The sequence below is a fragment of the Mugil cephalus genome, chromosome 15, assembly GCF_022458985.1.
Source record: "Mugil cephalus isolate CIBA_MC_2020 chromosome 15, CIBA_Mcephalus_1.1, whole genome shotgun sequence".
In the NCBI taxonomy this organism is placed as follows: domain Eukaryota; kingdom Metazoa; phylum Chordata; class Actinopteri; order Mugiliformes; family Mugilidae; genus Mugil; species Mugil cephalus.
Window position 1 is genome coordinate 16,357,983 of NC_061784.1, and position 1,132,746 is coordinate 17,490,728.

The 1,132,746-nt window shown below is 41.8% G+C and overlaps 22 protein-coding genes across 44 annotated transcripts; 12 read left to right on the forward strand and 10 right to left on the reverse strand.

Annotated features, from left to right (window-relative positions):
• The first annotated feature begins 3,182 nt into the window (after window positions 1-3,182).
• Window positions 3,183-25,335, forward strand: klf5l (Kruppel-like factor 5 like). The gene is made up of 4 exons (XM_047607498.1): window positions 3,183-3,443; window positions 12,772-13,759; window positions 14,903-14,962; window positions 22,165-25,335. Exons 1-4 carry the CDS (start codon window positions 3,303-3,305, stop codon window positions 22,341-22,343), a joined length of 1,368 nt encoding a protein of 455 aa, XP_047463454.1. The 5' UTR covers window positions 3,183-3,302; the 3' UTR covers window positions 22,344-25,335.
• An 8,284-nt stretch (window positions 25,336-33,619) lies between these two features.
• On the reverse strand, window positions 33,620-104,219 carry klf8 (Kruppel-like factor 8). 2 transcript variants are annotated; one of them, XM_047607556.1, is made up of 7 exons: window positions 103,872-104,219; window positions 68,065-68,484; window positions 48,581-48,829; window positions 48,233-48,467; window positions 43,576-43,687; window positions 40,725-40,864; window positions 33,620-39,176 (listed from the first exon to the last, which is right to left on the reverse strand). In XM_047607556.1, exons 1-7 carry the CDS (start codon window positions 103,896-103,898, stop codon window positions 38,995-38,997), a joined length of 1,365 nt encoding a protein of 454 aa, XP_047463512.1. In that variant the 5' UTR covers window positions 103,899-104,219; the 3' UTR covers window positions 33,620-38,994. The 2 variants fall into 2 exon arrangements, with proteins under 2 accessions (XP_047463512.1, XP_047463511.1); XM_047607555.1 differs by having other exon boundaries at window positions 48,581-48,832; window positions 103,872-104,217.
• Window positions 102,195-109,342, forward strand: rbm41 (RNA binding motif protein 41). 2 transcript variants are annotated; one of them, XM_047607558.1, is made up of 8 exons: window positions 102,195-103,802; window positions 105,052-105,146; window positions 106,147-106,263; window positions 106,802-107,003; window positions 107,233-107,437; window positions 107,768-108,270; window positions 108,861-109,008; window positions 109,106-109,342. In XM_047607558.1, the coding sequence occupies exons 2-8, from the start codon at window positions 105,139-105,141 to the stop codon at window positions 109,243-109,245; spliced, it is 1,323 nt and encodes a 440-aa protein (XP_047463514.1). In that variant the 5' UTR covers window positions 102,195-103,802; window positions 105,052-105,138; the 3' UTR covers window positions 109,246-109,342. The 2 variants fall into 2 exon arrangements, with proteins under 2 accessions (XP_047463514.1, XP_047463513.1); XM_047607557.1 differs by lacking the exon at window positions 102,195-103,802 and adding an exon at window positions 104,459-104,715.
• A 6,911-nt stretch (window positions 109,343-116,253) lies between these two features.
• cldn2 (claudin 2) lies at window positions 116,254-122,968 on the reverse strand. The gene is made up of 3 exons (XM_047606238.1): window positions 122,811-122,968; window positions 120,247-120,932; window positions 116,254-119,006 (listed from the first exon to the last, which is right to left on the reverse strand). Exon 3 carries the CDS (start codon window positions 118,996-118,998, stop codon window positions 118,177-118,179), a length of 822 nt encoding a protein of 273 aa, XP_047462194.1. The 5' UTR covers window positions 118,999-119,006; window positions 120,247-120,932; window positions 122,811-122,968; the 3' UTR covers window positions 116,254-118,176.
• Window positions 122,969-124,767: 1,799 nt separating this feature from the next.
• Window positions 124,768-165,277, forward strand: clip2 (CAP-GLY domain containing linker protein 2). Of its 6 annotated transcripts, none has more exons than XM_047606792.1 (18): window positions 124,768-125,894; window positions 127,675-127,899; window positions 135,706-136,205; window positions 141,179-141,303; window positions 141,888-142,101; window positions 146,373-146,570; window positions 147,152-147,255; window positions 147,972-148,032; window positions 148,839-148,943; window positions 152,736-153,119; window positions 153,444-154,019; window positions 154,123-154,180; window positions 155,426-155,509; window positions 157,110-157,266; window positions 158,979-159,138; window positions 159,895-160,083; window positions 161,225-161,288; window positions 161,361-165,277. In XM_047606792.1, the coding sequence occupies exons 2-18, from the start codon at window positions 127,785-127,787 to the stop codon at window positions 161,399-161,401; spliced, it is 3,135 nt and encodes a 1,044-aa protein (XP_047462748.1). In that variant the 5' UTR covers window positions 124,768-125,894; window positions 127,675-127,784; the 3' UTR covers window positions 161,402-165,277. The 6 variants fall into 6 exon arrangements, with proteins under 6 accessions (XP_047462748.1, XP_047462750.1, XP_047462749.1 ...); XM_047606794.1 differs by having other exon boundaries at window positions 161,385-165,277; XM_047606793.1 differs by having other exon boundaries at window positions 161,225-161,284.
• A 913-nt stretch (window positions 165,278-166,190) lies between these two features.
• Window positions 166,191-204,041, forward strand: gtf2ird1 (GTF2I repeat domain containing 1). Of its 2 annotated transcripts, none has more exons than XM_047607894.1 (27): window positions 166,191-166,581; window positions 171,357-171,486; window positions 171,721-171,862; window positions 173,945-174,121; window positions 175,092-175,275; window positions 177,860-178,179; window positions 178,769-178,864; window positions 180,212-180,295; window positions 180,881-181,064; window positions 183,085-183,110; window positions 184,529-184,655; window positions 185,101-185,144; window positions 185,357-185,437; window positions 187,230-187,382; window positions 191,514-191,570; window positions 191,883-191,963; window positions 194,364-194,547; window positions 194,640-194,701; window positions 195,296-195,367; window positions 195,572-195,839; window positions 196,567-196,595; window positions 196,707-196,754; window positions 196,837-196,914; window positions 198,175-198,367; window positions 198,770-198,807; window positions 198,900-199,006; window positions 200,226-204,041. In XM_047607894.1, the coding sequence occupies exons 2-27, from the start codon at window positions 171,361-171,363 to the stop codon at window positions 200,292-200,294; spliced, it is 3,030 nt and encodes a 1,009-aa protein (XP_047463850.1). In that variant the 5' UTR covers window positions 166,191-166,581; window positions 171,357-171,360; the 3' UTR covers window positions 200,295-204,041. The 2 variants fall into 2 exon arrangements, with proteins under 2 accessions (XP_047463850.1, XP_047463849.1); XM_047607893.1 differs by having other exon boundaries at window positions 166,192-166,581; window positions 198,897-199,006.
• Window positions 204,042-204,103: 62 nt separating this feature from the next.
• Window positions 204,104-218,389, reverse strand: dtx2 (deltex 2, E3 ubiquitin ligase). 4 transcript variants are annotated; one of them, XM_047607895.1, is made up of 9 exons: window positions 217,808-218,385; window positions 215,941-216,529; window positions 214,384-214,442; window positions 211,029-211,292; window positions 209,807-209,874; window positions 209,546-209,713; window positions 208,790-208,951; window positions 206,629-206,718; window positions 204,104-205,299 (listed from the first exon to the last, which is right to left on the reverse strand). In XM_047607895.1, exons 1-9 carry the CDS (start codon window positions 218,115-218,117, stop codon window positions 205,027-205,029), a joined length of 1,983 nt encoding a protein of 660 aa, XP_047463851.1. In that variant the 5' UTR covers window positions 218,118-218,385; the 3' UTR covers window positions 204,104-205,026. The 4 variants fall into 4 exon arrangements, with proteins under 4 accessions (XP_047463851.1, XP_047463853.1, XP_047463855.1 ...); XM_047607897.1 differs by having other exon boundaries at window positions 211,029-211,115; window positions 217,808-218,383; XM_047607899.1 differs by lacking the exon at window positions 206,629-206,718 and having other exon boundaries at window positions 211,029-211,115; window positions 217,808-218,389.
• A 35,131-nt stretch (window positions 218,390-253,520) lies between these two features.
• Window positions 253,521-634,575, forward strand: tmem132e (transmembrane protein 132E). 2 transcript variants are annotated; one of them, XM_047606913.1, is made up of 9 exons: window positions 253,521-254,753; window positions 513,658-514,627; window positions 569,261-569,401; window positions 579,035-579,227; window positions 588,612-588,755; window positions 597,913-598,118; window positions 606,960-607,239; window positions 625,361-625,555; window positions 630,355-634,575. In XM_047606913.1, exons 1-9 carry the CDS (start codon window positions 254,693-254,695, stop codon window positions 631,423-631,425), a joined length of 3,261 nt encoding a protein of 1,086 aa, XP_047462869.1. In that variant the 5' UTR covers window positions 253,521-254,692; the 3' UTR covers window positions 631,426-634,575. The 2 variants fall into 2 exon arrangements, with proteins under 2 accessions (XP_047462869.1, XP_047462868.1); XM_047606912.1 differs by lacking the exon at window positions 253,521-254,753 and adding an exon at window positions 512,270-513,049.
• Window positions 634,576-654,574: 19,999 nt separating this feature from the next.
• rad51d (RAD51 paralog D) lies at window positions 654,575-677,917 on the forward strand. Its single transcript, XM_047606845.1, has 11 exons — window positions 654,575-655,688; window positions 655,775-655,836; window positions 661,654-661,772; window positions 671,285-671,366; window positions 671,575-671,709; window positions 671,784-671,879; window positions 671,958-672,054; window positions 674,405-674,475; window positions 674,960-675,127; window positions 676,698-676,843; window positions 677,802-677,917. The coding sequence occupies exons 1-10, from the start codon at window positions 655,607-655,609 to the stop codon at window positions 676,791-676,793; spliced, it is 1,008 nt and encodes a 335-aa protein (XP_047462801.1). The 5' UTR covers window positions 654,575-655,606; the 3' UTR covers window positions 676,794-676,843; window positions 677,802-677,917.
• lig3 (ligase III, DNA, ATP-dependent) lies at window positions 677,396-696,254 on the reverse strand. Of its 3 annotated transcripts, XM_047606842.1 has the most exons (21): window positions 696,095-696,254; window positions 694,260-694,824; window positions 693,135-693,263; window positions 691,474-691,689; window positions 691,214-691,365; window positions 690,296-690,462; window positions 689,616-689,693; window positions 689,356-689,524; window positions 686,326-686,481; window positions 685,374-685,505; window positions 685,142-685,221; window positions 683,229-683,316; window positions 683,064-683,141; window positions 682,855-682,978; window positions 680,650-680,792; window positions 680,488-680,562; window positions 680,026-680,172; window positions 679,455-679,605; window positions 678,632-678,711; window positions 678,464-678,547; window positions 677,396-678,028 (listed from the first exon to the last, which is right to left on the reverse strand). In XM_047606842.1, exons 2-21 carry the CDS (start codon window positions 694,801-694,803, stop codon window positions 677,795-677,797), a joined length of 3,027 nt encoding a protein of 1,008 aa, XP_047462798.1. In that variant the 5' UTR covers window positions 694,804-694,824; window positions 696,095-696,254; the 3' UTR covers window positions 677,396-677,794. The 3 variants fall into 3 exon arrangements, with proteins under 3 accessions (XP_047462798.1, XP_047462797.1, XP_047462799.1); XM_047606841.1 differs by having other exon boundaries at window positions 678,464-678,711; XM_047606843.1 differs by lacking the exon at window positions 696,095-696,254 and having other exon boundaries at window positions 678,464-678,711; window positions 693,135-693,318; window positions 694,260-694,399.
• A 2,030-nt stretch (window positions 696,255-698,284) lies between these two features.
• On the forward strand, window positions 698,285-711,246 carry tmem248 (transmembrane protein 248). Of its 2 annotated transcripts, none has more exons than XM_047607129.1 (7): window positions 698,285-698,618; window positions 699,720-699,878; window positions 700,353-700,641; window positions 703,505-703,655; window positions 704,881-705,064; window positions 707,046-707,227; window positions 708,327-711,246. In XM_047607129.1, exons 1-7 carry the CDS (start codon window positions 698,616-698,618, stop codon window positions 708,382-708,384), a joined length of 1,026 nt encoding a protein of 341 aa, XP_047463085.1. In that variant the 5' UTR covers window positions 698,285-698,615; the 3' UTR covers window positions 708,385-711,246. The 2 variants fall into 2 exon arrangements, with proteins under 2 accessions (XP_047463085.1, XP_047463086.1); XM_047607130.1 differs by having other exon boundaries at window positions 707,046-707,189.
• A 12,195-nt stretch (window positions 711,247-723,441) lies between these two features.
• doc2b (double C2-like domains, beta) lies at window positions 723,442-867,967 on the forward strand. Of its 2 annotated transcripts, XM_047607121.1 has the most exons (10): window positions 723,442-724,869; window positions 796,348-796,427; window positions 810,369-810,392; window positions 822,106-822,180; window positions 836,633-836,742; window positions 839,743-839,869; window positions 850,211-850,368; window positions 856,451-856,532; window positions 859,175-859,271; window positions 862,186-867,967. In XM_047607121.1, exons 1-10 carry the CDS (start codon window positions 724,524-724,526, stop codon window positions 862,317-862,319), a joined length of 1,233 nt encoding a protein of 410 aa, XP_047463077.1. In that variant the 5' UTR covers window positions 723,442-724,523; the 3' UTR covers window positions 862,320-867,967. The 2 variants fall into 2 exon arrangements, with proteins under 2 accessions (XP_047463077.1, XP_047463078.1); XM_047607122.1 differs by lacking the exon at window positions 810,369-810,392.
• A 15,454-nt stretch (window positions 867,968-883,421) lies between these two features.
• Window positions 883,422-907,242, forward strand: castor2 (cytosolic arginine sensor for mTORC1 subunit 2). The gene is made up of 9 exons (XM_047607235.1): window positions 883,422-883,711; window positions 889,231-889,301; window positions 892,144-892,337; window positions 896,614-896,746; window positions 898,102-898,225; window positions 900,519-900,629; window positions 902,212-902,294; window positions 903,131-903,225; window positions 904,446-907,242. Exons 1-9 carry the CDS (start codon window positions 883,599-883,601, stop codon window positions 904,506-904,508), a joined length of 987 nt encoding a protein of 328 aa, XP_047463191.1. The 5' UTR covers window positions 883,422-883,598; the 3' UTR covers window positions 904,509-907,242.
• Window positions 907,243-913,576: 6,334 nt separating this feature from the next.
• Window positions 913,577-927,329, reverse strand: rcc1l (RCC1 like). The gene is made up of 12 exons (XM_047608059.1): window positions 927,166-927,329; window positions 926,148-926,433; window positions 925,472-925,601; window positions 924,550-924,678; window positions 923,290-923,356; window positions 921,771-921,822; window positions 921,424-921,508; window positions 918,737-918,918; window positions 917,521-917,608; window positions 916,051-916,224; window positions 914,447-914,532; window positions 913,577-914,097 (listed from the first exon to the last, which is right to left on the reverse strand). The coding sequence occupies exons 1-12, from the start codon at window positions 927,183-927,185 to the stop codon at window positions 914,020-914,022; spliced, it is 1,377 nt and encodes a 458-aa protein (XP_047464015.1). The 5' UTR covers window positions 927,186-927,329; the 3' UTR covers window positions 913,577-914,019.
• Window positions 927,330-929,562: 2,233 nt separating this feature from the next.
• LOC125021838 (TLC domain-containing protein 5-like) lies at window positions 929,563-931,980 on the forward strand. The gene is made up of 3 exons (XM_047608060.1): window positions 929,563-929,709; window positions 930,242-930,433; window positions 931,349-931,980. The coding sequence occupies exons 2-3, from the start codon at window positions 930,244-930,246 to the stop codon at window positions 931,873-931,875; spliced, it is 717 nt and encodes a 238-aa protein (XP_047464016.1). The 5' UTR covers window positions 929,563-929,709; window positions 930,242-930,243; the 3' UTR covers window positions 931,876-931,980.
• Window positions 931,981-933,840: 1,860 nt separating this feature from the next.
• Window positions 933,841-968,486, reverse strand: LOC125021192 (rho guanine nucleotide exchange factor 12-like). 2 transcript variants are annotated; one of them, XM_047607150.1, is made up of 36 exons: window positions 967,729-968,486; window positions 957,409-957,500; window positions 955,491-955,589; window positions 955,350-955,399; window positions 954,221-954,278; window positions 953,654-953,847; window positions 952,784-952,900; window positions 951,725-951,850; window positions 950,253-950,351; window positions 950,046-950,156; window positions 949,515-949,613; window positions 949,368-949,410; window positions 948,335-948,440; window positions 948,121-948,243; window positions 947,994-948,026; window positions 947,548-947,662; window positions 947,350-947,455; window positions 947,028-947,252; window positions 945,743-945,890; window positions 944,997-945,157; window positions 944,766-944,912; window positions 941,712-941,797; window positions 941,299-941,424; window positions 941,091-941,205; window positions 940,883-940,983; window positions 940,718-940,795; window positions 940,574-940,649; window positions 940,312-940,479; window positions 939,081-939,168; window positions 938,914-938,994; window positions 938,745-938,839; window positions 938,346-938,639; window positions 937,968-938,201; window positions 937,679-937,872; window positions 936,730-936,805; window positions 933,841-936,627 (listed from the first exon to the last, which is right to left on the reverse strand). In XM_047607150.1, the coding sequence occupies exons 1-36, from the start codon at window positions 967,758-967,760 to the stop codon at window positions 936,614-936,616; spliced, it is 4,110 nt and encodes a 1,369-aa protein (XP_047463106.1). In that variant the 5' UTR covers window positions 967,761-968,486; the 3' UTR covers window positions 933,841-936,613. The 2 variants fall into 2 exon arrangements, with proteins under 2 accessions (XP_047463106.1, XP_047463105.1); XM_047607149.1 differs by having other exon boundaries at window positions 944,997-945,160.
• Window positions 968,487-970,194: 1,708 nt separating this feature from the next.
• Window positions 970,195-988,682, forward strand: emsy (EMSY transcriptional repressor, BRCA2 interacting). 4 transcript variants are annotated; one of them, XM_047607441.1, is made up of 20 exons: window positions 970,195-970,403; window positions 971,462-971,570; window positions 971,686-971,785; window positions 971,891-971,965; window positions 972,543-972,718; window positions 972,801-972,956; window positions 974,107-974,366; window positions 974,436-974,673; window positions 975,078-975,296; window positions 975,685-975,834; window positions 975,924-976,097; window positions 976,176-976,312; window positions 977,422-977,595; window positions 980,597-980,804; window positions 980,910-981,077; window positions 983,344-983,499; window positions 983,724-983,878; window positions 984,586-985,194; window positions 985,351-985,752; window positions 987,665-988,682. In XM_047607441.1, exons 2-20 carry the CDS (start codon window positions 971,465-971,467, stop codon window positions 987,845-987,847), a joined length of 3,846 nt encoding a protein of 1,281 aa, XP_047463397.1. In that variant the 5' UTR covers window positions 970,195-970,403; window positions 971,462-971,464; the 3' UTR covers window positions 987,848-988,682. The 4 variants fall into 4 exon arrangements, with proteins under 4 accessions (XP_047463397.1, XP_047463400.1, XP_047463399.1 ...); XM_047607444.1 differs by having other exon boundaries at window positions 987,677-988,682; XM_047607443.1 differs by having other exon boundaries at window positions 985,354-985,752.
• A 14,357-nt stretch (window positions 988,683-1,003,039) lies between these two features.
• Window positions 1,003,040-1,014,371, reverse strand: lrrc32 (leucine rich repeat containing 32). Of its 2 annotated transcripts, none has more exons than XM_047607729.1 (3): window positions 1,013,991-1,014,371; window positions 1,009,307-1,009,400; window positions 1,003,040-1,006,806 (listed from the first exon to the last, which is right to left on the reverse strand). In XM_047607729.1, exons 2-3 carry the CDS (start codon window positions 1,009,394-1,009,396, stop codon window positions 1,004,941-1,004,943), a joined length of 1,956 nt encoding a protein of 651 aa, XP_047463685.1. In that variant the 5' UTR covers window positions 1,009,397-1,009,400; window positions 1,013,991-1,014,371; the 3' UTR covers window positions 1,003,040-1,004,940. The 2 variants fall into 2 exon arrangements, with proteins under 2 accessions (XP_047463685.1, XP_047463684.1); XM_047607728.1 differs by lacking the exon at window positions 1,013,991-1,014,371 and adding an exon at window positions 1,010,565-1,011,904.
• Window positions 1,014,372-1,015,975: 1,604 nt separating this feature from the next.
• mpzl1l (myelin protein zero-like 1 like) lies at window positions 1,015,976-1,037,128 on the reverse strand. The gene is made up of 6 exons (XM_047606944.1): window positions 1,036,991-1,037,128; window positions 1,034,007-1,034,188; window positions 1,028,183-1,028,393; window positions 1,025,021-1,025,150; window positions 1,022,232-1,022,337; window positions 1,015,976-1,020,766 (listed from the first exon to the last, which is right to left on the reverse strand). Exons 1-6 carry the CDS (start codon window positions 1,037,061-1,037,063, stop codon window positions 1,020,671-1,020,673), a joined length of 798 nt encoding a protein of 265 aa, XP_047462900.1. The 5' UTR covers window positions 1,037,064-1,037,128; the 3' UTR covers window positions 1,015,976-1,020,670.
• Window positions 1,037,129-1,041,424: 4,296 nt separating this feature from the next.
• Window positions 1,041,425-1,069,222, reverse strand: rabep1 (rabaptin, RAB GTPase binding effector protein 1). Of its 2 annotated transcripts, XM_047607017.1 has the most exons (19): window positions 1,069,070-1,069,222; window positions 1,066,099-1,066,227; window positions 1,065,245-1,065,448; window positions 1,062,968-1,063,128; window positions 1,062,227-1,062,346; window positions 1,061,251-1,061,386; window positions 1,060,937-1,061,115; window positions 1,060,742-1,060,852; window positions 1,058,600-1,059,061; window positions 1,057,020-1,057,124; window positions 1,056,805-1,056,921; window positions 1,055,292-1,055,390; window positions 1,054,091-1,054,231; window positions 1,051,375-1,051,564; window positions 1,051,135-1,051,146; window positions 1,048,466-1,048,521; window positions 1,046,191-1,046,289; window positions 1,045,785-1,045,901; window positions 1,041,425-1,042,928 (listed from the first exon to the last, which is right to left on the reverse strand). In XM_047607017.1, the coding sequence occupies exons 1-19, from the start codon at window positions 1,069,113-1,069,115 to the stop codon at window positions 1,042,827-1,042,829; spliced, it is 2,586 nt and encodes an 861-aa protein (XP_047462973.1). In that variant the 5' UTR covers window positions 1,069,116-1,069,222; the 3' UTR covers window positions 1,041,425-1,042,826. The 2 variants fall into 2 exon arrangements, with proteins under 2 accessions (XP_047462973.1, XP_047462974.1); XM_047607018.1 differs by lacking the exon at window positions 1,051,135-1,051,146.
• Window positions 1,069,223-1,086,367: 17,145 nt separating this feature from the next.
• vps37d (VPS37D subunit of ESCRT-I) lies at window positions 1,086,368-1,120,364 on the forward strand. The gene is made up of 4 exons (XM_047607128.1): window positions 1,086,368-1,086,615; window positions 1,093,144-1,093,315; window positions 1,107,096-1,107,178; window positions 1,114,954-1,120,364. Exons 1-4 carry the CDS (start codon window positions 1,086,493-1,086,495, stop codon window positions 1,115,503-1,115,505), a joined length of 930 nt encoding a protein of 309 aa, XP_047463084.1. The 5' UTR covers window positions 1,086,368-1,086,492; the 3' UTR covers window positions 1,115,506-1,120,364.
• Window positions 1,120,365-1,125,729: 5,365 nt separating this feature from the next.
• LOC125021353 (ATP-sensitive inward rectifier potassium channel 1-like) lies at window positions 1,125,730-1,130,865 on the reverse strand. The gene is made up of 2 exons (XM_047607381.1): window positions 1,128,761-1,130,865; window positions 1,125,730-1,127,543 (listed from the first exon to the last, which is right to left on the reverse strand). The coding sequence occupies exons 1-2, from the start codon at window positions 1,128,775-1,128,777 to the stop codon at window positions 1,126,388-1,126,390; spliced, it is 1,173 nt and encodes a 390-aa protein (XP_047463337.1). The 5' UTR covers window positions 1,128,778-1,130,865; the 3' UTR covers window positions 1,125,730-1,126,387.
• Between the last annotated feature and the right edge of the window lie 1,881 nt (window positions 1,130,866-1,132,746).

Sequence of the window (1,132,746 nt, forward strand, 5' to 3'; positions counted from 1 at the left end):
CACTTTTTACTCCCTAACAATAGAGGCCAAGTTGCTGGCATTGAGTAAATTTGCACTGCACCGCATGGATACATTTCTTTTCATGCCTTGATGAGGTAAAATGCGTCTCTGTCTCTTCTGGCTGCCCGGTAGGTCGGTTGCCATGATACTGTGCTGCAGAAACTATATTTATAGGATTCACATAATGATAAGCAAATAGTTGAAATGATCTGCCAACAGGTTCTGTTGACATTTCTGTCTTTTGATAGTACAACATAAACATGCTAGACTCAATGTCATGGGTGATGTACCTTAGAAAAACAGTTCTCATTCACAGTGTGTCTTTCTGCGGCCAGTGACATTCTGTTGTAACGTTTAAAAGCACCAGCCTCAACAGAAGATTGTTCCCATTCATATCTGAGTGCAGGAACTTATGTCCGTGCCAAATTTAGTTGCTTCCGATCTGTCAGCACTGATGAAAGAATGTCTGTTGCATCACTGTGTGACGCTTGTCGTGGATAATGACATGCGATCCATGTCAGTGTAAGTTTGATTTTGAGTTTTGTGGTGTGTTTAACCCTTCATGGGGTGAGGAACCACATGTTGAATTGTGTCCCCCTGACTCTCGGTGAGCTTTAGAAGCATGTGGTTGCCAATCAGAGAAGATTAAGGAAACATTCGCAAGTCAAATGTTTTCTGCTCGGTCCACCTCTGCATGAACACTGAGTGTAACTGCTTTATTAAGTAACACGAAGAAGTGGCCTAATGTTGACAAGTGCCTGAATCAGCACTCATGTGCGAATAGTGTTATGTCACTTAAGGGCAAGGAACCATATATGGTTAATTCGTTGATCTTGATTTTCTACATGAAAATTAAAACTTTTGAAAAATGTCACAAAAGTAAAGAAGTAAAGAGTGTTACTGTAGTGACCTACAGTAACACTCTAGGGCACAGGTGTCAAACATACGGCCCGTGGGCCAAAAGTGGCCCATCAGAGGGTCTAATCTGGCGCGCAACTTGAATTTGCAAAGTGACAAAATTACATAGAAGACAAGGCATTTTGCTTCAATGAAAATAACTTATACCCCTAATTTTAGTCAGAGAAGTGGACAGAACAAAACACTGAGACCCAGGACTACAGAGCAGACAGCTATGTACCCAAATTGCACTTATTTTTCGTAAGATTTAATTTATTTGAAGGATATTGTATTAAATGTGAACATTCCCCTGATTTACATGTTCGTCTTTGCACTAAAACAAATCTTATAGGTTATTGTTCTGTTGTCTTACTGGTCGGGCCCACTGGAGACCAAATTGGGCTAAAGGTGGCTCCCTGAACTAAAATGAATTTGACACCCCTGCTCTAGGGCATAGGTCTTCAACAGTGAAGGTACTGCAGAATCGTTGGTTGATTATATATATATATATATATATATGTATGTATATATATATATATATATATATATATATTTTTTTTTTTTTTTTTTTTTTTTTTTTTTTGATTTTCCCTTCTTTAAATATGACTTAACATAAATCCATCATATTTTAGTAAAGGGATAAATGGAGGCAGAAGACGTTATCTTTCAGTCAGCAATTCATTCATTCAGAAATACGGGAGCGGTCTCCAACGTTTGACAAAGAGCGCCACACTAGACCTGTCAATCTAAGTCTCCTGTACGCAGTAGCCCCGCCCCTATCGCTACTGAGCCAATCACGAGTCTGCATATTACACGCTGCCTGACAGGTTCCGAGGGCCTATTCAGTCCCCAGGTAAAATCCCAGAGGCATACTGCAATATTAGGAGAAGAGAAGCTAACAGTGCAGCTCGCTCCCTTCAGCCAACTACTGAGGCCAAATTAGATCACTTGAACAAAACATACAAATAAAAAAGAAATATATTTGAACCTGTGTATTATTTGAATAGTTTAATATTGAATGCAGAATGATAATAATAACGTAATATGGAACACATATAGTAGGTAGATGGTTCCTACTTAATATCTCCATCACTTTAGCCGTCCTTGGCCTGAAAAATGCTGAAGACCCCTGCTCTAGGGTTGAAATTTAGAATTTCCAGGTATTTTAAGGAGTGCCTTATAAAAACTTAAAACGGTTGCTTTACAGGCAGTAAGAGACAAAAGGCAGTTTAACGCAGTTAAGTTTATTCCGAGAAAATGACTGCGCCTTGGTGTCATTACATCTAATGTCTCAAAGAACACCATGCTGAGAACATTAATCTTGTCTTAAACATTTCTTGTAAAGTATTTTCTTTAGTCGTGTAGGTTAGTAACACAACAAATATATATATATAACAAGAAGAAGAACAACAAGAAACAACAAGCGTTTATATATATATATAAGCTTGTTGTTTCTTGTTGTATATATATTTCTTTTAGTTTGATCACGTCCAACGGGGCCCGTGGGCCGTTGTTATTACTCACCATGACTCAAGCGTTACGAAACTAATAACTCAATTTGCTGAGTCGGCTCCAGCAAGCGGTGAAATGGTGAAATGTCCAGTACGGGCCACTTTTGGATATTTACTGCGTTTTCATGGGCACATTGATTCACAAAGACCGAAGACAATATTGTAACTACATGTACGGGCCACAAGTTGAACTATTCAGCCGTGGTGGTAGAGGTTTCTCTGCAGCATCTCGTCAGATTTCACCAGTGTTTTATTAAACTGTTTTGACAGTCCTTACTGTCACAACAAACTTTATCCGCATGAGTCGTTTTATTATTGGTGACGGGAATGCATGTTATTGCAAAAACTAAGATACATTGAAAAAAGCAAGATTCAAGTTATATTTAATGTCATTTACACAATATGTGAAATGAATTATTACTGAAAGTATCGGTAAAAAACTGTTAAAGCCCTGTTATGGTTATGGATATCTATATATAAGCTGCCTCTGCAATGACTACTACTATAAGATAGATAGATAGATAGATAGATAGATAGATAGATAGATAGATAGATCATAAATTAAAAAATATAGAATATGTAAAAATATACAAAGTGGTTCGTGTAAAAAATAAAATATTTCCAAAAAAAAAATTTTTTTTTCTCAGGTGAGTTCCGCCTCCCTTCAGCTCATTGGGCAGCACGAGCCACCGCCTCCTCTGATTGGCTGCGCCGCGTGTCAACCGTCTCCTCCAGGTACATGAGCTCAGGTGAAGCCTACCTGTGAGCCAGAAGAAAAGGGAGGGCTGTGGATTACACCGTAGCTCACGCAAAGGCGCAGTTAACGTAAATAAGGCTGTATGTGCCTGCAAACCAAATTCTGAGTACGACAAACTGACTTAAGTAGTAACTGTAATGGCAGCGAGTGTAGGACTGGCCATGAATCCGCCGCACACGACAGAAGAAAGGGCGGTTTTCACGCAACTGAAGCCCGTGAGGATGTCGGGAGCGGACACGGCTGAGGACACGTCCGTGTTTGAGGACGTCAAACCCGCGGTAAGAATCTCTGCACGGCCGGGCTTCAGGTGAACCGGAGGTCCGGCTTGTTGGGGCGTTATAAAACCTATTTTAAAAGTTAGCTTCCACAATTTAACATACATTGTGGCACATGTGCTGCTTCTAAAAAAAGGTAGTTTTTAAGAGAAATAATTCGCAATAAATAGTTAACTAAGCACTTGTTGAGCTGCTCTTTGGTTCCTGTTTATCACCCTGCTTTTACCTGTGACACGAAGCAGCTCACCTGTAGGCTACAGGCAGGCGGCCAGGTTAAAGTCCTAGAGAGACACCTGACAGGTTTGAAACTGCAGGTAAAGTTCAGCTGTAAACTGTGGCATGTTCAAACCCAGCTGTATTCATTGTGCAATCATTTTATTTTTTGTTTTAGTCCATTAATGTGATGGCATTCACTGCTACACAAAGGCCGAGTTTACATACTTGACAGAGACGCTGTGTGCTGTAAGATGTTCGTCAAGAACCCTGTTTTCTACACGTGTCTTACACTTAAAATAAAAATCTCACGTACCCTGCAGGTCTTAATCACTTCAATTGCAACACATTTGCTGAAAGATGATATGGGCACACGTGTACTTTTCCCTACCCTCGTCAAACTTTACCACCTGCAGAATCTGTTCAGTCGCTGGGTTTGATAGCGTGGTTTGACCTGCAGGTTGGATTTTGTGTTTGCAAAGTGATGCCTCTGTGAGCTCCTTTGCAGATCCGACCGCTCAAGGCAGCCGATGAGTGCTTGGCGCTGCACTGCCTGAAATGTGCCTGAACAATTTCAGGAAGTGACTCATGGCGTGGTACCGCAGGGGAAGGCACGCGATTGATATGTAGAGAATCACTAATACAAAAGGATAACCAGCATTTTGATAATGGCGTGTTAAACGCTTCGACGGCCCATCAGGGAAGTGTCCTGACGGCTCCTTTAATGATAAAGTAGCTACGAATTGTATGTTCCGTGATCGCAGCAGAGCACAAACAGAAACCGGACGCCTTTGTAGGGTGCTGAGGTTGGTCTCCTGCCAGGTGTTTAGTAAACAGGCAGCAGATCCAGAGACCCGGGGCTAAAACTGCCTGACTTCTTTGAGAGTTCTGCAATGTGGAGCGGATTTGATACGTCAAAGATGTTTGTTCTTGGTGTTTTTTTTTTATTAGCCCCTATTCCGGTAGTGTTTGCGCATGGGAATATGATACACTGCTTGTCATGTGTTGTACCCGCACTCAACACAAAGCATCATTAATGGACTGGGCTGGATTCATGCTGTCGGTTTTTAAGCAAACATGGAGTGAAAGCATGGTGAGCTGTTTAGAACTGCCCTTGTGGGTGCTGTGCGGCGCCCTGGAGAAGCAGATCAACGTCTCTCAGCAGCTTTCAAAAACCATTTAGATTTCTGCGCAAGTTGACTAATTGTGTAGCACAATACGCGCTGGATCACACTCCTGTAGCTGCGTTAACAACTTTCACATCAAAAGTGTTGTTGTTTTCATGCACGATGTAGAAAACTCCATGTACCTTTCACGATCTTGCTGTACATAAATGTACAAAATGAGAGTCAAAAAGAAAAGTGTGTAATTTTATAGCCTAAACTGGTTTGTGCGCCATGTCTAAGTCCATGAAATTAGCTTCCAGCACAGTTTTGAGCTGTCAGATAGCAACATTTGCATCTCAAGACAAAGCACGGTCTTGCCTGTCAGCGTAAATGAGTTTAAATTGAACTTCCACGTGTAGATCTTAAGTTTGATGGTGTTCTCTGCGAGGTCTTGGTTGAAAATGCGGCTAAGTTTTTGCTTGTTTCTTGTTGTTGTAACATGTCATGTTTGGTTTTATGCAAAACGCGACGTTGTCAAGAACAAAGCAGTCGGCTTCAGTGAAAAACTTACCCCCCAGGCAAATTAATGCCAGCTGCAGCTTGACAAAGTTCACCTTATGTGCTCTTTATTCACTACAAAGATTTAATGCAGACGGCTCCTTAAAAAACATTGACAAAAGCTGGTCTAATCCCCTTTCTTCTACGTCTTCTTCCCATCACTTTATTTCAAATCCAGGGTTTTCTGACTCAAGTAATGCACAACGCGTAGACCTGGGTTTAAGTAAAAGCCGGCCTCTTGTCTGTTTTCCTCTGTCCTTTTTTCCCCTGAGACAGGTCTTTGTGTCATTGTGTTGGTGTTTTTTAAAGCGTGCTTAACTCACGGTGTCGTGACAGTCGTATGTTGCCCGACCTGTCTGAGCAGGGCCCGCATCCCCATTGGCCGCCCTGAGGCAAGAGACGGGATGATAAAGGCCGACCTCATGAGAAAGTCAGAGGAGCAAAGACAGCCTCATGAACAAACACAAGTAACGTAGCAGGTTTACTGTGTGCCAGAATATTTCTCTTAAGTAATTTATTAAACATTTAAGTGAATGAACTCAATGATTGTTTAGTTAAACTTGTTCTACCGTTAACAGTTATCTAATTAGAAGTTGATTATCCTGTTAATGGATAGTTGTCCTCAGAGGATGGAGTCTGAAAGTTAATTCATATGCTTTAAATCTGCACGTGATCCCAGACATAGCAGAGAAACATTGGAATTTACTTTGAGGCAAGTTTGCATCAACCAAATGAATGTAAATCCAGCATGAACTCTCATTTTAGCTCTGTTATGGTCTCCACCATCTACTGAACCAAATTATCTTAAATAATGAGTACAACTTAAGATATGTGCAGCTTTAAATGGCTGCTCAATATCCTTCGCTAACGTCTCCATTCGAGGTGTTTTGCCGTAGCCTGTTATTTGACAATGTCTGCCCACAGGCTCACAGTTAGGAACACTATGCTGCAACGCTAGTTCTGTAACTGTTTGCTATGAATCAGTCAGAAGCCCTCACCAATCTTAATGAACGCAGCCTTTGCTCAAACTTCAAATAAATCCTCCCGCCGTGTTCGAACATGCTAAACCTGCAGTCGTCGTCCAAAGAGATCAAACTTGAGGTCCGGGTTTTCTGTTAAGCCTGTGGTATTTCTGTTTGTCACTTGGACGGACTGGACTGACAGACAGGATGCTAAACGCGCAGTTTAGCAATATATGGTGGAGGACGGCAGATTACCACCATACTGAATTAGTCTTTTACTCTATGAAACATCTGGCGAAATATACCGAGCCAAGAGACAAAATATGATGTGAACTTAAAGGTTTCTCGATCTGTCCAGCCAACACCAAGGCTCATTTAGAGTACTGCGGGACATAGACGCCGTAACCTACGTACGAAGCCTACTGGAACTTTCGCCGAAATTCCGTCAAAGGCAATTCGTCCTAATGTTTGCATCACCTCCTCAGTTAACATTTCCTCGATGTATCTGTTGTCTTGATCTGACACAATCAATGTGAAAGAAAAGGAAAATGTGGAGATGGAGAAATAGCTGCAAGCACTAAAGCAGGAACTGCTAAGCCAAACAATCGCAGCTCTTGCAGCCTAAAAGAAACAAAACGTCACTTCTGTCAAACTGTGCATGAGAAAACGAGATTCAGCCTCTCAACTTTTTTTTGTCCACCAAAGGTTGATGTTTGACTACTCATAAAATTATTGCCGTGGCCAAATGTTTCAGTCTTTGGACACAAATCTGAAACATGTTCATGTTCCTCAGAATTAATGGCAGAATAAGTTACTGATATGAAACCTATTTCCAGATTCTTCAAACATTATATCAGAGCAGGGTTTCCTGTAAGACTGAGGGTAGACGACGGGGGAAGTTACAGAGTAACTTAATGGCACACGGATCAAGAACATGTCGTCAGTCATGCCTAATGATTCCTAAAGATCAATACTAAGATATGTCTTTTTTTTTTTTACCCTTAGTGAGTTAGTGAGTGGAAGCTTGTTCTGATGTCATGAACATTAGGTTGTTGTACTACAAGCCTCTTCCCTCCAGGACGTTTTTCATGCAGCTGAAGTCAGAGAGATGGTTTTGGTTTGACTAATGATTTGACTTCCAGGATAACACACGCAGTTGATTTGCATCCGCGCAAGTGTCTGCTTACTACAAGTCCCAGCTCACAAGAATCCCTACAGTGATTGATGAAGGAAAGAGTAAGGAGTTGAAGCCTTGTTCAGATCCTATCATAAAGTTGCAGTGTTCCCTGCAGTTGTTCATCATTGTGAATTTTTGACATTGGGTATTCTGCGGTGCAGGCTATATTTTTCCAGACATGAACTAAAGTATAAAACACCTTTGACATATGATTCAACTTTGAGCTTCGATTCAACTTTCCTTTGCCTGCAATAAAGTTTGTAGAAACTGGCTGATCAACCAGTACTTAATGTATTGAACAAATAAATCAGTCAAAAATCCCTGAAGTGATTTATCATGTGAGTCACACCGTGTTCTGTTCAGACTGTTTGTTTGGTCTGCTGATGTCATCTGTGCCCATCGTGCCCGGCCAAGTCTCAGCACCAGACAACACATGCATCCCGCAGACAGTCATGTTCCGCTGTTTCTTAATTCCTATTGTCTCCAAACTCGCTGACTGAAACTACAAAATCTCTCTAATGACTACCGATGTCCTTCTCACGTCTCGAAAAAAAAACAGGCCAAATTGTTCTCATGGACAAAAACTACTAAAGGTGGAATCCTTTTTGCGGTGAGGCAAAAAAAAAAAAACTAAACAAAAAAAAACACCACCCCCCCTGTTGCCAGCTAAATTTGAGAAGGATCCTGGGACAATGTAGAAGAAAGACAGGACAGAAATAAGATAACACGTTTAGAGAAAGAGAAAGAGAAATGTGGCCAAAAATAGCTTGTATTTACACAATGATTAACAGCCGAGAAGGAGACTGTAATAGGTTTATGTTACCTTTTGGTCTTTTGTATAGTCCATATGTAAGACACTAAAGCCATAAATTATATGTATGTACACACTTCTGCATAATGTCTCCTTTGTTTGTGGTTTTGACCTAATCAGAGCTGCCCAAACATGTTCAGTTCAATTACAATTACATATGCATACACATTTGCAAGGTACACATACATGTTAATGTTGTGTGTGTATATATATACGTGTGTGTGTGTGTGTGTGTGTGTGTATATATTAGTTACAAGTGATTACTCATCAGCCTGCTGCAATGTAGCCCTGTCATTTAACTGCCATAAAGAAAAGGACATTGCGACCTAAAGTTAGATTTATGTGTTAGACACTTATAGTATGAGTGATGAAGTGGCTCCTTATTGTTTCACCGCTTCATACCCCTGCCTTATGAGCTAGATTTCAGTTTTTGTTTGTTGCCATGTTCTAACAAGCATTGCTCAGCTTGCTTTGTAAAATAAGCCAAGTCAAATCTCTCTGCCCCATGCTCGTCACTGTCCTGTGAAGCAAAAGCTAGCTTCCCTATCTCCCTGTTCATCAGCGGCCATAAAAACCGTCGTCTCAAAGGTTCTGTTTTTGCTCTGATGACCCTACGATGATTCCCGGTCCGTTGAGTCACAGCAGGCAGACCGGACGAGGGGAGCCCTGACACAGCTCTGCTTTTATGGAGATCCAAAGGCGAACGACCACCGTTCCTCTGCATTCCTTGAAGCCATAAAAGAAAAGTGGAGTGCAGAAGCAGCCACTTGTTTTGAAATTAGCGGGAGAAGGGGGTCCGATGTAGATGCCAGGCACTGTCGCTTGGAGGGTTTTGGGAATTAGGCCGCTCAGGGTTAGGGTTAAGGGTTATTATTTTGAAAGTTTGCTAGGTTTAAGCGAACACTTGAGACATGGTTTTGGGTGTTGTTGGATGTGCAGATGAAACATGAAGAAATCAGCTGCATGAAACAAAAAGTACTGTGTCCACAAAGGCAGGAAATTTGTTCTGTGTAGTTCAGTTTTGGAGTCTCTGCAAGCTGCTTTTCATAGTGTCTGCATGCTGAATGACGGGAGGAAAAACATGTTACTACAAACCTAGAAACAAGACGCCGCGCTAATTACTCGGCGGTAATGTAAATCCTGTGCTGTATGTAGCTCTTTGGGCTAAGGCATACAAAGGTCCTTTAAGGATGAACGTCAAATTATCCGAAAGTGCGGAAACTCCCACTCGATCCCATAAACTTGAACGCGGCTGATAAGAGGCTGATGTTATCGGGCAGAAGGATTCATAGCAGAGCAGTTGTACATGTTTCTCCAATTATTAACTCGCTCGGCCTCTGCCCAAAGATATTCTCCTCATTTACCACACGAAACAATACAGAGACAGACATTGTGCACTGTAGTAGTTCATCAACTAGTTCGCTTTGAGGTTGCCGTGTACGTCGCAGCACGGCACTTTAAAGAAAAAGAAAAAAATCGGTTGTTAAAACTGTGACAGACGTTTTTGCTGAAGTTTATAGAAGCGAGGCCAGACGGGAGGTTTGAAGCTGTGAACGAGTTTAAAGGATGTTGATTTTACTCATGGGTGGTTTTTAAAGTTTTAAAATATGTAAATGACTTGTGCTTTTGTTGGGCTGCCAATGTTAGGACAAATATTTGTAATGGCGACGAGAGCTGTAATAGCATTTATGAGCTAAGCCAGGCTAGCTCGCCATTCACTACACACTCAAACTGACACGGACATGGTTAAATACTTGTATTAATCGGTTTTATTGATGGCGTCGTCCTTTCTTTGCAATAAGTTCCTTTTTGGTTAAGCTTAAGAAAAAGATGCAAGCGAATCAGAGAGCGGCATGTGACCTCATGTCACCGAGGTACACGGCCAAGGGCGCCCAAGGGTTACAGCTGCCAGCACCTCAGCACCACAGAACCCGGTTGTGTCAAGTCCTGAAAGCCCCTGTGTGCGTTTCAGGATGGGGGGGGAGAGGAAGCAGAGAGGCTGTTTTTGTTTTCCTCAGTAAATACCCAAGATTTCACCAGGCGCTCGGATTTCACTGATGACAGAGCAGCGCAGGTTGGTCAGTGACCAACGATGGACGTCTTTCCAAACCCTACAATAGCGAAAGAACACACACAGAGACCCTTGCATTGATGCAAAATGGTCCATGACACACACACAGGCTTTCACCCTTACTTTCCCTTCCGCTCTTGCAAACAACAGAGCAAGAAACGCAAATGAAAGGAAAAAGGGACATGAAAACGTGTTACACACACACACACACACACCTCTGAGGCTGAAGTGCAGACAAAAGCCCTCAGAGGTCCGCGTATGTAAATACACCAGCGGGTTATTAACAGAGGGGTGTGTGTTGTGTGTTGACGGCGCTGGCGCTTTAAGCAGCGCTGCAGAATAACGGCATTGAAATGGACCTGCTCCGCTCCTTTGCGCCGCCCGCTCAGCTGCCGGACTCGACCTCGAGCACATCAGCACCTCGTTAGGTCGTTTGTCCCAAATGGCTGCATTCAGTCCGGGACTCTGCAGCAGGCTCCTGGTTATGATCCCATTTGGAGAGGTGCTGCTGTCGGATTCCCTGTGACTTTGAATCTGTTCTGGGGTCCCCATCAGATCGGCTGCACTCGTTCACACATGCGTTTCATAGCCGACGGCCGGACGTGGTCGCTCACGTGGCTTCGTCTCTCGCTTAGTTCTTCCTCGGTTCTTGTCTCCTACTCTTGTTTTTCTTTTTTTTCCTCCTCACTTGTTGTCATTGCATTCGTCTGGCAGGTCTATTTTTACCTAAGTGTGTTTAGGTTTCACTGCATCTTTCTCATGCTTTCAGCCTTTGTTATGGTTTGGCGGAGCGTCCTCTTCTTCATACTGTCGGCCACACCCAATAGTGGGCACATGTGCATACGAGCAGTGTAACTTTTCTGCGCGTATTCGTACGCGCACGGATAAATGCATTCGTCTATGCTTGTGTCTGTGTGTGTTTGATAGAGAGTGTGTGTGTGTGGTCTCTGCAGCGCTGATTCCCTCTCTTAACGGCCAGTGCTCCTCTAAAGGAGAGACGGTCCGCTTCATAGACTCTGAATGACACACATGCCCCCACACACATACACTGATGCACATACCAGTTAATCAGGGGTGAAGATCAGATAACGGCATCTACTCAAACAGAGGAAAATACCTGGAATTTAATTATTTTGCACCCGACCTGTCCAGTCCTGTCGCCTGAAAATGTTTCTTTATATGTAATCACAGAGTCTGGTTCTTCTATTGTTGAACTCTGATTGTTGCATGCATGACTGTTACTATTTTTAATCTGCGGCAAAAGACACCAAAATGATGTATGGTGAAGACTTATGTGACACAAATAGCATGCATCTAATTAAAGGCTTACTGCGATATTTCTGCAAAGTTTTTTTTCCCACCTGCTTTGCTGCCCCTGGCAAGTTTAATTAACTTTAAAATATTTAACCACAAAATGAAACTCTTAGATGGTTTCTGTACATTGATTGTACACGGCCACATCTTTGTTATTTCCAAAAAGCTAGAATGCCGCTGACAACCGGACAGGAAACTCAGAAGTTAATACATGCGGTTTGATTTTACGAAACCTACGCACACGTACATTCATGCACAAGGAGCTCACGTCAATGGCCGTTTACTTTCCGCGACGGTTTAAATCTGCATTCACGTGTGTGTTTGCATTCCCCCTCTTTTCTCGTTTTGTGTTTTATGCACAGCTTCACTCTTCTTCTTGTTTGATTGCACCTTCTTCTCTTTATCCCAAATGAAAAGGTAATCTAAAGCTCATCCCCTCGTGTATCCTGACGGATTATTCCTAGGAAACGCCCGTAAATAAGCAAAGGGGGAAGCTTTCAGCTGTGCACATAATGGTCAAAGGTTTTTTCATGTATGTATATCAGCTGCAGAACTGTTTACATACTGATTTCCAGATGATCTGTGGAGCAGTGGCATCATTGTCAGCTAATGATCATCTTTGAATCACATGAAAGCAAGAGTAATAACTGCCTCTTACAACTCCAAAAGAACAAAAAAAGCGTTCACCGTTCAGCAGTTAATACGTCTCCAAAAACGCACATGGCGACCCAACAGACAACAGCATCATAAAATTAAATGAAGGTGAATTCACTCTTTGGATGTCTGTCCCTAATCATGGCTGTTTGTCAGGGCAGTGAGTTCCAATTGGAAACAGGAATGTGAGGTTTGATAAATGATGTGTTGGTACCAGTTTTTTAACTTCTGATGGGTTTTGCATTTCAGGTCCTGTGATTCCCCTCAACGTTATGTTTTGCTTTTATTTGCCTCTCCTTACTAAGCTCTGTTATAGCTTCAACAAAGTCGGTGAAATCCACTGCTTCTGCTTCAACAACTTTGTCCAAAAGCTTTGGCGGAAATTGAGTCGTGTGGTACACACAGCAACAAGGAACAGGCTTGGATTTCCTTCTTTAACCTTGTCGCACGTTTCTTTCTTTTCAGACCCGACTGGAATTGGACAAATACCTTCCTCCGGTCAGCAGTCCTCTGTTGAGTCCTTCAACTGACACAACCGACAAGAAGTACAGACGAGAGAGCGCCTCCGTGGTCGATGAGTACTTCTCTGAGGACAAACCGTCAACCCCTTACAGCCTCAACATTAACGTCATTCTTCCCAGCACCACTCATCTGCGCACAGGCCTCTACAGACCCAACACCAAGACCCTCACGCCGCATCAGATCAAGACAGAACCCGGGCTGGAGGTGCCCTGCTCCATCCCCACTGCCACTCAGGCCCTGCCGGACTTCACCTCCGTCTTCAACGTGCCACCGGTGGTGAACAACGTTTTCATAAAGCCAGACGTGAGCTCTGGAGGAGTAGGGAGTGTGGCCGCAGGATCTCAGCAGCAACAGCAGCAGCAGCAGCAGCAGCAGCCAAATTTGGACACAGAGCTTCACATTGGGCCTCCGCCTCCCCAGCAGCCGGTCTACCACATGCCCATCACTACCTGCGCCGACCTCACCATGACCCTGTCACACACCAGCCCGTCGGCGCACGGCTCCAACGGCGGCAGCAGGACCATGCTTAACCTCGGCAACGTCGCACTGCCGACATCCAGCGGCAACTACATGATGGCAGAGCACCAGCAGCACCAGCAGCACCAGCACCAGCACCAGCACCAGCACCATCAGCTCGGCTACTACCAAGCCTCTCCAAACAACTCATCTCAGCACACGGCGCCTCACAGCCTGCCGCCCTCGCCCCCAAACTCCCAGCCTGGGAGCCCTGACGGCCAGGCAGAGCTGCTCAGCTTAGCCTCTCAGCCTCCGCCGCCCTATCAGCATCGTCTGGGGGGGTTGAAGGTGACGGGATTGTCTTCTCATGCTATGCTGATGACACACGGCCAGGGAGTCCTGACAGGTCCCAAATATAACAGGCGGAACAACCCAGAGCTGGAGAAGAGGAGGATCCACTTCTGCGATTACCCAGGTGTGTGGTCTGTTTGCGTTGCACAGAAAAATTCTTGAGAAGACAGCATATTTATTAACGTTCATAACATTATTTCTGAAATAATTCACCAAAGTCACCAAGCTGATCTGCCCTAAGCTTAACTTAACTGATCTCCCTTTCATTTCACATTATCTTTGGACTCCACTGTGCCACTGGTACTCCAGGCAAAACACAATCTGCAAAAACGACACACAAGAGGAACGTGCTAAAACGCACTTAAAGCCTTGTTCCAGTGAAAAGAGTTAAAAACATTGCATGTGCACAACCTGTTTTAATTTCTTCACGCTGGATAACTACCAGGAAAAGTTTTGGTTTTAGACTTGCTGGCACTCTGCTGCAATACAGCGCAAGATAGAGGGGAAAAAGACATGCTGACTCTGCAATGTCAACCAATAGACCTTAAACTTAAACTGCAGTCCAACATTTGCCCACACGCATAGTAAATACCGAAGCACTATATATGTCTATTTAAATCAACGAACAGGCACGCAATCAGCATCTTTAGCTCGAGATTTAACGGTTTGATAATCAAATGACAAGTTTCGGCACAACCACCCCAACAAGTTAGTCCTATTTGCTGCCGGTGTTGCTGTTGTGTAAATAAAATCTTTTAGAAGAGTGAAGCGCATATGCAAGTCCCTAATACACCTATCTCTCACGTAATAATAATGATAATGATAATATTACTACACGCACATCGGTGCAGGAAAGACACGTGTACATAGAACTACATCATCAGGATACTAAATATCAGCATCAATATTGATATTCAAGTTTTAGCATTGAAGATGTGATTTAAAACGAGGGGAACATTACTAAACTCTGCAGATGCAAATAAATACTTCAAAAACAGAAGTATTTTGCATTCATTAGAACAAGCTACCGTGCATTTCTCTATTAGCTGTTCAGAAGCTAAAGTTCCTCGTCCTTGTTTGCGTAATATATTCCAAATTAATCCCATACAAAAACAGCGTGGAACTGCTCAGAGTTTCCCATGACAAGGATCCTGTTTGACAAATATGTGACTTCGGAGCTGTCGTTTGTCCACCTGTGTGTCAGTTCCATTTGGTTTGTCTCTGCTTGGCTCACGATCTCTCTCTCTCTCTGTGTTTTTTCTTGCAGGCTGCACCAAAGTTTACACAAAGAGCTCTCATCTGAAGGCGCACCAGAGGACACACACAGGTGAGAAAGCCGATCTCTATGGGAGTTAAAATATCTGATGTGTAAATCTGGGTGGCTGCTTCTTCCGCCTTGCACATGATGCGTCAGCCAAAGAAAGCATGTTTCCACACAGGCAATGCAAGCAAGACCGTAATGTTGAACTTGTGCTAAAGAACTACAGTAGACAATAATCAGGGTGATTTTAGGTCAGATTTATCTATCCCGACAGTAGTAACAGGTGACTGGATTTTCTGGTTTAAGGTTCAGTCTCCTTAAACCAGAAAATCTGATGGCTGCAGGATTAAAAGCTTCTATCGTGTGACATGGAGTGAAAACATCTCTCTTAGGGTCAGTGCAACCTGCTCACAACAATTCAAAATTAATCTCAAGAATCAGGAGTCTGGCTAGACATGTGCATCATCTGTAACGTGTGTGTTTTAGCTACAGCTTGAGTCCTCTGCAGAACGAAGCCCTAAATCCGTTCTTGCATTTTCAACGCGAGTGAAGATTTAGTAGATGTTCATGCCTGCACAAATCACATTTATTAGCTCTCCTTGTCCAAAATCTCGATTTAATCCTGTAATTCAAACCAACAAACACCCAGTCACGAGTTCAGTTGCTTTAAGCTTAGTTATTTATGATCTGCATATTTTGTCGCGTTGCCAGTTTCGATACGCCCAGTAATGATAATAGAGATGAAGCATAAGAAGGAGAACATAATGAAAAGCAAAAACAACATAGAAGCGACATTGATTTGCTCCAGAGTTTTCTTCTTCTTTTTTTTTTTTCCCTCCGCCATGTTTATACATGCTCATACCTGCTCTCCCAGCCTCCCCAGGGAGAGGGAGAACAAAGAAGGGAGGGAGGATGGTAAGACGAAGAAGAAAAGAGGATAAAAAAAAGGGAAGAGACACTGCTAAGCTAAGGCCAAACCAGTTACTCCTGCTTTTCAGTTCCTTTTCAGAGGATGTAGGAGGAGGAAGGTAGGGGGTACACAGAATGGGGGAAGGCCGGTTTCGATGTGTTTCCCTTCTGTAAGATGAAACCTGTGGATTCCCAGTGGCCTCAGTCCTGGATGTTGGAGATTTACTCATGCGATAAAAGCGGCCGAGCTCGTTCAGTGTGAAAACCGTGACAGAAACGAGAGCGGGCACGTGAATGCATGAGCAAATAGAAACAGATCTCTGTTCGCGGTCATAAAGATATAAAAGGAAATTTTATGAATCTTCGTGGGGAAGTCGGGTTGTTGAAGCAGCAGGATTCAACAAGATGAAAAGTACACAAGCTGTAAAGTATGAAGTGAGAATGGCAAACAAAAGCGATAGGGTCAGAGAGCGGTGAGATGATGTGAATATGCTTTTGATGGAGGCTTGTATGGGTAATCTATAGAATTTAGAGTAGATGTTTATTTAAATAAAACAGCAACGGGGCTGCAGGTCTTGAGAAAATGAAATCAGACTGGCGTCCTTACTGAGGACTAGCCCCGCCTCCAAAATGGGAACCAGTGCAAGGTGCTCTTAAAACCCCCACAGTGTTCCTGATTTACAACCATGACTGGCGACTGGCAGCTTTTATAACTTCTGTTGTGACATAAGCAGGACAACATTATTAAACGGCAACAATAAACTGCCAAGCAACTTTCCACCCCATCAAGGAGTGCACCACGTTTAGACGATCGTACAGCAGCCATTGAAACATGACAAGGACAGGGGAGTTTACTCATTCTGGTCCATCGGTAAACTTATCCAGCAAGCTTCTGTCACATCCTGGCAAAATCAGACTTGCCTAGCTTTGTTTTGCATTTAGTTGATGATGACTCATGTGTTGGGCATGCAAAGGAACATTGAACTGACTGTACAGAATTGGAGGAAATGTTAAAAGCATAACCTGACATTTGATGTGACAGGAATGTCATGCAGTGTATCAAGGCTCCATCGTTGGCCTCTTTTTAGACAAATAATCCATTTTGGTTCCATTTCTCCAGACAACACGCAACTCATTCTACTTCTTACAACTCCTAACTTCTTGGAACTCATCCAGCTCTCAATCAATTTTCCACCAATTCAGTAAAGATACATCAAAAATAGTCTCATTTGGCTCACTGAACTAACGTTACATTCATAATGAGTTTGCGTCTTAAAGTTTTGCCCAGTGCCATAAACCTGTGATCTCATCTCTGACCTCAGACTTGGCTTTTGAAATTTATTTCAGGCTTTATTGTTAAATAACTGATTAATGCTGTTCTTGATATCACATCACATGAGACCAGAGTCAGATGACTTTGTTGGACAGAGTTTATGGCATCTTATAAACAACTGGAGTGCCTCAAGGCTCTATCACTGGCCCCCTTCAAAAACCCCAGCCAAATTTTACCGATTCACTTGTGAACTTCTTGAAACGTGTCTCCACTGAGATCAATCAAAAATCTGTCTCATTTGGCTCACTGAACTAAAGTCACCTTAAACTTAAGCCTAGTGCCCTAAATCGTGACCGTATCTCTGACTTCAGACTTGTCTTTTGAAAGTTGCTCATACTTTATCTTCAACTGAATTGATTAATGCAGCTCTCTGTTTGCTTGAGCAGTGAAGGCTGTTCACACCTTCGACTTCTGCAGAATGCTGCAGCCCGTTTCTTATCCAGAACAAACATAAAAGATAATCTAAGTGACATTATAGCCTCTTTACATTGGCGTTGTGTTGACTTTAAGATTTTATCCACTGCCTTGCTTCGGGCATTATCATTATTTTATTATTAATGTTCACATAGGCTCTTTAACCGACTTGCCAAACCAGTGCTTACGAAACGCTTGTTTACATTCTAAGTGATTGACAGACTTACTGATATGATCAGTTTGTTTACTTATTATGGAATGAGAAGGTTAATAAAATATAATTTTAAAGAGGAAGCATCGCTAAACTCTCATTTCCTTCTCTTTTACATCAGTGATGCAGCAGTTTTGATTATTAATTATTATTTGTGTCTGTTTGACTTTCTGTTGAATAGCCAGAAGGTATGTGTTGCCTCTGAAGCCTGATAGCAAGAAATCTTTAATATGGGGACACATCATCCCTCATTTACGTCTGCTTCAATCCACTGGCAGAGAGGGTTGTTTGTCTTCAGGAAGTTGTGTGTGTCAGAGAGTTGTTTGAGTTATAAATGGGCTATAAATCTTTCAGTAAATAGTTTACCCACTTAGATACCCACTTTTTCTTTTCGTGGCCATCTTTTAAGGAATATATTCACATCTTCCTGAATTCAGGTGCCCAGATAGGGAAATGTTGTTACATGTTTTTTTTGTTTGTTTGTTTGTTTTTATTGGCTTATTTTGGCATGATCAGAATGAAGCTGCTGTGGGTGTAACATAATGCAGGTTTGACAAAATGGAAACCATTAAATATGTTTATTAAAATCTATTTAGCATAGACTGTGACTCCTAACACAGTAACACAACACGGCATGCGTAAGATCACAGTTTAATGTTGCCTCCAGTTTAGTGTGTAATTCAACCATATGAGATTGGTTTTAGATTCTTGGATCAGCTAAGAAACTTTTGTGTGCATGCTTAACAGAGTGATAGTAGAGTTTTGGGGGCGGGGAGCTTATGCCAGCTGTCATTGGGCAAGAAGCGAGGAGGCGTGGTACACTCTGGATAGGTTGCCAGTCTATGACAGGCCTAACACATAGGCATGTGCTTGAGTTTCCTTATACTTTACTCTTGAAGGAGATGATTGATAATAATTAGGATGGTGAACACAGATGCCCATTTCAAGTCATTATAAAAATGCACTAGTTCAGGGACCTGCATGAGGTGAAGTGAGATGACTTTGTCAGACAGAGTTTCTAGCATCTTCTAAACAAATGGAATGCCTCAAGGCTCTATCATTGGCCCCCTTCTAGACAAATGATTCAGCTATAATATTTTGACACTTCCTTATACTTTACTCTTGAAGGACATGGTGGATATTGATGTACATATTATCTACATGGTGAACACAGATGCCCATTTCAAGTCATTGTCACTGTTAAAATGCACTAATTGAGGGACCTCAACCTTGACCGTGGCCCCAGCAGCCACTTCAGCTCTTCAGCGTTAACTCTTGTAACTCTGTTAGTGTGTACGCATACGTGTGTGTGTAAAGACTAGTGCCCTATCGGACTGATTAAGGAAGCCTCCAGCCCTCTTCACAAACACTAACTGAGCTGATAAAGCCAAGAGGTCCACAAAGAGTTTATGGGCGTCCTGGAGAGCCTGAGTGTTTGCTCTTTGACTCACTAAAAACCACGCAGAGATGGTTATAAAATGTTATTACTACACTCCAGATATATTACACCACACTGTGTTGTCATGTGTGGTTTGAAGTAGCAGAATTGTGATCACTCTTTGGTTTGAAAATGGACAGAAAACTGTTTCTCGGGGAGTTGTAGGACTTGAAGCCTCCTGTGGACTCAACCTGTCTCTTCCATATAAAGTACACAGCCGCCTTTGTGTTCAGAATGACTGAGGCATTGTAGCTGTTAGACAGCCTGTACATTTCTGAGTGTGTGTTTTGTTGTGATTGCGTGGGTGTTTGTCCATTATGGTTTATGACATGTTCACAGGGCTCATTCATGTACGAGAGAGCAAGAGACGGTGAGATAATGGTTTGGCCGTTTCTAATCGGCCACCTGACCAAACAGCTGCTGTCTCCACTACACAAATACCTTTAAAGGCCTTTTGAAATTTGACGCCATTTCTTTTTAAGCTATACATCCAGATTTTCATTGAGAGCAGCTCGGTGGAATGACGATGGCGATCATTAAATTAACAAGTTGAAAGAGTTCAGACCTTCTTACCAGCTTACAGGTGTCATCATTGTCAAAGCTCAGGATTTTCAAACGTTGGTTATCATTGGTTATAAGTAGCTTCAGTTAATCTGCTCTAAAACTCAGTGTCTCCTTTTAAACTACAGGAAAACGAAAGCATGCGTGGATGGATGGAGGGTTTAGGTTTTCCCCTGACCTTTTGGCAACTTGTTTAGGAATATATACCAGTCAAGTGTGTTTGCTCTGAGCCTGTGTGTGTCATATTTCACCGGCCTGTTTGCTAACTTTCAGGGATAATAGTCGGCTGCGCTTTTGACCCCGAGTGCACGACTATAGAGCAAAGCCAAACACACCTGTGAGCTGAGAGCCTCGACCCTTTTATATGGACACATTTGTACTCCACCTCTACACACACACACACACACACACACGTGTACGTTAGAGAAGCAGGATATTGTCCAGATGGAGAAAGGAGTACCACTCGGCATGTGTTTGGTTTTTTTTTTTTTTTTTTTTTTTTGGCACTTGGATTGTTGGACTGTCTATAAATGTTACCCGACTATTGAGGGTGAAGTATTTTAAAAACATTTCGCATGTACCCTCTTTGTTTTCCATCACCTGAATCCCCTCTTTCGCTCTTTGGACCCCATTGCTCCGGTAATGGCTGCCACTAAATGATTGATGGTCAATAGCAACGGTTATCTAATCAGCGCTAACGGGGCCTTCGATGGTAATGACCACTTGATGACCCACATGGCTCGAGAGAGTCACACTCCTCGACTCCTGGCCGATACAAGAGTTTCACCCACCAAAAAGAACACCACTTAGAAATGGAATTAAACATCTACAGCGTTTTTTGATTCTTTTTCTTTTGTGTAGGTAGAACAAATACGAATTCCAGAGAAAAGAAGTATAAACAGAATGTAATTAGCATTTGTTTAGAAAGTAAATTCTTTCACTTTTATGAAAGCACCGAGGCTGTTTAGTTCAGTATTGTTTGTGCATTGATTTGTAGACATAAATTTCCACTTGCTATGACAAATTACTTTTTTTTTCTGTTGCGCACATACCTGCCTATTCATCTGAGCTTTATTTTCTCTTTGTTGATGATTAGCTTGATGTTTGGCAATAGCACGTTGTGGCACAGCGGAGAAATGTCAATGTTTGGGTGGAGCAGGATTAAGTGTCATGTTAAATTTACTCGGCTCATTATTCCTCAGGCGACTTGAATTCCAATTTTCAGGTTCCCTGTCATCTCTGCCTCCATGCCCTTCACTGTCTTATGAATATAAATCAGTGTTTTATTTCTTAAATGATCGCCACCACAAATACAGTGATATAACAAGGACCGGTCACATGTAAGCGAAAGCACCTCGTAGCCAATAGGGTTGGTTTTTAAAACCAATAAATGTCTTGTGTGTGTTTGTTCTTTGTTTCTGAAGAGCATCGTTGAGCTCTGACAAATAGGATGTGTCCATTTCCTTGATCACCATTTGCATAGCAGATTTTCACTAAAGTATTTTAAGCTATTCGTGGCATGAGACACAAACTGAACAGGGACCCACTCATCACAGTTGCTTCATAGTGCTACTAATGGTCAATGCATAGCTTCCAAAATAAAAACCACTGTTACCTTGTGTACGTCCAACCTGTGGGGCTTAGGAGGCATTGTTTGTCCAGGTGTGTGTCCTGTTTTTACTACGTTTTCACTGAGCTTTGAGTTTTCTAACTCAAAGCCACTTCGCTCAGTAGTCATAGAAGAAACCTTGATCCACATTTGGGGTTTCCTTCAACATGTTTTTATGCGTTTCATGCTCACTTGAACTTGTTTTGTTTGATCGAGTTCTGATGTAAGCTCTGTAAGATCATGACTGCTGCGGCTCCTAGAGCCAGTGTCTGGGATTAGACTTATTTTGAAAGATCTTTCATGAAGTATTTCCTGGATCGTTGTAACTGGGAATTGGAGCAGGAAACAAACCACTTGAAAAATGATGACAAAATTACGAAAACAAGAGTATGAAAAACGCCTGACTTCTGTTGTTACGTTTGTTTTGGTGTGTCAAATATCAGAATGTACCTGAATGCATCATCAGGGAAATTTTGACATTTACTACTACTCTTCCTTGTTTGTCGATTTAATTAAGGAAACAAACCACAAGTAAAGTGAAATTATATTGCAGTCATAGTATTTGCTTGTATGCGCAGTCTCCTACTTTCTCCTTAAAAAAAAAAAAAAAAAGTTTTTCTCTGGGAAAATACGTAAAGAAAAATTCCACTTTTCTCTTAACTTAAAACTACAGTTCAAGTGTTACAGAGTAAGACAATTGACAATATTCGACTATTAGTGTGAGAAAGGTATAAAAACGAACTGTGCTGTAGATCGCTAACGCCTCCCTTCTCTCTCTCTCTCTCTCATCAAGGTGAGAAACCGTACCGCTGTACATGGGAGAACTGCGACTGGCGTTTCGCCCGGTCGGACGAGCTCACTAGACACTACCGGAAGCACACCGGGGCCAAACCCTTCAAGTGCATCGCCTGCAGCCGCTGCTTCTCGCGCTCGGACCACCTGGCTCTGCACATGAAGCGTCACCAGAACTAAACGCGGATACAACCTGCACATGCATAAACACACACAAGTCGAGCAGTATCCACGCACTACGTGACAGCCACATGAAGCTACAGGCTTTAAATTAACTAAACCAAAATCATCCCTGTGCACTGGTGTTTAGTACTGGTACTGTATGTTGCTACCACATGCGTTAAGTGTTAGCAGACATCAAAGTGTAGCTAAAGATCTTCTAAAATACCTCCACGGGCCGCCGGATTGTGGTCTCCGATCACTTTTCGGTCAGGGTGAATGGATCTGAAGGAGATCAGAGCTTGTTTTTACACTTCCTAGCCTCGGATTAATTAGCTGCTCTGTTATCCAGTCAGTTTCACTGGATTTCACAGAGACACTTCAGGTTTCCTCCTTTTCAGAGATAGTCTAGTCAAGTCAGTCTCGACACCAGAGCTAATGATCTACCAAAAACCCAGGGATGATTTTGGTGTCTTGATTTTAAACACATTCACACAAAAAATTGCAATCTGAACTGTGGTGTGTGGCTTCTGCGATGGATTTGGGACTCCTTCTGATTAAATCCGGGAGAGAAAAAAAAACTTTTTTTTCTACTATACAGAACACAAAACTGTCTCTTTTCCTTCAAATATCTGCTGCCAACTTCATCGCCAGCTTGTATCGTTTTGAGGCTCGAACTTTCAAGGAGAGGCGGAAGCCTGTTCCCCTCCGTCCTGCCTGTGTAAATACTTGTTTATAAGTGTGCTTTTGTGTGTTTGAGAATGCAACGAATGTATTGCAATTGATACTTGACAACTTTTTGTTTGTTCTTTTTCTTCTTTATTATTTTTTTTTTTCATTGAATGTTAAATATCAGCAACTTCCTTGCAGTATGATCTCACTCTGAGGGTCTAAGAAAGATGATCGATAGTCAAACGAGTCTCCGGGGAAAAAGTTAATCATCGCCTAGTTCTGCCTGTTTCAGCACAGGTAATACCTGCCGAGCTCAGAGAGCACAGAGATTTGCCAATGTTTGTATCCATGACATTACCCGTTGCCCCGGCAACCAAGCTCCTTTGACAACAGTTTGCGGTTTGCTTGCAGGTCCTATTCAGCGCCGTTTTATTTTTTCTCCCTCTTAGTTTTTTTTTTTATTCTCTGGTATTTGTTCAGCACTTCAGCTCAAGATGGGTGGACAGCCCTGTTATGTAATCAGCTTTTTGTTTGTCTGCAATGTACGGTGCGGCTTCTACATCGCACTCACACAGTCAGCCACGTGACGTAAACTCGATTGCATGACACACTAATTGTCAGTTGCAACTTCTGCAATTCCCCCCCCCCGCCACCTCCTCCCCGGGGTGTAAAAAAGACTTTAATCCAACAGTTTGGAATACCCAGGCAATTTTGTGCAGCGCTTGTACACTTGCCAACAACTGGAATTACAGTAAGGGGAAAAATATGTTGCACAGTATAAAAGAACAGTCTGATTCCAAGAAGTGAAACGGTTACCAAGCAGGAAAAATGTCCCGAAGTAATCGGATTGAGAACTTGACAAAGCAACCGGTTGAACAATCAGCGTGGTCACAAATATAAAAGTGAACTGTATTGTTCATGTCTAAACCTGAACTTTCTCAGGGTGTCTTCCAGTGAAGCTTATTTAGTGATCAATAACACATTCTGTCTGTGTTTTCACCATTCACGCACGTTGTTTTCTTTTAAGCCAGTCAACTGAAACGTAAACCAACTGGGCTGAGTGGTGTTGGGGCCACACCCACAGCTCATTCCACCTTAACTCAGATTCCTGTCTTCGCTCTTTCAAGCTCTTTGCCGTGGAGATTCGAAACTGTACTGCTTCAGTTAAAAATACACATTAAGGAACAAAGTGGCCAGCTTTAAAAAAAAAGAACAAATTTTATTGATCTTAACCTCTTGAAACAATTCTTGGAATTTGCTCATTCATGTTTAGCGTCCTGCCTCTCCACCAGGGGGCGCTACTCAGTTTTTATCAGACCAGCTCTGCACCTGATAACCTGCACCACCTGCTGGACAGGAACAAAACAGCAGCAGTACTTTAGCCCTTTTTATGTCAGCTCCTACAGGCAAGAAAAGTGGGAAAGGAATAGCTACACGTGCATGCGAAGTACGTTAAAGCTAATTGGTGTTTTCAATGAGTAAAATAAAATTTTCTATTTTAAAACCTATAAAACGACAATTATAACACTTTACCTACAGGGGGCACAGTGCAGAGTTTTCTGCAGGCTAGGTTTCCGCACTGTATGTTTTGTTGCTGTTGCTTTTCTTGCCAGCAGGTGTCGCTTGTCCGAATGCGTCTTCAGTTCTGAGGCACAGATTTTAAAATACGCAAACCTTGCGAGCACATGCACAAACGTGGCATTTAGGTGGCGCCGCAACATTTAGGCAACAAGGGGGGACGTTTGTTCAAAGTCGGTGGTTGGTTTTATTGTCATTGAAACTTGACCCTGATGCTACGTTCACATCAGCGTTGCATTCTCGGTGGAAGCGGGTGATATGTGTCCATCATGTGAACGCACCACGAGGCTTAAGGTTCCAACCAAAACATGAAGCACTGATTGACTCCAGTCACTCTGATGTGTGTTCATTCACAAGAAAACGCATCCTCTAATTTCAACCCTGTGATTGTTTTAGTTTTTCTTTAAAAGGTTTAGTCCCAAGGAAACAAGTTCTCCTGCCTCTCTCAAGAAGGGAGCACTGACCACCCACTGTGTACATATATGTAGTTTTATTTCCAACAGAAGTCTTTGTAAATATGTGTTTTATTTCCTATTATAATATTAATATTTCTAATATTTCTTTTTTTTTAATAGAGGGCTATTCGATCGGTTGAACTTGAGATTTGTTTAATTTTGTTTTGATACTTCGTGTGTGTCAGAAAATTATCAAATTGTGTATGTACAAATTAATAAGAACAACATTTTTTTTGTTTTTGTTTTCTGTTTGTGCATCAATGATGCTGCAAGGAAATAATAATAATAAAAAAAAATCATAAAATATAGTGGATTGTCTTCTGGTTTATTTGGCTTTCGAGTACATGTTTCCTTCAGCTTTGAATATTTTGTATTGTTTAAGAAACTCTTTAAGGGAAAAAGCAGGCCTGGACTGTGTACGACTGCTCAGGCTGTGTGTTGGGTGATGCAAAAGGGATCATTTGGTTAACAAAAAAAAAAAAATCACAATTTTTCCTCAGCTCTCTTAGCATCTTTCAGCTACTGTATGTGATGTGATCTTTCCAATGCTGCAATTCCTCAGATGTAAACTAGAGATTGACCTCAAAAAAAAAAAAAAAAAAAAACAGATCTAAAGCTATATATTAGAGAGAATCTGGCCAACTCAAGTCATGGGCGCCATGTTAGATACCTCGGAGAGAAGATTCCACAGTGTAACCCTATGAGGTGGATGTACTTTGTTGAAATAAATGTCCTATTTTCACCATTAACGGGCCGATAAATGTTATCACCAATGACTGCCTCACGTGTAAAAGGCCCTCACTTAAATATCCCAGCATCTACCTACTTTAAATATTGTAATATCCTGGAGCCGTAGGCTGAGCACTGTGGCATATTTTAACTTTTATACCCTGTTATTGCCACTTCTCTGTGGGTGATTACTGGTTAGATGTATCTAACATAGAAACACAACTCAGATGGTCCATTCCCTAGTTGGACAGACTCTCTCCAATATGCGGCTCATCCTAAATGGATCCCCATAGACCTCTGTGATAAAATGTCTAACTTTATATGTTTATAGCCTGGTACTAAAACAGTTTTGGTCTACATATCTAATTTCTCCATTCGTGACAACTGCACAAAGAAGTTTTTTTTTTTATATTGCAAATTAAATCATAATGTCACTCCTAAGTACATAATTGCTGTGGAACGGTTAGACTGTAGAATAGTTGCCATCTAAGGTCGATGTCTGCCCAGGCATCAACCACTCATAAAACCACCTGTTTGACCATTTTTGACCGTTAAGTAGAGTCGGACCAAGATGGCTGACGACCGGAGGCATCGCACTGAGCTTCAAAACTGCAATAAAACCAATAAGGAAATTGTTGCGTCGTGATTTGACAGGTGAAAGGTGACACCACCTCTGCCGGGGCTCCGTGACACAAAACAACCCTGACAATTAAGCAGGAAGAATCAGACTGATTATGATGATATAAATGCAGGGAGGGTGAAGTTGCTTCTGTGTTTTGCTGGCAGGGAAAGTAATTATTATGTTTGTGCCAAGATGCTTTGAGTCAGGAGCCTCGGAGATTTGCCTCATCATCTGGGACAACGCCCTCGATGTACTCTGCATGTGTGTGCAACGTGCCGGCGCTCTTCATTCTCTCAATGAGATCTGCCGCAACACGGGTCTCAGTTTTCAAGGAGAGTTACTAATGCTAAACATTCGCTTGCCAGTTCATTAGGCACAGCGGTGAAATTCTAACAAACAGCAACAGTCCTGCAGTTAACCTTAACTTTGTGACGGTTGCGGTACTCCGAATTAGTTTAAAATATTTGAGAAAGCAAGCAAAGGCCATGTAACAAAAAAGTCAGTTAAAAAGTTGAATGGAAAGAGATGCAGACGAGGAATGAATGATGGGATTGAGGGAGAGGACGGATGTGCTCCATCAGGCTTGTCCCTGCTCAGTGATCACAGTGGAGGAGACTCAGTGTGGAGTTTCTCCATCAGACGCTGGCTCCGCAAACTAATCATTATCCTTCATTTTGTTTTTTTTGTTGTTTAACCAGATTTGCCCCATTAACATCGAATATCTATTTTACAAGACCTGGCCAAGTGTGGCAGCGGCACAGTTTCAAAAAAAGAGCAAACTTAACAGGGCAACATAAAATCCCAGAGTTGCGTAACATAGAAATGCTCAGGGGACCGTGTTTGCCACATTTCAGGCTTAAAGAAGATAAATACGCAGCAATCATGCCAAGAGTGGATCTGTTAATAAAAACACAGCAGTGACTGAGGCGTCGTGTGCTCCAGGCAAGCCAGTACTTTTGAATATAACACGCAACGATGAGATGATAAGAGATCCGCAGTTTGGGATGAATCTCAGAACCTCAGTTTGTGAATTTTTTTTCTAACTCATTCGTTTATTTTTTTTCATTGAGGCTCAAAATTCAGCATAATGTAGGGCGCTGCTGCTGCTTTGAGTGACCGATTGTAGCCTGAGCTGGAGAGAGAGCAGAGAGACACGACCTCCTCGTGTCCATATTTGGAATATGTGAGTGTGGGGAGAGTAAAGGTCACCCAACATGGCGACCCCCTGCAGGCTCCGCCCACTTTGGGCTTCATTTTTGAGGTTCCAGAATCCAGTGGGTGACGTCACAATGGGTTTGTCCATAGTAAATACAGTCAGTGTATCTCACATCTGTATATACATGCTCGCATATCTCATTCTTATGTCTACGTCTGGTTCATATGTTATTTCTTATCACGTGACTCTTAGACAAAACTATTTCCCTGTGGGGATCAATAAAGTGATCTTCAATCTTGAATCTTGAACACTTCCAACCAAATCCATCCACAATCCAGCCGCCATGAGATTTTGACATCCATGGTCACCAGAGGATGGATCCCAACGATCAATGGCCATAGAAAGTTAAAAGTTAGAATTTCTTTTTATTTTAGTTTTAGTGAAATTGCTAAATTTGAGCTTCAGGGTCCTTTCTGAACATGTTGACGCACGGAGAAAAAGAAATGTGTGACTCAGGTCCAGCACCACTGGAAACGGTCTCCATTACAACAAAACATTATAATAAACACGAAACCATAGAGCGGCTTCTCGGTTAGCAGCATATTACCAAACCACTACTGGGTCGATCAGTTTCTTCATATTTTTAACATGCCCGTTAGCATGTCCCCGTCGTCAGGGACTGAAGCTGTAACAGCATTGCTGCAGGTTGTTCCCTGCAGGTACCCAGATGACTCACCTGTTTATCTACAATCGGTGGCTTTTCCATTTGCTGCTCAGGTACATTTTCTTTGGCTCCGCGCTGCTGAACATTCACCTGGGGGCCCTGGTGAAGCTCGCTGCTAAACTCATGGCTTCATTCCACAGCCGCAGCAGTAAAACTCCTGTTAAAACTTGTCCAGGCGATTCTGCAGAGCTGCCTGCAGTGCTCTCCGAGGAGCAACAAACAACACTGGGGCTTTGCTTTGGTTTGTGCAGCTGGTCAGTGGAGGTCTTGGATATAAATATGAATGATGATGAAAAAAGCACTTCAGTTCATCCAGCGCTGTCGTCTTTAGAGGTTATAGCACGGGGTGTCAAACATAGGGCCAGCGGGGCCAAAACCGGCCCAGCAGAGAGTCCAATGTGGTCCAGGGTTATAAATCTGCAAAGTGCACAATTGACATAGAAGATATTGACTTTAATATTTCAATATTTTTTTCCACAAGGCTCCACAAGAGTTGTGGACGTAACACAACACTGAGACCAGGACCCAATCTGCAGATGGCAGCAATGTGCCACACACAACACATTTCAATTTGTTCATATATTGTGGGATGGGATAGTTAATTAAATGTAAACATTTTTCATAATGCACTTCTTTGCACTAAAACTAGGGCAGCCCTAAAGTTAAAGTATGCACTTTTGCAGCTTCAGTGCAGAATTTCTGAAGAATGTGATCTTCAAATAGAAAGTTATGGACGCACTGACAGGCAGCGCTGGAGGCGCCGCATTTCAAGCAGCAGCCGTTGCATTTCCACTGAAAACTTAAAGATATTCCTGATATTCTGTGCAATTCGAGTTTGACGAGTTTTTCATTAACACGAGATTGCGAAATGAACTGCGACATTGAGTATCACAATATGCGCAGGGATCACGCAGGGATCAGTTTGTCTTTGACCTGCGTGAATGCATCCGGGCATTGGGGGTGCAGCGGCCGGCGCTGCATCTGTTTTTAATCAATAAACCAGCTGTTCAGTGTTTTTCTTTTGCGTCCTAAACTGTGATCACTGAGTCAAAGCGTCCGCATGACTGCGCAAGGGCACAAAATCCAGTGGAAGTGATGACTCCTCGCGTTTATCAGATGTACGGTGGCCTGCCTCAGGTTGCGGGACATCACATGATGTGAAAGGCAGGGTGACTTCTGTGGGAGAAAATGAGACACAGACTCGGGCTGGACAGAGACAAGTCTGGCCAGTTTCACCCAAACGCTGCTCTCTCAGCTGCAGGGGGGAGTCAAGGGCCACCAGAGGCAACGCAGATCACCTGCTGCTTCCTGTTGCTTCTCTGATTGCTTTGGTCAACTCACTTGATTAAGCTCACCCCCTTCAGGTCCCACCAACACAAGAGCAGCTTCTACTCCAAGTTTTTTTTTTTTTTTTGTCTTTGTTCTTAAGAAATCCATTCTTCTGTTGACATTCTTACATATTTTCTGTAATTTTCCTGTAAATCCACAACAATTTTCCAATAATTTCCAAAAGGTTTTATTTATTTAAAAAAAATAAAAAAGAGTCTAATGGTGCTAATTAGTTTTCCCAGCTACATGTTTTATTTTCAGACTTTAAGATACAGCAAAACCGAAAAAAGAAAAGAAAAGTGAAACACTGCCAGGGCGTCTGAGATCAAACCATTCAGGAAGTGCGTTCATGAACAAGGAAGCCTAAAAACATCACTTCACATGCTTGGGGTGAAAGTCCTTCCATAACCTCAAACAAACATCTGCAAGCGTTGTATTTAGGGTTTTTTTTTGGGAACGTGTGCAGAGCCCCGTTGACAGCTTAAAAACGCAGCAGACGCTCGTCTGGATTAGCGTCGAAGCTGCCTGAGTCCAGGTGCATTCGAGGTGAACATCCTTTTGATTACTGAAAAAAAAAAAAAAAAAAACGCCACGTGAACCTGCCCGCACATTCGTCAACGTGGCCTGGACTGGTGTCACCGCGTGTAGGCGTCGCTTCAACCGCTTACATTTACATTAAGGTTGCAGACAAAAGATGCACGCCGTGCCGTGCCCAGCTGACATGTGAGAAGGCAGGAAAAGGGAAACCAGCCAACGGATCTGTCAAAACAACCCGCTACGCCTGCAGACCGTGACTTGTCACTGAGACACGCAGGGATCAGCTGAATTGTTCACTTGGCTCTGCGAAGGAGCTGCTTTGACAAGATCCGCCATAAACCACAAAGTATTATGATGTTAAAACAACCTGTCTGCGGCGCAGAAGTGCCTCGCAACGTACTGATGGTCGACGTGTCTTTCAACACCTTTTGTGATTTGGCTGCACGGTCCGACACCTCTCTGCTGTCAGAAGCGGGGGCCTCCGAGAAACACAATCATCAACCATCTCGGTATTTTTATAAATAAAGTAAATTGCCCTCTGGCAAATGAAAACATGTATGTATAGGGTACGTACGTATCAGACAGCCAGCTGGAATGTAACTTTAAACAGAAACACCCTTTTGTAAATTGGCGTTAGTGTTAAATTATCCTCTTGGTGTCTGGATTGTGGGAACAAATCCAAGAAAATGTTGTATAGGATGAGCCGCCGCGGACACCATGACGTCTAGTATGTTGAAGGGGTGTGACGGCTTGTTGAACACGTCACGCTACAGTTACACGGACGACATTTCTTCAACTTGACTAAAACAACTCTGATCAGAGATCCCAACTCAACTGTTGACAGAGGCGGCTTTTTGATAAAGTGCCTTCGCCCGGTGCGCAGCTCAGAATCAGATGAAAATGACAGAGATGTAACAGGAGATTTCTTTCCCCAACATTCCCCCAACAAATTCAAAAAAAAAAAAAAATAACACACATGAATTTAATCTCATTAAAAAACCCTTTTTCCAAACTATCCAGACGGGTTTTGCGACCGCATGGAACCAGGCAGCTACGATATCAGTGAACTGGATTTCGTTACCTGATATCGGCGCGCAAGGCCGACAAATCACAAAGCCCGTTTTGGTCTTTTTATTGCGTTTATATGATGTGTGTCTGCCTCACTCTCCATCTGTATGAATCCAGCGACTTGTCTCTGTGCGTTAATGATTGCCCAGATCATGACTCCATGAGGCCAATAAACCCATTTAGGGTAAACGGACGGAGAAAGACGGAAACAGAGTTTAATTCAAAACCAACACACACGCACACACAGACAATAACAGGGTTTTATTGCTTGGGTCGTGCACTGTATGTTGTAACCTTTTTATTTATTGACCTAGTTTGAGCTCTGTGTTCTCGTTTTGTTTGAGCTGCGCGTTAATGATGACATCTGCGTAAGTTCAGTTACTTTTATATACACTTTTATACCCGTGCTCATGTAGTAAATGATTCTTCTACCTGAGTTGGTCCAATTCACTGTTAGATGGTGCCCTCTAGTGGTAGACACCTCGAATTGCAAGTGCCATTTAGTGATGACTGGAGGGATTTTAGCCTATTCCTCACAAAAGAGGTGACTTCCTCCCTCCATCCAAAGAAATGCTCGCTAGGTTCACTGGTGATTCTAAATTGGCTGTAGGTGTGAGTGTGAGTGTGAATGGTCGTCTGTCTCTTTGTTGTCCGTAGACTGGAGACCTGTCCAGGGTTTACCCCGTCTCTCGCCCAGTGACATCTGGGATAGAAGCCGGGAGCGTTCATTCATTCACTCATTGTTTGTAGATGGCTGGAGGTTTACCCTGTTGTTGCATTTAAAATGGATGGTTTAATGTATTTTTATTCCTGGCTTTAAAAAAATTAACTTTTAAATACAAAAAAAGAAAAAAAACACAAACAAAAGAAGCAAACATCTGTTTATGTATTGACTGCGGAAGAGGATTAGCGCCACTGAAAAAAAATGCTTTTTCTTTTTTTGGAGTTCCGTAGCATTTAGCTAGCAAACATACTTTAGCTAGCAAACATACTTTAGCTAGCAAACGTACTTTAGCTAGCGAATGCACGAGGAGCTTACGTTCGTCTGCGTCACTCTGTCTGCGTCTCACAATGAAGAATTCTGACTTTAATCACAGAATTCTGAGATCAAAGTCAGAATATTTGATATATGAGATAAAGTCAGTCAACTAAAAATAAATAAATAAAAAAATAAAAAAAAATATTATTTGCTCTAACTACTATTTGCTTTTCAGTGGCACTAACCCTCTTCCGTAACTCACGTATAGGGGATTGTTGTAGCCTTTTTTTGTAGATTGTGGCGTCTTCGTGTTGTAGTTCTCTGTTGTAGTTTGTCAAAATAGGAGCACCACAAGCAGGATCCTGCACAGAAGCCCCACAAATATAATAATGACATTTCAAATATCAACAGCAATGTCCAAATAATGTTTAGTGCTCCGAACACCATAAATACACCAACAGTTCCACACGCTGCATAGTCCGTTAGTTCTGTTAGAAACGCTTACCACGAAGTCAACCTTGAACCTTCATGTCATGCTGCATTTCTGCAGATTTGTTCGATGCACATTTACATTTGAATCTCCCCTTTGTACATAGGCGTCTGTGAAGGTTCTCGGTCGTCGTCTTGGCTCGTTTTATTTCCACAATATGCAAGTCTGTACATTCATCACCGCACAAACTGATCGCTGGGGACGAAATCCTCTTAAACCCGTCCACTAGAACCGAAGAACTACTTTTATCATTTGACGTACATAGCTTCATTTCAAACCATCTGACTTCTAAGGCTAAAAAGTGAACGCTGTTGTTGTTGTTGTGAGGAAAACTGAACCAGTGACTGCACCTTCAGACACGGCCGTCTCTATACTCCAGCCAGTTGAGACAAGATCACTGCACTCAGGTGATTGAGAGACTACAAGCACATTTGGTGTTAAAAGGGGTGAATACCAACTCAATCCCCTGTTTGACATTGTATATCTTTAATTATTTGTCCACGCTTTGTAGAAGTCAGTTTTCTCCTTGACTGCAAAGAATTAATTTTAGCAAATTATTACCTGGAATTCTAAATTTTATTGATTCCATTTATAAAAGTTAACCAGATTTGAGAGAAATGCAAATTTGCAAACGCAAACTGTAGTAGGACAAAATAGAAAAAGCAGAAAAAACAAGTTTGAAATAGTTTCAAAGATTGGTCTCAAAAAGAGGACATGTCCGGGAAAAAGAGGACGTCGGGCCACCCTATAAAATATAAAGAAATACATCCAAAGCAGTGAATAGTTTGTGCATTTTGTGCCTGATAAGGAGGGGAAATAGTTTGAGGGTTTTCAACATTTCATACTGAAGCCATTCACATGCTGAGTTTTATATTTGGAACTCTTAAAATAAATAACTTTCGAAAAAAAAAAAAAAAAAAAAAATCAAAACTAAGAAATGACACGGAGACAGCAGGCATTAAATTGCACCAAAAACATTTTTTATTCTATAAAAGAAGGAGGGGAGGGGGGAAAATAATCACAACTGTACAGGGAGAAACTGACTTTTAAACACCATGAGTCACAGTATCAAAAAGCTCACGTTTTCCTCACTGATCTTTACACATTTGTTCTGTACAAATACAAAAAAAAAGGAAAAAAAAAAAGAAAATATTATTAATAATTGTATTATTATAATGATAACTGCATTGCACTGAGTAAATATAGTACTGGCCCATAAGTTACTGCATTCAAGAGAAAATACCTAAAGTCTCAGATTTGAAGTGGTGAGTCGAGGCACTCGCACGCAGACGGACACGGACCTCAGACTTGAACTCTGTCCCCGTGAAGGTCTCAGCGGGGACAGGTTGTTGTTATTTATTTAATTTTTTTTTACAGATTCCTGCTTTGAACAGAAGATTTCGAGGAATACTGATGAAAACAAGCAAAAAGGAGGAAAAGAAAAAGAAAAAAACACGTACACATGCGTCAGTCTCTCCCGGCCGTCCTCGGCGTGACTCTGGAGGCTTTAGCGCGCGTCTCTATAAATAAACCGACTGGGCTGAATGTGAATGTGCTTGTAAAAAACAAACAAAAAAAAAAATGTTGGGCCGATACAATTTCTCAATTTGACATGTGCTCTGTGGGGTAGAGTAAACTGGACACTTGTTTTCTCACCGACCTGCTGTAGCTTTTTTATATTAATCTGTCTCTGTAGCTAAATATATTTGAGGCGATTCTCAAAATTATCTCGGAAATAGTTCCTTAACAAATGAATGATCCGTCTTTGAACAGAGGTAACTGGACGTTCCTCGGAGGATCTCGGGTTACGTCTCGCTTGACTGTTCTTGGATTGTCAAGAATAAACAGAAAAGGCCGTTTCCTCCACTGCACTGATGTGGAGGCAGGAACCGGAGGAATTAACAAATCAGCGGAGAGCTGAGCTCCAAGTTTCCTTCATTTCGGTTGGCTTCGGTGATTAATTCTTTGTTTTCCTCAGAGAGACTTAACGAAACAGGGCTTTCAGCTTTAGCCGATGCTGAAAGTCGACAAATATGTTTTCGTTTATCACAGGAGTTCATTTAATCCGCCTTAAATACGCTAAAAAGCATTCAATGTAGCACCTGAGTGAGTGATGACTTGAATGTTTTGTCCGTCATCCATTTTTTTTTTTTTTTTTAAACAGGAGAAAATAGCTTTTAGTTGTCTCATCATTTCATTTTGGGACTAGTTTCTTTCAAACTGAGCTGGTTTCCTAGTAGCAGCTGTGAGTCGTCTCCCGTGTCCTCGCCTGACCAGAAATTTGACCCAAACCAACAACGTTTCACTGACTGGCTTCTTTGTGTGTGACTGTTTAAATTCAGGTCCAGTGCTGCAACACGGAGGCTCCGTCGCAATACGTGAATCCCTAGTTAATCGCTTTTAATGTGTTTTATCTCGGCGGGATGGCGGGGGTGGGGTCTTCCTTTCGTTCTTTCTTTTCTTTCTTTTTTTTTTTTTTTTAAAGGGACCCACCACCCCACCGTCTCACACACACACACACACACGCACACACACTGACATGCTCACCAACGTCACTAGAAGAAAACGAGAAGGCTACTCTCATGCAACACAAGTGTGCACAACACAAGTGGGACCATTTTTTTTTTAAGAAACTACGTAACAAATGTATTAGATTTGAAAACAAACCCAAAAAAAATTAAAAATTAAAAATAAAAGCACATGATGAAACACATTTCATCAAACCAACAGAGAAAGAAGAAGAAAAAAAGGATTTTTTTTCACATTATCTAGTCAGTGTTAAAAATAGAAATTCACCCGTTACATTAACTCTGCACTTTTTGATTATATACATTTATGTACATGGATTTCTCTTAATTATTTGTCATTGTCCTTAATGTCTTTATCAACAGTTTACAAAAGAAAGAAAATTGCAATCAAATGCATATACTCTTCTAGAAAGATGTGCTTAGTAACTTCTTTTTCTTTTTTTTTTTTACTTGAAGCAGAGAGGGGGGATGTTAAGGGAAATGGGAACATTGCATTGTTCTGCACTGCAAAAAAAAGAAAAAAAAAAGAAAAAAGAAGAAGAATAAATAAAAATCCCTCCAAGCGAGGGACTGAATTTAGCTGAAATGTTTCTCGTGATGGGACAGTTTGTGGACTGGACCCAGGCGGTTCTGGACCAAATTCAGTCACTCGGCTAGGACTGGGCTTTTATTTTAAATTTTCTTTTTTTTTTTTTTTTTTTTTTGTTTTTACAGCGTGCAGACCAAACAACAATCTGTCCATGGTGTCTCACAGCTCACAGGAAGCCGCCACGTCCGCCTCAGTTATCGTATTATGAAAAGTCGGATGTAGAACACTTTGCTCTCACTTACTAGCTTTTTTTTTTCCTTATTTTGAAATGACTGACTCCAAATGGCGAACGACAACTGCGTTTTTTTTTTTAGTCAGCGAGGCAACATGTCGGGGCTGATGAAAGCGTGTCCCTCTGATCATGGGCTTCACTTTTTCTCGTTTCTACAGAGGAGCTCCAGAGGTGACTTTGCTCTGCGATCACCAGCGCGGCCCGGCCTCCGCTTTAAGGTTCTTGTCACGACGCGTATGCGAGCTGCGTTACCAGGGGTGCGACTACCAGCTAAACACTCTACTACTGAGTTCAGAACAGCGCTTGGAGCGAGGTCCGCTTTATTTGTTGCATAATCAAGTAGTCCAGCCCAGATCAGGAGCTGAAAACAGCCCACTTAAGACATGGACAGGGTGGGTTAGAGCGCAGGGTCAGGGGGGTCAATTCTGCACCAAAAAAGACGCGTGTGAAGCATGTGCTAATTAGATTCGGGGGGTTTGTATTAAGGGAGTTTACACCTGTTGGTATTTTTTTTGTGACTCGACAGAATTGACCCCCACCCTGGTAGAAATGCTAGTGAGGAGAGCACTTATATTCCCCATGGTTTAAAACCCGAGACACTGCGGACCCTGACGGCCCCACACAGTGCCTGGTTTCTCCCAGAACCACTGACAGACGATCGAGCCACCGTGACTCCCGGTGGCGGCCATGTTGGCTCCACGGCCCCGCTGCTCCATCCCATTATTAAAACCAGCGCAAATGGCTTTTTTTTTTTTACGTTTGATATATCAGGACAGTTAAAAAAATACAAAATGAACTGCTTGGACGTGAATAACAGGATTCTGACCTTTAAAATGTCAACTCATTTGAAATCAGCTTTAAATCTGCCCACATCTGTGGTGTTTTAGGGCCACATCTGGCAGATTTCTCACCGTAAACATAAACTCCTCTGTGAAATTGCAATAAAATTAAGATTGAAATATGGAAATTCTCCACAAATAGCACCTCTCATTTCATGGTTTTCAGGTAAAAAAAAGAAATTGTGTAGCCGAGTAAGCGGAGAGCCCTCACAGTCGGTCTTCGGTCGAACTGTCTTCTGTCAGTGGTTCTGGTTTCGCCCTTACAGATTGACTTCGGTTATTAAGGCTCGACGGGCAAGAGGTAAAACAACGACAAGTGCCCGGAACACACACTCTTAAAAATCTTAAACTCTGATCATGTGTTTTGTCTCAAAACATGCACACTCGTCCACAGACGGACGGACACACACACACAGGCGCGCGCGAGCGCGCGCGCACACACGTGAACACCACACGCTAAGAACACACACTCGGAAAAAGCTCCCCCCATTCCCTGTGCGAGAGTTTTGCTTGAGTTCTCAATCTATTTGCTTCTCCTCTGTCTTTTTTTTTTTTTTCACAGCCTCAGAAAACAACAAAAGGATCTAAAATCATTTTTCTTTTTTTTCCTTTCTGTTTACAGCGCCAAATCTGGCAAAGAAGAACTAAATAAAATGTAGGACAGGACCTAAGGCCTTGTTTCAAAAAACAACAGCAACAACGACGCATAAAAAGCAAATACTGTTATCGAAGAAGAACCAGAAAAAGGGAGAACACAACAATGTGATTGATACGATGGGCACAAATGAATCTTTATAAAGTTCACAGTCTTGTAGCTCCCTGTACCAGGGGAAGGGGTGGGGGAGGTGGTGGGAGGGGGGGTTATACATGAGATCCGATGGGGGTGTGCAGGATGATCGGATTAGATTAAATTAGCCCCAAACGTGTTTGTGAAGGAGGGCGTTATAAATTCACTTCAGCTGCTGTGAAGAAAAATCACTGCATGCAAGCACACGCACAGACTCACACGGTGATATGCACGGTTCAGCAAACCCTCCATTCAAATTGGTGGCAGCGGAGTTTTCGTCACTTTTTAAGCCCTTTTCCAAACGGAACCCAAGGATCCCCAGGAACTTAAAGTTCCTTCCACGATGAAGGTAGCCCGACTATTTAGCATTTAAAAGCAGTGTACAAACATACTCTTTATATATATGTATAATGGAGTCTTAAGTAGCTATAAGGAAATTTAAAGAATTTGTGAACAGCAGGAACTTCTCCCGTAAAGACAGATTTTACATTATTATCCAAAGTATACTGTCATTTATTTGTATTATGGTTGGTCTCCATTTAAGCTCTTGACGTTGAAGTACATTATTAAACATAAACTGCCAGTTTTGCCATATGTTTAGTCAATACGATAAGGCTTGGAAAGAAATGTAAAATTCTTTAGTTCCTGAAAAGGTTCTTGGAAATGTTCGTGTGATGGAAAAGGGCTCTTTTGAGGCAAACATCTTGCTTTCAAAAATCCATAAATAAAATCTGGGAGTCACACAACTCTTTCCAAACGCTGGATATGTACAGAATTTACTGTGACAACAGAAAGCGCAGCTGAAGCGACGCGTCCGTCTTCCACTTCTCATTTCAGACGACGGCGACGGCGACACGTGCGCGCGCCATTCCTCTTTGCGTCCCCTCCCCGTCCTCCGCTCCTTTGGATGGATACATGTGATGTGACGGATGGATGAACGTCCCTGCTGCTGGATGTCCTTCAGTTCATCCTCCTCTTTCTGAGGAGCTGACATCTTGTGTGATTGAGGCGGCGGTCGGTAGAGGGAGGACTGTTTCGGGGTGGACGATGGTGGTGGTGGTGGTGGTGATGATGATGTAGGAATGCGCACACAGCAAAGGTCCTCACTTCCACCATTCACGCACACAAATGCAGACACATCCCCGATTATGCTGTGATTTCATGATAAAGAGGTGCAGGAGGAAGAGTCCTTTTTATATATGTGGATTGGGCTTCATATCCTGCAAGGGGCGCTACAGGAAAGTAGCGGAGGTTTATGGGAAGAGTGGGGCTCTGGTACAAGATATGCTGTGAGGGATTTTGAGAAATCAATGGGTCAAGAGGTTGGTATGAAGGGGGGCGGGCGGGGAAATCAGAGTTCACATCATCACGTGTCGGCGGCGGTGCAGGGAGAGGTGGTCAGACCGGGAGAAGGAGCGGTCGCACTCGGTGCAGCGGAAAGGTTTGATTCCTGTGTGCTTGCGGAAGTGTCGGGTCAACTCGTCGGAGCGGGCGAAGCGCCAAGTGCAGCCTTCCCAGGTACAGTGGTAGGGCTTCTCTCCTGGGAGGACGCAGAGGAGAAGGACAGGAGTTAGGGGGAGGAGACAGGATGGGACGGTTTAGTGGGGAGGAAAAAAGGGAATGAATGATTGCCTAAGACATTTTTTGACTTGTTACAATATCAATGAAAATACCAACGTGCTTGATAAAACTTCAAATATAACTTAGGCAATTATAAGGATTTCTCCAAGGTGGTTTCTCTTCCATCTTCCATAAAAGATTTTTCATTGCAACATGTCGAATGTTGGAAGAAACCAATGAAGATGCACTCCTTAGTAATGTTTTTTTTGGCCATTGGCTGTTTCTCAAATCTTTATGGATGCCTGTCTAATCTTCAAAGTTTTAAACGTTCTTGCCCCACCACCACTGAATGAATTTATCCAGAGAAAAAAATACTGAAGAACGAAGAACGAGGGCTCTAACTAGAGGTGGTTGCAATGTGCCGAGGCGTAGAACTAAATCCTCCCAAATGGCCTCATCGGTAAGAGGAACACATTCCTGGAACAAGCTACCACCACACATCGAGAAACTGCGCCAACTAGTTACTTAAAATAAAAAAAATCTCAAACATTGGTTAAAAATAAACCAGACATGTACTCACACAGCCTGAATAGTTTTCCTAATCTGATGCATACTCTCTGGGAACATGTTTTTTTTTTTTTAATTGTGGGTCAAATGTTTTGTCATAATATTGTCTGTCTGTGTCTTTTTTGGTTTGTTTTGACATTGTCTATCCGTGTCTGGTTCTGTAATTGCCTATTGTATGATTGTTGTTTTAGAGTCTTTTCTGTCTGTGTTGTGTAACTGCCTTGGGGCTATGACAGAAAATTAGCATTTGTGCTAAGTCTGGCTCATTTTCACTGATGACTAACGCATCAATGTTGATTAATGTGCACCATCCCAGTTCATTTAACTACTACTACTAATAAAAAAAATAATAATCACCTTTTGTAGTTTGGACAATTATTCTGAAAAGGCCGCATCACCTGAGCTGATACATAAGCTCAGCTGCAGATGTTTGAAAATCTATTCATCAATGATGCATTAGTTTAGTTTAGTTAAAGCAACTGTTATGTTTGTCGTGAACTGTAGTCTTCAAATAAATGCTGAGCCACCTAAGGTTACAATCAGAATAGTTAAAAATATGCAAAACCAATCAATCTGTTAATAATAATGTTTCACTTCTTATTTATTCTTTCATTCTTGCACATAAACTGTGACTTTAGGGATCACGATGATGTTGTGTAACACTGCCCTCTAGTAAATTTAGCAATTTCCATGGCAGTAAATGAAGAAGGTGAACGAGTTACAGACCCTCCCATACAGGAAGGTCAGGGCGGATGGACAGGCCAGAAATATATAACCCCAAAATGGACGTTCATCTTCTGCTTCAAACCAAAACTGTGATTATTCTATAACTTTATTGGATTAATATTGATAAAGAAGGCCCTTCTCCAGTAACTAAGCATTTTTCACTCACATCTGAAACCTGCATAAAAGGCTGCATCTGTATTGCAATATATTTATGTGTGGGAAGCTCTGGTCTCACCTGTGTGTATCCGTCTGTGGGCTTTGAGGTGGGAACTCTTGGTGTAAACCTTTTTACAACCTTCATAGTCGCACATGTGGATCCGCCGCCTCTTGATGTCCGGTGAGTCTGGATCAACGGGCTCCAAGTCCATGACCGACCTGAGGAGGAAAGAGGAAGGAGTCAGTGATGGTGAACCATGGTGGTAGTGCTTAGAGAAGCAGCTTTGGGACAGATGTGTGTCCACGGCCGAGCTCCTAACACCCAAAACTGCGCCGCAAACATGCCTGCCCACTCATCTGGTTCCACCCACTAATGTGTGAATGAATGGATGTGTCAAATCCAGAGAATTAATTTTGCAATGTGGGATCAATAAGGGAAATTCTTATTATGATCACTGATGAACACCCTAAAATGTGAACTTGATGCCTTGTTTTATGGTTCATCAGGCTCGTGTGAATTTGACAGCGACATCCAGCCACCAGGGGGCGTCAAACACTCACACCATGTTCAAACACAGCTGCACAACAGCTTCCATTTCAGCTTCGCTATCCGCTTCACTCTCCCTCTCTCGTTCCTTATTTCCCTAATTTCCGAGGTGCGCTTTCACATTCAAGCTAATCTCTTATTTTTCCTTAATAATAATTTGATAATCACGATGTAAATAAAGCTGATTGGGGGAGGGAAAAAAAACATTGATCTCCCAATCCGTTTCACAGGGAGGTGTGACAGCAAAATGCATTACGTAACGTTGTTTACACCCCAGTTCGGGGACAGCCCAGCCCAGGAACACACAGATACACATACAGCCGTTTGTGTGGCTATTGTGAGGACATTCATTCACACAATGCCTTCCCTAGCCCCTTACTTTAATAATAATCTCAACTAAGGGTCCAGCCCTGGCCCTATCTACAACCTTATTTTAACCTTTACCCTAAATCTTAACCAAAAATGTCCTCACTGTGCCTAAATGTCCTCACTCAACTCAAAAATTAAAGTGGTCCTCAGAAAGATAGCTGTACAAGAACGCACACACACTCACAAGTATAATCTTCCTCACAGAGACATAAATACCACAACCACACTTGCTCACTTTATTTCTATTAAACAATTTGTCCTCTCTTTTTGCGTCACACAGATTACAGAACTAACCGTCGATGTCCACACCCTGAATTTCAGTTACAGTCAGACAGCCGTGCCCACTGGGTGTGGCAATAGCTCCATCCTGACGTACAAAATGGACACACACTAGTGCTCCACTTTTAGGGGAGTCCTCAAAGGCACAAGAACCTCAACTTTACAAGTATTTCCAAGTGTCCGTGATTTCTTTGAGAACACCAAATGTCACCATTTATGAAGCGTGCGCTCATCGTGTGTACACAAAAACACACACTTGTCTTTAATGGGCTACAGTCTGGGCGTCTCCAGTGTCTTCTGCTGTACGGAGAGTTATATAAGGTTATATAAGCATCCAGTCATGGCAGCACTGCAGTAATGTAATTAGTCAGGAGCCTGCAGGCGAGGGAGGTGGCCCAAACAGAGACCAAATTTCCCATAAGCATAGCAGCGCGCTAGTGTCTATCTTCGAGGCCCTGCTTACTTGAGTTCTGGACTCTACAGCCGGCTGCCATCGCAAACCGTTTTTCACTGTTCGTCCTGTTGACACTTTACAGATACGTGAATAGGTCTGCTTTCTTGGCCGTATGATTTATTTATTTTTTCTTCTGCAGTACTAAGTCTGCCCTCTAGGGCAACAAGGCTAACTATCCCAACTCATATCCAACCCACAGTCTGCACAAGAGTATTTCAGGTAAATATTCCCGTCGTCTCACATCTCCCGTCGAGGAGGTGACAACTCAAACTTCAAGGCTGTTTTCTTGAATGTTTCATGCACATGTGTCCTGTGACTTCAGTGATCATGTCACAACTCATAGTAATGTTTAATTAGAAATGTGGCAGCATGCTCTAGCGGATTTATGCATTTTAATGGCAGCAAACGAGGACGTAAGGTGACCAGACAGGGAGAAGTTAAGGGTGGATGGATGGGCAGATCAAACCTTACCCTGTACAGTTCCTATTTCAAACTAGGCGGTGTTAATACTGATAAAAATTGGTCGTGCTAATGCTCTTGCTACTAATAGAAACAGTAATTCTGGAGACGCTTCGATTGCAGGAGTTGAGACTAAAAAGTTACATCAGGGATGCCCAATACGTTGATCACAATCTACCAGTAGATAGCGATGGTGGTGCAAGTAGATTGTGCGCCGTCGTCTATCCTCACTATGGCATTTAACACTTTGTCGATGTAATATGCAATGACGGCTAGTCTGAGACCTTCCCACGCATGAACGGTCAAACGCACAAGCTAACGAGTGAGCTAAGCAGTTAGCTTTCCAATTTATATTGACTAAAGAAGGTCGATAAAAATGATGAGTACTGGACTATGCAACCTTGGCCGACTCATTGCACTTAGTAAGGAAAGTGAGCATAAATGTACTGGTTTGCATTGTGCCAGGTATGAAAGGTGTGCCATTGTATGTACATCATTTTAAACTGGTGCTTAAAATGATCTGGCACCCCTGAGTTGCATGGCTATTCAAGCTGGAAGACTTGATGTAGTTGGGCTCTGATCGCTTCAAAAACATAGGTGACGTGCAAATTAGTTTGAAAACCTTCTGAGCACACAGACCGAGCACTGCAGCAGCTGCTAATGCTTCACCTTGATGTGGTATTATACCTTCACGTAATGCAACTTTCTGACCAGTTTCTGTCATTTTCAGTCCTGGGTTTTTACTTATGCTAGACAAACCCCCACGGGTGTGGTTAACAGTTGCGTTGTTTTGACCGTAGGTGGTTTGTGGCATGGACCCACCCTGCGTCGAGGCTCTGAACGCTGAGGGAGGCCGATCCGGACTCCGTGCCGCTCTCTGCGTCGCTGTCACTCTGATACTCCACCGGAGACGTTGAGCCTGGTTTGATGCGAACTGCAGAGAGGAAAGGACATAAGTAGGACGGACGGCAAGAGCGAATGGAGGGGCACAAATTGGTAGAAGCAATAGAGATTGATGAACAAAGAGGGTGGAAGGGACAGAAAAGGAGGAAAAGGGAAGGTAAAGAGGGGCGGAAACAGACAGAAGAGAGCAGCAGGGGGTTAATAACTTCTTAACAGCGATGCCTGGATTCCAGCAACTTATCAAGACAAAGACAAGCTCAGTGTGTGTGTGTGTGTGTGCGCTGAGGAGAGCTCTGCTACGCTGCAGAATTAATGGATCAAACTTGTGACATCTTTCTCAGATATTTCTCCTCAGGTTTCAGTCTCCTGTCTGCGTTAAAAGAAACACCTTCTGTTTCCACGTCAGCCTGCTTCCCGCAATGTCGAAGCGGGGGGACGACATGAACAGATGTTAATGAAAATGATTGCGAATTCACAGACAATGCTAATTAGCAATTAGGTGAAAATCTCTCGAGGCCATCGGGAGGCGCCGCTGGTCGTCCGCGGGGTTCGGCAAGCTGTTTAAAACTCGCACGTGGGAAGGGGGATATTTGTTTTTTTTTTACGTTGTGGTGATGCGTTTGAGATCTTGGCTGCGTTTTTTGGTTGCTTTCTCAGCACATCTCCATGTCAGCCGATGGGATTCATTTAGATGTTTAAAGTGCAGCACACATACAATGGGGACGCGTCTTCACTGTGGTTGTGTATCCATATTAGAGCAACTCTGATTCAGTTTTTGCTGCACTTTGCACGATTAGATTGGCCTGAAAACCTAAAGCAAACTGAAACCGAAGCGCTCCCCCTCCTCCTCTCTCTGCAGGAATGTAGCAACCATACAGCTCAAAGTCCACCCAGCCTGGAGTGAGACAGCAAGAAGGGGTGGAGTGCTGGTGGAAGGGTGACGCAAGGAATTTGGGTGGAGTGTATTTGTGTGTATGCGAGCCGTGTGGGGAGGGCCACACACCAAAAGAAGTGGTGCTCTTTTGTCTCTGGAGACAATTAAGCCGGCCCCCCCCCCCACCCTTCCACCATATCGGCCTTCCTCTTTCAAAGGCAAAACGGCCAGTCTCCTCTCCTCTCGACCCCTGCAGCCTCTCCTCCTCCATCCTTCCTCACCTCCTTGCAGCATACCTCCAGCCCCCACTTCCACCCCTTTCTTTCTTGCTCCCTTCCTCTCCCTGCGTCTACCTTTCCGAGCCTCCTCTCTGCCTTTCCTCCCACACGACGCACAGAGCCATCAACAAGCGAACATCAACCACCTCCTGCTTGTTCGCTTTGCAGGTACAGGGTGGAAGCAATAAAATATCTATGTTCCCATCTTCGCCTCTCGCTTTCTCCTTCAGTCACTTCCCACGTCGAGCCTCACATCTTATTTTACTTTACTTTATTTTTTTTTTGGTCTTTTCAGAGCTGCACAGCCCTGCCAGGCCGTGAAACGTACACAGAAAACAGACTTTCATTATTGAGAACAGAGAGCTCCTTCGCAGGCAACCTTCAGCACCCACCCACCTGCTCTGACTCGATAGATTGATGACCGTGGATCACACTAGTTAAGGGGATGCTTGAATGATCCTTGAAGGCAAACTCAATAAACAATTGTGTTAAAAGTAAGATGCTGTATAACAGAGCTCCTTTGTGAATGCAATGTTTGAAGGCACTTTTAAAGAGGTTGAGTCTTCCAAACTATTCTGAGAGATCATATAGTTTTTAAAAAAGAAAAACTCTGGTTGACCAAACATAGAAAATGATAATGAATAACAGTCATATCACCAAAGTGTCCCTTTAGTGGGGGGACATATCCAGCCGCTTCTAGCTGTAATCAAGTGGCTCACATTAATTTGGCTTCTTTAAAACCTTTCTGAATACCCGCTCTCTTCCGTTTGTTAAATCGATGAACCTGATCATGTGGTCACGTCCAACACAAACCCAGAAAAACCAGAGCAGAAACTCGTAAAACTATAAACATCAAGTCAAAGTTTCCATGAAACAGCGCAGCTAAGGAGGCTGACCCGAAAAGACCAAAAAGTCTGCTTTGGTTGGTCAGTCGTGCTCGTCCCAGGCGTCATTAAGCAGGAGAGGCGCTGGAGCAGGGTGGGAGATGAACATTTGAGAAAGCTGAGACGAAGGGAGCTACACTTGCACTTTTGCTTGAAGTTGTTTCAACATCTGAGGGTGATGTACGTCAGAAACTTCAAGAAACTCTACAGGTACAGTTGCCATTGTTTCAGCTTGTATTTTGGGTATACTATAACCCGGATGACTAAAAACCTTCGCAGACGACACTGGAGAAAGCGCTTCATCTGTGAGCCTGAACTTAGTACATGCCCCCTAGTGCAGGATGAATCATCAGTATTTTTAAATCACTTCCAGGAAAGTCCCAAACACCAAAATATCCAAAAATTCCTCTGTCATATGGGACATTATAGTGCATATGGACTTTAAAAGCAACTTATCATGAGTGTTGAGAAGTGTTGGTACGGAAGTCCAGGATGTAAAGTTACTCTCAAGCCCCCAAGAGACTCCTGTTTCACATTTACAGCTACTGAAACTAGTTATGGCAGTTAGATATTATCAATATTTCCTTAATGTGATGTAATACAACATAAATACAACGTTTTGACAGCACATTATTCCCCTGGGGGAGTCCTAATTGTGAACAGGCAAAGCTATCAGTTACAGACGGAAAGGCAGTTTTGATAGAGAATTGGACGATTGCTGAGGTTCATGTTCTTCTATTTCTATCTACCTATGTGCACACTTCAGTACAGCAGCAGTATATTTAAATAGATCACCTACTGTCACTGTGCATCACATTTGCACAGGTGAGCATAATGACATCAACACCTGTATATTTATGTGACAAATACCAGATACATGTCATTTTTCTTATCGAGCAACAAGAAAAGTATTAGCAAAGTCCCAGGAACTCTATATATACATACCTAAATCCATCACGTTCTACTCGTTACCAGGAAGTTGAAAACTCCTGTCATGAACGTCACAGACTGCTGAGGTTTTTGTGGGCATCTTCAGGCCGGTTTCTCAGCCGCGGACTCTCACAAACTTCACTGACTTCACTGAGAGGCTTCCCTGCAATTTGTCAAAGTTGTGTTGGCCTTTTTTTCCAACTCGCCTGAGCAAATACCAAGCCCCCCCCCCCCCTTCCCGTATTTACCCTGGGATGGATCGCACCTACTTTAACCTCTCCGTTCGCCATTGTTCGGCGTAAACCAGCCTCATCACCTGAAGTGGTCGAGGCTGATGTGACGACAGCTGGACAAATGGTGGCTTTCAGTGGGCGTCTGCTGTGAAGATTTACAGCTTGCTGCTGGTAACTGTTTACACAAAACTGATTACAGCACAGTGATGGAGAGAACTTGTCCAAGTGCATAACCCTGTCCAAGTTTCAAAACGCCAGATGAATAGTTACTGAGTAGTCCTCTGTAAATCTGTCATCAGGAAAAAGCGCCCTGCATGATCCTGTTTAAGAGATGTCCCAAGACGTTACGAACATGTGCAACATTTCTTTTCACAAGTGGACCTATCAATCATGCGGCGCGTATGGATGCTTCCCATGACGATGATAGACGTCAAGATACCACCAACCACAAACACTCACCATCTCCACAGGGAGATGAAGCGTACTCCTTGGGGACCGGGAATCCCCCTCCTTAGTGAGCCATTGCGACAGAGCCACTGAAGAATAATGATGGGCGTGTCATTCAAAGACAGACAGAATGGCACGGGAGCAAACAGATCTGGCAATCTAACCAGGCTATCAACTGCTTAGCGTCCCTCACTTTGCCAAATTTGCTGTTTAACCACCTCAACGTCCTGTTTCAACATGACGCATGAGAGACGTTCTGACTTGCTGTTTCACTGTGACTTAAAACTCCTCGAAACCTCAAAGTTTTTAATTTGGCGCAACGGTTTAAATTAGTCAAAACAAAACAATCAGACGAGAATATGACGCCACTAAGCCTTCAATGGTAGGATCGTAGTACTCCTGGTAGTCACGGTAGTTTAAATGGGGACAGTAGTAAAACTGTCATGCTCTGTGTCTTTTGTGTTTGTCCCAAAACTCACTTTGCATAACATACATAATTGTCTGACTACGTGTCGAAAGTTTTTCAGTGACGTCACCCAATCAGCAGCAAGCACATGCAGCAAGTAATAAAGTGATGAGAGCAGAGGCAATGCCAACTGGGTGAAGGGTCAGGTTGTTCTGTTGGGTTAGTTTTCTAAAACACTACCCAAGATAGAGAAGATGTCAGACGGTGTTTAGGAGTCGGAGGAGGGAAAACCGTTTTGTGCTTATCCGGCCACTGAGAGACGTGGTTCATTAAATCTATTTGGACCAAGTCCAGCTGTTGTGGTCTGCACTGACGCAGACATTTTTAGGGAAGTTCTACAAAGTTCTCTAATCTGTGGCTTAGGGTGGTTGCAAAAGAATAAACGTAGCTTAAGATCTTCTAAACTGGCTGGGTGACAGTAGTCCCAACGTGTACTGTGTTACTTTCTTCAACGTGACACTCACCGGATCCTTCCGAGCGCCCGTCGCTGCCTATAAGCGGCACGGTAATGGCCGCCGTGGCGACGCCGTCAGTAGGCATGGTGGTGTAGACAACAGGCAGCGACTGCACCACCACAGGGATGGTCTGCAACTGTCCGACCTTGCTGGGCATGCTGACCGAGGGGATTGTGTGGATGACGTGGAGGATCTGCTGGCCCCCGGCGCCCTGTGTGGCTAAGATGGAGCCCGGAGAGAGGACCTGGAGAGAAGGGGGGGGGGGGACGAGAGTTGTGATTGGTTGCTGTTGCCATATTGCGTCCAGTACTCGTGGGTTTGACAATAAAAATGCAGCCGGTGGGTGTTTGTGGTTACCATGGAGCCTATCGACTGTACGGTGGAGGGGACCGGTGTGGCGGACAGGCTGGGCTGGGTCACAACGGTGCTGGGCGCAGGGTTGACCACGGTGCTCGTCGTAGAAGCCGTGCGGGGTTTGTTGAGCGACAGGTCGACTGGTTCAGTCTGGTCTTCGGCGGGAGTCGGCTGAGGTGAAGCGGGCTCCGTCTTGCACTCTGTCTTCACCTTCAGGTTTGTTGGCTGTGAGCTGTCATCACCTACATCTGCCTGCTAGAGAGAACCAGAGAAGAATAAGAAAAATACACGAGATGATTAGACATGGTGGTCAAACTCTTGTTTTTTTTTTACGTGATCAAGTTTCCATTCACAAAGCAAACTGGTGTATTAATTAGATTTGTGTAATCGCAGTTTACACGGCATGCCAAGCAACAAGGATACACGCTGGTCTGATCGTTTAAAAAGACAGCAGGAGATAAACAATCCACTGTTACAGAAATAATTTCATTAGGGTTTGTTCTGTGTTGTGAGGCTGAGCCGAGGAGGGGACACAGACATTAAGGGTTTTAAACGGTCTGCGGTGCACAGATACCGACTGTTATCGGCAATAGGCAATAGATGCCATTACTGCACACTGTACAGAAGGGGTGAGAAAAAATATCAATATGGCAATATATTGCGATACTTTTTCTTCTGATACAATATCGATTTTAACTTAATTTTGTCCTAATATTGATTTTAAAAGAAAAAGTCACCAGCACCACTTTTTCTGTACAAGTGCAATAAATTGGGAAATGGATTGTTTAGATTAATATTGTTTTTTGATTCAGTTTGTCCAAAGAATTATCACTGATGTACACATATACATCACACTGTGTATTTTAAGCTGCATTTAAAATTTCTCAGTGAACTATGTAGAATATTGCAATATATTGCAATATCATAATATCACAATAATGTATCATATCGTGACTCAAGTATCGTGATACGTATCGTATCGTGAAGTCCTTGCCAATGCCCACCCCTACTGTACATTCATATATACTAAGGTGGGAACTGTTAAATTTCTTCCCGCTGGCTCGCTTGGATGAATCCACAGCTTCATGGTCTTTAAATAAAACTGAGTATATAAAAACTGTAATAAAGAATGTGAACTGAAAGATTGCTCACTTTGCTCACTAAGTGCATTCTTTTGTTGCATGCGCCGCAAACACAGTCAGAGAAATCAGATCAATCACAACAAGGAAGCATTTTGAGTTTTTTCTTTGTTTTGACCCCAAGTGTCATTTTCCATAAGAAACTATGCTGGCACTCATGAGTATTGTAGTTCCATTACTAATATAAAAATAAAATAGAAAAAAAGGATAATTCAAACTGAAACGTATCACGCAAAGCAAATACACTCTTTAAACGTCCAAAGGGCCTATTCTCTGTTGAATTTGCATTGATGAAAACCACTTCCCTAACCCGAATCACAGCGTAAACCTCCATTTTTCAATCAGTGCGAACCGGCAGTGTCTGGTTCATTTTTTTTTTTTTTCGTTGAGGAAGTGCTCCATCCAAGATAAATACTTCCACACAACCTGCATCAGGCTTTTTCGCATTACGCCCCAGTTCCCTCTGGCCTCCTCGGAGGAACGCCGCACCCCTTCGCCTCTCCAGCCACCCAGGGCTCAGCTGCCATGCAGCTTCGAGAGCACAGGAAACAATGGCTGCTGTGTGGCACGCTGTGGGGGAGGTGGAGGAGAGAGTGAGGGAGACAGAAGGGCTACATGGGTATAGAGAGAGGCTGGTACTGACTAAGAGAGGAGCGATGGAGGGAGGGAGGGAGGGAGGCGGCAGCAGTGAGCCTCCAGTCCAGGAATTGGCCTCCGTCCAGTTCATCTGAGCGTAGTTTGGCTGTGGGTGAGGAGGAGAGGGTGGAGGCTTTGCTGCACGCCCTTTTATCGGGTCACACAGTTCAGCTGCAGGCTGGGCTGTGTGATGGTGGACGAGGACACGGACGCGAGCGACTTGCTGCAGAATGTTAAAGCTGTAGAACGGTGGTTTTACATGTTATACTGAATTACAAGTTGCTAATTGCCAAGGAAAGGAAAGGAAAGGAAAGGAAAGGAAAGGAAAGGAAAGGAAAGGAAAGGAAAGGAAAGGAAAGCTGCACCGTACTTTGCTGAAGTGGGGAGGAATTCAATAGGCAAACAGGAAAAGAAAGGCGAGAAGATGAGGAAGGTCAAAAAGAGAAGAGAAATAGAGATCAGAGAAGAAGAGGGAACAGGGTGTAACATGATTACAGTGAGACCTAAATCTAAAAAAAATGAAAATAAAATGAAGTGTGAAAGAAGTGAGGGTGTGGGTGAGGCAAAGAAGAGACCAGAAAGGAAGAGAAATAGAGAGGGAGAAAAAAAGGGAGTGGGTGGGAAAAGCCTAGCGTTGCCATGGAAACTGGGAGCCATCAGCTGACTCCATGTTTTCCACTCGTTCCCCACCCACCACCAACTCCCTTCCCTTTCCCTCCCAGTCCGATCATCTTTCCTTTCCATCACCCCCTCCACCACCACCTCTCTCTACCTCTTTTCTCCCTCCATCATGACCACACCTCGTTCACCTTTCTCTCCCCCCCCCCACCCCCGCCTGCCTCTCCCTCTCCACACTCCCTCGCTCCGCACGCCAACCACACCCTCTCCTCTCATCCCCCCCATCGCCAGCTCCCGTTTCTACCCACTCGTCCTCTCGTCCTATCTTCCCCTCTTCACGGCTGCTTAAATTAAACCCACCACTCTGTGCGAAAATTCCCCCCCCCCTCGACCCGAAAGAAGAGGCTGAAAGGACCGACAGAAAAGAAAAACCCTCTCTCTGGACTCCTGCGAGCTCTGTGATCTGAGAGGGAATGAGATGGAGGACAGGGGAAAAAAAAAACAGAGAGGAACCCTTTCTGTGAGGACAGTGTGATTAGCTTCGAAATGAGGACGTAGCGAAGCTCAAAACCCAATGGGTGAAAAAAAAAAAACGTCTTGCAGCTTTGTACGGACACAGAGACGCAGATTTTTTCAGGGCATACCGATGGGTCTTCATAATTTAGTCCAGTTAAAAGGGGCTTTAAAGGACAAAGTTGAGATTAGCTTTTATTTAAAGAGACATTTCCATAAGTGTGACTTTGACATATCTGAATTGCCCACACCTGCACAAACGACTAAATGAGCTTGCACACTGAAAAAAAAAAACAAAACAGTTGTATTGCCAGCACAGAACATATAACGGTGGCAAGCTTAAACCAGGCTACGGCAAAGTGTGAAAATGAACCCACAAATTATAACCCTAACCCCAAAATGCAAATACAGAGGTATATAGAGGAATCTAAAAGGCGATTACTCCAAAGATATTATATTACAGGTGCGACAACTGCAGAAATATGTAAATATCAGTAAATAACTATCTAGAAAAAGCTTTCTAGTGTGCAGTCAAAAGAAAAAAAAAGATAAAAAGGAACTTCACAAATGTTTCACTCCCGGTGAAGTAAAGACGATTTGCATCGGTCGGGAGTCGTGAGTCAGACAAGTAAACGCGTCTGAAAACAAAACTGTTCTGAATGTAACACGCTAAATGAGAAAATGAAAAGCCTCGGCATATCCCCCCTCTATACCCCCTCCCCCTGCACCTCGCACTTCTCAGTTCAACTGCTCCATCATAAAATGGGTCACCCAGTCTTCGCCTTGCAATTAATTCATGTGAACTTGAACGAAAGCGGGTAGCAGCTGTGACTGCGGCGTCGAGGAAGCCTGGCAGGAAGAGAGACGTAACGCGTCCAGCGGACTTTCATCAAGTCGAACGCACTTCATACAGACACAGAAATTAGTGATTTATGCCTGGCCCTCGGTGAACTCGCGCGTCCACGGAAGACGATTTACGCCACACTAAAGTGTGCGTGATGTATGAAAATATCAGTGAGCATGACTGGGGTATTTATAACCTCACGAGAGCGAGAGAAAGATGCCGCTTTCAGCTTTTCCTTCCTCTTTTCTCACAGTTTGATCATGGCAGAAGGAACGAACCTGAGCCAAGGTCACTGCGTCACCGTGTGACTTTAGCGTGGAGTCAACATGTGACACTGAACATGCCCCTGCTGACTAGTCGACTACTCAGTTTGTCCACTTTACTGCTGTGCCATGACGCTTGAAGCATCATGTTGACTGGTCACTCATCACAACGTGGACGCCTCCTAGAAGACAGGTGAGGACCCGGTGGGTCAGCATACTAGCAGCAGTTCATCAAGTGTGTGGAATCTAAAGATGAAGCCCACACCACCGTGACACGTCAGTACGAAAATGCAACAATTGTACTACTGCAATGCATCTGAAAAGGCATCCACCAACACTAGCAGAGGAACGGTACAAATCACCCGGACAGTAGACAGTTAACTTCTATTAAACGCTACTGATGGTGCTGTGTTGCTGCCTGTTTTAATACAGGCTTTACATATCCGCAGCTCACAGTGTGTAGCACTTTCATCACACAACAGTCGACTTTAAAAAATCCGAAGTCATGCGACCCCAACTACTGACGGGCTGCTCCATTGTCCACATAACTTGCAGATGTCAGGTGTTGGGAGCACCCACGAGGGGTTTGTGCGCTACATTGTAGGGGTGGGGAAAAATATCGATATGGGAATATATCTCAATATTTTTTCTTCTGATATAATATTGATTTTGAAAGAAAAAGAAAAGGTCATGTTTTGGGCTGATCGTGAGCGACTTCCACACCTCCACCACCACTTTTTCTGCCAATAAATTGGAAATGGATAATTTGAATTAATATTGTTTGTTTTCACTCAATTTGTCCAATTAATTATCACTGTCATTTTATGAACATACAACGTGTATTTAAAGCTGCATTTAAAATTTCTCAGTGAACTATGTAGAATATTGCAATATATTGCAAAATATCATAATATCGCAATAATGTATCATATCGTGTCTCAAGTATCGTGATACGTATCGTATCGTAAAGTCCTTGCCAATACCCACCCCTACTGCACTGTACAGATTTTCAGTGGGCAGTCAGTTGGAAATATGGGTGCACAAATGAAAAACATCCTTTTAAACTGAAGCCAGTCACAAAATACGGCTTCGTTGGTCTTAATTTCCTTAAAGCTCACTTAATTGTGGAATAAGCCATTAATAACAATAAAACAAATCTGCCTCTCTGAGAGGAAGGAAAGGAGAGATGGCTCTCAAAAAGAAAATCAGCACCTGTGCTCTGGAGTCCAAAGCGTCAACACATTTTTCTTTCCAGTAATTTGCCGTTCTTCATTTTTAAGCTCTGTCCTCATAGAAAAGGTTTTTATTTTTTATTTTAATGCAGGCCAACTAATTCCATTGAGGTTTGAAAGGCTGTTGTTGTTTTACACCAGGGAAAATCAATATATCTAGAGGTGAGACACTATGGAGGATGCAAGAAGACGAGGATGCAGTGGAAGCTGAATGTTGTTGTTTTTTTCCCCTTGTGGCACATACATGTGTGCGGACGTCAGATGCTCTCTGTGTGTGTGCTGCCGCAGAGCAGATCAGGACAACACAATGAAAGACGAGCGAGCAAAAACAACAGCTGGGTGAGAAATTAACCACAGACAAACACACGGCCCCGCCCAGAACACACACACACACACACACAGAGGCAGCTCCACCCCTCGAAGCCTGACCCACCCAACCCAACAGCACTCACCCCTGCTAAGAGGGGTGAGGCTGCTCTCCTCGGTTTCTCTCTGTCTATGGTTCAACCACCTGTTAGCAGCCTGATCCCTGCACAGCTCCCACTCTCTCAGCATAATGTTACCTAATAGGAGTTGCCGGTGTTGGTTTCCTGGGCGCTTAGTAACTCGTCCGTCTCAAATGCCCACATCGAGATTGGCCTGTCTCTAACCTTACAGCAAAAAAAAAACTCTGCTCGAGTTTAATTAGAGCGCAGCGTCTCAGCGCGCATGAACGCAACTCCCGCCAATTAAAGACGTAAAAAAAAAAACAACAACAATCCACCTTCAGAAACGCTCCCATGGTGTCAGATATGACACACTTCAGCCCTTAAAGTCAAGCGCTGGCGAATCAAGCCACCTGTGGCAAACGCGTGCTTTTGAATAGAGAAAACCAGTTAAGGAGCTCAGCGTCTAATTAAGCATCTGTAGCAATGAATGGCATGTGTGTCGGCCTTATGATTAATGTGACGACTGTGCGTGTTAGGCATAATTAGCAGACCTTTCTGGTGCACAGGTGATTTCAATAAAGTGTCAGTCAGGAGGATCATTAGTGTTCAATGAGCTTTACAATTCATATGTGTGATAATGTGAAGCTTTAGATGCATGCACTCAGAAGAAGAAGTGTGCACATACATGTGTGAAAACGCACAGGCAGACATTGTAACCAGAACACAAAGCGTGACGTATTAGATCAGAAAGTGCTTGCTATGCTTCCCCATTTTGGGACAAGTTTGCTTGGTCAAGAAAATACACAAATGAGATCCAGTTGCTGAACTAGGAACTGATTAGCTTGCAGTTTACATCCATGTCTGTGCGGGAGTCGACTGTGTCATGGAGATAAAATGAAGTTCTGGCTAATATGAGTAACTTTTGCCAAAGGCCGATAAAGACCTTCATCACATGGAAACGGAAATCATGGGCAGCTCAACGTCAGCAAATCTGGAAGAATTTGTTCTGGGACGTCGAGGGTAAATGGATACCCCTGGTCCCGGTTGGAACCAGGGAGACAAACTGGGCAGGACATTTGTGGGAAATCTTGTTATAATTAGCGTACGAATTCTTGAGCCATTGCCAAAAAAACTGCGAACATTTGTGCCAAAGCTGAAGAAATTCCCCGGAGGCGTTTCTGAGATTCACGAAACAGGGATGGACGAACTACATCAGAGTAGAAAAATGTTCTCGGACATGTTTAAACAGGTTTAAAGCTGTTTACACCAATCAGGCATTACATTATGACCACCTTACTAATATTATGTAATATTGTCTCCATTGAGCCTCTAAGACGGTTATGACTCATCGGAGAACGGACCTTCTGAAGGTGTCTGGAGACAGAATGTTGTTGGTGGTCGTATGGATTTAGGGGAGGGGCGTCTGTGGATCATCTCACAGATACTTGATCAGTTCGGGATCTGGTGAACTTGGAGGCAAGGTCAACACCTTCTGCTGTTCTTCCTGTTTTTTTTTTTCGTTGGTGTTTCTGTGTCATCCTGCTGGGGATGACATCAAGGAGTGTCATTGCTATGCAGTCTGGGCTCCTGGTCTGGTCTGGGTGGGTAACATCCACATGAATGAACACCTGGTCCTAAGATTTCTCAGTAGAACATTGGATTGTCACAAGACGGTTAACGTTATATACTTCTCCTGTCAGTGGTGGTCATAATGTTATGCCTGATTGGCGTAAAGCTCGACTTTTTCCCTCTGTGTACCCATTTTCCCCTAACCTGCTTTAATGGTTAATGTTTTGCCCACTCACAAATTCCTGCCTCACTTTTACTCTGCAGGAATGTGCCTTAACTTGTTGCGCCCAGCTGTAGAATACACTTCGCCGAGTGTGTAGGTGGAGATAGAGAGCCTCACTTAAGGGCGCGAGTCCTCAGCAGACGCCTCACGTTTCAACGACGCCTGCTGGAACTGCTGCAGAACGCCTCTTCAAAGTCAGCAGTCCAAGCGTGCCCTCTTTTCAGGACACTAACAAAGCATTACAATCCTCTCCTTCCTCTTCGGATGTAATGTCACACACTAAAGGCGGGCGAACAAAAAATAATAATAATTCGAACGTCCGAACATAATGCCTTTCAGCCGAGCGATTTAATCTAATGTTCAGCCCGCTGACTGTGGAGGGTGGAGAAACGCAACCCAGACTGTTCACTCGAGCAGAAACCAAAACTCATTCTGGGTCTATTGACCCTTCCATTATTTGAAAATCATCACTTTTTATTCATGGAAACCCTCTCTGCGACATTCTCGACTCGGCCATCCTGACAGTGAAACTTTCAACACCAGCAACATTAACCCTGGCATCTCGGCTTAACTCTGGGAAACAGTCTGTTTGTGTTGGAAGCTGGTGAATTCGTTTTCGATTTGAGTAAAATCCAAACTCACTGTGAAAATGTGCTCACATTTAAAAAAAAAAAAAAAAAAAAAAAGAAAAGATCACGGGTCATCTTCCTCCTCCACCCGGAGCGATCACCTCTTCTGACATCAGACGGCCGTTCGTACCAGCACGTTCCAAGGAAAAGAAGAAGCATGGTGAACGCGCAGAGAAGAGACGTTAATGAGGCCGGGCCAGGCGAAGCCTCCATTGTGTTTGCTTTTAATTACACAGTCTCCTGCACACGACGGCTACCTCAGACATCCTGTGCAGCCACAACAATGGCAACAAAAAAAAATAAATAAATAAATAAGGTGGAAGCTAAACTAATTCAAGGAATTTTCCAGACAGATATTAAGTTTTCATCCGGCCGCCCTCTGCTCTCTACTTTCATACGAACGAACGTTGTGACCCCTGACAGGAGAAGAAAATAAAAATAATTCAATGCCCCGGCGGGAAACCTTAGGATCAGGCATTCAGTCATGTGGATGTTACACATGTGGCACCCGTCTAGACCAGACCAGGCACCTCCAGCCCACAGCAATGACACTCCTCGATGGCAGTAAACCCTGGCCTCCAAATTCACTAAATCCCAAGCTGATCAAGTATCTGTGGGATGGTCCACAGAGGCTCCTCCCCTCAAAAACCTCCACAAACAACACCCTGTTACCAGACGCCACAGGACACCCTCAGAAGGCAACAATATTAGGCCATAATGTTATGCCTGATTGGCGCATAATCCATGCGCATGGTGTATTTTGCATACACCATGGGTGCGTTGTTTGTGTCCTGCTCACAACCCCGTGTTTTAGGAGAAGAATGAGAATAAGGAGCCTTTACTGTTATTGTGCACATGCTACAATGAGGCTGCAAGCTCCCATCCCGTTCACCCGTTGTTTGTAACCACTTATCCTCTAGAGCAGGGGTCTCAAACATACGGCCCACTAAAAATTACTCAGAAGACCTTAAGTGTAATAAGCTGTGATAAAATTGCCACCCACTCCTAATGCGTCCACTAAGAGTTGTGCTGTTTAGTCAGAGTTGTGGACGTGACACGAAGCCCAGACCCAGAACAAAACAGACGCACCAGAATTACACTTTCTTAAAAATGTTCATAAAAGGCTTTGTAAAAGGATAGTTCACTAAATGTAAATGTCGTCACAACGTACGTCTCTGCACTGCCACAAATAGATTCAGAAGTTCTAATAATAATAATGATGATGCATTGGTTTTATTGAGTGCTTTTCCATTTTTAGATGCTTAAAGCGCTACAATTGAATGCATTATTCATTCGATCACACAGTCACACCCTGGTGGTGGTGGTGAACTAGTCACAGCTGCCCTGGGGCAGACTGATGGATACGTGGCTGGCAATTCGCACCAACGGCCTCTCCAACCACCACCAGACATCAACTTGGTAAGTTAGGTTGTGTCACTGGTCCATCCGGCTTGAGATCAAATTGGAAAATATTGGGCAATCTTTTTTTCTTTTTTTTTTTCTGCGGGGCATCAGTGCCGTTCCATCAAAGCGGTGTTTAAAAAATCTCTTCCAAACCAATCCCATGCACAACACAAACCAAAGTCCATAATAAATCTATTGCACAACGTGTTCACAGTTCGGAATTGTTAATATTAACGCGGGTTGCGTAGTCACTGAGAGTGTTTATTGACTTACTGGACTATCACATCCCAGATATCAGTTTTTCTCATATGGCTTGAAGTCGTTGAGTTGGAACTAATAGCTCAGCTCTGTGTCGCAGCTCAACAAATATCATTTCTTTGGAATTGAAGATGAAAAGGACTGCTTCCTGTCCCGGTCTGAAATGCCGTTTTTTTTTTTTGTTTTGTTTTTTTTAACTTCCTGGAAGCTCTGCTCTGTAGGAAGAGGGGCTGCCAACAATGACATCATCATCCTGCACCAGGAGAGAGCTGCACTCGTCCAATATCTGCACCGCAATTCCCCCCTCGCAACATCTCTCCCTGCTCACCCCCGTTGTCTCCGCATCCAAAGACACTGTGATGGTGTTGTCCTTTCAATGGACTGAATGCACCAACATATATATATATATACACACACACATGGTGACTACTAACTAAGTCATGGTCGCAAACCCCTGCTGGCAAAAAGCACAGTAAACACACCTCTAACCTCTCATGCTCACACACACACACACACACACAGAGTGTGTGCGTTGAGTGTGTGGCGTCCCTTTGAGCGTAAGCGCTCCGGTTTGCCGGAGGACAACCGACTTGTTTATGTGCATACATCAGTGACACACACAGACACACACATGCACAGAGGGCCTCATTGTGTTTTTTTTTTTGTGCGTGTGTGTGTGTGCATGCGTATGTGTGTGTATATGAGAGATTACAGCCATTCACTGTGCAGTGCTGGCAGGTATCCAGTGTGTGTTAGAGAGGGAGACACTGGTTTGGAAAGGTGGAGGAGGAGGAGGACGAGGACGAGGAGGAGGAGGAGGAAGAGGAAGAGGAGGGAGGAGGGGGTCAGGCTACAGAGTCTTTTCGGCAACTCCCGCCAGAGCCGCGGTTGCCATGGTGACGGGGCGAGCGGAAGCAGAGCCTCCCTCGACATATCCTATTAGGGCGAGGGAGTGTGAGAGAGAGAGAGAGCAGAAAGAGAAAGAGAAAGAGAAAGAGAGTGAGAGAGAGAGAGAGGATGGGAGGAAGAGGAGAAAGTCAAGTGTGAGAGTTTGAAAATGAGGAGAGAGAGAGAAGAACGACAGGTGGGGGAAAAGAAAAAAGAAAGAGAGAGAGACTAGAGATTAAAAATGTCTATTCAGGAAGATGGAGATTAGAGGTAGAAAGAAGGAGTTTCCCTCCAAACTTTCGCTGGACGCCGTAACGAGGGCGGCCGAGCGACCTCTGACCTCGTTCCGTCAAACTAACAAACACTTCTTGACTCCTATCGACCAGCTATCCTGTTTAATCAGCTCCCTTTTTCTCTTCCTTTGTCCCGGCCATTCCTTTGTCCCCTTATCGCTTCTCGAATTGCAGCAACCTGCTGCCAAACTGCTCTTGAGCAAGGCTTCACCTCCACACGAACAAAGGCCAAGAAAGAACCAAAAATAAACGAAGGGACACGACTGAGCCTGAGCCATCTGCGCCCAAATTACTACTGTACACGCAGCTACAAAAGCTCAAAATGATGCACGGCTCCTTGGGTTTTTCTCTTTCTGTTTCTTCCAGTGTGTCACATCCGAAATGCACCAGAAATCACGGTTGGTGGTGGACGCGACTTGAGCTGCTTCAAGCTCAACTGAATTAATGGAGATGAAATTAATCTGTTGATGTGATGGCAACGAGATGCGTGCTTCGCAAAACTTCTCGCGGATTGAGAGGGAGTCAGCAAAGAATGGAACACGTATTACATGGATCGCCTGCAGGATATGGGGAAACTTCCATCCGATCAACCAACATCCATCGATTAAATTCAATCACAGTGCTTTCCCATGTGTAATTTACTACTCCGCGCAAAGGCAGGTAAACTCGGTAAAAGGCACCAGGTGCAGCAAACTGGGGTTCTTTTTGTATTCTGGTGCGTCACGAATGTGCCAGAAAGCCCGGTTAGCAGGCATCTCAACTTCAGTCGCTTCAAAACAATGTTTGAGCGTTGCTTAAATGGAGGCAGATGGGTTTTGTGACTGAGAACAGTCACGAAGTTGCACAAGTTCAAAACATCTTGACAAGAAACTACTGTTACATTGGTCCCACAGACAAGCAGCCAATGAAACGCAGTCCAACGTCCCATCAAGTAACACAGGCAAACTGACTGAAAATGATTTATTATTTTCCCCCCATTGTCAGCAAACTAGATCTGGCATTTCTTTTTGTACTCTGGTCTGTCACATGCAATGTCATGAATGTGCCTGAGAGCTCGGTTGGTAAGCATATTTCACTCTTCAAAACTAAACTTCAACTAAACAATGTCCGAGTCCTGCTTAAACGGAGCCAGATGGAAGTTGTGTTTTGAGAGTCGCAAAGAGCTGCGAAAGTTCAGCAGAGAAGTGTTCAGCGGACCTATTGGGTGAAAAGTTGTCTGACCATTCAACATTCATCAGCAACATTATAGAAAAAGTAATTGCAAAATGCAGGTGAACTCACTAAACAGCTGATCTGTTGGTTTCCTACAGCCAGTAAACGCACGAAAACATCACGAATGCAGCAAAGAAAACCATTAGCTTCAGTCTCTTTAAACTCAACCCCGAATGGACGACGTTGGAGCCATACATGAACACAGATGGATGGCGGCCATCGTTAAACTTCATGGGCAAACTACTGTCTTGGGTCGGTCTCACAGACTCTCACGGAGTGACATCATCTCTTTCTGATGTATTAGTTTATGTGCCTTCCAGTTCAAGTCACATTTTTTAAATACTTGCACTTTATCCTTGATTTTATGTTCATATTGTCCTCTGGAGTCACGTCCATGCAAAGAATCCAGACCGTGTTATTTGGAAACGAATCACATCCTGTTGATGCAAAGGGTCTGAAGCTGGTACAATCGAGTCACTGTTTGTTTATAGTCACACGGATGAGTTGGAATAAAAGCGATATCAGTTGTATGTAATGTAATGTATGTATATATAATGAGGGTCCCAGACTCGTAACCCCTAGTCGGATGTTTTAGGCTCCCAGGGGAGTGAATACCAGGAGGATCTGCTTCCTGGAGACTTTATCTTTGGACAGGAAACTCTAACCCCCCCCCCCCGGTTAGGGGTAGCTGCAGAGGTGTGGTCAGTGCGCGCTCACACACACAAACACAACCTCGGCTTAATGATTCCTTACGCAATACTACTCCACCCAGCCCCCACCCTTCACTAACCCAAACCACACCACAACACACACACATATACAGCACACAGGGCCCTACCAGAACCCCCTCCCCCCTCCCTCACAGCCTCATGTGAATGTAATTCTGTGCGTTTTCTGACAAACGCACATTCGATCATCTTTGACATCATCGACATCACAATTAGTACAGTACTGTCCATCTTCTTCTCTAAGGTTCTCACTCATCCAGGTCATTCTGCAAACAATACTTTTGGTCAAACAGACATATCTCAAAACTTCATAAAAACAAAATGTGCACAGTTGTAGCAATAATATTTGTTTCTGGTCATATCTGAACTTTAACCGAATAAAAAATCTTTTAGTACCCGCAACCCAACGCACATTGATGAACTTGATGAAGCATTTGATGAACTTGATGGTAAAATAAATATTTGTCAGTCCAGACAGGGCTAAATCTACGTTTTTCTGTTTCTTCTACGTTTCAGGGTTGAAATGGACAAGTTCAGACCTGGTAGCGTTACTCCTGCATCAGCACCGCTAGCCGAGCGTCAACACAACGCGGAGGCTACATTCATGGTCAGAAACACTATAGGAATTTCTGAAATGCTGCAAAAAGAAATTGCCCTCCGCATACTTCAGTTCAGTTCAGTTCAGTTCAGGTGAGCTGGACAATAAGCCTGGGCCACTTGGGGGTTGGTGACCCGAGGGCCGCTAACTGAAGAAGCCTGTCATAGAATAAATAATAAAAAATAAAAAAAAACAATTGGACTAGAGTAACTTGAAGCACTTTCACTAAAGGATGAGCAAACACAAAAATGTCTTCAAGAAACTGTACAGTTCCAGCTGCACTTGTTCATTGGAATGTCTGTGTTTACACACCCAATGCTTCACCTTCATGTTACACTTCCTGTACAGGCACTAATAAGCAGTAATAAAATTCAATAACTGCATTTCAAAAAACCTTCAGCTGCACATCTTGCAATGTCTTTGTTGTCTCTGGCTTATATTTTTCCAATAGAAATTCTATATATGAATGTGAACTTTGTCTTACTAAAGAGTCTGCTAACGTGCCGTTTGACCTACTTTCCTCCACATGAAAAATGTGACCGTGGAAGCTGCTTCCTGGCTATTGTTAAACATCATTCTAATTTTTTTAATGAAATACTAGCTAGAAAATGTGTTAGATTCTAAAAGAACAGCTGTGACTGTGTCGTTTGCAACCACGTTAATTATAAGGGGTCCGAGCATTGAGCCTTGGGGAACACCACATGAACAACTATTAGACAGTCGCTTCCTTGCATCCTAGAACCATTTCTTTTGTAACTAGCACATAAAAACAAAGCTTGTGTTGTGTCAGCAGTCGACCAGAAATGATAATGAAGCCATCACACACACACTGCTGGTCGTGCTTAGAAAAGAACTTGTATGTGTTGACAGATATTTTAAGTCTCTGCTAAGGATCTGTTCATCCACACACACACACACACACAATAAAGCAATAAAGTTCACTTTTAACACTTTTGCACAACTGTGTACTCCTTTCTTTGAGGCATAGCAACAAATGTCTTCGCCCAATCTTAAACCACATGTAACTGCAATGTAGCCAACCTGGGAACACACAGCATTACCAAAACATCCGAGTCCAGTTTGCCCTTTGGGCCATTTGGGAGCACAATTTCCACATGATGTCGCCAAATTAAAAAAGTTACGTCTGTAGGGACACAGCTGATTTTTCTCTGCAACTTACGGACTCTAAGGTTTGAGTGAGAGCTGAGAATGAAAAACAGCCGGTTTCCTGCTCTGCATGCGACTTCCCTCTTATCTCTGCTCCCAAACGTTACCACTCCCTGCTAATGGAGCTGGTCCTGCCTATCTCACGTTGTTACATACCATCATATATGCAAATGTTAGCCTGAACTATGTGGCATGAATAACTAAGGATTGGGGGGATTTTGAGGAATATGTCCCGTAACTTGGCATATCAATGGACATTTCAGCCAAAAAACGATAATGGTTACGGGCCATTGGGTGGGTTCATAGAGCTGAGTGGAGATCTGAAAACCCTCCCTCGGTTTCTACAAATGATCGTCACAGACAGTTTGACATGTAACCCCAGACAGGTCTTTAAAATGACACAGAAACATTTTTCCGAGTCAGATCTGATTGAAGACTCCTCCTGTCACCTCCTGTCATTCCAGGAGGTCCATTGTGAAGATTTACAACTTCTGACTAAAACATCTTCAATAACTTCAACTTTGAAATGAAGATGAGTATGACATGAGCTAAAATATACTTCGTTTTGACCCTGAAAGCCTTCTTAACGATTTCTAGTGGTGCAAGAACTAGCTTCTCTGATGCACCAGGATGTGATGGATGGTTAAAAATCTATTGTTCAAGCAGATGAATATATGTAAAATATTCCCAGACATGGGTACATATATGGGATTAAACCTATGGTTATATACTGGGTGTATACCAGAGAGTCAAAATATAAAACACGCTTTGGATGTTTTAGTTTTGGTTGCACCAATCTCCCCAAAAAATCACGCCTGGAATCAACATTTTTCGACTGATATCTCATGAGGACAGAAAACATCCTTCTACCTGTCCTGCAGTTCATTAAAATAGTTGGCTTTCCTACTTTCAAATAAAGGGAGCATCTCTTCGTCCCTGTGCAAGTCAAGATTATAGAAAACAAAAAAATATTGAACGCGGACAAGAACAAAATGGACGGCAGTGGTAATGCTGCAGTGCAGCCTGTCCTTATCTGACCATCCACTCCCTCTCCACCTCCACCTTCACTCACACTGCCTCTCCTCTCTCCATCTGCAGCGTTTTCACATCTCCCCCCTCACCAGCAAATTGTTTCTTCCCCGCCTCCTCCCCCTCTCTGCCTTTTTTTTTCACACTTCTTCCCCTCATACCTCAGCCATTCGCCTGACAACACCCTTCCCTACTTTCTCGGTATGTCGACTGCGATAATGGCAGCTATGGCGTGCGTGTGACTCCTGAACTTATCATTAGTGCTCACGCCCGTTATTGTATATCCTCCCCTGTCTCTGATTATAGCAGGCCACATGGACCCACCTATCCGCTTAAGAGCAACAGCAAGAACTGTCAAAGGTGTTGTGACTGTAACTGGCTGCCAACATGTGAGGTCAGCCACTTAGTGTACAAACACTGTACAAGTATTTATTAACGATGATCATATTTAAATAGCACGCAAAGGAATAGTCACCGATAATCCGTGCGTCCATAATGTGGATGGAAAATTTAACAGTAGAGATGAACTCTTAATATTGATGCTCAATCAGTAAAGGAATCAAAACAGGTTGAATCCACTGATAAGATTTGAGACACGCAATACCAGAAACTCTTACTTCTAACCTCAAAATGAATGAATACTTTTAGAGGCAGCACAACATTGCAGTAAATCCCGCAAAGTCTGCATATTTATGTCAATGCTGGCCATCAAAGTGTTAACGTCTAATTAAAAGAAGAATCACAATTTGTGCCGATTATCAGCTCAAAATATAAATTTGAATAGGCCTCTTGAAAGATGCTTTTGGAAAACATCTGCCTAACTAATGTGGTGTAATAATAAGGTCAGGGGCCATTTAACCACTCTGATAAACAGCATTAATGAGCAAAGACGTTTAAGGCAATTAACAAGAAGGCAGAAACTGTTCAACAATAAAGCAACGCAAGAAAAGAAAAGTTGAATCTAGAAATCCTGATCTGCCAAACAGATGTTAATAAGTTTAAGATAAAACTTAAATGAAATGTCTTCTCCTAATCCATTTTTGATGATTTAATGGAACGGACTTCACCTTTCGTCATGGTTAACAACAGCAGTCTGCAATCAATACTGGATCTTTTTTTCTTTTTTTTTGCCACATGCTTATTAACGTTTAAGAAAACATTTTGATCCAAATCATCAAAAGATGAATCGATGGAAATACGATCAGATTACCAGCTGATATGTGGGTGTCAGAAAAGAGGGAAAAAAAAAGATAATTGTGTGAAAATGAGATTGAAAGATACGATCACTCAGAGAAACTCCCTGGTGTAAATCATAAGGAAACAGACAGCGACTCCACGCTCCAACTTAACTCCTTATAAAACTGTCAGACCAAAATAATTAGATCCTGGGAAATAAAAACCGCTGGGGGAATTCAGGCGATGTGCGGGGTAAGCCTAGCAGGAGCATTTCACCTCCTTGAACCCATTCACGCAGGGCTCTCTGATCTCTGACCTCCTCGCTATTTGTTTCACGGAACTTGTTCAGCTGAAAGTTGCTCAGGATTAAAACATAAATAAAAAGTCAGCATTGCTGCCTCAAATGCACAACTGTAAACACCCACCACCACGTGGGAGTGTATTTAATGGCCCCCTCCATCTTTTTATCAATCCGTTTTCAGCCACCTTCAGACGCGACTGCCTCTCCAGCTCCCTCGCTTTCCTTTAAACATCCTGTCAGCAGATCTTGATCTTCATGCATCCAGAGAAGGCTGTTTAATCTCACGTCTGCATCACTTCACCTCCACGCGGTTCACTTAATTTATCCACTGCTGCTGGGATCCCTGCTCTCCAGACGAAGGGTCTTGTACACTTTCGGCGCTCCTAGAACTGCAGCGTCAGCTCTAAAGCTCCCAGAGTGCTAACGGGATATTCATTAATGTATAAAATGACAAATATTCTTACATTTTAGCTTCTTAAATCTGAGAGTTTGCCAGTATCCTTCAACAATCGTGGGCAGGAGGTTTTGTCTGTCTTCCAAGCTAGTGTTTAGCAGCCTTTTTCAACTTCTTGTGAAATACTAAAACCAGAACTTGAGTTGGATTTTTGGCAGCATAACGATGATTGTATAGTTTGTAAGCATGCTAATTATGGGGACCAAGTATTGAGCCTTGGGGAACGCCACGCAAAGAAGAATGAGTACAAAAAAAAATGGCTCACAACAAACAAAACCAGTTTCCTGTCAATGTAAACTAAAAATATGCCTCTACTTAACAATCTTCTGACTTTAAGATAAGCCACTGACAGAATAATAGAAAGAAAATATGGATGGCTATGTAGCATGAGCAATGGCGGAGCTAAACAAAAGAAACTACACAAATACATTTAAGAAACAAAAACATCCCCCAAATATGTCCCCGACCTTCCTCATCGAACTCCTCCTCACCCCCATCAATGCGTCATCAAATCAGCTACCACTGTCTGCCTCCTCCGTCCCTTCGTCACCTCGTTGCCCTCCAGCTGCCCTCATCCCTCTTGTCACTCACACACATCAATTCTGCTGTTGCACTCCCATCCTTTTCTCGGTCTGTTTTTCCGTTAATCTAGCCTTCATTCTGCGCCCGCCCACCAAATGCACCAGAAACTCCATTTGACTCCGTCCTTCCCCTCCGATCAATCTCCTGCGTCGTTTGTCTTTCCTCCTGCTGCCGGCGTCATTTTACATAATTAGATCCATGCTAACTCTCGCTGAGCATATGTCAAAAAGAAGTGATTACAGGTTTCAATATTCTCGTGCCCTGAGCTCTTCCATGTTGTTTTTTTTTTCAAATCCATTAAATTTGGTACAGAAGAGATTTAATTTAAATTTGTTTTGAGGTCTGAGTCCGTGGCCTTTCACGTTAAAAGTATGAGACGGGATAACAGAAACTCACTGTTGACCTTTTTTATGAAATGCAGCTGTCGTAGGCAAACACACTTTGCACAAATGTGTTTGTTAGGATGAGACACTGAATTAGTGGATGCCACAATGACGTCAGAGAATCGGCAGTCGATATCATCCTTGGATGATCAGTAAACTTGTGCTCTTGTTTTCTTCTACAGTGCAGGAACATTTATTCAGGCACGTTTACTAAAGACTCAAAGTTCTGGTTAAGCCTGTAAGAATCTGAATCAAGTACTACATGAAGTGATCACTACACTTACTTTGCAACAAAAGACACTCTGATCACTCCAGTGACGACTTCCCAGAGCTGTGAAATCCGGTCTCGTAAGTTGACAAAATTCCTGGTGAGCTTTCAAACGTAAGGATCTTACCACACCCCCCCCAAAAAAACATTGGTGCATCCATGCCGCCCTCAACTACAGGTTTATGGCAGGTCGAGTGTCGATTGCTCGTTTATTACAACCCAGGGCTGTCAAGCAGCCTGATAATTACTGTAAATGATTTAGTGAGGTTATCTAACTCACTTTCTTGTGAGATAAAACCTTAAATTTGAGCAAATAATCAGCGCACGGAAAAACTGGAGGTGACAGGAAGTTGGTGTTAAACTGGAGCTATTTGCTTTTGTTTGCTCTTCTATTTTTCTGGTTTGAATATATATATATATATAAAATTTAAAAAATTCTCTGTGAGCCGAACCAGGTGAGTGATCGTAATCGATGACTCATTTTAAAACTCAAAGTCTCCACCTCTGATCACACCCTCCTGACTCTCCTCCATCCATCCATCCATCCATCCATCCATCCATCCATCCATCCATCCATCCATCCGTCCATCATCTCCTCAACCCCATCCCTTCGTATCAATCAACCAATTACCCCGCCCTGCCCCCTCCTCACCGTGCACTCCATCTCCTCTGGCTCTGGTTTGATCTGTACAGAGGGCATGTCTTTCCCGCCCTCCTTCTCCTTCTCCCCTGCCTCCTCTTCCTTCTTTTCTTCTTCCTTCACCCTCACGGGCTGTGTCGCCACTTCCTGTAGCTCTTCCTCGCCTAATTCCGCCTCCTCCTTCTCCTCCCCCGGCGTCGGCCCAGGCCTGGCAGCCGGCTGCTGCTGCTGTTGCTGCTGCTGCTGTTCCTCCTCCTCCTCCTTCTTCTTCTTCTTCTGCTCCTCCTGGACTACAGGCGGCAGAGGTGGTGGCGGCGGCGATGATGAGGATGATGGCGGCGGTGGAGGAGGCTGCTGCTGCTGCTTGGCCGGGCTCCTCTGCTTCTTCCGGGCACTGACAGCACTCTTCTTCTGCTTTGGAGTCGACTGGCACTGAGGAGGAGACGGAGAAGGAGAAGAAGAAGAGATAGAAGGTTAGGGACCACCAAAAGGAGACGGAAGGAGGAGGAGGAGGAGAAGGTAGGGGAAGGCAGGAAGATGGTTGGGGGTTAAGGAAGCGAGGAGAGGAGGTGACGGGGGGAAGCTAAGGAGAGAAAAAGAGGGGGTGGGGAGAAATGGCAGAGAAGAAGTGGTGGGGGAGGAAGGAGGGGGGAGGACAAGGTAAAAAAAAAAAAAAAAAAGGGCCAAAACTTCCAGGCCTAGAGGGAGAGGAGATGTTTTAAAGGGCACGAAGAAGGTCTGAAAAAAGGAAAGGAAGGAAGGAGGTGAAAATTAGGTAATTTAGGAGGAAATAGAAGAGTGAAGGAGAGGTGGAGGAGAAGAAAAAAAATGCCAGGTAGAAGAGGAAGCAAGACAGGAAATGACACAGTAGAGAAAAAAAAAACACACTGCAAGCATTACCTCTTATGAAAAACAAAACAGCCAGAAGAAGAGAGGAGGGAGGTGAAACAAACACTGTTCAGAAGAGACAGAAAATTAAAAGACAAAGTAAAAAAGACAGAGGAGGCCGAGAGACAAAGGCCTAATCCTGGGGCTGCCAGTGAGGGAATGAGAACGAAAGAGAAATAACTGAGAGAGAGCAAGGGAGGAGTAGCCGTGAGCTGACCCCTCCCTCCCTTTCAGAGAGGCAGGCAGACACACCCTTTTCTGGAAGCCGAGCGAGCGAGAGACACACACACACAAACACACACACACACACACATACATACATAGAAAGAGAGAGGGAGAGAGGGGAGTGCCAAGGCAGAGGGACTCACACACACTCGCTTTTAGCAATGCACACACCCATTCCCTTCGCCTTCTCTTCTAAGTTTCACTCTTCTCCTTCTTTTCAACCTGGGCTGATATTTCCTACTGTCCCATTAAAGGCTCGTCTCCAAACTTTCCAAGAACTTCCAAGTCAACAAAAAAAAAAGAAAAGAAAAATGAAAAAAGAAAAAGGAGGTCTCCAGATGTAAATCATCCACTCGAAGGGTTCCCGTGAATGACCTAAATACTTTGAGGAGGTTTCGGAGGCAGTAATGTCCCCGACTTTGGATAAAACATGTTTTCACAATACTTTCCTTTGAGGCAATATATATTTTCTTTTGTTTTTCATTTCATGAAACAAACCAGATATTAAACGAGGAATACAAGAACTTTATTTTTCTAAACTAGATTAGATTCTTCTTTTGCTGCTGTTGCACACGTTCAAGTACAAGACAACGAAATGCAGTCCAACCAGAAGTAAGCATATGGATAATTCAAATTAAAGCCGTGCTCCAGTGTACACGACGAAAACACTGATCTAAATCAGAAGATAATAAAGGACAACGAAGCCAAGCCAGCCAGGACGCATTGATCAAACTCTGTTTTGTTTATGTTTGAGGCTGTGGTTTGTAGCACGATTGAATTGTACCGCGTTCCCATTATTTCGCCCGCCCCAAGTGAAGCCAGCGCTTAATAACAGAAACACTCAGACCAGTTTAACAGCACCGCAAACTACATCCTCCAAAACGATCACACGGTTCCATCGCCGCCTTTTCTGGCGCCGTTTACGACATAAACTCGGCGCTACAAACCGTCACTGAGCTAAGACTTGGTGCAGGACTGTTACGTTACGCCATCACGCCATCATTTCTAGCCGTTTGGGTCTTGTGGATCAGGGTCCAACTAGAGGCCACGGATGAAAATTGAAGAACAAAAATGTTAAGAACATTCATCCAGTAAGTGGAAGTTCTACAATCTAGCATATGTCTTAAACTCGAGCAGAAGGAAGTGGTGGGGTGGGGTTGGAGGTATGTATGTTAATGAGCTTAACATAAAGCCAGCTTAACGCAAACTGTTGCTTTGCAAAAGTCAGAAAGAGGAGATTTAGTGCAAGACTGTTATTTGAGAATGCATTTGTTTTCACTAGCGTACCTAATGTTTTGGCAACTGAGCGCATAAATGCATATGAGGGAATCAGTTATTTAAAAAGGAGAAGCTGCCTGGAAACCATCATGTTTAGTTTAATGGTTAAAAAAACAAACAAACAAACAAAAAAAAAAACGGATTTAGTTGATCCGGTCATCGATTCACTGGCTAATTGAGATGATTTCATTTTTCCAACAATATTTCCTCCTAGAGAGATCGGATCTTTTTTTTTTGTCTCTTTCCTTTGTTCTCTATGCCAGCAACAAGGTCGCGACCTGTGGTTTGCAGCTGATTTGCAAAAGTGGAAGTTGTAAAAAAAACAACAAAAAAAAACAACTAACACTCTTCCTTTTGGGTTCCAGCTGACGCCACCGTGAAAACGTTTCAGAGGTATTTCTCAGAGTTGTGGTTTTCAAGAGAAGTCTGATTGTGAAAGTTCAATACGCAGGACGCCCCCGAGCCCGACGGCCGGACGCCGAGTGGAAAGCTTTTTCTCGGGGGTTAACTCACGTCAGGGCCTATTGTAGTTGAAACGGGGCTCGGTCCGCAGCCTGGCACTGCGCGGGTCACCCGGCACGAACGAGATTTATACAACAGAAACAGGAAGCGAGAGTGAAATAACATTACTTGCACGCATTTTTTTTTTTTTTGCACCATTCTCACGGTGCAAAATGAGACGGAATATAGAAAGTTTGGAGCTTCCTGTTTGCAGCAGCGACTCTGCTGCGCACGCCGCGGTCACAGAGAATATATGTTTTTGGGATTTACAGAATCTTTCTAAATCAATGACACTTTTTTTTCCTTCTGCTCCTTTAAATTACATAAAACTTTTGTAAAATTACAGTTATTAATTGTAATTGAATGTGCAGCTTATTATATAAAGGTACATTTCTATCAAGTATCTCTAAGAAGCTATTGAAGCTAAGTAACAATAGCAACAAATGAAATAAATGTGTAACAGCAAGCGAGGTGTTGAAAATGACGTGTTGAAGCAGCGTCTGAACCAGATGGAAGTATATTTGGGGTAAGTTAGCCTGAATTGATGCAAGCAAATCATTAGTTTTGCCTGTGAAATCTTTACAAAACCATGGATTGTAGTAACGTAGACGGCAGAGAACAGGCCTCATAGAACTCCTTGCTGGTATGAGTTGGAGCACATCATTTGCCTCCAGCATGCGTTGCCCTTTAAGGCCTTTAAAGGCAAAAAAAACACTGAAAGAGGATTAGCGCTGTAGGTCACACTCTTAAATGTTGGTTCAGTGCGTTTGATTTCTCTTACTGTCACTTTATTCCACCGTGTGATCCATACAATATCAAAGTACACAAACGGTATGAGCGAAAAAAAAGTTCAACCAGCCGACCCCTCCTCTGCTGCCACGCCGGTACATATTTGTGTTTATTTCTTTTCCTGTGTTTTGTCCGGGGCCGGGGAGGCAAACAGAGGCTCCGACGAGCCGTGGCAGCGCGTTGCAGGCTGGCATGTGACCCCGTCCCAGCGGATTCCACAGCGAGGTGGGGCCTCGGCCAATCAGCCTGGGTGTGGCTGCAGGCATCACTCCTCCCACACACATCACGGAGGACACACACTGGTCTCTCAGTTCCATTGTGAGGAGGACAGAGCCCCCTCTGTGTCTCCAAACAAAGGTAAAGGCTTGATGCCCCCCCCCCCCGACGACTGGCAACCAACACACATCCAGGTCTGAAATTTCACCTCGGTCCCTCTGCGGCGCGACTTCTGCTTAGCTGCAGCCGTTTCCTGGGCACATTTCTGGTTGAATTGTTATTTGCCAGCTTGCTTCTTTCACTTCTTTGCGCCGATCGCACACGAATAAGTCAAAGACAGTGAATCATATTTGTACCAGCAGGAAATAAGACAGGAACGCACTATAAAAAACTGGACAGGTTGCAAAAAGTACAACTTTTCTAGGAGTTTTAATCAAGTTTAAAGGGTACACAACGTACATGTAGCAAAAACACAATGCTGCTCTGAGTTTTGCACCTTTTACAACTTGAGACCTTCGACTTATTTCCACTCCACTTTAATGATTCACCTCATTATCGTCCCCGATTGGCCACTCCTCGTCTGCCATTCATGTTTTACCTGTTGTATAGAGGAAGGATCAATTAAAACACAAACGGCTCGTCTTCAACAGCTGAAACATTCCCGAATGAAACACCACCATCAGACAAGAATGACTGCCTGTTGCCGAGTGGAACATTCGGGAGGCGCTTTGATTTGCCTTCCTAATCCGACCCACGTTTTCTCATCTCAGCATTTAAGGCAGGGCCAGCGTTTGTTTTAGCTGGGAACGTAGACATCTTTTATTCATTTATTTATTTCATTTTTTTGTTCAACGTCAGACCATCCTGAGGAGGGAGGATTTGTTTTTGTCTGATGGAAAGAGCAGGAGAGTCTGCAGAGTGCGCGGCCCAGCTCGATGAGAGGGAAAAGTCTATCAGCTGTTTTATGTCGAAACGCGCCTTGGCACCGGCCCTGTCCCTGACACCCAGTGACGTCTCGAAACCCTGTGATTCCTATCATTCCATGATTTACTGGAGGAAAATTAACCATTTTAGGGCATTCAAAGGGGGCCCGCGTTTCACGTGTTCATCAGAGTTGTGATTTCTTGCTTTTCAGAAACGATGGAGGCAGATGCTAGGTTTATATGTTGTCATTTAGTCAGGTTTCCTTCTAAATACGCCTGAAGAAAATGTTGATATTTGAACTGTCTCATTCTTTCATTATGACTCTACGTACCAACAGCTGGGTATGCCCACAATAGTACGTTAAAGGCTCATTTAAGGTGCTGCGGGACCTTGACGCCATAATTTTATGAGCAGTAGCAGAGAGTCGGTTGATTAACTGCTGTAAATACTACAAAGGAAGAACAGCAACGACCGAGGTGGACGTGATACACAAGTGCAGGTCTGATCTGGAGGCGAGCATAGCACTAATATCTATCTGCGATGTTTTAGATTTACAAATCTGTGAAGAAAAAAACACAATGTCTTTAAACTACAGGCCGACCAGCATTTCACAAAGTCTCCATTCCGGGGACCCGTGCATGCCAGAGGTTTTTGGTGTAGCATAGCAAAACGTGCAAGCGCGGGTGCAGTTTGCATGATTTAAATCACGGAGTATCGGAAGATGTGACATATGCAAGCAGCCAAATCATCATCTGCAAACACAGAACATCACGACAATGCATCCAGCAGTCGGTGAAATATTTCAGTGCTAAAAATGTCCATTTTTGATTTTTTTTTTCAGCATGAAGCCTTATAATTTACTACTTTTTTTTTAATACTACAAACCGTATACTGCACCCAGCTCATCATAAAATCATAAATCTCCTCAGCAGTCTCCTGAACTGGAAGGGTTACATGCAGCAACCAGCCTCGGATCAAACGTGATTTGGAAATAATAAATAATTTGTGTTTGTTTAAAGCCAATCTGGAGCAGCAGCAGCAACAGCAGCAGCGGCAGGGAGGAGTTCAGGGTGAGATTTTAAGTCATCTGCGGTTTTTTGATTGAGCTTACAAATCACACCTGGATTACTGCTCAGAATAGACGGAAGCGAGCGCTGGGGATCTTTTGCAAATCTGACTTGATCCACATCTGCTCCCAGACAAGGCAGTAAAGTGGAAGGAAGGAGCGCACGGATTGAGGGGGGTGGGGGAGCGGGGGGGGGGATGTGTGAGGGGCAGGAGTCATGTGTGTGAAGAGCAGCACTAACGAGTTGTGATAGTGCGAGTGTATGCGCATGTTGTGTGTGCAAATGAGGAGTGACAAGACGAGTGTGTGTCTGCGTGCGTGCGTGTTTTTCGCGCGGCCAGAGGAGAGGTCCCACTGTGGAGTTCCAGGAATAAAAAAAGGGTGGGGTGGGTGTGACCCCGTCAGCCTCTGATCCCACCACAGGAAGTTGGGGTGGGGGGGAGAGGGGTTACGAGGAGGAAGCCTGGAAAAAAAGCCGGCGGACTTTTTCTGAAGAGTCTCTGACACTTTGAAGAAAATAACAGGGCCGACAGCCAACACGGGGGAATTAGTACTCCGACAAAACTTACCATGCAACTAGTTACAGTTACTTTTAAAGGAAAGAAGCTAAGGTTTGGCGTTCGGTCAGAGGCATACAAATTTGATGCAATGACGTGAGGGGATGCCGGGCGACGCAACTTCACTTCTATCCGAGCATTCTGAAGCGATGACGTACCCAGAAGAAAAATATCTGTGGTTACTCAAAAGCCGCACAAATCAAGAATCCAGTTTGAAATTCTGTCAAGACCCACTCCAAGCCTCACACTCGGCACACTGGCTTCAATGAAAACACAAAAGAAAGCTTACTACATGAATAAACGTCTTCATTTGTATTCAAGTGCTCCGTTCGACGTGGACCAAGGCCACTATTTATGAGATTTCTCTCCGCTGCATGTTCATTTCAAGTGGTTTAACTCGCTAAGCACGACAGCCGGAGAAACAAACCGTTTGTCTCGCAGCATTTTCTCTGGTAAATGTTTTTTTTTTTTTTTTTTTTTTTCCCGTAACACCAGATGACCAAAACCAACTTGGGAAAGAAGAACCTACGTCGGACTTTTTCGTGACGCATTGTATTAATATGTGTATTCCTATCAAACGTGGACACCTCCACGAGTACAGCTCATGAATGGACTGTTCACGCCGTGTCTGATTCATTTGCTGATATCTGATCTCAAGGGATTACTCCTAAAGCCAGACGTTCACTGACGCACTTAAGAGTTGTCCACTTGTGAAAGGATCGCCCAAGGCGCTTGTTAATGCCAGGAGTGAAAAGGCCTCATGATCTAATTCTATTCGGCCAATGTCTGGTCCATTAAAATCACAATAGAAGAAGCCGTGGAGTCATTGCACTCTACACCAGAGGATCTTCTCCTCTCCGGCCTTCAAACAGGCCAATCGGAACATTTTCAAAAAAAAAAACTATTTTTATCCCGTGAAGGCTGACTGAGCGTGAAGTGAACGCTCCGCTTCATCCTTGTACGAACCCACACATTCACACCCGCCCAGAACAAGCGGTCTGTTACAGCCGAGCTGCAGGGAGCTAAAGAGGAGCTGAGGAGGTTGTTCATTCATCTCCTGCGTCCTGGTTTGAGGTTCAAATTCAGAGAGAGAGAGAATTGGTTCACGGCGCCAAGCATTTACAGCAGATCACCCACTGCTCAGAATGACTGAAGGCAAGAGGGCAGGGCTCGCGGCAGGGCTCGGACAGGAAGGCCGAGGTTGCTGCAAAAAACAAAACAAACAAAAAAAAAAAAAACGTACAGCTCGCAAACATCTCCAGCTTGAGCTGACGCATCAAAGAACACAAAAATAAAAGTCACCCCGCAAACAAAGGCTTCCTGCGACCGCCTCTTCCTCGCACCTGTGGCTGCGCGTACAAGGCTCGTTTTGCATTTTAATGCGGCTCTCGCGCTCATTTAGTCATCTGAGACCGGAGACAAAAACATACGTCCATCGGCAGCTACGCTAAAATACGAGGAAATGATACCAGACACGTTGAGCCTGACTAAGACGCTTTTCTTCATTTCTGTTATCAGACACGCACGAAAAAGTGATTTTATTGCATAAATACGCCGGGCTGGGCGGCACGGCGCCTCGGCGATTAGCGACCCCTGCGACCCCAGTGTGAATAAACAGTAGAAGAAGATGAGATGAAGCGCGTTAAGGCTCATTCTCAAGCCGCCGGTGTGGTCGTAGCGTGGAAGCCGGACACACTTCATGGTAGAAAGTTGAGAGAACTGATGAGAACCGATCACGCTCCAGCAAAGGAACGCCAGGCCAATGCATCTGCTCTACCCTTTAACAGTGACACTGGTTCTGATTGGTTTTATCCAACTGAATCCGCGATGATAGTCAAATAAGAGTGCTCAGCGTGGCTAGCGATGTGAAAAAAAGGAACTGAAGGAAGGAAGTGAAGTTCAAAATAGGTGCACATTTAAATATAATCAGATTCACTAGAACAATCCAGAAGGTGGTCAAATGACGACAAGTTTCGCTCCTTCGTCAGCACATTCTTACTTCACTGCAGCCGAGGCCGGCGATAAAATAAAAGCAGTTGTGGTTCTGTTTTTGTTTTTACAGTGTATGTGAGTGAGAGAGGGTGGGACAGAGAGACTATCTGGGTCAGTGCTCTTCCTCTCTGTCACTGCTGCCTCTCTACAAACCCCCCCGGCCCTGACTGGGTGTGCGTGTGTGCATGTATATGTATGTATGTATGTGTGTGTGGGTTTTTTGGGTGGGGGGCAGGGGAATGCCCCAGTCAGCCACACTCTGTTCATGCCCCCACAGTGTCCACACACACACACACACACACTGCAAGTCTGGTTATGCCCACACCCATGAATCCTCACGATGCAATTTCTGTCAAGTGGCTCCAAAAATAAATAAAAAAATAAATAAATGAAACCCCATTAAAGGTAAAGTCTCATAAACACAGACAACATTCATCTGAGCAGAAGTAAATATGAAGATAATTTTGCTCCGGGTTTCAAACTCATCTTCATCTCATGTAAACGCACAATTAACCAGAATGAAAGTCGGAAGGCTTTTCCCTTGCTCATGCCACTGTGGGTTCAGTCCGAGTTCAGAATATCCCCCCGACGGACCATCGATACAGTTCGGATATGAAGCGGTAATTTGTCACTCAGCTGAATGCAAAAGAAGTCCGACCTCATGCTCGGTGGAAACGGGCTCGGGTTGCGCGTCGTTATAGATTTTATGGCGTCTTCAAGATAGTGCGGATGTTATCGAGAGAGAGAAAGACGAATGAAGGGACAAAGATAAGGTGCGACTTGAGTCCCAGATGAGACACAGATGGATAAATAATGGGAGCGAGAGCAGAATGAGAAGGTTTCCCCCCGGTGATGTGGCTGAGTAAAAATTTGGCTTGTTTGCTGCTCCTGAGGGCGTTGAAACCTTGGTGGCAGAATTTCAAGATGGACGTTATGTTCGATGAAAAGACACGATGCTTCCGCCCATTTGGCTTTTATCACGAACGGGATTCAAAAAGCTGAACTATTGTCCATCTGGTCTGAAATGCCGCATGAACAACTGTTGTTTATAATACGATGCAATAAGTCAACCGGAAAATGGGCCGTAATTAACACGGTATTAACCCGCTGACGAGACACACATCGCCACCTAGTGTGGAGGAAGACAACATGCTATTCGATATTCTCCATTGTATGTAAACTGAGACAGACAATTATTCACACTCACACCTATTTTGAATCATCAATGGACCGAACGATCACGTCTTTGGATGGTGGGAGGAAGTACCCAAAGAAAACCCACGCAGACACAGGGGAGGACACGCACATGATCTCCACGATGGGTGCGAATCATTAATGTTGGAAATCTAAATACGTATGGAAAACGTCCATCTGTTACAACGCTACCGTTCACTCCCAAACATGGCTCCTTCAGCCGGACCAGTCACATGTGTGGGAGCCTGTCGAAAACAGGGATCCACGATTGCCGAAACTGAAACAGCCGAGCACAACAGCACAAACACTGCGGACAAGCATGTCGTTGTGTCCTCATCCGTTTCAGACAAGAACTCAGCAAAGTCTCTCAGAGCTGCACATATGCTAATATCTGGCATGGCAGCACTGTTTTCCAGTGGATTTACAAGTTGTAGCTGTAAGTAACACGTTCTGCACTCGTAGACCCACGTGGACGATGCGGATGTCCATTATTGTTGTCCTCTAAGCGTGTCTAAGCCACCTTGAGAAGATGAATAACAGCTAATTACGACCAGTGAGTCAAGTTATTGTAGTTAAATAACAGTCAGAGCTACAATAACTGATATTATCTATAAAGATTATAGGAAATTAAACCTTTCCTAATTAGGATTACACTGTATAAATCACAACTTTTATTTCATGAATGGTGTCACTGTGTAAAAGTTAAGGCTTGAAATGGGTTGTTCATTCATAGAGAAGAGAAGAGAAGAGAAGAGAAGAGAAGAGAAGAGAAGAGAAGAGAAGAGAAGAGAAGAGAAGAGAAGAGAAGAGAAGAGAAGAGAAGAGAAGACGGCAGAGTGCACAGAGGTCAGTTTCCATTGGTTTCCAGTTGAGGATCCAAACATTGCACAACTCCTGTAACTGGAGTCCCTGGCGCACACACACACACACACACACACACACTAAAACACACACACTTGCCCCTCCTCATATGGCCTCAGCCCTGGGAAGCAACAGGACCCCCCTCTAAGGGACGGAGGCTGTGAAGGAAAATGAAGGAAAACTCAATGTCAGTGTGTGTGTGTGTGTGTGTGTGTGCTATCAGGGTCAGGGGCTTTTGGCTCGGACTTCTTTCATATAGACAAATTCACTCATGCACGAATACACACACACACACTCTCCTCTCTAACAGATCGCCCTCCCTTATCTCTCTTATTTTTCTATCTTCTCTTGACCTTCGTTACTTTCTGTTGCCGTGTGTGTGTGTGTAGGACAGGGCGGGGGCGGGGTCTTGGTTAATAAGTGACGGAGATGAGACTGGTGGTTGGGCGGAGGCCGGCTGTGGAGCTAAAAGGGCCAAGCCGACCAAAAATCTGCAACAGTTCACAAACCGTCGTGGAAATTTCCGGGGAGTCAAGAACAAGAACGGGACTTACTGCACAGATCTTTTTCTATGTTAGCATCCAAAAAACAAACAAGATCAAAAAACAGTTCCACATTTAAAAGGGTGGCAGTGAGATAATAAAGGTCATGTCTCAAATCCATTATAGTCATTTGGGTATGAACTGAGCACACGTTTTATTTTAAGACTGGCTCTACAGTCGAGCTAGCGCCTTGCTTTGAGGCAGCAGGTAGCTAATTATTTGACGCGTACTAATGTTTTAGTTTTGGCTTAAGTCCCATCCACCGACATGTGGGAGGTTTTTTTTTTTTTTTACAGTCCATGGTAGCTCAAAGATAGCTTCAGTCCGCTAATGTGCTAAAAATGACAGGTTAACGTCATTAACCAAACGGACTGACCAAATTATGACGATTGACATCGACGTCTGCACCAGGCGACAAAAAAAGGGTCAGAAATAGAGATATTTTTTGATCAGGGGTCAAGTTATGTATGTTTCATCAATTAAAAAAACAACATTCTAAAATGTTAATGCTAATTTTTTGCTAATATATACATTTTAATTCACAAGCAAATTCACAAATATGTAAATATTGTCCATATGCTATAAAAACAACCTGTACCATACTTCTCGTATACACACACATAATTTATGCTGCATTCACTGACTACTTTTTGTACTTCTGGTTAGATGCTTAACTGTATTTCGTTGCTCTGTACCTGTACATGTGTACTGACAATAAGGTTGAGTCTAATCTAATCTAAAATGCTAATATTAGCTTGTTGGCACATGCATTTGTAAGAACGCTGCATACCAAAGGCGTAAAATTAAAAGATAATTTTCTTTTTTCTGTGGTAGCCTGTGTTAGTTTTTGTAACAACTATAAAAATTCCGGTATGGTGTCATCTCTACTCTGACCCCGACCTTAACAATATATAATTACAAAAAAATTTTGCATAAAAGTGTAGCCAGAAAATAAACTTTATGTCCAAGTTCGCCAATATTAGCAATTATATTATATTCCAATTTGTTTAGCATGTTTTGAAATTCTTTTTTGTATGCATTTTGTACATTCTTTCAAATTTGATACTGTCTTTTATTGTTTTTTGAACATATTTCTTACCTAATTCTGCACAACTGTGACATGGTAATTTCCCATTATGGGACAAATAAACGTAGGCTGCAGATTGAGAGTAAAAAAGAGTAAAAGGAGGAACATTTGTCTCTCATCCTTTTTCTCTCTCACAGCTGTGACCTGATATATTTTCTACTACCTCCTCCTGTAACCCACACCACTCTTCTTCTCAACCCACTCACAACCTGATAACATCCATGCTTTTTTTTTTTTTTAACAACTTACGCCTAAGGAACACATTAGTTTGTCACACATTTAGGGAAAAGCCAAACATCTAAAATAAACAGACGTCTCACATGACGCTGCAACGATACATAATCTCATGCAGTAAACGCACAGATAGCACAGAAACTACGCGTCTACTTCTGCTTCGACATTGTGCCAGAGAAGACAAACTTATCTCAGTCCCCCAGCCACTCCCTGACAGTTCATTCCCTCCACCCCTCCTTCAGCCGAGGGAGAGGACACCTCTTAAAGGGCCACGGGCCCTCTGAGGAGGGGCCTAGTCTGGATCTGCACTGCAGAAAGTTCAAGCTGCTCTGGTGCTCACTGAGGAAATAAGATATTTATCTGTGACACCACCATGAAAAGTCTGCATCAGCTAAAATATCAGCTGTATTATTAGCAAATGCTGCTCAAGTGGAAGCAAAAATAAATAAATCCTATGACTTAAAGATGTTTTGGCAGACTGTAATTATGATTTTAAGAATATAAAATGTGTTTGACAGAAGGGTCCCCGTGCTGGTTAAAATGAATAATCCTTACAGAGTTTATCACATTGTGGAAAGCATGCATCCTATCACATTCAAATAATCAGACTCGTGTTCCAAACAGTGAACTATGTTCACCTGTACTGCTGTCGCTTTTAATTGTTAAAAGGCAAGGCTATAATTACTGATCATTTGCTATCACTTTAATTTGCCAGTTAAATGAGAAATGTCAATCACAGCCTTGCAGTTATTTACTTTCATGTCCATCCAGACTTACTAATAATGTAAAATACTATGTTTAAGACTTTAATTATTGTGCTTCTGCAGGACTTTATAATGTTAAGTGAAGTTGATCTAAAATGTCAGCTGTTCATTGTTGCATTGTTGTGTTAGACTTTTATGCAATGTCTCGTCATTATTAGCATGACATGTGCACGAATTAAAATCAAAAACAACCTTTGTTAATTTGATAGTTCAATCCAAGTGGAAGTCTAAAATCTGAAGTCCACCATCCACCAACGCGGAGGAGGTGGAGCTCATGACCTATAACTCAGCCAGCTACTAGGGGGAGCCCTACTTGCTTTGGCTTGACGTTTGAGGAGCAGTCATGGAGTATGCTTTTTTTACAGTCTATGGTAGGCATATTAGCAAAATGAGCTGAAAGAGATTTTGGGTTCCCAAATTAAACATTATTTCGTGGGGACATAGTAACCTTGACTTTACGGTTTAATCCTTGAGTCTGAATGAACATTTGTACCTAAGTTGAGGAAAATACACCAAGACATACTAGAGATATGTATATGGGAAGTAGGGGCAGACAAGCTGAAACCATAAAGTCTCCTACTATGGCTGCCGCTGGTGTGAATGCATAAAAACAACAAAAGATTTCTGACTAACAGTCCACACAAACTATGAAAATAACAGATTTTTCTTTTGCTAGAACATAAATTTTGGTTTGAACTTTCTATCGGCACTGACAGATCAAAGTCCATGTACAGGAAACAAATTGTATACTGCTGAATTTTCATTGACCAGACCAAGTGTGTTTGTCAGACCACAGAGTCCCAGCAGGAACACTGGAAGCACTTTCAAGTAAAGCACAGAGGAAGGTTTTACGGCGACTTCAGAGGGATAGTTTACAGAGTCAGATACGGTCACTGCCAAAGGGTCAGTGTGGCATCCTGACTGTAACCGTTTCAACATGAAAACCGACCAACCGAACCTTTATTTGCATGACCACAACCCCTTTGTGAGGAAAGGCAACGGAATCAAAACAGCATGATTGTTGTGAACATGCGTTGCGTTAGACCTTCCAAAATACGAGCGCCACATTTATGAGTGAGGAGAGAAGAACATAACACAAAGGCTGGAAGTTAGGAAGACAAGAAATGCTTCAAGTTAATTTTATGGACTGATGAAACAACACCATTTGAAATGATAATAAGCAGGAAATTCGTCCAGATCAACTAGATTTCCAAGATGATTGCTACCTTTCTACTCAGTCCAAATAATTAAAATAACGTCACCACCGCTAACATAAATCCCTTCCTGGCCTCAACTTGAATCTATTTAAACACTGATATTCAGAAACCCCAGGCTTAAGTTGACATCAGTCAGTTAGTCAGTCTTTTTGTCTGTATATCCCCCATGCAAACACACCCACTTATCTTAACAAGAGAACTTGGATCGAAGTGCAAAGAAAGTCAAAACAACGGCTGACGACTGCCTCTCAGGTTCTGACAACAGCTGGGGGCACAAGTCAACCGGAGGTGTTCAATGGCTGCGAGGTGAACAGGTCATTGCTGCTGCGCAATATCTGCCGTCTCTCTCAGGGATCGAAAACAAAGCCATCGACCTGTGAGCAAAGCTGAAGAGTTTGTGCTCTCATACAATGACCTATAACTAGGACCAACTAGGTGTTTTTGTCAGCTGCCATGTTTCTACAGTAGCCCAGAATGGACACACCAAACACTGGCTTTCTACATTTTGTCACTGTAGATTCCCCAACACCCTTGGAAAAAACGAGGGTGAGGGATAATTTTGTTGGCTGCAATCTCCAATCTCACCTCTAGGTGTTACTAAATCCTTCATACTAGACCTTTAAAAGTAGAGAACCAAAGAAAAAATTACCCATATCTGTAAATTGTTACGTTTTTTGTCAGCTTAAAATAGACTTACGCCGCTATATTTCTACAGAAGCCGGGAATGGACAAAATGAATACCCAAATAAAGAAAAATAATCAAATGACTAAATAATATGGATATACAAATTATAAATTTAATGAATTATAAGTTTAAACATATACATTATACATTTTTATTTAATTTTAGGTAACCTAGCGTTCATTGACCTCTCTTACATTTGTCTTTTCAATAAACTGATTAAATGGTTTCCAGATTTCCTCACGTTCACCCAGTTTGTTTCAAATTGAGGTTTCACTGGAGCCAGATGGAAGCCAATTATACAGTATATGAACAAAACCAAATCATTATTACGGAAATGAATTATTTCTCACTGTTTCTTACAGACTATGTCCTGTACGTTTGGCATAAACCTCCCTCCTTCAATGTCACCCGTTAAACAGTTTTAACAGTCCAAGAAAACTATATTCCCATCGGGGACAAGGAGCATCTCAAACAACATCATGTCTTTCATTGGAGTTGCCGAAAATAAATCCAGAGCAAGAAAAAAACTGTGCGACGACTCCCTTTGCGCCCACATTCCAGCAATATTTGTTAATTTTCCACTTTCTCTCTGTCACTTTGTATGGTCCCTTAAATACTTGTGTTCCTCATTATAACGACTACAGATGGACCCTACTCTCTGCCTGGCTGAGTTTTTTGTTTTTTTGGTCTCACAGTGTTTTTAGACAGATACCCGTTAGTTGTATAATTTCTTGAAGTCAAAAAAACAATAAAAAGTAAAAAAGAAGTATTAAAAAAAATATTCAAACTCTGACAACAACATGTTTAAAGTTGCACCAATACTGCTACACTGATTATTGCACACATATGCTTATTACATTCATCTTTATTAATGTCTTCGTTGATCTAGCTTTACTGTCTCTTATTGCATCAAATATTGCTTTGCGTATATGCTTTCTGTTTCTTTTGATTTTATGCACTGGTCCTTAAAAACAGATTTTTTTTAAAAACTGATTTGGGCAAATGCAAAGTGGAAAACACTCTCTGATTTAAACTTTTAACAATTGCAATTGAAAACAACTTCTTTCTGCTTCTTCAGACTTCCCGCTGTTTGATGGTGAACCATCGTTCAGTTGGTCAGAGCTTTTGCTCGGTAACAGCTGCTCCTACAGTCGATGAGAGTGGCGAGATCGAGACGAACTGTAAACGAGCAGCGAAACCAAAAGAAAAGAAGCTGTAAATCTTCTCAGAGCTGCAGAGTTTGGGCCAAGTATTCCTCGCGCTCTCCTCTCCGCGAGTTCCTCCCTTCGTGTCACACATGGCCACCTGACCCATTGTTAATACGAAACAATGGGTCTTTAAGTAAAGATTATTACTACGCGCTCGTTATTTGTTACAGCCTCTACTCTCAGCTTGTGATCTCCTCTTTGTTGTTTGTGTTCTCACGTCTTGCTGTTTAGGCTCAGATTATTTGGTCTCCTCTGGGGTGTGTTATTTGAATCACGTCGCCACTGATTGGCTCTTTTTATGACCAACAGATGCTGCTAACTGGCACCCAGCCAAATATAACCCATCACGGAAGAAGTGTTGATGAGACTGTTGATGAAAAGCCTGATGAAAAGTTTTAAGTTGACCATATTTTGTCCACCTTAACGTGGAGGAAACCAAAAACAGCTTCCCCGTGGGATTTTATTATTTTTTTTAAAGTGTTGATCTGAAAAGAAAAAAAAAAATTCACACCCTGTGTATATGAGGACTGCAGAGAAGAACTGGGTGTGTCTCCATCTGGCTGGCAGCGAGAGCAAGTGAGAGAGAGAAAGAGAGAGGCAGTCTAGCTGTTATCACACCACACCCGTATGACGCAAAGGCGGCCACCGGTTACAGAACGTGCAAAGTTAGAGTGCTCGCCGCAGCGTCGAGTGCGCACACACAAAAGTCAAAGCTGCGGTCGAAGCACTTCACTAAAGCTCGCTCTGAATTTACAGCACTTCCACTGCAGGCCAGAACTGACCTCAAACACAAGAGAGTGAGTGTGTGCAGGAGCACATTCGCGGGAGTTATAATAAAAACACGTCTGCTGAGAGGCTTATGGTTCGCGTCTCGGATCGCCCGCGAAGCGCCACATTACGGCGCCTCCTCTGCAGGTCCGCTGGGCCGCTAGCAGCCAAGACCTGACCCTGGAGCCAAATTAGCGTGAATTAAAAAGATGCTCTTTGGGTTTGGGTCTGAATTCTTAAAAAGGCTGTGACGGACGTTTGCTGGTTGCCGAGCCGTCCCTGGAAATCCGTTTTGGCTGTGGGTGTCCTGTCACTTTTCGGACTACTGTCGGCATCTTGAGCCAAACATGGCTCTCAGTGGATGTTCTGCTTAAGAGAGGCCTGCTCTGGTGCTCGCTCCCTAGCCTCGGGGACGCACCTTCAATAAAAGAAGTCATTGTTGGAGAAAACACAAAATGGCTACTTTTTGGCTCATTTTGCAATACCAACCATTAACCCCCTTAAACCTATGAAGGCTCTAGTGCTTCAACATATCTCCACAACCCTCTTCAGTGTAGCTATGGCAGATTTTCCCAGATTAGATTACAGAGGTAGCGCGTACACATCTTTGACCAGGAATCTAGGATCACACTGCCAAGGCTCCCAGCTAATTGTAGCTCTTCCTGTTTCCCCCTTTGGACGACAGATACAGACTACTGCCACCTATGGGCACGGAGGGTTATTTGTGGCGCATTCACGTGCAACTTTTTGGTCCAGGCACAGCTGACGTGAGTAAGCTTGGTGTGTCTCTACCTTAAAAGGAAAACTTTGAAAGAGTTCACCTCAGCGATTACAGAATATCCTCCTGGAAACCAATAAATAATTTGAATTTGGTTGATTTCTATGTCGGTTCAGATGAAATCCTATAAATATACAGAGTTGATTTACAGAATGTGTTACAGGAAGCTTCATGTTGTTTCCTGTAGTCTCACTTTCACAAATTACACACAAAAACAGGCCACCACTTCAGCCTATTTATGTAAATGTGAACCTGTTAGATAGTTGAGTGTCAATGACGGCATCAACTTTTGAAGTGTTCGTTTCAAAAAGACAAACCAGGCACTTGCATCAAGCTTGTGTGAACTTCAGCGGCATGTAAAACATTTTGAGTAACAGAGAGTTAAGGACTGAATTTCACATAAATATCATGCAAATAAACATCCAGCTTTCCTCCTTTCTCTTGTTGACATCTCAGGGTGGACGTCAAAGTGGGAACCGAAGGCTCAGCTCGTACACAAGACTAAGGTTGTGGATGATGGCCATGCTGGGACAGGGTGTAGCCCTGGAGGCCAAAAAGCTGTTTACACCAAGGCATGGAGCGATGAAATGAAGCCTCCAGGAAGGTCAAGATAGCAGGGAGGGACCGCACCTAAACTCCCTGTGACAACGCTTTCCTTGTTCTCTGCACTGAGCTCTTGAGGACATTTGATCATTTGTTTAAAAAAAAAAAATGTCTGCATATACGAAAAAAAAAAGTACAATGAGTTTGTTCTTTGAAGCATGTAGCGCCGTTATTGCGTCAGTGGAATTCAGGCAACAGAATTGTGTGAAAGCATTCACTTTTCTCACTGAATAACAAACGTCAGGAGTGAGTGACAGACTGAAACGTGCCACCCAGAGTTTCCCCTCTCGTGGGGAATCTTTTGTTTACAGTAACACTGCAGGAGAGGATTCCCAGAGTCTGCATCAAGTCTGCCGGAGCAAAAATATTACCACTGGCAGTGACACCGGTTCAAAATCTGAAACGTCAACCCCTCAAATTCAAAAAATAAAAAATAAGGCATTTGTTTTTGTGTTTGTCCAATCAGACTGCGGTCATGTGATGATGATCAGCTGACGTTAATGACCTTTAACCCCACTTGCATTTCCAGTTCTTGCCAACTACAGCATAGACTGTATATAAATATGCACGACACGTCACCCAATTCCTTGCATTGGCCAAACTGAGACTATTTTCCCGGGCACACGGGCAGTTCCAGTTAAAAGGAAATGTTGGATTATAGACTATATCTATTATTATAATTTGTTTTTACAACTGTCACGGTCCCACAGGAAAATGGTCGCCATTATATCACATTCTGTTTCTATGGCATCAAACTGAAATAAAACAAAAAATGGCACCTGAATATGCTTTATATTAACTACCTGCAATGACAGAAACCATCCTTGAAAGAAAAAATATTTGAGGTGTATTTTAGTGTTTTAATGTGGCCCAGCTCCCATCCGCTAACATGTAAGGGGCGGAGCTTATGACCTATACAGCAGCCAGTCACAAGGGGGAGCTCTACTTGTGCTGCTTTCACTTTAGAGGAGCTGTGTCCATCTTTATACAGGCTATGCACTACACAAGGGTAGAAGACACATGGTGATATGAGATCAGTGTTGTTTTCTGGAAAAATCCTGCGTGATTGTGCGTGTACAAGCACGTGTGTGTGTGTGTGTGTGTGTGTGTTGATCTTTCAAACCGAACAAACCTGATTATCTGATCGTCGCCCTCTCCTCCCGTCTACATCAATGTTTTCTTTGCTTGTCTCTCCCATTTCAATAACCTCTATCTTTCAACACACATGCACACAATTTCAGACACACCCTCCCCACCTCAACCACGCCCCAACACCCCCCCGCCCTCCCTTCAACTCCTTCCTCCTTACTCTTCTTCCTCCTCCTTCACTCTCTCTCACTCTCCCTATCCCCTCACCCCGTCCTTCCCCTCCCACATCCCCCCTTTTCTTCTCATTGTGGCCGCCTTGGCAGCGCGGCAGCAGTTGCCATAGAGATGAGATTCTTTTTCCCCCGTTAATGACTGTGCCGTGGTTGGTAGGGGGTCACTCCACCACCACCTCAGCCGCCGCCACCACCACCGCATCAAGGCCTAATCTGAGGTGACACGGCCAATATCCTCGCACACATACGTGCACACACACACACACACATATACGCACAACCGTGTCAACACAGGCATGCAGCAAACATTCGCAAGAGCCCACTGAGAGGAATGCGCATGTGGGAGTGCGTGCACATACACTACGCAGGCCTCACCCCTCGCAACCACCACCGCCGCCGCCACCACCCTCCCACTGAACCACGCACGCTCTTTCACATAATCTATGGTCACATGTTCTCAGTGGAGGCACACATTCAGCTATGCTCAACCCTCCAACAATGAGCACTCACTAAACTTTCTCTCCCGTGATACATCCAGCTCTAAAGCCTCTCCTTCTCCGCTACTTGGTCTAAATTTGAGTTTTGACTTCACACGTAAACGTCAAGTTCGGTTTCCTAAATCCCAGATTTATAGTTTTCAGCAGGAGGGACTTGGCGGTTCGAAACCGATCCCCATCGATTTTTGTCTACATATAACAAATCTCACAAGACCGAGATTAGCCCACGTCAGAGGGAGATCTAAACCACGACAGAGCCGGAAAGCTGATTGGATTTAAAACATATGACGACAAAAGAGATATGAAACTAGGAGTAAAATAATGTGGAATTACCACAAAACTCCGGACCTGGTGACGACATTAGCTTGTGACACTGAATCAGAATCCGACTGATTCATCGCATCAGTAATGACGACCCGGAACAAGCCTCCACCAGTGACGCTATATAAATACAATTCAATTTAATTAATTACAACTTGTCAAGGGTGTGGTCTGAAAATTGTGTATCAGCGTGCACCTGAACATTACTCATTTCTTTTATTATTATTTGACGAATGATTGTTTCAGACAGTGTCCCAGAATGGCACCTTTTCATGCTCAAGCGTCAACGCCCTTTAGTGGCGCTGGTTACTGTGACAGTCGGAAAGCCACTGTCTCTACCCTACACTATGGCCTAATGTGCACCTCCCTAGAAAAGTAACCGCACGCAACAACTCCTACACGCCCTGTTGCTCGAGATCCATCCAGCTAAGCGAACACTAGCTACAAATCGACGGTTCATTTTTTTCGTTTTTAACCAGCTTTGTTGTACTTGATCATAATAATTCCTAAATCGTAACAAAGTCCCTCCAGTAGACCTGATAATCATATTATCATTTAATCCAACTATTGATCTTTCCCCTTATCCAAGTTGTGTTTTGTAACAATCCGATCAAAAGAAGTTGCAACTTCAACCACAACCCTAATGAAGTGGTTTGAAAAAGTTCCGGATTTCTTATTTTAGTGCAAGTTTGTCACACCCACAGGTTTCAGATCATCAGATCAGATTTAGATTTAAATATAAGGCAAAGTTAACACAAGTAGCTTGTATTATTAAGGAAAAAAAAAAAAAATCCAAACCCGAGTTCAATTTCTCTAGCCACACCCTCAACAGACATCATGCCGAGATCCAAAGAGGTTCAGGAACAAATAAGAAAGAACATAACTGCGACTCCAGCGAACCATGAATGGCGAAAACATGGAGCAGTGGTGAAGACCCCACAACGACATCCAAAGACGTGCAGGCCTCGCTTGCCTCAGTTAAGATCAGTGTTCATGACTCCACCATCACAAAGAGACTGCATGGAAGAGTTCAAGACCAAATCCAATGCTGAGCAAAAAGAACACAAAGACCACCTCTGAATGGCTGGAGAAAAACAAAACGAAGACTTTGGTGTGGACTAGTCGAAGTCCTGACCTGAATCCTATTGAGATGCTCAACCCTTTAAGACCTAAACATCCGCCTGCGCATAGGAAAAAAGCTTGCGGTTTTTGAATTACCGTAACTCGCGGGTGGACAAAATTCCAAAGTGTTGTTGAACACTGGGAAGTTGCGCTTTCTGGGAAAAAAAGCTGCCGTTATGGTAACCGCTGCTGTTGGCTGCAGGTTGGGGAGCGACGCAAGACCGGGGAGACTCAGGCAGAGAGAGTTGTTAAGGATTAAAGGGTTAAAAAGGCGGTTTATGCTCAAAAACCCTCAACAATTCTGCAAAGATGAGTGGGTCAAAATCCCTCCACAGCGCTGTAAAGTTACTGAAAACAAAGGTGGCCCAACCAGGTCTTAGGTTTAGGGGGCAATTACTTTTTCACACAGGGTCAAGTAGGTTTGGATTTTGTTTTCCCTTAATAAGAATTATTTAAGTGTGACAAACATGTGACAAAAATAAGAAATCAGGAAGGAACACTTTTTCACACCGCTGTATATCTGCACATTTTCGAAATTCCCTTCCATATTTTTCCCGAGTTGTTAGTTCACGGGTAATTATAAATGAATGCAAAGGTGCCATGTATGCCGCTCATAATTTTATTCACAGGTTTTGCGTAGGAAAGGTTACGTACACAATCGTGCCTAAACACAATCCCAGTTCCACTGAACGATGCCAAGCTACACTTCCGCTGATATAATCATCGGGCTCAAGCTGTGTGCGTGCGTGTTTCTGCACACAATTAGTTCTCTGGAAGTATAACATGCTGGCATGCTTTCAATCTACCAAAGTGACATGCACACTCCAAACACATTCCTGCTCGGAATGATTATCAACGCCTGCAGTACAAGCAGTGGGTGAGAAGTTTCTTTTTCTTTTTGCAGTTCAAAAGGCAGACATGGCTATGGCTAACAAGCTTCCAACTAAGGCTGCAAATTAAATACACACATATATATTTAGACAACAGAAAATTGCTCAGTGAAACAGCCCAGAATATTTCAGGCCGTCGTCATGTTTGAGATGGTACCCCATAAAATCGAGTTAGTTGAGATTAAGAGTAAAGTGTTGGTGTAACAGGGATTAAATCTGTTTTATATCATGGAGAATGAATGGAAAGCAAGTAAAGAAGTGTTTTATTTGAGACAGAGTAGAAACGAGATAAAAGCAGAAACTGAAATGCCATAAAACATGGATTAAAAGAAAAACTGAAAGGCACAGAGTCCCAACAAAGCTGGGCATTCTGAAGCAGCGACTCACATGACAAACCCGAAATTTGTGACCTTCAGATAAACTCTCTTCTTACAGAGTTCGTATTGTTTACTCCTGAACACTCTGGGCGTCAGCTTCCCCAACGGCTTCCATTAACAAAATGCTAAATGCATTAGCCTGACAGCTAGTAAGTAAGTAAGCTAATAACACTTTCATACACACATACATACATACATACATATGACATACATATTTTACACATGCTTGCCACATACAATACATTAAATACTCATAGTAAACAATAATAATAGTAAGTCAATTCTGCTTAATTTTTATAGTTCTCAATCGCTGCCTTATACGTCAATATACATTTTCTCTTTTTCTTATTTGTGCCATTTATTGATTTAATGTCTGTAGGATTTACAATAAATGTAAATAAAACTGAAACCATCGCGCTCACATAGACACCGAAAACACAATAAATGCATTTTAGAGGGCACCAGTCTGTAACCAAGCTAGCTAGCATGTAAGGGTATGCCTTGCCCCTATAAGGAAAATGCTAACTTATGCTCACAGTGGCGATATAGCCATGCTAATATGCGAATGTTGGCAGAGGGTAATTTGTTCATTTATATCTTCTGTTGTACCAAAACACCCAAAGCAGTGACGCCAAAATTGAGGTACCTGAATTTAGCTTACCCTACATGCTAATTACTATTTGCTAATTACCGCAAAGAAGGGACTGCTATTAGCTTTGTTGGTATTATGCTTTCACAAGTAAGCTCCATATGAATGGTGCCCTCTTGTGGTATTCACAACCTTTTCTTTGTGACATTATAATATCTGTTGATATTCCCAACAGCCAGTTCTTTTCATTAGTTGCATTCCCTACGTTAAGTTAGCAAGTCGTTGGTTTGCTAAACAGCTACAGTTGGTTTTACCACTTCCACGCAAAAAATGTGAATTGAGCTTGTCTTTAGCCTACATGCTAACATTTGCTAATAAAAGCTGCGCACTAATGCTATCAGCTTTGCTGGTATTTGCGCTGCCTTGACTTGACTGAAAATGGTGTTACAGTTGGAGAGTTTTCTTCATAAAATTTGCAAAATTTGCTTTATTTTTCTCATTAGTTGTATTTATTTTACATGGTTTTTATCTTGCTATACTGTTAGCCATGGCAGCTTATTATAGGTGATATTACCACTTGACTGCCATTATTATAAGTCATTATTACATGATTCTACAAACCTTTCTCAAAAATAATTCATTCAAAAATACCCATCTGCACTACTATAGAGAAGTAAAAGACTTCCTGTGACAGTAACATGATGTGATGGACCTTCAGGCTAAAGATAAAGTCACACCAAACCAATGTTAAAGAATTAATGGCAACAACATTTCACTTCAGATTGTCTGTGTCTGGGTGTAAAGTTTGCGCTGCACTGACATCACTGTAAACTAGCGAAAGAACAAACACATATTCATTTAATAAGACCTCTAATCAGTCAGTTGGACAAGAAATCTGTTCAGGCAATTAGACAGCAAGTCTGGCAGCAAACTCCATCTAATCTTTAACTCGATGAAGAGCCAGTCAGCCAGTTAACAGCAACACGCTAATGCTGAGATGAAGCAACGACCCAAGGCCATCAGAAGAGGAGGAAGGAGAACAAAAACATGAGGAACGATTTTCCAAAACCCACACGGAGGCTTTAAAGTTCTGCACAGTTGGTTGAATCACACAAGAGAGTAAGAGCCGATTGACTTGCATCATCAAATGTTTTTGAAGATGCCTAAATATCATTTGTACTTTATATAAATTTCCGTTCATTATTCAACTTCATATCACCCGTTATTTTGCGCCTACACCTATGTTTAGCTGTATACTCAATATACTCCACATTTCTCACCTTTCTTAACTTCTTAACTTCTAAAACCCAAATCAATCCATTATTTTCACAATAAAAGCTTTGAATCAAAGACAGACTTTACAGAAAAGTTGAATTTAAGTTGGTTCCATATCCGGTATTTTTTTTTCTTTTTTTTTGTGCGTGTGCTTGTTGAGAAAATGGCCCAAACTCTAATGATCTTTCAAAACATTGTTTTGTAATTTCTGTGCTCACGTTAGGGTATGGTATTTAATCCCATATTGTGGCCCACGAATCTCAAAAACATAAACTTACATTTTTTACTTGCAACTTCATACCACTAATTATTTTAACTTCTTCCAAACATTAAGGAAGTTCCTGAATGAACAGAAGGACCACTGGAAACCTAACATGTTGCCAGAATCACAAGACATGCAAGGATGACAGATTAGCACATTAAGGCAGACGGAGTTAAACTGTCACTTCAATGTATAGTCAACACAGATGGCTACTGGGCCGGACAAGCTGTTCCAAGTAAACTCCGCTTGTTAGGATGAGTTTGTGTGTGTGCGTGTAAACAAGCGTTTTCTATTTCTTTCCCTGCAACTCCACCACCACTTTTTTTTTTTTTTAATTCTTCTTCTCTGTCTCCACGAAACAGCTGCAAATTCTATGTCTGTGAACATCTTTTGCCCAGCTGTTGTTGTTTTTTTTTTTTTTTTCTGGCCGTAAACACCGCATGACATCCAATTTACCATGTTTCTCACAACCCGAAACAAAGCATTTGGCTTTGGCTGTTAAGTGTGCCTAAGCTGCCTGTTAACTGACGGCCACGCATCTCCAGGCCTTCAGCATCACTACGATTTTGAGGGTTACATAAGAATGTTGTCGGGTTTAATGATTGTTCCAGCATCTCATTTGTAGCCTTTTTTATTTAGATCATTTCAAAAAATATATATTGGTTTTCACTATTATTCTGAAACATAATGCCATTTCAAGAGGCACGATATTTTCCTCACTATTTGTCGTAATTTTATTTGAACACAAAATCAAAAAATAGGAAAAACTATTGACTAATGATGAATCAACGACTGAGATGATCCTCAGCTGCCAACTTAGTGCTCGCTGACAGAGTGGCGACGCCATATTCCAAAGTCAGTGAGAAACATGACCAGAAAAACAACAGATAAATCAGTCCTGATAAATGAATGGAACAGAAAAAGCTTTTATTTTTGTTATTGATAATGTGATGCAAAAACGCCGCATTTACATTCCTATCTGATTGGCTAGGTATTCAGTCAGTGAGAGCGGGGTTTTCGTTTTGGCAAGGCTTCTATTCATTTCATTGTCACCTCCAGATGGTGTAAATGTGTAGACTGTAGTAGTGAAAAATACGGAGGAGGAGGAGGCCTGTAATAGACGAGCTGCAGTCTGCTTCTTATCCGTGTGCTGCGGCAGTCTGCGCATCTTGTAACAGAGTCAAATAGTCCATCACGACTTGAACCTGATCCCAGTTCTGCCACGACTGGCTACGCTGAATCAGTGGAGCAACGCTTCTTCTGCTTCTGAGCATTTATTGTAACTTTAAAACGAGGCGAACGCTTTCAGGAGAGGCGGTAGCTTTGGTGCATCCATGATCCTCCTTTGCCTCCTCTGGGGTACCACAGACACACTAGTCACAGAATGAGGCAGCATTTTTAAGGTGAATCGTCTTTTCGGTGCAGATGAAAATAGGCTTCCTCGCAGCAGAACCAAATCAAGGTCAGGTCACAATAAACGCTCTGAAGCGTGGCCCACGAGATGCGTGCCTCTTCTCATATTTGTAGTAGACAAACCTAAAATATTTAAGTACTGAACTTACCCAGAAAATAGTGTCCAGGTTTGAATTTTGCTATCACGACTACAGAATCAGCCTGCTCTGACGTTCTCTGCTCTGCCTTCACCATATAAACAGCGCTGTGTCTCTATAAATAGCCCTAAAGCCCCGGGGCAGGCCAGCCTGAACAAGGCCGCCCAGCAAACAGAAAAAAAAAGAGACACCGTGACACCACCACTAACAACTTCACTTCCCCCTCTGCTGCTGGGCTGAAACCAGGGCAGGAAAAGCCTCCTCGACGCAGGCTACGGTGCAGCAAATCAGCAGCAACCTCTACCTGAATGATACCGGGGTCACACATCAGCATCAAGAGCGCCACAGCAATCTCTCATTCACTTCATTTTATGTGTTTTAAAAATGTAAAAACGATCCGAGTTCTGCTTATAAGCGCTTTTGCAAGACCTTATGGCACTGAGCATCTTAAACATCCTCCTCCTATGACATTACATCATACCATAACCCCACCCTAGATGGAATAAATCAACGGAGATGTCACTGATGGAATTTTTTTATGAGATCAGGTCACGGGGCCTTTTCGAACACTGACTTCTATTGCTGTCCCCCCAATTCCTTTTTTCCCAAGACTGGGATGAATGGGGTACAAATAGCCTATAAACTACATTCCACTGCGTACCTGTAAAACAGCTCTGACAGCATGCTAGGCTTACACTCATAGAGTCCCGGGTTACAATTAGTAACCAATGTACCGTAACCAAGAGATTGGTGCTGTACCTCCATGTTGGTTTGACAACCGCCAATAAACCTAAATGAAGAGGTTAGGCAGGTTAGCTGGCTGATAAAATGGATCTAAAATGAGCCCTAATCTAGTCCTGCCTTGAAGTCACTAGTCTCTGGGAATTTGTGTCAGAACGCCCAGTGTTGTACCTTATGTCATTTGGAGTTAAGTGCTCTTTCAGTAAAGATTTTGTGAGCCCTGGGCATGTTCTTTCAATGAGATTACATGCATACCATAACCCCACCTTAGATGGAATGAACTGAGATGTTATTTATTAAGTTTTCATGATATCACATGAGAGGCTGAACGTTGACTTCTATTGCTGTCCCATGAATCCCTGTCTTGTTATTGAACTTTTTTTTTTTTTTTTTAAGTTGAAGCATTTGGCAAATGGGTGGTTTTTCAAGAAGTTGAATGGGGTTTAAATAGCCTATAAACTGACACCACACCAGATGAAACCTTACAACAACATACGACACTTAAACTCACAGAATCCCGGGTTACAATCTGTAACCAACAGATAATGCCCTTCCAAGCTTGTTTGCCAACAGCCAATAAACCTAAATGAAGAGGTTGGGCAGGTTAGTTGACTGTTAGAAGTGTTGCTGTAGCAGCCAGACTTTGAGTAGTTTCACTTTGGCCTCGTCCTGCCAGGAAGTCATCGAGCAGAAGCACAGTATCAGAGAATTTATGTGCCAAACGTCTGATGCTGTACCTTCTGTCGTTTGGAGAGAACAACAAAAAGGGAAAAGATGTAAATCTGTAAAGGACATCCCCACTCCAGCCATTAATTTTGCCATTTTTCAGTAATTCACAAGACACTTCTAAGAAAATATGAAAAAGAAAAACATTTCTGTCAGCTCTGCTTAGCTCAGTAGTGTTACGCACCATGATAAACAGCACAGGTCTGACATTTACCTCCCTTCTGCTCTCCACACTACGGCGCCATTAATTCTCGGTGATTCAGTGACTGAATGAACGGACCAGCGGTGACCCTAGTGATGACTCTTATGCCCCCACTCCAGTCTTCACCTCTCATTTATCTCTTCTGTCGCACACAAGCAGCTCAGGCAGTAAGCTGGCCAGCTACCCAGTCATTCATCCAGCTCAAGCGCATTGTGGTTTTAAACAAGCTTCTGTGAGAAAACTTGTCAGCGTCTGAGCGTTAGGATGAAGAGACGAAAGTGACAAATGCTGGTGGCTTTTAATAAAGGTGATCGAGGATGTGAGGCTTATTGTGGCACGGCAGGCACTGTAAATTACTCTGAATGAGAGCATGACATAAAAATGGAAAATGGAGGAGTGCAGCGAGCCAGTTAGCTCGAATGCCTCGTCGCCACCTGGAAAACACTTACAGGATGCTTATTACAGCGCCCTCAGCTCCGCCAGTGGAGCATGAGGCTCCTAATCTCCGGGTCACAGGTGCCTTTAAATTAAAACACACCCCTGGATACTTCAACATCATTACAATGACTTGATTAACGACATCCAGCACATGCCAGCAAATCCTTCTTTTGTGGTCAGGTGTTCCATTTTTTGAATATTTTGGTTTTAACTCTCGGCACGCTACCATGCCACACCGTGGTCACATTCACAGCTGCCAAAAAATGTTCTCTGTTTATGCCTGATGGTGCAGTAATGGCTGACTGAATCACAGCACTGGATATTTGTAATGTTTATACACATTTTTAGTTCTAACACAATTCTACGTCACACACCGTCGCCAAATCATTTCCAGAATAAACACACCTGTTCATATTAAGTGGAATGTAACATGAATGAATGGGGAACGCTATTCCTTTGCGCTGAAGATACAGGCACAGCAGGAGAAAACCTGTTTTGCAGATTGTTTTGCATCATTTTCTGGCATCAAACATCTAAACACCGCACTCTCTGTATAATCGGGCTGTCAAAAGAATACTGCAAAGCTCGAAGCACGATGACGAATGCAGCAAAACAATGCTTCAGAAAAGAGACGAAGAAACGATGATGCTATGCTATACCCGAGGCTAACGCTAAGCTGAGAGCTAAGTTTAAATGCAATTCCTCAAACGCCCACCAGGAGTGGTGAGCTTTTAGAAAACAAATCGGTTTAAATGATATCAAGTCTTAATGTCATGCCTTATTTGGGACTTGGCCGCCTTCATCCATCTTTACGTACAGTCAAGAATCACCAAAGTAGCTGCTAATGTAAAGAAAACCTTCTTGCAGCTTTCTGACAACTTAGTAAATCAGTCTGACCAGAGAACTTGTTAAAGTGTGAAGTCTGAGTGTTACCGTGACAAGCAACTGGCAGCAACTGCATGAATCAGGTCCCTTCAGACTATCGATGCCATCCTGACAACTCAGAAAGGTGTGAGTCTGAATGTGCGCATTCATGCACGGCGTTGCACTTCAAATGTTCGTATTTTTTTTTCCAGCAGCGCGGCGCTGTCATCTGATCAGTTACAAATTTATTCTGCAGCACGTCAGCCTCAAAACACAACGGTAGTAATAAAGAACTATCTTCTGACACAGATCATGCAGCCTCAACGAAGCCCTGATCCCAAAGTTACGGGGGAGACATAAGAAGCGAGAGAGAAATCCACAGAAGAAGTGGAGGTGTCGAGTTCTCCCGAGATACCTGGAGCAACCTAGTTCTGTTTTAAAGGCAAAAAGTTGTCACATTAAATATCAATTTGATTTACAAGTTCTAAAAATGAAAGCACCTTCTTTCAATGTCTGCAACTTTTACATAGAACTGTGTGTGTGTGTGTGTGTGTGTTATGACGCAACATCTCGGCAGTCTGATCAAACTTTGTTCAATGTAGTTAATCATTGCATACTGTGTGGCATCAGCTCCCTCTCTCTGTCTCTCTGACCACGCCCGTTCACAGGCAGACTTTGTATTCAAGCAGCCCTTTTCTGCTGATGCCCCGTCCAGGTGCGTGAGACCGACCCTTAACCCAAATCGACAGCCCAGCTGATCCATCGCACAGCTATTTAAAACCAATGCAGCATGTGAGGTTCGGCCCCTGCTTATGCAAGGCCAGTTAACTACAGTACCAGTGACTGACAGCTTTAAGTATCGAGGGAGGAAATCGATTTCTTTTCCCGTGCGGCGAAGATGATTAACTGGGTCGGATGTAAAAGTAAAAAAAAAAAAAAAAAAAAAAGAAAGTAAGGAGCAACGGACAAATTACACAATTAAACTGCTGTTACTGTGTGGTCCGTCATATTCATCCCACCTGTTCAGTTTTATATGAAACATAACTATAACTAACGCGCAAGCCAGAGCTGAACACGACACAATCTAAACTAATAACCCGCAATACTGTAAATAAATGTCCGCTTTTCTGCTATTCAGTGATGGATTCAACTTTAAAGTGCTTTTAACTGTTCTCATTGTAGTTCATAAAAAAAGCTTTTACAGTCACTGTTGTTGTTACAAATCAAAGACAAATTCTCTGCCACACAGAAGTGATGGATTACCCAATAAACGCAACTCCACCTGTTGGGTTTATAAGTCTAAGTGGCTTCTTTATTAGGAGCATGTGTGGGTGGTGCCCACCTGAAATTCACATGACAAGGATCTGACCCAGTCCTTTGTCTTCTTGAGCTTGCTTTATTCTTAATATATATACAGTGGGGGAAATAAGTATTTGATCCCCTGCTGAATTTGTAAGTTTGCCCACTTCCATAGAAATGATCAGACTCTGGTTTTTATGGTTGTTTACTGGTTATGGGTATAGACAGAATATCAGTCGAAAATGCATAAAAAACACACAATCTAAAAGTTATAAATTGTTATGTATTTATATAAGGGAAATAAGTATTTGATCCCCAAGCACAACACAAGTCAGTACTTTGTAGAGAAACCTTTGTTGGCAAGCACAGCGATGAGACGTTTCTTGTAGTTGGTCACCAGGTTGCACACAGCGCAGGGTTTTGCCATCATCTTACAGACAGTCTCTAAATCCTTCAAGTTTCTTGGCTGCCTCTTGAAACTCGAGCTTCAGCTCCCTCCACAGTTTTCCGACCGGTTAAGGTCTGGAGACTGACTAGGCCACTCCATGACCTTAATATGCTTCTCTTGAGCCACTCCTTGTTGTCCTGGCAGTATGTTTGGTCATTGTCATGTGGAAAACCCACCCATGAGGCATCTTCATGTTCTTGCTGAGGAAAAAGGTTTTGTCCAAGATGTTACAGTACAGGCTGCATTCATTGCCCCAAATGCGTAATGCCTGATTTTGGCCCCAAAACTGATTTCCGACCTCATGCTTGTGGAAGGAACATTGCCCAAAACATGAGTTTCTCATCCTCCTGCTAACCGTGGTGGTTAATGCGCAAAGTTTTCCCACAGCTCATACATACTCAATTTGGTTTCGTCAGACCACAGCACTTTCTCCCAAGCCTTCTCTGAGTCATTTAGATGTTCACTGGCAAACTTAAGGGGGCCTGTACATGTGCCTTCTTGAGCAGGGGACCTTGCGGGCACTGCAAGAGTTCCACCATAACGGCGCAGTGTGTTGCCAACTGTTTTCTTGGTGACGGAGGTCCCAACTGCTTCCAGATCATTAACAAGCTCCTGCCGTGTTGTTTTAGGCTGCTCCCTCACCTTTCTCATCATCATCCTCACTCCATGAGGCGAGATTTTGCGGGAGCTCCAGACCGAGGACAGTTGATGGTCCTTTTATGGGTCTTCCACTTGCGAATAATGGCACCAATAGTTGTCACCTTCTCACCAAGCCTTTTGCTGATGGTTTTGTAACCTATACCAGCCTTGTGCAGGTCTACAATCTTGTCCCTGACATCTTTGACAGCTCTTTGGTCTTGCCCATGGTGCTGTAGAAGTTGAATGTAAGAAACTGATTCTTAGAGCAGGTGTGCTTTATATACATGACGAGTTAAGATCAGGAGTATTGGTAATTAGTTGACTGAGCACAGCTGTGTGCCACATGCGCACCAGCCAATCTGTAGGAGCCTGAACTCTAAGTGAATTGTTGGGGATCAAATACTTATTTCCCTTAATAAAATACATAACAATTTATAACTTTTAGATTGTGTGTTTTTTATGCATTTTCGATTGATATTCTGTCTATACCCATAACCAGTAAACAACCATAAAAACCAGAGTCTGATCATTTCTATGGAAGTGGGCAAACTTACAAATTCAGCAGGGGATCAAATACTTATTTCCCCCACTGTATATATATATGTGTTTATATATATACACCATGACCTGGATTATTATTCTAACGCTGCCCTATGAAGACCAGTCTAAAGCAGGGGGGCAAGTCATTTTACATACAAACCTACTATCCTTTTACGAAATATTTTATGAAAAACCTGAAATTTCTTAGGAAAGAAAAGTTAATTTTTTTGGCTGGTTTTCGGTACGTTCAACACCCTCGGTCTAAACCTTATTTTCCAGTTTCCAGAATGAAACCTCTACATGCAGCATCAGTTTAAAAACAACAACAATTACTTTACAATTCTTTATGACCGTACATCTCAATCCGGTCTGACCCCGGCCGCAAATTCCTGAACTTGGCAATCTGTGACTCGGATGTTGTTCATATGCCGTGTTACTGAGGTAAGTCATAAGTGTCCCTCTCTGTTTATTGGATTCTTTGGAAACCAATTATGATTGTACAGGAAGAGGCCGTGACAAACACCCCGCTCAGTTTATCGCAGGACGAGAGCTTCCCGCTGTGGTCCCAACTGTTCAAATGACGGGGTTATGGGGCAGTCTTCAGTCACAAGGCTGCAAAAAAAAAGATCTATTGGCTTCCACATACAGTTAAAATGCCTTCATTGAGCAAAGTGCTCACATGTTTACCCTGGAGTCCAAAGTACTTTGACCATTCATACAGATGCTGGAGTAGGGTGCAACTATTTTGCTAGCTTTGCTAATCCACATTTAACCTGAGGCGGCGCCGCTCTATTAAAGATCTATAGATTTAAAAAGGAAAAAAACAACAACAACTTTTAAGTGAGGAGGAAACGTCGTGGTGACTAGGTTGCTCACTATTAAGTTCACAATCAGCAATTCAAGCCCTGTCAAAGTACGGTAAAACTGACCCGAAACACCGTTTACAATGAGGTATTTAGAAACACTAATGGGATTATTTCACCTTCCATAGTGGCTCTACCTCTGAGAAGCGTTTGTACAGCCACACTTCCCCCTGCTGTCTTACTCCCTCTTACAATGGTGGCAATTATTTCTATGTTACAGTCTGCTGACTGTTCCACAAATACCAGGAAATCCAGAGTTGCTCAAGTGTGAAATACACTGTTTGAGCGAAGCGAGCTGATATCAGCACCGTAAGTCTGCTAAACTGTTATGGCCAATGTTTCCTGGAATGGATCTGCAACAACGCAAACATTTATCCTGACAGAGATGGACACGAAGCAGGTGCATGCAATGAGCGGGGATTATTCCCAGGAAAATGTTTTAAAAAATCTCAAATACAATATATAGTCCATTAGCAATGAATTAAATAAAAACGAGCTGCACAGCGACGACTGAACAGGAAAGGGCCGACGTCTTTTGAGGCTTTGTCGCGCACAAGCGGACTGATCAAACATCTCTGTGGTGTAGAGTGCAGCTCGCACAAAAATGTCACGTTGGCTCGGGGTGCAGACACGGTGCACCTGAAGCAGCGGCCCCCCCCTCCCAGGTTCGGTTCTCGGCTGGGTGGGACGGATCTGTCCGCTTGAGCCTTTGCTGGCCCTCTGACTGGCCTGCTGACCACCAACCAGAGGGCTCCTACCCTTTGTCGAGGCCGCACGTCGTACGCTACCGTTGCTAGGTTTGACAAACAATGACCATGCAGGGGTCCACTGCCATGGAAAAGCCTTGAAAATCTGTAATAATAGAGGTAATGTGGAGGCGAGACAGCTAACATTAACAACCGCGCTGCATAGGAAGATATTGTCCGAAATTTAACCAGTTTTCAGCTTCATGTGTTTCACATTTTAAAACAATCAGAATTACAAAGATTGAAGGTTTGATGGTAGTTGGGAGCTTGAGTCTTCTGGTCGGTGGCAAACAGACCAATCAGAAGGCCAGTGAATGGTCGATTAATGTCTCAAACATACGAAATAAAAGAGTTGAAGACATTGGATGTGTTTCTTGCTTTCAAAGTATATTTCATTCATTGTCTAGTACTTATTTATTTTCTTTCCTCACGGGAGTGCTGAGCCTATCCCTGCCATCATTGGGCAACAGGTGAGTGGGCAAGAGGTGAGTACACCCTATACGGGTTGCCAGTCTGTCAAAGGGCTGGCACGGAAAAACAAACAACCGCCCACACCAACATCCACACCTATCTATGGTCGATTAAGGATAATCAGTTAACCTAATGAGCGTTCCTAAAGCGTTTCTGTGTGCCTGTGTCTGGCTGCTGGGGGATGTCTGCTGCCATCAATGAGTGTCATTGCTGTGGGATTCGGGGGTCTGGTCTAGGTCTAGGCTGGTGCTACGTGTCTAAGTGACATCCACATGAATGAACGCCAGGTCCGAAGGTTTCCCAGCAGAACACTAAATTGTGACAATGTTATTCGCTTCTCCCGTCGGTGGTTTTAATGTTGTGGCTGATCGGTGTATATAGTACATGGTGTAGTGGTGAGACGGCACCTCTCCGCACTCAAAAACAGGATGTGACGGCATCAATGCTCCACTCCACACAAAAGCTACAACACAAGAGTTGAACATCGAGAACATCAAGCGGCTGGAGTCAATCACACACACACACACAACCCATGTCCAAACGCATCTCATGACACCACCGGTCGGCCACGCAAATCTGCAGATCAAAGTTCTTTGTTGAGGAACTTCCATCATCTGCCCTGCAAAGTGAAGCTGCAGCTGGGGATTGTCAGCCCTGTGTTCCGTAACAGTCAGATCGCAGCTTTAATTCACTTTTGCGCGCACCGAGGCTGACTGACACATAAACACACTTGTGCAGAAGCATCTCGAGGCAGGAGACGGCATCAAGGGCCCCGCGCAGAGTGTAGCCAGAGGCAGCGCACTTGGCTGCCACCCAGGGCCGTGTGTTTATGTGGCTGAAAAGAGGCCGCTGGCCCTTTAAAAGCTAAGATGGTGTCCTGCGAGCTGCAGTCGCTACCTTCCGTTTCCTCCCTGCCTCTCGGAGATCACAGAGCGTTTAAAATTGAACCTGAGCTAACCTCCAAGCGGAGCCGGACACGGAGGCTTGACAGTTATCTCGCAGTGATGTTCTTGCAGCGCAGACAGACGACGCTACGAAACTCTTCCACCAATTGCAAGACGAGCCGCCTTGCAAGGATACACTTGTAACTGCTGCAAACACACACAGGGCACGCTCACTGACATTCATCTATGGCACATGTTGAGCTGACAATGTCATCTCTGCTTGTGCACAGGCAGATCAACCACACAGGTGGATGTTTCTTTTTTTTTTTTTTTTTTTTTCTTTGTCGTCCCCCATTGTCCAATAACGTGCACTTACTTTCTTGTTACGGGTCTCCGTGTGCATCTCGGTTGCCGGAGCGGTGCAGCGGCGGAGGGGTGGAGCAGCAGGAGCAGGAGGGGGTCGGTCGGGGGCTTTGGGTGTAGCTCTATCTGAATAAGAACTGTCAGGGAGAGAGAGGAGGGCTTTGGAGGGGGGCTAGTTTTCCACCTTTACAGTCAATTTTCGGGATATAGGAACACGATCCCTGCCTCTTCCAGTGCCTCTTTTCAGTTCATATCCGCAGCGTCGAAGGCTCCCTGCGCTCCCCCCCAAAAACAAACCAGCCAGTCTCTCTGTGTCTCTCCCTCTCTCTCTGTCGGCGTGTTGTTGCCGTGTATTGAAGGGCTGGGCTCTCTCTCTCTGCCTTTTCCTCCTCCGCCTCTCCCTGCTTGTGACCCCACCCTGCGTCCCCACCCCTCATCTCTCTGTCAGTCAGGAGCTGCGCAGCCCTGCAGCCCTGCAGAGGAGCGGAGCGGAGCCGAGCTGCCGGCGACCCGGGCGGGCGGGCGGGCAGGCAGGCAGGCCGGCCGGCCGACAAGGCAGACGGGAAGGCGAGAGCTGCAACAGAACCGCGCACTAAAAAAAAAAAAAAAAAATATGCAGGAGGGGGGGAATCTTTAATTGCATGCAACCGGCGGCGCACTCTCTTCTCATCCACACACCCTCGCAACTATCAATGCATCTCTGCAGCTCAGAGACGGTGAAGAAGAGAAGCACCCATGTCACCTTACTGACGTCAGCCAGCAGGCTAATTGAGGACACTTGAGCTGGGTGGGGAGGGGGGGAGAGGGAGCAGGTTATATTTTCGGAGAGGCGCTACGGCAGCACGGCTTAAAGAAAGGTAGTCAGCGCTAATGATTAAAGGCGCGCTTACAACCACACCCTCGGCAATAAAGCGGGGTGTGGCGCATGAGAGGACTCAATGTTCTTTTATTCTCTGCAGAATTGGACGCGGGCGAAACATGCAGGGAGCGTGTTACGACTGATGTGGATTTGCACAATAAATCAAACCACTAAGAATAAAAATACAGGCCTGCTCTCAACGTGCTTCGCAATATCAATATCGGCTTTTTTTGTTCAAAATAATAAATACATTTTTTTACATATGCAAATACAAAACGCTCCTCGTATAATATTTCATATATATACAAATATATTTGTTATTCTTTTCAAACAGCTTGTGGTTTATTTCTGGCTCTGGCCGCGTTTATGGACTACACCTCCCATGACTCCATACCGGAAGTAACCGAACCAAAGGGGAAGCATGAAAAGGTAAACATAACTTTCACTCCTCAGTGTCACAGAGTTGTAATTTCAAAGAATGGAAACAATTAAGGTAATTCCGGTTTGGTTAAAGCTGTTTTTAAAAGCCGTATTGCGACAAAATTGAGATTCAAAGCTGCCACGTGCCGTGACATCTGTTGTCATGGAGATCGCTACAACCGTGTAGCGTTAGCTTGTCTGTAAGGTAGCAAGTGTATATTTTGCTAGTCATTATATTGTTTTAAATACGTAAATTTTATATTTTATTAACCGGTTCTGTTGACATGTAGATTCTTCGTCTGGCTATTAACGGCACCCTGTGCGAACGGGTCTTTTTTTTTGCTTTTGTTTACTTTTTTTAGAGCGTCAATTAAATATTGTAGAAGTACGTTTACGTTAGCCTCATGTTGAACTTCCCCAGAGATTCTTAACGTGTTTTCAGCAGTTATTTGCTCACACGTGTGCGTTTGGATACATATCTTCAAATATTCTTTATAAAGACAATTTTATTTGGCGTCATTCCCACTTCGCACAGGTACATGTAGCTGTGATTTTCCCGAGTTTTCTTGGTGGCTGTTTGTAATATTTACATATAGCAATATGCTAAATGGAGTCCTACTCAGAGAGAAAGAAGGAAAACTGTACAGAACAGAGAAAATACATTTATATTTTTCAGTTTAAGGATACATCAATGAATCATCTTGTAAGCAATAAAGGGGAGTGCTTGGAGGTGGTTCAGACCCATAAGTACCTGTGTCCACAGCCGGATCATGAGCTGGACCGATCAGCAAATAGACAGACATACCCATTGACTCATATTCCCAAAAAATTCAGAGCCGTCTCTGTTTACTCAGGAGGCTAAGGTTGTTTAATATCTGCCTGAATCATTCATGAATAATGTCCACCACCCTCTTACACGACACCACAGCCTGGCAGAGAAGCTCGTTCATGACACAACGCTGTAATACTGTGTGATCGTGTTTGTGTTTGCGTCTCTACTTCCTGTCAGAGTCAGCCGGCAGCCCTGCGAGGATGGCCCACTGCTGGAGGAGCAGGAGACGGAGGGCCAGCGGCAGCTACACAGCCTCCTGCTGCAGCAGCTCCACACTGACGTCGACATCGACCGGTTAGAAAGTGTTTTTATCTGTAGGGAATGGATTCGCCCCAAAGTATCACCACATGTTGTCTGTAGAAAGTCACAGCCCAGTCTGAACATTTACAGGAACTGCATGATAAAACACCACAGACTGAATGGATAGAAGAGGTGTGAACTATCTACATTTCTTTCAAAATCAAAAAAAAACATCTGCCGAGCCCAGAATAGATGATACAACACTAAACCACAACATGACTTCTAGTAATTCAGTAGAATTCAAATAACTCTAACATATACTACAAGCTTGTATTTGGTGAAATGTGCAGGTTTCAAACTAGTTGTGACAGAGTATAAAATTTAGATAAATTGTCCTTTTTTCACATCAGCTCATTTAAGACTTTTACACAAAACTGTAAATTATCACAATATTTATTACACTGTATAGTTTGCAATTTGTTCCTTAAAAAAGTATTTAACAATGCATTCTATAGAAATAACAATAGCATAGTGGTTATTAAATTAAACAATGTACCTTGATCTCATTTTGAAATCAACTCTTCCCTCACAGATGTGTAGCCAAGAAGCAGTGCTTCGCCCCGGCAGCCGTCTATCGGCCGTTTGGGGACCAGGCGGCGGGCGTGAAAAGCCTCTCCCAGTTCCAGGCTCTGCAGGACGGAGAGAAGGAGCTGGCCAGTCTGCGCGAGCTGGGTCTCACTGAGGCTGAGATCCAGCTGTGGATGAACAGAGATGCAGAGGAGGCAGCAGAGAAGGTGAAACCATCTGTCGGGTTTGATCGCCGTTTCAAAAGTTCTCTAAACAAGCGCAGGCGCATGAAAACGCATGAAAGAGTGGAGTTTGTATACATGTATACATACTTTGTATACATGTCTATAATGTCTAAATTTACTCTTTCATTTTATGCCGGTATTTGCGGTTTAGAATGCCCTAATCTCTTTCATCGACAAGCTAATGTCTAACCGCACCTCTGTGCCCACACAGCTCCACGGTGTTTGTGCAGCACCAGATGCGAAGCAGCAGCGGCTGCAGGTGATTCAGGACAAGATTGAAGCCAGAGCAGCTCTCCTGGCCCGGCCGCAGCGCTTCTCCGCCAGCCGCCCGCTGTCACGCCGGGAGATGGAGATCGAACAAGCGCTTTTTCAGGGGAGCGACCGCCTCGGTTTCCTCACCGCGCTTTACCACCGAGGTACGGAGCGGCCGAGCCAAACGCAGCTCTGCTGGACGCTAAGATTGTGAATCAATGAAATAGAATTCAGAAAGAAAAACACACTCTTAGTTGCGTCAGATGTAGAACAGAGATGGAAACATTCAGTTTTAGAAGTCTGAGGCAACAGCTACAGTTATTTATATTAAAAATAAATAACTCACATCTGGGTTAATGAAAGCAGAAACCAGACTTCCAGTCTTAATCAATGAAAAATTTGAGGATGTGGGATGATAAGAAGATTTTAAAGTGTCATGTAAACTTGCCATGTTAAACACCTGTGATATGTCTGTTGTGTTGTTTCCATCACAGATGAAGATAACCAGGAGGGCCAGCGGGGGGCGTCGTCTTCTGACCCGTTGGATTCTCTCTACAGAGACGTTCTCCACAAGGAACCACAGGCTCCACCTCAGGACTGCGAGGGAGAATCACGTCTTTCCTCACACAGAACGTTACCCGACCAATCACAGAACTCAGAGAGAGACGAGAGACGATCAAAACACGTTTCCATCGATCAATCAGAACCGCAGGGTGACCAAAGTTCCCCGTCGGCCCAGTCTCAGTCTAATTCAGGCGCCTCGGAGCGGCAGGACGGAGCAGAGCAGACGCGACCCGCTGCTCCCATTCACATAGATATAAGCCAGTCGATCGGCAGTCTGCGCGGAGCTGCGAAGGAAAAGCCCGGCAGCCTGCTGACTGTCAGGGGACAGATCGAGACAGTCACAGATGAAGAAATCCTGGAGAACCGTGAATCTGAAGACGGGATCCGGAGCATCCCGAGGTTCAGGAACTACGAGCCGGGAAAACCCTCCAAGGTTTACACGTCTTCTAACCATTAGGCGTCCTGTGTTTTCCTTTACAGCGCTGACAGTTAACACACACTGAAAACGATTTAATCAATGAGGACATGTATTATTTATGTATATATATATATAAGTCTAAACATAGTCTACAGTCAAAACCAGTGCAGAGAAACAAACCTAGAAAATCTCTCAGTCCTTCCTCGTCCAACATGGCTGCTGTTTAGCACATTATCTCACTTGAAAGTATGCACTCCCATCTTGGTGTGTGGTGTGTTAGAGTCTCCTCATTCCACAATTAAAATGCAATTACATTCCTCACGCGGATAAGATCAGAGATAGTGGTGCTTTGAAGCACAATAATACACTCGTGGCACAATCCTCCAGCTTGAACATCTCAGAAAGTAATTAAATCATCTGGGTAATTAAAAACTTAAGATCTCTTCTAACTCACACCTTTCACTCGATGATGAATGTAATATACCATGTGATTAGATACCGAACACAGTGGGAGGACGATTTAAGAAAAGTTTCTCAGCGACTCATCATTTTGTGCCTGTGACTTATTTTTTTTTTTAGTTTTCCGTTTGTTTTTCTCGCTGCAGATTCTGTGTGTGAAGAACCTGAGCGCACAGGCGTCGGTGGCCCAGCTGGTGGCACTGTTTTCCAGATTTGAGCAGAAGGACGGGCCTCCCGTTCTTTACCGGCTGCTCACGGGCAGGATGAAGGGTCAGGCCTTCGTCACTCTGCCAGGTGAGAGGGAGTGCCGTGTCTGTCGTTGTCGTTGTGATGATCTTTGGAGCATCAGCTCTCTTACGTATTGGGCCAATTTGTTTTTCCTTTTTGGCAGACGCTGAAACGGCCCAGAATGCCTTGCAGTTGCTCCACGGATACCGGTTGCTAGGGAAACCTCTGGTGGTTGAGTTTGGCCGTGAGCGGCAGGAAGAGGAGAAACAGAAAGAGAGGGCTGAACGGGAGGAGAAGAAATAAATGACAATCGCAGATCCTTTCAAATTGATTATTTATTTTGTATGTATAGAGAGAGACCTTTATCCCCTGTGTTTATGTCAATAAATGCATCAAACCACGTCTTTTGAGGTTATTGGATTTGCTTGTTAATTACTTTTTTTTTCATCTCAGTAATAAAGTGTTCTCGCTAACCTAAAAGGACCCAGAGGAAGCTTGTGACAGATTCTTTCATTCATACACTTCAACGTTTCCTCTTAAGATTTGGTGTGTTGTGCTTGTTTTCCTGGCATTTACCTCCTGTTTTGTTTCCACAGTTTAAAGAGAATGGAAATCCTTGTTAAACTTGTCAAAGGTTTCTATTTATTTCTACATTTTGCTCTGATTCTGAACCGCAACAAAACACAAGGGAACTATTTCACCGTTCTCTGACAAAGGACTTGATCAAATGAATGTTTCTGAACACTCATAAAGTTTCTAATTCTGATCAATAAATGCAGACATCCTTAGTCAGACTGATGCATTATGGGATAGCACGAAAGAAGAAGCTGCTCAGATTTACTGGTTTAGTTATATAACACAGTCCAGACGAGACATAATGTGTTATAATTTGTGTTGATAGAAAACATCTTCCACTGGAATGTACATCTAAATTAAGCATGTTTCTTTTCAACACTAGGTGGAGACATTTAGTCATAAAGGCCGGGAGAAAACTTGTTCAGGAGAAGAGCGTCCACAAAGTTTGAAGTCATAACGCAGATGACGCTTTTAAATTCTCTCCTCATACTGGTACAGTTGACATATTGCAGGACTGAGTGGTGCAAAATGTAAATAGAGGAGAAGTTTGAAGATCTGAGATGGATAGATAGATTACTTTATTCATCCCCGAAGGGAAATTCAGGTAAATTGGGTAAAAATTAGGGCAGACCTAAGAGGAGGTAAAGTGGTAAAGCATTGAACTTCTACGAGCAAAACATCCCATTAACTTGGACTCAGCTCCTGACGTCCAACCCAGTAGTTAGTGTTTGATCGGTACGATCATTAAGACGCACAGTGAGCGTGGAGACAGTGTGTCCATTACACGTGGAGAAATGCAACAAACCATAACAGGGTCCGCAGAGGAAAACCAAAAGCAGCGATTGTCACAACTTCCATGCTCACTGGTGCAGCTCCAGAAGTTACTGAGGCAACTCCAAAGTTATGTGAGCTGGCTACCAAAGGGCCCGTCGCCTCTCCAGAGGTGCCTGTGACAGCTGCCAAACCACCTTCCACATCCTCTACCTTGACCACGCGGCAGCCTTCAGAGGATAAAGCACATCCAGTTCTTCAAACGCCGCGCAGCCAACACAGCCAAGAAAACGCAGGCAGCTGTCCAAGTTGAATGCACCAGTGCCTGGAACTGGGACGATGGTGCGCTTCAGATCTCTGAGCTGGAGTTTCACAAACATCTGGGCAACAAGACAAAGGGGATTTATTCCCTGGAACAAGACAAGGATGCTCTAAAAAAAAAATAAGAAGTAGAGCAGATGAAACAACTTCTTGCAACCCGAGCGAACGAGACAAAAGAAGACATGACTATCCTTCATCGGAAGTTCTGCAAAATGGAGACAATGCATGGAAATGCTTCCCTGCACGTTCAACAGCTCAAAGAAGTTTTCAAGACAGAGGACAAAAAGGAAGGCAGCTGAGCGCTGCCTGCAACAACGGACGGAAGAAACTACCAGAGTTAAAACAGCTCAGGGATTGTCTTGTTTTCATCATTTTGTGTTTGTCTTTTTTTTTTTAACCTTCGTCCATTACCTGCTGGAATAAGCTGCAGACATCAACAGGGCAAACCATAGCCACCTACAGACAATCAGTGATAAAGCACAACCAATAAAAATAAAAAATGAAATACTTTAAATATTCAAAATGAGATGATAGAATCAGAGTTGAAACAAACTGAAGCCATTTTTCATGCATTTGTGCAGGTTATTGATAATAAGTTTTTATAAAATATGTTTGATTCTTTTACCAACCAGTAATCAATAACATGTAACACATATAGATTCTTTGAGGTACAACATCTACCTCACAGTGATTCTCTGAAACCATTTGTCTAAAACGAGTAAATAGACTATTAAATATCAACAGTACTAAATTGAAATTACACTATGTTGCCAGAAGGTGGCGCTATAAGCTCATTGGCTAAAAACTGCTGACTGGCCAACGAACTTTATCCGTCAGTTGACTGGATCACATCAGACCGAGGGCTCAGTTCAAGTTTGTACTTCTCCTTTTATCAGTTCCTCCAATACCAGCGATTAATCAGCGATCACATTTAAATACAAATTACTCTCAACTCAAAGATTCAAGAGTCTTTATTGTCATCATGAGAACATAACGAAATTTTGCAGAGACCACGGCTTAAAGGCACACACAAATACACCGACATTTTAATAACACTTAGACTTAAAAACTTAAATTAAAAAAATACTGTATATACAAGAAAATGTTATCAAAATTGTTATCAAAATGAAGGACATAACAACCAAAATAAGGTTTCTTCATTAATGTTTTTCTTTGCTGAGCAACTGTGAACATGGATCTTAAATCATTCATTTCTCAGGAAACAGCTGATGAGTTATTTGCACATTGCTACCAAATGAGTATCCGTGGTAACAGCTAAGTGTACAGTAATTTAAGAGCTGTCAGTCCAGACTGTGTGTCATTGTTGTCATGATTAAAAAAGATCATTTCCGACAGGTCGCAGGGGAACTCAGGGGAACTTCTAAACAACTAAAGGCCTCTGTTGCGTCGGCTAGCGTTAATGAACCCACCATGAGGAGAACACTGAACAGCCACGCTGTGGACGGCAGAGTGACAAGGACGAAGACCATGCTCTCAAACAAGAACATCTCTGCCCCTCTGCAGTCTGCTAAACATCAAGGTAGAATTATTTGGTTTAGCTGTACGTGGGCCAGGACAGCTTGTCGTCATTGGTGGATCAATGAATTCTGAATTATACCAGAGAATTCTGCAAGAAAATGTCAGGACATCTGTCCGTGACAATCTGAAAAGAAACTGGCTCATGCAGCGAGACAATGACCTCATGCTACAACAGTCTGCTTAATAAAGGGCTGATCATAATTCAATAGAAATGTTGCGGAAGGACCAGGAAACCCACCAACATCTCAAAACTGTGTGTGTTTCCGTTCTGAGGAACCACAATTTTTTTTTTGAAGATATTTACAGATCAGATGCTACATTTAAAGTGTTGTCTCAGTTTCCTACCAAATATACAGTGGGGGAAATAAGTATTTGATCCCCTGCTGAATTTGTAAGTTTGCCCACTTCCATAGAAATGATCAGACTCTGGTTTTTATGGTTGTTTACTGGTTATGGGTATAGACAGAATATCAGTCGAAAATGCATAAAAAACACACAATCTAAAAGTTATAAATTGTTATGTATTTTATTAAGGGAAATAAGTATTTGATCCCCAAGCACAACACAAGTCAGTACTTTGTAGAGAAACCTTTGTTGGCAAGCACAGCGATGAGACGTTTCTTGTAGTTGGTCACCAGGTTTGCACACAGCGCAGGAGGGATTTTGGCCCATTCATCTTTACAGACAGTCTCTAAATCCTTCAAGTTTCTTGGCTGCCTCTTGGAAACTCGGAGCTTCAGCTCCCTCCACAGGTTTTCGATCGGGTTAAGGTCTGGAGACTGACTAGGCCACTCCATGACCTTAATATGCTTCTTCTTGAGCCACTCCTTTGTTGTCCTGGCAGTATGTTTTGGGTCATTGTCATGTTGGAAAACCCACCCACGAGGCATCTTCAGTGTTCTTGCTGAGGAAAGAAGGTTTTTGTCCAAGATGTTACAGTACATGGCTGCATTCATTGGCCCCATAATGCGGTGAAGTTGCCCTGTACCCTTTGCTGAAAAACAGCCCCAAAACATGATGTTTCCACCTCCATGCTTAACCGTGGGTATGGTGTTCTTTGGGTCATACTCACGTTTTTTCATCCTCCAAACACGGCGGGTCGAGTTAATGCCAAATAGCTCAACTTTGGTTTCGTCAGACCACAGCACTTTCTCCCAAGCCTTCTGAGTCATTTAGATGTTCACTGGCAAACTTAAGGCGGGCCTGTACATGTGCCTTCTTGAGCAGGGGGACCTTGCGGGCACTGCAAGAGTTCAATCCATAACGGCGCAGTGTGTTGCCAACTGTTTTCTTGGTGACGGAGGTCCCAACTGCTTCCAGATCATTAACAAGCTCCTGCCGTGTTGTTTTAGGCTGCTCCCTCACCTTTCTCATCATCATCCTCACTCCATGAGGCGAGATTTTGCGGGGAGCTCCAGACCGAGGACAGTTGATGGTCCTTTTATGGGTCTTCCACTTGCGAATAATGGCACCAATAGTTGTCACCTTCTCACCAAGCCTTTTGCTGATGGTTTTGTAACCTATACCAGCCTTGTGCAGGTCTACAATCTTGTCCCTGACATCTTTTGACAGCTCTTTGGTCTTGCCCATGGTGCTGTAGAAGTTGGAATGTAAGAAACTGATTCTTAGAGCAGGTGTGCTTTATATACATGACGAGTTAAGATCAGGAGTATTGGTAATTAGTTGACTGAGCACAGCTATGTGCCACATGCGCACCAGCCAATCTGTAGGAGCCTGAATTCTAAGTGAATTGTTGGGGATCAAATACTTATTTCCCTTAATAAAATACATAACAATTTATAACTTTTAGATTGTGTGTTTTTTATGCATTTTCGATTGATATTCTGTCTATACCCATAACCAGTAAACAACCATAAAAACCAGAGTCTGATCATTTCTATGGAAGTGGGCAAACTTACAAATTCAGCAGGGGATCAAATACTTATTTCCCCCACTGTAAATACTGTCATGTCCTCAAAGACGATGACAGACAAACGATCAACCTCACGCACACTTGGGTTAATTTGTAGCCCGGACTGTTCCTCCTTGTTTAGAATCAGAGTGGAACAGGAGCAAGGCAAGACCTCCAAACATCACTTGATGATGAAATATGGTCTAAAATCCTGGGGAACGTTCATCGTTCTTCGCTATGTGCTCAGCATTCCTTGCTTCATTTTAATGTGGTATATAAAGGGCATCTTTCTGAATACAGACTGGTGGAAATACATGTTATATACATATATGTACTGTATATATATGATAGATGTAAATCTGTGGAGGCAACATTAATTCTCGTGAGGTATCGGAGGGAAACTGGCCCTCCTTCAGTTGCCCACTGAATAAGAGATGTGATGTATAACCTGAAACTTGTAATTTTAGGAGATCACCATAAAAACAACCGCAGAAAGAAATAAAACTAATAATATAGAAAGATAACAATATTGCAGAAGTTCAAGAATATAAATACACAAGCTGTTTTTAGAGAGATGTTTGGTGAAAGTTGCTTTTCAACCTGGTGACTGCAGTAGATCTCAGCCTCCTTGATTTGGAAAGAGATGACGCTAAAAAGAAACTGTTTATATACTGATGGTTAAAGAGACACTAATAATCTAGTAATAATTATCTTGATTTCGATAGAACTTTTCAAATCAGCATTACAAAGTGCCTCATAGAAGACATAAAAATGCACTTTTAGAAACAAAGATAATAAAAAGAAAACAATAAAATGCACAAAATGCACCAGGAAAGGCTCTTGGATACATTGTGTGTTTTTAAGTAGCAATTTAAAGGAGATCAGCTGACTTGACATCCCCAGGAACAGATGGTATACCTCCACCCAAAGATCTCAATGTGTGCGCTGGCGCACATGATGCCTAAAAGATCAGTGACACGGCTGGAGACACAACCATCAGGAGTTTTAAATGTAATAAACAGGATTAAATTTAATCCTAAAACATAATGAGAGCCAATGGAGACCCTTTAAAACCAGAGTGGAGCGCTGAAGGACCAGCGGCAGTGGTAATGCAGAGCGTTTGGCTCCCCCTGGTGGCTGAATGTCACCGTCAAGTTTCCCTGAACCTGCTGAGTTTAATCATTATTCAGCAGAATCATGTGAGTGTTTCAGGTGATTATTTTTCAGATATGTGATAGTAGCACTGTAGATTCAGAGTAGATATTATGGACATCAAGTGATAACAATCCTAATAGCACAAACAAAAGAAAAACAGAATTGGTGCGACATTTATAACTACAATGTTATTCATTAACTTATGTATCAATTGACAAAAATAACCCCACGGCAATTTAAATAATTTCTAAATATACCTTCCTGTTTTCTCCCCAAAACATTTGCTAATGTTTTTTTTTTTGGTCATCAGTCCTGGAAATGGGATTGTTCACATGGGACAAAAGGAGCTCAGGAGCATTTCTTGAATGTTTTCAGATGTGTTTGCCTTTCCCATCGTGTCCCTCGCTCGCTTATCTTCAGTGTTCTCTCGGTCAAATGTATTTCTGCCTCTACCCCCGGCTCCACTCTGGTCTCGACCACCGGGGACAGAGACTTAATCGCAACCAGTCCCACAAATCACTGGCCGGCTGAGGTTAATGATCCAGTCATGACCAGTTTTATCAACAGCTTTTCAAGCCTCAAATCTCCAAATGATTTTCATGGCCTTGTGTGTGTAAACTGACCCAGTGAGCACCGCGAGCCAGACGTCGATTAAGCTGAAACCGGACATCGATCGGGCCGAAGCGAGAACTGTTTGTTTAGACCTGTTTGTGTCGATCTCCTGTTTGTCCTCAGTTCAAGGCTGTGATCTTTTTCCCATTCTCCACTGTAAAAACAGCAGACTCGCCTGTAACGTTGGTGGTATTCAAATATTAACAGCTGCTCTTTGTCAGTCACGGTACGTTACTACACTTGGGGCATTTGGGAAATTCATGGTTGATGTAGGGGAAAATTTACAGGACACATTGAAATTTCTCAACATTATGGAAAACACACTGGTGGACTGTCAGGGCTCATGACAACATGTTGTATTAGTTCCATCTGTGCTGCTCCTGCAGTCAAAAAACGAGTGCAAATTAAAAAACGCTCTACAAATGTAGAAAAAAAAGTTTGTTTTTATTTTCAAATACAAAAACTACCCACAATTTTCATTTGAATCCGCATTTAACTTCAGGTGCACATTGACGAATGAGAGTGAAAAGCTTTTGCGTTTGAGTGTAGAGGTTACAGAGCTCAGGTTTCACTGTGCAGCCTGCAGACAAATTCACACTACGATGTTAAGGCACAATGATAGTTTGCTGCTGAAGTGTATCCGTCCATTATGCTTTGATTCGGTTACTCCACAGTCTAGGGGCGCATCACGTAACTCTGTCAACAGACTCCAACGCGCAAACTGTGGCTGTCCATGTTCTTTCTATTGACGATGCATCAAATTAGGTCAAGAACATAAACAAATGATCCTGTATAATATTTCTAAGAACCGATTGGTGTAAAGAGTCATTTCAATTATTAGCTTGTCCACTTTATCATTGTGAGGATATCAAAGATAAAACTGAGAGTTTTCAGTTATTCTCAACACATTTTTGCTTGTCTGTGGTTTTAATTGATTTTAATTCATGAGACCAGTGGTGATCCTAGGATTTTCAGGGGTCCCACGGAGTAGATAGAAGAGGGGGCCCCTAGAGGGGTCACGGAGTACTTGGTAGTAGCGTGATTCAGCTTTAGTATTTCCATCTGCTTCCCCATCAACGCAATTTACAAACTGATTGTTTTGGATCAATACATAATCTGTCGGGTTAAGGAGGAGGTTTGGCGATATAGACATTTGTGTGACTTGTATGTTCATTCGTGGGCTGATTATCAAATATCATATCGGCTCAATGAGTGACACATGTGACGTCCTTGATGTTTGAAGAGATTAAACACACATACAGACTAGGGGTTGTAGAAACTAGTCCATTTCACTGATTTGACATGACACTTTAGGCATCATGCTGACTAGTCACTGATTGAATTTCATTGTCAAAGATATTTAGTTGCAGTACGTGGAAGAAGGCTTCAGAGAAATACGGCTTTTTTTTTTCTTTCTTTCTTTTTTTTAAACTTGACCTGCACCTGTGGAGTGAAGCTCGCCAATCATCCAAAGCTCCGTATAAAGGGCCGTGCATGCAAATTTAAGGTTTGTGGAGTGAGGTTGTGAGGATATGTGAGTTTGGGGTACCCTGTACATTTTTTTCTTCTTCTTTTTTTTTCATTCTCGTAGCACGTCTCTGTCTAAAAACAGTAGGGTTGGTGCCACCTTTGCATTTATTTTTGGTTAAGGTCCACTTTTCGTAGATAAGAGTCAGGTTTTTGTTTGTGTTTTGTTTCGAGTTCAACCTCAGATTAGACTTCAGCTTATTTGACACAACCACTTTGTCCCACACTCCTCCACAATTGTGTTCTTGTGTTTGTAGTATTCTGCTGGACGATAAAAAACATTTTTCTTTCTGCTCACACTGACTCTGACTCCATCTTCTTTTGATTGTTGTGTTTATGTCTCCTTCCACTTTACCATCTAAGGAGTCTTAACACCCAGCTACGCTATCCCATCTAACAACATGCTACGCTGTACTATTAAATGCTATTGATGGTGCCGAGTTGCTGCCTGTTTTTATACAGACTATACATACATGTAGCACATGAGCTGTCTATTCTCAGCATACGTATTCAGGTACAGATTTCATTGTTGCAAAGCATCACTTTCTATAGTGTTATTAGTAAAGTCGTCAGTCAGTGTTGACTTGACTTTCAGCACATAACAGTCGAGCTTAAAAGAAATCTTGTTGCGCAACCCCTAGCACTGACAGATATCTTTAATAGTTTTCATTATCATTATTTTTTTTTCATTTTCATTCTTAAATAGGTCCCACCACAGACTTCAGAACAATCAACACGAAATTTCGTAAATATATAGCAGATGTACTTTTAGTTGTACTTGTCGGTAGCTGTATTTAAAAAGCGATGGAGTGACAGTAACCTCAGACGTATCCTGTGATGTCATATCCCGCAGCAGTGGGCTTCTTGGTTCCTTGTGGACCATGCTCGCTTGAGTGTGAGCTGCCGCTGGTGCTGCGGATCAGAGTCTGCCCCTTGCTAGCTGTGTGGACGCCCCGCGCTTGCTGGATGGGGTTCCGGTAGGTCTGTGAGGTTGTCCGCGTCCCTGGGCCGGTCATGGCGACCACTGCGGGATAAGGATATCCTCCGCCGAGGCGTCTCCCGCGGCCGCCATCCTCCCCCTCGCAGCACGACACGCAAAGCATAATTCCCCCCAGCATGGAGACGAGCGCGGAGGCCAGACCGACGTACAAACACTCCCCCAGCTCAAACTTCATGCTGGCGGGTATGTTTGGCCGGTAGAAGGTTTGCACCACCTCGTGCGTGGTCCACGACACGGGTATGAGAGACAGGAAGCCCGCGGTGAGAAACATACCCCCACCTGCGCCTGCAACACGACTCTTAACCGTACCCGTGCCATCCAGGCAAACGGTGCACTGCATCCCCAGGACCGCCAGGAAAATGGCAAAGATCGACAACACCAGGGAGATGACCATGAGGGCTCGAGAGGCCTGCATGTCAGCGGGGAGAGCCAGCATTGAGTTGTAGGTCTCGCACTGGAAGGCGCCCGTGCTCTGGTAGACGCACTCCATCCACAGGCCCCTCATGTTGAGCACGGCAGTGACGATGTTGGATCCGATGTGCGCGGAAATCTGCCAGTATGGCAGCACAGTGGCAACCAGTGTACCCAGCATCCCCGCCAGACCCATGAAGAAGCCCATCAGCTCCAGAGCTGCTGACGCCATGGCCACAACTGCAGGAGAGAAGAGATGAAAATTTAATAAAGAATAATCTCTTTATCTCATAATCATGTTTCTAGCATGACAATAGTTTCCAGCAAACATCCAAGTTCATAATTGTAACTATAAAAGCAAACTATAATATGTATCCCTGTCATGTCATGGTCATCAAACCACTTATACTGTGGTATTTCTTATGGCCAACTTTTCAAGTATATATTGTTGTAAATATAAGAATCATACTTATTTGTACTGTCACCACCATTTTATGTCAATACGTTGGCAGTTAGAAAAAATAGATAAGTTAGCCTTTAAAATATGTGATGCTCACAAGGTTGAGCTACAATCATGCCCAGTTTCATCACCTATTTCTAAATTCTAAATGCCAACTGCACTGGAAAAAAAAATACAAGTTATTTTTCTTGAATTAAGTTTTATTAACTGCATAAAGTTGTCGGTTTAGCGTTAGCTATGTTAACATGAATGACAAATCACATTTCGTTTTTGCTAGCTGGCTAACTTAACTGACAAGGAGTCCACCTTAGCAAGAAAACAAAAACAAAATAAAAACAGCTACGCTAACAAACAGCCATGTCAACTTAAGCTAGAACTGTAACATTAGATACATTTTTATGGACTATATAGAGATTTTTCAGAGAATTTGCATTTTATTTTTCGTGCTAATTAGCATGATAACACGTCGTGATTAGCTAGCTAGCTAGCTAGCTCCGGTAGCTAAAAGTAGTCTAGATCGAATTATTCTTTCCCCTTTTTTTAAAAAAACTTCTCGAAATATTGAAGTAAACTATGAAGTCACACAATGCATATCTCTGTATTATTCTTAATTACTATTTAATCCATGTTTCCAGCAGTAGTCATACAAATATAACAGTATACATACAAATACAAATATAAGTGAAGACATGTTTACATAGATGAATATTCATATGTAGAATTAAGCCACCACTGCTGACACAGTGGAGGTGCAACTTTGCGTTGGTCATGTCTCAACAGCCTGTGGACGCAAATTAAGTTTGGGGCAAGCATTTTATTGACCAGTGCAGCTGCAGCTCATTATTTTCTTTTATTAGTAGTTACATGATGATTTAAAAACCAATACTCTAATTGCAAGACATAATTAAAATCCTGCTCTTTATAAGCCTAGCTGTTACAATTCAAATGTAACCATGAGACATTATTCCACCAGAACGCACAGCAACAATGCACCACACACAGCTCACATTCATGCATTACCTGAGATTGCTGCAGGTAACCAGGACGCTGGGCTAGTCGAAGATTTGATTATGTTCCCTTTTGCTGCAGGAGTCAAAGTTGCAGCTGGAGAGGAGGATGAGGAAGGAGAGGAGGTAGAGGATGAAGATATGGCACAGCCTGCGGTCTCTGCAGATTCAGTTCTGGTATTTCTGTTGAACGTGCTTCTGCTTCTCCACTAGAGAAAATGTTTTTCTTTTCCTTTGCTGTATTAAACTCTGTCTGCTGCCTCAGACCTTGACATAGCAACTGCTGTACTTTTAAATGACTCTGCTGGCTGGATTGGCCAAAAAAATGCTCTTAAAACAAATGCAATTGAAGACAAAATACAGTCCTATGAGTTTGATTTACTGCCTGTTGCAGGCTGGCGTCTCAACACAACAACAAAGCAGGACCACAGACGCTGCTCCTGCTCATTGTCTCTATGTCACCGTCTCTCATCTCTGTTCTTGTCAGATGCTCTGCTGTCTCTGTTTAAGTCTTTCACGCAGACCTTCACCTGTCTCACATACTCTGACTCTGACAATGACAGCTCTGAGGGTGACACTCATCCTGACTGCCAGCCGGGTTAATCATTCTCTCATCCGTCATTTCTCCTAAACAGGACCTTTGGTTCAACGTCGATGGCAGCAGCTGCGTGGCCCAAAAACCAAGAGTTCAGCAGACCCCTGCAAGACAGCATGATATTTTCAGGATATTCATTTTCAGTTTGATAAAATAAAAATGATACTAAGTCAGCAACTGTTGTATAAGATGAAAAGAGCTCAAATGAGGAATAAAAATGACATGGCTCACTCGGAAGAAAACCCAAAAACTTTTGGTTACATTTTTAATTAAAAACTATAATAAAATGAAACACACCAAAGAAATAAAAATGATGAAATGGGACTTATAGCAAGTTTAAAAATAACATTAATGTCATTTCATATGTTTTTGTTATGGGAGACAAAAAGAGACATGTGAATTAGGTCACTTGGTGAACTAAAGGTAAACAGTGAGGTCTTACTGAATGTACTATTCACTGGTCCTTTTTCTATTTACTAAGCTGAGTTCATGACTTTCTTCACTGATCCATACCAGTGGAGTCGCTTTGTTTCAAACTGCAGAGGAACTCTTCTCTCGACTAATGAAAAACAACGATAAAAACAATGCAACTGGACTTGTTTGAGTTTTCTTAAGGTGTTTCCCAATCATCCAAGTGGCTTCTTCTTTTCTAAATGACCGGTGAGGAGTTAAAGTTTTTATTTCAGAACCACTGTGGCTCTTGCCCGACAGATTCAGCATAATTTCGGCATCCCGTGGGTCAGAGATGCAGCTCAGGTGGTAGAGCAGACTGCATACTAATTACAGGGTTGGTGGTTATAAAAGTCGGCTGAATTGTCCCTGAATTGGGCGAGACCCAATGGTAGGCGAGCACACAGCACCAAAGCTTCCATTATTGGTGTGTGAATGGGTGATTGATGAACAAACTGTTTCGACTACTTCTAAGGTAGACTTCTGTGATATCGATAATTTTGCCATTTTATTGGTGGCACCCATTTTATAATCTCCCTCTCACTCTCTATGTTAACATTCTAGCATTAAGTATGTTACACAACCGTAAGATTTCAGCATTCTTACATGTAAAATGAAATTATTTATATTGGTAACAACTCGTCTTAAATATATCTTTTAAAAAATAGTTGTTAGTGTGTAGGGTGGTTGGAAAGCATGAATTATTATTATTATTATTATTATTATTATGTTAGCACTGAAGAAACCAAAGCTGCGTGACAAAAAAACTGTGCAACCAGGCAAAACAATGTAGCCGACAAGAGAATTTCCCAAGAACAACTTTATTCTTACTCACTAATATCTTTCTTCTATAATGTTTATTTCCTTCCTCGTCTTATCTATTCAGTTTAATTGTCATTAGCCTCATTCTTATTTTCTATTTAGTATAAATGCAGTCATTCCAACAATATTTTGTGTAAAATATTAGCACTACAAAATTGAAATTTAGCATCATGGTAATGACATTTTGTTTTTTTGATGATTATGTGGACTTAAGTGAGCCACGGGAAATGTTTCTTAGCTTTTTACACACGTAATTAATTGAACCACTAATTTTATTGACAGCATCACTCTTCTAATTATCTTTCTTTAAAATTAAATACAGATGTATTTAATTGTAACAAAAAGATTAACATGCAAATATAATTAATTTATTAATATTTTTGCTACATTTTATTTGAAATATCACTCCATCATTTAACTAAAGAATATCATTTTTAATTCATAATCTTTTTATTTTTTAGGATTTTGTTATGTTGAGTTATTAATTGTTTTTATTTTTATTTTTTATTTTTATGGCACCTTTTAGACTCTATACACAGATTGTTTCAGCTTGACATATACTATATTATTGTAAATTTACTGCTCATTTAAGCTAACACCAAACTTGGCTGCCTCCTGCATGACGTCAGTAATCAAACCATCGCTGCGTTGTCCATTTGAAGACTGCTGATTCACTAAAAGAGAAAATTAAGAAAACAAATAATACATACCATATCTGTGTGTGTCCAGATGACAGCCTCGCTGTTCAGTTAAACAGTTTACATGTGCCATTGTGGTGTACATCAGGTGTCAGATATTACAGTCGCACAGTTTGCTGCTGATCCATTCCTCAAACTTGGGTCTTTGGTTTCTAATCCTTCCAGCCGGACCTCACATGGCAGCAGCATCATAAGGGGATTATCATGTAATCCAGTCACTTCCCCTGCAAAGCAGACCAAGGGGGCACAGTCCACGCTCTGAGAAACACTGAGCCATTATTATGAACCACAGAGCAGCATTATCTGGACACACGCTGCATATTAATGATGGCCTGTGACCCTTTATTGTGTTGTTGTGACTGGCTGCCGGTCAATGAAATGACCTATTTACCATGTGCTGGTTTATCTTTGCCAATCGCTCCATAACAGTCAGTGTTATACGTCCAAAAGTATGTGGACATCTACTTCAACTTGATGTAGCTGTTAAACATTCCTAGACTGTGAGTGTTAATCTGTTGCCGTAACCACTGCCAGTCTTCTGGGAAAGTGAAAGATCTTAGTTGTAGGGATTTGCTCCCATCCACCCTCAAGTGCATTAGAGATGTTGGCCACTGAGGGTCGAGCTCCAGGTGCTGGATGGGGTCGGGGTCAAGATCTGTGCATCTGTGCACACCTCAGTCCCATTTCTCATGTCAGCCTGAAGTAGGTACAGTATATCTAAAGGTTTAAGAGGTGTTGGTGCAAAATCACTTTCTGAGCAGAGATTGGTTAAGAAATTACTCAAGAAATTACTTCAAGATGTTTATGGTCAGATGCACAGTAAAAATGCAAGTTTGGGCCATACAGTAAGATTCTTAATTTGCAAGTCCCCCCTACTACAACACTAAATTGATAAATGAAATAATGAACCCAACAAGTTTGAATAAGTGTTCTGTGTCTAGTGTATGCACTAGTTACGGAAGAAGCCGGAGTACCTGTAGAAAATCCACACAGACACATGGAGAACATTCAAACTCCACAGAGAGAGGCCCCAGTGCCCACTACTCAGTCTTATTCACTTATCTTTAGGGACCTCTAGTGGCCAGTAGAATAAACTGCACTATCACTCTTGAAAACTGGGTTATGCTATACTGTATGTACTACCACAGTCCAATTGTTTCCTCACAGGGAGGAGGTGTATGTCTTATATTCTGAGGGACCAACAACCTTCTCAACCTGTCTGTAGAGCAGGATAGAGACAGCACTGAATGAGCTTCTCTGCCTGACTATGGTGTCGTGCAGAGGGTGGTGGACACTGTTTAAAATGGTCTGGATTTTTTTGACTCATGCCATTTTAAGATCCAGCTGTAGACCCAGGTACTTATATGTCTGAACCACCTCTGCACACTTCCTGTCGATGGTTATGGGCTGCAGGTGGACCCTGGACCTCCGGAAATCCACTGCCATCCGTTTTGTTTTAGTTATGTTGATGAGAATATGGGTCACTCCACATACTCCTGCTCCTGTCCATCCCCGCACATGATGCACCCCACAATTGCAGTGTCGTCTCATTATACCCATCAGTGACCAGATTAGACAAAGAGACAAAAACCACTGAATGAGAAGGTACTGTCCATAAATGTTTCTTCAAACTCCTACAATCATATCTTTTTTAAAGGAACATCCATTTGTTGACCGGCTTAAGGCCCTATTTGTCAATACAGAAAGACAAAAATATATATTTTCTTATTAATGTGTAATAATTTTGACAGTTAAATAGATAGGAGTGGATGTGTTCGCACTGCAGCAGCAGAGGTCTCTGTTTCGCGGTCAATGTGTTAAATTGAGCACTTCCTGGAGCAGACGAGCTGACCAATCAGCATCCACCTTAGAGTCCACTGACCAATCAGGGCGTTTTAAAATCCAACCGGAAACGCTCGTTTTTTAGGCTCCGCCCATATAATCAGAAAAACGTAATGAGACTCCCACGCGTTTTTTAGCATTCACTTTGTAAACCATAGTCATTTGTATAGATTCGTAAATTGATTACATTATTATTTAATCCACATATAATATGTTTTAGACATATTGTATTTTCCTGTGAGCTGTCTGCACATAAACCCTGCCGAGTCGCTGTTTCAAATAGACCAAACTTCAATCCGAAATATCTTTAGTTAACGTTTTGTTATTTATCCATCAAAAACGCAGCGACTTTATTTGAATTCTAGTTTCATTGTTAAGGATAGGTAACTCAGTTAAGTTCGGCGTGGGCTTAAAGGTTTAAATAACATGTTATTTCTGTAAAATGTAATTTTTACGTGAGACGCTCTAAGAGGAAAATGCTTTTTGGAGAGTTACTCAAGAAGACGCTCAGATTCATAAATGTGCACTGTTATTGCGAAAGAATGCTGTTGTTTTGGGATTTTATTTCCGCCGAAGAAACAAGCAGTGCCAATGATTGGAAATGGCATTGAGTCATACTTTGTGAGTCACGTATTTGGACGGACACGTCCTCGCCACTTTAAATTCCCCTACTTTTTAAAGGGAGTACGTCACGACGATGACTGGAGACTACCCTCATCTTTCCCCCAGGAGGCTCTGCTTTCCCAGCCCCTTTGTTCAGTCTAGCCGGTGGGTTGAGTCACAGGGAGGCTGTGCTAACTTCACAAATCCACACCAGTGTGTGGAAAACGCCGACAAGAAAAGGAAGAGACATCTGTGAATCCGGATCAAGAGAGATTTTTTTTTTTTAATCGGCGCCACACATGCACACAAAAAAGAAAAAAAAAAGTTGGCTTTGAGTGTTGCTGATGCTGCGCGTCGTTCGGGGGAAAACCCTTCCGGACGTCTGAGCTCTGCTCCTGAGGCGACACAACGATCAATCTCCGCTGTTTGTCGGCTCTCATCGTGTGGGAAATGTGCTAAGCCCCGACCGGTCCTGCTGCTGACACCGTGCAGTTGTGTTGCCATCAGATCCACGCTGACTCTCCCCTTCCAGCTTCAGCTCAGCATCCATATTTGCATCCCAGGGAGTGGCAGCCACTAACCTTTCCCCCGGCGAGAAATTGAAAGTTGGCCGGTTGTCGGACGCCCCCCTCTGCATTTTCTCGCAGGAAGGTGAGTATATATCTCCCGGTCCACGCATGCATTTTTTTGTGCTTTTATTCCTGAATGCCGTTTATTCCGGGAGGGACTCGCGCTGAAGGGCAGTCTAGACCACGTTGCCGCAGTAGCTACAACAATGGATCAAACCGGCGTTGTGTTACATTTTGTTGAGGTGCGCATTGTCATCATCACCCCGTTTTTTTCTCCACAGAAATCAGGTGTCGCGTGGCAAAATGAAGCCAAGCCTTAATGCAGATATTTGATTCTCTTCGGATAATCAGGGGCCTTGTTTTTGCCTGCTTTGATTTTCCTCTAAAATCCTCCCTTTTCCATTATCTCTGTCTGGATATAAATATGCCGGGAATCTGTTTGCTCCCCCTCTAAATGTCCCAGAGTGTGTGTATTTTCCTAAAGCCTCATCCAGATGTGTGTTGTTTATTGTAGGTTATAACAGCATTGCATCCCCTTAATGGGCTCTGAGCCATGATTTGTAGGCCATGCTCCACTTGGGCACCGGCCTACATTGGCTTTCAATCATATTAATACTCTGGTGAAATTGACAGGTTGAGCGTGGAAGAATATTTGGGGTGATGGGGCATTAGTAACTGTGCTAAATTTGCGTTGCGGATAAGTTAACGCAACTATAGAGCTGTCAAAAGCAGACGTAAGGTGAGATGTCTGCTCGGTGGCAAGGCGACGGAGTTGGTAACACAAGAACTGGAATGAGGATGTTTCCATCACAGCCAGAAATTAGCCCGTAATTCACAGCTGCCTGCGAACGTTCTCAGTCATCCACGTCATGGTGTGTAGACAGGACTTGTGTGGAGTTTCTTGAGGATGTTTTGCCACTGAGCTGAAGAACATACTCGGGTGAAAGTCCAGTACAAGTCCAGTTCCTGTCTTTAACGATTTGTGGGCATATTTCCCAGCGTTCTTTTTGCTTCTGTTATGATTCGTTTCACCCCTCCATCATCGGTGGATGGTATGTTGGCTTGATGAATGACAACAAAGCCCGAGCGTTTGCTTAAAACATCACATCAGGGGATCTGGGGACTTGTTCGTGCATGAGTTATTCAAGTACTTCCACTTCAATATGATCAACATGCTGAAATTGTTTTGTTTTTCAATGGTCTGGAGAGTCGGAAATGTCAGAAGTGTTTCACAGAAAAGGTCATAAATCTTTTCTAATCCTACTGGCAGTTCTCAAACTGTGGTTCCTCTATTGTGGTCTTAAGCAAATACTTAAACTACTGTATGTATTTATTTTTAAAAAATCCAAAACTTGAACACGTTCTACCACAAATCCAAGCGGCTTCTTGGATAGGCGGTGAAACGCCTTAAAGAAGACTCAAAGATTCACACCCAGTTGCCTTTGTTTTAGATTTGTTGTAGATACACAGCTCCCATGAATGACTGCGATTCTTTGCTGACTGGCGCCACGAACCCTTGCTCAGGTCCAAATTATGCACACAGTATAAAGAAAAGCAATGTCCACTTCATGATAAGGCTGTAAATGGCGCGAAACACCATTGTCATTCTTCACGCTGTACAAACAGCTACAGACTTTAGTCATGCTTTATCCATTTGTAGTCCTTTGTCCACCCCTTTAAAGTACAAAAGGACGAATGCCTTTCAGCCTACTGCAAATCAGTACAACGCCTCCAAGACCTTAAAAATAAGCAAAACATATGAGCTTCTTTAAAGGAATTGTTTGAGTCTGACAGTGCCATCCCTTCATGCAGGTGTGGAGGTGTCATAGTACCCATGTTTACAACCTTTCTCGTCCCTGCAGCTAAATATGGAGAGCGACAGCCACCACTGCCTCGTCTAGTGCCTGATCCACAAGCCTTCTTAACCCCGGCAGGAGCTCCCAGGTCGCGGCCGCCTCCCTGCTACCGTAGAATGAACATGCTCAAGTCCAGTGGACTGAAAATCCCTGGCCGCGGGCCCAAGCATTCCAGCCCAGTGGGGAGAACTTCGGTGGGTGGAACATCCAGCCCCATTGCCCCCAAAGACAGTAAGTCACTTCCTTCTGCTGACCCCAGTGGAAAATAGAGAAGGAGGCTCCTTCTCCCAGTTGTTTCTTCTCATCACCGGAAGTGGCTTAGCTCATTTATTTTTGTTTGAAACGCAGCAGAGCGCAGCTGACTTCAATTATGTATGGTTTTCATTGTGTTCTTTCAGATGCAAGAGAAAGTTCGTTAGCTGGAACGTTTTTTCTTCAACTTAACCTTCAAGCATATTTACACCATTGCATTGCCAGTAGTTGATTTAATGGCAGTTCTTGGTTTTCTGTGTCCCCTTTCTTGTGCTTGTGCTTAGTATTATATATAATATATTATATTTTCCTATTACAGAAAGATTGAATTACTTTAGCATTTTTTTCAGTTCAGTATTTTTTGACCCAGGTTCTTTACTGGTTGGTCCGTCACCACTTCCATGCCTCCAGTTCACGTGTTTCCATTAATTCTACAATAGTACGTGACCCCCACATCAAAGAAAGACATCAATGAAAGAGTGTGACTTTGCACTTTTTTTTTTTTTTTAGCTACAGGATCGTTGCAGCATAGCAGCTAGTGACACACTGGACAGTAGCAATGATGGATGAGATGAGTGCAAATAATGATAAATCTAACCTAACCTCACATAGCCTCGAAATGAACAGTTTTTCCTGGCGCGTACATGTCTGTGTCTGGTTTTCAGTTTCTTCTGAAAAAGTTCAGAATAGCCAAGGTACGTGACATATCTAGAGCTCTCCGGTGAACATATTTGAGCATTCAGGTGGTGGAGACCAAAAACAGAGCTCAATTAATGTTAGCTTTACACTCATTAGATGGCCAACCACGTGAACCTAACTGAGCGAAAATGAGACTCTGTATATATAAGCTGCTGTTGTTGGCAACTGTACAAGATGATAATAAATCAGTGTGGCATTTCCTGCTTTCTGTGCAGATGCCCCTAACGTCGTTAAAGTAGTTTTGAAGAATTAAAAAAAAAACGTATTTGCCATAAAGCAGATGCGTTTCTCGTCCCAGTTGTATCATCTCATCACTGGAAGTGGCTTAGATCATTTATTTCTGCAGCTGCATTAAACGACACGCGATTGTTTCAGGGAAGTGTTTTCTTCGAGTGTGTTCACACCGTCACACGACTAGGTGGTCGGGTTGATTAAAATATTCCGTTCTTCTGCATTGTGCATCTTTTTGTGATGACTCTTAGCACGAGTAATTGTAAAGACGATTATAAATCAGCGCCGCGTTCCTCGCGCGCCGCGAAGACCCTAAACTGCCACAAGGGTTGTTAAGGCAGCTAGAAGAAATAAAAAAAAAATAATGCATTGGCAATAAAGCGGATACATTTTCATGTTCCATTGCAGTTTAAAAGCCTTTTAGGTGATTTACCGACAACTCCAATGTACAGCGCTATCATCTATCATCAAGCAGGAAGGTGCAAAAAAATATTCTAGCGCTTTAATCCAATTAAGATTAAAACCACTTTGCCTTTTATAACAAGTGTAGTCTGTGTATGCAAGGCCTGATGTATCTCATTTCTTGAGCTATTAAAAACACATCCACACTGTTGCACTGGGAGATGTTATTACTGTGAGCATTGCACTCACCTAACACCCAAAAACTAAATGCATCCAAAAACAAATACCCAGCAAACGCAATATTTATTCCAGAGTCAGAGTACAATTATTAAAAAAAAAAAAAAATCTCGGCCACAGGGGGATTAATCGAATAAAACCTGAAATAAAAATGTGTGTACACGGTTTTGTCGTAGGCGAACGTGGCCGCGCAGCTACTGAAAGATCAACTGCTGGCACTAAATTACAACCCCTGTCTGCGCAAAGTAATCACAGCTGCTCTCGCTCTTAGACGCGACCACACTGTTTATCCACCTCGCTTTTAGCTCACATGACAGCCTCGTCGCTGCCCCCCCCCTCCCTCCCCCAGGCTGCACGTTAGTTCTGTTTCTGCTAAATTACAGCTTCCCGCCCGGCTGAGGCGAACGGAGCAGAAGAAGGGCGGCCCGGCCCTCTTTCGGGCTGCCGGTACGCTCGTCTCTCATTAGCGTCGGCGGACGTGGGAGGCCTCTTTCATTTCAGTTTATCAGAGGCCGCTGCGAGCGTGTCACGGTTCACGGTGATTCTGGAATTTGACGGGGAAGGCAAGAACAAAGCTGCACGAGATGTGGCACACAGTTCCTACACTTTTTTTTTTTTCCGACGTGTGTGCATGTTGAGAGTTTACGTCACCCGCCTGATTCTGTTTGGATCTCGGATCGGTGGCTTCAAATCGGCGAGCAGTCCGAGCACAAGAAGAGATTTCTCTCCTCGGTTTGTTTCAGCCACTTTGGAAGAGCACAAACAAACGTCTCTTTCTTTCATCTGCCTTGGCCCTGGAGCTCATTTGCTTTTCCCTCTTGTCTCCGGCCAAACGGCTCGATCCGTGGCCGAGGTCGTCCCGAGCGCGTCCATTACCAGCTAATCCCTTAATGTAGCATCTCACCCGGGCCTCGTCAGCTGTTGCTGTACGTGGACCAGCAATCATCTAAGTTCCTGCCCCTGGTTTTTCAAACGGCTTCTTCTGCCATACATGAACTCATTAGTTTGCTCACATCCTGTTTATGCACCAGAGAACACGTGGCAGTATTTCTTTTTTTTTTCCCACAGTCATAATTCATGGCTTTTAAACCGCAGCAGAAGAGAGGATAAAATTTGTTGCATGGTTTCACCATCTAATACATTTTTAGGCAGCTACGCGTGTTTTAATTAGTGTACTATCATTTAGTAGCAGGATGAGGCTCATATTATTTAAGTGGCAAAGTATTTGGGTTTTTTTTTTTTTTTTCAGGTTATCCCAAACTTGCATGAGCAAAACCGCAACTACAGTGGTTAAAATTTGTGGACACGGCAGAAAGGCAGATGTGTGCGAGATGTTCATGTCGTTTGAGGCCGTGACCCACCAAGCTGACAGTTCAGCTCGGGCGCCCGGCTGTCAGTGAGCGTTAGTATCCCTAGTTGACACTGTTTACCAGTAGCCGGACCTCTGTCTGCAGCTTGTTTTTTTTTTTTTTTTGGCCGATTCAACATGTTGAACTGCCATTGGAGTGTAATGGTAAATGGTCTTGTTTTAAATAGGGCTCGGGTTACACACACATTCTCACATCACTGTCAGGCGCTGGGAGCAACTCGAGGTTCAGTGTCTTGCTATGTACCGATCCTTTTTTACTTTTGATCTCATCTGAACACTCAAATACACAAATAATTTCACAGCATCATGATCATGAAGAGCGAATAAACAGAGAGGCTGGCCACATGTGATGGTTTGTTCCTTAGGCATCCAGCTATTAGTAGCTCTTCAGTTTTCCCCTTTTACTGCCACCTGCTGTTATGAAGCGTTTTTAGCTTTCACTCTGGCATAGAACGTATGTACTAGGGGTTGGGTGAGTTCAGATTTTGTTAAGACAACTGAAAACAGACAGCTAATGCACCACATACCGTGAGCTGCGGATATGTATAGCCTGTATATAAACAGGCTGCAACTCAGCACCATCAATAGCATTTAATAGTACTCCACCGCATGTTGTTAGATGAGAAGAAATGAGAAGCTACTAATTGCATCAGTTGGGGTTAAATAACCTGTTGCCAGCTGAAATGTAATCGCGCATGTGGTAATTATCCAAAAGGAGGCTCGTACCTGTTTGCTAAACTAAAATCCAGGTGGCGGCTTTGAGATTTTCACAAAAACTAAAGCGTATTAACATGCAAAAGTGCACATATAACTAATAATTTGACTTTGTGATGCCTAGTATTTAAATTTTGATCAGTCAAATTATAAAAAGCAATGTCCCACTAATTATGATCTCTTTTTTTTTTTTTTTAAATTAAAAGTCTTACAGTTAAATGAAGGGTATGAGATATGCTTTCTTGCTAATGTCACTCTCTTATCTGCATAGCAATGTAGCTTAGCACAAAGACTAGATATGGTAGGAGCAACTAGACAGACCACAAAATCAGTCACTTTAGAACTGACTGAAAAACCTGTTATTTATTTGGATTAAACATTTCATTGTTGGGCGAGGCATTGTAGATTTTGTGAATCATAGAAGTGTTTAAATCAACCCCAACTTCACTGAGAGGTCAATCTAAAACTCTGGGAGCATTAGGACCTTTTTAAGGGTTACCTTTTAAATAGTTTTGCTTTGTATTTGTGAGTCTGTACTTCTTTTCTCTTCAAGTTGGCAATGAAACGCTTAAGAGGATATCGGTGGGTATAGTACCGGAGCCTCAGTGAGTCCATGGAGGGATTCGTTTCCTGCCCCAGATAGTCTTGACGTTGACCTGGCCTCGTACTCCGAATCTCAACCCCTCTGTTTGTTGCTTCTAGCCCGAGCCACTGTGAGAAGAGGCCCCCCCGTGTCGGAAGTTGGCCGAGTTTACTAAATTTAGCAGTGAGTGGAGGAAAGTCTACGAGGCCTTCCTCCAGAGCTGTGCTGCTTCTCGTGATGAAGCACCTCCTGTGGCATTGGCAGCTAGTTTTGCAGAAGAAATGTCGTTAAGGTTGCATTTGTTTGATGCTGTTAAAGCTTCTTAAACTTTGGGTGTGATACAATTCTGGTAAAGCGCTGCAATTGGTAAATTGGGGTAAAAGCACCATCACCTGTAGCCTGTAGCGTGAGGCTTAATAATCAAATGTTCTGATTTGTCCCTTGAATGTAGGTTATGACACCCTTGTAAATATCTGAAATTATACTCGATTGTACTTCATAGTACATTTGAAGCAATAGATGAAAACAAAATAGTGGAAAATCTGGTACTGCCTCAGCCTTCCACAGCTGCCACTGAAGACATCAAATTAAACCATGATGAACCGACGAAGTAAAACAGGACAGACTGAAGATGACAGTGGTTGTGGAAAATAATCACAAATAAGCAGATTTAAAGAGGCCAGAGAAAGAGGGGTGTGTAACCAAAGCAGGCAGAGATGGGGCTGGTGGGGGGAGGAGGGATGGGAGGAAGCTGTGGAGGTTTCATTGTGCCAAGCTAATGAATAGTGGGATTCAGATGGTGGTGGGAGGTGGCCAAGCACAATAGTGAAAGTAAGGGCTGTGTTTCCAGTCTTCCTTCTGCCGAGGATCCTTTTACCCTCACTCTCCTGTTGCCCCAGCAACCCCAATCAGGGGCTGGCTCAGGCTTTTTAAAGCCACACTGGGTTGTGGTGGACTGGATCACACGTAGCATTGTTTCAACCTCCCAGAAAAATCACTGTGTGTTAATGTCACGGCTTAGAAGTGGTGGGGAATTGTGTTTGCTTACATCGCCTGTCAACGCCCAGTAGCAGGTGTAATAATGTACACCAGAAGTCAGATCTGAGGCTTAAAATAATCAAAACATGGGTAAAAACAAAGGATGGACTTGTTTGAGGTATCACCCAACCGAGACATCTGTGGGTTAGAACCGGTTGGTGACAGTGCCCGAAGCGTCCTTGGTGAACCTTGCATGGCAACTCCCTCCATTGTTGTAAGAATGGAAGAAGGGTTTTGAAAGCAGTTAAGGCAGAAAAGCAAGCTTACCACTATCCATTTGGCTTAAGAAATCTTAAACAATTACAGGTGTCTTTGTCGATTTGGATTTTAGTCATACTTCACCATAGATGACTAAGAATCATCACAGACATTGGAGGTAGTAAATAAAAAGTGTCTTCATTAGAAAGAAGAGCTAGAGAATTTAGAATATCGATGTCCAGGTCAATGTGTGGACCAACGGGAGGGTTTCTTTGGAAAATTTCCAAACTATCTGTGGTGCTGTTGGATGGAGCTGGGTTTTCCAATAATTGCAGGGTTGGTTGTTCAATCTCTGACAAACTGAAAGCCAGATGACTTGTCCTTGCTTAATACAACAAAGCCGAAGTTGCTCCCAATGGTAGGCAAGCACACCCAAGTATGGATTCTGTCATTTTAAGTAGTTATATAATGCTGATACATTGCTGATATATTTTTCAGAAAAGTTTAATTTAAGTTTAGTTATTTGTTGTGGTAGAAACAGGATGTGACATCAAGATGATTGACAGTTCCGATTGACTTGCTAGTACTTCGCAGACCCTATCTCCAAACTTGCAAAATGGCGCCGCTGCAATACTAGCGTCAGTTTGACCAACGCTGGAAATGGAGATGCATCGTTTCCTACACTGTATGATTTGAACTATTGCAATTAATTTACTCTGATTGTTGGTTGGTCTTTGTGTCCTCTTCAGTTGTTTTTGAGATAAGAACTCAACAGAGGCTTGAGAGGAGATGCTAATTTTTAGCATGGCAATGCTACATACCAGTCCATTTACAAGTTGTGAGCAGTCTGTTTCTGCACATTTAGACCTTTTAAAAACAATTGACGCATGTTTCCGTTAATGTTGAGCTCCAAGCGGTTGGATGCTCACAACCTGCATGGCAACGTCCTCACTGACGTGTGAACGGGTAAATGAGGAACTAACGTTCTGAGTGGTGATAAGGTAGAAAAACGTTATGTACATTAAGTACAGTCCGGTTATCTTTTGTCCAGAGAAATCTCAAACAGATGTTGTTGCCCTTGTTTGTTTCTTTGTTTTCTAGATATACTGTACCATGCCTGGGAATTATCAAAGGATGTTAATAAAAAGTGCTTTCATTAGAAAGACAAACTCCTAAAACCAGACTAGTATCATGCCTACGTCTTAATCAATAGATGGTACATTTGGGAAAAAAAGGAGGAATATCTGAACAGGACCAGGTTTGGCCAGGAGGTACCTTGCCAAACCATCACTGGGGCATTCATTGTCCAGCTGTCAACCCAGCTGCAGAAATCATTGAACAATATGGGTCAAATACAGAATGACCTACAACTGAAGCTGATGCTGCATGTCAGTTTACCTCCGCATCCATTTTGACACATTACCGATCAATGCCCGAGTGTTCCCATCCTGTGATTGTCAATATCCTTTTGTTCAGCTTTTGTCTTGGTGTGAAACAATGAAAGCGAACACATTTGAAAGGCCTTCTCTGCTGAGAGCCTGCTGCATATTGCCGTCGTGCGGTTCATCTTTGAGAGAATCACTCTGAACAAACTGTCCCAGAATTTACCAGAAGCAGCACATTTCTAAAACCTTCCAAACTGTATCATTATGTTAAATCCCCCTTTGAAGTTGCACCCATTTGCATTTGTGTCTCACATAACAACATATGGAAGCAATTGGTGCATAAAGCACATAAAGCACGACCATAAGGGCCCTCAGAAAGCCCCGGGCCCTCTCTGAGGGTGTCGGGGAGACAGCCCCGGCACCAGCCAACCCCTGCACGCACACGCAGATAAACAGCAATTTACTGGCAGTGCGGTGCAGTAGACCGCGCGTTAATGGTGCCCTGCTCAGTTTACAGGCTGCTGTGGAAAAAGACCGAGACCCAGCTCATCTATTTGCCAAACAGGACTGCATGGCGGGGTTAATCACAGACGCATCACGGATACCATCTCTCTGACCCACTTTTCAGAAGGAATTAGAGTATCGCCTAATCTTGCACAAACTGCACAGTTGTCCTGAATGATGATGTCACACCGGCTTTTTTTCATTATCATTATTTATTTGCCAGGATGACACGGTCAAACGGGGCGAATGGTGTGAAGGAGATTCTGCGGGATTGTGAATGTGCACAGTGTTTGACTTAAAATGTAGGGCTGTGTGATGTGATAGCAATATAAATTAATGACTTAATTTTACACCATTTGTTTTATTGTATCTACTGTTACATGGCAAATAACATATACTGTCTTGTCTTTTTTTTGTTTTTTTAGGCACTCCACTGAAGCCCACCACACCGACTAAAATCTCTGAAGAAGGCGATGACGTTTTGGGGGATTACACCGTTGGTGAACAGGTCTGGGTCAACGGCGTCAAACTAGGGGTCATCGCCTACCTTGGGGAGACCCAGTTTGCCCCTGGACAGTGGGCGGGCGTGATACTGAATGACCTAGTTGGCAAAAACGATGGTTCAGTGGGTGGCGTGCGCTACTTCGAGTGCCAGCCCCTCCAGGGCATCTTCACGCGCCCCTCAAAGCTCACCCGGCAGCCGGTCGGAGAGGGGAGCGACAGCCACTCCACCGACTCGGCCCAGACTCAGAACCAGCAGGGCGGCAGCGGCGCCCCCACTGGCCAGCGGGTAGTGGTGACCCTTAGAGAGGGCTTGCTCAACAGTGCCGTGAAAACGGGAAATGAGTCGGGGTCCAACATGTCTGACAGCGGTTCAGTTAAAAAAGGTGGAGATAAAGATCTGCGGGTTGGAGATCGAGTTTTGGTGAGTAATTTTGTTTTAGACCTGTTTTCTCTGCTTAAAATTGAATTCCTTGTTGGGGCGTCTAACTATGAAACCATGGAAATGCACGAATATCTCAAACAGGAACCAGACACATCCTCACAAATGTTTTGGGTACGCCATGGAAAGTTACACCATGGTAGAAACCTTGCCTATTACAAATTGGTTCCAACTTTTCCTTGATTTGTCTTTAGCTTTATCGCTAGCTGCTTCCCTCTCACTCTGTTTATGCTAAGCTAACAGGCTACAAGCTGTAGCTTTACATGTCAGACATGAGGTTGCCGTTGACGTTTTCATCTAACCCATTACCAGACAGCGTCATCAAAAAGTGTGAATACGAATAATTACTCTTTCTAATGTACAACTTGTTTGTGAATATTTGAGATTAACATCATCTACTTTAGCTGAAAGTAATTGAGTAATAAGCCCCCGTGGATGGCTAATTACAATTTCATGCAGCTCTCAGTAAAGATGGATTCATGCAGGGTAATGCGATACATTGGTTGAACCCCACAGGGGAGTTCTGTTTTTCTTCTTTTCTTGTCTGCTGCTAGAATTTAACCTTCAACCAACCTCCGTTATCCCTTTATCCGTTTTTATCCTTCAGTCTATTATTGCGCAAAAGCTGGTCAAACTGTTGAGTGTACACCATGTGCTCTCACTGACTTCTGTTGGTGTGGACAACGTTCACCTCATGGAATTATTGGCCCCCAGGTCACTTTGCTTTCCATTTACTGATGGGCACAGGGGATGGTTACATCAGATCTTGCGCAGTTCGAAACTGGGAGCCCGAGAAGCCTTCCTACTGGTCAATATTGCAAATCACTCAGGATTACTCTCAGCACTTAAAAGAGGAGAGACCACTGCTGACACATTGATCAGTGAATCCATCTATTTCCTAAGCCTCTCCGGTGAAATGAATCTCGCTGCGGTGACTTGGTTGTGCCGCCTTCCCATCCAGTGGCTCTCCCCCGCCTCTGGAAACATAACACTGGCCTCAAAGAATTTTGTAAAATGAGCACAAAGTGTGAAACTCAGATTACGCATTGTGAACGATAGAGCGGAGAATATTCTCGTCGTTAGGTATTGAATTTTGTGATAGTGGCGTTAGTCGGACACGCTGTGTGTTTCGGCAAATAGTGTCGAACTGGAAGCGGGGCGTGGTCGTGCTGTCATGCAGAGGAGTAGTCTTTACCCGAGGACAGATGTCTGTGTGTCCTAGAGTTGTACTCAGGAAGACATTACTAAGAATATTTTAGACAAACTGCAGAAATGTTTCCCAAAAGAGAGAGACAGCTTCAGAGGCTGAACAAAGGAATCATTGTATTCATTTGCCTTGGCATATTTGAACACAGAAAAAGAGATCCGAAGAGGTTAAATGAGCGCTTCCTTTCGGTGTGACTGCATGTGATCGAGCCGGTGTTTTTAGCTGGATAATTTCAAAGCCACTAAAATAGCCACAAGCTGGTGAAATTGTCCCGTAACTCAAGCTTAACACAGTTGTAGTAGCTTTAATCGGGTGTTCTTTGAGTTTGATTAAACGGATGATTTGCAGATTTAATTTCATGCAGTTTGGTTCTGATTTTACTGGATGATACTCTGCTGCATCATTACATGAACGCTGACTCATAATAACTTAATTCAGTACATCTTAAATCTGCAGGATTTCCCATTACGAGGCCGACTGGAAGCAAACAAATCACCCAACACACTGCATCATTTCTCGCTCATTACAGTTGCCGTGCCGGTGTGGGCACGCTGTTGAGTAGCTTGTGCATTAGCACTCGAATAAAACAATAAAATGATTTTATCTGCAATCCTGGAGGCCAGGAGATTAGAAAATAAAGTGTGTAAATGATGATAGAAACAGACGTGCATCCACTAAACTCCCTGAGTGACCGTGGCATTGCTTTGAAATATTTTAATAATAGGCTCAACATGAACCCTGTGTGAGGTCACCCAAAGAGCAGCTTTGAAGCTCAGTTTTTCCGGCAATGGTCGCTGCCATCTTGGAAATGCCTCAGTACGCCTAACTCCAGCCAATTAGAACATGGAGTTGGAGTTATATTGGAACTGACACAGGCAAATGAAATATGTTTCGTAAAAGAAACTGCAGCACTTCCTGGAGAAATTGGCCAAATTTAGACCAAAATTGTTTCTTGTAACAGTCTGTAAAGATGTTTATTTCCATTGTAAAGTTGGATTTTTGTGACATGGACGTCTGTGGGGATTCACTCCCTTCTGGAGTCAGTCGTTAGAGGACAGTTTGGCACTTTCATGTTCATTTTCCACTTCCTCCCTGGGCAGTCTTTGCATGCCATCATATTGAGCAGTTCTACAACCTTGTCACAGTTATCCTCAACAGTGCCAACACGGTCATGTTTAGCAGGTTGTCACCGCTTTAGGTTAGCATGCTAACATTTGCGCTGCATGAAGAAAGTTTGACCTGATTTTGGCACTTGAGAAAAAAGTCTCAGAGAGTTATCAAACTTTGTACATACAGAGGGAATACCAAATATAGCAGCAGTCCATGCAGAGGTTGTTCACAAAATTTGGAGAAGTTTGGGAATTACAGATATCTGCACCCAATTTGGTGCCTGTTCATCTTGTGATTGTGTTGTGGTTGTTTAGTGGACTGACTGCACCTTACTGATGTTGCCATGCTTCAATAGGTCAAGCTAAAAACACATAAGACGTTCTGTAATTCTAAGATGAGCTTAGATGGTGATGATAATTCTTAAGCTTGTTACATTCTCCACTAGAAATTTGTTCTTGTTCTCGAGGTGAGTGCCAACAGGAAAAAAGTTAGTTTTGGCCGAGCCATTTATACGTCACGAGAAGCTCAAGTAGCGAACTCTTTGAGTCTGTATACTATGAACAAAGCCATCCTGACATCAACCATTGGATTCTGAACCAGGAAAATGAAGCCCAAATTGGGCGGAGCCCGTAGTCGCCATGTTGGATGAGCCTTACTCCACCCACACGCAGAACAAACAAATGAGTTAGAAAAAGATTCCCCCCCTGTGCAATTGTCATAAATAGTGAAATAAACTATTGAGACCAAAACCATTTTTTTAACCCGGCTGTAAACATTAATATTGCTGTAAAGATTCTGCCCGACTGATGTGTCAAGAACAAACTACGAGAACTCCCACACGAAGACTGCGAAAACAAAATTACATCAAACATCTTGTGGAGTACGTAACAGCCTTTAAGGTCCAGATTTAGCTCTTCTTAACTCTGTGAGCTACAGTGAGTACAGCTTTTAGAGGAGCTTGGCCGTACCAGGAGCCAAGATGGGGCTCACGCTGACTGACTGCATTTGGCCTCATTGGCATTTTGACACTGAGTCACAGAGACATCGCACAGCCACGCCGACAATCATCCCAGTTTAATGTCTTGTGACACCGCAGTGTTTCTCGGCTCGTCTTTGGCCTCAGTGGTTTAAGAAAAGGACAAGTCGGCTCGGGAACGGAATATTAACTTGACAATAGAAGTCTGAAGAGTGACTCACCACACCTTGCACTCGACCAGTTTGTCGAAGATGCTTGCAGATGTGGCGCGAGCACGTCTGGGGCTCAGCGCGGTTTTCCCTCATCTTGTTCATTCCGCACATTAATTTAAGAACCGCCTGGGGCTGGGAGTGTAGTAATGTAGTTAGAGAAACCCTAAATCTAATCTGTTACAGGTGCAGAAAGTTAATTAGTTGTCATTTCTTAGGATGACTGAAATCAGATTTAGAATGGCGGGCGTTGGTCTTAAACCTTAAAGGAAAAGGGATGTCGATGCACGGTGATGGATTTTTTTTTTTGTGTGTGTCATACATGTGGCCACCATGTGTGAAAGACATTCAGCAGCTGTGCTCGTCAGCTCTGCAGCGCGTGAGTGGGGTTTAGAACGTCTTCCTAACAGGAAATCCATTTGTCTGACTGGAGAGCGCAGAGCCGGGGAGAAGAGATGGTCCTAAATATATTACCAGTGACAGAAGGGTTTCCTCTTCATGTGTCTTGAGAACATCAAAATTTCTCCCTGTGAAGGTTTATGTGAGATGGAGTAAGTAAAAGAGAAAGAAATAGTTGGAAATTGGCTAAGAAGACATAAAAGAAGCAGAAATCCTCAGGTTTCACCTTCAAATATAAAGAGTTTGTGACATTGCCTGTTCAAACTTGTCTCGTTCAGTTTCGACTGAGGTTTTCAAAAAGGTAATGTTGTCAGCGGTTCCAGAGATCCGTGGTATTTCCCCCCAATATTTTACCTCTGTCAAGTTGGCACGTCTTTTTGGCTTTGCTTTCGTGCAGCTTGCCTCTCATCGTCCTTTTTTAAATCCTAAGAAGAGGTAGCAGAGAACGGTGTGTGCTCAAAACAACGATGCAGGGATTTTTCGGAAATTTTAGAATCGGAAAATCTGCTTCACAACCATCCGCTGCCATTTTTAGAAAGTGGTGAGGACTAGGATTAGTTTAATGCATCTAATTTGATAACTGAGCAGGGCTCTTCAACGTCTAAACAACCCCTAAACTGAGAGATTAAGTAGACCAAGGACCCCCTACCCTACTCTAGTGCTGTTTATAAATATACATGATTGTTATCATTTTGCAGTCAACATTAAGCTGTTCAAATAATGCACACGTTCAAATATTCATGTTCTTATTTCAAACATGTGCGACAGCAGGGTGGCCGTGCAACATGGGATTTCACCTGGGGACTGAATAGGCTGAATAGGGGGGAAAAAAAAAACATATATATATATATATATATATATATATATATATGTAAAAAAAAGGTCTAATCAACCAAAGATTTTGCGACCCCCCTGCAGTACCTCCACGGACCCCCTACGGGTCACGCACCCCCTGTTGAACACCTATATAAGAGAAGGTTAAGGACAACTAATAATAATGTACCACTTTGCTGTGCGTTGCATTAACAGCCTCTCTTGCCCTCGCTGCTGTCAGGTTGGAGGCTCTAAGATGGGGGTCATACGTTACATGGGAGAGACGGACTTCGCCAAGGGTGAATGGTGCGGGGTCGAGCTAGACGAGCCCCTGGGGAAGAACGACGGCGCAGTAGCCGGCACGAGGTACGGCGTAGGGACACGCGCCCGGCTGGATTTATGCTTTCAGGATCCTCAAAAATCCTTTGCCATCCTGGAGCGCGCTGCTTGAACCTTAGAGCCAAAAGGACATAAGTGGGGAGAGAAAATGAGAAATGAGAAGTTTAGACCCGGCGGCAGCCTGCAGGAGTCTGAACTATAGGGTGTCGGCATGCATTTGATGTAGTTTTAGGATTCACTGTGTATTCCTGGCGTATATATTTATATATTTAGATAGAGGTGGATAAGTTATAGGAAAGAATATTAGAAAATATAAGCTTTAAACTTTAGGTAAAGTTAGAATAAGTCACAAATGTATTTTAGCTGCCTCCCTGTACTGACCTTGTTGCATGTTAGTGTTGATTTTAATGATTAACTTCAAGGCTAATTTGCTGCACTCAGATATTGTCAAACGGCAAAGAAAGATCCTTGTGTTCTAAATACATCCACTCCACACTTGGAAATTTTAACCTGATAACCCATTTTTTTTTTTATTGGCTACTCTGTGGATTCTGTGTCTGCTAAACCAAACCTCTAACCACTTGCCTGTTCCCCTTCGTCTCGTCCTCCAGATACTTTCAGTGTCTTCCCAAGTTCGGCCTGTTCGCCCCCATCCACAAGGTGATCCGCATCGGCTTCCCCTCCACCAGCCCGGCCAAGGCTAAGAAGAGCAAGCGGATGGCCATGGGAGTGTCCTCTCTGGCCCACAGCCCCAGCAGCTCCTCCATCAGTTCAGTCAGCTCGGTGGCCTCCTCTGTGGGTGGACGCCCGAGCCGAGCTGGACTGGTAAGACGGCTGCTCCGGAAATGCGCGCGGGACGGGCTCGTTTCGTGTCTTCCATAGCGTTAGATGAGAACCGACCGATCTCACGTCTGTGAGCCAACTCTGGAGCCGCAGACAGCACTAAAAAATGTTCATTTTTAGACGCGCAGCAAGTTAGTTATCTGTTTCCCTGTCTTTATGCTAAGCTAGGCTAAGCTAAGCTAACTGACTGCTGTCTGTAGCTTTACATTTACCACACAGACATGAGAGTGGTGGGGATTTGGTCGTCACTTGTTGCTCAATATTGCTCAAAATTATTCCTTAAAAATAAGTAAGTTAATATTATAAACAGTGTTAATTTTAAGAGGAGTTCAAGAGCTTCTGCTTTTATCCTGAGATGTATAGAGAATGGTTTCTATGCTCTTTTGGCCATCCTCTAATAGAACCACTTCCCGGTCTTTTATGCAGGCACAGGACGTGTGTGTGGGTTAGCCGTGGGCTGTAGGTATCGTGGTGCATTCAAATGCAACTTTTTGGCTCAGACACGGGACCTCGCATTAACATCCTTCCTTAGAAATTGGATCACAAGCGACTAGCTTTAAGTACAGGTGTGATTTTGACCTCATTAGTTGTCGGTGCTCATGCGCAAGTGGAGTTTCGCCTCGTTCTTTCCGACTTTGTGAAGGTCTCTGAAATAACTGATCCAGAACATTTCAGCATGTCGTGATGCACACACAACAAACAACTATACTTGTATGTAGGATCCATGAGAGACGGAAGCTGTTTTAATATTATACCGGACAGTTGTGTTGAGAATACTCAGGTCGGATTTAAATGGAAAATCTTTTTTTTTTTTCTTTTTTTGAGGTCGGTTTAGTGTGTTCCTACCTTAAGGCAACCATCTTTCACGGCTCAGCTGACTGTCGTTTCCATGGACGCAGCTGATAAACCCGGAAATTACTCGAAGACATTTAAACTAATTTTGGTTCTTATTCATAAAAGAGATGAGAGAAATAGAACTACTGGGAGGACAATCAGATAACATAACTTGTATTGATCTTAAGGGGAGGCACAGTGGAGTGGTTCTCCCTGTGACTGCGTTTTTTCTCACCGGTACTCCGGCTTCCTCCCACCTCCCATTCTTGCACTTTGCAAATTCATTCCGCAGGCCTCTGGTGGGCCGCCTTTTACCCGCGGGCCGTATGTTTGACACAGAAAATGAATGACTGAATGAATATGTCAAGAAAAATATGAATGAGAAAAATTCTATCCAACAAACATGTTGACTGCTGGATTTTAAAACCATACGTTTAAATTATTACCATCTAAGTATTTGCACACAAAGCTCATAAATGTAAATCTACTTTATTTATATATCACTTTACAACAACCCACTTTACAGGGGGTCATACAACAATTAAAAACACACCATAAAACAAGTGCATAAGTAAGGTAGGTAAGTGCAAGTAATAGTACGATAAAAAATAAAAGCTATAAAAACAATAAAAAGAGTAAAATAAGATTAAAAAAATGGGGTCAGAAAAGAAGAAGAAAATGATTTTAATCTGGAAAGTATTTGAAATGATGAATGTGCCGGAGCCTTGTTCATGGAAACAAAAAGTAAGGAAGAAAGGTTGCTTTCTAAACGTACTTATCATCATTGCTAGAGCATCTGTATGTGCCCAGAAAATCTGCTGTGTTCTGCCCGTAAGTTCAAACCAGACGCTGATGAATTGGTTCATTGTAGTGAAACCCTCTCTTATCTGCTGAGCGGTTAATCGTTTGCAAGGTGTTGCTGTGCATTGTGTCGGGCTCCGATTCGACCGACCTTGCATTTTTTTTTTTTTGCTCCCGTGTGAAAAACCTGCAGCCCTGCAACTTAAACTCAGGCGGCCCATTTTTAAGAACTAAAAATCCCCACCGACATCTGGCAGCAAACTAAAAGAAACAAATGGGACATCGAGGCGTCTCACATCGATTTCGGCCTCTGGTCGGGAGCCAGATCTTCGCCGGAGGACACTCCCCTTTACTTTGCTTAATTGTTGGCACTGAAAGCCACGTCTTTGTGAAGCATCGTGCTGATCGCGGCGCTCGGACTGTTCTGACTCACTGCCGCTGCTGAAGATGTTTGGGTCAATTCTGTTGAGTGGAAAGGAAGCAGGCGGCTAATGTGAAGGTACGGGAGTGGAGACAAACAGTGAGGAGCTCAGACACAGATTAGCTTTAAGCCTCAGTCGGTCAGTCGTCTGCTGCACATGTGGCCGCGAGAATAAACGCACTGAAGTATTAATTTCACCATACTACACTATATATTACTTACCTGCAGCTCTTATAGCAGTATGCAGTCACTCGCCAAAACATTAGGTACACCAGTGACTGTTTTGATGTTCAGTCGATGTTGAAACGGCATCAGAAAGGTAGTGATTGTGGTGGTGTTTAGCTCAGTGGGTAGAGTACCCATCCATGTGTAGAGGCTACAGCACTTGTTGCAGGCGGCCCCGGTTCAAATCCTGCATGTCATTCCCCCCTCTCTGCCCCCCCATTTCCTGTCCATTCTATACTTTCCTGTCCATTAAAGGCCAAAAAACATATTAGGGACATGTGTCGGTACAACGTGTACCACAAACCACAGGCAAACAAATTGAGTGAAAACAGAAACAGAGTTGAATGAACAGCTGCCCCCAGATACACTACTAAAAGTCTCAATGTCTCATTTTACTCTGAAACGAAATCACAAACCAAATAATCAACTGAAGAAAAAATATTAGGGAGTCAGTATATAACCAAAATGTCTTCTAAACCTTGGACTCATCAAAGTAACCATCTTTGGCTGATTTAACAAGCGAACACACTTGTGACATTCTTTCTGTCTAAAATGGAAATCAAACGTTTTTATTCCTAATGTTGTTGCAGAAGTTCCCCCTTTCACTCTTCTGTCCAGTTCATCACAAACCAGCTCCATGGGGTTAAAGTCTAGAGACTGAACCATGGTCCGCTCCATGTTTTCAAGCTTTCCATCTTGTTTTTATCCTGAGGAAGTTCTGGTTTAGCTTGGACTAACGGCTTGGGTCATTATCTTGCTGTAGGATGAAGCCCTGACCAACTATACCAGAGGATACTATTAGGGTACTATTACTTGTGTAATAATATTTTATTGGGAAAGTAACTGCAACACTTACAAGATGTAAGACAAAAAAATGGCGCAGTTTTAACAATTTTAACAATTACAACAATTTAAACAGAATTCAGTAGGTAGTAATAGATGGTCGGTAGCATTTCGTAAAGCAGAGATCAGACAATCAGCAGCAGGGCTTTGGGTGATCCCAGGACCTGAGGGCTGGGGCTAATATGTAAAAAGGTTACATGCACATAGAGCCCATGGCTAATCAAGTGCATCACATTGAGGCAACATGAGACGACCAAAACAATGCGTCAGTCAATCACAGGGTAAACGTGAGCATCGATTACATTTATCATCAACTGTATCTGAGTACATCGGGGTAAATTCGGGATAGTCTAGCCTTGCTTTGATGAACTTGGTGGAGTACTTTGAACTGAATGAGGCTCAATTTCGCACAAGAGGAGGATGAAGTAAGAAACCAGAGCTTAAACCTGTAATCGGTATTATAATATTTAAAAAAAAATGCTAAATGCATAAAGCTAGGACTTGGTGCATTTATCTTCCCTGCTGTACCTAATAAAGTTGCTAGTGAGTGTATTACAGTAATGCCTGCACAACAGCAAGAATCTTATTACCTTTGAGACTTCTGTGTGTCTTCTTCATTGTGCTCTCGCCACCTATAAAACCAGAAAATCCACCAAACTTTGACCCTTTTTTCATCTCCATTATGTTTTTTTTTTTTTTTTTTCTTTGTGCCTCCAGTTAGCTTGCAGTAACCTTTCAAAGAGCATACTCTAGTGGTGAACTTACATGTTACATCTTTCAGTACAATATTAGATCTGGATGATGTTTGAAGAGCTGGGAAATATTCCACAAGAATATAACAAGTTTAGAGCGAAGGGTTGGGAAATAGAGCTGTATGGATGCAATATTTAAAAAAAAAACGTTAAAAGTTGATGGTTTTCATGTCTTAAAGGAGCCTTTGGTGTTCCAGGCCTGTCAAAAGCATGTTGTAGAATTTATTCTGATCATGAACTAATCATGGTCTTAGAAAAGATCAAGTAAAAGAAATAGAGATACTGACCTGATCCAGATCGAATTGATGATTAATGACTGCCTCCTTTCCTCTGCCCATGTTTCCTTGTCTTTTATCTCCTTTCCGGCGCCCTTACAGCTGACGGAGACCTCGTCGCGCTACGCCCGTAAGATCTCGGGCACCACGGCGCTGCAGGAGGCCCTCAAGGAGAAGCAGCAGCACATCGAGCAGCTTCTGGCCGAGAGGGACCTGGAACGAGCCGAGATGGCCAAAGCCACCAGCCACATCTGCGAGGTGGAGAAGGAGCTGAGCGTCCTCAAAGCGCAGCACGTGCAGGTACCGACGCCCCCAGGCGGAAATGTTTATTAGTCTTAGTCACATTTAAGTTATATGTATCTTTATCAAACTGATAGAATACAAGATGTATTTCTTGAAACTTCAAATTAAAGTACAATAAACACAGTATTCAAAGAAGTTTAAACTTAGTGCGGTAAAACCATCAGGGGCGCTCACAGTTTGAAGTTGGGCTGTCGCGGTAGACCAGTATTGATGATAATCGTGGTATTAAAAAAAAGGAAATTTCAGTATTGTGTTATTTTCAGTGTAATTCTTTCCCAAACAAGAGAAAGTGAAAATCTGATGTCGTGACCAAATGACCAGGACGCATTCTTTTTTTTTTTTTTTTAACTAGCCTCGTCTTGTTAACATTTCGTCACTGTTTATTAGTTTTTGCTCTTTCTTGTCTTCATGGAAAAAATGTTCAATGGTCATCATCTTCGTTTGTGAAAATAAAACTGGCATGAACAAACAAATAGCTATGAAAGTGTAGAGTTCTGTCAGGGAGGAGTAAACAGTGTCCAATGGCCAATCTGTCTTGTCACACGGAAACAAAATTTCTTTCTTTCCTCTGCCCACAGTATGTGACGGAGAATGAGAGCGCCGTCCAGCAGGTAAAAGCCATGCTGGCCAGCACCCAGAAGGACAAACTGGAGCTGGCCAATCAGCTCGAAGAAGAGAAAAGGTAACACCAAATCAAACCAGCCATTAAGTTATCTTCTCTGGTGTCTTTTAGCTTCTTGGTGAGTAAAGTTGGAGCTGGACGTAGTTCTGTCGCCAGCTTTTTGGACGATTCAACAAATTAACGCTGTTGACTGGCTGATTGGTGCAGACCATAGACTGTATATAAATATGGACAACGTGTCCCCACTTCCTTGAATTGGCCGAACTGATTCTACGTTATTAATGCCCCGCCGAAACTTTCTCTCACAAACTCTCAAACTCTCACAGCCCCATGGGACTGTTTTATGGAGTGGTTGGCATGGCAACTGGTGGTTGCCATTACGTCCCATCATCTTCCTATAGCATCAACAGCGTCAACTAAAATGGAACTTAGCCAAAAAATTACAGCTTGAACATTCATCAACATTATATTCACTAACTGAAATGACAAAAAACATCCTTAAAAAAAGGTATCTGACGTGTATTTTAGTGTTTTAGTTTGGTTCATGTCCCATCCTCTGACATTAAGGGGGTGGAGTTTATGACCTATACTGCAACCAGACACCAGGGGGAGCTCTACTTGGTTCTGCTGTCCTTATTTACACTGTCTATGGTGCAGGCCCAGAACATCAGTGATCAAAATGTTAAATATTGTTTAGTGTCACATAAATCTCACAGTAAAAACTGGTGCGTCAAAAGTTCGGTTTGATAAATCTGTGCATTATTGTTTCTTTACAGGAAAGTGGAGGACCTCCAGTTCAGAGTGGAGGAGGAGTCCATCACTAAAGGAGACCTGGAGGTATTTATCAGCTTTATGAACTCCTGCTTCCTCGTAGTAAGGTCATAATATCACAGGCCCACGTTTCATTATGTTGCGTTTATGCAGTATTAAAGAGGTTGCTTTGTTTTAAAGAGGTTTAATGAGAGGATTTCGGATTGGCTCAGCTTCCTGCTGCCATGATTTAAACTGCTGGCGTCGTGACATATATTTACTGTCAAGCAACATCGTTAAGAATTAAAAGGACGTATAAATAATTAGAAGTAATAAATAGTAGTGGGCTTTTTTTTTTTTTTTTTAGTAGCTCTCTTTGTAATAAAAGCCAAATTATATTAAAAGGAATAAAATGGGATACATCCAAGGAGGGTGAGTAGTTTGTTTTTGGCACTGCAGTGTGTTTGTATATTCATGTTAAGGAAATATAATAATAATCTGTCAGTGAAATAATTAAAAAAATGGAGAGACATTGTCAGCCCATCATCAAACCCCTGATTAGTACTAATATTATTCCTCTGTGTATTTTCTCCATCAAACAGTTCAGACTGACACGTCTGCCTCTCGGCAACTTATGCGCTCGCTGCTCGTGTGCCAGTGACCGCAAAGTTGTCCTTGACTGCACAATGCACTGTCTGACCTCAGATCTCTCCCATCGTGCGATCAGTTTTTTTTTTTTTGTGCAAGTCTGTGCAGCGCTGCCCTTTGATCATCTCCGGCCAGTTGTTATGATCCCTATCGGTCCCCCTTTCATCCTTATGGGTCTCTTTCCCCTTCAGCCTTTTTTCTTTCCTTTTGTTCTTGTCTGCCTTTCTCTTTGTCTCTTTCTGTAGACTCAGACGAAATTGGAACATGCCCATATTCGTCGGCTCGAGCAGAGCCTGCGCCTCGAAAAGTCGAGAGCGGAGGTGCTCCAGAAAGAATTAGAGAAGCGGAGGGTAAAAAAAAAAAAAAAAAAGCACGAGCCCTTTTGCCTGAGCCTGCTGTCCCGTGTGCTTCTGCTTCTTGGTGATTGTAGCGTAACTCACAAGCTGCGCAGGTCAAAGTCACACTGCACCTGTCTACATACTGTGTCTGCTACACCGATCAGGCATAACATTATGACCACTGACAGGAGAAGTAAATAACATTGACCATCTTGTGATATTTCAGTGTTCTGCTGGGAAGCTTTTCAACCTGGCCTTCATTCATGTGGATGTTACTTAGAGATGTAGCGCCCACCTAGACCACCTATACCCACACACACACAAAAATGGTTCAGGAGCAACTCAAAAAACATGAAGGTGTTGACCTGGCCTCCAAATTTACTAGATCTCAAACTAATCAAGTATCTGTGGGATGATCTGCAGATACTCTCAGGAGAAGGCCCGTGTCCATTCTGTAATCTGGGCCTCGTATTTGGAACTACAGGTACAGGTGTGATGTCAATACCAATAACAGACGCAACAAGCTTAAAGCATCACGTTATTTAGTTTGACTTTTAATGTTAAAAACATGCAGCAACCTACTGAGCAGTGAAGCCTGTGTGGAAGTGCACAAAATCGCAGTTCCTTGAGTGGCCACTTGAGGCTTCCATGTTAAAAAGCCCAAATGTTTACAGCCTGGTACAAAAAAAGATTTTAGTCTCAATAGCTTATTTAACCATTCATGACAACTGTACGGGGGGTGATTTTATTTCTAACTCATTTGTTTATTTTTTATTAAGTTTCAAATTCTGCATAATTAAGGGCGTTCCTGCTTTGAGTGACTGGCTGCAGGCTGAGGTAGGGTAGAGTTGGGTGGGCGGGTCTCAACATCTGACACGACCCCCCCCATGTCCATATTTGGAATATCCGAGTGTGGGCGGAGTAAATCTCACCCAACATGGCGGCTGCAGGCTCCGCCCACTTCAGGCTTCATTTTCGAGGTTCCAGAATCCAATGGGTGACGTCACAATGGGTTTGTCCATAGTATATGCAGTGAATGGTTTAAAACTAGGATGTTTGTGCAGAAAAAAACGCCAAAAATGAGTTGCACCGACATAGTTTAGAACCCCCCCTCCCAACATAAACTGAGGCTACAGTTTCAACCTTTTTGCTTCATGTCGTCCCCTCTCTCTTTCCCCATTACTTCCTGACTCTCTCTCCTGTTGACTATCAAATAAAAGCACAGAAAGAAAAAAAAAAGTTTATTTTTACCCTGTAGCAGCGTTAAAAATAAAAATCACTTCTCCTTCCTGTCCTTTAATCTGTCAGCCAGTCGAGTCTCCCTGTGAAAATATGTGTCAAAAGTTAATTTTAAACAAGATGCTGACTATTTTTTTTTTTTTTATTTGAAGCTTTTCTGTAAGCTGCCTGCTTCACTTTGAGATGCCAGGACAGATCATGTAAACCAGCATCAGCTGTGGAGAGGCCGTAGAACCTCCCTCAGAGCTCCGTGCTAACGTTTGAGCAGTTATGCAATTAGTAACACTTGAGAAATTGCTAAATTGTTAATGGGCTTCATCACGGATTGAGATAAATGTTTCAGGGTGAATCGCAGCGGTCATTCGGTGCAGGGAAGGACGTGCTTTCACACCACTGTGACGTGCAGCGTGCTTTCAGTTTCCACCCCGAAACGCTTGATTCCTATATACAGTAAGATCTGCTTCTACCAACAGGGAAGATGCACTCACGATGCAGTGTCCTTGAGGTTGGGTAAGAGAACCAAGGTGAAAGAAAGATTTGATCTTGTTTTGGCTTTGATCCGCCGCTGAGCTATCTCGGTTCTTGACTTCAAATCGACTTCAGACGCTGTCAAGGACATTAACCTTCGCATAGACTCTTTCCTGCTCTTTCACTCACTGCGTGTTGTGCCGTAATCTGAGCGCTATCCAGGCATCATCTCTGTTATGAATCAGCCAGCCTCAGACTCTGAGGTCTGGCGGATTGTTTTCCCAGATGGTTGAAATTAACATTTGTGCACCGTGCAGCAGGTCCTTCCCTCTTAATCTCTTTTTTATTTTTTTTATTTTGACTGGATGCGAGTGCGTGGAGGACGTTTGCAGCTGTGTGTGTTTGCCGCGAGGTTTGTTGTCGGCTTTCTTTTTTTTTTTCCCGCTTGGCTGCTCGTGGACGATCAGAATGGCTGCGCTCTCCTCTCGTCCTCTTCCACTCCTCTGCACATACAGCGAGCTGCACAAATATTTGGACAGCGACACACTGATGCTTTGGCTCCTCGGTTTAGTTCATTTGGGTGGAAACAATAAAATGACTTCAGCGTTTTAAATGCTGCATTTTATTTCGGCTGAATGTGAGGGCGACGGGGTCAGAGAACGGGGGTAATGGTTTGTTTGGACTTTGGAAAATGCAAACTGGTGCCAGTACTTTAATGGCATTCCTCTAAAAAATAATGAGCAACTGTAGCTATGGCTTGCTGGGAATTTGAGATGGCGGTATGAATAAACAAGATAATTTAGAAGACTTAAAGCTGGCTTAATCTGTATTTTATCTTAGCATTGGATTGAAACAAACCCACTTTGGGTTATCAGCAGTAGGGCCCCTAATTGCTCTTTTGGTTTTCTGCAAACTCAACCCCTTTTCCAGTGAAAGCACGCAGCTGTATTTTAGAAAATATGCTCAGATAAAGCCAGTTGCCCACCTCCCAACAGCAGACAGTCAAAGTTAGCAACTGGCTTTTAGCAGTTAATGAGCCAGGTATGTTCTTTAGTGTCATTAACATGTAGGAGAATATTGGGATTCTGTTCATCAATTAGCAACCATTTACTTCAGTTTACTCACAGTACTCAAAACATATTAATACAAAGTTCCCAAGAGTATTTTGGATCAGACTTACGAATGGCTTTCTTCAGTTATCCTAGTCCTGCGCTAGTCGGCTCCACTAGAGTCGACTTTGGCGTCTTTAACTTCAGACAAAATTTATGGCCGACAAAATATTAGATTAGCCCAGAGTGGTTGTGAAGTCAGTGACAGCCAAGGGTAGTTTTACAAAGCTACACAGTCGGACACTAAAATTAGTGATCAAAACTTTAAACTGGTGATGGGACAGTGGAAGTTGCAAAAACCAAAGGAGGATTTCTCCATTTTTTGGGGGTAAAAAACAACCAGAAGACCAGTAACAATCTCCGCATTAGCTCAGCTTAGCCTAAACAGTGGAAGAAGGTGTTGAGAAGATAGCTAGGCTAACAAGATATCATAGTTTAAATGGCTCACAGTGGCTTAGTCATACATCCAGCAGAGCCGAGAACAAAAATGCTTTGTTTAAAGAGGCTGTAAAACTCTGCAGCATCACTAAATCTCACCAAAACGACAAATTTTACATTTTTTGTTTAATATGCACCAGAAATGTAAAAGAAGTAATTATTTGTGTGCATTTATGTGCTTTTCTGGATTTTGGAATAAGAAGAAGTCATTGTATCATCTTGTATTTCAGTAGTTCATCCGGGGACCAAAGCGTTAATCTGTTGCTGTCCACACACTTTATGTCATTTATTTGCTTTGTTTATTCACTGGAATGCGTTCCGCCGTCGTTAGTCGTTGTGAGGACCTCTAGGGTTTTTTCCTTTGATTTCCTTTTTCCAAACTGATCGCTGCTCTTCGTCAGTGTCACCTTTTCTTCGGAATGACGTCATTCTGTTTCAGGGCCGCCCACCTGTTGCAGTGCTAAAGTCGTTCCTTTGAAATGATGACACCTCTTCCTGCCGCGCCGTCAGAATAAACAGAAGCGGTGACGGATGCTTTCTTTCTCACCAGCAAACCACGGTTGAAGAGCAGAGTCGGATCATGCAGCTGGAGGAGGAGCTCACGCTCCGGAGAGCCGAGATCGAGGATCTGCGGGCGAAACTCAGAGGGACTGACGCAACCCTGCAGCAAGGCAACGAGACAGACGCCGCCCCGGGAACAGAGACGCAGCCAGAGACTCTCCTGCTGCGCGAGCAGTTGCTGTCGGCGGGCCGCGAGCGCTACAAGGAGAGCAGCGAGCTCAAAGAGAAGTACGAGAGTGCGTTAGCAGCAAGCCAGCAGGAGGTCGACTCGCTGAAGGTGGTCGTGGATAAACAGAATCTGGAGATCACTGAGATGAAACAGAAAGTCCAACAGGCCACCAAGGAAAACATGGAAATGATGGACACCTGGAAGGTACTCTGCTGTGTTCTTCTAAATTTTCAAAGAACGTCTGTAAGAACAGAGGGGTCATTTCAGTGGAGCTCTGTGAAGTAGAAGTCGGTAGAAGTCATTAAAAAGCAGAAATAAGTTTTTCAAAGTCAAAGTTGAGTACGTTTGTGTTAATCTTTCCAGAGGTAAGACAGATATTCAGTGTGACCCACAAAATTTAGCTCCTAGCTTGAAACCAAATGCAAATCATATTCAGATTTAATCTAAATTCAGACCATGTTTGATTATAAACTGTTGTTTTTTCTCAAAAATAACCAACCTCATAGTTCCTCTTTCTTTCCTTTCTAGGTTAAATTTGACTCTTTAGTGAGTGACCACCAGAAATCTCTGGAGGGTCTGAAGGCGTCGTTGTGCGGCGATCGTGCTACTCCCGAAGGCCAAGAGCAGGACGCCCAGGAGCTGAGAGCCACTCTGGAGAGTCTGAAGATGGAGCACCAGCTGGAGGTGGAGAACCTCAAAGCCAAACACAAGATTGAAGCCGCCATTCTGACCAAGGAGCGCGAGGACCTCTGCACTCGCCTCCAGGAGGCCAAAGACCAGCTGGCCGAGGGCAGCCAGACGTGGAGGGCCGAGGTGGAGGCCAAAAGCAGCAAGCATGCCCTGGAGGAGGCCACGGGCAAGCTGCAGAAGGCCGAGCAGAGGCTGGCGGAGATGGAGAGGCATCACACGGAGCAGGACAAAAGCGCCGAGGAGCTGAGAGGGAGACTGGAGCTGTCGGAGAAGAAGATGACCGACTACCAGGCCCTGCAGAAAGCTCAGGCGGAGAGCCAAGAGGAGATCCAGAAGCTGGAGGAGAAGCTGAGGGTGACGGCGAACCAGCTGCAGGCCATCCAGGCAGACCGCTACATGTCCCGCGACGCGAATGTGAGTGGCTGCGGAGAAGTGAACAAGCTGGAATCCCAATAACTGATTTGATAAAGCGTTTGCCGTTACTGCTCTAATCGAACCTCTCTCGACGCTTTTTCAGGTGATAGAAGACAATGAAATTTCAGACGAGAAGATGAAGCTAAAACAGAATATTGAAGGTATCAATCATACAGTTTAGTCGCCCTGTTTTGCTTGAATTATTCCACATCTTGCTCCTTATCCTCGTCGTAAATCAAAAAATCTAACAGGAACCATTCATTTTTTAACACCCATTTATAGATCGGCACCAGTTTTACAATTTATTAAACAGTTTATAAAAGTTTGTCCACTTATGTGTGGAATATGGAGAGAAATTATAAATGTTTAATATAAAAGACCTTTAAAGGAACAGTTTAACACATTGGGAAATAAGCATGATTAATACCTCTCTCATGTGTGAGTTTAATCTGGTTTATTTTCACTCCATCATCTGCTGGTTCCCTTTAAAGTACATGTTCAGCATTTTGGGAAAAACTGTTATTTGCTCTCTGACTCTGACTGTATTTGTGCATAGCTTAGCATAAAGGTTCAGAGTAGAGGGAAACCGCAACTGTTTGCGTCTATACGCCACCAAAGCTAACAGTTTGGCACGCTAACATCCTCGTTAGCTGGTTGTATTGTTGGGAATCAACCAGACATAAAATTCTGAACAAAAGTCAACATGACGAAACTGCTGTTCTTAAGAAAACTCATATCGTATAGCTGTCATCATGTGTTCGATCTCCTTAATGTAAATGTTCAGCATTAACTCCTCAACTCCTGTAACATGTACACAAACAGTTCAAGTGGTGACTCTGCTACTCAGCAACCACTTGCGTCCACCAAAGCTAACAGTTTAGTAAGCTAATATCCTTTTTAGCTGGTTGGATGAATGGGAATGTACACATTTTGTTCAGATATATGATAAAATTCTTAAGAAAACTCAACATCATAGCAGCCATCAATGTTGATTCTCCTTAAAGTAAATGGGAAATACAATTATTTGCTCTCTGACTCGATTGTAAATTGCCAATTAGCTTAGCATAAAGATTCAGAGCAGAGGGAACTGGAGTTAAACCAAAGTCCTCAAGAGGTGGTGGTTACAGCATGTAACATGTACACAAACCATCCAAGTGGTAACTCCGCTACTTAGCAACTGTCTAGACGCCACCAAAGCTAACAATTTAGCAAGCTAGCCTTGTTAGCCCGTTGGATAAATGGGAATGTCAACATTTTTTTAGATATATGATAAAATTCCTAAGAAAACCCAATATGACAAAACTGCAGTGTACCAACCTCTGTTCACTACAAACAGTTGGCAACCATGTCACAGCTCATGAACTCTGAACTTGCTAAACGCTGCTGTTTTGTTTTTCCTCACTCAGAAACGATGGAGAAGCTGTTGAAAAGGGAAAAGGAGGTCTCGACTCTCACTTCCCAGGTTGAAGCCCTCAAATCGCAGTTGGGAGGTAAATGCTGTGTTCTGAACGAGAAGACTTCCTCATCTTTTCACAGAATTTGTTGCATTTCTTGCAGATACGGACACATTTCTCACTACCTTGGACTCAACCTGTGCCATATTTCGATAATGACACGTATGATGTCACCTGAGTGCTGTGGAGTTCATTTTGTTTACAACAAAAGGCTCTGATTGTGTTGTAATACTACCCTATTGCACGTACAAGTATTATTTTGTTCCCTGTAGTGGTTGAAACACGTCCCATAATGAAATCACAGACCTGTGATTCTGATTAGAACGGAGCGCGTTAGCACCTGACCACCAGCATGTGTTCACTGCAGAGTTCACTCAGCGGGCGATTGTCTTCATCGTCTCCGTTCCGATCTTTGATGATCACAGAGAAATCTGCCTATCTTTTGATGAAGTTCACATCAAAAGCGTCTAAATGTAGACCTCATGTAACTCAAATAATCAAACAGAAACACTTTGAAGAGCGGATTGTAAATAATTTAAAAAGGAACAACATACGACTCAAAGGGAAGAACAGTTCTCACCTTAATTTAATGGAACACAGATTTTAAAGCATTAAATAAAAAATGAATGTTGATAGTTCTTCCCAGTGATTTTTACAAACTTTTTTTGAACCCCTTCTGTTGTAGCCTAGCACATAGACTGTATATAAATATGGACAACGTGTCCCACTTCCTTGCATTGGCCAAACTGACGCTATTTTCCCGGGGATATGGGCAGCGCCATCTTCCTCCACACCCACTCGTGTTTTCTTCTCTCGCCACCACTTTACAGAGCATGGCAACCATTATGTTACATCCTGTATAGCATTAAACAACTAAACAAAAATGAAACTTATCCAAAAGATTAACATTTGAACATGCATCAATGTTATATTAACTACCTAAATGACAGAAACCATGCATGATAAAAAAATAATTTCATGTTTAATTTAGTGTTTTAGTTTGGCCCAAGTCCTGCCCACTAACATGGAGGAGGTGGAGCTTATGATCTATGCTGCAGCCTCAAACCACCAGGGGGAAATATACCCCTGCATGCAGCTGTACAGCCCTACAACCCTCCCAAATGATTTGACTCGCCTGGCAGATTTTTACTGAGGCATAATCGGCTCCCAGCGGAGAGACTCCAGGCTACTTCTGTGTTGGATAATTGATAGGAAGTGGAATTATATATTTGGTGATCTATCAGTAATGAGCCAGAGATCCCAAATTTAGCGAGAAGTCTGTGTTTGAAATGTTTAGTTGAGGTGGTAGAGATCCTTTAATATAAATTTTACATTTTACACTATTTCTAAAGTCGGCATGTGGAGGTTGTCTGTGAGCAGATTAGTTCCCGTATCTCTGCAAAATGATTTAATTTGAATTACTATGCACATTTCAATAACAGCATAAGCTGAAAGGCATATAAATGATAAATATAATAAGTCATTACTTCTGTGTAATATGAGACACTGTTTATATTCCAGTTTTTATTGCTCCATATGAGGGCAGATATAAATAAATATGTGTAGAATACGAATAAGTTATTTACAGACTGAGTATAAATGCTAAAAATATTCATGAATCTTCTTCTCACACCAGCTCTGGAGGGCAAAGTCCGCTCAGGGGAAAAGAGGGCTGAGGCCCTGGCTAAGGAGAAGATGCGCGTGGAGGCGGAGCTGGAGACCATGACCAAGAAGTCCCATGATGCCTCTGGGCAGCTGGTCAGCATCAGCCAGGACCTGCTGAAGAAAGAGAGGTAACACGGCGCGGAGATGAGGCCTGCATTGATTTTATTTATTTATTTATTTACAACCTTTTAACCTGAACAATGCTGAAGTCACTGAAGCTGAGACATTAATCTGAGGGGAGCTTTTTACATTGCGCACCGTTATTTGATCTGTTGTTAATAGAAACGTATTGATCAGTGCGGCTTCAGGATGATGGATGAGTGTTTCTGCTCACATTTCTATCAGGATTTATTTGAGCTTCTACCAGCACGTACCGATGTTACCTTGAAAGCAGAGCTCAGAGCCTGAGAGTGTCACCCATGTCTATTTTAATAATTTAAAGAGGAAGTTTCTGTAGCCTGAGAGCCTTCTCATTTTCATAAAGTCTAGACACAGTATAACAGATCTAGTTGTATTACATTATTATTATCATCATCATTATTATTATGGAGTTCTTACATTATTGATGAGGTTAGCACAGGTAAGAAGGCACTAAAAGTATTTCAATGCAACTGTTTTATCATTTTATAGTTTTGGATAGACAAACTTGTAAGTAGATTCACCTAAAAAAACAATGCACCTTTAAGTGTTTCTTGCATATTTTAATCTGAGGAAGTTGGTGAGATAAATAAAGTAAATAAGGAAGTTTGGTATGTTAATAGCGAGAGGTGCAGCATGTCTGAAACGAGAAGGAAGATAACACTAAGAAATCTATTGGTTTTGAGCATGCTTGCTCTGCAGAGAGAGGAGATGAGTTTCCAGTGGGTGCAGAAACACAGAGGTAGCAAAACAACCAGTTATTCAAACATTTTGGAGAGATGAACGAAGCCGTAAGCCACGTGGGCAAAAATGCTTAAAGCTTGGAAACACCTTAATCATCTTCTTCTGTTGAATCTATTCAGTGTTGTCAATAAAGTTGTGAGAAACGAGGCACAACCACTGTGCATCATAGACTGCATAAACTTCTTTGACTGGTGCTATAGTGTTTTAATTTGGCTCAAGTCTCATCCACTTACATGGAGGGGATGAATTTATGAGCTATACTGCAGCCAGACACCAGGGGGAGCTCCACTGGCTTAGGGTTTCAGGTTGAAGAGCTGCAGTAACAAACATTTTTTATACAGTATGTGCTGTGCACATGTCAAAATAGCTCTATTGAGAGGAATGTTTTGTGTCATGTTAACACATATGTTTATTTAGAGTCCATGTAAAGAGTCAGATTGGATTCTGTGATCTGAATGATTTCAGGATGTATCTAGCAGGATGTAGCTTCGAATGCAGCATAGAGCACCGGTTAAAGTAGCTAAATCCTCCGGGTAGCTTATCAGCATTTAACAGCAAACCGTAGCCCAGACTTTATTGCCACTGATATAAGTATAAACACCCAAATATAGGATGTAGAAATGTCCTGTCCGCGTGCCAACGAGTGTGACATGTAGCGAGAATATGCTGCCTCAGTTCCCCCTGACCCGCCTGACTGACACATTCACATTTTGGGTGGATAAGCTTTTAAATAATAATAACCTCTGAGCAAGGTCTGAGCAGAGGGGTGACTCATATAATCCTTTCAGCAAAATTGCACAACTCCTCATTTTTTCTTATTGCATTTCAGAGCAGTCAGGTTCTCTGCAATGTCACCCAAATCCTGCCGGGAACAAAAACAGAAACAAATACTTAGTTGGAAAAAAGGGGCGGGGGGGTGAATCACACTTTTTCACACCTGTTTTCTTCTTTATTGCAGGAGCCTTAATGAATTGAGGGTGTTACTCCTGGAATCTCATCGCCATTCTCGGGACATGGAGAAGGACCTGAACCGGGAGGTGCACAAAGCTGAGTGGAAGGTCAAGGAGCAGAAACTTCAGGACGACATCAAGACCCTGCGAGAGAAGCTGCTCCTGCTGGTGAGAGCTTAGTGTTGAGTGCACTGACCACAGCAGCTAATAAATTGTGATTCTGTTTTCTGTTGCATTAGAAGAACACTCATGAGAATCCATGTTTCCACTTTTGTAATGACGAAGATTTGTGAGATCACAAATTAGTGGTTATAGAACTGTACAGCTGGAGTCCAGGGTCAGCAGTTCGATACGTCGCTACAACCACTCTCTGTTTGCAGAGAATAAACTTAAAAATCAATGTGTTAGATGTCATCATGTCCTCCAAACTTGGGTCAAGCAAAAGCATTTTTTTTTTATTCCATTCCTAGCTAATAGTTTGCAGCACTTTTGTTAGAAATAAAATGTTTTCTTGAAGCCCTTCCGAGATAATGTCATCAGGATTTTCACAAGTTGACATAAGGCAAGTTAGGTTAAGATAAGAGTTTATTGATCTTAAGTTAGGCTAAGACAAATTGAGATAAGGTTTTATTGATTCCAGGGACTCAATAACACATCGTATAACACTAAATATATAAGAGTAAACAGGAGTTGGGAAATACTGAGTCACTGTGCGGGGCTTAAACAGCGGTTTCCTAGATCAAAGTAAGTAGGTTGTAGGGTAAGGTAGGTTGAGCATTGCTGTTAAGAACACACATATTGCACAGAAAGGACATAATGAGCAAGAAGTTCAGTATGTTTAGTTAGTTTAGTTTATTCTCATATATTGATAACAACTCAGCGACAGACTTTACATTCATGAGCTTTCTGTCTCGTGTGTCTCAGGGCCGGGAGCGCTCGTCACCCGACCACCGGCGGTACTCCATGCTCGACCCCTCGACCCTGGATACCGAGGTGGCCCGTCTGCGCCAGCGGCTGCTCAGCACCGAGGAAGCCCTGAGGAACGCCCTGGAACACAACCAGCAGGTCGACCAGCTGGTCCAGGCCATGCGCAGACATCCGGAAAAAAGCCCGGTAAAATGCTGAGATGAAGAAATATTTCTGCGAAACGCTGAACCGGGAAAAGCGTGTGTGTGCATGCGAAGGTCCTCAGTCATCCAGGTTATGAAAAGACGTTTTGGTGCACCGGTATTGTTGTGTAAAGCAAGGAGTATGTAGTAATACGCCGTGTAGCATCAAAACGGTCTGAAATCCCATAAATCCCAACACAACAAGAAGACAAAGAAAGCCAGTAGAGACAAATGAACAAAAATCAATGAAGAGACAGGGACATATAGTGTATTTATATCGTGTATCCTGTACCAATACAACTCTGTACTTGGTAGTTTGAACTTGACAAGTCCAGTTCTGTAGCAGGAAAAGCCACCCCCATAATGCATTCTGAGACACCCGGTTGTCCTAAGTCCCTTCCATGATAACATGGATGGAGCAAGAACACATTCCAGTATTGGGACTGTACTTGGTCAGATGCGTACGTTGAATGTGAATGGGTACACAAGAACACAAGCACAAGACAAGAACGTATTCTGATAAACCGCCCCAAGTCTCCATCCAGTTGCCTGAGGCAAACCAAGTTGAATAAGTTTTGAGAAAAAAAAGTTTTGAGGTTATTCTGGAGAATATTCCAGGCATTTGTTGTTGTGTTGCAGACTGTTGCAACAATAACAACATATATTTGCAAAAGTATATTCATCTATTTACTGTGCTGGTAATAGTAATAAAGACCTATTCCTTAAGGTACATTTAGAGAAGATCAATTTGGGATTAATTTAAATCAATTGCATTGATACCCCTACTTTAAATATTTCATCAGAAGTGACTACTTCACAAAGAGAAATGGATTCTAATGTGTACCATGTATATGAGACATGTTTTAAAGTTGCGGTTTGATGTGCCGGTCTGCTGGTCTCACATCTGGCAACTTGTTAGCTTAGCTTAGCATAGTGCCGGGAAGCAGACTCTCTGTGTCTTTTTAGTCTTTGTGCTGAGCTAACCCACTGCGGCAGTATCATATTTACCATTCCTCAAGATTTGTGTTTGTCTGCTTATCTCCCTCTGTGAAGGAAAGTGAACAACGGAACTAATACCTTGACAAATATAAAACGACTGAACCATGCCAAAGACTACACTCATGATTTGTGATATTGTGTTTCAGGTTCACGGTGCAAATTCAGCGAACGGAATTCATCACCAGGAGTCGGGCAGCACTCGAGATGTTGGTATTCTATCACTTTGTTTTTAAACTATTATTTTTTGTACTGTAGTATTATTACTCATACACTACTGTTAAGAAATCTTATCTTACTCCCTTCTAGGAACAACACTGATATGAGCAGGAGAGATAAGACTGGGACGCTGACGTGACCCAGACTGAACCGGGACACTTTAAACAAGTCGAAACTCGTCTCGCCGATCCACCCGATGGACGCCTGAAGAACATTTCCGTTTACAGTTAAAACCAAAACAGCGAATCTCTATCTCAAGTGAATTTATGTGTTGTTGCAGAAAGCACCTATTAGCCAATCAGAAGACCGCTTAAAGTACTATAACGTATAGACAGGAAATGAGACACGGACATGAAAAGATATTATTGTTACCACCACTACTGAGAACTTAAAGTATGGCAACCTTTTAGGCTTAACAGTAGGTAGGAAGCTTGAGTCCACAAGCTGCCAGGAACTCAAACTTGGCAATTCAGATTTTTGATCCGAAAAAGCAAAATGGCTGATGGACGACAACATGAAGAACTGAAGAACTCTCAGTCCCTTTGTTTGTTTTATTTATTACTTTTATGTTGCTCCTTGGCTTTGTAATAATCCTCTGTACAGTAGGTGAGCTGTCTTGGCCTGTGACACTCAGAGCATCATGTGAAAGATGACTTCTTTAATGCAGTTGGACTCATTTGTCTCCCTATTAAACATCTGATGAGGATTGGTAGCAAAATCATTACAATAAACGTTGCTCTTTTCTCGCACACCTGCTTTAGTGCACAGTGATAATTTGAAACATCAAGTCAGAGCTTATCTTTCGATCAGAAACCAGAAGAATCGGAGAACTGTTAAAAAAAAATAAAAAAATCGCTGTTAAAGGACCACTGTGTATATTGGAGACATCTAGTGGTGAGGTTGTAGATTGCAACCAACTGAATACACTCATTGTCCATGTGTGTAATATTTTTCCTTCTCTTTCGCTAGTCTCTTTTTGGTGTTTAAGTTTTGGACTAGTCACTAGTCCTAAACTTGAACACCAAAAACCCTGCCCCGTAGCGCTAATACTCCCTGCGCACACCCCGACAATGAGAGCGCCACTGCCACCTACTGCAGTGGATGTGCAATTACACTTTATTCTAGTACGGCAACAGAAAGTATGTTCCCCAGGGTCACATGCGCCCCCCCCCCCGGCATCGCACTGTGCGCCACACTATGTGAGAAGGGCCGGGCTAGTGTAAAAAACAAAAAAACATGGTGGTGGAAGATGACGTAAACATAGCGATTCTTAGATAAATCCTACTTACTGCACATTTAATTTGAAGGGATTTTCACGATAGGGATCCGATTGAAAGTATTTTGGACAAAATGAAGCTAAAATCAGCACCTTTAGCACAGATACTGGGAACATCTTATCACTGAAATGTATTTAGTTTTGGGGAACGTTCAAGCAACTTTTTCATGGTTTTTAAACTTTGAACAAAAGTCTGCATTGAGTTAAAAAAAAAAAAGTGTGGAAAAAATTGTGCTGTCTTGTGAACGTTGGCTGCGAATCAGTCTTTAAGTGTCTGAACTACAGAAACCAATGGTAAATGCTATCAAGTGATAGGTGTTTACATGCTGCAAAACACTATAGACCTGCGCAAAGTGGTTTTGTTGGCAGAGGAGCTTCAGTTTCACTTGTTTTGTTATAATATTGTGAAAATATTGGCATAAAGTGCCGAAATAGTGGTTAAACTGTGTTATTTCTGTCTCTTACATAACACGAGTCAACCATCCAGCTTCACAGCTCCTGCATACTCAATCATCCATGTGAACACAAGCAGAGAATGATGTGTTACAGCTCAGATGGTGATGATTTCACTACCAATCCTCTCTTTAGGTGTTTGCTAAGGCGGCTGTTGAGCCCATCTTCTAAAGAAGTGATCCCTTTTGGCACATCAGTGGACTCCCTGCTCGGACTGAAGACTGATACTAATGAACCTGGGAGGCCTGCTGAACTCGGCTCTGGGTGATGTTACAGGATAAAAGACTATAGTGAATTATTGCAGCCTTTTTCCATTCTCGAAAACTGTCTGGCCCTGTACCGGTACATGTCTTACGTGCATTTATTTTATTTAGTGTGTATCAGTGCAGACACCGTCCATACATTAGTATTACCGTAATTACCTATATATGGTATGAGATAGCATTTTAATGTCTCAGAAATGTCCCTGGGTTGCTTTACTTGATGCTTTCTTAAATTTACTGAAGGGCTGCCACAGGAGCTAAAACCCAAACAATGGATGTCACAGTGTATGTCTTTGCCCAGACCGACGACATCCGTAATTTCAGTTGAAGAATTTATTCTCTTTAAGTCTTCCAAATATTGTTTTATCCAGTTGTCGGCTATTCTATGAGTTCCTGTCTGTAGTTGGTCATACAATGCCTATAAAAGTATCCACTCCCCTTGGATGTTTTCCCCATTTGTTGCTTTTATAAATGAGATATTGGTCATATAATTTAACTTTTTGGACAAAACTTTTTACAAACTAATGTTAATGTACTTAAAACAAATAGTTTAAAATATTCCCCGCTTTACAATGACTGACTGAATTTAACAGAGGTCCAACTAGTGGACAGCAGCGATGGCAAAAATAATTAAATGAGAGCAGTTGATGTGTGTCAAGTGAATATAGTATAAAAAACATCTGTATCTGTCTCTGGTTCATCAGTAGTCCTGCTACAATTAAAATGTGAAGACAACAAGAACACTCGAAGCAACTCAGAGAAAAGATCTGTGAAAAGTATAAGTCAGAAGAGGGCTACAAAAAGATTTACAGCACACAAGACATCCCATGGAGTTCAGTTAAATCCAGTATGGCACAAACTGAGTGACCTGGCAAGAAGAAGATTGGTGAGGGAGGCCACCGAGATACCTACGACCACTCTGAGGGACGGGACGGGACAAGCTGTACAAGAGAGTGGCAAAGAAAAAGGCACTGTTGAAAAAATCTCATACGAAATCCCACCTGGAATTTGCCCAGAGGCATGTGAAAGACTCCAAGGTCAATTGAAAGAAGGTTCTTTGGTCTGTTGATACAAAAAGTTTGCTTTTTTTTTTTCATCATTTCTACTGTGAAGCATGGTGGTGGCAGCATCACGTTCTGGGAATGCTTTTCAGGCCCTGGACGGCTTGTAAATGTAGAGGGAAACGTGAATTTTGAAAAATACCGCTAAATCTTGGAGAATAATCTGACTCAATCTGCAAGAGAACTACAAATTAGGAGAAGATTTATTTTTGAGTAAGACAACGACCCCAAGCATAGAGTAAAAGCACTGCAAAAATGGTTCAGAGACAACAAAGTGAATGATCAAGTCGAGGCATAGATCTCAAAAAAAGACCTGTTCATACCCGACCCCAAGCAACCTAACAGAGCTTGAACTGTTTTGCAAGGAAGAATGGAAAATAATTGTAGTGTCCAAATGTGCCAGCCCGATTGAGACATATCCACACAGACTTGGTGCTGTAAGTGTAGCCAAAGATGCATCTGCTAAATACTGACCTTAACAGGGTGAACATTTATGCAACTATTTACTTTAACTTAGATCGTTTTTATTAACTGGCATTATTTTGTAAAAAAAAAATCTGTTGCACAGTTGAATATTAAAAAAAAAAAGTGCACATTTTTGTCAAAAGATTCAAATTATATTGACCAAGATTTCATGTATAAAAGCAACAAAAAGGTAAACCATCTAAAGGGGGGGTTGAATGCTTTCTTTATAGGCATTGTAGGCTGCGACTGCTTTCACAGAGACATTGCACAGAGGTGAGTGGCGTGTCAAAAGCTGGGAGAAGTGTCTCCTGAGCAACTCACGCAAGGCCGGGCGTCGGTCCGCTCAGATAAAAACTAAATTTTCCATTGGATATTGTACATGGCCTTTTCAGCTGCAGAGTTCATACCCTTTGGATTATTGCTGCAATGGTTTTGGAGATTGAGTCATTAAATATTAACAATGTGGGGCAAGGGCTGGTGGTGTTTTATTTCGCACTCCTTCGTACTTATTTCACTTGTGCGTGTTTGTTTTTCGAGGCAAAGCAAAGTAGATCGCTATGTTTCTACAGTGGTGTCAGATTTTGTGGTACTAGGAGGTCGGTGGTTTAGGAAATCCAGCCAGCCAGCCGTAAAAGAAACTGTTCTGTAGATCTTATAGGCATCAGAGAAGATATTTGGTATTAAAATGAGCAGCTGTCGACCAGAAGATGATGCATGAAATTATTCCTTTTTGTGTAGAAAAAAAAAAGCTAACCTCCAGGTATGACACTTTTTATTGTTGACCTTGACCACTTTACTATTATTATTATTATTTTATGGAAGACAGATTGTTTGAATAAGGAAGTGATTACTAAAAAAAACACGCACACAATCTGTTTTGGTGCATGTGGAAAAAACAACAACAAACTAACCAGATTACATCAGATTATATACACGATTTATAGTGAAATAGTTTCTGAGTGCATTTACTGAAAGATTACCGGTTCCCCCTTGGATCTGAACTTTACCCTATATCAAACAGGCTATTTTGGGAAATCACTGCAGCTATGGCACAGCCGCCATGGCCACCAGATCCACGTTGCTGCTGCTGCTATATATCCACTTTGGACTGATCCTAATCCTAAAAATAATTTGGATGTTGTACAACTATCACATAAAACCACAACCTCTGCAGACTATGGGAGGGAGGGAGGGAGGGAGGGGGGATGTCTTAAAGTGAGAAGTTGCAGCCAAGTGGCAGATTTAAAAACAGTCCCAGTAAAACTGATAATAATTATAATAATAGTAATAATAATAAATAACACTGGGAATACATGTTTTTTTTTTTTGCAAGGTTAATATCTCCGCCCTGAGCGTTTTTTTTTCTCCCCTTCTTCCAGAGGTTCCTGCGTTAATCCTGTATGTAAATCGCAGCCAATAGATGCTGTTGTTGAGTTGGGCTGGGATTAGCAGGAGGCGAATGAGTTTCAATTTTACTGGATTACAGAACAAAGAAAGGGGAAAGGGACACCCTGCTCTGTTAAAGGGGGAGAAAAAAAACAGAAATAAAACTAAGATTAAAAAAAAAAAAAAATACACTAATAATAGACGTGCGGTCGAAGTCGGCGTTGGGATGTTCCGGATTACGATGTTTTAGCGGACGGCTACATTGTGGACGGGAATCGTGAGCGTTTCCGATGGATTAAAACGGGGAATAAAAAAAAAAAAAAAAAAAAAAAACCTACTCCGGGATTGACGGCAGCGACGAGGCTATTTAATCGCTAATTGAGGTGAGATTTCGCCGTCTCGTTTATTCTCCCGTAAACTGCTACGTGTTGTGTTTTCGCCGCGGGTGTCGTTTCTTTTGGAGCGAGCGTGTACATTGAGGAATTACAGATTATAACCTAATTCCTGGAACGAGGAGGGGGAGAAGGAGAGATGAAAGGAAAGTGCTAGCGCTAGTTAGCATGGAGGCTAGCGCGGCGGAGCTAACGAGTTTCCTAGCCCAGCGCTAATATGCTACCGCTGAATAATTAGCCGTTATTGTTATTATTGCCATTATTTTGACGTGTTTCCGAGTAGCACAGAAAGGCTACCGCCGTCAATTTGCAGCTAACTCGGTGTAGACGGACTCCTCCCTGTAACCTTGCGAGTAGTCTGCTAGCCCCTATTTATGACCGGGATACACCGTTTTGTCTGCTTGGTAAATTACCCCCACCCATCCTCCCCATTTATATTTATAGAGAAAGCTACCAGTGACAACGAGGAGGTTTTAAACTTTCAGCGAAACAACCCGAACCCAGAAAGCTGCAACAGCACAGCCCTGTTGAGCTCATTGTCCCCCCACTTACTATTACACTATTACACTGCTATGTGCTGCAGTAAACTTAAACAACAAATTGTGCGTGCCGTCGATAACTACATTTGAGTCACACGGTTCCCTTTTTAAAGCGTAAAACCTTAAGATTTAAAGAGTTGAACGCGTCAGACTGGGGGACGCTTCCTCCTCGTTTTGGTTCTCAGCTGTCAGGTTTCTGGTTTGAACAAGACGCGTCAAAGTTTGAAAAAAAAAAAAAAAAAAAACTCCAGCTGACTGGAGGAAAACTTTTGCCAGCTGTGACCATGCACACTACACGAGCCTGTTTTTTTTTTTATTTATCTTCTTCCTCTGCTGTGGCTCGTTTTTTTATTTCTCAGTTTATTTCCATCTTTTTGTGGGATGTGAACTTATCTGTGCATCTCATGGAAGTGTAGTTGTGTAATCCCCCTGTCATGCCAACCTAGTATAAAATATGTCTGTTTATAAGTCATTTGATGACAACATCCCTCCCGAATAGCATTTTTAGTTCCCGTTTTCTAGTCGGCAAACATGAAGCACCGCGGCTGTCAAAGAGCGTGCAGCTTTAATTCAGTAAAACCGAGCCTAGGGTACGTAGGAATATTAATAACATTAGTAATTCTCAGCATGTTGAGCTGCTGCGTCCTTCCTGCTTGGATTGGCAGCTCTGATGACAAAAGGGTGTAAACTAAACCGTTGTTGTTGTGTGCTGTTGTTTGCCCTGACAGGTTAGAAAATAGTTGTCAGACCGCTTACCGTACACTGTTGTTGGTGTGTCAACAATTGTATTCTTCTCTGTTTTTGTCTTCTCTTCCCCTAGAAATGAATCCATCATTCAGTGACTCGTTCAAAGTTTTTTTTTCACGCTTTACTTTGATTGACTTGAGGAATTATACATTTACATTAGGGTAAAATACATGTTTTTTACTCTATTCATGCATAATCAGGTGTTCACAACATTTTCTACCGGTTGAAAGGGGAATTAATGCGGTAGATTGACTAAGGATGGACTGTTTTACTGTAATGATGAGTAAATATTGCAGAATAATTCCACACTAGTAGTAAAAAAAGGTTTGTATGGCCCCGTGTTAGCAATGCAACTTTAGCCCCGACAACACTTGCACAGGACGTCATGTGACCAGTACATTTGAAGTCCATCTTCTTCAAAGTCAAGTCTCGCATGATGGGAATGTAAGAGGGTTATGGGATATCGCGAGATGAGACTTTATGGGAGTTACAGCTCTTTTCGCACAACACTTTTCAACAGAAGCACAAAGAAAGTACAATTATCGAACTTTCGGAAATATCGCTTTTATTTTGCGAAAAAAAACAAACGTGTGAGTGTCAGGGTAGAAGCTAGCCGGGTCCTTTTTGAACAACATTTCCGTTTGGGTCCAAAAAACGCTCGTACCAGCCTGGATTGATGGGACGGTGTGATGTGCAAACACAACAATGCAAGTAAAAACTCACTGCGGCCGAGTCCAAATGGAAAACGAGCGCGCTCTGTCTGCAAAAAGATGAAAGCAGGGGGCCTCGTCCTGTAAATAAATGGAGGTTCTGGTTACAGATACAGTTACTCAGATTGTGTTTCTGGTCGAGGCGTAACACATTGTGCAAGGGGCAATTCCTTCCTTCCTTAGATTGGGATGTGTGATTCGTCACCCGTGTGCATACACAATGAAAAAGGGGAACTGGTCGTAAACACGGTTCTATAAAACAAGTTGTCAAAGAGCCACCTTGGCGAAGGTTAACATCGGCCGCGTTGCATTCTTTGCATCGCATTTATGCCAAATCATGAAACTTTATTGTATCCACACAACATTTCCTGCATTGTCTGGCTGCGTCTGAAGCCAGAAAGGGCCACGCAATTTACAATTTGCAATGAAAAGTATAAAAGCTTAAAGACCTTGATTAATTGCTGCTGTTTCTGACACCATACGATTATATTTTGGCCTTATTTCCAAGCCAGAAGAAACTGACCGTGAGCTGTAATTGCTCCCCCCCCCTTTTTTTTTGTTTTGTTTTATGCATCATAAATATTTCTTGACAGTGAGCATCTTCATCTCATTATAGACCCTTTTGGGTCCCCTTAAACTGGATTTATTAAGGTGACTTAAAGGTTAGCTCAGAATGGCGCTCAGGCAGTTTGCCCGGGACGTTAAAACGCAGGAGAAACATTGCGGTATGCGTGCGCCGTAACAAGACGTTGATAGAAAACGTAAAGAGGCGAAGTCTGCTCTTACATCCATAGGTCTCCATCTCTAGAATCAGATTTTCCAGATCGTCAGATATGATGCTTGGCCACATAGACAGAAAGTAAATTACAATATTCCTTTCAAACAAAGCTTTTAGGGTAATTTTTTTTTTTTTTTTTTTTGGAGGGATGGGGGCTGAGAGAATAAGTGATATTTTGTCAAACTGACTGTCTGGATGAAATCACAGCGGACAGTCCTGGCTTGTTCAACAAAGTTTGCGTCACCTATTATCCACAGATCAAGTGGGGGGGGGGATTCGCATCTCGGGTCTCTTTCCCTCAGCTTCATAAGAGACTCTTGGATGTTGCGCAGTACTTTATTTATTAACGCCGCTCCCGCACTGAACTGTCTCAATATTCGCCGAGGACCATCCCAGTGCTCTGTGGCATAATGCTTGAGCCTCCACTTGCGAAGCAATTGACATGAGCCTCTATCCTGAGCCTCCGCTTATCCCCACCGTTCTCCTCCTCTCCGCTTCCTTTGCCTTATAATATGTGAGGGAAAGAGGCCATCTATTTCGAGGCCATAATAATTTAGGAGGGAGGAGGGGGGCTAATGTTTGCTGTGGCCTCAGGGGAGGCAGATTTAGATGGCCAATAGACTTGGCACGTTCAGACTGGTGCAGCTGAACCCCACCACCACCACCACGCCCACCCTCCTCCGTCTCTCTCTCTCTCTCTCCCTCTCCCTCTCTGCCTCTGTCTATCTGTCTCCATCTCTCTGTCCCCTCTCCCCATTGAGTCGGTGGTTTGGGCTTTGCCAGAGGCTAGCATAATGGTTCCCAGTGTCTGGAGAGATTAAAGGCCAGAGCTGCATTGTTCAAATGCCCTGAGATTAGTTTCCAAGGAGACGGGTTTCAGTTGCCATGAGAACATAGTGCCTGGCTTTAACCGGGGAGTTTTTCCTTTGAGCACTTCCTGTCTGTTTGTCTTCCATCCACAGTGCGTGGCCCGTGTTATTATTTTTTGAGTGTAGTTGATTTTTGTTATTGATTCCTCCGCACTTATGTTGTTGTGCTCAACCTGTAGTCGTTTTAACACAAGGACTCGGCGTTGGTCATCTTAAGTGGATATTTTTTTTTCCCTGTGCCATCTGTCAAGGGGAGAAAAGGGCACAGAGACTCGTATGACATCATCCGAATTGCTCTAATTATCCTCAGCTGACAAGGGCAAAGCATACATTCCTGATTTTCAACGGATTTGGCTTGTAGCTGCGCTAGCAGCGTGGCTCCGGGCGCGGAGATGCCCGTCAGACGGTGCCATATTGCACCGGCGTTCAGGGTCCTCAGAGGATGAATCCTCCTGACTTTGGTAATCCCCTTCCTTTGCCGTGAACTTTCTCTGGCGGAGATGAAATGTGGCAGATGGGGACGCAGAAGGATAATGGCTGTGGGATGGATTTTTCGGTAGCCTCCTTGCCCGGCAGACCCCCCCGGGGACCCACAGAGAGGTGATAAACGCAGATAGTGGGAGATGGGGCAGAGAAGAGGAAAAAAAAAAAAAAAAAAAAGAGGACAAACGGATGTGCAGGGGAGGGAGGAATTTATCGGCACATGACAGGAAGTGGAGGACTTCAGCTAAAATCGCTTCTAAACAGATTCTGTTGTGTTTAATGCTTCTATTAGCACGCTGTCAAGCTAAACCAGGATGTAAATATCATTGGTCAGGACTTCGTCCTCCGTGCGTCTTGTCAGTATAAACATCCCAGGTGAGAATAAAGCCACTACTTAATCCATCTCCCAGGCACCAGTATCAGCTCGGTGCATTCAGTGATTATATTTGTTTAAAGTCAAACTACGTCAGTGTCGTCAGAATCTGCTTTGAATGCAGGTTGCTGTCGCTGCTGCTTATGCATGTGAAGGCATTCCTCACACACACAGACACACACACAGACACACAGACACAGACACACACACGGGGCTGTCGCACTGTGGCTCCTCGCCTAAAAACTGTGTTCAATCGATTCCCCACAGAGGCATGGCTCAGATGAGGAAGCTGGCATGTGACGGCATCAGGACGAACTCCCGCGGCGAGCCACAGGTCCCGCTGGTGTCGGCCAGACAGGAGATCCTCACCAGCCTGGTGTCTGCCCTCGACTCAGTGGTACGTCCGCTCCTTCGCAAACTAGTTAAACTCCACTCCGTCACGATGTGAAGTATCTCTTGTTTATGTGGACGCGTTGGAATACCAGCAGTCGCTTATCACGTTTCCCGCCAAGAGAATGAGAACGCGGTCACGTCGGTCTCCTTAATGAACTTTCGATTTTGCAGATGTCTCCCTTCCAGCTTCCAGTAACGACTTCAAAGTAAATAACTAACCGTGTCCCTGTTTCCTCAGTGCATGGCGATGTCGAAGCTGAACGCGGAGGTGGCGTGCGTCACCGTGCACGAGGACAGCGTGATCGCGGTCGGCACAGAAAGGGGCAGAGTGTTCCTCAACTCCAGGAGGGAAATCCAAACAGACTTCTACAAGTTTTGCCGTGAGCTCCCCTCCGAACGTCGCTCTTTATTATTCTTTCTCGATCGAGCTTTGATCACTACAGCCACACCTAGGGATGTCCCGAAGTTCTTTTGATCTTCAGCATCGGCCGATCCAATGTTAAACATACATAATATAATACATCCCTGGACATTTTTTTTTATCTTACATATTCTCCTAGATCATACGTTCACCGTACGTCTGGATTCGTTCCAGCAAATATGTCTGTTAAAGTTAATGTAGTGTGGCGAGGGCGGCTTGTACCTTGGCTTCAGGAAACCCGCGTTCTCTTCTCCAGAAATGTTTAGCTCATCCAACGTCATAAACTGCCTAACCCTCTCTGGAATATTTTTCACATTGACATTGTCTCCGGGAAACTCCTCTCTTCATGTCAACGTAGCGTTCAGTCAGTACGTCCACATGCACGTGAAAAAAACTAATTATAATATAAATTCGACTCTAATTGACCAACTTAATCACATGTAAACGTGTTACTCCGACTGATATCGGAGTTCCAAGACGCTTCCAAGAGGACCAAGACACCCAGATAATGATTGTTACCGCCGTGTATACGGCAACTTCCGGTCGTAGAAGAAGAACGTCAACAGAGCCGGTAGAAGAACCACCTGAGGGATAGCGCACATCTTATCTGCACCAGATGTAGCGCGCACATTACGTACGAGATTAAAAAAAGATGTACTATTATCCATTATCTTGTAGTTGTTTGAAATGCCGGCCTGTTGTTTATCATATGACATAATAGATCAGCTGAAAAGACACACATCGCCACCTAGTGTGGAGGAGGAGGCTCCGTTGCATGTAAACTGGGACCAGGGCCGCATTCAGAAAGTCGCATTTTGATCATAGCTTGATTAAGCTGTGCATGTAAACGCACTGACCGTTTGTTGTAAAGTTGTTCCACACAGCATATTTTGTGCTGTGATTTTGGTTCTTTTTCTTTGATTTTTGGGGGATTTGATGCTAGCCAACAGAGAGGAAGAAGACATGGTTTTGGTTTGTGGCAGACTTAAACTAAATGACTACACACGATATGATCATTTCGAGAATGCCTGGACCGGTGTCCGACACTGATTGGGACATCAGTGGAGTTACAGCCACAGCTGTGAGGCATTCACACAAAACCCTCTGGGTTTTTTGCAGCGCTGTGATCGAACAAATGCAGATTCATCCAGAAGCTTTTGAGTAACTGCAGCCGGCCGCGGCTTCGCTCAGAATCAAATTACTCCGACAGGAAATAATTAAATCAACACAGCAGACGCAGTCCCACACTTTCCCTTTTTCCCCCCAGATAAAACAATATATCAGGAAACTGCCTTGTCACATCTCATTTAGCAAAACCACTGCATCATGTTTGAGGAAGGACAGACTGTAGCTCTCCCTCTTGGTACTTTTTAAACGGCGAGACTTGTTGAGGAGGAAGAAATGTTGTGAGTTTCCACTTATTTAACAGAATTAAACTAATGGAGCGTAAAAGAACATTCCTGACAATTTTGACTCCAGTTTTAAATCGTTTTTCAATAAGAATACGGTCGAGCTTAGAGGTTTTCCCCAAGCAAACGTCGACGGGAGTTGAACTCCTCGCGTGGATTATTTAAGCACATCACTACACTCGTCTTAACCAAATCTTACTCATTTACCATGAACAAACAACTTCTCAGAAGGGAGTTTTTGCTCACAAGTAACACCAATTTTAAGGGTTATGATGTCTTTTTTTTATTTTGTTTGTGTGTTCAAGGTGGAAGTAGTTTAACCAGCTTGTTCCTGACAACATTAACTTTGCTTTGGTATGGATTAGAAACATAATAGAAGGTCTTAATGCTGCCTTTTTCAGGAGATTCTTACTTTCTTCACACATTGTTGGAAAACCAATCCATTCCATCCAATCCAATCCATCTTTACTTTTATTAAAAAGCCTCTTTGCAATATGTGTTTTATTAACCTTCTATTTTCCAGAATTACACTGTAGATAATTTGGACCCACGATCAGCTAAGCTAATTTATCAATTTAATGCCACAGGAAGTCGTTACCGGATCGTGACCTTTCGCCATTTGGTTTTTTTAGGGGTGCCGTGCCTGCAAAACCTGACGGCAGCAAACGCCCACACCAAAGACCAGGAAGGCGAGCTCAGCAAGCTGAGTAAGGACGGCGAGCACGGGAAACCGAGGGCTCCGTCGGACGTCCAGTCCAACATCTTTGTCCTGAGGAAGATGGTGGAGGAAGTCTTCACTGTGCTTTACAGTAAGGAGCCGCTGTAAACGGAGGGATAGATAGATAGATAAATAGGTGGCACTCACACCATACATCCTATATAACAAGGGAAAAAAATACTATTTACTCAATATTTACAGGTTTATGGAAATAAGTGAGTTGAAATAAGTGAATAAAAGGAGGGAAAAGAAATAATGTCCAGAGTGTTACCTGTCACATACAGGTGGGGAATTAAACGGGCGTATGGATTGAGGCAGGAAGGATTTCCTATAGCGTTCTTTGTCGAGTCTCTTGGAGAAGGTGCTCTATTGTCTGTCTATCATCTGATGGAGAGGGTGGTCAGGGTTATCCGTGATTGATAACAGTTTGTTAAGTGTCCTAAGCAATAACTTAGAAGTAACCGAGGCAAAGTTATGTGTCAATTAAATTTAACTTTCTACATGGACATAAATTACATACACACATGGGTTTCACAGTATATATGACGATAGGTTCTGTTTTTCTAAGCCTCTAGTCTAGATAACTAGCTAGCATAGGGCTAGCATAGGGCTAGCATAAGGCTTGGTTAACTTCAAATTTTATTAATTTGTAAAGTGGTGTTGGGCGTTTTTGAGATCGAGCTACACATTAATAATGGTATGACTTTAATTTTCCTATATAAAGTCTTAACAAATGTCACATATTGGGGAGGAATCAGTTGACATCCAGTTCCTACTTTAAATCTTCTGCTCCCGTAACTTTCTCTGTGGAAACAGTGGTGCTTTCCCTTGTGTTTTCTAAGCTATGCACTGTGGCATATTTTAACTTTTAATCCAGTTTTATTCTCTGTTATTGCCACTTCTCTATGGGTGATTATTGGAATATTATGAAACACGTGACCTGCCGAGAACCAATCAGCATAGAGGGATAGCTCAGACGGTCCATTCCCTCATTGGCCAGACTCTCTCTGACAAACGGCTCTGGCTGCAATGTACTCACGCTGCCGTGTGTGATGGTGCAGGTGAAGCTGTGGGAAAGAGCAGCCTGGTCTCTGTGCCTTATGAGTGGATCCAGAAGGACCCCGGCTGTGTCGTGGCCCACGGTTTGCCAGAAGGAGTCACCCTGAAGAAGCCGTCCGAGTACGACACCAAGACGCTGATGAAGATCCTGGAGCAGAGCCACCGCATCCAGTTCACGGTAAAAAGGTGAGTGAGGAGACTCTCGTCTGCTGCTTGAACGCTTGTACCAACATTTTAACAGCAGCTGTTTCACATCTGAAGAAAAGTTTGTAACCTCCTTTGCAGGGGTGCTCACTTATGTGCGTGGCTGGATGCACATAGTTGCTTTGGTATCTTCCCTAGTTAGATTTTATTGGAAGCAGACAGCCTGTAGTGTATTAGTTATGGATAGACATGGTTTTAATTTAGCTTGAGAAAAACATACTCTCAGGTTTCATATTAGTTTCCACAGAACATGTTTTCCTTAAACAGTAACTGGTGAAGAAGAGCTGTGTCATGGTTTTGGATGAAGCGTGTAGCAGAAAGCCCGTTAATAATAATAATTCTTAAGCTGGACACCATCTGTGAGACCGAATAACTTAATAAAGGCCTAATATGATGTGGTTTGTGTGTCTTAAAAGCAATGATTTGCTGAATGTTTCCTGCGCTATGCAAGTGTCGGCCTTCCAATTTATATTGAGTAAAGAATTCCTTTACCTTCCTAATATTGTGTAGGTCTCCCTTGTGCCTGTGGAATAGTTGTGATCTGTGGTCTGGAAACATAATGAGGGGAGGCGTCTCTGTGGATCATCCCACAGATACTTGATCAGTTTAGGATCCAGTGGATTTGGAGGCCAGGTCAACGCCTTGTGCTGTTCTTTGTGTTTTTTTAGTTGTTTCTAAATTATTTTTGTGTGTGTAACTGTGTCAGGCTGCATCCTGCTGGGGTGTCTTTGCTATGGGGTGGGGGTCCCTGGTCTGGGTGCTACATGCCTGAGTAACAACCACATGAACGAATGGCAAAGGTTTCCCAGTAAGACATTGAATTGTCACAAGATGGTCCGTGTTATTTACTTCTCCTGTCATTGGTCATAATGTTGTGGCTGATTTCACTTATGAAAGTAGTTTGCAAGATAAAAAAGTTTAGCCGGTCCAACTATAACGGCAAGATACTTGTCCTCACTGTGTCTAGTTTTGCTGGGTGTGTCTTCAGATGCCTTGAATGATTTTGATTTGAGTTCACTGTCATTGATTTTGGAGATTTGTGGTATTTCCACAATATTTATCGTCTAGTCTCACATCACACATGTGGCTTTGTCTTTGTCCGGATCTTCTCTGTTGTCATACTTTTAAATCCGATCAGACAAAGACAATCCAAGGACTCTATCAATAGATATCTGATCTTTAAATAAAGATTAAGACGAATAAAGAAAAATCTCTTAAACACAGTCCTAATGTTTAATGTCTGTAAAACTGCGTCGCAGTATGAAGTATGAATTCTAAACAGTCAATTATAGTGATTAGCAAGCCTTCAGACTAGAAGCAGCTTTCATTAAAAAGTACAAGGGTCTTTGTTATTAATGAAATAGGATCCAAGTCCGGTTTGGATAATAGATCCATGACTTATCAGACACCATTACACCGCACAGCTCCTCTAATGAGAGAGGATTTTAAAAAACTTGTGGCAGTCACCAAGTAAACCGGTTGTCTGAGTGAGCAGTGTTTGCCAGAGCTTTGTCACAAGACTGAGTGGTGCAGTATTTTTGTAATTATATAACGTCCTATTAAATCTTAATTGGATCATCTACAAAAAAAAAAAAAAAATGCCAGTTTCGCCCGTTTCATTTAAGCCTACTCTAATTTGAAACACAAGAGCCCCTCTATGTGCATTAATATCTGCTGTCACATGCCTTCGCCCTCAACAAATTGGGTATTTCCCATCTCCTCCGCCGTGTAATGAATATGAACAGTGGAACTGCGCCGGATAGAACTTGTGTTTGGTCTTGTTTCCCCCAAAAAATGAATGGACAAATGAGGAAGTGAAATATCGTTATAAGGGATGTAACGTTACACTCAGCTCAGATTCGATTTCTGATGTGGGGTTAATGATACTATTATCTCATGATTGAGATAAATGAGCTTGCAGACAAATTATGACTGAAAAAGATTCTTTTAATTATTATTTCTCAGACAAAAAAAAATTACATTTCTGATGTAGGATGTAACTTCAAAACACAAACTATGCAATGAATGCATAATTAAAAAACATATATTTATAAAAACTAGAAATTATATTATAGAATCCCTGAGCGCATGTGTCCTCTTCTTAAAAGTGCAACTGAAATTATATTTTATCTCTTCAAATAAACCAACTAAGGCTTGCATATGTTCCTAGTTTGTTTTTGTTTTTTTAAGGAAGACCAGTATATCCCCTCCCCTCTGAATACCCGACAGTGACTTATGACGTCGATCAAGTGAACTCAGAACTAGAATCCGCCCTCTGTTGTTAAAAAAGGGCATCGCGGTTCATTTTTCATCTCCGCTGACTGGAATCATCACACATTTGCATCGATTTTTAACCATCTCGCCATGCGCCGTTACACCCCTAATCATTATTAAATACAATTACTTCTAAAAAAAAAAAAAAAAAAGATGTAATGAAATAGATGTCATATCCACTTTAATAAATTTGCCCCACAAAGAGCTGCTGTTCCTGCAGCAGTGGACACTTGGCAAATCGTTCAAGCCAAACAGTATGTAACCCTCCAAAATGCTTTGTCCCCGCGCACAGGCAAGCTGAAGATCTGTCCCGAGAAGCCAAGTCCACCACCACCGACGTCAATCACAACTCTTCCACCGCCGCCATGACGCAGAGCGGCCACGGCCCGGCCAAGACCAGCGCCCAGACGGTCGCGTCGCCGAGTCCCGCCACTTCCAGCAACTCTGTCCTGTCGAACTTCCTGTACGGCATGCCCATGTCCTCCAAACCCCACCCAGACGGCAAGCTGGATTTCAAACCCATGTCCCTGCTCAACCTGGGAAAGGACAGGCTGGCCAACTGGACGGCGGGGACAGACAAGAGCACCTCTGTCAAGGACTGTTCTAACAGTGGTAGGTTGTTGCACGTGAGCTTTGAAGGGTGGATTGCTGCCGTGGTTTTAAGGGTAAATTTTTACAAAAGCCTGTGGTAAAAGGTAAAATTCAAGATTGACACAACGTTCATAATAATTATTATCATCATAATAATAATGATAGAAAAGTCTCTATATGAAAAGTTTGCAGCGCGCTCTGAAGTCAGTTCATTAAACTACTCATTACACGCACTTGCCACTTTATTAGGTACACCTGTTCAATCGCTTGTTAACGCAAGCAATCACATGGCTGCAGTTCAGTGCATTTAGGCTTGTAGACGTGATCAAGACAACTTAAGAATGCAGAATACCAAATTAAGAATAGCGAATTAAGGCAGTTCTGAAGGCGAAAGGGGGTTCAACCTTTTACTAGGGAGGTGTACCTAATAAAGTGGCCAGTGAGTGTATATCGTCCAAGCATTCATGTGTGCTCGCGAATTCTCGGTGGAAGTTAAACCTCTAAAATGCAGGAAAACTAAAAACCTAAAAACCAGGCCCTGAAGAAAAGCTTGAAAGCTGAATGTTTCTGCTTGAATCGAATGCATTTCATCTGTCTTTTCCATTTGTAGATGAGACAACAAGACTACCTGGTGAGCAGAATCAGAGCCCTCCTGGCGTCCACATCTCCAAGAGGCTACTCTTCTCCATCGTGCATGAAAAATCTGGTAGGTTTGAACGTATCGCCAGAAAAGATACAAATGTAGTGAGTTGGCTTTATTATTTTGAATGCATAGCACGTATGTATCAATGTGGATGTGACTTCACAAGTAGGCCCCTTAAATCTAATGGTTTAGCCAAAAGTAAGAGGAAATTTTGAATGGCAGTATTTTTTTTTTTACTGGCTTTGAAGTTTGCCACTAAAGAGCAGCACATCAAGCCAACATCAGAGACTTTTACTCTGTTACTGCGTATCTCTGGATTTCATCTTAAGTGGCTTCAAATTTAGATAAAATTTGACACTGTGCTTCATTGACAGTCAAGAGGGTATTTTTCCTCCTGTGTTGCTTGCTCTCTGCAATTTAAGTTTCCTTTGTCTGAAGGCAGGAACAAAAATAAGAAAACAGGTAAATCCCACATATTAATTGTTACGGATCCAAACAAACATAAATTAAAATTTCTTTTTGCACCATGTGCTGAATGAGGCCCATTTTAAAAATTACATGTGGTCTATTTTTGCAGATGATTGTGTGCTGCACATTATTTTAGCTGGGCACAGAAATGTCCTGGATAAAACCAATGAAGTTGTTACTTCAGATTTTGAGCCAATTATCTACTGTAGATGGATCAAATTTCATGTGATTGCTTTCTTTGCAGCCAAAGTCATAATTTTCAATAGATACTTGTCGTTTACTGTCAAGTCTACAGATAAATCTCCTCGACAGAGCGTCTACTCTAAGAATGTGCTGCATAGTTGTCCCAACATTTTCCCAAAAAAAAAAAGTTTTATAGCTGGACAATTCCAAAAAAATGTGATGATGATTTGCCTCATCACAGCCATGTTTGTTTGATATGGCAGTGATAAATGCACTTTCATCTTGGGAGTAATAGAAAAATGAACAAGGTTCTTCCGGGAATATTCACACCATTGATACAAACCATTTTCCTTATCTCTCCTTAATGTAATTAGTGGTATTCCCCCTAGTCATTGCAATTCCTCTGTAGAGTTTTGAAACTATTGATTTGGAGATACTAGGATATTATTTAACTATTTGCTTACTGATGTTTCACACTTGCATAAATCTGCAGTACATTTACGGAGCCCAAGCATTGTTTACTGAACCGAATCTGAACTGTACTAACCCGTAGCCATTACATTCTAAGCTAGCACGATGTCAAGAGTAATCCTTTAAGAAGATTGTTCTGATTGACCGAGTTGACGTTGAGTAGATGGAGAAGATTAATTTATCGCATTTTAATGCTAAGGATCCGTTAAACTTCCATAAAAGATCCTCAGGTTCACACTGTGTGTAAAACCTTGACAGGATGTGTCTGTCGACTTTCTCCCCCTGCAGAAAAATGGGACTCGTTCATTCGGGAAACTGAAGACATCAACACGTTGAGAGAATGCGTTCAGATCCTGTTCAACAGCAGATACGGTGAGGACGCGCTCGGCGTTTGCCGCCTGCTATTGTTCGGGCATTAGTGTCACATGCAGCGCGCCACTTAGGAAGGTGCCTCTGCATCCTCGAGCGATCGTTCGTGCGCAGCGATGCCGGCGCGCGTGTCTGCGGATGTTGATAGATTGGGGTCAGCTCGGGGTTTGATCATCTTTTCCTTGGTGATAACGCGCGAATTTGCAGCGGCAGTGAACTCTTCGTCTGCACAAAAATGCGAAGAAGAAACCGAGCCAATTGTGAATTGAATTCAAATATTTTGCATCATTTTTCTATTTTAACTATTGCTCGCAGGCAGAACGGCTCCTGTGTGCTGTTTCCACATTAAAGCTATTATTTTTTTTAAAACCCCAGAGCAATTATCATTACCTTAAACCTTTTTTTTTTCATTTAGCTGCTATTATCTTCGCTTCCGTAAATTGTACCTGGAGGCTGCTTTTTTTTTTCCCCTTACTTTTTGTAGAAAAAAAAACAAAAAACAAAACACAAAAGACATTTGTTTAAAATATTACTATTACACGCTGTTTAAATAAAAACCAAAACAGTCATCTTCTGTTCTGCCTCCAGCTGAGGCGCTGGGTCTGGATCACATGGTGCCTGTCCCCTACCGCAAAATAGCCTGCGATCCGGGAGCCGTGGAGATCATTGGCATCCCGGACCAGATCCCCTTCAAGAGGCCGTGCACATATGGCGTTCCCAAGCTCAAACGCATCCTGGACGAGCGCCACGGAATTCGCTTCATAGTCAAACGGTGAGCTTTAAGACTGAAACTGGCAACGGAGCTGTGAGGAAAAAACTTTGTCTTGGTTGTTTCCGGGCAGACGTAAGTCAGACTGTTAATAATTAGTTAATAATTAACACAAGATTAGCCTTTCAAGGCTGCATGCATACTTCCATTAATCATAGTTCACCCACTTGATATTTAATTATCTGCAAACCACAACATGGCTCCTGAACCTGCTATTGACCAAAGATATTTAATGAGCAGCTAGCGAGCGCGCCAGCCTATACTGTGCCATCTGTCTGTTAAACGTCTGCTTCCTTCAGCCCACGACGTCCCGCTGACTGGTAAACCGCTTCCACTCACGTCCCAAATGACTCTCCCTTGCCAGCGCACTGTGCTAATGGCTGCTCCTCCGTCCATTTGTTTAAGCTAATTCGAATGAGCCACCATGCCTTGTTTGAGATAACACATCTTTTACCGAATCCTGCAGGCAGCTCATTAAGCGTTAATACAATTAGGGAAGATTGAAAATGCGATTAATTCAGAGCTACGTCGCATTGTCTTTGAGAGATGCTCCAGATGTTCTCCGATGTGCTTTATTGGCAACGCTCCGCTGGCAGACGAGGATCATTCTCAAACAGACTGGTGGTTAATTCTAATGGTTGGTTCCTTGAACTGAAACTCATTATCAACAGATGATATCTCATGTAATGAGCACTTGATTTTATTTCTACGTTTCGATCATTTCAATTTCGAAGTTATGGAGAAATAGATCAGGGAATGTTTGCTTTCTCTTGTCTCTTGTCTGGCTTGAGTTTGACCAGACCAAAGGTGTCAGCTCGGTGCTCTAAGAGAAAAATATATTGAATGGTGACACATTTGGACGGGATCCATGGTCTCGGCTACTTTTTGCGCTTCACTCCTGTAAATGTCAATTAATCAAACTTTATCCAGGACACAGTGAAGATTCATAGTAGTAAAACAAAAACACACAGACAGACATTGAGTAGATAAATAAATATAATACAAACGGTTGTCCACAATACACTTTCTGACAGCTTTAGTTACTTCAGATTGATCAGCTCCACCTTTAGCGATGTGACGATCACATTAAGGCTCATCTTAATAAAATCCAGCTCATTAATATCTGCTGCAACGCACGTCGTCCATCTCATCGTCCTCTACGGTTTCCTTCATCTGATGGTTTTGAGCTTTTTTCTCTGAATGGGACATCTGTCCCTACTTTGATTTATGGCACATTCTTCATCATTCTTTCTCCTTGACGTTGGAAACTTTTCTCTTCTTTTAAAAGCAGCGGTCTGCGGTCTCTTGTTGTTTCTCTGCCATCCTTAACCGGAGTGACCTCGACGTATTTCTTCTTTATTTTGCAAGTTGGTGGTATTGAATAACCGTCTCCTACTATTACCAAACGTCCACATGGCATAATTTGCTAATTTCTGTCTGACTGACTTTATTTTCCAGAGTAAATTCCAGACGACATGTTTTGTCACTTTATTTTGGTTCGTCCTGTTTTACTTGTTCTTTTGGTAGCTTTAATGCTAGCCAGCCACCTTTAAAATGGAAGAGAAAGAAGATGTTTTGATGCTATAAGGATGTGGTTTTGGTTTAGGGCATACCTAAAATAAATAACTACAGAAGATCAGACTTGGCTGGTAGTTTCATAGTGTTTTTTTTTTTTTTTCTCAGAGTCTTTAAAAACAGGTCTAGATAAACAAGACTTGATGGAATAGTTGTGTCCTCAGATTAATTATGACAGCAGCTGTGGCAGACAGAGCAGCGGTATGTGCCAGAAGGAGGGAGGAAGCCGTCCAGGAGTAAATCACACCCTCGTTTATTCTTAGTCGAGAGGGATTTTAATGAAAACAAAGGAATGACTCAATGATCGTTAGACTGAGACGGATTGTTTAAAGAGCTGTTAATGATTGAGTTCACATGTGCGGTGTTTGCATGCTGATCTTCTCCCCGACAGCTGAACCGAGTCTTTGAACTGAGCGACTGACGACCTGTCTCTCTCTTTATATTTCAGAATGTTTGATGAGAGGATTTTCACCGGTAAGAACAACATTGGTTTCATTTTTGTGTTAATGTCATTGTTCCATGCATGTGAGCAGTGATTTTGTCTCATTAATAAAACACAACTCCCTACTAGGGGTTGAGCCACTTAGGACTTTTTGAAGTCGTGGTGACAGAGTTGACGCTGATTAGTCGATGATGTCACACATAAAAACACAGTAGAAAGTAAACCTTGCAACAATTAAATATGTGTTCTCGACCTGATTATAGACGGACTACAGACTACTGTCGGCCGTAGCCAACATCAACACAATAAACACTGTCAGCCTGACACTTAGAAAATGCGGCTCTCGCAACTCTCACATGGTGCATTCACTGACATCAAGGACAAAAAACATGTTCGCCAACCACAGTAACAATGCCAACTAATAGAGCACAACAGATCTGAACACTGCAGATACGTATTGTCTATATTTATCAGCATCACCAGTAGCTTTTAATAATGTTGTTAGATAGGATAATGTAGCCAGGATGAAAAGAAAAGTGTCTATATCTGAAGCCTTTTCTGTGTAAAGCAGGTAAAGGTCTAGTAACTTTAGACAATGTGATTCACCAACAAATGGTTGATGTGCAGACTGTTAGCTTAAGCGGATGCCTTTTCAGATGCACTACAGTAGAACATTTGTTGTATTTCAGGTCTGTCATGTCACGGTAGAATGGGCTTCATCTTTAGTCAAATATTTCCACACATTTGATGAACCGCTGCTAGTTTGCTGCAACGACCCATTGGACTCCTCACCTGTTTTCACAGAGGCAGCCGTGTTGTTATTGTCACGCGATCAGTGACCAGTCGACTTCCTGTTTAAAGCGTCATGGTATTGGAAGTAAAGTCAACTAGTCGGCCCAACGTCTGCTCATTACACCAGCGTCACAAATAACGCAGGAAAATGTGGAAAATTGCTCCCACTTTTATTCGGTTGCACTTTTTCTGATAGTATAACAGTTTCCCTCATCTATGACATTCATAAACATTGGTTTTATTGCAGACTTGTATTCTACAAGGTAACTGTTAGGACTTGAGGATCATAATTGTTGTTCATTCACAAATGTTGACTTTCCAGTACTGAGTAAAAGTGTGAGAAGTTAATTTAAAAGAGTTAATTTGGCTCTTTGCCTGAGAGCGCCTCACATTTTCATTAAAAAGAAGGATGATCTTTTGAAAAGGGAGCTTTGGGTAAAATGTAATTGTTTTGGTCGCTTTCCATGTGTGCTTTGCTAGGGAAGTTCAGCCAGACACCTTGCTGCATTTGTCAGGATCCTTGGAATTAATTACAGAAACTGTCGAAACAGAAAACCGCTCCGTCGGGCCTTTTATTTATATATTTACACCCCACAGATGCGCTCCGCTAATGGGACGCACTGTTTGTTTATCTTCTGTTTTGTCCTGTTTGCTGAAGCCGCCGGCAAGATCGCGAGGGAGGAGGGAAAGCACGACCTGGGCTCCGCGCTCGAAGACGGCTTCCCCGACAATCTGGTCATCCCGCCCACGGCCGCCGAGCTGGTCAGCAATCCTCACAGCAGCAGGTCGGAGCGCAGCCCACGCAGAAACTCCGCGTTAACCCGCAGAAAACTGTCCACAGCGTGGAAATATGAGACAGCGGCGCGCAGCCAAATTGTGCTGCCTTAATAACCGGCATTACTCGTAGTAATTAAACTGTTTAAAAACACAGTTTAGCAGAACGTATCATTATCGTTGCTTTGGTGGCACTTGCTGTAATAAGCTTAATTTTAGCAAGAGCCTTTAATTCATGTTCCGCTTTGGTCTCATTTTTTTTTTTTTCTGCAAATCTTCCGACTGCCCATATGGTCGAAACAAATTTACGGATGCTTATTAAATAGAGCACTAAATTCAATAAATCGGGTACGCATTTACAATCAGGACTTTCTTTTCCAGCTCAAAGGTGAAGCGGATAGAGTATATATATATATATTTTTAATCACCCTCGTGTATTTTATGTTATTTTTACAGATCAACGAGTGCCTGTGTGAGTCCCCTGGCTGACTGTGAAGCAGGTATGTGCTAATAAATGCAGCTCTGCGTAGTGATAACGCTGGTATCTGGAGTATGAAATTATTTGAATCCTGATCATTGAATTAAATTTGACCGGCAAGATCAGAAGTCTCCCTCCGACACATTTCTGTCGTCCGCTCTAACTCTGCTAATCGCAACCATAAACCACAAGCTGATGGGAACTCGTGCAGAATGAACCGTTCAATCCCCGCAGGTCCTTCAGGAGATTGCATTCCTTTGAGGAGGATTAAAACAGAGCCTCCAGACGGGGAAATCATTCAAGTTACAGTGCCGGGTAAGTGAGCGCACACTTGGCAGACGTTAGCTTTGAGAATGAGTCACTTCGAGGAAAAAATAAACAAACACGGGATCCAGACAAAGGCTTTCAAAGACTTGAGTCTGTGATGCGCTGTCACTAGACCAATATGTAAAACTACATCAGGCAAAACATTGACTGCTCATGATTGGGACAGTTTTGATTTGACACTTCCTGAGTGTTAGCAATTTCTACCAGTGCATATAAGGTGTTTTTAGACTTATTCTTATTCTGTCGTTCATTCTGATGTTGGGCCTCGTGTGGTTGAACGAGCAAAAACTTGCTAGACCAGATCTTTGCGTGGTGATGGAGAAGAGTAGCCATGACGTAGTTTACACGTCATCAGAGCAATGTGAAGTTGAATTTGTTTACAAGAAAACTGGTTGTGGGACTATCCGATTGTGTGCACATATGTATTTTGTCTCAGCCCATAATGAAATCCTAACAGCGTATTACCGGACTCGCATTCTGACTGAGAGTTTGAGCTTACTACCAATTTATTTACCAGTTCAGCCAAGAATGTTGTGCACCGGTGCAGGTGATTTCAATTTGGCTGCGGTGTTTCATTAGAATTACATCAGTTATAGCAGATAACCGTCAGGGCAGGAGGAGAAGACGCCCCACTCAGCGCTTCTAAGATCCAGGACTGTTGGCGATGCCAGTTGAGACTTATTTATCAGCCCTCCACAGGCCACACTACAGTATACATAACAAAGCATTAAGGGAGGCACACACAGGAAGAGACCAGCAGTCATGTGAGGACAAGAAACCGTGGAAATTTAATAACGGCTCAGAGCCTCCGGTGGATCCAGATGGTATTTCCTGTTCAAATATAGAGCAATATCCAGCCTGCTCCATCCGTGCACAAGGAATATCTTCAGGTTCTGCTTGGTTCACCTGACCTAGGTTACCTAGGCAACCAGAGCCTTTAACATCCGCCAGTGACCAACCGTCGGCTACCAAGAGATCTTATTCATATTTTGACAGGGCTTTACAATATACAATATAACGCAACTCCTGCTTTAGTTATAGTTGTGCACCATTGACTGTTTATACTATGGACAAACACATTGTGACGTCACCCATTGGATTGGGAACTTTGAAAATGAAGCCCAAAGTGGGCGGAGACCGCGGTCCCCAATGTTGGACGAACTTTACTCTACACACAATTGAATTCTCCAAATATGGGCATGTACGGGAGGTTGTTGGGGAGGAGCTAAAGCACAGGTTAACACCTGTCACTCAAAGTGGGAACGCCCTTAATTGTGTAGAATTTTAAACTTTAATAAAAGTAAATGAACGAAACAAAAATCCACCACAGTTGTCATGAATAGTGAAATGAACTAATACCAAAATCGTTTTTGGTACCAGGCTGTAAACATGTTTAATATTGCTGTAAAGTTGGGCTTTTTAACATGAGGGGTCTATGGGGATTTGCTCCGTTTTGGAGCCAACCTCAATGAATTTTTTTCACTTCTGCACCGGCTTCATTGTTCAGACCTGGAGGTTGCCGCCTGTTGTGCACCGTTGACTCCCTGCAGAAAAGGAAAAGACAGCACTGGAAATAATTGGAAATTTAATGCTATTCAGATTCAGATCGAGAAAACTTTATTTATTCCCAGGGGGGAATTAAGGACACACAGAGCAGGCAGCAACGACATAAGACTAATCGGAAATGCTCAATTAAAAATTTAAGTGACAAATTGGAATAAATATATACATAAAGTATAACGCAGTAAAAAGATGATAACCAGTCTGTTTTCTTCTCTAGATGCCGGCACAAACGGGGAAGAGCCCAGTGAGGCTGTGGCCGAGCCCGCTGCAGCAGCTCCGTGTCGAGCCGCAGCCTCACCCTCCGCCCCCCCTGCTCCCTCCGCCCCCCCAGCCCCCTCGGCCTCCCATCACCCGATGGAAAATCACGCAGGTAACCTCATCTCCGCCAGCCCCACAAACACCTGCATTTCATCCGCCTCCTCACACTGCCGCACTCCTGGGATGACGGCTCCTTCCCGCAGCCTCACACTGGCCGTTTTTAGGAAGCTCAATAACGTATGGAAACGCTTTATCTTCCACTTCCACAACCCCAGTCACCAGTAGCCACAACCTTAAACTCCCCCTCCCTCCACCCCCTTCTCCCTTCGCTCTGTCCCACCGTAGCTCCTCTTCTCCCCCCTCCAGTCTCACAAAGACTCTCATCTGTGAACGGCGCCGTGCATCAGCTGTCGGACATTGACCCACTCTCTGAGTCCTCTCTCCCGTTACGAGTGTAACCTGAAATCAGCGATCTTAACACAGCTGCATCGTGCACTTTTGCAGATTTGGAGTGACACTTTTTTCTTCTAGTCCCGCTGCCCAAAATCCACACGTTAGCTAGACCGCACTAATCCTCAAAGGTCCCGTTGAGACTCCCACTTCCTTCCCCCCCACATAGAACCCTCTCCACTAGGAAAATAGAGGCTCCCAAGATCATTTGAGTAGACTACACTCTCGTTCCAGACCTTACAGCCTGCCTCATTTGCCAGATGCCATTAAAATAAGTTAATTCAATCGAATTGCAAACAAATACGTGCAAATACGGTAAAGCTTAGCCGGCCCACCCCCATTGTAATGGAGGTAAAACAGAGAAAGATTCTGAAAGTTTTCATTTGTCCTTGTCCCTGTTGCTCTCTGTTGCCAGTTTTCATATGGGCGTTTTCTTTTTTTTTCTTTTTTTCAGAAAGTAGCTCCAATAAAACAGGAAAAGGATTCGTTTAAATATATAATCATTTAAGTGAATTCACCCTTTACGACGTCTTTTGCAAAAGTTTAGCGCACGCAGACCTGCAAGTTTCCTGCATAATCCATCACACTGTCCAAATGTCAAAATCGACTTTTGTTTTTTTCCCTAAATTAAATTAACATATAAACGAGGCCATTTCTTACATTTGAAGGTAGCGCTGTTGCAAAGCTACAGAGATTGAAGAGTCTACTCAAAGTGATCTTGTTTTTTTTGTTTTTTTGTTTTTTTTTGCATACATTCCTTTCAGGAGGCATTTTTGTTTTATTTCGTTGATTTGCTTGTGCTTTGTTTAAGTTTTCTTTTCTTTCACAAATGACCACTAAAGGAAAGAAAGTGAAGGTAAGTGCACTCGGCCACATTTTGCTTTTTGTTTTGCATTTGTAGTGAGTTCCCATTCAAGTCCTGGTATTTTGCATTGTAGTAAAATGGATCCGATCTAGAAAACGTGGGCCGCCCCCTAAGATTCCGAATGAAAACGTCAAACCTTGAGTCGCGTTTTTGTCGTCAGGTTTACCTGCATTATTCAGTTTCACACTCGAGCAGACTGCACGCTACAAGAAAATCCCATGTAGTGAGACTGAAGACTAGACTGTAGTCGTGTTTATTCGAATCCAACAGAGCAGATTTTGATGTCTGTTAAATGTTTTACATTGTTCAGTAAAAGCCAGTTCTCAAAAGGGTCTGTTGTGATTCTGTTCCTGCTGCACTTTACAAAGATGCATCATGTAATACAGTAGAATCACCTACTAAGCTAGATGTAGCTTTCAGACGCTACACCGCTGTAAACGTCTCCAAACGTGCTACATGTACTTAGACGACCTTCCAATTTAACACGCTCCCAAGAACCAAACAATAAATACTCATTTTGGCGAGTTCATAACTTTCACTGTATTTCATGGCTTTCAGCTGTGTTTTGCAAACGTGCATATAACATTATTAAACTGGTCATTATTATTCATCTTGCCTGGAATAGTTAATTTTAAACTTCATTTGTAAAAACAGTGATTTATCACAACACTATTCCATGAAAAGATTGACAGTAACATTCAAGTATATGATTATATTGTCTTATGTGTGTGTGTAATGGCGGTAGACGTAAAGGCCCTGTTCAGACCCAGTATTAACATGTATACTGGAATCAGTGTTGCCAGATACACCTGATATATATATATATATACATATATATTATTATATTACACCTGTTTAAAATGCCTAAAATATTCTGTTATATTATTATTTTGTTCAGTACATTAAGAGGTTTTAGAACACTAAATATTTCTTTCTTTTTTTAATGGAAATGTGTGCAGTTTAATGTCTGATTTTACTCTGAAATGAAAGCACAGACCAAATAAACAACTGAAGTTAAAAGAAAAAATAATCTAATCAATATATAAAATATATTCTAAACTTTAGACTCACCAATCTTTGACTCATTTAACATGTAAACAGAGTCAATTTTGTTGCAGAAGTTCCAAGAAATGTGCGCCACTTGTCGGGTACTTTGCTTTCACTCTTGTTCTGTCCGGTTCATCACAAACCAGCTCCACGGGGTTAAAGTCTAGAGACTCCAAAGTGGCCATGAAACTGCCCAGTCTAGCCATCTGCGTATTTGTGTTCACACCTCACACTAAAATGCGCCTCCACGCACGTCTCGAGCGACCGCTTGTGATCGCATCTTAGTGCCGCGCTCTGCGTGTTTGTAAATAACACCCACAGCATTTGGAGGCGCAGTAGAAGATCGAGCCAACAGCGTCTGTCAAAAACCTATAGATTCGATCAGAGTCATTTTTATTGCCATTGTCATTGCACACGTGTACAGGCACATAGCAACAAAATGCAGTTCAGCATCTAACCAGAAGAGCTATAAGCAGTGAGTGCATGTAATATGAATAGTGTGGTATATAAGCGATGTGGTACAGGTTGGTTTTATAACATATGGACAGTATTTACAATGACACTATAACTGACTAATGTGCTATGAACATATTATATATTTGGATTTGTGTGTTAAATGTAGACTATAAACAGGAACTATAACATAATTTACAATAAAGGAAATGGGCAGATAATAAATTACGTGATACAAGTACAGATAAATAAATAATAAGCAGTAGCCTCCTAATGTTACTAAGCTAGTGCAACATTCAGTATAAAGCACTGTGCAAACTGATTGTTTAAGTGTGTAGTGCTGAATGGAACAGCAATAAATCTCTATTTACCGCTGTTTAAGAATGTCAGTTGTATGTGGGTCCCTCACTCCTGCAGACAACACACTTTAAGTTATTACTTACGTATTTATCTCTGCCATGGCGGTGGTTACTTTATAGACCTGTGCAAAGATTCAATTGTATGTCACTGCTGCCCTGTTTTCAGCAGCAATAGAAAAATCCCCAGACGTGAAGATAAATAAAGACAAGACTTAAGTCCGAGCATCCACAGGAGCACATGGCTAATTGACACCCACCATTTCCTATGAGGGAAACAGCTTGTGATTTATTTATTTATCCGTTTAGTGAGTTAGTTGCTAGCTACAAAGACAAATGATATTCAAAGGCTCCCTCCATTAATGAGTAGATAACATTTTACCTGTTTTTGTCCTTTCTGGTGATAATCATAATAACATCTGTTTTTCTGTCCCTCCAATACTCATCTTTTAAAATTCATCATGGCGCCATATTAAGTCCAGTAAATAAGGAAGTCAATTTCAGTGTAGTGAGGAGGGGGTCGTTTGTACTGTGGCTCTAGAAAACATGAGTTCTCCCAATCCGTGAAGTGTGTTCAGTGTCTCAGCCTTTGTCTGAGTGCGCTCGAGTTATCGTCTGTGTTTCTTTGGCACCATCGATGGTGGCCAACCAAGAAGAAGGCGACGTTTTGACTCTACAGGCACGTGGTTCCAGTTTACGACAGAACTAATATTAATAACTATATAAGATCGGACGTAAGACTGAAGCCCAATAACGATTCGATCATTTTAGAAATGCGATCGGTACATCCCCAGTGTGAACACCGGTACTTTAAGCTGCCCACTAATGATCGGATCGCCCAGGACAAATAGTTAATACCAGGTCTGAACAGGGCCAAATATAATAATCACCTCAAAACTCAATGTAGGACTAAACCTGGGTTGCCTCCCTTACCTCTGTCTCCTGTCGACTCTCGCTGTAAAACCACGTTTGCATTTGTAGTTGATCATTTGTTTTATAAAGCAGCTGTGTTGTTGTTGTCATCGTTGTCGTCGTTTTGCCCTTCTCACGACTCATCTCTCGCATCCTGCAGCTGAAGCTCTGTCACCTCCCAGCGCCGCCTCCCAGAGCATCAGAAGATCCTCTGAAGGTAAACCGGAATCATAATAAAACCCCCCGGCTTTGTACTTCGCTCCTGTTTTCGCACCTTCACCGTCCATTCGTTACGCTCTTCCATGATTAATGCTCCACTCCCTGCGCTGACCTGCTAACGACACGGTCCGTTTGTCATCAGGTCAGCGCAGGGCCGCTGGAATTCATCAAAATAAAGTCGGCGCGGGGGGACAGGTGGTTATGTTCACAGATGGGAAGCTGCCTCACCTCTCCGAAGTGGTGTAATAACTCTCTTTTGGCGCTCTCTGTGTTTTTTTTTTTTTTTTTTTTGTCTGCCGGACTCGTTCAGCGGGGAGTCTGGTGGAGGATATTGGCGAAATGATTCTTCAGCTTCGGAGACAAGTGGAGAGCCTCTTCAGCATTAAGTACGGTAAGCAACCTGCAGTGGTGGAGCATCACCCCTCGTTCGCAGGAGGCTCTGGCATTCATTTCTGCAGCGAGACGGATCCCCTCCTGGTGCGCCCGGCTTTAACCGGTGCACACCAATTCAGAATGTTCACGTTTTTATTGATTCATCGCATCAGATTAAATCAGCGCGGGGCAAAGAGTTTAAGCTAAAGCGAGCATTAGTGCTTTTGGAGAAGGCCGTGCGTCTCGCTGCGGGTGCCAGCACAAGAAAAGACTCAGGCCGTATTTTATTACCATAAGTGGAATGACAGCAGAGAGCTGTCCAAGCAATTAAGACTGAGTGTTGCTTTGTGGTGGCATGAAGGAAGAAACTCATCAGTAACTTCAGACTGTTGTAGTGGCGAATAACAGTGTCAGTGATTGAATAGCCTGCATCACATATGAGCATTTGAGCCAAAATAATGTTATTTAAAACTGGACATTATTTGTTTTCCTCGTGTTAAACGTTTAGTCGTTGCTAAGGTCTGATTACCGGACAATCAGGGTTCACACCAGGGTTTTCTTGCGTTTCCAACTTGTATAACGAATCGGTTTTACCGCGCAGATCTGACAATAGAGGGTTTCAACAGGGCGTCATAAATCCAGAAGTCGCCATGCTGCAGCCACTCGACAAGGTAAACAACGGGCACGGGCTGAAGTAGATCGCGGAAAATGAATGTGAATCATTGCCATGTGTTTGGCTGTACCAACCGGCCAGACTGTGAAAAACATTTAGAATTTTCTGTGCTGCCAAAACACAAAATCAGACTAAAAGAGGCACTTCTGGTTAGCCAAGCTAAACCAGGATCTATTTCTTGTCAGATAATTGAACTCTTTATAGCAGCGTCTCCAAACTAATTTTCTAGTGTACTGATAATAATCTACTTCATTTCAAGCTACCACATGTGGCATTATTGACTTAATATTTGATCCTGACCACAGTTAATAACCTGCTACAGTAGCAACACGTTTCCTGAACTCATTCTATTCCAGGTGAAAAGTTTAACCTTCATCAGAAGGATGACCCAGATTGGGTGATGACATCTGTCAGCAAAGATCGCCTGAGCTTGATATGAATTATATTATTGTCATTACACTAGAAAATCAGTTAAGAGTTTCAATCCAGATGCTGTCCAGACTTTTGCCTCGTAGATCCTGCTTTAGCTTCGCTAGCCTCAAGCGCCTCCTTTCCTTTGATAACTTTTGGCATTGTTCTCTCTGATTCCACGGTCTGCCCACTTGGTACAGCCAAAAACCATTTCCCACAATCTACTTCAGTCCGTGCGCTTTGTTTACTTCGCCGAGTGCCTCCAACGCGGCGTCTTTTGGATTTACGACGTGCTAATGAGGCGCTGTGAAAACCCTCTGTAGTCAATTTACCGCCTTTGTCGCACATGAAAGCGAGATCGCCATGACAACAACCCCAAGTCAGTTTTACTAGTTAAGGAATTGGAAGGATTTAGTCGAACGGACGAGTAACGACTGAGCAAAAACCTTTGACATTAGTATATGTGTATACATTAGTGTATGCTGCTAACAGGAAGCTCTGCCTCTAAATGGTATCAGATGTTCCCTGTAGGTGGACAGGTGAGGTGATGACAGTGGTAACAGGGCCCCGATTCAATTAATCACATACAGAAATTCAGATTTGAAACAGTTGCTAAAACTAAAAACCTAAAACTTAAGTTGGTCGATCTTTGCTTTTGTGCAGCTCTCATGTGTCGTCCTGTCATCGTTCAGTCCCGACGTTGCTCTCAGAGTTGGAGCTCCTGGCATGTCTTTGATCTTGGATCACATGTGGCCGAGTCTTGTTGCACGGTCTCCCCAGATTTGTGCAACCGAATCTTGCAAGATTTCTAACGTGAGGATGAAGGAAATGGTGTGAATTTAAAATAAATAAATAAATTTATGAGAGGAGTTTATGAAATTATATTGATTTAAGTTTGAAAACCGTTTTCTCTTCCATCCAGGCCCAGTTCGTTTTTATTTTCTTTGTGTTCCTTCACTGGATAGTTTATCACGAAAGGCAGACAGGAAGTAAAGGGTGAGAGACGGGGGAGACACAAGGCAGAGGCTGCCGGCCATAAATCTTTTTGTCCTCGGCTGCAGACGCGAGATTAAACTCACAGTGCACATAATCCATGTCACTCTCTCCTCCTCCGAGCACCTTTATAGCGCGTTTTCCGTCTTCATTGCCTCGCGGCACAAAGAGAATAAAACCCTCTCTACTGGAAGCTTTCATCCCGCCAGTGTTAGCCAGCGTTACCGTTGCTAAAGTCAGCCATAATCGTGCCGCTCCGTCGTTGTTTTAGCCATATTTTGCATGAGCATTAATGACGTGACAATGCGTCTAACAGAGCATTTTCCGTCTCCTCTCCCTCAGCCGAAGCTCTGTGTCTCCCCGAACCAGCCAAGGTGCCGTACTCCAAGTTCCAGATGTACCCAGAAGATCTGTACGTCACCGGGCTGCCGGAGGGAATCTCCCTCCGGAGGCCCAACTGTTTCGGAGCAGCCAAACTACGGAAGATCTTGGCCGCCAGCAGTCAGATCCAGTTTGTTATTAAAAGGTAAATACTGCAAATAGTTTTACGTGCGCATTCCTCTGCTTTGTTGATTAAGGGATTTATTCAGACGTTGAAATAATTTTGTTTGTCTCCAGGCCTGACCTCTTAACGGAGCAAGTGAAACAAGAGATGCCTTCCATCCCCGTCTGTGATTCAGGTACGTCTCTTTTAGGTTGTTCTGTTAACGGAGAAATAATGTGAAATTCTCCCTTGACCTTTTCATGAAGATGGAAAGTTTTTTTTGTTAAATGTAGGTGGATTATACAACAGGGTTTAGTCCGGGTTGTTTAGTCGGCCTCTCTTCTTGGAGGTCGAAGATTAAAAGAGCTGATAAAATGTCCTGTATCTGGGCTTTGTGATCACTACAAAAGCGGGTGGGGTGTAAACATGTAGCCGTTCCAAACACTATAATATTTAAAGCTTTGAACACGGAGTGGGATCTCTGCGGAAAGTCACACCATCTGGAAGCTCGTGATGTAGCCTTAAAGATGCTATTTGTGCCGTCCTCTGCGGAGCTGAAATTATAAGGTCAAACTCAGTTCATGTACTTTTTTTTTTTTTTTTTTCGAACCAGCTCCGATTACGACAAAAATAAATAAATCCTTGCATGGATTTCTTGGGATTTATTTTATTGGTGATGAAGCTCAGCTCCCGGGACACGAGGCAACTCTTAACCTTTGCGGCGTTCGGTAAATCCTCATAGATGACAAAAACAAAACTTTAACCTTTAAAACGTATGTTTCCTCCGAAGAGCTTGACGCCAAGGATGCCACGCCGGTAGCGGAGGACGCCGCGGCTCTATCCAAGAGACCCGGATTCTCAGGTACGCCAGACCTCACCTTCAGCCGCCGCTTTGAAGATTAGATTCAGCGCTGTCGTCTCTTCAGACGAAAAATCAGCCTTGTGTGTTAGCATTCATCGCTCAGCTTGTGCGGCTGCACGGTCGAAGGAAAATCACGTTGGAGCCGGTTTCTGAGGAGGTGACGTTTCACGGTGCGCGTTGTGTTCTGTGTCCTTCCGTCTCCAGAGTGTTTGGAGTCCAAGCTGTCCAGGATCGACTTGGCCAACACGCTGCGGGAGCAGGTCCAAGATCTGTTCAACAGGAAGTATGGGGAGGCATTGGGCATCAAGTACCCCGTCCAAGTGCCTTACAAGAGGATCAAGAACAACCCGGACTCGGTCATCATAGAGGGGCTCCCGCCCGGCATCCCCTTCAGGAAGCCCTGCACCTTCGGCTCGCAGAACCTGGAGAGGATCCTGGCGGTCGCCGACAAAATCAACTTCACCATCACCAGGTGGGAAAGGAGGGACACATGATCACAAACGGGAATGGTTTGAGGTTTTATTAATCCGTGAAATCACAGACCGATATCCCTTTGATAATCTGAATAAAAATGCCTCACGTAACCGCGTCACTCAGAACAGAGTTTTAAGTCGGACTGAGAGGGGTTGATTATCTGCCCAATGAAGTAACAGCATGAACCGATGGGTTATCTCTGGTTGGAATAAATCTGTTCTGTCTGAGCTCGTTTGTGCCACATGGGGTAAAAACATCAGCTGATGACCAAGTAGTGAAATCGTCAAAATCCGTGTGGTTGAGCCAATTCATTGGTTCTCTGTTGATAAGGTTGGGGGAAAATAAATTCTCCTTCTGTTAAATTTCCCACAGCAAAATAAAAGTTCTATAGTAACTGATATTTTTGGGGAGAATGTGAACATGAATATCGCATCAAATCATTTTAATTAACATCTATATGAAGAGTTGAGTTTGAATGTTAAACATGAAGAGGAAGAGATATCCTGTAGGACACACACATCATAAACCAAGTTTTTATTCTGGTCATTTAACATAATACTGGGAGGTGCCTCTGTGAGTGAAATGAAGGCAAATGAAAACCAGACCTTCCCTTCTGTTTCCTTTTATTTATCATAATAACTAGAATACTCTATTTGCTGTTATTAAGTGAAAAAGATATAAATGACTTTCAGACAACCTGCTCATATATCTGTTGTTGTTTCCAGACCATTTCAAGGACTTATTCCAAAACCAGGTAATAGCAGAATATGCATTTATTATTTATTATTATTATTATTATTATTGTTAAGCATCATCTGGCAGAGAAGTGAAAGTAATAACATGTGATGTTCTTTCCTTTCCTCAGCACCTCGGCGAGTCACTTTACTAAAGAAAGCCTACTCTTCAATAAGTGGTGAGAAGAACACGTTTGTGTAGCTCCAGCGCTTTAGTCCGTGTGCGAATGTTGTCACCGACCACCTCTCTTCTCCCGACAGACGACGACGACATCAACCGCATGGGCGAGAAGGTGGTCCTTCGAGAGCAAGTCAAGGAACTGTTCAACAAGAAATACGGTGAAAACACGCGGAGTTCTCTGCGATTCACCGGGTTTTTAACGAGCTCAGATTAGCTCTGAGGCGGCTCTCACAAAGACACTTGTGTAGTGACGTCTGGGCCAGTGGTTCTCAACTGGTCTGACGTGGGGAGCCGCCGTCCCCCCTTAATGACGAGACGCGACCCACATCCAAAGGAAACTTTCAACTTCTCAAAGTTATTGAATGAGAAGCTTGTGCAGTTTGAACCTCAGATAAGGTAGAAGCTCAGTTAGCAGCGGAACTCTTCACTTCAGCAACTTCAGCCTTTTTTAACAGACTCAGCAGAGATTTCATCCACAAACACCAAATAAAGAAAGTAAATACTGACAAGTAGTTCCAGAAAGACTGAAAATATGTAGCTTCAGCTCAGTACCCACTCATTGAATATAAAACGATGTCCTATTAAAACTTCTTCAAGCATTAATCATAAGGCTGACATGACAGGCACATTTCACTAACAGACATTTATAACACTCGGTTGTTTTTTTTTTCATGCAAAATACATGAAATTTAAAAAAAATGATCGAATATATCCAACACTACATTATGGAAAACTGCAGTTAGTACATCTTCAGTAGCAGTTTTTATCCACAAACACAAAATAATTTTAACAAAAAGTGTAAATTCAAAAAGATTCAAGTAGACAAAATTGAGTTTTCTTACAATTGTCTTATAAGAAAATCCATATTTCATATAATCTGCGTCGCACCTTCATTTTTTTCAGGTTTTTCAGAAAACACAAAAAACAGAGTCAAATATTGAGTATATGATATTTATTATTAAAAATCATTTTGTCAAAAATTTTCTCTAGGCAGTTTACTTATTTTAGGAAAGTGACACTGTGAAATGGCAGGTGTCACCAGCCACCTACTGCCACCTAGTGTTAAGGAGTGTGAACACTTACTTTTTTCGTTTGTTTTTTGTTTTGTTTTTTTGCCCATACAAAAGCCCACGACCCATTGAAAATAGGCCTGTTACCCACTTTTGGGACACGACCCACCAGTTGAGAATCACTGCTCTAGATGAAAGTTGCCCTTGTTCTTAGCCTGTTCTTAGATGGGTAGATAATTACAGTCAGCAAAAAAAAGGGTAAAAAATAAGAGTGAGGTACAGCGGATAAAAAGTATATATACAAAATAATAATAAATTTTCACTTTATTTGTTAATGCGTGTGGATTTAATGGTTTTTCACAGCGGAGCCGTTACTCTTGTTAATCACATTATTGTGGCCGTGTCTAGGCGAGGCTCTGGGCTTAGACCGCTCCGTCGTGGTCCCGTACAAACTAATCCGAGGCAGTCCAGAGTCGGTGGAAGTGAGCGGCCTCCCAGACGACATCCCCTTCCGCAACCCCAACACCTACGACATCGTGTGCCTGGAGAAAATCCTTCAAGCTGCAGATAAAGTAACATTCAACATCAAGAGCCAGCTACAGTGAGTGCAGAGGCACCTGAATATTCAGCAGCCTCTTAGCTGTCATCGCGCTGTTTATTTCAGTGGGAATTTTCTGCTCCTCGGCGGTTAAGCTCATTATGGTTTATTTATGCTTTTGGATTTAAATCCAGCCTCTAAGATGTCGGGGAATAAAAATCTTCCTCTGCAAATGTAAATAATGTGAAATAGGGAGCAGCGTTTTTCCATTAAAGCAGCTGAGCTATGATGAAAGAATGGAGGCAGAGGCTTAAATCAGCCACAATTCTTTCCTTTGCTAATGCAAATGATCCTGTTGTTCTGTGACGGGGGAAAAAAAAAAAAAAAAAGAAAACATCTGAATCTGCATGTCTGAAAACAACCGAGTCACCTGAAATGACCGAACCTTTTCTCTTTCTTCCTCAGGCCTTTTGCAGAAATCTGTAGCCAGGCTTGTAACACAGGTAGGTGTTGTTTCACTCCTTTAAACTCATCCGAGGGTTGAACCGTCTGCTCACGGAAGTAAAACCGCTTCTTTGCTCGGTGTCGCCAGTAGGAACAGACGCCTCCACCAATCGACGGAAGCGCAAGAGAGTCCAGGAGAGCAACCGAGTAGCCGGCTCCTCTGACATGGGGATATCAGCCAATCAGATCCCAGTGATGGTACGTCCAGGATCACTTTGGAGAGTTGTCGCTGAACGAAAGTGCTTGTAATTCCTTTGAAATTTTAAAATAGTGATTTACTACTGTGGTGAAAAAACAGACAAAATCTTGAACTCCATCCAATCATTTCAGTCCAGTGGGAGTTGTCTTGCGGTGGCACCAGGGTTAGCGAGGTGTTAAAGACCTGCTTCTCCATAGTAATACATTCTGGTTCATGAGGGACCTGTGGTTCTCCCCAAGCCAGATGAGATACTATATATATGTATGTATATAATCCCTCCAGTGAATTCTGGGAGGCACCCAGGAGACATCCCCACCAGATGTCTGAGCAGTTTGTACACCTCGAGGAACGCGGGTCCCTCTCCAAACTTTCATTCACCAGGCTGAAAAAAAAACAACATCGAGTCCCGTCCCTGCCGGCTCACCACCCGCAGGGACGGGCAGCGGGGGGGTTGGCTGCAGCGCAAGCTCTGAGCCTGCAGCTCCTGGCATCGCCGACGCGCGTGTGAATCGCTTGTTTGGAGACACGTAACCCACTCGTTGTTGGCGTCGAGTGCGCCGAAGCCGGAGCGTTTCCCCCGTTATGGCGCGTTCTGCCCGTGCTATTTTCCCGGGGGAAACGGGCGGCGCCATCTTGAGGCCTGTGAGGCTGATCGGTGCAGTACAAGAGTGGAGCCGGGCAGAGCCGGGATATCGTTGACCCGCCCACGTTTCCTCCAGACTCACTCGCATTTTCGTTTAATCTACTCTACTTTCACAAGTTACGAGGAAATGCTGGATTATAGACGTTACCTCCCTAATTAATTTTCTCACAGAACGGTTGGCATGGCAACTTGTAGTGATCGAGCGTCAAATAGCGAACTGATTTCAAACTTTTCCAAAAGAATGACACTGCATCAATATTATATTAGCCTTGACAGCCTTGAAAACATGTGTTTTAGTTTTATTTTGGCGCAAGTCCCGCCCCATTAACATGGAGGAGGTGGAGCTTATGACCTATACTGCAGTCTGACACCAGGGGGAGCTCTACTTGCTTTGACTTCACTTTATTTTCGTACTACCTATGATCAAACGGTCTGAGCGGTGGATTCAGTAGCTGTGGTCACAGAAACGTCCGTGTGTTTAACTGGAACTACTAAAACGTCAAATTAAAACATGTCTGTGGCAATGAAAAGCTTTTCTCCACCCTGACGGCCGATGTGTGTCTCTCTCCCTGCAGCAGTGGCCCATGTACATGGTGGACTACAGCGGGGTGAATGTGCAGGTTCCCGGGAAAGTCAATTACTGAAGGACGAGCCGGGACGAAGGAAGGGAGGAGTTCCTCTCCCGTATCCACGCCCCTCACACGTGCGACACTAACATTTAATCAGAGTGCTAAACGATCTCTCCGGACTGAGCATTGAGAGCTGCAGGCACGACTCTGTGAATGAAAGGAAAACCAGAATGTATGTGGATCAAAAAACACTCCAGGGCAAAAAACGCTTTGTTGTCCGTCTCCTGCCTCCACACAGTGCCGACAGGACGAGGTAGTTTTCCTTCTAAAGCTGATCACGACGGTAATATTGTAGTTTTTTTTTTTGTTTGTTTTTTTTTTAAACAAAGCAGGAAACATTACTCATGTCATGTGATTTGCCCTTAAAGTGAGTCATGTTGTTGGATCCAATGTATTACTGACAAAAAAAAAAATGTCTTTGATAATGATCTGGTTCCATATTATTCAGATATTTGTACTTTTTATTTATTATATTTATTGAAATATAACATTATGTGCAGGGATGTAAAATATATTATTCTGTTATACAGCTCTCTGAGGAACTATCACAACACTAACAGATGCTACTAGTCACTTAGTATCTCCAGGTAACGGCAGCGGTGAAGTGTCTTAACGCGAGACATCTGCGAACGAAAGGAGACTTAAACGGAACCGGGATCTGGGCAGGAAGCACCGGCCTTCTCACGTTAGCGCCACATTAACAGTATGTAAAATATACGTCATTTAAAGTCAGCCTGAATGTATCACGTAAAGAAAAGGATGGTATGTTATTCTGCGACGACTGTCTCTGGACTAATATTTAATATGCTGTACCTTAACGCCAATTAGGCCTTTGAAATAAAATGTGTTGCCTTGCATTTTCATTTCGTTTGTTGGTTTGTTTTTGGTGTGAGTCCAGCGTCGGCGTCTGGGACCTGGTAAGAATCACTAAGAGCTACTTATAAGATGAGGTGACAAATATTTATTGGGCTTTGAACAAAAGTGAAGAACACGTAGCTCGTGATACAAAAAATGCTAATTTAATTATCCATTATTTAGTTCTTTTGCACAACAGAAACTGATTCTCTAATGAAATCATGCTATTTTTTTCATGAAATATGACAATGAAGAATTTAAATTGTTGTAAAATACATTCATGTCGTACAGAAACGTGTCTGAAGTCGCTGTAGTAATTGTTACGCAGCATCGGCTTCATGAACGACAGACGTTTTTCAGCCTGGTCGTTCGTAACCGTCCTGCTCAAGTAACTTGAAGCCAATCACGAGTTGAAGTCTCCTGTAAACATTTCATCCTTGAATAAATGTTTTGAAGAGATGTTTGTTCAGCAGTCAGAGAGAGTCAACGCACATGGACGTATTTAAGTCGTTAACGTGTCTGTTAACGAGGTTCTAGGTCGTGTATCCAGAAACAAGCTGAAACGAAGGTAACTGGACTTTTTGGATTTCTGGGTTAAGGTTAGCTTCTTTAGTTCTAAACAACTACTGGCCAGTTTTAAGTTTGTGGCTCGTCCAGGGTCTGTTATGACTCACCAAGTACGGAAAAGACACAAATTCCTCCAATTCCAAGTATCTGGTCAATGTGTAGAGTGAGTTTGGGGTGGGTCCTAACGTAGACTCCCCACCAGTCTTTAAGAATTGAAGAAGCTACTTGGATGAAACATCTTCCGGAAAGACACGTCCAATCAAACTCAACAGCTACCCTCCAGGAAGACGAGCGTCACCTCAATCAGTGCTTGTGCTTAATCACCTTAACCAGCTTCACCTGTGAAGACGTGAATAAAGGGCGGCGTTGGAGAGGTTCAAGACGACCACTCGAGCTGCAGAAGCTCAACACGTCTCAGCTGTTGTCTTTTTGGTTTCTGTTTAATGCCATAAACCCTTATTTATGTGTGTTTTCTCAGAAGTCTGTAGAGTGAAGCTGATGTTGCCACATGAGGAACATTTGCCTGTTTTTAGAACTTGCCTGGTGTAGAAAGCCTCCGGGTGTTGGCGTGACCATCACCACTTTATATATATTTTTTTGTGTGTGTGTCTGTGTGCGGTAACCCTGGGGTGGCCCCTGTTGCGCCCGGGAAAGCCGACGAAGACTAGTTGAGGTCTAGTTAGTTAGAATTTCAGCACCTTGAGTAGATGGAGAGGAAACTGGGCAAGCTCTAGAACGGTTTGAGAACTTTTGTGATGGCATCTGTTGGCTTTTGTTTTTGCGGTGTCCTTTTATAAGATATTTTGAGCCTACAGGAGGTCTTATGGGTGACCTAGTGACTTGGTGATCATTGGTTTACTTGCACCAAATGCTCAGTGTTTTTTTTTGCTTCTCGCACATCTTAGAAGATCCAGCCTCACCTGAGAAAATGTAACGGCCGATGTTAGAGACCTAAGACGTTTCAGCTGTAGAAGCTCATCACGTCTCACCCGTGGCCTTTTTTTAATTGATGAAATAAACCCTTTTTTTTGTTTTCTGGAGGGAGGCTGAGGAACACTGATCCAACCACATCTACACCATCCAAGAGATGGCGGTACTCAACTCGGAGCTAGTCTTCAGTGGCTCCCTGTAAAACCTAGGATATAATTGAATCTCCTCCTCGCATACAAGAACCTTAAAGCCCTGTCGCCTGTCGTATCTCAAAGACCTCACGGCTCCTCGTCATCCCAGTGGACGACGGGAGATTGAATCGCGAGCTCTCTACTCTAAGCGTCGACGCTTCAGACTATCCTTTTTGATAAAGCTTACAGTTAGGGCCGACTTGAGACTCTAAACTGTCCCTTGGTTGCGCTCTTATGGGCCACCGAGCACGTATCCTCTAATTCCTTCTTGCCATTCATGCGTACCTATCCTACTACTGACTCCCCTTGGGGATTATAGGGAAATGACACATTCTTCAGTTATCACCTCACTTTACATGACGAGGAGCTCCGGCTGCCGTTCAGATCCCCAGTGGCGTCCAGGAACCATTTCCTGCGTCTCCCCAACCAACACCAGACGTTCTTTTCGAGTCATTTTTCTGCTTCCTTGTTTGAATGTCTGAAAGCCGACGGCTACAGTGAACGCAGCTTGATGGTCCCGATGTGGATAATGAATCAGAACTCGGGACAAACTGGACATATTGTTGGTTCACTAAAATGAACCACAGATGTAGCACCTGAGTTTTTTCTTTTTTTTTTGTTAAGTAGCAAACGGTCACAGCGATCGGATGATTGAGGCTGGAAGGTTTTTTTGTGACCGCCTTAAAAGCTTCAGCTATATATTCTAGGAGACATTAAACTTTAAGAGACCTGTCGGGGGCATTTTAGCTTATTGTTCCCGTTTTAACGACGGCACTTTTTGCAGATTTTCCGTCCATTTGTCACCTCTGGACGCGACCAGAGTCGTCTGCAGCTCGGAGGAAAAAGCCGTTAAGCTCTGAATTCACACCTCTAAGTGCAAACAATACCACATCTCTTTAAGGGTCATCATTTCCTGGGCCTCAGCGTCGCATCGAGGCAAATCAGCACCTTTTTAAAAGAATCGGAGCCAGGAATCCTTGTTGCATTATTTCTTTATTGCAGATACATTTTTTTTCTTCCCCCCCCCTCCCCATTTTTTTATTTTTTTTTTTGTATACACGTCAAGACTCCGTTGAGCGACTTGTGACTGCGTTAAAGGAGCGTTAATGAGGCTCGCTGCGGCCGCACGCGTCTCGCCTAATCAAGATGAGTTCAATGACCTTGATTGTCACATTGTAGATTTTTTTTTTTTTTTTTTTTTGTTTCTCTTTAACTTTTTCTCAGCTGTCCTTCACATCAGTCCGGACAAAACAATGGTGGTTGTTGAGCTATATACGAGTTAAAAAAAAAAAAAAAAAAGAAGAAGAAGGAAATCTCGTCTTTTCTCGCAGACGCGGAGACACGAACATATCAAGTGACAAAAAATAAAACAACACAACAATGGCTGCTGAATCCCCTCCACCATCATTAATACTGCAGATCCCGAACAAATCAGCAGGGAGTTAAATATAACATGATCAAATCTCACCACTTTTATTTATGGCATTCGTGGACACAACTTGTATTTTTTTTTTTTTTTTAGTGTTATCTTTTTTTTTATTTTTTTAAATCATACTTTAGTTTCATTCATAGTTTTTTTTTGTTATTTACAACACTGCAAGTATTGCCCGTTCTCATCAAATACGCTAATATATACTGACTTTGCTACTTGAATTTGTGCCACTGAGCTAAACACGAAAGGTTTCGAACTGAACGAGTTCCCAATTTTGAAAAAAAGCAAAGCTCACGGCCCTTTTACTCGGAGGGGGAGGCGGCCACGCGCCTCGTCAGAGAAACACACCGTCGGGACTAAAGTGCTTAATGGGATTTTTTTTATCCCCTGGTGTAGGTTCCCATTGCCATGGCAACCGAACGTGGGGATACAGATGAGGCTCGACGGGGAAATAAAACGAAAACGCAATCTGCAGTTTGTGGAGGTTTGATGAAAGAGGCTGAGGAGCCTTTTTTTTTTCTTTTTTTTTCTTTCTTAAAAGTTCAGCCTCTTGGAGCACGGTGAGAACAGACTCTTGTCAGCATCTCCTCTTTATTTAGCTCGCTCTTCGCCCTCCGTTCACTCGGTGAGATGTGGGCAGACATTATTAACAGACAGAGGTTGCAGGGAGTCCGCCCCCCCCCCCCCCACCACCCCCACCCCGGCCACGGGGGAGGATTTCAAAGGGTTAACTTGGTGGTTAGAGGTGAGTGGAAGCGTGTGAAGCTGCGACTTAGCTGCTGCTGCCGCCGCCGCCGCCGCCGCCGCCGCCGCCCCCTCCTGGAGGTTTGAGGCAGCCCTCTGTCACGCCCTGAGAGGCCAGCTCAGACAGAACATTGTCCAGGTAGTTGGGGTCGGGGTAGCCGTGGCCCGACAGGTTGGACATCATCTCGGTCTTGTGGTGGATGCCGTTCCACACCACGGTGTCGGGCTCCCCCGTGGTGCTGGACGTCCCCACGGTGAAGATGAGGCGGCGCATCCACGCCACCTTCAGCAGCTCCAGCACCTTGGAGGCGGAGACACGAGGCGCTGGGGTTAATTTAGCCCACGATGGATTAATAACTTCTAAAATCACAACGCAGAACTCATTACCAACATGCACCAATCAGGCATAACATTATGACCACCTCTCTAACATTGTGTAGCGCCTCCTAAACAGCTGTTTGTCAGCGAATGGACATGGACCTTCCTGTCCTGTGGTGTCTTGTGACATAATGTTGCTAGTGGGGGGATCTTTAAGGGGAGGGTCCTCTGTGGATCGTCCCACAGACAGTTGATCAGTTTGGGATCTAGTGAATTTAAAGGCCAGGTTTTTTTAGTTGTTCCTAAAGCGTTTTTGTGTGTGTGTCTGCATCCTGCTGGGGATTACTGCTGTCATCAAGAAGCTATGGGGGTGGTGGGGGTCTGGTCTGGTCTAGGTGGGTGCTACATGTCTAAGTAACATCCACAAGATTGATACCAGGTCCAAACGTTTCCCAGGAGAACACTGAATTCTAACAAGATGGTTTAAATGTTATTTACTTCTCCTGTCAGCGGTCATAATGTTGTGGCTGATCAGTGTATATAACAGAAAAATGTGTCAAACTAAATCTTCAACAACTCTGACTCCAACTGATTTATTGAAAAGTTGTCTATCCAAGAAAACTTCATGATTAGAGGCAGAAACCTAATGACACTATTTGAAGATATTCCAGGAGATTTTACTATTTTCTAAATTTAAACTATTTTAGATAATAAACGCTTCTTAAATGTAAAGTAAAAGCAGGTGTTGCGGTCCCCTCCTTTGTGTTCCCACATGACGGAGAACATCCCTCATTAAGCTCTGCGCGGAGGCCTATTAAAGAGCCAGATGAGACAGGAAGCGGGAATGAGATTAGCGCCGTTAATCACCAGATATTCCGTTAAACTGACGGAAGCGCGACGAGCTCCCTCCACGCCGCTCTGACTGCTGTTTACCGCTCTGCGTGCGTCCAATTTGTGGATATTTTCATTATCTCAAATCCACGCAGCGCAGGAAACGGCCCACCGGGGACGGGCGCGGATAAAAACTACGACTGGAATCGGCTAATCCAATTTTCCGTCGGTGAATTAGCGAGATTATTTATGGGGGCTGAAGCGTGGAGCGAGCAGCAGATGAGCTGATTCACCGTAGAAAATACACAACTTCGTAATGAACGTGAAACATCCGTAATTTAATTAAACTCCTGGAGGAGTGTCGGAGAGTTTCGGGTAAATGGCGTTGACCCGTGTGCAGCTGTGGGAGGATAGAAAGGCTTTGTACATTTTTTATGCATGTGGAAGTGTTAATTGTGGCGACTTGTTGTTTTCCTTTTACCTTCCTCCCTTTGTCGTTGTCCGGCAGAAAGCAGAAGCGAGGGAAGCCTCTGCAGGTGTAGGGCTGTCCTGGGTTGGGATGCTCGGGGCCCTGGAGGAGGAGGAGGAGGAGGAGGAGGAGGACGACACAGACCGACTGATGAATGGGAGTTTAGAAAAGTGTAATACCAGAGATCGGCTGGAAACAATGAAATAATCTAATAACGGAGTTTGTGGATTGTTGAGGCCGGACCGACAGCTCGATACAAAACGCATTTAAAAAGTGCAGCTCGGTGGAGAGCGCGTCTCTTCGCCGCGATCCATCGTCGGACGCGGGAAGAAATGAGGCTTTTCCCAAAAGGATGGAATAAAGAGGATGTCGGTGGAGCGCTCGCACAGAGGGGAGAAGAAGAAGAAGAAGGATGTCTCATAGTTTGAGCCTCGACATCGATCTGGTAAAAAGGTTCTTTTGGGAACCCCGTGGGTGCAGACGGTGGGTTTTCCTCCCATCGTCTTCTCACAGGTACAATAACTAACGTCAGGGACGAGACGAATGAATAAATAACTTAAGGTTCATTTAAGGCACAGCGGGACACAGACGGAGAAACCTCGGCACGTCCCACCACCCAAACAGACAGATACAGACACTCGCATGACGCGCGTTCAAAAGTTTCATTGTTGAAAGTGAAGCACAAAGTCTCTGCAGGGTTTGATGCGGAGCTATAAACTAGACATGGGCGGATGAAGGAAGCCGTGTGAAGCTTTTGAGGTTTCTTCCTGATTGTACTGTAAAAAGATTAAAAGTTTTACAGCCTCAAAGACGGACACTAGCAGCCACGAACTTCCAAATGATTCAGATTCCAGATCTTAGAAAAAAAAAAAAAACCCAAGCAATGAAGTCGGTCTTTAGCCGCTGTGTCTTCATTCTGAGAATCCACATTTAGTTGGAACGTGGTTCAGGTTGATATGACAGATTTTTTGTTGAGATCACAGGTATTTCAACATCTGGACGTCTGACTAAAGGTTTCTGGGAAGCAGGGAGGGAACGAATGATCCGAAATAGTCGGTGTCTCATTGTGACGTATGAAGCCTCAAGCGTCCTGTGATCACAGAGATTTGACAAAACCTCGACGCAGCGTTTCACACCAGTGCACTTCGATAGAGTCAAACAGGCGTCTCACTAGCTTGTCGCAAAATAAGGGCAATATTTCTAAGTTTCGATACATGTTTCCATTGAAAAGTGCCTCTCGTTAAGTCGTAAAGCAAGACTTCACTTTGAGGACGATGGACTTCAAATGAACTGGTCACATGACCCCCTGCAACATCTCCGGTGACGCCCAGTGATGAGGAAATAAGACAGAAGTGTTTCCAATGCACTTCTAGATCAATACGCCTGAAAAACCACCTCATGAGGGCGTAAAAAAAGATTCAGCAATATTTGAGAGGCATTTTGAAATGTAGGTGTTTCCATTAATGTGACAATCAGTGTCCCATCTCTAGTGCAATATTGTGTTCTGCAATAAAGTGACTTCACTGCTCATTATTTTTCACTTTTTATACCATCTCACTATGCACAAGCACAACGAACAGGGCTGATCATGTTCATGTTCTGAAACAGCACTAGATATCAATCCACTGTTTTAACCGTTTAAGACCTGAACATCCGCCTGCGCAAAAAACAAAAAAAGCAGGCGGTATTCGAATTACCGTAACTCACCGATGGACAAAATTAAAAGTGCGGCTGCCATTACGGTAATGATGGCGCACCGCTGCTGTCGGCTGCATGTGTAGACCCAGGAAGAGAGTGTGTTGTTAGTTATACCCTCGAGACGTCACGAATCTCTTCCAGACAAAAACACAACTTCCCAGCGTTCAGCCACACTTTGAATTTTGTCACCGTGCGTTACGGTAATTTAAATACCGCACGCTTTAACTCGTCTCCCACGATACGACAGCAGTGGTCACAAGTTACTCAAGACATAGTTATATTTTCATGCAGCTGCTGTGACTGGATCACTGAGGACACATGTTAATATCGGGTCTGAGCAGGCGGATGGTGAATGAATCATTTATTTGGGCTGTTGGCGTCTTTCTGACAGTCCTCTCTCCTCATCACGGCCCGTCTGACAGTAAAACTAAAATAAATGTTAACGATCTGACCGCACAGCTGCCCCGGTGCGTACCTGGATGCCCGGCGGTATGCTGTAGATGATCTGGATGGTGCCACAGTCCGGGTGTCCCGGCAGCGACTGGGCAATGCTGTAAATTTCCATCTTGCCTTTGGGCTGCGTGCCCGTCTTCTCCCCGTAGATTGTCTTGCATGAGGGGCACTGCAGGCTGCCGTCCTAAAGGAGGAGACAACGGGAAAGTGAACGGATCGATGCAAACCAGGTGAGCGCTGATCAGATATTCATCGATCGGCTCCTCCGTCTTTCGCCGGTCCTTCTGTCACCGAATCACCGGTCGGTCCAAATCACTGCACATCACTCAAATGAGACCTCAGCTGTGTTCACCTGTCCTCTAGGCTGGAGGGACGCGATCAGATTGAACAGGGTGGATGTTAATGCCAGATCTGAATGGGAACATAAGCTCAACTTCCTTGTTTTTTTGCTCATGTGCAATTACCCATATCTCAGGTTCTCACATTCTACACTTTCATGGGATTTTGCAGGATGCAGCCAAACTGAAGCACAAACACATAAAAACGCAAAAAAATTCACTAGATCCCAAACTGATCAAGTGTCTGTGGGATGATCCACAACCCACGCCCATTCTTTTTCTATTTTTCTAACACGTAAACGTCCCCACGGGCGTCATCTTATCTCACGTCTGTGAAACTAACGGGCTACTTCTCAGATGAGTCCCTTCACGTAACAGCATTTAAATCCCGCGCGACTCCGCCGATAACATCTCGTCGCCAGCTGGCGCCGGAGCTCTACCTTCGTCCCGTTGTTGTACATCGCCAGCATGCAGAGCATGTGCAGGGTGTGGCCGCATTTGATGAATTTCCCCACAGTGTCCGGCAGGATGCTCTGGGCTCCCTCCTCCGCAGACGGCGTCTCGTATCCGGACGGGTTGGACAGTTGGTCCATGCAGATTATGCAGTCCTGGGAGCGGCGGGGATGTTTTGTTACAGGCTTTTAAGGCAAAATTCGAGAACTTGTCTTTTTTGCAAGTTGACAAAGCGCTGAGGAACTCACCTCATCCGGCACCCCGGCCACCACCTCCATGTAGCGCTGAATCACCTCCTCGGGTCTCTGAGACGTGCCTGGGAGCGGGACAAAAAGGAGGAGACGGAAAGTAATGAATGAGCCAAGCAGCTCCCACAAACACATGAGATAACCCCAATTTACAATTCGCCCAATCTCTCTGTTGCACCTAACATGCCTACAATGAAAAATGGAAAATGGATGATGATGGAGCGATGGAACGAACAATGCAGTTTTGATGGGGCGGCGTTGGGGACGGACGCGATGCCGCTCCACTCTCTCGTGCGAGCGTCGAGTCCGTTTAGGAAGCCGAGCTCTAGCCGCCTTCGCTGCATCCAGCGGCTTTTTGCACATTTTGACAGAAGTGCTTTTGGAGGATGGCAGGAGACCGGAGCGGGAGCGGGAATCGGTTTACGGCGACATGAAGTTCGGCAAACGGACGAACAAAGCGCGGAGGACAATTCAATTAGCAGAGATGCACCGAAAACACACACTGCTCCCCTTTTTTTGCGTCTAAGTGCGTCGGGGTGATCTATAGTATCTCTGTAGGCTGATTTATTAGAGCTGGCTACATAATGTAGAGCTGCACCTTAAGATTATTTTTATTGCTGACTAATCTCTCGGTTATTTCTTCTATAAATAAATATTAAAAAACACAACACACAATGATTCTGCAGCATAAGGTGGTGACAAATATTCTTACTTTGTCTGAGCATCCAAGTCGTCCAGTATTAGAATCTGAAACTGTCAGTTTTTTATATTGTTAGCATACTATTATATAACTTAAATATCTTTCTGTTAACTTTCTGGACACTGAATTTCCCTCGGGATAAATAAAATATCTATCTATCTGTTACTTCTCAACATATTTGTTCTCATACCACGCACCTGAAGTTAAATGTTCTAGAGCCACAGTAACGGTTCAAGGTTTTCAGACGCCGAGCACCTTCTTCTCTAAAGCGAAATCTAACAGAAGGCGAAGCCGGACTTCAGCGTCGGTTGTCCCCGAATTTCAAAACCCCGGTTCAGTGTGAGCACCTCCCGTGAGTGAACGAACGAATGAATGAATGAAAGCCGAGTTGATGGAGGGTGAAATGATGTTCCTCAAGCCTGTGGCGATGGGGGAAAAAAAAAAAAAAAAAAAACGTGGAGCAAAGAAGGAGACGGATGCAGAAGAAGAGGCGGAGTAAGGGCTGGTGGGTGTGGTAGCTACCTCTCCTGTGCTGCCTCTTTGCTCTCCTAACTGAACTGCTGCTGCTGCTGCTGCTGCTGCTGCTGGGGGGCCTGCTGGGCCTGCTGGCTGGGGGGAGGAGAGGAGGAGGAGGAAGAGAGAAAGGAGCAGGCTGCTGATGCTGCTGCTGAGGTTGAGGCTGAGGCTGTTGCTGCTGCTGCTGCTGCTGCTGCTGCTGCTGAGGGAGGGGGGCAGAGGTGAAGTGCACGCCGAGTCCCACTGCTGACATCAAAATGGAGGCCATGCCTGGAGCAGGGGTGGGGGTGGGGGGTTTGAAGGTTTGAAGCGGGACAGGGTGGGGTGGGGTGGGGGCAGAGTGGGGCGGGTGAGGGTTGAGAGCAAGGTGGAGATATATATGCGGGAGCAGAAAGGAACAAATCAAAAAAGGTATGAGAAATGTAGCAGCAGCCGACGCCTCCGCCCGCGACCCCCGGTCGTCCACACACACACACACAAACACCGAGTCAGATATCGAGAGCTTCGTGAAGCCACGTCAACCCGGCTGGTGTTTAACAAATGGTTTGTTTTCTGATCTGGACTGACGGTGTGGAGCTAGAACTAAATATCAGGCGGTTTAGCCTCCTTCAGCACCGACCCCAGCTCCGTAACTGACGTACACCTCCCCAGAAACGTAGCTACGCGTCGCAGCGACGCAGGCCACGAGAGCTGTGATCGGTCCGCTTGGCGGTAGCATATTTCCGCTTTAGTATTTCCATCTGCTCATCCTTGAATTGATTGTTTTGGACTAATAAAGAATTGATAACTGAGGAGGTTTGGAGTTACACGAATTTGCGTTTGTGTGACTTGTCTTCGGCAAAATTTCGGCAAAAGTTTCAGCAGTGGGAGTGGAAACAAAAATTTACCCGTCTGGCAAAAGAGACACGGTGCTGACTGGTGTTTAGGTGATGTTTTTACAGGGTGAGTCAGGCTGATGAGTGCACAAGTATAAATTGCTCACACTGGTGTAGGCTACGTGCGTAAGCTATGGCGTCTTGGTACAGCAGCGCCATAAAAGAGCCTTTAGGCAGTAAAGTGAGAGGAATGACTGATATGACGGGTTCAATCGTTGGCACGACTGAGGCTGATTAGTGAAAGGATTTAGTGTCTGGAAAAATAATATTTTACTAATGTAAAGTTAAATTTATAAACAGAAACCTATATGAGCAGTTTTGAAGCTCAAAGCGCCACTGGCGGCCGCCATCTTGTCAGTGACTGACTCCACATTAGTCAAAAGTGGTCAAAGCGACAGGCAGCTAGAAACCTGGCCTTTCATCGCGACTGAACTCTAATCTGTTCAGATTCGTTTTAATTTTACCCCATTTTAACATTTTAATGGAGGTCTGTGGGGATTGGTTGTTTTTTTTGTTTTGTTTTTTGGAAGCAGGAACTGCAGCCTCTTTGGTTACTGCTTAGTTTATGGTGGTCAGAGTTAGCTAATATAATTTTTTACAGCTCAAAGATGCACATGTCTTTTATAATAGTTCTGATGATGTCAGATGACTGATATCCTCACACTAGTTGAAGGTCAGAGGTCAGTCACATGCAGTGCAACGTTGATGTAAACATCCACAGAGAAGAGTGATATTCTGTAGAAGTAAATGAAGCCTCCAGTATTACAGTAGTACTCATTTTATCTGATTGACTAAACTATCAAGTGAGCGGCGTATGAACTATTTCATAGCTGTACATTTGGAGAAGATAGCTAGTTAGATACTTCATTCATCCCGTGGGAAATTCTGTACGACACCACACCAGTGACCTTCCATTTTAAATGATTCACCGAAGTCTGAGTTCTTTGCTCCCCTAACTAATGAGGTTCTGGTCCTCCAGCTTCTCCCTGGCCGACTGTATTGATCCGGTCAGATTAACCACAGCCCAGAAACGGACTTACAGTTATCTCATATAAAAAAAAAAAAAAAAAAACTGCAGGCAAATTCCTCCACCGCAGGAAAAATACGTGACCACGTGCCCTTTGAAGGTGAAAATAAATGCTTTAATTTCTCTGGTGAATATTTCTATTGAAGTTCCTTTTTTAAATTCTGTGAAACAATTAAAATCCCACGATATCCCATTACTTTTTTTTTTTTCATAGCCGTGTCTGATAAATAATGCACACGGCTATATCTTATTAATAGCCTGGTGTAGCCAGACTGAATTCATTTGGATTTCATTATAGGGCACGTTTCAACCGATGCAGAAGAAGGAAAAAAAAAAAAGCAAACAAACACATTTTGCTTGCAAATTCAACTCCAGGGCGCTCAGATGATGCGAATGTCTACGTTGCTTATACTCCTATTTAAAGCCCCGTCTGAATTACGTGATTGGCCGAACAGATCTTTGCCGGAGTTTCCCAAAGGAGAGAGTCCAGATCAACTTTTGGAGAAGTTTGTCTTGTTGAAGAAGGTTACAACCAACAAAAATATCCCGAACAATCATTTCTGGTTCACATTTAAACAAGATGAAATGACAAAAAAAAAAATGACTTTGCATTATGTTGGCACCAGTGAGCTGAGCAGAATGAATATGCAATGAATACGTCCTATTCGAGGAACTTGTTTCGAGGCAGATTTGGCCTCGTCTTCGCCGACAAGAATCTAAAAATCTTTACGGGGTCGATACAGCGGGGATCTCCGACATATTTCGAGTGAGCGCGCTAATGACAAAGACAACCATCTGTCGGGCGTCCTCCGATTCTGACTGTTTCGATTTTAGGAAATTAAAACAGCAAGTCTGAAAATAAAATGTGAGGGAATCCTGAGGTGTCTGTGAAACATTTTTCAATGTCGATGAATTCTTTATATAAGCATTGAAATTGTATGACGGGGCTGCAAGCTGTGTCTGAATGAATGTATTCTATTTTCTAAAGACGCACTCTGATGAGAGTATTAGAAAGATCCCCCCCTTCCAATATGTCATTTCGCCTCCAGACATCAATCAAATATCAGTGTCGGTTGAGCTGTGGGACAACAGCTGTCTTCCAGGATCGAGACCGAAAGCTGAAGCTAATCACACTTTTGAGTCCACGGCCAAGGAAATCTGTGTAGGCTCACAAAGAAAAAAAAAAGAAACGCCTGCGTGGAGGTTGTTTTCATGTATACTGCTCTGACAAGCGGCATGATACGGGCAGTCTTTCTCTGACGCTTATTTTTTATTTTTAACCGCTTCTCTTCTTGCTTTTTTTTCCCCCCCAGACATGTCATTCCTAAAGAGACCGACACTCACGGGAAAAAATATAAAAAAAATAAACGTGTCTAAAATACTAACAAATAAAACTCAGGGCCGACTTGAAAGCGTGGCGCAGAGAGAACTGAGGAAGGATGGTTAGTGACCCGTTTACCTGCCAGGGCAGAGCTCACGCTGGTGGAACCGTTCAGCTGCACGGAGATGGAAGGAACACTGCAGAACAGGAAACACAGACAGAGACGGGGCAGTCGGTAAAAACAGAACTGCTGCAGTTTTCAATCCACTTCACAGCGTTTTATTAGGACGACAGGAAAATAAAGATCGGGGCTGTGAATTAACTGCAAGGGTTCATTTAACTTTACCACAGTAGATTGTCCAGAAAGTGACTAATTATTCATCTCTGAGATTGATTAACGAGAACTGGGCATCGGCTACGTGCGCGCGCGTCAAGTAGGCAGCGCGTCTCAAAAGTCAATATGTCAATGGATGTGCGCCCGATGCATCTGTTCACTGCGCAAAAAAACAACCTTCGAGGAAAAGAAATGAGCAGCTGTCATTCCTCAAGTGTGATGGAGCTCTACAGCAACTATACCTGCTTCGTGGCAAAAACGGTCGGATCAGAATCTGAATTTCCCCAGAGCTCAAAGTGTCTGCATTGGCTGAGACAAAGACGAATCTGTATGTATTTGTTTTGTGTTTTTTTTTTTTTAAGTGGGGGCAGCAAATCTTTACAATTTAATCTGGAGCCAGTAAACGTTCAGGACGTTTTCTTTATAAATTACTTCAATGCTTCACTGACAAAAACTGCTGCGTGTCGAGGCGTTAAGAGTCTATTCCTATTTTCGCAGTCGGGGAATCCTTTACTCTAACCACCGACATAAAAAACAGACGAAAAGCAGACGTGTGAAATCACTGCGTGGATGTTTTAGCCGCACAGATGACACGGCAGCACAATGGGAGGAAATGTGTTGGTGATAACGCTGCTAATCTGGAGTCCAAAGGAATCAGTGGGCCGTGTGTCGTGTATTCTAAAGCTCCACCGCGGCTGCAATAACCACGCTGAAGCCGTGGTGCAGCATGATTACAAAGGAATGAACAGCGTAAGAAAAGAAAACTTTTTTTTCTTATATTTGGACACTTATATTAGCATTAGCATGCAGAAGCTATCGCATGTGCTGCCTATTAAATTAAACACACTAGTATGCTTCTCGTAAATTCCACACCGGTTGCACTCTACTGGGCAGTTACATAACATTTTACACAAGGTTATAAATAATAGGAGCACCTTGAATACCATCAAGCGTAATGTGAGCTTGGTGGAAAACATCCAAACCACAACTACACTATTATTAATTTCCAGTTGCCTGAGAAGAGGCTAAATGAAACGTCACGTGAAAGAAAATTAGAGCCCAGAGAATGTGTGAGTGAACTGCTTATTGATTATACAGTTTAAGTCTTGGAAAGCGCTTTTCATGAACAATAAGAGAAGAAGGGGGGGGTCAGAGATGACACAGACAAGAGTCAGTCGGGAAACGAGCCAAAGCAAACATGCCAGTGAAGAACTGGACTGACAGATCATTCCTGTTCTACAGGACGGGTCAACACGGAGACCGACAGGAAAGTCAAAGAGGAAAGGGAGTGGAGACCGTGGACGACCATATGTCACACATCTCTGGACACAGAGTCAGAGAAAAAAACGCGGGACACCAACCTTAAACCATTGGCACTGGTAGAGTGGGTGAGAAGCGGGGCTGAAAGTTGACTCCCAGAGGTCGGTGGAGGCCAGGGGCTGCCCCAGGACATGCCCCCCACGGAGAGGGGCCTCCTGGGGTAGGGCGAGTAGACCGAAGCAGGGTGAGCCGCTGCGGCCCTCCCTGTCCCTTGCAGGCTGGGCCGGTTGAGATTGCTCGACGAGAAGGAATGTCGCGAACGGCTGGGGATGGGTCCTGTGCTGCTGTGGCTCAAGCACTGCTGGCAGGAGCAGGCGGGGGCTGAGGGGATGGCCGGGGGGCCGGCGGAGGCCAGCGGGTAGGGGAGGTTGCACTGCCGCCGCACCTGCCGTCTGAAGCCTGACGATTTGTTAACTTGGGCCAGAGAGGTGAGATCCACTATGTAATTGTATCCGTGTGGACCCAAGTCCGCCGTGCCCTGGCGGGCCTGATAACTGTGCTCCAGCAGGATAGACGTTCGAGTCTCGTACGGAGTCCATCCCCCCTCATCGTTGGCCCACTCCCAGTAGACGCCGCTGCCGAGGCCGGAGGACTGAGCGAATAGAGACCGGCGCACTGACCGAGTCTTTCCTGCAAACACAAAATACAGTATAAGTTACAAAAAAACAATAAATAAAACCTATATGTCAGTGAAGGTTCTCAGTCGTCGAGGTCATGATATATGACGACCTCGATATGATATAAAATAGCCATAACAGGAACTGGACTTGCTGGATTTCTTGAAGACGTTTCGCCGCTCATCCAAGTAACTTCTTTTATTAAGAACATCTGTGGTGGGCGCTCACTTGAAACTCATATAACTAAGGTCTGATAATCACCTGTAATCGGAGGAAATGTTTCTTAACTCGCTGTCTTTCCCAATTACCGATACTCTAACGATCCAGTAATGAGCAGAGACAGAGAGTCTCAGGGTGGAGATTCTAAATCTTCCAGGTCATGGCGTATCCACAACACAAGCTGAAACAAGGGCAACCTGACTCGTAGGGCTTCTTCGAGATGCTGTGTTACTGATCCAAGCAGCTTCTTGCGGGCAGTTTAAATAGAACAATCTGTGGGTGTCATCTGCTAAAAGAAATTGCAAGACTAGGGTCTGTCAAGGACCAGCTACTTTACTTATAATTGGAGGAATCTGTAACAGGTTCAGGTGAAGAAGCTAATTAAGTAAGTGGAGATATGTCTTCAAGAAATCTTGACATCGTAACCCGTCCAATTTTAAAAGTGGGACAATTAAAAAGGAAAGTGCCCAGTTCTTCAACAGTTACGAACATACACACACGTCAGCAATGTAAACGTTAAGTGCCACTGTGTAAACCGACTCAGTTCAGGTGAAAATCCTTTTTTGTTTTTGTTTGTTGTGATTGTTTAGAAGAGATTATGTCCTTCTTTCAAACTGCTTTGGCTAAAGAACACTTTATTAATTTAATATAATAAAGGGCACAAATTGGAATAAATACATACATAAAATAAATGTAAAAAAAACAAACACCTGGTGAGGAGTAGTGCAATGGCTGAACATTATACACAATATATACATTTGGGTGCAACAAAGCAATGCTGATTCTTAAAGCGTTAACCACGGGAGGATTCATAGCAGGGATATATGAAGGAGCTAACAGGCTAGACACATTTAAACATGTCGTTAAAACCGTATCCTTAATCTTGGTTTGCATCTTTGTAAACACTCACAACAACAGCGCCCCAGAAAGCTAATGCTAACAGGCTAACGTCAAAGCCACCGGGGCCCTGGTACGTTTCAAAGACTTCGAGGCAAAAATGGTTAAATATGATAACGAATTAAGACGGGGGGTGTGTAGTGTTAAGTGTGCTCAAGTGTGGTTATATGTTCACCCGTGTCCTGCCGAAACTGCTTCAAGCTTGGTATGTCAATGAGGTAAGGCGACAGGCTGGGGTCTGACTGTCCGAGGCAGATGCTCGTTGTGCCGGGTCCTCCTCCTCCTCGGCCCCGCGGAGACAGACACCGCTCGATGTGGGCGCTCACTTGGCCGCTGTAGGGCCGCCAGTAGCCCAGGTCGTCCTGCCATTCCCACACCGCTATCATGGGCTGGGATTGTCCGACGGTCCCGTGCGGTGCGGCAGACACGGAGGGCCCATTTCTGGAGCCGTTCACTCTGGCACAGGAACCAGACACAATCGCCATGATCCGCCGAGCTAGCTCCAAGCTAACAAGAGCTCCGAGTCAGTTAGCTGCTCAACCGAATGTGGCTACGACGAAGACAAAGTCTGGCCAGCTGGGGCTAGCTTGGCTCGCTAAAAGATCCCATTGTAAATTTGTTAACACGCCTGTGAGGAAGATACGAGGCCGAACGATAAGCAGCCCAGGTAAACTCTGGAGAGCATGTTGACAAAAGCTGCTGCGTTCAGGAGGCTACACGGCTAGCTAGTGTTAGCTTTGTGACAGCGTTGCTAGGGATCCAGCCTTCCCGACTGCTGCCTTCAGGAACTATCGGAAATGACGGTATGATGATTGATCTTTATTTTTGTTTGTTTATTTATTTATTTAGTCGTTGCAGACACACACACAAAAGCTAAAATCATACATTACTTTGAACATTCTAAACATTAAACATAATTAAAATAACCTCCGTGTAAAAGAGTCTAAAATTGTTTTAAAAAATACTTATTTATTCTCTATATTTATTTTTAAAATTTGTGACGTTATTGCACATTTTTATTTCCTCCTCCATACCATTCCATATTTTAATATTTGTGCAAATTTAAAAATATACTAGGTTTGGACATTTCAAGGTGTGTGCACTTAAAACAGCTCCAGATATTTAGTGTTGTGTACTAATCTTTTATTACTCTTTTTTTGTGGTGTGCCCATCCTGAATAAAGTGCTTTTACAAGTATTTCCCTACATGTTGTTTATAGAGGATGAAATAGTTCGAAAATATAAAATATGACTCAATTTACTTTTTTATGAACGTGAAAAATCAACTTTGTTTTGGAGAATTTGTATTGCATAAAATAGCAAGTCATATAATCAATTAATAATAAAATACTCTGTTCTTAAGGAGACCTGTACATTTACAAAACCAAAAATGCCATTTTCCAATCTACTACCACATAATATATTTTCCAGTATGACATTAGATATGTATTTCAGCACACATTTTAAGTTGTGTCCCTGTCCCTCTCAGTGCGGTTTAGAAGCGTGTGGTTTTCATTCAGCCAGTCCGAGAAGATCAAGGAACTGGAACATTTGTATGAGTGTATCTGCTTTATTAGGTACCACAAATATTGTCTAATGTGAATGTTGACAAGTGTTTGAATCAGCTTTTACTTTCTAATGCTCTAAATACATGTTTACATTTTTTTATCACTTAAGGACAAGGAACCATATGTAACTGTAAATTCATTAATCTTGATTTTCCCATTGAAAATTAAAAAAATAGAACAATTTCACAAAAGTAAAATTCTTCTTATCCCCTACGATAACACTCTAGGGTTGAACTTTACCTCTCACATCCAAACTTAAAATCTATTTATTTAGAATTGCTTTTAATACCCTATTTTTCTTTGGTCTCTAAACCACTTTGGTTTCTTTTAGCATTCAGTGCAATTTTATTTTCATGTATGTCACGGAAATAACATCAAGTATGTTTAGAAGGCAAGGCAGCACCGTCACATGTATAACTGCCTATTTACGGATAATTACCAAATATTTCAATGTGTGTCACAAGCATATTCATCCTTTCTGAATGCGTATCAGGAGTGTCCGTGAGTGCAGACTTCTAAGCCTTCATTAGCATGCACTTTCTTAAGCTACAATCAAATGAACCCCTGAGTGGATAGTTCACGGGTCCCTGAAAAATCTCGGATCCTCATCTGACAATGAGCCATTCTTCATCCATAATCAGTACAGCGGCGCTGCAATGGTTATCTAAAGAGGTGAAGGAAGGGTTGGTTAGGTTTCAGGTTGGACCACAATTAAATTTATCATCTCTCACCAGTAATTTATCTTTTATGATTAATCCAAAACAAAACACTCCCTTTCCCCCACTGTTTCTGGGAGGTTCATTCACCTCTTTATCTTTAAATTAGTAGAATGTGCACATGAAGGTTGCATTCTTCTTCCTTTCCACTGTTCTCCTCTTCTTTGCGTTGCGTGCCGCACACACATTCCCACCCCTCCCCTCAGTTGCATGTCTGCCCCCAGCTGGTAATGGTTAGGTATGACATTAGTCACATATTAAAATCTAACCCCTCTACAACATTTATTTGGAAGCTTAAATAATCATTTAAACTCACCTTCCTCTGTCAATCAAAAATACGCTTCGGCAGACATTTACCGGCACAAGCCGACCCATCATGCAACGTGCATTTAACCCGTTATTGCAGTCATCAGTTGCTACTTGTGAAACCCTGAATGAAGGCGTAAAACGCTCAAATTTGACAATAAATTGCTTTATTTCACAGGAGAACACTGGATTTAGTTTGTCAGCGGGGTGTCCATTATATTCACGTAAATGCCAACAGAAGCGGGCAGCTCAGCTCTGTCACCGGAGTGTTTAAAATAGCAGCCAAACGGGATTTTGTGCATTTCATTTAACACAATAAACCGACACATAATCAATAACTAAATCCATGCCAAGCAGCCTCAAAATGACAAATGCAATAACACAAGCCTGTAACATGGAGCGTTTGATGCTGCAATTAAAATAAATATATATACAGTATATATATATATATATATAAATGAAAAAGTGATCCACACACATTGTTCAGCTTGAAGGCTGTGATTTAAGAGATTTACCAGAGAGAACTCATCATTCTGCAAAGTCTTCTTTTAGGAATACGTCACAAAAAGGAATATATCACAGGTTAATGATCACATTTGAAACATTTCCTCTTCAACATTTAATCTGCAGACATGTCAGAGCGCAGACAAAACGTCAGGCATTGAAAGTGCAAAATGACAAAGTGAGCGGGGACTTCATCCTGCCTCTCTGCTGAAGGTCACATTGTAACCCCTCCTTGTAAAGATGGCGTAGTCTACGATTAAATGGACTCATAGTTCAAGGCAGTAACAAGAATCATATGAACATCACAGCAAACCCATCAGATAAATAACCAATAACACTGCTTGTCCACAGTTCAGACATATTTCAAATCAGTTCACTACAAACGAAGAGCGGCAAGTCCGTGGTGTGAGGCAACAAACGCTGAACACGATGTAGAAATAGATGCTGGGCTCTGCGCATCAGATATTTCTGCTTCTCTCCAATATAATGGAAGTAAATGTAGCTTTGACGGTGGCGCCCGCAGCGTTGATAAAAAAAAAAAAGAAAAAAGAAAAAGTGTCTTTTAAAAATTCAACAGAAACAGTATCAATGCAATAATCCACAGACCTCAGTATGAGGTCTAGAGGCGATTCCTTCTTTCTTTCTTTCTCTCTTTCTTTTTTTCTTCTCAGTGCAATCTGAGCCTTAGTTTCAGCTCGCATGCTTTTGAAAAAAAATTTTGAAATATCGTTGAGACAAACGTTATCCACTCCCATTTTATATCAGCTAAATCACGAAGCAAAAGTTAACCATGGGGCGTTATTATCAGCACTTACATCATCTACCTTTCCCTTAAAGTCTTTGAATATGATTTTAAAAAAAAGGGTGTTTTGAGTATGTTGCTCTCTCTCTATGTTTGAAATTTTCTGAATCTACGGGATCTTTTTGTTTTATTCATGCTCTGTTTTTATTCATTTTCTGTCACTGTTTGCCCTGCAGTCACTGGGCGAGAGGCGGGGTGCACCCTGGACACGTCTCCAGTTTATCTCAGGTCTAACACAGAGACACAGACAAACATTCACACTCGCGCCTGCGGCCGATTTAGAATCACCAGTGAACCTAACGAGCGTGTTTGTGAAAGGTGGGACGGAGCCGGAGAGAACCTACGCAGACACGGGGAGAACATGCAAACTCTACACAGAAAGGCCCCAGTCGGCCGATCGATTCCAACCCAGAGCCAGATTCTTGCTGTGAGGCATCACATAGATCTTGGCCCATGGACATTTTAAAATGATTCAGAGACACACACATTTGACTGTAGATCTTTCTGTTATTTCATATTGCCCCTGATTGTTTTTCTTTCCAGCTAATAAGCTAGCTATCATTTTCTCTTGAGACACAGTTCATAACCTGCACAATTACTTGTAGACCCCTTCATGGTGTACGTCACTGTGACGTCACAACATTAATTAGAGGCAGAACAGAGGAAAACTTTAGCCAAACGCTGTCACTTTCAACCATGAAAATGTCGTCTTGTTATATTTTTGGAGCTAAAACCAAAAAATCAAAAACACTAGCTTGATTAGTTTTACCACATACCAGCTACTGCCAGTCTCAGACAACTTTGATTTGGCTTTGGAGATTAAAAGAAGGATTGGAGTGAGACAATCAACAATGTGCACACTTCTTATCAGGTCAGATTAATGTGTAATGTATCATCAGTTTCAGCCTGGATACCATTATGGGATGACTAAATCGTGGCTGAAATTATGTTGAGGTAATTTAGGAGATTCTTGTTACATGTTAATGCTAATGCTAACCGCGAGCTAACGCAACGTTAGTTGTGTGTTTCAGGTGTGTGCAAGCAGAAGTTGCATTTGCTACTTCACCCTCCACAGTGGTTCCACTTACTTCTTGTAATATCTTTGTTGGAGAGGCTTCAATTGACAAAGACAGACCCTCTGTGTCCGTATGGACAAAAGTCATCGTTCAAAGTGTAATTCTTCTAATGCTAACCGCGACCGAGACATTTCGAGCTAGAGACAAAAATCATAACAAAACAGAACAACATGGCTAGTATGTTTTTCTTTTTTAAATTAAATTTCCTTTTACATAAATGCATAAAATAACAATAATAATAATTCTGCTATGTTGTTTTCCAACTAGCACAATGAAACAGATTTCAAATCCAAGCAATTGTTTCACTTCTTGCACAAATTTCGCAATCATACTCATCAAAACTGCATTGTCCTGACAGGCCATGATAAATATGTCATTTCAGAAAGAAAAATGAAAGACAAAGTGAAAAAAATAGCCATGACATTTATTTATGATTTTTTTCCGCAAGGTACTTTTTAAATCATTTTTTGAACATGACTTAACTATTTGAACTGGACTTAAGAAGTTTTTCTTTTCTGGGTCAGGGTTAGACAGGATGGTCCTGTCTGGCTCTAGGGATCGGGAGGTTAAACTAAAGCTTGGTTGCAATTCAGACAAATGCAGCAGCAGTTGCAGTTCTGCACACAGGTCTGTGGCTATAAATATGACCTTAAAGAAAATGTCTTAGATTCTGCCTCAGACAATCAGATGTCGGCCTGTCGCCTCAAATCAAAGCAAAAATTAGTCACCTGCACTTAAGAGTGTTAATAAATCATGACGTCCACAATCCGTCATGTCTGCAGCTGTAAATGTTAATAAGCAGTTCTATAAATGGGGTTTGATCCAGATGCCCTGCACATCATTACAACAAGTAGTGGTCACACAGGCCACGTAAATACAAAGTTATGATGATTGATTCTCCCCAATCTGGCAACCCTGCTGATTTATAACTGCTCTAAATGACACCATAAAGAATATATTAATGTTATTCAGTCATAAATCGTTTCATTGCAAATTGTAAACCCAAGCATGCAAATTAATAAGCAAGGAGTACAACTCCCCACACCTGGATTATATATCATTTATTGTCACTATCAGCTCCTGTGCTGCTGTGGTTCTGTTCATGACGACCAACTGTAGAAGAGTTGATTGATGGTGACTCGCGCACGCAAAGACATGGATGAATCTGAGCGTGCGATATTTGAGAAGGTCAGATCATGCAGATGCCTACCACAACGGGGGAAAAAGTCGAGCTGTGTACCTGAGCACCAGCCTTGAATGGTAATGCAGCCAGAGTCCTTGGTACCGGTGATCAATGAGCAGACCGCATTTTACACGTCCACGTTTCAGCCCAAATAGCCCAAATTCAGCCGTTTTGAGCCGAGCTCGTCTCATCTCTGTCCTTAAAGCGCGTCACCCCTCCATCACGCAGGTGTGAGTCCATGCCGCGAAAAGAAGAAAGGCGACGGCTGCGGGAATGTGAGGAATGCTCCTCAAAAATAATTTGCGGAGTGCTCGGAGCTCTGCCCGTTTTAATAAAGGCAAACACCTGGCAGCTGTCGGTTCGTCGGTTTTGAGATGCGCACAAAACGTTTGTCGATCCACACCTGCACGTCTGTGAGAGGGAAGATTTTCAGCTTTTAGGCTTTAGGAGAGTGCTTTGGCCTGAAGGTTTGTTTAGAACATTGTGGCTTTTTGGGGGGGGTTGTGGAGGGAGCGAAGGAATGCCTGGCATGTCTTTGTGCAAACTGTGGTCATATTATGTGGGGGCTAACGCTCTGTTAGCATTATATCTGCAAGCCTCAGTTCTCCAGACTGGATGCCATGATGGGTAGATACACCTGTTAAAGAGATTGATCCAACATCACTCTCTCTGCAGTGGAAGCTCACATTTCCCTTCTTAAGACAAAGGTGAGACACCTTTATTATGTAGCTAGGGGCGAAGGCTTACCAGATTAGTAACCTTGAGCTTTCATGACCCATAAATATGAATCACCACACTGTACAGAGCCTGCATGACAGCCTAATACATTTTTCATACGGAAGACACTCTCATAACGCAGATTTGCTGATGCATGTTCAATCCATGATGAACTGATTTATGCAAGGCTGCTTCTGGACGTTGTTAGCGAAGACTCCAGTCTGCTCCCTATCTGACGGTGGACAAAGATAACCCAACCCAACAGATGAGACAGAAATATGGTTTCTTTAAGAAAATGTATCATATCTTTGAGGTGCAGAAGTACGTGAAGCCTTGTTTCCAGTATCTGCTGTGACCTCCTTGTGCAGCGACAGCTATTAAACATTTTCGGTGACTACCGGCCAGTCATCGGCAGCGGGTTGGAGGAATAACAGCCTGTTCCTTAGTCCAGAAGTGCTTCAGTTATGAAATGTTGCTCAGGTCCTTCAATGACATTTCTATTGGCTCAAACATTCATCTTGTTCTTCTTTAACTGTTCTTCAGTAGAACAACTTGAACCACATGTTCTTGGGCTGCTTGCCTTCCACCATGACCAAGTTTCTCTTCAGATTCAGCTCATACACAGATGTCCTGCACTGTAAAAACGATAACTTAAATTAGTTCGTCCTAGTCTTAACTTCACATTACAGCTACAACTATTTTTTTTTTTTTTTTTTTTAAAGTTTATTGTGTGAAGTTGATCTCACGACATCATAGGTCTTCAACAGGAGGTCCGTGACCCCTAGGGAGTCTGCGGAGGTACTGAAGGGGGGTTCGCAAAATCTTTGGTTGATGAGACATTTTATATATATATTTTTTAAAAGTTTTCCCACAAATTTAAAGAGAGCCTTTTCAATTCCCAGGTGAAATCCCATGAATCTATGTATTTTTATGTCAGGAATGTTTATGTTTACAGCAGTTGCACGGCCACCCTACTGTTACTTGGGGGTCCGTGGCCACTGCACTACATAATATATGTTCGCCAAACTCAATATTTTAATTGAGCATGCGACCCCTGGTGGTGACTTGATGCCGCTCTCTGAGCATGCGTTGCATACGAAGAGGAGGCTTCCTGCTCAGTTTCCTTCGTCTGCTTGCCAAGCTGATCCGAAACAAAGTAATACCAAGACTAATATCCCAATACCAATACTTTTACATGTCTACTTGTGTATAAGAAAATAATTCAGTGAACATTTGTGAATGTAATTATGAAAAATATATTTATGACACTGTAAAAGAATAAAATAAGCTGCCAAATATCAGACTTCTCTTTACACGGGGCAATTAAAGACAATCTGTGCAATCAACTAGTCAACTGAAAGTCTGAATATAAGAACAGTCGCTCTGACTTCAGTAATTCCCTGAGCTCTCTCTTTCTCACACTTTTTAGACTTGGTCTGATCAGGGTGGTGGTTAACACTGACGCCTCCCAGCAAGAAGACCTGGGTTTGAGTCTGACTCGGGCCTTTCTGGGTGGAGTTTGCCTGTTCTCCCTGTATCTGTGTGGGTTTTCTGATGTTGAATTATGAACAGATGGACTCTAATTAAAATTAACTTTTAATCTTAGAGGTGCATCACACAGATACGGTAAGTAACATTGAGCAATTTTCCTGAATACCAAAGCATAATATTTCTGCTTTATCAGTTTGGTTGGGTCCTCTTTGTCTACATTCAGGATTTGTGTGAAAATCCATTGATGTTTTTGATGCTTTCTATGCAAAAATATAAAACATTCTCAGGTTGTGCGAATACTTTTAATCGTCGCTAAGTTACTCAGCCAGACGCGGGCTCTTTCTATTGCCCCATTTTGTGAATCTGTCAAATGATTTAATGCCAGTATCACTAAATCACATTTTCATCCCTAACCGAGTCACAGAATTGATTTGTGAACACCACACTGATTACAAACAGTGCCAACACGCCATTTCGCAAACGACTGTCACTGAAATCGAGTTCGGCCTCCTCAACCGTGCCATTTGATGAGTCAAACATGGGAAAAAAAAAAAAAAAAAAATGCGGCAAAATGAACACGAGAGAAGATGTCGTGTTGCAAGTCGTGGCTCGCAGGTTGCAAATTACGTGAATGGGATCCCCGGGAGGAAGATTATGAAGCGGAGAGCGTCGAGTCAGTCAGTTTAGCGGGTCTCGCTGGTGAGAAGTGATTTGTCTTTATCCAGCATTTTTTTGAAGAAAAATGAGAGTTGTTGTCACGGTGCACTGAAATAGCCTCAAATCTTTCACGCCAGTCCTCCAAAACTCTGAGACACTGTATAGTCAGGGCTCGGGGACTCTGAGGCAAGGTGTTCCAGCCGAGGACGAAATAATGAAATATCTCCTCTCTGTGAAACAGGTCCCGGCGTGGAACACAAAAGGCCATGGCTGGCTACAGAGGAGCACAGTGATCTCCATTATGCCATGGCTCCTTGCCCACATCGAGGCTATCAGTACCAATGAAAAACCCTCTCCCTCATTCTTTCTAGTGAGGAGGCAGTTTCTGGGCCAGTGGAATAAGTACTTAGGGCAAAACTTGTGACTGCTCACATTCATTCCCAGCAGAAGATATTATTCTTTCAGACACAGATGTGTTGAGGGTTCTCCTTTAAGACAAACAGCTGCCCCAAATGCTGAAGGGCATTTTTTTTTCCCCCTAAGAATTGCAACAAAGCAGTTTTAGATCTATTGATGTAAACTAACCAGCCGCTGTTCTCTCCATCCCAACACGAGAGATCCAATGCCCGGTCCAAAGCATCTGAAACACCAAGCATGCCAAAAGATTCTGTCAGCGTCATCCATCAACAGAAGATTGAAATCCATCTCGTGCAGGCAGCCTGCGCTGGACTGAGCCGGCACCACGCCACTTCCACGGGAGCCATCTTTGACTGAGCCAGACTGACAGATCAGCCGAGGCTGTCCCATGCCGAGACGGAAGACACTTAAAGGGGAACTCCACGAATTTTTTGCACATTAACCCCCTGGAGTCGACGGATGCGCTGGTGCGTCCAAATCACATGAATAGTTTAAGACGACGTAGCAGCAATGTCCATTTCAACTTTTGTAGAGAGTGGTAACTCCAATCTATATACCAGTTTTTAAATTGTGTTGATAGGTCAAGTAAAACTAGACTTATTACAAATAGTTTACGCCACACCCTTTCCTAAATATTTCCGTCATGTTGGTGCGCATCTGATGCTAAGCGAAATGCTAGCAAGCGGAGATTGCTAGCCAGCTTCAAATGCTTGAAAGCCAAAAAAATTAAATTAAATTAAAAAAACAACAACTAAGGTAGAGGGAAAAGTTGTGGGAGTGACGCTATATTCAGTCTATGGAGTGACTGGAGCCAAAGAGAAACAAGTCTGAGATTTGGGAATTTTAGATATTATATTACTTATTGTTGCACTACATAGTTTTGTAAAAAAAAACACGTGTGATGCATTTCCTGCAGTTTAATGGAAATAGTTAAAAATAGCTTTGTTGTTTGTGAAATTTGTATATAATCTTTTGAAATTTAGATTCTCAGTTATAAAAATGGTTGGTTCAACATGTTTGTTATTCCTATTCGGATTTCATGGTTTTAGTGTGGTTTTAGGTCCAAGGTCCAATGTGTTAATACAATTTGTCAAAATGGAAAAATAATTACTATTTTTAAGATGAAATATAAAGGTAAAAACCAAAAGTAATTGAAAACCACCAATTATACTCTGGACTCCAGAGGGTTATAGGCAGTTTACCAGTTTCCGGGGTATTTGCACACACAAAAACAAGATTAAAAAAAAAAAAAAAAGTAGTGTTATTTAGTGGCTTCAGGCAGCAGTGTGGATTCTGTACAGGTATCAGATTTTGTCAAACCTCACGCATACAATGAATTTGTCTTCGTGTTTCTATTAGACATAAGTAAGAAATGAGAACAGTAAATAACAGAATTTTTTTGTCCATGTCGACAAGTCTAAAGTAGAATAAGCAGGATATTTTATTAATGTAAAACCAGATTTAGTCCATGCCCTGAATTTATCTGTTGGTCATCCGCCATACGCTGAATTCTCACTTGTTCACAGGAATAATTCACAAAAAAATCTTTTCAGCTTGATGACAATGGATTCCCCGCATTATCGAGTGGCCTTCAAAGGGCCTGAAACGTTTTCAGCGGTGGCTGCAATCAAAACCGCATCACATCGGCCAAAATGGATTTTAATGGCGACCCAGATTCACGGGAAATAAATGTGTCAAAAGGCATTAAAATGTCAATAGGAACTCCTCAAACCACTGATGCAGCACCATCCACTTGTCTGCCCTTAACGGCGGCCGATCTGAGCTCCAAACTCATAACTTCTCTCGAATGCACTTGTTCCGCTTTGTGTCACCGTTCTGACTCACGACTGGTAAGATACCAGTACAACAAATGCAGCCAGTCTCTTCCCCAGTTAGACCTTTATTGGGTAATGTAAGGTTAGAGAAGATGGACTGAATTAACCTCCTGAGACCCTGCATCCTCATATGGGGACATTAAGTTTTAGTTTTTTTTGCAGCTTATTTTACTTCATTTAAACCCGTTGTCCTCGTTAGTGGACACTTAAGTCCGTCATCTAGTGGTAGCAAAAGGTCAATACACTACTTGGTAAAAAAAATAGCGGGCATTTCATTGGATTCATTCTACAGATGATCACAGGAACACAAGTGGACAAGAAACAAAATCCAATTAAATTCTACAGTTAAAACCTTTTAATTTATGCTTATTAGCGTTTCTAGTTTGATACGACCCGAAAATTGAACAAATTTTATCAATAGCAACGGGCTATAACCTCGCTAATTAGCAAGTACTCGTTTGAGGACGTTGGGACTTCATTGTTTGCAAATTATGGTTTTGCTCAGCCATGTTCAGATATTAAAATAAACAGTTTTATATTTTGTCACACATTGGTGACTTTATTATAATACAAATAATGAAATAATCCCTGTGTCCACATATGAGGATGTTGTTGTTGTTTTTTTCAAAAAGTACAACCTGTTGAAAGTCGATGCTCAGTTTGTATAGGTACTACTGATCCCAGATACCTTGGAGAAATTAAAAATGCATAGAAAACAAAAGCTCGGGTCTCAAGAGGTTAAGACATAAGCAGCTCAAATCTGTCCAGCTTTGTTGCGTCTTTGTCTCATTCGTATTCTACTGGCAGTAACACGGACATAAAACACATCTTTATGTGGTGTGTGCAGCACATATATTTGGTTTTAAAAAAAAAAATCTAATTTATAGACATGAGTGGTGATTACAACAACAAGGACTGCCACTTAATGGAAGGTTACAATTTTCATAGGAGGGAAGTGAAGGAAAATTACACGTCTGAGATGTTTCTAAACATGACTGTGGACTTCAGGATGCTTTGTGCATAATTGTTAATGTCGACAATGATTATTGCAGTTGCACGTCTATTTCTTTCGATACTTTGACACGTTTCGGGTCTTGTTTTTGTCAGACGCTAAAAGAATCTAACAGGAGTTTTCCGGCATATCCTTTAGTGAGGTACCAAAACAAATTTCTGAAAGAGCCCAGTTGGCTTTCAAAAAACGTATGAGATGCAAAGTCTCATCAGCTAAGCACGGGCACAGAAGGGCTGACAGCTTAATGGGATTGGTAAGTTCGACCATAAAACGCAGAGTGTATTTTTGGCAAAGCAATAAAAGACGTGCTTTGCTAACAACCAATGTGACACAACAGTATGGCGAACATCTTGTCGAGAGTCCAGACCGTCTGTCACGTATCGCGCTGTGCCAGAGACGATTGTGTGCGCAGTATGAGAAGTTTAGTCACGGCTGTGGCGGCGTTTCAGTGACTCACAGGTTCGAGTCAAGCTGCGTGATGACTGACCAAATATCTTTTTGAGGGAGATTAGTGTGTTATTTGGCTGCTGTCTAGTGAAAGATTTCCAGGAAGTTTAACCTTGCTGTATATTTAAAAAAGAAAAACAACAACAAATACAATGTTAGTGTGAAGAGATTTTGTGACATCATGGAAAAAAATCTTCAAAAAGGCCTGAGGATTTAATTGACCCAAATTCACAATCTGATAAAGGCAGCAAGTTGCATCATTTATCTGTGAAATGAATGGACCTTATATACAGATTGCATGTGGCCATATTTATTAAGTACAGTCACATCGTTACTGTTATTTTCTTTTACCTTTCATTGTCTTTCTTTCTTTTCAGTTATCTTTATTTCTCCCCGTACCTTAACTTATCTTCACTTATTTTGTCACTTTATCTTCATCTATCTTCACTATCCTGCACCTTGCTTCATTTCACTCCTCTTCATCTGTCTTCACTTGACTTCTCTAATCTGCACCTCATTTCACTTCACTTCTCTAAACTTCATTTCATTTCACTTCACTTCACTCGTCTTCTCTAATCTCCATTTATCTTATCTTGACTCATTCTTAGCTTAATTTAACCAGGAAAATCTTGTCACCTTCATCCTGGTCAAGAAGCACAGACTACAGGGTCACAGACAAGATCTCTAGTTGATAAGAAAATCAAGCTCAAGATACAGGATCACAAAAATATTCATCAAATATTTCTAGCAATAAATTTACAATAACAACAGGAATAAGAATGAATACAAAAAAAAAAGGAGAATTAAAATAAGTTCTCAGTAGAACTATAAAAGACGCAGTGTGACTTCAACAGCTTTATTTGGGAACAGTCAAAACAAGTCATGCACACAGGATTAATATGAGTTGTTATGTTTTTGCAGCTCAAACAGCTTCAGCCTGTCTTGCTGTGTTAGGAACAGAGACATTATTGTTTGCATATAAATGTAGCAATTTTCAAACCGAGCACAGTCTTGACTGACACATTTTCTATGAACAGCGTTATATGTACAGCAAATTTTAGGCATTAGTCCAAAATGAAAGTCCTAGTTTGGGGCACACACAGGCAGCCAGGTGATGGGGATTATGTTAAAAATGGGTTTCATTTATTCGTGGCCAAAGGAATCAATACACAGGAGCAAAAATAAAAATGTAAACCACAGGCAGTTCCCAGACTAGAACATTTGTTCCCTAGAAGTTGTTCTGGAGTCTGCTATCAGTTACACTACAGTACAATAGGACAATGCCAAGGGCCCCTGACTGTCAGGGGTCTCCAAAGATTGATTCAAAAAGAGAAAACATTATTAAACGATCACATAAAAAATATAATTTGTAATATATTATTAAAATATAGTAGTAAAATTGATTGATTTCATCAGGAAAAGTTAACTATCCACTAAACAAAAGGTAAATAATATTGAACAACAATCCTGCATGAAATGGTTTGTTCCTGCCTTAGCGTAGCCAATCAGCAAAGATTGTAATACATCATCATAGCATTTGACCAGTCAGCAGAGCAACTCACTCATTTTGTGTTTGTATAGTTGTACTAAGTGATGACATATGTGCTGGTTTCGGAGGATTTATGGCATGAAAATGCAGGTATCATATATGATCATGAGCCCTGTTAAGGTAAAACTAGTGTTACCATGGTAACCAATGTAATTTTTTTTTTTTTTTCATAATTCTTGGTGGCGCCTCTGGTTATGCTGAATAATTATCTGGAGAGGAATTATATAATAAGGATCTAGTCCCACAGTGTAGACAGTGTAGGTGATTGCAAATAAAATCATTATTTTTGTTGTTTGCTTGCAGGCCAAAATGGTAGAAAAAACAAATATGAGGGTGCACTATTAAATGTTCAGCTGCTCAGAGAAGAATAAATGTAGTTGATGATGATTATTCTATAGAAGAAAGAACCACTCTCAGCCATGTTTCTGCACTGCTACCGTCAAAGGTCTGCTATCCACCAAATGGAGTAACGTGATTAAAAGGAGAAGAGTAAGATTTGACTGTATACGTTAAGGCTTTGGTCATAAACAGTCACCAACAATGGGCAGATTAGCTCCAAAAGTTTAGAAGCCTGAAGGGAATTATCCAAATTGAGCCAGAGACAGTAATCTTCTCACCAGGTGAAGTGGGTGGTGTGATGGAGAGGGATTACGGATCACTCCTAGCTTCTAATGCTCTCTGTGATACCGATGTTAATGATGCTAAAGCTACAGCTGAAGGGTGTTACAGCGTCCTTGTAATGAACTACTGTGCGTTTGAGTTTTAGGTTAAAATTACCCTGCACGTTGTAATACCTCCATGACACAGGCAGTAAATAATTTTGAGGTAGTGCAGATGATTCACCAGACCAGGTTCTTCCGGCTTCACCAGCTACTGCCAAGCCACAACATACACTAAAAGCCTTGTTTTACCAACTATAAGAAGTCAAGTAGGCTTTATTTATACCCATTAATCCTAGCAAAGCATTTTAAATGAACTGTAAATGTTAGTTTATGAGAATATTTAAAAAAACGTAATTAGCTTTTCTTCTACGATCAAAAGTATTTTTAATCATAACCTGCTTAATATTTAATATCGTAAACAATAATTTTTATGTTGGTAACTTGTGACTTTGCTCCACATTGTTTCTTAACATTGTTGAAAAGAAATGTGTAGGTGTTATGAGCACAATTAGCATAGTTATGAACACAGATTAAGATGGCCGTCATTTTAAAATGAAGTTGTTCTAATTGGATGTTTACATTAACTTAGTTGGCTTTTTGTTCATGTAGCCTTAACAAATAAGTGAAATTAATTAAATTAATTAATAGTAGCTTTTTTGTGTTTTGTTTCTCACCAGTTTCCTAGCCCACATCTAATAGTAGCTGTTCCTAGCTTTCTAGCCTCACAGCTAATAGTATCACTTCCTGGCTTCCTAGCCTCACATCTAATAGTAGCTCTCCCTAGCTTCCTAGCCTCACATCTAATAGCAGCACTTCCTAGCTTTCTAGCCTCATGGTTAATAGTAGCTCTTCCAAGCTTCCTATCCTCAAGTCTAATAGAATCTCCCCCAACCTTCCAGCCTCCCATCTAATATTAGCTCTTCCTAGCCTCCTAGCCTCACGTCTAATAGTATCTCCCCCTAGCTTCCCAGCCTCCCATTTAATATTAGCTCTTCCTAGCTTCCTAACCTTACGTCTAATACTATCTCCCCCTAGCTTCCCAGCCTCCCATCCAATATTAGCTATTCCTAGCTTCCTAGCCTCACATCTAATAGTAGCTCTTCCTAGCTTCCCAGCCTCACATCTAATAGTAGCTCTTCCTAGCTTCCTATCCTCACATCTAATAGTATCTCCCCCTAGCTTCCCAGCCTCCCATCTAATATTAGCTCCTCCTAGCTTCCTAGCCTCATGTCTAATAGTATCTCCCCCTAGCTTCCTAGCCTCCCATCTAATATTGGCTCTTCCTAGCCTCAAAGCTAATAATCGCTTTCCCTTCTTCTGCATGTTCACTGTAGACCTAATCATCCAGAACGAATTAAGTGTAGATCAAGTAATTATAATTCATCAAGAGAGGTCTATACAATGGTTCAGCTAATGCCAGATAATCTCCCAAATCTCCCGTTTCTCTTCTTGAATGATCAATACAAACCACAGATGTGTCCTCACTGCTATTGCTGCTGGTTTAAAACTCAAACTGGTCTTCACAAAGATAACCCAATAAGTAAGTTCTGCCCAAAACTCATTAATATTAATGTAAATATTTATTTTAACTATCAGTAAGAAAGTCAATCTTAATGACAGACCAGAGGCAAAACTAATAGAGAGAGCTATTCAGGCCAAACTAGGGCTGTGTAGCCTTTAACAACCATGACTTCTTTTTAGAGTTAATACTATTCAGAGAGACTCTGATACAGTGACCAGAAGGTCCGGCTGTACGATCACTGGTTTACATAAGCCTGTTTTAATAGTCTTAACATCAGAGTGAGCTGAGGCATATCGGCAGTGAATGAAAAGGGAGTGATATGGATTTGAAAGCACTGAGGGTAAAAATAATCAAATACAAGAAACAGAGTATTCAAGATGTCTAAATATTACATTCTGAAATATAAATGTAAAGCATCCTTAGGGAAAATGTAAATCATGCAAATGTGGAAGCATCTGTAGGGTAAACAGATACAATTCCACGCTGACAAAAGATGCAATTTCAGTGGTATCAGAGAGGCCGCGAAGGGCTTAGAAAGTTCATATGATATAACACTGGAATGTGAACAGATGCAGAGGTTAACTCCGAGTGTGAATACAGGATTAGGTGTATAAAATTAGGTCATCGCTAACGGGGCGGGGGTGAGCCAAAAGGTTCATCCCCATGACTTGGGGAAGCCGGGGTAAAGACATTGCATCGAAATGCAGCAAACAACTTAGCTGCTATGTGTAAGCAACACTGACATTTATATAGGCAGATCATCTAAATATAGGTGTTTCCCAACAAACCTGAAGGCCTCAGGCTATGACCACAGCAACATTTCCTATCACTGCTGGCAATGTGTCAAGCTATCAAACCCTAAAAGGGATATTATGTTGATGATGACCATTGATCTAATGTGCAATTCAGTTTGCATGAGCAGTTATATTTTCAAACATGAATATTTAATCAGCTATTTACACAGATATGAAATAGCACTAAATAACTAAATTTATATTCAAAACCTGCTGCATGGGTGCGATTCAGTCTCCTGCATCTAGACTGACAAATTGAGATGTCGAGTGGTGAGATACTGTAGTAATGAATGTGATTTGTTTATGTCTGAAGGGTAATGATCGTTGGGAGTAATAAGCATGTGTGTATTTGTAGAAATAGTACCATCCGCGCTATGGATCAGGAAAAATCTTGAGGGTCAGTGTTGAATATAAGGGCTCAGACAGTGCTCATTCAGTTCATCCTTGCAAAAAGGAGCAGATACCAGTCCTGCTGAGGGGTTGAGGACCTCCTACAGCCCCGTCCAGCTCTCCTAAAGTAACTGCCTTTCTCCTGGAATCTCCTCCATGTTCTTGAGACTGTGCTGTGAGATAAATTTTCTGGCAATGGCAATGGTAATGGTTCCCACCACCTCAGGAAGGAAATATGCTTTTGTGTTCACCTGTACTTGCAGATGTTTTAAACTGTAGCCTACAGTGTGAATAAAGTAGTCATATCACTGAAGATGAATGGAAGTAACCAGTGACCAAAATAGATGCTCCTATAACGAAGTCAAGTTTGTTGCAGTTCCTAAAATGGCCACTAGAGGCTCACTCCAAAAATTTGTCAATCCCCACAGACCTCTGTCGAAATTTAGGGCGTGGCTGCTTTTGGTTAGGACCCCTCACATGTTGCTAAGTGTCACCCAACCATTCCAGCTCCACTCACGATCTATCTCTTCAGCCATTTTTGAATTAGCCTGGGGTTAGACAAAGATGGGCGCTTCCAAAACCACACTGAGCTTCAGAACGGTTCTCCCGGAAATTCTCCCATCACGTACGTCTCATCCATCTTTGCATAAAGTCATTGAGATCAAGCAGTTGATATCAGTGATTGAAAATGCATTCAATCATTTTTTTGTCCAGTGGCAGCTATCGAGTAACGTCAGTGTTCATTTGTACTTCTGATTGGGAGTGGGTTTTCTTTTTTATTTACTTTTTTTTTTTTGTATCGAAAAAAAATTATACTACGTTCAACTTTAATCATTAATTTAGAGTTGCATTGTCAGCCATTTCACCGAAAACTAGCCCGCCAGCAATAAGGTTTATTAGCAATGTGACGGTGAATTAAAGTGAGGCAGCTATAAAGCAGAGCTGAAGGGAACAGCCGTCAAATTATAATGGTTGTGTCACCGAGTGGAGTGACCACACCAAAACAGCAAAACCAAGAGAGGATTCATTAATCTCAAATATATATAAAAGAAACATCTTAACTAAGAAAGTAGGCTAAAAAGATTAAAAAGTACTCGCGAAGGATTGGGTTAAAAGGGTCCCACAGGAGGCTGTCCCCTCGCCCAGGAGGGGTGCAGGTGATTTAGCTTAGCTTTTAGCTTAGAGGAAAACCAAAATGGACAGTTTCCCATCCGTCTGTGTTTACGCAGACCAGTCCCAGAAAACAAAGATCAATAGACAGATAGAAAGGAGATTACTGGAATTATTTGGGCATAAGGACTGAATGCAGGACTCCCAAATCTGTCCACTTATATCAGGATAACAAAAGATAACCAAAAAAACAATAAATTATTATCAGTTCAGCTGCTTTTCCTGTATACTGCCCACTGTCTCTGCTACGCATGCACTCTAAGTCACCCTGTGACAATTGTTTATCACAACCAGTCATTTGATGTATATGTTAATATGAAATTAGATTAGTGCAATATGAAAAAGAGCATAATTATATTGCACAGGCATGAAAAATATCAAAAGAAATATGGTGACAAGCATAGATGCGATCATATAAACAGCTGTGACATGTTGACGCCAGTCAATTTACACCAATACTCGCGTTGCCACATTTTTCAGTCATCACACCATGATAACGGCCTCTAGCAAGCTAAAAGTGAGCAAATTGATTTCACTTCATGCCACGCGCTTCAGCAAGAGAAGCTGGAAGTCGCCTGATAAACATCTTCTGCTGGAATGAAAGGAGCTTCATCTACTCTACCGACAATGCGTTTAGATCCCAGTGAAGGTGAAGTGCAGCTCAGGGAGATGCAGTCCATGGAAATTAAACCTTTGGTTTTGCTCGGGGCGTGTATTTTATCATCCCCGGCAGATGGCTGACATCCGTGTGATCGTCAAAATACTTTTGAAGATGCAACCTGCCGCCGGATAAAACGTAAAAGATATGTCGTGACTTGATTCCCGGAGGGTTGCATATATGGCTCAATAACAGATTAATGTAGTGTTGAGGTCACAGATGAGGGTACGGGAAAGGTACGAACAGGTGTTTCTGCTTCCCTGCGGTTGGAAAATCCTACATATAAATACTTCATATCGCACCTGTGGAACATTCCTTACGTCCGCCAATACAGGAAGTCAGAACAGTAAGCGTGTATCAGAGTATTTTGCATTTGTTTGCCAGGAAGAGTCTCAGATTTTAGGTGTTTACTGTGGCTCCCACTAATTAAAGCTTTCTGATGGTGCTCCTCTCTTGTCAAAGCCTTTATTACTGTATTAGAGTCTGCTGATAGCTGCCCGTTCGTGTTGTTTTTGAGGTTATGGACATCTCAGTTTGCAAAATTAAAAATGAAGAGATGAGTTTAGTGATTTGCGCATCCAGGCCCTTAGTATGTGTCCCCGTGGAGAAAATCAAGAATGTTTCATTTCGTTCCTGTGAGTGACCCGACACTGGATTCACCACTTAATGAGTGGCCTTTAATAAAGTTCCGCAGTTATCGCTACTCACGGCAATAAAATTACAGACATATTTCCCACCAGCCCGAAGTGAAACATTAAGTTGTCAGTGTAACTCCTTCATGCGCAAATGAAAAACAAGTTTACAGCTGCTTCATTTATGCTGCACTTCCCACGATCCACTTTGATGGCACAAATCTGCCTGTTGAACCACAGACAGCTGACGACATTGAGTTTTTGTGGCTGGATTAAATGGATGTAATATCTCCTAGAGCTGCCAGGAAAGAAGAAAAAAAATAAAGCTCTATAAAAAGTAAAATTACTGAGATGTTTATGGGTGATCAGGAATTGAGATGGGGGGTGGGTGGGGGCATCTTCTAGTGCATCTGTAATCATGTGAGCAGCAGATACAGATCTTTCTCGAAGATGTCCTATCTTCAAATAATGGGAAAAGGTCCACATGCGACTTAATAATATGAACACAGCAGCCAGCCTCTACTTTCATATGTCACTGTAATGACACAATCAGCTCTGGGCGTGAAACAGCCTGTTTCACACAGATTTCCCGCTGCGCTTCAAGTTTGTCAATTGCGGCTCTCAGTCCCGCAACCGGACCGCATGCTGTGTTCGCGCTACACACTTTGGAAAACACCAGTGTGTGCGATCTCCAGCAGCTATGCCTTTTAGCTTTCCGGAATCACAACTCTCCTTCCTTTCATGAGACCTCCCATAGTGGCCCTGTGGTATGGCTATAGTTTTCAAACTGTGCCCCGACCCAAATATGCATGTGTGCGGTTGTTTTTATTGGGTTGAGGGGGCAGAGGCTTTTTGGAATGCTAACATTGCGGGATCATGTTGTTGTGGGGGCATTTGAAATGGTTAAAACATGTTAATACTTGGTTTTAAGATAGGAATGAATGCTATGTTAGGGTTAGGGCTGCGCTTAGGGTTAGGGTTAGGCATTCACTTGAAATGATTAGGGTTAGGGTTAGCGTCGGGTTAGGGTTACAGCTGGGAACAACAAAGGTTAAAATTACATGTCAAATAAACACTTATCTTGGCTGTACACAATAGGAAGTCTGATTGAAATTTAGTGAGGACATATATCTGAAGCTAAAAATGACTCTAGCTCTGGTCTGGACCTTTTATTTAACAGAAGTTGTTCCATGAAAAAAATCAGATTTTGTAAAATTTGACTTAATCTTGTCTCATTCCAGGTATTTTATTCATTCTGTCATAATTCCTGTATTTTCATTTCTGTCATGGTGGGTTGTTGTTTGGTCTTGTATTTTTGTTTTTACACTGTCTTTTTTCTCGTCTTTAATCCTTCTGTTTTTGACCCATTTTGGCTTTACATACGACTTTTTGGTTTTTCTTTCTTTTTTTGTTTGGATTTTCTTGATGGGACGTCTGCTGGATTACCTTGTACCACCCTACCTACCTCTTCTCTGCAGCCCCTTTTTATTTGTTAAATTAGATTTATTAATTTACCCTGCCTCAGTCCCTAGCATGTATCTAAAACGCATTTACTTTGTGGCACGCTGAGGCAAACAGCAGCCAAGTGAATGAGTGAAACACATCCAAACTCACAATCCCAATTTGAAGGAAGCATTAATCTAATATTTCACTCTGAGTTTTATTTTATTTTTTTGCTCAGTTCATTTCCTTGCTGGTGTTCGTCCTGGTGCATTTACGATTTGCTTCTGGTTCTATTTTATTTGTCTTTATTTTCACCCTGGAGGATGCTTCCTCAGTGTATTTGCCCGCCCGCCCGCCTGATGAGAAGTTTCCATTAACCTCCCTGTTGTGTCTTGGATTTGATTTCCCTTTTTGAAGTCATAATAGTCAGTTTAAGGTAATCACTTCACGCTGGAGACGAGAACATTTTTACAAATCCAGTCTTGTTCTCCCATCCAAACATCAAAGTGTAAAAAACAGCAATTTGGTCTTTTATAAGGGACTTTACTTATTTATTTTTGTGTTTTTTAGTTTTTTTTTAATTTTTTTTAGGTAGGAGCGGTTGCTAGGCAACCAGTTGGACAAGTTACAGGTGATGTTTGAGAAATCGCCTGTCGACTGTTTCCCTCTGTTTCCGGATTCAAATCCTGCACAGGCTTGAAATGTATTATTTTAGGAATAAAACTCTGCAGCGGATCACGAGATCTGAGCACTTGTCCAAAAGATGGATACTGACAGAGGAAATATATTCCTTTGAAGATATGTATGTATGTATCTCAAGAGAAAGAGCACAGAGTCCCTTCAGCGCTGCTGCACATTGAGCTCACCTGTGAAGGAGACATGTGTTGAGATGACATCGATACCTCTGCTCTGAGCCCGAGGAATGCATTCCTCCTTTCTGTGGAGGCTCCTCTTCTCGCTGTTTCTGCAGCACCGAAAAACAAAGCCCAGATCTAAGCTCAGCATTAAATATGACTGAGAGCCGTGCAGTCGAAAAGGAGGCTCCGAGATGGCAGACCGGACTGATGATCTGAGAGTGATTGCGCTTTCACGCGACTTGCAAAGTGACTGCGTTGTTGTTTATGTCTCGGGTGATTGCGGCTCGTGTAATAAGCCTATGTATATTTACGTTTCTGTTTTCGCATTGAATTTTGTAAAAAGGCTGCAGACACTGAGGGATGTGACGACAATTGGAAAAAAGGATTGGAGCTGGCGAGCGTCGGCTTTTATGTTTTCTGCTGCACAACAGGACTTGATGTAAAGCCGAGAGGAAACAAGTCGTTTGAATAAAATGAAATATACATTGAAGCTGGCTCCTTGTGTTAGAAATTTCCCACTGTGGCGCGTGACTTAAGCTGACATGGCATCGCCTTTTATCTTTTTCTTTCCACCTATATTCAAACAGATGGTAGTGTACATTTATTTATTTTTCATCTTTTCATGTGTGTGGAATCTGTATTCTGAGTGCAATCAGAAAAAAAAAAATGGATCTCTATTTCAAACTCCTTCTCCTTATCAGATTGACAGTATGTGACCAAGCAAAGCTTTTATCCACTGTCTTGTCTTGGGATTATGATTCGCCTCTAATGAGAACAGCACACCCACCAGATAAGAGCTCTCGTATGTCCACAACGGCTGCAAGTGCCTGCCTTTCAGTAAGCTTCTCGAACTGTGTGCAGCCGGTTTCCACTGGCTGCCTTCCTGTAGCAGCTGCAAACGAACAGCTCCATGCCCCCCGGGAGAAAGAATCTGCTGAGACTGTTTTTTTTTTTTTTTTTTTTTAAACTTTTTTTGCCCAACACTGATCTCTCGGGGACTCCGGTTTTGCATTAATTGTCTGGAGAACTCACACGCTCGTCCCTGCTCTCCAACAGGTCTCTGAAGGGAGGTAAGAGATGTCTGTGAAGTACAGCATGTAAAGGAGGATCTTGCACAAGTTTGAGGCAGAAGCACGCCACATCCCTCCCATGACTGCGGGCTCAGTCCTAATGCCCGGAGCTGTGTAAAAGCGTGTATGTTGTGTTTGAACAGCTCAAGCGTAAAGACGTAATATGAAAAGTGCTGAGACATGGCCAAATCTAGGTGTCACCGTGTCAGCGGTGTTAGATTACTCGTGCTTCTAGCAAGGCAATGTAAAAACTGGGCTACTGTTGTTACAACATGAAGTTAATATGAATAAAACATCCAGCGGTTACACGTTGATCGTTATTATCCATTTGTCATCTCTGTCAGACCTGCCTGTTTAAACTGTGGTGTAATTGAGGTATGGGGAAGTGAATAGTTTAGGTTAAGACAGAAAAAGGACCAAAGATTTTGATTTCTCTAAACATAAAAGGAGTGAGAGTGATACACCTTATAGACCCCTTGGTGGTTTTTGAGGGGCGGGGCTTAACTGGATTCAAACACTGCAGCCTGGAAACAGCGGTTAGCATAAAAGTGTTTTGGTACGAATGGACTAGGAAAACACATATTATAGAGAATATACTAATACACTCACTCTCCAAGACTGAGTGTTATATGTATTTGTAAGTTGTACCAACAAAGATATTACAAGAAGTAAGTGGAAGCACTGTGGAGGGTAACACACAACTAACGTTGTGTTAGCTGGCAGTTAGCATTAGCATTAACATGTAACAAGAATCCCCTAAATAATAATTAACTTAACATAATTTCAGTCACAATTTATTCTTACTCATAACACTTTCCAGGCTAAAACTGATGATGTTTTACATATTAATCTGACCTGACATGAAGTTGTTGATTGTCTCACTCCAATCCTTTCTTTTAAAGCCAAACCAAAGTCGTCTACCACTGGCAGTGACTGGTATGTGATAACTCTTCAAGTTAGTGTTTTTGATTTTTTGGTTTTAGCACCAAAAAATACAGCAAGAGACATTTTGATGGTTGAAAGTGACAGTGTTTGCCTCAAGCTTCCCTCTGTTTTGCCTCCAGTTAACATCGTGACATCACAGTGACGTAGGCCATGAAGGGTCTATACTGTTCTTTAATCATATAAGTCCAATAATGGTGTGTTTGTATTTCAATATGGGGCATTTTTGTAGTCAATAAAGAGATGAAATTCCTCTGTACGGAATCAGAGCCATCTTATTGTAAATAAAATCAAGTACTCAACTCTTCTGTCCATTACCACACCAACCCTGCCCAAAGGATTTGATTGGCCAGAGCAAAGTTATCAACTCCCACACCAACTTTCCGTCACTGTCGTGGTCTGTTGTGACCCTGTTGGGCTTTCCTTGCCTTTCCTGTTTTAATTTTGTAAGCTTCCCCCTTGGTGTTTCCTGTTTCCTGCTTTGCTTCCTATGTTTTCCCTCTTTGATTATTTGATTGGTTTCTCTTTCTGTGCTCCACCCTCATTAGTTTCACCTGTGTCTCATCCCCCCTCTCATACAGTCCTGCCTTTCCCTTCGTCTTTTGTCAAATCCTCCGTGCTCTCACCCCTGTTAAGTTAACAGCATTGATTTATCCTTGTGTTTCTGTTCAGCTCCTCATGTTCGGATTCGTATTACTGGAAACCCTGCCTTCCCTGCAGCGCTTTTTGTTCCACCGTCTGTAAGTCTTCATTAAAGTTATTTTGTTTCTCGCTCCTGCCTCCCCCTGCGCCCTGTGTTTGGGTCCCACCTCGCCTTTCAAACACCACCATAACGGGACGGCTGCAGAATATATCGTGGGCAGGGAGGTTCGTCTGGCTTCCAGTCCGTGTGCTGTGTACATTCGCTGCAAGTGGCTCCTGGTGACTCCTGTGCAGGTTGTGAATGTAGTTCAACAAGAAAGAAACAAATAGAAAAGTTTTTATTATAAGTTCTTATATGCATGATACAATGGTATACCAAGATACCCTTCTCAGCTGTGTCTTTTATGCATTCAGTATTACTCACCCACTCGAATATTACTCAGACTGGAAGGCTCTGTGAGTATTTATTGACCTGCATCATCTCCCAGAGGGCAGGAGGTCGAACAGGTGTTTTTTTGCCATTAAGCAGTCGTGCAACATCGTCGACTGAGGGTAGAAGACCACACATCCCCTGTGCCGTTGTAGAGTTTTCCGGTCTACGAACAAACTCAGAGGCGGTATCAGTGCAGAATGAACATTTTATCGTATTTTTATTTTGTTGCATTTTTGTCGGCCAACTCCGATGAGGAACGTCCAGATCCAAGAGAGGAGATGGGGAAAGGACCCTTTAGAGTGGACTCACACGAAGGCCAGTTAAATTAAATTCAGCCTAGTGCCATTTATAAATATACATCATTATTATCCTTTTGCATTCAATATTAAGCTATCCTTCATCCCTGTACTGGATTCCTGTTAATGTGTATGGAAAGAAATTTAAAATTGTGGGGGAAAATTTAAAAAAAAAAAGAAGTGCCTCCATGGACCCCTTAGGGGTCACGCACCCCCTGCTGAAGACCTATGCTTTAGGGGAAAATCACGGCACGGTTGCCTCGTGTGAGTGCACCATTAGAGTCTAAAGTTTAGTGTCTAGTCGCCGCTAGAGGTCGTGGAACAGAGTTAGCAGGTGGCTAATTGAGACCTGGTTGAAGACAAAAACACTAAAAAAACACAGGATGAGGATGGGATGGGGAAAGAGGAAAGCTGCACGTTAAACGACCTGGCATCAAGGAGACATTTACGGTGAGACTTAGAATTAATTTAAAGAACAAGATGTATATTGACATCAGATAAATATTGCTTTAAATTTGGGTGTAGATTTGTCAAATATCTCTATATACTCTTGGTAACTGGTTCCACTTGATTCATTTTTACACTTCTGCTTCTATATTTTGAGTCTTCCATATTATAATTGTATATTTTATTATATTTATTTTACATAAATCCACATTTATAATTATTTAACGATAATTCTCTGATCAATAAATCAATATACTGTATATATTTTTTTCTTCTCAGGATCAATATAGTCCTAGGCTACCTTCAAATATTATTAATATCATTTCTTTGTTTTTTTTTTTGTTTGACAATGACCTGAAAATGTTAACAGGCGACTGTTCATCTAGACTTTCTGTATGTAGTTCCTCGCGTTTCACCGACACCCCACCTAAAAACAAATTGCTATTCTCCCCTCGTGTCTGTGAATTTCCTCAAGCGCAAAGTCACCGAGAACCGGCAGAGTTTGAAGAAGAGGAATCTCCTTCTCGTCCATTTCACACTCACCAGGCGGAACGCGTATTGACAAAACTAAATCACAGTGACAGGGAGGCGAAGACGTCAGCTGGTCGGGGTGTCTGTGTTTCCTGCTTCCTCTTTCCTGACTTTGTGCCTGATTCCAGACACTGACTCAGGCCACTCAGCTCTGCAGGAAATTAATGGACCTGGTGATAAGATCAATTGAAATGTAGGCGATGTGAATACTTGTTAGTGTAGCCGAGTATGGATCTGAGCAGTTTTTGGTAAACGATGCATTGTTTGAATGCTGGGTATAAATGATTTATCTGTATTTTTGTAAGGGCAAATCCACTGTAACTTTCCTAATGTTAAAGAGAACAGTGAGTGAACATATCGTGTTAAATTACTAGAATAAAAGCAGCGCTGCTCTACTGAGAAGTGATCAATTCAGACAAGTGTGCTTCTCGCATCGATGGGTTTTTGATTACACGGTAAAAATATGGGTTGAGGTCAGTTAACTCACTGGGGCATTTAAAATGTACACTAGTATAACACACTTTATGTGCTTTTATGTGTGCATTCACCGGGACCTCTTCTCTGCATTCGTGCGTGACCGCAGAAGTTAGGTGTTGTCATTTTTATTTCTCTGACGTTGCAGCTTTGTGTCTTTTTCAGTGTGTTTGCAAAATGTTAAACTTGGCGGAGCGTGACCCCACCTTCAGATTTTTTTATTGCGATATTTTGGGTTTTGTGCACTTCCAGGGGTAATGGAAGTGCAGCAACTGATTAGATGTGCTACATGGTGTACGCACATGTACATACTTTACGTATCTGCCTGTATAGAACCAAAATATTAATTAATATTGAGATCTATGGGGGCTGAATCATTGCTGGAGCCAACCTCAAGTGGCCATTTGAGGAACTGCAATTTATTGCCTACATTTTTTGTTAGCAGAGACATATTGCTATATTTGCTAATGACCAAAAGGCACCGATGACCCTGAAATCCATTAGTTCTGCAGATATTTCATTCAAATTTTAATTCAGTGTTAATGCTATAAAATGATTCCTGGGAGGAGGAAGGACGTCTGTACTAATACTGAATTAAGTTCCATCTAATACCTGTGTACTCAGAACCACAAATGTTAACCTCCTGGTCCAGCTGATGGAAAAGAACACCGCCGTGACCCAGCTCGAATTAAAAAATAGTAAAAACAGTTGAGGCAGTTAAACATCGTAGGTAAACATCTATACAAATCTTGTGCAAATCCATCTCAAACAGGTGTTTGAGGTGTGCCCAGTGGGCACAGTGGGGATCTGCGCTACATTGCGTGGCAGGTCATCCTGTATCTGTGAAGATATGTGACTGAAAACCAAATCGCTTACCTGTGGCTGCCGCTGCGGGAAAGGAATACTTTTATCCCCCACTGTAAACGAAAACAAACCACTAAAGTGGAGTTCATATCGGAACCCAGTGCTTAGTGCTGAAAGCAGGTTCCCAGTATCCCGTGTCAGTAAGTGGGCTAGATGACCATAGATATTGATTGATTTTACTGTGTACAGAAGCGCATGTGATTGTGTGCATGGGTGGTCCGTGTGCGCTTAACCGTTTGCTTTTTACTGTTGGCATTATGTGAAATAATTATTTTTACGACGTATGTGGGACTGATCTAAAACTGTTTACATACTTCTAAAGCTCATAAACTGACTGACGACAAAGGGAGACGCGGGACTGTATATACACAACGGCTACCGAGGGGAAAAAGACCAATTAAGGAAGAGCAAATAACATAACGCAGACAAAACCTGGAAGTAAAGCTACATAATCACAACATGCTGACCTGATCAGAAGCATTCTGAGCAGGAGGGGAGGCGTAAACCTTTGATGATGTGTTCAATAGGGAAATATAAGCTCCTAATGACCAGGTAGACACTTCTCATCATTTCACTCAGGTTGGAATAAATCCATAAAATCAGGGATAAACATCGGGTGACGTTAAAAATGAGTTGTGCAAAGTTTTTGAAAAGATGAAACGAGGAAACAAATGATGTGGGAAGTTAATACTTCTCCAAATCATAGACTGTATATAAATATGCACTCTTCCCCATCTCCTCCTCTTTCTCTCATTCTTCTTCTCTTCCCCTACCTCCTCATTCTTCTTCTTCTTGCCTCCCTCCCACTGCTTCTTCTTCTTCTTCTTCTTCTTCTCCTCCTCCTCCTACTCCCCTCCTTCTCCTGCTTCTTCTTCTTCAATTGATTTTTTTTTTTTTTTTTTTTTACCAGATTTTTGCCTTCTGGCACATATGAATGGGAATTCTATATTTTCTTTAGTGTCTGTGTAAACTATTAATTTGGAATCTCTATTCCGAGTACATTGTTTATTTAGTATGGGTTTTCCTACATGTGCAGTCCATCAAAGAGATTAATACATGAATGAGATCACGTATCTGAGACCAAAGCCAAAATCTAACAAACACATGAATATATTCAAATGAAAGATTAACAAAAACAAATAAAAAAAATAAAAATTCCGTGGATCAGGACAATGAACAGAAGCTATGTAACGCTGCTGACAACAGAACAGCAAGGATGTGTCAAACAGCTGCACGTGTAAAAAAAAAAAAAAAAAAAAAAGATGACAGCACACGGCGTCAGCATCACACCACAACAGTCATATCAAGTATCTGATGTGTTCACAGACGGAAGTGTGTGAGTTACGCACAGAATTTGCTAGCGCATTTGATAAAAGGAATTTATTAGATCTGAGCGGTAGCAATGGAAGGGCCCAAGATTTGATTTAGATTTGCTTTTCCTACTAGAAAACCAGTTACTAGAGGTACTCGGTTCCTAGAAGGAGCTCATCACCAGAGGGAGAGAACAGACTCAATATCTACAAAGCATAAGAGTTTGAAGACAAAAAAAAAAAAAAATTTCCATCTGACAATTAGTCTTTTAAATGTCAGAGGAGAAAGTGACAGATTGCAAACCGTTAACAGTCGTGTCATACGTGCACCGGGGACGACTTGCGGCGGCGCATTGTCTCCGGGCCTCTGGCAGCTGCAGCGAGGAACCACACAATCTGCTCTCTCACCTGACGGCCTCCCGCTGCTCCGTGCCTCAGGTGTTTTCCCCTAACTGGAAAATTGCAAGTGACTTGATTTGTATAAGTAGTCGTGATAAATTAGCCGCGTTGAGCTTTCGAGGCACCGTGGGATTCGGTGCCTTTTTCCTTCCCGAGCAGCGATTTAAAAATACACTCTCGCTGCGTCGAGCGCGAGCCGCGAGGAAGAGACGAAATGCGCTTCATGGGGTTTTTCCTGTGATTTAAAATGTTTCCTTTCTTTCTGGAGCATTAGCTAACTGTTGCAGGATTTTTGTATGTAGTGGTTAAGTAATATACTCACTGAGAACTTGATTAGGAACCTGCGCACTTGCTCATTCATGCAATTATCCAATCAGTAAATCATGTGGCAGAAGGGCAACGCTTAAAATCCTACTACGGTCAGCCCCTTCAGGGAATGTCCACATTAAACATTTAATGTTGTGTTGACTGAAGCATGATTGTTGGTACCAGATTGACTTGAGGTCTGAGATAGGCTCCAGCCTCCTAAATGAATGCATAGGTGGGTATGGTTGTTCTTTCTGTGGCTGGATAAACTGTGGTGATAGAACATTAAACAACTTATTTAACTGACTTGGATTAAAACTGTGTGTGTTCTTCAAGAACTTTTAATAGCACTGGGGTCCCCGTGATCCCAAAACAAGGACACAGCAGGGATACAGTTGTTCGATATTTTATTTATCTATTATTTTCCACCGAGGCAACAATAGCAACAGCTGCTGTCATCAACCACTCCCAGTGCTAACGAGAGTGGCAGCCTATAGTAGCTTTATTAGTTATTTGTTTTAATTAGATGTTTCTTTAAACTTTTTTTTTTTTTTATTAGCATTTTTACCTGTTTTAGAACCATATTTTGTTTCCATATCTAATCTAAAGTAATCTAATCTACGGTAATCTAAATAATTCAGGTTTGGGAATCCAATGTCCAGGATCAGATGGAAAGTATTTTACCACGATGTAGCCCCCCAGCTATGTGTAGAACAACAGGTGGAATCGAACAACCAGCACGCGGTCGCTTTAATATGATAAATGACTTTTAAAACTGGATCCCTCTTGTCTGATATCAACATCTCTGCGGGAGATTATTTAACTGGCGCAAACTCTTTGCTGCTGCACTGTAAGTCTATCACTGCAACGATGTAAACAAATCGGGTGGGGAATTATAAATAGATGTATGCAAATTGCACGTATCCTGCATACAAAGTTTGTGTTATTTGAGCAGCTTTATTGCTGTTGCTCTTCAGATCCACCCCAGGAATCCTTTCTGCAGTGAAAAGTGGAACCAGTCACACGTTTTATTCCGCCGTCTTCTTCCGAAACACGTAGTTAATCCGATATTTATAGAGATGAGAAGAAGGAGGACGTAGAAAGGAGCATAATTTCTTTTTCTAGGAAATATTCAAGCGGTGTACTTTAAAATATATACATAACTTGACTTGATGCTGTGACATGGAAAGGAAGGATGTAAGAAGCTGATATTTGTCAGGAACTCAGACAACTTTTGCATATCTCATTTATTCTGACCCGTGTTCTAACGCAGTGGCAGGGCTCATACTAAGACTGTGGCTGGGTCCGAAATCGCCCCCTTACCCCTATATAGGGTAGGATAGCAGTGACGTCAATAACTGCGCGTCAAATGATGATACTTGTGGGGTCCGAAAGCTGTTGGGGTTGAGCTCACTATATAATTCAACCCTACGTAGTGAGTGAGTGAACGATTTCAGACATGGGGTATAACTGAATCCCCAGCTGTGAGCCAGCAATTCCATAATTCCATCAAGTTTTAAATATTCACATGAAAAGCATGTCATGAAAAGAAAAACGTTCAAGTCCCTATGAGGACGACATTTATCAGTTCAATATCCCAACCAGGTCTGTTGAGAGTAACGCATTAAAGTACATTCCTCTTAAAGCCATTAATTTTTTAAACACAGGATTGATACATGAGGTCGTTCTTTTGACCTCAGCCCTCAGGGAGTAATTAAAGCAGAACTTACTCTGTGTAAAGCAAGCAGATCCCGAAGTGCGGTTGTAATGCAAGGGGCAGTAATACCCACAATATTGTCAAAACTGCTGGAAGTCCCTGAAAAAAGGACAAAATTTATCAATTAAATATCCCAGCTAGGTCTGTCAATATTAACGCATTAATGTAAATTCCTTTTATGAAATTAAAAACATACAAGTCCCTATGAGGATGAAATTTATCAGTTAAATATCCCAACTAGGTCTGTTGAGAGTAATGTATTAACGTAAATACCTTTCAAAGCCACTATTTATTTATTTATTTTTTTAAACACAGGATTGACACAGGGGTGGCACAGCGACTCGGTGGTTAGCGCTATGTGTTATATAGGCTGGCGATCCCGCCTCTCGCCTGATGCCAGCTGGGATAGGCTCCAGCAACCCCCGCGACCCTAGCGAGGATTAAGCGGTATGGAAGATGAGATGAGATGAGATGAGATGAGATGAGGATTGACACATGGGGTCATTCTAGCCTCAGCCTAGTTTGGGAAATCAGGAGTAAGTTAGAAAGCAAGCAGAAAACAAAGAGCAGAAATGGAGTCTTTTGAATGTTTAGCTTCAAAGTTTAACCACATACCTTTCTTGGCCTACCTTATACCAAAGTTTTCAGCATTTGGTGTCGACGACAACTGAACAGGAAGCTTCCTGAGCAGCTGAGATGTTAAAGGAATAATGGCGCGTTTCATTTGTACTCAGAAGTCGAAAGATCCAAGTTGGAATTTTTAACTGGAACATCCCAAAGTTGGATTTCCTACTCAGAAAGTCGGAGAATCCTCACTACCCCAGAGCTGAGTTACCAAGATGGCCGCCCCATGTTTAAACAGTAAACAGTAACAGTAAACTTCTGATTAGCTTTTGTTGCATTAAATCAGTTGTAGAGACAGCTATGTTGAAATGCTGGCACAGTTTAATTTTAAGTATTTCATGTGTTATATGGGAACTACAAGCCCATGTCGCGCTAACAGTGGCCAAAAACAACAGTCTGGTAAAACCCAAACTGTGCGAAACAGCATCACGGCAAACTGTGATTAATGGTGTATTTTTTCTACACTTTCATTAAATAATTAAAACTATAGAATATTTTTTATAAATGTCTGCCTCATGAAGGCTTGTAAATTTCATCACTGTAAATAATTCTAGTAAAAAACTCATGAGGTGGTTCAAGTTGTCTGTTCGATTTACAATTTGTGTAACTTACGTAGCCTACATTTAGTTTAACATTTTACCAATAATACCAAGAATTTTTAACAAACTTTAATTTCACTCAAAAAATTGAATGACTGAACACACCAAGTTATATTCAGACAAGGAGCTTTCATGGACACGGCCATCTAGTTTTCCGACTTCTGAAACCCAAACGCTGATGACTCAGGTGTGACGTCATTCCCAGTGATTCTGCCCTCTGAGGTAAATGGAACGCACCATAATAGAAAATTAAGGTAGAATTAAAGGTGATATTCATTTGTGTCACTATGGAAATCGTAATTTATCTTATTCTCTGATTAATCGCCATCTACTGATAGCCCTGGTCCCAACATAACATCCTGTCCTGCTTCGTGTTCTAAGACTTCATCGTTTTGCCTTCTCTCATTACAGTCTTTACATAAAGATTCTGTCATGAATGAAGATATATGAATAAGGCCATTAAAGAACATTTATGTCATGTACACCTCCGTTCCAGGAACATTATGTATAATCATCCTATTAGCCTTCTCTCCTCTATAAATTACACTCACAACTGGATTTTTTTTTCACATCTATAGATGGCTGACGTGTTCTGCGCCACAAAACCACCAATACCTGGAACAGATTATGGTGTTCGTAGTGGATTATTAGTGAATTATGTCTAGAGTCACTGGAAACTAGCTTTGTGTTAATACAAATCTCATAACGTGCATTGAACAATGCTGAAGCCGCTACTAGTGGACTGTTGTAAAGGATGTGTTGTCAGCAAACAGAGTCAATAACTCATGAGGCAGAATGAAGAGAAATGTTTAGCAAAATGGAAGAATCCATCTAAATCAGTTTTGCGTTGACGTACATAATTTCCTCACACAGTAATCAGTTCAGACGCTGAGGTGATGCTTTAAAAGAATCAATTGTAGATGTTTTGATCTCGTACACTGTGGCAGCCTATGTGTGTGTGTACTGGGTAAAGGCGCTTCCTCATTGCACTGATAGAAAACCCAGTCTGAAATAAGTTTCCCTCAGAACGACTTGGTACTCGACAGTAAAGACTCGAGGCTCATTTGTGACTTGCAAAAGAACAGCTTGGTCTTTAAATTGCTCCAAATGTAACAAAAAGCAGAGGTACAACAGGCGAGAAATGTTATGATATGAAGCTGAAGCTTAATACTTGTCACTAAATTACAAAACAACATAAACAGTTGGGCCGACTTTTTTTTTTCCGCTCCATTGGCGAAGCGACAGGTCAACCAATCATTTGTGTTTGCTCCACCTGGTCTCATGTGGTATGCCTGTTTCAAAACCCGTTTCTGATTGCTTGAGTGAAACCCTAATGGTGAATGAATTTAGCATCTGTCTCAAATATATATGTAAATGAGGATATGAAGCTTATATTCAACGCACGTCGCTACATGTCAGACAAGACAGCAGCATGAAAGCTATTTCTGTCATTTCTATGTACAGTCTGGACCCCTTGTTGATGGTGTCTCCAAGTGCAACTCGAATGGAAATGCAATGGAGTTGTAGCTTCAGGCTACCTTTACACGAATACGATTTTTGGGTCAAACCGCATAGAAAGGCTGTGGGTGTACCAGCAGGCCAGCAAAGAAAACGGATGCATGTACCCTACACGGTAAAGAAAGAAGTCTAACAAATATGAAACTTAATTTTTGCTCATTGTAATAAAGCCTGGCTGGAGGGCTGCAGCATAACATGGAAACAGACATCAGAGTTACAAAGATGAGGATTTATTTCAATGAATTCCACATAAAAAAAAAACAACAACACTGTGGCGTCTGAGGTGTCCACACCTCCTCCACCTAAAGACAACTGCACTGCCACTGATGAACTGGTGCAGGTGCAGAGAGACATAAAAAACGACAACAAAAAAAGAAAACTCTTAATTGTAACATCCACGTGAGCCACCAAATTCAAAAATAAAACTGGAACTCGAGAAATTAAACCACCTCCACCTGTTCAGGGTACCTGTGGGTTTGCAAAGAAAACAGATGCACCTAAGTGAAAGGCAGCGTTTCTTAAAATTAATTAGCTACGTGTGCAACGTGCCAGCTCTAAAAGAAGCTTCCAAGAACAACAATTAGAAAACTAGCAAATAAGAAAGTCGGGCCTAATTTACGGAAGCTGCAAATATAAGGTATGAAATGCGAGAGTACTCCAGTGAAGCCATGACTCGGCAGGAGTGGAGCCTCTTTCTTTGGGGAGGATACTTTCCCCCCTTCGGATGAAGAGGAGGCGGATAAAAACACTCACGTGATTAATTTTTGTCTGCGATGCCAGGTTTGAGCCGCGTCAAGTTCACGACAATTACGGTGCTTGATACCGGAAGTTGGCCCTTTGGATTTTTGAACTAAAAGCCGACGTTTGGGCGCAGCTGACCTGATTTAGAATGATATTAAACAGAAAACGCATTAGTGCAGCTATACCCTGAAATAATAGATTTCTATAAATGACGAGGAATAAACAAAAATTATATTTATTTCAGAATAAATCAGAATTAGGGTCAAAATGTGACATTTGGCACTATAGACGACATTTATAGCTCACGTTTTGGTCGGGTTTTAATAGTTTAATTAGATTTATTTTAATTCCTTCATGATTTTAAAATTGTGTTTATTATGTAAGACGTTGTTAAACAAATAATAATGTATGTAATTATGTACATGTTCTTTTTTATTGATTTAACTCCAATTCGAAAGTTGCGCGTTTCTAAGTTATTATATTTTGAAAATATCTTTCGGACATGACCTCTACAACGCAGCGAGCTTAACGCCCAGGAGCTGCGGCTCTAGACGTTTTAAGGTGAGCACGTTTAGTTTGGAGCGGAGTTGCAAAGACCAGGGACCAGGTCTGCCGTGTCAGAGACGCCGTCCCCTCGAGCTCCTTCTCCCGCAGGAAACAGTCGCGGCTCAGGCGCGGCCGAGAAGAAGTCCGACAACCGGGCTCCAGACCCATTCACGGAGAGTTCGGGAGACTTGGCTGTGTTTCAGACTCCGGCGACCGGCGGCGGCGATGCTCCGCTCCGTCTCCAACGCCACAAAGTAGGAGAAGGGAAATAAGAAAGTGTCAGTTTGTTTTCTTGGACGCGTGCGCTCCGGAGACGAAAGCGTGATGGTTCCCAGCTGACTGTCGCAACGCGCTGCGGTAGGTGAAACTACCAGAAACGCGAGAGAGTCTTCGCGGCCGACCCGGACCTCTCCGGCTTGTTTGAGGCTGCTGCTTCACCCTCCGCTGCTCAGAATGCATCCCCACCTTCTACTCTCGGATTTTTAATGAAACCGGAGAAGTCGGAGGCAGCCCGAGTCTGAGCGACGCGTCCACCCGGCGGACGCCACTGTTTCCGCGATTTGCGCAAGGAATTTCATTTATTTTCTTCTGCTTTTTTAATTTTTTTATATCAACTGGGCAATGACTAATCGCACAGACGCGTTTTCACTGATTGTCCTCTCTTGATTGCCATTTAGACTAGTCTGGCCTCTTTTTTGGAGAAAGCGTGCCGGATTCCTGCGTCTGAAGCCAGGGCGCGCGTCATTTCTCCACTCGTGCCCATTGATTCATATTTTGTGTTCTTGTTTTTTTTCTGGAGGGGGAGCATTTATCGGATTTTTGCGCAAGGACTTGGATCGGGAACGGCGTGCCTGCTTAATCCCAAATCGGAGCAGGATACTTGGAACTTTCTTCTCCCGTGTCAGGGGGGAAAGCGGTCTCCCCCTTGCGCGGAGAAGACGCTTCGGTTCGACTTCGGGAGCGCTGCCACGCGGGGCTACAAACACCTCCGGAGACATCAGACGGCGCATCTCGCACGGTGTCGCGGACACTCGCGCGGATACTCATCTGTGCATTGCGCATCGTCCAAACTTAAGACCCTCCGAAGAGCTGCACCTGCGTCTGGAGGCTACCACCTGCAGAGAGGGTTGTTTATCCGCCAGACGGCCGCTGGAACAACTGGGATTTTAACGTCCGGCTGCCGGGATTTCTACCATGTCAGGTGTACGGGGCTTCAGACGGACTCTCTTCATCTGTGTGGCGGCGCTTTCATGTGGTGAGTGTACCCGCCCGCCCCATTCCTTGCATCCACCCGTCCAACCCACTAACCAACCCACTGGCAGGGGGCTTTAGGATCATAACTGTGTTGCATAGAAAGTGGTGCTGCCAAATTTCTGTAACATGCTACTGCAGAGGTAGCTGCTGTTGTGATTGGTCATTTTGGAAGATGACCTCCTCCCCTAACAAACACACACAAACAGGCACATTCTGTTTCAGAAAAGGCTCTAGTGCGTCTCAGCCAAAGGTTAGTGAGTACTTTTGATCTGTTTTTGCCTCGAGAACGCATCAAGGGATTCCCAAAGACACTGAAAGTTGCAGTGGGAATTTAAAAAAAAAAAAAAAGCATCTGCACCTCATGTGATCAACGCTAATTCTCTGCCATAGGCTGACCAAAAAAAGCAACACTTTAATTGTGCTACACGGGGGTGTCAGAGGGAGGGGTTACACCAGAGCTGGGATGCACAGATACTTGATCCGGGGAACCACAGACTCTGAAAAATGTTGTGTAGCATCACCTTCTGATGCCTCCTCTTTCTCCTGTGTGCGTCTCCTCCGAAGCGTGAGGGCTCTTACACAACAGATAAACCCACGGTGCGTCCCACATAGTGTGACGCGTGCCCGGCAAACGGCACCAAATCCAAATCAAACATTCCTCCGATGATTTCCTGACATGTTCCAGGCATCCAGTCGGACTCCACAACACTAATCCTCCTCTAATATCCAACTCCCGTTTTTTTTCTCCCCCCTTATTTTTTTTTTATACTCATGCAGCAACACAAGCAGCACAAGCAAGACAACTGTGACATAGTGGTGCGTGGATTAACGGAGTAGTAACGCCTTACAGTGCAGCCTGTTTGTTGTTTTTATTTTTTTTCTGGTGCTGTATTTAAAGGTGCTCCTATTCAGGCTCTAGATTAGGACTGAATGCTTCACCTAAGTAAGCCGCACGGAGGCAGAGTGATTTTTCTCTCATTTGCTGCATAACCACCCCTTGTGCCGTCTCAGGCATTCTGCACAATATCTCCTCTCTCCTACTCATTTTCACCAAGTCTTGCCTCAATTTCATTACCGCACAAAAGCGACGCCCACGCGAGCGCTGAAGCCTATACCCTCCTTGATGGCTTCACCAAGACCGTGGAGCCGGGGCGTGCTGCATGCTGCAATACTCCGCTGCCTACACGAGCCCCGCTGAACGGCTGTGGTCAGCATTGCGTAGCGTAACGGTGTGCCCGACTTCTTTCGCGCTGAGGGCAGAAGGCAGAGCTGTCCTGCCGCCGCCGCCGACCTGCTGGCCTCGACTTCACCCGGCTCACTCTGGCTCTGAAACCTCCCGGTTAACCTCTCCCACCCCTTGTCACACTCAAATGCTAAATAATCACTTTATGGGAATACCACGGGAGAGATGCAGCTGGACGAGGCGCTAAGCAGACGAATCCCCAGGTGTGAAAATACAATATCACAGACCTAAAGTGCGCTTGGGGGGGAAATTTAGCACCCTAAGGAATCTATTAATCCACATCCCACTCGCTCCCAGTGCATATTTCTTGTAGATATCAACGTAGTCGACGAGCTGTTCCTCTGCAGAGATGCTGAGGTGAAGGTTGAGGTTTGTTCCCAACATGCCATTGTGATTGGTCACTTTCCTTTCACCCCCACCCCTCCTACTCCTCTTGAAGGTCAGGTGCAAAGCGACATTCTTGTAGCTCACAGAGATTAAGGTGTTTGCTCAAGGACACTTCAGCCAGGCATGTTGGCTGATAAGAGCGTTTGAAATCAGGCTTTCCAGTTACTCATTGGGATGTTGCATCCAAAAATAAGACGTCGGAGTTGAAGCCTCGGGTTGGGTGAAGTGGTTGAGGGAGATACGACGCACGTGATCTGGAGTACCTTAACAACTTTTTCTTTTAACTTTTTTAAATCTTGTTGTATTAAGATCCTTCTAAAACTAAGATAATATTTTGTGAAAATACTGACTAAATCAAGAAGTTTGAAATGGACAATTACATATTTGTTCATTTGATGCCATCTTTGCTCACAAGAATTGTTACCTAGCCAAAGTCTGTCTAATATAAAACTAATCTTTAATGTGAAGGAGGTGGCTCATATAAAAGTTATGCACTGTTCTAACGTAACGTTTGCTCTGATTGGCTTATTCCAATGCCCTGCACGAGACCCATCCAGGTCTGAGCCGAGCGGAGAGACGCAGCTCTAAACTCTAAAATACCATTAGTGCCCGTTACCTAAACCATTACAGGGCCAGGCACAGGCTTTAGGTGAGCCGTACTGCAAGGAATAACACTTTAAACACAATTCATGGGGAATCTGAGCATGAATTGAAGAGCTGAGGAGATTTTTAGCGCTCCAGCTATTAATAACGTTCTTTATCGATTCAACCTGCTCATTACTTCCTTGATTTATTGTTCAGTTGAAGAAATGGGGACAAATGCCCTTCAGTTTCTTAGAGCCGGAGTGAGGCCTCCAATTCGTCTCCACCAGGCCCTGAAGATGTTCAGTTCTCTAATGTCAGGGACATCAAATCCTCACTGTTTGGAATAATGATAATAATGCTTCTGAGCGTGATTAATTTTCCACAATAATTTCTATAACCGATCAGAGGCAGTTATCCGTTCTATGAATTGATCTCGAGCCCTGGTTGGTTTACCACGTCCCACTGGACAAAGGCCAGAACTTGCGGTTAACTCGCGCAAATACCTTTGAATAGATTACGACTAACGGCGAACTAGGTGTGGCGAAACGTGGTGATTAAGCACCGCTCGTTGCTCGGCGCTGCAGCCGGCTGCATAGAGCGGCCTGTGAGCAGTGTTTGCCCAGTCATGGTTTGTATGTAGCTGGCAGCGTTCCCAGCCCCGGCCTATCTCCGAGGGTGGACACTGGACAGAGAGCAGACAAAGCGGCAGTGTGACGCACCAGCTCTCGTGTTCTAGACTAATTGATTTACGTGTGGTGAAATGAAGCCGTCGTTTTCCTGCTGCGCCCGGGGAAGGCCTCCTGGTCTCCATCCCCTGTGTGTGGAAGAGGCTAACCTAAAGCTCCCGGCGTACCAGCGCACGTCAACACTTCCCGACTGCAAATGAGTCAGGCGCTTCCCTCCTATACCGCGCTGATGTCAAGATGTCGAGTTGTCGTCGGCGCACCTGCCGATTTTGTTTGTGTTTGCATCCGTGGAGCATATGGTTTTTTATATTTAGCTAACGCTCCTCGGTCGACGCTTGAGGGAACAGCTTTCCGTGGTATTTGCTGCTAGCGCCAGATAATGGCAAACCTGCGTGGAGCGCGGCGCCCCTTTTGAAAGTTTTTTTTTTTCCTTTTAATTTCAAAGACCGATGGACTCAAGGCTAAAACCAATCTGTGCTCCTGCAACAGCAGGGCAACGGGCTAACAATAAGAGAAAGAGGCTGCTGCAAGAAAGACGGCTGCAGCCTTGTTCTGTAATTACTGTCACAGATTTTCCAGGTGGGCCTGTCATTCACTTACCATTGATCTTCTGTATTTAATTGTTGGAACAAGCTGAAGCTGGATTTCTTTTTAATTGTAAAACCCGTCTTTGAAATCTCCCCAAAGCCCAGCTACGCTTAAATCCCCTCCCTTTGCTTCTCTGAGCGGCATCCTTGCTCCGAGCTCTTGCGTCTGAGACATTGTAGCTCTGCGGTGGCCGTTGTGTTCCGAGTTCTATCTAGGATGTTGTCCTTTTTTTTTTTTTTTTTTCTTTGTCTTTTTTTTTATTTGGAAAAAAGGTTTCTTTTGTGGAGCTCGGTATCCCCGAGATGTTGCGTGACTTCCTAGGCCTCCACCGAAGCCTTCAGGGCTTGTTGGCAGCTCCTGCAGAAATGTGTCCAGACTTTGCTTCCAATGCATTGACCCTTTTCTCGGCAGACCTTACAACCGCTGATTCCTGAAAGCTTGCGTCTTGTATTGGGGTGAACGCCTCAGTGGCAGTTTACAATGTAGCACATAACCTGACTTCTATCTACTAAAAAGCCCCGTATCTGCAGGGCGAAGATTAATCCCAGTAAATATAACACGTGTTACAGCCTCATAGGTTCATGGATAGTTTTGAAACAGCCACGGTTAACCGTTTATTCCGTGTGTCCGTGAAAGACGTAGACCTTCCCTGGTTTATCTGAGCCCTCCTAGCATCCCTCCTCCAAAACACTTGATCTGGATTAGTTTATCAGCCGAGCAGGGGTTATATTTAAACAGTGGCTGAATCCGTACATGCGACCCATCTGCTTTTTTTTTTTTTCTTTATTAAGCGGCGACGTCTTCCATTCTGGAAATGATTGAGACGAGAATGTCAGAATGCGCCACCTGCTCGGCAGCGCAATGAGAATAATTAGTCCGCGCGTGCTAATTATTCATTCGAAGCGGCAGGCACGCGAAGCGCACGCCGAAGTCGAAAGTTTGGACACACCTTCTCATTTGGTTCAAAGAAAAAAGTGCGCCCGAACTGCTTTTGACAGTAGTTTAATTGTTTGCATTTCAAAAAAGTTTGCACAGTCTGTCGTGTCGTTTTATTTCCCGTTTCCCACACCAGATGATTTACCCTCGCTCTTTACTTGGGATGTGTTCAGTGCGGCTTAGAGAAATGGTGGGGAGGAGGAGGAGGAGGAGGAGGAGGGAGTGGGGGGTGGCATCTTCCAGCTTGATTCCAGATCTATGAAGTTCTGTACCGGCGCTCAGCGGGGAAGCAATCTGTCTCTGACATTAGGCGATCGCAGATGTTTGGTCTGAAATCCGTCCGTACGCGGCGCACCTCGCGCACGCCTCCCACGGTGCCTTTCATTTGCAATAGCTCTCTCTACTGCCCGTGGTATTGTGAGTCAGACTTGGGAACATTTTACCACCTAGATTTCCCATTTGCATTGCAGGGGTGGGTGGTTTGTGTGTGTGTGTGTGTTTGTGGAGGGGGGGGGGGATAACAATAATAAAACTGGTTTGAGATCCACGGCAATAAATCTTGTTCTTACTCAAGAGGAATGATGGCCACTTCCTGCACAGAACCGCTGGGGAGGATATTAGGCCGGTCGCCAGGCGGGCTTCACTTACCACCTTCATCAGGTTTTGTTGTCTTGATGTGATGGCACCCTGCGTGACAGGCTCCATCCCTCCTGTGTTCTTACACAAGTATAATCCTTTTCCCTCTAATTCCAGGCTCGCTACATCGCAATATAGCTCACATTTAATAAGTCGTCTCCCCCGACGCGCTGGGAGAGAATGAGCCCTCTGAATGAAAGAAAAGGTTACGCTGAATGCAGGCCCTTTCACTCCTCCAAGAGGACTACGTGGAATACAAATTTGAACAGAAATAGTATGTGACATTATGTTCACATATGGCAGATGACACATGTCCACAAGAGGGGCAGGACCTCCCCTGTTGTACCAAGTGTTTATTGCCTCGCAGCAGAGATTGTATAACCTCGCGGAGAGGGTCTGGAGAATGAATAGCAGTGATTCTGACTGCGCTAGGAGACGGCGGCTGCTTTGCCCTGCATTCAAATATCTCCCGGTATCAACTGAAGCACCGGCAGACTGTTAGATGAGAGGCTTGATATCAGCCTCACCGTTCAAGATAAGGCTGCAGTCATCAGATTAGCCTAATTTAGCACGCGGACTGAGTACAGGGGAGGGAAAACGCCGAAGCTTGCGTCAGTGGAGTGCATGATTTCAGCTTGGTTTTTGCTCCGATTTTAGCGGGGTTTAGAGGCTGATCTTTGCTACCAAAAAAAAATCCAGCAGGACAACACTTCTCTTCCCCTTTCCCTTCCCCTCTCCAGGCTGATGACAGCAGTGTCAAAAAATGGAACAAAATCAGACTCCTGCCAATCTTCTCGTGAAGCTTACGGCAAAACAAACACCTGCATTTCAAGAAATGGCGCAATTTTTTTTTTTTTTGTTTGTTTTTGTTTTTTTCCCGCCACAGATTTCTTGTGATCTGGAAATTTCACGGCTACTTAAAAGAAACACTCACAATAACCTTCGCCCTCAGATAATCCAGTTAATATTTGAGTTCATTTGGCTGATTGTCTGACTGCCCGTGCGTCTTTAGGCATTGTTGCAGTGATTTCACAGTTCTCTTAAATGTCATCTGTTGTCTGGGAGACACGATATCACCATAAAAGATGGAGACGAGGCTTAAATCGTGCATTTTTAATTTTTAATGATCTTCCCGAAAGAGACTTAAAGGCTGCTCTTCTCAACGGCGGCAGATGCATCTCAATGGCTCGCTGCATAGGCAGTAAAAGATGGATCCATGCCCACAGTGGATGCATTGGAGCCGTAGCCGCGCAGCCTTTAGGATTAATGTGCACGTCAGAATCAATGCACCATTCCACCTTGTAAGGGCTCAAAAAGACACAGCTCGGAGGTTTCCGGTCCGAGGCTAAATATGAAAGGACATTCTTCTTCAATAGTCGTGAGGTATATAATCTGTGGGTGTTTAAGATTAGATAGGCATCTCGTTTCCGTCATTTGTCAGACTGCCGAAGCCGGAGACATCAACAGAGTCAAAACAGATAAAACGGCAGCGTCGTCTCCCCCTGATTTGCATATCAGCAGTATTTCCCGGTGGTCTCTGTGGGAACGATTTGTCTGCAATCAGCGCAGTGGAAACTGAAGAAATACGACCAGATTTTTAGCTTTCAGCACGTCTCGCAGTGTCTCCCCCCCTCTTCCCCACGCCGACTTCCCAGCGCTGCAAATCTGCTAAAAGACTCAGACGTGCACGTTCCAAGTCTGGCAACCGACCACGGCTGCTTCCTCCTCTGCAGTCGGCCGGCGCTCAGTTATTTCTCGGGCGCAGTGTTGTTTCGGGCTGCTGGATTGCTTTTCCGGCCGGCGTTCCCAAACTTCACGACTGTTTCTCATTGTCAAGCGCGGCAGTATTAAGTGTATCTGAACAGGCTGCGTGTTCCTGCAGATTAGTCTCGCTGGTTGACTTTGACGATCACTTCGATGGAGACCGTCGGTGACATTTTCGAGCGTCGCGTTAGATTATGTCACGTAGGGCTGACTGTAAATACACGCCGCGGGCCGCCCCCTCCACGTCTGCCGGTGGTAATTGCACGCAGGACATGTTGCTCTAGTGTTTCCCACTGTAGGAAACACAAACTGTGGAAGTGTCAACACAGCCTGCAAACACGGCAATGAATTCACCGACTGCCGCTCCGGAGAGTGCAGAGTCTGCTTGGAGGAAGCAAATACTCTATTTTCAGCTTTGGGTTTTGGCAAGAAAAAACAAAAATACAAGTTCAAATATGTGGATTTAAGTTTTTTTTTTTTTTTTTTTTTTTTTAATGAGATGCCGTACAGTGTTATCTAGAAAAGGGGGGTTTACAGTAATAACTTGGGAACCCCTGGATTAATGACTAGCTCCGTCCTTGGTTATAGACTTACCACTTGAGAATGTTCCAGTTAGTTTGGAGCTATTATTTAATTGACTCATTCGATGTCGAAGTCATAATGCACCTGCCTATAAATGTTAGATGTGGCTGCTTTTCCCTTCTCCTCCATCTGATGGGCTGATTTCCCTTTCTGTGTGGAGAAAACGTTCTGGTTTTTGAGGTTGGAACAAATGATGTTTGGCCCGTATTGGCCATGATTTCTAAGATTTTCGATTTCTTGAGTGTATGCAGCGGGTAAAATGAGTATTGAACACATCACAATTTTTCACAGTAAACATATTTCTAAAGTCGCTATTGACATGAAACTTTCACCAGGTGTTGGTAACAACCCAAGCAATCCATACATAGACAGAAACCAAAACACATAAGTTCAGAAATGAAGTTATGTGTAATAATGTAAAATAACAGAGGGAAAAAGTATTGAACACATACAGAAAGGGAGGTGGAAAAAGGGATGGCAAGCCAAGACACCAGCGGAAATCGATCAGTGGTCAGAAAGTCATCCTGCCCCTTGTCAGGGCAAATGAATATCAGCTGGTTCAGTCCAAACTGACGGCCTGTAAAAAGGTGTCATTACCAAGGTGTCAGACAAGGAACATCTCATGACGGGTAAAAGCAAGACCTTGGGAACCTTATTGTTGCAAAACATTCTGAGGGCATTGGTTATAGAAGGATTTCTAAACTTCTGAACGTTCCCGTGAGCACTGTCGAGGCCGTAATCTGGAAGTCGAAAGAACATCATTTGACCATAAACTTGCCACGACCAGGTGCTCCTCGCAAGATTTCTGACAGAGGAATGAAAAGAATTATCAGAAGAGTTGTCCAAGAACCAAGGACCACTAGTGAAGAGCTTCAGGAAGACCTGGAATTAGCAGGTACAATTATTTCAAAGAAAGTGATAAGCAATGAGTTCAACGGCCATGGTCTGTATGTATGTATGTCACCACGCTGAAGAAAAAGCGTGTTGAAGCTCGTTTAAACTTTGCTGCACAACATTTGGACAAGCCTATAAAATACTGGGAGAACTTATTTGTTTTGATTTCTTTCTGTGTATGGATTACTTGGGTTGTTACCGACACCTGGTGAAAATTCCATGTCAGTAGCACTTTTAGAAATAGGTTTACAATGAACAATTGTGACGTGTTCAATACTTATTTCACCTGCTGTATAACTAATGTAAGTGCCTCTGCTCAAAGTGACTTTTCCATTTAAACCCTTTAAACGCTTCTCAGAAAATATATTTTCAAGCGATTACGTGCTGCGCCACATCTTTCAATGGACTGTTCTGATTAACGAGCTCTCCGAGTGAAGCATCGCTGCGTTCTTCAAAGAAAATTCTGCCCATGTAATGAAAATGATTCAAAGTAATATCTCCTGTGCGTGCCAAAAGTTTGGAAAAGAAAACATCTGAAAATGCGGTTTATTGTGTCTAGAGATAAATCTGAAATCAATCAGTAGCGTCGTCTAGGACTTTCCAGAGTAGTCTCCAATGGTCTCCTGGAAATACAGTTCAGACCCTGGTCATATTGATTTTAACACAAACGCTTCACAAATTGGGCCACCATAACGCTGACTGCACTGGATCTGCATGAATTCAGCGATCGTGTTGTGTACAAAACCCCAGACAGAAAAAAAAAAAGCCTCTGTTGTGTTTACATGTATAATTTAAGCACGCTAATTGTTGGTGACAGTGGGATGCAAATCCAGAAACAAAAGAAAGTGGTAAAAATGAATCAGAATTAAACATTTTAAGTGCGTTCAGAGCTTCGGCGTTCGCCTCCACCGCCTCTCGCCAACATATAATTGATTTGGGACGTGTTCCAAACTGTGGCAGAAACGAGCTTCATCTTTGACCCTTGAAATCGTTACTAATTCAATTCACAATTAGAACACAGACCCCCACCTTTTTTTTTCACATTTTTTTTAAGTCATGTCCATCAATACACGTCAAGTCGCAGACAGTTTCATTTTTTTCCTGCCTTTGGGAGAAAGAAGTCGCCTACTTTGGGCTATGAACCCCATAAAATCCCATTCAGCTCTATCTAAATGTGGCAGAGCACATAGAGACGGGACCACTCGCTGAGTGAGACCAGCCCCAGCGTCATCCACTCCAGAATAAATCTCGCCTGGGGGTAGGAAAACTTCACTCAGTGGTATTTTAGGAGCAGTATGGATTCCATATTTCATAAAACCAGACTGAAACCCATCTCTGCCTGCATAAATTGATCTCGGATAGGTTTTCATCTGTAGCTCGAGCTGATTTAGAATTTGGTGATCGAATACTGCTCATGGGCAGGTTTTCAAAATATTATCGGTGCACTTATTCCACTCTAATGGAATTAAGGGTTGTGCCCTGACTCGACTTAGGTCTGTGCGTTTTAACTGTGCACTCTGCGCGCTATGAAAACATCCTCTCTTTTTTTCTTTTTTTCTTTTTTCCTTTTTTCCTTTCCCCCGGAGCTGCCGCCAGATTGAGCAATGTCCAGTGTAATCAATTCTTTTTTATTAGGTTACATAGGCTTAGAGAGAGAAAAGGAATCCTAGGCTGTTATAATGGCCTCTGCTATGCTATATTAGCCCCAAAAGACATTTTAATAATTTTTGGTTTAAGCCTGCGAAACAGGATTTAACACACACAAAGAAAAGTAGAGCTGCAAGCCCCTATACGGGCTGCTATTGACTAACATTTCAACAAAGGCTAAAAATCCTAATCATCTTTTGAAGTAAATTTGTCTTACTTGGAGACTTTGATGAATAAAAAAACAACTTGTCCTTAAGCAGATACGTTTCATTCCCCACTTAACAAGTTTTACATCTTCCCTGCTTACAAATTCTGCCCGAGGATCCACTTCGGTGGATTTAAATTTTCTACATCCACTCAGCTATTAACCTGATGCCTAAGCGTTCGACAGCGTCCCTGACTGATGAAGTAAAGTGAATCAGGAGCGCGGGCGTCGGAGGGAGGGGGGGAAGCCGTGCAGTCCTCACAGCGTTGCCCTCTGTCTTCTCGTGACGTGGATTAAGAACCTGTTCAATTAGCGTTGGTTTAATCTTGTGGTTCTCAAAGCGGGGTATTAGTGAGGTCTCCGGGGGGTCCTGAGCAAAAATGAGAAATTAATTGTTTTTGCATTCGTTTAATTCACTTGAAAAAACGCCTGTTGGAGAATCTGAAAAATATTATGCCACTGTTCCAGTGGGTGCCCCACCCACCCACTGTTCCCGGTGGCTGGGTGGGGCACCGTGTTAGCCGTTAATAATTTGCAGCTGTTTGAATCTTCAATCTTGAAGAGACAGACAGTTTGAGGCTAGTGGCCTCTATGGTTCCATCAGCCTTAGATTCAACCATCGCTTAAATGTGATGGTATCTCAGCGTTATGTTATACTTTGGTGAGGTGTTATCTTCAGTAGTAAAGTAAAAGTAAAAGGTTGGACCCTCTTTTACCTTCAGAGCTGTCTTAATTCTTCGTGTCATACTTTCAATAAGGTGTTGGGAATATTCCTCAGACAGTTTGGTCCAAGTTGACATGATGGCATCATACAGTTGGTGCAGATTTGTCGGCTGCACATCTTTGATGAGAAGATTAGGTTGAGATCTGGTGACTGTGGAGGCCATTGGAGTACAGTGAACTCATTGTCATGTTCAAGGAAGCAGTTGGAGATGATATGAGCTTTGTGACATGGTGCATTATCCTGCTGGAAGTAGCCGTCAGAAGATGGTCCACTGTGGTCATAAAGGGATGGACATGGTCAGCAACAATACTCAGGTAGGCTGTGGCATTTAAAACATGCTCAGTTTGTACTAAGGGGAACAAAGTGTGCCAAGAAAATATCCCCCACACCATCACACCACCACCATCAGCCTGAACCATTGATACAAGGCAGGATGGATCCATGCTTTCATGTTGTTCACGCCAAATTCTTACCCTGAAATCTGAATGTTGCAGCTGAAATTGAGACCCGTCAGATCAGGCAACGTTTTTCCAATCTTCTATTGTCCAGTTTTGGTGAACCTGTGTGAACTGTAGTCTCAGTTTCCTGTTCTTGGCTGACAGGAGTGACAACCGGTGTTGTCTTCTGCTGCTGTCGCCCATCTTCTTCAAGGTTGGACGTGTTGTGCGTTCAGAGATGATATTCTGCACCCCTTGGTTGTAACCAGTGGTTACTTGAGTTTCTGTGTATTTTATTTTAGTGCGCAACTATAGCATGCCGTAAGAGTTCAGTTACTGTCAGTACTGTCCAAAATCCTGGTATATCTATAAGGCAGCCGAGCTGATGAAGATGCTGAACTCCAGTGGAGTTTTAAGACTTGAGTGGCAACTTGGGGTGTGGTTCAGTTTCAGGACTCTCAGTTTCAGTGACAGTGCTACGCTCCCAACAAAAGGTTGGAAAGTTCCTTAAGAAAATTCAAAAAACTTTTATAGGTAATTATTGTTTGTTCCAAAACAGAAGCTGTGTTGAACGCCAGAAACCTCAGCTGCTGGCCAAGTAATTATTGAGTCTTTGGTATTGATAAAACCAGTATCAAGCTCTCACAGAAAGATTAGACTTGTTTTCTGCCACGGGGCAAGGAAATCCTATTTCCTCTTTGATAAGTAGAATGCTGCTCTATGTTTGGTTTGCAGTTATTTGAAAGAGACAAGTATAAAAATAAATGTATTCAAAAATGGATTAAATATAATTGAGGTATATTAGTTCAATCCTCCTACTTATTTTTCAGCCTCGCATATGAGGACGGATGAGTTTGAGTTGGCTGGCTACCCTCCCAGCCGTCAACGAGTGTGTTTAGCTTTGGATACAGATAAGGTGGAGGCTGGAAAGGTTCAGGATGCAGTTTAGTACCGCATTAACCGCATACGTTTAACGGTGCCAGAGTTTGTTTTTCTCATGAAATTACTCGGCGAGGCATATGCAATTTTCTCACAAAGGGGAAAACGAGATGGGTAAATCCAGAGTAAATTGGACTAAGAATAATAAAGTTCCACATTCTTTGTATCTGCTCGCAGTGATCACACAGCTTTTGAGTGCCAACCTTAAAGAGGCTTAGAATAATGAATTAGTCATAGAGATCTCTGAGGACATGAGGGAGGAGGGTTTGGCCTAAATGCACAAGTCTATCAGTAGCAGATAACAGTGCACACAATTAAAAGTTTTACATAGACTTCATTACTCTAATTCTGAAATACTTGAAATTCATTTTATGGCACGGTGGAGGTTTGCTTTTTAAAATTAAAAGCTGGCCAACATATGTAGGGCAGTTTCTAAAGAGAGTAAAAGCTTTGTAATGGTTTTATTTATCCGTGCCTTTGTTTATTTGCACAGATATTTATGAATTTAACGAAGGGGAAAACGTGCAATTAGTAACTTCCTCATAATTAGTAAGGCAGTTTATGTGTAGTGTGTGGGCAGGTGGCACAAAGACTGACTGCATTAGTTGTGCAAAAAGCCAAAATTGAGCCAGAGCTGTTTCACTTATATGGCCAACCATTATCATGTTAGGCCAGCTCTGGCCTCCTGCCTATAGACAAAGACTAAACTGGCCAAATAGATAAATGGTTGGCCAAAACCAAATAGTCTTCTAATTAAAAGTTTTCCTGCCTACCTATGAAGTATGAATCAAACAGAGCCCCAAACAAACTTTTATTCCAGTAAATACTAGCAGGCACTTAAAACTCACTTTTCCTGTGGAGTGTATGTAATGAGTTAAAGAGATCAAAGAGGTAATAGGTTTACAGGGTTGTGAAACCCTAGGTGAGTTCCTGTGGGTGTCTGTCCCTTTCAGCAGTGTCATGGTTGCAGGCTTTTAAAATTCATGTTCATTAACACCTCTCTGCGAGGGCCTCATCCTGCCCTAAAATCACCATGGAGAGGAATCTCATTTTTTATTTTTTATTTATTTATTTTTATATTATAAAAGTGTAATTAATTGAACATTTGTCTGTGTGCAAACGGCCATGGACTTCAAGGTTAATTTTAATTCAACTCACATCTTCATGATTTCCACTTTCCTAGTGTGCATTTCAATTTTTATTCTGTCTTTACTGGAAAGATTATTTAACTGGAGATATATATCTAATAATTAATTTAGTTTTTTTTTTTAAAAATATAATCAAACATACCTCTTCATCACCATGATTAATACACCCACTTCTTTTCTAATCCTTTCAAAATACAGTTTTAAAAAGTCTAAGGCAGCCCTTTCCTGGTTTACATCAACCCATTAACTAAACCGTCGCCCCTCTTCCCCCTCTCTTTCCCGTACAGGAGCCAGTCACTAATCAGCATGCTTCCTATTAACCCAATCAGCTGTTCCTGCAGCTGCTTCCAGATGCTGAGAACCATCCACATCCAGAATCAGTGGCGGTGATTGCCAAACCGGCAGGTTATGTTTCTGACCGATTATGGGGATCATTCTGGTAATTAGGCTTTAACACCAGATGGCCAGACTAAAAATTGTATCTTCCATTTTCTGTTTATTGGCCTGATGCAGGCAGGAAATTCTGTTCCCAGGCACATCGCAGCTTAGGTCCGTCCTTATCTTCAACTAGATGTTTATTCTCTGAAGGTTAACAAGGTTGCCTGAAGACTTTCTCATAACTCAGAAGTGGTGTGATTGTGCGGTTTAGATGACTGTGCCGAAAAACTAACTTTGCTCAACTGATAAAGTAAAGCTGTGCAGTCCCAAGCATACATACCATAGCAAACCATGATAAATAGCTCCTCTGCTATAAGTACTACCTTTTTATTGTAATTTGATGTCTTAGAAGTGGATGTCTTGGGCAAATTTCCCAGTATGTTGAAACTTCCATTAAGGATTAAAAGAGAAGGAAAATGTAGTGATTTTTTTTCCAGATATGAAGAATTGGATGCAGTTGGACAGGAGGAACCTTTTAACATTATACGTGTACCTTTTTGTTTTGTGTCTGCACTGCAGTGACAGAAACCGCAGTAGAAGTGAAGTGTTGGATGTAAAAAATTACACAAAATGCGTAGAAATGGGCCAACAATGAAATCCAGACTTTTTCAAGGCTGCACGTGATTGCCCGTGTGTCATTGCTATATTGTCAATTCTAGTCGTCAGCTGTGTCTAATCAGTATTCCTATTGGTGGTGTAATTGCCAACAGAAAAGCAGCCCTTGAAGTTGCGTAGATCCCTTGGGAGCTCCCCTTTGGGTAGTTACCCTTAGAGAATCCCTGAAACACATTGGACTAGATGCAGCTACAGCATCCTCATGATCAGCACACGTGGCAGCTATTCTATACAATTCACCAAAATGCAAACCTTCATTCTGGCTTATTACGTATTTTAAATGAATGGTCTTGCGGGTTTAGATTTCATCTTGACGATTTATAACCGTTGAGTTGTTTCCATTAAACAAATCAGTTTAAGCTTACTGTTTTATCCAGCAACATTAAAGATATCTAACTGGACTTGTTGGGGTCTTGATGACAATTCATCCCAATAGCTTCACTTCTAAAGGACTGGTGGCGTCTGTCCGTGTTACCCATTGATTGTATATAAATATGGACAATGCATCCCACATCCTTGGCCAAACTGATGCTAGTTTCCCAGGAATATGGGCGTCATGATGTCACATCAGGTTTCTGTTCTAAATAAAAGTAACTTAAGGTGGAGCTTTTGGCCGATACTGCAGCCAGACGCCAGGGGGAGCTCTACTTGCTTTGGTTTCACTTTTTACATTTTATACATTCATACAGTCTATGGTGTTGGAATCAGTACCCATCAGAAACTGCCTAGTGTCTGACTATTTGACCCCATCCTCCTTCTCCAGTTAATGGTGCTCTAACAACCTACTATAATTCAAAGGTTCCAGTCTCAGAACAGAAGAACAGAATCGAAGTTAGGGCTATATTGTAAATTGATGACAGATTATATCTCAGTTCATCTCCCTTGTTCAGAGAGGGATTTTACAATTTGACATAGATGGCTTCCTTTATTCCACTTTGGAACCATTTGTCTTCTCTGGTTGGAGAGCGGACGCTGTTGTCTTCGAAGGAGTGTCCTTCGTCCTTCAGGTGTAGGTGAACTGCTGAATGGTTTACTAATGAACTGGTTCTGTGTCGTGTTTTTCAATCGCTCAGCTTCTCATTGACATAATTATGTAACATTTCAGAGAGTGTGGGTTTAGTCTCTTCTTGGGATTTTGAATCATTATTTCAGACACTTTCATGTTGACTTTCAGTTGAGTGTTTTGGTTTTGGAGCTCTGTCTGAAACAGTTTGATTATTAAGTGGTTTTGCAAAAATTTCACTCACTCAAAAATCTTCTGTGACTCAGCCAAGCTGCACCTCACTGAAGTTGCCCCACATTACATGATCTAATTTCCTCTGTTTGGTGAATATGGTGTAAATATGTGTGGTTTTATGGTCGCACCAATGAAATGGTTGCACTTTTGTTCCCACAGCGGGACTCGGGGTGAGTATGAGCTGACCGCAATCTGCGTCACTGTTGTTTGCCGATTCATTCATCTGGCTGTCCGTCTGTTACGCACAGTTGAATTTCCAAGATGCGCTGATTGGCCTAAGGGGGGTGCCACAGCATATGTTTGTGTGTCAAGCATCTTTGACTTCGCTGATTGCAGTGTGAGGAGATGATATGCCAGAGACTGAGCTTTCTTCTTGAAAGAAGGAGGATGCATTCATTATTACTTTTCTTCTCTTACTACTGTTACCTAGCATTTGGTAACGCATTTTGTTCGCCCTCTCTACCTGAAGCATTGATTATTTTGGAGAATATACTGTACTTTTTCTGTGCTTAACCTTCGACGTATTGATTTATGAGAGACCGTTCTGTTGTAGTCCTGGTTATGCGATGCTCAAACTGGCGTCAGTATAGCTTTCCAAGTGTCCATCAACACCTGCAACATGAACCTTTAGCTGACTATTGCAACTCGACAGAAGAGTGTTAGAGAAGAAATGCCCCCTGCTGTTGATAAGAAGCTGAAGGGTATAGTTTATTCACACCCTGTGGGTTCTGTGTAAAAGAACACTGTCCCACTGTGCTTTCTGGGGCTTGATAATGGATTACTCTCTTAACTTAAAAGTCAATTAGCTGTTCCTTCTTGGCTTCTCGCTGCTGGGGAAGTCAGTTGTGTATACAGTTTTATTCTTATAGATGCAAAGTTTTGGTGAAATCTAAATGCAAATGAGTAGAAAGTATCTACGTAATCGGGAGACATGCGAGTATGACGTACGTCTACACTTCCCCTTTTCCCTCTCTGGTTTTTCCAATAAGGGAAAATCCAAACCAATGGAAATCCACTCCCTCCGGTCAATTATGTCTCTCATCACATCACATCTTCCCCAGAACACGAACTTAAAAACCTTCCTTGGGTGCCTTCTAGATTCTCTTCTATTGTGACTAATTCCCAGGAACAGCAAATGCATGGAACCATGGTTACATTAGTAACCCTCATTCTTCTGCCATAGACTCCTCATGCTCCCAGTTGCTGTAGGTCAATCTGTCTCCTTTGCTACTGTTGCTCCCCTCTTCAGCTCTGGCAAATGAACATTTCTGGCTGACATATTGCTACAGCTGTGCCTTGGGTTAACCAGGCTTGGAAAAACCAATTGTATGTGAATAAAGGTAAGTAGGTTAAGCAAATGTTTGCCATTGAGTTCAATACCTCAGCAAACTCGCCGCTTATCACATAAGAAAATCTATTTTCCCTTGGACAGAATACATTATGTTTCTCACACATTTCCCCTCCTTTGCATACAAGAGGCCTTGCATACAAAAGGCCTTGCGGGGCTTTACATGCCTGGTTCCAAGATGATGGTAATAAACACTTCTGTTCCAAAATCCAACTGAGCAGCAACAGGCAGCCATACGAGCCCTCGTTATTGTTGTGTTTGGATGTGTAGGGACCTGACAGCATGATCATGAATGAATGATGGGAGCTCCAACTCCCCGAAACAAGCACTCCAACCCCCCAGGGAAATCAAAGAAGGTGCAAAACTGCCTTACAATTGCGGTGTGACATTCTGCAGTTGAGGAAGTCATTTTTCATAGCGCTACACCAGTCCCTTTGCTCAAACATGCCAGAGGTGAGCCTGTTATCTGAACAAATTGGGCATTCTGGGTGAAATGACCAAGCGAACTCATCATGACTGCCACACTTGTAATGAGGATTAAAGGGGAGTAGTGCTCCATTTATGTATTCCCAGATGCTGCCCACATGTTTGATGACTGTGCAACCAACATTTAATTCTTGGCCTGAGCCAGAGATGCAGAGAACAAACAGTTCGAAGCAAGCTGTGCCATCACTCAGTCATCACTGGAGTGGATTGGCTTAATTATTTGCTAAACGCTAAAAGCCAAATGATTTTAAAGTGTACGTGCATCTGCAGGAAGTCTCTTTGGGAGGTCTCGCTGTTCTGTTTACCATCTGTCCCGACAAATTCCCTGTAGAGAAGCTCCAAATTTGAAATCTTGACGATTTGGAGGCTTTGATTTCGAGCAGCAAGTTAGCAGCGTCAAGCACAGCACCCGTTGCATCTTAACCAGTCAGGGCATGCTGTGTGTGTAGTATATGTGTTCTTACTTTTGATTATTAAATGAACACACTGTCAGAATTAGCCAATTACCAAATCTTTAATCACAATGCTGCCGCTGAATATAAAAAAAACAACAACATTTAATTAACATGAAAGACGACGAAAGCAAAATCAGGATAAGCTCTCAGGAAAACACTCCTGTTTTAAGAAGAGATTTTAAACATGGATCTGACTCATCCAACCCTGTTTCCTTGGGCTGTTTTGTGCCAGAGCCTCAAGGCCATGCTTGCATATGCAATGTGCCATTTAATGAAATATAAGTCAGCTAAATATATTTATAGAGCACGATTAAAAATGCAGATAGACGCTTTATAATTTGGTCCATATCTGGTTCTTTACAACTTTCAGCTGGTAACCGACCACAGGACAAAATGCGTCAGTATCTGTTTGATCTTCAACAGAAGACGATGATTGACTGATCATCCTTTGGATTTGTTTGACGGTGAAATGATGCAGAGGTTCATGGGCAAAAAGAAAATAGACTTTCAAGTTAGGAAAATGTATTAGAAATTAGAAAGGAATCCATTTTGTGATGGAAAACTCTCCTTAGTTTTGCTGCCAGTCATATATTAGACTGAAATTAGTTTTGTAATCTCTCACTGTACATGTTTTACCAATTACAGCCCATATTAAGTTTAAGTTAATTTCAAGAACAGAGCTCACCATGTCTGTTAACCAATTTCCTGTAGGAAAGATAGCATGTATCCCCATTCTCCTAGGGGATCAGAGGGAATTGCTCCTTCATTGGCTTCTCACCTACAGACGCTGGCTGCTTTTCATTACCTAATTTCATATCCTTGTTCTACGAAATCACTCCATCACAAGGACGTCTCAATCCCCTTATTAGTGTTCAGAGGAGCGAGAAGGCTGCCTGGAGGAGACTTGAGCGATGATACAGAAGACGGTCTTTTGTGGAAGTCTGTCCGCTGTCATCAGAAGCAGAAGACTCATTTCACTAAAAATGTTCCCCCTGTCCTCACATCACATCATCTCCCTCATGTCATCCATAGGAGAAGCTAAGCCTTAGGGATAAGATGCACCAGAGGGAAACCAGGAGACAAATGAGAAGGACTCTTGTGCCTTTGAACCACATTGCCGAGCCCTGATTGAGAGTCTCACAGTTAGTAGGTGGCGGTTGATTTACATGGGCATTACCCAGATGCCCGACAAGAGGTTGATTGCCAATGACTCCCCAAAGCACCACAGGTATACCGACATTTAAATGTTTGTTGTGCTTTGTACTAAGTGGCCTTCTTGCAAATTTGCAGTAGTGGTTATTGTTCAGATTTTTAATATATACATTTTCCATTCTCTGTTGTTGTTTGGTTACGTTTTTTGCGACTAAAGCACTTAGAAACCAAGAAAAAGATCATGGCTTGTGTTCAGTATTAATCATAAGACAAACTACTCCCATCTGCTTGTGGTTTGTCCTCCATTTCCTTGGCTAACAGGTGCTTGACTTCACATGCACTTATTTACACAATGCCTACACAATCATAATGCATTTAACCAGATTACTCCATTGACTGGTGTTGCTATTTATCTTTCAAGGTTGGATGCAAGCCTAGCATAACCAATTCATAGCTTTACACCTCACAGCACTTTTCTCTCATATGACTGCTGCCTGAATGTATTTTTCATTGGAGGTTTGTGCGGCTAACACATATTTGGATGGAGTTTCAAGATAATAACCAATATGTGGCCAGAAAATCAAAATCCCATTCTCGCAGTTGGCCACTAATCTGTTGGCCCATTTGGCCAGTGCAGGAGCAATAAAGCCCACTCACTGTCTTATGTTTAGACGTGAAAGTTGTCCTCTGACCAAGAACCAGCTTCCACTGCTGTTTGGCAATGTCTTTACAAAAAGTGTGTTTGTGTACTGAAGTGTGTGAATTTGTGGGCGATGTTTCCAGATGGGACCACAAGCCAGCAGCACAGTGTTGGGACACGACTTTGCTGTGAACCTTTTTCCTGCAGGCCGATGAGGGACATGCAGCTCTGCTGGATGAGTGATGGCAGGTTGTCATATGTCATCAGCGTGTTGTTGTTGCATTTTAGGAAAACAAATATTGAAACGCGATAAGTTTGAACGAACTGGGAAAACATGTTGTACCCTCTTAAATTCCATGTGTTTATTTTTTGATGCATGCAAATGCTATTTTCAAATTTCTAATCTTAAAGCTTTAACATGAAGATGATCAATAATTAAACATACAATGTGAGTCATTTCTTCCATACGTGCACTTAAATTATCATATTCTGTTTATTAGCTACTAATAGGTGCACCTGGGTTTGTGGCTGCCAGTTTTAATTACCTCCCACTGGCCCTATAATTCACTGTGAAATGCATTACGGGATTCATCAAGTGCCAGCATTAAGGGCTTTCCACGATGCTATGCTTTTCAAACTTTCATCTAAGGAGAAAAATGAGGTTGAAGCTTTCCATCAAGTATATTCTTAAGAATCTGAAATAACAAGAAGATTTCTGCCGATGTGAGTGGCAGATGAACCGTATATCAGTAATGATCGGCCCTTTTATTGTCCTGTTAATTCAATGGGAGCTCTACTCATAATGTCCTAAAAATCTTAAAGGATATTTTTGAAGAAATCACTGTGATTTCTGTCCAAGTCTCTAGTTACAAGCCGTACATTTATATCCTCTTATTATCTGATGAATTTTTTTTTGACATTTATGCTACATATTGACCAAAACACGAAACTTACGTAACTTCTAGTGCAGCCTAAAATGGCAAAGTCTCGTGATGATCAACAAATAAAACACTATGCTCCAAATGATCACGGACTCAGCAGTCATACTCAGCGTATTTCAACAGATTTCTACAGATCAGACCTGTAAAATAAAGAGAGGCCCAGTGGTACCTTTTCTTTCTACTCCTAAGTTAGGTTTATCGATACCAAGTACATGAACTTTGGATGAGCGCACTTGTTAGTTGGGACAAGTTTGACTCCTAAGTACAAAATGTGGATAGCAGGAGGACGCAGTGCGGTTGTTAGCTGGGTTTACATGGAGACTTTTTTTTTCTCATTCTGATTGAAGGTTTCAGATAGGCTGTTTACATGTGAGGTGATCTGGTCCAGTCTGGTGTTTTCATGCACCGCTACTTTTTTAATCTGAACGCCACAGATTGATGAAAACATTTGTGACTGATCTCTCCTCTAATCAGCAGTAGTTGCTATCATTTTTACACTTTTATTATTAAAGCAACAGCTTGATTTGGAAAGTTTGTGGGGTCATATCCACCTTTGCTATTGTGTTAGCCTTATAGTAGCCGGTCTCCAAGATTTTCAGGTGGTTCCGAATTTTTCCACAGAGATGCAAACCAGTTGAATAAATGTCACTCAAACGTCAATGTGCACTTGCGTCAAGACAGAGCATACGCAGACAGAACGGAGCTTGACTTCATTCCGATTCACCATTTACATGACTTTCATCCGGTTTGGGAAAAGAAAACATTCTACCCCTGTGAAACCGAATGACGTTTCATTTGGTTTGGCCCTCTCTATTCTGATTGAGGTGTTTATATGGATAATTTTCATTCGGTTGGGGCTTCTAAACCCACTGTAATCAGAATATAAACCCAGCTACCAGTGTAACCCAGTGTAATGGGGACAGCAGTATACTTGAAGACTATCAAGTCATTTTTCTGTTCCACAAGAACACATTAGATGTCACTTAGAATAACCCTAAAGAAGCCCCACCAATTTATGTGTTTCAGTTTATTACCAGCCGTTTGTCTTGTCACAAAGTCCGGATTGCCATGCAGGACATCTTCTTTGTGTCATTATTTCTGTAAAGCCAGGACCGCTGGTAATAACCACTGCTGTTCACTGCAGCCGAAACACTCCCATCACAAGATGACATGTCTTTGCTTCTGTGTGTGCTGTTTTAACTAAGTTCTTTATTCTCACTGAGAATGCTGTTGTTTATCTTATGTTTAATTGTATGGGTCTGATGAGCTATGTTTATAAAAATCTAAATCATTTATTATTAATTAATTGACAGGTTGAGTTTTTCATTTTGAAAGGAAAAACAGCCGAGATGGTCGTGCCACAAATAAGGGGGAAAAAAATAAACAAAACGCAGATTTTGTACATTTCATGCCTCATGATAAATAAATAAGAAAACCATAAAGGGGAAAAAGTTTCTTTTCTGCTCGACTTTGTTGAATCTTTGTTGTCGCGTGCTTGGAACTGTGAGCCATGAAAGGCATATTGAATTGAATTTTGAGCTTTATTTTAAAATCGTGGCGCTATACAGCTCAATCTTGGAGCTATATCCATTTTTTTAAGAGCATTTTGGATGATTTGACTTTCTTATGCATGAGAAACAAAAACTGTCGAAGCATTGTTTTCTGTTCTTCTTTTCGCAAGCATCTTTGTCAGTATTTTCCTCAAGGAGTCCAAAAAAGATGATTTGAAGTGAGTTAGATGCAGCCGAAGATGGAGCGATAGTCGAGAGTCTGAGTGAAGAGATCAACACGGTGGATATAAAAGAGGCCGTTCGTCCCTGGAGATTGTGGATCCTTCATTGATTTTTTTTGAACTTGTTTCTTTGCCTCGAGTATACTGTATGTCTGCCTGCAGAGAGGAGATGCACTGAAGAGCTCAAGTGATGAATGCACGAGTCCCTTGTATTTTTGATACACTCAATAACGCTTATGATATCTTGTTATTACTGTAGGAGTTTGCGCTATTTCCATTTGAAATAATAGGGGTCATTGCTGCCAGCCCAACCCTTTTTCATTGACTTAGACAATGAGTGCAAATTTCTTAGGGCAAAAGTGAATAAACCGGTGTTCATCGCCATACACTTTATTGACCCAGCCCTTCACCCAGTGCTCCTCTGTGTGATGATCTAAAACGGAGAAAAGCAGAAAACTCTCACATTGGAGAATATGTAACCAGCGGTGGTCTGTTTTGATTGGCAAGGACTTCACAATACGATACGTATCACGATATTTGAGTCCCGATACGATACATTATTGCAAGATTATGATATTGCGATATATTGAAATATTCTACATAGTTCACTGAGAAGTGCAGCTTAAAATACACATCAGATGAAGATGATTCCTTGCACAAATTGAAAACTTTTTCTTTTTCTTTCAAAATAGATATTATGTCGGAAGAAGAAGTATCACAATATATTGCCATATCGATATTTTTTCCCAACCCCTATTATTTACACACAAAGACTAAATGATTCTTGTAGCATTGCAGGCACAGAAAGGGATCCCATACTATGTCTGTAACATCCTGCCACAATGTAAATCTGACGGGTTCAAATTCAAAGTGTTTCAAAGACTGAGATCTATTAAAAAAAACTAAAAGTTTGCTAGATTGAAATGAAATGAAAGCTGACATGATGTTTGAAGTCTGAGCAAAAATCAAATCTGTGCAAACGACTTAAAATTAGCTTTCAGCCTTTCACAAAAAAACCTCCCCCCAAAACAAATTATGTTTCACATTATGGCGTGATATTAATTCCAAACATTTCTTTCACCTGAAAAAAGAATTATTGCAAAATGTTTTCAAATCAAGTCCCGATCTTTCCCCATAGTAGTAGAATATGAAAAATAAAAAGAAATACTGATCCTACATCTTTAATCTTTGTATGGTTCTTTGCAGGTGTCACTTTAAAGCTGGTTTTCATTTAACTTCTTAAGTGCTGTTTGTTCTCAATGTGCACTGACAAATATCCATAAAAACATTTGACCCCAGATACAAATTTGAAATAAAGGAACCTCGTTTTATTACCAGGCTAGGCTTTTTTTTTTCTTTTCTTTTTTTTTTTTTTGCTGGAGGAACCTCAGTACACACAGATAAGGATTTCTGATTTCCCACGAAAGGCTTTTTATACAAAGCACAACGTGTAGGAGGCAAAGTTTGCTCTAAGATCTGCGAGATCTAAAAATAACGGTACATCAAATTCTTCAAGTTATCCTGCCAGAGGCTTTATGCGGCGCCTTTAGCTTCTTTCCACACTCGCACAAACACACACACACAAAAGAACACACCTCTCAAACTGTCTGGTACCGGTCCCCGACTCTCTCTTGTCCATATGGTCCGTCTTAGAGGACAAATTAGCCTCGGTGGATCTGGACGCACTTCCACGAACCTTCGAACCCCTCTCAGCTGTCCGTGGAACCCGCAGGCTGCACCAGCTTGTGGCCTGACTCCCTCACGCCTTTTGCAACGTAGAAACCAATAAACAGGAAGCGGTTTCTTTAATGTGGCTGAGATTTTTTGTCAGGAAACGAGTGACATGAGCACAAATGACTGTTGTGACATGTGATCCACAGGCTGCCGGTCCACCGTTGTACCATCTGGCTGTTAATCCGTTATAAGTAGGTATTAGAGTACTCAGTTTATTCGCTACTGTTACAAATCGTGGATTGTGTTTGATATGCCAGTGAGCTTATCAAAGGTTTTATAAGTTGGTTACACATCTCCTCGCGTTGCAGCGATCCATCAGCATTCAGCCATTGATCCTGGCCGGACCACAAGCCTGGAAGATAAACTTTCCCGAACTTTTCTAATTAATCATGCACCATTTCAACTCTCAAGCAGCACAAGCCTTGAGAAACCCTATGGGAGGCAAAGATTCATGTGAAACCGAAGATAGCTGACACAAGCACGGGCCTGTCTATCAGTACTTGAGTCAATAAACCCGAGCAAAAGTCTACAAACCAACACTCGGCTGCTGAGCAGATCGCTTTTTGTTAGTTTATGTAATCATTAATATTTTATTTCTCATGAAGCCAAATATTTTTCAGAGTTTTTTTTTTTTTTCTTCTCTTTGCTCCTCAGAATGCGCGTCCACCGCAAAGCTCCGCTGAGATGGTGGGATTGTCGCGTTGGAATCTCAGAGGGGAGATTGCTCAGCGCTTTTACTACAACCAACCATTCTATCTTTATTCTGTATTTTACTTCCTTTGCTCTGTCTTATGTGGAAAAAAAAAGAAAACGTTTTAACGCAAAGGGATTTTTGGTGCAGCGGTAGCTGCTCTGGCACTTAATTTGTGTTCTTGGAGGATACGGGAACCATCTTTCACAGTTTTGAGGTATTATCGTTACGCACAGGTCGCGGCAAGTTGATAAATGATGAACCGTTATTTTGCAAAAATGTTCCAGATGGGACATAAATTGTTGCAAACTGGCTAAAAAACTGGTAAAAGAGTGCAGAGTGTGTTTTTCTCTACTATTTTGCTGTAATCCATTCATGCAGTGCATTTTTTTTTCAGATCTTCTTCCTGCAATTTAGTTTTACGTCTCTTGGTGGCTGTTTTTCATCTCTGAACATTCAGTTTTTGGTCCGTGCATCCATTTTTCTCTGGAGTGATCATGCACATCTTTTCTTTCTTTTTCATCTAACTTTTTTCTCCATTTCTTTGTGATGTAATTTTGCATCTCATTGTGTTTTCCTGACCCCTGGGAGTCTGGGAGGTACTTCTTAGAATCCATCCATTCCTTCTTTAATGAATTCATTAGAGTCTGTTGCTTTGTTTCTATTCTACTGCACAGAAAGATCGGTATATCCTGGAGATTTAACTCCTATGTATTGGGGGAATCTCCATCAAACAAAATGATTACACATACTCGGCTAAAATTAGATTTGATGAGCTTGTAATCAAACTCTTCCCCTGCACTTAATTCGGCCCTTATCCCGTTTGCCGGCTATTTGGAAAGAACTGGGCAGGTAATTTCTATCCGTAGCTAACGCACATCTACCCCTCTCCTTTACATCCCTCTAATGGCACCGGTTTGTAATCTAACCTCGAAATGATTCTAGAAACTGCAAGTTAAAAAGAAGTTCCCATGCCACGTACAGTGTGTGCTTTACTCATGTGGACTTATCGGTGGAGCATCTGGTAATTAACAGTGACCTAACAATCGTATAATCTGTGTCCTACATGGCTCTAGTTCAAATGGTCAGAGTGTCTTAGCACTTGCCCTGCTGCCGCCTCTTATGTGTTGCTGTGAGTTTGTGTTTAAGTTGTGCTTAAAGACTTTCGAGGAAGAGTTTATTTTAAGGTATGGTTCAGACAAAACAAGAAAAAAAATCTGTCTGGGAAGTTGGCTTAAAACAACCGGGGTTGTTGACGCAGATTCCTTGTAACGCTGTCAGTTGTTTAAAAGAAGTTCGGGAAATCAGGAATGACGAAAGCAGCAGTAAAGCTAAAGTGCGAATTTAAAGTGCGGTTGCAATACATACGTTTATCCTGCAGATGGCAGTAATGCAACTGAAATCTGCCAACCGATCGTCATTACGAACTGAGCAGAGAGCTCAGTAATATGTGCTTGGAAAAATATCCCTCCCAGGTCCATTTACATATAACACATCTAAAGAAAAATTGTGTTAACTGTGGATATGAACAGTGTGCACATCTCATCAATTTAAAATAAAAAAAAAAAAATGGTTTTACTTTCTCAAACAAAGACAAGCGAATAAAACAATGAAAACATCAGGCGTGATCATCACGGACCTATAATTATCTCCGTAACTGCATAAAGGGAAAAAAAAAAGATTACACTGATTAATTGTAATAATTGGGACCAATAATGAAAGATTTAATAGCAGCATGTAAATTAAATTATACAAGCCCTCAAGACACCATTTCAATTAAAAGTGAAATCACCTGGGCGGCCTCTTCAATCAGGTGCTTTAATTAGAAAAGTATCCTCTGAGCTTTCGGATGTACCTGCCCAGTGGTTCCAACTTTATGAATGATTTGTTGGGGCTGGGAGTTTTTCTGCTTCGTTAAAACCTTTTGTGGCATCTGGAAAAAAAAAAAAAAAATCTCAACAGTGTCTTGATGGTGGCTGAACAGAATAAACCAAAAGGAAAATGAGTTATTTGCGGTGGAAACCACAGATTGATTGATTAACCACCGTTTCTGAGTCTCTACCAACACATTGTATCATATGTCTCGTCTCCTGATGAATCCGCCAACTCATCCTTTTTATCTTACGGTGCGATGTATCGAGTTTGGCTCAGTATTGCTGTTGCAAATCTTGATTTGCAACCTTCACGGCTTAAAAATGAAATCAATTTAAATCAAAGTGTAGTTCCTCAAGTGACCACCTGGGGGCTGGCAATCCCAACAGACCTCCATGTTAAAATGTCCAACTTCAATGCAGAAATAATCATTTGATTCGGTCTCCAAAGCTAATTTCTTCGTTTGTAATAACTGTACGGCAGATAATTCTTAATAACCCACCTATTTAAATTATAACAAGGCTTGAATTATGTATGGCAGTGGCCCGTCTGCATCAGCTCCAGCTGTAATTATCTGGGATTCAGTTATATAATACATATAATAGGTACCAATCATGGTGTCTTAAAGCACAGTGTAATATGTTTTCTTTTCAACCAAAGATCCAAAGCCCAAATATAAGCCAACTAAATCCGTTCAGTCTACAATTAAATAAAATTACATGCATTTCTTAATTAGAATTAGCCCAATGAAAAATCAGGAACATGTCACGGTGAATTGCAGGACTGTATGTGTGAAGGGAGGCTGGTTTGTTGGTCTTTGGAGTTTGATTTCACTCTGTACACATTATTATTGTTCTTAAGAGGATATATACAAGTTTGCCTGTTTCAAATGCTTAAAGTATTTAAAATGTACATAAAATGTGCACAGACTTACGTCCAACCATGAATTAAGCATTCCTCTCCGCACAGCCCGCCGGCTGCTACTGTTAAATTAACTGGGCAGACATTAAGACTGTTAACAAACTGAGTTCAAACCAAGGTTGACAATGATCAGGCACCTTGGAAAAAAAAGTACTTTTTTTATTCATTGAAGGATGTGGCACAAAAAGACTGGTACTTCTTTTAATTCACTCAGCGTCTGATCTAATCTCTGTGTTTAAGTGAGCGTGTTTATGTTTACGTGTGAAACTGACTCCGCTGCTCCACCTCAGGTCACAGCTGGATGATCATTTAGCGGAATATAAGTAGTAAAGAGCTGCTGTGAACATGCATCAACAGGCTGCTCCATTTGTCTCAGGCAAAAATGCTAAACCCAGAGTCTCTGGTTGGAATAACCACATCCTATCAGTGTGTGTGGCAGAACACATTGTCCGCTGGGATAGAAAAGTGCAGTCCGTTTACCCTTATGTTGAAAGTTGGGAAATGTAATTGTTGTTTGTTGACAAGACAATATTTACTTGACGTCAATATGTGATTGAGATATGGCAGTTAATTTGTGTCTGTATGGTATCTGGGACCTTGGTACATTGGCCAAAAGGATGCTAATTTCGTTTGCTTTTTCCAAATAAAACATTTTTGGCCACATGGTGGCAGCAGAAACAAGCTACAGACACAACGCTAACATATTTTGCCTTGTTACCTGGTGGAGGTGGGCTACAGGGTCTTCGGGTTTACGCTGAGGAATCAGGAGGAGCCTGGCAGATCCTCAAGTTGACATTGCATAAAGAGGGGACCCTGTGGTTAAATGCTGCTGGGTCTGAAGTCCAGGCCCGATCAAACCTGGTCGATGGCGAAGCAGAAAACATCCCATAACCTCACTGTGCCCATTGGATGTATTTTTCAACTTTTAAAATGATAATTCTGGTACTTTTAAACATTGGCCCTGCATTTTAGGTTGAAAACAATGGATAGGGACAAAAATGAGCGAGAAAACAACTATGTGAAGGTTGGGCATTTGTTTGGAGTCCACTAAAAGTGCTTGCTTTTGCCAGTGATTGACTTAATTCATCATTTTGGACATACACTGCCACGTTGAGTGCCTCGCTGCCGTGCTTTCATGTGTACTGATGCCAGGTCGACAAAATAACTTTAGATAATCTCATTACCGCCGCTCTCGGAACTGCAGTTTTCAGATAAAAGCATTTCAGTGTAGGGTTTCTTCTGTTTTACTGCATTGATTTTATTTATTTATTTATTTATTTGTGTGTGTGTGTGTGTGTGTGTGTGTGTGTGTGGATAAAATGTTGCATCCATTTGTAGCACAGCTAGCAACAACTATAGCGAGCCCCTATCCCTGGAAGTTAGCCTGTGAAAGTTTCACGTCTCCTTTTGTTGCTGCAATTTGGAAATGTGCAAACGTGAACGGTTTTAATCTTTTAGATAAGCTGTGCTCTCAGTAGCACATTGCGAGACTGTGCTGTTCTCTCACTAACGTTTACACCAGGGGAACATTCAAACTAATCTTAGTTCAGGAGCCACATTCAGCCCAGTTTGATTCACAACTCCAAACATTCCCCTTTGTGTCGGTGCCAAGAAGTACAAATGCTTTTAATGGACTATCCTAGTGCAAACGCTGCATTGCTGCTATCTTCGCCCCCTAGTGGACAATTTAGGATTAACCCTTACTTTTAATGAAGATTTACAGCTATTGTTGACTGAGGACAAATGTGCCTTTGATTACACTGCAGCTGTTATACAGTAGATAGTTAATTATGGAGCAAACTTTAGTTAAATTGTTCAAAAAAAATAAAAAATAAATAAAAATCATTTAGACCCAAAAAGATTAGATAGTTTTAAAAACGCCAAAAATCACCTTACTGGACTAAGAAATACTGTGTTTATTTCTGTTCATTCTGAGTTCTTTGTTTTTCTTTTCTCCTTTTTTTCAAGCCAAAACACTCTGAAGTTCACAAACTTGTGTCTTTCTCATGTTTACTAGTGATGTGCGGATCGATACTGAAATATTCTCTAAAGTCAATTCTGAAATCAAAATATTGATACTTTTAGATACTTCAGTCATTCGAGGGTAATGTAGGAACACAGTGGAAAGTAAATAAACTATTGAGTTGTGGCAACACAACAAACCTTGTAAAACACCTCAGGTTACACCACAACACAGAATACGAGGCTTTTATGATGAGGAGGACAAAGGAGAAGAGCACAGAGTCAGAAATAAGATACAAGTTTACATTTTATAGTAGTTGTAAATAGTTACAGAATAATTTATTTGAATGGTCTTATTATTTTATTTATTCTGTATTCAGTGTTTGAAACACCATTTTCACATATTTTGTATGATTGTGTCTCCGTATGGTTTTTCTGTTGTTGTATTAGCTCAGCTATGTGGAAAATTAGGCCGCTACCTCAATATGCTTCTGAGTTAAATAAATAAATTACTCTGATGTCTTTTATTCTGCATGGAGCTACGGTTTTAAATAGATTTTTAGGTTCACCAGACACATTAGGGTGAACTTGCACAAAGTATCGAATCGGTATCGCCGATACCAGCCTGAATTTTACTCAGATATCAGTTGATATCACTCATTTTTGCTGCCGGTGAGCGACGCACCAGCAACCAGAGCAGCAAACGTGGACAAGTCATAGCTGCTTGTATGCTGTTGTCAGTACCCAGACAGCTGTGTCATAACATTTGCATCAAAATTATCCGAAACTGGCAGCAAATTAATTAAAATTCATGACCTGTCCCCTGAAGTATAAATCTGATCAGATGTTTGTTTGCAGCTATTTTTTTGTCAGTTTAAAAAGTGTTTCTGACAAAATCTACAGTTTTTGTTTTTGTTTTTTTGGGATCAACTTAATATTAACCGAATTTTCATATTTCATATTTCCCAAAATAAACCAGTAGGCTATTGTCACACACTTCAGAGAAGAGGATGTAAAGACCTCAGAGAAAGGCGCTGAAGTTCTCTTTGTAAAGAACACTTTTGTTGGCTGCAGCTTCCTAAAGCTTAAGAAGGCAAGCTCAGAAACAGCTTCCTCTGTGTAAGTGTAAAGACACTGTATGTTTTTGAATCCGGGGCCAAACTGTGGCTCTTTTCTTTTTCTTTTTTTTTTTTTTATCTTAGACTCTTACAAGAGCGGTGTAATGTCAGCGAGCTCCTCCTGGCTCTGTGCGTGATCAAATCCTCCACCTAACAATGACGACTATGTGTTGGAGGCTCTCTTTTGCTTTTCACTGCCCTCCCACTTCAGTCCTCCCTTCTTTCTCTGAAATCCTCTCTACCTCGCCGTCCCTCCCGCCCCTCACCCTGCAGTCAGTGCCTGTCCTAGATTTATTCCCCCCTCATCTCTCGCTCGCTCTCGAATGCACACGCTCAGCTGGCTCAGTTATTCACCCACTTAAGATACTTCTCATTTTCTCCCACACTCTTCACGTGTGATTTGCCGGAGCATGCTTGCTTTTAATACCAGCACAATTAGAAAACAAGAAGACTCTCTCATGACAATACGCTGAGATGGTTTGGATATATTCCTCTCTTTCTTTTTTTTTTTTTTTTCTCACACTGTTGTCCTCGTTTCCGTCATTAACTCTGGCACGACGCCGTCCGGAATGCATTATTTTTTCCTCAAAAGCACATCTCTTCCTTTAAATAAACAACGCTGTAGAATAATCCCCGGAGTAGTGCTTTGAATTTAAAGCAAAAGTGGAAGAGATTCATTTTTTTCCCCCTGTCTTGGGCCACCTCTGCGAATACTTCCAGCAACAAAACAACTGATTAAATGCAGAACATTAAAACACATCTGCTCCACGGGGCCTGAAAAACTCTCACGCCTGCCGCCAGAATGCTAAAAGTCTGGATCAATCAGTAGTCTCCTGTCGTTGTCTGAATCTGCTCAGAAGTTATTGGGGAAAAATAACTTGTAGATGTTTTGGATGGTTCTTCCGTTCATTATGTGCTATATTTAAAGCTGCATCGATCGACCTTTGGCCGCACAATTGGCTGACGAAGGAGCCTAAAAGGCAATATTTGACTTGCTGTCCCTTTGGAAAATTATACAACCAAAAATATAATAATATAATAATAAAAAAGAAAGTGTGGGCATCAAATGGGATCCTATTTATGACTGTAAAATTTTTTTGGTTTGGGGGAAAATAGCAGCTCAGAAAGAGATGGACTTCTGCTCTGAATTTCTGTTGGTAAGTGATCTATAGATACAGTATTTACTGAGAACGACATAAGAGAATAATACGGAGGCCCTAAGTGGCCATACATTCATACATATTATTTTTCCATGTATTACCGTGATCTCAAGTTATTTATAACATTATCTCGTTATTCCCAAGATAACTCATTATCTTGGGAAAGCAAAGCTTCGTTTTCTTGAGATCTCCAGAAACTTAATCGTTATCTAGCAAACATTAAAGCACAAAATAAACCTCTCACTTTACAGTCGACCTATTACATTAGGTCGACAGGTATTACATTGGTATTACGTATTACATTTTACTATATTATAGTGTTAAGGGTCAGTATGGCAGATCATGTGTGATGGAACTCTCCTGAATTGTATATATCAAGATCTCAAGAAAACAAAAAAGATAATGAGATAAGGAATGCCCGATAATATTGGCCAACCGACAATATCGACCGATATTAGTTATTTTTGTAATATCGGTTCATATTGTTATCGGTTTTACCACCGATAATGAAAACAGATAACATAATGCCCGGGTTCTGCTGCTGCTGCTTGTGGGGACCTGAAACATTTACCGGCGTGTAACTGATGACCTTATCAAACTGCACCCAGAGCCAAAACAACGTGTAGCTAGTGTGGCTAACAGGTTGCTTGCTACCTAAAATTAGTCAACCCCCCCCCCCCCCTCAAAAAAAAAACGCCTGCATATATCCGTATATATCGGTTGATATCAGAATTGGAAATTAAGAATTTGGCCAATATCGGCTATCGGATATCGGCAAAAAGTCAATATCGGACATCCCTAAGATAAATGACTTAAGATCTCACAGAAATGAACTCTTTATCATACGGAAGTGTATTAGGGCCACCCATGAGAAAAAAAAAATGAGAGGAGTTACATTTTTTTCATCATGCACTTTGAGAAAAACAGAGAAAAAAGTCAAAATATTGTCGACCTTCAAACATGCGATATCGTATGCGTATGGTATTGCCAGTACCCCGCGGAATATAGTATTGGGGCTCAATTAATAGTTAATATTAAGAATATTAAACTGTATTCAAAATTTTGATGTTTTTCACAAAGTGCGTGGTGAACAAAAATCTACTTCCTCTCATTTTTTTTTTGTCATGCGTGTCCCTAATAGTCTTCCCTATTATCGCCAGCTGAGAACAGAAAAAAATAATGTGAACGCGTGGCTGCTTCGGGCTTCCATAGAATAATTACTAAGTGAAACTCTATAATTCTCCAAAAATCAACCAATATGTAATTATTGAATGCACATTTGAGATGACACTTTAAGCTTTTTAATAATACGTTGAATTAAATTTAAGAAAAAGCTAAAATTGGCATTATACCAGGTACAATGCAGGTTGCATCAGTATTACAGTGAAAATCGAAGTAAACAACCATGCCAATTACTACCAAATGCACCTGCAATTTTGTAACATTATTTTACAACAACATAATGTATAAAGTGTGAAGTAATTAGATTATTTTAGTAAATATTTAGAAGTAGCCATAGACCAAGTGCTGATTGTGTGTGTGTGTTACAGAAGACCCAGGAATTAAAGTATAAAATTAACACATTTGGACCTATAGGGTTAACACTTCAAGTTGTTAAGCAGAAACAAAACTGCAAAAAACGGTTTCACTCTTCTCTTATTGATCTGGATGTACGTATGATGGGATACACATGACTTTGTTATACTAATACAGATAATCACCTCATCAATCATTTTCTGGATGAATCTATTGAATCCAGTTTCCTAAACCTTCTCAGAAGCGATTCCTCAAATTTGGTTGTCAAAATACCCCTCAAAACTAACTTGGCACATGTAAGCTGTTGTCAGATTGTCTCCGTAAGTCGACTGATTTATTAATCCCTTATCTGTTTATCCCTCATCTGTTGCAGCTTTTAAAGGTCCAAAATGTCCAACTTGCACACAAAGCATTTTGATGAGGAAATAATTAATTTAGATTGAAAAATGAAATATGAAAAAATCTCCATTTCAGTCCATTACCAGTAAGTACGACTTTGTGGCCAGCGTGTCCAGCATCACCGTCATGGCTGCCCCAAATGAACTGCATCATGAGCGTCATCAATTAAAAAAAAAAAGAAAAAGAAACCCCCACCAACATCAATTAAGTTTTTTTTTGTCTTTGTGCAAATGTGTAAACCATAAATCATGTAACAGAACAACTTCCAGCCTTCACTGGCAGCAGGAGTAAGCCCCACGGCATCAGCCTCTCACAGTTCACTCTGAGCCGTGTTTAGTGGTGACACTCATAATTTAAAATGTTTCTTGGCTGTCTTGTCTCGACTTGTGCCCCTCGCGCTCTGCGGGGCTGGCAACGCGGCTCGGGCCCGCCGCTGCCCCGCCGCTGTTTTTCCAGCGCTCGCTGATCGCTCCTCGCCACGCTGGCCAGATGTCAAAAAATTTACAAACTCTGAGGCGTCATGGCCTGTAGCCGGGTATTAAGGTCAGCTCTCCTGACTTATGCAAATCTCACTGATAATCTTGAGACAAATCAGCTTATTCTTTCTTCAATTTCAATTTCAGTTGTTTTGCGTGGCGAAAAAAAAAAAAAAAGCTGGCTATGAACAAAACTCACTGTCTGTTGTTGTAATCCCAATTTAATTTTGAGTGTGGGAGTGAACGTAGTGAGTGGAAAACAACAAAACCTTTTGGCCCCAGCTGCCACTGTAGACCGGTCTCTGAGATTGCTGGAGGAGTGGTATATCAGCTGTATGTTGCGTTTATGTCACCGTCAGATTCTACGGTGCAACTAGTGATGTGCACATCGATACTGAAATATCGATACTTCAGATACCAGGTCTTTTTGTTCTAAAATCGATTTTCAAATCAAAGTATCGATATTTCCGATACCTCAGTCATTCGAGGTAATGTCAGAACACAGTGGAAAGTAACTAAACTATTGAGTTGTGGCAACGGCAACATTAGAGTGTATCTGATATTTGAATTTTAGTCGGTATTGGAAAGGAAATCCTTGGTATTGAAACGCATCACACATCTCATCTTCTACTACTGCTTATCCTCACTACGTTCGCAGGGGTTGCTGCAGCCTATCACAGCTGTCATCATGTATATTTAAAAAAAAAAAAAAGAAAAGAAGAAAAAAAACTGACGCGTGAGCCACATCTTAAAATATATGCTTTTGAAAATATATCCTTGGAAATAAAACAAGTTATTCTCTGCCGTGGCTAAAATGCCAGCGATGCCGCTTCGTTCGCCGCTAATATCCGTAAGTTTTAAAAGACGCCTCAAAGCTGCTTCGTTTTAATGTCTGCTCCCCTCTCAGGAGCCGCTCACCTACGACAGCCAATTACTTTTGGCAGGCGGCTGAGATTCTTTTCGGCTTCGCCTGTTTTGAATAACAATAATAAAGACGGGACTCCTGTGACACTGCGAGAGATTGCTCCGTTATTAAGTCGCGCTGATGAAGCAGTGATGAGCCATTTACATATCTCCTTCATGATTTGAACACGGGAACGGTTCATTCCGCTCTGTGGACATGCTTTTCCATCGTTTCCATTTCAGTTCATAAGAGGCTTAGGTGTAGCAAAGTAATATTTTGACATAATGCAGTTTAAGTCGGTGATGACTGGCCACCACTGGACTAGTAGTATTTGTGGGTCATGGAAAAATAGACATCTGTGTCAGAATTAAATCCATGTTAATATCCTCTCAAACGACGGCTGCCTGTCTGGGTGTTGCTCATTTTTCTCTGAAAAATCTGAATATGTAATACTGCATTTTCAAGGAAATTACATCACAGGTTGTAATGCTCATGTTTCATGTTTTTAAATGCAGTTGTTCTTCTTTGCTGCCGTGTTCTGAGCTCCCTTTCCTCCACAGACGCTTTCCTGCTCTCCACAGGTATTAAGTAACCCCCCCCCCCCCAATCTGGGAATGTGCTTAAAAATATTCTCTTGTGTCAAGTTGAGTTGTTCCGTAAATGAAAGCAGTGATTGTGATCTTACGGTTGGCTCCAAATAGAATGTGGGTTGATTACTGGAATGTCAAAAAAACGCCCATGAGAACTTGATTTGGCGCGGTTCAGCGCGCACGACGGAAGCACGTTTCCAGGGTCTGCCGCTGGAAGTGTGACAGGGCATCCGACGAGGAGCGAAACCGTAACCTATCTCGAGAGGCCAGGCTGTTCAGAGCTTTGAAGCTGGGTCGGGATTCTGAGCTCCCCGTCAGGACTGTGAGCGACGAAAAAAAAGAAAATCAAGAAACCCGAGATTGTGCATTAAAGTCAGGCCTGAACTGATGAGCGCGGACTGCTTTGCTTTAGTGGGATGCGTTATCTGGGCCATAAGTGGGGCCGCTTGAAAGAATGTGTCTGTGTTGTTGCCCTTCAAAGTGCAGTATTTGGAGGTCCTTGTCACTCACTTTTCCGGCGTCTGTGCGTGACTCTGTCGGCTGCCTTGTGCACAACGCGAGTAAACAAGAGGGCAAAGGTTGATGAGGTGCCATTTAAGTGAAATACTGGCATAATCCATGAGCACTGACTTTATGCCCTCAGCATTAAGCCTGTCGCGGAGAATTCAGCTGTTTATTTTTTCGGTGTGCTTATGCAATTCCAAAATATTGGCCAGTTTTAAAACCATCAAAAATCCCCAAGAGGAGACAAGTTTAGTGATAAGTGAAGTAGTGTCTGGTATTCTTCCATAGTTTCTTTTTTTCCTCTGTATTATTGTAAACTATTGTCATACATTGCCTCCATTTTCTTATTTTGCCTTATTCTCCTTTTTATGTTTTAAATAATCTTGTCTTCCTTTATATATTCATATATTGCTATGGTTATATGTCACGAATAAACTTACTAAATTAAAAGACAAATTTCAGGACATTACTGTACGAGGACAAGGAGCAGACTTGGTTGTAAATATTTACAAATAGGTTCAAATTACTTAATTCAAACAAAGTTAATATACAGCATTCTTAGTAAGATATTTATACACTCCGATCCATTAGGGGGCGACATGTTACTTTAATGCAGGTAACCCCGCACAGGAAAACGTCAAACTACTGGGTTGAAAAATGAAACCAAAATGCTCAGTTCCTCAAATGTCCAATTTTATTGCAGAAGAAAAAAAAACTAGTGGTGCGGTGAAGTTTTGTTTTAGTTGGTAAACAGGATGTGACATCACAACGATTGACGGTTGTCATGGCTACAGCTCTGTGAGGTGAGTCCCGTAGGAACATCGACTGTTTGTCTGTATGAAACCTCTGATGCGAGTATTTGTCGCATATACTGTGCATATTCAACCTCATGGATCTGGAGGAGTTTTTTCATTGAGTTAAACTTCTATTTTGTGAGATGAAGTAATATAATCAACTTGCTAGCTAAAGTAACTCCGATGTAAGCTCTGTGGGGGAAGAAGGCTGGAGTTAGCTATTAGGAAGAACTAGGAAGACTGAATCCATAATGATGCTTGCTTCAATTTGCGTAAAAAACAACTTTCCTTTGTAACTTGTATAGGTAGAGCAGAGCGCAGTGTTAGCCTAGCTTATGTGTGGGCGGGTCATCGATAACATAACTCCGCCCTCTCCCGACAGTACTGCTCAGAAACTTGGATGCTAGCATTGATATTTTTCTTCAGTCTATGGTTCCTCTAACAACTAGCTGTTGGCAGGCTAGAAATAAACCTGTTTACAGCCTGGTACAATCAACAGTTTTCATCTCTTTAGCTAATTTACTGTACAGGGTAAAATATTTTATAACTCAGCTGTTTAAATCATATTAAGGCTTATATTAAGTTATACTCCATTAAGGGCGTGTCTGTTTTGAGTGACAGGTGGGCATCTTCACTGGTTGCTTGTCGACTGCCTTTGTGATGGCAACAGTCAAAGTCACCACACTGAGCTTCAGAGGTGCCGCACGGGATCGTTAAAACTTTGAAGTGTGCCAGAGGAATGTGTTTTACACCAATTATGACTAATTAAAAAGTGTGAAGCTTTTGAGCGTGCGAGTGTTTAACTAGCCCGGAACTTGCCTTGATCTGATCGGTGTGACCGTGGTGATGAACGATGTGTCTTCCCCTCTAATGAATTCAAACACCTTCACTAGATTTTCTACATCTGCCCCCCCCCGCCGCCCCGCCCCGATGATGAGCAAAGAGAGGGGTTGTGTCAGAAAAAGGGCACATATCTAAGATTAAAATGCAGAAGTGCCATTTGGAATATCAAAGCAGCGCGCAGCGTCAGCCCTAAGCTTGACTGCGTGTCGACGAGCCGAGGCATCAGCATGAAAAGTTCCTCTGGAGGTGTCTGGAGCTACAGTGGCCTACTTTAAGGACATGATCCATGTTTAATGTCCCTCCGCTATGTTCGGTTGGCAGGCGGGGCTACGTTGTTGTTTTTTTTTTTATATATATATATTTGTCACGGTGTCATCTGCGAACAGTCACATTCTTATGAACATAATAACTGGAAAATAAAACATGAGATAAACGTCACAGTGCCAGTAGATTCCCATTCAGGGTGGATGGACTGCTGAGATGTCTGACACTTCACTGCATTTATTTACGTCCTAAATCTGCCGACTGTGTGCACATGGATCCTGCTCGTGTGTGACGTGTAGACAAGTATGTATGACATTGAAAACAAAACGAAAAAATGAATGCATTAATTTGCTTAATTAATGACCTCATCAGGATAAGTGGTAATGTTGACTGCACCGTGCTGATTATAGAAGCTGAAAGGCTTCTTGTTAATCAGGGTGTTCTTGTTTGAAGAAGGTTATGGTTTAAGAGGACGGAGGAAATAATCAACAAATGCGAACTGATACGCATTTATATGACTCAAATCTTAAGTGCAAGACTCAAATGAGAGAAAACTCTTTTAGCAGCTGGTTCCTGAATATGTGAAGACAAGACGAGAATGGATCCCTCTTTTGATTTCAGGGCTGGGACGAAGCGCGTTGTGCAAAGTGTTAACGCAGTAGAAACAGATGTACAAGAAATAGAAGGCAACCTTTAGGGAAGATTTATATCATTACATTTATATATATTATGTCAATGATCGGCTACAACACAAACCAAAAAATAGCAAACTCTTTTTCTGATCATAAGAAATTGATCGTGGATTTACAAGAGTCTGGTCTTTCATTGTTATTTTTCAAACACTGTTGCAGTACATTACACGAACAGAAGCAAACACAAATTAGAATCGCGCATGATTGTCCTCTGAATAATTTAAAAGTAATGCCATGCAGTCAAGTGAGGTTACCGATTACCATTTTGGATTAATATGATACATGTCAAAATATGTTTGTATTTATGTGGTATTTCTGAAGTGATTACCAAGACGCTGCTAATTAATGGTAATGAGTATTATGTCTTGTGTCATTAGTATGCAGCTATACAGAAACATATTCCCCCTGCAGTGCTGGCTGGTGATGGAAAGCTCGATTTAGCAGCACGCTCATGAGCTTTCATTTGTGACGCTGTTGCCCATTATTGACACTTGACTTGTGTTTATGTCCCTGTTTATCCCTCTTATCTCCCACTGAGCATAATAAGAATGTTTTCATTGGTGGGGTGACTTGGTGTCCAGTTTGGAACCAGGAAAACAGCAGCCAGTGTGTTGGGTAGTGTAACTCACCAAATGAATTTCCACTAGGGGCAAATGGAGAGATATTGTATTAATGCGGGATTTGGTCAGCCGTACCCGGACAACTTGCTGCGTTATGATATCAAATAACTGAGTTAGAACACTTAATTTCTTGCTGAAATTATATGATCAGTGGGTCCTTTCATAACCCTGATGACATTTCCGTGTGACGAAATCTCTCCTCAGAGCCACAGAAAACATTACGTGTCTGTTTTCTCAGGCTAATGGAGCCTTGAGGGACAGATTCATGTGTTGAATTGGTGTCATAGCCCTTAATCAGCAGTGGGGGCCACTGGAGTCCTGCTATGATTTATGAATATATTTCAATTCTGCCCAAAAAATATGTCTCATTTCATTATACCAAATGCACTTTAATAAGCATAGGTCTTCTACAGGGGGTCCATGGAGGTACTGCAGGGAGATTGCAAAATCTTTGGTTGATTGGACATTTTTATATATATATTTTTTAATTTCTCCCTTTAAATACACATTAACATGAATCTGACATATAATAAAGGGATAAAAGATAGCTTAATATTGTATGCAAAATGATAATAATGTATGTTTATAATTTGCACTAGGCCAAGTTTAATATGGAACACATGTAGAATGTAGGAGGTTCCTACTTAGTCTCTCAGTTTGGGGGCCTTAGTCTGAAAAACGTCGAAGACCCCTGACTTAGAGTACGGCTATGCTAAAACCTCTAGTCTATATTGCTAATTGTTGATGTTGTGTCTTCATTTAGCACTACTCTGCTAACAGTAGCTGATTAGCTTCAGGCACAAAGTACAACCAAGGCTAGTGGGAATACCATCAGTTTCCATTGACAGTTGATGGTGAGGTTAGAGGAAACATAAGGATATCACCTCATTTGGCCCTCATTAGGTCCAAACCAAATGTCACCATAAGTCATCCTATTGTTGTTGAGACATTTCACTCCGTATCCCAAATGGCGCCCTCATGGCGGTAGGAGGAAGGTGGAAGACAAGTCACCCAGGTGCACCCTCTGGGGAGCAGCAATGTCCGTATTGCGTAAGCTTAGCCAAGGTTGAGCAGAAGTTATTAATGTTTTACCTTTTAAAAGAGTTTTGTTGTAATACCTGAATAAAAAGGTCTAACCGGATACTTAACAATCACACTTTTATTAGTTTTTGTGTGCTGAAGTTAAACATTTGTTTTTGTATCCAGAACCACAACGTGTTACCTTATGGGGCTTAAACCCGTGTGCTTGTGGCTTGGTTTGGATAAATCAGTATCCTGTAAGTAACTGCTGCCAGCATGGTATGATGACGACAGCAAAGAGGTATCCGGTTGGTCATAGTTGGTGCACAACAGATGGGACTAAATGACCCATTCCAACCCCCTGTTTTTGAAAGTATCTCCCATTTCCAAGAGTTTGCAAGCACAGCTTCTGGGCTAGTTCTGAGTAACAAACCGCCTGATGCATCAGATTAACAATATGCCAAAGGTTACTGATGTTCAAAGGTCACTGCTTTCCACTTAATATTGATTGTCCTACATATCCCAAACCCAATTTTAACATTATTTACTTCATTTCTTTTGCAGATAAACAGTGAATTCTAGGTTTTATTATTTGTTGTACTGCATTCTTCAATGGCGTGTCTTTAAAGTGAGACGGGAAGCAATTTACAGAGGAAGAACACGTTGAAACCGAGTTAAATGTCTCTGGATCTGATTGTCCATTACTTTGAACGATTCAGACCCCCTAAACAATCCAAGAACGGAAGAAAAAAAACACTATTTTTCTATTGGTGATAATTATGTTGCCTCCATGTATTGCTCAGGACTGTCGTTGTGAGACAGTCTTTGGAACTGTTGTAATTAAGATGTCATTGCCTCAGGGTCATTGATTGAACATGTTCTGTGAAATCCACATCTGGTGTCCGTAACCATGTTCCCATTGATCCGTTTTGTTTTATACTGCGCTCAGTGCTGTAGCTTTCTGTCAGATGGGGAAAAAAGAAAAGAAATACACACACACAAATTCCAATATGGAGTTTTCTTTTGAAACAGCTGTTATTAAACCTCTTACGTTATGCAGCCTGGACACTGAATGCGACGGGCAGAGGTCAGAATGTACAGGCAGATTAATGCATTGTTGGTTTTAGTCGCCTTAAGAGATTTGGTGACAATAAGAGAGTGATGGAATAGAAAAGACCATCTCCAGCTTTATCCTTTAGTCAACACCTGAGATCAGACAGAGAATGGCATAGCAGCAGAGCCCCAGTAACCTCAGTCACCTTCACACGACGGCAGCTTGACAGTGTAGTGCCGAGGTTACAAACAATGTGGCACAGAGACTCAGGATTAAACAGCAGACACCAACATGTCCAAAGTGCACTTATTTGTCTTTTTTTTTTTTTTTTGTTTGTTAAGTCTAAATTTAATTTATTTGTGCCTCTTTGCACTAAAACAAATGGGGAAAAAGTCAGAAGTTGTCTTTACTTAGTGGTCCAGCCCACTTGAGATCAAATTGGCCTGTATGTGGGCCCCAAACTAAAATGAGTTTGACACCTCAAATGTGGTCCCGTTGTCACGCTTTCAAAGGCAAGGTGTGTAGGCTGTGTTAATGCAGGATGTGTCACTTTTGCAGCTGTGGTTCTGTACAAAACGCTGCTAAATACCAGAATTTCAGAATAAGGTTTCAGCAGCGACATCAGGAATACCCATTTACCAAAGATCATGTCTCGTCATTGACTCTACATAGAGCTGGACAAACCCTACAGGACGTCACCCATATGAAGAGTCGTTTTGAAGCTCAGTGTGGTGTCCCTGGCCGTCGCCATCTTGACTGTAACTTGGATGTGTAGAATGTGTGGATCGGAGGTGGACGGGTGGAACCTACACAGACAGTCAACCTGCTGTGTTGATGTCCCTATTTATCTTGTCTCCCACCGAGCGTAATAAGAATGTTTTCGTCTGTGGTGTGACTTGGTGTCCAGTTTGGAACTAGGAAAACAGCCGGTGTGTGGATAGTGTAACTCGCCAAATGACTTTCCACTAGGGGCGAATGGAGCGATATTTTATTAGTGCGGACAGCTGTACAACTTGCAGCGTTAAGATATAAAATAACTGAGACAGAACACTTCATTTCTTGCTGAAAATAATGTGATCAGTGGGTCCTTTCGTAACCCTGATGACATTTCCAGGTGACAAAATCTCCCCTCAGAGCCACAGAAAACATTACGTGTCTGTTTTCTCAGGCTGATGGCGCCTTGAGGGACAACTTCATGTGTTGAATTGGTGTCATGGCCCTTAATCAGCAGTGGGGGCCACTGGAGTCCTGCTGTGATTTATGAATACATTTCAGTTCTGACCCCACCAGAAAAAAATGTCTCTTTTCAATATACAAAAATGTATTGTATGGAAGAGTAATAGTGCCACCCATGAGAATACAAAATAGAGAAGGTAGATTTTTATTTTTTTTTTCATGTAAGTCAAAATGTCGTTAAGAAAGCCTTTTGAGACTATAAAAGCCAGGACACGTGACTGATTCTACAAAAAACCCTGCAGGCCACTTTGTTATAAAGGCCACTGCCAAAATGGCGACGAACACAGACACCACACTGAGCTTCAAAACGACTCTTCAGGAATCATGTTGGTGATGTGGCGGGTTTGGTAATTAGCTAAAGTTAGCAAAATAGTGCTAAATTAAGATGCAACATCAACGGGTTGGCATTATAGACCTTTAAGTTTTAGTATAGTCTCACTCTAAGTCTTATTACAGGTCTATGGAAGCGTATTAGTGCCACTCATGAGAGTGCCTCACCATGCACTTTGAGTCATTTTATGACTATAACAACCAGCGCATATGACGGGTTCTACAAAATACTGTGCAGGCATTTAGATGAAGTGGTGAAACTATACTTTAGAGAGATATTTTCTCTTTTAGCTCAGAAACACAGTGTAGTTATCAGTATTAGGGCTTACCGCTGAAAACGTGGTGACTGTTCGGAAGCTTAGAAGAGGCAGCTTCATTCATGCAAGCTGAAATAGCGGGTAATATGAATAAATAAATAAATAAATAAATAGTGTTGCCCCTAATACTCTTCCATAGTCCGAAGTATAATGATTTTTTTTTTCTCTCACGAGTGGCACTAATACTCTTCCGTAGAACTGTAATAAGACTTGTGAGGCTATACTAAAACTTCCAGCCTATAATGCTAACCCGTAGATGTAGTGTCTTAATTGAGAACTATTTTGCTAATTTTAGCTAATTAGCAAACTCTCCACATGATTCCTGTAGAGTTGTTTTAAAGCTCAGTGTGTGTCAGTGGGTGTCTCCATTTTGACTGTGGCCTGACTCTAAACCCAAAGCGGACAAAGATGTGGAGCATGTGTGGGTGTCTGGGTCTCGCCAGCCGGCAAACCTGGGATGGGACCCATCTGTCAGTCAAAGCAACCTTGACCTTATGCAACCTGACTGATATTAAAATTCCCTACCCTCCCACACACTGCTGTTATTTGAACCAGATTGTAAGTTGGGTTTTTTAGCATGGAGGTTAAGTCAAGTCAAGTGGTATCTGATGAAATGCAACTCTTGGCTTCGTTGCGTGGTTGACACGGAAGTGTGGTGCATGAGTATTTAAATGGTCCACCTCTTGTTATCATTCATTTCTTTTACTTCCCCGTAGATTTTTGAGATTAGGGAGTAGATTTAGTAGATTTTCATTTGTTTTTGCATTTTTGGTCACGACCTTTTGATACGTGTTTTCATTTGTTGTCTCCGACGAGCGCCAGAGCAGGTTTTTAAAACCCCTGACGTGACATAAACCATCTGTCCTTTAAGCCTTTACTCCAGATCCTTGCCATCTGCGCAGAATCATATTTTTCATGCAACTGTATGCCAGTAATTTCTTGACAACTCTGTCAGTGTTTTTTTGTCAGTCCGCTCTCAGACTCGCCTTGTGAAATTAGAGGTCAGGAGATTAGCCATTTCTCTGCCCAGGTGTCAATCCCACTCTCTAATGCCCTTCATATTTCACTGACACAGGGCTTTTCTGCATGAGGAACAGAGTCAATACCGGTGCGCTCATATTTGTCAAGTTAAATAACTTGTCTAGGAATATAGACCCCCGCGGGCCGCCTACGGCCACTCAGTATTGATAGCTGGGTTTGTAAAATGATTTGTATTTTACTGTCAGTTGTCTTCATTGAAAACTCTGCTGGTTTGCTCATGTTGTTTATGCTCTGTGTCCTGCTTTGTCAAATTACTGTATTTTAGAAGACAAGTAAAGGCAGGGAAATGGAGGATGGCAGAGACGGTGATTTGCTGCGGTTAAAATTTCAATTTTCCACCCCAGAGGAAAGTGTTCCATGTGAAAGAGAATGAAAATGCTGTTCTAGGAGAAACCCGTCTTGAGAGCCATTTCATGACTTTTAAGTAAATTTTGCACAATAAAAAATCTCCCCTCTTTAATTTAAGGAAAACACTGATGATTGAAGCCTGAAAATGACTTTCTGTGCTGTTCCTAAAGATTGGTTAATTATGTTTTACAATTATACCTAATGGATTAGACTGATTAAGTACAACAGAATGGTCACTTTGAGCGGTCAGTATTCAGGCTGAATAGGATGCAAACTAGGATCTAAACTAGAATGTTCAGTCTGTAATATATTCATAGTCTGCTTTAACTCAGGGTTTACCATACAATGTTAACACCATGGTGGCCAGCCAGGGACTGATTTACTCCACCACGGTCTAATAACTAATCTGTCTTTCTCAAATCTTATCAAATCCGAAGGCTTGGTCCTGGAGCACACAACTTCAAAGCCATCCATAGCCCGGGCCATGGTCCACTTCTTGCGTTCAGGGCAATGTTCTTCATTCTGCTCTGGTCATCAATCCACTCACTGTCGACTCTTCTCCTTCCTGCCTCATCAATCATGAAATGAACTTCTCACTCCAGTAAAAACACCAGAATCCGCTTCCAATTTCAAGTGGTGGCTTAAAAAAAAAAATCCCACTTTCAAAACGCCTAGAGTCATTTACTCAACACTATTCCTCTTCAATCTAGACTTCTAGGGGTTTGAGCTGGGGCACTGTTGGAGTAATCGGCAGTAGCTCTGAACTTTGACCTCTGATTCTGTCTATGGTTCATTCGAGGTCGGCCTTTTGAAATTGCTCATCTGTTTCAACATCTGTTAGAACAGATGTAACAACAGTTACCACACAGTATATATGTACAATTAATCCTTATCCAGCCTCTGAAGGGGTATTTTAATGGACATGGACATGCTTCTAGCAACAGGCCTTGCAAGAAGGTCTCTTTCATTAGTAATGGCCGGCCACCTCAAATATTGATTTGTTTTTGAATTTTACCTTTTTTTATGAAGATCATTTTGTGACGTCCACTGGCGTCAGTCACGCAGACACACTTCATCGTCTGAAGTTAGAGGGACAGCTCTTTGTGTTCCTCGCCATAGATTTTCCTCATCGGTTTTGTGCAACCAGAACGTCGCTCTTCTTTTATGCCGCTACACATTTGACGCCGGTGGATTTTTTTGATGTGCATAAAAGCTGGCAGGTCCGGAAATCAACCGAAAAAAGTGACTAAACCATCCCATCAGTTTGTTAGTGGCATACTAGAGCGGGGTGCTTGAAATATGATTAATGTGATTAAAGCTCAAGCTGGATGTCTACTTTGATTAACTGATAAATCAATTCATCATCCCTGGCCCCTTTCAAGGCTGAACTCGCTGATTGGAGTCAGATATTGGTGTACTAACAATACCATTCTGCAGGACTTTGGGTCCGTCCACGGCGTCAGTGGTACCGTGCTTAACATAGCCTTATCCGATATGAAATGACATCACATCTGTATGAAAACAGAGCCATGTAAGTGCTAAGAACACCCATTGCATATTTATGAACATTCTCTGTTTCATATTCCCATTTCTCATGTCACAGAGAGATTTACAAGCGCTGCTCATGCCTTGACGAATTACACTGCGCCCATACTATTGGGTATTAGAAAACGGTAACATATCCTTGAGCAAAAAGAACACGGGAGATTGTGTAGCAGATATCCCCTCTCAGTTTTGTCAAGTTTGACACTTAGCAGAAATTGTTCTCTCTCGGCGAGCGAAGGGAACGGTGGGATGGATTGTGACGTGCGGCCGTCAGGGTAAAATTGCTCGCCATCAGAACAGCTGCACCCTACCCTTCACCGCACTCTGAGCCCCGGCTGAAAAGCACAGACGACAGAAAATGTTTTGTTTTGCGATGAGGTGTTTTAGGCGTTTTATAGATTTCTTTCTACCGTAATTGAGTGTGCCAGTTTCCAGAGTAGGTAGCTTTGTGAACATTGGATAACTCTGTTTGCTTGATGTGAGGAAGAAAAAGAAGGCTGCTGTGTTGTGTCTTGGCAAATGATGTAAGTTTCCCCAAGCACGTCCGGAGTAATAAACCGAGTCCATCGCTGAGCTTGTCATCGTTTGGTTTGAAAGCTTTTTAATCCTCTTGCTTTTTTGGGTCTGTTGAGTGTTTGATGTGAAAATGGATAACGCCGCTCTTGTTTGTTTCTTCTTGTGAGATGGTCGCCGTTTGCTCTCCCTTCCAATCTGATGAAAAGCTCACACAGCAGGTGTCGTCTGCTTCAGTCGGATTTCCTATCGCCGGGCTCCCATAAAGCATGTGTTGAATATGACTCTCGAAAAAAAAAAAAAAAACCCAACTAAACTCCACCTTCCCTTCTCAGGATTAGGGCTGATCATGCTAATGTGCTTCTGGGCTGCGTTACTGCGATCGTGCAAAAGTTTCCCTCGCTGTACAAAGCAAATCGGGAAGTTCCTTCAGTCGACAAATGCCTCCGCATGTCTTCTTCATTGTGTGCAAATCGTCTGCCATGTATAGCAGCATTATGCATCCGCCGCTGTCTTTGATCAGTCATAGCTTGTAGCATTCCAGGAAGCTTGGGCTGCAGGTCAGCCCACTGGGACTCCGCAGGAACTCTTCCCCCAAGACATGAGGAATTACACTTATCTTTTGTCCACAGCTATATTTGCTAATCTTATCTGAGCGCCTCCGTGTTTAAGAGACGCTGAATTATTTGCTCACTGAAAGGCTCGCAGGTAGGAAGTATTTCGGAGTGAGCTACGTCTGGGTGAGGAAAGGATTAAGGATTGTCTCTCTTTGGTTTCTGTTCTTCCAAATGAATAACTTTCTAAAGCTTTTCTCTTTTTTTTGTAGCATAGAACAGGTGCTAAAACACTCATTTCAAAGAGAATGTATCAAGCGGCAGCGAGGTTGGCGCTGAAGTACAGCATTGTTTGAAGGTATTGTGTGGAACCCGACTTGAGGACGTTTTTTTTGAACGTACGAGATGCTTTGAGCTCTGCCATTATCAGACAATGCTGTATTAAGGTCTAAAACTAAACACTCCATCTAGTCCACATGCTCTTTTAAAACTGTTCCCCAAAGTTGTGGCGTGGCCTTTAAAGAAAACAATCTCTCTGCAGCATACGAGAACGTTTTAATATCTCCTCAGCCCCATGCATCCTTTAATGTGTGTTGGATTCCTCGACTCAGTGCAAGATAGACTAAGCAGCAATTATCTGGTGAGTCTCAGCTCAACATATTCCTGAGCTTGAAAGAATTGTGGACACTGAACTTGCATCAATCAGCTGCATGATACTGGCAAAGCTGGGTCACCATAACAACTTAAAAACACGATTGTGTTCATGGCTTGTCGCCACATCCCTGCGGAGGCCAAGAAAGGTTTGTGTGTAGCATGTTTCTAACATCGCGGTTCAGAGAGGTCATTTTCCGTCTCTCACTCTACGAAACCATATCCACAAAGATTTGTTTTTCCAGTTTCATGTAGAAGAACTTGTCTGGTCTGCACAGAACCCTCCCCTCAAAAGGGTTAGGGTTAGGGCATTGTGTTTTTATGCATCTTGAATGTTTGACATTGTTATTTTGTTGCCTTTACTATTTTATTCTTTATTCTTTCTTTTTATTGGAGAAACAAGACTGTTTGCTTGAAGGATTCGCAAAGTATTATGATCACAATGAATAGTATATTTATATATATATTTGAATAGTATATTTCTCTCCGGCGTTATTGTATCTGTATCTAGATATGAACATTAAAGATATTAATATCGAAAAAGCAACGATATAGATGGTGCAGAAAGGACGATATTAACCAGAGTGAGATTGTGCAGGTCGTGGTCAGCAAAAATTGCGACGAAGCAAGGTAGTGCAACAAACACTGCCTGATACAACACCATCACATAATGTGTGTACGTGATTTATTTTATGTTAATGTTGATGATTGGATGTGGGTTCTTAAAAATAAAACTGCACTTTCCACATTTTTTTGTATTATTATGTTTTTATTTGCCTGAAAAATGCTTGGTTTTCACCAAACCCGTAGTCGCATCGTGTCGTATCGTATCGATATCGAGATATCTGGCATGAATATCGAGATATGAAATTTTGTCCATATCGTTCAGCCCTACAATAAAGTGCCAATACCAAAATATTTGGTATAATGTGTCATACATATATCTTTTTCGTCATATATTTAACAGAATCAGTAAACATAAAGAAAGATCAGATCTGATTTAGTACCCAGGACTCATAGACACATGAATGTGTCTTTTTGATGTGTCTTATGTGGAATAAATGTAATAAAGGGGTTCAGATTCATCACACATGCTCTGGATTATTATCACGTCGCAGCTACACAACTAAACAGTTTTACTTTTACTTTGATTCATTGGAGATTTGAATAGTCGCGCTCGGCCACCTACGCCCTTTACGCCTCCCTCTGATGATTTCCGTCGGTTCGTTTGCGTCTCCCCCGCTGGGTGATTTGATGTTGTTTTCATGCACTCTGGCACCTCATATATAAACTACAGAGGTGCAGCAAACTGTAAAGTCGCGGAGTTTCGTTCAGCTATTTATTAAATGCGGAGAACATCAGATGGCGGGTGCAGGGGAATGACAAAGGTTTCCCTTGCGCTGGTCTGTCATTCAGTAGGAAAGCATGCCATGTCCCACTTAAGTATTTATCATTCATCTTCTCTGTGAATTCACTCGGTGACATCCTCAGGCTTACTGTGCGTAGAGACTTGATCTTTCTGTTTATCCCCGTCAATGCGGCCTGTGACTGCGGGTGCCTGGCTCTGTAAATATTTGTCCCGCTCGACAGAGACGAAGCGGCAAATGAACTTGTGCGGGGACTGCGCTAAATGCAGCTGTCTGGATTTTGATGAGGATGCAATTAACTCCGGCTTTTTATTGGAGTTCAGCGGAGAAATCCAAAGTTCGAAATAGAATAGACAGTGACACGGAGTCGCGCACGGCGGGCAGGAGCCACTAAGAGCTTGTCGACTGGGGGAAATTTAATTATAACTCCATTTCATTGTGGTAGTTCTTCTCAGTGCTTTCATTTTTTTTCTCATTCTTATTCTAGAGACAAGTTGGAAACATAATAAATCGTCCGTCTCACAAACGATAACTACAGCCTATTCTTTTCTCAAGCTCTGATTATGAGGGGAATAAAAAACGAATGTTGTATTCATCTTACGTAATTGCATTTAGTTTGGCAACGTATCCGCATTGTGCGATAGAAATGTGTTTGTATTTATTGTTCTGTGTACATGAACGGTTTAAATGTATCTACAAGGAAGCAGACAACGCATTAAACAGTTTGGGCTTGTGTTATTGTGGCCAGTGTTATGGCACGATACCACACTATCATTTACTGAGTTGCGTTTCTGGTCGTCTGGAAAATATAATTGCAGCATTTACAGCCTTAAACAGAATAATGGTCTGCCTTGATTGGTTGGACCTTAGAGTCATCAGAACATTCAAATACACAAACGTTTTCACAACAACATGATCATCTAGAATGAATGCACTGTAGCTGGCCAGCAAAGGCTTCGTTAGCAGAAGCCTTTGCAGTGCACTCAAGTGCAACTTTTTGCACCGTCAGGCCTTGAAAAACCTTGAGACATAAAAATCTAATAATTATTTGGGGCTCCCTTGGATGGAAAAAATAAAAAGAATAAAAACTGAGAAAGAAGGCCTCCTAATGGCTAGGTGGCGATGACAGCCAACATCTTAGTTGGCTTAGAGCACAGGTTTTTCAGGCCAAGGACCTCAAACTGATGGAGAGATTAATTAGGGATGCCCTACCTACTATATGTGTTATATATTAAATTCGGCCTAGGGCTATTTATAAATATACATTATTATTATAATTTCGCATTTAATATTAAGCTATCCTTTTATTAAAATATGTTAGATTCATGTTAATGTGTATTTAAAGAAAATTTGTGTGGGGGGATTAAAAAATATATAGATATAAAAATGTCTAATCAACCAAAGATTTTGCGACCCCCCCCGCAGTGCCTCTGCGAACCCCCTAGGGGTCGCCGACCCCCTGTTGAAGACTTGTGCACTAGAGTATACCACAGGTGCCCCTTTCTGTCTTCCCTACCCTAGGGAGAATAGAATCCTTGTCTGGACCCCACAGAACTCGTACTATATCCAAAATAATTACCTTAAAAAAAGCCCAAAAAACAAAGCCGAGCGGCAGCGTTTAGTGTGAAATATGAGAATTCAGCACATTCAGCACAAACCCTTTGTGCAGTTTTCTGTCCGTTCCAGTCACCGCTGTTTATTCCGCCGAAAACCCCATGAAGAAGAAACAACTGAACGTAGCACTTGCAGCACTTCACCGACTGACAGATGCACTCTCAGGCTCATTAGACGTCTCAATTAAAGTGTTTCCTGTAGCTGGATTGATTAAACAGGGACTGGAGTGCCTTGCTGTAGTTCTTTAGTCTAAAAGGCATTGTTATCACCTGAGCAAACAAACCAAGCTAGAAGGTTAAATGCTCTTCAGTTAAATGCTCCGTGATCAACAATTTTTTTTTTTTTTTAAATGTGATTTAATGCAACAAAAACCGTATTCTTTAATAATTGTGGAGCCATAATACAGAGGTTCTGTTATTTACGTTATGATTATGGTTGTTTGTGTTTTGCCTATGACTCTGCTGGCTACCTATCACGATACTGCTGTATAATTAATGAGTTCTTCTGAGGCGATCATGAGCATTAAAGAATATTTTTATGTCTAGCTTGTACAAAACATCTTAATGGTGTTTACAGAAGCCTCTTTAATTTATCATTCTGTTTTTCTGTTTCAGCTCATTTTTTTTTAAAAAGCACATTTTTCTTTACTGCCATTTGAAAAAATTAATACTTGAATAATTATCCCTACGAAAGTCTCCTTTTTTATTACTTTTTTCTTTTTTACTCTCGCTGTCTTTTCTCCTCCTTGAAGCTTCTGGGTCGCAGTCTGAAATGTAATGAACGGCTCCGTAGCCCGGTCATAACACGGCAGCTTTAGCCAAATAAGCACAAAGGAGGCACACAAAGAAAAGCATTAATTATTAATTCATTTCACTTAGACTTTGGAAACTATTCAGAGTGCTAGAACGGCACCAGCTGTCACCAAATGGGATTTAAGAGTGCTTAACTCCTTTACTCTCCCTCCTAACTGACTCCTTTTTTTTTTTTTCATCCAGTTGACATTATGTGCTCGTAGGGCAAATCTACATGCTTGCGTGCCTACTAAGTGCACCAGAAGAAAACAAATTAAGATGCCCTTTCAGAAATTTTCTAGTCGCCCACCTCACAAAAAGCTGCCGAGCTCCGAGCTCCCCGGGCGGCGGTGGAAGTGGTTTCATGCGGTGCGTCTTTTCTGAGGGAACTCTTAAGATCTGAAGACTTCTCTGACCCTATTGCTGTCCACTGCTCCGTCTCTATAATGGACTGGCCAGATTGGACGCCGTCGCTATCTTCTCTGTCTGCGTTCTTGTTGAGAGTAAGTGGAGCGGATCTTATATCCCGAAGCCCAAGTCAAGTTAAGGTCCCCGTCCCATCAAGAATCACACTGAAGCATTTAAGTCTCGCTAAAGCCGAGTTATAACAGAAGGACTGGGAGACAAATGGCCTGGCTTAGCTGTCAAAGAGTTTGGCTTATTGTGTGTGTATGTGTATATATATATATATGTATATATATATATATATATATATATATATATATATATGTATTATACTATATATTATGTATATATATACATATATATATATATATATATATATATATATATATATATATACATATATATATGTATATGTACATATATATATGTATATATACATATATATATTATATATATTATATATATGTATATATATATGTATATATTATTTAATATATGTATATATATGATATATATATGTATATATATATGTATATATGTATATATATATGTATATATATATGTGTATATATATGTATATATATATGTGTATATATATGTATATATATATGTGTATATATGTGTATATATATATGTGTATATATATGTGTGTATATATATGTGTATATATGTGTATATATATATGTGTATATATATGTGTATATATATGTGTATATATATGTGTATATATATATGTGTATATATATGTGTGTGTATATATATATGTATATATATATGTTATATATATGTATATATGTGTATTATATTTATATTGTATATATATATGTATATATATATGTATATATATGTATGTATATATATATGATATATATTTATATGTATGTATATGTATGTATATATACATGTATATATATGTATATGTATATATGTATATATATATATATATATGTATATATGTATATATATATATATGTATATATATTATATATATATATATATTATATATATGTATATATAATATATATATGTATATATATGTATATATATATATTATTTTATATGTATATATATGTATAAATGTATTATATATATATATGTATATGTATATATATGTATATGTTATATATATATGTATATATATATATATATATATATGTATATATATATGTATATATATATATATATATGTATATATGTATATATGTATATATATATATATATATGTATATATGTATATATGTATATATATATATATATATGTATATGTATATATGTATATATATATATGTATATATATATATATATTCTTTTCATGACTCATTACATTATTTTTTTCTCTCAATTCATCACTTTGTCTACAAATATATATAAAAAAAACAGCTTTACTTAAATAGTTTGTAAATCTGACTTCAGTGATTAATCTATAACGGAATACTTGCAAGTGAATTTGCTAATATTATTATGAGCAGTTTGTCTGCTCAGACTGTCAAAACAAATTAAGAGTTTTTTTTTTTTTTAGTGCTAATCCATCAAATTAAATACCAGACAAATCAAAGTACTTAAAAACAACAACAACAAAAAATTTAATATGAACACCTGTGTTGTTATAAAGCAGCTCCAACCATTAACTTCCTGAGACCCGGCGTCCTCATATGGGGACATTGCGTTTTAGGTTTGTTGCAGCTTATTCTGCTTCATTTAGACCTGTTGTCCTCATAAGGAGACACTCTTGTCTGTCATGTACTGGAAGCGAAGGGCAGGTACACTTGTTTATTTATTCTTCTTAACTTTTCTAGTTTGATATGACACGCAAATTTAGGAAATTCACAAGTACTCGTTTGAGGACATTGGGATTTCATCGTTTCCAATTCTGCTTCGGCATTGAAATGAACTGTTTTACAGTTTGGTGCACATTGGTGACTTAAAATTTAATATGCAGTGAAATAATCCCTGTGTCCACATATTTTTTATTCAAAATCTACTTCCAGTTCAAAGATGATGCTTATTTATTTATATATTTCTTGTCCTACTAATCCCAAATACGTAAACAAAATTTCAAACAAATGCTTGGGTCTCAGGAGGTTAACAGGCTGCTTACATTAATGTCTGCCTAAGATATGAAATAATAGTCAAACACACACAGGAACCTATAAAAATAAAATTCTGTTAATTGTATTTGGAATATTCATTTCTTTTGGTTTGGTTGAATTACTTTTTCCCTAACAGAATTTCTTTCCTGACCTTTTTGATTGGTAAATTGGTAAATACATGTCATATAGATTATAATTTATCATATAAAAATTGACAATGCGGCATAATACAGATAAGATAATGAAATGCATTACAGAAATATACATGTCCATATATTGTGTATCTGCTCTATTATATTTTCAGCGTGATTTTAAACGTGTGTAGGAATCATAGTTTGCCTTGATAAAGTAAACAATTGTGTTGAAATATCAGAAACAACACAATTAATATTCTCACTATAACCTTTTTAAAAAAACAAATCCACCACAGGTCAAATTGGATGCAGGTTCTTGGAGGAAGCGTTGATTGTGTGGGTGGGGCCGAGGTCTCAGAGGAAACTAAAGGGCTGGATGTGATTTTGGTGAATTTACGTATTTAACACATTTGTGAAATCTAGTCTCCATCAACTTTGGAGGAAATATTTGTCTCCCTCTCTGCTAAATGATTGCTTCGTTTAAATTCTGTGGCTGTGGCATAGACTTAGAGAATTATGAAAATGATGTCACTCTTGAAACATATTATAGTAACATATTGCCAACAGGTCTACCATGATAAAAAAGTAAATAACATTAGCTGCCGATTGATTTCCTGCCGAAACGATCAAAGGCAACAACAAAAAAACACCTCCAAATTATTGGGTTTCTACTTGTCATTTAGCTTGAGACCAATATTTGGCCACAGGGCTTATTCTTTGACTTTGCAGCTAAATCCATGACGTTAATGCCGAAAAATGCTCAGTCGGCCGAGCACTAAATGCTAAAATCATCAAGTTGTTCCGTCAGGTGCCAGTAAACCATAGAAGATGACGTCACTAAAAGAACGATAGAAATATCACAAATGATTCTGATAGCTCAGATTTTTGCAATTATGTAATATTTGCATCAAGCCCAGTAAAAGGTTCAAACAACATTGATCACATTTTGTTTTAAAGGGCCCGTTTTTATTTTTTTATTTATTGCGTTTGAAAGCCACATGGCAGCCTAACAGCTAAGGCTGATTATTGCAGCAAACAGCTGCAAGATGTGTCATTTCAATTAAGATGACACACTATAGCGCCTTTCCAGCACATTGTGGCAGACAGCGGGAGCATGTCTTACATTCTCCAGACGTATCATTATAAATTTAAAATGAATGCGAGCCGCTGCCAGCGCCCCAACACACTGTGGGACCCAGCAGAAAGCGTTATTCAGCATCAGGCCGTCGCTGTTTTAATCGATCTCTGCTGATTTCTCTGTCCTCTCTGATTAGTCTTCCGCCGGGTTGGGCTGGGGCGTTCTGCAGCATGTACAGATTCTGACACACTTGGAAAACAATTCACTTAAATACCGCTCAGAATGTGCGCCGATCAGGCATAACATTATGACCGCCTTACTAATATTGTGTAGGTCTCCCTTGTGGTTCCGAAGCAGTCGGGACTTGTCAGAGAATGAACTGGGACCTTCTGAGGGTATCTTGTGGTGTCTGGGAACACAGTGTTGTTAGTGGGGGGCCTTTGAGGGGAGGGGCGTCCATGGATCTTCCCACAGTTACGTGATCATTTTGGGGCTGGATTTGTAAAGACATCAAGTAAAGTTAGCAGAGGGGGGACCGTCCAAATACTCTCAACGTCAGTCAGGTAACGACTTACTGTGCTAAAAGAGAGAAGGAGGCTGCACATCAACTTTTTGTTGGTGAATGTCATGACCTAAGGCTGTTTGGCCTTAGGTATTTTAAAGGTTCATTTCCATCCATGCAGGTGAAAAAGTGCAATTAAAAATTCAGTGGCACTGAAATCTGTGTTGCTTTTTGGCCTGGTTACTACTATTTTCTTCAGCACTGGTGCCGTTATGGTACAGAGTATCTGTATTGTATTGTTTTAAAGGGCCCATTTTTATTTATTTATTTATTGCATTTGAAAGCCACATGGCAGCCTAACTGCTAACGCTGATTATTGCAGCAAACAGCTGCAAGATGTGTCATTTCAATTAAGATGACGCACTATAGCGCCTTCCCAGCACATTGTGGCAGACAGCGGGAGCATGTTTTACATTCTCCAGACGTATCATTATAAATTTAAAATGAATGCAAGCCACTGCCGGCGCCCCAACACACTTTGGGACCCAGCAGAAGGCGTTATCCAGCATCAGGCCGTGGCTGTTTTAATCGATCTCTGCTGATTTCTCTGTCCTCTCTGATTATCTAACGCTAAGAGGTTTACTGAGAAATGGCCGTGCAATGCTGTAGCTTTCAACCGGATGTTAAAATGATGACGAGAAGTGATCGCAAATATTCCCTTTATTGTTTTATTGTTATTTAGTGTTGGAACTGAAATAGTTACTGTTGGCCATAACTACGCCAAGTTTCCGAGTGCATGTTTTGAGGTGAAGTTGCTTTTCGGTCTGGTAACTACTGTTTACCTCGGCACCGGCACCATTATGGTGCAGAGTATCTGTACCCATCGCTAAGGAGCAGTTCTAAAGTTTGATGAGTCTAACATCCTCCTCTCTGACATTGAGTCCTGCTCCATCCCTACAACATCACCGGCCTTTCACTCTCAGCATACAGGACAACATATCCATTTCTAATCCCTAATAGAAGAAACTATAAAAAAACGAATTTACAGCACACAAAAATTTAGAAGCAACATCTGCTTTGTTTTTCTTTACCATTCATGCACCTCGCACTCTGGATTTGTTGCTCTCACATTCATCGTGTTACAAAGCCACATCCCTCACTGCAGCGTGTGTTGCCGCCGCCTGCAACAGTCTACGCTACTGTAACTAAACCCAAAGCGACAGATCATGAGTGTGAGTTTCGCCGAACGTCGCTCACGCCGCCGTAACACATATTTAAATGGCTGTGACTTAACACCGTTCCTGACAGCCTGTTTTACACTTTCATGGTTTCCTCACGTCTCCTTATTAATTCATCAGCCTGTCTGTTTCTGCTGTGTTCGTGTGATATACAAAGGGGATATGTTCGGTTTACTGTTTTTATTTGTTTTTATTCAGCACTGTTTATATTCATCAGTGTAAATAGGAAGAATAACCTTTATCACACACCAGGCTGTAAATCCACCCCTGCGCGGATGTAAATATGCGGAAGTAAAATAACAAGGCAATGTTTTATGGAAATCAGTAAGCCAGCCTGTGGGGGATTTGTAAAGGTTAAAATGAAATACAACCATTGTTTTGACTTTTTTTTTTTCTTTTTTTTTTTCGTCTTCGTGATTTGTGTCCGCGGGTTGTGTTTCACTGCATCCCAGATAATTTAATTTCACTGCAAAAGCAACCAAAACAAATCTTTGTATTTAGTCCTACTTGGTGATAAACTGTCTCTGTGAAGAGAGCTGAGAATGCCACGGACCGAGTTGCGTGGCTGGATAGTGGAACGACAAATCAAAGCAGATGTAATGACACAGAGGGGATGATAAAGTGACAAAAATGTCACGCTGCCGTGGCGACCTCATAGTTCAGACTGGACTGCCTCAAATACACCAAGCAGAGTTTGTTCTTGGTGGTACGGTGTCCACGCTTTAGGAACAACTAAAAAAACAACAACATGAGGAACGGCACAAGGTATTGACCTGGCCTCCAAATTCACTAGATCCGAAACTGATCAAGTATCTGTGGGATGATCCACAGAGACACCACAGGACGCCCTCAGAAGGTTCTGATGAGTCAAAGCTGTTTTGGAGGCACAAGGGAGACCTACACGATATCAAGAAGGTGGTCATAACGTTATGCCTGATCGGTGTATATGCATAATGTTAATACTTATCCTAAATCAAGTAGCAGCTCTCATAGAGCCCATTATAGAGGTCAAGAATGGTCTCAAATAGATTCTCACATCCCTGTTTTATCCTTACAGTGACAGTCAGACCCTGGAGACTCAGCCTAATTGTATTACAGTATGACTGCAATTTGACCTTCAAGCTACCTTTGAAAATGTTCTACTTCCTTAAACCTCTTTTAGTTTTGCTTCCCTCTGCAACCTTCAAATCTTCTGGGTTGGACCAGCATCTGATCCTCGAAGATGGGTCAGCGTGAGGCTGCAGATCAATTAACTGGCTGAGCAGGCATGCTGAGGAACCTAGCACTCTGGTGTGAGGTGTTACTACAAGGCCAGGGGGAAACCACTTTGTATCAAATAGGATGACCCCCCTCCTCCTCTTTCTCTGCTCTCAACGAGAACCGGTGCTTCATCAGTGCAGTATAATTTTTATTTGCCATCAGATTAAGCTTCAGGGTGAACATGGCCAAAACAAAGCACCCAACAACGAGCCAACACAAGCTCCAACGTACTTACTTACTGTACTCCTTAAACAAAAAATAAAATACAGCAAACATTCCCTAGGCGCCCTGACCAAAAACTGGAGAAAACATTAAGAAAATAAAATGAAACTGGCTTCCTACCCGTACTTGGCCTGACTGCTTCAGAAGTATTTCAACATTTTAAAAACACATGGCTGCACAAGATGCTCAGAACATATGGTCATTCAGCCTTGGTCTTGCTGGGTCACAGGAAAAAAGGGAGAGCGACCGCCTTCTCCGCGAAGACTCTTTTACACCAAATCTGTTCTCCTCCAATCACTGCCCAGCACACAGGAACCAGAAGAAGAAACGGCAACCCCTGCAGGCAGGCAGTAAGAACAGTACCACACAGACAGACAACACAAATCTTTTGACTCAAAGATCCAGGGATTTTTTATTTATTTTTTTAATAATTAAACTAAATTGAACTTGCGAGGTAGTGTACACCAAATTTTGTCGTTCAAGTGGTACTATCAGTCATCATGTGAACATCGAACTGTTGACGTTTAGTAAGTTTAGCAACTATGGGGGCAACCTAATGTAAGAAATGTAAAGGAATAATCAATTTATTCCTTTAACAGGTGTTTGTGAAAGTTGTCAGTCATCCAGGTGTTTTGCAATTCATTCTAAGTAGTTTCTTCAGATTTTTGGCAAAGCATCTTCAAGAAACCCTACAAGTTCAGTTGTCCTTGTTGCAGCTAATTTTTTGGATTTTCTTTGACATGTTAGAAAATTGCAAAAATAAAAAAATAAAATAAATAAAATTCTCGAAAGCAGAGGGTCTCTAAAACCGAAAATTACGCTTAAGGGTTAGGGTTAGGGTTAGGGTTGAGGTTAAGGTTAAGGGTTATGGTTATGGTTCTGCTGTTGCCATTAAAGCCCCACATTGAATTAAGCGAGTTGATAAAAAGCCTCTTTTGCTTTAGTGGTAATGCTCATCTAGCAAATCAAGATAATCCTTGTTATAGGGATTTCTGTATTTATGTGATAGTTTTAGCGCCTATATGATATACGATCAGCAACTGTTTCAAAAAGGGACAAATATACAAGTTCCGTTGCAAAAAATTATAACCAGCCTAACTTAAGCGAGCAGGATTTCTGTCTGAACACTATATTGTTCAGCTGATCTGTCCTAGCGTGTGATTTCTCAACTTGTTTTTAGACAAACGACAGTTGATAGCAACCCTGCTTCTTATACCAACACATTCACTAATGGGAAAGCAGTCGGACAATGTACAACATGTCAATCCAGCGTGGCAGTGGTGATCTCAGTGGGTGGAATCCAGCCCTGAAGTATAAATCACAGCCTAAGAAAGACTGGACTGAAATTGACTACATAAATCTGCAGCTGTGAGAGGTGAGGGCTGTTTGCAAGTAACCACAAGAACAACAAGAACAAGGAGGTCCTCACACACATTGCTAAACCAGTCTCGGAGACGTTGTTATATGCCGATCAAACCAACAAAAAGCCGGCAGTGTTTGCACGTAGCTCATTGTGTGAGTTGGTGTCCGATTATGGATTACAGACTCTACCTCCGGGACAGCGCAGAGCCCGTCTTGAGTTTGAGTTACAGCTTATTTTGCGGTTCCTCTGTACTAAGCCCACTCTCACTGATCTCCGGGGTTGCTGAAACGAGCTCTCTCTTTTTGCATCCACTTCCCCGAAGGCAGGGCCCAAATTACCTTCCACCCTCGCAAGCTATTGTTCTGCCGTTGCCCTTAAAGCCCCACATTGCTCAGCGGACTTGACAAAATCACAAGGTTTTCAGCAGCTTTTTGGCCCTCTGTTGTACTCATTTTGACAGGAGCTTTATGCGCCCTATAAATGTTTTCCTACCCTGTGTTGAAAGTGTCTAAGCATAAAATAACAAGCACTCTGTCTGGTGCGGTTGAAATCAGTTCTATTATGAATATGGTAGAATCTCAAATCTAGACTAGGCTCATGTCACGTCAGACTTCAATGAGTCTGTCTCTCTTCATCTTCCTCACTCACTTGTTTTCGTGACTTTCCAAGCAGCTTATCACTCACTAGTCTTCTACCTCTTTGTTTTTCATTCTCCTTCCTTTTATCTCTACCCTCTCTGTGACTCTGAGTGTCTACCCCCCCTCCCTTTTCATCTCTTCTGAACATTTCCGCTTTTGTAATTCTAATCGTGACAGCTGCATCAAAGGTGATAACTTGTATTTCCAATAGATACGAGGCCCAATGGTATACGTTTGCAGAAATTCATTCCACGCTACGTCGTTTGCCGAATGCGTCCTCGGTGAACAGCTGTTTGCAGTGTTGGAGTTTGGCCGAGTCTGTTAAACACCATTTTTACAAGGTGCTGTACACGAGGAGGAACCTGTGGTTGGAGAAATTGCACACCTCAAATTGCAGCGTCCCGCTTCAAAAGTGTGGTTTTGTTCCCTCCACTTCCGTGCAATCAGGCGGACCTTCATATTGAGGCGCGACGTCTGAAAATCTTGTGACCAGCATGCGGTCTGCTCCATGCTGCTCTTTCAGCTGTTGGAGTGAGAGGGACGGCACTTAGGGTCGAGCGACGACTGCCTGCCCCATCAGCTAGAAGGAAAATGCTGAACAGATGCTGTGCTGTATGGTCCGTCTGTCTGCTTCAGTGTTCGATAGGCCAGTGTTTAGTCTGCGGGTCTGTCTTAGACTTTAATGGGCTAGTGTTTAGTCTCAATATTTAATGTGCCAGTGTTTAGTTGAGCCGTCTCAGACAGACTGAGTGAGCACTCAACCATTAAACTCTGACAGCTGCTTTCTTGGAAAGGCCTTCTTTTTCTAACCCTAGGCCCAGCCTTGGTGCCGTTTGAAGCCGATTGTAAACTCATTATGATGTGGTTGAGTCGGCCTCAGTAGTACTCTAAGTCAGTGGTTTCTTTTTTCCTTGGTACCTTGGTAGAACTTGTATCTAAGAAAAGCGGGGCCTTCCCACCTCGTACACAAACAGATGCACCATCTGACCTTCCGGAGTATTATGCATTTCCATGAAACAGATTCAGGGCTTCAAGTAATTTTTCAAGCTAAGTAATAAATTAATTTGAGGAATTATTCAATTAAAAATGTAATGTAAAAATTAATTCAGTTTTAATTCATGCAAACATATCTGTAGATCATATTCTAAATTGCAAAATGTACATCCTAACTTTTAATATTAGTCATTATTACTATTTTTTGCAGTTTTTACGTCCTTTGTTTGCAGTTAGGACAAATTCTCCTAGCTTCATAAATTTACTCTTTAAATTTAATCTTTCCGACAACAGTGACTTCGATGAAAAAACGCCCGCTTGGACGACGCCTTCAATAAAACTCGGAAATTCTGTATAGCAACACGGAAATTTCACTTTCGATATCATAGTTTTCACGGTGCAGGTTAACTCTGAGGAGAAACAATAAGCTTGGTGTATTGTCACCGTTTGCTGAACATTAAAATATGTAGCAGCTATTTCTTTATTTTGGAAGGAGCCATTTCTGAGTTTGATTAGTTGAGCCCTGCGTATTGTGCATTTCGCGAGACCTGCGCAATACTGGTTAAAAACTGGTGAAAACTGGCGGCGTGCAAGTATAAAGTATTTAAACATGAATATTACAGAGGGCAGTTTGTGAACTGTTATTCTTATTGGTACAAAAATACATATATTAAAGTTGCAGAAATTAAGTGGTAATAGTAGAATTAAATACATGTTTTAACCAGAATGAAGTGTTTTATTTGGTTGGGTGCTATTTACTGGACCGAATTTTAGTTGGCCAACCTTGATACTTATTGAGCCGGTCTTTTGTCACAGAGTCTCAATTATGAATTGGACATGTCTTAATTTATCTCTCTATGTTGGCAGCTAATGGGCCAGTCTGTTTGTAGTTAATGGGATAGTATTTACCGGATTAGTCTTTATTGTTTCATTGGGACAGTCTTTGGTCTGTCACTTTACCTCTGCTTTTAATGGAGCACAGTTTCACTGGTTGGTCTCTCATTTATTTATTAGTTGTTTTGTTTTTGTTTTTTTTTTCAGGGGAATCCTGCCAGTCTGCTAAAATGCACTGCCCTTACACGAGACCATAGTTTGATATAATGAATATGGAAAAGACAATAAAGTCATTAAAAGCAACACGATAGTTTTCACCTATTCGGTGCCGTGATATTAGACAGTAGTAGATTGCAATACCAACCCAAAGGTCTGCCAGCACTACTGCCACCTCTCGTGTTATAGGTGTGATGATTGTGTGCATTGGTGTCCATGTGTGTAATTCATTCAGTGGTGTGTGCAGGCGGCAGTAGTTTCATGAGAATTTATTGACTCTGTCTTTCTGTCTCTCCGCCCGACTAGCAGTGTAAGCGGTTTTCGGTTTGGTAGACTGTAAATAGATAAGAGGTAAGAATGTGATTTGTTCGCAGCCAACGCGAATCCTCACGGACTGGAGAGATAACACAGCGGTACAAACGCACCTCTTATGCTTAGCAGTTGGAAAATATATGTATGCCTGTTTGGAAAAATGGGTTATCCGCATTACTTATGACGTTCAGCTCGTCTCTCTTTGTCGACGAATGGTCCAGCAATTTGACTAAAGTCTGATTTGTCTGTGAATTTTTTTGCTGTGTCTTAACAAGTTCAAAGGATTTGTGCGCTGCATAGTAAACAAATCCCCAAATCCCTTAATGCACATGTTTTGAGTTTATGTCTGTACAATGAGAAGATAGACATTTAGCCGTTGCTTCTTCTATAACATTCCATTCCACTTTTGATATGTTAAAACAACTCATTTATGACATTTTTGCTTAAAAGTTCAATCATCAAAACTAAAGTCATTAAAGAATCAAGTAATGTTTAGTTCTAAACAGTTTTGAACTGCAGTATTTCTGTCAGCTGGCTGAAATATAAGAAGTTATGGTTCATATCAGTGGTGTAAGTTGCACATCACTGAAATTTTGATAAAATGCAATTGTATATATTTCCATTAAAAGCTGTTTTGCTAATGAGTTATAACTCTCATAAAGTCTCTTCTCACGATATTCCATAATTGGACTTCAAATGAATTGGTCACATGACCCCCTGCGTCATCCCCGGTGACGCCAAAGATGGTAAATTGTGGAAAAATTGTTTTCAATGCACTTTTGCAATAAACTGTTTATTGATACTTATGAAAAAACAAAAGTGTAAAAGTTTTTAAGTGGCATTTGAGAGTTTTTTTTTTTTTTTTCAAAATATAGGCGTTTCCATTACCATTTTTTTTATTGCAATACTTGGGTTTCACGCATTTCTGGGGTTATGGAAAAGCAGCAATAAAAAGAATACTGCTTCTTTTTATTTTGTCCATTTCAACTGAACTGCAGTGTGTTTGACCCTTCGTTTGGACCAGTGTGAACATTGTACACTTATGTGTGGACCAAAGAAAGTGCCCCAAGACTCTTTGGAGGACGTGGTCTTGGTTCAAATTAACTCTGGAGCAGTTTGTTTGTGGTCGCGACAGATTCCAACCACCAGGTGAATTATCCAAGTTTTAGTTAAGTTTCTAGCTCCCTTCTTTACTTTGGGGAAATGGCTTGAAAATAATTTCAAATTCTAAGTACATTCAGCTTTCTTATCGTAGGTATAACCATGAGGAAATGCCAGACACGCCATTGTTCCATGTAGTAGTCCTAGACTTCTTCATGTATTTATTTATTTTTTTGCTGTAGACACATCTCACCAACGAGCAGAGAGACCATTGTTGCTTGTTTTCTAGTGCTGCGATTTGGTTCACTTTCACTTTGTGTGAGAAGAAACCAAGACAAAAGGTAAATGCTATAAGTCTACAAATCGATCAGCTGACACTAAAGGTGTGAAAGGGGCCACACACTGAAGCACCCCAGAGGTCATGGCATCACTTTATGGTCCGTTTATTGGTCTTTGGTATGTGACTTGGATTGGTTGGTGTGTCAAAAAAAAAACGTGGGGTGTTTTGGATAAGCCAAACATCGCTCAAGTGTTTCTTCTGATTAGCGTGTGCAAAGAAGGGAAGTAATCAGTGATCTCTTCTGGCGTGGTCCTTGACTGGAGTGAAAACCTGTATTGCCTGGGCCCTCCATGTGTCTTGTGCTCGAGATACTCGAGCTACATAAAGCAGTCATGAAATAACTGAGCCTAGATTCTCAGCCAAGTTAAAGATCCGATACGTGGCAACAGCATCTGAGATTGCACTGCAGCTTGAATTGATTCTCAGCCTACCTGAACTGGAGAAGCGGTTGCCAGGACTGAAATGTGGAACTAATTAGTTTACACAGCTGATAAGAATGACACCTTACTGACAAAGTGATAAAGAATCCCTGGGAAAAAAAGCTGCCACAGAGACGTTCAAGTATGATCGTACGTTGGTTAATTGACCTCGTTGTCTTCTGCTGTATCATAATAAGAGTGACGTTCCTCATTAAGAATGACCGGGTACTGTGACAGCTAAGACTGTACTCTAATCTCATAATCTGGATTAATGTCACAGTGTGTGGTGCATTATATCGTAGTCAGCTGCAGGAAACGGGAGCAAATGTTGTAAAGCCAACATTGCCATAACCTGTTAAACAGTTAAATCCTTCCTGCAAATATAACCTGGAGATAGCTGCGGTAAGTCGTCTTTGCGTAGTCTTTGTTGGTAATGACCCCTGCAGCAACTTTTTCACAACAGATCCAGAAAATTCATCCTTCCTTTACACCAATTTATCCACAACCTAAACTTACTGGGAAGAAAAACATAACAAAAAAAAAAAAAATGAAATTATCGCCCAAATAATAATTCTCTGCATGGGCCCAGGAGCTCTAGGGGTGGAGTTCAATTTATAGAGTTGTGCTGATTGGACAAACTTCCAGTCTGCTGTAGCTACAAGCAGTGCTGTGACCAAAACTAATATTAAGGTTGGACATTCTTACAATTTACTGGAGCTGAAGGCAAAATTGTACAGTCAGCTTTTCACACCGACGGTGGAATTCAAACCTACAGCCTTTAGCTCCTGGTAGTGTCTTGGAAATGTTATAAGAGCAGCGGGCCCTAATTTTAGTGAGGTCGTACCCACACATACACAACCCCCTCCTCCTCCATCGTCCTGTGGATCCGGGGAAAGCTCTGATAGAGGCTCGCACATCGTGTGTCACGTTTCTCATTAATCAGTATTCCTCATTAGATTGAGTTCAATTCCCAGGTGAAGCAGGGAACGGAGATAGCAGTCAAACAAGCAGCCAAGGTTAAGTATGCTGCTGTAGTGGTTCTTTTTTTTTTTTTTTTTTTTTTTTTGGCTTATTTTAGTCCAGAGTCATTATATGCAGCAAATTTAATTCGGTAGAGCTACTTTCCTTCTAATGCAGTTCACATCTACATTGTCTAAAACTTTGTTAATAATGATTCAAAAAAAATATTGAACAAACCAAGAATAAATGTAAAGATTATTTGGATTTTGCTATTAATTTTTCACTGCATTTCAGCTCCTCAGTGCAGTGCAGAGTTTAGGAGGAACTAAAGGACAAACCAAACACCGACTCTTGAGTGAGCTTTATCCATCATGAGCTCTAATGCGCAGTTTATACCTCTGCGTCGGCGTCAGCCCAGAACCTATGAAGACCCCTAACACTGTAGTCTGATGTGCACCTCCCCAGAAATGTAATGCAAGAGCTGTGATTGGTCCACTTGGTAGTAGCATGTTTCTGCTTTAGTATTCCTTCAGTATTTCCAGCTGCTTCTCCATCTTGGCAATTTTTGAATTGTAATGTTTTGGACCAATTAAGATGGAACACATCGAGGAAAGGTTAACTGAGGAGGCTCGGAGATGCAAACATTTGTATGACTCCACTTTAGCGAAACTTCGTTTGGAAGTTTCAGTCACAAACAAAGCAAAAATTTACAGGACGAGCCAGACTGACGAGTATAAATGGCTCACACCAGCATAGGTACATATGTAAGTTACGCAGCCTACGTCCTGCAGTACTTGAGCCTTGAAACAGGATTTGATTGTTTTTGCATTCCATAAGTTTTAACCATATGAAAAGAATTCAGCCAAAACTGCAGAGTGTTATGCATGAAAGTAAATTGGAACCAAAAAGAAATGAGTCACATTTGAGCAGAGAAAGACCTCTACAAATTGTCCTGCTCTCCTCTGTCACTGTGTCGGTCATTGAACGTCCTACCATCCAGCAGCAGCAGACGCTATATTTCATATTTCATATTTCAGTGTTCTGTCTGATATGAAATTCTGCACGCAGTTTGGCAAGCTGCTTTGCTAAATTGTGTGGAAGTGGCACAGAGTGCATTCTGGTGTCCCTTTATGAATAAACAGATGATAATTACAGAAATATAAATTGATAACAACTCGGCGTCTCAATTAGCTTTTATCTCAACTCACCTGGCAGGGCACGAACTAAAATGTGCAACAGCTCAAAAGGTCGTCATTTAAAGCGGACGGGCTCCACTTTTATGGTCCCAGAGGTCTGTGAGTCCTTCAAAATACATCTTTTCAACTTTCAACTACTAAAATGCCCACTTTTATTGCAGCAAGATTATATTTGCTGAAAGTATCTTTGAATGGCATGTACCTCAATTAAATAGTTCATAAAAGTATTTTATTGCTTGGCTCAAGGACACAGCTTCTTATTTGATATAGAATTGTCAAGGTTTGTATTTCTAAGGTTCAAAAAGGCAAAAAAAACATACATAAAAACATCATACTTTACATTATATTATACACCATACACCATAAGACACCAATCAGGAGTAACATTAAAACCACTGACAGGAGAGGTAAAAAATACTTCTGATCTTGTGACAATTCAATATTCTGCTGGGAAACTTCTATATAGTGCATTCACGTGGGTGTTACTTAGACATGTAGTACCCGCCTAGACCCCCGCCCCATAGCTATGACACATTGATGGCAGCAGCCAACCTCAGCAGGATGCAGCCTGACACACCACAAATATGGATTAGGAACAACTAAAAACCATGCTTGCAATGTTAGGAAGGTGGTCATAATGTTATGCCAGATTGGTGTGTGTCTCCACAAGAAAAAAACAAAGAAAAAAAAACACTTTGTGTCTCTGTAAGTAATTTGCCCATTCATGCCATTCATGGCGACTGAATGGGGAACATTTTTATACAACCTAGCTGTTTAAATTATGCCAGCATGAGTGGCGGGTAGGTGTCCTCACAGGTTGCCAACTGTCTGCGTAGGTGTCAGCCAAATTAGCTAGGAGATAGGTGGAGTCAGGAGCTGCCAAGATGGTGACGACCGGTGTCACAGACATTTAGCTTCAAAAGTGCTTTCAGGAAACCTAATGCAGGTGCATTTCCGCAAGAACCACCATCACTTAAGGTTTCAGAAGCTTTATGACCTACACTGTGATGTGAACGTACATTTTTCAGAATAAAAATGGAGACAGGGTTGTAAATGTGAATCAAAAGCAGCTCCCGGCCTCTTCATAACTTTTATAAAATACAACAGCCGGGTTTTGACTGCGTTTGGGCCTCACTGTGTTCCGGCCCGTTAGCTAAGCTGGTGAATAGTCTTGGCAGCCGGCATTCCTTGATTGTGTCTGCGGACGAAAGCAATAGGGTCGGCGCTGCAGAGAGATGAGTTTATTCACCATTCATCGATCAAGCAGTCCAGCTCAGATAAGGAGGATGCTGAGTGGTGCAGAGTTTCCTGCTGAGGGGAGACACTGACCCTGTTAGAAACACAGTGGCCCTGCTGACCACGGGGAAGCCGCTTTGAAACAATTGGGAAACTCTTAACAGGACACAGTCACATGCACACACAAAAAAACATGATATAAAGTTCGCCCAGCGTTACTGGAACAAAAGATCTTCTCGCTGTTTACTTGCAAACCACTGCGAAACATTTCGTGAAGTAGCTGCGGCCAAATGCAGCGACAGCGGTGACGACAATCAGATGTAGACAGTAATGACACAATTTCTGTTGGCGGTTTAATCGGGTGTTAAATATTGCATGGAGAGGAATGATAAAGTGAAGAGGCAGCAGCAGTCCAATTTGCGCGGGTCCTCCTTGCGTGAATAATTTCATCTCCAAAAAGCAAATTAGTTTGGTTGTTATGAGAGAAATGTAGGTGAAATGGCTAAGCCAGGGAAGAACAGACACAATCAAGGAGGCTGCATTTAATTAAATCAGAAACTATGAGTGGAGAGTAGCGTAGTAGCTTTGATTTCTTTAAAAAGTGAGGAGTAACAGGATGACGCAGTATTTACTTTGCTCTTCAGCATTCTGCAGCATTCAGCTGCACATCTATGATGCCAATCTACTGTTCCTCCACATCCCAAAGGGTGACTGGTGACTGTTGAGGTCACTGGAGTACAGTGAACTCATTGTCATGTTCAATTAACCAGTTTGAGATGATATGGGCTTTGTGACATGGTGCATTATTCTACTGGAAGTAGCCGTCAGAAGATGGTACACTGTGGTCATAAAGGGATGGACATGGTCAGCAACAGTACTCACGTAGGCTGTGGCATTTAAACCATGCTCAGTTTGTGCTAAGGGGCCCAAAGTGTGCCAAGAAAATATCCCCCACACCATTACACCACCACCACCAGCCTGAACCGTCGATACAAGGCAGGATGGATCCATACTTTCATGTTGTTTACGCCAAATTCTGACCCTGCCATCCGAATGTCGCAGCTGAAATCGAGACTTGTCAGACCAGGCAACGTTTTTCCAGTCTTCTGTTGTCCAGTTTTGGAGAGCCTGTGTCAACGGTAGTCTCAGTTTCCTGTTCTTGGCTGACGGGAGTGGCACCTGGTGTGGTCTTCTGCTGCTGTCGCCCTTCTTCTTCAAGGTTGGACGTGTTGTGCGTTCAGAGATGGTATTCTGCATTCCTTGGTTGTATCAAGTGGTTATTTGAGTTACTGTTGCCTTTCTATCATCTCCAACCAGTCTGCCCATTCTCTGACCTCTCACTACAACAAGGCATCCCAAATCCCAGTAGATCAGCAGTTTCTGAAATATTAAGGCCGGCCCGTCTGGCACCAACAACCATATCACGTTCACTTAAATCCCCTTTCTTCCCCATTCTGATGCTCGGTTTGAACTTCAGCAAGATGTCTTGATTACCTCTACATGCCTAAATGCAATGAATTGCAGCCATGTGATTGACTGATTAGCTATTTGTGTTAACAAGCAATTGAACAGGTGTACGTAATAAAGTGGCCATAATGTGTACATGGCATTTGTTATCTGCATTCAACCCATCCATGCCCAGAGAGCAGTCTGAGGTTTTGGGTCCCAGATCCACTTCTCTAACAACTGGCCCACAGCTCCCCCCTCTGATAAGATGTTCATGTAACTAAGCCTCTGTGGCAGATTGTCTGTGATTACTTACTGGTCAAGATTTGCTGCTTCTACAAAAAACAAAACAAAACAAAAAAAAAAAAATTAATTTTGATATTGATATTGAAATAAGAATTTACTGAACTGAAACAGCATTCCCAGAGATATTTCTTTATTTCCTTTTAAAGATCTTGTTACATTTTTTAAAGATCTTTAAATCCAACAGCTCGATTGCCTGAATAGGATTTATATATTCAAAGGTCGTTCATTTTCTGCATGTATAATGCATGAAGCTAAATATTTAGCTGAGATGTCACTTTTTTTCTTTTTTTTTATGCTGGTTCAATAGTTGCAAGCGGTTGCCACAGTAAAACAGAGGTTTGCTCCTCATCCCTGTTGCATCGTCGCTTATAAAAACAAGAAATCCTGCACATTCTCCTGCCCTCCCTTTACTGCATTACATACTTGTTGATTTTTTGCGAAGCACTTGCCCTCCCGCATATGGGAAAATATTCTACTGCTGTGACGGGAAGTGACAGTCGCACAGACGCCCGTGACAGCTGTAAGTGACACTGAGAAGCAACAGCACTGCAAGTTTATAGTCTATCAATAATGTCATGCTCAGCACCTCTTTACTTGGCCTGAGAAACTGAGAGATGCCCTGGTTGACTTTCTTTTATTTTTTTTATTGAGTTTTCCTTCAGGAGCCTTGAGAAGCTCTACTCTGACAGATCTATTTGTCGGCGGCGAACACGGCGTCGGTAGCAGATAAGTAATGCGTCTACACCCTCTGCCTTCCTGTTCTCTTTATCACGCTCATTCACGGCCGCCCTTCTATTCTTTCCTCGCTCATTCTTCTAATCTGTGTGGGACTTTGGGAGCGTTTTGAGCTGTTTTGGAATTTGGACTACATGACTGCACAGCTCGCTCTGTAGTGCTCTGTTTCAGTGTGTCCATGGAGGTACAGCCTTCTGATTAGCGTGGGTGGGTTGAGATCGGCGAAAAGGTCAGGGGTCGTCGACTTCATTGGCTCCGAGAGTTCATGGATTTTGTTCCTGCTCTCCCTGCAGGATAATTGATCGGATTGCTTATGATTAATGGCTGCATTCAGGCATGCGTGTGGCATCCAAACAAGCACTCTCTCACTGTGAATTTCACACATTTTGCCCTTCATTTCTTTGCGTACCTCACTCAGATGGGGTATTTACAGAAGCATATATGAACTAGATTTGAATGCAGACAACATTTAGCGAAGAGTGAGGTATTATTGTCTGTAACCTCTTAACTCATTCTGATTAAATCCAAATAAGACATATGGATATTGTACAAATCTGAGACATATTTTTATGCAGATGATACTCAACTTTACCTGCCAATAAAATTGAAAGATGCCAACTGATTGAAGCCAATATTTGTCCGTTTCGAGGACTGGTAAGGACTGGCTATTTATTTATTTTTATTATTATTAGGTTTATAAACCACACATTAAATGGTGTCAAAGAGATGAAAAGATGTGCGCATCAGATTTAGCAAAAACCAAATTTCCATCTGTAGTCAGAAAATAAAAATACAAACATTGTACAAAAACACACAAACATTATACACAAAATACAGGAGCACATCTACAATGTGCTCCTAATATAATGTGTGATGTAAAAAAAGTGCGTAGTATTTCTGATTCAGGTTCAATATCACAAGGGGTAAATCAGAAATTACAGGGTATATTTTAAATGTTAGTGTTGGTAATTTATATTAACAAGACTGTTATTTACGGTGTGGCTGATTTGTTTAACAGCTACTTGACTTTGTTCGCGTTTGGTAAGGTTTAACAACTTCTTGTTTATGGCAGTCTGACGTTAACATGCGCATCTTAATCAAATTATGGTCGAAATTCGACATTCTGCGTGTGGTTCTTGTTCCACTTTCCATGCAACAGAGAAAATCGAATAACTGACGGGAACATATCCTCCTCCTCCACACCAGGTGGCGATATGTGCCTTCTTTTTCTGTGACCATGTCATGCACCAACGCAGCAGTTGTGGATCGTGGGCACGACGCGTTGTCCAGTTAAAGTCCAATTAAGCGTAAACATGCCAGAGAAAATTGATTTCCAGTTGCATTATCTGGGTCTCTTAATCGGATAAAGAGATTTTAATCATGTTTACATCCACTTAAGTTGTCCAGTTAAAGTTGCATGTCCATGTCGTTTGAATTAATAAACTACACACAGTTTTAGATTTTATGAGTTGGTTCTGACTGTCAGAAATGCTGTGGTTTCCTTCACTACAGGTGAAAAGTTAGTTTGGAAGTGAAATACTAATTATTTATTGGACCAGTGCATTTCGTTGTGTTGAAACTAGAAGCAATGTGTTCATACTGGCCCGCCCTCACCGGAAAAAAACAACCGCAGTGGTTGAATTTTCTTAGTATACAACTGAGTGAATGATAAATAATGAAGAGTGGATTTCGGGCAAAGTTCTTGCCACACTTTCCCATTCCCATGTTGCAGCCCAGTCCCATGGGAGCTGAAAGTGTGAAACGGATTCAGACACAGTTGTGAAAATTATGTATTTGAAATCTAATCAAGTGTTGACTGAACTTGGTCATGTTTAGGCAAGAATAAAATATAACATGACAAAGTAATAATCCCAAACCAGAAGGGAACCTCAGTCTCTCGGGTGAAATTTCCAAATGTGACTGAAAGCAGCTCATTCCCTTCAATCTCTTAATTGTTTATTTTTCTACATCAATCAGTTGAGGAAAGTTTAGTCACATTGAGTAATCTTTTAATTTTTTATTATACAAAAGAAAACCTTTAAATCATGACACGGATCCTCAGAGTATGGAAATATTTAGTCTGAAATGTAGCTTTATATTTGAATAATGCCTGATATAATAATACCACAGCAAGCTGCTAATCTTTATGACTCAACGAAACCATCTGATTATGATTGTATCAGTGTATTAATGTTTTGGGGAAATGGAAAAAAAAAGATTTAAAAACAAGAAAGAGAGTCACATAATCTTCCCTTATGACTACTAATGGCTTCTTAGAAGGATATACACCAAGCTTATGCTTTTTACAGGAATTTTTTCATGGCCAGCATAAAAAAAGGAGCACAGAGCCTATGAGCCTGCTGTAGTCTGTGCACACAGGCCTCTAAACCCTATCTTGTTCTTTCATTTCTTCACTTTCTGTTGATGTGCATCTGCTGGATTAGTCTGCATAAGGCATCGTCTCTTTTGCATTACCATCCCAAGATGGGAATGAGAAGCAGTGGCCGTATATCTCAGCCGTATTACTATTACTGTGGCCTTTCATTTGACTTTTTTTTTCTTTCTTTTTTCGCAATAACTCTCCAGCGCCAAAGGAGCTGGCAACATAAATTTTGAATCAACCTGTATGAAGTATAAAGCAGTAGCCAGGAGTGCACGAACACGCTCACGCATACACACACGGACAGAAACAAACTTCCTCCAGGGACTGAAGAAATTAATAATTCACGTACATTTCTGGCACATCTCATGTGTTCTCTTTTATGACATCTCCAAAAGCCTAAGCAACTCGGCCTATGGGAGCGAGATGTGCAGAATCATTACAGCCCAGCAATAATGCTGCTGCCCCCCTAATGAAGTAAAAAGATGGATTGACACTGGGCTGGCTTATTGCTATTCAGAGTCCCCCCCCCCTCCCCTTTTCCATCACTGTGAGGAGGGTGAGCAGGACACTGACAGTAGCATGAAGCGAAAACTGAGGACACAGAGGCTAATGAACGAACCTCGCTGGACTCTGATGGCAGCAGTATCAATGTTTCTTTCCCACTGGTGCGGATTCTACCTTCAGTCTGCAGCAAACCCCTCCTCCTCCTCCTCTTCCTCCTCCTCCTCCTCCTTCTCCCTGATGCCAGCAGCTCATATTATCTGCCATGCAGCAGCGCCTGATTTAGGCCTGCTCACTGCTGCAAGGCCTCCTCCAGATAGGCCTTATTTATTACCAAGAGTTTTATTTTTATTTATTTATTTATTTTTGGAGGTCTCAACAGATGCACACATTGCCATGAAATAAAGATGAGGGCTGTGTCCTTTTACCCTCATTAAAAGCTGGACCGACTCCTGAACATACTGTGAGCTCTCCATGCGTCCCGGCTCTTCATTCTGATAACAATTGCGTGGTTTTATCTTCACAGCCCGTGGTGTCCAAAGCAGCGCAGTAAATCCGGCTGATGGCTTATTAAAGTTTTAGATTTGCACTTGATGCAAGTTTTGTTTTTTCTCTTTGGTTATGATCAGAACCAACGCGTCTATTTTCAGAAAAACTGATTCTTAGCCCTCTCTCTGCTCTCTCCCTCGCTTGTTTTATGGGCTGCCTGCGTGTCTGTGTGCTCCCTTTTGTTCACTTCCAAACTGCACTTATATTGAGCGATTGCCCTCTTCAGACAGCAACGGCCAACAAATTTGACTTTGTCTTAGGAGGCTGCTTTCTTTCTTTAGCAATAGATGCAACAACATTGTTTCTTCCCGCCACATGCCTTAAGGAGGAAACAGGAGGACAGCTTATTTGCTTAACTGAGACACCCACACAATGTTTTAATCAAATTGCTGCCAAACACATTGTTAGCCTGATCCCTTCCCGATCACCTTCACAATTATTTGTTGCAGAAAGTTTGTCTGGAAACCCTCCGTTGGGGTTCTACAGTAAAAGTTTTCATGCATGTCATCTGAACTATGTGCAGCTGAATTAGCATAAACCATAGAGACTCGTCCGCATATAAAATGTTTCGCTCTGCACCAACTGTAAGTTAGAGAATGTCCCAAGCTGTGGTTACCAAGGAAACCCTCTTGTATATTTCCCACCCCAATGGTGTCGATATCACTCCATATGGGTTCAGCATGGGAAGCTTTGTGGATAATATTTCCCTGAGAAACTCTTTGCCTCAGCCAGTCCCATTGGTCCTTGCCTCAAAGCTGGGATTAGCTCAGCACTTGGTACCCTTCGGCGTCGGCGAGGACCGTCTTTTCATCGCATTTCACCAACTCTCTGTGGCGTCTTGTCACCACCTTGCAGCTTCTTGTGCGTGCACCTCTCAGGAGTCGCTGTAGCAACATTCTGTCTGTCATCTTTTAAGATGGATGAAATGAAAGAATGTGTGAGCAGTGTCCGTCTTCGTGGAGGATTTCTTGGTCATTTAATTTGTATCGTATACATGTTTGTTGTCATTCATGGAACGTCAGCCCATGTTGTGCAGAAAGAAATCTCTACATTTTTCTTGTGTGTCAACCCTTTCATGAAATGAACCCGAGCATTGGAACGTTTCTTCCTCTCCACCATTAGATTTATGCTCCTGGTTTGATCAGCCGGCCCAGTCTTCATCACCTGCATCCGCTGTTATCCACCCCTTCCTGAATGCATCATTCTCGTTCTCATTCAGCCTGCCCCGGAAACCCCTTACGTTCAGTCGTTGTAGCGACTAACTCTCACGTAATCTTTCACATCACTATCAGTACGCTTTAGTCAGATGTATGGATGTATGACAGATGTACGTTTATCCCGTTCCTCCTCTTGCTCTTGGGAATTTTTTCCTTAGGCCTGGTTTTGTAAAGTATCTTGAGACACTCACCAACGCTACATAAATAAAAACTGAACTGAAATTGAATTGAACCCTCACTCCCCCTCTTTGCAAATTCCCCCGCGGCACCGATGCAACAGTTTGACGTCATTGTCTGTTAATGTGCTACTATCGTATAACATGCCGACGTCGATAAAAGGAATTGATAAGCTCGGAGTCTTATCAGTGTGGTAGTGGGTTTCGATTTTCCATTCCTATGCCAATAACTTCCCTTTATATCTAGATGTCCCGGCTCCACCTTACGCCTGTAACTGCTTATTATTTTGTGACCATGTTAACGGTTTCAGATGCGTTGTAAGATATTGTAAAAATGTATTCACGCAGATCAAGAGTTGAAGCTCTCTGACAACCTATCCTTCCAGCTTATAAATAGTAATATTTATTCATATTGCTCTCATTCCATCACGAAAAAAGATTGCACAATCCGTGTGAATGTTCAGTCTTTGAATGCATAATTAGATTTATGCCCAAAAAGCAATCATTTCTTATAGCCATAAAAAAAAAGAAAACTATTATCTTCCATGAGCCAAACAAATAAAATGTCTCCTCTTCATTTAGCTCGGGGGGTGGGGTTGGGGTGTTGGGAAACATTCAGTGACATATTCAGAGGGAGAAGGTTTCCAGCTGAATACCTCTAGGTCTATTTATGTGGGAGATGAAAAGCTTGTAAAACACTGGCATGATCCTCACTTTCACAAGAAGAGACTACCTCTGAGTCGTGAACTTCTCTGGTTATTCTCAAGGTGTGAGAATATTCAAAGGCTGCACCTGAAAGTGTTAAAAAACAATACAATTCAACAATAAAAAAAGGAAAAAAAAGAAAATACATGCCTGCTGTTCGCTCCTGTCTATGTCTGTCTGTCTGTCTAAAGTGTGATTTGTTTTTTCCAGCGGGTATCCAGAGTCTCACCCACACGCTCCCTCGTCTTTATTGCAAACACTAGTTTCAAATCACTGCTAAAGCATTAATTTTTAAGTTAAATCGGACCACAGGCAATTACTAATGCATTCTGCACCAGAAACATCAAATATCTTGCATAGTTAATATGAACCAGAGAATATGGTGTGGCTACTGTTTACTAAATAAAATACCAAGAGCGTTTTGTGCAATTTGTGCAGCTAAGTGACTACTGTGTATTCTCCCTATGTGGTCCAATCAAAGATCATCATTTGGTCTTAATGCATTTTACATTGAGCATTACATTACATTGAGCAAACATATATGCGCATCCTGTTCTGTAATTGCCGGTTGTTATGCACGGTGGTGGTCATTTGCTTACATTGGCCTGGTTGCCTTAGCAACCCTCTTGTATGTTCCCCACCCCAAATGAGACAAACTGAAGATACAAATATTAAAATCTCCATTAAAAAAATAAATAAATAAATAAAATACTGTAAATGACAACAACACTCAAAGTTTGGTGTTAAACGTCTGGGGTTCTCTTACCTTGTGTCGTATGTCAATTGACATGTCAGTCACTACATTTGGAGAAAAATTCTGAGACAAATCCCATAGCAAATATGAAGCAGAGAACATGTTGCAGCCACTGCTTACTAAATACGATGCCAAGAGCATTTTGTACATTTTGTGCAGCTAAGTGCGTATTGCGTATGCTCTCCTTGTGGTACAGTCAAACCTGTTTTTTAAATTATTAATGTATTCCGGAAACATTTAGCCTACACATGTGTGCAGCCTGTTCTATATAGGCCACTTATTGTGCATGACTTTGGTTATAATGTTGTCCTGTATACAAATTGCTTGATGTTCATTTGGTAGTCATCAGGCATATGCCTCATCATAAAGAGTAGCTGACAATTGGTCGCTATTGGATATTCGAGGCTCTGGTTGCCTTAGTAACCCTCTTGTATGTTTCCCACCCCAAATAAGGCAAGCTGAAATTACAAATAATAGATATCTATTAAAAATCAAAACAACAAAATAATGTAAATGACAACAACGCTCAAAATTTGGTGGTAGGAACCAAAAATTGCGGACGGTCTTTCCTTACGTTAAACGTCTGGGGTTCTCTTTCCTTGTATCATATGTCAATCTAGATAATAGTCACTCCCACTGGAATTCAACAAATCCCGTAATGAATATGAAGCAGAGAACATGTTGCAGCCACTGCTTACTAAATAAAATGCCAAGAGCGTTTTGTACAGTCTGTGCAGCTAAGTGAGTATTGTGTATGCTCCCCTTGTGATACAGTCAAACGTGTCGTTTAAATTATTAATGTATTCCGGAAACATTTAGCGTACATACGTGTGTAGCCTGTTCTGTGTCTGCCAGTTGTTATGCGTGACGGTGCACTATGTAAATGGAATGAGGTGTATTTGTTAGACAGGTGTAACCTTTTCCCATGCATCGTTAGTTACCTTGACCTTTTGTCAATAAGGGCATAAACATTCCCAGTCCAGGTGAAGCTGAACTTTTGCTGGCCCACTCCATCACTACTGTGGCGCCGACGCCTCCTTTCCCCACCGCTGACCTTTTTAGACAGATGCCAACTAGTTGTCTACATGGGGATTCAGATAATGTATGCCAACAGATGTCTGACGTCCTTATAACCTGTGCTCGCTCACTTGATTAGAGAGATTGCATAGAGGAGGTTTTATTTCCAGAGTCCCTGGTGCGTGACAACATGATCATATTCAGTAAGTCAGCAGAATATGTTCACAAAAGGAATACATTAAACCTCACAGACTTGCTTCCCATAGAGATACATTAGATATGCATGTTCACACGGCCAACAACCAACCTTACAGACAGAATGTGAAGAGTATTTATGTTTTTTGAAGTCACTGTGTTCAGTAGTAGCATAGCCATTTTGCATTCCATTTGGATTTCAATATGGGGCATATTTTAACCAGCACAGAGAAAAAAATACCTCTGCATCCAATTGGATAGTCCTTCAACCAATCAGAAGTATTTTGTTGTAAACAAATTCAACTACATAGCGCCCGGGTGACGTGTACCACTACGTTGCTGTTACTGTTCTGTCCATCACTGCATAAAACCCTCCTAAATAACGTGACTGGTCTGGCAGATATTTCTCTGCTGATTACATGGAACATGTCAGGAACCCATCATGAAGGTCCTGGAGAGACTTGTCCTGGCTCAGCTGAGACCCCTGGTGGCCCCTGTCTTGGGCCCTCTTCAGTTTGTGTATCAGCCTCATGTTGGTGTGAATGATGCTGTCACCTTCCTGCTGCGACATACTCACTCTCACCTTCATGGCACTCTGAGGACCATGTTCTTTGATTTCTCTGGTGCTTTTAACACCATTCAGGCCTTTCTGATGAGTGAGAAGCTGCTTTGCAGTGGTAGGGAGTATTAGAAATGGACAGGAGGTCGAGTGTAGGACACTGATCATAGACTTTGTAGAGGAGGCTCAGGCAAACCACTTACTCCACTGAATGTGGACAAGACAAAGGAGTTGGTGATTCACTTCAGGATAAAGAGGACACCAGTGGAGCCCATCACCATCCGGGGCCTGGATGTGGAAGTAGTAGGCCGCTACAAGTACCTGGGAGTCCACATGAACAACAGGATGGACTTGAGGGACAACAGTGATGCTGTGGACAAGAAGGGCCTGAGTAGACTCTACTTTAAGAGGAAGCTCAGGTCTTTTTATGTGTGCAGCAAGTACCTAAGTTCTTTCTACCAGTCTGTTGTAGCGAGAGCCCTGTACTTGGGTGGTGGTGGAGTGGGGAAGTAGTACCAGCAAAAAAGACATCAGTAGGATCACCGAATTGATCCGAAAGGCTGGATATGTGATTGGTAGGGAGGGACAGGAGGAGGACAATGGATAAATTGCTCTCCATTATAGACAATCCATCCTATCCACTACCCCAAACATTAGAGGAGCAGCGGAGCTCATTCTCCAGCAGAATGATTCAACTCCGCTCCCATAGTGAACGCTACAGGACTTCTTTTATTCCTTATTCCTGATCCAGCTGTGTAACAGCTCACCTTTTTGTAACAACTAAGCTACTATGACCAAGCAGTTTACCTTGTGGATTATTAATGTCTGTCTAAGTCAACTAAATTTACCTAACCATATCTTGGATACATTTTTTCATTTGTTTTAGCATTAGCTACTAGAATATATCTTTGCCCTGACTGAGGCGTTCGTTTGAGTGGTGTTATTAAAAGAGTAGTTTTATTAGGCATCTAAACCATTGGTCTCGAGATCTGCCATAAAAACAAATCAAAATGTTTTTGTTTTTTTGTCGCAACAATATCTCTTTATTTTGATGGACGTTTAAAATTATTTTAGATGCTCTTACCAAGTCTACAGCCTGTTGGAAGTCGTTTTTCAAAGTAAGGAGTGGTATCGACTTTTCATGATCCTAATAACCATCAAAAAACTTGATCTGACGGTTTCTGTCAGGATGGAATAAATCCATTCCTTCTACACATATTTTACGCTAAGTGGGGGAAACATCATGTGACGTGGCAAATTTCCAGGAGGGACAAAACAAAAAAAAAGTTCCATTCTGACCGACGTTCTGGGGCACGTACAATCTATCTAATAACATCACTTTACTTAAAGTGGAAACTCTGATGAGATTTACTTCTCTGTTTATTATCGTTGGGTTGAAGAATTACACTCAGTGTCAGCGCGACTGTTTGGAGATATTTTGCTGCACATTATGCTACTGTCATTTTACATCGCAGAGACCCTCTTAGCGGACGGTCAGCGTCTTTTGTTGTGAGTGCCTCACTTATTTATGTGAACATCAATCAGGGCCGAGTTGATGTAAAGCTACGCAGCCTAAACAAATGAACAAAAACACAGAGTTGATGGGCGTCGTAAATTTGTGTTTATGTGCTGTTTGCCGTCTTTTATGTTTTTGCCCCATAAATTTTTAATACCTGCGTGCACAGCTGCAATTAATTATGAAGGTCTGAACTTATCTCCTCTCCTTTGTTCAAATGTAAAGATAAAACAAACCACAAATAAAGTTTGTAGCAAATGGTGAAGTTTAGATCTAATTGTTTGAGATGACACGTTTTAAACAATTAACTCGTCTTTCTTTTCTCTTTTCTTTCATACTGCTGCTGTCTCCGCCACACCCATGAATTAGGTGAGTAAATTTCTTTGTAGTGTTTTAGTATTCACATGACAGTTTTCATGTACAACTTTTCTGTGAATAATGAGCATGACTTGTTATTATTTTTTGTGTCTGTTCAGAGCATATTGGCTAACACTTCAGCCAACCCTTATTGTGAAGGTTAAGGTTAAACGTAATAGCTCCTCTGTACTGTCTCCACTTTGGCAAAATACAAACGTAACAAAATGCCACCTTCGAACAACATTTTAAAGCACTTTTGTGCCTTTGCTCTCAGATACATCTTGCAGACATCAATGTTGTTCCATCTCCATTCTGCTTTTCACCAGACTTCAAAATGCTCTTAATCATGAAATAAGCAAAGAAAAGTAAAAGCCTAGACACTGACTAACACGTGTCAAACCCTGCAGGTGATTCAGAAGGTGCTCACCAAAGGGTGTTCACATAATGCCCCGAACAAACGATCAGTGAAACATCTGGGTCTAGATTTGGCCGGCACCGGTTTGGCCGTTAGTGTCACTTTATCATGGAGGCCACGACGGCCATATTTGGTGCAGAGATGTCGGCCCTATCAGGTTACCATGGAGAAATGGAGGTAACTGTAACAGGCTCACATCTGGTGGGAAACAGAAGCTTTCTGAGGGAAGACAGAACAGCTGTTGGACGATGTGCTGCTGCTGTAATCTGTTGTCTGCTGCTGAGAACACAACAACACGACTGCAGTAACTACTTTATATCTGCTGCTTGTGATGTCAATTGATTTTCGGGGGCGGGTAAAGAGAAGAGTCAACGGGCGTGTGGGACTATGCTACGATATAATCAAGTATAAAAAGCAAAAAAAGCCAAACAAAAACAAATTTGAATCTGAGAGCAAAAGGTTAGTCTTTCCCCTTTATGGGGCAAGGAACCACGTATGGTCACTTCAGGACACATTTTAAATTGCGCCGCTCTGGAAGGTTTAGAAGTGGTTTTCATTTAGCCAATCAGAGGAGATCAAAGATCAAAGAAATGTTCTCAGGTCTAATCAGGGTCAAATGTGGCCTTCAAAGTCCACCTCTGCATGAATGCCAAGCATAACCGAGCATAACTACAACAAGGAAGTGTCCTAATCTAATGTTGTCTAATGTGATACTGTGTATGTTGACAAGTGCCTGAATCAGCATCAGATTTTCGCCATTAAAATATATATATATATATATAAAACACAATAATAAGGTTGAAATTTAGAATTCCCAAGCATTTCCGCGAGTGCACTGTAAAGGGTTAATTCTCCTGCTGCACCGCAGGGTTCATTGTTTCAGCCGGATCATCCTGAGGGTACTGCTGACACTGAAAGTGACTTTTGCCTTCTGATGTCAGCGAGCACAAGGGGTCGGCCGACAATTTGATTTCCGCGTCCCTGACAAATGCACACCAGCTGTCTCTCTATCCTCGTCAAACACGTCTCCCTGGAAGTGCTGGGCCTGAGGTCCCGTCAGCGGGAGGAGGGCTGAAAGAAAGGGGTCAGGGAGATTGACTGAATCAAGATTAAGCTTCCATAGCAGCACTCAGGCTTAAATGTGCAGATGAGAGCACAAAGCCCAGAAGTAATTTTACAGATTGCTAAATGTGACTAGATGTAGCCCCTGTGTGCTTGCCCACTCCCCCCTCCACTCCAAGTTCAGCTGAGTGGTAACAGTAATCAAAACACACGTACCGCCTGCACAGGAGCAGCTGGATGTTGATAGTAGCAGATTTTCCAGGTACATTTCATTAGTTTCCTCCAGGCAGATCGCGTCCTGTGGGAATTTGACACATGTTGGCGACAGGTGATATGTAGCTTCTCAGAAACATTTAACGTGAATTACCTTTTGATTTTCTCCAAAATAATCCTTATTGAGGAGTCTATCTGACCTGCAGGCTTTTCTAGTATTAATAGTTTATAGTTTTCTACAAGTTCAATATAAATTCTTCAAATTCTGAAATCTAACATCTTCTTCGTACACATAATCAACACAAAACGTTGCCTGGAAGCCAGTCTAAACTTCCCAAATTGAGTCTGTTTGTTGGGCGCCAATTATGCTAAAGATCTGCTGTGTGGGCAAGTAGAGCTCCCCCTGGTGACTGGCTGCAGTATAGGTCAAACTCCACCTCCTCCGTGTTAGTGGATGGGACTTGGACCACACTAAAATACTTAAATACACGTCAGATCATTTATTTATTTATTTTATTTTTAAGGATGGTTTTGCCATTTTAGCTAGTTATTATAACGTTGAAGCATGTTCAAGTGTAACTTCTTTGTATAAGTCAGTCGATGCTATAGAAACAGGATAATGATGACCACCAGTTGCCTTGCCAACCGCTCTGGAAAGCAGTCCCATGGGGCCATGAGAGTTGTAGAAACATAGAATAAGTGAACTATATTTACAGTGTATAATCCAGCATTTCTTGGTAACTGGTGGAGGTGGAGGCAGAGCGTAGCATTAATTAAATGAAGGAAGTTTGATCAGGTTGTCGATATACCGGCTCGTTAGCGTCATGAGACACTGTAGGAAGGTGCTCTTGCTAAAATTCAATTAAAATCCCAACCATTCTCTGATAGCTTCTATTACCAACCCTGGTTTTGGTGATTATCAGTAGGAGGATACCGTTAAATTTGAGCTTATGCCGAAAACACGGAGGAACTGACTCCTTAGTTGTGGGCTCCTTCCTCCTGAACACCTCTCCGCTGGTGTATCTTTCTTTTGACGAGCTTTTCTTTGATTCTCTGTTGGGTTGTGTTTCTGTCGGTGGCAACATTTCTTCCTTTTTGCAGCTATGATGCATTCTACAGGAAACATAAAATGCCTGATTTCCATTTTCTTTCATACACTCTTAGTTGTTTTGTATTGTCTCAGAGATATTTGTGTATATTTCTTCCTACAATGTGACATTTTTGAAATAATGAGGAGGTTATTGAAGTTTTTTTTGTTGTTGTTCTCCTGTCATTCAAAACTATCTGTGTCTGATGGTAGAAGCAAATTTGATTGTTATAGATCATAAGAAATGAACTGCGTTTGTGCTGGTGATGAATGCAAACTGTCGCCCTGGGGTGCTGCAGAATCTTTTCCTCATATTCAGGGACGTGAAATAACATGAGCGTATTAATAATCCTCATTGAGGTAGAATTCTACTGAGGATGCATCCTTCTTTCATTTGCTCTACTCGTGTTATTGCAGCAATATGCAAATAAGTTTGTGCTGCTGGTAATGGCTCAATTATTTAAAAACCCTCCAATGGTTAATACACTAGATTTTGAGATCTTTATTGTCATTGTCAAGACACATGTAGGAAGTAAGCTGCAAAGAGAGGAGACCCAGGGCTTTTCTGTGGATTTACTCGCCGCGTTTGTGCATCAGTGCAGCTTCATAAACCAGTAAAATAAACCTGTTTGGTGGTTGTCAACTGATCAAAGACGCCGCTCCGCCAGAGGCTTCCCCTAATGGAGTGACAGCGCTAGAAAGTACGTGTTTATTGACGGTACTTTTTAAATGTGATTTCCTGTCACTCTCAGCGCGACGTCTCCTCTTGCAGTAATAACCCCGCGCAGGAACGATCTGCAGAGCTTCTCTCAGGGAGCTACGCCGAGATGGTTCAGCCGTAGCCGGGATGAGCTGACGTGTTCCTACACTGTAAAAAGAGGCATCGTGCCGAAGAGCTCAAGAACAACAATCAGCAGACGATCGGCGTGATTAAACTAACTGATTGGCTTTGTTTCGGTGGCGTCGGTGCCTCTTCTACTTAATGCTCATCCTAAAAGCCTGCAATTTTGCATGATTAACCTTTTGAATTTGATTGGCCAATTGTTGAACAATGACAGGTGGAGGAATAACAGGAGTGGCACTTCTGTTTTTTTTTTTTTTTTTTCACTTTGGTTTACATATTTATTAATTTATATGGTATTTTCACAGTGGACAAGTGGTGTATTTTTTCCCCCCATTTTTGTCTCCCCAATGGTTAACCTCCCTAAAAGAAAAATAAATAAATAAAAACAATGAATAAATAAAACTAAATAATTAATGTAAAATAATAAGAAAAATGCAAATAAAAAATTAAATAAAACATTAAAAAATTAGAAAAAATACACATATATTTACACAAATAATAATATGAATAATAATTCATAACTCAGTCCGTGTACCTGAATGAAGATTGCACATATATACTGCAGCACATGTAATAAAAATAAAGAAAAATCCAGAAAAAAGGAAAATACACAATAGAAATAGCCCCTCGTGTTCATGTTAAATTACAACTGACGATTTAGCAATTTAGTCTGGCTGTGAAAATGGCCTTTGTTAGATGTCACCCATTCATGATGTTTTTATTGAGTTTTTTTTTTTTTTTTTTTTTTCCTGCAGTGCACCGATAACTTTCAGTACTGATCCCTGGTCCGATGGTTAAACATCATTTCTCAAACATAAACTGGGAATAAATGTAGATGAACTTCCAGCTTTAATGACGGCTCCTCTCACCTTCGTCAAATATTAAATCAATTTCCTTTTCTTTTTTTTTTTTAGACCTCTAGTGAAACTTTGCAGTAACTCTGCATTCCATGTGAGCTCCTACTCATCAAATGAGATGAGAGAAAAAAAAAAGTGCATGTGTTTTCTCCAATGAGTAAGGCGGTGAATGTTTGAAATAACAACTCGGTAAAGTATTTTTGACAGCCCACACGCAGTTTTAATCATTAACAGTGTATCGTTAGTGTTTCATGTGAACACCGAACCTTTGAGCTTATGCACAATGAGCCGGAACAGTTTGTTGTTCACAGTGCCCGCAGCATTGATAAATCATAAATACATTAATCATGTTTAAGATGTGGCTTTTCTGTCATTTTTAAAGATTCATGGCTCTGACTAATAGCCGAGACTCTTTCCCCGCTAATGAGATATTTGATGGTCATTGTGTGGTTTGGTTGTTTCTCCCTGGATTGTTGAATTACCTCAGAAATCTACAAAAGGATACAGAATGGAGGTCCTAATGCGCTACAGAAAATAGCATCATAATTGGCTCTGTGTAGGCACTGTTGTTTAAATGAGTGATGGTAATAGCTCTCAAATGTTCTCCGCTTCCCAAATAACCGATAAACAAAGCTCGGGGTAGGCTGCGCAGTGTCGTATTAAAACTTCCAGCGAAGATGATTGAAATTGGTTCGGCTAAATAACCAGATCGTTCAGTCAGAACTCCATAACCGCTTCCCTAATGAGACGGCAGGTTTTTGCTTCATCAGAGATTTGATTCATTTATTAATTTATTTCTGTATTAATAGCAGACTGCTGCTGGAAATTGGCTTCATGGGAGCAAGTTGGAAAGCCAAGACTTCTCAGACTGCAGATAACTATGGAGTAAAATGAGGGCCAACACAGAGAGACACAACCACTACACTCACACAAAGTGTCCCTCTCTTCACTACTTTGAAAGTCACGCGTTTGCTGACATTTTCAGAAATGGTGTCGGTGGGAGGTAAGTTAATTTATTATTATTTTATTATCATTCGACTGAAGAAAAGGAAAGCTGCCAACTGACAGCTACGAACTAATCGTTGTGAAAGGGTCAAGTTAATCTACACCATCTGTCTTAGACTTAAAGCTCTTTTAGTAGTAGAGTACTAGATCTTTGAGCCATTTATTCTTGTCACCACTCAGACACTAGTCCGTACGGCTGGGCGTATCAGTCTAGATAGCGATACCAAGGCTAGCATCGCTATCGGACCGGTTCTAGCGTGATGAGATCGATACTTTTAATCCTTACGGAGTTCATGCGAGTTCAGCTTCTCTCCACGTCACAGCAGCATCGCACAGCTGGCGTTGGTACTCGGAAGAGACGATAATTCCACGGGATGCAGACCCACTTGTTTGGTGGGAAATTAATGAGCCAACAGTTCTGAGCAAGGTTGCGTAACAAAATAAAGAAAAAAAAAAGAATGAAAGGGGAATTATTTAATTTTTACACAGTTAAATTGTTTTATATTATAATTGGTTAGGAAAAACTGGTTTGTCTGGCTAAAATGGTTGTCTGTGTTTTTATCATAATCAACTAACTAAAGGCAAAATTAGAGAGTTATTCACGGTCTGTCAGACTGTATCACTGTAGAAGCGCCAGCTCAAAAGCAAAAACCTCTGAAGAGCAGAGATTTTTGTTATTTTATTTTTTTGATTTTTCAAACAAATCAAATGTGTCGTTAAAGGAAGCACATGGGTGAATTAGTCCTACGTCATGTTTGGGAAATTGCACCGATCGGCGAATGCATGACTTCTGAAATGTGAGAGGGCACCAAAGGCAGGTCGACCCGGGTCTGTAAATCCTGGACCTGGGATTTTTTCATGTGGAAGGGGTGTAACGGTATCGATATTAGCAATATTAGCCCCGTATTTACTTCCAAAATTCCCAGTATCACCCAGCCCTATTGTGTCATTTTTGCCAGTTGGGTTAACTTTTGTTTCTACTTCCTGTTTCGCTTTCACCAGTGTGTCTTGACACATGATAATCACACAAAACTGAAAGGTTTAAGCTATTTGAGTATATTATAGTTACAATAGTGTCTTCAATCCTTTGTCTCTTATAGTGTTCACGAAGATGGAGATTGTGATGTGACTGGTTAAGAAATAAGACACTTAATACTACCTTTAAAGTCCCATCTGTGCTCCTGTGAATATTCTGCGTTACTGCATAAAAAACAACTTTTTATTTATTCTTCATTTTTTAAACAGAAGGACTGAACTGAGTGAGTCAACGCTTCTGAACAAGTGGGCTCTAATATGACCTTAAATTTTCCTTCCTGAGCGTGCACTTAACTTTTGCACCTCACAGATTTCTAACATTTTCTCGAATAAACAAATACACAAGCATAACACTTGTTTCATTTGTTTGATTGGGTTCTCATTGTCTGCTGCAAGGACACGTGTGGACGTCCACTGAGTCATTTTTTATCCAGAAATGTAAACAACTCGGTGAGCGCAAATGCTTGTAAAACATGCACCGTGTGAGTCACTGGCAGGCGACCCATTTATCTGTCTACGTGTGAAAACGCGTCCACAGATCTATATTAACACCGCTGCCACAATTATTAATCCAGACGTCTTTTGTTTCTTTATTTTTAATTTTTTTGGGCTTTGTGCGTATGCATCACAGAAACACATCTTTGTATTTTTGACACATCATCACGCACACAAGCAGCAGATGTAGCTGCGTTGTTTTCCCATTTCATCTGCCCCGCAGAGGTGCAGAACCTTTTTGTCGGGGTCATGCAGGTTGGAGCTCTGCGGCGCCGTGTGAATGCAGCATTCTCTTTAACCAAGCGCACCAACAATAGTTGAACTCCGCAGACCCTGCCCGCCGCTTTGTTTCTTCCTCGCAGATCTGTACTTTCCAAGGTCGCGAAGGACTGCGGACGCGTTCCTAAACAGTTTTCCGCCAACAAAAAAGCATTAAACGGAACGAAAGGTCGTCGCTTATTTGGGCTGTTTATTATCTGCACAACATTCACAGCTGACAAAGGCGGATCATCCACAACCGGTGTGACAGTTTCTCTCCTTGAAGACTCAACTTCCCATTCAGGGAACTCGGTCCTGGTTGTGCGAATAAAAGCTTTTCTACTCCAGACAAATATCACCTTCTCTGTTGTTTGAGTTTTGCGAAATCAGCCATGCGTTCATCACAGAGATAGTTTCCAGCGAACCAAACAGCTTTATGCTAATGGGGTGTGTCAAACACAAAATATTCATGTGTTTAAGCAGCGCCGTGTTTTTATGAACCGGGTTTATTTATTTTGATGTTTGGCTGTGTGATAAACAGCCCGGGTGAACGTTTTCCGGTGCTGTGCTCGACTCGGTGTTCTGCTGAAGGCGGTAGTTTAGGGATTACGCAAGGTCTCCTTTGGTCTCCTTCGTCAAAGCTGACCCAAGGTGCAAAAACGCCTACCTGCGTGCGGGAGTGATTCGCGGTGACATTTGTGGCACACGTAACCTGAAATCTTCTGCAAGTGACTATCTCTGTTTCCCATGATGTTTCCCAGGCTGTTTTTTTTTTTTTCTGAATTCGCATCCAAAACTCTACAATACTCCCCAAAAACTAGCCTGTGTACACATTGAGTTTAGGTTTATCTCTGAGGAGGTAAACATATATTTCTTTTTCCTTTCTCTTTTTCTTCATTCTGAATCTGTAAATATTGCAGTGCCCCTTGAGACATCCTTAAAAAAAAAGTATTTACTCCGGTGCAGTTAAAGCTGAATAAACTAATCTGAAGTGGCATTTTGATCAAATCTGCATAAAATATGAGATCGCAGCCATTTACGACTTAATAACCGCATGCTAGCAGTTGACGATCGAGATGTCTTCAAGTGAATTTATTCCCTGCGAAATAAATAAATAAACAAGATCTCCACACAAATAATTTATCACAGAAAATAAATGAGCACGGCTAAGCTTGCTAAAGGCTAAAAGGAAGCGCGAAGGAAAAGTGTTGCACCTTCGAGCCATTTTCAAGTTTTCTGGGGGAGTTCTGAAAAGCTGCAGGCGGCTGAATGGCCAGTTTGTTTTGAAGTGGATGTTGACTGAGTATAAATGAGAACGATGAGTGCGAGATGCAGATATTTTGTCGAGGAGATTCATGCAGACACAGCTAAGCCAAAAATCAAATGTAGGACTTAATCTTTCATCGAGAACACAAACGCGACTAAATGAATACTTCTGCCCCGAGATATTTCTGCTGCGGAGTTGATGGACAGGTTAAAAATGTGAGAAAAAGAAAGTTCTGCGCCTCCTGCACAAGTAATGGAGTCGGGGTGTTTCTTATTCAGAAAGAAACGTCAGAGAAGGATAAAAAGACAACGGCGTGACACTTAAAAAGCCTTCAAAAACGAAAGTAAAAACAGTAAATGCACTTGGCTATTTAAGCCCTTGACTCCTGTGTTGTTTTGAGTGAATTCCAGATGGTTCGCTTCCCTGTTTGCTGTTCTGGGAATGGTTTTTCTTCCTTCACTAATTGCTGGGGTCTTTGACTTGTGCTGCTAAGTGCTCATAGTTCCTGCAGCATGCTTCAGCGCTGCCATCTTTGTCCTTGGATTTCCCCTCCATTACGCTCCAGTTTCCGTAGCCACGTTTTTGTTTTGTTTTTTTTCCACAAAGGATTTTGAGGAAGAAATTGTGGATATACAGTGAAGTGCATCACTTGTTATTATCCCCATTATTTTCCCCATACTTGGTTTCTCTTTTTCCAGAATTCTAAATCAGTCCCGTAATTTGCCGTGGCAGAGAGATGAGCTGTAGCGGTGATGCCATCTCTTCACACGCGCCGGAGCTGCTCCGCAGGTAGTGAATAATGAATCGACTGTATGACAACAGCCATTGTAGTCTTGCCAGAATGCTGGCGCGTTTCCTGATTCGCAGCTGGATACCCAGATTTATTTGGGTAGAATGTCTTAAACAAGAACTCTGCAAACACGCAGAGTGACGCGGTATGAAAAGATCACACTGAAAGGGTGTCGCCTGAAGACATCAGTGATTTAGGTCTTTATTCTAACATTTGAAAGAGTCGGCTTGCTGGGGAGGAGGGATGCCTGGATCGTGGATTAAGTCAAATTGCTTTACTTTCACAAAACACATCAGAGTTTTTGATTTTTTTTTTTTTTGATACACTTTTAGATTAAAAGCTAGATTTGAAAACTGCTTATTTGGGTTGACAGAGACACGTCCTGTCTAAAAAGTTAAAGGCCTTTTCAAACTCTTTTGGGATATAACATGACCCGGATGACTGAGAAACTTCACAGAACTGAACTCATGTTACAAAGTGAACTTCATCAACCTGCAGCAAGTTCCTCTGCCTCTTCTCTGATGAAATGTCTCACCCCGTCCCGGAGATTCAGATGCACTTATTCACACGCAGGAGCCACAGGAGGGCTCATGGCTACGGACTTCATTCATTATCTGTAACCGCTTATCCTCTAAAGGGTCACAGAGAGGTTAGAGCTTATCCTAGCTCTCACTGGTCAGGGTATGTCTGTGAAGGTTCTTAGTCATCCAGGTCATGGTAATCCAAAAGTCGTTTTAGAAAAGGCAGCTGGACTTGTAGAGTTTTGAGAAGATGTTTCTTTTATTAATTTATTTTTTTAAATAGGATACTTTGATTTGAACCCAAAGCCTTCGTGCTGTGAGGTATCAGCACTAACTACGGGTGGGAAAAAGTGTCGATATCGCAATATATCGCGATACTTTTTCTCGTGATACAATATCGTATTCTGAATGTCAGTGCAGCAGCGGCCGCCACAGTAATTAGCATTTTATTTTCACATCTGTTCAGACCCTATTAAGTGTTCAAACAGTGACAGTTGTGAACTGTATTTTGACATTTAAGTGGCAAGAAACTTGATTGAATTTGAATTAATATTGTTTTTTCGACTCCAAAGAATTATCACTGTAATCTGATGTATGTATACGTGTATTTTTGGCTGTATTTAAAAAAAAAAAAAAAAAAGAAAAAAAAAAGAACAATGTTTAACCTTGCAATGATATATCGTATCGTGACTCAAATATCGTGATACGTATCGTATCGTGACTTGTGCTTTGATGGATACCTAACGATTCTTTTACTGGCCTTCAAAATTGGAACGGCGTTCTCCTTTATCTGGCAAGACGGGTTCCCTTTATTTCCTAATTTCCCATTCCTCCTTCGCTGTATTTGCAGAAACAGTGAAATTCCAAAATTAATTGAATATAACATTATAAATTCTGTTTAAGGTCAGATCCTTCCTTTGGTTGATTCGCCACTGAGCCCAGAATAGTGAGTTCCCCTGTGTCGCACTTTGATGAAGAACAGATCTCAGATTTTTACTTTTTATTAGAAACGCCTTTACAGCTCGGTGGTTTCTCTCTTTCTTTTTCTTTTTTTTGTTTCTCCCCCACCCAAGGCACCAGGTGTTAGGATAAACTAATACTGAAGCTTTCCTGAACTATTTGCACATTGAATCACTGCTGTGTTCTGTGAGTCTGTGATGGAGAATGGCATAACCAATTTATTCAGATGAAAATGTCACAGAGACAAATAATAACAAAAAAAAAGGAAACGCTGGAAAAATGGAAGTGCACTCAAGCAGAAATAACTGATTAAAAAAATGGGAAAATAAATGACGATAAATCAAAAATGAAATTGACATAAACTGCGCCCACATATGCATGTCCCTCGTATGTTATCACACACATTAGTGTGCGTAGCTGCAGACATGCACGCCTAGCAGAGCGTGAACTTACTTTCATATGTGTGTTATTGTGTGTGTGTGTGCGTGTGTGCGCGCTCACGCCGCTTCCACCCTCGAGCGTGATGGCGGAATACAGAATGAGCAGCCATTGTATTACCTCCTCCCTGGAACTCTTTAAAGAGCACCCAGCTCACCAGCTGCATGTTAATGCTATCATTATTTTAGTCTTTCTTTTGCTGATACTACTTTGACCTTCAGTGCATTCCTCGACTCATTTTTCTCCGGGGAAAGGAAATTGGCTACACAACCGCAGAGCCTCTAGTCTGGCAGCACTCCTCTTCCGAGCTGAGGTCGAGCCGTGGAGTGGCGGCCCCATTCCACAAGTGGAAATCTGAGTGAATTTCTCCAGTTTGGCAGCGTGTTGAGCAACCGGATGAATTATACATGCTAACAAGAACAACCACATCGAGTCCATGCTATGGTGCTGTGTTGTGACTTGAATTCACAGATTCCTGGAACCCAATCTTCAAAATCAACAGCATTTCCGCGTCCTTTTTATGCTACGAAAAAACGCCGCTCGTGCTTTGTGGGTCAGGACAATGAGATGGATTTTTAATCTCTGGTAAACCAAAATTATAAAGAAGGATCAATCCAAAGCACTCAACTCGCAGAATTAAGGGGAAAAAAAAGTTGTGACAGTTAAATAGTGACCAGTTTGTTGAACTGTCTACAGAAAGCTCGACTTCTTTATCCTGAAAGATGAACAGTCCCACAGCTTCTGACCTTGTTTACTGTAATCTGTTTTGAAATGGCAAGGCCTGAGAGAAAATCCTCCCAGGACGGCCCAAGAGTATTTTGTGCAATAATCTTTCTGAAAATTTTCTCGGAAATGAAATCTTTTCCACCGTTCGGTCGGTGACGCGCGTGCGACCAGATAACTGAAAGGGAACGTAATGAAGGTTTTTAACCTCCACGCTCTTTTGTTCACCAGTATAATGGCTCTTTAGATTCCTCTTTGAAGGCCTGTCATGATAATTCAGTATATAGATCTCAAATATTCCCCCTCTTTCTTTTTCTGTTATGTACAGCCCTCTGGTCGGTAGCGAAATACTGGGAGAAGAAAAGGATTGTAATGTTCTCTTTTCTTCTGATAAGCTGCTGGGTTTGGACTATATCTGTGCAGCATAGTGACTCATCCCCAATGTTTTGAGCCTTGGGCAGGCGACCTGGGAGGCCCTCAGCTTGCATCATTCCTGTGACTGCTGGATGAAGCCAGATCCAAATCCAGTCTTTGCAACAAACATGTTTGGAAGAAGTAGCGTGTGGCCCTTCAATCTCCACCAGTCACCCTGCAGCAAGCTCTGTGGGAGAGTGAGAACGCCTAAATAGTTCAAAATGAGGCATAATATCCCAGAGGTGTCAACATTCACAGAGAGACAGAAGGAAACTTCGAGTGCAGTTATCGGATTTGGCCACAAAAGGAACCCAGGATATTTCCAAATGCCCCGGGGATAAATTACCAGACAGTGTGGTACCTGGGTGACGGTTTTTGCGTCGGTGCAAATATGCTCTGCATTGAAATTGTTGGCATTGAAGATCGTTCGCTCTTGCAAACAACTCGATGGTATTTTGTCCTGAAATGAAACTTTGCTTCCACCGCGGAGGCCTAATCCTTGCTGTTTGATTGGTGCGGGGAGTTGATTGTCTTATAGAATCCAGGTGCTTAAACAGGATGTTCCTGCAATAAAATGAGAAGATGTGAGATCGACTCTGTCCTTACAGCTACGTGACCACTTTCCCTTAAATGCACTGCTGAGAGGCAATCCAGCCTGGAGTCGTCTAAGGGTGTATGAGTCATATGCAAAGTCAGGTCACATCCAATCGCTGCTGAGGACCGTTTTATAAAGATGGAGAAACGCTCTGTGAAGTGGGCTATAGGATTCCTGAAGAGCCAGTTCTGAAGGTGTCTCTGGGCGTGTGGCCATCTTTTTTATTTTTCCGTCTGGTGAATTAGAGGAGAGGCTCGTACAGATGTCATGAATAGGAAAACACTCTATTGAGACCAAGACTTAAAGATATGTCACTAGAGATTCTTCTTTTTATATAGCGGGCTGTAAGCTTGATTATTACTGCTCTAAAGTTTGACATTTTAACACGATTGATTCGTTTTTGAGGGATTCTCGGATTTTCTCTCTTGGCCCAGTCTTGTCAGCCTCAAAAGTTTGATCACAAGTGGAGTTATTCCACATCATGTGACCTCGATGAAGGACTGCCTACCTCATTCTCAAACACCACCCGTAAAGTGGAATGGCAATTTCGCCGTATAATGTAGGATTATCGCGCGTTCCAGTGCCACCAGTCGGTTTGATTGCTTCGATTTCATTTCTGTCTTTTCGTATTGGTTTATTGCATGTCTTGAATATTCAAGATTTGTCATAAAAATACGAAACCTTGAAACATGTTTTCAGGTTATTGCAAGTCAAAGAAGATTGCTCCGGGAGATCTCTACATTCCGCGCCACGAACATTACAAGAAACAAGCCTTTCAAGACTTTAAATGGGAGCCTAGAAACAAATGAACCTTTAACTCACATGAAAAGACTTCGCTCATTTATGCGACCTCTGTTGCGAGCCCCCGCAGATTGTTTTTCAGTACATGCTGCACACAATGTCACGCAATGAGTGTTGCGACCTTCAGCTGCTCGTGAGGACTGCTCGAAACTTCCATCAAATATCCTGCTGACTATAATCCTCGTCAATCTAAAGATGTAATCCATCAGCGTGAGTTGCTCTTTTTTCTGTACACAAAGAAAGCTTACGCGTTCTCTGTTTTTCCACTAAATGTCCATTTGCGTTGTCAATTTGTCCAGTAATGTCTGACAATCCGTCTGTGCAAGGACAGACATATTTGGTTTTTAGATAAAGCGATTCCCCTGGGGCTGTTTTTCATTAAAGAGGCATCTTAAAAGTATCCAAAAAAAAAAAAACAACAAACTAAAACGTTTGACCCATCTGAAAAATAGTAGCTAAGCCTTTATTGCTTTGTACATCAAGCGGCATCTTTAAAAGCACTTTTTGTTGTAATGCTGGGGTAATTCATGGCTTTCTGGATGAAAGTACACAACCGTTAAAGGGGCATTAAGCAGCCAGTGACCTTTGTCAAACTACCAGTACGTATTCTATGAGGTAATCTTACCTGCTCTTCCCAGAGTCATTTACGCACCAAGCGCACTTGCATGTAAATGGCTACGAGAACAGTCGAGAGACGGGGATTTTACAGCAGTTTCTCAGGGACTATTCATAAAGAGGCACAAATTAACATTGGTAAACGTTAGCGTCACGTTCTGCATGAGTGAAACTCTGCAGATTTACATGAGGACTAAATATGAAATCTGCAAAGTAATTAAGTCATTTAAATGCTCATCATTCCTTATTTCCACAGTTAATTTGCCTATAGATTGATCAATGTGAGAATTCAATAACGGGCTAAACGGGGCAGCGCCTATACTCTGACTGTAAAGCACCTTTTATGAAGCTTAGTTTGCAAATAAAGCTTGACTTGAGAGAATTAATGGTGTCTCGCTGCCTATAATCCTGTACATGGCTGTGTATGTTGCATGGTATATGGAAAATTCAGAATTGCAGCTGAATGGAGGCAAAGTCAATTTAACGGCTCCTGGTGGAGTTGTGGTTCTTTTGTAATGCTGCACAACAAAGCAAAGCAGCGTTGCAGTGATTAAAAGTGATGAATCTCTGGTTTCTTCAAGGTGAGCTCAGCATTTGTGGTTAAACACTACTTTGGTCAGAAATCTCCAATGCAGCGAGACACCAGTCTCAACCTGAGGTCTGTTTCGATTCTCTCAATTAGGCACTGAAGGTAGTAGTTTCGGGGGTTTAACATGTCTGGGTCACGTTCGCCCAGACTCTGGTGTCTGTCAGAAGTATCAAAGAAGAAGACGTTTCTTTTCCAACCCATGCTGACATCGCTGAATTCGTTCAATAGGAGCTGCTGCCCACATGAATTCTGGTTTCATTCATCTTATCAAACGCTTGTTTGGAGAACTGGCTGCCTTCCTACCGCCGTGTTTTTGTCTCCCCTTGAAAGTCATCGTGTCACCTGATGTTTACCAGAATGAAGACCGAGCTTCACATTTGTTTGTGGTGGAAAGTTGGATCTGAAGATTGCGATCAATGAATGAATGGCCCATGAAATAGTTGCGGTGATGCGTAGAGGAGTAACACCGACGCAGTTATGCGTCGCCTGAGCGCCGTGGATGTGAATTAGTACAATAAAATAGCTATGATTGGTTGTAGCTCTTAATTTAATCCAGTTGGAGTATTATCTCATATTCTGATGAAACATTTAGGCTGGTCATGACAGGCTAGATGTTGACCACACATGTGCCAAACAGTACAGAAAGATTTGATTCATTTCTACCTGAGAGAAACAATCAAATAATGTGTTTCTATTGTGCAACAGTGTTGCGTAATGCAGATTAGCAAAATTCCACACTGACAATTTTTTTTTTTTAGTCTAATCTGTTCTGATTAAGTTGCTTGTATTCAATACTTCTCCTTTGACTCTTATTCCAGGCACTGTTTGGATTTCTAGGAAGTGAGGTTCAAAAACACACCTGCAGTTACAACTTATCGCCATAGGTGCCGCCAAAGAGACCGATATCTCTCAGATAGCCACTAATAAAACACGGCGTATTGATGCTGTTTTTGTTACAGCATTTGTCGTGTTTGTAGACGGGCTGTTTCGTGTATTTGAGCAAAACTGACTTGACTGGCTGCAAACTGCTGCTGGCACACACACACACACAAAAGAGTCTTCCATTAACTTTCTTCTCTTTCTTATTCTCTTTCAGTGAATGGAGTAAGTATTCATCCCAAAATGTCAAATCTCCTTTTAAAAGTTGAATGTCCATTCATAATCTCTGAAAGCTGCGTTTGACAATACAATCTCAACAAAAGACCCCTCCAGCTGCTGTATTTTCTACAAAGAAGCTCTTAAAAGTTATTATTGTTTTTTTTTTTTGTTAACATTACCTTTTGGAGTCTCTACACACATGCTGTGCTGTATTTCTTTGATATTCAGTGCAGCGAGATCCACCCAGATCGTGGCTCAGCATCACAAAATGCTCTGTGGCTATATCAGAACATATTAGAATTAATATCTGTAGTCTCTGGCAACGGCCGCGGCTCATCTTCAAGATATTATTGCATTTAGTGGCAAAGCACGCAGTTCAATTACAGGATGCACTGCACTTTTAATGGCTCTGCGCTCACTGCGTACACTCAAGCTAAACAAGCACCTCCATTTCATCAGGAAGTTATAATTCCAAGTCTTAAAAATGTCCTTTTACCCATTTAGCAGATTGTTCTTTTTTTCCCCTTGGGAGACACTTAACAGTTGTTTTACTAACACGATATAAATACTTTTTATTTCATCCAGATTAGAGAATGTGCAGGCTTCAGTGCCTCTTAATCAATGATGTATTTTCTTTTTTTGGTTTAATTTTTTATTTTAATGTCTCTCCTACATTTACCTGTCGGTTAAGACATCTTAGAAAATAGAACTTTCAACTCTTGTCCTCATGTTTCAAATCGGTGTAGGTTACAGAAAATGCACAGTACCATTGATTTATTGATTATTATTATTTTCCTCACACAAGTCCAGGTGCTGGGCCAGGGCAGGCAATTAGATGCAAATAAAATCGACAATGGGCACAACAAAGCCTTGTGTTATAAGTTGTTATGGGAACGCACTAACGTAGCACACGCCGTAGAGGTAACAGAGGAATGACACGGCAGTAAACAGTATATTGCCTGGACTGGGATGAGACCCTGGTGAACACAGCAGAAAAGCTACTTCTCCAAGCTCATCACAACAAGAATCCAAATGAAAGGTTTGTTTGTGCTGAACCATAGTCTGTAAGAAAAGTGGACACCATCACAGCTTGTAGAAAGTGAAGCAAAAGCGAGTGGAGCTCCCCCTGGTGGCCGGCTGCAGATTAGATAATAGGCTCCGCCTCCTCAATGTTAGTGGATGGAACTTGGGCCAAACTAAAAGTTTTATTTTAGTTTTCTTTGATGCTATGGAAACAGGATGTGGCATCAAGTTGCCACTGATAACCGCGATTTCCTGTAGGACCGTGAGAGTAGGATAATAATAATAATAATAATAATAATAATAATAATAATAATAATAAAGTGCAGTTTCTTTCTAGTGGTGTAGGTAGAGCAGTGATAACATGGCTCAGACTATTGCTCCAAACTCAAAAGATGGCGTCGCCCATATCTCAGGGATACTGGCATAAGTTTGTCCAATGGGAGGAAATAGAGACATTGGCTGTGTCTGAAACCACCCCCTAACCCCTACATACGGCCGTGTATAGGGGTTACGCCATTTTGTGGTAGTTTCCGACACATTAGTGATCAAATTCTATGCCCTACATAGGGCACTCAGCGTTTCCCATAAAGCATTGCGAAAAGTGGTGACCATCCGATGGTCCCTCAACGGATTGTTGGTATCCCATAATGCATTGCATCTCTAGTGGTGCTGCCGTCAATGACAGTATATTAACATCACGCATATTTTGTTACAAAATCATCACGTTTTAGTAATGTGTAAATTATAATGGGATAACCTGGGGAGCTGTGGCAGCCTGACACGTAATGATGCGACAGCAGTGACGTCATTAACTGCATCAAACGATGACACGTGTGGTGTCTGAAGCTCACTATGTAGCGCACTATATAGTGCAACCCCACATAGGGAGTCCAGGAAACGCTGACAGTATAAATAACCCAAATAATAATACATAGATCCACCTTAAGAAATCTAACAGTGATTAAACAAGGTCTGCACAGTCTCGGGATGAATAAGTGTGTACTATATGTATATATTGCATTCATTGCATTTCCATGAAAAAAAAAAAAGCTTACTTCCATTCGCCTCCTGAACTGAACACTTTACAGTGCAGTTTGTTTTGTATCTACTTTGAAATCGGCTCTTTTTTTTTTCTCCCGCCACTTGGAATAAACTCCGTGGAAGTTTGACTAATTAGACTAACGATGTGTTTGCTGCACATCAAAGGAGATACTCAGGTGGAGCTCTGTTCCCTGTTTGCACCTGCTCCTCTTGAGAGACAAATGGGCTTAAAACCCTGTGTCTGAGCAAAGGATGTAAAGATAACGCTGAGGCTAAGGAACGGCTTAAAGGCATTTGACAGCAATGTGTGACATGTCAAGGAGTGCTTGAAAACATTAAAGCATCCACATCTATGAAGCCAAAATTGCTTGCTCATTTTTTTCCCCGTCTTTTGTTTATTAGGAAACTTTAAAAATATCAATCAGCAAACTATTTCACTATTATTAGAAATTTATCTGATTTAATGATGTTTCGATCATTCAAGTTAATGGTAACACAAAGAAATGACCGTCAGGATATTTCTGATCCAACTGAATGGTGAAACACGCCCAGAGCTCCTCAGGATTGAGTGCAAATAATCACCCTCTGTGATCAGCGATGGAGCGTAGCGTCTTAAAGCGTAAATCTCAGTGGGTTTCTGGCCTGTCAGCACTATAACCTCCTCCACCAGCACCTCCACCCCAGCTTAAACTATACATGTCAGCAGCCGTACTTGAGTCGGCCGAATTTGGAGAGGAGGGATCAAAGCCACTCGGGGCAGTAACAAATGGCCACTGGGCGCCATTAACGCTTCGACTAACTTAAATTTCTTCTCATCTTCAAAAGATGTCTTATCCATTTCCTAGGGTCTGTGGGAGCAGATGTGATAGGACTCAATAACATCAAGAGGGAAAATACAGGGTATATGGGGGCTATACTGTATATTTTATTTAAGAGAAATGTATGTAGAAAGTAAGACATCATGAGCTGCATAACTCTCCACTGTGGGATTTCATTTAATTGATGTGGGCTGGTTGATGCACTTGCAGAAAATATGACTGCATGTTTACTCAAACAAACACTACTCCTTCCCTCTCTTTGCCCATCAATCCAAAAGGCTGCTTGCTGCATATGAAAACATCTATTGGACAGACTGAAGTGCCCGATTGTGCTGTTTTCTGGAGTGGACTTTGGGGTCTTTAAGGATAACCTGACAAGCACCATCTATCACAGTTTCTTATCTTGCAGCGCTGTCAACAGGCTACTTTAAAACATGATGAAGCAGCTTTCGGATCCAGGTGCTATCAACGTCTGGAAAAAGCTCTCAGAGAAGAAAACGCTGCTATTAATAAGAAGCTCTGGCCTTCCAGTGAAACGGGAGGAATACAAAGAGGGTCCGACACGTCTCCTTGGTGGGGACGTGATATGGCCACTGGTTTATTAGATTGTTTTGATGGAGCACGGGAATGCGGCCGCTCGCGGTTTGATGTGACCCACGCATGCCTGACAAGTTATCCAGCCGGCGACGCAGCGGTTGCTGTCACTCCCGAAACCTTTTGTAGACTTAAGCTCCAAGTATCTTGGCATCAAAACCGAAAGGGATGTTTAAAGCTTCTAAAGCGTAAAGGTATGCAGGCAGGTATACTGGAATTTTTTATTAACAAGTTTTTCTAAGTGAAAACTTGACAGAAAAGTACAGAACATCTGAAACGGCATTGAACCAGTAAACAGTATAGAGATAACGCTGTTACATTTCAACTGTGAAAAAACGGAATACGTGATAAGATACAGACTGGATTTTCATACTGTCTAAAAACCCCGAGATAAATAATCAATGGAGATATATTTCTAGTTGTTTGCATCTCATCTTCCTTCTTCCATCAAATGGCCAAAATGGCACGAGTTCCTGATCTGGGGAGGAGAAAACTGTCTTTCAGTTACGGTTAAAATTGTGGCCATACGGTGGCACCAGAGAAAACAGGAGCGTTCTCCAAAAACAGTAGAACATGTGTTGGCAGGGCGTCAGAATTTTTAATGGACTCACGTCTTTAAGTCTGTGGAATTCGCTTCGGGTGTATCGCGGAGGGCAGGCTCACTCAAACAGCGCCAGCGGCATCAAAACATGAGCAGACATCACATTAAACATAAAAACAACAGCAGACCACATTCACAGGCTCCACCAGACAAAAGATGCGGCGCGGAAATTTGTTGCCGAGGCCAAAAAAATAAAAAAAATCTCAACGGTGGCGTTCGATAGAGAAGGAGAGTTTTTATTGACCTGTGGCGCCTTCTAGAGAGCATCAGCTGCATCAGAGGTGATTTGTGGGGTGATTAGACTGATGGGGGGGCGCTGACGATAATCTCAGACGGTCTGCTCACCATGCGCTGCAGTCATTTTCCACAGCAGTGGCACATGTTAGCACATCTTTGTAAGTGTTCAAACTCAAATGGGAAATTGGACGAGAGTGAAATTTTAAAAATAAGGGGGTTACGTAAACACGTGACCTGTATCAGAGCTGTCTTTATCTTGCGGATGTTGCCATTCAGTCTGCAGAGGGGAGAGGTTGGGGTCAATAGACGGGTCAACAAAACATCTTAGATGTGTTTGTGTTGTGTGTAACCAACCATCCATTATTGCATTCACCGTGTCAATGCTCTCATAGCAAAGAAAAAAAAACACATCTTTATTAACTTCTAACTACTAACCTTGAGAGATTTGACGTATGAAGCCTTGTGTACGTTCCTCGTGCTATAAAAAAACAATTAAAAACTCATCAATTAAGGTTAACTGAGGCACTTGCGTACCTGTTTTATTACTATCATGTATGTCACTGATTCTCTTTCTAAAAGATCCTTTGGGGACACCCACCCCCGTTTAGTACAGTTAATAACCTAATAATAGGGATTTATCATGTCTGTGAATTGGTCAAATGCTGCAGCATCTGAAAAGCATAAATTCCTCATATTATTCATTTGTTTTACCATGAGAGATGTTCCCCACCAGTAATCAGTTTTGTTATGGAGACTTAAGAAATGATGAGGAGGAGGAGGAGGAGGAGGAGGAGGGGGGCGAACGTGAATGCAACATAACTGTGTTTGTAGGGAATGTGGGCAAGGCGAGGTAATTATTATGGAGGAGCAGAGCTACAACACGGTGCTTATTAAATTACCCCGGACCATGCGTTCACTTCAGATTTAGGGGATGAGAAAAGATGCGGGTCTGTGTGGCTGAAGACTAATCACTTGAAGTGAAGTGGAGTGGAGTGAAGGTCATGTTGGCTTTAGCGTGAGCTCCAGCCAGAATGTTTTAAAGGGAAGAAATATGTTTCTGTAAAAAAAAAAAAAAAAGAAAAAAAAGAAAAAAGAAAAATCCACTAGGGGTTAAACAGACTCGTCGGTTTGTCGCTTCAAGCATCACGTCGACTGGTCACAGATCACAGTAACAACATGAATGCCTCCGAGAAGACAGGTGAAGAGCCCAGTCGGTCACTGCAGCAAACTAGCAGCGGTTCATCAAGTGTGGGGCAGTACTTCATTAAAGATGAAGCCCATATTACCGTGACACGTCAGTCCTGAAATACGGCTAAAGTGCTACTGCAATACACACTCATCTGAAGAGGCATCAGCTAACGCTAGCAGAGCAACGGTCCAAATCCTCTGGACACCAGTCAATTAGCAATTTCACCAAATGCCCTGCGGTAACAGAGAGTCGGAGGCTGCAAATAAACAATTTGTCAAAGTTATTACACCTTTAGTTGCAGTACATAGAAAAGGCTTCAGAGAAATACTACTTTTTTTTTTTTTTTTTTACCTGGCTACACTATCCCATCTACCAACATGCTGTGGAGTACTATTAAATGGTTTTGATGGTGCTGAGTTCCTGCCTGTTTTTATACAGGCTATACATGTCTGTAGTGTACAGTATGTAGCACATGAGCTGTCTGTTTTCAGCATGTCAGAATCAGCTTTATTGGCCAAGTATGGAGAAATTTGACTCTGGTCACTTTGCTCAGTGGTACAAGACAAGCACTTAAATAACTAAAAAGAAAATCAGAATAAAACTATTTAGTATAATTGCCTTATATGAACTTTTTCGGAAAATAACAAAAAACTATTTTTGACAAGCACATTGGTATTTTTGTAGATATTGTAACAGTAAGTCAAAAAAATACTTAGCCAATCATGCTGCTAGGCTAACAATATGTATTCAGGCCAAGAATATAGATTTCATTGCTTCAGAGCAGTACTTTCCTACTGTGTTGTTATTACTGACGCCGTCAGCGACTAGTCTTTAAAAACACGGAAAGAAAAAAAACTTTTTGGAACACTTTGTCCAAAGTCCAAATCAGTCGCCTTGTGAATCCCTCATCAACTGCTTCTCGTTCAGAACATAGTACCGAAACCCCAACATACCCAAACATTTTATTTAGTATTTTTATCTTTATGTAACCATCTTGTCTCTTGTGGTTTTTTGAGGAGAAAACACTTAAAACTTTAATGCCGGCATAAATAATGTGCTGCATCCATCCCGCATATGTAAATGTATACATACATCAATGCGCATAGATGGCATTACACATTACCATAAGTTGACTGATGGATTTATTGATCAATTATTCAGTGATAATTTGTTGAAGTAGCTGTACGGAGGATGTTGCGTGATAATGATGATAAGTAAACAGTTGTTTTGAATTTTTCATTCTCTTTCATGATAATATTTGGTCCATTTTTTTAAGTGTCAGTCAGTTGCTGGTCACAGTATAACCTAATGTACATGTGCCTTCAAATCAGAGAGTAGAATTTGAACTGATTTTTTAGTAGACTAGTAAGATCCATTATAGTTTTATGCAATTCCTACTTATCACCAGTGATCGTGCATCACTCAATATTCGGTACATTCTATAGGGACACTCACAAAGGAGAGGTAGGGTTTCGATCTCTCTTTTTCTTCGTCCTTCCTTCATTATCTCATTTTCTGTCTGTTCATGACATTCTGGCTGACATTGGAGCATAATCCAGTCATTCATCAACCGAATAAAACGAGCAGAAAATTTCTTGGTATCGGGACTCGGGGAGAGTGGCCCATGAATTCAACCTTTTGTTCAGCGAAGCACTGAACTCTCTACAGCATGAGTCAGTCAATTAAAATGATCTGTTCTGAGAAGAAAAGACATACATTATCTCGGCATAAGGAGTTAAGCGGCGTGTCGCACGTGTCGTTTCCAAGCGTCGTGACATTTTAAATGAAACAAACCGATGAAAAACACACATGTAAAGACGTGACGCGAGAGCTGAAAAGTTCGGACGACTGTGGAAGAAGAAGAAGAAGAAGAAGTTTAGGGACTTGTGCATCATTTGTTGCCCTAAGTGTGTTTCTGCAGAGGATACATTTAATCTCAAACTACCGCGTTCAGTGAGATTGTAGAATAATATATAAAAGCACCGTTGATCTGATTTTGGATAAAGCCGTTTACTGGCATCTACTCCTCACAGCTCCAATACTCTGCTTGGGAATTGATGAGATTTCATTTATGTGTGTATTGTCGTGGTTTTTGATAGTATTTGCTTTTCAGGCTGTTGAATAAACCGATTTCGTAGTTGGAAATGGGAGAAGTTGTTGAGAAGTTGAAGACCCGCCAGTTGTTTCCGCTCTACCTCTGAGTTCTCTCAGCAAAGTTTCTTGTTAATAATGTCTCTGCTGCCAGTGGAAACTTATCAGTCAGTCAGACAGACAGAGGCGTGTCTGTATTTTGACGGCAGTGGAAATTGTACCTTTAGATAAATCAAAGCTTGATCAGAAATCAGAAAATGTAACGATTCGTGTGAATTTTTCTGTGTAATGTCCTTCAGTTGCCTCTTGAATACACACCTGGAACATTTAGCGTGATAAAGATGTTCCTCTTCATGGAACTGGAGTAGAAAAACGCCTTCATGCCACTGACCACTGGGTCTGGGTTTGAATGGAAGGTTGTGTTTCTGAACAAAGAAACTAAGAATCCAATTAAAAATTTACGTTTAATGAACATTTAAAGCCAGTATGTATAAGGAATAAGGAATTCATGACAGTTATGCAAACATTTCATTTTTTTGTTTTGTTTTGTTTGTATGATCGAATTGTATCTTGGGAACTAAAATGGAAACGAGACAGTCACTGCCGGCCTATTTCATTTCATATAATTATATTATTATCATTATTTTGCTGCTTATTGTGTTGTTGTTTTTTAATTTCATTTCTTTTTCTTGGGTTGAAGGAGCAGATTATATAAGATTATTTTTCTTTCTGCCGCCTCTCAATCAGATTTGGGAACGTTTGTGTTCATATTGAATCTACATTGAATGTTTTGTGTTAATCAATGAATGAAATAAAAAACTTTATAAATTTATAAAATACCTTTAATTGATTTTACAAAAATTGGTGCACGGTGAGATGAGGCCATGTGTGAAGGAGAAGTCATGACAAAAATATGTTAAATTAAGGTACAATACTGTGGAAACACAAAAAAACAATGAAATTAGTTTGGTGAAAATCTCTTTCATAGCTTTCATAATTTCCACCAAAAACAGAAATGTCTCGATATTGTGTTGAATCAAATCAATTCAGGAAGTAGGTAGCGATACTCAGCCAGGGAAATATGTATTTTTATGTGACTGGTGTAGAACCAACACTGCCTTGTAGAGCTGACTTTACAAAAATATAAAGTAGATTTACAGATTCAAGTCCGTCTTGTTTTGAAGGATCCGACATTGACGCACAGAGCCTTCAGATATTTGTTGTTGGAAGCGAATCGATTTAGGAAATCAGTAGTGATACCCAGCCCCAGAAATATGTATGTGGAGCAGAAAACTAAGCTTCGAGACGACTCACCACGAAGCACATCGAGTTTTCAAAATGCTTCCTCAGTCCTGATTACGTACATAGCAACATCTTCAGGATTTTAGATACTGTAACGACAAAACACCGATTTAATATTCATGTGGACAGGTATGCCCGTGGGTGAACTTCAAGGGAAATATCTATGGAACAAGACTTTTACATTTTGAATAACACAAACCGAAGTGCAGAAGCCGTAGCGGCCATCTCCTGAGTCCACATATCCATGACAGAGATGCAGCAGTAGGTTACTGTATCTCCAATATTATTCCAAATAGAACATGACAATCTCATTGGCTTATTTTCTGGCTGAGGGAGTCAAGGCTTCAAGGTTGAGCAAATTAATTTAAGAGTCACTACTGTACGTGTATAGCTGTAGCCTTTCCCTGCCCCATTTGCTATATTGAAGGAGCCATCAGTGTGGGTTTGGCAGCTGACAAGAGCTGGTGCGTATTTGTTTTGTTGCGAGAGCCGAGGCAGAGGGAAAACTCAATTCGCCGCAGATAGATACCTACGATCGTGATCGGACTGGAAAAGTATATATGCGGGAGTTTCTCGCGTGCGGCGACAAACCCGAGGACTTCTGCTCATTAGTCACATTGCTCGGCACTTAACCGCCCCTGCTCAGTGATGTGGGTTAATGCTACTGTACCCTCATACTCCCGGCTGAGCACGCTCAAATGAATCATAATCCCGGAGGAAATCCAAGAAGGTGGAGAAATGAATTCATGCAAAAGAAAAAAAAATGTGTCCGAGAACTACTGGTGGAAGATTAACCACAAACACCTGCGTTCTCACCTGCTCAGTTACCTCAGCATATTTCATTATTTCCACAATAAGGCTCCTTGAGATGAGACGTATGGAAAAAAAAGTCTGCACACCAAGCACCAACGTTTATTTATTTTCGGCTAAAACCTTGAGTCGTCTAATGATGGCCGCAGTAGAACAGATGTAGGTGTGCGCTTGCGTCCGGTTTCGAACCCTCCATCGATGCAGGGAAGTTCGTTAATTGACACAAGCCCCGGGGGAAGATGACGGAAGGGACGAGAGGGGTCGAATGCAGAGATGGGAAAAGACATTCAGGTGTGGGTGACCCCAGGGAATGATCCTAACACGCATTGGTGCACGTCTCGGGAATGTTTGGCTCCTGCTGGACCCTGCAATGAACGAGGGAAGAGGAAGCAGAGAAAAGAAGGGAATGGGGAAGAAACGATTAGATGAACAGAGAGCAGATGTTACAAGAGCAACATATTTTTCATTAATTTTTCAATCATTTTATTTTCTTATCTGGTTTACCAAAATTAGGGGAAACACACCAGATCCAATGATTGCTCAGAGCGTAATGTGTCCCGCTTTTCTATTTCAGCTCATTTCTGCTGCCTTCTATTAATCACTGAGCTTATGTTTGAGCCGAAGAAATGCCTTCACCCCGGATAAATGTTTGTCCTATTGCTTTAGGAAGCAGACTCCTATGCAGACATGCCGCAGTGTATATTAATAAAGTAGGTTAATTGTAGGACTAATTACTGCGCTGATGATGATTATGAAGGCTGTCTTGGGGACAAATAGATTAATTTCAAGATTTTCCAGAGAACATCAAGGGCTTTATAGACCCTTCGGTCCCAGGCTGCTTCTCCAACCGCTGACTGCACACAGCTCTTCTCTGGAGAAGCTGGAGGTCACACTATCCCCTGTTGAAGACCTGTGATCTGGGACAGTGAACTTTAAATTGAAAATTTACATCCTAACATTTAATATTATACATTAATAAAATGCCGGCTTGGATGACGCCTTCACGAAAACTAAAATTTCAGACTTCTGGTATCGTAGCGTTCACGTAACTCAGAGGAGAATAAAAGAAAAAAAAATAAGTTTATTATATTATTATTGTGCAATAAATCAAGTTCACTTTATTTTCATATATTTATACATATTTCCTTATATATTGTTTGATTCTGGACTCACCATGTACCATAATTTTCACGCTGTGCAGTGCCGCATATTCAATATTATTATACAGCAACAACACGGAGCACAGGTTCACTTATGCTTTTACATATTGTTATATATAATATTTTTTACATTGATGTGTGTATTCTTACTATAATTGTCTATTAACTCTTACTTATTCTTATTCGCATACATTGCTCTTATAAGGAGTAGGAGCTGCTGTAACAAAATAAGTAATTTCCCCCTGGGATCAGTAAAGTAATCATGATTCTGATTAAAATATATGCAGCAGCTATTTTTAACTTTGGAAGCAGTAATTTCTGTTTGACAATTTAGAGCTCATTTGTCCCAAGTTGTCTTGAACATCATCAGCTGCAGCTGGATCTCAACCAAACTTTCCAAGACCCACCCCCACCCTGCTTCTGATTGACTAGTGGTGTTAGAGTGGAGAGGGAAAGCTACGTTATTTTCGTTCCGTTCGCTCTACCTCTAACCTGAAAATAATGAGCTCAGATCGGACAAGTTTTGGCGCATCCATCGTGATCTCTGGTGCCCCCCTAAGGGGGACCCCAGGTTGGGAACAACCGATCCAGGGGTTCCTCAGCTATCATGGGAAGCTCCAAATATTATCCTCGGCAGCATCCAGGACCTTGTTACTGCGTTCTGAAACGGTTGGATATTTCCTGAAAGGACACAGTGTAAAGTCGCTCCGTGTCTAAAAGTAATCACCCATCCATGTCGAAAATAACACGGCTCAAAGAGAGCTATGCTATGCCTGTCAACTGGAGTTTAGAAAATGTTGACGAGAAGATATTTTTGACTACCCCTTTCAACATAAACATAGGACACTTTTTTGTGTTAAGCTAGACCCTGTGGAAGAATTAGTAATGTTTTAATTGTAGCTTGCGTTCTGCTTGTTGGCGTTGGTGAGGATTCTTTGATCCTCCTGCTGGCTATGTGCGGAGCGGGACGGGGAGGTAATCCAAATATGTACCGCTATAAAACACAAAGTCAAATAAGATACAGATTAAACAGGCTGCAAGCTATTTCACTGATGAACAGTTGGTAGCGGTAATATGCCAAGAAACAATTGGCAACCAAGTGGGGAGAGGAAAATGTCTCCTGGCTGGACTGCTAACAAGAAAACCCCACGGGGCTCCGTTTAATGTACAGGAAAGTCGTGTGTAGAGCTGAAACAGATAATTGATTAAACAGTTGGCTGATTACATTCGCAGTGTTGGGGATTTGTTTTTTCTCGAACGGCGGTAAGTGACTGTTAGCTCATTGTTGCTAATTTGAAGACGTCACCTCGGACGCTGTGGAGTCCTCACACTCGGCAGTTGCAAGGTTGAAACAAGCTCGACAACACGGTTAAACGTAAAGCAAAGGGGAGAACGCTTTTAGAATAACATTTAATGAATAATTTCCACTCCGCCTCCCTCAGGTGCTTAACACTGGTGCGAGCTGCTAGTCCGTGTGATCCTCCAGAATATGCACCTCGCTGTTTTTCAATTTCACCGCGACTCAACAGTCCGCACGTCTCGCTCTGTTTTCCTTTCCTGTTTATTTACTCTCTACAATTAAAGTTGCCTCCAGGGCAATCAATACAGCCAGTACCTCATGTTGGATTCATAAAAGCTTTTCACAGTATAAACGTGTCCCCGGTTCCCCTTTTTTTTTGCCTCTGCATTCCTAATCCGGAGCCTCTCCACTCCTGCCTCTTGCCCTACCCATCCCCGCCTTGCTATGCCAGTTGAACCCATGTGCTGGTGTAGAAGGGAAAGCCTATCCGGCAGCTCGAGGCTCCAGACAGCAAATGGGGAGTAACTCCTTTGCCCTTAATGCGTTGGGTCACACATAGCCAGGGAGAGGCTGTGTTATTCTGTTGAGCAATTGAAACAGTCCCAGATTGACTGTTGCTCTCTATGTCCTTGTCATCATCAGTTTTTAGGGGTGACATCCTTCCCCACTGGCTGTATTTGCTTTGAAAAAGAAAAATCAAATAAACCGATGTATTTAAAAAGCCAGAGAAGCCACAGCTGCTTCAGAATCTTTCTATTGATGGCTGACTCAATAAGGCGCATGCTGTACACGGAGGTGGAAGCTGTTTATTCACTGTGTATCTCTGAAGAACTGCACACACGTGCTTTCAACTCTCGCAGCTGACAAGAGTTACCACAACCAATTAGATTTCAAAATCCAGTGTGAGACCTGTGATTGCAGTTTTTTCCGCGATCTCATGGGAGAGCATGAAAGCTAAACTCTCTCTCTTTTCCCTCGCTGTTTCGTTCGGTTTATCATCCTTGCTCTCTGGATCGAGTTATCCTCTTTGAACTTCTGAGACATAAACAGCTTTAAAATACAGAAAACCGTCGGTCCTCGTTCATGTGTGTTGCAGAGGTATCTCCTGAAAATACCACGCTAACCAGCTAGCGCAGCAGGCACGTCGTGTCTTGTATTTCCACTTTCGTCCTCGAGAGGCAGTAGTGAGTCATTGTAGCCAGAGCCGTATAGTAGAGAGAGTCTGGTCAACTGAAATCAGGGGCGCCATGTTTGCTACATTGGGGGGAAGATTTTATGGTGTAACTATGGGGTGGATGTGCTATGTGGAAATAAATGTCTTATTTTCACCATTAAGTGGCCTATAAATGTTATTGCCAACGTCTGCCAATATGTAAAAGGTTCTCACTTGAATATCCCAGCAACCTTACTTTAAATATCTTAAATGAGCCTGTAAAATGCTTTGTAGCCCAGTCGCCTCATCACTCAGAGCTGTGTTAACCATCTACTACTAATTCTTCTCAAATTACTCAGAAAACAATGATACTCAAATATAGTGAAGATTAAACTAGTCTTTCTGTTATTTAGTATCATCATTTGTATTATCGTTATAACATTAGCATGCTAGTTGTAATAACGTAACCGTAACCAAGGCAAAGTTATGTGTCAGTTAAATTTGTCTATCCACATGGACATAAATTACATGCGACATGGGTTTAAAAGTATATATGACGGTAGCTACTATTTTTCGTGTAGCTAACTAGCTAGAATGAGACTAGCATAAGGCTTGGTTAACTTCACACTTAATTCATCTGTAAAGCAGTGTTGGGCGTTTTTCAGATCAAGGTACACATTAATGATGTTATGACTTTATTTTTTTTCCTATATAAAATCTTGACAAATGTCTAAGAGAGAAACTGTCATTACCTCACATAATAGGGAGAAATCAGTTGACATCCAGTAATACCTTTTAATCTTTTGCTCCCAGAAACGTTGGAGTTTCCCTTGTGTTTTCCTGATCCTGTGCTGCAGCCGTAGGCTGAGCACTGTGGCATATTTTAACTTTTAATCCAACTTTATTCTCTGTTATTGCCACTTCTCTGTGGGTGAATATTGGTTGGATGTATCCAACATGGCGCCCATGAAACACGTGGCCTGCTGAGAACCAATCAGCATAGCGGGATAGCTCAGACGGTCCATTCCCTCGTTGGCCAGACTCTCTAATATGTACGGCTCTGATTGTAGTGTCCAGTCAGTTGTCAGTCCAACATGAGAGAAAGAACTGCTGCTCGGGGACCATATTTTCTGTACAGTCTCTCCATTATCTCTTCATATGTGTACACTTGTTCAGTAACTGTTCCTGTTCAAACAGGTTCATTTGTCCAAGTACAGTCCAAATGCCTGCATGTGTTTGCACTTTATCGAGGATGTGCTGAGAGGTAACTTGTGTAGACGTGGTACAGCCGGGTGTCCCAGAATGCTTTACGCTGTCCTGAAACTGTAAACCAAACTATGGCCGAGATTCTTAGAAGGAGACCTTTGAAGAGCAGGATAGATGGACGACACGTTGCGTTTGTTTTTTTGTCACTTTGATGGTATTCAGCCGTGAATAGTCCAGCATTTCCTTGCCATTGTGTGAAGTACAGATTTGCTGGAGTATAAACCAAGCTTTTGCCGTTGCAGCCGTGTGTGCTACTTTCAGTGAATCCTGCCCTGGCAATCAGCAACAGGTCGAGGGCTGGGACCGACAACAACCATTTACCATCATTTCTATTATGAAGCAGCGTCTGTCTCTGATGCCCAGAAGCTGTAGATTTCTGATTTTAATAGAACAGGGGAAAAAAATAAATAAATAAATCGAAATACGCAACATCACTATAGTATTACAATAAGTTCCTAACTAGATGCGTCTATAGAGTCGCCTTTTTTTTTTTTTTTCCGGGAAGGAAAATTTGGTTTGCAAATAGGGCTTTCAACAATTCAATATAACAAATTCTGTAAAAGCGGAACCAGATAAAGCTGTAATTTTTTTGTGCAAATTAAGAATCCCAACTAGAGGGAAAATAAATCACCCGGAAGGTGTCTTTAGCTCCCTCTCTTTTTTCTATTTAGTGTATTGCTCCATTTGTAAAACCTTAAATGTTTTTGATGTCAATGAAAAAACTGATTTATTAATGGCCCATTTGAGAATGAGCGAATTGTTTGGGTTGTTTGTATTTTGAAGGAAAAGGATGGTCTGCATCTCTGCCTCTGCAGAATCTCTAGAATGTGTCTAGAGATTGTGTTTTGAGGTAGTAAGAAGCAGAATAATTTGTATGTAATCCTGCAGGTTTACTCACTGACGCTTGTTAATGCACTGTGGGATAAATTAAAGGATTATCTTAGAGGATTATCTTAGTCCTCAGACGGTATGTTCATCAAGTTGAGCTTTTTTTTTCTGAAAAGTTTAGATTTCGGTTTTGTTGCGAGTTTTCAAATGTGCGAACTTAAATAATGAGCCTTCTGCACATTGAGGGAAAACCATTAATGTCCGTAACATTTGCGCACATGACACTCAGGAATTAAATTTCGCAGATGCCAACATTCAAAGCTGCAAATTGAAGCGGGGAAGAAAAAAAAAAGTTGTTTTTGTTTCAAGATGACTTAGGCATTTCCAGGCAGTGTTTTTATCATGTGACCTGGCAGCAGGCCACGCACACACACCGCGAGGAGACCGCATTAATACGTTGGAGTGCAGTGATAAGACGCTACGACGGCTTCAGTCTCCAGCAGCCACGGCCGTGCTGGTGAGAGCTGATGAAGGAAGATCGCTGATACTCTTAAACCTCCGCGAATGAAAGTGGAGATAACTTGATATCTTCCCTCCCCGTGGCTCGTGTGTAGAGATCCTCTGTGACTGACACCAAAAAAGAAACAAATAAATAAATAAATAAGTATTTCCTGTGAACTGACAGTCTGACTCTGGCTATACTGGCTTTAATCAGGTCCACAGTGAGCAATATTGCCTTCAATATTGATCTTCTTTTCAGACTCCGCTTAGATCTTGTATCGGCTCACCTTTGAGGAAAAATAAATTAAAATGCCACCAACGACCCCCCCCCCCCCCCCCCCCCCCCCCCACCGTCGTTGTGTACTGATGGTAGATATCTGAGGCAGCTTTGCTTTAAGCCGGTATGACAAGCACACTCATTCAATGTCAAATCCCCCCAGGCTCGTATTAATCAATGGGCATTATCCCAAAATCACATTAATGGTTCTTACTTACAGCTGGCCAGTGGTGTAATCATTCACTTTAGCTGCTTGTCATCACTGCTGCCCCTTAAGGACTAAGCTGGGGCTGGCGAAGAGAGCAGGGTGGCACACCCGCACCCTCCCCTCCCTTGAACCGAACCCAAATGGGAAACATTTGAATTACGGGATATTAGTTTGGCCCCCGAGCAGAGAGGTGTCCCGCAGGGGAACAGGCTCTAGGAAAATTTCCATTTATTTCTCCGGCCACCATTAAATCTGCCGAGAGTGGAAAGCCCATCCTTGGCCACGACGCAGATGTCTGCTGTCTTTCATGTGCAAATAGAAGAAGGGATGCGCCAGTGGCAACTGGTCGGAGCTCAGATTTACACAAGTCATAATGTGAATAAATACAAGTTTGAACCTCTGCTGCAGTTCACCACTCGGCTGCAGGCCTCATTTTCCTCGGTTTTAAGAGTAATGAAGCAGTTTTCTTGCATATTTTGCTGCCGACTCTGTCTGATGTAACTTTGTACACAGATACAGAGCGAAGCGCCTCGTAGTCAGGTATGTCAGAAGGAATTCTAAACTAGTGTTAAGGCCTTATTTATGAGCGAGATCACAGTGAAATAATTTAGTGTCACGTGTAAATAAAACATGTCATCGTCCACGTATTCATTCCTCCGCTAAGATCATTTTCATGTTTGTTTGCTGCCGTCCATGCAGCGCTACATAATGCAGATTTGAAGTAGTAAAATACATAAGGCGGATGAACAATGGAAGCGGTGGTGATTTATTAACGCCGCACCCAGACAAACAATGGGTCCATTGCCTCACGTTGTGTTAATAAATAAAGTGAAATTCAGCAAATGTCCCTTTTCCATCATGTCGAGAGGAGTGATCTGATGCACACGGCAGGGATGGATCTCCACACAGCTGGAGGCCATTATAAAAGACTTAAGGCAAAGGACGAAATAGAAATGCCAGTTACACAACCCTAATTTTCTTTATTACTATAAAGCTTCCTTCAGTGTGTTAATGTAACCTTATTTTTTTTTTTACCCCCCTAACGAAAGTAGTTTTGTTTTCATCCAGTTATGTCGAAAATGAAATGCATTAAACTGAAAACACATAAAGACTTTCACTGGTTTTAATTAACCGCTTTAGCCACAGGGCTTTTCCTTTGAGTGTCATTATGAAAGTGCTGCTCGAGAATGAAAATAAACATGGATGTTGCATTAACGCGCACACTGACAATTAAAAACGTGGCAATTATCCGACCGTCTGCCTGCTGGTGAAAGCAGACACCTTTTTATGACTGAATTTGACCGGATTATGATTTTTTTTTTTTTTTTTAAATTAAAAATTAATTTCTGCCTGCTTGTGAGCTCCGCATGCCTTCGAGTCTGGCGAGAGGTCTGACTGTGAGAAACGTCTGCCCCCCCCCCGTGAGACGAAAACATCGCTGCCCCGCTCCGCCGAGACACTCGAACCAATTAGAGTCCTATGAGTCATGTGGAGTGTACGCAGTGAGCTGCCGGGCACATGAAATGTGACATAACCTCATCCACAGCAACCCCCCAATCTGATTGTCTGGCTGCAAATTAGATAAACATCGTGTTACGCAGTTCATCATTTAGTCACTAAGATTCCGGGCTGCAGGAAATATCACAACTCGGAACAGTAACACCAGACTGCAGTGATGATGGTCATTACACATACTTCTGAAGCATGTGTTGTCATGTGAGCATTTGGTGCATCTGCGAAACAGGTGCCTTCTTTTTTGCAGATGCACCAAATCAAGAGTGACACTACTATATAACTTGTGGTTGTGCAAAAAAAATAAAATACCTCTGCATGCAACAGGATAGTCCTCCAACCAATCACACCAGTCATTTTGTTGTAATCTCCACTGTCAGCTCAGATGACCAGTATGACTATGTCACGGTTAGGTCTGTTAGAGCCCTTTAATCCAACGCTACATAGAACTAGAAGAAAATGCAGCAGGATTTTTCTACATTTTCCATCAGTGGTAAACTGTATGAACACAGCCTTCAACAGGTCATTCCTCTGACCACCTTCCAGAAAAAGGTTGCGGTTGCCATATCCACACATATCCAAAGACTTGACTCCTGATTTTAGTAGCATGCATGTAAATTTACTACAAGAGATAAGCTGAAACAGTCTGTAGAACCAGACTCCAGTATCCTTGTTCCCACGACACAGTTATTTGATCCATAAAATATTAAAAACTGAGGTTGATAATACTTTGAGTGAACATGTTTCAACTGAGGTAATAATTTTTCAAATCCATGTCCATCACATGCAGGTTATCTTCGATATATTTCGTTTTTTAAATTTTTTTTGCAGGTGGACTTGATCCCCTGATGTGCCTTTCCTGTGTGGTTTCCTTTCTTTCTTAATCACAGTGAACTTACAGAATTCGAATCACCTCACAGATTATTTATTTGTGCAGCTGCAGTGGTAAACACGGGCAAAAAACACCCCAAAACATTTCAGTAATTCAGCAATAAATTCCTCCAGCCTAACAGAAAGAATAGCCAAGTTACAGAGGGGAGAGGCCGTTCTTTGTTAATTATGCAGCTGCACGTTTGCCGTGTTTAGTCAAATAAAATGCATGTGCCAGTTCAGCACCCTTGGTTTTGCAACTGCCTCTCAGCCCCGACGCATCGTGCACCACATTCAAATGCTTCACCATACCTATAACCTCTAAGCCCTGGATTTAGCTGCAGCGAAATGTTGAACATCATGTCCCGGCCTTGGTGATGAACACAAATGTTCTGTGTGGAGGTTACTGACGTCACTGTGCAGCCTTCTGTGAACACTGTGAACAAATAACACAATTGCTCACACAGAGGATGCCAGTTGATGCATGCCGGTTGTTTGAATGATACAATCACTAGTAACCAGTCTAAAATATTATGTAGACATCTGACGTTTTAAATGCGGGATTTGATCAAGCTGTTGTGCACGGTATGCAAGTAGACACCGGGATTTGGGATGCAGTAGAAAAGGGTTAGGGTTAGGGTTAGGGTTAGCTGCTCTCTCTAATGGATCTCTACCTACCGCTGTTTGTAGTGAGTGCGTGCCTGTAATCGGAATGACTCATCTCATTGTGAGTCATTATGTCACCATGGACAGGTCGGCAGTCTATTACACGTAATGACTTTTTTTTTTCCTCCACATTTTTTTTTTGTTTGTTTTGCATTATTATAATGTTTGGCTGTGCGTCAATACAGGAAACTGTCATGGGCCTCCGGCACTCTTCTGACATTTTATTGACTAAACAGTTAAGCGATCAATCAGAACGAGACCAGCATATTATTTGGACTAATCGATGGTTGAAGTTGTAGCAGGGGATCTTCCTTGTTTCTCATGTGGTTGCCATGGAGTTAGTTAAAAGAATGTCTCTGTAAATGTCATGTTGTTGTTGTTTTTTTTCTTTTTGGCCATTTTGTTGAATAAGTTCAACCTGTTCCTGCAGGTTGTCACACTGTGCTTTTGTTTTTACCAAAAAAGAATAGAAAAGAAATCACAACCAACCCCTTTAATGGATGGACTTAATCAAAATGATTTTACTTGATTCAGTGTTCATTCCCTCAAAATAATTAATCAGGGTTTCTTTGCATTTTTCGTACTTGATTTGTATGCTGAGCAATTTTCCTCTCACCTCTCACTATTGGCCTTGGAGTAACTCACTGGTTTACTCTCAGCCCTCTTTACAATACAACACTATGAGTGTCGGGGAGTGTGAGCCGGAGAGCAAATGTGTCTTTGTCATCTGGCTTTTACAGGAACTGTTAATGTCATATTTCATTGCTGTGCTTTGAATCTGCTTCCATAGTGCTCCTTAGTTTCATTTTCATCGCAGTCATTCATTACGCCTTTCTTTCACTTCAAGCATTGTGCGGCGCAGAGACAAAGCTGTTGATACGTGTCATTAGAGCGTTTAAGCCTCCAGTTCAGTGATATTAATGAACCAGAGCCGGAGATGTCAGGAGCTAACGGTAGTCTGTTCTCCGAGTCAGCAAAGGGAGTCATCACCTGCAGAGCAGAGCCCAGAGAGGGGATGTCAGGAGCGCGATGTCAAACGGCTGAAGGTGATGAAACTCCACACAGATTCTTAGAGACAGTTGATCACTGCATCGCCCACCCGGGTGATTTACAGCGCCTCAGACTGGTGCATTCATCAGTGTTTGTTTTGCACACACGCCGAACGGGAACTCTTGAATCTCGATGTCACTCCTAGCAGCTCGGCATGGAAGCTGACACTTTGCAATTACAACCCTATGCGCATCTATTTAAAAGGTGACCCTCTGTTGTATAAAATGGAGTGAGAGCAGCAGGTCTGCCCCAGCTGACACTGACCGGACTGCTGCTGCTTGCAGAGCGCGAGCCGCCACATCTCCTTTCCACGTGAAATCAATCCTCGCCCACTCTGCAGTGTTCCGGTTATTAAAACATGAAATTGGTTTGAATAATGGATCTCGTCACAAAACATCATTAACTATGCGCGCGCTCACGACTCATTGAATTTGCCATTATTCATGTGATTTTATATAATTACCTGATGAAAACCTCGTATCTACCAAATGCCATGCCCCTGACGGACGTGCGTCTCCTACATGATCCAGCGCATTTCAGATTAAATGAGAATTTTCTCCGAGCCGAAATGTGTGTTTCCAGTCACTGACAGAGGCACGCATGTCGATGCCCAAACGCGTATTACTATTCCGTGATAGATATACATGGAGCAAACATCATTACGAGATGGGATTATCAGAACAAGGGGAATCCTCTTGATGTCATCGCGGCTGAACTGGATTCCGTCTCCTTGACATCTTTGCAGTTAATTGCTTTATGAGCGGGAGCAAATCAAATTAATCTGTGCAATTCGTTCAGAATGAAATTTACCTTCTTTTCTACTTTGCCTCCGTTCACTCCATTTACTGTACATATATGGTGTTTGCGTACTTTAAATATTTGCCTTGCCCTTCATCTTTTAATTTAAGTCTACAGAAAAGGCCGGAAAGTGGGGGATGGACTGTTTTGACTCTCTTTGAACACACAAGCTTTTTCGTTTTAATTCCCCAGGCTAACGAAAGAAGTAGCAACAACACAACCCTGCTAACTTGCCGACCAAAAGACCCCTGCTTATAGGCTCACAAACACACATTAAACAGTGTGCATACAGCGATCAGCCACAACATTAAACAGGAGAAATAAATAACACTGATCATCTTGTGGCAATTCAATGTCATGCTGGGCATTCACGGGAGAGATCAGAGGGTCGCAGTAAACAACATGTCCCTAGCCGCAGAGCGAGCAAGTGAGTGGCTGTGGCTGAGGAGGAAACACGCTAGCTGGGTAGTAAGTAGTGGGGCTAAATTAATCTCTTGGTTGAAAGTCACATGGTTGCGTGGCGGCAGCATGGAGGGGGGTGATTCCAGGATGTTGGAACTCATTGTTAAGTCTTCTTGAGGTGTCATGGGCCTGACTTAATGAAACATCAGTGACGGGTGGTTCCCACTTGAAAACGCCAATGATGTGCTGCATACTGCCTACCACTGTTGGCTAGGCAAGTTAGCTGGGGTCTTCTTGTTGGTTGCTAGTTGGTAGCTGACTGCTAGCCTGCTGGTCGGTTTTTCAGTTCGACTTGGCTTCTAAATGTGTTTTGCCTCAGATCAGAACGAGGGATTGTAACATCTTATCCTGTATAATCATGAATGCTGCTGGGAAACTTCTGCACCTGGAATTCATTTATCTCGATGTTACTTTCACATGTAGCACCCACCAGGCCAAGTGCTCCCACCCCATAGCAATGACACTCCTTGATGCCACCAGTCATCCCCAGCAAGATGCAGCCTGAAACAGTCACACACACAAAAACCCTTCAGGAACAACTCAAAAAAACATGACGAACTGCACAAGGTGTTGACCTGGCCTCTAAATTCACTAGATCCCAAACTGATCAAGTATATGTGGGATGAGAGGCCCCTTCGCTCCCCCACTAACAACATCTTGTTGCCAGACACAACACCCTCAGAAGGTCCATGTCCATTTTTTGATGAGTCACAACTGTTTTGGAGGCACGAGTGGAACTACACAATATTAGGAAGGTGGTCATGTTGTCATACCTGATCAGTGTAATTTGCACCAAACCCACTAGTTATAGTAAATCATGACCTTCAACAGTCTGCTACAAGGGCTTAATCACATGTTATTCATTCGTCGTCTTCAGTGGTCATTTCCAAATCAGCAATATGTCTCATGCAAACCATGCAATTAGGTTGTTGCACTGCTGTATGTCACGGAGGCAAATGGGAATAATTTTATCACCCAATTAAAATGAGGAAGAAAGACTTGTTATTCAACCAGGGGACTTGCTTGTTTTTGGACCGCATGTTATGTCATGTCATGTGGGAGTTACTGAAATATCGTGTTTCTGACTTGTAAAGAATCATCAAGAAGAACTGCAACTGAAAAATTCGGACATCTGAGTCAAGAGACGAATGTTTAGTAACGAAGGGCAAGACTACAGTTGGTAACCCGGTTTAGGAACAAAGTGCAAAAAAAAAAAAAAATAAATAAAAAATGACCCGACTGAGTACCATGTTCATCGCACTGAACTATCAATGAGAATTTCACATCACTAACTTGGCTTTGTTCCTCTCATCTCAGAGATTCTTCATTTGGTTTCCTGATCAAACACGGGTCTCGGCACGAATTAAGAACAAGGGGAACAAACAAAGAATTAGTTCTTTTTGTCTGTTCGGAAGTATAGTTTTGTTTCTTCACGCAGCGTTTTCGTATGTTTCAAAGAGAAGAGATTAGATGATCAATTTTTTTTTTTTCCTGCAGCGAGCATCCTTAAACTTTGAAAAAACTAGCCTGGGGAGATATGATGAACTTTTTAAAAGACAAAACATAAAAGTCATTTTTCAACTCGAATTTTAAAGTAAAAATGTGTTGTTGCTGGTATTCAGACTGTCAGTGTTCAATTTGGTCTGGAATTTAACTGACCAGACGTCATTTGCAAGTTCAGACGATATTATTAACGTTGCATTACGACGTTATTATTTCAATATAAGCTACGGGTGACAAAAACATACGGCCCACGGCCACAAGAGGGCCCAGTCTGGCCCCCCCGGTGTGAATAATTACACGGAAGACTGCAATTTTTCATTCCTATTTCATTCCTATTTCGTCCACTAGGGTCCACACTGCTTTATCCAGAGTTGAAGACATAAAAACAATAATACAACATCCGGAACTAAACAGCAGATGGCAGCAGTGAGCTGGGATTGTACTTTTTTTTACGTAATAATTTCGTAAGAAAAGGTTAGTTTATTAAATGCGAAGATTTCCATAATGTGCTTGTTCTTCTTTGCACTAAAACAAAGTTGATAATTTTGAGTTTTCATTATTTATCGTTAATTAAGCTACTGCTCCTGCCTGCTTGACATAAAATAGAACCGTATGTGGCCCCCAAACTAAAATGAGCGTGCCGCACCTTATTCAAGCTGTTCAGTCTTCTTTATTGCATTCTGTTGTCCACATTTGGTTGTTTGGTGATTTCATGGCAGATTTACTATTTTCTATACACCATACTACCGTATAAGTGATATACTGTAGACCACGTGTAACTATTTCCATGTAAAGAGAAAGAAAGGAATCTCTATTCTGCAGCTACCTTACAAAAAAGCTATTATTGTACTATTGTATACGATGCCCGTTTACCCACCCACGGTCATTTTAACACTCGGTCATGTAGCCCAAGGGCATAATTGTATTTGCAGTACACACACACACACACACACACACACACACACACATATATATATATAATAACGGATAACTATGGACGGCCTTTTATTTTCGTTGTCACATTCTGTCGCAAGCAGAATCATATTTTTTATATGAATGACAAAATTTGAAAGCTAACAAATGTGTCTACAGAGTAGTCATAAGAACACAGTAACAAATTCAGGCCCTTTCTCCGAAGGACGACCACAACAAGCTTCTTCGGGTTTTGTCTGCAGTTTGAGCCTGGTGCAGTGTGAGTCCGTGAGTCTCCTAGCTTTCATTCCAGTCCAAGTACTCGCAGCTCAGACGAAATTAAGGCTGTAAATTGCCCATGTGTGTAGGTATGAATCAAGCATATTTTTTGCCCGTGATGGTCTGTTAGTCACAAATCTTCAGACAGCACTGCTGTAAACATGTTGTACTCTGCAAAGTGTCAACCCCCATTGACTCTGATTTGAATTTAAAGACTTGTTTCCGAGCTTTATTGCGTTGCAAACCTTGACTCATTTAAATTGCCTTGCTGCCTGCCTTTCACGCCGACGCACACCAAACCGGCGATTCCACATCCAGTGTTTTAGCCGCAGAAGTTTGCAGTTTATGTATTGTAAGCCGTCCAAATATCACTGTGAGTGGTCAGTGCAGGACTGTTTGCACACTTCAGATTTTATTGGATTGCCCTCTCTGAATGAAGACAGCAGTGGCATCTGTAAATATGGCTGAAGCAATCAGCAGCAGAACTGATGTGGAGCTTGGCCTCTGGTGCTCTCACTCACCGGGGCGGTGCCTGTTTGCATGTTAATTGGTTTAGCGCTGGCAGACTCAAGAGTACAGAAAATACTGCTGCTGCTGCCTGACACTACCTGCCCATGTCTTTTTTTTCTTTTCTTTTTTTTTAAAAAGTCGTCTGGTACAATATAAGGATAATGTGTCATTTAATAACGCTCGACGCTGGCATCATTCGTGGACATAATCATCAGAGGGTATATTATATGTGCTACAAAGTGCCCGCAGCAGCTTGTCCTCAACACTGAGCGTACTTACTGCCAAACAAGCTCTTAAGTTCAGACAGGCGGGAAAAGATTAGTCATATTTCAAATGTTTGCGCCGCGTGTTCACAAATTAACGAGGGTCGTCAGAATAAAAGCTACATGACTCCAAAGAGACAGGCGCCGGATTCGGTTCCAGCTGGATCTGTGACAATGTCAGCATCAGACACAAGTTAGGTTGCAACTTAATCTAAAACGGTGAGGAGCCGAATCATTGAGGTCGAGTCTAAAAAAGAAATGTGAACCTCGATATGAAATTTTAGTAGAAATTTTCCAGTCTGCAAATGTTCTCTACTCACATCGTCGAGGCGACGTCTCCGTAATCAGCATTATGTAAGTGATTATTTCATAGCGATTTTATACATGTAAGAGCTTTTTAATTTATTTAATATGAATACTAATACGTGCATACAGCCGTGAGCTTGTTCCTTAGCAACAGTTGTTCTATTTGGGAGTAAACAGACCTGTGCTGTGGGGGCAGATGTTGAGGGAAAAGACACAATGAAATATAAAATGTTAAAAAAAGGAAGAGCGAATGGAGCCGTTTTGAATGTACCCCCAGCTCGAAATCAACATCATCAACAGTGAAGCAGATAATGTGATCGAGCACATGGCAGATGAATTTTTGCTCCCGTACAGGTTCACTATTTGCTCAAGTACATATAGACACGTAATCCCATTCCTTTTTTGAAAAAAACAAACTCATTATCACAGGAAGAAAGATACCGGCTTACTTTATGAAGCAGGATTCTTTCCGTGACTTTTGGCAGCATGCTAGCTAGCGCTATAGGCCTGTAATTACCCAGAGAATTTACTCTTCCAGCTTCGTCCTTAAGCACTGGGACAAACAAGATAAATAACATTGAATCCGGTAGTAAACCATGGATCATAAAACCAATAAGGCTGACAAATAAGAGAGAGACAAACACAGAGTTAATTATTTCTTTTATGTGTTTTTCATTCACTTCCACGTTTGTGGGTTTGAGTCGAATAAAATGAGCCCATTATTCTTTAGAACCTTGATCAATAAATGGTTACTTTTTTTTTTTTTTTTTGGTTTAAATCAATTTATCATTCGGCTTTTGAAATGTCAGACGCTGGTGAGAAACGTGCATGAGCTTTTTTAGAGCCTCATGTGTTCAAATTGGTTCCCTTTGTCCGGCCAACTGCCCAGCACCCAATTACACTCCGTTTACAGTGATTTAAAACTGATTTAAAATAAAGTCACTTTTCAGAAGAGTTAATAACTCCCCGTTGGACCAACTAAATAAAAGATGGACATGAATGTAGGGGCCGTGGTGGCGAGTCGCCAGTTGACATTTGGGTGCCGCCAGGTAGTTGTTGAGCGTCTGTCACACTAGTTTTGTGGCGTGTCGTACATGTTTCCCAGGTACAATGACATTCTCCTTTTCGCATCCACTCAAATGTCAGACAATTTAAAAAAAAAAAATACCCATATCTACTGATCAGCTTTGTGTTCTTAGCTTCCTTGCCTCCTAACACAAACTGCTACTGCCACCTGCTGGTATGGAGTGGCACTTGACCGCTGGTTGTTGTCTTTGTGGTGTCTTCAAGCGCAACTTCTTTGCTCCGAACCCAGACAAAGTCACAGTCGGCCTTTGTTGCTGGTAGTTCTCTGATGTTGCTTTGGTGTGTCCACGCTCACAGCTGTAAACCGCTTCCACGCCACGTCCATTGCATCATCTTTCTCATTTGGCGTCGTCTTTTACTTTGAAGGAGTCATGTTTGTTATGAATGCAGTCATACAACCCACTGATGAGGGCTCGGCTTACATTTTTTAACAGATAAACAATGCAAGTCCCGATAAAGGATCGGCTGAAAGAGAATATCATGTCTGGGGGAGATACCGAGCTTCTGACTGGTTCTTAATGGTCGACTGAAATAAATAGGCCTGAATGGATAATTTAATCCCATTAATCGAGTAGATTTTCTCACACTGTTTTTTTTTTTTTTTCCCATAAAAGTGCTCAAAAAAACAAAACAAGTGTTCTGTTCCTTGCACACAGCTGCTGCATGGTTCTTCAAATTTGCGAAGCCTCAGAAACTCAGTACCTTTTCATTACTTTGGCTGATTAACCAACAGTCTAACAAATGGCTCATGTTTGCGATTGGCTCATTTCACTTATGAACCAGCGAAGGCAAAAGCAATCACGCAAACTGGTGTGCGGCTGACAGGCTGCTCCTGGGAGTTGCAGGCAGTTAGGAGGCATTAGGCAGGTCTCCACGGTGCCTAAGTTTCGTTAATAATTTGGATAATGGGCCTGGCAGAATTGCATGTGCATTGCATGCCGCCCTCACACACACACACACACATACACTTTTGTGACTCAGCTGTCGTTCGATAGAAAAACAACTACTCCTACTCTGACTACTCCTCCAGAACCATGTGTGTGTGGAAAATGTGCTTCTGAATGAGTGAATCAGAGGCAAAAGTTAAATGTTTATGCAGCTGTCACTTAAGCCGCGTAAACCAGCCACTTTACGCCCTGCGTCTGCTTCGCTTATAGCAGCATGGAAAGCAGCATGTGTTGCATGAAGCGTGCGTCTCAAACATAATGTTTTTCTTGGGAAGTTTTGTAATTTATTCCCAACCGTATATGAATGGCTCCATTCAGAATGGAAGACGTTCCCTATAACATTCAGCTCTATCTAAAACATGTGATAACTTAGTCTGTTTACTTAGTCTGTGCAGCAGTGAGAGTAACCAAAAATACATATTTAGCCAATCAGCCAAAACATTATGACCACTGAGAGCAGAAGTAGATAATGTTGACCATCTCGTGACAGTTCAATGTTCTACTGGACCTATGGTATTCGTTCCACAGAGGCCCCTCCCCTCAACCCATAGGACCTAAAGACCCCCACACTAAGAACATCCTGTTGACACCACAGGACACCCCGAATAGGTCCATGTCCATTCTCTGATGAGTCACAACTGTTTTGGAAGCACAAGACATACACAATATTATGAAGGTGGTCATAAAGATATGCCTGATCAGTGCATCTTACAAATATAATTGCAATTGTTGGAGTCCCTACTTTCAATTGGAAAAATATAATGAAAAGAGAGCACATCTCTAGTGTCTAATGTAGAGACGCTGGTGTCCTCGTATAGAAACCTATGTTGGTTTTCAGGGCCTGTTATAATAAGCAACTGCAGCAGCTGAGTCACCGTTGTACCCCATCAACACTCCGTGTTAGTTGCATTCGTCTCTGCAGTCATTGTCGGCAGTCATGTATTTTCGTGCCGTCATTACCAGAGATTGCCAGCACCGTAGATGATCCATTATCCTCCAGTCGTGGCGGGTGGGGAGGGTGTTTAGCAGTCTCTGGTATCGCTCATTTTAAATGTCAATATATCCGATTTGTCAGCAGCGACGCTTCAGTGAACCTGATATTTTTCATTTTGTCAGGCAGCGTAGAGTTCATAAAAAAAGAAAAAAAAAAGAAAAGAAAAATGCTGCTTTTTATCAGCTTCTGGCGAAGGTGGTCAAATTTAACACACCATCTGGTATTAGACAAGAAAAGCGTATGCAGAGTACACAAAAAAAGTTGGGAAAGAGCTGCATTTAAGTGAGATGCATGGTGGGTGTTCTTGCGGACAACTTCCTTCCCAGTAGAAAGATAAAGACTGGCAGCGATGTGGCTTAAAGAGACCAGTGACTTTTAGACAACCTGAAACTGCACAGTATGGCAGACAGCCAAGCTGGACTCATCATAATTTAAAGGCAACAACCAATGGGCCACTAATACATATAATACAAATACACATAAGTACGCCTAATGTTTAGACACTACAGGTGAATAGGGAAAAAATTTAAACTAATTGATAGCACCATAAAACTTCTCCAGTTGATTACTTACATAAATACAATATTTTTTTGTTTTACAAGTTTTTGTGAATTAATATTTAAATATGCAAATGAGGACTTATCTTCAGTGTAGTTAGGAATAAATCTGGAAAGTTTCGTATGTGTAAGTGCTACTGAAGTGGACATTTATTATCATGTAATCATATCAGCATATGTAATATCAAAATATCAGATTAAATTTTGAATAAATTCATTTAAGTGTGAAACATGAATGATGAGCCGCTGCTGATCGTCTCCACCTTCGTCTCCTCAAAGACAATTTACAGACAGATGAACTCGGATGAGTCTGACTTCCTGTCTCCTCTCCTTCATGTATCTTTTCTTTGACTTTTCTCGCTAATTTGAGCTGTAATTTTTATTCTTAGAGAGGACTTCACTGCATTTTTGAATGTCAATCACAGATAAAACACAGACCAGCAGAATATCCGGGAAGCTTTTGCATGAATCGTGTTGTCGACACCAACCAATGAGAGTGCGAGTTTAGCTTCAGATCGGCCTTTCTACTTTCACGATTGGTTGCCAATACAAATGCTGTGACCGTATTTGAATCTGACAGACTAATGCATAAGAGGCAGACCTTTAAAACGGTACCTCCTATGCCGGGGTAGAGACGAGGCTCGCAGAGCTACGAGCTGGTTTAGAAAGCTGACTTTCAGCCAATTTAGGAACAAACTAAAGGCGCATGAAATAAACACCTAAATGTGCATTTTGACAACATAAAGAAGAGTTAGTTCCTCATTATGTCACTTTATGTTCTGCTTTTTTTCCAAGACAGTTCCATAAATACATAGTACGGATAGCATTTCCTAAATTTATATAACCCTACACACACTGTACGTAGCAGTATGTTGTTTGTGAGAGCAGCAGCATTTAAGAACACAATTTAAAATGCTGGGCACGTGTCAGGACCCATGTGATTTGAAAAAAAAAAAAAAACAACAACTAACTTATTTGAATACATAAACACATGCCTGCGTGAGGTAAACTATTACTTGTAAGGACTCAATTATTCCCAGTGGGCAAATTAATTAGATGAATCAGCAGAGAAAGACACGTTGGACAAGCTTCAGACCCTGTCCTCTAATGCACCTGCTGCTCTCCATCGTCTGCCGCGACAAATGTGTCAGTGTTTTTCCATTCCGGAAAAAATGGATTGATTTGATCGTACTGGGAAGTCAGCCGGATGTGAGCAGCTGGCCTTCTATACCGAGCAGGCCCCATCATCACAAAACAGGTTGTGTGTCTCTTCTAAGATAAATAAATAAATTAATAAAACACATATATATGGAATCAGACTGGTTGCAGAGTGGCCGCTTCACATCAGGTGTCGCCAAAATCAAGGAGACACACGTAAGAATCTTGAGAGTCATCACTTGAATGGATTGTTTGATGAGGTGGGCGGATCTATCTGTTACAGTCGGCAAAGGATCACATCAGAGTGAAATTAAGCATGAGATCACATAGCTTTGTAAGGCAATGTCTGTATAGGCAGTCATCCACTAAAATGCTCAAGGTTAGCAGTTAAATAAACCAGAGGATCTGAGAAATACACAGGCGGCTAATTGTGAACTTTGACTGTAGCTTAAGTCACTGAGGTCTGTTATGAAATAAAACCTTAAGAGATTTTGTTTACAACACAATGGGTCTGATTGGTCATAGGACTATCCAGTTGCATTTTTTTCCCTGATGTATTAGATGAAACACGTCCTATAAAAAGGGATGGATTGCCAAAAACTGCAGTTCCTTGAATGGCCACTTGAGGGCATCTCCAAAAGCGAGTCAGTTCCTGTGCAAGAGAGTAGCCCTATGTCACTGAGAAGGCCACGCCCCCTTATGACTGAAAGCGAAGCATATGTTGCTGTGTTGTGTATTGTTCTTCAAACCGTTTAAAAGATAAAGCTCTGAGATTTTTTTTTGCTCCTTTCAAGAGAGAAGGATAAAAAACGAATAAATGTACGACTTCAGACCAAAGAACGGGTGGACAAAGTGTAAAGCCGTGGGACCCTGATAGACGATTTGTGCACGTTTGCGGCAAACACTTCATCATGATGATGCTAACTTTAGCTAATGCATCAGAGCTGTTAGTTTTACTGTTAAAAATTCAAATTTCATGCAGTGACATTATGTGTCAGCCTGACTAACGTCAGGCTTTTCATGCCATTTCACCCACTTCATATCATAGCCATATCATGGCTAAATTGACACATGTGATGTATCTGCCAGAGGACAAGAAGCTCGTCTTGAATAGAGTAGAACCTGACGCATATAGTATTCATAGGCAGTAATAATAAACAATGATCTCTTATTACCATGACAGCAGGCATGACGCAACTTTCTTCTTAAATGTGTCTTTGGCCCAGGTTCGTTTTCCTTTCAGCTTCGTTTTACTCTCCAGTTCCTTGTAGACGTTTCTGGCTCATTAGCCACTAAATGCTTCACTATGTTCACCAGCCATTTGGTGGCAGGCAGGCGCAGGAAAACCAAAACAAAACGGATGACTGCCGCAGCCGAGAAGGACGTCCTTAAGAGCAGCGAGACTGAACGAAAACTGTAAAGTTGCGGACTGAAAAACAATGATCTGAAACGAGACTATAAAGCTCCGTGGAGCTGAAGGTTCAGCCGTAGAGTTGGGGGTTCATTTTCTAATGAATGTTTGTACTAAAGGGTGCCCTCATTTGTTTTATACATTGTCATTTGATCCGTTGTTGGTATAAATGTTTGACTGTAGCATCTTTAATTCCTCTCACTCCTTTATACGTACAACCATGTAAAATACTACAACTTAGACATGTTACCGACCCAGAAAATACCTTTTAATGTTAAAAATGAAAAGTGGCTGCTATATTTCCACAAAATTATTTTATTATCCTCAAAAATTCACCATCCTTCAGGCTGTACTTTTCAAGAATTACTTTTTTTCTTTTTTTTTCTAGGAAAAAGCCTCATTGTTAGCTCGATATTTAACACCGTGCTATCAGCAGTTAACTGTAAAATGTATTTTAACCATAGAAGTCTGTGTTTCGCGATATGTAATGCGGCAGATATCATCACAAGCCCGTTCAAGGCCCCGGCTCTCGTCTCTCAAGTCTTATCAAATATATTAAGTGCTCACCTGCGCGTCCTGCTCTTACTCTTTTCTCTTATCTAATTTGGGAAACACTTACCTGCGTATTGAGCTCTCAGCGTTCCCGCGTTATCAAATCGCATTTTTGTTAAAAAACGCCATCACTCTCCTCGATCGAATCTGCACGTGCACCCTGCTGGCCCCGCTCGCTCTTATTCATCCCGGAGTTATTTAGCAAATGCGTCTTGTGTGAGTGCTCTCAACTATTGTTTGCCTATAAAAGTTTTGTGCCCACCGGCTCCGTTCACAAAGCTGCTCCATAAAATACCGCTCCGGCAGTGTAAGTAATTTCCTGTTAGGCTGCATTTTTCACAGGCTTGAGCTTTTTTTCCACGTTTTGTCACGAGCGACAATCCAATGCTTTTAAGTTGTTAGGGCTTAAAAAAAAAAAAAAGTTAGTTGAGATATGTGCAGAGGAATACATCAGGAAAAAAAAAACTCTTGCAAGGTAAACAACGTGGCTTCCTGTCAATGAAAGCACATGGATGTGGTTTAATGGCCTGTTTAAGAACACTCGGTTAAGTTCGGAGGAGCGAAGCAGCGTAATTGGGGCAGAAGCGGCCGCGGTAACTGTTTCGTGCAGGGGAGAGTTTGCTCGGGGCAAGAGGAAAGAGCCAACAGGCCAAACAGGAGCAGGCAGAGGTCTCGTTCCGGCGCTGTTTCAGAAGCAGCGCTGGTGGCATCGGCGGAAAACTCACCGCCAGCCAGAAAAAAGCCAACCCAGAGCACCATTTAAAAGCAGACAGGGCCTCTCAGGCTGCTATTAACTTGTCAATTAGCGGCTTTGGTCTTTTATTTAATGCGGCTAAAACTGCCTGAATCACACATCGGGACCCATCGAGCTGTTACATGCCATTTTTGTCAAAGCGCGTCTCTCTTTTCTGCAGCGACAGGCACCAAATATATGTTAATCTGCGCCTCTGCCCGTTATGTAAACAACAAAACATACTGTGAATTGACCTTGAAATTCACACTTCAACATAAATAGACCGAAATGGAAAAGCGGCTTTCATCACGACCCGGGTGGAAGCTTTCAGTATCAGTTTGTTTAAAGATGCAGCACTTTGGAATAATTTCCGTTTGAATCTAAATGAAAATGCGGACGGACCATCCTTCGCTTACCCACCGGGATTTATTTGTTTTTGCGATAATACGAGGGAGATTGATTGTTGGAAATGATGACAGAGTATCACATGCACACAAACATATTTTTCTTTTCTCCATTAGGAAGCTCATTAACCTCCATTTTTTCCCCTCCCACCCGCTGAATTCCAGTCAGGTGTTCCCCTGCTGTGGGTTTGATTAAACATCTGCGCTGTTGACACCCGAAGGCTCCACCTCAGCTCGCTGCTTTTTGGAAATGAATTCACTGCAACTCTTGTGCGGTGCATGAAATACTCCCAGCTTCCCGGGCTGCAGTTTCCTGCGCCTTAAACTGAATCGACCGCTTTCAACAGTATTAAGCTGCACAACAATTTAAAAACCAATAGATCCAGATGTAAAACTGCTTTCTGCCTTGTTGCGGCTTTTGATATTTATGGGTATTGCTGTTCCATGTTTGGTCTGAAATCGCTCTTATTCGGCTGCCAGGAAGAGATGCCTGAAGGCTGTTAAGGATCCTGCCTTGTTTTCCGGATGTTTTCTCCATTACAGTCAGGAGTGACAGACGTCTTTGATCTTCCCCTGTTTGTGTCAACATTTATCTTCATTAGCATGAAAGAAGCAGGTTGCAAATTATCCGTGAACATTCATTTTGTCTGTGGCAGTTCCATCTCAACGTTGTCCTCGAGAGGTTTTAATTTGTATCAAGTTTATTCCAACCTAAATCACGCCACATCTAGGGTGAAACAAAACAAAAAACTTTTTTTTTTTTTTTTCGGACAAAATATTAGCAGGCCTTCAACTTCCTCCTCCTCTTCCTCTGTATTGTGGTTCCTTTATTTCACTCACACACTCAGTTCCCCCTTTAAATGTAAAAACAAATAACAAAAATGATAATCTCACAATGCAGAAAAGAGAGGATTACATGATCATGCAGTTCCTGTAATACTAAAACAAATCTTTTTTGTCACGTCTCCCATTAAGGTCACGCAGGTTGTTAACTTTACGAAGCTTTGCGCATAATGTATTCCAGATCATAACTTTAGTTCATAAGATTTGACCTCAAGAGATTCTTTCGGTTTGATTTATCAGCCCATTACTTTCAGTTCTCCTTGGCTCTTTTTTTTTTTTTTTTTTTTTTTTGATCAGACATATTTCAGCCACACAAAAGAAACTAACCATGAACGTTTCCTCTTCACGAGTTCAAAAAGGAGCGACGCATTGAAATCTGTGGCCTGAGATGGACTTTGATATTTGAAACAAACTTTTCCTTGTGTTAGTCACATTCGCGGTTTACTTGAGTTCAGGTTCTTTGGCGTATAGTCTAGTGCAGTTCCTCCCGGGTGACTTACTGATGTGTTGCTGACCTCATCGTCTATTACTGGGGTCTTCAGCGTTTTTCAGGCCTAGGACCCCAAACTCATGGAGAGATTAAGTAGGGACGCCCTACCTATTATATGTGTTCTATATTAAACTCCGCCTATGGCTGCTTATACATTATTATTAGCATTTTGCATTTAACAGTGAGCTATCCCTTATCCGTTTACTGAAATATGTTGGATTCATGTTAATGTGTAATTAAATAAATTTAAATCACGGGGTGATTAAAAAAACGTAAATAAAAAATGTCTAATCAACCAAAGATTTTGCCATCCACCTGCAGTACCTCCACAGACGCCCTAGGGGTCATGTACCCCCTGTTGAAGACCTATGGTCTATTATATACATTACGGTAACACATTTGTCTTTGGCTTATGTGAGTACCTGAAGGAGAACGTCCACGCCAAGAGTTAAGACATTTTGATTGTTCACTCTCAGCTTGACACTGTGGGTCGCCAAGGACGACCTCACATTTCACAAAGATCTTCTCCCTACATACGACCACTTCATTCTCTTTGACACTGTAGCTCCTGCTGTTATGAGTTAGATCCATTAAGTAGAGTTTACCAACAGCAGCCTTGCAGAGCATCCAAGCATCCCCCCACCTCGCTGCATCCCGCGGTGGGATGTGAGTATGTGACTAAACTGTAACATGCGAGTTCAAAGCGAACAGGAAATCGGTCTGACGGAAGGAGACGAGACGCCGCATCCAGCTCGAGAAAAGCTGAAGGATGATGGAGTGTTCACTGGGGATTTCTTAGATGAAGCGTGAGTGCAGCAGCGGATCGTGGCGGTCGTTCAGGGGAGCCACTATGTATATCAGTCTACACGTGCAATCTGGCAAATGCCAGCGGCGGTGCGGCGCAGATCATGCGATAAGATGGACATTAGGGTTAGTAAGCTTAGGCCAGTAAATCTGTTAAGAGGCAAAACAAGCTGATACAGACATCTAATTTAAATGTTTTTATCTTTTAGCTTGTTCGGCTAGTGGGCATTTTGTATTGAGCTTTTCCTGACTTTCAGCATCTATTACAGCAGTGTCTTTTATTTAAAGGCCCAGGAGGCAGTACTCAAATCTGTTGTTGCATTTTATGCGGCTCATGATTCCAGGATGAATGAAAATACGCTTTCTAACCTTGACGGCTTTGAGTTACAGCGTGAGACGTTGCCGCCACACAGTACGGCAGTCGTTGACCTCAGCTGAACCAACAAATGAGAAAATACTGTAAGCCTCGGTAAAGCAACCTCGCCTGTGTTCTCTGCGCAAAGTGTATTGTAATCCTTTAAATATTGTTGGAGAAAAGTATTTCTCTCAGAGAAAATGTCTCTGAGCAACAGCAGCAGCCTTGCACACGTTTTTAGAACGTTTAGTGCTGATAGGCTTGGGCAGCTGTGGCTCAGGTGGTAGAGGACAGTTGTCTATTAAGTGCAGGTTGGAAAGTCCTTGAAGTTGTTCTATGTGTTTGTGTGTTTGAGTGTGTTTGTGTGCAGATCCATTACCAAATAAGATAAACCCCAAGTATTACGAGGAATCATGAGGCAGATCACTTGTCTGCGGTCTGAACAATGACAAACTGAACAATGTCCTCTAACTATAAATGAGTATTGAGTGATTAACAGGCCTTAAGGGTCATTTAAGCCAGTGCAGGATATAAACGGTGCAACCTACCCCAGTGTGAGCCGTTTGTGCTCGTCAGTCTGGTCGGCACTTTCTTTTAAGCTGGTCGGGTATATTTTTGTGTCTACTTCCTGCTTCACTTTCCACTCCAATATTTCGCAGAAGACGAGTCATATAAATGTCTCCAAACCTCTTCAGTTAACCCTTCCTGTATTGATCCACAACAATCGATTCTAAAATTGCAGAGATGGAGAAGCAGCCAGAAATACTGGAGCGTAAATACACTACTACTACTACTACTGCTACTACTACTACTGCTACTGCTACTACTACTACTGCTACTACTACTACTACTACTACTACTACTACTACTACTAATAATAATAATAATAATAATAATAATAATAATAATAATAATGCCTTGGTTTTATATAACGTCTTATGATGACACCCAAAGCACTTTAAACCTGGATACATTATTCGTCCGCTCACACAGTCACACCCTGGTGCTGGTAAACTACCTCAGTGGTCACAGCTGCCTAGGGCAGGCTGATGGAAACGTGTCCAGTGGCCTCTCTGACCACAACCACTCACTCACAGTCACACACCAGTGGAGTTCACTGGGAGCAAAGCGGGTTAAGCGTCTTGCCCAAGGACACAATGGACAGACTTAGGGAAAGGGCAGGATCGAACCACCGATCTTCCAGTTATTGGACCTGAAATTGTGCTACCTCCCGACCTACTGCCTCCCCAAGAGGACCAATCACAGCTGTTGCAGTCTGTGTCACCAGGGTACGTCAGGCTACAGGCTTAGTGTCGTAGCTACAGCATCAATTTGACTCAAAGGTATAAACCACGCATTAGTCTTCCTATGTATACTCCGAACTGAAACCCTAAACTCGCGGCCAACTGAAGTCGCCACTCAGATAAGTGGTGAACGTCTCCAAGAGAAAAAATGGTCGACAGGTACTTGACGACTCAAATCATTTTAGTCGCTGGGGAGCAGTTTATCAGGATGCTTTCCATCCCCTCTACCCAGTTAATTAGCAGTAGCCAATCAGAAGTGGAGCCGGGAAGTGCGTGCAGATTGATGGCGGCCACCTTTATCTCTGCAGATGCTTGGCGGCCTCTGCTCAGCCTGGTGTCACTTCGTCTGGGAAATGAATGAGATCCCTCGCTGCTTTTCCAGTTGTTGTTTTCAAGTTTATGACACAGTGTGGAGCAGTTGGGGGTAAATCATTTGGCAAGTGCTTTACAATGGGACGCTGACACTTGATCACATATATTGATGGCTCCTGTCTGCCATCTGTGAGATCAGTTTGTTCTGGGTAGGAGTATGCAGCGACTTTGAAACAGGTTTATTGGAAGTTTGAAGGGGCGGCACGATACAGCTTTTTCACGATACAGCTTTTTCAATGGACACAACTAACATGTTTATAAGTGCGGTGTAATGTATAGGTTAGAGACTGTGAGGGGATGCGTGTGGATGGGAGAAAGGTCACACAGGGCCCACCACAGAACGTGGGGAGAGGACAAGTGTGTCAAATCTGGATTAACTGGATGTAAAAGATGGACGTAGCCACAGTGACATCATCTGGTGATCTGTTGACTACTGGGTTCAGGGGCTTGGCATGCTGCCACATTAGTTTTTTCGGAACCAGGCCATATATGGACGGGACGGAGGAGCGAAGGGTCGTGTTTGTCAATCACTCCGGACGGGGCCAGGCATGCCTCTATACATACCTCTCTTTGAGGCTTAAAATCTATTTAATTGAGAAGTTCAGAGATTACAGGAAGTGAATTTAGCAAATGATTTCAAATAAAAAATGAATTGGAGCCATCATCTAATGACCATCAGGGATGTTTAAGCCGCTTCTACAATGGCTTCACTTTTCAGACCTGGTGGCTGGAAAAGTCACCTTTTTTTCCTTTTTTTTTTACATAAAGTTTGATTTATACTTTGATGTTTATCAGCCATAAATGTTTGTGAATCTACGTTGGAATGAGATAAACTAAGAAGCTCTCAATAACGAGGATTTACCTGAGGATAGTCATTTTTTTTTTTCTTAATGAATCCTGTCATAGTTGTTTTTTAATTGCAGTGCACGGCAAACAGTGGCTGCTAATTGCTAAATCTACTCCCTGGCAACATGAAGGGAGTAATGTGGATGTACAGTGCCACTTAAAACTATTTGCACACCTAACCCTAACATTTTTGCCTAAAAAATTTTTATGAAACAGTTAAGTCCTGACATTTACTGACTAGAAATGTTGTGGAAGGACCTGAAGCAAGATGTTCATGTTGGGAAACCAATATTCCTGCAGTTCTTTTCCGAGGAATGGGTTAAAATTCTTCCCATCAGCTGCACACGACTGGCCAGCAGTTACTGAAAATGTTTAGTTGCTGTTATTGCTCCACAAGGAGGTCACGGCGGATACTGGAAACACGGGTTCACTTACTTTTGCACGTCACAGATATGTACACATTTTCTCAAATAAACACATATAAAAGCATAGTATTACTGTTTAATTTGTCTACTCTCTTTTTTCACATGTATATGTAAAGTAATTCTGATTCTGGTGCAAATAATTTCAAGCAGCCCTGTAGCTGTCACAGTTATGTCTAAGGGTGGAGAACATAGTGTCGTATTTGAAAAGCCCCTCCTGTATACTGCGCATAGTGACATATTATGTAGTCATACTGAATTCAGGATACGCTTTTATGAAGCATTTATCATTCATCAACTGCCTCTTTTGAAGTGTCCCTGCTCAACCCTCCACACATATGATCATTTTGTGCAGTGGGGGGGATAAATATTTCTTTTTGTTCCATTAATAGATGTATTAGACTTTATTGTATCATTAGGACAATGGACAGATTAGGAGCACGAGCAGATTGTTTTGGCTCTCGTCATCGAGCGTCATCTGTCCCAACGTTCCCCCCTTCTGCGTGAGAGTCATTTCAAGCTCTGGCGCAGCCAAGTGCACACCCTGTCAGATAACAAACATCATGCAAATTATCCCAAGCACTGAAGATAGCTCAGATTTGATGCAAATGTGTGTGCGATGGTAACTACAAAGCAGTGAAGCAATATCTGCAGGATGTGCAAGCAGCAGAAAAAAAAAAAAAATGCCAGATCCGAGACTGGAGCGTCAGAGTTTATAGCCCACGGCAGCACAAACAAATTTTCATGGCTAAATCTCCAAATTGAATTTTGTGAGCTATTATGAATTTTCCTCCAAATGAATGCGGTGTCATTTGGGCCTGTGGTCGGCCGACATGTCTGACTTGGAAATCCTGCAGCAGCTCAATTGGCGATGAAAGGAAGGAAGAAGAAAAAAATGGCTCACAAAATAAATGGTGCTCAGAATGTTTAAGATTATTAATCAACAAATGGTGTTGATGAAGTGCCTCCGCGGGGGTCTGATGCATTTGTATGTAATTGTGGAAGGATTTCACAAAGTGGTACTGTGTGATGTTTTCTTTGTAAAAATGGTACTTGTCTAATCAGCTGCATCTGAAAAAACCCAATATTCAGAGCATCAGACTGAGGATCTCCTCACCGCTGAGCGACCGTCGCCTCTGTTGATGTAAAACACATAGAAAACACTGCAGTCTAGTCAGACCAGTGAACAGTAATTCTCCATAAGCAGTCTGTCCATGAGAGATTACATATTATCTCAGCATTGTGGTTGAAATTACTCAAGCACTGATTTTTCTCTGCCGTTTGCTCCCGCTGACATCAAATTAACTGAAGTAGGGGGTTTCTATTGCTGCCGCGCAAATGTAAATTATGTTCAGACTCACAATCAGAATGTGAAGTCTTCGCTCAGATGTCAAAATTTACGTCAAGTGCATTCATCTCGTTTTACCGACACAGCGGAAGTCGGCAGAGCGAAACGAGCGCGTGCAGTCGCTCGCCTACATTCTTCACTTAATGCATGACGCTGTTGGAAGATATTAACCACGCTGACATTAAGAGTCAAGCAGCAGAACAAGGGGCATGCACTGCCCGCTTATAGTTTATTGTTCATTTGACATCTGATCTTATCTACTTGTTGAATTCTCAGACCAGGCTGCACCCCTGACTCCTCTTTAGTACTCAGTCCACATTTATTTTTCTAAATGCTTGAAATGCTACAGCGCTCTTTAGCTTCTTTAGATGGTACTGCCGAACTTTTTCACCAAAGCTCTGTTCCTGTTTTATGGATTTCTCAGTGTTCGTCTACATTTTTTTTCTCTGTTCTTTTCCAAATAAAATATTCCGTGAGTGAGTCCAGGTTAGGGGACTGCATCAGAGTAGGTGTCATGTTGTTGCACTGACTTTTCGTAAGACTACTTGGCAGAAAAAGAAATCTTCTGGCTTTACACCTTATCAGACAACCTACAAGGTATCTCATTTTAAAACCTTTCATGAGCCATGGCACAAATTACAAAAGGTATAAATAATGAAACGATGATCATCTACTCTCAATTTTCTCACAATTCACTTACTCAGTGTGAAATCTGGGCCAGTTTAGTTGAACACAAAGCTGATATACTCACAGGAATTGAAGAAAGACACACAGATCTTCCTCAGTGGCTCCGAGTGCCTCTCTCTCTTTTTTTTTGGTTTTTACAGCAGTTATGCTTGAAAAGTCCAGCTTATTTACAGGTAGGTAGTATTATTGTCTCTGCTATGATGTGCATCTTGGTAGCTGGCTCCGAGAGCTCTCTCATTCATCTTCACCGCGGCTCTGTTAGACAGCTTTTCCCCACACACCAAGCAGAACGGAGTCAGCTCGGTTGATAACTTTCATTGTATTGTCTTGAGCTCACTTTTTCTTGCTTTCTTCTGACCACTACTCATACTAGGATGTTCGCCTGGGTCAGACTTTTCTCTAGGACCCAGTTCGGATTGAGAAATTTTTCTTTTCCAGGATTTATCCATCACTATCACCGCTGTCTCACTTGAAGCATCATGACCACACATACCAAATGGCTCTTTTTTCCTCTGTTTTTCCTTGTCGTCATTTCGAAACTTTCTTGATCCATTGCAAAACCACATCTAGTTGTAGAAAGACTGTAGTACAAATCTCAGGCCTATACGTGCCGCTGTTTCTGCTGGAGAACTCAGTCAAAGAAAGTGTATATTGTCCTAGCCACCCAACAAGGGTCAATATCTGATGCAGCACCGTCACAAGCCTGCAGTCCACACTGGGGGTGTTCATGTCAAGCATCCACACGAATGAAAAATGAAACTGCACATGCTTCGTATTTGTCTTTTTCCCTTTGTGGCCTGGATTCACAAAGGTGTGTTTCCAGTCACCGAATATCGGTTTCCACCATGACCTAAACATGTAAGACTTACACCCCAAAGATGTTTTCGTGTAAACGTGGCCTTATTCTGTTGTTGAATGGCAGCAGGTAGATAGATAGGTAAATTATCTACCTTCTGCCATCCAGTGGAAGAGTATTTAATTGTTCTGCCTAGGGCTGGGTATTGACAAGGACTTCACAATACGATATGTATCACAATACTTGAGTCACGATACGATACATTATTGCAATATAGTATCGCGATATATTGCAATATCGATATTTTTTCCCGCCCCTAGTTCTGCTTGTCGCTATACGTCGCTGGCATAAATGAACGGAGACTAATTATTTGCAGTAATTAAGTAATAATTTTCTGACCAATTAAGTGAAATAGGATAATTTCCCATGGCACACTGGGAGTCACTGCTGTTTAAAGTCACAGTGTGATTCTTCCATTCAGACACAGTTGGTAGTGGACGTTCCAGACTATTTTTTTCCTAGGTAAGCCTGTTGTATATTTCTCAATACAATATTATTCCTGCTTATGCCAGCAGCGATACCTCTGCTACATCTGGGTTCGTCTGATGCTCCAAGTCTGCTATCAGCTTGGGGGAGGCTTGTCGTAGTTTGTTAAAGTCACGGATTGTGTTTTGTGGTGGAAAACGTTTGCATCGTTTCTCATTCCATTTGCCTAAAAAGTTGAGATTAGCTCACCTTAATACCGACCCATGTTGTTGTTTTATTTCCACCATCATCTGTACAACTCACTGAATTTCATTAACATTTAATGGTCTCCTGTCTCCACATTGGTTCTAGTCTCTTCCTGCACGTATGCCCCTTTAGGATATGCATTTGCTCTTCAAGTGTGTCGCTTGACAGCTTTTGGACAGGGATAAAGAAATATGTTCTCTCTCTGTCTAATTGCATTTTCAGCCTGTTGGCCTGCGCAAAATGCTTCATCCATTGACTGAAAGGGGAAAGCTCGGTCAACAGCAGAAGGCAGAAGCTCCTGCTTGATTAGGATACATATAATAAAGTGAAGTGCAGGACACAGTTGGCCTTTTATTCACCTTATTTTATGAAGGGACAGAAAAAAATATTCATACATAAGCGCAGCTGTTGCTATGATTTGCTCTGTCCAAAGTGGCTCCCTGCCAAAGAGTTGAGCACCTGTGAGAGAGAGTAGCTTATAGCTGTTGTGTTCACAGTGCCATATATTTTCCGCTCTGAGTAGGACCCACCATTGGCAGTTTTATGCACTTATCAAGGTCAGAGTTGGGATCTCATTTGAGATGTGTGCTTACTTTAGCTACAGCAGCACTATCCCTGCCGATTAAAGCAAAGATTAGGGGGGCTGAAAACAGATAATTGTGATAATGGTTACATGCTGATGAAAGAGGAGTTTGAATCTCAAAGCTATCACCCCAGCATGCCTTTCCTGGCAGATTAATCAGACCCAGTTAAAGAAGAATTTCCATCTCCTCCTGCAGCTTTTCATGAATGCAAAATGGCCAACATCGTGCAGAAGGTCACAGGGCCAAGGCTTATGTTGCAGCACAAATACTTCCGTCTATCTCAAAAAAATGTGGAAAAGCCTTGAGCCTACCAAAGCCCCTGTGATCAGGTGCATGAGGATGCTTGTTGTGCCAAGGGTGAGCAGAGGATAAGAAAAGGCTTAGCTGAGATTGATCTCAAAACACTGAGTCCCTGGGCATGGACGCCGCTATTTCAGAATACCAGGAAACCAGACGCATGCCAGTAGACATACACATAGCTTGGCTTTTTAGTTTGTGCATCAGCCTACACCTACCTACTCTTAATCTCATTAGATCTTCATCAGGAAACTGCCTGGAGGTCTTTGTGTCCCGGAGACGATCTCTGCTTTCTACTCTATATATAGCAGGTACTGCTAATGACCCCTAACCCCAATCTTTTGTTTTAATTACCACTCAGCTGTATCTGTAGAATTCCAGGCTGCATCTTGTGCTCAGTGCTGTATTGAATGAGAATTGCTCTACAATGAAGTTAAGTGTGTGTGATGTCCTGTCTCCTAAATCAAGCTGCAGTTCTGGATGGTAATGCGGCAGCATCATGCAGGTGTCACATGGAGTTAACATAGTCAAAATGTAACAAATTGGAACCTTAACCTCACTTTTCAGGGTGACTTAGTCAAAGGCACAAGTGCCTAATGTGTTTCTAGATGCTTTACTTTTAGCTGACATGGTTGTGATTCCTCCGATTTGAAGACAGACTAAGAAATGTTAATTACTAATGTTAAAGGTTTAGCTTCAGCCTCTGTCTTGCTATAGCAATCTGATTGTTCCTGGATGACTAGCCTTGCTGTGCGCCTTAAACTTGTTGAGGTTGATGTGACAGTGCTTTTACAGATCTGATGTGGTGAGCTCAGTTTTCACAAAGGCCAGGCAGAGCGGTGAACATGGCTGCCTGTCAGGAGCAATCTTATCCGTTGGCTGCTTGCTCCGTGTTTGTGTGAGACAGACGCCGATTTTATGTTCCATTTCAAGTCAGAAAGATTTGGATTCTGACCGCTGTCCTTCTGTTCACTGGTCAGCGGGGTGCAGGGTTCGCTAGGCTTCAGATGGTGGCTTGAGGTCTTCCAATAAAACCCAAAAATGTCAGCCTCACGGTGGTGCATGGTTACGACCTGACCTGATGCTGATGACGCTTGAAGAAAAGTCACAAAAACATTAGAATATCTGCATCAAATTTCACAGATGTAAAATAGAGGTCAACCTCTTTGAGCCATAATAAGAAGCCAGTAGATCATCATCCTCTTGGGAACAAAACTAAATATGACAAACTGCATTTGCACAAACTTTTATGGTTAATTCAACTTTTCACAAGGTTTTCACAGAGCTTTACACTTGTTAAAAGTTGCTCCCACCCTCATACACACACAACTCATTGGCGCCATATGCCACTCAATCACCCATTGTTACACCTTTGCTATGTGGTTAGTGAGGCGCAGCGCCAATTACAGTCTCCATCACCCAGCACAGGCTCCACAGCTCTCTCTCCACACCCCTGCATTGTCTTAAGGAAGAAAAGCTTTTTAGTCTGTAATTCCTGCCTCAGAAGAGCAGGAATTAGGGCTACTCTGCAGGCTCTTAGGGACACAAATGACAAGACGTCTTCGTCTGTGATCACAAAGAATTTGAATATTGCAAAGGAACCCTGGGAAGCTTGGTCCTAATGCCTGACTGTAAATGACCCGGTGAGGTACGGTGTGAATGTGCAACCTTACGCGTGGGTACCGAGGGGAGATGCTAGGTCGTGTTAGCAGTGAGGATATTTGGCGGGAGTCTGTCTCAAATCGTGTTGTTTGGCAGCGGGGGCTTGTCAAGGATTAGGAGCATTACGTGTTACTGATTACAGTGTGTATGGCCAAGTGCGAAAAGTAAAAATTTGAGTCCGACATTCACAAAGACACGAGGAAAGCTTTACGGCCGCTGATCTCGATTTGACCTGTTCATGTCTTTGTTTTAAAAGCTGCTAAGACTGCGAGCGTCGCAGCCTGGGACATCAGGAGCAATAAGCCTGGTGATTAAATGGCTCTGATTGTGGTCCTAATAGCATTATTAGCAATGGCATTTTAGCAAGGTCAGTCTCACACCAGCCTCATTACCGCATAACTAGAAAAAACTGCCTCCAGTATGGTTGTCACATCGACTCATAGCACGTTTCCTCAATTCATCTGCACATTAGTATGATTTTCTGTGTCCTTAATGGCGTTAGCGGCCCACAGTGTGATGCAGAGGAATATTGTGGGAGGCCTGATGAAAACTAGAAGCTATTATACGATTTACTTGTTAGAAGTCACATACAAGTATTGTTACTGCATTATTAATGGTTGGTACAGCAGCAGTGCCCTCCACTTGTGGTTAACACCCAAGAACCTGTTCCAAATCCCAAGAGTGTCAATTACTTTAGGGACTTAATTATAATTAGCGGGCTGGAATCCTCTTCTGACTTCGGTTTGATCTCTCAGGTGTTCACTATCTTCAAATGAAGAGTTGATAAAGAAAAGAGCTAGACAAAGGAGAGCTGTCTGACTTGTGCCAAATGTGGAATTATTATTTTTTTTTATTCTCCTCAATAGCTGTAATCAGGCCCACCCTAAGCCGAAATGACTGCCTCTTTCACTGTGCCATAGACGATTTCCAATCAGCATGTGATTGCATTGTAATCATGAGTCTTTTCGCTTCGCCTTATACAAAGCAAATATGTCCACATTTGGCAGCTGGCTTTGCAATTACATTTGAAGCGTGAGGAGGCTTTTTTTTTTCTTTTTTCATGCCTTTCAGATCTGTGGCCCAACATAGGTGAAAACCTAATTCGGCTCCTCTGTCACGTTTTTTCTGCCCATTTTCTTCCCCATCCTTAAACACCGCCATCGCCCTTCTCTCCCATTAATGGCTAATACTGTATTCATATCATCTAATGTGAAACAAGAGCTGGCGTATTTAATTATACCTCCACTGGAGACTGGCACGGCCTAATTGACGTCTTTCTTTTGTACAGTTATCTTGTCATTTCTCTCCCTCTAATCAGAGATATTCTCATATTCAAGGCACACCCTTGAAATATAGTCAAAATTACTTTCGCTGTTTTACTGGAATTGCCTGTACTGTAACTAGTAATGTGGCCAGATGTCTCATATTTGTGATATGACACGCGTAGCAAAGTGCTGTCGAATACTTTGGTTTGAGGTTCTTTCCAATTCCAAGAGGGTCTCAATGCAGCGACATACCACTGTGTTTTAAACAGTAAGAAGCTCCAATTTACTGTGAACAGTTTGGTGAAGGGCCTTTCCTGTTTCATCATAATGCTTTCCAAGACAGTGTTCACTTTTGCTTTTTACAGGCATCTTGGATGATCTGATCACAAGTAACCTCTTAGTACGCTAGACGAAGAACAGTAGTAGTAGAAAAATAAGAAGAAACACTAGTAGAAGAAGAACTAGCAGCAGTACAAGAAGAACACATAATAGTAGTAGTGGAAGAAGTAGACAAACCAGTAGTAGAAGAACTTAAAGTAGAATTAGAAGAACTAGTAGTAGTAGTAGAAGAACTAGTGGTAGTAGAAGAACTAGTGGAAGAGGAAGGAGACTAAATAGTGGTCGTAGGAGAAGAAGACAAACTAGTAGTAGAAGAACTAAAAGTAGAATTAGAAGAAGAACTAGTGGTAATAGTAGAAGAAGAAGAACTGGTGGTAGTAGAAGAAGAACTAGTAGTAGTAGTAGAAGAAGACGAACTGATGGTAGTAGAAGAAGAAGAACTAGTGGTAGTAGAAGAACTAGTGGAAGAGGAAGGAGACAAAACAGTGGTAGTAGTAGAAGAAGACAAACTAGTGGTAGGTTTTAGAAGAACTATAGTAATTGAAGTATGTCAGCAATAGAAGATTTCAATGCTTCGTCTTTGTGTAACCTGTACTTACAGCCATCCTCTTGAGATCGGGCCTTATTATCCAAAGACAGAGTTTCCTTTGGATGAACATGCCTGGACTGCTCAGAGCAGCAACCTCAACCCCATCCAGCACATTTGGGACTGAAAATAGCTACTGTGAGCCTGGCCTTCTCATCCATCTTCAGTTTTGGGCCTCACTGGTGCTGCTGCTACGGCTGAAGGGGAACGAAACATTGCAGCCAGGTTGCAAAGTCAATGATGTATGAAGAGGCTGACATGGCACCACATTAATGGCGATACTTTTTTATTTAAATATTCAGTAAATTAACGCGTAATCTCTGGGTGCCTACATTTGGCCAAGCTTCTGACTTCTTTGTGTGACAAACCTTATACTCCATTGTATTTTACATAATTCTTCTAATTTTAGTGACGCTCTTTTGTGTATGAAGACAAACACGTCTTGCTCTTGCTCATTTTCTAATTTTCCTCTGAAGAGCGCTATTTATGTGGGGAGCTGAGGTGTTGATAAAAGTGTTTGTGTCCTCACTGCGAGGGCGCAATTGTAAAACATACAACACAATGAAAGTCGGGATACGTTCACCCTGATGTTTTGGAGCCCAGCACGTCTCCTCTGCGGAGCCCTCTGGCACATTGCCGTCCTCTTTGAAGCTTCTCCACTATTGATCGTGAGCAGCAAAACCTAATGCATGCAGATGTGGCTCCAGTCAGCAGATGGGCCTCTAGCTGCTGCAAAGCCTTTCCCCTTCAGAACAACGGGCATTCTGTTTTGTCTATGGATTTTGTTGGCTTTGTTAAAGCTGCATAAATACTGTACTGTGAAGTCCCTCTCCAGCACTCAGTGGCATTGTTTTGTTGACTGCATTGATGGCAAAAAAAAAAAAAAAAAAGAGGTTTATTTTTCATGAACTTGTGAAAATAGTTGTGTGATGTCCTCTTGAGTGCCCTTGATGATGTCTGTCGGTAAGGTGAACTATGACAAAGTGCTGTCGCCCTGGTAGGGTGAATACAATATGGGCACAATTCCATCAGCTGTTGGGTACCAAAGGCAGGGTTCAACAATTTTATACTTTTTTTTTTGAACTTTGCTACTGAACGTTGCATGTCTTCCCAGGTTAATGGAAGTGGCATACCACTTCATGCTTAGACTGCCAGCCCACAAACAACATTTGGAGGTGGTTTGACCCTAGTCCAATCCAATGGGATTGTTACACATGTGTCTGATCCCTCCAAGTGCCTTTCGTGTCTTATAACTCAGTGCCCAATAAAGACTTCAAATCTGAAGTGATTGAGATTCGTGCTGCTACTGGATGAGGGTTACAATGGGGTGAATATCGGTCTATGGTTGTCTGCTGGCGCTGTTGGGCCAGCCTCTGTACTACTGAAACAACTCAATATAAAGACATGTCACAGTGTAGACAGTCTGTCGTAAAGATTTTATTTTAGTAACTAATTGGGTTTGCCTGAACATAGCCAGGGAGCCAGTTTATACTATACGGAGCTCACATGTCAAGTTCCAGAAACGATTCCCAGACCAGTGGGTGTCAAACACAAACGCCTGCGGGATGCAAAGTATAGAAAATTACATAGAAGACATTATTAGTCAGAGTTGTGTGTTGACAAAACACAACACTGATAATCAAACAGCGTATGGCAGCAATGTGCCAAAATTGCACTTACTGTTGTCGTTATTTATGTTACTTGTCTTGCTTGCTCAAGATCAAATTGGGTCCTATGTGGCACCTGAACTAAAATTAGTTTGACACACCTGGCCTGAACCATCAATTTCCAACCTTGTGTCATTAAATGCAATGAATCTACCAATCAATTTGATTTTTTGAGTTAACAGAAATATTGTCTTCACTTTTTCAACTTTAGCCAATAAAACCTGGTTTGTAGCCGTCTTTGTAAACGTATACAGTTTAAGTGTGCAGATAACAGAACTCTAAGCCTCTCAAATAAAACACCAGACTATTGAAATTCCTTAGGGTTAGCAGCTCTGTAGGATGGCCTGCCCCACACCATCTGTTCAGTGGCAGAGGAGAGTCCATGGACCATTAGGTGTTCAGATGATGAATTCATTTGCATAGAAATGTATGAAAAAAGGCAGAAATAATTAGCATGTCCCTAAAAAAAAAAAAAAAAAAAAGTATCTTATTGTGGGGGCACAAGGCTGTATTATGCTGAGTCTTCAGGGAGAAACCTCCATCATATTAGCAGTGGAGAATACTGTTGGCTCTTATCCATCTCCTGATAAAAGAGTTAATGTTTGGGGCACATCGACCGCCTGGTCTGCATGATTTGTCGATTTTGGCACTAAGCTTGCACTCTGGCAAATCAAACTAAAATGTCTCTGCAATTAAACTTCATCCAGATGCACAAATGACAAATTTCAAGCTGGTTGACATGGTTACTAAGTGAATATGAGAGAAAGCGGATATAAGTGACTCACGGGCCTCCATGCTGGCAGCAAAAACCTAGTGTTTCTATGAGGCTATAATTTCAAATAACGGAGCAAGTGCACATAGTGAGCTGGAAGTTAAATGAAGAGGAGGGACCGCTGGATCATTTCAGGTCACTTCACAACACTTTTGTTTGAGTGGTTTTTTGTTGCATCGTCGCTGAAATTAATGCATAGTGGGCGTTGAGTGGCATTTGAACTGGGTCAATGGGCCGGCGACATTATTTTATTGATATCATCACTTAAGGTATTAACATGTGGCTTGTGTAAACACAGGCCAACGCATATTTAGGCAAATGTTGTTGCACAGACTTTACAAAGTAATAAACTTTGTCCCCAATGTAATGTCCGCATTTGATGAACACAATTTCCTCTGTAGACACTTTTTGTAGTGTAGATGTGTGAATAGTTTGCTGCGACTCCATTTCCGCTCTGTGGAGCACAGCTGAGATGGCCCTGGCCTGCAGTGTTGATGACTGGTGAACTGATGCACGTGAATGCATGTGTACAATGCACACTTCAGTTTGGGTAGTGTGCCCCAGTGGCTGATTGGAAGCAGGAGGCAGGGACTGTGCAGGTATCATTAGCTCGGCTAAGTAGTAAAATATATATATCGGTAGCTAATTCATGTTCATTCATTCATTACATGATGAATTGAGTTCACTACCTGACTAGTGTGTGATATAGGACTTCACCACTTGAGCAGAAGTTGGAAATAAAAATGTTTGGGAGCACATTGACCAGACGATTTAATAATTTTTCAAGAGGGATAAGACAAAACTAGGTCATTCAACCAGGAATGGTTTGAGCAGAAAACCTTGTTAACTGGAGCTGTCAGAAAGGCTAAGCTAAGTTGGCCTAAAAATTCTGATTGATAATTTGGAGCATGCAGTGTATGTCATCATATCATGGTATTGTCCCTGTAAACAGATAGATTTGAATGACTAATCTTTCTTAATAATTCTTGACATTTTAAGACTATTCCTTTTCAAGAACAACTTCCCACTGACTGCTCACTCAAGCCAACGTCCCTTGTAGGATTTTAAATATTTTCCATGAAAACTCACACAAGAATCTCTTTCAGTTTCATCAAGACACACTGACTGCCTTCAGGTAAGGTGATACGATGGCGGTGAGGACTACTGTAATTCTCTAGTCCGTTCGTACGCCGTGACATCCCTACCGCATTCTCTGAGAGCTTCACAGTGCCCTCGCTAAGTGAAAATGACAACCCCTGACCTCAGAGCTTGACTGAGAGCAGGGAACAGCTCCCACATGAACCTCATTAAGAAAGGGATGGAAAAAATCTGCAAGCCGAGAAAGGAATCCAATGTGACGTTAGTCCCTGTGCAAATAGATACTAATGAGCAAAATCATCATGAAAGCTCTAATTGCACGGTGATCCGGAGTGGGGCAGTTTGATTCAACTGTTTAAGTATTCGTAGATTTTCTCGAGGTTCCCTGGGATTTCCTGAAGGATAACTGATCCCTGCAGCCTGCTTTGGGTAACCACATCTTGAAAGGGAGCAGGGTTAGTGTGAAATTGCAACAGCGTTGTAGTTTATTCCAAGAGGTAGTTATGCTAAGTAGGCTAAAATACAGTGAATTATTAATGAGCCTTAAGATATTACTCGGCTGATACACAGTGTGAGCAAATTAAACTGATCTGTTGATTGAATCTGTTAACCTAAATATCACTCTTTTTGGTGTAAGCAGTTCCTGTGTAATTTTTGTTCATTAGGAGTCAACCATCATGCATTAATATTTAATTTTCTTCACCTTCCTGATCTGTCTGCACTAGTGAAATGCAAATCAGGCGACTTCAGTTTAAGAGGTGACTGCAATAAATGCAAATACAAATATTCAGTGTAGAATTTGTGGACTCGGTTAGTTAACTGAACATGAAGTAGGTTTTAGGTAGGCTTTGAGATGAATTTCTTCCACACACTTGCATTGCAAACGTCATGCTGATCATACTGAGTTTGATCTACAGGATCATTACTCTGATTCAGGCTTTTTTTAATTTATTTATTTTCAGTGCCAGCCATAGAGAGCCCGATCCATTACTGATCATTTGTTTGTTTGCTCCGTGTATGCCAACTATCAAATATGCCTCATTACACTCCGTTAAAACACTGAAATGTGTCTCGGCGTGCTGTACGGTGAACTGCAGAGCACAGGGATAAAAAGAAATAAACAGCAGCCTTGAGTTTTAATTACTGACATGTCAGTGTTCATCAGTAAGTAGAAAGAGCGGAACAATGGGTTAAAAATACAACCGCTATGTAGAGCTACTTCAGCTTCAAAAGAGGAACATTTTTCCCTTGAACCACTCTGAAAACTGTTTAAAGTTGAGAATTTTGAGAATGTTTTGAGAATTTTTTGTTCTTAATGTAGAGGCAGATTGCATCTACATTGCAAGAACAACACACAATATATACACAAAAATAACTAATCATAAATATCTGAAACTTTCCATACTAAGTGATGGCTTGGTCAAATATAAGCCATACTTATGCCAACTCAGGCTCAGGAAATGCAGCTTTAGAAATGAAACTAACATTCTAATGCTCCTTTTTATTTAACTTATCTGTTGAACTCGCTGTCACATTGCTGACATGGCTGCATTTACATATGAAAAGTTTGGTTTCGTTTTGGTTTGCGCGCTTTTCACTCAACCGCCTACTAACTTAGCTTGCTAGTTGCCTTCCAGCCTCGCTAGCGTGGATTGGATTACACCTCTCCTCCACACGGGAGACACGGTGACACTCATACAAACTCCACGGATCTTATGTCAAAGCTTGATCACAGACACTATCCAAAAGGTCTTCCTCAAAGACAGGAGACATCACAGGAAGTAGCAGAGAAGTGCCTGTCCCTTGGCTAACAGCTAACGTATTATTATGAAAGCAGCATTTCATCCCAGACTCTGGCCCATTGCTTATTGTTTGTTTGCACAAATCCTACTTTTCCTATCAGCCACGCGCATCCCACAACAATTCATGCAATCTTGTGCGTTGCGACCCTACAATTTTATACATTCTCAGTAAAAACGCCCTGAGAAAGAGCAGGAGCCACCATCCCCTGTGCAAACACTTGACCAGATACGGGAACTTAAGCATTAGAAGTTGCATTTGTGGTGTGTTTTTGTTTCAGATTTCGGCAAAATATTCAAAATTATTCATAGATTTTGGGGAAAGTAGAAAGTCTGTTGCAGTAAATGGCACCCATGCTGTACAGAGTACTTTTCTCTGCATGGCCTGACGCCGGAGATATTACCATTTGTCTCACCGGTGGCGCTCATGTTTCCTGTTTATTTGACTGCCTGAAAGGTCTCTGAAATAACTTGAGGGAAAAAAAAGGTTTTTGTATTTTGTTAAACCTTCCATTTGTTTCACCTTCTGTAGTCTGAGTGTGCTTGACGTCCAAAAAGTGGATCTTTTAAGAAACATTAAGATTAAGTGTTGATGGAGTGATGTTGGAGGTATTTACAAGATGCTCGACATTCGACACGTAATGCACGTGTTAAAACTGAAAGAACATTAAAACTGACAAGTGCACATGAACTGATAGACCTGGCTCACACAGAGGCGGGCAGAGGTGAAATTGCTCTCTATCCAGCTGCGGTGTATGTGGTAGAAATCAGAAGCTGAGCGTATTCGATTTAGCCTGCGGTTTCCTGAATAACAGCCCGAAGGCAATGACTCAGTGATACTTGAACTTTGCATTGAACCTGCTTTTCTTAGACATCACCGAGGGCTATCTGTGTAAATAATGCTTTTTGGCACTTTATTGTGAGTGTCTGTTGTCATACTTGAAACTCTGTGGCAACAATAAAGCGCCTCCTAATGTGGAGTAAGCTGAGTCAGTACGAGGTTTCCTGTTTGATCCCTAGTGTTCATGGTGTATTAGCAGCCGATACAATACCTCTCCCAAACACTCCAGATTTGGTGACCCTAGTGTGACGCTGCGTAGCCCCATTTGCAGTTTTTGTGCCATCCCGGGATTGGTCCACACACTTAATTTGCTCCACTCCGTCCACCTGCCACTTTTGATGTTGCCGCTGTCAGTTCTTGTGAAGGTTTAGACTTGAGAGTACTTTATACATACAATTAGTATTTGATGAATTTAGGGGCTAAATTTGTTATCGGCAAAAAGACGGACTGCCATAAATTCATCCTTGACATACCTAATTGATGTGTTTATCATGTCCGCTCCGTGTGAAAAAGGAACTACTCCTGTGTATTTGGGAGGAAATGGAGAAGGACACATTGAGTGAGTGTCTTTTCTCCAGACAGCATGCATAATTGCAGGTTGCTATGCAACTGAATATATCCTCTGCTATGAATTATCTCAGTGTCGGTAGAAAGTTAAGATAAGAAAAGATCTCCCTTGCATATGAATAAAGCAAAGTTGCATTCACACATAGCTTCTGCATCAATCAACATATACGTATATCCGTACAAGAACATGACATGTGACATGTGTCGAGATGAGAAAATAATTTAGCTTCCAGTGGAATGGAAAATATCTTTAGTTTGCATCTGCGTGTGTTCTGTCAACACTTTTCATAACATCAGCCTCTTTGATCTTAAATCCAATGTACACAATATTTACATTTGATTGATGAGCTTTACAAAACTGTCCAACTTAACCATATGGTACAATCCTTAGCTTAGTGAGAAAATCCTACTTAGGGGACTCACTCACCTCTGGCCAAGAACATTTACTGATTAATTCTTAATTAAGTATTTCTGACACACGTGCAATGCTTAAAAAAACATTACTACCAGAAGCTCAGCTGGTTCGGAGTCAATCATCTTTCTCTTTGAATTAAAGAGTTGGTAACGTTGCAGTCAGGCAACTAAGAGGAGAAACAGTAGTTACAAATGTAACCCATGTTCTGTGAATCCGCTGGAGCCTGCTTGTCAGTAAGAATTATATAAAGCCCACAAAGTCTAAGAAAAGTCTCGGATGTTCCAGATTTAAGCAAAACAAAGGAAGGATTGCAGTAAAAATCAAACCACCGGTTTGTTTTTTTCTTTATTGGAGATCACAGAAAGAAGATAAGGACTTGTCTTCAGGGACTTTAGGCTGTAGGCATACAGTATGTCAACAGTGTTTGTGAAGTTACTTTCTTTTCCAGAAGGGGACGTCAAAAGCTCCACCCTTTAGCTATACCTCAACTTATGCTCTTTTCTTCTACCTCGGTTTTAACCACGGTATCTCGCAGTGGGAAAATGTGTTATGCAATTAGCCTCCTCCGGAGATAGTTAACAGAATCACGGGATCGTCAGGGACAAAGGAGTGACTAACAATGAAAATCAATGTATCTCCAGGACAGTTGAATGACTTTGCTGTCCACTCCAGTTTTGAGTGATGCAACATTTTATTTCCTCCCTCATTCAGACTGTATCTGACTGGTGTTATTGTGGTTAATGAGTCATTAACTACTTCTATCCTTTTGAGTTCATTGCTATCCATAATAGCTTGTCCACCGTATTTCTAAAAATAAAAATAAATCCACTCTTCTCTCAGTTTTTGCAATCGCTATTTTTCTAAATCTGTCTCTCCAGTATGAAGACTCTTCACGACTTTTAAATGACGCGACTCCTACATGTAGCAGCAGTGGTTTTAGTTGCCAGAAACAAACACGACCACTCAATAAGAGTGGTGGAAGAGCTGTCTCAACTGACTGACGTGGATTTGGCTCCTGATAAACGCATCTGGTGCTATGGGAAACAAATTCAGATCAGCTGCACTCCATGCACATAAAAGCAGTCCCACTGGACATTGAAAGAGTCTGTGGCTATGGTTGGTGTTTGTGGTGATGCAAGACTGCATGACAGTCTGAGCTGTCTCCGTGAGGTCTGTGCCCATTTCATTACTCACTCAACCAGTGACCGAGTGCATTTGCTCAACGGCTTGACAGAGAAATGTGTCAGAAAACATGCAGATAGCAGCAGAGGGAAATGAGATCTGACAGAGGTCCATTTCCATGATCAAACCAAGGATGAGTCTATGGAAGCCTTAAAGGTACAAACAGTATTTCCATTGGTAAGTCAAACCAGGAGGAGACAGAGAGACAGAAGAAGAAAAAAATCCATTCAGCCTAAAACCTTGAGGTTGGTGGAGGTTCCATTCTTCAGCCGTACACTGACAAGATTGTTGACGACTAGCTGAGCAGTCCAGTGTCAGATGACTTCAAGGCTTTGGTTGTAATGAGGTACTGACATTCAGACAGTGTCTCTACAGAAAGTGATGAATTTATATTCACCACACTTCACATTTTCAAAACACCAACCCGCATACAAATGCATTTTTGTTGAGGACGCTTTCAGAATATCTCATGGGTGATTTTGAAATTATTTATTGAGCAGTTCTCCAATCTGCCCATGATTTCTCTTATACTCTCAAACTGTCATATGACATCATCAGCTACATATTGTATTGAAGTTTGTCTCTCTTCTGTGACTCTACCCGGCTGGCTTTAGACAGATGGGTCCCTCCATATGAGCTGGGTTCTGTTCAAGGTTTCTTCCTGTTAAAGGGGAGTTTTTCCTTTGCCATCTTCGCCTTCAGGCTTGTTCTGGAGGTTTCAGACTGTTTTTTGTAAAGCATCTTGAGACAATTTATATTGTTATTGGGGGGTTGCTTGGTCTGGTCCGCTCTAGGTGGGTGGTACATGTCTAAGTAACATCCACATGAATGAATGCCGGGTCCATAAGTTTTCCCAGCAGAACACTGAACTGTCCAATGATGGTCAATGTTATTCACTTCTCTTGTCAGTCTTGTTAATGTTGTGTCTGATTGGTGTATCTAGCTGTATAAATAATACATAAAATTGCTGGACATAGTATGTGGCGTTGTTTTTGTAACTGGTCAAAAAGCGCAATATACTGGATGAAGTATGGATCCGCTGTATAAAATTCTAAACATACGCCTCAAGTCAACAACCCATAGAACTACAGTGAGAACCGCAGCCTTTGAATTTGATATCTTAATGATGGCTGGCTTGTGTAAGCCCTGTTGGAGCCACTGGCTCAGAGGCCAGCAGCTCATCTCCTGTTTCTGCGGTGTGAGGCAGCTAAGGTTTACCAGTCCTTCCCCCAAGGCAGAACACCAGTCTATTACCGGAGCTTATTCTCATCCATCTTCCTGACATTGAGTGTCAGACCCGGGAAGTTTCGGGTTGTGATTTTTAAATCTGTTCTGTGAATCATTTGGGTTCCTGCCCTCAAACCTTCACAGCTCGATATCTCACCCTTTGAAGAATTTCCCACAAAGCAGACAGCTTAGAAATGCACCCATTACTGTGCAGAAGGTAAACACAATTAATATGTTTGTCGATGCAGTTGTTTGGGCTTGTTTGTGCGTGTGCAGGTTGTTAGGCTTGAGGGATAGCGCCGTAAATATTGTCCGGCAGACTCTGATGAAAAGACAGGAAAGTGAGACCTGTTGGTGGACTCTATCAGGAGACCACAGCAGGCATCAGATTTTACCTCGAGACTGATGTTATGGTAATAGATATGGGGGTCCAGCCACCAGCCAGGCATTCACGCTATTGATTCTGCAGAGACATTTTCCAGAGTAATCAAAGAGCTGTGAAATCCTTACTCTGCAAGTGCTTGGAGCTTCAGGGACCACTAACAGGATTGCTTTCTCTGGTGAAGTTGAGAGTTGAGTAAACTGATACGTCTTTCTCACTAATGTACAAATGCCGTTGGATATAAATGGGGCCAAACTGCAGTCGACCAACCTGGCGATTGGAGTTGCAGTAGGGGTCAGTGGACCAACTGTCTGGTAAAGGGCAAAGATGTTCTGACCCACTACCCCTAACTGATGCGTCTGCTTTCAAACACGGCTCAAATGTGAGGAGACAGCTGTTAAACATGCCTCCAGGTCAGACTCGGATTTTGGGCCGATTTATCATCATTCTCATCTTTTACTTATGAGTTCATGAACATCTTCCAGAGCGTTCGTTTGAGTAGCTGTCTCAGCATATCTTAAGTCTTTAATTAATTGTGTTCCTTATCCTGAGTATGAATTTCAAGTTTTTAAGAGCTTCTGTTTCTTAGAACAAGATTACATTGTCGGGAAAAAATTAAACAAAATGAAAAGCCTTTGTTGTCATTGTCCGCATGATTCAATGAAGTTGCAAATACCCCTCACAGCTGTGATTTAAAAAGAACAGAAGTACGAACATGCATTAAAACACTCTGCAACATGCAATCACAAGCAATCCATTCACAAACGGAACAGAATAAATATTAAATAACTTGTGAAGAATTGTAACTATTCAGGTGAATTTCGTCAGACTTCATGTGACAGTTTTCCCTGTCTGCTTTTTGACATTTGGGATAAAAGCATGTGGCACAGAAACAACTGTAAATTAAAGTCTTTGTACATTTACAGCAGAAACTGAAGGTTGTTTTTATTACTAAAGTTGTTGTGTTGATTCAATAGCTGATGCAGTTATTGTTTCGCTGTGTTTTAATTGGTTTTACTGCAAGCAGTCACACTTGAGGGGACAATAAAGACTGTGTTGAGCTGCTTAATGGAAGGGACCAGTGTTTTGAAGAGCAGCGCGCCAGACAATTTGTCGGGAAGTCGGAGAGTAGACTTGAAAGTCGTCCTTGAAATAGTTTGGAAGAGGGAAAGCCCTTTCAAAAGGATACTTGGCAGGTGTTGAAGCATCTGTCTATCACAGCCTGCAGACAAAAATCCTCAGTCTGAGAAGCAACAAAAGCCGGAAAGCAGAGACCGTCGCTATATAGCTGCTGGTGTGAAGTCCCTGCCATCTTGTGTAAGTTTTTTTGTGTGCAAACCAGGGGTTGCATAATTTTAGATCTTTTAAAAACGACTGTTACGTGATGGAAGTCAACACTGACTAGTCACTAATGACGTCAAAGTAGAAAGTAGTGCAGATATTCTTCCAAATTGTTGATGTGCAGTCTCCTTTTCTCCGTCGGCGAAGTTGTTATCTGACTGCTGTCGATAGGATTTGGTCCATTCCTCTGCTAGCGTTAGCGGATGTCTTTTCAGATGAGTGTGCATTGCAGTTGTACCTTTGTTGTATTTCAGAACTGACTTGTCACGTTAGTGTGGGCTTCATCTTAAGTGAAGTATTTCCACACAAGCTGCTGCTAGTCTCCTGCAGTGACCCACTGGGTCATGCACTTGATGGTAGCCTACCTAAAATAGCGAGCTATCACAAGCCCTGTGGCTACAAAGTAAGTGGGAGAATACGGCATTAGAAGGTGCATCACCCTGCTATTTATGCAGCTGCAGTAAGTAAACTAATTATGGAGTCAGGATTCAAATTTCTGCTTCATATATTAGCTTAATTGAATTGGTCTTAAGTGCAAAAAATTCTGGTTGCTATTTTTTGCTATTCAACGTGTAGTGACTTTTCATCGACTTTAACTAGTAAAAGTACTGAGACTTGATCACAAATGGCTGCCAGAATGAACACAGCAAAGCTGAATTCACTGAACGCTTGATGCTAACTGATCTGAACAAGAACTTGTGGCAGCGCATCACAAGCATCCAGACTCTGCTGCATCCATTTTGACCTTAAATTGCATTGTATTGTACACTTTTCTTACACATTCATTATTGCACAGGATAAGATGGTACAATCCATTGTGCCAAGATCCGAGGCAAAACACATTTAAAAGCACAGTCCAACTGAAAAACTGTCCAGCAGGCTAGCAGCCAGCTACCAGCTACCAAGAAGACACCAGCTAACTAGCTTAGCCAACAGCAGTAGGCAGTATGTGGCACATCATTAGAGTTCTAAGAACAAACTGCTGAGGAAATACTTGCTCCTGATGCTGCTTATACAATATGGCTGAGTAATTTTAGTAGTCACTGCTCCAAATAGCTTAGGACGATCTCCTGCAGAGAGTGTGTATACTGTAGATTATGATTAGCGAAAAAACACAGGGATCAGTTAATGCGATTCCAAAAAAGAGGCACTGTTGTATTCTGTCTAATCTGCTGATTCATAGCAGGACACACAAGGAGCAAACCAAGGCTCGTTCTTTTCTGCCTTGTTTTAGCTGGTAGTTCATTCAGGCTCCGCTGTTAAGGTCCACCGGTCACGTTATTAATTGCACTGAGAAAGCTGAATACCAGGAGCCTGCAAGGGTTGAAGTTTGCATTGGTTATCAATAATTAGGTGATTCTTAAAACGTTTTTTAATTTCTGTACAAATGAGGCTCTGCTACATTCTTCTAAGCCCATATCTGTGTTCAAAGCGGTATTTCCTATTGCTTGAACAGTTTTTATATGGGCTGCCCTGGAGGCAGTCTGGAATGCCGCTTTCTAATTGTAACTTTGAAGGCTGAGTATTAAAAATTATCCCGTAGATTTTCTTTGTATTCGGTCACTGTGCTCCACTGTTGTAAGGAAGTTGCAACAAAAGGTTAAGAAAAAATCTTAGTGGTATTTTAATGGTGCTGGGAACTACTCAACTAGTCTTTTAAAATACTTTTCAAAAACTCACTCAAATTATTATTATTTTTTTTCCCACACAGGCCACAAACCTTTTCTTACGTGTTGAGCTTTTGACTCCCAGTTGGATGAAGCTTGCCCACAGTGCTTTTATTTCTTTGTGTGGTGACATCCTACAGGGCTCGAAATGAAGCAGCCGTGTATCCCGGGGCTGCAAATCGAATGCAGTCATTTTCCATGTCAGCGAGAGGTCGTGGAGGAGGGCACTAAAGTGGACATCATGTGATTGTGGATGTAATATATGTAATATATTGAAAAAGCAATGCATGAAATGGCAGCGTTACTAAAAGTCGATATTAAACGAAGGTTTAAATTATGTTACATTGTCTGTAATTGCTTTTCCCTCTCACGCTATCTATCTATAGCATAGGTCTTCAACAGGGGGCCCGCGACACCTGGAGGTGCTGCAGGGAGGGTCGCAAAATCTTTGGTTGATTAGACATTATCTATATATATATATATATATATATATATTTTTTTTTTTTTTTTTTTTTTTTTTTAAGTTTTACCCACAATTTTGCCAAATAGAATAGTATATACACATATAGTAGATAGGGGGTTCCTACTTTCATCAGTTTGGGGGTTCTTGCCCTGAAGCATGTTGAAGACACCTGATCTATAGCATGTATGCAATGTCAGCACAAACAAACACGGGTTAAAATCCTGAGAGAAGATGATGCACTTACAGACAACAATCCTTACAAAAAGTCAGGTTTGTTTGATTGCTTTCATATTCACTGTGCAGTTGTTGAATTATTTATTTATGACGCATCAAGCCCACATCTGGTGTCATTTGCTGGCGTCGGGGCCATTAGCGAGAGTCTACAATTCCAGTGTTTGCCAGTGTGCCCCTCGCTAATTGGCCTCCTGTTGGCAGCTTTTCAGCCGATTCAGCATGTCCAGAGTCATCGCGTGAGATCTCTCCAATTGGCCGATGAGCTTGACGAACCAGTTGCACAGCAGTGACGAAAGTAAACCCAGCGACTCAGTTCAAAGACACACGCACGGCAGCCACCTCTCATTTTTCACAACATGATTAAGAATGACTCAACTGTAGATCGGCGTGAGTCAGGAGAGGCCGGTTTGTAGCCCTCTCTGGGTTCCTAGCCTCCCAGCAAATAGCCTCTCTTCTTGTTTTTCTTTTTGAGTAACAGACACATATAACTGCCACCTGCTGGTGTTAACAGCCGTTTCCTTTCATGCAGGTGCCAGGTGGCCGTTACAGTTAAAACATTTGCGGTATGCATTTTGGTCTGCCAGAGTCGAGTAGTCATATTTCTTTTGGTGTGTCACAGCCTTTAAGCTGAAATCTGACTCTGACAAGAATGTAATAGCTTGTTTTAAAAGTCCTTGGCCCCGCTGCCTCTACAGTTGACATATTTCATCGATGCCGACATTTCAAGGCCTCACCCGACTGAAGATGCATCTAATGTCTTTCTTCTTCTACTTCTTCTTTCTTCATAAAGGCTCTGTACCGATGTATCTAATTAACAGTGTTATTCAGATATGCAACATCTCAAGATCAGATCACCGCCCTCTCCTTGACTACGACGACGCCACTAAGCTACGTACGACGTGAGTCAGGCCTTATTTGTGCCACCAGTCTTTCTTTGTGAATTGTGGCAAGCCAGTGCTATCTATAGTGCCTAGCATTCAAAAGCATATAGAAGCATGGATCTAAATAAATTCTTTTAATGAAGCGCTCCGCGGTCACACGGGAAGTCTCACCAAAGCTGCTCACGTCTGTACTCTCGCTTAATTGTACCCCGACCGTTTCACGATGATTGGCGGAAATGTGCACAGAATGGTCGAGGCTAATGGCGCTGGGAGGTATGTGCGCATGCACCTTATTTGTATTTTATGGCCTGAGAAAAGGTGGTGGGGAGAGGGGGTGGCGGGGGACACCTCATCATGCAAGTGAGCCATTATTGCTTCTCATCTGCTCTGCCATTGATTGCTCCCAGCGTTTGGGAATGGAATCCTCCACATTATCGGCCCTAAATACCTGTATCAGTCATGTATGAACTGATGGATTCCCTGCAATTACACACAAATGCATCATTGTCATGCAGTGCGGTGCATCGTGCCTGCAGGATTTTAAAAGCATTTAACGTACATAAATATTTCAAAACCTCTGCCTATTAAGATTTACAGATTTGTCCATCAGATTCATCGGGAGACATAACACAAAACACATTTTTGGGGCGGCTGTGGCTCAGTGGGTAGAGTGGGTTATCCACGAACCAACAGCCAAGTGTCCTTCAGCAAGACACTGAACTGTCGCTCACACTGGTTTGTATGCTTGTTTGAATGAATGGGTAAATGTATCTGTGACTGTAAAGTGCTTTCAGTACCACTAGGTAGAATGGTGCCCAAAAAAACATTCCCCATTTTAAATAGAATGCAAATGCATTCATTCATACAATACGTTCACCCTAGCGTGTTCAGATTTCGGACCTCATCTTTCTAATACCCCTGCTACGCCCGTTTTCATGTGTTGTGCTTTCAGACTGCTTTATCTCTCAAAATCCCTCCACAAAAATACATTTCAACTTAAGTAAATGGGGCACTCATTCATGTTTGCCTGTCTTTTTTAATTTCGACTACTATAAATCATGTGTTACATTAAATAATCCACAGCGTCGTCACATTAGCCAAGCAATCAGATTTCTAATTTTGGCCGTTTGACGATGTGCAAAATAATTACGCTGGGAAGTACTTTTTTTTTTTTTTTTTTTCTGCGGCTCTCGTAAAGAACTTGAAGCACGTACCCATACGTTGCATGTTGTTTGTGTGTGTGTTAAATACGGGCATACAACACCCCTCCCTTCCATAAGCTGCTTAACAGAACAACTGTGGATTTTGTTTGCATTGCAGATGAGACGGCCTCCAAGGATACGATTTAATGAACATGTAGGTCATCGTTTTGGGACGTTGTATACTGTAGCATTAACTGTCGAGGCTGTTACGCAGACTCCAGCGGAGATGACTGTGGTTTGTGGGTGAAGAGGGTCCATATGGAGGTTAAGTACTTTTTGCCGACATAATGCGAAGTGACTATGGATAAACAATGCAGCGGCCTCCTTGCATTCGTGCAGAAGTTAATGAAGCATTAGGGCCCTCATCAGAATCTGCCATCAGACATCTGTTTTGTGTGCTTTGCAGAAAGCAGAATTAATTAATATACAGTACTGCACCGAAAATGCTGATGGTTGCACTTGCATATGAAATACTTTAGGATTAATTTTATGTTTCTTTCTCTTTTCTTTTTTCATTAATCTCCTTCCCATGCCGGTTGAGCTGGAGCTCTTTAGACATTTGGGATTATCTCAGGCCAATATGGCATGTTATGAACTTGCATTTGATTGTAACCAGGGAGCAGTAATACCTTTAATTCAGCTTTGTAACCTATAAAATCTTAATATATTTCCAGGCTGGTATATCAACACATGAAGTTTCATTGTTGGAGTCACCCTGGAGCACGGGTCATTACCTCCGGGCCTAGCACGCCGGTTCATACATCTCATTACTTATGAATTATGACAAGAGATGAGCATCTGTTGGGGGGCACCAGGCACCAGTCATGTGGTCATAAATGTGGCATAATTGCGCCTGATTGCAGAACTTTTTGTTAGTGGGCGGGCGCACGTATCCCCCGATCAATACCGCGGTAGACGATAATGGCTTCAGACGGGAGGAGTTTGCCGACGCAACCGTTGGGGCATGACTCTCATGGGAGGGTGAGTAAGTGGAAACCCTCCCAGTCTTGTTTCTTCTTCTTCCTCTTCTACCTTACCCCCACCCCCACCGCTCCACTTCCCCTCATAAGGGGACCTAAGACAGTTGGGAAGCACTAATGTCCATTCCCGCCCACTGCTCCATCCCTGCTCCCTAATGCACATCCCCAGTCCAGAACACAATTAAAATTTCAAAACAAATTCCAGCCCTCCTTTATTATTTAAAGCACCGACAGCTTATGCCACTGCATCCAAGGAGTGGAGACAATAGAGGGTGTGGCTGTCTGTTGTATGTATATTGTATCTGCCAAGCCTAAAAAAAAAAAAAGGAAGAGATTAAGTCATTTTGAAAATTTGTCAACAAGTACCTCCCGGGTAACGGTAGCTTGTTGCTGAGACAGAGCTGATTTCACCACATCAGAGTCGCATTGAAACAAAGTACAAAATGGCCACACAAACTACTGAAATATACACAATTGTTAATTCAGATTTTCTTTTCTCCTTTACGTTGAGGAGTTTCCCGACCAAAAGTAATCATGCGGGCCATGATGCATTGAAGGCCATATTTCAGGAGCTGAATCTATCAGCAGCCTCAACCCCCATAAATAATGGGGATAAATAATGGATAAAAATAATGGATAAATAATGCTCCGTGTTGCGGGCAAAGGAGAAAGAATCTCACTTATTTTGCATTGCTCACTCCGTGCCTCTTGTTTTATGACGCAGGACTGAATGGGCATCAGGTGCCTTGCGGGACACACAGATCACTGTTTTTCTTTGTTGTTTTTCTGGCAAAAACCCACTGATTTCTTCTGTTTGTTGTCTACCAGAGTCTTTGTTTCCTCTCCAGCAAAGGCGGAGGACTCATGCGTATAATGTTTCACAAATCACGGTGTCTGTTTAAAGCGCCATCAGCGCCATCCTTCTGTTTCCCGTGCAGTGCAGTTGGGTACGTTGCGTCGCACGTGAGCATGTCTCGCTGCGTCGTTTTGCCGAGCACCTTCTGCTTGTTCCCCTGTAAAGAGTAACGGTACCTCTGAGCAGCTGCCCTAAATCACTCGCTGACATTTTATTGAATCACAACTGAACGCACATAAGCTATGAGCCTCAGTACCTTTAAAGTAAGATTGTAGGAGTGGGGGGAAAACAAACCAGCAGGTTGCGCGGGGAGCACGGGCGGCACGCTGAACCCCTGGCACGTGATTAGAACAACCGCTGTGGAACAACCATGTTTCAAAGGAAAACGAGCTCAGCTTCGAGTCCCTCTCGTAAAAGCCCAGAAAATATTACTGATTTAAGTCATTAGGCACGCTCATTGCTCAGGGTTAAGGTTCAACCTCAGATGACTGGGTTTAATTATTAATAAAATGTCAGATTCACAAGGACATGGATGAGTTGACGTCGTTGCAGTTCCACCTGGCCTCAGTGCAACGCGGCTCTGCAGATGAAGCCGTTCATAGCTGTATTAAGCCACTGTCACTCTCTTCTGCCTTCCCGTCCCATCTACGGCTTTTCTTCCACATGTGAGAGGCCACCCATGCCAAAAGGTGTTGCTTAAAGTAGGTCATTCCACCTCATTACACTCTGCTGGTACTGAGCAGGTCTTGCGGAGCAACAAATATGGAGGTGTGGACCACAGTTATATGTGCTCGTGGTTTGGTGTGGATGAATCCGTTTACACCTGGCAATGGTTTGTTGTATGTTCCTGCGTTTTCTTCAGCTCTTATTTATGAAAAAAAAGGTAAGACTGACGAGAGGAAAACCACTCAAGTGAGCGAGCTAAGAGGATTCCTGTGTAATTTTACCGTTTAGTCTAAAGAAACCTAATTGCACCCTTCATTTTAGTAAAAACCTGGTAGCGGCCGGCAAGGTAGCAATCAAGTCTGTTGATTGACAACTACTTGCAGCTGAGCGTAAACACCCGCCTGACTCGTCCTGTTAAACTTTTAATATCATGTTAATATTTAAAACGTATTACCTTAAAAGCTCTGAATTGGCACCTCCACGATTCGGGATGAGTGCCAGCTCGTCAGACGGTGAGACTGGGCCCAGCTGTCGACATTGTACTACAGTAAATTTAGCACAATGTAGATACTCGGTGGTTTGTCAACACCATCGAGCTGAAAAACAAGAAGGTGTTTTGGGTAGTTAGCTTCGGGAAATGTTAGCTGCCTGGGTATCGCCGAAATTGGTTTAATTTCCACTCATTTGTAGAATCTAGAATCACTAATCAACCTAACAAGCGTGTCTTTGGATGGCGGGAGGAAGCCGGAGTACCTGGAGAAAACCCCCGCAGACACAGGGTGATGGATTCGAACCCAGAATCTTTTTGCTGTGAGGCATCAGTGCTAACCACCACCCCACTGTCACCCCTCAAGGGTTTAGAGCTGTAAAATAATAATAAATAATAAAAGTAAATCCACCCTCAAGTGACAAAAGAAATGCTAAAACCAAAAACCATAATTAGTTTTCTGTCAGCTTTTGTGTTCGACATAAGGCAGCTTGCTTGGAGTGCTTTAAACGAGCTCGAGGAAATCAATAGAACCCATTCTTTCTTGTGTTTGTATATTCATTACAATGCGCTGTTTAGTTAACAGAAAATAATTTAAAACCCAATTTTGGAGCATTCACTGGAACATCGTTCAGGCCCCATAGTCCCTCCACCCCCGCTTTCCTCTCCAAATTGTTTCATTCATAACTATGAACTACAGACTATTTAGAAAAACAAACAGTAGCCCCTAAAATCTGTTTTCTTCCCCCATGGGGTTAGGGCTAGGGCTAGGGCTAGGGCTAGGGTTAGGGTTAGGGCTAGGGTTAGGGTTAGTGCACCTAAGACAAAAACAAAGCTATTAGGAAAAGGTAGTTGGTGTCCCTAGCTCGAAGTCACAAACAATTTTTATCAGGAAGTTATTATTTTGCCAGTGCACATGACACTCTAAGACTGCCAAGGTTTTAAAAGCTGGGCTTCATAAAGTATAAAGCTAGATTTATGCTTCTCCATCAGCTAGAGTGACCGTGATCACAACCCGACCGACTCACGTTGCAGTTGGAGTTAATAAATGTTGAAATCAGATACACTGAAAACAGATAAGAGTGGATGGTGTGGTGTAGGAGGCCACAGAGAGAGAGGTAGAGGAGGAAATGCATTTTGGACCAGTCCCAGTCGCTGCCATGACCTGTAGTCACATTTCCGGAGAGGTGCGCATTTATGACATAGGCGTAGATCCAACGCAGATACAGAAATCTATCCACAGGGTTATGTGGGAATTTAAAAATATGCCTCCATGTCCGGTCATTAGTGCACAGACTGTGATTACAAATGGTTTTGCCAGCACGAGGCGGCAGTTTCCATTTCCTCAACAATTTGGCTTCACTTTTCTGTAGTGGACATACAGTGCATGACTCAGATCTTCCAGTAGCTGAACCTTAAGCTGCCTCGTTCACCTCAACAAAAAAAAACAGTAATTAATACACCGATTCTTAGAATGAAGACACATTAGTCACACAGAGTCCTTCTTTGACAGCGAAGGAGAGACTGACTCTGGTGCGTGACACCACCAGGAGAGCCGTGCCCTCGCCGAGCTCTTTCGGTTATTTTCATACCTGACCAACAATATCACCAGCCCTCGTGCCACCGTCACCCTGGTTAGCTTTAAGCACATTGCCCGCTGATTGCACTAATCCAATCAGATAGATCAGGTGTGCCAGCTGCCACACCGAGACACTTGGCAGAAACAGTGGAGAAAAGCAGCCTGTGTAACAGCCGGTAAGCAGCCATGCAGAGCGGATGTGTCCTGTTAAATAATCCATTAAGACGTTTTTTTTTTTTTTTTTCACCTCACCACTCTTGTATGATGCATCCGCACCACACCAACGGTACAGCAAGGTTTTGTCAGTAGCACTTCTTTTATTCTCTCGTACAACAAAACAACATTTCCTCGTGGAATCAGAAGTGGCGCATTTGGAGCCGGCCAATTGCAGCCATGTCTCGCGCTATGGCGTGTTTCGTACCACGCCGTGTCAGTGTTCTGCCTGTTGTTACTGTGTCCTCAGATGAGACGGAACGGTCCCTGTTGAATGGCTTGATTACCGTCCACCCCCAGCTACCTGTTTTGTGATTGCAAGAATGGGATTATGAAGGCGTACAATGAGAATGTGCACTGGTATCGAGAATGAATCAACAGTACCTTAGAGCTGCAGTCACTGAGTCGCAGCATATGGGCACTGGATATTTATTGCATTTGCACTGACACTGAAATGTGAAGTGTATTTTAGGAATCCAGTGAACCTGCTTTTGAAAATGTGAAATTCGCATCTTTTTATTCTACTCTGTAGGTTTGTCACACTGTAATGGCCACATACAGTATGTGATGAACATATGGATTTATCCAGCCTGAAGCGAAATTGGCTTGGTAGATGAAGTCATTTAGTGTACACCCATGCCTGTTATCTTTTCCACCCAGATGGAAACTGCACTCAGGTTTGATAGCGTCCGAGAGTCGCCACGGGCTCTGTGAATGCGCACACACCTCGCTCTTTTTTTTCCCTGACGTTCTAAGAATGTATTGTTCCAGTTTCACCATCCCCGCTACAGAAATGTGCACTTTTGAACTCGGGGTGACACAATTTCTCAGTGGATCAGACTGTTTGATAGATACTCTGTTGGACAGATGGATTGTACGTAGGGTGGAGGGGAAAAAAAAAAAAAAAAAAAAAAAAAAAGAGAGTCGCTCTTGAACATGGATAAAATGAATAAAACAAAGAAATAGGAATTGGGACAGGCAGCGTGTTCGCCTGGAGGTGCACGGTGACTACCTTCCTGTCCCTAAAACATCCAAGGACGCCTGAACAAGAGGCAGCTTCCAGGTTCGATAATAAAATATCCCATGCAGTAGATGTATATCTTTACATCTTAAAAACACTTAAAACTCCTCTGACACCCAGACTAATAGCACCTTTTCTTAGTTTGCATCTTCATGTGTCTGAGTCATTTAATGGTGAAACGTATTCCTACCCTCTGATGACGAAAACTATATCTGAAAATATTGATTGAATTCTAATTTAGCCACGTGCGCCTCGCCCTGCATGTCCCATTTTTGTCATGCACTCTCCCAGGTCAGTCTAATGCAGGCGGCGCGTTGTGCAGTGGCCGTGCTCTTAGTCGCCCAGGTTTGTCCAGGATTTTCGTCTGGGAAAGCCTGTCCCTTAATCCCCGGCGCTACGTTAATGGTCCACCCTGAGGGCCCACGGGGCAGCAGTCTGAGACGGGAGGATGAGTGAGCAGCAAACTTCAGAGAAGGGACTGATGTAAATGTGAAGAAATAGGCTATATGGATGAGAGAACAAAAAAGTCAAAGAAGTGGGGCTATAAAAAGGCAACGGCTGGGCGGGGGGGACTGCAGAAGGGAGGTAAGGGATGGATAGGCGCCTTCCCTTCGCCTCATGGGAGCGAACTCAGCCCCAGTGAGTAAACTCGAGGGCCGCTCCGACATGTCAAAACAAGATCACAGAAGTTATTTGATCATGAGTAAGATGAACGTGGCCGGAGTGCGATGCCTTGTCCCCGGCTTTTGTTTGTGCGGTTGCCTGTGTGGTAGCGTGCTCTGGGAGATGTCACTCTCTTCTACACGTCGCAGCGGATGTTTGTGCAGCATCGTCTCGAGGTGCGTCGAAATGTGTGCACCCGTTGCTGTTGACTAATCGGGCTTTAAGGGACGTGCGTGCGTTGACGACGAGCGCTATTTCTTGAGCGTAGTGCGCTGAGTTAGTCATCAATCTGATCAATTTGCAGAAGATATCTGTCGTCCTGATGGGATTCCACACTTCAGTACTGTAATAAACATAATGAACAGATGTGTTTTCGCAAAGTGGAAAAAAAAAAAAGACGTCTGTTTCCATTTCCTGTCCACCGAGTTTGTAGACAAATCCACATCCCATCTGTTTCACTAAGTGCAATTTTAATTTAACACCTGTCATTCTGTTTGCGTGCCTCCTCTGCGTGGGCTACAGTTCTTGGCCTCTCTGTGACGACAGCAACCTTATAATTTGGTCACTGGTCTGATTGTAGCGCTCACTAAATAAACATGCATATAAATGACTGGCCTTTTCACTGTAATAGAAGATTAGATTTTATGCCTTTACAGGAACGCTTCATGAATGTAGGAATCAGGTTATTTCTTTGTGCCGCTTTAGATCCGTGCTAATCCGTTGCGGTGCTGCAGGAAATGTTGTGTTCAGTTATCTCGTTCGTATAGCTATCAGGGACAAGGACATTTCATTTAAAGTCCATTGTTTAGTCGCTGAAATAAAAACCCTGGCATTTTACCGTGAGTGCAGGCAGTCCTAAATCTGTAAAGCACACGGAAACCAAAGAACACTCTCAATCTAAGCTGTGATTTAAAAAAATAAATAAATGACAATAAAAATTAAAGTTAAGGCTGTGACACACCAGGCCTTTGGTGGGTAGAATGTTGCTGCAGGACGGAGTGACCCTACTTTTGGCAGTGTGTCTTGCAGCATTGCAACTAGTTGGTTCAGATTCAGATTTTGTGCCAGCTGGTCCCTGGTGGGGGGGCTAGCTGCTCTCTGGGTCATGAGCTCCACCTCTTCCATGTAACTGGATGGGCTGAACTAAAACACTGAAATAGTTCAAGTGTCCATTTTCTGGGGAAGTTTCATTCGATGCTATAGAAACACAATATGACATCATGGAAGTAGAGACACGCCATCCATTTTTGTCCACACAGGGAGTCAGTCTTCTTTTACAAAGGTCACCATGTTGCCATGTTTCTGCAGTACCCCACAGTGCATTTTTAAGATAGTTAATATGATACTGATGTATACTCAAGTGTCTGTCAAGTTATTATTGTTATATTATTATCATGTTAAGCTATACTCCACGTGGCGCCACTGTTGGACTGTACCGCGCACACTCTGGCTCCAAACTCACAAAATTGTGCAGCCAATACCCCAGACAGAGAAGCATCAGTTTTGCCAATGCAAGGAAGTGTTGTCCATATTTATATATAGTCTATGGTCCAGACCCAGACAACATGAGGCAATTTGTTGTGTCTATGCCTTTGAAATCATGTCATTTTTTTCTAGATTGCCATGGTTGCCAGGGATGTTAACACAACTGATGTGTTGCTAAAGTTTGGGGCATGATATGAAGACTCAATGTCTCATGATTTTTTTTCTCAGGATTTAGCTCACTAATCATTGAATTTAGGCGTCTAACGTGTTGTGTAGTCACTCTGTTCTCCATAACTGGATCATTTTAGTCATACTCGGGTTTCACGGAATTGCAAGAAGCTTTGTCGTGTATTGATCAACTTGTCAACGAGCTCACCCTCCCAAATTTCACTTCCTGGACTTGAAACTCACAACATTTCTTCACATATAGTCTCACGGTGTCAAAAACACCTCCACTCCACAAGATTAAGAATGCAATAAGTGAGACCCGTTAAGACTTTTAAGAAAGCGCAGAGGTGGGAAGGTGGCCAGGCCTTATGTTGGTTTTAATTTGGACGACTGTCAAGAGAATAAAGGCCTGGCTGGTCTGTGCCAGGTAAATTAGGACATTGTGAAGCTTTTTTCTGACAATGACCCCAGGAGGAAAAGTAACATGAGACAGTTCATATAAAATATTCTGCTGTATAACACCGACAACCCTGTAACTCGCACACAGCAGTAGAATCTAATATTTTTTTCAGGGTCTGTGCAGTTGCTCGTCTGTGATAAAATCCTAACGTGCACCTGAGAAAGACCATCTGTCTCAGGGAAGAGATGTTGTGATCTCTTTAGACTGCAGTTTTTTTTGTCCAACCAAATTCATCAGCAGGTTGTTGTTAGCTGCCTATTGTGTTATCCTAGTAATTGTATTTGCAGAAGACTCAGCATCTCTAGAACAGATATTATTCTCAGGTTTAGCTGATTTGTGCTCTCTAAGTAGTTTATCCTTATCTTTATCTTGTCTTTTAACCTAGAGGGGGCCTTATGCTGTACACACTGTAGTGCCGTGTGAGCATGTGAGGCAAAGTTGGAATTTTGCCCTATATAAATCAGCCTGGTTGGTCTCAGTGGCACGCGATTGCCAGCTACGAGGCTAGACTGCTGAAGCTCTTTGTAGACTCGCTGCGAGTGTGTAATTGCCACTGACTTGCACTTGAGTTCACTTGGTTGCTATTTGCCAGCTTCGTCATCTTTCAATTCAGCACAGGAGGGGGAAAAAAAAAGGAAAATAGAACGCAGTTCTATTTCCTAGCTGCTAGCAGGTGGAGAGACAAATGTCAAAACATTTTTTATAAGGCAACGCTGTATGCTAACACCTCGGCTACACTGACTGTGCAGCTAAAGGAGCTAGCAGCACAGCAACAGCTCCAGCAGCATGCCTACAGCAATTACAGGACAATAGTGCTGAGCCAGTGTGTGGGTCAGAGGAAAATACACATGAACCACGAAAAGCTGTCTCAAGTTGCCCTGTGTGTGTCTGTGTAAAATGCCCATTGCTGGTCTACACAGTTGTATTGATTAAAATGTAACCATATCTATTCTGTCAGACTTGTGCACCGCAAATGGGAAAGTTTAAATATCACAAAAGTTGTTTATGATCATAAAAACTACAAATCTTTGCCCTTAAAGAGACAAAGCATGTGTGTTTACAGATTGCCATGCATTTAGAGTGGAGAAACTAATCTAAGATTCATACCCCCCCCCCCCCATCGCAATTTCGGAAACGACTGTCCTTGCGTGTCCTTGGGAGGGGGGGCTATCTAAACTGTCACTTGCTTAGAGGCGGGGTACACCCTGGCTAACACAAAGAGACAAATAGCCATTCATGTACACACCTGCAACCAATTTAGAATTACCAGTTAAACTCTTTGCACTGTATTGGGAAGTGCATGCAGCTGGGGAGCATGCAAACTCAACACAGAGAGGTCCAGGTCGACCAGCGAGTCCAAACCCGAAATCTTCTTGTTGTGAGGCAACAGTACAAGTCGCTTTACTGCCTACTTGGACAAACGTTGGCACAGAATCACAAACTGCAACTGACAGTTTTTTGGAAGAAGCGTTTTTTTATTGGGGTTAGGGTTAGGGTTAGGGTTAGGGTTCCTGTTCCCCGAGGACAATGATATTTCAGTCATGCCTGACAAAAAGGACAAAAGGGCTCACTTAAAGGCAAACTAAGACAACATCTGGAGTATACAAAGCAAGTGGTTGCTGTAACCAGGTCTTGTAGGCCCGTTCCTTTTAAGTTTCTCCAAATCACACTCTCCTCGAAGCCACTCAAGCTGACCAGCAATAATTCTGCCTGTCCCACACACACACAGGCAAAGCTGCATTTGTGTGTTATTATTATTTTTTTTTACAGTGCACAATTTCACGGGGTCAGCAGGCGTGTTGGTGCACTGGAATGGGTTGAACGAAAGTGTTCTGAAAATGTTCTAATAGGACGTCAAGTGTGTCCCTGAGCATGTGCAGTGACGTGTTTGCCCATGCAGAATCTGTGCATCCCCTTTTATTTTCTGTAGGGCAGAGCATGCTTAAATCACCGTGATGGGGAGTGGAGGTTTTGTCACAACACCTCTGCAGGTTTGTAGAAAAAGTCAGCGGTTGTTCATCTGCCCCGAGAACAAATGCATAATAAATGTATTTTCCTTTCCTCTTTCTTTTACGGTGAGAGTAGTAACTTTTCTCCAAGTAGCATAATTTAGATCCCCCAGTCTGCCTTTGGTGTGCTAGCAAACTACAAATGTGATCTTGCACATCTAGGGTACCGCAGGAGCTGCTGAGGAAACTATAAATTGCGCTGCGCGGGAAGTCTATTTATTATCACATCACCAGATTCCCCATTTCCCTCTCAGTTCGCTGTAGGCACAACTCCATCGCTGCACTACTGGGGAATCATGAGAATGATCAATTTGACAGTACTTTAGCTGTTCTGTGTATTATTGTCTGCAGGCCGAGCAATGAATCGCTGATTAGATTGGGATGCTGTTTGATTGGGCTTGTGCATGCTCACTTTTACAAGGGCATTAGGGATGTTTGTGTCCGTACAGGGACTCATTTGCGGAATCCTGCGGTGAAAACTAAATATACATATTTTCTACTTGCCTCCAAAACAAAGCAGCCTCTACAGATGTAATACCGAGCCAATTCTGTGCTATATTATGAGGTAAAGTTCCCACATGGGCCACTGGCTGCCACTTGTAATGCGGCAGACAGGTCTTTTGTCCAAGGCATCCACAGCAGTGGAATTTGAAGTTTTGTTTTGCCTTTGTTTAACCTGAAGTCAATAACCAAATTAGATGGAGTCCTTAAGGCAGCGTTGAGAACCCCAAAGTATTGCATTTTGGTGTAACCTTGAATCTTTTGCCCTGCAACTATGCAACTACACCAGTTAGGGTTAGCTTTTCATATTCGCTGAATTATCTGGTTGTTAATTTACAGCTAATTAATTGAGCTAATAAACTGAACTACTTATGGTTTGTTTGTTTCTTTCGTTCAAACATGTTATTACATGCCTCACAGCAAAATGATTCTGGGACCACCCAAATGAGTAGCGCATAAAAAAAAAAAAAGAAACTCAAACTAGGGATGTTTAGCCAGAGAAGTCGGATGGTTCGAAAGAGGAGTAAAGGGAGGCATCTGTTTGAAGTTGGAAAATCCTTCTCTGAGCAGGAGAGGTGGACTGAGATATAATCTGCCATCAATTTACAACAGTCTTAACATCTGTCCTCAAGAAGTTTCACCCCCCGTTCACACCTCCAGCCCGGAGCCTCCAGGTGATAATGGATCGTTAGAGACCGTTCACGGGAGAAAGAGGACGGGGTCAAACAGCTTCCTCTAACGACAGGTGAGTGTCTGGTCGTTAACAGACACTGGGATTTCGATGGTTGCAGATGTCCGTATTGGAACTGAAAGAGCTACTTAGATTTATTTGGACACACTTCAATGTTTAATATTTCACTACCACTGTTAAATTGTATTCAGTGCAGCCCTAACTGTTTTTTTTGTGTTCTGTAATTAATCATGATAAACAGCAGGGAGTAAAACTTTGCTTCAAAATTTTACCCATGCCACTTTTTATTTGAAATCTATAATTTATACAAATTTATACAAATCACAGCGCAGAATCCGAGAGAATCACCCTGACGTCTTCAATTGTTCATGAAGCTATGATTTCAAATACACTACATTTTTTTGGTTTACCAGACACATTAGGGCGCATTTACGCAAAGCATCGGATCGTGTCTTGTCTTAGCTGCTACCTTTAAAGGAAAATAAAACAACTGTACCCCACATCCTTTCATGATTTTTCTTCTTCTTAAAAAAAAAAAGTCAGTTTAGATTTCCGTATACGCTGTCTCTGTCCATCCGCGTTCATCTCTCATTTCAGTCTACGTGTGAAGCAATTCCCCACCGAACGGGTCAAATAATATCTTGCTGTCTTGTGTTTTTATCTCTCATCTGTTGCGACAGACCGACACGTCTGAAGAAGCCCAACTTCTCGAAGAGTGACAGATATGTTCTGGGATTCGATGCGGGCCGAGATTCCTTTTTATTGCGAGCTTCGCATGAGCCGGACAGCACCGCCCGCCGCATTCTCCTGTCCATTTAGAGAATCAGTGTGGAGACTCGGTTGCCCCCGCGGCTCCATTACACCCCGCTCTCTATTCTCTTTTGTGTGTTTTATGAGGGCTCTGCGCACTTGACCCGTGCAAAGGTTCGCGCGTCGAGACCGCGCCACTCACGCGCACACATATCCCATGAGCTGTTTACAGCGTACGGTTGGATGGATGGGTAGCACGGAGGCCGGTAATAGTGCTGCAGATATTGCACAGAGAAGCTCCTGGGAATGAAGATTCTCTGCTCGTTCCCCCCCCCCACTCTCACACACACACACACACACACACACACTTCTTAGCCACACAGACAACCACACTATGGATTATTTAGCATTAAATGTAAATCTCATTCCACATGATCTCTTTGATGCTGTTCTGCTTTTGTAATTACTCCCACATTCATGGCACCGAGCCTCATTAACCTCTTAGCACGGAAACACCTGTACACTGACTCTGAAAGCGTCAATCTTCTTTCGCCTTGGAAAATGGTTGCCGTCGTTAACGTGCTCGTCTCGTATTAATCCAGTCAAAGCAGTTATTGACCGCTAATGAGTAACTTGTGACACTTCCGTCGAAGGAACCGTAAGCCGAAATGACTTTTTATTTATTAGCTTGTTGTGCACGGCATAGTAGTTCATGCGCCGGTGTGTTTTAGTTACAAAAATAAATGAAAAGAAAGCACTTCAAGCCTTTGTCTAATTTTTATAAGCATAATTTGTTGGGATCAAAAAATAAATAAATAAATTATAATAAAAAAAAAAAAACAACATCACTGCTCTGGCACGTTCTGCTAATCTCTAACAGCTCTCTACAGTAATTTATTTCCGCAGACTCCTGCTGCCGTTTCAGACTCTATGTTAATTATTTGTGGCCATGTTTTATTATTTATTATATATTATATACTCCTGAAATGGAACAGACGATTGAATGCAGTCGGTGGATGCATATCAATAATTGGGATGCCGAAATATTTGGCTTCTTCGGGGGATGGAGGAGCATCTTTAAAACTGAACGGACTGAGCAAAGCAATAAGTGAGAGAACGTGACGGCAGTGTGTTTTCCGAACGCAAATTCTCAGTGATTGTGCAGATACTTTGATGAAGCCCCCACGAAGCCGTGAGGAGGAGAGTTTGTCTTATGTTCAGCAGCGACACAGATGACTCATTAAATTCTTCAAACGGCTGCCAATCTGAGCATGTTAGCACTGAACCGTGGTAAAGCTCATCTGAAACATGAGATTGGTTCGTTATTACAACAGTTTGTAACAACACATTAAAAACTGTTTTTTTTTCCTCCGTCTTTGCCTCTGTTCTGTATTTCTTTTGACTCTGTCACATGTTGTTGTTTTAGGCTTGCAGTCCATATGCTGCAGCGCAAAATCACAGGTTGGGAACGTATTTCAAGGTAGAACTAAGGTGTGCAACAAATTGCAAAACGTGCAGTCGTCCAAGTTTATTTTAAAGGTCTTATGTTTTCTTTTGCAAGAGTTGAGCCAATATAGTTTTTCCTTCCAAGAGTTAGATCAATTAGAGCAGGGTTCTGAAACTGAGGGGCTACTTTAAGGGTACTGAGTAATATGAGGGGCTACCTGTTTGATACACACTTCCTGAATAGACCCCTTCAGGGCCTACGTCTCTGTTTGCAGCTGACATTTGATATCAGGTCAGATCAATCTAAAATATCGAATACATCATCATTTTCAGCCTGGTTAACGTACATGCTAATGCTAGCTGCAAGCTAATCCAACACTTTGTTAGTTGCGTGTTTCGGGGTGTCCAAGCAGAAGCTGCATTTACTATTTTACCCTCCACAGTGGTTCCACTTACATCTTGTAATATATTTGTAGGAGAAGCTTCACTTGATAAAGACAGATCAGATGTTGTCCCCTCTGTGTCGTCCTTTGGTCAAATCCATCCAGTAAGTGAGAGTGTAGGGGTCGGTGAATGTAGTCTCATCGGTCAGTCAACTTTTTAAAATAACACTCACAGTCTTGGAGAGTGTATTAGTATATTCTCTAAAATGTGTGTTTCAAATAGTGTCCCCTTTGCAGCATTTTTGAACAAATCATGAACTTTGTCCGTACAAACTACTAGTTATATTAAAAAAGAAAAGTCTATCATATATTTAAGCTAGTCACTTTTGTACAAATCTCCAATTCTGTAGCATTTTAAACAAAAAATCTCATGTTTCACTTTTAGAATCTTTTTTCACAATAAAGTCAGACAGTCTGTCTTTTTTCATATACCATCTACACTATGAGGATGTAAGGATTAGAGATGTTAAAATGCTGGTGCTTTAATAGCTCACTTTGTATTAGCCTTGAACTTTCTTGTCATGTCCTCATTACAGGGGTGGGAGTAGTGGAGTTGTGATCAGCTCAACCAGAGAGTCATTTTCTCTTTCACACTCTGTCTCAAAGAAACAGGCCAAAAGAAGAGAAAAGTAAATTTTGTGTTGCTTAACTTCTTATTATTTTCTCCATTGTCCTGAATCCACCTCATTAATCATGACAACCCTTAGTGGTGCATACAGTAACACTCTTATATCAGATCGTTGGAGGCTAGGTTGGTAGATTTATTTATTTTTTTACTTGAAGTGACTTTATTTATCTGTTCTTCAATTTGAAAACCAGAGGCCGCTTACCTTATTATTTTAGTAGCAATACGTTTATTTAAAAAAAACTCCTCTTCATCTTGTTCCTTCATTCCTCTTGTTTAAAAATGTTAACAACAATGGCTAACTGGGTCAAATGGAAATAATGAGCCTAAAATTCAAGCACTTGTGATGAAACCTTGTCTGCGTTTAAGATAATTCCAGAAGCACAGCTACAACTGGCAATTCAATTCCAGTAGACGGTTAAGGAAAGATGCTGTGTTCATGTGGACCGGCTTCGTTCGGGGGTCTGAGCTGAGCTGAGTTTTCTTTCTCCGTGAGTCACACAGTGCCTCCAGGAGTGGGCGATGAACGAGGCGAGTGTGATCATCGCCGCTCTCAAGATGACAGTGCTCCTTAGAAGTGTAAATCTGTCCGCTCCGCGTGAACTTTTGCTTTTTTTTGTGTTCCCCATAACTAACACGTCTTTCTTTCCCCCCCCCTCCTTCTCTTTTCCATTTGCCGATGACCTGTCGTGACTGATGGCGCCCTCATCATATAGGTAAGTCATAGATGTGCAATCATATTCTGTCTACTGCCCACATGAAATGTCTCTCTGAGGAGATGCATAATGGACTGGATTACTTCTAAGTTGACGCTCCGCATACATATATACATATATTCAGTATAATAGATATATTTATATCTATATACTGTATAGGTGTATATATAGAGAGAAACACACTGTTCTTTTTATAAAAACTAGCCTGAGATATATAGGCTGCAAAAAAAAAATGTATATATATATGAATGTCATCAGCAAAAGAGTTGTTTTCCTGGAACACGTTCTAATAATGTCATTACTAGTGGTTATGTATTTCATGACGTTGCGACTCAGAAAAGATCAGAGATGCACACGGTCAGGTCACCGCTCACGTCTTCACCGATCAAAGGTCACATCTCATAATTCGTCTCCGCACTCAGAGGAGATATAATTCCCCACAATCCACTCTGTGAAGGAACTGTCTGAGCCAAGTACGGCGTGTTCGCTTTGTGAGCTGCTCAGTATTCGCGCTACCGGCTCTTACGCGATCGAACAGCCGTACATTCAGACTCCAGAGTCGACTTAATCGTGCCCACATTGAGATTGATTCAGACTGAGAATCGTGGGTTGAATAAGTCGCCATCATATCGATCAGACATCAGAGAATGTGGCAGACATTAAACCGACTTCAATTATCCATTTTTCTCCTTCTTACTTTTTTGTTTTGTTTTTTGCTTAATGAAGGTGAAAGGACGTGACGGGCAATGAAATATCTGTCCAGTAAAATGCCGTCTGACTTTCCCTCTCCCCTACCTCGGCTTTCTTGAAGCCGTTGGGTCCCTCCAGCTGAGGTTCATCATATTTATTGGATTGTTAGGCCCCTGAAGAAAAAGCACACTCTCAGTTTGACAAGGGGAGCCGGTACTCAAATTTTAATGAGCCTCCGCAGAGGATGAGGAGGCGGTCTTGTTTACCGACAGGCGCTGAGCTTTGTGCAGGTACAAAATATTGATGGTACAATGTGGGTGTGGGCAATGTGGGCAGTGTGGACATGTCGTCTTCTTCTCCTCTTTCAGCACCAGTCAATGAATACCCTCTTTATTTTTGTGCTGCTCACACATGTGAAAGGATAATAGAAATTCTGCTCTTTGAAACCACATTGAAGCAAATATGTATTATGATGCTCTCCACAGCTAGTAATGGAACTCTGTGTTTCAAACAGAACAGAGGCTCCGCTGACCTTTTGTACTGTCATTGTTTTTATTTTTACCGTGGCTGAGTGGACAGGGAGGTAGATTATAGTAGACGCGGCCTAGAAGAAGAAGCAGCTGTCGTATGTTTCTAACTTAAAAGGTACATTGTAGTTTTCTTTTCTGTCTCTCTCTGTTGCGCTTTTTTTTAACACTGTGTATAATTTTTTAAACTTTTGAAAAAGAAAAGAAAAGAAAAATTCTAACTGCTTACCACTGGACAACTGCAGTATGATGCAAGTTTTGCAATTTTAACATTGCGCAGGTAGGTAGGTATCATAGACTGTAACAAAAAGTGGACACCGTGACAGTTACTTAAAAGACACATGTGGAGCTCCCCCTGGTATAGGAACAGGATATGACATCACTGTGATCACTCTGTTTGGTATCTTCACAGGGAGCAGATCCTCTTTTTCAAAGATCACCATTTTGCCATGTTTCTACAGTAGCCCACGAAGGACAAACCGAACACTGATTCTACATGTTTGAGAAGTATTTATTTGGTTGCAATCACCAATCTCGCCACCAGGTGTCACTAGATTTGCACACACTGGTCCTTTAACCTAAGAAATATAAAAATGTTTGGATTTAGTGAATTCAATCAACTATCCTATCAATTATCAATTAAAAAATGATTATGAAGATGAGATTAGCATAATTCCCGTGTTGTATTTTGGCTATTAGTAAACTCTGCCTCTAAATTACACATAAACCAATGTGAAGATCTTTATTGCTGGAATGAAAACTAACGAATTGTAACTTAGGGAACGATATCATCCAGCTCCTTTCCTTGAGGTCTTAAAATTTTGGACCTACTTTTCAAAGTAATTTGACGTTAATGTTTGAATTACTTTACTCACCATAGTGGATGTAACTTGTTAGCACAATATTTTGAATACTAACTATGTTTCCCTCATTGCAGATTACTTTTTATCTTTTTGACCTTGACAATGTGACTGAATTTTAAAGATACAGTTTCACTGAGGATTAAGTCTGAGGCTCCAAATGCGTCTAATGTAATGAACAAAACCAAACGAAAGATGTTTCATGGTTATCATCCTTTATTCAACATTTGCCGTCACTAGGAACAGCCACTGAGGCTTGAGGGTGCCAGTAAGCAGGGAAACCGGTTGAAGCATAACAACGTTATGCCTCCCCGACGTCATTACTCTATTCCTGTCACTGCTGACACTCTTGTCTCAGATTTGACAGATTGTCTGCATCTCGTTAGAAATGCCAAGCAGCTTTTTCATGGCCGGTGCTAATTTGCCAGCTCCTCTGCACTGTGTCTTCGCCCTAGCTCCTTCCTGCCCCCGATGTTCCTTCGCAGATCAGCAGTGATGCACACACGGTGTACGGTGGAATAGAATTAAGCAGCGACGCCTGAACATCTGTCTTTGCAAATGCTTTTAATTTGCATATTTGAAAACAATGCAGGTGCCTTTTAATTCTCTAGTCAGGAGGCGATATCTTTCTTTGTATGACGGTGATGTTTTGGCTTGTTAAGTGGAAAATTTTGCTAATGAATCTCGAGTGATGTCCTCTGTCAAACAAGCCATTTGTTTTCAAGTAACTTCTAACCATCCAAATACTGATGGGTGAGGAATTAGTCTTAAATTCATCGAATATTAGCACAACCAACAAGGTGCTACGCCGTGAGCAAAAAGGAAATGGAATATGATGAGTGCTGTCAGCCGTCTCCCCAGAGAAAACCACGCGGTTTACAGCACTTCTCTTCCCTCAAGACACTCGTAATTAAGTGATAGCGCCTGAGCCATCTGTTTTTTGCAAAATGCGTTTATCTGGGAAAACGCGAACTCGGTGTTGCATCCAAACATTTGCAACATAACAAGTAATGTCGCATGCCGCATAACCAGGTAAGATCATATTATGCATTCTGTGCGCACTGTTTGCGTAGCACATTAGTCGTATGGACACTGATGTGGTTTCTGTCCAATTACATGTGTCTTGTTGCTGCAGGATAAGTGGGAACATCTAATAGAACATATTGTTTTGTTTTGTGAGAAGGTTTGTGTGCTTTCCCGACGTTGCCCCAGCCTCGTTCTGAGGATTTTAATTTTCCAGTGATGGTATGATTGTGTGTTCGTGTGTTCATGTGTGTGTGTTTGTGTGTGTGCGCGTAATTACTTCTTGTTAAATGAGGGTAGCAGAATGAGAAGTCTTACAATAAAGTCAGCTCCGGTTCCAGCATAAAAATAGTACACCTTACATATTATGTGTTATTAGTGATATAAAAACACCATCAACACCTGTCAGCTAGAACCTCAGATGTGCACATAATGGCGGTTATCGGGTGATTCGTTGGTGTTTTGTAATTAGTAGAAAATCAACAGTTGATCTGTATGAACTCTAAACTGTCAAAACAAAATAACTTGCATAAGTGACCATTGCACTCTTCTCAGAACGAGGCTTCACATGTGTGACTACGCTCGCGTTACAACTGCTCGGTAACATCACCACACAGATTTCATCAAAGGTGTCAAAAAAAAAGTAAAAGAAAGGCAGGAGACTGAATGACTGAGCCACGTTGCAATTGAACGATTTGCTAAGATGGAAATCTATAGAGTTAATAACACTGCTGTGTCAGAAACCCCTTAGGGTGCTGCTGGGTGGCATGGGGTGAAGACTCGGCATCGTATAATAAAGCGTAGCCGTGTACTGCTTATCTAGTGTGTGATATTTTAAAGCAGGAGTCTTCAACATTTTTCAGGTCAAGGACCCTCAAACTGATAGAGAGATTAAGTAGAGACCCCCTACCTATTATATGTATATATATATTATATTATATTATATTAACCTTGGCCGAGTGCTACTTATAAATATACATTATTATTGTCATTTTGCATTCAATATTAGGCTATCTGAATATGTTGGATTCATGTTAATGTCTATTTAAAGAAATTTAAATTTGTGGGGGAAAAAAGAAATGTATGTAAAAAATGTCTGCTCAACCAAAGACACCCTGTTGAAGACTATGCGCTACAGTGCAGTTTTAAAGTTCTGCACTTGATGATCAATCTCGTTGGCATCTAGATTTTAACGTGGCACCCACCGATACACTGATCAGGAGCTGTCGAGTTTCCTAGTGACATCCTGACGACCTGTGGAAAAAGTGAGTTGGAAACTAGTTGAGGATTTTTTTTAATGGGAGAATGAGGTTTATTTTTGGAGTCGGTGACTTAAAATGCAATATCACTTATGGACACCTAGTGATTTATTCAGTATGTGACCGCCAGTAGATATTGCTTTTTAAGCCACAGACCCCGGGGTTCCATCCATCTTTTATATATAATCTGCGATACCACTGGCTGTGTGTGAAAATGGATGTGCCCTCGGTGACGTCACTCACAGGCTTCCTGAACGGCAGGTCCGAAGCTCGGTGCGGACGGCTCTGACTGTCGCCATCTTGGCTGTGACTCTCACTCAAAAATAGGCAAAGAGGTGAACCATGATTGGATGTGAAGGGGTGGCCGATGGCTTTTAGCAGATAGCGTGCGTTACACACCGATCAGCCACAACATTAAAAGCACTGACAGGAGAAGCATTGACCATCTTGTGAGAATTCAGTGTTTTGCTGACCTGGTATTCATTCAGACATCTATTTTATTTTTATTTTATTTTTTTGTACAAGCCCATGAATGTATTTATTTCTGTAGCAAAGCAGAAATAAACCCCAGATTGATTTGCATTCGAAGCCAACCTCCAAAGGACAGCACAGTCTGCACAGTTGACTTGTAGTCCATCACACTGAAAGGTGTTGTGCCAATGAGCTTTAAATCTCATAAAGTCTCATCTCACGATATCCCATAATTCTCTTTAATTCACGTCATGTGAGACTTCACTTTGAGGAAGATGCGCTTCAAATGATCTGGTGATGAGAAAATGCGGAAAAAAAAAACGTTTCCATTGAACTTTTACGATACACTTCTACATCGATACATTCTGAGGGGTAATGGGCACGCAGAAAATGAGTGACACTGCACATACTCCTTTCATCCAAAAATCAGCCTGGTCTAGGGCTAACACTTGGGGGAAATGATTAGGAGCTATATATGTATCTTTAAAGTCAGAGTACGGAACAGCTGAAAACATCAGTACGCTTCAAATCCATTAATTTTCATTCTCTCAAAGGAGAGGAAATAAAAACTGAAGATAAAGCAATGGTTATGCAGCCTATGGGATCCCTGCTCGAGAAATCAGTTTGTTCAGCCTGAACTTGCCATTGTGCAATACGGCTTCTGCAGGAGGAGATGAGATGTATAATGTGAAAATTCACCGGAGGATAATCTCATATCAGCGTCGGCAGCCATCTATGGATTCTGTACTCGGAGTGCCGCACGGTTTGATGCACTCCTTTGCACACTCATGCGTTCGCTCACATTTGCCTGTGCGCGCACGCACGCGGCCATCAATCTGAAGGTATTTACACAACTGAAGGCTGCACGAGTCAACGTAGGGCGCGTGCTGCTTGAACAACAATGCAGAGGAAATTGGCAAGATTCTCATTTCTGCTCTCAAACAAAAGGACGCCTTGCGCAGCGCTTTTTCCGTTCATGTTCATGATGTAGGTTGCTCACTGTACGCCGCCACTTCATTTACCTATATAGGCTTAATTACAGCGACTCTCTGGATGCATCACTGCAATCATAGACCAAACTAGGTGTACTTTTATTGGAAAGTGGTTCCTCTTTTTATTTGATCACAGACTGGGTAATCTAGAACATTAGGTTGTAATTGAATCCATCACGAATGCACAAGGCTTGTATAACTTTATTATATCTTATCTGGCCTCGTCTCCACTCACCAGCCTCTCTATTTGTTACCATTTACCAGCCATCGTTATCTGATAATGAAGACTACTCAAGCAATATGATACCGCGCCAATGTTCAGCTGTACAATACCTGCACAATAATGGTAGCTTAAGTGGAGCTGTAATGATCTGGTGGTACCCTCTCTGTGTTAAAGAAAATAGGGTTTTGAAAAGCCTCCACTCAAAGGTATATTTGATTGTTTTGAGGCTGTTCTTGTTTGTTATTTTTGTCATTTATCTGGGGGAGGTTTTCCAGGAAGACCATTTAGGCTATGATGTTTTTTTTTGTTTTTTTTTGCGTAAACAGTTATGTACTACCTGCTGGTTTAGGTAGATTTCTATAAGCATGGAATAACTGGAGACTAATATGCTGGGTCTGGTGTCAGTGTCCAGGTATTTGTGTAAGTGTACATTTATGGATTACTTTATTTTAGGTAAGGGCATTTTTATGAGAATCTATTTAAGTGCTTCCCGTTTATTCTGCTTTCCATACTTTTCCTCTCTTATACTAATTTGCTAAATTTCTCAGACAACATGCATCTCTTATGCAAAAACGCATCTTCTTCAACATTAAAGATGTAGTAGCATCAGTGCTTACATGAAACACAGAATAAACTCATTCTCTTGCATCATGATTATTTGTACATAAGCACTCTATTTACAGTGGCCTACCAATTTAATACTTTTACACAAATGGGTAATATGCACTGAAATTATCCAGAGAATGTGAAGAAATAACAGTTGTGGCATCACGTCAAACAATTAAATGTGCTACATTGTGCTGGAGAGATCTCTGATATGCCAACTAAGTGTCCACCAGTACCATCTTTTTCATTTCATTTAATTCAGTTTAAGGACAGAAACGAAAAGACAGAAGATTTCCATACAACATACTGTACACAAAACATGCAGATATAAACAAAGTGCATCCAAGACAACCTGACATACACACTCAACCTAGAGGTAAAAATGAGTACAAGTACCAGCACATAATACCACACAACAAATAGACTATGTACTGTGTGCACCATACACATAATTTCCATATGTGACATATGCAGCACATACAGGACAATGCAAAAAAACAAAAAACAAAACATAATTTATACATATGGCACACCTTCACTGGCTCTTGATGGTAAACATGAGATAAAACAACACGGGTGGTCTCGGCGGTGTATATGTTGAGTATAGTTAAATTATGAAAAAGAAAGGAAAAAAAAAAGTGGGACATAATTTTTTTTTCTCCTATAAAATGCCAAAGCCCAAAATGCAATACTCACGTAAAGTGCTATAGCAAGTGTGAAGAGCGGACCATTTTGAAGGTCTTACATTAGCTTTTAAATACCAACAGTTGTAAATCAAAATTACAGAGCAATAAATACCAGCAGTGGTAATTCAGAGTTATTCTACGCAGCAATAAAGTGCAGTGCATAACCAGCAGGAACAACCGTTAAGTACCTAAAAAAAAAAAAAAAAGTTTCTTTTTAACCTTGTTGTAATATTTTATATTTTTATTTGTGTGAAGCACTTTGGGATGCTTATTTTGCATGGAAACTACTATGCAAATCAAGTTTGCTTTGATGTAGACCCGAAACACTCAAAACAACAAAGACTGTTTACATGATCCCGTATGTACTCCAGACAGCAAGCCAAGACAGCGCCACCTGATGTTAAATCAGTGTTGACACCATTGCCTACCCCTAGAAGCCATCATTTAGCAACAGAAATTGTTCTAATTTATATTGTTTTTCATGACAGTAGTGAGCCTGTTCCATTCTTCGCTGGAAGAAAAAGGCAGTCTGCTGCTTGCTCAGCCCTGTACAGGGTTGTACGTAGTTTTTCAATGGAGGAGGAGCAGTGTTATGGATTATTTTATGGACCACATGAATACATGAAGAAATAATTAAATTTTCAAAACTGTTACAGTGGTGGTACTGTCTTGGCTTCCTGTCCAGCATTATCATATAGGTATCTAATAGAATTTAAAGTAGTTTGGTGTTTCTGAGTTCAACATGGCACACAGCATCTCATATAAAGGATCATGGCATTCAGATATAGTTTAGCAACTTCCGATGTTTCCGATGCAGTGAAAATTTAATATATTAAACTTCAGTACATGAGATTTTTTTTATAATTCTTAAAAGGTAAATCTGAGTCAATTTCTCTTTCACAAATATGTTGGAGTACACTCTTTCCTTACCATGTTTGTTAAAATACATCTTATCCATGTTCAACGTAAGGCAAGTGTGACTAAGCCACTTTGCTACTCTATCCACAGTCTCAGATAATTTGATTACAACCTCCCTCGTCCAAATTTTTTACGTAGGTGATTAAAACAGTATCATCAGCATACAGCATTGTTTCTACTTCACCACAAACTGTGGGGAGATCCTTAATGTATGTAGAAAACAAAAGAGGACCGAGAATGGATCCTTGTGGCACCCCCATACTACAGGTTCAGGGAGGAGAACATTTTCAACCCTCACACATTGGGAGCAATCAGATAGATTGGACTGTAGCCACCTAAGTATGTGAACTGAAAGTCTGAATTTGGTTAGTTTGGTATCAAACATCTACATAGATCCAAATTCCTTTGTAATACCCCTTTGTTCCTTAAGAGGAGATGAATAAGTGGAATGTATCCATTCCAATTCTAGTCTACACGGAGAAGAAGGAGCAGCGCTTCCCATACAGCATATTTTTCTTTAATGTACTCTGTGATTCTAGCCTCAATCACGTTGAAGGACAGGTTGTCAGTGAATGAAACGGTAAATGCAAAGCAGCTGATGCTTTTGCCAAGCTGCCTTTGAAGAGCAGGATTAATGTTTTACCTTTGTTTCAGCCAAGTCAGATCCCCATCTTCTCTGCAGCTCCTTGCTGCCTCACACGCCGCCTACGAGGTCCCTTTAGTTCGACTCTGAGGCCCAGAGCCCCCGTCTTCTCAGCAACCGAGATAGTCATCAGTTATTGGATTAATTTTGTGCTCTAGCAGTGTCTGTCGATGGTAAAGCCTCTACGCAGCTTCCTCTGACGTCCATCTGTTGCACAAAATGAAAGACAACTGGGGGGAGGAACTAAAATATGAAGCCGCAACAGTTGCTGATTTTTCATATTCTTGCTTTTAGATAGGTGCAGCTTGTCAACAGGCAAGGCAGGAAACTGCTTGAACTGCAGAAGTGGCAAACTTTTCAGCTTCTTCTAGCAGAGGACTCGCATGATTCAGTTTACAAGTATCATGTAATATTAAATATTCTAATCTGAAGTATGCGGTTGATCAAGAGGAGAAAAAGTGTCGATCACAGATGAGCCTGGGTCGAGAGACTCTTCCAGGCTCCGTTACTGGAGCATGGCACAGAAAAAAAGGACTTTAAATTAGGCTTTGAAAAAATTTGGCAGCTGATGAAAAAACTGTTTGTGAATAATTCATTGGTTCCATCAAGATTGTCTCTTCTCTTTGTGCAGATTTATTGAAATAACAAACAAGTAAACAGAGAAAAACAAAACTCATCGTGACGTTAGACCTCCTCTCATGAAAATACTTCCTGATTAAATCAACAATAATACGCATCTTTTTTATTTTTTTGTAACGATGAATGCACTCACTTGAACTTAAGATGGATTGCAGAGTTCACAGTGGGCAGATACAAATGCAGATGGTGAAATATTCCATCAACGGAGAACCTCGGCTTTGACTGTAAATTTGCCTTGTAAATATAAGACGGGAGCGTTTCATTCTGTTTATGCCACAAAAACAAGTCCCTGGGATAGTGTATGCATTTTACTCCCTGGCCTGTAAAGAAGTCGCTGGTACAGTGAAAGATGAGGCTGCGACACGCAATCACATCAGCGAGAGAGAATGTTTTTCGGCTCAGGTGGGTGAGGTACAGGATGATGCAACCACTCAAACAAATAAATAAATAAATACCCAGTATTCTTCCCACACACTGCTTTTCCCTCAAAAACATCAACAAAAAGAAGGTTTTGAGATGCTGGGAAACCCATTTCTGATCAGCTTGTGGTTTGAGTTCTCGAGCCCATCTGAGAATAAAGACGAATGCAGCAATACATTGGAAAAAGCATCTATCAAAATGAAATGAAACATGCTGTCAAACTTAATTTGACAATATCTCCCTTTATACTGTATATTCATTCAGCTCAACCTCTCTAACTAAAGAGATGTCAGGTATCTGATGGGGAACCCTAGAGTGGAAGAAGATGCCCAGAATAGAAACATTGCTTAAACAAAGTCATGCCCTTATCAGGTAGAAGCACAGTGATGAGTTTTTTTTTTTTTTTTATCGTTTAATACAATGAGTAACCACTGTGGAGGCGGGGATGAAGAATCTCAAAGGGATTCATTAGTGGGCATAATGTATGTTGAAATGAAAACCCCTGTCAGGTACAAAGAGGTTTTATTTTGATTGATGGGATATAGAGATTATTTTCTTATTATACAGTATATATTTAGCACAGTAAGGCACTGCTACCAAAGTACAGGTGTGCTGCGTATGAAGCTTAAGTTTGAGTTTAGGTCTGCTCTCGACTGATATATTTCCAAATGATGAGACCAAATTTACATTTTGTCAGGAACATAGACTGTACATAAATATGGATTGACAGGTCTAGTGGCGCTCTGTGCGAAACAATGCGCCGTTGAGACAGCTCCCGTATCGCTGAATGAGTGAAGTGCTGACTGATAGATAACGTCTTCTGCCTCCATTTATGCCTTTTATAACATATATTGGATTCATGTTAATGTGTATTTTAAGAAATTTAAATTTGTGGGGGAAAACATTTTGCGACCCCCATCCAGGGTCGCCGACCCCCTGTTGAAGACCTATGGTCTACAGTGACCCAGAGTAGCTGAGGATGTTGTCAAGCAACTGGCAACTAGAGGATGCAGCACATATAGTCACAGGGATAATAGCACCTGTGGTCCCTCACTGTGCACTGAGCATCCAGAATCTCTTTCCATTAAACCAGCTGATTAAATCTGGAGTTTCTGAAAAAGCACAGACCTGCTATGAGGCAGAGGTCATAAAAGCCAAAGAAACACACATACACACACACACAAAACAAAACAGAAAAGATATAATCTGTAACCCAATCTTAGAAAAACATCAAGGAGTGAGCTGACCCTTCGGGAATAAACCTACATCCCTTTTCTTTCTCAGACAGGACGTGTATTGTGTATTCCTCCTCCCCATCAGTTCATCTCGCTCTTGTCCCGACACTCATCTTGATTAGCTGTCTACCTTGAAACTCCGCGTAGCCGCAGGCTTCGCTGCCCAGAATCCATACAGCCATCAGTCGCATGAGGAGGAGACTGGAAACATGGCTAATGCGCAATAAAACATAACATAAAATATCAACATTGATGCTTCTCATGTTTATGACCAGGTCTAAGGTACTGAATATGGAGCTTTGTCATACTTTTATTTTTATTGCTTTGTTTCCTCCTGTGCTCTATGGTAAGGAGCATCAGTGGGTCAAAACAAGCCTCGGCCACAGTACAGGCTCAGTATGACCAACACAAGTAGGAAGCAGTAATGTAGAATATTCTATTATTTTAACACTAGAGAGAATTTGTTATGCACAGTTTAAGGCTGCTGGAAGTAACGGATGGTCAGCGGAGAGATGCTGCTGCTAGATTTTGTTACTCATGATGTATAATTATCACATAAAGAAGGGCTATTTTCAGAGACGTTCTATTAGAAGCTGAAAATTTTGGATCAATGTCGTGCTTTCAGTTTCTTTTATCTTGACTTTAACAAGAGAGCCAAGTTCCAGATTTAGTGATGCAGAAAAAAAAACCTCCAAATAGTCCTCTCCAAATTGTTTGTACATGCTAATTATTTTGTTTTAGGCATAAAGTTTTGTAGATATTGTGTATGAAATGTATAGAAAAAAACATTTAAAAAGCCTTTTTAAGGATAGGAATGCACATCGAAATATTTCCAGATAAAATAATCGATCCCAACATCCGTCAAATGCGTCGGCGAAAATGTGACGAATGCCGCTTCTAAATGTGTCCACTCTCAAAGATACATAGAGCTGTTTATTTTTATTTATTTTTTTGCTGAACACAAAGACCCGGTGAAGGAAAAGTTGGTGTACTGTGACTTTTATGGACGGCGGGGAAGAAAAAAATGCTGTCGCTCCTTTTGACTAAAATGCTCACTGCTGACTGAGGCAAACTAAAAAAAAAAAAAAAAAAAGAGCTGCTGGCTACTTCATGCAAAAACATTTCTGCAAGTAACAGCAAGTTTTCACATATGGAATGACATGAACATGAAGACTGCAATGCATGCACTGCAGGGAAACCTGATGAAAATAACTAAGTTAATAGTGGAATATTACAATTTTCTCGACAAGTCGGAGGCCATGCATTGTTGGGTTGCTGTACTGGATTGCGTTATATTGCCAAATGTTTGTTATTCTGGGACTCTAATGTATGTTATCGGCTCTGGGAAGAAGTGGTTGACAGATATCTAAATAGGTTTGTCAGGCATTCGTAGCAAATTGACACTACACATTCTAGAGACACAAACTTTCTGGCCCGACTTGCACAAGCCTGTGGGTTGTCAGAGCCCATTTGGTCAATCCAAACCCACTATTAGGTAAAATTGGCAATTTAAGAAAAAAAAAAATGCACCAGTTGCGGCGAATTCAGAAACCTGATTAATGGAACACGTTTTATCGCTGTCATATCTTGCGCCCTGTGGGCTTAGACTCTGCTAATGGCTTCCCCACAGGTATATTTTATTTGTTCAATTTTCTGAAGGAAAATGATAACAGGATTCCTGCCATTTAGGCCGAGAAACTGAAGTTATTTTAGAGATAGCTGTTTGTGGATTGTCCGTTTTAATCCGCTTATCCGAGGCCAGGTCGCGGTGGCAACAGGCTAAGCAAGGAATTCCATACGTCTCTCTCTCTTTCTCTCTCCCTAGCAACCGCTTCCAGTTTCTCTTGACGTATCCCAAGGCATTTCCTGGCCGGGCAAGATATATAATCCCGCCAGCGAATTCTGGGTTTACCCCAGGGTCTCCTCCGAGCTAGCAGAGCCTGGTAAACCTCCATAGGGGGGGCACCCAGGAGGCCTCCTCATCAGATGTCCGAACCACTTCAACTGACCCAAGAGCAGCAGCTCTACTCTGAGCTCCTTCTGCTCCTCAGCCTTTCTCTGAGGCCAAGCCCAGCCACCCTACAGAGTTGAACTAATTAATGCTGCTTGAATCTGCTATACCAGTGGCTTCCAAACTTTTTTGGACCCAGGGTCCGTTTTGGTCGGCAACACGGCACCATCGTCTATGTAACAAAACACAATAAGTAAGAAAAAAAATACAGATAATGTCTTTAATGTTAACAAATAAAATTACTCTTTTACTCCAATGCTTTATCTATCTCTTAGTTCAGGGGTTTTCAATGTTTTTCAGGCCAAGGACCCCCAAACTGAGATTAAGTAGGGACCCTTTACTTCTATATGTATTCTATATTAAATAGCCTAGTGCTATTAATATACATTATTATTATCATTTTGCATTCAGTAGTAAGTCATTCCTTATCCCTTCACCAAAATATATTGGATTCATGTTAATGCATATGGGAAAATTTTAAAAATATATAAAAATGTTTAATCAACCAAAAAGTTTGCAACCTACCTGCAGTACCTCTGTGGACCTCCTATGGGTCACAGACCCCCTGTTGAAGACCTGTGTTTTAGTCCTTATCTTTGGCTCTTTGTGGCGAAGGAGTTCTGGAGGCCGCACGGTCTTGTTGGAAAGCTGTTCGCCAAATAAGTTTGAAGCATGTGGATCACCTGCAGTTCAAGGAGGACACTTGGTATTTTTTTTTTTTTTTTTTTTTAACAGCTTATTTTTTGTTGTCACTCTTGGAATCTTCTGCCATCTCATTGTTATTTCTTTCCCTCTTTTCAAAGAAGCTCTGCAGAGACGTTTGCATTTCAAGTGTGGAAAAAAGGGCACAAGCAGTCGTGACTGGTGGAGGAGCTGATCATTTTTCAAAATAAAACACCCTGCACACTCAGATAGCAAATAAAATAACAGATAAAGAATTTTTTATTCTTTCAGTGCAGCCTGGTGCCAAACACACTTCCCGGGACCCGTTGGTTGTGGATTGCTGCTCTATACCATTTTTTCGTCACTACCCAAAGTCCATGACCATGTCTGAAGGTTGTTTATAGTTCATTATCATGATAAATTCTACTGTCGAACACTCACAAAATCAAAGAATATGACTAACGTAGTTGTGAGACACCTGACAGTTCTGTTTAAGACAGGAAAGGAAGGAACACAAAATAGATTGTTAACCATGGTATCCATTCTGAGGAAAGAGGCCCATGTTTGCACTGTTTGTTCATGCTCAATGAACAACCAACACGGGGGCAAGGCTTTTAAAATGTCACTGGTTCTTGAGAAAGTCAGCAAAGTCTTGTCATGCGAAATAAGAGCTTAGGCGAAGAAGAGGCTGCACGTAAGTCACTTTAAGTTCATCAAAACAACATTTGTTCTGTTGACTTATTTATTTCCATTTTCTAGAAAAGCAAATGACTCATTGGCCCCATCCATACCATCGCTGTAATCGACACACGGACTGATGCCATTTACGCACCAGAATTAGGCCGGCGAGATTTTTGATGCGTGCACAGCAGGTGACAAGAAGATTTTCATGGCTTTAATGTGAGCAGCAAAGAAATAGAAAATAAGACAAAACTCCTACATAATGGATAGCAAATTGATGATTCTCATCCTGTGCTAGCAATTTCAACATTGATGTGAGAGCTTTACATCTTTGCTAGTATCTTGTATACCAGTGGAGAGCAGCAGTGACACTGAAGCTGTTCCGTTATTTCAGTGCCATTATCTGCAGAGTGTTTACCCTGTAGTCAGACCCTCCGGGGGCTTCGGGGGCTTCATCTCCTCTCCTTTAAATACTACATGAGAGCCATTAGGGACCGATGCTTGCACCGTGTCCCCCTCCAGCTTTCTGATATTTTCTGATCTTTCTCAGTCCATTTAAGGCGCCTAAAAATAAAGTCTGCTGATGGATGGCGTGGGAAAAGAGGATACTGTAATTTCGCAAGGTTATATTTCACATGTTACATGAAGTAGAAATACTTTGCCACTTCGTGAAGTACTTGCAAACCTCAGCTACTGAATGTCTGCAGTGCCCTGATAGCAATCTAGCTCGAGTAACATTAACCTATGTACCGCAGCTTGACAGAGATTGAAAGTGAGTGGCGCATTTATGATAGGAGAGTAAAAACGCAACTAAACACCAAGATGAAAGCTGAAAACAGTTGACTTTAACAGAACAATTTTATCGTATTGTATCGCTTATCGTATCGCTTATCGTATCACTTATCGTATCGCGTATCGTATCGCGTATCGTATCGCGTATCGTATCGCACATCGTATCGCACATCGCGTATGATACTGAGGTAAGTGATTTCTTGATTGCTACAGTTGACTGTATTGTAATTCCTACCAACCATATATGTGTATTTGTGGAATAACATTCATTTAAGATTCATAATCTGCATATACAGTAAATCCCACTAGCAAGAAAACGGCTGCCGGGTCTAAATAAACGTATTAACTGCACAAATACACAATACATTTAGCCTATTTTTTTTCAATTCTGTCCAAATTTTGCATCATTTGTAGTTTGTATTCAACAAGATAAAATACCCATGCCCTTTCATTTCCAGAAATCCGGCGAGTTTAGCTCAATTCCATTTGCCTCTAATAAGAAAACCTTTTCATTAATGAGAATATTTGCCCGGTTAAGTCTGACCTTTTTACAAATGCCTTTCAAAAGGGCACGATATTAGATCTAAATCATTTTATGTTAGTCACCTCAAGACTTAAGGTCAGACAGATAAAAATGAAATTGCTTAATTGGCTTGTGGTAAGCACAAAATTATATATATATGTGTGATATTAAGTAAGAAAGAAATGTTTTCTATCTGATTTGAGGAAATTAAACATTATTCCAAGGACAGGGGACTTTGTCACGATCCTCAGTGAGTGTGTACTTGGGGACATTTGTAAAGTGCTTCATACTGCTAAGGGTAAAGTATTGTATTATAAAAGAAAACCTTTTTTTTTCTTACCTTATTACAAATATTAAATGATACACCTCCACTTCATTTATAGATGGAAGAAGTGTTGAACTACTTCTCTTTAATCCCTGGCAGTGTGCCCTCATCTGTCTTTGACCTCTGTCTGCTGCCAGGCAGTTGCTCAAAATACTGGGAAAAGGAGAATTTGATGTAGTTTTGTGTCTGTCTGACAGTATCTGGTTCAGGGAAAGCCAGACTTGTGGCAAAGTAGTGGCACAGAGGGCCATATTTCTTATTGATTATTTGGTATAAAATTGATAGCCGGGGCCAATATCCACTGAAATTCAATTCCCTGGCTGCGGCCATTTATCGAGGCTCTTCTTCATTTTCCATCTCTCTGGTCTGAAAACGGACTTGCCTCCACACACTCTCTGCTCTCCGCTTTTGTGTTATTTGCTGCAGTGTGTTCTCTCTCTGCCTCTCTCTGTGTCTCACCCCCTACCTCTTGGCCTGAGATATTCATCTGAGGGCGGAAGTCGGGCTCGTTTGATGTCCTTAAGCCTTTGTGTGTGGGCCGACCGTCTCATTTGTGAAGAGGCAAAACATGAATCGGCATATGGAAATTGCGGCGTGAAGCGGCAGGCTACCGGCCCTGCTCGTGTCATCAGTGAGGCGGCTTAAGTGCTGAGGTCGAGCCAGTGCTGATTGGAGAAAGAAAATGGGGGGACGATAGAAAAGCCAGGAGCAAATCGCATGTAATGCGACCCGTTATTGATGTAGGACAGTTTTCAACAGATGCTTTCCTCCACAGGGAGGTCAGAGGTCAGGGTCGGCTGCAGAAGAACAGGCGGGGTGGTTGTCAGGGACGGGGTTATCTTATTGATGGATAGCCTCTTTAACCTTTTTCACCCTGGAGGTTTCAATGTGTTATTGAAACGCAACCTGCTGCCACGGTGGTAGGCCCGCAGAGCGTGGAGCCGTCAGTGGAGAGGCTGCTGGGGTTACAATGGAGCCATTCAATTTAACTGGCTTTTAAAACGCTCTTATTTAGTCTCTGACTTGATAGTTTTGATTTGTCAAAAGCAGAAATGTCTCAAATGGTGACCGTGGCCTAGTGACAGAAAGACGTTTTGTATTTCTGAATTATCCCAAGTGTCTGTTATCTACAAAAAACCACGATAGTTCTGTTTGGCTTTCTTGGCTGGAACTTCCAAAAATTGTTTCAGACTTTAGTAACAACCCTCCTGACCTAGTCACGGCACTGATAATTGCAGAAGCAATTGTCTGAATTGACCGAAGTGATTAAACTCCTGAGCGAGACATTTATCTCTATTTTTTTTTTTTGCTATTTACTTTAATAGGAAAAACCCAGGTGTTTTAATGAAGGCTGCCTTCCACACTTGCGCGTTCCCTACGGTGACAGGTCAAAATGGAAAATGGAAAATGGAAAATAGAGTTGTGAGTTTCGCGAACGAATCAAATCTATTGGCTCTACCGGCTCTTTTTCTCCCTTTGTTTCACACAAATGCACAGAAAAAGACGGCGTTAGTGACAGAAATGGTGCGCGAGCGTAGGAGTGGTCATTCCTGGTGAGCGCAAAGGAAGGTGTTTACCAAATGTCTCAGGTGGTAAATAAAGCATCTGCCTCCCTAGAATCTGTACTTTAGACACAGATCAACTCAGACATGTCACACCAAGAGAAGGGGAAAGAATGATTCGGATACAAATCTTACCCCGTCACAGTGCTTATCTCCAGGATAAAATAAGTTACCCCAAGACTGGCATCTTAAAATTAAATAAATATTAAAATGAACCAGTCTTTTGAACGGCTCTTTGATAGATCCGGCTCCCTTCAAATAGCCATAAATCCCATCTCTAGTGGAAAAGGTCTATACATGAGTATGTGTGTGATAAGCTGCCGCTGAATGCTGATGAGTCAGTGGTAACATATCTGCAGTAGAGGCACTTTCACGGCTCTTGTGCCGGGGCAGAGAACAAACGTCGAAATTTGCAGCAGTTCTGTAAAGTTTGGCAAAAAAAAACCAAAGCAGGCATTGTGTAAATTACTAGAACCATTTGCTTGACTAACAGTGATGACGCTGCATTGTCAGCGCCGTGCTGTATTCCATCAGAGATAAATGACCTCAGCCCGACTGGCACGTCCGCTCCCGCCGCAGTCCTACTATCGCGCACAAACGCCTTGTGTTTGATGGCCGCTGTCAGGATTTATCAACGATGTATCAGGTGCTCGACGCAAACAAATCCCAGAGAGGAAGCGGTCGGTTTACGACCCCCACCCAAAGTGCGCGCCGTCCACGTGTGAGTTAAGGCTCCCGCTTGCCGCATCACGCGCAAGAAATATCGCCTCGAAATGCCGAGGGGGAGGCGTCCGAAATGTTCCTCCTGCAAGACTCATCCCGGTTTATAGCGGGAAGCGAGGTGCGTCTGACATCTGCTTGAAACCGAAGCCGAACAAGCCCCACTCTTTGCGGGGAGGATGTAAGACCCAGCAGACGTAAGAGAGGCAAAGCTGAGACGAGGTTTGAACTCCCAAGTCAAATTACAAAAGGCAGATGACATTAATATCACACAAGGCTTGGCAGCTCCTAAGTACATGCAAGGAGACGGTGACAATGAGACGGGGGGCACATTACCCATCAGTCAGCCCCCAGCCCTCCCCGCCCTCCCTCCCATGTTCTCTCCTTTTCTGAGACAAACACTTTGGGGCTCTTGATAGGTTGTCTCCTTTATATGGAAACTGGGTGATCAACAGTGTAGTTTAGCTTAGAATAGAAGAAGGATAAAGGATGTTCTAGGTTTGTGGGTTGTTTTGGTGACTTTGCCCCCCTCAAACAAAAAGTATAAATCTCCCATAATCCTTTGCTCCATCTGTTTTCTATTATTTGCCATGTGAAGATTTGGTGCAGATACAGTTTGATCATCTGTTTTTTTATGTGAATATTTAAATTGTGACTCCGCTGAAGAGTTTTTCGATCCCGAATCTGTGTTTTGCACCCAATTGCCTCCAGTTAGCGTGAGTATTGAACTTATTAATCAATGTTGCAGTCACTATTTGCGTATATTTGTTTGCCATGGTGTGAAGTTGTGCGATTGATGGACAGCTAATCGTATTTTGCATGCATATTATCACCGTGTCAAATCAGCTCCCAGGACACATGAGCTCATTATGCAGGTGTCGGCTTCACTTAAGGGCTGGGAATAATTAAGAGGTGATGAGCGCCAGCAACGGCCGGCATAACCTGAAATCAAACTAATCTCAAAAAAAAAGTAATTTGTTCATGCCGCAACATAGTCGGTGATTTTTATCGCTGTACTACAAAATCCGAAATGGGTCAGATCGTTGTCCGGCCAGGTCTCCTCTACATAGATTTAATGCTGCCAGACGTCTCTTCCTGCGTGTACACAATGGGTTTTGCAAGTGTGAGGCCGCTATGTTTGTGGTGGTCTGACATTTAATTTATTTCGGCGCGTTATTGTGCTGAACAGCGCTTTTGTGAAAACATGCTTGGAGTTGAAGAAAATGAAACCGCCGAGTGCTGACTTTCAGGCTCCAAGGTCTTTAACAAGAAACTTATTTTTGTGTGACAAGAATGAAAATGATGGCGCTTTTTTTCCCCCCCGCCCCGGAACAGCAGCTGTTGAGTTTAAGATGTGCTCCCAAAATTATTATTACAGTGATGTAGAGTAAAATAGTGCAAGGTCATCGGAGGTGCGCGCTCTCTTTATCACTTAATGAATGCATTTGTATGAATTCATGAATTTCACTAGGTAATAATGTCCTTGTAGACATGAACAGGAGGTCAAAAAGAAGAGTGCAACAAGGTCTTCTACTTGCTCATCTTTATTGGACTACACGGTCTGTGTGTTTTAGAGCAATTTTTAATGTAATTTAATTAATTAATCTTGTGGAGCTTCAATTTATGTTAACTGTGTGGTGTTAGTGTGGAACCTTTAAGCCGAATCTCTCTGTATTTCATGGCGCACCAAAGTTTCAAATCTGTCGTCTGTTGTGATTTATTCCTGCACCAGCAGCGATGCATTTAGATGGAGTAGTTTACAGAAACAACCGTTGAGATGAGGGTTACAAAATGTTACTTGGGTTCTATGATTAATTAATCTATTAATTAATCTGATCTGGGAAAAAACAAGAAATGTTCCTGATGTTTCAGAATTCTGACGTATTATTTTTTCAGGCATATTCATATGTTCACAACATTTTGCACAGGTTGAGAGAGAAATTAATGCAGTAGATGGACTAAGGACGGACTATTTTACTGTTACGACGGGTAAATATTGTAGAATAATCCCACACTACTAGTAAAACAGGTTAGCATGGCCCCGTGTTAACACTGTCTGCTGATGTGGGAATCTGGGGACATTTACAGCTCGGAATGTCGTCAAAATGAAATTAAGAAACGGGGACAATTACAGGTTCATTTATTTTCACATATTTAAACATATTTAAACTGCTATGTCTGTGATGTCAATAGCATAGCAACTGGCTATTGTAATAGTTGTAGTATGCGCGCAGCATTTTTTTCTCATTCATAAAGCTAAAATTGGAGACACTTTGGACAGGTTAGCCAAAACAGGGACTGTCCCCAGTAACTGGGGACGTGTGGTCATCCTAAAGCCCCACACAACCTACATGGCACCTTTTATTTGGATTTATGTGTTTATCCATTTAAGTCTTTTGCATCCTCCCGCTTCATTCTTCGGACATTTCCATCTTCACCACACCCCACACTGTCACAGTCGCACCGTGTGTGTTTGGAAATGCTACATTGGAAACGGTCGGGTCTGAAACATTGTCATTAAAAGTTCATATGATAATGATAAATATACCGGTATCATTTGGAATGAACCGGTACACCGTCCAGCCCTACCATCTTGGATTCTCATTGTTGGAGAGTTCTGAAAGAAGAGAATTGACAACAGTCTGCACGTTGTACATACACTATATATATAGTATAGTATTTGTTGGCCATTTGCTTACTCTTGCTGCTAGATAAAGAATACAAATAGCACATTTATTGTTATGAACCACAAAAATACTGTAAAACTGAGGACCCTGAGAGCCAAAACTGAAGTCAAAACCGCCTGTAAGCTGCTGCCGGTCTTGATTTTTATCATGTCGTTTTGGTTGACTTTATTTTGTGGATGCACGCAGTCACCTAGTTTATGTTAAGAATGGAACAGACACTCTTTGATCATGGTGCAGCATCTAACTTGAATGTAACGGCACTGGAGGCAAACGGTGATGGTAAGAAAATGGCCTCCTTGTTTTGTCTAAGATGACAACCCATGGCAGCACAATCCCGCTTGTCAAGTATGTTGAAGAAACTCTGCCTCTCATCCCCTCCTCATGTCACCTTTCCTTCATAACAGGTTGGAGGATTTTCAGTTTTTCCCTGTGAAGTGATCTCCATTGATCACGAGGCTAGAGCAGTCATCGGTCTTGTCTGGCTGGCGGAAAGCAGCGTGCTCTGATAAGATTAGGATGAGCATCGCGGAGTAGGAAGAGGCACTTGCACATAAGTAAAGCAGCAAGCGGGATGAATTTGGAGTGCCTTGAATAGTGCTGCTGAGACAATTACCGATGAGCACCGAGTCCGATTGTGGTCGGCTTTCAAAAATCTATGCAGGAAAGTGAGTGGAGACGACTGGAAGCGTGTCATCCTTAAGAGTGAAGTCTCCATCCTTTGCTTCAGGTTTGCAAAGCACAAAAAGCAATAAATTCAATATTTCTTTAAACTGCTTGCCCTTGCTTTGAAAACAGACAGCAGACTTTCTCCTGAGAGTCAGCTGTTATGAGCCTGCGACTTCTTTAAACCAGTGACGCTGAGCGAGATTTGCTCTCTCGATTCCTTCGGCTTGCCAATTAGATTGGACTTGCTGGATAGTGTTTTGCCGCGCTGTATGGATAGGACACAAATTAATGGAACAGCATCTGCAGAAAGCAAGAATAAGATGGCACGGATATGAGGAGGTAGAAATAACAAATACATTTAGAGGTACAGACTTCTTTATGAAGCTTTAGCTTTACACTGTGTTTTGGCAGTTTTAAATAAATAGCGTTTTTCAGCTTTGGGGTTGTTGTTTTTTCTAAACCATTGAGTTGTTGCTTGACTTCCGTCTTTCTCAGATAAAATATGCACCATGTTGAGCGTAGTCATGAAGAAAAAGAAAGAAAGTTTGGATCTGTGAACTTGTAGGTTTCTATTTTTTTTTCTTCAAACTTCCACCAGAGGAAAAGTCATCTCCAGGCCAGAGTGGCACTGGAGAAACTCCATCAAAACTGTAATGCCAGGAGAAACTTGCCAAGTGAATCCAAAAGAAAACATAAAGGGGATGTTGGTGTGATGCTACGTCCATTTTAGTCTTATTTGTTGTAGATGGCCACTACAGTGAATGTGCCAGGCTTGGCAACAGTTCAGCTCATATCAATACAGAAGCACCTAGAGCAGCAGACAAGACACATGAAAAACTCTTTCGCAAAGTTGGAAGAAACCGTGAGCAGAACCCAGGTCAACTGTCTTCAGGGACTTCTTGTGGCCCAGCTGGGTATGGAGCATAGAAAAATATGGACAATGCGTCTCCACTTCCTTCCATTGACTACACTGTGGCTGTAGACACTGTCCCTGTTCCAGGGATATGGGGCGGGGCCACCTTGCAAGTTTTGGTTAATGCTGTGCTCTGCTCTGCTCTACCTCCGCCAGTTACAAAGATATATTCATGGTGTCAAATAAAAACAAAACAAAACAAAAAAAACATTTATTTGACATGTACTAATGTTTTAGTTTGGCCCAAGACCCATACACTAACATGGAGGAGGTGGAGCTTATTACCTACACTCCAGACAGCCACCAGCTGGAGCTCCACATGCTTTGGCATCACTTTTGAGGAACTGTCATGGCGTCCACTTTTTTTTACAGTCTAAGGTAGCAAAGGGAAGAGAGGAGGGAAGAGACATGAGAAAGAATGTGTCAACTTCTCAGGGTTGTTGCAGCTTTAGAAATATCAAAGTCCTCAATGTCTTTATTTTACTGAAAATTGTCCTTCATATATATATATTGAGAGAGCTACCAAGGCTTTCCACTTCAACTGCTCGTCATGCCTTTGTTTCACTTTCAGGCAAACAATATTATCTGAATTTTTAATGCTTACACGTCTTGCCTTAGCTTACTAATGACTTCCAAACAAAGAGCAGTGAAGGATCAATGGAGAAAATGTGAAAAGATAAGCTTCATATAGACATTAGACATCACTTGGCTGAACCTCATTCCGTGTTTGCGCATTAATGGCCTCCGGGGGCCTCCCAAATCTGCCCCCCTTCCATGTCGTTATCGACAAACAACACGTTGCAGCATGCCAGCCGCCCCCTGCCCACTGACTGTTGTCCGACAGAGGGAGCTTTGGGCAGGTGCTGGGGTCTGACATTTAGACCCCCATTGTCCTCGCCTGCTAATCCCTCTTTTGTGAGCGATTAGCAATATCCTGGACCCTCCGCTCTGGAAGGGGCGAACAGGCCGCGTGGGGTGGGAATGGTGCCACAAATGAACAAGGACAATGCAGCGTCACTAACTACGCTGTCTAATTTCATTATGCAGACGTGTTAGTGCTTCGCTGGCGTAGTGTGTGTTGTGGGCCTGATAGAGGGCTGCAGCTGATAGACAGCAGCGGTCAGTTGGTGGGTAGGTCAGCCCTTTGTCTAAAACGTTTTGAATGGCACCACTTTTTTTTTTTTTTTGGGTTACATATACACTCAAGTGGGTTTTCAGAAAACGGCGACGCTCAGGTGAAATGGGAGCCTGAATCCCCCTTTTGCCAAATAACACCAAAATGGTTTGTCGCCACAATCACATCATTCGGAGTGATACTTATCAATCCAAGCAGCAGCTCTCAGATAAAGAGGACAAAAGAGAGAAAAGAGGACGGGCTGAGAAGCAGGAGCAGAACAACCGGACGCTGACCAAAGCAAAGCAACGAGCGAGGGGGCACGAGGGAGTGAAGGGGGCAGTTATTTGTCTAACCTAATCCAGGATCATCTGCCGTTGCTTCCAACCAACAGAGTCGAGCCAGAAGTTGTGCGCACGGGTCCGTGTCAAGCTCCGACAGTGATTTAAAGCCCCGCGCCCTTGGTTTAGAAAGCGGCCCACATGAATGTCAACCACGGCGCTAGCTAGTATTGAAGATGCCGCTCGGCACCTGAGCACACATCTGTAATGCGGCTGTAAATGGGGCAGTATTTTCAAGCAACAGTATGAATTATTCATGTTGCCCGTACACGAGAAATTCAAGAATTAAATTAAGTGCGGAGTATTTAGGGAACGCCATTTATTTTCCAAATAAGAAAGCGCAATTTGTAATTGTCACTGAAGGAAATATTGTGCACAAGAACAGCAGCAACTGAACATTAACAAGAACAATCTAGCATGTTAATAATTATCATGGAATCTGTTTATATATGGAAGGCTTTCAGCTCCAAGGCTAAATGCTATATTATGTTGTATTTGATAAATTCATGAGCTGTGGACAGAATGGTTTAACCCCAGTCTAACATGTCTCTGCTGCTTTCTCGTCAACTAATGCAAGCCATTCTACCTATGAAATGGTTTTGTTTATTAAATAATGATAATTGCTGTTTTTGCAACTGGCTAATGCTACAAAATGGCTTACAGGTGGTGAATTAGCTCCCATATTTTCCGCAATTAGTTGGTGGCTCCATCTGTACAGCTTATAATGCGTCCTCCGAACGCTTCTTCGCCGTATTTGCAATTAGAAACACACTCTAGCAGCTCATTCCTTTGCCGCTTTGTAATCCGCACTGTGTCAGGGAGCTTTAACTCCAGATGTTCTGAGTGAGAGGACGTCGTCGAGCAACGCGTGGGCTTGAACGGAATGAGTCCGAAGTGAAGTCTTCTCTGAAGTCTTCGCCACTTGCGCTGTAATGAATGGCTTTTGGAGTTCGTCTGAACCTGTTACGCGCAGCCTTCGTGACAGACCTTCTCTAGTATAATTAATTATTAATTCCTTTTATTGATCCTTCTGCTTTTAACCCATCTGTTTTTCGAATGGTTAGAGCGTTAGGTGCTTCCGTGAGGCACATACTGGGATGTGAATCTGTGACCTTGCTGCTCAAACCACTAGTCCACGGCCCCCACTTCTAAAAGGTGGTCTACAAAACATCCTCAGCAGGAGCAGATCAGAGCTGTTCATTCCTGTTTGGGAATCTTGCTTGAAGTGCGTGTGTGCTGCATCTGCATCTGCCTTTCAGTGGACCACACAAAGTCGTCAAACGCCAGATGTGAGTTGTGGTTGGCTGCTGCAGTTTCTCGCTTGCATCATTTGCATAATTCTTATGAGCCTCTGTGGCTGAAGTGCTAAACAAAATGTCGATCTGATGGTTTTTTTTTTGTTTGTCTGTTGTTGTTGTTTTTTGGCAGCTTTGCGTGGCGTGTTTGGTGGTGGTTTTTCAACCGCTTTTGGGCTGGGAACCATCAGCTGTGTCCAATTCAGCTTCGATTTTATTCATATAGCGAAATTGTCTCAAGGTGCTTTGCAGAGCCCGGCCTGGACCCACCAGAGCGGGCACCGGGGTGACGATAACAAGTCTTTTAGCTTTTAACGGCCAGAAGCCTCGAGCAGAACTCACCTTGTATGGCGCGGCCCGTTTGAGGGAAGAGAGCAGCATAAAGAACTGAGCTGACGCAGCACTGACAGCTGCACTATCAGCTTTAAGGTTCATTTTAGCATCAACAATGTCACTGATGTCTGTTACACCTGCTATTAACATGTTCTCACATCTGGACGCATTATCTGGATAATCTGATCTCACCCATAGGTCAATGTACTAAAATGCATTTTATTTTATCCTGACTGTGCCCCTGCGGTTTGTTTTGTTGTGTCGGGTCAACTGTGTGGGCTTTTATTTTATTATTTTTTTGCTGCGCATCACACTGCTGCTACTACTAGTTTGTACAGGAGCTAGCAGATTGACATACGTGACCTTTCAACCTGTTGCATATGCTGTGTATATCAGCATTAGACCTTATTGTGTTGCTCCTGGTTCTGGCTATGAACTCTCATGGTCATGTGTGCTGTGGGAAGAGCCCGACACGTATGGCCATCTGTGAAAACCCCGAACCCTTGTGTCTTCTAACGACGGATTTATTTGACCTTCGGGGTCGCACCGGAGCGTAATTCGCTTATGGAAAACTGATTGATTGGATCGAGGTTGGAGAAGCATCAAGTGCAGTTTGATTGAATTATGAGTAATGGTAGTCTAGACTGCATTCATAACCAGTGCCCCGTGGTGGCCCCCGTTCAACTGCCCGCGCTTTTAAAGGCCCGGCTCTCTCTTCCAAACCGACTGATGGGCTGCGTCTTTGAAATGGTTGGAAATGTAAATGGAAGTGTTAAGAGCTCCCCCCACCCCACCCCACTAAACTTTCAAACTATGGAAAAGTTCCTGTGTCTTGCAGCGATCGATGTTCCATTAATGGCCATATTTTATATTTCGGGGGAACGAAGTATGAAACGGAGCTAATACAAAAGACAGTATGTTATTACCACATTCATAATATGCATGCAAAAGAAAAGTTGAGGAATCATTGCCCCCGAATGCTCTCTCATTAACGTGCACTAGATATTTTCTTTGATGTCGTTGCTTGATTAATGTTTAAACCTTAAGACTGAGGTACTTTGAGGACATTCTTTAAAATTTTGCGCCCCTTGTTTCCTGCTCTGCGCCTTCTGCCCCCTCGTCGTTACGTGATTTCGGTGTTCGGTGTCGAATGAGTCATTTGCAGAAGAGCATGCAGTCGTTTTCCTACTCTGCCATGTTGTTTCAAATGTCAATGCTAACCCGCCACCCCTCCGCCGCCGCCACAGCCGCCACCACAACCCCAAACTAAATATTTGTAAGTAGTTTTCCGACGCTGACTGACAGAGCGCTTCCCACAGCCCTGGCAGAGTAGAAAAAAAAAAAAAAAAGTAGAGCAAGAGGGGAAAGGAAGGTTGCAATTGGTATTTCTGTGCCCTGCAGTTGCTCCCGGATCACCTCTTGGCCTCGGTTGCCAGATGGGCCGATGTCTCTGGCGGCTCAGGGGAAGGCATACAGTGCTTCGCTGATGTGTTTGCAGAGCGCAGGGAGGCAGAGGTGGCGCGTATAGGTTGAGGGAGGTCCCTGCGGAGCAGAGGAGAGACTCCTGACCCGGGGGCTGGGCAGCGGCTTTGTTTGGATGCGATGTCAACTCCCGGGTGCGGGTCGGCGGGCTTAGTGGAAGGAATGATAATCCTGGCAGGGGCAGTAAATGAATTGGTCTTCGCAGATGTCTGTTTTACACCTTGTCAGCTGCTCCTTCTAAACACCAGCAGTTGCACCAGTATGCAGATTAACAGTATGTGAAATAACACACATCGTCTACCAGGGCTGGGTAAGATTTTGATACCAGTACCGATACCAACACCCTTAAAACGATACTGATGCCAGTTGAGTTCTTCTTTCGATTCTTGTTTTTACTTCATTAAATATCTGAACACACAAAGGATGAGTCCGGTTAGCCTAGTAGCCATTATTATACATATCACGTGAAGTTATCGACGGTTGCGTGTCATGTTGAGAAGACGACGATTGGCTGGAATTGTTTGACAGGTGCGGTTTCGATGCTGCTCTTTGCTGGGTTGTTTCGGTATAGAGGAACGATACGCAACCCGGTCATCTACCTGCTCACATCCAGCTTAAGAATCAGCCTGCTTGTCGTACTCTGAATCCTCTTTGGTGGCCAGGCGACCCCCCACCCCCACCCCCCCTGCGTTGGTAACCAGTTTTTGTTTGTTTTGGGAGAAGAACAAAAAGAAATTCTTCACTGGCAGTGCAAAACCTGCCACCTTGGCGAGAAAGAGTGCTCCTTTCGCATTGATTTACTCCATCAGAAAACAGAAAGGGGCGAAACAGGTGAAATTGAGTGAGCGAGGACCAAGAAGAAAAAAAAAAAAACGAAGACGCTCGGGAAAAGGCTCCCACACTGACACGCGGCCCAAACAGAAGAGAAGCCTGAAGAAAAGCCCCGAATCTTATGTGGTATAGTGTTTGCATCAGAGAACGGGTGGGCTGGTTAAAGGGGGGCAAACTCCATTTAGATCCACCTGGCTGTTGAAGAGGAGAGCGGGTAGAGAGCAGCAGAATAGGCGTACCCATGCGGGGACTGATGGGCGCCGTCAATCTGAACGAATCAGTCTCTGCTGGCAAAACACACCAGCGCTGTTTATTACCTTCTCAAAAACAAAGAGCTTTTCCACCCTTATCTCATTTACTGCATCTCTGGATGAGAGCTGCCTCTGATTTGACACAACTGACAAACTGCACATCTGATCAGTGCTAAGCGTAATTATTCTGTTTATTATAAAGCACCGCACTGAATACATTACTCCTGGCAGGTGCAGAACGTGAACGTGGTAATGCTTTTATGCCACTGTAGGCTGCGCTTTGTTTTCTGTTATTAGCAGAGCTTGACGGTATTTTTTTTTTTTTTTTATGCATGTCTTATTCAGGACCAAACTAAATGAAGTCATTAAAGGAGGAATTTATCACACATTTATAGTAGGGAGTGACCCCTAGTACAAAACTCTGCACGCTGCAGTGATCATGCAGTCTGTATGATGTACCTCCTCACAGCTCTTAAGGACGTGATCAAGCCGACAGTTGGATGTCTGGCTGAGAGTTCCCAGTTTTTGCGTCGCGTTTTGAACTGTTTTCAGACTTGTAACGGGAGCTCTTCAGTCGTGCTTAAGCTGCAGCCCCCACATTAGGTTCCTCTTAGACGTAGCAAATTTGAAAAGCCTTCCCTAAGACTCCAAATGCGTCAACGGTTTCGTTTTAATGCGGCGTTTTTCGCATGTTTTGTAGCCATTGTGCACTGATTGACTTCGAATCTGGTCAGCTTCACTGCATTGCTCGAAGACGAATGGATGCAAGTGTGATGCGAATTTTTATTTTTATTTTTTATAATCGGTTATTTACATAATGAATATACTAACACGCCGCACACACCATCTGTCACAGCGTGGCGGATCGCGGCCAGATCTGAATGATCACAGCAGCCTCGCGTTGGAGCCACCTTTGCTTCTACGTCCATTTCAAATCTGGCACGGTGACGACGCAGATCTCATCCTGCACAACAAAGCGCACACCAGCGTTGGAGCGCATCACTTTCTTTTCTTCTTCTTTTTTTTTTTTCAGGTTGGCAGAAATCACTTTGATCTCCGTTGTTTTCCTGATCTGAGTCTCTGAGTTTGGCTTTGTTTCCTCTGACAGGTGAATTCCACTTTGCTATTAGTGTGACTAAAAATGCACCTGATCACTTCTTCTAGTTCCGTGTTTTTGAAGTGTGCTCGGATAGGCAGCGTTGCCGGTGTGATACAAGCGAGAGATGGAGGTCGTGCTCAAAGCTGGAGAAGCAGCAAATGACGTTGTAACCATCTAAAGCAGGGACGCCAAACTGCGGCCCCCGTAGCAAATTCTGAACATGCAATACGATGTGACCCAAACATGGAACTTACACTTGACTGTATTTTACCCTGTAGTTTTAACAGTAGGTGATGTTAGTGTCTTGGGCGCTGCAGCTTGTCCACAAAACGAGATTAATGAAATAGGACTATTGCCATGGGCACCAAAAATGGCAGAGCCAAAGAAGAAAGCAAGTGGGTGCAGAAAATTTTTTGCCACGCTAACAAAACGCATTGCCAGCTGTGTTCCCACTGAGTAACAATTCAAAAATGTCATCCACAGTACTCAGGTGAGGGAAATTGCATCAAGGGAAATTGCGTGGTAACAGTAGTTCAGTTGCACAAAAAAAAGTAACAACAATAATGAAATTAATAAATGGAAAAAGGCAAATGTACAAGACATAGAAATAGAAGGTTGCATAACAAGCTTGAAATATACACCTTTACCCAACCCCCCACAACCACAACTATCGTCTCGACCAAGAAACGATGCCAACTCCTTCACGAGTGAAGTCTTTAATGGCAAGCTGTGATGTAGACGTAAAGCTTTATCATATTTTTCTGTATGTGGCCCTCAGTTAAAAAAATAAAGGTTTGCACAGAAGAGTAACCCCTAACCGTAACCCTAGCCCACTCAAAAAGGAAATTCTGTCTCTGTTTAAGTTGAAGCTTTGATTATACACGAAATACACGCCTTCACTTAAAGTCACTATTGATTTATGGTCGCCCGTGTTTTGCTGCTCACTGTGTTCATTGCACATGCTGGTACTTTCCGCAGTCCAAACTCCGTGCCCGCTGGCCACCACCTCCTCCAGATTGTGCACAGATTTCCGAAGCAACTCGTATAATTGCACTTCAAAGACATCGACCCTTTAAAACAGCTCCTGTGATAGAGCGCGCGATGCTAATGCGATCGCCCAGGTGGTGCGGCGACGCCGGGTTGGAAAGTGGGTTAAAGAGCCTCGGCGGATGCCGCATCCATACGTGCGGTAGCGGGAGGCTCCTTTGAAAGTGACAGCGGCAGTCGCTGAGCGAGGCGGTGATGGGAAGAGCCGCGTAAAGTTATGGCAGCACGGAAATATATTAAGCAGAGGCGCGCGACGTGGGCCGCTTTCATTCCGGAGAGATCATCAGGAACTTCATTACCCAGCTGTCAGTCTGCTGAGACAGCAGCCAGCCAGCGCCTAACATGAGTAATCCCGCTGCACTCGCATACACACCAGTGCCGCGCACTTGATAGTTAATGTGATGAATTAGACTTTTTGGAGGTATTAGCCGTGTATCAGGGGAAGCAGAGGTCGTTTATTAGAGGTCTGACAGAAGAGAGTTGGGTGGCGTGAAGCCCTGCAAATGCACATCACACTCCTTTTCAGCCCATCACGTCCTCGGCCCATCGCTTTTGAGGAGGAGAGGGATGGAAGGACAGGGATAGGGAGAGAAAGGGAAGAAATCCAGAGGGAGGAGGGGTGCTGAAATGGAGGTGAGTGATCTGAATAGAAAGGAGGGGAGGTGAGGAGAGGCGGGGAGGCAGGGAGGGGGGGAGGACGGGGGAAAGAAAGAGAGCGGCAATGAGCGCATGACTAATGAAGGCTGGGATGGAGAGAGAAGGGGGGGTGGGTGTCGAAAACGGGGTAGGATGAGATGGAAGGTGGGGTCAAAAAAAGGAAAATGGGAGTGGAGATAAATCTCGAAAGGGTGTGGGCATGACATCGATGAGTTATGATAACCCTGAGCACATTCAGTAAATAAACACATCAATATAATCGGATTGGTTTAAGCGGGGTGTCAACATGCCCCCGCAGTCGCATTGCTCCTGATTAGCGTCCACGGACTGCGTCTCCGTAGCAGTTTTTCGGTACGTACGGCGCACACTTAGAACTGTGTCATGTTTTGCATTTAAATGGAAGACAACACCGGTATTATACTTTGACTGCAAATCAAAATGGAAATGGTATGCCGAGCATTCCCTGGGAGGGGGAGATGGAGCGCTCCCCTGCAGCTGAATCTGTGACTTTGCTGACAACGGAGGGGGCATGAAGTGGAAACTCCCTCTGGAAAGTAATTAGTATGGACAGATTTTAGCGTGGACACCGCTGGCTTAGCTTTCAGGTCTCTCATTTGCTTTTTCCTACTGTCTTGGGGAAAACATTTCAGTGTCAGTTTCAGACCTCCCACCCCCACCACTTCTATACACACACACACATTGAAAGGGTCTACAGTCTTTTGTGAGCTTAGGAAGTTTCATGAGTCTACAGCCTTGGAGCACAAATGGAGGGGAAAAAAACCCAACAAACATTGTAAATTTTAATGAAAGCGCAGGAATCAAAACCAGACAGTACTTCCCTCTTTGTTACAACGTTGTCTTTTTGGTCATTTTCTGCTGTTTAATGCAACCTCTACCTCTCTGTGCCTCAGAATCATTTCCAGTAAATCAGCGGTGCGCCTCTGTTTTTCTCTCTCAACTTGAATTTTAGCTTGTTTGCCTCAAAGTTATTAACAGTGTGCTGCAGCTCACAGGAAGACTTAAAGAGCACAGTATTTGAGGATGTTTATTCTTCTCCTAGCATTTTTTAATTTTTTTTTTTATTTTCTTAGTCTGAGTTTGAATCACTTTCACACTGTGGAGGTGGGTAGTTGATTCTGTGAAAATAGCATGTAATATATTGTGGAACTACCACCCATGTAGTTACAATGCTGCAGATGTGTGTGTATATATATATATATATATATATATATATATATATATATATATATATATATTATTGATCTGATATTAAAAACAAACAATATCTATATCTCTATAGAAATATAATGGTTTCTAAAGAATAAAGAAGAAGCTTATTGAAAAAGGATGGGAATCATGGAGTTGCTCTCTATGCAATACTTTCTTGGTATGGTACCCATGACGACAGTAATTCTGTGATATTTTGCAAGACAATAAAAAAAAAACATTTAAAATGTCAAAAAAGCTTTTTTATTAACTGATGTAATGAAGAATGAGATAAAACTAATGTAAAAGTGTGCTCAGAAACTGTACATTTTTAGTTTAATGCCACAGTGGCGATCCTAGGTTCTGTGGGGCCCCGGGCAAAGACATACGTGTGTTGCCCCCCCAGTCTGAACTGGTGAAATTTAAACCAAAAGGATGAGGTGGGGGGCGTTGATGTACTGTAGGGTCTTCATAAGTTTAAGAGTGGCCCCCTTTCATGCAGTTGCTTAGTTTTCCTGTCCTGATGCTTGTCTATGTGTCCATTGATTCCCAGATAAAATACCCATAAACTGGCAGAAGACCATGGAGTTAAAGGATTCAGAGGAACACTACAACAATATGCAAATAAAGAAATGACTAAATGTGTGGTTAACGTCAACTGAGTCCTGGTTGTGGTAACATAAGATGTCTCCAGGATGGTAATATAAGTGGCGGTCTTGCATGTTCACCGTCTTCGCCGCTTTCCATTCTTTAACGAGACAGCCCGTACAGATCTCACAGACTTTATCGATTTTGTCTCCTCAGTGTTGTAAAGGGAGACCAGACCTTCGACTGATTTGCTTTCCTCCTGCGAGTTCCTTCCAGTCACAGTTAATCTATTCCCTTTAGCCTCACACAAAGTGGCCATTTTTGTTCCTCTGGGGGGTCCCGGGCAAAGACGTACTGTATGTGTGCTATCCAACTCAGTCCAAACTAGCCAAATCCATCACAGGGTCGATAGAAGAGGGGGGGCACAGTAGGGTCTTCATAGGCTTCAAAGTGGGTTTGTGGTTGCCATTGCAAAATATTGCCAGAGGTTAGCCAACTGGGGGCCCCTTTCACATTTTTACCACAGGACCCCAAACTATTACTTGTTTGTCCTGATGTGCACTCACTGACCTGTCCCTGTGTGTCACACATTCAGTTTAAAATAGCCATAGCCATATAGCCGGGAGAATAGTCAAACTAACTTTTGGTTGTGGTAACATAAACCGTCTTCAGGATGGTGACAAAAATGGCGGCCATGCATATTCACCGAGATTTCACCCCTTTCCGTACTTTAATGAGGCAGTCCGTATAGATCACACTGTAAACGGTGTAAAGGGAACCCGGACCTTCGACTGACTTGCTTTCCTCCTGTGAGTTTCTTCGTCTTTGCCTCAGTCACAGTTAATCTATTCCCTTTGCCCTCATTCATTTGATAAGCGCCACCTCAAGGAGTAGGTATCGACTAGCAGGTCAATAGTCTGTATCGATAACGTATCACAAGAGGAAGGAATACGATATAGCCCCCTATCAATACCGTGTTCCACTGACGTTATGGAATATTAAGGTTGGGGAAGAAAACCTGACGAGTAAATGAGTTAAAATTTTAACTTCCTTTTTTTTTTTTTTTTCGTAGTTTGACAAGTTTTCGTCAACGCATTTCATCTTATTTTAGTCCTGGAGAAAAACATTAAATGGAGAGCTCATGAAGACAAATGCCTATAGTATGACCCTGCCTTCATCTATCCTCTGTCCATATTAAGAAAATCACTCAAGCCGAAGAAAGAGAAATCTATGTTGGGGTTTATTTTGGCGGGGCAGGTCAGCTGAAATGGATTGAGAACGACTTGAGAGGTACTAGATAGTGAAGTTCTTTATTTTTCATAGGACTCTCAAAGATAGCTCATGATTCATTTGCAGTCAAAATGGGTCACGACATTTTCTGACCGGTGATGTAACCGTGTCTGTTTGGACTAATGGCTTCATCAAGGCCCCGCAGGATCGGACCGTAACATTTGATGGCTTACTGTATGGAAGATTAATACAGGTCAGTCCGAGCTGACATCAGGGCGGGGGTGTGCTGCTCACATAAGTCCTTGTCTGCAAGTATTTGTGCATAGGTGTTTTAGAAATAGACTCATGTCTGGTGCGTCATCCCCTTGTTGCTGCATAATGAGGATTACAGATAATCTGTTATTCATTTGTGTGCACTTTAGATTTTAACATGGATTTAGCCAACAAAAAAAGATTGATTTTGTGTGGACAACAAAAAAACAATGACAATCATTTCTGGCCTTATTTCTGGACCCAGCAGATGTACGGGTTTTTGAATCCCTGTCCTCTTTTTTCCTGCCGCCTCCCCTGAGTCGGCGGGATCGCCGTGGTCACACCCCGGTTGGGGGACGTTCGACGGCGACACCTTCAGCGACCTGAGGAACGGCGGCTGTGACAGGCCGACGACGTGGCTGTCACTTGTCCTGACTGATGACAGACACGCAGCCTCTTCCTGCCAGCTAACATCTGGGAGAGCAAAGAGCCCGACACTCATCCTGACAGCAGGGGGTGGATGAAAGGGAAGGCAAGAGGCACAAAGAAAGGAAGGGACTCCCGACTGAGAAGGTTGTCTTTTCTCATTTTGCAGCAAGGGACCTAAACTTGCACATACGTAATAGTTGCATCGGTATTTTCTTGACACACAATTCAACCTTTTTATTTAACCGGGAAAAGCACCCGTCTGACTAATAACATTAATAATGGCTGTTCCTTGGAAGGTGAGTCAGTGTGAACAATACCAGGGCCTTGATCTTTCTAAATGTAACGCAGCCATTGCTAATATTAGTGATTACCTAGTAAATAATGGCTCGAGTTTTTCACTTTGAAGAATTAAAACCGTTTGACCTCTGTTTAAATGTTCTTATCGTCAGCGCAGAGCCAAGCCTGTGATGTGCTTAGTCATAGAGTAACAACAGATGGGGAAGGGATAGGACATTGTCTGTCTGATTGACTAATGAGGTGTTCTGTTTAGCTATAAGCCACAGACGAATCCGACACATTTCCCTATATCGGAGATATGTGAGGCGATGAAAATGAGAGAGAGAAAGCACTCATTCTGCTTTCGGCTCACTTTCTTTTCCGCCCCGCAACGTCTTGTCAGTCAGGGAGATGATCTCAGTACTTTTTCTTAGACAAACTTTTTTTTTGTGATAAATATCTCTTAGTTGGTCAAAGCTCCTGTACAGTGAACAGGAGGTCCTGGCTTCAAATGCCAATAGAGCCTTTAGATAGAGGTGGTTTGGGAACCTGCAGGTTGGCGTGCCCTCTTATCCATGGCTGAAATGGCAGCCTGCTGCTCCAAGTGACGTTGCAGATCAGACGTCACTTTAGCAACATGTACTGGTTCGAGTTACATGGCTGTGTCTATGTGGTTGGGGCATCCTTGATTCAAGAAACAAGACGTTGGTGGGTTAATATGCGTGAGTGTGTACAAGCACACCATTAGGCAGCAAAGCACTGTACAAGGACGTTATCATGAGGCACAGAACACATCAGTATATTCGTCACAGAGGGACATTGTTAATTTATCCTAAAAGTATTTGCTGAACGTTTGTGAAGCAGTGGGATTTTAAAAACTATCAGTGTTCTGTTCTAATTTCATTTAATTGAAATGATGGTTTGAAATTAACTCCATTCAAGGAAATTTCCAGTTTCAAATGTAAAGTGTTCCATCTTCTTCTCATTTGAACTGTTAAATTTCACAAATACTCCGGTGAGGCATAACATTATGACCACCTCCCTGATAATGTTTAGGTCTCCTTTGTGCCTCCAAGACGGTTGTGAAACATGGACACGAGTCTTCTGAAGGTGTCCTGTGGTGTCTGGCAAGGGGGAGGGGTCTCTGTGGATCATCCCACAGATACGTGATCAGCTTGGGATCTAGTGAATTTGGAGGCCAGGTCAACACCTTGTGCTGTTCTTTGAGTTGTTCCTAAAGCGACATGCTGCATCCTGATGGGGATGGCTGCTTCCATCAAGGAGTGTCATTGCTATGGGGTGGGGGTGCCTGCTCTGATCTAGGTGAGTGGTAAATGACTAAGAAACATCCACACGAAAGACAGGTCCGAAATAGATGAACATTGAATTATCACAAGATGGACAATGTTATTTGCTTCTCCTGTCGTAATATAGTGTTATTATTGTCCATAATGATGGAAATTACATGATTCATTTGTGCGTATATAGAACATCTGAATTACTCTTGGACAAAAATTAGGTGTATTAAAGAATTTCTGGAAGGCGAGAGACAAACACCCTTGTGGCTCTTTCCAACCTCATTGATCACACTTTGACATAGTTAAAGTGACAATAATGACCTGCAAACATTTTGTCAGTCCTTCATCAGCAGCTCTAAATGTCTTGTGTCTCGCAGTCGACTGAAGACGAATAGCTAGCGCGTCTGCAGGCTTTTAACCTTGGACGAGTGTCAGTGGTGCTGCTTATCATCATAAAAAATGCCTCGATCTCCAGTGTAACTCAAACGTCTCACTTAACAGATGTCATTTTGCCCTCTCTTTAGCATGCGTTAATGTGAGAGCTAAGCCATATAACTTTGCTCCGTATATAAATAAGTGACTATTTAATGGACAGAAGCTGTGATGAGAACAATAACTGCATCCAGTCTATTGCTTCTTGGCTTTTTATTGTTTTCTTATATCCCCCGAAGAAATAGTCTGAGAATTACCCAGAGATGTCACTGAGGGTGTTAAGAAGGCAAATGTGTGGACAGCAAGGTCCCGAGGTTCAGTGACAGGCAACATGTTGAGATCAATAATGGCATCCAACGGAATCGGCTGGCATTTACAGGTAATTATATCGACCCGTTCTTTCAGGCCACAGCTCCAAAGAAGTCTCATTTAAAGACAGAAATTAGAGAATGTCACTTAACTACTGCTTGTATTAATTGCATATAAAAGGAAGAGACCTCTGATCTCGACCCCAGTCTCTTCTCTCCATCATGTCCGTTACAGCCGCGATGGCTCGTTATAGGGGACATGTGAGCTGAGGTCGTCCTGCTCCGGGATTTCTCAAAACCACCTGCTCAGAAAAACGTCCTCTATTTCTGTCTCCTTCACTTCCTCACGTTGTCTCGAACCCCACAACCTAAACAATCAATAGGTTCTGTTACATTACGAACCTCTACAGTGTAGCCGCAACAGAGAGTCAGCTGAGTTCATGAGGCTCAGTTGGCCCTCCGGGGATTTATTTGACACCTCCCTCACCAGAAAACTAAAGGTCTCAGTTGTTAGTTTCACTTAGTGCCATGTTTACCCGAGAGCAACCTTCCTGTAGTCATGTGAAGTTTGACTGCCAGACATTAAAGAGCTGCAAAATCTCAAAAGGAGGAGGTCTGGGTGGATGGTTGGGTCAGGAAAGGGTTGGACATTGGTTTCTTTCACTTCGCTTCGGTTTTTCTCCTTCTTTAAACCAAGCAGTTTTAGTAGAAGTATCAGGATATGCTTGTATGAATTAACTATGTACACCCATCAGCCATAACATTAAAACCACTGGCAGGAGAAATTAATAACTTTGTCCATCTTGTGACAGTTCAATGTTCTCCTGAGAACCTTTGGAGAAGATCTGGCATTCATCCTTGTGGATGTTCCTTAGACATGTACCACCCACCTAGACGAGACCAGGCACCCCCACCTCCATAGAAATGACACCAAATAAACATGAAAAACAACACAAGGTGTTAACCTGCCTGGTCACCAAATTCACCAGATCCCAAACTAATCAAGTATATGTGGGATGAACCTCTGAGGCCTGTCTCCTGAAAGTCCACCCATTAATAAAACATCCTGTTTCTAGACACCACAGGACACCATCAGAAGACTCGTGTCCATTCGCTGATGAGTCACAACTGTTTTGTGGGCACAAGGGAGATGTTATAATGTTACGCCTGATTAGTGTATGTACGTAAGCACTTGATAAAAAGCTCATCAGCGTCCTGGACACTGGAACAGTTTGTGCTTATTTCACTCCGAATAGCTGCGGTACAGACGATACATCAAGCTACAAGTGATCTCATATGTGTGGATTGTGTCAGGAAAGATCTTTTTAGTTCCTTCTCAGACTACTTCAGATCTCTTCGCACTTAGCAAATCTTTTTTAATTAAGTCTCTGCGCTACTTTGCACTTGCGCCGCATAGATTTTCAACTGCGTCCGCTTGTGTCTTTGCATTGATCGTATGTACTGCTCGAATTCTCTTTGTGATCAGACTGAACCATAAGGGAGGCCCTTTACATCTGGCTTCAGCCCCGTGATGAGTTAATTAAGAAAAAAAAAAAATAAAGTTAAAATTCAAATACACTCTGACCCATACCATTGGCACGTTGTTTTGGGTGCATTGCACATGAGCGCAGCGCCCACAGTCCAGCTCCCAACTGGTTGACCTTAGAGTTATGTCACTCATATCTCTCGTATTCATGCACTGTAAGAAAACTATCTTCAAAATAAGAACTTGTGAGGAAGATCAAAAATTCCACCCGCCTCTTATAGGAGAAGGTTGTAGCCTTCACTGAGGCATTTGATAGATTTGTTTCTTCACTCTCATTTTCCCAGTGTTTTCTTGTACCCGACAGTGTTATACTGTATGTGGTGTGCACAAGGACACCTCGCACCTAAGACAAGAATATTCGGCTTTTTGTCAGGTAATTATTTCCCTTTCTCGCAGTTTGACAGCAGTCACTGCATTTATGGGTCCGGAAGCAACAGGTAGCTAGCACGGGAGCCAGCATCATCTGACATAGTTTGCTGCATCGCAAGAAGCATCCTGACGTCAAGTTGTCGACTTTGAAGGGCGCAATCAGTATGCCAGCGGCGCACTGAGGACACCAAATCCAAAGGAATACACAACTCGGCGCTCTCTTATTTCATCTGCGAGGTGGAAACAAAACAAAACACCGCAGCAACGACAGGACAGTTTCCGATCGACCTAAATCACAGCTAAATATTGATCCACGGAGTCAAATATTTTTGGGCGTAGAAGGTTTTTTTAAAAAAAAAAAATTACTTTCAAGCAGCACATTAGAATAATCCCAGCTTCCAGACTTTGTCGTCCACTGTACCCTTTCTAAGTTTTTTACTAACTGAAATCCTCTGTAGGTATCATGTTCTCCGAAAGTAACAGTCACCGTAACCTTAAACTGAATCAGAAAGAAAATAAAGCCCTCCTGATTTGAAAGTAGTTACTTGGACTCTTCCTGTGCAGCAGCAGCAGCTGCCTGGAGACAGTGTGGATTTCGTATAAAGTTTGGCCTCATCACTTTTATTAAAAAAAAAAAAAAGTAGATAGAGTGTACTGTATGTTATCGTGACTTTTAAGATGACCTATTTAGAGAACGCTGGGTCATCTGTATCGCAGGTGGTGCTGTGAACGACATGAAAACAAGCTTGGTGTTGCGTGCAGGATTCAACATGAGGCTTTTGGCACTTTGTTCCCTCTTTTTGAAAACCATTTACACTGTTTACGAAGCATTTGGTCACATTTTCTAGATCAGTGATTTCCACCCAGGAGTACCACAGTGTTAAAGACACGTTAACAACACATCATACAACCCGGGAGGCTAAACCCTAATCATTACAACAAAGTGTTTGTTAGCAGCTAGTTAGCGATGAGAAGAGAGAAGTCAAAATAGGTCACGGAAACGTGGTTTTCAAGTCGCCACTTTCTGGCTCCGTGGGGGATGGCTGCAAATGTATGTGTCAGTGTAGGAGCATTGGAGCGTGTTTGATTGTTCCGAGATGATCCATCTGCTCATTCATCATGTTTAACAGATTTATTGACAGATTCTTTTTGAGAGCGTTGAGCTGTCAAGAATATTAACAGTTACAATATTACATTTGTCCTCAGGAGTGTCCTCCCAAGATGAATGAAAGCTTCATGTCAATTCAGCTAATGCACCCAGACACAAGTGGCAAAAAAAAGCCACTCTGAGCTATGGTAATTAGAGCCAAAGCCAAGGATTTGGATTTAAACCATTGGCTGAATGTAAGGATGATGGAATATGAAATTTTTCTTTTCGTTTTTGACTCGAGCTGCCTACCTACCTACCTACCTACCTACCTACCTACCTACCTACCTACCTTCTTTCTTTCTTTCTTTCTTTCTTTCTTTCTTTCTTTCTTTCTTTCTTTCCTTTGATAATTTGATCAACTTGAACAAGAGCATACGCATCACCCTGGCAAAACGGGAGCTGCTTAATTACATCTCGGTGTCTTGAAAAGCGGCCTTATATCAGCCTCATATCAAAACCCAGCTCTAAGATCTTCATTATTTCATCTGATATTGTGCCTGTGATCAAAGGGCCTTCCTAAATTAATTACATTTAATCGCATCACCAGCGAGCAAACCTGCCGGCGATGCGGCGTTTCAAGAGAGGAATGCTCAATGGACATGAGGATTTAGGGGGGGTTAATTGGAGCCGAGACGTTTATCTTTCATGGGGACCCTCCCCTTCCAGGCAAATTTGACTGTGGTTCCCTTTATCTTGCAAAGAATAATCCAAGGGACTGGATGTTGAAAATGATTTCAGTGTTATGGAGGCGGTCTGAACTCGGCGTCTTGTTGATTCCTGTCATTAAGACCTTTTTAACGTCCTCCTTGTAGGGAAGCTATGTGCAGAATCCAATAATGATGCACCACAGGTACAGCTGTTGTGTAGTGCCTTAAAAATGCACGAAATGGACACCAACATTCACAAGTGGCTCAGATAAAGACACTTCTGAGAGAAGACAGTAAAGTGCTCTGAAGACATCGCTCTGGGGTGGATGCTTGTGTTGGATGCACCCTCTCTCCTGCTCCTACTGTAAAGCTGTCTAGTAAAATAAAGATTTGCCGCCCTGAAAAAAGAAAATTCTCTTGGAGACACCTAGTGACTTCAGTGACTTAATCCTGACTGTCCCAGGCCAAAATGAGCCATTGAACGTTTATGTCCATCCAAAGTGTTTATCTCAGGTAGTGGAAGTTAGCTGAGACGCAAATTCGGTTTCCTTTTGTGGTAATCGAAACAGTGTTGTCAAAATGGCAAATGGTCTTGCTTTTATATAGAGCTTTTCTACCTATTGGTACTCAAAGCGCTTTTACAGTCACAGACACATCCACCCATTCGCTCACACAAGCGCACATACATTCACACAGCAGTGCCAGTACTGCAGGGGGATCGCAAAATCTTTGGTTGATTAGCCATTTTTATACAGTATTTTTATTTTTTTATTTATTTCTCTGCACAAATTTAAATTTAAATTTCTTTAAATACACGTAAAGGGATAAACGGACACACTAGACCTCTCAATCTAAGCCTCCTGTACACAGCAGGCCCCGCCCCCATCGCTGCTGAGCCAATCACAAGGCCACATACTCACATACTATAGCGAAAGCTTAACACACAATTAAGCTCAGAAAGAAACCTTTTCAAACCTTTTCATGCTGACGATCAACATGTTTCCACAGTCACACCAGACAGACACATTTCCTAACGGTTCACTTTTTCCAGATGTCTTGCCTCGCCTGGAAAGCAATGGCCTAAGCCTACATATGCACTCATATCAACCCATAGACTATACAACAATTCCCTACATCCTTGCATTGGCCAAACTGGCCCTATTTTCCCAGACTGGTATTCGCCTTTACATTACATCCTGTTTCTATAGCGTAATCTAAAACAAAACCTGCCCAAAAGTCTGACACTTGAACATACATCAACATTATGTGTTAACTACCTAAAGTGACAGGAACCATTCTTTGACGTGTATTTTAGTGTTTTAGCCTGAACTGGAATAGCACTAATCTGCATAATTAAAGAATCAGCTACAGTACAACTTCCACCTGGACGAAAGTGGGTTTGTTTGGTGCCTCAACACCAAACCAAATGGAACCCAGGTTTTAATGGAGCCCAAATAGTAAGAAAACAATTTCTTCTTTCTTTATTTATTTACCATTGAAAAGTTTGCATTTCATCAACATGCTAAATTGACACACAAAAAAAGCCTCGCTCATTTGACTGTGCACAGTATGTTCAGTCTCTCTCTGAAGAGAAAGGGCCATTTTTTGGGACTCCAGTATTTTCAAAAGCACCAACTGTCTCCACCGTCCAGGCCAGTGCTCGTCGACGGAGCAGAGGAGGACATCCAAGGACCGGATCAAAATCTCTCCGCAAAGATCTGCCACTCCATCTGTTAGAGCGGAAGACGCGGTCACAGACTATTCTGGTAGGCAGCACGCCATGTCAAGAAGCAGCCCGACACTTGAGGAAAAGACAGAAAGGGTGGGGGAGGAAGTGTTTATTTAAAAAAAAAAAAAAATAAAATACAGAAAATGTTTTTTTCTGTTACCGATCTGGAAGTTTCCAGATCCCTCTGGATCTCTCTTTATGTAAATATGTACAGGTATCTAACAAGGGAAATCAATATTAGCTTTTACAGAGATTCACCTCATCAGTGAATTTTAATGCAGGTCCTCCTGGGGGTGTGCTTCCACAGAACTCACATCAATGATGAAACGGCAAACTCGGTATTATACAGTGTGAAATCACTGCGGTTCAGGCGTGGCATTAGCAGAAAAGCGTGCTACACAGGAAATATTTTCACCTCAGATGTGTTCGAGGACGTGCCGAGGTGTGTCCCGTCCCATTTGATGCCTATTAAATATGCCCATTAACATATTTTGACACCGTGGCGGTCTTTTTGGGAAGCGACGCACTAGACGGGCCGCTCGCGCTCACACTGATCGCTCATTAAAATTACTGACAGACGCGAATATCCATCTATCACTCCCCGCTTCCCCTCCGCCTCCGCCTCTGCCTCCGCCTCCGCCTCCCTCTCCCCGAGGCTGTGTGTTTGTTTCACTGCCAACACACCGAGATTCCTGTTAATTAACTGCAGGAGCGTTTCCACTTCTCAATGATTTTTGCATGTTACCAGACAGCTAGCTGGTGTGAGGGCTGACGATGGAGGTCGGCCTCGCCTGTACTCCGTCTAACAGCCCTTACTACAATAAAAACTGTCTTCGGATGCAACACTCGGCCTTCTCTGACACACTGGGCTTTAAGGGATGTATGAATTTAAAGGCTAAGCATAATTAATGTTAATAATACTTGTAGAGGCATCAATGATCCAAGTATTACAGACCCTCATCTTCATTCTAGCTGCTGCCATTCCAGCTCCATCAGTGGGGAATTACGAATTATTAAGACTTTCATATTAATGTCCACGTTAATCAGAGCCAATATCGAATTTCATTTAGATTGAAGGAATGTGGTCTTAATGCCATTCGAATGGGGGCCGCCGGAAAGTCATGAAAGACACATTTTAATCAGGGATTTGGCAGCTCGCAGGTCTAGACACTCGGGTTTAAAATTGTGCAGCCAAAAGGGCAAGTGCTCCTCTCGCTCCTAAACCAAGAATAAAGACCAATTATTTTAATCAAGTCATTGTAGGGCATGTGCACATGATTGTTTAATTTCGAAACGGACCGTGAGACAATGGGTTCTCTTCCTGAATAAATGACACACGCAGCACTTTCAAATTAAGAAACCATGTCCACATTAAAGAATTAGGATGTTTAATAGTCACTTTAGAAGGTAAATTCATTTCAGTCATGTGCTGCTCATCCCATAATAATAATAATAATAATAATATTAATAATAATAGTTGCGTAAATCCTGCTGCCGTCTTGACACTCAAGCGGTAATTTGACTAAATCGTCTTGCCTTAAAGCCCCATTTCATGATTGTGATCAAAGACAAGTGTGCAGCCTTTATGACAGCAAAGCAAAATCCATCATCTGATGAGGATGATCCTGAAAAAAAGCTGGTAATTGGATCTTGAATTGAGGCCAGCTTGTCCTCGCCAGAAAATCGGCCAGCGTTTATGTAGCTACAGTATGATCCCGCGAAGCTTTGGCGGGACTCGTCGCCATGGTAGCCAAGGATGTGGGAGAAGTTTGACTTGAAGCGCGCGTGCGAGGTTGTGAAAGACTCTTTTTTAAGGCGCGCTCGCTTTTCTCTTTTTCAGAATCTTGTGTATTTTAAATGTTTACTTTAAATTATAAAGTATGTGTCTTCTCCGCTGTGAGCCAAGGTAACGAAATTACATATAATATATGCACCAGTGGTATGTTTGTTGAATGGCAATAAAGCAAGTCTAAGCCTAATCAGACATGGGCAGTGGACTTTCTTTTTAGCACAGACATCATTTTTTGACAAATGGGCTAAATCTATCGAGTGATTAAGGATGAAGTGGCTAAACGCCTGCTAAGAAACCTAGTAAAAGGATCATGAGTTCAGACCTCAACAGAAGAACAACCACTGTTTATGCATCTTAACAATCTCTAGCAGCCGTGAGAATATGTTTTTGTGGCTTTTTTCTGCTTCTTATTGCTCAAGAGTTAAGAAGGCTGCGTAATAAATCACATTTTTGGACAGATGTTTCGGTGCAAAGTCAAGATATCGCTGCGTAGCCTCCAGATCCTTTTACAGATTGATGCAAACTTAAAACCACGCGAGGAATGAAATCGTAAAGAGATGGATGTCACGCATGGTAGCATATTTTGATGCGTTGGATTTTAGTTAGCGGTCCACTAATGTGTTCATCTTTACATCAGTAAAAGTGGAGCTGGGTTAAATACTTCCAGGTAGTTTGTAAAAAAATTAATAAATCTCCTAAAATTAATGCAGCGTAGAGGTGTAATAGACATAATATTAACTTTGACATGTAGTGGAGTGGAAGCGGAAAGTATAAGAGAGATAACAACCGGGCTAAAATCAGTCAATTTTAGGACCTATGAGAATGAGCCACAGGAAATACACATGTAGGGGATTCAATTCTAAATCACATCATGTCCCCAGGTTAAACCAATCCCATGTGAATCGTGCCAATATGTTGTTCGTCATTAATGTATGTTGACTGATATCGTCAGATCGCAACAGGTATTTCCCAGAGGGTTTTTAGACCCTCTTCAGACCTTCTATCAACGTGCGACCTGGGTATTCTGATCCCAAGTGGGAGGCGTTCAGTGTCTGCAGCAGTGCATGCAAATAAATACCGAGATCATTTCTGCTGTTGCTGGATCTCTGCTGCTGTTTCAGAACCACGGGTGTGTATCATGACCTGGGCCAGCGTGTTAAGCTATTATTCACTGATCTCCACCCTGATGCTAATTAAACCTGCACAATACTCTGGCAAACCTGGAAGCTTCCATATGCACTGTAATGTCCGGTCGTAAAGGTAATTAAAGACGCCAGGGTGACCCTGGGTACCCGGGGGTACTTTGCTGCTACTGCGATGGTGCAAAACAGGAAGCTTAATAACTCAAGCGACTTGTTTTTGCATCCGCCCGCTTCGGCGTCTGCTCATTTTCATCTCAACGTTAGCCTCCAACATGTGTTATTGTGTTTTAAGAGTTGTTAGCGGCTCTCGTGCCTCAAGCTCTTCAAAAAGCAAAATGCAGACGAGGGAGAGATAACATCCGTTCTCAACAGCAGTGGGGGATTATGGGAAATATGATGTGAAAACACCTGTAATTCTTCCCCACATGCTGCTGGATGTTGTTTACAGCGGATGTAATGCTCTCACACCCCCGTGCCTGTAATTGTGTTCATCGCTATCGCTGTGGCTGTTAGGTTGAATTTGTAGGAGGTTGTTTAAAGAAGTGAAATGTGAAAGAAAGTGACGCTTTTGTTTTGCTCTGAATGCGTTGCAAATTTCTGTTCTGTCAGATTACTAGCAATTAGTTTATATATGTACATAAACACACATACACACACAGAGGAAACAACAGTAAGGTAATGTATATATAGGAGCTGGTGACAGTGTACATGCCGCATTAAGTCACAGTAAAGAATACCCTGTTGGATATTAATGCTAAAATATGAAAATTGAGTGTGCTGCCTTCTGGACAACCAATATGCACCTAAAAAATTGAAACATGACTATGTTTGGCTTTCACACTTAAAAGGCTTTGCATACATATGCAACTCTCTTTGTAAGTACCTCGCGGCGTCCCACCACTTCAATTTGGGATTCTGGAGAGCTCAGCTGGAGAAAGATAACGCTTAGGAGTGACTTTATATTAACGATCTTACACGATTCCTTAGTTTTATCTTACTGATCACATTAGGCAGAAAAATTCCCCCTCTGGAGAAAGGCAAAATAAAAGGATTAAAGAGGACTGATGTTAATTCAAAGGTGCTGTCTATAAACTGAAAAGAAATAGACCAGAGACTGTTTTTGTTTCCACCAGAGTGCTCTCACTATAAAACTATAATACCTGATGGCAATCTATGGATGAAACTGTGTTACGGATTATGAATATGATTATAGTCATGACTCAGATGATAAAACGGAGTCACAGCAGCATAGTAGTAAAGTTAAACATGGATTTTACTCTTTTCCATTACGCGCACCGATGCAGGGAAGGTAATCGCGAGATAGGCTCGCTGAAAATATACATTATTTTCCCGTTGTGGAAAAACGTGTTCATTTATTTTGTTGAATGTGAACCGTTATCGTTGGCTAAATATCAAAACTGAAATAACTCGACGTGAAATAAGGCCGCTCATCTGTCCAGAGCCAAAGCAAAGTCTCACTCAACCCGAAGCGTGTGGTATAAATGTAACGGCATGCAAATTCCAACTTGTAAATGCAAATACGTTGCTGCGTGTTGCCAAGGACGATGACAACAACCTGGGAAAAACTGTCAGAAAAAGTGCCAAAAAAAATAATAAATAAATAAAAAATCACAGGCTGCCATTAAACATATGTATCTGAGCTGTGCACCGATGACGAGGGAAACGAGGCGGATCATCACGGCCGATAAGATCTGTCCTCTCTGTGGAAATGTCTGATTGTTTGTTTGCACTCCAATATCCCAGCAGCCTTAAGACGGCGTGACAGCTGAAACCTACTTTTTTTTTTTTTTTTTTTTTACAAATTGCATATTTTGCATCGGCTTGGCGGCGTAGCGTGACAAACACGACACTTCAAATATGATTTTACATGTGATATATACACTAGTGGTCAAAAGTTTGGACACACTTTCTCATTGACCTGAATGAGAAGGTATGCATATGACTTTCAGTAACTGGTTCCTATGTGAACAGCATATGTGTTACAATCATATCTGACATATGATTGATGGTGCACACACTAGCGACGTGCAGATCGTCCACCCAAACAGTTTTAGAGACATTTACCAATTCAGCGGGATGTTATGATAGCGCTACTCTCAGACAGTAGTGCTCTCAACGGCAGTTTTAAATAAATAAACCTTTACTTAAAGCAAACATTCTTCTTTCTTTTAGGAGAGGGAAACTTCCAATGGTATTTTCACAGTAGCCTGAACACAGCCTGGCTATAATTATGAATATCTGGCAGTTAATCAGTTAATGCATGACTAAAATTCACGGAACGCAACGGAAAATGTAATTAGTTAATATTTTCCTCATTATTGGGGTGAGCTATTATTTCACACACCCGAATCCCATTTACGATTAATCATGGTGTTAGTTGTTATGACCCGGTCCGCCTGTCCTGCAGATTAAAGTGGAGTTTATGGCTCTGTGGGACTAAAATACATAACCGTTGCCGGTGTGAGCCATTTATATTTATGTGCTCGTCAGTCTGGATATTTCTGTAACAACACCACCCAAACACTAGTCAGCGCTGTGTCTTTTTTTTTTTTTTTTTCGCCAGTCAAGTTCATTTTTGTTTCCACTTCCTGCTTCACTTTCAACAATGGCGACTGAAGTTTTTGCCAGAATTTCGGTGAAGTTGAGTCATACAAATGCTTGTATCTCCGTACATTCTTAGTTAACCTTTCCTGGACGTGTTCCATCTTTATTGAAGGTAGGTGAAGCGGAAACACACTACTACCAAGTGGACCAATCACAGCTCTTGGGGTCTGCGTATTCACATTTCTTAGTGACATGAGAGGAACATACTAACATCGAACATCATGGTGATTGGGCAGATTCGGTATTTAGTGCCAGACAGACTTATAAAACAAGCAGCCGATCATGTCATTGTCAGGTCAGCTGCTGTAGCAACATAAAAAACACTAGAAGAAGAACTTATTAACCTCCTGAGACCCAAAGTTTTGTTTGCAATGCATTTTTAATTTCTCCATTTAGGATAAGTAGAACCTAAGTAGTATAAAAACTGAGCATCACCTTTGAATGGGAAGTAGTTTTTGGGGGGGATAAAAAACAGTCCTCATATGTGGACACAGGGTCTATTTCATTGTGTAATACAGTGAAGTCACCAATGTGCATCAGTTGTATAAAACTATTTCAATACATGAACATTACTGCGCAGAAACAGGATTGCAAACAATGAAGTCTCAACGTCTTCAAACTAGTACTTGCTAAGTTGCGATGCCGAAGCTCGTTACTATTGATAGAATTTGTTAAATTTGATCTAAATGAAGCAGAATAAGCTGCCACAACCCTAAAACTTAATGACCTCATATGAGGACACAGGGTGGTCAGGAGGTTAATGTTAGAAAGTTCAAACATATCTGCATAGAGTTCAGTTGCTCTTCTCTCAGCTTGGTTTTTAGAATATACTCACATATGATCGTGGCCCAGCGCCACTACATCGCTGAAAAACAGACATATGGCTGAGAGGTTGGTTGGTAAAACGTAACCACACCTATCCACAGAGGTGTTTTATTTTCTTTAATGGAAGGTGGTTAGAGAAAAAGCCACAATTACAGAAAAAAAAAATACCAAACAGAAACCTTGTTCCCACCAGAAGCACTGTTCTGCACCGCAGTACAAAGATTCTGCTGGGAGATAAAGTGGTCTCTTTGACCCCAGCACAGATTTTTGCTTGACCCCCAGCAAAAGTACCAAGTAACTCCTGTGAAGTGTCTCCTGTGCTAATACACAAAACCCCCAGATCTCTTCTGTGCACTACGCTGGTGCAGTCGTTGAAGTTTCGATAGCAAACTCTGGTCCCCACTGAGATGACAGATGGATGAACACCTGACAGGTTGTCTTAAATCTCTCAGGAAACAAGAGGAATCTCAGAGTCTACCACTGCACCTTACAGTAACTCTGGACTTGATGACAACTATTTTTTTTATTTATTTTTATGACTATATGAGGTGATGATGGAATTATCACCCAGCCAGCTGTGAAGAAGGAAAACCTGAGAGGTATTTCACATGAAGAATAGTGTATCCGTATGTTCTTTCAGACTTGAGGGAAATAAAAACATTAGAACTTACATCGCTTTATTTGGCAGTACATGCATGAGGACACAAGATATGACTAAGTAAGAGTAAAACTACACTGGGAAGGGACTAGAAGCAGTGTGGTTATAAGACATAATCAAATATTACTGAAATCCATCGAGTTGTAGCGACAGGAAAAGGTCGAGTACCAAGATGTGAACTAATCTCAACTGAGGTGATGACTGATAGGACCGACTGGTCCAGTTCATTGACGCATGATGCAAAAAAAAAATGGAAAAGTGGAAAGTGAAAAAGGTTTACTACAAAGAAACACCATCCACAGCTTCTGGTTCCTAGCACCATGTTCACCGTACTGATTGTGGGCTTGGAGAACCCAGATGGAGCGGTGGTGGTATAGTTGGCGGTATTTCCCTTTTTATATATACAGCTAACTCCATCCGTTCGCTAACAGTATTTGTTTCACTTTGACAAACATTTGGGGTGGGAGGTATGTGGCGCTGGGTTACCTTGGCAACGGAGCCTTGAACGTCCACCAGCGACCAACTGTCATGCTTTAGTGTAGGTATTAAGTGTGTTGGACATGTGAGTCTGAGGACAATTTAAATGTTGTTATTTAAAAAGATTTTTAATAGACTCCATGCATTTGTTACCAGTCAGTTATACACAGCAGTTGTTGTTTTAGAACAAGGTGGTTTTGACCTTCATGTTTACACCAATCATATTGCTTAGGTCTCCCTTGTGCCTCCAAAACAGTGGTGAAACATCAGAGAATGGATGTGGGCCACAGGGTGTCCAGGGTCATCCCACAGATACTCAATCAGTTTGGGATCTCGTGAATTTGGAGGCCAGGTCAACACTTTATGCCGTTCTTCATGTTTTTTGGGGGGGGGGTTTTGTGTGTTGTTCCCAAACCGTTTTTCTGTGTGTGACACTGTGTCAGGCTACATCCTGCTGGGAAGTAACATCCACACGAATGACTGCCAAAAGTTTCCCAGCAGAACACTAAATCGTCACAAGATGGTCAATGTTATTTACTTCTCCTGTCAGTGGTTTTAATGTTGTGGCTGATTGGTGTATTGGTAATTGCTGAGATACACCAAAGTCATAGGGCAAGGTACACAAGCAGTCAAACTATCAGTCAGGTTGTAAACAAGAAGACAGTTTGAAGACCGAAAGCTACCGTTAATATCATCTAACTGCTCTGGTCTCTTTTTAGCAACTTTTTCATTATTATTATTTCATCATTACTGAGCAGCTACGACTGCAAAATTTAAACCCAAACTCTTTAACAGTTTGACTGACTGTGAGCTCCTGAGCACCTCGGATCATCCGGCTGGCTGATGAGGCCACCAGTAGCCCGATAAGGAAGTATCAGGAGGACCAGATTGTTCCCAAAGTGCTGCAGGGCTCCCTTAAGCCTCTCCCTCTTCACAACCTCACTGCAGCTCGGTGTCATTTTCCTTTAGCTTTAAAAAAAAAATAGAAAAAAAAGGAAGGGGCTCAGGACAGCTGCTCTAACAGCCATGGACCATTAGGCCACTTTCTCCTGCTTCACCTGCGACGGGATGGTTCTTTCTATTAAGGCGAAGGTCGGGGGAGAGTTCATGTCAGACGTGACTGTAGGGGAGTTTAATTGCATCCGATAAAGTTTACGACAGTGTGGGAATTAGGTTTGATGTTTGAGCCCCTACAACACAAAGAAATGAGTACTTTAAACCAAAGCCGAGAAAGACATAAATTATTAATTTACAATGTATGTTCCTTAGTACTATAAAACTATAAAACAAAATTCACTACCCTTCAACTCCTTTGTGTTTTCATCATGCCTATTTTCGTCTGTTTCATTCCTTGCTGTTTCTTTATGAGTTTTGTTTTCATGAGCTCATTTTCTTTGTGGGGCCGCGTCGGCTTTTGTTTCTTTTATCCAGTTCTGTCATCTTGATTGGTTTTTGTTTTGTTCATTCCTTTTGAGGTCTTCCTTTTCTCCTACACATAAAATATTTAACTGTCTCACTCGCTTTTAATTATTTTTCTGTTCATATAAATATATGCACATTATCCAGTCACTCAAACACAAGTACAACCTTTCCCAGTTCTATCGTCTTTGATCTCCTGTTGGTCGCAGACAGTAAATCCTTCCCAAAATCCTATCAACCTTCCCAGCTCTTTTTACATTTTTAAGAAAAAAACAAAAATAAAAGCCCGCTTCTTCAAATGGGTAAAAACTATCTGCATTTTTGATAGAAATGTTAACTTCAGATGTTGGCCATCTCATATGTGGGAGTTTGCAGTGGTGCTTTAGTCTAGGGTAATATGTTGTCTCATAACACTCCCTCTGTGCCAGCTGCCAAACTGCACTGTTGCATCTTTTAAGAGTCTAAAGTGTTTGGAGAACAGCCAGATCTGAAACTGGCATCTGTACTTAAACTAAGAAAAATGAAGCTGTGTGTGTGCACATACATAAATATATATAAACACACACACACTGCTTGGCCAAAAAAGTCGGAACCTGAATTTAACTAAGCAAATGGGTACAAGTGATTATCTTTCAGCTGGCAACAAGTTATTTAACCCCAACTGATGCAATGTGCAGCTTCTCCATTCTTAAACAACCATGTGGAGAGACGCATCACGTGTTTGAGAAGGGTCAAATCATTGGCATGCATCAAGCAGAGAAGACATCTAAGGTTTAAGATTGAAGCAGAAACTACTAAAAGTGGGTTAAGAGCTCCAGAGCGATGGCGTGTCAGAGTAAGAAGAGAGACAGATGAAGTGATGCACCCATCATGCCTAGTGCCTAGGGTACAACCCTGTGGGCTTGGTGTCATTTAAAAACAATTCCAGTCATTTAAAGATGTATGTAAATGAAGTACAGCGGGAAACAAACACTGTGAATATACTCATCAGTAACAGGCTAACAAGAGAAAGGGCTGGATCCTAAGCTTTGCAAAGATGTATAGTAGTACAAGTGAAGCTCAAAATAACTTCCTGGGGCTCAAAATGGAGGTGATGCATAAGTGCCGATCTTTGTAGTTCCTAGAATGTCCACTTGAGGCAGACTTGAAAAGTGAGTAACTTCCTATAGAGAACTGAAGAAGCTACTCAGATGAGTGGCGAAACGTCTTCAAGAAATCCTACAAGTCCAGCTGACCTTATTCAACGCTTTTTGGATCCCTTCCTATAGACTTCGATGTTAAAATGCTCAACTCTGCAGCAGTTTTGGTCTCTATGGCTAACTATTCATGACAACAATCTGGTGCTAAGGTATGCAAATTTTAGGGTGAGGGTGCTTTAGGTGACAGTATCTTCAAAGGTCAATAGAAGTCGTCCTCTGTGTCACCTGCCCACCTCAGCTCCCGGTTTGGTACCATTCTTTGTTTGTGGCTTCGTTCTTAGGCAAAATTGTGAGTGAGCCCACTTCATTAGCCAAGACGCAACCCCATGTAATGCAGCAACAGTTGAAGAAAAACTTTGAGGCGCTATAGTTGAAACAATGACTAATAAAGCTTGTCACATACTCAACAAGAATTGCAAAATTTGTTCTTTTTCCTAATCAAGAACAAGACAAAACATTTGTTCTGACCAGGCAAATTATACTTCACAGAAACTCAAGTCCTCATGCCCTCCCACTGCACATGCTAGGCATTGTGAGGGATGGAGGAAATGGACAGCCAGAGTCACGTTTCTTATAATTATCTGATGGACTATGTCCATCAGATCACGCCGTTCATTCAGCGTGCGCCCACACACAGTAAACTGATCTCTACCCAGGGGAGATTAGTGGTCACACTAATGCCTGGGGAGTCTGAGTGGCTGCTACTATTTCTGCTTTTCTGCAATAAACATGCTACCTTCCAATTTCGGACCAATCACAATAGTTATTGGACACCACCCGAGAAAAATGTGCTCGATTGATGTGTAGAAACTAAGCTGCGAGAACTCCCACACAATGAAAACAAAATGATGTGAATTTGTTCCCGCAGCCCTAGGTGTCCTAGCCCTAGGTGCCTTAGTCCTAGGTGCCCTAGTCCTAGGTGTCCTAGACCTAGGTGCCCAAGGCCCTAAGTGCCCTAGTCCTAGAGCCCTATCCTTAAGTGCCCTAGTCCTAATTTATCGCTGAGTATGTAACAGCCTTAAGAGTGACTTTTATGGTTGTTCCCCAAACATCTACTTCAAGAAATCACCATCCCACTTTGATTGCTACCACCAAATTCACCCTTATATTAGTGAGCTTGGAGCGCTAAGGAAATTCAGATGGAGCAGCAGCATAGTTGACAGTATTTTCTTTACATGACTGCTGCATCAACCCATATTTTTTTTGGAAAATTTGGGTTGGCAAACCTACAATATATGCAACCACAGCATGGAACCTCCACTAGCGTCCAGGAAATTGATGGACCACGAGTGAATCTCTTAAGATGTGAATGTGGCTTGAGTTTTTCAGAGAACAGAACCCAGTTTGATTCTGTCTGCTGCTTAAATGAGGATGAGAGGTGCAGATTTGATTGGCCACACTGATGTTTGTCCTAAGCTGATTATCCACCTGCTGACAATGTATTCCTCCTACCAGCAGTGGATTCATCCCGCTGCAGCTGATTTACATACTGCGAGAAAAATAGTTGGTGTTACCCATAACGGCTTGCGACCCAAGACCCCTCTTGTGTTTCCACCCAGTTTAACAAAAGCGCCCCGTGTTCAATATTTATTTGGTTCAGTGATGTGTCACTACTTTAGAACACAGCGTCTAGATAGAACGAACCATTTTAGCATAATCTCAAAGCGATTAGCATCTGCTACTGCAGAGACTCATTAGGCTCGACTCGGAGGTGAGACTGTTATCAAACCTCATATTCCTGGGTGTGCTTCTTAAACGAGCTGCAGACTTGCTTGTGAATGTGATCAGAGCCCCCGTTGAGCCCCCGTTGGCATCCAGCTGAACCAACAGCACAATGGCGTGGAGGTTGTCATCCGTGAGTATGTAACTGTAGAATGATTACACTTTAAAATATATTCTTGTGCTGATTAAATTTTGAATTCTGGCGTATTTTTGAGATCAAAAGTTGCAGCTTAACGCCGCCTGCAAATGTTCACAGACACAGCAAACAATGGATTCACTTCTGTGCCTGCACCTCCTGTGTTTGATGCCGTTTTCATAAATTATTGATGCGCCCGTCCTCCTTCAGCCCTGCCTCTACCTTCTTCGTCCTGGGAGATTATCAATGAGAGCTCCCTTGTAATTCCAACAAACAGCTACCTCTTTTGTTCCCATCTGCTCGATGTAGAGGCTGGAGCGTTGCGGGGACTCAGTCATGTTGATGTGAGGAGAGACTGGAGCAGACACCTCCAGCTGTACCGTCTGTACCTGGAGCACCATCAATACTGCTTCCTCCTGGTGGTGTTAATATCAGACAGCTGACAGCTTTATACTGCCTCCTTCAAACTGTCACGCCTGAGACTAGTTTTCGCCCCCCACACAAACATCAATATGGAAATAAAGAAACACGGGGACAAATTGAGTGTGGGTTTTTTTTTTTTTCCTCTTTAACTCCAGTGAAGGTGAAGGACTGTAATTGTCGTGTCAGGTGTGGATGACTTTATAGAGAGGGCTACATTTACTGTGCATGATTAATAGAAGGTCTGCTTTGTATAGAGGAAAAGCAGCACTGTTGCCGACGAGACTGTGTTTAACTTGAGTATGTAGCAGCTTCAACTGGCACTATCATGAATATCTAAGCAGGACATTTTGAATCTGGCTTGATTCTGACTGATTTACATACTCAGTTTTTCAGGATATCCTACCCACATCCATTTAAACCTTAGCAAACCCACCAATGTATTATTATAGAAAAAGACTGTCCTCATGATTTGAGACTGTCACAAATAAATTCAGAAAATACTTCCAGTTCGATGCGGTTTACACCACTGTGCACTGAGACGGGAGGCTAGCCTGGATGACCCACCGCCCACAAATCTTGTGTGCGCAAGCGAATTTGTTCACAACAACATAGCTGTGATTGTAAATTGTTCAGTTTTGTCTGCGCTGGTTGAATTTAAAAACACAGATCAGGAAAAAAAAATTTGGCATCACGAGGGCCGATAACGACACTGATTGGTTTTGAGAACCCTGACTACACTAGCGGGAGGAATCTGAAGAAGTGTGATGAAAAATGGTGATTATATGATAAGAAGCCAAATCCAACAAAGTAGTAAAAGCGTGGAGAATTTGGCAGCCAGAAACCAAAATGGGTTCATCTTCAGATCTGAGACGACTCAGTCAGTGCACAAAGTGCTGGATGTGCGCCTGCATCGACTCTGGCAATTAGATACCTGTGCAGTGTTAGTGTCATGTAAACAGAGAGGAGAACGATGCTCTGTGTTGTCAGTGTTGTAAAAACATTAAATAGTGTACGTACACAGATGAGATGATGCGGAATTACAGTAATTAAAACTGACAAAAAGGCTGGAATACAACAAACACATAATCGTGTACAGACAGATGTTTTTTTTTTTTTACTGGGTTTTTGGTTCATCAGATGCTTTCAGGTCATTCTTTGGATCGGGGCTTTCTCACGTTGCATTCAGAGCTTGCCTGGTGTTACAGTTTTCATTATCTTGGGCAGGGAAACAGCAGAGGCTAATCTTTCCATGAGAAAGCAGATTCAGCTCACTTTTTTTTCTTTCTTTTTTTTTTAAGTAACAGGAGCAGAATTATTGTTTGCAAAGTGCTAAGGCAACAGCCCTCTGACCTTGTACAGAGCATCACTCACTCGGCTGCAGAGTGTGTGTGTGTGTGTGTGTGTGTGTGTGTGTGTGTGTGTGTGTCTCTGCAGACGTACGAGCTAATTGATCCTCGAGACAAAATTCGCATTGGAGCAGAATCTATTAATTTTCTTTCAGCGCGCAGACAAACGATTTCACCAAACAGGCCAGTGCTTCAAGTGCGCGAGGAGCAACGCAATCGATTGAATCAGTTATTTTTGAGGGCGCAATAAGCGTTAATGGAGATGATGCCGCATAAAATCATGGCAGCAACCGTTGCTTCAGGCAGCAGAGGACTCTGAGTTCTGAAATTGCCCGTGTGTACGGTTGCCTGTTAACGGAAATGAGGCAATGGACTTGCTGTGTGCGTTCAGTATGCTACTAGAAAAAGTGCTAACTCATGTAAATACCTCAATTAATACAAGTTCAGGTACACTGATCCAATATGATTTTTGTTGATGCATAGGGTCCATATAACTTCAAAACATCAGAAATGATTTGGGTTTATTTATGTTGCTGCTTCTGTCTTTAAAAGGTGTAAAGCTTGGCCTGAGAAGCTGTATCTGTATAAAAGGTGACTATTGACTACCGACTATTGACTATTTGCGCTGACCCTAATTTTCTCCAAGATGTTAGCCATATCTAAATGTAAGTATCGTGTCGTACGTATTTAATTTGTTGGTTTTAGGTGAAGAAGACAGGCAATCACTTTCACTGCTCTTTCAAAGGTTTAAAGTCAAGCCCATAAATGTTGAATGTGGGTAATGTGGAATGAATTACTTTTTCTGAAACACTTCAACTATTGTGACAAACAACATTTCCCAGAAACTCCACAGTTGCACAAATAAAATGTTAAGGTGAGGATGGTAAATTTAAAGTGTCTGTTCATATAAAGCATTTATTTTAGATAAATAGAGCGATTCAGTTATGAGCTGTACTGGAGTTACCGGGAGGATGTTGGGGTGGATGGAGGCCCCATAAAGCACCTGGCGCTCACACCACATGCTGTGAAGTCCTATTCCCGTCCGTTTTCAGGTTCGAGGTTTAGGCTCCAGATGTGTTCTGGTTTGGCTCAGGCCAAGATTGTGGTTATGTAAATAAACATGACCTTTGCTGTGAGCGCAAAACGTGACATTGTCAAAGTTTAACTGGACAATCTGACACTAAAATACACCGTTCGAGTACTGATAGACTACGTTGATAAGCAATTTTCCAAATGTGTAAATTAGAATAAATAAATTACAGTGCAAAAGAAAATACAAAAATTGACATGTAGATATAATGCTCACATCCTAATAGCAACATGCTCAAAGTGTAAAATATGACAAAGATCTGAAGCCACTTCTTCTGAAATGAAAGGAGAGTGCCATAGGCTTCTGATGATGCCGTCTTTGGTTTTCATGATGGCAATTCACAGACCACCAGGTACATTTACTGTCTGGCCATTGTGCCACTCACCTTTTCATCCACCGGCGCTCCTAGGTGGCCGAGGACGAGCAACACTGCCACCGCTAATCTCCCATACCCGTGTTTTATCACCATGACAGAGGGAGTTGTGATAGAGCACTCTGCAGACTGAGTAATCCTTTTGACAAAATTGCAAGCAGTGTTTATTCAACACCTTCGACTGCAGCACAGGGGTGAGGCTTCGTATCTGGAATAGAAAGCACACGCCGGCAACCTGGGCACACCGCACAACATTTTTATTTATTTTCATATTTACTCTTTTTTTTATTTAGCCCTGGCTTTTAAAATGATGTATTGATGTTTGGCAGAGTGCTGTCAGCATGGTTTGAGACATCTTTATACACTGTCACACACGGAGGTTCTGATACGGACACTTATGATTATTGAGTCCAAGGCAAGTTTGTGTGGCTTTAGGAAATGTTTTGAGAATTGCTGTTTTAAATGTACGCCAACATCTCATTTTTTTGTCAGCTTTTAATTATTAAACCAAGTAAAAGTGCAACTAACGGCATTAATTTTGGTAGCTATATTGTGCACAGATAAGAATATATTCACTTTAAACCAGTTTAATTAATATTATATATGAGCAGAGATTTTATTCCATGTAATGGGCAACACTGCATTCACAGCACAGTTCTATATATCCCTTTCCAGAGCTCTGTATCAGCATAACGAATATGTGACGAGTCGAGGTCAACTACTCGATGACGTCACACACACAAATACAATAGAAAGTTAAGATGCACAACAAGGACATATATATTCTTGACATGAATAGATATTGTAGCGTTTCACACAAAGTAAGCTACAAAGCCTTTTCTGCTGTTGAAGCTTGAACACAGACTACTCTTGGTCCTTGGCCCACATCAACACCGTACTGACAGCACTCTCGCTCGGCACAAACAACAACTTAAAAACTACACACTCTCCAACTACTGCTTCACAGCCTGTTGTAAGAAAGTACAATGTACCTGGGATGAAAAAAAATATGCAGTCTATCTATTTTCTGCATAGCAGCTAAAAAGCTACAGCTAAAGAGTCAATGAAATCCAATAGTTGGATGTTTGTCAAGAGGATTTAGACGGTTCCTCTGCTAGCATGTGCTAGAGTAGCACAGTAGCACATTTGTTGTATTTCACGACCGACTTGTCCCAGTAGAATGGGGTTCATCTTTAGTGAAGTATTTCGACACGTTTGATGAAACACTGCTAGCTTGCTGCAATGAATCACTGGGCTAATCACCAGTCTTCACGGAGGCGTCCGCGTTGTTATTGTCATATGAACAGTGACTAGTCAACTTCCTGTTTAACCCTCTAAAGCAGAACAGATCGCCGGTGACTTGTTAAAGCTCGCAGTTACTGAATTATCGCAACTCACAGTGGGTTGCACTACTGACAAAATTGATAAAAAAGTGTGGCTGGAGGAGCTTTGTGACATCTCAAGGGTGTAACTAACTTTGTTTCTACCAACAAATTCCTCCAAACAACTGTCTCTTCATGGGTCTCCCCGGTCTTCTCAATATTACAGTAATGACAGCATTTTTTCCAACAACTTCCCAGTGTTTAGCCACACTTTGAATTTTGTCCATTGGTGAATTACGGCAATTCATATACCATATGATATAAGTAACTTCAACTGCATGCAATCAGACATGCAAATGTCCCGTATCAAAGCCAATGACAGGGACACACATGTTGAAAGGCGTCTTTGTTGACGACATTAACACTGTAGTACATTCAGGCTACACTTTGGTCAAGTTACCTTTATTTGTTAAAAACCTAATTGAAAACATTTTGCAGTAAGTTATTGCAGGATTGGACGTCCAGTGTGAAGGTGAACTGAATTCTCCACACAGTGTTTCCTGCTTGTGGCGTTTTCCCTACCAAGCAACCATTAGTGTCTTTACAGCCTCAGTTGAAACAGCTCACATAGGCCTCTGCCTCGTTTAATGGTCTGAAAACCGAAGCGTAGACTTCCCTCTTCCCTCGCAAGGTCCATTAGAGAACAAAGCTCAATCTGACATTCACAACATCCATTTAAACCAACATCTGCGCTGACAAGGTTCTTTGTCATCCGCTGAGTTCTTTGTCCCGGCTGTTTGATCCATAAACAGCCTCTTTGCCCTGCTATTCATTTTTCAAGCCCGAATCCATAATATCTCCCCAGACACGCAAGTGCTACCCATACAAGGCTCTAAGTGGGGAGTTCCAGTGCATTCCATCAGCCTCACCAGCGGCGTGTTAACCTCAACCTTTGTAGCGTAGCGGGAGAATGGCTCTGGAGGGAGGACTTTTCCCTATGTCCGCTGTGCTTCTTGCGTTCAAGTTCCACTCACTCTGAGTGCTTTTAAAGTCCAAAACCTGAGACTATTGTTCTCTGCTCTCAATCAATAAAACATGTGCCTGCACATGTCAGGGTTTTGTGAATATTTAATCCCACCACTTGTTTCTTTTTATCTGCCAAATCACTTAGGAAAGATCGGGATATCTTTCCTCGTCAGTGACTTTGAATCGTTTCGTTTCACACGCCCCATTTGAGCCCAGGAAACAATGAACTACAAGTCACCAAGGGATTGGATAAAACCCACGTTGGAAGCGTTGTTGTTTTATGTCAGGTGCATCAGTCTACCAAACCTACAAGTGACTACATGTACCTACTGTATGCTGAGATGGACGTAGAATTGTGCTAATGAGATGTATGTATATTTTAGCCGTGTCTCAAAACAGCTACACAACTGAATCACAGATTTAACATCCAAATCAGAATACTGATTGTTTTCTGTTTTTATTATAACAAATTTAACACATATCACACAGAAGGACATCAGCAGCACTGTGTTTACACAAAAATAAGGTACATCTTGCTCAAATATAACATAAAAGATGATCCTTGCACAGTCAGACTTCATTATTTTTTAGTATGTCTTTGCCAGAGCATAAGTTCACTGCAACAAAACATTTTTTGTAGCGAAAAATAATAGACAAACACCAAATAATTATGTCAAATCAAGAAAGCCAAAGCACTTAATTCCTGCTGACAGTTTGGTCATTATGTGATGGCTGAATTTCTCCCTCTGTTTCAGCTGCCAGCCTTGATTATTGCCTTCTTTATAAGAGCGAAGACTCTTAAGAAAAGTGAAACAAAGGGAGGATGCATACTTGTACTCGCCCCCCGTTGAGCCATTTTCCAACTTTAGTCGAGACGACAACTTAAGCTATTTTCAGGCAATATAGATTGTTGCAGAGACAGTACATCTGGTGCCCTGAGTTCATTTGTTTGTTTTTTTTCTTTTAAATTCTTAAAGCTGAATTTCCACCTTGAATATATTTTCTTGTTTCCATTATATTAGTGCTGTGATTTGGCAGGAGAGCTCATAAAATTCTAAATATTAAATCAGAAAGAGTGTCAGTTTAGAAAGATTGCATATACTGTATATTTTGTTTTTGTTAGACATGTGTCTATCTGTACAGAAGCTACTGGTTCGCAGTTTGTTTTCTGAACTGCATTATGCAGATGCTGTAACAAAATCTGTTTGTTGCACTGAAGATTTCCTGGATGTTTTCCTCTTTCTGATGACACCTCCTGCACTTCGGAGCCCTTCCTTAATAAACCCTGACATTAAGCCTTTAGCCACATTAAAACGGTTATTATCTTCCATGCTTCACACTCCTAGCGCTGTCTGCCACCTCGTCACAGTCACCTTGTTGATGGAAACTCCATTTTGTGTAATTAACTGCATTTAAACCTCGGGCATTTCACCACGTGCATTTTTTTTAATCATAAGCCCCCTTTTGTTTTTAGTCTAACTAATGGAAAACAGATTAAGTCAAAGGGCATGCCAGTCACTGATAATTAAGGCGAAGGTTTTGATGTTGTCATTTGTCCTTAATGATTATTGTTGTTTTTATCTTTTGTGCACATTATTGAATTCATTATTCCAGCTGCATAAATTGGTAATTGGCATCTTTGTGATTTGTGATTTACTCGTGAATTGTCTTGTTAAGTGAAAGCCTTCTGATCCTATAAAGTGTAATAAAGTAATCCAGTGACAATAAAATTTTGGTGAGTTATAGCAGAAACCAGTGCCACCAGTGTTTGGCTTGACAAAGGCTTGGAAGAAATATGCATAAAAAGATCACATGCAGAAGGCACAGTTTTCAAAACCCCCGTCACATATTTGTATAAAACTCGAATGTGCACACAACACGCAACAACAGTGATATTCCCCACACTGTTTTCCTTCCTTCCTCCATAATTTTTTCTCGCCATTTTTACCGCGGTACATATTTACCACTACAAGAAGTAATGGCCTCCAGATTATATTTTTGTAGGGCTCATTCAGAGTGTCGCAACAAATGAAATCAAAGCTGTTTACAGTTTTGTGCATATGATATTATGCACATAATAAATCAGTTTTGTCTTCTGCGAGTGTCCCTTAAAAAGAAATGAGAGATTGTAGTGTATATTTAGATTTAGGTTAAATGAAAGTGTATAAAAAAAATGATTTATAATAAAATGTATCCATGTGTCTGATTCAATTTGAATCCTAATAGTTCAAGCTGTAGTGGAGTTATGATCTTAAGGAAGCTCACTGTAAAAGATAAATAAGTGCTTGTTAAAGTGAACAGGCCTGTCTCTCAGAAATGATATTTCTACTGGGCATTCACGGGAGAGATCAGAGGGTCACAGTAAACAGCATGTCCTATCAGCAGAGCGAGCAAGTGAGTGGCTGTGGATAAGGAGGAAACATGCTAGCTAGGGAGCATGCTAAAGGTAAGGCTAGCTGAGTGGTTTTAGTAGTTAGCAGAAGGCTAACCGCTCGGTTGAAAGTCATACGGTTGTGTGGTATCAGCATGAAGGGGGGGTGACTCCAGGATGTTGGAACTCACTGTTAAACCTTCTTGACGTGTCATAGGTCTAACTTAACGAAACATTGGTGAAGGGAGGTGCCCACTTGAAAACCCCAATGATGTGCCGCATACTGCTGTTCGCTGGGCTACTTAGCTTTTGTCTTCTTGTTAGTTGCTAGTTGGTAGCTGACTGCTAGCCACGGTTTTTCAGTTGGACTGGGCTTCTAAATGTGGATTGCCTCGCATCTTGGCACAAGGGATAGTAATATCTTATCCTGTGTAATAATGAATGCAACTTATTTGTTTTCCCAGTTACTCTTAAGTGTAATGTCGCCCCTACAACCTAATGGTTGCGAATGGTTGGTGTCTCACATCACTGTGGGCTCTTCTTGTGTTAAAGCATATAGAGTTCCCCCGAGGTGCAAAGCAAATATATTGTCAGTGTCCAAATATGTTAAATACATGTTATGTAAGCAGGTCGCAATTCATTTTCCTTCAAGATGTATTTGCTTTTACAGTTTAGTTGTGTAGAAATGTAATTCTACTAGACAGGCTTGAAGTTAGTAGATAAGAATAACAGCATATGTTACTGGGAAAACCATTGTTTTACCCGTATTACAAAATGGATTTGCCCCACTGCCTGTCGTGATATCTGACCATGGAGATAGTTCTGGTTTTATTTGCCCAGATTTAATGCGATCTGTAGTGGTCTTTTGCCTGTTTCCTGGAGACACCTTTGTTTCAGCAGCTTACTGATTTGTGGTTCTGGCTTTTGTTTGTTCTCTGGTAAATTGGCATGACAGTGCAGCCAATTTCTACTTCTGATAGAGGGGTTATAAATGGGAAAAAAAAAAAATCACTCTGAAGTAAAAAATGTCTTCACCAAGTAGACAGATTTTAGGAAGTAATAATAAACTTATCATAGCGAGCCACTAGTATTACAGTGGAAGGAATGTTATTTATATAGTACAATGCAGAAATACCTTGTAGATAACAAGGTAATGTCACGTCACTTCAGTCATTTTATAAGATGGAAAAAATGTACAAAATCATCCTGCACTGGTGGGCGTGTACTCATTTTGCATCCAATCAAATGCTTTCTCAAATTTTTATGTCACTCCCTCCTGTTGCATTTCTCCTTCAGCAGTAGCATCACCAGTTCCCTCGTGCTCGCCTTAGTTACCGATTCATCGACAAAATCTGCAGGCACTGGTGATGGCAGCAGTGCTCGGCTGCCGAGGTGATCCTTGACAACAGGGAGAACATTTTTCTTTCTTCTACATGTTCAGCAAGTAACATCCTCATTACAAAAAAATGCAGAATGGCATGTGGTGCCTATTCAGACCATTGAGACTGACCAGTTAGAGCAGACTGACTCGGGGCCTGGTTCATACCATATAAATACTTGCAAGCCTTGTGACAAGAGTTCCATTCGTAATAATGACGTTTTTTCTGCAGGTTTACAGCTCATGCGGAAAAAAATCTTTAAAGATGCAATACTTTTCCCACACTTTCCCAGTGTGTTATTGCAGCCGATGATAGTTTTGTGTTGGTTTCAGTCTTCCAGTGCCTCCACTTAATGACCAAACATTTAAAGTTTTAAAATATTCTGCCTCTTTAATCTGCCACTGGAGAAAACACACTCTGCCAGTGTGCTGCAATCAAGATCTTGCACTCCAAGCCCTTACTTGTCCACAAGCAAGTGTTTTTCCCAATACCCCCTTTTTAGTTTGTTGTTATGGTGATTTGGCTGCGAGTTGTGTAACCCATCACTATGGGAACATAGGAGCCGTAGTGTTTGGATGACAGTGATATGAAGGAAACCTGGAACAAAGATATCCTTCCCAAGTGTGCTCAGGCATTTCATTCAGGAGGCTCTATGCCGGCTGTGGGGTGGCCGTGACACTATGAAGGGTTGCTGTACAATAGACCTCAACCACAATAGACCAAAGGCTGCCCTGTTTTTTTTTTTGTTTTTTTTTTTGAAAAGCGTCACAAGCAGCGGATAAGCTGTTAAGACGTTGTGTGTATCCTGTGAGGGGAAAAATTAGAACGTTAGTTTAGCCTGAACCTCTCGATCCCAAAGATCAAGGGTGAGTGATGTCATGTGGAAATGTTTTACAGTGTTTTAAACTGGTATGTAATTGTATACAGCAATTTGAACTATATATATATTTTTAGATTTGAATATTATAGCTGACATATGTGTCATAACCTGATGTTATCTCAGTTATAAATCACTGGTTACAGTCTGTTAAGCCATTACAGGGTTTCTGCATCCATAACATAGACTGTAAATAAAGATGGATTCCTCAAAAGTGAAGCATAGATCATAAGCTTCTTCCCCCCTTTGTTAGTTGGTGGAACTTGGTCTGAACTTATATTACAAGGATGTTTTCAGTCATTTGAAGTAATTAATCTAACACTACATATTCAAGTGTCCATAACTTTCATTTTAGTAGATAGTATAATCCAATCCACTATCGGACCGTACTGCACGGACTCTGGCTCCAAAGTCGCAAGATGGCGCCGCCCATATCCCTGGGAAAATTGCATCATTTTGGCCAATGCAAGGAAGCGGGAACGTGTTGTCCATATTTACACAGTCCATGTTTCACATGCACAAACCAAATCAAATGCAAACGATGGACATGCACAAGGCACAATTCAAACCACAATGGTACACATCAGTCTGCTGCATAGATGGTTTGCTTATTGACTTATTGTGAGGGTCATTGAACACAGGAAAACACATTCCTAAAAGGCTGGCTTTTTACTTTTGGCTTTTTAGACAGAGGGTCTTTGCAGACTTTATTGCAGGAAGTTACAGAATGGACCTTAGAAAAGTCTCCACAATGACTTGTTGCCCTGCTGTCCCAAAAACATAGGGCAGACATAGCACATGAATTTTGGAGTGCTTGGACCTATCATTCACCCATTTAAGTTTTAAGCCAGTCCTTTTCAGAATGAAGATAAAAGTGTGGGAAACCTTGAATCTCCTCGCCTAGACTCTGCTCAAACGAGGCAATTTTCCAGGAGCATGCACAGTCACTGCACAGAAATGTGGAGACACAAATTTTGGGCTGCGCGCGGGCCACAGAGGGGTCCAGGCGGACTCTTGCAGGCACAAATTTAGGTCACACGGACATTTGCGGACACGGAAACTGTGATGAATACTTGAAAAGGAAGTTCCAAGTGTGTGAGCGTGTGCCGTGTGAGCCTGAATACAGCCCAGTGATGCAGCATTTATTTTACAAGAGACATGAATGAATGAATTTAAAAGAACAGATTCACAGGACCGGCCTCCTAATAATGCCTCTATTTTACTTTTTTTTATAGCTTATGTAGAAAATTATTGAAGGGTACAATACTTTCCCACAGTTCCCTAGTGTTTTTTTTGTTTATTTGTTTTTTGTTTTTTTAAGCTGGTGGTAGTTTTGTGTTGGTTTTAGTCTTCCAGTCCCTCCTCTTAATGACCAAACACTTAAGTTTAAGATATTCTGCCTCTTTAATCTGCCACTGGAGAAAACACAGTGTGATCTTGCTCTCTAAGCCCCTACTTGTCCACAAACAAGTATTTTTCCTGGCACCTTTATCATGGTCCGCCATTCCCCACATCATGGGAAATTAACTGTTACTGCGTTCCTATGCACAATTTAAACATATTAATAGATTAGATTGGATGAGATTAGAGGTCCAGCTCTATTCCCATGTACTGAATCACCTCTACACGCTCCCTGGCGATGGTTAGGGGCTGCAGGTGGGACCTGGGACCTCTCTTAGACTGGCAGTGTTACCATGCTGCCACGGAAAGTTTTAATTGCATTTAGATGCATAGTGAGACTTACTGTGACCCTAGGCAACTCTCAGCTAATTCAAAAACAGATGAAGAGATGGATGCCGACTGGGGCTGAGGAGAGGTGGGTGACATCTAAGAAGAGGGCTAGCTAACTGTGGTTGGACCCACTGGTTCCAGATTTTTTCTTTTTGTTTGTTTGTAGGAGACACATATATTTCTGTTGTAAAGATGGGCACCCGATAGACATGAAGGTCTATCTGGATTCACTCACTTTTGGAACCAGCCTCAAGCAGCTATTTGAGAAAATGCAATTTCTGGCTTTTCATCACTGGCCTAATTTTTTGATCTTCAGAGCTTGCTGCTAGCAAGAAACACAAGTAAGAAAGAGCTAAGATGAAGCTTCAGCAGTCTGAGAAAACTTCTGTGGGTGTACCGCACAGTTACAGCCTGTATTATATAAATTCCCTCAATAAGTCAGTTTTTTTGTGTGTGTGTCTTGTGTATCCTGCGGGGAATCACACATCAAGGAGTGTCATTTCTATGGGGTTGGGGTGTCTGGTCTGGTCTAGGTGGGTGGTACATGTCTAAGTAACATCCACACGAATACCAGCTCCAAAAGTTTCCCAGCAGAACACTGATGATGCACTGGGACATCTGATCTGATCATTATATTTAGATTAGAGTAGATAGGATTCATATTTATTGTCACTGCACATGTTGTCACAAGATGGGCAATATTATTTACTTCTCCCGTCAGCAGTGATAATGTTGTGGCTGATCGGTGTATAATACTAATACTGGGCTGCAGTGGCAATTCACGAGTATAAATTATTATTTAATTTCCCCAAACCGTGTACAATGACACAAAGGAAACTTAAAAGCTCTCCAGGCGCAAAGGTACACCTGGAGAAGGAAGCTCTCATTTCATGTCCCCGGTGTGGAAAAGCAAAAGACTAGCTCTCCGCCTCAAAGTAACTACTGTCGAGGTGCCTCGAGCAAGGAGCCAACTCCCCGACTGCTTGGTAGTCAACAAAAAGAGGATGATTGTATTCACACTGGGTGGCTCTCAGGTGTAAAGCAGGATGTGGTTTAAGCTATTCAGGCTCACTAATAGCTTTCTTGAACAAACAAAGGTTACAAAAACCTTAATGCCGTGACTAAATGAAATGCATACCAGTGAGGGGATGAAGAGCATCCCCTGTGGCAGTGGAATTTAATGATCAGAGGCAGGAAAATCAAAAGCAGAGGAGGAAATATCCACCGCGATGCTGCCTATGGCCCCTTGGCAAATAACATGTATGTCTACAAACCAATCTCCTCATCACAGTGTTTCTCCGGGACCAGAGTGAGGTCTCATTTTCATTTTGCCTGTGGACAAAATGATAAGATAATAACTGTAGACAAAATCTTTGGAGGGTTTAGCTGATCACCCATAAATTACAATTCATTTGTACTAAAAATTAAGTCATGTGACGTCATCGGCCGTGATTCTAAAAATGGAAGAAATCCTGTTCGGAAACAACATCAGTGAAATAACGCGGTGAAGACCGAGTTTGATAAAACTGAGATTCTCAAAGAAATTTTCTCATAAAAGGAAAAAACGATCAGCTGGAATCCAGTTTGTTCATCTAATGAAGGTTAAGGTTTCCGTTTCTGTTCATCTCGTAGTTATTGACACTAAATTATTATATTTCAATTTTTTTTTTTTTTCTGTGAGTGTTTGAGGCCGCACGTTAATCAGGAATCTCAAGAATGTTGTCAGTACTTACTCTTGTGTTTGCAGTGGAGCTGATACTGATACTGTCACCACGGTGCCACAAAAAAAATTTGATGATTTTTGTATAGTGAGACTTGTGGATAGTTTGTACCTCCAGAAAGACCCAATGCAGACCCTATGCTGTGGCCTGACGTGCACCTCAACCTGAAATGTAAGAGCAGTGTCGAGCTGTGATTGGTCCACTTGGTAGTAGCATATTTCCACTTTAGTATTTCCAACTGCTTGACCATCTCCGCAATTTTTGAATTGTATTGTTTTGGATCAATAAAGATGGAACACGTTGCGCAAAGGTTAACTGAGGAGGTCCAGTCGCCATTGTTGAAAGTGAAGCAGGAAGTGGAAACACAAATTAACCTGACTGGAAAAAAAGACGTAGCGCCAACTAGCATTTGGGTGGCGTTGTTACAGAGCGAGCCAGACGGATGAGCACATAAGTGTAAATGACTTGCACCAGCAAGTATGTGTGTAACTCTGTAGAGCCTTTATTATGAACTTTGCTAGCTTTACTGTTGACACTCAAAAGAAGAAACCATTCCTTCTATGTAAGAATTGACTCTGTGATATTGCCCATAGATCTTTTGTAGTTGATGGAGTATGTATGGAGCTGAGACATGTAGGTGACATCTAGGAAAAGAGCTAGCAACCTAAGGTCGGACCATGTCATTTTGACAAGTGGTCCTTTGAGAAGCCTTTGGCACTTCAACGTTGGCTGCATATTTAATCTCCAGAGGTTGCCACTTGCAAGAAGTAATAAGGTTATCCGTCGACATCCGTCACTGTATGCAGAAAAATCCATTATCGAATATACTGTACCTGCTATAGTTTAGCAATATAATCTGGATGCAGTGGTGGCAACTTTTTGCCACATTTGACTTTATCGTAGCCACTGTATTCCCACATCTTCCTTGTCACTTGGGAAAGTGTAAGTGCAACCATGGCTTTATGTATGGTTATTGCAATGCTTTATTTTGTGGTGTAAACACCATGATACATGCACGTTTGGTCACTTAACATGTTGGACACATCTTCTCATTCCATTCAATGGTAGTATACAGTATGTATGTGTTCCCTGTTTTAAGAGATGATGAATTGTGCTTTTTGGTATTTGCATGAGATTCACTGACAATAGCAAAAATGAAGACAATCAGCAGAAATCCTTTAACAGCGATAGCTTATATTTGGCTATTCTCTACTTGAGGTCATTATTCATGCTTTATTAAAACGTCCCAGTTTACCTTTTACAATTACCCGCCCACACTGTTTTCAATTATTCTCTTAGCATTTAATCTCGCCAAGACGTAGTGATGACTAACTACAGAGAGCTGAAATCATATATGGTAATAAAAAGTATCTTTGTCCAGGGTTGTATCCTGTTCAGCAGAGCTATATTATTCCCAGAGGGCTTCAATTAGAGCGGCGCTGCTGAATCTGCTGGTAAAACACAATGAAAGGCGGCCAATGTATAACCTACAAATCAGCATAATGTAACATTAATTAGACTCACTGTGATTACAGTAAAAGTCGGGGAAGGCTTACCCGGGCCGTGCTGCGTCATTAGAGCCACAAAGCCGCGAAAATTTTTTTTCTCCAAACCAGTCTCATTCTGTGAATGATACGCCAAATAATGTGAGAGCTGGGACGTCTTTTCTCATCTAACTGCGTGCATTAGCATTAGTGCTTGTGCTCCTCGGGACAAAGCTGATTGGTCAAAATGATGGCGTAAAATGGAGGTGTAATATAATGCAAAGTTCTCCTTTTTTCATATGTTATTTAGCTCATGGCTGTAATGATTATTAATTTAAAGGTTTGTTGTCATTTTAGATTAAAATGTCTTCTATGCTTCTATATTAAAAAGAGTAAGCTTTGCTGTAGTGTAAAGGGATGAGGTTTAGGGTTAGGGGTGAGGGGGTTAGGGTTAAGGTTAGGATTTAGGGTTAGGGTTAAGATTTAGGGTTATGGGTGAAAGATATAAATGTCTCACACAAGCAACAGGATGGAGACATGGCAGTAGAGAAACAAACCTGCATAGACATGATCTTGCAGATGCTAATATTAGAAACATTCTGCAGATTAACTTTCTCAATCAATAAAACATCAAATTTTCATGACCAAAAAAAAATTGCCAGAAAATTTTGCATTAAAGCTGTGAGCTCCAAATACCATAAATCCTTCTGGGGAATTCTTTTGTTGAGCGAGTCCCTTTGTAAGATCTGCCGTATAATGTGACCAGGGCTCAGTTTACCTCACACCGAGTGTCCCCTATGGGAAACCCTGTTGTCTAGAGCCCTATAGATTGCGTCAGCCTTAGATCGTATTGAGGCGTAGATCATGCTGCTGCCACAAGGCATTTGCATCCTTTCATCAGTGCGCTACTAATGTATGCGGCGGCTGTGCCTATACGTGGCTTCATTTGGCAGCAGCGAAAAAAAAAAAAGCCAGGCCCACGCTGGATACACGCTGAATACATCTGCAACTTTGTGGGTCACCTCCAGAGCCTGATTAGAGCTGGAGGGTGTCGCCTCGCTCCGAGCCTCGGCCTTCCTCTCCACTTTTTATACACGGAGGCTCGGAGACTTGCTGAATCCCATGCCGGCTAATTTGAATTTTAAACCTTCCTTGTTTAACCTCTTTGGCCCCCAAATGTACTCGGAAAACAGTGTCAAGATAAGCAGGCATAATGAAGAGAGACAGAAAACAGACACAAGGCAATCTGCTGACACCAGGCATGAAGGCAAAAAAAAAAAAGAAAAAGAGGAAGGCTTAAAAAGTAATGGTTGTTTTATTTTCCATCTGGACGATGAATTGCGATTCAAATTAACAGTCACAGGATGTGACGGCCTCAGGGCCCTCTTCAGCTGCAACTGGTAACTGTTTTCAGGAAAATGGCAAAAAAAAACTAAACAAACCAACAGCTCACTGTTCACTAACTTCCCAGGAACCAAACGCCGCTTGGTTTGTTTTAACGGATGCTAGTTCCTCTAATGGTTAGGGTTAGGGTTAACAAACAGGATAACAACTGGTAACTGTTTTCAGGAAAATGGCAAAAAAACAAAACCAACAACTCACTCTTCACTAACTTCCCAGGGACCAAACACCACTTGGTGTGTTTTCACGGATGCTAGTTCATCTAATGTTTAGGGTTAGGGTTAACAAACAGGATAACAATCGGAATAAAAATACCTCACGTAACCACCACAATCAGGTTTGATTGAGAGCGGTTGTGCGCTCCTGATAAAAACCAGGTAAACGCTTGATTGCATCATTTCTCTCTTATTGGAATAAACCCATTCTTTCTTTGGATATATGCCCCACGTTGGGTAAATATCAGGTGACGTGACAGGCTTCCTGGAGGGACAGAAACACGGAGGAGGCGGCAAAAAAAATAACCAGTTGTTCAAACAAGTGCTAGAAAATATCTCCCTCTATTGAATAAACAGCGTTCTTCTGTTGTGTTTCTGACAGATCTGATGCTCCACAGTGGGCGGAAACATGTATTCAGTTCAGATTGATGCACTGGGACATCTGATTTGATCATTATATTTAGATTAGAGTAGATGGGATTCATATTTATTGTCACTGCACATGTTGAATTCCAAGGCAACAAAATGTAGTTAGCATCTAACCAGAGCATGTACAGATATGAGACCGATTCTGATTCTGAGATGTGGATTTAGATCAAATTAGAACAGTTAGTGTCCCAATGTACGCAATGACTTTTGACAGCAGGATTTGTGCAGCAGTGTATTTACAGTATGAAACTACGGTTCATAGAAACTGTGGCAATTACAGGAGACTATATGTACAGGAGGATGGAAACAAAGCCACTGACAAATGCGATCTCTGTAATGGGTCTCTGTAAAAGCTTGAAAATAGCGGACTGTTAAACATGTAAATATGGGTTTCTTTCATTTCTACTTAAGGAGCTAACATTTGAAAGTTAATCTAATTGGCCGCATGTTAATGTTATGTAATTTAAATCTGATTTTAATTATGCTTGCATAGCGTATTGTAAAAACAACAACAACAGCATTTATCCAGCTTTACTTCACTTTATGAACTTGATGTTCACTGAGAACTTTGTTTGCGAAGCCTCGAATCACCTTTTTTTTTTTCTTTTTTTTGAAAGAACCTCGATCGACAGACATCGGAGTTGCCCCTGCATGACACGCAGTCTTGATCACAGCAAATTAGCAGGAAGAAAGTGTGGGCGATGCCGCTTTGTGTCTCTTCAAAGAGATCTTCAGACTAAATGTATCGTTTACCCCGGAACGCTCTTTAAAGCTCCTCTTTTGACTAACTGCTCAGTAAATATTTGATCTTAAACAGTTGTATCTGGTCTGCTCAGCAGGAAGTCTGAAGTGATAGATCCTTGGCCTTTAATCACGAAGCATTATATCTTCTCTTAGCTGTTGCCTCATCCACGCGCTATCCTGGACCACGAGGGCACCACATAATATAAGTTATGGATGATTTTATGGTTGCATATAAAGGATCCATGATGAAATGTTCCAAATGTTGCAGTGGTGGTGTCACACTGGTTATATATTCATCCTTTTTAATCTGCATATTATGCCTCATTAAAGCTACACTGTGAATTTCATTTGGAAATCATCCTGAATTACTAAGAGAGACCTAAGCAGATAAAATATTCCATCTCCTGTAATTGAGACCCTTTAGATCCCCCCATCGTTTTCATCGCTGTGTCAGATACCTCCCGTCCACAGGAAGAGATTGATTCAAAGTTGAGATTGACTTTCAAGGTGTCGCACCACACCTGCTAACTCCCATCAAACTGAGAAAGTCGAACTCCTCAGTCTCAAACAGGTTCACAAAAAGAATCTATATTTGTGCTGTTTTGTGTCGTGTGCTATGTTCCCTTTAACATTTCCGTGTGTTTTTGCCGCTCAACACGTGTGCCTTTAACCCTAGGACTTCCAAGATAATCTGCTGTCAGCGATGAAGAGGGAACTATAATGTGATAGTACACATGAGGCAAAGCTATTTTGACCTGAAGGAAGACAGAAAATTGATCTTCATGCACACCTGGGGAAAAAATGTGACAGCTTTCGGAAAGCATGTTCTCAGCACATGTGGAATTGTGTAATGTGAGATTCTCTGTGGTGCTATTGTGAAACCTTTGAAATGAGAAAAGGAAAATGTTGACTTGTGCTGTCAGAGTGCTGACTTTGTGCAGATTTTGATCCATTTTCTTGGTTGAAATCAGTGACAGGCACCCTGCATCTGTTTTTGGCGTTTCTTATCTTAGAGGTCTACTAGGGCCCTTGGCAAAAATGTCCAAACTAGACTTGATCATAGGTCTGTGAAGGTTCTCAGTCATCCAGGTCACGGTAATCTAAAAATGGACTTGCAGAGTTTTGGGAAGATTTTTTGCTGCTTATCCGAGTAGCTTCTTAATTTCTGAGAGACTGACAGTAAGTTGAAGTTTAAATAACTCTGTGGGTAAAACCCATCAGGAATTTGCTTGACGGACTCGGTCATAGACGCCAGAGATGGACACGCTGCTCTGCTAGCTAGAGCTTAACTACTACAGTGTAAAGATGCGTTGCCGAAACAAGGTGAAGCCTCAAAAGTGAAACCAAAGCAAGTAGAGCCCCCCCTTATGACTGGCTGCAGTATAGGTAGTATAAGCTCCACCCCCTCGATGTTAGTGATTGGGACTTAGGGTCAAAATCAAACACACACAAGTGCATGTTAAATATTTTTTTTACTCCAGGTAATTTTAGGTAGTTATTACAATGTTGGTGCATATTCAAGTGACCATTTTTCTGAGAAGTTTTACTTTTTGGCGCCATAGAAACAGGATATGGAGATCATGATTACTACACGTTGCCATGCCAACAGGCACACCAAGTAATGTAACACTAGAGGAAGGTATTTATTTAATTCCCTATATTTAAGGTTTGGTGCTATCTATGTGGTGTTATTATTATTATTAACTTGCATTATCTGCTTCGCTTTCTACTTTCTTGGTTTCTTCTTTCTCTTTTCTTTCACAGGGTTAACTTCTTTACATTTTGACCCGATCATCACCATTACTTAACAACTTCAATGAGTCATGCACACGCTTGGGAACGGCTGAGTTGTGTAAGTTGGGGGTCTTTTAGTTCGGTCTCCAACTGTCAACCTTCTGTTGCCACTGCTGTAGTTTAACGTACATCACCCCCTGGGCGCCTCTTACTGGCACAAGACCCAAGCAGTTGCCCATCTTGCAGCTGTGCCTCTGTTTATCTTTTCCTTTTCTGTGATATTGTTCTCTTATAACTGACTCATAGCGAAAAAAACATCTGAAGGAAACAAACTTCAGACTGTTTTATTACTTCTCTACATTACATTTTTTTTGCCCCGGTCAGACCTTGCATTAAGATCCATCCTGGGGAATCCGGTCACAAGCGGCCAGCTTATATTATTGGTGTGAACATACCGAGGGCATATCGTAGACACATCTCAGCGGTACGATGTCTGACCACATTTGGAGCCGCATTTGTTTGCATTTGACATAAATCCTTTGGTCATGTGACTGCCTGCTCAAAATGGGCCTCATTCGCTAAGAAAGAAGCTATTGTAAATGACCACAAAAAAGTGTCGTAAGTGATGTCTGTTCATTAGTAATGAGAGCCTTTTTAAAATATTCTGCCCTTTGGGGGCGCATGCCAGGTGTGCACATGGGTACTTAAAGGTGACCACCGACCACGACTGGATTCCCCGGGTCTTTCCAGGGTGGTTTGACCTCCACAGAGCCAGAGAGCACATGCTGCAGGGTGGATCGTATCTGGCCATCATAACTGTGTTTCTACTTCATTGCGATTTTTGGTTGCGCTACGATGTGACTGCTAACATGGTCACTCTCATCTCAATTTGGTTTAATCTGATGGAAATGTGGTAGACATGTGTGCACGCATCAGGGGCCACATAATGCGGTGAAATGTGTGACGAATAGCCTGCAGAGTGACTGATTTACTCCAAATCACCAGAGGGTTCCGATTTCATGCTCACGCATGGGCCGAACATACCTTCCCCGGCGAGGCTGAAGCCCGAATGTAATTTCCCAATGCATACTGATGAAAACTGATAAAATATAATGCCACACGCAATTCCGCGCATTCAAGATCATCCGGCCGCACTTCGCCGGTAAAGGTTACCCAGGTCCGGCTGGGATAGAAATAGACATTCCTCAAAGAGAGGCAAAAAATAGGACTGCGTCTACGAGTGTTTCAAGTGCTAATGCAGGCTTCATCCCCGGGCTAGCGCATCTTTTCATCTGCACTTTGTGGTGCATTCCTGGCTAACTAAATGGTAATGCGAACCGTTTTAGATCGTTGGGTTTTCTCGGCGAAAGAGTCTGAGCGCGGAGTCGTGAAACATTGACAAGCGAAAGTAGCTGTTTGTCAAGTATAACCGCGCGCTGCCTCACAGAGCGCAGAGCACTGCTCAAGTTTTTTTTGTTGGGTGAGTTGAAAGGCATCATTTCATCACTCTAAATAACAGCAGTATGGTAATGCTCGCAGCAGAGTAAAAGGAGGGATTGAATGAGGGGGTTAGATAAAGATCGATAGGGAAACCCTTCATGGTGCAACATTAGTAATGCTGTACGGATGCTCCATCTCTCTCTCTAAACCCTCTCAACAATTTTTTTCCTGACCTTTTCCTTGAAGAGAGGTTTATGCACTCCTCTTTCCCAAGATCAAATGTCTGCCCTTCTCATAACATCCCCTCCATATATTTCCCCTTGACTAGGCAGACTGCTTTTAAGTTTGACAGCTTTTGTCATGGCGGCGAGACGTACAGTTAAGTATTTTATTTAACTATGGAACTGGGCTTTTTTCGCTTTAGTCAGCTGAACGCTTTGGAGGAGATGAAACGGCAGCACAGCCGAAACTTTCAGATCCTTCGAATTTTAAAAGCCTTCAGTCTGCGGCGTGTTTGGAAGGAATATGTTTGCAGAGATTATTTTTTTCCCCCTGATATGTTTTTCTTCAAAGATTTCTGATCCTCTACTAGCCAGGCATGTATGTAGTTGTAGAGTTTAACCTTTTGCATTTTTGTGCAAATGATTGATAACAGCATTCCTGCATTACCTTAGGAGGAAAAAAAAAAAAACGTGCTTTGGATGTTTCTTTGAAAGTTACTTCCAGCACACAAAAAAATACTAAAAAAAATCACGTTGAATTGACTTGAATAAATCGACTGTACTGTGCTCAGAATCGTTAGCCATTTCTTACCTGAAGCGTCAGTCTTTGCAGGTTGTTAATTGCCATAACTGTAGAAGTGGAATGGCATTGCCTGGGCCCCAAAGTGTTTTCATTAATTGACTAGATAATCTGATCAATAGAAAGAGCCCTTAGACTAGAAAACCGCTCATTCCCCTGATGCACGCACACATCCGCACGGAGCAGATGTTTCACGTAATGGGAGCACAACAGGAAGAGAATTCAATTCAATTTGGCCCGAGGTCTAATAGGACATCAAGCGGAGGAGGAAGGCGATAGGGTTTCGCGCTGGAAGCCCATCTGTGTCCGTGCTTCCCTTGAAACCCACCGACCCACTGATTTCGTTACAGGCTGAAACAAGACAAGCACACCCCGATGCATCGTAGACGGTAATCACCTCCTCGAACGATGCCACAAGGGCTCGGGGTTGAGAGCAAGGGGCAAGGATTTGTTTTGCTTAATGGCACCGGGTGAACCTATTGTCATTGTATAGTTTCATTTAAAAGGGATTAGGAGGCTCCTGAGCAGTGGGCAGGTAACTTTCCATGAAAGTATCCGTGTCAAGAAGGGTTCACAGCCCTTAGCAGGTGGTACTGTGGGTCCAGTATATGTTTGAAATGTCTTCCAGCTACATCCAAACTCTCCTACTCTCTGCTGCCATTGCCACACGGTTCATGAAAAGCAGTGTCGTAGGTGTATATTTCGTAGGCGTCTTTAATCTTAATAATAAATATCAATCTCGATGTATTTTCACTTTATTTCACTTTACTTGCTGTACATTGTCAAACTGTAGCTCCCTGAACTTTCCTAAGCTTTACCCAGAGGAGCTGCATGTTGGAACTCAAATGTCTGACTCTATTAAACAGACCGTAACCTGCCACCTCCCCAGCGCATAGTCGGCGTAATGTCCGATTGAGCTCATGTCTGACTGGAGCAGGTAGCTGCCTAGAGACTTCACAGTGTTGTCATCCTCCTCTATGCATCTTCCACCCAGGTGCCGCATCTCACCGAAACCAAAGTGTTTCCCTCTGATGAACGCGCGACACAGGTTATTACCTGCTAACCTGGTATTAACACGCGTCCTGGGAGATCACATCAAAATTGAGAGGCTCTGAGTGTGTGTGTTCACACCCAGCGTTGAAATGTATGTGCGCATATGTGATGAGTGACCATTTGTGATTACAACTTACATATGTAAGGAACATGTAGCCTGCAGAGCATCGTTTTGGCTGCAGTAGAATTTCGTTCAGACGACTTGCCGTCACTGTTTCTGAACCCTGAACCGGTGCTGACTGCTGCGTGTGCACATTGTATCGTGAAAGAAAATAAGGAGCATAATGGTCCGTGAAGCTTCTCTTGCTCGTTCTAATTTATATATTTATCTCCTCCTTGACATGAGTTATTTTAGCGGCCTGCATAAAGTTCAGATTGTAACTTGAACCCTGGAAGCTTCATACACAGAGTAATGTCATCATATTTCTGGTAATAATAAGTCATTATGGGGGAAGAAGACCGAGGGTGCCCACGCTTTTTTGTCTTGCAAGTTAATTTTACAATGAAACTACTGAAAACTACTAAAAATGATATATTTACAATATATAAAATATATACAGTAAATATACATAAAGATATAGATATACACCCTACCATAAGTCAGAGTACAGTGGGGGAAATAAGTATTTGATCCCCTGCTGAATTTGTAAGTTTGCCCACTTCCATAGAAATGATCAGACTCTGGTTTTTATGGTTGTTTACTGGTTATGGGTATAGACAGAATATCAATCGAAAATGCATAAAAAAACACACAATCTAAAAGTTATAAATTGTTATGTATTTTATTAAGGGAAATAAGTATTTGATCCCCAACAATTCACTTAGAATTCAGGCTCCTACAGATTGGCTGGTGCGCATGTGGCACACAGCTGTGCTCAGTCAACTAATTACCAATACTCCTGATCTTAACTCGTCATGTATATAAAGCACACCTGCTCTAAGAATCAGTTTCTTACATTCCAACTTCTACAGCACCATGGGCAAGACCAAAGAGCTGTCAAAAGATGTCAGGGACAAGATTGTAGACCTGCACAAGGCTGGTATAGGTTACAAAACCATCAGCAAAAGGCTTGGTGAGAAGGTGACAACTATTGGTGCCATTATTCGCAAGTGGAAGACCCATAAAAGGACCATCAACTGTCCTCGGTCTGGAGCTCCCCGCAAAATCTCGCCTCATGGAGTGAGGATGATGATGAGAAAGGTGAGGGAGCAGCCTAAAACAACACGGCAGGAGCTTGTTAATGATCTGGAAGCAGTTGGGACCTCCGTCACCAAGAAAACAGTTGGCAACACACTGCGCCGTTATGGATTGAACTCTTGCAGTGCCCGCAAGGTCCCCCTACTCAAGAAGGCACATGTACAGGCCCGCCTTAAGTTTGCCAGTGAACATCTAAATGACTCAGAGAAGGCTTGGGAGAAAGCGCTGTGGTCTGACGAAACCAAAGTTGAGCTATTTGGCATTAACTCGACCCGCCGTGTTTGGAGGATGAAAAAACGTGAGTATGACCCAAAGAACACCATACCCACGGTTAAGCATGGAGGTGGAAACATCATGTTTTGGGGCTGTTTTTCAGCAAAGGGTACAGGGCAACTTCACCGCATTATGGGGCCAATGAATGCAGCCATGTACTGTAACATCTTGGACAAAAACCTTCTTTCCTCAGCAAGAACACTGAAGATGCCTCGTGGGTGGGTTTTCCAACATGACAATGACCCAAAACATACTGCCAGGACAACAGAGTGGCTCAAGAAGAAGCATATTAAGGTCATGGAGTGGCCTAGTCAGTCTCCAGACCTTAACCCGATCGAAAACCTGTGGAGGGAGCTGAAGCTCCGAGTTTCCAAGAGGCAGCCAAGAAACTTGAAGGATTTAGAGACTGTCTGTAAAGATGAATGGGCCAAAATCCCTCCTGCGCTGTGTGCAAACCTGGTGACCAACTACAAGAAACGTCTCATCGCTGTGCTTGCCAACAAAGGTTTCTCTACAAAGTACTGACTTGTGTTGTGCTTGGGGATCAAATACTTATTTCCCTTAATAAAATACATAACAATTTATAACTTTTAGATTGTGTGTTTTTTATGCATTTTCGACTGATATTCTGTCTATACCCATAACCAGTAAACAACCATAAAAACCAGAGTCTGATCATTTCTATGGAAGTGGGCAAACTTACAAATTCAGCAGGGGATCAAATACTTATTTCCCCCACTGTAATTGTTGCTACAGTGTTAAAAGCTCTATCTATCTTTGTTTCTATTCTCTACACCTTTAAAGTTGGTACATACATGTTCTCACACCTCGGGCTGCAAGTACGGAAGCCCTAAGCGGTCATGCGTTCACATATTATTTCCTCCATTTTCCATTGATAACGACTTAATTCCCTCTGTTTTCTCAAGATATGGATATACTTAACTTGAGAGTGTTCTTTCATACATGGCCTGCCATTCGGACTGATGATGCCCTTAGCACTAATAATGTAATAACGATAATAATCGGCGAATGTAATAGGTCTGCTGTAAGGTGAGACTTTTTTTTTTTTTTTGTGCTTTAATGTTTGCCAGATAACAATTATGTTTGCGGAGATCTCGAGAAACCAAGCCTTTGCATTTACCGAGATAATGAGATAAGTAACTCGAGATCCTAAGAAAACAGAGGAAATTAACTCAGAAAATGGAGGAAATAATGTGTATTAATTCATGGCCGCTTAGGGATTCCGTATGCAAGAACAAAAGGACGCAATTCTGTTGTCGCAGCTTGTTTTCGACGTATCAGCCTTTTTCTCATGTGGTGTCTGGCAACTATTCTGTGGTTGGTCAGAAACTGGAAGTGGATGTGGTTAATACGGAAAAGTGGAAATGCTAGCGGGCACTCTGTGAGCTCCCACACGCTAATATCCGCAGTGTGACCGCTAATCTGCCCTGGGTAGAGATCAGCATCCAGCTTGATCCGGTAGTCATCAAAACCATCTTATACATCTGAAAATAGTAAGAAAAGTGCCTCTCGTTGTCCGTCTCCCTCAATGTGTAGCGCGTGGGACGTCCCTACGAGGATTTCCCCGGAGTTGCCCCAGAACGTTACAGCCTGTAGAAAAACAGCGCTGTCCCTTTAAGAAAGACTGTAGACTTGAGTTGTTATTGTTGATGTTATGCAACCACTGAAGTCATGCTGTAATAAAAAATTTGGGTTCAACAGGTAGACGGTAACTGCACATGGCAGAGAACGCAAACTGCTGATGCGCTGTTGTTGCTTTCGCGCACCGATAATGCCAGCAAGCTGTTCATAGCCTAGATTAGTACCTTAAAAGTCTTAATGTGGCCCTGAAGCTTCCCTTGTGTTTAGATTAACAGATGCAGGAGAGAGAAGCAGTCATCAGATGCTTTAAAAGCCGAGCAGTTACTAAATGTTTTTGGACTGTTTGGCCAGCAGCAGGTGCTTGTGGAGCGCGGCAAAGACACATTCCTCTTAAGTGCATCGCTCAAGGCCGCCTCGCGCACTTTAAGGAGGCAGCGGCGAGCGTTACGCATTCAATTTTTAAAAAGTCCCGGCAGGTCTGGAGGATCCAAGGTTTCTCTGAGCTCTAGGCCAAGTTTGATGGAGCAAAATGGTGCTGGTCCAGTGGCTGCCTACGTTTTAAACAATAAAACTGTGCAGGCCTTCAAACGCTGCAAAGAAAGGTTAACAAAAAAACTTTACGTAAGGTGCATACTCTTTTCTGAGGCCGGTATTAGTGGTGGAGTTTTACTGCTGATCAAGACGAGAGCAGCTCCGTTCAAACACACACACACACACATTCCTGTGAGGTAGAGGGCTTCTGGTCAGTAAAGACTACACGGTCCCTAAGTAGCTCCTCTCATCATTATAGTTCCTCCAGCCCTCTCTATGGCTACGACTGCTCATTTGTAAGTGTGGGACGTTTCCCCCGGCTGTGGCTCCATCTTTTGTTGCCCCCAGTGTTTGCCATTCAGTTTATGGAGCCCACACACACACACACACACACACACACACACACACACACACACACGTATACATCCGTGGATCCCTCTCTCTTTTATTATGGGAATTCCAGGCACATGTGAGTGAAGCAGAGAGGCGACCCAGATACCCCTCCCCCGTCCCGCCGGTGCACACACACACCCACACCCACACACACACACCCCCCCACCTCATTCCCATGGATTTCTCATGGGGCTAAGGCAGACGAAAAGGAGGAGGGGGAGGATGAAGGGGAGGAGGAGGAGGAGAGGAGAAGCAGAGCTAGGCTAATTCATCAATAACCTTTACCTAATCCCTCCCTTTCCCCTTCTCCCTCTCACTCTCCTTCTCTCTCTCTGCCCAGAGGCATTCAGGCAATACATCCATCCCCCACCCTACCTCTCTCACACACACACACACACTCCTCACACACAGACTCACTGCATGCACTCACATAAGAGTCTGCCTGAACACGTCCAGAGACACAGAGAGCGGATGAATCGAGCCGGAGAGCGTTGTTTCTTTCTCCGGTGTGTGTGTGTGTGTGTGCGGCGCGAGTTCCTCTGAGGGCTGCGTGTCTTAGCTATGACCCGGAGCTAGAATGGTGATTACAGACTAGAGACTAGGTGTGGCAAGATGGGGCGGCGTCAAAGGCTTTGTCTGTAGTTCCTGTGCAGCCCACCAACCGGGGCGAAAGAGGCTCTGTGCCTGTCTGCGAGAGTGTGTCCCGGAGCCATACACAGTCTGGGATCGAAGGAGCCGCTATGTGGGGGCTGAGCCGCAGACGTGAAGCCACGAGGAGTTAGACGTTCGCAAGTTCAAGAAGGAGGAGAAGCTCGGCGGAAGCTTTGTAGCTTTAACAAGACGACAGGACCAAGCGGAGAAGTGCAGGAGCGTGTTTTCCCCCTTTTTTCATTCATTCTGCAACACATGGCAAAGGTTTTCCGAGGCGAAAGACAAACAGAAGACAAACTTCTGAGGAGTGCCTGAGAGTGCCGCGACGCGTCTGGAGAGGCTTTCCTTTTTCAGGGGATTTCTAAAAGATCCTCTCGATTTTCTTCACTTTTAAAGGATGAGATCCCGATGATAAAACCATTTGGAATATGGGACTTCTAATCTATGATTTGGACCATGGGGACAGGCTACTGTGTTTTTGTGCTTGGCTCTGGGTAATTTTGATAAGTATGTCTCATTTATTCTGTTTGCTCTTTGAGATTTTGCCCTACTTCGAAGGTGTTAGATGTTGTGTTGACTTGTTTTTCCTCAACAAGTAGTTTGCGGGACAGCTGCGAGAACGCTAGTCCCACGCAAGCGCGAGAGAGTCCTGTTTTGTTCTTTTGACTTAACGTCCAAGTCGAATGTAAGGTTGCTTGTTTGCCCGTTTAAGAGTGTTTTTTTGTTTCCCGTCAAATCCAAACTCCGATTAAAATGTTAGTGTTGTGTCTCAGACAACGATCACATGTGGCGCCTGTTGTACATGTTTCGCTGAAAAGCTGCTGGATGCTCAACGTGACGCCGGCCAGTTATCCTCTGATTAGTGTGTGTTGACCTCCTCCCCTTTTCGCCCCAACAGCTGACTGAGTAAACCTGTGTCACTTCCTGATTAAGCCTGATTGATTGTTTTGATTCATCGACCCACTCCCTCTGCATCTCTTTCTCTCTCTCTCTTTCTCTCTCTCTCTCTCTCTCTCACAAACTCTTAATTTCTTTCGGTTTCTGTTGTAATTACCAATGCAAAGAGGAGCTGCATTTTAACTGTTTCCCTTTTTTTTTTCTTTCTCCCTCCACAGCTCTTGCGGGTAAAGTCTCTCCGACCAGCTCGGACGCCCTCCTCAGCTCCTCGGCCCTGACAGCCAGTCCTTCGCCACCCAATGTCTATCTTCCCGCCAACTTCAAAATGTCCAACGCACAACTGGCTTTCTTCTTGCGGGAGGCCCAAACCACGGGACAAACAGTTGGCGGGGGCAGCAAGAGCAGCAGTAGCCCCAGCACCGGACACCCACTGCATCGCTCTGAGAGTTTTGTGGTTTTTCAGACAAAAGACCTCCCTGCCATCAACATAAGCTTTGGGCCTTTTGCCCAGGACCAGGCCCTGTCTAAGGAGTTGCTCCAGCCAGCTAGTCCTCTGGATATTCCCGGCCAGCTGACGGTCAACTGGAAAGTGCGGGCTTTCATTGTCCAGGCGCGGGTCTTCTCCAACAACCCCACGGTCCAGGTGTTTTTCTACATCGCCGGTCGTGATTGGGACGACTTCAAGGCTCAGGACAAGCTGCCCTGCGTCCGCCTGCACGCCTTCCGGGACGTCCGCGAAATCAAAACCTCCTGCCGCATGAAAGGCAACCTGGCGCAGTGCTTGGCCCAGCTGGAGCTGCCGCCGTCCTGGTTCAACACCAACGTGGCTCCGCTGGGTCGCAGGAAAAGCTCCAGCGACGGGCTCTTGGACGGGTTAACCAGCGAGACCCTCCAGGCCGAGCTCTACTACACGCTCCACGAGCCCAATCTGGACGGAGAGTGCAGCGAGGGCTCAGGTCACAGGGGTGGTGGTGGTGCTTCCAGGGGAGAACCTCTGTCACAGCACCCCCTGCTGCGCATCGGGAGCATCAGCCTCTACCAGGCCAGTCAAGAGCAGCTGCTTGTGGACAAGCAATTAGATAAAAACATGTTCCTGCGACTGCCCGAGAAGCCCCTGAAGCCTGGAGAGACTCTCAAAATCTCCCTGTACTTGATGCCTAACTCCACTGTTGAACAGTTCACCCTCAAGTAAGTCTCCTTTAAAATGAATACTCACACTGTGATTGCCTCCAGATCCCGCGCTTCCGCCCTGAATGTCACATTTAATGTGTTTATATTGGTACATTTGCCATTTGAAAATGAGGCACATGCACATGCTCATTGAGCGAATGTTCCCACTTCCATACAGTGAAGGAAATATTGATGAATAGATGATTAGTCTTCTTCCTGGTGGATCTCAGTCAACATCAATAACTTCATTTCTGTCATAGATACAAGTTTATATCTAATTATTATGCTGATAGACTGTCATCAGTTTGTCCGAGGTGTAGGCTTCAGACAGTAAGGCTGCAGGTAAACAAAGCTTTACAGTGAGACAGCTGCATCTTGTTAGTTAATCGTTACAGTCTTGATAATGAGCCTCATTCAAAGTTGCATAATCACTTCTTTTTTTATTTACATATTCTCAAAATTAATTGCAGCATTTTGTGATGGCATAAGATCACGGTGTGCACCTAAGTGTGGCTAACATTATGTAATTCCAACCCCGTTCCCTGTCTTGAGCTTGAAGCGCCTCCATTTACCTTCGTTTTAAGTCTAAAGGGACAAATGAGCACATAATCACATATTTCATCCTGCTCATTAATTTCGTCTTCACTGAGCCAACTGATGCGCCGGCAGTAATTAAAGTCAGGTAAGATAAAGAAGGGAAGACTGGGTTAAAGTGCAGACGTACTGTGAGGTCCACCTTTTCAAATGGTGGCTTTCAGCCACGGGTTTCTTTTTCTTTTTCGCGCGTGAATAATTAGCGCTGAAGTGCCCTCGAACGAGACTGCGTTTCAGGAGTAGCTAATGGCTCACATGCTGAAATGCGTGTATTTCATGTTCACAGTGTTGTACGGCACAGACGTCACCCAAAAGATAAGCCATAATAACGTGTCAAAAAAATGATAAAGATTAGCATGCAAGTGGTAAAAGCCCAGTACAGTAAAGTAGAAGTAAACCGCTAGTATCAATCAGAATCTTAATTTGACTTAGTTTTATCTAGTTTTTCAGGACTTTTTTCAATGTGCAAGTTGCATCACATCGCAGTGTTTTACATTGTCATCTGATGCATTGTCTTTTCAAAAATACATCACTTACCACCACTTCAAGTGCTCACCAGGCCTGCGCTGGGCTCTGCTGTTGAACTTTCGTCTTTAAACAAGGTCACATGTGACGTGTGACAGATGTAGCAGCTGAAGTTACCATGAAGTCTGTTACAAACAAACATCTGTGGCAATCAGTTACCTTTCTGTATTCTCCAGGCAGAGCTCCTCGGCCTACAGCTGTCTCAGCTTTCAAATGCTCCCCGCTTATTCCGAGCATCAGTGTTCATTTTTATATTCTCTGACATTAGCCCTGTGTCTCAGAAGGGCTAGAATGGCTGTTGCAGTAAATAATATTTGCCTGCGTTAAATTTCCGAGTTTGACCCTCTGCCTGTGGAAATAGTGCAGAGGGAATACGAGGCATCGGGCTGAGTGCTCCGGTCTCTGCACTCCTTCCCTCTGCTCGGCTGTCAGCGCAGCATTCAGGGTTCAAGAAGAAATGATTATTTGCACTCGGCGGAGCTTGAGGAAAGTTCATTTTTCTCCGCTCGCAGGCGTCAAAGAAGAAAAGAAATGCCAGGAAGGCACTATCAACTAATGATGGATGATGATGAAATCCACTGTAAACATGAAAGCCGTGATCTCTTACAGACCTGAGTACAGAGATTTACAGATTTACAGAGTATTAATTAAATCTCTATAATTCATTAAAGTGAAAACCAGTATAATTTGCCCCCGCAGGAATGTTTTTATTAATAGTGATTTCTCCTGCAGTAAAACATTTTCCAGCCTACGATCTAAACAGAACTCCTCGACAGCGACACATTATATCCAACATACCGATAGAGCAGTTTCTCCAGATGCTGGTAACGGGAAAGATATTGACAACTTCGTTTTAGTTAAGGATTTATTCTACAGTATATACTTTCTTGAAGCATTGGGTGAGAGATCATCTAACGATTTTTATTATTTTTTTTATGCTAGTTACTTTCATATTGCTCAGGAATTCACTGCAACTTAAAAGTAGCAATTACCACAAAATGTTCCACGTTGAAAATGTTGTGAATATGAACGTTTTTATCACGTTCATGTTCAAACCAAAATAATAAATTGATAAGGAGTGATAAACATGTGACATGACATACATAAATAGTTTCATTGATACCAGTTAATCAAAGCAGACTGGACTGTGAATCAGTCTCCACGCACAAATAAAAGCAATTTACTTAGTTGTCAGTTACATTCGGTCTCCAGTGGATATGTTCTTGTTATTGGTGGTGGTTTAGACTTCTGTATGAATTTGATGTTGTAGCTACGGCAACAGCACAGACCCTACAGCACAGACTGTGATACCGTAGCCTGACGTAAACCTACTCAGAAATGTAATCCGTTTGGTTGTAGCATGTTTCCACTTCCACTATTTCTAGCTGCTTCTCTGTCTCCACAATTTCCAAATTGATTGTTTTGGATCAATAAAGATGGAGCACATCGAGAAAAGGTTTACTGAGGAAGTTTGTAAACATTTTTTGAACCAACTTTCAGCAAAATTTCGGCGAAAGTTTCACCGATGACGGCCAGCAGAGTAAATTTAGGTGTTTTAACCAAAGTCATGTTCAGTCAGTGTGTTTACATGCACAGCGTAGTCGAGCTAAGCTCCAAATTTCGACTTTCTGAATGTGGTCCTTGTCCTAGTTACATGCAACGGAGAAAATCCTGTCCTCCTCCTCCACACTAGGTGGCGATATGTGCCTTTTCAGCGGGTTAATACGGCCCCCTTTCCGGTTGACCCATTACGTCACATAATAAACAGGAGTCATTATCTGGGTGTCTTAATCAGATAAGGAGAACTTCACATGCACTTAAGTTGTCCAGTTGAAGTCGGATTAAGACAGTAATTTATTTATTTTATTTTTTCATGTTTCCTGGCGGTAACTGTTCAGTAAACTCGACGGTTGTGTCAAATGTCAGTCACCCGTGTTCCCTCAATCGTTTCACCTTAAATTTGAGATTAGTTTAACTTGGTACCTGCCAGGTTTATGTCAAGTTTTTTAGCTGCTGGTCCCTTCCTGTAAGACATCTGTGTCAAGATGTATACTTAGATAAAGTGACCATGTTGCCCATTTTCCACTAGTCAAACCTGCAGCAAACATTGTGATGAACCCAAATGCATACATCTGCAGACAGTATCTGAAATCTGAAGTTGGTGTTTGGATATTAGGTTATTCTCACAGTCCTCCATCTTGCAGCACTACTACAGCGCTAGCTATCATCAAAGCTCCAACCCCCAGGAACCCAAGCGTTCGTCTTCACACCATCAGAGTAAGATTTACACGCCCCTTTAAGACGCCCCTCACTGTGAAATGTATGTCGGGCCTTCATGACGTGGCCTCCTCTCGACAGGGCTTCACTTCCACTGACGTACGTCTTCATCTGAAATCTAGATTACGGGACAGTTTCATTAAATCAGGGGAAGGCGTTACAGCGGGAGCCTGTCAGTCAAGACGCGGTGTGATAATGTTAAAGCAAGGCTTTGTAATACAAGGGGAAGGCTTTTGTCATATCCCCCGCCTCGTGAAACATTTAGCTGACCATGTTAGCATCCACACATCACTGATATTCTCTGAACCTCGTAGGGCTGGAAATGAGCAGCGATAAAACAGGCGAGTTGAAAAGGAGACGGGGCAGGGAGAAGAAAGCCTGGTTTGAGCCTCCCGAGTGATTTGCGTCAATAGGGTGTGAATTCAATGGCTCTGGAAGCCAACTGTCGTGTCGCCCCTGCGCATCGAGGAAGATGATTAAAGATGCAATGAGTGTCTTTATAGATGGATCACAAGGCGGACTCTTTTGACTCTCCCTTTCCTCTGCCATTCCTTTATTTCTTACCATTTTCTCCTTTGCGGTCGTCCAGCTTTGAAGATCTTTGACTTGTTATTGCAGATGATGGCATGGCAGGCTGAGGGAGGGCAGGGCCCGGCCACTTGTGGAGTCTGCCCTCGTTTTTCCTGTCAGAAAGGGGCAACGTGCATGTCGACAGGAGGGTTTGTCGTGCAGCGAGTGTCAAATTTAGTTGCGATGGCAAAACAATAATAAAACGTGTAGCTGTAATGTTATCTAGCGTGCTTTGCTTGTCCTGGTTGCAGGCTGATACGGCTCTCTGGGGTGCACTCTACAGAAAAGCATTGCGTGAGAATGAATTCATTTGAAGTGATTTGGAGTAATTTTGTGGTAATGGCTAGTAAAATGTAATCTGTGCTCTCAGATATGTACAGAGTTAGGGATAGAGATGAAACTAAAATGCCTTAATAATAACTGGTGAGTGAAAGTACGGAAGAGTATAAGGGCCATATGCACTTTGAGAAAAATTTTGAGAAAAAAGTTGGTCATTTGAGAAAAAAGTCGAAATTTTGACAAAAAAAGTCTAAATTTCAAGAAAAAAGTAGAAAGTAGACATTTAAACCGGCTGTTCATTATGCGTATGGTACCATCAACACACCGCAAAAGAGCACTGGGGCTTAAATAATTAATATTTTTTCAGTTATATTGATGATATATTATATTGTGCTGGCCCATGTCAACAGTGGCCTGGATATGGTCACACACTGTGGCGAACGTGAGGTCTTTGGCAGGATGGGTAAACTGTGTGCACTTGTAGGGACCCACGGGGAGTGTGCCATGAGCACTGTTTGTGTTTCTCGAAATTGTATTTCGACTTTTTTCTCAAAGTGCATGATGAAAAACAAAAAAACAATCTACCTCCTATAATATATAATATAAATTTTTCTCATGGGTGGCACTAATACTTTTCTGTATGAAAGGAGTCGTTATGTCCCGCCATGAGGTAATAGTGAAACACAATGAGTAGTGCTGTTTGTGGTTCCGAAACAGAAGTAGATAAGGAGTCAATGTTTTGAGACAGCGGCTGTAAAGGGCCAGATCTTTATCATGGTGGCACATGGTGAACGGGTTACAACGCTATGTTCTGTTGTGGGATAGAAACAATGACAAATCATTCAAATCTATTTAAAAATCGGAAAATATTCTGCCCCAACATGAGATTTTCTTTAGGTTGATAGTGAGTCTATCCACAAATGACACAGCGTGTTATCTTAATGAGCCAAAACTGCAGCTTCTGCTGCTTTACAGTCCGACAGATCATTAAAAACGTATTTGGAGAGGCGTGTGTGTCACCATACGTAAGCTCCTATCCCTGTACCTGTTAGGTTGGCCATCTGCGAACACTCATAGGTGAGTTATTCTCTCCAGCAGTTTCTAATGAAATGATAATTATTTCAACTTTTCTTTTTTTTTTCTTTTTTTTTTGCAGAGAGCTGCAGCTGGTGAGCAGTCAGAAATATTTTGTTCATCGGTTTACAGCGAGACTTTGTTTCGGGATACAAAAAAGGTTCATGCGCGCAACCTGAATAAGAATTTAAACAGAGGCCAGGTCAGTGCATGCATATAAATGCGGTCAATGATGAGCTGCCAATTTATATTTCGGTGACTCATTGACATTTTCGGCCAAGTAAACAAATCCACGCTGCGGCACATGGGCAGTATTCTTATTATCCTCATTTGGAAACAGTGCGCTGCTCCACAGCCCTGGGTGCAACATGCAGTATTCAAATGCCCTGGCTCCAAATGAAGGCTTGAGGAGGAGGAGGAGGAGGAGGAGGAGGAGGAGAAGAAGAAGCGCAGTGGAAACCACGGAGAGTGACCCACATTCAGTGGTAGTGGCTCCATCCCCAGAAGCAAGTTGGTAGCTTTCTCGCCTGATGGGGAACACAGCGACTTCCTGATCTCAGCCTCTGCTTCCTGCCAGCTCCGCTGTCTTGCTCCGCTACCTCATCCCATGTGTCACTGTCGCTGTCGGTGTCAGCTCATCTCCTCCCGACGCTTTGATGGGAAGTGTCAACACCTCTCGCCATGGATCGTGCGCGACCATATGACTCGAGAAGCGATGCCTCTGCCACGGGCCGTCTTGTCGCATCGGGTGACACGGAGTAACGCTGTTTATCAGCACTCATCTTCGATAAAGCGGCCAGGGGAGTCGCGTGCTCGTCTCAGCGCATCCACTTCCGCAGCGTCAAAACAGCACAGAGCCTTTCCGTTAGGCCACACTGGGCTGCACCGCTACCGCCACAGCTAACTCATCTGCAGCTCAGTTCTTTCCTCCGTTCCTCCCCCCCGGCCGTTATTTAAGGTCAAGCAACAGGGGGAAAAGTATTTGCCGTTGTGATCTTTAATGTGCGCGCGTGTCCCCTCAAGAGTCCCTCGGCGCAAATTGCAAAAGACGGATATACTGCATGTGCCAAGGTTTTAATGAAATGAGCTGTTTTGTGCTCAAGTTAGTTTTTTAATGCTTAAAGAAAGTTGCGTGTGTCAGCTCTCTATGCCAGGCGAGGGGCTGATATTTATGCCGGTTTATTCCGGTGCTCGACCATTACAAAAGCAATTCAGCCTCCTTTATAACCTTGAATAGCCGAGCTGAGTAACTTTGATTGGTTAATTCTTATTTATTCGCTTGAGGGATTCTTACTTTAAATCCACCGGGGACTCTTTTTTTTTTTTTTTTTTTTGTATGCTCAGCATGATGTTGAGCGTTGGGTTGTTTCTGAGAGAAGCCACATTGACCCAAGCGCAGCCAATTAAATTAGACCAACTAGTCGCAAACCCGCAAAGGTCTTCCAGGTCAACTGTGCAGCTGTAAACTCATTAAGGATTTACACATACTATATCTGCATGTCCGTCCTTTATTCCACTGTATCACAGCAGCCTGTTAATATTGTCCACTTTTGTCACGCCAGAAGTATTTAATTGGTCATTTAGTCATTTCAGATCCTCATTGAGGCTCATTAATTTGTTGACCATTATTATGACTAGTGGCTCATACAGTGGGGGAAATAAGTATTTGATCCCCTGCTGAATTTGTAAGTTTGCCCACTTCCATAGAAATGATCAGACTCTGGTTTTTATGGTTGTTTACTGGTTATGGGTATAGACAGAATATCAGTCGAAAATGCAATAAAAAACACACAATCTAAAAGTTATAAATTGTTATGTTATTTTATTAAGGAAATAAGTATTTGATCCCCAACAATCACTTAGAATTCAGGCTCCTACAGATTGGCTGGTGCGCATGTGGCACACAGCTGTGCTCAGTCAACTAATTACCAATACTCCTGATCTTAACTCGTCATGTATATAAAGCACACCTGCCTAAGAATCAGTTTCTTACATTCCAACTTCTACAGCACCATGGGCAAGACCAAAGAGCTGTCAAAAGATGTCAGGACAAGATTGTAGACCTGCACAAGCTGGTATAGGTTACAAAACCATCAGCAAAAGGCTTGGTGAGAAGGTGACAACTATTGGTGCCATTATTCGCAAGTGGAAGACCCATAAAAGGACCATCAACTGTCCTCGGTCTGGAGCTCCCCGCAAAATCTCGCCTCATGGAGTGAGGATGATGATGAGAAAGGTAAGGAGCACCTAAAACAACATGGCAAGAGCTGTTAAATGATTACTGGAAGCAGTTGGGACCCTCCGTCACCAAGAAAACAGTTGCAACACAACTGCGCCGTTATGGATTGAACCTTGCAGTGCCCGCAAGGTCCCCCTGCTCAAGAAGGCACATGTACAGCCGCCTTAAGTTTGCCAGTGAACATCTAAATGACTCAGAAAGGCTTGGAGAAAGTGCTGTGGTCTGACGAACCAAAGTTGAGCTATTTGGCATTAACTCGACCCGCCGTGTTTGGAGATGAAAACAACGTGAGTATGACCCAAAGAACACCATACCCACGTTAAGCATGAGGTGGAAACATCAATGTTTTGGGGCTGTTTTTCAGCAAAGGTACAGGGCAACTTCACCGCATTATGGGCCAATGAATGCAGCCATGTACTGTAACATCTTGGACAAAAACCTCTTCTCCTCAGCAAGAACACTGAAGAATGCCTCGTGGTGGTGTTTTCCAACATGACAATGACCCAAAACATACTGCCAGGACAACAAAGGAGTGGCTCAAGAAGAAGCATATTAAGGTCATGGAGTGGCCTAGTCAGTCTCCAGACCTTAACCCGATCGAAAACCTGTGGAGGGAGCTGAAGCTCCGAGTTTCCAAGAGGCAGCCAAGAAACTTGAAGGATTTAGAGACTGTCTGTAAAGATGAATGGGCCAAAATCCCTCCTGCGCTGTGTGCAAACCTGGTGACCAACTACAAGAAACGTCTCATCGCTGTGCTTGCCAACAAAGGTTTCTCTACAAAGTACTGACTTGTGTTGTGCTTGGGGATCAAATACTTATTTCCCTTAATAAAATACATAACAATTTATAACTTTTAGATTGTGTGTTTTTCATGCATTTTCGACTGATATTCTGTCTATACCCATAACCAGTAAACAACCATAAAAACCAGAGTCTGATCATTTCTATGGAAGTGGGCAAACTTACAAATTCAGCAGGGGATCAAATACTTATTTCCCCCACTGTACTTGATATTCATTAACCTCGTCAAACTGGCGATACCCGTGCGTGGGTTTATTAAAAGTGTTGGACATGATTTTTTTCTGACTTCTTTTATCTCTTTATTTCCTTGTTTGTCTCCGTTGTTTGAGTGTATATGTTTGCCTTGTGTCCGACTTCGGCTCCGACCTGAAAGCGGTTTGTTCATGGGGTGGGAAGGCAGAACAGGATATGTGATGTGTAGCTGTGCAATTGCAAGAACACACAAGTACAATTATTTCATTAGCTGTTTGCTACCGTCACTTATCTGTGTGGGGAAAAGAAACACATTCCTGTTCAATTAAGAAATAAATAAATAAATCAATAAATTTAACATTAATTGAATCGTTCAGCAGTAGAGATGCACCACCCCAGTCGCTCACCGTGTTCCCCAGAGTTGGATAAGTGAGAAAAAGTAATTTTAAATCGGTCCAGACATTGTCCTAATCCGGCAGTGCAGCTGTTAGCTTTAGCTTTGGCCGTAATGTAGTGTTGCCAATCAGCCAGCCGTTCGCAAGAGTTTTCCTAATTACTTCTTGTGACCTGCACACAATGAAATTAACACAAAGCGATTGCCTTGGGCAGATATAGACTTGGGACTGTATTCCGGCAAAGCACTGCTGCCAGGTGTGGAATCTTTGCACCTGGAATATAGTCCCAAATCTTTATCTGCCCGAGGCAATCGCTGGCTAATCGACTGGCTAATCGTCAACACGACATCACAGAGCCTATGCTAAGCTAAAGCTAACAGCTGTGCTGCCAGATTAGGACAATGCCTGGACCGATTTAAAAGAGTTTTTCTCACTTATCCAATGCTGGCGAGTGACTAAATTTCACATAGTCGTTGGCGTATCCCTTTAACAACAGTACCCACAAGCTAACATCAAGATAAATTCGCAGGTTGTGTGATTTCACATCAGTGATTTGCAGGTGATTGTCTCGTCTGAATGGCCCTCATTAAAACTTTTTAGTTTGGTTTGACTTTCATCGCCTCTTAATCTACAGATAGGCGATGAAAGTGTTGCAGATGTATGCGTTGTTATTCGGTCCGTTAGAGCTTTGAGTGCCTGTGTTCACACCTGGAATTTAAATGTGTCTCCACATGCGTCCCCAACCGACACTTGAGATCTGATCCCAGTTTTAGGCAGATAAATCAATGTCATTTGGGGCGTAGCTGCTGGCACATGGTTCATTTTAAATTAAAATGTGGCCCCCAAATCGGAGCTTCACTTTACTGTATAATATTATTAAGTTTTAACAGTGGGAGAAGCTACTGTCTTAATCGATGCAGATTCTCCATGAAACAAGCTGTGATGTAGGTATGTTTTTTTTTTTCTTTAGCATTTCATTCATCTGGCCTAATCTACCTACTTGTTTTGAATCTCCTGACCTTAATACACTGGAGGTGAAGTGATATACCTCACCTGAGTGGCTCCGTCCTTCATACATTGTTCCGCATGTGGCCATTATAAAGGATTTCTACAGCTGTATCATAACCATAAGCAGCCTTGGGTGTGTTCACATCTGCACTTTAAAGTGGCCACTTGCGACTAGATTGCCTATGATGGATGTTAATGATCTGAACAGGGCCTTAGTTTAGGCAGTTGGGTTTTTCTATTAATAGCAGCTTATTGATATGCTCACATAGGTCTGAGTTTATCAGAACTCTGTTTGTCTGACAGGTGGATAAACACAGACAGACCAAAGGATTTTCTGTGCTTTTCCACTTCTCCCAATGCATATTTGAATATTGCCAGATCTTCCTGCCCGCTGTAAGTTTATGGAGGGAGCCTGGGAGACAAATTGACAAAAGCTCAGTGCTCCTCATTTCCTTTCGTCTGCAAGGTAATCAAACAGGCGGTCGTTTTTCATCTTACTGCTCAGGCTTACCTTAACTGCTTTATCTCTGTAAATTCATTTTTCCAGAGCTTTAAATGGAAGTGCTTTTAAATTCTCAATTGCCGAATGCGTTCGTTCCCTTTCCAAAACACATTTCATTGTTCTCATCGGGACGGGTTTATATTTTCCCGGAAAGCGTGTTTGGTTATGGTGCAGCCGAAGTTGTGAAATATTGCGATGTCTCACCATGAATAGAGATGTGTCTTATTCAGAAGCCTCACAGAGGGCTGCATTTGTGTAGGTTAGTTTATGTGGTCTTTTCAAGTTCGCCCATTATTTAAATGTTCTTGGGATGCAGCCGGTACATAGCCTGGCATATCTCCACCCAGTTCCTGTCAGAGTATGAGTCTGGTAATACGTCATTTGGATTTCATTTGAACCAAATACAGAAGAAGTAGAAGAAAAAGGATGGTCAAACAAAACAGTCATTTTGTTGTAAACAAATTCCTCTCAATAGCGCTCAGATGTTGTGTGTGCGACTGTGTCGCTGTTACTCTTCTGCCCATTACTTGTCCATAAAACCTAATGATTTCATTGGGCCAGCAGGTCTTTGCTTTTAGTTTTGATCCTTACTTCCCAACGGAGAGACTCCAGACCAGAAACACCTCTGTGTACAGGTGACGTGAGGCTAATACGTACATAGAAGTCTTAATATTAACATGAGGTCAAATTAAAGGGCAAATGATGTGTGAAAACCGCACGCTTCTAAACCTCTCTGAAAGCTCCAGGGACACAATTTTAAGTTCGAAGTTAACAAATATGGTTCCTTGCAGTGTAGAGGGTGAAACAAACTATCTGTAAGTCTGTATCTAAGCAAGTCCTTGAGAAAGTCAGAAGAAAGCACTGCAGAGCTTGCCTTTATTTGCAGTTATTTTTAGAGTATAAAGTAAAAAAAAAAGGACTGGACAGATGAGCTAAAAGATGAATAATAAACAACAACAAGGAAATCGTTCCACTCTGGCATCAGTTCTTCACGAGGAGAGGAGAGACCCATCAGGAAAGTTGTTTAGCCGCAGACACTGCTGCAGTTATGGAGCTCAAGGAAGAGCTGCGTGGTTTTGTGCAGCAATAAATGGGTGTTGCGTGACTCGGCTCGAGAAATAAACGAGCGACGGAAAGAGTTCGCTCTCTGTTGCTTTTCATCCATCGGATTCGGGATCGCATTTGCCGAAGGGAAACCGGATGACGTGGGGGGGGGGAACACACGAGGGTAGAACGTGTGGGTTGACGGACAGGTAGCGAGGCACCCGCCGCGAGAGGTTATCATATTTATCCGTCGGCATCGAATTTCTGTCCCCTCTTCTCCTCCATTAGATCATTTTCTACCTGCACGAAGCAGCCATTCTCTTAACACTCGCAGCCTTATGTGGTTATCTTCAAAACCTTTCGGGGGGGGGGGTTGGGGGACATGACTTAGATAAGCTATATTTTCCACTGCAGGCAACCTCCATTTACCTGTCCCTCCCTCTTTCATGTTGTCATAGACAGAAATTGGCCAGGTTTTATTACTATCATTCCCTCCCTCCCCTCTCTCCTCCTCCTCCCTCCTCCCTCCTTTATTTTTTTTATGATCCCTGCAAAGAGACTCGCCGAGCCCATCTGTAGTAATAGACACGGCTCTACCCAGCGTGAAGGATTGTGCTGCCCAGTTGGCTGCAGTTTTCAAAGGAGGCAGTGGTGTGAAGAAGTTGCATCTTCGCGCCGCGACTAAATTCAGATTTTAATGATGCACCCTCTGCCCTGAGTGAGTGTTCTTTCCAGCTGTTATTTGCGCGCCGGACATGAAATCCCGTACACGAAGATCAAGGGACGCGCTTGTCGCGGCGTCCTGGGAGGTCAAGCGCAGTCGGGAGCGGTTAATAAGACATGGGGAAAACTTGGGTTTTCTTGACAAGGAGAACAAAGTTGCTGCTCTTCTTCAGAGAGCAAAGGTCCCCTGTAGTTTTCATATTTTTCAGCCGTTCAGATGTTGCCACCATGTTAAGTCATGAGTTTGTGTTGCCTGTAAACACAGCTGAGGAGTCAGTCACGGAGGTGCGTTCGTGGCGTCGGTTGAAAAGACATGCGCCTCCTTCGCCGCGGTAAAAGCACCTGTAAAAGCAGGAATTCTCCTCCTCTCGTGCGGCACAGCGGGAGTAGTGGTGAATTAATAACGGGTAAAGTCATTTATTGTGAGCACACGCGAGTCTGGCCAATGTCAACAGAAGGAATTTGGATGAAGACGCGATCGGGTTAATGCATATTCATAAAACGTGGCATCCATCCAGGACTGCTAATCTAATGATTAGAAATGCATGAATTGGTTTTTTCCACTTCCCTTCTGGTGGCACAATCTGCATGATGTGCTCCGTCACATTCCTGCTCCTCTGACGCTTACATTTGAAATCTGCAGTAACGTGCTCAACACAAGTGATGTTCGATTTCCTTTCCGAGCCGATGCTGAGTAAAGTTAAGGCTGGTATCGGTGATACTGATCCGATACAGTTACTTTTTGCTTATACACCCTAGTTCGCCTGGTAAGGCTAAAAAGTAGTTTATTTCATATCATAGCTTCATAAAGAATTCAAGACATCAGACTAATTTATTTACTTATTTTAAACATATTGAGGTAGTGGCCTCATTTACTACATAGCCGAGCTAATATAACAACATAAAAACCAAACAGAGACACAATCATACAAAATATGTGAAATTGCTGTTTCAAACACTAATAAAAGAAATTGCATAATTCTGACACTGTGCTCTCCTCTTCTGTCCTCACCATAAAAGCCTCGTATTCTGTGTTGTGGTTTAACCTGAGGTGTTTCACAAGGTTTGTTGAGTTGCCACAACTCAATAGTTTAGTTACTTTCCACCGTGTTCCTACATTCCCCTCGAAAGTATCGAAAGAATCGATTTCAGAGCATAAAGACCTGGTATCGGAAGTATCAATGTTTCAGTATTGATCCGCACATCACTACTCAACACTTTTAACTCTATGTATGAGTCTGTAATGCTGGCCATTGATGTATTTTAGCATATAATCACAAAGTAAAGAGCAATAGCTTTTTTTTAATGCTTAAAAAACGTATAAGAATGGTAAGTGTAGAGTTTTTTGAGAAGACGTTACGCCACTCATCCAGGTCAGCTTCCTCATCTCTAACAGACTGGTGGGAAGTTGAGGTTTAAATAGGAGCATCCGTGGGTGCAGCCCGTCAGAAACTTGCTTGACTTGTTCCTTGTTTCTAACTGAAGAAGCTCCTTGGATGAGCGGCGAAACGCCTCCTTAAAAAAACTCTACAAATCCAGTTGCCTTTTAGAAATACCACGTTCTGGTTGACTGAGGACCTTCACAGACAGCTTATTTTAACTATCGTGTCAGAGAACTGGAAAGGTACGCCGCTACTTTTTGCAAGGTCGACATCAAGTCGAGTTTTGGCCCAGACACCTTGAAGTCCAGTTGGCACATGGACAGATCCACACTGGGGCTTTTTTAAGGAGACTTTCCGAGCGAAGGTCCACAATAATTATCTCGACGCTGACGCTGGCAGGGCGACCTTTGGCTGGCAGAGACACTGCTGGACTCCCATCACTCTTTTTCCCAAGTGTGCTAACCTGCAGCAGGGAGACAGGCTAGGGCACCATTTCCAGAAATGCCAGCCGCTAGTAAATATCACTCAGTGCGGGCTGGCAACAGCTACTGGCTGCAGGGCAGTTCTACAACTCCAAGTCCTCTATGACAACATTGTTTATGGTCAAATAGATAATTTGGCAGTTTGACACTGTTTTATACTTAGGAGAACGAACACACCTACACAGATAGACGTCTTTTGGGGTTTAAAGAATCCCCTTGGTTTCTAATGGCCATTATATTTCCTTTACACTCCTTTATTTACATCCTGTCCAAGTGACTTTGCACAAAGGAAATTATTTACATTTCAACACGTGATGTCAAGGCATAATAAACCAACCTCCTTCTTTACTGAGTACAGATAATGTGAGAGAACTGGAAAGCTAAGCTCCTTTTTGTCCAGTGGAGTCTGACATGAAGATGAGATTAGAAACCACGACGTCCACACACAGACTTATCCAGAATCTGGATACGTGCGTAGGTTACGGCGTCTGTGTCACGCAGCGCTATAAATGAGCCTTTAGTCACCTTCTGCTATTTCTTCCCCCGTCCTCCCTCTGTAGTTACATCCTGTCCCTTTCTCTGCGACTCCTCACTTGTCGCTCCTGACAAAGTGTATCGTAAATTATTCAGTGAAATTCTAAACACCTTCCTTATTTCATGTTTGTGTTGCAAGTTTGCGTCATGTTAGATTTGAATTATAGAAAAGTGTCTCAAAGTGACGCTTTAAATACAGTAATAACACATTATGATTGCGTTAAATGGAGCCCACTGGTTCCAGTGTAATGGCTGGATGAGGTGGTTTATATTTAGCCCCCTGGTGCGTGAATGTGATCGGACCAGCTTTGGTTTTTGTTTGTCCGTCTGCCATTCTCAGAGTTAAGTTTGATGCATTTCAAACTTTTAAATAAAGAGCAGGGTTGTGATGAAGATTTAGTTGTGTAGTTATGTGAGGGAAATAAATAATGTTAATAAAGTTAACCCGTTTAATCCCGAATTTTTCCAAATCTACACAGTTTCTTCAGTTTGACCTATTTTGCACATATTAATAACCTGGATATTACTAACAAACATAACATTTTATAACTCGAAATGGTCCTTATTGTTTGCAAAACTTTACTGGATACATAAAGATACCATGACAGTGCACCCTGAAAGGACCCAACAATGACAATGAATTACTGTAGGTCACAGTCTTATAAAACGGTTTAATAACTTTAGTGCTAAGAGTGATAGAACTCAATTAAATCTGCTGTTACTGTCGTTTTTTATTATTAAAACTTAATGGAATTAATAGTTGTCTAGCTGGTCCATTCATTCATTCGACGCCAAGCAGAGTGACACACGGGAGCCATTCACTGGCCTTGGTCCGCACTTCTGGGACGTATCCACTTGGAACCGCCCGTCGCGTGCTACTGACGCTAATAAATGTTGCACAACGGTTCATTTTACAGAAACCACTGCAATGCAGAAAACAGAGAGGGAGAATTGGAGGGTAGAGGGTATGACTGCTGAGGAGGAAGGAGGGCTGAATCTCCTGTGCCTGCACGGGCACGGGGAGCGGTGGACGAGGGAGGGAACGCGTCCACCACTAAATCACAGTTGTCTGCGTCGCCCCGGTGTGTAGTTATATTTAAGGGGCTGTGGCGTAGGCTTACGGGGCGACGCTGTAATGACGCAGGGGCGTACGGCAAACCCTGCTTTGGATGATGTCTGGGGAAGGATGACATTGCAGCAGTGAAATGATGTAGCTCCCTGTGTCGTGCTCCGGTAGACTCAGCCGCCTGTTTGATTTCTTGACGCAACCGAATGACCAAGATCATGCGCTCTGCCCACACAAACACACCGATACGATGCCTGCGATCAGAGGCAAAAGTTGGTCTCTTGTGCAATACATTTACAGCACCAACGCAGACTTCCTCCAGCACCTATGGCTAGACTATATATAGAGTATATATGCAACCTGAAAGTAAAAAAGATGCCGTGTGTGTGCAGTGGGAGCCGTTTCTTTTGCATTGCTGGAGTGAAGGAGGGGATTAATGGAAGTTCAAAGGGAGGGCCACAGTGTGGTGTTCCTAGCCCCCCAGGCTGTTGTAAGTGTATACAATACCGAGGTGGCAACGAACAACTGTAATTTGCATCTATATGTGCCCACTATTATTTGCGAGCACAGTTTGATTCTGTAACTTCTCGGGCTCCATGCTGGAAGACCGACTGTGTCTGCCCCCGACCCACCTGTGTGGCACCCCCCACGCCCATCGCATGCAGCGAAGCCCACATGCAACCGCGTGTGAAACCTTTTTTTTTTTTTCCCCTTTCATCTCATTTTCTTTGTTCTTCTTGAGGGAGGTTCCCGCTGCTGCAAGGTTGTTACGTTAGGCTGATTTAAATTGGAATAATTTCGAGCACACTCCTCAAAATTGATGCCTCCCAGCGAACTAGGGCAGATTTGTTATGGTCATTTGCCATGCCCTCCCATGCTCTTTAATGGCTCTTGAGCACTCCAGCCTCACAGCTCTGAGCTGAGTCAGGAACCCTCGCATTTATTGTTTCTTTCTCTTGCGCTTTAAGCAGAGCGGGCGTCATATCGTGATAAACCTGGTAGCAAGCCAGCAGAAATTGGCCTTACATGGAGGTTGTCCTTTTTTTTGAAAGTGGTCGTGTGAAGAGGAAACATTATTCTCCGCAGTGGTGAGCTTTAAAAGGACTGCGGTTGCCTTTGTTTATTTTTCTGCGGGAACTGCTTTGTATAAGGAAGCAATTCTTCGTCTTCTTAACTAAGAGAAATGGAGAATGTATTGTCATTCCAGCCTCAAGCTTGGAGGCTCCTCTCTTTTCTTTTTTGTTGTTGTTCTTGATGATAATTACAGTCCAAAGGGCAAAAAAAAAAAGATGGTTACAAATTATTTCAGCGCACTGAATCTGGTTCCTACATGAAATTCTTTTACATCCCCCAAACTAGAGAGTTAAACTGGGCCTAGTGCCATAAAGTGATCCATTTTTGCTCAGAACAAGATCTGTACCTACTGGCCTCAGTAGTTAGCTGTAGTGTTTTAGCCAGGAATAGCTCGCAAAATGTACCCAGCTGGGAGCTAAGGCCACGTCCACACGAATCCAATTTTTGGGTGAAACCACATACACGTTTGGGCTGACCGTCATGACGGATCCAGGTTTTTCTGTGACTGGAACCTGACCTTTTTGAATCCAGGTCCCAGGGTGAAAAAGGAAAATACGGAGCCTGCGCAGTTTCTCTTTTTCATCCGTGTGGACGCCTGACATGAACACGATGATGATGTCAGCCCTCGTCCCACCCCTCGACCCTTTAGCCCCCAACTCATAACGCCAACAACAGTTAGTGGTGGATTACAGGCTTGTGACAGCGCTGTATCAGATATTGACCCTTATTGGTTGGCTAGGTCCAATATATACTCTTACTTCACCACTACGATGAGCTAAAAAGGATTACGGACTGTAATCCAGACTGTATGTTTGTGTACGGCGTGCAGGGTCGATGCACATGCACCGCTTCTTCTTCTTCTTTTTTTGGCCGAGTTCTGTAGCAGAAACAGTGCCACAGTTTGGACTGGCTGGGATATGTTCTACAACCTTTCCACAACTAGATCAGTTTTGCAATAGATAGATGTTTATGGAGAAGTTGGCTGAACAGCGCCAAAGAAAACTGGAGAAAAAAAGATTGTGTTGGTGCCGTAAATGGGTTCTCAGTCAGTCATGAGGAACCCTAGCAGTACCAATAACAGAAGGTCCTGTTTGTGGGGTGGAGGCTTAGATTCATGTTTATTTGTAGATTTGGGGGGGGGGGGGTATTTTAAAAAATCTAAGAAAAATTGTCTAATCAACCAAAACTTTGACCATCCCCTGCAGCACCTTAGCTGACGCCATTTTGAAAACCTATCCTTTACATGATACGGCAAAATGTTGTCTGTCGACTCAACGTCGATGTGAGAAAAGTCTTCATATGTTATTGATTAAAATTTAAAATTAAGAATAAATAAAATGGTACACAATCTTTATTTCAATTGTGTTTTGAATTTGAACTCTTTTCCATGAATGTCAGAAAGTTCCTGCAGAAAGTGATTGAGTGTTTGTTGAGACGACGGCATTAATTACTCCATACAGACAGCCCTCGATGAGGTCTCTACCCACTCAGACCACAATAATCACTGAGTATGGCAGCCCACAGTGGAGTGGAAGCTATTTCAGGTTAACTTGACACCTAGCTGAAATGTGCGTGCATATTTATATAATCTAAAGAGCAGAGAGTGGTTAGTTTCTTCCAGATTTTTTAATAATGAATAGGATCACAACTATAAAACTACAGTTGTTATCATTAATTCAACCTTTGCTTGGAAGGATGAACATTTTACCATCATCCTAACGAAGTTCTGCTCCCTTGTTTCCTGTAAAAATCCCATATACAGCCTGTTTATATCGAATTTTGACTTGAAATGAGCAATATATTAATCTTAAAAGGCTCTTAATTCGTATAAAATTAGTCCAATGGCGCCAGTTACGACATGTGACACTGCATCAATCCCTGGGGAACCACCACCTCCCTCGACTGCACACAAATTCATTAACACAACAGTACCTGCCACTGCCTCAGAAAGCTGAACGCTCAACCGTATTTGCTTCAACCCTTCAATCCTTTGAGAGTCAGGTCATATTTACTGATCGGCAAAGGCAAGAAAATGGTGCAGACACACAGGTTCTCCTACCTCCGTATTATTTAGTGTTATCAGAATCTCAGTGTTACAGCTCACAGTGGGAGGAATCAGATGAGCAATTTGTTTTTACTTTTAACCGTTAAAGTTTTTGTCGATCAGTGATGAGGAAGAGGCCTCTATACACTGGAAGTACTCAAATGAAGACAACAGATTTATGTAAACTTTAATTGAAGGTTATACAGAGAGAAAATTCAAAATTTCATGAATTATTACAGACAAATACCTTTGACAAAAGGATGCCATTAAAAGTTCTGTTGGCATACAGGAAAAAAAAAAATTCTTCAGAGTTATTATGATCATAAACTGATGAAACTAAATGTTCTACAGAGAAACACTGTTATTTTCAAGACTTTTTATGAACTGTTACAATGAAAGACCTTAAATAAAGCGTAAACAAATGAAAATTATGAAATAGCAGTTTTATCTTGGAAGAAAAGACCCAATATACCCAAAAATACAGCATAAAATATCTTGGAGTTTATGTTCTCAACCCAAGTACAGCGTCCAGTAACTCTTCCTGCCAACTTACAGCACCAACTTGAAAATGAAGGACATGCACACATTTATTAAAAGGTAGTTTTCTATGTGCACTAACTGGACATATGCATTGTTCATATACAGAACACCAGCTCAAGAACCATAGCAGAAACTGGTGCTCAGTGTCTGTCATGATTACTTTCTGATTTCTTGAAATACGAATGTCTCGATTGGCCTGTGAACATGAATAGAGCCAAGGTTAAATCTTGGAACACTGGAACATTTTGTACCACATCGCTGCCTGAAATGCAGGTGGTATTTCCAGTGTTATTTTTTTTAAGGCAAGTATTGTTCAAAATACACAAAACACACACATCGTATTCAGTGTGAAATGCTGAAACTGCTGCCTCACTGCTACTATCTACCGCAGTGTTTTTTTTATATGCTTTTAAAGACGGCTTACATTTAAAAACCGTTTCCAGAAGAGCGCTCCAATGACTGTTTAAAATACCGTTGGACTAAGCCTATTAATCCCATATAGATAATGTACCATGTGATCACACGCAATGGTTGGACCATGTTGTGCAGTCCTCTTATCGGATAATGTGGAATTATGAATACAGAAACATATCGCCTTCAGATCATATCAGGATTTTTTCTTTTATAAAACACTGTTACTAGGCAACAAGACTAACCCAGCAAGGTGTCTGAATGCTTTTTGTTCAGAATATAAGCACTTCATTTACTTAAGGAAATTGCTACATGTCACCAGAAGGGGGGTTAATTATTCTCTCCCACTGAAACCTGAGATAGACATAAGCGATGAAATTGAATTCATAGCGAGTGGCGGAGGATTGCTGGGCTCCAGCTCATGTTCTTTCTTTCTCTCTGTCTCTCTCTCAGTCACAGTGAATGGCTCGTGTAGTAATTCGGCTCTCGCTGCCCAGAACATCAGAGTCGCTTTTGTTCGGCAAATGCCATTTTGGTGCTCGTCTGCTGTCACAACAGAGCATCGAGGAACATGATCTGTGGCACATAAGTGTCCTTTGATGCAAAATAGCCTGAATAACAACTTAGTTCTGCTTCCCTGCAAAGACGGTGCAAAAGCTGCATCGTCTGCTACTCTCACTGAAGGTTCCTTAAGTACACAGCATGTGCATTAACTTTTTAAGCAGCATCGATGCCCCCCTCTCATCCTTTGCTGCAGTTAATTGAAGCCTAATGAAACCAGCAGACTGAGGAGACTCCGGAGTGAGTGTGCAAGCGAGACTCTTGCTTCTAGTTCTTCAACCCCCTTATTTGTCCTCAAGGCGTTTGATTCCGCTACCTTAGTGGACCTCGGAGAGCTCAGCGTGGGAGAGCGAACCAATTGGAACTGACAACAGATTTCTAACACCCTCTTCTTCCACCTCTTGGTGCATGACTGTTGCGCGTTGCCTCCCTCTGGGCCCTGTGTTATCTGGTGTGAAGGAAGGCAAAGGGAATGGTTTATGGAGCTCAAATGCATGGGACAAGTGTGTCTGCCCGCTTTCATGTTTCGCACCATTGCAGGTTCACCCCGGCAAAATTTCTATGCGGAAAATTGTCCCAAAGCGGGACAAAAGTTCTCGATCAGCTGAGATGCCGCAGATTGGCTGAACGTTTTATCATTTAACGTTCAATTGATCCCTTCAGCTCTGTTCTTCCCATTGATTTTGTGTCGAGTTAAATCCAGCTTGTTAGCTCGCCTGCTGTAGCATCAGCTAACCACCACTGACTCGTCGTAAACACCTTTGATTTGTGGGTGGACTGACGTACGCCCTCGTGCTTAGGAGCAAGGAATGTTAGCCATCAACGGTCATAAATGGAGGGCAAACAAAAATGACAAACTGTAATCTTGATCTGACGGAGATACAGATATTTACTTATTTAAACAACCCCTTTGTTTGTTTTTTAGCATTAAAACTACTTTTAAGGCTAACTTTCCTTATAAAAAACACAGGTCACACAATGGAATGCAGAAGCTAAAAACCAAGTGACTAAAGTCTGTGAAGGGTCTCAGTCATCCAGGTCAGTGTTTATCCAAAAATGTTGGATAAACAAGGCGACTGAACTTGCGGAGTTTCTTGACAGTGTTTCTCCATTTATCTAACTAGTTTCTTCAATTTTAAAACCTGGATGTTGACGGAGTTTAGATGGGCACATCTGTGGATGTTACCCACCAGAAACTAGCATGACTAGTATCTTTTAACAGCCAGATAAGACCTGTCGTTGGAGGAGACGGTTTGTCCCTGTCTTCTTTCTCCAGTGAATGCTACTCTAATGACCCATTATCAGTCAGGGGCTCCATTCCCAAGGTGTAAATTGGGGTGAAACATCTTGGGGACAGATGGTGAAGCTTCTTACATACTCTGCAAATAGGGAGATGTTCACTCATAACACTCAGCACTTGAGTTTCTCGTGAACTATATAAATGACTTGGCCAGAACAAACTTTGTTCTTGTTCTTGCTCACCTCGAAAACATGGACAAATCTGATTCTGTCCTCTAGATTGATGGAAATATATCTCAGTCCATGTGTCTGTCTTTGGCGCTCAGTCCATTTCCACTGTGTTCCTACATTACCTCAAATGACTGACATATCGAAAATATCGATATTTTGATTTGAGAATCGATTTTAGAGCATAAAGACCTGGTACCGGAGGTATCGACATTTCAGTATCGATTCACACCTCACTAGTGTCAGCACAAAACCTATAAAGAAGCAACACACCATTAAAGACGGCAAGCTTTTATGATGAGTAGTTTCAACTTAAACTGTTCTTGCTTAAATAAATCATTCTTTCATGCTGCAGTGCAAAAACTATTTCCTAAACTTTTTTTCGTGCGGCAACAAAACGTAACAAATCTCTCTTCTCCAAAATCTGATTCTGCACAGCAGAGAATCACATTCAGTATTGCTCATATCACATTGGTGTGATATGAATGTACTTACCCAGATGTAATGTAGCTACCAATGTTAGCATGATAAGATTTCTGATTGTAGTATCTATTTACGCAGTACATGGAGTTGCATCTTTCCTCTGTTTCCTGTTGAGATCGGTTGTGCTTCCACAGATTGACTATACATGCCTACCTCGTAGCTTGTCTTGTCGCAGCTAAAACAAAAAAAGACTTACCTTTGCAGACCCAGTGCTCCTTCATCTTTTCATGTAGTTCAGAAATCAGCGCACATCACAGCCCTCTCACATGTTTAAATGCCACTAGCACTGTTTTGCATTACACCTCAATCTTTCAGAGCCCCCTTCAGGTATAAGTGTCCAGGTTGAGCAGTAAATACACTCTAGACGTATGAGGAGAGTGGGTTTCTGGCCAGAAACTCCAATTTTATCTTTAGCTGGCTTGTAGACATAAGGGGAAAAGGAGATGTGAACTGGACTTTGATAGAAGTCTGGGTACACAAAAGAATATGATGCTCTATTTTTGGACACCAGCACAGAAAAGCCCAAAATACATCTTGTTGTGTTGAGAAGTAAATGTCAGGCCACCAGCTGCAGAGCCTCATAAGCTTGATGCTCGACGGTACATAGACCTCAGATTGTCTCCTGGCCGTGCCTGCGATGGGGAGGGGGGGTTTGATGGTGTTGGGATGTTCTTCCAGCCCACTGCTCTCGTGTTCTCATGCTTTGAAGGGGAGAGGAGGCTCGCTGTTATTGTCACTGTCACTGTTAATAGCGACATGCTTTATGCACACATAATCGAACAAGGGAAAGATAGGACACTAGGCAACTCGGCATGTGTTGGCAAATGTGTTCTCATCCTCTTAAAGTGTACATCATCTAGAGTTTGGGAGGAGACACAATTGAAATTCCGGCCTGGTACCTTCCACTAACCCCCTCCCCTCCAGCGATACAGTCTTGGCCTTGGACAGTTTTGCTGAGTTTCACGTTCCTGTCTAAAATTTACTATCTCCTGCCCTGGATAATATTTTACGGTTTAATGACCAGCAATCGCTCCCATCATCAGGGTCAGTTACAATTACATCCACTTTACCTCAACTCAATCAAAATGCAACTCGGTTTGCCGCCTCTGGGGCTCTTTTTAGTTTAGAATTCTGGGACTCACCACATTTTGCATTGACTATAGATGAGAAATTATAAATAAAGATTAAAATTCTGATATTTGAGTGCCCCAAGAACATTTGATCCAACTGCGGTCCCTGTTTGTGAGCTGTCTGGATTTGGCCTTGCATCTGTAAAGGGCGAGGAAGTGAATGAATATCATTAAATATCAAAAAGTCTCACTTCATCATCCTTGAGTTAACACTTTATGCTTTCTGAACTGTTTGTTTCCATTTGACCTTGTCTGTTTTAACCATTAAGTTGAAGAATTCCTTGTTTAAATGAGGAAATGTAGCTGAGGTGGGAGGATTTGGACATATCTGCCAGTTTTTAGTAGATTAACAAATCAATCTTGCACGCTGCAGAGTTCTTAAAGATAAGTTTGCAAAGAGAAACGCTTCGTGAAAGTGTTTCTCTGGAAAGCTTACTCCTCCTGTCAGTGCACACGCTCACATTTATCAGCCTAAATTGCTTACACGCTTCCAGTAGCAATGACCGTCCGAGCGGTTTTCTGATAAATCATTGTGGCGCTCATCACTCCTCACCTGTCTCACCTTCAGCTCCCCACTCTTCTCCACCTCTATTTACCATTTCACCTGTCTCGTCTCCTCCCCTCTGATCTATCCTGTAATTGCCCCCTCTCCCTTTTCACGCGGCAGAAAACACACTACAGTTATTTTGACACCAGAGCTGCACTGACAAATCATATCCCGCAGCAGCATATTCACTTTCATTTTGCTAGAAAAGACACCAAGGAACATGAATAATGAGTTCGCCCTGGCTGGCCTTGTTTTCCCACTGTGAAAGTCAAACATGAGGTTGCACAAACGTACTCACTGTGTTTAATATACTTAACAAATACAACATGCAGTATAAAGCTGGGCTCAGACAAGACAGGAGTTTTCGGAGGATTTGTACCGTGATTTTCTCTCTGACAAGTGAAATCTGGTCTGAACCTTGCCTGGTACCGGGAAATCTGGTATTGTGAGGGTTTTACAGATTTGCTCTTAAACCTCCCAGACTGCTCATATACAGTCATCTGGTCTACCGCACTTAATGTCAAACATGTTGGGTATTTAGGATCCAAAACCTGAATGTTTTCATCTCTTGAGGCATTCACTAGCATAGTGCTATTGACAGATTTTAAAACTGGGGCTGTGAATCAGTTCAAATATTATTGCGATTAATCATATGATTCCGACATGCGATTAATCATATGATTCCAATATGCAATTAATCACAAAGGTAATCACAAAGGTTTTTTTTTTATCTTTTCTAAAGAATTTTTAGTACACTTATTAACATGGGAGTGGATAAATATGATGTATGTTACATCAATAACAAATATTCATCCAGAATATTCTCCAGAAACCCCTCAATGGTACTGCAGAGGATATACTGCTTTGCTAATTGTCCGGTGGCATCTGCTGTGTGATAGCGGGTGGTGTTTGGGACTCGGGTCGTCCAACGGTGGTTCGAATTGACAGTAAATGCACATGGCTTCTTCCTTTTCGGAGGTGCTATCTGACAGAGCTGTGGGGCTGAGCTTTATATCTGATTTTTTTGTTTCCCAAATTTCTGTAGCAGAAGCATGTCCAGCTTTGAAAAAGAGACTGTGAGATTGTGGCAGGTGGTGCATTAAATGCTCTGCGATCTGGCACAAAAATCGAAATAATATCCTGTCGCGTTTGTTGTGCTGTACATTTGAGTTTATGTCAATATCTATTAGGGTATAGAGGCTGGTGTAAGGATAAACACATCAACAGAGCACAACTATGAATATTACCCAGCGAGCAACATTCATTCATTTTCTTTCACCGGTTGTCCTCTGGGCTGGAGCCTATTCCAGCTGTACACCCTGGACTGGTCACCAGTCTATCGCAGGAACCCAGAACCAGAACTTGCGAATTTATATTTACGGAAGCAAAAAGCATTTCAACTTAAGCCCAATTTTAAAAGAGCAGTTCAACTATTTTTCCCAACACCCCATATTGACGTCCAGGGTCAGCTGGAAAGATCAATATCAATTTCAACGCTTGAGTGTCTGGTGCAGATACAGAAGAGCTACTCTTCTTTTAACCATAAGGGGAACAGGGCAATACATCCAATAGGTTTTCTCTTTTAAAAGCTTCCTGTTGTGCTCACCTCCCCTAAGGTGGTTTCTCTACCATTTCACTGCCAGCACACTGACATAGTGTACAGGTATCTGGATTGTGCTGTAAAGCTCATTTTATTGCTCTGGTTCGTATACGTGCTTACATGCACGGTGCTGCAGAAACATATGTCTCTTTTACACACACACACACACACACACACACACACACACACACACACACACACACACACACACGAGGATTTATGTTTGTTTTGTTTTTTTATCATCCAAATAGCCAGAGCCAGTGTTTGCCTTTGACTGAGGCATGAGGGAAGTATTTGTTGTAAGTCAGTCAAAATGTTGTCATGAGGTACACAGGTCGTTTTTGTTAGTTCTTTTCCCCGAAATGCTCTCACCTTTAAAATCTGTGCTCAGTAACCACCTGTGCAGTAGCTGCTCTGTAGCTTCAGGGTTGCCACAAAGGAGTACACTGCCACAGGACGGAGTGGATAAACAACACAGCTGCAGCTTCTTCTGTGTGTAGAAAATATACTATCGGAAATATGCTCAGTTTGGCGGCTGCAGATTCACACAAAAGATTAATGCACAGCAGGACTAAAAATAATACTAGGTGACATTTAAAGAAGATAAAAGAAAGGTGATGGAGGACTGTTAAATCCACTAAAAACGTAAGAGTTATTCCATTCTGAAGAAGCTAAACACATCTTGAGATACTTGTTTCTAAGTGACATATAGTTAAATGACACAGTGTTATACTGCAATCTGTAATTTTGAAGCAAGCTTAATTTAATCAAATTTCAGTCTACAGTTATTAGCACCTCACATTACACCTGTCATTTTACATATTTGATGAGTCTAAATTGACAGGAACACTTTAGGTTAAACCTGCAGTGAGCATTGCAGTCACAAAAGACAAGTATGTAACTTTAGTTTATAGTGTGTTTGTCAGAGTCCAGACCACCTCAGATGTGTTTTTTTAACCTATCAATGTTTTACCAAAATGTGATACCCGCAGTTGGCCCGGATGTTCTGTATGTCACTCAACCAATGACAAGAGAGGCTCATTAATAATAACAAGGTGTTACTAAAAGCACCTGTTCTTGCTGGAACTCCAAGCGAAGTGTGAGAGAAGAGATGCGAAGGTTACATCTGCTGTGGTACGTATGTATCCACAAAATAAATAAATAAAACACACAGGAAAATGTTAAGTATAGAATAATTAGTGCATGCTGGTGAATTAAACAATCCTGTGCTGTTCAAGTACAGCAGAAGGAGAGATCTCTGACTCAATTTGGAGGCGGCCCGAGTCACATTTGACCTCATTCCTGTGGCAGTGTGAACGCAGTCCATCCTGAGTCACATTAAAGACCACTTACTCAATAGGGCTGCTCCTGCGTCAATGAGTTTGACTCATTCATTCAGAAAAAGCACCATAAATGATGTCTGTTCATCAGCAATGAGAACCTTTTAAAACACTCAGTCTTTGTAGCTGTGAACTCACACAATAATTCTAATCAGTAATTAACAATGGAATCATTTAAGACCCGTACAATTGGTGTGATTCTGTTATTAAATAAACTATCAGCATGTGGTTAATTACTGATGCAATCATGTTGACGTATAACGTGGAGTTCAATTATATATTTCCCGGTGTAATTACCCTTTATTTATTTACCTTTATTACCAGAGATTACAGTGCACAAGAAAGCTTTCAGGGTTCCAGTTATAATCTTAGTTTTGCGCAGGTTTCTAAAATAAACTAACAACTTACCTTGTGTGCCGAATTCATGACGAACACACAAAAACAATGCTGTTCTTGGTTCTGAAACAGTGGCTGAGATATAATTAGAGACTACAGCTGTATACCACATTTTACTGCGCCCCAGATGATGTCTGTGTTTATTTGCTGTTGTGCTAACAGTCGTTATGGAGAATGAGTATCTCATTAGTTATTTCCTCATTTGTGCAATAACAACAACAACAACAACAACAACAAGAACTGCAGTAATACCGAAGGCTTTGCAGCAGTGTAATTTCTTCCACGGCTGCCTATCTTGAGGTACATTTACCTTTTCATTCTGCCAGCAACCGATGCGGAAGCAGCCGTGAATAAACAGCCTGCATTAGAACACAATATTTTGTTCTTACTTCCTGCCAAACACAACTAGTAGTGTGAAATGTCACCTTTATAACTTTGAGACTTTTAAACCCCGGAAAATAATAGAGGCACGGAGATGTTTGCCACGTATGTTCTCCAAGCATTTCAGTTTAACTGTGTCAGCCTCGGTTTGCCTTTCTTTGTTCGTTGTTTATCCTTCAGCAAAGTTTCCAGTACAGTTAGTGACATGTGAATGAATTGTAAATCTTTGACTTGTGTACAAGAAGAAAGAGTTCCTTTTCCCCTTAGGTATCAGTAACCCAGTAAGCAGTGGATCCATGAAAAACAACACTGACACGAGGTTCAGTGCTGCAAAGACGTGGCTGCCAAAAACCTGACTCTCATGGGATACCGGAGTAGGATTGCGCTCTGTCTGTCGCCGGTTGTCGGCGCAGAGGAGACGGCATCCGCATTAGGCAGCGATCTTCATTCATCTCGCTCCTTTTTATTTAGTTTCCCAAGCCCAACGAGTTGGAGGGCTCGACAGGGCAGAATCCTCATCAGCTTTTAACTGGAGGCACAATTGGCTGGCTCATTTGGCAAGGCAAGGCAATTAGAGTAGCCGGGTGAGGAGACTGAAAAGGAAGCGGCAGTGAACAAGATGAAGACAAAGGAGAGCAGAGGGAAGAGGATGGAGGAAGGAGGGGATGGAGGGAACTGGAGCGGAGTGATTTAAATGGAGCCCCGGGAAGTACATTAAGGTGGAGTTGAAATGAGGACAGGTCGGCGAGGATTGGAGCCCCGGCATGAATCGGTGAAAGTGCGAGATTACACGCTCGATGTGACGTGAGATTATTTACTCTTGACTTTTTGCGTTAGTTTCCCATTAGTGGGTTTTATCAGGAGGCCGTTTGACATGTGTTCCCATAGAGAACTGAGAAAAATGGGTTAAAAGCAGTGAACATGTGTTTGTTCCTCTCCAAAGTCCTGTTTGATTTGGTTAATGTCCCGCTGACTGATCCAACTGTGACTACAGGCTACCTGTTGAACTGCTGCTTTGATACTAATTCCACCTGTGCTTTTAGACTAAGAGCACTTCAGAAATCAATCCTTGTCTCGCTATCAACCATTCCAGAGTAGTGTCCATTACAAAGCTGCCACTTTGCTCTCTTTCCATCAGTTCAAGATAGGCAAGGTGTCATCAGTGCCCCATTTTGGGTCAATCTGCTACACAATACTGTTTGGCTTATTGTTACAGACAATACAATTCTATGTTCAAATGAGAGGAATGCAATTTTTCTTTGGTTAGAATTTGTTTCCCTGAAACCTGAACAGTCTTAGTGCCTGGTTGAGGTGAATGTGTATAGTTTTGTGTGTGTTTGGTAGTTAGGTAGTTTGTGATTAGCATACAGTGTCTTTTGGTATTTCTGAGTTCCTGTGTGAGTTGGCTTGCCCCCAAACAGTAGGGTAAGCTTGGTTCATGACAAAGTTTTTAATACTTTAATACTACTTAGAGTAAGAGAGGTCAGATGCGGTGACTCTAGGTTGTAAGATAATGGTTAGAACATAGGTATTCAACAGGGGGTCTGCGGAGGTACTGCAGGGGAGTAGCAAAATCTTTGGTTGACATTTTCATATATATATATTCTAGTAGTAGCCTATATATCTTAGACTACTGGGCAATTTCTCTTTAAATTAAAATAAGTACAGCTAATTAAGTACTGGATAATGTACTGACTTCATTACACGCAGACTCTCTCCTTTTTAGCTACGGTACATGATCTTCTCCATCTATGTTATCCAAATAGCCTGGAATACATCAAAGTGCGGAGTGCTTCAGGGGCTCTGTTGTCTTTTGCAATTTAAGGGGTTTGCATGAAACATTAATGTCGTGGGAGCCGTGTAGTGCAGTCTGTGAACAAACAGCATTGCCATTTCAGGCCACATTTGTGTGGAAGGCTCCGTTGTACTGTAGCAGCTTGGTGAGCTTTGCTAACGACTGCGCCTATTACATGGAGAAGCCTTCCGTTGCGTCGGGGTTTAATTAGGTACTCGCGAGCTGGAATTGGCTGTGTGCTGAGGCGAGACTGTGAAGGTAAATGGAGACAAAAAGGGAGGATGGTTGACATGTATGGGAGGGAAGTTACACGCGGCGACGCCCTATGGCTACATCACAGTAGAGTTTAAAGTGTGAAAATTATACTTCTGCAAATTTTTCTACATGTACATACCAGTACTTTGGGTGAGATTGATTCAAAAGAAAATTTGAATTCCAATCGCCACCTCTGTTTTTCCGCTGTTCGTTCCTGGTAGTATTCAGCATGCAAAGGAGAGAAACTCCTATTTCATTGATTTTCAAAAGCGCTCAACCTGACATTTATATCTTCTTGAAATGAATCTGGCATCACTGTTTCTGCTCTTTGGTGAAAGGGCAGAGAAATGAGAGCGCACGCAAAGATGGATGGAGAAGCTATATGAACTGCACAATAATAATACAGTTTTCATCAGCTTTGACTGCCATGGGGAAGCTGCCCCCGCCATGTCCCCAGCTGCCACCAGCAGCTGCAGCACTATTTCACTCAGATAAGAAAGCCGTATGATATATAGAGAGATGGAAGATTGAGTGGAAGAAGACTTACGCAACATATAGAGCTTTACGTCAATAAATCAATAGCAACATTTTGGCTGAGGCATCTGTGTAATAATCCCAAACATGCTGGTTCATCCCCCAGATTGTGCCACCGAGTCAGGTTTGGCAAGAAGTCTGCTGGATTGCTTTTAGGGAGAGACAGACGGATTGATTTGCAGCTCTAAGGAAATGGCGGTGTTCTTTCACTGCAAACGGAGCTAAACTTATCAGGGTTTTTTTTTTTTTTTTTCTTCACACTTTCCAGAAGGGAGCAAAAGGCCAGTGGAGAAACCACTTCCAACATTTAGTCTCTTCAGCAAAGAGAAAGAGGAAACTTCAGAGCAATTGAGACAGAAATGGGAGAAAGTGGACATTTTAAAAAGTGACCATTTAGGGCTGTTTGTAAAGGGAAATCGTGCAAAAAGTGAAGCCAAAATTCAAGTACTAAACAAAGTTGCAGTTCCTCAAATGACCACTTGAGGCTGACTCTTCAGGTGAGTCAATCCCTACAGACCTCTTACAGGCAAAAGAGCACAAACACTGTAGCCTGTAAACGGCTGTTGGCATATTTATTTCAATGGACTGTTTTGGTAGGAATGTATTAGGAAAGCGCATATTTTAGAGAATATACTAATACATTTACTCTCAGAGACCATGTTATTTTAAAAAGTTGACTAACTGATGAATCTACATTCACCGACCCCTACACTCTGACTTACTGGATGGACAATTTGACCAAAGGAGGACACAGAGGGGACGAAGTCTGCTCTGTCTTTATCAAGTGAAGCCTCTCCAACAAAGATATTACAAGAAGTAAGTGGAACCACTGTTGGGGGGTAACATAGCAAATGCGACTTGTGGTTGGGCCTCCATGAAACGACTAACGCTGCTTTAGCTAGCGGTTAGCATTAGCATTACGATGTAACAAGTACCAAACAAATAACCAAATAATGATTAACTTAACGTTATTTAAGTCACAATTTAGTCTGATCTATAACGTTATCCAGGCTGAAAATAATGATGCATTACGTATTATTTTTACCTGTGCACTGCAAACGGAGAGCGGTTCATGATCGTTTCACTCCAATCTTTTCTTTCAATCGCGTTCAGCCAAAGTAAAGTGTTGTACAGCAAGACGACATTTTTTTCTGGTTAACAGTGACAGTTTACCTCAAGCTTCCCTCTGGTTTGCCTCCAGCTAACACCCTGACGTCACCGTGACATAGGCCGTGAAGGGTTCCATAGATCTCTGCGTTAAAATGTTCAACTTTGCAACAGAAATGAATGTGTATTCAGCCTGGTACTAAAACAATAATGGTTCCTAAAGCTAATTTTGGTCATACACTTCACCATGCAATGCATTAAGTAGTTAATTTAAATATTAAGTTTTGCATGCATTTTAAGTGAAGGGTTGGCTGTTCACATGGGTGGACTAACACTGCAGCTCTTTGACCATTTTCAAATTAACTGGTGGTTGGGTAGATTCAAGCACTGCCAGGTTGGTGACAGTCAGAGACTGAGCTTCAGAGCCGCTTTCCAAAACCTGCAGGTCACATTATGGAGGGTTCGTTCAGCTTCAAGTGCTTTATGTGTTATTGGTCAATCTCAGTCATTCAGCTCTTGAACTCTAAATCTTAGGCTGCTGGGACTTCTCTCTCTCTCTGTTTTTTATTGGTCTTTTATTTAAGAACCATTTAAAACCTCAAGGCCCGCACTTGCTTTTTCTGGACTTTATGGTTCATTTTGTTGATTTTACACATTTTCCACTTGATTTTACACTTTTATTATCTTTAGAGTTCTTTCGTAACTTTAGGTGGTGTATAAATTGTATTATTACTGCATTATAAATAACATATTTACAAATGTTTGATGCAACCGAAACTTCTTGGATGCACGCACCTCTATCCATAGGAAGATATTTTAGTCTATTTTATCTTATTTTATCAGCATTACTCGCAGCAGTTTTTAAATATAAATTTAAGAGCTCTCAGTTCTACACCGTTTTTGATGAATTCTTAAACAGTGAGGCGAAGGTAACATGATGCTTAAGGTAGTGGGTCCGGAAGCTCGCTGAAAAATAGTGAAATAGCTGAGTTGCCCTTGAGCAAGGCAAGAAGACTCGGCTCCCGCAGCAGAGCAGCCTGTGGTCATATCGGGAGGATGGCGGTGTTAGCGGAGGACCGCTCCTGCTGAGCACCTGCTTATGTGGGCGATTGCTGAAACGGAATTTGTTATGAAAAGGAGAAACAAGAGCATTAAAAAAAAAACACCTAGAGCCCTGTTTCTTCGAGCGTCCAGCAGATCTCACAATAATCTGGATAATTTGCTCCTTGTGCGAGATCCCTGATAATGTAACACGCGGCAGAGGAAAAATATATTCTTTTTAAGAGATAGCTGTACACAATCACACTATTTGCATTATAATGAGATGGGAGTCATCCAAAGCAGCCCGTGTACTGTATGTGAGAACTACTTCACCCCTAATTAACTTTAGAAGTTAGAAGTTATAGATCGCTCCTAACCTTCCAGCAATCCATGAAACTAATTTCCCAGCAGCAGAGGAGGTGGTCCTGCACAGGCAGGCTTCTCTCTGCAGACGGTTTCGTACGGTGCTCGGTTATGAGTGCAGCGTTTATTTACTGTGGCTGTGCACCGAGTGTAAATTGTACTTCTCCAACTTTATTATCCAATTTACAGAAGTCTGTATCATTCTACCCTGTGGGGCTAAGTGAACGCTTTGAATACGCTGTAATTAAAGAAGGTAATTTTCTTTCAGCTGATTAGCGAACAGTTTGGGTGAATTTAAATACAAAACCTAGTTTAAATATTAGCTCATTTTGCTGAGCCATTAGAGCTGGAGTAAACAGAGTTGGTGGCTGAGCGGGGTGTTAAAGGCACATGATGAGGTGTCGATGGGGAGGGGGGGTCTTTCGCTGTTCAACGGGATTTAATGTTCGGTTTCCCCAAACTGTTAAGTTATGTGAACATGTGAATCATGGCTGTACTCTTAATAGTAAACGATCCAAGAAGTCAGTTTCACTTCCCTTTAGTGTGCTACATAGCTGTTTAAACATTTAAGAAATTTTCAAAGTTGCAAAACTCCACACAAAGCTGAGTTACAAAACTCTTTACTCGTCTTCCAGTACTGGTCTATGTCGCTGTATATTTACATAATGCCTAGGCATAGCAGCTTTGGCGCAATACAGGCCCTTCGGACCTTGCATTAACATCCAACCTGGGCAATCCAATCGCCAAATGCTAGCTTTTAGTACTTGGAATGCATCTCCCCGAGCGTCTTCAGCCAGCTCTTTAGGTCTGATCTCGGTTTTCTGCTCTGTATGCAAATAAACACGTAAATAATTTTAAGTGCAGTAGAATATTGTATGCAGCTGCCGTCTCTAATGGATCTCCACCGCTGCTCCAGAAACGAGATAAGCGCTGCTTTTTGTGTGTGCATTACGTTATTATTTATTGATCTCCGCCCTGACGTTAGTTATTTTAGAAAGACGCAAGTTGGTTGCTTCCATACGCACAGTTATCTCCTGTAATTACGGTAAATGAAGACACTGGTGATTGAGGGAATACGCCTAAGTTCACACGGCTCCGTATACACCAACATGATCGCATTAATAAGTAACCACAGAATCACACACTGTGTACACATATTAAATAATGTCATATCTTACCTGAGTGTGTTCACACCTGTACCAATCAGAACAGACCGGGCTTTTTTAGGACGGGCCCTTTAAGACACAGGAGCTAAACGGAAGCATTTCAGACTGGGAGTCAAAAAAAAGGGTTATAACGAAAATAATGAACCTCGGTCTTTATGTAAATTAAAGCATTTTAACCTTTGCTAGCAGACGCCCAAAAATAAAGTAACTAGGCATAATATGACACTTTTAAAGGGGAGTATGAATTAAAAGCAAAGAACTGCAACTTAACTCAATGTTGGATGAAAAAGTTTCTTCCGTTTTACTTTTTCTTCTGTGGGCACCAGTAAAGCTTTTCTTTTCTGCTACGTCTGACCGACTGCCTGTATTTATGAATGACAATAAAATAACATCTTCATGGACCTCTGATTTGCTGTATGTATACAGTGTGTATACAGGACAAAATGGGACAAACTGCAAGTTTTTAAAGTCTTTAGTTTTTTTTTCCAGAAAACACTACAGAAAATGGTCTTGAAAGTTTAACGCCTCTTTCTTTGGTTATTGAGGACTCCCAAGTTCATTCCAAGTTTCCAAGACACGCTGCCTTTCACAGCCTTACACCGAACAGGGCGCCTGTCATCACACAGAACTGTCGACTTGTTCCAACTTTCAGTTCGACGTTGCCTCCATTCTAACCGATTTCTGTAAAGGAAGCTGTTTTGTGTAACCAGCCCATTAGATATCAAAGTGCCTGACAGCATCGTGTTCGTCCCGCATAATGGGACATTATCGGTAGGTAGGTAGAGAAACCACAGGGTTGGTAGATTGATCCCCAAATGCACCACATGCTTTTAGCAAGTCTTGGTTGAGCCTAAAGACTTGAACGAGACATTAGGCCACGCCCACACGTGCAAAATGTCGATTGCGAAACTGCATCTAGCTGTAGCACGTATCCCAGACCTGTGCGTGGTGCTGTTTCTGCAAGAGACCTCCGCCAAAAAAAGGGGGTTCAGATGTGTCACGGATTTGCGTAAACATGGCCTTAGTCCAGAGTCGCTTGGCACTGGTGTGTGTGCGTGTTTGAACGAGTGGGTAAATGCGATATTGTGACTGTAAAGCCTTTACCTAAAGGTAAAACACACAAACAACAACACAAATACATTTACAGTAATGCGCCAGTTGACTGTTTGCTGCTTTTTCAGTTGAGAAGTTGCCATTGACTTTTCAGATATTCTCTGCAAAATGCCACAGGGGTAGTTTTCATGTATTCAGCACCTCGCCTTACATTTCAATCTATTTCCCAAATCTTTGTGAACCCGTTAGGCTCGCGCTTGAACCAAATAAATGGGAAAGATGATTAAACTGCCGGGTCAGGAGTACTTTTTTTTTTTCGACTTGTTTTTCTTTACGGCAGGTACTGGTAGCTTTGACCATGAGAAAGAAAGCAAGGACCTGATTTTCTGTTCTGTCAAGGCCAGACGCCAGTTGAGAATAACAAAGTATGTGCTAGGCTATTTTCACACGGCTGACTGCATATCGCAAAACCAAAAGGTTTATTTCCAGCGCATGAACTTTTCTAAAAGGGATTTTGACGACAGACGAAGAAGAAATAAAAATGTCACTCATGTAGCTTTGGGTTAAAAGAGAAGGGAAGGAGAAGCTGTGTTCAGGATTAGGAACGTAGTCCTGTTAGTCCACTGGGCGAACTAAATGACATCTTGGTCCCATGGCTATATTAAATTCCTTGAAGTAATAAGGGTCCCAAATAGAGAGAGAGATAGAGGCCCATTTGGAGAGGGCTAGTGGGAAGTCAGTGTTTGAGACTAGATAAACCTCTGCTGAAGCCAAGGGCATGGAGGACATGGAGAGTTTTGCTTTTAATATGCTGTACGACCTTTATAGAGTCCACACAGTCTGGAGGATGACACGGCGGAGGTGCTGTACAAGGTTTTAAAGGGATCCAACCCTTGCGAGTCAAAGTATTTGCAGGAAACTACCTCCGTCACTCTCGGAGCCGGGCCAGCATATACTTTTTGGCAGATAATGACAGCCATAGGGGCATGTGATTTGCTTTGTGCTGCGATCTTTGTCAAAAATAATACTTCACCGTGTCTCCCATTTTCAAACCCCACTTGGAAATATGTCCAGAGGGGCTCCAGTGTGTTTCTTTGAGTACAGCAGACAGCTCTGCATAAGCTCAAAGTCTTCTCGGTGATGTTCAGGTGGAGCCTCTCTCCGTTTTAGGCACATTATTGGCTACTTTAGCCCGTATACTCATGCTCTTTTCCTGAAGGGTATTTCTCTCTCTCCCTCTGTGCATGTCTACCAATTTGAAGTACTGATGGTGCACCTGAGGAATTCCTGAGCCTAGGGAAAATAAAGTCGGATTTGCATTTGAAAGGGCTAGATCTGCAAGCTAAGGGCATGTCAGATAGCTCGGAGCTGTTCTCAGGTGGATTGCTGTCATTTGTTGCAGAATAATTGACATCATTCAGAGCGCTGCTGCCGTTGCCAGCGCTGTGTTGGAGGAGTTGTGTTTGCCTCAGATTATTGAAGGGGCTTTGAATATCGATCGTAGGTGAGGCGCATGCAAACAGGCCACATATTGCTGCTGGAATCAGTTGCGGTTTCGCCAGGCCGAAGGTTAACCGGCGTGAATCTGCTGCGGTTTTTCTCGGCCTGTCTGTTTGTTGTCCCGTCCGCCACATGACCCGCCTCGGTCGGTTCACAGCCGGCCCATCGCATCCTCCCCACGATAAAACCTGTTTGCATCTTGGTTAGTGTCCTCGCATTGATCAACTTAACTTGTATTAAGCAGGGGGCAACCTCTAGGTCTGAGTGATGAAGCTCATGCGGAAGTGCAAAACACTGCAGTTCATCCAGTGGCCACTTGAGGCTGGCTCCAAAAGAGAGCAAATCCCCATAGACCCCCATGTTAAAAAGCCTAACTTTACAGCATTATTAAACATATTTATCAACCTGGTACAAAAAACTATTTTGGTCTAAATCGTTTAATTCACTATTCATGACAGCTGTACGGGCGGTAAGGTTTAAAATGTTAAATTCTGCATAGTTAAGGACATTCACGCTTTGAGTGACAGGTGGTAGTGTGCGCTAACAGGTAGCGGAGAGTTGGATGGACGAGTCTCAACATCTGACACGACCCTCTCATGTCCATATTTGGAATATCCAAGTGTGGGCGGAGTAAAGCTCATCCAACATGGCAACCACGGACTCTGCCCATATTAGGCTTAATATTCGAGGTTCAGAATGCAGCGGGTGACGTCACGGTGGGTTTGTCCATAGTAAATACAGTCAGTGGTATTAAGTAGTGTTGTTTCAGGGACTGATAGGGAAGAGGAAGAAGCACTCTTGAGCCATCTTCCAAAGTATTTTAGCAGCTCATTGCAGCTACCGAGGTGCTTTAGCTTAAGTTTAAGAGGTGTTTTCAGTTCTGACTAGCTAAAGTTAAAGTAGCGCAAATTTCAAGTAGTTCAGTTGTTAAAATCCTGTAACGATGTCAAACTTCAAGTGCATTTTTTTGTTCTACATCGTTAAATTATGCAAGAAGATTTTTTTCTTTTATAAAGGTAGTAGAGTTGCATTGTATTTCTCTGATGTACACTAAATACACGCTGTATCAAGTTGTGTCACATTTGTTCTGTGGTTTGATACTAGGGACGTTGTTGCTAAAAAACATCTATACAATAGATTTCTAGTGTATGGGGACTGTATGGATAAAAAAATAAAAAAATAAATAAATCAACATCAGGATGAAAGCAGCCTCCAATGCATTTTTTGACACAAATCCTTAGATGTGAATCATTTTCTTGACAAGATTCGCGCTGGTCAATCTGTCGTGATTAAGATCAGCTCAAACTAAGTAGCGTGATGAATAAAATCTGGTGTATGGGATGCTGTTTCATTTCAAAACGTCACGCATCTTAGTACAGATCCAATCCATGTTCCCTGTGATCATTTCGAATCTTTATCTGACGGGGTGCCTCGAACCATTTCTTTGTGATGTTTTTTCATTTATTTATTTATTCCTCGCGGAGGCATCAGTTCTGTTACTGGGGGAGTGAGTGAGCATCTCTGCATCCCCAGAGAGGGATGGCGTTTCTTTTACAGCGGCTCCTGTGTGGGTGAGGATCCCCAGAGAGAGCTAGTTTTACTCGAAGCTGTCCAATTTGAAATAGAAGTTCCTCGGGGGAAAACCCGAGAACATCATGAGCACTGACACCACCTCCCTGCTTGAAAAGATCTTTGAATTTAACCTCCTATTGTCGGTACCTTCAAGGGAAGCTCAGTTGCCCACTCTCGCTATTCTGTAATCTCCTCCTGCACAGGAGCGGCGGCCTCGCTATCTCACGGTCCGATGAGTAGCGGTAACCCATACATTTTGCTTGATCTCCTTGTCAGCGCGGCATGCTGAAAGCTAACAGTCGTCCATTGCACCCTGAACTTTGAATATCTACCCTGAACCCTGGCTGAAATATTATTATAATCACTATGTGTGCATAGTGATTTGAACTCTGGAAATGTCAGCAACTAGGCTGCACCCACAGCCCTAGTTTTCCTCCCCTCAGCATCTGCTGGCAGGTCTGAGCTCCACTCGCCTTATCAAATAAATTGGACAGTGGCTATTTCCCCAATTGCCTCTTCAGAAAGGTTCTGGCTCACCCAGGGGTCTTCTGCTCACGGCAGTGGCTGATGGGAAAACTACTTAGAATAATTGTCCTCCAAAAGGACGCTTCCCAGCTGATGCTGTCGCCTCCATGCTGCTTGCGTGTGCATCCTGTTTGTGTGCGCGCGCGCGCGTGCGTGACGGAGGTCGGTGAATACTACTTCTGAGGCCCCGTGTCACAAATTGCGTTCAGCATGTGTTCACTTTTGGCACTGACTTGTTAGCGGAGCGCAGAAAGGCCCGGGCAGATTTATATGTAATGCAGCCAGCGGACGTTAAGTTTTATGCCTTGACGGCGGTAGCAAGTGTTATTGTCTTCGCCTCGATCTGTACATTAGAAGATGTAAACGTAGTGATTGTGGGGAGCTTCATACAATATGCATGAGTCATGCCTTTTGACTACAATCCACTGATGTCATCTGTGGTAAGCTGGTGTCTGGTGACAAGCTCATTAGCCCTCTGGGTGTGTGCCTCTGCCTTCATGTTAGAACTGTAGTAACTATGTAACGCAAGTCAATCTGAACGTCTGCTTTGATGTCATCTTCAAGTGCTACAGTTTAAAGATACCCCACTGTATTTTCACATGAAGATAAGTTTACTCATCGCTCCTTCAACCTAGACCAGATAAATAATGCCTACTCCTGCTCTAGGGGGAGATTTCTGAAATGCTCTGCTGTTCCGTTAATAACTAGAGCATTACGCCAGTCAGAGTAAACAAGTCTCATGTAAACGTGTCAGTCAGACTGGCCCGATCCACCTGATCATAAGGAATGTTAGCGACATATTGGATGGATTATCTAAGGTGTAATGACAATTTTTTAGTATCTAAAAGGAGGTTTATTCTTCTGGGGTAGTAGCTACGGTGACATGCACCTCCCCAGAAATGTAACTACGTGCAACGGCGACGCAGAAGGCAAGAGCGATGTTTTGTCTGCTTGGTAGTAGCATGTTTCCGCTTTAGTTTTTCCAACTGCTTCTCCAGATTTTCAAATTGATTGCTTTGGATCAATGAAGATGGAACACAGCAATGAAAGGTTAAATCCGGAGGTTCGGTGATGCTAACATTTGTACAACTTCAGTCGCTGTTGTTGAATGTGAAGCAGGAAGTAGAAAGCTGGAAGAAGAAACAAAAATGAACCCAACCAGTGTTTGGGTGGTGTTTTTACTGACGACTGAGCAATATCTCTCACCGGTGTAGTCTACATGCGTTGGTTACGTCGTCTAGACCTGCAGAGATGTAAACTGCTTTTAAAGGCCATGTAAACACTGAACCTGACGGTTTCTCTTTTGCTGGGATGAATCCATTCTTTCTGAGCATGTTGGCCTACATGGTACATTGGGTACGCATCAGGGGACGTGACTAGTTTCCAGGAGGGACAGGAACAATCAGCTGGTTAAAGCAAAACTGGAATCGATGAGGGCAGGGTGTCTTCTATTGGCAGGACTACTTTGTCTCGTCTCTAGCCTCTGAAAAAAATAAACTCGCCACTGCTGTGTAGCAAGAACTAAATACCCAAGGACTTCTACTTGTCACTGCTTTTAAAAGACAGAAGGACATCAATAAAATCTGGTCAATCAGCTTAATTAAAAGTGCAATTCTAGGGCTTTTGTCTGTCTTGGGCTTGTTCCAACTGTATCCTCACTTCTTCCCTCCAGGGTTAAATTAAACATGGTTTATGTCTAATGTGTGTTTTGCCTCCAGGCTCCCTGAGCACTGCAGACAGAGCTTAGAGCAGCATGCGGGCCAATATCGGTTATGATTATACGCTTTGTTTTCCTTGTTCACGTCTGTTTTGTCATTGCTCTGCACTGGAGAGGACTTCACATCTGACTAGATTGGATTGCGTGTTACGTAATTACTGTTGGAGAAGGAGAGCAGTTGAATTGCCATGGCATCATTTGCATTTGGCAGTACGCGTGAATTTGAATATGCTGGGCAGTCGCACTGGTTGAAACAAGTTGTTTTGTCCTCTCTCCTCTCGTCTTGCCTCATTTGCATTCGACTATAACGCATGTGAAAACCGCGCGCGTTCCTCAGATCCGTCGCTAAAAAATCTGCGATGGCAGATGCTGCGAATGACTGCCCACACTGCCTGTCTGTCCAAATGCACAGATTGCACGGCAGCGCAGGACTTCCAGAGGAGCACCTCCTCGGCCATCTTTTTTTTTTTTCTTAGGAAACCCTCAACATCTCTTTCGTCTGCTGCAGAGACAAACAACCTCTGTTTTAAGGTCTGTAATTGAGTTCTGCAGAAAGACGCCAGGATCCGGTCAAAGCGAGTAGGAACAAGACTGAGATTTCAACTTCTGGGATACTTGAGAGAGAAAAGCTTAGCCTTTTTCAAACGCTCCCTCGTGCACTATAATTATATTGTCTAGATCTTTTCCATAGCAACACACGTCCCCAGTCTCAGTTCTTCCCCGTTTTTTTTATGAAATATTATATTTTCCTGTTATTCGTGTTCTCCATTGATGAATAAAATGGTGCACATATCTAAATGGAGCCTTATTAGATCAGTAGTTAAGTAAGTATCTATCCATGCAGCTCGGCAGAAGCCTCACCCAAACAACTAAATTATTTTTCTGCTTTCCACTCCTTTTTTCTCCTCCACTGAATTGCCAGATTAGTCCGTGTCCTGGCTACTGAGCCACACTGAGCTGTTGTAGCCCTTTTTTTTTTTTTTTTTTTTTTTCACTCAGAAAATGACTGAATTACCGAATCTGCTCATAATGTCCCTGCTGGCTGAGGCTTCTCGCTTGGCCTGAGCGCTCTGTTTACTGTTAGAGGGGCTTACTTTCATCCGACTCTCATAATGAGCATTAGGTCTTTCAGCGGCGTTGTGCATCACTCTGCCAAGCGAACATCTGTGGCGATCGCTGCCACCGCCGCCGCCGCCGCCGCCGCCGCCGTCCTCGTGACTGACAGCGCTGTGCGGCCCTCGCACATTGACGCTGGCACCGCCGAGACCGTGTGCTCAAGGACTGGAGATGTTAAGGGTATCTCTGGGCACCCAAGAGGCGCCGGAATTGTCGTCAGCCAAACGTGATTGCGAAGCTTTCCAGTGACAAAAACGCTCATTCAAGTGTTAGGCATCAAGTTCTTCAAGTTTTGCCTGGCATTTCGTGCTAAGCGCTCGTTACGGCGGCATGTCCGCACTGCGTTACCCAGACGCTGTCAACTGTCGGACTTGTCAAAATGTCACAGCCCCGTGGCAATTACTTTCACGTCTTTATGTTTACACTGATCAGCTTCGGATTCTGTGCGGCCTTCTGTCCAACTGAGTGTTGTTTGTTTTTGTTTTCTCATTCTCCTTTTTAGGCTTTTATTCTGAATAAACTGTAAATGCATCAGCTCATGTGGATCAGAGCTGGCGCTGGCAGGGGATGCAACCCCATACACGCTCTACAAGCAGGCAGACCAGGAAGCAAACTAAACAAAACATTTCCTCTTCTCTCAGAACGTGGCGAGCTCTTGCTCTGCTCCTACTGTACGCAGTCGCTGCAGCGTTAGAGATGCTGCGCTCATTTTCTGTATGAGCAAACGGTTCCTCCGAGGAGCCAGTCAGCGGCAAATAAAAACTTTTGCACCATGAAAGCGCTGCTGGTGATACGGCGGACGCTTTTGAGTGTGAGGCCAGAGTTTTGAAAAGCGGCGACGAGCCTTTTAAAGTTGCCCCTGTAAACATGGTATGACACGCCGGAGCTCAAACTTCGTGCACACCAATTGAATCACATGTCACTGGACACGTAAAAGCCCCGCATCCGCAACAGGCCAAGGACAGATAAAAATCTGCACTTATTGTGAATTATGCATACCTTCATGGAATGGAATTTGTTGTGTCTGAAGTAGTAGTGGCAGAGTTGCCATGTAAAGTGCCCCCTCAAAGGAACTAATGGAGCCTCTGCCTACAGATGAGTTGGGGTAAGGAGAGGAGGGGAGGACACTCTGGCCGAATTTAGCATTTGAGGAGAGCTCAGCGTTTCTGCCGCGCTGCAAAAGGGACTGCAGCTAATGCCTCTGAGACATTCAAGTGCTGACATTTTAGTTGTTTATTTACTCCTCTCCCTCCATCTGTGCATCGCTAAAGGGACGACCGCGGAGCCCCGCTCCATCCATCAGGGCATTCTCCGCCAGTGGTTGCAGCGAAGGTCTTCTGTGGGCCGCTGTCGTCGTCGCCGTCCGCCATCGAATGTTTGCTTAATGTGCCACTTGTGGATGCCAAATACAGGAGTCAGATCTGTAACTAAACCCTAACCCTAACCCTAAGGCCGCGGAGATACTGCATGGGGGTCGCAAAATCTAGACATTTTTAGATATTTTTTTATTATTTTCCCCCAACAATTTAAATGTCTTTAAATACACATTAATATGAATCTGACATTTTTTTAGTAAAGGGATAAAAAGATGCAGAAATTGTTATCTGTCAGTCAGCACTTCACTCATTTAGCGATACCTTTTTCACACAGAGCACCACTAGAACTGTCGATCTAAACCCTCTGTACATAAAAAACAAATAATATTGGAACCTGTATATTATTTTAATAGCTTAATAGTGAATGTGAAAAGAACACATAGTAGGCAGGAGGTCCCTACTTACTCTCTCATCAGTTTGGTGGTACTTGGCCTGAAAAACATCGAAGACCCCCGTTCTAAGGAACGCGGGAGTTGCTGTGGTGAAGCAGAGAATGGTATCATCAGCGAAGGTGTCGTTACTGTCATGTAGCAGGAAAGAAATATGAGTCCAAATGACTGCCAGTTAACTACAAATCTCAGACAGTTTGTTCAGTTTCTTTTCGGTTAGTTCGAAATCAAAGAAACTGTCTTGTAATGATTTTTAATTTGGTGAGAGGAAAGCATTACAAACCCGGTTTAAAAAGCTTTTATGCTCCATCTACAAATCAAGTGTCAAGTCAAGTGATAAAACATTTTCCTGGCTTGCTCGTTGCTTTTTTTTTTTCTATGTGAGAAATTACTTTGCAGCACATCGAGATCTAGTTTTACTGTTGCGTCTCTCACATAAAGAAAGAATGCTTCCAGCTAAAGATAAACTGTCACACATGTTAGGACGGCCTTTGTATGTAATGAAGAAACAGAGACAATGCTCCTGTTCAGGCACGTAGCGTCACAGTGTACTTAATTATCTGCTTCTGTTCTCCCCGAGACCTTGTGAAGATTCTCGCTCACAGCGAGCCACAAGCCACAAACCGTAACATCAGCGTTTAAATAGTCACTTAAAGGGGCAGGGGATTTTTACGTACTGCGCCAGTACCTGCTGGGTTTGGCGGTGGTGTTGATGGACGGCAGTCATCTGTTCAGCTTCTTCCTCTATCTCACAGATCTCCATTGTAGTACACATACTTCATTATAATGAACAAGGGTGGCCAGTTTTCTTTCTGAGCCTCACAGACGCCAGCAGGCTGCTGAAAACTCAACAGAAAATGCACTTTTTGTGAATGAAACGCACAGTGCCGAGATGTTTCAAGAGGCTTCGAATACATCTGGATTTAGCTTTCGAAGGAAGACCTTCACTGTATTATAAATGCTTACTTAATGGGGTCTTGTACACGCTGGGTTTGATTTGAAGATGACTTCATCGGATGTGTAGCCTGGAAGACAGACTTCCCCTACCCACAAATTTATTGTGGCAAAAAGTTGGTCTGGAGTCACTCCAGTGGGAACAAATTATGCTCCGGAAAAGATCTGCCGGGTCAATCAAATAATTTCGTTGCATGTTTTAGCTGATTATCTACTAAGTTATATGCGTCATCTCAGCACCACAGAGTTGAATTTGTTTGTATCAAAATGGCTCTGGTTGATTGTTGGACCAATCCAACTGAGAAAAAGAACAGATTCTTTCTTTGAAATCCAAAATCCAAATGGTGTGTTACCAGGCTCAGATTCCGAAAGTCGTTTCTTCAGATCTGGCTTCGGAAAATTCTGTGTTTAAGAAAAGACCGAAGCCAAAAATGAATCGATTTTACCAGTGTGCATGACTTGCCAGAGTTTTTTTTCCCCCTCTGTCTCAGACATGAGCAAAGTCCCACTGACACCAACGTGCTGGTTTTGATACCACTCGTTCTGCAGTTCCCAGATATTCCAAGAGTCTCCTAATCCAACTACATTTAACTATAGTTTTAGGAGGATTGTGAAGATTTCTCTTCAACGCGAGTCATGAGCCGTAACAGCAGCTTTTTATAACCTAAGGGGGAAGGGGACCACTTTTTACTGTCATGGCAAGACTGTACAGTACCTCGCGGGTTTTAAAATGACGTCAAAGGTTTTTGCTCTGTCTTTGAGAGTTTAATTATAGTTTAGATGCTTCATTGTTGTGAACAAAGCCTCTATATTTTCTTCTGAGATCGCCAGGCACCGGCTTTTTGAAAATTAGACTCACTTGAGAGTCGGAAGTTTATTAATCTGGCACTTTTTCTTCATGTTTGATTAACATCTGAGTAAATGTACAGTTTTTCTTTTAATTTGTCTTTAGGAAGAACATATTTGAAAAAAACAAAACAGAGACATGCTTTTAAAAATGTTTCACTGTCATTTTCAGAAGAATTTTCAGCTTTATTCCCTCAATTATTCTCTCAAACCGCAATCAACTGCAAGAATTCAAATTTGATTGTTAAAAAATGATGAGCTGTCGAGGACGGACAGACATCATTCAGATGGCAAACGGCTTCAGTCTCTGGACAGAAGAAAATGACAGAGCAGTTTTATAATTGCAGTATTTAGCATGGTATTATCTTACCTCAGCATTAGATCTTTTTGTTGGATCTCTGCTATAATTATCTGGCTTAGTCATCTCTTCTAGTAGAATGTGACTATATTGTTTGTATTAATTACAGAGCACTGTGAGCTGAAACAAAGCGCTGCTGGAGTTACTTGAAAACCAAGCTGTTATAGTTGGAACTGTTCTGTGAGGACTTTTTAAATTTATTTAATTATGTATTTATTTATTTTTTGGAGTCGGTAATGAGGAATGCTTGGTTCTGATGTTTGTCACTGCGCTGCGTTTGCACATGCAGGAAATAAATCAGCTCGACATCCGCAAACCAGCAGCTGCAGTTTCAGGTTTGTTATCTGCTCTGTGATATTCCCCCAGCTTCTCATATTCTAATTTCCAGGGCTTTGCATTAAAAAGTCCATCCCTGGCAGGTTCGCTCTCCCCGCCTGGCTTTGCAGCTGTACGCCTCTGTAATGCTGTCGAGAAAACCTCAAAGCCTCTCTGCTGGTGAAGATGAGCACCGGAGATATAAAAGTGTCTGCGATGAGTGATAAGATTTCTGCTTTGCGTTCCGACGGGGGAAGTCTTGTTTGTCACTCGAGAGTTTGCTGCCTATAGCAAAGAAAGTGTTACAGCGGCGGGGAAATTTGTAAGTGGTTATTGAGGTTAGGAAAAACTGGTTAGATGAAAGGCCCCGGAGCAGCATGTGGTGGAAAACCGACTTACTGAGGAAACAATTTAGCAGGTTCATGTCCAGTTCCACATTTTCTCCATAGGGATGCTCAGTATTCATGATATATTAGTGTAAATAGCCTCAGCGTTCATATTCATCCACAGGACATAGGTTGGTTCCCGCTAGGCAGGTAGTCTACAGCACAGATGTATGCCCACAGTGCACTTGTTTTTTTGGCGGCTTCTCGAGCTGCTGCTGAATAGAGCGCTGTTGGCTAATACCTGCACACTCTGATGTGTTTGCCAGTTTAAGAGGTGTAATAATTAGCAGCACACCGTGCTGTGAAGAACATTTGATCCAATCTGTGCACAGTGTAAAAACGAAATCCAGTACAGCTTCTGTTCGGTCCGTACAGAGAAATCAAGGCAGTACAGAGAGACGAAGTCCAGGTGCTGCCAGTGAAACCGGAAAAGCGATGTCTGGCAGTGAATGGCGAGAGACCAACAAATGCAACTCAAGGGAGTCACATTTGGAAACAGAAATCAAAAACCAAAGAAGGGAACAGGACTTTTTGAGTAAGTCATTTAGAACTGAAGAACCCACTTGTGGCCATCGTGACAGCCATGTTGTTCTTGATTACGTACAGTTTGCGAGACTAGAGATGTTCAGAATGATCTGTTAAATTGGCAAACATTGTGTGTACTTTATGGTGCAGAACATGATAAAATTCTTTCTTTTTTTGTTGACAACACAGCAACCTAATGGTCTGGAGGCCGGTCAGAACGTCCTCCCCTCCCACAACATCTTTAAGGGGCAATAGTTGATCTGGAGTCTCTCCATTGGGAAGTGATCATGCCCTCTTGGAGAAATTCCGTATGCCTGTGTATGCATACATGGATAGACAGTTCTACAGTAAATAGGGCTCAAAATAATGGTCTTGTACACCAAGTACATCATATGCGATGTGGTTTAGGTCAGTGCGACCTGTACATCAGAACAACAAGAAGGAATTTCCAGGCACAGAACCAAATTTGACAAAAACAGGAAAACACAAGTCTATTGCCAAGAACAAGGTTGAGTAACCAAAAGAACACACACGCACAAACTTGTCATTTATCGCACACATCCATGGCTCAACTCAGGACTGTATAAACTGTTGTTGTCGTTGGTTGTTCCACGGTGACAAACTGTGAAATCCCAAGTCTGATAATGTCGGGCAACGTCACTGGTTGAGAGACAGACAGGAAGTAGTGGGATGAGAGAGACTGAATAACAAGCAGCCAATGGAGCACTCTGGAATTGAACACGTGCCCCTTTAATTGAGGACTGGAGCTTCAATTAAAGGGGCACCTGCTCAGTTATGTTAGCGATATGTGCTGTAGCTATTGCGGTGGATTGGGACAACGTTAACTTGGTTTGGCACATTGTTGAGATGCAAAAGCAAGAGGATTGAAAACCCTTTTCGTCTCTTAATGGTCCTAAAAACACTTTAGAGTGTTTCTCATTAACTCCATTCACACACACGCCCAGCTGCAAGGCGCTCGCCCGCCACTGGGAGCTACTTGGGGTTGATGATGATCAAACCACCGCCCCTGCTATTAAAGGACAACCTGCTGCACCACCTGATTCAGTCCAGCTCGATAACATTGTCCTCAACATATATCACAAAAAGACAGTGTGCTTCCCCCTTTGTCGACATCCTCTACAGTGTTTCCTGTGTCATCTTTAATGCATACACGCATATAGAAACACGCCCGCACTGCTCCCAGCGCACGCCTACACACCAGCAGCATCTTTAAACGCGTCAGCTCTCGACGACGTGTGCTGTCATGTGTTGAGTTTGCCCTCCTCCAGCACCCACACACATCAGTTTCCCGAAGGAGCAGCGGTTTATATCATGGTTCCGCGCCCCCGAGATTGCAGAATGACCCTCTTGTAACGAACATCCGCGTTCTTCCCATGCAGCCCTCGTGTGCAGGTTATTAAAATTGTATTTCGTTGTCGAGATTTAAAGTGATTGAAGTGTAAAATTTAGCTCCATACAGTCATTACGCCGCGAAAAGATTCCAGTTTGGTGACTTCTCTGCCTGTGGGAACGCTCTCTTCAAATGTCTTCAATAAATACTCTTTAAGAGGGTCATTAAAAGAAAATTAAAGACTTGGGAGCTGTGATGTGATTTAATCCTGGTGTGCATATTTTATTTATTAACAGCAGCCAGTTAGATTAAATTACAGCATGTGACAAGGCGGTCGACATGATTTCTGTGTCATAAATGGGTCATGAGGATTTGCCCAGTGGAGAACAATCCAAGCTCTGGAGCGCACGATCGAGATGAGCTGCAAAACAGGAGACAACTGAACTGTAATGAGAGCAACGACTATGCAAAAACTAATATATATGTAATGAGCAAGAGGATTCTGTTGACTGATTCTGTGTGTGTAGCAGATTCCATGCACTTTTGCTGAGATGGAGAGTGTCTACGACAATCGGGCATAACATTATGACCACCTTCCTAATATTGTGCCTCGAAAATGGTTCATCAGAGAATGGACATGGGCCTTCTGAGGGTGACCTGTGGTGTCTGGTAATAGGATATTTTTAGCAGGGGGCCTTAGTTTGAGGGGAGGGGCCTCTGTGGATCATACATTAGTTTGGGATCTAGTGAATTTGGAGTCCTGGTCAACACCTTGTGCTTGTTCTTCATATTTTTTTGAGTTGTTCCTAAAACATTTGTGTGTGTGTGTCTGTGTCAGGCTGCTGCCATCAAGGAGGGGTGGGGTGGGGGTGCCAGGTCTGACCTAGGTGGGTAGTTTGAGTAACATCCACATGAACGAATGCCAGGTCCAAAAGTTTCCCAGCAGAACATTCACATCCCCTTCTCCTGTCAGTGGTCTTAATGCTGTGGCTGATCGGCGTAAGTCTCTCACAGCTCCAGCATGTGATCGTACTTTCTTTCAAACTCTGCTGAAAAGCAAAAGAAAGCAGGCGACAAAATCCCAGTGGTGGCGTTGGGAGTCTCTGCGGCATTGATGCCCGACTGATCACAGAGTGTCGTGGCTGTTTCAGGCTCCGGGACAAAATGGGACGACTCCAAGGAGATCTAAGAGGCAGCCCATAAATCTGGCTCGGAATGTGTTGACCAAAAAGCTCTCCTGTTTTGCAGTCCGTCAGCCAACTCCGAGTCTAATAGGTGTTGCCATGGCAGAAGGCTTCTGTGTGGAATGAGTAAGTAATAGCGCTGTGTTTGCTGAAGTGGCTCACACTGGCTCTCTACTCTGCCTCCGTGCAGCAGCAGCAGCAGCAGCAGCAACAGCAACAGCAGGGCTCGCAGAAATTCTGAGAATCTGGGCGTTTGTTATTCCTGCTCACGGCTGTACGGCTTTTCCATTTGCGTTGCTCTTTCATTAATCAGCATTAATACTGTTCCACAGGGAGCCCGACTCGTGCGGCGCTCCCGTGGGTAGCGCTTCATCCCCTCTCATTTGCCGGAGCAAAAGAAAAGGACCGCCTGATTAAAAACACTGCTTCTGCACAATACGTAAGCTGACTCAAAAGATGATGATGAATATGTAGTGGCTTTTAAAAGCTGCTGGTGAGTAGTGGTAACACATATAAATACAAGTATTACTCATCGGGGGTTCATTCCCAGCAGGAAATGCGCTGGCAGTGGTTATGCACCTACAGTGATGTGTAATTATCATCTTTTATGATCAGTATTTTTACAAGCTACAGTAATCAAGTAGCAACTGGGTCACCTCGTTCAGCGAGTGTCTGAGGGTGTTACGTGTTCCCCTTTTCAACTCGCATCAAAGGCAACGCGCTTGATCGGGACGGTTTCTTAAACGTTACATATTTCTGTTTCATCTCCCCTCAATACGCTGTATCAGATAATTACCGTATTTTCTCAAATGTGGTGGGATTTGATGAAAGAACTAAATAGGAGCTGCAATAACAAGGAACAATACGAAGACATTCACTCCATTTCATGTGGAGGATTTCCACCAGGCGTGGCGTGTTTGGAGACTAGAGGAGCTTTCTTAAGGTGCAGTAATTATGGGTTTAGTCAAGATTGCAGCAGGCGTCATGTGCTCATCAGCCGTAATTACTTCCACCTAAAAAGTTACTAGCCAACAAGAAAGTAAGTGAAGTGTCTTATTTTTCTTTTACTGCGTTATGTGAGAATGCATTTTCTGCAAGTCGTCTAAATTATCGACGAAATGAACTTCTGGTTACAGTTTTGTTTTTGGAGTTTTTATCTTTTGTTTTCATCAGAGATTGGAACGTCATGCCGTGAGAAAACAAATAGAGGACACCTGAGATGGCTTCATGTGCTGATTTCCCTTTCAGTTGTGTTAATTTTGCATCCATAGCAACCCAAAGAGACTCAAGAACCCAGTGCATGAAACCCCGGGAGATGGTGGCAATGAAACGAGAAGAAACCTTGACCCCTGTGCTTAAGCTCAGCCGGGTTGCACTGCTGCCGGATCGTGCGGTTTTAAATTTAATTTTGGGCAGGTGAACAAAATTTGGGTTGGTCTGGGATCAGTTTTTGTAATGCTGATTTGAAAACCAGAATATACTCCCCTGTCTGTGTGTGGTTGGGTGGCCTTACTTGAGATGCTCAAGGTAAGAGAATGGGGAATCTATCTATTGAATTTCCTTTCAAAGTGATGTGCTCCATCAGCCAGTTGGTGGACTGAATAATATTATGAATGACTTCGTAGTAGCTGGATGAGTAATTGTGGTGGTTAGCTTCCACGGTTCGTTGCTTTATGGTTTCTTTGCTGCATTGCACCTCGATGGTTAGTATACTGGACAAAACGACTTGATGCTTTGGGCAAAACATCAGCTGCACCTGGTTGTACCCACTAGTCTATTAGTCAAATTTACTCCTGTGCCGCAGGAAGTCAACTAGTCAGTGATCACGTGACATTAAAATACAACAACTGCAACATCTGCAGTGAAAACTCATCTGAAAAGACATCCACTTAAGCTAACAGAGAAACAATCCAAGTCCTCTGGACAGCTGTTGATTAACAGGCTTCACCTGAGGTAACACATCAAATTTGTGCTCGTGAATTCCGTTGTCTAAAGTTATTAAACCTTTAGCTGCTATACACGGAAAAGGATTCAGAGATATACAGCTATTTTTTTTTAAATCCTGGCAACATTGTCCTCTCTTACAACTACTATTAAAAGCTATTGGCAGTGCTGATTTATATAGACAGTACATGTCTGCAGTGCATAGTATTGATAAGCTCATATGTTCATGTTCAGATCTGTTGTGTTCCATTAGTTGATATTGTTGCTGTGGTTGGGGAGCATGTTGCTTTGTCCTTGATGTCAGTGAATGCACCATGCGGGAGTTGCGAGGGCAGCATATTAGAAGTGTCAGGCTGACAGTGTTTATGGTGTTGACGTGGGCTACAGCCGGCAGTAGCCCGTGTTCAAGCTTCAATTATCTTGCAGAAATGCCTCCGCAGGTTCTTTTGTGTGCGACGCTACAATATATGTTCAGGTAGAGAACATAGATTTCATTGTTGTAAAGCTTTACTTTCTACTGTGTCTTTATGTGTGACTAGTCGACGTCAACTAGGTTAGCTCAGTCCTAAGTGTTTCAGCCTATATTTCTTCAGCGAGCAGTCACTGTTTAAGTGAGAGCAAATGTGATTATCCACAGTATTGATCATTTGTTCGAATGCTCAAAACTGCTATTCACATGCCACTATCATGCAGCCTGACAGTCAGCTTTCTCCCTCTAACCTTTCACTGCCGGCAAGCCAGTTATGTCATAAAAGCAGGCACTCTGTGCAGTAGAAAGGTTCAATTATTTCGGAGTGGTCTATTGGTAGTCTATATGACAAGAGAAAAATGACACAGGAAAGTGCTAAAACAACAACAATGTTTTTTTTTTTTTTGTCCTTTCAAGGCTGCTCTAAGCGATTGCACAGGCTTGACCCTGGCTTTTGTGGAGGTGGGTCAATGAAAAACAAGGACACATGCACGTAGTTTAGAAGCTGCAATTGTGTTTTACCAGAACAGGGAATTGCAGGGAGGGTTGGGTGTAGTGACGCAGACCTTGCTTAGATATACAGTACGCGAAAGCCGACTTTTGAGCCGCGGTCAGGCCGTGAACCGTGGCGTCAGATCTGGAGGCGTTGATACGCACAGTTTTGAAAGGAAAACAGGCTATGAGTTTCAATTCATGTTTGAAGTAGGTTCAGCTGGTGAAAGAGTACACCATTTAATTGTAATGACTGTATTTAGTCTACGTTCAACGCCAGTCAAGCTGAAAAATAAAGAAAAGTTGGTGATGACATTAAAGCCCTCGCTCTGTCTTGGCCTCGTGCCTCTTCTGGTTAAAGTGGGGCGAACAGCTTCAGCTGAAAGTCAATTGTTTTCACCAATCACGGCTGAGTGGTCGCCGCTCTGAGTGCAGGTTAGCGTGGCAAATGGAAATACCTCGGCGGGTCTCAGGAATTTTTATCTGCCGTAGGAAGAAATGGAACGATCGGAAAGATGCACCAGGGGCCCCAGACCATCAGTCAAATGCAAATGAGAGGAGAAGAAGAAGAAGAAGAAGAAATATGATTTAGGCTTACAGGGAAGAGCTGTTTGTCAGAGTGAAGATCCGATGATCTCATAGAAGGAAGAGAAAAAACAACTGTGGCTTCCTGTAAACACGGATAAATCATTAAGATCCCCAGAGGTTTACCTTCAGGAGAGCAGCAACTGGCACTTTTAAAAAGCCAGCGATAACCCTCTGGACATTAGTGTGTGCCACTCTCTGTAAAACTATCATTCAGTGTTAAGAATCAAAACTAATTTGTGTCTGCGAGCGCAACTTCTGAGCTGACATTAATTCCAGAACGACTGGTCTTTAATGTGCAAAGCAGACAAACAAAAGCCACATACGTTAATAATTCATCTCTGTCTTCTGTTTCATGAAAATGAGACCCCCGGATCGATAATCTCCATTAGCTGTGTGTCTATGCATGAGCTGGTCTTCTCCTTTCGGGGGTGCCTCGGCGGTCAGATAACCGAAATCAAAATGATGCAGGGGAAGGAGAAAAAAAAGAAAAAAGGAGTAGTGCTTTTGTTTTTTTTCTCTCTGCTAGTTGAAATTCCGGCAGCGGACACCTTAATAGCACATCTCTGTAAAGTCACAGAGGAGGCCGCCCGCCATCCAGCGATGGTTTGTCATCCAGCTGAGTTTGTGACTGCTTTGCCTGCTCTGCTCTCGGGTTGAAATGGTTTCATCTAAATGGCCAATTTGGAATCATCAATAAACCTAACGAGCATGTCTTTGGACGGTGGGAGGAAGCCGGAGTACCCGGAGAGAACCCACGCAGACGCAGGGAGAACATTGAAACTCCACATAGCAAGTCAGAACATCCTTGCTGTGAGCTGTGAGCCGTCAGCACTAACCACCACAGCACTGCGCCGCCCCCATTATCTATATCAACAAATATAATGTAGGACAGGTAGGAAAGACAAATAAATCAAAGACTGACCTTTCTTCTTAAAGAAATGGAAAGAGTAATCGATGCATGTCTTAGAAGCCTTATATTGCGTGACATCCATCTTATGCATCTACTTCTATTTCTTAAAGCTCAGTTACTGTATTTTCTAATGTCTCCATCTTTTTCGGTGCCTTCGAGGTGTACAAGTAGGCGCGTCGCCGAGCAGATGGTTTTGGATGTGTTTTTGGGTGGATGCAGCATAATGTGTGTGAAGATGCTGCAGATGTTTTGCATTTCTGCGAACATGGAGAGTCTCTGCAGACACTGCAAGTATGCGGATGTAAACACGCGTGGGTGCGTGGCCTGGTTGTCGTGTTCGTGCGAGTGTTCAGGTTTGCGAGCGGGAGCCTACGTGCATTACATTTACTGTTATTAACCTCCATATGGGATGTGTGCATTCATTTTAAAGATGAGGGAAAAGTGATTTGAATATACACTGAGATAAACAACATTTATCATGAGTTAAGCCTTCCACGTAGCATTAAAACACCACGGTGCATTTCACATTCTGGCTTTAGAACGCTGACATTTCGTTCCCGCCTTCAAACAGTCCCCCTGCTGAAGTGTCCTTGAGCAAAAAGGATGTGAATCCAATTCAGCGCGAGGTCTCCCGCCCCGTTGCTAACCTTGACCTACCTGTGCGAGCGTTCTCTCTGAGGAGCCAAGAAGAGCAAAAGAAAGAGGATTTAAACTTCGACTCAGTCAAAGTATCGTAGCTGGAAGAAAATGATTGAATTTGTTATTGAAAGGAAATGCAAATGCCGTTAGGTGCGAAGTGTTAAAGCATGTGAGGAGAATGCAGAGGAATCCAGATGTTAGCTGTTAATGATACCACATAAATGGCCAGTGTGTCCAGTATGAAGCTTTGTGGGTCTGATTTTATAGAAAGTGTTGGTAGCCTGAAGTATTTCTAGACGCCTGCTCTCATGTATCATTGCACTGTCACCTTCATTCATCTCTATTATTGATTCATCTGTGGAATTGCTTTTGCCATGACGCAATATAAGGAGGTGGTCCGCTGCACAGAGAGGGCGTTCACCTCTGACCCCGCACATAAATCTTCCCTTCTAATAAAATTGACTCGTCCCATTCTTTTTTCCTCTCCCTCACCCCCCGTGCTTTTTTTTTTTTCCTGTAGGGTCAAAGCGAAAAAAGGAGTGAACCTGCTGCAGACCAAGTCGAAGAACGCCCAGTGGAAGGTGGACTGGGAGGTGCAGTCCGGCGCCAAGCATTCCATCACCACCATCGATGTGAACAAGAACAAAGCAGTGAAGCAGGGGTAAGTCAACAGCCCCGGGCCTAAACACACAGCGTCTGTCTAACCAACCGCTGCAGCTGCAGCTGCTGATTCCCTGCTCCTGCTGCACAAAGACAAAAATATTTGTCTTCCTTAACAATGCTCAAAATGCCTCCGAAAAAAGGTTTGCTTTGAAAAAAAAAAAGAAAAAAAAACGTAATAATAAGTCATCCACTGATTAAAGACAGATTTTAAAAGCCTACTCCTCTCTTTGTAAATGCACCAGGAACATGAAAACCACCTTTGTCCCACAGTAGTCACTGAAGCCCCCTGGGCTTTGCGGTACAAAAGAACGGAGATGTTATCTGCTCGGTCTCGCTGCTTCTGCTGTTCGTTTAGTTTACATGGAGGTGGACGGTTTCGCTCGGTGGCATTAACATACCTCTGAGATGAGATCTTGTCTGAGAGCAGTAATTATGCCAAGTTCGTCAGAGGAGCGGAGTCGCCGTCCAGCAGTGACTGATGGAGCGGTAATGGACTCTGGTCTCGTTGGTTTCTATGGCAAATGCAACTTTGTGGTAACGGTGAAACTAGAGTTGCTAAGTGATTTGCAAGCTTAATGCAGTCTGAATGGCGTGCGGCCTATTGATGCATTTGTTATCCTGCTTTTACGGTAAAAAAAAGAAAAACGGGGAAAAACAGAGGTAAATGAAGATACATATGTAAAGTATGATCTCATCTAACACAATCTTTACTTTCTACAGAAAGTAAAGAGTAACCAGGATGAAATTTGAGGAATTGCTCCTGGATTTCTAAAACTATCGTTGATAAATACTTATATTTAACCGGAATAAAACTCTCCTTCTAGATGATACTGGGGGTTAAATCAGACAATATATTTACTTTGTTGTTGTGTAGCGATTTGGGCGAACTCACCCTTTAAACAGGTGCTCGCCGATTAACACAGCGAACATTCACCACATTTTGTTCACAGTTTGCCCTGCCCCTGAGCTAATTCCGCTGAGAGACAAGCAACTAAAAATTAGCAACCATAAATCACAACACACGATGCGTTCAATTCATTAGGAAGTGAAGCAAGAGGGGGGTTTGGCTGGAGACATAAGCAACTGCTGGTCTACATACCGGCCTCCCTGCTGATGCCCTTATGGCCGGGGAGGAAGAGAACAGAGGAGAAGAGAACAAAGAGTGGCCTTACCTGAGAGAGAAGTGCACCGTTCCTCCCTTATTTACTTCTTGGCGCCTTAGTGTCAGCCTTTCTATATTTAGTGACCCATGTCATGTAATCTTTGCCACCCTGTCACCATGTGGGAGATGTCCAGTAGGGGGTCAAGCATGGATAGAGAAACAACGTGTCACACTGCATTTTGTCAAAAACCTAGTCAATTGTGTGACCACCTAAAGCAAAACAAGAGTGGAGGCACACTAAATTCCTGTTTCGATGCTTCATTCCCAACAAATTGATTAAACATTAAATCTATTTTTCTGTCTAGATTGTCCTTTGGGGGGAAAAAAAAGCTAAATAACTTTTTGTGAAATTGGGTCTATTTGAAAGTCTGTATGAGGATTTTAGTTGTGCAAAAAGAAAAAACGAGTTTCAAAGAACAGTTAATCCCATTATAGCATTGCTTGTGTATTTTATTTCTGTTTTAAGTGAAAAAAAAATATTTCAAGGTCTTCCTTTTAAGGCTGTGACACACCAAGCTGATGGTCGGCGGTTTGACAAGTTGTCTGTGGTGAGAGTCTGGCGCTTTTGTGATGAGTTTCACAAATGCTGAGGCACTAGTTGGACCCCTGTTGCTTTCCAGTGACTGGCTGAAATTGCCGGAATGAATCGAAATCTGATCGGTGGATCAGTTAACGCAGGGGAGGAGGAACGGAAGTTACAGAAATGAACAAAACAAGACTAAACTTTCATTTAAATCTCTTCTGAATATTAAAATCACACAGTCATCTAGAAGGAATAAACTGCAGACCAAGTGATCACCTTGATTCATGAGAGGCCAGAGGCTGTGGTCCTTCCTAGCTTATCAGCCAATAGTAGCTCTTCTTGTTACATCAAGTTAAATGACTAATACAAAGCACTGCCACCTGCTGGTACGAAGAGTTGTTTCCTTCCTCATGCAGGTGTAGAAACAAAGACTGTAAAAAGACGGACGACTGAACTGTTCCTCAAAACTGAAGATAAAGCAAGTAGAGCTCCCCCTGGTGACTGGCTGCAGTATAGGTCAACAAACCTCCTCCATGTTTGTGGATGGGATTTGGGCCAAATGAAAAATACTAAAACACACATCATATAAATGTTTAATGGTTTGAAGGATGGTTTCTGCCATTAAATTAGTTGATATAATGCTGATGCATAATTAAGTGTCCATTTTTCTGAGTTATTTTACGCTACAGAAACGGGATGTGGCTTCAAGTAGCCATGCCAACCACTCGATAAAGCAGTCCCGTACGACTGTGTCATTTTCCACTCTGAGATCGTACTGCGCAGACTATACTGGAGCATTCAAAATCGTAATAATCGTCATAATGTTTAGGTTACTTATAGAACACAACAGCGAAATATAGTAATGTTTGCCACATAGTCACTCCCTAATCCCCATCTGAAAATAGTATTGTGCATAATAATTAAAAAGATCCCAAATATATATTTTGTTCAGACATGTCTTACATGTATTTCAACAGCTCAAAATGGCTTTGGGAATATTTTAATATCACACTTTTACATCCTCAGCGGGATTTATTTTTATTTATTTATTTATTCATTTTTATTCTGCTTTGTTTTCTAAAATACATTTGACCTTATTTTCTTGTTTGGAGTTGATGAGCTCATCACTGAAGGTAGTTGGAAAATTTCCTTCTCACATTTTAAGTGAGAAACTATGTGCAACAGCCTTTACTTAACAGACTTTACACAAATGAACCCAAAAAATGCACAAATTCTCAAGACAATTCTTTCCCTAATCACCCAATTAAATGCAGCAAGAAAGCGAGAATTCAAATAAGCTTTCTAAGTTCAATAATAATTGTCCCTATATCTTCTTGGTGGCATTTAAGAAGTGAATGGTTCTCTATTCAAATGTGCTTCATCCCCATCTACCCCAGATGAACACAAACACACCAACATCATTTTGCATCTCGTTAGTGAACATATCTGAGCTCCAGTTTTGTTTGAGCATCTGGTTTTGTTCACTCAAAATGGCCTGAGACTGAGGAAATGAGGTGACAATGCTCTCCCTTCAGGGTGTATCTTTGATCTTTTCATTACTCTCTTTATTATTCTCTGCTTTCCTTAGATTTAGTCTTCCATCAGGTCATATTCAAGTCAACACTGGAATTATTTAGCATACTGTATACATTTTTTTTTTCTTTTTCTTTTTTTTTTCTGTGACACAGAACAGTCTCGTTCTAGCAGCAGCTCGCTGATAACACCACATGAACCGATGCATTATTGATCATGGTCAACGGCTTTTAAATGAATAATGTTCGTGAAAACACCGTGGCGTTACGACTGTCGCAGTCTGAACCACAGAGAAAAGTCGATCGTTTTAATAAGATGATTCTTGGCTCAATTTTTTCAGCTATGAATAATTCAAAGTCAAACAAGGGGTGAAACAAGAAAAAGACTCCAACTAGGAACTGACGAGGACTGACAAGTACTGTGTTTTCAGAGCTCCTCCGTCTTTACTGATGTTTGCCCATTTTGAAGCTGAAAGGAAAAGGAAATGTGTTGGGGTTTTTTTTGTGTAGTAGATGTTTTCTGGGGGTTGTTTATATAAATTGGTTCCATGCTGAGGTGAAAATCATTCATTAAATACGATGTGCATTCTACTCCGTAGGTATGTTTCGTAGAAGAAGAGGGACGACCTTGTGCATTGTGTGAGAAGCATATAGTGGCTTAGTTTTAGCAGCTTTTGAGCCAATAGGCTTTCTAAGAAATAGTCAAAGCTATAGCGGTATATATAATATAATGCAACATCTACTACATTCAATGTCTTCCCAAACGAGTGCACACAAAAAATCTCTAGGCAGGGCGATCTGGTAGAAATACTTTCTATAAGTGATTTGCCAGAGCTGAAGAGCAGCGCAACAGGGAGCAAACTACAGGAACTAGGAGTAGGGAGTTACTAATGTAACTTGGGTTCTATGAATTCAGCCTCAAAGAAAGCTTTCTGGTGCTCCAGATAAAGAGATACTGCCTTGAGAGGAAAGATTATAGTCGAACAAACAGACGAGCAAGAACACCACAATCTCCGGGGAAATTCCCGCGGCAGCATACGTCAGACACGCTAAGCAATGTGGGAGATCTGGGTGATGGACCATGAGAAGGACTTTTCTTATTATTTTTGGTTGTCTACGAGGAGAGGTTAGCGGTTACAATGTGAATATTAGCATCTGGGAGCTCACAGAGTGATCACTAGCATTAGCCATGACCACTTCCTGTTTCTGACCAATTCCAGAATAGTTGGACACGATACTAGAAGAAAGTTCTGCCCATCCTTCATTGTGTGTTAATGGGATACATCTTGTGTTTTAGATATGCTGTTTCGAAGCATGTGCTCTTAATGAATGGCTGTCTTTAGTCAGGGGAGAAAAATGATGATGCAAATGGGCCTGCACCAAGTTGAGTTTATCTCTCCAGAAATGGGAGTGGCTGATCCAGTTGATTAATATAAGGTGCAAACACGGAGTTCCCCAAACATTAACCGCAGACACCAAAACATCAAATTCCCCCGAGATGATACCGGAGCTTGGAGTGTCAGGAGAACCCAGATGAAACGGCGGCATTATGGCGGGAATAGGTTTACATAGGCAACCAGAGCCTGGGACGTCCACGGAAGTGATGCGTGATGAGCAGCATTATATGCAGGCAGTCATTTTGTAATTAGCGTCGGCGTCAAAAGACGGAGACAAAAGTTCTACAGTGCAGCTTTGAAAGCAACAAATTGTTGGAGTGGTTTTTACCAGCATGATTCAACATGGTTAAATGCATCAGGGGAGCCTGTTCAGTATTGTATTTTTTATTCAAAGCAGAGATAGATGTAGAGCTTAGCTGTTCATCATTTTTGTTCCTCTGCTGTTTTAACCCTGCCCTGCAGTGCTTTGATCCAATGAACTCTCCCTTTTAATCAGTTCAAACACACTTCTGATCAAAGAATGAAATCCCCTCTGAGCTCTGAAAAATGCCCCAAGCTACGGCTTTTTAAAATATATACGGGGTGCTATACACACACAGTACATCATTAACTTAATAGAAACACGGTTGGACTTTCTCAAACCGTGTTTACTTCCCTCCTTTGGTTCTTCGCTACGAAATCACTCATTTAAGTTTTCGCCGCCCACTATTTTTTAAATATACCTTCGCGCCGATTTTTGTTCATCCATTATTAATGCCTTATTATATTAGTTGGTATCAAAGCTGAAGCGAGTTATTATGAACAATTGCATTAACCATTTAAGTTGTTTGTTTTAATAATGGAAGATAATATAGGGGGGAAAAAAGGCCCTTCGCTGGAATGTTTTTCTCTCCTTGAGAGAAAAACTGAGTGCAGAGCGTGTGTTTCTGTTTCTGTTTCTGCTCCGAAACCTTAGGAACTGAAGTGAAGTGACATCAATTACCTAGCACATGCATAATTTAGTATTTTGATGAAAAGGTCATCCTAAGCCTGTGATACTACATGTTCTAAAGAAACCTAATAAGACACGCTAGATCAGAGCAGACAACACTGACCGAATCAAGGAAAAGCTGTGCAGATTTTTTATTTCTTTTTTTTCTGTCCTCTGTGGCTCTGTAACGGCAGGAGGAAGATCTGAGGAGAAACACGGAGCTTGCATTCGAACGGCATTATCGACTGACAGCGATGTTTCCTCAGAACTCTTCTTTTGTTTGAGATCTCAACAATTACGTGAAAATGTCAAGTTTAACTGCAGCTCTTTAAATCGAAAACGTAATTTTCCTGTCCCCCCCCCCCTTACCCTCTAAGTCACATCTCTCTGTTGTGAACATCGCTTTCCGTCCCTCCGGCGTGGCGGCAGTCGGTGTCGCATTGAGCGGTGGCACCTGTACTCGTGTCAGTGGGTCATATTGATGACAGCTTCAGTGTGTCGCTGACAGACGGGGGTGTTTGTTTTCCGAGAGGGATGTCGAGACAAATAGGCCGAGATCTCATCACGGTGTTCCTGGGAGGGACCTTTTGTAGGTGGAAGATCGTACAGATAGTTTGATCCAGCTTTCATTAAAAGCCTTTCACACAGGGTGCTGGGATGGCTTTGGGCTTTTGTGAGAGGCAGACGGCGAACGCCTCACTTTCAGCTAAAGGTGAGGCCTGGGATGATTCTCGTCACGGGTGGACAGAGAATTAATTTGCCCCTCCGCCACCACTGAGACGGTTTTCATGTTAGGCTTGTTGAACCTGAGGATTACAAGCCCAGCAAGCTGTATTTTCATAGCAGGAAGGCTCTTATCGCTCCTGAATCACATGGCAACTGAGAACGAGAAAAAAAAAAAACTGTGCACATAGATTAGCAAAAGAGGGAATGCTCAGATCTTTCATGTGCCATGAGGACAATCAGGTTAGCTACCAAAAGCTATCGATTTGGCCGAAGCAAATGTGCAGCCCATGCAATTACGTTTTTTTTTTTGTTGTTGCTGTTGAAAGAACTAAATTTGCAGTCTTCTTGCAGAAGCATTGAGACTCAGGCCTTAAGAAAGAAGATGAAAGCCGGTTGGTAAGATTAGGGAGCAGTGATTGTTTATTGACAGGACCTGCACTGACTAATTCATGGTAAATGATAACTTAATCAAAGCGAGTAGGAAAGCCATTAGAAAACTATCAATTCTCAACCGTGTTAGCGTTTGTCTTAACGAGCAACTGATGCTCAAATGGAGACACAAGTGAAAGTAAAAAGATTTCATTTCAGATGAGCTTTTTTTTTTTCTTCTTTAATGAAGCTTTTATCGGATGATAAAGACAAGACGATACAACCTCAACTACTTCAACATTTATAGCAAATGATGATTTCAGGAAATTGCTGTCTGGGTAAAAGTCAGTCATAAGGAGGAGGTTGGGGCGGATGGCTGGGCTTACAGAGCACTCAGGCTGTGAGGGATAGCCCAATAACAATTTTAAATCAGTGCATTTTGTCCAATGTGTCAACTTCCTGAGCGTAACCCTGGAATGAAAAATATGCAAGTCCAGCACGCTGCCTTTTAATGAATAGAATACGTATTCATTTACAGTGCTTCTGTCTGTCTGACCTTCATTGGGTTTTTTGGCAAGCATCACAACAGTTACATAAATACTCATAAAAGCTGCTTTAATTTTCCAGATGAACACACACACAGACACACACACAGACAGACATTGCCGTCCAAGTTAATAAATTAGAGGAACATCACACTAAAACATAGAAAATGATTAGAAAATGGTACAAGCCAATTAACTATAGACAGAAAAACATTATTTAATTACAACAGAATCGATACAGGGTAATTAGAATGTTAAAGACGCTATTGTACATTAACAAATGCGATATAATGCCAGTAGACACTGATTCACTTTTAACACTTTTGTTGCCCGGCGTTCTTTGCAGAACATGAGTCTGGAGGTACACCGTTAGGATTTCATTATGGGGTGTGTTTCAACTGATGCAAACTAAACATACCAACGCACTCAACTGGATGGTCCTTCAATCAATCACAGACAAGACATTCAACTCCATTTTGCTGAGATAATGACTATGACGATGCTGACTATGTACCTCCCAAAAAATTTGATGGGCCTGGGGCAAATTCACTTCACAACAGTGAAATTTGGTGAAAAAATTAGTTGAAAGTCCACTTTTGAAGGAGGATGTTGTGTCAAGTCAAATACTTCACTCAGTTTCAGAATCAGAATCAGAAAAAAACATTATCCCCAAAGGGGCAATTAGGAAGGCTAAGAGTGGTACGTAAAAATAAAGAGCAGGAGGATAAAATCACAAAAGTGGGTGGGCAAATGCTGGGATTCCCATATCCGACCCTTGTTTTTGCACAAACCCGACTTATTACTGATCCATTTACTTTGCCATTACTACTTGGGCATCTAACGACTTTGTTAGCTTTAGAAAAAGTATAGTTTGAACTAAAAACTTGGGCCCTTTGACAACATTCAAAACATGTTACAGAGCTAATTTCTGCACAAAGCTTCTCTGCAATAGTCTCACCTTGGCATAGACAGTTTACATGCACTTATTCACGCAGCCAAAACAGAGCACATACTGTAGCTACACAAATACCAGTCGGTCACCTTGATGATTTCTGTCAGGCAAAAACGTCTGTGTCTAGCTTGTAGACACATTTGTCCTTCCATCAGATCTACCCGTTTTATCCTGTGGGCTGGAGCCCTTTACAGATGGTGCAGGGTAAGAGGCAGAGAACCTTCTGAACAGGTCACCAGCCCATCCCAGAGCCAACTCTGAGGCAAACTTTGAATCATTGATCTCACACAAGCGTGAACATCCATGTAGGTACTTGGATACACAGAAAAGCCACTGTCAGATCCAAAAACCACTTCTTGCTTTGAGGTTGAGCACTATACCACAAACACATGCAGCACAAAGCAACAGCTCATTCACTCTAAGCTCATAAACTGTAATACAGCTGGAACCGGGTAAATTTTCATCATTGGTTCATTTGAAAGTGAAGCAGTAACCACCAAGGCTAGCTAAAAACATGGAGGCAGTGTTCTTAAAGAACAAACATTTAGATTCAATGTTTTGTTACCACACTGAATTTTTTTAGAAAGGAATTATTGCAGCATGAAAGAATGATTAATCAAGAATAATCAAGAATAGTTTGAAGTGAAACGACTCGTCATAAAGGCTTGACATCTTTAACGGCGTATTGTCTCTTTATACCTTTTGGGCTGACACCGGAACCCGGAGTTTTTTTTTTTTATTTTTTATTTTGGCCTTTGAGAAGTCCTGAAGCTTCAGACCATAAAGCCTGCACTGTGACCTTTATGATCCTGGACCAATGTTAACTGCCTTGTATCTGTCAGGAAGTGTGTGATGGACCAATCAGACTGGAGGAGCTTTTTATACCATTGTTGACAGCATGAAACGTTACGATATGGCCTCATCATCGTTAGATACGGCCGACGGTTTATGTGAGCTTTGCTGGATGCGTCTCATTGATCGGACTCCAGCAGAAACCAAGACCTAGAACCAAGTGCAATACTGTGATCAATCTTTGTGTAAAAGGCATGTTCTACTCTTCTCTCGTTTCCGTGCAAGAGTATAAGGCACTGGCAATATCTTTTAAAGGTGATGTATATGCCACCATGTATATACGTATATTTGCGACATGTAAATATAGAATCTGACTTTGAATACAGAGCAAATAGGGAAAATATACCATCTGGTGCAGCTGTGCTTCCCATGCTGAGGCCTTAATGAATGCATTATTTCTTTTTCAAGGGTAACTTGGGAAAAACTTTAAAAATAAATGCAGAGCAGTGTGTCGACAGCTCACTAAATGGCATAATGAATAATTAAAAGATAAAGTCAACTATTTCATTTCCAGAAATGAGTGCCAGAATTTCTGCTAGCGTTGTGCAGTGGTTTTCCATGAATACGCTGCCTGTAACTGATCCGCTTTGTCCTGTCCGGCAGGGACGTACCGGGCAACGTGGAGGTGATGCAGCTGGACTTCGAGATGGAGAACTTCACCAGCCTCTCGGTGACCAGGAGGATCAACTGGAACATCGACTACAAGGGGCAGAACCCGCCGCCCGATTCAGAGAAGGTTGTGACGGAGCTGACGGTCGTGCAGCGGGATATTCAGGCCATCATCCCTCTGGCTATGGTGAGTGGCAAGAAAGAAAAAAAAATGTACGATAATATGTGTATGAATTCCAATTCATTCAAATGATTCAAGATCATTAAATCAAATCACAAATGTTACAGGATTATCATGGTTCAGATGCACGTACAAAAAGACACTAATACTGATATTAATAATTCCAAGTGTAAGACATAGTATGTTTCTGTTAGATCACTGTGTCTGATCTCATGATTGTTAGCGCGCAATTATGTGATGTAGCAACAGCCTGAGGAAACAAGCTTTTGATGACCATCCACGCAGAAACATGGTGGGAATGTTGGGTTGATGGCAAGAAACCTTTCAAGCGTCCAAAACCAAATACAAACCATAATACTTCTGATTGTGGGCATCGATAGCCGGTTCTTTTAAAGAACCAGTTCCAACTGGTTCATTTCATCAATATCATTAGCCTTCATACTTATCGATTCCCCTTATTGATACTTTAAGTGCTGAATCTTTACATTCCCAGTTCAGATGCCGGCGGTAATGCACATAATTGTTTGACAACCACTGTAAAACAAAAGAAGAAGAATCTTTACTCGAATTGACTGTATTGACTATACTATGGACAAACCCATCGTGAAATCACCCATTGGATTCTGAACCTCAAAAGCCAGAAGTGGTTGCCATATTGGATGAGCTTTACTCCACTCACACACGGTTATTCAAAATGGGAACGCCCTTAATTACGCAGGATTTTAAAGCTTAATAAAAATCACACAGTAGAATAGCCGCAGTCGACTTGACTTTCGTCACCTAACTAAAAGTTTTGTGAGCACGGGCACCCCCTCGAAGCACACTGAACTCGCAAAAATGTCTTGAATGAGAATTAGAGATCCTCAGAGGAGCACACCATTGCAGCATTGTACCTTGTGAAAGCGTTTATCGACTTTTTTGTGACCACCGGCTACATGGTACACATGTACTGACTGCAACACAAAGCCTTATTGCACTTGGTTGGCTTATTTAAAAGCTTCTTCTCCCTCGTGATGCTGACAAGGTGATAGCGCTGAAAAATGGTTAGGTAAGGATGATAAATACAGTATCCCGTATGAATCAGTCCCCGCTGCTACATAAATGTAGGTAGAGGAGAAGAAAATTGTGATGAATAAGAAAATAACATAGCTATTTTGGATGAAAGGAGGGATGGATTTTACTCCAGATTTCTATGTAGGAGAGCTATATTTCGGTTTCTATTCCCGTTTTAGTCGCCTCCATTTAAGTACCAGTTGATTGATTGGTCAGCAAAGTTTTAAAGTCATATTGCAGTTTTCCCACATATTTCAGCTGCACAATGCGCACTTACTCCGCAGCACGTCTGGCCTGAAAAATTATTCGAGATGCGTCTGACAGCTGGCAGCCAATAGTGTATTTATTTGTTACCAGTTCATCAATAAATGCATGGACGGGGATCAGACTGGAGCATCTGAACCGCCTGAAAATCTTGTTTGTGCAGACTGAGAGGGACAAACTGAAAGCCGGCTGAAGTCTTGAGTTTTCCAATAATGATGTTTTGGGGAATTCTCGACACTGAGCCTCGGAGGGAAACTTTTGTATGCGCTCAACTCCACCTTCAAATGTCTCGCCCTCGCTTGAGTACGAACCGCATATAACGTGCAAAGACTGCCATGCAGACGGATCAACGTCCGATCACGTCGTCTGGAGTCAACCTGTCCAAGTGTGTCTTACTCTTGTACTCTGGGTTCGTCTCTTTGCGGTGGTAATTAGTGGAGGTAATAAACAGATTACGCAAACAAGGGAAGTTAATCAGGCAAGAGGTTGCTGAGTACATCTGACTGCGCCTTACCTTCCTAAGTGCACGCTCGTGGTCTTGTTTTAGTCATGTGGTAGGGAGAAATCCGGTGAAAAGCGGCGCATTTTGACAGGAAATAAATAATAACAGGGAGGAGTGGATGCAGGCACAGGTAGATGTCAGGAAAATGCTGAAAGTCTTTTCCTGAGTCGCTGTGTTCATGGCGGTCAAAGATCAGCTCTGCAGCTCTGACACTCTTCAGAGGCAGTAAGGCGTTCATGCACAGCATGAACTGTAGGTTATGCAATACACAGCCTATGTATATATTATTAGTCTAATAGCATAATTGCCTAAGTCCTATTTGAACATTTTGGGAAAAGAAAAAACTATTATACAAAATTACATTGGTATTTTTATTGATTTTGTAACACTGAGTCAAAAAATGACTTGGGAAATTATGCTATTAGGCTAAATATTGCGTCATTGCAGCTGGTCTTTAAACTAAAGCTTCATTAAATTCACTTAAGCTGCCTTGTACATGAACAGCACAATATGCAAATTGACAGGAATTCCCAAACTGTCATGAAACCATATGCAGGATCAAATTGGCTACGATTCCCATGTCGGACCTTTGTTTTTTTGCACACTGAGGCAACCGAGCTACCGTGTTTCCTCTAATAGCGGCTGGTATTCAGTTAATAGCTGGGTCTCTTATAAAGGCCGCCCTCAAATACAGGCCAGGTGTGTTAATTGGCCAATTGTAGATGTAGTAACACACAGGTGCCATAGGTGGCAGTAGCTACGTTTGAAGTGCCACATGAACCCAGATTTCCAACGACACTGTCAAAACAACATTTTTGTTGCACTAAGAAGAAAAGGTTTTGAAATATGCAGAGCAAAATAGAAAAGTGGAAACTTTAATATTGACCCGCGGATAATAAGTTGCTCTGACATCATTTAAGTTGCCTTAAAATTTTCATGTGTGTGATATCATTCTTTTTTTTTGGTCAATTTCCCCAATAAATGGACCCTATTTATTTTCAAACTGGTACAGTTTGTGTGCTTTTACTGTACACTTGCAAAAAAAAGTATAAAGTTAAGCCTTGCGTAGGGCACTGGGGCAATAATGGCCTGGTATTTAAAAGATTGCTTGGGTTTATACTAAAAAAAGACCTTTGGGTAACTTCAAAATATGTTACAAAGCTAATTCCCCCCTCCTGCACCAAGCTTCTCTGCAGTTTTCTAACCTTAGCGTGGGTAATTTACATGCACTACATGAAGAGTGTGCATAGCTAAACTGTATGTTTGAACTGCAGGTTCTACCACACATAAATAATACCAAGTATATTTCTAAATCTAGCTCTAACTTCAGCTGGAACAGTGACTCTTATCTGTATTTACATCATCACGGCTGGTCTTACAACTAAATCTTCATTAAATATCCCGGAGCTGCCGTTATGACTCTCCGTGCTGCACATCTGCTGTAACATAAGGTTCACTTAATATCCGCGGTCCCCTTGACATTTGAGATTATCATGCATCTTGTACCCAGATGTGTTTAGCCTCGCTGCAGAATTAGATTTCTGCCTGTGTGACTTTGCCTTGTAAAATTTATATTCCGAAGCGAGACGGCTGCCAGCTTGTGTCAACCCCTGCAGTCTGCATTATTTGGTAGTTCGGATCCGCGCTGTACGTTTCTGTGGGATTTTAAGGCTTTTCCGCACAGGAGTCGCGCCAAAAGACAAAACGGTGAAAGAGAGCCGTCGTCTTCCGTGGGGAATTTAAAGGCCGTCGCTAATCTTCTCTGTGACTCTGTGCGGGAAAAAAAACCAAAAAAAAAAACAAGACTTGCTCACATTAGTTGTGAAATTGAGAGGAAGAAAATAATCTGCGAGGCTGAGACCAGTCAGGCTTGATCAGTTTAGGAAGTTTTAAACCCTTGGGATTTCTCTAAGTGCTTCTAATTAGTCCATCAACTACAGCTGACGTTGTTCACCGGTGTATAAACAGCCAGAGCTCGCTTCAAAGTTCTCTAAGTCGGTGATCGTCAGGCGGCGTTTGCTGGAACGTGAGGAAGTTCTGCGGGGAGACGCCACGCCAAGATGAGATTTAATCCATCACTTCTCGTTAATGGATTCTTTTCATAATATCAGAGGAGTGAGTGTCCCCCCCTGCAGGAGACGTGACAAAGGATCCTCGGAGGAAGATTTATGAAGTGGAAAAAGGTGGCCTTATCAGAGCAAACTAATTGCTCCGCCGGCATCTGCAGGGTGAAACGAGAAGCGACAGCCAGAGCCGCGCCGGAGCTTCCCTCCGCTGCGGTTGTTGTTTAGAGAGAGAGAAAGCCGGTTCGCCTCGGCCTCTTAGCCTTCTGCTGGATGGAGCTCGAGGCTGCGGCAGCGAATAATCAGCTGATTATGACTGATTGTCGGATGCAGTTGGTGGGTGTGAAAGTTTCCAGTCCGGATGCGACCTTTAAGGTGATTATGTGCGGCCCTTCGGCGCCACGCCGAGATATAAAAGTGGCGCGTTATGATCAGGATGTGCAGTAATTACCAAAGACGATCTTGCGTCTTGAGGTTGTTGTTGTTGTTTTTTTTTTTGTCCTGAGCACCTCTTTGTTGCTCGGGTCAAGGAACCGAAGCTTTAAAAAGCAGAAACGAATCCTGTGTAATAAAAAGTTGGATGTCTTCCCTTCGCTGTATTCAACTTCAGCGCTCACTTTTCCAGCTGGTGTCCTCGAACCGCGGACAGCTTGTAGAACAGATCAGCACTTTCTCACAACTGCTGATACAGAGACGAGGGAGGTGGTCCCGTCTCCAAAAAAAACACAAACATGGAGCTGTTTGCGTACGGAGATGAGAGGACCCCTACGGGAAGCGCAGAGGGGAGTAAAAAGCAACGAAGAAGGCGGCTTTCGTGGCTGGAGGATCACAGATCGTGCAGAGGAAGGAGGGAGGAGACGGCCGCCATTACTGGTGAATTTACAACGAGGAGAAGGGAAACAGTTCCAGGACGGGAAGGTCAAGTCCACCCCGGGGCTTGTTACGCAGTTTAGGCCAATCGTAACACCAAAGCCACCGAAGCCCCTCTCTCCTTGGAGGATTGTTGTTACTCTGACAGAGGAGAAAACAGGAAGGATGGTGATCCAGAGCAGGGGCGTAGAGGTTATGGCACATTCCCAATTCCATTAGCCACTCGGTGCCACAGAAGTTAAGTGTTAAATAAAAAATGATGTTTTGTGGTGCACAAGGCCCCGGGGCTTGAAGTCATGCATAGTGTTTCCAAATGTACACACATCCGTTGGTGTTCATAAAGATGCGCACAAATGTATTGTTTGCATTATTCATTCAAAGGAAGGTGGATATGGTAGTTGAAGGGAGCATTTCAGCGTCGCACGCCGACTAAATTTGCCTCAGTGTTTTTCAAACTCAGGATCCATCGGCAATAAACTCCACAGCAATGGATCCTAACGCAACTTGGAGCAAAATATATTGTGATCGTGTTTTTTAAAAAAAATAAAAATAAAAAATACTGTCTGTTTGGATTTGTTGTGTTTCTTATAAGTTATATATATATATATATGTATATATAAAAATAAGGAATGAAAGCCCAACTCATATTTCACACAGGCCCCACAAGTTTTTCTTTATTTTTTTATTAAATTTTTGATTTCATTGAGGACAAAGAAATGGAAGAAAGTATATTCATCCAAAATATAATAATAACTCCGGATATATATATATATAAGTGTATATTTTATAATTTTCAGTAAGAATATGTGATAATAATTGATGAATAAATTCTCACAGTATCTAACAGAAATTCAATCTATTTCAGTAAAACCATAAACAAACAATAAAAATTAATTAAAATGAATTAAAAAAAAAACATTTTTTTATCATTTTCAATTTGTTTAAAGAAAATAAAATCAAGAGAAAACACATTGGAGACTGAGTGTTTTAATTTAAACTGCTGAGTTCATTGTGAATACCTGAAATACAACTTTTTTTTTGTATTATCATTAAACAGAGTGTCTAATAACCGTTTTGCTGCTTCCTCTGGAACATAGTAATTAAGTGAAATGATAGCTGTTTGCAGCAATGACTAATTTTTGTTCCAAGCTGAATCCAGGTAAGCATAATTAGTGCCCCCAAAGCAGCGCACGTTTAATTGTAAAGTGTCTCACGCAGTGTAATGCTCACCAGATGCCAAAACAGTGAGGAGAACTCGGGGATGATGTCTTTCAATTAGGATTTCACCCCAGAGTCCAGTCAATTATCCGCAGAGGTCTGCTGTGCTCTGTGAAACATAAATTGGCCACATTTTATAAACATGAGAAAACAAAACTAAAACAAAGCCAATTTTCCTGCGTGGCATCTTAACTGTAATTACTAAAAATAAATAAATAAAATAAAATACAATGAAGTTGTAAAATTGTGTTGAGCCAGTTTCTGTTTATAATCGCAAATAAAAGACTCCCGTAATGGAGTCATACTAGAGTATAAACAAAAGTTACAGACCAAAGAAAATGTATGTTTCCAACAGATATATCATCAAGGAGTTGATGGGCGTCAGTGGCCCTCGTTTTTAGACCTTTGAATCCAACCTGGCCTCTTTTCGACAGCTTCTCAGCCGACTCGGTACACTGCAGAAGAGCTTGTCAGAGAGAAACTGAAGGGAAGACAGCAGATAAAGCAACTAAAGGGCACACAGAGGGCTTTTTGTGTGGAACATTAAAATATTTTCACTGTATCATGATTGTCTACAATGAATAAACTGTAGAGCAGCTCTTCCAAGGCCCTTTAACAACACCAAGTATGGAAACCTCAACCTTGTGCGCTTGGTAGTTCGTACTCGACAAATCAAATCCACACAAGTTGCATCCTCTGTAAAACAGGTGAGGGCTAGGACAGGTATGTGCATTTTGAATGACGACTGCTGCCACCTGCTGGTATGAAGACTCACTTCTTTTCGCGAATGCTCAGCCCAGCCCAGCTGTCGGTCAGCTGTAGCTCAGTGAGTAGAGTGGGTTGTCCACGAACAAGAAGGTAAAGCTGGTAACATATTCTGTGAGATGCGAAAATCTTGTTCTCGCTCCTAGGGTTGCGAGAACAAGACGAGTTTGTTTTAGCTAGGTCATTTATACTTCACAAAAAATACTATTGTTATTCAAATCAAATCATCAGTGTTATTATTTTTTTTTAAATATTATTTTCAGATGTGTCCATTGGATCACGCCGGTCATTCAGCATGCAACCACACACAGTATGCCGATCTCGATCCAGGAAGCATTAGTGACCTGTTCTGACAGTGAGAAAAAAGTTCTGTCTGGTTGATGTGCCAAGAACAAACTGTGAGAACTCCCAACCGAAGTGTTGTCAACATGGACCCCTTGTGTAGTGTGAATGTGTCATGTCTGTCTGACTGTAAAGTGCTTTTGTCAAGTACAAATAGGTGGAAAAGTGCTATATAAATACACAACCGTTTACCGTTTGTTGCCGGCAGTTCTTGGACGTGTCCATGCCTTTTTACATTTTATGTCCTGTTGCTCTGTGTATGACAAAAACGGGATGTGGAGATAAAAGGTGTCTCTTCATCCCACATTAGTGCTATTTTTTATGACTGAGCACAATACATACGTTACATACGTTTTCAAGCGCTAATGCTGTTTCGCTTTGGCATGGCTTCTGCTGCAATGAACGCTTTGAATAATATCATTAATGTTCTGGACAAAAAGCTGAGCTGACGTCTAAGCAGAATCTGATTAACATGGGAATGTCTGACATAGCTTTAATCATAAATTTGCAGTTGATGTGTTACAGCCCCAGCTTTATTACTGCACTCAGCGGAGTTCCCCAAAGTACCGAACTAGCTCCTCTTTTATTTTCTACTTCCATAAATGATTCAGGAGCGAATCTTGATGGATGCGCTCACTGTTAAGGAGCATCGTCTAGCCTCTTTAGCAGTGTGAAGTTAAAGAGGTTTGTCAGTCTGTGGTTCAAATTAGAAACCTATAATCACTGGTCATCCAAACAAAGAACACATTTTAAAGTTTTAATCTGTAAATGAATGCGCATTTCCGTCTGCTACTGTTCAGCATTAAATGTAATTTCAGACGAGGAGTGTGCACGACAGCAAAAGCATTGTAGGGAAAAATGATGGATTTGTTTCATTTATTAAGCTGCACTGAACGGATGCATTTCCAAAGCTCTGCGCCAACTATGTGTTTAATATTCCCTCTATCAATAAACATTTCCGCAGTGGAGAGGAAACCCTTTAAAAACTAGAGTCATGCTCCGCACCCTCATTAAAACCTGAAGACGAAGCACTGAAATTTATACATGCTATATTTGATTTTGGGTAAACTGACACGATTTCAGTCTCTCTCCCCCTCTCTCCTGGGCTCGTCATGTACCATGAATGCGAAAACTTGTTATCCTCTTGTAGTTTACATAATCAGCAAAAATGAATTGATTTGAGCTTCTCGGTCTTGGTTCTGTGTTTTAATTGGCTGTTTGCATTCCAGCGGAAATAAAAGATGCAGATGAGACGACAGCGTTGCTCTTGTTCATGTCTAGTTCACCGGGATCAAGGATTGATTTTAGCATGCGCAGGATTTATCACCATTTAGCTAAAGTGAGATATTTAAAATGATAATTTCATATAGGGCAGCGGTGCTTTCTTCCATTTGCAGTTTTCTTGTTTCGAGATAATCTTTAAACATCAGTTATTCATGAACGAATCAAATGCAAAAAACCCCCAACTGATGAGCGGTAGTTACACAGATTTCTAAACATGAACAACTGAGACTATCTCCATGTATTTTGCTTTGCTTTGTGGCCCAATAAAAACTGGAAAATATAATTTTCTGGCCCCTAAATCTAAATAAAAATGCACCTTTTTAATATGTGCTGAAATTGGTTCACATTTGCACCCCATAAACAAATTTTCCAAAGGAAAATAATACTGTTTCAATTGTTCAGTTGTGTTCTCTTTGTCTACTGTTAGGACCTGAGTGAATATCTGCTGAAGGTTTTAGCATTTTATGCAGAAATGTAGAAAATTCAGATGCAAATACTTTGGAAAATCCATCAAACGGTGTGCTCTTAAATGTCACTTACAGTAGCGCGTCCTCTTGCATTTTCTGGAATAAGTGTGCACTTTAGTGAAGCATCCCAGTCTGATTTCCACTTATGTTCTTAAACTGCGACGCTATGAAGGTTAGATGCATCACAGCACGTATGTCGATGAATACCTTGTCTTTTTAAGCGTGAAACTCGATGAACTCGACACAGGAAGTTTCCCACGTGACCAAAGTTAAGGTTATTACTTTTTCTGTGCTTCTCATCCCCTTTTCACTTGCGTGCAGAAGCTCGCCGCAAGTAAAGAAGTCTCGAAATGAAAATGTCAGTTGATGAAATCCAATGAAAGACAGTGTAAGGTAATGAGTTCTGCCCTGCCGCTCAGAGAAAATCACCTGGTAGGCACAGGAGCCCTGATGGTGATGGCTTTAAATGTGGATATCGGTTATGCTGATGAAATATCGAGGAAAATCACTGTCCACTTCTCACTGGTTCATGAGTGGTCTTATGTTTTTCTCCTCTTCGCAGGACACTGAGATTATCAACACGGCCATTCTGACCGGACGCACCGTGGCCATTCCTGTCAAAATGGTCTCCATAGAGATGAATGGGGCGGTCACGGACGTCTCTGCCTTCGTGCAGTGCAAGTCCTCAAATGAAGACATCGTTAAGGTACAGTAAACCTGGTTTCCTCTGTCTCTGTGTCTGGGAGAAGATGTCAATTTAGAAAATGTAATCCTTTTACGCTTCGACAGCGCTGCAGTCACAACATCAGGAAAGCATAAAAACTTCATTTTAGACCGCTCCATCTCTTCTCTGGATTTGATTGTTGCCTTTTGCCTGAGATAAAAATCAATCAATCTTCAGAAGACTCTCTACGAATCAGGTGTGCTTGCAAAGTCACGCTAGAAGACCCATTGTAAGCCTTTAGAAGAAGCACTCCTACTGCCGGAGCTCTGCTCGGCCGACGGACGAACTGAGGTGCAAGAACCCACTGCCTCGTCTCGCTCACGCAAGTGCGACGACTGCGTAAAAAATGCAACGCCAGTGTCCCAGGATGCAGAAGGATCAGCGCCATCGGGCTCGCTAGGGATACGAGCTGCAGAGCGTACAGTATCAAGTCTTGTTTGTTGATTAAATAAATTAAATCGGGATCACAAGAATTTGCAAAGCACATTAGAGGCAGTGATTACACTGTTTCTACAGTCAATTAAGACTCGTAATAGATTGCACTATAGACAGATTGCATAATTGTATAGGCAGTACAGTGAAGTACCACGGTGCCGTTTTGCATTGTTGAACATAATGAATGTGATGGTGGAAGTGGAGATGTGGCGGTGGAGGACATAAATGTTATGTTCTCCTTTTGTTATTATATTCAAATATACTGTACAACAGGGGTGGGAAAAGGTATCGATATGGCAATATATTGCGATACTTTATCTTCCGATACAATATCAATTTTGAATGTCTTAATATCGATTTAAAAAGAAAAAGGAAAAGTCATGTTTTGGGCCGATCATGAACGACTTCCACACCTCTACAAGTACAATAAATTGAAAATGGACCATTTGGATAAATATTGTTTTTTTGACTCAGTTAGTCCAGTGAATTATCATTGTCATCTGATGCACATATATACAACTTGTATTTTAAGCTGCATTTAAAAGTTCTCTGTGAACTGTGTATTGCAATATATTGCAATAATGTATCGCATCGTGACTCAAGTATCGTGATACATATCGTATCGTGAGGTCCTTGCCAATACCTTCCCTTGCTGTACGTCGGTGCGGCATTCATCTGGTCCCAGTTTCATCGCATGTCATGAACTTTTGTCAAAGTCATGAGATGAAACCAGTCGACCCTGACGACTGAGAACCTTTGTGGACATTTTGTCTGCTCAAAATCAAACGAAGCTGAGCGCACGGTCAAAGCAAAGATAAACAAGATCGTAGGAGAAATTAACTACACAAATTGTAAACACAATGAAAAAGTAAATGTAATTAAATGTCAAAGCAGGGAGGAAAAGGAGCATTGGGAGTGGATTTTTAAAACAGGCAGTGTCTGGGCCGGCCTGTCGTGCACAGGAACACTAATTTAGAGTTTGAGATCTGCAGCTGCAAAAGCACAATCTCCCTTCTGTGGCAATCTCAGAACTTCATCAAATGTGCTCCGAAAGGTGTTACAGCTATGAAGGATTGCATTTGAACAGAAGGAATAATGTAAGCGCGCTGCAAAGCTAATTATAAACGTGCAAAGTCTACCTGATGCTACCTGAGTCTATACTAATGAATCTATTACCCACGGCTTAAGAATACCTCTGCACTGAACAAGTGCGTCTATTAAAGCAGCCAGCGTGAAGGGACGTGGTCTCCTACAGTGGGAACCTCTACAGACACCAGAAACCGGACAAAATCAACCCCGAACTGAACATTTATTCAAAACTTCTTTGCAACAATTCAAGTTTGAGGCACTTACCTTCGTGCATCAGATTTCTCAAGGGTGTGTCACCCTTTTCACGATTCAAAGCGCTTTCTCCGGATGTTGGACGTTCGTTCCACAAAGAGCAGCAGTGGCGGCGCGATGAAAGGCGGTGTTGATTGCGAATTGTTTCCGCTGCTTTACACCCACTTTCTAATTATCTGGAAGCTGCTTAAAACGATCCGAGCACGTGTTTTTGTTTTTTTATTGAACAAATAAATTGAGCAGGATGTCTCAAACCGTGTTCCGACCAGTGTATCAGAACACCTGCAGGGCGTTTAAACCTGCCTCGCCGGATAAGGATGGATTTTTTTCGTCTTTTCTACCCCGTCTCTCCAGCTAGAGCTCCTTGTTATTTAGTGGTGACAGCTGCGTGGGGATACAGTGACTCAGACGAACAGATAGCTAGCAGCGAGCGGGAGATCACAGTGTAATCAGCTTGAACTTGCCTTGTTACTGTGTGACCACATTAATTTCCCCTTTTTCCATAATATTGAATTCATTCAATGCCGAGAATTGTTTTGTGCATGGAGTACGAAAGCAATCGATTCGAGTCAGACTCGTGAAATCCTTCTGCAGCTGCTGAAGGTCAAGTGTGGGAGGTTTGATTGCAGATTTTACAGAGTGAGACCATGAAGCCATCAAGTGGAGTCAGACACTGGTTTTTTATCATATCGGCTACGACTGGCTGGTATCTATTACTTTTAATAGAGCAGTATCTGTCCAATATACTTTCACTTTGAAATACTGGACCTGTAATGTCAGCTGCCTTGTGCTACGTTGTATGCAAACTAGTCCCAATTAATAGCGTTAGATGCTTGCGGGAGAACAAATTACTTTATGAATTAAAGCGGAGTCCAGATCAATGGCTTTCCGCTGTGGACTTGTTTCCTTGGAGGTGGGAGGGTCTAGTGTAATGTACTGTCAATAGAATCACAGGTGCTGCGCCGGGGTAGGCCGGCCTCCACGTGTCATTTATCATTTTTCATTATCCATTAAAGACAAGGCTCTGGGCCACGGGATATTGAGTGGGCTTGCTTCAGCGATCCTTGCCATTGAACATTCGAGGCTAATTTAAAATGAGCCCTTCAAGCCCGGGAAATGCGCGAGTCGCGGCGGTTCAATAAAACGACCCCCAGAATGCGGAAACAAGAGATTCACGGAGAGCCTGACAAAAGGTCCAACTCCCCGTTGCTTTGTTGTTCTTGTTCTCGCTTTGTGCCACACGCAGGCCCAAATCTATTCTAATCATATTTTTTTCAGGGCTTGATTTTTATTTATTTTAACGAGCACTACAGGTGACTGGTGCAAAATACATATACTACACTAAGTTTTCCAGTGCCTTCCATCTCCTGCTAGCCCCCGACAGCGTTAGAACTATTATTTTCCTGACTTCTCTGAATAAAGCTTTATTTTGAGCATTTGGATACATGCCAGCCCACAGGCTGTTGTATTTTTTTTTTTTTTTTTCAGAGTAAAAATAGGTGAGAGGCTGTCTTTTTTTTTTCTTTAGTTCTTTCTTCTTTAGAAATAACTAAGCTCCTGTGTGCATCAAAAGCCTGTAGCACATAAGCCAAGACTGCGAGTGCAAGCGCAGGAATAATTATTAATGCACCCTGTTTGAGTAAGGTGGTAAAAAATAGAAGGGAAAAAAAAAAATGGGAGGAGTGTGTTATAGCGTGAGGGTCTTAGAGGGGACTTGCAGGCCATCATAGAGAGAGACCAACCCCTACCGGCTAATCTTCCTCTCCTGTGGTGATGTAACACATCTGAAGTCATAGAAGGCCGTGTGTCTGCACATCACATCTCACACACCTGCAGCAAATTCTGCGCCCCCGGCTAGAGGCTCCCTCCTCCAGGCCTCGCATCTGTATTAATGCGCCATGGTACAAATAAATATTTAGTAATTAGAAATGTAAATACGCTAATAACATCGTGGGACAGATGTTGTTTTAGCCGGTCTTAGTCAAAATGAATTAGTCTGGTGACACTCCGTGGGGATTTCTCTGTTGAATGGGTTTCGCCCAATAGAAAATGATGCACACATCTGGATGGTCCTACAACCAGTTAGAGCCGTTTTGCTGGAAACTCCACAGTGCTCAGATGGTACGTATGACTGCGGTGCCGTCACTCTTCTGTGTGTCACCTCATAAAGGCCAACCATATGACCCAGATGAAGATCTTTACTAGAGTGTAATCTGTTCCCAACAGAGGGACTCTAGACCAAAAAAATAAATAAATAAAATAAATTGACCTGGCTTCCTGATTAATATTATTTTGAGTATATTATTATATACTCAAACCACCCTGGAGCCTATTTATTTTTAGTTGCAGAAATATGGACATATACAGTGTGTATCTTAAAGGGCCGTACACACAGGAAGGGACCAGGAGTGACGTCGGGTGAAAAAATACTTAGCGACACAAAGTGGGCGGTTACTGCGATATTCAATGAAAGCTACTGATCCAGTAGATTGACATATGATGTTTGTGGTGTAGGTCTTCAACAGGGGGATCCGCAACCCTCAGGGAGTCCGCAGATGTTCTGCAGAGGGGACGCAAAATCGTTGGATGATTAGACAATTTTTATATGTTTTTTTATTATTATCTTCCCCCACAAATTAAATTTCTTTAAATACATTCATTAACTTGAATCCAACATATTTAAAGGGATAAATGGAGGCAGAAAACGTTGTCTTTCAGTCAGTACTTCACTCATTCATCGATGCAGGAGCTGCCTTAACAGTCACATTAGACCTGTCAATCTAAGCTTCGTGTACACAGTAGGCCCTGCCTAAACAAAAGAGGCAGCTCCGTCCACATATCAAGTACGTTTTTATGTTGTACATGTCTGAATCTGAAACATTCGTGGTAGGAAATATATCAGTCGAGCCCATCTCTAATAATGAGTCGAATGAAATGGCTTCTCAAACCACAAACTAAATTCCAGCATAAAAATAGTATGATAATAGTAACAACATCTCAACACCTAAACACAAATGAAAAATAAGTTACCTTGACGTCTAGACAATGGTTTAAAAAGAGACGATTTTCTGGGGCCCTCGGCAAAAGATGCCAACAGCTCTGCTCGCTAAGTCGACTAATGTAAATAAGTGTTAAAGGAAGAACAAGCAAAATAAACTGATGCTCTTGGAAGTTACTTTATTCCTCTATATCCAAAGTGAAAAAGCGGACGTGTAGGGTTTTTTTAAAGACATCTTACCACTCATAGTAAATCCAACAAGCATTTAAAAAGACGAGCTCCGGTTTCAGTAGAAGGTCAAAGAACCGTGTAGGCTAATAGCTTCTTTCTGCAATTAAATACGTAATAAAAATAGAAAATTCTATCCAAACAAAAGTCCCTAAAGTCTCTCCAGAGGCATCAATGTCATTAGTCCTACCAACAACAGGCTAATGGAGGCTGACTCATTTAGCTAACAGGGCTAAATGAACCCATTGGTAGCTCTCCTCTTGAAGCCAGCACACATTCATCACATGAAGAAAACCTCCACAGCAGCTTCACGACACTGCCCCAGTAATGTTAGCCATACGCTTTCCTTCGAGTGTTGATTTGATACATATGTTATCCCTAAACGGATTCTCCACTTGGCAGCATGTCATGGGAATTCATTTCGTGGAAATTGAAATTAGAGAGTGAAATCTTCTGTTTGGAAACACCTGCCACAGCGAATGGAACTGGCTGTGCTTTTCATTCGACATTGAAGCATGGGAGAGAAAATGACTTGTCTGTTTGATAAAGGTAAAGGAAATTAAGAGTGTATGAGCACAACGTCACCTGCAGATCCATCACCCCAAATCATCTTTTCACATTCTGACCACCACAGTCCCGACATGAAAAATAGTTTCATTCCCGTCTGCATATTGCTCTTTTTTTTCCCAGACCTTTTTCACGTAAATAACATTGTCCATCTTGTGACAATACAGTGTTCTGCTGGGACATCTTTGGATCTGGGGTTCGTGTCGATGTTGCTTGGACATTTACCACCCATCTAGACCAAGGACCAAGTATCTGTGGCATGATCCACAGAGGCCCCTCCCCTCAAACGCCCCTAATAACAACATCCTGTTGCCAGACTCCACAGGACACCCTCAGAAGCCCCACGTCCATTCTCTGATGACTGTTTGTTTACACAAGGGAGACCTACACAATATTTGGAAAGTGGTCATGATGTTATGCCTGACTGGTGTAAAGCCAACAACAGATCAAAAAAGAAAACTCTCAATCGAAGACAGTTTGCCTCAGAAAGCCAACTTTATCAAATGTGCTCCAAAAGGTATTACAGCTATGAAGGATTGCATCTGAAGAGAAGGAATAATGTAAGCACGCTGCAGAGCTGACAGCATTATACATGTGCAAAGTCTACCACCTTTTTTCTGACCTTTTTCTGTTTTGAAATGACAAGGTACTATGTGGACATGGCAACCTGTGCTGCTGCCTAAAACCAGACAAACTATATACCGTGCTGTCATTGTATCCGCAGTAGATTATTGTTATGCCTTCCACGGTGATTATCCGACATATTTAAATGGGACAAGATATTTTCCACCGTAATTACACATTCCTACTCATTTTCTGCCCGCTCCATTCAGACGGATTCACAATTATCCAGTTTAATGGCACATCTACAGAAATAACGCTAAAACAAATGCGCTCAGCCAAGAGGCTTTGAAGACCAAGTCCAGATGCTTTCCTACAACTTTGTTTTTAGATATTCACACCTGTATCCCTGTATTTTTTATTATTATTATTTCCTAGCCCAAATAGTCAGTAGAGAGACTAAAATCACTTTTAATCAGTGCCTCCGCAGACCCCCTGTTGATGACCTGTGTGCTAGAGGATATTTGGCAAATCTGATCAAAAGACTGAAGTGATCTGCAGTTTTCTGGGCTCGGAGCTTCTGGGTATTTATTAGTCTGAGAGGGTTTAATGGTGGGAAGTTTAGAATCCATTTCTTTTTCATGTTCTGTATTATTAAACCAGCCTTTTAAGTGGCCATGGCTGAAAGTCATCTTATGAGTTGAAATCAAACTATTATTATCACGTTTCAGACTGGAATCTGTGACCAAAAGCAGCTATCGGAACGTGGGTGAACGGAGGCGACATTAGCGACGCTGCGTGAACGCTCGTCATGATCAGATGACATTAAAGCGTCGCCCGCTTGAAGGGCGGGACGCCGTCGCCGAAAGGAAAGCCGTTTGGGAAATGAATTCAGTTAATGTCATGGAATAAATGCGCGCGAGGCTCGTAGGTGTCGTCACCTTTATTAACCTGCCCGGGCTCCCGTTCTTCCTCCCCGTGACCGGCGCGCGACCAAAGGCCTGATGATCTGACTCCACCCAGGCAATCTGCTGGCTCCACGGAAGATGCCACAGCGCATTAGCGGCGGCGTTGCGGCGTGTGGCGGCTCAGTGTGTGAAAGCCCTCCTCAGCAAGCCCCCACAGGGCCACTGATACCCAGAGTTGCTAACGGCTTATGACTTGCAATTAGCCGGCCAAGTTTATCAGCAGCATTAGCGGCAGGAGCTGCAGTTAGGGCACGTTTTTCTCACGTGTGCGTGTCTGTGTGTGCAGGCATTTGTGTTTCGGCTTAAGGTTAGATGGGGGTACGTGTCAGGCAGATGTTCCTGCCTCTACGTACAGAAAGCCATGCTGTAATTAATCAAAGGTGTCTGGGGTGCTGGCGTTAAGTTACTTCTTTTTCTTTCTTAATCTTACTGAGTTTCGCACAGATGAGATCGCACGTCCGCGGACGGAGCAATAACACGCAGGAGCTGGATTGTGTGCTAGCCCGTAAGGTCAGATCTCACGAAAATTGCATTAACACAACCAGAGGGGAAGACTGTCATCTTAAGAAGTCCTTCCACCACCCAATCCTCCTCCTGTTATGGCCTGTCTGCATGTAGGGAATTATATTACCCAGACCTCCTCCCAGTTATGATGAATCCGCAGCCCTGAGAAGACTGGCCAGCCCGACCTCCATTTGCCGGAGATTAGATCCTCTGATTACAATGCCAGCTACCACCCAACACTAGATAAATCTTCGACGGGAGCCCAAAAGCAAAGCCCTCCGGATCCATTGCAGTTAATAATTTAGTGTTCGAAAGGGGGACGAGTATTTATGATAATTCAAATGGAGCTGGAGATTTTTGACTGGACGGAAAAGCTAAAGAATGGTTTCGAGTTAAAAATGGCATTTGCTAAGACTTAAATTTAGAAAAGTCCATATATTGAAGGCCTGCCCCGGTGCCATCGCTGTGCCTCAAATGATATCCCATTACATGAATGTCTAACGAAAGGTTGGAATGTTGGAATATGTTTATTTATGTGCCAAAGCTGTTACGATCTGAAAGTTCATGGGAAATGTCACAACGCTGTCAGCACTCAGATATGAATAATGCATCTGCCTAAAAGCTGCTCCCGTCTCCATAATTGTTCACAGATCTTTATGATGAGAATGGGCAGGAGAGTGTGGTGGAACATCGCGCGAATGTCTAATTTGCACTGCACATACTGGGAAACTTAGAAGAACTTATGTGGCTGCTATGAAACTGCTTTGAAATCAGATTAAAGCAAGCAATAAGTAAGCATGTGGTTTAGTTGTGATATCATGGCCGGGAGTCTTTAGAGGGTTTCTGTCCGACCTGCTGAATTTTACTGATTCTTTTCATATTTCTGGCTGTCAAAATCAGCTGAAACTGCATTGGGGGGAAATAAAACGTCCAAACTCCGCAGCTGCAGGTTCTTTTAATTTCGGAGCAGCTTCTCTTGTATTCCCAGCACCATCTCGTCGATAAACATAATTTCAGTTAGACACAGATTACGTGACGTTTGTCTACAATGCAAAGGAGGCACACTGACTTTCAAATCGATGAAACGAAAAATCGAACGTATAAAAGTCTGGTATCATTATAAAAAACAGCTCCTCATCGATAAGCAACAGACTCACAGAGGAATTTTCATTTAGATAAAGCAGAGCTAGGGCTTTCCTGAATATCCAACATCTGGAAAGGGATTTTTTTGAGCTGGTGAAATGTCGACGAGCGCGTCAAAATATGTGGACTGTATTAGGTAGAAAGGGAAGATGGATGTCTTCAAATCTGCTGCGTAGGCTGGATCTAGCTCTCGTGAAGTCAGATTCAAATACCTAGCCGTATATTTGCTCTGCAGAAAGAATGAACCTTGAAATGCTCTGGTATGAATTGTGGCAGGGACTTTGGCGTCCGCATCGCGCTGTATATCACCACACACCATTTAGACCTTCTTCCAGCCATGTCACCACATTACCATATAGATGGTCGCTGACTTCTGACCATGATCTCGTTCTAGGTCTCCATGAATTGCGACTACGTGTTCGTCAACGGGAAGGAGACGCGGGGCTCCATGAACGCCAGGGTCATCTTCAGCTACGAGCATCTGAGCGCCCCGCTGGAGCTGACCGTCTGGGTTCCCAAACTTCCCCTGCAGGTGGAACTTTCCGACAACAACCTGAGCTTCATCAAAGGCTGGAGGGTTCCCATCCTGCCCGACCGAAGGTGAGCCTCCACTCCACACAGGAACACTGTTTCATGCAACGCGGGTCTCGTTTTGGTGGCTTCGTCCTTTATTCCCATCTGTAATGGTGTAACGGTACTTAAAGGATTCACTACTGAGATGTGCGACAAAATTGTGTGTTTCCAGCATATATGTTAATGTCCTTAATAGTGCACTTTAAAAAACATAAAAATAAAAAAAGAGGTTAATGTTTTTAACTGGAGATGGAAATACCCTTTCCAATTCATGTTACTGACCGGCTGTTTTGGCTTTTAAAGGAGAAGAAGACGGTGCTCTGTACATACTGTCTATATATTTAGTGTTATTTGCATTAGAATTGATGCATTTCTTTGTTTTTGTCTCCACACAAATGGACAATTAGGACAGTATTAGCTGACATCATAAAATAATTACAAGAATCATGAATCTCCCTTGTTATTCTCTCCTTCTTCTGCTCTGTTTATCACGGCCATGTACAACGAAGCCCACACCGCCAACTTCTGACGACAATACAAGACCTAGTTTTCTAGCTGATGGAAGCACTCTTGATTTGCATTTCTTTTTTTCCCCTTCTTTTTCAAAAGAAAGAATCAAATGTGTTTGCTTAACAGACAGCGTGGCGATGGTTTTTAGTTCTTCTTCCAACTACATCTCTTAAGACAGTCTGCCTAAATTCTCCGGTTGACAGATTTTTTGTGTGTTTTTTATGACGGATAGATTGTTCTGTCTTTATTGCACAGTGTTTCCTGAATTTTTTAAGGCCACATCCACACGCACCAAAACGACCTTGTTGCCTCCGGTTTTCCTTGGCGTCGTCTTGAGAATTTGTCCGTAAAGGTCGATCCAAAACCACATCTAGTTGTAGAAAGGCTGTAGTACTTATCTCAGGCCTATGTTTGGTTCTGTTTCTGCTACAGAACTCCACAAAAGAAAAAAAAGAAGAAAAAGAAGAAGAGGCGGAGCATGCGCTCCATATACAAACATATAGTCTGTAGTCCACCATTGCTGTTGTTGTTATGGGACATTCGGGCGTCATCATGGTCGGCCTAAACATGCAAGACTTATCATATTCACCAACCGCCCAATGTGGTAAATGTGGTCATATCAATAAACACGAGACTCAGACTCGGACAGAATTCTTCTTCAATTTAAAGTTTTGTCTTCAAACAAACTTGGAGGAATTTTATGTCACAAGTCACATGTTATTTCAAAAGAGAACTCTGAAGCCTCTTTGCTCTGTTTTCCTTTCTTATCTAAATCCTTTGGTAAATGGAAAAGCGCCGGAAAAGTTCCGATGCAGTAGAATATATTTGTCTTATATGTGTCTTATTTATTTTCTTTTTTTGGACACGATTTCCAGAGGACTCATTATTCTCTGTGCGTGGAGCCCTGCACTCTTACACATTAGAAACGAAAAAGCAGTCCAAGCTTGTCCCTGTTATCCAAGATTGTATGGGGTAGTTGCTTGTTTTAGTCCAATTAGATGCTCAGGTACAGCGCCGAAATGGACCTGGCAAAATGTAGCTCTCAAGTGCAAATTGATCTGCAGGGTTGTCATGTATGTGTCGTACACATCTGAACCTATTTTGTACAAGGCACAGATGTAATTTAACTTAAGGACACAGAAAGCTCTCTGGTGTTATTATTTGTTGCGCTTCCAGATAGATAGATAACGATGTTTTTGGACAAACAAGGAAGTCAAGAATTGTGGCTGTACTTCTAAGAAGCTGCTACACCGTTGATGCAATGCGCCATTGTGTGACAGCAGTTACTGCTACTACAGGGATAGCTTCTGTTGTTCAGTCCTTCCCTTCGTGAGGAATTGAGGCCAATTGAGTGGCCTCTGTGCCAATATTAAAGAACTTGGTGTCAATAGAAGGGATCCAGCAGCCAATAACAATGGATGAGCTGTTTCCTAGAAGTCTTAAAAAAAAAAAAAACGTCTTTCGATGTTGAGAAAATGGCGCCAGTGGGAGATTAAAAGTTGTTACAGCTGGGACCCCAATGAAGAGCGCGGCCTTAGGTTAAGGAACCTGGGCTCATTAAAATATTCCTGCATTCTTGTCATGCGTAGCAGCGACAAACAGGCCCACAACCCCACAACAAATGTTTAATGGGTGCATTAACACTTGCACGGGTGGCTGCTGTCGTCTCTCCTGGAGTACATCACCATAGACCAATTCCATTTCCACCCCGGCTGAATACAAATGGTGTGTTTATGGAGTTGTTTGAAGAATGAAGGTATTTCAAATGACCTAGAGTGCTTGGAAAACATCTTGCATAACCTCATTTTTTAAAGATCCCCATTGGGCTTTAATGTGCTAAAGAGGGTATATTATTTTGACAGGCAAAATGTGTCCTGAATACCCACTTTCATTCATTTCATGCAAAAAGGCCCAGACTATTAAAACAGAAGAGTGTGCTTTTATCAGATTTGCAAGATTTTAGACCTTGCTATTTTTGAATGGTTTTTGCCGCTGGTCAAGTGTTTACCAGCAATCTCACACGATATCAGTCTCCATATTACACCTTTATTATTTCACCCCGGACATCAACAGATGGACTAGCTGGTTCAAGCAAATTGTTGTGGTTTTCTAAAGTTTGTCTCTTCAATTCTCTCGGACCATTTTCTATGCATATAACTTCCCATCTGCCTTAGCGAAAATAGTAATCAAAGACCCCTCGTGAGCCATTTTCGGCTGCAATGATTGCCACACTGCCAGACCAGAGGAATTCATTTCACTGCAGGTGACGCATTTCTTTCTTACACGCTGTCATTCGGATTTACTGAAACTATGTAATATTCTTTACTTTGCCCTGTAGTTCTTTGCCACATCGGGAAACTGCCAACAAAGCCGGTTCCCATCACTCTGGACGGCGCCACATGCAGACAACTGAAGCTGCTGATACTGACTAGAATTTTCAGTGATATCTCTGTTGGGCGCGTCCGTTAATGTATGCATGGCCTCCGACGGAAAAGTAATTACTAGTTTAATTTGTGCGGCCCATATAACGCTGACGTGTGGGCTGAAGTCATGTAGTGTACTGTAGTTTTCAATGATGCTTTTTGTTTGAAAAGCCATTTCATTTCATGTCAAGCCGATCGCTTTCTGCTTACATTCGCGTTTCATGATTGATTAATTTGTATGTTTTGTTGTGAAAACAGCCTACATCTCATTTCATGGGTGATCTACTTGCGCATGTTATCAAATCAAGTCTGTGTTATTTTTGTTGACAAGATGGTTCACATTCAAGGTCCCGAGTAATCGCCTGTTCTGGAGCTTGCAGTTGCATCACAGGGTCCGTATCGGTAGGGCGACACCACTCAGTTTGACATTTTATTCTTGACCTTAGAGTTTCACACATGTACGCATGTGATTCTGTCGGGCCTGGGGGTTGAAGATGCTGACTGTGTGACCTCAGCTTTAACGACATCAAACTTCCCTTGTGAAATATAGACCTCTTCACATTTTGTAAACAGTGTGACATAATTTAAGGGGCGGGGCTTAGCTGGAGGCAAAACATCTCTAACACTATAGCCTGTAAATGCTGGCTACCATACTTCAATGGACTGTTTTGGCAAGAATGGACAAGGAAAACACATATTTTAGAGAATATACTAATACATATACTCTGAGAGGCCGTGTTATTTTAAAAAGTTGACTCTGACTGATGGAACTAGACACAATTTGACCAAAGGAGGACACAGAATAGTCTGGTCTGTCTTAATCAACTGAAGCCTCTCCAACAATCTTATTACAGAAAGTAAGTGGAACCACTGTGGAGGGTAATGTAGCAAATGGAACTTCTGATTGGACACCCCTGGAACAACAAATGTTGCATTGGTTAGCACTTAGCATTAACATGTAACAATTAATTTTACCTGATATGAAGTGGGCGCATTGTTAATTGTCTCACTCCAATCCTTTATTTTAATCGCCAAAGCTAAGCCAAAGTTGTCTACGAGTGGCAGTGGCTGGTATGTGATAAAACTTCAAGTTAGCGCTTTTGATTTTTCAGCGTTGGCAGCCAAAAATACAGCAAGACGACATTTTCAAAGTTGACACTGACAGTGTCGCCTCAAGCTTCCCTCTGTTTTGCCTCCAGCTAGCAACCTGACGTCACAGTGATGTAGGTAATGAAGGGGTTTATAGTACGTCACGAATGGACTGTAGCATTTCACCCATGACGCCATGAATATCCTCACACTGTTTTTGTTAATCTCACTCAGTAATCAGTTCTTTTCACATTTTTAAATCACGTTAGACTTTACTGACATCACGTTTTCTCTTAAACCCCAACTGATTGACTTGTCACACATCTCCTTGTAGCTTGTAGATGGTTAGGCTAGTGGATTTTTAAGGTTCAGATTGCTGAGGTAAATTCAACCCAAAAACGTTTCAAAGTGAAAAACAAAGAACATGAAAATATTCCTAGTTTACATTACCAACTGTGACAGTTCAACCACATTTGAGTTGAGTTCACTGATAGGACTAGTGGATTTTTCTTTACTGACGCTGCAAACTGTGTTTAGCCGAGGATTACCTCTTCTTCCCGTTGCTCCATGTGGGTTCCCCTGATTCTCCAAGCCCATTATCAGCATGATTACTGTGGTGGTGGGAACCAAAGCTGTGGTGGGTGTTTCCCCGTAGTTTGGAAAGCTGTGGACCTTTAGACCTTAAGACCACGGGCATCAGTGAGACTGGCTTTTGGCGCAGTGTCATCTTTAAAGTGACAGAAAACATCAGGAAGTTGCTTTTGAGTAGATTTGTTGTTCTGGGTTCATGTCGGCTTTTCTAAAAGTTGGAATTTAAATCAGATTTGGTAATGCAGAGACTGAGATATCCTGACATTTTTCGTATCAGTCATGAGTCAGGTGTCCCCCTCTGATTTGTTCAGTTTGGTACTCACCTACCATAGGTTGCACCTCCATAGGTTTTTTCACTTGTCCTCACTGCAGCATATGGAATTTCACGTTCCATGGCCTTGTCCATAGTTGCCACACTGCTGCTCATCCCTTCCTGCGTGGAAACCCCTTCATACTTGTCAAGATGTCAAGACTTTGGATCTTCTTTGCTGCTTGCAAAACAAAAACCTGGACATATGCCATGAACAAAACAACATCAGTGCCAACAACTGTCCATCCATATTACTGGCAGACTCCGCTGCTCCTGCAGATGACAGCGGGACTCACAAGAAATCCTCCTAGTTGTGCCGGCACCAACCTGGCACTGGCATGAGGTAGCAGGTTTCATTTGTCTCGACCTTGGTCTTGTTTATTTGCAGCCATTATTAAACTCTGTGATAATGAATTAGATGATGTTTACAATGGCCTCACGGAGCGCAGTAAATAACACCTCAGCCTAAATGGAAAATAAGATCTTGCATATAATGAAAAGCAGCTCGTTAGTCATCTCAAACACATCCAATAACACCAAATCATGATGATTATCTGTATTATTACACTGGATTATTGTCTTTTCACTAACTCCCCTCAATCCCTCCATCGCCTTCCAAGCTCTCTGTCGCTCCTTTACGCAACCTCTTGCCCCTTCCCCCCCTCCACACTCCTTCCCTCGCCTCCTTTACTCTTATTTTTCTTTGTGTTGCAGTCGCTCCATCTTACGTTGCTTCACTTCTGCAAAGTGACACATTCCGGGGCTTCATACGCAGCAAGGTCTCTTGGCCTGCAGTGGGCCTTTGCCACAGTGCAGTGGAATTGCTCACTGGCTGCATTATCCAGTAACATGCTCTAAAAAAGGAAAGAAAGTGTAATCGGGCGGGCAGCCCGTGTGCACTGAAGCTTCTGCTTGTACGCTTGTATCAGAGACTCTAATAAGAACAGACATGATTCTTCTGGGGGAGAAAAAATATCAACCTTATTTTCAGGTACAGACTCAGAAAGGTAAACTTTCATTGACCTGAGCCAAGAGTTGTGAAACTCCTTGACAGAGACAGAGTGAGTCTCATTGTCTCATTGGGTTTTTCTCTGCCTTTAACCGAATGAGTAACTGAGTGTGCAGCCTCGGTGTCTGCTCTAGAGTTAACTTGCTTAGCTTCTAAGTACAAAGGCAACTGCATGTCCTGGAGCTACTTTGTAAAGATCCAAAGACAGAAACAGAGGCCCTCAGTATGAAGTCCAGATGACCTTTAGACCACAGGCATCGGTGAGACTGGTCCTTGGTGCAGTGTCGTCTTCTATCAGATTTTTAAAGTGATAGAAAACATCAGGAAGTTGCTTTTGAGTAGATTTGTTGTTCTGGGTTTATGTAGGCTTTTCTACAAGTCTTAATTTAAATGTCAGGCCTCCCAAGAGACGGAACGAATAGTCAAATTTGGTGATGAAGAGGCTGAGATATCCTGACATTTTGCATGCAATATGAGTCAGACTCCAAAAAGAACTGGCACTCTCGTTATACACACAGCAGCATATTTTTGGTTGAACTTTTCCTTCTTGTTAATCCCACACCTCTAGTTTATAATGCACTGTTCTCTGTATCTGTAGTCTCACCGCCGCCCTCAGATAACCCTGATGATCTTCAGAGTTTATTTTTCTTCGAGCCACAACAGATATTATGTAACCAGGTTGAAAACTCATGCTCCTGATACGTTAATCTCGCGTGTTTGACGAAATTACCCTTCAGTTCCACCAGAAAATGTTTAAGGGTACATTTTTCTCGTGTTTTCCGCTCCTGCTACTTGACTTCCCGACAATAAAAATGGATCAAATGGTGTAGTCGCCGCCAGCGTTACATACAATGTGATCAACCTCCCTCGTGGTGTTAACAGCCACTGTGCGAATTTTAACAAATTCACAACTTTTTAGTTTCTAAACTTAACACAAGGATAAACTGTTTTTGAATTAAATTGGATTTTGTTTGCCTGCTACTGCACAAATTTCATTTAACTTATATTGAAAATATCTCTCAGTGAGCTGCTTATCCTATGGATAGTTGCACAGCATCATTTTCATAGATGTACATTAAGCCAGTTCTTATTTTTATCACTGTTTAGTGGAGAACATTTTTCCAAATGTTTCATTTTTCTGGAGTGACTTCTGAATTTTAACTACACAGTACTTTAAAATACTACAATAGACTTTGACGGTATTGGCACCTACATTTATAGAACTACCTGCCCTTAAGGACTACGGCGTTGCCTATACAGGAATTGGTTTAGCTGCCACACCATGGTGGAAGCAGGGGTCTGAATCGCTACACACCACCAACGTTAAGGTTTTCAATGACCCAACATCGTCAGACAACCAAGAATCATCTTTGTGTGTCAGGTTCTTAAGAGATTTGAAAGCCCACATACGCAGAAGTAGCACTTCATTAGCAAAAACATCTCCCTTTGTGAATTAAAATCTGAATCAATTTGCATTCCAACCTGAAATAGCTAAATTGCTCTCTTTGTAAATGCACCTGGAACAAATACAAATCAAACATTTGTAGCTTTTACTTGTGAAGTCAATAAGCTGAAAGGCAGTTATTTAGTTTCCATGACATTCCATCATAAGCACAGAGCACACGCGTGAACCGGGCTTAATTAAATCGAAATGAGCAATTTAATGAGCAACCTCATTTACAGTGATTGGCAATCACTGTAAGACACCTTTTTGGTTGTAAACACTGCATAACCTGCCACTGCAAAGTCGTAAGCTAGTGCATTAGTGGGAGTGATGAGGTCTAGGGAAGAGGGTCAGTGAGACAGGTCAAAAGGTACACGCAGCAATATATATTTTGTGTGAGCCCTTAAATTTGGGAAATTTTGACGTGCCGGTGTATAGGGATCAACTTTCGGAGTCAGCCTCAAGGGGTTTTTAAGGGAACATTTTTATTTATTTTTTCCACTTCCACGTTGGCTCCACTTTTCTGCTGTCAAATGTTGTAAAATACACTTAGCCAGCTAAATGCTAACAGTGGCATCCTTGGGCATAATGGTTACCTTCGGTAGCTGTAAACTCAAAATACAATTGTGGGCTGATAATGAAAAAGGTACCCACAGCAAAATGTTTTACTGTTGAGGGAGCCTGTTTAACACATTTATGAAACCTCAGGACAGAAGTGCTTAGCCTAATAATCGAACATGTTCCTTGAATTAATGGGTGGGATGGAGGCTTCGTCAGTGGCTGACAGCCCGCCACCTCTCCTGAATATCAAGTTGTTGGATAGTTTAGTCAAAGCAAAGATTAAGCGGAGAAGTGCTTTTTAAGGAGAAACTGGCAGATTGTCAGGTCTGCTGAGGGAAGCTGGGTAGCTCATACATCTTGCTGTAGAGCAGATTGCACTCGGTGGGGGATGCACCTGGCATGTTTAACCTCACAGCCCAGGGCTCCCATGAAATAAGAAGGGCATTCGTCCAAGACTTTGCTTTGTGGTGCTTACCATCCCTTCCCTGCTGGCGCCGGGGACTTTTTCCTCATTGCCGCTGCGAAGGAACAGATAATGTGATGGATTTTTGTGGAGTGGTGCCGAGATTCTCATCAGCATTATGATGTCAAATTATAAGATGAGAGGGGACCCTTAAGAACAGAAGGCACAGATTGAGACGTAGCTCGTGACACAGCGCTGGGAGTAATATCACAGCAGATGCTCGGTTTGAGGACGTGACAAGTTATGATTGGTGATGTTTTTTTATTATTTAATGTTCTTTATCAACTGCTTCCATCTTATTGGTGGCCAATTCCAAACACATCTGATTAAATGATTGGTACCGAGCTTATCCTCCACAACTGCTGTTGCCTTTTTAGGGGGGAATTACACAGCTGTTTAGTGCACCACATAAAGGAATGTTTAATGGAGCTTCTATTTTAAATTCTCTGTCCCCCATTTCTCTCCAAGGAGCGCCAGAGACAGCGACGCGGATGAGGATGATGATGAGCGGCGGGTGAGTCGAGGCTGCACCCTGCAGTACCAGCGGGCGCTGGTGAAGGTGCTGACGCAGTTCCACACCACCTCCACCGAGGGCACGGACCAGGTTATCACCATGCTGGGGCCCGACTGGCAGGTGGACGTCACGGACTTGGTCCAGGACTCCCTGAAGGTGACTGACCCCCGGATAGCAGAGTTGGTGGACAGGACGATCCTGGTGGGACTGGAGCTGGGATCCACCATGCTTAAGGTAAACTCCTTGGCATTCACTGTAGATGATAGAAGATGCATGTGATTAGGAGCTTAGAAACATGTGTGGTGTTACCTGGTTACCATGTTCTGAACAAGACAAAATTAAGGTTAAGTTAAGTGAAATGAGGAGTAATGATTTAAAACTCTTTACAGGACTTTGTACAGAGTTTACAGCTTCAGTTGAGGGTTACTGGTCTCGCCAAAACTAATGTACTAGGTTGCGATCAGTCTGACTCCACCTAAGTCCTTGCTAATTCAAATGGTCAAAGAGGTGGAGTTGCAGGTGATGGCAAGGTAGGCAGCTAGCAACCAGTGACAGCTCCCACGTGTCGCGTCAAGAGATGATTCCTTTAATTCGTGAGATAAACCAAATCACACAACAGTCCGTCTGGCCTGCCTTCAAGCCACAGAGGTGCAGACCAATCTGCATCCTGTGAGGAAGCGCTGGCATCAGGGGTTTTCAGCCTTTTGTCCTTTCAGAGCCGTCAAGAATCGTCCACCAGCATGCTAATAGCATGGCTAGCTAGCTACACAGTTTCACAGGCCATTATCTCTGAAATAACATTGTACCCAACAAGTTTTGACTGATATTTGGGCACGAAGTGAAGCTGCTTTAACAAGGCCAGAGAGGACAAGAAACACCAGCAGATATGTTGCATAAAAAGGCAACAGTCTAGCCTAATTATCTGAGCACGCCCGATATGTCTGCAATAATACCTCATTACTGAAAGACTACTACTGCAGCTGCGATAGAGCAGAAGACAGTCGATAAGCCGTGATGGATGGCTGCAGTTAGGGTGGTAATTTTAGTATTCATCAGTATTTCTCTTATTTCTTTAAGACCCTTTGTTCAGTGGTTGGATTGCTTATTTTTCTCTTTTATGTTCCCAAATATCGGCAATAAATATTCGAGTGATGATCTCGAATGACAGTTGACGTAATACTTTACATACGCAAAGTTGTAATGAATGAGATTTAAACATTACATTTACACAGTGTTTCCACTGTGCCACGCCACTTTTTTATTCCCTTTTGTATGGAACAAAAGCCGAGTGGTCTCTCTGTAAATGTATGCTGCTTTTGATGTCCGCATGTCTCTCTGACATGGAGTGCATGTAAATGCGTCAGCAGGGAAATGGTTCAGAAGTCCTCATAAAGGAAGCGGCACAAGTTATTACTCATGGGCCGTGATTTACCGACTCTCCGCTGGTCATTTATGGAGGACAGAGAGACGTAACGGTTGGTAAGAGTTTTGATCACCATGAAAGATTCCAGTTCAGCCTGTCAGGAGAGAGAACTGTTGCGTGATGGATGCGTCTGATGATGGCAAAATAGGGAGGAAAGATATAGGTCGGCTATCCATCATTTTAAATGAGCAATGGATCATTTATAATCTGGTGAAGGGTATGAATAATTAGACATCAATGTACCACCAGATGTAATGTGCCACGTTGACTCATGGTAGTTGTAATAAGTAAATAAAAAAGGTGTGAAGAAATACTCATCTTTTGAACTTCTTAAGCCAAAACTAATGCACTAGGTAGCAGTGTTCTAAACGTAAAGAAAATGTAGGTTTCTTTACATCTTTTATCGTGGACTCTGTGTAAAAAACGGACACGTCCTTGCTGAAGATGTTTGAGATGTCTCCTACCTGTCATCTTAGCAGTGCCTGGCTCCACCTCATTCCAAGTTAATTCAAAACATGATCAAGTTTGAGTAGAGCTGAGGCGGACGGGTGACAACCAGGTGACATCCATTATAATAATAACATAGTAATCATGCATACATTTAAGCCTTCATGTGACAGATTTACAGGTGAAGGATGAAGAAATTAACTTTTTTTTTGTACCAGGCTGTGAACTGAAGGTCTATGATGATTAATTTTCAGAGTTTAACTTAAGTGGCCATTACAGGAACTCTAGAGGAACATTTTTTACAGTGTTTTTACTTGTTGTAAAATACATTAGATGGTGTTCACCTCATCTGCTCAGCCACTATCCAAAAGTCGAGAAGAATCATAACACAACTGAGCCGACATATTGGTATCCTTGGGTATTGGTTACCTTTGATAGCAGTAAACTCTAAATACACTTCAGGCTGATGATCTTAAATTTTGGATCACGATTCAAAATATTAGGCAAAGTACATTTTGACCTGATGGTGGAACTAAATACGAAGTTAAGGGTTGACCAGAGCATGTTTAATACTCAGGGAAACTTCACCAGTTTTTGCAACTACAGCGCAGTAGTTGCATTTTTAGTAGTTACTGTGTGTTTTTTCATCATGTACATAGTACATGTACAAAGTGGGAGATGCAGTATTTTACACCTCTGTATGTTTTTATTAACATACTGTGGAACAGACAAAACACGACTTGAATCTTGAATCTTAAATCCCATGCAAAATCAAGGGAATCAGCATGATTTAAGTGGAAATCATTTACTGGATAAGTGGGGGGGGGATGACTTTTTGCATGCACTACTAGACAAAGCAGCCAGCAAAGGACCATTAACATAATCATACTGTTAATGTGGCTAAAGAAATGTAAGAACTGTGTGTGTGTGTGTGTGTGTGTGTGTGTGTGTGTGTGTGTGTGTGTGTGTGTGTGCGCGCGCGTGTGTGCGTGTGTGTGTGCGCGTGTGTGCGTGTGTGTGTGTGTGTGTGTGCGCGTGTGTGCGTGTGTGTGTGTGGAAGAGGTGGATGTCCTTCTCTACTTCCTAAGTCAGAGTTTCCTGCGGAACGCGACTTCATTATAGCTAAAGTGTAATGATGAGTGGCCACTGAGAGACGAACTGAAATTCCAGCAGCTCCAGACCTTCACCTCCTGCACCTTCAGCTCAGCCCCCCCGTAGAGGCAGAGCTGCTTGAAACCCCCTAATTAAGAAGTCCCTAATAAACACTGTGAAGGAAGCAGAAATGAGATCTCTGCGGCCTAACCGTCTATTGAGTATGAATGATTGATGGCTTACAAAACTCAAATTACAGAGAAGTTAAAAGCCCCCCCCTCCCTCCCGTTCAGGACGTACTTTACAAAGAACAGAGAAATTGTTATGCAGATTTGATGACAATGAACGGCACATATCTCAGTAATGTTCCCCTTCCTGAAGCCCGGCAGAGGACTTGAATTAGTCTTTGAGTCTCACAAGTCTGGCTCAAATTATTCACCAGCTCATGAATATGAATAAAGGGAAGAAGCAGCTTTTGTCCATTTAGTGCAATATTTCAGACGGTCGTTTGATAATTATTGCAAGTCTGTCTGCGTTTAATTTGAAGAGAAAGGACGAAGGACAGCGCATCGGAACTTCAGAGGTTAAATTATAAATAAAGCAGGTATTGATTGTTCTGTAAATTGCATCTTTTTGTAATGAGATCAAAGTCCAGAACGGTGACTATCCGAGTCTCCACCGAACCGGGTGGGAGTTTGGGGTCTAATCCTGAGGATTACTGAACAATAGCTGCTTCTCAAAGTGAAAAAGCCTGATATGGACCAGATTCGCTGTTTGTCCTCAGATCAGAGATGATTCAGTTAATATCTGCAAACATGCAATCATCCTTGGGCAGACAGCAGAACAGAAAGAAAATGAGTCGAATCTACAGAAGCAATATTTATTATGTATTAACAACATCGTATGCACCTCGACAATGTGGTCCTTGTTAACTTCCCGAGAAGACCGAGATCAAGGGGGAGAAAAAAAACAGGCGCTACAGCGTTGTTTAAACATCTACAACACAGTCCTGGGAAAATGTAATTTATTGGCACATGCTAATGATTCATTCATTTTCTGTAACCTCTTGTCCTCTGGAGGGTCACGGGGGGGGCTGGAGCCTATCCCAGCTGTCATTGGGTGAGAGATGGGGTTCACCCCGGACAGGTCTCCAGTTCATCACAGGGACACCGGCAACCACTCATGCTCACACCTACGGCCAATTTAGATTCACCAGTTAACCTAACGAGCAGTGGACAGTGGAAGGAAAAACATGCGAACTCCACACAGAAAGGCCCCAGTCGGTCGATGGATTCGAACCCACCTTGACCTTCTTGCTGTGAGGCATCAGTGCTAATCACCATACCGCTGTCAGGCCTGACACATTTGACTTGATTTAACCCTTTAACTAGCACACGGTTCATCTTTTTTGTAGTAGTAGTAGTTATAGTAGTAGACAATAAAATGCTTAATTTCTGATTTTGTACCCGTTTTCCAAACACTTCTAGTCATTCAATTTGTGAGATACACAAACTGGCTCATTATATATATAAATATCTAATATCTAAATATCTACGTTTTGAGATATGGCACTTTTGAACAGATGGCCGTAGCATCAAACAGCTTCAGTATTTACTGTATATTGTATGCATCTGTACAATTGTGTGAACATTTTAATAATGAAATGTCAAAATACTCAGTTTGCAGTGCACACTATTAATACAGATTAAAAATTTAAGATATTTCATTAGTTCATTAGTGTTGAAGTCAGATGGTTAAGGATGTTAATTGGTGAAAAGATAACAAAAGCTTTTAAGTGTCTAAATTTAATGGTCAAATGAATATCATTTGGAATATTCAGGTAGAGGTGGGATTTACCACTCCTAGGAGGGAGCTGTATCTTGTGGATTCATTCCTTTCAAAGATCCGTTCAGAAGAACTGGCTCATTTTGATATTTATTCAATTTCAAGATACCAGCTTGGGCCTAACTCGTCCAAAAATCAGTCACTGACTGTTAGGAATCATTCAATCTATATTCTGTTGGTGGTCTACCTGACTTTGAACTTATCTGAAATATCGATTCTCAATAGATATACATATACCCGTGGGAAAGCTCTTTGCTTTAACCAGGAGTTAAACCAGGGCTACCTGACTGACAGACGTTACACGTTGATTTACCGTTTTTATCATCATTAAAAGTATGTCCAGATTTCACTGCATTTTCTCTGCTCGCAACTGCAACTCGGTTCTCATCATTCGTTTTAAAGAAGTCTTCAGCGGATCCAGTTAGTTCGCGAACATCCCAACATCTTCATTGTAAAATGTGCCATTGCCCCTCTTTCTATCTTCATATGGTTTGATCAGCCCAATAAAGCTAGAAATGCCCCCCAGGGAAGTAACTTTATTCGAGTGACTACCGGGGGAACTGGCCAGAGTGTCATGGGAACCCTTGCCTTGCAGGAGGAGTGTACGGGTTTATATTGTGGCTGTTGCACCACCTCACTAAACTGTGGACGGCACAGGACGGCAAAGAGTTGCCAGTGTGGGGTTGTGGTTTTGTTTTGTGTGGGGGGGTTCAAGAGGTATTAAGTTTGTAATTCATCACTTCATCCTCCTGGAAGAGAAGCACTTTATGGTTTGCGGAAACAGGCGCTAAGAGGCAGGAGCTCGTCAACATTAATTACGCTGATGGAAAGCAAAATGAAAAATGCTCATCCTTTCTATGAGGCTTGTGGAACTGCAACACTAAATTGATCTGTCGGACAAGTCCAAAGCTGAAGGCTCAAAACCTTTTGAATATCGAATTATATTTGGCTGTGAGTTTTCCGCATTGTGTTTACTTCTGCCTGTTGCGTGTGTTCTGCACTTAACTCCATTTTGAAAAGGTTATGAAAAACGGAGGCAGAGGCTTCCACAATGAGCGTGTTAACGTTGAATGTCGACTTCCCTATTTATAGTACGAATTAGTGCCAAGCTCTGTGGAATTCTTTGTTTGTACTTTGAAGGTCGTCCGTGGCAGCGAGAAGGAACTTAAGTAAATGTAAAGTTCTTTCAGCACGTTGGTTTCGTATCATCTCACATTCTGTTTGATAAGATTTTCTCACAATCAGGAGAATTAAGTTATTTTTAGATGCATATAGAGTGAAGCTAGTGTTTCAATTAGTGGGAATGACGCTCCCATACTCGCGCTCAGCTGTATGATTTTATAGATCCTTTTTTTACTTGAAATTCAACCAGAAAAGGTTTCTTTTATTGTAATGAAGCGAATGATAGGCGAAGTGAAGGTTTAAATTACCGTGCAGAGCTCTGTAATCTGTGGCTTAGCTTTCAGTGCAGGAAAAAAAGTAAAGATATAAATGAACCAATCCAATCGGCCGCGTGTCATCTTCTGTAGATGTGTGAAGATGCTCCGTCGGCTACGTTTGCACGGACTATTTTTATTCAGCCAGACTGAAATTGTTCTAATCAGAGGTTTTGGCTATTTGCATGGACTATGACTAGTCAATCACTATTTTGACACGTACGAAGTGGCCTGCAGTGGAGCATCGGAGAAAGCTGCTGAAATTATACAGCAGAAGAAGAAGAATTGACAGCTTTTATCTCGTTCGACAGAAGGAGACGAACAAGACAGAACAACGTTTTCAGAATTTCGGCCCGCATGGACTCGAGCTTTTCAAATCTTTTCATCTTTTCAAACACTGGTTGTTTTGCTACTTCCATGCTTCTGTGCCTGATGTTTACCCCTCGTGGGTCAAACATGCTCACCAAGAATGGATTCATACCAGAGAGAAACCATCAGATTAAGTGTTTACACCTTTAAACCTGTTGTGGTCGATCATTCATATTCTGATCAGTGGAAAGCTGGTGTCCATGTAAATGCAGCAATTGTCTGAAATTGGTCTGAAACCACGGTGCCGCTGCCTCAGGTGTGTCTCTGCTGCGAGCGGCGGAAGGCACTTAATCTTCTGCTCGTGCACACCCAACATCTGATTTATTAAACACAAGGTCCGAGGGGTGAAGGGCAGAGGTGTCGTGAGGAAGAAAATAATGTGCCGTGATGCACGTGATGTGCAGCCAAGTGAAGAAACTCCTCTGCCCGGACTCATCGCTGATCTTTCTGTTGGCCTTAAATGGATAGTTCTGTTTCTTTGAAGCGGGGTTGCATAAGGTACTTATCCATTGTCCGGGTATTGCCTTCAGTAGACGGTGCTCTGCATGACCCCCAGTTGAGAGGAGCAGACAGGAGTGCCGGCACAGAAGCCAAGTAATGGACTCATGTGGAGGGGGTCAAGTGCAAAATGTATTTTAGCAGCCTAAAACAAGGGCCACCTAAACAAAAATCAATAGCTTGCTGTCAGACACACTGGCTTCTATGCTGGTGTCTCTCCACCATCTACTGTTCATAATAAAATGACTATGACTATAATTAAGTACCTCACATCAACTCCACTTCCAAGAAACCGAACTATCCTTTTAATCCATAAAAGCAACTATAAAGTTCTTTTTTGGGAGACCCAGGAAGAGAGAGTTGTGGGTAAAACGTTAGTTATACCCTTGAGATGTCACGAAGGTCTTCCAGACAAAAGCACAACTTCCCAGTGTTCAGCCACACTTTCAATTTTGTCAATAGAGCAAACCACTGTGAGTTATGGTAATATTCAAGTACTGCATGCTCTAAATTATTACCAGTGATACCTTCAAGCTTAAAAGGGTTAACTTTGGAGTTAAAATGGTGTTTGTTGCCACAGAAGCAAAGACTCTATCACTCAGGATATTTATAGACCTTTTTACCAGTGAGGTGCATTAATAATAATAATAATACATGACGATACAATCCCTTGTGCCAAGATCCCAGGCAAAACACACTTAGAAAGCCAGTCCAACTGAAAACCGACCAGCAGGTTAGCAGTTAGCTACCAGCTAACAACCAACAAGAAGACACCGGCTAACTAGCCTAGTCAACAGCAGTAGGTAGTAAGTGACACATCTTTTTCAAGTGGGCACCTCCCTTCACTGATGTTTCGTTAAGTGTCAATAGTCCTGTGACACCTCAGAAAGACTTAACTGTAAGTTCCAGTGTCCTGGTTAAAACCAAACCTTGACCTTAATCAAAATATTGAGCTGTTAAAGCTTTACATTCTGAAGATCTGATGAAAGCTCCTCCGTTATTTACCACTTTCTGTTTGAACAGTTTTCTTGGCAATAGGAAGAACATTAAATAAACTCAGTTCTAAAGGAATTCAGAAAGTGTAGAAGAAGAGCAACAGCAAAACAGGCAGAACAGCTGTGGCCCTCTAGCGCCCTCTTCCATGAGACAGACGTACTGACTGTCTCATTTTGTCCTTTTTTCAGTTCGGTTTAATGACAGATCAACAAGACTAAATGTGACACACTCGTGCATGAAATACAATACCTAGGCTACTGAAAATTTTTGACAAAAGTGTGTACAAACATTATATTCCATCCAGTTTGTGAGAGATCTTAGGTGAGGCCCTCCCTGTGTTTGAACATAAAATATGCAACCCCACTGATTTTGACTATAAAAGTTTGAATTTAAAGGACATTTACAAGGTTTTTTTGAAGTACAGTGAACCCTCGTTTATCGCGGGGGTTACGTTCCAAAAAGAACCCGCGATAGGCGAAATCCGCGAAGTAGAAACCTTTATTTTTTTACAGTTATTATACAATGAAATACTCCATAAAACATTGAAAGCAAGGAACAAAACCTTTTTACAGGCCCAAGCATTTGTTTAACAAATAAAAGTACTGTATAAACGTTTGTTGTTGTTTTTTTTTGTTTTTTTTTTTACAAATAACTACTGTACTGTACGTACGTTTGTATCCAGCGTGATGTTTTTTTTCTGCAGTCATTAATCCACAAAGCTAAACCAGACTCCATCCTTACCACGGTCTTGTTGCGGACAGTTGCAACCCTCTTTGCATCCTTATTAAAACTTATTGCTGCTGTCGTCCTTATGTTATTTTCCTCTTTCTTTATGGAACGAACGGAAGATTCATTAATTCCGTAATGGCGACCTACAGCCGCATAGCTTCTACCTTCCTTTAGCATGTCCAGAAGTTTAACTTTTTCTGCGATAGTTAGCATCTTCCTCTGCCTTTTGGGCCCGACCGCAAGTGCCTTTGTCGGTGCAGAACGTTTTGTCGACATTATGGGTTTTAGAGAAACTTGAAATTGCAAGAGAATTAGCAAACTTCAATTTGGCAAGCGGTTCTGCGTACGTGTACATATTAAACCATAACGTTATTGACACACAGGTAGAGAAGACGCGGAGAGACTGTTTAGCCAATCAGAATGCAGAACACAACGCATGATGCAAATCCGTGAAGCAGCGAGACCGTGAAAAGTGAACCGCGTTATAGCGAGGGTTCACTGTACATCTTCTGACAACGCGTCCCTGCTTTTGTCTTGGGCTTCTTTGGTCCAGTCGGATGCCGCCCAGACTATCGAATCTACTTTAAGGTAGTCTTATCACCTGGTCACACTGACTTTCATCCATCCCAAGTGTTTTTCTATGTTTAGAATTCATCTCCAATAGCGTCCCTGGAAACTCTAGCTTAATCAGCACAAACAACATATTCCTGCACACACACACACACAAACACACACACACACACACACACACACACACATCTAAGGTCCATCCCAGGACCTCAGAGGTAATCCAGTGTTGTAATCACAGAGCTACTATAAAGTGCAGCAGATGCAGCACTTCAGGTGTACGCTTCATAGTAGCAGAATGTTAGAGAACATGTTAAGGTTGACCACGTTCCTGCTTTGCTTCACTTCCCCTGCCTGCAGCAACCGTGACAGATCCTGACGGGAATTCAGTCGGAAGGAGCCGCGCAGCAACACCTGACCTGTGATTGCTGGTAGAGAGAAATGCCGCTGACAGTCATCATTCATTACTCAGCGTAGCCATGAATCAATATTTATCTCAGGCTGTGAAACGCGGTCAAAATAGCTCTGTTTACTTGCAGGAGGAGGAGGAGGAGGCGGAGGTGCTGGCTTTTCATACATTAATTAGCTCCCACCATCAGAAGGAGAGGAAGCGAGCACAATATAATAAATCATGCCACTGAGGTTCAAATAAAATTGGCCTGTTTTTGCAAAATGGTGGGCACACTCACAATTATATAACCGCAGTTAGATGTCAAGTGGTGGGAAGCCACATGTCAGGCTCAGAAGTTTCTGCTTAGCGGTTGCTTCGAGGTTAGACATATGTTTAAACTTTTCTTCTCAGCCGTGGGAGCTAAAAAGAACTGGCTACATGGATGGCAGACATGGTTGGTAATTCTACCGCTTTGCCTCAGCCCTCTTGGTCGACTGCGTTTCAGTTTAAGCAAACAACAACGAAATTCACAGAGACAAATCACCGACTTTTCCCTCAGTCCCAACAGCACGTTTGACATTTGCAGTTTTGGGTTAAAAAAAAAAAATGTCTGGGTAACTTTTAGATGGGCCGCCGTTAACTTTGGTTCAGACACGCGTTTCCCTTTGAGGATAACGTGTAATAACTCTGGTCACCCCTTAAGCCCTAGACTCATTTTTAAACTGAAGAAAACATCAGCAAATTCATTGAGGAACAGCTCCTCGACCGTAAAGTCAAACTGAACAACCTTGGTCTCTGAGGTCATGTTGAAATGCAATGAGTCTGCTTGTCACCGGGTACTGTGGGATTTGGCTAACTCCAGCAAAACAAATCCTATTGTTGAGGAGGCGTTTTGACATACAGTGGGGGAAATAAGTATTTGATCCCCTGCTGAATTTGTAAGTTTGCCCACTTCCATAGAAATGATCAGACTCTGGTTTTTATGGTTGTTTACTGGTTATGGGTATAGACAGAATATCAGTCGAAAATGCATGAAAAACACACAATCTAAAAGTTATAAATTGTTATGTATTTTATTAAGGGAAATAAGTATTTGATCCCCAAGCACAACACAAGTCAGTACTTTGTAGAGAAACCTTTGTTGGCAAGCACAGCGATGAGACGTTTCTTGTAGTTGGTCACCAGGTTTGCACACAGCGCAGGAGGGATTTTGGCCCATTCATCTTTACAGACAGTCTCTAAATCCTTCAAGTTTCTTGGCTGCCTCTTGGAAACTCGGAGCTTCAGCTCCCTCCACAGGTTTTCGATCGGGTTAAGGTCTGGAGACTGACTAGGCCACTCCATGACCTTAATATGCTTCTTCTTGAGCCACTCCTTTGTTGTCCTGGCAGTATGTTTTGGGTCATTGTCATGTTGGAAAACCCACCCACGAGGCATCTTCAGTGTTCTTGCTGAGGAAAGAAGGTTTTTGTCCAAGATGTTACAGTACATGGCTGCATTCATTGGCCCCATAATGCGGTGAAGTTGCCCTGTACCCTTTGCTGAAAAACAGCCCCAAAACATGATGTTTCCACCTCCATGCTTAACCGTGGGTATGGTGTTCTTTGGGTCATACTCACGTTTTTTCATCCTCCAAACACGGCGGGTCGAGTTAATGCCAAATAGCTCAACTTTGGTTTCGTCAGACCACAGCACTTTCTCCCAAGCCTTCTCTGAGTCATTTAGATGTTCACTGGCAAACTTAAGGCGGGCCTGTACATGTGCCTTCTTGAGCAGGGGGACCTTGCGGGCACTGCAAGAGTTCAATCCATAACGGCGCAGTGTGTTGCCAACTGTTTTCTTGGTGACGGAGGTCCCAACTGCTTCCAGATCATTAACAAGCTCTTGCCATGTTGTTTTAGGCTGCTCCCTCACCTTTCTCATCATCATCCTCACTCCATGAGGCGAGATTTTGCGGGGAGCTCCAGACCGAGGACAGTTGATGGTCCTTTTATGGGTCTTCCACTTGCGAATAATGGCACCAATAGTTGTCACCTTCTCACCAAGCCTTTTGCTGATGGTTTTGTAACCTATACCAGCCTTGTGCAGGTCTACAATCTTGTCCCTGACATCTTTTGACAGCTCTTTGGTCTTGCCCATGGTGCTGTAGAAGTTGGAATGTAAGAAACTGATTCTTAGAGCAGGTGTGCTTTATATACATGACGAGTTAAGATCAGGAGTATTGGTAATTAGTTGACTGAGCACAGCTGTGTGCCACATGCGCACCAGCCAATCTGTAGGAGCCTGAATTCTAAGTGAATTGTTGGGGATCAAATACTTATTTCCCTTAATAAAATACATAACAATTTATAACTTTTAGATTGTGTGTTTTTTATGCATTTTCGACTGATATTCTGTCTATACCCATAACCAGTAAACAACCATAAAAACCAGAGTCTGATCATTTCTATGGAAGTGGGCAAACTTACAAATTCAGCAGGGGATCAAATACTTATTTCCCCCACTGTAGCACCTTTAGTCCTCAGTGCAGGGACGCGGGTTTAATTCCAGCCTTTGCTTTGTGCGACTATCAAATAAAGCCTCCCAAAAAGAACAGGCTATCTAAAGAGAGCAAATAACATCAGAGTCAGTAAACACTGATGTTATTAAATCTGCTTTCTCCGTTGTAGCTTTACCAAATTTGATTCAATCGAACTCAACCACAACAATGTGAAATCCATTCCTAATCATTGCACCGCGAGTTGGCCTCTTTGCCGAACGCTCCACACTCTGCAGCCTTAACAAAAAGTTGTTTCTTCACCGGTATACCAAAATGAAACCCGGCCACTTTTCTCGTGCGTTGAATTGGGAGTCATGACCTCTTCCTTTTTATTCCCCGGTTCCTACAATCAGCAAGTCTCTCTTTCTCCATGATGGCTCGCTGGATGCAACACGTCTCTGAACGTTCTGCGCGGGGTTTTACGCAGTCATTGCAGGAGACTTGGGAAATCAGGAGCTGTGGAAAAAGAGAATGAGGCAATTTGAATGAAAATGAAAACCAAATTGCTGCACTTAATCAGCAAATGCACCCCGGAATACATCACAAACATCACAAATCTACAACCGTCAGGGCCAAAATCACTCCCCCGGGTTTTCATTTTTAATGTGACGAAAGCTAGTTTGAAGCTTAATTTCCTTCTGAAAGTACCAACTGTTCTAACCCCCCCTCCCACTCCCCTCACCCACCCCAAGTATAATTTTAAAATCATGAGACTGAATGCCAACAGAATGAATAATAAATCTGACCAGAGCTCCTCTGTGTTTTTTCTTGTTTGACATTCGGGGTAATTATTTTGAGGCATTCTGATACAGATGAAATTTTTCCAGGGCTTTTTCATGATTCACAGCCAGTAATGCCAGAATTATTATTATCAACTATTATCAACTGGGCTTCTGTTCCAAATTACCAAACGCCCGGCCTCCAGAGTCTGTACTTCAAAGTTGAAATTAAGTCCGATCTACCAAGTAAGTAAGACTGAAGTTTGCATTCTCAGTGCTAATAAAGACCTTGTGCAATTACACCACCGAAAGCCAGCTTGGGATAACAATCAGTCCACTCAAACGATTCATCCTTGATCAAATGGACAGAGAAAGTACACATCCAGGTATTTGGACCAGACTTTGTTTAGGACTGATGATGTTTCACAAGTCCACAAAAACACAAAAACGCATTGGCAAGAATGCATGTTGTGAAACGCCCCCACAGTTGTACTGCAGCACAAGAGGAAGTCAATAGAAGTCAATAGAAGTCAATGGAAGTCAATGGAGGTCTGCAGAAAGATCCCAGGGTGGGTGATACTGAGAATTTGTGTATTGATGTGATACCAAGTAACTACAGGGCTAGTATCGCTGATACCAACACCAATACCAATACCAACACTAATACTAAATGTCATGATCATTGAATAACTTTGATTGAATAATTTTGCCTTTAGTCCACTGATTATGATAAAACGCAGGCTGAATATTTTTTAAATGTTTTTACTAATTACAACATAAATCAATTTAACAGTATAAAAATTATATAATTCCCCTTTTACTACACACAATTGAAAAAAAGGCATTAGTGCCAAATTAGAAAAAGGAACAATGTGACAAAAATATAAATGTAACAATGTAAACAACACAACAGCAATGGAAAATAAAGTCAGTAACAAAATCAGTTGAGCAAAATAAGTAAACAAAAGCAACAATTTAAAGAATAAATATAAAAATTGCTAAGAGAGGGACATGTCGGCTCAGTCATTTTCCACCAAAGCAGTGGGTCTGCGTCCTGTGTAATTGTCTTCCCTTCCAAGTACCGACGCATTTCAATAACAACATAAGTGCTAGCTGTGCGATGCTGCTGTGATGCTAGAATCAGAGTGTCAAACTCTGTCCATATCCCACCCAGCTCCTGCAACACAGAGATCTGAAGGGAAGCTGTGCTCCCATCAACTCCGTGATGAGTAATTTACTGGATGATACTGCCTTGGTGTCGATACTATCAATATTTAGATCAATACGCCCAGCCCTAGAAAGATCTTCAGCTCTGGTACAAGGCAAATTATTAACACACACACAACGTTTGTAATATGTATCTCGGATTAGGCGATGTCCCTCCTTAGCGTCACTACGTTTTAGTACCAACAACAGCACCATGACTCAGGAAATACGACCCGTGGATATCCATAAATCACATTGTCACATGGGGGAAAAACTCCCAGCAGGCGCTGTCACAACAATCTATTGTAAGATCAAGCGTTAAGAGAGATATAGCTTCTCACAAGGAGACATCCTCCGTCCAAACGTGCACATAATATAAAGGGATGAACCTTAACTCGTTTTATGTGCTCCTCTAATATTTGCTCTCAAGGTGTTCAAGCCTCTTTTTGCACTGCAGGCTGCTGTAGCCGAGCCATTACGTCTATAAATATCACTGGGTACAAGTCTTGTCCCAAAATGTGAGGGTGGCTGCATGCTATTTTAAAAAGGAATGTGTTCCTGTCACCTTTCTGTGACCATGTCTGCTTTATTTGAGAAATCAAAGATTATGTTCACTTATATTTGAGTTAAATAATCTGTAGACAGGTGTAATATCCATTAAAGAGGTTTATGGGATTCTTTTTTTTTTTCTGTGCAAGTCTGTGTGTGCCAAGTCAAACAACGGAAATAGCAGAGGACGTGGGTGGTTCAAGCACTGACACCAAACTTCGACTGCAGCACGCAGTTTGTAGTGGCAAGGGGATTGTTTTCTTAAATATCCCTGAAATTGGATAAATGACAGCCAAGGAATAAATGATACGTCTCCAGCAGAGATCATGGCCTCCAACAAGATTCATTTCTGTGATTGAATCAGTCTTAGTTTATACAACAAATGTAGAATGTGGCGTGTCTCCAGATTGCGTTTTGACATTTGGGTATAGTTACTGATATTGATTTTTAACCGTGTTAGATTTTCTTTTTAGGCGCTTTAATTGGACGGTGAAAATATCAGCCACAGCCGAATGGAACGTGAAAAGGGAGAAAATCAATTGTAAGCAAACAATTTTCACTGGCGGCGCGGTGACTCCGACTGACCTCTGTAGGATTTATGATTGGACGCGTTTTTGCACAAAAAACGACTTCTTTATACATCCTTCACCTCTCCGTGTTCATCAAATGACTTATGGACTTCTCCTGTATTCACTGTCCTCTATCCCTAGACATGAAAAGGTTCCAAGCTAAATGCACAAAGTTTTTGTTGCTGTTGTAAGAATGAAAAAAGAAAACTCCTGCTCCAGTGTGAGTGATCCATCATGCAACTGAGTTTTCCTCCTGAAAAGTTTTTTTATTCATCAATTTACTGTCATGCCTTAGGGTTTGGAAGCACTTGTGTGTGTGTGTGTGTGTGTGTGTGTGTGTGTGTGTGTGTGTGTGTGTGTGTGTGGCTGTCGTGTACACATGTTTGTGTGGTGATCGGTGGACCATAACTTTCTGGCGCATTAATCCATCACAGACAGGAGACTGTGCATATGGAAATGGAACCTGAATGCTCATTCTTTTTGTTTTTGTCCTTTGTTTTGTTTTTTTTTAGTGTGCCCACGTTTACCAGTGTGGATGATTGCATTCTGTCCATTTATAAAAACACAATTTTAGTAACTCCATGTTACGTAACTGTTAAACACATTCATACGAGAGGCTTTCACATGGCAGCAGATACGGTTATCGATTCCAACCATTTACCTCTGCAGGTTAAAGAGATATCAGCAGACATTAGATTGAACTGCCATCTTGTAACAAAGCCATGAAGACTTCATTGGAATTAGGGATCTAATTCTGAAGTGGAGAATATGGATATGATTCAACATACTTGTGTAACAACGCATTATTTGCATTTCTGTAATTATGAACCTTCAGTTGAGTAGATCTAAAGTTACGGGCACACCAAACGGACGTCAGTGATCTACTGGCGCCGAATCTGACGTCAACTCTGGGCAAAAACTGTTGAACTTGAACACACCCAAAGAACTACAGCACATGGGCAGCTGGTACATAGAGTACGTTGTCTGCATACCATTAGCTGGGAGGCTGAGAAGTTAGAAACTTTCGTACAGACCTACTCTTTCCTTGATTGATGCTGTTCTGTGAGAGCCTTCTGAACTTCATTATTTTCTTTCCCGTTCCAATTCTTTTCTCGGACACTGGTTCATTGAGCTGATCACCCAGGGGTGACGGTCACCAACCTGTCCCGCCACTGATTAAACATTCTTAATCGTCTCAAATGCCAGCAGATGAGGTCCGACTAGTAGCACAGATGGTCACAGATGGCACAGCTCTAAAAGCTGGCCCTACCCCTAACCCTAACCCTAACCCTAACCCTAAGCCTAAGCCTGAAAGCTTTGTAGTGGACAAAACATCAGGAACCCGTCACAGTTTCTTCTGTTTTTGTGTGTTCTGTATCGTCCACATTTTTAAAACCCGAGAATTATTTGTTTTTCCGTGTGAAATAAAAAAGGCGCCTTGGAGAGGTCGCAAAGAGGACAGAGTGGGAAAGACAACAAAGACATCTAAAGGGATAAAAATGTGAGCGCATTCTAGATAATGGCAAAAACAGCAGAAGGCGTGGGAGGACTAGAATGAACAAACACTACGTGGTCATGAGCACAATGAGAAGGTGGCTGAAAGCTGCCGGGAACGAAAAGGAAGAAAAAAAAAACGATGATTTCAGGAACTTCTCTTTAAATTATTTGAGATGATTTGCTCAACAAGAATTAGAGTCTGGCAGAGCTTCGCACGTCGTTACAACGGGCTTCTTATGACATGTACGTGGAGTTATAGCTGCAGGTTATTTCTTGCATCTCTGTGCCGTGTAGACCTTACATAACAGAGGAGCAAGAATACAAGCTGCAGGTGCTGCAAGAAAAAAAGGGATTATCAGGCTCTCGCTGTCTCTGCCCGCGCATCTATACATTGTGTATGTGCACGTCTTCATTAGAGAGGTGTACGATTCCGAGTGCGACTGAATCATAATGCGAGTTAATGAGACCAGACAAGTGCGGATGCATCTGTTTCCTCTGATGATCAGTTTGCGGGTCAGTTCGCAATAAACTACATTGTCCCAAATGACATGACCTATTATGGCTCCAAATTATGTGGAACTATTTCTGAGCCAAAAAAAAAACAACAACAACAACAAAAAAAACAGATGTAAGGCCTGTAGGAAGCAACCCAGAGGTGAATAATATGCCTAGCATTTTATTTTTGTCAGCGTACTTTCCGTCGGGCAAATTAATGCTGCCAGACATGGCTGCTCAGAAGCACAACACGTACGTATATTGATGTAGTTCACTTGCTGCTTCAAAGTTCCAGCCGCTGATGATCGGGGGGGAGCTTGTCAGAGCGACAAACCCATCACTGCTCTCGCGTTACACGCTTTTTGACTCCAGCCCGAGTTTGAGAATGTCTGAGATGGAAGGTGGAAAAGATTCCCCCGCCCGACTCCCAAGGACAAGGCCGTTTCGCCGGGCTGCTCTCGGCTCCGCTCGCGTCCCTCGTGACCTCTGTTTGCAATTTGCAAAGCGAAATGATGATATTTTAAAAGTGCTCAAAGTACTGGCTGCGGATTCCTGTCAAAAACCTGGGATTACCCAAAGAGGCAGCAGCGTCTTTAAATGGTTTTGGCATTTCATGAGATGACACTTAGATGGGCACAAGTGTTTTCTGCTAACAGTCACTTTGAAAGTTGCGGCTACGGTTTGTACGTTGTTGTCTGGTAGGTGATGGATTCTGTCTCGAGTGTTTTTTTTTGTTTTGTTTTTTTTTTACTTTGGTTTGTTATTTTCATTTTGATAGACACAGAGGCACTGACACACAGATTGTGGACGCACTGGAACAAACAGCAGCACTTTAATCCAAAATTGGCTTGTCATGGGCTTTATGAGCTGCAGAAAGACAATAAAACCGTTGCCTGTTCTGGACTTAAACGGTGTCCTTCTGTCGCGTGGAGACGCAATAAAAGCGCATCTCTTCTCTTTTTTTTTTCCCCTGTCTCGCTGTCTGCAGGTGGAGTCGCCGCTGGCAGTGGATGCAGCCCTGGGAGAGGCGGCGTTCTCTGTCACAGATGACAAGGTTTCCATCACGGAGCTGCGAGTTCACACCATTTCGGGCCTGACCCTGACGCTGCAGCCCAGCCCTGGCAACAGCCACACCATGGTGGCCAAGGCAACCGGCCTCCAGACACTCACTGCTCCCAAACAGGTACGACATGATTTATCACACAGTTCAGGAGAGAGAAATGACCCCGCCACCCCGGCAGTCAGTGCTTTTTAATAATTATTAACCGATCGGCCCCTAATCCCTCATGAACCTCCGGAAAAATAAGTGCGTTTTGTTGTTAGTCCAAACTTTTAACAACTTCCTGGAAAGAAAAAGAAAAAAAACACACTAACGAGGAATGTCAGCCTCGATCACTTCTGAAGCTGCCGCTGCGTTTTTTATTCTGCAAGAGACGGCGTCATGAATTAAAAAAAAAAAAAAAAAAAAAGGATCCCACCACAATCCTTGCTACATATTCATGAAAGCTGTGTGTGTTGCGCGGATGGTAAAAAATTACCAGCAGGTTCACCTAAGGAAGATAACCCGCATTAGCGGCTAATGCTATTTCGGAAATGCTCAGTTTCCTCTAACGGCCCCCCGGTTAAGCCATAAGCTGTTTTACCTGCGCACCGTTGGAAATGCATAATGCAGATGGATGGCGCGGATGCTGGAACTCGGGTAAACAATGCTCCTACGTTACACTGAAATTTTCATTCTAATCAAGTTACCCATTGTGACAGTGCACATGTTCCGGCGCTGATAATGATTTAGCTGTGCTATTCTCGATTCAGTGCTGGAGAAATGTATCAAATCAGCCGTGCACCTGTTTTAAACCGGTTACAGTTTTTCATTGGATCTTACACAATGAATGACACACGCACCTATTTAAGGTCTAAATACACTAACAGTCAAAAGTTTGGACACACCTTCTCATTCAATTCAATACCTCTGATCACTGTACACTGATCAGGCATAACATTATGACCACTGACAGGAGAAGTAAACAGCATCGACCATCTTGTGACAGTTTAATGTTCTGCTGGGAAACTTTTATTGCTACAGCAATAGAGCATACGCAGACCCTAGTACCGTAGCCCGACGTGCAACTCCCCAGAAGTGTAACAGCGCAAGAGCTGTGATTCGTCGGCTTTAGTGTTTCCTTCTGCTTCTACATCCTCCTCAATTTTCTAATTGATTGTTTTGGACCTTTAAAGATGGAACACGTTTAGGAAAAGTTAACTGAGGAGATTCGGAGATACAAAGACTAGCGTTTTGGTGGCGTTTTTACAGAGTGAGCCGGACTAAGTGGCTCACACCAGCGTAGGCTGTGTGTGTGTGTGTGGCATCCATGTCCCACGGCCTTTAGACGTTTACCATCCACCTAGATCAGACCAGGCCCCCCCCCCACCCCAGTGATGGCGACAGCCTTCCTCAGCAAGATGCAGCCTGACACAGACACAAAAACGCTTAAGGAACAACTCAAACATGAAGGTGTCGAAACTGCCTTATAAATTCACTAGATCCCAAACTGATCAAGTATGCGTGGGATGATCCACAGAGGCCCCTCCTCCAACAGCCTGTTACCACGCCACAGGACACCTTCTCTGATGGCACAAGGGAGACCTACACAACATTAGGAAGGTGATCATAATCTTTTGCCTGATCGTGTATGTACTCAAACAAGGGCATGGCCCGATCACCAATGGAAGTGTGCTTCAGGAGCCTCCTCATGTCCTACTAACCCTTAGCAGTCAGCATATTTCCCTAGTTCTACATCCAGACTGGTAAAATCAAATTTATTTGCAAATCCCTTTAGTGTCCCAGCTGTGTGTCTTCAAGCGGGCGTAGTTTTCCTTTCGAGCAATGAAATTATTTCCATGCTAAATCTTTTAAGCTCCAGCCAGCATTGTTAGCACGGACGCCAGATAAAGGCAGCTGCAGTGAACTAATAAGTATCCTCTGTGCCGTTTTATTACAAGCTCCACATTAGCCGAGGCTGGCAAGACACTCCTGATACGTCCAAGCACATTTCTCAAAAATGGATTTCGCTGCTCAAGTAGGAAGCCAGAAGACGCCTGTGTGTGTCTGTGTGGCATGGGGGGGAGAGGGAGTAACAAAAAAAAAGAAAAGTGTGCCTTTTCTTTGCCACTGTCTCTCCACACAGGAGGAAAGGGTATCTGCTATTCTCTGCAAAGAATTAATTGGCAGCCTTGCTTCACCTGGGGAGAAATGTGTGTTTGTGTGAGTTCTTTTCCTGCTCTGCCCTTTCATTGGCCTGCGAGTTGCTAAAAATGCAACGACAACCGCATCAGGCATCAGTGAGAGGGAAGCGAGCATTAAATTCCAATTTTTCCTGCTTTCCGCTTCTTGGCCACCTTGAAATTTAATTATTGTAATGTATTGTCCTAAGTGCTCTCCAAGGCCGGGCCATAAAAGGCAGCCAATTCCTCCGCCGGCAAAGCTCTCCCTCTCGCTCTCTGAGGACTTCAGGAGCTATTTCAAGCCATTTGATTCTGTTACACAAGAAAACTTTCTAGATGTCATTTATTAGTCGAGAATCGAATGAAACACATAAACTATAGATGGGGGGGGGGGGTTGATGAAGGTCTCTTTGCATTATTCCCTTTTCTGCTTGATAAGGCCTTTGAAGGTCCATCGTAAACCATGTCCGTTTCGATGATGAACGCACCGATGCTGCTTACGTGAGCAAATTAATAAGCACTTATGTATCAGAATTTGAGGTTAATGCAAATGTTTCTTATTCATATTTCATAATCCATGGTCGTTGATGTTTAGTTTACATCTACGTATGCTCTGTGATGCCATAAAGGACAAATTGCGGGGAAAAAAAAGTTCAATCCTAAATCTTTTACTTCATAGAAATGCACCGATCTATATTCATAATAAGGCAATATAACACATTCAGTGCGTTATTCACACCACTCTGTCTTAACCTCCTGAGACCTGAGCTTTTGTTCGCGATGCATTTCTAATTTGCCCAAGATATTTGCAATTAGCAAATAAGCATCATTTTTGAACAGGAAGTTGTTCATGAAAAATAAACTGTGTCCTCATATGTGGACACAGGGATTGTTTCACTGTATAACACAATAAAGTTGCCAATGTGTAAGAAAATCTAATTGTTTTAATACATGAACGACAAAGGACAGAACTGCAAACATTGAAATTCCAACATCCTCAAACGAGTACTTGCTAACACACGTGAAGCTATGACAACCGATACTTTACCTACGGTAAAAAAATCCATTTTGTGTCTAAAGATCCTCACCGGGACTTGAACCCCGATGTCCTGTGTGCCGTCCCTGTTCATTACTATTGACAGAATTTGTTAAATCTCCACGTCGTATTAAACTAGAAAAGTTAATAAGCATAAATAAACAAGCTTCAACCGTAGAATTTGATGAGGTTTTTGCACATTGTCCACATTGAAAACCTTAATGTCCCCATATGAGGACGCAGGGTCTCAGGAGATTAAAACCGTTTGGCCAAGATGGCAGAGGTTTGTCTTCTTCTGGAAAATTGGCGAGCAATTTGACAGTTTGACTGTCAAACACAGCCTTGATTGCACGGTTGTCGTGGTTTACTCTGCACCAGATGCATGTTGTCAGGTAACCACAACGTGGGATATGTGTATTTTTATTTATTATCCCGTCTCTCTGTGGAAACGGGAGAGCAGCCAGCGCAGAGTGAAAGGAAATACAAAATGATCGCTCGCTGCAGACACAAAGAGACGGCCTCGTCATTCCAAGCACACTCCTGCCTTATCTGGCCGTGGTGCAGAGCGAACCTTCAGGAACGGCGCGGCCGCCCCTCCGCCACCCTTTTCCCCCTGAAAGCGGTTTGCTTGCGTGTGCACATCAGAGGCAACGGCGCCCGCATGCGTGCATGTCGAGGCTTGTACCGAGCACCGGGCGCTGCAGATGTTCCCAGACGCTCCGGAGATTTAGGTGCTGGAGCAAGTCCAGGGCTTCAAAGGCTCAGTTGGGAACGAGCATTCAAATGAAGAGGAAATAAAAAATAAAAAATAGGATCTGACCCATTGAAATATTATTTGGAAAGACATGAAACACCAGGTAGAGTCGCAGCTTTTTATGACAGGGGCTGTCTTATAGCTCCTATATGTAAGTTTTCTGTAGGAATGGTTTTACTTTCATCATCCCTACTTTTGTTTCGCTCTCTTGTTCTTTGATCTTGATACACTTTTATAAGCCTCTAAAATCTAAGGCAGCAGTCTTCAACGCTATATGTGTTTTATATTAACCACAGCCTAGTGCTACTTATAAATATACATCATTATTATTTTGCATTCAATGTTAAGCTATCCCTTATCCCTTTACTAAAATATGTTGAATTCATGTTAATGTGTATTTAAAGAAGTATAAATCTGAGGGTTAGAATTAAAATATATATGTATAAAAAATGGCTAATCAACCAAAGATTTTGCGACCCCGCTGCAATACATACATGGGCCCCCTATTAAAGACCTACGATCTAAGGGGCTTCCTATACGGTGCTGGTATAGTATCTTCAAAGACGAGAGGACGCATAGTATTCCTCAAACATTAAATACATTTTCTGTGTCTGTTCATGGTTGCCTCTCAATAGACGTGAAGGAAATAGCTTTTCAATTGACAATGACAAATAGTCCACTCACCAATAATTCTATTTTCAGTCTAACAGTCAGTAGAAAGTATTTTTTATTTTGGTCTGACTGCTGCCAAGTTTTTGCATTGTTGTTTTAAATAACTTAATTTGTTTCAGGTCAAATCACACAAAATTTGGAAAGCACACCCTCTGGTGATGCTCATGTTTTCCTGCTCATTATGCTAATAATACTCTCTTTCGTCCCATTTTATTTATTTCTTTTTTATTATTGGTTTTGAAGTTAGTTTGCACAAAGCCACCATCTAAAGTGTGTTTCTCTCTTTTCCGTCTGACAGGAGGCCAGTTTCTCCGTCTGGATGCTTTTCAGCGACAACACAGCCGCCACTCTGACGTACTTTGATCCCAAAGACTACAACCTCAATGCCTCCACGCTGGATGACAAGGTCGTGTCCGTGTCCCAGGAGCCTCAGCAGCGCTGGCCTGTGGTGGTGGCAGAAGGGGAGGGATCCGGCGAAATGGTGCGTTTGGAGATGACCATCTGCGAGGCCTGTCAGAAGACCAAGCGCAAGAGCGTCATCGCGTCCGCTGCCGTTTACGTCAAGGTCCGCTTCGGCCCGGAGGAAGACTCGGAGGAGGAGGCGACCACGGAGGGCGAGGTCGAGCTGGTTCCCGTCACCAGGCGCCCGGTCGTCGACCCGAACGTCAGCGGGCGGATTTACGAGACGTCTCACGAGCAGCCCGCCAGCGTTCCCATTGATTACACCAACTTCCCCACCATGAGCAACCAAGAGCGGCCGACCGAGAGCGACGAGGAGGAGGAAGACGACTTCGGGCACTCGCCTCGCAACATGACTGACCTGGAGATCGGCATGTACGCTCTGCTGGGTGTCTTCTGCCTGGCCATCTTGGTCTTTCTCATCAACTGCATCGTCTTCGTGCTCAAGTACCGCCACAAGCGCATCCCGCCCGAGGGTCAGGCCAACATGGACCATTCCCACCACTGGGTGTTCCTGGGAAATGGCCAGCCGCTGAGGGCCCAGTGCGACCTGTCGCCTCAGCAGGTGGAAAGCCCCAGTAACCCCCTGGAGGGCGTACAGACTTGCTGCCACGGGGACCACCACAGCAGTGGCAGTTCCCAGACCAGCGTTCAGAGTCAGGTGCACGGGCGGGGCGACGGCAGCTCCGGCGGCTCCACCAAGGAGACCGGCGAGGACGCCAGCTCACCCACCTCCAAGCGCAAGAGAGTCAAGTTCACCACCTTCACCACCCTCCCCACGGAGGAGCTGCCCTATAACTCCATCCCCATTGCGGATGAAGAGGACATTCAGTGGGTTTGCCAGGATATGGGCTTTCAAGACCCGGAGGAACTGCACGATTACATGCGCAGAATAAAAGAAATAGCCTGAGGCGAGGGGGCGCAGCGTGACGCGCCGCTCTCGGCTTTCTAAAAAAGAACGTTCCTTTCTATTTTTCTCTTTTTCACCTGAGTGAAAGATAATTTTTTTCACAGACTAAAAGGCCAACTGTTTTGTTTGTTTTGGTTAGGGTTTGTTTCCGTTTAGTTTGCACAGTGCTGTAATTTCATACACACACACACACACGCACACACACACACACGAACTGAAGAGGATGCAAGGAAGCCAAAGACTCGACTAGAGGATCTCAGTCACTGGAGACATCTGTGAATCTTGGCTATAGCAAACGCGTTTCACCGGGAAAGCTGAGCCATGGACCGAGCTGCTCCAGCTCTTTTGTTTTCAGGATCTGACTCTAGAGAAAGCCCGATATGGACGGGGAGAGGCCTGGTGTCTGTTGTGTTTCGGTGGCTCAGCGGGGGCTCTACAGTACTGTACCTACAGCAAACAAAGAGGCCTTTGATGAACAAATAACTGTCAAAGACTCTTGAAAGCTACAATTTAAAAGAGAAAAAAAAAAAATAATAATCATTTTGTTTTTGCCAAAGTAGGAGAAACGTTCTTTTAACGGCGAAACCTTCTTCATTGTCGTTCTCTGTGCAGCACACTCATGATTTGTACTCATGTTTATTCCTTACATTTTTCTACATTTCATAAGTAGTCGAAAAACAGTGCCCTGCTACGGGTCCTCACGATCCTGAACAAATTTTAATGCCTTATTAAAGACAAGCGGTCACAGTTCACTCCTCGCGTCAGCCGGAGGACGCGCCGTCTCCTCGCCACGGCGACGATGTAAAATACTACGGCCGTCCTCGAGCATGAGGCGCAACCAGAAAAGAGCTTGTGCATTGTGAGGATCTCTAACAGTCTTTGCATGGAAGTGATCTCGGGGCACAATCAGCAACTTTTTTCTTTCTTTTTTTTTTTCCTCCTCCAAATTTGTAAATGTTTATATTGTAATTATATAATCATTCATACACACGACTAAACTAAATACGTTACCATGCATCACACGCATGCCACGTCAGGCCTGCATACATACGCGCGGACATTCCTCTCTAGTATGTGTATATACCTTATCGGAGCCGGAGCCTCTTCCGGCGCGAGCGCTCAACAAGCTACTCCTGAAAATTTTATAGTCTTGTGGTGGGTAGAAGTTTCCTCCCCCCTCTGCCCCACCGGTCCCTCCCCCCGGTAATGTCGGCGGATCTCTAGCAAACCCGTATCAGACTTGACTGTTGAAACGTGGGGATTTGCCACATTTGTAACGGATCTAATCTTTTGATGATTTATTTCCCTTCCGCCGAGTTTGGCTGGCCTTCAGCCTCTGGGAAAAATAAAAAACTCATGATGTACTAGTCGGAAACACTGAGCACAAGATCCTCTAAACTGTGCAGGAAACGTCGTCCATCTCTGAAGAGGGATGCTGAATGAATTATTGATTTCGCTCGCGTTGCTTAGATAGCGGCCATCTTCGTGTTGCTGTGTCACTGGTTTGTTTATTGCCATGAACTTAAACGCGGAGGTCACAGATTAGAACAGTAAGTAACTCCTCCTACGGTAAAAGGGCGGTAAAATGAATAAATGTTGCTGCTATGAATACGAGCTGTGAGAGAGACGTTGTTGGCTGTTATTGACAAGCAGGTGTCGTTGAGGAGAAGCGTCTTTACGCGCTCAGTTTGGAAAAATATGGAGGGTTTTGAAAGAGAATAAAGCATCTCCTTGCGGGATTTCAACTAAAGAATACAGCAGCCAGACTCGTAGTCACTGAGAGCAGGATGACAGCGGAGCTAATAATGTTTTTAATTGAAGTTGCCCTGTTAGCGTAGCATTTGCTTTTTTAGCGCTAGAGTGGATATCTAAGTAGAGACGACTTCAGAAGCCTGGTGTTATTCCAGCTCTGATCTCACATAAAACGAGTTAGTCTCAGGACTAATGAGACAACCATAAGATTAAAAAAAAAAAAAAAACCTTCCCCGCGTTGCTTTCTTTTAATTTCGGGCTTGGATTCTTCTTTTACTTTCGCTGTCTGGCTAATATCAGTGACTTAACTTCCTCTTTCTGCGGCGGTAATGAGCGTATTTGTCACTCAAAGCAGTCGCTCCCCGGTGTTGTTCGTTTCCATCCCACCTGCCTTTCATCCCCGGCGCTCTCAGTGAAGACCCAATCCAGAATTGCTCTCGTGGCGGCAGCTCTGTTGTGCAACTACAGGCGAAAAAAAATCTATTAATTAATGATTTTATACGGGCTAATTTTCATCACGTTGGACAGTTAAATAGAAGCTAAAGAGAGTAACGGTTGTAAATATTATTGGCGCAATTTTTTTTCTGAAATAAACCTTTCAGTATTGTACATGTATATAGACCCACATACATACTGGAAATCCTGGATTGGGACTTTAAGGTTTTGGTTACTGCATGCCCTCTTCTTTATGTTCCACGTTTTTGTTTCTACTGTTAAATAATCTGTTAATATTCAGCAGCTAAAGAGCAACTTTTTTTTTTATGTTTTGACAGTCCAAGCCCGTCCTCCTTCAGCCTCAGCATCGTCCGTCACGAGTTCGAGAGAAAGGACCTCCAGCGTCGAGAGTTTTTTTTTCCGCTTCTAACGTGTAATGATGGTCTCTCAGGATGAATGTAGAATCCCTAACTAAACCTGGCTGTTCTGTGTTTAGTGTTGATGTGCTCAGACCGATGCGGTGACGTTATCATCGCCGACCGATTAAGGATCTAATAGCAGCTCCGTGCTACTGATTTTTGTAAATACGTTGCACATGGCGTGATACGACCTCGATTCATTTTGATAATTTTTACGTTTCCTCCCCCCTCTTTTTTTTCTTTTTTTTTTGTAATGTTTATTTAGTAACATGCACATATTGATCATTTTGTATTTTTCTCCAAGCTGCTAATAGAAACTTCTTCGTACAACATGTAAATGAAGATCTCGAATTGTACCCCCCCCCCTCCCCAACCCCCACACCCCACCCACCCCATGGTGACCTGCGCACGGCGTGCCAAGCAACCACCACACTGACTATAATATTGTAATGTACAGAGCACTGTTAAATTTCCTGTATTCTCTCGAAAAACAAACCCTTGTATTTTCCCGTTATATGTAAAGTACTAAAGAAAATGCAATACACGAGTGACACGGTGTGACTTTTTATTTCACTGAGAGGCTGAGCGTGTGCTGCGCCTTGGCACGGCGTCTACTGGGTGTCAGCATGAATTATATCAGGGATTCAGCATCAGCTGCTTCACAAATGAAGGAACCATCTGACATCGTAGGTTGTTCGGCACATAATGTCTCACGAGAGGATCGGCGCAAAAAATAACATCCCATGTGTTTGATTTATACAATGTATGAAAGCTTTTTTCTTTTTTTTTGAAAACATATTTATTCGCTTGTATATAACTTTAAATGATAGACTGAACCTTTCTCATCACTATATGAATTACAAAGATACTGAAATATCTGTATTTTACTGATGTAAACGATAAAACGAGCAAGAAACCTCTATGCAACTAAACTAACATATTGTTTACCATTCATTAAGCATCGGTTTGGTAGTAATGGGGTCACAAGCAATAAGCTTCTCGGTTCCATAGGCCATCGGTCGACTGGGGCCTTTCTAGTTGCATGTTCTCCCTGTGTCTGCGTGGGTTTTTTTCTCGCTTCTTCCCACCATCCACAGCCTCGTTAGGTTAATTGGTGATTCTAAACTGGCCGTAGGTGTGAGCATCCAGGGTTACAGAGAGTGAATAAATAAATCACCAAAGGATGTCAAAAGGCTCGGTCAGATCCTGACTCGAGTCCTGCCTGAATTAAAAGTCCATGCTGCGTCCCGTCGTATCCACGCAGACCACGCCCACGGCAGCAGCACGAAGAAGATCCTGCAGAGAGATGGGTTTCCACACATCCAGCGGCTCCCTCGTCCACACTCGGCCCGTCCGTGCCGAGAGTTTGCTCACAGCCTGGAGTGTTTACTCGTTCAGCTCACGTCATTTCGGGCAGCCAGGATCAAAGCTGTCTGTCAGGTGAGACGCACGGGTCGTTACGGGAGGCGTAAGTGGGTTTATGGAAGGCGAGAGGCTGGTGCCAACAGCTCATCACTGAAAGCACAGATACAATGTGCTGGGAAACAGTCTGGTCGAGTTAAGAGTTATCCTCAAGTAATGATTGTTTTATACAAAGATCATCTGGTTTATTTTCAAATGATCATCTCCTACACCAGATTTCAGTCAGTTCAAGAACGTGTCTTCTGTAACTCAGTGGCCACAAATTATCATATTGTTATACCTCCAGAGCAGTTGTGACTCATCAGAAAATCGAATTCGCAGTTCAGGATCTAGTGAATTTGGATGCCAGGTCAACACCTTGTGCTGTTCATGTTCATGTTTTGTTTTTTTAGTTGTTCCCAAGCCGTGTTTCTGTGTGTGTCAGGCTGCATCCTGCTGGGGGGGTGGCTGCTGCCATCCATTAGAGTCATAGCTATGGGGTGGGGGTGTCTGGGCTGGTCTAGGTGGATGGTACAAGTCTCAGTGACAACCACAACAATGAAGTCCAGGTCCTAAAGTTTCCCAGCAGAAACACTGAATTGTAACAAGATGCTCAATGTTATTTACTTCTCCTGTCAGTGGTCTTAATGTTGTGGCTGATCGGTGTACATAGAGGTGGATTCATACAATTTATTCATTGTGGACTTTTATTTTTGATCTATTTGTGTGGAAAAGCAAAAAAACATTTCAGAAGTTTTTAAATGTTTACTCTTGCATCATTTTCTGCATTTTTGGCATCGCATAAGTAAACAATGTTCACATATATAATACATTTTATTCTGGTAAAAATCCAATTCATTCTGAAAGGTGCTGCCACGTTGTATCCACTCGCATGTACAGCATGTGACTAAATGCCGGAGGGGGTCGGAGAGTGGCCTCGCTGCAGCTCCTGTCAGCAGCCGACATAAGCTTCCTCCATACAGCGTTGGACAGTATGCGCTGAACTCCCACTCCGTACCACGCCAACAAGAACAAATATGTAAAAAAAAAAACAACAACAAATATGTAAATATAAATCGAAGAGTGGGAATCGCTCCCACAGCTTCCGATGGTCACAGTTTATGCACACACACACACACACACATACATACACATGGCCAATATGGAAAGGACACGATGTAGATTCTCAATGCTAAATAGCGGCAAAGCTGCTGGAACAGATGCGATGTACAGTCACCAGAAGGTTCACGTGGGCTGGAGAATGGATTTCATTTTCATACACTGAAGAAAAAAAAAACAAAAAAACAACAACAACACAGAAACCAAGTAGTTTTTTCATTATGTGTCACTATAAGGTGACTGCAAACCCAAAGTGGACGAAAGTGGACATTAGCTTACAGATGCAGCACTTGGTGGTAAACCGGTCATATTCTGTATATTTCTTAAATCACACGGTGAGACAGTGAAGTGGTCCCAGCAAGTGTTTCCTCCCGTCATCTTATTTCTGTCAGACCTGGAGCTGTAACAGATTTCAACTCTCTTTCACCTAAACACAGCCGTAGGCTAATACTTAATAGCGTGTCAAATCCACAGCTGAACATATTCCCCAATAACTGCAATGCTGCAGTGTGCCGCCGTTTGAAGAAATGATTTTAGCCTCTTTTGAAAACCAAATTTGCCACAGATTCATTCAGCCGTCATGATGCATTAGTGGTTCACAGTTTTCACGAGATTTACTGACACTGAGATATATGTATCATTTTCCTAGTCTGGTGTGGAGTGCAGTGCGGCTCTCTGGTCATTTTAAAACACAAATACGCTTCAAATACTTTCACCTTTGATTTTAATGAGGTGCTCTTTAGACCCAGAGAGCAACAAACCGATGTCAAAGAGCTACTGGCAGTCTGACTGTGGCGGTGTCTTTCATCGTAGGGGTCCTGACCTAGAAATTGTATTTGAACACGCCGCAAAGTCTACAGCTAGCAGTTAATAAGCCATTAGCTGGGAAGCTAGGAAGAGCTGCAAACCACTGAATCTCTCTGTAGCAACGTTCTGCTAAAGATGAGGACTGGATTCATTGCCAGATTTTACCCACAATTCCCAGATGGGCAAAGTCTGCACCAGTCATTCGTGTACACACCATCAACAAACCCATTGTGACGTCACCCATTGGATTCTAAACTTCAAAAATGAAGCGCAAAGTGGGTGGAGCCCACGGCCGCCATGTTGGATGAGTTTTACTCCGCCCACACTCGGATACTCCAAATATGGACATGAGGGGGTCATGTTGGACGTTGAGACCCGCCCACCAAACTCTACGCTACCTGTTAGCTCAGGCTACCACCTGTCACTCAAAGCTTGAACGCCCTTAATTATGCAGAACGAATGAGTGAAGTAAAATAAACTATTGAGACCAAAATATTTTTTTGTACCAGGCTATAAACATGTTTAATGTTGCTGTCAAGTTGGGCTTTTTAACATGGCGGTCTGTGGGGATTTGCTCCCTTCTGGAGTGAACCTCAAATGGCCACTCGATGAACTGCAGTTTTTTGCACTTCCACATGGGCTTCATGGTTCAGATCCAGAGGTTGTCGCTTGGCACCAGTCCGCACTAGTTAGGGACAGTCTGCAAAATCTGTTAGTGTGTGAGGGGAACACAGTCAATGAAACTTTTTTTCTTTTAAAAACAGAGCCAAATCTGGACACAATCTTAGAAACAGGTGTTGCCAGCAGCCAATGGAAAAGAGAGGATGGGACACAGGAAATGGGATCAGAAGACGACAGGAAGTAGCAGGAATATCAGAACATTATGTTGGCTGCAGTGTGTACCACAACTGGGAGTTTGGTACATTTGGTTGGCTTTAGTTGGTTTGATGAATCATGTAGTCTGTTACCGGTCATCAGCCACAGTTGTTCAGTGTGTGATCCCCAGTCTTTCAGTCGTCATACAAAAATCTACTGAAGCCAATCTGTTAACGTGCATCCCTAAAGACTGTGAAAGGTGTGTTCTGTGTCCCCAGCTCAAGTTATGTGCCTTTGTTAAATAACTCTTCATACCGGCCGGTGGCAGGAGTCTTTGATGTGGCCTTTACTGAGTCACACAAATCAAATGTTTGTATGTTTATAGTTTATTCTTTCAAGATGCCCATGCTGTTGTGGAGGTAATTCGTTTGGTAACCTCCATTTGTCTTCTAATGCACGGTCGTTCTCCTGTGTTCATTCAACTAAAAATGCTCAGAAGGCTTCTTGGACCCTAATAAACATAATCCGCTGTGATCGTGAATGGATTCATTTCCTGCGTTGAAAGCAGGTTTCAAATAGCCGAGGTGTAACAAGGTGTTGTTTTTCCCATGATGGAATTGATTGTCTCTCTACTGGTGATCTGCCTGAGCGGAATCACGTGTTTGATCCTTTAGATTAACAGCACAAATGTATTTCTGGTAATAACTCTGACCTTCTCTCCCTGATGTATTATTTTTCTGATATAGTGTGTCACTGTCACTGTCGATGCTCTGCGTAGCTCTTGCTCAGAGCTACTTGTTTCAGTGTGGACTGCAGGGCTGACTCCGAGTGAATCAATCTGTGAGCACACCAGCCATTTATGCTTCATCTAACCTGTAATAAAGGGTCATTTCTGCTGTGGGGCTCCTTCGAACCAGCAGTTACACCAAAACCTCCACTGCTGTAGACGTCTGTATGTTGGCAGTGCACGGTGTTTAAATGTAACACATGATTGCCTAATCTTTGATTTGATTATTTTCCTTACATTTGTTGCTACTTTACATGGATAGATACATAACTGGTGATGTAGCTCACATTCCTGGTCCTATTTCTTATGTTTTGAAATGTTTTTTTATTATTATTATTATTCCTGTGGATAACAGACCAGTCATAGATGCTATGATCTCATGTCGAGATATTTCCAGAGTGGCTACAATGAATCCTGACAGCGGAAATATATAAACTATATAAAACATCAATGGTAAATGTCAGATTCCGGTGTCAGTCCCTCCAAATCAAAGAGCGAGAGGCTTCTTTCTTAGACTTACAATTTTCACAGCTGTTCGGCAACCGTACGGGGAGAAATCCATCACAGGGGAGGCAGAGATAACAGCTTCACACTGACAGCTGCCTCCGCAGACCAGAATGCAATGCTGAGAGGAGACATGTTGCATTTTAGACGGCGTAGGGCTACAACTCTTCATGTATCTGGTAAAGCTCAAAGATCTGTGATGTTCGCATCTAGATATGTTATTATTAACTAAAAGCTCTTTTTTCCTGAAGCATTTCCACCTGAGGCAGGGAGGGAGGTGCAGGGAAAGTCGCAACAAGCAGTAGCATCAGTTTGGCCAATTGAAGGAAGTGGCGACGTATTGTCCATGTTTATATACACTCTGTACAACCTTTCACAGTTTGTAAACAGTGTGTTTTTTTGAAACAGTTTTTTTGAGGGGTGGAGCTTAGCTGGAGGCAAAATATCTCACACTGTAACTTGTAAACGATGATTAGCATATTTCAACTCGACCGTTTTGGCAAGAATCGACGAGGAAAACGCATATTTTATAGAAAATACTAATACACGAAATCACCTCAATAGCATGACTGAGATTATATTCACCTACCTCACACTCAAGGACACAGAGGGGATGAAGTTTGGTTTGTATTTATCAAGTGAAGCCTCTCCAACAAAGAAAAGAAAAATTACAAGAAGAAAGTGGAACCACTGTGGAGGGTAACGTAGTAAATGCAACTTCTGCTTGGACACCCCTGAAACAAACAAATAACGTTGCATTAGCTCACGGTTAGCATTAGCATTAACATGTAACAAGAAACCTCTAAATAATGATTTACTAAACTCAAATTTCACTCACAATTTAGTATAACCCATAATGTTATCCAGGCTGAAACTGTTGATGCATTACGTATTGATCTTGTCTGATAAGAAGTGTGTGTGTTCTTGTTGATTGTCTCACTCGAATCCTTTCTTTTAATCTCCAAAGTCAAACCAATGTTGTCTATGACTAGCAGTGGCTGGTATGTGATACAACTTCAAGTTAGTGCAAAAATACTTCAAGACATCATTTTCACCAAAGGGGTCTATGGTGCCTCTACTTTAGCTGGTAAATGGCTAAAAGGAGTGTTTAATGCTAACTTTCCACTAGCATTGCCTCCACAGCAGTGTGTAAAGAGTTATGCTGAAAATGTATTTTATTATTATTATTTAGGATCAAACATCTTGTAGAACGAGTTCTTAATAGACTGCAATTGGATCTTTTCTGTAGCTTTGACACAGTCATGTTCCACTTTGAGTGTCCGACCAAAAACGGAATCAGACGCGGGTGTGGAGCGTAAAGTGTGCACCAAATCATTGTGGTGTTTTACCAAGTACATCTATCTGGATGTTTCTGTGATTTCAAGATTGTTTTGCAGCCAAAGACACCAAAACCATTATTGATCTTGGTGCGAGAGCCGGCTTTCTTGTCCCAAACCTTGGCCAATGACAGCCTAGAAAATTAGGGGGTGAGGTGTTCTCGTGTAAAATCATAAAAGATAGACGCTAAAAGAAATCGTACATGTGTTTTGTTCTTTCTTACTTTCTGAAATATGTCAGGCTTGTAAAGTTGGACTGAAGCCGAGCCATCCACAGCGGCTCGGTTTCAGGGCATTTCAGACTGATTCCCTGAACTCGCACATGAGTCTGTTTGGCTCCTGGTTTGGTACAGAGGGAACAAGTGTCAAAGCATTAGGAGATTGCTTTCGGCCACTTACGAATTCCTGCTATGATGTGTTTGTAATTTAGACCCCTGCTCACCTATACGCGATCAAGCGGCTCAGTAACAGCGGCCAAGGTCAAGGCCAAATATGTGCTGCTGGAAAATAAGGTCCTTTTTTTTTTTGACATTTCTTGTATGAGTTTTCCGTTCAGGTCTCATTTATCACCTCCTGTTTGATTCTTTCTGGGAGTCTCTGGCTATAGAATAAAAATACCTGTGAATCCCTGTACACCACAGCTTTTGTGTTTACCGCTGCTGCTGCTGCTGCTGCTGCTACAGTTTCTAAACTTCATGAAGGTTGCCAGGTAAAGGCCAGTTTTTAAAACTTCATTTCTGGGTTCTTGCCACCGGGCCTTGCAGCGATCTCCATGTAATGACATGCAAATGCGACTCTCAGACGGTGAAAATGTGTTTTTAGTCCGTTGCCATCTTCACAGCGGGCCTGGGAAGCTCAGCCCGCTTTGAAGTCAGAGCTGAACTCATGTTGTTGTCATGTCAGGATGGCAAAGTCTGCGTAGGACCCGGTGTCACCGAGTTAGTGTCATGAGCTGTGCAAGTGTTATCACAAGCAGCACACAAGTTTTTGGCGAACATGATGTAGGATCTGTTTAGATCATTTCAATTAAATTAAAAACCATAAAACCGATGTTAGCTTTAGCCTCTTTGTCTTCTTTTTATTCTTAGGAACCACTTTAGAACAAGATAGCACAAATTGCTAATGGGTGACGCACATTTTTACATTTTTAAATGCAACTAAATGTAAATAAATTTGATAATTTCAATGGTAGAAGCACGCGCACACACAGGCAGACTGGCTAGGAGCTGCTGGCAGCCTCCTGTAAATGACTGAGAAAAAGGGGGTGGGGGGTTGTAGCCTCAGTGGGAGTCGGCGTCTTGTCAGGGTCCATCGGCAGCAGGCCCTCTGCAAGGAGGTGATAACCCCAAGCCATTTTCTCAGCCAGCATGTCCGACTTAATCATCGGTAAGAGTTTGACCTAGAAGAGGAAATGCAAAGATGGAAAACAAGCCCTGCACCGCAGCAAACAAGCCGCCTGTTTGCGCAGAGCACAGGACAGGCTGGGTGTGATAGATTCATGAATATTGAATGGGTTCAAAGTTTGAAAAAAAATCGCTGAATAGGACGTTCATGGCTCCTTTTTATTTCCTTGATCTCCACAAACCGCACGTTACATTTAAACTAATTGCCAAATTTGACGTGGATTGTTTTAACACCAGCAGCTGAAAAAGCTGCTAACAAGACGACTGTATTTGCCTCAAACTAATACATTTTATCCACCCGTCCCATGTCACAGTTTGTAAGTTGTAGTAATAAATAAGGAAACTCTTCATCTGCTGCGCACAGCCGCTAATGAGGTGTTGCTCGGATAATCATGTGTAATTAATATGCAGCTGTGTCTAAAACGCAACATAAAGTAGGACATGGGTCTATAGGTGCACTCCTGCGAATCGGAGCTTGCGCACAGAAATAAAACGAAAGAAAGATTCCTACCACCCAGAACTCTGTCATTAAATTCTTCGAAGACGTTGCTCTTCAGGGATTCATTAACATGCGAAAGAGGATGAGCTCAACAAAGAGAGAGAGAGACAGAGAAAAGAAGATCATTGATGGTTTTTCTTCTCCTTAGTCTGGTGATTTCATTTTTAAAAGCAACCTGAAAATGTCAACATCATTCATTATTAAGTTTACTGAGGGGCGTACAGGTAGGTTAATATGTGTTTCTTTTATTCAGTTCTGTTCAATCCCATATTCATTACAAAAGTGTTACTTTTTTATTATTATTATTATTCACACTGGCTCAAATGTATCTGCGCAAATTAACATAGTTAGTTTGAGTGGCGGTTTAGAAAGAGGCATGAGACTGAGGTCACTTCCATTTAACTCCAGCGAGACGCAGTGAAATAAAGCTTCCGACCGGAAATGACAGCTGACCTGCCTTTTACACCCTGCCTGCTCCAGGTGATTAACAGTCTCCACCGATCAGCCACAACATTACGACCACTGACAGAAGAAGTAAAGAACTTTGACCATCTTGTGACGATTCAGTGTTCTTAGAATATGTATTATATATGTGATCATTATTTATTCATACTATAAAAAAAGAACCTATCTCTCTATCTATCTCTCTATACACCAGTCAGCCAGAACATTATGACCACTGACAGGAGAAGTAAATAACTTCTGACAATTCAGCGTTCTGCTGGGAAACATTTGGACCTGGAATTCATTCATGCGGATGTTACTTAGACATGTACCCCCCACATAGACCAGATAAAGCACCCCTGCCCCATAGCAATCAGTGCGTTTACATGCAGTGCTTAATCGAGCAATGCTCAAAATTCGACTTTCTCACTACAGTCCTTGTCCCAGTTTACATGCAGCGCAAGAAAATCGAATAATTGTTCTCCTCCTCCACACTAGGTGGCGATACGTGTCTTTTCAGCGGGTTAATACCACGTCAATACGGCCCAATTTCCGGGTTGCCCTATTACGCAATATGATAAACTAGAGTCGTTCATGCGGCGGACCGGAATTTCTAACAACAACCAGACGGATAATAGTACATTTTTTAATCATGTACGTAATGTCCGCGCTACTTCTGGTGCAGGTAAGATCTGCACTATCCCTCCGGCTCCGTTTCTCTTCTTGTTCTTCTTTTACGACTGGCTTTCTTGGAAGTTTTTGTTCCGGTCGTGGAGCATGCGCACACGCATTATCCGATTGAAAACTCCGATTCAATCGCATTATCTGTGTGTCTCAATCGGATAATGAGACGTGTTTACATGCACTTAAGTTCTCCTGTTATAGTCCGATTAAGGCAATAATTCGATTTTTTTCCCCGTGCATGTAAATGCACTGAGGGACACTTCTTGATCACACAGCAGAACACAGGGACACAAACACACACAAAAAAATGCTTTAGCAACAACTCAACAAACATGATCACAAGTTGTTGACCTGGAACTGATCAAGTATCTGTGGGATGATCCACAGAGGCCTCTCCCCTCAAAGGCCCCCCACTAACAACAGCCACAGGACACCCTCAGAAGGCCCATGTCCACTCTCTGATGAGTCACAACTGTCTGGGAGGCACAAGGGAGACCTGGACAATATTAGGAAGGTGGTCATAATGTTATGCCTGATCAGTGTATAAACCATTAACAGATTAAAAAAAAACACCACTAGAATTGAATTATAATTTCACGCAAAGTGCAGGCAACCACTACTCTTGTTTAATGAGATGGACAGTGTTGAATTCCACAGGGAGGGGTTAACGGAACAAGACGAGACGGAGCTTTGCTGTAGGTCACTGCATACCACCATGTAGCGCTGTACATGTTGAGTGAACCCATCATGTTTCGTGGCGATCAAAGACACCGCTTATATTATTCATACTCCATACATGATTCAGAAGAAAAGCAGCAAGTCAGAGTCAGACTCCAGCTGAACAGGAAGCGGTTTCACTGATCGGGGTGTTTGAGAGGACGTGTTCTTCAATCCACCCGCGAGATGTTTTCCCATGTTTCAGTGCAAATTAAGATTACTAAACATCTCCTCTGATCAAGTAGCCACGACGCGCAGCTACTCATATTTAATAAGTGATAAGAGGGGGTCCAAAAAAAAAAGGATCCTTTTGAGGCAAAGAGACAGTTTCATGCAACGTGGGTTAAACCTCGATGAGTGTGTTCTGCCTATGACTAAAGTATTGATTCCTGTGGGGGGAACGAGGTTGTTGCAGGAGCAAAAGAATCCCATGATCACAATGAAAATGCAGCACTGAGATATACAGAGCAGAAAATGAGCCCAAGCACTGTACATAAAATCAGTTTTGAAAGTGATATATTGGAGTATTAAAGAACATTTCTTTTAGACTTAAATACGTTTATCTGACAGCTACAGTTACAAGGCACTTTCAGATTTCGATTTTGCAACATTAAATTTGTGAACAGTATCTCTGATGCAACTCACTGTTATCCAAACCACTGTAGTGATGCGTGGCTTTAGAAATTAAGTGGACCAACAATTTGGTTTTTAAAATAAGTGCTACAGATGGTGTTCAGGCCATAGTTCAGGCCTCTGAACCAGTTGTCTTCAGAATCAGTGGAAATTATTGTGATTTTTCGTGCGAATCCATCGTTTTTCATCCTCGTTTGTAATTCCAGCATTAATAAAGTGACTCACAATCATTCTGGTTTGAAGTAACTTGCGAAATCTGGGCTCGGCCTGGTGGTATTAGCCAGCTGCCGGGTCCTGGTTCTCAGCCTGGTAGTGCTAGCCAGTGCTAAGCTGCTGCTGAAGCCTGGGCCTGGGCTGTTAAGCAGAGGGATGTTAAAGTAAAGTTTTGGAGACATATGAAATAATTGTGAATTATGGGATAATTTTGCCACTGTCAAATGAAAATCCTGTATTATTAAAATGCCCACACATTGTTTGTTTAGATTTTATTTCTTGTATGCCTAAGATATAAAGAAATATTGCATTGCAAATACTGTAAGTGGCTTTGGGGAGGGAAGCACGTTCTTGCGTTTAAAAGAAAAAATAAACAAACAGAATAAATAGATTAACTGGACTTATCCTGTGGAGGATATTAAGCTGCAGATATAAAACATAAACTGATCACCGAGTGGACCTTTTCTTCTCTGTGTCTTTCCCACTGAGTCTGCAAAACAGCCTCACGCTGCGGTGATGGACTGCGAGTGCGTTCAGCTCCATCAATCACTCTTCGGAATCCAATGAATAATTTCAGCACTCTCAGTATGCAGTAGTAAAATGAATTCATTATTGATAACTAATATCAAACAATGCACTCTACCTGCTAGTTAAATAGGACGTCTTTAGCGAGCAAATGGCCTGGAAATGCTATAAACATTCATTACGTGTTCAATGTAATAAATCATCACAGGCGTTAAGGAGGGCGGTGTTGCACTCCGAATAGCTCTGCCCTGGCTACCTGCTAATTCAATACTGTCCCGGCGTACGGTTTGTTTTCATTACTTGTCTCATTTGTTTGGAACCAGACAGGTAATCGGGTTCGGAGATGAAATTGTTGCAATAAAGGTGGTTATTTTAAAATGGCCGTGGGGTGCAAGTGAATGCTGAGGCGTTTTACACGTTTAGGCCTGATTGCCTGGATGTGGCCTGCTGGGACTGATGTGCACAATGCGATGTACGCTGCTTTAAGTGGAGTCATCAATAAAAATAAAAACAAAGAAATGGAAAATTTAGTGTTAAATGTTGAATACATTTTGTGGTTTCCATTGAACAACACCGGATTTGAGCTGCATTGATGCGCCCTAATGACAGTTTCCCCCTGAGGCTGACTTCTAGGAAAATGAACTCATTTGTTCTTGCAGGACCTGTGGAGAGTTGGTTAAGCATGGTAGAGTTTGGTCATTCATTCATTTTCTGTAACCGCTTGACCTCTGAAGGGTCCGTGTGGAGGCTTGATAACAACCCAGCTATCACTGGGAGGGGGGGGGTACAGGTCTCCAGTCTGTCGCAGGGCAAACACAGAGAGACAGACAAGCATTCACACTCACACCTTTGGCCCTTCACGGTGTTTGTAAACACCACGTTGACGTTTGACGTTTTTTGAGGGGCGGGGCTTTACTGGATGCCAAACATCGCAAACACTATAGCTTGTAAACGGCGGTTAGCATATTTAAGTGGACTGTTTTGGCACAAATGGACGAGGAAAACGCATATTTTAGAAAAGAGTAATACATTCACTCTCCCAGACCGTGAGTGTGGACTGATGGGACTACATTCACCGACCCCTACACTTTCATTGGATAGGCTACCAAAAGAGGACACAGAGTGGACAAAGTTTGGTCTGTCTTTATCAAGTGAAGCCTCTCCAACAAATATATTACAAGAAGTAAGTGGAAGCACTGTGGAGGGTGAAGTAATAAATGCAACTTCTACTTGGACACCCCTGAAACAGCAAGTAACGTCGCGTTAGCTCGCGGTTTGCATTAGCATTATGGTGTAACAAGAATCCTCTAAATAAGGATTCATTTAACGTCATTTCAGTCACGTGATTCAGAGTAATCCACGTTATCCAGGCTGAACCTGACGATGTATTACATATTAATGTTATCTTATAAGGAGTGTGCATCTTGTTGATTGTCTCACTCCAGTCCTTTCTTTTAATCGCCAAAACCAAAAAAGTTCAGTATGACTGGCAGTGGCTGGTACGTGATAAATCTTGAAGTTAGTGTTTTTGATTTTCGGTCTTGGCACCACAAAATTCAGCAAGAAGACATTTTCATGGAGGCTGTTTTGCCTCTAGTTAACATCCTGACATCACAGCGACTTAGGCGATGAAGGGGTCTTAGAATCACCGCTGAACTTAAGGAGCACGTCTTTGGACGGTGGAAGGAAGCCGGAGTATCTGGAGAAAACCCACGCAGACGCAGGGAGAACGTGCACTTAAATGTCACGCTTTTCTTCCTTCTCCGGAACACCAGAACACAATCTTACTCTCGCCTTTCTTTGTCAGCTATAAGAGGCTACGATAAAACAGATGTTTCCAATTTGCATGCTGCCTCTAACAAGAGCAAAACTCGGCAGCAGAGCTTGCGAAAGCATCTTGCTTTGCGACCTCTCTGGCCTCACGAACAAACACATTAGCAGGGAGCATTTTACAGCTCACGGCCTCACAGTTACGAGCCCGCTAATCTGGATAGGGATAAATTTGAGTAGAAGCTTTGTAATTTCTGACCCAGCATCACATAATTAAACACCCATTCTGGACCTAGGGCATAAGCGTGTGCAGCAAACTATAAGGTAAAAGGTTCAGCTTATTAGCGTCGAGGAGCTTCATATTGAATCCAACAGTCTTTTCCAGTGTCGTCGTAGGTGTGAGCGCGATGAAGACTGGTTCATACTCAATAATGCTATGGATTTACAGCCATTGTGCGCATATGTGCTGGTGTTGTTCTGTTATTACGCCGCTAAGACACCAGCAGTCTGTGTGTGGCATTTCGCAGTTTAATTTGAACCAAGTGGCTGATGTTGGAGTTGGAGCTAATGAAGGTTGAGCAATAGTTTTTACTGAAAACACTGCAACGCACGAAAGAGAGAAGACGTCTGAGACGATGGTGCGTAGGAAGTGTTGTTTACCACCCAGATTGCTTCTTATAGTGTAAAAAAACAAACAACACACACACACACACACAAAAAAAACAATGCATAGAAATCATCCAGTAAAAAACGGCTGCAGCCAAGTACTACAACTACTCACATCTGGCTCCACTTGATGACGTTCACGCCTACTCTTCTTCTCTCATCTGCAGGAGGCCAATGCAGATTCTTGGGAAGAGTACGTAAAAAGCATTGGGAGTGAAACCACCCAAATATGTGCAAACGTTTCCCAGCATATGTGCATGAGGACACGCAGAAGCGTAAGTCTAGCTTCGTCGAGGCAATTCTCAGGTAAAGACAGCTGCTCAGATTGCAAAACTAGGATGGTCTTTGACTTTATGTGACCCTCGACAGAGGACGTTAGTCATCTGATAATTAAACCCCAAACCCGCTCACAGGGTTTGATGGAAATAGGTCAGAGTCATCAACCATGAGTCAGTGCCCGACCAGAGAAAGATCAAAGATCATTCACATTTGACCCGCAGGTCAAAACGTCCACCCGAAATATCTTCTGCACAACTGAATGGCACAGCTATCAGGATGAACATAAATGTTCCCCAGAGAATAAATCCCAGTGATTTTGGTGTCACGGTTTGACATTTTCTCTAATCCTGTTTGGTTTCCTGTTTCTGTTTTGAATATTCATTTCTTTGGTATTTTGTTTCTTGCTTTACCTCTTGTGTTTTCTCTCCATCCCTCAGTATTACCTCGGCCTCATTAGTCTCAGTGTGTGTGTGTAGAGTCCTGCCTTTCCCTTTGTCCTTGATCACGTCGCCTGTTGAGTTATAACATGTTTGTTTCCCGGTTACTCCAGCCTGTTCATACCCTGGATTAGACTGTTCATTTACCCTTGTGTTTCCCACTGTTTCTGTTCAGCCTCTCTGGTTCCTTGTTTCCAAATTTTTCTGAGTTTCGGTTTATTGGATTACCCTGCCTCACTCTGCAGCGCTGTTTGTTACCTCCGTCCTAAGTCTAACCATTATTATTTCATCCACTCCTTGGTCTCTTGGGTGCGCGTCCTGTGTTTGAGTCCTACTTCCTTGCTACCCATTGTGACATTTGGTGATTTTCTCAACAGTGATTTGTGATTGGAATGGAAGGACCCATTTTAAAGCTGAAGTTAATAAATACTGAGAAACTGTAAAGAAGACAGAGAATTTGTTCTTGAAATCTGGTCTGGCAAGCGAGAAGCGGCGACAAGGAAATGTACCATAGACCAATCACAGCTGCTGTGGTCTGCATTGTTACAACGTGTTATTGCATTTCTGGTGAGTTACACATCAGTTGTGGAGATCTGACTCAGAATCAGTTTATCTTAAGTGTGAAAATCCACAATCTGTCTGTGATAATACAATGAAAACTGCTCCCACAGTCTGCTGGAAAGAGGTCGGAGTCGTCAACCATGAGTCACTGCACAACCAGAGGATCCTTAAAGATGCCGTTAGCATCTGACTACAAGGTAAAAATCTGAAATATCCTTGCACAGCTGATTGGCAAAAATACTGGCAAAGAAGAATGAACATTTCCCACAGAATGAATCATCTTGACTTTGGTGATATCTTCCAGCAGCCTACATGAATGACTTAAAACATTTGTGAATTGCACTGGTGTGCCAGACGTGTTCCCCGATCCTGAGTTTAAGTTAATAAATACTGAAAAGAGAGACAAAGACAACCAGGCAGATCGGCAATATTCAATTACAAATTCAGCTGGGCCAAATTTTAAGATCAAGAAATGAAGCCGTGCCAAACATTTTAGATGTCCAGTAAGCAGCTGGCACCAGCAAATTTCAAACCAACACGGATTGATGTGTGTGAAAAATATGAACTTTTTATCCATAAATAAAAGGATTATCTCATCTTTTAAATGGCAAAGGCCAAAAAGCACACAAAAACACAATAACAGAGCTGGAATTGGACAGAATGAATTGTTTCTGGTCATATCTAACATCTCTTAGTCCTCCAACTCCCTCATGGCAAGTTAAACATGTAGGTTTGGCGTTAGAACTTGATGGTAAAACAAGTAAGTGTTGTGTTCATTGTCGAGTCTACGTTTCAGTGTTGTAAGGGACATGTTTTAGACCCCTAGAAACACTTCAAAATATTCACAGCCTTATGCGTTTCTTCAGTTCAGTTCGGGTCAGTTAAGGTGGGCTAGACAAAAGGCTCGGCCACTCAAGGGTTGTTCCTGGGCCGCATGTGGCCTGTTGAATAGGCTTGAGGTAGATGGTGTGTAGGAGGAAGAATTAGGGAAAATTGTCCATTCTTGTCTGGCTGATGAAAGACGGGGATGAGCGTTCGCAGCAGTTGTGATCTACAATGGGTAGTCACATCTCTGGGGAGGTGGATATCATTTGCACCTATGGCGTCGATGCACCTCAGAGGAATGAGTCTGACTTTAGCTGTCTGTGAAGGTCCTCAGTCCTCCAGGTCACAATATATCCAGAAACATTAAGGAAAGGCAACCTGAAAGACCCGTGGGGAGTCATACAAACTTTAAGTCTATTTGCCTTTCTTTCACATTATTGAATATTTATCTGTTTGTGATAATAAGATGAAAACTGCTCCCAGAGTCTGATGGAAAGAGGTCAGAGTCATCAACCATGAGTCACTGCACAACCAGAGGATCATCAAAGACGCCATTAGCATCTGACCAGAAGGTCAGAACCTGAAATATCCCGGCACAACTGATTGTCAAAAATATCAAAACCAACATTAACATTCCCCAAAGAATGAATCATCATGATTTGGGTGATTTTTCCCTCGCAGCATTAGCAGGTTGACATTTTGTAGTTTGGAGTGTAATGACTCTGTACCTGTTAGAAGGATTACAACGAGACATAACGCCAAAATGTGTGCTTATTATGAATTCTGGTGATGCCTTGACATATCTTTTAGTGATTAGGTCAAACTTTCATTTATTCCAGTTCGCCCTGTGCTTTTCTTCATAATGTGCTACTTCACAGAGCTGCACCCGCGGCGGCCGACTCCTTCTCATGTTATTATGTTATTAGCAGATAATTTGAAGATCTTAAAATGTGAAACGACCGTTCAAAGGAGACTGAAAGTGTAAAAGCAGGCCCACGTTAAAAGCAGGGGAAGGACGTCTTTGTGAATACAGCGAGGATTGTGCTGACACTGCTGTGAGGCCACTTCCAGGAACGAGTGCCAGAATGAAGCGTGGTCATTTTGATTTTTGGCTTCTGAAGAGCAGCCTCTTGGAGATGTGCCTGGTGCGCTACGAAACATTCCCTCACAAAAAAAAAAGAACAACAAAAAAAAAAAAAAAGTCGGAGGTTTTCTGCTAACGGCTACTGACACTGTCTCAGACACCAATCTACTCTTTCATATGTGTGAAATTGAGCGGAAATGTGATGACTGGAATGGCTGCGGTTCATGTTTACGCTGCATAACTGAGGCTGACTCTGGCAACGTGGTGGAAGGTTGAGCTGTTATTTACCGCGCCGGGCTGATAGGCTGACGGATCACAGGGTCATCACTCCGCTTCGAGCGGCGTTTCCACATCAGATGGTGGAGTCATGTGAATTTTATTTTTTTTTTCCCCCTCCTGAAACTGCTCTATGCATTATTAACTTCCGCTCAGTGGAGACGATGAAGGTAGAGCAGTGGTTTTCTCGACATGTTATCGACCTGAAGCTCAGGGGGCCTGTGTGTGGATCGGCCCGCGAACCTTTCATCTCTCATCGCCTAAAGTTTTATGACTTTGACTTCGTTTCCCCCGCCGTCTCGTCGCTGCGTGAGAATGTGTTGGAAAGTTTAGAGTTACATCGAAACAGCAGTTCTTTGCAGCGGAGTCGTATCGTGTCACTGCTGCTTGCCTCAAAGTGTTTAAGAGCCATAGCAGGTAACTGGATTTGCAGCTGACACAACCGACATTCCATTGTGTCACATGTTGGTCAGATTTAGTTGAGAAAGTGGCAGCAAGGTGGAAAGGCTGCAACTCTTTTAAAGGTAAAGGCTTTTCCTGAGCTCACTTTTTGGGATGTGGCACCACACCTGCTTTACCTGACTGCCTCTTATGCCACTTCACAGAACAGCAGACAAAAGGCCAGATTTACTAAAAAACTCATTGTGCGCAAAAACACGTACAATCTTATTTACTGACGGTGCGCACTAAGTGCTGCGTCTTTCAAAGGTGCAAAATAGCACGTCGGCATCCACTGAGCACGTTTGCCTCAATGATTGTGCAATATTGTGTGCTGCTGGGAGGAGAAAGTGCAAATATATTAATTTAGCACATGAAAAAACGGTTGGAGATGATTAGTAGAAAGGCAACAGTAACTCAAATAACCCCTCGTTACAACCAAGGAATGCAGATTACCATCTCTGAGCACGCAACACGCACATGGTGCTGCTATTGTAGCGGGGAGGAATTCTTCATTTTGCAACTAAACTAAATCCCATGATACACTTTTTTTTTCTTCGGAAATTATCCAAACGGATCAGATGTATCCAATAAATAGTTTGCGCGTTCCATATGCGCTTGCTGTGGTCGACAATGACTATTCCATTGTGTTGGGCCTCTTTTATTTGGCAGTGCGTCACTGCACTGTGTGTATTCTAATTATATTCATGTGTTTTTTGCTCTAACTCCGTCTTTATTACTGTCTTTATTTGTCTCTTCAGCAGACATCTTTGATGTAATGGCACCAAATGTCAGTTTGCACTTGCAGTTACGCAAAACACTCATTTACATAGTGAGAGTGATTAAGAAGGTACCTTCTACCTACTATATGTGTTTTATATTAACTCGGCCTAGTGCTATTTATTAATATATGTTACTATTATCATTTTGCATTGAATATTAAGCCATTCAAATAATCCAAATATTATTTTATTATTTCAAACATGCAGCAGTAGGGTGCCGTGCCAGAAAGTTGTGAGGGAAAACTTGAAAAAAATATATATATATAAAAAATGTCCAATCAACTAAATATTTTGCGACCCCCCCTGCAGTACCTCTGTGGACCCCCTAGGGGTCACTGACCCCCTGTTGAACACCAAATAAGTACACACAATTTGGGATCTCACAGCCCAAAGTGTTTCTCGAGAGCTCATTGATGGTGTTATCATTGGTTTAACAATGAACTAGTGAAACAAACACAAGATCAAATCGACACTGAATAGTCTCTGATGACATCACTTATATAAACCCAGTAGACGGTGATGCTTTGCAGCAATTAAATTCTTGACCTCAATACATGTGGTGAGAACACAACTCATGCGCTACATACTGTGAGCTGCAGGTATGTATAGGCCTTGATGAAAACAGGCAGCAGCTCAGCACCATCAATAGCCTTTAATAGTACTCCACAGTGTATTGTTAGACGGGATAGCGTAGCCCAGCTTAAAAATAAATGCAGTATTTTCTCTGAAGCCTTCTCCATGTACTGTGGCGAAAGGTCTAATAACTTTGACAAATAGTTGATGTGCAGCCTCCTTCCCTCCGTTACCGCAGGGCATTTGCTAAAGTTGTTCAACTGACCGCTGTCCAGAGAATTTGTACTGTTCTCCTGCTAGCGTTAGCGGATGCCTTTTAAAATGTCCAAAGGACACAAAGAAACAAGGGCTAATGTGCTTTTAGAGTTTTATGAAGATGTTCTATCCAAGTAGCTTCCTCAGTTGTAAGAGACTGGTGGGAAGTTTTGCTTTAAAAGTACTTGAAATTTGCCTGACGAAGCCTGTAGGCTACGCTTTGCTAGAAACCACGTGACTCTGTGTTTTCCAGGATCATCTTTATCGTTGAGTCAAATACGACCTGTTAATTATCACCCCCTGACAAAACTTGCCCTTTGCTTCATTTTACTACATTTATTTTTACACTTACACGTGAGAAAAACTCAGCCAGAATAGTAAGCGTCTCGTAATTGGGGAATAAATTAATCCTGGAGATTGTCTCAGTTGAATAAAGGGGCCATAATTGGGTTCACAATTTCTCATTTGCACCTCTGGCCTCTATCCTGCTGTCAAAAACACTGAAATCTACTTCAAGTCATATTAGTAAATCTAATGAGAAAGCAATTCCATGCATGACACGTAATGTTAAGTGCTTAATTAGTACAGGGTTCTTGTAATATACTGTGTAAACCTGGTTGATCTTGTTGAGTGTTTTCTTTGTTTTTTTGTCTGAAAACTTTTACATGCACGGCATCCTCAATCAATCAGGAAATACAAATTACTTTTCAGAATAAGTCCTCAGTAATGGAGTGAACAGAGAAGACGGATTTTATCTCAAGCTTCACAGTCACAGAGTAGAATGTTATTACTCGTACACCCAGACGCAGTAAAATGATTAACACACTATCAGCTCTTTATCCTTAACTTTAATACAATTCATTCGGGTAGCGTTATACTCACACATTGATGGTTGTTAGGGAATTCACTGTGAATCCCTGAAATAACCTCCTCTTCCACAGACTTATTTATGAAGCATACACTACCAGTCAAAAGTTTGGACACACTTTCTCATTGAATTGAATGAGAAGGTGTGTCGAAGATTTTCACTGGTGGTGTACATCATGTGAAATTTCAAAGTGCTTAAATAGAAGAGGCAGTGAGTCCATCTGAGGACATAAGACTAGGGAAATAATAATAAAAACAAAAACTGAAATGGACGACAAACAAGGTTCAGCATCCTGTTGATGCTTTCACCAGGAAATTACTGTTGTCAGAAGAGAACAATTTTGATGCCAAGTGGTCCTCAAATAAGTATTTTTTTTCTACAACTTAAATTTGTTGTTTAATTTACACACAAATTAATGTGCAAAAATAAGTTATTCAACAGTAATATTGACTAAATTTTCACATAACTACATTACCCAAAAGGCAACGCGTGTGAACTTTGTCTAGCTACGGCGAGCAACAGAAGGATATTTCAACCTTCGCGCACACTTGTTTGAACAAACCAGCGCGTACGACTGGTAAAGTAGTACTGGTTACGTCCAAAAAAAAGTTTGTGAACAGTTACTCTATCTTATTAAAATGCCACGTTTGGTTTAAACTTCAGGAAAAGCTTCACGAAAGACTTTAACGCTGTTCCCAACGAACGACCATAGCGGTAGAAAACTTTGCTAAAGTTAGCCGCAAAGCTAAAAACAACAAGCCGTGTGAGCTAAAAACAAATGTAGGTTCTTTTTGCTTTTTTTTTTTTTTAATGGCAGCTGCTAATGGTATATCTTGAGTCACATATGAGTTAGTAGTCAACGATGAAAGACCATGGTCGTCTTAAGAGAGGGAATGTGTCCTGGACTGGATGAACGTTTGCTTCGCGACCTGCGTGCAGCTGATATTAAAACAGGTACGTGTGTGTGTTTTCTTTTTTGCGTGGAGATGATCAGAAACTAGCAGGCCGACAGTAACGAGCGTGACTTCTTGTTTTCACAGTGGAGGACCTGGTCTCATCCGACATCGAGGGTCTTGCCCAGAAATGTTCTGTCTCCTATAAGGTATTTATATCACGCATGAATTAAACATGTGTGCCGTGATTACCACGCGTGGCAGGAAGTAAACACTTGCCAGATTGCATTGTTCACTCAACATTTTACACCCACGAAACACTGGTGCTGCCTCTAAAATCAGCCCCTTAAACCAGGCACACGTCCTCGTAGTTAGAGTTTCTTTTGTCGTGGTAGAAAAAGAAAAAAAAAAAATCCACATTTTGTACTTGGAGTAAACACTGCAGAGTGGGGTGAGTAAGCCAAGACCAGTATCCTGCTGATCTCGGGTCTCATTTTCTCCTACATGCAGCATGGGGTGTTTCATTGTCTCAAAACAATTTTTATATATATATTTCTTAAAAGCCACCATTAATTAAAGCAGATCTCCCGCTGTGGTTATTATTTACACCCATGGCAAATCAGGTCGTCTGGTTAACAAGCGAGGCGTAATTGTTTCGCAGTACAGGTTCAAATCAAGGTTCCAGTTTGCTTTTAGTCGTCTTCTGCGTCTCCTATTTGTCCCGGTCTGCAAGTACAATTTGACACATACTCTTTTCCCCGTCGATATATAAAATCAGCATGAAAAGGCTGTAGAAGGGATATCATAAGGAATAAAAGGAGTATAGGTGCGGTAAACAAACCGTGTACAAATTTCTAACCATCGGGAAATCAAAACAAACCCCCTCTTCGGTTCCCTCACAAAGTCCTTTATTATAGATCTGAACCCACGAAGAGAGGTCGTCTCTCTTAGATTTAAATCACTGTGCAGCGAAAACCACAGCTGAACTCCGAAGTAACCTTATGGGCATCTAGCAGGAAGTTATTATTATTATTTTTAAAAAGAAAAAAAAACAGTCTTTGTCACCAAACTTTTCAGAGCTCACATACTCGGGATGGAAACCCGGAAAGGCCTCGCAGATAAAAGTGTATCAGGCGTTGAAATCTACTCAAGCCTTCGCAGTAAAAAAAAAAAAAAAAAGAGAAAAGATGAGAGTTGATGAGCGTTTAGGTCAGTAAAATTTCCTCTGCGGTCAGGGCGTCTGGACATGCGATCTAAAGATGTGGAGGAAAACAAACTTTTAAGGTATTATGAAGCTCAGGCATTGAGAAGCAAGTTTTGAAACTTGTAATACAGCAAGTACTTGAACCTACAAAGCCTCCTAGTTCATTACCAAATCCCCAATCTATGAAAATATGTTATGTCTCCTCCATTATCACTGGACCGGAATTGATTTCCAATAAAAGCCTTAATAAAAGCCCCTAATTATGACGCTATCCTGACTATTAAAAACTATTCACAGCGCATATGACACATAGAATAAGTTCATGCATTTCATGGACAAATGTATGTTTGAATAAATAAAGTATCGGCAAATAAATCTAAATTATAGTAGATCCTTTTGACTTTCAATCTAACTTTGCCATCAAGGGCTTATAAAATTTATCTAGCTAACATAACGTCTGGAGTCACTTTCCTTTTCCTTTTCCGACCAACTCCTTTAAAATAATTCAAAATCTCCATGGTCTAAACAGCAAGAGCTCAAACATGGGTTTCTGAGAAGTGGAGGTAATGTTAAATTTACATTAGTGAGCAACACAAATATCTTCTCACGCTACCTGACGAGATGGAGGGAGACGCTTTCGGGAGCAGAAGTTAAAACAACTCGATCCCGACGTTGTTTGAAACTTGTCTGGGAAACTCTGGACCCTCGACCATCGACTGTATGAGCTGCACCGGCTTTTCCAGCCTGCAGGTTCATAACCTTAACCGGAACCCCTGCGCTCCATCAGACTCCTGCCTCTGATTCAAACACATTTACAACAGCTAGGAACATTAATCTGACTAGACCCATCCAATTAAATCTACTCAAGGCAGAGATTTTCTAGTCAGAACACACCTATCAACCGAGTTCACGTCTCAAACATTCATCAGCGCTCTCACTAACTGGGACCCAGCACATTTTCCTATTTTAGCAGAAAATCCTTTCCGCCTGGAAGGAGAGACTATCAATCTGCCAACCAATTATGAAGTGCTCTTGTTATTTTAATGAAAGCTTGACTCTCGACGTTCGACACTTTGCAGTTTAACCTCCATAAGCAGCGTCGCGCGTCAGCCTTATTTGCGAACGCCGCCGTCGCGCGGAGGAGCGACATCGCGTTTCAGGACTCGGTGACGTGCGAACAGTTTTGTCAGATAATCTTCAAACTGCACTCAAGTTAATTCAACTTTCCTTCGACAGAGAACATAAATCTAAAGTGTCCTGTGGGACGGTGACGTGGGAGAGGGATGGTCGGGACGTGGTCGATCGGTCCTCTGATTCTGGGAATCGGGAAGTCACGTCCGAGCTCTCCGCGCCTTCAGGGCCGGATTTTTCTCACAGACGTGTCACTGTTTTTTTTTAAATTTCCTGCTAAAGCTCAGCGTCTCCAGCTTTTGCAGTGTGACACATTTCAGTCGGAGTGTGCGTTTGCGCATAGGGTGTAATTAAGGAGGGATTTGATTACATTGTTTTGAGATTTGATTTGATTGCTCAGGAGTGGGAGTGATTTACCACCAGGATCTCCTTAACTTGACCTCAAACCACAACACGAGTGGCAGCAGCAGCAGCAGCAGCAGTAATCTGCATTTGGATTGAAAACATGATTTATCTGTCTGCCCACAGGCAGCTCATTGTGAGAGGTGTTGGCGGTTGTACAGCTGGAGAGGACTCTTGGCCTCTACCTACACCTTCCTCACTCATATTAGTCGATGAGGAGGTAGAGAGCGGGGGTGAGGAGGCGAGCAAAGCCTTTGCCTCCTCATAAATAAAAACTCCTTTAACCGCTAATATAAACCCCTGCTCCTTGCTTTTCGATGGGCCGTGGTTAGCTTAGCTTATCCAGCTGGTCGGCGTTAACTAAACAGGAAGAGATAATTAGCACGAGAAAAAAAAGAGTAACGTCAGAATGTGTAAACAACTGCTGGTCCTGTCTTCCATCACGGCGTGGGATCTGGTGGTGGTCATGGTCAGTGTGGGCCGAGACGTTCGGCATTTCCCGTCCTAATGAGCTCCGAAGTGAGAAGCGATGTGCGTCTTTTCGTTCGTTTCCATTATCGGGAGCGCGGTTCCCGTCGCGACGGGGAGACGGAGCCAGTTGGGTGGAAGCTAGGTTCATTTCTTTAATTGTCAGGTTTTAACAAGGAAGGAAATTTATTCAGGCCTAATGAAGACGTACTGTGACCCTCCGGCAAGCACCCAGGTTCGGTCGCCCGATGACAGGCACGGGTCTCGTTCTGCATCTCCCCAGATTAATGCTGACTGCTCCATCACCATCTTAATTAAAGAAACGGTGTCAGTGATCATATGCAGTAGCGATTGTTGTAGTGACATTCAAATAGATTTTTCACAAATCTGAACAAATAATGGGTCAAGTTATGTGAAATCCTTTTCTCTTTTTACGTCTCCATACAAAACAGTTGTAACTCATCAGAGAATAGACATTCAGGCCTTGGCATCCTACGGGTCGGGTGGCTCTTGATCAGTTTGGGATCTAGTGAATTTGGAGGCCGGGTCGACACCTTGTGCTTTTTTTTGGGTCTGTGTCTGCGTCACAGTTTTTATGCACATTTACGGGGGATTTTGAAGATTTCCATAACCGTAGGATACGTCGTCGAGCCAGAAGAGGAGTAAAAGGTGGCACGTCGGCTTGTGATGTGTGAGGGTCCTTTAGACAAATGTCACTGGTGTGTTCCGCCCTCTAGTGGCGAGGTCGTCTCTGCAGGGGCAGTTCTCGTGTCTGGTGCTGATGTTGGATTTACGACATCAGTCTGTCATCATCACACATGTTTTCAGGGTAGTGATGCTAAAAAGACTGTACTGGAGAACTTGGACAGTCAGTTAATAGTTGCATGTAATTATCTTACTTGTTACTTTAGTAAAATAAAAATACAAATCTGAGATCTGTTAGTACTATTATTATTATTAGCTTGCTCATCTGTTAAGCTAGGAAACTGCACGCTAGTCACTGTGAGACAAATGGAGGTGGATTACCAAGCAAATAACAAAACCCCGTTGTGCTGTTGAGAAGAAATCCCTTTCTGTTTGACTATACTTGTCCCTCTTTCGGCAGTCGGTTTCATCCCAAAGAAGTAAAGGCTTGTGCAGTTTACATTTCCTTCCAGGTTTTCTTCCAAAGTTGAAGTTAGCCACCACATCAGGACATCGTTGTCTAAAGTAACATTACCTAAAAACAAGTGAAGGTAAAAGTACAGATTCCTACACTAGTTCACTTCCCATATGTCTCCTGAATGTTGGTATACTGAAGAAAACTCATTATCATTATTATTATTAATTTTTTTGTTTATTTGTTTTCATCATAAATGTATTTCCTTAAGCTAGTTGGTGAACAGAGAATTATCACTGAATTATCACTGTTAATTTGATAATCAATTATTTGGGTAAAACTACCAAAATATAAGTGGCTTTTGCAGATCTATTTATTAATATTTATTTTTTACAGTGCAATGCAACACTAGTTTCCATTACAGTGTTTCGCAAAATAAAAGCAATATTTCTGAAATTTTGCTATAGTACAATTTCACTTTGTACGTGTTTCCATTGAAAGGTGATTTGCGAATGAGCTGTAACTCTCGTAAAGTCTCGTCTTGCGATTTCCCATGATCACTTTGAGCAAGATGAACTTCAAATGAACTGGTCACATGAGCCCCTGCGTGACAGGGAAACGCGACAAAAGCACTTTTCCAGCAAACGTTTATATCGATAGATCTGAAAAAACCACCTCACGAGAGCATGAAAATGTTTCAGCGATAAGGTTTTTTTTTTTTTTTTTGGAAATGCAGGCATTCTAATTACCGGTTCTTTTATTGCAATATTTAGGTGTTTGCGCATCTCTAGGGGTAATGAAAACGCAGAAAATGACATAAAACGGCGAAGATGGTGGAGTCACAAGAAAAGATGAGTGTATCCGGTGCTTCCACTACACAGGTAGACAACACTGTGTAGGTCCAGGTATATGTGAAAGATTGAAGAGTAAAAAAATAAATTAAAAAAAGTGACAAAAAGTGATGGACACACACATTTTCAACCCTTCCGGGATGGTTAAATAGAAATTAATCAGACGAATCAATAATGAATGATTAGCTACTCGCATTAGTTAAAAGGAACATTACGTAAAAAGAGAATTTAAAAGTAGCACGTACTCTTCGTACAGATTCATTACAATTATGAAAGGATGAAATCGTCAAATATTTCCTTAATGTAGTTGATGAACAGAAACATTTATAGAATCGTCACCAAAAATTAATGTGATAATCTGTTATTTGGGTAAAAATGTCAAAATATAACAGGCTTTTGGAGATTTTTTTTTAATTATTATTATTTTACAGTGCAGTCCAACACTGACGTAAAAGACGATTGTATCCGGTGCTTCCAACTATATGTGAAGGGTTGTAGAGACAGATTAATCTGCAAAGAGACAAAAAAAATAAAAAAACGGTGACAAAAAGTGATGGACACACACGTTTTCACCCCCGCTGGCACGGTTAAATAGAAATTAATCAGACGGATCAATAATGAATTATTGGCTACTCCCATTAGGAACCACTTGGGGTGTGAATTTAATCCATGATGTCACCGTTTAAATTTATTATGATTGCCATCCAAAGTTTTGCCCTTGGACTAAAATAAGAATGGACTTACTGGGCAGAAAAAAAACGTCCAGCTCAGCAGCGCCGGCTGAAGCCGGACGCCTGCGCGAGGCGTCGCAGCCGATCCGGGGCCGAGTTTTGTGCGAGCTTCACGCGCTGTAACTTCTGTTTTTTTCCAGGCTCTGTTCGCCATCCGCCGAGTGCTGCTGGCCCAGCACGCAGCCTTCCCGGTGTCGGGCGCTGATCTGTACGAGGAGCTATTGAGCTCGACAGCCATCCTCTCCACTGGAAATCCCAGGTAAAGACGACCGTGCACACGCAACACCTTTGCCTTCGCCGCCTCGCAGGGGGTTGGGGGAATTAAACGGCGTGGCTCAGTGCCACGGGAGTTTAAAGGACGCTCCGTCTCCAAAGTCGGTCACGTTCTCCTAAGGCCTCGTATGCTCGCTTATTGGCAAAGTGTGACGGGCGATGAGCTGAAAACTTTACGCGCGATACCAGATTAATTGGCGCTGCTTCGTTGGGAGCAGCCGATGGTTGCATCATGTTTGCAGGTGGTGCCGTTCAGCTCCGCGTGGAGCCGTAGTTAAAAATACAACCGAGAGACGGAGCGTTTTAGAAATGGCCCCGTGTGCTGCGTACCTTGCATTGGAGGGGGGGGGGGATGTTTTAGCTTTTTGTTCGTTGCTTTTTGGCTCCAAAGTGGCTTCAGATATATCGGCTGCATTAACGTGGCGTCAAACTACTTTCCACTAAAAAAAAAAAAAAAAAAACACACAGCCTTTAAGACGTTTTAGCGGTTGCGCCAGAAGATGAAAATTTAATTATTTGAAAAAGCCAGACGTTCCCACTGCAATCATCGTATTACTGCTCACAATTAACCTGTAAAAGGGAGACGATGCAGGTTCTCACCAGCGTCTCAGCATTCGTTTGTGTGCGGTTAAATATTTCACTAAATATCCTGTAGCAAGGACACACATTCATCTGAACAAATCTATTAAATAGGTCAGCAAGGCGTAATTTATTCCATGGTACTTTTCTTTTCTTTTTTGGTTAAACCCACTGTTTCAGCATAATTAATGATCACAGGTGTTTTTTTTGTGATTTTTTTTCTTCTTCCTCTCTCTACTACGTCTCTTTAAGTGGTTTTCATAAATTAGTTAACGCCTCGGATTAGTGATATGGAACTGGTTCACCCTGTGAGTAAAGCCCGTGTGATTTGTGTGTGTCTTGGCTGCGCTCTGCTGGTGAGAAGGTGAACTGGTGATGAATGAGACGTGGGGGGTGGGCAGTGAGGTGTGTGCTTCATGCAGAGATGCAGCAAATGAAGCGTGGACTTAGTGGGGATTTCTGGCCAACACTAATAATCGTACATACGAAGCGCTCATCATCATGTTTAATTTTGTTGGTTTGTTCTGAAGGATTTCTGGTATTTATTTTATATTTCATTTTATTTATTTATTGGCCCAATATCCAGATTAATTCCATTCAGTAGTGGGTGTATTTAAGATTTGGTACTTTTATCACAAAATGAACAATATTTTAGCCGTGCCGCCCCACTGATATACAGTTGTAACTTGTAACACATAACGATCAGGCATAACTTTATTTATTTATTTTATTTTATTGGTCAAACTTTGTTTATTGAATATAAATTAAATCACATAAATTACAGTTATAGGAAAGCAAGTATCAAGTTTTCATTATCATCGTGATCACAAAACTGAAATAAAGAGTGTGTATAAAAATATATAAACAAACAAACAAATACAACAAACAGGTAGGTAGGTCACCTATTCAAAATGAAGAATTAGGCCGTAACACAGGGCAATAATTAAAGTCACACTGAAGTGTATAAATAGTACATCCTGCTGTGGGGTGGGGGTGTCTGGTCTGGTCTGGTCTAGGTGAGTGATGCAGGTGCATCTCTAAGTAACATCCACACGAATGAATTCCAGGTCCAAACGTTTCCCACAACAACACTGAACTGTCAAGATGGTCGATGTTATTCTCTTCTCCTCTCAGTGGTCGTAATGTTGTGGCTGATTAATGTAAAGTGGTAGACAGATGTTACAGTCCCTTGTGCTAAGATCTGAGGGCAAAACACATCTGGAAGCCCAGTCCAAAACACTGACCAGCAGGCTAGCAGTGAGATACCAAGTAGCAACCAACACACAGACACCAGCTAACTAGCCAACAGCTGTAGGCCCATGTGATCCCGTCCCCCAGTAGAGTGTGAGTGAGAAATGCCAGCATTTCAACCACCCTGACAGTAGGGGGGGTTTTCACTAAGAAGAAAAGGTTAACTATAACTAGTAATTGATCTGAACTAAATCTTGTACAAAACACGACTCAATCAAAAGCTCATATTTCGCACATAGTTTTCTACTGTATCAGGTTTGACTGGTGCTTTCGTAGCATCCTGTGCTTTAATTGGACCCGAGTGGAAAATTAGTGTCATCACTTAAGTTGTTCTCTCGGCTTACATCATTGGCCCAGTGAGATTCACTGATGCGTATCAGTGAGACTTGGCCGCTCATAACCGCGTCATTGGCCGAGTGCTTTTCCTTCCTTGCACTGTTTTATAAAGGAACTACAGTTCTGGAGATGCTCTGACCCAGTTGTCTCGATGTCACAGTTTGGTCCTCATTTGGCTGATCGGTGTATTCAAGGCGACATGGTCTGACGTTTTGTTTTGGGTTTTTATGTCACACGTAGGGCCATATGTGTGTGAAGTAACTTCCTCATAAATGTCAGGAGTCAGCTTTTCCACTACGATAACATTACATCTCAACGAGATCTGCCACGTTCAGGATTTGCAGCTGATCCGCGCGGCTGAAAAACAAGAAATTCAAAGAAATGTTTGCGTCGCTCAGCGCAGATACGTTTAAACTAGGCGAGCCTCCCAAACCGGCCACAAACCGAATGTTCTGGGCAAGTTATGTTTGGGATTGTAGAATATTTCCTGCTTAGTCTGATAGAGCGTGAAAGTAGTTATTACAGCTGATTTCACAAATGGAGAAGTAGAAGCTGTCCGCTGGTCCCTGTGTCCGAATCTGGAAATTGGTTATGGAAAACATTTTCCACTTTAACGGCCGATAAGCGGCGTCTTCAGCTTGAAGAATGAAATGAATGCAGATATTTGTCTGTTTACATTTTCTCCCTTCATGCTCAGCGCGGACGTCTCCTACCTGTCCACAGTCAACGGGAGACCTTTTAGCCCTAATGTCAACGAGCTAATAGAAATGTCAGAAATGAATTAAAACCTTCCCTGCTGCGACTTATAACCACAAGAAACAAATGTGTTTTTCAAATGATGAGTGGGGAAACCTTTCGTGAACTCAATTACAGTGAAACAGTTCTCCCGTTATTATGACTAATAGCGGGATCTGTTTTTGTCTTATTCGACGCAGGAACACTCAAAACGCCTAAATGCTGCTTGTGTTTCGTAGACGTCGGTGTTGTAATGATTAATAAATGATAAATGGTATTTATTGGTTTAGCCACTCAGCGCATCAGACAGCGTGTAAGCGAGTGAGTGTTCAGAAACTAAACAAACCTTATCAGACCTCTCTGCCTTAGTCGTTAATATTTCATACAAACGAGATGCACGACCAGGGCTGATAATGGTTTGGAGCTCTCATTGGCTCGTACACTGAATTTTTGCCAACACTTGATAAAACTGGAATATTAGAACTTCTATAGAGATATTTATGATATTTATGTAGTGATATCAAATCAAGATAGCCTCTTAAAAGTTTCTACTCGCATTCTCATGAGGAGAAGTTCAGCCTTGGAGCTCGTTGTTTAGAAGAAATAGAAGAAACAGAAAAGCCTTTGTTGTTATTTTATGCATGATTTATGATTTATGCAATTTCCCCCGTCTTATCACAACCTGTCGCTAATTTCCGCTGTTTGCTTAAAATTATATTTGGGATAGGGAACCCAGAATGAAAATAGTTGTTGTCCACGAGAATCGAAAAACTCATCTTTTGAAGAAACCGAGAATCTCCGACAAAGCCGAGCCTCTTCACTGCCTCCCTTCCAATCACACGCGAAGATGAAGCCTTTCAGGTCCAAGGACTGCGCAGTTTTTTTCAGTTCACTGATGAGTGCAGCCCACGGGGGATTTTGAATCTGTGACTTTTCAAGGGCAATCACTTTCATCCGTCTGAGCCCTTACGAGAACACAACCTGATGTTTCATCAACACAGCGGCCCTGTCTGCGCTGTTGACAGGAATAATGCAAATAAGTCCTTTCCTCAACAATTTCTCTCCTCGCAGTCTCACTGCGGGTGGTGGTTGGAACTACTTTCAGGCAGCCACAGGCTTACAGTGATGCTTAACCTTCAAACCGGAGGACCTTGTCTATGTAAATTTAACTGCGTATCTGTCACATCCGTCATCGCATGTAAGATGATGAGATTCCATGTGCTGCACAGATCAGTGCTCTGGACTTCAGCACGGACGAATCAGTGCGGCAATGATGGAACATACGCATGAAGTGTTAACATGTGAGCCAGAAGATTAAAAAGAGCAGGCAGTTGCTTTTTACTAGTGCCAATATCAATGTTAGACATTTGGTCAAATGAACCAGATGTCTTCTAATGCATCAGTGTAAATAGAATACATTTAAATTATCACCTGAATAGATGTAAGAACGAGCTTTTGACAGTGATAGTTTTTGGTGCTCCCTGATTGATGGATGGATGACGTACATATAGACAAACCGTAGATTGTAAAAATTATAAATATGGACGATGCGTCTGCACTACTTTGCATTGGCGAAACGGACGCTACTTTCCCTGCCATCTTGCGACTCTGGAGCCAGATTCTGATCAGTGCCACGATATCAATGACCTGACCACACTTCCACCAGACTTACTTTAATTTTCATTTAATTAATACTACACTCTACTCTGCCTCTGCCAATGACAAAGAAATGTTGGATTATACACCATTATACACTTTCTAAAAAATTTTTGTTGGCATGGCAACTGGTGGTTGCCGTTATGCCACATCTATAGCTAAAACTAAAAATAAACTTATCCAACAAATTAACACTTGAATATTGCATTAACATTATATTAACTATCTAAAATGGCAGAAACCATACTTGAAAAAAATTATACAAATGAACGATATCTCTTTTAGTTTTTTAGTGCAGGGGCTTGTGACTTATACTGCAGCCGGTCACCAGGGGGAGCTCTACTTGCTTTGACTTCAATTTTGAGGAGCAGTTCCGCCGTCCATTTTTATACATTCTATGAGACGTATGGACGACCAGACGGACAGATGGGCACACGGATAGATAGATGGATTCCATGTGAAATTTGGTATCCAGTAGCATTATTACACAGTACGTACGTATATATAAAATATACATATATACACTAGCTGTCGAAGGTTTTGGTCACACCTTCTAATTGAACATGGAATGGACGTGAGAGAAATACTATGAATACATTTATGTCTGTGCTCTGCTCTCACTAATTGACACAAACCAAAATCACGCCTTCAACTTCTCAGTTTTCTTTTGACACTACGCTTATCATTTCTCATTGGCGAGGCGTGAGTGTGTCCTAGATAATTTACCATACTGTGAGCGTATTAGGGATTTTGTGTTTTAGGGAGAGACTGCAGTACGATAATTAACTCTGGCCTCACAGCAAAAAGGTTTTGTGTTTAATATCTGCTGCATAGGCCTTTTGTCTGGATGCCCACCCTCCCCACCAGTCCAAGGACATTCATATTAGGTTAATTAGTGGCTCTAAATTAGTCCTAGTTGTTCATGTGAAAGATAATGATGAATGGATGGGACTTTGGTTTCATTGATTTTTATTTTTTTCTTAAAACAACATTATCCATTAGCCACAGATACTGCTCAGTTGGGTTCAAAATTGCACATTATTATTGAATTTGTTCACAAATTGGCAAAAAATATAACTGCTAAGCTTCAATATAGTATAATCTGTAGCTTCTGCTCACTTCTTTATGCAGTAACACCTTGAGAAAGGTCATCGGCTCCTTACACTTTTATGTAAATAAATTTGTACCTTTTGACTTTTTTATCTAAAAATCTTTGTAGTGATCAACAGAGAGAGTCACACAACATTACCTATGCAGAAAATTTCAATATCTTTCATACCCCCATAACCCTGGACCCTTTAAATACTCCCCCTCACTTCTCAAGTGGATGCATAAAACACAGCTAATCCATCCAGAAATGAGCCCAAATGATCTTCCACAAGTATCAAGGGTTCAGCTGTTTCAGGATGGAATGGCCTTACATTGCTAGAAATAGCAGCAAAAAAACCCTAATCCACAGCCACAATAGGTTGAACAGGAATTGTATAGTTTGTTTCTTCCCTCTTGCATGACATTCACTTTACATGATATAGCAAGCGCCATTAAATGGAAGACGAGATGCCAGTTTCAGAGCTTGTCTGCAGTCCCGGTGATTGATAGAGCTGCTCCGGGCAAATGTGCGTTGGGACATGTACTCCGGTAGTATTTCAAACAGCTGGGGCCTCTAGATAGGCTGTAAACAAACCTGACACACATTTTGCCCTTACTCAACACAACTTTGATGTGAAATCAGATAATTACAGAAAGGTTAGAGTAGCACAGGAGCATTGCGCCTTGTTGACGTCAGGCTGTGAAACCTGGCCTTCTTTTAATCGCATCCACAGCCGTCGCATCAGTCCAGCCTCTGTTCACGTAGTTCGGTGGGAAATTAATAGACCTCTGGTGATTTACTGCTCAACTTACTTGTAGTGTGAACAGATAAAAAGAGAAGCTACAACTAGGGTAGAGGAGGTTAGTATAAATGGCCTTGGGCATATGAAGGTGGAACGGATTTAGCCGCAGAGCGACAAAGAACCCATAATAAGACCGATAAGGTTGTAAGTCTTGAGTGCAGACCTTCCATCAAACACTACATCCTTATAAATCAGGATCATTCAAGTATCACCTTTGATTCTTCCTGCCGGAGTTCAAGGCAGTTAAATAGGCTGGATCGTTGTAATTGGCCTTATCCTATAGATGAATTCCACAATAGAAAGTTGAAAGTTGAAATGCAAATTGTTTGAGCAGAGCAGACATGAGCAGCAAGTTTGAATTTAAGCATCAACAGATTTTCTGTCATTTTGAGTTTTTGACTCTGTGCCTCCATGTTGACCATCATCTTTTTCAACTGCAAGCGAGAATAATCAATACCCAAACACATTAAAAAAAAAGGCAACTGGACTTGTAGAGTTTGTTAAAACTCCATGACCTGGGTGACTGAGAACAGTCAATCAATACTTCAGATCCACCTACAAGTGTTTGTGTCACACACCTTGCTGTAGGTCGAACTATGTCAGGATTAGTTGACCAACATCCAATACAATATCCTTTTTTTTCCCACTTTTTTTTCCCCCCAATTCACACTAAATAAAAGGATATACACCAAGGAGGCACAACATTGAACCCTCATCTTGTTGCAGTTAAACGTTCTGATTGGGTCCTGAAGTTCATGTGAATGCTACTGCGACACAAACCAGCCACCCAAGCATTGTTGTAGACCAGACGCATTATCTCATAGCGACAGCGCTCCCCAACGGCACGACAATGCATCCACCTCGTCGCACTGAAAAAAAAATAGCTTACGAACGGCTTAATTAACACTACAAAGAGCCCAGGTTTTTACCCGGCCTCTTAACTCCCCAGCTCCCAGTCTAATTCAGCGTCCACAGGACGAGCTGAAACAAGGCCCATTCCACGACCAACAACACCCAAAGGATCCATCGCTGATGTTCTGGCGTGAGACAAAACGAGACACCCTCAGAGGTCCAACGCCCATGTTTTCACTTGGAAAGTGAGTAGTGGGTGAATCCTTTGATTAACCACCAAATAATAAAGAGAACTTCCTCTATTACACTTCTACTCAGACATAATCATGACCTATTTTAACGGGACGTTTACACCTCCGCAGGACCTAGACGCCGTAACTTACGCATGTAAAAACACAAGCAGGCGCTGTTTTTTTTTTCTTTTTGCCAGGTGGGTTAATTTTGGTTTCCACTTCCTTCTTCACTTTCAACAATGACAACTGAAACTTTGGCTGAAATACGGCCGAAGACAGGCAGTTAGAGCCGGGCAGTATGAACGAAAATGTATATCACTATATTTTTCAAAATTCTGGTGGTATCACATTATTTTTTATTTTTTTACGTGTTCACAACATTTTCCAATAGATTGACTAAGGAGGGAATATTTTTCTCTCATCATGAGTAAATATTGTACAATAATACCACTCTGGTAGTGTAACAGGTGTTAACCGCTGCCAGCTCATGTGGAAATTCAGGGACATTTACACCTTGGAGATGAAAAAAAAAATTCTAATAATAAACGCTATCAACATGAAATGAAGAAACAGGGACAATTACAGGAGGTTCATTTATTTTGACATATTTATTCATATTCATTCATATTTAAACTGTTATGTCTGTAATGTCAATAGAGCGCGATCAGCTACCGTAATAACTGTAGTCTGCGCACAACATTTTTTCTCGTCCATAAAAAGCTAAAATTGGGGACATGTTTGGGGACAGCTTTAGCAGGTCATCCAAGGCAGGGGCTGTTCCCAGACCTTTAAACCTTCAGTCGCACCATGCATGTTCAGAAGCACTACATTGAAAATGGTCCAGTCTGAAACGGTTCCGAACGCTTTGTAATCAAATACACCGGTATATTAAAAATTCATCTAATAACGTAAAAAATATTCAATATGAACCGGTGTATCGCCCAACCCTGTCCTCCGTTAACCTTTCCTTGATGTGTTCTTTATTGATCCAAAACAATCGATTCGAAAATTGCGGAGATAGAGAAGCAGACGGAAGTAATAAAGCGGAAACACGCTACTACCCAGCGGACCAATCAGAGCTCTGTGATCTTCGCGATGCATAGTTACATTTCTGGGGAGGTGCCCATCAGACTACAGCATAAGGGCCTGCATATGGTCTAGGCCAGGGGTCGGCAACCCGCGGAGTTTTCTCTGTGGTAGTTCTTTAATTTCATAAATGCCACACACTATAGTTTTTTTTATACATAGCATAGAGGTAAAAAGGATATATGCAGTGTTATCTTCATCTTTGATGTCAAAGGGATTTTGTGGCTCCCAGTGTTTTCTTTTCTGTGGGAAATGGGTCCAAATGGCTCTTTGAGTGTTGAAGGTTGCCGGCCCCTAGGCTAGGCTGTCGCTGTAGCTACGGCGTCAAATTGACACAGAAGCCTAAAACTGCCTATTACCTGTTCAGCAATATTTATTGAGTGTTGACCATATTAGGAAATATATTCTGTCCATTTGACTTTGAACCATTGTTATTGGAAATTGCACATAAATCAATATGATCCGTTCGGTCACTGACAATCGTGTGTTGCATCTTACATTCACCACATCAACACTATGCTATATTATACTATATTATACTATACTATACTACCTGATAAAACAGCATGCAGTGTGTTGTAATTCATAGAAACCTTTGTAGATCTACAACGAGTGACTGCCACCAAAAAAACAAACGAACGAAAAGCCAACTATTTTTGATCGAATCAGTCTGAGAGATGCAGCCAGTTTCGCTGATGAGGAGCAATCAAACAGCGGCAGAAATCAGCAGCATCTTAAGAATAGTCCGGGACCTAACGCCAGCTCGGTTTGTGTTACACAACCGCAGTATTTGTTGGCTCTGCGGTTGCACTCGAACTTAATAGTTTATTACCCGGGATGGCAGCTGTGAGTAATGAATTGTACCTTGTTTCTTGCAGCTTAGATAAACTGCTGGATTCGGGCTTGTACACCGGAGAGATAACAGAGCTGTCAGGAGGCCCGGGGAGTGGCAAATCTCAGGTGAACATTTCCCACCTTCCTGCTCCATCACCGTTTTTTCCCTCTTTAAATATAAATCCGCTCTTTTTCAGAACCCCCCCCCCCTCTTCTCCTGCAGAATAAATGCACCCCGGCTGAAATAATACTTCTCAGAGTTACTTTTTAACCAGCACAAATGGATCGTGTTATCTTCCAACTATTCCCCACATGCCCTCTCTGCGTCTTCCAGGTGTGCTTCTCCGTCGCAGTGCACATCTCTCACCAGCTGAAACAGAGCGTGGTGTTCATCGATACGACGGGAGGGCTGAGTGCCGGCCGCCTGCTTCAGATGCTGCAGGCTGAGACGAGCAGCTCGGAGGAGCAGGTGAGCTGGTTGAGTTTTTAAACAAATATCGCTTAACAGGAAGTGATTAGAAACAAGAGGCCGCTGCTTTACAGATGGAGGCGCTTCAGAGGATTCACATCTTCCGTTTGTTCGACGTCTACGCTCTGCTCGACTGTCTGTACGGCCTGCGCGGCGGTGGGCTCCAACAGGTTTGTTTGCGGTTAAACCCCCCTCCAGAAAGGTGGATCGGATTTTCAGCAAACTAATTCTGTCCCATTTGGCGCTAGGCGTCCGTCGGCGGCGGCGGCGGCTCCGTCAAGGCGGTGATCGTGGACTCCGTGTCAGCCGTTATCTCGCCTTTGCTGGGAGGCAGGCAAAATGAAGGTGGTATCTCTTCCCGCTTGTCAATCACACCCGAGGCTGCGTTTACAGACGCAGACATGAGTCAGGGAAATAAGCACCACCGTGGGATTCCCACACGCTGTGGAAAAAGCGTGACATCTGAGTTAGTTTGAGGCATTCAAAAAAAAACAAAAAAAAAAACATTAAACCCCATAATATCACAATTATACGAGAGGCTCAAATTACTGATGTCAGTTATGAATAGAAAAGGGTTTCATTAACTTTGGAACAACTTGGACTGAATTCTGATCCTGGATGTTCAGAAATAATTGAAGTTCTAAATCCAAATGAACTTCATTTTCAACTTTATTTTTGGCTATTTAATTAAAAAGTCAGTTATTACACTGGTTCGTTCAGAGACTTGTAAAATAAACCTTTCCTATGAAAGGACTTTAGAGATGGCAAAAAAAACATAATTAAAGCTTTAAGTGAAGAAAAGGAAGTGATTATTTTGCTATGGACAGTTTACACAGACTCTAGCGACTGTGCAGAGGAACCGGCAGCTCATTTATTCATGAATAAATCAACACCTGAGCAGCTTCAGCCTTGAGACATTTATTTATTTATTTCAGGAAGTTACTTTCTAGTGGAGCATGTTTTTTATCTCCACACCTGAGCGGACCCTATCAAAATAGAAAACGCACAAAAAGGGAACACAAATTGCTGAAAAACCCAAATGGGAGATTTGAAGACAAAATTAGTTCAAGTCAGTGGACAATTTTTTTTTTTTTTTTAATTCTGTTTATATAAATTGATTGTGTCAGTTTAGCAAGTTATTGTTCAGAACTTGGCAGCCACCATGTTTCTCTGTGATTTAGTAACATAATATTTCCTGAGCACGTCCTGTTGCCAACACGATTTTGTAATTTCTCAGGCCGAGCCAGTCGGGTCAGATTTAGATGCAGCGCTTCTCGCTTCTTTCGCCGGTGAAATTAACATTTCATCATTTCAAGCACATAGTGAGGACATGTGAAATGGAAGAAATGCCTCGAAAAAATAAAACATTTTCATTATTTTTATTTTTATTTAAGGGACACAGCTGAAGCGTAAAGTAATGCTTTGTTTGCCGAGTTTGTAAATTGAGCTAGTCAACGTGATAATTCTCAAAACATGTTTTGAATATGTAGCATGTTCACGCAAAAAATGCGGCAAAGGTATACGTCCTAGATTACATCAGAAAAAAAAATGAAAGCTATATTTTTGGAAAGACCGTGTGCTTGGCTCTGCATTAACTTAACATGGATCGCCTTGGAGCAGGTTTTGCTAACATAAAATGTACAAATGCACATTAGCTACACTTTTTTGTCCCAGAAGTACATATATATACACTTAGTTAAGTCCTGTGTAGTAATGCACCAGGACAGATGCTAGGCTAGGTTACAACCTTTGAGGTACATGCTAGCATGTGGCCACATTTTCCGTATTAGTTTCTCATGTTAGCATGCTAATATTTGCCTATTTTAAACATGCTATGTGCATGTTATCAAGCTAAGATTTATGGGTAAAGTTGACCACATTCCCTTTTTTTTTACTTAGCATGCTAATAATTGCTTATTTGATACATGGTATGTACAAGTTGAGATTTATAGGTAAAGTAGACTATATTTCCTCTCATAGCTAGCATGCTAATGTTTGCTAAGAAAGTACGTAGCTGGAGACTTTTCGCAAGTGGCCTCGGCCCCTTTGTCCCCCAAAGCGCAGACCTGGTGTGTGTGTGCTACGAAGTATCGGTAAAGATGACTTTATATCCTGCCATAGTTGCCATAGTAATATTTGCTAATCAAGTACATGCCGTGTTTATGTTTTATGGATCGGGCTCACCGTAATTGGATCTTTATAACTGTGGTGATGTGTGTGAGCTTCCAAAAAAAAAAAAACGCTATAGTTTAATAAGTAAATGTTATAACCCAAACATATCGTGCACAACCCTCTGGATTGAACCACATAACAAACTATAAAGTCAACACCAATCAACCAATGAAGGGATCTGATCTGCTCCTTGCATGCAGCTTGTTCAGCCTCGCCCTCTGAGTGAACTACAAACCTTCTTGATGTGAAATCCTTCTAATTTTGCGGTTATTTGGTTGAAACTATTGGTGAAAAAAGAGATGCGGGAAAACTCAGGCAACCGCTCATTAGGACAATTAATCCTGTGATCCTAGAAATGTCTGAGCACGAAGAAGCTAACAGAAAAAATGGTGAAAAATTAAAGAAGACAAATATAAATATAGGCAAAAATCTCTGTATCTGAGCCGCTGCTGTTGAATTACTTAGGAAGTGCCAAGGTATTCCACCCACGCGCTAACCTTTCTACAACCCCCTGTGCCTCCAGGCATGTCCTTGATGATACAAGTGTCGGGAGTTCTTAAGACGATGGCAAAAGACTTCAACGTTGCCGTTTTGGTAAGGACGACGCCGCCCCTGATGGCGCACTGCTCTTAACGCACCGTGCACCTCCAGAGTCAATCCCAGGTCTCCACAAACCACATCCTCTTGTTATCGCTTTTGACACCTGAAATGAAAACTAAACATTCCTCCAACTAGGCTTCAGTGAGAAAACAACATCAACTCAGCTAACAGCTGCTGTCAGGAACCTTTTAGACGCGGTTAACTGTAGGTTAAAAATGAGATCCGCTCACATTTGAGCAAAAAGAATTCGCCTTCCCCTCAAAGTAGGAAGCAGCTAGAGGTGAGATGAAGATAATTTGACAACCTGTTGGAGTGTAAGTTGGAAAATCTGGATGTTTTACTCTCTTCTGAGTCTCGTATTATCTCTGTTAAGCTTTAAGGAACCAGAAAACAGACAGAAAATTTGTTATAATCCCCCCGAGTGTGTGTGAGAAAGAGAGTGGAAAAAAACTAAACGCGAACGCGTCTGGGCCCGCAGGTAACAAACCATGTAACGAGAAGTGGCAGCGGGGAAGTGCAGCCGGGACTCGGCGCGTCGTGGAGTCACATCCCCAGAACCAGGATCCTGCTGGAGCGAGTGGAGAGGGCCGCGGCTGTCAGCCGGTCCGCGCTGCGCTCCGCCTCGCTCATCAAGTCCTCCAGACAGGTACCGCGCGCGGGCGTCGACTCGCACATCACCCGGCTCTGTGTTTATTCTGTCAGGGCTGTTTTTTTTTTCGCCGTTGTCAAAACATCTTGTTAAAATGGAGGCGGCGGGGCCGTGTTTGCCCTTTTTAAAAACGGGTCCGCTTTGATAAGGCACGTCTTTATTTTCATTTCGAAAACAACTTCTGTCAAATGCTTTATGGGGAAAGCGTAGCCGTGTTATCATTCTTATTCATAGCGACGGGCTGGAGCTGCTCGTTTGGACCCTGAAAACTCGGACTCTTTATCCGGAGACTGTGACTGCCGCGCGCACTTGTCCGTCAACGGGACTTTTACAAATTGGAAAAAAAAACCCTGATGAGCCCTCGCGTTCGGATGGATTTGACCTCTCCAGGTCTTCTCTCAAAGTTGATGTTTTCAAGCCGTTGTTTTCAAGTTTGCTCATTAGAGCTGACGCTGCCCTGTAGAGACTTAAAGGGTAAGTCCTGCTCATGCCTCAGCCAATCAGGCGTCACATTATGACCACCTTACTAATATTTGGTCTCTCTTGTGCCTCCAAAAACAGTTGTGACATCAGAGAATGGACGTGGGCCTTCTGAGGGCGTCCTGTGGTGTCTGGTGACAGGATGTTGTTGAGGGGAGGAGTTCGGGATGTAGTGAATTTGGAGGCCAGGTCAACACGTTGTGCTGTTTTTTTTTTTTTAGGTTGTATCCTTAGTGTCATTGCTGTGGGGTGGTGGCGTCTGGTCTGGTCTGGTCTGGTCTAGGTGGGTGCTACATATCTAAGTAAAATCTACAACAATGCCAGGTCCAAACGTTTCCAGAGTTTAAAAGGTTATTCAGAGCTAATGATTGTAAGTTCTGGTTGAGGCGGTTGCGTTTGATTGTTAAATGATTGTTAAATAATCTGGAAGCCGGAGCAGCTTTTGTTGCCTCTGTTGGGAACCGATTATGCTCCTGCAAAGACCTGACGAGCCAATTAAATGATTTGGGAGGATTTTATGCCGTGATGGACAGAGGAGTCAAACGTGTCGCCTGAGTCGCCGTGGAGTTTTATTTGAACCGAGTGTGTGCAGAGGTATATTTTTCCATGTGTCGGTTGAAATACGGCCCAATAACAAAACCCAACCTGTTACTGAAACTCATATTCTGATAAGAACGGGGTCTGGCTTGTTCATCGTTTTTACTGAAGAGAACTGTCAAAAGCCTCTGTTTCAATCTATGTATCTTCAGCACGAGCACCGTTATATATTTGTCCACATTTTGGAGAACGTCCTGCACCAAATCGTCCATTTTACGGTTTCGATGACAACCTTTAATCACCTTGATTCTGACGCCCTGATGACGATTAGAAGGCGTTGACTGAACATCCACGTTAATCGTGGAGGAAAGGGTGAGACGCGTCGCAGCATTCGTCGAGACACTTCGGAGTCCTCGCAGAGAGGTTTCACGGCGTGAAACAAAGCAAGCGACGCTCTGGATGAACTGAGCTGACATGAATATTTCATGCCGCGGCGGAGTCGTGTTTAACTAGGTCTAAAATCAACACTGTCATCTGCTCCACTTCTTAGCCCTGTCACATCAAAGAGGAGTTCGACTTGCAGTGGTGGAGTCGCTCCGGAGAAGGGTCCTCGGGAAAGAGGAAACTGGATGAGACGGATTCCTGATGAGAGCTGCTCTAATCCCCCCCCCCCCACGCATCAATGTCAGACCAAAGGTACGTGAACGCTCCTGGACCAGATTTGCGAGAAAATGTTTGTCTTCAAAGCTCCAGGCGAGCGCTCGAGCGATTACTAAAAACCCGCCGCTTCACTTATTAGCGCCGAAAAACAGCACCCTGGCCCGAGATTTCAACCTGTTGACACAAAGTCTTTTCTCACGTGTGTCTTCCAGGGCTGAGCGAGACAGGTTCTTGTGGATTTTTTTTTTTTTTTTTTGCTCCGCGTGAGCTTCGGTACATTCAAACATTTCACGCAGCCACCTTCGTAAGGCTGAAGCGTCCCCGGGGATAAAAAGAGACAAATCTGAATCAGCCTCAAAAGCCGTTCATGTGTAGGAGCATCTCATCGTACAAAGAGCCTCGCGGTCCAGAATCAAAGTGGATGTATTTAGTTTAGAATGAGCAAAATGGTCTCGTATAACGGGGGTGAAATCTGGAACATGAGCAGGAATCTTCAGGGCATATTCTTTAGAGGAGGTAATATTTGCAATAGCATTTCTTTACTGCAGCACTCTAAGCACAAGTTAATAAGAATAAACCACAATGGAGTGACATCAGAAGATTATTTATTCTCTTTCTCAGCGTCTGGTTCAGACTTGTTTTTCGGTTCATGATGTTTTTGTCTGGTGTCCATTAAAAAGCCTCAAATAAGCTGCACGTTCCTTCTCAATTTTGTCCTCTAAGCTAGGTAGAAAATGGGTTTCATGATTCACCGTAATCATGTTTAAGTACATAACAAAAAATGTCGTCACTACCTGCAAAAACTGCATCCGTACTTCATACTGATTTGTTCAGAGAAATAAAAATATCCTGAGGTTACTGTGGTAACTGAGAATACTCTCGGTATTGTAACATTGCCAAATAGTGGTCGAAGTAGTTATTGTTTAAATGCAGTGTATAAAACGTGTTCTGTCCTCTCTCTCCTTCTTTTTTTTTTTTTTTTTTTTTTTAACAGGGTGGTACGATGCGCCTCTTGCGGATACATTCCCAGATCCAGCTGGGTGACACTCTCCGGGCCTCGCTGTCCTCTTCGGGCTCGGCCAGAGTGTGCGTGGCCGAGGCGGCGTCGTAGTCCTCCACCAGGTCTCCGTCGTACGCCACGAAGTAGCGCTTCAGTTTGTCAAAGTCCTGCACGGAGCCGGGCAGGAAGAGCTTCACCCCGCTGAAGATGTCCAGCAGCGTCTGCACGGAGAACAACACGGGTCAGAGGAAGAAGAGCGCTTACCTAATTGCTATGATGACTTAGTTAGATATTTAACTGGTTGTGGGATGAAGCTAAAATAATTAATAATGTCTCAGTAAACCTTACTCATCGAGATCATATGAAACGTCTGAGGAAATATCCAAATATGGAAGGAAATCAAAAACACTGAGGCAGATGTGGCAGGTTCTGGTTAATGAAAATGATGATAAATAATTTTTTTTAGCATCATTTCACTTACATCTATAAAAAATAATCTGGTTAAATCCTATTTTTAATTGGAATTGTTTGAGTTTTTCCACCATATCCTTAGTTCTCAGCAGAGATGACAAAGTTATAATAGATACAGACAAGGAGGATCAACTCACTGTTCCTCTAAGTCACTAATTTATGCTAAAGAAGCGGCGCTGACTGACCTTGTCGTTCCTCGGCTCCAGCTTTTGAGCGGTTGCTTTCGTTTTGGTCTGTCCGTTGCTGTGAACGTTTTCGCTCTTCTTCACCTGGTGGTAAACAGACACAACAGTGGGTTCATGGCTGCTCCTCCCTCTGGGAGAAATGCTGCACCCAGGGCGTGCTGGACGTACCTTCTTAGCACTGGGTGCTTCTGAGCCGGGGGTGCGAGGCTGGGATTTCACCACCTTGGGTTTGGGCGGAGTGCTGTTGCCTGTGAAGTGAATGTAAACACATCACTGTATATTCTATTTTTTTTTTTTTTATTAAAGACATTGTATATATCTGTAAACCTTAATAAAACAAGACTTTTAAAACAAAAGGAGACATCTTTTGATTACTTTTCACCTAAAGAATATGCTGAGTCTGCTCATGTGCTTTTACGTTGAAATGAGGAAACATGGACGCTGCAAACAAGATGCATTTAAAAAGTGTTTCTTCCAGTATTTCTGGGACAAACATAAGAGCATAGCATCAAATCTGGATTTGCTAGAACGTGTGAGTGATAAACAATCAACTCGCACCTGCTTGGCTATGGAGGAACAATTCTGCCATAATTAAAAATAAACGAATACATAAAAAAATACCTACAGATATAAATAAGGTTAATATCAAGTGGCCTCAAGCAGCCACTCGATGAACTGCAGTATTTTGCACTTATGCACGGGCTTCATCGCTCAGAAAAAGCAAAAGATCCACTGGACCAACCAAATAATCAGGGCGGGGCTTAACGTGGTGATGGACAGAAGAATTCACATCACTTGAACACCATTCAGTTGAATTTGTTTGCCTCTGATTAATTGTACAACTATTTCTCTGTATCAGTTGTTTTGTATCAGGGTTTTTTTTTTCCACTCGGACACTAATTTTTCCAATTATTCTGACGTCATGTGAATGCACGTGAATTATTCAGTTATTTGCCTCCTACGTCCGCCCTCGATGTCGTCGTGCACTTACTCGTCTTCTTGGCCGGAGCGCTTCGCTGGGACGAGGGCGCCGGCGAGTTCCCGCCGCTGTCCCCTCCCGACGAGCCCTTGTCATCGTTGCTGGCGGACGGACCCGCCGTCACTTTGAAGTCCGAGTTCTCCTTCGATATGCGGAACAGCTCCTGGTCAGAGGGAGGAAACGACAGCACGGGATTCAGCCAAGCAGGTGTAATGTTTCTGTGTCACGGGGTTGAGTGGGGGCGGAGGGGGGGGTGTAGCGGGGGTTAGATTGAGGTTCCTGTGACTGATTCAAATAATTTAACGCTGCCGTGTTTTACTGCCTCGGCCAATATTTCACCTCATTCGTCAGTGTCTGGAGGACGACTACAAATCTCCTCCTCCTCTTTTACAAGTCATATCTCATGCAGCCCTGTAGACGCTTTGTTCCACAGTAATTATGTCATTCCTCCTATCACCAGCATTTCTCCTTCAATCATACAACACAATGTAATCGAAGGAGGATCCCTACGAGAACCTGACGTCCAAGGAGTTGTTTGCGATTGCCATCTAATTAGATCTTAATGATACATGTGACATCGTACTTTCAGCTGGTGCAGGTTGGTGGCGCTCTTCCAGTCCTTGTCGTCACGGACGCGCGTCATGCGGGGAAAGCGGATGGAGATGCCGTCGGCCGTGTGCATCTCTGATTTGGAAAACTCGGCGCCGGTGATCTCCCAGATGGGAGCTTGCTGCAGAAAAGAGAAAAAACACACCCACACAAAAATGACAATTCCTGCTTAAGGAATAGTGCACTTATCACTAGTTGCAGAAGTCTCAAATCTTATCCTGCATTTCGTGAAATTAAAAGCACCTCCTGGCTGTGCACAGCGGCTACTCGCTATCTCCAAGCGTGTGAGAGTAATTCATGCAGACATACGCAAAGAGACGCTCCTGACTTATTGTGTTGGAAAGGTCTGCAGTTCCCAGATATACTGTAACGGTGCGGTGCATGAACGAGGCCCCCGCTGGGAGACGCCAATAGTGCTGAACAGTGGAGATCTCACCTCAGGATCGCGGATAATGAAATCTGGATAATAGTTCTTGATGATTTTCAACCAGCCGGGGATTTTGCTCGGGTCCTGTGTGAAGAAAACACACGTACAGGATTCATTTTTCCCCATCAGCTCAATATTCCACGCCTGCCCTGTCAGTGGATCCTGTCTGACCTTGCTGATTTTGATCATATCCAGCTCCTTCTGGAGTCGGGCCAACATGGCGTCATCGTAGCCTCCGGAGCACTTGGTGACGGTGCACCATTTCCTGGAGTCCGGGTCGTAACAGCCCATCAGAAAACTGGACATGATGCCCCCTGGTGGACAGAAGAAGAAGAATTAGAAGCAGAATAGAGGGTGTGTCTGTGATGTCACCGCAAGCAATGTCTCCATGGTTACAGCCGCTGAGTGGTAAAAAGACAATTGAACATAGCGATTAGCCACATTAGTTTGAATCATAGACTTTAATGCCATCTTAATTGTAAAATTAGTTTTAAAAAAATGCGAAGAAAAAATATGTGATTGACTGTAACAACAAGTCAGTCGCAGAGTTATATTTTATCATCTGCAAAGAAAAGATAATTAAATGGATTGCTGCATTAGAAAGAAACAACTGGAATCCAGGCACAGAAACCTGGTGTTGTAGCTCATATTTAGTGTCAGGTAATATTAATTTATGCTGTATTTTTTAATGGTCCAAGTCCAATTGTCCTTAATTTGATCTAATAAGCCACATTTTTCCCAGTCTCGCTGTATTTTACCGATACATTTCACTGTGTTTTTGCCACTCAGGAGGGCGTGGCCCCAGGCGGCGGTGACGTCAACGCACACCCTTTATTAGCAGAACATCTCCAAACCAGCTTCCTTCCCACAGCCTGTAGTGACGAGGGGTTTCTGCTCCATTAGCTCGTCTTCCCACTACACCATACGCCGTTTCATTAGCTCTGAGACTTGTGCCTTTTGTTACTGCATTCATTATCTTCCTATTGTGTTATATGCTCATTACCCAGCCTCCTCAACGCCCCGCATACACTCTCTGCCCCTGTGTTTTACCCACCGGCATCCTCTCCTTATGTAACATGCTGTAGCTGGATATTCTTCACAAGCCATTTCGCGTTCCCAATTAATTTCACCGTCCCGTCTGAATACATTACAACATCTGTATATATTTGAGCTTTTTCATGTTGAATATTAAGTTATCTGATCTCAAACCGTGTTATTTTGATTAATATCATTCACATGTCAAGTGTCACGGCTGCGGCGTTGTTAAAAGTTAGCAGTCAAACTAACTTTTGTTATGTTAGAATGAATAAAAAGCTGTGACGGCACCACATTCAAATCCACAGATGTTTCCACATAAACGTGATCATCTAGAATTTTAGTCCAGGGGCCCAATCTCAATAAATAATAAAGAATTGTGAAAATGTTTAACTTCACTAACTACCCTTAACAAAATATTTTAAATACAACCTGAAAGATTTTAAGGGCTCTTTAGTCCTGGTTCTCTGTGTTGTGTTAAGTCTCTCACCATAGACTGTATATAGACAACAGCAGAACAGCTAAAGTTGAAGCTAAAGCAAGTAGAGCTCCCCCTGGTGTCTGGCTGCAGTAATAGGTCATAAGCTCCACCTCCTCCATGTTAGTGGATGGGAGTTGGGCTGAAATAAAAGACTAACATATACGTCAAATACATTTTTTTCAAGGATGGTTTCAGTTATTTTGGGGAAGTTAATATAATGTTGATGCATGTTCAAGTGTTAATTTGTTGTTTTGATAAGTTTAATTTTAGTTAGTTATATGACGCTATGGAAACAGGATTTGACATGATGGCAACTACCAGTTGTTGAGAGTTGTAAAAAAAATATAAATAAATTTAAAAAAAAAATAACCTAACATTTCTTTGGAAACTGGTGGTAGTGCAGATAGTAGCATTAATTAAACAAAAAAGTGAGTGAGCCTGGAGTCAGTGTGGTCGGGGCAAACATGTTGTTGCTCCACCATACTGATCAGACTCTGGCTCCAAAATCGAAAGACGGCGCCGCCCATATCCCCAAGAAACTAGCATCAGTTTGTCCAATGCAAGGAGGTATTTATATACAGTCTATGTATCTGACTAAAAAAAGTGTGACCCCTACTGGACAAGGTAGGAATAGCGGGTAATTTAACTGAAAAATTGCAGATAATGTCTAAAGCTAGACTGGACCCTATGGGAGGTTTCCACCTCCAATCCGTATGTCTGACACCTCTGCTGTATTAGTAGTAGTAGTCAGCCTTGGATGACAGTTCTTTGATGTCAGTTTGGTTCGTCTGACCTTAAGATGAAGCGTCAAGAACTGTAAAAGCCTCCAAATCTGCTCTATTAGTTAGAGCTTAACAAACCGTTAGATCCTTTCCCGTAGAAGGCTCCCAGCACCACCAGGTCAGCCGTGTCCGCCATCGCCCCTTCATTCAAGTAGTCCTTCTTTACCTTCAACCAGTGGCGCTTTCCTGGCTCGTAGGTTCCCTGATGCACACAAGATAAAGAGTTACGCTCTAACGTATCCTTATGTTCACATCTAATCCCTGTTACCACACTAAAGGCGTCTCACCTTTAGGTCTTTGAGCACCAGGCCTTCAAGTCCCTCCCTGATGACACGTGTTATCATGTCAGCCAGATCGCGCGCCCTCTGCACACACACACACACAAATACACACAAATCATCATGAGCTACAGATTAATAAATTATACAAGTAGAATTCAGAGTCACACTCACGGTGACGTGCTTCATCTCTGAGAACAGGATCCTGTTAGGGACTTCCACCATGTTGTCATGAAGGAACTTCCTGCGCTCACACAGGGGTCTGCAGAATAAGACGCCAGCGGATAAATGTAAGACAAGCAGTGGTGTAATTAACATAAAACAGCTCTATTACAAAGCTAAAACGTATTTCTAAATGTGAGACGACGGCAAAATAACTGAAAATACGCTCCAGTTTTCATCTTTATATCTGAGTACGTGTCAGTTTAGGGATGTTATGTTCAGTACTTTCATTAAGTCATATTTTTATTTCATTTAAAAGCCTGAAAATAGTTCAGAGGGATCTTGGTGCTGGACCAGTTTAATTTTAGTCGGCTACAGTTACAGCTAAATGTTGCGGTGAGCCAGGGTTGGTTTAAGAGCAAACTAAAGAAAATATTTTTTAAAGTTTTCTATGTTTAATGTTTGACCTTTCAGCGCATCTGTAAGACTTTCAACCAACAGTCACAAGAAAACATACAACTAGCAGCATTTTAACAAACTTTCAAAGATGGATTGACCGAGCTGTGAGTTTTAGGGATCCACAGTCGCCCTGTTAAGCTCTATTTGCAATGGATTCGTTTTACCAGAGGACGTCATGTGATTCAGATATTACTACTAGACTATGTCTGTGTTTCATGTGACGCAATCGCACGAGATAATTGTTTTTTTGTTCAAATTTACTATCCATGATTATGTCTTCGTTACTTTCCTCTGCCACCAACTTTTTGACAGCTTTAGATTTTGCAAATTCTAATGCGTAATAAAAAAAACAGCTTTTTAAAAATAAAACATAATGTGATGAGACTATTTATCCCGAGGAAGAAATTACAATCGACCTGGTGGCATTTAAATCAGCCCACCTTTGCAGGTGAGCTCATTAACGCTCGAATTAAATGATTTCATCCATCTAAACGGGTGAATGGGTCAGCACCATTTCCACTTTGCACCCTAACGTCCGTCCAGACTCTGATTCACAGCACATCCTTCTGAATTCTTAAGTGACAAGAGGCAGAAAAAAGACAGGAACAAATCAGAGGAACTCTGTGTTACGAGAAATAGGGTTTAAGTAATTCGCTGTGTCACTACGGACATGGCCGATTAGCGCAGGATTACGATCTCCGACATTACTACAATAGGGCTGCAGGTTAGTAAACCGCTGTCTGTGAAGGTTTTCAGTCATCCAGAGCAGTTTATCCAAAAAACAAAGAGACAGAGTGAACAGACTGAGAACTGGACTTTAATGAGCGATGAAATGTTTTGAAAGGAGAAACCCTCCAGTTGCCTTCGCTTCATCTTTTTTTGGGGTATTAGAAACTACTATTACTAACAGAATAAAGTCTGAGGAATATTAAATGAATTAAAATAGCTGACTACCTAAATACAAAAGTAGACCACAAGGTTTGGCAAAAATATCTGAACTCCTCTTAAATATCTTTAAACCTCTTATCATTCCAGCATTTTTGCAAAAAAAAAAACGCCTATTTAGGACATACTCACAGTAAACTGAACCCTGTTCATGAACATTTTGGAGCTCGTGCATGGTCTTGGTTTCTTTGGAAAGTCAAGACTCTGACGTTTCTATCAAAAAAGTGCTATTGAGTAATCAAAGTTGGCACAGTAACAAAAAAATAAGAATCTGTTGGGTTCGCCTGATTTTTTTTTTTTGGTTTGTTTTGTCTTACATATTGCATGGATCATTTACTCAAACAAAACTCGTGTTCACAGCTCTGATTGGTTCAAAAACCTGCTGCTGTCCCATGTACGACCCAGAGGAATGTCAAAGGGTTAAATGCTTGCATCATTTCCATTTGGGTTTTTCTTTGTTCGTTGTAATGTTTTTTTTTTTTTTAGGCGGTGGATGAAGGAAAAAAAAGAAAAATGATTACCTCTCCATCAGACTCACGCCGTTGAAGAAGATACAGTCGAAAACAAAAAGGCACACTTTGGCATCTTGAAAGGCTGCTTTCTGAAGCGAGGACACAAAGGAACAGAAGTGTGACAACAATGACCCGAGACAAAAAATCTATGTCGGTGGAGGAGAAGGAAGAAGAAAGAAAGAAACAAAGAAAGAAAGAAAGAAAGAAAGAAAGAAAAAGACACCGGCTGTGATGTTCTTACCTTGTGTACACCCAGGGTCCCAAAGGGCAGGGGTTTGCTGGTCTTTGTGTCAATTAGGAGGACTTCAGCATCCAGGATCATACTGTGGCCTCCAGGGAAAGCCTGAGGGATGAACTCTTTGAAATGGGCCACCTGAAACATGGACACAGGGTTCAGTAGAAATAAGAAGACTGAACACACTCGACTATTTCCAAATACATTTTATATTTGATTAATACGCTGCATCATTTCCAACCAGATTAAAAATGTTAAAAAATATTTGACCTCTTTCCACCGCCGCCCTCTTTCATCACATGCTGTGGGGGACCATTCCAACAGTTCTACAGTGTTAACATTTATCAGAGTGGAAAAACATTAGGAAACCTGGACCTTTGTAATTAGACTCCATTCCCACCCCTGCAGAATGTTAACCTAACATTAACATAAATTAGCTAATTACAGCAGCTGAGGGTGCATAATCAGCCATTTGGCTGATGAGCTGCACGGCTGAGGCGCTCACACAAGGCAAAACGTCTAACAACCTTCAGGCTGGAGGGCTGAGACTGCTCCGCGGACGCCGCTCAGACACCGAGACGGCGCAGGGCGAACGTGATGAGAGCGATAAGCGCTCCTCTGTCCTGCGCCTTTGTGCCGCTTTCCCTTCAAGGCTGCTGCGAGCGCCGCTTTACGCGCACAGCAGCAGCATCTAGTGGCTCGAAACCACCGGTGAAGGTGAAGTGGAAATATTTATCCCTGCGTTTTGAAAGCTCTTGCTGAGAAAGCAAACGCTGGAATATCACCGCGGGAAAAGTCGGAATTTCATGCTGCGAAAACAACACACCTCCGGGCCACTAATCCCGCAGAGGCGAACCCGAAAGACATCCCGCTCTAAAGTGCATCGTCACACTAATCAGCAAATGGCTTCACGGGCCGCGGGCCCTGAGCGTTTGTCTGCGCGCGCGATAACACTGACTTTGTGAGGCAGCACGGGTTTGAGGCTGCGGCTGAAGTAGCTGAAGCTGTCTCCGTTCTTGTGGACCTGCACGCGCTCTCCGTCGTACTTGATCTCGGAGTACATCCCGTTGGGGCACTTCTTCATGGCGTACTCGATGGATTTACACGCTTCCGCCTGAAATCACAAAAGGGGAAATAATCACTCTCAGCAGCGTGCTTATTCAGAGCTCATTTTCATTAAAAGTTTTCTTGTGGTCGGGTCATTAGCGAAAAGCTGTTCTCTCGGACTTTGATTTAAATGGAAATTTGTCAAGGATCATTATGATGCATAACAATTTGAATCTTATTTTAATGGCCGTGTGCACCAGCACTGACAACACACTCGGATCTCTCTCGCGTTAGGGGGTTAATGGTTGTATTTTAGGTGCTCGGGCTGTGGCTTGATCAGATAACATGTGACCAATCAGACGCTGGGTGGATGTGGGTCAAAACGGTAGTAAACAAGGCTCACAAAAGAGCAACAACACACAACAACAAAAACGAATCAACATCATAAGCCTGGTTCCCTTCATCCCTCTCAGCACTGTACCAATACACTGATCAGGCATAACATTATGACCACCTTCCTAATATTGTGTAGATCTCCCTTGTGCCTCCAAAAACAGTTGTGGCTCATCAGCGAATGGTGTTAGCGGGGGTTCTTTTAGGGGCGGGGCCTCTGAGGAACATTTGACAGATGCTTGATCAGTTCGGGATCCAGTGAATCCGGAGGCCAGGTCAACACCTTGTGCTGTTTTTCATGTTTTCCGAGTTATTCCTAAAGCGTTTTTGTCGCGTCTGTGTGTGTCAGCCGTTGCTATGGGGGTGGGGGGTGTCTGGTCTTGTCTAACGCGGTGCTACATGTCGAAGTAACATCCACGCGAATGAATGCCAGGTCCAAAAGTTTCCCAGCAGAACTTGTAACAAGATGCTCACTGTCATTTACTTCTCCTGTCAGCAGTCATAATGTTATGCCATGTTATGATCGGTGTATGCAGTGTTGTAATATTGACTTCTTACACTAATCATGATGGGGGGGGGGCGATGTGGCTGCATGTTCACTCGATACTCTTTAGAGCACAATCAAATTACTTTCGCCCAACTCCACTCCACTCTACTCTACCGGACGTTCAGTAACAGACAGAGATGCAGCTCTTCGTCTTCGTCCGCGAGTTAATGGTAAGAGGAGAATAAAGTTGAGACCGATGACCCAGACTGCAGCTGCACGCCCGTGGATAGTTAGGAAATTGACTGCGCTAATCATTTGTAACCCAAAATGTGACACAGCTGCAGTGAAATTTCCATTCTCCTCCTTTTTTTTTTTTTTAAACAGCGTAATTAAAAGTCTGCTGTGTAATGTGCAATTTAATGGTCTGCAGGATTTCGGGAGGACACGTTTGGAATCGTGCTGAATTAACATTTGCATTTGCGCAGAGGGATTCGAGGGAGTCGTGCGTTTTTTGCTGCGCAAGGTTATCTGTAAGGTCCAGCTGCCGTCTGTGGGGCTGTCGAGAGACGGGAAAACAACTGGAAACTACGCAAATATTCGATTTTTTTTTCTCTACATTTTGTGGAGTTTTGACCTAATGTGAATGCATGCAATTGTGATTAGATTTAATTAAAAATCTATTGATTCATAGATATTTGGGGTTTGAAACTATTTGGATTGGTTAATGAAATAGATTTCACTCATTGGAGTCATTGGATTGGATTTGTGATATTTCCACAGTTCCACATCTCGCTTTGTTGTTTTGATTTGCCTCAGAAAAGCAAGATTTCTGATGAGATATACACTCACCGGCCACTTTATTAGGTACACCTTGCTAGTAAAAGTTTGGATCCCTTTTTCCTTTCAGAACTGCCTTAATTCTTTCAACAAGGTGTTGGAAACATTCCTCAGAGAGTTTGGTCCATGATGACATGATAACATCACACAGTTACTGCAGATTTGTCGGATGCACATCCACCACATCCCAAAGTTGCTCTATTGGATTGAGATCTGGTGACTGTGGAGGCCATTGGAGCACAGTGAACTCATCGTCATGTTCCAGAAACCAGTTTGAGATGATATGAGCTTTGTGACATGGTGCATTATCCTGCTGGAAGTAGCCGTCAGAAGATGGTACACTGTGGTCATAAAGGGATGGACATGGTCAGCAACAAATTGGATATTTCAAATGAACTGTAATGCTTGTATTGAATTGGCCGGGCCTGTCATGTATTTATTAGCAGGTGATGCCCACCTGAAACTCACATGACTTGGAGTTTCCCAACGAACTGAAATCACTCTGACCACTAACTGATTTGATAAGATCCATCACAATACAACGTGATACGTGAGTAAAGCAGAAGAAGAAGAAACTCCGCCTCCCAACTCAATTGGCAACTCTGAACTCATCCAACAGAAACAGATGGATTCCAGCTTCCTTCATCCTTTCAAACACATGTTCACCTCATGTTCACCCCTCGTGGTGCCACTGATTTCTTTAGACTAGATGTATAATCCAAACTGACTCCATTCAAACGTAAGCTCTGCAGGACATTAGTTCAACTCAAGTGTTTAAATCTATTTGAAGCCTCTGAGCAAACATAAAGAAACCTAACATTGGCTTTGTTGTAATGACAAAGCCATTAAATTAACTCAACAACATCTTTTATTTCTGTATTGTTACCATCATCTTTATTCCCCAAGAACCGAACACATTAAAGCCACAATTGGAGCCTTTATCTTGAAATCTATTTCTAATTTACTCGGTTTATTTTCCACGCAGCGCCGTGCCCCGCAGCAAAAAGAGATTATTGTAGTGTTACCTTATTGCCGTATACGCGACGCACAATGAAATCCGGAGTTAGTTTAATTTGCTCTCGCGTCTCGTGTGATTTGCGAGGTGTGAAAAATCAAATGTCATCAATACGAAACGTGCTATAAATATGGGAACGGGAATAATTTAGATACAATGACAGAGAACGTTTTTGGCTGTGCGCTTTTTTTTTTTGCGACGGCACTCACCAGCATGGGCTGGACGGGGGTCATCAGCGACGCCTCTATCGTCAGGAGCTTCCTGGGCCCCGAGCCGTTGGACGCCTCCTGCTGGTTCCTCAACACGCGCTCGATCACGTCCCCGAGATTCCGCGAGGCCTTGAAGGCGTCGTAAGCGTTGGGGTCCACGGCGTCCAGCCTGCGTGAGGCGGCGGTGGAGAGAGGCTGTGGTAAAAATGACCCTTTTCTGCGGCGTGCTGACAGAACATTACGCACGTTGAGACACTTACACGTGTTTCGCTCCCGCGTTCATCTTCAAGTCGTGCTTAATTAGTCGAATGATGCATTTCAGGTCATTGCTGGTGCATCTGGGATAAGGAGGGGAAGCAAAATATTGCAGCAGATTAGGGAGGAGAAATAAAACTAAAAGAGCCGAAGGGGTTTAAAACAAGCGATTCACAGAAACTGTCAGCATTTCACAAAGTACAAGCAACTTGGAAGGCGAATATTTAAGGAACACAATTTCAATTCAAATGGCCTGTACAGCCTCATTAATGACAAAATTAGACCTTTCATTCAATGCATCGCAAAACAATGCGTCTTTCCGTTTACCGCCTGCAAAACACAATTTATGCCAAATAAAGGCCGTCTTTCCTTCCGTGGATGCTGGAATGTCAAATAAAGACATCTATTTAATTTGTGTGTGTGTTAGATGTGCCCGCGGCTGGCAATCTACAAAGGAGAAACTGAAAAAAAGCAAACAATAAAAAAAAAAAGGCAACAACAAACTGTTGTACCAAACACCGCAAACAGATATCATGAAAGGCCTCACTGGAATTTACTGAGCAATTTGAAATCAAAGACAGCCACAAAAGACGCGGTGAGTCACACTTCCTGGTGTCACTTGGACGAATTACCGTACCTGCTCTGTTTTATTACCCGACATGAAAGTGATTATGGGCTGAATTACTTTTTGGCGATCGCCTCCAGCTCGTTCTGCTGCTCGTCCTCCTTTGTCAGCTGAGCGAGGCGGGTCAGGGACGCGTCTACTTCCTGGATGGTCAGGAGGCTCTTGGCAGCTGGAGGGAAAGATTTACTCTCATCGAAGAACATCCTCACTGTCTCGGACACGTCACCCTTAAAAAGGAAAAGGACAGTATTAAACAGGAGTCACAGGGACGTCCTGATCAGTGTCAAGAGATCGGTATCGATGGGGATCCAGGTGTTTTTTTGTTTTTTTTAAATGGACTGAATTGGGCTTCAGCTAAGCCTATTTGTTGTTATTTATTTTAGATAAGACACAAATCAAAACCCCATCGCTGTAGCGCCAACACGTCGTCTTTCTTTTCTATTTTACCGGCGGGTGTTTAACGTCAAAGAAGCAAAGTTTCGTGACTGATCAGGTCAGTCAGTACCCTCTCCTGGCCGGTCCTGGTTTCTTGGATGGGACATTGCTTTAAGCCTAGTTTTCATTACTGTCATTTTTTTTATTGTTAGTCATGGTGATTTTGATTTGATTAGGGTTGATTTTTGGTGGCATAATAAACGCTCAGACATAGCTGATCTTTTGTTAATTCCTCTAGTTCCTAATCTGCCATCTTAACCAACTGAGAGTCATTCTCTATTGTACGTTTTTTAGGGCTAAACTTTAATTTTAACAATAAATGCCTTAGTTCCTGAAAACTACATGAGATGGTTGTAACAACATGGAAGATATGAAAAACCTTTATGAAACCCCAGGGGAGGACATGTGTTTCATTATTTAAAAATTGGATTGTAATATTAAAAAGATATCAGATAGCAATAACAGATCATGGGGCAAAGCTGTGAGTATAACTAGAGGGTAAACACACATTCATATTACGTGCTATACTTTCTAAGCTTTCACCTGCTCCAGGTCGCGAACCATGTCGTCCTGGTTGCACCTAAATATCCGGCTGAAGAGTTTTACGATCTGCTTGTCGTTGAGGTTGTACACGCTTTTCACGACCCCCGGCAGGAGCAGTTTCACCGTCAGGTAAAGATCCCCGTGGAACTTATCTATGATGGAAGAAAAGATTAAAGGTCGTAGAAATCCTCCTCCTCCTCCTCCTCCTCCTCCTCCTTTTCCCCCCCGATGACCGAAACAAAAACCAACGACACGCCTACCTCCCCCGGAGCCCTTCCTGAGGAACTTCTCGATAATCTGCGTCTTGGAGTTGTAGCTGTTGATTTCCGCCACCATGGCGCAGAGCTTGCGGAACTCTCTGAAGAGGCAGTCCTTGTGCTGCAGGTCGCAGAGCTGGGTGGACAGGGCGCTGCCTTGGCTGGCTTTGGCCGGGGAGGAGGACGGACCGGGGCTGCTGGAAGTGCCGGCCTTTGCAGCTGATAAAGACAGTGAATTATAGATGAGTGAGACTATAACTCACTGACCTCTTTCAAAGGATTAGTGTAGATTCCGAGGAACGATTTTGCGATTTAGCACAACATCCCAAAAGCATTTTCAACATTATAGCTTAACTCAGCCTGGACCAGCTCGAACGTCCCCCACCCACAAAATTTCTGTGATAGAAAGTTGGCGTGGAGTTGTTTTGTTATCAACTGACTATGCTCCAACCAACATCTGACAGGCTAATTAAATTGTTTGGGTGGGCTTTATGTGGTGACGGACAGAAGAGTAACAGCAACGCAGCCGCACACATAATCTGAGCTCCGCAGAGTTGAAGTTGTTTTCGACTAAATGTCTGCATGAAATTGGATCCCCTTAAAACCAATCAGAGGTAATTTTTTTCACTTTATGGGTTTAAAACGTGCCTCATAATGAAATCCAGATTGTTACCAGGCTCACAATTTGATAAGAATTGAGTCAGGCTGAACTCGTCTAGTTTAGCGCCTCTCAGACTTCACACCGTACTGTTGGTTTTCACAGTTATACTCATACTTCCTTTATTGTTATTGCTGGGTTTGTGAAGATAGTTTTGCTACAGTCAAGACTGTTTGGCTCCAGTTTGTTCACTTCCTAAAATGCTTTTTAGACGTCTGCAACGCAACTGAAGTGAGACGGGGGTAAAAGGTTGACAGAAAACTTAGCAATCAACTGGGCAACAGTGCTGCTTTTTTAAATGCAAAATCCTGACCTTCTATTAGAGACGCAGGTTAACACAAACTTAGATCTGGTTTTGTTCATCCAATGCACAATTAGATGTTTAATACACCGACGTTTTCCCAAATCTTTGTGTCATTGTTCTTCCTGCTTTTAAAAATCACCTAAGACTCATGAATAGGATGGAGTTTTAATTTGAAATGGGAACGTTACTTTGACTGGAAGGGGCACAAGGTCTCAAGGTGAACACACACCTCTCAATATCATTGCCCTTGTTTCCTTTTTTGTTTGTCTGTTTTTCCTTCCTTCCTTTATCATGATTATCATTGGTCTGTGTCCGGTATCGTCACGTGTGCAGCATGCTATGATCCGTCTGTTTCCCTTTTCAGTTTATGGTTCATTTCAGTTACAATGTTTTCGTTTGTTTATCCTGTTGCTGGATTGTGGCCACTATGCACTGTGGATAATGTCATACGTTCTATGCAAGTGTCAACATTTATGCTGTTGGTTATTGTTGGTTACCATGGCATCGTAAAGCTCTGGCATGAACCTAATCAAATTATACTTTCTCATTCCTGGCTCTGGATCTTTCTGTTTGCAGTTTATCGTTATAAAAAAAACAAACGCGTATTTACCTTAACAGTGACTTTTTTTGTCACGTCTTCCCTTTTTCGAGCTGCTTTCAAACACGTAAGAAACCATTCGAACCCCGGACGCCACATCTTACCCGTGAAGCCTGAGAACTTGCGTGGCGCGTTGACCGACGGGTCGACGGGGGGAGACTTCAGCTGACCGCTGGTGTTCATCTTGGCCTGCACCTTCTTTTTGGGACTCGCGTTAACTTTAGCCATCAGGTCTGCAACATGAGGTTAATGGCTTCAGAGCAAACAATAACCAGGTAAAAACACTGGCTGAAATGAGAACAGAGATGAGAACGTCACACACTCACATTCCTATATTTCCTTAAAGTATAATGTGAACCATACAGTGTACACAGTCATTTTGTCTGTTTTGTTGTTCATTCTTTTAGTCTTGAAGCCTCCAGTTGAACTAGTAAACGTGTTCGCATGCTCTCAGGGAGTGTTAAGCTCATTACTTACTAGCGCTGGTTCAACAGGTAAGTGGACATGAGGTGTTATAACAGAGGCACGCCTGCTGAGGCAGCGCAGTAAAGTCAAACAAATCATAAACCAGATTGAAACCATGACTTTAAAACCAATTATAACAGTAGCACTTTGGAACATTGTGGGTTGTTTTCATTATCTACTACATGGATGAGTGGATCATTTAACTGGCTGTGCAGGATTGATAAGTTACCATCAACACAGAAATGAAACCTCTGCTCCCTTTCTAAATACATGATATGTGTATTGATTCCAGTAATTGGTAAAAACAATCTTTTTGAAGGCTCCATAAAAGGGCAAGAGGTTCACAGGGGGCGATGAAAGGACACACACACAAAAAAAAAGTTAACCTTAGCACACCCTGTAGTTTAGGGGTTAACGCTGTGAATGGTAAGCTGAAGCTGAAACAAACCTCCTTGACCTAAAGAAAAAGGTCTTTTGAGCGTTAAGTTCAACTTAAAAGCTATGCCTGGTGGTTTTCTCGACAACCACTACACCGAGTCTCAAATACCATCAGTTGGCCAAAGCACATAGCTGAGTGAGCCCTCCTCCTCTGCACAGTTTGCGATGTAAATACAGCATGTTTTTTTGGAGCATGCAGTACGTTAGAGGCTTTTCTTGAAAATATTCTAATAGAAACACACATGTACACAAAGCAAGCTCCCATGTTGTTAATAGAACTACAAACAATTAGCCTAAAAGAGTAATTCCTAGTGCATCTGTTGTACCTGAAACATGTTTATTGATGAGGTCCTTGTCTTCGTCCTGCAGCTCCTCCCAGCCCTCCAGATCTGTGATGTCCTCTATCTTCTTTGTGGTGGCTCTCGCCCTTTCCAGCTTCTCAAAAATGCACTTCACATGGTACCACTCTTTCATCTCGCCTGCAGACTCACTGAAAGGGTTTGGTACAATTTTGCCTATGCGTACTATGCCCTTCTGGATTTTGTCCTTGCATTTCTTGCATCCCGCTGTGCCGCGTTTGGCATATTCCACGATGAACCTCTGTTCTGACATGTCTGACTCCTCGGAGAAACACCGGCGCAGGGAGGACCAGGGAGAAAGGTTTTGGAGGAAGCCGCGGTTGTGAGATGCCGAGAAAAGCTGGCGGACTTCCCCGGAAAAATGTAGCGAGTGAACAGGCAAAGGTAGATGCTCAGAGCATGTAGACAAAGAAAAGGCTCTAGACAACTTCAAGAGTTGCAGACGCCTAACAAGAGGTTGCAAGCCTGAACAAACAGTCTGGTGAACAAAGAAAATAAGGGGTCTCTGCATCCAGTCCTGACCAGTTAGAACCTAAAGAAAACAAAACAAATGACAAAATGGTCAGAGTTGTATGATGGAACCCCAATAATAGTAATGTGATATGGCCAGTGTCCATCATGTGTGTATACACACACATTTTTTTTTTTTTTTTTTGCACTTCCCAGCACAATATAACAAATAATTTCTAGTCACACAGTTTCATTCATTCAATTAATGCAAAGCTTACCTCAACAAGCATCGGAGAAAAAAAAAAACTAACAACATCAAGCAAGAAACAAGATGTGAGGCTTTTGTCAGTTTAAGTCTTTTTAATACTTTTTGGAGAAATCGATGTGTTTTAAGACCTTTCCAAATGTGCAGTAACTGAGTCCAAGGAGATTTAATGATTAAAATAGGATCCAAGTTACAAAGAGGCGCAAACAGTAGGTGAAAAGGTTCCATCCAAAATTTGGAGTGTATTCGTTAGTATTTACAATTATTTCCTACTTTTTACTTCCTTACTAACAACTGTTTTATTGACCCAAATGACCACCTGCTCTATTGATCAGAATCTTAAAAAAACAAAAAAACAAAAAAAAAAACTGAATCAGAATTACTTTATTGATCCCAGAGGGAAATTACTTTTCTTTACAGCAGCTCCTACTCAAACTGTATCAGTGTTAAGAACAAAGAGCAATGTATAAATAAGAATAAGTAAGAGTATGTAGGCAATTATAATAAGAATACAGGCATCAATGTAATATATATATATATATGTGTGTGTGTGTGTGTGTGTGTTCACTTATGTTGCTCTATAATAACACTGAATATGGGGCATTGCACCGCGGGAAATTATTGCACACAAATTACTGCACATGGTGAGTCCAGAGTCCACAGAATGCCATTTGACAATTTTGCCATATGCCTACTCATGTTAGCTATCACACTGCACTGAGTCACATGGCTTACACATTGTGCATCACAAAGCTGTTTACAAAAGAATGGAACTTAGCGTGTAACAAACTGATCTCTCTCTCTTCTTCGTATTTTAATTGAAAACTATATTTCATAGTTAACATTGCCTGCGAGTTTGATGACTGTGCCGCTTGCATTTCCCACAACTGTAAGCGTCCAATTTACAAGATAAGTGTGAGTTTAGTGACACGAAGGCAATTGATATTAGCCTATTAGCATTAGCCACAGTCTTATCCACACATTTGCAAAAAGCTAACGCAGCTAGCTATAAGGTTCCACAAAAGATATCCACATAATTTCACAGGTCGCCGATACGTCTAAGCCCATATATCTACTGCTACTGTACCTTACAAAAGTCGAGAAATTTGTTATATCACGGGTTAAAGTCTTCCCATTGTTGTTAGGCAACGGTGCTTCTTCTTCTTCTGCTCCTTTTCCGGCAGGCTCGATGCCTTGCTTGATACTGCTCCCTCTCACCAGTTAGTCATGGCAGTGCATCAAATGGAGAGAATTCCTGTAGTTCTTGTAAAAAACCAGGACTGCGGTCATAATCTGGGACTGGTTTTCCGACGGATTTAAAAGGTGTTTCAGAGATATACTGTCTATTCTGATACCACAGCGAACAGCTGCCGTCTTTGTTCCTTATAGAAGAGACACTCCATTAAGACATGTTCCACAGTCTGTTGTGTTTTGCTGATGTTTCCCCATCTTTGACAGATCCCACAACAAACCACAATGTCATAACCTGATAACCTTGTCATTGTTACAGTTTGTCTCCTTCCTTTTCCAAGATGGCACTTTTTAGACTTTAGGTTTGTTCTGTATAGAGAAAAAGTGTTGCCCTTTCTCCTAACTCTCCCACTGCTTCTGCCACAGTGCTGTACACTTGACTTTGATGGCAGATTGCCACTCACTCACTCCCATACCCACCAACAAGTCAGTCTTGCTTCTTAGAGCCAGTTTAACTGCCTTATCAGCTGTCTCATTTCCATTCACATGCACATGGGCAGGCACCCAGAGAAACCTGACTGACACTCCTGCTTTTTCAATTCTCTACAACAGTATTAATAATTCAATAGCAAGATCTGGACGAGCCCCCAAATTCCTCTTTTCAAATGTTTCTAATATTCTTTCAATATCTTGAAATGTATAATTTATCATAATATTAAATAACACAGGACTTATTACACTTCCTTGGGGGGTGCCGTTTTCAATGTTAGCACCCTCAGAGAAAGAGTTATCGATCTTCACTTGAATTCTTCTCTTTTGCAATAAGTTTTTAATCCAGTTTAGCATACATCCTCTAATATCAGCCTCATATAGTTTGATAACCAGGCCCTCTCTCCACAGCATATCTGCTTTTTCAGTGTCTAAAGAAACGGCCACTGCTACTCCTTTGTTAACCATTGCTTTCTTTATATCTGTATCAAGGGAGAGCACAGAATCCATAGTATTTCTTCCTCTCCGAAAGCCGCTTTGTATGTAAGTTAACCATCTTTCTTTCTCTAATTTATACACTAGGCTTTCCTTTCCATAATTTTACAGAGCACTGACGTTAGTGCAATAGGTCTATATGATTCTGCTCTGGAGGCACCTTTCCCAGGTTTTAGAATTAGAGCTATCGCTGCTCATATCCAAGAACAATAGGGAGAATCCTCTCTTTCCATACATAATTAATTAAAGATAACAGTTCATCCAATACCAAGTCATTTAGATTCTGAACAGTTTCATAGCTTAAACCATCGTTTCCAGGATCTGACGATTTTAATCTTTCTAATGGTCTCTGCAGTTCGTCTTTAGAAAGATATAAATTATAGACATCTGTGTCTTCTTCATTCAACTCCATCACATATTTGTAATTCCCTAATGTTTAATTTCTTCTGTTTATGCCCTCTATGTTTTCACCACCACAAACTGCTTTAAATTTATTCTCAAACACTTTTGCTTTTTCAGCATCACTGCTAGCAAACATTCACCCATTCTCTAAAACCAATATCCCAGATTCCCTATAGACTCCAAACATGCCTGCCAAATTACAGTAACTGATGTTTTGATTTTCAATCTTCCCAATATATTTTCTCCAACACTCTTTTTTTTTAGCAGATTGAATCACCCTCTTTCCTTTTGCTCTCAACCTTTTATATTCAACTTCATAAATATGTATAAGTAGGCTGGTGTCCGAGAGCCTTGTGCGTGCTGTATGTGATTGTGTCTGTTGTATTGTGATTGTTTCGTTGTGTTTTATTATCTTTCTATGTAGGGCTCCCTCGGAAACAGCGCGGTTCATCTCAATGTGCTATCCGCGAATAAAATGTGTTATGCAATTTGTGATATAAATACATAAAGATATTGAGCAACCCCGTTGAACTTTTATATTTCCTACTGTGCCTTAATGCAGCAAAGGCCTCCGACAATTTGTAAACATGCCGAACGCGTTCTCGGCTACGTAAATTGCGTAACGTGGACGCCGTCAACTGCGCGGACGGCTATTTTCACGCGCACATTATTACGGAAATGTCGAGAAGAAGGCGGCGCCTTCCCCACTACGTACGCAGTGCGGGACCCAGATACATTATTGACGTTATTACAGACTGTACACGAAATCTATTTCTCCTCGGAGTCGCAGTAAAGTATAGAGCGAAGAATGGGAAGGAGTCTGCGTGGGGTTTTGTACGCTGAAAGCCCGGCCTTCTCCTCCCAACACCGACTTTTGCTTTTCAGCGGAATATCCAGGAGGGACTAGCTTTCGAGGAAGCTTAGCACAAGCTAGCTTAGCAGAGAGGCTAACTCGCTAGCTTCGCTGCTGCCTTATTGTGGCCCTCCACCAACCTCCCAGCTAGCATCCGTCGCATGCACAGAAAGAAAAAATGGTGAGAACAGCTTGTGCGTTGTTTTGTGAAAACTAATCATCTGCTCCTAAAATGTTATAGTCTCCCCCTAAGTGTGTCATATTGTCTTTGAATGTTTTTATTTTTCCGGCGGACCAGGTAAGTAGCATGACTTGCTCCAAGGTTGACAGCTCCTGTCACCTGGCTACTGCGGTTTCTAGTGTCCGTGAATCTGAACACAGTGTTCACTTGAAAACATTTCCAGTTTTAAAGTTACTCTGCTGCACACAATTTGGCAGAGCGCACATTGCGACATCCTCGTAGTGGTTAGGGCCTCTAAATGTCGACAGTATTAGCGCTATTAGCCGTTTTCCCACAACTTGTGAATTCGTTGCAGCTTGTTTTGGTGATCATGTTTTTGTTGATTGAAACCTGCCTTCCTTGCTGCATTGGACATGCACCAAGCTCAAAGAGACGTCTAAGCAGGTGGCTACTAATAGATATATATAAGGATGAAATGGTGGCCAGACATCTAACACGTATGTTTTGCACGTTTGTTGTTTACCTTTAGACGTTTTAAATAAGAAAATGTTCTAGTTGGAAGCAGTTGTTCTATTAACATATTGCCTTTGGGCCTTTCTCAAATCACTTATCTAGCGTGCATCTTTTACTGCCAAGTGTTCTGTGGAAACGGCATGCACAAGAATCCTGCTAAACGAGTTGATGGCGTGGTGCACAATCAGATGTTCTAGTTGTTTACGTGTTGAAATATATAAGCGGAAATGCAGGTTTGTTTGTGTTTGCATTTGTATAATAATAATAAAAAAATAAAACGATAACATGCTGACTTGTATCCAATAGACTGACTCTTTGGTGTTTAATTCCATCCCAGATTAAAAACAGAAGCTTATATTAAACTGTCAGTTAATTTCTGTTAACACTTTACAGCTCAGTAGTGAAGTGATCACAGGAAACGTGGGGAGGAGATGGTATTAAACCATTTATTAATTTATTTTTTTCTTATCTGAATTATCTCCAAGGCGGCTGTTCAACCCTTCATTGTTGTGGTCTGATTTGTTGCTCTGTGACTTCATCTCAAGTGTCCTCGTCAAGGCTCACACTGTGTGTTTGTCTGTTGTGCAGGTGTACCTGTTAAATCCTATAGAGAACCTGAGAAGCTACATCAACAACCGTCCACCTCTGGTCATTTTTATGATCAGCGTCAGTGCAGTGGCCATTGCCTTCCTGACCATCGGTTACTTCTTTAAGATTAAAGAAATCAAGTCTCCAGAGTTGACAGAGGTAAGACACATCCACACACTTCTTTTTTAAAATTGATGTAATTATGCAGCCTGCTCCTTTAAATACCAGTAAAAATGTGATCACTGCTAATGCTAAATGTCAGGCTTTGACCTTTATTGTGTACTTTATGCCACGAGGATGTGTTTGCCCAAAAACTTCAGCTATGCCCCATTTACGATGTGACCTATTCGATATTTTTTAGTCTCTCCCATATCTGTATCTAAGGCTAAAGTTGCCTGGTTCTGTAAAACAATTGGGTAATCCAGGTTTTATTGGTGTATTGTCCAGGTAATACATCATCTGAGCCCATTTTAAACTAGGGTCTAATGTAAATCCTGTTAAAGCTATAATTGGAGGTATTTTGTTAATGTAAAGAATAGGATTTCAGGTACAGTATAAACCAGGTAATAGATGTCTAGTTAATTGCGACATGTGTCCCAACCACATCCAAACCACACGTCCCCTCTGTCTCAGGACTGGAACACCTTTCTACTGCGCTTCAACGAGCTGGACTTCTGCGTCTCGGAGAATGAGACGATAAAGCACGGCCTGAACGAGTCCACCACGCCGGAGAGCATGGTCGTGACCAGCGGCCAGGCTCGCTCCAGCACCCAGGCCCCGCTCCTGCTCGAGGACTCGGGCCCCATTAACATCTCGGTCCCCATCACCCTCACTCTGGACCCCCAGCGTCCGTTTGGAGGGTACTCTCGCAATATCACGCACCTCTACGCCACAGTGCTGGGACAGCAAGTTGGCCTGTCGGGTAGGTTTTCTATCTAATCAGTAGATTCGTTTTATTAGCCCTGCTGTCAGTGGAGGGGGGAAATCTGTTTGTGATGTCTAAAGGCGGCGCTGTAATAATTAACCAGCATTTATATGTTTGTTCATGGAGTCTACAGCGTCTATACGTTAATGATCTGGGAGGTTTGTGTGTGGTGGGGGGTCTTACCTTACCTCTTTGGGTGGTGGCTTTACTTAGACCCTGAGAGCAAACAGTGGCGGCACTGTGTAACATAACGCTTCAGTCCCCCTATAGATTTCACATTAAGAGGTTTTGGAAAGGAGAATACAGTGAAAGTAAATTCCAAATGTGTCATGAGCCTCCTTTTTACACATTGTGTCTACATACTGATTTTTGTGCTGCTGCGATACGATCTTTTAATGTTAAGTATTGGCCTTGGCCTGGTCTTGATCAGATCTTAAATAAACTAAATGTAACACTAACCTAATAGAGGCCTTTTCTTATCTTGCCTACCTTGTATTAGCTTAGATCACGCGTGCACCGTGTGACTGTGTGAAGGACAGTAAACACGTCTGTCAACGTTAATGTATGTGTTTACAGTGTCACTCGTACCAGGTTTCCAGAAAATCTGTGCTCTCTACTCCAGAAGTGTCTTGGTCATTCATCAACATAAACTTATTTTTAAACTTATTTTCACCTTGATGCTATTTATTCCCTTTTTCTTTCGCAGTTTTTTTTATTTTAGTATTTTTTAGCCAACTATCAAACATAATTTACAAATTTCCGTCTGACTGACTTCATTTTCCCCCAGTTAAGTGTGTCCGCATGATTAGCCACGTGATTTTGGTTCTTCTCCTCGGATTTTTGTCAGCATCGACTGTAGCTAAAGCCAACCAGCATCACAGCAGAAAATGTCCCCGAAAAACAACCACCCGATACCGATCTCTAGTGTTCTATGAAGTTTGTGACAGATGAAGGCGCGTACTCTTGCTCTTCGACTTTGCATGTATTTGCTTATTCTATTTCCGTGCTCATTAGTATTCCACAAATCATCTGAATAAAAAAAAAAAAAAAAAAAAAAAAGGCTCATGTGACCCAGTGAGAGGGGTAGCGTAAAGCCTTGATAATCAGTTTAACGGGAAAGTATGAGCTCCTCATAACCATGTAACCCGTTAATCCGATGCTTTCGCTCTGGTTGGAAATAAATCCATTCTGTTTGCACATGTTTGGCCCACGTGGGGTAAACATCAGGAGATGTGACGAGTTTCCTGGAGGAACAGAAACGTGGCGATGGCAAAACAAATGGATGTAATCCTCATGGGCTTTAACAATGAAAACATGGCTCCATCTAGAAATATATATATATATATATATATATATATTTCGTTTTATTTAGTGCCCATGTAAACGGTTAGATTTTTATTTCTGATCTTTATATTTAGTAGAATTATTCAGTAGAATTAATATTTGCTGTTCAGTTATGGGGCATGTCAGAACAAACATTGTTAAAAATTACCTCTATTTGTATTGAAGTTCAGGTGAATTTATTACTTTACCGCCCTACACGCTATTATTAAGATACGTTATCTGCCTCAGAAACATGATGTTATTGCGTCAGAGACAGTTGCTCCCATTCTTCAGGCATGTATCTGTCTGTCATTTATTTTATGGCGCTGTAGTTGTTGAGGGTGTAGAGCTCTTTGCAAACAGCATGAGCCCTTGCCTTAAATCTTAAAACAACCAGAACAGAGGAGAAAAGTCAACAAAGAGCTATGCAAATATTTAATTGCACAGAGCAAATAGTCCCGTCACTATAGACAAAAAAGGAGTAATGTTAATGTGGGGGAAAAAACTAAATTCTTAATTGAAACTTGCAGAAAAATAATTGGTTCAAAACAGTTTTCAAAGAATGAAATATAAAAGAGATTTAAAAATTATGTTGTATGTGAATACAAAATTATAATACACAAGTGCATTTATTATAAATGATTCCAAAAAAAAAGATTCACATCCTCAGCTGTTTGACTTTGCTTATATTTGGTGACCACATCTGTACATACACATCTATAGACCCGTCGGCCCCACCGCTCTGATAATCGTCTAATCCCCTCTGCAGATTATTATAAATGTAAACCCACAAGATCGGCCTGTCATTTGTTGTCAGGGGAGTATCTCGGCATGGCGTCAAATATTCCTGCTGTTTTCTCTCCTTGATATCCCGCCGCGAGAACTGTACACAGACTGTTCAAGGCTCTCCTAATTACCTCAGAGCTATGAGGTTGCTAAGTCACGCTCATGGGTGTGCTTCATAAAAACATATGTCTGCTCAAAATCAATTCAATACACTGAGGGAGTGTGAGTCTCAGGTCTAATCATGTAAACCAGGGCTCTCAAACATACAGCCCACGGGCCGAAAGCCACAGGGTTTAATCTGGTCTGTAGCACGAATGTGCAAATTACATAGAAAACTGCAATTTTTCAGTAAAAAATAAGTACTATCTCTAATTTGTCCACTGTTTTAGTTAGAGAAGTGGACAGAACACACCACTGAAACCCAGGATTTAGCAGCAACATGCCTGAATTTCAGTTATTTCTTTAAAGGTACTTTATTAAATGTAAACATCCTCCTAATTTTCTGACAGATGCAGAAAGATTTATTAAACCCCGACAGGCAATTCGGTTTCTTGTTCTTCTTTGCACTAAAACAAATGGAAAATAACATATAAGTTCTTGCTTATATGTTATTATGCTGTTATCTTACTGGTTTGTCCCACTTGAGGTCAAACTGGTCTCAATGTGGCCCCCCCGAACTACGACGACTTTGACATCCCCGGTGTAAACCGTCTAATAATCTGTTTTCTTCTCCTTGTGTTTTTCCGTTTAGGCCGGGAAGCTCATGAAGAAATAAACATCACTTTCACCCTGCCCGTATCCTGGAACTCAGACGACTGTGTGCTGCACAGCCACTGCGAGCAGGTGGTGTTCAGCACTTGCATGACCATCACAGCGGCCAGCAATATCTTCCCAGTCACAGTGTGAGTTGGCAAACTTCCCCGGCTCATGGGGACACATTTTATATCGGCCTAGATCGAGCAATAGGGACGAAAATGAAGTACAGCTTCCTGGTGTTGTTTTTTATTTCCTCATCAGTTCTGGTATTTGACTGTCAAAAACACGACACACGTTAGACTTGTCTGTAAACAAAAGTACATTCCATAAAAAGTTATTATTATTTTGGTAAATAAAAATGTAAACACAACCTGGAAAAGTGCATTCCTCACAAATATCGACGTATTGAAGCTGCTATTTCTCCCTCCCCGCTGTGTTTTCTTTAAACATTTCATGCGCTCAGCCAGCGAACTGTCTTCCTCGGAAACTTTTTAAAAAAAAAACTCGCACACTGCTACCGCCATCTTGTATATTTACAAATGTTTGTGATGCATTCAGGTTGTGACGGAAATTCCCCTTTTCCCCGAGTCGTTTCCTCGACCTTTTTATGTTCATGTTTCTATGATTTATGTGTAACATCCAGGTCAATGATGGTTAATATCAGTGCATTTTTTCAGTGAGATATCAGACTTATCGGAATGATGTCTTCATTTCCTGATATCGGCCCGATAATTATCATGCACCCCTAGATTCAAGGCAATTAATGATAATTTCATGCGTTTGCACTACAAAACTGAACTTTGCTCTACTCGTTATCCTATCGTAACAAATTTGATGATATTCGTCTGTAATGGTGTTGCTAGCTCTCAGCCGTAGCCAGATTTTAAATAGTGAAAAACCCTGATCTGATCCTGTAGCTCTGCACGATTTACACAGAGTTTTCACAAATAACTTGCGTGCCCGTGCACAGGGTGTAAGTTTGCCGTTACAGTCTCCAGGACCCTTCAAGGATGTGTAGCAGCGTGTCTTGTCAAGCTCTCAAATTATAACTAGGCCTAGTCAAAGTACTGCATCTGAAATGAGGATGTGAAAGCCTTTAGCTTCCTCTATATCAGATCATTACTTGAGTTAGAGGAAGGTTCTCATTACTTCTGTGCACTTAAATTGGTAGACATTAGAACTGTATTTGTGGAGCCCTCTGTTGGTCCTTAGGTAAACTGCATTTATCTGTAAGACCATAAATAATTATCCACAATTTTCTCTCAGCTTATTGATTGTTTTGATTATAAATCACCAAACCTTATTGACATGTGCTTTTGTAATGGATTTCAATGGTTCCATGATGCCAACTGTGCATATTTTGGTTTGCAGGCAGCCGCCACACTGCGTGCCGGAGACGTACACCAACGCAACATCTTGGTACAAGGTGTTCACGACGGCCCGTGACTCGGATACTAAATACAGTCAGGACTACAACCCGTTCTGGTGTTACAAAGGAGCCATCGGCAAGGTGTACCACGCACTCAACCCAAAGCTTACCGTCATCGTTCCCGATGTGAGTCTCCACCTCACTGTTTTTTTATAGCGCCGGAGCTTCTGGTTCAATTATCTATAAGTAGAAGTGCTGCTTCCACAATAACACATGTACAGAATATATCTCTCACCCTTTTTTTAAATCAAACTACATGCTTATATTAAGTAAAGCTCGAACAGATGTAGAAACACTTTTCACTTCTGTGTAATTACTGTTTGAAGAAAACAGGATGTCACATGATTACCAGGAAAATCTGAGCCGGTATCCGGGCGGATACAGGCATTTTGAATGTGATCAGATCTGAATTTGGCTTCAGCGAAACCTGATGTTCTTCAATTGTTTATTTAAGTTCTGCTATGAACTAAAACATCTTCTTCCTCTTCTGTTTTAATGGCTAGCATCAAAGCTGCTAACTACAACAAGACAACAAATCAAATATCATTTGACTAAACAAGGAAGATGAAAAAAAGCCTTTATGATCAAATCGGGACTCAGATCAGACGATACCGAATCTGAAAGGATCGGTATTGCATCGGGGAGGCAAAAAAAAAAACTTGGTTGAGGCATCCCTAGATGGAAAACCAGCATTCTAGCTTGATATAAAACAAACTAGACAGTCAAATGTGGCTCTCAGGGGAGTTTAGTCCTATACTGGTGGTGGTGGACTGTTCCAGGATAACAATGATCCCATTGACAGCTGAATGTTCCAGTGAGCCAATCTGAAAATATATGCTGTGCCTGCACAGTTACCTGATCTCCACCCGTCCTGAACAAAGAGACAATTCAACAGCGTGGCCTCAGTCACCACCACCATCATCAGAAGATGTAATGGACGGATGCCTTTTGTCTATTTTTATTTCTTCTTCATTTATTTTGATGAAAGAAGCTTTTTTTTAGTTTCTATACATGCTTGATTTCTCCAGGCTTCAAGCTTCATGTGCAGTTCAATATAAAACATGAGGTCCGTTAAGTTAAATCAGCTTGTGGCTGAGACAGCTATAGACCAACTCTTCTATCCTCTTATTATTTCTCCCTTTGAATAGTCTGAATACAGACTGCTGCCACCTGCTGGTATGAAGAGTTATGTCCTTTCATGCAGGTTCAGTAGGTATGTTTCAGGTTCAGAGTCATCCAGGTCATGATAATCCAAAAGGTGTTTAAAAAAAAAGGCAACTGGACTTGTAGAGGTTTGAGAACACGTTTCACCACTCGTCTGAGAAAATTCTTCAGTTTTCAGGCATTTCATAGGAATTAGTTGAACCAGTTTGTGGTTCTCACAGAAGTCAAGCAAGTTTCCGACGGGTTTTTAAACCTCAGCTTCCCACCAGTCCCTCAGAACGTTTTGTGTCCTATGTCGTGGCAGTTAGCTGGAGGCAAAACAACCAAGAATTGGAGGCAAAAACGAACCACCACAGAGCAGAATAGGAGGCTCAGGTAGCCTGTATAATAGCCCCATTAGCGCAGTCATTTGCCTGTTTAACAATCACAACACGTATGGAGCTGTTGGTTCAGTTCACAATAACCCAGGCCTGATGCAGGTTTGTTTTAACAACATAAAACTTGTTCGTAAGTATTCAGGACAACTAAGGATTTCCATATCCTCATTTTCTCTTTAGCGTACACGCTTGGTTTCTCTATCAAGACCGTTGAACAGTAGCTAATCCTGCCAGACCCTCCGTCTATTGTGTTATTGATTACAGTTCAGAATCACAGTTCTGGGAAGTGAGGATAGTACATATTCAGATAAAACCATTGTTAAAATCAACAAACCAAGCAACAAGCTGCTAGTCAGAGTTAGCTAATGTGTAATTCATGTGGATTAGTTTTCCTCCAGCTAAGCCCCGCCCACGAAAAAACACAATGTGTAGAGATGTAACCTTGCTGGTCTAAAAGTGGGATTTTTATTTTTTTCATTTCATCCATAGTAAATAACTTAAGTATTTGAAAAAGTAGATTTAAAGTCACTCTGTGATGTTCAACCTTTTAACTGTTTCCTCACCAGGACGACCGTTCCCTCATCAACCTTCACCTGATGCACACTAGCTACTTCCTGTTTGTCATGGTCATCACTATGTTCTGCTATGCAGTCATAAAGGGGCGGCCTGGCAAAGTGCGACAAACCAACCCCGACTTCTGCCCTGAGAAGGTACATCAGACACCAGCAGTGCTATATGACTTCAACAGGTAGTTTCAGCCAAGCATCGGTCGACCAGTGATCGTTCAAAGACACAACTTGATTGTGACTCTTCACACAGCTGACTTTCTTCTTCCGTTTCTGCTTCCTGCTACGCACAAACACTCAAATCAGGCTACATCACACTTTAGGAGATATTTTTCACAGACATTCTGCTACTTCTTCTTTTAGCTAGTAGTTGTAGTTTCCCCTCTGTATCGGTTGAAACAAGCCCCACAATGAAATCCGAATGGAGGCTACTTACAGAGGTACCACACATTCTTATGAGCTTGCTGTAAATCTACTGATCCGCTGATCCCATAGGTGGCAGTAATGCAGCAGCAGAAGAAGAAAAAGAAGAGAAAAAAGCTAAACACGCGGATGAAAAACTCTTAGATTTGACATCAGTCTGCAGTAGCGTGCCAGCTAACGTTAGCCTCAGTGGCTTTTTACAGTAGTTTGACCAAACTGCTCCTCGTCCGCGTGGACTCGTTTCATCAACTCATCTAGATTTTAAATTGTAAACCTTTAGAGAAGTCTTTGAGAGTGGAACTCGGGAATAAATATGTATCACCTTTCACCACAGCCACTGTAAACATATCGGCTCGCACCAGGTCAGAGACGAACCACTTTAAGAAAGGTCACTCCTCTGACCTGAATGAGGCGAGCTGGTGGTGGGGGCTGAGCCGGAGATTCCTACATCTAAAGAGCACGAGCCAGCGGCTCGGTCCGTTTTGCTCATGATGTTGAAAGCAGATGTGCCGACCGAGCCGAGCGGAGGACGTTCTTGTTGTGTCAGCTGCGCGTAAATCGATGTTCTGCTTCACGAGGAAACCATCAGCAAACATTTTAAATATGACGGCTGGAACATAACGCGGCTCTGATTTCTACTCTGTCACTTCTGCTTTTCTGTTTGGTGCAAAGTCCTCATGTTATGCACAGCTCTGGTAACTGTTAAGCTCCTCCTAGTGGTCGTATAAGGAATCGCTCTTGGGCAAACATGACCTGACCAAACTATCTTTTGCTCTGCTCTCTTTTACTCTTTCGGTGAAGGATTTCCCTCATCATCCGGTCTGTAAGCGGCACTAAACGGCGTTTCTTGTGTTGCAGGTGGCGTTGTCAGAGGGTTAAAAAGACTTCAGAGCGATATGGCAGGACTTACCCGTAACACGGACGAATTCAAAGAAACAGAAGAAAGAAAAAATAAACATACCAGTTGCCTAGTGATCCCCGGAAATACGATAAGGGACACAAAAGCTCTGTGAATGCATTACTCTTGCAATGTTGGGTTTCTCCAACCAAAGATATACAAGTGCCTGTATCTGTGGTGTAAATATTTGTAGGAACTCTGATATTCTGTGCAAAACCTTTTTTGTTTGTTTTGTTTTGTTTTTGTTTGTTTTTTTTTGTCTTATTTTTGCCTGAGTCCCCATGTGCCACATCAGAAATCAGAACATGCAGTACGTTAAAGCAGAAGGCCAGGTCCAAAAACAAAAAAAAACACAAAAAACAAATACATCGCTGTTTTTCTTTCTGCCGCGTTTCATCACGCAATATTTAAAAAAAAGAAAAAAGAAAGAAAAGACAAAGAGAGAGAAATAATATTGATGAGATGTGACTTTCTGCTGTAAGTGTTTCTCAGAGTCAGCATGATGCTCGGTCAGTTGAAGTTTGCGGCTCAAGGAGGGAAGAGAGTGAAGTAGCACTTTTCTCTGCAGCGTCAGAAGTTTATTTATTCGGACCCTCCGTCGCGTCCCGACCAGCTGCAGGAACTTCCTGTGGTCAGTTTTTAGGTCAGGACGAGTGGCCGCCACACCGAAGACGTCGTCCTGCCTTCTGTTCTCCTGCGTCTGCTCGCCTTCCTGCCTCCTCTCGTCTTCTTTTCATTCGCCGCCGGTCGCTTTGAGCTGCAGCAGCGTTTTGCGGCTCGGTCCGGTCTCCTCCGTCGCACTCGGAGGAAACGAAACATTTTCTTGCCTTACCTACTCGGTGGACTTGCTCGCTTAAGAATAGGCTGCGAGATGAGCCAGTGGTCTGAGATCCTTTGTCCCATTGATGTAAATGTCAAGTGGCCCTTGAGTTATTATATTTTGATGCGTTATGTTTTTTTTTTTTTTTATCAGTCCAGTTGCACGTGTTTGCATAGTCAGTGCACCTTCAGATTTCTTGCACATTTTGTTCTTTTCACCTGTGAGGTTTTTTTGTTTTACTTTTTTTTATTTTGTGTGTTTCCAAAATCAAATTCTGATATTGAGGGTTTAGCCTTGAAGTAAAGATAAATATAATTATATACTAGCATATAATTATATTTATGATTAATATATTTATCGTTAACACACGATCTTTTTTTTAACTGTTTAGCAGTGAAACAAAATGTGCAACTCATTGTCTTTTTTTTTTTGTTGTTGTTGGTTTGTGTCTTGTGTGGATGCACGTGAGTGAGTTTGGGCGGCGTCGAGGTGGACTGCTATTCTCCGATATCTGGTGCCCGAGCATCTGATCTGCAAACGACTCTCACTTCTCATTGCACAGAAATGAAACGAGCTCAAGCTCCTCAGATTTCCGATTGGCTCTCGTTGTGTTTGGCTGAATCTCTTTATTTGAGATCACAGCGAACTTTGACAATCATTCATTCGAAACATACAAAAAAAAAAGAAAATTTAAAACATCAGATGGTAAATTGGGCAAAATATCGACGGGAGAATTAAGAAACCATGGAAACAGTCTACTGTGTGTTCGCTTTTAATGTTCATGATGTATGATGTTTTGATTTTTTTTTTTCTTTTGTCTTTCAATAGCGATTATTGATACTTACCTCTGTGCTATAATTTTGTTCCATAATTGACGTACCTGTTGAATGTACTTTTTTATAAGCAGCATAATCTAAATCTGAGATGCAAGAATTCCAAGTGATTTTAAACTATGATGTAGTTTTTTTTTTTCCTCTCTTTCTGTTCGAAAGGCTTTACTTGAATTGTGATTTTGTTCGAGTGGTTAAAAACAAGGTTTATCTTTTTTTTTTTGTGACGGAAATGAATCTCTGGTCATTGTTATTGCATCAAACACATACTGGTTTGAGTTTCGTGTGTGCGAGTGTGAATGGAGGCGAATGAGTGAAAGTCAATGGGTTTTGGTCCTGACGGTTGTGATTATTTTCCCCCCACACTGAATGATGCTAGTACAAAGTCTTCCTATTTCTCACGTGTATCATATTTGAGCATGTATCCTCTCTTGCTTTCGTCCTGCCATTTGGACTTTTATTTGCAGTTGTAAATTCTGGGTGATGGATGGGGAAGTGGAACTCGTGAATGAAGCATGCCATACTTTTTTCTTATTTTTCTCTTTCTTTTTTTTTTTTTGCCAAAACGTCAAAATGAATATTTGTATCCTGCTTCTCGTCCCTCCTCGTTGCGTTCATCCTCGTTTCAGAATCGCTTCTATTTAATTGCAAAATGCCTTAACATTGTCCAGTTTCACTTGTCTTTGCTTCACATATCACACATTGTAATACGCAGCCAAACGAGTAGTCTTTATATCGCGTGTGAGCTCAAACGCTTCGTGTGTGCATTTTGGAGTTCGAGGAGAGGCTGCTTGCCGTTTTAGTTTCCAAGCTACTCCACTATATCACCAAGGACTGGAGTTTAAAAAGAAAAAGCAAAAAAAAAAGCAGCGGATTCATGTCCTCTTTAAGTTGCACCATGTCACAATGTTGTTTGCTTTACACGAAGCATCTCGAATAAAAGGCCGGCCACCACACCCCGTTACCCTCCTCATCATGTTAGCAGCGCTTACAGGCAAGTATTAAGCCAACTCTGTGCCTTCTGCACTGTCGAGCTGCATCCACCTCTCTGTACATACATAAGATAGGACCATAGGTTTAAATGTGGCTAGGACGTCCTTCAGACCCCTCCCCTCCTCCTCCTCCCCTTCCTCCTCCTCCTCCTCCTCCTCCTCCTCATCCTCCTCCTCTCTCCAGTGGAACTGCTGTAAATGAATCCAAGTTTAAATAAACTGTCTCTAAACTTCAAAACCGCTTTTGTCCCTGACTTCTGCTTTGGTCTGTTTCTACTGGGAGATTAAAGCTGTTGAGAATAAATAAACAAGCAAAGTGCCATATAAATTCTGGGGCTTAATATATGTCTGTAGGAATTAAAGGATGAGACTGGCGATGTCTGATTTCTCTTTCTGTTAATAAATCACATGGAAAGATGCAAATGCTGCCCATCTACAGTTCCCAGTCTGGAGCCTTTTTTAATGATGGAGGTTTTTTTAATGATGTAAACTTCTAAAAATAACTCACGGACATATAGATATATAAATAGACTTTATTCACCCACAAGGGAAATTGGTTGGTCACAGTAGCTCAGTTGGACAAAGCAACACTCTTGAGAACCACAAGTAAAAATAATAATTCAAAGTAAATAATATAAATATATGTAATATGAGCAAAAATGTACAGGGTTTGCATTTTTATATATTATATACATTGCATAGGAAGGATTATTAAGGAGCAAGGTGTGACAGATTCTCCACAATGGAGAGCAGTTTGCTCAGTGACCTAAATAAAATCTAAACATCCTTGTTGGATTACATGAAAAAAAAGGTTTTTGCATATTTTAAAAAGAAATACCACTTATGCCGCTGTACACCAAAGTGCAGAGGAAAAATGTGGAAATAGAAAATCTTCAGGGTAACCATGCACACGCCTTTGGACTCATACTTTAGCTTTGACTTTGACTTTTCTTGGCAAAACTGTCATTTTCCAGATCCGTCATATTGTGAGGGCATCTCCTGTGCACAGCTTTCTTCAGGTTGAACTGCAATACTTTGTGTGCAATGACAGGTCTGAGCTCTCTGAGTCCTGGCCCTTTGAATAAAAAACATCCATCTTTTCCTGCTGAAGTTACACTCATTTTCAACTTAGCATCAAAATACCAAGACCTTCTGCTGATATGTGTGATTCCCTACAGCTTCACTAGAGCTCCATTTCCAGTTGAAGGAAAGCAACCGACCACAAAACGTGATGCTGTCACCTCCGTGCTTCACCATGGCGTGGTGGTCTTTTGCTTATGTGCGTTACTTTTGAGCTGCGAAACAGTTATGTCCGTCATAATAAAGAAAAGTTTATTTCTGACTCCTTATGACTTCTGTGCCATCTGAGTCATGTCAATAAGCTGAAGCAAAGACACTTTTAATACGCAGCGTGCGTTGGCTGAAACGCATTCTTTATCTGTGAGGCACAAAGGGCAGACGGCAGCAGGGCAGAATTTCCAAGCAGGTCTAACCACTGGAGACCCTGATGAACAAAGGTCAGAATTAGCCCCTGAGACCTCAGACCACAGAGCGACCCCGTTTACCCATGGGGGCTGAAACAGGAAGAAGGTGAAGCTCTGAGAATATTTCAGAAGAACAGAAATTTCTCCTTTTTTTTACACATATTCGTGATCCCCAGAGGATGAATGTCACTATTAAATGATGCACCTCTGTGAACCTGGGGAGGGTGCACCAGGCCATGACAAACAGTTTAGAGTCAGACCTCTTAATGATGACGTCCTCAGCGCCTGCCAGACATGTTACACCTGACGTGGGAGCTGGCAGAGCATGAAAGGATGGTGATGACGGACAAGACAACTATAAAAATGAGAATGTTTGGTTTCACTGAGTCAAGCAGTGGCTACGTCATCAGGTTCAGCACATACAGCACACACTGCAACAGGACTGTAACTGCACGGGCTCCTCACCTGTCTTCTAGGAGGCGTCCATGTTGTCACGTGATCAGCGACTAGTTGGTATGATGCTGAAAGCGACTAGTAATTTTTTTATTTCAAAAATGTGCAACAGTAAGGTGGCTGTACAACTGCCGTGAACAAACATACCTATATACACTCACTTGCCACTTTATTAGGTTCACCTGTTCAACTGCCTGCTAACATAAATAGCTAATCAGCCGATCACATGGCTGCAATTCAATGCATTTAGGCATGTAGAGGTGATCAAGACAACTGGCATCAGAGCATCAGACTACAGTTCACACAGGCTCACCAAAATTGGACAATAGAAGATTGGCAAAACGTGGATCAATTTCAGCTGCGACATTCAGATGTCAGGGTCAGAATTTGGCATAAACGGCATGAAAGCATGGATCCATCCTGCCTTGTACCAGCGGTTCAGGCTGGTGGTGGTGGTGTACTGGTGTGGGGGATATTTTCTTGCCACACTTTGGGCCCCTTAGTACAAACTGAGCATGGTTTACATGCCACAGTCTACCTGAGTATTGTTGCTGACCATGTCCATCCCTTTATGACCACAGTGTACCATCTTCTGACGGCTACTTCCAGCAGGATAATGCACCATGTCACAAAGCTCATATCATCTCAAACTGGTTAATTGAACATGACAATGAGTTCACTGTACTCCAATGGCCTCCACAGTCACCAGATCTCAATCCAGTAGACCATCACCTTTGGGATGTGGTGGAACGAGAGATTGGCATCATAGATGTGCAAGCGACAAATCTGAAGCAACTGTGTGATGCTATCATGTCAACATGGACCAAAACCTCTGAGGAATGTTCCCAACACCTTGTTGAAAGTATGACACGAAGAATGAAGGCATTTCTGAAGGTAAAAGGGGATCTGGAAAGGTTAAGTTCTGTGTAGACATTCGTGTGTTGCTCCTCCTCCTCCTCCTCCTTCCAGGGGCAGAGGTGGGGGTTAATAAAGAGCTCTTAAATGCAGCAGAGAACATTCAATTTGATTACTCCCCTCCCTCAGTTAATGTGACCAGAAAGAACACCGTGCCGTTTTCTTGCAATGTGCCTTGGACAGTTTCCAGCCAGACACGATGCACGCAGCATAAAGCAGGTTTGGGCGATATCTTTAATAAATCCCTGCGTTGGCATTGCTCCATTTCATTGAGCTCCATCGCAAACAAGTCCCGTGATTTCTGTAGAAGTCGCCCTTATTTATTATTGAGAAACTCAACCGAGCACACATTGTGTAGGTTTTGGTCTCGTCGTGGAATTTCCCGACACCAAACTCTTGGAAGCTTATCTTCCGTTCTAGGAAGCGGAACACGTACACAATGATTATAATGCGGCATGCATGAAGATCTGAACCTGTGACTCATCGGTGAGCCACGGCAGGAAGCCGTATCCGGTACTGAAAAGGCAACTAACTCGAACGAGGGAACAGAGCAATCACGTATGAAATTCACATAATAATGGGATGAAAGGCGGCGTAATTTCAGAGAGAAGCAGATGACTACGAATCAGCCACTTAGCTGAGGGGCATAGTGTGCTGCATCTTGAGCGTGTTGTGGGAGGATGTAGAGTGGAGGCCAAGGGGGACGACTGTACGCTGGAGGCTGATAATGGCGGACCACCGCGTCTGTTTGGTGAAGCAGCCATGGGCAGTGGGACTGATATATACCAAGTCACAGCCTGGAAATGGATATTCTAATAATTCTCACCGAGCATTATTAAAGAAGGCGAAATATAGTGTGGTTACTCTGTCTGTTCTATTATTAATATATGGAATTAACTCTTAAATGACATGAAAGAAAGTCAAATGAACTTGTAGAGTTTCTTGGAAATTTTTCTTGGATATTGTCTGGAAAAGATAGCACTCCGGACACATGATAATCACACAATACTGAAAGAGTTCAAGTATTAGAGTATATATTAATTTGCATGTAATTGGCTGGCCTCCCAAAGTTAAGAATACACACGTCCACTTAGCATAAATGCTAATGAAAATGACCACAACTGTGGTCACATCCATAACTGAACCACATTCCTGAAACAGCTTGTCACACAAAAATATGACAGTGTCTCCTCTTACGTAACCTTGAGGTATAGGTTTTCAACATGGGACCCCTTGGTGCAAAATCTTTGGTTGATTAGACATTTTTTTATATATTTTTTAAATTTTTACCCACAATTTTGCCCCACAAATTTAAATTTCTTTAAATACAAATTAACATGAATCCAACATATTTTAGTAAAGGGATAAATGGAGGCAGAAGACATCATTCTTTCAGTTAACACTTCACACGCACAGAGCCGCACTAGCTGGGACCTGTCAATCTAAGCCTCCTGTACACAGTAGGCCCCGCCCCTGTCGCTGCTGAGCCAATCACGAGGCCAATCACGTTTCTGAATTAATGATCGCACGTTTCATCCGAGATCAGTTCTAAATTTCTGTTGTGGTTTCAGTGGAGATGTCTGTGGATGTTATGCTTCAGAAATTCATCTGACTGGAGTCTGCTAGTTACCAGATACTGGCCTTTGAGCTGATCGATGAATGCTACTTTAATAACACATTAAAAATCAGATGGCTAGACTATATTGTCATGTTACACTTGACATAGACGTCTTCTTTTACTTCTCTTCTCTGTCTCTGGTTAAGAAAAGAAAAATCCCTACAACGCCTCCATGCATTGAGCAAATAAAACGTCCTCATTTACCAACAATTATACAAATTTAGATGTGAACGTGAAGTATGCGTTCTCGTTAAAGCTGCACTAATCTTATTCCTTAAACACACCGTGCCCTCCGTGGCTAACACCGAACAAGAGACGGATAAAGTTAGCAACTAGCTGGTGAACATAGCGGACCATTTAGCAGCTAAGTAGGCTGATTATTTTCTCTGCAGTTTACCGAGAGCCAAACCGCTGCCAAACGTCTCCGAGTCACTCGTTATTGTGCATCCGTGTCCACTGGCTGTATGAGTAGGCTGCTCATTGAGCACACATGAACCAAATCAGCTGTAATGAGGTGATAAATTAGCAGTGTGGCGTTCTAAGCTATTTCTACGGCCAGTGCAGACTTAAAAATGGCAAGAAAAGCAAATATCTGCAGCAACCATGTGTCATTTGAAAACTGTCCTGAAAGGGCTCTGACACCGGTTTAAGGGAAACCTCTTAAAGCTTAAAGTCCCCAAAATGACCATGGCATTGTGTTTTTTTGTTTTTGGTATTTCAAATTTGCTTTTAAAACCAGAAACTGATTTTTATTTTTAAATCCAAATAAATGAAAAAGGAAACCCATTATTTTATTCTGCAGTCAGAAATGGAAAAAAAAAGAGAGAGAAAGTTAATATTAGACTTAATTTTCTTTCTGCTAATGTGATTTAAAAAATAAAAGCGTAAAAGAACATGCCAAAAAAACAATATAAATTTCCGTTCAATAAACCAGGAAGTAGTCTAGTAAGTGTGTCCAGCATTAACAAGTGGCCTGTACAGGTGTGAACCATAGACTGTGTATAAATGTGGACAATCCGTCCCTACCTCCTTGCATTGCAGTGAAGTCTTAGAGTGAAGCCACACATAAGGAAATGTTGGATTACACGCTGTACTTATTTATTTATTTTTATTTTCCAACTCTCACGGTCCAGTGCGATACCAACCCTTAGCTGTTGGCATGGCAGCTGGTAGTCACCATGACGTCACATCCTGTTTCTATAGCAACATATAGCTAACTATAACTTCTCAGAAAAAAATGGACACTTGAACATGCATCACTATTATATTAACTACCTAAAACAACTGATAATCTCCTTGAACACAATGTACGTACTCTGATGCTTCATTTATCTTCCCGTAGTCTTTCTGTTGTCACCACCAGAGGGCATCGTTAGCAGGGACAATATCACTGTAGTGTACAGATGCAATCAGGAATATTCAACAGCCCCGAAGATTTTAAGGATTTAGCTTTTTTTTTTCCTTTTTTGTTTTTTCCAAAGCACAACATTCTGATTTTGATGACTTCTTTATGAGTGGAGTGATACATTAAGCCAACACAGAGAATGCATGATGTAGTATTGTAAAAATCCAGTAAAACATTGTGGCTCTTGAATGTTTCTGAGAGTGTCTATGGCCTTAAGTGGACCTCAAACATAATTAAGTCTTTGGGGACTCTATAATGATGCTTCATTTCCTTCCGCTGTGAAGCATATAAAAACCCCAGGGAGGTTCACGTTCCAGGAGGAATTTGGATAAGACTGCAAACTGGAACTGTCTGGATATATGGACCAGCGGTATTTCTTTATTTACGGTATTTCGTTATTTACCAGAAGAATATTATCTCCATGGTCAAGCACGGAGGTGGATCCCTGATGATGTGGGGCTGTTATTCCATGGGAGGAACTGGCAATCGTGAGTAAAATTGTAAAATAACTCAAATATGGTTGGTGGTGGTTGAATATTTCGTTTCTTTCCCCCCAACTTTATTTACTGAACAATGTGAACATCATTTTAAACATCCTGGACAGACTGTGTGATATACGTCATAAATCCTAAAAAAAATAGTTAGCATTGATTGTTGTAACTGAATGTTACGACAATCAATAAAAAAGAGAGAAGAAAAAAAATGGCAAAAAACAGAACATTTTAACTACAAAAAAGAGATAAATAAAATAATGAAAAAAAAAATACACTAAATAATAATAAGAAATAAAAATTAAATAAATGACAAAAAGTCAATAAACACTTACACACATCACTCCTCCTCAAAAAGAGAAAATTATAATATATATATTTTTTGTTCTAAACATTTCCGACTGTTATTGACATTGTGAGCCAAAAGTGAGTTTCTTTGGCTTCACCTTTAAATTAAATTCTGACAAACTGATGTTTGGGGTGCAGAGATGCTTCATTTTTTGAGTAATGAGTAAAAGGACCTGTTACTTTGTTCAGCTAGAACACCGTGTGTGAAAGGGGAAGATTCATTTATGCACTTTTGGTCCACGAATGCTGTCATTTAATAGTTTGTCTGCTTAACTGCATTTCAAATTCAGCCTTTAACTCTAAAACCCAAGCAGCAAAAGAGCTGAAGCCCGCAGAATCACAGAAGCCGCCGGTGCTGCAAGAAAAGAGTTGTGATTTGGCCCTGCTTTAATCCCCTTTTCACCAGGGGCATTAGCGCCCTGAGAGCAGCCAAAATTAAAGGCAGTATTTTAGGCATCAGCGCTGGCCGCTAAGAACAAGAATGTTTGAAAAGGTCACCGTTTCCCTTGACTCTCCCTCATTTACGCCGAGTTCCTGGGTGACGGGAGCGGCGGAGCCTCTTCGGAGCGCTTGTTAAGACACCATTAATCAGATTGCTCCAGACATGGAGCGCTATTTGGCTGAGGCTGTTTACCCATTTGTCGCTGCTGCTCTGAATAATACAGAGATTGCGTCAGGACTCACAGATAACTAACTGTTGCTTAGCAGAGGGAAGGCAGCGGAGTTAACACAGTCCGATACAGTTTTCTCTCTAAAATCTTTACATAGAACAACACAAACCTTTTCTCGTTTTTGTCCTATTCACAGAGTGTAGTAGCGTAGCCTGTAGCAATAGATGAACCTGGAGTCACTCTGCAAACCGTAATTTATTCTGATTTAGCGGAAACATGGGACTCAATTTCGTGGTTTATTATTTCAGGTCACATTGGTTGTGATAACACTGTACTCATCAGCGTTAGATGGGGGTGAGGGGGGCTCAGCGCTGCGACAAAGTTCGGGGCCACAAAATGGGAGCGCTCATCACCACACAGGTTGTAAACACCAAAACCATTTTGCCTGGATATAAAACCAACGGTGAGCTCACTCATCGTGTCGGAACAAAGTCCTGCAGCGAGTGTGTTAGCTCAAACCATGTAGTTGGTCTTACAACAATTTAAAGGAGAACTATTCTCGAGTTTTTGGCTCTGTTTTATTTAATCCAGATTCCACATAATCCAGATTTATTCATTCCTGATGTTTTAGCTTTTTTAAAAATGTCCATATTTATCTCACATTCCCTGTTACTCAGCTCCTCTGTTTAGTTTGGGCCTAAAAATGGGCAACATTAGCTCTTGTCTCTTTAAGGTCCTCCTTCCTTAAAAGCCCACTTTCCTCTGATTGGCTGGATTTTATTGGAAGCTCCAAAGCTCCGCCTCTTCCTGCTGCAAAATGAGGTTCCACAATCAAACCTTTTTCATCTTTTCTTGTTGTTTAATTGGAAAGTTCTTAAATCTGCCTGTTCGTAGAGAGTAGACATCCACAGCAGCGGTGATTCAAGGAGGATGTCTCTTTTTGATCAATATTATCCTCTCCATGTGCTCATTGTGTGACATAATGGCAGATATTTGTACGCTGGAGTATGATGGATGTACAACACCAACCTACATATTTTATCTAGTGATGTGCGGATCGATACTGAAATATCGATACTTCCAATACCAGGTCTTTACGTTCTGAAATTGATTGTCGAATCAAAATATCAATTCTTTTGATACTTCAGTCTCGTGGTACCAGAATATAAGGCCTTTATAATGAGGAGAACAGAAGAGGAGAAGCACAGAGTCAGAATTAAGATGCAAGTTGTTTATAGTGGTTCTTAATACTTAAACAATTTATTTTGATGGTGTTATTATTTTACTTATTTCTTTTTTTAAGTGTTTGAAACAACATTTTCACATATTTCATATGATTGTGTTAAAGAATACAGGACATCAGAGTGATTCATTCATTTAATTTATGAAGCTGTGATGTGAAATACACTTCTTTTTTTTTTGATTTACGAGACACATTAGGATGTATTTACACAAAGTATCGTATTGGTATCACTGATACCAGACTGAATTTTACTCCTCATGGGATCAGAAAGGAAATCTGTGGTACTGAACATCACTAATTTTGGTTTCACTTTGGTATTTGGAGAATCATGGTTCATCTTTATAGATAGATCACAATGCGACTTTGTGCAGCTTCAAAATCAATGACATTACTGCACCGTGAAGATTCAAGCCAGCATTGTTGGATAATAATAGTACAGTATTTTATGTTTAATTCTATTCCCTTGCATTATTATTATTATTATTAAACCAGCAGCTCGGGGGGCACAGGGGCAAACAAGTTGTGACATATATATCATACATTCAGCAGTTTCAGAGGCAGATTAGCATCCATTCGGAGCCGTGGCTGCATGATGAATGTAAATCCAATATTCATTCTTTTGTCTTTAGTAGCTCCAGAGGGAACAGTCGGGCTCCGCTGCTCTCACCAACTATGATGTATCGCTGTAAAACATTCATGAGATTAGAGTGAAAAGAAGCCACGCTCGGACACTGCCCCCTCACTCTTTGACGTGTTGTGTGGAAAAAACGAGGCGCTGCTAAGGACTATTTAGAAACCTCTTTTCCAAAGGCAGTTTGCCATCTCAAACCCGATGTACAGAGGTGTGAAACTCTTCTTCTTCTTTTTTTCTTCATCATATTTTTTTATCATTTGTTGCATAGCACGTGCAGCCTGCATGAGTAATTTCATTTAAGATGGTTTCTGTTCTTCCCCCCTTGGAAGCCTCACGCCGTTGATGCTCTTTACTGGCAGCTGGTTCTCTGGGAATTTTTCGGTTACCTGGCGCACCCCTCGTGTTTACTGTGGACTTGTCTAACTGCCTTTTGGAGGTAATTGCCTCTGAGTGGCTGGGGATCGAGGGAGAGGGCTACTTTAAATGCCCCAGAGTCCCTTGCTGTTATCTCTTAGTGAGTTATTCACATACAATCACTGCTTTCCCGTCTGATTCCAGAGCCTCCATCGGCACATGCACACAAGCCTTGCACCTACAAACCTATGTTGAAATGGTGGAAAGACACACAAAGGATCTTTCTCTTCGTTAATATTGAACCCTTTTGTTCAGTCTTTGGATTTCATTTGATTTCTTTTCTTGAATTGTAAAAATTCAGCGGACCCAGAATTATCAATGGAATTATGTGTCTCATGTGGGAAAACGTTTCAACCAAGGAGGACATAATCGAGGCCACCTGTTCAGACCTGTTCAGTAAAAATCTCATCCCCGGTGGTGATTTTAAGCGTCCTTTGCTGCTTCGCGACAGACAGACGATCCACTCCATCGGCTTGTGGACAGAAACCAGTTGAAAAGAGGAGTTTCATATGGTGCCATATGATCTTTTAGAGCAAATAAAACCTCATTTAACCAGGAACTGTCTTTGAGTTTGTTGCTGATAAAGTTTTTTTTATACTAGACCCTCTCTGAAATTAAGCAGTTTCTTGGAGAGAAAACAAAAATGCAAACCACTGTCATAGTTCTTGGGACTTCCCGGTTATCAGACTAGTCGAGAGGGTACACAATCCTCTGCAAAACATTTTCAAACATGAAATAGCCTCAGAATGTACGACTACCTGTCCTGGGTATATACTTCAGATACTGTAAGAAAGAGACAAGACTTATATCTGTTTTCGTCTGCTAATGGATGGAAAAGAGACTCCAACTTTAAAGGCAAGGATGCACCTTTACAAAAAGGGAGAAGATAACAAGATCTGTAGATTACAGGCAGGAACATTTATGGGATTGATTTTTTTTTCTTCGTGACACACCAGTATTCATTGAGATTGTTTGTATCTTTTTGAGACAGAAAGTCTGTTGTTTGGTGTCATAAATGGAGACTGTGTTTAGAGCATGTTTGTGCTTTTCTTGCTGAGAACATTGCTAATGTTTCTGTTGTTAAACCTGCCAAGTTGAGATACTTCAAGCCCTTTGACGTCCAGATGTCTTATAGTACAGATTCACTTTCTCTACATTGTGCTTATGAGCTACCTCAAATCTAAAGTGAAGTCCATGTTATGGGAAAATGATTGTTTTTTTGTTGTTGTTTTTTTCATTGCAGTACTTTCTGGAGTGATTATTTAACATGAGAACACGGTTATATTAACAGAGTAGACATCTGAACTCTTATTAGAGTAAAGTTTTAACCAGTTACTAAGTTAGCGTTTCTTTGGACACCAGTTTGGTGTTTTTAACCATAGACTGTATATAAATATGGACACCACTTCCTTGCGTTGGCCAAACTGACACTATTTTCCCAGGGATACAGGTGGCGACAAGTTTGGAACCAGACTCTCTCCGCAGTACGGTCCGAGACGGGAGTCATGCCGCGATATCTATGACCCGACTTCGACTTCATGTTTTCATTTAATTGACACTACACTCTGCTCTACCACTCCCAATTACGAGTAAATGTTGGATTACACACTGTAGCTTTATTTTTTCTTCTTTTTATTTACTCTTTTTACAACTCTCACAGCCCCATGGGACCACTTTACAGAGCCGTTGGCATGGCAATTGGTAGTTATGTCACATCTTGTTTCTATAGTGTAAAATAACTAGCTTAACTGAAACGTATCCAAACAATTGACACTGGAACATGCATCCACATTACATTAACCGCCTAAAATGACAGAAACCATCCTTGAAAAAGATTTATTTGATGCATATTTTCATGTTTTAGTTTGGCCCAAATCCCATCCGCTAACATGGAAGAGTTGGACCTATGCTGCGGCCAGACACTAGGGGGAGCTCTACTTGCTTTGGCTTCACTTATGAGGAGCTGTTCTGCCACGTGTCCATATTAATACACTAGTTTACACTGTAAACAGAGTCTTTGAAACTCTTTTTGAAAAGTGCTCATTTGACATTTTATCAGTAGTTCCCACACAAACACCAGAGGAGTATTAATTTAATATCTGAGAGCGTCAAATTTGCACTTTTAAAACTGCCTTGTAGTGGACCAGATGTCAGCACTTTAATCGATGTTGTAAAAAAATACAAGATCACACTGTAGAATGTCTAGTTTTTGTTGCTGTTTGCTCAGCAGTTTTCTTTTTGGAGGATTTCTGTAGATATGATGATGGCAATTGTCCAAGATGCGCCCCCACCCCACAGCAATGACACTTCTCTGTGCCAGCACACATCCCCAGCCTGTTACGCCTGATCAGTGTATATTAAGCTATAATTAGTTGCCAACACAAGAGGGTGCTACATCATCTGTTCAGACGTGTTTGCTGTGTTTGTGAATGGGTGAAGGCACAGCCGCTGCAGAGGTTCAGAGTTCTTGGCAAATCTGCAGGGAGAGCTTCTCCTGAGCGACTCCTGTTTTCTCAGGCGCCCCTGCTAATATGTTTAGGGGAGGCCAGGTTAGACATCGCCCTCGCGGGCTTAAAGGTGCATTTTGCTCTTTCTTTGCAGCCCCGAAATTATTGAAAATCAACCAATTCAGGCATTCGCTCGCATACTCAACCGCTTTTTTATTGGCGGGGCCAGGTGTGATTGCACACAACAGTGTCACCTTTCTTGAACCTCGTTGCGTCGCGAAGCGGTGAAATGTGCGTTGAACCGGAGCGAGCGTGCAACATTTCCGCCGCCACCCGACAAAATTGCAACAGATGGTGAGCAATTAAGAAACATGTGATAACATCAGGGTGCGTAATTGGTACACAGGGACGTGGAAACGGGTTTGAGCGTTCAGACGGGCAAGTGCGCACGAATCAGAGACTGAATCAAGGTGTGTGTGTGTGATTAGTGTACAAAGGGAGGAAAGAATTAAAACGAGGAAGACGAGGAAGCGAACAGGGGCGGAAATAGCTGTTTTGTAGCCTGAGGGGAGATTTTTTCCCCCCTTTATTTGGCCTCCAATTTACCCACTGTTGTTCAACTTATAAATGTACATTTATGTTGTTTTTTTATTTTTATTTTTTAGTTTTTTTACCTGAACGCCTGCTTCAGCATTTAGGAAAATTTCTGGACAAAAACATCCTGGACATAAATCACAAAGCATCAATTCATGGCTCATTGTCCAGGTTATGATTGCACCAGCGGTACACAAACACACCCACACACTCAAGGACACACACGCTCGAGAGTCTGGCATGGCTCGGCATCTTCCCTCCCACTGACAGATGGATGGGGTTAATATCATAATTAAGCACCTCGGCCGCCGGTTCCTGTTTACCGCTCGGTTGCTAGGCAGTGACATCAGCTGATCCCTCCCTCCTTCCTCTCTAATCCCTTCCCTCACACTCCCTCACACACACACACACACACACACACACACACACTCACCACTCTCTCTGCTCTCTCCCTCTCTCTCAGATAGGCAGTGCAGACGTGGGCAGAGTGTGGGGGTATAGGAAGAGGAGAGAGCGGGAGACTAGGTAGTAGTGTGTGTGAGGCTGTCAGACAGCATGGTCTGGGTCTGAGGACAGCACCGGTAGACGAAGCAGGAGCAGCAGCAGCGCCCTCCACAACTCCATGTAGACCAGTGTGGTGACATCCACAGAGCACCTGGACCCGTACGCCCGTCAGCACCCGCCCAGGACAACACCCTACCATTTCTATTTCTCTCTTTTTTTTTTTTTTTTCCTCCAGAGAAGCGGGAGCAGGAGGAGAAAGTGGGGAGTCTGTTTACACTCTTTGGGTTTTTTTTTCTTTTTCTTTTCTCAGTTTTTGTTTGGTTTGGGGAGTAGGCTCCGGGCTGGACCGCATGCATGACACAACGCAAAGGCGAGAAACCCACCATCAGCATCCAGGAGCACATGGCCATTGACGTGTGCCCCGGCCCCATCCAGCCCATCAAGCAGATCTCCGACTACTTCCCCCGTTACCCGCGGGGCCTCCCCCCCGCTGCGCCCCACCAAGCGGGCCACGTTGGGCCCCTGCGCTCTGCCCTCTCCGCCCCCTCGGCCGCCGCCGCCTCCGCGACCGCCGCTGCAGAAAGTGACCGCCCGAATGAGGATAGCCCGGACCGGGCTTGTGCCGGAGCCTCCGCCCCCTTGCAGGCCGTCAAGAGGGACGAGGAGCCCGACGTGGAGGGCTACGACTCAGATGACTCCAGTGAGTGATGATTTCCTGCCTCCATCCCACTGTTTACCGCGCAACATGTCTACATGTGTCCATCTCTCTCTTTTTAGTTTTCCCCTCTCCCTTCCTCTCATTACGGCATCTCCATTTTTTTTTTTTGCCACCGGTTGCCAGGCACCCCTCCAGCCTTTTGGCTTTGTGGCTTTATCTGTCACCTCCTCTTCCCTCTTCGGCTCCACCGTCCATCTCCTCTCTCTGTCTCCAGCCGCCAGGCGCTGTGTGCGTGCATGTTGTGCGTCTCCGCGCTGCAGATAACTCTTTGCCTCTCAGACAGCCAACTGTTGCTGCTGCAAAGAATACAGCCCTCCCTTCCTCCCTTCCTCCTCCTCCTCCTTCTCTTTCTCTTCTTCCCCCAGCTCTCCTCCAACTGAAATAATGACACGCGTGATTTTATTGGAGCAAATCGTTGCATGATTTCGGCCAGCCGGTGCATGCGTGCATTTTTCACATCCTTAGTGTCTGCGGGGAGAGAGGGGAGGGGAAGGGGGGGTCTCTCTCTCTCTCTCTCTCTCTCTCTCAATACTGTCGATCAGTCTCACCGGGTTGAATGATTCATGGCTTCTTGGTGAAGCCTCAAATTAGTCGCAGTTTTGCGCTCAGTGGAGCTGTAAGCTCGTCTTCATCCTATACTGGCTAGTGGCACGGGGGGCAAGTTCCAGTTGTGTGACCATATTGTCTGTCTGTTTTTTTGTTGTTGTTGTTGTTTTTTTTTTGTTGTTGGCTCCCAAATGCATAAAGATGCGTGTTTTCATATCTGCCTCCATCACAGAGGGGAGGCTCCTCCGAGGGAGCCCGCGTTGAATGCCGTGTCTTTAATCGAGCAGGTTTGAGTGACTGAATAATAATGGAAATTAATGCAACGTGCAGCGAGCCACCGCGACACAGACACAAGATTCCTGCACCCTGCAAAACCATTTAGGCTCCAGGCAAACATCTCGACAAAAAGATGATATGAAGGTCTGCGTTACTGAGTAGCAAAACTGGAAGAAGAAAAAAAAAAAGGAAAGCTGTTGCTACCTGCGTCGTTCAAATTGTTATGATTATTTTTTATTTATTTTTTTTTTTCTTCTTTAGCAAACACTGGAATCTGTCTGCGAAACAGCGAACGGCTTTGCTCCGCTTTGCTCAGCTCTGCTCTGCTCCGTCTGATAACATGTTGCTCGCGGAGTGCACAAAAAGAGGGCAAACAACGCTTCCCGGCATGTTTGTATCGAACTCTAACAGTGTTTGCTAGAGGTCTGAGATGAGTGTCCTCCGCACAAGAGACTTGTGATCGCAGGTTAATGTGTGACATCAGTGCAGCCTGTGCGAGAGTTAATCCGAGCAGGGCACAGCGGCATGTTGCTGGTGGTGGTGGTGGTGGAGGTGGTGGTGGTGGTGGTGAGGGAGGGAGGGGACTTAGGCCATCTCTAATCCAAAACTGGACAGGAGGAGGGGGAGGAGGAGTAATATAGGTGGTGGTGGGTGGGGAGGGGGGGTAGGTCAGGCCTGGCAGATGTTGCTCTATGACCTTCGCCAAGCAACAGGGATTTCGCTCTGCAGAGAAAAAAAAGAGAGACTGAGAGACACATAATATGAGAGAGCGGTCCTCCGTTAGACAGAGGAATGAGTTTTGGGTTCAGATCTGAGTGTCTGGATCTTTTTTGTTTGTCTTTTTTTCAGCAGTCACAATGCAAACATTCAAAATGATACAGTTTTTGCATTTAGCAGCGTCATTGAACACGCGGCTAATAGTGCGCCACCAACCGCGGCTACGCAGCTTATGCTTAAGTCCGTCTTGTTTTTGCAGCTCTGTGCGTGCAACTCCAAAAGTCAAGCAAAGCAGAAGTAACGTCATCGAGCACCGTGTCTGCCATAACCATTTGTTGTAACCTCCCTCGTCCACCAAGACAGTGGAGGGCTGTCTACTTAGCGCCGACTCCTATTAGTAGGTGCATACCACATTCTGAAGTGGCTGTGATTGGGAGTAGTAAAGCAAAGTGTTTACCAAATCCACTAAAAGCACTCGAAAACACCTTTCTGACGGCGCCATCCACAAGTCGCCAATGAGGCGAATCATGCCCACTTTACTCGGCGATCGCTCGGATGTGCGGAGGTGTAAAAGTAGGCAGGGTTCCTCTTCTCCTTCGAGCTCTTTTTCTGTTCGAGTGCAACACCGTGAATGCCTCTGGGACTGCGGGAAAGTGCGCGCCATCATCTCCAATCGTGCAGTTCCTCTTCGAGGCGGCAGAGACGCGGGACAGAGACGTTGGAGGGGGACAGGAAGCAGTTGGGTGTCGCCGGATAAGCCGTCCAGTTATTCAGATCAGGGCACACTAACGTCTGAAAGTTGGAAAGACATATGCAGACCTTTAAAACTCCGTCTCTAATGCTTCTCGGCCGCGTCGATTATTGGCTGGAAGTTTATTGGGGGCGATTTGGTTCCAAAACGTGTCAGCGGAGAGTCAGCCACGCTGCAGGTTTATGCAAACCTCAAACCACAGCTCCTCTCCATCCTCCCTCCTAATAAGGCAATTAGACAGAAACATCTGCCGGAGCTTCGTCTTAATGATTTTGCAATCACCTGAAGAGTCATCAGCGATGCAGGATAATTACAGTGTCAACTCCAATTCCAAAAAAAATAAAAAATAAAGGCCAAACAATCACAAAATATAAAACGTATGAACCATACTGGAGTTTTTATCCGTAATATGAATCACCAGCATGTTTGTTGCCAACCTTAACAACACCCTGATGAATGTAGGAACTAAAATATACAATTAAAAAATGAATAACAAGTGGCTGTTTGGGTCTGACGCAACGTCCCAAATACTCCCAAGCTGCTGCCGCTACTGTTACTGCTGCCGTGGGAGTTGAAAAGGAGAAACATAAGCACAACACTACTGCAGCAGCAAAAGAGTCTGCTTTAAGGAGCGGCATCGAGGGGAGGGAAGGGCACACCTAAACTCAACAAACAGGTGATGAATCTTTGCATATGATCACACATGGAAAGACATGACCTCATACTGGGACGCTCTCAGCACAGCTGCAGTCCACATCTTTACTGGGAATTACCCGAACAACAATCGTCAGGGTTCGGTGTCAGTCTGGTCATTTTTGTGCCGGACCCAGTTCAACCAAAAGATTTTTTATTTTTTTTTGTTTTTTGATTAAGAAGGGGATAAACATGTGTTTGTTCTAAAGCAACAAAGGCCACAGTAATTACTCTCCATGCACTTATGTTGGGAAAAAAAGAAGAAAAAAAAGGAGAAATCAGTTTAAGTTTGTTGCCAAGAAATATTTCGGCGGCTATTCAGTTTCTGACGTCAAGACCTTGCAAAGCAAACAAAGGGGAAGGAACTTTGATAAAAGAAAATGTGACTCCTTGAGGATGAATTAAACGCGCCGGCGTCACAGACTGACGATGCGACAAGTTGCAGCGTTGGAACATTTGCTGAAGGACAGACGGATGGAACCGGGGCTGTGAAAGCAGGGAACATCATATCAGTCTGCTCCTACTGGATGGCAACAAGCTCAGAAGAATGAAAATAATAACATCTACAACAAAAAAAAACAAAAAAAAAATGCTTTCTTCTGAGCTGTCGGATGCGATTGTGCATGTTTCCATCTTTCCATTGTATCACACTCGGGAGGCAAATCATACATTTGAGTCATACATGGTGGCAGAGGACCGCTTGTTATCTGAATGTAAACACTTCTTTTGTGCCTCTTGTCAAAAAAAGTTGGAGATGCAACTTTCACGCTGTTGCAAAAGCACAAGAAAGGAACTCTCTTTCCTGTTTGTGACTTAAAAGAGCCGGCGCTGCCCCAAATTGGCTCCTCTCGATCCCGAGGGACTTGATCCAGTATCTGCACGCTTCCTCTGGAGGGGGTGAGTTGGGGTGGGGTGGGGTGGAGGGGGGGAGGGCGTCGCGGCGTCGCAGTGTTCTCCCTCATCAACCAAATCACACGGGGACATCTCAATCCTCGCTAAGAACCTGCTGGCTAATCTGCATAACGGCAACATTTTCTGATTCGCTGTGACTCAACCTTGATTTTAATTGAAACGGAAAAGTGCATCACCCACCAAGTGTCCCGGCTCCCCCGCTAAGCGCGAGTAATCAACGCCATTTGGACATCCGGATCGCTGCCACATTAATTAATGATTGTTTGTAGTGGATGTAGAGGGCCTTGTCCCCGCCGCGGCCGGGAAAAATAGCCGGAGTGACCCACATGACAGAGCGGGCTCTTGTGTTTTTGAGAGATAAGCCTCAGAGCCGTATGTGTTGACAGGAGTGGTGCAGGGCGGCTGGAGGACGGTGATGGTGGTGGTGGTGTACTGCAGCCACACACGGGTCTCCCCTGAGACGTCTTACTCTGGCAGATCTACTGTCTCCTCAGCTCAAGACTTGAGCTACAGTGTTTGCTTGTACTTGTCAACCGGTGGAGAGGGGAGAACAACGGAAAAGCGACCCATCAGAAAACAAATGTAATCAGTCTGCTATGTTTACTGGAACCAATTTCTTCTTTCGCAGTATCGTCAGCAGAAGCTTTCCTGATTGTTTTCCTCTTAATATTTTGTTCAGCGCCTCGTAGTGTTTTTCCAGTTTTGATCTCATGTTGCAGGGCGGACGATGCAGGATTTAGAAATAAAAATACAATCTAAATGCAGTTTCCGACCTTGACCAGCACTTTGGCTGCATGGTCATTAACATGACCTGTGTCTACGGGCTAAGCCAGTAAATTTGAAAGTGCAGTACGTGTCTTTAGCTTTGACGTTAGAGTGATGTGGTCGTTTAACTGTGAGCGGGGAGATCACTTAAGTGATTGCAAATGAATCTTTAGAGTATGTTTTATTGTTGCTTTAAAGACGAGCCAATGCTGACACACATGGATGCTCTCATACTGTAGTGTTGCTGTTGGGGTCAGACCATGGCGGGGATACACTGATTCAAACCACTGGATAGGTGGATACTGATCTTGAATCACATCAGCCAGATCTGGTGCTTCCGCGTTAGTTCGACTTTTACCACCACAGCAATACTTCCTCATATTTCCTCACAGAAACGAGTGTTATGCAGTATGGTATACTGTCTTTATATCAGAAGCAGGTGTCAGAATCTATATCAGAAAGAAATAAGTAAGACTGATGGATCCTCAGTTGACTCACAAAGCAGTTTTTATTCAAATTGTAAATTTAAAGATACAGCGTAGAATGTTTAACTCCCCCTTCTGGCAGTGAGAGTAATTACACAAATTCTATGCTTTTCCAACAAGACAAAGCCACATCACTTGTGACCCATATTTGTCCCCTCCTTTTTATTTTTATTTACTTTTTTACTACTTTCTGTGCTTAAAAGGCATAGCTTCCCGACAGCTGATTTCAAACTGCAAAATACACCGAACTTTGTATTTTTCTATGGATGCTCCACCGAAAACATGCTTGTTTGGCTAGGTGACCTGCCCAGGATGTACTCCAGCTCCAGAGATGTATAGTAACCAAGTAGAACTACTTCACTTCTGTACAAATACAGCATTTTAGTACTTCAGTACAGAAGTATTTTTTTTTCATACTTCCACTTTTCCTTCACTACGTATCTGCATTGACTTTAATACTTTTACTCATTTTTTTGTGTGCTGCATCGTTACTCGTTACAATTGACCTTTCGCAAAACCCCACCCACAAACTTTCATTTCCAATCTTCCCCGAAACCGAAATCACAACAGGAGCGGTGCCTTAAGTGGATCGGACATTGTGGAAGACCTCACTCCCAGCTAAATCTCAAGAAAATAAACAAGCATACATACATCTACTCCAAAGCGGCTAGAGTCAGCTAAAACCATAGGGATGGCTAGCTAGTTAACATCAAGCTAACAAGACTATATGAGCAAGACGCTAGTATATACAAAACTGTATATCAAAGTCATTGTTACTATTGGCGAATATTAGTAATATAAGTGCTTAACTAACTTTAGTTAGCTTACGCTACCTAGCAAGTTCACATTCATTAGCTAACATTAGCTGTTGCGTTGGGTCTCAATGCTTGGAGCTCTCTTTAACGTTATGTTTCACAAGTTTACATCAAAGTTGAACATAGAATCCGAAAAGGAAACTTAAACTCCTTTTGTTTAATCTTTCACGTAGCATTTCATTTAATTTTATGAATGGACAGCCTACTCCTGAGGCTAGTGGCATGTACATGTACCTCTCTTTGTACTGCTGCTACAGCCAAATGATTGTGAGTGTCCTTTAGACTTAACATAACACAATATACTTTTACTTTCAGTGCATGAGTAGTAAATATTAAAATAGACATCTTGCAATATTTAAGTACAAAAAATGTTGAACACCAGTACTTCTGCTTAAGTATGGTGTTTAAAGAACACTTCAACTTCTACTCAAGTCACTTCTTTGATAGAGTACTCAAGTCTGAGTCTCTAGTACTTTATACATGTCTGCCCGCCTAAGTGATAATGGATGGATGATTAGCTCAATCAGCATTGAGTGTACTCCTTTGGCAGGGCCTAAATACTGACATACATGTATCCAGTATATGAATATCCTGCACCGTAACTTTTAATTCAGATCAAAATCCATCACAGCGATGCACTCTCCCCATGGGCTCTCCCCAGAGTCCTCTCCTCTTCAGCCTGCTCGCCTATGACTGCACAGCCAGACTCAGCTCCAACCACATCGTCAAGTTTGCTGATGGCACGGCCGTTGAGTCTGCATACAGGGAAGAGGTCAGGCGGCTAACAACATGGTGCAGACAAGACCAAAGAACTTGTGATAGAAGTCAGGAGGGCTTACAGACACCAACATGCAACCCAGCTGATTGATGGAACTGCAAAGAGAGGGCCAGTGGTCCAACACTGCAGCAGTCATCAAAAACGCACAACAGCGGCTCCACTCACTCCACAGACTCAGGAAAACTGGCCTCCCCACCCTCACATCTCGTCTCATTCTACAGAGCTACTGTGGAAATTATCATCACCTGCAGGTTCACCTCCTGGTTTGAGGTGGTTTGTTCCCCTCTTGCAGCGAAGAGGGGAACAAAAAAAAAAAAAAGCAGCCAAACAGAACTGTGAAGACAGCCAGCGAGATCATCAACGCTCCACTTCCCCTGCTTCTCTGGTGAACATCCAAAAAGCTGAATAGCTGCTTTCCTCAGGTTGTAAGGATGATCAATAGACTGTCCCTCCTCCCTAAATTAACATCCTCACTCAACTCCCTGCTTCCAACAATTAAACCGTGGATGAGAAACATGAAAAATGACAATAAAATAATCTTGAATCTTTAAAAAAAAAAAAAAAAGGAAAAAAAAGCTTAGCATCCCAAATGTCCTGGCATGTATTGGCTGCTTGCTCTGCTACACCCAGAGTACAATATTACATCAAAATGAAGTCAAGAGTGTAGCAGGGCTTAAGGCTGCAGGTTAATATCGCAGCGCTCTCCCCTCACATAGGATTCAAAGAAACTTAGCCTTTTAAAAGTTCAGCAGTACTCCGGGGCTCTGCCCTGTAGTTAATTAAAAGAATTTTAAAATTGATTCTAAAACAAATAGGGAAGCAAATGCTGCGGTAATTTAAGCCGATGGAATCAAGGATGTCAGGGGTGAGAGAAAAGCAATGAATATTTCTCGGCGCAACATCCCAATTTACATTCAGAAAACTGTCTTTCCTGCGGATTATCAAATGAAGTCGGGAGCAGACACTGGGAACAGACCATCAGTGTGTGCCACATTCGTGCCTTCCGATATTCCGCGGCACACTATTTGGCATGCTATAGAGTGAGAAAAGCCGCCGGCGTTTTCCAAACACAACGTCCCTTTAGGTGAGCAACAACTCCCCAGAGGAGCTGCTACTTAGCGAGCAGTTTAGAGGTAATGTGTAAATGCTTTTGGTATCCGGCCTGTGAGATAATCTCCTAAAAACGCTGCGTGCTCCTTTAAGGGCAGAGGAGAAGGAAGCGCCGAGCCATCTGTTGTCTCTCGCAGACCAAAAACCCATTTTCCAGACCTTTGATAAACAGAGGCCTGCACCAATCCACTTGAAAACATCCCCAGAGCCTCATAATGCTCGGTTCAATGTAAAGAGTGAGTTTAGCGCTGCCATGCCCCGCACAGTAGAATCCTATTAAGAGTCGATCTGCAAGCTGCCATGCAGTAGTAATGACTCACTGTAGTGTCCCATGTTGTGCTGTGACTAAATCAGCACTAACAAAGCAGGCCAGATTGTCAGCCTGGTCACATTACGGGTTATTATTACTGGCACTGTCTCTCAACATGAACCGCCGAGTGTTTCAAGTTAGCAGCAGTTCTGCTTCATCAGATCCAAACTCTGCCTCTGCCTCTCCCCTTATCCCACTAAGCACATTATGTAATGATAATTCCAGCTATTACACAGATCCATTTGGCGTCTGGCGCTGTCGTCGGTGAAGAGAAATGTTGTTTGGCTTTAGTTTGTCACACTTTGCATGCACACATCAAGAGAGTGTGTTTAGATATCGCCAGCTTTGGCTCTCTTAAATAAAAAAAAAAAAAAAAGGAAAATATATTAACAATAATGATAATCCACCTGTTTGCGAACCACAAAGTCAACAAGAAGAGATTCATCCCCCCATTACTGAGCAGCCAAAGACTCACTCCATTTGCCTAAATTAAATCCTGGTGTCTCATCACTTCCCTTCCCACGCGAGGCGATGAATCAAAACTTAACCAACTTAACCACAACTGCACTGAGTGGGCACTCGGACCACAGGGAGCTCCGTTCACCGTTATTAGATCTTTAGCCTTTTGTCTCTTCCGCATCCTTTGGTCTGAAGCATGAGTGTCTCGTTTGTAGTGTAATGAGGCCACGTTAGGGATATCCAAGTATGAAAGTTCAAAGCTTTCAAGCCGTTACTCCCAAGTGCCATTTGTAATTACGGGGAAAGTTGCACAGTGCACATTGTGATCATATTCACATGTACAGTGCCATAATTAAGAAGACGTTTCGATCCCACCAAAGTACAAATGTGGATCGATATCTCTTCGATTTCCTTTTTTTTTTTTCATTTCACCTCTTCTGTGCTGGCAGTTCCAATGGCTATTTAAATGAATAATGATTCACAGAGGAGAATGGTAGGCCAAATAAGGATTCCTGTTCGTAAACCCATTCTGAAGGCAGCAAAAGTTTGCAACAAGTAAAACATAAACATGGAGAACGTGAATATAAAAATTGCTCCATGTCTGCTCGGTGACTCATTAGTCAGGTATGATAACTTTATAAAAGTAAGACTTTTTCAGTCAAATCTGATCAGTGCAGGTTTAAAACACAAATAAGGTCACCATCACCTAGTGGCCATTAGAGGAACTGCAGTGCACAGAAAACAAAGTTGGTTACAGTCGATAATGTTTTGCTTATGTTCAGATGATGTCGGAGCTGTGAATATAAAATAAAGCGCATATGAGGACATCTTAAGGACATGTAAAAACACCCACAAACCATAGGTCTTCAACATGGGGTCTGCGACCCCTAGAAGCCCGCGGAGTTACTGCATGAGGGTTGCAAAATTTTTGGTTGATTGGACATTTTACATATATTTATAGGTATTTAAATTTCCCCCCACAATTTTAAATTACTTTAAATACACATTAACATGAATATGAACATATTTTAGTAAAGGGATAAATGGAGTTTTCACTGCCACTGTTGCACGTTTGAAATAAAAAAAAAAAATGAATATTTGAACCTGTGTATTATTTGAATACCTTAATATTGAATGAAAAATTATAATAATAATGAATATTTATAAATAGGCCAAGTTTAATATAGAACACATATAGTTGGTAGGGGGTCACTACTTAATCCCTCCATCAGTTTGGGGGTCCTTGGCCTGAAAAACGTTAAAGACCCCTGGAATAAATGGTACATCACAAGCTGTATCTGTTTTGTTTTTGGAAAATACATTATTTCTGTAAGCATAAAAGTCCCATCTCTCCTCTACTTGTTCCAGCCATGAACTTTAAGTTAATAGCTGTAAATTAGTGATTCTTCACACTTTCCCTGTGTTCTCTGATTATATAACTGTCCTAAAGAACCCCTCGTGTAGCTGGAAGATTCGCTTTCCTCTCCAGGGATCCCATTTGAGAGCGATATATTTGCACATAATTGCTAGCCTGATCTTAGGATCATTTTAATAGTTGCTCCAACACCTGACCTCCAGTAACTAAGTACGTAAGTTGTGTACTCCTAGTGCTACACACATGTCCGCAGCATCTGTGGTCTGGCTCAGCTATGATCAGCGGAGCTTTATCTAAATCAGAGCCAAACACTTGTTAAACTCTTGGCCAGAGATACTTCCCTACTTTCCTCTCGAGTTCCTCTTCTAACTCCCTGAGAAGATACGGAGCTCGTGTTCTTTCAGACCTCCCACCTCAACTGGATCAATAACAGGTCTCTGCCCTACCTCTTTGGACTCTTGAAAACTGCATCTTAGTATCTCGCCATCAGTCCCGTAGGAGGGAAAACTCAATGAGTCGTACAGTGCAGACCACTGTGTCTGGCCTTAGAGGGCTGAAAATACTTGGCGGTGCTCACCTGCACTAACACCAGCCAGACAGGAGGATTTCCTTGTGTAGGTGTATTGTGCGATTGCTTTCTTGTCTGCTAAAGGGGATTTGATATCCTTGGGGTGCGGGATGGCTGTCTTGCCAGATGGTCTCCAGACAACTGTAGGCTTAAGGATTATGTATGTAATCTCTCATCGCGCCGCACTAAAGTTACAGAGGAATGACACTTTCACGGCAATACATTTTAATCCTGAAGAGGATCAAGAAGTGGGTCAGCGAAGGCCATAAGATCATTAAAACAAGACAGGTTTATACATTATGGAAGGTGCATGTGTTCAGAAACGCACCAACCTACTGGGAAACCTCCTCACTTCTTCACTGAAGAAGTTTAAGTTTGCATAGGCAACCTGCAGTTTTCTTGCTGTTGCGTCCAGAGTTTTCAGATTCATGAAAAGATGATAACAAAACGCTAAAAGTTTTACTGTAGCAAAGGAAAATAAGACATCCCATGCACTAAATTGGCCACAGTGGGGTCTATGAATCATCCAAAATGCAAAGGTTCACCAGTAAAAATGTGGTCATTAAATTCCAGGTCAGATTATTACTAGATTGAATGCTGGACCTATAGAGACATTAGAGGAAAGTCTGGAGAGGGTCAGCGGAAAGATGATCTGCATTAATTCCACAGAATATTCCCCAGAAACTAAACACCTTAGTCACCTTGGAGGCCTAAGATGACACAGTATTCTCCTTTGAAGTCACTTGAATGAAGTTAAGGGAGCTTCTCTGAGTAATGGTTTTGGAGATGGGAGATTTGGTGTGGATAAAATACACGGTGACGGTCCTCAGCAGCTGTTCTCAATTAATCAAGGAAGCATCACAGTTTGAAAGATGAGGTGAAACTAATGCCACGGAATTACAAATCTGGAGCTTTCACATCGTTGCGTGGTATTTCATCGTCCTGTGCAGGTTGGAGAGCGTATTTAGCATTCAATCTGTGTCTCGGAAAAAGAAAAAAAAAATTAAATCATCTTGCATAAAGATCCACGACCCGTATGCCTCTGGCAACCCCACCAAGCTGCAGTGCTCCACTTTCATCTGGTTGATGTTACTCAACAGACAGTAAACCTCAGTAAACCTGAGCGGGGAAAATGATGTGAGCTTTACCTCACATCACCCACAAAGTTGATGGACCTTCTTTTTTAATGAATTTACTTAAAGAAGAATAAATGGTATGTTAAATGGATATTTCACACCAAAATTTAATGTATGTGTCTCTCCTGGCCCCTATTTTATCCGTGCAGATGGTTTTAATGTGAGATGTGACAAAAAATAAATCGTAAGCAAGTAAGTAAGCAGGTCACAGTTTCTGGAAAGAGACCTTCCTGCTGAGCTTTTCCAAAAACTTTTATTTGTTTTGGCCAAAGTACCATCTTGGGCCAATATATTTGAGGGTTAGAAATAACCCTCCATACCAGCAGGTGGCAGCAGTCTGCATTTGTCAAACCACAAGAGCTACTAGTCATATACTGTGTATATACTACCCGTATAGAGCTGGACTCTCATGGATCATGTTGATCAGTTGTTCTACCAATTATTCATAGTATATGATCGTATTAATATTTGTCTACTTTAATGTTCACATGAAATGAGGGTGAAAAATGAGAACATTCTGTGTGCCTTTTGAACTTCGCCATTTTGTTGACTTTTGCCACTCTAAGCCCAAGTCAAGTCTCTTTTAGAGCACCAGTACGAGCATTTTATGCTTGTGCGCTTGTCAGTTTGATTTGCTCTGTAATAATGCAAGCTAAACAGTAGTTGGCGCTGTGTATCTGTTTTTTCCAGTTGGGTTAATTTTTGTTTCCACTTCCTGCTTCACTCTCAACAATTGTGACTGAAACTTTTATTGAAACTTCACCGAAACTGAGTCATACAAATGTTTTTTCGTTTGTTTTTTTTTTATCTCCGAACCTCCTCGGTTAACCTTTCCTTAACTTTTAAGACCTAAACACTGCGGTATTTGAATTAGTGCAACTCACAAATGAACACAAATTCAGACTGGGAAGTTGCTCTTTCTGGGGGGGAATAAAGAGAGTGTTGCTTGGAGGAACTTGTTGGTAAAAACTAAGTTAGTTATATCCTTGAGATGTCATATAGCTCTCCAATACAAAATAACAACTTCCCAGTGTTCAGCCACACTTTGAATATTGTCAATACTGTTTTAAAAAAATCGATCTTTTTGTTTCTTAAGGGTTAATGTGTTCCACCTTTATTGATCCAAAATAATCAATTTGAAAATTGTGGGGATGGAGAAGCAGCTGGAAACGCTAGACACTCTAGATCATGTGTCTTCAACAAGGGGCCCGCGACCCCTAGGAGGTCCACGGTGATACTGCAGAAGGGTCAAAGTCTTTGGTTGATTAGACATTTATTATATATTTACATACAGTATATCCCCTTAAATTTCTTTAAATACACATCAACATAAATCCAGCATGTTTAAGTAAAGGAATAAATGGAGGCAGAAGACGTTATCTGTCAGTCAGCACTTCACTCATTCAGTGATACAGGAGCTGTCTCACACTAGACTTATCAATCCAAGCTTCCTGTACATAGTAGGCCCCGCCCCTATCGCTGCTGAGCCAATCACGAGGCCGAATGTTACACGCTGACTGTCAGGTTCCCCGCAATTGACGGAGATCGTTTTCAGTCCCCAGCTGAAATCCAGAAGTACGCTGCAATATTAGCAGCATAGACGCTAACAGTGTAGCTCACTCCCATTAGCCAACTTTGTTTTATTTTGTTTATCATTTAATTTCATATATACAGTTATATGTATTTCAGATATGTTTATGGCAGTTGCACAGCCACCTTACTGTTGCATTTTTGAAATAAAAAACATGAACATATTGGAGGGTGAGCTTTCCCTTTGAGGCCTTTTGCAAAACCTGCTGTCAGTGCTTTAAAATCCCTTTAGTTTCACGCTGTCCAATCGTCAGTAATGATAGATCCTCCCGCCGAGGTTAAATATTTGACTGACGGAACTCTGTTAGTTCCAGCTGTTGCGCGGTGATGCCTCATCTCGGTTCATATTCCGTCCTGAACCGTTTCACCGTGAAGACGGAAAGAAGTCGATGCGTAGCGACTCCATTCTGCCACTTACTGTTCTCTTTGATGCGCGGCACCTTTGAGGTTCCGCAGCAGTGTTGTCTCCTTTCATGGCGCCCGAGGTGTAGCGCGATAATGAAGCCTAGGACTGTAAGCCTGTGTTGTATTCTCCAGTGTATTAGCGGGAGCAGTCAAAAACCAGCTTTCCTTTAAATCCTCGGCTTTTATCATAAACATTTGTAGCAGGTCTTTTGGTTCTTTCTTTTTTTAAATAGTGACAGCAGCAGATAGATACTGTCACTATTTTTTAAAAAATCCTCTGTTTCTTAATTAACTGGAAGTTAATGGAACTGTACTTTACTGTCACATAAATCTTCCTTTCCTATCTGGGCTTGTTAGCTTACTGGCAGTGGCTTTTTTATGAACCTGTGCCAAGAGTCCTGAGGACGGCAGGCGGTGAGATGATGTTGTACTCATTAATGGTGCCTTCACTGCCTCATTTAGATTACAAATTCTTAAATGACCCCCTCAGATTTGTTATTGGTGTGGAGTTAGGCATTGCCATCTACCGTGAAGGAACTCATTTCCACTCATCGCTCTCTTGGATGCCTCGGTTTCCTGATTGACTGTGCGTCCTTCGCCGGTTTTATTTATTATCTTAGTTCGCGGATATCAACGGCGCATCAATAGGTCAAAAAATCCCTCAATGAGGACAGCTTCAGGCGGTCTGCTGAGCTCGGTGGATGTAATGTGGAATGAGTGAATGATGAATGAAAGGTTACAGATTAAGTGTGGCCACCTGTGAGCGTGACACATATACACAATCCCTTTCCAAACATCAGCAGTTTCGACTGCATATGACCACAGACCCTGAAATTAGTCATCCGAGGAATCATTCGAAGCTGCTTCAGGGTCCCGTGCTGCTAAAAGCCGCCACAGGGATTCCCTTTCCTCAGTGGACGCCAGGTGTTTTTGCAAAGAGCTTGTAGTGAGACCCACTGTGACAGAGAGGGGATGTTTCCAATGTTGCTATTGTTTTAAAGCCAAGGGATGCTGGCTCCGTACAGGGTCACCTGTGATTTTGCAGCAATGCAACTAAAGAACAAAAGAGCACCGTCCACCCTGACCTGCAGTGTGGTGAAGCAGAAAAGGTTGAGGGTTTCCTCCAAAACATAACGCAAAACAGACCCAGGAGCAGAGATTCTGTAGAGAAAAGTGATATCTATTTTAATCTTAGTGGCCAGTTAACTGTGTTGAGTTTCACTTCACACAACGGCGAGTGTAACCGACTGGGTCACGCTGAAGTTAATAAACGTGGATCAAAACTCTCTGCTTCTCCTGCAGCTAAAATGTGTGAACAAAGAAATGCATTATACCATTATACTGTGCAGCGGGGGCGCCACTAGGAATTTTGGGCCCCACGAAAAAAAAAAAAAAAAAAATCATGGGACCCCCATCGTAAATAAAATAAATTCTCTTAACATTAAAAACGTTAAATAAACTAAAAAGAAATGAAGATAAGTCTCTAAAAATAATGAAAACAGTAGAAAAAACTGCTCATATTGAAATGAGAAAATAAAGTGAATACGCAAATGAATACGTTTTGAGGTTTGAAATAGGGTCATAACAAAGTACCAGCAACACCAACAAAGAACCAGTGACCACATTAAAAGAGTCCAGCGTTGAGCCCTTTTGGTGCAAAATCATTTATCAAGTCCAACTGGTTTTCAGTGGACAACATGACAATGCTCTAAAGCCTGTCCTGTGGACCTCAAATAGTTTTCTTTTTTAATCAGTTTAGCTTTCTGAAAGCTCTCTCCCCAACAGCAACAGTCACAGGCAATGTACAAGTATGAGTAAAGCAACGCAGACCTCTCCTTAAATGCTGATTTTCCTTTGCTACTGGGCAGCATTGTGACTGACTTAGCGATGATGTGCTTATCAAAGGTAGGACCAAACCATTCACAACCAGTCACGGGGTGGTTGGTCAACATTATTTAACTTTTGATTAGTGGAACATTTACTGCCAAAATCAAGTGAAAACAAAGAAATCACTTATTTTACTGCTTTATTTTATTATTATATTAGTAATCTATAGTTTTATGATGATGGCTTAAATTAATTTTTTTGCCTACCTTTTCCTCCCTATATGTCGCCACTATATCTGCCCTGGTTTGATGTATGGAAAGGTTTCAGGTGTGCAGTGCTGATTGGTCGGCCACACACACACACACACACACGTGTGAGATAATTTTTCAAAAATTCCCCATGTAACCACCTCCATCTACTGAGAGGATTGGTGTAAATCTTCAGTCAGTCAATGCTGTCAATAAAACTGAGGAAATCTCCTTCTCCTGTTATATTTCCAGCAGATTTATTGGTCTGTTGATGTTTTGGAGCTTGTAAACACATATATCTGATCAGGTCAGGTTCCATTTAGCGTCCACCAATATTTAATTATAGCGGACTGAAAAGTTCAGTATTTCTAACTGAAATCCTTAAGTATCTAAGTAAACGTACTTTCTGCTTCTTTTCACATGCAGAAGAGGGCTAAACGTCTGCAGGTGCGCGCTCATCTCTGCTCTATTAGTGTTTGTTCTCATCCCACCAGGTGGAAACCTGCGTGTTATTGGAGAGAGCAGCAGAACAAAAATCCCACACAGTGCTCCAAACAAGAATTCATAGGGCTGCATCATCGCACCATTTCCGAGAGCCAGCGCTATATTTTATTTTATTATTTTTATATATTTTCTAAGCTGCGACTCCCTGCAGCTTCTTATCTTGCTGTGTGTTCTGACTCACGGCGAGTCCGTTAGCCCGTGCGCCAAAATGTCTGTCAGTTTTAAACACATGGAGTACTCCTACAAACAAAACTAAGAATTTACAGCAATCTCTGATGACGGGGACCTGAAAGCCTTCAGACTATTTGTTTTTCCTTAGAGGGAAGTTGTCTAAAAATTTTCCAAAAACTTTCCATCTTTGTAAGAAATTCGCCATCACACATTTTTTAAATTTTATTTCTGAGTCTACCTACAGTACCAGAGAACAAGAAATTATTTCTTAAGTGGAAACTGAAATGCGGCCTCACATTGTGAGAAACTGGCAGAAAGAGTATATTAAGGATGTCCTGATCAAGTTGTTTTGCCCACCGATCTTGTTTCAGATCTTTTAATATTCAGCATCTGACAATCTGAGTCAAATAAACAAAATGTCCTGATTCATAAAGGATTTTCCTGTCTTCCTTGTATTCTCCTAGATTAAACGTGCACCATGCGACTGGATAAAGTCAAATAAAAAGTATTGTCAAGGTGAATGTAGTGTGGAGAGGGGAGCTTTTTGTGGCAGCATTGGTGTTATCCAGGTACCGTTAAAGCAGCAGAAGAAGAAGAAGGTGATGTGGTCCTCTTTGTTTTCTTTTTGGAAGCAATGTCGCTAGGCAACAAAGAGGATCAAGACCTTTTCACACTACAGGGGTTTTGGTTTATTGACCCTTGTCCGTGACGTCACGTTCCACTCGACCTATATATGAATGCCGTGATGGATGGCAGAAGATCAGTGGACGTCAAATTTAAAACAAGCTGGCGCACTGTAGCTTCCATCCTTCTTCGAAGACAACCATGGTTTGCATGGGGTCACAGACAGAGCCTGAAATTACAGATAGTGCGGTTTTACTCGATAGCTGTAGCACCACCAAATGTTAGCTAGATGGCAAAACTGTGTAGTCGATTTGAGCTTGATGGCATCCAAGGGAAAATGGGAGAAAGCATATACAGCTAGCTAGCTCGTCACTGGACTGGCTAGCATAATACGTTATGTTTTGGCAGATTAAACATCTGACGACGCATTTTTAAAAGCCAAGAAATGAACCGTCTCTGATAGCTGCCAGTCGACAATATCAGATAAAACCTTAATGATACTCATCCATATTTATAGCAGACTTAAAACAAATAACTACAAAAGATCAGACTTGGTTGAAGCCCGATACTGATGCAGTCCAATTATTTTAGCACTGCCCAGATACCGATCGGGGCATCCCTACTACATATGCAAACGGGGATGAAAACACATGGCTGCATTTAGGTTAATGAGTTCACTGCGCCAGCGCCGCTGCGCCAACTCTGCGTTTGTCTTCGGAAAACCTCTTCATTCATGAGAGTAGGATCAGAGAATTTGTGTAACATCGTGGCATATGTTTTAAATAGATTTCTTCTAGTTCCCAGGTCTTGAAAGCTCTGCCATTAGTGGATGAAATCCACAGCGCGGGGCAGTTTACTGCAAAACAGTCTCATCTGCAGAAATCCATATTTATGTAAAGCCTACAGCCCCGACCAGTTAGTTCTGCGCTTCACGTAATGACCGAAACAAAACCCACAGGCATTATACGCAAGCTTTCAGCGGATGTTTAATTGTATAATTGAGAGGAGGAATGGAGATCTTTCATCTCCTAAGTACTCCACCAGCCCTCTCAGAGCCCTCGTTACTTTGAGGTTCGGCTCCGCTTTAGGAAGCCGACGAACACTTGATGATGCAACGGCCTCCAGGACCAAAAGGGGGGAACGTGCAACCAGCTCATTTGTCCCTCCAAGCAAAGCGTACTTTGGCTGGATCCAGTGTGACTGTGACGCAGGAGAAGCAGAACACCAAGTGTTAAAAATAAAGAGTGCTGCTTGGGTGTTTGAATCATCCGTGAGTCGTCACTTAGGGAAAAGCACTGAAACAACTCTGCACTGACCAAATGTGCCTCACTTAATTAAAATGCACATACTCAAAAAAATCCTTCAGAACTATTCGTTCTAATGTTCTAATCTAGGTGTACATGTCTGAGTAACATCTACACAAATGCCAGATCCAAATGTTTCCCATTTACTTCTCCTGTCAGTGGTCATAATGCTGTGGCTTATCAATGTATGTCTGCCACTGCACATCCACAACATCTCAGTTGTTGTTTCCTTTGTTGGACGTTAGATTCATTTCAGTCCCAGAACTAACTCCAACAGATGGCCAGCTCGCAGCTCCAGCATTTCTGTCAAAAGGGAAATAATTTCCCGTAAGTGTCAAAATGAGTCTGGCCTCGGCGCGTTTCCAGCTGTAACCCCCCAATCAGAAACTCCTTCTCTAGACTCCTTCATTTCTCACCAGTGTAACGTAGCTGCAGCCAATCAGCGGAGAGACAAGAACTTGTGAGTAGACACTTGGGAACTTTTCAGCTCAACAAGCGAAATCAATTTCAATTTTCCATTTTGTTTATTTATGCAGCACAAACACAAATACTAAATGAACTCCGGATCACCTCCAAGTGAATTATGTCAGCTTTGTGAGTGAGAGATATTGCTGCAGAAGAGCCAGCGGCCATGACGCTCTTCAACGACCCTGCTGCTGATAAACCCAATACCGCGTCGCAGCCCTAAAGAAACAGTAATACGCAATAACACCCAGCGCAGATATCGATGGCTCACTTAGAAGTGTTTGTTTGCAGCTTGAGAGGTTTAATGGACAGAGAGGACTTTTGATTACGACTGAAGATAGTTTTGATTTACACCCTTTGAGCGAGAGGAGGGGTACACCCTGGACAGGTCTCCGGTGTCTCACACTGACACCTAAGGCCAATTCAGAACCACAAACGAACCTAACAAGCATGTCTTTGGACGGGGGGACGAAACTGGAGGAGCAGGAGGGAGCCCACGCAGACGTGGACACAGATTCAAACCCAGAACCTTCTTGCTGCGAGGCATCAGACCCTGGACTCTAACTACCACACTGCTGTGCCACCCGAGAACTAGTCAGCTACTACAAGCAAAAACACAACATTTAAGCGTAAAATTACAGTATGACATTTATAAAAGGCGACAAGCGGAAGTGTTTAATTTGAAACTATGTTCGCAGACTCCATTATGAACAGCTCAACGTTGATTTCTTTTTGTTTTTTTAAGTCGATGTGCGGCTTCAAATTCGACACCGGTGTGGTGGACTTGTTCTATCAGACCCGGAGGGCATAATTTATAAAAAAAAAAACGTGACATTTTTGCCACCAGGATCTGCTTTGTTCAAATAACTCAGTTGCTTCTGCGTTGTGGAAGGCGGCTTCTCTTTCACCAGCCGTGCTGTTCGCTGTAAATCGCACGTCTGACATTATAGCAGTCACTATAATGTCAGGGTGTACGTTCAGGGTCCAGACAAAAGTCTGTTGTGATTTGAGGAGTCTGATGGTGACCCGGGGGTAGAAACTGTCCCTCAGTTCGTGGTGTGTGCAGCCAGGTTCCTGCCTGCACGTTGGGTGGCTGTGGTTCCTGATGAAGCTTTCTGCTCCATTTTTTAATAAATGTCCTGAACTGATGAGACTGTTTTCAGTGATGCACCGTGACGTTTTCACCACCCACTTTAGCGCTATTATGTCAAAAGTCAGGTTTACCGTAATTTGTTCACCTTTCGTTTTCCACCAGTAAAGCATGTCATAGAAAATAACTGTAATTGTCTCTTTAAAGATTCATCGTGCTTTGCAGCGTAGCTTTGCTGTGAAACACCATTTTTACCATCTCTCATGAACGTTGACTTAAAAGTAGAATGATATGTAAAGATTTTGTAACAACAGGCACATAAAATAAAGTTAATAAAGATGGGACAATTCAAAAAACTCTAAAATACACAGAAATACAGCCCAAGTAAAAACCTGGGAAGGCTCTACAATAAGGGTTTGTCATTCAAAGCTACACACCTGCAATACACTTTCAAATTAAATTATGTTTCACTGACTCCCAACAGCAGCTACACACAGACTGGAAAATTATACAATGCAATAAAATAAATTATTTACAGGTATCTGTGCATAATGGTTATAAATATTCTGCACACTTGCATGTTTCTGTCCATTTCAGTGGGATGTTATTTTCAATTCAAGAATGTGAGGGCTCGTGAGATGAAGCTGTTACAGAAACCTGTGCATTTTTCTTTACTTGGTGAACACGCCAAGAAGGAGAAATGATTTCTTTGGTCAGTCTGAAGGTTTTTCTCCTTTGTTTATCCTCTGTAACCCCCCACCCCCATGACCTTTTAACGTTCCTCTCTGACTGAAGAACTAAAGAACTGGGTAAAAGACTTACATTAAGTGCTCTGCTGCTCGAAGCCATTCAGCCTATTCAAGGTGCAACCAAACTGGGGTGTCTCACTCTGGGTGGCTCAGGTAGAAGAAGGGCTACAGGCTGAGGGGGTGAAGCTTCCTGCAAGGCTGCATGACATTTAATATCAAAGCAAACTGACTTGGGGGCAGGTACGCTGGCGCTACGCTTTGCTTGACTAATGGTAGACTGAACGGAAAAGACGGAAAAGAAAAGAAAATAATCGTACTCAAGGTTTATGCACATTCTTGAACCATAGATGTCAGATTTTTAACCATCATAGTCTCTGTTTGCAGCCTAAACTTCTACAAATCATCAGGTTTATTTGGTGATCGGTAACATTATGGATGTCGTTTGAAGAAATATTGGAAATGGGAACACAGAAAGAGCGTTTTATCTGGTTTTAGGTCAGTGGACTTAATAGTTTGGAAATGCACTTGGGGGCATTTCCTGTGTCTCCTGTAAATGTATGTTTGAAGAGCCTGAAAATCTAATTCTGCAGATGCTGATTGTAGGAACCCATGGCACAACTTTTATTGAGTTACTATATTTTGTTCCTCGTTCACCGGCTGAATCAACAGAGCCGTCTTACCATTTGCCCAGATCCCACTCGCCCTGCATAAGAGAAAAATATAAATAAATAAATAAATAAAAAGTGGTCAGCTTGGTCGTCAGTCTGGAGACGCCCACACAGGACTAGACAACCGACTGTCCGTGCTGACCTGCCTTATTCTGTGCAGCTGATATTCAACTATCACGGAAAAACTGGCGTTACAATAAGCTTGGAAACTGTCCAACGGGGGCAGATTGGATATTAATGGATTTAGACATCAGAAGTTAATCGAGAATTTTAATTCATGGATTTACTTGGTGGACTCTCCATTTAAGCCATTTGGAGGGTTAAAGCTTTGCTTTTGTTACAAGTGCCAGACCTAGGGGAAATCCGGACCCCTAGGTCTGCAAGGGCTTACACCGGCTAGAAAACATGGTGTAACCTGTGATAACGAACGGCTCTCACAACTGTCTTTAACACAACTGCTGTGCAGTATCTTGAATACTAAGGGACGAAAGAAAATACAGTTTTGAGAACTTGAAGCATCTACTCGCCAGCTAGCCAAAAGACAACACCGATACGGTAATGAGCTTGTTGATCCCCAGAATCATATTGCACCCTACCATTTTTTCCAACCCACTAGACTTTGCATTAATTGTCCTCTGGAGCACCATGGAGTGGCTGCAGCCTATTCCAGCTGTCATTGAATAAGAGGCGGGGTACATCCCAGGCAGTCTATCGCAGGACAGACAACTACTCACACTCACACCTAGGGCCAATTTAGAATCACCAGTGAGCCTAACAAGCATGTTTTTAGTAGGAGGAAGTACCAGGGAGAGCATGGGAACTCCACACAGAAAGAATCGAGTCGGCCGATGGATTCGAACCCTGAACCTTCTTGAGGCTTCCTCCCCACCACATCACTGCCCGCCCCCTGCTTTGCAACCTCACCAAAACGTACATGCTTTAATAAGTCAAATATGCCTGTTAGAGTTTATCTTTCCAAAAAGTAATTTGTAATGAGTAATTGCTTTCCGTTTCTCTTTCCATTAATTAGTTGCAATCAATAACAACTCATTGTTTACCAGCTGATTACCATTTATTAACGAGACACTAACATTTATAATTGTAATATTTCAGTCCGGGCTGGTTTTGATAGAGGTGGGGGACAAAAAAAAAAAAAATCATAATTCAATAATTTGGGCTTGTCCGTCATTCTGAGATGAACCGTGGTCAGATTTTATGTGCAGCTCTTCATCTAACAGGTCACTACATTTGCTCCTTTTTTCCTCCATCATCTCTGATCCATTGTTTGAAAAATTTTAAAGACGGCTCATTTTGAATCGAATCAGCTCGCTGACAAAAACATTGCATGTCCTTTGGCTGCATAATAAAAGTTCACATCTTGCGAGTTAAATGCTTTTATTGTGAAGCTGCAGCAGTAGGAAATGCTGGCAGTGGCAGCAATCTTTCAGCTGGTGAGAACTCTATATATGCAGACATTAGCACTAATTTTATGTTGAGTCAAGGTTTATTTCTAAAACACTTCAACCTCGGTTGACCAAAGAGCTGTGCCGCGCCTTTTTTCTAGGAATTTCACCACAAACACCAAACTGATAAAAAAGCAAACATATAATTGATGCTGGATATCGACTTCACAGACATTTATTTAGTTTTCTACTTAAATGATTGATTGTTTATTGATAACTTAATATTTTTTTAAACTTTAGACTTCACTGTTTACCTTCTTTGACTATTGACCTTTTGAATTTATATGATGTAAATGATTTAGACGGCCGTAAAGGCTTTCCATGAATTGTTTATAAGTAATAATTTATTAAAAGCTGGTGAAGTTGTCGGTATATAAACCCCCTGTTAAAGTGTTATATACTAGAAAGCGCTACCAGCACGACAGAGTTTGGCTACATTCACACCCTGTCTTCTTACAAACCAAAGAACAAATACTATCTTCCAGCATCAAGGCTGTGTCTTCAATCAGGAACATGAATGAACGTTTCACAGCGGGCAGCTGACTTGTCTTGCTTGAATGCACGACATGATGGAGCCCCAGCTCTAAATGCTCTTGCTGGGTTCACGTGTCTGTGAATGTGCTGTGTTGCATTGCCTTGCTTTTGTTGTTGCTGTGTTTATTTCATGGCTTTTTATCAATGAAGGCTCTGTCTCCCAGCCGGTGTTTTCTGTCATTACTGGTGCACAGTTTATGGTTGATACTCCCCAGGTGGCTGGATTTTTCAAGCTGAAACCACACACTCTACAATCTATACCCAATCTGTTCTTGGTTGGGCCTCAGTGAGTTTTGAGATTTTTTTTTTTTTCTTGTGAACTCATGTAGCGGCTAAGCTTTTTTCTTCTTCTTCTTTTTTTTTTTGAATGGATCTCAAGGTATAGAGACAGGGAACATTATGAGACTAAGAAATAAGAGTGGAAGGAGGATGAGGGTGTGCAGTCAGGTTATAAGCTGGATGTCATGATTACATCCCCTCAAGCATTAGGGTATGTCCCATGCATCAAAAGGACATAAATGTCCTTAACAGGCAGGACCTTCTCTGGCCTTTCTTATAAAATAATCTACTGTGTGTCCATTCCTTGGTCCTTGGTTTATCCACATTTAGCTGGAAGCAGTTTTCCTGGCACCACACCACCAAGTCTCAGATGAGTCCCCTGTATTCTCTGTCTTCCTCTTCCTGTATTGGACCAATTGGACTCCAGTCATATGAGAATTTCTGCAGATGAAAGCTGGACATGCAGACATTCTTGATTTCCAACTATATTTGGAAAACAAGCATTACATTGATGTTTATGGGTCTGAGTGAATATTCTAAACAGCTCATGGGTGGTTTTCCACACAATGCTCAATGCTTTCATCCAGTTTGTTCAATTTGTCCCAGCGCTTGGTGCTATGTCGAAATGTTAGCATGCTAACCTAGCCTCTGAAACCTGTAGCATTTCAAAACAAACATTATATAATTTATTTTTGTACTCTTTTGTAATTTATTTCAAACTGCACGGCGTAAAAATGGACCAACTATCAAGTGCGTGATATCATGGAATTGGCATGACAATAATTCGGGTACATTGTGCATGTCATGGCAGTAAATTTGAACCTTTCATGTGTTATTTAACATCTTACAAGGTGGATGTTGGAGGTCTTTCATGAAGATTACGACCCATGAAATAACAGGCCAGATCCTGCGAATGCAAACTGATAGCACACGACACGATCTGTTACCCACACGCCATTACAAGACTCCAGGCCACTCTCAAAAAACCGGCACGTGCTAACCAGTGTCTATTTCCAGTGGTTACATCTTCCTCTTTTCTGCTGCCCAGCGATCCGTCCTCATAAACACAAGGTCGAGAACATAATATAGAAACGCGCAAACCGCGCGTTTCTATAGATGCTGATGTCAAAGTGACCGATGGCCAGTGTGTATAAAGCACCCACTCGCGCCAGCGTGGGCTGTTTACTCTGCGTGCAGGGGTTAGGGTTCAAGAGGTGATTGGATTTTCACGGTCAGCTTCCCATTGTGGCAGGTGCAGTGTGAGGGTAGTTCTTTAATTTGGGAGGCTCATTTACTTCTTTGTAGAAGCCCTGTCTTCATCTCTTCTGCTTCCTTCTCACTGCTCTGCCTGATTGAGAATTACTTCCCCATCACTTGGCCGCTCTCACTTGCTGACAGCTCAGGAATGTACATTTCTCTATTTTAGAAGTGCTTTATCTACATATTCTAAAATATATGCTTCTGAAAATAAGCATATATCTGTGACATGGGAACAATGATTTGTAATGCATTGGTTTGGCAGCTGCTAAGCTTCAGCCTCAGGGTGAGCTCTGAGTGCAACAGCGCGCTCTGCTCACTGCCTTTATATTTATTGTCTTAATTCATTTCCTGTCCTTTAACGGCGCTAAAGCTACATACTCGAAACACAATGAAAATCTGTGTATAGTATTGTAACAGTATGAGTAAAGCCTCCTCCACATAAAAAGGGATTTGCTCGTCATCCATTTCTATCTTCCTGTACATGGCTGGTTGCCTAGGTAACCCTCTTATATTATATATTATATATCTCCCACCCCAAGTGAAACAAGCTAATGTTAAACAAATATTACAAGAACACTAGCAAAACTAGCTAATATAGACATCACAAGTCTAAATCTCCAAGCCTGCTATCAGTTGGTGGTTGAAACCATAGTCTGTGCATCCTTGATGTAAATGTTTACTTCCATTGGTTGACCAACTTACTGAATTTAATTGATATTCCATGGTCCATAGCGTGTGTATTGCCAGAGTTTTTTTTCTTTTTTTTTTCTGCATATGATGATTAGTGCTTACAGAATTCTGTTGTTGCTCCATGGCCTCTCCGAACAAGGGTTCGGCCAGAGTTCTAGTTGCTACTGGATCATTCGTTCTGGTAGTTAGTAATGCAGGGAGCATTAAAATAGAGGGTATGGACGTCAAAGCAACTGGAGGTCTCCATGGTTACGGTGACTGAGTGGCAGTTCAACATGGAGATTAGCCGCATTGGTTTGAATCAAAGGCTTTAATAGCAACTAGGTTGTAAAACTAATTAAAAAAGAAAAGAGCTGTTATGTGATTGACTGAACAAACACATTTAAAAAAGAGATATATTTTTTAATAGATTTTTACATCTCTAATTCTGCTGTAATGCTGTATTTTTTAATGAAGTCATACCTTAAGTTACTTCTTAAGTTATGTTCTGGAGGACTGACAGATAAGTTTGGCGTTGTTGTTTTGGCGTAGTTGCAGCCGACAGTAATTATTTCAGTTCCAACAATAAATAGAACAAAAACTCATCATCCTCATCAAATCATCCTTTTAATGCTACAGTATTGTATGACTAACGTTCTCAGTAAAGCTCTTAGCATTAGCATCTTCTATTGAGCTACATTTATCATAACTAAATGACCTTAAACTAACTTAAACTAACTGAAACTGAGGCTAATCCCCTTTTCCAAATCCATACTAGTTCATGTGGATCATTGTTAAGACCAATTTTCCTTAATTTCGATCTGATAATCCACATTTTCCCAGTCTCGCTGTATTTACTGATACATTTCACCATGTTTTTGCCGCTCAGGGGGGGGCACCAGGCGGCAGTGACGTCAATGCATACCCTCTGTATGACTTCTGACTGAGGTATAGATTGCAAAGTGGTTTAATTTACTGTATAACAGATTGTATTTTATCTTATGATTAATAGTCCTGTTGTAAACTAACTTGTTACACCGCTCTCATTTAGAGAAGTAAATGCCATCTCATTGGAGGCTGCTATCAGTGGATGGAGCCAAAGCCGTGGGCTGTGTTTCCTTGCCGTAAACTCCCACTGGCTGTTTCCTCAAAGGAACTTGGTACCCACTCACTTGATTTCGCCAAAGGCTTTCACTTTTGCCCATCGTCGCTACAACTCACTAAATTTCCTTCATGCTCCGAGGTCTCTGCCATGTTGCTGATAGTTTCTTGCCTCTCAAGTAAAAAATGTATTCATTACATGCCAGAAGGGGCTTTCAAATATGAAATCTGACTGTCGGTTATCAGGTGGCTTCATTTACTGCGGTCTGAGTTCACCCCACACTCATCGTCATGGTGAATTTGATGGTGTTTTGCTTTGGTAAACATTTGTGGGTGAGTAGGGGGGACCCAGTATGTCAGTGAACTTTACAAATCACTCCTGACAGTTGTTGAGATTAGTTCAACTTGGAACCCGCCTACTTCTCATCACCTACAAGAGAAATTAATTAAATTTCCAGGGCCTTTTGTTGCCACATCGCTGCTAGTCTCTTCCTGTGTGTGTGTGTGTGTGTGTGCGCCCTTTAACTCCTGTGACAGCTTCAGGATGTGAGGCCTGGTCGGCCAGCAGCGTCGCCACTCACATGTTGTCAGAGATTGTATCTTGCGGCGGATGGTGCCTGTTTAGTGCAGATTCAATAAGGTGTGGCACTGACGGCTCCATCACCACCGCGTAGTCTCCGCGAGCAGCTCCGACCAACGTGCAAAATGGATCCAGAGGATGAAAGCAATTAGAGGACGCTTTTTTTTCTTTCCTCTCCTTCCTGCCCGTCTCCTGTTTGCTCCGTTGTTCACGGTGAAAGAATAATCTTTCCTTTGTCAAAGCTCCTCCTGATTTCTCACTTTCTGGAAGATGAATTGTGTTATTAATTGGATTTGAAATGCTGAGCATTCTAATGAGCCGCCAGCCCCGCATACATTTTGTCGCTCACGCTCATTTTTCATGAGCCAAAGCACCTTTTTTTCTTTCTTTTTTTTTACATTTAGTGGTCAGTTTCAATTAATCAAAGGGTTCGCCATAATTGGCTCCCACGCCAAGACGTTTAGAGCGGCAAAAGATAATTTATTTGCTTTTCTCCCACACTGTCCACATGCAGATTTTCTGTCGCCCATTTCCTGCCAAAAAAAAAAAAAAAAAAAGCCTCCCATGGCTTCATTTATTACAAGTGGGGTGAAAAAGCATTAGTAATCATGAGTCATGTTCCCATCCTTTCACCCCACCCTCTCCGTCGTGACAGAGCGGTCACTGTGCGGCAGATTTTTAGGGATTATGTTCAGGAAGAGCTCAAGGGATGAGCTGACAGACTAGCGTGCGCGTACTTCTACTAGGCTGGAAGCGAAATTAACATCCAGACAATGCATGTGCACTGTGAATGGAATTATAGAAGAAATACTTACTCCGTTTTGGGTCACAACAGTGCGCAGAATCCTTAAAGTTATTTCAAATTTCTCGCACCAACCATCCAGAAATGTACACTGGCATAAAAATAAACATTCAATTAGATTCCATATGCACAAAACTTTCTATTAATGAAGATAACAGGTGACGAGGAAAATAGAATTCAGTAGGTGTATCTCTGGTGGAAATCTGGTACAGCCCTGCAGAAGCTCTCAGCGGGAGTTTTCCTGCTGGCTCGTACGACACAGTATCTGACCGCAGATTCCTGCTGGCTAACATAATGTAATCCGTCTGTCTCCTCCACGCTACACACTCTCAAATGATTTGTCCCCTTCTATTTACTCAGAAAACACTAAAACAACCTGTTTCTCTTTTTTTTCTTTTTCTTTTTTTTACTTTTTACATACGCAGTATGCACTGACCTTTTCTTAAACATACAGGTAACACATATAGACATACGTTCTAGCCTTGTGGTTGGTATAGCAACAGGTTTTCAAGGTGTTTATAATAAATTCAGTTCTTAGTCACCCTATTAGTTTTTTTTATTCCATTTGGGGTTATTTGTGGTAAATGACAGCAATGAGAATACTAATCTTTCCATCTGGGAGTGAGTAGTTTTTCCTTTCGCGGGTGTCGACTGGAGGGAGGCGCCCCCCCCCTTTCTCCGAGGCCGTCAACTGCAAACACTCTTCCCTCATTGAGCCACGAGCCTCAGACAAATCCCTCGTGACTTGATGTGTGACTGGAGGAGCTGAGCACGAGTTAAATCGAAGGAAAATGAATTGGGGGACAACAGGAACGACTTATACCCGGGACTTGAAATTTAATTTCCATTGAGGTGCACTCCGGTTCTCACGTAAAGTTTTTTGTTTTAACTGTGTGTCTGAAAGTTAAGCTTGTTACACACTCCAGAAATTTGTTCTAGGGCTGTGAGAACAAGAAAAAATAGTTAGTTTTGGCCAGTAAGTCCTCATAGGATCCTCCCACTGCAGTATTACACTCACTTCCCACTTCATTAGATACACCTGTTCAACTGCTTGTTAACACAAATAGCTAATCAGCCAATCACATGGCTGCAATTCAATGCTTTTAGTCATGTAGAGGTGATCAAGAAAACTTGCTGAAGTTCAAACCAAGCATCAGAATAGGGAAGAAAGTGGATTTAAGTGACTTTGAACGTGGTGTGGTTGTTGGTGCCAGACGGGCTGGTCTGAGTATTTCAGAAACTGCTGATTTGCTGGGATTTTAACACACAACCATCTCTAGATCCACTGAGCAGCAGTTGTGTGGATGAAAATATCTTGTTGATGTGTGAGGTCAGAGGAGAATGGGCAGACTGGTTGGAGATGATAGAAAGGCAACAGGAACTCAAATAACCACTAGTTCCAACAAAGGAACACAACACGTCCACCCTTGAAGAAGATTGGCTACAGCACCAGAAGACCACACCGGGTGCCACTCCTGTCAGCTAAGAACAGGAAACTGAGACTACCGTTCACACAGGCACAACAACGCTGGACAATAGAAGATTCGAAAAACGTTGCCTGGTCTGACGAGTCTCGATTTCAGCTGTGACATTCAGATGTCAGGGCCAGAATTTGGCGTAACCAACATGAAAGCATGGATCCATCCTGCCTTGTAACGGTTCAGGCTGGTGGTGGTGGTGGTGGTGTGGGGGATATTTTCTTGGCACACTTTGAGCCCCTTAGTACAAACTGAGCATGGTTAAAATTATACAGTCTACCTGAGTATTGTTGCTGACCATGTCCATCCCTTTATGACCACAGTGTACCATCTTCTGACGGCTACTTCCAGCAGGATAACGCACCATGTCACAAAACTCATATCATCTCAAACTGGTTAATTGAACATGACGAGGAGTTCACTGTGCTCCAATGGCCTCCACAGTCACCAGATCTCAACCCAGTAGAAAACCAAGTCCAGTTACTTTTATTCAGCACCTTTTGGATCACCATGACCTGGATGACTGTTCACAGACAGTTAAAATGGGCACCCATCTCTTTAGGTTAGGAACTTAAGACAACTAATCTAGTTTCCGGATCCTCTAAAGGAATCTGCCGTCACATACCACTGTGTGTGAGCACCCTTGAATTCTGACTCAATCAATAATCTTCAACTGTGATCTGATGCCCTCTCAGATTATTGAGTGCAGGCTAATGTTCTGTTAAATCAGTTCCTCTGTCAGCCGCGAAGACAGAACAACGCTCCACAGCACACTGACCTCTGACGGTGCATCACATTGTAAGTTTTCAAGTTGAATCCGTTACGGAATAAAAACAAAAGTCCCTTGGGAACAAAAGAGAAAGAAGGATCAGAGAGGAGAGCGGGGCATCAGCTGGCAGTCTGTAACACATGCCGCTAGTGTCTTAAACGTGAATGACAGAGTATCAGGGGCCGTGAGAGGTGTGATCGCAACTGGACCAGGCCTGTGAACAACAACAACAACAAAAAAAAAAAGAAATGCAAAACAATAGAATAAAAGATGATGACAGTGATTGTCCATAGCAATGTTGTCGCCAATGTGTTATTTGATGTAATGTCAAACTTTAGAGCTCTAGATAGAGATATCATTTTTTATTATAGTATGAATACAACAGTAACAAGAACATGCAACGTATGTTTGGTGATTAGAGTCTGAAAGTCAAAGAACAAAATGTCAAAATACAAAGTACAAAAATCCCACTGAAGACATTAAAAGCAAGTTTTCAATAAAAGTATCTGATACTCCTAATTTGTCCACACTGTTCAGAGTTGTGGACATAACAGATAATTAGGTTATTGTATTATTATGTTACTGGTCCAGCCCTCTTGAGATCAAATTGGGCAAATTGACACCCCTGGTCTAGACGGAGGGGCAGACGGGAAAGTTGCACAATAGATTACATTACATTACATTCAACTTTATTTAAATGCACGTAGCATAAATAGTATAATATGTAAGCAGGGTGGTTCAGGTTGTTTTTATAGCATATGGACATTAGTTACAGGTGGAAACCTATGCATAGATGAGGCCATATTGTGTGTTAAATGTAAGCAGGCTATAAACAGGAACTATAACATAATTTACAATAAAGGAAATGTGCAGATGATAAATTAGCTGATATAAATACAGATGAAGTGAGAATTAAACAGTGCATAAATAATAAGCAGTAGCTACCTAATGGTACTAAACTAGTGGAATATTTGGTGCATAATACTGTGTAAACAGATTGTTAAAGTGTCCATTGGTGCAGTGGTGATGGTGGAACAGTCTTTAGTCAGTGAGGGAATGAGGAGTTGAGGGGTGCGAGTGAATTGGTGTGTAGGTGTCAGAGTTTAGAAAGGTCACAGCTCTGGGGAAAAACTTGTTCCTCTCAGTCTGCTGGTCCTTGTCTGATTTAGGATTGAGGTCAGGGAGGAAAACTGTCCATGTGCCGCGTGGTAGGAGCCCTTCAATGGCAGCTCCCATACCAGACTGTGACACATGCTCTCGGATTAACAATACATTTTTAGAACAAGAATGAGGGACTCAATTTGACTACAGAGGAAACAGACACCGCTCAGATCTGCCTTCATGAACTTTCATCTGAGCTTTATTTCACGGGGAGCCACCTTCAGTCAGGTTGTTGTTTCTGACTGAAACTTCTGCAGAGCATCTCTCAGCTCCGACGTGTTTTGAAAATGAAAAGGATCTCGGCGGGAGCAGAGACAACGAGTCTATTGTCAGACTGAAGAACACTTTGTTGTGCGCGGAGAATATTCTTCAGACGGTTCAATGAAACAACACAACTCAGACGGACTCGTCGTACACTGCGGGCTGTCAACAACCACTGTGTTGCTAAGCAACGCAGTGTCGCAAAAAATCAAAAATCAGTTCAATCTGGAAACACACAGAGAGGGAATTGTTGCTTATGATGCTGTTCCAGCCTAAACATTAAGGACAAGTGACACAATAATTATAGTTTCTGTCAAATACAATTTCTTTAAATGTCATTTTTTTTTATGTACTTTTACTTGGCTAGAGTCTCCCACTTCCCAATCCAGTGCTGTTTAATAGAGCCCAGCTACCAGGAATGGGATGTGGCCTGTCAGTGTTACAGGGAACGATGTAAGACAGACAGAAAACAAACCCTGTCATTTTTCTTTTCTTTTTTTTTTGTTGTTGTCTTGCTTGTATCCGTCAGCAGCTTCCAGGCTCACAACAAGTAATCAGACTGCAGTCAGAACTGGCTGGGTACCAGCAGTAGTTGTAGCATAAAAAGCCTGATTGATAACCCTTTATTTATTTATTTATTCTAACCTCAGATTTCTTTTGGTGCTGAATTTCCCCATTTAACTGTCAGCAGTGATGGGCTGTACATTTTCCACCTAGGCCTTCAATGGCCTCCAACATTATTCAAAACATCTTTTAATACGATTGTTATGACACCACTGCTATAGAAGCCGTCAGCGTCATACGGACATGCAGTAAAACAGGACGTCGCATCCAAGATGTGTATCTCATACAGCGAGATGAATGCAACTAGTAAAGCAGGAAACTTACTGCGCTCACTGCAGCTGCACACCAGCTCCACATACGTCAAATTCAGCAGAAACATCAATGTCGACCCAATAAAATAAGATAAAATTACATAAAAGATGTAAATATAACTCATTTAACTCACGAGAACTTGAGAAACAATTCTCATTCTCCTCATAGTGCTCACAGTTGCTGACCTGGAAGTGGTGGCCACGCCCTTTTCATGATTGGGTCAGGCTAGCTAGCTAGCTAGCTCTGGGATTAGGCGACCTTTCCTCATAAAATCCAACTATTTCTTCAAAATCTGCCGGGAAAATATCTTTTTTGATACTTTTTATGTAGTATTGTCAATTTAAATGCAGTCTGTGTAAAATCTGCACTCCCTCCTCCTCCTCCTCCTCCTCCTCCTCCTCCTCCCCCCACGAACCCACTTAAACCCAGGCTGTTTTTCAGTGTGAACACAGGTCAAACGGTTGGTTTTTGGTTGATCAGACCGGTGCAGAGTGTCCCTGACTGTGACACTAACATCTCCAGTCGCTGTAACAAGCATAAAATGCCTGTAAATACAGCCAGGAGGAGGCACAGAAGTCAATTGTTCTCTCATAACACTTGAATTACAATATGCTAACAGGCTATTATTGAATTTGGACAAAATAACGCCAAAAATAAATGACATACATTACATCCATTTAAGGAAAAACAAGAAAAGAAACAAAGAAACACTCTGTTGATAATATTGTTGTAAAAAATGACTAGTGTCTTTAATTAATAACATGCAGCATCTGTCTCTATTGGTTTGATGAAAGAAGTCCATTTCTCCCATTTCCTGGAAAAGGTCGCTGCTCGTCTAGATCTGAGAGATAAAGTTATCTTTTCCACTGAGCACATTTCCTATTTCCTTCACTCTGTCCATCCACTGATTAAGGCTTGGAGATTTAGACTTATACCAGCGCTTTGTTGTTATAGTTTATTTATTTATTTATTTATTTATTTTTACCTGAGATCAACAGTATTTTTACATAGATACAAGCATTTTTAAAAACCACATTCTCATTTAAGACACAAAACAAAAATAAAGGACCATCACATTTTTAAAATTGGAATCTTTCCCAGACTCATACATAAATGACTTTGTTTTTTTTTTTTTTTTATTTTGGGGCATAACCAAAAGATATGGGAGTGATCTGCATTCATGGTTTTCTCCAGCACTGTTCTTGTCATTGAGAGAATCTGCTTTTTAAAAGAGGTGTAATGAAAAAAAAAAAAAACAAATGAAAATTTTCCAGTCAAATATTGTCCACTAATTTGAACTCGTAGATGATTGCTGTGCTCTCCACATGGAACAATATTTCTATGTTTAGTTGCTCATTTTGCTCATCCTCGTCCTATGTTGTTCCCATTCTATTCTGTTATAGATAAATCTCTGATGTTTCTGATAAATTTTCTTCTTTTTATAAGCTTTAGTCTGAATATCTATCGGGGGAAGTCCAAATTCCTTTTATAACTCTCTGAAACTTTAATGCGCCCCCTGTTGGTTAGTGTGCATGAAAATGTCTTTCTAAGATGATATGCAACCAAACTGATAGCTTCTCTTCCTTCCGCCATCTTGGGTTCAGAAAATAGCTATGAAAACGTTACTGGGGACCATTTGTTTGTACAGATCAACATGACCTGCTAGCTTGGCTTAAACAGAGCGTCGCTCTGACCGTCCAATCAGAGGATGGGAAAACGCTGACGCAGCTATAGTCTACAGAGAAGAAATATGAATACGCACTGAAACTTGATTGGCTAAAGTGATGTGACATTTAGTCACTTGACGTATTTCCTAGAGTAGGATAAGTGAAAAAGAGCGTATTTTAAATCGTCCAAATCCAGCAGCACAGCTGTTAGCTTTGGCTTAGCATAGACACTATAATGTAGAGTTGCCAATTAGTCAGTTCTTCACAAAAGTGATTAATAAATAAAATAATTTTTCTAATTACTAATTGTGAGGTGTACATTCACATTGAGTACAAATGTCAATGCAATAGACATGAAGGGATTGCCTACGTGGGTGCGTGGTGTCTTTGCACCTGGCAGCGGTGCAACAAGTCTAAGGAACAACATCTGTCACCAACAATTTTAATGTATTTCAAGCTTCAGGCGCCTGCAGTTTTAATTGTGAAGATCCTGGGAAAATCCCATTGACTCCGGCAACACATGATGGTTGAGATATGATTGGAGTTACACTGAGAAGCATCGCAGCTTAGAGACAAGCTTTAAAATTAAAGGAATAGGACCAATTTAATAAGATTAATGGGAAAACATTCAAATGTAAACCAGTGATTTTCATAAAGGCTTTGCTGGCCTTTATGGCCCACAGCTGACAGTCAGTAATCCACACTCATTCATTTAGCAACTCTTCCTAAGTGTTGCCACTGTGATCTTGAATTTAAAAAAAAGAAAAAAAAAAAGAAATGCTTTGATTTTACTCCTTCTCTCGTTGTGATTTCAGTTTAACGGAGTGCTGGTGTGATATTGTGGCGTTGTGCATGATTGGAGGGCAATTCATCCTCCGGCCGCACAAGCATTGACAAAGTGAAGTCCTGAATCATCGACTGCGAAAACAGGAGGTCAAGGGCCAATCGGATGATCAGAGGGAAGGAAGGACACTTGTTTGCATGCTTTAAATTGCCTAGAACGTCGCTGCAGTGTGGCGTTTTTAAAAAGAAACATTCAACACAGCTTTTTGAATATATAAAAGAGGTTAAAAAAAAGATATTTAGCTTTGCTATTCGCTGGACTCTCTGGACTTTCTGGTATCACAAGAATATCGTCAGCTTTTCATGTGAGGCTTCACCTCAGTGACTGAGGCAAGAAATTAAATTTTAATCTTGAATTAATTCTGCAATAAGCCCGAGAGGCGATTCACTGATCAACAAGACAAGCTTATTTATGCAGATAATGAAAGCAGCAGCTCAGCGGAGGACAATCACAAGCGTGTTTACATTTTGCATTAGCCATTCAGAGCGATATATCCATTGCTCATTATTGTAATCTGATTACATTGTCAACAAAACACAACTGGCGTTTTTCTTTTCTTTTTTTTTTTTTTTTAGCTGAAAGTGAGTCATTCCTTTCCACTTTCTTCAAAGTCCCCAGTGAACCTGCGCCTCTCCCAAGATTTGTCCAATTATCTGAGGCCAAACTTGGACGGGCAAGGGCCAATCAAATAATCAGTCTGAAGAACACTTGTGCACTTTAATTTTGCCTGAGGATCACACCTGAGGGCTATTGCTTTTTCAACACGAGAGCGTCTCTGAAGGGGCAATTTCACCTTTTATGACGGTGGCCTTGAGAGACGGACTCGTCCCGTTTGATGGGTTCTTTTCAAAGCTTTGAGGAGTGATGGAGAGTTCGGGCTTGTCTGTGTGATACACGCACACACGTTTGGGTCTTTGTCATTTGTAACTCGAACGCCACATTACATATTTTCAGCCTTACAGTTTACAGCGTGTGTTTTGATTATGAACCCCGTCCAAGAATAATGCGGCTTTGACCCTGTAATGGCATCAGTTTCATCTCACTGAACTTTTTAATTTACTACGTTGATCTGAAAGGTTACCATTTACTCTGAAACCAGTTCCTTCATTGATATTATGACACTATATCACTTTGAAGATGCAAAGTTGAACTAACCCTCAACTAGGGATGTGCGTATCGATCCGGAAATATCGATACTTCCAATCTGGACGTGTGTTTTTTAGAATGGATCTTCAGATGAAAATATCGATACCAAATCCGCTTTCACCAGAAGCAGTGATACGTTTATGACACCGAATCTGTAATCAATTCTAAAAAAGTTAAAAGCGAGGGAGAGAGAGGGACTGCAGGGAAATGCCACCACATCATAAACAGACTTCTGTGATGGAAGCCCTTAAATTCAGAGAGGCAGGTAATATCCAGGTGTATAATAAAAATACATGTGCACATATATTTGATATGTATTTACACATGTATTTTGTACATGTACATGTCATATTCTACCGCAGAGTTCAAGTTCTGTAAAGTTTTAACCTGAAGAAAACTCTGTCTAGTCCAAAAGGAATTATATCAAAGTCAGAGTGACTGTTCTCATTTTCATTTTAGTTTGACAGAGATTTTTTTTTTTCCCCCAGGTTTTCAGTTCACTTGTCAATTTGCACAGATTCTCTTTAACTGCTGTGATTAAAGAGACGTCTGATGTTTGGCAGCTTCTTGAATTCTTAAACAGAGGTATAAAATGCATTTTTCTTAATTAAACTCACAAATGTTTATTGTAAAAGTTAATTTCCGCGATATACAAGTATTGGTATCAGGATATTAGCTTTACTTGGTATCGGATCGAAAGGGAAAAATAGTTGTATCGCATATCCACACCCTCAGCTTTGTGGAGAATAAGGTACAAACCAGTGGGGCTGAAACGATTGCAGATGGACTTGTAGGGTTTCTTCAAGATATTTCATCCAAGTAGCTTCTTCAAAGACTCGTAAAAGACTGGTTTGGGTTAAATAGGAAAATCTATTGGCGTTGTCCCCATGAATCTCGCATGTCCAAGGTCTGTTGACAGGGTGCTATTTACCTGCATTTTGGAAAAAGTTTTGATCTTGTTTTCCTTCCTCAATGGACAGTCGTTAGGGTCGTCATTCACTGGAGCTGAAGAAGCTACTTGGATGAAACGTCTTCAAGAACAAGTTGCCTTCATTTCAGCTTTGTGGACATGCCATGACCAGGATGATTGAGAACCTACACACACAGCTGAGTTCCTCATTGAAACACTGTCAATGACTTTGGGTCCTACCACCCAAGTCACCAATGCTAATGGGGGACTTGGGGTTTGGGGTGAACCCTGATGGAGCCGTGGTGATGGCAAACAGAGCTAGTGCTGTTCATGCACCAGCCATAGTTTTTCCGTTTTGCTGCTTGTTTTGCTTGGAAGCATTTGTGGTTGGAATGACATATAGGAACCAGAGTCTGTTACATCCACTAGTGACCAGCAGTCAGCTACAATGTCAAGATCTAAGCCCATGCTCCCCTGAGTGACCTGCTCTGCTGTTTGTTCTTGTAGGGCTAAAGTTCACTGGACTGATTACTAATTTATTTTGCATAGCTTGATGCAGATTATTGCTCCGTGCCATAGAGATCCATTACTGGGCCACACTACTGTTCTCCTGGTGTCCTCGTTTATTGAAGAAACAGGTGAAGTTCATTGTTGGTTTTGGCCTCTTTACATCTAGGTTGGTTACACGTCTCTAATCAAAGAACAGTCTGTTTCTCCGGTTGGGAAAACAATCGAGGCAAACACTAGGCAGGAAGGGAAGTTTGCTACAGAGCCTGACAAGAAAAAAAAAAGCGACAAGCGTGAGATGACTGTACAAACACTGATTAAGGAAAAAATAACAACCCGTTCCAAAAAATGACTAAAGCTCTCACAAAGCCACACGTACTAATGAAATGGTGATGTCTTATAATTGCCTGCCTCCTTTAAAGCCGCGACTCAGGTAACTAACATTATTTTACTGACAAATACTGTGCAAAACAGTAAGTTTAGCGTATAATCATGATCACATAAAAAGATGTATTCGCTCGTGTATCTTTGCAGTCTACATATTACTTTTTTTATCACTTTCCAGGATCAGTATTCTCCGTATCTCCGTTAATCCTAAAATCCCAAGCGCTTTGCAAAGTCTGTTTCAAAGTGAGCAATAAATCAATAATCGTGACATTTAATAAGAGATCCTCACCAATATGAATCAATGGCATGTGGCTATAACTGGCAGAAAACTGCTGCAAAAATATTATCAGTCGTATCACAGTTGTGGAGTTCAAAGTCTTTCCCGTTCTTTTCAGGGACAGATTTAACGAGCAGTGGGGCAGGCGTAATTATAAACATGTCTTGTGAAAATGAAGCTATGGATGTGTACATAGCTTTATGAATATGATATAAGAGTCACTTGCTCCATTTAGATCATAGACTGTACATAAATATGGACGATGCATCCCCACTTCTTTGCATTGGTCAAACTGACCCTAGCTTTCTGGGTGTATGGGCGGCGCCATCTTGTGAGTTTGGAGAATGGAGCCACAATATCGATGCCCCACCCACATTTTCTCAAGACTCAATCAAATAGAGCGGTTGGCATGGCAACTTGTGGGTGCCGTTATGTCACATCCTGTTTCTATTGCGTCAAATAACTGACAAAAGCTTACCCTAAAAATTGACAATTGAGCATACATCCATATTATGTTAACTAGCTGGAGGAAGGAGGTGGAGCTTATGACCTATACTGCAGCCAGCCCCCAGGGGGAGCTCTACTTGCTTCGGCTTCACTTTTGAGGAGCAGTTCCGCCGTCTATCCGTATACCATCTATGATTTACATGTAAAATCTGATCAGATCAATGATTTGACAAGATATATGTGTTAACGTGCCCAACAAACATCAGTCAGATTTGAATGACTTCATTGGCAGTCAATGCATTGCACAGAAGAAGATGACCACAGTGAGGCCAACATTCACAGCCATCACTTCCAGTTTTATTCATCTTTTTAAATACTTGTTTGAACAAAAGGCTTTTCTGTCCCTCCTGGAAACTCGTCACCTGATGTTTAACCCAAACATGCTCGGAAAGAACAGATTTATTCAAAGAGACACCATCTGTTCAATCGATTGTCAAAGGTTTAAACTACTCCCCCGATCTGATTTAAAACACTCCTTCTGATGGAGGGTTTTTTTCTGGTTGTCAGTGGAAGTCTAGAGTCCATATAGCGGTCACACACGTAAAATTAGTTTTAAAGTTCCACTGCAAATGAAATGTCTGTTTCACTTTGTGTCATTCAGACATGACGACTGAAATACGAGGTCTGATCGTCTGATTTTAAAACCACTGGGAGCGACCGCACTCATCTCATATATCTGTACATATTATAGCATCATATGCTGCCTGCAGTTATTTTTATGTGCCACTGAAGGATTACATAAACAACAATAAAATAAAGACATATGCAGAGCGTTTTCAGGATCCCATTTTTATTAAGTCTCTGCTGTATTTTTCTTTTATGTTCCTGTGCAGCGCTGATAGAAGCACCAGTGTCTCTGCTTGCCTTTATTCCATCCACTGCTGCAGATGTACTTTAAAGGAGACAAGTGTACGAGGTCAACATCGCTGGCTCTAGATTTTTTTTATTTTTTTTACCATGTACAAACGTCATGCTTCAGTTGAAAAGACATCAGCAGTGTTTATTTTGACAGTCTTTGTGATTTGGTCTTAAAGCTCATTTAAAGTACTGCAGGACATAGACACCATAACCTATGCACGTTGCCTACTCCAGTGCGAGCCAGTTATACTCGTGTGCTCGTCAGTCTGGCTCACTGTGTAACAATGCTAACGCTAGTTGGCGCCGTCGGGCTCGTTTTTGTTTCCACTCCCTGCTTCACTTTCAACAACGGTGACAAAAGCTTTTGCAGAAACTTTGCCGAGGGCGAGTCACACAAATGTGTGTATCTCTGAGCCTCTTCAGTCAACTTTTCCTCAATGTGTCCCATCTTCATTGATACAAAACAACGAATTACAAAATTGCGGAGATGGAGAAGCAGCCGGAAATACTAATGCGGAAACACGCTACAACCAAGTGGACCAATCACAGCTCTTCCAGTTTACATTTCTAGAAGCCTAAACCATCTTTTAGTCACATTTCAGTCATTTCTGTCTTTCATAGTTTCAGGCGACGAAAAGTCATCACATTTTTGTCAACTTTTAATAATTACATTTAGTCGAACTGCAACCAAAAACCTTCATTTATGCTTGACTTTGGACAAAATAGACGATTATAATATTAATTAAAGTACAATAAACGCAGTGGGAGAAAACCCACGCAGACACAGGGAGAACATGCAAACTCCACCCAGAAAGGCTCAAGTCGGACTTAAACCCAGACCTCCTTGCAGGGAGGCATCAAGTGCTGTGTGCACACATTTTGAAGTAAAGTGACATTTCACATCTTAAGCAATAAATTGTAGGGTTGCAACGTGGATGGTTTCTTGTATAACTTAATGTACTTGGACACATGAAGGATTCTTACTAGAAACTACATTTATCATTTTTTTAATTTGCTAAATGCTAATCTGTCAAACACTCAAATTGTACATTATTTAAATATGTCATATTCTTCCACCTTCTGTTTCTGATTTTAATCATTTGTTTTGACTGTCCAATATTCAAATACCCAGTCTCTAGTAAATTATAGTCTCTCTCGTTAACATCACATTTTGTTCCATCAGATATTAGCTCTCGTCTCATTTTACGGTCATAGATTAATACTTTTTGCACACACTACAGAGTCAGACTGAATGAAAGGAATGAATGAAAAATTAAAATAACTGTAAATATGATTTCACAACCTGGCATATGGACTTGGATTCAAGAGGAGATTACATCCAATCTCTTATGTTTCTTCACAGTAACACAATGGGGCAAGAGAGTGTTAATTATCACAAACAGAAAAAAAAACAAAAAAAAACCAAAGAAAACACACAAATGCCAGATCCCATTCATTCCAAGACTTTCTACCTGAAAAACCTCATCAAATTAAGTCAATAACACTGACTTCCCAATTCTGGTCTCTGCGTGTGTAAGAGACACTTGAATTTAAAAACTATAAAAAGTACGACACCTCATCTCCATCAGTTCGCTAGTCACTGCGATAAACATTCAAGTTTTCACAACCGAGTCACAACAGTGAATTAGAGAGCAAATAAAAGAGGAGAGACGAACAATGAGTCATTAACTACTGATGGAAAATTGTTCTAAAAATTCTCAGCTACAATAGAAATTGAGTCACAATGCTACACACACACACACACACTGTAATCATAGTGGCACTAGGAGGCCTCTTCGGTAAATGTACCACAATCTCCAACCTTTGAAACATTTATACAGGGTGTGTGTGAGCTGAAAGGGTTAAAATCCAACTGAAATCCTGTGTAGTTAACACTGAGCCCATCAAAATCCTGTTATGCTATGATGGAAAAAGAGCATCAGACTTAGAACCACAACACATGTTGCCTAATGGTTTGTTATGAGCACAGGCACATCTTTTGTGTCACACAAGTGCAAGTACACTCCTAACATCTGTTTCCAGGCTAGAGAGTAAATTAGCAGTTAGTCTGCAGTGGCACTCTGCCCTCAGCTTGTACAGCAAGTTAAGCAGCGGGGCTGCTAATGCATCATGTGACAGCAGACATTTCGACATGTCATTGCAGGAGAAACACGGGTAAACCTGTTGACAGTGGTAATAGCTGCACACACTCCATTTGGGTTCACTAGTTACCAGTCTCCTATTGCTGTTGTCCTCTAGCTGTGCCCAGTAAGGGTGGAGACGAACCTGAGTACGGTGTTTGGAAAGGCACAAATGAGATGTTTTTTGCAAATACTTTTTTTCGAACAAATAGTTTTCAGAATATTTGTATTTGTGCACAAGACAAACATCATATTGAAAAGCTGACTTTGATCATGTGACCACAGTGAATACTTGTTTGTCTGCAAAGACTGAGTGATGCTCAGGAGTCAACTGGGTGAAAAGTCTAGACTTAACTGCATCGCTATTTTTGTTAAATATATGTATATATATTTAACATGACTGTGTTGCAGAGGCAGCAAAAAACTACTTGGGAATCGGAGCTTGACTGGGAGATTATTCTGTTACATTAGTGTTGAGACATTTGCAGTCAGGTTCTGTCATGTTAGCATTCGTTAGCTCTGTAATTCAGACTATTGTCTATTGGTAAATGGTCTTGCTTTTACATTGCACTTTTCTACCTGTTGGTACTCAAAGCACCTTACAGTCACAGACACATCTACACATTCACTCACACACACATTCACACCAGTGCCACGCAATGGAGGTTCAGTGTCTTGCTCAAGGACACCTGAGCGTGTGGCCCGTCCCGGGGATCAAACTGCTAACCGCTCTACCTATTGAGCCACAGTCACCACTATCATCTCCCACGAGCACGAATTCATCGTTGCAGTTGTGCCCCTTCAAATCAGCCTAAATCACCTCTATTAAATGCATTTAATGCAAAACATCAAACAATATTGCATATACATCCGTAATTATAATAATGGCTAATTAAAGAATTCTTACTTGTATACTTACATATCCTGTATTAGAAGTATAACTGAAAAAAAATGATTTTTACACCTATTTTGAGTTTTATTTGAATCCAAATACCAGATGCCCCTACTGTCCAGTGTTGTTTACTCATTCACTTCTTTTTCCCGTATAACAGACACAAGCCATGATGCACAGAGTGATGCACAATGCATAGTGTGAGGTGCAAAATGTAACTACAAACTCGGCATTTGAACACTTACATAAAATGGTCAAGGCTAAAAATCAGTGTTGCCAAACAAAAATGCATTCAGCTTTTCCAAGACATGATGTGTGTAAATTCACAATGGCACTTAAACAGCATTACCCAATTTTTTTCTTTATTTAGAACATAATTTACAAGGAAATTGGATTTCTCACAGTTTTTTTTTTATTTATGATAGGCCACTCTAACATAGGCAATCTGGGTGGTTAAATTACTTAAGAAAATGTCAGTCTAATATTTAGGGCTGTTTTGTGAATGTTTTGGCTCATTTTGAACAATTTTATGGCTGGAAACCATCAGCTGTATCTGGCAACACTGGTGAAAACATATCAAACAGGAAATTACTGCTCCTGTATTTATGTGACTTGTGAACTAGTGATGACAACGTGGGAAGTTGTGTGCATGAAATACTTGTTGTTCAAGTGGTGACATCCACTGTGAGTTTTGAAAACATTGCTGCTAGGCAACTGTTGGTGTTGAGAAGCCACCAAGGCTAACACTTGGGCTAACAAGTTGGGTAACTCAATGTAAAAACATGTAAAAGCATAATGAAAGGTTGGCTGATGAGAATGTCAACATTATCCTCAGACATATTATAAAATAACAAACAAATACAACAATTAACTGACCATTTCACCATTTCTAAAGCTTGTGAACTTTGACAAACATTTCCAGTTAAGATGTCGTGAATAGATAGGGTTGAGTTTTGTAGTGAACAGAGTAAGCACAACCCCATGTTTAAGCCACATGGCTAATATTAAGGTAAATCTTAGTGTAAATGAACAACAAACAACTAAACAATTTAGCAAACTACGACTGGGCTTGTTGTGGTAACAGCTCTGCAAGACAATGGTAATGTGGCTAACATTTAAGCACATTAGCTGTTAGCGTTAAGATGTAACCAAGGCTAATGGTTTCACTAGCTTACAACTGAGCAGCTTAATGTAGGGGATGAAAGATCAAAATGAAAGTTGTGGCAGTTTCCAAAATGTCAGCAAACATGTCACAACTTGTTGACTTAAACAAAAGTTTCCAATTAGCATTTTGTGAATATTATTAGAATGGGTTGACTTTTGACTTTTACTGATAAAACATGCTACACACAACCACATTTTATGGTAGCACACAAGTTGTGAAAACAATATAAGGAATGTGGCTAAAATTAGCTAAGCAGCTAATTAGCTAAAGCTAACTCGGTTAGTAACGGTTTAGTGAGGTAGCACCAGATAAGAAACACTAAGGTATAATCGAAGCATGAGGCCGTTCGCATATAAACATTTTCCTGAGACATAATATACAATTATGAAGAAGAGCTCTATAAAACTACATCATGTAATTACCATCCACTGAGAAAATGAACCGCCATGGCCTCATCCATTTGTGGAAATGCCAGCAAACACGTCCCAGTGAAGGGAGTGAAGCTGTAATTATTGTTCAGGAATACACCAGTGGTTTTCCAGCTAGAGGAATTACAATGTGTTTCTGATGTATCAACAAATAAACACTGTCCAGCCAAAAAAAAAAAAAAAAAAAGTTGCCCCCTGGATTTAGCTAAGCAAATAGGTGTGAGCCCCTTATTGGATAATTACTGCATGATTATCTGTCAGCTGGCGACAAGTTATTTAACCCAAACTGATGCAATGAGAAGCTTCTCATTTCTAAAACAACCATGCAGAAAGACACATGGTCATGGAGAAGATGTTAGGATTAAATCATTGGCATGCATGAAGCAGAGAAAACATCTAAGCAGACACTACTAATATTGGTGTTAAGAACTGTCCAACGCATTATTAAAAACTGGTTGGAAAAGGGAAATCAAAAGTGAAATCAAGTCGAAGAAAAACAATAATAGAACTCCATTTCCACACGTGAAGGGACACAATGTGAAGGGAACTCAATGGATTGGCTGTGTAGCCTTATGAAAACCACTAATCAGTGAGGCTAACCAGGAAAAAAAGGCTTCAGTTAGCTAGGGAGCATAAAGACTGGACTCCGGAGGACTGGAAGAAGGTCATGTGGTCTGATGAGGGAGTTTTTCCTTGCCACCGTTGCCCTTAGGCTTGCACTGGAGGTTGCAGGCTGGTTTTTGTGAAGCGATTTGTATTGTTATTGGCACTATACAAATAAAATTGAATTGAATTGAATTGAATTGAATTGAACTGAATTGAGTTGAATTGAATTGAACTGAATTGAGTTGAATTGAATTGAATTGAATTGAATTGAATTGAATTGAATTGAATTGAATTGAATTGAATTGAATTGAATTGAATTGAATTGATGAGTCCAAGTGATACTCCCATCATGCCTAGTTTCTACTCTACAAGCCTATGGGGGCAGTGCTATGATGTGGGGTTGCTACAGTTGGTTAGGTCTAGGTCTAGGTCTAGGTCTAAGAGTCTAAGAAAGGGTCTAAGAAAGAGTGGTTCAGGGAGCAGGTCAGACTCTCCCATTATCAATACAAGATATCGGTGAAAAATGAATGCAACGCTGGATGGAAATAAATCTTGTCATATTGCAGAAGCTTCTTATCGAAACAAAGCCACAGCGAATACAGCTATAATCAAAGCTAAACTAAATGTTATTTTGTGGTGGCTTTTTTTTTTTTTTTTGGCCAGGCAGTGCATTCTTCCGTTGAGAAATGGGAGGTATTTACACATTGAAAAGTTTCTCTGACACAGCCAAAAAGGGGAGACAAATTGGAGTAATTGGAATTTTTCTCATGAGTGTTTTTTTCCCCTTTTTTTTCATTTCCCAGTTTTACCTAGTTCCTATGAATTGTTCAGGCAATCAATATGCACAGAAGTTACACACCGATAACACGGTCTGCTAAGGCTAATCACCCCTCCCTATTTGCCCTCTGTTCTTTAAAGGAGGCCGGCTCAGCGCACCATGAGATGTTTTGGAATGCAATGCAGGGATAAGGGCAAAATCACTCAAGTCATGTCTGACAGCGGGTTATCGATCTGGACGCAATTTTGTTCTTGCATCACGAGTAACCGACGGCCCAGCCTTTATTCGCCGTGTGGCCAAATCCTATCGGCCACATCTTTAATCCGCCGGACGGCTGGTGAATTTGTTCAGGGCAGAACGAGGTTGAAGCAGCAAATTTCCTCGCGGCGGCTGCAGAGCTGATACACTCTAGATCTTCGTTCGTTCCCAAATCTCTGCCGTAAGTGCGCTTTGAAGCTTTGAAATCCGCTACCTCCAACAGAGCAGTCATCTACTGGACACAAACAAACGCGCTGAATAAATTCTCCCAGGCCTTCGTAAGATATTTGCACTATTTTTGACGGCCCTTGCACCGTCTTTCCGTCACGCACTGACCTCCACAAGTTCAAACATGGCTCCGCAAATGACTGAGGGAGATCTATATTTAGATTATCTACACATGTAATGGACTGAACACCAGACAACACAGTGTGTCAGCGTCCTTTTGCGAGGGCAGGGATAGCCGACGTCCAAAATACAGACAGGGACGTTTGACACTGGTTGGTGAAAGGAGGAACGTCTGACGCTCACAGCTAGTCAGGACAGCTTTACTAATTATAACAGCAGTGTTGTTGTTGTTGTTGTTGTTGTTGTTGTTTGGGCTGCCTTGTGGCTACTAGCTGTTAAAACTCAGTGATGCGGTAACCGGCCAGCAGGTGATCTTCAGGCCGACTTAATGACAGCAAATTACACTTGTCTATTTTGAGTGAGTGAGCTGCTTTTAGATTAGTTTTTGCCACATGGCAGTGTCTTTTTTAGAACCCTGGGGGAAAATGAATGTCGTCCATGTGTGCCGCAGCCTTTTTCCATTTCGCTGCACGTAAAAACAATATTCTTTTTATTTTCTGTGTGAAATAAAAGACAAAGTTAAGTTGTATGCATCCCAGCAGAGGATGATAACTGGTTGCCGTCCAATGTTGGGGTATCTGAACATCCATTAAGATCTAAGAAGTCATAGTTGCACACAAAGGAAAATAGCACAATAAAAAACTTAAAACTAATATCCTGCATCCGTCTTTTTCCATTCTGTAAATGTCACCTCTGTTGTGTCAGGAGCCGCCTGCATCCTCCGTAATGCTGCGTTCATGTCTGTGCACGAAACTCAAATCACCAAAATAGATGTTTCTCTTTTTGCCGTGTCAAGTAGCCAGGGGATGGATAACACTTGGAATATAAAAAGATGATCAGGAAGGTCGTGTGTCGTAGCTCCATTTGTTGCTTCTTTGCTTGTGCATCCATCTCAGCTTTGCACACTCGCTGCCCTGTGTGATCCACGGCGCCCGTTTTATCGAAGCCCTCGCTCTTCGCATTAAGCGACTGAAACCACTCGTCCTCCGATCTGTTCTTGCAGCAAATCTTCTGGATCCCCTGTGACTCTAAACCAGATGAACTGTGCACGTGGGAGAGTGTGTTCAAATGGTACAGTTGGTTGGTAGTGGGTGCTGTTATTGTTTTGTGATTATTATAAAAAAGAAAAGAAAAAAGACCGTGTAGTGGACTGTTTTTCACGAGAAAAAAAAAGAGCTTCTGTTCATTAGTGGTCTGTGGGAGGAAATCCTTGTGGAGATGTCTGCCACGCATGAGCATTGTACTGAAAGCTGGTTGCAGTGGAAGTGGAAGGAGAAACACAGCTGAGACGTGTCTGCTTAACGGAGGGCATTATCATGGAGACATGGTAATGGACCAATGGGTGTTGAGGTGAGGTGAGGAGAGGACTTTTAAATGTAAAGCGCTGAGCCACCTGACTGACATTCTCTCCAGATTTTAACTTTTTTAAACAAATACTTTATTTTTTTAATCTTTTTGGTGTCTCTTACTTGTAGTTTTTTAATGCTTTTGATGTATTTTAAATGCTGTCTAACTTTGTACGGCGTCCTTTGGTGTATGTATCATTATGTATTAGATAGATAGATAGATAGATAGATAGATAGATAGATAGATAGATAGATAGATAGATAGATAGATAGATAGATAGATAGATAGAATTGTTTTAACAGCTGTGAGAACGATTTGCTACATCCCAGTGCTGCATTTGTAGAACATGGAACAGTGAGCCATTTTCTACTCTTAACCTGTTACCTACATCCGAGCTCTCTCCAAGCTCGGGATGCAAACCCAGACCTTCTGTATTGCAGAAGACCTACCACTTGGTGGAATCCACTCAGCATGTTCCAGGAACTAGTTTCCCTCCAAACACATTTGGCAAAAAAAAAAAAAAATGTAATTTACACGAGGGGTGCAGTCTGAGTAGTAGTCAGGCCTGCTGCTTGGTTGTTTTCGGGCAGCAATCCGAAGTAAGAGCACATTTCAGTGTAGACTGCAGGACGTAGATAAGGACTCTCAAAAGAGTTGAATATAATATGATAATTTATCATTTAGCATCCAGTGTGCCGCCACCAAAACATCCCACAAATTCTGTGGACACCAGGCACGGTTTTGTGGATCCGCAGAGAAAGAAAATAATGTTAAGAATACTGCTCGCTGTTTTTTTTGTTTTTTTCATGGCTGTCTAAATCCATAGGGGAAACAAATGCATCTGAGTTCAGTAATAATAAAACTGTCCTCAACAAGAAACAGATTTGTTTCCACATTTACATTTTTCCCGACGAGCAAATCCTGCAGTGGTGTCCTCACTTAAAGAGCACAAATGAAAGTAGTGCAATGTTATATCATCTAAAAACATTGCAAGGAGAAATGATATTGGGTTCCTAAACCAATGTATACATTAAGAAAAAGGAGGGAAACACATTTAATGTCCCAATTTAAAGCCCTCTCTGGTTGTAAAGGAAATGTGACCTGCACTGCGTCTGTTGTATTCAGACTATTTTAACTCTGCACAGAAATGACTGGAAATGGAAATGACTCCAAAAATATCCATGGAAATGAATGTATGTAGAAGCTGCTTTTTGTGGACTAAACCTTTGTTCGCTTTCATGCATCTCTTGACACACACACAGTGCATTTTCTGCATGATTTTATCCAGTCAATCCCTCCTGTCCACCGGCCACCCATGTACCCCCCCACCTCTTTGATATTAGATCAAGTCGAGCTCAATGTGGTAAGCTATTTGATGGGGATACAAAATCGTCTGTCTCGTCCATTCCCCGGCTTGCCCAGTTCCTAGCAACCAATGAGATTAGGCTGTCTGTTTCTCTGTGGTTTGGAAAGACCCAGAGTGCAGGCAGATACCATAATCACATTATACAGACTTAATGCATGCGTGCAGGCACAACAGATAAACACATATAGGCCTGCACGTAAATCCGCACCTCAGACGCGGCCGATAGGTCAGTGATTCCAAAGGAGATGTGGATTTAGAAAACATTCTGGTAGATAATATGGACTTGTTGCTCCTCTCTAACATGTTGTTCTGCCTCCCTTTGTGTCATCCCCTGATTGATGGCCGGTCGTTTGGATGTAGGAAGCCTCAATGGCGTCCTTGACGGCATGTTTGCAATACCGTAAAAGTAATTTGAACTTTAAATCACCTCCTGGCCCAGTGGCCGTTCGGTCAGTGGTTTGATCAACAGTCCCATATCAGCCCTCACAGGCACTATATCAAGGAGCCGTGCAGGGAAACACAGCAACATTAGACCAGCAGAAACAGAGCTGAGAACCAGCATGCTGTAGCTGCAGGGACAAAAACCCCCGCACAACGCACAACAACATGGAGATAAGACAACGAGGCAGGGAGAAAGTAACGTGATGATAGATAGATGGGATTACTGTCAAATAGGCTGATCTACTGCCAGGTAAAATCATTGTGTGACGGGTGCCTGACAGAGAAAAGACAGACATCTGCACACATGCTTACAAAGCAGCGCACACACTTCCATATCTATTCAGCAGCGTAGAGTACGCGCGGAGGAAACGGCCTCCTCTGAGGATAGAATAGATAGATGTTTATGTTGGATATTGTTTGACATATTCTGCTCTCTGCTGTCGGTTGTTTCTCTCCTGCAAAGATTGAACCCGCAGGAAGTTCACGCAACTTCAGCAGCAGCTGTTGCCGTAAGCAGTTTCAAGAAAGATGAAATACAGGAAAAGGAAACTGATCAATATACGTTACTCTGTGTGATACTGTGGAGCTGTGAGTTACTGCTCGGTGTCTGGGAAGGTTCCCATATCCAAATAAAACCAGATAGACAGATAGGTAGGTAGGTAGGTAACCAAAAAGGCCGTGAACAAAAGTCTACCACGTGCAAAATCATTGTTGTAAAGATACGACTTGTAGCAGAAAAGACTTTCAGTAGCAGACCTTGTCTGAGAAGGTTCCCGTTGACTTCGTACATGGTGGAGAGGGTGGTCAGGGAACTACTTGATCAACTGATTTGGCTATGGTCTGTTGTTAACTAGGGTAGTATTACTGCTGGGATCTAGTTTTGACCTTTGCACGTTTCTTATGGACAACTCCTACAACTGGACTTGTAGGATTTCTTGAAGACGTTTCGCTACTCATCCGAGTATCTTCAAAAGACTGGCCTTTGTCCTTCAAGTGGAAGCCATCTATGTGAGAGTGGAAAAACCTTCTCCAAACAGAGGAGGTTGACTCAGATTTCAACTGCCATCAGTTTACAATACAGTCTTGACTTCTGTCCCCAAGATGTTTGGACAGCATTCACAGCAACGGCTTCATTAGAGCACCATTCATAGGGTAAGCAGCCTAGGCACTCAGTCCCATTCCTTAATGACAGCTAAGTACCCGGCCATTAATGGAAATTAGTGGCTCCAGTTTCTGGTCTAGCAAGTTTCTGTTGAGTTTTCCTATTTAAACCTCAACTTCCCACTTGTCCTTCAGAACTGAAGAAGTTACTCGGCTGAGTGGCGAAACAACTTCAAGAAATTCTACAAGTCCAGTTGCCTTTTTTCAACGTCTTTTGTATTACCATGGCTTAGATAACTGAGAACCTTCAACACGACACCCACCACATCCACAGATGCTCCTGTAGTTCCCGCTATTAAACCCCAGCTCCCCACCAGTCTTCGACAAGTGAAGCAGCTACTTGGATGAAACGTCTTTAAGAAACTCTACAAGTCCAGTTGTCCTCGTTTCTACTTGTTTCTTTGACCCCTTTTGTTGTTTCTGCCTGTTTCTTTGGTTACCGCTCCGTTCTGCCTCCTCTGTATCTGCAGGAGCGCGTGGCCGCGGTGACACACAACGTGGGCAGGTGCTCCACGGTTAGACGCTCAGGGCTGATCAGACACAAAGATTAAGTGCGACATCAATCAGGCAGCGCTCCATCACACCGACGCACGCTGTCTTTCGCCGCGGTCCATCTCAGTGTAGAAACAGTGGCAGTCTGCATTTCCATGCAACATACATCTTCCTAACGGAACCCCGGCTAGCGGCGCTTTATCATCTGCCGACGAGCCGTAATGTGCTGCTAGCAGGCGCGACGTTTTCGTGCCTTGATGAGCAGGGCATTATCAGTTTTGCGGCGGTTGAACGCGTGATTTATTGCGGAGGCCTGATCACATCTAAAAGCGGCACAGCGGAGTTCATCATTTGATTACAGAGGTTTGCTTGTATGTACTCGTTGGCGGGTAACCGCTAGGACACTGTAGCCTATAACTCTGTATAGACAATGCTCTATACTTTGGCATTTCAGTCAATAAAGTAATTTACTGAAGAGCAACAGGATTTCTCATTAGCCCCACCTCTCACAGGACAATACATTTATTCCGTTTATTCAAAAGATGTATGCGTTATATTAAGCGCTGTCGCATATCTGTTTGTGAACTATCCTTCAATTTAAATGATTTTGTAATTGCTCTCTTCAACAAAAATTATTCCTGAACTGTTGCACATAACAGCAAGAGGTAGGAGGGTCACCATTTGATGACTTGAGACGTTCAATATGTGGAGGAATGTGCTAAGGTAGGGTCAGGGAAACATTGTGGTCATGACTGGAGAAAATGAAGTATGAATATCTATTGAGTTTGTAAAGCGTCTCATGAGACATGAGCGACTCAGACTCCTGTCAAGCCAAGACAGCTGACGTCTTCTAGCTCACACATGTATAGAGTGAATAAATAATCATATAGCTTTTCTGTTCTGATAGAAAGAATACATGATTTCAGCGGAGAAAGGCTGCATAGAGCTAAATGGTTCTGCAAACGGCACTCCTTTCAAAACAACGACATCCACATTTTAGCCAAAAAAGAAAGATGGTCAGAAAGAGGAGAAAGGGAAGACATCTATGTCAAATTGGAGAGATATACTCTGCCATCAATCGACAACACAGTCTGAACATCTGCCCCTAAGAAGTTTCACACCTTGAGACTGGAGCCTCTGACTGATAATGGGTCGTTAGAGAAGCATTCATTGGAGAAAGGGGACAGGGACAAACAGTTTTCTCCAGTGACAGGTGAGTATTTGGTCGTTAAGACACTAGTCAAGGGAGTTTCTGATGGTTAACACCTACAGTGTCCCTATTTAAACCCCAACTCCCCACCAGCCCTTCAGAACTGAAGAAGTTACTTAGATGAGTGGCGGCACATCTGGAAGAAAACTCTAGGCCGGTCGCCTTTCTTCATGTTTTTGTATCTACATGACTAATAAGGTGCAGTTCTCATTTTATCTTTTGTCTCATTTTGTCCCAAGTAAATACAGGACCAGTATCACTGACATTGATACCTCGATACTTTATAATACTTAAATAAAGTTCTTAAAGATTCTTAAATCTTAAAACAATCTGAATTAATTGTCATGACCTTTGAAGTTAAAATCCAGTACAGAATATGGACAAAATTTATAAGTAAATAGAAAATTATTATTATTGTTAACTTTATCATCACAATAGAGGTTTTTGTCCAGAAACAACACAAAACTATCACTTGTGAACCAATGAAAATAAATTAGTGTGTTCAGAAACTACAATGCAATTATAAAATCATTTCAGATTTTTTTTAAAATAAACAAAGTACACAAAACTATTATTTCAATTATACGAGAGAAACTGAAACTTAAGGATCGATCTCATTACATGGTATAAATCAACATCGATACCAATGTTGGTAATGTTGACAACGTTCGATGCCATGTAATCAATGTCGATACCAATGTCGGTATCAAAACTGATGCTGTAATGAGATCGATCCTTAATTTCAGTTTCTCTCTTGTACGAGTTTTATTTTAAAAAAATCTGAAAGAAGTATAATAATGAGATCTGTGTCGATACCAACGTTGGTATCAATATTTGAATCGATCTGCCCACCACTACTCATCTGACCTCATTGTTCAAAACTCTCAGGACACCCCACGTTTTGTCTGTGGTGCAAATTCAAAGCTTGGGGATCATAAAGATTTCTGCTCTAATTGAAGTTGTATGAAACCTCTATAACATCACCCATAGGTTTCCTGTAGCTCAGTGCTCAGGGTGGGGCTCCGGATGTCGCCATCTTGGCAGCGTGGGCAAAAAGGTGAGTCTGAGGCAGGCCAGTGAGGCCAAAGCAGAAAGCTGGCAAACCCTGTCCCTCAAAGCAGCCAAGCTCTTAATTCTGCAGAACTTTAAATGGGCAAGTCAAATAAAATTACCAGACTGTAAACATATGTGCAGCCTCAATTAGCTATTTGAAGAACCGCAGAGTTTTGGCCCTTCAACCACAGGTGGCAAATGTTGCAAATGCTGATGAGTGTCTGTTCATCTCATGGGTGATGGCGGAACCTGATAGACAGTGGCTAGTTACTGAAAACCTATATGATCTTGAGAAGGATTAGAATTAGAAAACCTTTACTTGTCCCACACTGGTAAAATTGCAAATGGATCCAAATGATGTTCACCTCCACACACAGTTACCTTCTTAAAAAGCTTAAACCACCGTTTGCAAGGATAGCACAAACATTTTCAACTGCAGAAAACATGCCTCTGCGCCTTTTTCCGGTCTGTTCTCTCGTCTTAAGTGGCCTCGGCGTTTGTCATCAAACATTTTTTGATGTTCGCCGCTTGTCCGTGCAATAACCTGCAGCGCACACTGTGAAAGTGAAAGTGGAGACGATGTCTGCGAGTCATCCATCATCGCTACCACCTGCATCGCCCTCGGACGTCAGGAGGCGAATATCTTTCTGAAATCACGACTGAAAGTTGTTTTGTTGAGTCTCTTCACTCCGACGTAACACAATATTGTTCAGAGGAATGGTGACCTCCTTCCTCATGTTGCAAATTGCTGCCTGACAAATGCTTGCTGGGCTGTGATTGCATCCATCTTTAATCAAGAATGGCAGAGCCTCGGCAGCTCATCATAATGTTAATGTCATTGCATCTTCTATCAGCCGCTTTATTGACTCCTAATCTGTGTTTTATGCAATTTGTACGGGTGTCTCTTTATTTCTATGTAATATACAGCCAAATGCCCCCAACAAGCTGGAGGGAGGAGATACACAGAATTTAGCAAACATACATGTTTTCAGAAGGTGGCAGCTACATTTGTGTGTGTGTTTGCACGGGGTCGCTTCTTATCAAGAAGTCTTTTCTACCATTCATTCTGTTGTCACGGCTGCAGACAGAATTTCATATCGCAGGGGGAAGGAGCGCAAGGGAAAAAGTGCTCCTTTCCCTGTCTAATCCACTGGGCTGCAACAGTGAGCGTACAGCAGGGTGGAAAAGATAACTTCTCTCAGGGGATGCTGCCAGGCACAAGTCTTGATCACCGCCTCCCTCCATCTTTGTTCTCTGAATAAAAACGCAGTCAGAGTTTGCCCAACAGCTAAACAGTGTTTTATCTGTCGCGGCTGAGAATGGAACTCTGACTATTGACTCCAAAGGGATGGTGGATTTTCTACTTGCCCATTTAAGTGGATTAACGCAGTGTGTGACAACAGTATCGTCGAGGTGTTGCACGGGACAGTGCGTTCAAAGTCACCCTTTGTTTATGTGAGCCAACAGACAGCCTGACAGCTTAATCCTACGAGTTAAATTTTATATGATGAAAGTGCGAAATGCTAGAAAAGGCCGAAACGTTGCGCAGCTGCTTTGTTTTCAATGGTTCACTCTGAGCCAAACATTTAAACTGCGGCACATTCAGATCTCATTAAGGTTTTAGTTTTCAGTTTATGAATTTTTGGTTTCCCAGTTAAAACAAAAAGAAGAGAAAGACTGATTGATTGATTGATTGATTGATTGATTGATTGATTGAGTCATTGATTGATTGAAGAAAAAAGAACAAAAACAAACACATGAAAGTTCAAAGTACAATCTCCTTTCTGCCAACATCATCCCTCTGATTGTTCTAAAAAAAAAAAAAAAAAAAACATTTATCACATTGGGGACACATTAACGCACAGACAAAACCGATAATAAAGAAATGTCTGGAAGCAAAGTGTTGCACTTGAACCCATCAGGCTAGATGCAGACTAAATACAGACTATGTAGATTACACAGAATCTAGTCCATAATCAGCAGATCAAGAGGGGGAAACGGGAGGAGCTATCATTAGCTGGAAGAGCTCATGTTGGTCTGCAGTTTATTCATCGTAGATCAGGGGTTTTTCAGGCCAAGGACCCACAAACTGATTACTATACTATATATGGACTATATTAAACTCGGCCTATAGTGCTATTTATAAATATACATAATTGTCCTTTTTTGCATTCAATATTAGGCTATTCAGATAATACACAGGTTTAAATATTAATTTTTTTATTTCAAACATGTGCGACAGTAGGGTGGCCAACTTCCGTAAAAAATAGACATACCTGATATAAACATAGCAAAGTTCCTCTGGAATTTCACCTCAGGACTGAATAGGCTCTCGGCCAATTGCGGGGAACCTGACAGAGTCTGCGGCCTCGTGATTGGCATAGCAGTGACAGGGGCGGGCCTACTGTGCACACGAGGCTTAGATTGACAGGTCTCAGCTAGTTAGTGAAACAGTGAGGCAGGAAGCGCTGACAGAAAGATAATGCCATTAATGTAATTTATGGAAATTTAAATTTGTGAGGAAATTTTTTTACAAAAAAGTATATTTTGGGATTATAAAAGTATCTATGTTTCACCTCTGTTCTAGATGACCAGCTTGTTGGTGTCAATATCAGAATCAGAATCAGAGAACCTTTATTTGTGCCACAAATTTGGGAAATTACAGGACAAAAAGAGATACAGAGTGACATGAGGAGAGGGGAGGAGAAAGAGCAACCCCCACAATGCATTTGTGCGTTTGAATGCTGAGATGAGATGATGATGGGAACACAAAGACGTCTGTGTGCGTGCCCTGTGGACTTGGTCCTTTTGTTTATTTTCCTCCAACTCCAACACACGGCTGAAATTACGGCGCTACGACGCTCACCGGCGACCAGGCTCCCGAAGATTGCCCTGGGCTCTGCGTGCCACAGACGTTACACAAAAGAAATCAAAGCGCAAAATGAGGTTCAGCTCCTGCAATTACAAACGCCAAAAGAAACACACTGATTTGCCAAAATAAATAAATAAAATAAAAATGGACTTGAATGATCTTTTGTTGTGAAAAGTGCTGGTGCTTAGCTTCAAGTGGCAGAACATATGTAGCTTTGCCAAGTTTCACTGAGCGGACTAAAACATAATTTAATACTAATATAAGGTCACACTAATCCACTGAAATGTTTGGTGCCAAGATGTACGTTCGCACAAGAGGTAATCGTGAGTCCGTCATGGATTTTCCTTACAGCAGCAAAACTGTAACAGCAGCTTTACTGCTCAGCAGCCAGATGGAAATCAATAGTCTCTGGACGTAACGGAGGTATTCATACTTTCTTCTCTTTCAGCAATATTAAATATGCCAAGAAATTGATCATTTATAACAAATGGTTATTCTGAACCGCAGCATGAAAAGCCCTAATATTCCCTTGGCAAGTACACACAGGAGGATTCGATCAATACGAAAAATAAAGCACATAAGGAGACGGTTGGAATACAGTCACACAGACTGCACGTTTCAGGTTGTAATGGTCACGCTGCCATGCAGGAGTATGACTGGACTCTTACAGGTCAGCTGGAGGCGAAATAATATTTCATAAAAAGGGGATTTTGATAATAATAATAAAAAAAGAAATCATACGTGTTTTAAGATTTTCATATTTCGTCTTGAATGCAACTCATTGTCTCAGTTTTGCTTCTAAAATTTTCAAAGATGTCAAGACAAGATCAAAATAAGAAAAAAAAAGATGGAGGCTCTTTTTGTCAAGTAAATGTTCTCATAGTAAGAAATTCTCGCATTTATCTGCAAATCTCTGTGTGTGCCCAACTCAGCGGGACATGCTGATAATGGAAATAATTAATAGCATTTACTGATGGTGCTGCTGGTGGGATTCAGCTGCAGCAACCGCAGCCCCGACACAATGTCTCACTACAGCACACGTTTCAGCGACATGACTTTAATGCCGTCCTTTACATAGCTGTAGCTTTTAGACAAATCTTTCTGCAATTCTTTGTTGAGCTCATTTAAGCGTTAAGTTAGTGCAAATTCCTGAGCTATGTTCCCCGCGCCCTCTGGCACCGCACTGATCTCGCTCATCTTCTCATCCATTCGTTCCTCCCACACAGAGATGTGGCCGCTAGTTAAGCTCATTTGCAGAATATGGCTAGACATTTATTTCATAACTATATAAATATTTTTCTCGCCCTATAATGAGTTAGTGTCCCGGCAGCAGTGCGGAGTTGTGACAATGGAAACTAGAGAAAGTACAAATTTATATAAAACACTTCATAATGACACAACACTGAAATCGAGCAACGACACTTTTAATTTTAAGTGTTAAATCCATTTTTAAAATGAGGAAAGGGAGATTATTTAACACGGTTCTGATTTATTATGATTGGATTTTCAGGACAGAGTTCCTCCTCTTCGCCTAATAACTGATATCAGTATCAGACCCCATGCAAACACATAATCAGCTGACCTTTGTTTTAAACTAGCCCGCAGGTAAAATCCATGCTAAGCATTGACGGGTCCAGGTCACAGATTTATCAAAACAGAAAAGCAATTTCAGATACAGAAGGAGGACGGACATCGAATGTGACCCGAAGTCATTGAGATCTATGATATTGACAGAAATGCAGCATTTTCACATCTAAAGAACACTTCAGGTGCGGCAGTTCATGTATTCCTCTGAGTTATTCGCCACTCTGTCACATACTGGGATTCAGAGGCCTAAAAGCAGCTTCAGCTAGAACACAGATGTGTCCACTGGGACTTTCCAGGAAATAATCTATACTTGCTTGATTGCTGACATTTTCAGAGGCGGAAGTGGATGATAAGTTAAAATATTGGGATTTTTTAATACGTCTGAGGAAAGTTTTGATACTCCTGCTCCTATATCTTTGCATATCCTTTATCCAGCTGCCTGGCCATTAGCTTTCTAAATGGTTAGCTTCTATTTTAGCTAGTCAAACTTTACCCCACCCACAACATTTTTGTGGAAAATTGGTCTTGAGTCTCTCCTTTGGGAACTGATAATGCTCCTGCAAAGACCTGCAGCACCATTTAAATTGTTTGGGATGGCTTTATGTGGTGATAGCAGCATAGTCATGCACATCTTCTCAGCGTCATTATGTCAAAATTGTTGGCAAAACGGCAAAACGGCTCTGGTTGGTTGTAGAACTATCCAGTTGTGTGTAGATGTATTTGTTTACTCTGAATCGGCTGAAACCCCACACTGAAATTTGAATACTGTGTTACCAGACTCACATTCTGATAAGAAAGGTAAATGTGTGTACGCCAACAGTTGATTAGCTCTCGACTTTCAGCACTTGAAGCACGACTTCCTGCAATTCACAAACTGAAATTTGAAGACAGCATTATAAACTTAGGGTCAACACTTTTTAACCATGTTAGCCATAGCATGAGTCCATCAGCAGACATTCAGTCATAGTCTGTGATTCCTGCTGATTTTGATTCAGCTGCTGCTAGCATAACCAGAATTTCCATTTTGCTCACTCAAATGCTAATTCCAAAGAACTCTGCTAATAAACAAGCGTTAGCATAGTTTACTCCCGCTAAACATTGCCTTGCTAATATTATCATCCTAAGCACGTTAGCATTCTGATGTTAGCACTGAGGCACGAGAACAGCTGCATCAGCTGTGAACGCTGAGACTTGAAGGGTCTCTAAACGAAAGGACAGCTACTGTCTCAAAGTCAGACAAAGTCACCCCCTAATGAAAATGAAAAGACAGACATGAGAGTAATTTGAATGTAAATCATTTTTAAAGTCTACGCAGAAATCTAAACTCAATCTAAGTCTTGTTCTTTTGTTTCTTTAAAGGTCAATATGTCCTCCAGTCTAAAGTACAAAACATGCATTTTAGCCATTGCCCTCCATAATGACCCACAGTACTATTTTTACCAATTTTACTAAATGACGCGCTTTGTGAGTGGCCTCCCCAGTGCATTGTAAGTATGAGCATAAAAGACACAAAAAAAAATGACTTTTGCTACAAAGGTTATGATTATTGTAGAACAAACCCAAAACAAGGTCCATCTATAAAGTCTTTCTTAATGTAGATGTCAGTTTTTCCTAAAATATGAACTTGGAGAACAATACTTTGACAAAACATACGATGCTGTTTCCTTTTCTTTGGCTCTCAATTCAACCTGAAGTCTGTGTGATACAGTTACAATGTCCCAACAAAAAGCCCAATGCCAGCGAGTATCAAGGGAAAAACTTCTAATGGATGAAACTGTAACTGCTGCTGAGCTTGTGAGCTTGTGCCTCTATTGATTTATCTATGTAAAAATTGAGCAAGGGCAGTTTATTCCTTGGAGCGATTGCACAATGAACCAGCAAAGTGGGAAACAAAGAGATTTTTCCACCTCATTCAAACACAGTGTTTGGCCAGCTAACAGTGACTGAAGACATTTTGTCATTGTGCCGCTGAATACTGTTGCACGGGTCCAATTTTATTTTTAAGAAGACACTGCAATGGAATCTGTTTGACATCCAGTTGTGTTAGCGTTGACGTGCTTCCATCATATGTAAATACTCACTCACTCACTCAAAAGTGAAGCCAAAGCAAGTAGAGCTCCCCCTGGTGACTGGCTGTGGTATAGGTCATAAACTCCTCCTCCATTCTAACGAATGGGACTGGCACAGGTCAAATAATTTAAAATTAAAGGATAGTATCTGTCATATTAGGTAGTTAATATAAAAATGTATGTTCAAGTGTGAATTGGTATGGGAAGGTGCGTGATTAAGACATTTGGGATTTCACCTGGGGGCTAAATAGGCTCTCTTTAAATTTGTGGGGGAAAATTAAAAATAATATATAAAAAAAATTGTCTAATCAACCAAAGATTTGTGACCCCGCTGCAGTACCTCTGCGGACCCCTAGGCTTATGGACCCCCTGTTGAAGACCTATGGTCTAAAACGGGTCGGCAACCCTCAACACTCAAAGAGCCATTTGGACCCGTTTCCCACAGAAAAGAAAACACTGGGAGCCACAAAACCCCTTTACATCTAAAATGAAGATAACACTGCATATATCGTTTTCACCTCTATGCTAGGCCTATAGTGTGTTGCATTTTCAAATGAAACAACTGTTACAGAGAAAACGAAATTGCATTTATGCATACATAACAGGTATTTATCCACGGTTGTCTTACCTGGGGTAGAAAAGTCCAATAAATAGCGGGCTGGACCTGCCGGCGGGTGTCGCACGTCGGCAGTTGTGACGTATATTTTGAGCGACAAAAAAAAATGAATACATTTTATTTTAATGTTACAAGATCATCATTAATTCAAATTTAGAATTATATGTAAAAATAAAATAAAAATAAAATAACACACTAAAATAAAAATTGAATTAAATACTCAACAGCAACTAGTAAATGTGCTGCAATGCACTGTGGGAGTTCAGTGTGGTGTGGCATTCAGTGTCATTTAGTTGTTCTGTAACTCCCGCTCGTTTACTGATGAGTGACTAGTTGCCGCTATTCTGAGGCAGTTCCAGATTTTCCAGATTGCTTCTCAGGAAAACACTGACATGACCATGTGGCTGGTTGTGTTGTGTTTCCGGTGAGAGCGTCTCCACAGAAAGCAAAGCCCCAAACATCAGCATCCAGTGAAGCATTGCAACAGTTGATCGTCATGGATATCGCCGCAGCATCACTGGTGCAATCACCCAGCGTGTGCTCTGAGCTCACACCAGCATGGTTCACTGATCCACCATGAGAAACAAGGCATTCGCACAAATGAATGTCTTCCTTCCTTTCTTCTGTGTATTATCACATCCAGTACCACTGCACTGCCTGTAATACATCCAGACTGTATCTGAAGAATGAGCGACACAACAACAATATGTGTCACACTTCACTGGCTGTGGTAATTAAAAGGAGTGTGACCTCTGCTCCTGTCAGCTCCTGTAATTTGCGTAGTTGCCACACAGGTTAATGCACATACCCTGATTTAAAAACCTCGCAGAAATCATTGGAGAAATGTGACATCACATCACCTGTGCTTGACATGTTTCTTTTTGTCTTTGTGGAAATGCAAACAAAACCAAATATCCTGAGAACTTCCTGTCGTCAACTACTAGAAACCATGAATCTAAATGCAGGAAAAGCAGTTGACCTATGATGCAAAGCGTCATTATTCTGTGGTTTGTTTACAGTGACAGGTTGTGAGAAGGGGGAGCTGATGTCAAATTTGGAGGAGCTGTGGGTGTGTGCTGACGACTCATGAACTTGCAGAACATTCAGTATCCACGGCAGATATCATTACACATTCAACAAATGGTTTCTTTACTGTGCTGTGACAGAATCCAGCCTAGATATACAGGTTTGGTGTTTTGTTTTTAAAGTAGAGATTGTTAGATAGGATATGTCACCTTTACCAGAAATGGATTTGTTTTTCACCACCTCATTGGAAGCACTGCTGAATTTCAGTGGTGGTCGGAAAAATAAACTTATCATGGAAAAGGAATACCTACAATACCTGTGTATTGTAGGTACACAATCCAGATGTTTCAAACCAGCTTGGTACTACTCAGTATTCTGACTTCAGGTTTTAGATTTAACATCGAGAAGGAAAAAGTAGGAAAAAGCATGCTGACAGGAAAATGTTTTTGTTTTGTTTTTCCTTTTCATGAAAAGTAATGTAAAAAATGAGATCAGTTTGTCAAGTAACCCGTTTAACTGGATTTTCTAATGGGAAGTTAAAACAAACCTTTAAGACTTGAACATCCACCTGAGCATTTTCAAAGTGTGGCTGAACTTTCAGAAAAAAAAAAAAAAATGCCATTACGGTAATGATGACACACAGCTACTGTCGGCTGCAGGTTGGGGAGCCCCAGGAAGAGAGAGCTGAATTTGTTTGTAAAAATGAAGTTAGTTATACCCTTGAGACATCATGAAGGTCTTCCAGACAAAAGCACAACTTCCCAGTGTTCAGACACACTTTGAATTGAATTTTGTCAATAGCTCAAACCATTGTGATTCACGGTAATTGAAATGCAGCGTACTTTAACAAATCGCAGGCTTTGAAGGGTTAAAATATTCTTAGGACACTGTGATCAGTTCCATTTTTAAGTAAGTAGGCCAGTGTATTAAAGATTAATCGTGGAACTTTTGTGTCCCCCTTGTGGCGATGACAATTATTGCACAAACTCCCTGCGTGCACTTGTCGTATGTAGTCTACCATCCCTCACTATATTCCTTGTTTGTTTCCATGGTCAGTGGCCTTCCTTTTTTTTAGGCTAACCTTCTCTCTGAATGTCGAGTTTCTTTTTCTTTGTAGCATCAGAAAATTTTCTCAGGCGTCTCTTAGGTTTCATTGTTCCTGATGAATCATAGAACCCAAGTTACATCTATAACTCTCATATTCCTTCCCCTCTATTCTCAATACTCCGACTTACTGTAGACCTCACCTATTGGCAAAGGCTTGAATGTAAAGGGCGTTAACATATATTTAAAAGTCCTGCACGTAAGCTTCAAATTATAACGCTGCTGTAAAAATATTTACACTGTTAATTCATGTCTGTTGACTCAGTTGCCAAGCAGCTCTGTGTGATAGTCATGAGTGTGCAGTCATAGTTTTTCTGATGCTCCATGTTAAATTACTTCACACAACACACAGGTACAGCTAAATTAATATGAACTATGAGGCATTGAGATGTTACATCGTTTCCACAGGTTTATTTCCCATTAACATGCAAATGTGAGCAGTCATGAACTCCAAAATCAAATTATCTCCTGTGAAGGTGGAAGCTATGTTGGCTTGAATATTTTTTTTTATTATTTTTTATCATGTTTCAGAGAATAACCCCTGATGTCACGAACAGATCTGAGCGATCAACTCTCTTAAATCTTGTGGCTTTTTTTTTTCTTTCATCACGACAAATAGGTCTGTGGTAGAAAGCAAAAACAAATAACATCTTTAACAGAACCTGTCATCTCCCATGAGAGTTTTCCACTCTAATGAGAGGCACATAATGGGATGCCGAAGCAAAGCGTGCAATCTAATTGTTCATTCAAGCAGACAAATTAACACTTGGGCAATTTGTCCCTTAGACTGTAATTGTAACAATGTGCACAGTGGGACTACCTCTGCTTTCTGATACTTGGTCAAATTTGGAAAAGATGAGACAATGTTAGCCGCTTGTATGCTGGATTTGTAGTTATTAGTCGTAAATTGAACCAAGTCTCCAAACATTTGCAAAGTATTAAGACTATGAGACTCATCTAACTCATGTTTATGTGTCTGAATGTTAATGCGTTTTTCATCCCACGTAATCCCCCACTAGTGTTCTGTATTAAACTTATAAATATACATTATTACTATTTTGCATTCAATATTAAGCTATTCAGATAATACACAGATTCAAATATTTGTTTGTTTTTTTATTTCAAACGTGTACAACAGTAGGAAAATAGAAATGAAAAATGTCTAATCAACCAAAAAGTTTGTGACCCTCCCTGCAGTATCGCCACAGATCCCCTAGGGGTCGCGGACCCCCCTGTTGAAGACCTATGATTTAAAGCAGTAGTAACAAGAGCGGATCACTATGACTAGTCCATTTCTAGTCAACGGGCAAACTCAAGGGTGAAAAATGAAGATGACACAACCTGCAGTTCCTCAAATAACCACTAGGGTTTGCTCCAAAAGCTAGTCAATCCCCGTAGACCTTAATATCAAACTGTTCAGCCTTACAGCAGATATAGAGAGAGTCTAGATAGATATGTCTATGTCTTTATTTATGTCTCTTAGGCTAATTTCAGCATTTGTGGCAACTATACGGCATAATTAAGGGGTTGGTTCCATTGCAGGTGGGCTAGCTGTCATACTTCAGCCTCTTGGAGATTGCACCACACTGAGCTTCAAAACGGCCCTTGAGGAATCCCTATGGGCAAGTTCGCCAGTCTGCTTTCCAGCAGATTTAAAGCTCACTAATTAATTTTGCATCTTGCATAACACCAACAATAGACAAATTATCCTTTTTCGGTTTTCGAAAGGAAGAACGTCTGTTTTTTCCTCATTTAGCCGCGGATTCCATTTTCAGTAGGACATATCTGTTCCTTTCCAGCCCATTGAAGTGAGGATATCGCAAGATGTTTGACCTAGTTTTTCAAGATCCATTAATTTGCACTCAGTTTATGCAATTTGACTTTGAGCTATTTACCGCTAATGGCGCCCTAATTGCACCTCCCTTCCACCTGAGCGAGCCTCAAACGAAAAAATAGACGTTCACAGAGAGTGCTGGTTGTTTCCTGCCTGCCTCACTGTAACTGCCCTCGGTTGCTGCCTGCGCATTAATATCAAAAATCAAAAGAAAACGATATTGTCAACGAAGAGTGTCGAGCGTGTGTGTGTTTCCGCACGGAGAAAGTCGGTGTGTGCGCGGAGGTGTGGTGTATCATGAATTTGTCTCTCGGCCGGGAGGTGACTGCTCGGTCAGTGTCGCTCAGCGGGAATTGCCTCTGCAGCTTTGCCCGAAGGCGAGTAATGGAGCTAGTGTGGCGCTCGTGTTAACTGAGCATTGTGGTGGCCACTTTGACAACAGTCATCACTCAGAAATCCTCCTGTCCCTTTCGGCTGTGTCACCCTTCATCAACTCTATTAACACTATAATGGCAGAGAGAGCAGGCCATTACTGTAAAACACAATCTGACACTCTGCTTGGATGCATGTGTAAAAATTTGTTGTTTTTTTTTTCCCTGCGAGCCATCACTGTACAGAATGCCAGAGGCTATTTTCTCATTTTTCCAGCTTTTATACTGATCTCTCAGCCCTTTCTTTGAGATCTGATTTGTCTCCTGTGACTCATGACTATCTGCATTTGTGTTGATTTGCAAACACCTTCTTCGGTTAATTTATTATTAGGCCCATTATTATGGAAGCGTGGGTGTATAGTTATCTAAAAGAAAAGCTAAAACAAAGGTGCCTTTACTTGGTTGAATTTTCTTGAATATATTTCACCGCTCATCCCAGTTCTGCTCTAAAAGACTGGAGGAGTTGGGGTTCTCCTGATGACATTTAGCCAGGTGGTATTCTCATTTTCCCAATTAGTGTTCCTCTTACGACCCATTGATGTCCAGGAACATTTTGGAGACAGATGTTCAGACTGTGTTGCTCGTGACTGACAAATCGTTTTGTTTCCCTAATGTACAAGGCTGCACATTCCCCGCCGCACTGAACTGTATAAACCACATGGGTCTGCCTGGGATGTTTGTTCTTTGGATGAGCAGGTTCTCTGCCTCAGTGTGTTACAGGGAGTCTTTGTATATACACCACAGTCATTGTAAGGGATAGAATGGTTTTCGATTGTACTCTTTTTCTCTGTGTTGTGCCCTATTTTGATTAATGGTGATTTGTTTGAGCCTTTTTTTTTTTTTGATATACCAACAGAGAACCTTCATAGGTTAATGGGTAGTTATAGAGGGTATGCATGTGATGTCACAGCTAGCGAAGTCTCTGTGGTTACAGCCACTGAGTGGCAAAAAGTGACAGTTAAGCATGGAGATTATCAGCACTAGTTTGAATCATAGGCTTTAATAGAATTTTTATTCACATTTGGTGTTGAGTAATATTAATTTGTGCTCTATTTTTTTGATGAAGTCACACTTTAAGTTACTTCTTAAGCTACGTTCTGGAGGGCTGCCAGATAAGTTTGTCGATTGTATGGCTAGTGTTAATTCTCAGTGCAGCTCCTAGCATTAGCATCTTTTATTTAGGTAACATTTATCATAACTGAAATGACCAATAACTAACTTAAACTAACTGAAACTGAGGCTAATCCACTTTTCCAAATCCATACTAGTTCGTATGGATCATTGTCAAGTCCAATTGTCCTTAATTTGATCTGATACTCCACATTTTCCCCATGAAAAAAAATAAAATAAACCACTTTGGGCCCCAACTCCTCATTGTAAAGACTTGGTCTGTGTACCATTTGTTCATGAGAATTTCAATTCAGACGGGAAAATTAATGAAATGGACTTATCAATTTTTCTAAAATTGTCATTTTCACGTAGAAAATCGAGGTTAGCGAAGGGACCATATATTGTAACTTGGTAAAACTAAGTCTAAGAAGAAATACAAGAAAAACACATAGAAGGTGAAAGTAATAGGCATTTTATACAATTAAAACTTAACTTTTTGAACATTAGAACACTTGTAAACATGCACCATATAACAACGTTGTTTACAAATGTACAAATATAGACATTATGCCACTGCCTGTGGTATTGGATGATGCAGTTATGCTCAGCGTTCATGTAGAGGTGGACTCTGCAGACTCTGCAGCTCACATTTTACCTGATAATGTCGCCTGACATCTCAGATGACATCAGGCTGATAACTTGGACCCAAGACAGGTGGAAGCTCAGCAATTCCCATATAAATGAGGATGATGAAAGTTTGTGTCCTTCTGTGTCGTGTACGAGTAGGTTCAGTACATGATATGCCTAATTACTTCAGGGCCAGTACCTTCAGTACCTCATGGAGTACAGTAAAGGGATTTCAGTGTAGTCAGTTGAATATCAGAAATAGAGATCAAAGTTTTGTTTGACATCATGCTGACTTAACGTGCATGAAATGTTTGCTGTTTAACAATAGGTGAACATATTGACATCTTTGCAAGCCTGCTCGGTTTTGAAAAGTCTTTTTTTTATTTTTTTTTTATCAATAACCTCCGCTTGGCTTTGCACGTCCACGTCACTCCAAAGCCTCAATCCACACACGAAATAAATAAAAAAGTGGATGCTTCGAAACGTTGCTCCAAGCGACGTCTCTGATAACAGGCGGCGCGCTCCTCTCAGAACATACATCATTACACTCAGCGGGGACGACGGCGTCGTAAACATTTTAACAGCCCCCCGACACCTGTCATCCTTCGCTCGCCGGGAAACAATCACATCACCTGATTTGGCTCCCGTTTTCGGCAAGGGACGCCTCCGTTGCGTCGTCGCCTGATGTTTTTCAATATTTCAACATCTCGTCACCATATTTACCGGCTTCAGCGCACACACGGTGTTTCCCTTTGCACTCAGGAAAGGAAGGAAGTGACACACTGAAAGCCAGTTTGTTTCAGAATAACTCTACACCTCCTAATAAAAGACACAGGGCGCTAATAATTCTTACCATTATTTATTCCTGTCTTTCCCAGCAATTATGTAATTAATGATTCTTTGCAGGAAATTGGGTAATTATTACTTTGAATACTGCTAAGCAGCTGCTTGAAATTGAATTAGACGTATCACCTCTTTCTGAGAGTCCCAGAAATTAGGCTGCACAGCGAGACATGGGTTTGACTCCACTTTATTGTACTCCTATAGAGCTCACAGCGCTGGTGTGTCTCACTGCTAGACTCTACCCCACAGCTATCCAGATGGCTCATGCATCTGCAGTTCAAAACACTGTTAACCGGCAGCACCTCCGCAAACGTCCTAATAGAATCCTACTGTTATCCTGAACTCAGAGATAACACAGGCAATGTCACGGTAAATTAAACCTTAACGTGGAGGAGGGGTTCAAGGCAGGACAAACTACCTCCTGTTCTCCCCTTGTTTGCTTTTCTCATATTGCGGTGAAACTTGGCGGCTGATTAAATCTGCTGAGCCAGCAAAAGGGTGGTGGAGGAGATGAATAGCGGAGTCACGATTGTTGAAATCAGAAAGCAGCATGATCCGTCTTAACCAGCATAGTCACGCCAGCACTGGGATATTTTCACAAATTCCATGGGAAGAGGATAAAAACTTCATCTAGTCCACAGCAATCAGTTGGTGTTTGAGACTCAATGTGGTCCATGGTTCATGTCACCAGTGTTTGGAGGTTACTTTGTTCCTGTCAGAAGGGCCACCTGGTGGATTTGTAGCTGAAGGAACCTGCTCTTCGTCTGTTTCTGATCGAGAAGACTTGCTTCTGCATCGCTTCCTGATTTCGCTGACTACAAGTCAGACTGAGGTTAAAAAAAACTCACCTGGTCCAGGTCTTGGGATTTTTAGGACATGTTTTACAAGATCAGGACTCAAGTTTTTTTACATCTGTGACAAACATTAACTCTTCTTCACTCAAACTGTCTGTACACTCCCCTTTTATATGTCTATCTACGTTGACTGCTGCTGTTTAGTACTTTTGTGCCTGCACTGAATGACTTGAATTATTGTGCTTATTTTACACAGTGGGTGGTTATGGGACCGTGTGAAGCATCACTTGCTATGCAGTGTATGAATGTTCCAAACAGAATTTCGTTGTTTTATTCTGACAATGACAAAAAAAAAAAGATTGATTGATTCTTTTCACATCGGAAGGACACGGTTTGTAACGGACATCAGCATCATCAGTACTGCACTAAAACTTAACATCTTTACTAAATTACTAAGTCCTTTCACTGCTTCTGATCAAAAATAACAGTGTGAATCCTGCAGAGCTTATTACACCACATGACACAAATGTTTAAAAAGCATTTAAAAACGTTTCTTGTCACTTGTAGTGTGAACATTAGTGAACTGTTTTACTCCTCTTAGAGGAAAATCTCATCTAACTCAGGACTTTACACATCATAGATTTCTATGTTCAGAATGCACAAGTGCAAAAGGGGACAATCAGTGGAAAAGATCAGGGTTTGTGGTCTGTGTTACACACTGTAGATGGCACAAATAGCATCTATTAAAAGTGGCTTATTTTCTTTGAGCTAAGTGACCAAGACTCTGACACATCTGAAAACCATGGCTTATGGCTTCTTTGTTTTCGGGCCCATTCTGGAGGGCGCACAAAGCTGCTGCAATTGTAAAACTTTGGAGAAAACAATCCACATTAATCATGTGTGTGCGCTTGTGTGTGTGTGTTGAGCTCAGCTTCTAAAGCAGCATTGATTTACTGTTCTTCAGGAGACTCTAATCACTTAATTCCAAGGCCGTGGAATTTAATTCTTTGGAAGCTAACCAACTATTGATGGTCTCTTTAAAGGCAAATTACGCTGATGCATTTTACATCCTAGTTTTTTGGTAGCAGTGTTGCATTCACAGACCAACCCGTAATAATGGAGCTTTCACTGGGAGTGAAAATGTGAGCAATGACTGCAAAAAAAAAAAAAAAAAAAAAAAAAATCAGCAAGCTACTTGTATTGTAGAAGTGGATAAATTTTGGATTTTTGAACCAATGAACCAGAGGCCACTACACACACGCAAGTGGCTGCACTTTAAAGCATCCCCCTTTGTATCGATCATAACGCTAAGTTTATGCTGTGTTAAGGAAGATTTGTAACCCAAAAACTGATAATACATTTTTTTTTCTTTACAAAAAAGAGAAGTTTGGTCATTTTTAAAAGACTTTAATGCATTATGATTGTGAGTTCGCCCCCCTGCTGGTAAATAGACAGAAAGCATCTTTAAAGAACCTTCTCATTGGCTTCTGTTTTTCATCATGTAAATATTTTATACAGTATATTACCTTGGCAAAAATGTAGAGGGAATAACCTAATTATTTAAGAAACAGATCTTAGTTTGAGCTAAGTCTTTGAGCTTCACGCAGTGATGGACAGAAGAGTAACAGTGACATAGTCGTACACACAAAATGGCTCTGATTAGTCGATGCATTTGTTTTATCTGTATGAGCTGAAATATAACAAATACTGAATTTGAGTGTGGCTATGACAGGCAAAAAAACAAATAAATAAATAAGTCAAAGGAATCATTAACGTGCACAAAGTCCACATATCAGACAACATACAAATCATATAATTGATATATTTGTTTTGTTTATATGGTCCAAAAGTTCAAGTATTATCTGTAGTGTGTCAAACATTAGCTGCTGTTTTATATCTGAAAGCAGCTTTCGTAGAAAACATGCATTTATGAGAAAAAGAAAAATGAAAGAAGAAGAACCTTCTTTTTTCCCCATTGGAAGAAAGGACCATCAATATTTCCACCGAATGTCGTATCGATTTCTGTAAAAATGGCAAAGATATTGTAGTTCAGTAAGTCCGAGCACAGAATGATAAATCATACTTGCAAAACCAACTGCTGGTTCAACCCACACGACATGTTTTTAAAGCATTGGAGGAGGTGGCGATATCTATAAGTAAGACTACAAATCCATGAAACTACCGTTGCTCTTACAAATATCAAAGTGTGAGTGGAACAAAAAAACTGGGTGTTATTTGATACCAACAATGCAATGCTACAGAACGTGCGAGGCCTTCACAAGCCCACACACGACTTTTTATATATTTCATTTTAATGTCACAGCTATTGAAACGTGTTCATCCACACAACGCTTTATCGGTCCGGCGAGTGAGGGGTCCCTCGTCGCTTGGCATTTTCAAAGGAGTGACGACAAGATCCGAGCCATAAATTAGTTTACGTCCACGGCCGTTCTTTAATATGCAGCAGCCTCTAAATTCAAAGTAAAGCCGGTTAATTGCAAGTAGGGTGTAGAGTGGCCCTCTTCAGTTCGGTTTGTAAAAAGGTTTCTGAGGAGGCAATTAAACCTCCAATTTGCACACACAAACACAAAAGTGAAAAGCATTACTGAGGACACTGAATAAAATCTAAATCTAATCTAAATGATTTACTCTTAATCTGCTCAGTTTATTTCCATGCAATGACCTGTTAATGATGAAATGAACACACTTTCATCTGTTTAATATGACAACAATTGAACTGCGTCCATTCATTCTCTGTTTCAGCATGTGCACTTAACGCTGCCCACCTGCTCAGGATAGATCCATTATATTTAGTGCACTTGGCAGCTTTGTGCTTCAGCATGCCTTTCCTCCTAAAACAGCCTCTGCCTTCGCTTCTTTTTGGACTCCAGTGATGTGAACGATGTAATGATACTATCCAAAGTTAGCCGGATGTGAACGATAGAGCTAAACACTGCAAAAAGCAACAAGTCATTGTTAATCTTAACACTTCAACAGGCCACCCTCATATGAGCTAGAATCAAGAACACATGCTTTTAACCTAAGTATCTGGGGGTTTCTGATAAACCTGATCTTTTAAATCATTGTTGTTTTTTCAGGTTTGCATGCTCATGTGGGAAACCACCACAGAGAACGATTTAGCTCCCCCACTACTAATTTCCTTCTTTCTTCTCTGTCTCTATAGCTACACTGGGAACCTTGGAGTTCAGTTTGCTGTACGACCAGGAGAACAATGCACTGCACTGCACCATCAACAAAGCCAAGGTGAGCCACCAAAGATTCTCCTCATCCCAACGATCCTTTGAACAGCCAGCCCCACACAGCTTTGTTTTCCCATTTTTAGACCGTGATCATGCTGAATATACTCAGCAAATGTGTTGATCCAAATTATTCACTGTATGAGCATCTGCCACTACCTTCGTTCTTTTTCAAAATGTTTTCCCAGTTTTTATTAAGACAACTGTTAAAATATTTTCCCAGGAACCTACTCCTGTGTCAACCTACACGTGCTGGCAAAAAGGCTGTGGAATAGCAACTTAACACATCCCACTGTTATTTGTGAAAGGGATATTTGGATCTATTTTCAGCCCAGAATTATTTCTGAAACATATTGCTACCAAAGAAAATGAGAATACGCGTCCAACCAATTGTTTTTCTAAAATAAATCTGGTTTATTTAGCAGGTTTTAACAGAAAAACTCGCAATAATATAATAGCCGAGGACTTTGGAATTGGTAGAGACCAAAATAGAGGTTTAAAGGACGGTGTAAATTAAGCTGAGACACACCAGGCAGGTAGTTTGGCAGGCGATACGTCTGTACGACAGTTCGTAACTCTTCCTAGCTGCTCCTTTTGAATGATGAAGTCAGACTACTGCCACCTACTTGAATAAAGAGTTATATCCATTCATGCATCAGCAGAACAAAGTTTTTTTGCACTTGAACAAAAAGTGTTCAGCCTTCGTTGCCGGTAGTTTTAATGGTGATGACCTTCACATACCGAGAGTTGTTAAAGACATGCTGTTATTTGAGAACACCTTTATTTTCTGTCTTCTGATCTACTCCTGCCATAGGAATTGGATCTTGTTTGACGGTAATGCAACTTCATGTTCCCCCAGTTCCCCCGATAAATTCAGAGCATAATTCAGTCGGCTTCCCTGCCTCATCTCTCTTTACCTTTTAAACCGGTGTGCTGCTTTACTCACTTTATCATTTCGACTCAGATCAATCACATCCATCGTTCTTTTTCATTTTCCCTAAAAGTGTCGCCAGCAGACATCCAAAATGTGATATATTCATTTTAATCTCTATTTTTAAACCATGTTTATTTATTATTTTGTGGCTGGCCTCCCAGTCTAAAAGCTTTTATATCACTACTTCCTCTGGACAACCACAGCGGTGCTGATGGATATTTCAGTAAAAACAGTAATTAGCCATTCATGCAGCATGTCGGTCGGCGAACAGCAACAACTAAACCCCATCCGATTCTTAATAAAAAGTCAGTTTATCTAGTACATAATAAGAGTGAGTGCAGAGATGCCCTCCACTCTTATTCCTCGCCTTCGTTGTGATGAAGCGGTGTATCCGGTAGCCATGGCTGCCGTCAGCAGCTATAACTCTTCCTGTTCGCCTGCCTGAATTGAGTAGCTGGTATGAGGAAAGTGGGCATCAGAGGAGCCGGGTTTTGGCAAGAGTGTTGGACAGCAGAGTGGGCATCAGGCCATCTTGATTTATAGTTCTTATTTTCTATGCTGCTCTTTTCCTGGATCCGAATTCCACCTAGCAGTAAAGCAGAGAAAGCGATTTTCTTTAAAATACTGTATAAAGCACGATTTAATCAGTTTGTTAAACCTTCTCACCATAGATTTTTTTTTGTTGTTGTTGTTGTTGGTGTTTTAGCTGCCAGAGCTGCAGTCAGTCCAATAGTACTCTAACATCCAGGAATCCAGTTAAGCATCTCTGTAATGAGAGATCTTTTACACAGAAACAGGAACAATTTGCTAAATTCTGTTTGGGATTCATATTTATGCAACCCTGATATCTTGCATCTACAGGGCCTATATTATCATAGCTCTGCTGGCATTTGGTCAGAAAAAATAAATGTCATTCATCGCAGAAAGGTCACCAGACAACATAACTAAAACAAACAAAGGAGGTTAAAGAGGGTGCGAAAGGCCACTGATCTGATGATTACCCTTACATGGGGACAATGCTGAATTGAATTAGGTTTTTATAAAACGAATAAATCAATTGTGGAGAATTCTGAAGGGCTCGTCTCTGTATTTTACTCGACCTGCTCGGCTACTCTTGATCACGCTGACCCCGTCAATACAGGAAAGAAAGAGAGTGCAGCAGGAGAAGGCTGAGTTCAATACAGTTCAGGCGGCACAAAATAAATAAATAAATAAAAATTCAGGTAGTCATTCACTTTAAATTCATAGACCTAGACGATGTAGCGCGCCTTCACTGAAAATGAGATTCAGGCTCAACTGATTGATTTATTGCCTCCTGCATCGTAGTTGTCAACAGTCGATGCCGTGTGATTGTGTATGCTCTCTGGCACACATAACGGCAAAGTTAAAAACAAGCTAAAGGACAGGCAACCCTCATGTACTTTCCGTGTGACCCGTGAATAAATTTATTGTTGTTTTATACAGGTCGTCCCAAAAGACAAGACAGCCAGTGTCATTACTGCCATTCATTCTGTCCATACTTTACCTGTCACTGTGGCACCTCGTTCCCAAAGACTGAGAAACACAGACAGGTATGATTAGGTGGAGATTTGTTACTTCACAAAGCAGCTGACACAGAAAACCGTCTCATCAGAGACTGTTACAGGGAACTGGTTTATTGTACACATGGTCAACCATGTCTTTGATAATCTAAACTATTACTTTCTGATAAACTCCCTGCAGAACCATGTCAGTATTAATCACAGTGCACTAACAGTTTAAACTTTTTTTGCAAAGACGTTGAGTTCCTTAAACTTTTAGCTACGGAGTTCCTCAGGGATCCACCTTAGATCCTTTGTTCTTTTCATGTTTAGTCCTTGTACCATTTAACTGCTATTCTTTTCACTGTGTTACAGACTCTGTCAAGGAATTCGAAAGATTTGTTTGTAATTTATTGAATGCAGCTCTAAAGTTGTCATTGCTGACCTCCTGAACTTCACTTCTAAAGCTCAAAGAGTTGAATTTGATTTAGTGATTAATGCAATTTGATACAATTGAAATTCCTCATGTTTTAACGTTTGCAGAACCGGTTTTCCCACCCTGTCAGTCTAATAAGCCATTCTTTATTCAAGGACTCCTTGATCTCAGGAATTGTCACATCTGCATTTTCACCTTTGTACCTCTTTCTTTCAGCTTCATAATTACTAATCAAATTTTATGTCATTTTCAGTCTCTTCATGTGATATGTATGATCCAAACAAAACAAATGACTACTGCACACAGGCGTAATAGCTACGGCGCAATTTAATTCAACTAATTCATTAACTCATTAGTGCGCAGTAAAACACTGTTGTGGTGACACTGTTGACTGTTGTGTACAAAGAAACACTTAAGGATACTGAGATGCTGAAGCCCTGTAAATATTTGAGAGTGTAGTGAAGCAGATTTTAATTTTAGTTTTTTAATAACTACCGAGGTAGAAGGACAAAAAAACAAACTCACAGACTCTCTCTTGTTAACGTTTAATTAAATTCTTTGCCTTGACATGTCAACAATGGCCAGAGCTATCTGACAATACTAACCACTTAATGAAAGGTATTTTACAAGGTAAAATGTGACTCAAAATTTTATTTTTTTCCTTTCTTTTCGCAAATTCAGTTATTGATCCTTTTGCACTGATGTTCCCTATTGTGTATGACATATTAGATAAACTCCATGTGTGATATGCCATCTCTCAGTTTGTTTGTTTGTTTGTTTGTATTAGAGTGAGCTTTACTTAATTCCCAATTTTTTAATTTTTTTTTGTTACTTAAGCTTGACGTGTTGTAAACGTGTATGGACACAAACATTATAGCTTTGAGCAACGATAACCATCGCGTCTGTCAGTTACATATTAGACCCCTTCATGGCCTACGTCACTGTGACGTCACAACACTAGCTGGAGTTCGAACAGAGCTACCTCCAGCTTGGGGCTAACACTGTCACTTTCAACCATGAAAAAGTCGTCTTGCTGTATTTTTTTGGTACCAAAACCGAATCAGAAACATGAAGTTCACATACCAGCCACTGCCAGTCGTAAACAACTTTGATTTGGCTTTGGTGATTAAAAGAAAGGATTGGAGTGAGACAAATAAATCGTGATTGTAATTAAATTAAGTTAATCATTATTTAGGGGAATCTTGTTACATGTTACATTTAATACTAATGCTAACCGCTAGGTAACTCATTAGTTACGCGTTTCAGGGGTGTCCAAGCATAAGCTACATTTGCTAAATTGCCCTCCACAGTGATTCCACTTACTTGTGGAGCAGTCAACTTTTTAAAATAACACTCACAGTCTCGTTGAGTGAGTGTATTAGTATATTCTCTAAAATATGTGTTTTCCTCATCCATTCTTGCCAAAACAGTCCATTGAAATGCTGCCATTTACAGGCTATAATGTTTGAGATGTTTTGCATCCAGTTAAGCCCCGCCCCTCCCATTGTCCCATTGTTTACAAACTGTGAAGGGGTCTGTAAAATGATACATTTTTTGAGGTAGATTTTGTAATGAATGTACCAAAGACTAACATGCTTTTTAAAATCTGCAAAAGTGAATGATGCATTACTTGTAACATTATCTTTCACTGAAAGTCAAACAATTGAAAAAGTAATCACGCTAACCTCAGTCATTCACCACCGTCCCTGCTGCCTTAAAGCTTGATTTATACGACTATAGGGGGTTATGCTGTTGAAAGCATAATTGTGCGACTGTGTGTCTGAATTGTCCTGTAATTATGCCACTGAAACACAAGGCAGCGACCAGTCAGCCGTATTGAGTTTCACTCTGGACTTCACACAGTGGTGAGTGGAACTGACGCCACATGGAGATAATGCATGTGGATTAGCTGTTGCTTTCATTGTCTTTAGTTCACAATGAAAAATATCAATAAACAGGTAGAAATACAGACACAATATACACAATACCACAAATGGGTTTCCGTAATGGAGTTTTATTAACCAATGTATCTTAAAATACAAAATAGATGATGTGGATAAAAAAAAGTAGGAATAATAAAAAATAAAAGTTATGTCCTTCTGTTGGGGGTTAAAAGCCCTTCTTTTTTTCCCCCAACATTCGTAAAAAAAAAAAAAAAAGACAACATTTTAATAACAAAAAATAGATGAATAAAACAAGGAAAAAATACAAGACCAAATAATAATAATACATAAATATTAAATAAATGACAAAACATCAATAAGCATCCAGCTCAAAAGAGAAATCTATAGTATATATATTTCAGAAAAGGATCCCAAGTGACATGAAAGATTAAGAGCACCTCTAAGACTTTCCATCGGACTATGTGTTGTGGTAAAAATAATCAGACTCTATGGAACTTTCTTTCCTGATTTTTCAGTAAAAATCTGATTTTCTCCAGCTCTAATTGTCTCATAACATCTGTCATAACATTTGAATAAGTTGGTGCTGGCTTTTGTTTCAAATTAAGTGATATCAATCTCCGGGCAAGTAGGCTGACAAACGAAACCAGACTATGTTCCATGTTGTTTTATGTGATACTTGAATCAATAATTCCTAGAATCACCACCAATGGATCTACATTAATAGATCTATGTTAAATAGAGTCTGAAAGATATTGTCCCAGTAATTCGACAACTTTGGGCAACTCCAAAACATATGACCCCGTGCTCCCCATGGGGAGTTTGGGTTTTAAATAGAAATATTTGAAACTTGCTTGACTAGTCTTTTAACAAGGAGGAGACTGTTTGTCCCTGTCCTCCCATGAAAGGTTCTCCGATGACCCATTATTCAGAGGTTCAGAGTCAGAGGTTCAAGTCTCAAGAGCCTGAAATTTCCAGTTCTGAAAAAAACTCATAATTCTGCGTTTATTTGTAACTGGTTGAAACAGAACAGAGCCCAGTATTAATCAAACGAATTACCATAGTCATCGACAACGTGGCTCCAATATCAGACAGTAATGTTCAGGCTCTGGCTCCAAAAGACGGCGTCACTCTGGTGTCAGCTTCACCAATGGGAGGAAGTGAGTTGGAGATGCCTTGTACGTATTTTTCTACAGTCTTATAGTTCAGACTCTTTAGAAAGTTCTGTTGATCCAATCCATTAACTCAGGGGTCTGCAACATTTTAACGACCCCAAACTGATCGAGAGATTAAGTAGGGACCCTCAACCTATTATATGTGTTGTATATTAAACTCGGCCTAGTGCTATTTAAAAATATACATTATTATTATTATTATCATTTTACATTCAATATTAAGGACTTTACTGAAATATGTTGGATTCATGTTAATATGTATTTAAAGAAAAAAAAATTCTAAAAAAATCTATAAAAATGCCTAATCAACCAAAAATTTTGTTGCAGACCATATGAGTGCAGGTAATGATAATAATTTGGGAAAAAATTTAACTTGTGACATTCAACACTTGAGATTAAGTTTTGGCTTAATGCACAGTCTTCCCCCTGTTAACCCTACTAGCTCCTTCGATAGCTTTGCTGTATTCACATGCTGCTTAATGCACTAAGTGAATCAGACCACATCCAGCGCCATGGCTCACATGACAAAAATAAGTGAATTTAGCCCCTGGAAACAGCCTTTAATAGGTTTAAAAGGGAGTGCACACACATAGACGCACAGAGAGGCGGCACTTCCTGTACACGGCCGCACATGGAATCGAGATGACACAAGTGCAGATAAACAAGTTTTGATCTGAATTTCACTCTTTGGCGTGTCACAGAGTCGCCACCAGCGAGATTTTAGCGAATTGCACAGGATGACTCACGGCACCCTCTCCAAGACCGGAGACATCAGCAGAGTTGTTGCTGATATTACAGCAGGCTGAGACTGATAAACCCCCATAAGGTCACTACCTTTAAAGCTACAAGGGAAATGGCATTTTCTGCGTCCCTCTTCTCTGTTTGACATATTGGATATCCAGTTGGAACTGGCTGTTCAGACTAAAGCATTTGTAAGATCTAAACAGCCCGAGCGCAGTGATTGCTGCTCAGAAATCTAACGTTGCAAAAACCGAGAGGAAGAAAGAATTACAAAGGCAATCATTAATTGAACTGAAGACTGAGAAACCCAAATTCTGTCAATGTCACAGCGCCCCTCGTTCTCATGAATATGCAAATATGGACGACGGCAAAGATCCTCTCCAGGCACTGTGTGATACTCAGAATCGCTTTATCACACGTTTTTGAAAACGGCTGTGACACTTCATGTTGCTTTTGTAATAGTCAGGACGCACTGCAGAAAAGTTTACGTGGATAATCAGGTGTAATAATCAGAATAAAAATGTCTCAAATAACCACCTGAGATCAGACCAAGGACCCCCAAACTGCAGTGGACTGGGCTAAGTTGTCCATCTCGACTGATTCATAACTACGGTAAAAACACTGCTGATTTCAGAAGAAAAGATAATTCCCGTAACTCAATGTCGTCCGTTGGTAAAAAGTACTTTCATGAGAAGTTTCCGGAACTCAGAAATGGAAATTGTTGTGTTTATTTTCTTTGTTGGGCCAAAAGATTTCTTTTTTTAGAGTGGCGCTGATATTTGAGGAATTAAAATTCTGAGTCATCGGGTCAATTTTATTAAGCTACCAGAACTTGAAACCAGTTCAAATCCAAGTGATGCAGAAATATGAATTTAGACAGCACACAATATTGAGTTGATCATAGTACCGAAAATATTGAGTTCACTGAGCGCATCAAATATTGTTTGTAACCTTAAAGTTTAATCTAAATCAATAAAATAATATTTTGTATTGCGACAATGCACTTCACTCATTCAGAGTGAAGTTTTCCACATCCATTTATCCCTGTATGTTGGATTCATATTAATGTGTTTTTAAAGAAATTTTAATCTGTGGGGGAAAAATACCCCTATCTGTTTTTTCTTACATTTTCCTTTTCTGCTTTGAAGATTGAGATTGAGCGCTCGGCCGTCAGTCTCAGCAGCTTAGTCTCTTCCGTTATACTTTCCACAGATTCAGTGCTCCACAGCGTGTAAAACCACTTTGCATGTAAAACACACACACACACAGTCTGTGTTATCAGATCATTTAGCCTCCATGTTCACTGTCACACTGGAGTCTCCAATCAGAATTTCATTAGGCTGAAAACATATTTTCCATGTCAAGCGAAGCCTGTATCAGCATTGAAGCTATATCGACTGCAAATACGATGTACTATGGTCTTATAATGGTGCAGCTTTAAATGCCTCCCCGCCGAGTTGGTGATGCTGTCCCAAGACTCTTCTATAGACGTGGGGGTAAAATAACCGTTAACTGTCTCTCGCATCATTTAGCTCACACGGTTTCCTTTTCCACCATCTACAGACATTACGAGACAATTGTGCAGTCACAAGCTATGATTCTGCACAGTCATCTCATGTGCATTTAGTTATATACGCTTCTTTTAATGTATAATAATACTGCAGGATATGTAGCCCCTGACAAGGCGAAACAACTTCTTTGACATATTTGAATTGCGCGCTAGAAAAGTAGCAGCGGGGATCTTTCTGCCTTTATACCACCGCTCCTGATGGCCACGTGGGGACAGTGTACACAAAATACTAAAAGTTGTTGCTGTTACCACTTGGGAGCCAACCAGACTAATGGTGACCGAGCTCACAGAGGGCGGGGTAATTCTAAGTAGGAAATGCAAAGGCTTAATTAAAGGACGAGGCTGTTGGGACTATCAGCAGTTTTCTCAGACAATCATCAAGTTACTGTCCAGCTCATATGAAGAAAAGAAAAATGGCCAATGCGCTACTGGTGTCCCTCAAACCACTGGAAAGAGAACTAATGGCTAAAAGAAAATGGAAAAATCATGACTCCAGCCCATTGAATTAAAGGCCTTTTCAAACCCATTCGAGAGCCTGGACCTGGATTTTTTTTATGCGTTTTTCTGCCTTTTTCCATTTTCCTTTCACCATCCACCGCTTCTATTTCAGCGCAGACCATAGGCTACTGAAAACTTCCACTTAGGAGGCTGTGAATACAACAAGAATGCATGTGAAATGTGTCATGTGAAAAAGTCCACAGTGAAGCAGATGTTGTGAGTGCAAAATAAATATGATAGAATAATATCACTAAACAGTTTTTGTAATAGAAATTTGAGTTACAATGCAAGCTAAAACAGGCAACAGGCAATTTTAAAATAAAAGCGTAAAAACTATATTAAACCCAACCTGTTACTGTTGGGCGCAGACAAGACAGGCAGTTCCCATTCTTAGCTTCCCGACACAAACAAAATATAACACTGCATTCCAGTGTGGTACCGTTTCAAATCTCTGAGTAACAGACTGCCACTTTCTTTAGTTCCTCCAACCTCAGCTGAATAAAGAACTCTCCGCTCCCTCGTGTGATAACATTACGGTGCACCTTGAATCAGGCGAAACAAGATAGTCTTTCGGTTCGCCTGCAGACTCCCCTACAGCACCTTGTTATGACTCAACACGTCAGTACACAACCATAAAATTGTGCAAAGAACCCGTCTCTGCGGGAGGCCCGTCTGCCATCCCTCGGATTACTCTGCTTCACGGGAGCTGAAAAATTACAGGCTAATTTCCACCTTACATCTGACTCTTAAAAACAAAGACCGAGCAAAGCTTTTAGTGGTTTAGCTTCACTATTAGCGCCCGCTCTGTGTCAACTTTCAATCTCCTGAACCTCAAACGCAGCAGCAGCAGCAGCAGCAGCCAGGGAGGCCGTCGGCATCCGCATCACAGCCCTTAAGTGATTTCACTGACTTTTCCAATTTCTTATCGTAGCAGGCGACGCAAGGTCTGTTTTCATTTTAATCCCCCTTTGTTCAGATCAAATAGGTTCTTACTTATCCTCGCTGCCCGCTGCTTGTCCAACAGCCTTCCTTGAATGATCTGGACGGACGCGCCGATACAAACATGAACCCCTTGCGTTAAAACTTTAAAGAGGAATCACTTTCTTCGGTCCTTTTTGCCCTTGTCGCATCATGGCCCATTGATGGCGACACTAGCCAGTCTGTCGGCTTGTCTATCCATCTGTCCAACAGTTTGGTGCGCCGTAAGACGTCTTAGCAACTGCTGCTCAGATTGCTGTCAGATTTCATGAAGACTCTCCCAATACCAGCCTTAACACAGACACCTCTCTATCATCTGTCAGCGCCGTTCAATATTATGATACTTCAAGTCATGCTGACCGACAGTGGGATCACGGCCTCCTCTGGGGGTTCCCACTGAGTACCCATGAATTTCCTGACAACATTCATGATTTTTTGGGGGGGGGGGAGTAACACCAGCCAAAAGTGGCCATTTGCTTTCTTCACAGTTGCCTTCAGCTCGGTCCAAGTTTTGCAAAACTGTGCTGTCTGTTCGTACTTTGCACGGTAGAGCATATTCTGTGTTCGCAAATGAATTATTTATTGATTATAGAGACGTCCCGAGTCAAGTATTTTTCATCTAATTTTGAGTATCTGCCAATGCAGAGTCCCAATGCTGATGCTTGCAATCGTAGCCTCAAATAAAGTCAATTAAATCAATCCTATATGATAGACAATGGCTCTGCAATGCGTCTGGAAAAAGGGATTAGCTACTTTAAAAAGTATCCCCTAGCTTGTTTCCTACAGAATTACAACCTATTTGTGGCCGCAGCAGCAGGAGGGTCATCTGAACTTTTATTTCTGTCCTAGCTAGCTTCCCTGTCATGCTCTCTTACACCTCTCTCTTCATTAACTACAGTTCTCCCTTCCTGGCACTTCCAAGGAGCTTGAGCCGCTACTGCGTCACTGTTAAGGCCTCACGCCGTGTGTTTTATCTGCAGAGTATACAGCAGTCTTCAACGTTTTTCAGGCCAAGGACCCACAAACTGATGGAGAGATTAAGTAGGGACCCCCTACCTACTATATGTGTTCTATATTAAACTCATCCTAGTGCTATTTATAAATATATACTGTTATTATCATTCTGCATTAAGATATTCAAATAATACACAGGTTCAAATATTAATTTTCTTTTATTTCAAACACGTGCAACAGTAGGTCGTGTAGTTGCGCAACTGCTGTAAACATGCTTACATGTCATGCAGCCTCGTGATTGGCTCAGCAGCGATAGGGGCGGGGCCTACTATGTACAGGAGGCTTAGATTGACAGGTCTCGGCTCTGCCTGAAACAGTACCTCCGCAGACACCCTAGGGGTTGATGCCCCCTATTGCAGACCTATGACATACAGTGCTTCTTTTTAGTTTTTAAAACCCTCACAGGTTTCTACATTTGTGCATAAAAATGATTCGAAAACATCAGCAGGACACTAGTACAAGTAGACAAAGAGAACCGCATCAAAAATCAAACAAAAATACTATAATTTATTCAGGGAAGTGAGCCAATATTACATATCTGAAACGTTCTAAAATCGAAGCACTTGGGAACTTTCCTGAGAGTCAAATGAAACCCTGTATTTCTTTCTAATTATATTTGCTGAGTTGATTTCAAATCCAGATGTTTGGTCAAAGGTGCCAATTAATTCTCTAAAATTTTGCTGCTAATCATGTGTTTAATGTTTCCTCAAGATGAATATTACATCTATATAATAATGCCATGCACTATTTAACTAGAGTTATTTTGGGTCCATCACTGCAGTATATTCCTGATCTACTTCCTCTCTAGCTGTTGTGTACTGCGTTCTTATCTTGTCATACACACACACACACACAAATATTCAACTCCCTTAGTAGGAAAAGCAAGTTCCCTGCCCCTATCAGTGAATCAGACGCTGCCTTTACGGTTCAATTGCGAAACTGAGACCTGTTTATTCGTCACCACCTACGTGACAACCTACATTAACACTAGTCTTTTATTCTCTTCCTCGGTCTGCAGACTGCCCTTTCACTGCCTGGTACGCCCACGCTAGCGTGGGAGCACACAAACGCACACACACACACACACACACACACACACTCTGGCTCGGTTTCTTAGAAATGTTTTTGCTCTGTTGCGTTCAACATCCTGGTTTGCATCTGTTTTCATGACACTGATCTTACATGAAAAGGTTTTATGGGACATTGTGTCTTCATTTGTAATCCCTGTGTTACAGTGAGCGGAAGAGCATCTGTGAAATCAGAGAAACGCTTTATTTTTACTCAAGACAATACACTTTGTCTTGAACCACTGAAGACGTGTCTGACGGACATTCCAGTGAGGCTATTCAGGAAGGATGAAGCAAGTGGCTGCCATGTCATAGCCGCAGCAAAATCGGTCGTGAATCATATCTTAGCAGTTAATTCAGGAGCCTCAGACAGCAAGCGTCTGTACTAAATTGTTTTATTTGCATGATATTTTATTAAGGTTGTGCACATCAGCTTAAAGGAACAGGTAGTTAGCGTAGCTTAGCATAATGACTTTCTGATACGTCTACACGTCTCTAAATCTGATCCACGCACTGTCACATAAATATGAAAACGACTATTTGTTTTTTAAAGAAGAGACAAGCTGCTTTTTCTTGGATCGTACTGAAGCAACATGACAAATAAAGCAGCCATCTGGACGGCTCCCCTTCATCAATATCACTTGGTTTTTACTGTGCTATTGATTGTATGAGCCAAATCTAGAAACATCACTGTGATGGCAAGACTTCACACTTAAGTTTATATTTATGGATCCCTTTATGGAGGTATTCTACAAAGACTGTGTCAGAAGCGGGATTCAAACCCATGCCTACAGGAGATACTGCATCTTATGTGCTAAACTGTACGCTTAAAGGCGTCGGTAAGCATGGTTTTCTAGTCCCTACTGGACAAACCATGTCTGTTTCTACCGGTTCCCGTTTTCTTGTTAAGCTAATCTAAAGATGCCCTGATTCCAATCTTCTACTTGTAATGTCAGAAAAGAAAATCTATAGGTTTGTTTGGTCATTTTAAATATGATGATGTTTTAGACACACCTGGAAGAGTTAATTCTACGTTCATTCATGTCTCAGCTGCCTAGAAAAGTCACTTCTCAGTTAATGTTTCAAATATTTTAAGACAGGTTCAGTACAGATATTGTGCAAGCTTGCAGAATTTGAATTGAGCAGAGTTACGGTAATTCAAATTGTGACTGAACACTGGGAAATTACGGTAATGATGATGCACCGCTGCTGTCGGCTGAAGGTTGGGGAGCGATGCAAGACCGGGGAGCCCCAGGAAGAGAATGTGTTGTTTGGAGGAATTTGTTGGTAAAAAGAAGTTAGTTATATCCTTGAGATGTCATGAAGGTCTTCCAGACAAAAGCACAACTTCCCAGTGTTCAGCCACACCACAATTTAGAGTCAGTAGTAGTCAGTAGAATTTTAGTCAGTAGTGCAAACTATTGTGAGTTACGGTAATTCAAATGCAGCTCACTTTACTTAAAAAGGCAAATTACATAATAATAATAAAAAGTAATCATCATAATAATAAAACAAGGAGTTAAACCCACCCAGCTAACCAGCCCTGAGGCATGCTGCCCGATACTCACACATGTTAAGACTGTATGAGTGACAAACACCGTAACTTCTTTAAAAAGGTGATCGTAGGTCCCCAGATTTTCTTATATTCCTCCAATCGGTCGCTTAAGGCATATCTGACATCTTCTGCTAAAGTTATTCTCTGCAGAAGATGCACAATCCCAGGCTGGTTTCATAATTCAGACACACAGTCTCAGACTGAAGCCAAATGTTGCCTCAAACCCAGTTAATTTAAAGCCAAATGTAAACAAATGAAATAACAAGTTTACTGTACCAACACACTGTTCAAATGTTGTATGGTTGTAATCAATTTCTCCACAGACAACATTTCGGCTGCGCTCTGTGCTCTGCAAACCATTCCTGAAAGTATACAGCCTGCTTGCTTTTGCTTTCTACTTCCGTCACACTGTTTTGTCTTCTTTTATCTGCATGTCAGTTTAACTGCTTCGACTCTAATTTCACGTGATCAATGTTGTTTTGTTTTCTTTTTCTCCTCCGCCTCACTCTTTTGCATGATCTCATCTCGTCTGTGTGCGTTGTGTTTGCTGGGAAAACAGCTTCCTGTCCCCAGATACAAGAAGGTAAGCCGCTGAGATAAGCCCAAATCCCGACCAGTCCCCTCTAATCGATGCCATGTCCTGTCCAACCAGCGTCCAGACCCGGTGAACCCTTATCGAAACCATCACCTAGCCCCCTCACTCCCCTCCTCCGAGCTCCCTCTCATTATCTTTAAAGTGATTGCTCCTGTGGATGTATGTTGAATGTGTTGTCTGTGTTAGTCTGCCTGCCCCATTCTTCTTCAGGCAGCAGCAAATATTGTCAGGGATTACTCACCAATGAAAAGCAAACACTTTGTTAACAAACAGTGACAGAAGCGTGCAAAGCAATGCGGCGATTAACCACCTTAGACTCAAAAGTCAGACACTTAAGTGGTTAATTTAAGGTGAAAATCCATCCTTGCCTGCAAGATGCCGTTACGCATCATGAGTCACTGTTCAGGTAGTTATTTTTAATTATGGGTTGTAATTCAGGTTTTGAACATTCATTCATTCACATCCTTGAACCAAAATCTCATCTGAGAGATAAAGGATGGCGATAGTGATTTTCTTTGTTACCTGGAAAGCCTTTCAGCAATAGTCTACACTTTGTGCAGTAGTTTCTTTTGTACGCATTGTGCTGTAGCTGTTGCAGCCGAGAGATCAACAAAAAAACGATGCAACTGTGCAAATGGTCAAACTGAGGAAACTGACAATTAAGAATTAAATGTGGAAATTGCAAAAATAAAATAAAATACAAGGAAATACAGAAATTCTGCAAACTGTGTTGTAAATCAGTTTAAATTTGAGCCAAAAAATAATAATAATCACATTCAAAAAGAGCGACATATCACATGGGAGAAGTGTAGCATTAATGAAAGGAAAGAAAGAGATAAAAAGTGCAGCAGACTTTAATTTTCCCGTTGCATAATTGTATTGGTGTTCACAGTGGAAACAACCAATCAGGAGAATCTTTTGAATTGCTGGTTTTGTTAGTGTGGTGTTGTTTCACACTGTGATACACAGCGGCTTCTGGTAAGCTACCTTCAACTTTATAAAGATGGGAAGGCATCAACCCTGACTTAACTTAATGATCCTCTACAAACACTTGGTTCTTCCGTGCCTGTACTCACAGCTTATTGAATAAAATGTTGATTTATGAGAGCTGGCATAAGCCTTGTATCCATTATTTTATACTACATCGCAAAATAATTTTCTGTCAACATCAAACCCACTGAGCTACTCTCCTAACTTCCACTTCATGGTAAAACAAGTGCCATAGTTTAGAGTACTTACCGCTTCAACGTAACAGGAAAAGACTTTAATCAAACCTCTGCTGCAATCAGAGCAGCAAATTGCCGGAGGCGTCGTGTTTTCAGGTAGTGCTCACGCACACACAGATGTATGGACGTCTGGTTCTTATGAGTGAGATGTCTCAGGAACACCAAATTTCTTTACTTCTGGCACAAACGTTCACTTTGACCCAAGGAGGAACTGATTCAAATTTGATGGTCAAATGTAAAAGGTCAGAAAATATGTTTTTGACACAAGCATTCATTTGCCAGTTAAGATTATGGAATTATATCGTCCTAAATCCAAAACATCAAATGTCCTCTTCACTGTTCGATCATAATCTTCTTTAAATTCCATCCAAGTTGTTCATTATGTTATTTATTCTGGATAAACAGAGGTAATACATGTAACGGGAAGGCCCTTTCAAATATACACGTAATGGACTGAAAACAACTGAAATTAAGAGAGTTGTAGAGTTTCCTGAAGACGTTTCGTCAACGTCTAAAAGACTGTTGAGGAGTTTAAAGTATTACCAACTCCTATTACTAAGCCCTGTTAATGACCAGTACTTAGAGGAAACTGTACAGGAACACTGAAAGCTAGCATACATATCTGTAAGCAGATATGTGTATAGTTAGCTAATATCAGCCCATGGCTACCAGCTGTTTATCGCTGGAAGCTCATTGGCTGTCTTGTTTGAATCATCCACATGCTCCACAGGAGGGATTATATATTATATCATGACATCTCACAATCTCACAAATTGTATGAGAACCAGCATCAATGGAAGAAATTTACTGCACATCTGAAGAACAAACAAACAAGCATATTTTTCTCAGCTTTTGAGGTCTTCCTGGAAAGTCTGTATCTAGAATCAAGTAATTGCGAATACTGTTCATATTTTGATTACACTGTTTTCTATTTTATTTCAGTCTAATCTTATTTTCTTTCTTTTTACTTGTGGTTTTAAGGAGTGTTCTTTTATGTGCAATATAGCTACTGTGACCGAGTAATTTCTCTTGTGGATCGCTGAAGTCTGCCTAAGTCATCCGGGTCATAGTATATCCAAAAAACAAGCTGAAACAAGGAGAACTGGACTTGTAGATATTTCATCCAAGGAACTTCTCCAGTTTTAAAAGACTAATGGGGGAGTTGGAGTTTAAATAGGAGCGTCCGTGGGCAGTGTCCATCAGAAACTTGCATGACCAGGGTCTGCTAACGGCCAGATAATTAAATGTTACTGGATGAAACTCTACACAGTCAACCAGGTCCAAAAAACAAGCTGGAACAAGCAACTGGACTGGACTGGTTTCTTGAAGATGTGTCATCCAAGTAGCTTCTTCGGTTCTAAAATACTGGTGGGGCTCAGTTGCCCTTGTGTCTGCTTGTTTCTTTTTTTTTTTTTTTTTTAGATTTGCATAGCAATAGAGGATCCTCATAACTTAAACTATACTCTTAACTATAAAACTGAGGTTGTTCTTTGCATCAAATCTGCCATTTCAGATCATAAATTTCTCTTCTAATTGTTATTTTGCTGCACTTTATCTCCTCTGGTCAGCAATTTATCCCGCCTGCTACTTTCCAATAGCCTTTTTAAATGCTAGTTTAGCTTGTTCAGTCCCTCGGCTGCGTTTTTACACTAAATCAATTACTTGTTATCAATGACTTGACTGGCATTGAGACTAATGCGTCCCAGCGTGACCCTGCGACACCACCCCCGCCTCCACCCCTCTCCGTTGCGAGACTCCTGATAGTCAGCGCTGACGTTCCATCGGTGACGAATGGGTCCCATCTGTCGGCTTTCCGTATTGCCTACTTCCATCACTCCGGGATCGACTCAAGCAGCCTTGACCCGAGTGCAGTCACCGACCCCAGGTGGCTCCAGAGGCATTAACCCCTTCTCAGACGTGACGGTGTGGCAGCTCCCTCTGGTTTAGATCAATACTCCCCTCTCATCCACCCTGTTATCTTCTGCTGCTGGTGATTGATGCTTCCTCCACCTGTGTGTTAGCAGGCCAGTCAGATATGGTAATGAAGACGTATCCCCTGGCGATCAAGAGGCTGATAGCGCCGTGGAAAATAAGCTCCCAAGGGACACACAGCTTGGAAAATACACATGAATGGCATTTGCTTGAAAAGAAATGTGCAGTTTGTATGTTCTAAGGCTTCACGTATGAAAGAAGGATCCTCCTGTGTCAGAGCACATTGGCAATGTCTTTAAGGACATTATTTCTTCAACCGTCAGAAATTAAAACCATTTCCATGGACGTAAATAAAATCATCTGAGAAGGTGTATACGTTATTAACAACACTGAATTCACACAGTATAAGAAGAGGACCACCAAGCTGGTTGATGTCCACATGGATTCAGGCCTCATGTTTCTGTCCGTCCTGGAAACTCATCACATCAACAGATGTTTATGTGGAGCGAACATGTTCAGATAGAATGGATTTATTCCAACCAGAGTGAAACCGACCGATTAGATCAGATCCTTCCACATCTGTTTGCAGCTTCCTTCTGATCGTATCAGTCTGCTCTCATTGAGGTTTCATGAAGCATTTCTTGGGTGGCTGTGGCTCAGTAGGTAGGCAGAGCGGGTTGTCCTTGAACCAGAGGTTTAGCACATGCCGGAGTGTCCTTGAATAAGACGCTGGACCTCGAGCTGCTCCTCCCAGGCTCTTTGGTGAATCTGTGTATACATGTGTAGATGTCTCATTGTGACTTAAAAGGGCTTTGAGTATCAACAGGTAGAAAAGAAGAAAGGCGCTTCATGAATACAAGAGCACTGGTCGTTTGTTCTGCTTATATTAGTTTCCATCTAAATGCAGTCTGTGATTACAGCTCAGAAATACGGTCAGTCAACCTTTGACTCTAGAGCCCTTCAGATCTCATCTCATCTTCTACAACATCCTCACTAGGATCGCAGGGGGTTTCTGGAAGCTTATCCCAGCTGTCATCGACTGAGAGGTGGGGTACACCCTGGACAGGTCATCGGCCTATCACAGGGCTAACCATTTGCACTCACACTCACACCTATGGACAATTTGGAATCACCAGTTGGGCTAACGAGCATGTCTTAGGAGGATGGGAGGAAAACGAGTACCCGGAGAAAACCTAAGCAGAGACAGGGAGAACATGCAAACTCCACCCAGAGAGGCCCGAGCCGCACTCAAATCTGGACCTTCTTCTTCCTGGGAGGCATCAGTGCTAACCTGTCAGATCATCCAACTTATTTTGATGTTCCCAGACATTGGCAATTATGATTTTCAACCAAATCAACCCAAGTTGTGACACTTTAATTTGAACTTCAATTTGAACAACTAAATTATGTTAAGTAGCTAGAGTGACATAAACTCCTACTGGTTGAACTGTGCTGTACATTAAAGTTAATATTAATTAATCCATTCACTATCTATTACCACTCATCCCATAGGCCAAGAGACAGAGTGAAACATGGACAGGTCGCTATAGTCTATTTCAGGGTTAACTTTAATTTTAGTTTAATGTCTAAATGTAAATCTGTAAGTAGACTAAAGCTATGTGTGCTGCTTCTTTCTCAATGTGACTTCACCATTCAGTGCGTTTTCAGTTTCCCTCCAGATCCAAGACCGCCACCGCACATGCCAAAAGCACAACTTCCTCATAATCACCCAGCCCCCTCCACCAAAAATGGTGCTCCACTTCATTCCAAAGGACCTGGAGGCCAAGTGAGACGGAGAGGTGTGTGGATGCACTCCCATCTGCGTTTTGCAGTGGTCAATTTTTCCTCCAACCCCCAGTAATTATGATCAAGGGGGTATTCACAGTGTGCTCGCGCAATCAGCGGCGAGATGCAGCTGTCTGTGTCTCACATAATGTGTCTCAGCTCGCTGACAGTTCAGGTGTTTCCTGATGGCGACAATAGAAGCAGATGAATGCGACGCTTTAACCTCTCCAATCAACTCTCACGGCGGCGTTTCAACTCTTTGTGTAGGAGACAGAGCCAAAATAAAATAAAATAAAATAAAATTTAACAGTATCAGCTGTTTAACCCGCAGAGGCGCATCTAGTGGTAGAAAGTGATTGCAGGTGAAATTACAGTTTTCTGATCATTTTTCAGTTGGTTCATGTTTGGATCGTAGATCAACCATGTTATGTGTATATATATATATATATAACTGAATATTTCATGCTTAAGTCACCCTGGCTGCTTCTTGGATAAAAGAGGAGAAAATAAGAAACTAGATTGAGGAGAAAGGGTCGCGGCTGCAGCAGAGATTGGGTTCCAAAGTGAATGTTGACTGTGTTGTATTGCCTTATTTTAAAAAGGCACTATAGCAGCAGAATCCCCATGCCTCTCAGCTTTCTCTCAGCACTCATATTTTACTCTGATTAAAGTAATCCACACTGAGAATGTACATTATTAATTTTCTTCTCAGTCGGCCTATTCATAAAAAAGCACTAAGAAAAATGCTCTCTTGTCCTTTGATTTGTATCTGTTTCGTGCCATGCAACGAAATGTTTAAACTATCTAAAGATGAAGAGGACTGTAACATTTTAAAACTGGCAAAATTGTATGCGAATCCCTCGAAGCTCGATCTGACCCTCTGTCCCCCAACGCTACACATGACGTCACGTCAGTTTTTCACCTGCATGGATGGAAGTGGCCCTTCAAAAGGCCAAACGTTTGTCAAAACGTTCACCTCAAAAGATGCAGCAACAAGTGCTCGAAGGAGATGTGCAAGGGAGGCAACACCTGGAATCTGAATGAACATTTTTAAAAGCCGAGAAATATATCGTCTTGTATAGCCTGCAAGACCCCACGGCATTATACAGCTCATAGAGTTTATGCACCGACATCACTGGCAAAAACATGGTGAAAGGTATCAGTAAATACAGCACGACCGGGAAAAATGTGGATTATCAGATCAAATTAAGGATTGAACTCGATAATGATCCGTACGAACTAGTATGAATTTGGAAAAGTGGATTAGCCTCAGTGTCAGGTTGTTTAAGTTGGTTTTAGGTCATGTCAGTTATGACAAATGTAGCTAAATACACTAACAAGTAACGTTAGCCACACAATACTGTAGCATTAAAATAATGAAAAGGACTGATCATAAAAATTGCGTTTATTGTTTTATTGTTATTGTCAGAACTGAAATAGTTACTGGCAGCTGTAACTATGTTAACGCAACAACATCCACAAACTCATCTAACAGCCCAGAACGTAACTTGAGGTACAAAATACAGCATAAATTAATATTACCTGACACTAAATGTGAACCACAACACCAGGTTTCTGTATCTGGATTCCAGTTATTTCATCTAATGCAGCAATTTATTTACTTCTCTGTTCTTTGGCAGTCACAGAATCTGTAAAAATATATCCCTTTTTCAGTCAATCACACAACAGCTTTTTTTTTTTTTTTTTTTTAATTCATTTTACAACTTAGACAGTATTAAAGCCTATGATTCAAACTTGGTTGAAGTGTAGTTGCATATCCCATCACTTCTTACCAGCTGATGTTAGCTAGGCTAGTTAGCTGGTGTCTTGCTTGTTGCTTGCTAGTTGCTAGCTGACTGCTAGCCTGCTGGTTGGTTTTAAGTTGAACTAGGCTTCTAAATGTGTTTTGTCTCGGATCATGGCACAAGGGATCGTAACATCTTATCCTGTGTGTTAATGAATACCATCTTTTCCACAACCACAGGATGTATCTCTCAACATGGCTGATTAAGAAATGAGAAGCTACTCATAGCATCAGTTGGGGTTAAATAACTTGTTGCCAGCTGAAAGATAATCACCCCTGGAGTAATTATCCAATAGGAGGCTCGTACCTATTTGCTTAGTTAAATCCAGGCTGTGATGGGTTTTTTTTTTTAGCCAGACAGTGTATTTCAAGCTGCAGTTTTAATGGTGAAGGCCCAGGCAGATTTCTTTGACCCCGGCAACACATGACGGCTGAAATATAATTGGATAGAGTAAAAACAAATGTAATCCTCTCAAAGTGATAGCTCACCGCATGTAGACATATCCGTCTCTGTGACGCGCCCAAATTAAATCAGAATGACCCGGAGAAAGTACCAGTCATCTGGTTAGTCTTTCCCCTTAAACAGATTTCATTGTCTGTTTTTATAATGTACTCCCCTCCTGTCTGGCCACTCAGTGTCTTTCTTTGAGATGTCAGAGAACTAAGTATATCCGCTGACACCGTCTATGTGATATCAAAATATGTTTATGGGAGCCGGCTAAAGAAATTACTGTCACTATGGTTTTATTTTGTGCAGACGGGATGTACAGCAGCAGTGTTGCCTTATTAGAGACACAGTTGAGTGTGTCATTTCGCTGCCAGTAATTCCTGCTGAGTGCTGGGCTTTGAGCCGAGCTCCTCTATTAAGCCTGATAATTGTGGGTGGATAGACATCATATTTGTTTTATTTTTCCATTTTTGGTCCATTAAAGACAAAAACATAAAGACAGGGAACAATTAAAAGATTGGTGCAAGGCTGATAATGAAGGGTTTACTATTTTGTGTGATGGCAGCTCTCTGTGGTGTGGGATCTGCTGTTAAAAAAAATAAAATGTTTTTACTGTGAGTTCCCTAAAACCATTAAACTTTCATATCCTTTATTATTCATGTTTACTACACATGTTCATCTCCAAGGGATAGAGTGTAATGCAAGAAATATTTTAAAGCCAAATAAACTGAGGATCATTCATCATTTGATAGAAGCAACTCAAATTGAAAACCACAGTAAATAAACCAGGATTTATTGCATGAACCTTTACCAAGTAATGTGGTGCAGGAAATGTGCCAAAAAATAAATCCTGAGTCAACGTCTATGATGTAAACCTCCCCTGCACGCTAAAAGGGCTAAGAAAAACAATGCACAATGAGTCAAAAGCGAGTCAAACGTCATAGACTTGTATGTTAAAATGTCAAACTTTACAGCCTATAATAAATAGTAATTGGTTTGATCTGTATAGCTTTTAAAAAGAGTCAGGCTTGCACTGATCTTCGAAACTGTGTCTAAAAACATCCATGACGTTTCCTAAAGAGCAATGTTTATGACCCAGCAGAATTGTGAGATGACCCTGACTACCTTAACATGCCTGCATGGTCTTACTTTATCCCTGTTTTTTTTTTTTGAGTTTGGGACGTTTCTTGTCTTGCAACCTCCTGACTGTGAGCGTGTAGCCTCCAGGCAGTAACACAGTGCAGTGCGTGAACAGTCAGGTTACAGCGCTGCCTCCGTACCCCTCTGCTCTGGGTCTGTGTCAGAGCTGCAGATACGGTGTGTGTGCCTGTTTGACCGAGGGCAGGCTGTGCTGCACACGCAGAGTAGAGAGTATCACAGCAGAGAGGGGAGAGAGAGGGGATACGCACAAAATCTGACAATGTGGCATCTTCTTCTTGCATTTTGGAGCGGCGTGTGCTTTTGTGCTTTAGAAATGTACCTCCAAGAAACAAAAACAAGGTTATTTGTCTTATTTCGCCCTCCCTTCATTCACTCTCTGGTTTGCTTGACCTCCTCAGCTCTTTCTTAATCACAGTGTTTTGTATTGTAACATACAAATGCAACAAATTATAGCTTTAACCCAGAGGTCTTACAACATGCGCTGTTAACTTCTCTTCTACTAACATTAGTGATGTGCGGATTGATACTGAAATATCGATACTTTTAGATACTTCAGTCATTCGAGGTAATGTAGGAACACAGTGGAAAGTAACTAAACTATTGAGTTGTGGCAACACAACAAACCTTGTGAAACACTACAGGTGGTTTAAGAGAGCAAAGCAGAGAAACGGGTCGAATTATGATGTTTTCATTTTAGCTAGCTTAAAAGCTAGTCATTTATTTTAATGGCCTTATTATTTTATTAATTCTATTTTACAGCATGAGCGTACAGCATTTTCATATTTTATATGATTGTGTCCTCTGTTTGGTTTTTCTGTTGTTGTATTAGCTCGGCTATATGAGGCCGCTACATCAACATACTTCTGAGATTAACATAAATAGATAAATTGTCTGGTGTTCTTTATGAAGCTATGATTTGAAATATGTTAGTTTTTTTTTAGGTTTAACAGACACATTAGAGTGTATTTACACATTGCCAATACGATGTCGCTGATACCAGCCTGAAGTTTACTCAGTATCAGATCGGAAAAGAAATCTATGGTATCGAAGAACATCACTAGCTAACATTGCAGCATGTGTCTTGGATTTCACGTGAGAACTGAATAGGCTCTCAGCGAACAGGAACCTGACAGAGTCTGCGGCCTCGTGATTGGCTCAGCAGCGATAGGGGCGGGGCTTACTGTGTACAGGAGGCTTAGATTGACAGGTCTCGGCTAATGTTGTGCTCTGTGTGAAACAGTGGTTGTTGAGAGATACCGTCTTCTGCCTCCATTTGTCTCTTTACTGTAGTATTTAAAGAAATTTTAATTTGTGGGGAAAAATTTGGGACAAAAATTTAAAAATATGTAGAATAATAATAAACCAGATAGATGTTACTAATAAACCAAAGACTTTGCGACCACCCTGCAGTACTTATGAGCACCTCTTAGGGGTCGCGGACCCCCTGTTGAAGACCTATGTTTTAAAAGATTCTTGGGAAAACAAATATATGGCCGCTAGTGACTTGTTATATCAGTTACATATTGAAATATGAGATCTAACTAACCCACTGGTAACTACTGCAGGAGGTGCCCATATGCTGAAGACTTCAGTCTTATTTTTTTTTGTACACATCCCAGAAGGGATCATTCGTCAAGTCTGACATAACAACACTATCTAATCCTGATCATATAAATCTTTCTTATGCCCTGAAGACACTGAAAAGCTGTTCCTGAGAATGAAAATTCAGTGTTTTTGTGTCGGGGTTTGCACCATGAATCGTACCAAGAATAGCACACAAAAAGATAAAGTGCGCTGAGGGCTTTATGAGAAAATATAGTTTTTTCCTGTGTATTCCCTCTGCATTTCTGGAAACCCTTCTGGTCCGTTCTCTTAACTCAGAGGCTACCCACGTGGCGTTGTCTTATTCAGTCATTGTATGAGTGGCCTTTACATCCTCTTCCCTCTGTGGGTATCATTGATTTGCTGTTTCACTGTTCAGTTTAATGTTTTCTTCAGGGAAGTCTGAGGTCTTTCCAGCCGAGGCAGTGTTCAACTTGGACACCTCACAGTTAAAAGATTTTATATATTTATTTATGCAGCTTTGTCAGAGCTGAAGATACCACACAATAATGTGCGAGACTTTGTATTTGTGAGGATCATTTCACCAGCTAGATTATTGTTCAGATCCTTCAGTTTAGCCCGAAGCAGAATATGTGGGGGAACTCAAAGGCACGACGCAGAATGCAGATGGTGGATAGACAGTCTTTACTTCCGAAAGTAGGCGAAGACAAAGTCCAAAAATAAGGAGAGAAATAGGTACAAACGCTCAAGAAAATGACTGGAATGACACTGGTGTGGGGTACAATGACGAACTGGCAAACGTAAATGCAAAGGGATACTGACGACATCAGAAATGATAGTGACTTAGCCAGAGGACCAGGTTCCACAGAGCTAGATGTGACAGAATATGCTGAGAAGTACTAGATAGATTTGCACAAAATTCCATATAAAATGCAAGTTCCCTGGAGGATGAGTTCTTGTGACTGTTATCGACTCCGTGACCTTTGGTTTGCTGCTGTTAAAATGGGTCACGTTAAAATGGGTCTTTGACCAATGCTGAGATTTATGAGAGCATATCATGAATTCCACATTTTATTTACAGTGGTGCTCAAAAGTCCCGAGGGTAGGGTAAAAGTGAATCAATCAAACAAGTGAAACACAAATATTACACATTTGCATCTATTTATTTGAGAAAATGTATCTTTTGTACGTATATGCGATTTGTGAACCTAGGCTTTCGTTATCTGCTGTGAGCAATGACGACAACTCAATGTTTCCAGTAACTGCTGATCAGTCACTGACAGTGGATTGGATAAATTTTAACCCATTCCTCAGTGCAAAACCACTGAAGTTCTGAGATGTTGGTGCTGCTTGCTTCAGGTCCTTACACAACATTTCTATTTGATTGTCTTTGTCTACTTCTGTGGGGTTTTGAGTCTTTTTTTTTTTTTTTTTTTTGCAGGAACGTTGAAGTTTCTGAACAGTGCAAAACTCTTATGTACTGTAAATGCAATGATGATATCATAAGGCTAAACTTAGACTTTGTCTAAGGCTAAACTTGCAAACCAAACTTCATACAATATATATATATATTGTTGCCTTAGTTGTATTTTAGGCAATACCTGATCTTCATTTTGCACAACTATGAGAACACATAATTACCAAACAAATGACACTAATTACATAAACCATTGTGAGGGGTAACTGACATTAAAGCAGGGAATACATTATTTTCAAAGTTAACTTTGTAAAGGAAGGTTTTATTTCCTTGATTTACAAACGTTTCTCTGTTTTACTTCACAGGGGCTCAAGCCGATGGACCACAATGGGCTGTCAGATCCTTACGTCAAGTTGCACCTACTGCCTGGCGCCAGCAAGGTTCGTGTTCGTTAGTAATAGACCTGTGTTGAAATGTTGGAATCTCTTTCACCGCATCTCTTCTATTGTGACAGAGTCTCGTTGTGATCCTCAGATTCCCTGAATATAGATCTTGATTTTCAAGCTTGATTTGTCATAAACTTAGCATAAAGACTGCAAGGGGAGAGAGAAAAGGCTAGCCTGATAATGGGAATCATTGAAGTTCACGTATTATCATTACTGTGTTTTATTTTCATTTAATCAGCACGAATCTGTGAATTTCTTGACTATCATTGGATAGATTAACCTCTGGGGACAATGTTTTGGGGCTCTAGTACATAAATCGGATATTTGGGCCAAGACATTTGTGCACTGACTGTTGATTACTAGTTATTAGTTTGAGAGCCATGAATTGAGATGTAGTTGTAGCCTCAGAAATAAGCATTTTATGCAACAAATATTGTTATTTGCAGTTTTGCTTGAAACCACAATGTGTGACAAACACAATTGCTTGGTGACAAGTAGGCATACAATCAAAATTAGCTTGAACCATATTGGTAAAACTACTCTGACTGTCAGTGATGCCGGTGGTGACTGTAATCTGACTTTTTTCAGTAACAAGTAACATGTTACTCTTTCAAACCACTAATCAGATTCAATTTACTCATCCAAGTTACTTTGGCAGCCGCTGAATATAACTAATAAAGTGACTTGTAATCTAACTTGGTCATTTTTAAAATCAAGTCATTAGTAAAGTAACCAAGGAGGTTGTAGGTGAGGACCCAGATGCAGGACTATTGATGAGGCAGGGTCTCCAAAACAAAAAGGTATTTAATAATTAACAAAAAGCACCGCGCACGGCAGGAAAACCAAAAATACAAAAGAATCATCAAACATGGCAAGGTAAGATGGTAACAAGATGTGGCAGCAGGACGAGGAAACATGGAATATGGCATGGAGATGTTAAACTAACATTAATGACGCGACCAGAAACAAAGGGAAAGGCAGGGCTATATATACACACATGAGGACTGAGGGATGACAAGACACAGGTGAGACACATGAGGGCAATCAACGCAGATGAGACCAATAACCAATCAAGAGACAAACAAGGAACACAGACAGGAACACCAGAACTTAACAAAATATAACAGGAAACACAACATGACACCGACAGACATGGAACCTTGACACAGACATGCAAATCAAAGCATCTCATTCTGAACATGGACAGATGTGTGTCGTGTGTCGTGGGTCTTACTCTAGGTACAGTAAGAACCACAGCCTTTAACTCCAGTCACCAAACACAGGAGAAACACAGAATCGCTCACAACGGGTTCATTTCATGTACAAAAACAATTATTATGAGCATGATTGAAACAGGCCTTTAAATGCCACCTCCTGATTTATTGGCAACTGTATTTTCATTCCTCGATGGATCACGGATGTTTCCCGGGTTTCATGAAGATATTTCTTTTTTGTTCTCGCTGCTGTGACGAAAGCCTCACGAGGAGAACACTAATGATCTATTTCATGATTCGGGGGAAACACCACAGAGCGTCAGCGCCGGGCCTCATCAGTGTAAACATTAACTGGCCGACTTGACGTACCCACTCATAACTCGCCTTACTCGTGTCACGCTGCGATGCGAGCTCCGCTTTGGTCGGCTCGGTGTGTCGAGTGGATGCACTTGAATAGATGTTACATTTGATTTAGAGGAGACAGTGAGTTTTTTTTCCCCCTTGCTTCCATCAGTCCTGAAATCTAATATAAATCCTGTGAATGAGTGTATTCCACTAAAGCAGCTTCTGAAAGCCAAAGCTGTCTGATTATCCATCTACACAACTCGCCTCTTTCTTCCTGAAGCTTTTCTTTTTTTTCTTCAACCTGATCTTTGTAGTAGTTTAAAATCTGCTCCTGCTATAGACCATGACGTCATTCTAGTCGTAAGGATGTGGATATCCTATGAAAATCTGAAAGAGTCTATAGTACAATTAAAGGCAAAACACAAGTTTATTAAGCTCAACAAAGGAAGACTGTCCAGGCTGAAATATGATAACAGATGAAAAATATGTCTGTGAAGGTTCTTAGTCATCTAGGTCATGGTAATCCAAAAAAGCGTTGAATAAGGTCAGATGAAAAAGCTCAACAGTAGGTAAATAAAGGGAAGATAAGGCGAGAGGCAGGAAGGAAACTGACTTACCCATGAAAGTAAACCTTTCAAAATAACTTTCTTTCAATTTTATATTTTGTGTTCTGTTGTTGACCAGAAAGAGTGATTAAAGTACTTAAAAATGTTGACTAGTTTGTTCAGAAAAATATAGAAATTAATCATCAGTAACTACACAGCTATGACTTTAAGAACCTTTTCTACTAGAGTTAAGCCCGATACTCGGCTGAAATGAGTTTCCGTTACGGATCGAGCACTTTTGCAGAGTACAAGTATTATACGAGTAATACGAGTCAATATCTGTCTTCGGATTGAATGAAAGGCCTCATTGGTTGTCTGACCGTGTCTGCGTTCTGTGATAGGCGCTGCGCCGCGCCCCTCCCCTACACACATACACATGTGTTGCTGTGTCCCGCTCTGCTCACTCTGACACACAACAGCTCTATGTCTCTCAGGTTCACGGGCTTTTCCGTTAACGTTTAGAGTTTCTTCAGCTTCAGGTTTGTTTTTACTCCGGTTTGAGCAGGTATACACTATACTTCTCCACATCAGTGGTCTGGCTTCAGGACCCCTTAGTGACAAGCTGTGACCCAAATCAAAGAGGTTTAAATTCTCAAACTTATTGAATGAAAAGATACTGTTAGAATATAATATCACAGTGTGGAAACACACAAAAAACAGATGTATTAAACAGTCTCACCTATATTTGGTCCGTTTTATTGTGCAGCCTTGTGCACATTACTTTTTAGGTTATTTTAAATTATGCACGTTTATTATTTGGGTTGTGTATCAAGTCGTGCAACAGCATTTTAGGTCTTTGGAGGATTGACTTTATTGTACGATTAATTATTTCCTCATCAGCTTCTGCCCTTTAGTTATGTGTATAACATTTCATTAGCTTATTTTTTTTTTTTCCTCGTCTGTCCTTGTTTGCAGTAGGACCTCTGTGGGGGGGGGGGCGGCAGTGTCCACGGCTCGCTCGCTATTGATGAGGACATAAGACAGTTTGTACACTGTCAGTCGTGCTTGCGTTGATTAAAGAAGATGGCCCAAACCAGACATTTGAGGCCCACGTAACTCACTCCCACAGCCTAGAAACAAGGGTTGAGCCTATGTTCGTCTTCAAAGTTGGCGCGTTTCCCACAAAATCTGCAATATCTTTAATTTGCTTTCCACGCTGTCATCATTTATTCATGTACATTCCTTATTCATTCTTTTCTGTCTTAACAGTAGCCCTCTGGCCATTCGGCGCACTCGGAGAACAGCACATCCAGGTTTAAAGTTCACACAATACATGGAAACCTGCAGTTATTAGTCTTAGAGATGAATTTAAATATTGACGTGTGAACATTATAAGGCTTTTATTATATATATCATTTGCCCAAAACTGAAAAAATCTCGCCAAGTCATTCAACAACATGGCTGAACAGTTAGATGGATGAGGCTTAAATAAATAAGGAAGAAAGAAAAGATGTAGCCCAGCATTTACAATTTATCACCAAGACGAGTGATTTTAATATTTCACTTGTGCGAATGAGAGTCCGACTTTTATTATGCGCAGTAGTTTTCACTGCAGCTTGATTTAACAAAGAGACGTCTCCCAGTTTAATGAATGCACAGTAAACAGAGAGATACTTTATGACGGTGTTTTTGTGCAATCGCCTCAGTCGCAGCTGATGCTATTCTGGCTTCTTCAACTATGTTGAACTGAGTCTGCTAGATCTCTGCAGACAGATGGAAAGAGTAATCATGCCCCCCCCCCTCTACCCCTCTTTATTGTTAGCTGTGACACTCTGTTCACCGTGTCAGCTGCAGACTCAGTACTGCGACTTTTTATTGTGCCACATTTCCCGTCTCTTCGTATGTAATCTTAATAAATTACAGACTCTGCGTCACTGTTTATTTTGAGCCATTGTTTTAGATTTAGTCTAAAAATGCTTATGAGTCTCAGTCACATTTTCCTCATTTTTATCTCCGGTTTTGGTCGATGGAACATCAACTTTTAATTATTGCATTTAGTCAAACTGCAGCTGAGAACATTATTCTTGTGGTTTAATTTTAAGACAAAATAGCCTTCAACATTTTTCAGGCCAAGGACCCTGAACCATTATACACTGCCAGTAAAAAGTCAGAAGGCAATAACTTTATGTAATACACAACAGGAACTTGTAAAGTGCTTAAATGAAACTTATTTAAAGTTACAGTTAGCTTATTTACCATGATGGGGGCTACGTACACAGCAGGGTGATGCACCTTTATATTGTCATATTCTTCTTCTCACCTTATTTGTTGCCCCAGAGCTTGTGGCAGTTTGTTAGTATTGGTAAGATAACCTTCATCTGTCTCCAGTCATAAGCAAACACCCCTTATCCAGTCCTCTGAAAAAAAGGCAGCCCGTACAAAGAGATCATGTATTTTATATCATGTCTGATATTCAAATAACATTATGGTCTTGTCTCACTAACATTCCATCATAGATTTTAATAGCAGGTATTAGTTTTAGCTCGACAATGTGTCATCTTAGTCACAGAAAAAGTGGCGATTAACAGTGTCTTTGGAATTAACACAGAGGCCATAGACTGTATATAAATATGGACAACATGTCCCCACTTCCTTGCATTGGCCAAACTGACACAATTTTCCCGAGGATATACAGGTGGCGCCATCTTGTGAGTTTGGAGTCAGAGTCTGATCTGTACGGTCCGAGAGTGGAGCCTCGATATCTATCTAAAAAAAATATATAGTATTTGATGTGTGTTTTAGTTTAACATGGAGGAGGTGGAGCTTGTGACCTACTGCAGCCAGACACCAGGGGGAGCTCTACTTGCTTTAGCTTCACTTTTGAAGAGCAGTTCCGACCATCTTTATACTGTCTGTGACGTTGCAGTTTGTGTTTTCCTGCGAGCTAAAGGTGGATTAATCTCAAATTGTAATTATCAGCAGGAAAACCTGATATTTAGGAAGTTATAAAGCTCCAGGCACTGTGTCGGAATAATTGTCACACATGTTCAAGGAACGGATTCATAAAACAACTCAACACTCTGCCTACTGTTGCCTACTGTGTTATAATGTTCATCCAACAGATTTGGTCCAGGTTGAGATTTCCAAGCAACCAGCCGCCAGATTGCTGTATATTCATCACATGTTTCAAACAACAGCAAAATTAACTGTATAAATCGCCTGTGTTTGCACAGCAAAAACAAAACCACTGTACAATCTCTGAGTGTGACTGTTTGGCTCCAGGAAAGCGTTGTGCGCTCTCTCCACTCTGCAGATCTTAAGTACAATTTGTTAGAAAACACCTGGTACACAATCCAAGTTGCTGTGGTTTCAGGCTAAAAATACTCGTTTGAAAGTAAATGACGCACAGCTACGCCAGCCGTGATTCACCACTTTACATGTTCCACAGGAAGGAAATTTTTATTTAATTTAATTAATTTATTGCTGTCTTCAGAATGCAATGTGGCGTTTGGCAGGATTATTGGGTTTTAATTGTTATGATTCATCTATTGGTTTTGGATTACTGAAGCTGAGGTTTTTTTTATTATTATTATTCTGGGATTTAAAGACTATTTGAGCAGTTAAACAACCAGCCAGCATCTCAACATGACATGTTTTTTATTCCAAGCACACAATGCAAGAATTAAAACAAGGCTGCCGCTATGTCTTAGGAAGGATTCACATACAGTTCGTTCTGGATTATCATTATTATTATTATTATCACACACATGAGAATAGATTTAATTTAATTCATTTATTTTATATAGTTTTTTTGCTGTATACAAAAAACAAATAAACTATAATAAAATATTCTGCCCTGCTACCACCCAACACAAACTGTTAATTCCCACTGAGATCATTCAGACATTAGTTGGAAAGGGCTGCTAAGATTAAAAGATGATTCTAGCTTTTCATATCCATCCAAACTCTACTGCACTCTGTTAGTGTTAGGACCCCTGAAGTTTGACGGTCTCTCGGATTTAGTGCAAAGTTAGCTGCTAAACTGTAATGATCCCTTATGAAACTGCCACACTCTTCGTGCTTACTTCAAAAAACGATTACATTAAGGAAAATTGTCCATGAATGGATGTTTCTAAGCCCACTTGCAAAACTTTCTGAACAGCAGGAAGTTATTTTTGGTGACCGACAAAATTTTTGCAGTGTGACCTGAGTTGCATGAACTACCCAGCTCCTTTCAGCTTACTGGCGTAAACTTATGTGACCTGTCATGGATTATTTGATGAATAAGTCAACTAAAACTCTCCACGAGAGCGTGTTTCCTCTTGGATTTGTCAGCTGTCTCGGTGGGAGACCGCAGACAGCGAAACGAGACGCCATCACCTTCTTCCTGCTCTGATATTCCCCCCCAACTCGCTCCCAAAATAATCATTAGGCTCAGCCTAAGAGCCTCATTAGGGCCCGCTAAAGAGGTCGTGAGTTCTGCTCGCGCTTTAATCAGAAGTGAAGTTTCATGCTCCGCTGCGAAGCCAGATCACGGCTTCACCTCATCTGAGACCACAATCAGACCCAATGAAACGGCGCTAATTACTCCAGATTAAAGCGTCGAGCGCCGACAGCAGCTCAATAATCGAAAATCAAGACGTTTTGACAGGACGCGAAGTTCACCAAGCAGACACTCACAACATGCAGCAGGTGTTTGAAATAATTTATATTAAGATATCTCTGAAATATTGGGTTGTTAAAATAGTAACTGCTTAGCGTTACACATTCAGTGGCTATAGTGAATTTAAAAAAAATTGTAATTTATTGTTTGACTTGAGGGGAATTAGCTTGATTTCCTCAAGAACATGGTTCATTTCACTTCATTTTAAACAATAAAATCACAATAAAAACCATAAATTACAGGCAGTTTACCTACATACCTGTGGAGAACAAACATCTCTCTTTTCACATTACTTTGAAATGAAGTCCACATAGTGTTCATTATAGAGAATGAGCGTTATTATGGCCCAAAGCAACAGTCTACACACACACACACACACACACACACCAAGAAGAACAAGAAAATGGGCTATGAAATATTGATGCTGTCAGCTGACTGTGAGCTTTGTGAACTGCAAGGTCAGCGACTTTGGCTGTATCCTGATCTGGTGTGTCACTTTGTAATGAATGACAAAACTAGCAGGTTTCAGTGGAGAAAACTGTTTCATTCGTTTGATAGGTCGTGTGTGGCACCATATAAGCCACATACGATATACTCTTTTAGTTAGATCCTCACCCAGAGGTGTCTTTTCCAGGGGCCTGTTCATAGTTTGGGCCCCACAGCTGTCTCCATGGAAACCGAACGCCTTTATTGTCCCTGCAGGAAGCAGCACGCGAATTAAAGTTATCTCCTCCGTGGTTTGGTATATTGAAATTGCACAGTTCGGAGTCTCCAGCATTTATCTCGTTTACTGCTTTTGGACAGAAACTGTTAACGAGTCTGGAGGTGCGAGCTTTGATCGCAGCTTCCCAGAGGGAAACAGTCTGAAGAGGCTGTCGCCTCAAAACATACTTGTGTCCGAGAGCCTTTCCCCGGGCTTTCAATGAGTTTTCATTGAGATTTTAGTCCGTTAGCGATCGTGGTCCCAGTTTTTGTGGTGTGTCAGTAGCTTTTTTTAGTAAATTTCACCGTGTTGAATCAGTCGGGGAGATCACTCTAATGGGTGAGCTTAGAAAATCAGTGCACGAGAAGAGAAATGTGCTTCATCCCGTCTGATGTGTTGATGGTAGTCGTCAACATGTGTTCAAGTGCAACTTTTAGGTTGAGACACTCGCACCACAGGTCAATATATAGTTGCGGGACTTTGAGTTGAACATAGTTGACATTTTTGCTGTTTTCAGACCTAAAAGCAACATGGCTGCCTATAACCAATCACCACATGTAGTAACACTGTTACTGACTCACACACTACTATGTATTACTAAGGAAGAGGAGGAAGAGCACGCCTTGGAGAAGGTCATGTGAACTTAGCTAAAGTGATTTATCAGACACAGATACAATATAAAAATTTGATATGTTGCCAAAAAAGAAATATCTGTCATGATTATCTCAACTTAACAAGAACACAGTCAAAACTGATTTTGAATGAGTTAATTTTATCACGGTTTAGTTAATTAGAAGGTGGTTGTTATTAAATTCAGATGATTATTTAGTGACATTTTAGCAATATCTACTCATTTCTTATTAATAAGTGATTGTTTCCACAATAAATAATTATGGATTTTGGAAAGACATGATCATAATGAACATAAAAAAACATATTGTTTTTTACTTTTAACAAAAATGTACAAAATGTTCAAAAGTCCCTCAATTATATATTGACTTTGTTGCTGATAGTATTTTGGGTTTAGTTTTTTTGTGTCCGTACCCTGACAATGAGATTTTCATTCAGAAAAAAAATGGGGCTAATTAGGTGTTGCCTTCAGAAAATTGTATAATTTTCATATAATGTCTTTATGAAATAGTGTAAAAGAAGTTGACGAAGCCTTGGAGGGTCTAATTAAAAGATTCTTTCAAGATGCATTACAGGAAGCTAAGGAAATTGTTTTTTGAGTCGCTGGGGGGCACCTTTCAATTCAGTGACATGAGTTTGTTCTCTGTCTGCACAAAAACTAAACCTCAGCCTGAAATCAGATCTTTTTGCCCGACTTGTTTTGTAGAAAAAATTAATAAGAAGATACAGGTGTCACAGTTTCAAAAGAGCATTTTTTTTTTAGATTCCTTATCGCTGCCTGTGTCAAGCTACAGCAGAAATTCAGATATTTGTACAAATGTACTGAAATAATTGGCCCGGGAGCGAAGCCTTTTTGGCCTCTGCAGCTGAAATGACTGTGACACCAGTTGCTCATTTGTAGCGCCGCCCTCCATCTGTGAGCAGGTGGCGGTGGTGAATTATTTCATCTTTAATGCATGCTGATATCACACGTGCACAACAGAGAGGCCTCCATCTCCGCAGCAGATTCGCTCATTATCTATTTAATTCACTGCTTTCTTTCATCATAACGGTTAGATTTTCCCCTAACAGTAGGTAATTTCAGGGATCTGATACTAATTTGTGGCCTTTAATTAAATCACACCTTCGGATCAAACCGGCATCGATGCGATTTGTCGCTGCATGTGACTGCATTGATATTCAGCCGTTCACTTCCTTTGCTTTTCACCGCCCTGCCAGCAATCCACTTAACTCCCAAGAAGGTTGTGTAAAATAACCAAGGTGCCCCATAACAGATAAAGCACCTTGACCTTCGCATAGTGGATGCAAACCCGGCTTTAGACAGCAACGAAGTGCCTGAATGGATAGGTAAAAAATCACTCTCTGACTTATTTATGGAGACACTCCATTACAAACACTGTATGCCATCTTCTCTGTTCCTGAACAGGACAGTTATTGTCATATACACCATAGCAACAGTGTCTGGTAATTGTCATTCACAGTTCAATCCCACCTCATAGGCACATCCAGTAAATCAACATATTGCTATTGCAATACTGAATCCCACATTCTTTACTCCTTGTGCTAGACACGCACAGTAAATCCAAATGCCATTTCATGCTGTCTTCAAATGACACGACGAGTGACAAGTGAAATGCGAAGACGCAGTGACAGAATGAAGCTGTTGGGAATATCAGCCTCCATCATTTCTTAAAAATGTCAGCTGCTTTTTGAAATACAAGACCACGGAAAAGACCAACCTGCAAACTATAGAGAAATACAAGGTTGGAAGTGCCAGTAATGAGCACGATAGGCATGACCTAATTTGAAGGCAACATTAGCATATGCAAAATATTCTGTATATATATAAACTATTTATTCCCTCTCAACTTCACAGGATGGTATCTGTGTCATCCTCAAGCTCGGGTCCTCTACCAGAGACCTGGGAGTTTGAGGGTCCTGCAGTCCTCCAGTGTCTTCTGGACTGAGGCTTCAGGTGTTGTTCCTGGGATCTGTTGCTGCAAATTGTTGCCCAGTTTAGGGGACTGCCCCGAGTGCTCCATGGAGACCAACCTTTTGGCGTTTTGCATCTTATTCTGCTCTTTATTAACCGCCACTTTGTCCGGTTGGTTAGCCTGGAGCTGTTGGTCAGTCTGGAAGCTGAAGTCACATAGAACCTTGACACTGTTGCTCTCACTGGTGCGGCTCATTGGGATTTGGGTACTACTATTCTACATTGGGTAGAGTTGTTCCTGTACGCTATCCCGGCCACTTTTTTGTGCCTCTCGGTGTACGCTGAACCGCTACTATGTGCTGGACTGTCTCAGGGCGTCTTTGCACAGTCTGAACCTCGGGTCTGATCTGATGGTAGATATATATATGCACTGAATAAGTTCACAGTGACTCAAATATATGCATTCTAATAGAACTTGTGACCTTTTCGACATGTCCAGACTTTGACTACTTTAACAGGGGTAGATTAATGATAAACCGTGACCCCGACAACCCTGCAGCAAGTGAAAAAGTCCACGGTGGTGATAAATTCCTGGTTAATTAACAATGTAGTTGTAGAAGCCTCCTGAAGGAGATTTGTCACCCATAAAATTAATTTGTCCTTGATGTTGCCCTTCTGGCTACGAAAGTTTAGGACTTCTCACTTATAAAGTTGACGCTGAACAAAGCTGCATCACCATCTTTGGTAGCTATTTAGTTTAGCCGCACAACTTACTCCACCCACAAATGTTTTGCGGCAGAAAGCGGGTCTTGAGTCTCTCCATTGGGATATAATTATGCTCCTATAACGTTCTGACAAGCCGGTCAAGTCATTTAAGTGGGGTTTACATGATCGTGTGGGCTACAGTTAAATTATGTTTTATTTTTGTTAAACGTCTGTTGTCAGAGAATCACTGAATAACAGTGAAAGAACTTCATACAACTTTGGAGAATGCTACAAACGTCACTGCTCATCTTTCGGATGGTCCAGTTGCGTGCAGAGGTATTTTTTTTTCTCAATACTGCAAGAAAATACAAGAAATAATAAATATTATTAGAGACTAGAAAGCGGGGATATATGGATTTGTATTTCTAAAACCCTGTCTGAATTAATCAATCTGTGTTACACTGGTCACCCACTGGCCTTTTTGCCTTCGTGTGACAGTGGGGATAACATGCAACAAAGATCCTCTGCTGAATGTGACATTTTAGACCTCAGTTGGTTTAGTTTGGTCTGTAGCCAGTGTACTAATGTAAGTACATTTTCAGACATTTTATTCTAAAACGGGCAAAAATCTGGATTAAAAAAACAACTTGGTAATTAAGGAAATGAAATGAAAAATTATGAAGCGTTCAAGTTCAGTCTTCATTAAATTATATAAAACAGAAATATTTTATTTGCATTCGACACGCTTCCTGTGGTAAACTGATTGAGGGAGAAACAATCAGCGAGAGCCTTGTTTCGTGGGAGCCTGCCATCAGACTTGTAAATAATCACACTGGCTAACTGATTAAATTCAACAAAAACACATGTCCTCAGTCGGATCTCATAACACAATGTCTTCATCTTGATCTCGCCACATTCGGCACCGTGCTCTGAGGATTTCCCCGCACAATATTCCCCTGATGAAGGCGTGTCATTTTCGATTGACGCAAATGTGACATGATACCTTTGTGGCAATGACATGTGTATGTGTGTGGTGACTGATTTGATATCGGTCGATGCAAGTCTTTCTAATCAAGCAACTTGATGACTTGTCTCCTGCACACATGATTTCATACATTAACTTGACTGTATGCCAGCTACATTTATTTTAATTCAGTGGTAGCTACAATTCTAACTGAAGGAACCAAATGTGATCAGCTTTAGGCCAAACTATTGCTCATTACACAGTGTGGAAAAGCAACATATGCTCTGGCTCTGTCACTTAAGAATCATGAGGCTTATGCTATAAAAGTGGACAGATGTTAGGGCACAAAGTGGAGACATCGCTGAACTATTCACCTGTTAAAAATATATTTTTATTATCCATTATAATTTCCAGAGTGATTAAAGCTGTCTCTAACACACAGTTTAGTGAGATGGAGAGTAGCAGAGCCATAATGGATCGTAACTTAGAGTAAAACATAGAGTTTGTGTATCCCGTGGGAATGCACCACATGAAACACAGGTAATTTCTGAATCACAGGACGTCCCAGGTAAAAGTAATCTTGTGCAAATAGGGTTTTACTGTTAAGCAATTGTAAAATTTTCAAATGCTACTGTAGGGTTTTAGTTTGGCCCACTTCCCATCCTCCAGTGGACTGTCCTGTCGCCATTTCTGCTCACTCTTTCAACCTCAGATTTCCAGGGTCATGACACCTGCAGAAGTTCTCTGTTGTCTCTGCAGTGTTTGGGTTAGATGGGAGGTGGAGAATAGGACACCGATCTGAGACTTTGTGGAGTGGTCGCAGGCAAACCACCTACTCCTGAATGTGGACAAGACCAAGGAGATGGTCATTGACTTCAGGAGGAAAAGGACACCAGTGGAGTCCATAAACACCCAGGGTCTGGAGTTGGAAGCAGTGGACCGCTACAAGTACCTGGGAGTCTACATGGACAACAAGGCTGGACTGGAGGGACAACAGTGATGCTGTGTAAAAGAAGGGCCTGAGTAGACTCTACTTTCTGAGGAAGCTCAGATCTTTCAATGTTTGCAGCGAGTTGCTGGAGTCTTTCCACCAGTCTATTGTTGCAAGCTCCTTGTACTTTGCTGTGGTTTGTTGGGGGAGCAGTACGACTAACAATGACATAAGTAGGATCAACAAGTTGAACTGAAATGCTGGTCACAGAGAGATGGAGACGTCAGTGACGGACAGGACAACACTGGACAAACTGCTCTCCATCATGGACAATACATCACACCCACTTCACCGCTCTTTAGAGGAGCAGCCAAGCTCATTCTCCAACAGACTGATTCAGCTTCACTCCCACAGTGAACACTATACGACTTCTTTCATACCCAACTCAATATAGTATACATGTTCTAGCATGGAAGTGGTGGAGCTTATGGCCTACTGCAGCCAGGGACCAGGGAGTGAGCATGGCTTTGGTTTTACGTTTAAGGAGCTGTCTGTCATGGAGTCCATTTTTTTTAATATTGCCTGTGGTCTCGCTCTATTGATATTGGCACTTTCTAGCTTCCTAGTCTCAGGGTTTGTAGATATCGCAGGAACCAAGTGAAGGATTCCAGGAGGTGAGATGAGTCCAAACAAAAAGTATTTAATAAAAACAAAAAGTGCTACAGAGAAGGCAGGAGGATATAAATAGCAAAAACACAGAAGGATAACAGAAAAGCATGATAACAGACAAGTGGCAGAATGACAACAAACACATTGCATGGTGACCAAATGACAAAACCAACAGAGAACAAAGGGAAAGGCAGGGTTATATATACACCCCACACACAGAGAGACACACACACACAAGGGTGAGACACAGGTGAAACCAATCAAGGTGGAGCAAACAAGGGGAAACCAATAAGCAATCAAGAGAAGCCACAAGAAGGAACACCAGGCGGGAAACCAAGGAACTTAACAAAATAAAACAGGAAACTCAAAACATGTTGAAGTTAAATGACACAGACACAGAATCATGACACCTAGTCTCCCAGCTATTAGTAGGCCTGCTGCCACTTACTGATGTAGAGAGTTATTTCCTTTCACGCAAGGTCAGAGCATGCTTTGTGGTGTGTTCAATTGCAACTATTTGGTCCAGATAAAAGGGCAACGTGAGGAGAATTCACAGTCGGGCTTTGCCGATTTTGATTTGGTTGCGTTCGTACCTTTAGTGAGAAACACTTGTATTTGTATATTGACTGAGTTGAATGGAAGATATGGTGCTTATCGTCATCTTTTATGTATGAATCAGCTCTAACTGTATTTGTCCTGTTGAAGGTCTATGACTGAATGCATCATGTTGACAGAAACAGAATCAGACTGAACAGCCATGGTGACGCTCTTTTAACTTCAGAGGTTTATTTGTTCCCTTTTTGGATGTGCTTTCATCGTGCCAGTCACTCCATGTAAATACAGGCTGTTTTTGACATATATTTAATTCCTGACATGTTCAATAAGCAGCAAGCAACGAGCTCGTATTTGCTTCCCGCAGCCAGGCGTCAGTGCGCTGACAAATCTTCCGCGGGGGGTGTGTGGAAAAGGCTTTGTATATTTTCAAGGATGTTTATGTAATTGTTATTCTGGCAGCATTTCAATGAAGTTGACACCTGAGGAATGAGCTCTACTGAGCCATGGGAGGAGCCAGCAGTAACTCAGCCATGAATGATCTATGTTCAGGTCTTTTCAGTTCGCTAAAGTCTTTGTCCTTGTCTTTCAGGCCAATAAACTTAGAACCAAGACCCTGCACAACACACTCAACCCTGTGTGGAGCGAGACCCTGACCTACTACGGCATCACTGACGAGGATATGGTCCGAAAAACACTCAGGTACTGTCAATATCACGTGCCCCTGAAGGAATAATTTAACCATCCATTGATTAACACTCTGTGGTTAGGAGTTGCTATGGACATTAGGACAGGTGAACCTGGGAACCCATGGTCCCAAAGTTGGAGTAACATGAAGAAGCATCAAAGAGGAAATCACTGAAAAGAAGGAATGTTTCTAAAGGAGAGAATCAGGAAGGTAATGAAAGAAACTTGAAAGCGGACGAGGAAAGAGAAATAAAGAAAATAGACGAGAAAGCAAGGAAGAAACAGAAGGAAATGAAAGCAGTGGAAGGGAGGGGGTGAAGAATGAAAGACAAAACGAGTGGAAATGTAAGAAAACTGAAGAGAAAGGAAATTAGAATGAAGATAATTTCGAGTAAGAAGTGATGTAAACGTGGTGCTAACAAACCAGAGCTTTTGTGCCTATAGCTAGAAAACTTTATGTTTGACAGTTTTTTCTCCTCGACCTCTGATGTGAACTACTACATTACTCCTTCTTTTTGACAGCGGCTGTCGGCCACTGTTATGCATTAGAAGTGTTACTTCACTGCTCTCTACTCCTTTATTTTTACCCAAGTGTGAACGCTGCGCAATCAAGTGGTGGAGGCAGGTTATGCAATTGCGTATTATGATCGGTTTTCATACATCCCAGCGATAGTTGGGGAGGTTTCAGTAGAAGATCTAAGTCCATGGCTTCTTTCTTCCCCCAAGAATGTGAACTGTTGTTCTTACCTTGTCAGAGTGTCAGAGGTATCACTATATAACAGGAAAGTCTCGACAGGTTTCTTGTATGCCGACAAAAACAGGTGTCACGGCAAAAGAAAAATGAGCTACAGATTGGTTGCATCGTCATCAGATTGTTGGTCTGTCAGTTGATCCATCCAACATTCATTCATGTCGACATCCTTCTGCCGATGGACTCAAATCCAGAAGCATCAGAACTAACCACCACACTGCTGTTGTTTATAACTCTCCACAAAAAATGAACCACAAGCATGACATTGGACCAATATTCAGATGTAATTTAAAACTTTATGACACAAGTTACGTCATCTGAATTTTTATCTCTGAGCCTTTGTCTTCTCAATATAGAAAAGCACCAGGTTTTTCCGCTAGAAACATTCAAAAATGGTGATCATGTCCCGGGCTGTCGCAATGATCCATGACTGAGTCATGGTGTACACAAGTGTTGCGAATTCCAGATGGTGGTGTCAAAGATCTGACAAGCACACTATGAATAGACCCAAATGCACGACTCAAACACATTACCAAAAAATATACCAAGAAACAATCCAAAGTCCAAACAACCACACAAAGACGATCTGAAAGTGAGCGCTGGAACGCTTGACAGGAGATTAACTGGCACAGAGAGCAGGGAGCACACAGGCTAAACACTTGGAGAGAAGATAATGAGACACAGGTGCAACACATTAGGGCGGGGCAGGTAACCACACAGGAGGGAAGAGTAGACGAAACTAAATAGGAAGTGCTGAACAAAAATGAGAAAACACAAACATGACGAGGCAGTTGGCTACATTTTTTCTCATTGAAGGAAAATACTTCATTTTTTATTGTTGTTTCTGACTTGCTGCAGTTTTAAGCTGTAAATCACGTTAGTGAAAAGAAAATTAAGTCTCGATATTCACCTCTTTGATTGTATGGACTACGGAATAAATGAAAGTTTGTTAACTTGTTAACTTGCCCCCAGGAACATAGGGTTGCCACTTGTGCCATCAACATTGTTTCCTGATAGTCAGTCCAGATACTATATCTAATAACGGCAGATTTAACATAAGAATTATCAGACATGTAAATATAACAAGTCATTGTCCTATTTCTAATTGGATATAAAATTATTCCCATTTAAGAATGGAGATGGAGATTTTCTGTGTTTTAGGAGTAATTTTCTCTTTCAGAGCAGGAAACAAAATGTAGAAATTGATCCCAAACAGAACACTGATTGACTCAAAAACAACACGATTCATTTGTTTTTTGTTTTTTTTAGTAAATTGAACTTATAATTCAGCTGATCAGGTTTTTTCAGCAGTCTTAAAAAAAAAAAAAAGGTAGGTATTGTTGTTGTTGTTATTATTACAGAGAGTGTCATTATGGCACACCCTGTACAAGCTACAGCGCTAACAGATATTACTCATTGCCGGTGGGTGCTCCAGGGCTGTTTATTTTTCCTCCATATGGCACATAGTGTTATACAGGGCAAAGCACTTGAAGACAACAGTATTCCTCTGTATGATGCAGCCACGTGTGTCAATCAAGACGCGTCAGCGGCTTACATAGAAACCTCTTTATGCATTTATTGAAGACTTGGGCCTGCTGGGAGCACCAGTGATTGTCTTTCATTATAACTTTAATGAACTAGTGGAGAGCATTATAGATCTACAGTGTGGAAAGTAAAACATGAAGTTAATTGTATGAGTGCTCCTCTCCTCTGTGGTTTAGAATGAAGAGCGGCCTTTCGGTTCACCGCCAATTATGACTTATGTAAGCAGCTATAGCTTTAATATATAGTTTGTGTTGCGTTATGGGTTAAGGTATGTTCATTATTGTTGCTGCTTTAGAAAGAGGATGCGTTATGTGTCGGTCTGGAATGCAAATCAGTAAACAGGATGAATATACCATGCACTGCAGCAAAATTCTAATCAGGCGACACTAACTGGGTAAAAAAGACGAGCGCAGGAAGATGTGTTCAACACCAATTCACGACTTGCCCTCCACTTTTAGTATCTATGAGTCTTTTGAGTCGTGCATGAACGCTTCCTCAAGCATAATTAGCCCATCATTTCTTCTCACACAGATTGTGCCTGACAAAGATCTTACCAACTCACTTTACTGCAAGAATTACTGGGGTTTAGCTTCTGTGCAATGAGACACAGAGAGAGCTTTCTGGTGAGGGCTGGATCCCTGTGATGGAGGTGTGATCGTAACCCGGGGCCTCCCCTTTATTCATGTCCTCCTCCGCCCGCTCTGCTCTTCTCGTCGCAGGATTTCAGTGTGTGATGAGGACAAATTCCGCCACAACGAGTTCATCGGAGAAACTCGAATCCCCCTCAAGAAGCTGAAGCCCAACCAAACCAAAAACTTCAACAACTGCCTGGAGAAACAGTTACCTGTAAGTTCACTGTGCCACTCACGCACAATACAATGCTATGCTATGCTATGCTATGCTATGCTATGCTATGCTATGCTACACTTTGGAACACTTTACTATGGTATACTATATCATACTATACTATATTCTTCACTATGTTATACTAGGCTACACTCTGCTATGCTATGCTATTCTTCACTATGCTATACAACGCTACAGTGTGCTATGCTATGCTATGCTATTCTTACCATGTTACTCTACACTGTGCTATGCTATGCTATTTGTCACTATGCTATGCTACACTGTGCTATGCTATGCTATTTGTCACTATGCTATGCTACACTGTGCTATGCTATTCTTCACTATGCTATACAACACTACAGGGTGCTATGCTATGCTATGCCACACTGTGTTATGCTATGCTATGCTATTCTTCACTATGTTATACTTTATCATACTACACAACGCTATTCTACATCATACTACACTATACAACACTATACTATACAATACTGTCTCCCAAAATATAGTGTAGTACAGGGATGTGCTAAACATCAGTGTACATCAGTGCAGCACTGCACAATACTGTACTATAATAAAATACTCTCCTCAATTAGATATACTTATACTTCACTACATTATTATACATATTGTAGTATATTGCTCCATAATACAGTACACAATTTTAATGGTACTATACTATATTATACTATACTATACTATACTATACTATACTATACGACACTGTGTGCCATGGTGCTAGACAAATGTGTTTTCTGTTTTGTTGCATTGTGAGTGCCTCCACTGAAAAATGCAATAAAATTATATGATTTATGTTTAATGTCAAATGAAATATATTTATATAAAAAAAATAAAAAAATCAGTGAATAGGAACACTGAACAGTACAGCAATTACGCTAGCTTGTGGGTGGTCTAGGTTTTTCAGAGATTTGATGCAGGATTTAATTTAGAGCAACTTGTTAAACATTGGATGTAAAAAATTTCATGGCTCCAGGGTGGTTTATATATTACACCTGGGATCACAAACACAGTAAGAGCCATTACATCCCTGGGCAGCTAGGCTCTGACATTCCTGCGTATCTCCTGTGCTACTAAGTAGAACCGTATACTAAACTAAATAATGGTCCACCTTCCTTTTAATTAAACCTAATAAAGTTGTCATGTCCCTGTTAACTTTCTCATCACTGCTCATGTCACTCTTTCACACTGTCCTTGTTTCAGGTTGGTTTTTCACAGTGTGTGTATATATCTCATTGTATGGCTTCGCTCTTCAATTTTCCCGAGCAAGATCGAGCAAAAATTCTTCAGGGAGATACGCTGCACAGCTCTGTGTCAAAAACCTTTATTACAGGGTAGGCAGAGAGAAAATACAGATACTGAGCCAAGTGAGATACTGGTAAAATTCAGATAAGAGAAGGTATAGGATTGCATTAGTTGCTGTATGTTGCAGCTGAAGATCCCAAACAAGGGAATTGATCTGTGCTCCGTACAGATGCAAGAAGAAATAATAGTATCCTCAAGGATTTCGTCCAAACCACAACAGATTAGAGCTCTGGGTTGTGAGCCCATAAGTGGGGGTGCGGGAGTGGATTATGTGTTATGAGAGCATGAGAGTGAAGTGAAGTGTCATTGAACTGTGATTGAATATCCTTTTGAAAATGCCTACACAGTTTGTGGCTTTCAACCACAAAAAAGGGCAAAAAAATAAATAAAAAAATAGAAATGCAGTTTAACTCTGAATCATCCATATTTGAGTATAGAGCTCTGTCAAGTTCCTGTTGCTCCTCTCATATGCTTTGTTGTCTATGTGGGAGTGTGAGATAGCATCCAAAAATACAAAAATATGCTCGTACAAACTTGGTATCAAACAGCCACTGTGCATTCAGCATTACAGGCCTTGATTTCAGTTTGTTTTATGTAAGAATATGCTACAGCTATAAAAGTGTTTCTCACACAATGGTTTGCAGAGAACACAGACACAATAAAGGTGGTGCAAAGGATGTTTCTGTGACATAGTGTAGAAGATGAAGGCGACAAGCGCAACCAGACATCTTGTTCGACGATGTTCCTGGCCAAATCTTTTCCTTCACTGTTACTAAATGTGAAAATGCTTTGGAGTAAAGGTTTCTCAGCGTGAAGCTGCTGCCTGCAGCCTTACAACTGGTATCTTCTTCTTAAACTTTAAAGGCCGATAAATGAAGCCAACGCACAAGTGTGAAAAACCACAGTTCCTCAAATGTCCACTGGAGGCTGGTTCCAAAAGTCAGTGCCCACACACCGGCGTGTTAAAATGTTCAACTTTACAGCACAAATGTTAACAGCCTGGTACAAAAAAACATTTTGGTCTTTTTAGCTAATCTCTCCCTTCAAGAGAACCATACAGCCTCAGCTCCACTCACACACCAGGTTTGAAGAGAGATGGTATTCTACATTCCTTGGTTGTAACCAGTGGTTATTTGAGTTACTGTTGCCTTTCTATCATCTCCAACCAGTCTGCCCATTCTCCTCTGACCTCTCACATCAACAAGGCATTTTCGTCCACACAGCTGCCGCTCACTATGATATTTTTCTTTAAACCCTAGAGATGGTTGTGTGTAAAAATCCCAGTAGATCAGCAGTTTCTGAAATACTCAGATCAACCCGTCTGGCAGCAACAACCACACCATGTTCAAAGTCACTTAAATCCCCTTTCTTCCCCAAACTTCAGCAAGTTGTCTTGATCACCTCTACATGCCTAAATGCAGTGAATTGCAGCCGTGTGATTGGCTGATTAGCTATTTCTGTTAACAAGCAATTGAACAGGTGAACCTAATAAAGTGGGAGGTGAGTGTACAACTCATTTTACTCACCATAACTTAAGACACACTTCTTATTTTCTGACCTAAAAGTCAGGTGGACACGCCCTTTCCCCGCTGGGCCAGGTTTTCTAGCTCCAGGGTTGGGCAGCCCTTCCTCACAATGTCCAGCTCTTTAAGTGCCCTGTGAAAGTGTGTTTCTAATAAGATCTGCTGCCAAATCGATAGCCTAGCCAAATCCTTCCGCCATTGTGAATCAGAAAACAGCCATTAAAACGTTAACGGGGACGATTTGCTTGTGCAGCTGGCACAACAGTGAAGGCTTGGAAGTTGAACTGTGATCAATTAAAGGAACAGTGTAATTCAGGTTTAATCCACCCGCAGTTTTAATCGTGAAGCCCCAGGCAGATTTCTTTGACTCCAGCAACACATGATGACTGAAATATGAAAAGCTCTGATGCAGTTACGCTGCCAGAAGCACCGCAGCTGAGAGACAGACAAGCCATAAAATGAAAAGAATGGGTTATTAGGACCAATTTAATAAGATTAATGGTAAAATATTAAAATGTAAGTCAGTGATTTCGATCGAGTTGCGTCCAGCATGGAAGGCTTTGGTGGCCCTGATGGCCCACCACTGAGTAAATGGAACAACTTAATTAGGCTCGTGGCCTTCGTCAGGGTCATCAAGAAACAGGACAATTTAAAAGATGGAAAAAAAAAAAGGTAAAAAAGACAATGAGGCACCTTCAAGTTGGGCTTGCTAATGTGGAGTCAGGCCAACAAATCACTTACATCCACATATGTATATACCACCAAGGGCAAAAAGTGTGGGTTAGGTATATTATCATGTGGTTTCCGGGCAATGACTGGAGCAGGCAGCCAAAAGCAGAAGTGAATGGTAAAGATAAGATGTAACAACAAAATGAGCACAAAATGTAAGAAAGAAAAGTTATACTAAAATAAAGCACAATATGCATCTTATAAAAAAAAAAGACATAAATGTTGCTAGAGTCTTGAGCGTCAGGCAGAGACACCACACGCTGCGCTTCAAAACCACTGGAGGGTTCGTCCACTTTTATAGACTGTCAATAGAGGAATTCATTAAATGCTTGCATAGTAATAAGGATAAACTTTCAGCAGATGTGCAACTCAGAACATCACAGCCTGCAGTGCTTTTAGTGATTTAGAGTAAGAGTTGTCAATGTTTTTCAGGGCAAGGACCCTCAAACTGATGAGAGATTAAGTAGGGACCCCCTACCTACTATATAAAACTCGGTCTAGTGCTCTTTATAAATATAAATTATTGTTCTCATGTTGCATTCAATATTAAGCTATCCCTTATCCCTTTACTCATGTGTGTTCATGTGTGTTTAAAGGAATTTAAAATGCTAAATCTTTGGTTGATTAGACATTTTCATATTTTTTTTTTGATAAATTTAAATGTATTTTAGTGTATTTTAAAATGTATTTGATTTAAATACACAATAATATGAATCCAACATATTTTAGGAAAGGGATAAATGGAGGCAGAAGGCGTCATCGTTCAGTCAGCACTTCACTCTTTCAGCGATACAGGAGCTGTCTGAATAGCGGCACTAGACCTGTCAATCTAAGGTTCCTGTACGCATTAGGCCCCGCCCCTATGGCTGCTGAGCCAATCGCAAGGTCGCATATTACACGGTGACTCTGTCAGGTTCCCCATAATTGGCCTATTCACACCCTGTGTGAAATCCCAGACACATGTTGCAATATTAGCAGAAGAGAAGCTAACAGGATATGACAGGTATGTTTATGTTTATGGCAGTTGCACAGCCACCCTACTGTAAAAAATAATATTTTATTAGCTTAATATTGACTGCAAAATGATAATTGTAATGTATATTTATAAGTAGCACTAGGCTGAGTTAAATATAGAACATATATAGTAGGTGGGGGGTCCCTACTTAATCTCTAATCAGTTTGGGGTCCTTGCCCTGAAAGACGTTGGAAACCCCTGATTTAAAGCAAACATTACTGCTTCATTTCTATTTCAGGTTGGATGTTTGGACACTTTATACCATAGCATTCCTCAACTCCACCTACTAACAACTACTAACAATTATTGTTCACCCTTTGACCAACCACTTCCTTTAAGCACCAGTAATTTTCACACAGAAATATTCTAAGGCGAAGTGAAGATGTGACTGTCGCCGGTTGCTGGGAGAAAGAGAGCTGGCAGGTAGCGTTCTGTTCTGCTTGCTTTTGGATAAGGTGTTCTGTCTGAACGCAGGACGTTGTTTAGTGCACGAGGGAGAACAGAGCACCGAACCATTTAATCATCTCGTCCAGCGGCTCGCCGTGGCAGTCTTATTGATGGTTTTGGCCTGACAGCAGAGCATTTTGAATGGCTTGCTCAGCTCATAAACAAGTCAGTCAGCCAGTGAGCCCGTGGGATGGACCTGTCACAGGTAGAAATATAGAAAGGTGAATTCTGAATGTGTTTAATTAATTTATCTTTTCTTTCTTTTCTTTTTTAAATGTTTTACATCATGAATACTTTTCAAGAACAAAATTACAATTACAAACTAACAATCAAATCAAGGACAAACTCAATATCCATAAGGTGGCCAAGTAAAAATGAAGCAAACTCACTATGACATGACAATAAAAAACGGAAATATAAATAAAAAAGTTCAAAAATAATAGTAAAAAATGAAAAAATAAAAAACATACATTATGCACTAATCAAAAGTATGGAGAGAAACCAAGACTAGTATCACCAAGGGGAGCAAAGATCATGCCAAGGCCACACTCAGACACACTGAGATTAGTCAACCTTGTGTGCTGGTAGATTTTCCATATAAATTAAAAATGGAGTCTTACTACTTTTCCACATCCAATAAGTTATTTTCTCTGGGGGCGCACAACTATTGATCTCAGAAAGTCACATTTTAATTGGAAGGGGGGCATCGAATTTCCACTTTGCTGCAATACATTTCTTACCAGTTGTCAAAAGGATTTCTGTAGGTTTCTTAGAATAATTTGCCTCAAGATTGGAATTATTAAAACTCCCTAGTAAACATATTTCAGGGTCCAGTAGAAATGCAACCCTCTGGATGTTAGATAGGGTCTCACATACCCCCTCCCTGCCAAAAACCCCTGTAGTTTAGCACTCTGTCAGGAAGTTGAATTGTGTCAGCCTATACCTCACATTTAAAATAGAGGTGACCCCATCTCTGCACAAGTTCCTCCATAACTGCTCATCAATAGTTATGCCCAGGTCTTTCTCCCATTTAACTCTTGATTTGTCCATATCTAAAGTCGACATAAGAGCTGGATACACCTTTGAGTTGCTTCTAAATAATAGTTGGCCAGCATGTCACATTAACTTATCTTTTCATCTACGAACCTTTGAGAACTCTGGGAATTTACGACACATTCAAGGACGTTTTTTTTCATTGTCAAGATGAAACACATGGTCACCCATCAAAGCCCATTGAATTAAAGAGGCAACCATATATTCTGATCATTTCCATGTACCTGGACTCCTGTGTCCCTGTAAACATTTTGACCGAATCATCCATTTCTTTTAACGGATGAGTCTGCCAGCCTTGACTCTGAATCTACCCCCAGTCCTCTTGCTACCAGTTGGCAGCGCGAGGACCTGGACGGCGCGAGAGCCAGCAGCTTAATCTGGCAATGAATCTTGGATCAGCGTCTTCTCTATTCCCTCTGCTCCGTTGGACAATGAGAGGCTTAACTGTAAGAGACGGCCACGAATTTATAGCTCAGCCCCCCGACATGTTTAATTCCAGCTTTGGATTGTTCTTTGTCTCATTGCACGCATGTAAATCCGTGTTTGAGAGATTAGAATAAGAGGGGTCTTTTTCTAAGTTTTTGTTGACAGTGAGCCACAGGTTGTCCTACCTGATATGCCTCCCGTGTATTCTCTATCCTCTCTGCGTGGAATATGTTTGTGAGTGGACGCCAGTGGACGCCAGTGCCCTGTGTGCCGCGGCCTCTTCCCTCGCATCAGCACAATAGTCAGCTCCCCGTTGTTCTCTGAAAGGTGTTGATCTGAGGGAACCTACCGGGACGCTGGCAGGAGATGTATTTTGGGCCAGCTTCCTGTTGCACACATTTACAGGCTCATATCCTGAACTGCCCATGCATTGTTTCAGAGAGGTCCAGCGAACTGAAAAAGACTCACTGTTACTATACAAGATGCAGTCAGCTAACGAAGGGTTTCCACTTTAAACTGCGAGTCTAAAATTTAGAGTTGATTACCGACTTGGCACACTCAAAAGAACACTCTCCTTTATCCTGGCATATGACTAGACTTTTTTTTCTTCTTGGTAATACCTCTGTTTCCCTGGTAACACCTGAGGGACTGTGTAATACCTGGAACCCAGTCAATGTTATTGTGCTGGGTTGCTATCTGTGTGCTGCTTTGATGCCAGCCTTCAGAGAGTAATGAAGCGAGCACAGAGTGAGATGTATATTTCACTCCATTATTCTGCCGCTTTCATGCAGAATGAGACAGTGACATCGGAGGTGTCCGCTTATACTATGCATTAAATTCAATTAACGGACATCCTCCAGCCAATCATAATTGAGTTCCCCCCCCCAGGGCAATGGTACAATTAGGTGGACGACGTTAAGCAAACACTGCTGCATGCTGCTGCGTTTCAATGTAAATTGATTTTATGTTAGAGCAGATTAATGGAAAGAGGAAGAGGGAACTCATAGAGGAGTGCGTAGACCTATGGAGAGCATAGCAGAGAGTCGATTGGTTAATGATGGAGTTAATTTGTTAATTTGATGGTATGTGCTGTTTACTTGCTAACATAAACAAAATACGTCATTAGCAGAGGGGCGTTATTCATGCTAAATGGATGGTGGGACAGTACAGTAAAGATGTCAGGGCTTGTCAGGTACAACAACCTTGTTAAAATCCAGACAGGCCGAGGCTTCTGTTCCATCTTTCCCTCTGTCTGGATGCCACAGACCTCCCAAAGCGCTCTTCACTAAAGGAGACAGAAGCTAAACACGGGGATGTCCTAAACATGGCTAAACAGCAGAAGAAGTGACGGGACCAAATATATTTGACAGCAAACCGAGGCGATGCCCAAAAACACGTTGGCATGCCAGATGGAACGGCGTCCAGTGAGACGTCTCGTAAAAGTCATCTGTGATTCACGTAGGGAGAGCCAGTTCCCTGGAGATATCTGATTAGTATCCTGCTGTGGACACTGCTGGACAGATCGTTGAGCACTGTCTCCTACACACACTACAAAGTCTGTGGTGGGGACAGACGCCAGCATCAACAGATAGACTTCTCTTTGTATTTTTATTCTTCTTCATCGTAAAATTTCATCACTGTTGAATCACTATTTCTGATTATTCAGGTTGCTGGTGTCCAGCAATAAAGATGGCAGCTTGTGAGTGATGTATCGAGGCTGGTGTGGTGAGCTTGTTAGCAAACAGTCGCTTATTCACACACCGGGCAGGTACAAAGCAAAAGTGTCGAAGCTTTGAGTCGTAACTCTGGCCAGAAGACTTCACTCCTTCAGGTTAGCTTTAACCGACTCTTGAGGGAAATATCTGGCTCTTTATCTGCCATATGCTCCACTTTACTCACCAGCTAGTCACATACTGTGTTTGACAAATGAAAAAAGCCCTAAAGGCAGCGGAGTTTGACATCAATTTTATTTAAAAGCTGCCGGCAATAATCCCTGAACTGAACTCAATTTATACTCTTTGTACTGCACATTTTTAAAGTCATTAATGAGTCACTGTTGTAAAACTTCCACAGAGCTTATATGAGCTCTGGGTCAAATTAAACTGAACAGACCGTGGCGTATAGAGAAACGCTAACCCTAACCCTAACCCTAACCCTAAGGCCTTACGAACCAGGAATTGAGAAATTCAAATTAATAGGCGCTACACTGGTTTCTTGTTCTTATAATTGAATTCAGTTTTACTTATATAACATCAACAACAATACAAATGGTCTCTAAACGCTTTACCCAGAGCCCGAAACCACTAGAGTCATGGTGGCAGAAGGGTGACAGAAGAACTCACTTTTAACAAAGTAAACTGAGCTATACTTTGTACCTCTGCTCCAGGGTGAAGTAATAAGTGTCTTTATGATAAATGAAAGAGGCAGAAGGCAACAGCAAAAAAAAAGAAAAAAAAACTAATGAATATCAATTTAAAATGGCACAAACCACACTGAAAGAACTCAAAGTCTTAATGCCCACATTTCCACCGGCCCGTGTACTTTCAAGTGGCTCTCGATAAGCTTGAAGCTGTTAAGCCCTCTGTGTATTTACAACGCTGATATGGACGACTGTGGCCTGTGTGTGTGTGTGTGTGTGTGTGTGATTCAAAATAAGTGCTGAGGTAAAGGAAAAGCCGGTGCATTTTGTGCAATCAGCAACTGCGGCATTGTTCCTTGAAAATTGCATTTCTAAGTCACTGGGCGTACAGGAGTGAAAAACACAAGGCTCGGATAAATCTAAGGCTTGTGTGTGTTTTTCTCTCCAGGGAGTTTGAAGTATTCCACGAAGCACTGACAAAAATATATATAAATATGTGTGCACACATATATATTGTATTGTATCCATGTCAACTATGGCGGCCCACCAGGGTCTAATTTACTCCACCATGGCCTTGAAATAAATTGGAAATATTTTTATAAAAAAATAAATACTGCTTCATTTAGACCCATTGTCCTCATAAGTGGACGCCTTTTTCTGCCATCTAGTGGTAGCAAAGGGATGATACACTAGTCGGTGTAAAAGCATGGTAGCATGATAGTGGGTAATTCAGCAAAATCTTTATTTTATTTTTATTTTCATGGTTGAAACTTGTCTATTTATACTTATTAACATGTCTAGTTTGACACATCAGTAGTAACAAGCTACATCGTCGCTAATTAACAAGTACTCATTTGAGGACGTTGGGATTGCACATCCTGCTCAAAGGTGTCCTGATGCTTAGTTTTTATACTACAAATAAAAGCTCAGGTCTCAGGAGGTTAAGATAATAGAACCCCTCCTTGGTGAAAGTGAAAGAAAGAAAAGCCAGGGTTTCATGTTGTTGACATGAGGATTATGGACTGTTTATTAGCTAACGTTCAACTATTCAGTTCAAAAATACTTTAAAAAATTACTCAAAAAAGTGAAAATGCAAGGTGCTACGTTTTGATACTTGTTGGTGGGTGGGCCATGTGTTTTTCTTTTCTTTTCTTCCAAGAACAAATTAATTTTGATGAAGCCTATTAACTCACCATCTACAACAGAGATGGCATCAGTCAGCCCGTCAGCGTTTGGCTCATTTTCAAGACACATAACTGTCAAGGCGGCAAGCAGTCGAAGCCGCTGTGAACTTTCACACACACACAAACACACACACACACAAAAAGGCTAACTCCCAATGATCTTGATGTCTACATAGAATAATACGGCAGTTTTTCTGCCAAAGGAGGATGGATGACAGCCAAAAGTTGGCTTTAATAGCTGCAGAAAGCTGTTTATAATTTATAAATCATGTCTATTTACAGGTCAACAAGACAGAAGACAAGTCCCTGGAGGAACGTGGACGCATCATGATTTCTCTCAAGTACAACACCCAGAAGTCTTGCCTGGTGGTGGGCATCATACGCTGCGCTCACCTCGCCGCCATGGACGCCAACGGCTTCTCCGACCCCTACGTCAAAACGTCAGTATGCAACAACTTCCACAGCCAAATGCAAACTGGAGGTTGTCACACATGTCTTATCTCCTTGGAGCATATTTAATAAACCTTAAGTGTTGATTTTCAGTGTTCATGGATCAGATTGTGCTCGCACATTTAATCCCTCAGATCTGGAGTGACATCTGATGAGGAAAAAAGTTATTTGGAAGGCGAAATTCAAGAAAACTCAACCCAAACGCTTTTAAACATCCATCCAAGAATTACTACAGACATTTTAAATACGTAGTTTTTCAGTTTTAGCTCTAAATTAATCAGACAGTCCGGACAAACATACGTGATAGAACTTGCCTGATCACCTGATTTCAAGTGTTTTTCTACTTGTAAGACTCGACTGTGGCCCAGATCGCACCAATTACTATTATTCTGGGTAGCGCAGTTTTATTAAAATCGATGAAAATTACATTCAAGGCTGTGAAAATTGGAGCCAAGCTGTTTTTTTTTGTTTTTCCACTGTAAGGAAACAGTTCAGGAAACAGTCGTAGTTCTAAAGCAAACAATCAGTCCATCAATCAACTTCAGATAAAGTGCAGATTAAAAAAAAACTAAAAAACTCAGACGTTGCCAGTTCTGCATGGTATAGTAAAATTTTCAAGGTATTTTTTTATGAGGTTGCTTCAAATGTTTTGTAGAACTTGTAAAAGGGGGAAAAGTTCTGGTTCAAGATGTGATGATAAAGCCAGTGTAGCACCGTGGTAACATCCTACAAATGCTTCCACAAACTACTGTGTGTTTCTCTGAGTTAATAACAGAAATATAGAAGCAATAATGTTTTTTTTTTTAAGCAAAAATTGGTCAGAGAAATCCAAATCTCTGTAAAATGTCCAGTAGCAGATGCACGTTAACACCAAACAAATCCAAACATGCATCTAAATTCATACCTGACCACTGAGGTTGAAAATAAAATTAAAACTTCACAATAAAGGTCAAGTAAAAAGCAAAACAGCTGATTATTTATGTGTAGAAAATGAAACGAGAACAAAGTGGACCTAAGAAATAAAATGACAACACACACAATATGGATTATTTCTTTGTTCTTTATACTTTTGCCAGTGATTAGTCATACAACAGTTCATTTGTATATTTAATTTTAAGACTTCGTACGTTCATTCATTCATTTTCTGTAACCTCTGCAGCCTATCCCAGCTGTCACTGGGAGTTGGGGTACACCCTGGACAGGCTGCCAGTCTATAGCCCATTTTACATCGCATGAAAAACCTGATTGGAATGACCTGGCAATCAACACAGGATTTTATCGGCTCGGCTTTGATGTGAACAGGAATGCCACGTTGACCCTACCCTAATTTACACGATTACATTGATGCACCTGCCTGTCACATTCTGATTTTGTCACTGGACGACCTGTCAGACTATGTCACCATAGAAGCTCCAGGGCTGTGAGCACCTCAAAAACAGAGCAAAGTCTACTCCCATAAGTAGGTGAATTAGCCCTGCATCAAGTTTGGGAAATGCGCACGCACGATTGTGTTTATATACAGTTTGTATAGCGATATGGCACACTTTTTATCGATCATGGCAGCACTCTGGCAAGACCTTGAAATCTGTGAGCTGCTGTGCGTTCATGGAGAAGAGGAGATTTGGCGCACTTAAAATGTGTAATGATGGCTTTGTCGATGCAATGGCGTATGAGAGGGAGGAAAAAACACGTAAAAACTCTCACAGTGGGAGGTCAGACCCAGGACTTGTGGCGATGTGAAAGCACACCAAAGGTGGGTTGACCCAGGTCTGAAAATCCTGTGTCAAACTGCTATTTTTCGATGTGAAAGGGGTATATCTCAAGACTAAAACAGAGAGACAGAAAACCATTCACACTCACACCTACGGCCAATTTAGAATCACCAATTTAGCATGTCTTTGGACGGTGGGAGAAAGAGGAGTCGGGAGAACCTGATTGAGGGAGTCTGTGTGGAGTGCATGTTCTCCAAAAAAGTGAATGAATGAAAGGATGTAATGTGTCCTGATGATTGCACAGGAGGAGGGTTCAGTGGATCATCAACGTCATTAAACTATCTGCCCCCAGACTTCATGAATATACTGATGCCACAGTTTGTGGCAAATTGGCCTTTAGATGTCAGGCAAACTATGTTAAGTGTAACAGAAATTAAATTGATCGTGCATGATGTAGTGTATAAACTTGGGTTGACTTCAGATAAAACAACCTGTCCACAGAGCATTTCTCCTCCGAACAGCGAACGCACGTAGCGGTGCTATTTTTAGTGGATATGAGACGCACTGTAGAAATGGATTAGCTGGCAGTGCTGATGTTTTAGCACAAAAGAGGCAGGCTACCTGTGATTATCAACTGCGTGAAAGACACAGCGCAAGAGGGCATCCGCGGGGCTGCAATTTGAACGAAAGTCCAATTTATCACACCTGAACATTTCCCAAGTCTTTCATCTGAGCTGAGCAATGAAAGTGCAATTAATTTCCGACTCGGCTGTGCAAACCTCGAGAACAAAAGCGCGTCGGAGGAGAGGGGCTGGCGACAATTTTCCAACAATCTGAGGTTGGGAAAATCTCCCTGATGCTTGAAGGACACGGCGCTGATAATAGATTTACTGACTCACGTGACGGGAGGGGGGTAAAGAAATTGTATACTCTGGGAGACAAACAGCAGACGTCGAGTCGCAGCTGAGCGGTTATGGCGTTCTCTGTTGGGAGACATATTCGTTAAATACGTTTTTCCGTTTCAATGGCTCGCATCACTGGAAACGAACAAATGCCTCCTTAATCACTCTTCAGTCAAGAGCATTTCATCAACCTTAGATGCAGAAAGTGGTATATTTTAAGAATGAGTACTTGCTGCTGACACCCAACACACTGTAACAGTTACAGCAATGAACACAGTGGAGTAACATTTAAAGACATTGTTCTGCACAAAAGCAGTGTTTGCATCCTAACCTTCCCTCTTTCTCGAATGTTCTGCCCGAGGCCCGGCAGTCCCATTACGTGACAACAATTAGGTTCGCTGCAATATCCTCATCAACAACAATTTCAGCTCCCACTTCCCCCTTGGGGTAAGTTTGTGAGCAATAACCCACTTAGCCTCCCTTTAAGGCTCTTTTCTACCTTGGGAAATTGAAGTCTGTGTGGGTTCAGTGGGCATGTAAAAGAAGAAGAGACGGGATGCGATGAGCTGCTGTAATTGCAATGAAACATACCGCGTTGATAATATTGCCCCAAACTGTTCTTCTTCACTACGCTGGGTTTAAGATAACTACGAACCTGCCTTTTGCATCATTTATGAAGGCAGAACGGAAACAAAGGTCTGAGCCTCACAGCGTGCACTGCCTCTTCGTTCACCAGCACATATGCCTGCACCCAGAGCAACAGCGGCGCTGAGAATCTGTTTCCACCGCTGACTCACCGGCTTTACTGAAAGCAAACGAACAACGGAGCAACACCTCAGCAAATTTAAATAGATATGCAGTCGGGTTTTATCCGTGCCACATATTTCCCTACATACGCTCCAAAAATGACCGTACGTACGCTCAGTCAAAACTTCTCTGATGCAGTTCTCTCATGTACCTAATAAACTGGCTCTTCAAATATCTGAACAGAAAGTCAGAGCAATACACCAAGATGCTGAAGGTTCACCAGAGTCATTTGCATCATCTGCAACATCCTCTCAGTTTCCAGTGTTACTATAACTAGCTGCACTTTCTATTAAGACACATTTCTAATACTTTTGTCTGAATCATTAATTAATTCATTTTCTGTAACCGTTTGGCCTGTGGAGGGTTGTGGGGGGTCTCCAGTCTATCTCACACAGAGACACAGACAACCATCCACCTACGGCCAATTTAAAACCACCATGAACCTAAGGAGCATGTCTTTGGACGGTGGGAGGGAGCTGGAATATATGCAAACCCCACACAGAGAGGCCCCAGTCGGCCGTCAACCAAATCTGAAGAGGGAATGTTAAGTGTTGTAGTGAAAATTTTTAAGATGCCAGTGTTCAGCAGGGCTGAGTTTTATCTTGCCAATTTGCTTGTTTAATAAAGAAAATTGGATGAGAGTAACATTGCAGTTGAATGTTTGTATTTTTCAGCGGCCAATGATTAAAAGACATATTTTGAGTTTCAGGAACGAAAAAGGTTAAGTTTGGTGAGTTAGAATAAACAATTTAGTTGAACTGGAGTGATGCTTACTTAAAGGGATACGTCAACCCTATGTGAAATTTAGTCATAAACTCAAGAATTTTCCTAATTACTTCTTGTGACCTGTACATTCACATCGAGTACAAATGTCAGTGCAATTAACATGAAGGGGTTTCCAGGGCAGATATGGATTTGGGACTAACCTTAACCCAAAGCAACGACAAAGCACCGCTGTCAAAGCACCACAGAGCACCAGTCACGCCTGTGTGTTGATGGAAATTTTTAGTAATTAGGAAAATCCTTGAGTTTATTCACCTTTTTTGCGAACAACTGGTTAATTGGCAACACTACATTACAGCGCCTATGCTAAGCTAAAGCTAAAAGCTGTGCTGCCGGATTAGGACGATGCCTGGACCGATTTAAAAACGTCTTTTCTCACTTATCCAACTCTGGGGAATACAGTGTGACTAAATTTCACAAAGGGGTGGTGTATCCCTTTAACAAGCTTAGTTAAATAAATTGGTTGGGGAAATGATATTGTATCTTCATTTACTGTAACTCATTTATTAGTACATTCAATTTAAATGTTCTTTTCCGTTCCATTATTGGCTCAACTACATAGAACATAGTCCACTTCACTCATTCAACTAATCCCTCGTTACCTAAACATTTGAAGGCAACAGGTTAACTTGATTTTTTGTGGTATCAGTACTAACTACCACACCGATGTACCGCCCTTGTGAATCAGAACAAGTAACTTTTTTTTTTGTTTTGTTTTTTGTTTTTTTCAGTGCGCCTGTATCGCCTCAAACAGCACAAATTCCTACTGAATATTTCATGGCATGCTCTCAGTTTCCAGTTTGCTGCCGCCAGAATAAATGTAAAGCAGTCTAATACAACAGCAACTTGTACATGACGTGCTTATTTAAAACTGAACTTGTCAACTTGTTGTACTGTGTAACTGAGGATTTTGCATTTTAGTAAACACTAGAAACGTGTCGGCCTCCAAAAAAGAAAAAAAAAAAAAAAAAAGACCATAAATTAAATCTTTGGTGGAAGCAGGATTTATTGAATAAACTGGATTCACAAAAAAACTCTAAAGAAAAATATATATATAAATGAGAATAAAGCCAGATTTTATTTGTCCTGCATATTTTTCCACTTATGAGAGATGTTTTGTATATGGAGGTTGAAACTCCTCAACTATAAATCACTCACAACTCATAAATAATGAGCATACGTTGCACTGAAAGCTCAGCTTAAATAACAACTCGGCTCAACTTTGGGGAAAGCTGGATTGATATTGCATTGCATTTAGCTGATAATAAACTGGGAGCACAAATATCTGCAAACATATAATACCGATATGACAAGTTGAGATTAAAGGACTAAATAAACTTCATGCTGGTGGCCTGGGAGCATTGACTGACTTTTATTGCTATGAGGCGAGGTGTCTTCTCTTCTGTAATCGCATCAAAAAAACACTAAAAAGAAATTTCTTGGTTTAACAGACTGTGTGTTGTACATCCGTCTTGAAAGTGAAGGGTGACACAACTGCAGCAGCATTTATTTGTTGCACAGTGGAAGAAAATGTATATATATATATATAAAAAAAGTGTGTTAAAGTGAGATGATGTGGTAATTTAGAGTGTTTTGTAATACAGCCTGTGGTAAATGTAGGGCAGTACCACAGCACCCCCTGGAGGACAGAACAATATAAAAGCTGGGAAATGTCAAGGGTGATGACTTTTTATTGTTTGTGAGGTTTCATATTACTGATGAGTTTTTTGTTTTTCAAAAGTCTGAAAAGATGAGAAGTATTTTCATATGTATATAAAAAAAAAAGAACAAAAAAACAAAAACAGATCCACAGTCAAATCTCTGAGTCCTGTATTAAGCCGACATCCCCTCCTTTTTGTCTCCCCCAGGTACCTGAAGCCTGACGAGAACAAAAAGTCAAAGCACAAGACTGCTGTGAAAAAGAAGACGCTCAATCCCGAGTTCAATGAGGTATAAACCGCCCCGCCGCTGCTCGGGTAAAACCTTGCAGCTCCAATTTCATTTTATTCGTATTTTTCTTCCACTCCGTCTGAGTCGAGTGTTTATCTGGTGCTTTTATGTGCCGAGCCACCTCCATCACCCCCCGGGACAGGCAAACGGCATCTTGAGAGGGCACGGCTGACGGATTGAAAACAAGCACATTTTTCTTAATTCATCACAAGATTACTTTGTGAGCGGGCATCAGAACTAAAGCCTCGTCTAGATGTAGGCAGGAATATGTCACGATAGGCCCCCCCCTGAGCCAAATGTTTGTCACGGAAGACGACTTTATTTCATCTCTTCTCATTTGCCGGGAAATCTTTGTTTGATGGATCTCACCACCAAAGATTGCGATGGCATGAGATGTTGATGAAACCAACTTTAAAAAACACTTCACCCGCAGATGTTATGGTTTCTTTAAATACCCGAGGACACAATCTTTCTTAACAATTTAGCAACTTTAGCTGAATAAAAATGTAAGCTTTATGTACTGTAATGTGAACAGTGCATTGCCTCGGCAGTTCAGTCCGATAGAAAACGAAAGCTTTGAAAATACGTTTAGAGCGGCGCCATTCATAAGTTGGAGGCTGCAGCAGTCAATGCAACACTGCAAGAGCTGCAAGAATTATACATTCGAAGCTGCACCAATTCTTAGTTTTTACAAATAACCTCCTGAGACCCAAGCTTTTATCTGGTCTACGTTTCTAATTTCTTCATGATATTTGGGATTAGTAGGACCTAAAATGTATAAAAACAAGCATCATTTTTGAACAGGAAGTAGTAGTTTTTGAGAAAAAAATAACCAAAACAAAAAAACAAAACATGTCCTCAAATGTGGACACTGGGATTATTTCATTATTTATATTATAAAGTCACTCATTTGAGACAAAATATAAAACTGTTTATTCTAATACCTGAACATGGCTGAGCAAGAACGATGATGTCCTGACGTCCTCAAATAAGTACTTCATAATTAGCAAAAATTGCTAATTTGTTAAATATGCACATCATGTCAAACTAGAAACGTTAATAAGCATAAATCATTCATTTGGGAAAGAAAAAGTTTTAACCTTTGCTACCACTAGATGGCAGACAGTAGTGTAATGAGGACAATGGGTGTAAATGAAGCAGAAGAAGCTGCAATAAAACCTAAAACTTAACGTCCCCATATGAGGACGCAGGGTCTCCGGAGGTTATATGAACAAGATGACTTGTCTTGTGGGGTCAGTGTGTAATATGGGGCCTTGTGATTGGCTCAGCAGCGATAGGGGCGGGGCCTACTGTGTACAGGAGGCTGAGATTGACAGGTCTAGTGTGGTCTCTGCCTCCATTTATCTCTTTACTAAAATATGGTGGATTCATGTTAATGTGTATTTAAAAAAAAAAATTAATTTGTGGGGTAAAGATATATAAAAAATGTCTAATCAACCAGAGATTTTGCGATACCCTGCAGTACCTCTGCGGACCCCCTGTTGAAGACCTATGACTTAGACCATTAGAACATAAGTGCTGATTCAGGCACTTACATAAAATACACATTCACATTAGACAACATCAGTCTGATAAAACAGTTCAGCTCAGCGTTCATGCAGAGTTGATAGTTATTTATTTATTTGTTTAAATGAGTGCTGAAGTTACCACATATGGTTCCTTGCCCCATAAAGGGTTAACTATTTCTGCCCCAAGTTGCTAAAAGTATCAAATAATGCTTCTTTAAACTAGCGAGCTAACACACAGCACAACGGGTGTTATTTAGAGCCCCCAGAGGTGCACCGCTACAGCTTTGTTCAATTCATCAGGAAACAATTTTAGTAATCAACATTTACTTTCCTGCAGACCGAGTCAGAGTCGGTCAGTTTCGCAGCCGCAACTCCTTCTTTGCAGTGATTGACTGTAAATTCTGTTGACACCAGAGTCTCTGAGGACCGAGCCGTATTTTGCAGGAGGACGTTAAATGTGTTTTCCAGCCTGAGCGGGCCCTGCCGTGCTTCGTGGCACGAGGTAGCTCCGCTCGGGAGGATTCGCCTGTATACGAGCGGACGTCCGCGGCCAAACGCTCACGCAGGCCAGCGGCTTGACATTTCCTCTGACATTTTTGCACCCGTGTTCCTCCATCACCTCTTGGCCTTTCTGTCAGAGACAATGGGGTCTTCTTCCATCTTGAGGCATTGATTTCATTAAGGGGGGAGCAGAAACCCTGATTGAACCACAGATTGAAGTCCTGAATAAATGCTCCTGTTTCACACATTGCAAAGTCAAATAATAATACTTAATAAGTGTAATGATATTTCCCTCAAAGCTGCTACTATACTGAAAATATTCTGAACTAATTGAAATTGCTGCGCTGGAGTATGTGATTGATGATTTAATGAGGGTGAAAAACAATGTATTATTTTAGGCGCTAAAAAAAATTTCAACTCAACGAGGCGCTCAGAATTATGTGAATCAATTTCATCAGAACATGAAACAAATGTCAGCTCCATGCAGGACTGTAACGGTAATTATGCAAACCACAAACCATGCAGAAGAGGGTTTTGTTGTGAAGGTGATGAAGCAGAATGGACGCTAATCTGAAAAGATGATGAACTGCCCCCCTTTTCTTTTTCTTGCAGGAGTTCTGTTATGACATAAAATATGCAGACCTCACCAAAAAGACCTTGGAGGTGACCGTGTGGGACTACGACATCGGAAAGTCCAACGATTTCATAGGTAAGCACAGCTGGGCCCGTACCACGCCAGCTCTGCGCTCATGACAGATGACGATGATGAGGGACGAGCAGAGGGAAGCAGCTTCAGCAGAACAACTGGCCTTCTGTCCAGCTGAGTCTGCCATCTGCCCGGCCCTGTCTATGCCCAGGGGCTGGGGGAACAAACAATTACTGAGCCATATTGGGAGACTTCTGGCCTCGGTCTGATGTTCACTGTACTTCGAACCTTTAATGATGCATTTAGGAAAAATTAAAAATAAATAAGCACCCAGTGCTGTTGTTCTCATCAGTATTCAGACTATAACAGTGAGTTTAGTCTGATTGTTGGTCCGTGGACAAAACCTGGGAGTCGTTACTGCACCCTCAACTGTTTCAAAGACCCCCAACAGCAGAGGCTAATGGCTAGCATAGAGTAATAATCAACACGCTACTACCAAGCGGACCAATCACAGCTCTTGTGGTCTGCATTGCTGTGATGCATAGTTACATTTTTGGCTGCAGGTCAACTGCAGTGTTAGGGTCTGGACTGTTGTTATAGATACGGCATCAAATTGACACAGAATCATAAACTGCATATAAGTTGACGCAACCAACCTTTAGCATTTGATCAATATGAATGCGTTTCCACTTCCAACCATTAAATCATACTCAACACTATGAATGCTAATTAATGGTAGAATAGATAGATATAAGAGCTTTTCCCTTGTCAAATAGTCACATAATTGGCAATTTGTGTAGACATTGTGTTTATATCAGACTGTATTTCTGTTTGGAGATTATTTTGCTATTGTGCTTTTCCCTGATAAATCAACAAGGAGTCTGCAGTCTGCTGTCGTCTGCTCAGAGCAGTTTTTATTTTATTTATTTTTTTCACGACAAAGAAATATCCTAATTGAAGAGTTATTTCTTTGAGCAACAGCGTGCTACACAGCTGTGTCAGTCTCATTTACGCTTTGTGTCTCTCTCCGCATACATAGTCTCGGCCTGTACGGTGGCGTCCTATAGTCTGAGGTTTGCATGTGAACTTTGAAATAATAAATTAAGTAGAAATATTTAGGTTGCTGGACTATTTCTGTCATCGCTCAGCAGAACTGATCCCGTTAAGTCTTTTAGGTGTAGCCTTCTATTGAAGCAGCGTTCACAGGACACTTTGTGGTGGATTGGAAGGACTCATTCAACTAAACCCACCTGCAGACATTGATTACCCGTTAGAAAAATGGTTCTGTCTCAGGTTTCCAGCGGAAAATCTGTTGTTTATTGTTCTAAGCTACTGAAAGATTTCTCTTCATCAAAATATGGAGACTGAGGGTTTCTGAAGGGGCAGTGCATGGGGCTGTAAAAGGCATCATGCACTAAGCCGGCGGTCGGCCATTTGCGATGAGCATCTGCGGCCCTGGTTTTGGCAGTGTGTCTGACACCGCTGGCACAAGTGGGACCCATGTGGGTGGCTTTTGTCCCGATTCAGGATGTTGACTCTGCAGCGGAATAAGTTGGTAAGAGAGATTAGTGTGATGCTCTCAGAGAATCAGAGCACGGGATGGGAAACCAAAGAGGTGGTACATAGAGCATGTACAAGCTAAACATTGGCTCGCAATATCTTTGGTTGATTAGACGTTTTTTATATATATATTTTTTTTAATTTTCCACCACAAATTAAAACTTCTTTAAATACACATTAACATTAATCCAATACATTTCAGTAAAGGGATAAGGGATAGATTAATATTGAATGCAAAATGATAATAATAATGTTTATTTATAAATAGTACCAATAGTACCCCCTACCAACACATATAGTTGGTAGGGGGTCCCTACGTAATCTCTCGCCTGAAAAATGTTGAAGATCATTGATCTAAAATAAAGTTAATCCAAAAAACTAGCAGAAACAAGGACAGCTGGGCAAAAAAAAAAAAAAAAAAACTACTACAAGAACGTTCCCATGTCCTTGTTGTAGCTTGTTGTATTTGCAGTGCGTAGAAGTGCAGATGCAGTCAATATGAGGTGACGTCAGTTTTCTACCTTAAAACACTTTCTGGAAACCGTGTCAGTTATGCCTAAGGCACCATTACCAAAAGTGACAACATAGCATAAATATATCAAACATTCTTCACCACAGATACAGACGTGACTAAACGAAGACTCCAATCAGCCAAAGTCCTGTCAAAGAGAAGCTGTCAAGTAGGGTCTCGGTGGAGAAGGAGCGTCTCCAAGCCTCTTCTCAGGAGGGGAGACGAGGACAAACACTTGGAGGGGGCTGAGGCCTACCAGCATTTCAGCGGCTGAGTCATTTACTGAAGGGTCCAAGTTGGAGATGAAAGGAGGAAAACGAGAGAGGGAATTATATAAAATGATGGCAGAAATATTCAAGTACACTTTACCTACTCTGAGTTGGACACTTGCACCAAATCATCTACGAGTTATTCAATTCAGTTAAATTCAGTTTGATTTATACAGCGTCAACGGTCTCAAGACACTGGACATGTCCTTAATGCATCGTCTCCAATCAGCCTAGGCCTATAGCAGCATAAATAAGAGATGGTTAAGTCCAGCCCTGACTGTAAGTCTTGTCAAAAAATTATGCCTGACCTTATAAGTAGAGAAATTCTAGGAGTCCAGTTGCCTTTATTCAACACCTTTTGGGTTATTGATGTCGATAAGTTATAAATAAATCATGTGCTTACTTAATATTTTTGAATCCCCCCCGTCTGACTGCTGTTGTCAGATGTATTTTAGGCATGCACCATTAATAAACCTCTTTTAAAGCATCTCTAATGGCCGTAAAATGTCTCTAATGCTCAGCCGGTTTTCAGCTGTTTCGTGCTGTTGCTAAGAGATTATAATGGTTTTCTAATGTGATACATTGTAAATCTCAAAGACCTCAGCATGACTCATGCCGTCTCTGTCTCCTCTTTTAGGTGGAGTATCTCTGGGCATCAATGCAAACGGCGAGAGGCTCAAACACTGGTTTGACTGCCTCAAAAACAAGGACAAAAAAATCGAGCGCTGGCACACGTTGACCAATGAATTACCCGGTTCGTTAAATGACTGAAGACCTTCATCCTGTTGGCCCCCCGCTGCACCAGATACGACTACTGCCTTCATTTCCCTGACCCCTCCTCTCGGCTTTCTTGATTTTCCTCATGCTGGCCACAGTGACACCACTCCTTGGGAATATATTTCCTCTCAACAGGGCTCGACTAAACATATCCAGATCTTATGTTCAACGCCACCTTTTGCAAACACAACAGGTGTCGCATGGCTGCTCAATTATTTTCCTTTAAACCAACAAAAAGTACGACGGGCATTTGCAACCGTTGTTTTTTTTTATTTCAGATAAAACGAAAAACAAACACCGTCTATTTGATGAGATCTTTTACAGCAGCTGAAATGTTTTCACCGAACCCCTGAAACAGCACAACAAAAGTCATCTTTGTGTTCATGAAGTAGAGCTTCAGCTGTAGGAGGTAAAATAATGGGGAAAATAACAAAAGGATGTAGCAAATATTTCTGTACAGAAAAAGAATGTAGTGGAATAGTTCTCATCTCCTCCCACGTTCAGCCTGAAAACGTTTAGTATTATTTAGACGAGCGGCTGAAAAAAGAAATCGGTCATTTAAGGAAGTTGCACTTCGATATGATTGTAAAACATTTTGGCTGGCGCTGGTCCTGTTGTCATTCACTGTTTATGCAAGTCTAACAGCGGGCTTAGTTTGATTTAGAAATCATTTAGAGTCCTTTAAAGCTCAGTCCAAGTTAAGGCCTCAGTGTTCTTCAAACTAACTAGATCATAGAATGAGACTAAAAAAAACACTTGTTCATGTTGTCCATCGAGAGCAAAAAAAAAAGTTTTGTTGTTATAAATGCACAATATTTGCAAAAGGGAAGAGGTTCAGGTGGATAGATGGGTCAAAACATCACAGTCAGTTGTCCTTGATCATTTTAATCCATTGAAAACATTAGAAAAAAAAAATCATTGTGGCCTCTTCCATTTTGTGTGTGGGTTAGTTGGGGGGGTGGGGGGCCAGGGGGGTAAACGGGTCCCAAAATTCCTGGCAGCGCCCCTGCTTATAAGAGAATCCTGCTTTAATTTCATATCTTTGCACATTTGGGCTAATTGGGTGTGATTGTTCAAACTCAAAAACTTGCAAAACCTGTTGGACGCAACCTCAGGCTCCGCTCCATTCTTCGTGATGCAGTAAAGCTGCATTTAGCTCGGCATGCGCTCGCACAACAACCAGAACCACCTCGTCTTTTTTTGGTTATTTAAACATTTCACGGCGCTACATGCACGAATCGTACTCGAGCTGTGCAGTCAGACCCCATTCTGCTTTAATTGCCTTCCCCACTGTCTGTGTTTCCTTTTTTTTTTAGTTTTATTTACTCTGTGACACAAGGAACAAGCGATTTAAAGTTGAGAGGGAGTGTTTACGTCCTTTAATTCACTGTGAAAGAGAGCAGCGGCCGTCTTAAGCTAAAGATCTGGCTTCGTTGTTTGAAGTGTACTGAGGCCTTGATTGGAGCAACCAGACCGAATACACGAAATAACTATTTGTTGAGTTAATAACGTGACGGTTGTTGACTAAGTAGTGGTCGGACATTTCTCAGTTTAGCCACCTAAATAAGCCAATGCAGAATTAACTGTTGCTTAAAACTGAAAGCGTCACAAACATCGATTCCCTGTGCGTCTCTGTAGATGAGTCAGTGCGAGACAATGCAATGTGTCGTAAAACCCTGGCGGATTTTTCAGTGCAACCTGTTATCTATAGAGCTGCCAAGTTTTTGTGGTAACCCTGATGTCAAGGCTCCTCAAGTGTTTGATCCATTCAGCCACCCGGAACTGCTGCTTTATTATTCACAAGGAGAAAAAAAAAAAAAAAAAAAAAAGGACACTGAAAGGAAAGCAACATGCATCTTTCTAAAAGTATAATTGAGAGATGAGTCATGGGAACAAGCCCAGAGCGCTGTTTTCAATCAGCTGGGAGTCTGTCTGTGGTCAAAAGTGATTTCTCAAGTGTTAGATTTCTGAAGAGTGAAAGCTTGAACGCGAAGGGGGTTCAGAACATCAAGGACAAGATGAAATCCCTTTCAGAGAGGCCTCCGGGGTGGCGGAAGGTCAGCCCAACGCGAGAAATAAGAGCCCAATCATGTGAGGAGAGGATGGTTGTGGATCTAAAATCTCATATGCATGCAGCGGTTGTGCAAACATCCGGCGTGGGCTCACGCGGCAATCACGCGCTGCTGCCGGCGCCATTTACCGAGCGGAGGCAACCGTAATCAACGACAGGGCGAAGTGCAGTGGGCGACCCGCGTGGTGGAAATCACTCGTCGAGCCATGGCGCCACGTGATCGGGCAGCTCTTTGGCATGTGTGTGCAGCCTAATGTTTACACTATAGGGAATAAAAAATAAAAACAACAACAACAACAAAAAAAACAGCAACAATTAAAAAAAAAAAAAAAAAAAAAAACGCTGGCTGCATTATCGATACCTGCTGTATGTCAAAAGGGCCGAATTTTAAAAGCGGAAAGTTTACTTTAAATATTAAAAAAAAACAACGTTGATGAAAATAAAAAGCATGTATTGTTTACAACAGCTGATTCTTGCCGAGGTCGAAGTCCATGCAACTACGAGCTTTGCTAAGACGGAGCAGGGATGATGAAGAGGAAGAAGAAGAAGAAGAAGAAAGGCAGACTTTTTAAATATACTAGCGGTGTATGTATATTGTTAATCTGTCGTTGCATCTGTCGAGGATTTCTTTTTAAAACGCAAGCAGCTCCACTATTAATGTGTCACAACAGAATGTACACGTTTAACCCCTTCTATTCCGCGGTACGCCCTCTGAGAATGTGCACCTTAGTGTTCTTGATATTATTCTGATGTTAAATCTCCGTAAGCTCTGTATTTGAGCTCGCATTTCTGGGAATAGAGATGGTTGAACTTGCAGCCCAGCAGCAATGGTGGACGACCAAAAAAAATCTAAACACATCTGTTTGAAAAAGAAAATTAATAAAGCAGGTTTATTGGTGACGACGACCACAACAAAAAAAAAATCTAACAAATATTAATCATATCAGAACTTTTGTAGCCTTAAAACCAGCTTGACTCCCCTCTTCCACAAAATGTGTTGGGCTTAATGTGTTCATTCACGGACAGACGAGTAACAGGCATCTGTTTACAACAAAATTGCTCTGATCGCTTGCAGGACTCTCCAGTTGTGTGCAAAGGGCTACAACATTTGTACATTTATTTAAAAGAAAAAAAAATATATATATGCCTCTGAAAATCAGTGTGAAACATTTCAGATCAAAAAGATGCAAATATAGAGTGAACATCCCTTAACTTAGCACCCTTTGATTCTATCACGACACTCAGTGTGTTTGAATAAGACTCTAACAGTTTAGCACGTCTCAACTTGGAAGTATTTTCCCACTTTCCTTTGCAAAAAACGTCCCTAATTTCTCAAATCAAGCCCTAAGCGGGTTCACCCACTGTTTTTTTTTTCTTCAAGATTAAGGTCTGACCTCTGGTTGGGTCGTTCTGAAACATGAATCTTTTTATTCACGAGTCCTTCCTCCTTCTCTAAAGCGCCGGTTTTAGTTTAATAAGGAGATCAAATGGGAGTTCAGAAGGAACATTTATTGATTAATTCCAAAGAGTGAAGATATCAGGGACAATGAAGGACAGATATTGAGAATTAAGTCATTTTCACAGTGTGGGAAATAGGTGACTGAAACATATTGACCCCTTCACAGCTTGTAAACGGTGTAATGTTTTGTTGAGGGGCGGAGCTTGGCTGGAGGCAAAACATCTCAAACACAATAGCTTGTAAATGCCGGTTAGCATATTTCAACAGACTGTTTTGGCAAGAATGGATGAGGGAAACAAGATTATACTAATACACTTACTCTTTGAGACCATGTTGTTTTAAAAAGTTGACTCTGACTGATGGAACTACATTCACAGACCCCTACACTCTCTCTCACTGAGTGGACGATTTGACCAAAAGAGGACACAGAGGGGACAAAGTCTGGTCTGTCCCAATATACCCAACCCATAACGTTATCCAGACTGAAAATGATGATGTATTAGACAGAGGGTTGTTGATGATTGTCTTACACCAATCCATTCAACTGAAGTCCTCAACGACTGGCAGTGGCTGGTGTGCAATAAAACTTCAATTAATTCAATTAAATTCAATTTAGTGTTTTTGTTTTTTTCGGTTTTGGCCCCTAAAAATATACAGCAAGACGTCATTTTCCCAGTTGAAAGTAACAGTATTCGCCCTTCAGCTTCCCTCTGTTTTGCCTCCAGCTGACGTTGTGACATCACAGTGACGTAGGCCATGACGGGGTTAATACACAGCCCGTAACTTTTTGTCAAAGCTTGGAAAATCTACAAGTTTCAGTGGCATTGTATTTTTTTAATTACAAACTCTACAAAAGTTTAGATATGATTTCTTTTTGTTAGATATTTTTTTACAGCACAGAAACCTGCTGATTTAACAGGGTTGTTTAGATTTTTTATGAAATTCATACACAGAGGATTTTAATTGGAGTTATTTTTCTCTCTTTTTTTTTCTCCCTTTTACTGTTTTATGCTCATATCCCCACGTTCCTGTGCAGGACTGAGGACTTGAGTTGCTCCTCATAGATCAGTAGATCCGGATGCATGCCATGTGTTTGTGAATTTATGAGTTTAATTGACCTTTTCTGCACGCCCCCCCACCCTCTCCACGCCCACGTTTCTTGTAAATTTCCAGTCGTGACACGAGACACGAGAGACGCCATACACACAGTCCTCAACGTCACGATCAGGATTCCTGTCAGGCCATTTGCAATTCAGCTAATAGCTTTTTGTCATTACCTCACGTCGTCGCTGTAAGTCACAGGCCGGAGATGTTTATTTTTAGGAGCACGTCGGCTCGTTTTGAGAATTTCATCAGGCTAATCACCGCCCGTGAGATGGCGGAGAACAGCCCTAATGTCCATTTGTTATATTATTTAACCTCCGTCACCCTAAGTTTCATTACTGACACTGTGTTTAAATGTATTATTAGATTAGATTTTCTCGCCACCTTCCATTTACTCTGAGGATCAAAGCTGGTAAATGAAATCTTCAGTGCATCACGCCGGGCCGCACGTCTCCCGCTCCCTCCCGCTTACTTAAAGTGTTAACAGCCACATCGATTTTTTGTGAGGCACAAGCCGGCTGTGGAAACCTCGTTGGCATCTCAATACAGTCCGTGGCACAAAGGCGATCCCTCTTTCTCTGATGAATATGTAACGAATACAAGCGACACGTGGTTTTGATTTTGTAATCTGTCTGCCTTTGTATGCAAGCTCAATATTACGATGAAGAAAAAAAAACTGCATGCGTATGTTCTTGGTTTTGTCATGAGATGACTTTGCCTAATGTTTGATACTGTTTTCTGTATAAAAAAAATACAAAATATAGGACTGTGGATGCTCTAAGATTATGCTATAAGTCAGTCTTTCTTCTGGACAACATTTTGTACCTTTGAACACTATCGCATTGCCTGTTTGGCTGCTGTATTGACTATCTGGAAGCGTGACTCGATGTGAATTAAACTCTCTTCTTTGTTGTTTTGTTTCCTTTTGAACACTCAGGCACTTGTTTTCATTTGTTCTGGTTTGTTGAATGTATGACTATATAAATTATATTTTAGTCCTTTGCCAAATGGAAAGATCTTTGTGCCTCTCCTTGCTTCTGTTCTTGTCTTTTCCCCGCACTTCCCAGAAAGGTGTAGGCGAAGGTGTCGAACATGGGATAATTTGCGAAGCTCGGGTCAGGCTGCATGCAAATAGGGCGTGCGAGCAGCAGGGGGTTCTCTGCAGCTCCGATACCGGTGTTCTGTGTTTTGACTGGAAAAAGCCACAGGTGCTTCATTACTGCTGTGCGTCCTGCTAATGTGAGGCCAGAGTGATCACGCAAGTCTTGCAAGCAGGCTATAGTGAAGATTAGGGCACAAAAATAAACATTTAATTTCCGTTCGTTTCTTTAGAAAAAACAAGCAGCCAAACGGGAGCTAAGATTTCACAACTTAGCAATTTAATGACAAACGTATTCGGAGAAATCAAAGCCGGAGAGCTCATTTCATTCACTCATTTATCACAGAAACACTGCCACCGCTGCACCACTGGGGGTGCAAATGTCTGTAACACAGGTTTATGTCAGTATTATGTAGATTAGACTAGCAAAGGTCATGTGAAGCTCTGTGACCTACGTCTTAAACCGGTGTCACTGTAGTCGGAAATGTCTGAAGTACACAGAGAAGCTTGACACAACGACTACGTAGAAATCCTTATAATGGCCACAACGCAGGCTCTGCACAGACCCATCACTCAGTTAGCTAAGTTCATAGAACATTCAAATGCCAACTCCAGATTTGTTTTCTTCATTTTAGCGCAAAGAATTAGAAAACATTATTTTAATAAGTGCAATTTCAGCACATTTCTGCCATTTACTGCCAAAAAGTTGCATTTCATATCTGCTGTGTAATTTTCATTCTTTAGAAACTGATCCCGTGGGCCAGAATCAACCCTTTGGTGGGCCAGTTTTGGCCTGAGGGGCGCATGTTTGACACCCCTGATCTGTAATTAGTAAAGTGTTGATTAACTGGCCATGATTCAGGAGAGAACAGCTCTGGATCATGGTTCGTAGCTCTTCCTAGCCTCCCAGCCATAGACTGTATATACAGTAATATATGGACAATCCATCGCCACTTCTTTCCATTAGCCAAACTGATGCTATTTTCCCAGGGCTACGGGTGGCATCCTTCTTGCGAGTTCGGGGCCAGAGTCTGTGCAGTATGGTCCGAGAGTGGAGCCACGAGAAGCTGCAGTATCGCTGACCTGACCACACTTCCTCCAGACTCACTCACATTTTTGTTTAATTAAAACTACTCTCTGCTCTACCTCAACCAGTTACAAAGAAATATATATGGATTATACACTGAACTTATCTAGTTTTATTCTTTTTCACAGCTCTCATGGTCCCATTGGGGGCACGGTTGGCATGGTAACTGGTAGTTGCATTATGTCACATCCTGTTTCCATAGCATCAAATAACTTATCCATAAAACTGACTCTTGAATATGCAACAATATTATATTTACTGCCTTAAATGACAGAAACCATCCCTAAAAAACATTTATTTGATGTATATTTCAGTGTCTTTATTGTTTTTGGCCCAATTCCTGCCCACTAACATGGAGGAGGCGGGGCTTATGACTAGTCACTAGGGGGAGCTGTGCTTGCTTTGACTTCACTTTTAATTTGCTGTTCTGTCTGTATTTATACATTCTATTCTCCCAGCCAACAGCAACTCTTCCTGTTTCCCTTTTTGAATGACAAATACAAATATCGTACTAAGTATCTTAGCTTAGCATCTTAGCAAACTAACATACAAACACACACACAAAATTATGAAGTGAGTATTTAACTAATTTAAGTTAAAGGATCCTCAAAGTTATTACCAAACACTGCAAGGGAGCCGCTAATCTCTGCGCTCAGTATTGCAATTTACAGCCGTGAATTTATATCAGGAATTCAGTCATTTATTATGACACTTCCATAAATAAAGGGACTCACAGGAGACAGTTTTTTAAAATAAGTGTCAGAAGTGATGCAGCGGAGACCGAAATACCCCGATGAGTCAGCTCCAAAAACACTAGCTCCCACATTTCCCATCACACCGCCATTAGCATCTTTTCATTAAAGCCTCTCTGCCTGATGAACACCCACTACTTTTAAACTCCGCACTTTGTTGTCATAAATGTCTCTTATCGGGTCTTTTCAGGGGACTTTCTGAGACTTCACAACAGCCGTCAAGAGTCTTTCTCTGTAAAACTGATGGAGTTTCTCTTTAGACAACTTTCATTCATTCTACATTATACAAACATATTCAGAGAAATCAAATCTGGAGAGCTCAGCAAACTAGATATACTTCACGGTGTTCTGACATCTAATCTATCTAATCTCGCTCCCATTCAGGGCCCAGCCGCATTGTGCACGGCCACATAAAAGACAAGGCAATTTTTCAGGCGTTTTTTTTTCCCCTATAAGGACATTACAAGATGATCCACACAGATACAGATCTCCTTTTGGCGCCTTTAGCCAGGTTAGTCTTACAGCTCTAAACAAAGAAAAATCAATTAACTGTGTGTGACTTGCCTATTTTTATCTTTGTGCCCTCATCTCCTAATGCAGCCCATTATGTGGCCAACAGTGAAAGAGGCTAAACCCTCCGTCAGGAACATCCGGACGCTGATATGGCCCCCCAGATGATCAGAGACACTCCCAGGTAACAGGTTCTATGTAGCAGTTATGCAACTTTAGCATTAGCATCAGTGTTTAGTATCAGACATTACATGAATCAGCTTAAAGAGATAAATAAATATTTTCTGATATGAACGAAAGGAAGACACAAAACATTTTGTGTGGAACAGAATATGTATATGTGCATATTTAAGCTCTAGTCCTTGGTTTCAAATATGAGAATATAAGATGTTGTTCAGCGTCTTTTACTAAAGATGAGAGTTTTAATTACGAGGCTGTTCAGACCTGGTGTTAACATTCATCCTGCAAGTGGGCAGCTAAAGGTACAGATGTGAGCACATCCGAGAAACATTGAGACTGGATCACAGAGTGCGCTGGGACTCATGTGTATGGAAGAAAAAACAAACAAAAAAAAACAAAAAAACATAGAAATTATTATTGTGAATGATCATAGGAAAAGACAAAAAGCACCAGTGTTGTCTGTTCATTAGTAGGGAGAACCTTTTACTGTATTTTGTCCTTGAAGCTGTTAACTGACAAAATTAAAGCCTGAATGATGAAAGCATTTTTAAATTAAATGACTGAATTTGAGTAGGCTGTGGGTAATTCTATCATAAAAAGTAGTAAACTGGAAATAAGTTACGCATTTTCTCAATTATGACGATTATGGTGTCTTCATTTATCTTAATTAAAGGGAATTTAATAAAATAAAAGAACTAATGTTATGGTGCAAATAAATAAATGAACAAATAAAAATTACGTGTGTGACACTTTACATCTTGTTCCACAGTGTGTTTCATGTCCCCAAATGCACACACTACAGACAGCTGTTTGCGGTGAACACACTGAATGATGTTGCATGTCAGGCCTGATTAGGGCCTATGTCTCCCAAGGTGTATGATCTGTCCAAAACTTCCAAACACTGCTTAAAAATCCAGTTTTAACACTATGCTAGCATTAAAAAAAAAAAATTATTATGGATTAATCAACTCCAAAATATTACACACTTTTCCATGTCTTTTTAAGCAAACCTAATTATTGAAGCTTGGTTTGTGCTAGTGCAATAGGTCTACACAGCATGGACCGTACACTGGGCTATACTTATGAAAGCATTTATACTTGTGCACTGGAGTGTGGGCACTGGCCACTAAAGCCTGTCGGCCAGGGCCATGCAAGCGGACTGGGAAACTAGGGAATTGCCTAGGGCCCCGAGCAGATGCTGATATCAAAGGTCCATATCAATGACAACACATTGGGAATCCCCCCTAATGCAGCCCCCTTCTAGCGGCTACTTGCTCGTGGCTAGTAGCCTGCTGACACCCACTTACACCAGGCAAAATGAAGCGAAACTTCCTTTCAGGTCACGCAAAAATAAAAAAAAAGAGGATGAAAACATGAGACAGTGGTAAGTATGAATGTGTCTTATGTTAAAAGTAGTTATTGCCACATGTCACTTTGGGTCCAGCCCCACCAAGGTTCACAAAAGTTTAGTGTTCAGTGCACAACAACAGCTAATGCTAGTTAGACTGTGGACCAGCTTGAAGCCTAAAACTATTTTGTTTGAGATGTGCATAAATAAAACAATGCACACATAACACTGAGCTTGCAATAAGTTAGCACCGCCAACGACAATGTTAATTTCACCTATTAGTAACGCATTTGTTGTCAACATTGTTGCTAGCATTGATGAAACCATCAATTTCATTGATGAAGCTGAAAATAATACTCTGTCCAGACTGTGACTATTTGAATTTAGAAGCAGATATTAAACATGTCCATGAATTTTCTAGTACAAATGCTACATGCTAACAAAATGTTAACATGAAGCATTGAAGTTGTCACTGTTGTTCATTAATTGATAGGGATCTTAAATGTTGATTGTTTGTGAAGCTCACACAGTTCTGTACTTGCATGATTTTTTTTGAAATAAATAAGTATTGATTTAAATATATATATATATATATGTTTTGGTGGTGGTGTTGAGGGGGGTTCAAGGTGCCTCTTGCCTTTGGGGCCCCCAGAGTGTCTTGAAATAGCTCTGCCACCCGCTTATCAGGTGAGTTGAGTTTCTCTGCGTAAGTTACACAATAGGCAACTATTAAATACCACAATGCAGAAAAGAGAAAGTGAAATCTTAATCTCTTATCTTAATCTGTGCATTTTTCTTTACCTCATCATGCAGGTAATTTAGCATGGATTACGGATTGATTGATGATGGCATTTAGTGTTTCCAGACAAGTTTCTCTGGAGCAATGGATAAAAAGTTCTTTCTGCTTTGTCTTAAAAAAAAGTCTTTATTTCTTACTCATTTGTCCATTTAACCTGGCACTGATCCAAAGCCCATTTCACCACCACAAAAGATGCATTTTGTATCTCTTAACAGCATCTCTGCAATTACTGCGTGACAAGACATCTGTTAAGAAAATAATGTAGACAACAGCCACATAAATCATTAATGCATGCTGCGAAGTGACAGGAAGAGGTGATCTGTCCGACAGCCTGCGCTGGAAGGATATCTTTTATATTTTAGGGACATCAACAGAATTGTGGGGAATGGCCATTTACTGTCAGCAGTCTGATTTTTGAGGCTGTTTTGAAAACTTGTGATTTATGTCTCTGGGCACAACAGAAAATAAGGAAATTTGAGCTTTCAGCCATCTATCTAACAAATGTAAAATGCATGGGGTGATGTACGAGTGGCTGCGGTGGCTTGCTGAGTCCTCTAAGGGCTCTGGTGGTAAAATACAGCCTGCCACAAGACCAAGTCAGTGTGCGACTGAGGTTAATAGGTCCGTTACCTCGACAATTACACTGGTTCTAAGTGTAATATTCCTTTTTTCGACGACTAAACATCAGCACAGGCGGCTGAGTGTCAGCAAACGACTTGCTTGCACCTGATCCGGTGGTTTTTCTGCGCACTCTGTGGCAATAAGGCCACGAGATGTGTTTTTAAGTGAGTGCTGGCAGTTCTATCACAGGACCTCCGTGTTACGAAGTAATAGGGTACAGGTAATTTGCGGTGTCATTTTTACTTTACAAATTAGGGATGAGGCCAATTCACATGGGATTAAAGATTAAAGGCAACCTCCACAATTATTTTAGAGTTCCCCAGATAAAATTAGTCCCATGTGAAAAGGGCTTTACTTGGAATTGATAAAAACCCCTCAGCTACTAAACCACATCACAGAGAGCTGGTCCATCTTCGTATACAGTCTGTGCACAGGACCAAATTTGAAGAGTTTAAGAAGTTTTGTGGCATTCATTTAACAAAATGAATCCAATTGTAATTCAAATTAATCTAAATTAATTCAACACGATTATTCATTTGTTTGCAGATGTTTATGAAACCCTGTTTATGACACATTCATCACTGGGATTCTTCTTATCGCTTCTTAATACTTACATAACCTGTGTGTTAGGTAACCCGCTTTGGTATTTTGTGATCTTGAGAATGTACAAAGTCCAGTCATCCATGGAGAGCGGTGTTTGTACAGATCACAGTTGTGTGTGCTGGCGGAGGGAGGTACTTCTAAGACGTGGGCTGAGCCCTGCCAACACCCTGGCTGGCTGTTCTCAGGATCTCATGTGGGTCACGGGGAAGAGATTTGACTCCTGTCCTCCATTTTACATGCCTCTGTCTGAGGCTACTTTTTTTGGAAAGGACTCCGAGCAGCAGAACAGAAAAACTCCCAGACGTGTGGAGAGCAGACTCGGCGCTCAGCGCTCCTGCTGGAACTTCATTTTTATCGTAATAACAGCGCAAATATCTCACACCCTCAGAATTCACTTAATTAAATCCAAGACTGAAACACGTGGCTCTCATAATCCTCGAGGAAAGGTCGAATCTCTGATTATATTATCTCTGGAAAATGTCTGATGATTCAGACACGCGGGGAGGCTCAGCGCGTTCATTAAAGAGACATGGTGCACGTGGTGAAAACAAGTGTTGATCAGAAGAGGGAACTGTTCAGGATCCACACACGAACGGGAAGCACTGTTGCTGGTAAAGCCACTTGAAACCTGCGTATCATTTGAATGAACCTTCAAAATTCACATTTACCACTATACCCCTCGGGGGAGACTCACTGTGCACCTTACATTGTGACACATGGAGAGAGTAGGAGGATTGTATGAAAGTCTATTAGTGTGAAAACTGCATTAAAGCTCAGTCGCAGGCTGTTGAGGCGTTGCGAGGTGACATTGATGCACCTCCTGCAGGGCCCCAGGGCAAAAACAAATAATGTTAGGCCCCCAATGGCCCCTAGTGGCCTCTGGTGGCAGTTGTTAGACAAACAATCTATTAGTTGTTCGGTGTTTTGTCTTGATACCTTGTTGTCACATCATTTCAGTGGAATAAATTATTTCAACTTTATAAATTACAAATAATAGTAATAATGATAATTTAGTAATGCTAATCGCAAACTGCTTAGCAACAATGAATATTGAATATGAAATATTGAATATTGATGAAACTAACCGGGAAATGCTTTCCAATCAAAGTGTGCTTTAAGGAGATGTAGAAGAGATCAGCTAACTTGATTTCTTTCGCAGCGAATGCCATGTCCTCTTTTTGTTGTTAGACCCCAGACCCCTGGAATAAACAGTAGACCTCTGAGTGAGGATCTCAAAGTGCCGGCATACGTGGTGGCAAAAGGTCAGTGATTTACCACAGAGAGCTTTAAAATGAATCAGGAGGATCTTAAAATCAGTTCTAAAACATAACGGGAGTCAGCAGAGACTTTCAAAAACCTGAGGGATACGATCCGTACTCCTGATAAGCCTCCAGGCTTAGACTGATTTATGGTTCAGACAGACAAAAACACTAGTAGAATAATATGCCAGAGTACATCTTACATACAACTGATGGAGAGATTGAGTAGGGACCCTACTGTGCTCTATATTATCTTGGTCTAGTGCTGTTTATAAATATACATAAATATTATCATTTTACATTCAGTATTAATCTATCCCTTATCCCTTTACTAAAATATGTTGGATTCACGTTAATGTGTATTTAAAGAAATTTTAATTTGTGGGGGAACATAAAATATATATAAAATGTCTAATCAACCAAAGATTTTGTGACCCCCGCTGCAGTACCTCCACGGACCCATAGGGGACGTCCTATGTTGTAAATTGTTATTTGTGGCGCAGTCTGTACTATATTATGTCTAATTGCGCAGTATACTTGAACCCCTGTGGTATCAGTTTGGTAAAAATGATAAAATTACACATTAGCCCTTTATATTAGCATGAAGAGCTAACAATGAGCCATGCTGCACTCACCTGTGTGCTAAATTAAATAAACCTTGCAGGCTTTATTTGTTACATTTCCTTGTTGGAAATGGCCAACGTCCAGCTTTTTCATCTGCTTGCACAACAACAAAAAACTTTTTATTCTGATAAGATTACGACAGCAAGGCCCTGCCTCTTTCTTCTTACGTAATTTAATTAATATTCTGAATCTATTAACATTCTCCAAGATGTTACATTACATGTTTTCACATAAAACTTTGTGTCAGATCCTCTCGTACCTCTTTGCCCTGCAGCCGTCGAACGTTCCCACTACTGTGCCTCTGCCTTAGAGGTCTGAAGTCCACAGATGAATGATTATATCACACACTGATACGACAGGCTCACTTAATAAACTGCAAGAATCGTCAGTTTCTGTTTGGTCAGTGGCCAGTTCTGTGTCGTGCTTTAGGCAACCGATCAGGCGTAACATTATGACCACCTTCCTAATATTGATGTGGTGTCTCGTAACAGGATGTTGTTAGCGGGAATCTTTGCGTCCTGTGGGTTGAGGGCAGGGGCCTCTGTGGATCATCCCACAGACACTTGATCAGTTTTGGATATAGTGAATTTGGAGGCCAGGTCAACACCTTGTGCTGTTCTTCACGCTTTTTTTTTTTTTTTTGTAAGTTGTTCCTAAATCATTTTTGTGTCTGTGGTCTGTTAGACTGCATCCTGCTGGGGATGTCTGCTACCATCAAGGAGTGTCATTGCTATGGGATAGGGGTGTCTGGTCTGGTCTAGGTGAGTGGTACATGTCTAAGTAACATCCGCATGAATGCCAGGTCCAAAAGTTTCTCAAATTGTAAACGTTATTAACTTCTCTTGTCGGTGGTTTTAATGTTGTGGCTGATTGGTGTATAAATCAAATGAGCATCAGGAGCAGCAGTTTTTGCAGCAGTTTCCTGGAGTGACATCTGCACATCACAGCTCACTTTTTGCACTTTTAGACCCGTAAGCATGAATGCTTACCTAAGTGATACATTACTCGTATATGTTTTGTGTAAGGTTCGTCTGTGATCCATAATATGTAAAAAATTCAATGATTTTGCGACTCAACATCCTCACAGAGCCTCCAGATAAGACACAGGCTTGCTCGTCTATTCTTCAGCGAACAGCTGGATGTGTCAGAATAATAGACGGCTGATGATTGACAATGACACATTTCGACCTTGCGGAGGAATTCCTTCCCAAGTCTTTTCTATCTCTTTAGGACAGTCTATGTTTTGCCGTGCGTCAGAGGCGACAGAGCTGCTGAGAAGCGCGGCACAAAAGTCTCGCGGCTTTGTCACATCTTACATGGCGCAACCAAAGCTGGCGAGCAAAACAACAATCGTGGATTTTCATTCATTCTCCTCTCTGGTGTTCTTTTGTTGTGTGCGCGTCTCTTGGCAGTTGGACGCAAAATCAAATGAAACCCATGAGAAGGCAGGAGATAGAGTCAGGGAGTCTGTGGCCCACTTTCGGTTCTCCCCCCTAAGCCGCCAGCACTGAACTCTCACAGACTTTAACTGACGTCATCCGTTGGCGTCTGGGTGCAGGAGACTTTGAGGGATCCAAACACCGAATGAAAGAAAGAATGGGATTAGACTTTGTTGAATCATTTTTCTCAGGGCAATGAGAAGCAGAGACTAATGCACGTTCAGACCAATTAGTCAGCATCCTCCGAAGTTTTGTGATTGAGCCTGACTCTGGTGTCGTGTAGAGGGTAGTGGACATTGTTCATAATGGTCCGGGGTTGGTTCAAGGTCCTTGCGTCTGGCACTGATGTCAGGGGACTCCAGCTCTACTTCTACCACCAGAGTCCACCTTCTGTATCACTTTGTCCAGCTGCAAGGAGTCCTTCTTAATGTAGAAGAGGCCACTGACGACCAGCAGCTTCTGGCGGATATTAAATGACCTTAGCCTCCTGAGGAAAGAGAGATGACTCTGACCTTTTTTGTATACTGAATCTACACTCACATGCCACTTTATTGGGTACACCTGTTCAATTGCTTGTTAACACAAATAGCTAATCAGCTAATCACATGGCTGCAATTCAATGCATTTAGGCACGCAGAGGTGCATCCGTTTGTGACCACAGTGGACCCATCTTCTGACGGCTACTTCCAGCAGGATAATGCACCGTGTCATAAAGCTCATATCACCTCAAACTGGTTTCTTGAACATGACAATGAGTTCACTGTGCTCCAATGGCCTCCACAGTCACCAGATCTCAATCCAATAGAGGAACCTTTGGAATGTGGTGGAACGGGAGGTTAGCGTCATAGATGTGCAGCCAACAAATGTGCAGGAACTGCGTGATGCTGTCATGTCAAAATCTCAGAGGAATGTTTCCAACACCTTGTTGAAAGTGTGCCACGAAGAATTAAGGCAGTTCTGAAGGCAAAAAAGGGGTCCAACCTCTTACTAGCAAGGTGTACCTAATAAAATGACATACCAACCTGACATACTGAGGTTTCCCAGTGAGAAAGTCTGCTATCCAGAGAACGAGGTGTGAGTCCACTCCCATATCTATCAGCTTGTCTCTCGGCCACAGGGCCTTCTTCCAGTTGTGCAGTTTTACTTTTATAATCTTCATATTGTATGTATGAGACATAAAAGCATGTGTTCTGACATGACTTGTTTGGCTGTTTAGATCTATATGTTATTGTTGGTATTTCCAGCATATTTCATTGTCAGTGGTGTGTCATGCTCCTACTGTAGGTGAATCTGCAGGTTTAGGATGTTACATATAAGACCATTTTCAAACCACGCGAAATGAAAAGGCCTTAACATTTACAGAAGTGTAAAACACTCATGTAAACCGTATTTTCACCGTGTTCGATTCAGTTAAAACGCCCACAACGGTGACTCAGAAAGACTTCCTGCGGCGTGCTAAAACATTACATCGCCTCTCACTGTTCACCCTTTGAACATCTGGTGCATATAAAGTCTTTTTATTATCTTATTTTCTGTGAGCAACAAGCACGCAATGCTCTCTCTCTCTCTCTCTCTCTCTCTCCCTCTCTCTTTTTTTATCTAATTTTGTACGAATTAATGAATGAATTGTAGTAGTTTGCACTGATGCCTTACAGCCAGAAGGTTCTGGATTCAAACCCAGCAGCTAGCTGGGTGTAGGGTTTGCATTTTCTTCCTGTGCCGGCGTGGGTTTTTCTCCAGGTGCTCTGGCTTCTCTCTGCTTGTTAGGTTAATTGGTGATTGTAAATTGGCCGTAGGTGTGGATGTGATTCTGAATGGTTGTTTGTCTTGCTGCGTTAGCCCTGTGACGCTACAGAGGATAGGCAGCTCCAGATAACAAATGATTTGTTTCAAATTTCTTGAAAAAAACGCAGACACTTTGTGATGGTGAGCTTGTTAGCTGGACGTGCTTGCAGCTCATGTTAGATCAGGTAAACCCCTACTGCAGCTCCCATGCACAGGCAAATTAAGAAACGTCTTGATCCATCTGATAACACATGCAGAGCAAATACGGAAACTCGTGCAGGTGAAAGGTGATGCTACGTGCATGCTGCTCAGTATGCATGTAGCAGCCTTTTGGTTATTACTAGCTTGACAGTTCAAAACAAACATCTCCGACCTCCACTTGTGCACGGTCTGCAGAGCAAAGAGGTGCTCACGAGGTGACTTCTGAGTACAGCCAAGAGGAAGCCAACAAACAGCGGAAAAACCTTTTCGATCAATTCACAGAGGGAAGCTGAAGGGAATCGGAGTGGAGAAGCTGGAGGGGGAAATTCTGCCCGTTCCGTGCACTCGGCTCAGTTCAGAAAACTCCAAACCCTCTCTGCGGCTTGCATGCTCCTCCCCCACTCTCCACGGTGCAGCCATTTGGAACGGCCAAAGAAGTGAGCGTTAATACCCGTGGCCATAATAAAATCTGAATCACACTGAGACCTTTGAAACTTCCTTAGAGAGAAAAGAAAGCGGGATCATGAGTAAACCGCTGCATGAAAGTGTCAACTTAATGACCATCAGGATTTGGCTGAACATTAAAGCACAGAGGGACGCTAACTAAATGAACCCATTAGTGCCCTGGTGCCAAGGCCAGGTCTATTATTCTCTGAGACACAATGCTACAACTAATCAATACATGATACAGAATAAACAATGCATGAAAAGTGAGCTCTCTTTTGTATTCTTTGTTTCATATTGTCAATCTTCCCCTGAATAAAAACCTACTGTTTGCACTGCAAATACATTTTCCAAGTGGGAGCAGCTAAAAACCAGCAGCTCATCTGTCACATGATTTATAAGCCACAATAACCGGCGCTGCTAATGTTGTTCTTTGTGTATTCGTTTTTATGGGCACACTTCATACTCCCATCTGAAGATTAGCAGAACAATAGTTGCATGTCACGAGGGAGCCCCGGTTCTAATTTGTTGACACTGTGGTCTTAATTATCTCTGTGTTATGGTAGCAGAGCTCCTGTTTGTTTAATATTACTTTGTTGTGGGTTGTTCCAACTAATTTTTTATTTTTTATTTTTTTGCAATTAGAGCCTTGGCTGGAAATACTATACCAGCGATGAAGGGCCTCAGCTTGAGACGATAAACACCGCGGCAATCTTCTGGGAAGTGGTTTAAGTGTTTGAAATGTATTGTAAATTCAGTTCAAGAACAAGACCTTGCCTCGTGCGCCGTCTCGCCCCTCTTTTTATTTTCTCCCTCTTTCCCTCTTAGGAAAATTTCCCGACACAGGCCCCGTGACCCGGGGGCCTTCTTCTCAAAAGATTATCTCCCGTCTCCTCATCCCATCCCGTCGACCTCTTTACCCCTCCATCCATTTCCTCGTGCCCCGTCAACCAATAACCTTCCTCGCATCAGTTAAGGCGTGGCCTCTTTTTTAAGTGGAGCCTGCGAAAGTGCAGCCTTACGGACGGAAATGAAATCGACGGTTACGACGGCGGAAAGAAGGGCGCCGTGCCCGACTGACTGTGATATTTGATCGGCCAAAACTGCATTTTAAGCGTCTGTGAGTGAGAGAAGTGCGTCTGGATTTTGGTGGAGGTTTTTTCGAAAAAAGTGACAGCCACAATTCAAATCAGGATTATAAAGTGCTCTAAGATTGCCCGCTGGAGGCTTGAGATTTAGAGGCAGGAATTTAAAGATGGTGCACAGTTTATTTATCTCTGGGCCAAAATACCAACACATGATGGACAGAAAAATCTCCAAGTTTGTCCTTAATCAGAAATGTACAAAACTCCAGGTACACATAAAGGTTACAGATCAACTCTACCACTCTGCAGCCAAATGATGTAGCCAGAGGCATCTAAGTTCATCAACACTTCCTGTGTAAAAGAACGTAGTAAAAGTATGTTAATTTATCACTTTGCTGCAGCCTAAGAACATGCAAATTGACGAAACTAAGTTCTTCATCCATTTAAGAATGCTGCAAATACAGAAATGACAATGAAAGTGTTTCCACGTTTCCCCAAAACCTGATGATCAACAACTGTTCAAGGCTGTATGACTTTTTGGGTCATACATCCTGACTGTACGATTCCTAAATTGACCGTTTAATTATTAGTATTATAGTTTGTTTCTGTTTTTGTAGTGACAAATGGGACAAGAGAAGACAAAATGCAAACTGTAGTCCACTTGTCTTTTTCTGGATGTTAAAATAAAAATAAATAAAACCAACAGACCTTAATTAAGATGCTAGAATAACACTAAACTAATAAATCCTGTAATGCGTAAGATGAGTTTGTAATATTAGAATAATGCAGGACACGTGTAGTTTACTTTAAAATGACCACAAACCACTTATGATTATGTGAACATGAGCCTTGAAAGACCCTGCAGCAACTACTTCCTTGTATCCAGCCTTGGGCGCGGATCAATGTAAAACAGCCCATTATAGGGGAAAAAAATTACATATTTTAGTTCAATTTTATATTAACATTAACACATTCTTGAATTATTTTTCATCAGTTAGTGTGTTATTGTAGAAAATATGTGTATATTACATATACTGCACATTTTATGTATAATAACTGCATTTTTTTCCTAGCTTTATATTAGTATATGCACAATGATAACGTTGCTTAAACCTGTGTTTATGCAATGTGTGCAGATTTTAACCATACTCAGTATTTTATTTGATTTGAGTTAAACAAATGATTTAAAACATACACTGCTAAATAAATATGTCTCTGTGTTGTGTCGTTTTTCCTATACACAGCTGCCTTGTATACCTGTGTAGGCCACGACTACATTACCCATGATGCCTGGTAGCATTGCAGACCCGCCTCCTTCGTTTGAATGGCAAGTTGTTTGTTTCACTCCGACCAGCTGCTAACTATTCCAGTCGGAGAGCAAACATGGGGACCAGCGGTCCTCTGCTCTCCATTTAACAGGTTTAACAGAGAGTCACTTCCGCTTTCACGTTTTCTGTTCAAAATAAAGCCATACACTATTCATAGGTTAAAATACGCGTTATATGTGCGTTATATATATGTATTTTTCCACCGGAAATATTGTGTAATTATTTTAGGTAATTTTTTATTTGATCATTTATTTTTTCATATAAATTTTAAGAGTTCAACAATACCATTGTTTCTATAATTACTATTTAATTGCACCACTACCATTTTGTTTACCAATGCAAAATTCATTAATATTTAATGTTTTCATCTAATATTTCCCTTTGCTATATGCAAAATAAGTCAGGAAATCTATAATTTCAGTAATACATAACATTATTAAAAACATGTAGTCATGTAGAAGTACTGTTGTTTTACGTGTAGGCCTGTTACAAGCAGTAATAATTAATATGTTAGTCTATAAAAAGTCAGACAATAACCCTGTACTGCTTTAGAAAATAAATTAGCAGCAGTTAAAATAATGGATTCATTAATTATTCTTAGCACTTGTTTGTAACCTAGTGCCACCCCCACAGCTTTATCTGCATTATTTTGGTTTGGACTTGACCTTATGTTGTTAAAACAAAATAAGAAGATAGTTGTATTTTAAATACAGAACATAATAATACTCAATAAAACTTGAAAATATAAATAAATAAAATAATGATTCAAGGGCACAAGAGAGCAAAAGAAATGCAACAGCAGTCATAAAAAGTAGTCTTGTTTGTTTAACACATGCAGAAATTTAAAGTTTGCCATTTTAATGGGACAAAACTGTTTCCCAGCAGTGCAGTTGCTAGGCAACAGCAGATTTCAGAAGCTAATTATCCTGGCAACACAGCTAATGTGGCTAGCTAGCTCGTAGCTGTAGCCGCGTATTTATCTATACAAAAAAATGTTTAAAAAATCGTAAGTATCTATAAATAATCTTTGAAAAAGAAAATGAAATCATCGCTGGTTGTTTATCTTTTCGAGAAAGCAAATTAGCATACCTTTAGCATAAAGGCACCAACTGGAGCTAACAGAAAGCACATATTTGCTAGATTATCACACTATTTATTTGGGCAACAGTGAGTGTTTTCTGGAAATATATGTGTATATATGATAATTTACAGATAAAAACACGGGTGACACAAACTCGAAATAATGCGTGCTCTTATTTTGAAAACCTCGTACCAGAAGTGCGCAGGCTTCCGTCCGAGCTTTGACAGCAGGTCCGTTTTTACCTCTTTGCTTTCTTTATCCCACCCTGCCTCCCCGTTTCTTTCTCCAGGCTGCCGTGTGTGTGTGCGTGCGTGTATTTATTTATTTATGCATCTTATTTGAAAGTATTTAGCTTTTACACTTTAGTCGCCCCTCAAATGAGAAGACGCAAAAGATGGAGCTTCACATTTTAGAGCACAGCTTGAAAGTGGCGAGTATAGAGAAAGAGGGGATCCAGATTTGCACTCACGGATTAATAAAACTCGCCTTCTTGGCCTCCAAAACAAGGTACGTAACTTCCCAGGCGTGTTAGCTGGATTAAAAACATGCAGCCATTCATGTTTTCTCTTCACATGTTTTTGCATGTTTACTGTAAGAGAGTCCAGCGTTACAGCAAAACTAAATCCACTTGTGTGTTGAAAATGTGTTTAATTGATCTCCAGGTAGTCTTTCCAGTTGTGTTAATGCTCCAAAATGCAGCTGTGTGTGTTATTGGGAGAGCTGTGTTTGTGTGTTTGCTGTCTGCCACCAGTTTCCAGGCCTATCGTCGTTCTGTAGTGTCATTTTGTAGCTTTGTGCCATCTGTAGCTGGGCCGACGCCAGCGGGTGTGTGTGTGTGTTTATTTGTGTGTGCAGCCTGTTTTTTTTTTTTTCTTGTTTTTTTTTTTTTTACCTCTGTCAGGGCTATTAAAACCATATCAGATCAGTCTGATCAAGCAGCGGCGGACGTTTACACCCTCATATGTTGGACTGTGTCCTGTGGAGTTGGACATGAACTGGCAGGCTGCTTTAGGAAACTTTCATTTAAGTGGCACTGACAGGACACCAGGCCTGTACACTTGCCACTGCTGCTCTGCTGGGCTGTTTTTACAGTCTATTAAAATGAGCCCAGGCAAATTAGGCAAACAGCCTGTGTCTGTCCTGGCTGTTTTACAGCGAGCAAAAGTGTGCTTTTGGTAGCTGAGCCGAGGAGAAGTTACTGATAAAACGCAGCCCCTTCAGACGACCGATTGCCCGGGTTCAAATAACCCTGCAGCTGCATGTTGTTTTCTTTTTCGATTTATTCTTTTGCTTCACGGTGAAAACTCCACTCCTAACAGTCTAAACCCCACTAAAAGGGATTCATTATCAATAGGGGAACACGAGATCCGATACAGATCTTTTAATATTCGGTATCGGCCGATCGAAGTCTTGGCCTTATCTTAAATAAACCAAATTTCCTCCTGTTGGAGATTCATAAAGGCTTTTCTTATCTTACTTGTTTTCTCCTAGATCACATGTGCGCCCTGCAACTGTATTAAGTCCAATAAATATTTCTGTCAATGAAGTTTGGAGAGTGTAGCTTGTACCTTGGCTCCAGGAAACCTGTGTTCTCCACTCTACATCCAAATCCTGGTGACCAGAAATAAACCTGCAATGTTTTTCCAGGAAACATTTATTTTCTTTTATACGCGGTGTTTGGTAAGTTGGTAGTATTTCTTGAGGATCTCCTACGACGACCTTGTTTTTTTGGCACGTTTGACGCCAACTGCCCCTTAAAAAGAAGAAGAAGAATAAGTTTTGACGCTGCAAAGATGTGGTTTTGGTTTATGGTAGACTAAAAAATAAATAATTGCATTCTGGTGATAAGTATCAACCGATTGAGCGACGCGAAGCGTCAAACCATCCACGTGATGGGATCCGTGAGACCAGGCCTCCTGCTTCAGTTGCTTCGTGGTCCCGATCGGTTGTGTGCGTTCACCTTTCTACCAGAACCAGAATTTACTTTTTCATCCATGTAGTGTTTCATCTGTTGGCTCGTTGGGCCGGCCTTGTGCGTCCTACCCTTTCTCGGACCACTTTTGATACGTACTGACCAAAGCAGACCAGGAACACCCTGCAAGAGCCACAGCTTTGGAAACGCTCTGACTCACTCGTCCAGTCCTTGGAGAAGTCACTCATATCCTTCCACTTGTTCTTTTTTTTCTAGAGCACTTGTTTCTGCTCTTGTTTGGATGTGGGCCTAAGGGTTTATATTGCATATAGATAATTTGCTTGTGGTAAAAGCTATTTTTAATGCTTTCATCATTGCATCATCTAGCAATATTTATATAAACCACATTTTCACTGTTTGAAATCAGAAAGGCAGAACTTGCTGCAGTGGAGACGACGGCGGCGACGAGGAAGTAAACTCCACTCGCGGTTTTGTGTTTTGAACCAACATTGCAGGACACTGCTGCCTAGATACAATCAAACGCAACAGCTAAACAAATGAAAACCCTCTTCAGCTTATGCGCCTGTACGGGTGTGATTACTCAGTCCCTCACGCTCTGGTGGGACGCGGTGTAACGGTCATGTCTACGCGTTTTTCGTTTCTGGACTTGCGCGTTAAGAAATAAACTGTCACTTGTGAACAGCTGACTTTTTTTTGTGGGTTCCTGCAAGCTTAGCTTTGAGTTTTGGACTAGTTGTAGATAACCTCCTCCTGGTGTGGTGAGGATTATGAATAAAAGTGTCAGCTCAGGTCGTACGCGCTTCCTGTTTGGCAGAGAATGGTTGAAAGTCTGATTTTTCGTTTTTCTTTTTATGAATTTGTTAAAAAGTCTTTTGGGAGTTATTTAGATGCAGGGTTTTGTCAGTTGTTAAGAATGATTTGAGGCCAGCGGTGTGGTGTTCATGGCAGCCATCCATTAATCGCCTTTAGGATATGGGTGTCCATTGAATGACTCTGGTTTTGCTTAGTTTTTTATTTCCCTGTTGCTGACTCTTCTCTCTATACTACTCCACCTCGTGTTACTGAAGCAACCACCTTATCTCTTAAATGAGGCACTAAACTGCTTTTTTTCATCCTTATCTTAGTTCTTCAAATGTTCCTCCATTCTCCACTGAACACATTATTCACCGGTGTCTCCCGGTGTCGATTTTCTGATTTAAAAAACGTTTTTTAACACCCTATCCTTCGTCTCACGCGTCACGTTTTTCATGCATTCGTCACATTAACTTTTGTTATTTAGAAAAGCCCACGAGGAGAAGGAAATTAATAAAACCTAATGTCTCGCCCCCGAGCTGAAAAAAACGAACAATCCCGGAGAACTCCAGCCACGCTCTCCGAGAAGCCCTCGGAAAGAAACACAATTCAAACCCAGCATGTGGCGCTTACATAACGTACCTTTGCCGTTGAGCCAGCTGAGTTAAATGTATGCCTCACGGTTCAAATTAAATCGCTCTGTTTCAAATATAGGCAGAGAATAAAAATAATATTGACGTAGGGCTCGGTTTTCAGTTCGATGGAAACGCATGTGTTGCAGGATGAGCAACGTTTTTCATTTGTATGTCGAACTGCCCAATGCGTCAGTGTTTAAGCTGCACGGATCAATATTTTATATAAGCACTGGATCAAATGACAGAAGTGAAATATGTGTCTCTTCTGCTGAAGCCTCTTTTAGCTCATCAAGCCTGGTTTCAAGCCTGTAGCTCTATGAAAACTACCTCCTTAGCACCTAACACACAAATACAGCAACTAGCTGGATGTGTAAATAATCCAACTTTAGCAACGGGGCTGTTTTTATCTTGTTCCTCCATCTACCACCGACAACTGAAACACGGTGGAGCGAATGACACGCACACGCTGATTGAAATCTTTATGATCGGCGCTTATAATAAACAGTTATAAAATAGCTTTTCCTTGTATTTGATCTCTCATGAGTATGTGGAGCGCCAACCCTAAAGGAAAAATAACAAGTTTTCCCCTTTAATTGACAACGTGAACTTTAGAAGATCGATCGATTCCAGCTTTTTGCTCATCTTTTCTATCACTTTTGAATTTCAAACAACTGGTTGTTTCTGCCGCCTGCGCGTTCCTCTCCCTCCTGGAGGGTCGTCACCTGATGTTTACCCCAGAAAAAGCTCAGAAACATCAGATTTACTCCAACCAGCCCTAAAAAGCAATCGGATCCAGGTTGTTGCGCGGTTATTAGGAGCTGATATTTTCCTAAACAGATTATCGAAAGGTGCCCTCTGATCGGGACAGTCTGTTCTGGCTGAGGTGTTCACGTGAATCGAATGTGGTTAGACAGTACTTACATACACTTTGACACTTAATTAGACACTAAGACAAACTCGTACTCTACTTTAATTGTGAATAGAGGTTATCTTAAACCTAAAATTAGTATTTTACATTGTGTTTTTTGGTTCTATCAAAGGTTGTTAGTTGTGTTGCAGTGCTTTGTCAATAGAAACTTATTTGAAGCCTCCCTGCGAAGTTCCTTGCGTGCACACAGAATGTGAGTAATGCCGGCTAAATATTCTGTGCTGTGCCTCTTTGCGTGTTGCGCTCTAGTTCTGGATGCAGCGATGTCAAAGAATAAATGAAGTCATTAAGTAGCGCTCATAATCTCATAATGACACGACCGTGATTAGAGTAGTATTATCAGCACAAGACAAAACCTCCAGTTCTTATCACTTTAATGTTCTAGTTCTTAAAAAAGAAAAAAGCAAAAAAAAAAAAAAAAGCGCCCTGTAAGTCGAAGTGACACTCGGCTCATTTAAATCCAACAGGAAACGCCGCTGTTCTTTGCAGAGGGAACCGCCGCTCGCCTTTCTGTTGTTCTCCCGTCGTTCTTCACACCTTTCCGCCAAATATGAAGTGCGAGCATTTGGTGTCTGGCCTGTAAATGCGAATGTGATTATCGCAGGAGTGTCGAGCAGGCTGTTTTTCTGCTGCGTTCGCTTCTCTTTGTGGTGAGGAGAGGCTGTCGGACACGTTTTCAAATTGATTTTAGTTGAAGGCGCTTTTCGTCGTCTCGGAGCGGGTTTGATTTGATGCACTGAACATTCGGAAGTTTGAATTCAGATAAAGTCAGGCTACATAAAATATTAAGTAATTTTTTTAATGCCAGTGTATTGCAATTGCATTGAATATTATAAATATATTTTTTTGATAAGAAGCCAAATTTCCTAAATGTAATTAAAACAAAGAGCTGAAATAAGTTAGTAAAACTGGCGATAGGTAGGTACAGGTATGTAGCGATGGATTACTCTAAGTCTAAAGTATTGAGATTAAATAGGAGGTTAATCTTTTAGGCCATATTTGTGAAACGACACAGATTATCAGCATGAAAAAGACAGTTTCATATAAAGCGAAGTGGGTAAACGCATGCATGCTTGTTTTTGTTTAACCTCTTATCTCGGCTCATAATCTGCAGAGGCTTTGCATTTTCAAGTTTTAGGTCAGGTTACTGCGAGTTACAGTGAGCTGGTAAGAGTTAGCTGGCTCGTAGCTTGTGACAGCAAACACGTTCATTTCTTACGATTGTTTTAATCATTACAGTTTTCACACACGGATGGGAAGCGCGTGCACTCGCGTTTGAACGAATCTCCAGCTAGTCCAGCGTCCGTGTGAGGTTTAAATGCTCGCTGCAGAATAAAGACGATCTCTGTTGTGTTGTAATCTGATCTCATCATCTTATCCTGATGCAGACTTCAGGTCATATTTTTAGGTCTCACCCTCATGTTTGTGCGTTTTTTTAAAAAACATCTCAGGATCAGCGAGGTTCCTCTCGCAGCGAGGTTCGCCCCTCTCGGTGTCTGGGAGGTTTACGTTGGCTGCTGCTGTAGTGACGACTTTTTACCAGCCTCAGAGAAATTTACTGGCAGTTTTTTTATTATTATTATTTTTCTTGTTTTCGCTCCAGACTATTTGACGATGTTATGAGTGCTTCAGGAAGCAGAGAAATGACTCAAGCTTTGTGTAGCATGGAGCTTTTCCTGTCCGCTGTTTGATGTCTTTTTTTTTTTTTCCCTCCTCCTCCCCGTCTCCCCCCATTCAGATGCAAGTTTTTCAGTCTGACAGAGACGCCGGAGGACTACACCATTATCGTGGACGAGGAAGGCTTTAAAGGTGGGCCCTCGCCTCCGTGACATCTTTAAAGTCGCTGTGGCAACCATAGATCGGGGGGCAGCGGGGAAAAGATCACCTTGTGTAATCTCCGATTGTCTGCAGCACCGCGTAGCTTCGGCCGCCCAATGTTTGAGCACACTTTATCGTTGTAGATGTGAGGCCAAGCTGCCGCTCGCTGTGTTTTTGTGGTTGGCTGAGTGAGTGAATCCATGTCATTACACACCCTTTTCCAGGGTGACCCTCCTCGGTTACCCTGGAGACTACTGGCTATTTGTTGCGTAACCGGCGCAGGTATTTTCTACTGGTGACTGGCTCTGAGTGTTTTAGTGCTCGTTTCAGTTTTTTTTCTCACCCTAACATGAAGAGTATTAGGGCCACCCAGGAGGGAAAAAAAAAAAAAAATAAGAGGAGGTAGATTTTTCTTTTTTTTTCATCATGCACTTCGAGAAAAAAGTGGAAATGTAATGTCGAGAGTAAAGTCGACCTTTTGAGACCATAATAACCAGCGCATGTGACTGCTTCAAAATGCCGCGCAGGCAGTGAGATGAAGTGGTGAAACTACACTTTGAACACTGCTATTTATTTATTTATTTATTCATCTATTACCTTCTATTTCAACTTACAAGAATGAAGCCTACTTTTCCAAGCTTGTGTGGTTCCTAACACTGATAACTACACTATCTTTGTGAGCTAAAAGAGAAAGTATTTATTTGTTCCTAAAGCTGAGTCTGTGGTGTAGTTTCACCACTTCATCTTATTTTGTAGGAGCAGTCACGTGCACTGGTTGTTACAGTCTCACAGTATCGACTTTTCTTTCCGTCAACATATTTTGTATTTTGACTTAGACGGAGTTTAATGATCCACGAGGGAAATTAATTGGTCATAGTAGCTTAGTTATTACAAAAAGATGAGCTGTTACAGAGCTGGAGAGAGTTTGGTGTGAAAGAAGACCTGTAGCGTTCACTGTGGGAGTGGACGGGATGGAGTTTGTCCAGTGTCCTCCTGTCTTTCACTGAGACAAACATCTCCAACTCCCCTCCAGTCACATGTCCAGCCTGTCTTTTTTTTTTTTGCTGATACTTCTCCCCCAACAAACCACAGCAAAGTACAGGGTACTCTTTACAACAGACTGGTAGAAAGACTTCTGGAAAGACTGATGTCCTCTTCCTCTTGTAGTCAACAACCAGCTCCTTGGTCTCGTCCACCTGGTTTGCCTGGGAACACTCCACTAAGTCATGATGAAAAAAAAAAAGTACCTCCTTTCATTTCCTTTTCCCTCATGAGCATCCCCAATACTTCTCTGTAGAGTATACTTCCTTATAGGCATGTTGATGGTGTTTGACTAAACATCGATCTAAACATGGTCTAAATTTGAGCCTTATTTTTATAGTAGTAAATATTTTATTCTATTGGATGTTAAAGCTCAACTGCACTCAATTGGAATGACGCTTGGCTAATAAATCAGCTTAAATGTTGTTTATATTAACGTCACAAGGTGCTAATCAGCTTTAATACGTTTTTTTTTTCCATCGTGAATTAATTAGACATTTAGTTTCATTGTAAAGTGATTAGTCACTTTACAACGAGTAATAACCTTCCATGAGACTAGTTAAAGTTGAAGTGCTAATCAGTTCAATGATCGTAGCTTCTAATCGACTGGATTCGTTATTTTTTTAGTGTTGAATTAACCAGAGATCATGAGACTGTTGGAAGCTACAAGTGACAGGTTGATGGCAAACGTTAATACTCAAGAGTAACAATAACTAAGGGAGATGGGAGCAGTGATTACATCTGCAGACTGATTCATATGTGTCTGCTGTAGCTTAGAAATAGGTAAGAGTTTATTTCATTTTCAATCGTAAAAGCAAAGACAAAATGAAATCTGGTGAATTGTATCTTTTGTCTGTTAATATCAGAAAAAATAAAACAGAACTAAATGAAAATTATTATGTCACTTGAGTCATATAAACCAGTTACAGTAGTCAGTGGTTTAGAAATCACGGACATATATACAGATGTGATTTTAGATTTTATGACACAAGGTGTGTAATCTGAAGTAGAGAAGTAATGTGTATTCTGCAAGAAACATCCAAATACTGGAAAATCCAGATAAAGACCACTTCCAGTTTTGGCATTTTTTAAATTTTTTTTTAGCTTTTGACTTTTTTTTCTTCTTTGTAGACAACAGAAAAAAGAACGGTGTCTTTTTTTTTTCATTTCTGCATTTAAAAATAAAAATTGAGTACCAGCTGTTTTTCCAGTTTTTGTTTCTGTTTTTAAAAGCAAGAAATATTTGAAAAACATAAAAATGCACGACCCCATTAGCTTCAGAGAAACCCCAGAGTCTGTTGATTCGACTTCATTTGTTTGAGGAACAATGTGCTGTATCTTTTTTCAGGTGTTAAATTAAAACTAAAGCTTTAATGAAGACGATGAAGCCAAAGATTTATTTCTCACTAAGCCACATATGTTTATGTATATGTAGAGTTAATAGTTTAAAGGCATCCAAACATAGATAAGCACCAATAACTTGTGTTTTCAAGGATGTGACTCAGAAACACTCCTCAGTGTTTCTGGAACTAGCCGACAAGAAAAATAAGGAAGTCATTACTCATACTCATTATTCACTTTAACCACCCGGTTCCTGTATGTTACCCCCCTGGAGATGGGAAAATGCATCATCATCACCTGTGCAGACGCCTGCAGCAATAAATAGCATGAAGATGTTCAAATACATCTAAATAAATGTAAATAAATCACCGGTGTGCCACTATTAACGAACTCTTCTTAAAGCTTGGGAACTTAATGGTGTGACGGCGCCTTCCACCGTTTCTTTTCCCAGAGCTGCCACAGTCGGAGCACATCAGTGTCGCCGACGCTACGTGGTTGGCCCTGAACGTGGTGTCGGGGGGAGGCAACGCTTCCAGCTCGCAGCCCATCGGAGTCACCAAAATCGCCAAGTCCGTCATCGCGCCGCTGGCCGACCACAACATCTCTGTCTTCATGCTGTCGACGTATCAGACCGACTTCATTCTGGTGAGTGGGAACAATGATGTCAGCGTGTCAAGATTTAGAACGAAACCTCACCCCCCCCCCCTAAGACTGGAGTGGACAGAAGGTCGACTTCACAGCGATCTGAGACTTCTGACGGTCCGTGACATGTTGAGCTGAGTCAGTTTTTAAGTCATAGTCCACAAAAAAACACAATTCAGTTTCTGTGAAGTGTGGTTGTGCGAGCTGTGAGTGTCGCCTCAATAGACAGTAGCCAGACAGAAAGCCATGCAACAAACCCATGTGGATGAGGTCTGCAGCAAAATCTCGTATCACTTCACTATCGCACAACCACCAGACTCCACCAGAAAAAAAAAACCAGCAACGCAACACAATAAAAATAATACGGCAAACAAACCAACCAGCTGAGGCAACGGGTCGACCAGACGCCGCTGTGTTTTGCGAGATAAAATTTTCGTGAATGGTGTCTGGAGGCTTCAGTTCCCTGTCAGAAAGAGACGACAAGGCAAATCGGCTTTTGTGCGTACACCCTGAACATTAAAGAGAAAGTTCAGTTTCTTTGAAGTGCGGCTCTATGAGGTGCTTATCAGTGGTGGGCGGATTACCTAAAGCAGAAAGTGGCCGGCCCACCCCCAGTTTGGAGGAGCATTAGAGGAATACCGGCACGTAAGCCAAGCAGCTGTGGACGCGGACAGCGAATTCACAGTCAGACAGTCTTTTCCGATGGATACTTAAGGATTGTTCTCTTTCACGCCACCAATATACAAACTGTGGTTTTTACCTTTATAAACACAGGAGGTGGTAGTGTATGTGTGACTTTGGTGTTTAAGCATTTTAATATATAATGAGTAACAAGACTAAAATGAAAATCTCACTATAACAAAAACATCAAATGTGTGGTAAAATTACCCATTTTGTCAATGGAGTCTGGTACAGTTTTTTTTTTTTTCTTTAGGCGACTAAATTAATTTTCTTCCATGCTGGTACTCCTCTTCGGTTCTCAACCCTTTTGGAGTCACAGACCCCCCTGCATATTTTTGAACTACCCCAAGGACCCCACCCCTTCTCATGGTAGATCAAAAATTTACTTAATTTCATGCGCTAACCTGAACATAGAAGTTAATGAGCTTCCTGCAGATGTTTCCTAATAAGAGTATTATTTAGAAATGGATGGTGTATATGCCCACACAAACAGTAGGGGTTTCATAATTTGATACGGATGCAGATCATGTTAAGTTTGTATTAACAGCGTCATGCAGTAACTTTGAACAATGCAACAGGAAGTGACATCTCTTCATAAAATACAGTAAATTACTCCTGTGAAACAGATGTAATTAGAGAATAAAAGTCTCTAATAAGTTTCTAATAATGCTATTTCTATAATATATATATAATAATGCTACTTTTTTAAAGGACCCCTTGCAATTACACCACGGACCACTAGGGGTCTGTGGACCCCCATCCCCCCCCGGTTGAGAATCACTGCTTTAGACAACCATCTTAAAAGAAACCAAAATGTCCCTTAAATCCCAGATTTCAGCTGCCTTATCTACACAGATAAGGTCTGGTGTCATGTTGGGCCAAGTTACTGACCTGGGCACAGTTAAAAAAGCTGCTGATGGTACACGTTAAAGAGCTGACACTGGATCAGCTTCACCACACGCTCTATGCGTTGCATTATTTCTCTGTGTTATGCAACTTTCAATTGTTTACATTCACCGTGAAAAAGCAATAACCTTGGATGTAGTGTACTTTCCTCAACCACACTTCCTTTGATTTACGAAGAAATGCTTCTCTCATACCGCGGCATTTCTGGCCACAGGGAGTCTTTTTATCATTGTGTTTCTTTAGCGGGAAAAACAAGGTCTGCTGACCAGCTCCGGCATGTTTATGAAAATGAAAGAAAAACAAAATCTGTGTCGATGGTGATAATCTGTTACATAAAGGGGATCAGCAGCTCAGCTTATTTTCTGGAATACAAGGTATCATACTGGGGCCTGTTTTCTGTCTCGACGCCGGCTGCTCCTTCCCAAGCTCTTAATTGTTAGTGTATCTGATTTAAAAATAATAATAACAATAATAAAACACATATTTATCGCGCTGACCCTATCATCCACACCCACCCCGCCATCTTCTTCTCTTTAGTCCTCGTCTCACTCACGTCGCGTTGGGTTGCATTACCGAGCACAAACCTCTGAGCAATTACATCTGCGCAGACCAAACACAGACCAGCTTAAGATGCGTGTTTTGTTTTTTTCCCCAGTTATGATCTTTTGTGTTACATAAAACGGTAAAAACCTGACCCAAATGTTGAATGCGCTCGTTCAGATGAGGCCGTGAATATCTTGACTGAGTCAAGCAGCTTCTCACAAGGAACCGTATCAACATTATTTGACTTATCACGCTGTTAAAGCCAACTTTAACAGCGTGATAAGTCTTATTTTGATTTGCTTTAAAAATCAATATAGGCAACTCTATTATATTTGATAGAACGCAGCGGCTGAATAAAAATCTTTTGTTATTATTATTGTAAATCATGAACTACTTTATCACTGACATTTTTTGAGCAGAAATTTACTATTTTTTTTTACTATAAGCCTCGGTGACAGCAAGATAAAATGTGATCATTTTCTAAATAAAGTGCACATTTAAACCCTGTATTGATTTTCTTCTTGTTGTCAGTTAAAAAATATATATATACTTTATTCTGATAAAATTGTGTGAACTCTTGTGGGGAGTTCTCGGTCTACAGTAGTCAGTAGATATTTTTAAAAAGCTGATCGTTATGTGATGAAAGTCAAATCATATGCAGTGTACCGCAGCTACAGGTTTAATAATAAACTCAGACAATGAATTTCACCAACATATGGCTGATGCGATGCCTCCTTCTCTCCGTTACCTCAGGGAGTTTGGTGAACTTGTTAATTGACTGCTGAGAGGATTTGGACCGTTCCGCTGCTAGCGTTGGCAGATGTCTTTTCAGATGAGTGTGCATTGCAGTAGTTGTATTTCAGGACTGACAGCTCTCGGTAGCGTGGGCTTCATCTTTTAGTTAAGTATCTTTAGTTACGCACTTGACCCCCCAGCTTGTTTGCTGCAGTGACCCACTGGGTCCTCTGAGGCGTCCATGTTGTTTTTGTCACGTGGTAAACTGTCACAGCAGTAAAGCTGACAAACTGCCATGTGGTTGTGACTTAGGCTCATATCTTAGGCTCATACTGTATCTTAGACTCATGCACACAAGCATTGTTATTACAAAATCCTTAGCCATTAATGTGAACAGTTTTCCATTTATGGCAGTCGCTTCTCTCTGCTCCGCCACAAAACAAAAATGGTTCAGGAACGCTTCAAGCCGTTGAACCACGAACCACCAAGAAAACGGTTAACAGAAAAAAAAAAAAAAAAAGTCACTATCTGATCCTTCCTCCAGTAGAATGATCAGAATGATTCTGGTGACCCTTCCTTCACCCTTTACTGTCGCTACTTTGTTCCAAAAACAAGATGTCTTCGAACCTAACGTCCTTGACATTTGCTCTGGATATTCCTGGTGTCTCTTTGTTTTTGTTGACCTCCAGTTTCAAGTTAGACACAAGACACGTTAGCAGTTATGTACATGCTCATGCACACCGTGTTTACTGCTTTATACAAAGATAAGATGTTTTTAAGGCAATCGGATTGAATCATGACCTTTTTTTTTATTTTATTTGCTTTCCCATGACTTTCTCTAATGAATTTGATTTTCTTAATAGCCACTTGTCCGTCTACATTAATTCCTTTCTTTCTGATTGAATTAATTTATGTCCCACTCCTTTACGTTTTGCGGTACTTGCCTCTGTGTTTGAACAGGTTTCTAGAAATAAACAGACTCTGGCAGATTGTTCAGCCTTAATAATAATGCAGCCATTGTGCTGTGTGAACTGTGGTGGTAACGAGGGACCTGAGACTGGAAGGTGAAGTCCTCGATTAGCTGCACGTTGCTGTAAACAACCTCTGGCCTCGAACCAGCCTTCAACAATGACACAGGAAGAAAGGCATCGCGGGCAGAGATGTATATTTCCTTTTCCTCCACGAGCACAACTCACAGTGCAGCTTCAAGTCGCGAAAACTCTGACAATTTACCCATCTGCTGAGTATGAATAGTGGAGGCCCCATTTACTGGTGATTATCACAAGCCCTTTGGAAAAGTGTTTTTCAAATAAATGTAGATGTGGGCACTGAGACATGACTCACTCTCGGTGAACTATTAAACATTTTCTCGGAAACTGCTCCAACATCACCTCAGTCATCTTGTTGCCCTCAGGTTCGAGAGCGAGACCTGCCCATGGTCATGCACACACTGTCTTCCGAATTCACTTTGCTTCGGGTGGTCAACGGAGAGACTGTAGCTGCTCACAATCTGGGAGTCACCAATGGCTTTGTGAAGCCGAAACTTGGTAGGTGTAAACAAATGTCCAGTTTCTTCAAATGTCTTTTGGATATACCATGACCTGGACGACTGAGAACCTTCACAGATGTGTGAACAAATGCAAACATTTATGTCTTTGAACAACCTTCCGTCCTGCATTAGTCTTAGTTTCCTAAATTTCTCTGTGATCTGAAACTCACATGAAATAAGTTCCACAAACTATGTGCTACTTGGTGGTGTATATGTTTTAATGTGCAGCCACAACTGGTTAAACTGGATTTTTTTTATAGCTGTGGCAGAGGTCCCTAAGTCAACACTAAAGCCGGATTTCCATACACGGGCCTTCCTCCTCACTGCTCCGCCGTTAGAAGGTGGGCGGAACGAGGCCAAAAGGATATTTTCCTGGGTATTTTTTGGGGCTTTTTGGTGCCGAAAATGTGACGTAGAAAGCTGCATACTCCTGATTGGTCAGAAAAAAAATCAGCACCAGCTACAAACCGGGATGTTTTGGTAATGACTAGTAGTAAGCTGCTCACTTTCAACTTTGTGCTGTCGTGTCGGTACATTTTTTTTTAAATGATGACTGGAAAAGTAATGTTGTTCTGGACCAACCCGGAGGTGAGGGCTTTTCTGTCCTTGTTGGGAAAAGAGGAGTTGGACGGGACAGTGTTTTCCAGCGGATTGCGGCTGAGACGGCCAAACTTGGCTTTATCAGGACGGTAAAACAAATGAAGGAGAAGCTTAAAAAGACTGAAGGCTGATTATCGGGCAGCCAAGAGGCACAACAATACGAGTGGTACTGATTGGAAGGTATGAGGAGATGGACGCGATATACGGCCACAGACCAGGGAGCTCCAGTAGGGAAGCTTGCCTTGAATCCATTACACCGTTGGCACAGTCCTCCGCTACGTTTTTATCTTTTATTACATTCATTGTGTTCTGCTTGAAAGCTCATAACTGCATAACGATTGTTTTCCTTCGTTCACTGGTTGTTGGAACATAAATTCACTGTGTAGCCCGCTGTTGCTCGTGGCAACAAGCGTGGGTGTGGCTAAAAGCCCGCAAAACCGAGGGAAGCGGGGGTCACTCCCAAGCAATGGAAAAGGTAGTTAAAAAAAAAAAAAAGGTGGGGAGGTGTGGGGCAGTGAGGAGTCGGGCGGTGTAGAGGTGGGGCGTGTATGGAAATCTGGATATAGTGAAGTATTTAAAGTTTCTGTTTCATGCTCTTTGGCGGCACCTATGGTGACAAGTGGTAATTACACTCCATTTCCCAGAGATCCAGTGAGTTTACTCCGTTGCAATGAAACTATTCAGACTATTATTAAGGTGTCCTCTAATCCACTGTGTATTCTGTTTTTGTTTTGTTTTTTTTTTGCTTTTCAGTGCCCCGTCCCATCATTCACCCCTTATCTAGTCCCAGCAACATGTTCTGCGTGACCAGCCTGGACCCAGACACACTGCCCTCTGTAGCCACTCTGCTCATGGACGTCATGTTTTACTCTGGGGGGTGAGTCGCTTTGCTAGTTCATTTTATTTTAAGGCCTTTTTCTGTTAAATGTGGTACTAGCTTTAAATAGAGGATGTTGCCCGTGATGTCTTTAAAGGAGCACTCAAATATGCATGATTAGTTTACTCATATTTAGGAATATAAAACCTTGGAAAAACGTTGTGGCTCGGGGGGAGAAAAAATAAAGCCAACATTTTGTATGTGAAGCTGAATGAAGTCAACCGGAGGTTTTTGAAGCTCAGTATGTTGGCTTCGGCTGTGCCCACTTTGGTTTTGGTAGTTAACCTTGCATGGTGTTCGCATCATATGACAATCAGCTGTGCAAAGCAGGAAAAGCATGAATTAATACCACCAACGATGGCTTCACTCCACTTGGATGAGCCAGTTGCAGGACTCTGGCTTTTATGTCTGCGCGTTCATCAAACATGGCGGACGGGGACACTTGAGAAAATGACCATAATTTTGTAATTTATACCATAATTTTTATGTGCTTTTCCTGCTTCCACAGTGAAAATGTCATATATGAAAAAGGGTCTATACCTGGAACATACAGTGGGGGAAATAAGTATTTGATCCCCTGCTGAATTTGTAAGTTTGCCCACTTCCATAGAAATGATCAGACTCTGGTTTTTATGGTTGTTTACTGGTTATGGGTATAGACAGAATATCAATCGAAAATGCATAAAAAACACACAATCTAAAAGTTATAAATTGTTATGTATTTTATTAAGGGAAATAAGTATTTGATCCCCAACAATTCACTTAGAATTCAGGCTCCTACAGATTGGCTGGTGCGCATGTGGCACACAGCTGTGCTCAGTCAACTAATTACCAATACTCCTGATCTTAACTCGTCATGTATATAAAGCACACCTGCTCTAAGAATCAGTTTCTTACATTCCAACTTCTACAGCACCATGGGCAAGACCAAAGAGCTGTCAAAAGATGTCAGGGACAAGATTGTAGACCTGCACAAGGCTGGTATAGGTTACAAAACCATCAGCAAAAGGCTTGGTGAGAAGGTGACAACTATTGGTGCCATTATTCGCAAGTGGAAGACCCATAAAAGGACCATCAACTGTCCTCGGTCTGGAGCTCCCCGCAAAATCTCGCCTCATGGAGTGAGGATGATGATGAGAAAGGTGAGGGAGCAGCCTAAAACAACACGGCAGGAGCTTGTTAATGATCTGGAAGCAGTTGGGACCTCCGTCACCAAGAAAACAGTTGGCAACACACTGCGCCGTTATGGATTGAACTCTTGCAGTGCCCGCAAGGTCCCCCTACTCAAGAAGGCACATGTACAGGCCCGCCTTAAGTTTGCCAGTGAACATCTAAATGACTCAGAAGGCTTGGGAGAAAGCGCTGTGGTCTGACGAAACCAAAGTTGAGCTATTTGGCATTAACTCGACCCGCCGTGTTTGGAGGATGAAAAAACGTGAGTATGACCCAAAGAACACCATACCCACGGTTAAGCATGGAGGTGGAAACATCATGTTTTGGGGCTGTTTTTCAGCAAAGGGTACAGGGCAACTTCACCGCATTATGGGGCTAATGAATGCAGCCATGTACTGTAACATCTTGGACAAAAACCTTCTTTCCTCAGCAAGAACACTGAAGATGCCTCGTGGGTGGGTTTTCCAACATGACAATGACCCAAAACATACTGCCAGGACAACAGAGTGGCTCAAGAAGAAGCATATTAAGGTCATGGAGTGGCCTAGTCAGTCTCCAGACCTTAACCCGATCGAAAACCTGTGGAGGGAGCTGAAGCTCCGAGTTTCCAAGAGGCAGCCAAGAAACTTGAAGGATTTAGAGACTGTCTGTAAAGATGAATGGGCCAAAATCCCTCCTGCGCTGTGTGCAAACCTGGTGACCAACTACAAGAAACGTCTCATCGCTGTGCTTGCCAACAAAGGTTTCTCTACAAAGTACTGACTTGTGTTGTGCTTGGGGATCAAATACTTATTTCCCTTAATAAAATACATAACAATTTATAACTTTTAGATTGTGTGTTTTTTATGCATTTTCGACTGATATTCTGTCTATACCCATAACCAGTAAACAACCATAAAAACCAGAGTCTGATCATTTCTATGGAAGTGGGCAAACTTACAAATTCAGCAGGGGATCAAATACTTATTTCCCCCACTGTAAGTGCTGACATAACCGTGTTGATCAGCCCTGATGAGCTGCACTCTACTCTTTGTCGTTTTCAATATTGGTTACATATTTATTTTCTTTAACTTATTTTCACAGTCTTACAAATTGTATTGTACTTCCTTTTTCTTTCCAGGCCCAAAGAACCTGGAGCATCCGGCGAGGACTCCAGCCACATCCGTTTCTTCTCCTTCTCTTTGATCGAGGGCTACATCTCCCTGGTCATGGATGAGCAGACAACTCAAAGGCGAGAAAAAAGAAAAGAAAAAAAAAAAAAGCTGTGAAACAACAATGTATTTATATAGCTGCTCCTGTGTAATTAACCACTTATTCTTTAAAAGGTGTTGTTTTCTTTTAGCCGGTCCTAAAGGAACATTGTGTTTGTACAGTGGAGGGGGAACAAATTTATGATTGTTGTGTGAAGGGGTGATTAGCTTGTTGCTAAGCGATAGCGGAGCAGCTGGGTTGTATACGATGTGCTCGAGTCACAGTGGGTTTCTGTCTGACTCATTTAGTCCCCCACTTTCTCACAGCTTACTCTCTAATTAATCAGAAAGGCCATAAAGAAACCTGAGCAGCTGTTCCCACCACATTAGAGTCTGATCATGGGTTGTCCATTCATAAATGAGCCGTGACTCATGTGGGTCAGTCGTACCTGTAAGCCAAGTGGAAGTAAAATAATTATCCTGCCAAACTTTTTTCCTTTTTTAAGTTCAGATTTTGTTTCTGCAGCATGTAGGTCCGCACTTTAAGCCTTAAAGGAACAGGTCACCTATTTTACTCTGATTTACAGAGGCATGTCGAAGAATTCACCTGCTGCTATTTGTGTGTTTGCTCCAATTACTTAATGCTTAGTAAAAGGCACTACTTGGTAAACATTTAAAGGTGAGGAAAGTCCCCAAAACGATTCTTTTGAGAGGGGAAAAACCATCATAGAGTGGAAAATTTTGTTATTTTAGAGGCTGGGTGTTCAATTCAGTTCAATTTATTTAATGAATATTTGAGTTTCAAAACTATTTTGCTTAGTTACGAAAGAGATTTTCATAAATAATAAATAATAAAAGTTGTCACTGGTTTCGAAGGTTTGTGGTGTTTCTGCACCGTTTGACCTCTAGTTTCTCGTCGTGCTTTTTAAATCCAGGCAGTTTTTAGGTCTGTAGAGCTCCCTCTCGCATGATCTAATCTCGTTGCACGATCTTACAAGACAAGACACATTTTCCTAATTAAACTCCTGCCTGAAGCTTGTTACATACTCCGTGAGATGCGCCAAATTTGCTCTCACTTCCCAGACTGTAACAGCCTTTAGCTTAATATATTTTTAATTTACAAGTTAACATCTAAATAGAGAGGATAAAAAACTTTACTATATGCGATGAACAAATTTTTCCTAAAGTTGCACCAGTTCTCCTCGATATATTTCCACATTTATTCAAGATACTTAGCAAGTAGGTAGTTCAGCATTGTTTTTCTGTGGTTTTATTCTGTCTGTGTCTTCATATAATCCAAGACTGACTACGTGGCCTCATTTCTACAGCATGGTACGACTTAACCGTTTTGGTTTTCCATTGTGGATAATATGCGATGCCTCTTTTTTCTGGTTAACACCTCAGTTTAGGTCTTAAGCCAAAACACAGCAGTTTGGGAACACAGGACCAAAATGGCTGATTTAGAAAAGTACCTTTATCACGACACAGTGGAAATAAGGCACATGATGACGTACATAACTATAAATGTGCTTTCCTCCCCCCTAAACCAGATCATATATACCGTTTAAAATTTAAAAAAGTAAAATGTAAATATTAAAAATCTGCATTTTTCTCCTCTTCAAGGTTTCCAAACAATGTCCTCTTCACCAGCGCTTCTGGCGAGCTTTGGAAAATGGTTCGAATCGGGGGACAGCCTTTAGGATTTGGTGAGTTTTTATTACCGCGCGTGGTCGTGTGTGGTTAGAACGAGGCAGCGCAGTTGAATTATGACGGGTGAATTTACCGCTCGGCCATCAGAAATTAATTCACCTCCAACAGCAGCATATGCTTCAGTGTCGGGAGTAATGAATGCGCTCGGATGATCGATGAGCGCCGTACAGCTCAGCCTCACAAGCTCAGCTCAGCGCCTTCGCCGCGCAGAGCAGCCCCCACAATGACTCTCAGAATCAGAGGGTCGACGCTGACGTCCGTAGACGGATCCGTTCAGCTGGTGGTGACTTGAACACACACGGTAAATTAAGTGTATATCTTCATGTAATAGTCGCACCTGACTTTGATTAATCTCTGTAACTATCAGACTGGCTACAGTCAGATGACTTCCTGTCTCCTCTGCTGCTTGGATCATTTCATTAAGGAGTTATATAAACATCATTATAAAGAATATCTCCTAAATGAAACTGGTCGGACATCAGAGGGTTTAAACTTTTCACATGACAAGGTTTAATTTAATTTTGCTCAAGTCACCCGAAGAGAACGTCTACACCATAAATTTACCGATCCACATCTAAAAACTCCCTCAAATCAGAACCCGCATGAACCGGCGCTGAAACATTGTCCTCTTCTGATTGTGTTAAATCACAAAACGGATAAATTGTCTCAAACAAAAAAGGGCTGTTGTATTCAAGGGAGGTCATTTGGTCATTTGCTGTGCTGCCTCACCACACGCTAAGTAACTGTGTGCAAACTGAATCAGTGGAATATCGAATTAATTACGGCGGCGGAGTTCAAGAATCTGTTTGTTCTGTTGTCGTCTGGTCTGCAGATGAGTGTGGCATCGTGGCTCAGATATCAGAACCCCTGGCAACAGCTGACATTCCAGCTTACTACATTAGTACCTTCAAGTTCGACCACGCCTTGGTAAGAAACACACTTCGTCTTAGTCAAATACCAAATAATCGTTCAATAGCTCTTAGAAACAGCTTTTCTTGGAGCAGTTTTAACATTTTTTGGGATACGTTTGATTGTGTTTTCATCTGCTTAGTAGACTAAACAATTAACTGAAAATATTATGAGCAGAATATCCAAAAAACATCTCAGAAAGGCAACTGGACATTTTTTGAGAAGGTGTTTCATTGAATAGCTTCTTCAGTTCTGAAGGAATGGTGGGAAGTTGGGGTTTAAATAGAAACATCTGTGGGTGTAGCCCATTAGAAACTTGCTTGACTTGTTTCTGTTAACTAGATACTTACCAGTAATTGAGGGGTGGACTGTTTGTCCCTGTCCTTGGACCCATTGACTGTAAATACTATGGACAAACCCATTGTGACGTCACCCATTGGATTTTAAACCTTGAAAATGAAGCCTGAAGTGGGCGGAGCTTGTGGTCGCCATGTTGGATGAGCTTTACTCAGCCCACACTCTGTTACTCCAAATATGGACATGGAGGTTGTTTTGGGGCGGGGCTAAAGCTGCCTGGATGTAAAGACCCGCCCACCCAACTCTCTGCTACATGTTAGCTCAAAGTGGGAACGCCCCTTATCTACGCAGAATTTTAAACCTTAATGAAAAATAAACGAAGAAGTAAGAAAAAAAAAATATGGCCGTATAGTTTTCATCAGAATCAGCTTTATTGGACAAGTATGTGTGCACATACAAGAGATTTGACTTGAGTCACTTTCCTCACTGGTACAAAAAAAAAGCATTTAAATAAGCGTAAAAATAAAAGCATAGGGAAATTGTAGAACATAAATTGGACTTTCAGAATAAAATAATAATAGAAGGAGATATATACAGTGAACTTGAACAGTAGTATGTACATTTAATGAGCGTTATTGTGAGAATAGTTGAATAGTGAAATAAACCATTGAGACCAAAGTAATTTTTTTGTACCAGGCTGTAAACATGTTTAATAATGTAATAATAAAAGTTGGGCTTTTTAACATGGGAGTCTATGGGGATTTACTCCACTTTGAATCCAGCCTCAAGTGGCCACTCGATGAACTGCAGTTTTTTGCACTTTGCTTGGGCTTGACGCCTGAGGTTGACGCCTGGTTATACCATGACCTGGTTATGAATGAGAACCTTCCGCAGGCATAATATGTCCTAATATGCTGCTGCTACTTCATTCTCTCCTGCAGGTTCCTGAAGAAAACATCCAGAGTGTTATCGGAGCTCTGCGGACCGAGAGCGCGGCTCAGTGAAGATGGAGGAAACGATATAAACGACCATTTTCAAAGTCATTTCGTTCAAACATCTATCATGTCCAAAAAGTGCCAAGAGCCAGTTAGCGGACTAGTGTGGGCGGACGCCGAGAGGAAGGAGGGAAGAGTGTGACTGTGTTAGGGACGCCTTTATAATTCGGTCATTTTCTTTATCCCCCCCCAGCCCAAACCCACCCCCCCCAATGCCCTCCGCTGCCTGCTCTGGTGGTTTTTGTTTTAGTTTACCAAACTTGTTTCCTTTTTCTTCTCCAAAGCTGCTTCTTCCCCCGACACCTCACGAGCACCATACTGTATTAGTTACATAACTCCTCTCATGGAAAGATGACGAATGTACTCTCCAAAAAGAAATATTTACATATATTTATCAAGCTCTCCATTTTTCCGCAGGTCATTTTTCTCAGTGCCAAGCTGTTTGAATGCCTAAATCGATGCCTTTGTCAAAATACTAGACACGTGTGCAATTGAAGGAGACAATTTTGGAGACAGCCAGCAATTACAGCCTGGTTGAGTAATAGGTTGTTATTTTTATTTTTATTTTTTTTTTTGGTTTTGTTTTGATTTTTCAGCTTTTTAGTAGCGTTTGAACTTCTTTTAATTACTTTAATGATCTGACAGTCGGAAGTCCCTCAGACCTGGAAGATAAAAAAAAACAACACATCCTTGGTCTGATGAAACGTGAAGTCTGAGATCTAGGTTGCGGTTGAATAGTCACAAGACATGTTACGCTCGCTGGGAAATGCGAGGACACGTGTGAAGGAGAATTCGTAAAGTCATTTTGAGAATTCCTACCTATGTTACGAAGGATCTTATTCGTAGAGCGCTTTTCCTAAAAACCCTCATTACAGACTTCAACAACCTCGGAACGGGTTCATATTTGTCCTCATGCGTTTACTACATGGTTGAAAGTTCAAATCATGCAAGTATTTTAGCCGGTTGTGAGATGGTTCGATGGTGAGGGGTCTTCTCCTCTTCATTCGCATTTAGAGAATCTGACTTTGATCACTTCTGGTCATTTCAATCGGTTTCCTCCTTGGCTAAAAAGACTATTCAATCGCAATACTACTTTTCTAGGTCTTTGATAAGTTCTATTTATTCACACTGTGAGCAACCTGGTTGATCAGCCAATCAGAAATGGCAGATTTTTCATTTAAACTGATTATTTTAAATCGAGTCCTTTGGCTAATAGATATTTAAGCAGCATTACCGACCGACTCCAAGGTCACACTTGGGAGTTGATTTCTTTATTTTATTTATTGTACTTGATGTAGTCGAAATTGAAGTATTTGCTCAAATCTTCAACTTTGGAAGTCGGAAAACAAAAAAAGGTTAAATCTGTTTCTCGAGCAGTATTTTGATTTCAGCTACTTGATGGATTGGTGTAAAATGTAGCGGAGATACGTTCACGGTTCCCAGATGTGTGTGTGTCCTTAATAACTGGTGATCTCCTGACCTTTCACCTAGCGCCACCATTATTCTCATCAACCTCGTTAACATAACGGCCCCAAAATGGGTTGAAATGAGACGATTAGCTTAGCTTAGCTTAGCATAAATACTATATTAAAAAAAGTTTTTAAAAAATCTACACATTTTTTGTTTTATGGGAAGTAATCTAAATCTTTATACTTACACAAGGAGTAGCGATTAACTGGAACGAAACCCTACAATCCTACTTGCCTGGACGACTGAGAACTGGGAACAGAGTGTCTTAAAAAGCAATAACAACTACACTGCATGCAATAAACGTTTAAACCGTTTTCCAGACCTTCACTACACCAATACTTTTATCCATATTTGCTCTGAAGAGTAATTCTCCACAGAGGATGTCTCCTTAATATTTTAAACCTTTTCCCAAAAAAACGTTCAAATGTAGAAATGTTTGGATGAGATTTACTGAGCACGTTCATACTAGTCTTTCTACTTTTTCCTCTTGCACAATCCTGGAGGACTGAATGTCACAGGCTCCAGGAAATTTGAGATTTTTGATAACGAACCAAGAGACAACCTCTCGGGCAGTAAAATGCAGTACCTCAAACGGCCACTTGGGGCTGAATCACCTTAGAACTTCGCGTTACGAAGTCCTACTTTACTCCAGTGACAACAGTTCAGTTCCGTTTTCTACTCTTCCGCCGCGTTGCTCACAGTGTGAACTCCCAGTGAGGCCTGATGCATTGCTGAGAAAATATTTGCATCTACGATATTAATAAAATACTGAGCCACTTTGACAATGTGCTGAGCTAATGACGAGCGCACGTGTGCTAAACATAAGCTACAGTTCACACAGGGGAAGGAAGCCCTGGTGTCCCTTTAGATCTTGAAGCTGCCCCTCTCCTGCTCCAGTCTGCACTTTAATGCAGGTCCCACCCCGACAGACCTGCTGTACTGATGTGAAACCAGAGAGGACTATTTACTTTAGAAGGATCTTGTCCACATGGAAAGATTTCTGTTGGTCTTAATCATTGGTGATAATGTTTTTTTTTCTTTCTTTCTTTCTTTTTTTTTCTCACATCACCTTGCACCTAACTGCAGCCTCTCCTCTGATCAGAGTTGATGAGTAGAAATCCTGTATTTATCAGTGTTAAAACATGAGGAAGGTGACATTTGTTCTGACTCCATTAAAAAAACAAAAACAACAACAACAAAAAAAAACGTTAAAAGCTTTTCATTTGGAGCTTCTTCTTGTGTGGAAAAAAAAAATAAACAAGCTGTTTTTTGAGCTTGTCTTGTGTCTTTTTTTTTTCTTTACCTGTCTACTACAATAAACAATAAACCTCTGACATATCTGCTCTTTAAAGCCTCCAGAACTGTAACTGGACAAATAATGAGGCAATAAATCATATGCAGGAGGCTAAGAAACGTTATCGACTATTCTTAGCCATAAGCTACTGGTCATTTAAGACAAGTTTCTTCAACGTTTTTCAGGCCAAGGACCCCAAATGTGTTCTATATTAAACTCAACCTAGTGCTATTTATAAATATACATCATTATTTTGCATTCAGTATTAAGCTATTCAAATAATACACAGGTCCAAATATTCATATCTTATTCCCAACATGTGCAACAGTAGGGTGTCCTTGCGGGAAAATTGTAGAGGGGGAAAAATGTATAAAAAATGTCCAATCAACTAAAGGTTTTGCGACTCCCCTGCAGCACTGACAATTTGCGAAATATTGTGTGTAGCTTTTTTCCTTTGAAAGTTAGACAGTAGCAATTAAATGTCATCCTCTGTAAAAGCACCCAACAGCAAAAACCTTCCGATAAATCAAAAAATGTGCCCCTTGTGTGGCCCTCTAGGGGGCGCCAGTGGGGGTATATAAACTCATTAATTAATTTTCTGTTACTGCTTGTTGTCAGGGCGAGAAGCCCCAGCCGATTATGATGGATTCGAACCCAGAGGATTTATAAATTAACTAATTTTATGTTGGCGAAGTAAAAGAAAAACGCACAAACACACTAGCCTGGCTTTCTGTCTGTTTGTCTGTCTTTACGGCTGCTCCTCTCCAGCCTGCAGCAAACGGATGACAGCAGGGAAGGCTGCAGGTATATCGTCTGTCTGTATTATTTGACCTGAGCAAACAAAGCAGAGAACAGCCGGGTCTTTGTAGCTCTGCACGGCTGCCTCCACACGCCGCCCCATCTCTGCTCCAGCACGCACACATGGGGGGGAGGGAGGCTCTTCCAGCTGCACAGAGCGGGGTTAAAGGACTGTTTTCCCTCATCATGATCACCTTTCTCCTTACATAATCCCCCCCCCCCCGTATAAACTCCAGCTCTGCGGTTCGCCGGCTCGCCGTCAGGCTCTTGTTTACTTCTCAGTCCCCACTTTCAATTAAAAACCGCGAGCCATAACTCCAGCGGAGACGCAAACATTAGAGCGCGTCGCTGCTTGATAATTGAAATGCATCACTTAGCGAGTTTGCGTTCCGCTGGGGCCGGCGGGTCAGCGGCGCGGAGTCTTCGCCCACAGAAATGACAAATGAAAAGTTTGCGGGTGACATTTAAACAGCGGTGAGTCAGAGCTCTGTTCAGACAGGGATGGATGTCAGCGGCACATTTTTTTCCTGTTGCGCTCAAATCACAAGAGCTGTATCACATTGTAGAGCTTCCTACTGTTCTTTTTTTTCTATGAAACATCTGCATCTATCAGCCATAACATTATGACTACTTGCCTGATATTGTGTAGGTCACCCTTTTGGCTCAAAAGACGCCCTCACCAATTAATCTGTGGTATCTGGCTCCAGGACCAAGATCAAAACACACGTATCATCACTTGTGTAACAAAACTGAGATAATGTAAAGGAGATTAAGTATAATGCAGTACATTAAAGTACCAAAATACCATACGAGAACAATTGCCAATGTCATAGCTAAGAGGAAACATTCATCCAACAGGTTAGCTTAATATCACAAATTAGCTACTTTAAGGGGATGCGTTAATGCAGACCAACCAGTCTATGTGATATGAGTCCAAAAGACTTCCCAGATCGATACCTCAGCCTTATTTCTGTTATTTAGCCTATTCATCATAAGCTCATATGAGACTGTATTTGTTTTGAACACCTGAAAATGAAATAATCACCCCTTTTCACATAAATCTGCATTATTACATAATCCATTAAGGTGTCACCTCTCCCAGTATGTTGATGTATTCCCTATGCTTATCGCCATAAAGAAGAATGTGGTTGTATATATTTTATGTATTTTGGTCCATATCTCTTTAGAAATGAGAATGAGAAATGATACGATTCAAAACATTATCAGAACACTGGGATAAACTATCAATTAGAGGAAATGGGAGCTGTTCACTTTCAGTGGCGATTCAGTCTAATTGGTTGTTTTTGATCCAACGTTTCACTAATTTGGTCATCATATAATCTCAAGTCTGTCAGCCCCAATCCTCCTTTGTCCTATGGAGAGCACACTTTTACTAAACTTAATCCTAAAACCAAGATTCTTTAAGTCCTACAAGTTGTGATGTCAAGCCTCCATGGATTGGATTTAGATCTGGACAATTTGGAGGCCAAGTCATCACCTTGAACACCATTCCTTGTCCATTGTAACTTGATGGCAGGGAGCATCATCATGCAGAAAGAGGCCACTGGAAGGATTGACATGATCTGCAACAATGCTTAGGTAGGTTGGTGATATGTGTCAGAGTAGCATCCACGTGAAGTTCTACCAGCAGAACATTGACCAGAGCATCGCACTGCCTCCTCAGGATTGTCTTGTTCCTGTTGTGCATCCTGGTCCCACGTTTTAACTGGGCAACCAAAGGCATCCTCATCATGTGAAAGAAAACGTGATTCTTGAGACCAGACCTTCTTCCACGCCTCCGTGGTCCAGGTCCAGGAGCTACAGTAGCTCGTCTACAACGTAGATCAGACCACGTGGACCATGTGCATCAATGGTACTTACCCAGTTCACCTCCTCTACTTCCTTGGACTGCCTTTGATCTGCAGGAACACCACACGAGAGCTGCAGATACTTTGACCTTCATCTCGGTCTGTTGTTGCAGGTTTAAGCCTCCATGAGTGGGTCCAAAAAGTGAGTCACAACAGCACACGCATCTCCATGACAACTCTTTTTTTTTTTCAGTTCAGCATCACTGCCCACGTCAGTGCTGCTCCGTGTGGTAAATCATTAATGACCTGGGAGATTTGTGACTGATCACCCTGGTAGACCACACTTTCTAAATGAGCATGCCAACTCTTCTCACATGTCTGCAGGCGCAACTGTGAGAAAATACCAACGCCCCCCGAAAAAAATCCCACATGTGGGCAAATACGATATACTGCCAAAGCTCTCGAGGCAAGTTAAATGTCCACTACCTGCGTGTTCTCACATGCCTCCTCGCAGATGGATCACAGGTCGCATGTTTTGTGCTCACTCAGTAGTTTTGTCATAAATAAATTTGCGCGCCCTCCGAGGGCGCTCCAGTTGTCACAGTGATGAATGGCCGCGAAATACCGGAGCTCGACGCGGAGAACAAAGTGCAACAGAACCGCTGCTCTGACTTCAGCCACATTCACCGTTCTGAGCAGATTGAACTGTCCGTCAGCTATTAAAGCAGACATTTTATATCAGGAAACCAGCGCGTCAACATTTAGATGGAGGTTGTTTTATCGGGTTGGAGTTTGCTGAAAGAACAGAAGACGGAGCAGCTTAATTTGAACCGATATGAAACCATTTTCTTAATGTAAGAAGGATTTTGTGAAGCTGCATATTTCTGAAAGGTCAGACGTGCACCGAAAGCTCCTGGTTAAAGCGATTAATTGATGTGTGGAGGCGCCGTCCCTTATGAGGTTGAATGCTACACACACTGAAGTCCATCCTCTGTAGAATGGAGCCACCTGACTGGACTTGTTTGGATTTTCTTAGAGATATTCGACCTAAGTGGTTTCTCCACTGGTATCCATCAGATCTGCACTTGGAGGATGGTGCCCTGTTTTTCCACAATTAGTGGTTTTCTAATGATTAATTGATGGTTTTCTAATGATTAATTAATGGCCAGAAACACCTTGAGACTTGAGGTGTGAAACTTTCTAGAGACAGATGTTCAGACTGTGTTTTAAGAGATGGACAAATTTTGTCTCAGTTCACCTCACCTGTCTTGCCTTTCTCCTCTTTCAAACCATCCATCTTCTCTGGCTAAAATCTGGACATTAATGGGGTCTTTGTCCTTCAGGTGTAGGTGGAAACCTGAATCCTGGCCCAAAGAGCAGGCCCTCTAGAGTAGAGCCATGGCCTTGTAAAAGGGGTTGTTTGGTTTGTTTCCCCACAAGTCAAGTAAATTCCTCACTGTAGAAACTACCACTAATCATGTGGAGTCATGTGGATATGTAGGATTTACTGCATTAAGAGGTCAGTACCACCAGGAATACAACATGTACTATAACACATTTGAAAAACCTTAAGTTTTCAGAAGTCATTTTTTACTCCACCATTGCGTCATTTTAGACGGTGACTGTATCGTTTCCTCTCACTGTGAATTCCTGTGAATTTGAGGGAAACCATCGCAGGCTTCGTTTTTTAAGACAGTTACAGTTTGACACGTACATACACCGCCAGTCAAAACTTTTATAACTTTCTTCAATATTTCTTTCCCTTTTGTTACTGAAATGTGTGCAGTTTAATGTCTCATTTTACTCTGAAATGAAAGCACAGACCAAATAAACAACTGATGTCAAAACATAAAATCAATATATAACCCAAAATATATTCTAAACTTTGGACTCATCAAAGTAACCATCTTTGGCTACACTTCTTTCTAAAATGGAAATATTTTTCTCTCCAATTGTGTTACAGAAGTTTCCAGAAATATGTGTTGCTTTTCTGTCCAGTTCATCACAAACCAGCTCCATGGGGTTAAAGTCTAGAGACTGGGACATGGTCCGCTCCATGTTTTCAAGCTTTCCATCTTGTTTTTATCCTGATATACTTCTGCTACAGCTTGGAGTAACGTTTTGGGTCATTATCTTGCTGCCGGATGAAGCCCTGACACCAGAGGAAACTGCATACTGTTGTAAAACTTTTGACCGGGTAGTGTGTACATTTTCATACGAGTTCTCCGCTTAATTAACCCCACCCACCCCGTCTGAAATACGTATTTCTGTCGCATCAAGGGAATTTAATGGCATCGGGCGAACACTGCAGAAAAACACGTGAAACAAATTGCAGGCTCTGCCTTTCGCTGACATTTAATTTTACCGGCAGATGCAAGCTGTCAGGATGCTGTGATTAAAGTTTTTGCACTGTTTTGCTGCTCTCGCCGAGCTCACGCATGCACAACGCTCCACTGATGGGGATACGTGTCGTAAAGCGGATTCCTCGAAACCTGTTTTTCAGCCCCTGGCTGAGTGTCTTCACCTCTATTTGCAGTTGGCATGGAGATAATCATTTGTTGTGGATTGTTTTGCTGTCGCCGGCTTTTCAAGCGGCGCAATGTAGCACAGGCCCGAGGACTGCCACAAGCTATTGTTAGAGAGGCTCGAAAACAGGGTCTGTTTAATGTGAGGGAGCAACTAAATGTTAGGGAAAACTAAAGATATAAATTACAGGTTTGATCACCTGAAGGACGACTGCTTTGGTCTTAAACCTGATGTAGCTTTTATTCCATTTTCTGCAGAGTTACTCATAAAATGACAGGCGAAAACACTGATTATCTGGTGATCACGACACGTGACAGTGCGTGGGTTATGTCAGACATCAAGAAAAACACATGTTCCGCTGGGAGACGTCGGGTCCTGCCACTCATGTGGATGTTACTGCTTTGACACGTTCCACCTACACAAACATTATTCAGTAGCACGACGGCCTCCAAATTCCCAAGATCTCAATTAAATTGACCTTCTGCTGGACGTCAACCACCAGGGGACGTCCTATGTTACTGTTGCTAGGGGGTATACATCGACTTCACTGCCGCCTGAAGCCACGCCCCCCCAGCCAGATGCAAATTTTCATTTTATAGTGGTTCTTAGTAGTAAAAAATAATGTATTTTAATGGTGTTATTATTTTACTTCTTCCTTTTTTTGTGTTTCAAACAGCATTTTCATGTATTCTGTACGATTGTGTCTCTGTTTGGTTTTTGTTTTGTTGGCTATATAGTAAATGAGGCCGCTAACTCAATATACTTCCGAATTTAAAATAAATATAAAAAATTAATATTTATTGTTATTCTTTATGAAGCTATGATTTCAAATCACTACTTTTTTTTTTTTTTTACGTTTACCAGACACATTAGGTTGTATTTGCACAAAGTATCGGTATCGGATCGGAAAGAAAATCGGTGGTATCGAACGACAATACTTCAGAGCTCTAGAGGAACCAATGCCCTGATGGGTCAGGGCTGTTTTAGGGACAAAAGATGGAGCTAAACAATATCAGGCAGATGTTGGTACTGCTGTGGCTGATTAGTGTCGGTTTACTGCAAAGCAATTAATCTGTTGGGTCCAATATAACTAATAGAAATGAAAAACAATTAAATTAAGCGTTCAACAAGAGACGACTGTGTCGTCAATAAACTATGAAAAAAAAAAGTCTGAGGTCTTGTTTTGTCCAAAAGCAAAATATATTCAGTTTTTATTGAAATAAAAAGTTGAAGTCTCAGATTGTTGGAGCTGCAGCCGCAGAATAATTCAGTTCTTTTCTCTTCAGTCCGTCGACACAAAGGTCAATAAATCGATTAACTGAGTAGTCGTTTCAGCTCCAGCTGTAATAAAGCCACCCTTAGATGTCTTTCCCGTTTGACCTTCATGCACAGAGTGAGCCGAGACAGTTTTTCCTCTGAACTCCGCTTGACGTCAGCGTACGTCCGAAGGACACGAGGGTCCGTCGCCCGTAGAGAGCAGCTGGTTTCAAGACTCCGCAGCGGCCTCCGATTGGCTCCGTGAGGAGCGACGGGGGGGCGGCGGCGGCGAGGGGGGGGTGGGCTCAGCCAAACATCCAGCCTATGATCCACTGCTGGGGGTGGGGGGCGGAGATGGGATAGGAGCTCACAGGAGGGACTTCCCCAGCGCCACCGTGTGGTCAACGCCACAAGCCACGTCCACCACTTGACCAGGAACGGTCACCTGACAGGAAATCACAGGAGCGGGAGTTAAGAGGAAACTCCTGTCACTCTTTAGTTTAGAGACTTTCACAGAGACTTCACGCTGTGCAGCGCTGAGACGCAGCGTGAGCTCTGCACCTTCACATCCTGCTAAAAGTGTCTCAAGGGGACTGCGGTTGAAAATCTCTGCGAGCCACGATTTTCTAAGCTAAAACACATATTATTTTACCAAACAGCGACATCTCCGAGGAGCCCCGAACAACAGCATGAAGCAACAAGCGTTCAAGTTTGTGCATTCTGATCTGCAGAAAGAACAGCTGTGTGGCGCGCTCTGTGTTTGCATGACTAATATTGAGTCAGTGTTGTCTTACTCTCCATGGGAAGTACTGGTCGTCCCTCTTCCCGATGCCCAAACAACCTCTCACATTCTTCCCCCAAAGGAAGAGCTCACCTCGATCTGCAAGGCAAACACCAAACATCAGCTCAACGTGAGGCCGAGTAGCGACACTCTGAGACATGTAGCAATAATAATAATAATAATAATCATCTCAATTTATAACATTCATCCAAAGTCTCTCTGCTAAAAGTCTGTTTTCAGCTTTTTTGAGCTCGTAAACATGAGAATAAACGATGCAAGATTTAAAATACTACAAAATATTCTGCAAAAATCATTCTGTCATTTAAAAGAGTCGATCTAAAATATCCTTCTCATTCCTCTGAATTTTGGCCTCAGGTTAAGATTAGATATCACCCTTCACCTCTTCACCTCTTTAATAAAAAGCAAACCTTTAATCTTTTAAATGTGTAAAGCAGAAAACAGAAATCACACATTAAACATATAAGTGACACTCAAATTTAATTCTTAATGTTGCAAATCAGTTCTGGTTTCTCGTGCTACAAACTTTCCATCAGACTAATGCAAAATGTTCCCATGCGACATCACATTCACACAACATCATCAAAGTATGAGGAAATAATCAAAACCGACGCTGGAAACCGACTCATTATCGTTTTTTATTTTCCGCACCAACGGTTCAGGCTGAGCCGAGGAGTTCTGGCAGCTTCACTTCTTTGAATCGTTCGATTTTATTAATTAGATTTCACACACACCTTCCTCTGCAGCCGCACGAGGCTCTGGTCAACTTTTACACAGAAGCAGTTGTATACAGGATGTGTGTAAAACTTAATTTGTGATTGACACTTTAGTATACATCAGTATTATATTAACTAGCCTTAAATGACAGAAAGCATCCTTGAAAAATTATATTTTTAGAGTATTTTCATGTTTTAGTTCGGCCCAAAGTCCCATTCACTAACATGGAGGAGGCGGAGCTTATACTGCAGCCAGCCACCAGGGAGAGCTCTACTTGCTTTGGCTTCACTTTTGAGGAGTTGTCTATGGCCTTTATTACAGTCTATGGTCATACAGGTTTGCAATATTGGAAAGATTCCAACAGATTCTGAAAGATAACAATAATAATTTTTATTTGTAAAGCGTAATAAAGAAAATATGCGCAGATTAAGAAGAAAAATGAGAAAAGCCTTTCGTTAGCCTTTTGTTCTTTCCTGTCACTTCTTTTATGATGCTCCATTAAGCCGACAGTGGACCACACTCACTGGCCAATCAGAGTGATCTCTCCCACTAACGCTTTCCGCAATAATTTCAAGCAAAGTCAAATAAAGATCCTTTTTTCCGTCAGTTTTAGTTTTCGTTGCTGGTGTCAAAGTTTGAGTGCAACAAAAAAAAAAATGGCTAAACAGATCCACATTTGCACTGTATTTTTTTAACCACTTCAGACTGAATCACGGGTTTTACGTTTCCATTTCTGACCCCAGCTGGAGAGAAACGTGCTGACACTTGAGAGCAGAAATCTCATTAAGTATCTCATGGTACGATTTGACATGGACGATCTGACCCGGTGCAGCCTCTAAAGAGCTTTTCCTGCAGACAATGAGACAATGAAGGACTTTTTACCTGTCACCGCAGCAAAATAGTTGAGGCCACAGCGGATCCTGGAAACAGCTGCCGTGGGGTTGAACTCGGAGCGTCCGAACAGAGTGGCGGGAATCATCTCCGGGGTCGAGGACTCTGACAGATTGGGGCCTTTTCCAAGGATCCCATAGCCCCATACGAACACCTCGCCTTTATCTGCAAAGATTCAGACCAGTGTTCTGCTGGGAATAGTTTGGACCTCTCATTCATTTATATGGATGTTACTTAGACATGTACCATGTCTAATTGTAGGTTTTGCGTTTTCGTGTTTAGAATTAGAAAACCTTTATTTGTCCCACAATTGTCCATTTATTATATATATTTTCTAATAACTTCTCATTACTTTCAGCCTTAATTAAGATATCATATGTGGCTCCTACTTCTCTCCTATTTTTATCCCCTTCCTTTTTCAAAACTTCCCCTATTTCTGTTTTGTATTTGAGGTCCATATTGTCCCTTATCCAATTTTTCCAATTGCAGGTGCAAAACTTAGCTGCTCAAAAGTGCAAATTAGTTGATTTTCTAACTGATTTTTACGGTTTGTAGATATATTTTTTGTCATTAGCTGATTAATCAATAATAAAATAAAAAATTACTGCCCAACTGATGCCTATAATAACACAAGAGATGAATATGCAGTTGCCTTTAGAGTTTACAGTTAGCATGCTAACAGAGGATTAAAGCACAAATTAAAGCAATGCTGATGTGAATACAGGTATTGGGCCATAAACTCAGGTATTGAGCAAATTAAGATGAACTGATTGTCATTTATCCAACGTTTCAGATTTCCTCCTGATGAAAGTTGACTTCAAAACGCTCACACATCTGTCTCTCGCAGAGATGGAGGCAACTTGCAGATCACAGGAAACACTTAACTGAAGAAGCCTCTTGGGTGAGCGGTGAAACTCAAACAAGTCCAGCTGCCTTTGTTTCAGACACTCCAAGAGTTCATTGCTTCACTCACTCTCAACGAGGACAAGCATTACTGGTTGGAGGCAGCGTGACGTCCATTTGACATGTCCACAATAGCTATAGTGGGGCTGTAGCTTCTAAATATCATGCTGTTAAGACAGTTGTTAAAGCCCTGAAATTAGTCGCTGTGATTTTTTTGGGGGCACTTAAAACAGATAAATACCAGAACTTGTTTTTCTCTCTCTCTTTAAAAAGGCCGTGGAGACCGATTTTAGGAATTAGCCCTCCTGTTGACTCATGTGACAGAAAGCAAACAGCCCACCGCCGGGTCTGGATGAGTAAAAGCTCCATTTCCACCGATGTTTGCCTAAAAAAACAGTCGCTCACGGTCCTGTACCAGTGTCAAAAAGGAAGTCAGACAACTGTGACACGTGACGCCACCTAGAGGCCAAATGTGTTGTGACTACTCAGAACTTTTAAAGTTACTTTTGGAGTAAATCTGTTGTTCCAACACACTTAAATTTACTTTGAACTACTGACCGTTGAGAACGGCCACCTGCGTGCCTCCACACGCTGCCTGGACAACCTTCCCACAGCCCTTCAGAGGAATATGGCGAGGAGAGTTAATCTGAGGAAAAAGACACAAGACAAGCTCATAAATACGTCATGACTGCACTGGTAACACACAAAAAAACAGACAAATACAATTATTCATCTAGTGTAGATACGATTTGGCTTTTGTGCTTTTAATTCTTCTCTGGTATCAACAACTTTTATTACATTGAGTCACGTGTACTCAAAATCAAAAATAATAGTTAAAGTCTGAAATTCAAACATGTCACATAGAATAAAAGTAAAATATCAGAGAATTGTTCTGAAGAGAAAAGAGTAAAAATATTAAACTTTTTTTCTCAGGTTTTCTTATATTACAATTAAATTTAATTAGTTTTTTTACTTTGACATTTAAAACTTTTGTTTTTAAAGATTTTAATTATTTAGCTTATTATATTCTTAATAACGTCATTTGTTCATGTGAATCAAAATCAAAGTACATTACAAACTATTTATTAAATTAAATTAAACCGATTCATTTGTAAAAGGGTGGAAAGCTTCCAAAGGGATGAATATAATACGGTCCGCTGCCAATAGTGTAATAAACAAGACATTACATTCATCTGGAGTGTGTGGAAGTACTGTATACATAAAAAATAAATAAAGTACAAGCTCCTCAAATATGTACTTAAACCTGTGTGGTAAAATAAAATATATTCATCTTGTGACTGTTTCAGTTTTAGATCCATTGAGCTTCATGTAAATCCATTCAGTCCCAGTTATAGTAACATGAGTCGACTAAATGTGTTACGTGTTCATCTAATGATCTGCAGAATTTGAAGCATGAATCCTGCTCATGCACTGAACAGAACAATTAAACAGACATTTGTGGAACATAAGGTCTTCTGTGTTAGGGTTATGGAGACAAGACAGTCAAAGGGGAGAGAAGATAATACTTACAAGTTTACTTACAAGAGAGAGTTTTTTTGTGATGTACTGATGCAAACAAATCTCTCGGAAAGTTTTAGGAGAATAATACCAAAAAAGGTGTTTACATGAGGCCCAGTTAATTCTGTCTTCAAACATGCATCGACAAGTGTCTGCTGTGAACCGAGCAGCTTTGGAAAAGCTCTTTGACAGCGGGAGACAGTTGAGCGACGGGTGGAAACGCGACCCACCAGAGAGCGCTGTCAGTTCTCCTCACCTGCATGGCCTCGGTGACAGCGGCCAGCTGCCGGTATTCGGAGTTGCCCCATCCGTACAGCTGTCCGTCCGTGGAAACGGCCAGACTGCAGTCGCCGTACGTGCTGATCTGCTGCACCTCCACCCCGGCCAGATCTCCTCCCACTTCCACCGGGCTGGAGCTGATGTTGTGGTGCCCCAGACCTGCAACAAGAGATACCGCAGCGATCGAACCGCAAAACCAAACAGCAAGGAACGACCAGCACGTCCTCTCACGTTGCCTGTGTCTGCACCACGGTAACTACAGAAAACCAGCCGGCACATACAGGGTTGCATTCAGGACAAGCAAGATCACGAGAACACGGGCTGTTCTACTAAAAAAATGGATAAAGAACAAAGTGAATGTTGTGGAAGGGCCAAGTCAAAGTTCAAAGGGTCGCAGCAGATACTGGAAACAAGAGTTCACCTAGTTTTTCACCTTACAGATACAAAGAAAGATTCATTTTCTTGCATAAATAAATGCACAAATAATATGCCTTTTTATCTACTTGCAGGTCAGATAATAAAAAAAACAAACAAATGAGTAAGAAATGTAGAAAATTCTGGGATGCATGAAAGTAAATAAGTCTTCCTACCAGCAGGTGGCAGTATTCAAAAGAGGAAACAGGAAGATCCATAAACCCTCATACGGAGCTGACCTGTGCTAACCCATAGACAGAATAAAGATGGAGGTGAAACAGCTCCTCAGAAGTGAAGTTAAAGCAAGTAGAGCTCCCCTGGTGTCTGGCTGCAGTATATATATCATAAGCTCCACCTCCTCCATGTTAGTGGATGGGACTTGGGCCAAACTTAAACACCAACGTACACGTAAAATACATTTTTTCAGGGATGGTATCTGTCATTTAACTGTTTCATTGCATAGTGGTCACTATAGTGAACAGCTATTCAAATGATGTTTTTTTTTGTATATGTATGGGTTTTGGTGTTGTAACTGCATCAACCAACGCAGTAGGCGCTTGTGCATCACTCCATACACTGCCACCAATTGGCCTGTCAGTAGAAGTGCAATTGTTTTAAATATGTTTTGTCCAACAGAGAGCCAGAAATGTCAAGTACCTCTGGAATTTTGTGTAAATACTTCCAGGTAAAAAAAAATATGCTGGCATGAGGTAACATCGAAGAATTAATATAATTATTAAAATTTCCGGATATTTATTTTATACTAGGAGAAATTTGTAATTAACCACATGAGTGGACAATTTTGTAACTTCATGAAAAATTGGTTCCCGAAAGAAAATTTAATTGCATCATTCTTTACAAGCCTAAAGAGGAACAAAAGCACACAGGAAAAGGTTGTCATAATTCATGCATGAAAGGGTTAAGGCAGTTAATATAACACTGATGGATGCTCAAGTGTCAATTTAGTTCAACTCTCAGACTGAACTGCGCACACTCCAGTTTTAAGATTTAACAACCCGCAGGGAGATTATGTTAAACTAAAATACACGTCAAATATAGTTTTTGGATGGTTTCTGTCATTTTAGGTAGTTAATATAATACTAATGTACAGTGCCTATTTCTCTGGTACGTTTCATTTTAGCTACAAGTTGCCATGCCAACTGCTCTGTGAAACAGTCCATAGGGTGGTGAGAGTTGAACAAAAAAAAATTAAATAAAAAGGTACACTGCATAATCCAACATTTCTTTGTAACCGGTGGAGGTAGAGCAGAGCGCGGTGTTAATTAAACGAAAACATGAGGAAGGGCGGTCGGGTCACAGATGTCGGCTCCACTCTCGGACCGTACTGATCAGACTCTGGCTCCAAAATCGCAAAATCATCTCTCACTTCGGCCATTGCAAGGAAGAGGAGATGCATTGTCCATATTCATAGACTTGATCAGATCAGATCCCAGTACACATCGAACTTACCTTCCTCTATTAAAACTTTGTCATTCTATCGGTTACATTCAGACTTTTAATTAATTGTTAATTGCTGTCAATATGGTCCAAGTCCCATCCACTAACATGGAGGAGGTGGAGCTTATGATATATATACTGCAGCCAGTCACCAGGGGGAGCTCTACTTGCTTTGACTTCACTTCTGAGGAGCTGTTCCACCTCCATCTTTATACTGTCTATGAGTTAGCACAGGTCAGCTCTGTATGAGCGTTTATAGATCTTCCTGTTTCCTCTTTTGAATGATGGATGCAGACTGCTGCCACCTGCTGGTAGGAAGACTTATTTGGTTTCATGCATCACTCAGAATTTCTACATTTCTTACTCATTTGTTTAGTTTTTTTGTTATCTGACCTGCAAGTAGATAAAAAGGCATATTATATTTGTGCATTTATTTATGCAAGAAAATAAACCATTTGTTCGTATCTGTAAGGTGAAAAACTAGGTGAACTCTTGTTTCCAGCATCTGCTGTGACCCCTTGTGCAGTTGGTTGGTGGGTTTCATCACATCACATCAATTTTTTCTTCTTTATCCATTTTTTTAGTAGATAAGTGTGCTTGGGCTCATTGTCTTGCTTGTCCTGGAATTTTCTTTTACTATTTTCTGGTTTAATTCAGAGGCAGTTTTTTTTTTTGTTGTTGTTGCTGTGCCTTGTTTCTGCTCTACTGAACTTCACTGCAGCAGAAACTGTGTTCGTAAAATACATTTTTCTTTTGAGTTTTGAGGTTAAAAGGTCGAGGGAGTGCACTGACCCGTCTGTCCGTCAGCGCCCCATCCACAGGCGAACACTTTCCCTGTCTTGGTGAGGAAAAGGCTGTGGTCTTGCCCACATGCCACCTGGAGAAAAACAAAAAAAACGAGAAAAAAAAGAGATGCATCTTCAGTGATTAAGTCCAGTTTCAATTGTGTTAAACTAAACTGGATGTAAACACATGACAAGTATTCGTCACGTTGAAGCACACTGGTGGTAATACTCTGCAAACAAGCTTTAAAGCAGTCACTGAGTGGAGTGAAGGCGTTAATGTACTCAAGAGAAACTAAGTATCTGGAGCATCTGAAGGTCGTGACAAACTGTCATCGCTGCTCAGTCCGCGCTCACCTGGACGACCCTGCTGCTGAAGCCTTCTATCTTGTGAATGATGTGGCTGCCCCTGTTGGAAAATGTGAAAGAGAAATAACAATCCATCACCGGAGGACAGCAGCAGCTCAAAGCGGAGACTCTCGGCCTCGCTTTGACTCTTAGATACTGTATCTCAACCGTGAAGAAGAGCTGTGCGAGTGGAAGACACTGGGAGTTGAATGATTCTCTTCAATAGATATGACAGCTCTACTTCCTGGATGCTCGCTGACCTCCTCTGTACATCACTCAGCCATAACATTATAACCACCTGCTCAATGCCAAAACAACCTTCATCTGTCAAGACCACTGACTGTATAAACTATGGACAAACTCATCGTAACGTCACCCACTGGATTTTGAACCTTGAAAATGGAGCACAAAGCGGGCGGAGCCTGTGGTCGCCATGTTGGGACGAGCTTTACTCCGCCCACACTCGGAACAAATCCTTAATTATGCAGAATTTTAAACTTTAATAATAAAAAATAAAGGAATGAGTACAGTTAGCATGAATAGTGAAATAAACCATTGATACCAGGCTGTAAACATATTCAATAATGCTGTAGAGTTGGACTTTTTAACACGGGGGTCTATGGGGATTTGCTCCCCTATAGCGCCTCAAGTGGCCACTCGATGAACTGCAGTTTTTTGCACTTCAAGAATCAAGAATCAAGCCGAGAGCCCTCGGCTTGATTCTTGATTCTTGAAGTGCAAAAAACTTACGCATGAGCTTCATCACCCAAAACCTGGAGGTGGCTGCTTGGTCAAGACATGGACTCCACTAGACCTCTGAAGATTTGTTGCCAAGACGCTGCAACTACCTAGTTTGGACTTTTTTTTTTTTGTTCAGCTCAGATGCTGGATTGGACTGAGATCCGGGGAGACTTGGAAGCCAAGTCAACACTTACAACTTGTTGTTGTGTTCCTCAAAGTATACCTGGACCGTTTTAACTTTGTGGCAGGGACTGAAACATTGATTACTGTTTCCAGGATACACACATGTTCTTCTAACATCAACTTTAAAGACAAAATGTTCACTTGCTGCCTCATATATCCCACCCACTTACAGTTACCATTTTAAGGAGGGGATCACTTCTCTTGTCGGGGGTCATATTGTTATGGCTGATACCAACAATAATTTTAGTTATTAAAATCATTGTGAATCATTGTGAAGCGTGCACGCTCTCTGGTGGACAAACTATGTAATGCAATCTTTTTCTAATGCATTTCAACACTTCATTCTTTTAATGACATATATGATGTCTGCTGTATAAAGAGTACAACATATACAGTGTCATGAAAGGTTTAATTGGTCTCACTTGGCACTAAATAATATTCAAGAGTCTATGAAAGTAAAACAGTTAAGGGAGACCACTTTGGAAATCATCATCAGTTATAATAGACAAACAAATTTACCAAAATAACCATAATTCTTCTTTAAACTGGTCCATTTCATAACCTAAAAAGATCTGAAACAGCTGCATAATACATGAGAACATACCGGTAGACTTCATCTTCAACTATACGTCTTCCACATTGGCCGTAGGCGTTGTTGCCCATGCTGAAAACTGAGAGGGAGCAGAGAGAAGAGCTGCGGTAAGACGAATCACATATGATCACAGGGACAAGTTGATGCAGCAGAATTAATGTGAGCCTTCTTCTTGAGGTGGTTTTCTGAGAAATTAAATACTAAATAAAGCCATATATATGTACATATATATATATGTAAGTGGCAAAGCAGATCTCCAATGTTGAATCAGATGAACTAGAGGTGTTTGTAGTAATGTAGAACAGATTATTCCATTTTTTTTCTACAATGGATACACTAATAAGAACTTTATCATGGTACTGGTTCACATTTAGCTCCAAAATAAAGCATGCACGCATAGTTTGGGTTAGGGCTAGAAGACAACAAGCCCAAAAGAAATCGAAGAGCAGCGTCAAAGCTGTGCCTGATGCTTTTCTCGACAAGAACAGTCGATCTATATTCATCGTCCATGTGAACTGAGCAGACGATGATGAGAGCATTAAAATCTTAAAAAACATCCTTTCAATGTACATTTGAGACAGATATTTCTTTTTAAATATGATTAATTTGCACATTTAATATTGGAATCTGTCAGCAGATTAAAGTATTTAACACCAATAAAAAATAAAAAGAAAATCAAGCTTTATTAGATCTCAATCAGTAACTTTTAAATAACAAAAACACACAATTACATTTTTATTAGTTTTTCTCCCCATCAACCTTTATGATAAATTTCTACTTAAGGAACAGAGGAATGAGATATTTATATATATTTGTGTATCATCAGCTGTAGTCTTTAAACAGCTTCAGTAGATCACAGTGTGGGTCAACCTCGACACATCAGTCTGTTGTCAGGTCACATTCAGAACATGTTCATCACATTCCAACATTTGGCACGTATCCAAAAACAGATGAGGGCGACAAAGTGGAAAGAAACCTTTCTAGGAATTAGGATTTCACTGATGTAAAAACGGTGCTTGTTAGACGCTGATTAATGGAAGGCACCAGAAGACCTTAATGGGCTTTTCGGATGAGCTCTAAACAGCTGCCTGATGATTATTCATTTTTTTAATGAGTGGTGGGTGGATGATGTAAAAGGACCACACGGTGTAACAGGTGGCCGCCAACGACACAGCACCAGCTGTTTAGTCTGAGGGTCTCTCTGCACTCTAAGGGGGTCATGCAGTCATGCTCCACAGATCATCGCGGGCTCGGAGGCCGCGCGTCTCTTACCTCCTTCGTTGTCGGTGAGGACCAGGGAGTGAGCCCGGCCACATGCGACCTGCACCACTCGGGTCTGCAGAGGCTCGGCCAGAGGCAGGGCCACCGGGGCCGGCTCCAGGACGTAGTCGTAGCTCTCATCTGCACAGACACACAGAAAGAAAGAAAGATTAAGTGAGGATGTAAAAAAGGAGTTGACGCTGCACTCATCCCAGGTAAAGCTGTCCCTGAAAGTGTCCCCAGTTTTAGCTTTTTATGGATAAAAAAAAAAAAAAAAGTTGCGCGCAGACTACAGTTATTACGGTAGCCGGTCGTGCCGCTATTGACATTACAGAAATAGCAGATTAAATATGTTTAAATATGACAAGATAAATGAGACAGTAATTGTCCCTGTTTCTTCATTTCATCTTGATAACATTTCATTCTTTGTTTTTTATCTCCGAGCTGTAAATGTCCCCGGATTTCCACATCAGCAGCCAAATGCTAACATGGGGCCATGCAAACCTGTTTTACGACTAGCGTGGAATTATTATACAATATTTACTCATCATCACAGTAAAATATTCCATTCTAAGTCAATCTACTGCATTAATTCCTCTCTCAATGAGTAGAAAACGTTGCAAACACGTGATTAAGCATAAAAAAAAAAAAATACTGTGATATACCATGATACTGTCAGAATTTTGAAAAACACATTGATACTCATTTTTGTTTATACCGCCCAGCCCTAGTTCATCTGCCTGTTCAGCTGTCGTTTGTGCTGTGTATCTGTAAAGGTTCTCAATAAACCGGGTCAAAAACAAGGCCAACCGTTTCTTTTAGGCTAGTTGGTAACTTCTTAGTTGCTTGGTTCTCTGTTAGTTAGCAACAAGAAACGCTTTCCATGTCACACAGAGTCAGGTCAGGACTCGTATTAGTCTAGTCTCTCTCTTACGTCGGCTGTGTTGGGTGCGCTGGAAGCCCAGCTGAGAGTCCTTGTTGAGGCCCATGCCCCACAGCTTGGTCACATCTTTGGTCGAGGATGCAATGAGAGTGAAGCCGTAACCACAGGCAGCGGATGAGATCTGAGACAGAAGAGCGGCAGACGTTGAGTTCGCATAAAAACCTATCTCAGTTTTTCAATTTACCAGTCTGCTGTGCTTGAATGAATTTGTGGCATTTAAGACGAAGGTTTCTGTTGAAACCATAAACCATCAAATGTTTTTTTAATTATCCTCGTCAATTAAGTCCTACATAGGAAGACTGTTGAGCTATGACTGAGGTAAATTCAATTCGGCCGGTAATAACATTAGAAGGGAAGATGGGTGATAAAATATCGGCCCTTTGACACTACAATTAAACTCATTCTTCCGAACTAGATTGGAAAAACGCCCAGCAGCACATTCATAATAACTGTTTTCTGTCATCTCCACTTGATCATTAATGAGGCAGCAACTCTCAATAAATGTTTATTTTTGAATAAATCATGTTAGGGAAACCTAAGAAATGTTTCATTTGTGCCACTCTCCAGTCACTGACAGCAGTTAGCGAGCTAAACCTAAGATATAGACATTAAATAAGCATCCAGGAGCTAAACCAGTGAAGGCACAATTCACCACAGGTGATTCTACCTTGTCTGCGGTCTCCAGGCGGTAAGGAGTGAGCTGGTATTTGCGGGGCTTCTTCCTGCCACTGTCCGGCACTACAAAGCTAGGGATGCCGAGCGCGCCGGTGAAGCTGAAGCCCCACACAAATACTTTGCTGGTTGGCTTTCTGTGCTCGCCGACATACTGAAAGATTGGGCCGGTGCTGCTCTTCTCCTGGGGTGGGGATGCCCTGCTGAGTGTTGCATAACCACAGACTTGAAGGCCTGTGATCATGCGTTGAGCACCCAAACGCACACATGGAAGAGTCATCCTGGAGAAAAAGATACAAAAAGAAAAACGGGTTGAAATTAACTGCAGGTAGTAGGAGTGGTAAAACAGGCTCATCAGTTTAAGGCAGTTTTTTAACCAGGGACGCTCTTCTTCTTATTAAATTCTAAAAAAAAAAATCTAATAATTATGACTACTAGTAACATTTACATATTTTATTCATTACATTATGAATGCTGCTCTTTGAGATACAGACATTTAAATTAGAGTGAAACGAAGAGCAGAAATAGAGAAATGTAAAAATAATACAATATGACTGATTCTATGCCAACCTTCATTCATTTAATCTATCATAATTATGCAATTTTAAATTTTCGAAACAGAACACGCGATTCTAAAGGACTTTGAAGACATTTAGAAATGGTAGTGGTCAAGTGGTAAATTCGGCATACAGTTGATCTCCAACAGTTTTTATTAAATCGAATTAATGTCCTTTTATAACGGCTTACCATTAGCTAGTGAAAAGTCGGTAAGAGTGATATGTCGAGCCAATTTCAGATTACATTATCCTAAAATGAAGTGATGTGTAGACTATCACATCAATGCCGAATTAAAGAACGTCTCCCAGTCACCTATATACACCATAAAATGATGTCATAATCAAAATGTGCATATGACAGGTTTGTGTGTAAAGTTAAATTGCAAGCAACGTGAACGGAGTTTTTCCTCGTGTATTTAGCCGGGGCTTGTTTCCACACGAGGCGGCTGTACTTACCTCATCTTCCCGATGAACATGTTTAGTTTTATAGCGTGTTTCCCGTACTGAATAGTTGGCTAACCTATACGGTACAGAAACCGGCGTGAACAAACAGAAATCATATTAATATATCTCAATGTCATTATTTCACGTTTGTTTACGCTGTGAAACCAACCCCGGAAGTGATAACACAGACTTCCGGTATGTCTGAACGTCATAAGAGGACCGGTTAAAAAAAAAATCTATTCATATTGTGGACTATTTATATTAACATTCTCTACTTCAACAAAAATAAATAAATAAATATTATTTATTTATTATTATTTAAAAAAGATGTTCTTCAAAAGATCTTACATTTAGATTTGTATTCAGACTGACTACTGGCACACAGAGGATGTGGTAACAAGTGGGCTGGCTCTCCAGAAAAACATTTGTCCCTCAATTATAGAAAACAGATAAAAAGGAACGGCTTCCTCAGAGCTGCTGGCAGGATGTAGCTCAGTCAACCTTTTAATTTAATTTTGTTTATGTCACAGTGTTTTATATAATTGGAAGGAAATGTCATCACGCTCCTGCCAGTGCCTGAGAAACAGGCAGTGGACAGAGGAGATGTGATTGAGGAAGTGTTGGATGACTTGTCTGGAGAAGAGGCGAGTATTTAAACTCTGTTAAAAGCCCTTATCCAACCATTCATAAGCTGGCATTGTTCCAGTTTTTTACAGGAGCCCCCTGCAAGCACACATAGGTCTTCTGCTGCACAGTCTGCAGTGTCCACATCCTCACAAACAAATAGCACAGAGGTGAGCATATGCAGCATTTTATTTAAAGGTAAAGGTAATATTTAAATTTATGTTCAGTGTACAGCAGGAGTCTTGTCCAGAAAATGGAATGCCAAACTGAATAAAAGTTGAGTCAATTCAAGCAAATTATAACACATAGTCCAAAAAAAAAGCTATACAAAATAATCAAAACAAAATTAAAAAAACAACAACAACAAAATAACTCAATCAAAAAATAAAAAAGTCAATAAAAGACATGAATAAGGTGTTAATCCATTACAAAATGAGAAATTTTTTATGTGCAAACAAATTACAAAGAGGCAAAAAAAAAAAAAAAAAAAAAGGTGGCCAATTAGAAACACAAAAAGGAATGGATGCAAAATGAACACAACACCTTTGCACACTAATGTCCACCGAGACTAATTCCTGGAAAATATTATCATGACATGATGGACTGAATATATCCGTACCTGCTCGAGCTGTCCATGCCAATAATCTGCTCTGGTGTAGGATTAAAGCTGATCTGGATGTGGGTTAATGCCGCAGGGCTGTCAGGTGAGGTCCCTGACCTTCGCCTCACAGGTTATTAACCTGCAGTAGCAGAGGTGAATGAAACACCTGCTGAGTCACACGCGAAAATCTCTGGTCTGTTTGTGACCTGCTTAGATTCAGCACCTGAACCGACAGAACCAACAGAATTTATGTCAGTCACGGGTTCATTCGGCTCTTAAGCGCCCCCGGAGGACAGGAGACACTCGTCTCACCTGAACCGTGTGTGGACTTCACGGCAACTTCATCTGACACTAAACCTGACAGCAGTTATATTTGCAGAAAAACTATAGTTTGTTATTATATCCCATGACCACTTTCCATGAGATCATAGCAGTAAAACTGTTCCAACTCTGCCAACACTGTACAGAGTTTATAATAGCCCGCAGCCAATACTGGAGGTCTTGTGTTTGTTTACAAGATCTAATCTGTTCATTACATCACTGGTTTTGGCCTGTGGCCCTGAGGTATCACACACATCAGCCTGTCTCCGCTCAGCCCTCCTCAACATGACTCCTCCTGCTCGGTGTACAAGGCCGTTTCTGTTCAGTTAATCCAACTCTTAACAAAAAGACCAAAAGTGAAGCAAACATTTAAAGAATAGTTCAAATCAAACAAGTCTCCAGATGCAGCATCTCAAATGACTAAAAGTGTTACGGTAGAAACATGTTGAAGTTTAGGAAATTAAACTTAATCATCAAAGCTGAAATTTATCAGCTGTTATTGTGGTGTGATGATTAAGAATTGCGAATTGTGGAGATAAAACCTCTATTTTAATTAAATGTAAATGAATGAGAAAAACCCATTCATTTATACAACATGTTTTGTTAAATTAAAGGACTAATACGTCTTTTAACTCAAAATAAAGAATTGCCTTGTATCTGTGTCCACCGTTAACACGAACACGGTCAAACTTAACTTTTGTTTCACCTAAACGCAATGCAGCTGCAGGTCTGCAGCCTTGTATCATCCGTCCCAACTAAAAGCAGGTATCTGCCGAGACGTAGAGGCTGTAATCCTTTAAGAGGATCAAGACTGAGATCCAGGGGGGAGGGATCCAGGATCCACTAACTGTCTATAGTAGCCCGGCACGTGGCACTTCTCTCTTCTTGGCAAAGTGTGCTGATATGGACAACATAAAACAGTGATGATCCCTGAGGTTGCGTATAATCGATGGATGCATTTTCCACTTGTATCATGAACTCAAGGACGACTGAGAGGAGGTGGAGTTGAGGTAAGCTGCAGAGATTATAGTGTAGTAGCACGCAGTATTATAATTCTTCTAGGGCTGGTTGTCCAGTTAAAAGTGTTCTGTGGTTAGAAGCTTATTTAAAACCTACATGTTTGTTACTTATGTCGACATCTGTAGATATAAGAATAATATTAAATGTTTTAATGCACATATTCGTTGACTGTTTGTAGACCAGCCTTTATAAACGGAATAAGAGGAATCATGTGTGCAGAAAATGCATTGAAATGACACTTGTATAAGCTTATGATGTTTAACTTTGAATGACACATGCACGTTGATCCATGCAATGAATATGAGGCATTTTTAGGGTTGAAGCTGAACTTTTTGTGAATGACTCTATGTCAAATATGCATGTTTTAGTTGGTCCAACAAAATAAATGATCAAGTGCGTGATCATCCTGACTTTAAATATAAAAGTGACAACATCAAATGCAAGTACAGGTCACGGCGTTGATTTCATGAGGACAATAAGGAGGTCGGTGCTGACATCAGCTTCTTCGTCCCTTCCATGCAGCCATGCCGGTGCTAGAGGTGATCTGCAGCCTGATTGGCTGGCTGTGCCTCTACCTGTTGTTCTGCTGCAGCTTCGCCAAGCGGGGGCCAGAGTGGAACTGCCGCCTGGTCACGTTGTCCCACGGGGTCCTCATAGTGCTGCTGACGGCTTACGTCGTCTTTATCGACGGGCCCTGGCCCTTCACACACGCAGGTCGGTTGTAAAGGAAGCAGCAGAAACAAAAGACCTTTAGCTCTAAAGTTCAAATCTGAAATATGCTGACAACTATGTTAGTTAGATCAAGTGTTGTTATGTTTCTAGGTTTTTATGGTCCTTAAATTAAAAATGATGCTAACGTTTAAGTGTTGTCAGTAACACAGTCCTGGCTCAGCGTTCATTTAACCATTAACGAAGCTTTTCATCCATGACTGAAGGAATAAATGAATGAAATAAAAAAAAAGTGAATGAATCACTGAGGTGCAAAGGTCATCCGTGCCACTTCTCTTGAAAACACAACATCTATTAGACAGATTTTTTAACAGCTTATTTCTTTTTTTCTTCTTTTTTTCTTTTTAACACCCCCAATCTTTTGGTACTGCAAAACTAGGTGGCCCTTAGCACTCAACTTCTAGTGCAAACAGTCAAAAAAATAATAATAATAATAAAATAAAAAAATACAAGCAATAATTACCAACATTATTTACTCTTACATAGTTTTTATTTTTTTGTCCTTCAGTCTGTGTCTTGCTCTACAACTGTAACATCAACATGTTCCTACGGGGATTCATTCATTTTTTAATTAAGTCACATTTTATCTAATTTAGCAGCTAAAGAGCAAGACATGGGCTAGATGGTGGAGACCAAAACGGAACAAAAACAATGAAATAAAATAAAATAAAAAAGCATGAATATTGAATTTAGTTTTAGTCAGATGCACATAAATACGACTTTAAAAAATGCTTATGTTGCTCTATATCTGATATCATGACATCAACTTCATGAGGCGAACATCCGTCAGCGTTGCAACATTAAAGGAGCAGAGCACATTTCTGTAATGAGAAATCATCTGTTCACAGGTTTTCAGTTGCTCTGGATCTTGCATGACCATGTTCGTTATCTATTACCCAGGTACAGAAAACACTGATCTCCAGACGTTCGCCCTGACCGTCTGCCTCGGCTACTTCTTCTTCGACATTTGCTGGTGTGTATGCTATGGGACAGAGGGGCCGGTCATGCTGGCGCACCACGCTGCGAGCATTGTGTGCATCCTGATGGTGCTGCTCATGGGCGTGTCGGGCTGTGAGACCTGTGGGGTTATCTTCGGCAGCGAGCTCACCAACCCCCTGCTGCAGACCCGCTGGTTCCTCCGGCAGCTGGGCCTGTACAACACCCTGCTGGGCGACGCAGTGGACCTGCTCTTCATTGTACTTTTTGCCACTGTTCGCGTGGGAGTCGGCACGGTGATGTTTTACTGTGAGCTCACCTCTCCCAGGACCCCACTGATAATGAAGCTCAGCGGGGTGGTTATGTACGGACTCGCGTGGGTGTTCATGGTGGACATAGCCAGATTTGGCTACAAGAAAAGTCGGGCCAAGTACAAAAAGTGGATGGAGAATCACAAGCTGAAAGAAACGAACGCAGAAAAACTGGACTGAAGTGAGATCTTGCCTGGGCGACAGTTTTCAAAGCAGCTTCTACAGCTTTAAAGGTGCAATGTACAGCAACAGTTCACAAAAGAAATAATAAATCATTACCACACATTTTCAATGTTTAGTATCATTACCCACATTCACTGACCACATTCAAATCAACAATAACTAACAACTCCAGCTCTGTAGGGGACATGCTTTTACAGTCAGAGTTCAAATAACCACATGCCACTAGGTTTAAAAATACTGTTATCAAAAATGAGTTGACAAAATATTTTCCAGGTCACTTCCTCTGGGTCTGAGCGATGAAGCTCATGCTGAAGTGCAAAAAACTGCAGTTCATCGAGTGGCCACTTGAGGCTCCAAACCGGAGTAAATCCCCATAGAGCCCCATGTTAAAAAGTCCAACTTTACAGCAATATTAAACATGTTTACAGCCTGGTACAAAAAAACAGTTTAGTCTCAATAGTTTATTTCATTATTCATGACAACTGTACGGGGGGTGGTTTTCTTATTCGTTTATATTTTATTAAGGTTTAAGTTTGTCCATGATTAGGGGGATTCCCACTTTAAGCTAACAGCTAACAGGTAGTGGAGATCTCAGGCTGTTTTAGCTCCCAACACGACCGCCATGTCCATATTTGGAGTATCTGAGTGTGGGCGGAGTAAAGCTCATCCAGACATGGCGGACACAGGCTCCGCCAACTTTGGGCTTCATTTTCTTCACACTTTGTAAAATTGAGCTTTAGCGAAAGAAGATGGATCCTTTCAAAAAAAAAAAAAAGAAAACTCTTGAACTTTGCAGCCAGACCAAGCAAGCAATTTAAGCTCTTGATACCCAGCATCCTCATATAGAGACATTAAGTTTTAGGTTTTGTTGCAGCTTATTCTGCTTCATTTAAACCCTGTTGTCCTCGTTAGTGGAAACCTCGTTAGTCTGCCATCTCATGGTTGTGAAGGGTGAACATACTGGTCGGTAAAAACATGATAGTGGGCATTTCATCGAATTCATTCTACAGATGATCACAGGACAAAAGGGGACGAGGGACAAAACCCTATCAAATTCTATGTTTAAAACTAATTTATTTATGGTTATTGGCATTTCTAGTTTGATATGACCCGCAAATTTAACAGATTTTATCAATAGCAACGAGCTACAACGAGCTAAGTAGCAAGTACTCGTTTGAGGACACTGGGACTTCATTGTTCGCTATTCCAGTTTTGCTCAGCCATGCTTTTTTTTTTTAAAAAAATTTCCAGTAGAAATATTATGCTTAGTTTTTACACTTCTTAGGTCCTACTGATCCCAAACACCTTGGAGAAATTAAAAATGTATACGAAACAAAAGCTCAGGTCTCAGAAAAGCAAGTTAGGTGCTAATACCAACTGGTCCAAGAGCAAGAAGACCAGCTTGGCGTTTGTTTCTTACAGACTTTTATTTTATAGAAAGTTCTCGTCAATGACTAAAAGCCGGCCGTAGAATTCTTCTATCTTCTTAGCTTCCTCAACGTCTTCTTCCATACTACTCTATAAGACCTTGAAGTCTGTAGTATGTGACTTAATGCAACAACCAGTGTTGAGGCAGCAGTGACAGAAGTGTCATTCTCCTGATTACAAGTCAGTGTAGTATTAAAATGACTTTAAAGTTCCTGTTTTAAGGTAAAATTGTGAACATTAGTGAACAAAGATCTTGGTAGTAGCTTAACTGTTGGACCAAATTTCCTCTCGTTTTTACAAACTTTCATCAAGTAATCGCAGAACAAATAAATTATGTGACAAAAAAAAATATTAATAATAATAATAATTAAGTGTGTAAGATCATCCAGAAAGTGTTCAATTATGTGACAAAAAAAAAATAATAATAATAATAATAATTAAGTGTGTAAGATCATCCAGAAAGTCATTAATCAGAACTGGGAAATATTTCTATATGAAATAAATGCAGGAAAAAGAACAGTGTTCACGTGAAAATTAAAATTGACACTTTTTAATTTCTTCTTTTGATGAGACTGAATTCAAACGTTTAGGATGTGCAGATGTATTGCAAGGGACGCCTCATGTTCATTTAGGGTTGTTATTTTAATGCTTCCTATATCTGACTGACAAGGATTGACTAAAATAAAATGACAAGTTCATCTGCCTTTTCTTTCATTTTCTTTTTACACAAAACAATATTAACATGGTTAATAATAACAACACAATACAAATATGACATTAATAAAACAGATTAATGCTGCTGAATACTTTATCCTCTTTTTTTTAAGTGGTTTGTGTTAAAACATTACATGATTTCATGGTGTGAAAAAAAGAAAAAAAAAGAAACAGAGTAAAGTAAAACCACAGACAGAGCTTAGGTAGGATATGATGCAGTCGTACATGTACATTCCATAAAGAGTCCTTTCTGTCTATATATTCTTTATGCGTTTGCGAGAAAAAGCGAAGCCACAATATCAGTGCGGCCTCGTGGCCAGTGAAGACGTTTTCAGTCCAAACCTGAAAGTGAATGAATGCATAACACAAAGACTCAAATAGTGCACATGATGTATGAGAGATGTGAAAACCTACAGTCACGCCGGACACATATAACAGTGCACTTCTTTTTTTTTTTTCCAAATTGTACAGTTCACATGTGCACACATTCTTACAAAAGGTGGGAAGTGGTGTTATTGCACCATCAGGAGGCAGCATGAAGGACTCTTTTCGCGGTTGTTGTTTTTTTTTTTTTATTTGTTAGTTTTTCCCTCATTAGACTATTTTTGCTCGTTTACTACGTTCAAGTGCTATGGGAGGATCAAAGGCTCTCGGTTCATCTTAGATTTACACGCTTCGTTACATGGAACCATCTGGGACGCTGTGATCGAAAACTGTTTGGAAAGGACGAGGATGCGCCAACTCCAACCAATCACGTCGATTAACAATATGAAATAACAGGAGAGGAAAAAAATCTAGAGGCCGATTGGTCGGTTACAACAAGTGCATAGCTTGAAGCTCTTGAGAATCCGGGATATTCTCAAGGTCCAAAGACCGAAATGACGTAGCCATGTTGGTGGTTTGCAAAAGTGCCTCAACGTCGCTACTCGGTACAGTCATCATATATAACATGCACTTTATGTAAAACCAATAACCAACCGTGTCTGTGACTATTCTCGGTCATCCAGGTGATGGTATGACTAAGCACGAAAACAAAGGCAACTGGACTTGCTTGGAGATGTTTCACCTTTCATCCAAGAGGCTTCTTCATTTCTAAGTGATTGGTGGGTGAGTCCTCAATTAACCCAATATGTGATGTGCTACATATCAAAGCTGATCTCGTTTCAGCCGTTACGTTGGCCAATCGTACACATGAGAAGATAAGAAGAGATAAGAAATCATCAGTATGTGAATGAAACGTGTTCCTACCTACAAACACCTCCTCCGCTCAACGATTGTCCTTCTAATTTAACGTACATGGCAAACAAGTCCAGCTGGCTTTGTTTTGGTACCTCCTGCGGAAATAAATGGTTGTGACTGTCCAGATGTGAGCAGAAGAGTTCTGCTGTGGTCAAATGAAATGAGGTCTCCGATTCGGCTCATTCCCTGGTGAGAGTTTACCATTTCTAGTGCTTTAATTTCAAGTGTTTAAAGAAAAACTTCACATGGGACGCTAGGAATGTTTGATGACCATCGAAGTAAAATCCATGATTCATTTCAAAGGAGCTTTACACTCTTTGTATCTTCTCTGACTTGTTAAAATCCGGCTACACACGCTGTCTTTAACACAATAACAACAAACTAACTCGTAATAAATTAATATTTAACTGGTGCCATCCTCTGAAGTTGGAATGAGAAGTGTTAATGCAGCACAATCTCATAATCTGTGCGTTAAGTACAGTCCTGATGAGACGCTGCTAGCTTAGTTTAGCTTAGCTTAGCATAACAACTGGAAGCAGGGAGGAAACAGCTGACCCATATCTGTCACATATCTCTGAAGTTCACTCAGTATTGGACATGTTGTGACTTAAATTGCTAATTAATTCAAAGCAGAAAAAGAAAGATGACAAAGTTAGAGTGACACAGATTTTGGTCCATGTATCATAATTCCCTTCAAAACCAATCATTTTTCCATTTCCGCTCGCGGATGAACATTATCAAACAAGTCGCAGCCTGTTAATCTGTGAGCTTCAGAGTCAGCCGAGCTTTTCCTCTGCCTCCAGTTTTATGCAAAGATATGCTAAAAGCAAATAAAGAACAGCTTTTGGAGACACTGGGAGCAGTTGTTAGGCGTCTTTTTGAACAGCGCCCAACCTCTGGGGAGGTTTTTTTTTTTTTTTCATCACTTCATCATGTTAAAGTACATGGCTCGCAGGGCTGAAGGGTTTACACCGAGTCCTGAAGTAGATGACCCAAAGTGTGCTCCTGCTCACTGTCTCATTTCATTTCACTCTTAAAAGAGTTTTTAATCTCAGTGAGCCTCTTACATGGTTAAATAAAGGAGATAATATTAATAAAACAAAAAAAACTTCTCTGCTGTACATATGTGTGACTTCAAACACCTCTCCATTTCATATATCCAGTGTGTATCATTATAGTGAAAAGTGTTCATGATATTCCTTCTCTGCTCCCGCTTGGTTGAAGGGGATTATAGTGGAACGGTCCCGGTCGCGCCGATAAGTCCTTCCACTCCGCTACTGGAGCGTCAACCGGCCGAGGGTGGAACCAGAGGAAGGTGACGATGATGCGGTAACGTGAAACAGGGAAACGGTCATCACTGAATGCCCTCTGGAATAACACAAAAAATACAAAACAAGATTTAAAACGCTCAGCACCAAATTTAAATGTGGGGGGAAAACAAACTGCAGCGCCGATGGATTTGAAACGCACCGGTGTTGTTGTCGTCGGAGTCAGTAGCGCCGTCGCTGTGCATTTGTCGCAGCTCGTTGTACTTTGTTTCTATATCCTGGGGGAAAAAAATTATTTGTTATGTGCCATAAACATACCTACATATATATCTCATGCACTTGGACTCACGTTAATGTGTATTTAAAGAAATTTAAATTTGTGGTAATAATTTAAAAAAATATATAAAAATGCATAATCAACCACAGATTTTGCGAAGCCCCTGCAGTACCTCGCAGAGCTTTGTTGAAGACCTATGCTGTTTCGTCTCACTGATGTACATTAATTATCATTTAACAGTTTTCAACATTTAAAGAGGCCATAAAGGCCTAATATGGTGAGTTCCTGCAGGTATTTTTACAGGAAAATGGATCAGGTTTGTGTCTATAACACAGGTGTTATAGAAACCAGAGGATCCAATGTGACCCACGTGCAAAATTTACACTGAAGACATTAACTGTAATTTTGCCAATTAAAGTAATTGCTATTCCTAGGGTTCATGCATTGTAGTAAGAGTTGTGGACATAACACAACACTGAAACATAAAACTACTTTTTTCTGAAGAAATGTCCTGCTGTTCATTAAATGTAAACATTTGCATAACTTCTTTGCACTTAAACAAAGGGAGAACGTTTGAAGACATTTATAAGTTAATACGCTATTGTTATACTGGTGCCGCCCTCGTGGCCACTGAACTAAAATGAGTTTGACACCCCTGGTTCATCTATAATGTCAGTTTTTGGCTTTTAATCATAGTCTTACTCTTCAAACTTTCAAAAACTAGTAAAATATTCAAAACTGTGGAGCAGAAAAATACCAGAAAAATGCTTAGAACATCACAGGGACATCAGACCAAACCAGACCCACAACCTCCAGCTCAGATTTCCCACCACATGTCACAGGTTCTGCGTCATCACTCAGATACGGTCGGTACCTTCAGATACTGCAGATCGGCCTGTAGGAGGCGCAGGTGGGTCATCAGCTGCCGGCTGAGGTCGGGGCCACCGCTTCCTGTCTGGGAGGAGGACGACAGCAGCTTCCTCATGTCTATCCCTACATCCCCTCCAACATCATCGTCAGTGCTGCTCTCCTCTGAGCCTCCGCCAAAATCCAGAACCACGAATCCGCCTGGACGGAGCAGAAGATCAGACCAGATCAAGTGAGAGTGGGTAAATAAAAACTTCCCCGTCGACACAATGTTTGCTTCTCTGGTATAAAAGTACCATTACTGCTGGATTCAGTTGTCTCCGAAAGCCCCGTGAGTCCAGACGGGAGCAGCTGCAGGTTTTCGTCTTTTTGGTTGTGGTCACGGGAAGAAGCAGCAGGAGCAGGAGCCTCGGGACTCTCGGGCAAAGAGGCGCTCAGCTGAGGGGCCACGCTCTGCTTGACCTCCTCCGTCTCCTCCTCCGCTTCTCTGCTCATCATGTGCGTGAAAAGAGCCTGCTTCAGCAACGCCACTGCAACGGCAGAAAAATGTGTCATTTCCTTTTTACAAGAGTCACCAATATTCTGGGTCTGAGTAATGAGTAATGAGTATTTTTTTCTCATAATAAAACCTATATGGTAGCGTCACCAGACATACACTCTGCTACATCACTCACGTGTCCGTAAACCTTCCTCAGCTTTAGAGGAGTAATTTCCAAACGCGATATCTTCTTCACATTCAATGGCGATGCCCTGACGTGATCCTTCCTGCAGCAGTCTCTCCGCCAGCTGCCCGTCCAGGAACGCTTCCAGCTCTGCTTCATCCAGCTCCTCCACCTCCTCTTCCTCCTCCTCCTCCTGCGGCCGCCTGTCTGCCACGGCCAGCTCCTCTTCCTCGTCGTCCGACTTCATTCCGTCGAATGGGTTGAGGCTCGTCGTCGTCGGAGTTTGAACGTCCTGAGGGTCTTTATCTGAGACGCAGCGAAAGTTGACATCAAAGAAAAAACATTTTTAAAATAGAAATATTTGGAAACTGAAGTATCATATTGGCTTTTCTTTATATTTTTAGCCTTTACCTGCAGAATTGATGCTTCCACTAGACGTCTCATCAGGCTCTTTGCTTGGTTTAGAAATCCCATTGTTGATGATCTCAATAGCATCCCGCTCAGCACTGAGGAAACACACGTACCTCGTCAGTATGAAAACTCAAACGACAATCTATCTGTGAACGGTAAAAGAACTCACTGGGCCGGAGCTGCAGGCTTGTCGCTGCCGCGTGGTTTGGCCTTCATGGCGTCAGCGCACTGTGTGATCAGACACTGCCACCTGGGTGGACGGAGGAGACGCGGCAAGATGAGACAGGCAACAAAAAACATGAGATGAAGCAGAGTGACGATGTTTGAAAGACTCACGTTCTCTGATCGGACACCGTCTGAGCCGTCAGCTCGTAGATCTGAGCCCCGTTCTCCGACATGGACAGGACGAAGAAAGACTTGTTGTCTGATGAGGAGAAAATGACAAACGGAGGTTATCTCAAGTTATATAATATAAACTTATAAGACGCGTAGGGTACACACAATAAAATGAAGAAATGAATGTGACATGGTTGAAAAATTGAGAGAGAACAAGACTAAGAGGAACACTGGCGGGTTTGTGGGGCTAATATTAGCACACTCAGTGCGTTTACATGCACAGCTTAATCGAGCTATGCTCGAAATTTGACTTTCTGAATGCAGTCCTTGTTCCAGTTTAAATGCAGCGGAGAAAATCAAATAACTGACGGGAACATGTCCTCCTCCTCCACACTAGGTGGCAGTATGTGTCTTTTCAGCGGGATAATACCACGTTAATACGGCCCACTTTCTGGTTGACCTATAAAACCCGAATTCTAATCGCATTATCTGGGTGTCTTAATTGGATACGGAGAACTCCGATTTTAGTCGGAGTAACGTGTTAACATGCAATTAAATTGTCCAGTTAGAGTCCGATTAACGCAATAATTTGTTTTTTACACATGCACGTAAGCGTACTGACTGACAACGGATAAATTTTAACTTATTTAGTCAAAACTGTACGCTAACATGCTACTTAAAGATGCAAACAAAAGCATCTGGTACAAAACTCCATGCAATTCCTGCCTTAACCTCACTAAATGTCACTTTTCCCACCATTTTCTCCCCCCAAAGACCCAGACATTTCACCCTAAACCTAAGATATAAACTTCATGGTGGACACAAATTAATGTCCAATGGAAAAAGAGATATTTTAGTGACAATATCGCTCTGAAAAATATTTACTCTGCTTGAACTGCAACATGGAGGAGAAGGATGCTTTCCAGATTCATCCACTAGGGATATAAGTATTTAAAACAAATCAGCTGGAGAAAAACAATCTACTGCCAAGAAATATACAGAAATTATTCATTGAGAGAGAAGAGGGGTTATGACTTAAGGGGTAGACTTAATTTCTTAATTCAGAGGGTGCGCACTATTAGGAGAAGTTTTTCTATGTTGGTGTGTGGTGTCAAATTATGGAATAGGGTGAGGGAAAAGCAAAGAAAAGAGGGGCATCAAATGCATATACAATTGAAAAAGAAACAATAGACAGAAAAATATAAATACAGCGACACCAAATATTTCTCACCAGTGGCCACAGGGCGAACCAGGACGGTGTTGAGTTTGATGATGGGGCTGAAGGTGTGTTTGGTGTCGGCGGCGGTGGCCAGATTCTTGCCGTGAAACTTGAGGATCAGACGCTCGTCCTGTTTCTGCAGCAAAACCATGATGTCTTCCAGGAGGAGGGTGTACAGTTCTGGGAGGAAGACACAAGAGGAAGATTGAAGCTGCTGAACACGAGGAAAAATTACAACAAATCAAATCATATTGGGACGTGTGCGTGCATGTACCTATTGTTTTTTCCTTATTGACTTTCCAAGAGAGGGGTCCCTCGTGAATCATCCTTTTCTTGGTCAGGTCCAGATTCTGCAGGAAAAGGAATTAATTAACACTATTCTTTGCATTCAGAGCCTCGGGGTGGTTTCTTTTCTTACCTTCAGCTCCAAGATCATTGGGTTTTCACTCTGTTTGAGAGACGAGAGGTCCAACCTTCGCTGGTACTCCTCTAACCTCTGATGAGACAGAACACAACTCATTCAGCACCTTTAACTTTCAGATACAGCTTTCTACTCGTTGTCTAGAGGGTTTCAACTCTGCACCTGCTTGTTTTCAGCCTCTTTCACAGCCTGGTTGACATGGTTGAGGATCTTTTTACAACACTCCCCAGCTTTCTTCACCTTTACCCTTTCCTCACCATCCTCTGTAGGAGGAACAAAACCGACAAAAAACAAAAACCGTCTCGGTGAATCTGTCATCAACATCAAAGGAAAAACTAAATATATATGCACATGTGCTCGGTATTTCTACCTGTGTATTTAGCAATGTTTTCCAGCAGGAGTGGATACTTGGTGAATCTCTGCATTTCTACAGGAATAATGTCTTTCAGCTGCAGCCTGCGACACAGACGGTTGCTCTCAGCCTCCTGAAGAGGAGAATGAGGAGTAAGAAGGGTAGAAAACCAACAAGTAAAACAATAAACATGTTAGTCTCCGGTTTTTGACCGTCTTGTGCTGACCTGCATGAACTGGTTGAACCTCTGGTCTTTCTTCTTCCTGGTCTTGATGAGCTCCAGTGCAGATGGCTGGTTGCTGCAGAAAGTTCCCACTGCTCTTTTTATTTTCTCCTCTTGCTCCCCGCTGAACTGAAATCAAGACATCAACATACAAAGCCTCAGAAGACAACTCCTCGGGGTGAGTCATGTATTTGATGCTCATTTTAATTCAAAGTTTAGGCTAAACATGAATGCAATATGCCAACATGATCGCAATTTTACTTAAAGAGGCCAATGGGAATGTGTTTAGTTTTGCAGCCAATGTGAAGAAGTTGTTGAGATATTTATTCAAGCCTCAAAAAAAAGTCAGACTGTACATGTGGCCTGTGCAACATCTCCTCTAATCTCCATCATACTTCAAAGAAAGCGAGTCTTACCCACGCCAAGAGATCATCTCCGATCTGCCCAATCACCGACGTCTCACTCCTCTTCCTTATCGCTGTCATTTGCTCTGTTATAGAAACTGTGGAGCACAATGAGAACAAATGATGAATTGCAACTGTACAGTGGGGGAAATAAGTATTTGATCCCCTGCTGAATTTGTAAGTTTGCCCACTTCCATAGAAATGATCAGACTCTGGTTTTTATGGTTGTTTACTGGTTATGGGTATAGACAGAATATCAATCGAAAATGCATAAAAAACACACAATCTAAAAGTTATAAATTGTTATGTATTTTATTAAGGGAAATAAGTATTTGATCCCCAACAATTCACTTAGAATTCAGGCTCCTACAGATTGGCTGGTGCGCATGTGGCACACTGCTGTGCTCAGTCAACTATTTACCAATACTCCTGATCTCAACTCGTCATGTATATAAAGCACACCTGCTCTAAGAATCAGTTTCTTACATTCCAACTTCTACAGCACCATGGGCAAGACCAAAGAGCTGTCAAAAGATGTCAGGGACAAGATTGTAGACCTGCACAAGGCTGGTATAGGTTACAAAACCATCAGCAAAAGGCTTGGTGAGAAGGTGACAACTATTGGTGCCATTATTCGCAAGTGGAAGACCCATAAAAGGACCATCAACTGTCCTCGGTCTGGAGCTCCCCGCAAAATCTCGCCTCATGGAGTGAGGATGATGATGAGAAAGGTGAGGGAGCAGCCTAAAACAACACGGCAGGAGCTTGTTAATGATCTGGAAGCAGTTGGGACCTCCGTCACCAAGAAAACAGTTGGCAACACACTGCGCCGTTATGGATTGAACTCTTGCAGTGCCCGCAAGGTCCCCCTGCTCAAGAAGGCACATGTACAGGCCCGCCTTAAGTTTGCCAGTGAACATCTAAATGACTCAGAGAAGGCTTGGGAGAAAGTGCTGTGGTCTGACGAAACCAAAGTTGAGCTATTTGGCATTAACTCGACCCGCCGTGTTTGGAGGATGAAAAAACGTGAGTATGACCCAAAGAACACCATACCCACGGTTAAGCATGGAGGTGGAAACATCATGTTTTGGGGCTGTTTTTCAGCAAAGGGTACAGGGCAACTTCACCGCATTATGGGGCCAATGAATGCAGCCATGTACTGTAACATCTTGGACAAAAACCTTCTTTCCTCAGCAAGAACACTGAAGATGCCTCGTGGGTGGGTTTTCCAACATGACAATGACCCAAAACATACTGCCAGGACAACAAAGGAGTGGCTCAAGAAGAAGCATATTAAGGTCATGGAGTGGCCTAGTCAGTCTCCAGACCTTAACCCGATCGAAAACCTGTGGAGGGAGCTGAAGCTCCGAGTTTCCAAGAGGCAGCCAAGAAACTTGAAGGATTTAGAGACTGTCTGTAAAGATGAATGGGCCAAAATCCCTCCTGCGCTGTGTGCAAACCTGGTGACCAACTACAAGAAACGTCTCATCGCTGTGCTTGCCAACAAAGGTTTCTCTACAAAGTACTGACTTGTGTTGTGCTTGGGGATCAAATACTTATTTCCCTTAATAAAATACATAACAATTTATAACTTTTAGATTGTGTGTTTTTTATGCATTTTCGACTGATATTCTGTCTATACCCATAACCAGTAAACAACCATAAAAACCAGAGTCTGATCATTTCTATGGAAGTGGGCAAACTTACAAATTCAGCAGGGGATCAAATGCTTATTTCCCCCACTGTATAACAACGTCACTGTTGGCACAAGGACATCAACACTTGCATCAGAATGACTAAACATATCAAAGTAAACTCATGTTAAGGTCTCAAAATTTCATTTATTTTTTGCAGAAGACGCTTCGTACAAATGTTTGTATCTCTGAACCTCCTCAGTTAACCTCTCATTGATGTGTTCCTTCTTTATTGGTCCAAACCAATCAATTAAAAAACTGTAGAAAAGGAGAAGCAGGCGGAAATACTAAAGCGGAAATACACTACTACCAAGCAGACAGATCACAACTCTTGTGGTCTGGAAGTGTATATCAGCTATGGCGCCAGGCTCTGCATTGTTGCTGTCCCTATGGCGTCAAACTGATGCAGAAGCCTAGATCGCCTTCAATTAGCGCTGTCACGGTATACCGGTACTGACGATAATCGTGGTATTAAAAAATGAAATTTCAATATGTTAAAAATGCGCATATAATAATATTGTGTAAATCTTGGCCAAACTTGACTCGCGACCAATTATATTTGACCGACTGTATAATTTTTATTTCCCACCGTCAGCGCTCAGAATCTGCTCATTGCTCTCACTGGTTATTTATTGGTGCACTTCCACTTCTGACCTGAGGATACTATTGTGATACATTGATAGGTAGTGGGGGCGCTATTGAGCTCCTGCCAGTTCAAATCCGGTGAGGTGAAGAAGACAAGCAGCGAGTGAGAGCATGCAGATGGAGTGTGACACGCAGACAAAACAGTTAGAAAAACGATTATCTTTTCACCAAGGTCGATTCCACCGCAGTGTATGTTGTATGATTGAGGTCTGTATGGTGTACGGGGGGCATGTTTTGTCCCATGTTAATTTGTTTATTGCACTAAATGTATTTATAATATAGACAGATGTTCAGTAATTATATGTTATTATAACATAAATGTGAAGCACAATAACCAGCGTCATTCATTTTTCAGAATTATTTTGTGATAGTGTTTATTTTGCACATGCATGTATATATACACCCATATTTAACTTAGTGTACTGCAAAATTAACATTTCTGCCCACGACCCTCCCCTGGATTCAATTTTGGCCCTCCACTGATCCAGTGCCGCTTGAACACAGTGTTTTTTTACATCTGCCCCTGTTTTCTTCTGTTATACTGTTATTTCTTTGGGTGTAATTCATTTCCCAAAAGAGAGAAAACGACATTGATACATTTTTTATTTATTTATGCCAATATTATTATTTACATTTTTGTTTTGTCTCTACTTCAGATCGAAGCTCTACAGCTCTGGATCTTCTCTTCTATATTCCTGTGTTTAGGCCTGAGTGTTTCTACTGTTACCATGCAGCTGGATGATGTCCTCAAGGTTGATGAAGATGTGTTTGATGTCTTCTGGTGGAAGGATGCCGTCTCTGTTCAGCCTCTGGTAAAAAACACAGTCCAGCACCTTCAGCTTCTGCAGGTGGGCTCGCTCGGTGTAGAACAGCTCTGCGGGGTGGACGCATGAACTCGAGTAAGGGGACGAACCGAACCTACGTCCGATCATGTTTGCGCCACGTCTCGGCGACTCACCGTTGATGACTTCCTGCCGGTTGATCTCTTGCGGCTTTAAGCTTGCCAGGACGCCTCGGCTCACCAGTCTCTGCCAGTTCAGAGGGTCTTCTTCACACTCCACCTCTCCTCCCTGGTCATCTTCGCTCTGGATGTCGGTCGCACACTGCACCTCCATCCTGCTGCTGACCGAAAACAGAGAGAGCACCAACTGGCGTTACAACCTTTGTTTTTGTCACTTTAATCTTCATTTACTAAACATAAAAGTCTACAAATGTATTAGTTATCAACCTATGCTCCCTCAGGAATTCCTACAACATTCTCTACTACTGTAATGGACAGTTTATCCTGAATGTAGTGCTACAAATCCCACAGTTGTTTGCTAGTTTGAGCCATTTTTAAACTGAAATTGCAAACAACTGCGGATTTTCTGCTTTTCAAATGTAAATTGGAGCTTTTAATTTGGACCATGTCCTAATAAACTTCATGAAGGTTTAGAAATCTGGTGTTGAGACAACACGACATGGGAATACATATTTTTTCACCACTTTCTGGCATTTTATAAATAAGAAGATAAACCAATAATGAACAATTAATTAGTGCTGACATTGCGTAATTTAATGTATTTTATGCCCTTATTTATGGACATTATTAGCATTTAATTTAAATATTTTCCCCTTTTTACTTATTTGTGTGCAGCCTATAGCATCAGTGCTTAACCTAACGTCAAATTAGGTTAAAACTCATAACCCAGACTCTTTAAATACCTGAAGGCTTCCTGATCTTCCTCCCGTGGCTCCAGGTTGGAGGGACTAAAATCAAACTGGGTGCTGGTCGGACTGAAGACGGCGTCCTGGTGGTCGTTGGACTGTGGACCGTCAGACAGTCTGGGCTGGATGCAGAATGGAGAGACGTCTGTGGAAAAAGGGATGGAAAAATTATAGGTTATAAAATTATACAGGCTTAACTCAATTCTAACTGGAAGTCTGTAGTCCATGATTTATGCTTTGATCTTCTTTCATACAAAGGTGGTAATATAAGAGATTAATTTGTTGCTTATATGTAGGAGAGAACAGGAGGATAAGGGTGATTTCATCCTTTGATAATAATTATTTTATCTCAAATTTAATACAAAGTAGTAAAATTAAATACATGCTTCAAGGGTTTCATTGTGAAAATGTTTTTGTTTGTTTTTTAAACTACAGAAATTTGATCATATAGAATAGAATAGAATAGAATAGAATAGAATAGAATAGAATAGAATAGAATAGAAAACTTGGTTGGGATCCAGCTGCAGCTGATGCTGCATTCAAGACAACTTGGGAAAAAAGTTGTCAACTTCAGAAATTACTGTTTCCAATAGCTGCTGCACATATTTAAAGCAAACGGTGACAATACACCAAACTTATTTTTTCTCCTCTGAGTTAACGTGTAATGTGAATGCTATGATATCGCAAGTCTGAAATTTCTGTGTTGGAATATACAATTTCCGAGGTTTCATGAAGGCGTCATCTTAGACATTTTTTCACTGTAAGTCACTGTTGGAAAGTAAATTTGTGAAACTAGGAGAATGTGTCCTAACTGCAAACAAAGGACTTAAACATAGTAAAAAAAAAAAAATTATAATAAAATAACTACTAATATTAAATGTTAGGATGTAAATTTTGCAATTCAGATTTAGAATGTGATCTACAGTTTTTGTATAAATTGACACTGAATGAAATTGCTAATCGAATAACTATTTAAATTAAATTATGTACAGTTAACCGGGCAGTTTTACAATTTTTGCGATTTTAAGAAGGGAACATTTAAGTGGTGGCGTTGGAAAGTCTGATGGCTGTGGGGACAAAGGACATTACATATCCAGGATATCCTGTCTGCCTCTTCCAGGACTTGGAAGGAGTTTCTTATCTCCGATCACTGATTCTTCAAAGTTATTCCAAAGAAACACTGGGGCAGAAGCAGGAAAGCGCTGAGAGGCAGATATCAGTGTTTAATGTGTGACGGGATCCTGTTAAATATCAACCTCAGACTTAGACAGGGATATCTTACTGGAGTCTGACTCCTGTCCACTGGCATCTGAGATGTGACCGGTGGGGGAGCTGTGAACAGGGGAGGCGGTGGAAGGCAAAGACTGGGTGCTGGTGTCCGACCCCTCGCTGAGCAGATTCGCACGGATCCGTCCGGAGGCGGAAGAGTCAGAAACCTCGGGGATGCCGAAGGCTGGCTGCGGGAGCTTTGGAGAGCGCTGCTTGTTCAGCTCCACCGCTTTACCCACTGCAGGCAAACATGCACAATTGCAGACAATAAACGCACACATCTTTCACATATAAGACACGTACGGGTTAAACTGTAGTTCCCCCGCCTATCTCACCTAAAGTGGAGTCTACTCTGCTCAGACGCCGGGGCGGGCCGAGGATGTTGGGAAACCGAGGCTTTTTCACCTTCTCCTCACCTTCCTTCTCGGGCTTGATACTTTTCTGCTCGTTAAAAACAAATGAAATGAAACTTCTACAAAACATGCGCAGAATGACGCAAGGTGGTTATCCTAAAACTGAAGAAGGGGCTGCACCTTAATCTTGGGAAGGAAATTGATCCGCGCTCGCTTTTGCTCGAGGCCACGCGGCTCCTTCACTTTCACCCCGAGGTGCTTCATGTAGCTGAGAATCACATACTGCATTGTTTGGCTGCAACGTGAGACACAAAGTTTATTTTTATGGTTTATATTGCACGGTCTATAAAACCTCAGACTATATGGTGCAGACTTTTTTTTTAAATTATGCATCAGTTACTTTAATGATCTTAGCGCTAATAACTGTATAAATAATCAATCTACCACCCTCTTTCTACGAACTATCTCACGAAATATTTCCTGTGCAACGAGGTCAACAATCAGACACTGAAAATACACTGTTACCCACAACAATTTATAAATAACATGATGCAGAAATGAAACTAAAACACATCTGACCCATGACTGATGATATAAAAATTTAAAAAAAAACTCCCTCTTCTTACCACTTCTCCTCTTCTGAGGGCTGCGACGTCAACCTGCAACAGCACACACACACACACACACACACACACATGAGGAACAGAGACAATTAAAAATACACATGTGTGCGTCTTTGCGGTGATGTCTCACAGGATGTCCTCTATCTTGGAGAGGATGTGTTCAGCACAGGAGCATTCCTTCTCCGTGGCTTGCTCCGATTCCAGCTTGGACAGCTCGTCTTCAGCGAGCGTCAGACCCATGCTGCGCTTCTGCCTGCGCGCACACACATCAACACAGACGCCCGTGTTAACTCGTGAGATATTATCCTTTCCGGCAGAGACACGATGGATTAGACAGGCGTTACCTGAAGTCTTCCAGGTTCTTGTGCAGGTCTGGTAAGAGCGTGTCCTGTAGCGTCTGAGTGTACTGTTTACATAGGTCCTCTGGAATCAACTCCAGCCGCCGCTTCTCTGACACACAAACACATAAAAATACTGTAAACCCATTTTAACAATGTCATGGTATGTCTTGTTTGGTTTTCCTTGTGTTTCCTGTTTCTATTTTTAAAGGTTCTTATTTGGTGTCTTGCTTTACCTTTTTTTTTTTTTTTTTTTTGGCTGGTTATACACCGTATATGGTGTATATGGTGTATATGGTATATGGTAACAGGATGTTGTTAGTGGGGGTCTTTGGGTCCTATGGGTTGAGAGGAGGAGCCTCTGTGGATCATCCCACAGATACTTGATCAGTTTGGGATCTAGTGAATTCCGAGGCCAGGTCAACACTTTGTGGTGTTCTTCATGTTTTCTGAGTTGTTCATGAACTATTTTTGTGTGTCAGGCTGCATCCTGCTGGGGGTGGCTGCTGCCGTCAAGGACTGTCATCACTATGGGGGTGGGGGTGTCTGGTCTGGTCTGTCTGGTCTGGTCTAGGTGGGTGGTACATGTCTAAGTATCATCCATAGGAATGAATTCCAGGTCCAAAAGTTTCCCAGCAGAACGGTGACTACAAACAATAAGTTATAAATAACAGGATGCAGAACTGAAACTAAAACACATCTGACCCATGACTAATGATATAAAATAAAATAAAAAACTCCCTCTTCTTACCACTAAGATGGTGAATGTTACTTACTTCTCCTGTCACTGGTCATAATGTTGTGGCTGATCAGTGTAGTCCTGCCTTGCCTTAAACCTTTGTCTGTTTCTTTTCTGGATATATCCGTTCACATACTCTTATGGTTCCCATGGTTCCATGTTTTCAGAATTTTAGTTTGGACTAAACTGTCACACTCTGCAGCGCCTCATTTATGTATCCTTCACTGTTAGCCCTCAATAAACTTAACATAATAATTGCATCCTATCTTTGGTTCCTTGTGTGCGTGTTTGTGTCTTTACCAAGTTCAGCTGCAACCGCCTCCGGCACTGGAACTTTAAGATTCTGGAAAAGACAACCAGAAGTTGAATTATTTAAACACGTATAGACACTTGGCTTAACAGAATAGACACTGACAGAGGAAGAAAAAAAACAGGAGGCTAACTTACCGCAGTTCGATCCATGAAGAGCGAATGAAACTCCATGAAGAAGCGTCGACTTTCTTTGGAGCTGGTTTGCTTGTGCATCTCAGCGTAGAGATAACAAAGCTAACCGAGGGAAAACAACAAGAGCTTTGAATGATTTTGTGTAACACGTCAAAGCTCCAAAAACAAATTATGATATACATGTTATATTATGAGGAAATAGCTTTTGTCAAAATTACCAATGGCGTTCCTCAGGGCTCAATCCTTGGCCCACTTGCATTTATGACAAGTTTTTTTCAGAATATCACTGCATGTCTGTGGTTTCAGTGATAATGATGACACTGTTTTGAATGTTGGGCTACATATTTACTACAAATGTTACAACTAGCAACTACTAGCACATTAGCATGCTAAACAGTACTTAGACACGTTTTGTTTTGACTTGCTTTACTTCCGATCTTAAGGCAAGAATGTAAATAACATATTTTGTGGCTACAAATATATTTTCTGTCTACGTTTAGATGAAAGACTTTGTTTCTGTGTTTGCATATGTACCAGAGAAGCAGGGTCAAACTGCGAGACCACATGATGGAGGAAAACTGCAAGGTGAGCCGGCCGACACTTCAGCAAGTCAATACTCTGGAAGCAGCTACAATATCCATTGATCTGGGAGAGAAATCAGTTTGGTGTTTGACGGTCATGCAGCACACAGTCTGCTTATTGTCTTATTTCATCAACTGTTTGGAATATTTCTTTAAATACCTGCTCTTGCTGAGAGTCGAAGTCGTCATCTTCGGCTCCAATAATCTGGGGGTTGAGGAGGTAGGGAGGGCTACTCACAGTGCACTGGGTACTGGAGTCCTGAGTCATAACATGTTCAGGGTAAAGCAAAACAATGTGTGTTACATGACTAAGCCTTGTATTCAGTCAAAACAACCTGAGAAGCTTTCAACACCTTTCTTAGAAAATGCTGTTAATGTAGCAGGATAGCACGCTCAATTATAACCGCAAACATACATAATGAACATTGGAGTGTTAGAACTTCATGCACATCAAAGCATGAGCTGCTGCCATCATTGTGCATTTTAAATAAATAAAAGGCTATGACAAATAAACTGCACATGTCTGCACTCCTGTCTGTTCATAGCAGCACTCAAACTACGCTACCTAGGAAGGCACTTTGTGTGAATAGTGTCTTTCTGTTCTCTTAAAAAACACTGGTTAAAAATAAATCAGACATGTACTCACATTCTTGGTCCATTAATACATATATATATATATTTATATTTAGTTTTATAATTATTTATCATAATATTATCTGTTTCCATACTGTCTGTCTGTCTCCTTTTTGGTTTGTTTTGACATTGTCTATCTGTGTCTGGCTCTGTAATTGTCTATTGTATGACTGTTGTTTTAAAGTCTTCTCTGTCTGTGTTGTGGGACTACGGCTGAAAATTAGCATTTGTGCTAAGTCCGGCACATTTACACTGGCGACTAACGCATCAACGTTGATTAATGTGCATTGTCCCAATTCAATAAACAAATAATAAATAAATACGATTATTTTCTGATCAGATGAATCTTAAAAAATAAATACATAAAATAATTGGTTAAACAAGGAAAAGCATACGAACACGTCAGTATTGTCGGTCCAGCTTTAAAACCGTACAAAGGAAACATGGACGGCTACACAGATGGATGAAGACATGTGCAGAGGCTCTTAATTTGTCTCACACACTTCGTTGAATAAAGTTGTATTGTTAAAATCAGCTTTTATCTTCTAGTGTATTTAATTCACTGTAGCAGTTCAGAATGTGCAATACCCGCTACCTGATCATTTTTCCACTTAACTGCAACAGCATCAACACGGACATGGACGACTGAGGTTTGTGCAAATTCTGCATAAATCCAACAACTCCAGTCTCTTGTAACGTTCATGCATTTTGTCCTCGAGTTCACTTTCAAAACGCAACTTTGTGTAATCTATTAAAACTTTTACTTTAAGTTTACTAATGACTTTATGGGAACATTTCACAACGTTCTTGTTTTTATTAAGTTGTGGAGGCCAAACTCTTGCAGAATATCAACGTATTTACCCACTTGTTTTTAGAGTAAAAATCGCAATTAAGATTAGGAACTTACCGGAGATGGTTTTGTGTGTGTGTGTGTGTGTGTGTGTGTGTGTGTGTGTGTGTGTGTGTCTGTGTGTGTGTGTGTGTGTGTGCGTCTCTTACAGTGTCAGGTGTGTTCTCGGTGTCTGGCGACGAGCTGATGTTGAGGCCGTCTCTGCGGATAACGTTCGGGCTCTGACAGGGCGTTTCTCGTTTGCCAGGACTCTCTGTGAGTGGACTGCTGTGCATCTAACACACACACCCACACACACACACACACACACACCCACACACACACATATAGAGGGCAGCACAAAAAAAACACGACACTTAAACCAAATTGATTGTTTAGTCTGTTGCTGAATACTGGGAAATCCCCCAGAGATTGCACAGTAGGACGATTTCATCCCTATTTTTAGAAGCTGTGATAAAGTGTGTTATTAAGTCTGCGTAAGCGCCATTTCCAGAGGGGCTTTGTGTTGTATTTAATCCGCGTATAGCCACAACACATTATTAATGACAATCTCCAGTCAGCAGCAGCACCTGTGATATGGACCACAAACAACACAAGTCTACATCACATTTACTAAGTTCTTCGCTATTTCGTTTATTTGTCTATGTTTGAATCTGTAAATGGTCACGGATGGAAAGCGTTGGTATAAAAGTAGTTCTGATATTTACTGTCTAACCAGCCTGGATGAGAGAAGAGAGCGGTAGATAAAAGATTTGAGTTTAGCAAGTACTTTAACTTCCTTTGTTTCACTTCTCAGGGCATATTTTAAGGCCACGTCTAAAGTTCCCACTTGGGTCTAATAGTTAAACCTTCTTCACTGGTATCCTCCAACTATAATCAACATCAACCAAAAGGATTAGTACAAACTAACTTAATGAGAACGACCCCAAATTTCTAATTTCTAATCATTTCATTAATACTTTGTTTGTTCAGCTTCAAACTAGCTTAAAATTTCTGATAATATGAAACTAACAGGAGTGATGAACATATATGTATGAATATATAATGTGTAGTCAGAGCGCGTCTGGTACAACACCACGTGTACTGAATTGTACGGTATCATACATATGGTAAGGTACGGTAGGATATGGTGTCGTATCTTAATCTATCATAATTGTTTCACCAACCAACAAATAACACACTTTCTGATCTTTCATCATTATACTCACAGAGTTGTTATTGACCAAAGTCCCGTTGTCGCACTGTGAGGACAAGGTCTGATCCCTCAGAGGAGACCCGCTGTCTCCTTCTTCAGCTTCACCATTCCTGGATCCTGAGGCTCCGCCCTGAAACACACATAAATACAAATTAAAAAAAAAAGAAAAAAAAAAGGTCCTGTAGACCAGTGGTTCCCAACCTTTTTCCCTTGGAGCCCCCCCTGATCGTATCTAAGAAACAACAGATGCACCATCAGACCTTCCAGAGTATTATGCAGCTCCTCTGCATCTATACATGAAACATATTCAGGGGGGTTCAAGCTAATTAATTTAAGGAATTATTCGATTACCAATTTAAACGTTTAATTCAGTTTCAATTTATACAAAGATATCTGGAGATCATATTCCAACCCTAAATTTACATCATAACATTTAATATTAGTTATTATTATTATTATTATTATTATTTTTTTACTATGCTTAAGTAATTTGTCTCCATCTTTCCGACAACAGTGACTTTGATGAAAAAAACGCCGGCCTAGATGACGCCTTCATGAAAATTCGGAAATTGTATATTCCGGACTTGTGATATCATAGCGTTCACATTACAGGTTATTTTGGAGAAGAAAAAAAAAGTTTGGCATGTTGGCACTGTTTGCTGAACATTAAAATATGTACAGCAGCTATTTATTTTATTTTGGAAGCTGTTTTTTCCCAAGTTGTCTTGAATGCAGCAGCAGCTGGATCTCAACCATGCTTTCCAAACAGGCATGTTACATATTGCATATTAAGGCTGCTTACATCTGTAGGAACTAAATGTCAGAAATATTTCTTTTAATGAGGCACCGCTGAGAAATGTTACACACTTCTCCTCGTTCTTACCCCGTCACTCATAGAGGTGGTGCCATGGTCCCGGAGGCTGTTGGTCGGGGAGCCGCATAGCTCCCCACCTGACAAGAGAGAGGAGGCCATGCCGACATCTCCCCCCTCCTCCTTCTCCTGCTTGTCCTCTTCCAGGGCAATCTGAGGAAGCCCTGGAGGCCTCCCCAGCACTGTCAGAGCTACATAGGAACCCGCTGCCAGAGAGGAGTCATGGGAAAGGAATGAAGGGAGGGAGGGAGAAGCATAAAAAAAGCATCACAACCACATCAGAGAATCTGTCAGAAACCTTTATCAGTAAGCTTTACCAAGCAGCATCATGAAATAGTTCATGCTATTTATTTTAATCATGCATGAAGAAAATCCTTGATTTCTATAATAATATTTATTTTCCATGCAGCATGGCTTTGGTTGTTTGATTGACAGCTGATCCGGCCTACCACCACCCTACAGTAGATTTTGGTTTAAAAACAGCAGGATGCATGATTTAACTAAACAAACTAGGTACAATGAAACCAGCTAGAATGCTATGCAGCATAACTGAAGGCAAAAACAGAAGTGCATACTTACATTTGATTAACTTTACAACCTCTGTGTGGTTTGAATGCGTAACTAAGGTCCCGTTAACCTGTGAGAAGGTGAAAAGGACTTTAACACGTTTGTCCGTAAAAATAAGGTCAAAAAAGTCAAAGTTTGCCCAAGAGATCACTCTAATAAGTACGACAAGGTACGACGAGTTCATCAAAAATTGGAAATGTAGACCACCTGCTTGGGACAAACCATCTAGGACATCAGTAATAGACCCCTTCACGATTTGTAGACAATGTGACATATTTTGAGGGGCGGGGCTTAACCGGAAGCAAAACATCTCAAACACTATAGACTGTAAACAGCGGTTAGCATATTTCAAGAGACTGTTTTGGCAATAAGGAAATGATAGAGAATATACCAATACACTCACTCCCTGAGACCGCGAGTGTTGTTTTAAAAAGTTGACTCTGACTGATGGGACTACATTCACTGACCCCTACACTCTCACTCACTGGATGGACGATTTGACCAAAGGCGGACACAGGGGGGGACAAATATGTCTTTATCAAATGAAGCCTCTTTAACAAGAAGTAAGTGGAACCACTGTGGAGGGTAACGTAGTAAATGCAACTTCTGCTTGGACACCCCTGAAACACACAACTACATTGCATTTGCTAGCGGTTAGCATTAGCATTAGCATTAGCATTAACGTGTAACAAGAAACCCCCAAATAATGATTCACTTAACGTAATTTGTCAAATCGTCCATCCAGTGAGTGATAGATGATTTGACAGGACTGCTCACCATGCAATGGGCAGACATTTACACGGACCTAATTGAGAAACTCAGCATCTACACAAAAGAAAAGTTGAATATAGCATGATGACATTTTGACAGGAACATTTGTGGCCCCAGCTACATTTGTGTGTTCTGTTGGATGTGTATCAACTCCAAAATCAATGAGCAGGTCAGGTATCAGTTTGCCTAAGAAATAAGTACTGGAGTTGGATCAATATTCAGTACTGAAGGCTAATCTGAAACCTAAAGGTAGGTATTTGAAGATAATAGGTGAAAAAGCTGTGTCATGAAAAAAATGTTTCATTCTTTCACTCACTTTCTGGCTCAGAAATGATAATTTTCTGATGCTAGAAATAAAAATGAAACAAACCTTAACGATCCTATCTCCTGTCTGGACACCAGCTCGCATTGCAGCTCCATCTGTGTTTGAAAGGAGAGCAGAGACTCAGAGATGTTGCTTCTACGAGTGTGTTTTTTTTAGTTTTGGTGAGTATGTGTGTGGGAGTCTTACCTTCTTTGACCAGCTGCACAAACACGGGATTGTCTCCACTTACTGTCAGCCCAAAGCCATTTTCATCTCTCTGGATTATCACGCAGCGGTGGACCAGACCTGGCGTTTGCCAACACACACACACGCAAACACATTTTATTTGATTACACACTTTAAAGGCAAAACCTGAACCAAACTGTAGATGATCCACCTTTATGGGACAAAGTTTGTGTTTTTGTTCTGAACAGTAAAGTCTTCAAGTAGCTGTTAATATTTGATATGTTTGCTTTAAAACTGCAAGTGAAAACTGTTAAAACACATAGTCTCCACACAGGAAATGACAAATCAAGATACTGAAACAGAAACAGCAGCCTTCTCTCTTAAGTAAGAACCTTCAGAGAGATTTGTTCTCTATTTGAGCTCTTATATATTAAAAAAATATCCATGACAAGTCTTAAAACTTAAAGACAACCCCGCTTTAAAGTCACAGCATGCAAATATGGTGAAGATGTTCTATATGCAGATGACACTCTTTTGTACGTAACAACAGCTGGACATCAGAAAACAGACTTGACACTAAATCCGAAACCAATTATGCAAGAGATCAAGCATGACACATTGCTCTGTACAGAATCAAAATAACCACTGATCAGGACTGAGACATGTGTTTGTTTGTCTATTAGGAAATAGTCCAACGTCCAGCTACAGAGCGCACTCCTTCTCAAATGAATCTGACCATTTACAGACCATTAGCACAAAAGAAACTTAAATATAACTAACACCAGATTGCTCAAGATGGAACTATGGATTCAATCATAATTTACACAATTAAAGCAACACCTTTAAGCTTCGGCATTTCAGGTAATCAGCAGTTACACCATGTACAGTATAGTGCATTCAACTGGCCTGTAACTTATCATAACTGGACGGAGAACGTTGAGTGAGAAAGTAGAATGCAAAACTAGCTAGACGGACGTCTGGAATACCACATTTAGAAGGATGCATGGATGGAAGGATGGATGTTAAAACAAATTGGTTGAATCAATGCTTGTTTTAAACATACAGTATGGTGGTGTATAGTATGTCTGTGGTATTTTGGCAACAGAAAACTGTGCATCAGTAATGAAGCCTGGTTTAACCTATTTACATCTATTAGCTCAGCTTGTATTCTGTTCCATTAACCATAAATAAATGAGGCAGTGGAAAATCTGAGCAGATATTGAATTAAAATGTTACCTGAAGAACACAAAATGGCCCGGATGTGCCAGGATCACAAGTATCATTACCAATTTTAATAAAACCGAATCCTCCTGACCTTCTAGAATTCCCTCTTTATATTCCTACCAACTTACTACACCTATCTGCAGGGAACATCTGGAACATCAAGAAAACTTCTTCCTGCAGCCATTGAGGAAGTTTCGTAATCCGCCTGTCCGGTTTTCCCTTTTACTTCTCCCACTTCAAAGAATTATCTGAGTGGATAATTGGTTGTCTTCTGGACTCCATGAGGAGCCTCAAGACTCCAGGGTGAACAAAAGTGCAGGAAGGATTAATGTCAACCCTGCAACCCAGGAAACCACCTCAACCACTTGTTCCTGAGCACCGACTACACACACAAAACATGTTCAGTGTTCGCTCCCTATACAGCTACTGAGGGAAACGGCTTTGGTCTGATTCATATTTAAAGAGTTTAAAGCAAATGTAGAAGTAAAAGATGACCCTCAGGAAGAAATGTTTATTCAAGGATAACCAGGGCTTAAACCTCATTTAATTAGCTGTTAATTTAACGAAGTAAATCAACCCTAATTTAACGAAGTAAATTACAATTACTTTCCAAAGTGGAAGACTCTGCAGTACATCATATCAACATATTGAAACAAGAACATTTTTAAAGTGACAAGCAAAAAGATAAGAAGAGACACAAACCTTCATCTCTTACCTGTTGGGTCAAACTCATGTTTGAGGGAGACGGGGGACTTCTCATTCTTTGGTTTCTTGTCTGTGGGGTCCTTGTTGAGAATGCTCGGGGTCCTATGGAGACATTTAGCTACGTTAAGACCTTAAAGATTAAACACTTACTAAACATACCGATACAAAGGTGATGCTGTAAACAGATACTTCCCCTGACCCCGATTTTTTTTTGTCACTGATTATGCTCCTGGATCAATGAGTGTCATTGCTATGGGGTAGTGGTCCCTGGTCTGGTCTAAGTGGGTGCTACATGTCTAAGAAACATCCACACGAATAAATGCCAGGTCCAAAAGTTTCCCAGCAGAACACTGAATTGTCACAAGATGCTCAATGTTATTTCCTTTTCCTGTCACTAGTTTTAATGTTGTGGGCGTTGCTGTGCAGGCGAGGATTATAGGTCTTTATAAGTTTTCCTTTGTCACAAATATGGTTGTGCATAAGTTAATAAGTAATAAATGAAATGTCCATATTTGATTATTAATCTAAATGGAATTGATAAGGTAGTTTACATATTGTTTGAATTATAATGGGATTTGTGTAACTTGCGATACGTGTGTCAGGGACAAAACATCAAATCAAATGTCTGTTTGACTGTCGTATATTGTGTGTGGTGACTTTGTATATTGATTGCTGTGTATTGGGTGTGCGCCGTTCACGTCATGAGCTGTGCATTGTGTTTTTATTGTTGTCACGTTGCAGTCTCGATTAATTGATATAGTGAGATCATGAACACGGTCGTTTGGTGGAGCTATTGATATGTTAATATATGTCATCAGATTGGTATTGTATGTGTAAAGACATTATTCAGCTGCAATTCTATCGTCACTCGTTGCTGTCAGGTGCTGTGGTCGCCTCTCTCACTTGCCACTGTGTTTTTGTTGTGAAGGTATTTATAATGGTGTTTCTGGATTGCATTATAAGATTTCCCTGCATGGCCCCACCAAAATTTCCAAGCCAATATCGCCACTGATAGGTGTGTATGCACATCCAGTGGATGTTCTCCAACATTTCCACCAGTTACCAGTTAGTTGTTAATGTGAGCCTACTTGGAGAAATAAACAGAATGTGCAGGTTTCAAAATGAATATTTAAATTCAGTTTTAGTCAAAATTTTATTCAAAGGTTTTGGTGAAACAAATGATTATTAATGATACAAATGATGTTGTAACCTTTATGCAAAAAATAAAAAAGTTGCAGGCGATGAGACAAACGGAGGCTAAATTTGATAAAATGACTCCTTTATCGAAGCATACATGGTGTCTGAAAGGTCAAACTGTGAATAAAAGTTCCTCCATGTACTCCCTTTTTTTTAGTATTTGTTTAACTGATTTAATTTGCATGTCCCTCACAGGAGTTTGACTTGAAGTTCATATATTAATAGCCAAGGCTCCCTCTCCTCGTCCCCCCCGCTGCGGCTCCTCCTACTCGTTCCACAAGAGGGGGTTTTGTTTGTGCTGCCGTTCCTCCTTTGGACAATGGGGGCCCTGGGCTTTTAACAATGGCTCCCACGTCAGAGCCAACTTACTATGCCGTGGCTTTGTGGGACAGATTCCCGGAAACTGAGACTAGGGGTTTTGGCCCGGGCCTCAGTTTCCTGAATGTGGGAGAAGGCTGGGAAAGAAACAGAGGAGGGGGACGGGAAGGAGGAGGAGAAAGGAGGAAGGAGGTGTCTTTGAGGGAAAACAGAGTGAACAGTCCCGTCTAAACTACCCTCATGATGGAGGAAACCAATCAAAAGCCGGGATATTAGATTCAGGCTTCAAGGAGGAGACGGAGAACCAGGAACATTTTTTGTTGAACACAAACCAGACTAAACAGGGAGAAAAGTCACAACTGTAAGTCCTGTTGAACAGCAGAGTAATAAGGTGGTAACCTTGAGATTTGAAGGCCCACTTAGGGAACCTCTTCGCTGTGGTTGGAGGAGATTAGCGTCTGATAAGACGTGGCGAGACGAGGGCAGACTGCATCCTGCTCAGTGGGTGGCAGCTCAGTAAGTGAGGGCAAGATAAGAGGGAGGAATTCAGCTTTCAGCTTCTGATATGTGCCGTCTTAAAAGTCATCTCTTTAAGGTTTGGTCAGGTGGGATCTTTGAAAACACAGGAGGAGGAGGAATTCAAGGAGGAGTCTTTATCGTAAAAATGCCTTGACACCACACACTAGAGTCTGTTTAAAATAAAATACCCATCCTATTTAACAAATATGAATTACAGGCACTAGTTAATCTATCTTTGTAATGACAGTTTATTCTAACAATTAGACCACAAACATGGAACTGCAGGACAGTATGAGTTTCAGCTTGACATCATAGGTAAAACTGGCAACTAGGGAGGTTGTTATTGGCAACAACTTCAACGATAAGTATCACGATACTTGAGTCACGATACAATATATTATTGCAATATTATGATATTGCGATATACTGCAATAGTCTACATAAATGCAGATTAAAATACAAGTTGCATACATGTAAATCAGATGACAGCAATAGTTCATTGGACAAACTGAGTCAAAAAAAACACCCAAAACATTACTTTTTCTGTTTCTTTTAAAATTGAAATATTAAGTCATTCAAAATCGATACAGTTTTGTAAGAAAAAGTATTGTGATATATTGCCATATCGACACTTTTCCCACAACTGGCAACTGTGTGCACATGCTAAGCTAGTATTAGTCAATGATATTGAATAAATCAGCCTGGTTCCACTAAGACAAAATGTCAGAACAAGTTGCTAAGTCGTCAACAGCCTCTGGAGACGCTTTACTAAGCCCACATGTTTTTTTCTAATTACCACCTGACAAAATGTCCCAGCAACAGCTTCAAAAAATTAAACAGCCATGAAATATGGCGTCTACATGGGTCAGAGATTCCTGGAATAAAACTGAAACTGTAATTCAGAGGAAATAACAGCCATACACTCGAATGCAACGCTATCAAATATAGTCACAGTTGAACTCTGCAGGCTCTCCCCTGATGTATTTTTATGCTCACAGAGGAAATGTGTTCATGCCCATGCGAAAAGTTCCCTGATTAAAGGTCAGTGTTCGGAGTCATCCAGGCTTTCTCTACTTGCTTTACTGCGCAGCTCTCAAAGGAGGACAAAAGAAAACACGCACCGATCCACTTGGGCCTCAGATGCCAAAAATACCAGACAATCCCTCTGGGATGATAAGAGCAAAGGGCCAGAGGACTGGAAGTCCAACCAGAACAAAGCTCAAACTCCAAATATAGCTGAGCTAGTCGTCTATTATGAAAGCAGCAACTTTTACAAAAAACACGGTATCATTTGTGACTTTAACCGATTCCTGATCTCAACCTCCTGCAAGTCCGGTGATGCAGCTGTTTCTTCTCTTTAAAGCCGACTTAGATCAATACACGTCAAGTCATGCAAACAAATCCAGATGTTCTTGTTGCAGGAACGCAACAAGAACTCAACAAGAACGCAGACATGGCGTTTATCGTTTAATTGCTCCAAATTATCTAACCACAAAAATGTATCCATCCATCCATCATCCTGCAGAGGGCTGCACAGAGCGGGAGCATATTACCAGCTGGAATTGGGCAACAGGTGGGTTACACCCTGGACAGGTCCCCAGTCTATCACAGGGCTAGCTAAGAGAGACAAATCATTCGTGTGCACACCCATGGACACTTTAGAATCACTAATTAACCTGACATGCTTGTCTCTGGCAGGGACAGGGTAGACATGTAAACTCCTGCAATACTTGTATGTAAACTGAGTTGCAGGTCTTATCTCTTGAACGTCCCTTGCTTGGTGTCCTAAACTAAGAAACCACTATCAAATTATTATTAGGACACTTTATCTAACCTCACACTGAGACAACTTGACTAAAATGTCTGTATATCTCATGTCTGTATATAAATGCTTGTATATCTCACGTAGATTGGACTGTACATTTTTTATAATTCTTTTCATCTTGGGACTCTTAGACAAAACAATTTCCTTGTAGAGATCAGTAAAGACTGCATCAACTGGTTCTACGTTTGAGAGCTCGTATAACTGATGGAAATATACATAAAAATAGTCAGGAAGCAGTTAGACTAAGGCTTAGACCAAGTTTCATACAAATAAGAGCTTAATTTACTTATTTGAAAGCAACAATTCAGTGTTCTGCTGGGGAAATTTTGGACCTGGCATTCGTGTGGATGTTACTCAGACATGTAACACCCACCTAGACCAGACAAGGCACCCCCACCCCACAGTAATGACACTCAGGAGGATGCACCCTGACATGGGGACACACAAAAACGGTTTAGGAACAACTAAATATATATTATATATATATGAAGAACTTCAAATTCACTAAACTGATCAAGTATCTGTGGGATGATTCACAGAGGCCCCTCCCCTTAAAGGCCCCCACTAACAACATCACTAACAACATGTTGCCAGGATAATTTGGAGGCACAGGTGAAACCTACACAATATTAAGAAGGTTGTTATAATGTGGTACTTCTTAGCTAATTAGACTAAACAAAAAAACATTAACCGTACTTGTAGTTCCCAGGGAACTGTCTATCTTAATCAGGGGAGGGATTAAGCAGAGACCCACTAAATATTTTTGTGTTCTATATTAAACCTAGTGCTATTTATAAATATACATTATTATTACCATTTTGTGTTCAATATTAAGCTATCGTTGATGCGGTAAACAAAATTTAAATATATATATAAAAAAATGTCTAATCAACCAAAGATTTTGCGAGCCCCCGCTGCAGTACCTCCGCGGACCCCTAGGGGTCGCATACCCCCTGTTGAAGATCTACGATCTTAATGAAGGAACCTGTCATGCAGCAGTGTGACTCACTGGTGTGTTTGTAATGATTCCTACTGACAATAATAAGTAGGAACAATACAGTACAGATCTATTCTTTTGTATGTTTATACTGTTCCTCTCTCTTGGTTAGACTTATGAAGTTTATTGCATCAAACACTTAAACAAATTACTCATATGGGTGAGCATGTGTGGCAAAATAAATATTCTGGCTCTGCCTTTTCACAGAAACATTTTTACACAAACACCCTAAGTCACTGAGAGTCTCAGATGCAGCTGTAAGGATGTGTAATCACGTGTTTACACAGCGATCTGTAATTTAAATAAATGTTGCACTTGGAGGCTGGAGCTGACCCAGAGTCATTCATCAGTAGATAACTGTAAATTATTTCTCCTGAGCATTCATTTAGCGCGAGGCAGTGGTGTTTGGCGATGAATACGCACAATGATTTAACACAGACTAATGAAAATACTTTACTTTTAGCAAAGCTATTAAATGTTCTGGATTCTTTTATTTTTACTTCAGGAGTGCTACAAGTCTTAAATCCTGGAGGCTTTTGAATTCTGTAACCAGTGTTCTTACTAAATTAAACTGTTTCAGAGTAGACACTGCTAGTTTGTCGCACTTCTTCTTTATGTTGAGCTGCCATCGTCCTCCACAGTAACACAATTCTGGCTGCTAACAAGGAGGGAGCCTGTGTTTTTCTCAGTTAGTTATGATAGATTACTGAAGCTAAAGGTGCGATAAGGCAACTCCAGGTCATTGTGACTTGGAAAAAGAATTAATCACGATGCCAATTAATTTGTTTATTAATTTCCTAGTCCTATATGAAGGCAAAATTCTAACAAATCTCAAATTGTGTTCGGTGTCCATGCTTTATTCGACTTATTTAAGCTGTGCTGTATGTACAGTGGGCTCTGTCTGGTTGGTAGACATCTTGCACTTATGTGTCACCAGAAGCAGTGTCAGTCAGGAAAAGGGCCGGAGGCCGACTGGACATTGTTGAACAGTGATGTCACCACTTCCTGTCGGGGGCCGAGGGTGGTGGTGGTGGTGGTGGTGGTGGTGGGATATGGGAGGTCAGTGGGCAGGAAAACACACAGATCAGCGAAACTGTGCGACAAAGGGCAAAAGAGCGGTTTGAGAGCATGCAGACGTTCAGGTTTATCGTGCATCCCAGTTTGGGGGCTTCACTCTTAAAGTAAATGTGAGTTTAACGCGCTCTCATGCAGTGTGTCCTGCACCTGAGTGAGAATAGTTGGCAGTAGCCTGTATAACGTGGATCATTCAAATGGGGGGAAACAGGAGGCTCCGCTATTAGCTGGGAAGCTACAATCCCTCGTACAGATCCGGTCTGTCGCCTCTAGATAATCGTTTTGTGAATATTTACATCGGTGCAATAAATACAGAAGTTGAGAGGTGCGTCTGAAAATAGACAGCACGGAAACATCAGTGAGTCAGCTCCTTCGTGTTTGTACTCCTGTAACAATAAATTTAAACCCACCTGGACCTGCCACCAGTAATCGTCCTGGGTAATCTGATCACGTTCAAGTGTGCACATTTAAGAGATGCACCTCCCCATCCACCCTCACCCCACAGGAAAAAAAAAAAAAAGCAAAAGAGTGATCAGACACGCTTCTCAAATTGGACAAAAAGAACTAAAAGTGAAGCATGCACAGCTTCTGTAGGGCGAGCAGGGTGGATCAGATCTGAGAGGAAACCAACCTATAAACTGTGAATGATGTTTATAACAGACGATCTGCAATAATTCCACTGTTTGCTTTTGTGTTCTCTGTCAAATAAATGCGACTATTAGTCCGTTTCAGTTTCTTTCCTCGTCGGGGGGGGGGGCTATTTTTAGCAATGTTTCCGAGTTTAAATAAAACCCAAACGGCGAGAAACTTTTCCTTCGCAGACCCAAAAAGTCTACTGTTTCCACCCGTCCGGCAGAGAACAGCGCTCCTCATTCAGATGCTCTGAGAACCAACAGGACGTGTTCTCGGGGAAAGGAGGATCATTTGAGGCGACGTCCCATCTGGACAGTAAAATATGAGAAGTGTTAGGGAGAAAAACTTCGCAGGCTGCTCAAACTGAATTCTTTTCACTGAGGAACACTTGAACATCGTCCAAGATGTGACCTAACCGCTGCTGGGGTTGGCACAAACGTTGCCAGGCAACACCCTTTTTTTGTGTGTGTGTGTGTGTGTGTGTGTAGTACAGGGTTCATAATAACCTAAAAGTTCACAGATGAGTGTGTTATTTTGCTAATGAAGCTACATAAATGTGAGTGTGAAGATTATAGATTTATATGACGATTAGACGGCGGTCGTCACATTTATAGTAAGAACCGTACAATTTATAATATATGTATATATATATACATATAATAAGGACAATAAACATGTTTTTCTGTAGTTTAAAGCCACTTTTATGGTTCTGTGTCTGTTGTCGCCGCTCAGTTTTAAGTACGTCGACACACTCAACACAGCTGACTAGAGTTTTACTGGTATCTGTAAATGTGATATATTGTAGATCACAGGTGTCAAACATAAGGCCCGCTGGCCAAAAGTGGGCCAGTAGAGGGTCAAATCTGGCCCGCAGTGTGAATTTGAAAGTGAAGTGCGAAAACTACATAAAAGACTGCAATTTTTTTCAACGAAAATAACTGCTTTTCCTAATTTGTGAACTGTTTTAGTGAAAGAAGTGGACAGAACACAACAGTGAGACCCAGAACCAAACAGCAGACAGTGATGAGCCTAACTTACACTTTTTTTTTATAAATTTCATTTAGTTTTTTTTTGGAAGGATAGTTTATTAAATGTAAACATTCTCCTAATTTACTCAAGCCTAGAGGCCATAGGTCTTCAATGGGGGTCCGCGACCCCTAGGGGGTCCACGGAGGTACTGCAGGGTGGGGTCACAAATCTTTGGTTGATTAGACATTCCTTATATATTTTTTTATTTTCTTAAAATACACATTAACATGAATCCAGCATATTTCAGTAATGGGATAGGGGATAGCTTAATACCGAATGCCAAATGATAATAATAATAATAATGTATATTTATAAATAGCACTAGGCCGAGTTTAATATAAAGAACATATAATAGGCAGGGGGTCCGTACTTTACCTCTCCATGAGTTTTGGGGTCCGCTGGTGTGTACCAGCATAAACCAAATTGAGGTCTAATTTAACTGACAAATGAATTTATGAAGTGACAAGAGCCGAGATGTGTTCAGTGTGGTTGATGTAATGTCATGTACATGCGTGTCAGCAAATCAGCAGTTGATGTAATTTGATCCATTATTCATCATTTAAACATTAAAATAAACAAAAGAGGTTATTTGAGATTCAAAACTGACAAGTCATGTATTGAATGGGAGTACAAATAATTTTCCCATATGGCTGTTATTGCTCATCTGCTAATCCAGCCAGTTGATAAGCTAATTTCTTCTTTATTAAAAAACAATGGATTTGCCAGGTTGTGGCTTTTATATCACTGACTGTATGTAGCTAAACTCATCAGCTTACTGCTGTGAAAACTAATCAACTGTTGCTCATCATACATACATAATGATTTATGGAAAATTCTGGAAAACAAACGGTTAGTAGGTAAATCCTGTTAAGAACAGGCTAGTCGTCATCCCTGCCTCCACTCTTCATGCTAAGCTAAGTGGACCATGACACAGTCTTGTCCTCTTAGTGTTCAGCTACAGCTACAGAGAGAAACGGCAACACTGCAGCTAAATCATGTGTGAAATCCATTTTCACTTTAACGCCGTGTTTCAGACTGTATACGACCTTTATGTGGAATTTGTAACGGAGGCACAGAACAGGCTCGTTGTTGCAAAAAAAAAAAAAATGGTTCAAATCTCTCTTGAGGCTAAAGGTCAATAAATCAAATGACTTTCCAAAGCAGTCATGTGTGCTTTTATTTTGGCGTCCGGTCAAAAGAAAGCTGGGTTACTTACAGTGATCAGCCATAACTTAATGACCACCTGCCTGATATTGTGCAAGTTAAAACAACCCTGACCAGTCGAGGCAAGTACAAGACTGGGGCTCTGATGGCGCGCTGTGGTATCTGGTGACAACACATGAACAGCAGATCTTTTAAGTCGATAGGTTGGGGCCCGCATGGACTAGACTTGTTTGTCCCAAACACCCAAGAGAAGCTGGACTAGATTGAGATATGGGCAATCCTCATCATAGTGTTTCTTAGAAAGCATGTACATGGCTTAGGTAGGTGGTTCGTGTCAAAGAACCACTTACGCATCAGACCAGACCACCTTCTCCCACGTCTCCACGCTACTATTCAAATGCTCACCCGCCCTCTTCTCTTGGATCGGACATTGACCAATGCTTTCCTTTTCCTTCCTTGGTTCCCTTTTTATAGATACTGGCCGCTGCGAACTGGGAACACCTCAACGAGAGACACTCTAACCCAGTCGACTACACGTCAGAGTTTGGCCTCAAGTCCATTTTTCCTGCTTCCAATGTCAACTCTGAGAACAAAATGTTCACTTATATGTGTAACCCACTGCCAGGAGCCAATGATAACGGGATAATTAGTGTTATCCACTTCACTGGTTGTAATGTTATGGTTGACTGGTGTGTTTCGGACAGAATATGAGTCACAATGTAACCTCCAACGCTTCTGCTGAACTACTAATTAGGGTTCAAAATCAGTGTCAGCAGTGAAACATTCACAGTCGAGTGGCCCCCTCATAGTTTCCAGGATATTACTTTTCCTCTTGCAAAATGTCACTGAGCGACATGGGGCACATCTGCATCCTGACCTAAAGGTAACAATACAAAAATATACAGGAAACTCGAAAACAAGTCAATATTTTACGTAAAATATAATAGTTTATATTTTTTCTCAGCAAGACGCCCCCTGCTGGTTCAATTGGTTTCCCCATATTCAACAATCTCTGCCTTATCTGTTTCCGTTTTACAAGAGGGAATATCACCGCGAACTCCATTTAGAAATCAGCCCATTTAAAGCTTATTGTATTTATTAGCTATACGTAGAAGATGTAAGATTACTAACAATCTCGCAGCAATTAGTGAAGATATATAATTAATTCGGCGTGTATAAAGTAGATCTAACAGCTTTTAATGTCTTAAAAATGAAGTTTTAAACTTTATCTCAGCGCGGTTAAAAGGCTAATTTCAAGAAGCGTCTTGTGGATGGAAAGCTGTTAGAGCTGTAAATATAAAGTAAAACTTATTAGAAGCTGAGTGGCATTTGCTCAATAACTGAACTGCCGAATTAATCAGGTGACAAAACTAAATGGAAGACAGAAAATATGACTTGTGCTAGTCGTGTCTATTTCCCCAGAAAGTTAAGATAAGCTTAAATGTGTTGATTTCTTAATTGAGTCTGGTGTGTTGTCTTGCCATTCATAAACATCTGAAAAAAAGAAGCTTCTCGTTTGCACATGGGCAGCTTTTAAAGTGCAATTAAGAGAATTAAAAGAGCAATTATCTTACCTGTCAGTGAGTGTTGACTGTGGGCCACTCATTGGGCTTCCCGTGTGAGTTTCCCAGGACTTCACCCAAATAACATTTTCATAAAAACGTCAGAATAAAAAGTTTATATTGTGTTGTCCATATTCCAAACCGCCGTTACATCCAGGACGAATAGTAAAAAATAATTTTTATTAACATGTAAAAGATGATAGCAGACGACAAACATGTGTAGTACAAGCGATGATAGAAAAAAAAAAAAGAAAAAGAAAGAATCCGAGAGAAATGAAGGAATCCTGCTCCTGCTGGTTTCCTCTGGGTGTGAATGTGTGTCAGTGAGTAGCCTGCATCAGAGGACACATCTGGAAAACCTCAGAGAACACTTTCACATTCTCAAATCACCTCCGACTTCAAGAAGAGAGAGATTCTCTTATTTATTTTTTCCTGGGATACGCTTCCATGGTGACACTCCGGACTATTCCTGGTGTCCGGGAAAGAATTGCGTCAAACTCTGGCTGCCAGTCCCTGAAACTTCGTCCTCTCCTTTATTTCCGCAGAGTTCCGATTATTTCTGTCGCATCCTCCCGAGACTCCGTTCGCTCTAATGTTCACTAATTTGTGCAGGCAGGGGTTGATTGTTGGTCCACTGTGTGATGCAAATGGTAAAAGGAAATGCTTTGTGCCCCCTCCCCAAAAAGAAAAAAAAAAAAGTTACCAAAAAAAAAAAGAGGAGAAAAACCCACCTTCCATCCCGTTGCATTCACGGGCCCCTCGTAATTTGCCAAACTACCGAATCCGAAACCGCTTCTTTAACTTTAATGTGCAGTTACAGAAAAACCCTTCCGCGCACACAAGATAATATTATTTTAAACTAATAAAGAGTCTATTCTTGTACATACTGAACGTTTAAAAGATAAACGTGTGCGGATATTATGCAGAGCAGACCATCAACTTCATGTTTCAGCTCTGATTCACTTGTTTCTTCATAAAATAGTATATTTGCACAGTCACCAATCTAAAACAGGACATAATTATAGTTAACTACCCTTATAAATTAAATCTAAGCTCTAAAATCGGACTAAACAATTCTGATTTTAGTTGACATACAAGGCAAACAACAACAACAAAACCCTATTGTGAGAATTCAACAAATTATTAGAAATCTGTATAATATAACTTTGTATTTTCTTCTTTCTTAACTCGTTAATCAGCTGATGATGCTGTGCAGGCAAACAACTCTGTTGTTAAAAATCAGCTACAACAGTGAAATACTGCTTACACATTGATACATAAGTGTTAGTCTATATGTACTCGTTCAGCTGAGTATATTTAGGTGAAATACTAACATTAAACATGCAGGAATTTGATATATTTTCAGTCAAAGCTCTGGTGTCTCACTTTATGTGTGACCATATACTGCAGTGCTGCCTTTGAGTGCAACCTATAGTTTTTACTTGCATGATCTTTAGTGAATACTTGTTGACCTTATTCTAGTATTTATCAGGCCCCTAATGCTTTTGATTTTGACAATACTGATTTAGACTTTTACGTTTAGAGAAGACTGTAAGACATCAACACTGTTAAAATAAAAATTTTAAAAAATTAACAAAGAAAATACAAAAGAAGTACCACATGCATGTGATGAGAAAATTTGACATTAATTGGTTTTGTGTGAATATACATATTTTTTGAACTTTTGAACATTTATAATCTCCTTGTGGTTGCTTTACACGTTTTTGTGCATATCTGTTTTTGCTCATTTTGATTCTAAGTGGGTGTTTTGACGCTCGGTGCTCTTTGATTGAAAGTGTTACTGTCACTTTACATTATCAATTAGTGCAGTGCATCGCAAACAAACTTTATTTTCTTCAGACTTAAAAATTTTGAGACTCATCACTGATAATACTACATGACTCACATATGTCTTTGTTTCTCTTTTCCCAGAATTGATAGATAGATAAATAGCTCAGGTCTTTCAACGTGTGCAGCGAGTTACCAGAGTCTTTCTACCAGTTTGTTGTTGTGGGTGCCCTGTACTTCTGTACTTTGCTGTGGTTTGTTGGTGGTGAGTAGCACCAGCAAAAAAAAAAGACATTAGTAGGATCAACAAATTATTCCGAAAAGCTGGACATGTGATAGGCAGGGAGGTGGAGATGTTTGTCTCAGTGAGGGACAGGAGGACACTGGCTAAACTGCTCACAATTATGGATAACACAAAACATGGGCCAGAGGAGGTTGTTCTCCAACAGCCTGCCCTCCCACAATGAATGCTACAGAACTTATTTTACAAGCTACACCATCCAGCTGTGTAACAGATCATCTTTTTGTAACAACTAAGCTACTATGACCAGGCAATTTTCCTTGTGGAACATTAAAGTCTGACTCAGTCGTGGGTTCACCTCAACAGCACTTGCAGTAAGCCGTCTGTAGGTGGCAGCACTGCGCAGGTCCAGAAAGAAGAGACATCCATTAATTTCCCACGAAGAAGAACCCCATCCACAGCAGGCCAACCGTAGCTCCTCATCAACATAAACACTTGCACATCTTTGTGGAAATTAGGTTATAGCAATCGCGTAGGTTTTATTTTCTTTGCCGGATTTTCTGGAGAATTGCTGCACGATGGTGCTAAATGTCTTAAGGTCAGCCACGTTTGTTTGGACCTCGGATTTACGGCCTTGAAGTTGTCCTGCTAACGGGTGGTAAGACATTGATTTGGCTTATAGAAATAAACTAGGCTAAGCTAAGCTAACATCATCCATTGCGAAGGTTTTCTGTTCACTCTTCTTAAATACGATGCCATACTGCTTTGCTTGGGTTCCTAAACATTGCATATGTTACGAATTCATTTAACTTTACTGTTTTCCTTTGTTTTGTTTTTTTCACTGCCCCTGGTTAAGGCAGAGTTTGACCCAGCAGGACGAGCCGTTTTCCATCGTACTGACAGAATCAGACCCAGAAATAGTTCGGTTTAAAGCTTTTTTTCACTCGTACTCCAGTGCCCAACTGTAGTAGACAAATATGTACAAATATGCACCTTTTTAGACCTTCTGTTATCTTCGGCTCATAAACTATTCTATATTACGTATTTTGGTTGAACTAAATATCATTTTTCTGCTGTGTGATTGGCTTTGTTTTTCCGGCGTTTTCGAGCTACCGATAGGCCCAGTGGTGGGCGGCACTGCTCACTGAAAACAGACCATATCCAGTCACACCAGCAGGGTCCGATCCATGCTTAAGTCAATTATTACATCAAATAAACTAAAGATAAATTGGTGTTTTTTACAATAGACTATGGTCTGACTTCCAATAACCTATATTTTTCTTGCAGTCCATAACCAGCAAGTATTATCTTTTGTTATATGCTATTCCTCTGTGCAATAGACTATAAAGTAAAACTTTGCACTGGGTGACAGGGCTAAAATACAATAAATGCACTATACAGTCCTGATTGAAGGAGGTTTGCACAATGCGACACTGTAAACTGGATTTCAGAAACATCAGCTTAAACTTAATGAATGAAAGTATGTATTTATACCATGTACGGTGTTCGGTTCAAAGCGGTGGACTTGGGGCTGCGTCCCTCAGACAGGGTAGATGGGTCAGAAAGTTTTCAGAAAGGAACTAACAAAGTAAAACTTCCATCGTCTGATCCTTATCCCTTCACTAAATTATATTATGTGCCCTCTAAAGTTACTTGAGCATGCCATGATGTTTATGGGAAGTCTTAACTTACATTCTGTGCTCTGTGTTAATGCAGCCCATGATTCAGCTGGAGAAGCCGGTGCTCACTGGTACCATGCCGGTGGTATGGCCCACCATCCTTGACCTGGGCAGGGATGAGTGCAAAAGAATTCTCCGTAAACTGGGTGATTGAACTCACATACCTTCTGCGTCTGAGATGCAGCAATTACAAAAAGATATTACGTATTTAAAAGCTGTTGTAGTTGATGGTGGTGTTTCATGTGTGTCTCTGTCTCTCAGAGCTGGAGGCTTATGCTGGGGTCATCAGCGCCCTACGAGCCCAAGGGGACCTGACGAAGGACAAGAAGGACCTGCTGGGAGAACTCACTAAAATCCTTGGGTAAGTGTCTCCTACATACTCTTAGTGTTGTCGATTGATAGAAAGTTTTTTTTTTTTTACAATTTTGCACACAGAATTAATAATGAGTCTTTTTAATCCTTCTAGAATCTCAACAGAACGGCATCGTGCAGAAGTCCGCAGGGCTGTCAACGATGAGCGCCTCACCACCATCGCATATCAGTAAGTGTGTAACTGTGTACTCTCCTGAAAATACTTCTGGATGCAACTGGACAGTCCTATGTAACTCTTCTCTTCCATCACCTATAAAGCCCCACCCAAAATGATTTGATTGGTCTTTGCTGGAGTGTTTTCCCTTCCCAACTAGGAGACTCCAGACCAACTTTCTGCCACAAAAATTTGTGTGTGGGGAGAATCTGGTCTTGCTTCCAGTTTAGGGAAAGAGTACAACTGACTCAAGTAAATGTTCAATTGGAAATTGGGATTATAATGACTTTATTCAAAAGAAAAAAGTATCTACTACATACGTAAACAAATATAAACATAAACAAATAATCACACAGATTAACATCAGAAAGCAAGGTCCACAACTTCCTAAAGATTTCTTTGCATTTCACCTCAGCACTTTGGTTTAGCTTCAGGAAATTAATGACATTCTTGTCAGCCTAAGTCTGTCTCTGCAAACTAATAAGGCCCCTCTCTTAGATGCAGTGTTGTTTTTTCCCTGGCCTTGAAAAAATAGTTTTAAAAGACTCACCGATGACTGACGCATCTACTCTGTGCGTCACGTCTTTTCCAGCATGTCAGGTCCCAACAGTTCATCTGAATGGTCCATCGAAGGACGCCGGCTCGTTCCTCTGATGCCGAGGCTCGTCCCCCAGACGGCCTTTACAGTCACCGCTAATGCCGTGGCCAGTGCTACAGCCAATCAGAACGCCTCGCTCCTGCTGCCCGCCGAAACGGGAAACAAAGAAGGTGAGCCAGAAAACCCTTCGGCGTTAGACTGAAGAACTGTGTCTTGAACTCTGTAGTGACGTGTTTCATTGCCTCCGCGCAGTGGTCGTGTGTTACTCCTACACCAGCACCACCTGCACCTCCACCAGCGCCACAGCGACCAGCGGCCCCATAGGAGCGACGGTGAAATCTCCGCGTCCTCCCAGCCCGTCATCCAACGTGGTGGTGCTGCCCAGCGGGAGCACCGTCTACGTGAAAAGTGAGTCAGCGACATCGAATCACTGGAATCCAGATCACGGCGTGATCCAAAACCTTGAAAACAAAACATTTTTGAATGGTTGAAACGAGGTTGAAATCTAATAAAAGGACATTTTTCAAGTCGGATGCTAAATTTTGAAAGCGAAAAAATTCAAATATTGTTTATATATATGTACACACATATATAATTTCAGATCTGTCACTGTTCTCCAGTTTCTGCCTCTTTTGGTGAGATCAGCAGACTGCTACACCAAAATTTTTTTTTAATCAGATTTCAAGTTTTTAAAACATGTTTTCTGCAGTTTTGGATTGTGGCATAATCTCGATCCAACACAAATCAACATATGTTCATTTGTTTCTTTAGATTTCCTAGAAATACTCACAAAAATACGTGTTAACTGCAACAATTTTTTAAATAAGTAGCATTTAAAAAAATCTATTGACCAGCCAAAAGGGGGCACTATATAGCATGTTTACTCGAAGGCTATGTCATCATTGCTATGGATCCAGAACGCTTGGTGTTTCTTGACAGACAGGACGGCCCATAATTCTCCCAACACTCCCGCTGGGAATCCAGGATTCAAATTTTCGAAACAACGCGTCAGTTCAGCAAACATCTGCTCCAGATTTGACACGGACACTAAACATCTGCTGTGAATAGCGTGTGACAGCCTTATATAGTCAGGGGATGAGTGATGGAGACATGAGCATCTGCACGTAATTAACACTCAAGATGCGATGGGAGCACGCGACACTGGTCTCACAGTTGCTTTTAGGAGAATTCCTGATGCACAGAGCGGTTTTGGAAACGTACAGATGCATTAATCAGGGACCTTCCGATAAAGGCTCTCTTGTCTTACAGTAGAGTTAATATCGCTGTGTTGTTTGACATGTGGTTAAACAAAACAAGAAATTAAGTGGTATCAGGACAGACTTAACGATGAATTACTTACTGGAGAAATATTTTTGTATTACTAATAAACTTAAAAAATAATAATTATGTTGATTATGAAGCCCTTTACAAGTCCACTTTGGTAAATGATGAAACTCTGCAAGTAGGGAAAATATTAATAAATGTTCATATAGTCCTACACAGCGCACCTGTCCTCCAGGAGATGTCCCATACCTTCGCCTTCTCTTTCTCTTTTCAGGCGTGAGTTGCTCTGATGAAGATGAGAAACCTCGCAAGCGAAGGCGCACGAACTCGTCCAGCTCGTCCCCGGTGATGCTGAAAGAGGTGTCCAAGGTGTCCCCGCCGGTGTCCAAGAACATCACGGTGCCGGTGAGCGGCAGCCCCAAGATGAGCAACATCATGCAGAGCATCGCCAACTCCCTGCCGCCCCACCTGTCCCCCGTCAAGATCACTTTCACCAAGCCCACCATCCAGACGACCAACACCACCACGCAGAAGGTAGGAGACGCGTCCTCTCGCTCTGTCCCTTCCGTCCGCGGGGGGTTTTAACGTCTCCCGTCTGACCAGGTGATCATCGTGACGACGTCTCCCAGCTCCAATTTCGTGCCCAACATCCTTTCCAAGTCGCACGCCCACAACGTCGCCATGTCCAAGCTGGGCCACTCCTCCGTGCTGACCACGCCCACCCAGAAACAGACCGTGGTCTTCCCAACCAGCTCCAGCCCGTCCTCCAACCCCAACACTGTTGCTGTGACAACCGTGGTTTCCTCCACTCCCACGGTGGTCATGTCCACCGTTGCCTCTGGTAGGTCCAGCGGTCAAGTGTACTTTTAACATTCACAGTTTGCAAATCTAGTCAAATACAAGATTTTTTCTTTAGCCTATTCAAGGAAAAAAAACGACTACACCATGACCATGCATTTTTTTTTTTTTTGTGCTTTGTGCTGCAATAATGTTTTTGTCCACTTGGGGGCAGCAGAGGAAACTACAAACAGTGACGCAAGATTTAAAATGACAACACTAAAACTGTGTTTTAGGCCTTACACAGTAAAACACAACTCATTTGATTAATAGCTAAAAGTTCTGACCACTACTACGCACACATTGGAATAAATTTGCTGCTTTAGTATCATCTTGAACACCTGGTCCGTTTAAAAACTCTCACCTGTTCCTGCTTCGCGTCTAAACCGTCGCCGTTCTCTGCTGCAGGTGGAGCTTCGGCTGGGGTGAAGGTGTCTTCGGCCAGACTTCCTTCGCCCAAGACCCTGATGGGCTCCCCCACCCAGATCCTGGCTCAGTTCCCCAAGCAGCAGTCACCCAAACAGCTGCAGCAGGGCTCGTCTCTCGGGGCTTCGAGCATCAGTCAGACTCAGACCACCACCAGCTCCCCGGGGACCAAACCCACCATTCAGATCAAACAGGAGTCTGGTAAGAATGGACTTTCTTTTTCTTTCTTTGTTTCTTTTGACTTTCGGTGCATCTGTCGTCCTTGTCGTCTTTATTCCTTCTGTTAATTTTTCTTTCCTGCTTTACAGTTCCCCTGCTTTCTTTCTTTCATTCTTTCTTTCTTTTGATCTTGTTTTGTCTTTTTCTTTCTTTCTTTTTCTTTCTTTCTTTTGTTTGCTCATTCCCTCCATCCCTCTTTTGTTTCTTTCTGTTATTGTGTCACCCTGCCTTTCTTCCTTTTGTTAATTTCAATCCTTCTATTCTTCCCTGCTTTTTGTCTCGTGTCCTTTCATCTCTACCTCTTTTCTTTATTTCACGTGTGTGTGTTTATTTGTGCTGACTAAGCGTATTGTGTGTGTGTTTTTTGCAGGTGTTAAGATCATCACTCAGCAGGTGCAGCCCAGTAAGATCCTCCCCAAGCCTTCATCAGTGGCTCTGTCCAGCAGCAGCTCTTCTCCCATCATGGTTGTCAGTAGCAACGGGGCCATAATGACCACCAAGCTGGTCACTCAGCCCACGGGTGAGAGATCCGAACCTCAAAAACGTCTTACTAGTCAATTATTGGCAACTTTTTTGATTTAATCCTTGAATCCGGACGCGTGTTTGCAGCTACCCAGGCCACCTACACGAGACCCACGGTCAGCCCCAACATCAGCGCCAGGATATCGGCCGCCGGCGGAGGGACCACCTACGTGAAGACCACCAGCGGCAGCATCATCACCGTGGTGCCCAAGTCTCTGGCCACTCTGGGCGGGAAGATCATCAGCAGCAACATCGTGTCAGGTGAGTCTGCGACCGCGGAAGTTGTCGTTTTTAACAGACGTTTACGAGCGCTGATTCAAGGTTTCCCTTCGCTTTCAGGCACGACGACAAAGATCACCACCATCCCCATGACCTCCAAGCCCAACGTCATCGTGGTGCAGAAAACCACGGGCAAAGGAGCGACCATCCAAGGGCTCCCGGGCAAGAATGTGGTCACTACGCTTTTAAATGCAGGGGTCAGTCAAACACGCTGATGAAACTTGATTATGTATTTGAAATGATTGTTCTTTAAGGTTTAAACCAGCTCTCAGGAAGCACACGTAACCTTTATTATGGTTCAAACGGAGGACTACATCTGGGAAAGCGTCTATTTGGCTTCGTTTATTGCAGTATTACTTTAGGAATTGACATTAACATAGTTTCTGATGTAGACTGATGAGACAAAGTGTTCCTGAAAGCTGTGGAAATCCTCTGTAGCATATGTCAAATTCAAATTGCGTCATTGCTTTACTCTTACATGGCCCCCACGCACTTTTGCTAGAGAAAACTCAAGCACACAACCTCCTCACCATGGGCATTCATTGTGAGAACTCTGTAACACTCTTGAGTTCTGTCACACGGCTCAGCATCCTCAAGGGGGCGCCCTCGTTCATGGCGTTTCATTTAATCCAAACAAACAACAACCAAACAACAGTGTGTCCCTTAGCAGTCGGGGGAAACCACATTTATTTTCCTAAATCAGCCTCATTTACATTTCTGTTTGTGTTCAGCCCATGTCATTATTCAGAGTTTGTTTATTGATTTACTTGATTTATTCAGGGGACTTTTGGGAAAGAAAATCCCTGACTATACGTTCACATCGACACCTGTCCAGCTGGGCTACAGGTCTAATCTGCTGACCCTTAAGCGTTTTTACTGGAACAGCTAGGGGGTTTACTGTGTTACTCAGAGGACACACCACGCTGTCCTTTCACTTTCCCCTCTAAGGTTTATGTTTCGTTTTGTCGTAACACACTCGGCCCCAATTACCTCACAGGTGTCGGTCGAACAGATAAAGCGAGGAAAATTCCTTTCAGATGGGTTGTCATTTAAATATTCCAACCCTCCTTTTAAAGGTACAGTTAGCGTGACTAATTCCTGTTTTGATGCTATCACAAAAGGCGTGCCAGTGCAACCACCAGAACATCACACTAAGCACTTTTGTTCTGATAAAGGGTTTCGTTTAAGTTTACAGCGAATTTCGTTTTCACATTTAAAACAAACTTTTTGCAGCATTAAAGTTTTTTTCATTAAAGTCTGTGGCGTCTTTAGTGAGGAGTCTGCTGTGTGTTTATGTCTGCTGCAGGGCGAGAAGGGCCTCCAGGCAGTTCAGGGGACCAAACCAGCCATCATCACCGCCACCAGACCCATCACCAAGATGATCGTCACGCAGCCCAAAGGCATGAGCGCCGGATCCCAGTCCACCGCCACCAAGATCATCCCGACCAAGATCGTCTACGGCCAGCAGGGTAAAACCCAGGTGAGGCATGTGTTCTCTCATCACCTCATCATTAACCGCAGGACACTGAGGTTATCACATGAGGATACGCATGTGAACTCCCAACTGACAAATAACCACAAGACTGTAAGTAAATGGTGCTTTTTATTGTGCGCGGGGAGAAAAAAGGTCACCTTAAGATAAAAGGTTTCGATTGGAAACAGTTGGTTTGTTTAAGTCTTCTCAAGAAGAAGACGTGCCGTTTGGTCTAAGTTTCTTAGTCACTCATATCAGAACTCAGACACATGATATTTAACTGAGAAGTCCCCCAGTTCTATAGGTGGATAAATATATCATGACACTATAACACTTCCCTTTCCCCTTCTTCTATTTATTTCCCCTGTTACTACATGTACTGGCTGTAATGTAGTCTGCTTCTCTCTTTCTGTTACACAAAACAGCTGTGGACTGCGGCGCGATCATGTTTTTTAACCACGACACTGCCATATCATCACCGTGTGATGCGGCGTATCATGTCAGAAAAAAACACTTGGCTATTTGCACATCCAGCTGATGTAGAGGAACATCCCTTTGGACTTGTGCCAATTCAACTTTCATTCTTGTTTTAGTTCAGTCTGGGATCCAACCACTCAGCCCTTTAGCTGCTGAATGCTCTTCTGTGCTCACGAGCTAGATACCGGCCTTTCCCCAGGTGAACTTTGTGCTGGTTTTGTGGTTCACTTGTTAGGTTTTTGAGACTGTGTCAAGCGGCTCCATAGTTCTGAAATGACACGAGATTGCGATCCATTGTTTTGCTACAGCAGCTGTTTGCGCAATTTTCTTGTGGGCCTCGAAACACAGTCATTTGCACACAGCACGAAACTGAGATCTGATCTCAAGTGCTGGCTCAATACGCAAGTGAAATAACCTTAATATCAGGTCTGAGAAGTATTAATCAGTGCCTGATGACGCAGTAAAACACGTCTGTGTTGAACTAAAGAAATCAGCCTCTCCTTCTGGGGTTTTAGTTCTGTGCCCGTTCTTAAAAACTTAACAAGTGATTCTGCAGAACTACCACCAACGCCTCTGTGTGGGGGGTTTCAAAAGTATCTATAGATTTAAGAAGAAACGCCCACTATTACACTGGTGGCCAGAATAAATGCCTAAATTTGGCGGCACAAATTTCGTGGGGGAATTTGAATTTGAGGCACGTATTATTTGAATATATTGTGAAAGGGTAATTTCCCCTGTTCTAGTTTCCAGGTGTTTTCGGCGGCTCAGGTACTTTGTTGAATTGAACCGGGGAGGGATCTCTGAAAACGATCATAAAACCCCTTAAAGAGACGAAAATATTTCGTCATTACGCCAAAAAAAAAAAAAAAAAGAAGTCTTTCCACAACAGTCCTGCTGACGGCAGCACATCGTAGTTTTACTATCAAACTCGTCACTCCGATCTAAATATGGCACAAATTTAGGTTTTGTTTCTAGTCACTAAGGGGAACTGAGGTCAGTGAGTCAGCTGTTCTGTACGTAGGCATACTGTACGCTCAATGGACCCCTTCATGGCCAATGTTGCAATGTTAACTGGAGGCAGAACAAAGGGAAGGTTGAGGCAAATACCATGAAAATGTCTATTGCTGTATTTTTTGGCGCTAAAACTGAAAAAATCAAAAACACTAACTTGAGGTTTTAATCACATACCAGCCACTGCCAGTCGTACACAACTTGGTTTGGCTTTGGCCAATTTAAGAGAAAGGATTGGACACACTTCATATCAGGTTAGATTGATCTGTAATGCATCATCAGTTTCAGCTTGGAAAACGTTGTGGGTTAAACTAAATTGTGACTGATATCACATTCAGTTAATCCTTATTTAGGGGACTCTTGTTACATGTTGGTGCTAACCACTAGTTAGTGCAATGTTCAAGCAGAAGTTGCATTTACTATGCTACCCTCTACAGTAGTTCCACTTACTTCTTGTAATATCTTTGTTGGATAGACTTCAAATGGTAAAGACAGCTCCTCTGTGTTTTCTATTGCAAACAGTGCACATGTCCAATCAAGACATTGCTGCATCTTACGATTTGTATGACTTCAACTTTTCTTTGGTGTTGATGCCGGGTTCCTCAGTTAGGTCTGTGTAAATGTCTGCCCATTGCACAGATTTGATAAATTACATTAATCATTATTTGCGTCCGTCTTGTTACATGTTAATGCTAATCGCAAGCTAACGCACCGTTAGTTGCGTGTTTTCAGTCTATTGAAATATGCTAACTGCCGTTAAACTATTTAAAAAATCCAAAGTGTTTAAGATCTGTTGCTTCAAGTTAAGCCCCACCCCTTAAATTACATCTCATTGTTTACAAACTGTGAAGTTTCGATGTCAGACACCAACAGTTATCATGAACCCAGGATCATGATTCATGCCACTGTTGTTATGCAACTGACCAAACAACTGGATCACCTTGGATATTGTTTTGCCAACTGCTTTTGTAAATTTGTTCATGACGCTAATTCTGTGCGTATTTTGATTACACGCTTTTCTATTTTATTTTACTAGATAGTACTGTAATCTTTATTTCATCTTTCTTTTTACTTGTGTAAGAGTGTTTCTTCAGTAAGCTACTGTGACAAAGTAATTTCCCTCGATTATTGAAGTCTGTCTAATTCTATAATGAAAGGTCTTTGGTAGATGTTGTGTACAGAAATAAAGACAACTGAAAGTAAAGAATATAAAGGCGGTGTTAACTGTCCGGCCTCTTCCAGACCTTCAATCAGTGGTTGTAGTAGAAATCTGAACCTGATTAAAACCAACTAAAGCCGTCTTCAGACTAGTTTCATATTATAACCCAAACTTCCAGTGTTTTTCTTGTTTGTTGAGGTTTTTTTTTTGTATTGAAACAATGCATTTAATTCAGCTTTTATAACGTTGTCATTTTTTGTTGCAGGCTTTGACTGCTCTGTTTGTACAACACTTTGGTCAGCATTTGTTTTTTTTGGAAGACTTTGACATACTCTGTTCCTTTGGTGTCCTTCCGTCCAGGTTCTCATCAAGCCTAAGCCAGTCTTCCAGACGGCGGTGGTGAGCGAACAGACCAGGCAGCTGGTGACCGAGACACTGCAGCAGGTGACCCGATCTGCAGAGCTGGGTCAGGGTCAGACCTCCGGCCAGGACGGAGCCAAAGACGAGGCCGGAAGCCTCCCGGAGGCCACCAGTGTAGCCGGCGAGGCCTCCCACAGCAGCTCGCAAGGTGCACTCACCTTACCCCTAATAAATCAGTTTCTGCTGCTTCAGGAGCGTTGAAGGCTAGTTGGACTTGAATGTGAAATAACTTCTGTCTCTGCGCTTTTAACAGATTCGCAGCCTGTAGTGCACTTGGTGTCCTCCAGAGAGCAGGATTGGACCGAGCAGGAAGTGGCCGTGGAGTCGAGCCCCACTATCATCTACCAGGAGGTATCAAGCGGGGAATCCCAGTCCGCTACGTCAACCATCAAAGCCTTTCTGGAGCTCCAGCAGACAACAGGTGAGCCTCTGTGTCCAGGAAAGGCTGCAGACTTGAGCTGGAAGGGGAAGGCGGAGCCATCAACCACCTGCACATATGCTGACTACAGCATTGTTTACAAGTTATGTGAAAGATCACACCCAAAGTACAGCTGGAAAACAGTCCACCCTGAGCCACATCATCCTCTCAGCATCTGTGTCCCTCCGCCCTCAAGCTCCGACGGCAGATTTAAGCTTTTATTGTTCTCAGCCTTTCACCATCTGCTCCCAAAGCCGGTGGCCCAGAGTCACTGGGAAATTTTACCCCATTTCGTCCTACAAAACCTGTGGAACAGGGTTGATGAGCACTCAGGCTAAAACAAAGACGCAGTGATGTTTACTGCTCCTGACTGAAAACCCCCCCAAAGATATCATTAGGTACATGAAACATGAGATCAGCAGATCGAGTTATTCAAGGAGGTACTTCCCATCGTCATTGTCTGCTTTCATGTGATAATAATAACCTGTGAATTCTCAGCTCCTCAACTGAACAGAGGATCATTCTGATACGTTAAGATCACATGAGATCTTCTATATTTACCTATTCTGTAATTGAACTAACTGTACTGTAGTTCGATAGAAACCACTCCCATCTGTAGCCTGAGTCACGTCACACTCAGTCATTGTTCATTTAATTAGTAATAGTGTTCTCACTCGCTTGTAATAAACAAGTGAGTGAGCACTAGTTCTGCTGCGCTGCTGTTTCATTCACAATTAAGGCACCATCAGTGGAACTCAACACTTCCTCCACAGATGTTTCACATTAAAATCCTGCCAGCAGCTCTGAGGCCATAATCCCTTCGTTCCCATGTGGACATTCTGCTTCCTTTTCTTTTTGAGTGACACTTTGGCTGAAAATCTCAAGGTGCACCGTGGGGCTTTCTTGTAAACAAACTAAGGTTCTTGTCACAGTCAGTATCACTCATTTTGAAAGTTGAGAGGAACATTTGAAAGCTGCGCCTTTTACGCCGCTTGAAGTTTTATAAATAGTCTTTTAACAACAAGAGAAATTGCTCCCACGTTTACTGCCTTCACGGTTTAATCTGATAATGTGGACAAATACGCTCACTTACCAGCTCATTAGGTACACTAGTATTAAATCTTAAATTAAACTGAGAGAGCTGCTTATCCCACTGTTTCACTTTGGAAGCTGTGGGTTTTAGTAGCATTGAGTTGAATTATGTTGCACCGACACATGTTTGTGTTATTTTGACAACCTGGGTTTATTCAGTTGGCTAGACAGACTAACAGAGACACTTTGGTTGGAGAGAAAGGAGTTGTAATAATATTCAAACTGAACCAAAAAAAAAAAATTAAAACCGCAGTACCACTGAGATTTCCACACTTTTGCAAAGCAGACTCTCTTTTGCAGAATAGTATTTCAGGCAATGCATAATGTCAGTCAGATAGGTAGGTCGGTGGTCAGTAGGTAGGTCAGTGGTCAGTAGGTAGGTCTGCGATTGGTATGTCCTTTGGTCGGTGGGTAGGTTGGTTGGTGGTAGGAAGGAAGGTAGGTTGGTTGGTCGGTTGGTGGGTAGGCTGACGGTCAGTAGGTTGGTAGGCATGGTGGTTGGTTGGTAGATAGGTTGGTGGGTAGGCTGACGGTCAGTAGGTTGGTAGGCATGGTGGTTGGCTGGTAGATAGGGTTGGTGGGTAGGCTGACGGTTGGTAGGTTGGTCGGCCTGTTGGTCGGCATGTTTGTTGGTTGGTAGATAGGTTGGTGGGTAGGTTGGTTGGTGGTAAGAAGGTGGGTAGGTTGGTTGGTGGTAAGAAGGTGGGTAGGTTGGTTGGTGGTAAGAAGGTAGGTAGGTTGGTTGGTGGTAGGTAGGTAGGTAGGTAGGTAGGTTGGTTGGTTGGTTGGTGGGTAGGCTGACAGTCGGTAGGTTGGTCGGCATGTTGGTTGGTGGGTAGGCTGACGGTCGGTAGTTTGGTCGGCATGTTGGTTGGTTGGTTGGTAGATAGGTTGGTCGGTGGTCAGTAGGTAAGTAGGCGGATAGGTAGGTCGATGGTCAGTAGGGAGGAAGGTCAGCGGTCGCTAGGTAAGTAGGTGGATAGGTAGGTCGATCGTCAGTAGGTAGGTCAGCGGCCGGTAGGTAGGTCCTCAGGTCGGTGGTCAGTAGGTAGGTAGATGGGTAGATAGGTTGGTAGGTAGGTGGTCGGTCGGTAGGTTGGTAGTTAGGTAGGTCGGTGGCTGGTCAGTTTTGGTGAGTAAGTGTAATGCTAAATGTTATCGTTATTCATTCCAACAGTGAAGGAGAAGGGAGAGTCCAAACCCAGGCAGCACACCATCGACCTGAGCCAGATGGCCGTACCCATCCAGCTCACCCAGGAGAAGAAGCCTGGGCCCGAGTCCCCCCGACCCTCCACCTCAGAGGCTGAACCCAGCACCGAGTACGTCACAGCAGGTATTCCTCTTGACCACTCTACAACCACATTGTGCACAGTTCCTTTTTTTTTTTTGTCTAAAAAAAAAAATGTTGACTGCTGAAAATTTCATTGGAACAAACTACAACCTCAAATGTGGCATGCAGCGAAACCCAGTTCTCTTTTTCGGGAGGGCGAATGGTGGTGGAAGAGAATAAATCCTGTCCTACATTTTTAAAACCGATCGTGATTGTGTTTCCCCCAGCAGGCAAAGCCAGCAGAGCGGTGGTGTCCTCGGAGGATGATGACTTGGTGCTGTCCTCCAGCCAGCAACTGGGGAAGCCTTATAAAAGCGCCAGCCAGGTCACCGTGGTAACCAAACCGGTTGTCGCGGCCTGTGCAGCCGCAGCCTCGCACGTGGTGAGCACGACTTTTTGGTATCGCCCGTACAGCGAAACCACTGCGGTTTTTACTTGTGAACTGTTTGGTTACCGTAGACAGTGTGCATGAAGGTTCCTCAGTAACATCTACTATATGTCCTGATTTCCTAAATAATTTCGTACTATTCCAAAATGCAAGTTTCAGGTGTAAATGGTAAATTATTTTCCAATCTAACTAAATAACTGAAGTCTATGATCTCCTTCCACGCACCTCCTGTGGTTTCATTTGTATTTTTCAATACATGTGAGCTGAAACCACTTTAGGTAGTCTACAGAAGAAAAGTCAAGTGATTTAATAGGAACTAAATCTTCACTTGAAAGTACTGTAGTTTCAGAGAAAACGTTTCACACAGGAGGTAGACTGTGATCTGGGAATTTTGGGTGAAATAACATTTTGGATCCTTTATTAACTGGGTGAAGGACCATGACAGTGGTGTTTCTTTCATTTCTAGGGGTCGTAGTTTCTGTTTACGTAGCGGTTTGTGTATTTGTTGGACCTAAACCTGCAGCGTGTTATGGAATTTCTTCCACAGTGAAAATGAACAGACAATGCCAAACAAGACGTAACGTTTAAGAGATACTGGCTCAGTCGAGTATGGTCTGGTGATGTGTTTGTGTGATCTCCTCATAGATGAGTTACCCATCCCTTGGTGCTGATCTTAATTTGCGTCCTCTGTTTTGTTTCAGCCCTCCGACAGTCAAGGTAAAACCGAGACTGTGCTCGAGGTGGGCGAGCTGGAAGGTGACACCTTGGACCCCCAGACGGGTTTGTTCTACCGCTCCAGCCAGCCCTCTTCAGATCCCATAAAGCAAACCACCAACTCTGCAGGCAATCAGCCGTCACCCGTGAACCAGGCTGATCAGAGCCGGCTCAGCTCCACCTCAACGCAGCAGCAGCAGCCGCAGCAGCAGCAGCAGCAGCAGCCGCCGCCTCCGCCGCCACCGCCGCAGCTACAGAGCAAACCTCAGATCAGCCAGCCTTCCTCTTCCTCCTCCTCCACCTTCTCATCCACTCCTCTTCTCACTAAGAAGATCCCTAAGCTGCGAGACCAGAGTCAGCCCAAACCTCAGGCCTTAACCCAGAGCCCCAAAGACAGACCGCTAGCTGCACCGGTCCAGGCCGGGGCGAAGGTCGCGGCCCCGGGCACGCCGGCCAAGATCCTGGTGACGCCGCAGCTCCCGAAGCTCCAGCAGGCGCCCACCTCCCACCACAGGCCGCTCCACACGCCCATGTCCCACCCTCCCCCGCTGCAGGCGCACCACCCGGTCAGCACCGATAAGACGGCCTCCAGCCAGGTAAAAAGAAACCTTTTTTTTATTGCTACAACATCAACATATGTTCAAGCTGCAAAAAATGAACGCCGTCTATCTTTCAATCATGAGTACACATCTTGTCCTCAGCTGAAGGAGCCTTTTTTTTCATGTTTTTCCCCCCTTGTGTCATCACGACAGCAGCCAATCATCACACAGAGCGCCACCTTCACCAAGATCACCTTCGGCAGCTCCCACCACTCTGCGCCCGTCTTCAGCGGGGAGCCGCCCGCCAAGCTGGTTCCCGAGTCCAGCTCCGGGTCCTCAGGGGACAAGCCGTCCGTGTCGGACATCCTGAAGATCTCCATGATGAAGGCGGAGATCGACCCCAGCACGGAGCCCATGGTTGTGGATTCCTCCAGCGACTGCGGCCCTCTGGGGAAAGCCCTGGAGGTCCAGGCCGTGTCCGGCACCCTGGACTCGGGCCAGTTCATCAGCAGCTCCGGGGCCGCTGTGCATCACTCCCACGCAAAAACTCAGCAGTTCAGCTGCATGCAGGGCCTCGCAGCGCAGAGGAGCAAAGAAGATCTGGAGGTTATTGAGGTGAGATGTTAATTAGAAACTGATGTGGTTAATAAATCACGCAGGCTGTCAGTGTGTCTGTCACAGACCGACCTCTTTATCCAAACACAGTACGAGTCTGTTGTATTAACTGTGAGGCTGCATGCAGATAAATCATGCTGCACTAAGAACAAAACATGATTGTGTTTCTAGATTAAAAGATTAACATTTATTCTGAAATAGGGATTTTTATGAATGCTTTATTTTATAAATCGAATTTCCCCAATAAAACAGAATTTCCGAAGAGCAGCTTAGCGAACGTAGCACTCTATCCTTTAATCGGATGAAAGTTTATTAAACATCAGAGCTGACACAAACTGAAATTCAGAAAGAGAAACACATCCTGGGTCTTATTTACATGTCACCCAACACCACCTGCATAACATTTGACTTCCAAATACTCAGAGAGTGAGATGCTGCTTCTGGACTTTGTGGATTATTTATCACGAATACATTTAGGGTTACCAGAGCTGACGATATATAATACTAAAAATGAGAAGACGCTGACGGTGCTCAAACGACTCACACAGACGACGGCCTTCGCTGATGTAGCTAAACACACAACGCAGAAGTTGTTTAAGGCAAAACAAAACTTATTTTTGCAGATATTTCTTTTTTTTTTTTTTTTTTTTTACCACCACGAGCTCCAGCTTACCCAGCTATGCATTGATGTCACTGCTGCCCACAGCCACGCCCCCCCAAGTAGCAAAAACATGATGCACTGTTTCAGTAAATACAGCGAGACTGGGAAAAAGGGGATTATTTAATCAAATGAAAGGAAATTGAAATCGACAATGATATGAATTTAGAAAAGTGGATTAGCCTCAGTTTCAGTTAGTTTTAGGTCATTTCAGTTTTCATAAATGTAGCTAAATAAATGATGCTAACGCTAAGAGCTTTACTGAGAAGTAACGTTAACCATAAAATACTGTAGCGTCCGACCAGACGTTAAAAGGATGACGAGTAATGATCCCAAATATTCTGTTTATTGATTTATTGTTATTTATAGTTGGAACTGAAATAGTTACTGTCGGCTGTAACTACACCAAAACAACAACATGCACAAACGTATCAGACAGCCTTACTTAGCTTAAGAAGCAACTTAAGGTCTGACTTCATCAAAAAAATACAGCATAAATTAATATTACCTGACACTAAAGGTGAACAACAACACCAGGTTTATGTGTCTGGATTCCAGTTGTTTCTTCGTAATGCAGAGATCCATTTACTTTTTAAGTAAAGTGCTTTTCATATCTGTCGGTACAGTCGGTCACACAACAGCTCTTCCCCATTTTTTTAAATTAATGTTACAATTTAGATGCAATTAAAGTCTATGATTCAAACTAATGCTGCTAATCTCCATGCTCAACTGTCGCTTTAGCCACTCAGTGGCCGTAACCATGGAGACGTCCGCTGGCTGTGACGTCACGTGCATACCCTCTATATTATACTTATATTTCCTCTACAGCTCATTGTCTCACATATGATACACACAAAAACAAAATCTAAACAAAAAAAAAAAAAAAGCGAGTTGTACTTTTCCTGAAACTAAAACTGTTTCCTGGAGTTGTATCGGCCTTGTCATCTTCCTCTTGGCAAGAAAGTGAATAAGAAAATTTCCCAAGCGGTTTCCTTCCTGTATTTCCAAGTGTTCGCTTAACCCTAAAGCTGAAACAAAGACATGTCAACAAAGACGGAAAAAACCTGTGAGTTTACCGTCTCCAGGATGCAGCAATTAGACACGAGGAAGGGGAAAGTTAAAGACGGTAGTTCAGTAATGGAATGTTTTCGACGCAGTTTATATAACTATGTAAGTAATGACTTTTTCTGATGTTCTTAGTCGACCCCCCTGATCCGTGTCTGACTGAAACCCTGATGTGACTAACGCTTGTAGGTGATTCCTCAGTACTCCATCCTGCCGGACTCCAGCCAGTCCAACGTGGTCGTGGAGCCCAGCGGCTTCCTGGAGATCACCAACTACACCAGCCAGCAGCTGGAGGAGGACAGCCCCATGGAGCAGGAGGTGGACAGCAGCAACGACGAGGCGGCGGCGGCCAGCCCCCCCGACCGGCCGTAGCCCACTCCGACGCCACAGCACGTTTTCACTTTGAACGAGCAGACTCTGCAAGTTTGACGCCTCGGAACCAGCGCACAAAGACTGATTACTGATTGTTTGTGAAATATTAGCTTGTTAGTTTCTTCTCCTCCCAACTACTAACTACACATGTGCTTTTTTATTGCGAAATGTGGGAGTGAGGTGAAAGGATTAGTCTGGAAAACAGCCTCTCCAAACACGCCGGGCTCCAACGTGTTGACGTTTGTACTACTTGCAGAACTTTGCGAGGTATTTACACATTCGCAGTATCTGGGATTGTTCGGGGCCACGCTCGTTTCAGACATTTCCGAGATATACAGCTGGCTCAGATTACCGCATTTAGTCGATGGTCCCCCCCCCCACGAGTATTTCAAATACGTGTTGCCCAATCACACTCGCATCACGCACCAGTTTTGTAAAGTGAGTCAACAGCCATAGTTTTGTCATCAGATTTTTCTCCTGACTGACTTTGTAACGGTAAAACTCTCCAGCGCTTACGGGATTCGAGTTTTCAGAAGAGAAAACAAAGCTGCAGCCGACTGAACTTTCTGCGAGGAACACGAAGCAGAAACAGAGACGAGTGTCCGGGAGGAACGGATGGAGTCCAACATATGTTATTGGTCACTGAAAATGAAAATGTAACAAAGAAAAAAAAAATACATTTTTTTGTAAGATATATTCTGAAGTTGAAAAAAGTTGCAGTGATCTGTTTCGGCATAGTGTGTTTTAAACTATGCATTTCGTTTTCTACCTTTCCAAGCTAGATATCTAGTCGAGAGAAATCATTTAACCTGCACAATAAATCAGCCAAGTAGAACGAGTCTGTGGAGTTTTATTGGTTTCAACGAAAGAAAATGTCACACGGCCGCACCTGTTTTTCGGGCGTAAAACATACGGGCTGATTTGAATCATCGTGTGTATCTTTTCTGCGTCAGCGCAATCCATTCTCAATTTGCGCAATCAACCCTTTTGAATACGCTAATGCTGACTGTCTCAGAGGTGGACATAACCGATTCCTCTCATACTACTCTTAAAGTTCTGTTGAAAACCGTGAGTCACACATTTCTCATTAAGAGGGAGTGCGTGCATGAATGCGAGATGGAAGTGGTCTCTCTCCAGCCCGGTAGCCAGACAAACTTCCCTTCCCACAAATATTTTGTGGTGTAAAGTTGATCTTGAGTCGCTCTCTTGGGAATATGTCCCAGCAGACGCTATATCTGCCGGGTCTGGGTGGGATATTTGGGTAATTTGTTTTTTATTAAAATGTTTCTGATTCGTCAAAGGACTCTTTAAGTGTATTCGGAAAATAAACTCCAAATACAACATTTGGGTTTCATTATGAGGCCTGTTTTAGACGTAGACCAAGTTCATCTCTTTCAGCAGAATAATGCTCCCGGCTTCCAGATGGAATGATTTCAGGAATGACTTGAGGAAAACAACGAGTTTAAGGTGTTGACTTGGCCGAATTCCTCAGATCTCAATCTAGACGAGCATCTGTGGGATGTGCTGGACAAACAAATCCGATCCATGGAGGCCCCAACCTCACAAATTTAAGCAGGACTTAAAGGATCTGTTGCTGTTGTCTTGTACCAGATACCACAGCTATCACCTTGAGAGCTCTAGAGGAGTATCTTGATAAGTCAGGCCAAAAGTGACCCAAAACTATTAGATTAAAACTGTTAGATGGGTGCCTGTGTGCAGACATGGAGCTAACTAGCTGATCAACATTCTCAACATGTTATTCATAATGTTATGGCTGATTGGTGTACATTACATACTTGGAGCAACAACACTGAGAAATAACTTCAGCCTTTGTTTTACTCTGATATTTCCAACCTCAACCAAATTCAACTTGAGGTACTTGAACTAAAATCTACATTTTGCACCTGGAAACTTGTTTAAAATCCGTTCAAATGGCAGCAGACTCTTACTCCAGTAGGTTTTCTGTTGCAGCACACATGACATACAGGTCCGCTTATGATACAGATGTGTAACTCGAGTACTTTGACTGTTAAAATTAAGTTTTTGCAGATGAACGTATTAAACCTGACAGCTGGACACGAGTCACTGCTGTAATTTTTCAGCTTACAAATTACCCACCGTTTGCTCTGGGACAGAATTATAAAACATGATTTTATAGAGTGTCGTAGGCCACGTTTGGCCAAGTACAGTCGTCATATATCTACTTACATTTGGCCTGAAATCAGCTCGGGTAGCCAAAAAGACGCTTCTGGAATTTATAGTGGCTCCTGCTTGCAAATATATGAACATATTTAATGCATTATAAAAGCCGTCGGAGCCAGGTTTCGTGTTTATTGGACACCAGGCTGTGGAGTCAGACATTTTTTTTGTTTTATTTTATTTTTTTCCTGTTGGCTCTGCACACTTGTAAAAGACTGACTGCACGCTCGCTGGTAGAGTCCAGCCCCGACGTTGGCGCTGTTCCTCCCCCCTGTAGAAAGTGATCCAGGGGGCTCCTGGGGGGTCAGATCCTGCCCGTGCACTCTCATTGGTTGGCCCCCAACCTGAGCACATGTGGCTCTGTTTAGGCGCATGCTGACTTACCGTCCCTCAGCCCGACAACCCCCCCCGTTGGATAATATATAGCATCAGGGTCCAAACAGACAACACAGTTTGCTCTGCTGAGTCACCTGACTGAGAAACAGCATCAAGGCACTTCTATCATCTTGGGATTTAAAGAGGATTTAGGGAAAAAAAAAACATGATTTATGTTGTTTTATTAAAGGGTTTATCTTCAAACACCCGATGAGTCATCGCTAGCTTCAGCATTTTTGCTTAACACCCTAACACGCCACATGATATTTGCACAAAAAATGCACATTAACACATATAATTAAATCTCTATGCTACAGTTCAATACTAAGATTAGCAGAGCAACCTTGTTCAGGCTCAGGTTTAAGCATTAGCTCCTAAAGCTCACGTGGTTAGACGCAGGACCCACACATGACGTTTCTCACGCCGAAAAACGATAAAACTCACCCCACGTAGAGTTTAAAAGATATTAGTAATCTATGAATAAATAAGGCGAAGAAAGGGTGCGCTTCTTCAGTCAGCGACCAATCAGCCAATCAGAAAATAGTATTCCTCGTCGCCAGGTGAAATAGGAGCGCCCTAACCACGCCTTCCACGAATAAAGTGCGCTCGTCAAAGAAGAACCGGAAGTGGAAATCCGTGATCTGGTAATCACTTCATTTGTTGTTATTATTATTATTATTATTATTATTATTATTATTATTATTATTATTATTATTATTATTGTTATTATGCAGGATATTTTCTTATGAATCATGGTAGTTTATCTTTAAACCATAAAAAAAGGGGTTAGCCCAGGTTAGCAAGCTAACATTAGCATCAGTTCCTCAAACACATATCCTATTTATTTTTCATACTGACACCTTTAAACTCATGTGAACTAAAAAAAAACTCTGAAACTATTTCAAACTTGTCTGGGATTTCGTGCTACTAGAGCCTCAAACATGTTTACATCGAATTTGCTTTGCGTTTCTCTGGTTTAGTTTACCGTTACAAAACTCTAATCTGGTCACCCTAATGTAAAAGCTGCATTAATAAATATAATACACAAGTCAGAAATATGTTATTACTGTATGATTTTGTTTAGTTGTTTTTGTAACTACAACTTAATCTATGTAAGTAAGACAGGATCCAGGATGTGAGATTTGTGTGCCCACCATCGACCCCAAACACCTCCAGCAGGCTCAATGAATGATTGTCATAAATGTGGCTCGTAACTCATCCATTCACTCATCATCAGAATAAAAAATAAATTAAGTTGCGTAATGATGGGATTTTTAGGAGGTCATCATCGTCAGGCTTGAAATTATTTTGGTTTTTGTTTCTTTCACGATTTTATTCTTGTAAAATCGACTGTTTTTTTGGTAGGTCATGTACCAAACATCCAAACAATAGCTGTGAACATGCAGCAAGCTGTTAAAAAAGATCTCCTTTTTCCATTTATAGTTACACTTACTGTAAAAGTTACTCACTGGGCGTTCGTCCATTTTGCAGAAGATCTGATGAAATCTTTTGGATATGCGATGAAACATCCTCAAAACCAAACACGTCCAGCTGCCTCCGATGCGCTGTGTCAACATTTAATAACTTGGAAACTTGGATCGGACGACTGAGAAATACACCAGGAGAGAGTATTTTTGCCGCCCTGTTTTGCATTTTTGTTAACAATTACAGACAGTTGAACCCTGTAGGAAATATTATGGGTGTAAAGGGTCGAGAAGGAGTTTCCTCCTGCGTGTCTGTTATTTATCACTTGGGGCCAGAGAAGCATTCCTCAGGCCTGAGTTTGTTAGATTTCATTTTGTTTTGCTTTTTAGTCGGGGGGAGACCAGAATTAGTCCTTTAGTCTGACTTGGAAAGCTCAGAGTAGCTAAAGGCTAATCAGGAAAAGTTGTGCATGATGCAACCGCACTTGAATTCCACGCTTCACAGAGTTTCAAGATTCTGCAAAACTTTTGGCTGCAGGCCGTCTTAATTAATCACACGCTAAAGTGTTGAGCAGATTTAAACTTTGGCCTGATGGTGGTACATCTGGAGCAGGAGGGGATTGAATGTCTGAACCAAATTACATGGCAATCCATCCAATAGCTGCTGAGATACTTTACCCTAGATAACACACTCCGTGGACACTGTTGCTACATTTTCAATTGTTGGTTTCTACTGAACTGTGGACACAGATATTAAAGACAGCTCTTTCAAAAGCTTGACGCTAACACAGGTACTAAACATCCAGGTTACTTCCAATCCAAAAAAACCAAAAACAAAAACCCTATATTTTCCTTCTCCTAATATGGAAAAATGTGGCATCAGTTAGTGTTTATCTCGCAACCATATGCCCAAGATCTCGTCCCGCTCGTAAAACAAACAGCCGGACCCCAAACTGAATCAACCTGAACACACAATGTTCTTGGAAAGACCTCAAAGCATTTTTTTTTTTTTTTTTTTGTTGTTTTTCATTTTTACAGAAACAGCCGATGCAGGATGTAAAATACCATTGTCCTGAGTGTGTGTCCTGTTTACATTTTGCCTGCTGCCCTCCTTCAGCACAACAACTCAAGATTAAACACATGGTTTAATGTTTTAAACATCCCGACGAATCCATGCGGGACATAGAAGAAGTCACCCCTAACCTTTCCCATGGCCCTTGCTGATGAATCTGGGACAGTGAGCGCTGCGTAGGAGCGCTGGGATTACTGCAGATGAATAATAGGAAAAGCTGTAGGCTGGAGATCGTGGAGCAAGGCACAGCCGATCACCGCAAACACACAAAGGGGCAACGTGCACACTCATCTCCCCTGAAATACTCCCAGAGGCAGATACTTGACGTGGAACAGATGTAAACATCTCTGAATTATCATCTCTGACCTGTTGTAGTTATATTAGAATCTCCTGCCGTGATTTGAACGCAGCACAGATCATCACCAAGAGCAACATGAAATGAGTTCATTTGATTTGATGGAAGCAGTAGCTTCTTTTAGCCACGTCGCCGGCTGCATTAGGACAGGGATGACGTCAAGCTATCGGCCCCCGACTTCACATCGAAACATGCCAACAACGATCAACTGTCGGACACATTCATGTCTCCCTGAGGATGAGCTGAAATAAATGATTTCTTCTAAGACAGACTTTTATTTTACAGTTATATATCCTATTTTACACTAAAGGTCAGAAGTTTTACACCATCACTCAGTATCCTCTGGTGTAGTTGGTCAGGGTTTCATCCCACAGCAAGATAATGACCCAAAACTTTAGTCCAAGCTAAACTAGAACTACCTCAGGGTAAAAACAAGATGGAAAACATGAAAACATGAAGTGGATCATGTCCTTTGTCTCTAGACTTTAACCCCATGGAACTGGTTTGTGAGTGTCACACATTTCTGGGAACTTCTGCAACAAAATTGGGAAGAACTCTTTGAAAAATAGTGAAGTGTGTTGACACGTTAAGCTAAAGGTAAAGGTGGGGTTGGTTAGGTAAAGGGAAGATATATTCTAAACTTTCCTTTTTGGGTTATATATTGATTCAAAAAAAAAAAACTTCAATTGTTTATTTGGCCTATGCTTTCATTTCAGTGTAAAATTAGACATTAAACTGCTTGAATAAAAGAAAAAAGAAAGAAAGAAGATTTATTAAACAATTCAAGATTTATTTTATTATTTCCCGCAAATGTTTTCCTGACCCGAAACACAAAATGCAGAAATATTTCCAGTAAATCCTCACTCTGGAGACGGTGGATGTTGGCCTGTTGATATTTAAACACAAAGGATTCATTTTCAGCTAACTCATTCTGTCACCAGGAATATATTTTTACCAGAGAAAACTGTGCCTTTATTTCACTTCTGTTATTCTATTATAATTTTTTTCTGTTATTCTCATTCTTGAAGGAATGAGGCTTCGACTATTTTTTTTAATGGAATTTTTCTCCACTAGGACTCACACATTTTAAACTATAGACTATAAATAACAAACGTAAGCAAAAAATAATATTATAAATAAGTTAATTAGTCTTTTTTCTGATTTCTTTTTTAGATCTTCCCCACAAAGTAATTTTGCAAATTGTATGATTTTCAAACTGATACGCAGATACAGATTTGATTGTTTCGCAGTCGGCGCCTCAACAAACCGCGCTTTCTCTTTCTTCTCACTTTCTGCCTGTTCTTCAGTGACTAAGAACCCCTGCTTTGATCAAACCTCCCTTTCTAACGGCGTCCTCTTGATCTCAGCGTGACCGAACCATGATAAGTGCAGGTTTAATTGTGACTCAATGGCCGGTCACGGAGGGAAGGAAGAGTGGGGCCTGCTTCCAATTTAGGTACCACAAATGTTTTCCTGCAGGCCTCCTCTGATTCCTTCTCTCATCACCTCATAAACAAAAAAAAAAAAAAAAGAAAAGAAGAGAAAGAAAACACTAAACGAGAGCGATATTTGAGAGGAAATGATGCTTTTGGGTGAGTTGGTACAGCTGTGAGAGCCGATAGGAGCCCACCAGCACTTTGTTTTGTCTCGCTCGTGAAGTGGTCAAGTTTCAGTCTGGTGAATACACACTTCTTCTTCTTCAGACGGTGTCTGGTCAGTGAAGAGAAGCTTCCACCACTCGCACCACTCGCAGTTTTGGCTTTTTTACTTTACCCAAGAGAAGGGCAGATTCCGTGTAGGAAAAGTAGTGTCATTTGATCTGCCGGCAGATCGCTTCAAGTCAGTCGCAATTTGTGCTCAGCGATCCGTCGAGCCATTGCTTTGCGTTGACCTCATTGTTAGCCAGTTCAGTAATGTTGCTGCTGGAAAATAAACACTGACCAGAAGAAACTCTCACAATAGTTTAGAAGGTTAGGGAAGTTTTTGTCATCAAACGTCACTGTCTCTCTGGAACAAACTGAATTAAGTGGGTTTGGATTATTCAAAATAGAATAGCATAGAATTGTTACGCTTCATTTCTTTTGCATCAAATTTGTTCAGGTACCACTTAAACTTAGAATTTATTTGTCATTTAGATCTAAATCAAAATGAAATTTCGGTACAATGGCTCAGAGTACAGCAGGAAGAAGACTTCCAGATAGAAACGCCGGTCATGTCTGCAACCTTTTCATTAAAATAGCCCTGACTGACTTTCAACATTGGAGTTACAAGTGTTTGACTTTTTGTTTTACCGTTTTGTTCTGGTTGTCAGCACCTCACCAACACTGGTGTGCGCTCTCCTTCTGCTTTGTTTTTAGAAACAGTATAAAAAAAAAACTAAAAACAACTTTAGTATAAAAAGATAAATAAAAGATTAATATATTGCACGGTCTAATTACAGGGTAATACTTCACATGTAGTGAATATTTTTGGAGTGGATTCTATAACATAAGAGGTGTACGTATTTTAGGGATGTTTTGATTCACAGAACAGTCCTTTTAAAAAACCACAGAGCATTGACTGTATTTCAAAATCCTCCCAGGTGTTTCTTGACCGCAGAGCCTGGGGATTACGAGTCCTCTGTGGTCATGTTTGCAACATTTAATACTTTAATTAAAGTTTCGAAATGAAACCCAAACCTCAGCCTCATGGACTAGAGTCAAAATTCCTAAGGCTGCAAGAGGGTGTAAATAGATCTTGTTTTCAGTTTTGGTTTAACCGAATTTTACTTTACGGCTGTTATATACTCCGGGAGAAGCGTGAAGTTTGTTTTCGCAGCTTATTCTGGCGCATCAACCGATGGTAATGATGATTTTTCAGAAATTGGAAGTGGGCGTGGTTATGTAAGGAGGGTTATGCTGTAATTATGTAATTATAATTCTGTCTTCATATCCGATGACTGTGAGCTACTCCTCCTCGGGCGGAACCTTAATTAACCTGTGTTTCCTGCGTCCTTTTTTCGGGGCCCAGTTTTCCTCATTCCGTTGTCTTGGGTGTTTTCCTTGGCCTCATGTCATGGGTTAATACAAAAGTATGTATCTGTGTTATGGCCACATTTTAGGAACATTAATTGTTTTTGTTTCATCTTTGTCACTAGATAATGAAGACGCTTGAAACAGCATTCTCAAAAATAAATAAATAAATGAACAACATAATGCAGAAGAATTACACCGGTTACACTTAATGTGGAAAACCATAAATGCTTACAGCCATACTTTTTGTGGGTTCATGCTGCATGCTGCACGGTTTGATTTAATGGACACCATCTTGAAAACCACCGCCCGACATATAAATCCTTCCATCTCCCACAATACTTAGTGCGTGTGATACTGCAGTGGGAAGACCCTACGAGGACTTTCCTTGAGTCCTTAAAGTTTCTCGTGAATTATGAATAATCAGCCCAGGACAAACCTTTTTGTTGTTGTCGCAGCCCTAGCAAGCTTCAGCGCGTAGATGTAGCATGTAGGTGGAACGTATGAGTTAGCTAGCTAGCTAGCATCATGACAGACAGGGATGATACTGTCGGCCCAAGAAGCCAACGAAGAACTGCTAAAAAGTGCACGAGTCATTGCTAGAGTCTAATATTCTCCTTTAGTGAAATATCTCAACGGATTTAAATCTGAATTTTGTTCACAAGACTAAGTTCTTCTGGCTACAGACTTGCAATAAAGGTGACATTTGGACATTTGTTACATAGAAGACTGGACATCAGCGGCAGCCTCATTCCTAGTTGAGGATTAATGGGGTGTTCCATTTACCTTAGAGGGTGTGTGATGTCGCACCTGAGCTATGAACGTTCCAGTTACAGAAGTCAGAAGTTGGAAAACTAGACGGCCGTGTCTATGAAAGCTCTTGCCTTGTCCGAATATAACTTGGTGTGTCCAACAATTACATTTTTTGAGGGCAGAGAGAGAGTGAGAGTGAGAGAAAAAATACGCTGTTGATCACAGTTTACCATGTTTTTTGCACTGTTTTGGTTTTACCAGGCTATTGTTTTTAGCCGTTGTTAGCTCGACATGGCCTTGCTGTTCCTATATAACATGAAAAACTTTCTGTGAAATGCTGTCACTAAAATTACACTGTGACAGCATTTCAACACATGTATGTCAAAAAATACTGTGTGTACGACCAATGTGATGCAACAAAAACTAATCAGAAGTATTAATAAACGGAATGTTACAGGAGCTTCTAATTACTGTTTACATGCGGGGAGGCCATCTTGGTAACTCATCTTGGTGGTAGTGAGGAATCTACGACTTTCGGAGTAGAAAATCTAACTTCGGGTGGCATCACAGTTGAAAATTCCAACCGGGACCACGGAAAAACCGACTTCTGAGTACAAATGAAACGCACTATAACCAACTCACTGTCTGAAGGAAACAGGAAGCAGACAGCATTCCTGCATGTCAAAGTGTCAAAGCGTTTTATTGACCCATCCATCCACAAGTAGCTCCTCTTCGCTAAAACAATGTCGCAGTGCAACCAACAAACATGTGCCTTAACTCCCGCGGCTACGAGAGGAATGAACAAAAACCTAGAGCGTGTTGCTGCTAAAATTAATCACATGAAAAAGTTCTGAGGATCGTTTTGGAGACATTCTTTACTCTTGGACTCAAGAAATATTAGAGACCCAAAGAGCAGATTAACTTTTAACGTACATTTCTTGGTCAAATTTCGGGCCACAATGTCAACTTTGCACACAGAAAAATCTAAAAAGGCAGATTTCCTTTGAGTTTTGTTATGTACTCAGCCTGTATGAATAAAGTGTACAGACATAGTAAAAAATAAAATTTATACCTTTTCCAATTGAAAGCACTTCTTCGAACACTCAACAGTTCATCATCAGTTGCATAACTTTCAACAACGCATAAGAGACAAATGTGATAATTACAGCTCGGGCACAGACATAATTACACATAAACACCGTCTAGACGCTTCCAGATACCAGAGAAAACGGATGTAGATTATTTCCTGTGACTCCAAAATCTTCAGAGCAAGAGTTAAATAAGCAAATTATCAACTATAAATCCATCCTAAAAAGACTACAACAGATTTATCCTGTAGAACCCAATCCATAGCTACACGTCTTCTTTATGTTACAAACTGTGTTTATTTAAGGTGTTCTCTTCAGTCTCAGCTACGTCCTAATGAAAATATATGGACACAACTGTATTTATTATTTAAACATGCTTCTTGGGCCCTCAAGTTGGATATAATCTTCTTCTTTAAACACTTTCTCAAGAGTTTAAACAGCTTCACTGTGTGATTCAGGTCAGTATTTAAATCAAACACAAACATCGAGTGACATGTTGACAGCAGTACCACGCTAAAATCCAAAGTATAAACCAACTGGGAGCTCTGTTACTAACACAAAAATCCCATCACTGGATGAATATTTTTTCCAAGTATCTGTGATATTCTCATTTCCATCTTAACTCTGATAAAGAGCCTTTTCCCCCCTTTGACGTGAAACAGGGCGGCGGGTGGACTGCTTCCTGTACCACCCTGGACAGTAAATTAGCTTCAGTAAGTGAGTGTTTCTCTCTCCAGGGGAGAGGAGGGGAGTGGAGGGTCTGAGTCACCGAGGGTAAGAGGACTTCGTTGGACAGTCAAGATAAAGCTGCTTGAGCTGAACAGCACTCTCTCTGTCTGAAAGCCTTAAAAGTAAACTCAGGAGAAAGGCGGAGGCGGTGACACTGGAGAGGTGACAGATATCTCACATGAAAGATCTCTGCTCAGCAAATAAAACTCAAAATGTGAACTCAAAAATAGAAATTTTGACGTGGACGCCAAGTACATGAATATTCAGAATGAAAATGCCTCAAGTAAGAACATTAGTCGGAGCCGAGTGCCACGATATGGAAGGAAGGAAGGAATCCGATTGAGATGGATGGCGAAAACTTCAATGCTGCGTCGTGACGACAAGTCACTGATTACATGACAACAACATGGACGCTTCAGAGAAGACTAAAATTAACAGCAGTTCGTTAAGTGTGTGGAAATACGTCACTAAAGATGAAGCCCATAGATCTCTTCACAGTTTGTAAACAGTGTGATGTTTTTGAGGGGCGGGGCTTAACTGGATGCCAAACATTTCAAACACTATAAACGACGGTTAGCATATTTTAATGGACTGTTTTGACACGAATGGAAGAGGAAAGCGCTTATTTTAGAGAACAAACTCTTGACTGATGGGACTACCCCTACACTCTGTCACTGGATGGACGATTTCACCAAAGGAGGACACAGAGGGGACGAAATGACGTCTCTCCAAACTAAAAAATACAGGGTAAAGTAGTAAATGCAACTTCTGCTTAGACACCCCTGAAACACGCAACTAACTTTGCATTACCTAGCGGTTAGCAATAGCATTAACTGTAACAAGAATCCCCTAAATAAGGATTAATTTAACGTAATTTCAGCCACAATTTAGTCTAACCCATAAGGTTATTCAGGCTGAAACTGATTTGCCCATTGTTGATTGTCTCAATCCAATCCTTTTTTTTAATTGCCAAAGCCAAACCAAAGTTGTCTACGTCTGGCAGTGACTGGTATGTGATAAAACTTCAAGTAAGTGTTTTTAATTTTTCAGTTTTGGCACCAAAAACCACAGCAAGACTGTTTTGCCTCCAGTTAACACTGTGACGTCACCGTGACAACTTCACCAACAGAGAAAATGAGGCTGCACGTTAGAATTTCATTGTCAAAGTTATTAGACCTTTCACTGCAGGACATGGAGAAGGCTCCATGGAATGTATTTTCTAGTTTAGTCATACAGGAATGGACACAATGAACAATTTTCTTTCACATCGCTACACAATCCCATCTAACAACACGCTGTGGAGTACTATTAAACACTGTGGATGGTGCTGAGTTGCAGCTTGTTTTTATACAGGCTATACATATCACCAGCTCACAGTGTGTAGCACATGAGCTATCTGTTCAGGTCAATAATATAGATGTCACTGCTGCAAAGCATCATTTCCAACTGCGTTTTTAATAGTGACGTTAGTCAGACTGGCCGACGTGACTTTCATCACATAACAGTCGATTTAAAAAAAATCTGAGGTTGTGCAACCCCAATGTTTAGACCTTTTAGAGATTTTAGACTTAGATGGACTTTAATAATCCATAAGGCGGAAAAAATACTATTTACGAACGAATATACAAAAATAGAGACATATGATTGATAATTGGGTGCAATAGTGTCCAGTAACGTGAATAAAACAGTTTGAAATGATAAACAAAGAAACAATCAGCGCAGCAACTGATACATATAACATGAATCAAGAATCATTTATTGTCATTATATGAGGACATTTTGGGCGGTAGCTCCTGGTTACAAATATAAAATGTAGTCCAAATGTAGAAACATTAGAATAAGCACTATAAAAAAATAAATAAAAATAGAGCTGTACAGATATATGCATATAAAAAGTGGAGGCATGGACATAAGAGTTGCAAAACCAGACAGTAAAAAAAAAGAAAGACTTTTAGGCTTAATCAGCCTCCTCAGGTGTGGTTGGTTAAGCTAATTTAACCCAGCCAAAGACAACTGTGTTGTAACAACAGTGGAAATGCAGACGAAGGGTGTAACAGCCGCAACGAAAAAAAAAAACAGTTCACCTCTTTTGTTCTGATTCTTCGGAAATCACGCTCCACCACCATGGCAGAGCCACTTATAGTTGATTAATAGTGTTTAAAGTTTGGGGGCAGTGATCAGATCAGTTTATTTAGCATCCATATAAACAGTAAAACTGGAACCTCTGATCAGAAAAAAAAATAATGTCCATTCAGAGAGTCATTCAGATTTCACATCAACGTGACATCGACCTGTACATCATAAACTAATTGTTCTGGAAAATGAAACTGAATAAGGTCAACTAATAAAACGTGACTTCTATGTCTTCTTCTTTTTTTAAGTGAATTGACCCTTTACCTCAACAACAAGTAACAATAAAGGGGCAGAATAAAACAAACCACATACAATATGTTAATTAACCTGAACAGAGCCAGGCTAGCTGTTTTCATCTGTTTCCAGTCTTTGTGCTAAGCTAAGCTAACTGGCTGCAGGTCTAAAGTTATTCATCCCATTGACGTAAAATTAGATGTTTGGTTAGAAAGCAAATATTCAGTTTAAAGCAGCTGTAAAACACCTGAAAGACGCGTTCACAACATTATGACAGTTAAGGGGAAGTTATTTTGCTATAACTGTTCCTCATGTGAAATATCACCAGCTTGTATTTTAACTCTTGACTGGACTGGAATTCACCTCTTTGTTCGACGTGTGAGAGCAACTTCACAGTGGTAAGCTGAGAAATTTCCACTTTCACATAGACCACCCAAATGCACCCCAGGAAAATGAAACTGCAACTGAAACCTACAGAAGCAACCTCCTTTTTTTGTTGTTGCTGTAAGGACATCAGTGTGCAGTTTATTGGTGGATCACAGGATGTCTGGGTAATGACGTTTAACAACAGTGTTTAGTTGTAAAATATGTGCAGGGCTGCAATTAAAACCTAACAATTAAAAAAAAAAAAAAAAAAAGTTAAATGTGCCAGAATAGTTTCTGATAATGCCTTTGTTGATTCAGCTCTGATTCGTAGATTATAAAAAGGATATTATTTGTGTACATTTTGTAGGAAAAAGACATATTTGCAATGACGGGAGGAAGTTGGATGAAAGTAAGAAGTAAACGTACGAAACATAGTAATGGTAAAATTACTGAAAGACCAGCAGCAACACATCAACGATGTACTGTTAGCTGCAGCTGGCTAACTTAGCATAACGACTAAAATTTCCCTGAAAATCTCCCTAAAAGCCTCATGTCTCATTTATTTAATCCCAAAAAACAACACGTTAAAGTAACAGTTTGTTTTCACATAAGGTTAAGCACCTGTGTCAATGCACTGTTGGTTTTATGCAATAAATGGTGCAATCTATACACTTCTTATGGACTATGTACGTACGTATAGTACAAGATGCTCATTTTGTAAATGTTGGTAAGTTTTATTCCCTAAATAGGAAGAACCTAGCTAGCTATTTCCAGTTTGTATGCTATGCTAGGGCTGGGATGGCTCCTTTATCTGGTTTCATTTTTGTCATAAAAAATGTGAAATTCTTAAAATGTTAAGTACTAACCTACTTTAATACATTCTGATGCTGTATTTAAGTCCAAATCGTCTCAAGATGCTTAACAGAAACCACCTGCAGCCTCTAAATAAATCACAAGCAGTTTTAGGTCGGCCTCAAGCAGATGGGCTGTGTTTACATGTACAACATTAAAAAATAAAAGTCTGTTCAATATCATATAATTAAACTTTCTTATTTGCACGTAAAGTTTGTGCGATAGACACTTGTTGCTGGGGATTAGCTGAAAATTTATGATTCTCTCATGTCCGAAGCTTCAGCTAACCTCTTAGCTTAGCCTCACTTAGGAAGAGGAAGAGAAGAAAGTTTCCCCATGATTCCAGTCTGTGTTGTGACCTACGCTAAGCCTCTGCTGGCTCATGAAGGTGTATCAATCTTCACCTAACTCTTGCCAAGAAAGTGAAGCCCTAAAGGCACTGGAAACCACAGGAAACTGGACAAACCTGCTCAGACGTCCAAACATTATAAATATGTACAGAGTGAAATATTATGTTACAGTGGGATGTGTTTGGCATGACTACAGTGTTTGGAGGCGTACACGTTTTGGTGACACAAAAAAAACACACACAGACACACTGTTAAGAAAAATTACTTTCATTTGTCAGAAAACTGGTACAAAGTTTGCAAAACTACAGGACAAGATGAAAAAAATTTACATTACAAGCTCAGCTTGTACAAAATAACGTCAATAATTTGGTTTTAGGATTAAAGTAGAATGACATAAAACTGTAAATCCCAGTGTAGTCCACTACAACACAGCGCTGGATTTAATATTGATTTATATTCAGTATGTATTTGTACTTCTATGTCACAGAAGTATCACAGTTATTCAACACTTACGTACAAAAACGTTCATGTCAAATTAACAGGGGGAGCACCATGAACCTGGGATCAGCATGGAAAACAAACTATATCAAATGTCCAACTTAGTTATAATAAAAAAATAAATTATATTGACACATGCTTTGTACAAAACTGTAGTGAAATTATTCAGTTCTTAGTGTTTTTAAAAGACACAAAACAAGATACAGTCAAGGTAAAGTGCAAACTATGTAAAGGTTAAATAGACGACTTTGGTCGCTTTGAAAAAAAAAAAAACCTTCATCTTATCCTACTTCATGAATAAAGAGCGTTTTGTTTCATGACCTTCTGTAGTGTTTATTTTTAGCTTAAAGGAAAATTCCACCCGTCTCTAAGAGAAGACATCTACATCAGCGTTGCCTTCAGTCTGTTTATGTTCAGTCGCTGATTTATCTTCCTCACACAATCCTTAAAGATGACATTTTGGAAAATATGCTAATTTGTTTTCTTGCTGGGATGCCAGAAATAAGACAAAAAGATTGATACCACTCTCGTGTCTGTGGAGTAAATCAACGCCATGTTTAGATTAGATACCTTAGCTTTGTTTAGCTTAAATACTGACAATAAGCAAGAGATAATCATAACTCATGTACATACTTTATACTATATGCTAAATATTGATATTTAGAAGCGTCTTAAATGGACAGAACAGGATTAGCTGCTGTTTTTCCGTGTACGTGTATGCTAATATGCTAATTAGTTGTGTTGCTGACATGTGACGAGAAGATTAATACAACTCTCATGCCTGCAGAGTAAATTGAAGCTATAGTTTGGTAGATTAGCTTAGTTTAGAGACAGGAAACATTTTGCATGTATTACATACATACTGAGTATAACAAGTTAAACAGTGAGCCTTTGATGTGCTAATAAGTCACGGCTAGCTGTTTTCTTTTGTTTCCATTTTCTATGCTAAGCTATGCTAACTGGCTACTGGCATCAAATTTTTCATCAGTCAAAGTGAAAGTCAAAGTGGCTTATTTTCCAAAATGTCTTGCACTTACTTCATTACATTTTATTGCTGCATTTCAGTCAGGCCGTGGCCTGTATAAGTGTTTTAGTGTGGATTCTTCATTTACATTCAATGAACTGATGTGTGTGAAACACTGCTGCTTTAGCCGTAAAGACAAGCTAGCCAGTCAAGCTAGTTACATTGCTGGACCATTTCCCTCATAGGCTGGTTGTAAGCTAGCTTGCCGCTAAAAGATATATATATATATGGATTTATCTCAGTCTGTTCTCAGTCTTTTTCACGCTCATCACATGTGGAGAGTAATGCAATTGCATTGCTCTCTAAAACACCTCTCTGATCTCATCATAAGGCCCTAAAGTTGCAGTTCTTCACATATCCACCGGATGCTACAACAAACCGACTTTTAAAAGTACAAACTTTGCTTTAGTAATACAACATTTTCCACAAAAGGTTCTGATTTCCGACCGTTTGTCTGTTTGACTTATTCTCCAGAACCATTACTTCACTTGAGACACATATATCTCTTCAGTGACTGTTTGTCATAGCGACAAACCCAAATCAAAGGTTCAAATTGTCCATTCAGGAGACTTTGGGCGGCACCACAGATGATACATTCACATTTTTCCACTAAAACTTCCATCTTTCACATTACGCTCTAAAGCTTCTGTGTCGCTTTCGTTTCCTCGATTGGCGACATTTAACCACCAGTCCACACAACACGATCATCACTACTAGTGATATCAACACCACGGTAACAATAGAGTTCGGGGCATTGGTTTGGGCGTGGCACATCTCCAGGGTCACCTTCTCGATGTTGACCGGCTCTGAATATTCCTCGTGAACGCAGGTCACCCTCTCGATGTCGGGAACGACCACGGCTGAGTTCTGCACCATTTGGAGGAAGTTGAGGTTGCTGCAGCAGCTCAGAGGGTTGGAGCCCATGTAGAGGGTCTTTAGTGAGGGCTTCAGGGCGATCATGGTGCTGTACTCCAAGGTGACCAGGTTGTTATTCTGCAGGTTTAGGGATTCAATGGAGGACTCTGTGTTCCATGTAGGTAGAGTGGTCAGCTGGTTGGTGGACAGGTCTACATGTCTGAGACTCCTCAGTGACGACAGATCGGTGTTGAGGCTGGAAATGTTGTTTTCCCTCAGGAGGAGGTGATCAAGGGTCTGCTCGAGACCAAAAAGGGAGTCTCTGTCCATGTCCATGCCTGGGTTCAAGGACAAGTCCAGTAACTTCAGAGGGGTGTGGGCAAAGGCGTTCGCAGGCAGAGTCATCAGGTTGTTTTCAGAAAGGTACAGGAAGTGCAAGTTTTGAACACAAGAAAAGGAAACGCAACTGCTCAGATTCTGGTGGTTTTGGTCCATCAGCGTCCGCTCGAGATGGTTTTGCTTCGGGGGGCAGATCTTCAGGTTGTTCTGCTGCAGCTGCAGGAAACTGATGGATGGGAGTCTTTGGAATATTTGATGGTCCAGGAATGTGAGGCCGTTTCCTTGTAAGTAGAGCTTTTCCAGCGACAGCAGAGTGTTTTCTCCAAATGTCAGAGTCTGCAGTGAATTATAGCTGAGATTGATAATCTTTACATTCTGGAGATGGTCTGGGTGACTGGTAGAAAATGAGCCAATACAGTTATTACTCATATTCAAGACCTCGAGTTGTTCCATGGACCAAAAAAGGCTGTCTGGTATGCTGCTGAGATGGTTGTAACTAATGTCCAGGTATCTCAGTTTCTTAAAAATTAAATTATCCCCTCCAGTGACATTGAGGTTATGAAGTTGGTTTCGTGAAAGGTCCAGATATTCAAGCGCGTTGTCTGCCGGGAGAACCGGAAATCGTTGCATTTTGTTTTCACTCAGATCAAGAGAGAGGAGTTTAAGCGAAGGAGCTGACTTCTCGCTTTGGAAAAGCTCCAGGCTGTTCTTGCTGAGATTGAGCACTTTCAAATTGTAGAGGTTAAAGTCTATGATGCACGTGATTGAGTTCTTGGACAGATCGAGTTCAGTGAGATTAGCTAAGGAGTCAAAAGCGCCAGCTTCAATCTCTAAGATGACGTTATTGTGGAGGGAGATTTTCCTCAAAGACAAGGATCCACTAAAGGTATCGTGTGCTATTTTGGTGATGCTATTGCTGTTCAGAGAAAGGTTTGCCAGTGATGGAGATTCAGCCAGGAAATAGTCTGACATCCCCGTGTACAGCCCGTTGCTCGAAAGGTCAAGGGACTCTACAGCTCTAAGTGGTCCGATGTTTATTTTAGAGAGTGCAAAGACATTCAGATGATTCCTGGACAGATCCAGGACTTTTAGGTCGGCCATGTCTTTGAAGAGTCCTGGCTGGATGAAGTGGATCTTGTTAGCGTGAAGATTTAGACGATGGAAGCCGGTGCGATACGCCAGAGTTTCCTGGGTGAGATTTTGCACCTGGTTCCGTGAAAGGTCCAGAAGTTGGACGTGATGAGGAAGGTTGACCGGTGCACCGCTCAGGCTCTTATTGCTGCAGAACACATCCGTCTGGACCTAGGAACAAAGACAAACACACAAGTCTGATTATGTTGGCACACAGGCAGATTTTCTAACCGTGACACAACACAGACCAAATGTTTAAAGCAAATGCAGAGGGTCGATTTATAAGTCAGTGCATCTATGGCATGTTCTTGGCAGCAAGTCAGCCTTCTGAGATTTACAATGGCGAGATGGTTCCTTTGAACTGATTCAGAACTGGAAAGAAAAAGCAGCATCACACAACAGTTCTCATCCCTTCCTCCCCGTAATAAGTTATTAAGTGTAGTTTATAATTGGAACCATATGGCCATGAGACCCCGTGTCCAAGAACAGCTCATAAAACTGTCTCCTTCTCTGTTTTCTCTCTGAGGCTGTAGTACATTTAGCTTCTTGGCATATTTGTGGTATCGTCAAAGGGGCATTCTTTACTGCTTACAAGCCGGCTGTTAACAAACACACTGATTTATTCACAAACTACCGGAGGGCAAAACATCTTGTGTGTGTTAGGAGGACCAAATTGGGCATATTTTGAAGAAGGTATTACCAATGAACGCATGATGTGTTCTCAGCGACCACTGACGTTCATGCGTTTCGCGTTTGAGCTTTTGCGTGTGAAGCGTGTGATTCATGACACTGAGTCACAGTAACACTGTAAAACAGAAAGCACCAACTTTATCTGAGTAATGGGGGTCTGAATGGGGGTCGGAGCTACAGTGACTAGTGGTCAGGCTACAGCTTTCTGAAAAATTTCTTTATTTTCGTAGTTTTTGGGAAACTAATACAAAGAGGGAATTTTACAGCAAACAGAAGAAAAGTACCTTGAACGTTGTTGTGACTTTTTTTTTTTTGTTATGTTGCTTTAACTAAACCCGCAAAAATAATATATTGCAGAAGGTCAAACATGTGCAACAGCCCAAGACTTAGTCTGACTTTTATCTTTCAGTGATTATTATTAGTTTATTTTATGAGCAGCGAGACGGGGAATGACCTCCAACAAAGATCACCAGACTGAACTCAACACCAGACCAGACCAGACCAGACCAGACCAGACCAGACCAGGGTGCCCTTTTGTTGAACGTCAGTCCTCATCTTTCTCACCCCACTCATTTCCTGCTACCTCTCTACTTTCAGTTCCTTCTCAGAAACGTAGAATAGCTCCAAAGCGGTTTTTAAATAGACTTGAACTTTAGAAAATACCCGCTTAATTTGACTTAGGCAGAATAAGTGCACTGCAGAGTGACTTTTTAGACATTTTACGTTTTGACCTTTACGCAGTTTGCTCCTTTCTTGACGTAAACACACATCGCTCGCTTGCAGAGACTTCATACAGATCGCTGCAGCAAATGTGTATTAAACCACAGTCAGAAACAGTCCCCAACAAAGTCCCTTCAGTTTGAGTTTGCTAAAAGCTACGATGACTGAGACCATGTGTAATTTTTTCATTTAAATTAACATTATATTTTGTGAGCACAGCAATCCTTATTTCATGCAGCTCAGTTCACTATCTTAAAGATCTTTTGTGTTTTAGTGGAAGGAAGCCAAGACACTAAAACTATTTGAAATGTATTTTTTATGTTGATTTAAAATACAAGGCTTTATGCTTCAGCAGAGAACGTGAATTTACAGAGACTTTAATGTAAAAGATACAACTTAACATTCACATCCAAAAATCTTGGTTTTGTGCAAAACAGTATTGTTAAACGTAGCGAAAGTTACCAGTTTAGTTTGTTTAAGTGGAAGAACGCAGCTTTTACTTAGAAATTTGTGCTGATTTTAAGGTTTCAAGGTGCTGACTTAAAAAACAAATTATTCATGTTACTGCTGAATGTAATTAACACATAAAAGCTATTTAAAAGTCGCATGTTTTAAATGCATGTACAGTATAGTACAGTATAGTATAGCATTTGAGGCTTTTACTCTGAAATCAGTGCAGATTTCCATGAAGCGTCTCTGAATGATATTTGGATATTTATAGAAACGGCAAACACCACATTAAGGACAAGTAAGGCATTGTTTGGTTTCAGTAGCGGCCTATTTTTAGAAAAGATGACCTGAAACCATGGGAGCCTGATGTGCTTCTCCTTTAATTCGTCCCTGTCTGCAGGGATACTGCAGTGACACAAAGCCCGTGTGTTAGTATCAGGATCAGTGACACCGTTTCAGCAGAATAGTGATTCATCTGAAGTATATTCATGACCGCTCGGTTCTAGGAATATTAAGTCATAAAGAGGATGATGTCTTAAGAATGTGAATGATAAGATCAAAGTAACAGATTATAATTTGCACTCACTGGTGAGGTGAGATACTTAAACTGCTATTTAGGTCTGTTGCCGGTCACAGAGCTAGAACCAGAAGTAAAAAGACGAGTAAACCATCTGCAGTTGATCAGAAAATGCCTCAAATTTATTTTTAATGATGGAAATAATAATGATAGCAATAACAAAAAGATGTCCTAGAAGCTGAATTTAAAACGCCGACCCCACCGCTAGACATGTGTTCACCAGGCGCTACTTACAACTTGGCATTCAGAGAGGTGCCGGGGAGGACGTGCGGATGCCGCCATGCAGCTGACCAACAGCAGGAAGAGCAGCTGGAAGGCGGCCATGGTGCTGTAGCACAGAGAGAGTCCAGATCAGACGAATCAGAAACACATGAATGCAGGAAGCATGCTGCTGGTGATATGGTTTAAAAAGGGAAGGAAGAGGGAAGCGGCCCTACCTACTGTGACATGTTGACCTATGACTATGTTATTTATGCCCTGAAAATACAGAAGGAGCTCCTTTGCACTCTTTCTCAGTGATACTGTAGAACAGGCGCGCTGAGAAACAATGACTAAGCAAATGAAAGGTTCCATCGTTCCTGAGTATTTCTGTCAGTTATTGTTTTGAAACAGAAAAAGGAGGCGCTGTTGTCTGACGGCAGTGACTCACCGAGCACTCGGCTTATGAAAAACAAAACAACAGACGCCGTGGGAGTAATTAGTGCCAGAGTAATGGTAAATACCCACGGGGGCCGTGGAGCGGATTATGGCATGGAAATTTAGAAAAAGGTTGCCACTCAGCAAACTCAACATTAGAGATGGCAAAAAAAAAGTTTAGACTTAGCTCAGAAAAAAAAAAAAATTCTTTAAAGAGTTCAATCAATGATGTTGGAGAAGAAACAGCTTCGGCTGCACAAATACACAAAAAATACATTTGCAATGTCATAAAACACTGAGTTTCTCTTCGTCTCCCAACAGAGAAACACACAGTTCTTCATCTTATCTGAGATAAAACTTGACAGATCTTCAGATCAAGATATTCAGACAACAGCAGATAAAAAAAAAACCTGGGTCTAGTTTAAACCACTTACATCATTTCAGCTCCTCGTAACTTCTCGGCATGGTTTAATTTATAGACATGCTTGAATCCAAAAATGACATATACAAGTTTATTCCCATGTAGCGTAGTAGTGCTTCAGCTGTAGACTGAAGTATGTAGAAGTGAAACAGGAAGATTCTGGTTAGTAGTATTTTACAATGACTATTACTACTATTACTATATTACTCTTAATGGACTATTATTTAGTGAAATCAAATGTTTTTTTTTCTTTTCTCGTAGATTAAAGCCTGCATATTTTACATTTATTTTTCATACATCTTACTAAAGAGTATTTCCTGCTATCTCTACCCAAGCGCACTCAGCCCAACAGGCAGCTTCTGCTCCCAGACTGCTCACCCCCCCCCCAAAAAAAACCCAAAACGAGACACTTTTCGTGTGGCTGAACGCTTTTACCTGACTCTCTGCTGATGACTAATCTTTGCACCTCGGTCTCCTGACCATGTCGATTTCACATCCTCACACACCCACTCGCGGATCGATAGCGAAAAGCTCCTCTCAGCTGACTCTTCCCTCCACATCCCTGTGCACGGCTCTGACTGTTGACCAGCCATCGACACATCCTGTGAGACCGGCCCCTACCCTCCCACTGCTCTAAGGAAAATGCCATATAAGGGGGGGTTGGGAAGTCCAGTTTTTGTGCTCCACTTGGAGGAGACACAACCCCCGCAACTCCACAAAAAAAAAAAAAAGAAAAAGCCATGTATTAATCCTAAAGTTGGAGTTTCTTAAGAGAAAGTTTGGACGTTCTCACACACCAGACTCCACTTGGAATTTGTGGTATTTTGGTGTAAACGAAGCCTTGAACTCCTCTGAAAACAAACCTTTTATAGGTGAGTTGCTGAAAACCTTTTGATGCCTGACAACAAATCATCAGCAGCAGCTACTGATGGATCAAAAAAAAAGAAAAAAAGAAAAAAGAATAAGCTTGTAGACACGTGGGAGTATTGAAACATCACGCATCCTCTTCTCAAATTTGTCATGTGGCTTCGCTGCGGTCTGCCAAACTGTAAACAAACATGACTGTAATTACACCAAATTAAAACTTGAGTTTTAAATGACTGTGCGGGCCCGGTCTGAAGTGTCTCGACTGGCTGGAAAACAGTCTGTGAGTAAAATGTTCTCCTACACATCAGCCACAGCTGTATGAGAGCAGAGCACCGAACAGCGAAGTGGTTCAGACAGAAGCCTATGAATCACCCGGCGCAGAAATAATATTAATTTAAACAAAGAAAATCCCCTTTTGTTTTGGCAGTTCTGCAAGATCGGTCTTCTTCTTTCTTCAAGTCAAATATTTAGAGAGTGGCACTGCCAACAAATAAATGATCAATAGTTTTTATATTTAGATACTCAGATGAGGAACCTTAAAGAACTTTCACACAACTATTGAGATGGTGTAGACGCCAGGTTGATGGCTTAAAGGAATGTCTTCAGTGACAAGAAGAGTCCAGCAAGAACACGGTGCTCTGATCTCAAGGAGAAGCAAGAAGACACCGAGACAGATCGAATCTACAGAAGAATCTACTTCAACGACCGCCTCCTAATACCCGTTTGTTGCCATAACCCGTTGAGGTAAGGACACCTCTAGAGCTGTGAAGGTGGTAGCTGTCGTTTCTACGAGACAACGAGATGTTAGCAACAGATCCTTTAAGTCCTTATGAGGCCTTTGTGGATTGGACTTGTCTGCTCAGGATGTCCCACAGATGCTCGATTGGACTGAGATCTGGGGAATTTGAAAGGCCAAGTCAACCCCATGAACTCGTCCTGAACTATTTTTGGTTCGTGGCAGGGAGCGTTATCCTGCAGGAAGAGTACGAATGCTGCTCTAGTCAAAAGCGTACATGGTCGGCAGCGACACTTTGGTAAAGTAACGATCTCCCTCCACTTATCTGTAGGAGCTTTTGTCTGAAACAGACGGTTGTGTATCCTCTGTGAGCAGTTTGAGCTACAGTAGCTGGTCTGTTGGATCAGCCTTCTCTCTCCACGTTCATCCATAAACCCCGTCACCAGTCCCTTCCCTTCATCATTTATGATCAGCGCCGGCCACTAAAAACCGGGAAGCGCTTACAGCGAGTCCATCATTTCCTTTTCTGTTATCTGTTGGTACACTAATGTGTGTCAAAGATAAGAATTCCCCCGGGAAAGTTGTGAAAGTGCCTTCTAAGGTAGCTGGCGTCCAGCCGGACACTCTAGATCAGAGGTCTTCAATGTTTTTCAGACCGAGAAGGAACCCTCCTACCTACTGTATGTGTTCTATATTAAACTCAGCCTAGTGCTATTTATAAATATACATTATTATTATCATTTTGCATTCAATATTAAGCTATTCAAATAATACACAGGTCCAAATATTAATTTTTATGTATAAAAAATGTCTAATCAACAGAAGATTTTGCGACCTCCCCTGCAGTACCTCCGCAGACCTCCTAGAGGTCGCAGATTCCCTGTTGAAGACCCACAGCCTAGATCACATCTTTGATACACTCAAGTGACACTCATCCACTGAATTCTGAGAACTTCTGGCCTTCACTTGTATCTCCCACGAGCCACTGAAAACAGGTACAAATATTTCTTGGTTCCTGCCTCTATTCGTGCTAAGAGAAGGTAGCAATGTCGAACATGTAGCTGCAGCTGCAACCCATATTCATTTTCACTACTGTTTGCTTGTTCAGTGACTGCTGTCTGTGCATGTTACTTATAGTGTTTCATGTCGTTCACCATGTTAAGATGTCTTTTTGTCGTGCCTCGTGCCCAATAAACTTGAACCGAACTGAACTGGAACATCCTATAAGAGCTGCAGCTGTGGAGATGCCCTGACCCAGTCGTAAGCTGTCACCAGTCTCAAATCCGTCCATTTTTCTGGCTTCTAACATCAACATCAACAGAGATAAAATGTTCACCTGTTGCCAAACAATCCTCGTCATGGTGGTCATAATGTTATGGCTGATCGATGCATCTCCTAAAATAGTAAATGCATTTCATCTAGATCTCTGTAAGAATGTAAAAAAAAGCTTCCTCAACTGTCCTAAGATTTATTCACATTTGATAAATATATATTTATTACAAAAACATTTCTGGGAAACGTATTTCTAACTTTGAATTTTGTCAAAGAAAAGAAATCATTTCAAATATTCTTTTAAGTAAAACCTGAAATACTCAGATTAGAGTCCAGCAGTGATAAAAATAAATAAATAAATAATCAAAATAAAAGAAAGCAGACAAATTGTTCCATTGAATGTTAAAAATCCGATCTAAAAACGCGGTCTCCATCTGCACCTGATGTGACTGAAAGCTCTGGTGACTTAAACCTTCCAGTTATTTCTGAGGTCAAGGAGGAGCTTTGATGCTCGATTTTCAAAATAAAAGACTAAAAGCTCCAGAAAAGCAAAGCATCCTCACTTTAGGGCACACATTAGGTCTTCAACAGATGGTACTGCAGAGGTGGGGTTGCAAAATCTTTGGTTGATTACACATTTCTGTTTTTTTTTTTTCACAAGTTTAAAATTCCTTAAATACACATGAACACGAATCCAACAAGTGTTAGTAAATGGATAGATGGAGGCAGAATATCTTATCTGTATGTCAGGTATGTTTAACTTAACATAACATAAAGCAACAATGATGATAACAATGATGAACATTTCTAAATAGCACTAGGCAGAGATTAATACAGAACACATCTCCATCAGTTTGGGAACCTGAAAAACGCAGATGACCGCAACTTTAAAAAAAAAATCTCCTCCTGCTGCTGACATACACAAACACACAGGTGCACAACTAATAGAATATAATGTAAGTAATGACAGAAGAAGGAGTACCTACCTGGGTTGAGTGCAGAGTGCCGGACTTTCGTAGCAGGTTTGGTTTCATATTCACTGTTTTATCTGTGGTGTCATGTGGCGTCTATCTCACGTTACACAAGAACCCCACGCTGCACGCCTTCCACGGGGATTGTCCCCTTTTAACCTCTCAATCACCGGGATTCCCGGGCCCTTTCCTTTTTTTTTTTTTTTTTTTTACTGCTTGTTTCCATTTCCATAGAGCGCAGCGTCACCATCATCCACATGCGTACGTGGATGCGCTTTTCTTTTCCTCCTTTCTTTCTTTCGTTCTCGCTCCCTAATTTTTTTTTGTTTCCCGTTTAAACAGGATGAGATCAGAGGATGCCGGTTTCACCACATCAATCGGTAATTCAATGCGGGAGGGAGGGTGTGGGGTGGGGAGGGGTAGGTTGGGTGATGATACGTGATGTGTTTTTACTATCGTCCTGATGATTTGCTCGGTAAACTCGACGCTGCTGCCTCCCGCTGTTCAGACTCACACACTGCACAATTTATTCTTTCAGTTTCCATTTGCGCCTCAGATCAAATCAAACTTTATTTATATGGCGCTTTTCACACGGATGTAAGTAAAAAAGTGCTTCACGCGGATTAAAAACGACAACCGCTCACCCATTCGTATGCGCACCGCACAACACTCATAACACATACACAGGCGCAGCCAGGAATTTTTGGGCTCCCTGTAAAAGAAAAAGAGAAATCTGATTCCCCCCATAGAGGCTGAAGGGTCGTCCGCGTACCTTTTCATTTATCTTATTTAATAAAGCTTATTTAACAGTTGCTCTGCAGAATAAATAAAAATGTATCCTAAAACGCACCTTTAAGGTGATTTCTTTTGCACATGAATGCATCAACAACCATATATACTATATGTATAAAGCCTTCACCGGTCATTTACCACCATATGTATCATCCATGCTGGACTGGACCACAGGATCTTAAACTTCAAGTCCCAAAAGTTCACTCTGAACCAGGAAAATCTGGTTTAGTTCTTGTGCACCAACATCATGGAACCATCTCCAAAACAAAAAGTAATGACTGACACTTTCATTGCTTCTGGACATTTTTAAGACATTGTTCTCAAACCACCTCACTTCTCCAGATGTTTTAATCTTTGTCTGATTTTGTATTTTTATGTTAACTTATACCACAACATCATTGGTATTATCTGGTATATTATTATTACAGATAATAATAATAACATTTATAACATAATGTGGAAAAAAAAAGACTTTTGCTGCGATAACTTGAATGCTAATATTTATGTTCTTTTACTTATCGTCGCCACTCTTGATGTTTTTGGCTTTCTAAAGTATACAACATGTCTGCACTCTACCCTAGCAACTGACACGCTCTGTATCTATATGACCGATGGAACGATGCTTTAAGATGCAATCTATTTAAAACGTATCTCCATTGGATGTCAGAAATGTCAGTCAAAAAGCATGTATCAAACGCAGGTATGAAAAAAAGAAATTTGGAGATACGTGTTTTTCCATCGGACAGCAACGTTATGCAAATACATGTATTTTACTAGATTAAATGTATTCAGGTGCTAATATTTGTTCATTTCCTTATGTAAAGTGTAAAATATCTGACTTCTTCTTTGGTTTCACCTGGCACTTCTAACACTACTGACGCACGACTCAGACCTTTACATGTTCAGCCGGAATTAAATTCCAACACCTTGCAAAATCTATGCTACGAAACTTAGTGCTGAATACAGCCCAGTACTAGTGAGGTGTACCTAATGAATCGGCTGGTTCATTAGGTACAAGTTTAAATTGAATATTTTCATGGCAAAGCATCTAAAGTTTTCATCTTCTTGCCGTTTATTCCCTATTTTTGTAGAAACCAATGACCCAAAACATTAATATCAAATTTGATCACTTTAAAAAGTGACGTCTTAGTCTTCATCTTATTCAAAGGAAACATTAAAAAACACAATAACGAGAACAAACACGTGGATAATTGGCCAGGAATAGTTTTATATAAAATTTGAACAGTGGATACAGAGACGATATTATGTGTATAAAAAAATACATACAATAAAAGGAAAATAAATGAATCTTATCTTTTCTATTCTGAGCAGATGTTCAAGTTAGCTGATGAAATGTAAAAGGCACTAAATGTACAACATTCCAGTTTTAAAGACGTTAAACAGAGGCCAAGGTCATTCAGAGATGAACCAAAAAAAATAAAAAATAAAAAAAAATTAAAGATAAAATAATAATCACAGGGCATTTGTTGTCTTTGATATGCAAGACATAGTGCAGATTTTACAACATAACATACCAAACAATTCTCAAATAACACACAACTATTTACCATCGAGAAACACTAAGCACGCACTTATAAGATTTCTTCGTGAGCTAACGTTTCGCCCAAGACACCAAACGCCGCCGCCTCCGCCTCCGCCACCACGTGGCCTCGCTCGAATCTGAAATCTTTCATAATTTATAGTTTACATCACGATTTCTACAAACGGCACTAAAACACTGCGACGAGTCACGATAAGGAGCGAAGCGACCGGCAGTTAACGGTTTGTCGGTATCACGCGTGGTTTGTTCTTTTGCATTTTGGTCAGTACGTTGAAATGCATGCTGCTAAATGGAAAAAAAAAAAAAAAAAAAAAAAAAGAACGTAAAGATGGAAGAAAAAGACAGAAGAGTAGACCGTGTTTGTGTGGCGTCCCAACCAAATTCCAGTCAAAATAAGATGAATTTAAGCTTTCTTCAGCCAGAACCAAAACATTCCCCTTCGTTTTCCCGTAATTGGCAATGAACTATTTCAATCAAGTTGTTTTACACTAATTTCTTTTTTTAACCTATTTTCCAATTCACTTTAAATGTGTTCGTGTTCATTCACTTGGAAATGCTCCTTCAGATCAGATCAGATCAGATCAGATCAGATCATAATTTAAACTTCACAGAAGAAGATATCAACTCCTCTTAGTCCACAAGTTCTCTGGTTATGGTCGACTAGTTCAAAATACATATAAATTCCCCTTTAAATTTCAAAATAAAAGACTGAAGAACGTCTAAATCCGAGCCATTTTGACCTGGCGCTGTGCACAAACACATCCGGTGACAATTAATTAAGACTAGAGAGAAGGAGAGAACAAAAAAAAGCATGCCACCAGCTTCCTCGGCGTCTGCAGCCAACCACTTCTTTCCTCCTGCTGGAAAGACGGCCACACCACAGTGGAATGAGTTACAGTAAACAGCACTACATCTTAAGTGATGAGCAAGAAATATGTACAAACACTGGTCAGCGCGGACGTTTCTTTTCTCTTTGTTTTTTTTTTTAAACTGCATTTGAAAATCGCGAGCTGAAGCTGAAGCTGAAGGCGTTTTAAGACTGGATGCAACACCTCATTCTCGTTGATAACTGTTAAATACAAAATTATAACAAAAATTTGGCTTTTTAATGCTTCGATGCAAAAAAAACAAAAAAAAAAACAACATAATTTGGAATGCATTTTAAAGCTGGAAGAAAGAAAAAAAAATATTTGGCCCCTTAAGTTTGGAAAAGAAAAGAGCTTTACATAAAACATAGATAAAAAAACAAAATGACAGATAAGTTTCATAATAATGATGTTATGTTAGTAAATTGCATGCAAACAGTGTAATTAGAACCGTTCTCCCGGTTTTTTAAATCGGAGGAGACATTTCACCTCAATCGAACATTGACACATTTTCAACATGCATAATTCAAAATGAGCAAAAAGGTAACGGGAAATAACGGCGCGTTCGGGTTAATTACGCTCTTTTAAGTCAGGCTTTTAAAAGAGGCTTCCTGGAGTGTTGAGACACAGAACGGAAACAAGAAAAAGGTTCAGAAAAAATAAAAATAAAACAAACATAAAAACATGTTCCACTGAGGTGAAAATCGAAACGGAGACGATGCTTTTCTTTTTCGTTATAAAAGGTACCACAGCAACATGCCAGAACTTTTACAGAAAACTGAAGCATTCACAGTAACACGACGTCAGACGGCTTCTTCTGCTTTTTACTAGCTGCGGAGTACCAGATTTATTCTGTAGGTCTTGTTACAACTGCATGCAAAGTTAACGGAGGCAACATGTTAAAATCGAAGTCTACAAAACAACATGGCTATGGCCGGAGATGGAGGTGAACCGTGGGTTTCAGCAGACTGTCGCACCACTTGTCTGCAGATCTCTGATTCATTTTTTTAAATTCCTGTCAGAAATCAGAGGTAAACTGTGAGCTAGAGTTTTGGTTTGAGTCTGGTAAAATTTATTTCGAAGGTTCTCAGTCAGAAAAAGCTGAAACAAGAGCAATTTATAAAGAGAGTAAATTCTAAATTTTAACCCTAGAGTGTTATCGTATGGCATAAGAAGACTTATTTACTTTATTGTTCCGACTTTTCAATTTTTTTAATGTTCATGAACAAAAACAAGATTGAAGGTATTAAGGGTGCGTACGTCTTTTATTTGGCGCAATTTTGTCCAGATTGGATAATAGCCTGTTAATAGCATATTTTAATTAAATAAAATAATGAAATTAGATGAATTAAAATCACCCTGTGAAGGAGGTTTTCCACCAATCACGGGCCATTTTACTGCGTGTCTGTTGTGTTACGTTACTCTACGTAAGTCGCGCGCGTTCACGTCCCATTGCTAGTCAATAACTATGCTATAGTAACGTTTGTTTGATCATAAATCCAAGGTGTGTGCTTCGTTGTCCTTGTTTCAGCTTGTTCTTTTGATGTCTTCTTTAGTTTCATGGTCTGTAATCAAAGGTCACTAAATACGTCGGTGAGTATTTCGTCTCCTCAGTGATTCGTCCATGTTGTGTTTTGTATTTTGTCTTTTTTTGTCTACATTTTTGTTTTGCAGCCTTTGTAAACCTTCTTTTACAAACCTGGAGAAAAAAAATTAAAATAAATGGTTCTCAGGAAATTGCCGGAAGCTTTAGGAGGAGCTTAAGGTAGGAATTTACGTTCACGACATTTACATACGACGTAACATCAGTCACTATCAGCTAGACTAGACCACAGCACAGGTTTAGCATGTAACCGTCTTTAACATGAGGTCTTCACGTTGACAGATTTTCCTTGATGCTTATTGGTGTTTGTATAGTTTATGACCACTGGTCGAACAGCCCTGTTCACCTCGATAAAAAAGCACCAAGCTACCGCAGAAGCGATCGATGAATGATGGCGTGATGCGAGTTGGACAAACGCATAAAACTGGTTCCAGCTCTGGTTTTAAAATATCTACTTAGTACAGGCTCTTTCTTTCATACTTGGACGTTGATTTGGACAAGGCTTCTGAAACAGTGGCTACATTTACATGGATTATTCACTTATAATCAGAAGATTACAAGGAATGGCCAATGTTTGCCATGTTGGTGGAGGGAGGTAGCAAACAACCAGACAAAAACAAAGATTTATTGTGGTCGACAACGTTTGCTTAATTAATTGAGTTTTCTGGACATAAATCCTAAGTCCAGCTAATTTGAAAGTAAAGAAAGAACCACTTTGTCAACAACCCTCTGCTCCAATTGATGTTGATTTTATTTGGCCTCCATTCAAACAGCTGAGTATAAATCTCTGATAACAGAGCTGGGTTGTGTCCATGTAAATGTAGCCAGTGTTTTGAAAAGTGTTGGTCAAGACTAAAATAGTGATGGTGGTTTATAGTAATGCTAGACGATGGGGTAGTCATGTAACGATGGGGAGTTTGGGTTTGGTAAAGACTGAAATAGTGATGGTGAGTTTGGATTAGTTTAAGACTAAAGTAGAGATGATGAGTTTAGCTTAATTTAAACTGGAGTGGTGTTGATGAGTTTAGATTGTCTGTGAAGATTCTCAGTCATCCAGGCCATGGTAATCCAAAAGGCATTTGAAGAAAGGAAACTGGACTCATAGAGCTATCTAGGTTTCTACTATCTACAAAATGAGTTTAGAGATTAGTTTATACTACACTAGAGGTCATGAGTTCAGGTTAGTTTAAACTGGAGTGGAGATGACGAGTTTAGATTAGTTTAAACTGGAGAAGAGATGTCGAGTTTAGATTAGTTTAAACTGCAGCAGTGATGGTGGTCGATACTAATGCTAGACTGGAGTAGTGATGTGGCGTTTGGGTTTGGTCCGGACTAAAGTGGCCATGGTGTTTGGACTAGCAGCGATGGTCAGCTTAGTCAGGGTCAACGCTTTTCTAAACTGGAGAAACAATATGTTGGTTTAAGACTAAAGAAGCTTAATGTGATGGTAGGTTGTAGTGTTTAACAGAGTATGTTGGTGCAACAGCCTGCTGAACCTTTTTTTTGTTTAAAATAAACTATTTGTACCCTTGGAATGATATCTACTGTATGAAGGCATTGTGATTTTTACTTGGATCCCTGTGTTTGAGAACAATTTTAATGCTTATGCAGCAGAGATGTAGTGTCAACTCGTGTTTTCTTTGCTTATTTTTTTTTTTTTATCTTCACAACAAAGCACATGGAAACGTTACTTGGTCATATAACAGCATCATGCTTTAAGAGGACAAAGTATGAAAAAAAGAGAGATAAACTGCACCAATTGTGTCCCTGTTGAAATATTCCCACCCTTCCCTAGAGGAGCTAATACAGAGGTCTCATACTTTACTGTGTTTTGAATATATATTTTTTTTCTTTTTTGGTCCCCGGTTCCTCTTCAGTTTTTACGAATGTCAGCGTAGACCACTGGCTCCATCTTATGGAATGAGTTTTTGCTGCCTGAATGATCCAGCTGGGCGTATATCACCGGGCCCTGGGGCGTGATAGGAGACACAAACCGTCAGTCGAGGATACACATCACAACAAGCCAACAATATGACACTATACGTGTTTATCACGCTGCTCTCACGTCACCTATCTTGATGGTGTTGATAAATGGGATGGTTGATTAATTTATTTGTCAGTAGAGCATCTGAATGTCAGTCTGTAAGTTCCTTGTAGTTTGACTGAATTAGTAATTAGCCAACAGGGTGTGAAGGCAAAAACGCATGCACAGAGGTACATGTAAAAAAATAAATAAATAAAAAAAATAAAATGGGATTATTAGTCTATATGCACAAAAACCATTATGTTTAGAATGTGTTTACTGTCTATATATGTGGAAATCCATGTGTATATTTGCATCTATAAATACGCAATTATGAAACTTAGTGCTGTTCTTTAAGCTGATGCCCGGATAAAGCAGACATCATCTTGTATTTCACGCTAATTTATATAGATATTTTTATTTTAGTTGAAGTTTCTTTTTTTTTTTTGAGAAAGTGTGATTTGATTAGTACGGAAATACTTTATAAATCACTTTATTGTTCACTCATAACAAATAGATAGGGCCACAGTATAATATACTGATAGCCAATAACATCGATGAAAAAAAAAATTGCATGTTTTGTGGAGCCTTTGTGCTAAGCTAGGCTATCAAAATGTAACTTTATATTCAGAAACAGATCTGAGAGACTGATCTATCATCTCATCCAACAATGATTGAAAAAAAAAACAAACATGTAATGGTGGTTTTGATAAATATGGTTTTGAATTTTTTATAAAATAATTTTCTTATTATACTTATGTATCTGTTCAGACCTGGTTTTAAGGCGCATCTATCCATCCATCCATCTATCCATCCATCCATCTATCCATCCATCTATCTAACTATCTAACTATCTATCTATCTATCTATCTATCTATCTATCTATCTATCTATCTATCTATCTATCCATCTATCCATCCATCTATCCATCTATCCATCTATCCATCTATCTATCTATCTATCTATCTATCTATCTATCTATCCATCCATCCATCCATCCATCCATCCAACTGTAAGCAGCCTGTGTGTATGTGTTACAACCAGAGTTTTTTGAGGTTTCTATCAAGTCACTATTTGCATATTCAACCAACAGCACTGTTCTTGGTTCTGAAAGAGCAGTAGATGTTGATGTAGCAAACCAGTGTATTGAGACAACAAAATTTTACCATGTTCCAGATGGTGCAGGCTGCATGTTTTGCATTTTGCATAAAAAAAAAAAGTGCTTGTGATGGCACATTTTAATACTAACACACATACTAAGAGCAGCCCACATCCTAGTACCGGGTCTGAACACTGCCTCTGTGGACGAACAAGTATTTTCAGGTGCTTTGACAACATTTGCCTCATAAATGCGGCACTGTCCCAGTGACACGGTGGCAGCCACTGGATTTCTCTGTCCCCCAGCTCCTACCTGTAGCGGACCCGAGGGACTGGTACACCTGGAGTTCTCCAGGCTGGACTCCACCTTCTTTCGTGGCCGCGGAGGCTGAGAGCTCACGCTCTCCAAAGACGTACATCTAGTTTAGGGTTGTCGAGCAATCAATGGTGCACAGTCAAAACGAGACAAACACAAATAATGGGACACAAGACAAAAATAAAACAATGAGAGAGGAGTACATGAGGCAATGCAGCTGAGGGCAGACTAGAGGTTCACTGATGGGATGTAGACAACAACAGACTTACTCCTGTTTGAAATGATTTGACTGTTTTCAACCTTATTAAGGGTTAAACCAATAGTCTTTTAACTACTGTTTATAAAAATAGCTTCATGTGGAGGTTTGCCTTTTGTAAATCTTTGAGTTTATGATTAATGGTTGGTTGGTTAAAACCGGTTAAAACAATGTCAACTTTTTAATTTTGTTTACTTGTCATTTTATACTAGAACGTTCATGTTGTTTTGCTTAATAGAGCTCTTGGTCTGAGCTATAAATAACTTTGGACATGTTTATAATGCTTTGTTCAGACAACTTGAAGGGACTAACTGTTGGTATATTGAATAATCAATGTCGAATATCAGTAAATCCTCTTAAAATAAATGGTCGAAGTCATTTTTTCCCCCCATTTTTTTCAGAAAATTACAGAAAAACTGAACCAAATATTGAATATTCATAGTAAAAAATCATTTAGGCCATGAAGATAGCAATGTGACGACTTCTAAAAAAAGTCCTGTTGGTTAATGAGTAACTGGACTTTGTTGACAATTATTATACATTTAGTAAAATCATCAAACAGTAATAGAGTTGCAACATTTAGTTGACTTAGTAAATAAATGAAAACTGACTATTCTGTCAATCATAGATAAATATTAAATATTAGAATGATCATTTGTGTATTTTCATCCTATTTGATTATTCCGTTGCTCAAACAGGTCATCAGTGCACCTCTAGTAAAGTTGTTGTATAACAGTGTGTACAGTTAACATCGAGAAATATATGAATTCTGCGCTTTTATTTCAGCGGGACTGAATATTTTTATCAGCTAAGAAGAAGGAAGCTGTTGATGGAGCTGTATTAGTTTGACAGGAAACAGAAACAGCGAGTGAGTACGACAGCGTGTAAGTCTGTGAAGCTTGTTCGTCACACAGGCCATAGGATGAAACAAACACTGAATCCAAAAGGTGTTATATTATTATGTTTGGATATACTATGACCTGGGTGAGTGAGAACCTTTTACGGGAAACAAAAAACTAAAAACAAAAGCGACTGGAGTTGTTTTTCAGTTGCCTTGTTTTTAGATTTTGTTTCTGGATGTTAGTGACAAATGCTGATGGACAAAGACGGGGTTAAAATGCAGTTAAGTGGAAGGACTACTAAGAGAAACCTGGTTACAGAAGACATCAGATAAGAGGGCTGGGTATCGCTACCGACTTCCTGAACTGATTCAATTCTAACTCACATTAGATTTGATTCAATATCCAACTTCAAACTAAAACCAGTGTTTTCAGAGTTGTGCTATTCCCACAATACTTTACCACTAGTTTCATAACTTGTGTATGGCTTTGCTTCTGTGCAGCTCTTCTATGTCTTCATACTTTTTAAAAATCCAATCAGCTTCCAAGCTGTAACTTCTGTCATGTTTTGGGTCATCTTGCAAAATTTGTTCTGCAAAACCAAAGTATCGAAGTTTCTAACGAGAAGATTTAAGAAATGGCATAATATAGAGAAAATAGATACATTTTTTTTAATTCATTCATATTGGATCTTTCAAAAGAAGATCGTAAACCCAGCCTCATCTGATAACATGCAAAAACCCAACAGGATTCATGTAGTTGATGGTTTTGGCTGAGAAATCTTGAGATTTTGAGGATCTTGAGGCTGAGATTCCTTCCACCAACAACCCTTTAAGTTTGGTAACCAGGTTCCTCGTGCACGTGGCACTGGAGAAGTCAACATGAAGGAGAGAGTTGACTGTAGCCAGGTAAAGGCGCAAACAACAAGACGTCGGCGATGCTGTGAGTGAACACACCGTGATGGAGGAAAACACGACTGGCACCAGTGCAAACAACAACCCCAAAGATGGCTGCCACTTCAGCCCAAAGAACCCAGCCACCAGCCAGAGAGGAGCTACTTCAAACATCTACGACGTGTCGCGCATTAGCCGCCCGACGGGTGGTTATTTCTCTGAGGCGAACAGTTCAGGAGCATGCAAAGAGGTCAAACTACCTCGATCAAACAAAAGTCTACTTTTTGTTAATAATTAGTAACAAAATCTGATCATCACCACCAACGTGATTTTCGTTCGACAGGAAAAACAGAGAGAGACTGAACCCCGCACCCGTGCAGACAAAGTTAGGACCAGCACCGATAGAAGGTGTACGTGACGCACAGAAAATATAAAACGAAATACAAACTTTTATAAATGTGCGGTTAAACAAAAGGGTGCATTAGTGAAGTAAAGAGTGGAGGAAAGATTCAGGAAGCATAAAAACTTACCTTGAGTTTGTACATTTTCATTTTAAAACCGAGTGCAACTTTCTAAACTCTATGTGGAGACACTGTGTGTCATCTTTATTATCTTTATTGTGTGGTTAAGTATAATCGCTTGTGTTTATATTTTTCAGCGTCCATCAGAAAGAAATGCACATTGTGTTTATTCTCATATATATTTTTAATCCAGTCCTTCTTTATTTTGGTTTACAGGGTCTAAAATGACTGTGTATCACAATAAAAATGTGCAAAGTGAGACTCGCTACACACTTACCCTTCGTATTCATGGCGGTTGTGGAGCACCCTCATGACGACGCAGGCAGCTACAGCGATGAGGACGAGCAGAACTAAAGCACAGCAAACTACCCCGACGATAATGGCCGTGCTGGTCTGAGGAAGAGACTCTGGACGGACACACAAAGGGGACGACAACAGTCAGGGTGGGTCAAGGCAGACAACTGGTCAGCCATAACATTATGACTGACACTGTCAAGGCTTGGACTCAACTGGGCCTCTGAAGGTGTGTTGAGGTACCTGGCACCCAGACGTTTGTTTGGCATGTTTTTTCAAGCATGATCACGTGTTCACAAAATTTTCTACTGGTTGAGAGTGGAATTAAAGCAGTAGATTGACAAAGGATGGACTATTTTACTGTGATGACGGGTAAATACTGTAGAATAATTCGACGCTAGTAGTTAAACTACATTTGCATGCAACTTTAGCCTGATAACAATTGCAAAAAATGTTTTTTTTTTGGTTGACATCGGATTTTATAAACCCAAAAAAAAAAACTGACACGGCACAATTTTTTGTCTTCTTACGTGTTTTCTTGGTCTGCTCGTTGTGCCACCTAATTTTCAGGTCTATAACGAAATAAATAAATAAGTAAATGCTGGTATTCGACATGAACCAATATACCACCCAGCCCTACTCTAGTGGTTATAATGCTATGGCTGAAGGGTGTGAAAATACTTTCACACCCCGACTCCTGCAAATTAAAGCAGGGAGCGTCGCCGTTATCTGGCCAGCGTGTCGTGACAAAAACCTCGTTGCACACACACGAAGAAAACCGCTCGTGGAAGCTTTAAAAACGCGTTCCAATCAGTGTCTCTTCCCACAGCTGATGCCAGCGCCAAATACAGAACAACATCCCACCTGGGCGGACGTGCAACCACACGTAAAGCAAAGATAACAAGCCGCTGCATGAATAAGCAAGAGTCATTTAACTGAAAACACACAAGAATGCACCTGTTTGATTCCCACGCTGAATGTGTGTGTTATGTGACCCGCCCCTTTCGAATAAAAACAACATCAGGTTTTCATTCACTGTCGTTATAATATTTATAGGTTTATAGATGTATCTTTATGGTCCCACTCTCGATCCTGAAAAGTTTCTGTCTGTCACAACCTGTCTCTATGACATCAAATAAGTAACTAAAATAAACATGGAGTGGAGTTTAGGACATATACTGTAGCCAGCCACCAGGGGGAGCTCTACTTGCTTTGGCTTCATGGCATCCACTTATATAAAGTATATATTAGTAGTAATTTTGTGTTCTTTCTACTTTATATTTTTCTGTAGGTTCATTGCCGTCAATGTTTATTTCTGCTTTTAAAACGTAGGTAAATAAACTTCACACCTAGGAATATTTTTCGAAGGAATCTGCCTCCCTTAATCAACCGTTATTTCCGAATTTAAAAACTATTATTGATCTGTTGCTTCAGGTTAGCACTGCGCGATTAATCTAATGACAACTAGAATTGAGATTTCAGTCTGTGCGATTACACAACATGCAAAAAAAGGCTGAAGACTGAGTTGGTGGCGGGAAAAAGAAAACACATCTGTTTTTACTGACGTTGAACAGAAAGACGTGCTGACAAGTCTCTGTCAACACCTGAGACAGCACAGGTGGATATGTTGCTTTTTTTTATGTCCAAGAAACTCTGACGTGGTGGCGGCTGGAACCTTTCAGTACTTTTTGATAAATAATAGTACTTAAAAATGTTACCAGAAAAGTCTTTAGGTTACCACTGTGCTATGACATCACTGTGAGATTTTGAATCCATGTCACAACTCATTCAGATTATTGCAACTCACTTAATGTTGGCGTTACTTTTAACTGGAACCAAAAGACAGGAACACATTAGACCCTAATTCCTGGAACAACTTTGGAACAACCCGCCTTTTTATACCAAGCAGGCTGGTACATTTCTTCTTTTTAAAGTTTGCTCTTATTGTATTTATTGTTTTAATCTTGTTTTATCAATCCTTAGACACTTATAATTACCTGTATATTCTACACAAATTGGACTGTAGATTATTTTCTCCAATTTTTACTACTTCATTCTTAGTCTATTTTTAAAATTATTTTATTCGGCTCTTATTCTTATGTCTGGTTCATATATGTTCTTTGTTATCTTGGGAAGCTTGGACAGAACTGTTTCCCTGTGGGGATCAATGAAGTGATCTTGAATCTTGAACCCTTATGTCTGTGCAAAGCACTTTGGCTTCTTCCTCTTTTTATTTGTTTCACGATTTTAGTGATTTTTTTTTTTATTTGGCCTAATGTATGTGTACAGCACTTTGGCCAACTGTGTTGTTTTTAAAGTGCTTCATCAATAAAGATTGATTGATTGCACTTTACAGAAAAGCCTTTTTTATTTTCGGTGTACGATGCTTTTTGTATTAAACCTCATACGTTTACAAAAATACCTGAAGAAAAGCGTTGAACTTTACAATAATGTCATTATGATTGGATTTTATTTTCAAAGAAGAAAGCACTTCTATTTATTTGAAAATATTACTTGGAAAACAGTCATCGCTTTGTGTATTTATGCTACTTAATACTTGTATGTTTTGCACTGAGAAATAAACACTTGAGAAAAATTGCTTGATAAATCCTTGATAATCAAACAAGAAGACTCATAATATCATTTATTTATTACACGGTCATCGCAAATCGCACATTTTTATGAAGTCGTGCAGCGCGACTTCAGGTGCGCTGCTTGTTTTTTCTTTGCTGTAGAAGGTTTAGCTTTAATCCTGTTTGTTGTACAAGTGGATTTAAAGCAAGATGCAGCAGCGTGTTGAGGTAAAACCTGTTTAATCCTGGTTTTAATTAATTATAGGTGCTGTGACACTCCCTGCTGTGTCTAAAAAGGCAGCGGCCGACTCAAATGCATTTGATTTTATATAACAAAATTATAAACCATGGGAGTAAAGGGGCACGCTGAGAGAAACAGCCTCCTCTTCGCCTGGAAACACGACAGATTTAACACAATGAGGTTCAGACAGTGCTATGCTGTGTTTTGTCCAAACGTCCAATCAGCGCACACAAAGCCTTGGTGAATGGGTGAACACGTGCAGCAAGCGTCTGGTCAAGGCTGCGGTCCTGCTTCAGAGGCAGGTACGTTAGACAAACGGAAAGAAACTCACCTTTGAGGACGACCCTGAGCTCGGTTCGAGCCTGCGTTCCCTTCACGTCGGGCGGGTTCTTCACGTCGCAGAAGAAGGTTCCGTTGTCGCTGAACTGAGTCGGACTCAGCTGTATGGAGACGTCCCTCTGGTTGATGTTTCCAATAAACTGCACTCTGTCTTTGAACTCGTCTGAGCCCGGAAACCCTTTCCCGTTGGAGAAGTAGTATATCTGGGAAGGGAAATGGAAATCTAATTAAACTGCGCATGAAGTGAAACCCCGACTGAAACAGAACTCTCTATCCAAAGCTGCACAAACACATGGTGTTCACCAGGTATAAGGAAGAAGAGGAGTCTGTTTATGTTCATGTGGACAGGGGAAAGAGAGGGGGTAAAGGAATAAGATTAAATAAGAGCGAGGCTTCCTCCTGCTCCTTTTTCAACATTTTAGGCAAATATTGTGTGTTAATTCAACCAGATGATGATTCTGGAGGATGTAGTGTGTGGTGCTGTTCAACTGAATATTATGAGGCCGTCAAAATAACAGGAACGTGTGTCGATACAACATCATACAATGACAAGAACAGGCTGAATAAGCCGCTACATGCAGATGCAGACATGTAAATAAAGGCCATCACAAGTAATGAAAGTCACTCGCTCCACTAGAACCTATGTTTACGGGAAGAGTTTGAACAGTAAGAGGCTCATCCCTTTAAAGTGTAAGACAGAGAGGAACAGGACGTTTTCTTTTCCCCTGGAGCATTAAGGTTTTTAACATTTTTTATACCTAATACTGTATTTATGTTTACTTGTTTAATATACTATGTATGATGTGATGTATGGACTTCTTGTTGTTTTTACTATTGTTGTTTTTACTGTCTTCGATACGATTTTTTGCAGTAAGAAACAATTTATGACTGAAAAAGATTCCTTTAATTATTTCTCAGACAAAAAAAAAACACATTTCTGAGGTAAGAAGTAACGATGCAATGAGTGCATATTTTAAAAAATATATATATTTATATATATAAAAACTACAAATTAAAGATTCTCTTCAACAAATTAAAGAGAATCCCTTTTTATTTCTGAGGTAGTGGAAGCTATGCAATAAAACGCGTCCTCTTCTTAAAAGTAAAACTGAAATTATGTTTTATCTTAACAACAAAAAAACCAATCCCACATCAAAATAACTAAACACAACTAAACTAAATCTCTTCAAATGAACAAACTAAGACTTGCATGTGTTCCTGCATGCGTACAGGATTTTTTTTTTAAGGTAGATCAACATATCTGGTCCTGTCTGAATTCCTGACAGTGACGTACGACACTGATCCAAGTGAACTGAAAACTAGATTACGCCCTTTGGTTTTTTAACCGTCTGGCCCTCGACGTACTGCTGCTGTAACAACAGCACCAAAGACAGATTCTGTGCTAAACAAATCAGACCGTAAATAATAGTTAAATCCAGCACAAATCAAACACTGAAAGTCCAGTTTTACGGTTTGTGTGAATCCCTTCGAGCCGCTGAAACAAAGATTTGACTATGGAGGAAAAGATGTCGCTCAGTGACGTCACTAAAAAACAAAAGTGACGGTTTTTGTTCTCAAGCAGAGTGGGGGCTCGTCTCTGGGATCAGCTGACACCCGCTCACAGTCAGAGTCTCCCACTTCAACGTCTCACGCCTCAGATCGACTCGACCTCGCGGCCTCACATGGATCAAGACGGTTTGTTTACGAGCCGTAGTTTTTCTGGCTCCTTGCGTAAAAGCGACTGATCACAAATCTTAACAGCAATTAGGACGTTTCACTGTGAGCGTATCCCAGCGTTCGTTCCAAAATGGCACTTTACCAGATCTGTTTTCCGTCCTCCGATTTGACTCCGATCCGATCTTAAATAAACACGAATTCCTCCCGTGGAAACTCGTAACAGCTTTTCTTATCTTCCTCGTTATTAATATAAACCACCTAGATCACATGTGGACCATGACTCTGATTTCACCGGACCAACTTTACTAACAGTTTCTCTCCTTTTTCTACTATTTACATATTGTAAAATCTTAAACCGGGCCCTTGCTACCAGACTCACTCCCAGAATTTGATACGACGAAAACCACAGACGTCAAGTCGATGCTAAAATTCCTAAAACATGATAGTGCTTGCCTTTTTAAATGGTACAGACGGTGCTGTATATGGACAGACTGAACTACACGACATGAGGAGGAAAAGCTGCTGCAGTAACAAGTCCGCTGAGACGTGGGAAAAAACAACACACACATATATACACAAAGGGTTTTTTCACCGACATGTGTCAATTATTTCTTGCTTCCTTCGTTCCAAAAGCGTTGACGCGAGCAGAAAAGATTTGCACCCTCTCCGTCGACTTCCGTTGTGCCTTCGCCGCCGCCGCCACAACAACAACGATCGCAGTCACCATTTATGCCACGGCTGTGCCAGATAAGACGCGCTGAACATACGCTCAAAAAAACTGTCACCGCAAACACTTTGAGCTTTGGTAAATCGTGGACTAAATCTATTGCATCTATATGCACCTTGTACGTCTGCGTATACATGAAGCCAAACACACTAAATCGATTTTTTTTGATTTGACAAAAACAAACAACCCTTATCGCATCAGATCAGCTTCACATGTAATGATGTTTGCGTAGGTTTTTGCACATGTTAAAACTTTAGTAAAGTAGTAATGCAAATCCGTTCACTATAAAATGTCTATTTTTGTTTCATCTCGACATAAAGACATAAAGAAATGAAACAAACATAAGAAGAACCGTCTCATCTTGTTCCAACAATAAATTGTTTGTTCGTGAGGGGACAAGAAGAAGCGAAAGTGCTGTTGTTATATATGATGAACAAACACATAATGAACCGTGTAGAATTGTTCATCTCAAAAGAGTAAATTATAAGTCATTTTTTATAATTATCTGTAATGTATTTCTTCTAAGATATCTTTATTTCTCATACTTTTGACTCCGTGTCCAAACCATTTCACAGAGTTACCACCACAAACAAATATGCACATGCTTTTAAAAGCAACAGCCACTTAACTGATAATTACTTTTCTATTTTGGAACAACTTTTGAACCTTTGTTTGTTATTAAGAGGCATAATATAATATCTGCTACCATCCCTGTTCAGACACAAAGAAAGTCTAAATCTCTGCACCTGGGGCAGCTTCCCTCATTGTTTAGTAAAACCTTTGTAGTTCATGTAGTGAACACTGAAATAAAACACCGAGTTTGCATTTTGAGTTGCACACACTTTTAGAAATATCCAAGCTGAAACTCCCCCCAAAAAACATAGTGTCTTCACCAATTAAACAGCTCGCTGCAGAACACGTGTGTCGACTGCATGTGGCGTGACTGCTGTTCAAATTAAAGACCCTTCACCCTTCAGACGGTCGGGCCACGCCCAGCCCGACTGACAGGTAAACAAAAGACGTGTCTGTGTTTTGTAGATGGGGCGTGATTTGTAAAACCCGGCACACCCAGAAAACTTTCTTTATTCAATAGAGCGGAGTCCGCATTCAAGGAAAAACTTTATTGGCTTCGAACGATCAAAGACACTTCAACGGGATCGTTCAGGTGTCTTATTGTGTTTATACCAAACGAAATAATGTGTGTTGACCTGAACAATAAAAAGGGACTGTTTGGACAACTGTGCTCCTTTAGAGTGCGCAGCACAAAACAAAGAACTTTTTATTCATTACCCGTGTTTGCATTAGCATCCATCTACTGTGGTCTAAGTACCGAGGCTCAAATAAACTAAATTTTCTCCCCTGGAGATTTACAAAGGCTCCTTTTCTCTTCCTTGTATTCTCCTAGTTGACGTGAATTCAGTCCAAATAAACAGCTAATGTCCAACAACCAACGACATAAACTCTCTTTAACGCTCTCTGGAATATTTATCTCCGTGACGCTGTCTCCAAGAAACTTATCTCTTCTTTTAAACACAGCGTTGGGTTTTTGTTGTTGTTTCAGTTTGGCCTTTGCCAGAGTGGACTCCAGTTTGGTGTTTTTTTCTACAGGTTTATAAGATCAAGTTGGTAGTATTGGATTTCGACATCCTACTAGAACCTCAGCAAACGTCCATGATGATAAAATACAAGTTTTTCTACATAGCACATTGGTTTAGTCACACGATGACTCTTCTTTGACGTTAGCTACTACAACAGATGAATAAATTTCGACACTATGAAGATGCGGTTTGGTTTATGACAGAACTAACCAACCAACCATTTTAAAAACTCCTACAGTTTCCTCCACACCTCAAAGATCACAGACAACCTCTGGACAATGTGTTCTCAGGAAAATGTGTACGCAACACATATGTTTTCTTAAGAGCAAAACTTTTCCATCTTTTATCTAACTTTCATATTTACATGATCTCGCCCTCCTGCTGCGACAACTAAATTTCCCGCCGCGTGAATCAGTCGAGCCTTATCTTATCTTAAGCAGGCAAAGGCAGTTTTGTTTTTGCACCAAATCGAGGTGGTTTAACATTTATTGTAACCGCAGGCTCTGTGAATAATTTCACCAGAAACAACTCCCATTTACTCGCTGTGAAACTCATCAGCCACAAGCATTAAAACCACCGACATGTGAAGTGAATAACATTGAGGATCTCATTATGATCTAATGCTTTTTCTGCGAATCCAGGGCCCTGACATTTATTTGGTTACTTTGCTACGTGCCACCGGCCGGACACCAATCAGAACCTGCATCACCTACAGTAACTCATCTGTTGGGTCGGACCACCTCTTTTCCTTCCTTGGACTATGAATATAGACCTGGAACATCGCACAAGAACTGTAGTTCTGGAGATGCTCTGACCCAGTTGTTTGGCCATTAGAGTTCCTCTCTCATCGAAGTCCCTTGAATCCTTCTACTTATCCATTTTTCCTGCTTTTAATATTAACTTTGAGGACAAAATAAGGAGCTAAGCAGCTCCTTCCACGCTACTGCAGGTCCTTCATCCCAACTGCCAGCAGGATGTACAACACCAGCGCGAGTTAACAATAACCAACAACCACTGTCTTTGTGACCTGATTTGCTTTTCTTTTTTTTTTTTTTTACACTGGTAACACCTGGAATTTGATTAAAAATCTGACGACACTTTTTTAAAAGCAGAGAAATGAACAGTCACTGCTTTTTTTATGATAATTATGACAGTTTGTTGTGAAAAAGTTAATATATTTCTTAGTCTTAGTTGTATTTATATTATTCAAATTAATATTCTGTTCAACTTGCACGTCACAAAATGCCTTAAAAATGAAAAGACACCATTTTTGGATAAAGTTTGTATGTTTCCCATTCCTTAAGCACCGGCACCGTTTTGGCACCGGTATCGGATAAAACTTTAATGATGCCCATCCCTAATTATAACCAGTAATTCCTGTATTGACATTCAGCCGCATTTCCATAGAACTTTGCATCATCAGTCCGCTTCAAGGGTAAGAAAAGAGTAGGAGAACACAACAGATGGAGGAAATATGCAAAAAAAAAAATGATGAAGCTCCTCAGATAGGCAGTGAAACATCTTCTCAAAACTCTACAAGTCCAGTCGCCTTTTTTTCACAGACATACAGAGGAAAACAAAAACATAATTCAGATGAGAACTTAACGGAGGGACACGAGGAGGAATGAAAACAAAAGCCTGGCCCTGTGGAGACTGACACTAAAACCAAAACATCACAGGGATCCTTTAACCCCCCCGAGGAGCATCTGACGTCTTTCTTTATATGCAACTGCTGACAAAAAACAATCACAGGAAAACTTCCTGAAACTGTTGGGAAACCTTCCCAGAGCGGACGCGGCTGGCGAAGTACTTACCACGTACGGCGATTTGGAGAATTGATTATCGGGCTGACTCGACTGGAAGCTCCAGGTAACTGAGGTGGCGCTGCTGACCACTTCGCTGGACTTGAACGTGCACCGGAGGACGCCCGTGGTGCCGTTCTGTACTATCACCTCCTGGTCGGCATGTATGTCGATTGCAGACGCGGGTTTTGTGACTGCGAATGAGAGAGGACATTTGTTTTTAAAAAATTTGCTTGTTCTAGAAACTGTGGTTAATGTGTAAATTAATGTCACTTTGAGTGGAAACTAGCAGGGGTTTAGATCAAAAGCATTAACACAACAGAGCAGGCTGCAGGAGGTGACTGGTGCAACAATGAGATACGATCCAGGAAGTCCCGATAGGAAACAGGTCACAGGATTTAAATGCTTATCAGACACCAAAACATGGTTTCTACCAGAGAGCCTGAGCTGAACTTTACTTTCTGTCTCCTGCCACGGATGCAAAATAAACGTATTAAAAGTCGTAACTCAGCTATAAATTAATCCTCTGGGGCTTTTCCTCGCACTGTGTGTTGTTAGGACAGTGTCGGTCTTGTTTTATCAGGATTTATGATTGTGTTGACATTTAATTACCACCACTTCCCTGCATTGCATGTGATGGCTGAACCACGTCCAGCGTTTATTACGCGCTCCCACTTTGTTTTGATTATCCTGTTGCTTCATGCTGCCACTCACGGTTATGTTTTTAATCGCTGAATCTGCTGGAAAATATCTTCCCAGAAATTTCCATCCCCGTATCCAGAGTTCAAATATTCATCTTTAAATGCCTCGTTATGTCCAAAACCAAAACATCTTGTTATTAGTATCAAGCCATAAAAATCCAGCAAATAGATTTTGAAGTGAAATAGAAGAGCAAACTAAAAGCCCTCAGTTCAAAAATGATAAATGACTAAGATAAGAGCAATGCAAGAAGTTGGATTTGGAGACTGTTTGACATATTTTAACTATTTAAGGGTTTAAAAAAATGAGAATTGCTGTTTTTCTGTATATCGACAAATCAATAAGTGTCAGCTTTAATCAAAATGTCTCTAATGTCTTTATGGTATCTGGAAAGCATAGATGGAAATAAAGCAACGTAAATGGATGAGAGCCCTCCCTAGAAATTAATAATTCATACTGCTTAATTATTAACACGGCTCTCATTCAAATAACTTAATTATTAGCAATTGTATTACTTGGAATAAATACCATTAAGTTACAGTAGCAGTAAAAAAAAAAAGCTTAAGAGCAATCTGCATAAGTTAATTTTTATACCTCGATTCTTCTAACCTTTGTTGCTGTTTTGCTGCGATGCTGAACGTTGTTTCACTGTTTAATCTACTGACGGTGATGTGTGTGCAAAGTGCAGCACGGTGGTTACTGGGTTTAATATTTGTTTTGACTTCAGACTAGGAGGTGTGTACTAAATTTCTATTTTGGCAAGTAAACGTGACGATGAGTCAACTTCCTCCAAATTCACAGATGAGTAAAAAAAAAAAATCTTATTACTTTCACAAGAATGTGTGGCTAAAGGTTCCTGGTTAATAACCGGAGAATGTTTGACTGTGCACCAGCGTTCGGTTTTGTGCAAGACATGAAGTCACACACTTGGCAAACAGAGGATCACACAGATCAGAGGATCCAACAAACCTCAGAGGCCACTCTCCTCTGCAGCAATTAGAGGCAATCAACAACTGAGAGATGCACACACCAGGGAAAACTGTGCATCAAAAACAACAGCTTGCATAAGTGTCCAGACACGAGACGATTTCAGTAAACGGATAAAAAGAGAAGGATGCATTTGTCATCCACTTCCCCCATGTCAGATGATATCGCATCTGAGATTTACAGCAGGACACTGGCAGTCTGTAAACTTCCAAGACATTGCTCATCAACTTCTGGTCCAGACGTTTTACACACATTTTCCTTAAGCCGTCTAGTGTCTGACATGAAATAAAATAATACCATTTCATGCATACAGATTTCATAAAACATTAGATTAGTCTTGTGATTATTGAGAGTTTTGTATCAGCATTATTGTGTTGTTGCTGTTTTTTTTTGCCAAAATAATAAAGTAAACCTGGTTATTTAAAGCAGACCTGTGATTTGCATTTTTATATACATTGTCTTATCTCATAGTTAATTTGACTGACTAGACATCTGGGTCATGTAGAGGTTAACCAACCAGGAAATTAGATGTTGTCTTTGATTTTAAAGGCTAAGTAGGGCACATTACCTGCAGAGCCACAGTGTGGGCACATTTATTTTAATAAAATATAATCAACCTCTGCTGATCCCACTGATACAGATGCTACAAAACACTGCAAAAAAAATTCTTAGTTAGCTTAGTGACGAATTGTCCCCCAGGGGACACGTAATTACTGAAGAGACACACGCCTAACAAAAGACTTATTCAAATTTCCATAGCTTTTATGTGGCATTATTTAAAGCACATGCTACGTGCATGATAGCGGTCGGTTTCTGAAATTTTCCTTCTTAATTAGTTATATTAGACACATCGGCATACATATAAACCAGCCAACAAGCCTGGCTTGAGCAAAATATTAACGCGAACCAGACCGATTAGCCTCCCTCCTTCCACAACTACTCCCACCGTCACCTTCCACAAGACCAGAGTACCAGGGGCGGCAGCCACCATTCTGCACCAAACCCCATTCAGATTTGAGCGAATTTAACCAAATAACTGCTTCGTGTCGTTACGTCGGTGTGTTCATAAGGTGCGTCTCGCCACCATCCCAGAGAAAACGTTTCCGCGTGCGTTAAATACCGTCTCTAGGTAGCACCGATATGCAAGACGGTGAATAAAAGGTTTACGTTGTCGCCTCCTCCCCTCCCGTACATGATAGGCGAGGTAACACCGCTAGCTAGCTAACCTGATATCCCACCTAAAGATAATAAGCTCACATTTAAACATTTCCAAATTGATTTTTGAGCCCGATTGCGGCTTCGACACTCACCCAATAAGACGCATAGCGTAAATCCAGTCAATAAAGCACGCTTGCACAAGACGTTTGAGCGTTTAGGGTCCATTATTGTTGTTGTAAACAGGAGTTGTTCCTCTGCCTTTTTTTCCACCCTCTATCGCCCGACTCTTCTTCTTCTTCGCGGGGAAGTGACTGCGGCGGATGAAGAGTTCAAACAGAGACTGCTGCCACCTTCAGATCAAACAGCTAACTACAACTACCGTCCACCAGCAGTAATGAACAGGGCCGGATCTAGACTTCTAAAACCAAGCTGAAGCATAGGAGACCAATAAGTGAAATAAATGACTATCTTTACCTGTTGATGAAACGGAATTGTAAAAAGTGGACTGGACTCTTGTGTCTGACCCCACTGACTTGCATGGCTGGCTTCAGGTTGGGGACTGGAGTCATGTTGAGAGGTGCCAGGACTGCTGATATTGGGGCTCGTCCGTAGTGGATCTGCACCTGATTTGTGCATAAATAATCCCCTTTTCTCTTCATTGTCTGTCCACATACAAAGTGAGACTGCCAGGTTACACAATCAAGGTTGCGTTGTGGGAGAATCTTAACGCCTATATGAAAAAATCTGCTGTGTCTGTAATGTTTTTGTTTTTTTTCTTTCTCATTCATACAACGCTACAATCGGGAACATATTCGGGGACAGCTTTAGCTGGGGGACAGGTCATCCAAAACAGGGGTTGTCTCCAGAAATTGTGGACATCTAGTTATCCTTTATTAGAACGTAATGTTGTTAGCATGTTAGCATTTAGCTCAAGGCAGCAGGCAGCTAATTATTCCCTTTTAGAAATGTTATTTATACATGTTTATATCATACAAATATGAAATAGAATTATGATAATGATGATTTACGGCCTATTTATTTGTTTGTGTGTTTTATTTTTTTTGTAATTTTATTTAATTTTTTTGATTATTCTATATCAGAGTGTTTTAGGGCATAACAACTTTTTTTTTTCTTTTTGGTGGGACTTTACACTTTCAGTCTAATTTAACCAGCTCTGTAAGGCATTATGTTTATATGATTTCCATTCCAACCTTATAAGACAGTGAGCTGAGAGTCCGTTTTAAAGTGCCGCAGTACTGATGAAGACCTAAGGTCCTCCAGTAGCCAGTAAATGAGATGTGACTGATCATTTACAACTTTCTGTGGTAATCGGTTAGTTGGGATTTAACTGAGGTCAGTGACACATGATTGTGTAAAAGTTGAGTCAGACTAAAAGTCGTTAAAAGAGCAACGTAAAAAGACCACAAATTAATCTGATTCACCATGAATCTCTTTCAAAAGAGGATGTGAAACTTGAAGCGTGAGCTGATTACTTTCATATGTTTAGCAAAGTGTGCCTTTAAAAACTGTCACATGTATTAAAATGTAAATTTTGCAGTATGACAACATGCAGAGAAATGAGGTAAAGATACGATAAATGGGCCGTACTTTAAAGTGAATATAGTTTATAGTATACAGCATTCATCATTCTGCTTTCTTACATGTACGGGTAACATCACAATTTCTTTTACAGATTTGTTTTTCTGTTGAACAGTTTGAAATAAGAAGCAAATGGATGTTTCTGAAAGTAACAGTAAATATTCAACAATAAATCACGAGTCTTTATCTGTGGTGTGTACTTGTGTGTGAGCGCTGCTTCATTTTTGTTAAACATCACTATCAGCAAACATAAATGCCTGTCTAGATTTTTCTAGGACCCGTATGATAAAAATAATGTGTTTGTACAGTCACGTTTTACTAGTTAAGTAGAAATAAAATGTTTTTGAAAAAAGTCCACATCCTTTGAGTCTTTCCCTTTGTCATTATCTTTCAGCTTTAAGGCCGCTTTAAAATTTGATTCTTTTTTTTATTTATGTGTCAAAACAAATAGCTAGACTTAAATATCCAGACCTTTTATCCAGAAGTAGTATTCAGATTTTTCTGATTTTTACTTGACAAACGAACGTAGGCTTTGAGTGCACTTTATTTTTGTATTTAAACTAAAAACTAAGCAGCAGGTTGTACACAGTGTGAGCTTTTAGACTAAACATCTCCATCCCATTATGTGTCATCATATTATATTTGAGGTATAAGGAATTTTATTTATTTATTTTTTTTCACAAATTAAATTATTCAGCAAGAATCACTGACTGAGAACAGAGAACTTTACACATTAATGAGTCAAATTCGTCAAGGGATAAGACATTGAATGTCTCAAATAAAGATTTAAACACACCAGACCAACGACGTAAGGTCTCCAGAGAAAATAAACTCACACGGTAAAAGCTCCTACTTCAGATGAAAGCGAAACTCAAAGGCTACAGTCTGAACACCGCGTCAGTCAACCATAAATATCACCTTAGTATCTACGGTATAGACATGTGCATCAGAGGGAAATGAGAGACATGCAAGCCGGAAGAATCTGTGAGTAAATTGTTTAATAAAGAGAATCCCTCTCTCTGCCTGAAGAAAGGGAGAAAATTAATTCGGCCTCACATCTTCAGTGACACCAGGTCTGCAGCATCTCATCAAACCATTTCACCGAGTCTGTCTTCAAAAGAAAGAAAAACTCTATTCAGTTTTTTTAATGAATCTTTCAAGGAGATTTTTTTTTTTTTTTTTTTTATCTATAAATGCTTAGAATCTTTTCTCCTTGTACAGAAATCATATCGAGAACGTCTTTCTGAACATTTGGATCCAGTGTAGCTGCTTCTTGTTATCAAACCGGCTGCCATAAAATATGTATTATTAAAAACAAGACAGGGCTCGATAGTTCATTTTCAGGGCAGGTAAAGGCCTTCGTGTCCTTCAGATCATTCAGGTTGGGTACAGATATTGTTGAAGCTTCCTTGGTATATGACTCATTGCATCAAGTTTTGAAAATGTGTAGAAAATAGTTACGCAGCCAAGTTTTGTTTTATTTTTGATTTTTTTTTGGAGTGTACTGAGGTCTTTGCGGCATCTTAACTGTCAAAATAACTTACGATGAGATCAAATTTCGGGAAACGCTTTCTGCTGACTCCTCTGACAAACAGTTGTTCACATGAAAATAAACAGACAACACCCAATTTACACACGGGAGGAATGAAAGCAACAGGGTTTTCTCTGTGTCTCTCGAGGCTTCTCGAAATTCCATGTTTTTGAGGTCAGGAAGTGTCAGCAGTTATTCTCAAAACACACGGTTCATTTTGAAGCATGCCGAGGACTTTTTGAACTATCTTGGTTTGTACTCCTGCGCCGAATCTAAACTAAGGCCTTTGTCAGTGTCGTTAAACCAGATTTAGTCCTTGCTGCAGGTCACTCTGAACCTTACGCCTGACATTCTCCCCTCCCCAGAAATGTAGCTACACACTGCAGGGACAACCTGCCTTCACATCTATCAGAAAACTCTCCATCATCTTCTCTCTTTTCTGAGTTGCAGTAATTTTAAGAATAATTATCTCTTGATCAGGTGCAAATGCTTTCACGGCATAAGATATGCAGACTTAAGAGTTAATTTGGTAGAACAGCTACTTCTCCATGTACTCAAGCAGGCGGTGTTAAATATGGATATTTAAAAAACCCAATACAGCCCACAACAACAAAGTTTTAATTTTGAACAAAAGTAGGTTTTCCTGAAATCACTGCAATGAAGACGTAGGAGAAGACGTCTGAGCGGATGCTTTCTAGGAGAGAGGAGTGAAAATATTTTATGCCTCATGTGGACGAGAAAATGCATTTTGCACCCATTATCACATGTTGCTACAGTTACACTGAAAAGGTAATCCGATTACTCCTTCAAAAGGTAACTTAGTTTCCTTACTGTTTATTTTAGCAACCTGGGGAGGCGAACCCGTGACCCTTCGGTCTCGACACTACGCTTTAACCACTAGTCCGTATCAAGTTTAGCCTAGCCTAGCCTAGCCTAGCTTACATGCTTAATATTGTTGTGTTTAACTGCTACAAACACAATAGTGTGGCGGTATTTCCAGCTCGAAAATGCATCTCTCCCTCCCTCCATTGCTGTTTACGTCTGTGCGTGGCATTAAACGCGAGTTGTTCTCATGCGTAAAACGTGACTTGTCGCATATGTGACGTCACTCCCCGAGACGCATGAAGAAAGCAAAAATATATTTGTTTATTCAGAAAGATGGGAAAAATAGTAACTCGTATAAGTAACTTAAATCTGGTTTGGAAATAGTAACGCGTTAGATTACTCGTGAGTGGGGAGAAAAAAAGTGGTCAGATTACAGTAACGCGTTACATCACATGGTCGTTGTAGTTCGTTTCATTTCCGGGGAAGTGCATATCAGGCTGTGGTGTAACTTAGGTCCTAAGGAGAAGCATGAAATCTAGAGCAGGCCGCTGTAGAGATGCATCACCATTTACACGGAAATATTTTCAGAAGGAAAAAAAAAAGAGAGAGAGAAAAATCTGGCACACAGATGTTTGTATGAAAAGTTGCAAACATAATTTACTGGGATTAAAACCTTGCATACGTTCTCCACTCTTCACAGTTGAACTACTGCAACACAAACATGGTGTATATGTCAGTTTTGGGAAAAGGAAAAGGAAAAAAAAAAAGGAGGAGGAGGAGCTGCAACATTTCCACAATGATCCATTCAATTATTGATCCAATCAAACACAGGCATCCTCAAAGAGAGCACAGACCCCGACACTTTAAAGTTATTTAATCCAAATCAGTTAGTAGCTTCACAGATAAACAGAACTCCTCGTAGTGACGAACGAACCGTTTCATTACACTTTAGAAAATCAGTTTTGAGTCAGAGAAGAAAAATGAATTCACTCCTTAGTCGTGGGGATGAAGGGGCGGCCCGCTGTGCTCATTCGATATAATTTAAAAGCTGCCCACTATAATTTAAATTTATCTCCAGGGTTACATTAAGAAAGTCAGTACAGAAAGTAAATTAATAACAGGTGGGGGGAAAAAATGTGTCCCATTTTAATTATGACACCTGGTTTCTTAACCTGAAATGAGCTGGACTAACTAGTGTTTTCTCCAACTGGTTTCTAAAAATCAAGAGTCGAAAAAGTACGTTATTCCTGCAGCTTTAAAACAAAAGGTTTCTGTCAGACACCAGCAAAACAAAGCAAAGCAAGCAACAATGGAGGGGCATTGCTTGCATGTTTTTTTTTTCAGTTTTTTTTTTTTCGCAGTTAAATTATGTGCAAGTATTTTCCATCCTTCATTGTCTTTTTGTCATACGGCACTCGTGATCAGAACAGGGAGGAAAATGATGCAGGAAAAAAAAAAGAACAAACAAAGAAACCAACACAGAAAGAAGAAGCGAGTGGAACAAGGAAGCGATTATCAACCGCTGTGAGAACAGAAGGAGGAGGAGGAGGAAAAACAAAACTGTGCATCCAATTGTTTTCTATTCACCTGGAAAGAGAAGCTGCAGATGAAAAGTGCTTTTAGAAGACGACAAACCTTTTTTTTTTTTGGTTGAGCTAATACAGACAGTCGTATCTACAGTAGAAACAAGACACAGACAGACCCACAGGGAGACGGACTTCCACTCCCTCCGTCCACAGTCACACATTTACTTATTTACATTTCTTTTCTTTCTTTTTTTTTTTTTTAGTAGTAGTGTTCTTCTTCATTATTCTATCCATGGTGTGTTCAAAGACTTTTACTGTACACAAAAGGCCATGAGCTCCTCATGCCGCGTCTGTCCTCGTCCTTCCGAACTCTTCCGTGGTGGTTATGGGTAGGAGGAGGAGGAGGAAGAGGAGGAGGAAGGGTCAGGGAAGAAGAACAATAATGTTACTGGGCCAGTGATGGAGGAAGAGGGGAATGAAACCGAAGGCAGTCTTCATTCAGTGGCATCATGTCTCTGGAAGCTGGTTGATGTCAGTCAAGTTGGTGTCGTTGAGGATTACTTTGATCCGGTCCAAGGAGTCTGCCTGGCGTATTCGCTCCAGCTGTACCTGGAGACAAGGACGGACACAGAAGACTCAGAGAACACGTTGTGTAAACGTTACTAGACTCAGTTATGAAAGATTAATGGAGAATAATTTAGTTAAATCACAACTGTGGAGCTCAACTGGAACCGCTCGCTATTTCTTTTTTGTTTTTTGTTAGAACTCATATCAGAGGTCTCTTTCAAAATAATCCATGGAGAGCAGTGGTAACAGAAAAAAGCGTTAAAAAGAAAACAAACAAAGGCAACTGGACTCGTAGAGTTTTGAGAAGACGTTTCATCCAAGTAGCTTCTTCAGTTGTGTTGGACTGGTGGGAAGTCTGAGGTTTAAATACAAAACTTTGTGGCACTAGTTTATATAAACAACCACAAACTAAATGGCAGATTATATCTGAGTTCACCTCCTCTTTGAAGATGACAATGTCCAAATTTTAGCCCGAGAGGACAGATGGTTTGAAAGAGGATTACAGGAAGCCATGTATGTCAGATTGGATAAACCTTCCTATTTTCTTAAATTAAAAAGTCAGCATCCTAAAATGATTCAGTTAAATGACATATAACTGATCTGAAGCACTTGCACCATTTCTGCATTTCCTCTGACTCATAGTAAAAAGCTGAGCTATCACGAGCTGTGCCGTCGGCTGCAGGTTGTGAGTCAGTCGACCCTCAGCTGTGTCTGTCAGGGACAAGTCAGCACTATTGTATTTGGTTTGATAACTGGAGCAGCCGGATCATGAGCTCTCTGACGGGACTGTAGCCCGGACAGACAGTGGCTCAGTGTGATACCGACTATATTTTATTATTGTGTGTGAACTGAAGACACTGTAGGGCTTGGTTCATACTCAACACAAGTCATGTACAAGAGACGACACCGGTGCCCTGCACCACTAGAGCATTTGTACTGTTATACTTTACAGCTAAAGTGCTGATTATTGGCTAGTCATTGTATCTCCAACAACAAAACAAACAACAAAAACAAGCTGAAACAGGGGCGACTGGGGTTGTGGAGTTCCTTAAAGATGTTTCATCCAAGTAGCTTCTTCAGTTTTAGTGGATTGCTGGGTAGCTGGGACTTAAACAGGAACATCTGTGAGTGTTGTCCACCGGAAAATCGTTTAGGGTCCGTTAACGACCAGATACTTACCTGTAGTCGTTTGATCCTGTTTTCCTTCCCCATCGAATGCTACTCTAACGACCCAGAGTCTCCAGACTCGACGTGTGAACGGGGAACAGATGTTCAGACTGTGTTTTAAAACGATGGCAGATTACATTCTTAGTACACCTCTTTCAAAGCATCTGTCTTCTTTGGCTGAAATGTAGACGCTGTTGTTGCCCTCAGAGCAGAGTCTTTTGTCCTCCTGGTGTTGGTGGACTGTCTGTACTGGAGAGCTGTCTCTCCGTGCGTTTGTGTTGCATTCTCTTTGAGTGCTTCATGGCTTTTGGGAATCGGTGACTCGTGCGTGTTAAAGTCGGAACGGATAAATGTTGAGCAACAGTTTTATTGAAAAAACTGGAACAGATGAGAAAGAAGATGTCTGAGTAGATGTGTAGGAGGAAGAACGAAGGACATTATTTGTGCTTGTCTGGTCCGCAGAGGTGTGGACAACCACAGCTTTTGCATTAGCTCATGGCTAGTCAGTGCCTTTACATGCACAGCTTAATCGAGCTATGCTTGAAATTTGACTTTGTCCCAGTTTACATGCAATGAGAAAATCGAATAACTGATGGGAACATGTCCTCCTCCTCCACACTAGGTGGCGATATGTGTCTTTTCAGCGGGTTAATACGGCCACCTTTCTGGTTGACCTATTATGTCATATAATAAACAACCAGAGTTGTTTATGCAGCAGACCGGCATTTCAAACAGCAACAAGATGGATAATAGTTCAGCTTTTTAATCTCGCATGTAATGTGTTCGCTACTTATGGTGCAGATAAATATGTGCTACCCCTCAGGTGGTTCTTCTCCCGGCTCTGTTTAACTTCTTCTTCTGCATCCGGCTTTCTTTGATGTTTTTGTTCAGGGGATCATACGCAAACGCAGCAGTTGTGGAGCATGTGCACACTTAAGTTGTCCAGTTAAAGTCAGATTAAGGCAATAATTAGTTTTTTTCACGTGCATGTAAACGTCCTGAATGCAGAACTGAAGCAGCAGCAAAAATCTAACTTAAGCTGCTTTATACAGAAGGATTTCCAGACGTTTTCTCATGGTAAAAAAAAAAAGTAAAACTCTGGCAGACAGACACTTGGATGAAAGTTGCAAAGATAGTTTAGTAAAATCAAAACCATGCATTACGCTCTCTGCTCTTCGCAGCTGAACTATTGCAACACAAACCAGGTATAAATGTCAGTTTAGCCTCCGACAAACTCATCTATTCGAACGTGTCCTCTCTTTTCTGGTAAAGTCATTTTAGTAAAAGCTTCACTTATTGGTTCCAACTCCAACGTGAGTCGCCCAGTTTGAACTACACAGAGAAAAGTTGTTATAAAAGAAGAATGCCGACACCGAACGGCTTAGACTCTGCACAGACCCGTGTCTGGAGTATAACCAAGGCTTAAAGTGCACAGATCTAAGTCATATCTACTATGGTACACACATAAGTCTAAGAACCACAGATTCAAACTGCTTCAGTGTACACAGACAGTGTATTATAGCTTTACAACCAACTACAACTCAACAGAAAATAGATTAAAATCCTATTGAGGAAGTGGTTGAGTAGAGGAAAACAGCCTCCTATATTTAGGTCAAACTTGTCTGCAGAAACGCTGTCCTCATGATATCGCTCGCAAAGAAATCCAGAGCAACATAACAGCTTTCATTCAACTGTAACACTTTATAATTTACACTAAAACTTCCTGCTCACCTGAAGGGTCTGCGAGAGTTTGACAAAGTCCTTCTGGACCTGCTCACTGACGTCCAGCTCCGTTTGCAGCCGCTGGGCTTTGTCTCTCTCGTCGAAGACCTGACTCTCTAGTGCACTCTGCAGAAGACACAGATATTTACTCAGAAAGGTTAAATGGAGTCACACATTCACAACAGAAATCATGCAGATGAATATTTTATAGAGACACGTCAGCTGAAGAAGTCAACATGACAAGGGCTTAAAGACACATTAAGACACATTACGGTTGAAATCTGAGCCTCTCTGTGGATTAGACGTGAAAGCTGGTCGATCCTGACAAGCAGACAGTAATACCCTGTGATATTATGAAGTTTTGGATCTTTTGTGTGGTGCATCTGCAGATTAATGAGTGTTTGAAAACACAGACCTTTGCAGCAGAGAGCTCTTTGAGCTGACGCTCCAGGCTGATCCTCAGGCCCTGGATGCTCTCCAGTGTCTCAGTCTTCTCAGATAGACTTTTATGCATCTACACAAACCAGGAGATATACAGATAAATAATTATAATATAACCAACAGATTCATCTTAGGAAAGAGGGAAAGGAGGAGGAGGAGAAGGAGGAGGAGTTGTAATTAGAGACACAGGTCAAAGTATAATTAATTAAAATGAATATCAAAGATGGTTGAATCGATGTTTGGCCACGATAACGACACCATCAGACATATTTACATATCATTTAATAATGGGCTTAACTTTATACATCCAGCTGTTACAGAGCAACATTAGCAAATATCAGTTTCTATCCAATAGTCAAGATCTTCTTTGCCACATTATCGTCCTCCTGAAGGAAATATTTGTCTGTTTAGCTCCTTAATGCTCCAGTTTGGTGACAGCTACTCGCTAACTTGGAAATCATCTCCCATTTCAGTAGCAGCTCCTATGGTCGCTAGGGTAACCCGTTCAACAGCAAGCTAAATAGACACTTGCTGCGTTTCCATTGTCCTGAGAAATTTGCAATAAAAAAATGGTAACGGAAGCACCTACATTTCATTAAAAAACTCTCAAATATCTAAAGCTAAATCACGTTTACGCTCTTTTCTGACGTGTCGATATAACAGTTTATTGCAAAAGTGCAATCACACTTTTTTCGCATTTCCTCGACACTGGAAATGACGCAGGGGGTCATGTGACTAGTTCATTCGAAGTCCATTTCCTCAAAGTGAAGTCTCATGTGACGAGAATTTAAGAGAATTATGGGATATCGCGATACTTTACGAGAGTGACAGCTCATTCGCAAAACACCTTTCAATGGAAACAAATAAAATTGCACTTTGTCGAAATTTCAGAAATATTGCTTTTATTATTTAGCAAAAAAACCCTTGGTTGCCCTTCTGATTGTTGCCGACCACCAGTGTTGCCAGAAGTACAATAAATATCGTATTTGTACGATAATATCACCCACTGTCCGATCAATAATTCCAATATTCCCATAAAGTACGATAATTTGACCGCTTCAATAGGTGGCTATAGTTTATTTAAAGGTAAAACTGCATTATAAGCTATACTATACCTAGCAGATGGTCCTGATTAACGTCACATTGGGTATGTACGATAATCTTAAGCTTCTGGTACTATAATTTGTAATAATTTTCCCATCTGGCCCATTATGGCCTAACGTTTACCAGTTGCAAGGTTCGACTAACGATAGCAATGTTGCACGGGTTAAATCCCACAGCTAACATCATTACTCAGATTTTTCAAAAATCAACAGAAATGTGTATAGGGGAAAAATAAAAAATAAAAGCTGATTTTAAAAAAAAAAAGAAAGGAAAGAGGAAGTATCAATTTGGCGAAGAGCAGGAGCTCTATGGTTGGTGGTCAGATAGTGTCTGAAGTGTGAAATCTGAGTTCTATATAAAACTGGATGATCTAATTGCGCCTCTATGGGCTTCACCTCCACAAATGATCCCTTTTTACATTACTGTCACTTGATCCAAATATTGATTAGCGCAGCTTCAATAATCCGGATTAAGTAGCACGACCTTCATCGACCAGACTGAGGTCTTTTCTGGGGACTAAATGCTTAAATGCAGGAGTTGAATACAAATTTTTAAAATGCCTGGAAGCAGCTGAATCTTTGTCCTCCAACGTGCCTTAAACGTAGAGTGGGGGTGGGTACGGGCAAGTACTTCACGATACGATACGTATCACGATACTTGAGCCATGATACGATACATTATTGCGATATTATGATATTGCAATATTCTACGTAGTTCACCGCGAAATGTTAAATGCAGTTTAAGATCCATGTTGTATGTATGTTCATCAGATAACAATAATAATTTATTGGTCAAACTGAGTTAAAAAAAAACAAGATTATGAATGATTTATTTTCAATTAACTTGTACAGAAAAAGTGGTGGTGTAGGTGCAAAGGTTGTTCACAATTGGCCCAAAACACGACTTTTTTCTTTTAAAATTGATACTGTATCGGAAGAAAAAGTAATCGAAACGAATGTTTTACACTGTGCATTAGTCACCATTTCCATTTTCTTCATTGTTATATGTATTTTTGTCAATCAAAATGTAAAGCACTTTTAATGGCATTCATTTGTCATGAAATGTGCTTTATAAATAAAATTTGATTGATTGTTTGATTGATTGATTGATTGATGTAAGTCTGTATGATTTCACGGAGCATGTACCTGTTCCTTCTCGGTCTTTATGCGCTCCAGCTCCGTCTTCAGACTGGAGAAAGATGCTGTGGGAAGAAGACATCATTAGAGGATCACATGGAGCTCATCTGAATTTCAAAGCCCAGATATTCTCTCTGGAGTTTTTACGTTGTCCCTCAACAGTTATGAATAATCCAACAAAGCTGCTTTTGCTGAGAAATGCTGTGAGTGTTTGGCTCGTATTAAAACACACAGTGAGATCTGCACAGAAAAGCCCTAAAAGCAAATGGGATGACAAACCAGTGGTGAACTAAAAGCATTTAATGACCTCAGTGGCTCATTGGTCACTTTAAAAGACAAGAGAACTGGTATCAATCAGGTGAGAATGCATGTATTTAAATATGAAAATGAATTTTTATTAACCTAAATGTTTAATTTTCTTAAAAATAAGAAAAAAAAAGAAAAAAGAAGTGAGATTTGGTCAAAATCTTGCAGAAACAAGTTAAATTATTCAACCAAATAATATTTTTGTCCATGTATTTAATGAGTAATCAGCAGCATTTTCAATATCCTGTTTATTTAAGTGATAATTTGTGCCTGTAATGATGTTAAAAACAAAAAGGTGGAAGGTTTCCTGCTTTTTATTTTAAATCCAATATATTTGTGTACAAAGAACACAAAGACTATAAAAACACTTGAGACAAACATAATGAAAAAAAAAAAATGCAGTAAGAAGATTATAACTGTGGTGTTGCCCTGGTTTAAAAGTGTTCAAAGCTAAACAACAAAAACAGAAATTAATTAGACACCAACTCTCTCGTCAAGCCTCAAGTGCAGTTCTTTCAGCAATTAACAGTGAATCTGTGACATTTAGGTTCAGAGTGCAAAAGGCATCAAACAACACACACACACACACACACACACACACACACACACACACACACACACACACACACACACACACAGATACTGTTTTACTAAGACAACAACACAGTTGGGTTCTGGTAGCCAAGACTCACAACACACCAAGACTCATTAAGTTTGTGGATCCTTTTTTAAATCTTTCTTTAAGAATCACTCTCAGAAAGTGTCACAGTTAATATCCTCCTCTTAATATTCAGAGGAGAAAATGCCCTGTTAGTGTGTATAGAGCATCCAAATGCTAAGAAACAGATGCACTTAATATTATTATTATTATTATCATATGCCCACCTTCATAGCCTGGTACATTTGCATATTTATTAACTAAGGCATCTTAATTTACATGTAAACAACCACCCACAACGATTTCAAAGAATCGGAACTTGGATCTGATCGAATGCTACTGAACCTCCTCCTCCTTAGCTGCCAAACAGTGTTAAGTATCAGCAAGACAAACAAAACATCCATGAAATCCTGTTTAAATGTACGTGCCTGTGGAATAGGACAACATACGATAAGGTGAATCACCGTATTTCCCCTAATAGAGGTCGGGCCTTTATTTACTTAGCCTCCCAGAACACACGGCCATTATAGGAGACAGGCTTTTATTATGTACTGGTATATTTGCTCAAAGGTTTCCTACCATTTGCTGTGCTATTTAAACAACAGCTGCCGGGAAGGATTAATAAAAACCCCCGTGTTCAGAACGGACGGACAAATGAATTACACTATTGTATCAGTTTGAACTTAAACTGAAAAATAAACAGGGTCCATTTATCGTACACGCTCTTTTTTTTCTCTATTGTTGACATTATGTTTACATGCATGTGAAAAAAACAAATTATTAACTTAATCCAACTGTAACTGGACAATTTAAGTGCATGTAAACATGTTAATTACGACTAAAATCAGAGTTCTCCTTATCTGATTAAGACAGATAATACGATTGGAAATGTATTTTCTCCGGCAGGTATACGTCTTAATTGGACTTTAACTGGACAACCCACATGTCCATGCTCCACAACCGCTGCGCTGGATTATGATCCAAAATAACTGGTCCTAAGTACCAGATCTGCTCGGGTGAGTATCCGGTATCCGGAAGTTGACGTCGCGTTTTATAATTGATTGGACAACAGGAAGAGGTGGGAGCAGAAGAGAGCTTAGCAGTTTAAGCAGTTAGCGGTTGCTAACGAAGCAGAGCAACTTATCTGTTTTATCTGTTTTGTCCTTTTATTTTTTCAAAGCTATATTTTTATTTAATCTTTTTCAGAATAAAACTTCTTAAATCTTTTTGCACCTACTGTTAAATGAATGGACTGAATTTGAATTATTTTGTTACTAATTATTAATTAGTATTAATAATTTGCTGTCATTGTATTTTTTGTGGAAAATTAAAAATTATAAATACAAACTTTTATCAAGCTCTCGCATCGATCTCGCAGTCCGAGCCGAATAGCTATTACCTGTGTGTTACTACATTTATAATTGGCTGACTCGCGCATCCACTGTGACTGAAATATAGAGTTATCTTTTCTTTGATCCGGCCAACATGTATTTATACTTTTGTGTAAACCACATCCCCGACCTATAGAGACGTGTCTATTAATTAAATACCGGCCACTATTACAGGAAATACGGCGTCTAGAAGCTGTTTCAAGACAGTTTAAAAAAAGAAAACATGTGAGGGGGAAGCTCTACATTGTAAGCTCACTACAGTATTAGTCTGAGAGCTATGCCATTAAGACGCACACATATATACAGGCAGTTAAATGTCATACCTTCCAAGATGTCTGAATGAAAGTGATCAATGGAGGAAAAAGAAACAGAAGAGAGTTGTGCATAAATGAAAAATGTCCTGGATTCATACCCACAGAAGTTAAGAGACTATTTTGACGACGTTTCCAAATCATTGGTCGGTGATGATGATGATGATGAGGATGACGATATTTGTGCTACAGGTGATCAGAGATTAGTCAGTGATCTCTCTGGTCGGCTTTACACGACCACCCGAGCCTCACCTATTTCCTCCTTGTAGCCCTCGATCTCCAGCTGCAGAGTGTCCTCCAGGTTCTCCTTCAGACACTGCTCCGCCTGGATCTGCTCCTTCAGAAACAGGATCTCGGCCTTCAGCTTCTCCTCCATGTGATCGGCAGACGTCCGTAACGCCACCATGTCCTCGCGCAACCGCACCACCAGACCTTGTAACTCCTGCGGAGGAGTCGGACGACAAGTCAACACGGGCTATCAAGGAACTGCTTATGCTTAATCAAACGGAGTCACAGGGTTGATTTAGATTAAAAGAAAGTGGCTCTGATTAGTTGTATAAACCAAAACCACGTCTTTGTAGCATCAAAGGAGGATGTCAGGCTCACAAAGTTACCAATCTGTGTATATTAAGGTCCCTTCTGATGCTTCACCACTTGAGACACAAGCATTTGTTTGGAATCTTCATTTTTTAAAGATAAAATTAAGATTTTTAGGTATTTGGGAATAATAGAATAAGTATAAAAAAAAAATGAGCATCATCTTTGAACTGGAAGTAACTTTTGAAATAAATAATCTGGACACAGTGATTATTTCAGTGCATATTACAAATGACAAATGTGTACCAAAATATAAAACTCTTTTCTTTTTGATTTTAATGCAAAAGCAAAATGACTCAAATGAGCACTTGTGAATTTGTTAAATTTTCACATCATATCAAACTTGAAAAGTTAATAAGCATAAATAAACACGTGTATTGACCCTTCGCTACCAGTACATGGCAGACAAAAGTGTCTCCTTATGAGGACAAAGGAAGCAGAATAAGCTGCCACCAACCCAAAAACGTAACGTCCCCATATGAGGACGCCGGGTCTCAGGAGGTTAAAAAGCTGCAAACAACTGTAGGTGAAACTTTAAATACACTGAAATTCAGAAAACGAGTTAGATTGTTTGCAAAAATCTTCTTTCAGACGACTATAAACCGCTGCTTTATTTTGGAATGAGAGGAACCTTTGTGAAAAACATGAATTTGATAAAGCATCTTGTCCAATAATTCTATGTGTATATCTCCATGTGCGAGGAACTAAAGCAAATACATGCAGATGATTTATCGTAAACTTGAACATATACCACTTATAACTGTTTAGATGTATAAACTGGTGATGACGCAATGGCTTCCCGTCTTCATTGTTAATGGCTTTTTAGTTATTTTATTGGACAGTTGAAGTAGCGGTAGACAGGAAGGGGGACGGGAGACAGACTCCCCCCCTGGTCGGGAGTCAAAGCGGGGACTCGGCTGATGTGGCATGTGCTCTAACCAGCATCAGGTCGCTGCCTGTTAATGTCTTCTGAATGGATGAGCGACAGATGTTTCTCATTAAAGAGTTTTTTTCTTTTACAAGGTAAGACATTCCTTATGTTTAACGATGCAAGTTTGAGACTAGTGGCTACTAGAAAATCAGGAACTTAAGATACAGTAAAGTAAAAAAACGGATCCTTAAATGCAATTTTACTTTTCTTCAGGTATCCACTCTATCAACATGATTGCTGGTATCTTGAAAACAGTGCAGAGGCTGAATAAGGACGCCCACCTTATCACCGGGTCACGCAGATCACATTTAAACGAATATGTGTGGTTTATTTAACCACCTATAAGTTGAAAATGTCACAGCGCTGCTCCACCTCCACTAAAATACGAGCCCACTCTCTTTTATTTTAACTCGCCGGGGGAAGAGGAGGAACAGTGTGGGAGGAGCGCAGGGTTGTAAAAGTATATATGTATATATAAAAAGGGAGTTTTTCCATGCCACCGTTGCCTTCAGGCTTCCTCTGGATGTTTCAGACCACTCTTCAGGCCGGATATATTATATATAATATATTTATAACAGATATTTTCGCCTCGTCAATGTGCAGCGCTGCCATTAATCACCGAATATGAGCTGGCGGAGCCGCAGAGACGTTAACTAGCTGGCCACTTCACTGGAAGGATCATTTACTAGATCCCTGTGTAGGATTTTTCCACTCTGTGGCACAACTGGGAGATACCACAGCTCATACTGTGACAAGAGCAGCAGTCTGTTTAATGACATGCAGCCAGAAGCAGACTAAAAATTTAATGTTTGACACGGGTCCACTCGATGCACAGGATTTGCATAAATCAAGGTGAAACCCTGTGTAAGTGTGTGTGTGGGGGGGTATTTATTAAATGAGAAGATGCACCAGGCGGATGTTTCCCAAACGGAAATCCTACACCGTTGGCACGAGTTGGACCCCTGTAGGCGGCTTTTCTCCTGACACGTTGAGCTAGAGAATCAGAGCGTGAGAAGAGAAACCACCAGAAGGGACGAAAGTAAACAAAATACGAAGTTTAAAGGGCAACAGAAGGCTTTTCTCATTTCAAATCTTCATCTCATTTGATGATCTATAATTAATTAACTGTAGACCAACTGAGCAATATGATTTAAGAAAGGCCAGCTCTGTCTAGATACGAGCCAACACAGACTACTGCCACCTGCTGGTAAGTAGAGTCATTTCCTTTCATATAGACTAAGTATCCGCTGGCTGTAGTCGATAAATGCAACTTTTGTATGTTTGTATTGTTTTTACCAATAAATAGAACAAAATAAAAAATTAAAAGATTTAGATTTAGATCTGGACATACTTAAGCAATCAATCAAAAGTGTAGATGCTACATAAAACTTTTTACAGATCGATACTGTTAAATGACGTGATGATTTATGCTTCACCTACTTGCACCGTGTTGGGCATCTGGAAATCCTCCTGCTGCTGTAGTTCGACGTGCAGCCTGTATTTTCCCTGCAGACTCTCGTTGTCTCTCTGTAGTCGACTTAGCTCGTCTGCCACCTGCTCCCTCGACTTCACCAGCACCACCTGAAAACAAATAACAAGTTTTTTTAGTTGTTTTTTTTTCTTTCTTTCTCCTGTCACATGGGGACGGCCTGTGTCTGCTGCCATCTAGTCTGCTAGTTGTTATTTTACATCAGAATTGGTGACAGAATAAAGACTTTGTCAGATCAAAGACACAAGAAGCCATAGAAATGTCTCCCTTCGCTGGAAGAAAAGTTTATTTGCACAGTTTGCAGCAACGCATTCATTATTGAGGATGTGTCCGTCCATTTTCCTCCACTTAAATAGCACCTGTGGCAATTCTTTAAATGATGTTGAGAGGACAACTCTGTTTATAGAAGAGGAGCAACTATCTAATTTAATTTAATCATAGAATAACTAAATGTGCAGCTGAGCGAAGAGAGCTTCTCAGAAAATGTTGAGATTGCGAGCACCCATGTGTGAAAACATGATTCATCCAATCAAGACACCTTCTTCCATGTCTCCCTTAGCCCTCATAATACATCCAGCATGTCGCTCAAATCCATCCATTTATCCATTTTTTCCTGCTTCTATTGCATCATCTTTGAGGACAAAATGTTCACTCATCTCACCCACTGACATTATAACAAGTCTAATTATATTCAGTGAGTCATAACATCAGGGCTGATCAACGTATGTTATGATATACTTTTAAAGTGTAGACGTTTTCAGAGTTAACTTCAACATTAAACCTCGAGTTCGGCTGGACGTCTTACTTTTGAAGAGACATGGATGTAGAGGAAACAAATCTTCTGAGGTGGATGAGCAGCTTTTTAAAAAACCAAGTAAAAGAAAAAGAGAAAATCATGTAGCCCCATCGCGTCAGGAAATGTCTGAGCGGCGACATCATTTCCACGAAGGCCCAGAAATACACTACCCGGCGCACTAACGAGCAGAACTAGTGCCATGCAGCTCTGTTTGGCCGTGAGTGAGCAACAGCAAATAACAAACTGATGTGTAAGATTTGCAGTCGTGACTCTGTGGCAATGCTATGAACCAGAGCTCCAGACGCAGCTGGAAGGAACGGGCGGCGCGGGGGCCAACAAATGAACGCGCAGCTCACCATCTGTTCCTGTGTGTTCCTCTTAGCGTCACTGAAGGCTTGCTGTAGTGTGCTGAGCAGCGTCTCTGACTCCTGGACTCTCTGCATGAGGGCAGACACCTAAAAAAAAAAAAAAAAATATGAAAAATAAATCATCAGTAAGACGAGAGCAAGTCTTCTTTAGACGTCAAGATATGTAAAACACAACAATTAAAAAGTTTTCCTGTCTGTCTGAAGCGACTAAAAAGGCTTTTCCACACCTTCTTTAACTTTCCCCCCATAGTTTTTCCATCACAAATTTGAATTTCTTTAAATACACATTAACATGAATCCAGCATATTTTAGTAAAGGGATGAATGGAGGTAGGAGACGTCATCTTTCAGTCAGCACTCACTCATTCATCGATACAGGAGCTGTCTCAACGGTGCACAATTTCACACAGAGCACCACGCTACACCTGTCAATCTGAGCCTCCTGTGCACAGTAGGCCCCGCCCCTATCGCTGCTGAGCCAATCATGAGACAGCGTATTACACGCCGACTCTGTCAGGTTCCCTGCTATTGGCTGAGAGTCCCCCAGGTAAAATCCCAGATGCACATTGTAATATTAGCAAAAGAGAAGCTAACTTCCATCAGCCAACTACTGAGGCCAAAACGTTTTGGTGATTCACTGACCCTGTGACATTTAGTTATGTTTAAAGTTATAACTTGAATTTATCAACTATTTCCTTATCTGTCTGTTTGTTTATGTTTGCAGTTGCACGGCAACCCTACTGTTGCACATGTCTGAAACAAGGAAATTACCTGAGAGTTATTTGAATAGCTTAACACTGAATGTAACATGCTAATAATAATGTATATTTATTTATAGCACTAGGCTGAGTTTAATATAGAACGTATATAGTAGGTAGTAGGTCCGTTCAGTTTGTTCATTATCATGACTACCATTATAACGGCCCTAGAGTGTAGGTAAGAGAGAGATGCTCGCCCACTCAAACTGTTATTATTTTAATTATCATCAACTCTAGAAAACACCAGCATACCGTAGGTGCATCAATATTTTGATTTGGTTTGGCTGCAGGCCTGGACATTGGACCACACAAAGGAGCCAGTGTGAATGAGATCCATTATCACACATTATCAAGTTAGTCGTCTATCATCAACCAAAGGCCAATCACATCAGCTCCTCTCATCCCACTTTAAAAGCAGCCCCTCTTCCCACAATGATACCGAGTGAGAATGAATGTTTTCTTATTCTCTTACATGACGTCTATTTATAGGTGTAATGACCAGATGGTGCACATGTTGGACCTCAAGCAGTTACTGTGTTTTCTATCCAAAATACAAGATGTTTGTGTTGAGAATAACGATTATCTGCGCACAAAACACCCCAGCATCTCAAGAAATAAAACATAATTAACACCGAGCTGCAACTAAATGTACACTATAGAAAACGTTCTGATCAGAAATCTGTGTTTACAAGCCCCCAAAAGTAGAGAAATTCATTTAGATAAACTAAATTGTTGTGCACAAACCTTAACGGCCGTCTGCTCATTGCCCACTTTGACCGACTCCTCCAAATTCTGCTTCTCCGTCATCGTCCTCTCCAGCTGATCATTGGCCTGACGCAGCATCACCTGCAGCTTCTTCACCTGGACGAGGCGAAGAGCGGCTTAATAAAATACAGCGGGCGCCGTGGCAGTCCTGCAGTTTAAAACGTAACCCGAGTGACAGAGTCAACGACACAAACCTGATCTCGTGTCTCGGCCTCTTGTCCTTGAATGGCCTGCAGCTGCTTCTCGTAGTTGGAGCACATATCGCAGCGTCGTCCGAGCTTCCTGCCGGCATTTTTGACCTGGTGACGAACCAACGAGAAAAACATTTCACTATTTAATAATAAGGACTGATGGCTACTGAAATGTTTACTAAAACCTGAAAAATACTTGCAGGATCTCTGCTTTTTTTAACATGTGTGTTCTGATGTTGTTGTAAATATTTTAGAATGAAACAACCAAGTCTCATTCTAGCCTGCAGCCAGTCGTCGTATGCTGAATACAAATTGCTTTTCCCCCACCGTAGACTTGATCAGCTCTTCACCTGCAGCTATAAACTCAAATTACCTTTCTTGCTAAAATGACAGCTGACACTTTGGACAGACTAAGATTGCCAAAACAGAGCGGCGTGACCAATTTCACATGAGGTGAAGCGTCGAGTGCTGAAGACTGATTTCAGAATATGCTCCAGTTCCTCCAAATACCAAAATAAGGCACCAAAATGGCCGCATGCGATGGATTTTCCTTCCCTGCCACTGCACAGAGCAGAAAGCCCATTAAGACCCTGTGAATCATATACAGGCGGTCAAACAGCTGAGAAACAACACTGTACGAAGGATATGCTCAAAGAAACTATTGTGTTTTTCTCCAAGCTGCAGTTTTCCTAAAATTTGAGGAATAAAATCAGAAAATTAACATAAAATAAGAATAAAACACCACAAAGGAAACTTTAACCATTTCTATCCAGTCTTAACCATTAAACGCCCTCTAGTTTATCAGAGAGTATGTAAGTCGGGTCGAAGGAACACCCATGGATAAACAGATAAATGACTCTTATATACCAATTCAGAACCGTTTTAACAGGGATAATTAGCTAAAAATGTAAACAAAGGAGTACATCACCACAAAAAAACACAACAGCCTCAGCAGCTCCTGAGGCAGTTTTGACTCAATAATAATAAAAAACAATTATGGTGACAAATCATGGGAGAAAACTACAGTAAAATCTTCAACCCTTCCAAGAAAATAAGCAGAAACAAAGTCAGCTGGACTCATAGAGCTTCCTGAAGACATTTCATTCAAGTAGCTTCTTCAGCTCTAAAACACCGGTGGGGTTTGGATTATTGAATGTCTGAGGGTGTTTACCCCCCTGAGAAATCATGACTGGCGTCTGTTACTGACCATACTGACCTGTAATTGGAGAAATGTGTTTGGATTCCCCAATGAATTGTACTTTAGGGACACTTTAATGTCCAAAGACTCCAGTTTGAAGGTGTGAAACTTTGCAAAGAACGATGTAAATTGATGTTCACTTGCCATGTTCATCTCCAATTGGACATAGATGATTTTAAAAGCCATCTACCAGCCTAGTAAACCCCCATTCACACCAGTGTTTTAGATATGAAGAAACTTCTTGGATGAACTGCCTCCAAGAAACTTACGAGTCTTTGTTTTAGCTTGTTCTTGTGAATATATCATCACTTTAACAGAGAAAATCTCCTGTCACTTGAGCTCAATTAATCCCTTAAGCTGCTCTCAGAAAGCCTCGGTGATGCACCTCTTGTTGCAGCAGGTTCCACTCGCTGTCGCTGACGAGCCGGTAGCCTGCAGGTGGTAAGTAAGCGGTGTCGGGGGCGTGCGAGATGCTGGACAGCAGCGACGCCGTCTCCTCCTGCTCAGGCGTCATGGCTTTGATGGCCTTCTCCTGGTCTTTAGTCAGCAGGAAGTGACTCGCCGTCAGCTTGATTGAGCTGATGGATGACGTCTCGCCAAAGCTACTGTCTGTCACGCTGCAGTCGGCCCCCACCAGGGGCCCAAAGTCCGACTCGTCCAAGTTGCTGGCCGACTTGGCTTTGTGGTTGTGGCCGCCGAGGCCCTGCTGGGCCGACAGCGAGGAGCCGAGGCTGTCTGTGGACTGGACCCTCCTCAGATTTTCCTTGTAGGGATCCATGGGGCTCCCTGCCACCACGTCAGCGTCTAAGGAGTGCATAGAGCCATGGCCGCTGAGGTTGCCGTGGGGCTGAAAGAGAAAAAACCCCAAAAAACTATTTGCAGCCTCATATTTAATTAACAAGACGAATCAAAATCACAGCAAAGAAAGCTGAGCTGACACCTTCTATCTTTATTAAAGAGGAAATCAAGGGTACATGGATTGGCCCATGTATTACAAACTCTATCCAAAATAATACCTTTGCTGAAGTCAGATTGAAATGGAAAGAGACTTTGAGCCTGGTATAAATCCTATTGATTATGCCTTTGAATCGATGTGGCGCGAAAACCGAGTTGTGGTACCACTAAGAGCGGAAGAAGTGGTGAAACCGGTGGTTTGGCTACCTGGTGTCAGGGCGTCTACTGCACAACGGTGCCACTGTTTCAGAGTCAATCTGCTGGACCATTTAGTCCACGGTCTGTCCTCTACTTTCCACATTATATGCCGGGAGGTGGACATATTGGAAGTGGCAACTCTTTCACTTAATGACATCCGAGAGGAGCTACTACAAGCCAAGCGAGCTGTAACCAAATCTGATTTAAAGCAAGTACATTGTACGTGGTGTTGGATAGATACAGGAATATGATCCATTGTGTGCTATCTATCCTTCTCTTACTCTCTCTTCTCTCTTTTACTGTCTAACCCTATGGGAACTGACAAGCCAACCAACCCCATGACATCACAGTCAAGATGGCGGCGCCCATGCTAAAAAACACGTAACAACCACCATATTTTCTCCTTATATGCTAATGTCTGACAGTAGTGTTGTAAATTGCTTCAGTGCTTAATTTCCCCATAATACGTTTTTCAGTTGTGCAAACTGCAGTAAAAGGCACGAACAGTTCAAAAACTCTGCAATGTAACACCACAGAGTACTTATTATTTCATGAACGGATCCCAGTTTTGTCTTGAGCAAACCCCAAAGGATGCACATTGTTGTTACTATTCCACAGCTGACACAGAAAGAAACAATGCAAGTCTTACAGAAGCAAAGAAGAGGGATAAACGGATAAACCCTTAAACCCTACAACAAGAATTGAGTTCAGCCAAATAACAAACTGTTTGAAGTTAAAATTCATCTTTAAGCCATAAAATGATGACAAAATAGAAGGAGTAACATGCCAGGATGACTCTAGATCATAGGTCTTCAACAGGGGGATTAGACATATATATATCATCTTTTTTTCCCCCTACAATTTTCCAGCATAGTCACTCTACTGCTGCACACATTTAAAATGCAAAAATGAATATTTGGACCTGTGTATTACTTGAATAGCTTAATATTGAATACAAAATGATAATAATAATGGATATTTACAAAACACTAGGCCGAGTTTAATATAGAACACATATAGTAGGTCTCTCTAATGAGTTTAGGGGGCCTTGGCCTAAAAAACGTTGAAGACCTCTGCTCTAGATCAAACTGATTCGGCTGAAAATAAACCTGAGGTTTCTTTCCTCTTTCAACTTTACAACACAAAAACACACTTGCATAAAATCCCAGCTACAAAGAGATTAAGACAAAAACTATAATTTAAAGCTTATTTGACCCAAAAATGCATTTTCCTTTAGATTTCAGCTTAAGGCTGCTAGAAACACAACACACAAGGACAGGAGCGAAGGTGAAGATCCCATTACTCAAAGAGAATATAATATGACGCAGTAATGGGTTCTCTCAGAGGGACGTGTCAAATTACACTGCACTCTTACATCCTCGACGCTCAGCCCGGGAAATAAGTCATCCAAAGGCTCCGTGCTGTCGGCCTCATCCTCCTCCTGCAGGTCCTTCACTTGACTCAGCCGCTCCTTTTCATCCTCCTCCTTGGATGGAGAGAATTAAATCCCATCAGCTCAGGCAACAATACAAAACACAGTCATCTATTTCCGCCGCGTTGTTGCGCGTACCTGGTCCTTCTTCTTCATCTCCTCCACCTGGCGCAGCTGCTCTGACGACAACACGCTCTCTATCCTCTGCATGTCCCTCATGAGCAGGCGCTGCGACTCCAGGAACTGGTCGTTGGCTCGCTGCCATGTGTGCTTCAGCTGGTTGTGCTGCTGACGCTCCAACTCCAGCTTGTGACAAACTGAGAGACGGAGAAATTATTATTGTCCAATATTCTACTTGAAATAGTCCAATCTGCAACCTCTTTCCTGAGAGACTAACAACAAACAAATGGGGCTGAATTAATTATATGTTTATGAAGGGTATAAGAAATTACCTTCGTGAAGCTCCTTCCGTAGTTTCTCTGCGTCTTCCTGCAGCACGGACTTCTGGGTGTTCAACACGGCCACGTACATCTCCAGGTCGGTACGACAAGACTTCTCAGCCTCCAGAACGTGATTGAGCTCCTTCACCTGTGGAAATAAAAAGAAAACCGAGAGGTTTGGCTTATTTTATCTTGAAAATCTGGAAAACAAACAGGAGCAGACTGTTTCCTGGTGAAAGGTGGCTCCTCGTCTGCAATGATATTTGTTAATTTTTAAGGATAGAAGAAGAAGAAGTCCTCATCAAGAGTCAGAGAATTTTGAAGTACAACAGGTTGTTCAGTCTGTTACCGTTCAGTATGTTGTCAAGAATTATAAAGGATGTGCGTCTTATCAAAGATTGGACAGATGTTAGGGTGCAAAGTCGAGATGTCGCTCACTCGTTCACAGAAAAAAAGGCCAATAAAATTGAGGATGATAAAGGTGATGGATGACATGCGAGGTAGCAAATATTGATGTGCTGGACATTATTAAATCAATCATTAATGTGTTCATCACACCGTAATAATAAAGCTGTATTAAATACTGACAGGTAGTTTATAGCTTCTCTCTCAGGATCAATACAGTCTCATCACATCATGTTTTTTTAGTTATTTTCACTTTCTGCCCCCCCCCAAAATAAATACATAAATAAAAGTAAAAATTAAAAATAAAATAGAAAAAAAAAAAAAAACATACAAAATGAATAAAATAAAAATGAATAATAAACACAAAAATAATAAAACAAAACACACAAAAATAATATAATAAAATAAAAAAACAAAATAAAAATAGAAAATAATAAAACAGAAAACACAAAAAATAAAAAAATTATAAAATAAAAAGAGAAATAGTGAAAACAAACTAAATATATATATTATAAATATATGCATACATACAGACGTGCATCACATCATGTTTCAAATAAAAAAAAAGAAACAGCTGACTAACCTTCGAGGCCTCCAGTTCCTTCACCCTCTCCTCGGCCGAGTTCAGCTTTGCCTTCAGGGCTGCGATCTCATGCTCCATGGGCATCACCACCGAACGCAGCTTCTCTGCATCCTCCTGGGCCTTTAAAGGATTTCACATGGCTCGATTAGACACGCAAACACATGTTTCACCATGTTAGTCTGTAAACATCTCCCATCCAAACAAAAGAGATTCGCCGGGTTTAATCATCAAGATGAGATTATTCCGTCTGTTTTATTAAGCTGCCTCAGTTTGATGGTCATTGGCCCAGGTTGGGATCCCTGACTAATTTTATTTATTTATTTATTTTAATTTCACCCTCGTGCTCCACAAACCAAACAGAGTGAATCATCCTCAACTGTTTCTTAACTACTGTAGAAGATAAAGATTAGAGATTTACAGGGATTCGAGGAGCTGGCTTTGAATCTTCCTTTTGAGGAAAATATATTTGGGTACTTATTCTTGGCTACGGAAACAGATTTATTTATGACAAAAGAAACATGAATTTCTGGTCTGCGAAACTCAGTATTGGTCAACATGTCCTAAGCGGCCCAGCTGGCTGAAGCATCTGGTACATTGTGATCTCTTGGCGTTCCTCTTGTTTCTTTTTTTTTTTTATTTTATTTTTGGCGCTAGAAAACAGAAACTTGAGATTCCATATAAGAAACAAAGCATGAGTTCTCCAGCTCAAGACGATTTGATATAAAAACAATAAAGGCCTACTTTCTTCATTTCATCCTCCAGGTTCTCCTCCTCCTGACCCTCGGTGAGCCGGCGTCTCAGGTCTCCCAGTTCCCGCTCGACCGCCTCGCGGTACTGGTTCCACTGGGCTCGCTCCTGCTCCAGACGCTGGTGGAACTGGACCTCGTACTCGCACACTGTGTCTGCAGTTAAAAAAGAAGAAGAAGAAGAAAACTATGGAGAAAATACGATTTGAAATGACAGGAAAAGTAAACTAGTTTAAACAGATCTGGCAACGCTTCCTTGATTACATCACAGTACAGAGAGGACCCTCATGACACCCCAATGACTAATTTCTAGTTAAATATTTGTCGTTATATAATTTTTAAAACATAGAATAAGAGTATAAGCAGATGACCAAAGAAACCTGTGAAAAAGAGTACACCATGGTTTTGTTTTGTTTTTGTAGCTCCTCACGTGTTAAGGGCGGGGGGAAGGTGATGTTCATGTTTGTCACCTTTTCCAGCCAAGTTTTGGCCGTTTTCCTCTGAAAAGTTTTTGAATAAAATATATATATATATCTCAAAAATATTTATACAGAACATGTTGTTTAGTCGGGCACAAAAAATCCATAAAATCAACTCTGTCTCTTTAAAAGAACGACAACGGCAACAGACATTAACTGTGATGTCGCTTGTGTTTGCAGAGAAATGTTGCACTTGAACAAACAAACCGCACTGCAAAACTGGCACATCGTGGTTTACATGTTATATTTACATTATAGAAAACCTGAAATATCCACATGTAGCTTAAATTAATTAAAACCATGATCAAAACTAGCCTAACGCAGTGTCATTTAAATAATTTATTTATTTTTAAACGAGCTCAGGTTCAACATGTTTGAACAACAATTCAAAGAAACTGAAAAGTTTAGCAGAAACGGTTTGTTTTGAGCACCAACAACTACGACGAGAAGGGCCCGTAGCGCTACCAAAAGAGCAGAACTGGCTTCTGCTACGGATCATGGGTAACATTCAGAACTGAGGACAAAAGTGGATAAAAACAAAAACAAAATAATCGCTTTAAATGGGAGGTTGCTACAAATACTACAGCCAACAACAAGCCGTCACACAGATATTAACATGCAGTGCGCTGCTATTCCTGATTCCTCCACTAGGGGCCGCACCGTTTTAGCTGCAGTTGCGGAAATAAAACAGAAACGTGGAACTACACAGCCGATGGCAGCAACATGACGAATTTACCGAGGAGATTGTTAGTTAAACGCAAGCGTCTCACACCTGCAACAATTGTCTTCATAATCACTGAATCTGACCAATATTTTGCTCATTAATTGTCATAAAACAAGTCTTTAAAACGCTTGTTTTATGCTAACAGTTCAAAATCACAACAATAATTTACACAAAATCTGATGAAAGGCAAGTTAAGAGTTTAAATCAATTCATATATGGCATTTCTCTGAAATATATTTGCAGTTTATCCACTTTAATCCATTTATTCCATGTTATTCTATTGGCACCTTAAGAGTTAACCGTCACATCGTGCAGGACAGGAAGGCCAGATAAAACTCTGTGATATCACTTTAAGGCATCCAACAAGCCGTAGCTCTATGATGTAAGCACAAAACCAGATAATATTATCACCTCGCATCATCCCCCAGGCCTGCTGCACCAAAACAATGACTGACCTCATCACCATGTTTCTTTTCTTTTGTGTGGGAGAGTTCAAATTAGCACAGGCGGATACAACTGTACTGTCACTCTGTTAACAGATGGTTCATGGAAGAGACATCTACAAAAACACTTAAAGGTCAATTAAGTTTTGCACCTGCTGCTGCTTCACAGTCTCCAAGTTTCCATCCAAATGTAAAGAAGAATTTAACCAAACGTCTAAATCAAACAGCAGTTAGATGGTGTTAAACCACAGAAGAAGAACAAGCAGCAGCAGCATATGTGTAACAACTTTTCCAGCTTAGCCAAACACACAAATTATTTGGATTTTCTTTTGACTGGAAATTTCCACAGTTCAAATTCATGCACATTGATTCATCAGGTGGATGGAAACACTAGTGTCATGCGCTTACTGGGACACGCTTTCATTATTGAGTCACATCATTATGAGTAACACGGCTCAGCTTTCCTTACTCATCCAAACACGCAGCAGCTCACAGTCTACTTCCATTAAGAAGTGATGTTGTCAGATGCATTATTAAACTTTTAATCTGCATGTTCCGTTTCATTTTTGCGGGGAAAAAATTTGGTGCAACTTAACAAAAGCCTTCGTCACAACGACTCGGTCTACCTTTCATGATGGCCTGCAGCGACGCCACTTCCTCCTGCCACTGGCTGCGGACCTGGTCGATGGCTTCCTGCTTGGTGTTCTCCGACACGGTGGCCACCTCTTTGATGGTCTCTATCTCGGCCCGGGCCTGAGCCAGCTGGGCCTGGACGGAGCTGAGCTCAGTCTGGGCGCCATCCAACGCCGCCTTCTGCCTCTTCAGCTCCTCTGCAAAAAGGGACGAGATGGATCGAACATTAGCGACGGAGGAAAAAGGGGCAAATGTGCAACAACAGGAATAGTAAATGCTAAAGGGTGTCTCGATATCAGGCAGATATCCGATAGTATCAGATTATATCAGCCTGCATCTTAAGTCTCCGACACAAGTAGTCCATTCAAGACTCTCCAAGTTGATCAAAACAACAGTGTGTGCTAAGATGCTAACAAAGTAGGGAGAATTCGGAGCGATGTCGGCCGTGTGGCAGTATTTTTTCATTCAAGTCCAAAGAAGACGTTGCAGCTGAGTGCAAAACTTGTCATGCACAAGTTTCCCGTGGTAGCACAGAACCTGGGAAGTTTAATACGATGAACCTCTGCGCATTTGGAGCAGCATCACAAAAAACAGCATGAGGATTTTCGCAAGGATTGATATTGGTATCGGTCAAAGGTCAAGGCTGCAATATCAGTATCATATCGGAAGTGAAATAGTTGCAGTGGGACACCAAGTAAATGCACCGTGGTCTGAAATATTACTGAGATAGTGACCAAACTTGCGGTTGACTAGATTTACATATGCGCTTCAGCACTATCTACCGCCCCCCCAGAATTAACCAGATTAAAACGTGTAACGCTGCGTGCGGTGCCGTGACCAGACGTACCTTCCTTGGACATGTAGAGCTCTTTGAACTTGGCCCGTTTCTGGTTGAACTCGGCCTCCAGCTGCTGCTTGAGTCGGATGAACTCGGCCCTCTCCTGCTCCAGAGCCGCCACCCGCTGCTGGAGCACCTCTGGATAATGAAGGAACAAAAAAAATATATAATCACAGCTACATCAATCAACCGCTGAAATCGTTCAAACTTTCCTAACTTTTTTTGGTCTAGACACCTACGAAGATGTTCCCAGATTGCAACTTTACACTGGAGGAAAAAAAACACACATCTGCAGAATTTAGTATCTTCAGTAAGTCACTCAGAGACTAAACAAACAAATCAATCTATCAGCACTAAACTGGGCGAGTCTGACAGCTCCTCATAAGGCTGGAGCTCTACAGCAGAGACGCAGACTTGAGGATTTAAAACAAACTCCTGTTCCTCGCCCAGAGACATAAGAATGTAAAAAATGATTCAGCCATGCAAAGAAAAGAGCAAAGGCACTTTCAGGGGCCTTCAGGCATGTTGCAGACCACCACACAGTCAATAATAAAGCTCAAACTGGTGCAAAACTCTTCCCGAGTGACCTGTAAATACCGTCTGTCACAGGTTTTTCCCATGGGTGCAACTCACTTCTGACTTATTCAAACCCGCATGATGAGGTTCTCAAACGTAGACGGACGAAGGGAAACGTTTGCGAAGCGGTCATGTGACAGTCGAACAAACTCTAAAGAAATTCCACCAGAGCACATTCACGTGAGTTCCTGCTGTAAATTAGCGCGACGTATGTTGAGCTTGTTTTCATGTTCAAAACCTGCTTAAGCTGTACTTCTGTGAGTTAACCATCATTGAGGTCAGGAAGCCGCAAAAATGACATTTTTTTCAGCATGTAAACAAAGTCTCTGATTAACCAGTAGACAACATTAGACGGTGGATGCAAATACAGACGCGGTTTACTCTCACTTCACTTTTCAGCAGCTGCAGAAAAGTGGCCGCGGCTTGTTTCCATCAACTGACGACTATTAACAGCGAACAGACCGGATGAATGAGAGTGGGATAACTCATCTTATCTTATCCAGGAACAGCAACACCTCTGAGAAAGTAAGGTTATGTGTGATTTTAAATAATGCATCAAAACTACTTCTAATAACCTAAAACACTCAAATGTGACTGGATTAAAAGTCATTTTTGAGTAGTTTTATAATGTTTGCACTCACAAATTTATCTGTAAACTCAACAGGCCCAAAACTTCAATAAACAAGCAGTTTACAGTCACTAGTTTGCCGTTCCCAGCTTGTTATTGTATATTTCCCCACTCCAAATGTTTCCAAGTGAAGCAAGCGAAAGATGAAAAATATTGCGAGCTCTTCTTGTCGTCTCTGATCTCTGGTTGAAAAGAGAATAAAGGCAATAACGACAACGTCGCTCCATCTGGGTTCGCCTGAAAACTTTGAGCCCGCTATCGGCAATTATGGTGGTAAAAACCAAAGTTGTAGTTCTAAGTTCAACTAAGCACACTCAGTTTTAGAGGTATATATATACAGTTATTGGTTTTAACAAAAGGTATTGGATTTACTGAAAAAGCACCAAGATATTAAAACATCAACCTGTGAGTTACAACTATTAGAAGATACTTAATATCAAAATATGCTCTTGAGTAAATAAAATAAAATGTTGGCTTGCAGGTGCCACCGAAACATATGCTTATAAACAGTCAGACATTGGGAAAGTAAAGAGGTTGACGTTAAATGTTTACAACGAATCTGTAAAAAAAACAAACAAAAACAAAACAACAACAGTAAATCACGGTAGCCTGTGCTTCTCCTATGATTCACTGCAAAATAATATTTGTTAAATTTATGAAAATGAAGCAAACAAACAAAGTTAATCCAACGGCACGCTGACATTATTTTTCTACGGACGCCTGCTTCCATGAGCTCAAACTGCACCTATGACTGCTGACTAACCAGACATTTTAAACCCAGCAAGATAGAGGACCCCTGCTCACTCACCTGTATATGCTATGTCTATGCGTTTTATAAATACTGTCCATATGACATAGATTAGATTAGATTCTTAGATTAGATTAAACTTTATTGTCATTACACATGTTCAGGTACAGAGCAACAAAATGCACTTTGGCATCTAACCATAAGTGCAATAAGCAGTAAGTGAATGTGGCATAAACAGTGTGGTACATAAGCAGCATGGTAGCATATGGACAATATTTGCAGATGAAAACCTATGGACAGATGAGACCATATATAAAAGTGAGTGAGCAAAATATACACTCAAGGACTGACTGAGGTACTATAACCACATTATAAGAACAACCTGCTCATAAACCACACTATTCATGCTACATGCACTTATTGCACTTCTGGTTAAATGCTTAACTGCATTTAGTTGCTCTGTACCTGTACATCTGTAATGACCATAAAGTTGAATCTAATCTAAAACAGAGGAAAGCCACCTGCAGGATAATACACCAAAGTCTTGTATTATGGTCCAACCCCCCTAAAGGAGCCAGTGTGATGTACATGCGACACACAGCACACAGCACCGGGCTAATGACACCCATATGACCCGTGTTAAAGACTATCCCTGCTGAGCCAGGCTACCAGATAGAGGCCAGAGCCGACCTTTAGATCAAATTAGTCCGGGTTAGTTCGGGTTTAGCTACGAGCTAACCTGCTACTACCAGTCATATAAGAGGAAAATAGCGTCTGTGTGCTTGAATGCAACATAATGCGAAGGTCCCACTCGGAAATGTGCAACTTCCAAATTATTTGCCCAAGTTAATATTTGCAAACGAAGTCCCTGCGTGGTGTTAAATGTCCACTGTGAGACAGTGACACGTCGCCCTGATGATGCTAACGAAGCTAATGTTGTCAGGGGATGCAGAGGCCGCTGTCTTCGGTGCTGCCACCACACACACAAACACAGACACGAAAAGACGCCTCAACAGCGAGAAATTTACCGTCATGTTGGGACGACAGAGGGGATCCCGAGGCCTCCTCGGCCATGGCTGCCTGAGGGGGCTTGAGGCAATTACCAGGGCGGTGGGATAAGAGCTAGGAGTGTCCAAGAAAACAGGCTAACATCACAACTACTGTTAAGCTAGCGAGCGGTAAAGAGCGCAGCTTCCGGTTGGAATTTAATCTGTAACCTGAACGCATTTATTTTAGATCGTACAACACAGCAATTTACACAAGAATAAAGAAGAGATTGAATTAATTAATCGCAACCATGCGAATCAATTTCAGCGCCAAATACTGGAATTTATTACTGTGATAATGTGTTTATTTAGATTTGTTTATGCTAATATTTTGAAGGCGCAATACTGATTTCCTGTAATACCGCTGTTAAATGTCGCGAGTTTGACTAATTCCGGTGTCATCTTTCACAATAAAAGCAATTTAGAAATGTTGCGGCACAGAAAGAGTTAATTAATTAATTGATTCGAAGCAAAGTTAATGTTTTATTGATATGACACATAAAACACAACCACCACAAACGTTTTATTGCCTTAGAAAATTTTTCTTTTATCTTATACTATCATTAAGTGTTTAGGTAGCATTGTGGTAATTTAAGAGGAACTGAAAATGAAATAGACCAACAAAAGAATAAAATGTTCTGTGCTGGCATTTACAGTTTTACTTAAAAAAAAAGAAAAAAAAGACTGTCTGACATTTTAACAAAGATGTACATTGACTGTTGAGCATCGTTTCCCTTAAAAACATGACTAAATCTCCATCTGTTCCCAGATGTTCAGATTTGGTTTGATCGTCTGACTCCCTTAGCCTCTCTCTCACACTCACTCACACACACACACACACACACACACACACATGGTGATCACTGGAGCAGTGCAGAGGGTGGGGATAGCTCAGTCTCAGTCTTTTTTTTTCTTTCTGTTGACTAAGAAAATTAGAAGTTGCCATGCAAAACAAACAATGCTGCACATGATGACTCTTTTCACACTTTCAACTTCCAGTTACTGAGACCGGACACACTTAAAACCCGGCACTGGAGCCGTTTTTTTTTTACTATTTTTTTTCTGTAAAAAAGGTAAGACACATTTTGGATGTTTGAAAGTTGATGTGCGGTGAAATGGCATATTTTTAATGATTAAACGCATGGCGTTGTTATTTAAAATGAGTGGATAAACGATAACTGATTGTAACTTCGGCTAGAAGAGTCACGTTTTAAAAATCCACAAGAATATTACAAATTCCTGCAAGACTTCAGTCTTAATCAGCGGCACTTGGATGTTGGCAGGAAGCTGCTGCCAAGAAAGGATGTCAGGCATATAGATAAAGCGTAAAAGTTAATATTTGCACCATTCTGCTTGTAGAGATAAAGAAAGGCTGGAGAAAACAGTTACATTTGAGAGCTATCCTCCTCTTTCAGGTTCAAGTCCAGGCTAAGCAGAATTATCTGTAAATGTCTAAACTCAGAACAAAAGCTGACGCCTTTTAATCTTGTGCACTGTGCAGACTTCCTCACAAGAAAAAGAGTCTCTGGAGATTATTGAGAGGGTTGTTTGATTCTCAGAATGCTAAACTAACTACTAAAATAACTCCACGTCTTAGTCAACGCAGCAAAAGAGGAAGTGGTGAATGGTCCTCTTTCCGATCCACAGCCCTGTATACTAAAAAGCAGTGGCTCAGATGTGCTCCTGTCGTGAAGCGTGACTTTAATGGGAGTGTTTTTGTTTCTTTTAATTTATCGTTCCCGGTGTCAAACAGCGCGCCCATGGATCTTTGGCGCAAGTACTTCTTTCTGGTGGTGATTCTGGTGGTAATTTTTGTGTCCGTGGTGATCGGCATCATCTTCCTCCTCATCAACAAGTGGATATCCAGACGGGGTAGGTCGGATCTCGGCTCAGCACATCTGCTGGGGGCAGGAGGAGTGGGGGAGCTAGATGTGCCATCATTTGCATGTCACAAAAAAAAAAGAAAAGAAAAGAAAAGAAAAAAAGGGTCTTTTTCCTGTTTTGTGCACACATCAGGTCTCTTTCTTTCATCGCAAATATTAAAATTGAAACCTGCTAATCTGATGAAATATTATGCAATGAAAGTTCATTAGGCGACGCTTGTATTTTTTTTCTACTCATATAGATTAGCAACTCAGCAGGAGCCTATTTAAACATATCATTAAATAGCAGAATAAAATATCCATAAAACCTTACATATAACTGGAAAGAAATTAAAAGCGTGGACAACATCCAGGTTGCATATATTAAGCATCTAAATATCTAAAACATTTCAGATTAAAATGATAAATACAGAATATGTTCAAGAAATGAAGGGGGGTCGGGGTAAGTAGAACAGTATTGCACCGCTCAGTCGATGAGAACATTAAAGACCTCACTGAAAGCATTTGGGGTTTTTAGCAGTGAGGTGCCCGCAATACATTGTGGGTGAATGTTTGGTTTAGTGTGCTCTAAAACATAAAAACATTTCTATTCTTATTCAGGTGCGCTGTGCAAACAGCACTTTGACATGTTTCTGTTTGTACTTAAAGCGTTCTTCTCTGTATACCTTTCCTTAGGTCGTTTATCTTCTTCAGGTTTCTATTTTATTTTTCAGGTTCATCTTTAGATTCTTCCTCCTTCAGGTTCCCCCTCCTCTTCAAGTTCTTCTTCTTTGGTGTCTTCTTATCTTCCTCTTCTTCTTCTTCACGTTTTTCTTTCTCTTCGTTCTCTTCTTCTTCATCTTTGGATTCTTTCTCTTCGCGTTCTTTCTATTTCTTCTCCTTCTTTGAGTCATTATTCTTCGGATTCTTTTCCCTCCTATTCCATTTTTTTTTTTCTTCTTGTTCATGTTTATCGGGGCCACGCCCACCGAGTGGCAAAAAACACGGTGAAAAGTATCAGTAAATACAGCGAGACCGGGGAAAATGGGGTTTATCAGAACAAATTAAGGACAATCGGACTCCACAAACCGGTGTGTATTTGGAAAAGTGGATTAGCCTCAGTTTCAGTTAGTTTATTAGTTAATTTCAGTTATGATCAATGTAGCTAAATAAAATATGCTAAAGCTAAGAGCTTTACTGAGAAGTACCATTAGCCATACAACACTGTAGCGTCCGACCGGACATTAAAACAATGACGAGGAGCGATTGCAAATATGCCGTTTGTTGTTTTATTGTTATTTATTATTGGAATTAATGTTACTTGACACAAAATGTGAACCACAACACCAGGTTTCAGTGCCTGGATTCCAGTTGTTTCTTCTTCTTTTTTTTTTTTTTTTTTGGCAATTGGCAACATCTGTGAAAATATATGACTGCTTTTCAAATCTGTTGGTATAGTCAATCCCACAACAGCTTTTCACCTTCTTTTTTAAAAAGATAATAATATATATATTTACAATTTAGACGCCATTAATGCCTATGATTCGAACTAATGCTGCTAATCTCCATGTTCAACTGTCACTTTTTGCCACTCAGTGGCCGTAACCATGAAGACTTCTACTACCTGTGACGTCACACGCATACTCTCCATACCCTCTGTTCTTTGGATTCTTCTTATTCTTTGAGTTCTTCTCCTTTAGATCCCTCTTCTTCTTGTACCTCTCCTTCATCTTTGGGTTCTTTTTCTTCTTAAAGTTCTTCCAGGTTTACTTCTTCTTTTTTTGTAGTTCTTCTGCTCTGGCTTCTTCAAATACTGATCTTAAGATCCTCCTTCTTCTTTTTTGGATTTTTCTTCCTCTTCTTTTCCGTTAAAGTCTCTGCTTCAAGGGTGCCATGATGAACAGGAACAGAAAGAAACCTAAACCAAATTTATTTAACTTTCCCACATGAAAATCTGTCTTTATTAGATAAGTTGGTTCCACAGAAAACTATTTCATAGAAATGAATAAAAGTGGCTGTGGTCAGCGCTGTGAGCTTCACACATATTCACATGTGACTTAACAAAATCAGAATGAAAGTGGAACTTGAGTTGGGCTCTCACAGGGGCCTGGCATGAACACGAGTGCACTGAACTTAGGCTTCTTTACAAAACTAATATATTTCAATACTTTTCATTTATATTCAAATTTAAGAAACAACTAAATATTTAAACTGAACATAACTTTTATGCCGGACAGAGACGACTGTATAAGATCGTCATCACTGAGTAAGTGTGATATCTACAATAATAAAAAGTTTTTAAAATGCAATTTGTGTTCCAAGAAGTGCTAGACGAACTTCTTACTAGTAGTTACACGCTAAAATTAAATATAATTTTTAAGTAGGAAGAACAAGAGCTACCGGCCCTTATATAAATTGACTGATCATTGATCTGGAAACCTTGATTCTAATTTATGAAGGTGTGATAAATGTATGGGTGTACTTGTTTTTTTCCATTTGTATTTTCTATTAATGTAAGTTATGAAAATTACCACAAAGGTCAGTTTTAAGTCTCGTTCAGCCTTATTAATAGGCACTGCTTCGAAAAGATTTAAATGTTGTTCAGTCTTGTAAAAAGCTACTTTTTCACATGACAATTGTGTGCAACTGTTGTAGAAATTTTCAAAAATTTAATTAATTTTCAAAATGAATGTTAGACTTGAACAGACTTTAATGATCCATGAGGGAAATGACTTTGTCACAGTAGCTTCGTTGCACATGAAAGTAAACACCCTTAAGAAACATAAGAAAGATAAAATAAAGAAATAAAAAATAAAGAAAAGATTAATAAAGATAAAGAAATAATTATAGATTAAAATTAAAAAGACAGCACCAGTTGTGAACAAAAACAAAGATGAAGGATTACGAAAGTTTATAAAATGTTTGCAACATAAAGATCTTTTACCGATACAACGGTTTAAAAAAACTTTATTAATTAGAAGTAATTCACACTAATTATGACATTATCAAACAATTTTCAGCATAGATGCAGAAATGTTTCATAAATATCACAACTATGGATTAACTAGTTTGTATATCGTTCAGTAGTTTTAGTCTTTTGTCAATTCATTCATTTTCTATTTACTCTTTGTTTTTATCGTCAAACAATGAAGAGGGAAGAGGGAAAACTCTTTTGGCAAAAGCAGCCATTTACATCCTGCATTAAAATTAAAGGGAAATATGTTTTATTTAAAAAAAGTACACCACATTATGCGGTCTAGACTGACCACAAGTGCCTATCAGATATCAACAGTAATATCTATTGGTAAAATTTGAAAACCAGTGCTAGCTGTGAAGAAAATATTACATTTATGACCATCAGTAAAATAAAGATACTTAATTTTAAGTTAAAGTTCTGTAGTGAAAATATATCTTTTGTAAAAGTGAAAAGACTCATAAGGCAGAGAGTAAACACTCCTGTTCATTTATGTGGTAGAAGTCGTCTTCTGTTGTAGTGTAAAATGGAAATAAATAAATACTCATTGATAAAATTATTTAGTAGCAAAGCAGCTTCAGAAACCCAACTTTAAATTTAGTTGTACGACATGTTCTGTAGAAATCCAACCGAAATGAACAGTAGAGCAGCACTACTTTCATTCTCAGTACCAATAACTACCTCTTTCTAATGTTACTGGTAAACCAATATACGAACATCTTTGTCACATCACAGAAGCTAGAACGAGAACGGAAACCGAACCATAACGCACTTCACTACAGCGTGGGTATATTACATTGAGGAGTTCATCGCAAAGCGGGAGAAAAGTATTATAATTGCATGAAATGCTCTTATTAGGGAGAAACCTCTTGATTTGGTTAGATTAAACTTTAATGATCCTTCTGGGCTAAGTGGGCTGCAGCAGAACAGAGAGGCGCTTCAGGCTGGTAAACAAAGAGCAAATGGAGGGAACAAAGAATAGACTAACACAGAGAATCAGTAATGCACGTAAACATAGATTAAAATCAGTCATTTAAGTGTGCTACGTTAAGGTTTATTAACACAATTTAGTTTGAAATTCAATAAAGAGACAAACTGCGCGGTCTTAAACTATAATCCTATTTTACTGCAATCATTAGTGTCCTTATTTGTAACAGCATAACCCAGAATTGGTCCTGCTGAGCTGCTAATGAACTCAAAACATTTTTATAAAGGTTTGTGTGGTTTTTCTGCAGCTTAAATTAATTGCATGACATCTTTTGTTTGTTTGTTTTTTTCCAGCAGGCAAACACGCAGTCGCACTCCTTCAGAAAAAACATGACTTCAAAGTGGAGTAATGCATGAATCTATTTATTTCTCACATTTAATAATCAATCCACAAGGTGGATTTCAGTTTGCATTTAAAGGACCAGGCTTATTCTCTTTCGTGCTGAGAGTTACAAGATGGGATGGTTAGCTTAGCTTAGCTTGGATGACTCTGTTGAGCTGCCGTTAGCTTAGATTAAAGCACACATTCACTGTGGCTTTATTTTGATAAGAAACTTCTGCAATGTGGGTTCTGTGGTGGCCAGTCCATGTGAAATATGAGTTAAGAATAGTCCATTGATGCAATAACCTGGTCACTCAGTATATCCAGGTAGTCAGCTGACCTAATTCTTTGGGCAAAACTAGACCTGAGTAACTACAGCAACCCCAGATCACAGCACTGCCCCTACAGGCTGGTACAGGAGACACTAGGCACGATGGTGGCATCACTTCATCTGCCTCTCTTCTTACCCTGATGAGCCCATCACAACGTTTCCCTGGGCAATGGTTCCCTTGCCACTGTCCTTCCAGGTTTTTGATAATGCGTTTTTACCCCAATTTTAGTAGTTTCTGCTTCAGACGTTTTCTCTGCTTGATGCATGCCAATAATCTGACCCTTCTCAAACAGACCAACACCTTTTCCACGACCACGGCATGTGTCTTTCAGTGTGTGTTTCAGAAATGAGGAGCTACTCATTCCCTCGGCTGGGTTTAATAAATAATTTGTTGCCAGCCGAATTATAATCACCCATACAATAATTATCCAGCAGGTGGTGACTTTGTTTTAGCCAGGCAGTGTATTTTAAAATATTTTTAAAAAGTGGATTTGTTAAATATCACCTATTACCGTCGGCTCGCAGGAGCTATGCTAACAAATTAACTAGATAGCTGTAGCACTAACTCAGCTACTCTGCTAGCAGTAGACATGCTAGGAGATTAGCTTGCGCTAGCTCAACAACTGTTGATCACATTTTAGCTTTATCTAGTTTTAGGGGCAGACTAAGGTAAACTAAGCTAACCAACTAAAGCTATCCAGCTATGAGGATTTGTCAGGGTTTGCTTGATATTCCCCAGATAAAAAAAGAGGCTAATTATCATCAGGTTATTTGCACAGATTTTGTTGTAGTGCTTCTATTTATTCTTAACAGCTAGTGAACCGCCTGTATGGATGTTAGCTGTAAGCACTGAGTGTAGAACAACAGCTAATTCCTCTACATCAGTTCCTTCTGACACCTAACCTTTTAATTTTGTAAATAAAAAGCATAAAATATCATGGTTAAAAACACACATGCTTGCAGATTAGCTTGCTAGGATATGTGCTACATGTGTTGTATCACTCTCGTGCATGCAGCTGTCCATGATATGCTTTTAAATATCTGACAAATGACCCCTATAAATCCATAACCTGTAGCTGTTTATGGATTAAACAGACAGAATATTGTGTCATATACCGGCTATTTTAGATATATAATAGATTTTATTGCATTATACAGCCTCAGGCCAACCTTTGTTAGACTAAGATAGACTTTAATGGTCCACAAGAGAAATTACTTGGTCACAGTAGCTAAGTAGAATATAGTGCTGCCTTGTCCTGGCGACGATGGTGTGCACAAAAAGTAAACCAATTTTTAATCAGATTATTGCATCTTTGTTTTTATTCAAGCTAAAATAAAAAGAAAGCAAACTAGCTCTGTCACTGAGAAACTCTTTTGTTTTTTACATGATAAAAGTTTTTTTTTTTAAGGAAGTCAGCACAACTATTAGTAGTCACATTTAACAGAGACTTTATTTTTTGTGGACTTTATTTATTCTTCTCAAAGCCAGTTGCTTATCTTCGTGCTAAATGAGCTGACTTTAGTTTGGTATCAATCCTCTCATCTAACTCTCTGCATGAAAGTGAATAAGCATACGTCTGAATATTTGAAACGGTTCTTTTAAGTCAGATTTTTCTTCACCGAATGCAGCTTTGAAACTATAATTTTTCTCTTCCATAACTTTTCAGGAGCAACAAGTACCAGGAGAGAAACGTCGAAGCTGGCTCTACTCCTGCTCTTCCACCTCGGACGCAGTTCCTCATAGCAGGCAAGGCTCCCCTGGCTTTCTCATCCCCCCGTACTGTAGCCGTGACGCAAAGCCTCTCCGAATTCCCCCTCCTCTTCCAAGCCACACTTCCTCTCCTCGTTTATTACCACGTGATCATGAGAAATTACACCAGTGTGCAGCGTGTCATTTGACAAGTCGAAGGGCCAAACATGTGATCGATGATGGAGCGGAGTTAGACAATACTCCAAAGGGCAGCCAAAAAATCGCCCACTTGCACAACCCCAAGGCTCCGATCCATGGCAGAGGCACAGACTTTAAGCTGAGGTTCCTGAACCAAAGTTCACTAAATTAAACCGAGTGACTAAACGCTTTCTTGTTTGTCTGCCCACAGCAAGAAAAGTGGTTTAACTCTGCAAGTAAGGCCAAAATATGCACATAAACAAGGTTTTATCTCCATATCAACTGCTCACATTGTGCAAGAAATTGTGGGGAAAAGCTTTTAAAGGAGATTGAATGTTGTGCACTTTTTTTATAACATTTGACCAGAGTGAGTAATAAATAACCTCTAATCACTGTATTTTATGTGTACTGAGGGATTTAGGGAAACTAAGTGACTTATGCAACATATATTAGAGACACAGCAGGTTTCTATCTTTCATACTTTCTTAAAAACCAAAAAACAGAACTTCAATTGCTCTTTCAAAAAAATAAATAAATAAATAATTTAGTTTGTCCCACCTTGTCAGTCTAAGCCGATGAGGCTTTTAACACGGCCACACCAGGGTGTGACTGTGTTATGAATGAATAATGCTTTAAGACCAAAACATTATTGTTATTATAGTAGTCGTAAGCGTCTTCCCTCACTTGTGTACTTCAAAGTACTTTCAGCACCCTTTTGCTGCTTAATTACTTTTGTTTTCGATGGTGTAATTAAAGCCAGGGATGCAGATTAACCAGTGACTTCCTGACACACGTCTGACTGCACTGAGGTCATCTCCTTTAGGCTAATTATAAGACTAATAGCAACTGTATTTATTTTACTTCTGAATCTATTTTCAGTTTGACAGTGACAAGTTTTTTGTATGTTTTGTTTTTTTAAGTTGAAAAAAAAAAGCCGAATTACATCAATCAAAAATCCTTTGAAAACACACCTGCTGACAAACATAAGACATATTATTAGTATCTAATGCAGCAGCACTGTACAGTTTTTTTGTGCTGAACATATTTTTTGAGAATCTGATGATTCATAGTTTTAGTGACATACGAAGAACCAAAATCAAGAAGTGAATTCCATGAAACAGGAAGTTTATAAGCGGCACGCATCGCCTGCAAAACCACACAGTACAACAATTTGGTTGTATCATTTACACATGCAGATGTTTACTAATAAACAACCAGTGGGGCCAGTCAGTTTTATGCTAGTAGGTACAGTCAAGGGTTACATGACAATAAACTGGAGAAGGAGAAAACTGTCTCTTGTTGTCTCGGCACTACACTGCCCCCTGTGGTGACCTTTGGATTTGCATGTGAATTGCATCCACACTTTTATTTTTTATTTATTTTTATTTTTTTTCTAATATTCCCTCACAGATTTAAAGAGAGCCTATTTAGTCCCCAGGTGAAATCCCATGTATGTATGTGTATTTATGTCAGGTATGTTTATGTTTACGGCAGTTGCACGGCCACCCTAGTGTAGCACAAAAAAAAAAAAAAAAAAAATTATATTTGAACCTGTGTATTATTTGAATAGCTTAATATTGAATGCAAAATGATAATAATGATGTATATTTCTAAATAGCACTAGGTCAAGTTATTATTTGCTCTATATGTAATGTTTTTCAGGCTCCTTCAAACCAATTAAGCTGCAGAAGTATTTCACCCAGCAATTAGTTTGGAATATTGTCACGAATGTAAAACGTGTTGTTTCAGAGGCCCAGAGCTACGAGAACCTGGCTGAGACCCCTGACTACGAAATATCGAGAGGGAGAGACGTACACACTACGAAGGAGGACGTGCACGATACGGCAGGGACGTGCAGATACGAGCAGAGACGTGCACAACTGCGAGCAGGAGGACGTGCACGACTACGAGGAGAGCACGGAGCCGCAGCCTGACTATTTGACACTGGAGGACGAAGCGGAGACCTTCCCTCCTCCGCCCCCTCCTACTGGAGGGCCGCTGGGTGAAAGCTACGAGAACCTGGCCGAGGACCAGCAGAGCATCGATGATCAGCCCGACTACGTGCAGGTGGAGGGCGACGAGGAGGTCCCCCTCACTCATCCCTCACATCCGGCAGCGGACAGCGTCTCCTCCGAGGACTATGACGACATCGGAGCCGAGAACCCGGACGAAGAGGACTACGACGATGTGGGATAAGACCACAGGGGGAACGAGATATTTTAGACTCTCCTGGATCTGAATCCTGCTGAGCAGAGATTCCAACACAGATTTCTTTGGTATTTTTTTATTTTTTTTTTCCATGAAGGTAAAACTAACAAAAATCATTGAAATCTGCATATTTCTGGTACTGAGAAAACTGGTGTCGACTTTTTTTCCCTCTTATTCACTTAAAATAAAAGACTGTGCTTTGTGCTTCTCTTTTAAAACATAATATTTTTTTATCTGAAAATTATTATTTTTAAGATGAATCTGCCTTGACACCAGCACACAAAATATATGTACTAATATATCATAGAAAACACAGCTGTAAATGAAACATAATATTATTCAGTGAGATTAATTCAGATCACTGTTTTTATTTTTACCTCCATGGTTGTGGCACAGGAAGTTCACGATCTTTAAAGAGGGCCGTCGCCGTTGCACATTTACACTGCAGTTCAGTCTGAGTCATTTCTACACACATCCTACAAAGCTCGCTCAAAGGCCTGGTGTGTATTAATATGCAGCTTAAAACCGTCCCTTGTGTTTCTGTGAGCAGTTTCGAAACCCTTAGATCATAACAGAGGCACCAGATGAGGGGGAGTTGAAAAAAAAAAAACTCTTTATTGTCAAAGTGAAAACCTGAAGTGGATAAATTCACTTATTTAACATTAAATACATTTAATTAATTTGTGGAAATGTTTCCACTTTCAGGGTAAAGAGCGATTTTTTTAGTAAATTGTGTAATATAAAAGAAAAATGAAACAACTCCTCCAAGGTGGTGGATATAGTTTATGTTATTTATAGGCTGCGTGGATGTGTTGCAGTAACATCACAAACACATTCACGAATCTTTGCGCGTGTTAAAAAGTTCAGCGTCCGCTTTAGCTTCGCCCCTGAAATGTGTTTCTGTGCGTCTCGTACGAGGAGACAGGTTCCCTCTCGCACACGTTTTATTTATGCAGCACCAGACTGTCTAGCTGACGGCAATAAAAAGTGATACAAACGAGAGTGCAAGACGTAGCGGATGGATGTTAGGTGAGAGACAGACTGTATGCGTAATATTTTTGATAGGAAATATTAACTGTGATGAATATTAAAAGCCTTTTTCATTGTCTTTCAGGATCGTCCTTTATAACGGTGTCTGTTCGGTACAGTTTCAGCCTCCATTTTAATGACGAAATTGTTTAAATAAATAAATAAGGAAACATTTAGAGGCTTCATTCTGGGATCATCGTCTGAATGTGGCCGGGACGTATTGTTTGCTTGTTGGTGGGAGGAAAGGAACGGGGTCTCGATGGCTTTTGGTGAGGCCACTTGTGACCAGATCCCTCTCTCCGGTAACGGGTCTGAAAATGTCCGGGAAGGAAGAAGATGTTTCATCAAAGTGTCTCCTTCAGCTCTAAACGACTGGGAGGGTTTGGATTTTATTTGGAATATCCGTGGCTGGTTTCCACCTAAAACTCACATTACTAACGTCTGTTAACGACCCGTTTTCCCACGATTAGTGGTTCTCTAATGACCCCCTAATGGCATGAAACGCCACCCACGTGTGGATTTTATTTTTTTTTTCAAACTTGATGAGTGTTTCAGCTTGTTCTTTAGATGTACCATGTGCTGGATGACTGAGAGCTGTCACGTCAGTCATGAGTTATGACGGAGCTGTGCTCCACGCACCATTTCCCGCTCACAAACATATAATAAACAAGGTGGTTTTGACATATTTTTGATTCTAATTTTCATTCCAACGCATCTGTGAAGGTTGTCACTCATCCAGTTCACGGCAAATCCACAAAACAAAGCTCAATCAGAAGCTTGTTTGAGTTCTCTTCAACACGTTTCGTCCGAGTAGCTTCTTCAGCTCTGTGGGAGTGGTGGGGAGTTTAGGTAGGGTTTGGGTTTGCGTTATTAGCAACGTCTGTGGGTGAAACTTACGCGATTAAAGTCTGTAAGGAAGGAATGAATTAGCTGTGACTGAGCTGTGCACCAATGTTTCTTATTTGTAAAGGAATAAAAATACCATGATATTTTTTTTTTTACCATATTTTGTTTATAATTTCAAATTGTCTGTGAAGATACATTATATTTTTAGTCATGCAGGTCACGGTATATCCAAAAAACTAAGCCGAGTGTTGTTAAAGATGTTTGATTCTTCTTCAGTTCTGTGTCACTGGTGGGTCAGTGGGTTTAAACAGGGACATGACCTGTCATTGGAGGAAGTTCAGAATAACTTGGGTGGGAGGAACCATTAAATGGCCAGAGACTCCAACCAAGGTTGAACAAGGCCAGAGAGGCACAGAGGACAAACAGTTAGTCATTCAGGTCATGATGTAGCTAAAAAAAAAGAAAAAAGTAATGAAAAATGAATCCAGTCGCCCACTTACAACAATGTCTCAGGTTTTTTTCTGAAGTGTTCTGAGAGTCACCTCATCCATCAGCTCACCAGACTCCTCCTCATTGTCCTTTGACAGACCATATATGAACCTAACAGATGTGTTGTTTGATAGAGCAATGATTCTCAACCTGGGGTCCGCAGACCCCGTAGTGGTCCGTGGTGTAATTGCAAGGGGTCCGTGAAAACAAAATATAAAATAAAAAAAGATCATATGACATTTATAGAAATAGGATTTTGTTTTACTCAAATGTGACATGGACATTTATCCACCTAAATCACATTATTATTATAATAATGCTCTTATTGTGAAACATCTACAGCAAGATGCTGTGAGAAACTCATTAACTTGCATTTTCAGGTTAGCGCTTCAAATTAAGCTAGGCTATTTTTTTTTAAATTAATTAATTAATTTTTATCTACCCTGAGGAGGGGGTAAGTCTCCAAAAAGGCTGAGAACCACTGCAGTAGCTTCTCAGTAGCTTATCTGTTAATGAACATGTGATGTCTCCAATAGAAACCTAAGCTAAGCCCCACCAGTCTTTCAAAATTGAAAAAGACACTTGGAAAAAAGTTGTCTTTGGTTTGGTTTTATTGTATTATATTGTTTTATTTATTTTTTTGATTTTTTGAAGCCTGTAAAAAGCTACTTTAAAGAGCATTTGAAAACAGCCTTGTGATACTAAAATTCAAATAACATGCCCAACTATGTGTATTATATGTTTCCACTGTTTTAAAAATAATTATTCATCAGTTACACGCTGTATTCTTAAGATTTAAATGGAAACACACATCTCCACTGTGCTCCAGCTATGAAACATTGCAGAAACTGGTAAATGATCCGAGAAGTGCAATGTTGGTTTTAAATTTTAGGGATAAATACGACGTCAGATTGAAAAATAGTATCTACTGTGTAATCAAATAGCTCAAGAGTCGCTGAGGATGACAACAACAAGCCTCTCACAGAGCCTTGTTTGGGTAGAAAGACAATTCTTTCTGTTCATGGCGGATCTGCCGTCGACACATTTCCTCAATTGACAAAAAAAAAAAGAAAGAGAAAGAGAAAGAAAGAAAGAGAACGAGAGCTTTGTCCACTGAAACCAGAGTTTATGCGTATGACCGCCGTCTGGCAACGAATGCAGCAATGGTCAGCAAAAGTGAAGTGATGTGGTTCCACTGCTGCCAACCATGCAGCCAGAAACCGAGTTCATTTCCTGACGGCTCCGAAGTCAAAAGAGCTGTCAGGCGCAATCAGAGACGGGAGCTTAAAAATCAGGCCTCAGATAGGACAAACAAATAAAAATGGGATGAAACAACGAAGGAAATTAAATTTTAAATTCAAGCAGAAACTTAACCGCAGGGAGGTGTAGTGAGGCAAACGTGACCAAAACAACGTATGTACGTGAGATTTTACCGGTGTGGCTGGTCGAGACGGTGTCACTTCGAACCATTAATAAAGTCCTGTGGATCCTGAATAAGGAGTCAGGTCCCTTAAAAGGGGTCACAAGATAAATCAGAAGGGTCCTGGGATGATTAGCGACACAAAAAAGTGTCTCTTTTCAATATAATAAATGGGATCATGGCTTATTGCAATAAAGCAGGGACAGCTGGACTTGCTGGATGCTTCATCCAAGTAGCTTCTTCAGTTTGTGTAGCACTGGTGGAGAGTTTAAAGGGGTTTAAAGAGGAACATGTGTGGGTGTTACCCATCAGAAACTTACAGGACTCCAGTGGACGTTAATGAGTCATTAAAGTACTATTCACTGGAGAAAAACTGGCTGATGTAAGTTAATGTAGACGCGTAAAGTTTCTGTGTGCAGAGGGGAGAAAGGATGAAGTTACATAAAGCGAAAGCGCTGAGTTTCTTTTCGTCTTGTGAGCTGTGAACCGATTAAGATCTGTTGTTTGTTTTGGAGGCCCCCTGGTGGTAAAGAGGCCCTCAGATGCCTCCGGCCGGCATTAATGAAGAAGAAAACTTCAAAACACGATTTGAGAGAAAAGTTTTTACTTTGCGCTGATTAATCGCTGAGCAGCTGACTGGTAAAACAATGCAATAATGATGTAATAAATACATTTTAATAAAAACGTAAGCACTTAGAAGCAATATATAAATATTAAATGTCTGGTTTCACAATATAAAACAATATTTTTTATACTATTTTCGTAAAAGACGGTAATTTATCCTCTAAAGACGTTGCTTATTATTATTCATGTACTTATGAAAAAGCCCAGGGGACTTACAGCTGAGAGAAATACATAAAATAATCACTTAAATTAAATGAACCTCTTATTGTTTCTCTACTTCTTAATGCTATGTTGATTAAAGAGTGCAACACAGTCACTGGTATGTACTTCCTATTAAAAAAATATGCCTTGCTTGCTAGTTTTCTCATGAAACATTTCATGCTGAAAATTAAAAAATGGATGTTAAACTAAATGTGCCAATTTGACATAAATAACATTAAAAATTACACAGTATTAAAGAATATATATATAATATATATTACAAGAGCAAGTGGGAGTATATAAATGAATGTACTTGTATAAACTTTATAAAATCAGTAAATAAAGGGAAATACTATATGCAAATGAAAATGATGCAAACTAATAAAAAAAAAAGGCATAATGAGACAGGAACAACCTGAAAATAGAGAACTTTATCTAATAAACCACTGATGGACAGAAACTCCCCACCAGCTGTGAAGGAACCACTTGTATGACTGGTGAAACATGTTTAAAAAAATACTTCACACATCCAGACGCCATAGTTTGAGCTTTGTTTTTAGATTTAATTAGGTTTAACAAAGGAGGCCTACGAGCGCTTTTATTTTATTCTTTTGCCCTAAACAAGTTAATCTGTCCAGGCTCATGTTAATATCCTGTTTAAATGCTTGGATTTGTATTATCTTTGTAGGTAAACTTGATTAAACTTCAGCACACCTTCACAAATACATGCATCAAGCACCACACAGAATGCAGATTGTTCTTGACTTTTACTAAAAACCTTAATCCTTGAGCACATGAAATATGACCAGCAGGTAAAACTGTCTTGGATCATTATCAGTCATTTAAGACCGGCGGACTGAAACGATCATCCTAAAAATATGTGGTGAGTTATTTTTTATTTCTGACAGTTTTATTCTGTCAATTTCTTCATTGTGTTTTACTATTAAATCGATCTTATGACCCCTATATATATACATATATATATCCATCCTTATATGTGGACACAAGGATTATGTCACTGTATATAACAATAAAGTCACCAATGTGTAACAAAATATAAAATAATTTTAATGCCTGAGCATGACTGACAAAATTGCAAACAATGAAATCCCATGTCTTCAAATGACTACTTGCTAATTAGCGATGTTGTAGCTTGTAATTTGTAAAATATGCATGTTATATCAAACTAGAAAAAAATAGGAAGAATAAATAAAGTTTCAACTGTAAATTTAGATTTTTTTTTACCATGTCCACTTTTGTCCTGTGATCGAATCTGCTGAAATTTCCGCTATCATGTTTCTACACATTTACTGGTGTAGCTCTGTGACAACCTGACCCAAACGCCAGATGGCGCTGTGTCTTTTTTGGCCATTGGGTTAATTTTTGTTTCTACTTCCTGCTTCACCTTCAACAGTGGCTGAATTTCCACCAAAATTTCACCCAATACCAGTAATACAAATGTCTGTATCTCCAAACATCCTTGGTTAACCTTTCAGATTCTTTATTGATCCAAAACAATCAATTCAAAAACCTTGGAGATGAAGTAGCAGTCGGAAATACTAAAGCAGAAACATGCATTTCTGGAGAGGTGCATGTCAGCTATGCAGCGAGGTTAGCACAGGGGTCTGCACATCAATTTAGCGCAGAAACATAAATTACGGATAAGTGAGGAGGTTTGGTGATAGGTGACATTTGTATGGCTCGAGTTCATTGAAATTTTGGTGGATTTCGGCCAAAATTAGGCAATTTTGAAACTGCACTCACCATTGTTGAAAGTGAAGCAGGAAACAAAAATAAACTCGGCTGGCAAAAAATACAAAGCACCAACTACATATTGGGTGGCGTTATTGTGCACAAGTATAAATGTCTCACAGGACAGAGGCATAGTACTATAAATTATGCTTTAATCGTTGGGGAGGTGCACATCAGCTACGGAGCGAGGCTCTGCGTAAGTACTGCGTCGGTGTCTGCGTTAACGCTGGAGCCTCTGCGTCAATTAACACAGAAGCATAAATTGCGGGTCAGGATGGATGGTATGTCAGACAAACAACAAAAGACGCTACTTCCGGTTTTTATTTTGAAGGCGAAAAACGACAGGAAGTGCGACCGTTGAAGCGATTGGCTCCGCGTGCGTTCTGATCGCGGCGCATTCCAATGTGAGCGAGATGTAACCGCTGGACTTTATGTCTCCAACACGTCCCCGGCTGAGACTTAACCGGATAAAATGTCCAACCTGAAGGAGGCAAACTCTTGTCCCGACGGCTACAGGGCTCTGAACACGAGTGAGCTGCGGGAGCTTCTACAAAACGACGACAAAATGGACCAAATCATTCGACTCAATGAGAAGGTAGGTGGGCATCCCCTCTTGGTTCCCCCCTCAAGAATCCAAAGTGCCGTGTTAGCTAAAACCTCTTCTTTTATCCAAGTTAAAATTTGTTCTTTGTTATTTATTTACTGTTGCCGAGAGAATTGGGTGCTCACCATTTGCAGTGAGTGAAATCAAATCCGCTTTCAAGTACACGGCTCATCGATTGTCTGCGTGGCGAGTGGTCGCATTTCCAATTTGTTTGCGTTAACCTTCTGATATTTGCGATAAATGATTGGTTGCTTAAGAAAAGATAAAACCTTTAGAAATCAATGCTTTAGAGACAAACACATGAGTATTCGAGTCTAAAGGCGTTTTTTTACTGTGCCGGGACCATCATATCGTAGCGTTGAAGCCCCCCTATACTCGCCGCTAATGTAATTTGTGTCTTAACGCCAAACTCAATTTAAAAAATCCGACACTTTAAAATTTCTTAACTTATCTGAAGACCTGCAAGACCAGACCTAATACGAGTTGCAATAAAAATCTAATTTCGGACGTTTTTTATAATTCCGCACGTTTAAAGTAATTATAAAATGACAAATCTGAATATAATTTCCACTTTTCTAATTGGTCCTCCCTAGTCCTCTCCGTCCAAGTGACACTGAACGGCTCAAGCCTAGTTATGCGTTTATTCTACATAAAAGACTATTTTCCCTGCAGTGCTTTGCGCCTTGGTCATTTGGATTAATGCCGAATGGAAGAGTGATCTCTGAGTATTAGAAACCACCTTAAATTGTACGTGTATTATGCGTCGATGTACGGGTACACTTGCTAAACTTTAAATTGCTGCGTTTTTAAAAGGGTATTCCAAGTGCCCTTTCTGCGTGTCAGAGGGGCTACATGGTGTCTTTCCTTCCATCCACACATACAAACACACCTCCTCATGCAGTCATAATAACCACAAAAACCACTTAACAACTATTTTCCAGGGTACTTGTAATAATAACTCATACCTTAGCTTTAAAAACTTCATTTTAAAATCTATTCAGAGAGAATTGCATTTTATTCTGTTGGTGTGACTGTTTCGAGAGACGAGAAGAGCAATAAGTACGACACTGAGACATAAAGAGACAGAGATACAATGGGCAGGGCTTCATGAACTTTCTTCAGTTGCCCCATTTACATGAGTGTTTTCTTTGGGGTTTGCTCACAAAGAAAAGATCCTGCCGGGATTCGGCAGGCTATAGAAAAGTGTGTCTTTTTCACAGCTATGGGTGGGGCAATAACAACAACAACTGTGTGTGTGCAGTGAAACATAACCAGCGTGGTTGAGTCTTTTGTCATACTCATTCTCACTGCGATCGCACCAACATCTGAGGAGTTAAGTAATAATTAATTCAATTATTCTGGATGTTTTCGCTGTATTCCACATTTAAAACGAGAGGGATCACTGCGGTGTGACGTGACATTGCTTCAGAAACATGACGGGACTTCATTTCTGTTTGTTCTTGACATTTAAACGCAGTGAATGAGTTGGAAAGATTGAGCCAAAGTGGTCGTACAATCCTCCCCCCTGGGAGCCGAGCATAGTGACTCAGAGTCATGACCTACAGAGCTCTGAGTGTTTTATAGAGTGTACTATTCTAGACTAATTAATCTGTCATTAAATAATAATGATAAAACTACAGAGCCTGCGTTTGAGGAGACCGCCTGTAGTTTACATTACTGCAGGTATCAAAACACAAGCTATACTTTGTGGCTGCTCGAATGAACGATTTCGCCGCCCGTCTCTCGTCTTCACACGAGCCGTGGGAGCAGCGCGCTTCATCAGTCTTATGTTAATTATGGATGTTATGTAAACTGCTGAGTTTAATCGAAGATTAAATCATAATCGGGGAATGCTGCACCCTTCTCGGCACAGTGTTGTTCCTTTTTCCTGTCTATATTGGGCTGCCCGACAAGCTCCGTGTCACGTTGCGGTGTTTCCACTGCAACATGATACATGACAAATAAATATCTTTATTAAACCTTAGAGGCCAAACCAGTTCACGAGAAGAAATCTGCAAAGCTGAGAGAGAGGACGACCTCATGTGACTTCTTAACAGCCTCCTGTGTAAATGTTTAAATCACGACAACAAATTGTTTTTGGGGGGCATTGATAAGATTTATTTATAAGAGTTATTTGTCATATGCACAGTTACACATGTACAGGTACAGTACAATGCAATGCACTAAAATATTAAATGTGTTTTTGCACCTAAAACATAAACTGTGAACTTGAAATGCAAACTTAATATGTGAGTTTAAAGCATTTTAATATTGCATTAAATTAAAGCTCTTGCGCAGCCTTTTAAGAAACCATTTTCATGGAAATAGTGTTCATTTGAGAAAAGCTGCAGCTTGTTTGAGTCTCTGACGTTTGACGTTTACCTCCAAGAGCCGTGACACACCGAGATGACGGTCGCCCGTGGCCTCGGTTTTCTTCATGTGTCTTGCACCATTTGAACCAGCTGGACCATCGGTGCCAACTTTTCGGCTGATTCAGCACGTTGGATCGGCCACGGAGCTTGCTGTGGTTGGCTTAGAGAATCAGAGAAAGAGAATGGATAACAGCAAACTCATATTTTTACAACAATGTGATCCCCTAGAATAAATAAATTGACCAACTGATCAACATAATTCATGAGAGGCCGGCTTTTTTACCACGGTTTGTAGCTCTTCGTAGCTTCTCAGCTAATAGTAGCTCTTCCTGTTTCCCCTTTCGAACGTCTAATACAGACTGCTGCCACCTGCTGGTTGGAAGAGTTATTTTCTCTCTTGTGCGTAACCTCTGTTCACGTACCACGTGCGCAACATCACAGTTGGCGTTTGTTGCCATTCGCTTTTTAATGTTGGTTTAGTTGCTATATCTAGCTTAAAAACACGTAAGCCACAATTGGAAGATTGTAGTTTACGTATAGAAAATCCTCAAAATTAAAATGACAGTGACAGTATTGGTAAGAAAAAAAATAGTTTTCCATATGTCAAAGAGGGACTGCATAAATTATCTGCAAGACCACATTCCACACTATCAATTTGGTCCTTCTATTATTTCACAAATATTGACTGCAGCTCCTCTTACGTCTTCTCAGATGGTGCAAAGAGAGTGCGTTACTAAGCTGGCCGTCTACTGGGGACACGCAGTCCTTCATTTCTGGCGGTGCTGTAACATACGTGGTGTCGCATGAACAATTCTCTTTCATGGAAAAATACTTCAATTACATCAGAGACTGACTGCGGAGGCCTCATTAGACTCGAGCCTCATTCAGAGATAAAGGAGAAACACCTATTTACTGCGTTTCACGCGGACGGGCGGCGCTGAGCTGCAGAGAACAACGGTGGCGCGCTCAGTCCTCGCCGGTGCAGAGCTCCCCGACTCTTAAGTGCTCCCCAAGTATCATTTGTCAGGGAATGTAAATGCTGTTGGCCCGACTTTACGGCCCGTGCATCAAAAACCCAGAAAACACTCCCTCCCCGAACACTGCAGCGGTTGCTGCTTGAATAAAGAGGCGGGCTAGGTGAGGCAGGAAATGGAGTGTCCGTTTTGATTCCCGTCGAGGGAAAATGAGACTAAATGACCCGTGTTATCTCTATATTTTTCGTAATGAAAAGCAGATCTGTAGTGTCTTTCTCTACACTTGCACAGACCTTTCTTTGACTACAAAGCACATTCTGCAAATTCCTCCAAACTTGGGACTCGTACATCCTTTTGATGACCCGTTAAATGTGAGACAGATGCACCGTGAAGCGGCCTTCGGGCCCAAAGTGTCTGACTGCTGAAAGAAATCAATTGAGCAAGAAAAATATCCAACCGGGGCACAAACACAGGAACGTTGAGACTGATGGAGCATTCAAAGGGTTTTTATTTTGTCTTCCCTGTGAAGCGTACTGAGTTGTACACATGTTGACACACACATGCGGTGACTGTATTGCTTGACGAGACTCAAAGGAAGCGGTGTTCATTTTAATAAATTATGGTTTTCTTATGGTCTGGTGGCAGCGTGGCATTCAACCACCCTTCCCCCAATAAACCTCCAGCCTCCAGCACCGTGTTAAACCATATCACAATCCTTTTGTTTTTTTAAATGGAATTCAAACTGCATCACCATGCACAAGGAAACCTTTATTGAACTGAAGAAATTTGTTCTTTTTCATTGTCATTATTGTTGGAAGCAGGAAAACATTCTTTGGAGATATATAAACCTTTGAATGGCTTTGCCAGTGACCAGGTTTGATGACAATTTTGACAAACTAAACAAAACTTGTGCGAATGATTAGAGATAACAGTGCGTCATTGGTTGGGTTGGATACCATGGATTGTTTTAATTTGGTACCACTTCCTGATTTGTGAAACAGGTGTACACACAGGCTATATAAGAAACAATAGCATGTTAATGAAATTCAACTAATTGTGGTAATGAATAGGGGAAAAACATTTGGCAACACAAATTTGGCCGGTCCCAAATTGGACTAATCTCAGCTTTGAAGCGACGCAGTTGAATCAGCGAGCAATGGGAGAGTCAGAGATGGTTGATTTGACTCCCCGAAATTTTATCATACAGAAATCTCAGCTTTGAAGTGATGCAGTCAAATCAACCAGCAATGGGAGAGTCAGAGATGGTTGATTTGACTCCCCAAAAGTTTATTATTCAGAAATGCTCTCTCTGACTGTAGTTCCTAACACTAAATGTGTGGTGGTCCTAGATCAGGGTCGGCGACCCACAGCTCCAGAGCCACATGTGGCTGTTACGATCCTCTGCTGTGGCAAAGACGTTGATTAAAGTCGTTCACTTTTTTTACACCAACTGCATCAGAAAAGCAGTAATTGTTCACCCAATAATAAACAAGCAAGAGCTACGCAACAACTGAGTGACATTGAATGCCACACTACTCACACTCATGGTTGTAACATCCACCAAAAACACTGAACTCCCACAGTGCATTGCAGCAGATATAGTCTACTCCTTCTTATCAAGTATTTAATTCAAATGAATTTTATTTTACTTTGTTAGTTTTTTAAAATATAATCCTAAATTTTCTTTTTTTTTCCAGTTCAAAATGTATTCGTATGCATAAATAAAATTTTCATCTTCTCTGTTGCAGTTTTTTCATTTCATAAATGCAACACTAGTTTTAATACAGTGGCCTAGCATAGAGGTATAAACGATATATGCAGTGTTGTCTTCATTCATTAGATGTCAAAGGGGTTTTGTGGCTCCCAGTGTTTTCTCTTCTGTGGGAAATGTGTCCAAATGGCTGTTGATGGTTGCCGACCCATGTCCTAGATAGAGAGGGGATCATTATGCTTTTGCAAAAATTTAGATTCAGTCAGAAACATTTGGTATCGGAAACATAACAGAGGGTTAACAATTACATTTTACAATTCCTCAATCATATTCATAATATTAGCCCCAAGTATACACCTTTTTTCTTTGTTTTTTTTTGCCCACAGGTAAAATAGTACATGATTTACTTTTAATCCAGTTGACCGACAAAGATCTTTTTCCTTCCTAAAACTGTAACAACCCAAACATTAACACGGTTCTGTTTGATCTTATGCTGTGATATGTCACCTCTTTGCCGTGTTTTTTAGCTTCAGTGGCTGCAACCATCGACAGCCGATAGCTCCCCTTTGCTCAATGATGGCAAACGGAGAGTTAATGCCAGGACTCGCATGACGAGTATATCTTAGAAAAACACTTTTCAGAACAACTCTACAGTTAAAAAAGCAGCCCGGGTGGAGGAGGTCTTTCCAGAGTCTCCACCGCTTCCTTCAGCTTATCGCCTTGTTTGGGTTCTGCTGCAGTCAAAGTCCGGTTTGACCGTGGATGGTAACTAAAGACATCAACACAAACGCGAGCACTGAGCGAGATTTAAATGTGATTTATTACTCCGTTCCCCTCCTAAGCAGCTCATTGCGTGCGATTCTGTATTCTGCGCAGTTTCCATTTGCCCTCTGTAAAAGATAAGGCTCAAACCTGCCCGCAACAGTGATTGTATCAGACGGCGACCGGTGACTTTCAAATGCATAGAAAACCCGTTTCCCTGCCAAATCTGTCTGACTGAACTCATGCAGCTGTGAAGGGTCTCACTCTGCGGCGTGTATTATCAGCACAAGGACCACCAGGGCTGCCTTTCACTAATTTCCTACAAGAGACCATTGTAACTTTCCTATAACTGCGGAGAAGTTGAATTTTCTCGTGGTCTCGCTCATTGAGTTCACCATCCCAGGCAACATGTTAGATTGGAACTTATACAGCAGCTATGAAATTAAACTGAACCTTTGTTTCCAAAAAATATCTTATCGATACTACTTTAAGGTTGGAGAATTTGCAGTTCTTTTAGGATTTAGTCCATTTTCTGTCTCCTCATGTAATCCGAGATTGCAAAAAAAAAAAAAGATCTAATTAGTTTTCCTTTTTGTGACAAAGTGTTTCTGGGTAACCTCCATCTATGGTACAGGAATTTATAACGAAACCGCCGTTCCACATTAATGACGACTTAAAAATTCATTCGTCTCTGGTTCAGTTTCAGGAGCTTCAAGTGGACAGGGAGATGCTGCTGACCACCAACCGGAGCTTGGCCGAGGAGAGCCTTGCCCAGCGACCCCGCCTTAATAACGGCAAACTCCAGCTGGCGGAGAAATACCGGGAACTGTCCAACCTGGCAACCACATGCTGGGAAAAACAGAATCAGCTTGGTGAGTTTACCCCGCCGCCGAGGAGACAAAGAGATGGGAAAGTGTGTGTGTGTGCTTATGGGTGGGCGGGTGAGGGGGGTATTCGTATAGATGAGACGCCAGTAGACGATCACGGTTTAGGACGTAAGTCAAAAGGAGTGTGGTTGTGATGACAAGGTCACTGGTTCAGATTCCAACCATGGATGGGTATATGTGGCGCAGGAATTCCTCATTTTCCTAATCATAGCGTGACCTTAAAATGCTGACTATCTTATATACTTACATGGCCACAGAGATTTCTTAAATTTCAAGAACAAACCGAAAGGAGGAGAAAAAATTACCGCTTATGGGTAAAACTAATTACACATCGTATCCCGCAGTGGCTCCTCATTGTCTTCCCTTGTAATTGCAGCGAGAAACACGCAATCGTTGCCGCGCGCTGAAAGACGTAGAAAGCAAAAAACCAAGTCGCATCTGAGTCTGCGTAGAGCCGGCTGCTTCAAAGCGTGAGGGGAAGTTTCACATCAAGAGGACGGGAAGGCATCGGGAGTGTCAGCGAGTCGAGTCTTCACCCGCTCAGCGAAAAGACTCAGCATGACTGGAGTTCGGTCATGGGAACGAAATGGAGCATATCAGATGCCAGCAGGAAGCTTGCAGCAGTTGTCAAGGAATTCGCGGGGTGAAAAGGGGCCTTGTCTTTGTTTAGGCAAGTCATGCTTTTGACGGAGCGGCTATGAGGCAGCACCGGAGGATGTCTCCTAAGCCTCGGCCCTAAATTTTAAAGCTTTAGAAATTCCTCGCTGGTGTAAAGCCAAACCGAGAACAGGTGATAAAATAAATCCCGCTGCATTCATTTCCATAGGTAACATCAAGTGCTGCTTGATTTAAAAGTCGGGAGCGTGGGCTTTTATGAATCTGGCGCGGAGCTCCGTTTGTTTGGTTGTCTGATTTCTGTCTCAGCTGCCGGCCAGTGATGGAAGTCGGATGGAATGTAAAAACTTCCTGTCAAAGTGCGCTTGCCATACAGATGCTATCCACGCTCCCCAGCAGAGCAGGATGGGCGGGGGTCCGTCCTTCCTCTGCACAACATCTGATTCTCATTTGGAGGAACAAGAGGGAGGACAAAAAAAAAAAAAAAAAAGATGAATGAGAAGGGCTTTCTTGAGGCGAATAATTGCAGCGGGGATGAACTGGGGAGTGGATCAAGGCAGACAGCTGTATTGTTTAGTACATCCTGTGACGGCGGAAAGTTGGCCAAGTCAGCTGTGGTCCCCAGGTAGAGTTGAAAGCTCAGTGTTCCTGCTCCAGACTGTTTCTCACAAATGTTATTGGCGCGTTTCCCCCGCTGCTTTCTTATCCCGCTGTACGTCTTGGTATTCAAGAATACAGACTGTGGGAAATAGTTTTTGCCAAACGTGTTTTTTAAGGAAATGAATTTGCTTTTTCACCGCCTCCAGTTCTGGAGAGGAGAGGAGAGGAGAGGAGGGAAGACCCGGGTTCACGAATTTCGGTACGGTTCAGACAACAAAAGCACCTGGGTGAAGGTTGGGGAAAGAGCACGGTTTCTTTGAAATGTCAAAGTAAAAGCTACCTGCCTTGTGCTTCAACCTTATGCCTCATGCTTCCGCGGTGTTTTCTAATCCTCACAAAAAGGCTTTGTGTGCCTGAACGTTACCCTTAAAAACATTAGTCTTGGTGTAGTTGGTATTGTTTTTACAGAAACGTGATAGCCAGCAAATTTTAAGTATCTGCCGTCCAATTAAACACCTTGAAATTGTTCCTGAACCGTTTTAATTTCGTGGCAATGAGCGTTATCTTGCTGAAAGAGGCTACTCTTTCCATGAAAGGGTATACACAGTCTTTAACAGTGCTTATGTAGCTGGCATGTGGTTATGCAGAACATTGCCCAAAGCGTTCCCTTTCCTTTCTTGGACCACTTCTAGTAGATGCTCCCCACTGCAGAAAGGGAATATTCAGTATGAGCTGCAGTTTGTGAGATGCTCTGACCTAGTCGTCTCTTATCGAAGTTGCTCAAATCCTTCTACTTGTCCATTTTTCTTGCTTCCGTCACATCAACTTCAAAATGTCCACTCGCCGTCTTGTATATCCCACCCACTGACAGGCACTGTGACATCCAGATAATCAGTGTTAGTGGTCAGTATGTTATGCATGTCTCTTTTATTTCGTAGCCTGTTTGTGACAGTCAGATGTTGACAACATCAAATCTCTTGAGATATTTGCGGCGGCACTATTTAAAACATCAAATATGTCAGATATGCTGTCACTAACTGTGAATCAAAGCACAAGAGCGTCTCTTTAAAATCTGCATTTTACAGGTACATATAAAGGATTTTTTAAAACGTATAAAGATACAAAAATATCATATGACAGCAGATTTGATGATGGTTGTCCATAAATAACATCAGAGAACAGCTCGGTTTCTTTATTACCGTGCTTTCCTCTGCATGGGTCATCAGCTGGTATTCAAGCTGCACACATTAAATTATATTAACATACTTTCTTTGTGCATTTTATCTTTAAATATCTATCTAATTCATAAACTCATAAATCTGCCAGTGCAATAATTCAGTTGACAGGTAAAAATGATTAGAAAAGTTTTTGTCTGCCTTTGTCTTTAATCAACAAACCTGATCGCAAAACCACTAAGAAATCTGACAAAAAAATCACAAGTAGGAATGGGCATCGAAAAGATTTTATTGATACCGATGCCATTATCGATTCTGTTAATCGCTCCGGTTCTTTATCGGTTCCCTCTTCCTGCTGTTACAGTCCCTTGTGGTGACGTGAAGCCATTCACTGTCGCCTCGTGATGTGTCTCAACATGAAGATTCGGCACGAACAGAATCAGTGAGCGTGAAGGTTAATGGTGAATTGAACCGTTTGCAACCAGTTCTTTTATAGAACCGGTTCTCGATGCCCATCCCTGCTGGCAAGTTTGCCTTGATAAGACTAGAACGCTGCTGCTGTTTATTGACAACGACCAGGTGGCTGTGTCTCAGTAGCAGTTTGTCCGTGAAGCAGAGGGGTGGCGGTTCTATCGCATACCAAACATACCAAAGTGTCCTTGAGCAAGACACCGAAACCCCCGTCGCCTCCAGTGTTGTGCACTGGTGTGTGTCTGTGACTTTTAAGTGCTTTGAAAACCAATAGGTAAAAAGGTAATTTAGCTTTTACACATTTTAATACCTTACTGTTCTTTATCTCATGTAATCTGCGTCCCGCTCAGTATTTGATAGTAAAACAGCTTGAAAGTGCCGAGATTAATCTTTTTTCAAACACAAAGAGGTCGCGCTCCGACAGGTCTGCGCTTGCCGTGTGTTTTTTTTTTTTTGCTCTCATGCTTGTGTTTGTGGCGTTGGGCGTGGTGGTCAGAATGGGATTAAGATGGGCCTGAATGAATGGGATCGGTGAGTCGGATCCTTTTGTGCCGGCTTCCTGAGAAACCAGCCGACTTCCTCCGCGCTGCACCTGCGCTGCCGGGGGAACAAAAGTGCACACGTGGTGTCTAGTAGCCGAGCTTCTTTATTTTGGACGTTGCATAATCAGTTTGGAATAACAGACTTTGGGGGGGGGGTTGAAGGCTGTAACAGATCTGAATGTATCTTGGTGTTTCTGGGCGTACGATGAGGACTTTTAGACACCCAGACACCCGTGAGGTGTTTCGGTCTGTGAGTTAGTTGGGCGTATGATACATATTTTAGGGGCGCCGAGCGATGGAAGTGAATGCAGAGCAGGTAATGATGCTCGGGGTTGTTACTCGGAGTCGGCGCGAGTTAGACGAGGCTGTCAGACTTCACACGGGGCTGCAGACTGATTTTACTGCAAGGACTCATGGTTTGGAGCAGGCACTTCCAACTTATTTATGTGGAAAGATTTAGGGCTTTTTTTCTGTGTGTGTGTGTATCACGGGAGGAACTTCATGATCCCATCATCATCATCAGCTGTACCGACTGGATGATTGCTAAACATGTTTTCTGGTTAGCATGGCACCTGTCAGTGGGTGGGTTACATCTGACAGAAACAGAACATTTTGTTCAATGGTAACGGCCTACGTTGTTAAAATGGCTAAATGACAAAACCGCAGCTCTTGTGGGATGATCCTGGTCTAAAGTAGCTATCGAAAGTGGCCAAAGGGAGGAAAAGCGATACTTTGGATAATGTTCGGCTGAAGGATCTTTGGCATACTTTGACACCACAAAACAAATATGTAATATAGAGTATGATAATCATAATAATAATAAGATAAAGACAAATCCATGGAGGCCCCGTCCCACAACTTGGAGGACATAAACCAGGGGTGTCAAACTCATTTTAGTTCAGGGGTCACATACAGCCCAATTTGACCTCAAGGGGGCCGGGCCGGTTGCCCAATAGCTTATAACCTGGTAAATAACGACAACTCCAAATGTAGAATTAGGGCGGTCACAGACTCTACTTTACCATACTGCCGCCCCTTTAGGGATTGGTGTGATAAATATTCCCTTTGCTTTAGTGCAAAAAAGTACTGCTACATGTAATGAAAAACTGTGAAGTTTCTTATTTTGTCAAAGATTTCCAGCTAATATCTCCAGTTTAATTTTTGCAAATTCATCCCACGGGCCAGATTGGACCCTCTGGCGGGCCGGTTTTGGCCCCCGGGCCTTATGTTTGACACCCCTGACATAAACGGTCTGCTGCTAACATCTCTGTGCCATTTACCACAGCACAACGCTCATCACAAAGCCTACATCTGAACCTTGACACTTTGAAATGAGCTCTTTGTTCATAGATACCTGTTGAGATATGTCACAACCATGTTTGAATAAAGGTTTACGTGGGGAAGTGCTGTTTACTCTTTATTGGTTAATCAAAGGATTAACCGAGTCCTCAGAAAATAGTTGACAGATGGAGGAAGATCCCCAACGCCACAGGAGCAACAAAAGAAAAAGTCAGACGTCACGGCGCTAATCTCACTTTGATTGACGGGCTCACGGCGCGGCAATGTAGGAGAAATTAACAGTGTCATTATTTCTCAAATCCCTATTTGAAATGCTTATCTTAAGCGCCTCGCGTTGGACGGACTTTAAACCGACAAGTTTCCTTTTCTGTCTGCGGCGCTTTGACAAGAAGCTGTGAAGCCGTTATCACACTGCGCCGCTCGTAACCAAAAGCCTCTCCAGTCTTCGCGTTTTGTTATGCGTCGCGTTGCAGAGGCCAAACACGAAGCCGAAGCGCTGCGAGGATGTAACTCTCCGCTGATTCACTGGCTAATTTTCAAGCCTCGGATACATCCGCGTTCTCCAAGGCCCCATCTGCAACACTGTGACCTATTTGTGTATAATCGGCAGCAGATCGCTTGCCCGCCGCGTCGAACCGCATTCCTCCTCCTGATTTCTTCTTATACAGTAGAGTTGGCAGCTTTTTCATTATTGTCGGCTGATAGCATCTCAGCGTTTGTGTTGTTTCCAGCTGGCGGTGGCATCGGTCGACCTCTTTGATATTCGGCTGCCTTTGACCGAAGATCATGTTACGGGGCAGGTCAGGCATGTAGCCTGCAAGTCTGTCACGCTTAAAGGCAAGAACGGATGCTGGGAGAGAGAGGCCGCGCTGCAGTAATTTCTTTTTAGTCTTATGAAGTAGATCAGTTTTGATGTTATTTTATGTTTATTTACGCCGTGTTTATTTACCGTCGCGTCGTTTCCAGTTTATGTAGTTATAGCTCGCTGGACATCATCTCTGTCACGTAAAAACACTTAAACAGGACAAATATAGACATAATGTAGTTGCACATGAAGACTGAATTGGTAACAAAGGAAGGCACTGTACACAACCAGGCAAAAGTCTGGACACACTTCCTTATTGAATTGAATGCGTGTCCAGACTTTTGACCATCTTTGACATCTTTTTTTTTTTTTTTTTCCGTCCTTTACCGACAATATGAAGCCACATGCTGATATCCAACACTGGCCCTTTTTGTGTCAGGCGAGGCCCATGATATGAAAGCCGAGCCGGCTTCAATGGTTTTTTTGTCGCTCGTCCGACTCGATGGCTTGTTTGCTTCGCTCGTTGCCGTGTTAAATTTACAGTCGGCGCCTGTTCCAAACCTCCCCGTCGGTGAATGGACGTCGCCAAAAGCTCGGGCGCTTCCGACGGAGATTCAGCAGCCGTGTCGCCGGCGTCTCTGACGGAGTTGCAGCCTTTGTCGCTCGTGGTGTGAACACACCGTAAGGGAACCTGTGCACAAAAAGAGCCAGAACACACAGAAGGCTCCTCTGTCGTATCATTTTCCTCTCATCTGAACGTATACAAGTATTTTAACAACATGATCGGGACAGGTCAGCTCTGTGTGGTAGTTTGAGAGTGTGAGGAGTTATTTCCTTTAACGTGCTACCTGGCCGTTGGCTGAAGTCTTTACGTTGTGTTCAAGTGCAACCTTTCAGTCAAAGCGCAGACAGCAACACAGTCGGCCTTTGTTGCCTTTAGGCCTTTAATGTCTGTGCGTCTGCACTTTTAAGTAAATTACAGGCTTGAAGGTGACATTTTATAAAACCGTGTAACGTGTCCCACATGGACGCGAAGACACGACTGATGGAAGTAACGGTGTGTTTCTGCACGACCTTTTAAAGGTTTAACCAGATTATGCCTAAAATGTGAATAAAACCCAGCCCAATAAAGAAATCCGAACAACTAGACGCGATACAATTAGTGCAAACAATTAACGTGATCAGTAAATCTATCTGCGCTGATCTGCGTCCGTTCTCCGCTCAGCGAAAAGCTTCTGCTTCGGGTCGTTAAATATCTGCAGCGATCATGAGGTGGCAGGAAAAGCAAAGATAAATTGTAAAACCTCAGATTTGAATAGCGATGCACCAGAGCACGGTGCAATAACACAACCAAGCTTATCGTGATTATATCACATGCAAATGCTGTTTGCAAAAGCAAACCCAAACACCTTTACAGTAATCTTATCGCACTTCGCATTATGTGGCATCACGACAAAAATAATGTCAGGTCATGAGAGCACTCCTCATCATCACGTCTCTATTGTTTAAAAGGGCGAATCTGACTCTTGCTGCAGATTTGCGAGGCCGTGTGTTCAACCAAAAAACTCCAACGTGTGATGTTTGAAGCGCATTTGCTGTTTTCGAGCAATTTCCACACACATTAACCAGAACAGCAGAGCTGCTAGACGGGACACGGAGTTCTCTGCTCGTGTCCATGTGCAGTTAAAGTAGGGACCTTTTCACTTTGGTTGAGTTAATGTGTTGAGTCTTACCCCGGTGGGGGTAACAGTGCACGCCTTCAACAGCTCTCTCCTCGAAGGCGCACTTAGTGTTGTGTTCTTTTGTACACGCTAAAAGTGACGGAATCAGTTGTGCAAGAAATGGCAAAATTAATCTTGATAGAGAAAAGTTCATTGTTTTAATAAAATAACTTGCTAATACTTTGAAGCAATGTAGCGACAAGAGACTATAAAATGAAATTCAATGAGATATTGGGGCTTTTTCTGTGTGTGTGTGTCTTCAACTCGCAAGATCAGGCAGTGAGATTAGTGCATGTGTGAATGACATCTAAAAGCCTGGTTGAAGCTCTGACTTGAAGACGTATGCTAGATGTGAAACTAGAGGAAATACTCTTTGGAACCAATGATAGAATCGTTTTGAAACTGAAAAACCTCTAAATTAACATGGAACTAAATTGAACGAGGATATCCCAGCCTGAACGTTGAGTGCGCACAGATCGAGTGGTTGTCGTGTTTTCTTTTCAACTGGAAAGCTGCTATCTCTGTTTACACACTAGCGACATTTTTATGCGTCGCTTCTGTCGTGACCCAGCCCGAAAGGGCCTGACAGGGCTTTACACACGGTTTTACACACATGAAAAATGTGTTCAAGTAAAACAAAACCAACTAAAGAAACACAGGTATGAAGTAAGTCAGTGACATCACCCATGTACATGTGGGTGTATTGATCGTGTAAGGTGCGGTGTTGTAGAGTGAAAATAAATTTAAATAAAAGCCAAAGAGATTAAAAGCTGAACACGTGTGGAAAAGACACACGATTACATCATCCATACACAGAGTTAAAAAAAAAAAAAAAACATGGCCTAAGCCCATAAAGTCCCAAGGGGAACTCCGGCACACTAGCACCTACACCGGACAAATTAACACTGAGAGTTTACCCCCCAGAAAACAGACTGTCAAAAACAAAACCAACCCCAGACATTACTAAAAAATAAGCAACCGGAAAATACATTCACTTTGACAGAAATATAAATTACCTCTCAAGTGCAACGAGTTCAGCCTCTTTCTCTAATTTGAGCCAGGTGAATCCGTGGCCGCTTGCCTCTGCAGGCTCCATTAACATGTTGACATCAGCTGTTCGCTGAGAGGTTGGTGCTCTGCCCCCCAGTGTGTTCTCGGTAACTGTCACATCGATCAGCGTTCCCGGAGCAGCAGTCCGGTAACAGCACCATGTAGGTTTTGACTCCACATCATCTCACATCAGCGCGGAGGATATTAATGCTGACTCTAAAACCTGAGCTTCTGTGTAGCCGAGGCTCGAGGGCTATCACCCCCTGACAGTCGATCTGTTTTTCTTTTGCTGCGGCTCTTCGGCTTTTTAATGAGCCCAACGATGCGATATCTGAAATATATATCTCTGCCTAATGTACAGCCGGAGCTGTGACACTGAAATATGAGAACTGGGCCAGTGGTGCAGTTAATCCTGAAGTGGAAAAAAAAAAAAATAACCTACCTCCGTTAGAAGGAATATCTATCTACCATTATAACCTCCTCAGACCACATAAAAGTAAAGTTGAAGCTGCAACTAATTATTCTTTTCGTTACTAAACTGCTGACTGTGTTTTGTAAAAGTGCTGGAATTGCACCATTTTTCAGAACATTTACTTTCAAAGTGCTGTTGCCATATTTGCCACACAATAGTTAACATTTGGTTAACGTTCATGGAAAAAAACAACAACAAATCTTTATATTTGATCAACTCAACGCAGAGAGTGTTTACTATTACAGAATATTAAGAATCTGAAATGTTTGCCCAAATAAATGAGATAACAAAATATATTTTTGCAAATTAATAAGTGACAAATATCTGGTTTTATTTTTGTTTTTTGTTTTTTTTAAATTGATCAACAAATTAGCATCATGGCTAAAACTATGCTACGTTAATATACGTCTTTTAGAAAGTGTCGCTTCTGTCGCCTTTCAGACCGTCCCTTGTTTTACCCCTCAGTGGATGACACAGACAGAAGTTCACAGGACAGATGTCAAGTACTAGTCACATGTGAAGTGACCGCTTAACATCAGGAGGTGGTTTTTCATGGGTCTGCGCCCTGAAGATGATTCAGAAGAGTTTCGACTTCCTGAAGTTCTGCTTCATCGAGTCAGAATCGTTTCCAGACAAACGGTCTCGTTTCTGTACGACTCTTGCTTTGAATATTCATTATCCCCCAGAGGATAAACCCTTCACCTTGTTCTTCTAGCATGTTATGAAGATTGAATGAGGAGCAGCAAGAGGTGCTAAATTAGTTTCCAAATTAAAAAATAAGTAATGCTTTCATAGAGCGAAACCAGAGTGATACGGTTAGACATCATCGTCACGACTCTGACACATTATAAAGACGTCGCTGAGACGACATTGAAGAGGTTTTCTGTTTGGTTTTGTCAGGCGGTTTAAGACGAGATGCAGCCTTTGTTGCCCTCATGCAACCTCAGGCGAGTCATTCCAAGTCTGTGAGCCGTGACAGCCAAGACGCTGCCACCTTTCAGTGTTTGAGTCTGGATGTTAGAACAAGACCAGAGATGTCTCAGAAAGAGGGGGGAAGATAAGACGAGAACAGATCAGAAGCAGGACTTGAAGCTTCTCGACGCCGAAAAAGGTGATCGGTAAAAGGAGGCTGATGAAATGTGAGCTGACGTGTTCGTGGTGTCAATAATTGTTTTTTTTCATGGCCCGCGTTTATGCAGTTTTTGTAAATGTGTTTAACTGCTAAAAAAAAAAAGAGATTAAAAGAAAGATTAGGTTTTGAATAGAATATTGAATAGATTTGCCTAAAACAAAAAGAAACTGATGCTAGTAGACAAGAGAACCGAGGAAGCTTAACATTAAAGATTAATACGAAGGTTAGTGGGGATGACTTAGCTGCACATGGTAACTAGGTAGATTGCAGATGCAATTAATCACACATTATAATTTTTTTCCCCCTTAAATTATTTGTTATCAACGCTGGAGTGGACAGTTATACTTTCTTTAAGCAAACGTGTGTCATATTCATTGCAACAATCCAAAACAAATGACGAGTACCATTAAGAATAATCTCAGACGTACTGCACGCTCAAACAATAGGCTGCATCTGCATGATGAACTCCCCAGCATTGTCTGGCTTTGACGAGGGGAAGGAAGTGGTGTCTGAGACTGGGCTAGATGCACACTTGGTTTACAGCTGCAAAGACCTTGGTTCCTGTTGAGGAAATCACCTGGCGAAGCTTTGAAGCTAATCTTTCGGTTCAAGAGACCCTTCTCTTTGTCCGTTTCTGCTCGAGAACGTTTGCCTCTGCTTATCCGCATGGTTCGGGGTCAGAGGTCACATCACAGCTCTGAATTTAAATTTGATCTAAACTGAGCTGCAATCACATGTTTCACTCCTGCGATGTGACGTTACACGATGGAACAGCTCATCTCTGTCCTATCGCCATTTATTCTCAAGATATTCATCCATACATTACTACAAGAACAAGTACCAGTAAGTCGAGTTTAGGAAAGTCGCGCAGCGGCGCAGCCGGTGGCGGAGCCGCCGCCTCCTCATCGTCTCATATCTGCTCCCAGACAAACGTGTGACTCCGTCATCGACACCATTTACTTGTTAGCGCGGCGCCGCGCGCCCTCCAGGTCCAGCTCCGCCCATCAACTCCCAGAATTTAGGTCACATGCAGCTGCTCCGAGAGTATTTGTTTGCCTGGCTGTCGCCTCTCATTACTCTCCCATGCTACTCACATCTGTAGCGTGGGGTCAGGAACGGGGCCGCTCCTTAATGCATGCAGCGGAGTGGATGTTCGCACCACGAAAGCCACAAGCGTGACATGCAGACTATGGATTATTAATGCTGAGGTGGCGGTGCAGTAGGAAACAAAGGAAGGATGAGAGGCGCGTGTGTGTGTTTTTGTAATTTTCGACATGAATTTATCCCCCGTAAAGCTCTAAGTGAGTGACTCGACTGCAGAACACGCGAAGCAGGGAGCGTCTTAACTGGGAGAGCAGCATCTTTCTAACATTGTCCATTTTCTCTCTTGTCCGTCTCAGTTGGGGGTAGATATTTTCCCTCGGGGAGGGAGGGGGGGGGGGGGCTTAGCGTTATTAGAGAGATTATTGTGACCTTTGTTTGCCCCTCAGTTCTCGGCTGAACCGGCTTTGACTTGTGCGGGGTTGGGGTTGAGCGTGGCTGTCACAGCGTCTCTCCGAGGGACAAGACACACTTCGCAGTCAGCCGGGTCAAGCCCGTCCGCGGCGATGACCGAGCACGATTCCCCGGGAGGTGGACACATGCTGCGTGGGCGTGAGAGAACGGCGCCGCATGCATATTTATCGGGGCAGGACGTGTCCGTTTCTGGCAGCGAGGGCAGCTTTTATTTTGTTTTCACGCTACGGCAGAAGTTTAAACACCCGAGTGCACGAGACGCCGCGTACATCAGAGCGGGGGGGATCAGACATGTGACCCGACACGAAGGGGATGATGGGGAGCAGGACAGTACGGAGGAGGAGCTAGAGGAGAAGAATGAAGAGAAGGAGGAGTGGAAGAGGAAAAGAAGAAGGAAAGGGAGGAGGAGGAAGAAGAAGGGGGAGGGGAGAAAACAAGGACGATTAAAGAGGAGGAGGAGGAGAAGGTGTGGTGGATGAGGAAGGGTGAAGAGTAGAAAAAGGAGATAGAAAAAGGAAAAAAGAGGAGAGGAGGAGAATGAAGGAGATGGATAGAAAAGAGGACGAGGAGTACAAGAGGAGAAGAAGAATGGGATAGAAAACATGGAAGATTAAGGAGGAGAAGAAGAAAAGAAAGCAGAGGATGAGGAGAACATGGAAGAGGGAGCGAGGAGGATGATGAGAAGGAGGAAGATGAAGAAGAGGGAGGAGAAAGAAGTGGTGAAAAAGCAGAGGATGAGGAAGGATGAAGGGTAGGAAAAGGAGAAGGAAAAATTAGGAAGAAGATAAAAAGGGGGAGGAAATGAGAAGGAGGAGAAGGATGGAAAAGAGGAGGAGGAGTGGAAGAGGAAAAGGAGAATTAGTAAAAAGAAGGGGAGGAGGAAGAATGGAAGAAGGAAGAGTGGACGAGGAGTAAGAAGAGAAGAAAGTGCGATAATGACATAGAAAACATTAACTGTAATTTTTCAATAAAATGATCCTCTATTACTAACTCACCACTACTTGTCCACTCAGAGACGTGGACTTAACAGAAACCAGAGACTAAGAACTGAACAGCAGATGGTAAAGTGCCCTCAAACATTTTCATTTCATCCTTTCTTCTTTGCACTGAAACAAAGGGAAAGTCTGGAGTTGTAGTTATTTATAGGTAATTATGTTATTATGTTACTGGTCCAGCCCGCTTGAGATCCAGTTGGGCTGCATGTGGCCTCTGAACTAAAATGAGTTTGACGCCGCTGCTTTAGAGGATATTTATATCATTGAGGCCACTCTCTTCCTCATTAACAAGGACATAGTGGGATAAATAAAGGATTATCTTATGTCTTTTGACTCCGTTTAATGCGGGTTTTCTACTTTGTGTTGGTAATCTGTACAAATCACTGAGCCAAACTTAAATAATTAACTACTGCTTATTTTCCTGATTATTAGAAAATAAAGGGAGAGACAATAATGACCTGGATAAACCAGTGTGTCCTTATTAAATATCCCCAAAAACACAATATTTTTAAATTAACTTTAAGCTTCTGAGGATTTCTTCCATGTCGTTGCACAACTTTAAGCTTTTAAGTTATTGAAGATGTTCTATTAACGTTGGTAACCATTAAAATATGACCCAGGATTTAATATGTTTCAATAATAATAATAATAACACTTAACAGGACGTAAAAAATTCATGCCTGCGTTCAGGACTAATCAGCATCACGGTTTGATGATGCATCACGTTGTCACAACACATCGCCGTCACGCGTCACGTCTCCGTTTTCTCCTCCTGCGGTGATGTCTGTGTGCGCTGGTCTGAATCGTTTGTGGCAGATTCTGATGATATTATTTGATGCCGCTGTTGTAGGTTCGTGAGCTGCTGTCCGATCTCTCTCCGTTCGAGGCCCCCCCTCCACCCCCCACGTGTTTCGTCGCATCTCCGTAAATGATTCAAATATTTTGTCTGCGTGCGTGTTTTCAGCGCAGCCTAAACAGAGATGTCTGCGCTTTTATGTCACAACTTTTTGCGTATTTACTCGTGGCGAACTGCAGAAAATCTACATCTGTGAATGGTAATGTGAGGAGATGGCAAAAATGAGACTGGATTTTAGTCTTGTGGTCAAAGCAAACAGCTTCCCAAAATAGCTCCGCGTTGAATATTCGCAGTCCCCTCGTTTCCCCGTTTTTTTTTTTTTTTTTTTTCCAGCCAAAAAACTGTCCACCCCATCGCCCGCGTCTCGTCGTCAGCACATACCCTCGAGGCTCTTTGTGATTCGGAAAATAATTTTCTCTGCTGTGGTTTCTCGGTTTCTGGATCTCTCCTCCAGCTCCGGTGAAGTCATACGTCGTCCTCCGCATTCATCTGTGATGTTTCTTTTTTGTCGTCGCAGGGCCCCACGTCCAGAAACACAACCTGCAGACGGCGCAGAACCTCCTGCAGGAAGAGGTGGCGCGCGCCGAGGAGCTGTCAGAGGTAAAACAACTTTTTTTTATTTCTTGCCGAGGATCGCACACGGCTTTTTTATCAGTTGGGCAACGCTGTTGTGGATTCTTAAAAAGCCTGGAGACAAGCTGCCAGCCCACCCACTTTCTCTGCAATCTGATCTACAAAGCCACGTACTATACATACATGTGACAGCAACTTAACCCAGCTCGCCACAGCGGCAGCAGAGAGGCCTGTTCATGCACGTGTGCTGTCAGTTCAGCGCTCAGATTCTAACACAAGCTGCATACGTTTTAGTTTTCAGCGTCGCCGAGTCCTGAAATTCCGTCCTAAAGACTCGCGTTCGGTTTGGTGAAGAGGCGACGAGGAGGCTACAGCGTCTTAGATTTAGCGCACTTTAGAGGCTGCCGACGTAAAGATAAACGACCCCAATAATAATCTAATAAAATGAATTAAGTGAAAGGGAAAGAAATCTGGTCAGAACTTCACTCTAATGACGATTTGTGGAAATATCGGCCTTCGTGTTTTCGAGATAAATGAAAATGTCTATGCAGTGAATGCAAACCTACAGTTGTCAGACAGTTGTTGGCCTCACTGAGTTTAACATATCAGCACAATAAAAAGACAAGTTGCAGATTTATTTATTTATTTCTCCTCATTCGAAATCACAAAATGTTCCAACGATACTTGAACTTAGCGATGCATTGTTTTATTGTCTTTTCATTTAAGGCGAATTACACAACTTTCATTTCTCCCAGGTTTCTCCAAATTAGTTTTACTGAAACCTCGTGGAGAATGTGATTCTTTCCAGTGCGACGTTTTTTTTTATAAATTGTCTGTAGATGGAGGGGTCTGATTTGAGCCAGGTTTTTGTCATTTCTGCCCCAGCTGCACCTCGTAGATGTTGCACCAGAGGCTCAAAGAGGAGTTGTTACAATTTTAAACCACTTTTGTTTTATAACCAGTCCTGAATGTTGGGCAGGCCCAGACCAGGTTACACTTTTATAATGTATGATCCCCTTGTATATTATTTAATTGTTATAATATGAGGTGTTGGTAGGTTACAGAGTTTTACTTCATTTCCATGACTTATGCGAAGCTGAGCTAACCACTCCAAGTGATGTCTGTTCATTAGTAATAAAAGCCTTTAAAAACATTCTGTCTGTGTAGCTGCTAACAAATAAAAAATAATAAATTATTAAGGAAAAATTAACAAATTCAGTTATTTGATATAAATACACTGTTTGATTTTGATATATGAGGAGTGAAGTTAGTTTACATGTTTCCTCGATAATCACCTGTGTCTTTATTCACCTTCGTCACCAGAGATTCTTTGGTTTCGTTTGAAAGGGTCTCTAAAATAAATATCGTCCACTCAGGGTTAAGTAAATAAATACTAACCTAACCTAAACTAACCTAACGTGTGATTTCAGTGACTAAAAAAGAGACTCCACAGCTTGTTCCAAAATATGCATCGTCTCCCCATGTCATGACGGACACACAGGAAAACAGCTGTTTATAGTTTCTACTTCAAATGATGTTTGTTTACTGACCGAGTGCAAAACTGACGCCGCATCTCAAGTGCTGTTTGTGACGCATGTGGAGACTCATGTTAATGCCAGGTGTGAACACGGATACTTTATCAAAAACGTATCACATGGAAACATCAACACAACCACAGATACTGACAGTCAGATGAACACATCAGCATAATCCAGTCAAACGCTGCTGCGCTGTAATGGAAACGCAGCCACAGATGATTGATAATGCAAGCTGTGAAGAGACGCCTGCGCTGAGGTCATCGCCGGAGCGTTCTCGTATACGAACGCATTCACCTGCATGAGCTCACCGACTCCTGCCTGTAGGCCTGTGTTGTCCCACTCTGCCATACATGTACTGACATGGCAAAACTAGGCAGCGCACACACACACACACGTCCACATCTATTCTTCACTGTTCTGGTAAATTTATGATGAATAGTAAACTCTGTGCGCTGATTAAATCCACCCATACATTTTAACACACATTGTTCCTCTTTTGACGTTATCTCTCGGAGAACTTTTTCCGTCTCTGTCCCCTTTTGAGGATTTTTTTTTTTTTTTTTTTTTCACGGGCTGTGTTTGTTGACGAGATACGAGCTGAAATGAAACCGCGTTGTTTTGAGTCGATGCGGCGCGACATGAAAAGAGCTGCAGACGCCGGAGCGCACGTTAGCTTTCTAAATTAACTCCGCTTATCAGCGCGACGAACCTCGGCTCGTCGATCGAGCTGCTCTCTAAACATTAAAGACGAGTGCACTTTGAACAACAGATGCAAGTTAGATAGTAAACTCTTCAAAGATAGACTCACCTTTCTTTTTTTTATTTCTTGGCCTGTTATGCCTCTATTTGATGGTAATAAATTACTTTTCTAATTGAAAGCCCTTTTTTGAGCAGGACTGGTATTATCTAGAGATGTCGGGTGATTTAGAAATTAAACAACCCTTCTACCCGCTGGCACATTTGCTCCAGATAAATAAGCTTTGTGTTTGAATCAGAGTTATTCTCCACGGTTATGATGTCTCTGCTGTGTTTTGCTTCACTCCTGGTCACGTCAGATGTAATATCATACATGTTATATTATACCTACGCAGCTTTAGTTACTTTGCATTGTCACTTTTGGGTTAATAATGAAAATATAGACTGTCAGGACTGCATCGATCCTTTGGTAGAATTTAGAAACTACCTGGCACTAAATAAAATCCAAATCTAAATGATGGTTTTGAACATTTTTTTTGTGAAAGCGTCTGCATGCTGCTCGGCGACATCTCGACTCCGCACCCTAACATTTGTCCTGACTTTGATTTATAAGCCTTCATAATTCATAAGTGAAAAGAGGCAGGAAAAAAAAAAGCAGCCAGTGAAACAAAACCCTTTAAAATAATAAAAAACACGCTGTTGATTCGCTGATTCGTCCCGGATTTCGTTTTATTACAGGAGCTCTGTTTTACGAGAAATGTGGTAGGTCATGGTCCTGTGCAAGTAGGCCGCTCGTCTGTGATCTAAATCCCGTGTGAGTTGGCTGTGCCTGTTATTTGTAAATTAAAAATGACACGACAAATTACGCACCACATTTCTCCAGTCTTGATCTGTGCATGTCCTCGTCCTTTTATGTTTATAATTAAAGCTATAATAAACCTGTATATTATCATTATTATTATTATAATTATTATTATTATAGAGGTCCTATGATTAAACTAATCCCATACAAATCTGCAGGAAGCATTAATTTGTTTTATACCTAAAACAGCCAAATTCAGCCAGTAGCTACAGACACAGTCAAATATCTCTTGAGGATGAGAACATTTAACTGCTTCAGTTCGGTTTTTTGATGCTAAGCTGCAGCGGTTTGCATTAAGTCTCAATCACCTTCCCACATCAAACCCATAGAGCCTCGCACCCACTCAGGGTAGGAGGCTAAAGGGGCTTTCCTGTGGATGAGTAACAAATATAACAGTTCATTTCATGATATACATATATTCATGGGATGCTGTTAAAGGCCAAGGGCAGCCACGCTATGTTTGAAACGTAAAACTCTTACTGGACTTGATGAAGGTTCTTGTTTGGATGAAGCCATCATTATTATGGTATCCAGTACATACAGAAAGCTAAAGCTGTACAATACAATAGTCCATCACATTCGACTGGAGGACGTTGATAAGCGGCCGTGTTTTTCTTATTCACGGCTGAAACGCACACCGCTGCTCCGGGCTGGGATTGATCCACACAGCAAACCTCCCCCACCCCACACGGCTCCGATCAATACCCCCATGACTCAGTCCGTAGATCGGCCCACTGATTGATTAGAGCAACAGCCGGAGAAGACCAAGCAGCCCCCTCTGAATGAGCGCTTAGAAAACACCTCGGTACAGACGCATTAGTAAACATTTCAAACAGCTCAGAGGCTTTAGTCACGTTTTATCTGTTAAACAAACAGATAAACACACTCAATTTTAATCGAAGCGCTGTGATTTTTGGAGACTTGAATAAATTCAGTAACGTCAGTCTGTGTTGATTCACTGGAAAACTATTTAGATTTTCGTGGTAATTCTTCAGCAAAAATGGAAAAATAAGGTATTGCACCATTTAAAAAAAAAAAAAAATAAAAAAAATAAAAAATGTGTCTATTTTTCTTGTCTGTTGTGTGAAACACAGATCGAAGGTTATTTAAGACTCCGTGCAACAGCTTCTACTCCTGTTGCCTTAAGTCAAACATGCTCCCTTAACTGGAAGATTCCTCATCAGGTACCAACATGAACAAACACAGGCTGGAGCATCTGGAGGAGGAAACAAAACAGATAAAATCTGCTGTCGGCCTCCAAACCGACCTTGTTTTATTTGATGTGTACAGATATGAGCTGAACTGAGAAAACACAGCGGCTTGAGTTGTTAACCAAAATCTCGACCGAAAGTTTGAAAGTGGTCGGATGGCGGCCAGACGGGGACGTGTGTTGGTCTAAAAGGCCTCAAAAAGATCTGATTAACCGCAAATATGGATTTTATTTAGCCAATAAAAACTAAGATGTTAAATCACAACATCTAATCTCAAATAAAACATTTAATCTAATCAAACTGACAAAAAATGACCACACAGTTGTTGCTGTCTAATTTGTCATATTTAAATCCCAAACCATAAATTATATTTATTGTCATATAAGGCAAATAAAACCAGGACATATGGAGAAATATTTGCTATATTTTTCATTCACGTACATAAATCACCTTCATCAGCGACAGTTACTAGTTGTTTGCTGAAGGATTTGTTAATTAATGACGCTCTGTCACTCTTTGTTAGTGAAAGCCAAGTCTCTTCACCTCATTTTTAATTTACGTATCATGTTGTTTAGGACTAGAAGCCTTTTTTTATTTACCGTCCATGCCAGATGTGGAAGCTCACACGTCACGGCGGAGGAAGTGTAATAAACAGGAAACTCCGCCAATCAGAGACCGAGAGAATTTACATTACAGCAAACATCCGCTTTAATATTTGCTCTATAATTTAAACCCTCAGTGTCAACAGCCTTCATGAAAACCCAAGTGTGACCGTTTGGATATCAGTCAGCTGATGAAAATAATCCCCTTCTGCTTCAGGTGTGTGTGTGCGTGTGCTGAAAACCACAGTTGCCAAATACAGAATATATTTTTTTAAAAGTGATTATTCATGACCTGTTTCTGGAGACTTAGGTAGTGAGCTCGGGGCAGTGAGTGCTTGTGCTGATAACTCCACTCACTTCCAGTCTTCTTTTTAAAAATATCTCCCCTCATTAGCAGCTAGTTTGACTCGTGTCAAGAGAACAAGTTTTCTAACTCCTTAATGTATTGCGTTAGACGGGAGGTCGGCCTTAGCATGCCGCAACAGTCTGGAAAAACCAGGTCGCCGGGAGAAATCGGGTTTCTCTGGTCACCATTTAGAGCAGAATCAGCTAATAGACGGATGCTCTTTTGATAGATTCGCTCAAATGTGAGGATTTTCTGATTTTGCCAGGGCGGAGGTTAACCATTGAACCCAGAAGCAACAAGCAGGGTTTTTAGGATTTAACAGATTCTTTTAAAAGAGTAGAGACTGATTTTCTTCTATCTCTTGATAACTCTGGGGGTGTAAAAAAAAAAGCCTTTACAAACAAAACAAGCAGAATTAATCTGAAGAACAGGGTGTAGTGACACAAAGCCAAGGAAAATAGTTGTAATTACAAAAATGTAGGAACTTACAGATGACTGAATGTGTTGACTGGTGCTGATTGAATCGCTGTCAAACTGTCATTAGCTAAAAGAAACATAGTGGGCGAAAAAAGAAAAGGATCGTCCAGACTAGGAGAGCAAAGGGCAAGTCACATGATTTGTGTACTGAACGAGAGACCTTTGGGTTGTGGATGGATAAACATAATTAATTACATCAATTATTAAGTGAAGCTGCCAATTTAACTATTTAAGGTTAATAAACATCAGTTTAATATCATTGTTAATACTTCAGTGGTTTTTACACTTGTTTAATAGTGATTTATTGAAGAATAAGAATGAATAAAAAATGGATTCACTGGCCCAGTTGTGTAACTTTAAGTAAACTGACAAAATTAGCTTCTTCTCGCTTCTAAAATGTAAAGATTTTATTATTGTATCACCAGAGTCAGTGGAAAATGACTATACTTCAGCAGAAATCTCCTCGGCCAATCAAATCATTTGGCCGGGGCTTTTTTGTGGCAGTGGTCAGAAGAGTAATGGGGGACGTAATCATACGTGTCATCTGAGCGCCGTTAGATTGATTTAGTTTTGGTTAAGTAATGTTGTGACCGGCCAGTACATCGCACAAAAAAGCTGACTCGCGTTTTCCCTGCTCCCAAAGAGAATCAGCGCTCTGTAAGACTTCAGTCCAAAACTGTCTTTATTTGCCATTTATCTCTTCAGGGTGAGCGTAGATAAAAGCAACAAATCATCAATCAAATATGAAATAAAATACAGGGGTCCTTACCTGACTCCCTGACCTAAACTCAGCCCTGCTTGGCAGAACTGCTTTGGTAAATTCAGACATGGAGTGTATCATATAGTGAGAGCGGAGGAGAACGTCTGACTTCTCCAACAAAGGCCTTTTAAACTCCGGCCGCTCCTCAGGTCTCCTCCAATCCCCGCAGTCCTACAGGAAGCTGAAATGAAAAACAGCGACCCCTGCAGGCAGGGAGGGAGCACAGCACCAGACAGACATGATTCACAGTCTGCTCTAATAAATTCTATTGAAACCAAAGTGTTTGTCAAGAGCTGTGTGTCACATAATTGGTTGTAGGACCACCCAATTGCACACAGAGTGTTTTTGTTTCTCTTTATCCTTTGACACAAACCTCATAATAAAATCCCAGTGGTTACAGACTCATATTCTGGCTACGGTTATTTATATGCATGAACATGAAATTAGCTTCCAGCGATTGGTCACACGAAGCACTGGATCAAAAGAGTGCAGGTGTTGAAATTTCTCTCAAAGCGTTTTGTTTGGCTTCACGAAAAGAAAAAGGCCTTTGAAAGTTTTAAAAAAAAAAAAATACAATAAATCCTGTACTGTCCTTATAAAGCCTTGAATACTCTCTCTTGCTGTCGGCAGAAACCAGAGATGTAGCTCTTCCGAATGTGATTTCCAGCTGCCGAGAGACATTATACAACTACAAACAAGGGTGACTGGTGCAACAGAGGATTGTGTGTGAAGTCACTTTCAATCAACACATCAAACGCTGTCTCGCTCTGCTTCTACCACTAATGGGCTCTACAGTGAGACAGAGAGGCAGAATTGTTTCAGAAATTAGAATAAATTCACCAGTTAATAAGATTCTGTGACTTGTTTCTTTGAGAACGTATTAAATTGCATTTTCACAGTTGTGTGAAAATTCATCTGGTCGGTTCCGACTTTAACCTGCCTCCATTTTATCATGTGAATATGCTGATTCTCTGTGGAAATCCCTCAAAATATAACTTGCGTCAGGTTCAAGCAGACAGTTACTCACATCCTGGGAACGCATACCGAGTCGGATCACACGGCTTTTCAAGCGCCGCCAGATGTAACAGTTGAAGCACATGGGCCATTGTTGGCCGTGTAAAATCTGTCTGCAGTGAAATATTGTGGTCGGCAAACTGTGCCAAAGTTCACGTGTAAACATCCCAGAGCTGATTAAACCCTCTTTATACTTCGCGGAGTTTGTTTGAACGGTTCCCTGCAATCGGACCCCCCTTTTTGTCTGTCGTCCCATCTTCTCATTCCGGTTTTATTTGTCTGCCCCCACTTCTCAGGAGCTGCTGGAGAAGTTCATGGAGGGGAACGTGAGCCTGGATGCGTTCCTGGACTCCTTCCAGAGCTCCAGGAAGACGTACCACGTCCGCCGGGCTCAAGCGGAGAAAATGCAGGAGATCGCTCAAGCCAAGAAGCAGCCGGGCAAAACCAAGCGAGCGGAGGAGGAGGAGGAGAAGAGCAAAGTCTCCGAGGTGAAGAAGGGCTCGGAGCAACCTCAGGAGCCTCAGCGGCCCAACGGCTTCGTGGCGCAGGGGCCTCTCAGGGTGTTCCAAGTCCGCTACGGCCTCACGCCGGCCATCCTCCTCCCCCATTACCCCGTGTCCCCCCCTGCTTCAGCTCCGAGCCATCAAAGTAGCAACCCTCTCCCCGAACCCCACCTAGGACAGACCCACATCCTCAGCCCCGGCGCCCCGCTCCCGGGACACGGCCAGCCGGTCGGCCTCAGGGTCATCGGACAGCTATCGGGCGGCTGGCCGGCCAACGGGCGGCCGGTCCGAGTGCAGCAGCTTTACAGGCCGAACCCCCAACAGCCCGAACCGCCGTACCGATAAACCGGAGGGGGGGAGGAGGAGGAGGAGGATGAAAAGCCGACTTGAGAGGTCTTCCGTGGTCAGACGTGGAACCAAACGGTGGCTGTCACACAATCATGTACGCAAAGACTGATGCAGAGACAGGCGGCGCTGCGGACGTCCATTTCTGTTCTCCATCCATGATACACAAAATGTAACCGTCGAGGGGAAGACGAGCAGAGGTAGAGGCGGCGGAGGCAGGCAGGTCCAGGGATGGGTTGAGATGGTCGGTTTCGCTTTGACTCTGGCGAATGAGTCCCTCGTACGTCCTCGAATTCCTTTTTTATCAGTGTAGAAACGGAAAACGTCCTCTTACTTTTGTTTTTCGGTGAGGTCGCTCCATAAAAGGCCTCTCCTCGTTTTAAACTTCCCGTTTCAGCCGCATGTTCAAAGCGAGGTGCGTTCAAGAGATTCAGGAAGGAGGCTTGGTTACGAGCAGGTTTCATTCACGAAAACATTACAAAAGAACTGGAATGCACCTATCAGCCAAAACATTAAAACCAGTGAGGTGAATAACGTTGAGGATTTTGTTATGATATAATGTTCTTCTGGGAAACCTGGCCATAGAGTTACTTTGACACATACCGCAACCCGAATATTGTTGGTCCGATAAGGGACAAGTAAACACTTGGCCATCCACGTGTAGTCTTTCTGGAGTCTGTCAAAGTCAAACTTGCCAAATGACCAAGTGCACAAGACCTGGGAACCAAGAGCTGCAGTTTCTGAGATGCTCTGACCCATTTGTCCCTCGTCAAAATTAGTTTCTTACTTCTAATACCGTCAAAATGTTCGCTTGGTGCCATGAAGACGTGATTGTCATTATGTTTTGGCTGTTTACTGCATTTATGTTGTTTGTCTAAGTTATTGTCACATGATATGAGGATCCTCTTTAAACTTATTCAGATTCAGGTCAAATAAGTGATTCAATTCATACCTCACTGAAGGTTTGTGCCACAAATTCTCAAAAAGTTTGTGCAACTTAAGGCAAAACGTGTTTAGTGTTTTTGAACAATCCCTCTTCCAAGTATTTAGAGCGAGTAGCTGGTGAAGTCCAGCAGCTCTCAGCTGTTAATTGAATGCGTCCGTTACATTTTAATTAACATTTCCAAAGTTACCCTGCTGCCGTCATGTTTATTAATAAGGCGGCCAGCGTTAATACCGAGCGGGTTGAGGAGATATAAACCGATTCAGTGCTTGATTTCAATAAACCACCATCGACGCCCATCCCTGGTTAGTTTAATTATTTTATTAGTATTCTTTTATATTTTACACAGCTGGATGTGAAGCACAGGGTTGTGAAGCACATCTACGGCGCGTTGGGGAGGAAGAAAGAAGGATCTCATTGTTCATTCGATACAACCGAGGACTGATGGAGGCTTTATGAGACACCGGGAGTCATCAGAGTGAACGATGACGTCAATAAAACGGTGTTTGATATAAACTAACGTTATAAAATAAAAGCAGTGACATTCGTTCTTGGACTCGTTCAGGAAATCGTGAACGCTGATATTCCATCACTGCCGAAACAAAGACACTGTAGAGGCTGAGCAGGTGTATTTATTATAATTCCCAGACCAATAACCTGTCAATATCATTTGCAGCGTCATGTGACTCGCAGACGAACGCCCGAAGCCTTCAGCCTTTTTCTCGTGCGAATTCATTAGCGGCGTTTGCAGCTCGCGTCGGTGAGCTGGTTTATTTATTCATGTAAATCCTATTTTAAATGGCTGACTTCAAAGCTTCTTGTTTACTGTGCTAAATGAAGAGCTGCTTCTCCTTTCAAAGCAGACGGTGTTTTTATTTCCCCCCCCCCCCCCTCGATCTGAGCTGCAGAGTGCGGGGAATTTAATCTCTATGAGAATGCCAGGGCTCTCCGAGCCCACGATCCAACAGGAAGAGGAGGAGGAGGTGGAGGAGGAGGAGGAGGTTTCCTTCTCGTTTTCTCCTTTTTACTCATTATCTGTCCTGCAGCATTTTAAAGGGAAAAGCTTTGGATTGTGGCCATAATGGTTCTGCTGTCGAACATACGTTTCTCTCATTAATAACTCATAAGTGCATGCTTACTATAGCCTGACCAAGTACATGAAAATGCCTTTTACAGGCCGGTGCCCAGTTCCATTCAAAAAAAAGGGAGAAAAAAAAGCATTTTTATAGTTTTAGCCATCGTTTCTGTCAAATAACATTCAGAAAGTTGACTGCTGAGATCTGTGAATGCATTTACGCTCTCCTGCCAGTTCATTAGGTACACGAGGGAAAACAAGTACATTCTAATGTAACAGTCCTGCACTGAATCTAATCCTTGTGAAGATATTCAGCGTTTGTGTAAAATAACCCAGAAAGCTGCTGATTCAGCTGTGTTTTCATTTTGGAGGCTGATGTTTGTTGTATTGTTGAATTATATTGTCTTGTACTGACACATGTTCCGATTATTTTTGGGCAACAGAAACTCTTTGTTGTTTAGTTCAGACCAGTTGAACGACACCACGAACTACATCCTCCAGAAATGATTGTACAGTTTAAATACGCCCTTTCTGACTCTGTTAGACGTAGGGCCATCAAAATAAATGTGTTGATAATGTGTTAACACTCCTATTTTGTGCAATGAGCACGTAGTTTGGACATCAGGAAGCACTCGAGTAGCAGTGACCCTATGGAAAACGATCAGAATCTGGAGTGCAATTGTAGTAAATATGCAAGAATACGGCCAGAAATCCCCAAATTATCTGCATTTACTGAGACGTGGACTGAACAGGGAACTTTATGAGCAGCTGATTTGTTGTTAACGGGAATAAAGGCAAGAAAAATATGCGTATTGACATGCATGACTTATTAGAAGAAATTTCTTGGTTAAAATACTAGAGACACGAGGGTGTCTTTGCTGAAAGGTTTGTGTTTTCATCCCTGTAAGTAAAACAGCAAATCACCTGGAATCTAAATGAAGCAGCAAATTCTGAGCCCTCATCAGAAACTCATAAAATTTATACTTTCATGAATTATCGGTCATTCTGTTGGATACGTCCACTATTGTCTAGTGAAAAAAATGAATAAATCTGGCAATAAAAAAAAAGGAGGGGGGCAAGAAGTGCGAGCAACCAGGAGGGTTTTAAACTAGTGCATGACATGATTTCTTTTTGCTGCCGGCTGATTTGCATATTCACGGATCTTATTTTGGTGCAGTGTTGTTATGATATTAAAAAAGAAAAACAGGCGAAAGATGGCTAAAACATGAATAATGATAAGACCTGACCTTCCTTTTAAAGTCTGATTTCAGATATATTTCACAAAGAAAATGTAAAAATACATCTGAGATTCATTTTTTAACATTTTTTTTTTATTAACAGAAGTTATCAGTGTTTCAACTCCTGCAATGTTTGACGTTTTAAAGGAAATATGATCAGTGGCTTACACCACATTGTGTTTAGTGCTAGCAGCGATTCATATTTGGCATATTTAAGCATATTTCCTGAAAAGCTTGGACTCTGGGAACTCTCTCTCTCTATTATTTCTTTTTTTTTTAATGTAACTGGGCACCGGCTCCAACCAGACATGTAGTTCTGTGTCCACTCAGGGTCTTGGAGAAGATGAATTAGTGCTTCTTCTCACCGCGTAGCACAGATGGACCCGGGATGACTCAGAGTTCGTAGCCATGGACTCATGTCGTGCCCCTTCAGAGGACACTGTAACCATCAATCACAACCGAATCGCCTCCAAACCATAAAATGATGTTTTTATTTTTCATCAGCGTTTTATTCGCGCCCGATGATTCGTGTAAAAAAAATTGGGATTTCCCCTCACAACGACGTAAAGTGCTCGTGATTTCGTTTATGTCGTGCGTCTCTTAACTAGGGCTCATCCCATCTGTCTCCACACAGGGGAGGGCAAAGACACGAAAAAAAAAAAAAGAAAAAAGAAAAGAGCAGTGATTAAGCAGATAAGTGAATGTCGTTTTAGACTTTAAATTTAATGTGCAGCTAAATGCCCTCAAACCTTTTTTCGGCCGATTTTCGCGCTGCTGCGTCCTCGACGAGGAAGAAGAAGCCGCTGCTGCAGGCTTTTCCTGCCGGATAATTATGCACAATGTCAAATCCGATCAGCGCTGCCGAGAGTGGAGATGAGCTAATAATATCCGAGTTGACTCGTGCGCGTCCCCACATCAGCTCATGCTACTCTACAGTACGTGCGACCGGACGCACGTGGCTGTCAGAAGCCCTCAGAGTACGTCGACATCTCGACCAGATTAAATAACAGCATGCCTCTACTGTTGAATGCGGTGTGGTTTCTTTTTCTGTCATTTTGGGACATCTTTTCAAAAAAAAAATAAAACGACTGTTTACTAAACTGCTGGTGCTCAGTTGATGAATAAGACTCTTTTTTTTGTGAGTACAGTGACGAGCAGCGGAGCTCGTACTTTCCAACCCAAAACCACAGAGATTTGTTGTATTTTCCAGCATCTTTTGCCGAAAGGCAAAGAAAATCTGGAGATGCAGCAATTTGTTTAAACGTGGAAATGTTTCTGATACAGTCCAGTTACTCACTCTGTCAGCAGCATCCGAACTTAAGCTCAAACTGTTAATAATGAAGTCGAGTGCTCCCAATCAACACAATACATTAGTATGTTACAAATGCACAGAAGTCAAGTGTACCTCAGCTGCTTAAGAAGATGAAGAAGAAGCGACAACTGAATCCAAAGATAAATGGCTCCCAATATGTGGGAGTAAGGGCCCCTCAAGGCGTGGCAGGATTCATTTAAGGGGTCATCAGTTGTAAAAAGAAAAGTTTTAAAATGTACATGTACCTACTTGGCCTCTCTCTTGGGGAAAAAAATAAAAAATAATAACAGATTTTTTTTTATTTATTTAATTTTATTGCAGTACCATAATCGACCACTGGGGTATACTGGCAGCACTGTTGACTGATGGCGTGTTCAGGTCTTTTAATACGTCCACAAAGAAAGGTGTGTGCATTAAATAAGTTTGAAGACTGATTATTAGACATACGTGGGATGTTTTTTAATTTTTTTTCCCTCAAATGTTTCCGTAGAATTTGATTTATTTACGTTTTTTTATGTTAACAATGAATCAAATGGTGAAGAAGAAGGTCTCAACACACGAGGAGGAAGTCAAATCTTTCCCTCAAGAACTCCCACAAAAACACTTAATTAAGATAAAATATGGGACTAAAAGATTAAAGTATATTTGACGTATTGCGTTGTTGTGAAAGCCAGGTGTAAACCCAGACAATAAGTGTTTGCAAGGGGAAATAATTGAATCACTTATCTCCCTGCCAGCAGGTATTTGACTGAAAGGTCACTGGTTTCTATCACTGGTCCAGCTGGGACAGTGATATAAACCCTCCACAAATGTCTCCATTAACACAACATGGCAACCACGTCTGTCCACTCAGGTCAGGAGACAAAACAAATAAACTGTTTTAATTTAAGGCTACGTTTCAAATTACACCACATTATAGTTTTGCAAGACGGGTACATTAGGACACGCTCGGCTTCTCCTTCTCCTCGTATAGTTTAGAAGCTGCTGAAACGTAAACATGATGAATATGTTTCCTGGCAACCTGCCAGCTGGTCCTCTGGGATCCCGTCTGATTCACGAAGGCACTTCAAGACGTGAGATAAGACGCACAGTATGTGAGGTAAAGTGTTAAAGTTAACAACTTCTTCAGCCCGTCACTGTGAAGTAAGAATCTGTCACGTCTGGATTTAGCTCAGGAACCCTTGAGGAGCATCAATCTGTATATTTAGCCGCTTTGGCGGCTCTGGGGACGTCGATGTCGGCCACTTAATCACCATTTTGGTCCGGACTGAAGTTATTAGGTTGATGGATTGGGTCATGACATTTGGTACAGGCATGATTGACTCGTATTTTTTAGTGAATGGACGGACTGCTGTGACATTTTGACGGTCATGTTTTGTCCACCGGTCGGTATCAACTGTAATAACTTTGAGTGATTTGTTAAAGATTCACATCACATAGCGGCTTAGTGCTTGTTAGCTAGCTAGTATATCTTACATACATTTTTATTTAAAGTAAAAACAAATATATGTTTTTATGTTCATTATGATCATATCTTTACAAAATCCATAATTATTTGTCACAGAAACTATCACTTATTAATAATGACTAAATAAATTGAGATCTGAATTTAGTAACAACCACCTTCTAATTAGCTAAACGATAAAATGAGCTCATTCAAAATGAGTTTTGATTGTGCTCTTTTTGCTAAGTTGAGATAATAATGACAGATATTTATTTTCTGGCATTTTCATACATCAGATTTTATATGGAAAATAACAAATTGTTTCTGGGTCCGAGAAATCACTTTCAGCAAAGTTACAAACACATGACATTACACCTCTCAAGTTGGTGTGTTAAATCCAGATCACATGACCTGCTCCAAGGTGTGTTCAGTCTCCTCTTTCTTAGTTATTAAACATATAGTAGTGTGCGATTTATCACAGTGTTACTACAATATATTTATAAATAACCTTTAATTTCAATTTACTCAATTGCATATATGATATTTAGAATAATCTCTCTGTAAAAATGCCATGTGGTGATTGGTTATAAGCGGCCATGTTGATTTTAGGACTGAAAACAGCATCAAATGTGATCAACTGTGATAACTGTCAACTATGTTAAGCTCAAAAAGTCCCACAATTATATATTGACCCACCTTCATTTCGAAAAACCTCTTAAATATCTAAAGCTAAAACCCTTTCATGCTCTCATGAAGTGGTTTTTCAGATGTATCGCTACCAAAGTTATTAAAAAGTGCCCCTTTGCATTTAGGACTTAAACTGAGAGTAGTTTTATTGTTTTCATTCACCTCATTTTAACTGCTGAAAAATGTTAAATCCACTGAATTCCATTTATCAACCTATGCTGCTACAGAAATATTTTATCTCTGACCTTGGTACAGATCAAACATGACTCCAAATTAATGTTTGAACATTCCCACACTATGTGGAACATTATGTTTACTTTGGTCTCAGAGGTGAGGAGATGAAAACCTTTAAAAATGTACCTGCCTTGATTTTTATTGAGAACTCAAAGTGGTGATTGAGTGAATCGCAGCTGTAATTACACGGCAGAAATAGGCCCTAAATGGAAGGTAACTCCATTAGCTGCAGCGATTAATTAATCATTAAATAGTTAATTAAAAGACAGCGCAGTAGCTCAGCAGTTAGCACTGTTCACACAGCGAGCAGGCCCTGTAAACATCCTGCTTCCTCCAGCACAGTCCAAAAATATCACAATATCTGACTTCCTACTAACTTCTCAAGAAGAGAAAGGGACTCTGCTTTCATTTTCTGTCTACAAGAACAAAATATATAAAATAAAATGGTCAAAAATGCAGATTATGTAGTTCCCCGGATGTGTAGGAAACATTTCAATCAATCCAACAGTCAAAAATACAAAGATATATTTAGTTTAGGACAAATAAAGCAGATGTAAATCGGCTACTTATTATGTGAAAACACGTATAACGTGTCCTATTGTCATGTTGCTAGAGTATTTGTCCCACCGGCAACACTGACGTGACCTTATTCAGTCATGTTTATATGTGAAATGATTTCCATTTTCTTTCCTAAATCAGACCATAAAATCAATAAAATAAAAATTTGCCGCTCTTGACTTCGTTAAGACTATTTTTCGTCTTAATCTTCCTCTTTTATTATTAGTAGCCACTGTTTGTAAACAAAATCTAACATTATTAAAGGAAAAGTTTTGCTGAGTTGCAAGACATACGTTTTTTTTTTTTTTTTAAAGTTTAATGACCTCTAGTGGTTGTGTATGAAACAACACTTAAAGTTGCAGCGCCCTCTAGTGGTGATAACTGTTGCTTAATTTTGATGAAGCCTTTACCACGGCATTGAATTTTATTTTATTTTACTGTCATACACCCGTATGTGACTGTTATTAAGATCCAGATGGAGTGGAAACCACATCAGAGACAAGAGTTAACTACCTACCTACCTAGCTTTAGCATTAGCATGTCGTTCCACACTATTTCATGATGTTACGAGTTGTAAATGTAAATTTGGTGAATTTTGTTGTACCTTTTCCACTTTTAATTTGACATCCTGAACAGTAAATGCACCGACGTACAGTCACTGTGTGAAAACTGAAGTACGGCAAATAGCAACAGTAACTAAGGAGGGCCTGGCTTGGGGGAGGGGGGGGGGGGGGGTTAATTCAAATGGTGCGCCATGCTTTCACTTTATGTAATTTGTCCCGTTTCCATCACACGAATCTTTCTGTTATCAGCGGAGCAGCTCTCTATCAGCTTAACAGACGCCACCACAGACTCCACTCAGCCCCCTCAGCTCGGTCGAGCTATTTTTCAGCAGCTTCAGCCTCGCTGTGCCAATCCTTTTATACAGTTCTGCTCATTGTTATGCAGATTAAGCCCCGGTTAACTTAGCTTCTGTAAATCCAGATGAGATGAAAGTCATTTCAGAAGTCTCTGACTCTGTGGGGAAAAAAAAAAATAAATAAATAAGCGTAGGAGCCGGTCTTAAACGAAGAGCCTGGCTTCCTGCTGGAGCACCTGCAGAGATGCACAGGCTGCCATAATATGTCCTCATGTGAGGCGGCGAATAAACGTTTTCACAGGTTGTTGTTTTTTTTTTTTTTTTGTCTGGTGCCGTGCGCTAAACTGCACGGCACTGGATAAAAGATCAAAAGTTTGAACCTTTTCGAATATCCCTGAGCGTGTGAAAGAGAGACTGCTGGTAGAACCGGGAAAAGTTGGAACAGGTTTTTTTGCAGACTTAATTGTTTGTAATATATGGCCATAGTAAATCACAGCAGTGGTCTGATGCTTTCCACTGGTCAGGGCAGCTGTCACTGCTTTTTTTTACAGCCTTTATCTTGGGGAGAGACATAGATTGAGAGCGTGTGCACTTAAACTCTTATACTGGAAATATTAAGCAGCAGTGGTAAATGAAATTATTTCAACTGAAGTAAAAACAAAGACACCAGTATGAATATTACACTGTTTGAAGTTAAAGTCCGACATTCACAGTCTCGCTCAAGCAAAAGTGCAGAAACATTACCAGTGAAATGTTATTAAAGCGTCAAACGTAGCCATATTTGTAGTCCAGCTGAACGTCTGCTTATATCAGTTGTTTTGTTGATTAAAGTTTTGAATATTAGACCAAAAAAACGTCATTAAATAGTCCAAAAATACTAATAACAATTTAAAGCTCACATCCTCAAAAGTCTTTTTTTTAGCTAGATTTTGCTAATTACATTTCTGATTATCCAAACAATATGTGGTTGATGCTTCATGATGTAGTGATGTAGATACACATGAGGTAGGCTATATGAAGCTGTAGTTTTATTTTATTTTATATCAAGGAATCGATGTTCTATGTCTTCTGTACTTGTGTATAAAACATATTTTGACATAAAATATATTGCATACAAAGCCAAGGGAGCCCTCCAGCTTGTTAAACCCAGACGTAATGTACAGTACACCCATGAATAACATGCGCAGTGTTTTTTGTATTTGCAGTCTCTTAATGCTTGTTTAACCTGATCATTTCTTGCTCAACACACAGAACAACACAGTCTCTGTTGGAGCAAGAAAACTTGATTGATCTTAAACGTAACCATGCACAAGGGCTTTAGGTCTTGAGCAACGTCAGCTCTTTGCTGTATGTGTAATGTAGGTTTGGCCATAATCCTTATTGAGATGCCTGCATTTCACCACCACTGAATACATGAAGACAAATTGTATGTAGAGAAACAATGAACACATCATGCTTTTTGTAGATTTTTCACGTTGAGCGCTTTAGTCGATGGAAACATGGAAATCTATTGTTGTGAACAAAATAATGTTTATTTCGCAGACTTCTAAATTAGTTGAAGTATCCAGATACTTTACATCTACTACTAGACATATAGATTAAACATCATAGCTAGAACTGTAATCCTACCAAAACGTAAGAGTCCGTACTTGATAAGAAAAGATAAGCCATTGTTGCATCCCTAAAGTTTCTGTTTGTGGATTTTTCTTTCTTATTTTACAGCAAATTCACTATATTTAATGCTGCCATGACATTTCAGTTTGCCTGCAATTAGACTAAACTAAAATTATGTCCAGTTTGTATATTGTTTCATTATTTTCACCAATGGAGAGAAATGCTGTAAAACTGTGTAAACAATGAGTCACAGAATTGTGAAAAAAAGGGTTTATTCAAGCTAAGGATGTTACTTTCCCTGAGACGTTAGTGTTACACAGAACGATCTACAGAATGTAGACTGGTCACAATTATTATCATGTAGCAGCTACTCTCACAGTTTCACTAATTATCAAGTCACACAAGCTCTGTCAACATGACAAAAAACAAAAACAAAAAAACAAAACACCGGTTAGCGTTTTAGTGGGAATAATGAGCAAACTCAAAAAGCCTGTCCTACTTTTTATTTCCCCCCGCTGCCTTTAAAGCACACAGTTTTTCATTATTACAGGATCAGGCACTAATCTTCTCAAGAAGTACCCACTGTGCCATCCACTATTTTAGCCCCTTTTCATTCTCTATGCGTCAAAACTTCAATCCCCTCTTCCACACAAAGTCCTAAACAAAGTCCCAGCAGTGGTTTGATCGTAATGAGCTGCCTTACTCTCTCTAATGTCTGTATTTTTAATCCAGATGGTTTAACAGAAAGAGTTTTTTTTGTTTGTTTGTTTTTTATCTCAAGGCCAAAAGAGTCGGCGGTTATTCAGACGTTTGCTCGAGGAGGCGGCGTAACCGAGTCTGACTGACAGTGAAACTTCATGGTTCCCACATCCTGATTCGCTAAGTTTTAGTTTTGGTCAGAGTTCCTCCGCTCGCAGCTCACATTTTAGTGATGTCCACAGAGTCGTGAATGTCAATCACTTGGAACCCGAGGTTGTCGATGCCCACCTTCTCGTGGTTATTGTGGTTTCCCGCGTTGTGGTGGTTGTGGTTTCTCTGGTCTGCGTCGGTCTCGAAGCAGTGGACGCAGTGCGGCGTGGTGACCCGGACGCTCTTAGAAAAGTTTGAGAAATCCACTCGGTACTTTCCCGTCTTGGTGCGCGAGATGATCGGGAGGAAGCTGTAACCCCACTGAATCTCCTGCGGGATGTAGGAGGTCCGGACCTGACAGGAGGAGCTGGTGGACTCCGCCGTCCCGTCCAGGAAAACCACCAACTCAAAGTCCTGCTGGGGGAGAGTGTCGGCTGACAGCTCGTAGAACGGACTGGATCCGTTAATCACGTGGTAGAGGGTCAGGGGGCACACAAAAAACAAGTTGTCTTTGCCAGCATCCACCATGAAGTCGATGTCCACCTGGTCCAGGATGATGGTCTCTCCATCTGGTGTGGTTGTCGTCCTCAGCAGCTTGCCGTAGATCTGGCTCCCGATTAATAAGGTCTTCCGGAGATTGGCCACCCTGATCAAGAGACACAAGCTTCCTTTCTTCAAGCAGATGACAGCTGTGTCGCTGAACATCACAGTCTTGGCTCTCTTTTTCGGTAAGGAGATCTTGGCCAGGATGACGCCGCACATGAGGCAGTTGATGAAGACTCCGATCAGAGACTGGATGATGATCAGAGCCACGGTGCCGGCGCAGTGGCCGGTCAGAGCCCTGCCACCGTACCCGATGGTCGTCTGGGTCTCCAGCGAGTACAGGAACGCCGTTGTGAGGCCGTTGACGTTGTCTATGCACTGGACGTGTCCATCCGTGCGGTTCTGCCCGGTCAGGTCCCCGTTGTTCTTTGCGATCCAGTACCACAGCAGGCTGAAAACGAACCAGCTGCCCGTGAACGAAGCCACGAACAGGAGCAGAACGAAGCGCCAGCGGATCTCCACGAAGGTCGTCCAGAAGTCCACCAGGTACGCAAAGTGGTTGCTGCACTCGATGTTGCCGAACTCGATGTTGCAACGCCCGTCTTTGGTGACCAGGCGGGTTTTGCGGCTTCGGAGTCCGGCTGGCTGGATGTGACTCTGGAGCAGCTGGAACATCCTGGAGCTGCAGGAAGAAACTTGAAGTTAGTGCGAAGTTACGCTCCCGTGAAGCCGGCAAGTCAAGACCCCGAAAGGCCTCAACATCTGCACAACAAAGACACAAAAGACCTTTTAAATCCTGAATCGAATAAAGAGAGGAAAGACAGTTGAGTACATTGATAATGTGAAAACATTTTCACATATTTGTATCAACGTATACTTAGAATTAAAGGCCAGACTTCCATTATTATCCTAAATGACTTGACAACATTATCAGGGAACCCACGCTGTTGGACTGATACATCCACCTCATTTACGCATGTTTGTGTAACCTTACTTATAATATCAAGAAGAAGAGTTTAAAAAAGCAACGGGACTTTTTTTGAGAAGACGTTTCATCCGAGTAGCGTCTCAAGTTCAAAGTCACTCAGGGAAGTTGAGGTTTCAACAGGAAACTCTGTGAATGGGGTTGAAGCTTCTTGGGGACAGACGTCAAGACCGTATTGTAAATCGATGGCAGATTATATCTCGGTCCAGGTTGTTCCAGTCTGACGCAGGTGGCTTCCTTTACTCCTCTTTCAACTATCTGTCTTCTCTGGCAAAAAACGTGGACATTGTTATCTTCAAAGGAGCGTCCTTTGTCCTTCAGGTGCACTTTAAATACTCTGTATGGTACATTTTTATATGCATTTATCAAACTATTTGTCACTTATCTTATTTTACATCTTCAGTAGAAGACAAATCCTCTGGCAACATCGTTGGTTTAAAACACAATAATGTAAATCCTCTCTTAACTGGCATAAAATATAACAAGCAGATCATTTACTTATTAACAAGCAAATTAGTATCACATTATTACACGAGTAGTAGTTATTTGCCAATTTATACTGTGTGGCATGCGCCACGTGCTTGGAGTCTTACATAACAGCCACTCACTAGACTCAAGAATGAGATTCAAGACGTCTGGTTGTTTCTCTAAAACCCAAAGATGCATCTTTAGGTTTTAGAATAAGTATTTTCATGGTGAATAATTCTCAGACACTGAGGGTTAGGGCTAGGCTGTTAGTGCTTAAAAAAAGCACTAACATGGTCTCAAAGATTTTACTTTCCTCCTTGCAGCTGTAATAAAAGAGTAAAAACAATAAAGTATATGTATTTATATATGTACATATATGCAGGTGGGGTCAGTAAATCTTAACAGCCTCCTATCAAAACAAAGAAAAGTTTAGTTTGTCCACGTACCTGCTTAGTGAGACCATGGGCCCCGAGTGCTCACTGGATCCCTGCTGGAACTTCAGACTTCTTTCTTCTAGCGAGTGGCCATGGAGGCGTTGGAAAGATTTTAATCCACAGTGAAATTTCCTAATCCCAGCCACATGCCACCACGTTCGCTGGCTTCATGCGGCCCCGGACGAGCTAGCCTCAGAGCTCCCAGTGGGCGTCAGTTCTCTGCTGCTGACGGGGCCGACTCTCCTCATCGCTCCACTGGCGAGTCCAGCAACGCAACCTTCATCATCCGCGCCGGACTCCCGATGGCTGCCGCTTCAGAGCAACACGGGGAGGGAGATACTCAGAAAGTTTGTTCGAGAAAGCCCTCGGTGCTTTTTGTGCTGCGGAAGGTGTGTCTATTGATCGAAGGGGCCCAACGTGGCCGGTGCAGACCCTCACGCTGTTTTTGTTTTCAGGCCTGAGAACATTTGGGATTTGCGTCAGGCCTCACAAAGAATTCCCTCTATTGCATTTCCCCCGGTCACCCTCCCCCCTCTTTGAACCCGCAAGGCTGCCTCACATTTGCATGAAAATGAAAAGCTGCGGGGACAAAGCGTCTTCAAGATATTCGGCCGGCTGCGAGGACCGTTTTCATATCTGTGGAGCCGATCTTTTAAAATGTAGAGGCGATGGATGGAGATGCCGTAAACGAGCCGCAGGGAAATGAAATGAACGGGACAGGGCCCAAGATGCAGAGGTTCTTCTCGCTGTATTGATTCAGTCCCTGCAGGAATCTTACTTAGTTGCTGGAGCAACTTTATCAGAATGAAGTTTTTTGTAGCAGTGACCGACTCAGTTCAGCAGGAAGTAAACTCCTTAGATCGATCTCATCAAAAGAGACTCCGCTGTCATGTAAAATCGCGTTTTCGGACACAACAAAAGTCCTTGTCAGTCTTTCTGCCGAGCTTTGAAGAGCTTTGTCTGACTAATAACTCTGAACAATCTTAACCAGGAAAAGTCCCACTGAGATTAAACAGCTCTTTTCCAACACAGACTAGAGTCAGGTTATCCAAAACACACAAGTTACTGACAGAGAAACTACAAATTTGGACACGAGTCACTTGATGATTATGCTAAAAGGAAACTACACTAGTTAAAACATGAACAGTCAGTTAAATCAACCTCTAAGACCTTCAACATGAACTTAAAAACATGAAATGAGAGCCGCTCCTCAAGCTTTAGATCAGGTCTTCAAGGTTTTTCAGGCCACAAACTGATGGAGAGATTAAGTAGGGACCCTCTACCTATATATACTATATGTGTTCTATATTAAACTCAACCTAGTGCTATTTATAAATACACATTATTATTATCATTTTGCATTAAAATAATATGGCATATATATAATATGCCATCACTTTAAACCCCTTTATACTTTGTCTACTCACAGTGAGTTATTCAAAATGTTTTGGCAAATACTAAGGGTGTCGTAATTAATGACTTTTAAATAACTCTGTATAAACAATCCTATATGTGCTCGGTACGTTCGGTCATCTATCTCTTTACTTCACACTGTAATTTTACCCAGATGTTTATTAAGGTGGGGGCGATCATTCAACAAAAAGGAATAAAGTTTGGATTTTTAGAATTATGACCCCAAATACGAGTGTAAAAGATTAATACTAGATTAATAAAGTTAACGATAACAGGGCGTGATTTATGTTTAGGGGCTGTATTTCAGTTTTTACCGCTCAGGTTGTTTTGTTTTTATGGTCACAGCCGACCTCAGCCTACGATCCTCTTTAGCCTGTGCAAAAGTGATCAAGTCGCGTTCAGAACATGGTGCAAGGTGCTTCTGGTTTGGAGAGGAGGTGAAGGGACCTACTGGTGCACGGTTGCGTCTTTCAGTCTTTGCTGGCGTGTTGCGCTGCAGGAAGTTAAGATGTGGAGGATGTGGAGGTGGTATGTCTGCAGAGCACAGAGGTGACTCGAAACACCTCTTCAGTAGCGTAACTAAAACCACAAATAAATTAGTTTTGTTTTTACAAGCAAACAAACTAATCTCAAATAATCACCGTTATCATTAAGAGGTAGAAGATAACTGCAGTATTTCCTTCCTGCTACGTATAACTCATCATGACTCAGGGGGAATATTTTATGGTTGTATTTTGACAATCCAGTCATACAGTATAGTAACTTTTGAGAATTGTCTGTATTTAAAGTGTAATCCATCATGTAGTCTTTTTATGGTACGTTTATTATACTACATTAGGTATAAAATTTATGTCTTAAAGTGATAAATGTCAGCACTGCAGACTTAAAAACTGTAAATGTAAAATATGAGCTATAGTCAGTCCCAACAGAGAGACAGCTAATTGTTCAGTAAAATTAAAGTGTCTGTTGCTGAAAAAAGGTGAAATTATCCAATAATTTACTAATTAATTTCATAAAAATCCGACAAAGTGAACAAAAATTCACCCCTCAGGTTTATTATTGGGACTAATCTTTGTATTGGAAATCGTTGGGTCAAAATATCAGCTAAAACAGAAAAAAAATCTCCTCACACATCCAGCATTTTGTGTCACAACCCAAAAAAACCCTGATTTTTTCATACAGATTCAATTAACAGGTTTGGACGGAGTTTAGGTTTAGGCTCATATTATGAGAAAACTGCTGCATTATCGTAATGCATCAGTTTAATATAGCGCTTTATCAGAAACACTCAAAGTCCCTTCACATTGGTTCATATAGTGGTTCATAAAACAGAACCAAAGGGTTCTCACCAGGAACAGATACGACTTGTGCTCCTTTAATACAAGGACTGAATGGCCCTTAGCAAGGGGCCATCCACCCCATACTCCTGGACCACTCCCACAGGATACCTCTGTGGACACGGTCTTAAGTCTTCTCCACATCCACGAAACACATGTGGACCGGTTGAGCAAACTCCTCCAGCACTGTAGTGAGGTTAAAGAGGTGGTCTATGGTTCTGTATCCGGGACAGTAGATGTTTGACTTTGCAGTCGTATCATCTGACCTGCGACCGTATGTTCTGGACACTCAGGTGAAGAGAGAGGATCACCACCTGTCAAATGGCACGAGGACACCCAAGAGGCCCAAACAAATAGTGAGGGTCTGCTGGGAACGCAACCGTGTCTCGGTGGATGATGGAGGACATGGTTGGTCACACTGAAGGAGGAGGCTCACAGGGCATGGCTGGTCTGTGGGTCTCTGGAAACAGCTAGCTGGATGGCTAAGCGTACCATGACCAGAGCAGTTATGGAGGCATGAAAAACGGGCACGAGAGGAACTTGGTGACTATCGGACCATCGGTCGGCTCTGGAAAGATTGTGGTCAACCGCCTGGCGCCTCAGGAGTGGCAGGCAGCAGCTCGCCCACACCATTGTTTTCGGTGGGGACAGGGAGTTGCTGACATTAGCTGTTATTGTGTGGCGGTGGAAGAAATGACTTTATAACCTTTGAACCTCCATCGAGGAGGAACAATGCGGCTTTTGTCCCAGACACGGAACCATAGACCACCTCTTTACCCTCGCTGGGGCTCCTGGAGGGAGCGCAAGTTTGGTCCGTGTAGCCGGCTGTAAGTCGTACCTCACTGTCTATCTGGGTTTTCAGTCGCTAAGCTCCTGCACACTATATTTAGTGTACAAACATGAGTGTGTTGTGCAACTACACTCATGTTTGTACACTAAATATAGTGTGCCGTTCATCCTGTGCATTAATACCGTGGAAGAGCATCAATTACAACCATCTTCTAAAACCTAATTCTTTCCTCAGAGCTAAATCAACTAACACAATCTTTATATATATATATATAAATTGCAGCTTCACATTATCATATTTCAGTTTGAAATATTTTTTTTTTTAATTAAACGATCTAGTCCTGGTATGTACATTAAATAATGCAGTTAAAAGTCCTATAAATATTCACTTTCACATTACAGGGGTCGGTAACTAGAGGAAAGACATGCACAGACATAGAGCAGTCGTCCATCTTTGAC

Bases quoted from the DNA above. Each gene is read 5' to 3' on its own strand.
- klf5l (XM_047607498.1), top strand. From the start codon at position 3,303: ATGGCAGCGAGTGTAGGACTGGCCATGAATCCGCCGCACACGACAGAA. The intron at 3,444-12,771 runs GTAAGAATCTCT...CTTTCTTTTCAG, and splicing joins TTGAGGACGTCAAACCCGCG to ACCCGACTGGAATTGGACAA. The intron at 14,963-22,164 runs GTGAGAAAGCCG...TCTCTCATCAAG, and splicing joins GCACCAGAGGACACACACAG to GTGAGAAACCGTACCGCTGT.
- klf8 (XM_047607555.1), bottom strand. From the start codon at position 103,898: ATGCACACGGAGACCCGTAACAAGAAA. The intron at 48,833-68,064 runs GTGAGGAGGGGG...GGTTCTCTCTAG, and splicing joins CAGAGGAGATGGAGTGCACG to CAGGCAGATGTAGGTGATGA. The intron at 40,865-43,575 runs GTGGGTCCATGC...TTTCCTCCTCAG, and splicing joins GTTCAGAGCCTCGACGCAGG to GTCGGTCATGGACTTGGAGC.
- rbm41 (XM_047607558.1), top strand. The intron at 107,004-107,232 runs GTGAAACCATCT...GTGCCCACACAG, and splicing joins CAGAGGAGGCAGCAGAGAAG to CTCCACGGTGTTTGTGCAGC. The intron at 107,438-107,767 runs GTACGGAGCGGC...TTTCCATCACAG, and splicing joins CACCGCGCTTTACCACCGAG to ATGAAGATAACCAGGAGGGC.
- cldn2 (XM_047606238.1), bottom strand. From the start codon at position 118,998: ATGGCGTCAGCAGCTCTGGAGCTGATGGGCTTCTTCATGGGTCTGGCG.
- clip2 (XM_047606792.1), top strand. From the start codon at position 127,785: ATGAACATGCTCAAGTCCAGTGGACTGAAAATCCCTGGCCGCGGGCCC. The intron at 154,181-155,425 runs GTATCAATCATA...TTCCTCACTCAG, and splicing joins GCTAAAACAGAATATTGAAG to AAACGATGGAGAAGCTGTTG. The intron at 157,267-158,978 runs GTAACACGGCGC...TCTTTATTGCAG, and splicing joins GACCTGCTGAAGAAAGAGAG to GAGCCTTAATGAATTGAGGG.
- gtf2ird1 (XM_047607893.1), top strand. From the start codon at position 171,361: ATGGCTCAGATGAGGAAGCTGGCATGTGACGGCATCAGGACGAACTCC. The intron at 171,863-173,944 runs GTGAGCTCCCCT...TGGTTTTTTTAG, and splicing joins AGACTTCTACAAGTTTTGCC to GGGTGCCGTGCCTGCAAAAC. The intron at 194,702-195,295 runs GTACGTCTCTTT...TTTCCTCCGAAG, and splicing joins CATCCCCGTCTGTGATTCAG to AGCTTGACGCCAAGGATGCC.
- dtx2 (XM_047607895.1), bottom strand. From the start codon at position 218,117: ATGGCGATTGTGTCTGGTTCCTGTGCCAGAGTGAACGGCTCCAGAAAT. The intron at 214,443-215,940 runs GTTGGTGTCCCG...CCTGTTCTGCAG, and splicing joins ACCAGTGCCAATGGTTTAAG to TGTTCCTTCCATCTCCGTGC. The intron at 205,300-206,628 runs GTAAAAGGAAAA...TCCGCCTCCAAG, and splicing joins ACAACGACAAAGGGAGGAAG to GTGCTGGAGCTGCTGAAGGT.
- tmem132e (XM_047606912.1), top strand. From the start codon at position 512,971: ATGGGACTTCTAATCTATGATTTGGACCATGGGGACAGGCTACTGTGT. The intron at 579,228-588,611 runs GTGAGTGGCAAG...TCCTCTTCGCAG, and splicing joins CCATCATCCCTCTGGCTATG to GACACTGAGATTATCAACAC. The intron at 588,756-597,912 runs GTACAGTAAACC...ATCTCGTTCTAG, and splicing joins CAAATGAAGACATCGTTAAG to GTCTCCATGAATTGCGACTA.
- rad51d (XM_047606845.1), top strand. From the start codon at position 655,607: ATGGTCGTCTTAAGAGAGGGAATGTGTCCTGGACTGGATGAACGTTTG. The intron at 661,773-671,284 runs GTAAAGACGACC...TGTTTCTTGCAG, and splicing joins CTCTCCACTGGAAATCCCAG to CTTAGATAAACTGCTGGATT. The intron at 671,880-671,957 runs GTTTGTTTGCGG...ATTTGGCGCTAG, and splicing joins GCGGCGGTGGGCTCCAACAG to GCGTCCGTCGGCGGCGGCGG.
- lig3 (XM_047606841.1), bottom strand. From the start codon at position 694,803: ATGCAGAGACCCCTTATTTTCTTTGTTCACCAGACTGTTTGTTCAGGC. The intron at 691,690-693,134 runs GTAAGATGTGGC...TGTCTTTATCAG, and splicing joins CAAGTTCTCAGGCTTCACGG to CTGCAAAGGCCGGCACTTCC. The intron at 685,222-685,373 runs GTAAGAACATCA...TCCTCGCTTCAG, and splicing joins GGACCCTGGGTGTACACAAG to AAAGCAGCCTTTCAAGATGC.
- tmem248 (XM_047607129.1), top strand. The intron at 703,656-704,880 runs GTGAGTTGGCAA...TTTGGTTTGCAG, and splicing joins AATATCTTCCCAGTCACAGT to GCAGCCGCCACACTGCGTGC. The intron at 707,228-708,326 runs GTAGTTTCAGCC...CTTGTGTTGCAG, and splicing joins GTGCTATATGACTTCAACAG to GTGGCGTTGTCAGAGGGTTA.
- doc2b (XM_047607121.1), top strand. From the start codon at position 724,524: ATGACACAACGCAAAGGCGAGAAACCCACCATCAGCATCCAGGAGCAC. The intron at 810,393-822,105 runs GTAAGCCGCTGA...TTTACTTCACAG, and splicing joins CTGTCCCCAGATACAAGAAG to GGGCTCAAGCCGATGGACCA. The intron at 839,870-850,210 runs GTAAGTTCACTG...GTCTATTTACAG, and splicing joins GCCTGGAGAAACAGTTACCT to GTCAACAAGACAGAAGACAA.
- castor2 (XM_047607235.1), top strand. From the start codon at position 883,599: ATGGAGCTTCACATTTTAGAGCACAGCTTGAAAGTGGCGAGTATAGAG. The intron at 889,302-892,143 runs GTGGGCCCTCGC...TTCTTTTCCCAG, and splicing joins GGACGAGGAAGGCTTTAAAG to AGCTGCCACAGTCGGAGCAC. The intron at 903,226-904,445 runs GTAAGAAACACA...TCTCTCCTGCAG, and splicing joins TCAAGTTCGACCACGCCTTG to GTTCCTGAAGAAAACATCCA.
- rcc1l (XM_047608059.1), bottom strand. From the start codon at position 927,185: ATGTTCATCGGGAAGATGAG. The intron at 926,434-927,165 runs GTAAGTACAGCC...CTTTTTCTCCAG, and splicing joins ATGTTCATCGGGAAGATGAG to GATGACTCTTCCATGTGTGC. The intron at 921,509-921,770 runs GTGAGCGCGGAC...GTTTTTCTCCAG, and splicing joins TCAGCAGCAGGGTCGTCCAG to GTGGCATGTGGGCAAGACCA.
- LOC125021838 (XM_047608060.1), top strand. From the start codon at position 930,244: ATGCCGGTGCTAGAGGTGATCTGCAGCCTGATTGGCTGGCTGTGCCTC. The intron at 930,434-931,348 runs GTCGGTTGTAAA...TCTATTACCCAG, and splicing joins CTGGCCCTTCACACACGCAG to GTACAGAAAACACTGATCTC.
- LOC125021192 (XM_047607149.1), bottom strand. From the start codon at position 967,760: ATGAGTGGCCCACAGTCAACACTCACTGACAG. The intron at 954,279-955,349 runs GTTTGTTTCATT...ACCTTCTCACAG, and splicing joins CAGGAGATAGGATCGTTAAG to GTTAACGGGACCTTAGTTAC. The intron at 947,663-947,993 runs GTAAGAAGAGGG...CTCACGTTGCAG, and splicing joins CCCTCAGAAGAGGAGAAGTG to CCAAACAATGCAGTATGTGA.
- emsy (XM_047607441.1), top strand. From the start codon at position 971,465: ATGATTCAGCTGGAGAAGCCGGTGCTCACTGGTACCATGCCGGTGGTA. The intron at 975,835-975,923 runs GTGAGAGATCCG...GCGTGTTTGCAG, and splicing joins GCTGGTCACTCAGCCCACGG to CTACCCAGGCCACCTACACG. The intron at 981,078-983,343 runs GTGAGCCTCTGT...TCATTCCAACAG, and splicing joins GGAGCTCCAGCAGACAACAG to TGAAGGAGAAGGGAGAGTCC.
- lrrc32 (XM_047607728.1), bottom strand. From the start codon at position 1,010,722: ATGGCTGGTCAACAGTCAGAGCCGTGCACAGGGATGTGGAGGGAAGAG. The intron at 1,009,401-1,010,564 runs GTAAAAGCGTTC...TCTGTGCTACAG, and splicing joins AGTCATCAGCAGAGAGTCAG to CACCATGGCCGCCTTCCAGC. The intron at 1,006,807-1,009,306 runs GTAAGTAGCGCC...CTTTGTTCCTAG, and splicing joins ACCTCTCTGAATGCCAAGTT to GTCCAGACGGATGTGTTCTG.
- mpzl1l (XM_047606944.1), bottom strand. From the start codon at position 1,037,063: ATGGACCCTAAACGCTCAAACGTCTTGTGCAAGCGTGCTTTATTGACT. The intron at 1,028,394-1,034,006 runs GTAAGTACTTCG...TTCCCTTCCCAG, and splicing joins TCTCCAAATCGCCGTACGTG to ATATACTACTTCTCCAACGG. The intron at 1,025,151-1,028,182 runs GTGAGTTTCTTT...GTGTCCGTCCAG, and splicing joins GCTCAGGGTCGTCCTCAAAG to AGTCTCTTCCTCAGACCAGC.
- rabep1 (XM_047607017.1), bottom strand. From the start codon at position 1,069,115: ATGGCCGAGGAGGCCTCGGGATCCCCTCTGTCGTCCCAACATGACG. The intron at 1,061,387-1,062,226 runs GTTAGTCAGCTG...TTATTTCCACAG, and splicing joins AGGAACTGGAGGCCTCGAAG to GTGAAGGAGCTCAATCACGT. The intron at 1,046,290-1,048,465 runs GTACATGCTCCG...TGGTTTGTGTAG, and splicing joins TAAAGACCGAGAAGGAACAG to ATGCATAAAAGTCTATCTGA.
- vps37d (XM_047607128.1), top strand. From the start codon at position 1,086,493: ATGTCCAACCTGAAGGAGGCAAACTCTTGTCCCGACGGCTACAGGGCT. The intron at 1,086,616-1,093,143 runs GTAGGTGGGCAT...TCTCTGGTTCAG, and splicing joins TCATTCGACTCAATGAGAAG to TTTCAGGAGCTTCAAGTGGA. The intron at 1,107,179-1,114,953 runs GTAAAACAACTT...CCCACTTCTCAG, and splicing joins GCGCCGAGGAGCTGTCAGAG to GAGCTGCTGGAGAAGTTCAT.